Source organism: Periplaneta americana, chromosome 15, assembly GCF_040183065.1.
Source record: "Periplaneta americana isolate PAMFEO1 chromosome 15, P.americana_PAMFEO1_priV1, whole genome shotgun sequence".
NCBI lineage: Eukaryota > Metazoa > Arthropoda > Insecta > Blattodea > Blattidae > Periplaneta > Periplaneta americana.
The window spans coordinates 112,738,556-113,891,988 of NC_091131.1; the positions used below are offsets into that span (position 1 = coordinate 112,738,556).

The 1,153,433-nt window shown below is 35.3% G+C and overlaps 1 protein-coding gene and 1 non-coding gene across 2 annotated transcripts; one reads left to right on the forward strand and one right to left on the reverse strand.

Annotated features, from left to right (window-relative positions):
• Positions 1-35,379: 35,379 nt before the first annotated feature.
• Positions 35,380-682,576, reverse strand: LOC138715267 (zinc finger protein ZFP2-like). The gene is made up of 8 exons (XM_069848008.1): positions 681,803-682,576; positions 372,566-372,704; positions 368,598-368,753; positions 333,079-333,399; positions 329,660-329,829; positions 225,956-226,121; positions 48,680-48,763; positions 35,380-35,964 (listed from the first exon to the last, which is right to left on the reverse strand). Exons 1-8 carry the CDS (start codon positions 682,034-682,036, stop codon positions 35,744-35,746), a joined length of 1,491 nt encoding a protein of 496 aa, XP_069704109.1. The 5' UTR covers positions 682,037-682,576; the 3' UTR covers positions 35,380-35,743.
• A 236,126-nt stretch (positions 682,577-918,702) lies between these two features.
• Positions 918,703-918,774, forward strand: TRNAK-CUU (transfer RNA lysine (anticodon CUU)). The gene has a single exon. It is a non-coding gene; the product is annotated as a tRNA-Lys (tRNA).
• The last annotated feature ends 234,659 nt before the right edge of the window (positions 918,775-1,153,433 follow it).

Sequence of the window (1,153,433 nt, forward strand, 5' to 3'; positions counted from 1 at the left end):
TCGAATGAAAGAAGATAATGAAGGTCGAAATAATAAAGGAATAGAACAAAGGAAAGAGGAAAGGAAGTAAACAGAATAAATAGGAGAATTAAAAAAAAATTGAATTGATTTTCTTCTACTTCATGGACTCGTCCATTGATGAAATAATTTCCTTGACAGTGTCCGGTTATATGTAGGAAACGTTAGTTGTTTATAAAATAACGCTCGTAGCAAGTAGATAACACAACATTCGACAGATGGCAGCACACATATATATTGGCATGTGCAACATCTAGCGGAGACTTCTTGAATTTCATATTACGGAGAAAAATGTTAGATTTTCCAATAAATTAGCCTATACCTCAAACAAAGATGTATTCACGTTAAAATGAAGGAAATAGAAGATAGAAAAGATGATGCACAATGAGAGAAGAACATATAGAAAAATAAAGTGACGAAATATGAAAGTAAAAGAAAGAACACAAATGGTGAAAATAGGAAAATTAAGAAAAGATAAAATAAAGAATAAAGAAAGTGAATTCATTAAACAGACTAAGGTAAGAAGAAAGTGGCGTGGGAGTATCATACTCAGACCAGGAAAGAATAGATATTCAGTCAAAGATGGAAGGTAGAAAAATAAAAAGGAAAGAAGGAAGGAAAGATAGAAAGAAAGAAAGAAGGAAAGAAAGAAAGAAAGAAAAGAAAGATAGAAAGAAAGAAAGGAGAGGGAGAAGAAATTTATAGAAAAAGGAAAGAAGTAACAAAGAACTAAACTAACTAACGCACTTACAAGCAAACAATAATAATATTAGTGTCCTTGTTCAATTGTTAAGGCATGTCTGAAGCAAGAATATAAAAATATTAATTCTTTCTTGATCCCGGCACTGAAAGAGGGTGAGTTCTGCCTTTCATCTTCGCGAATAACCTGGTACAGACCGATTATTTAGTCCTGACAGCTCAGCGACGCGAAAGAGGGGAAGTAATAGGAGTAGTGGGGAGAGCTTCGGAGTAGAGATAAGGTTGGTAAAGAAATGCAGTACAGCTTAATTGTACTAGAAACATACCGCTATAACGCACGCATGACAACCGATCGCTCCAAAGGCAAGCGAGTGACTAACCCAAACACCCCTTGGCGTAACTAAATGGACGCGCCTGACCCAGGAACACATCTCCGGCGACTGTCAGGACTAAATAATCGTACTGTACTCAACTTTTAAGCGAGGCTGAATGGATTGTGGAGTCATATAAAGAAGTAAGATAAGTAAAATGAACAGAAATAAGAAAAATGGGAAGGAAAAGACACAGAATAAAATTATAATACAATAAGAGAGAAAGTGAGAAATAAATGAACAAAGACAAGAAGGAGGAAGAAACGAAAGAAAACAAACACAAGGGAAATGAAAATCATAAAATAGAGGAAGGAAACGGAGAAAAGAAAGAGAAAGGATATAGGAATAAATGAAAAAAGAAACAAGAAATGAAGAAAGAAAATAATGAAAGAAAGATGAAAGGAATGCGAGCTAGAATGGAAGTGATAGAAGAATAAAGAAATGAAGAAAGTTAGAATAATGCAAAAAATAAATATTGAGGAAAAAGAGAAAGATAAATAAAAAGAAGGAACCAGGACAAAAGAGTTAAGGGAAGAAAACTGCAGGAAAAGAAAGGAATGAAGAAACAAAGATGTCGATTATGAGGAGTTATAAAAGAGGAAGAAATCTGTAGGAAGAAAAGAACAAAATAAAGTAAGAATAAAATAATTAATAGAAAATAGAAAAGGAGTGAAAGAGAAGGAAAGAAAAAACTCAGAAATAAAGAAAAAAGAGAGAAAAAATGAGAAAAAGATGAAAGAGCAGAAGATGGAATCAAAAAAGGAAATTAAGAAAAGAGAGAGAGAAGGATAAGACAGAAAATGACCTATAGTTTTTAGAAGAAAAGGGGCTATTTATATACAGTCTATTCTGTTCCGGCTCCCTGACCAGATCTGATCAGTCTGTTCGCAAAATGTGGGTTACTATGACGGTGCCAAACTGGATCAATAAAAATGAAATCCTGTTATTTCTTGTTTAATTTGACTACCGGACTTTTAATGATGCCCATTTCCTTGTTTTCTTTAGCGTAAATCCTCAACGAAAGGCGTTATATTTCACTGGAATTAATTCAGGCCAACGTTACAATGTTATTATAGGACGCCTGCTGAAAACAAGATTTATAGTGCCCACAATTTAAATGAAATGCGCCTGCAGTAAAAAAAATAATAATACACAACTACAGAATATATGAGAAATTTGTCCTAATTCGTGGCTCTTTATATCTGGATACAAATCCAACAGAACTGGGTTCGATTTTTGGACAATAATGTAGAAATGTATATCTCTCTTCCGTAGAAATGTTGAAGCGATGGAGGTGTTCTGCCAAGCAGTCGTGTCCTGTATTTAGTCGGAATGCTACTACAGCTTCACTTCGAGAATGATGTTTTTTTCCGTTACCAATTTCGCCCACATATTCTCTTGGCTAATTTCTCTCTGATCTTTCCTTTCTAAAACTGGAAACGATTATTGATTTTGCTGAAAAAAATGGAGTTGTTTTCTGTGGAGGGTCAACTATTTTTGTGCCTTTTTTCGCCAGAAGATCAGCCGTCTCATTGGAGTGTGATTTCTTTGCCTACATCTTGTAATATTTTGATCAATGTTCTGATTTCCGAAACTTTTTATGTTGGTATATATCTTGGACTTGATATGGCTTGGATAGCAGAGGTGAGGTCACAAAATATAGCCACTTTGTGGAATGAACTTAATCTAACACAAAGTTGGAACAGGGCAATGCGTATTGCTTCTAGTTCTCCATCAAAATTAGTTTTTAATCTTCCTGCAGAAGCGTAGAAATTGAGGAGTGTGCTGCGCTTACACAACCTCCTTCTTCCATCAGTGAACCATCGGTGTAGATGTGTAGGTATTCATCCTCAGGATACATTGTATTTAATGTTTCCAATGCCAAACATTTCAAAACTTCTGTATTAGTCTCTTCTTTTTTAACTTTCTCTTGTAGGTCTAATTTATGCTCTACTTCTATTTGTTCCAGTGGGTTTTTCATAGGTGATTTATGAATATATAGTGCTGGATTTAAAATCTACACATGATTTCGAACGAAACTAAAATCGAATTTCAGTTTTTGAAGGCAGATGGTGATGATGATGATGATTTTGATGATCGTCATAGTTTTTTTTAACGGAGAAGGGACCTGGAAGATTACACTGCAACTTGAATCTTTTATGCTTACCACATCTATGAATGATACTTGTAGCCGAACGGCCGCACTCTTGTACAAGTAGGAGCACGCGTACCGTGAACTTAACCCGGGCTATGGTATGGATGATAATAATATGTGAATTAATGATGGCGAAATGAGACCGAGGGCCAACGCCGAAAGTTATCCAGCAATTCTGCTTGAATTGGTTGAGGGACATCCTCGGAAAGAACCCGAACCAAGTAACTTGACCCAACCAGGATTTGAACCCGGCCCTCCCGTTCCACGGTGAGACGTGCTAACCGTTACTCCACAGCGGTGGAAGGTCGCCATTGTTACAGTATTATTATTTGTGAAATATAAAACAAAACAACGTAATGCTGATATAAATTTCTTCCGCTGAAATTAGTAGTATTTGCAACCCATTTAATTGAAACCGGACATGAACTGAACAACATTAATGTACAAATCTTAAAAATAGTTAACAACAATAGTTTAATTAACACAGCTGAAGAATACTATATTGCTAAACATTATAATCAAAATATACAACTATTGAGTGAACAAATCTCAAACCTCAAAAATCCACTTTATCGATTATTGTATAAAAACCGCTTATCGACCACTCATGTTAGTCAAATGATCAACTGCCTTCTACTATTAAAGTTTTTTTTATTATTAATTTGTCCTACAGAATAATATCTGTAATATTGGCAATTAATATTTGAGGAGAAAAATTCGCTCCGGCGCCGGGGATCTAACCCGGGTCTCTTGGTTCTACGTATCAAGCGCTCTGACCACTGAGCTACGCCGAATTCAATCCACAGCACCGGACCGAACCTTCCTCCTTCAGTGTTTCCCTTTGTGGCCGGACCCCAAGTTAGCCATATACGTTGAAGTTTTTTTATGTCCAAGTCAACTGCCATTATACACGGGACGCACTCAACTGAGTGCCTGTTTGGCCGGGATTCCGCAGATAAGTGCACAGTAATCTGTACAGAAATATGCACTGCTAGCTATGAGAATATTAAAGGTTTTTTTTATTAATTTGTCCTACAGAATAATATCTGTAATATTGACAATTAATATTTGAGGAGAAAAATTCCTTCTACTAACTTGGCTCGTACATCTCGATGTAAACTCCGGTGAACTATAGTCCCGTCGCTCTTATTTTCGGCAGCCAACTACGTTGCAGGTCGGCTACATTTAAACGTGTGCGTCTAGTGATTCGCTGCTGAAGACGTTATGCACTTCCTAAGGCTCAATAAATACTTAATATAATTGCCCGCTATTTTGGTTCTTTAGTTGGGGTTCGCAGAAAACACACGAGGACGTTATTTGCCGCTCAATTATTTGCTCAATTAAAGTGCGTTTGATTTATTATCATAGGAGCTACGATATGATAATGTTTAACGGTGCGGCAAATAGATTCCTCGTCTGGTAGATCGGCAAGGAAAGAACAAAAATGGCGATCGATACTACTTACCTAGACTTCATAGAACCTTCTCTTCTAAGGCGTAAGCAAAGAGGAGGAGTCACGCCGGAAGTAACAGCGACGCGACTATATATTGTCCAAGTTCTAAACAAGTTACTAACCAAGAGATAAACAAAATACGTCGGTTATAGTAAGTAAATTAGAATACTTTCTGTATTACATAAATTACATTTTACAAAATTTTACGAACTCCTATTTTTTTTTTTTTTTTTTCCATTATTTCAGAAACCTTTTACTAACTTCCTCGGAGTTGGTCGTATACAAGTAAACACAACACGTTCATCTACAACCTTATATACTGATACAAGTTCTTCAAAAAGAAGCATACTACAATTATACATCATGTTAAATTTAATCATGTCAAAGTTGATATTATGTAACCTGTTCACACATTTCATTTTACCTCAATATCAATATTGTATTAACCATTACTTTTAATCACTAACCTAATATAATTTCATATTGCAGTACTGTACAATCCTTTTTAACGATTTTTAATAACTTTTATGTTTAAATATATTCATGTAATCAATATAGACCTGAAGATGACCTTTAGATGGTTCAAAACGTCTGTCCAATCCACGCTATATGAATAATAATATAATAATTTTTTAATCTTTTACCTTGTTTGATAAGTTTGTAGACTGAAAGCTATATAATAAACTTATTATACATATACAACTTATCTGAAAATATGACATTGAAAATTTTAGTAATTTATTGTCTATTCATATAGATTAGAATGTTAGGAGAAAATCCACAAACTATTAGGGACAACATGAGAATTTTAGCTAAAGCAAGTAAACAGATAGGTTAGGAAGTAAATCCCGAAAAGACTAAGTATATGATTATGTCTCGTGACCAGAACATTGTACGAAATGGAAATATAAAAATTGGAAATTTATTCTTTCAAGAGGTAAAAAAATTTAAATAACTTATCTTAAAGCAACAGTAACAAATATAAATGGCACTCGGAAGGAAATTAAATACAGAATAAATGTGGGAAATTCCTGTTATTATTCGGTTGAGAAGCTTTTATCACCCAGTCTGCTCTCAAAAAAGCTGAAAGTTAGAATTTATAAAACAGTTATTACCGGTTGTTCTTTATGGTTGTGAAACTTGGACTCTGACTTTGAGAAGGAACAGAGGTTAAGGGTGTTTGAGAATAAGGTGCTTAGGAAAACATTTGAGGCCAAGAGGAATGAAGTTATAGGAGAATGGAGAAAGTTACACTGCACGCATTGTATTATTCATCTGACATAATTAGGAACATTAAATCCAGACATTTAAGATGGACAGGGCATGTAGCACGTATAGAAAAATTCGGAAATGCATATAGAGTGTTAGTTGGGAGGCCTAAGGGAAAAATACCTTTGGGGAGGCCGTGATGTAGATGGGAGGATAATATTAAAATGGATTTAAGGGAGGTGAGATATGATGGTAGGGACTGGATTAATCTTGCACAGGATAGGGACCGATGGCGGCTTTATGTAAAGGAGGCATTGAACCTCCGGGTTCTTTAAAAGCCGGTAAGTAAGTTCATATGGATTAGATATATGTGTATCATTTCTTTCAGTCTCAAGCGGTGTTATGGTACTATTATTTCTATTCTGAAGGAGAGGGCGAAACCTAGGACAACGCGGCGTCCACCTGAGACAAATATTATGCTGACTCACACCAGCTGACTGCGCGAAGGTTTTCGCAACAGCAACCTTTCTCGTCCATAAATCAGCCTCCGCCGCGCGTCGTCACCAGCTATAATAGCTATCGGAAATTGATGTAAAATGATGATGGAATGGAGATGGTACGAAATGACTTTGATGTATAACGTGGGGAAAAGGGAGAAACCCGAGAAAACCCAACTGCGAACTTATCCACTACAAGCGTCATTAAGACAGGGACTCGAACTCGAACCACCTGCGTGAAAGATTGATCGCAAAAGTGGAGATCCTGCTTCCATTAGATAGCTAGAGCTAGTTTCATATTATTACAATTAGGCGATTTAGGAATTAATTAGTTGTGGAAATACGAAATACTGAGTGATATCACAGATCGAACGGATTGAACATAGGTCAACTCCAATTATATATATATATATATATATATATATATATATATATATATATATAGACTGTTAGACTGATTCATATTGGAGAGACATTGTCATATTTTTAATTTCCGTAAAATAACTCCAAATTGAATTTGGCAGCTTCAAGATACTTTATTTACTTGAGAGACTAAAATGTCCCTATTTTATTTACGATCCTCACTCGGCCTTTGTTTCAAATGGATGTCTTATTACTATAATTTTATGGAAGCCTGAGGGCGAAAGTGACTGAGTAAAAGAAATTACAGCAGTAGACCGTCATTTAAGGAAGATTAGAGGACCTATTTCTGTGGAATTTCAAACAAGGCATGAATCGGGGCCTTGTGGAAGCTATTAGTGAGGAATTGTTTGGTCAGATTCCTTCCAGCACCAAGACTAGTGGCGCTGATTCTATAGAATATAATATATTACTAAGCGAAGCCTCTATCTCTTATAACGTATTCCAGATTTTAAATCTTAAATAATTAGAACTGTGTAATTAGATGTTATGAAAATGTATTTACAGTTAACAAGAGAAGATAAAGTCAAAAGAAAAGGCAGTATGGGAAAGAACGGAGATAAATGTTCGACAACTAAAATATTGGAAAATAAAGAATTGCAATGGTGTGGACATGTTGAAGGGACGTCGGAGTAGAGATGGCCCAATAAAATCAGATAGTGATCACCAAGAGGAAAACAGATCTTTTACTAAAGGGATAACATTTTCTTCTTCTTCTGCCTAACAAGTATTAGGCCGAGTGGCCTGTTACGGTCTCAAACTAGAATTTTCAGTCCATCTCTTCTTCGGACGACCTAGAGATCTTTTGCCATGTGGATGGTAATGAAACAGTGCTTTTGGAATTCTGCATCGATCCATTCGTTCGAGATGACTCTTCCACTGAAGTTGATATATGCTGATGAACTGCATAATGGATTCTATTTGAAGTTCTTGCATTATGTCCTCATTTTTTTATGATCCCAGCGAGTATATCCAGCTGTTGCTCTCATGAACCTCATCTCACTTGCTGTTATTCTACTGACATCTATGACAAAGATGGATAAAGGGATAACATACCGGTACTATATCCAGAACTTCATAATGCAATGGAAAAAAACAAAATTTTCAAATAGAGGTTTGGGAAGACCGGTAGCTCTGGAAGTATAAGACAAACTTCTAATGTTAAATGTCAAAAAAGAAGAAGAACTAAGACGAGCATTGATGTATGAAATATATGACATCAAAGATTGGTGGTATTCCAAGTGATCAGTAAAGCACTCTATGAGAACCAGTTTTAAAATGTTCAGTAACAATTGATGCATCGTTTTGTGTAACTGAAATAAATATAAATCTATTTATTACATTGGTTTGTAAAAAGACAATAACGTGTGAAAGAAATAAGGAAGTGAAAAATCAAAATGTAAATTAAGAAAACAAAGTGAAGGAAGGGTAAAGAAGTAGCTAAATGAAAGGAATATAGGAAAAAGAAAGAAAAGCAAGGAATAATAAAATAAAAAACAAAAAAGATGGAAGCATTGAAGTTTTGAAGAATGGAAGAAAGATAATGAAAGTAAATTTAGAAATGAATTAACTAATTATGGAGAGATACAAGGAAAGAAAGAAAGGACGGAAGGACAAACGGGTTAATAGATGTCGCGTCGCTGTGCCAAGAAGCGTAGATCACTTAGTTTGTCGGAGACTATCCAGAGTGCACCACTGGCGGTGGAAATTTTTGGATAACACTGTACAACATGACATTTGTCCTCTTTATAAAATATATGTATTCGATGTATTTTGTGGTCGTAAAAACGAATCTGCAGTTGGGTTTTGTCCAGCACGTACTGTTTCTCCAAAATAAAAAGTTATTTAATGTTAGTGAGTAGTTGCACTACTTTCACCTTATGGGATGCAACATGTCACTGAAAGTACACTTTCTAAACAGCCACCTGGACTTCTATAAAAAAAAAAACCTTGGTGCTGTAAGCGATGAACATGGATAGAGGTTTCATCAAGAAATATCTACCTTCGAAAAGCGCTTTAGTGGTAGATGGAACGCAAGTATGCTGGCTGAATATTGCTGGTCACTCATCAGAGAGATTGCAGAAACTGTCTACAAACGTAAAAGATCAAGAAGACATTTTAATTTGTGATTTTTGGCCAAAAAAAGGTTGCCTTATGTACTAGTACAACAAATTTATGTAAATAAGTGAAGTCCTTGTACCTTAAAAATGGTATGTGTTAGAAAATTTTGGTTTTTAGAAATGAACTCAGCACCTCTCATTTAGTTAAAATTACATAGTTCCATCTAAAGGACAGAAACAAAGTTTAAATTTGTTGTCCAGTGTAATTCATCAATTCATCACTGGATTGGCAGCGTTGCGTATTGAATTCCTTTAGTTTAGAAAGTTTGCTTAGAAATTCCCCATCTTATTAAGCAGACTGACGGTGATAATTCACAAAACATATTCTAGGAATATCCAGTTTTCAAAACCCAGCCACCACGTTGGTCTAGTGGCTAGAGCGCTGGACTTATAATCCTTTGGATCCGGGTTTAATCATCGGTGTACTTCGATTTTTAACTTGTGTTTGACAAGCCCGTGGTCCAGATGACGCAGGGATTTTCTCCGGGAGCTCCGGTTCCCTTGTGGCATCCCAACAAATCTTCATCATTGTCTCATCTCATCGCGGGTTGATGGTCTACGCAGGTGTAGCGAGGACCAAATTAATCTTTACGTAGACTTTTCTACTAATTTTAATGCCTAGGTACTCGAATTTAAGAGGTCTCAGAGTTTCTATGCAATAATGAATTAAGTTTTTCATACTTTATTTACAAACATTTAAAAATGGGTTGTGTTTAAATTAGAGGACTGATATTGGATCTGAATAATTTATAGTCTAAAATATTATACAAAAGAAATGATGCGAGTATTTGTAGTACTTACATTTCTACATTGTTATAAAAATTTGGCATGGTTTTTCTCAAAATCTCGGTTTTAAACTTACGCTGTTATTGCACCCAACGCCTCAATACACATGCGACTTATAAACAAGGTGTTTACTGTTTAAGGTGTTAGGTACAGCTTACAGTAGTAAACCTTTTGGAAATATTCAACATTTTTTCCCTCCATTACTGTATCTTGTACAATAATGAAAACTGGTATGTGTAAAACATTGTCTTTCTGCTATATGAAAAAAAATATATTATTACGATTTAAAAAAATATTTATCACTGTTTTCAAAATTCAAAATGGAGGCAGTTCATTATGCAGTGATGAAGCATTTCCCTCGTAACTCATAAATTTTTTAACTTTTTTCATGTTCTTTCTCTTTTATTTCATTGCTGAAACTCAAGTTTACAATATCATGCTCTTTCAATTGCATTCCTTAATAAATAATATATATTTTCTATTTTCTGTCAGAAGACAATACTGATATTTGACCATTTTTTAAAATGAATTTATTTTTTATCAGACAATTTATCAAAGGTAGAGAAGTGATTTTGCATCATTGTAGATATGACATGCATAAATACACACAAAAAATTTCATTACAGAATGTTGGATAGTTTTTGAGTTATGAGGGAAACGCTTCATCATTGCACAGTGAACTGCCACCATTTTGAATTTTGAAAAAAGAAAAATATTTTTTTTTAAATCGTAAAAAAAATATGTTTTTTCATATAGCAGAAGGACAGTGTTTTACACATACTAATTTTCATTATTGTACAAGATACAGTAATGGAAGAAAAAAATATTGAATATTTCCAAAATTTTACTGCTGTAAGCTGTACCTAACCCCTTCAGGAATATATAAACGTTTGTATAAGAATTTTTATTAGTAAGATCGTAAATGTGAATCTACTTCTCTGTTATGTACAGTACATTACTTAGAACGCACTCACAAAATGTGAGCCTACGTACAGAATGACCCGGAAGTCCATGTATCATAGTTATTTTATACAGTTTTCATTTTGATAAAATTTGAGATTGATGTGTATGTCATAGAGATTGTATATTCTTTGTCCTCTGTTATTTCAACAGGCGACCTTGCGCTGTGCAGATCACATGATTAAAAAGATTGTGAATGTCTAGTTTTTAATTAAAGCCCCCATAGGTGTAAAGAGAGCAACCCAAACAGTCCAAAACTTGATGTTTATGTTGCTGATTATGGGGATGACGATGATGATAACAACCTCCATCTTTAATTCAGTCACAAAGGAGAAAATACTATACTTGCGTCTGTGTCAATTAAGGTGTATTTACTGACAAGGACCTTTGCATATTGAGAGGTGCTCCCAGTGGAGGAAGATTAGACAGACAGTAAAATATAGCCGCATTGTTTGCTGTAAGTAGGTGGATCGTTAGCACCATGTTGCTTGTCAGCTTCCTGTTAATTAAGACTTCAACAGTACGTGACATTGCGCGAGGGTTGCGGGGAGGGAGGGTGTTGCGGAAAACAAAAGCAGTCATCAAAACCTGACCCATAATTTGAAAGTTAATTCGACCCGTGGGTGTTATGTTAAATCACAAAATGCAACCTAGCGCAAGAACTCTGTTATGCTGCTTCACGCCTTCACCTGTAGTCTAACAATACTTGTGCGTTCAGGCTACTTTAGTACTTGCATACATACTGTATCTAAGTAAAATATTATCTTTATGTAGTTTATCTATGTATTGGCCACCCTACCCCATTATCTCCTGGCCTAGTTTGCTCATAAATGGTGCCTTCTCAGTATCATTTGTGAAGTTCAGACCTGTTTTCGGACAGTTGACTAAACAACAATCTATGTATTACATAATAATAATAATAATAATAATAATAATAATAATAATAATAATAATAATAATAATAATAATTCCCTCAAGGCATATGAGATGCATGGAGTTAGACCCCCATGCTTTCTTGACCGCGGAGATGATGTGGTCGGCACCACGCTCCGACCGCCTTTTACTCCCGGGAAAGACCCGGTATTCAATTTGATAGGAGGCTGGGTGAACCTCGGAGCCGTTCTGGAAGTTCGGAGACGAGAAAATCTCGCCAGCACCCGAGATCGAACTCCGGACTTTCCAGTTCGTAGTCAGCTGCTCTACGAACTGAGCTACCCGGCCGCCAATAATAATAATAATAATAGTAAATCTTCTCAACGGCATTGTGAAAAGTTCTGATGTTAAAATTCATTCTATTAGACATAATAGGGTGCGGATTTTGATGACATGTCATCTTTTTTTCTGTACATCCTTTGCACCTCCCGTAAATATATAAATCCTGATTATTTTTCGCTGTTTTAATTTTAGGTCTTTTTTAAGTTTTGAGAGCTTTTTGGTTATTTTTTAAAATTCTAAGGTACTTTTTTTTTAGTAATTTAAGCTAAAGAGTTCAATGGCAAACTAAAATTTTCCAATATAGGAAACTTCGCAAAATTAGTGCTGACACTACTTCATTCAAATGCGGAATCTGAAAGGATTTTTTCCATAATAAGTGATGTCAAAAGGAAGAACAGAAATAGAATAGGAAATGAAGCTCTCCGCTGAGTTCTTGCTGTACGCTCTGCTTTCCAGGAAAAAAAAAGTAATTAAACTCTAGCTTCTTTGAAGTCACCAACGTCCATTTTAGTCTCCGTCATTAGGATACATTATGCTAGATATGGAGGAGGTTTGGTGATATTGGCGAAAATGTTTCAATGAATATTACAGATGTGTTAGGCAAAAATCCAGGATAGAAAACTTTGTGCACAATCGTTAAAGTACTGTCAGGAGAAAGCTCTAAAATAGCGAGATACTTGTACAAGAAGAATTCACACCCAGTGATCTGTCATTCTTCAAGTATACTCCTACGGTCAGCGAGGATGTGGAAAGAAGCTTCTCAATGTACTGTAACCTATAACGATGTCCTCGCCGACAATCACCGGTCGTTCACATTCCAGAATCTTCGAATATACACTGTCATCTGTTGTAATGGAGAGGAGCGATGTTAATTCAAGGTATAATTTTTACTACTTACGTATATGATTGTTTACTTTAGGTCTTTTTTCAGCATTTTATATAATTTTCTAACATTTTTTGGTTCATTTTATAAGCTTATGTTATTTTTAGAGTTATTTTAGATCAGGGATGTCGAACAGCGCTTTCGAGCTGAGAACTGCAGAGCCTTCACTCCTCCCTTTCCGTGCAATGGTTGACACAGGTAGCAGGCAGTCCGGCAGAATGATAGTAAAAAAAAGCGAAACTGCGGCGGCTGGTACTTTGATAACTTTTATACACCTTACCAATTGATTAGGAACTCAGTTTAGATTACCACTTGACGAACTCTGATAAACAAAGAATGTAGCCTACATGAGGATAAATGATGATGATGATGATGATAGTAATAATAATAATAATAATAATAATAATAATAATAATATTTTATCTACTGGGTCATTCCATGAATGTTGTTCGTTAGTGACGGAAATAAATCATAATAATAATGTTGTTAATATCATGTTTAAAATATCAATTTTGTGTGTGTGTGTTGTAGCAGTGCAACTTCAAGTTCAGAAACGTAAACTGTTTTGATGTATAAAACTAATTAATCATACTATGACTTGAAATTTGTTCATAGTTTTTGTTACACATTCAAAAATATTTCCTCCTCGAGTTCGATCCTTTAGTGAAATGACATCTACAAGATCTCCATGAACATTGGAATCTGAATCGACACTCATGAATACACTGTAGCTAGCTGCGCCGTATCTTTCCGGTCGATACTTTCATCAAGAGCTATAGTAATAAGTGAAAGTTTTCATTGTTGCTATCAGTTGTTCCTCCAAGTTATCTCCCATTTATGATACGCGCTCTGCAGCAATATTACGAGACAAACATATAGATTTAAAATCATTAACGTATTCCGGACATATCCCTTTTGCAACAGCTATGAGACAGCCTTTCACAAATTCTCCGTCAGTAAATAGCTTTGAAGCAGTTGCAATAATTTCACAAATTTTGTAGCTAGCACGAACCAAGCTTATTCTACTAACATCCGATGATGATGGAAGGTTTTCTGAATTCAGTCTTCTACAGCCTTTTCACGAGTGAAACCGGATAACTTTTCTGGTCCATAAGCTTCAGCATGACGTGTAGAATTAAAATGCCTTTTAATATTATGATGGCTAATGTATCCAAGTTCTTTTCTACATATTAAGCAATGTGCCTTTCCGTCCTTTAAGATAAATAAATATTTATCTGTCCACTCACTATTGAATCGTCGTTCCACATCCATACCAGCCGCCAGAGTTTATAAACACACTGTGTACAGAACACTGCTACAGTGAGCTGACCGACTGTCGTTTCAGCTCAGCTGCTGTAGGAAACAGTATTAATCGTTTCACAGTTTGAGAGCGCTGTTCGACATGCCTGTTTTAGATCATCAAAATCCGTGCCCAGAACTTTCACTTGTGAGACAACAATCCATAAACACAAGATTTTAACATACAGTAATTGAAAGACTCCAGTTAAAACTACGAGTATTTAAATGCATAGCGCCATACACGAAAATTATTAATATAGGAAATAAATTAAATAAATTTATGTAGGCCTAAGTACTAGCCTAGATCATATATGTAACAGATTGCTCATCCCTATTTATTTATTTATCTATTTATGTCCATAACAGGGCAAAGCAATCGGCAGCACTTTGAAGAGAACAACCGCCAGGATCGCCACACCCGTCCGCCGTAAACGAATACGAGATGGCAGTACAGTCGCTAATGCAATTCAAATGGGAGTTATGACGTAACTCCTTATGTAACAACTAGGTGGCAGCATAGTAGACCCGACAAAAGTTGTTACTGTCAAAGCGTATAAGGTTAAGCAATCTGGGTATATATGATCTAGGGTACTAGACAATCTTAAGCAAACATTATTTAAAACAGCACGTTCCGAAACCATTTTAAAATTTTATAAAGTTATGGTTATTCCAGTCTTAGCATTATTAACCTGCAATGTAGACACAACCATGGAACAGAATCAACAAATAGAAGCTTCAGAGATGATACTACGTACTCCTACCTTTATCAGAATACAAAAAGTTGCCTTACAAAAGAAGTGAGAATATAAGAGATGAACTAGAAGTCACTAATATAACAGACAAAATAGTACATTAAAGAAACAATTGGTTTTCACATACTATGCTTAGAATGGAACCATTACTTAATACGAAACGAAATGTTGGCAGGCTTAGAAAACGTTAGAGAAAACAACTTAAAATGAAACAAAACTTTGTGAAACCGGAACAGGCCAGAAGATCTTGTGCAGTTTATGATGATAATAACAAAGTATTAAAGCAAGAAATGGTGTTTAGTTTTCTGGACTGGCATATGAATGTGAAAAAATATTTTCAGGACATTCATTCATTCATTCATTCATTTATTCATTCATTCATTCTGTTCTGTCCGAGAGCAGGTCTTTCACATCAAACTCAGCTTTCTCCACTCTTTCCTATTTTCTGCCTTTCTCTTTGTCTCCGCATATGATTCATATATCTTAATGTAGTCTATCATATGATATCTTCTTCTGCTCCAAACTCTCCTCCCATTCACCATTATTTAGTTAGCAGGTTTTTCTCAGCCAGTAACCCAACCAATTCCTTTTTCTCTTCCTGGTCAGTTTCAGCATCATTCTTTCTTCACCCACTCTTTCCAACCAGTTTAATTTCTTATTCTGTCTGTCCATTTCACACGCTCCGCATTCATATTTCAAATGATTCTAGTCGCCTCTCTTCACTTCGTCGTAATGCCCATGTTTCTACCTCATTCAATGCCACACTCCACACAAAGCTCTTCACTAGACTCTTATTTAATTCTTTTTCCGGAGGTCCGCAGAAGAAGTTCCTTTCTCTATTAAAAGTTTCCTTGGCCATTGTTAATTTTCAGGATAAAAAAATTAAATTTCAAGTAATAATGTGTTTATTGTCTCGTGTCGTAGCTGCGTAGTCTAAGGTTTTTTTATATTGGACTAGTGTTAAGGAATGAGCGCTAGTTGGAATCTTCATGGAGAAGAGGTTAGTACATGCAACCGGTGTCCTTCTAAAATTGTAATGCATTTGGAGGACTAAAACGAGTAGCGAAATCCGGCTTCAAAATTCAGCCATAGCGATTGGTGGGATTATTCTGCCTAACCACACTTTATCCGCGTTCTAGTTGGATAATATATTGTTCACTTCTGCTGAAGTATGCGGACGTGGGGCCAGCAGTTTGCTGATATGACTTGCATCTCCATAGACAAGGATTTCTTCTTTTATGTTGGGTTTATTTTATCCGATTTTGAAGTCTAACCAATTAAAAGGGACGTAACATATAAACCATTTCAGTAATTTCAGTACTCTCATATTATGTCATCAAAATTTGGACTCTTGGGAAATAAAACTTATTAAGATTTAACACAACACAGATTGGAAACAATACCCAAATTTTGTCAGATGATACAGTAGCCTACAGATCATGTTTCTAAACAAAAAAAATCCTATTACAGTTTGTCGTAATCTCAGTACTGGGTAACTTATCCGCAATTATCGGTAATTTTTGGTGAAGAAAGTAGTTTAAACACGTGTATTACATAGGCCTACTATTTTTATACTGCTATAAATTTAAGTTCAAACAATGATTAAGTCAGAACATCAACATTATAGCTACGTTTCCATAGTTACGGAAAAAGTTGGTAATGTCGATCAGGATTGTTTTGCGTCATGTGTCAGATTTTGGTTCGAACATAATGGAAATTGATGAAGAAATCAACTCAGTAGAATTCTTCTGCATTCCACTTGACATTGCTGAAATCGCAAGTAATATACTATTAATATACAGGATGAACCATAATTAATGTAATTAATTTCAGGGCGTTATTATTTGAGATATTTAAAACAAAAAAATTAATACAATTTTGCTCGTTTTTGCTTCCTTTTCAAGATAAAAATTGTTTTATATGAAACATTTCATGGAGTTTTAGCTTATACTTTAAATGTGCGGAAATTTGATCCGAACAAGTGTAACTTTTCGTTCTGAAAATTAGTTTTAAAAAGTTACATTTTTGTTCAGATAAAATTTATACACATTTATATGACAAAACTAAAATTATTTAAATCATTTGTTATCATAATACACTGCTCTCTTAAACTGACTGAGCGTATTGGGAATTAAATCAATGACTTTCGCAAAACACGCTATGGAATATTTCAAATGAAACCATTTTTAACTTGGAAAGGAAGCAAAAACGAGCAAATTTGTATCAAACCTTTTTTCTTTGAAATATCTCAAGGAATAATAGCTTGAAATTATTGCCATTACTGTATATACAGTAAATATGAGCAGCAAATAATGTAAGGGGACACTAAGGAGTTTTTAGAAATCTTATTTCCTATTTGGTCAATTTTAATGAGATTTCCAGGTATTTTTTTAGACTATACTGAGAAGTAAAAGTACCAAGTTTCGAGTATTAATGGTGAAGAGTTCGGAAGATTTTTTTTTTCAAAATATTGGGGATTAATTTCGCTTCCCAATTTTGGAAGAAAATATTAACTGAAATGTATGTGCTTTGGGTAATATTAAACAGTACGAGTATGATGCAAAGTAAACTCAGATAAACAATAAAATTACTTATATTAATTTTTCATATTCAACGTGCATTATATATATTTAATTTTGAATATTGACATTTTAAAATTCACTTAAATTGTAAATGTAAAAAATCATAAATCTGAAATTATTTACATTAAAAATCTGACACTAGGAGTCATTACATAAGACAAGTAAACTGTATTTTTTTAAAGAAAATTGCCTGATATTTATTGTAAGAATCAAAATTCTTTTTAAAAAGTTGTGGGAAATTGAGTTGATAGTTTCTACTACGTCTGCAGATGAAAAGTAGTAGACATTTTAAAAAAACTCTTAACACATATTTTACAATTCGAATGCAATTGAATCCTTTTGTACATCGACAGAGAAAATATAAAAACCCAGAATATAAAATAAAAAAGTGCCCAATATAGATTTTTAACTCCTCTTAATGATTAAATAGTAAAATTATAGTATAACATATGTTTATATCGTAGTTATAGAATAATGCTATAATGTCACTTTTCGCCACTGTTTTTGTTTCATTGTTGTGAAACTGTCACTTTAAGTCCTGAAATCAGATTTGGAGAACCACTTTTTGATATTGTAGTACAAAATCTTGATTACTTCACTTTGTTGTGTTGCAAATCTCACTTGAATAATATATTCCTTTAAATCAGCAGTGACCAAACTGGGTATCGTGATTACATCGTGTAATCAGAGAGATTCATACTAGTATGAAAAGTTTCCTGTACATTGCTCTCTGTCTCGCTCACATACTCACAGTGTCGGTACCATGTCGCTCTACAAACCCTCTGTCTCTACGATCAGGCACAGAAGGTTTCGTACAGATGGGAAGAGGAATTTATTCGCTGTTCTGTCGGAGAAAATGTAATATGTTGCTTTGCTCAACGGTTATTATTATTATTATTATTGTTATTATTATTATTATTATTATTATTATTATTATTATTATTATTATCAACAAGTGTTACCATAATTCTTATATACGTGCCTCAATATAGGGTAAACATTGGTAATTTCGTGGCAGTGGTTATTTCGTGATACTTTTTCTTTGCTCTTTTGTGAACTAACCAATGGTGTTACGAGACCAAATTTCCGCCAGGGAATTGTATATGTTGTCCAGTTTCCAGAAACATACAGCTAAGCTCTGTGTGACTATTGTAGTTGCTTCAGTGAGCTTTCATGTTTGGAGAGAGCAAGTTTGCGTCGACTTCTCAGGCGTACACATTTTGTGGATGTTTGTAATTACATTACAGGCTTATTACTAAAGGTAAGCATATGATATTTGGTACAAAGATTTATTGTATCTTCATGAAATTTTAGGAAATGTTTTTGGAATTTTAGATTCAGCTGTAGTCGCCATATAGGCTTAGCTTTACTGATAGAAATTTTAGCTGTTTGAGGCAAAATTTTGTTGTGTTACAATTTTTAAAATAGTATAAAATGTATTACAATAAGAATTTTAGAAATCTGAAGACAAGATGTGATAACAAAAAAGAAAACGGTGACGCAATGGGTTCAGTGTAGCTTCTGTTTGTATGGTTATCATGCTAAGTGTCAAAGATAAGTGCTAGATGACTTACTTGCAAGAATTGTGACAGAAGATGGAACATGGCTCCACCATTTTGGACCGGAGACAGAGGCAGACAATGGAGTGGCATCATGCAAATTCACCAAATAAATATAAATTCAAAAGTACACCTTCGGCAGGAAACGTTATGGCTACTGTGTTTTTCGATTCAGAAGGACTCTTGCTTGTGGACATTATGCCACACGGAACCACCATTAATTCTGACGGGTATGTTGCAAATTTCAAGAAACTTCTAGTTCGGCTGAGTCGTGTTCGACGACATCGGGAGAAGCAGGATATTCTGCTATTGCACGACAACGCACAGCCATATGTCAGTCACAAGACCACAGACCAGATCAGAAAATTCGGATAGACAACACTGAAACATCCGCCTTACAGTCCTGAACTGGCATCGTGCGATTACGATCTCTTTGGTAAACTTTGGAAGGATCCCTTCGCGGAACGAGGTTAGAAGATGACTCCATTGTGCACACTGCTAAGAGTGGCTCAGACGTGTTGGTCCAGCTGGTCTACAGGCCCTCGTTCCTAGGTTACGTAAGGCAGTTGAAAGGGACGAGGATTATGTGGAAAAGTGACATTTTGTTCCTTAAGGATGCATCTACGTACATTCTGTGAAAATAGCAAAGCTGTAGGATAAAAATATAATTTTTAAACAAACGTTATGCATTACTTTTGGAGTTACCCTAGTAATATAGGCTATAGCAAAGTCCGTAATAAAAGTGTTCACCCTTTCAGGGCAAAGAAGATCCCTTTTCAATTTCAATTTTTACTTTGATTTCATTCTTATTATGTGTTGATATGTAGGCCTATTTCTATGTTTTCTTGCTATGAATATTAGACGGAATTACTATGTTTGAAGTCTTGTAACAATAAACGAGAATTTCATTTTACTTTAATGAATTTTTCCACAATTCTTCTACCTCTCACGAAATTATCAATGCAATATCACGAAATTACCAAGGTTATCACGAAATAACCAACCTTTCAGCTTAAGTTGTAAAAGCGGTTTTTGGCACATATTCAAGAACGTATCCAATCTTTTATGTCTCCAGATTTGTACAGCAAGATATCGTCTTTTAGATGAAAAAATCGGAATAAGTATATATTTACACATTTGCATTTTAAATTAGTTTTCATGAAATTATCACGAAATTACCAAAGTTTACCCTATAGGCCGACATCTTCCCTTGAATGATAAAATAATTTACTACGCTATATCTCCATTTTAATTTCTTTTTTAATCTTTTGATGACTATTAACAGTTATTTGCTAGTTATTGATTGAAAAATAATAATAATAATAATAATAATAATAATAATAATAATAATAATGATAATAATAATAACAATAATAATAATAGTAGTAACAATACTGATAGCTTTATCAGTATCAGTAGTAGTAGTAGTAGTAATAATAATAATAATAATAATAATAATAATAATAATAATAATAATAATAATAATAATAATAATAATAATATAGAGAAACTGATTGAATACTACGTGCTAGTGTAGTAATGAAGTGAGCTATTAAACTCCAAGAACTGAAATCAGCCTTCAATCATCGTCATGAAGAGAAAGATGACATAAATAAATGTAAGAAAGCCAGCTATCTAGTGGCGAATGAAATAGCTCGTTCTCTTAAGCCTTTCAACCAAGGAGAGTTTTGTAAAAGCGTAATGATCAAGGTCGCTGAATAAATTTGTCCAATGAAAGTTGTTAATTGATTTTGACAAAAAACGGCGCATTTCTCGATTAAATATCCAGAAAAGAATTGAGAAAATTTCTGATTGTGTTCATTGAGGAATATTTAAAAAAAGCAAGAAAATTTGTATATATTTTTTATTGGTTCTTGATGACAGTAGTGACATTACTGATACAGCAAAGCTTGCTATTTTTATTCGCGGGGATCGAGTGTTGGTCACCGCAGCATTAAATCTTCCAGATTACGTTGGTTATTTGCGTATATATACACTTTTTTTATTTAAGGGTAGTCCAAAAATAAAAGTCACAGGGATTTAGGGCCGGGGATCTAGGAAGCCACAAAGCTTTGCTAATTTTTCTGTCATCTAACACTTTACGTAATCGCGATTTTTTTATGGATTTGCATGAATGATTTATTTTTCACATAATTATCGTAAACGAATATTCTTTGTTCCAAATTATATCGAATTCTCACAATATTATACAATAAACCACTCACAGGGCGTAAATCTACTTCACTGTGTTAAAGTATATTTCCTTCCGAATGAATTCGTAGTAAGATTTGTTATTATTCCTATACACTTCATCATCTTTAATCAGGTCTGAACCAATGTGGATTAATCACTAGGCCAACCTGGGCCTAAGGCCGCGGATTCTGAGTGGAGGGCCCGCACAACGTGGCCTGTATAAAATTATTGAGTGAAAAGCTGTGCAGTGTTTTAATAAATAAATCCTGATTTAGTGTAAAGCGATTTACAAAATTGCTGAAAAATTTCTCAATTGAATTTATCAACATTACAACGGAAATAATGCTCGTTTACCTCTCCTGTGACGAAAATATCACGTTGTAAATTACACATCTAGCAGTATATCTTGGGAGTTGGATAACGTCAGCGGCCGTTAGAATTAAAGTAGAAAGATGGGTGCTCGTACAGCACACTAGTCGCCTGGAATCTGAAAGCATAGCGGCCTTTAGATTCGTCTGTAAAACAGAGAGTGCGCATGCGCGAGCACATACTACCTGTACTGCTTCAACCCACCGCGTGACGCCACTCATGCTTGCAGATCCCAGGCGGGAAGTGCCAAACTACAAACATTGATCAAATACAGTAGAGTCCCGATTATCCGGACTATACGGGCCGAGGGCAATTCAGGTAAGAGAAAATCCTGTTAATACTGAGGGTGAGAGCGCTATGTGGTTTCTGATCCTGTAATATTAAAGGGACAAAGGTCAAACATAGTAATGTAGAAAGACGTTACTCGTACATAACAAGCGAGTTTTTATTCATAGTACAGAACAGAATGTAATTGACTTTAGAATGCTTCATTATTGTTCGGTACTGTATATACGTACACTAGGCCTACTGCAATTAAAAAAAAAGCGATCCGGATAACATTGAAGTCGGATAATAGGGACTCTACTTTACCTCATCTCATGTACTGTAACTGATTTGTTGTGGCTAGAACAGGCTGACCAGACGTCTCCGATTTCCGGGGACAGTCCCCGGTTTTGAGTTACTGTCCCCGGGGACCAAATGTCCCCGTTTTTGTCCCCAGAAGCTTTGATTTTGTTTCAATACACGTAAATATTTAAGGATCATGATGGAACTGCTGCGATTCATGCACATTTCTGAACGGTTCTCAGTATCAGACAGAAGAAACAGCGAGCACAGTATGAGATATTCTGCACTCTTTGGTCATGTTAGCATTCGCATTGCGCAGAAGCGTTAGAACTGCCGCAGCGTCCATTTTTAAATAGTTCAAAAAATGAGAAATTTTGTGACAAACCAACAGGTGAAAAGTGGTGTGACTTTTTCAACATTAAAAAAAATCATTCCGTTTGAAAATCTTCTCGAAATAGTGTCATTAATCATGTGTCTTCCAGTCAGTAATTCATCAGTTGAAAGACTTTTCTCCACAATGAACTCAATCTGGACTCATGAAAAGTCAAGAAAGAAAGTTGAAACAGTTACAACTTTGTTAGACCTAGAAGTGAAAACAAATTTTCATTCCTCATTTGAAGAACTTAGTGTGAAGCTAAGAGAATGAACAGATCCTTAAAAAGATACCTTCTTCAGACAAGTTCTTGTAAAATGTGTGTGTTAAAGTTCAGTGTGTACAATATTATGTGAAAGACTTCCATGCATGCGTCATTACTGAAATTTAATTCTTAGTGCCTATTACGCAGACGATTTACAAATCTATATCCATACAACCCCTGACTCACTCAATGACGCAATACATAATCTTAACGAGGACCTTGAATCTATATCTGCATGGGCCAGAAAGTTTGGTTTGACTCTCAATGCAAGAAAATCACAAGCAATCCTAGTGGGACATCAACGTACGCGTATATTATGCAGCATTACTCCTGCTATTATCTGTATATAGGAGTTACGTGTGTTTATGCATTTAATTCAAAACGTTAAGATACTCCACAAATTTAGTGTGCAAATTTCTATCATTGTATCTACTGTTGAATGTATTTTCTGCACTTTCAACGGAGAGTGACTAGATAGCCTAAGCGTTTGTGGTTTTTCTTGAAATTGTCGATATCCCCTGCTGGACATAAAAAAATCTGGTCAGCCTAAGCTAGTATGTACTGTTGTCACGCCAGGAGAAGGCGGCTGAAGTACTTAGACGGGGCGGAGGGGAAACAGTCGCGCATGCGCACCGCGCTGTTCACTGCAATATTCCTGTTTCACAAACATCTACTGCATGTGTCTATGAATCTTTGCGACTTTGTGAAAATAATAGTAGGTTTTTACTGTAGTGCTTTATTAGTTTCAACAAGACAATTGTTTTCAGTATACCACAAATCTTGTATTGCTTTAGTTAGCCTTTGCTTTTCGTGTTAATAGTGTTGATAATAATATAGTTCATAGAATTTATGTTATTGTATACTGTTATTTAGGTTTATAGCAGTTTTTTGTTTATTGTAAATATGTCGACAAAGAGGAAACAAGGATTGACAATCTATAGCGAAGAAAGGAATATTATTAGAAGTGCAAAATAATTCTGTGATGAAGAAAAAGAACAACAGTGCCTTTGCATTCCTCTTACGAAACCTACAGCAAAGGTAGAAAAGTACTCTAATATATCCACAAGAACAATACAGCGTATAAGGAATGAAATGAAAGACTGCACAGAAGAAAGTGCCTTGTCAACACCCGAGGGAGAAAAAAAATGTAAACGTCCAGACTACCGAAATGCAAAAGTAGATGACTTCGGCGGGAGATTGACAAAAAAGATATAATTGAGAATTTTTATTTGAAAAAGAAAGAGGGTCACCGGCGTAGCTCAGGAGGTAGCGCGTTTGCCTGCTGATCTGCAGTTGTGCTCGGGAGTGAGTTCGATTGCCGTTTGCGCTGACTACCTGGTTGGGTTTTTTCCGAGGTTTTCCCAAGCGGAAGGCGAATGTCGGGTAATCTATGGCGTATCCTTGGTTTCATTTCGCCAAATACCATCTCGCCATCATCAATTCAATCAACACTGAAGAAGCTAGTAGTTATTACAGTGTCGTTAAATAACAAGTAAAAAAATAGTACCAAGCTGCAACAAACGTCCACCCTTTTACAAGAGAAAATTGATTTGAAATGAAAGACAACATTAAGACGAATACTGAAGAAAAAGGATTTCAGGTGGAAGAAGTGTGCAGCAAAAAAATTGAGGAAAACACTGTAAATTAGAATACGTGAAAATATCTACAGCAAATAAGAAAGCTTAGGAAAGTGGAAAAACCAATTTTGCATCTGGACGAAATGCGGATAGATAGGCCTACCAATTTAACGTTTTCCAAGTTCTAGCACGATAAAAGTGTTACGGGAGTTTTGACTACCGTAAATGTGTCCAGAACACTCATTGTTGTTCATGAGGATGGGGGCGGTGGGGCTAATGGCTTTGTTGAGAGATTCGAATTAATATACACGGCTGGAACATAAACAGACGATTATCATGGACAGATCATACTCCAGAAATTTTGAAAAATGTGATAATGATAGCGACAGCACCGAAGATGCGGAATCTTTTATGTCTGACTCCGTTCCCTTGTAGCCAAGTAAGTGGACTGAAGTTTTCAGGCCAGAGTGTAGCGTAAAATTCCCCCGTCCCGCCTATCTACTCCCCGCGCCAACTCGTAGCGCGAAGACAGTAGATATCAGTACTGTTCATGCCTCAGTAGGTATCACCCACTTCCAGTGTAACGGTCGCTATTTCTCAAGATATACCGCGAGCAGTATGCAATCTCGGCAACTTACTGATGAATTCTGCAAAGGAAAGGAGCGAGTTGTGGTTGACAACCTGAAAATACATCTGTCCACCTAATCTGATAATTCTTCATTGTTGCCTCATGGCCAATATCCGACTTTCCAGTCAGTATTATAATAGGCCTATACCTCATGATCTACACTGGTACAATCTATAATAACGTGGATCAGGAGATCGTGCGATACTGCTGTACACCGTGCGTCAGAATACATGCCGTACAAAGTTCTGTCATCTATTTACGAAGTCAATTAGTCAACGCTCATAGTTGTGTGAACAATGTTAGTTGATGTAGCTGAGATCATCTAGTCAGCATTTTAATAGTGTGCAGCTTTTGTCAAATATTTAACAAAATAAGACTATGAAATGTTCCAACTCAAATAACTCCACGAGACTTTTCCTGTTTCTTCAAGAAAGTCGAGGGGCGTACCCTATTCAGCACTTGCATTTACCGCAGTTACAACTAAAATTCTTCGTCTTGTTCCAGAGTACAGTTTTTCAGAGTTGTCTGAAGCAATTGTACCAACGCACCGTAGTTGGGGGAAATTCTTCTTCCTGGCTTAGAGCGTAGACCTCTACTTAACACTTAAGTACTCGCGAACTATTTTGTGACATTACTACTCGCGTGGGGATCGAAGTGACCCCCAAGCAAAAATACGAATTAAAATATAAAATTCATAGTTCCACGTAAACTTTCTAGCTCATATGGGTCATTACTTGCTAAAATGTTCTTAAGTAATAATTTGCATGTATATACATCACAAAAGTAACACTGTAATACTTGTGAACTGATTTGTAACAGTAGTCGCGTGGGGGTTAGCGTGATCCCAATTAAAAACACGAATAATTAAAATATGAAATATCTTGGTTCTATGTAAATCTTCTAGCTCATATGCATAATTACTTGCAATAATCTTGTAGAGTAAGAGATTTCACGTATAGAATCACAAAAATAATACTATACTACTTGTGGACTAATTTATGACATTAGTAGTCGCGTGGGGGTCAACAGAACCTCAGCCTAGAAAATTTAAATTAACGCAACAAATGACAGTGATAAACTGGGAGTTATCATGTAATCGCATTGCCGATACCCTTTCAGGAAGGTACTGATAAGCTGGGCAATGAAGGCAACAGCGTAAAAATAATACAAACCAACATATAACACTGAGGGTCAACATGACCCCCACAAGACTACTTAAATGTTAAGCATTTATTTACAAACTGTCCATTATGCCCCTCCCCCCCCCAGAAATAGAAATTGTCCTAGGAAGCTGCAGTTAGTGACCACCTTTATGGCACTACAGGTCATTCGTTATCTCGTGAAACTAAATGCTTGTATAGCTCGCGCAAGAAACTATTGCCGAAAATCAATGGTGGCGTTGCTGTCTGTTTTGACGTGTGTATGTAGGCACGCCGAGGGGGGAGAGGTGCGAGCCGATGGAAGTACTGTCACTTCCAAGAAGATGAACAAATGAGGACATCGCTGTGGAAAAAAAGAACGTAGCTTGAGAAAAATTCGAAGCTAATTAAACGCGCAACATATGTTTACGAATGAAATAATAATACCGTGCGATACAAGACACGTATTCACATGCAATGGAACAAACTGAAGTCGTAATGTAACTATGACAACGCAAGACTGATCCTATCGATGTCATTTCTCTTCCGACTGTACTCTTGAATATCATTCAAGTTATCTCGTGACCTTTCCTGTCGCCCGCTCTTCCTTATCGCAGTGTTTGATTCGCATTCCTTCCGTCGGTATTCCGTGCTTGCGAGACCTATATGCGCCGTAGCTCATAATAAGAACCTTATGGTGGGGCTGCAAGTGGGAGTGTAGCGAGGGTGGAAGCTTCCCAGTCCACTCCTTCTTTCTCTTACGCACAAGTAGGTTTCACGAGATAACGAATGGCCTATACCGGGTTTGATCACCTTGATCTCCTCGGGAGACATGCGCTTCCAGGGGTAACGATGCCTGATTTAGCTTAAGCTTAAATAAACCAGCAGAATATCAGATGATGATTCAAACCTTTCTCACATTTTTTACAAATTGGGTCCTGTGAAGCCCATCACATGTAGATGCTTATTCAGATGGCAGTGTCCAATCAGGAGTCCTGTAGCCCATCTTAAATTTATCCTTTCTAGGGATAAGATTTGTTTGTTTAAGTGAGGTCTTGGTTCTCCAATGATGAATTTGACCTGTCTCATAGTTTGTACAGAATTCCAGACCCCTCATCAGATTGTCATTTAGAAAGACAGAGAGAAAAAAAGTTCCTATCCAGAGCACTGGATGGCATTATACTTTATTTACTACCATAGTTTGCAGTTCGGTGGCTCTTTTGAACACCCGCTTAACAGATTTACGACTTCCTACGCAAACATCTTTGACCATCCCATCCCGTCCCTCCATCCCCATGCTCACAGTTGCCACATTCAATTATATTCTCGTGCTAACTGAAGGAATTCTCGGAATTCGGAAAAGATGTGGCAACTCTCACTCCAGATGGATATGAAGGGAGCCTGTAAATTTTTCTAAACTAGGGTTCTGATTTGTTAATAATAGGCGAAGACAAGATTTCCGTCACTGTAAATAAGACATATATTTATGACTACCAATTAGTAGGGCATAGTAGATGATTTGTCGGTAAAATCGTTTCTGTGAAACTGCATTCCCTGATATAAAATGAACTTTACCATACCAGTAGATCGGCTTGTTCAGTACTGTACACCCAACTGTGTCCTAGGACCCGAACGAGGTATAGTTTATCATTCCTTGATAAGGTTTCCAGGATAATTCTGCATTCCTCGACCAGCCTCGAGTCTATCTAGGGAGATAGACTTTGTAATCAATGTAGCAGTACTCAACACGTATTAAGGGTTTTATATCTGAGCAGACATTTTAACTGAAATAAAAATCAGAAATTGGGGAACATTTCGTTGTAAGGAAAGGAGAAAAGTTTTTGGAAAACATTCCAGCAATATACTGTAGGTTATGTATATGAATAACAACAACAATTAATACAAAAAAGCTTATTTTTAATTATCAAAACATTACAAAAAGTCTGACTAGAAAAATAAAAACCTTCTTTATAGTGCTACATTCTGATAGTAATATTACAGTATCCAGACAGTCCTTGAGCATTATATGTACATATTTGTTCAGGGAGAAAGTGAGATTATTACTGAGTACCTAACCAAATATTTAAAATAATAATCTAAGGCCTATATGTATTAAAAACTCCTGATGAATTATTATAGCATAATGAGAAACAAATATGTATTCTATAGTGAAATCTGTAAATATATAGCAATGCAATATCTTATATGTCATTTATATTGAATTTGTAAATAATTATAATAAAAGATTATAGGATGACATGAGGAAATTATATATACACTAACACCTTTCATCTGCACAAATGAATAACAGTAAAAATAGGCCCACTTATTTTTATAATAATGTTCTATGTATATCCATACTGGATAATGAAAGTTAAATACTTTAGCCTCCGTAAACCATATTTACACATCTTTTTAAACTCTTTTTCCTAGGAATTAATATAGATTCCATAAAAGAGTATGGATTTAGCCTATGATTAATATTGTTGCAAAAAAAGAGGAAGAATATTATGAACTTGACACTATATATTTACAATCACCAACCTCTCTTTGTTTTGTACTATTATGCAGTGGATTTGAACGAAATAGGGGCGGGGGCTGCCTTACCACTGCACGATAATTTAACCAACAAAATTCGCAATGAAATTAAATATATGTGAAATGAAGATGCACAGAGACACTGTGTAGTCGAGCTGAAACGATTTTAAACCTGGGAATAAAATTAAATTTTCGATCCCATAAGTTTGATAAGATGGTTAGCTCTTCAAAAATTGATCACGATGAAATAACTCAAGAAAAAAGTAATTAAAATATAAGAACTTGAATAAAGGAGACGAGGAGTAAGAATAACCAGACGATACTTTCATTATGTTATGGATGGTATAAATCTGCTACTTGAGACAACACAGTCCTTGTGGAAGATAATTATTTCACTCCGTTGTCAGGGTCGAACCTTAGATCGGTACATTTTAGCCGAAAAAGAAACCACTTAAGAATCGGTAAAGTTCAACAATTATACCTCATTACGATTATTATTATTAGTCTCCCATCATTTGAAGGTCTCTAACGTCAGGAGTTTTAAACTGATATGCAATCCTCCTGCATAGGATGAGAACCAATAGCTGACCGCTGCGATATCCCGTACGAGAGACGTAGAAAAACTGACACAAAGATGGAGAGCGAAATCAGTTCCACGTTGCGTTGCAGCTCGATTATTGCTCTGCAACCTACATTTTTATAATTGCACAGAGGAAAGAGTTTGAACTAATTTTTTGGGGGGAAGGGGAGGCGTACATAGAGATTCATTCAATTTATACCTGACAAGCTAATGGATTCAGAATAAATATGTCCGAATGCCAGTTATTTCGCATGATAGCTTTACTCGTTGACTAGGCAATGCCGCATTCCTATGATTCGCGGAAGCCGTGAACCCATTGGAGATAATTTATTTTGCAGGAGGTCTGAAGCGAATTACAGTGTTGTTTATAGATTCGCTGTACGGATATTGCAACAGAGAGTCGTGGGCAAGAACTAGCAAGTACAGTTATACAATAAAGATACTGTGGGGAGCTGACGAGAAAGTCTCTGCGAGGTGTATTTTAATTAGATGCGGTGCAGGAAGGTATTGATGAATGTTGTTATGAATTATGACTCTTATGATACTAAACAGATGACATCACTGTCACCACATGATGTTTAATAAATTATATTGTGGCTAAAAATATCAGATAGTTTAAGAATAGCTCTGTGTCGGTGTGTTGTATAAGTTGAAACTGTTAGTTTATATTTTAAAAGCTGATCGAATGTGTTCACATTGCTTAGTTACTGTAATGTAGTTACTAGTGTGTCATTATATCGTTTTCTGCGGGCAAGAGTAGCGTTACTCTGGATGTTGCTTGCTTGTAGGATTGGCATTACCCTACATTCCTACCAGGGCTGATCCCTTGAGCTCCCCATGGTATCTATACTACATTCCTTAATGTCTGACAGGAGAAGTAAACATTGCCGGCAGAGAAGGAGAGAAGTATAATTGCTATTGAACCAATGGCAGAGGTCTCATTCCACGCTTGGCTTGAAGTTGGGTTGGGACACAACGCTTCAGACTGTCCAACGCCAAGTCAAGCGTGGAGTCAAACGTCTGTCATTGGTTGAATAGCAATTATACTTCTCTCTCTCCTTCTCTGCCGGAAATATTTACATCTCCTGTCAGACATTATGGAACGAAGTATAGATAACTTAGCGGCTGATTCTAATGAGTGTATTCGTTTTATGTCTGTCTGTATCTGCTCACGATTGCGTGACAAAAGTAACTCGCATACATTTTGCATTAAAAATGATCGACTTAAACTTCTACCTCCTAAGTTTCTTTATGATGCATTAGTCATCTTATGCCAATATGTCGTCTATGAGAAAGGAGAGAATACATTACTTTTGATGCGAGATGAGTAATTTAAATGAAGAGGCTGAAATATATTTGCAATTCATTTGTACTTTTTTAAATTCACAGTGTATTCGGACCGAAAATCTCGAGGTACTCTTCTTTCCCCTGACTCCATTGCTAACTCGTTATGACCACATCGAGAGGAAGAAACCTACTTTGCCAGTCAGTACTGTACAATGTCGTCTTGCTCCAGGAAAAAATCATTTGAACAGAACAGACTGACAGGAAAGTAAATAATGTAAATTTAAAAACATATTTTAAAGCAACATTTTAATTCTTCGATGGACGCGACTGTCGATTACAAAGTGTCTCTGTTAATAAATTTCTTTGTTTTGGAGAAAACAGTCAAAGAATTGTGCAATCACAGGAGGGATCGGAGTAAGTCGCTCTGAACCCTTTGGTGCTGTAAGTCCAAGAAGAACATGGAGATCAAGATTTGGTCCCGATGAAGTCATCAGCGGGCTGTATAATTGTGTGGCCACCCACACGTTTCAGAGATCCATATCTAAAACTCCCTCTCTTCGATCAATGTCATATCATCTCTGCTAGTTTCGTCAAATTTGTTATCCGTGTCACCGCCCACATTGACGGGTTGTCGTCTTTTAAGAGAGGGAACACCCAACGGGTCTGTTTCTGTCTTGCCAGAGCGATGTAGGCCCATACACCGCCTTGTTTCCTATGTACACATATATTATAGAACTAAGAAGTATCACTCATGTGTTACTGATATGTTGTTCTGTAAAAAAATTTGTAGCTAATTTTTATTTTCAAATGCTATCTATAAAATTTTGCTTATGTTTTACTATATTGTCATCTTTCGATGGTTAGAAATGATATCTTCTGCATAAAGAAGCATTTCATCTCTTTTTCCTTTGAACTTTTCCTCTTTTTTCAATACTAGCCTAAATTCTGAGGCGAGACAAACGTATAACGATTTGTAGATATAATGAAGCTTGCTTAGACCCATTTCTAGTTTTTATGGTGACTGTATTTTGTTAAAGATTTAATTTTATCATTTAATTTTTCAAAATTAAATAAAATAACATTTTGCCCTATCATTTCTGTCTTCCTTCATGAGAAATCTCTTCAGTGTCACGATAAACCTCAGAAGAGAGACAAATGGCCCACAAACCTTGAACTTGCATAGTTTTTTTTGTGATAAAATCTACTGAAAATATCAAATCTTAACTGGGAAATGTTATAGGATATTTTATTTTATTGTTATATCTTACGCATTGTAATCGGTTGTCTAGGTTACCGTCAGATTCAAGGTTTACGGGTTCACGAGTATGATATATTTTTAAACATGCCTTCATATGACTTCTTTTGGAAGAAAAGTGAAGCCGGAGGTCCTGTATCGTACGTTTACTGCACATAAAAGAACTCTATTTCTGAATAAGAAAACTTCAGGTAAAAATTTACTGTAATTTCTCGTCTTTGTTTTTTGGCGACGTCACAATTTGATGTCAGAACAATGCATCCATAAGTGGCCTAAATGTTCGTGAATTTGTCACATTTTCCACCCACAAGCCGTACAATAACAAGTAATTTAACCAATATTAGAATTCCTGACAAAGATTAGAAAATCATGTGTAACTCAATATCATTATTCTTACAACTTATTCCAAATTCCAAGCTATTCTAGACGTTATACGACGCATGAGATCGTTTACTACGGATACAATGCTTCTGTAAGTCCGTGAACGCTGGACAACAGATTTTAGAACTTGAGCTGAAAATTCAAATTTGTATATCATAATAATACTTATAGTTTATGTTTGGCATATGGAACTTACAATGAAACAAAATATCAATTTCTTTGTGAGACACGCGGAAGTTTAAGTAATAAATTTTCCTAGCAAAAAATGTTCGGAATTGCTGTCCAGTTAATGTCGTTCTTTCTTTTTTCTTTCCTCTTTTCTTCCCTTCTTTCTTATTCTGCGTAACCTCCCCTTTTATCCGACTTACCCATTTCTGCAGATAGGGGAGGGAGATACATTTTGATCATATATATTGGACATCCCATAAATATGAGACTCCCTGGCCATGGGACCGACATGACGCATAGCCACCGATGAAACAACATAGGACAATCACAAACGGACAAACACACACCCATACACACCCAGTCCCGTGGACAGAAGATAAATTGAAAGGTTTTTTTTTTGGAAAAACAACCATATTCCAGAAACATAAATTTTCAGGAGAAACAAAAAAAAAAAAAAACTTATCTGCATAGGTGTTGTTGACACTTAAAGTATGAAAATCGTCATGCCATTTCCTAAGGTATTGTACAAACTTGGGAAAACTGAAGTATATTTATATCTTAAATATTCTCATAGAAATACATATTGAAATACAAGTAACTGTGGACAATATTTAAAAAAATACCCTGTTATGGCTGAAGTAAGCCTCTCCTTTAATCTTCTTTTTCTTTATTATGTGCTATTCCTTCTCCTTTCGTTGCTTACGTTTCTTCCATGGGATTACCTCTGCACCTAAAGATGACTCCATAACTAATACAACAATTCACGTGCTAAAGTATTTTTCACTGAGGTGGCTTTTGCCGCGTTTCAAGCTGATATGAATAGGATATTTGTAAATGCTAACATCGTTCTGGATAATGGCTGTTTCACACAAAAAAGTCTTTGGACTATGGTTGTTTTATGAAAACCACTAAAAATTTCCACTCCTATCGCAAAGACTATGGTCTTTTTTTCCACTAACAACTAATTCAGTAATGACAGCTACAATACGCTCACCACATGCTTACAATATTGAATTTGCATTTTTTGGACTATGGTTCTTTTTTAAAAATCTTCAATTTCTTCCACTGCCCACACCGGGAATCGAACCTCGGACTGTTTGGTTGGAACGCGCAGACGCTACCTACATAACCTCAACTAGTTGAATGGAAAATGTAATTAATTTACGTGTTTTCCCGATCTACTTTGAGATACGTATAAATTAAAATTTCGGTTTTCTCTCTTTAATATCCACAGAAACTCTGAAATTCACCGAATTGTAACAACATTATCAATTACACAGAAGATTAAGAAACAGTTTACTGGTTATAATGATGCAGTGTTGTGACATTTCATCAAATTGTAATAGGGCTTCAACATTTCATATTCATTGTTCTCGTAGGGCGTTCAAAAAGAGTCAAAAGTAAGTTTCCTGGTTGTGGAGTACAAAATGCGTCTACAGTTGCAATTTAGGCGAAAATGAAGAATAACCTTTCTTTGACGAGAAAAAAACCATCAATAGACATGCAGTTTGATGATCTGTACAATCTGTTGGAAATAACTATTATCATGCAAGTAGTGCTCTGATATATAGTAGGCCTAGGCTACGAATTTTTTAATATAAGAAAGATGTAAAAAATTTAAATTAATTGAATGTCAGTTTTACATTATAAAACATGAATTGGTATGGTTGACTATAGTTGTAGCCTTGACTATTGAACGATTCTATATGCCGGTCAGACAGGAGGAAATCACATCAGTCTATTCACCATGGAGAGCATAAAGAATTCCCTGTATTTGTTTTTAGCACATGAGTGTTACCTTTCCTTTAATCCGTAATGATAGCCATTTAATGGCTTCATTCTACTACTTTTTTGTTCGTTTTCCACTCTGTTCCTTTAGATAATACTTCGACAATCTCTCTCTGTTTTTAATGTCTGTCGAAAATTCATCATTACAATTGATTCACAGTCGTATAAAACTCCTTTTGTCTTACACACTTTTATACATGTGTTTCATCACCTTATATTGCAGACTGACAACCTCTTTATTTTTTCTCCACACTTGAGTGTTAGTTTCTCTTTTCCAGTCTCGATGGCACCCCTAAAATTGTTCCAGCCCCAAGAAACTTTTATAGCTAACATGTTAAGGATTATACTACCCCTCCACTTAACTTAAATTACGTGAGAATTGTTTGACATATGTTCGAAGATTACAGAATCCACTTAAAAGAATGTTAATACGATATCTCACTCTCAAAATGGACACTGTTTTTTTCTTTCTGTGCTTTATGACGAACATGATACATAGTTCCAAAAGGTGTTTTAGCACACCGCAAAAAATGTATAACTTATCTTCCATATCGATGAGAAAGAGAATGCGTTGTTATTCACAACGTTTTCTCAAATATTCTCTAGTAGTCATAGCCTTCCCATTATAATTTTTGTTGACGCTTATTTCTATATCTTACAACAAACAATTATAAACTGTATTCAATTATATAAGTGACTGCATCAACATACTGCACAATGTTATCAAAATTAAATAAACAGCACTCATAACTTTTCCACGTTATTAACCACAGATGATAACTCACCTTGGCATAAATATTACCTCTTGATTCACTTTGCGGTCTGTAGAGTCATTTCCAGTGTATTCTATTACACAAGTGAAACTCATTCCTAAAAAAAAAAGTCTTGTTACATATCTCTTAAAATATATCGCTACACTGTACAAGACAATATCTCGCAACGTGCCTGAGAACACTTTTCTCTGCAATTCTCAAGTTTGACTGGATGGAAAATAAGATATGTCTCCCATATGTGGCTGAACTTTGCAAGCACTTGGCAAAATCTCTCATGTTGTTTTGTAGTTTCATAACATTATTCGTAAACTACTTCGTTAAGGTCAGAAATTGTACCCTGGTCCACCAGGTTGGGTATTATACAGGGGGTTGATAGTTTCTTTGTGTAGAATTCTTAACGTCTTAAACGTTTCATGATATCAGACAAGAAAACACATTCAAGTTTAGTGACCTATCAACTAAAATTCTATCAAAATTCTTGGCAGTAACCATTTGCGAACCCCTGATATTTTCCTAAAACAAAATACAGACTGATCACACATTTCTCGTTGTAGTATAAGTACCAGCACAACTGAAATATATGACGAATTAACTTCATCCTTCCGACTGAAGTTTTATCAAGCTTCGAAAGTATTCTTCCGTATTTTCATCTTGATATTCCCAATACTAAATTTTGATCTTTATCATAACTCAATCTTAAACTGTTTTACAGCTTTGTTTGTTCTTTACTAGACACCTTGACGTTTACGATTTCAGTTTTATCCAACGGGTAAAGCATTATCAAAAACTATCCGTGAAGTCAGTTCACCACTGAGATTCAAACTCTGGAATCAATTTCCAGTTATTACAAAGTTTATATTGCTCATGTCCTGGAGTTCTGACTTCTACTCCGGGTGACTGTCTTCTTCGTCCCTTTCTGTTCCTGTGGTGCAGGATTCTTCGCTACCAGAATCACCACATGATCTTAGTGATGAGGGTGATGATTCCTTGATGAGGGGCAGGCCTTGGTTGGCTGTGTAGCACGAACCGCAGAATCCGTGAGCCACTTGGTTTGAAGAGGCGAGGTACACCTTACCACACCTGACGCATTCTTCCTGTGGATCACCTAAAAGAGAAAAATAGATAAGTTAGTTTAAGGCATATCAACTAATATAATTGTTTATTTTTGTATGTTTCTTAGTGTGTTTATGAACTAAAGTATGCAGGTTAAATATGAAGCTCTCACTGTATGTTGGAATGATGAGATAATATAAAGGAAATTGTAATTTCTAATCCTCAAATTTTTTGGACAAAGCATCTTGAGAGATGGATAACTTCAAGCCCTCAAACTATAACTCAAGAAAACTTAAGATATTGCTAACTTCAAGACCTCAAATTATACAAGAAACCTTTTAATATATCCTTAACTTCAAGGACTCAAGCTACAGGATAAGAAACCTTGAGATATTGGTAACTTTAAGGCTCCAAATTTTAGCGCAAGAAAGCTTCAGATATCGCTAACTTCAAAGCCTCAAACTAGAGGTCAAGAAACTTTACGATATGACTAATTTCAATGCCTCAAACTAAAGGACAAGAAACCTTACGATATGGGTAACTTCAAGGCCTCAAATTGTTGGGAAAGGAAACCTTAAGTTATAGCTTTTCAAGACCTCAAACTATAGGACAAGAAACCTTAAGATATGGCTCATTTCAAGGTCTCAAATTATCAGCACAAGAATCTTTAAGAAATCGCTAACTTCAAGGCTTCAAACTACAGGACAAAAATCCGTAAGGAATCTCTAACTTCAAGATCTCAAACTATAGGATAAAAATCCTTAAGATATCGCTAACTTCAGGGTCTCAAATTATAAGGTAAGAATCCTTAACGTCCTGAGTCTTGAGACATTTGTTTTATTTTTAAAGTTCAATATAATTCTACACTTCAAAAAAGTCGCTGAAATGAGGAAAAATGCTGAAAAGATTATGCAGGTTACAGTTAGGGCACAAATACAGATACATTATACTATACTTCAGGTCTGTGCACATACATTTTATATCATAATCATGTATGAAGTATAGTATACTATAATCTCAGGACTCAGGAAGTTAAGATTATCGCAAACTTCAAGGTCTCAAACTGTAGGATGAAAATCCTTAAGATATTGCTAACTTCAACGCCTCAAACTATAGGACAAGAATCCGTAAGGAATCGCTAACTTCAACGCCTCAAACTATAGGACAAGAATCCGTAAGGAATCGCTAACTTCAACGCCTCAAACTATAGGACAAGAATCCGTAAGGAATCGCTAACTTCAACGCCTCAAACTATAGGACAAGAATCCGTAAGGAATCGCTAACTTCACGGCCTCAAACTATAGGACAAGAATCCGTAAGGAATCGCTAACTTCAAGGCCTCAAACTATAGGACAAGAATCCGTAAGGAATCGCTAACTTCAACGCCTCAAACTATAGGACAAGAATCCGTAAGGAATCGCTAACTTCACGGCCTCAAACTATAGGACAAGAATCCGTAAGGAATCGCTAACTTCAAGGCCTCAAACTATAGGACAAGAATCCGTAAGGAATCGCTAACTTCAACGCCTCAAACTATAGGACAAGAATCCGTAAGGAATCGCTAACTTCAACGCCTCAAACTATAGGACAAGAATCCGTAAGGAATCGCTAACTTCAAGGCCTCAAACTGTAGGATAAGAAACCTTAAGATATGGCTAACTTCAAGGCTTCAAATTGTAGGGAAAGGAACGTTAAAATATCGCTAATTTCAAGACCTCAAACTACAGGGAAGAAATCTTGAGAATACTTTATCAGCAGGGATAGGAACAATGGGAGGATGCGTACAAAATTTGATTCTAAACTTTTGTTTCTGAGAAAAAAGTGATACTTGTGAGACCAATTATAAAATTACATTTTTATATTAAATATTTTAAATAAATGTAGTCACCATAAATAAAAAAATGGTACATAATTAAATTTTATCCCCTTAGAATTATTTGTAAAATATTTAATAAAAATTCATAGGAGTTGATGAGGAGATGTGGTGCACGCTACCCGGTTCCTTAATTATAATAGTATATCCATAAATAGTGTACGTATGTTAATAATTTATTGACTAACTTAAAAACGATTCCGAATTTAGAACAGCAGAATATCAAGAATAAAGATGTACAGTAGATAATTTACATTACAACTAACAAGCAAACGTTCTGATGGGGGCAAATAAAAAATATATTTTTTTCTTCCACCGTGTTAATAATGTCAAAAGAAGTGCTTATACAAATTTTGGCTACTCAACCGAAATTGCGAGGGCCGTAAAAAAATAAGTTCGCCAGGGGCCGCTAACAGAAAAAAAAAAACATTGGACAAATTTATTGTAACGGACATAGCAATTATTGAGTTATTTTTCAACATATTTTCCATTAGAAATGAGACATTTCTCATCATGGGATCGACAGAGAGAGGTGCAGACGCAGTCAAACGCAGGTTCCGATCTGAGGCGGCTGACTTCTACGACACAAAAATTGATCCTATGTTATGACAAATGTCTTAATTCCAGTGGGGGATATGTTGAGATATAGCGCAACAATTGCTGTATCTGTTTCAATAAATATTTCTATGCAATTGTGTTTTTTTCTATAAACGGTTCCAGGGAAAATCACTTTCTGGACGGCCTCGTAATTGCGGTCGAGTGGCCAAAATTTGTATAAGTATCTGCCCCCATCAGAACGTTTGCTTGTAAGATTTTGTCTGGCTTTAAACATAATATATCAATAATACGTGTAGTTTATATGGTAATAATTCAGTAAAATTAAAATATAAAATACTTCCAATGAAAATTCGAACATCCCCTTAAAAACATATACAACATACATTAACTATGTCAATTTGGTCAATATTTCTTATTTTGATTGCGTAATAGATCAATCTTTCACTGAAGGTCTGAATTTATGAATTACGGAATGCGAACGGTTGCTTCTGAATGCATGGATTTAATTTTTGTTGTATTGTCTTGATATAATAAAATATAATTACTTTTGCATTACTACTGAGATTTTTCTGTTATTTTGAAGAAACAATATGTGCTCTATATTGAAGCTATATAATTCAGTTTTATTGACGTAGCAATAAATGTGTGAAATAATAATTGGTCAAGTTGTCTGTGGGTGATGGTTATTGGAAATTACAAGTATAAATCTGAAATTGCTAATATAAAAGAATCACGTCGTTACAATTTGTATTGGTCGTAACTACAGGAAGGCTCTCCAGAAACATATCACGCTGTATACGTAAGGAATCCTGATATTGACTCACGTTGTATTTTTCGAATTACAACACAATCCACAACAGTTTTCATTGGATATTCAACCATATTTTACACAAAATCAGAGAACGATTGCACTGTTTGATAAATTTAACCATAAGTTAAACCGAAAACTAAATTAAAATATGTGCTATGGTTCTGTATACTAATCCGGCTTATATAGGTACAAGCTAAAAGGAATACTAAAATTTACCTTCCATTATTTTTCATAGCCAGTGGCCTAATAAAAAATGAAACAAGTCTTATAACTGCAAGAGTCCAGAATCGAATTATTCTAATTAAACCATGCCCTGTTGCCTCTTCTGTAAATCTATAAGGTAATTTTAGGAGCAGAGGTAGACTATTTTTATCTTTTGGGCGCCATTGATGATTCGCCTAAGACTATATACTCCGTACATAAAAACTGCCGAAGGCTTTCTCTAACTTCATGAATAAAATTCCTATTTACAACGGAATCTCCCACATAAATTGTATCATTGCTGTAGCAACGAACCTTCTCGTTATATCATTGCCACAAGTATTTCCTTTGTAAGCCATTACTGGGAATACTGTCCTTCGTATAATACAAGGTAAGGCGTCTCAGACCACAATATAGTCTTTTTGGAAACAGCTGAAGATCACATACCGCCACTTTTCCGTTTGAAATTACAGTAATTTCGTCATTGTTATTATATTTATTCTGTTGGCTTTTTCGCTTTTGGCTAAATTAAATGACATTTCCCCCTCTCTTCTACTCCTCCTCTGCAGCTTGGTAACTACACTTGAGGGGATGAAATCAAAGTCGCGTTAACCACTGATTGTTACAGGGGGACCCACAAGTAGCCTCAAGCTCTCTGGCGCCCCCCGTACGGACCATTGTCCTAGCGTGTCTGTTATGTAAGGAGCAGACTTCAGCACTAGTTCTGTATGTACAGACTCTGCGCTGTAGTGTGAACCCTCTATGCTGGTCGAGCAGTATCTTCGTTAATTGACGGCCTTTGAGCTAAAGGATTGGAATTCGATAAAAAAAGTCTATTCTTTAATCGCTTTCTTCATCACAAATTTCATAGCACTGTATTGCTTGCATATTTACTAATTTCTTTACTTAATTTTTATATTAATCTATTTTCTTATGTAATCGTTCATTAATTTTCTTAACTCCCATACCTGTGGTTACAGCAGGAGTTGTTTTTAATCATTCGATTTAGAGTTTTATTTATTTTATCTTACTAATCATTAGAGCTCCGATGTTTGGGCATTTATAAAGGTTAAAATAGGCAGGCAAAAAAGACAATAAAATGTAAAAAAAAAAGGAATAATAATTAAAAAGAGGCATTATAAATTTTAAAAAGACATAATACATTTTATGCAATAAATTTAAATTTTATCAACATAACTCACATATTTACTTTGTTGGTGACACATGTTGACTTATAAATTTTTTTGTGTTTAACTGTCTTTTCAAAAACCTTACATATAACAAAACTGTTTAATCGATTGAAAATACATGGGCACCAAATTCACTAACGTAAGCATGAAGTTTACTTTTCAATGGTTTACTGAATTTAGGCATTCTAGCTAACCTATCTTATACCTTCTGTCACCCGATAATAACTGACTGTTCCTCACTCAAATTTATTTCTCCTACAATAATAAACACGTGTAGCACAAAATTATAACAGTAAGATTTGAAAATATGAAAGCAAACAATTGAAAATGCTACGTGACAACTTCTATGAGAACGAGCTTAATGTTTAAAATTATAAAGCTGATTGTTGGCACCGTGAAGACATGACAAAATTATATTTGTAACTGTGGGTTGTCGATCATTATTCATATTACATCAATAGTATTAAAGCATGATTATTAGCAGATTAAGCATCGAAATAAATAACTTTTATTTAATATTGTTAGTAAAGTTAGTCATTGTTTCAAATATTTAAATTTCATACACATTACATTAGAATCAATTAGAAAATTGCAAGTAAACAAGAAATATTGCTTTAAAATCACAAAAAAACAAAACACTTATTACTAAGAAACACCTTAAAAAGGCAAAATAAAAATTAGTCCTATCACTTTGAATTATTCCAAATCACATTTATATCTATGCAAATAATGATTTACTTCCACCCAGTAAAAAAAGCATTTTGCCAAACATCCGGGCTCTACTTATCATGATATTCTCAAATTATTTAGTCTACTTGTGTAGCCTATTTATTTAATTTACTGAGTCTTTATTACATATTTATTTACTTTTCATTAACTTTACTATTCACTTGATTTTATACTTATTTATCTCTCTACTTACTAACATAACATTATACCGGGTGATTCAGTAAAAGCAAGCAAAAATTTAACAGGAAATATAGGATGTTCTACTGAACATTTTGAGATAGGGAACTTGGGGTCTGCGAAGCAAGATTAAGGTTATAACTTTCCATAGTACGACACACTTTGAGTGAACCATAGTGAAACATTTGTTATGAGCTGGAACTAATTATTTTTGGAATGTCGATTCATATAAAGAGAAATGTTGCATGTCCTTCATTAATTGCTTATCTTTTCCAGACCCATATGTTCCATATGTTCCATATGTAGCCTATACTGAAACAAAAATAAACATTCGAACCAACAAAATAATAGTTTAGATTCTACAACTGTGTGACGTAGACTATTCTACGTAGCGGTGTATCTCCGATACAGCGCAGATTTTTATTTAAAAATTAACCTGTTTCTCTCTCTCTCTCTCTCTTTACCACTGAATTCCATATTACTAAATCAAATATAATATTCCTTTATGTACTATATTGCCACGAACTAAACAGAACTGTACTGAATGGAAGTCAGTTGTACACTAATGGTCGAACCTTGACGTCTCTTCAGCCTATGTTGTCTGCCCATACTACGCAACACAAAACCTTTCAACTCTCGATCCAAGAGAAATGTATACGCTATTTACTCGGCAGTCGCGTTTGATCTATAACAGTAAAAGGCCGGTGTTATTTACCTCAGGAAAACCTGTTTCTTGGCGAAAGATCTGTATTCATTTACATAGCATTGTTTATTTACCCATAATTCGTTCCTTTATTAATTTACGTACTTTTTATTTATCTGGATATGTTCATACTTATTTTTTTTATTTATATGCATAGACTATAACAGCGGTCATCGGCACAGTGCACTCTCGGCTAGCGTCTCTTACCTGTGGATAAGAGATTGCACTATACTGCATTATTTTTTTATTTGAGTAGGTTATTTTACGACGCTTTATCAACATCTTAGGTTATTTAGCGTCTGAATGATATGAAGCTTATAATGCAGGTGAAATGAATCCGGGGTCCAGCACCGATATTTACCTAGCATATGCTCATATTGGGTTGAGGGAAAACCCCGGGAAAAACCTCAACCAGGTAACTTTCCTCGACCGGGAATCGAACCCGGGCTACTTGGTTTCGCGGCCAGACGCACTAACTCTTACTCCACAGGTGAGGACACTATGGTGCATCCGTGGCTGCTGGCGGGCATGCTATCGCCCTCTTCCTGCTGCACGACGGAGCATATTACGATACACTGTTTACCTGTTACCCATTTCAGCGAGTGCTGACGACTATCAGACATGCCAACGTAGGGAGATGAAATGCTGTAAAAGGGGAATTGGTAGGGAATATCCTTTTTAATAATAATAATAATAATAATAATAATAATAATAATAATAATAATAATAATAATAAATAGGATGAAAACATATTATTGAAAACAATGGTTTTCCGATCACCTCTAAATCTGGGCTCCTATCGTGTCAATACGGGAGAGCGAAAGTCTGGGCTAATTTCGGTGACTCCCGCAATATGCAGGAAAACTGCCAGGTCTGTGAAATAACCAGACACTGACCATAATAAACCGATAGCAAGGGCCTGCTTACGATACGGTTCGTCCCTTTACCGCATAATAATTATTTTTAATTATCATTATTAATTTTCTTATGTTCGATGCCTATTTATTCAGTTACTTATTTGCATTTCATTCAGTAACGAGTACTTTTTCACAGAAACACATATAATATGAAATAATTATGCATATACAGCGTGAGTATAAATGATAGCCCTAGTTAGGCGATTTTTTTATAGACAAACCGTGAATAATACAGCAATGGTACTGATATTACCAAATAGAATATCTCTTAAAGTTTTATTTGAAAATATCCGAAAGACGTAGTTCCACCTCCTACCGGTAGAGGACTTGAGTTTACAGGAATGACGACTGGTGCTGAGAGTGTATTTGTAGCACTGGAATTTCATTCTACAAAATCCGTCATAACTATGCAGCGACATTTTCGAGCGAGATTCGATAATGATCCACCAGACGCCAAGACCATTAGACGATGGTACAATCAATTAGTGACCATAGATGCCTGTGTAAAGGAAAATCTCCTGGTAAGGCTTACGTGGAGCACATTCGTAATTCCCCGAAACTTAATGTCTTCCAACTCCAAGGTGTACGGCCCCTTCTTTTTTCTCGAACCATGTTAGAACAGTGGTTGATGCCACAGTTGAAGAGTGATGTTGCTCATTTCATATATCAACAAGATGGCGCTCCACCTTACTTCAATATCCGGACATTCCTGAACGGCCGACTGCCAAACAGATGGATTGGTCGCGTGGGGAGAGACGACATTCAGCTCTTGTCCTGGCCTCCACGTTCTCCTGACTTAACACCGTGTGACTTCTACCTGTGGGGACATGTTAAAAGCTCTGTTTTTGTACCTCCATTACCGGAAAATTTGCCAGAGCTACGCGCCCGCATCATCATCCCCATCGCTGCAATCGATATGGATACACTTAGCCGTGTTTGGGACGAATATTGGACTACCGGCTTGATGTCTGAAGGATCACAAGTGGAGCCCATATCGAGCACCTATAAAGTATGTTTAAAACTTGGAAAGTTTCTCCATACACTCGTATATTTAAAAATTTTCTACTTTCAATCGTTTGTCCACAAATAATTTTCGCAATCAGGGAAGCCATTTATACTCATGCTGTATATTTAAATAGCTAATTTCTTTACTTATTCAGAGTGGAAGTATCACAACTGTCCAAATATTAACTGTTCATTCCTTAGAGTACAACAAAAATTCTGATGCCATTATTAGTTCCAAATGAATATTTTTCTCAGAAGAAATAATTTTCCCCTAAATGTTAACACTGTTTTACTCGATAACTACTATCCGTACGATTCTGATTTTTACTTTATCATTAACTGACAAGAAATGATATAGTATTCTTTTACAGGTTTTCAATAAGTGGAGGATTTTCTTGCAAATTAAATGTAAATATTAACACGTATCTTTATTTCCTGATAATTAGGAAGTCTGGCAATGCTACTTGAGTAGCTAAGGGACGGAACTCTGCTGTTCAGACCGAGTGCGTGTGTGTTTCCGGACGTGAGCGGCAACGCGCTGTTGCCTAATTTTCTCGTTAACCATGCACTTAATAATTACAAAATGACATGAGAGGATTTTAATTTATTTAAATGTATCCTATTGCTCCCTTCAAAGTGTACAGTATATTTTATTCGCTTCTTTCCATAACAGTATGTTTTTGTTAATCTATTCACATTCAAGAACGTCCTGTTTATGTATTTTCTTGATTTCTTAATATTTAAGAACTCATAAACTTATTGAATATCCAAATCTACGGCATCTCCTCAGCTTTCATGAAGGGAGTGTGAATATTATATTACTGTCACGTTATTTAATACAAGATGGAGTTATTGCAGTGAAGTCTTGGTAACAAACAATGATTCAATTGCGAAGGAACTCTTTGAGGGTTGTTGAGTGGGTTGCTAAGAAACCTGAATGGTTTAAACGACCTCGGACAGGAATACTGACGTGTTTTGTCTTTTTTGTATCGCTCTGCTATAAAAAATAGTCCCTTACTACGGTCCAAATGAGACGTACGTGGCATTGTAAAAGATTTCAAAGTGCATTAGACGTGATTGAAGGAAAGAAAATGCTGATTATGGTGTTGAAAGGCATATCAGATAGTGGTACAGAACGTAGCTTCTTTATTTAGCTATTTTAAAAGCTCATTACTGGCAAAAGAGATGTCTTTACAACTCTTATTATTTCTGCAACCTTACTGACGAACCAAATTGTATAGCTTTTAAAACCACTAACATCACGCCATAAAATGATAATGTGTGTTCTAGTCCTATTTCAGAGGACAGACACCCAGACCATGAATTTTATGGAGTATGAACATGCCTGAAAAAGTCTTTCATTTTAAGAAAATCTGATTGACCTTTGATTTCATATGATGATTAGGGAGGGTTTAAATGCTAATATAAGGACGAATTTATTGCAAAATAGAAGTTGAAATAAAAATAAAGACAAGTAGGTTAATGAAATTTTATTAAAAATATACAGGGTGATTCATGAAATTATACCTACATTTAAAGAACTTATTTTTTATGTAATTTTTTGTGAAGATGTTCACATTAAGGTACTTCCGATTCATAATATTTAAGGAACGATTTCCCATTCTAAGAATTACATCACTGTGAGCCATGCTTTAGTTCCTCTGCGATACGCATATTCAGTACACATCCAGACTAAATATGAACGTTATATACAGTCAGATAAGTGCTATGATATTATTAAAGATCGCAGGCGATTCTCATGCCTGCAGTGAAGTGCTCCGAGTGGAAAGTGAAAATTATATTGTAATAATCTACGGGGCGATTCACGAAATTCAAACAAAGAATTTTTTTCTATCAGATACAAAAATACTACTCATAAATGTGTAAAGTAAAACAATGACAGCATTTTTTTTTATTTAGTTTGGTTTGAAGAATGATGTGTAACTTTAAAGAGGAACTTTAAGCAAACTTTATTATAAGTTCGTACTTGTAATTTAATTAAATACGTTATTGCTTCTGCAAGAGTAGTATATTACTTATACATTTTAGTTATGTAACAAATTTAGCAGTTCTTTCTTAAGATTCAAATTAGTGTAATATCGTAATCATTGAGGATAATTCATGTTCATTAATCTTACTGAAAATGACTCCAGGAAGAAACTCCTTAAGCATTACAACATCGTGTACAAATTATATAAGAATTTAATAAAGATTAACAAGAAGCACTGCTTGCTTTCATATTGAAGATCCAAATTGAAGATGTTAGTGAGATGGTATTTTATCGAAACGAGTCTGAGGATTCTCAATGGGATTACCTGATATTCATCCTATAGCCGAGAAAAATCACGGAATGGACTAAACCAGATAACAAAAACAAACAGCTAAAAGGAGATAACACAAAAGAACAAAAAGTAACAGGAAAAAAGGTATCAGCCCAAGTAGGATATAAAAGAACGCCCGAGCGCCTAGGAAGACGATTTTCGCTTGCTATCACTGCTCCACCTGGTGGTCCGAGAAAGGATATGAAAATAAAAATGTTGCAGAATGAGAAAGGTACTATACAATGAGAAAGGTTACTATTTATTTTTCAATAATCTATAAATACATTCCAGAAAGATGGGAGTTGTGACCACATTGGACCTCATCATTGTGTACACAACACAATTCACACGTGAGGATAATTCTTTTCATGTGCGATCTTACATCTCAGGGTAATTTCTTCAAAATCTGAGAAAATTTTTATTTGGGATCATCACTATTATTGGGCTGCTGAGCGTAGACAAAACCTCAAGCAAAGAAATCGGGTAGTGTGAGGTTTAGAGAATTTGGAGGCCACGTAATTAGCCCATCAAAACCGACCAGCTAATGTGGCATACATTACCTGCCATCATCTTTAATGAATGTCTCTGTGAATGCCAGAGTGTTACAACATTCGCAATCGCCAAGAATTATCCGAACACAAAAATCACACTGTGACAAAATCGCTATGATCTATCACAACGATTTTTTCGGGGCTGTCTCAGTTCGGAGTTGTGCCGACAAAACGCTGTCACACCCCACCACCTATATTTCGATATGCATACTCAAATTATAATAATTCAGGAATCAGGTATCAAGAAATGCAGCATATTAAATATTTAACTTCAATTTAATTATTTCAAATTGAACAGCCTTACCTCATTGTGTGAATTTGTACCTGTAAGATGTTATTTAGGGGTTGGAAGGGTCCAATTGTTAAGCTGTGCTCATTTTTACGTTTCAAGATATATGATAATCATGCTCACGGCGAAAACGACATTGAACTGATGTTACACTTTCAAATTTTGTAAAAAACAACACGCATTTAGCTCGTTGCCTAGCAATAAACAGCATTTTATTCATTCAATCGTTGCTAAGAGTTTGATTTCTTTCTTGTAAAAATAATGATACAAAACTCCTGTTGACCACTTATGTGGTGTAGGGGTCAGCATGCTAGTCTCTTACGCAGAGAGTTCGATTCCCTGTCGGGTTGAATTTCCTGCTTGAGGTTTTTTCAGAGTTTTTCCTCAACCGTAAGGCAAACGACAGGAAATTCGGGCCAGAACATCCCTGAATATCACCGGCCTCATTCAAAACCGAAATCATATTCATAACAAATCAGTAATACATATACAGTCGCCATCTAGTTCACAAGAACAGAACCACTTTCAACAATAGTACACAAGCCTTTGGATTTCACACAGAAGATTAACTCGCGATATGACCAGAGATGTTAAAGCGTGTGTAAATAACAGCGAGAAAAAACTCCTGTAGTAGTGGTGGTAGTGAGTGGGTTAGGAACGACCCTTCAACAGCGGACGAAGACATACGTCATAATCTGAATATGCCTATGGAATAATATGAAATCTAAATTCTTTTTTTTTTACAGGGAAGAGGAAGGGAAATAGATCGTGGCAATGAAAATTCCAACCCGGCATTTGCCTAAATAATTATGAAAAAACCACGGAAAAACCACAGTCAGATTGGTCGGTCCGTGGATTTGAACCGCGGACCTCCCGAATACGAGTCCCGTGCGAAACGCATGAGCTACCTCTCCCGGTCCTGTGTTTTAAAATCATATTGAAACTGAAATAACTTTCTATCACTCCTGACATAACTTTATAGGCCTATCGATTTTATTTTATGTATTGCCAAACGAAGCAGACTATATTCTTCAGATGTACTTGGAAATACATTATGAAGCTCCTCTAGGTGAACAGTATAGAGCAGAACAGAAGCCTCGCGCGGCCTTGAGTCCCCCACCTCCGCGCGCATAGCCGGCCGGCCAGCCGTGAAACCTGTTCTGCTCTATACTGTTCACCTAGTATATTGTTACGATATTCGCTGGGAAAGCCAGGTATTCTAAGTCAGCGACATAAGAATAACATAACAACAGGTGAATTTATGGCAAAGGAAACGGCAGTACCGTAGAAATTCTGCTTAATACCGTCTTTGTCCATCAAAAAATTCCATTTCGGAAGCAGCGACTATTCCCGGAGTAATACAAGTAAACAGTTCGGCTAGCGGCTCTCTTTTTAATTATTCGTGTCTCGAAATTACTGAGTGGATTAAAAATAGTACTTACCCTCGTGTGTCTTCATATGCGCTCTTAAATTGCACGCTAGGGCGAATTTCTTATGGCAGAGTTCACATGCGTGTGGTTTATCTCCTGAAACAGAGAAGAACATTTCCCATCATCTACAGCGCACTTATCTCCATCACTTGGCTTTGCAACTGTCATAAAGACTTGAACGATAACACCAAATCTACATTATTCAACATAAGTATTAAATTAGTGTGTTGATGGAGATATCGACAGTGATGATAAGGATGAAATTGGACTGTTACGTGATTAGTAATATGGTAGAAATGGCAGTGATTGCTGTGTTGATAGCTATTACTGTGATGGTGATTATCATGATGGTAATTATGGTGATGATAATGATAGCGGTACAAAGTTGAATGGTGGCTGATCATTATTGTCTAATGTACAGAATGTCATTTTGATAGTAACGACTGTGATTGTATTACTTATAATTTTAGCGAAGGTCATTATTGTCATGGTGATTATGATTATTGTGGCAGTGATTATTGTGAAAGCGGTTACGATGATTGTAGTGGTTGTTACTGTGATGGTGGTTACAATAACTGTGGCTGCGATTATTTTGAAAGTGGTTATGCTAATTGTGGCGGTGATTATTGTGCTGGTAGTTACGATAATTTTGGCGATGGTTACTATGATGGTGGTTACGGGAATTGTGGCGGTGATTATTGTGAAAGTGGTTATGGAAATTGTGGCAATGGTTATTGTGATGGTAGTTACACTAATTGTGGCAGTGATTATTGTGCTGGTAGTTACGATAATTTTGGCGATAGTTACTATGATGGTGGTTACGGGAATTGTGGCGATGATTATTGTGAAAGTGGTTATGCTAATTGTGGCGGTGATTATTGTGAAAGTGGTTATGGAAATTGTGGCGATGGTTATTGTAAAAGTGGTTATGGAAATTGTGGCGATGGTTATTGTGACGGTAGTTACACTAATTGTGGCAGTGATTATTGTGCTGGTAAGCTATTTACGATAATTTTGGCGATAGTTACTATGATGGTGGTTATGGGAATTGTGGTGATGATTATTGTAAAAGTGGTTATGCTAATTGTGGCGGTGATTATTGTGAAAGTAGTTATGGAAATTGCGGCGGTGATTATTGTGAGAGTGGTTATGATAATTGTGCCGGTAATTACTGTGAGAGTGATTATAATAATTCTGGCGGTGATTATTGTGCTGGTACTCACGATAATTTTGGCGATGGTTATTGTGATGATGGTTATGGGAATTGTGGCCGTGATTATTGTGCTGGTGGTTGTGATAATTGCGTCAGTAATTACTGTGATGGTAATGATTGTGATTATAATCTGATTTTATTATAGTGGTTATAATATTAATGCTGCTGTTATTATTTGTAACGCTGATAATCACTGTGAATGTGTTGGTTCTTATTATGATGGAAGTTTCGACGATTGTGTTGGTGACTAATGTGCTGATAAATTGCAGTAATTATTTATTGTGATTGTGTTATGATTATTGCCATGAAGGTGATTCTGATTATGTTAGTCATTATTGTGATGGAATTTCCTATAACTGAGGAGTGTTTATAGAAAACGGTATAAGTGCCAAATTTACATTTATGAAGGAAAAAAACGTTACGGAGATGTACCAGGCACTCTTTGGGCAATATTTTAACTAAATGTGAATGCTTGACACTTGTACATAACATGTTTTCAATGGAAAAACCGAAGTGAGACTTCCTGGCACTTATGTAATCTCCCACAAACACTCCTGGATTGCTTTTGTTATTGCGATGATGATGGTTGTGGTTTTGATGTTAATTTTTATGATTGTGATTATGATGGATGTGGTAGTGATGAATGTGAAAGTGATGGCGTTGATTATGATGGTTACTTTGGCGATTATGTGGTAAAATTAGTAAGCAATAATGGTGATTATAATTAAGGTCCTGATTGCAACAGTGGTAGAGTTTGTGGTGATAATGACAGTTATGTGACTGATAATGATGGCGATTTTGTTGAAGTGCTGATGATAGGAAATTGGCATCAGAAATAAAATTAATAATAGGGGACCGATGGATTATGTCTATTTTCTAATAAGTACTTATTTATTTTACGAAAAATAAGTATTACAAATGCCATTTAAGCTACGGTTTGTTTACGGCGATCATCGCCTGAAGTTGCTAGAAGTTGAAATGAATGCGCACTGTTTCTTTACAGCGATGATCGCCAATGTAGATCGTTGGACGTGACGCAGATCGCTGCAGGTTGCTTCTGAAGCAAATTCAGGACGCACATCGCCGCACACATCTTCAATAATCGATATTTAGAGAAGGCCATGTAGAAATATTGAATCGAGTTATGCGAGCAAAACAAATGAGAATTGACAGCGATGTACGCTGATAAAGAAACCACTTCCTGACGATCATCACCAGCGTTTATAATCGCCGGCGATGTGCGTCAGGCGATGATCGCCGTAAACAAACCGTTGCTTTCGATACAGTACGATAAGATGATATGGTGGTCATGGAATTATAATGAAATAAAATCTCAAAGAATTCTATAATACTTAAAGAAATACTATCCCACGACCATTTTGATCACAAAGTCGACCTGGTTGGCGCGGTTGGTATAGCGCTGGCCTTCTATGCCCGAGGTTGCGGGTTCGATCCCGGGCCAGTCGATGGCATTTAAGTGTGCTTAAATGCGACAGGCTCATGTCAGTAGATTTATTGGCATGTAAAAGAACTCCTGCGGGACAAAATTCCGGCACATCCGGCGACGCTGATATAACCTCAGCAGTTGCGAGCGTCGTTAAATAAAACGTAACATTTTTTGATCACAAAACATGCGCACAAGATCGCATTCTTATCCCTTTGATGAGAAGCCATAAGCTGTCTAGCCACAGCGCTAGTTGGGGGTGGCGCCCTATCGATTGTTAGACCGCAATATTAAATGCGTCCAATGGGGGAGGATCTCGGTCTCTACAGGTATCGGTGCAGCGCCATCAAAACAACATTACCGCGGCGTACCCCTGCAATTTGACGGCCATCTCATGAGAAGGACTCAATAAAATAAGAGGTTACAATTTGCTTTGCGGTCACACGTAACGATCTTCCAGTTTTAAAGAACTCTTATGCGAAACTCGAGTCGTATCATTTCTGTATTTTGTCAAAATTATCGGTCTGTATGTCTGCGGGGAGGGATAGGGTGAAGCGAACAACCCCACACCGCAGGTTACATACTCCGTCTGTCAGGATTTTTGGAACAATCAAGGCGCTTTCTTGTTTCGATTTTGATTATCATCACTTCAGGGGTTAGTAAAATCTTTAGCTGCGTCATCTCTGAAATGGGCCACCAATCTCAATCTTCCATCTTGATTCACAGTACAGAGAAAATAACCTATTTTGTAACCTATTTTGGTACTTTTTTAATAACCTGTTCTTTTTCAGCGAATTTTCAATTGGTGCTTGTGTTTTTTTTTAATTCTGAAATGAATTCCTGTAATTTTTCCCTACTCTTTGCTTTCAATTAATCTATGTTTTATCCATACCTTACAATTTGGTCTAAATTCATTAATTACATGAAATTTACTTGATATGAATTGTGCATATATAGGGTGAACCATAAGTAATGCCATTAATTTCAGTGGGTTTTTCTATGAGATATTTAAAACAAAAATGTTTAATACAATTTTGCTCGTTTTTCCTTCCTTTTCGAGATACAAATGGTTTTATATGAAACATTTCACAGTGTGTTTTTGGAGAGCCATTAAATTTAATTCTCAATTTGCTCAGTAAATTTAAGAAAGCAGGGCATTATGATAATAAATTATTGAAAGAATTTCAGTTTATCCTTTAAATGTGAAAAAATTTGATCTGAACAAATTTAACATTTTAAAATTCCTTTTCAGAACGAAAAGTTACATTTGTTCAAATCAAATTTCTGTACATTTAAAGGATAAACTAAAATTCTTTCAATAATAATAATAATAATAATAATAATAATAATAATAATAATAATAATAATAATAATAATAATAATTTTGTTGTTGCTGTATACACCTCACACAAAATCTTTACAACGTTTAAATGTGTGATGAAGGGTTCACTTCTTATCAGTAATTTTAAAGAATCTGGACATCGTGCAAACATTTTGAAATGTTGATATAGAAGTCAGTTCATTTTATATCTATTGCAATACGTAAATCACCATTGTTGAGAAATGAGTTACACTTTAATATTCTTTTAAGAATACAACTACTGCTACTGCGCCTAATTTTGGCTACTAATAATGATAACATTCGCATTTTAAACCTAAATTGCCACATCGAGAAGTATTACGCTTTTTGTTGTTGCAATCATACATTACAAGGCCTCGAACTTGCTGCAGACTATGTTCCTGACATACACTTAATAAGAAAGCATAGCTTAATCTTCCATAATATATAAGACGTTTGGCTCTGTAAATTCTACAACACAGTAACTTCCTCTCAATGAAACAAAAGGCTAGCAAAAAGCGTATGGAATTTCTTCCTGCAGTAGTACAGCACCAACGTCTGAAAGGAGATTGTGTGTACAAGCACATGTGTCTATGTATGAGAGACTGCAACAAAGGAATCTCCATGTCTTTTTTGAAAGAAGAACTAGTTACACGCCCGGCCATATTTCCTCTTCAATCCTTCAATCAGCAGCAAGTGGATAAAAAGCAATAGAGAGTACTCATGGCTTAATGCTGACTCCTGTGCTGTTAGCCACAGGATTACGAGTCGCCTTTCTTTTGTTTCCAGAAGACAATTGCAGCGATACAGTCGCACCATACCTGGACGGATGATACGACTAACAATGAGCTTACATTAAAAGAAAGAAAGACAGAAAGGAAAATTGGGTGTAGATAGATAGTCCGAAACGCCATCGTATAATATGTTAATGTACTGTATTATGTTTGTATTTTTTGATATTTAACGACGCTGTATCAATTACTTGGTTATTTAGCGTCGATTGGATTGGTGATAGCGAGATGAGGCCGAAGATTCACCATAGATTACCCGACATTCGTCTTATAGTTGGAGAAAATCTCGGAAAAAATCCAACCAGGTAATCATCCCAAGCGGGAATCGAACCCAAGCTCGAGCGCAACACCGGATCGGCAGGCAAGAGCCTTAGCCGACCGAGTTACTGTACTCCAACAAGGAGAAAGTCTCAGGGGAATGAGACGCAGCGGGGCAATGCTGTGAATGAATGTTGATGTCATAAGGTCACACACGTGGGTACACGCATCTCCATTGGCTACCTCTCAAAGCACAAACGATAAAACTGATACATATTTATACTACCCTAGTTATAAAATTAGATCACGGTAAGTCTCCTGGGGCCGTATTCATAGACATGTTTAGCGCGGGCTTCCGGTGGATGATCAGCGAACTAACGTTTTTCGTATTCATAAACCAGTGTTAGTGATATGATATGATGTGAATCCTGTATAAGTAACCAGTCGACAGCCGGGGCTAGTTTAGCACGCGAGTAGCGCGGACTAGCGAAATGTCTACGAATAGCATCCCTGGTCTTTTAATCCCTCCAAACAGGAAATAACATATGTAGGAGAGCGTATGTTTTTTAAACTGACGTTATAACGGTAATATTATTAATCTACTTCGCTTCAATAGATGACGCAATAGTAAAACACATTCCTTTCACGGTTAATCTCCTGGTTGGAGAACAGTATATCGGTGGCTGTGTATGTATGTATGTATGTATGTATGTATGTATGTATGTATGTATGTATGTATGTATGTACGTATCAAAACTCTCTCTGGAATATATTCTCCTTATACTCAAATATCTTCTAATTGTCTCGTCTCACAGTTTCGTATCGCAATTCCAAGGTAACAGCTTGTTACTAGAATATAAAAGGTTTTATAGAGAAGAAAGCAATTGTAAGCCCGAGAACTACGTGTTTATGGAGTTGAAGTTGTTTCGCCTACCCCCTTACCCAAGTCTGATGATCGATGCCCGGTATGATCTCACCACCTTGTCTCGAACGTGGATTGTCTTCCATAATAAACACTCTCACTTGGGCTAACAGCTCCCGGTCTTGCATCACCTTGGCCATGAAACCTCAAACAAGTTTTATATTTCAATCTTTAAGTACACACCCTCCGCAGTTTATATCCCCTTCTGCTGGTTTCCAAAACTGGAATTGTTTTAAGTTTATGTTTATGGTACGTATAAAAGACGATTTTTATATAAATAGCATTACTGAATTACCTTCTCAACAACAAACCGGATTCTGAATTTTATTTTCTGTTTGAAAATTTACTCCGATTCTTGTCTTTACACAAATGTCACTTTCTTCAAGTCGATCATAAAAAGAATGAAAAGACATTAAATCTTACACAAGTATTAGGGTAAAGGTTGGTAATACTGTGATATGAATAATATTGTGATAATTCTTTTTGAGAATTTATTACAATTTTACTGAGCGAGAGGAAGATCGGTTTTTTCGCGTCAACGTATTAAAAAATGTTCGTGGTCAAGTTTCTGCACAAAACCGGTCCTTTTCTCACTCAGTAAAATTGTAATAAATTCTCAAAAAGAACTACCATAATATTACTCGTAACACAATAGCCTATTACCAACCTTCACCCTATACCAAATAGCGAAAATAATTCTATCATTCAAAGGTTCATAATATTATATTCTATCATGCAAATCTTTACTGAAAGACTATTTTTTATATTTGAGTTAATCTAATAGTGAAACAACAAATAAAAATAACAACAACAAAAATTCGTTGCACGAAGCCCATGGAGTGCCAACGCCTACCAGCCGACTACTGGCCTCATATGTCCCCATGATTCAACAGAACTGAACAATCATCCAACCAGTACGGAGGTAACGTGTGCTTTCGACAATGATTCCCCAGCCTTTATAGCTGTCTTACGAAATCGGATTTCGCTACTCATTATAGCTCCCCAAATTCATCACGATGCCGGGTAAGCACCAGTCCCGCACGCTGACAGAAATTTCATGAGAGAAATTCTTTCCCCATGAAAACACGAATAAGCTCTCATTTCGTAACACTAGTCCAAGGAATGATGCCTCGGACTATTTAGCTATGGCCAGGGCCAACAATGAACAGCACTTCGGAACTAACCAATAGAGTGATACTCGATCTGATATGGGTGATGATTATGATAATATAGTAATTATGATTATATTAATACCATTTATTATCATTGCAAGCACAAGAATTGCTAAGGATCGTCTGCTACTACTAATGAAGAACCTATATAAAACAGAAAATAACCCTGTTAAGACAAAGATCGTATCGTTTTTCATTGTCCATTAACGGGAATTTCACTCTGGGTCATCCACCCAGTTGTCCCCATTTTGGAATGACGAGCAGAAGTTTTATTTCTCTTTGTCACCAGTTTAGCGTTGTCCTCGCTGCACCATGTGAGAAGAACTACATAGCACCGCATGATGATAATTAATGGAGCAGTGGTGGATTGCCGGCAGGGGAAAATGGCGTAACTTGCTTAATCCTACCATCTTGCACTGCCTTTTTCCACCACAAATCCATTTGGACCCGCCGGGATTTGAACCCAGGTCATCAACGTGGAATGCAGATGCTCTGGCCATTCGGATAACGGTGCGCACTCATCGTATTGTTGTTGTTTTCAGTTACCAATGAAGAACTTATTAGACGTAGAAGTTTTTGTTAGAAATAGAATTTATTGTTAGCAATATTTGTAACTACTGACGAAAAACCTATTTAAACACAGAAAATAAACCTTGTTAGCAGCATCTGCAACTATTAACGAGAAGTCTATTTAAAACGCCTGTTAAACAAAGAACTCATTACACAAATTTGGCTTTCAGGTATACCTCCCTCAAAGCTGACTTGAACTTTTTCCTTCAAATTATTCAAGTCAGTTTTACAGAGCTATACCTGAAAGTCAGACTTGTATAATACACGGTACTGTTTATTAACAGAAAACCACAAATTTGAGACGCACAGAAAATGTGAACTCAATGCTGGGCTCTGACGTTCGTCAATCCACTTGAGGTATGTGAATATAAGAGGAATAATTGATCCGGGGTTTGGTTTAGTTCCTGGGTAGCTCAATCTGTAGAGCGTTGACGCGCTCAGCTAAAGGTCCCGGGTTTGATACTCGACTCTGGAACAATTTTCCCCCTCGAAATTATTCAAAGAACTTATTGTTAGCAGCCTCTGCAATTAGGCCTACTGATGGAGAACCTATTTGAAACACAGAAAATCACCCTGTTAGACACAGAACTGGTTAGCAGCATTTGTAACTGCTGATGAGTCTATTTGAAACACAGAAAATAACCTTGTTACACATAGAACTGAATGTTAGCAGAATCTGCAATTATTAACAAAGAACCTATTTGAAATAAAGAAAATAACTCTGTTATACATAGAAAATACCGTTAGCAGCATCTGCAACTACTAATGAACCAATTTGAAGCACAGAAAACAACCCTGTTTCGACGTGGGACTGATTGTTAGCAGCTTCTGCATTTACTTACAAAGAACCTACTTGGAACACAGAAAACAGCCCTCTTACACATTATCACTGGATAATATTTAACATGTTAGGTAGTTGTTGGTTAGTCAACGTAAGTCATTGAAAGTTTATGAAAATTTGTTAAATAAACGATAATATTACTAACGATAATAGACCTCATTTTTCATGATGAACACAGGTTGCCTAAGAAATTAATGTTTGTTTCTAGCAATATAATGTTATATTGTCTTAAGCGGAATTATTGTATCATATAGTAGAGGAGGCAAGACCTGTCCTGTGATCTTATCACGTGCCGTGGCTATATTACCAATGAGTATGGCGAGGGAAGTCGGGAAGATAGGTTTTAACCTGAAATGTACTTCCATGTCCGTAGATCAGCCGTGGCGAAAATGTGATCGTGCGCCGAGCCACTGTAACCTGCAACGTGCATAGCACCTATGGAGGGGGGCGGACACACGAAGGGGAAGTGTAGCAACTGTCTAACTTATTAACGGATTTTCATTTTCCTTACGTCAAGCACTTAAATATAATTTTATAAAATACAAGGTTACAAACTAATGCGTAGTAGCCTATGTGTAACGAAGAAAGAAATGAACAAGAAAATATAGGACACATTATCACAAGAATGTCACTTACTGCCAGTCGTAGTTGATCACGAAGATACTTTTGTCTGTCAGTCGTGATTTAAATTTGGTTTCTACTATTTTCATTGTTGAAAATAATTTTTCACAAACGTAAGTTGTAGCGAACATGACTTCAACAGAGCAAGTGAAAGAACGAAGCTTCGGATATTTATTTTTTGGCAAAGATTTGAAAAGTTTAACATTTGTCAAGTCCTTACATCTAGCTTTCATTGTAACATTACATTGTAAATCTGTGCGTTTAAATTGAAGATCTAACCGCATTATTCGTATATCTGCTGAAAAAGGATCGACGTACAGAGATGATGATGATGATGATGATTATGATAATAATAATAATAATAATAATAATAATAACACTTAACCTTTTAATGTTTCATGAGTAACATATAGTATAATGCCGTTTTATGTTATACAACCGTTTCCCCGTAATACTTGTGAAAAAATCATACATTTAATATTCTCATCATATTGGCAGCAAAAAAATGCGTCCTCCCATCCTACTTGAAATTTTCGTTTTTTTAGGGGTACATGGTTTCGAGAGAGACATTGCGACGATACGCCACTCGCAGGTCAGAGACAAATGCAGATGGAACTGAGTTTGACTCCAATGAGTGTGAGGGTAGAGGTTGGGGGAGATAGGAAACAAGAGAAATGCATAGCTATCATTGCGAGCCACAATGTGCTCGCGAGTCACATTTTCGCCACGGCTGCCGTAGATTCATGTAATAATAACCATCATGAAACAAACTCCCTTTCTCTTTCTCTCATTCTTTCCCCTCTCGAACACCTCACATGCCAGGTCTCGCCTCCTAATCTACACGGACTTCAACTCAAGGAACCCTGTGTGCGACTAGAGATAAATTTAAGAAGTTGAAAGTGAGTTTCTGTTACACTCCTACAGAGGTACAGAAAGCTTAGACAGATAGACAGACGGGTGATTTTTATTTCAATCCTGCACATTCTATTTACTAAAGGAATGAGCGGATATGGAATAAGTTGGCGGAATGATATGACTCCATATAAGGAATTCAATGCCTTTTTTTCCCGCTCATAAATAATGCTAATAATGGTAGAAGTCTGCAATATCGACGTTCCGATTATCTTAGTGTAGAAAAAAGACTTTATGTTCATAAAAAAGCATTGGCTTTGTTAGCTTGTGTTATTGGCCCTTGTACTTCCTTTTTGGCCACTCTTCCGTGGATCTGTTCTGTGACCTCTTTGTAAGGCTTTTTTTGCGCAGAATTCCTCAATAGAAGCCGACACGCTGACGGCTGCTGAATGGAAAATAAGAAATAAAAAAATTACCTGCCGTCCAATGAAAGGGACACTAAATTTAAACCTCAGAGATGCTCTAGGTACTGTACAACTTTGAAATATCTTCTTAGTATTGTACAGTCGTCCGATGAGATTATATAAAGGAGGGGAAGAAGCAGTGGAATAAGAAAAGGATTTCTTACCACAGACGAAAATATTTAAACATTTCGTTCCATTCGAATTCGTTCATTCGTGTCTGAAATATTTTAGAACTTTTGCTTCTTGAAACGCGTATTCATTAAAAAGGCGAAGAAAATTCCATGCTTGTACGTATAAAATTCTAACCTAGAAAAATTTTAAGAAGTTTTAGTCTCGAACGAAATTGGATTTATAGGCTTACATCTGAATTAAGAAGGGTTGTAATAGTTCAGAGTTGGATATTAGAGTCTATACGCAAAATCTAGATCACATATATTTCAGATTGCCCATTTCCATGTTATGAAATAACATATCAACCACTAGGATCTCCACTGTCGAAAATAATTTGTTGGTAACGACCGCAAGATGAAAGTACTGCTGCAAGCTATTACTGCATGCAATTTCATCAGGATTATAACGTGACTTCTTTTGCAGTCGCTAGATGGCAGCATAGTGAAATTGATAAAAGTTGTCTTGAAAGTGCATTAGGCTGGTCAATCTGTTATATGTAATCAGGAATAAAATGAAATTTAATCATTTCAATCTGTAACATTGTATTTTCACAGGTGATATTTCATGATAATCGTACGTTGGCCAAGAACTTTAAAAGTATCATATTCTATCTCACATATAAATAGGCCAATATAACGACATTGAGCGGCTTTAGGCTAAAAGGTGTTTGGGCATATCATTTAGGATAAATGTCTAATAAGTCTATTATTGTTATATACTGAATAGCTTTGACCAGAATTGTAACTTTTTAAAACTTCCATATTTTCAGTTCAAGTAGTACAGAGACATCATTTTATTTTTACTAACATTTTTAATATTAACCTGTCTATACCTTTAGAGAACCGGAAAAACCGCTCGCTACGCCTTCCACGACTGGAGTTCGATGATACTGGAGTAAAACACAAACACATCACTTTACTAGGTATAGGAGGGAAGAAAAGCAGTTCGTCCATTTACGTAAAATAGGAATATCGCAATTTTGAGTTCGATAATTTTCATTAGGTTTTTGTTTAATCAAAATGCAGTACTGTATTAAGAATAAGTGTTTTTACTCACGAACTGAGTTATCCATACGAACGTATTCATTATGCAGTGCATATTATACTGTCTACAGGAATTAGCGTACAATAAAGAGAATGAAGTTCAATTGAAAAATAATCATAATCTGGATATTTAAATACATTTTTGAAAATGGTGGCCGTTCATTTCGATACAGGCTTCAGTTCTTTTGTGCATATTATCGCACTATAGACTATTGCATCTAATTCTAATTGTCAGTTTCGTTCTTCGTACTAGTAACTCATGTTGAAATAATTCTGTACCTACTCTATAAAAGAGTACCTTACGTACTGTAAATTCAAAATTCAATCTTCACTTCTGCCCGACCCGCACAGATAAAATTACTCAGACATGCTATCTACTGTCCGTCCAAGTGGTTATGCCGCAGGATCGTAGAAAGGGGGGAAATCACGTGACAGTTAATTACTTAACGAGGCCCTTGTATTTAAGTTATTTTAAACAGTTGTATAATATTATGTAAACGTCCAATTCGTAACAGAAATTAATCTTTTCAGAAAAGAGCTACAGAAGGGCGTGCAGAAGCAGGTGGGGGAAATCGAGATGCGACGTAGGCAAACGAACAGTACCTGTGCGAAAATATGGTTCAATATTGAAAGCTCTTTCGTCACTGGAAAACGCGAACTTATTTCTGGAACGTACTATACTCCCTAACTCAGTGCAGCCTTGATTCTGTCTGAAGGACAGTTGGAACTTCATTAGTAGAAGGGGTGGGAGTGAAGTACATTCAAAAACTCAGGTACAATAAAAATTGAAGTAAAAATAAAATGATGTCCCTGTAGAACTATACTCGTACATTTTTGATGGCATCAATCTCTTACTATGTCTTCGTACACTGTCAGATTCAGTCTTACTCTTCTGATGAAAGTATATGTGTTAATGACAACTTAAGAATTAGATTAATTCAGTCAATTATTATTTTTACTTGTTTAGTCCACATCAATGTAAAGGAACTAACACGTATCGATATTTCTGTAAAGGAATTAGCTGATAGAAAGAAAATATTTAAATATTTATATTTTGGTGTTTCAAATTAAATTTGTAATTGAACAAGTAGGCTAAAGGCTCATTCACAATGAAAATTAAACATAACGTAAACGTTAACTTAAGAATATAAACGTTACGGTAAAATCAAGAAGTCATACCATCATTCACGATGGGAACATAAACATAACAGCAAACATACTTGGTAAACATGGAAACATAACAACGACGCCATTTCCTCATATTCTGTCGTATACTTCAGCGCTCCACGATTGTGTTCTGTTTGCAAATCACGTAAGCATAAGCATGAAAGTTTGGAGTTTGCAAACTTTCATGTTAACGTCTTACGGAAATGTTTATATCAATGCTTATCATTGTGAATGATCCCATTTGGTAGCCTGGGCGCAAACTTCTGTGTTTGTGTTACGGATATGTTTAATTTTCATTGTGAATGGGCCTTTACAGGTTTCCTTCATTTAAATGTTGTCGGCCATTTAATATTATACTGATTAGTGTATAGAATTTCCCTGAATCGAGCGTGGGAAGGTTTTGTGTTGCGTAATTTGGACAGATAATATAGAAGGAAGGAACGTCAAGAGTATACCATTAATATATAGCTGACTTCCATTCAGCTCAGTTCAATTTAGTTTATGACAATGTAATGCACATTAAAACAACTTACTTACTTACAAATGGCTTTTAGAGAACCCGGAGGTTCATTGTCGCTTTCACATAAGCCCGCTATCGGTCCTTAACCTGAGCAAGATTAATCCAGTCTCTAACATCATATCCAACCTCCCTCAAATCCATTTTTATATTATCTTCTCATCTACGTCTCGACCTCCTCAAAGGTCTTTTCTCTCCGACCTCCCAACAAACACTCTATATGCATTTCTGGATTCCCCATACGTGCTACATACCCTGACCAGTATGTCAGTGCTCTACCAACTGAATTACCAAGACGACTGTCAGTTCACTACATTCGTAGATTGTATTCATATCATCATAAATTTATCATCCTTCATGCATGTTAAACAAACTAGAGGTACTGAGATGGTCCAAGGCTAATGTGTGGACTTCGTCCTCCGAGGTTGGATTCGAATCCTACCTGGGCTGACTATACCTGGTTCGATTTCTTCCGATGTTTCCTCAGCTGTAAGGAAAATGTTCAGTAATTCCATGGTGAATCCAGGGACTAATTTCGTCAAAATATAATTTCGCTATCACCCGACACTAAGTGCACAGTTAGTACTGTACAGTCGCAAAATAACTCGTTAAAAAGTTATGGTTATGGGAGATATGTAGTCTACATTGAAATCCTACATTCTTTTTGTAGTAACACATTAAATGCATTGGACGGGAAGAGAAGAGAGTATGTAGTTGAAAAGAGATAGAGAGGAGAGAGCGAGAAAGAGAGAGAGAAAAGGAGAGTTTCCCATGTCAAGACAGTACTGATGCTCGATCCATCAGAAAGAGGGTAGGTGGAATGGAGACTGAAGGATGTATGAATTGAAACTTCAGGACCCACTTGCTTAATACTTAGGGCTCTATATTTCTTCAGCAGTTTATGAAGCAGTCTTGCGTTTAAAGGTAGCTTGCATTTTTACAGACTAGAACGAATCCTTTTTCAAAATTTTAGTCGAAAATCCATTTCTTGCAGAAATCAACGATTATAAAATTGCTAAACACGCACAAATGCCAAAAATGGCTTCGAAAAAGTACCCAATTGCAACTGAATGTGAATAATAATAATAATAATAATAATAATAATAATAATAATAATAATAATAATAATATAAGCTATACGGATTGTAACTTTTTATATTGATGCTGATTTGTTGGTACATCGTCACTTCGATTCCCCAGTCTATAGTTTCATAATGTCTTTGGAATTCCGTCTACACTCTGTAGTCGTGTCATTTTCTCTATGTTTTTCTGTGACATGCGTTATTACGGCGGTTTAATGAGCCAGAAGTAATTGGAGATAGCCTGACTTACATCCGTTTTATACAATAAAAAAAACTCGAAGTATCTATCGGGTGTCGAACTTCGAATCTGATAAAAGCCCATGGATAACTGAGTTACGGCTGGACTACTACTACTTACTACGACGACTACTACCACCACCACCACCACCACCACCACTTATACGTAATACTGTTCGTTAATTCCATTATAGATATTGGTTATGCATTTTTGCCCCTGCCAGTTGGAGGCACTGCATTGTCTTGCAACTGTCAGTCGAAATGTGTTGAAAACTCAGAATTGGATTATGATCAATCCAAGAAGAGCACATGACTCAGACAAAATTATAACCGAATTAAAATATAATAACAATAATAATAAGTAGATCAAGGATTGGATCCTATAGTATCTTCTGTCTTCAAAGAGTCAAAGTTGTTCATTCATTACAATATAATAACAATAATAATGAATCTTCTGTTTTCAAAAGATTCAAAGTTTTTCATTCCAGAGTTTCTTTGGTCTTAGTACTCTTTTGGTCCTTACGGATTGGTGTAAAATAATATTGATAATGATGGTGATGAAGATGATAATAATAATAATAATAATAATAATAATAATAATAATAATAATATAGCTCTTCTTTCATTTGAATGATACTAATCCAAGGATATAATATTCGCTTCATGCTGTCCTTTTCTACCTTGTACTGTTCAGATCAACATACTGTATTTGACTTGCTCTAGTGTGTGGGACGCCTGCGACGCGGTGTACGCACGACGCCGTGTCTCCATCTAAACAACACAAGACAACACATTGATAACGGTAATATAATATTTTGACGCCGTTGGATTTTCATGGAGCCTTCTTAAGAAAATATGATACAAAGTATCGAAATGTGTTCACGACTTTACGGACTTTCTGTACTGTGTAATCCCCTGAAATAGTTTCATGAAATCATGACTAATGTACTGTACATAGACCTTATCAATATCTTTCATTGTATAGAGTTGAAACAAACTAGAGATACCGAAGAAAGGGAGGTGATGAAGAGGAACAGTTACCTTCCACGTACCTTGTTTGTGGTTCCTGGATCTGAACGGAAAGAAGAAAAACGAAAAAAAAGTGACTGTTGATTCATGGGATTCCTTGAACTGCATGAAACATTTATGCTCTCTGTTGGGTGTTACTGTGATATTTAGATTTTTAACGAATTTGTTTTTATTTATAAGGGTTGTGAATATAACTGAGAATGAAATAAATCTAACACACTTTATCTGTTTTATTAATGATTATATTTTATTTCTTTGTTCTTAAATATGTGTTTCATATATCTGTACAAGTATTCATAATACAATTATTGTGTTTGATCTTAATAACCTAATAACCCGTTGCTATGTAAGTGATGTCAAAATAGTATGACGTAACACACTGTCGTTGCTAAGAAACTAGTGATGTGACGTAACTCATTGCCGGTGCTAATGGCATTAGATATTGAAATTTTCGTAATACTTTAATAATTTGACACGAGCATAAATGTTTTATCACAGTCTAGTATATACAGTCACGACAGAAATATATAAACATGAAAACAAAGAGAAAGAAGAAGAAAGAAAATAGCAAAGGAAAAGATGAAGAAATAAAAGAGAGATACAAAAACACAAACAAATGATAGCAGAAAGAAAGAAACAAGAAACAGCGATTGAAGTACAAGTGAAAAATGAAAAATTAAAGAAATAAAAAATAAAAACAGGGAAAGAAGAAAATGACAAGAAATGAACGAGATAAAAGAAAAGAGAAAAGCAAACAAAGAAAGGAGTAGTAATTTTTTACTTGGTTATTTAACGACGCTGTATCAACTACGAGGTTATTTAGCGTCGATGAAATTGGTGATAGCGAGATGATATTTGGCGAGACGAGGCCGAGGATTCGCCATAGATTACCTGATATTCGCCTTACGGTTGGAGAAAACCTCGGAAAAAATCCCAAACAGATAATCAGCCCAAGCGGGAATCGACCCCGCGCCCGAGCGCGACTCCGGATCGGGAGGCAAGCGCCTCAGCCGACTGAGCTACGCCGGTGGCTCCAGGAGTAGTAAAAGGAAAATGAAAATGAAAGTATTTAAAATTGGAGAATTACACGGAGAATTAAATATCGAGAAGAGACAAGAAAGAATCGGGAGTTGTAGAGAAAACGATAAGAAGAAATAGGACGGGACAAAATTTTCGGTAGAAACAAGAAGATAATTAACTGGTTAGGTGGGTTCGATGCTAGAGGTGGAGCGGGGAAAGAGGGGACGAGTTAGAATGAAGCGTAGGGTGATTTACGAAGGCGGTGTGTTACTGAACGAAGCGAGAAAGAGACGCATGCTGGGAGTGAAAGAGATGGAAACCAGTTGCCCAAAAAAGAAGTCCCGTAATTTCGAACACAAGCTAACAACACGAAAAAAAAAAAAAGTTATGAGCGAGACAGAAAATCGCTTTAAAAGAAGGCGAAAAACAAGGAAGAAACGAAATCGGTAGCTATGGAAACTCAATGCGACACAAAAATATGGCAAAACTTCTATGCTGAAGACACGCAAAGGTGATTGTGGCTTCTGTGAGAGCCTAAAATTGTGTAATCATTGTCATTAAAAAGGAAAAAAAATCAGGAGCGAAAGAATTTTTCGTCTTAAAAAATAAAAGATTGTTGTATCTTGATTTGAAAATTGGTCGTAACTGCTCCGGTTTTTCTTTCGTAAAAACATGAAATACTGAGCAACATCACGATATCTGGATTCGCTGATATTTTATTGTGGCTCGTCCAGTGGCGGTAACTAGCGGAAGCAACTGCCATAGTGATGCATAATTGCGTATTTAATATTTCTCTTCAGCGATAATGATTCAGGGAACGGATAAAATATTCTTTCAACAATATATATGTAGGTACACAAAAGACCTTTTGCAACAAAATTCCACACATTTCAATAGATACCAGATATTAAAAGTATTTGCAAGCATTTTTGTTCAATTATCCAAGATGCCAGTTAGCAATAAGATGTAAATGATTTTGAGACCAAGGTATAGTAATTAAGCTTCAACAGATGTTTGGAGTTTTAAGCACATATTACGTTTAAATACGTTCAATAAATAACAAAATTTAAAGCATGAAATATTTCGACATTTCCAACACTACTGTTTAACAGAGAAATTTGAACTCTTCCAAAATAAGATTTGTCAATGCCAAGCACAAAAAGATGCGATATCTGAGACCAGCAGAATTCACTTTATTACACCGAGAATAAAATGATGTAATTTTTACAGAAATTAAATAAAGTTCATGAGTGCAGTTGTAATGATAAACATAATATTACAAAAAATAAATAAAATAAAATGAACGACTACAGATTATTCCTACAAATGTTATATTATCGGCTGGAAGAGAAAAGAAGATGAGAAAGATCTCTGAAACGTTTAACGACAAACATTTGATCTCCGAACGATAGGCTATATTCATACCTGGTCTAACATGTAAACAATTTTAATCATCCATTTAACGACGCTGTACAACTGTGTGGTGAATCGGTGTAATTTGTAATAGCGAGATGGTATTTGGCGAGTTAAATCCGAGGATTTGCTTTCGAGTTGTCTGACATTCGCTCTAGGTTTGGGGAAAACTCCGAAAAAAATCGAAAACAGATTCAAATCCCAAGTCGATCTTTCCTATATTTACATGTATGAAGATTGATGAACATAATTTATTATTATTATTATTATTATTATTATTATTATTATTAGTATTATTATTTTTTATTATTATCCAATGTTTTCGTATAAAGTATTTGGCTCACAGAACTGGATTCGTAGCTCTCCTTTATTTCTGGCATCGTAGTGTATAAATTTCACTGTAATAATACAAAGATCAAAATATAGAAGTTAGTAGACTACAATAACGATATTTGAAGTATAGCTTTTAGTTTCGATTACATGTTAGACCTTTTACATTTGTGGAATCAAGGGCAAATATGGATTTGGATTATCCCAATACTGAAATTTTAAGTGCAATTGGTTTGCATTATTATTTAATTATCTATTAATAATAAAACTGTGGCATTTTAAAAGAACTTCAAGTTATGTTAAAAACCATAAATGTTTTATATCCCTATCACAAACCCAACTGTATTAAAGTTATGGACAGTAATTAGCAAAGCTCGGAACTTGGGGACTTGTGTCTGCACGTGGCTAAGCGACCGGACTTCACTGTCAACAAACTCCCGCTTCCAGCACGGAGGTACTGCCAGATCTGCTAGAAAAGTGGTTTCTGGTTGGAATAACATATTGATAGTGTTATGGTAGGTTGAAACATCTAATTTTATAGCATATATATATATATATATATATAAACATAAGCAATATATCAAATTTAGGCCTACTGTTATGCTCTGTAGGCTACATTTTATTACAATGTATGACTAAGTACATTCGAATATTTTCGAACCCTTAACTTCTTCGCCTGTTAGTTAAACATGATTTGAAACCAGAAAATCTCATTTGCACGTCAAATGAAGTGACGGGAGCAAACTTAAAATACTGAATGCTTTCACCGTAACTATTTTCCGTTCGATTTTCAGCAGTTGCTAGCTGATCTCGTATCTGAGAAAGATAAGTATATACTAAATTATTCTCGAAAATAATTTTTTTCAATTTGTGTGTGACTACTAAGGCAGGCCCCTCTATGACTTGATCCATGGCTATGGACAAATTTTCCACCAATTTAAAGGACTGCAATGTCTTTCAATGAATGCCCGTTTCCAGCCTCTAGTTTGTGTGTGGCACAAGCTTACAAAATATACACTCTCCATTCGAAGAAAATAATGTATCTACTCCGAATTCCTTCACGAAATTATGTACCTAACATTTAAAAAATATGTTTTCGTATTTTCTAATTTCTCAAACAGGCCGTTTACTTCTAATTCTCTTAATGCCATTGGCGCAATTGCAGCATGAGGTTTGTGTACGTCGTACCTGTAATCGTGCTCATGGGCACGACACTAAATCCCCAAGTTCCGAGTTTTGGTAATTAGATTCTATTTCGTGATTATTTTGAGGAAAATTTGATTTGTTACAGTAATCATGATCATGATCGTGATCATCATCATCATCATCATCATCATCATCATCATCATCAACTTTGCAGACTAAGACTCCATGAGCCAGTAAACATGATAAAACTCTGAATAATATAAGGAACTTCAGGATTTTGTGGTCCTTGTGCTTGTTCTTCACTCTTAATCCAGGTGCAATGGCGCGGAATTTTTTCACATAAAATGACCTCACAAATCGAAAATGAAGTTAATTTAGGCAACACTCGAGAAATCGATTTCACCTCCTGTAATCCATTGCTAGAAGACATAAATATAAGCTGTAGGATTAATACGAGTACATTACAGTAGTCCCAATTCGTTGCCAGGAAACATCAGTGGCAACCCCAGTACTTTCTTCTTTCGGTCTTTCTCTACCAACTCATTATTCAATCAGAGTTACTACCTCCAAATCTTTTCTCTCTTCTCACTATTTACGGCCGAGAAATCTATTCCAGACATATTTAGGTTTTGTCATGTTGGTGAGTGCTGCTCCAGCCTTAGCATGATCTTGTAAGCGAGCCTGCCATTCTGATTGTTGCGTGAGAAATCGTGTTGTGTAGAATATCTATATGGTGATAGGAAAAATGTATTTAATTGACAATAAAAAAAGAATAGAGACAACATAGGTACTTCTCTTCGTCCACCTGCTACTTTTGGCTAGCCCTAATATATATATATATAGAGAGGAACAGTTGAAAGTGGTAACATTTTTCACCAGCTGTAATTCGTTGCTGGGAAACATCAATTAGATACAGAAACAGTAGAAAGAATTTTTTTTCGTCTATCTAAAGAATTGTTATCTAATTATACTGATGTACTAGTGACTACATACGAATAAAAATTTAGAGCAAGAAGCGTCCAAAACCTCCACAAAACAAGGACATGTGTGCAAAGTCTTAGGGAATTGGTACTGGTGAGTTTTTTGGAGGTGTTTTAAACGTATCCTCGTACGGTATGATGTTCTGACCACACCCGCTTAATTAACCTGCAAACTGGTCCACGCGGGAATATAATGAGATGCCAGTCAAAAGTACATGAATAGTTAAGTTGCAAGCTAGTCTGGGTGAGGTACTTCTTCGCGAGAAAGAGAGAGGTCTGATAACTGAGTATGAACTGCTGCGTTAGGTAAATGGTTACGATTTAAATTAAATGATAGGTGATTGGTAGTCAGCGTAATATAAAAGCTACACACACCACCCATTTTGAGTTTTATGCAGACAGAAACGTAATCCATGAAGAAAGAGTTGAATGAGGAAAGGAAGATAAAAAAAAGATGCTGTGAGGAGAGGAAGGAGAAGGGATGAGAAGATAAACATTATATTCAAACGAAACAATTAGGCCTAAGTCAGCGGTGACCAAAGCCGGTGTCGTGATTACATCGTGTAATCACAGACATTGAAACGGGTACGAGGAGTTTCCTGTATATTGCTGTGTGGTTCATTCACGTACTCAAGGCAAGCAGTGGCGGTATTATGTCGCTCTACAAACTCTGTCTCTACAAGCAGTAAGAGGTGGTTTCGTAAAGAATGAGAAGGAGAAATTTTTTGTTGTTCTGTCGGACAAAATGTAATATGTTTACTTTGCTCAACGGTTCAATTAGGAGTATATAGAAACATTAATTGCCACACTGAATAATGAATTATTATTATTATTATTATTATTATTATTATTATTACTGACCACTAACTGTTTCTATAATTCTTCTATACGTGCATGAATATTGATATTTTTAGATCTTCTCCCTAGAAGGATAAAATTATTAGGTTTTATCGCAATTTTAATCTTCTTATCTTTAGATGAGGGTAACTATTTGTTATTCGTTTAATAATAATAATAATAATAATAATAATAATAATAATAATAATAATATTGTAGAAAAACTGATTCAATATTATGTGCAAACGAACTGTTAAACACCAGGAATTGACATGTCTTAAATCATAGCCAGGAAGAGATAAATAAATGTAGGCCTAAAGAAGTCAGCTACCTAATGGGGTTTGAAATATCTTGTGCTCGAAAGCCTTTTAATAGAACAGAATTTCTCAAAAGAGTAATGATTAAAATAACTTATCCATAAGAAGTTTTTAATTTTGAAAAACTACGAATTTCTCGACCAAGTATCGAGAGAAGAATTTAGAAAATTTCTGATTATATTCAAGAGAAAGGTTAAAAAAAGAAGCAAGAAAAATCGTATATTATTCACTGGCTCTTGATGACAGCAGTGCCATTACTGATACAGCAAAGCTTGAGATTTTTATCCGCGGGATTGATCAACACGTTAGTACAAAAACCACCACTGGTTGTAGTTTTCATGCCAAGTACCCTTTCTGGGTCTCCTTACTTCATACGCTGTCTGTAGCATGTAATCACTGCAGCTCAAGTTTGGGTCACCGCTGGCCTAAGTTGATACACAGTCTCACAGACAATGTGAAGCAACTGCTGCCAAAAAGAGAGTAGAAATGGTATCTAATGAAAGCAGAGAAGAGGAAATCAAGAAAATCATGGAGTAGTAGTAGGAGTAGTAGTAGTAGTAGGAGTAGTAGTAGTAGTAGTAGTAGTAGGAGTAGTAGTATAGTAGGAGTAGTAGTAGTAGGAGTAGTAGTAGTAGGAGTGTAGTAGTAGTAGTAGTAGTAGTAGTAGTAGTAGGAGTAGGAGTTGTAGTAGTAGTAGTAGCAGGAGTAGTAGTAGTAGTAGGAGTAGTAGTAGTAGTAGTAGTAGTAGTAGTAGTAGTAGTAGTAGTAGTAGTAGTATCTTGTTTAATAACAATTTAAACTGCAGAACTTATTTAGCGTCGACGTGTAACATGAGCGAGAAATGACATAAAATTTGCCTGGACGCTTCTATCAGAGATAAGCTTGTTTTACTTGTCTGCCCGGACGCTTCTACAAGAGATAGGGATGTTTTACGTGCCGTAAATCTAGCAACGTGATCTACAGCTTTACTTCCCTCTCGAAGGAACCCATGCTGAGTATTTTTATCGATATTTAAAGTCCATCGCAATCGGTTGGATTTGAACCCGCTAACCTCTGATCCAGCATAATAACCATTAGACCACCGTGGATGATGGTTTTTAAGGACAGCAAAGCTTGGATAATCATGTTGTAGTTTTACGTCACTTAAAACAAGCATGTAGCATATCGGTCATTTCTTGCTCACGATAAATTCAGACGCTGAATAATTTTTACATTTGACGGCGTTGTTCAATAAACTCCTATAATAAACTCATAAAAATTTGTACCAGTATTTATCAGTTGTTAAAAAAACAGGAAACCTACCTATATCCCCTCTAACGTAATGAGTCGAATGAACAATTGCCTGCCTTATGTTCGGTTGATGCAGAAGTTTTTATTTGAGATGAATAGCGGACATAAATTAATCCGTAATATATTTTCCTTCATTATCTATGACTCTGTGCCAAAGTGGGGTAGTTTTTCGTTTCCACATCTGAAGAAATCTGCTGGTTTGGAGTTACAGAAGTCGTGAAGCCACGTTTATAAACAATCTTCATTATCGAAAGAGTTTCCTTGATTGTTCGATAGAGAACGAAGGTGGAAATTTGAAGGCGCAAAATCGGGAGAATATGGGGAAAGTGGAATCACCTCCCAACCAAGCTCCTGGGTAGCTGCTTTCGTTATGTTAGCGGAGTGCGGGTGTGCATTGTTGTGTTGCAGCCCTTGAGATCTTCAACTGAGGCCGCAAGATGTCTGAGCCGTTAGCAATGTCTGGAGTTATTGTTACATTCCTGAGAAGTAATTTCTAGTAGATGACGTCGTTCTTCATCCCACCAGACTCATAACATCATCTTCTGTGGATGGACACTAACTTCTTTTGTGTCGAAACGACGGAACCATTTCCTTACAGTGCTTTCCCTGATGGCATTCTCTCCTCCATACATGACACAAATGTTTCGAGCCGCCTCCTCTGCCTTTGGTCGTCTGTTAAACTCAAACAAAAGAATATGTTGGAAGTGTTCGTTTTTTTTCTGCTTGATACTCCATCTTGTTTAGTCTACAAATAGCACAAACTTTCTTAAAATCCGCAAAATTGAAGGCGTATTTATGAGCACAACAGACAGAAATGACGCATTATAAACGATCTCCTAACTGCGCAGTGTTGTAATGACGAACAAAAACGTTACGGACTTATGCATCAACTTAATACAATATTGAATGTTCTTTTTTATGTACAGTAGTGGCAATAAAAACCGGACCGACCCTTGCAGCTGATTTCAGAGCCTTGTTCACTCCAGAACACGATAGACTGGTAACTAAGACTTTCGTAGTTCGAATCCTGCCTGGGAAGGAAACTTTATTTTGTTCCTTATTCAAATTTATTCCCAATACTTTTCGATTGCTGGTAAAATTCATGTTCTGGGAATAATAAGTTAATTAAGTAGTAAAATATTGCTGCAGGTAACAGAGGTCTGCATCGGACGTTTTCGCTCGAGCGCCAAGTAGTTCATAGCATAATCCGATAGGTAGCGCAGATGCATGATGGGTAAAATTGTCACGAGCGATAAATCTTCGAACGGTATAAGCCGAGCGTTAGACATTCGTTCTTGTTACAGTGATGAACTGTGTAGTAACATGATAGTTGTTTATCATTTCAAAACTCTGCAGTGTTTAACTAACCTCTCCATAGTACAACTACAAAACTTGCTTTAAAATGTAATATAAATGTTGTAGGTAAATGTCTCCCCCCCCCCCCACACACGAGTGATTTTGTTTTTGCCACATCTGATAGATGTTATTGGATGTAAATGTAATTATTATAAACGGAGAATACAATCACGATAATGCAAGAACTGTATCAAGTTTTCTAGCAATAATAATAATAATAATAATAATAATAATAATAATAATAATAATAATAATAATAATAATAACAATAATCTCTAATAATTAGTGTATCAATCTTTGCGTCTGTAACAGTTGTGAAGCATGATTATTCGTTTTATTATATTTTCTGTGACGTTATCTCTGTACTAATATTGTTGTTAATATATTGCTATATCAATAATATTTTGTAAAACGTTTCTACATTGTCGCAGTATATAGGCGGAACACTATCATATTATATATGTGGTAAATCAAATATTGAATAATTATTAATTAGCAATAATAACTGTATATCGAAGTTTTTCATACTATTTTTTTTATAACTTCATGTTCCTGTTTTGGTACGTTCCATTGACTGTTCCATTAAACGTTTGTCATAAACGCAGAAAATAAAGCCTTATTTTTACCGTGTGAGGAAACCATATGTGTATCTTATCTGTCGCCTTCCGTACAAGATAAGACATGTCGGTGAGATGACCTTGTACTGTGCTTCTATTTATTACGAGCGTATCACGACCGATTGTATCTCACTCGAGGGTGCGACACTCGACCGAGTTCAAGCGACCGATTTAACTCCAATGCGGCACTCTGGTACACACTGACATGAAACGATGTCGGAAAGACGAGTGACAGCAGATAGACGAACAACTCCGTCACAGCTTGGTCTAAGTTGAAGGAAAGGTTAGACAATATAATTTTATCTAAAATCTTATGGTCTCGAAGACGATGTTAGGCATAAGAAGAACCCAAACCAGACGAAGAATGGCGAGAATGATACCAAATAAATATTTAAGAATTACACATCTCGGCTTGCATTAAAGAAGTGCCATGCGCTATGAGGTTAACTAAGCTTACACTATACATCACAACAAATATCTGTCAGGTCCCCGTCAAACGATATTTACATATGACTGCACGTTGCAATGTGTTGGGACGGGACACGCAGGCTAATTAGAGTACAGGTCAACGATTCGGCCCGCCAACACTACACCTACCACCAGGCTGGGAGGTCCTGGTCTGCCCCTTTTATTGGTTCCTAGGACTGTCCATTTGTTCGATAATTTAAAACACACGGAATGGTAACATGTTGCACAATAATTGAGGCACATTCTCGTTTTGATATTGTTGCTGACTCGTAGTTTTCACCATAGTATTATAATATTATTATTTCACTTTCCTTTAACGTTTCTTTCTTTCCCTTCGTCGTCTCTCGCTATATATCTCTTCTTTCTATCTTTCTTATTCCTGTTCATTCTATTTTTTGTTCCTTTATGCATCTCGTTTTCATTTGTTTAGTCTTTTTTCTTATTTTTCGTCAATTTAACTTCTCTCTTTCTTTCCCCTTCTTCCCTTCTTCAGTAAATTCTTTGTTCTTTTTTATATTATTCCTCTTTATATTCTCTGATACTTTTTCTTCTTAAGTTCTTTCTCACTTTTCCTCTATTTCTTACTCCTCTTTTTCCTCTTCTTCCTTCTTTTGCTCCAGTTTTAATCCATATTTATCTCATTTCTTTTTCCTACCTGCTTCTTAATTTTTTTTCTTTCTCGTCTGTTCCTTTTTAATAATTTACTTCTTCCTCAGTCGTATTCTTTTTCCGTCCTTTCTTTTCCATCTCAATTTTCTCTTTAACTTCACTTTTTCCTTTCCACTACTCTCTTTTCATTCCTTTACTTTTTGCCTCTTCATATTTCTTCCTGGCTTCTTATTCTTTCTTAACTTTATTTTTCTACTCGTGATTCACTTTCTGTTCTTGGATTTCTTCTTCACCTCTTTTTTTTCCTATTCCCTCCCTTATATCTCTTTATTTTTCCTTATTCTTCCCACTCTTTGTTTTTTCTTATAGTTCTTGTTTCTTTCCCTTTATTTAATTCAACTTATTCATTTAGATGAATTTCGCTTTTACTTTATTAAGGTTGTTGCAAGCTTCCACCTACTTGCTATACAAAACTGTCTGGCTAAACACAGACTTCGAATAGGGATCTACTCGAACCCATTCTGCTCCATATGTAACCAGAGGGTAGAAATGGTCAAGTACCACCTAAAAACATGTCCAGCAATGAAAGTGACAAAGGAACACCAAATATATTGGGATGCAAGGGATCGGCTTATAGATGTATGATTTTATCATATTATCTGCCATTTGAATAACTAACTTACTGACAATCTCACAGATTCGAAATGCACCTAAACAAAGTTAGATAAAGGCCCAGATCCTATATATAACAGATTGCTCATCCCTATGTTAAAATCGGTAGCACTTTGAAGAGAACAACCATCAGGATCGCCACCCGTCCGCCGTAAACGAATACGAGATGGCAGTACAGTCGCTAATGCAATTCAAATGGGAGTTATGATGTGACTCTTTATATAACAATAGATGGCAGCATAGTAAACCTGACAAAACTTGTTACCGTCAAAGCCTATAAGGCTATGATCTAGGATAAAGATATGGCGTGTCGCCGTACGGTGTATGTGGCACGGACTAGAGCTCATATGCTTTTGAGACAGATGTCTTTGATCTTACTACGGATAGGAAGCGAAATTCACTCAGTGTGTCACGAAATTAGACGAGATTAGGAATTCCAATTGTGAGATAATTAACAGAGATATCCAAATAAAACAAACTGCATTGAGGAGTACGAATAGGGACGAACGTATCTGACTTGAGCAATCCGAGCAATGTGTTATCGCTAAAGTAATGGTGGGCTAGCGACAGTACTGAGGGAGAAATCGTTGTGTCACGAACATGTAAAAGCCCATAACTCGAATACGATACATCGTTCAGCGTTTGTTTTAGGGTCATTTTATCCATAATTAGGTCTACAAGTCCTGATAGAATAATACCAATTTATAAAGTTCATGGAAGTTTGAATGAAAATAATTTTGAAAAAAATTGTGCTCAACAGCTAGTTTCAGTGAAATGCCGAAGCAAATGATCTTATCATAGACCTATTTTAGCCAATGTAAAGCTTGTAAATGATAAATAAGATACTGTAAAACGAACGTTGTAATCTCATTCTATCCCAGCGAACCCCTATTTCACTTTCTTTTAACATTTCTTCTCCTATCCTGACTTTGACTCATTGTTTCAAGTAAAGATTACTAAACAGCCTCTTTATTTCCATTCTACACCAATGTGGTCAGCATTACGCTTTGGCCATCTTTACTCTTCGGAAAGAACAGGTGCTCAATTTGACACAAAGCTAAGAGCAAGCTGGTGCTATTTTTGGGAGTTAGATCACGAAAAAATTCCCAACACCACCACCCGGACGCGAAATCAGGATCTTCCTGTCCAATCCGCAGTCCGTTGTTCTACTACTAAGCTACTATGGTACCATAAGCAATTGACACCTTGTCTCCATTTAAAAGTTCTCCCACATAGTAAGGCGATAACAGATAATTGGATAATGAACCACAGAAGGCAATGAAGTATTTGGAAACATCTCTTCCAAGATCAGTTGCACTCTCAAGGGATCGGACCCCACTTCTAGGCTGAAAAGTCATCAACTGACCGAGCTAGGGGCGGGTCTCTTTTGTTGTATCTGGTAAAGAAAGGTAGTAATATCATATTGACTTGTACTCAAAACGTCTTTGGTTTCTTGTAGTGTTTCACTTGCCACGTTCGTTCACAGCGGTAACCTTGGCGTATGTCCGAAGTCGTACGTTTAAACGGACGCTGCTGGTTCAATTGCTAGTGTGAAATATTGCCAATGAGCGTGGGACGTCCGGTCTGAGGATGCAGTGTAACCGACGTTACGGAAAACACTACACGCACATACTGTAAATACACACTCACTTCCCTTGAAAGAGGTAAGAACTTCACTTCTGTGACTGGAATCGAATCCGTGTCTGTAGGGTTTATAGCTACCAGCACCACTACTTGAACCACACCGGGGATCTTGTTATTTTAAAATGGAAGTTAAAAGACCTGTCATTACAAGAGAGGTTTGCACGTGGATGCTCTCAGACGAATCAATGGTAGGCAAATCCCGAACCGCAAGGCACAGGCTAATGGACACAGATGTAGATAACAGCTTCCACTTAAGCATGGAGTCAAATTATCGCTTGAATGGATATAGTGATCCATTTAGGAACTACCGCGTTCTACAATTTAGATAAGTCTTCTTTCGTAATTGACCAAATTTGTATATCTAAGTTCATTTGTTCCTTATAGCTGGGAGTGATAGCAACGGAAAGCGTTCTCTAGTGGGATGCATATTGAAGATATTTATTGTCTGCACAATAAGGAAGTCCTGCTCCGTGGAACAAGTGGTAGATGGAACTAAAGCACCTCACCTTTATTCGATTTAACGCTCACATTATACGACAGACAGAATGTTTTGATGTTAAAGAAAACAACTTAAAATACAAACCAAGCTTTCAGGTATAACTCCCTGTAAAGTTGATTTGAATAATTACGAGGGAAAAATTGTTCCGGGGCCAGGTATCGAACCCGGGACCTTTGGTTTAACGTACAGAGGGATAGAGGGAAAAATTGGATCGGTGTCTGGTAGAGTTCCCGGGTAGCTCAGTTGGTAGAGCGTTGGTACGTTAAACCAAAGGTCCCGGGTTCGATACCTGGCCCCGGAACAATTTTCCCCTCGTAATTATTCACAACTTAAAATACTTCGGAAAGTTGATGCTTTTGATATAATAGAATTGAGAAATTGTGCAATGATGCCTTTGAAATTTCGTTATTTAACTACCCTGTTTAAGTTTAATAACACTAATAATAACACCGCATACCAGCCATACCAACACATAAGATCATCGTATTCATCATCATACACAATCTCGCTCTCGCTTATGGAATACACTACCCAGTGACATCAGAGACTGTCGGAATTTAGTAGCGTTCAAAAGCAAGCTTATTAAGCATTTTCTTACTGCGTAGAATAGGTTTAATTTTTTCTTAATCAATAAAAGAAATGCTTCTCTCTTCTTAACTTTTACAATAAACTGTCTAGCTTTTATTAATAAGTTAATCTTTTAGTACCGGTACTTTGATTTTTATTGTATTTGTAAACTGAATATTAATTGTAATTATAATTGTAATTGTATTCTTAATATTGTAGTTGTAATCCCCTGGTAGAGGAGAAGAGAAGGCCGCATGTTAAATAAATAAATAAAATAATAATAACACTAATAATAATAATAATAATAATAATAATAATAATAATAATAAAGTTTATTCCCAGAAAAATACAATGCAAAAAAAATTTTAATTAACATAATTCTAACACTCCCCTGAAAGAGTGTGTTCTCGTGCTCTGCGAACTATGAAATCATCTAGAGTCGATAAAATTGGTAATAATGAGATGATAATTTAGAGCAATGAGTCCGAATTTTAAGAGCAGCAAAATTTTACTAAAAACACGTACTGAATCAGGAAATAAGTCGCTGAAATAAAAGTGTGTTTGAGCACGAAAGATATCCAAACTTGTTGAAATTCTTTAGTTAATGTTAGCTTGTATAAACCAGATCTTTCGAGATTCACGAATAAAGAGCAAGGGTACAGATCGAGACAACACAGGACAAAGAATACACGACACACATAAGCATTCTATGCGGAATGGAAAAAAAAAATCCCCAATTTTCTGTCGGCTATCGAACACGGATATGCCAAATTTCTGGGCGGAAACGCTACCACTTGAGCCATTGAAAACAAATACCTAACAGGCTAAGAAGCCACTGAAATGAAATTGTTTTCTTCACTGCGAAAAAGGACCCAACTTTGTGAGCAGCCTATAGCCGAGTCCAGGTTTTCTAACCTGAGGCTGACGAAGTAATAGGATCCACAATATTATGACTTCCTAATGACACTAAGTAAAGTAGATGCAGATGTGAGGCTGCTGTATAGGTTCCTGTAAGAGAACTCTTGATAGACTGCAGAAATCAGCGGACATGTATAAAACAAGGTTATTTGCAATTCTTTTTTACGACTTTGAATATCTTGGCATGGTGCTTCCTCCAACACCGGTTTACATGCAATAATAAACATTAGAAAAATGCATTAACATCCAGCACGGAGCATTTACTGATGCCCACAGGTACACATTTTATTAGAATCCTATTTTAATTTATTTTATATGTTTAATTTTGCAAATTCAACCAACATTTTTATTCTTGAAGTTATGCAAAGACTTACAACAAAAGCGGTAGAAACGCAATTACGTTCGATTGAATAATTCAAATTATTCGTGAAAACTGTCATAGAATATTTTTCCATCAAGAATTTTAAGTATTTGAGCGTTATCCTGTTTAGGGTGTACATGTTATTAATATGTTAGGAGAGATCCGAAGTCAGGTTGACTCCATGCCACCAGGGTAATGCCATCTATATTTGTCTAGTGCAATGATGTCAAAGCAAGAGCATTTTTCTGACCTTGACGCCGTGAGCGGGCATCAAGCGCTAGGTACGGAAGGAGGAAGGATTATGTATATGAATAAGCAGCCTGTTGAATTAAGAAAACAGTGGTGCACAAACTTCAAACGGAACGTGAAATTTTATGTCGTTATTTTTATATCGCTTCTTTCTGATTGATGTTATATAATTATTTTGTCTGTAAAACAGAAGTACTAACACTAATTTCTTAATATTGCAGTTGTGTTTTAAATGTTAATAACATAATAAAGAGTTAAGAAAGAATATTCACATAAATTCCATAGTAGTACAACTATACTGTACTAAGTGAATGAAACACATCATTCATAAAGAAAGTGATATCCCAAAGAAAGAGTCATATTAAGTTGGAATTGATATTCGTGGTATCTTTAGCCTTATAAAAGAAATCAATAAACTAATAAAAACAATATTATAGTACAAAGCAAAGTTACGTAGGTATATGTTTTAACTTTAACTAATATTACATAACAAAACTCTCATCGCATTATGCTTTTAAGTTGATATTGGTGCGCAACTTTCTATCATCAGAATATTAAATTATTTTCTCGAATTCTGCTGAAGCTATAAAGCTGGTGTTTTACCAACACATGGGCACATATCTTTTGTTTATGATGTAACAGTAGTTCCTTTGTTAATTTATTTCCTTACAAACATTTTTCATGCGAATATTTTCAAAATTTTCAATATACTATCTTCAGTAATACGTATTCACGATATATTAGATTTACGAAAACATTGTTTCAGTATCTGTAAGGCTACCAAATAAACATATCTGAAAATTTCACTTTTCTGTAAAAAAAAAAAAAAAGTTGAGAAAATATTCCTTTCGAATAAAAAGCAAACTTGTGAAAAATGAGATTAAAATTAAAACTTACATTCTTATAATGCACTTATACTTCTCAGATAAATCTAAAAATTAACATGGATACAGTTTTAATAAGTTCTCTTCACTTTATCCATTGAACCAGTCCAAGCCATCCCTGTATATGTATAGCTCGACCAAGCGGCATATACTACCTCTTTCGTCTGTCTCTTTCCTTTCCGCTGTAAAGCGCTCAGGCTCTCCTGAGCTCTAAAGTGCGCGCTTGCGGCTATGGGCATCAGTTGACATGACTGGTCTAGTGTGTAGACTAAGTGATTAGTAAAAATCTCGACACCAGTGAGGATTTCTAACTACTAATCTCGCTAGAAGTGGCGAAGAAACAGCGGCAAGGCTGGAGAGAGCTTGTAAGCCATTGCATACATTTCTATAGTGTTCGCCAATTATATTTCGGCATTAATTATTATCAATTTTTATTTTTACCATTGTTATTGTTATTATTATTATTATTATTATTATTATTATTATTATTATTATTATTATTAGGCTACTTTAAGACGTACGCAGGAGTTCGAAGAATTATGCCCAATTTTGTAATGGTGTTACGGACCAGTGCGGTGTCGCATTCCATGGATGGCTAATAGCTACGAGCCTGCGGCATAAGTCATGTCAACAATTTTTTTTTGTGAGAATGCAGCACGGTTCGAAATATTGAAATATGCAAATGAAAGGGTAGAGCATGTGTACTAACTTAGTTGAGTAGGATTGGGTAGGAATCAAACATCCATCAAAGACACAGCATCATGCTAGTTGAAAGAGAAGGGTATGTGTATGTAAGTTATTACTTGAAAGAGCAGTATGCCTATTAGTGAGGTAGGATAGGGTAGAATAGCGATCAAACATCCATAAACGACACACCAGAGTGCTGCATTGGAGTTAAATCGCTCGCTTGAACTTGGTCGAGTGTCGCACTTTCGAGTGAGATACGATCGGTCGTGATATGCTTGTAATAAATAGAAGCACAGTACAAGGTCATCTCACCGACATGTCTTATCTTGTACGGAAGGCGACAGATAACATACACATATGTTTTGCTCACACGGTAAAAATAAGACTTTATTTTCTGCGTTTATGACAAACGTTTAATGAAACAGTCAATGGAACGTACCAAAACAGGAACATGAAGTTATAAATAAAATAGTATGAAAAACTTCGATATATAGTTATTATTGCTAATTAATAATTATTCAATATTTGATTTACCACATATAATATGATAGGTCCATACATAGTGTTCCGCCTATATACTGCGACAATGTAGAAACGTTTTACAAAATATTATTGATATAGCAGTAGATTAATAACAATTTTAGTACAGAGATAACGTCACAGAAAATATAATAAAACTAATAATCATGCTGCATAACTGTTACAGACGCAAAGATTGATACACTAATTATTAGAGATTATTATTATTATTATTATTATTATTATTATTATTATTGCTAGAAAACTTGATACAGTTCTTGCATTATCGTGATTGTGTTCTCCGTTTATAATAATTACATTTACATCCAATAACATCTATCAGATGTGGCAAAAACAAAATCACTCCTGTGTGGGGGGGGGGGGAAAACATTTACCTACAACATTTATATTACATTTTAAAGCAAGTTTTGTAGTTGTACGATGGAGAGGTTAGTTAAACACTGCAAAGTTTTGAAATGATAAACATCTACTGTATGATGTTACTACACAGTTCATCACTGTAACAAGAACGAATGTCTAACGCTCGGCTTATACCGTTCGAGGATTTATCGCTCGTGACAATTTTACCCATCACGCATGTGCGCTACCTATCGGATTATGCTATGAACTACTTGGCGCTCAGCGAAAACGTCCGATGCAGACCTCTGCGACACACCATTCTACTAAAGTTTTCTTACCTATCGGATCACATCCATTGAGCACGGCGGTCGACTCACAACTGCATTACCTTAATATTTCTCTCTGTGCAATAACCGTACGTGTGATAGGTAGCGATGCGACCACATACTCTTACTATAGGTGAACGGCACGGCTGTCTACTCACAACTGAAAACACATCGCTCTCTGTACGATAATCATACATCACACTGACATCCTCTTAGTCAGAGTCCGCTGCGATCTCCCGGACATTCTGCAGAAATTCGTATTCCCAGCTTATAAGTTAACCTGTAGAGACGTCTGTCCAGAAAGCACATATGACCGGTTATTTCGACTACAGTCCTTTGATTCAGAGACAGGATTCTATGTATAGATCCCCGGATTCATTTCCCTTCCCGATGTGAATTTATATTTTATTCTGAAATAGATTGGCCTCGTCTGGATTCAACGGCAAGGAGCGAAGATGAAAAATAAAGTTAAAAAAAGTTTTCTATGTTCTGGTTCAATGTTCTCAAATACTACCAATAAAACTTACAAAATATTTACTTTGGTAAAACAGGTTAAATGCGTCCATACGAGTACAATCACAGCCTTAGATAATGAATTAACGTTTTCTGATGATTGTTACGCATGTGAAGATAGATGAGGGCGATAAACTTTGTTGATCGTGTTGATATGGAGGCTACAATGTACACATCAAGAGTAGAGAACAAGAAGGTAAGCAAATGGAGAAAGAAGGAGGTAGACATTTGCTTTAAATTTACTGTCAGTGTCCAAGAAAGGAGCCGAGGAGAAGTTTTGTACCTTGTGTCCATTATAAGAAGTGTTATCTCTAATGCAGATCTTTTGCTTCTGTTCAGAAAAGAAATACACAGATCGATATCTCGCTTTCTGATTGGTTGTTGGTTCACTTGTCACTGAGCAAATAAGTACAACATGGGGATGGGATCGTCTCCATTTTACAACCGGCATCCACGACTGCCAAAAGTGTAAACTTGATCTTGTACGTCTGGAATGAAATGCAGATCTACAAAATGCACTCAAAATGCAAATCGATTTCAGTATTATTTTTGTGTTATTTCTACCTTCATTATTAGTTGGCTTTCTTGATTATTGCATTGGATATAGAATGTGTTGAAAAATAAAATATTGTCACATTATTACTTAATATTATCATAATTATTATTATCATATTTAATGTAGACTACTTATACTACCGATAACGAAGATAGCCTACATAAAGAGAGACAGATTTGTATATGTACGAACGGACGGACATACAGACATACAGGGTGTTTAAAAAATGTCGCATATTTTTACAGGAGGTAGCATAGGTCAAAACTATAAACATGTGTCCGGAAACAAATATATGTTGAGATATGGGCCATTCTATATTGTGGTCTACGATCGACATTCGTTTTAAAACACAAAACAATGGTGCATGTTTTGAGAGTGGATAGCATCCCTCAATAGAAGCAAACAGAGAATATAGTAGTAAACAAAGGTCCAGAATATTACGGAGTCTGTCGTTTTACTTGTGTTAGTAAGTACGAACAGTATTCAGAGGTGTAAGCTGTCTTTTTGTTTATGCACGACGGGGCACCACCCCATTTTCTAAGCCTCGTGCGACAATACCTAACCCGGAGGTTTAATGGACTATGAATTGATAGAGGAGATCCAGTAGCATGGCCTCCCCGATCACCTGACCAAAATTCTTTGGATTTCTGGCCTCGGAGACATTTTATTAAAGGCATTAGTGTATGCCACACTCATCGACAACATACAAACGTTACAAGAGCGTGTATCCAATGCATGTGAGCAAATTCGACAACAGCCATATATTATGTGGTCGAAAGAGTTCGTGATTCACTGAGAAGAAGGGCTGAAGCATGCGTAACAATGCGTGGTAACCACATAGAGCATCTTCTGTAGTGTCTGCTTAACAGACAGGTGGGTATTGTAGGTCACAATACAGCACGTCCCACATCTCAACAGAAATTTGTTTCCGAACATATGTTACCTCCTGTAAAAATATGCGATACTTTTTAAAAAACACCCTGTATATAGACCTCTTTAAAATGTCATATAAATTGTGAAGTGCATATTTATTTTTAATATGTGATTTCAACTCTATGGAAACCGGATTTCTGCAACTTCTTCCAGTTCCCGTTTCTTAGTTCACTGATCGGGTGCTCTCATAAATTTGAAATGTGGCCGATCTAGCAGTTCAATGCACATGGGTTATTATCTCCATTAAACGTTTTATTGCAATATTTAACGTTTCCTCTTCAGACATTTTTGTTTCGGTAGAAAGAACGAGAAGAAAGAGATAGTAAGAATATATATAGCAAAAGCGAAGAACAGTAATTGTAGGGGTATTTAGACTCTCCCGCCTGTTATCTATATAATGAAACATAGTTTATTAGACGTGGCAAAGAGAGGAGAGAGAGAGAGAGAGAGAGCAAAAGTAATTTGGAGGCAATAAATAGTAATTTAACATCAATTGGAAAAAAATGTAAAGGCATTTTTTTAACTGTCGAGGTAAGTAGCTGTTATGAGCGAATAAAATCACTGCAACATTTCAAATCAGTACTTTCAGACTAATCCACTCTTCAATATTCTCATCTGCCAAATCCGCCAACCACTGGCTTCAGTGTATTCTCATGTAAAACACTTATGTACGAGTAGTAGGCAGTTTTCGAAACACAGTGTAGCAAGGGATGAAGTAAACAATGATTAGAATGTTTTTTTAAATATTTGTCTCTCAGAAACTAATATTGAATTTTTGTCTTCCTTGAGGTTCTAGCCGTCATCCATCTGAAGATAGATTGTATTAGCTATGTTGGATTATTATGCTCACCTTTATGTAGTTTACTTTGTTTTCTATTTTTTCCGTCAGACGCCTATGTACAAAAGGTTCAATATCGTCGTTGTTCCTGCAATAACGCCTATGTGCAAAATATAACATCTTTCAGTAGGAAGAAAAAACACATATATTCATCCTATTGTAGCCGTACATAGGAGACTGTGAATTCTTACATTTTCGAAACAAATATAATTACATACTGTAGGAGATTTTATTACTTGCTGTATCACTATTTAATGTATTTAATAGAGCAAAAATCTGAAAATCGATAAATATGTTACATAGGAGTTATTGCAGGAACAACGACGATATGTACTATGCGATATTGGTAATGTAGGCCTCTACACTGTTTCCATAAGACTTTATTGTACAGGGGAATATTAATGCAAGAGAGAAATTCATGAGTAGGAAACAGTCGGCTAGTGATTTTCATTTCTTGAGTCCACTTATTATGGTTACCATACATAAGAATTCGCCTTTTCTGACCTACCGCCACTGATAATTGACAATACGGAACATAATGAGGACACAAACCTTAAAAAATAGAAAATGAGATGGTTTTGATCACTATTTTATTTATGTAACAATTCACCAATGAAGTGTAAGAATTCGTTGAATTTCAACCAATCAGAGCCATCTATCACTGCACATATTGTCGCTTTTGTTTTCGAGATAAATCGAAATACTGTTTCTTGCTTGGTAGGCTACGTAAGTATTTATAAATCCATGGGAATTGTAATGTTTCAGTGAAAATCAATGACAAACCATAACCTAATTAAAATTAATCTCATATATGATCAATCAACAACAATTTTATGAGCATGGCGTACAACCGATAAATTTACTTTTACGGAATGTTACTTCAGTAATACTGTTTCTTTTCCCTAGTGGCAGGACCCTTAACTTGCCGTTATTCGCCCCGACTCTACGGGCGGGCTCATAAATGTAGCTAGTGTCGTAAAACGTAGACCACTTAGTTTATCAGTGACTATCCAGAATGCACTACGGACGGTGGGTCTACATTACACTCATAATGGATGATGATGGATGATGATGATGATAATGGAGAATTGTTGGGGGTGTCACAGAGGAACTGGAGTACCCGGAGAAAACCGTGTTGTCTGGACCATGGGCTTACTCAACGCAAGTAATCAATTAAGGGTGGAGCGGGGTTTGAACCCAGACTTATAACTCCAACGCGTTGTATTGAGCCAGAGGAGATTACTTCCATAATTATTGTACCTTTAATTAAATTTTCATAATTTAAAATTGCATATGTGATGAAGATAAATGCAAGTAAGACAAGACCATGATCATAGGCAGAAAAATAAAGAAGGTAAACTTGCGAATTCTAAATGAAGCAGTAGGGAAAGTGGACAGCTTCAAATACTTGGGGTGTACTATAAGCAGTAACATGAGCTGCTGCCAGGAAGTCAAAAGGAGGATAGCAATGGCAAAGGAAGCTTTTAATAGAAAAAGGAGCATCTTCTACGGACCTCTGGAAAAAGAACTATGGAAGAGACTAGTGAAGTACGTTGTGTGGAGTGTGGGATTGTTTGGTGCAGAAACATGAACTTTACGACGAAGTGAAGAGAAACTACTAGAAGCATTTGAAATGTGGATATGGAGAAGAATGGATAGTGCGAAATGGACAGACAGAATAAGAAATCAAGCTGTGTTGGAAAGATTGGGTGAAGAATGATGCTGAAACTGATCAGGAAGAGAAAAAGGAATTGGCTGGTCAAATTTCTGAGAAGAAACTTCCTACTGAAAGATGCACTGGAAGGAATAGTGAACAAGAGAAGAATTCGAGGCAGAAGAAGATTTCAGGTGATAGACGACATTAAGATATATGGATCATATGCGGAGACAAAGAGGAAGTCTGAAAATGGGAAAGACTGGAGAATGCTGGGTTTGCAGTGAAAGACCTCCTCTTGTGCAGAACACTATGAGTGAATGAATTTAAAATGTAATATTTATAATTCTGTGATTCATATGTAGCTAGAATAGTTGACACAAAATGGTTCTGATTCTATTTCTAAAAATATAATTTCATTTATGCTTTACGAATACATTAGGCTATGACAGCGAATGAAACATTCTACGGTGTAAGTAAATCAATTATCTTATCCAATAATTCGAGTAGTATACGTTTAGTTTATTTTATTATTTATTATTCTATTTGCGAAATAGTCTGATTAAATATCACACAAAGTCTCTATTTCGTTGGGATAAATGAAAATCTCTTGACATTACCTATGTTAATATAATAATAATAATAATAATAATAATAATAATAATAATAATAATAATAATGGCTTTATTTAACCTGGCAGAGTTAAGGCCGTAAGGCCTTCTCTTACACTCAACCAGGATTAAAACTTGCTTACATAGTTGAACATAAAACTGGATCGGAATTAAGTAATTACATACTGATAAAATTTAGGTACATAATGAGATCAAAAGAGGTAGTTACATAACAATTTACCTCATAAAATAAAAATGAACATAGTGGAATACATATTAATGTTGTTAGAATCAAATACGAATCACATAAAAACCGAAGCCGATAATTAAAAAAAAAATGTACACAGTAAAAATAAAAATAAACACATTAGTATACATATTAGTATTAGATTACAATTAAGTAGGATTTACATAATTAAACCAGAAACCGACAATTTAATAAAATGTACACAAAAAATAGATTAATAATAAAAAACAACACAGTGGGATACATATTGGTGTTACGTGATAAATAAATACGATTTACATGATAACACAATAAAAATAAGAAACAAAAAAATAAATAAAAATAAAAATAAATACAGTGGAGCACATTGCATTAAATATTTGCAACGTGTTAGGTCTGGCAACTCATCATAAGATATTTTTTCTAATTTACATTTAAAAGAAATTGAAGTTCGGCAGCCCTTGACTTCAGGCGGCAGAGAATTCCAGTGACGATAAGTAGCAACAGTGAAAGATGAAGAATATACCTACTATTAAAGAAAATGATGGTAAAGTTATTAAAGGAAATCATTAGTGGTGATGTTGTTGATAGTTTTTTGTGGTTTATTTTACGACGGTTCATCAACATCTATGGTTATCTAACGTCTGAATGATATGAAGCGAAATGAGTCCAGGGTCCAGAGTCGAAAGTTACCCAGCGTTTATTCTTAATGGGTTGGGGGGAAACCCCAGAAAAAACCTCAACTGGGTAACTTTTCTCAACCAGGATGAACCCGGGCCTGCTCGTTTCACATTCAGGCATGCTAACCGTTACTCTATATAGCGACCGACTTGATGATAGTATATGATATGAAGTCAGATCAACAGATAAAAATCAAGAATGGAAACACTGGTTTTGATAATAATACTATGTAAAGTGAATGCACTATTTATGCATTCTGTTTTCATTAATGTGTCTGGGCACATCTTTCTCCACCAGCCATATAAAAACAACTTCCGCGTTGTTGCTGGGGAATAGATTTTTGTCTCCCATAATCTCGTAACATCATTACGTGGTCAGCTACTGTTTCATCCCAACCGGGTATTATAAGATGGCTGATATTAAGAGAAGGGATCTCTGATGATAATGGTGATCTCAGTCTTAGGTGGATATAGCCTCCGTAGGTTGCAAGCCCCGGTAACTTGGAATGTGGTCTAAAACCTGCAACGTATCAGCAACGTAACATTTTTGCCATAATTCTTTATTGCTCACCAGCTACTCCACCCATGAAACTGATTTTTATGCCACAAGCTATAATTTCTAGAACTACTCAATTACAGAGCAAAGAAGTTTAACTCCACACATACATACACACAGACACACACGTACAGAGCATTTTGAATGTTGCTTTATTACTACATCGTACCAAACACAAAACAAAACTACTTGGGATTAACATTTGCCTATATGTGACTTGAATGTCAATAAATTCTGTATTTATGAACCAATTGTGACCTAACTTAATACGTATACAGGGTTAAGAGGTATAAGTGCCATTATTTTAACTGATGATTATTCATGTCATAAGGAAGAAAAAATATCCTTACAATTTTTTTCTAATTGCAATATTTAACTAATTATTAAAGTTTACAATATTAGACGTTGCTGGTTAGGGAGGAGTGGGTTTATAAGGTATAGAGCGTATAGACATATCGGTACAGATGCTCTGTTCTAATGCAGGAGCGGACCATCATAATATTAGTGTTTACATAAAACGAGCAGCAAATATAAACTTTCAATCTCATTAATGGAACATTATGGTAAATTTACATTTTATGTAACAATATTGCTCCATTTTTATTGTATGTCTGCTGTCAAAAAACCTGAAAGTTAGAATTTATAAAACAGTTATACTACGGGTTGTTCTGTGTGGTTGTGAAACTTGGAACCTCAATTTGAGAGAGAAATAGAGATTAAGGGATTTGAGAATAAGGTTCTTAGGAAAATAAGGGGTTAAAAGAGATGAAGTTACAGGAGAATGGAGAAAGTTGCACAAAGCAGAACTGCACGCATTGTATTCTTCACCTGACATAATTAGGAACATTAAATCCAGACATTTGAGATGGGCAGGGCATGTAGCACGTATGGGCGAATCCAGAAATGCATATAAAGTGTTAGTTGGGAGGCCGGAGGGAAAAAGACCTTTGGGGAGGCCGAGACGTAGATGGGAAGATAATATTAAAATGGATTTGAGGGAGGTGGGATATGGTGATAGAGACTGGATTAATCTTGCACAGGATAGGGACCGATGGCGGGCTTATGTGAAGGCGGCAATGAACCTCCGGGATCATTAAAAGCCATTTGTAAGTAAGCAAGTAAATACAATATGAAATGTAACTGGACGTATAATATTGACTGTAACAATGACAGCAGCCATGGATAATAACGAAGGCTATGAATAGGCCTACTATTATAAACTGCAGTTTCACTATTTTTGTGTAGTATTCTTATTAATGTTGTAAAACAATTTAAAATCAATTCATATTAAATAATAACGTGAAGTTAACATGTTATGAAAGTCGTATTAAATGTTTTTTAAAAAAACTAATAGCTTTCCACCTCGCCATGTTTGCTGAAGTCCTCGGAAAACGATATAATTTCGTATCGGCATTTCTTTTGCAGTCCAGTATACAAATGAGACTCATCTTGCCAAATATCATCTCGCTACGCAAACAATCACGCAGTTGGTACAACGTCATTAAATAACCGATTAAAGAAGAAAAGTATTGTTTCTTATGTGCCTTGTTCTATCGTACTCCATCTAAATTTCTTGTCACTATATCAGCAAGCTTAAGTACTCCCTAAACCCCTTGAGATTGCTTCTTTTCCGAATAGAACCATGGTAAAGTTTGATTCTCCTTAAAAATCCACCCCTAGGGCCAGGTTTGTTTCCCGCGAACACGATACCACTCATCATCGACAGCGACATAACTCTGGAATACATAGTTAAGTGACAGTTGACTGTTTAATTTGCTTTGGACGCCGGGTGAATCTGGTTGCGTGGCGAGCGAATTTCAATGTCTTCTGCTAATACGTTGGGAACTGTTTCCTCGAACTGGTAGAATTATTACATAATTTCACATGAGGAAGTATCCCAAACTGCAGGACGGGAAAAAGATGCTATATGAAAATGTGTGATGCTTATCTGTGTCCGTGTGTCCCACGTTAATTGTGAGCAACAATTCAAGGTGAAACTTAATGACCAAGTTCCCATCATTACGTGGATTAACTTCAGTCTATTCGAGGGGAGGGTAATTAATCCAACCATAGAGCGCCTAATGCAAACTATATACAGGATGATCGTATGTTAAAGAAATACTTCTGGACTAACGAAAAGAAATGTCGATCTCTTATTACGAATGTAATCATGGTTTAAATTTAGACAATGAGATTTATTGCTAATGTTTTCCCATTTTATATGCTTTTATATAATACAGTAGTTATCATTTATTACTGTTCTCTTTGATTTTGTCCTCCATTCCTTTTTTATTTTCTAATGTTCTCATCATTTCGTTCTTCTGAATCCTCTCTCTTTCGTTTTTTTTTAATGTCTGCTCTTTTCCTTCTCTCTTTCTTGTTTCCAAGTTTTCTTTTCTTCCTCCCCTCATTTTCATTCTTTCTCTGTTCCTTCCCTTGATTAATTTTTTTCGTTAGTCGTTTTAATTTTCCTTATTTCCTTTTTTAATGTTGAATAACGTTATTATTCGGAGGTCACTAGGTTTAAGGGGTTAGGTACAGCTTACAGCAGTAAAAATTTGGAAATATTCAACACTTTTTTCCTCCATTATTGTATCTTGTACAATAATGATAATTAGTATGTGTAAAACACTGTCCTTCTGCTATATGAAAAAATATTTTTACAATTAAAAAAAAATATTTACATTTTTCTTTCCAAAATTCAGTTCACTGTGCAGTGATGAAGCGTTTCCCACATAACTCAAAAACTATCCAACATTCTGTGATGAAATTGTTTGTTTGTATTTATGCATGTTGTATCTACAATATGATGCAAGATCACTTCTCTACCTTTGATAGATTGTCTGATAAAAAATAAACTCATTTAAAAAATGGTAAATATCAGTATTTCCTTCTACAGAGGTGTGAAAATTATTAGAATACTCTTAATTTTAAAGGTTTTTTAATAGTTCCTTCACGAATATTAATTGAATTGATGAATATTGCTATATATTACTATACTGATGTAGGATATATTTACTACTAACAATGCCGGAAAGCATTGTTGTACATTGGTATTTTTCTTATTTTACAATTGTTATGGGAATTCAGAAATTATTATATTATGTTGGCGGAATTGAAAACATAAAAAATTATATGCACAAAACAGATGTATACGTTCATTTGAACCTTCACAACAATGTAAACGCGAAGAACAATTTGTTTAAAGCATTTCTTAATTAATTTTTTATGTTTCCATTTCCGCCAACATAATATAATAATTTCTGAATTCCCATAACAATTGTAAAATAAGAAAAATACCAATGTACAACAATGCTTTCCGGCATTGTTAGTAGTAAATATATCCTACATCAGTATAGTAATATTATATACCAATATTCATCAATTCAATGAATATATGTGAAGGAACTATTAAAAAACCTTTAAAATTAAGATTATTCTAATAATTTTCACACCTCTGCAACACAAAATAAAAAAAAATACTTATTAAGGAATGTAGTTGACAGAGTATGATATTGTAAACATGAGTTTCAGCAATAAAATAAAAGAGAGAGAACATAAAAAAGTTAACAAGTTTAGTTGTTATGAGGAAAACGCTTCATCGCTGCACAGTAAACTGGCATCAATTTGAATTTTGAAAAAAAAAAAAAAAAAAAAATGTAAATAGTTTTTTTTAATCGTAAAAATATTTTTTCATGTAGCAGAAGGACAGTGATTTACACATGCCAATTTTCATTATTGTACAAGATACAATAATGGAGGAAAAAAATGTTGAATATTTCCAAAATTTTACTGCTGTAAGCTGTACCTAACCCCTTAATTTCTTTTCATTTCAATTCTTATTTGTATTTCCTCTCTCCTGTTTATTTCTATTACATTTGTTGTGAATAAGGCACTTCTGTTGAAATCTCCTCAAACTACACAATTTCTGTAATAATTTTTAATTCTCCAATGTTCCATCGTCACCAAATTAGTATATCACCTCCTCTGAATATTCTCTGGAGTTTTAAATTGCTGTTAAATAAGGAACTACGATCATGACCCTTGTTATGATATAGTCCACGAAAGTCGCAGGACTCGTTGGTAGTAATGTATCACCCGCAGGTTAGACTGGAGTGGTGAGACCACCTACCGAGGGAGGTGTGCCGCTAGATGAGTTTATCTCCAAATTGAGAGTGAGAATTATCACGGTAATTGTTGGGAAGGGGTTACTGTGGCTCTTGTTTTATTGCTTCCGTTCGAAGCCCGTGACGGTAGGTCACGGGAACCAGCAGACAATGCTGCCCCTCCCAGCAAGTGTACTTCAACGTATAACCCCTCCGCTGTGTTAAGTTCTATTCTTCTCTTCTTGCACTACATTATTAGCTACTATTACTGCTGCTACATCGTTTCTCCTTAATCGTTTCTCTTTCTTTCTTATTTATTTTTATTCCGTTCTTTGTCTCCTACTTTTTATCTTTCTTTAATTCCCTTTTCTTTCCATTTTGTATTTTTTCCTTTTCTTACCTTCTTTATTCTCTCTTATTTTCTTAACCTCTCTCTTTCTCAATCCTTCCTCTTTTCTTTCTTCTATTTTCTCTCTTTGTTTGTTTCTTTCTTTCTTTATCTCTCTTCCCTTCTATTTTCTTTTTCTTTCTATTTTATTTCTGTTTTCTTTCTTTCTCTTTCTTCACATTCCTGTCATTTTTTTCTCCTCTTTATTCTTTTTTTCCCTTCTTTATTATCTTGTTATATTACTTAATAATTTGTATCTGTATGGCACATAATATGATTTTACTATTCAACTTTTTATGTCTAGTAACCCACATGTAATCTCCTATTAGTATATTAACTGTATACTACATCTCAAGTGAATTAATCATCGAATTTATCTCGAACAGTTTATGTCTTATTAAGTGTATATATTCCCCTTATGTTATGTAACTGATTTTGATTATATGTAATTTTCTACTTTATTTTATATTCTCCTTATATTATGTAACTGATCTTGGCTATTTGTAATTTTCTACTATATTTTATGTAATTTCTAAGGTATCTTCTTTTGTGTTGTTTTGTAATACGAGTATATCACATAATTTTGTATTTCATGTATATTATTGAAACCTGGTTGAGTGGAAGAAACGGCCTTATGGCCTTAACTCTGCCAGGCGAAATAAAACTACTACCACTACCACTACCACTACTACTAATCTTTTATCTTTGTTTCATTCTGTAACTAACTTTTTATTTCTTTCATCGTGTGTTTAATCGTTTGATTTTATATCGCTCCCCCCTAATTTTTTATGTTTATCTTTCCTTCCCTATTCTTGTTTCCTCTTATTACTTTCATTTCCTGTGTTCACTGTTCCATCCATTCTCTGTTATTAGTCTTTATTTTCACTTCATTTTCATCTAATAATTCCTGCCAGTTTTTGTTGTTTCGGACTACCTCTGCGTTTGTTTTATTTGTTTATAATTCCTTGTTTTTTATTATTAATTCTGCGTTTTCTTGCTGCCTTTCACGGTCACATACTTCGTCCTGATTCGACATTTCCGTGTCTGTTGTCCATTTGTTTGAGCCAACTATACATCACTGTGACTCCAATCACTACAGATTCTTGTTGGCACATTAACAAAAACTGTAACACACGCCTCTTTCTAATCTACCGGAACACAATCCCTATATTTGAAGATAATGATTGTTATTGTTTTTATTATCATTACTGTTATTATATTTCTCTTCTCCATAAGAATAATATGTTGGTCATGTAACCTAAATCTACTGGAGGTTGTATCCTACTTCCTCAAGATTAAATCCAAAGAAAGTATTTTTTTTCTTCACATTTTCCGAAATATATGGTAAATTCCAAATAATAACTCTTTCAATTTCTAATATTTTCTCTCTCCCGGTAGTTTTCATAGCAGTAGGCTATCATATAACTAAGGGTGTAACTAATTATAATGATATAACCCCAGTTCTCGCGGTCCATATCCAGCTTATCTCTGTAGTGCAAGATTTGCATATTTCAGACAATTTCCAGTCTCCTTACATTTTAAGTTCTGATCGCACTTTGTAGTAACACAGTGACATGATATATCTACATTACGACTACAATATCCGAACTGTGCAAGCTACGTAACGCTGTTGAATCGTATGATGATCCTGACAGAGACAACCGGCTCTGCAAGGCAGTATCATTTCTCACATGCGTCATGGACCATGAAGACCTCTTGGAAATGAAGATATTTACAGATTCCATTATGGTGTCGTATTTACGAATTTTCATTCCCAACTGGAATGGTGTATTACAAAACCACATGATCGATTGAAGGATTCAGAACCATAGTGGGCCAAGCGCCATTTACTAAAACCGTAGAAAACAAGAGTTAAAATGAAGTTATTACCATAATTCAATAGAAACATATAGTAAGTAATATAAAGTATACACATTAAAACTAAATGATATGTCAATCTTCATTAAAGTATGGCATTCACTTAACTTTAACCCTTGCTTTCTCCGTTTTTAATAAATAATGCTTGACCCACTATGGCTCTGAACCTTTCAATTGTTTCGGTGTTTTCTTAACAAAGAAGGCAAATTTAACCTTGAATAACTCCAAGCACATGTTTGTCATTTCGTGTTCTCAACTTGTGATCTTGTACAGCAGTTAGATCTGTTTTTGTTTTTAGCCTCTATTATCTTGTTTGAATCATGTGTCGGTTTAGTTTGATCTATTTTTACTTTCTCTCTCTCTCCGTCTCTCTCTCTCTCTCTAGTCTTTTGATTAAATTGATGTTTATTTTGTTGTTCTTCTTCAATTTAATCCTGTAATCCAGTCATTATGAGTATTAATATGAAGAGTATTTATTTATTTATTTATTTATTGCTAGTAAGTTTGAAATGAATACAAATTAGTAAATATAATGAAAGATAAACTAGCCCACTCCTGAATGAGTAAGACTCGTGCTCAGGAGGGGATTCCAATACAGACAAAAATAAAATTAAAATTGAGAGAGAATACAGATTAAATAGTGTTTAATATGTTTAAACCCAAACTATAAATCCAATACAATTTTTTATATTTTTTTATTAATTTGGAGAGGATTCGTGGTTGAAATATTATTGGAATAAAATTTGTTTAATAATCTGGGACCTTGACTCATTCTATGATAAAAAGCTGCATTGGTTTTACATTTTGGTTCAGACAAACGCAGAGAATTCATATTTTTAGTTCTATATTTATGTATATACCTTTCAAAGTTATTAAAATTTCTATGAAAATATTTTAATAAAATAAAATAACACATTTGTTTAATGTTGAAACTTTGAAATGTTTAAACAACAATTCAGTTGGGTAATCTTTCTGCTTTTTTAAACAACTTTTTAATACTTTTTTTCTGTAGTAAAATTAACGGATAAAGATTGGATTTATAAGTTCCATCCCAACCTACAATACCATACATAAATATAGATTGAACCAATGCTAAATAACGATGAAAGAGTAATGGAACGCAGAAAAATTCTCTCCGGCGCCAGGATTTGAACCCGGGTTTTCAGCTCTACGTGCTGATGCTTTATCCACTAAGCCACACCGGATACCACCCCGGCGTCGGACAGAATTGTCTCTGATTAAGTTCCAACTCTTGGGTTCCCTCTAGTGTCCGCCCTCTGCACTACGTCATAGGTGTCTATGAACGTAGGACCGAAGTCCACACATGTGCTGAGGTGCACTCGTTATGAGTGACTAGTTGGCCGGGATCCGACGGAATAAGCGCCGTCTTAAATCACAAAGTGATTTACGCATATCATATATATATATATATATATATATATATATATATTATTTTAATGTACCGAAGTACATATGATATTTCCATGCAGATATTCTGCGTCATCATTCGATGAAAGAGTAATGGAACGGAGAAAAATTCCGTCGGATCCCGGCCAACTAGTCACTCATAACGAGTGCACCTCAGCACATGTGTGGACTTCGGTCCTACGTTCATACACCTATGACGTAGTGCAGAGGGCGGCCACTAGAGGGAACCCAAGAGTTGGAACTTAGAGACAATTCTGTCCGACGCCGTGGTGGTATCCGGTGTGGCTTAGTGGATAAAGCATCAGCACGTAGAGCTGAAAACCCGAGTTCAAATCCCGGCGCCGGAGAGAATTTTTCTCCGTTCCATTACTCTTTCATCGTATGATGACGCAGAATATCTGCATGGAAATATCATATGTACTTCGGTACATTAAAATAATATATATAAATGCTAAATAAATTACACGTAAACTGTTAATTGAAAAAATATTTCTTAGAATAACAAAGTAACATAATATTTTACGTAATTTATTACAAATATAATGAATATGATTATTCCATTTTAAATTATTATCAATAATTATACCTAAGTATTTAACCTCATTAACTTCATTAATAACTGAACAATTGCAATTTACTGTATAACGGAACAATCAGAATTATGCATTTTAATTTGTAGTATAGATGAAATTAGTTCATTACCTTTATTATTTAAAGAAAATGGGATAGCTATTGTTTTATCTTTATTAATTGAAAGTGAATTTAAATTGAACCATCTTTTTTATTAATTTTATGCCGCAATTTGCACTTTAATAAGCATCAGTCCAAGTTTTTCCACTAAAAAGGAAAACAGTGCCATCAGCATACGAATATAAATCACCTTCATATTCTTCAAGGTCTATCATTAAAAGGTCATTAATATATATTAAAAATAAAATCGGTCCAAGGACTGTTCCTTGCGGAACATCTATCTATCTTAATTTTAATAAATTCACTTAATACATTATCAATTTTAGTAGCTTGAACTCTATCATTTAAATAAGATTTTAATAAATTAAAAGCATTATTTTTAATTCCAACACAACTTAATTTCTCTAATAAGAAATGATGACTTACAGTATCAAAAGCTTTTCTTATAATGCTTATTATTACTAATATTTACTCTCTTATGTCTTGGAACTGTTTCACATGTTGAAATATATGGCTGTATGACAGCAATTGCTAGAAAAAAATTTAAAATAATCTAATTTACTATAAAACATTTGTTGTTACATTAAAATATAAAAAAAAACCGCTCAATGCTGCAATCGCTCTTTTATTCTATAGTCAAATTTTACTTGTTCTAGGTTAGCTGGTGGCAGTTATCGATATCAGTATCAATCAATCAATTAATCGATCGATCAATGAATCAACCGGTCAGTCAGTCTGTCAATCAGTCAATCAACCAACCATTCAATTAATCAATCAATTAACCAATCAAATAAGGATAACCAATATACTGAAATAACAACCAAAGCAATTAAAAGGTACACAAATCTACGTCCTTAAGAGGGAATTTGGGGCTGTAGGAAAGGTCTATGTGTGAACCAAGCGGATAGGTAACTTATTTCATTCAGTTTGTCGCTGTTCTATTGAATGAACGTAAATAAATTATGAAAAAAAGCTGAAAATGGGCGTAATTTAATAGGGAGACAGATGCAACATAGACTAACTGAAAAATATAGCACTCAGCGACTATTGCCGCTTTCTGTTATAAATATTATTATTTGATGATTTTCGATTTACGAGTCCTCAAGCTGTGTCATAACAACTTCAAAGTCACAAATTCATTTCTCTAAATTTTGCTTTTTTCTTGTCAGTGAAGTGAATTTGGTCGATTGTCGCTAAGATGTTCGAAAAAATACCTATACCCTAATTGCATTCTACTGGATTATTTTCGAAGATAATTGAACTTCCGAACTATATCAATAGAGTGTATTAATGACTATTACATTTTTACTACATCATACTACTTTTGACCAATAAAACGGTACGAAAGGACGTGTTTTCTCTGTTTATCGCTACAATTTTATCACTTCCCTAGCATTTGTTTGTTTTTATTACTTCCCTAACATTTATTTTCTTTGTTTGTCAACATTTCAAAATGCAAATTCTTTTCGGTACTATAAAATATGCTTTGCGATCGTCATTTGTTTCCCGCATAGATAGTGAACTGAAAATGGCGGCTCCGTTCAAACGTTTCGGTGACGCTAATATTAGTGAAATAGAATTTAGTAAATAAATTAATATTTTATTGTATTAGAGTAGCCTACTTTATTTCTTGTAATCTTTATATACTTTCTTCTGTTTTTATCACCTCCCTACCATTTGCTTCTTTGTTTGCCAATATTTCAAACTGCAAATTCTATACGTACTATAAAACATGCTTTGCGATCGTCATTTGTTTACCGCATAGATAGTCAACTGGAAATGGCGGCTCCGTTCAAACGTTTTGGTGAAGCTAACATTAGTGAAATAGAATTTTAGTAAGTCAGTTAATATTTTATTGTATTAGAGTACTTTATTTCTTATATACTTTCTTCTAATCGTGTAATAGTCAATTTAATTCCACTCGAGTTTTGACTTTCTCTAGATAAATCAAAATCTCTAGTGAGATTATTGTTGATAAATATTTTCTTATGCACAATTTTAATTATTATGATATATGTTCCAGATCGGACACAAAGTAAATTACTTATTAATCGATTCCCCATTTTATACAAAAATTTATTTTATGAGAAGTGTATTGTGAGTAACTAGGAAGATTGCCTAGTCTTATATAATTGGAAAATTCTATTATTATTATTATTATCATTATTATTATTATTATTATTATTATTATTATTATTATTATTATTATTAGTTAAAATAATTATATTGCAAACCAGGTGTTTTGATTTATTTAATATTTCAGACGGACATACATAATAAATAGACTTCCAAGAGATAGGAGCGATTGTGTCTGGAACCTCTACTCGATGACAGCAAATTTAAATCGCCAGCTTATCAACAAATCCCGTCTCTATGTATCGGATTCCCACGCTATTAATACAAAGTTCAGACACAACAAAGTTACTCCATCTCTCTCTTTTCCATGTGAAAATAAGTCTTATTTCCATCTTCCTTTAACTAAATTAAAGAATGGAAATAAATCAAGTTCATTTTTCTTTTAATAAAAACACGTTAACCGTGTCATTTCAAGACATTTTCATTCTAATGTTACACCACTCCACCCAGCCATAATGAAGCCAGCATGTCTTATATACATGCACGTGAGAGTTGGTGGGAAGGCGTGGAGGGGGGAGATAGTTTCCGCACGGCAGACACGACAATTAAAACAGGGAAATAACATGCCCTCCCTCCGTCCCTCAACCCCCTTCTCCTGCTCCTCCCCTTATAACAAAACATGCATTATGTAAATGAAATTGTGGTAGCCAGCCAAGATGTTACTATGTCTTGATTTATTCGTGTAAATGTATGTGTGTGTATATATGAGGTAACAAACTAATTCCAGATTCAATTGGCTATATCCCAGTATGTTAATATAACATGTCTGCCCCTTATACACAGTGGTGGAAAATTCTTACAACATGCAGCCTACAATCAGTTCATCCCAGATGGCACACAATTCTTCGTAGCTTCTATGCTACATGCGTAACGTATTTTATGGCATATCATGTCTGTCTATTTGACTGCATGAATGAATTTACTCTGTGGTAAACAAAAAAAAAAACACAAATTCAAAAGCTATTTTTATAAGTAATTTCGAAAATCATCAAATATTACCAGTTCCCTTGAACAGAATAAATTATTTTAATTAAATAAAATCTAAAATCGGTTGGACTGTGTAAAAAATAAAAATGTAGGATCACGTCTGCGCGCAAGGTAAATTTATATATATTTTAAAGCGCCCGAATGCGCGCGGCGGTTAGTTTTGGGTATAGGTCAACTGCGCGCGGCGGTTATTTCGAAGACTTACGACTCTCTATGAATACTAGCCTATTTGCCATTCACAGGTATGGTTAAAAATGTAGTGTCATAAGCATACCGAAATTATATAGGGCATTTGTCAAGAAGTTAAAATATGCACTTAAATTATGTGGCTTTCGTGTAATAATAACAAACTCTCTTCAGGAAATGCAAGCGTGAGATAATTCATTGCCTGTATTTTAAAATTAATACCTCTATGTACTGCCTACGCTTTTTGAAGGCAGATTTAGATTTGTAAGTACCTGTATCATTCCTGATGTAAGTGCTTGTCTGCGTTTGAATGATAGCGTCAAGAAAGTTGTAGGCCTATATATGTGGATGTGCATTGTTAAAAAATTAAGTCCGAAACCCCTGTGGAATACCTCACAAGCATTGGTTGTTCTTTCTGATGTGATAGTGTAAGAAGCCAAAATTAATGGAGGAAACGCAGAATCAGAATCTATGAAAGTTGTTAAATAATCTCCTGCACAGTTGACCTATTTACAATTCAGTACAGTTGGACAAAAATTGACCCTTTCGCACGCAATCGGGACCTCCCCGAGTGAAGGTTTGAAACTAGACTAGATTGTGAACTTAATCAAAACCTGTTGGGTGTATACAAAATGCTTAACGAATTATTTGACGCACTAATATTTTAATGAGATTGTAATTGTGAACTGTAGCACCCTCTAAAAATCCCTACGAAAATCTCTTTTCTTACTTTGTATTTCATAGAATATCACTTCTTTTGTCAACTATTCCACTTAAACGTCAGTCATTTGGTATAGATCTACCATATTCAACAAAATGTTAGATATTAACCAATCCTCTACCAACCCATAGATTAATGTGGAACATGTTACATTACTGCTCAGCATTTATTTCAAGTTCTTTATCGATCAGGTATAACAAACATGTGTGCAGTTGAAACAAGCGCTTGATTCAAACAACAATATAGAGTCTGGAAGATTTGGCCAAGCAACAAACGAGGAAATAAATTAATTCGACAGGCTAAGCCTAAACACACCGAAATAAATAGAAATTATATAGGCTTATATACTTATTATATTGGGTTATTTATTACAATTTCCAGCGCTACTATTAACTTATACAGGGTTGTTTCCGATCTCTGATAACGAATTTGAATGACGTCATGCGCGTCAGGAATCACACCGACAGCTGAATTGCGGCGACAGGTGACAGACCAGTAGTGAGTTATTTCATAATCAGAGTGCACGGTGTATCACAGTAGCAATTCCCAAGAAAATCGAGCCTTTTTGGGAGGGGTACATAACAACTCTTTCCGATGCCAAGTAAAGTTACGTGAAAATCATAGGAGCCTGCAAAAGACGTGGTTTCGTTATTCCCAAGAAAGGCATCTTGTGTGTACCTAATAAGACTGGCAAAGCTCGAATGGGAGTAATTACAGAGTGAAAAAGCAAGCAAATCCACCCCCGTCACAAGTCGCCGCACCCCATGAGATGATACAAATTAATTCCATTCGAGCTTTACTAATCTTATTCAGCACACAGAAGATGCCTTTTTTGGAAATAACGAAACCTCGTTTATTGCAGGCTTCTTTTATTTTCACATAACTGTACTTGGCATCGGAAAGGGTTGTTATGTACCCCTCCCAAAAAGGCTCGATTTTCTTGGGAATTTCTGCTGTGAGTCGCCGTGCACTCTGACTATGAGATCACTCACTACTGATCTGTCACCTCGTGCCACAGTTCAGCTGTCGTGTGACTCCTGATGTCATTCAAATTCGTTATCAGAGATCGGAACATATGATGACCAAGTTGTTAGGTTAAAATATAATTTATTGTACAATAAGTATTTGAAATTTTATCTAATTTCATGGAATTTTATTTGTTTTGTTAGATCATTTCTGGCTAAGAAGAAACTGCTTATTGAAGGGTGCATTGGAAGGAAAGTCCAGGGCAGAGGAAGGTATCAAATTGTAGACAACATTAAGATATATATGTATATATATCGTATGCGGACACTACCAGGAAAGCCGAAAATAGGAAATATTGGAGAATGCTGGGTTTGCAGTGAAAGACCTTGAAGGAATTAATTATCTCGTTTCATTTGCGAAATAGTCCTAAGAAATACAACTCGTAATTTTGAACTTCTCTAGACAACTTCCCTCGCCACTCAAGTGGCTCAAGTTCAAAACCATTCGTGGAATTACAGTACTTAACAAAAGTTTAAGACCATGAGCAAATTTCATATAATTATTTCCTGGTCCTATATTTTTGTTTCTATTTCCCTCATGAATATTTTGTCAATTATTTGGACTGTGAGACATCTATCGACGCAAAGAAAGTAAAATTATGACATTTAGTTTTCGAGTTATGATTTTAATGAAATATTTTGTTACTGTAAAAAATGTTACATTTATAATTACGGAATAATTTATTCATGCTAAACCAACATGTTTATTGTAGTGATGATTTTTTTCAAGCAATTTGAGAAGTGTGAGAACACATTGGCACCAGAAAGAAAAATTTAAAAAAATTTATTTTCGTTTTATAATTTTTTGCATATTTTTCCAAAATAAGGAAAATAATAGTAGAAATAACGTTAAGTAAAGGCATTCATAGCTTCACTGTGGAATAAGCTAACGTAATCGGACCTACGCCAATCGAAAGTACGAAATCACGTGACATTACTACAGATACTACGTTAGCTTATTCCACAGTGAAGCTATGAATGCCTTTACTTAACGTTATTTCTACTATTATTTTCCTTATTTTCGAAAAATATGCAAAAAATTATAAAACGAAAATAAATTTTTTAAATTTTTCTTTCTGGTGCCAATGTGTTCTCACACTTCTCAAATTGCTTGAAAAAAATCATCACTACAATAAACATGTTGGTTTAGCATGAATAAATTATTCCGTAATTATAAATGCAGCATTTTTTACAGTAACAAAATATTTCATTAAAATCATAACTCGAAAACTAAATGGCATAATTGTACTTTCTTTGCGTCGATAGATGTCTCACAGTCCAAATAATTGACAAAATATTCATGAGGGAAATAGAAACAAAAATATAGGACCAGAAAATAATTATATGAAATTTGCTCATGGTCTTAAACTTTTGTTAAGTACTGTACATAATATCATAACAAAACTAGTGTAATTTAGATGTACGAACAGTATGAAAAAATATGTTCAATTCTGTAACCCTAAGCTTCAAAGAGCATTTCAAAATTCGCTGAAAAACAAAGCTTCTTGGCCATAGAGATTCATACAAAGCCCTCTGGAACACCGCGGCAGCAATTAATAACATGTGCGTATAGTAGCTGCGCAGTAGGTTCCAGGTGACAGAGATGACGTGGAGAAGATAACGATAATGAGGAACGGGGTAATACTGCGTGGGGGAAAAGAGTTATTAGTACTCCGGACAGACAATTTGGAGGTCGTGATTTATAAGGCAGAGGCTGGTTGCCTCGACAACAGTCCGTTTGTTAATAAAAGTCTGTGAAGTCGTGGAAATCGTATATATAGATCATGTGTCTTCCCACTATACAGTAGCCATGGCTTGTATTGCAGCGCACTACTTTATCAACAGATTACAATCTTAATAGCTTTTACTTTTTTTTTTTTATTCCAGATGTCGATTGTGAAAGTGATAATTCTGAAAACTTAAACTACATTTATAATTATCTATACGGATTGGATAATTAACTGAAGAAGAAATTATTTCAGGCTTAACTGGGTGCGAAATTTGTGTCGATTTGATGCTAGAATAATCCAAAGTTTAAGCACATGTTTGACTTCATAAATACTAAATAATTAGAGGATCAGAATTAACTCAGACTAAATACTGTAGGATTATTTCAAGTTTAACAGAGTTTGAAACTACTATTTTTTTCATGAATGACTAAAGATCAACTTTGTTGATCTAGAACAACAGACCTATTAAAAGTTTTGTGTTTGTTGACAATGAATAAATAAATAAATAAATAAAACGAGCAAATAAGTGAATAAATAAACAAATGACTAAATAAATAAATAAATAAATAAATAAATAAATTACCGCGTTAGACTGAAACAAACTGTAAGACTTCCAGAAAAACTACAAGACTATTCTGTTGTTATTGACAAATAAAATGAATATTATTTTAGTTGAGGCTCACTTGAATAAGTTTGGAACAAGCCTCTGTACAATATTATTAGCTATATCTTATAAAAACTGAAACAAATGAACGAAATCCACGGAGTGAAGTTTATATCGGTGCCTATACAGGCGTCTTGTTTAAATGTCTTATACCAATTATGTAACGTAACTGAAAACCCATTCTCCTTCAGATCCTTGTACGTACTATGTTCCCGTTCCAGATGGACTTATGTTCTTTCTGAAATTGCAGATTCAGATAAGATTCCTTTGATCTACATTGCCTGAGCCGTACAAAGGGACGTCTACACACTAAATCTCGGCCACTACTGAAAACGTTGTACAGCACAATGTGTCGTAAATTTGTACAGTAGCCTGGCAGCGAATTGTTCTGTGTTGTCGACGCTATTGGAGAGATTGGGTGCAGATCGTCATCTGTTTCTAATCTCAGATAGTATACCTTACTAGACAAGTACAGGACTACACTGTTAAAACAAATCTCAGTTTACGTCACAGGAATTTGTGTCGCAGTTAGTAACTGTAATTATAATTCTTCATTAGAAGTTTTTTTTAATTAACAAAGGACGATGGGAGACAGTGGAAAGGGGATACATATATATATATATATATATATATATATATATATTAATAACCCTCCAACATGAAAAACTTCCATCGACGCTAAATAACCTCGTAGTTGTTATAACGTCGTTAAATAACCAAGTAAAAAAACACGAAAAACAGATGTAACTCTGTAGACATATTCAACCTGCAGCCCTTCAAAAGAAAACGCATCTTATTTACAATAGTTTTTTTTCCAATAGAAATTGAATTTATGCGTCGTTTGATACTAAATCATATTGTATTTCCTTTATTTGTCCTTTTTGAACCACAGTCAATGATCAGGCACAATTTGGCCTAGTGATACCGTATTTACTCGAATATAATGCAACATCGAATCTAATACGCATCTCAATCATTATAGGATTGAAATAAAAAAAAAATGTTTACTGGAGAATCTAATACGCAGCTGCAAAGTTGGTACGAAATTTAATTATACTTCACCCATCTACTTATCTAGCCTTGCCTTGATATAACACGGGCTATAGTCACCTCATTCTTATTATCTGTACTTCTAATTGTCACTAGTCACAAGCAGCCCATTTTTCCTGTGTGAGTTTCAAAACCTCTTCTTCAGGATGCCTTCCTTTTCGTGGGCCGGTGAACTTCTTCCTTGTCGCTAAACAAATATAGCCATTCTATATTGGCGCCATAAGTGAATGTTGTTTCATGACACACCGAATTCTCTTGCAGCCTTCCTATTTCCATGGTTTTTAAAAAGATAAGGAGAATTTTCAATTTTCCATACGACTTTAGTGCATCATCGATTATAATGCGCATTCCGGTTTTGGAGACTAAATTCAGCTTTAAAAAAGCGTGCATTACATTCGAGTAATATATAAAGCTGACTAAATTATCAATATTAAACATTTTCTTTGCACCTAACAACTCTTAAATATATACTAACATTATACTATACTACCACAAGTGTCAAAGGCTGCGTCTATAACCACAATTTACGACGCTACATACTGTACAAAAGTTGCATAGGCCTATCGGACCGGACACGGAGCATCCCTAAGCTCTTCAGCCTAAAAGAACTTTCTGAGGATCCGTGATGGAATGAGTTGCGTGCCGATTGTGTTGTCCGGTTATGTGTTGTCCGTGTACCGTACGTATGGTGATGGTCTGCCGTATCTCACAGATCTACTTGAGTCATATATACGCCAGGAAAGCAACAATTTTAAACCTCGGTTCCTCTAATGAAGATTCGTCTGTAATCCACTACCACTGTCATCTAGTAATATTTCGACAAACCGCTAACAACAACCGTTTTGTCAGACTATCGATCTGGCATCACACAAATACTAATGGCATGGATGAATATAACAGGATTCGAAACTGCGGTCAACATCATCTACCTTCGCCGGGTCGAAGTAACAAGACCAGCGCCCGGTGTCGTATGTGGCGAACATTAGAACTATGTGATGGTAGATCCTGCAGAGTTCTACACTTATCCGTTAGGGCTAACAGGTGAGAAGACAAGATGGAAGCTTAAAAAAAAAAAATGTTCTGCACCTGGATGTAAATGGTACGTGTGTGTATATGTAGTGTATGTTTAAACAGTGACTTTTATGAACCTTGTTTAAATAGTGTTCAAGAATAGGGGAGAGTCGGGTAATATCGGACATCGGGTAATATCGGACAGTGAGTTTCTTTCATCTACCACACGATGATAGTACCTGATTGACATGGTTACGTTTCTGTGATGTCGGATAGAGAAACGTAACCATGTCATTCAGGTACTACCATATGGTGGTAGATGAAAGAAACGCACTGATGTCCGATACTACCCGACTCTCCCCTATATTGTAAAATAGTATATAGTAATATAATAATTTCAGTTATCTAATTACTTTTTGCAGACTTTTTCAATGCACTACACACTGAATACCTAAAAAAATACAACATGAATTGAATACAATTTAAATTATCTAATCTTTAATTTTCTTTTCTGTCTCTTTTTGGTTGTAGTTTAATAAGTTGCATTAAAAGATGGTGTAAAATGGTGTATCATCTTGCTGTTGGCTTCAATATGAATCTTCAGTGGAAGATGGGAGAAATAAAAAATTAAAAGCGTTTATTTTAAATTTGGTAATTTCAGAAGGAAGGGAATGTTTTATGCTCGTAATTATACTTTCGGCCACTTGGTACTCTACTAGATGTGTGAAGTTAGTTATTCTTTCCACCGCTTGGTGCGCTGCTGTGTGCATGCAGTAATTAGTTGTCCCGGGTAAAAGCAGGTGGCAGCAAGATCAATTTCTACACTAGTGCCTCTAGCGTTTGAAATGGGAAAGTCAATAATTTTCGCATCATATTATATTCATCTATGTTAGTGGTGTTGAATAAAAAGGAAATTATGGAGAGCTATGACGAGGGAAAATCGGAACAACTAAGATACTAAGCCTCAGAAACTTGGCTTTTTCCACCACAAACACAACTCCGTCATCACTATTTGAACTCGGATCAGTTGTAAGCTAAACGTTGCGCCAACTGAGCTGTGAAGGTGGTTTCGCTACTCCAGCAAGTTCCGGCTTGCCTTGGATTTCAGTTATTAGCATTCGATTTCGACGAAAGTAGTCGATTTTTTGGTGGAATGAGGAAGTAAAGCCGGTGGCCAAATGACGTAATTTTATTGCAAATAAAAGATTTCTGTGTTAATTAATAAGAATCTGAACATGTGAAATTTTATGTATAGAAACACTATTAGTCCGTTCCCTACTCTTGTTGATATGTCGCGCTGATAATAAATGGATAGAGATGATACTGAAGAGTGGAGCAATTCAGTCAATAATTTCATAAGTCTATGTGGCGTCCACACCAACCTGGAAAGAATCGCAAGGATTTGAAACTAATATTAATTAATCTCAGAACATTTCAGAAGAATCGCTAAGTTGCCAATTTTTCGGCATTAAATATCAAGCAATTTCACCTTTCTTCAGTTAGTTATTTAACGATTCTATATCAACTACTAGTTTATTCAGCGCCAGTGGAATTGGTGACAGGGAATGGTATTTGACAAGATGAGGTCGAGGATTCGCCATAGGATCACCAGACATTCGCCTTGCAATGAGAGAAAACCTCGGGAAAAGAGCAACCCAAGCGGAAAATCGAATCCACCCTCGAACGCATCTCAAAAGTATTATAATAATATATTGTACGTATAACGCCAATCACAAATTAAACAGCATACAGTAATTCTATTTGTTTCTAACAACGATGTTTCAAATAGTGGTTAAGTAGTTTCCATGCATTTGGCTAGGTAGTATTCTGTGAGATGAGCTTCGCTATGGGATTATCCGTTATTCGGTTTACAGTTTGAAAAAAGTAGAAAAAACCAAACAAAATAATAAGCCTAAGAGGGATTCGAACACATGTTCCAAATAAAATTCTGATAACGAGTCCGCTCCCTGTCCTTACCAAATCGGTGGCTAATTAAAGAGAAAAGACGGGGAAGATATGATGATGATATAGAAACAATGAAAGAATTGAATGACACTATCAAGAAGGACCGAAGTAGGTCTCCTCTAAGGAAACCTATCCATAATCTTTCTTATGCCAAATCCCAGAGTATAAGTATGTTGGACATCAATCTGACCGACCTTTTGGAGCTACCATAATGAAATTCCATTACTTGTGTATTGCATATTCATTACAATAGAGATGGCGTGATAAGACTATTGTGTAGGTTATATCCTAGATCATTTATGTAACATATTGCTCATCCCTATGTTAAAATCGGCAGCACTTTGAAGAGAACTTGCCAGGATCGTCACCCAGCCGTCGTAAACGAACACGAGATGGCAGTACAGTCGCTAATGCAATTCAAATGTGAGTTATGACATGACTCCTTATGAAACAACTAGATGGCAGCATAGTAAACCTGACAAAAGTTGTTACCGTCAAAGCCTATAAGGCCGATCAATTTGGGTACATATGATGTAGGGTTATATTTAAAAACTACACATTTTCTCATTAACGATAAACGCGATAAATAGTGAATTATAACAGAAAGTGATTTTATTTGTGAATATGTATGTGATAATGATGAATATAGAAACATTTTCAAGTCAATTTTCGCAATCAAAATATTTTGCAGCAAAATAATTCAATTTTGTCAGAAATGCGAAATTATCCCAATCGTGTAATATTTTCGGCATTGATAAACGCGTCCATGTTTCTTAGCAGATGAAATCTGGAGTGTATTGTCTAACCAATGGATTTAATAGCTCACCCTTTCTACCTAAGGCTCTAGAAGTTCAGTAAGGCCTGCAGCATATTGCATCGGACATTCTGTCTCGGACAGGACGGTTTTGTCTCAGACCGTTCGATGTGACGGTGATTACAGACGTTCTTATGAAGCTGCAGCATACTCCACCATTCTGCAGTGTTATGCTTTTTTTTCTCGGGTATGCGACATATTCTACAGGGACAATCTTAAAATGTTTCTTTCGTTAGCCATATATTTTCGGTAATGTTTAGTCATTATTATTATTATTATTATTATTATTATTATTATTATTACTGTTATCATCATCATCATCATCATCATAGCGTTAAGTATTTTATGTGTCAGCAAATGTTAGTATAGGAGTTGTGAAGTCAGTACTGGTGAGTGAGGGTTGGTTTTTACAGTGTAATACGTGGATGTTAGAATAGGTTTTCCTCCTAGCTGTCCAACTAAACCCGAAAGTCAAGATGGCGGAGAGCGATTCTGTCGCCAAGTGTTCCCCATCATTCTATCTTAATTGACAGATCTTTACTCTCCCTCCTCCTTCTTCAACAACAGCTCCTCACAGTTCTGCCAGCTCCTCTGTCTTGACCGCACAGGCAAAGATCTTTTTCTTGCACAAAGTATTCTTACAGGCTTTCTTTTACATGCCGACACAACACCTATGTTACTTTAAATGTCTGCTTATTTCGACAGAAGGTTAGCAGAGAGTCTGGTGAGTTGGCTGTCCATACTTGAATACCGAGTTCAAGCACTGAAGAGTCCAATTTGGACTCTTTGGTAGATGTGGATGCTGTTGTGGTATGTTTTATCAAGGCAAACTGTAAGTTATAACAAAATAGAGAATTATTATGGGGATAGAAGAACGGTTTTTAAAAGATGAAGGTAAGAGAAGAGGGGGAGAGGAAGGTAAGAGAGGAGAGGGAGAAGGAAGGTAACAGAGGAGAGGGAGAAGGAAAGTAAGAGAGGAGGGGGAGAACAAAGTTAAGAGAAGGGAGGAGAAGAAAGAGTTGGTGAAGTGGAATGAAAGACTATATAGATGAAGATGTAAGATGGAGTAGAAAAAGAAGATGGAGGAAAGAACAGAGGATAAGACAATAATGTAAATAAAACGCAGAAGAGAAGAGGAAGGAATAGAGGAACAAAAATACGAAGGATAACACAATACATATGAGCAAAAAAAAGTAAAGAAGGATAAGGCAATAAATATGAACAAAAAGAAAATAGGGGAAGAGAATAAAGAAAGAAAAGAGGGATCATAAGACAACAGAAATAGTAGAGGAAGAAGGAGGCGAAGGTGAAGATAATAAATACGGACAAAAGAAAAAGAGGGTAAGGTAATAAATATAAATTAAAGGGAGATTAGGGAAAAGGGAATAGAGAAATAAAAAAGAGGGCGATTAAGACAATAAATATGAATTAAAAGGAGATGAGAGATATGAATAGAAGAAGAAAAGATGAAGGAGAAGATAATAAATCTGAACAGAGGAAAAGAAGAAACAAAGATTACCAGGTGGAGATAAAGTAGTTGAAAAGGCCGGAAGAAAAGAATAAGAATGGCGCAGGTGAAGGAAAATACAGATGAGAAAGAACATGACGGATAAAACTGATATGGGAGAGGAGAAGAATGGGTATAAAAAGGTGCATATATTAAGATAATATGGAGCACAAAGGATAAAAGTAAAAATAGGTGAGGAAAGAAGATGCTATGGATACAAGAAAAACTTAGAAACAATTAAAAATAGGATGAGAGAAGGAAAAAAAAAAAAAGAATAAGAGAGGACAATTTTGTTCTCTGCCAGTGCAGTCTAAAAATCGTCTATTATCACTTAGTCCTATTCGTTTGGAGCATTAAGTATACGCCTCATCCACAGGAATTAAATATATAATACAAACATCAACATTAATTCGCACAGGTTGGTTCAATGACCTTCAAATTTTCAGGAGGTGATAGTACACTTTACAGTATCCAATGTATCCAATGTATGGACCACGAAGAGAAGAAGCGTAAAACATGGAGGAGGACAATTGAATACAACTGCAGAATGGAGGAAAAGAATAAGGATAAACGAAGATGAAGAAAGAGAGAAGAAGTAGGCTATAGAACCGAGAACAGAAAGAGAGAGATAAATAGTAGATGACGGTAACGATGATAGAAGAGAAAACTAGAGAAAATGAAAATACGAGTAAGTATGAAGGGAAGACGGAGGGATAGGAAAGAGTGAATGTGATGAACAGCGGAGAAGCGCTGGATTTGCTTGGGAGAGCGCATCCCGTTGCTGCAACAGCTGTCGGGCCGGCCCGAGGCTGTACCCCGGGAACATTCCGCGATCCGCCGGCTTAATTATTTATCTCTGACATGGTCCAGCCGATCACGCCTGCATGTTCTCACGATCTCCGGGAGATATGAGAATCCAAGGAGGAATGAATCCCGTCCTCTATGTGACGGTTTACACGCCGGTACACTCCACTCCACATTTAAATAGTCCCCGAGTACAACAATTCAAACGCAAGAGGCGTGAGAAATTTTAAGACTATTAATTATTTTGAAGAGATAATAACAATAATAGTAGTAGTAATAATAATAATAATAATAATAATAATAATATTAATAATAATCTTCCTTATTAAGGATTGGTGTATATATCGTTCTGCGCCAAATGTGTCTCTAGTTATGAAACTGAAACTTCCACCTGCTTTCCGGGCATCCTATATCTCGTCGTCCTTCTGTCTATATACTATAAAAATGCTTGCTATGTTGAAGGTCAGAAATCATCCTATTAACATAATTTTTCCAATTTTCTTTACATTGTATGAAGTCTTCTACTAAACTGTTTTGTATATCCAATTCTGTTCTTATACACTTCTCATTATCTCTTAGAGTTAATCCATAATAATAATAATAATAATAATAATAATAATAATAAGAGTCATTATATAAAAATAAATGCATACGTAAGTATAAATGAAGCAGACGGGCGGGCGGATCGACAGATAGACAGACAGACAGAGACATATAGACAGGCAGACAGAGACGGAGACAGAGACAGAGATAGACAGACAGACAGAGACATATAGACAGGCAGACATAAACAGAGAAGGAGACAGAAACATAGGAGACAGACAGAAACAGAGACATACAGACAGGCAGAAGGAGACAGAGATAGAGCAGGAGACAGAGACAGAAACAGAAACAGAGATAGACAAACAGACAGAGACATATAGACAGGCAGACAGAGACAGAGATGGAGACAGACAGACAGGTAGACAGAGACTGAGAAGGAGACAGAGACAAAAACAGAGGCAGAGATAGACAGACAGACAGAGACATATAGATAGGCAGACAGAGAAAGAGATGGATGGATGGATGGGCGGTCGGGCAGACAGACAGACAGACAGATAGAGGCAGACAGATAGACCGACAGACAGACAGACAGACGGACGGACGGACAGACAGACAGACAGACAGACAGACAGACAGACAGACAGACAGACAGACAGACAGACAGACAGACAGATAGATAGATAGATAGATAGATAGATAGATAGATAGATAGATAGATAGATAGATGTTGAGTAATAATTTGAAATAACTCAACTCAAATATTTTGGTTTTGGTCGTAAACCTTAAACGTTTGCGTCTGATTCTGGTGATTCGCCGGCGACGTTACCGGAGTCATGTTTGGAATGACCATCATTCCACAGGAGGAGACGGGAGGGAATGCTGGAATTCAACTTCGGTGGCAGAGCACAAAAAGAACACGACAGCACGCAGGGACAAGTGATCTTTGCTCACGATACACCGACCTCGAAGCCTGTGTATTATTAAGTCTTGATTAAGATGTTAAGTGACCGCCCTGCCTCAAGCCATGGGATCCAATTTCAAAACTTTAAGCAGCTCAGTTTTACAAAACATTCGTAGAATGGGCCTATACATTTTATTGTCTTATTTGTCTAACCTCACCTTCTGATCTTCATACAACACTCCTCATAGTATGCATTATATCACCCTTAACTCTGTGAAAAGAAAATTAAATTGGTACATTAACCTACGACCCGTTTTATTTGAAGTTTCACTGAGTTGCCATCCAGTAGGCTGCATTGTAATGTAAATTTTTCAAGACAAAAGAAATGAAATTATTACCGATATATGAATGCATGACAGATTTTCTTTTGAAGTTGCACTGAATTGCCAACCACTCTATTACAATATTGTACATTTTAATACTTGAGGCACTCAAAGACACATGTAGTATGTTACACTGTGTAATGAGTACAAGTAAAAGTAAATAAATTGGTTAAATTACGTACCTGGAATAACAGCAATTTATGGGATACCCGTATACGTATATTGCAACCACATTTGTAAAAAAAAAAAAAAAAAAAAAACTAACGGATTGAGAAAATGAAGTTAAATCAAACTACTTTAACTGCTGTTGCAAATATAAAGAGCATTGATTATAGCATTGCCCTTGATATTGAGATGAGATAGCTAGAGGTTCACGCGTTCAAACGAAGTAGAGAGCAATGCATTAAAAGGGCGATAAATCCCTAGCGATGCTTTTTTCGAAAAAGAAGTAAAGCTGTGGTTCTATGTTGTAGATTTAAGGCAAGTAAAAGAACGCTCCCTGTTGGTGAGCTCCAGGCAACATTTGACTTCCTTATCTCGCCCACTTTGAATTTCGACACTGAATAACCTCTATAGTGGAAAGCGTCGTTAAAAAAATACGACTACTATATTGAAATCACTTTCTATTACGACAGTCAAACAATTGTAAAATATTCACGCGTTCATATGAGATAATATATTTCATACAGCAATTCTAAGAGAACAATGAATCCATATCCCTTCGATTGATAAATAGACAGACGATGATGATGATGATGATAATAATAATAATAATAATAATAATAATAATAATAATAATAATAATAATAATAACAATCCGAGGCACAACAGCTCATGAAGGACTAGGCCCGACCGTCCATAAGCAGAAGCAGAGGTGGACGATCATCTAACCAGAAAGGAGGTATCGTGTGGTTAGCACGATGATCCCCCCCAGTCGTTATAGCTGGCTTTTATAACCGAATTTTGCTACTTATCATAGCTTCCAAAGTACATCACGATGCTGAGTCGGCACCGGTTCCATACACTGGCCGAAATTTCATGAGAAAATTTCTTCCCCCATTAGGACTCGAACCAGCGCACATTCTATAACGCGAGTATTGGGCAGGATGCCTTAGATCACGACTCCACGGCGCGGGATGACTACATACATACATAACATACATACATACATACATACATACATACATACATACATACATACATACATACATACATACATACATACATACATAATACGAAACTATTTTTACGTGCCACCTTCCCTGATGTAAAGTTTATTAAGTTTGCAATTAGATTCTAAGCTCTTGGAATGAACCCCTCACGAGAGCTGTGTTCTCCAAATGTTGATAAAACCTTGTGCCATGGCTTCTTCTCAATGAGAAGTGAAATGGGCGACTCTTTTTGTAGATTTTCGGCAAGTAAAAAAATATGTCCTTCACTGAGAGAACTACAGGTAAAAACAATAAACAGAAGTTTCTTACCCTAATAAGATCCACACTTTTAGAATAGATATCTCTCTAGATTTAGGAAAGGCTTCGATTCTGTAGACATTGACTTGTTAATATGTAAACTCAGAAGACTACACCTAGAAGAGCACGTTGTCCTGTGGTTTGCCTCTTACCTTAATGGCCGCCAACAAAGTGTGATAGCTGGAAATCGTTCTTCCTCTTGGCAGCCGTGAGATCAGGGATCCCACAGGGATCAGTTCTTGGCCCTTTACTATTTACAATTTATATCAACGACATATCAGAATCTCTAAAGTACTGCCGACACCATCTCTATGCAGACGACCTTCAAATATGCATAAAATTCCACACTGACGAAATAAATGATGCAACAACTAAAATTAATGACGATCTGGACTCAATCTGGACATGGACACGGAAATTCCGACTTAAACTAAATCCAGAAAAATCACAGTCAATCATTGTGGGCCATTCACGTTTGTTAAGCACTATTACCATACCAAATTTGTCCCCGATTAAAATATACGGCACCGAAATTCCGTTCAGTGAATCAGTAAAGAATCTAGGTATTTATATGGATAAAAGTTTAAATTTGAACATTCAAGTTGCAGAAACCTGCAAAAAAGTATTCCCATTAATCCACTCGTTTAGGCGATTGAAGAATTTTCTACCCTTTTCCATGAAAAAAATGTTAGTGCAAACACTCGTGATGCCCCACTTCGATTACTGTGATATTCTGCTTACTGACCTAAGCGTTACTTCGGCGCAGAGACTACAACGTGTTCATAATATGTGGGTCCGTTTCGTCTGCAATATTCGCCGGGCTGATCACGTAACACCATCCCTCGAAATGTTGTCCTAGCTCCGTCTAGAAGATCGTAGGAAAATCCACTGTCTTTCCCTTCTCTTTCACATATTGCATTTCTCGATTTCTGTCTATCTTGCGTCTCGTTTTCAAAATTTATCCACCCATCATAACCTAGACACACGATCACAACACTCCTCAATTTTATCCATTCCCTCCCACCGAACATCCTCATATTCATCTTCTTTCACTGTGGCTGTTCCTCGGCTTTGTAATCCCCTACCGAGTAATGTCAGGGACTGTCAGACATCAAACCAATTTAAGAATAGACTAACGAATTATTTTTCTAACAATTCTTGTTAACAATAATAGCTGTTTCAGGTTTCTCAATTTTTAATGGTTATATATATCACAGATAAATATCTAAATTATCTCATTATTATTATTATTATTATTATTATTATTATTATTATTATTATAACTATTTCTTATCAATGTTTATTATTGTCACACTAACATTACTTATCCAACTTTCATTATTCACTTTCATGTTGTTTTATGGTCTAGATGTAAGCAATTGTATTCAATTAGAATTAGAGTCTGGCTGAGCGGAAGAGGCCTACTGGCCTTAGCTCTGCCAGATTAAATAAATAAATAATAATAATAATAATGATAATAATAATAATATTATTATTATTATTATTATTATTATTATTATTATTATTATTATTATTATTATTAGATTGCGACTACAGTTTAGCATTCAGAGCAATGCTCTATGAAACCGCATAGATATCCGGTGCACATAACAGGAAAGAAGAAGAAATATTAGGGCAGAAAGAATAAGCAAATAAATTGCAGTTTCTTGTGGGCTGAATAAGCAATTGACTCTCGACATGATTAAAATATCTTCACTATAGGCTAACAACAATACACTTATCCATTCACACATTCAGAATCTCCCTGTGCAGAAAAATTAAGTTCTGAAAGCCAACTTTTTATGATTGCTCACAGAAAGAACTTATCGGTAGTTAAGTAGTGAGTTACATACAATTTTTGACACACCCTATAACGAAAGACGAGAGTAACAAAGAGCAGAAGGTTGCTACTATACGGGCCTCTATCTAAATTAAGCATTCCATTCCCAGCGCATCAGTAGAGCTAGCTACTGGACTTCTTAATAGATATTCTCCTCTTCTTCCTCTTCTCTTGCAGCAATGTCCCTTAGGGCCGGAAAAAATATACAACCTGGTGTTGCCATCACGAAAACAACGGCACGGGGGCAGCCAGTGATAGCATCACACTCTGAATAAATGAATAAAACAATATATTCTACTACCGCGGGAGTGTATGTCTAATAGACGCTTTCTAATAAATACCACGTCAGATGGACCTGAACACCACTTCAAGATTTAGAAGTAATACACGCAAGTCTGCAGCACAAGGAACAAAGTCCAATTAATATTACACTGACTGACATCGACTTTAGCCTATTTATTTAACAACGCTCTTTCTATTTCTTGAGTCAACTTCTTGCATTTCAGGGGCGATAATGTTATTTAGCAATGGATTAGGTTCCAGAAGGAATGGTAATAAACCTCATTACTCTCCTTGGTAATATTTATTTGTTATTCCAAATTCAAGAGTTCATTGCTGATGGCTGCTGATGTCTCAATTTTAATGACAAAAACTATGAGTACGGTACGAAAGACTCGCGGCTTAAGTTTCGAATTGTTCCGTAACTCAATTCAGTCTGGAATTGGAGTATGAATCTGGTTCAAGACTAAAATCTCGAATTTTTCGTAACTCACAATTGGAGATCCAATCAGGATAACGGCTAAAATCTCGAATTTTTAGTAACTCACTTCAGTCTCGAATTGGAGTCCCATTCAGGTTCACGACTAAAATCTCGAATTTTTCGTGACTCACTTCAGTCTCGAATTGCAATCAAGATTACGACTAAAATCTCGAATTTTTCATAACTCACTTCACTCTCGAATTGGAGTCCCAGTCAGGATCACGAGTAAAATCTCAAATTTTTTTGTAACTCACTTCAGTCTCAACATTAGAATTTCAACCTGGCTCAGGACTAAAATCTCGAATTTTTTGTAATTCACTTAAGTTTCGGATTAGAATTCCAGTTAGACTCATGACTAAAATCTCGAATTGTTTGTAACTCGCCTAATTCTCGGTTTGGAGTTCCGTTCTGGCTCGCGGCTCAAGTTCTGAATTGTTTGTAAGTTAATTAAATCTAGGATTGGAGTCCCAGTCAGGCTCACGACTCAAATTCTGAATTGTTTCTTAACTCAAACTTCGGATTGGAATCCCAGTGACTCACTACTAAAATCTCGAATTGTTCGTAACTCACCTAATTCTCGGTTTGGAGTCCCAGTCTAGCTCGATACTAGAGTCCTGAATTGTTTGCAACTCACTTAAGTCTCGGATTGGAATCCGAATCAGATTCACGATGTAAATCATGAATTGTTCCATAACTCACTTGAGTCTCGGATTGAAGTCCCATTCAAGCTCACGACTGAAATTCTGAATTTCTTCGTAACTCATTGAGTCTCGTATTGGATTCCCAGTTAGACTCAGATTCAAAACTCGAATTGTTTCGTAACTCGCTTACGTCTCGGATTGGAGTACCTACCAATCGAGTTCATGGCTCAAATCTCGAATTTTTTTTATTTTATTGAAATCTAGGATTGGAGTCCCAGTCACGTCCAATATTAAAATCTCGAATTGTTCGTAACTTACGAGTACATTAACTCTAGGATTGGCGTCCCAATTACTATGACATATGGCTTTGCCAACAGACAACCAATAGAGTTATGTAACATATATATATATATATATATATATATATATATATATATATATATATATAATGACACAAAGATCCAGGTGGCCCCAAGCGCTCGGTTTATTTTTCAAACAAAGCTCGGCTGACAATTTCTTTTACTTTTCTTGTTCTAACATTCGAATTATAAAAATATAATAAAAATAGTTCTTTATAGTTGTACGTTATGTATATTATATTATTTAATGAACACTTAATTGTGTTGTCACTATGAATATGTTATTTTTAAAATGAAAACTCTTTGAATACTATTATTTCATATAACATAGTGTATGATGCCTTCTTTAAACATATACGACACAAAATCATATTTTTGTTAGATTTGAATGGTTAGTACGTTATTTTACAACGCTTTAACAACACCGAAAGTTACCCAGCATTTGCTCATATTGGGTTGAGGGAAAACCCCGGAAAAAACCTCAACCAGGTAACTTGCCCCTACCGGGAATCGAATCCGGGCCACCTGGTTTCGCGGCCAGGCGTGCTAATCGTTACTCAACAGTTGTGGACGATTTTAAAGGTGTGGGAAATGTAGAAATCCATCGACGTAGCTCAGGCAACAGGTTCGTTTGCTTGCAGATCCTGAGCTGCACTCGGACTAGGTTCGATTCCACTTGGTTTCATTGCATAGTTGGTAATTTATGGTGAATGACAGGTAATCTAAGGCGAATCGTTGGTCTCATTTCGCCAAAATACCATCTCACTATAATCAAGTCCATCGACGCTAAATAACCTAGTAGCTGACAAAACATCGTTAAATAATCAACTAAAAATATGTGTATAAAACGAGTCCCCAGTCTTTACCAGCGTTGAAATCTTCACATCTGCATGACGAATTTCTAATCAAGTTGAGAGCTTCATGGTCATACAGACTGTGCATGTCATCTTTTATTATGAACTATGACCGTGCAAGTTCCGATAAGACAATAATTAAAAAAAAAAAACGAATATAGATGCGAAGAGATAAGACAAGCGGTCGTCTTTTGTCTTAACTTATCGAGAAGAAGGGTTGCAGTGGATTTAATTACTTGTGTAGGGGAGGTCTTGGTCTAATAATGATTGTATGTTACATGGTGACCGAGACGTGGGCCCATTTAATTACAATCTTATAGTCCTTGCTTCCAGCGCTGGGGAGGGGGAGGAAAAAATGAAGACTTTCCCAGTTCCATACTGCAAGCGGCGTTCCTCATGGTTTGAGAATAGATACCGTTCAGACTGGTGCATTCCGCATAGTCATCTATCACAAGTTCAATTTATCTCATCCAAAAGCTCACGTCTTGATGATATGAGTTTATGTTCACTTTAATACAGGGTGTTACAGTTCGGAGTCCACGGTGAATTAATTGTGGTTGTTTATTAATTTGTTAATTATTATTAATTTAATTAAATATGTACTAATTTATTATGTATAATTGTTTATTCTTTACTTATATATTACTCATACATTTAACCCAATTTTTATATATCTGATCGCATATTTACCGAATCATATCGGCGTATCGGTGCATATCTTCGCTCAATTATCATCTTGGCTAAAAAATGTTACCAATTTATTTATTCATTTACTCTTGTGTGTAACCATTTATTTTGCATATGTATATGTTAAAAATTAATTTATTCAATTATTTCTTCATTCTTATATGTATAAACCTACAACATTTATTTTTTATTTCGTCAACAAATATATACAGAGTGTAACTAAATTCAATACCCAAACTTCTATGGATGATAGAAGAGACCAAAACAAACGTTTTTTGTTAAATTACCATGGGTATGAAACTAATTATACAGAAACTGTAAAGAATAAACATACTACAGTTGTAACGTTACTTATGACACTCAGGCTTCAAAACCGTTTCAGTTTATAATCCTTTACAAAAACTGTTCAAAAGTGCGGCCTCCTTCTTCAATTCAAACTCTGCAACGACGTTTCATTGCCTGTTGTACACGTTCAAAGACTCCGGGAATGTGCTGTAGAGCGTCAGCAGCTGTAAGCATCCGAGCGACGAGCTCTTCCTCCGATTCAATTGGAGTTTCGTACGCCAGGCTCTTCAAGTGCCCCCACACACAAAAGTCAAGTGGGGTGAGGTCGGGAGAACGAGCAGGCCATCCAATGGGCCCACCGCGGGCAATCCACTGCTCACAGAATCTGCGGTTAAATGTTCTCGGACTTCACGAGAGAAATGAGGAGTTGCACCGTCGTGTAGAAACCACAATCAAGAGGAACGTTTTGGAGGAAGTGAACTGTTCCATCTCTCTACTCTCTACTCTCTACGTACGGTCACAGCACAAACATTGCACTGATTAATGTAAAGATTGATGATTTTGAAGCATGAGTGTCATAAGTAATGTTACAACTGTAGTGTAATGCCTTACAGTAGAACAGAGTTTCTGGTTTTGTCATTCAATAATTAGTTTCAGATCCATGGTCATTTAACAAAAAAGTTTGTTTTGGTCTCTTCTATCATCCCTAGAAGGTTCTGAATTTAGTTACACTCTGTATGTCTATTTATTAATGTGGTTATTCATTTACGAATTTATATATCTGGTGGGATTGAGATGATATTACACAGATCAAGAGTGGGTTCAGTGGCCCAAAGTGGCGACATTTGCTTATTGTACATAAGACCCGTTTACACGGTGACAGTTGATAGTCCAGTAACTGTATTGCAGCTACTGTTACTGTGGAAACATATCGCCCAGTAGCTTGACTGGCCATGGCAGCGAATTCAAACATTTTTTCTTTTCACTGTCCATTGGCGTTCCCCACCACCTCACGTGCAATTTCTCAATTGCCGTCGCCGTTTAAAAAGTGTACGGCATACCGATGAATTCCTGGCGAGAAGTTGACACGTGCAGGGCAATCGATTTTTCTTTGCCTTTATTGTGAATTATTTTTAATAATTGTTGAAATTATCAAACAAAATGTCGGGCGGGTAGAATGAGGAACAAATAATGAAGTTTCTTAATATAAGATTCCTGAAAATTTGTGAAATGTATTTAGACCTACTTCTGTATATAGCAAACAGTGGACAACAGATCAAGTTAAGCTGAGCTAGTCTTCTGTATCCAATAGTGAACAACAATGGCCAGTACAACTGTCTATTGAAACCCCGATAAATGAAATTATCAACCCAATGAATGATACTACATTTCAGGCTGTATAGGCGCCAGGATAATGTGAATAACGTCAAGGTATACCATCAAAACCAAGAAAGTGTTGAGAAAAAAAAAAAGTTAAATGTTGGCCAGTTGGAAATTGAACTACTATATTAGATAAATAATTATGTATTGTCTTCTTCATCAATAAATATAAATATATAAGAATAATCATACATCTACAAAATGTCAATAAGAAGCTGCTGCATCAAACCTAAAGTGGTGATTTGATGAAAAGTGTAAAGTTAAATGTCGTAATAAGCTTATCATTAGGAAGTATGAAGCTGGTTATAGCTAGTAACTGGCACGGTGTAAACACATTTTTATGGGTAGAAACGTCCGTGTGAGCGGTAGAGACCACGAGTATTTTGCTTAGTGTTGTTATTCCTATGGAACTTTGATGATTCACAAATTCGCTGTATTAGAAGGAATGGATTTGTTTATTGCTGAATACTTATTAATTTGTGTTGATGTTTTAATATCCTGTACAATGTAACAGAAGTGGCGGCAGATGACTTCGTTACATAACGTGCACCTCCTAATGATGTTCTGTCGAACTCATTGGAAAGTACCTGTAAGTTCCGGCCAGTAGTTGGCCTCTCATAAGACAAAGCTGTCACGTTGGACGTTTGAGCCCGCTCCCAATCTTGGAAACATCATCTAATTTACACCCTGTATACGTTTATAAATTAATTTTTATACAGTAGGGCCTATTTATTTTACAGCGTTGTAACAACAAAATTTATACAAATCTATTCTTTCAGGTAAAGTTCCCTGTAAAGCAGATTTTAATAATTTCAAGGGAAAAATTGTTCCGGTGCCGGGTATCGATCCCGGGACCTCTGGTTGAACGTACCAGCGCTCTACCAACTGAGCTACCCGGGAACTCCACCCGACACCGTCTCAACTTTTCCCTTTATATCCACACAACTCGCGTGGGCTGACGAAACGCCAGAGACCCACATCGAGTGCACACAATCTCTGTGCGACTTGGAATTGTGGTTTTCTGTTAACGTACACAGTGACGTATATATTATACAAATCTATTCTTTCAGGTAAAGCTCCCTGTAAAGCAGATTTGAATAATTTCAAGGGAAAAATTGTTCCGGGGCCGGGTATCGATCCCGGGACCTCTGGTTGAACGTACCAGCGCTCTACCGTCAGCCCACGCGAGTTGTGTGGATATAAAGGGAAAAGTTGAGACAGTGTCGGGTGGAGTTCCCGGGTAAAATCCTCGTAACATAAATTTTGTCCATCACAAATGTAGTTTCGTCATGTATGAGATTTGAACTTGGGTTCGCGACCGTCGTAAGTCAATGCTCTCTCTAGTTAGCTATCGAGACAGCACCACAGGTAAAAGAATGGTTATGAATATACTGAACGGTTGCAGAACAGATTTCATCTCTCTATCGCTGTCTCAATACATCAGCCGTGGCGAGAACGTGACTCGCGAGACATTGTGGCTCGCAGTGATAGCTGTGCATTTCGCTTGCTTCTAACCTACGCCAACCCCCACCCTCTCACTCACTGGAGTCAAACTCCGTTCCATTTGTATTTGTCTCTGACCTGCGAGTGGCATATGTCTCTCTCGAAACCATGTACAAAAGTTCCAAGTAGGATGGGAGGACGCATTTTTTTTGCTGTCAATATGATGAGAATATTAAATGTATGATTTTTTCACAAGTATTACGAGGAAAACGGTCGTATAACATAAAACTGCATTATACTACATGTTACTGATGAAACATTAAAAGGTTAACAGTTATCATCATCATCATCATCATCATCATCTCTGTACGTCGACCCTTTTTCAGCAGATGTACGAATAATGCGGTTAGCTCTTCAATTTGAACTTACTGATTTACTATGTGATGTCAAATGAAAGCTAGATGTAAGGACTTGACAAATGTTGAACTTTCAAATCTTTGCCAAAAGAATAAATATCCGAAGCTTCGTTTTTTGCTTGCTCTGTTGAAGTCATTTTCGCTACAACTTACGTTTGTGAAAAATTATTTTCAACAATTAATATAGTCAAAACCAAATTTAGATCACGACTGATAGACGAATACCTTCGTGATCAACTACGACTGGCAGTAAGTAGTATTGTTTCAAATGTAGATTAAATGAGACATTAACCATTTTCTATTATCACACACAAAATTGGTGATAGTGAAACAGATTCTGTTGTGTCATAATGAAATCCATTATGACGCAACAGAGTCTGAGATGAACCTTTACAGGGACATCAGGGCCGATGACGTGTGCTGCTGTCCTTGTATTGGTGTCCAGTTGCTGCGGTTTCCCATGATTGTGGCTTCTGGATCAAATCCAATAACAATGAATAAGCTTGTCTCGGCTGCTATGACAACAAATGAAACGAAAAAGACAAAAGCAGCCCGTTACATAAAACCATAATACCTATCTCACAAGAGGTATACTTAAGTAATGTCTAATTTTTAGAAGATATTTCAATAACAGAAGTTGGTGAAGTCTAAGACGAGATTTTTTCTTTTGAGCAGAAACTGAAGGAGACAGGTTTTACTCTCAGCCCATATCTTAATTTTTTAGCCTAATAAGAATGGAAAAATACTGACAGTCGTATAATGATTGCAACACCACGATGTCGGGTCTTACAACATATATTTTAGTCTTCCTAATTGGTATATTGTATTTGCATTAACTCTGTCTGTAAAACAAGACTGTCCACTGATGTCGAGTAACGGCTGGCTCGGGTTCAAATCCTGGTTGAGACAAGTTACCTGGTTGAGGCTTTCCCGGGGTTTTCCCTCAATTCATTACGAGGGTAGCTTTCGGCGTTGTACCCTAGATTCATTTCACTATCATTATCACCTTCATTTCACTCAGACGCTAGATAACCATAGTAGTCGATAAAAATAAAATAAACCAATAAAAAAAAACAGACTGCGATCTGGAAGAGCCTTAGATCAAGTTCAGACGTGGTCGAAGCTTCCAAAAAGTTTTAGGGTTAATTCAGACTCCTATGAAATTTAGAAGGAGCTCTAACTAGGAGGTGGAGAGTTGGCCTAGAGTTGAAGTCGGAAAAGCTTGGAACTCTGCCTCCTGTGCGTCTTCACACGCGTAAATGGACGCCACAAATTGCTGTACCATGTATTTATTGTCCTTTACATGGCTTGATGTAGCTCAGTTAACTCACACTTTTCACGAAAAGAACAGGGTTTCCACCCTGGATGAGATTCTACAAGATTTGTTACTGATAAAGCGACTAGGGTTAGAGTTTTTTAGAGTGTTTTTTCCCGGCCAGTTTTAAAAAAATACGGCCGAGGTTGTTTCCGGTCAGTTTCAAACGTTACAACCGAGGTGGTTCCCAATCAGTTTCAAATATTACATCCGAGGTGGTTTCCAGTCAGTTTAAAGTGTTACAATCGAGGTTGTTCCTGACTAGTTTCAAGTGTTGCGTCCTAAGTTGTTCCCAATCAGTTTCAAACGTTACAACCGAGGTGGTTCCCAATCAGTTTCAAACGTTACATCCGAGGTGGTTTCCAGTCAGTTTAAAGTGTTACAATCGAGGTTGTTCCTGACTAGTTTCAAGTGTTGCGTCCTAAGTTGTTCCCAATCAGTTTCAAACGTTACAACCGAGGTGGTTCCCAATCAGTTTCAAACGTTACATCCGAGGTGGTTTCCAGTCAGTTTAAAGTGTTACAATCGAGGTTGTTCCTGACTAGTTTCAAGTGTTGCGTCCTAAGTTGTTCCCGGTCAGTTCCAAAGTTGCATTATAACTGTTTTATAAATTCTAACTTTCAGATTTTTTGACAGCAGACTAGATGACAAAAGCTTCTCAACCGAATAATAACAGGCATTTCCCTTTTTTATTCTGCGTTTAATTTATACTAATTTAATATGTTACAGTAATCATTATATCAATATCAATAATGTATCCAGTCGAGCTTCTATCTCTACTAAAATTAAGTAGTATAAAATGACTAATATCGAGTGATTCTCTATGTTAGTAAGACTTGTGCCTTAAAAAGAACTTAAATATAAATTAAAACTACAAAATTAAGGTAATGAAGTAATGAAATCAAAGCCTCGAAATTAGCAATCACTTACAAATAAATGAACTTACATGACAATATCCAGATCATGAAATCTCAACCAAATGGCTAAAATAACTGGATTTAAGATCATGAAACTGCCAACAAGACCTGGACTATAAATTCAAATCGCAGAGGGATATGCTAAGATTGCAATAGTATATTACGATACAAGGTTAGGAAATACTTTTTACAAAATCAAGGATAAGTTTGAAAAAAAAAGAAGAGCCAGTTTTTCAATTTCCGAGATTTTATAATGCACTTCACAAACGTATATTTTACAACATTTTTCGCACGATCATATTTTTAAAATTGCAAATATAATAAATTTGTATTGAAAATTTAGAGCAATATTATTCCAAAGTCTTCGCAAAACTGCACTGTAAGGTAACTAAGGAACAATAAGTGCACTGTAATGAGTCTAATTCAGTATAGTTTTATGTTATGAAGACTGTTTCTGTGTGGGAAATCTAACTTTCAAGGCCTAACAACAATAGCTGTAAATACAATAAAAAACACGACCGTGCAAAAAGTGATATTTCAGTTATGACATGTGAGGAACAGATCTCATTGGACATGATAACAGATTAATCATTTCTGCAGTCCATTGCTGTGGAATAAAGATTAGCATGTCTGACCGTGGAACGAGTAGGCTCCGGTTCAAATCGTGATTGGGATAAGTTAGCTAGTTCGTATTTCTGAGGTTTTTCCTCTTTTAACCAATTGAAGCAGAATTGCTGTGTAACTTTCGGTGTTGAACCTCGCACTCATTTAACCATAATTATTTTTAAATTCATTTATCATCTTGAGTAGTTTCAGGTCTACCAAGGATGCTGCAGGATGTAGTACCGTGAGGAAACTGCAGAAGTTCCAAAGGACTGAGGGGTTCTCGTAGCGGACTCCGTCGTAACTGGGTGATCTGTAGCGGAATCGATAGATGGAACCAGAAAGCGAATCACGATGTCTAAGGGAACGCGATCTTCAGGTCAATATTGATGCAGCAGGATGTAGTACCATGATTTGCATACAGATGGCATCGATATGAGGAAGTCGCGAACTCCCAAGGGGACCTGAGTGATGTTTAGCTGAACCGATAGATGGCACCAAACAGTAAAATCACGATACTTACAGAAATGCGGCCCTGCGGACTTCAATAACCATCCATATCTAAAAGAGTGGTCAGCACAATAATTATCAGACTGCGGTGCAAGCCTTCTGGCACTCCTTAGAAGAGAAGAAAATCATTTCTGCATACCAGGTTCGAGTGACATAATATAAATTTAATTTCCATTACTGAATAATTGGATGTAGGAAACATACCTGGAGTTTCTTCAGCTCAGGCACATTTTAACGGGAATTAGGTATGATATGGTAACGTATGGTCAGCAAGACAGAGAACTTCACCCCATATAAAGCTAGAGCCACATATTGTGTGTGTCTTGCATCTGCATCCCTTGACGTCAGAGAAAGTTAGCGTGAAAGTCATTCCTCTGGATGTGGAAAATACGAGTAAAGCTAGGCTATAATTTTATGGTAAACCACTCAGAGTTTGTAATATCTGCCAAAACATTAGTTTAACAGCTCGATGAATTTTTGTTATTGTACAGCTCGAAACATCACTTACTTACTTACAAATGACTTTTAAGGAATCCGAAGGTTCATTGCCGTCCTCACATAAGCTCGCCATCGGTCTCTATCCTGAACAAGATTAATCTAGTCTCTGTCATCATATCCCACCTCCCTCAAATCCATTTTAATATTATCCTCCCACCTACGTCTCGGCTTCCCCAAAAGTCTTTTTCCCTTCGGCCTCCCAACTAACACTCTATATGCATTTCTGAATTCGCCCATACGTGCTACATGCCCTGCCCATCTCAAACGTCTTGATTTAATGTTCCTAATTATGTCAGGTGAAGAATACAATGCATCGTAACATCACTGGTGAATTAAATGTTTTCATTATTAACATACAGTATTAGTGTTTTAATTCGTATAATAATAACATGTAAGTAAGTGCACAATTGACCATCCAATATTCCTTTCAGAGCCATGACATCAATCATGTTATTTTTCAACATATCCGTGTAATATTCGTTCAATAAAAACGAAACATTATGATAGAATATTTAAAGAAATCATTAGGGATCACCATGTGTAATAAATTTAAATGCATAGTTATAATTTCCATTTTTTTTAGTTAAGTTATGCGATTTAGGAAATAACACAATAATGTTAAACCAACAAATAATGAACAAGTCCCACGACGAAGGGTAAGCCGATGTCAAAGATTCATGTTTCGTAAACATAAGAGTTTTGATGATACGAAATTACTACATTCATATATGAATCATCCTGTATAACATGCTCGAATGATACATTATAAATTGCATCTTCATGACTGAATAATGCTATATAAGAAATAGTCTTCATGTTTGACTGATCCGGTATATGCTATATCAGTTGCCTTTTTTCCCCTCCTAGAGAACACGTTTAACTATCTCAAAAATCACATTTTTATTGAAATGGCGAAATGGAGGCCACAAGCCAGTTTTTTCTCCCCTCTTCTTTAAGATACAGATTACAACGGTCCATGGACTATAAAATTCCGGCTTGCTTTTAGTTTTTTCAGGCTTCAATTTCTATCCATCTCTCTCCTCACCAAGAAGCAGCAGTAGTAGCATTCTGAAGCAATGCGATTCAATTAGAAAGAAAAGACACGTACGCCGAGCTCTGGTCTATATGGTGATTATGTTACTCTAGGGGAGGCAAAAAAGTTTCTTAACCTTTTTAAATTTTACAGTACAGCAACAAGTTATTATATGAGAGGGTCTGAGTATAAGGAGAAATCAGACACGAGGCCGTTACTGCTACTGATGACGAGATAGATAGGTGAAGCCACTCATAGTCAACAAGACCAATTAGAGGAAAAAAAGTCTTGATGGGTTATACCAAGAAAAGAGCCCGGCTGTTGGAGTTACAAGTCATTTTTAGGGACATAAGACCTTAAGATGTGGCACCGAACACTTGCTAACATGCAATTGTTGAGCTACTCAACACCTGAAGGTTTTACACTTCATGCAGAATCCGTAAGGTAAAAATAACACTGAACAATGAAATAATAGGGCAAATAAGTAACTTGAATTGCAGGACTATTCAAGAAGAATGTATATTTATTTATTTATTTATTTATTTATTTATTTATTTATTTAATCTGACAGGATTAAGGCCATAAAGCCTTCTCTTCCATCTTACCAGATAGCACATATAGGCTAAATACAAAAAATAAATATAAACACTGATAAAGATAATACAAATTAAATTAAAGTCCTATAGACGGTCAACAGGGTCAAAAGAACACTATAGAGCTCTCAACGAGCTAATACAAGAAAAAAAAGAGATAGCAAAGATGATAGTGACAAATAATAATAATAATAATAATAATAATAATAATAATAATAATAATAATAATAATAATAATAATAATAACCTAAATAATCTAATTGAAGAGAAAATAAAAGCGATATTTTCATAGATGACCAAATTTATGTGCAGCTCCTTGAATTTAGAAGATTTATTGCCATATATATACATACATACACACACAGTGGACTGTACTTCTACAGTACTGCCCATGCCTCACTTCCTGAGCCGTTTCTTTGCGGGGCGAGACGCAGAGGGGGAGTAGGAGGTCCTGGGTACCGCATGTGCCTACTACCCTACGTTCAACACATCGGCCTTTTCAGGATTCCTTTCGTCAGCTATGGAGCAAGATCAGCCATGGACAAGCGAATGTAGAGGCTATCCCCTCACAAAACAAATTATGTCTTCATCAATTCCTGTAACTAAACACTAATACCAGTGGTACAGTCTCTACTCGAGATTATCGACCTAATCGCGATTACGGTTGTCATGTGTACACATTCATAAACTCTTTCCTCTATGGCAGTGTTTCTCGAACTTTTTCCACCGCGAAACCCCTTTTAATCTAAAGTGTAACTGCAGAATCCTTGTAATATTTTATTAGTGTTTAATAATTAACAGACAAGTGTAAGCTAGTATCGCAATAATTCTGTTCAGTGGGAAAATGTATTTGGTTTTTAAGCCTGCAATCTGGTTTTATGGTGGAAAGTTGTAGTCTCATTTCTACTGTACTTCTGCATTTTGTCTTTTCGATATTCTTTTCAGTCAACACATATGCAGAGAATCCAGTGGTGAAAGTGATAAGTATTATGGGTATTTTCCGTTTTAGATGTTCATTAAACATATTATTACGCATATTATTGGAATATTATTATTACGCATATTCTTGTATTATTATTATTATTATTATTATTATTATTATTATTATTATTATTATTATTATTGCCGGTGTTTTCTTGTTATTACTGATTCATATTTTCGTAAGATTTATATATCTTTATAGTATCCACTAAATATAAAATAGCAACCGGAGTAGCCCAGTCGGCTAAGGCGCTTGCCTATCGATCCAGAGTTGCGCTCGACCGCGGGTTCGATTCCCGTTTGGGCTGATTACATGGTTGGATTTTTTCCCCGAGGTTTCCCCAACCGTAAGGCGAATGTCAGGTAATCTTTGGCGAATCCCCGACTTCATCTCGCCAAATACCATTTCGCTATCATCAATCCATCGATGCAAAATAACCTAGTAGTTGATATAATTTCGTTAAATAACCAAGTAAAAAAAGTATAAAATGACATTTAAAATCATATAGGGCTCACGGAACCCCAGAACATACTCTGAGAAATGCTGCTCTATGGCAATTCAGCAGTTGTCCAGACTGAACGAAGTGTACATACATTTTAGGAAATCGCCGTCAGAGATAATAGCAATAGTGGTAACCACGATTAGAGTATCCAGTATTATAACCAATAAAGTTCCCTGCGATGGCATAGGATAATGTTTTCAGAAAATGTAATATGCTGCCGTGCCGCCACGCTGCAGCTCCCGTGCCGGTCCGAGCAGACCTAAGAGGCGTGGTTATAAGCACTAGGGAAGTCTCGGTTCAGGACGTGAGACACGGGCAGTACATAAGCGCTAATGTCACAAGCCACACTTCCCTGGACTGTCTGTATCCATCTTGTTAAAGCGTCTCGTCTAAACTGAAGACAAGCCAAGTTAGCCTCACTTCCTGCTGAATGTTCTAGAACAATCTGGAATGTCTACAGCTATGCTATATCCGGTGTAGCGGCAAACACATAAACAAGCTGCACACTACCTAACTACTGCTGCCACATGCAGCTAAATCACAAACTAACTATACATTACACCCAATATGCATATTATGTATTTTCAACCAGATTATAGAAAAATTCTTTAAGTTTCGCATATCGTATGTCATTTGTTATTCAAAACTTTTTATTACCTACGTAATTCAAACTAAATTTGAAATAATATTTTTGCTTTCACTTAAGCGGAAAGCGAATCGCCACAAAGCGCAATACAGCACAAAATCATAATGTTCTACAGTGTGGCCCAGAATAAAGTATATCGAAGTTTGATTATGTTGCACTCGCAACTCAGTGAGAAAAAATTATTAACAGCATTGTTAATAATTGTTACTTCAGTTGTTGCTACAGAAGGTTGTGAAAGAAACAATCAAAATGGTACTCAGTATCCAAGAAAAAGAAATCCTCTCAGAGCGCTATTTTTGTTCATTGCGATTGAGCAGTACAGGACGAGACAGCAGTCCCCTGATATCGTGTGTCTTCTTTCAGAATCAGTGAAGTGGGAGATATAAAATCGATTCGATCTTAAAACTTATTTTGCATCCAAACGATACATTTCCGGACATGGGTTCCCAATCAAAACTCGTTATCTACTCAGTTCCCTCTACAACCCCTAGAAGTTTGTACTATGAATTATGAAACACCCTGTATAATAAAATATCCTGCTAACTAAATAATTATTTCCTTAAGAGCGTTAACACACCTCGTTAGTATTCCAAAATACTTAACAATATCCAAAATAAGAATTCACATAGTATGAAACATTTTTTGGAATCGCGTTCCCTAAGCTTCATAAAATCTGTTTCCGTGACAGCAATCCGCCGCACATAAACAAGGACGGCGCCTCGGCAATTCAAGCGGTCGGTTCACGCTAGACTTGATCAATCTCATTGCATGCGGCCCTCGTTTACTGCCCGCCCTTAACAGCAGCCCGCAACAATTACGCCAGTTATCTGGGACCGGGGTGCGTGCTCTGCTCCTTGTACGGGCTGACCTCGGCGGCGGAGAAGGTCATCCCGAGCATCCGGGGATCCGATCACGACACACCGAAACATTTTACACAGCGCGCAAAGTCATTATCTGACCCCTGCGGTGGCTCAGTGGTACAGTGTGGACTTACCATTCAGTCAACTGGGTTGTAATTCATGCGTTGACTGGAATGATGATTAGGCCTATGACGGACAAGACCGGAGGCTGAGGGATTTTTCCCCCGAGGGGTTTCTTTTCACCTTCCAGTTTCACCTTACATTTCCCCTCACTTAAATCCATATGGCACAGTTGATGTGTAAGCGTAGATGGTATCAGATGAAGATAGTAAGCCATAAGTTCAACTTATTTATGCAACACAACCACGAAAGAAGTCTGCAATGTGGACTTACACGGCAGAAAACCCGTAGGAAACACCTATGGCGATACCTACTGGTGCATAAGCAAACGTTCTGATGGGGGCAGATAAAAAAGTTAGATTTTTTCCTTCCACCATGTTAATATGTCAAAAGAAATGCTTATACAAATTTTGGCCACTCGACAGCAATTACGAGGCCGTCCAGAAAGTGAGACAGCAATTACGAGGCCGTCCAGAAAGTGATTTTCCCTGGGGCCGTTTATAGAACAAAAGCACAAATTGCATGGAAATATTTATTGAAATAGATACAGCAATTGTTGCGCTATTTTTCAACATATCCCCCACTGGAATTGTGACATTTATCATATCTTGAGATCAATTTCTGTGTCTTAGAAGTCAGCCGCCTCAGATAGAAACCAGCGTTTGACTGCGTTTGCACCTCTCTCTGTCGATCCCATGATATGAGAAATGTCTCAATTTCGATGGAAAATATGTTGAAAAATAACTGAACAATTGCTGTATCTGTTCCAATAAAATTGTCCAATGAAATTGTGTTTAATTTTCTGTTAACGGCCCCTGGCGAACTTATTTTTTACAGCACTCGTAATTGCGGTCGAGTGGCCACAATTTGTATAAGCACTTCTTTTGACATTATTAATATATTGGAAGAAAAAAAAATAACTTTTTTATCTGCCCCCATCAGAACGTTTGCTTGTCAGTTGAATGTGAACATTGTTATTAATCGTCGTATGGTATCTCTGAGCTCTAAATCTACTCGTCGTATTTCACTCGTCTCATGCATTCCTCTACAGGTAGTTGTATGTGTAATGTTTCGATTGCATTGCTGAAGAATTTCTGCCCCTTGTAGAAATATAAATATTAACCAGGGATGGTCAGGAATGCCTACAGTGAGACCTCGATTATTCTTTCAAAAATTCGTCTGCAGATGCGTGACAATTAGGGAACTACTGAAGTATAGCTCTGTGTTGTATTGATTGAGGAAAAACTCCGGAAATAAACCCAACTAAGCAATTTGTCCCAACCAGAATTTGAACCCGGGCCCGCTAGTTCCGTAATCAGACACTACCTGCGGACTTACTAAAGGCTTTATCAATAACCAAAAATGTATTTAAAAATAGGCTTAAGGACTTTACTAATGGACGGTAGTATATTATGCACACTATTTAAAGGGTGTAATTGATGTTTTGTTATTTGAAGTGTTGTATCAGTGAAGTGTGTTGTGTCAATGAAGTGTGTTTGTGTCAATGAAGTGTGTTTATGTCAGTGAAGTGTGTTTGTGTCAGTGAAGTGTGTTTGTGTCAGTGAAGTGTGTTTGTATCACTGAAGTTTTATAGTTTCTCCTGGTAGAGCAAAGATTTGAACGGTGAAATGTTTTTGAAGTGTTAGTAAAACCAGGATAGTATCAGTGAAATGTGTCGTAGTACCAGTGCAGTGGGTGAGTTGACAGCGAAATGAGTGTAGTGCTGAAAGGTACTTGTGCATGTATGAACATAGTGGGTTTTAGTTCGAACTTAGGGTTAAGATACAAATTATATTTACTTTAAATGTTGTTTTAAGTGCTCATGCTTCATTTAATTTAGGATACTCCTTGTTAATTTTATTATTATTTATTATTATTATTAGCATTAATTATTATTAGTATTATTATTAATTTATTATTAATTGTGTTTATTATTAATTGTCATTATTGAGTGTAATTAGTTACCACTGCCACCGGATATTTACCCATTTGCAGTGTGAATAAATACATACATACTCCATAGTGGCAGACTAGAATACTCGTACTATATATCTATATGAGAGGCAGTGGAACTCCACTCCCGAATTTTTTCTTACGTGAAAATGACGACTCTTGTAGATCTGTGAGGTATGACAGACAACCACCAGAAGTAGGCTATAGTACGGATTTGTTGGCCGGAGAGAAATGAGTGGGGATCCGGCTTAGCAGGGCAGTACAATCGACACGCTGTTCGTTCCGTACTTGGGCTAAAGTGCTTAAGAATGCTTCATGCGCCGCCCGATAATCACCTCCATCTCTCTATACTTCTTTCCATAATGTCTAACAGGCAATGTAAATATTGCCGGCACAAAGAGAGAGAGAGAGAGATAGAGAGAGAGAGGGATAATTGCTATTGAATCGATGGCACAGCTCTCATTCCACGCTTACCTTCAAATTCGTGGTCTGAGGAGTTCTACCCCCGCTCAACTGCAAGACAAGCGTGGAATGATACCTCGGTCATTGGTTAAATAGCAATTACACTTGTCTCCTCCTCCATCGGCAATATTTACATCGCCTGTCAGACATTATGGAACGAAGTATAGAACTACGACTTTCACAGTCTACAGTAGCCTACGTAACAATTCCCATGAAAGGAAGGAATGAGAGGAAAGAACTGACTGGGTGGATACGTAAACCCGAGAAATGATGAAAGAGGAAGCAGAGGGAATTGAAATTATTGAAGAAAATCTATCCCATAATAGAGGTGAGGTGTGACAGCGTTTTACCGCCACAGCTCCGAACTGTGAGAACTCCGGAAAAATCTCTGTGACAGATAATAGCGCTTTTGTCACAGTATTATTTTTGTGTTCTGATTATTGTTGGTGATTGTGAATATTGCTCGTCACGAGCCGACATACATTTATATTTAGGCCTATCCTTCTTCTACGAATTGATATACCTGTGCCATGTTTTATATCAACAATAATGATTAGCGCGGCGATTATAAGAAACACGCTCTGATCTGTGTTGTCGCGATGGGTGGACTCGTATATTCGCCCAAGAATGCTTACGAATGATTAGTACATTGCAACTTGAGTATCAAAGAGTTGCAGACGTTAACGAAAACTATTAGATTCCAGTTATGTTGTCCAAGTTAATCTTCTGACTTGTAGTTGTCTGGAGTCTGAGGCTGTCACGTGTATACGTACACAGTTTCCATCGCTATGAATCCCATATCGGTCGGATATGGCGATTTCTCGGATCTGTGATTTTGAAAGTATGATCACAGTCGGAACCAGCGACAAACTTGTCACAGAGATAAAATCACAGGTCTTCAAATCACACCCCATCGCTACTCCATAACATTGCTCTTAAAATTTACATAGGATCTGTCCGAGATCCAGCTTTGATCCCTTTTGAGTAATTTCAAGGGAAAAATTGTTCCGGAGCCGGATATCGATCCCGGGACCCCTTCGCTTAGCGCACAAATGCTCTACAAACTGAGCTACCCAGGAACTATATACGACACAGTCACAATTCTTCCCTTTATTGTGACGGTGTCGTGTATAGTTCCTGGGTAGCTCAGTCGGTAGAGAATTCATGCGCTAAGCGAAGGGTCCAGGGATCAATACCCGGCCCCGGAACAATTTTTCCCTTGAAATTATTCAAGTCTGCTTCACAGGGAGCTTCAGATTTGCATTTGATTCCCTTTGCTAAGAAATATTCAAATAATTGACTTAGTCAAGACTACATGACAATTAAAGAAAAATAATGTACACAGGTTCGATTTCCGAGCGGAAAATTGAAATTTACTTTCCTTCCAAAGAGACTGGTTATATGTCGGATAATCTCTATTCTGTCTTATCTAAAATTGATGACTATGCACCGTCTGGACACACTACCTACGACTCCTGTTGCTTGTGACTTTCTTTTATGGAATTAAAGTTAAAGGAGTATGTTCAGCAGGAAAACAAAACACATCTTGCGAAATAATTTCAAGGGAAAAATTGTTCCTGGGCCGGGTATCGATCCCAGGACCCTTCGCTTAGCGCACGAATGCTCTATCGACTGAGCTACCCTAGAAACTATACAGAACACCGTCACAATTCTTCCCTTTATATCCACACAACTCAAACGGGCTGACAAGACGCCAGAAACCGAACTTTGAACAATTATTTGTGGCTTTCTGTGGCTGTACTTACAGTAACGAAAGCCACAATTTAAGTCACACAGAATTGTGTGCACTCAAAGTTGGGTTTCTGGCGTTTTGTCAGCCCATTTGAGTTGTGTGGATATAGAGGGAAGACTTGTGACAGTGTCGTGTATAGTTCCTGGGGTAGCTCAGCCGATAGAGCATTTGTCCGCTAAGTGAAGGGTCCCGGGATCGAAACTCGGCCCCGGAACAATTTTTCCCTTGAAATTATTCAAGCCTGCTTCACTGGGAGCTTCTACCTGAAAGCCAGATTTGCATATCTTGCGAAAGATTAATAACACAATAATTATACCGTTGAAAATAAAAACACAAAATTTTCAGTGCCAACAGGGAATATAAATGCCAGCAGGAGACAGAACTATTTGGGGAAAAAAACTATATCTCATCTAGGTACTGCTTTATCTACCACAAATCTGCTGAGATTGAATCCTGTCCTCTTTGGTGAGAAGCCGTCAGTTGACTAATCTACGAAGGTCGAAAATAAAGAGTGAAATTATTTATGGTGCACCCAGTAATTTCGTATTAGATCCTTCAGGATGTTTTGTCCATTATTCCGTAACACGCGACACATCCTCGTCACGGCAGAAAGTCTGCACGCTTAGAGAGTGTCGAATTCAGAGTTACCTGCACGAGAATTCCAGCAGTAAAACTGTACAAACGGCTGCGACTCACCTATTTGATAAAAAAAAAATTCTTAAGCCCAGCATGCATAAATCTCAGAGATTTAAAATTTTACCTTGAATTCATTTCTGCCTCAGTGAAAACATCACTGTTAACTTCCTAATTACATAGTACTTAGAAAGAAATTATTCTGATGAAGCCAAAGATCGATTTATATATTTAACAAGGAAATATGTTTGCAGAATCCTTCACAATTTTTTAGTAAGTTATTTTACGACGCTTTGTCAACATCTCAGGTTATTTAGCGTCTGAATGAGATGAAGGTCATACTGCCGGTGAAATGAGTCCGGAGTCCAGCAACGAAAGTTACCCAGAATTTGCTCATATTGGATTAAGGGAAAACCTCCGGAAAAACCTCAGTCAGGTAACTTGCCCTGACCGGGAATCGAACCCGGGCCACCTGGTTTCGCGGCCAGACGCGCTAACGGTTACTCCACAGGTGTGAACCCTTCAGAATTGTACCGACATTTGAAATCCATCGTCTTCGGTCAAATTGTTGCAATTCTCTTCTTGTTGTAGATAGAAGCCTAGATCATATATACCCAGATTGCTCAGCGTTATAGATTTTGACGGTAACAACTTTTTTCAGGTTTACTATGCTGCCATCTAGTTGTTACATAAGGAGTTAGGTTCATAACTCCCATTTGAATTGCATTAGCGACTATATTGCCATCTTGTGTTCGTTTACGGCGGACGGGTGGCGATCCTGGCGGTTGTTCTCTTCAAAGTGCAACCGATTTTAACATAGAAACGAGCAATCTATATGTGATCTGGGATAGAACGTAGACTTTTCACTTCAAAAGTGCTAATTTTTTATATTTGAGATCAATATTGAAACAAAACGGAACATCAAATTTGGAAATCGAAAAAAGTAGAAATTTGACGTCTATGTCGTTCGTGTTCTGCGAATAGATTTCCCAAGTATGTGAGGTTAGAAACATGTTCTATTATTTTAACTTTTACTCATTATTTTTTTCCCCATATAGTCATTGTTTTTTATTTTGAGATAACAATTTTGAGAATGTATATATTTGTTATTTTGTGTAGGTGGGATACTGCAATTTGTAGTTCATCTTGAGATTTTGCTAAAAGTATTTGATCGTCGGCATGTAAAATTGTTTGGATATTTTGGTTTTTATTTAACTGAGTTCCATTATCAACAATCTGTTTTCATTCTTTAAGGTTTCTGTTTATGTTGAATAGGACTAGGGACAACTCACATTCTCGACGGAAACCTTTGTTGCTAATTATGAGTTATGTGATTTCTCCATTTGTTAATTTAATTTGGATTTTGAATATGATAATAAAAACTTTGAATTACTTTTATTAACTGTGGTTCTACACTTTCTTCTTTTAAAATATCTCGTAATTCGTTAACATTTACATTATCATATGCTTTCTAAAAATCAATAAATGATATTTTTAGCCTATAATGGTATATTAAATTCTCTGTTATTATTTATTTTTCAGTAATTTGTCGAAGTGTGATTAGGTCTATGGCATTATGGTGCTTTTACTTAACATTAGGCCTATTATTATTATTATTATTATTGTTATTATTATTTTTTACGGTTTTAGTGAAATAACAGATGAGTCACCTTTTAGACGTGGGCCACAAGTTGTGAATCACATTTCTTGGGATTAGTTATGAATAACAGTTGTGTTAATATGCCAAGTATATTTTTTGTTACTTGGTTATGTAATAATGTTATTTTCTTATGAATAAAGGCTGTTAGCTCTTGGTTCAGCATATTCCGCCTGTCTGCCGAACATATCTTCACTTAATCCGACAAGTGTTTTCGTGAGAAAGAATGTGTTGCCTAGCAACGCCGTGTTTTTGTTAGTATTTGACATCTTTATATTATACATTTTACTAGCCGCAGTCTATTCACACCGTTTAAAGGCTTTGGATTGAATTGGCTTGCACTGGGAGTCATATATCACAAAGGAAAGAAACCTTACAAAGGGTTCTAAGCCGCTTGAGTCGTATTGTTAATGTTAACACCGTCTACAACATCCTGCAATTTAACAACTCGCTGGCTGGATAATCAACTTCATTCCAACGTTGTGACTTCAATACCCGATAACATTATTTTGTATTTCATTTTGAAACTTTGTATTAAGAGAACGTACTGTGATGCCAAGAAAAATACGCGTACATTTCGAGGTTTTATACACATTCTCAGCAACCTGATGTTTTGATCTGTGGTCTGTCTGTTTCTCATTATAAAACACTTTCTTCCTATTTATTGAAGAGATTTATTCATAATATGCGTTATCTAAGACCTAATTCAACCGGAAATTATACACATGAAGGTTAATTTAATTTTACTCTAAAATTAATTAATCTGTTTTTGAGGAATTACACTTCAGGTTGAGTTTTCAAACTAGGCTCTAGTAACATTTCATAATTGCGTTTATATAAGAATTGATAAATTGAATTTTATAAACAATGTGACTTCAAAAAATTTGTATCAGAGGAATTATTTTTATAGCATTATATCTTCAATTAAAACCTTCTTTTAACAAAAAATAACTACTACTAATTCCACAATTTGCGACATCTGGCCGACATCTACGGCTGACAACTAGGATCCAGAATACAAAGCAGAGGTTAAATTAAAAATAAGATACAATATGGTTTATGGAGAGAATACAGAACAATGATAAATTTAAAAATAAAGTCCAATTTGATTTCGGAGAAACAAGAGATGAAAGTACAATGAAGAGTAATGAAATGAAGTAAAAAATAATATATTACGTAGTGTTATACAAGTGATTGTGTAAAATGGATAATGAATCTCTCAATACCATTAGACAAATTTTGTTAATATCCGGATTAGAAAATTTAAGAGAAAGGAGAATGGTTTTGATTAACTTAAATGAAGTTCCCCTATATTCATAATCATTTTGTATCTCTCATTGAAGTGAGGAATACATGGATTGTAAATAGACTTCTTTTCATCAGATTTGAAGATTTCTATATTAATTATTTTGTAAAATTAACGTACCGTACCCTAGACGTTCCTGATGTTAAGAAACTAGGGAACATTTTTCTATAAAAGTCATTAACTCCGTTATTATTCTTGAAATCGAAAACTTATTCTAAAAAGAACTTTACAGTGCTATGCATAGACATTTCGCTAGCCACGCTACAAGCGTGCTAAACTAGCCTGGCTATCGACTGATTACTTGTACAGGATTCATATCATATCGCTAACACTGGTTTGTGAATACGAAAAACGTTAGTTCGCTGATCATCCACCGGAAGCCCGCGCTAAGAACGTCTATGAATATGGCCCTTAAAGTTTAAATACAGTTACATGAATTTATACGTTGAATTAACGTAAAATATAGCAATTCAAGGAAGAGAACAAAATAAAATATGTTAATTTTTCTGTGGCAACGGATTTTTTTTTCGAAAAGAATTACTAAATGATAAAACATTCTAACTTTATATTTCTTGGTAACATTTAAAAACTTTTGCCTGTCATCGAAAAGAGTAAGTTATAAGTTACTGCGTATAGATAGATTTATTTAAACTGTTGCCTAGGAACTTGTGGAGATCTTAAAAATGACAATTATTAAAATATTTTGCAACTATTTCAAACAAACAAAATGGCTATGTTCATGTCTTTGAACTTCAACAGTTCAACGAGGAAAACAAACAAATGACAGTCTAACATCTATGCTGCAGTTGTAATATAAGTTGAATGTAAACACATTTCAATAGATTCATAACAACTGAAGTAAAGAAGTATTAAAACATCTGAACATCGGCAATTTCGTACCTACGCAACTGTTGTGGAACAGTACGCCCTAAAACATGAATAACACTTCAAGTAGTAGCCAATAGAGAACACTACTGTTTCTTCATAAAGAAGAATTTTTATATTTTCATAATTCTTGAATATAATTGTAGAGTAGAGAGATAAGTTTAAGGATTTAGTAAAGACAGAATTGTACATGTATGGCGATGTTACGTGTCAACAGAAATGCGCAGTTGGTGGTACTGTGAACATACGCATGAGCATAAATCTGAACAGGGTTACCAATTAGCTGTTGTCTCAGTATCGTTAGAGCATTAAGACTGAAGAAGTTGTTGCAGATACGACCTTCGACCCCTTCTATTAGATTGTATCTCGCTCCGAGTTATCTTAACTCCATGTTGAAGCAATGGTGCACTCCACCATTTGTCAGGTTGCTAGGTGACCTCGGAGGGTAATTGTAGTGTCTCATTTTGCTACCAGGTGGTGTCATGTACTCGTAAACAGAAATCACCAGTTACACTGTTTTGATTGTTGGATAAACGTTATTTGTTAGGTATTTTCTTCTAATAAATAAAAGATTTTAATTAATCTGTTGGTCTCACAGCTTGAAATTTTATTCACAAAGAATCCAAATCATCTTGTATGTACTACACACATAATATTAATAACTTCTTCGTACAGATTATTCTTTTTCTTCTTCATTATCAGGTTTTTATCTAGATATTCTAACCGTCCTTATTCTGCTTCTTCTTATTATCCACATTGCCTTCTCCAACTTTTTATTTTTCTCCATCTTCGTCAGTGCTTATGAATTTTAAATTTGTGATGTCATTGTGTGAAACCAATAATAAATAGGAACTTTCCGATAAGCTATAATACAAATTTATTTTCAGTAAACATAATTTCAGGCACTTAATTATGCACAGAAAAGGTGTTTCTACCTTTTTAAAGTGGAATGTTTTTTCTGCGTATCACTCCAAAGAAATAAAAAAAAACAACATTGCCCCTTACGCGATTGCGTCAATGCCACCCGCAATGTAGGCTATACATTAGTTCCAGAATTTAATTTGTTCATTCATGGTCTAGACATTTTTTGACTCATTTAGCAATCACTTGATCATTCAGCGTTAAGCAGTTTGGGTATCCTCCTCTCCGACCTTCCCCTTTGCTGCGTATTGCGGGCTGCATTTTATATGATGTAATCTTTGCCGACCACTAGTTTAGGCTATACTTCTACTACAACACTGTTAAAATGGAATGCGTGGCCTATACTAATTATATTAGCACATACAACCTTATTTGATTTTAAGAGATTATGTGTATCGCAGTACTTCCTGAAACTACAACATTGATCAAATGGAATGCGCGAAGTATACTTATCATTTTGCAGTTCATTTTGAAGAAGTTTTCCAGATAAGTCTTTGAAATACAATAAATAGATTTAATGTTGTTCCGTCAATGACTTAACATATTGTACATAAGGTATAAAACCTTTATACTACATATTTAATTGTTGGTATTAACGTTTTCGTCGCTTTTACTTGTGACATCATCTGATACCATATTTTTTACATTCATAATATAATAACCTCTGTTTCTGTTTATCATTGATATCAGTAAACTCCCTCAACTCCACGACACACAGTCACCATACAGCTCTCGTTCAACAAACACGCAAGTATACCGTCTCATAAACTCTTCAAAAACTAACTTCGCAACATAATAACGCTCAACATCACTGCTAGATTGAAGACAATCTCCTATAACACAAAGTATTACTTCGGAAATCTTCTACCTTTCTTCCAAGTACAATTGACAAGAGAATCCAACTCTTTAGCGTAATACGAAGTTAAAAAGTCTCCGCTAGATGCTGCATACTCCAAATCTACACGTGCTACCATCTATCGAGTGCTGCGTAATCTAGTTTCAAGTGAATAAGCGAGGAACGTTATCTAACAAACTGGCGTTATCTGCATATAATCGGTTACTGCTGAGGAAGCTATCCCTAACGATAAAATATTTACAAAGCAATAAAAAAGAACGTATTCGCGCAAACACCTAAGGACTTTAATCACCTTTAAAAATTCATTATTCTTGAGAAGGTTTAAACTATTTAATTTCATTAGTTAATGAAAAACATGCTAAATACAGGAACACTGGCAACGACAAAGGTAAAGGAGAGTGAATCTCTTTTCACAGTTTTTTCCTTCAGTTCTCTCGATTAGTGATTGGTTTCTTTTACATATCGTCATTCCACGACGTTCCCAAGAAAAACTGCAAACATGGATTGGTTGGGTCACTGGCTGAGAAGAAACTGCCTACTGAAGGATGCACTGGAAGGAATGTTGGACAGAAGAAGAGTTCGTGGCAGAAGAAGATATCAGATCATATGAGGAGACAAAGCGGAAGGCAGAAAATAGGAAAGATTGTAGAATGCTGGGTTTGCAGTGAAAGACCTTCCCTTCGGCAGAACACTATGAATGAATAAAATCCACGACGCGGAACTTCCAGCGTCCGAAGAAAGTCAAATCAAAATGTTTATTTCTCTCTATACAATTTATTTATTTGTTTAATTATGTATTTATTTATTTACTTATATATATATATATATATATATATATATATATATATTGGTGTAGTTAAGGCCATCACCTTCTCTTCCACACCACCAGAAATACAAATACAATAATAAAAATATCACACTGTAAACAAAGTAGATCTATCGCCCTCGCTCTAGATTGAATTCGCGAATTTTGAATAAAAGAAAAATAATAATCATTGAGGAAACTCCAGAAAGATCTCCATGGATCATTTTTCATAGATTAGCAGCCAGTGAACGATCTTTTTAGTTTCAGAATATGGGACAAATTTTAGGACAATAAGGTAGGCTAAAACTCGTAGAATTCTCTGACCTAAAATATTTAAACAAAGTCTGGAAACAATGAATACTCTTCCACAATACACTATCATGGATTCTAAAAATCTCAACAAAAAATATGTATGTACGTAAATATGTATGTATGTATGTATGTATGTATGTATGCATATATAGTGTTCTGCCCAAGAGCAGGTCTTTAACTGCAAACCCAGCATTTTTTCATTTTTCCCAAATTCTTTCTTTCCTCAATCTCCCCATAATAATACATAAACGTTGTCTATCAGGTGATATTTTTTACCCCGAACTCTTCTCCCGTTCACCATTCCTGATATATACCATATGTATATTATATTAATACTAACTAGTCCCCTACAAATATAGCAAATCAACAAATTAGGCCTACACAAAATAAAAGGAATCAGTCACTGCATTCACACACCTACTGGCACTTTTGCCAGAAATAGTTTCATATGTGTAAATATATTTATATGGTTATTTGTGTACAATGGCTGGAGAGGGCGTCCTGCGCGTGTAAGACCCTAAATCGGCTTCTGGCTCAAAGCCAGAAATGTCAATAAACAACAACAACATGGAAAAACTTTCTCTCTCAGTCTGGTTCAACTGAAAAAGCAGCTGCAGAGCTGTGCACATCAGAACATTTCTAGAAAGAGTGCATAGCGGCCGTTAGGCCATATGGATCGTTACTGCTTGATTGGTCGGTTCGAAAATGTTACGAGCGAGATTTGAAATTAAAGAGCTCCCCTCTAAGACACTTCCGCTTCCTGGGGGTTATTGCTTGTCAGGATGAGTCTACCAACAGGTGTCGACCCAGGCCCGACTCTCTGGCCCGCGATGTTAACAAGAGCAGCGGAAGAAAGGGCTATATAGTCATCCACGTGCCGTTTGCACTATGCTGCGAGTAAATCAACTGTTTCCGCTTTTTACTGCAGAAATCAGTAACACAGAAACTTTCATACATAGACCTGTTTAAAATATAATATTTAATGATTATTTGTTATTGTTTGTTTATATTTAATTTGCTTGTTTACCTATTGTTGTTTAATCAACTGTCCTAAGACAGGTTTGAAAACTTCATAAGTAACACCAATAAGACATCACTCATGAGGCAACTAGGCCAGGAGATAATGGGGTAGGGTGGCTAGTTCCTTTCCCCCCACAATACATACATAGCCTATTAGCTACGTATTCCACTAATCAGGGTAGCTTTATTTTACCTCTTTGCTAATAGTCCACCTAGTTAGCTCTGTGGTAGCGTGTCTGCCTCCAGACTAACCGGCCCGGGTTCGATTCCCGGCGGGATCAGAAATTTTCATGTAAAATTTCTACTTCGGGACGAGGAGAGATGGCGGTGCACAACTTCTAATCACTAATATGCCTGGGCTAAATCCCAAATCTCTCCGCAGTGCATATGAAGAGAAGGCATATGTCACTGTTGATAGTGATTCGTCCGTCGGATGGGGACGTTAAGCCTGGCGGCCCCTTGGCGATAGGAGTAGGCTACGTGACGGCACCGGGTTACCCTTTCTCCCTTCGCCTTCATCATCATCCTCACCCATTCTCTACGCTACACTTACACGAACAATTACACATATACTCACTGGTACACAACATAACTCTTCACAGATACCCATCATGCATAACGTACGGTGTGCAACTTGAAAAATGGGTCACAGTCCTGCCATCTATCTACAGTATGCGGAACCCGAATCACGCAAGTGAAGTGGGCCGGCATTACACACACACACACACACTTCTTTGCTAATCCTTCTTACATTGAATAATGCAATATCGCTAATCCAAACTAATTTGAGCCCGAATATCTTCGGATTAGCAAATGTCCGAATTAACCGAAATTCTATTTCCTGCTGTATTCGGCCTATGTTTAGCTAACACTTCCTCAATATCCGTGACGCGACAGACCATCCGACCAGCCGGCTGGAGACCTCACGTCTACAGGCCTCTGCAAGATGATCCCCCCAGCCATAAAAGCTGGTCTAAGAATTGAATTTTGTTACGCAATGCAGCTCCCCACGTACATCGCGATGCTGGGTAGGCACCGGTCCCATACACTGGTCGAGATTTTGTGAGGAAATTCCTTCCCTTAGATATAAGAATTCGAACCTGAACGCATTCTATATGGCTGGTCCAGGACGTGACACCTCAGACCATACAGTGAAAGCACAGTCTATGTATACAGTCACGAAGCTCAATATGTAGTAAATATGCATCCATAGATAGTTGCTAACCACTAGGATCGCTAATATCGCCTCATTACAGACAATGCGAAATAGTACTGGCACAGTCTAGTGTTCCTAGTAGCCTCACAACTCAAGCTTCGTGACTGTACACACTGTACAGCCTGTGATGAAAGTCCGTGAATATAACGTGTATTATTTATATTCTTTAATGTATTGCAATGCTTATTAAACAGTACTGTGGCTAATTATTTGTAAAAATGCCGATTCGAACCTCACGGGAAGTTAAAACTTGTGAGTATTTTTTTTTTTTTTTTTACGTTTCTATTGATTTTTCAAGGAATGATAGCAGTCTGTCGGGGTTGACTAAACTTTCAGTTAGTCTATTTTTTTCTTTTTCTCCCATTGTGGTTAGATGGAATTTCGAACTTCTGCGATTCGAATTGAAGAGATTCTACTATAGGCCTAAATATAGAACATTTGACACAATTTAAACACTGTTTGCTCTAACTCCAAATACGATTTTGAACTTTTTTTAAAGTTAGGCCTATACTTTTTGGAGATAGATGACGATACCTTTTAATTTGTCACTTCATCTTACGTAAGAAAAAGGTCAAAAAGAAAATATTTTAAATTTATTGTAAGTAGGCTAATTGGCCATTTTGTGTTATTTTTAAACGAAGATTTATTTCAAAGTAATGATAATTATTTTTTATCTGCGTGATTACCAGGTGAATTGTTCGTAGATATTGAATATGAACAAAATTAGTGCAATAGTTTAGGAGAGATCGTTATACACAAACAGATAGGCTAATATACGACACTTAAGTATATTCACGTTAAGCTGGGAGACTGCATTTCATCTTAATGATCTGTTGCTAAGCAAGTGACGTCGGAATAGAGTTACATAATTGATTGCCGTTGCTAAGCAACTGATGTCATAATGTTGAAATATTCTAAAAAACATATAAAGGATAATCTAAATTATACAGTTTGTATAATGTAACTTATTAATGTCACTTTAAGGACGAACACTGGAAAGTTTTCTTTTCTCAATCGTACTATCAGGGACTGGAATGCTCTACCTGCGGACTTACTAAAAGCTTTACCAGCAACCAAAAATGTATTTAAAAATAGGCTTAAGGACTTTACTAATAGACGGTAGTATTTTATACACACCATGTAAAGGGTGTAATTGATGTTTTGTTATTTTAAGTGTTGTGTCAGTGAAGTGTAAAGTGTGTTGTGTAAATGGAGTGTATTTGTGTCAGTGAAGTGTAAAGTGTGTTGTGTAAATGGAGTGTATTTGTGTCAGTGAAGTTTTATAGATTATAGTGGTAATGCAAAGTATTTGAACAGCGAAATGTTTTTGAAATGTTAGTGAAATCAGGATAGAATCAGTGAAATGTGTCGCAGTTCCAGTGCAGTGAGTGAGTTGACAGCGAAATGAGTGTAGTGCTGAAAGGACTCGTGCATGTTTGAACATATCATACTCGTGGGTTTTAGTTCGCACTTAGGGTTAAGATACAAATTAGATTTACTTTAAATGTTATTTTAGGTGATAGTGCTTCATTTAATTTGGGATGCTCATTATTATTATTATTATTATTATTATTATTAATTATCATTAGTATTATTATTAATTGTATTTTTTATTAATTGTATTTATTTTTAATTGTCATTATTGAGTGTAATTTGTTACTACTGCCACTGGGTATTTATCCATTTGCAGTATGAATAAATACATACATACATACATACAAACAATTAAATTCAGATATGGATTTTTGCCTATTTTTTTACATTAGTATATTTTTGCACTGGTCGCAATACTAACACTACATTTTTACAGATAGAAGTTACTAGGAATACCATAGATATGAGGAACTGTGAAACAAAGAGGATTACGTGATTGAAAATGTTTTCCATTATACACTTTTACGTATTGTACATGTTTTCCTTGCGTGTTTAGGTCCACGACCGTTATCGATAATTTTCTTAAGTTTGTAAGTCAATTTCCTGGGAAGTTTTAAAGTGTGTGTTAGAAAGAGTTATACCAGATAGATCTATAGAGATACTCGTTAAGGTAAATTACACTACATTAACACTAGATTATGCGTGCGGGCGCGGGTTCGATTCCTGCTTGGGCTAATTACCTGGTTGGGTTTTTCTGAGGTTTTCTCCAATCATAAGGCAAATGCCAGGTAATCTATGGCGAATCCTCGGCCTCATCTCGCCAAATATCATCTCGCTATCACCAATCTCAACGACGCTAAATAACCTCGTAGTTGATACAGCGTCGTTAAATAACCAAGTAAAATAAAAACAAACACTAGATTATTGAAACAACCCAAGTTCTTGCTCGATAGTATACTTTATATACACTAATATATTTAAGCGTAATCATTTTTGTAATAGCCTATCATATTTCTATAATTTAATGCAAAATCTGTAAAAAAATTGACTGCTATGCATAGACATTTCGTAGTCCGCGCTACGAGCGTGCTAAACTATCCCCGGCTATCGACTGATTATTTGTACAGGATTCATATCATATCATATCATATCATATCATATCATATCATATCATATCATATCATATCATATCATATCATATCATATCATATCATATATCTGACACTGGTTTATGAATACGAAAAACGTTAGTTCGCTGAACATCCACCGGAAGCCCATGCTAAGAATGTCTATGAATATGGCCCTTAAAGACTAGTTGATCCAGCGTGAAGATGTTCAAATATGTTACATTTATATCGATAAAGACAGGAATGCACATGTTCAATTTTCGTTTATTCTGAATTTCCAGTTTACTACACACTGTAGCTCGTACTTGAATAGTCTGCGGTGTAACTGCTGCCTGTAGGTACAAAAAAAGACGCGAATGACTTTTCAGTGCGGACATTTTTTGTGGCGTTTCGGAAACCCTTGCGAAGATGGGCGACGTTCTGCATTATGTAAGTGGCTCGCCACCTGCCTCCATCAGCAGGTGCTCCGAGACTTCACGTAATGTTCACTGGGGGCAGGCAACCCGTGCGTCGCGATGCGACTGTAGAAGCACCAAATCACTATCAGGTGTCTGGATTCACATGTTTCGCCAAGAACAGGCAATCCGTGGATAATTGTCAAAATATGGAGGAAAGAAAGACCTGGAATAACATCTCTAAGGCAGCCAAGGTTCTACAAGAATTGTAGTGCTAAAGAGTGAGCGAGATTGGGATTAATAACAGTTCAATCTCGATTATATCAGAAGAATAGACTGTATTAATGGTAGTGGTAAAGGTGGTGGTTGCGCAAACCCACAACCAGGCTAGAAACGTCACTAGGGTGAAGAAAGCTAACAAGCAAACATTCTCATGGAGACAGACAAAAAAGTTAATTTCTTTTCTTCCATCATATTAATAATGTCTAAAAAATATGCTTGTACAAATTTTGACCACCCGAACGCAATTATGAAGACCGTAAAAATAAGTTTCTCTTGGGCCGTTTACAGAAAGAAAACATACTTTCATTGAACAAATTTAGTGGAACAGATACAAGTGTTAAGCTATTTTTCAACATATTCTCCTTTGGAATTGAGACACTTGTCATATCATGGGATCGACGGAGACGTGTAGAGGGTTGTCACACACTGGTTCTGATCCCCGGCGTTAAAATTCTACGACACAGGACTACAAAACTTGATCCCACGGCATGAAAAATATCTCAATTCTGGTGGGGAATATCTCAACAATTGCTTTATCTGTTCCAATAAATCTTTCCATGAAATAGTGTTTTCTTTCTGTAAACGGACCTAGGGAAACTTATGTTTTACAGCCCTCGTAATTGCGCTCGAGTGGCCAAAAATTTGTGCAAGCACTTGTTTTGATATTATTAACATGGTGGAAGAAAAAAAATACCTTTTTTATCTGCCCCCATGGGAATGTATCCTTGTAAGGAAGAAGGTGTAATAAATTTAAAGAAGAGAAAATAGAGGAAAATGAAATAGGGAAAGGGAAAGAGGAACGAGAGAACGTAAGAGCAAAGGAAAGAACAGAATATAAAGCATAACAAACAAAAGATAAACGAAAAGAAAATATAAATAAATGAAGAAAGAAAGGGGAAAAGATGAAAGACAGAAAACAAATAAGAAGAAAAAGAAAAACCAGAGTAGGAAAATGAGGAAAAATGAAAAGAGCAAGTAAATAGGTGAAATTCATAAGAAACTCGTTGTGTTGGTGGCTAGTGACAGGTAGAACATCTGAAAACGTCCTGAACAGTTCTAACCAAAATGTACTTTTCTACGTATGAAAAATTAATGCAGTCAGCCATGTAAAATTTGAAGCCAATACGGATGTGTCAGATTATGTTGGAACAACCGCTAGCAAGTGAATTCTAGAACAATATTGTGACAGATATAATAACGGAATGCACAGGAGGAATGTAGAGTACGTGTACTGTAGTTACAGTCAGACGTTAACACTTTGTAGTTTTCCCCAGAAGATTTAAAGAAAATACAACTCCTTCCTCTTTCACCGTCCATTAATTCCATGACGAATCGGACATGAAACTCCATTTTATTACATATTGCTCGAGAATAAATCACGCGATTACACAGAACGCTGCCACCTTTCTTTTTTACCTGTAACTGAAAGGCATGACGTAAAATGTAAGAAAAAAGAGTGGCGATTGTGCTCTTTCTTGTTGAGTGTTTCTTTCCAAGAAAAGAAGACTTTAGAAGCTATTGAAATTTTAATATCTGTATCGTTCATCTGTCAACCAGCTTCGCCTCTTTTCACAGTCAAAATTCTACAATAAAAAAAAAAGATTTTAGATTTTTAGAACATTACTGCATCTGTCTTAAAATGTGTATTTAATTAATTAATTTAAATATATAGACTCTTGCGGAAGTTTCTAAATAGTCTTAAATGACAAAGTTATTATTTTTTTCTTCTCTCTCATCCTTTATTTTTCCTTTTTTATTATCTTTATATATATGTAGTATGATTTTGTTATACAACAACCCACATGTATTCTCCTATTAATATATTAACTGTACAATATATCTCAAGTGAATTAATCGTCGGATTTATCTCGAGCAGTTTATGTCTTATAAATTGTATATAGCCTATTCTCTTTATGTCACGTAACTGATTTTGATTATATGTAATTTTCTACTTTATTTTATATTCTCCTTATATTATGTAACTGATCTTGGCTATTTGTAATTTTCTACTATATTTTATGTAATCTCTAAGGTATCTTTTTCTGTGTTGTGTTATAATCTATCACATAATTTTGTATTTCATGTATATTATTGAAACCTGGTTGAATGGAAGAGAAGGCCTTACGGCCTTAACTCTGCCAGGCAAAATAAAACTACTATATATATGTATTACCCCCAAGACTTCACCCCAATATAAGGAAATGCTATCAATTATTTATTACTATTAAAGCCATTAAATATCTTGAACTCTATGCCGCTGTAGCACACGAGTATGAACGAACTTCAGTGAAAAGAAAAATCGACGTCATGTTCAGAAGAATTTTAGTGGGATTTGTTGTGGACAAAGAAGTTGCTAGAGCAGACTTCTTCAAAAACGCCCGTTTTCCTTGCTTCAGAATCATTAGTGTCATTTGGTGCATAAAGTAACGTATATAAAGCACAGAAATGTAACAATATCGTTTTGTTAATAAAACAATGGGATATATTCACGTACAAACCAATTTCAACATTTTCAGATACGGTCGCTATTCTTCTCCGCTATCATTAGTAGTTCCCTTATGAGGAATGAACAGCATTTAGAAGAAAATCTCGCGGAATAGCTTCAAATTGTTTACAAGCTTCCTCAATGATCACAAATTGCAGGCTCCACACCTCAATCCATTTTTTCGTTGTTGTTTAGTCAACTGTCCGAAGACAGATTTGAACCACATGTGACACCAATAAGGAATCACTGATAAGGCAACTAAGCCAGAAGATAACGTGGTAGGGTGTCCAGTTCCTTTCCTCCTCCATTGCATACCAGTTGACTAGTAACATAATATTACGTGGGCTGGACCAGAACGGTTTGGCTCTTTGTGCGCCCTTATATGCGATGATTGTCCAAATCCGATAGGTGACATTCATGAATCCGACGCTGACAGGTGGACCATCCTGCCTTAGTGCCTGATAGAGCCAGGTCCGCTTCGCGGATGAGTAGTTTGATAAGCCCTAGGGGCCCGGAGTCCCAAGCCGTTCCTATACCAGCATCGGAAATCCGTACTACCCCAAGACTTCACCCCAGCCTATTTTTACTATTGCGGATGATAGATGAAATGAGGGGGTAGGTGGAGAGTTTTGGTGGAATGATATAAGGAAACGAGAGTATCTCGAGAAAAACTCTCTGCAACGCCTGCTTTGTCCACCACAAATTCCATCACGATCTGGCCGGGGACAGATTTGTCGACCACTTTTCAGACAATCACTGATATTAACAGTCATAAATTTGTATATACTGTATATGCTCTAGTTCTTTACACTCGATATAATATCGACAATTAGTTATGAAATTAGAAATGGTGTACAAATTAATATTCCATACCGTAGATTATATAAGAGCAACACAAATTTTTCTGTTATGGGGATGAAATTATATACGTAATAAGCTTCCCAAAAATACTATAAACTATCAATCAATAGCTTTAAAACTACATTTTATAATTATTGGTTATTAAATGATCCTCTTTACTCTGTTCATGAGTTTTAATACAAATTTGCATGATTTTTTAATAAATATATTTAATTACATTTAGTTATAATTAATACATTATGGGCGAAGAGTTTTCATTCATTTTTTTAGTTCTTAAAATATTTAGTATTTTCATTGTTTAAATTAAATTTCAATTATATTTGTGTTTTTCAAATATATTACAGGAATGTTTCCGATCTCAAAACGAATTTGAATGACATCATGTGTGTCAGGAGTCACACGACAGCTGAACTGTGGCGCGAGGTGACAGACCAGTAGTGAGTGATCTCATAGTCAGAGTGCACGGCGACTCACAGCTGAAATTCCCAAGAAACCTGAGCCTTTTTGGGAGTGGTACATTACGACCCTCTCCAATACCAAGTACAGTTAAGTGAAAATAAAAGAAGCCTGCAATAAACGAGGTTTCGTTATTTCCAAGAAAGGCATCTTCTGTGTACTTAATAAGATTGATAAAGCTCGAATGGAATTAATTTGTATCATCTCGTGTGGTGCGGCGACTTGTGACGGGGGTGGATTTGCTTGCTTTTTCCACTCTGGAATTAATCCCATCCGAGCTTTGGCAGTCTTATTAGGTACACACAAGATGTCTTTCTTGGAAATAACGAAACCACGTCTTTTGCAGGCTCCTATGATTTTCACGTAATTGTACTTGGCATCGGAAAGGGTTATTATGTACCCATCCCAAAAAGGCTCGATTTTCTTGGGCATTGCTACTGTGATACACCGTGCACCCTGATTATGACATCACTCACTACTGGTCTGTCACCTCTCGCCGCATTTCAGCTGTCGGTGTGATTCCTGACGGACATGATGTCATTCAAATTCGTTATCAGAGATCGGAAATAACCCTGTATATGTTTTTCAATGTGCCTATGACGAAGCGCCTCGTAAGAGGCTATATTACACTAATAGGTCTGAATCTCCCCATTGTGCTAGAACATGCATACATACATACATACATACATACATACATACATACATACATACATACATACATACATACATACATACATACATACATACTACATTCATACATACATACATATATACATACATACATACATACATACTACATTCATACATACATACATACATACATACATACATACATACATACATACATACATACATACATACAATTAAATTTAAATAGTTGTAAAAAGTTAAAAAGTTGTATATAAAGTGAAAATTAAAATTAAGGTGACATTCAACATTTAATTTTTTTAAGGTGACATGTATTTATCTAGGCTGACGAGTTTACTTCCTTGGTTTGAATTGTAAATTATTTAAAACTAGCGTGTAAGAGGGCCTTAGACTAGAAATGTTTAGTTTAAATGTAGTTCTGTTTATAAGTATGCATAAGGATGTAATTATTTGACTTATTTGAACTGTTGTATCAGTGAAGCGAGGTGAGTCAGTGAAGTTATGGTTTTACAGTGCAGTGAACAGTTCCGATCAGTGATAATTTATAGCGTCAATGAAATGTGTTCTATAGTGTCAGTGAAATGAGTTACAGAGTGTCAGTGAAATGTGTGCTAAAGTGTCAGTGAAATGCGTCATAGTGCCACTACAGGGAATGAGATGAGAGTAAAGTGAAAGACTATTGAAACTTATGTAGGACCTATAGATAATTATGTAGGTTGTATTGTAAAATTAGGTATTTTATTTTATGTTTTATTATTATTGTGTTAAATTGTATTGTGTATTATTATTGTATTGTGTGTAAAATTGTATATGTGTTGTAAAATTGTATTGTGTATTGTAAATTTTATTGTGTATTGGTTATCATTTTATTGTGTATTGTTAATATTGTATATACCACTGCCACCGGGTGCTTGCCCACTTGCAGTGTAAATAAATACATACATACATACATACATACATACATACATACTACATACATACATACATACATACATACATACATACATACATACATACATACATACATACATACATACACACGTGCGTTATTTAGATCGCACTGTTGAAATTTGAGAGGGACGGAAAAGTGCCTCATATAGCTTCGCACCACGAACGTTACTCTTCCAGCTGATGGGCGAGCACCTGCTTCTTCCTGTCGCAATTAGTTCTACGAATTGAATTGCTTGCGAAGAAGCTCCTCTTGTCGGCGCAGGATGTAGTTGCCGTTATATGAGATTCATGGCACCTAGGTATCCAGCAGTACCAGAGGAAATGATACCCACTGCCTCTCAGTCAGTTCATTATTGCCCCGTCCGAGTTCAAGTGCTGTCAGCTCACTCTCTTACATTTTTTCTTCAGTTTTGCATAGACGTTTTGTAGCCTAATATGGTCCTGCAAGAAATTTATTTTAGGATAGCCAGAAAAAACAGTTTCACTAAAAATTTTTCGAGCTTCATTTTAAATTCAAATCTTAGCTACACTGATGATTCACTCCAAGAAATATAAGAACATTTTCTTCGTTATTTATTTTGTGACGTAGAATAAACTGACAAATGAGATGGAGTTCATATGTAAAACACTTTAAATAAATTAATTATACACAGACTTCTTCCTACTTTTCCTTCCCATTTTAATCTAGTTTTCACCCTCTCGGTCCATATAACCACACGTGTAATGGACTGACACTTTTTCTTAAAATATTACATCTTTCTACTGGTAAACTTCATTTATAATCGTCTCACAATGTTTGAAAGGTAACCTAAACACAATCCTCAAACCTAATTGGGGTCCCATGGCCTCCTATACAAACTAGGATTAATGCTGCAAATTACACAGAACCATAAACATTTTGCTGCTATACTTGTTCAAATACATGCGGTTCATAATGATAGAACTTTCTTGTATCAATAATAATGAATTACTATTTTTGGAACAAGTACTAGCGCGGATAGTACTATCGCAGACGCACTAGATAGTCCAAAATGCAATTGAGATTCTAGGTTTATTTTTTTTGGTAAGTTATATATTGTATTTGGGAGGTAGGCACTATTACTCAGCACTAGGATCTAGTAGATCTATTAGGCTTCCATCCAGCTAGGAGTCTTCCCAAACCGGCTGACTACACTGACGTTCGCAGAGTATCAGGTTTCGAGCAGGCAAACCCACTCGTCCCTAGACTACCCTCCTCCCTAGAGTACGATTATTTAGTCCTGACAGTCGCTGACAATGTGCTCCTGGATCAGGCGATTCCATTAAGTTACGCCAAAGGGAGTTCAGGTTAGTCAGTCACTTGCTTTCAGAGCGATCGGATGTATCGCATGCGGTAGAGCGGTGTGTTTCCAGTACAGTTAAGCTGTACTGCATTTCTTTACAGACGGCTCGCTCCTATCTCTACTCCGGAACTCTCCTCACTACTCCTATTACTTCCCCTCTTTCGCGTCGCTGAGCTGTCAGGACTAAATAATCGGTCTGTACATAACCTACCGACGCGATGGTCAGGGAATAATTACTATGCAATGATAATGGAATGGAGATCAGACAAACTGTTGTTCATGTAAGGAGAAACGGGAGAGTCACGAGAAAAACCCAGCAGGGACCTTACCCGCCACAAGTGTCACTATGGATATTTCAAATGAAAAATTTAAGATCTAACCGGGGCTCAAATTCCAGAACGTCTGTGAGACAGGTTCCAGAGGTTTATGTTTATATTACGTCTCAAACATCGTGATACAAATTTGGCTGACTTTTCGAGGGTCTAACCCAGGATGGATGCATGCACTTAAGCTCACATTCGTCCATTGTGCGTTCTATAAGCGACGATTATTCTAATACGACAGGTGGTATGTGTGGCATACTTGAATCCGATGCTCACAGAAGGACCATCCTATCTTAGCCCCAAGGAAACAAGGTCCCATCCTCAAATGAGGACGATAGACCTTAGCTAATAAGCCTCGGGGCTCGAAGCTCCAAGTTTTAAGAATCTACATCAGCATTGGAAACCCGTGCTATTCCCAAGATTTCACTTCAGTCTATTTTTAACCGTTGCATATGAAATGAGGAACAGGTGGAGAGTGTTGGTGGAATGAAAGAGGGAAACGGGATATCTTGAGGGAAACCCTCTGCTAAGTCAGCACTGTTCACCACAAATTTTACCATGATCTGATCAGGGATTTAACCCGTGCCGCCTGCATGGAAATTATAGCTAGCTCTGACCTACAGATACGACAGGCTGACTAGTAACTACTAGGGTGAATTTTCACAAAATCAAGTTCTTACAAAGCTTTCGAATGAATATATGTATACGGGGTTCTTTCCGATCTCTGATAACGAATTTGAATGACATCACATGCGTCAGGAGTCACATGACAGCTGAACTGTGGCGCGAGGTGACAGACCAGTAGTGAGTGATCTCATAGTCAGAGAGCACGGCGACACACAGCAGAAATTCCCAAGAAAATCGAGCCTTTTTGGGAGGGGTACATAACAACCCTTTCTCCGATGCCAAGTACAGTTAAGTGAAAATAAAAGAAGCCTGCAATAAACGAGGTTTCGTTATTTCCAAGAACTACATCTTCTGTGTACTTAATAAGATTGGTAAAGCTCGGATGGAATTAATTTGTATCATCTCGTGGGGTGCGGCGACTTGTGACGGGGGTTGGATTTGCTTGCTTTTGCCACTCTGGAATTAATCCCATCCGAGATTTGGCAGTCTTATTAGGTATACACAAGATGCCTTTCTTGGAAATAACGAAACCACATGTTTTTCAGGCTCCTATGATTTTCACGTAATTGTACTTAGCATCGGAAAGGGTTGTTATGTACCCCTCCCAAAAAGGGTCGATTTCCTTGGGCATTGCTACTGTGATACACCGTGCACTCTGATTATGAAATCACTCACTACTGGTCTGTCACCTCTTGCCGCAATTCAGCTGTCGGTGTGATTCCTGACGCACATTACGTCATTCAAATTCGTTATCAGAAATCGGAAACAAACCTGTAATTTCATTATAATATGGTGTATTTTAATATTTATTTCACTGTTAGTACCTGCTGGTAAACAATGCATATATTTGAAACAATGTTTAAATAAACTATAAGCACTATCATTTATAACTTGATGACAGATTTGAACTGTTTTGATACGCGTAAATCTGGATGTTGCTTTCGTAACAATAAATTTTAGGAATACATTGTGGGAGATGTATCTTCTATTATTTTACGTAAACTGATTAAATGTTGTCTTCAATTTCTTAATGAATACAAGTATTTGATTAACCTAGTAACATGAAATGTGAAAATATTTCTCTTCGTACTGAAGTACATAAAAGGATAGACAGTCGCTGTATTCTCTAGAAGCTGTGAACACAACCGTTACTAAAGCCAATTTCGTGCTGTCTGGATCCACACTTCGCTTTATCATCGTCTGCAATAAGGTTGATTATAATAACAAGTAACACAGTAACTTGGTTCTTAGTGGTATCGCGGCTACAAGCCACGGGCTGTTATGATATGTGCCAAGTCGTTTTCTGTTTGTTTATGCTTCGAGTTGATTGTACTTGCTGGGACCACACTGGGCGGCTAGTGCATTATCTTCGGACGAGGCTGCGGTCTCGAAATAAAAAAATCACATCGTGGATATTCACTTTTGTCCGTCATGGTATATTGAAACTGATAGCTCTGCAGGGTATCTGCAGAACGTCAGAATCTTTTTACCTCTTACTTCAAAGAAACTGTAAAGAAGAACTTCAACTTTTTAGAAATGAAACTTATAAATCCATAATAAAAGTAACGACTTTCCATATAGAAAGTATTCCTACCTAGTTATGCTGGCATTTCTTATTCAAAAAAGTTTGGAGATCGATAATGTAAGAATAATAGTGTGAAATTTTGAGACTCTGCGGAATGCAGTGGAGAAAAATAATGCACTTTTACCAGAAACAATTCTCTATAAAATATTTCATGCATATTTGAAAACAATTACGTCGGTAAATAACTTCGAAATTGATATTTTTTTAATAGCTGGTAAAAGCAATGATAGAAATGTTAAAATATATTATGAGATTCTAACTATAATCCTTCTTTCACATTCGGAAGCTTTATAAGAACTTACCTCTGCAAAAATTCACTCGCGAGTACTAGTCCGTTTTCCGCGTCTGTGGCTCAGCGAAAGCGAACTTTCTTCCATTCAGGTGGCTGTCCAAGGCATGATAAAAATTTGTGGTTGACAAGACAGATTCAGCAGAGGGTTTTCCTCAAGATGCTCCCGTTTCTCTCTTTCATCCCACCAACACTTTCCACCTCTTCCTTATTAAACCTATTATATATACCTAAAAATAGGTTGAGATGCGATCTTGGGGGTAGTTAAGGGCCGACGCTATATAACCCAACAGTTGATAAGCGCAGAAAAACAATAGAATTTTGACCTGTAAAATTAGAGAACCACGATGCGATCCTCTGATACCTTTCTTGTTCAAGACAATTACAATTGTACCCTCCAGGACACAAATCTGGCTATTACGTATGAAAATCTGACGTTCTAGAGCAGGGGTCGTCAGCACAGAGCACGCTGGGGCTAGCCTCTCTTACCCACGGAAAACGCAGTGCACTATAGTGCTCTCGTAGCTGCTAGCGGGTATGCTCTGTATCTCTGCCTGTTGCACGACAGTGCACAAGGGACGGCACCGCGTACCCATTGCACATTTCAGAGAGTGCTGACGACCACTGTTCTAGACCTTCACCTAACGGTGCAACCGAACTGTAAATGTATAAAGAAAGGTGTATAAATTAATGCCTTAATGCCATTGCGTTATGTTCGTTTAATATTTAACACATAATCAGTCAACACAAACTCTGCTAAAATAACGCAGCACGAAATAATGGAAGATTAAATTTTAGTTCACACCAGAAAGTAAACAGACGTCTATATTCTTATATCAGTTTGATAATAAAATTAACAAAATCTATATCCTGGTAATAATATCCAGATAACAACATTCTATCGAGACCATAAAATTGACTTAATTGTAATAATAGCTATAAAGGTATAGAATCCTCTGATTGAGGTTCTGGCTGATATGTACTGTACATTTATTATCAGGAAGTACATCCTACTTGACGATATGTGTCATAAGGAGAACAATAATTGTTTGTAGACATCTGAAGTCTGATTAGTGTAATATGTAGCCAATCGGCGAGGTATGCATGGAGGGAGAAAGGAACTGGTCACCCTACCCCATTATCTCCTGGCCTAGTTGCCTCATAAGTGGTTCCATGTTGGTATCACTTGTGAGGTTCAGGCCTGTCTTCGGATAGTTGACTTTGTTTAGTTATTTAAGCGATTTTATGTGTTAGCAAGACCATAAATTTCTCTTGTTATTAGGAAGTAGAAATATTCAAGTTTCCGACAGCAAAAACCTTTAAAGTAAGTGACACATAATTCATTCAAACCATTTTATCTTTCTACTGTATAACTGATTTACACCATGTTGTGTGAATACAGGAAGCAATCTTTTAGTCTCTCGGTGATGTTCTGCCATATATATTCTCAGTGCCACTACATTTTAACAACGATTCCGCCATAATTGAGTTATACTAGTACGTATGCGTAAAGTATAGACGACTTGCAAAAAATTACTGAAACTCAAAGCAGCGTTTGAATAAGGAAGGACATAACAAAAAGGCTATTGTTCGGTCGTCGACGTCACTGAGAATGAGTGGATAGCTGGGAGCGAAACCAAGAACGTGAAATGTGGAGGCTGTAAACTGACCACTGCAAATATATTGCTTGAAGCGGAGGTTTTTCTTGTTTTATTTATTTTTTTTTTGCAAAAAAATCACCATGATTTTACGGAAGCTACTCCGAACCTTATTAAGGAGACTGTACGAACGTTTACATATGTGTATTTTTAACTGCGTGTCATACAAAAATAGTTTCGAGAACTTAAAGTGATTACCTTAAGGACATAATTTTTGTAATTTGTTTTGTATTTATGGAAGAGGCTAGTTATGTTCGTGTTGCAAATAAGGACAGTGTCAATTACAGAAATTATCTGTTAAGTTATTCGCAAGTACTGGTAGAAATTTCTACGCAGCGAATTCTTTAAGTGACAAAAACCAGCCTTGATTTTTGACATTATATTGAGCAAGTGGTTGTGAAACAATACAAATAATAAAGAACCAAACATGACTCCCGATTATGTTTTGGTTTCTAATAGCAACAACGTCCTACTCTAAAATTTAATCTTTTGCCATTCTCACTTTCCGCTTCAAAGAGATATCGGATAAACTCAACCAAATAATCTCGTTCGCTGACTCCTGTATCAGGTTCACTGCTCTCTTATTTGAGTGGTAGAAAATTAAACTGGAAGTGAATAAAAAATATAAAAATATGACTAAATAGTATAAGTAGTATCATTGTAGAATTCTATTTAGGTAGTTAAAAATTATTAAAGAATGTGAATTTATGGGGATCATAACAATACAGTAATATATTATTCGATTATTATTATTATTATTATTTTATGATATACATATCATTACTATACAAACTTATACTGGTGGAAGACAAGACTTTGGACTTTCACCACTTCTCTTTATCATTTGCATGAATTTCGTAGCACACAAAGAATTCAGAAAAACCAGACATGGCTGTGTACCGGTCAATAGGACTTTAAATTTGGACAATTACTTGCCACATCTGAACATGATTTACAACGCTCATTATCCCATCTAGCATTAATTGCAGGAAAATATTCCATGGAAATCTCCTCCGAGAAAACCAAGATTATGGCCTTTTGCGGGAGATAACAAATACCCAGCAAAATCTGCTTAAACAACACAATTTTAGAAAGAGTAAATGTTTTTAAATATCTTGGTTATAGACTCACTTTTTGGGAGGACTAGATATATCGGAAAAACTGTATGATTTCAACAGATGCTTGGGTATAATTAATAAGTTTTCAAACCGTCTTTAGTACAGAAGCATACACTCATAAAATTATACAGGGTGTTCACATGGAACTTTTACAACTTCAGATGTAAATAACAAATTATTGAGACACGATATCTGGATGCGATTTTTCAAAACCTGGGTAGACCAAGAAGAAAGTTAGATTCAGACTGTGAGAGACCATAGTATCTAAGATATACGATATCGATAACAACCCGCATGGAGTTGGACGATGTCGACTTAGTTTGCTTGCTGGAACATTTTCTATTTAATTCTTCTCTCGCTATCTTTCACTTTTGCTGTGAATGGTTACCGACGTAGAATTCGAGCTTTTATAATTACTGCTGTGGAACATTTATATGATGTTGCGATTGATTGCGTATTTCCTTTTTAAAGTAGTATTAATTAGAATATTCTAGAATCACCCGGAATCGAAGTTCAAAATTAGAAAGTACTAAAGGAAGGAACGAGTATCGAACCCTCTCAGGTAGCCGAAAAATTCATATGAACACATCACTCTAGCTAAGAATCATGAACTATCGAGAGATCCACGCAATATAAATGTCTGTTTCTTTACTCAGACACATCGTATGAATTAGTGTATTAATTAGTCAACCGAACCTATGTCTATTTATTATTTCAGCTGTTCGTCACAATCTAAAATACAAACGCTACGACTTAGAGAATTTCAACGACGAAAGTATTGTGTATCCACCACTAGTCGTGTTGTACGTAATTCTAAAACAATTTATGAACGGCTTGAGGTTATGCAACCTACATTGCAGTATGCAAAGGGACATTGTTGGCACGCTGTTGAACGCTTGGAATGAGAATATTGACAGGTCGCAAATAATTGAACAATATCTAGGCTATATTCTTTCAACTTTTTATTTCTGCGGTTCTATGTCACTTTGCGGGAATAAACTTCGAATATGATGATTATTCTTGTTAACATGTACAAAGTTCTCTAAGAATGTGACATATATAATTGTAGAAATTTAAATATACAAATAAATATCAAGGGCAAAGTATTACAAAATTTTCTAATGTCTTCATTCTCTAACTTTTTTAAAGCGTTAGGTATAGCTTACAGCAGTAAAATTTTTGGAAATATTCAACATTTCTTTCCTCCATTACTGTATCTTGTACAATAACAAACATTAGTAATATGTAAAACACTGTCCTCCTGCTATATGATAAAAATATTTTTACGATTTAAAAAAATATTTATATATATTTTTTCCAAAATTCAAAATGGTGGCAGTTCACTGTGCAGTAATGAAGCGTTTCCCTCATAACTAATACATTTGTTAACATTTTTATGTTATCTCTGCTGAAATTCATGTTTACAATATCATGCTCCTTTAACTACATTCCTTAAAAATAATGTTTTTTTTTTATTTTGTGTTAGAAGAAAATACTGATATTTGACCATTTTTAAATGAATTTACTTTTTATCAAACAATCTATCAAAGGTAGAGAAGTGATCTTGCATTATATTTTAGATATGACATGCATAAATACAAACAAAAAATTCATCACAGAATGTTGGATAGTTTTTGAGTTATGTGGGAAATGCTTCATCACTGCACAGTGAACTGAATTTAAAAAAAATAAATATTTTTTTTTAATCGTAAAAGTATTTTTTTGTTCACATAGCAGAAGGACAGTGTTTTAAACATATTAATTTTCATTATTGTATATGTGCATTATACTATCAAGTCTACCAAAAATTTCCAGTTGAAAAATGATGCTTAATAACTACATAAACATAAGGAAAGTATACCACGAAATTTTCTAACCGTTTCAGTTGATAACGATTCTCGAATAAGCAAATAAACTCAAAAGAATGGCTAGAAAAAATGAACGGCATCATCGCAATCTTGGAATGTTGTAGAAGCAGTTTCCAAAAGCAGATGTTTTTACTTTCTAGAGAATAAAAAAGCATCTCTGTGTTTTTTTTATATAAATTTCTTTGAAGCAAGAAAACCAGCTGTCTGCATGATAAATATCTGGCTTAATTCCATAATGGTAGGATGAATGGCTTGCATGCCTTTTGACATGGACAGCAAGCATACCATGCTATGTAAATTTGTTATTACATTCTGTCGATATATCGCAGTTTTCTTTTAATTTAAATAACTTGTTTGGACATCAGGTCCTTTCAACTCGTCTGCATGAATTAGAACGTCGAAATTGCGAAAATTAGAATTGAGTTACTGCACAAACGCAACGCATTTGTCACTTGCTTTTAGTCCTTCATTCGTTACCGTGATTACGTGGGAAGCTTGCAATTATGCAAAAATGACTTAAATTCAACATCGTATTTCTTTTAGTACGCCGTATGTTAGATGGAGAGAATTTAAAACAGTTTCAGTGACACATTGAATGTCTATGAAACATTTGGAGATATAAATGAAGCATTGTAATGTGATTTGTACATACTTTGAAACAATGAATACACATAATAATAATAATAATAATAATAATAATAATAATAATAATAATAATAATAATAAATAATAATGCATTAAATGCCATGAACAAAACTAACACAATCCAGTTTAAATCATGTCTAAATTCAATATCGTAAATTTCAAGCGGAATAATTAATAAGAAAAAAAAAAAAACAACGAAATTTCTTGACTTACAAATCGTTAATGTGTTAAATTGGAAAAATAATATATTAAAGAAATTACCCCCGAACAAAATTCAGCATGTCTTGATATTAGATTAATGCAAGAGATGGTTTATATGTCAATACCTTAAGAACCATATACTTTCAATCGGTAATGAGTTTTGGAATAACATTCTGGGGAAATTCTACAGATAGTAACAGTATATTCCTACAAAAAAGGTAATTATAATAACAATAGATGCTAAATGTAGGGAATAGTGTAGGATCATTTTCAAAACACTACAAATAATGTAGGCTACGTGGCTTGTCAGTATAATTTTTCATTAATAAACTTTCTCGTATGTAATCGTGAAAAATTTGTAACTAATGCAACAGTTCATAGCATATAATATAATCGTAAAAAATTACTTTCATACTCCATCGGAAAGGCTATCATGCTATCAAAAAGAAATGCGTTATATGGCAGTAAAATTTTTTAATAGCCTCCCTATAGATATAACAAATCAAACTCAAAACATAAGATTATTTAGGGCCAAATTAAAAAAGTACCTAATTTCTCAAGCCTTCTACTCTGTAGGTGAATTTATGACATTCAGCAACGCTGCATGAATATTTCTGTCTTGTATTAAGTATCGATAATAACCCCTTGTGTTGTACTAGTATATTGTAAAACTCTTCTGTATATATTTCAACTAGTCTGTGACTATAATTAAGACTTTGTAGTACAGTACTATTAAGATTTTTTTTTGACATTTTCCATATTCTACGTATCTGTGAAGTGATGTACAAATATTATGAAATGTAAATAAATACAATACAATACAACACCAATTGTCATTGTTAATCTAGAACGTTTTACTGAAAGATTAACTGAATGTTCCCTGGAGCACCAGATGTACAAAATAATAAAAAGTCGTAAGAGATTTATGAAATTCATTGGATTGCGTGGGGCGTCTTTATTCCTGGTATATAATTCACTTAAAAGGTTTTTAGATTCTGTTCATACTACAGTCTGTCACACATATTACAAATGTAAGTAAATTTATTATTAATAATTACAGTTGATGTAGATGTATTATTATTTTTGTGTGCATGGCAAGACCCTTAACTTGCCATTATTCGCCCCAACTCTGCTGCTGTGGCTCATAGATGTCGCTAGTGTCGAGAAACGTCAGAAACTGTGGATCCATTATTATTTATAGCTACTACATGCTACAGTAAATTGTTTGTCCTTCCTTTTTGCGTTACCTACACTTCCTCACACATTCTTTCCCATTCCTTTTATTTGGGCACATTTTGGTTTTACTAATTCGCCAATTTTACTTTCACTTTCTTTTCCGCTTACAATAAGCACGCGACTTCTTCGCTTCCATAACAAAGCAATTAAAGTGTAAGTGTAAAATTGATAAATGTTAACCTTCATACAGTGTGTGTGCGTGTGCGTGTGTATGTATGTATAATGGATTCTACCATTTTTTAAATTTTGAGTAGGCTCCCCAATCTCCCTTTTATGTGTAGACTCGTAGCTTGCACTCGTACGACTGACTGTTATCAGCGTATTACATCATAATTTCTATTTATACACATTTAATTTATAAACTGCCATCTATCGGCTGACGTAATAACGAAAGCGATGGTTCTGCCCCAATAATCATCTTTAGAAACTCCATCTTACACAAATGTGTTACACATCTTCCCAGTTCATAGTTTAAATACCAGCGTATTATATCAAAACGTTACAAAATTTACGTCGTATTCTAACTAATACAGTAGACTACTGTAAGACCCCATTCAGTAGGGTAAATTGATTTATAACAAATTAAAATCCCAGAGGAACATAATTTTAAAAACAGCATAAACAAAACGTTTAATGCAATAAAATAATTGGTATATAGACGTGTATATGCCAGAATCATTACAAAAAGTAACAATTTCGGCCTTTGTTCAAATATTTAGCCATACATATGATTGTAACTATAATCTTAGTAAGTTAACTGTAATAAGAAAAACTGGATTATTCTCCATTAATGTTATATTTTCAGCATAAAGAAGGGTGAAAATTAATGGTAGGCATAATACAGATAGCATTACAATGTCAGCAAGAAAGTATAGTTTGGGTACTATTGATAAAAGGTAATTCAGAATTAACAATTCCAATATTTATGGAAATTTAATAACTGTGGCTTAAAATATGTTTCATCTTCATAGAACTGACATCCCAGGCAGCTCAACGCGTTTACTTGATTATAATGTATGTATTTATTTACACTGCAAGTGAGCAATCAGCCGGTGGTAGTGGTATACACAATAAAATTACAATACACAATACAATTATACAATACACAAAATAATTATATACACAATATAATAAGAATACACAATACAATTTTACACAATAATTACAATTAATAATAATACATAAAATAACCTAATTAATAAGTGAACCTAATTTTACAATACAACCTACATATGTACAGGCACTACATAAGTTTCACATTGGTACTGATAATAATCTTTCACTTTACTCTCATCTCACTCACTCTAGTGGCACTATGACACATTTCACTGAAACTTTAGAACACATTTCACTGACACTATATAACACATTTTACTGACACTACAGAACAAATTTCATTTACACTATAAATTATCACTGATAGGAACTATTCACTGCACTGTAAAACCATAACTTCACTGACTCTCCACGCTTCACTGATACAACAGTTCCAAGAAGACAAATAATTACACCCTAATTCATACTTATAAACAGAACTACATTTAAACTAAACATTTATTACCATATTCATAGACATTCTTAGCGCGGGCTTGCGATGGATGATCAGCGAACTAACGTTTTTCGTATTCATAAACCAGTGTTAGCGATATGATATGATATGAATTCTGCACAAGTAATCAGTCGATAGCCGGGACTAGTTTAACACGCTCGTAGCGCGGGCTAGCGAAATGTCTATGAATAGCATCCTTATAGTCTAAGACCCTCTTACACGCTAATTCTAAATAATTTACAATTCAAACTAAGAGAGTAACTCGTCAGGCAAAATAAATACATGTCACCTTAAAAAATAAATGTCACCTTAATTTTAATTTACAGTTTATACACAACTTAAACTTTACGCACAATATTTTGTTATTGATAGAAATCATGACTCTTATGAGTTGCTATTTCAAAAAAGTCACTGCATTGTATTATTTTGAAACTATACCAAGAAGTAATTCTAAATGCATTAAAATACAATATGCTAACAGACACTCCATACGCTTTTCTTTCATCTCTGATGCCTTGAATCTGAACACTATTTCTGAAGTTTAACGTCGACAGTCTTCTTTATCTTTCTCTTGCTGTTCATACCCATGTTTGATGTATGGATGACGTTTCCATCAGAAATAAAACACTACCGAAAAAGAAAACACCGCAACATGGCGGAGGCAGACAGTAACGACTGGCTGCATCTTTAAATCCTTTACATCTTGTTAGCCTTCCATCAGACGTTGTATTGTTTTACAGACGAAAATAACATGTGCGGAGGCGTGTCGCTGTGAAAACGCAGAAGGTATTGCTTATTATTATTAATGAAAGAGCTTCACTACGTTTTTATTTCGACATAGGTACCCCTATAAGAAATGTGTACTTTTACATCGTTTCTAGCAACCGAACTTAACACAAGAAAATGTATTGCAACATTCTTTCGTAGTAAGTAATGATATGCTTCATCCACATTCAAAAAGTTTTGTATGTAGTAAAATAAATAATACATGTCTGCCGCCTTGGGTAAGTGGATAGTGTATGGGCTTCCCAACCGAGCTGTCCATAGTTCAATTCCCGGTGTGGGATTTGGACGAGATTTATTTCCCGTTCACGGAACTGAATGTATTTTGTCATGTATTGTACTGTGTTGTCTCAACGGTGGACCTATGTCGTGCTGATCACATGGTCAGGGAGGCTCGCAATTTGTTCCTGTATAGTTCTGGTCAAGAAATTATAACCTCACCTATACAGCATTACACAATATGTCTGTATATGTGTGTTTTTTTTGTCACACTCTTAGACTTGAAAAGATAACATCTGAATTCTCTTTTCGTTTTCGACATTTTTCTAAGAAATACAAACTGTCAATTATTCCTCAATTCTAATAATAATAATAATAATAATAATAATAATAATAATAATAATAATAATAATAATACTTACTTACTGGCTTTTAAGGAACCCGGAGGTTCATAGCCGTCCTCACATAAGTCCGCCATTGCTCCCTATACTGAGCAAGATTAATCCAGTCTCTATCATCATATTCCACTTCCCTCAAATCCATTTTAATATTATCCTCCCATCTACGTCTCGGCCTCCCCAAAGATATTTTTCCCTCCGACCTCCCAACTAACACTATAATAATAATAATAATAATAATAATAATAATAATAATAATAATAATATACACACATCGTTATCATAACATCATCAAAATTTCAAGGCTTGAGACTTTTGTTCATTTTTAATTTGTTTATTTTACGACTTTTTTTAACTTGGTTATTTAACGACGCTGTATCAACTACGAGGTTATTTAGCGTCGATGGGATTGGTGATCGCGAGATGGTATTTGGCGAGATGAGGCCGAGGATTCGCCATAGATTATTTCATACCCCAAGAGTGAAGCCTAACCATTTTCCCCCCATTACAACATATGCTAGTGGACTGTGGTGATTTTTTAGTTTGCAGATTGAATTTTCTTTTGACAACTTCGTTTCGAATTTCGATACTGACGAATACTACAAATGATAGTGATCTTGTAACTGTTATGTTGACAGCTGAGACAAACGTTGTCAGTAATTACTAGAGTTCCATGAAATTCAAATTTTACTAGATTTCTGAGCCGTTTAGTGGAATTTGAACATAAGAGTTATTTTATGTGTTGCGTTGTGGTTACAATTCAAGACTGTAGTGAGGTAGGCCTAAGTGTAAATAAATATAACATACTTGAGTGTGATAATGCAGGTGGTGGTCGATAGAAATATAATTTCACATTTTAATGAATTCTTTCGTGTTTAGATTTTTATTACGATAATATGTGTGTGTGAGTGTGTCCAATGCCTACCCACTTCACTTGCGTGATTCGGGTTCCGCATATTGCGGATAGATGGCAGAACTGTGACCCATTGTCTAGTTGTACACTACTTCGGCGGATCACGCTGTACATGATGTATATCTGTGGAGAGTTATGTCGTGTACTAGGGTGAGTGTATGTGTAAGTGTTCGTGTAAGAGTAGTGTATGGAATGAATGATGATGATGAAGATGAGGAAGGGAGCAGGGGAAACCCGGTGCCGGCACGTAGGCTACTCCTGTCGAATAGCACCAAGAGGGCCGCCAGGCTTAATGTTCCCATCCGAAGGATGAATCACTATCAACAGTGACATATGCCTTCTCTTCATATGCACTGCGGAGAGATTTGGGATTTAACCCAGGCATATTGGTGCACAATCTAGTGATTAGAAGTTGTGCACCGCCATCTCTCCTAGTCCCGAGGTAGAAATTTTACATGAAAATATCTGACCCTGCCGGGAATCCAATCCGAACCGACTAGTCTGGAGGCAGACACGCTACCACATACTATTACGATAATGTAAAAAAGGAGGAAAAAGCATGGCAGCGACTCCAAGAAAGTATAAAGCGTTCTGCGAGAGTGGGGTACCTTCCCCTACTGGCGTTCTGTTCTTTCAGATTTAACAGAAAGAAGATATTGGAGAAGGAATTATGCTCACGGAGACAGCAATTATGGACCAAGACTATGCAATTCAGTATTGAAAGATAATCCAGACCTAAGCAATCTACACATTCTTATGTTTAAAAATAAAGTGAAAATGTTTGTATGATATTTGATAAATTTTATTATTATTTTAAGTGTTACTAGCATTATAATATGTTACTAATATTTATTGTATTTATATGATGCATGTAACCTATAAGATAAAACATTGTAATAAATATAAGATCATTTTCTTAATTAATAACAGTGTATATCTCCAATAAATGATTTCTTAGCATCGCCACAGATACACTTGATTGTATTTGTCACTATCTCTCTCACTAGAGAGTTATTGAAATTTATATTTTCCCCGCCATTCATTAAATATTTTGATATGTTACCTCTTGCACAAAGGGGGAGATCTATAACTGAAACTTGTTAATATATTTCAGTATTATTTGTATTTATCCTGGTAATAGCGAACAGTTTGACTCTAGACATTTTGTTTTTCAGCATTAACTTCCCATGATTGTATGAGAAGATTCGAACAGAACGGCAGTTACGTAGACCTTCGGCTCCCCCTCCTACCAATAATGCATAACACAATGTCAATACGGCGGTTGATGTCGTCTGCTATACATCGAACTTTTCTGTTGATTTTCGAGTTCATCATTTTTTTTCTGGTTATTATATGCTTATTTAAGTTGTGTTAACTCTCGCTAGAGGTTTTATATTTTATTTTATCCGTCTTAGTATTTATTTTATTATTGTAAATATTTTTGTTTTATTACTATTATTATTATTATTATTATTAATGAATTAATTTGTATTATTATCTTTGTATTATCTCCGTCACGGATATTCTATTATTATTATTTTATTGTTATTATTATTATTATTATTATTATTATTATTATTATTATTATTATTGTTACTATTATTTCTAACATCAACTTTATTATTGATCTCTTTAAAATTTATGTAGACTACTGGACTGTACCCGAGCACGAGCATATGCTCATTTCGGGTATATATTCATACGTATTCATTTCAAATGTAAATTGTGAATAAATTTGAATTTGAATTTGAATTTTAACTAGAATAGCAAAATTATTAGGAGTAAGTATTCTTAAGCATAGGTACATTTCATGATGATATTCAGTTTTCGGTGTTAGTACTAATAATTTCATGTGATCAAACAAAATAAATTTTTTGGTTAGATCTCGTGAATAAATTGTTTAGTCAAACCAATGAATTTCATACTGCCAGACAAAATACCTAACATGCTGATCCCTTTCCCGTATAGTTTTCCTACGAAAATATGTTACAAATTATTGAATTATTTAGAATAACCTTCCAACATAAAGGTAAAGTACGGTAAATAAATCATTCAGTACATAGGATCATGATTTTACTTCATATGGTGATATCTGGTAACAGTTGGCAACACTGACAAGACGGCAATATTTGCTGTTTAGAAACTGTTCTTACGTAACCCTCACAATATTTGAACTCTGAAGCAATGTGGTGGACATAGCTCATGGTGATACAGGACAAACTCAAGCAAGCTATGAATGACTCTTTATTATGGCAGAGAAATACATTTGCACCTTACTCCCACTAGATTCGTAATACCTTAACTACAGCAGAGTTTCCCTTGTATACTCTGATTATGAGTAATCTTCCTCAAGGCTGCAATCTTCCGCTCTCTGAGTTGGCCGTTATTAAAATCCTGAATGAAGCTCCTTCGGAGGAAACAATAGGCTTCCTATTTTTCATTAAGCCGTGCCACATATATTCAATGATTTTTTTGTAGTGGCATTTTAAACTCTTCTCCTTGGTAGTCCGATCTATCAATCACAGAGGCGTATCCTCCGGTTCACGCAGGTAGACAAGATCCGCAGATCGATGGAATAACTTTCCTATCAGCGGTTCAGGTGCCTCCCAGCAGGTGCACCTTGCCTCCCCCTCTCAACCTCGGGTATTATAACTCAACACAAATTAATACTGGAGATTTCGTGATCTCGGATGTTCAGAAATTATAGCTTCATACCAAAATTTAGGATGAGACACTACTACAAGCTTTGTAAAGAGAGAAAGAGGTCAATATGGGTACCTGGATCGTGTAGTAAGACAAAAATAATTACACATTTTTAAGGATTTGGGTCATCGTCAACATAATCATCATCACCACTATCACCTATCTTAATAATAAAATTGGTTTCCGTGACCTATTTCGTCCTCACTTTTATGAGAGAATTTAAACCAACCAAGAATTCACAAATGTTTATCTTTAACAGCGCCAAATATCATTACTGACTTACAAAGAAAGTACGATTATTTAGTCCTGGTAGTCGCCGGAGATATGCGCCTGGGTCAGGCAAGTCCATTGAGTTACGCCAAGGAGTGTTTGGGTTAGTCACTCGCTTGCTTTCGGAGCGATTGGATGTCATGCGTGCGGTAGAAAGGTATGTTTCTATTACAATTAAGCTGTACTGCATTCCTTTACCGACCGTTCGCCCTTATCTCTACTCCGGAGCTCTCCCCACTACTCCTATTACTTCCCCTCTTTTGCGTCGCTGAGCTGTCAGGACTAAATAATCGGTCTGTACGAATGGAAATACACCGCGTCCGTGAATGATAGATACATTTTTCATTTGTTATAGCACAGTAAGTACTGAAGTTACACGTAAGACAAACACTGAAAATTTTACATATTCTGCATAATGCTGACTGTGAGCACCATTCATAACCTGACAAATGTTCAGTCTGTAATCCAGCTCATCATACAGGTACTCTTTGTAATACAGTGCGTATACTAACTGACTCCGCAGTGAAGCAAGCGGCAGTATTCGACCCGGCAGCGATATAAAGTTGGTACTTTGAAGCGCCTGGTTTGAACGCAGAAATATTACATGTCTTTCCCAAAGAGTTAGAGGAGAGATTATAGAGTGGCCAAGTTGCCTTGTACAGCGCTCTTAGCGGTACCGCCGCGAAACACGGCATAAATGAATTAAGCGCCTTCAGTTGTATAAATTCGTCTGCTTATTACGTTTTGTATACGGAGATAGGAGCCACGAAAAAAAAAAAACAAAAAACAAAAAAAAACTATATATACCTCGTGTGTGCTGCATATAACTGCAATAGCAGAAGAAAAAAGACAAATGATACATCATATTTCAGATAAATTTTATGAAGTTAAGTCCACAGTTTCGTTAATTAGCAGCATTTTTTTTTTCATGCGTAAATGTGTAACAGAGCCCGGCATACATACCGTGTGTACAGCATTTTTCTTTTCTTGCAGATTTCCTTTGAAAAAAAAAAAAATGGAACTGGCGAAACAGTGGGTAATAAATATGAAACGAAACAAATTGTGTCCCTCCGAGCATAGCTTTTGTGTTCACGACACTTCTTGTGTCCTTATTGCTTATAGAAAAAGACGATGTGTTGTAGCTTATAAAAAGTAAGCCCATTTCGAAGACAAACGATAAACCAAAGAAATGGTTCACTAGTAATGGACTTGGGTGAAGGGAAACGAAAATGAAGGATGGAATATTTTATTATTATTATTGTTATTGTTATTATTATTATTATTATTATTAATAGTAGTAGCAGTAGTCGTAGCAGTAGCAGTAGTAGCAGCAGCATCATCATCAGCAGCAGTAGTATATAATTATATTCTTTCTTGCCTCTCCAGTCATAATACTAACAATAATATGGCTACCCGAGAGTTTTGCAGAATTTTGGATGCCAGTGTCGAAATACAATTTTAATATTTTAGTGCTATTAGATTTTAGCTCGTTTTTAAACGGAATTGTAGTGGTTATTATTATTATTATTAATAATAATAATAATAATAATAATAATTATTATTATTATTATTATTATTAATAATAATAATAATTATTATTATTATTATTATTATTATTATTATTATTTCTAACTTCATATCTGACCTTGAACTGAAAATATACCTGCTCTTATTTCCCCCATCAACGGTGTACTATCAATTCATCATTTTATTTAGAAATAATATCTTTAGTAGAAAATGGACGTAAAATGGAATATAACCAAAATGTAGTCATTTATTAACTATTCTTATCCATGATGTCTCGTTCCGAATTGTAACTTCTATAGCTATACAATAGGTCTTTACAACACAGCGGACTTGTTTATTGCTCTGTATAGAATCCGAATTTAATAGCTTCTATCATCCACCCACAGTTCTCTGATGAAGCAATTCTTTCCTTCTTTTGTGCCGTTTGCTTGCGGTTCCCATTCATGACAAAATTTATTTCCAGAGCTCTAACATACAGTATTTTTTACTTGAAGTTATGAGAGGGTAAAGCAGAGAATGTACGAGGGGCATCAAACCAGAAACCAATATGTATTTAGTAGCCCCATCTCTTACCATTTTAATTTACAACCTCGGACCTGCTTTGCCCATCTCCTCACCCTATCTTCTACTGTCATCTAACTTATTTTCTACCAGGGTGAGATGGTTTAGGTGTTTTTTTAGTCTCTTTGAGATAAGGAAATTGAGTTACTGTGGGTGAAATACGACTTCCCATACTGTTCTCCAAGAAATATACGACTCTGAAACCCTTACAAGTAATTCATTCAAAATATGTATATACATTTAAGAGAGCTGCTTCCCTTCTTCGTCACTACCACTTTTAAGAAACCAGAGTACTGAATCATCGCTACAGGATAGACGAAAAGTATATTTCTACTCGGCATGCATAAAAGTAGTAATGTTTTCAGTTTAAAATCCGACGAACTCAAGTTCGATTCCCGCTGGGAAAGTAGATATTTATCGAGTGATACAAAGGATGCGTTTATGCCTCTTAGGCCTATCCTGTGTTCTTTTATTTTCTGAATAGACAGTGTTGCCAACCATATGCTCAAGAAATTACGCTACCACTATATTTTCAGTGTTAGTTGCTATCCTATCGTAGGCTCCGAAAGGCCCTTGGGGTGGCGGGATATTAAGGCCTTCCACCTCACGAGACAATATTAGTATACTCTATTTTTTTTTCATGGAGTGCAGTTTCATAGAAAGGACTTTGCCGACAGACCTTCTACTGTCCCCTACTAATTGGTTGTCATAAATAAATGTCTTCCTTACTGTGACGGAAATCTTGTCTTCTCTTGTTAGTAACCAATCACAACCCTCGTTCAGAACAATTGACAGGTGCCCATCAAATCCAAGTGGAGGCAGAGTTGCCGCATCTTTTCCGAATTCCAAAAATCCCGTCAGTTTCACTGCATAATTTCGAAGGTCATCAGGATTGTGACAACTGTGCAATGTTGGGACTAGGGGACAGGATGGAATTGTCAGAGGTGTTTGTGTAGGAAGTCATAAATCTGTAAATGGGTGTTCAAAGGAGCCACCGAACTGCACTCCTTGAAATAAAATAAGGTATACCGAGTGAGTAACAGTAGGGATGTCAGCCCGAGTAAATGACCTGGGTATTCATTTTTGTATAGGCTGATTGTATCTCAGGGCCATAGTGCAGTCGGAAGTATTACATCAATGGAAAAATCAATGACCTAATGGGAAATAGAACTTACGCCCTTGCGGCTTACGGCACAACACCTTAACCGCGACGCTACCGCGTGCCTCCAATATTAGCTAGGAGTATGAATATTGTTCGACAGGATAAATTCTTTGTGATCTGTAAGGAAGCCTTATAATTTTCTTTTATAGGAACCTCGAGCAAAAAGTATAAATAATAATAATAATAATAATAATAATAATAATAATAATAGTAATAATAATAACAACAACAATAATAATAACAATAATAATAAAAAAATAATTTTCACAAGCTATTACCATTCTTTGTTTCTTTTATAGCAACCTCGAGTAAAAAGTGGAAATTAAAATAATAATAATAATAATAATAATAATAATAATAATAATAATAATAATAATAATAATAACTTAATAATAACAATAATAATAATAACAATAATAATAACAAAAATAATTTTTACAGGCTATTACTATTCCTTGTTTCTTTTATAGCAACCTCGAGTAAAAAGTGGAAGTAATAATAATGATAATAATAATAATAATAATGATAATAATAATAAAAATAAAAATAATAAGTTAATAATAACAATAATAATAACAAAAATAATTTTCACAAGCTATTACTATTCCTTGTTTCTTTTATAGCAACCTCGAGTGAAATAATAATAATAATAATAATAATAATAATAATAATAATAATAATCGATATGTGAAAGTTATATCTAGTAGCCTATTACATTTTATAGCAGAAGAAATCAATTTTTCGTGTCAGTGATTTGGCACAGTTCCGGATCCCCGACGATTCCAATAACGCATGAAAGTGTTCGAGTCCTTCCTAAGCGAAGAACTTGTTCATTCTTTGCTGCCAGGTGGAACGAATTGAACATCATAATGCCTGAAGGGTTGCGAAGGGTGGGGGTAAACAAAAGGGTAGTCGTTATTACGTACGGGAGCCGGGGCTCGGCAGGGGGGTTCACTTCCCAACAAAAGATGAATAACTCGCGAGATAATAACGTCTTGGAGTCATTAGCGACGAGGGAAGGACACCCCCCACCTTGCTGGCAATTTTCAAATTATATCATCCCCATATTCGGATAACAATAGTCGAGGGTGGGATATGCACGTAAGAATCCCTTGCACATAGTTCAAAATAACCTCCTAACTGTTCAGAGCTACGAATTAACGGGACAGAATACCTTACTCTCAAGAGTGCAGATAAATGGTGATATCTGATACAGTATATTTCATTCCTTTACTTTGGTATTTCTTAACTTTCGCTTATCCTTTTCGTCGAAATCCTCTATTTTTCATCTTCTTCTTCATTATCGTCCCAGGACGCTATAAGATTAAGTATTGTAGGGCCGCGATAAGTAGCGAGCTGAGCTCCCTAGTCTGAGAATGACCCCTGATCACATATGTATGACATAATCGCGATAACAGAGCCGCCTTGACAGCGTTCTACAATAGTACTACCGTACAAAAAACACTCGCTCTATAGATGAAGTGAATTTCCGCAAATGATAACAAGACAACTCTATGGCTATAGTGGCAAACTTTTATTTATGCTCTTAAGCTCATGACTGAAACTAGTGTGTACTGCACAAATTCCTTATGACGTTATTAAACATTAAGCAATAAGTAAGTAAAATACAAATATATACATAGACTGGCCACCTTGAATATTTTAAAATGGCACTTTCTTACTGAAAGTACAAGGGTGGAAAAGGAATGCGAAAGATAGAAACAACTGTTGGAGCACTGTAGGGGCGGTCAAGATCTGCAATAGGCTGTGTTGTTGTTGACATAAGTATGGTTTATTTAACGACGCTCGCAACTACAGAGGCTATAACAGCGTCGCCGGTGTGCCGGAATTTTGTCCAGCAGGAGTTCTTTTACATGCCAGTAAATCTACTGACATGAGCCTGTCACATTTAAACACACTTGAATGCCATCGACTTCGGCCGGGATCGAACCCGCAACCTCGAGCATAGAAGGCCAGCGCTTTATTTTGTTGTTGATTTAATTTATAGTTTATTTAACGACCCTCGCAACTGCAAAGATTATATCAGCGTCGCCGGTGTGCCGGAATTTTGTCCAGCAGGAGTTCTTTTCTTTTAGATGCCAGTAAATCTACTGACATGAGCCTGTCACAATTAAACACACTTAAATGCCATCGACCTCGGCCGCGATTGAACCCGCAACCTCGAGCATAGAAGGCCAGCGCTATACCAACTGCGCTACCGAGGACGACGTTGTTGTTGTTGATGATGATGATGATGATGATGATTATGTTGATGATGATAACTTAGTTCATTATTTATTCACAGTCTTCAAATATAAATCTGCAGTTGGATGGTTCACTTTTGCAGACAATTTGACAGATGTTATTTGTTTTTAAAACCATCTACAGTATTCAGTATATAGCTAATTTACCAAATTATTTCAATTAAAAATAGCTTGTAAATCAACTCTGAAATTTCTAAAGTACGAGCAATTAGGCGTACTATCATTGTAAAATTTTCTTACAGGAAAAATAAATAATCGACTTAAAATTTATTTGTAAATAATGCGAATTATTGATGAAACAGCAATGGGCTGTAATGACAGTAGAAATAAAATCTTAACTCTTTTTACCAGGAGTTGATTCAATGTCATCCGGTCGCTCGCTAGCCATTTTCCGGATTCTTATGACATTTGCATTACTAACGCCGGCGTATTTAGCAGCTCTGGACGAAGCCTGCCTTAGGGGAACGATTAGCCTCTTGTTTCGAGCCTCTCCGTCGCAACATTCTATTATATTCTTTATAATCTTCCTCTCTCTACTGTGTATTACTTGGCCACGCCGTCGAGTTGATCTTAGTTGCTCCATTGCTAAATACAAACTGTGAGGAGGCAATGTTTTCGTACTGGTGATACTCAGTGTTATCTGAGGTCCGCAGAATGCACACAGAGGTGACGAGGTTGTCTTCTCTTTTCCCCACTGCCCCGCTCTCAGAAGTCGCTACTTATCGCGGCCATACAATATTACTGAAGTTTTTAACTGGACGATGCACGTATACGTAGCAAGCGAAGTACTTGACTGATGGCTCACGCGACTGTTGGTTCGTAAAATGCGGCAGAACAAAACGTAGACCACTTTAACAAATACACTAATATTTACAACTTACATTATTTATACTACTGTCTTCCTCCGACGAGTTTAGCGCTGGGACCTGTGGTATTCTTGCCATCGGTGCGGGGAGGTTGCAGGTAGATCCTTTTGTTGCTACAGACAAGCTGAGCCGAGCGGAGTGGGAAGTATTAATCGTCCAAAAATATGCAGTCTTCAGTTTGTAGTAGAAGATGTGAATAGTTCATATACATATTGTTTACCTAGCCCTATATGGTTTTGTTATTATTATATTAAATATATTGTTGCAATGTTTTCTCAAACAACTCCCTGATGTTAGCTATTTTAATATTATATGAATTACTCATATTAAATATTTCACCGTTACAAATCTTTTTTAAGGAAACATGCTGTGAAAAAGTTTTTGGTTTTATTCTATTGGAATTTAGAATATGAGTGATTGGTATCGTGAAAAACAGATTCCTATAATGGCATGCGAAAATCATTTGTTAGTGATATCTTAAAATACAAATCAAGTAGTTTTACTTCTCAAGTGAGTTCAGGAGTACAGTATATTTAAATTGCTTACTTTACAAATTTAATTCAATTTTACTAATCACTAAATTTAATAGTACGATTCTTCTTTTCATTTATATTATTGTGGTTTTATTATGATTATTTTTTTATCTATTTTATTGTATTTGTATTTCTGATGGTGTGATGGCCTTAACTTCACCAGAATAAATAAATAAATAAATAAATAAATAAATAAATAAATAAATAAATAATTAAATAAATAAATAAATAACATTTTCTACAATACTTTCCTTCTCTATCTCGCCAAAAATACGTTACAAAACTAATAGGCATACTGCTCTCGTAAATTGGGCGAATGTTTTCAGTATGATTGTACTTCCTTCCAGACTGCCGCTGTAACTGTTCCCTCCCACTTCAGTACCGCGCTAGACTAGTCGGAACCGCATTCCTCTCAGCACTAAACTCCTCAGAGGATGATAATATGTACACTAGAATAAGTTATTTCTAATATTTACACTCTGATTGAGGTTCTAGCTGATATGTACATCTATTAGCCTATCAGGCAGTACATCTCACTTGACGATGTGTGTGTCAGAGGAAAGAACAATAATTGTTTGTATGCATCTGAATTCTGATTAGTGTAATATGTAGCTATCAGCGATGTATGCAATGGAGGGAGAAAGGAACTGGTCACCCTACCCCATTATCTCCTGACCTAGTTGCCTCACAATTGGTGCCTTCTTGGTATCACTTGTGAGGTTCAGACGTGTCTTCGGACAGTTGACTAACAACAACAATAAAGAATGTAGAGCTACTACATTGATCAAACATTAAAATTATATGCAGTTCTGTGTATTCTAATGCAAGATATTTTATGTCATAATACTCTAGCCTAATTATTTTGTAATTTGTGTATAAAAGTGAAAATAATGTTTGATCATGTAAGTCTTCATTCTTTATGTAAATAGTAAAAATAGCGTGTTATAATGTACTGTACAGCTGTCAAAAGAAAAAGTGGCCGCTCTCCTGAAACAAAGTTCCCTTCGGGTATCGTCGCTGCTATTCGGAGACAGGCGATGTTACATGTTGTTGGACCACGTTGCCTGATATCTAAAGTTATAATTGAAGTATTCTGTGTGTTATTCGATAGCGTAATGATAGCGTTCAGGCCTCTTATTCATGAGGTCCTGCGTTCGACTACAACCTCGCGCTTTTTATGTTCTTTTTTGTTCTGTTTTTGAGAGAGACAAACTATACATAATGGCTTCTTTCTCTTTTACGATTATTTTAGTAATTAACATCAGGTTCATTAATATATTATGCCATGATATTATGGCTGCAAATGGAAAGAAAAAAGATTTTATTCTCAATAAAAATATCTTTCGTGGCATAACAAAACAAATTTACTGGCGTCGGCCTTAAAACATTCAAACAATTAGGCGTTCAAAAAACAAAACAAAAAGCCACAATTCAATATTTAGTCTATCTTCCTCTTATCTCGATCATCTTGCAGTCGAGTGGGCATGGAATCGACTAGTCTTTGCAAATAGCGACTGTTCTTAGACACGATATTCCAGGCATTCTGAGCATACCCACATACATAAGTGTTCTGTCCATGGGCAGGTCTTTCATTGCAAACCCAGCAATCTCCAATCTTTCCTATTTTCTGCCTTCCTCTTAGTCTCCGCATATGATCCACATATCCTAATGTCGTCTATTATTCTTTTCAACCAGAGACCCAACCAATTCCTTTTTCTCTTTCTAATCAGTTTCAGCATTGTTCTTTCTTCACTCACTTTTTCAAACACAATTTTATTTCTTATTCTGTCTGTCCACTTCACACGCAACGTTCTTCACCACATCCACATTTCAAATGCTTCAATTCGTTTCTCTTCATTTCGTCGTAATGTCCATATTCCTTCCCCATACAATGCCACACTCCACACAAAGCACTTCACTACTCTCTTCCTTTGTTCTTTTTCCAGAGGTCCGCAGAAGATCCTTCTTCTTCTATTAAAAGCTTCCTTTGTTCATGTTTGCAGTTTTTCTTGGGAAGGATAGACCTAAATGCGGTAACATCCCGTTGCTTTCCGCACACCACTATCTCTTTCCCATCTTATTAAATTCCAGGGGGCCCAAGCGTGGAGATGAGGAGAGTGGATTTGACTAATTGGGCCCTCCGGACTTCACTGAAAGTTAAATATTAATTCTATCAGGATGTTTGACCCGATCAGAGACCGGGAAATCTCAATTAGCCTTTGCCCCCCGCATCCTGGACTAGCTTCTACGAATCATCAGAAAATCTTAGAGTGTGATTGGGCCAATTTTTCCGAAAATGTTTCCACACTTTTGCCCTCGTAGCTCAGCGGACGAACGTCGGAATTTAGGTGTGAACGTCTCAGGTTCAATTCCTTGTTACTCCTTTTCATTTTATTGTGGTTCAAGATAGTATAATGTAATAATACAAAGAGAAAAACTAATACTGTACCAGTATTATGCAACTGGATTTTTCCAAACCTAATATTACAATATAAATAACTTGATTATTATTTATACAGTATCACTAAAGAACGATAACAGAATATAAATGATAAATATCGGTTTGTTTAATTAATATAATATATTATATAATATGTATTTAATTATCTAAATAAAATAACCTATTTTACAAAGAAAGATGGTTATTTGTGTTACAATAATTACTTACATAAAATACAGATTATTTATATTGCGAAAGAACAATAACAATATAAATAACTTGAATATTATTTTATAATGCTAATAAAGGAAAACAGAATATAAATGATAACTTGAATATTATTTATATCGCTAAAGAACGATAACAATATAAAAAACGTGAATATTATTCATATCGGAATTTCACAGATTTATTACAGATGTATTTAAGAAATTGTAGAAGAATAGTAATTAGTAACAGTGTCCTATTTATTCTTCTTGGAGCCAAATTTGTAACTTTTAAAAGTGTGGTTACTATGTTGAAGCGTATGCTTTGCAACGGATGCTTGATTTGTTATGTATGTGAGTCAGTTATGGGATGCTTGATGTCGTCGCAATGTCGTAATTATAGTGTGATTGTGTTTGTGTGACTATTGTGTATTAATTTATGATGTATGGTACGGAAAGCTGCATATTTGTGTTATAGAAGAGTTACGTATGTGTGTTGTTAATGTTTTTGTATGTTTCAAATTGATAACTGATATTTGTTTTGCAATCGCAATGCCTAATTTACGGATTGTTTATGTTTTGTTTACATCGCGTAAGCTAATTTAATTTTCTTTTTCATGTCTCTTTATGCTTATCTTTTTTGTGTATAAAACTATAGCCCTAACATACATATGTAAAATAGGGCTAACCCCCATTGGAGATACAATAATAATTATTATTATTCATATCGTTATAAAACGATAACAGAATACAAATGATGACTTGAGTTTTATTCATATCTCTAAAGAACGATAACAAAATATAAATAACGTGATATCCATAAAGAACGATAACTGGATATAAATGATAATTTGAATATCATTTACATCGCTAAAGAACGATTAAAAAATAAAATGAAAACTTGAAGAAGGCCCGAACCCACAACCTTTGAATCATTAAACAAGCACTGTACCGCTGGTCTACGAGGCACAGATATGGAAAACTTTCACAGTTCCGGAACTGCTTGTACAAGCACGTGCATCGTGTAACATCGCCGCGACCCGAAGTGGACTTTGAAAATATTCGCTGTTCACGAGTGCGGCCACTTTTTTTTTTTTGACAACTGTACATAGTGCAAAGGCCTGTCAGACATTGACTACTTTCAAAAGCCGATAACAGAAAGTCTGTTTTTCGTCTCTAGAATATGACCATTCTTCAAATATTAGTTTTGTAGAATATTTATTTTTAATATATCAATTTCCCTTCATTATATTAATTATTCCTTCAATGCAAATTGTTTTATTTGACACTAAACTGTAATTGTTTAACTCTTAGAATTACAAGTAACTATACACATCTACACTCTGCTCTTATTATACCGTACTATTACTATCATCATCATCATCATCATCATCATCATCATCATCATCATCATTATTATTATTATTATTATTATTATTATTATTATTATTATTCCATTGTTTCCTGTATTGCTGTTATTGACATTTGCTATGTATTTTATACTGGTTAAGTAGAACAGAAGTCCTAATGGTTATTTAACGACTCTGTATGAACTGCGAGGTTATTTAGCGTCGATGGAATTGGTGATTGATATTTTATACATTATTGTACCCATTACCCATTACTGACACTTTAAATCACACAGACGAAACTTACTAGTCACTCCGAAGTATTACAATATTTCCAGTTGGAGTGCAATGCCATCTCTTGGTGTAACAGTCCATGTAATTAGCTTTGTCTATTTACCAGGCGTAACCGCGGATCGCTCATTTGGAAGCCTAATGGAAGTTTATGAATGTAAATCACAGCTTGCGTATGTCGTACATCTTTTCGAATGTGGCAGCATAATAAATAAATTAAAAAAGACTTCCTGGCGCAGTTCCAACAACATTGAACCAGCTTGACAAATATCCCACCTACATCACATAATCTATAATTATCCGCTTAATGGACGTCGGATTTTTTTTATGGGATAACTGCCAACGAATCAGAAATCTTTTGCCTGAAAAACCGACTGGTATTTATCACCAGCTACTGTTCTTACAAATGAGAAGGAAAGAAGGAAAACGTGTGGGTATTGCAAGCTTTAATTATTGGCTATGAATTACAGAATTAATTGTTTTGAAATATAGCAACAAAATAACAGTGCAAGTTACAGAAAACATAAATTTCAAATTCCACTATAAAACTTCATGTGGGTTTCCTTTAGTTTATTCCTCTAGTGTGTGTGTGTGTGTGTGTGTGTGTGTGTGTGTGTCGCAAGCACGGAATACCGACGGAAGGAATGTGAATCAAACACTGCGATAAGGAAGAGCGGGCGACAGGAAATGTCACGTGATAGCTTGAATGATATTCAAGAGTACAGTCGGAAGAGAAATGGCATCGATAGAATCAGTCTTGCGTTGTGATAGTTACATTACGACTTTAGTTTGTTCCATTGCATGTGAATGCGTGTCTTGTATCGCACGGTATTATTATTTCATTCGTAAACATATGTTACGCGCTTAATTAGCTTCGAATTTTTCTCTTGCTACGTTCTTTATTTTCACAGCTATGTCCTCATTTGTTCATCTTCTTGGTAGAGAGAGTACTTCCATCGGCTCGCACCTCTCCCCCCCTCGGCGTGCCTACATACACATGTCAAAATAGACAGCAACGCCACCATTGGTTTTCGGTAACCGTTTCTTGCGCTAGCTGTGCTTGCGGACGAATGTGTATGAGGAAAATAAGACGTAGATAGATAGACAAATACGAGGTAATTAGGTAGCCGGTAAACATACGTACATACATAGTCAGACAGACAGACAGACAGACAGACAGACAGATAGATAGATAGATAGATAGATAGATAGATAGATAGATAGATAGATAGATAGATAGATAGATAGATAGATAGATAGATAGATAGATAGATAGATAGATAGATAGATAGATAGATAGATAGATAGATAGATAGATAGATAATTCTATTACTAATACATTTGGATTCTTTTGACTGCGCAAATAGAACTTGCCCAAAGTTAGGAGTACACCGCTATAACAATGCAATTTGATTGTTAATAAATTTTCACAAGTGTTTACTCATCAAGGAAGGTAAACAAGGTTTAAACGTGTAATTTATAAGGTTTGGTTTTTGCTTATGTTCTTCTTTATTGCTTTTCATCTAGGTATGAATTCCTACACTTGCTTTATATAACGTGGAAGCAGTGCCATTGCGTAATTGGAATGCAGCGAAGGAACACTCTTGCAGAATTGCAATCATCTTATGGTATCATTTCCTTAATACAAGACAGAGAGAGAAAGTGGCAATGAGGGAGATGAATAGAGATCCGTCAAGTATGTTAAAAATGATTCTCTTTCGGTTTCAATCTATGAAACACAGAGATAAAATAAGTCGATCACATTCCTTTCTTCGTTCGTTTTATCTTGTTTTACAGACAGTGTTAAGACAGGAAGCGATTCGAGTACATGACGGCCAAGGTCGCTCTTATTGTTGCGTGTGTTGGGTGGCAATTAAATGAGTAATCTTTTGTTCTTACTCATTGGCGATGATGACATCATGTCAAGAAATATCGCATGAGACTGAACTTCTTACTACGAAAATGTCATTTATATCTAGATTGTAGGCCTAAGAAAAAAGAATTCGAAAATAGAAAGAAAGTAAAATAATAAGGTAATAGAGAATGTTGTGAGGAATAATTAAAACATAGGAGTAATAGAAATATTACATTATATAAGAGAGTGAAAAAAAGCAATTCAGTTAAAAATGAATGAAGGGAAAAGAAGAAAATGTTACAAGAAAAATTGAAATAAGTGAAGTCTGAGAGATACAAAAAAATTATGGAACGAAGTATGAAATAAAATAGATTACGCAACATTCAACAGATGGCAGCAAGCGTACACTTTGGCATGTGCACTATCTAGCGAAGACATTTTGAATTTGTACGTTACTCTAAAAATGTTACATTTTGTCATAAATTGTACCTCGAAAGAAGACGTATAGGATTCACGTTATAAAAAGAAAATGGAAAGAATATGAGAAAGATAAGATGGATTTTGTGTAAGAAGCAAGAAAATAAAGATAGGATGAAAGAGAATTAAAATATAAAATTGTAACCTAAAGAAAGTAATAGAAGAATAAATAAAGGAAAGGGAAAAATTTACAAACAATAGCAAGAAAGAGAACTATGAAAAGGAAGACAAAAATTAAGTAATGAAACAAGGAAAAATAACGGAAATGGAAGAATAAAAAGAAAAAGGAAAAAGTAATGCATATAATGGACAAATGGAAACAGAAATGAAAGAGGAAAGAAATTAAAGGAAGAAAAATATTAAGAGGAAAGGGAAGGTGAGAAACAAGAAAGCAATGAAAAGTTAGTTAATGAATAAGAGGAATATAGAAGAACGATGAAAATTAAGAAATGAAGAAGAATAGAAATAAATGAAGGACTGAAGGAAGGAATAAAGACAAGAGAAAGGAAAAGAGATAGACAAAAGAAAAGAAAAAGAATAACTGCATGAATTAATGAGGAAGACAAAGAGAGAAGTTAAGAATGGAATAAAAGAAAGAAATAAAGAAAGGAAAAAATGAAAGAAAAAAGAATAACGTGAAAGAAATTAAGGTAGAATGGAAAGAAGATTATACGAAGAAAGAACCGATATTAACTTGAATAATTGTTGGGATTTTGTGAATTCTATTCATAGATGTGAACGTTTTATTAAAATTCATTTATAAAGCAACATTGCGACATACGTTAAATGTATTTTTAAATTACAGTGTGCTAAACTAGCTTTCATGTAATGCCAGTTAATAAAACACAAGTTATTCGGAGTTAGTACCATGTAATTGGGAAGTCTTAATTAATCGCTCTTATTCAGGGACAACCAGATTCTAATGCACTAATAGCGGGACAATGGTGGAGTGGTAAGGGAGAAGAAACTCAAGGAGTGAGAAGATCTTACCATAACAGTACTGTTCACCGTAAATATCATAGACAATATCTGCAATGAAACCTAGGACACCACAAAGAAAAAACTGACTGAGCCGTAGCTCAATACGATCAGTTTCGTACAGCTGGTTTATGACGACACAGTGAGAGGTACTGTACATACATCGGAGTCTTAAAATGTTTTGATTAATCTCATATTCGAGGTTGCTACAAGGGGCAACGTTGTAAATGAGTAGGCCAGCTAAACATTTTACATCAAAAAGGGGTGTACAATAATGAAAATAACCAGTAATATTTCTATAATCCTCTCCTCAGAATTACAGGCCAATTAACTCTTAATTAGTAATATTTTATTAGCTTTTCATTAAATTTGTTTATTTCATTCTGTCATTCTTCTTTCCTCCCTTTATTCTGTGTGATTTTTTTCACGATTATGTCGTGTATTTACAGCTATTGTTGTTAGGTCTTGAAAGTTAGAATTCCCACACAGAAACGTGTTGCTAGGGAAACCATTCTTCATAACAAAACTATATTGAAATAGACCCATTACAGTGCAGTTTTGCGAAGACTTTAGAATAATATTACTCTAAATTTTCAATGCAAAATGTATTGTATGAGTATTTCGTCGTTGTTCCTACAATAACTCCTATGTGCAAAATATAAAAGTTTTCAGTAGGAAGTAAAACACATTCATTCATCCTATGGCAGCCGTACATAGGAGACTGTGAATTCTTACATTTTCGAAAAAAAGAAATATAATTACATATAGGAGGTTTTATTATTTGCTGTATCACTATTAAATTATTTAATAGAGCAAAAATCTGAAAATCGATAAATATGTCACATACGAGTTATTGCAGGAACAACGACGATTTGCAATTTTAAAAATATTATCGAGAAAAAATTTTGTAAAACACACGTTTATGAAGTGCAGTACAAAATCTCGGAAATTGAAAAACTTGCTCTGTTCGTTTTTTAAGCTTTTCCTCGAATTTGTAAAAAGCACTTCCCAACCTTGTATCGTAATATTAATTCATTCATTCATTCATTCTTTTTTTTTTATATTTTCATTCCATTTTTCAAAATTAAATATTCTCATTAATCTACGATTACCATTTTTGTTCCACATAATCTTTAAACTTCTTTCTGATGTTTTTCCGTTAATTTTCTTGTTTTTTAATTCATTTTTACTTCCATATTCATTCCTGCCTTTTATCTACTATCTCAATTGTATACAATTTTTTTCGTTCTTTATTTCTATCTTTCGTTCATCTTCTTTCCTTTCCTTTCTTCAGAAAGTCGACTAATTCAGATGCAACTGGGTCTATCATTTCAAATGATGACGAGTAGGGCCTTAAGCAAGTGACGAACTAGTAAATTCTCTGTATAGTTTATCCCACTCAGCAATCCCCGCTTACAAGGAAATGAAACAATATTATAGCAGACCTTGAGAAGTGGGCACATAAAAAACCTAAGCGTATTTCTCTCTGGAAATGTGCATGGCAGTTACAAATAAGTTGGTATTACTCAGTTTATTCTGCCAAGATCCAATTAAAAGGACTGGAGAACTGCTTCCAGTTTTCTCTCAGGTTACAACATGGAAGCTGACGTAGGTCCTCAGTTATTCACTTGCTGAAATTAATGGCTGTGATTCCAGTAGCCGTAGTTTTTAACAAGCAGCTTGTAGGATGTCCCTCACAGGCGGCCCGAGGTCGAAAAATCGCTTTCTTCTTTGTAAGTTTCATTTCCTTCCATAGGAACACTGCGACACATAACATGCCTACTTTACCTTAAGAAGTCTGAATCGATTTTCAGCTACTTTCATGAAAGCAAATATAGATTCAATATATTCTTAAATCTAGTCAAAGTTACAGCCAATATCTCAAGATTCGAATAGTAATGGAGGAATAAAATTATGACTGTACTATCTTTTCAATTGAAATTATTACTTGTTTAATAATAATAATAATAATAATAATAATAATAATAATAATAATAATAATATAATAAATTAAATTTCATTTATGAAAAGATTGCCAGATTTAACAAAGCGTAATATATAATCTGGAAAACACATCTAAAAGGTAAATGATTTACATCTGAAACGGTTAGGGAATCGAATATACAAAACATCAGAAAAATGTACACCTAAGTAGGGTTTGTGCTCATTTGCAGTTAAGAAAGGGATAGTAGTATCATCAGATACATGTTAGAATGATATGAATGTCATATACCGCGAGAAAAATAATAGCTACGGATTTATTGACACAGATATCTAAACCAATCAATAGTCATCGGTTAAGATAACTTGAAATTTCCATTATCACTCCCATACAAGTGATTTCTCAATATCTGAACCGATCCTTTGACGGCACTAATGGCTATTTCCTTCACAATGCTGTGTGTTAGGCCTAGGTTTTTACATTTGTTGGCAAGGAAGGGGTGTATGGTACTTAACATATGAAACAAAATAACTGTGATGCTGCTAAACTTCAAGAATTTCACAGTAGCGAAAAAATTATTTTAGAATGTTACCTTTCTGTCTGTATAAATGTCATTCTATGTAAAACAAATTCTTCTAAATTGATTAATGAATTTTGCTCATATTCAGTATCCACCAGCTAGTTTATTCTTTTAGTAGTAAGCTTATATCTCTTTTCACTTTTCTTTTTTACTGGTTTGCTTATTCTTTTGCTTTATATCTATATTAATTTTTCTGAATACATTCATTTTATAGTACTTCCTTTTTGTTTCTATTTCCATTTTATGCTATAATTAATTTATTTTTATGGTATCAAAGGTAAGATATTAAAGCTTTTCAAATCGTGTTTGACAGATCGTAAGAAAATGGTTTATGTAAATGGAGAATAATATAAATAACGGAGTTCCTCATGGATCAGTGTTTTGCCTCTTATTAGGCCTATTTCTTATTCTTAATGATCTATCAAGCAGTATTCCTACTCACACCATTATGTTTGCAGACGTCACTACTTTTGTCACTTTTGGTAATGACTTAAGCGTTCTGAAACAAGCGAATGAATCAATAATGACGAAAGTGTTTGAATGGTTTGGAGCGAATAGTAATGCTTCTAAATAAAGATAAAACTGCTAAGTCTAATTGTTATTTACTTTAAAACGTTCATCGTGCGATTTAATGATATTTTTTCAGACTGGTATTAAATTCTTAAGTGTTCATATTGTTAGTCAACTAACTATATCACTATTTAAGTTATTTAATAGAGCAAAAATCTGTTACATAAGAGTTATTGCAGAACAACGACGATATACAAGTCATCACTACATCAGGCACTGCATTTGTTCCAAAAATAGTCCTGTTCACTCTTTTTTCCTTCAATCTTCTCTTCAGTTCTCTTTTTTGTTTCTTTTTTTACTTCTTACCTTATGTCTTTATTCCCATATTCAATATTCTCTTCTATAATTTCCTATTTTATATTCTTTCCTTCTTTTTCATCTTCTATCGCTATAGACTAACATTTTTTCACACTTTTTTTTATTAGTTTTTATCATGTTTTCTTCCGTATTTTTTCATTCGTTTCTCTCTTCCGTAACCTTTTTCATTCTTTTTAGTTCTATATATTTTCTTTAGTGCTCACTTTTTAAATTCTTTTCGACGTTTATTCCTTTCTTCTGCATTTTATTCAGTTCTATCTTCAATTTTTTCAACATTTAATTTTCTTCTTAATTTTTCAATTGTTCTTTTTCATCAATTACTTGTTTCTTTTTGTACCGATCTTTCATCCTTTCCTTTTTTAATCTTTTCATAATCTTTCCTTTCATTATTTTCTCCATTCTTTTCATATTTAATATTTCCGTTAACACTTTAATTCTTTCATATCTTTCAAATTTAATACAATATTGTTTTTCTTCATTCTTTACTTCTTTAAATTTTCTTCAACCATTTATATCATTCTTTCTTCATCCTTGTCCAATTTATACATTGTTCTACCCTTTCCATTTTTTCTTGAACTATTTTCTCTCTCTCTCTTTCCCACCCACTCACTCACTCACTCACTCACTCACTTTATACATAACAGTGTATAGCTGACATAATATATGCTGTTTCAATAATTATCTTTTCTACAGTCAGGCTTAATTATTTCACCTGTTAACTTGTTAAAGTAATGACAACTCTGAGTGGATTTCAGAACTGCATACGAGTCGCATCCTCTCACATGCCGGATGCTTCTGCAAGGAGTGGAGTCGGTCTGCATACTCTCCATGCCTCTTTATTCTGTTATGAAATTAATTTGACCTTGGCGATACTGAACAGTGATTGATTTGACTTGTCTTCATTGATAACTTGCACTGACACACGCAGACGCAACTACAGAATAACCATTTCACTCCCTCCAACCCCGGAAATCCCACCCACTTGGTTTCTTTTTTCAATGTCACGTTACACACTGGCGGTGTGTTACAACAATTTATTGTTTTAACAGAAAATTATCTTCACTTGGTATCTTAGTAACTCATGGTATGTGCGGCAATATTCTGACTTGAATTAATATGCCTAACAAGTATAGCAGAGATTTACATAATCATATTTATGGTATTCTTTATTCATAGCTAATCCCAAGAAGTATTTCAGATTATGGAAAGTTACATCATAGTCATATTACGGTTTCAAAAACCATGATTGGGTAACACCTGATATCGTCCTATTTTGTATCTCCTGATATTGTCCTATTTTGTATCTTTATATGGTTTTTCGTATCTTACACCTTAACACGTTCTGAGTTATATTTTTACTCAAGGTTCGTGGTTCAAGGTCAGGACAACCACGCAAAGAAAGACGGAGAACGAGTGTTTTTGCTAACAGCCAGTAGAGATCTCTCTTTCGGACTGTTATACTAATGTCTGTCCCATGGAGAGCGGGAACAATTGATGAAAACAAAAAAAATATATTGAATGAAGAAGAAGGCTTACATTTATAAATATGTTCTATATTTCCTACTAAAATCTCTCGTGTTTCCAGATTGTTGGAAACAATAACAATAGTAGTGGTGGTGGTGGTGGTGGTGGTGGTGGTGGTGGTGGTGGTGGTGGTGGTGTTGGTGGTGGTGGTGGTGATGGTGGTGGTGGTGGTGGTGGTGGTGGTGGTGGTAGTAGTAGTAGTAGTAACAGCACTTTGCAACTTTAAAGTATTTTTTTTCAATGTTGTTGAAAAATCGTCATCATTGATAATTTTTCTCTCATTGTTATATTTTTCACAGTCAATATATCAATCAATTTCAGTGAAGAGATTACTGTTTTCTAAATACTTCGAAGTCTGCGAAGAGTATAATAAAAGTACATAATTTATTGCTACATTTCAAGACAAAATCAAATCTTTGAATTGATAACTATTACAACATCGCCGACTAAGGCTTAACTCACGCAATATGGTATTTGACAATGTGTAACCTATTTATACGCATAGAGTTCATCAAGAGCGATTGAAATTTTAGATTTCTGTATGCAATAGACGGACAGTGCATTCTCTAGAGGAAAATTTTTGTAACATTTTATTTCCCCACTAAAAGACGCATTATAACTAGACTCTGAATATCCAGTACCCTTTTAATGTGCGATTTTTAGGAAAGATAGGAGGAGGTTCTCACTTATTGCCAAAGTGCTCTAACATTGCTCACATCTTGCTTATCTCTTCACAGGTGAAAAGTAGCTCCTCACTATGCATTTGTCAGAAATTATTTTATAAATATGAATATTTTACGATGTGATTACACTCCCTTGAGTCCTGAGAGTATGATTATAATATGATATGATATGATATGATATGATATGATATGATACAATATATGATATATATGATACAGTATATGATATGATATGATATGATATGATATGATATGATATGATATGATATGATATATGACATGATATATGATATAAGTGTAATATAGGCCAAAAATGAAAGTGGCTAGACCAAACAACATTAGTATTACATAAAATTTGTTACTAGAATTGTATATTTGAAATTTATAATAGTACCTATATAACTTGGACATATTGTTTAGCGTATGTATTAACTTTGTGAATTATTATTATTATTAAATTATTATTATGATATGATATGATATGATATGATATGATATGATATGATATGATATGATATGATATGATATGATATGATATGATATGATATGATATGATATGATATGAGATATGATATGATGTGATATGATACGATATGGTATATTATGATATGAGCCCACACTTGTGAAGTAACGGTTAGGGCGTCTGGCCGCGAAACCAGGTGGCCCGGCTTCGATTCCCAGTCGGATCAAGTTACCTGGTTGAGGTTTTTTCCGAGGTTTTCCCTCAACCCAATATGAGCAAATGCTGGGTAACTTTCGGTGATGGACTCCGGACTCATTTCACCAGCATTATCACCATCTCATTCAGAGACTGAATAACCTAAGATGTTGATAAAGCGTCGTAAAATAACCTACTAAAATAAACAATATATGATATGATATGATATGATATGATATGATATATGATATGATATGATATATGACAAAAATCTGGCAGACGCGCCATTTTGCAAGTAGGTGTCCTAAAAGGAGGTTGCTTGGCTTCTGTCAGACCACTTACCGCTCAGTTCTGTTTTGACTGTTTTGCTGCAACACGTTGTAAGGCGAATCGTGTTAAAAACGCAGGGTGTGGTAAATTTGCATTCTGGTAGCAGTATCATGACCACCTCGGTCGCCCAACCTAACTCCTATGGATTTCTTTATGTGGGGATATGAAATGTTTACAAGACCACGATAAATATGGCGGAAGAGCTAGTTGGTCGTTTTGTTGAAGCTGCAGCTATTATTAGACTAACTTCCGACATTTTTTTAGCGTAGCTTATCAGACAATACGTAATGCGTAGAAATCAATTCTACAATCGGTTAAACCGAAGGCAATATGAACCACATCTCTGAATAACATTTTTTTTACATCACTGCATTCAGATAAGAGTCTGAACACAGTCTCTTCACACCACTTATTAACTCATAGTGCTGAAAAGCCAAGTCTGAGAGGCTATTATCATATAACAGAAATGTTTGTTTTTACCTCCTTTATCATCCCTGAAACGTTGTAAACGAACTTTTTTGACATTCTGTACGTGACCTACAGTACTTACACGAGAAGTGCAAGTTACGTAAATGCTGCCTTATCAAACTAACGCAATATCTGGAGAAAATTGTAAGGAGAAGCAATGCAGCTTGCTTGGCTTTTCAAGGGCCAGATTCGAGACGAATCTATGCTCCTAGGAACTCTTTGACTCAATCTGCGCCTTGTACCTACATGTGATGACAGTTCAAATCCTCTGCTGGTGAGCTAGGTGGTATTCTACATTTCGATGCTAACAGATGAACCATCCTGCCTCAGCCTTGCAGAGCCAGGTCCCATCCCCAGACGAATATCTGATAAACCCCGAAGCTCTAAGTCTTTAATATGTACCGCAAGCAGGGAATTCCGACGGAAGGAATGCGAATGAAACAATGCGATATGGAATAGCGGGCGACAGAAAAGGTCACGAGATAGCGTGAATGATATTCAAGAGTACAGTCGGAAGAGAAATGACATCGATAGACTCAGTCTTGCATTGTGATAGTTACATTACGACTTTAGTTTGTTCCATTGCATGTGAATACGTGTCTTGTATCGCACAGTATCATTATTTCATTCATAAACATACGTTGCGCGTTTAATTAGCTTCGAATTTTTCTCTTGCTATGTTCTTTATTTCAACAGCGATGTCCTCAACTGTTCATCTTCTTGAAACAGATAGTACTTCCATCAGCCCGCACCTTTCACCCCCTCGGCGTGCCTACATACACACGTCAAAACAGACAGTAACGCCACCACTGCTTTTCGGTAATCATTCCTTGCGCAAGCTATAGTAGTACTGGAAACTCGTAGGCCTACTACGTATAAGACTTCATCCTAACCTTCACTATTGCAAATGATAAATGAGATGAAGGAAGGTGGAGATTGTTGGTGGAATGAAAGAAAGTGACGAAGTACCCCGAGAAAAAGCCCGCTGCAATATCTGATTTGTCCACCACAAATTCCAACACAATCAGACTAGGGATCGAATCTCGGCCACTTGAATGAATCCAAGCTGGATAGCGCTGAGCCCCAGACACCGCCGAAGAAGTAGCATACAGTCATCTGTCTTTTATTTTTACTTTATGAACACTGCTAGACTTTTTAATTCATAGATCCCTCAGAATATTGCAGCATCGCTATTCTGTCTTTCTCGAATTCTTCCCGCAGAACATAACAGAACAACTCCAAGGTTAAATCCCCTGTCATACAATTAACGACGTAACTGAAGTATTTATATTATATGATATGAATACTGTACTAGCCCTATACGCCACTTTAAGAATAATTAGGCTCGGTTTATTCATCTTGATATGTTTGCAAAATTTTATGTTCCAGCAACACTAGTGATTTTGCAACCCCTGGTACAAAGATCATAAAAATGTAGTTATCATCTTCTAGTTAAATCGCGTTATACCATCTATATATTTATGATGTGTGTACGGTTGTTAAATTACTCAAACGCCATCTTGACGTTTGATTTACAATGGAATGTTTCAAGGTTTCAGAAATAGAGTTGAGTAAATTTTATAAGAAATATCCTTAGTAAGGCAAAGAACGTCTTTTAATTTCTAGGAAGCGTTTAATTCAATTCTTGCGAAAAAAAATTGCAATCAGTTCTGTAAAACTAGATGGCATTCAGAAAACTGTTTTACCCTCCAAACAACCTTGTAATCATTCATGCCTTTTCTATTGACTCATAAATAAGTAGGAAACAATATGGTAGTAATACAAAAAGAAATATTTTTCTTATGTCTTTATTACTAGTTTTATTGCAGGAAAATCAACCAGGCAGGAAATTGTTATGTGCTGCCACTTGTGTCATACAGTGATACTCGAGGCTGTTATGACAGCCGACGTTGATTACTATCAAGGTTACTTCATGCGTTCTTCAGTTGTGTTTCAAAGCTATTTATTAACAGCTTGATGCGAATAATCTTTTAATTGCATAACTAATGATTGAAGGCGGGATTAATACAAGATTATACTAAACTTTAATTGCACCTTCCTGTTTAGTTCTTACATCCATTGTTATTGATGTGCAATATATACTTGAAGAGTTGATAATACTGTAGGAAGACCTAAACCATAAAGTGCAGATTTTACAGAAAAACAAAATAGTCTTTGAGGATGTCTCTAATTCGAGTAAATAGCCTAACTTGTTCTAATTTAAAGCCTTTGCCAGTTTGTTACTTACAATGTCTGGATGATTGAATTTAAAATTACTGCAAGTTGATTACTTGAATTATAGACTTTTTTATTTCGTTTTTTCTCTCCTGTAATATTTAAATATTTTGGCTTAAATTTTAATATTTGCAACTATCAGCGCTTCACTTTCTAACATAATTTTTAATCTGGAAAAAATAACTAAGGAAGACACTAGTAAAGCGCTTTGTGTGGAGTGTGACATTATACGGTGCAGACGCAAGGACATTATGAGAAAGAGAAGAGAAAAGACTAGAATGTGGATATGGTAAAGAATGGAATGAAATTAACAGACAGAATAAGAAACGAACCTGTGCTAGAAAAAGTGGATGAAGAAATAAAAATGCTGAAATTGATTAGGAAGAGAAAAAGAAATTATCACTGGATAAGAAGAAACTATCTACTGAAGGATGTTCTGGAAGGAATAGTGAACGGAAGAAAAGTTGGGGGAGAAGAAGATATCAGATGATATACAACATTAAGATACAGGGATCATATGCGGAGATTAAGAGGAAAACGGGAAATAGGAAATATTGGAGGGTGCTGGGTTTGCAGTGAAATACCTGTCCTTCTGCAGAACCCTATGGATATATACAGTATATATACATATGTATACACACTATATTTATTTATACGCTCAAAATACAAAAAAAAAATATATATGTATCATTTGAAGGAGTCTCATTTCAAATATTTAGGTGTGAAAATTACTGAATTTAATTGGAAAAAGAAGTAATAACTAGAATTATAAGTGCAAATAGAAGTTATTTTATGACCAATAAGTTATTAAATTAATTTTATTCTCATTTCGTCCTCCACATTATGCCTAGGAAGTAAAACTTATAAAATATCTTATATCTTATATAGCTTATCTAATGCAATAGGCGCAAGTGCAAGATAAAATATATTATATTAAATAGTTAAGTTTAGAAATTATATTAAAAATTATATATATATATATATATATATATATATGTAAATTATAAAGTATGTAATGTAAGGCTTCAATGATTATATGTAGCCAATGTATATTTTTTTTCTTTGTCTGTGAACTATAATAAATATGTCATATCATGTCACATCAATTATCTAGTGCAAAGAGACTAAAATAAATAAGGTCATTTTGAGATACGAATCAAGTAGGGAAGTATTATTGTAGTGTTTTATGAACGTTTCTGGAGATATTCATACAAATAAAAGTTAACAGATGATAACATTTCCATAAATTATACACGTAATTGCACAAATTCAATAACCTAACACGTCATAAAGGGACTTTGGTGACTACGAATTTCCTCCTTCCCGCTCTAGTTTTGCTTCCAACTTGTTTCTAACGTCACTAAATGCACGGTTGCCATGTCTTCAATGAAATTACGGCCACACTACACAACAAAACAATGAAAGGACACATTTTTTGGTATTTGCTCTACAAAATCTCTCAACACCACCTCTCCAACGTCTCCTGTTTACCTGGAACATGCATGTCTAGTTTACTACTTTTCTCAAACCCTGTTCACAAAAACCACAATAATATTTGGCTTTTATGCTTACCTTACTGTCCTGATTTATCCCTAAACAGAATCCTATTTAGTTCTCTCCTATCCTGTATAATAATGAAAATTTTGGGAGACCGAACGCGGATTATCATAATTACGGATCTGTATCCCCGTATAAAGGAATAATGTACGGCTTGTGTCCTGAATTATTTTGCTCCTGAAATATTTTACGCCATGTGGACTACATGATCAAGCAGTCCCGCTCTTTATGAACGCCTGGTACTGCGTCTTTTAACTCTTTGAGAAGACAGAGTGAAATTATTTTCCAACTTTAAGGTTTACCGTTAATATAGTATTAGTTAACAATCTGAAGAAACATTTCCACTCTTGTGCTCTGCAATTCTCGCAGAATTACCGGGAACACATCCTTGATTCCTTTTGTAACAAGCCGCCACAGACTTGATTCAAGAGAGAATAAAAGAAGATAGGGAACTCGAACAATAGTGCGTTGTTCCTATAGTTGCTTCATCAACAGCAAATTCCCGACACATAGAAACTTAAAAAAAAGGAAAGAAATTAACGACGGCAGAGTCCTCTGTGCGCTATTAAAACAGTTAATCAAATGAGATGCTGCTACTGGTCACCGCCAGGAGCGCTCCATCTGCCTCATGTATTTAGATGATATAAATTAACAGCATCCTTGAAATTCAAATAAGCTGCACTAAGTAATTACTCCCATGAATAAACATGTCACACGTGAATTTTAAGAAGCCCCGGCCAGACCTTAATGACTGCCGAGAGGGACAGGCTCTTGTGTAACCATGGCGACCATCACACGCAAGTAATAATCGCATCTTCCTCGCCAATTTTTTTAAACACTTATAAACGACTAACTTGTACGAGAAATAAAGATTTTTATTACGTTGAGTCGGCTATTAACAATACATTCCTAATACAGTATATTAGTGAAGGAAGGTTTAATGGTTCCAACACACAAATATAAGTTACATGAATTTTCTAAATTGGACACTGAACAAGAAAAGTGAACAAGTCTGAAATTATAAGTCACCATTATTTCAATAATTCAATAATTCTGAGTGAGATAATGAGATACTGAATTATTTTAAGTATAGATGAAACTCTGTTCTATGGATGTAGACTATTGTATATATGAATGTATGTATATACTCGTATGCATATATGTATGTATTTATTTATTTTATTGAGTTATTTTACGACGCTGTATCAACATCTCAGGTTATTTAGCGTCTAAATGAAATGAAGGTGAAATGAGTCCGGGGTCCAGCACCGAAAGTTACCCAGCATTTGCTCATACCTATAGGGTTGAAGGAAAACCCCGGAAAAAACCTCAACCAGGTAACTTGCCCCAACGGGATTCGAACCCGGGCCACATGATTTCGTGGCCAGACGCGCTGACCGTTACTCCACAGCTGTGGAATGTATGTATGTATGTATGTATGTATGTATGTATGTATGTATGTATGTATGTATGTATGTATTTTAATTTAGTTGGTTATTTTACGAAGCTTTATCAACATCTTCTGCCTAGGACTCGCGTTACGGAAAGCGCGCTGGTTCGAATCCTCGTGCGGGAAGAAATTTTCTCATGAAATTTCGGCCAGTGTATGGGACCGGTGCCCACCCAGCATCGTGATGCACTTGGGGAGCTACGATAGATAGCGAAATTCGGTTGCGAATGCCAGCTATAACGGCTGGGGGGATCATCGTGCTAACCACACGATACCTCCATTCTGGTTGAATGGTCGTCCACCTCTGCTTCGGCATGTGAACGTGAGACCAGCAGCCGGCTGGTCGGTCTAGGCCCTTCATGGGCTGTAGCGCCATGGATTTATTATCAACATCTCAGGTTATTTAGCGTCTGAATGAGATGAAGATGATAATGCCGGTGAAATGAGTCCGGGGTCCAGCACCGAAATTTACCCAGCATTTGCTCATATTGGGTTAAGGGAAAACCCCGGAAAAAACTGCAACCAGGTAATTTGCTCCGACCGGGAAGCGAACCCGAGCCACCTGGTTTCTCGGCCAGAAGCGCTAACCGTTACTCTACAGGTGTGGACTTTATGTATGTATGTATGTATGTATGTATGTATGTATGTATGTATGTATGTATGTATGTATGTATGTATGTATGTATGCATGTATGTATAATTATCTCCATTTGAGAATGGTTCAGCAAAATGTGCTGTCAACCCAGAACTGGATTATATTATGTAAATTTTACCCAGATATGGCACTTTTAGTGAAATATAATATGATGGTGCAATTATTACACGGTTGGAATCACCTGAAGTCTCATTCAAGCGTTCTAATCCCAAATTTCCCTTCATTATATATGATACAGCCAATCTTGCATGAATCAGCTGAAACATTAATTTTCTTCCCTTGAAGAAAGAGGTTCACCTTATTATATCTCAAAAGAATTTTCTTCTCCTCATTATTTGACTACATTACAGGATGAGGGATGAAGAGAACACGTTTGTTAACCCTTGTGCGTTTGTGGGGTGAGAACCGTTTACGAAGTGAAAATAAGAAGGCTCTGAACGGGATGAATTCCAGTAGGCTGTGGCCCGCGATCTGATAGTCTAATACCGGGTAATGACGGGGTAGCAGAGAGAGAGGCTGCTGGTGAATGAGGGAATAATAATTGCAGTGATTACGGATACGTGAGTCAAGAGAAGTCGGCGTATAGCCAGCGTACCACAAAACTTGACACGACACGCATTAAGCAACGAGACATGTACAAACACGAAACAAGTAAACACACACATACATACATACATACATACATACATACATACATACATACATACATACATAAATACATACATACATACATACATACATACATACATACATACATACATACATACATACATACAATACTTAAGACGTTTTGGTAGCTCAGTTGGCAAAGTGCATTCTTACGACTACTGCTGGAGCTAGTTCAAATTCTGATCATGGCGGAGTTGTAAGGCCTATTTATGTATAAATGTATTTCTTCACACTGCAAATGAGTAAATACCCGGTGGCAGTGGTAACTAATTACACTCAATAGTGATAATTAATAATAAACACAACTAATAAAAATATAATTAATAATAATAATAATAATAATAATAATAATAATAATAACAAGGAGCATCCTAAATTAAGTGAAGCACGATCACTTAAAATAATATTTAAAGTAAATCTAATTTGTATCTTAACCCTAAGTTCGAACTAAAACCCAAGAGTATGATATGTTCATACCTGCACAAGTACCTTTCAGCACTACACTTATTTCGTTGTCAACTCACTCACTGCACTGGAACTACGACACATTTCACTGATACTATCCTGATTTCACTAACACTTCAAAAACATTTCAGTGATCAAATACTTTGCACTGCCACTTCAGATGTAGGCCTATACAAGCAATTGTTCTTCCTCTGAAACCTATCGTTAAGTGAGATGTACTGCCTGATTATAGATGTACATATCAGCCAGAACCTCAATCAGAGGTAAGTGCACTCACTGCATACACATTTATTGGTTTCCACATTAATGTTCGAAATCTACGTCTAATCTCCATTGTATAGGCCTATGCTGTCGAAAAATGTTTGAAGTGAATCCATGACTTCAATTTTCTGAACGTACACCTTTTTTTATTTGGTTATTTAACGATGCTGTATCGCCTACTCGGGCGATGGGATTGGTGATAGCGAGATGATATTTGGCGAGATGAGGCCGATGATTCGCCTTACAGTTGGGAAAAATTAAAAAAAAAAAACCCAATCAGGTAATCAACCCTAGCGGAAATAGAACCCATGCCTGAGCTCAACTCCAGATCAGCAGGCAAGAGCCTCAGTCGACTGAATTAAGCCGGTGGTTATGTCCATCTTTGATACCAGGCACAGATGCATTCCGCAACGCGAGTCCTAGGCAAGATGCCTTAGACCACTACGCCACGGCGCGAAACCATTTCAACAATACTGTAGCCTGTGTAAGGCAATCTCATAGAATACGTCTACTGTACATGAAATATGTTGCTAATTTCGAAATTATGAATCGCAGTTTTCGCGAAATTTCATGGTCACATGTTCCACAATCGGATTATTGACGACAAGAGAATCGGACGCTTCTTTCCTAATTGCGCACGGGTTTTCGTTCATCTCTGAGCTGCCTACATTACTGCGTGACATTCCTTTCGCTTATAAATTTAAGCGGTTAAACTTAGCGTAACCAGTAAAAATTTCTGTAGTAGTTAGAATTCATTTGCATGAAGGATGTGGCCACAACACGAACTTTATGACCAGCAAGGTTCTCGAGTGTATTGCTCATTTCCAGAGAGTATTTCACAATGGCAAATAGTACTACAAGATCACACTTTGACATGACTTCCTAGTGATTCATTTTACCAGACCACAGCCTCTCTCATGTTCAGAATTCCCCTAGCACATAAATGCACATACACATACATAATTGGTATAATCAGCTTGTACAGGCGCCATTCCTACATTAAAGCATGAATCTGTTTTGAAGGTCAGCAACAGCTTATTCAGCCAACTGACGCATTCATAGGAAGACATATTTGATTCTTGGCAAATCCTGTGGAATTTGTGGTTAAACAAGCCAATCTGGGGTAGATTTCTTACAATACTTCGGATTTCCCTCTATTACTATGACACATCTGATCACTTATTATTGCTGTTTTATCCGTTTTATCCTTGTGATGCCTGTTGATATTCTGTGTAGTTGAAAAGTAGCGTTCACTAAAACTCTATGATACATCTGATTAGTATTTTCTTGTTGCTACCGAAAATGGAATTAATTATTATTTGCTATTCTGCGATTATATCAGCTGACTTCCACAATATCCTATACAATAGTCCGAGGAAACCTGTTCCACTAGATCCTATACTAAAACACAAATTGAATTCTCAGATTTCAACTAGAAGTTCCTGCAAGGAAAACACGCTATAAGCACAGTCTAGTACCTATATACAGCCACGAAGCTTGAGTTGTGAGGGTTCGCATTGTCTGAGGCGACATTAGCGATCCTAGTGGTTACCAACTATCTATGGATGCATATTTACTACGTATTGAGTTTCGTGTCTGTATGTACTAGACTGTGTTATAAGTGTCCGGATGACAGTGCTGCAAAGAAATTTCACAGCCCATCTTCCATTTCCTCTTTCCACTACTTTTCTTCTCTTCTTTTTTCTCGTCCTATTCCCACTTACTTTACCTTTTTCACTTTGTTCCTCTCTTCATCTCACTGACTTCTTTTTAGCCTCTTCCCCATATTCTGTTCCACTAAATTCTTCTATTCCCTTCTTTCATTTTCCTTACACTGCTTCATCTCCTTATAATTTTCTACTTTTACTGCTTCTTTCCGTATTTTGATTTCCTCTTACTCATTGTTTTCCATTCTTGTTTTTCCTCATTTCTTCATAATCACTTTACTCTTAATCTTATCCTTCTGACTTCCCCCTTTTCCGTCCATCTTCCTCTGCTTTCCTTATTCTTCTAGTTTCTTTTTCCTTTTCGTACATTTCCTCCAGTAATTTTTGTAGTCTCCCATTTTTTCTTCAGCTTCTTCTCCTGTCCTACATGCCGTCTCTTATTTTCCTCTCTTCTTCTCCTTAACTCTTTTTCTCCGAAACTATTTTCTTCTTCCTCATCTCGTCTAATTCTTTCTTCTCTCATGGTTCTTTCCTTCCATTTTCTCTCTCTTCTCCTGCATCTCATATTCTCCCCAATATTTTCGTCATCTCCTCCTCTTCATCGCTTCACTCCCGTATTCTCCTGCTCTTTCCCTCCTTCCTTTCTCCTTTATCTCTACTCACCTCCAACTCAAGATACTCTTTCTCTATTTCTCCTCTACTTTCCTTCCTTTCATATTTCATTATCACTTATTTCATCTTACATTCACTCCTATTATCTTACGTTTTAACTTCTTCGTAAAGTATTAAGCAATAACTAGTAACAACCACTCACGGAGTGGTCCAGTTGGTTGCTGCAGCTTCTGTACTGATCTATATAGCACGCCCAGATGCCCGGCACGATATGGTCCATGCATACCATGTACTTACAGTAGCGTAAGGTATCGCAGCTCCTTCCACTGCTTTCAATACCCTACACGAATTTTCCCACACCACATCATTTTAAAGTATTTCATGCGCTAAAGCATCAAGACGGGGTCTCCCAGGGTAATGGATCCTAGAGGTGTGAGAATTGCTGTCTGCTTAGGTCTTCATTGCAGAGGATAAGCCGCAGAGTAGAGCACTGACCTTGTCAGTTATTAGAGTCGTTAGATTGTTAGTCATCATAAATGACTTTTCAGGTTTATCTTACAGAGAAAAATGGCGGAAAAATGATTAAGAATAGAAGAGAAAATATCAAAGGATTAAAAGGTAATAAGAAGGGTGAATGGAGGAGTAATAGGGTAAAGTTGCCTAATTCCGTGATATCCCTAATTCCGTGATACGTTTTCTTCACTGAATGTCACGGGATTGGGTATCTTGCTAGGAAGTTCACCGATGTCTCAAAAGTAGGCGAAAGACGCACTCTTTCGAGAAAAATGTCTGGAGCTATGGTCGAACGGCAAAGCTTTAACTGACATTAAATTTAAAAAAAGCATCACGGGATTAGAAGTATTACGGAAATAGGCAACTTTACCCTATATTGAAACAGAGTGAAATACGAATAAGGAAGCTGGAAGGAAAATGTTAGCACAATAAGAAATAGAACAACATGAGGAAAGAAGAGACAAGCAACGAATAGATGCAGGAAAGATAAAGACAGCATCATAAAGAAATAAAATGAGGAAAAAAAGATGAAAAAGAATAAAATAAATCAATAAAATAAAATTATAGAGAAATTACATCATAATATAAATACTAGGAGAGAACAGTGAAGAAAAGTAATAAGAAAGCATGAGAAAGGAGGCGAAAGATAACATGAAGGAATAATTGGAGGTAAAAAATGCAAGAAAAAGGAGACTGGAAGTCAGGCTAAGAGAGGAGAGGTTAAGCAAACATATAAGAATAAGGGGCATAAGATGACTAAGAAACACGTGATGATTAAAGTTATGAGAAATATTTAAAGAAAGAAAGAAAGTATAGAGCGAAAGAATGGAGTAAGACGCAAAATGGAAGACAAAAAGCTAAAAAAGAAAGTTAGAAAAAAGTGCAGAAGTAATAATACTGAACAAAAAATAACATAAAATGAAAGCGGAAACAATACAAAGTAGGAAAATTAAACAGTAGATGGAATGTAAGTGGAAATGAAACACATGGCAAAGGAGAGGATCGTTAAAAGAAAGCGAAGGATGAGACGAATAAAGTTGATTACATCATCATCAATAGGCTATTATTATTATTATTATTATTATTATTATTATTGTAGACCTGGATGGCGTAGTCGATAGAGTGCTAGCCTTCTGTGCCCGAGGTTGCGGGTTCGATCTCTGTCCAAGTGATTTAAGTGATCTTAAAAGCGACACGTTCATGCCAGTAGATTTACTAGCATGTAAAAGAACTTCTACGTGGCAAAAATCCGCCACATCGACGCTGATTTAACCTCGGCAGTTGCGAACGTCGTTAAATAAAATATAATTTACAATTTTATTGTTATTAACATTTTTATCAATATTAGGCCTATTATTATTATTATTATTATTATTATTATTAACTTATTATTATTATTGTTTTATTAGTCTTATCATTTAACATCCTCCTTTACATCTACAATCCAATGCAGTGTTTGGACCGAAACTAGACTCTCGCAATGCGAGCTCTTCCTGACCGTATGGCCAACATGATTCAGGGCCACCGCGGAGACTCACAGCACAAGTAGCCCCTACAAATTAAGGGAGAAATGTCCATTCCCACGTGGAATAGAGAAAAATCTCTGCCCATGATGCCGAGAACTGAACCATGGACCTCTTTGTTGGGAAGCATACGTGCTAGCCATTAAACCACAACTGTATTATTATTATTATTATTATTATTATTATTATTATTATTACGGTTTTCCAGCTGCAAATATAGATGATACCGGTAGTAATTAATATATTCAATCATAGTGTTGTGCCCAAGGGCAGGTCTTTCACTGCAAACTTTCTCATTTTCCGCCTTCCTCTTATCTCTGCTTATGAGCAATGTATTTTAATGTCGTCTATCATCTGATATCTTCTTCTGCCCCTAACTTTTCTTCCGTTCACCATTTGTTCCGGTGGATCCTTCAATAGGCAGTTTTTTTTCTTAGCCAATGTCCCAGCCAATTTCCTTTTCTCTTCCTGATCAGTTAGGTGTCATTTATATTTGTAATTTTGTGATATCAGGGAGTTACGTTACTTTTGAATGGTTAAAAAATTCAGGACCGTAAGGAAGGAACAGGACAAAATATCCAAACCTTGAATATTAATTATTATTATTATTATTATTATTATTATTATTATTTACTATTGTACGTAGTTGTTACCCAATCGTTCTGATGCTAGAGTCTCCCTTATAGCAACACCCTGAAGATGTGGAATACTTCAATTCAATTCAGTTCAATTCAATTTATTAAGCCATTAAACATATAGTGATAGGCTTCGTCACAATACGGAAGGGAGGAAAAAAAGCATACATTTGAAAATACACATATAATCGAAAACAGTAAAGTTTAATTAAAATGTAAACACAAAGCATTTTGAAACTCTAAAATTAATGAAAACACTTCACTCTTAATGTAATATCTGTAGCTAAATGTAAATAACAATTTTTAGTTGATCTCGAAATAGACATTGTTTTAGACAAATATTGATTATATTTATATTAGGAATATAAATTGAATTTAGAATTTAAAAAAAAATCATTTGACATACCATAAACATCTTTTGAATTTGTTTTTTTCAGAGTTTTTATTATATTCCATAACTCTTCAGTGGTAACCTCTCTCCATTTAAAAGTACATGAGATTTTGTCATTTTCGGTTAGTATTTCCATAGGGGATAGCTCAGAGCATTTAATTTTGGATTTGATTTTGTCAACCGAGTCAATGAAAAATTCATTAAACTCTTCCGGCGATGTATTATGATTGTTTATTTGATTTTGAGAGTTACTAAACCTTTCTTTATTTATCAGATTCCAGGCACTGTAATCATCACTATGGTGTGAACCTATATTACACCAAGATGTTGATAGTGGTAGTTACTGAGAAATGGTGGAGTGACAGTAGTATAAAAGGACAAAAGAAATATCGCACGAAAATAGCACAGAACACTATCGCGTTGCCCTCTTCGGAATTAGAACTCGAATCCTCGGAGTGGAAGTTGACGTTGTAGCTCTCGACTAACGGTGTGCCGTGGCGATTATTATGATTACGGTGATTTTTTCGCGACGTATGCTCGTCCACGTTCTCGAAAGAGCATCATTATCTGGAAGCTCGGCGTCTGCATCTTTACGTTACAGTACACTTCGCCGTACTCACTCGTTTTGCATATCTGCGCCCTGCACCCGCGGCACTGCACATCAATTATGGCCAATAAATATTTTCAAACAAGTCGACTATCTGCTCAACAAAAGAAGGACCTACAGCATCTCCCACATCTCACCAATGCACGAACCGGGAGGACAACACTCACTTCCTCCACAAGTCTTTCCGAACTGCGATGAGAATACGATAAGGAAGAAGCAGTGGAATAAGAAGGTCCAGAGAAAGAGAAGTACTCGGAGGAGATATTCGCGAAGTCTTTGGATCCAAAGCAAACTTTACAGGATCCACATGCGATCTACCGCAATGTCTTTTGATAGGAATATTTCAGCTGGATCATGATTGTGATTACGATGATGACGATTATGGTGTCAAGAATTAGGCCTAAGGAGGAGAAAAAATTAGTATCTGTAGTAGCAGCAGCAGCAGCAGTAATAGTAGTCACTTTGATTGTGTTGATGGAGATAGTATTTGAGCACTTGACAACTCAGAACTCCGTTTAATTGAAACCCATTTTGAATTTTAACGCCTTTTTCCTTAAGTATACTTAAGTCTTATGGTGTCCTTACTCTCAGAGACTATGAACGGGTGACATTTCGAACTGGCAGAATCTTACCCGTTTCTATCAGAGAGCTTCGCAATCTTTATTGTAGTAATCAATTTTGACAGTATTTGGTAAGAACTAGGAATGTAGCAGTTATTTAAAAAGGTATATGCCGAGTTGGTTCCCATTTTCACTGCAAACAAAAATAAAGATACTCATTCGCGATAGTACAGAGCAGCCCTGGGCATAAGTGGGGAAGTCGAAGGGACGCAGAAACCCCCACCCATGTCCTTTACGCTTACACTGCCTTATAAATAAAAGCAGAGTAAGGCTCTGTGCATAAGTGGTGGATTTTAGGCTACCAGCGACAGCCGGAAGTTCGTAAAAGCCTGATACAATCCGTCACTGATCTTCCTGTCCGCTAGTACCGCACCAAAACATAACTAACTCATCCTGGAATGCTCGTGAAATTGATGAGTCATTTGCACCATTCTGACACCTGAACTATTTACGCAAGGATTCTCACTATTGAGTTACCATTTTTTGAACATTGCTTTTCTTTGCGACATTTCATAGCACCGCTACAAATTATTTATAACTTTATTATTAACATACAAATTACGCACGGTATAGTAGAACTATGTAGTACAGAGCGATCCAAAAGTCGCGCACATCTTAATAATACGTTCACGTATATTTATAAAGATGAATTTTTACATTTACTTACATCAGTTTTCACATGAGTTAGATCATTTTTAGAACATATGCTGAAAATGACAGCCCTGTTCAGTAATTCATGTACGAACTCATTTTATCATGCTTGCGGCCACATTTTTGAGCACGCGTACATTGATGTTGTTAATCTCCGTTGTTATGTTCCTCTTTAGTTCCTCCAGAGAATGCGGCCTGTTTTTGTATACTCTTCCTTTAAGATAACCCAACAGAAAGAAATCTGGGGACGTCAAATCGGGGGAACGTGGGGGCCATAATCTTTGAGAAATGATACGCTCACCAAAAAACTCACACAAAAACTGCAAGGTTTCATTAGATGTGTGACATGTAACACTGTCCTGGCTAGAACCAACAATCACATTCATCATTGTCAAGAAGCGCAATAAACTGGGTAATGATGTCTATGTACGCAACACTGGCTCAATTGTTAGGCACTGCCACATACGGATAATTCCTACGAAATTCGTCTACAACACGTGCATAAGAAAGACTGGAGAAATAATGTTCAACAATGAAAACTCGTTGCTCTTGGGAAAACGATATGTTTGCCGAGCAATAAGCAAAGGACTACTGCAAGCGTCAGTGTATACATACACATCACAATGACGTCTATGTTTGTTGCTGTTGATACCCATGATGCTATCTAGCGGTAGCCGATAGCACTTTACAACTGCACTACACAATAAGACATTGTAATTTTAATGTGCGCGACTTTTGGATCGCTATGTATAAGTAAGCCGACAACACAGCAGCGCTCAGCGTGGCTGCAAGAGCAGCTGATAGAAAATGCTACATTCTAATTGGTTCAGAAGGCTATCGCACAGTGTTCAATTTTTTCATAGGAAGGATTGTCAACTCAAATAAAACCTGTACAGTGCATAGTTACAACGATCTGGGTGTAGTAGTAGTAGTAGTAGTAGTAGTAGTAGTAGTAGTAGTAGTAGTAGTAGTAGTAGTAGTAGGCCTAGTTAATTATTAAAGTTGTTAATAAGTTTGGAAGTTAAACGATTTTAGAAATAAAGTCCTAAAAACCACTGTGACCACAGTACATTTTCACATTTGTTGCTAGGAAACGAATCCCAACGATTTTGCTAAGAATTCACAATTCGACCAACCAATCATTGGACTCAGAGGTAGGAACAGGCAACCATAAGGTTTCAGTACGAACTGAATGTGACATAGATCACTCATGCAGGAGAAGGATCTGTTTGAGGGGCCGGGATGGTAACGGCGTGGCTGCCCACGACTGCCCATGTTACGATCTGGCGGGCTCCTTATGCCATCGCCATTATCTTGACATTTCTGCCCGCCCATGTAATGGAGGCACACACAGTGCTGGTGTCCTCTGGAGAGTACTTGACAAATTAAGAGGCAGCCAAAACAGTCGATACTGCATTAAGAGCCGTCGTACTGACGTGATGTGATGTTTCTATAGTTTTCCAACGTCCCACACTTGCCTCATTGAGTCTGTGATGGATGAGCCACGATTAACGACTCCAATATAGCAGCTGTACCGCTGTGCAGATCTCCTCTACGTACCCGGCATCCAGCGCAACATTCAATGACTTCGATGTTACCGGCCTTTTGCAGTTTTATTTTCTGGTTATCCGAAGTGACTACATTAAAAAAAAAAACATTGTAACGCTAAAATAGATATATTTTGAGATTTTCACGAAAATACAGATTTTGATATTTACATATCATTTTAAAAAATCAACATTCATAGGCAAAATATTATAAAAATAGTTTCAATAATAATTGCATTATACTAATATTTTATTTTATGTAAATTTGTGTAATATTAACTACATACATCTACTCAAACTGTACAGTTTAAAAATTAAGCTAAATATTTTTATTCAATAGGTACCATAACAAGAAGTAAACAGTTTTACGTATGCAAAGTCGATCTTTTCTGAACATTTTATGTGTAACTGGAAGCAGTGACGTCATGTAGAAATAAGACGACAGCGCATCCGCAGTAGCATTGCTGTTGGTCTATGTAACAGGAGATAGTAACGTCATGTACTGAATAAATAAATAAATAAATAAATAAATAAATAAATAAATAAATAAATAAATAAATTAATAATTAAAGTCTCCCTCGGTAGCGTACTTGGTATAGCACGGCCTTCTATGCTCGAGGTTGTGGGTTCTATCCTGGCCGAGGTCGATGGCATTTAAGTGTGTTCATGTCAGTAGATTTACTGGCATGTAAAAAAACTCCTGCGGGACAAAATTCCGGCACACCGGCGACGCTGATATAACCTCTGCAGTTGCAAGCGTCATTAAATAAACTATAATTTTAAATTTGAATAAATAAATAAAAGTATAGGACGAGTTTATATCATACGAGTGGAGTATCGTCAAAAACAAATGAAAGTATAGGACGAGTTCATTTCATACGAGGGAGAAAAGACTAAAGTTCCACAATAACTTATTTTTCTACGACTTTCTTCCCTTACAGGTTAGTTGATCTCGGCCACCAATGGAATCTGTTGTTCCAGACACCTTGTTTAAATGTAGAGTCTCTATCTTTCAATATATTGAAACTATGTGTCATCCATTTAAAAGCTGTCCGTAGATTCTATTTTGCGATACCATTAGTGGTTATAATTAAAGGAGGTCATTTAATTTCAGATTCTCAGGCTCAAAACGCAGTGGGTTTGAGCTGGGCAATACATTAATGAAGGTATTCATATTAAGAGCTCTATTGTATAATAATAATAATAATAATAATAATAATAATAATAATAATAATAATAATAATAATAATAATAATACTATACCGCGTTATTATTACTACCACCCATTTAAGAAATTAGAAGGACTGTAAAGTTTCCACGACTGTGATGACCGATCTCAGAGGAAGTAATTTCCAAAATGTCATGGCACGATTGAATACATGGAGGGGATATTTTCAACTATTTAACTAGACCGTGAAATATCCGACAAAGAGATAGGTCATTTGATTTTTAGCCCACAAATTTACCTCAAATGTAAGACACTTAAAAACTTGCTGTGACGATTCTTCGTTTTGTCTTCTTTGTTTGTTCGTTTATTTATTTTCCTTCCATCCACCTACTACCCATCCTTTTATCCACTCATTCATCAAACTGCATTCACACAATGACGTTTTCATTCTTCATCCTCCCGAATTATTCATCCATTTCATCCATTCATTTATCAATGGTCCTTCCTTTAACTCACCCTCCTACCCACAAATCCAATAATTCACTAATTCACTATCATTTACTATCTATGTATTCATCCACCCATCAACATTGAAGGGTTTCAACAATAGCCATACACTATGGAAAATAGTTGCCGATGGTTCCTTGGACAACGAATCTCCGTAAAATATTAATTTTTCTCATTACTACTAAACTTTCTGCATATAAGAGTGTGGAGAAAGTGTAAAGGTAAAAAAGTACATAATTTAAATGGATGCTTAATCTTCATATAAAGGGACGGAGGGGGAAATGAACAGGAAGATTATAGGGTAGCGAGGTTCAAAGTGCGTCCATTACCATCAACATCCCCGTGGGTGTGGAATCTACAGAAGCAGCTCACAAGAATCGCGTGGACCTTGTACAAGAAGAGGAGGGGTATCAGAACAATAATTTCCAGTGATCCCAACATACGCCCCATATGTTGGGAGAGAAAGAAAAAAGGAATAAGAAGACTCCCTGAGCTACTGTCTGGCTGTGTAATTAATACCCGTAGGGGAGGGCAGGTAGCCGCATTCCTGGTGTGGGACGCCAGGGGCTAGCCACGCATATATCCGACGACAGTGAATATATGGAAATTATAATAATGATGAACTGTGTTGCAGGCTCCACCACACGATGCCACATCATCTACTTGCTCCTGTGCTGTGCTTCTCTCATGCCAAAAAGAGAATTACTGTAAGGTGTGATCTCAAGTCCTGTTTACACTATCCGACACACACAAGTTCTGGTTACTTTCTTTGTACTAAGGGATCGATATTCGTACTTACTGTAGGACATGCGTCAGTTTACAAATCAGTCACAATTGATTAATTCGATTTTCGATAATAAAGCCTTTGTTTTAAATGTTGATTTTTCAAGACTACACAATGAAACATTTTGGTGATAGTCACATTCTTTTACTCATAACAGAAGATGAACTTCGAAGTTCTCCAGGTAGTAAATATATTTTAAAAGAGATATATCTATAACTGAATTCAATGTTACAGCATTTTAAAATATATGTATGTATATATATATATATATATATATATATATATATATATATATCAAAGCAAGATTTGAGCTAATTATTCATTTTTCAATAATTGAAATCTTTAATCATTAAGAATGAAAAATATCAGAATGCTGAAGAGAATATATTATGTCCATGAATTAAAGATTCTGTGTTGTCGGACACTGTGCGAAGAACATCCACATTTCAGAGCTAGTTATGGTAGGCTGATCAGATTTTTTATGATCCAGTAGGGGACATCAGCATTTTCAAGTAAAACCCCAAACGCTTACCTAGTCACTATCTGTTAAAATGTTGTAGAAAGTACATATAACAGTAGATACAATGATAGACCTTTGCACACTAAATTTGTAGAGTATCGTAACTTTTTTTTAATTAAATGCATCAACATACATAACTCTTAAACATAATTATGGCCACTAAGAATTCAACTTCAATACTGATGCATGCATGGAAGTCTTTCACATAATATTGTACACACTGAACTCTAACACACATTTTACAATTACTTGTCTGAAGAATATATCTTTTTAAGGATCTATTCATTCCTACACAGCTTCACACTAAGTCCTTCACATAAGAAATGAAAGTTTGTTTTCACTTGTAACAAAATTTTAACTGTTTCAACTTTCATTTTTGACTTTTCATCAGTCCAGATTAAGTTCATTGTGGAGAAAAGTCTTTCAACTGATGGATTATTGATTGGAAGACACATGATTAATGACACTGTTTTGAGAAGATTTTGAAATGGAATGAATTTTTTTAAATGTTGAAAAACATCATATCAATTTTGACCTGTTGGTTTGTTACAAAATATCTCATTTTTGAACTACTTAAAAATGGAGACTGCGGCAGTTCTAACGCTTCCGCGCAACACGAATGCTAAGATGACCAAAGATGTTCTTTTGAAAGAGTGCAGAATATCTCATACTGTGCTCGCTGATTCTTCTGTCTGATAGTGAGAACCGTTCAGAAATGTGCATGAACCACAGCAGTTCCAGTAAAATGTTATTGAAACAAAATCAAAGCTTCTGGGGACAAAATTAATATCCGGGGACAAAAACGGGGACATCTGCTCCCCAGGGACAGTAACTCAAAACCAGGGACTGTCTCCGGAAATCGGGGACATCTGGTCAGCCTAAATGGACTCTATCACAGAAGAAGGCAAGTTGAGTGCGTCCTACAGTATCTCTTGATCAGTTACCAAGAGCATTTCTGCAGGGATTAAAGTCTAGTTCTGGAGAACACCTCTTGGTAGCTGATCCAATCGAGAGTTTCTTTGTCTTCTCTGATAATTCAGCCGATTTATATCTCCGAAACGTTGGATGTCACGTTGAAAAAAGAATTCAAAGGGTATGAGAATGAAAGCATCTAAATTTAAGTAGATCTTGGAAATCATAAATTCTACATTTTAACACTCTTTAGTGCAAGAATATACTTGACGTAAGATCTAGAAATATTAGCAAGACTACTGCAACTACACGGTAACAAGGCCTGGATTATTTTAAATTCTGATCAGCAAAAATTGACGACGCAAATGAGATGTATAAAAGAATCACTGATAATTGAGGTCTAATTCTGAACTGTAAACGGAATTTGCGTATTCTAGATTCATTGAATCTCAATCCGGGGGTCGCGAACAAAGTAATAATAATAATAATAATAATAATAATAATAATAATAATAATAGTAATAATAATAATAATAATAATGATAATGTTTTCGTTAGAACAGAATAAAAGAAGGAAGGAGAATTAGCCTAATTTGTTCGCTTTTCGTTAATTGCTGGGATCAATATTGAAACATATGTCGTACTCTGTGCACAAATCCATACACATGCCCGATCTCTCTCCGAAAGTTTGATTGTCGTCTAAGTCCAATCTAGAAGATTCAAAATGGATTAAAAATATTCTTTAGGATTATTAGGGCAAAGTGGTGCACTAAATTAACGTGACAAGAGGCGCATCTTCACAAAAAAGAAAATGTTGAGAAACACATTTAGGAATAATTAAAAATGAGAAAGACTTTGCAATTTATTCAAAATTACATAATGAATTGTAAATAATTATGTCTAGAGGGTAGAAGGATAACAGAATTGCGCATCTGATTTTAGATACACGTACCAAATGAAAACAGAAGTTTACTACTACCAAGGACAGCTACTTCATTATCTCCTGGTCTAGTTGCACCATAAGTGGTGCCATGTTACTATAACTTGTGAGGTTCAGGCCTGTCTTCGGACATCTGAGTAAACAACAAGTAAATTTTAATAAAAATTTTGAATGCTGAATAAAAGAAATTTACAGAAATTTAGATTAATTGAATTGTAAAAATCAACATTTATCTAAAGGAATCGTACATGACACTTACATAGGTTCAACACTACTAAAACAATATTTAACTAGATTAACTACAACAGAGTCGAGATTTCTTAGAGTAACAGCTGGGTACACTTTCTTGACTACAAAAGAAATTACGAAAGTCTGTAGAAACTAGAAATCACACCAATCTCGACAAAATTAATAAATACAAAACATGGTTTTTACTTCGTACCAATTAATTTAGAACGTTGGAATATTACGACAGCGTTTTGAACGAAATTGCCAACAAATCCGCTATGGAGTGCTGTAGGAGCTCATTTTGAGAACTTACTTCCAAAATAGTTATACAGTTGCTAGGACACAAACACACCAGTAGCCTAAAGTCAAAACTATTTCAGCATAGCTCATGATGACGTTTTTACAATATTACATTTAATTCCTGAATCCGTTCTCAGCCCATATGGAATGGGATCCATGCTCTCTAACCCAAATGAAAGAAGTATTCCAAAGAAGATGTATTCAGAAGTTATTGAACTGCAGAAAAATAGTAAAAGTAAGTGACTGAAGATACAGACTGAAAATGGCTCAAAAGAAGACAGTTAATACATTATTTTATGAAATATAATTATCTTGAAAGAGTATCCCCTTACCATCAGCGTTTCTCAAGAGCAAGGAGCTAAACTCTTGATCCTAGGTTGCGCTGGAACGTGGATGGATATTACGGTTGGATTCATTACCTTGTTGGTCTATTCCCCCAATATGCAGGCGAATATCCGATAATCCCATGGCGAATCTTCGGTCTCATCTCTCTAAAATATTATTCTCTCTCACCAATTCCACAGACGCTAGATGATATCGCAGTTGATAGAGAGTCATCAAATAACATATTAAAAACACCTTATTAATATTATGATTATTAACCACCGTTCGTATCCTAGAATTCACTTGAGGTTTGAAGTGTGTAAATTGACAAGAAATCTCTGCGTGATTAATTTTCCTCTTTTAGTCTCATCTCACCAAAAAAACCCTTATCACCACCACTTTTAACAGCTTCTGTAGTTAAAAGACAAATGCAGTTGCTGTAATGGGATCAACTTTGTAATTTCTTGCCCGTAGGTTTGGAAGTAACGTTTGATAGTGTAAAGAAACCTTCACAGCGAGAGAAATTTCCCACATGGATCCGGTGTTAGAGGCTGTCAGCGGGCTGCTTGAACTACAAGCTGAATCAATCTGCATTTCCATAATACAATTTCTCTAAATATGTTTTACAAGGCTGTACATCTTTGAACGTTCAACGGGAAGTCAACATGGAGAGAATGTCTTACATATTTCACACTCGGCCCCATGTGATATACATTATCTTTAGACAAAATAATGTATGAAGACCGTGTTTTTCATGTAACCCATGACAACGTTAACCAATTCCTTAAGTTATAATAATTATATAAGCTGGTACTCGAAATGTAATCTTAATATACGAGTAATATAAAAGTGAATGTGGGTATGTATGTATGTATGTATGTATGTATGTATGTATGTATGTATGTATGTATGTATGTATGTATGTATGTATGTATGTATGTATGTATGTATGTATGTATGTATGTATGTATGTATGTATGTATGTATGTATGTATGTATGTATGTATGTATGTATGTATGTATGTATGCATGCGTGTATGTATGCATGTATGTGTGTATGCATGTGTGTATGTGTGTATGTATGTATGTATGTAGGCCTATGTATGTATGTATGCATGTGTGTATGCATGTATGTATGTGTGTATGTATGTCTACATCTGTTTATTCATGTCCCTGTGTGTGCAAGTCCGTGAAAACAGGAATGCTACTTGGATTTAATAACAACAATAACGAAGCAGTCTATATATTTAAAGGCAGCTTATATGCAATAAAGATTATTTTTACTAAGGATGGACGAAACTATAAAAAAATTATGACCATCACATTTCGTCCAGACATACAATGAGGAAACCATTCGAGCTAAGATAAAGATACATTTACTGAAACATATTAAACAATATTAAATAGCTAAACCAGCCTCATGGGCTAGTGATCAGAGCTTCTTACTACAGTTCATGAGGTCCCGGGTTCAATTCCCGGTTAAAATACAGAATTTTTTCTTTAAATCTGTTCCTGTGTTCGTCCATGGTCTGGCACTTCATAATCATTCTATCATAATGAAAAAATCTGTGCGACATTGGAAGCGACTTTGAGAAAACAAGTGCTGATACACGTGAGCAGATAAGATATTCGTGAATGTTTACTGGGAAGTGATCTGATGCGGTGGGATATAATTTCGTATTCAGATGAGGTCGAGGCTCGCGCGCGTCCACCTTCTTCCCTCCACCCTCCGCTGCTATTGAATATTCAGACAAGAAGATTCGAGTACTGCACCTCCAAGTACCGCCACCTAGCTTTCAATTTTCCTGTCTTGTAAATTGCCCGTGTCAAATGCATCCTCCCTCCTTGAAAGCTGGGAGCAAGGGATAATGTGGTCATAAGCTAACCTAAGGGACACAACATTTTTATTAAACAGTTTATCAGTAAGCAATAACGGCTGAGATTCAATTGTTATTATCTTCTAAACGATCTAGTGTTGAACGTCTGGTACCCTAAAGGTTAGGTAATCTCACTATATGGTCAGCGAACCTGCTGAAGACATTTGAATGTGTCATTAAAGAAAGGTACCCAAGTCACTGGAAACAAAGTTGTGGGAAATGAAAAAACTGTCTACCACAATAACTGAGAATGTAGAACAGCGGTGACCAAAACTCGAACGGCAGTGATTACACGCGAGAGACAGTCTAAGAAGTAAGGAGACGGGGGAGAGGTACTTGGCATGAAAACTACAATCAGTGGTGGTTCGTGCACTAACATTGAGTTCATCAACCCCGCGAATGAAAATAGCAAGCTTTGCTGTATCAGTAATGTCATTACTGTCATCAAGAACCTATAAAAAAGAGATGCAAAATGTTCTTGTTTCTTTTTAAATATTCCTCAATGAACACAATCAGAAATTTCCTGAATTCTCTTCTAGGTATTTAGTCGACAAATGTGCAGTTTTTCAAAATTAATTAACAACTTTCATTGGACAAATTATTTCAGCCACTTTGATCATTACGCTTTTATGAAACTCTCCTTCACTGGAAGGCTTAAGAGAACGTGCTATTTCGTTTGCTACTAGATAGCTAGCTTCCTTACATTTATTTATGTAATCTTTCTCTTCATGACGATGATTGAAGGCTGATTTCAGTTTTTGGAGTTTAATAGTTCACTTCATTACTACACAACACGTAATATTCAATTAGTTTCTCAATATTATTATTATTATTATTATTATTATTATTATTATTATTATTATTATATTTCTTCACTGAAATTTAATTATTATCTAAATAATGTTCTAATTAACAGAACGGATTGCGTAAAAGATCTGGGAATATTCATTGACAGTAAATTGTATTTTCATAGTCACATTGATTACATTTACAATCACGCAATCAGAATGGTAGGAATAATTCGGTCAATAACTTATTCTTTTTCCATGCCTGATTCTCTTTTAATGCTCTACTATACATTGGTGCGATCGAAACCCGAATAGGCATCTGTAGCTTGGAACTCGATTACAACTACTGATTTGGCTAAATCAGAAAATATGCAAAGAAAATTTATATCTTTATGTTCATTCATATTTCTGCCCATTAATTCCGGGTATAGCTATGAGAGAAAATGTGAATATTTTAATTGTCAAAACCTATTTGCTAGACGCCATGAGCTAGATTATCTGTTCTTTTGTAAGGTCCTCAAAGGTAATATATTCTGTGTCTTCTTCTTAAACAATATTACCTTATGTATTCCAACGAAAGATATGAGAGCCCAGAAACTTTTCTATAATGTAAATTCGAAATTTCTGTCACCAGTCTCCAGATGCATTAAAAATGCCAACATGCATGGCTGCGAATTCGATCCCTTCAATGTATAGACTTAGTTTGCTCTTGGCAATGATTTATCATTCATGTATTCTTTCAGGCATTATACTTAATTATTATTGTACCATCACTATTATTCTCATAGCATTCTTAGTTATTTGTCCATTCATCGTCATTATTGTCATTAATTGTAATTGTATTTATATATAATAACTATTTTTATGCACTTGTTTTATTATTTTATCATTATCAATTTTGTCATATTGTAATTATGCTTTGTACTGAACTGTTATTGGCCTCTGGCTGTTGTACAGCACAATAAACAATAGTAAATAAAATAAAATAAAATAAAAAATAAAAATATTTAAAAATCCATTAAAGAAGACAGATTATATTAGAATTAAAGGCAGTGGAAAATTTCTAGCGAAATTGGATTTTAACGCGATTTAGAAATGTCCGTAAATTTTTGCCTGGAGCCCTCTTATTCACAGACATAATTATTTTTGTGCCGTAATTCCACGACTTGAAACACCCAACTTTACCTAGGCCTAAGATCAGAAATAAGACATGCCTATTAAGAACAATCGACTTTAAAATCATATTAGGCCTACCTCATACGGATTTGAAGCTGTGAACCTTGGATCTACAACTATATGCAAAACCAAGTATAACATTCGAAAGGTGTTTAACATCATCTACTTCTAATGGGGATACACCTATGTATATGGTTTAAATAAAAAAAACTAACACATATTTAAAATACGAAAAAAGAATCTTTAATTAGGAATTGAGTTTATTATACACTAAGAACAATATTATTTAAAACATACTTGGCTGACAAACATAATTATGAAAATGTGACACAATAACTTAGTGAACAAACTGCAAGTATATATCGCAAAAGAAAAGTTACAACGCTAAACTTGAAGTACATGACGGAAATAACTAAATGAATCCCTTGAACGAAAAGGAGAGCATCATACAGCTTTAGGACACGAAATCTGGAACATTTTTCTAAGCAAAACAATAGGATAATGTATATAAGAAATCATTATGCAAAATACATCCCAGGATCTGTAAAAAAACAATATGAATTTGAACATGAAGATCAGCACGTGACCTCCTGATGTATAATATATGTGATTATATGTAGATGAGGAGATAGGACGAAAGATGACTTACTTATACGAACAGCAGTTCTCTATACAAGAAGGATGCTTTCTTTTGATGTCAGACATGCATTTGGCTTCCTCCAATCATCTCTTCTGTATAATGAAATATACTTGCCCCTGCGTTTGTAAACTAAGATCTTTGTTATCGCCGTTCATTTTACGTAGAAACCTTTCCTGTAGACTATATTAGAATACTTAGTGGTTACTTTCAATAGGGATATATATCTTCAAAGTATATACAATTTTATGTTATCTAATTAATTAATACAAATTACGTATGTTTTATGAATACCTAAACCTTGCTGTTACTTTAAACTATGATCAAATACTTTTCATTCTTGTAAAACAGCAAAGCTTTGAATATTTTACAATTCATGCATATATTCGCGTCTTTCAATTACATGTGTATACAGGGTGGAAGTGAAATGGCCTTACAGATTTTCAGTGCGAATAGTTCATGTTGTAAATAAAAAAAAATTAATATTAGCCTATATTGGTGGAATATTCATAGTTTTTTTCAGAACAAAATTTTTCCCAAGATATTTCACAACCTCTTATTAGGTAACTATTGTGAGCAGGATCGTGATTTTGTCCATATCGATAAGAAATGTAATAAAGAATAATTGATCCGTCTGGCGTATTTCAATAATGTAGACGGTTTTCGTGTAAATTTGATTTAAAATACCACTAATTTCAAGACATTGCACGATACGAGCAGGTTGCAACGTCGAGCCACAGTGCAGCTCACATAGCGCGGCAGACAGAGGTCGTTGACCTCTTATATTTGTATTACAAGGAGAGTGTGTTAGCGGCGATGTTGCTGGACTGCTGAATATTGAAATTTAATTTCCTAATTAACTGTGCATTTAATCACAACACGTAACGTAGGTTTCCTATACATTTAAGTGTATCCTTTATATCAAGATGGTTATTTCATTTCCACTCTGTATATACAGACATATTGTTATATTATTGAGGGAAATATAAACCATTCTATTTTATTATCGTAAAATATATCATTCATTCTAGTTCATTGTTTAAACGTAGAACTTCAATTGAAGGGTTGCCTACAAAAAGGGGGTGGCTCCACTTTTAGGTGAAATTAATGTTTTGATTGTTTCATACGTTAGAAATTATGCCCGATCTTTCAGTGCAGGAACGGTGTGATTCCGAGCATTTGGTAATAAGTTATAGAGTAATTAAAGCTCCCAATCGTTTGTTGCAAAAAGGAGGCAACTCCAGGAACTATATACAGAGTGAACCGTAAGTTTTGTCTATAATTATTCTTTGAGATATTTGAAACAAAAATTTTTAATACAGTTTTGCTCGCTTTTCCTTCCCTATTTAGATAAAAATTGTTTTATATTAAACATATCATAGCGTATTTTGGAAAAGCCATTCTTTTAATTCCCAATATGTTGAGTAATTTTAAGAGGGCAGTATATTATAATAATATATTATTGCAAGAATTTTAGTTTTTTCCTTTAAATGTGCAGAAATTTGATCCGAACAAATGTAACTTTCCGTTCTGCGAAGGAATTTTGAAATGTTATATTTGTTCGGATCAGATTTCTGCACATTTAAAGGACAAATATAAAATTCTTTCAATAATTTATTATCATAATATATTGCTCTCTTAAAATGACCGAGCATATTGGAGATTAAATCAATGGATTTCTCAAAACACGTTATTTAGAAAAGAGAGGAAAAACGAGCAAAATTGTATTAAACTTTTTGTTTGAAATATCTCAAAGAATAACTCCCTGAAATTAATAACATTACTTGCGGCTCAACCAGTATGCATATGTACATGTACATATATCTGCTAGTTTATATTGACACAGTAATTGCAGTGCAAAACTTGACCAATCATATCCAATTTTATTGCCAAAAGGGGGTAGCTCCATTATTTGTTTATGTTTGACCTCCCCTTAAATTGCTGTTATAATTATTAATGATTGAATGATAAAATGAAACTCCTAGGTACCTAGGACATACTCTGAAAAAGGAAAGAAGCTCAGTTAAAATTTTAATTTTTTGGAATTATTTTTTTTTGTAGTTTTCTACAACTTTATAAAAATCGAGCTACCCCGTTTTTGCAGAAAGCCCTTCAATTGCTTTTCTTCACATGATGAACACTTAGAAGACCCGCTAATTCACGCGGATATCTTGTAAAAATATGGTCGATTTTATTTCAAGGTTGTTAAACACAATTCATTACATTTAAATGTTGTTAAAAGTAAAATCTTGAACTATTTTCTAAAATGTATGTGTACTCTGATTAAAGCGGTTTTAAAATATAGAAACGAATGCAAATACACTACCAAAAATATTTACGAAAAGCATACCGCATAATGTGTTTGCTCCAACTGTTGAAAATGTAGAACATAGAAGTTTTTGCTAATTGTGCATTTACTTTAATTCCTTAAATTTATACTTTTCGAAGAAAAAGTAATAAACAGAAGCCAATTTTTATATTTTTATAAAAATATTGAATATTTTTGTCGCTGTTTTCAAAGCGAAACCATGACTTTTATAAATTATGCATTGTTTCACATAACGAATTTGTATCTTGTGAAGAAATAAAACTTAATATTTACGTAATTGTTGTAAACAGCAAAATCTCGTTTTTACTTCTCATCCCTAAATTTTTTACTATCACTATGAAATACCCTGTATGTCTACATATATTATATCAACAGTTGAAGCAGTTGAAAGGAACCGGTATTATTCTTCATAACGCGAAAAATCATTACAATTTAAATTTACAAAACGTGGAACATTACATTTAAAGAAATTGCCATAACATGAAATCTGGAATTTAAAATAGGTTCCATTTAAAAAGTACTGCCAATGTATTTAATACAAAAATATCATAAAACGAAATTTGTTATGGATTTGAAATAATTAACATGTTCATTTAAGTACTGTCAGATCATACCAATAAACTTAAAAAAACTCCAATAAACACTCCGAAACATAAAATTTAATTTTATACAATGTGAAGTAACAAGTGCAATTTTATGTAATATACAATAAACCTCTCCTTTACAAAAATATCAGTCAATCCAATGCACTACTATCTGAGGTATAGAAAACTTATATTGCAATATCACTTAAACCAAGGCTCTTCATATTGCAGGAGAATACGAATATTCTGAAATGCTGTCGTTAATTCTCAAATCTTATTTAAAATATATTTTGTATTATTTATCTCATTCAGACAATGTAGTTTTTCAAGACACTGCAATACACTCTCTCAATACAGTGTGTCCCTGAAATGTCCGAATAAACATTGAAAAGATGATCTACTGACTATTTAGGTGAAGTAAGCTCATATGAACCCAAGTACGTACTGTGTACGTAGGCGACGCAGCTCGGATAACTTTCCCATCAGAAGACAGCATGAAAGGACAACAGTAACGGCGTTAACATGTGGGTGAGGATCCGGTTTATTTTACTCGAACTGTCAGGAACTATCTTTACCAACGGTACCGTGGTCAGATTGATAAAGGGAAACATACAGCATGGCCTGCACACACTCCGGATCTCAATTTCCTAATTTTTTAGAGTTACTTTAAGAAGACTGTTCATGCCACATCGGTTCCTGTCGTAAATGTTTTTCACCACTTTATTGTCAATGGATGTTGCTGCATTCGGAATACTGCCGAAATTATAGAGTATGTTCGGCAGAAAATGAGGCGACGCTGTGAAACATGTACTGCTGCTGAAGGAGACCAATTCCACATTTTATGTGATATACAGATATGAAGGTTGGAAGGCTGCAACTTGGACGAGAAGCCTTTTCAGACCTGGATTCATATCAAGTTATTTCACCCTGAAAGTCAGAAGAACATGCTACCAAAGTTTGGTCAGACATTACAGGAGAATTCTGTATAAAGTCACCAGTAAATCATATTTAGTGATAGTCTTAAATATAATAAATAATAACACTTCACGATAATTAGAGAAATAAAGCGAACGAAATGAGAAATATGATTAATTGGATTTCATTATCGAGCATTTGATAACTAAAACTCTGCTCCATCTCTGCTGGTCATCTCGTGTATATACTTCGACGAATATCGCTGCACAGAAAACATTGTGAATAGAACACATCAGGGTGGAGTGAAAATATGAAGTTTATGGAATCAAAATGTAATACCAGGAAAAATTTGTGGGGTGATATCATAAAGAACAATTCATTTTTTGTCTCTGGCTTAATATTTAGAGGTGTCTCAAGAGCATCATAGTTTGACATTTTTACAAAATTTGGAGGTTCAGATTTTTTAGCGAGAGAACGTTCTCCAGTGGTTTAATCTGAACAGGATACCAGGAAAATGTTAAAAAAATATAAGTTAAAATACTCTACATATTTTTGGTCCCCTGTTATTTCATCTTGAAATGTCAATTAAATCTCAATTTATGAGAAAATTGGGCATAATCACAAAACTCTTAGGTGTGATATAATTAATATAATTAATGTAAATTCATTCTTCTGAAGTTGCAGGGTGTTTAAATCAGAACAATGACTCTAATTAAGACAAGAACTCTGACCTTCTGCCCTGTATTCGGAATGCTGGAGGGGCTGAACCAATCACAATTACCTACTATCATGACGTAATTAAATATTATCTATGAATAAAAATGAATTAAAACCTGACTTCAAATCAAAAGAATCTACTCTGGGTGAGATTTCAGAAAGAGTTGTTATCAAAAGTAAGGAAATCTGGATAAAGGCATCTATTTCGACAGTCTTTCATACAAGAACATTACAATTGATTCGTGCTTACCATGATCAATAGAGAAAAATACTGTTGACTGCAACCCCAATTTAAAGTGTTCCAAATAAAGTTTAAATATGTGAATTTACAGCAATTCACTAGTTATATAATGAAAAACAAAATAATAGAACAAATATACAAAAATGCAAAAAAACTATAATTTTAAGAAATTTTAAAGCCCTTGGGGCACCTCAAAAATTAAATATAGAAGCTCCATATTTTTCATATTCCTAAGTTAAGTGAAAAGACAGATTTTTGCAACTATTACAGAAAACAGATAAAAAAAATTACATGTATAGATTCACTCCACCCTAATAGACATACTACTATTCTTAACCAAAATTCTTCATAATCGTTATTGGGTGAAACGTGTTAGAAAACTTACAGTACGAGCATCAGCTGCATATTATAATCCTTATGCCGAACGTTCTACTAAAAAGTAACCTCGGAAATCACTCAAATTGACGTCTGCGCTTATATATTCGGGTTTGTTACCGCAACAATATACTAAAATTTTATCTTATGATATGAAAAGCCTTGAATCAACTTATTGCAAGTTTTCAACATATCTTGCAGAGTCGTGCGACTTGCGTGGTGATTGCACTAAGCGCCTATCAGCAGAGGTCATCAAATCCTACCTGTGTGCAGGAACAGGTGGTTCTTCAGGTTGGTGTGCTTGCTGAAACCTCTGTTACAGATGTGGCATTTGAAGGGCCAAGAGCCGTTGTGCACGTACATGTGAGATTTGAGATCTCCTGGCGTGGGGAATGACTTGGAGCAAAGACCACACTTGTGAGGCTTCTCCTGCAACATAGATAAACCCGAAACACATATTAGCGTAACTGTAACAATCAACATTTTTTAACTTTCATTGCAATACACTAACAGCCGTTCTCAACTTTTTCCAATGACGTATCACTATTTTTAATTTAGGATATTAACTGTACCACTAAACAAATTTATTATGGTAAAACGTCATGTGTCACTCCCAGGGTCATAATTTGCATTTTCCATGCTCCAATTCTAATAATTGCTTTATTTAGGCATGTTTAATTAAGAAACTGTTCCTCTTTGAATTTATTCAATGGAATGTTTCATAAAATATACAGAAAAACGCATATAGGTCAAGAACTGTTTGTTACATAACGGTAAATTCTGTGTATGTGTCTAATGCCTACCCACTTCACTTTGCGTGATTCGGGTTCCGCATGCTGCTGATAGATGGCAGGATTGTGACCCATTTTCAAGTTGCACATCACTTCGGCGGGCCACGTTATTCATGAGGTCTATCTGTGAAGAGTTATATCATGTACTAGGGTGAGTGTATGTGTAAGTGTTCGTGTAAGTATAGTGTAGGGAATAGATGAGGATGATGTTGAAGGTGAGGAAGGGAGAAGGGAAAACCCGATGCCGGCACGTTGTCGAATAGCACCAAGGGGGCCGCCGGCTTAACGTCCCTATCCGACAGACGAATCACTATCAACAGTGACATATGCCTTCTCTTCATATGCACTGCGGAGAGATTTGGGATTTAACCCAGTCATATTGGTGCACAATTTAGTGATGAGAAGTTGTGCACCGCCATCTCTCCTAGACCCAAGGTAGAAATTTTACACGAGACAGACGGGCTACCATAGAGCTAACTCGGCGGACACGGTAAATGATTAAATATTAAAAAAAAATACATCATAAACACATAGTATTCATGCTGATGCTAGGATCTGTAATTGAAAAAAATAAACACAGTTTGAGCGTGAAGGTTGTGCTTGTTTAGCAAAACACTTCTTTATGTCAGGTTTCAATTTAATTAATTTGAGTCTTAAATCAACTTATTCGTGTAATTTTTAAAATAAATTGGAGAAGGTAACCCACATTAACAATACTAAGTAGTTGTGAACACCACAAAAATTTTACAGCTATTTTTTTCATTTATTTAATTACTTATTTATTTAATCTGACAGGATTAAGGCCATAAGGCCTTCTCTTCCATCCCACCAGATAGCACATATAAATGCAAAAAAGAAATACAGACGCTGAGATGAGAGAATATGCGGTAAGAATTCCCGAACAGATCATCTGACTAATTTTCCACAGTTTCATAGGCTAATGCCAGGTTGAAAATTTCATTTCCACGGTCCATTTCCCTTCCTCTTTCCTGCAGAAAAAGAATTTAGATCAATTTCTTTTTGCCAACCAAAAGTCTCCTAAATCCATTCTCTCGACCACTTGCCTCAGACTTCCGTCACAAGAGACCTCGTCTTTCTCAGAAGTAGTTAAGGATTCTGGCAAGATGTCGTCAATGGGCCACTAATCCAACAATTCTGAAGTCACACATTATTGAAATAATTCTACTTAACTTTTACATTGCGTGAAAATGTGAAAACAGGTACATATTTTTATATTATATAATAATTCATATTTTTCTTTCACACTTTGTTGAAGTGCCACTCAGCAGTGGCTCACGTACCACCAGTGATACGCGTACCATTGGTTGAGAACCATTGTACCAAACCATTAAAATCATTTGCTCTTGTGACTGGTGAACTGCTGTAATATCGATATTAATTATGATTATGACAGTGATGATGATGATGATAATAATAATAATAATAATAATAATAATAATAATAATAATAATGATAATAATAATTCAGCTACTGATAACACGAGATAAAATGTTATTTCTCTTGAATGAAGCCGAAAACTTTATATATATATATATATATATATATATATATATATATATATAATAATCTCTTCAATCCATTATGATTTGTTTGTTTCTCTTGTTTTGAGCAGACCTTTAGTAACGAATTCTGTAACTCACAGTTAGTATGATAGTAGTCTACAATAGTTGCCGGCTCCTGACAAGGTAGGCAGGCCTCACGACCTGTCAACTACGATGCAAATGCAGATGAGATTGATGGACGCCGATAGCTCTGACGGATGCGCGGACAATGTAAATCATGAGCAATCTCTACTAGTGCATCCATCACCTGGGTGCTGAGTTCATGACGTAACCACCAGATTTCTCACTAGCCAACGTTGTTGTCATGTCAAGGAGAGCAGATTTTCCATACGGATTTTCGAGAATGTTGTAACAACAAGATAAATATACGTACATTGCATTGTATCCGAGGAGATTTAAGCCTATCAGTACTTAAATTTATTTCGTAAATTTCGTCCATTTGCTTCTCTCATTTTCTCTTCTGCCTTGCTACATATATTTTTTTTTTTATCTTTTGTTTCATTATGTTTTGTGTTTTTGGCGTGAAAAGTTTATATTAGAGATACGACAGGAATCGTAACGTTTTGACTTGAAAAGGCTACCCTGACGTCAGTCTTAGTACCATGGAAACAGAAGTGTAAGCGGATTCCACTCTGTCCGTCACTGCCTAGACATTTATTGACATGGTCATTATTACGTTTATTTTCGGCTTTTCCCCTTCAAATTTCTCTTACTCTCCTTCAAATAAAATAGTGACTGTAGCCCCGAATTCCTTTGCGAGAATGTGTCGTCGCGTACCTTCTGTTTCTTCTCCCAATTTCCATTATTTTATTGTCATTGTCATTGCCATTGAAGTTATTCTACACAATAGTCATGGAAATAATGAATATAGGTACGGATTAAGTATATACATGAATATCAAAATACTCTACATTGTTAAAGAAAGTAAATTTTCTAGTTTATTACTTGATTTGTGTAGACGTTTGTGTAATCACTGGGATTTCCTTAAATCTCCTGCTAAATTTTTCTTATTAATTCACTTTTACTTCTCCACTTTTCTTTTCTTCTCATTGCCTCTTGCCTCTGTTTTTACTTTTTATTTTCTCTTTCTTTTACTTATGTCCTCAATTTCTTATATTTCTAATTCCACTTTGCTTCCATTTTAATCGTTCTTAACTTAAAATCTAATCATATTTGCTTCATTTTTCTTTTCCATAAGTTTTTATGATTTAATATTTTCTTTGTTATTTTCTTCCGTATTTAATTTAATCTTTATCATTTCTTCTTTACTCTATTCTTCCACTTTATTCTTCAGTTTTTTATCACTATGGCTATTCTCTTTGTCTCTCTATTTTCTTTTCTTTTCTTTTACATTTAAATTCTACCTATCTATTTCTTATTTATTTTCAATCTTATGTTTTCAATTTTTCTTCTACAGCTATGTCATTCCTTCCATAATATTTATTTGTTCACATCTTATTATTTTCTTTGCTTAATTTCTTTTCATTTTCCTTTATTTAGTTGTTTCTTTCACTCTCTGTAATTCTATATTTACTTATGTTAATTTTTGCTATCCATTTTCATCTTTTCCATTCTCTCACTTTTTATTTTACTTCTTTGTTTCTTTTCTTTCTTTCTATGCCACTTCTTCTATTATTCTCAACATCCTTTGTTACATGTCTGTAGATCCGTTACATCCGACATTCACGCGTTCAAATCAAACCGAGAACGATGGATTTTAACGCCTTTAAAATCCTTTGCATGATTTACTTCTCCTTCGCAGGAGAAGTAAATCCTATGATCCTGTGTCTTAGATTTAAGGTACGTTAAAGAACTATTAATGGCAGAAGGTTCCAAGTGAAACTTTTCAACCATCTCTCCCTCACATTGAAATTTAAGGAGTAGAATATTGACCCGCATCAGTAGTCTAATTTCATAGGAGCTTGTCCCACTTCCCACATCTAATCCACACCATATTATCTATTCTTATCTGTTATTATTGTTTCCTCTTGCAGGTTTTCTCTACTTTACTTTATTTTTCAATATTGCCTAAAGGTATGTAAATTTGTGCGTCATTTTATATTTTGAAATAAATACATTCGACAGAGTTACTATTTGGGACGCAACAATTTCATATAATTCCAGAACTTATATCTTTCTAATTTCACTTTTTTATTTTTTACTTTTTGATATGAAAAGTGTTTAAGTCAAATTTCAGTAAATAGATAACTTATGGTTCCGCTTTTCATATACCTTAATGTCATTCCTTTGTGTGTATCTTTTAGTTTCTGAACATCTATTTTCATTTGATGAAACATTATGCTAAGTACCTTTCTGTATAGACGTTACAACACGAAACACATGTAGAGGCACTCAATCGTGTAACCTTGTGTAAACAGAAGACTTCCACCCAGTAATTATGAGCTATATTGGTTGACTTGTGCAAACAAACCACCCTGATCTACAGACATGAAAAAACGTGATGACAAGACACATCACGGTCTTAATTTCAAAGCCTCATGAATATTGACATAGTATATGAATCGCTATTCGAAAAAGGACACAACTCCAAAAGTAAAAATTTTAAGGCAAAAATAATCGGGATGATGATTTCCAATACGTAAAAAGGAGACTTTAAAACAGTGTTTTCCGAATATGGACACAATATATTTTTATGTAAGAAATTAATGAAGTTTCTGTTATAAATTTATCTTCAAAAATTAAAAAAAAAAATCATGCAGGTGCGCTCGTGTCGCAATTTAGTTGTCGTTTAGCAGCACTATCACTTGCAGCTGTCAGAATCTGAACCTGTCATTTAATAATTAATTTTGTCTCAACATAAGTCGAGTTTCAACTGCTAACTTTTCGAAACTCCCAGTTTCCGTAATCCTTGGTAACTGCAGCTATTCCTATTACAGGTGACAGGGATTCACAGGATAGCGGGAGGTCAAGGCTCCCACCTTTGCTAACAATCGACATTAGTAACAGTAGGGATGCTAGTCCTACGTGCTTATTACTTTTACCACAAAGGAAAACTCCCTGGTACTCATTTCTGTTAGTGGCAGAATGAAGCCGAGAGGATTGGGTCAACTGGAAATATCCATGTCCCCATCGGGAATCGAACCCGTAACCTTCGGCTTTGTAGCGCAGTGTCGTAACCACTACCCCGTTTCTTGGTAGTTGTAATGCAATTCTTTATTTAAAGCTTCTTCTGAATCAGAGAAGCAAGTCACAGTTAAGTTGGCATGGTGATAATGGAGCAGTGATTTAGGACCAGTTGTTCGATCGCGGATAAATCTTGAAATAGCTATTCGAGGAATAGCCTAACTATAGAATAAATAGAGTACAGTGTTGTATGAAGTTAGTTTATTCCAAGGTTGTCTATTCCATAGCTAGCCGAATTGAAACAGAGGTGGCAACATTTTAGATGGTATTTTGTTTATAAAGTACTGCTTGATTCAGGGATTTTGGCCCCTGCAAAAAGTAACTACTTTCCGTTACTCAGGAGAAGACGATCGGAAAGAATGTGACCTTCTTGACTATCGCTGTTGATTATTATAAACATCGCTCAGATAAGCATCCCAGTAGCCAGGTTATTACTCGTGCAGGAAACATGAGTAACAATGCGTATGGAAATTAAAGCTAAGTTGAACAGAAAGAGACCTAATGTTTCCACTTACTGCAGTACAAATATTGCACGTGTTGTCGTACGTTATCTGTTCACATCCCTTCCTCCTCTGTCCGCTCTCGTCTTCTCCTGAGTCACCTACAGCAGATAGACTAAGAGCGAGTTACTCATCATTGTTGGAGGGGCTGGGTCACACAGGTCAGGCCGCGGCCATAACACCCAACACTTCCTTCTTGTGTCGTGATACACTCCGTCTTAAAACACAATACTCTTCCACACGTCCCGTTACTAACCACTACGTCTGTTGACTAAACAATGCCGTGATGACATATTTTCTTGACACGAGTGTCCCTCAGCTTCGAGCATAGATATTATTTTCGTTCTTCCTCTTTCCTCTTCCCCTCCTATGCACATTTGTGATTAAATTTCTTTCTTATGACGCAACACAAAGCTCGCTCACTAGCCAATCAACAAAGGAGAGGGGCCATTAACGCTGATTCGAGCTGTACATTCAGAATACCAGTTGAAATATATTTTCTGAACATATAACTATTTTAATAATAATTTGAAGGGAAAAATTGTTCAGGACCGGGTATGGAACCCGGGACCTGTGTCTGAGCGCGCCAATCCTCTACCGACTGAGCTACCCAGGACCTATACCAGACCCCGACTCAAATTTCCCCTTACATCCACATACCTAAAGTGGGTTGACAGAACGCCAGAACCCAGCATTGAGTGCACACTAACAGGTACTGTGTGACTTAAATTTGTGGTTTTCTGTTATTGAAACAGTAACGCGTATTATACAAATCTGGCTTTTCAGGTATGGCTCCCTGTAAAGATGACTTGAATAATTTCAAGGGAAAAATGTTCAGGGCCGGATATCGAGAGCGGGAGGTAGATATGTGGATATATGAAGAAAATTGAGCTGGGACTGATATAATTCCTGGGTAGCTCAGTCGGTAGAGCGTTGCGCTCTCAGCCAAATGTCCCAGGTTCGATACTCGGTCCTCGAACAATTTTTCCCAGGACTTATTCAAGTCAGCTCTACAGGAAGCTGTACTTGAAAATCCAGATTTGTATATCACTATTTTGTCTGCGAAATTATTATAAATGAATAAATCAAAATAAATTAGAAATCAAAACTATAAGATAGAAGATAAGTTGTGGTAGTGAATGGTTACAAGAACGTTCTAGAAAATAAAAAACAGATGCCATAACTTCTTAGCAAAAAGCAAGAGAAAGAGAGCATATAGCAGGGTTATTTAACGTCAAGACAACTACTCACAGAAATGCAGAACATAATACTGGTGTTACTATATTGCCTTATGAATCCGCCTAGAATTTAATTTTAATTAATTAAAAACTACAATTTCTTTACAATGATGAAAATGTGAACCATTTTTACCTGTTTGTCACATGTTCTAAATCATTATTGATTCATTCAGCACGATTTCAGCGGTGTCCATTTTTAGACTGAATATTGCTAGAAATTCTTCATACTCATTTAATTGACAAGGTCTATGCCTTATTTTCTTTTGTTTTCGCGCTCTGAAAAATACATTATAATGGTAATTTACCATTACTATCAGAGATTGTCTAATGTTGCTGCCATTTTATATTTTATTCTCTAGATAGAAATTTAACAGCGATTGAAAGCATGGAATAGCTTATTCTGAAGATATCCTCGGATAATGCACTATTACAAGTTCATACAAATTTCTCGCATAACCATGAAATTAAATTTAACAGGACCTTATTCCGCGTTCGTCCAACTGGGCGTTAGTTTGCTCTAAGAAAAATTTCCCAACATCCGCTCTCTCCATTATAAGAATCAAAGAATCTGCCACTCTTTGAGTAGTGTAAAACCGAAGTACTCGAGAAATCCCTGTCCGATTATCGCTTCATCCACCACAAATCTCAGAGAACCTGTCCTCAGTCGAATCCTTGTGCCCTATGATGAGTTGTAAAGGTTCAGATGTAATGGGATCTCTTCCTCCCCGCCTACTACACGCTTTCATTGTGTGGGAACTTTACCTTGGACGTACAGCTATAAGAGAAGGGCGTTGACCGTCTGGATAAGCTCTCCTGCCCCTTCTTACCAAAAATTGTAACTGCCTTCAGTTGATGTAGTTTATTGGAATGGTTTTCAATATCTGTCCAAGTTAAAAGCCTTTTCACTCGCATACATTACTGTCCTATCGTTTAGACAATCGAATATATTCACTAAAGAAAAGTTAGTGGGGCTGAATGGCAGGAAAAGGGAAGGGGGTTTGGGAAGACAGGGGCTTAAATGATTGTAATCGCCTAGAGTAGTATCCTGTACGAAGGCATCTGAAATCTTGTAGTACATTGCAAGTTATTTGTTTTACTCTCAACTGCGGTGCAATCGAACTCAAGTCCTGATCGATTGATCGATTCATGAGTCTGACAAGTTCTCGTTACTTGACAGGACGTTGCGTTATTTATTCAACGCTTCTTGTTTAAGAATCGTCTTATTATGTATGGCTATGTGTTTAGTGCAGAACCATCTACTCTATCCCTGACGTAGTCATACTTTCTCATTCACTCTCTCTTTCTCTCATCTCTTCTCTCTCTTTGAATGGTGAACCGAGATATCATTCCTAGGAAACTACATGTATTGTTAACAGGTTTTACGTTACATGCACTTTGACAAATTTATTTTACTAGTTAGATGTTTTACGTACTCTAGTAAGTATTTGTATAGGTCGGTTCATGATTTGAGATATGTAGTAAACTGTAAATATAAAAACAATTTTTATTTTTATTGATAACAGGTTACGTTATGAATAAAAATAATTTATAGCGATTTACCTAATTAGGCGCCTTAAACGGAGCAAATATTCAAGTCTACTATAGTTTATTTTCTACTTTTTTTTTTGTCAGAGGTCTTTGTGAACTCTTGAGTCGTTGCTCAGCACAAACATCTACAACTTCAATTGAGACGTTGGCCAGAAATGAAATTCCTGATTGTAATAGGTAGTTACAAATGGATGAAATAGTGAACGAAGGAAGACCTTTTGGGTAAAGAGTTGAAATACCAAAATTTTGCATTACAATTTTCAATTAATATAGTTCTTTACGTAAGTAGGACAGAAAGTGATTCTTTCCTGTACGAATGAGATGTTTACGCAATTTCGAAACGACTGCGCGAAGGACACTTTTGTGCTAGTTACGTACAATATTTTTTGTCACAACTACATGGATATTCTATCACGATTTTTGTAGGCTAGGAGTCGCGAACTACATTGCTTTTATAGTAGTTCTAGTTATGTCATATTTTTGTGTAGCTACAGTAGGCCTATTGCCTTTATAGTAGATCTAGTTATAACGTCACATTGTTGTGTAGCTACAGTATTGCCTTTATAGTAGATCGAGTTATAACGTCATAAAGTCGTTTCTATATTATTTCTGTTCCTGTAATTGAAACTAAATAAAATTATCTGTTAGCATTTTTAGTAGACGAGGCAGTGACTACAATTTCTGTGTGTAGTTGGCGATATTGATCGTGGCTAACGAGAAAGACAGGCTTCGGCACGAATAGGAGTCACGTGATTGTCACGGTCTAGTTACAGTCTAGTATATACAGTCACGAAGCTCAATAAGTAGGGAATATGCATCTGTAGATAGTTGCTAACCACTAGGATCGCTACTATCGCCTCATCACAGACAATGCGAAATAATACCGGCACAGTCTATCGTTCCTAGTACCCTCAACAACTCAAGTTTCGTGACTACTAGACTGTGGTCTAGTCATGGCCATCTTGACAATTGCCTAATATAAATACATGTCCAAAGTTCTAAAAAAAAAAACAAAGGAATTGCTATATTAAACTCACGTTAAACGTGCATTTATATATATATATATATATATATATATATATAAACTTTTTCAATGTTGGCCATGTTATGACTAAGAATGTGACGTCGTGCCGTAGCCTGTCTTTCTCGTTAGCCACGATGTTGATACTGTGACGTAATAGTTGTCATAATGCTTCGTCATAGCTGTTTATATTACTATGACAACTTTGCGGTACGCGAAAAAGAGAATCGTAACAAAATTTTCGTCGTACGGGAACAGATAAGAACTTTCTAACCAATAATATGCTATGAAAAACAGTAGCTTCCATGTAGGTGTGCCAAAAAAAACATTATTTCAATAATGCACGATAACAGGCAGAAGAAATCTAAGATACTCGAAGTAAAGATGGTCAAACCGATGCTAAACATCAATAATTTAGAATGAATGCAAATTGAACCAGTCTTGATGGTGATGGTGATGGTGATGGTGATGGTGATGGTGATGGTGATGGTGATGGTGATGATGATGATGATGGTTATGATAATTTTAATTTTTAAATAATGGCAGAGAAAAGGGAGTACTCCGAGGAATCCTATTCAACCATATCGTAGTCCACTAAAATTCTACATGGAACCTCTGGAGCTGAAACCCCAGTCTTCAGACTGGACACAATATGAATTAGCCATTCAGGTAATGAAGAACAACTTTCCAATCTCATTTTCTTTGAAAAGAAGATGGTGTGGTTAACACGCAGAATTTTTATAACATATGGTTGTTGACCCTTTTCCAGACCACATACTCACTTGTGTTAATTTCTTTGAAACCACATACAAAGTAATATAAAAATGTATTACAAAAAATTAGAACTGGGTAAACAAAAATGGCTGTATTGCTAGGCAACCCAAACAATAGTTGTGAAATAATTTTAAACAAATATAAAAACAAAAGAAACTTCCTTTTCAAAGACGCCACAACAGAAGACAGCTGGAACTCTACAGCTTAATATCCATATGGTTCTTTATAATAATGAAGCAGTCATAAGAGCAGTTGGTCACCTTAGGGTTAAAAAGACGGGAAAGGAGGAGAAGAAAACTGTCTCCCCACTTTCAGTAAGATATTCGGTGGGTTTGTTGATGTCTCAAGAAAAGAGTCGGGAAGTTACTTGGCGTAACCATGGCGACATATGGTAAGACTGTTAAACTCGCTATCGGCTGTCATTTTTCTTTCTGCATTGTGGGGAGGAAACAATTGCGAGACGTATTCCGCTCACAGGCTACAGCTAGAACTTTCCTAAATATACGTGGTTTAATGTTTAATTTTTTTTATTTATTTAACCATATGCACGCGTATTTTCATGTAATCCTTGATTTCTATAGTGTCTACTACTTTTATTGATAACTCCAAACTGTCAGTATAAATTCTTTTCGATGTTAGTGGCTCTATTCTTTTTCCTGATTTAAAAATTATGTCATTCATACTGTATGTACCGGTACTCTTCAAATCGTTTATTTTAGAAAGAGCACAAGTCAAATTCTTGTGGAAATTGATGTTCTGTTAAAAATATACTGTATTGGGGTAGCCGCATTAGGTTTAGAAAGGGCACATTCCTAACTCGACTCCCTTTGTTGCTATGGAGGTTAGATAAATAAGTTTATTTGGGAAAGGATATGTGCCCTTTCTTCACTAAACTGTCTGTAATCAACATTCGAGTATGAAAGTTCTCAGATATGTAAATGAAAAGGAAAAGTCTGCATTTGGCCAACTACAACACAGATAATGCAGAGTAAAGTTTTCATCCCAAAAGTGAAAGTAAGAGATATATTTCCACGTTTATCTCTATTTTATACACTTATTGTTCATTAAAGCATAGATTTATATTACTCGACCGAGGCGAGGAGAGCCGCGGGCGTAATGTGAACTATCGCGATGTGGTATTACGAACACAGGAGCACTACCATAGCTGAAACAAAATTATATTCCGTTGGACGCATTCGTGTCGACGGAATTTAGATACCATGCGGATACCAAAGATTATAATATTATACATAATTGAAGAGGAAGGGTTGATATCAACTGAAACTCTAACCAATCAACAAGATAGACGACTTGTGTACACAGGAGCAGTAGCGCCACGGCTCCGGGCTGCAGGACTCCACTGGTCTTGGTCGAGTAATAATATATCCAATTTTTAAACTCTTATTGTTCCTGTGTTTAGTTTAGAAAGGGCACAAGTTCAATACAAGAAAAATCCATAGAAACCACTCTATTCATTTAAAAAATCTGAAACTCGTGTGTAAAGTGTATTTCAGTATCCTTCCCAAGAAGAAATGCAAAGAACTGAAAAAAAAAATTAAATAGTTTTTTGTGTCTCTTGTAAAATTGGGAAATAAACTATTAATTATTCTTAATCTGCATTTGTTACTGATGATCCATAACTATTAATCCGTTCTCATCGTGTATTTTCTCGAGCACTCGTTTTTTTTCCCTTTTTTAAAAAAAATGTTTTAAAATTATTCTAATATATTGTCATTACCATCACTGAAAATTAAATCTACAGAAAGGAAGAAAGTAGGATGTTGTAGGAAACGATGCTTTCTGTCTTAACACACATTCTAAACTTCAATTTTATTTAGGTTTTAAAAAATTGTGGTTATGGACGATGTTTCGAGATTTACTGTCTCTGACGTTGCAAGTTCCATCATAAAGGTTGTATTGCCCATGATCTGCGGGATCACATGCTCTGATCATTGTCAATATAATTCGTATTATTTAACATGTAAGAATAGTCAGAAACCTGGATAATAGTAAATCTTAAGGTAGGCTGGGAATTGCAAACTATTCACCGCAGTTCGTACTTATTCTCTTTGTGCCTGAGCAAACATTTTGTTTTTCTCGTGTTGATAAAATAATGATAATAATGGTAGTCTTTTAATTAGATATAGTCACGTTTTTCTCCATAACATATTCCTAGATATGTGTGACGTATGTATTTATTGATAATGCGTAAGTGTCAATACAATTTTTTGCTATCCCTTTTCTACTTTTTCACTATAGGAAGCTTTAAGAGGAAATAATGATATGCTATAAATATTGCTGACGACATTTTCTTGCTAACACATGTTCTAAATATATGGAGAAAGTGGTTTCATCCATACCATGTCTTTGTCTGTCCGTCTGTTTATAGTTCTTCTGTAACCTACTATTGGACAGATTTTATTCACATTTCGTATCTACTGGTCAATTCCAAAGATTTTCTTTGCGATCTTATGTACAGAGTGGCCGAGAAGTGGAAGTACTCCCCATTATTTAGTGAAGATTTGTGTTGCTGTTTTTGTAACCTTGTGAACATTGGTAACCATGCAGTGGGAGTAATAACCGGTATCACACAACGGAAGAGTTACGAGCAGCTGTGAAAGATGCCTTCACCTACGTGAATACGGATTACCTCCGCAAAACATATGCCAGAACATGGCGCGGAATTCAGCTGTGCTACGGCAATGACGGTCTGTTTCCATACCGATGTTCTGGACCCTTAAACCATCAGTTAAGAGTTCGTATCAAGCACTCCATCATAAATATCAGTGTGTCGAAAATAAAGAGGGGCACGCCCACTTATCGTCCATTTTATATAAAAAACTAACAAATGGAAAAGTGAAATTAGTAATATTAAAATACACAAAATTTTCTGCTTTTTGGTTCCGAACTTTTAAAGTTTAAAAGCACAGTTTTAATGCTGTCTAGAAAGCATGGTCATAGTCTTCGAGCTTTAAAAATGTACTAATATTGTAAAAGAAGGTAGATCGTACAGGATTAGAAATAAAACATGCGAGAAAAGTGTAAAATACAGTTTGTAAGGAAAAGGTGAGAAGACAGAATTCATTCATAGTGTTTTGCCCAAGGGAAGGTCTTACACTGCAAACCCAGCATCCTCCAATCTTTCCCATTTCCGCCTTCCTCTTAGTCTCCGCATACGATTCATGTATCTTAATGCTGTCTATCATCTAATATCTTCTTCTGCCCTGAACTTTTCTTCCATTCACTATTTCTTTCAGTGCATTCTTCAATAGGCAATTTCTTCTCAACCAGCCGCCCGGCCATTTTTTTACAAGACCAGATATGCGACTATTTATATTGTATGACGCTGTAGTGTGAAGGAGCCGCCAATTGGAGTCAGACAGAGCCTTACAAGTTGCCATGACACTCACAGTAACGAAGCCCCTTTGAAGCTCTCAACACGTTCTCGTTCAATAACGTATTTCTTTGTTATTCTGCGAGATGTATGGCGACAGCTGTAAACACTGAAACGATGTGGCTGCCTTCTGCTTTAGGACATCCATTAACCAAAACCACTAACTCGACCGTGCTCCAGCCTGAGTTGAAACTTTTATTTACGAGTTTCTTGTACTGCCATTGGAAACCCACGTTCTAAAACAACATGGTAATCCAATATAGCATACAATTTACTATACTTACTACTGATATTATTATTATTTTCATTATAATTATTAAAATCATTAATAATTTTTATTTCATGTTTTTTACTAAACTACAGGGGATGTTAACTGATAGGTCTAGTAAGTTAATGATATCGTCGTGCTGACCACACGATACCTCCATTCTGTTTGGATGATCGTTCACCTCTGCTGAGACACGAGAACGTGAGATAAGCAGTCAGCTGGTCGGCCTTTGTCCGTCGTGGGCTGTCACGTCATGATTAATAATAATAATAATAATAATAATAATAATAATAACAACAACAATAGTTTTATTTTCCCTGGCAGGGTTAAGGCCATCAAACCTTCTCTTCCACTCAACCAGGAAAATTCATCCCGGTATACAAGAATTAATTTAATAATAATAATAATAATAATAATAATAATAATAATAATAATAATAATAATAATAAAATAAAGTAAAATAAAAAGATTGAATATATATGAATATAATCACGAACAGGAAGGTACATTCCGGTATACAAGTATTAATTAAAAAAAAAAGATTTAATAAACTACATATGAATATAATCACACAACTAAAGGAATAGTACAATTAGTAGCCTATAGTCATCTGGGTTACATTGAAACAATGACAATTACCTAGATATTAGTGTTAATGGAAAAACAAATCCATGACTATATTAAGAAAACGATCATTATAACATTAAAAAATTATACCTCCAAAAAACTAATTCTGTGCATTATGATTATAATGAATATTATCATTAAGTTGATATGGAGTACTCGAAGAAAATGTCCCAATGTTGTTGTTATAGTAGTAGTAGTAGTAGTAGTAGTAGTAGTAGTAGTAGTAGTGGTGCTGGTGGTGGTGGCGGCGGCGGCGGTAGCGGAAGCGGTAGCGATGGAAGTAGCAGTAGCAGTAGCAGTAGCAGCAGCAGCAGCAGTAGGATGATGTAGTAGCTAGTAGTTGTAGTATAACAATAGTAATAGGGTTTTAGAAGCAATTTTATTAATTTATGATTATTTGCGCGCTTGAATAATTCGATAAATGACCAATAATAACTTTTGAACAGGTAGGCGTTAAATAGCAACACAAGTTACAAACGTTGTTATTCTAAAAATAAAAAAAAGATACTTTAACAAAGTGTTTATAAATAGGCCTAGACTATTACGAACATAAGAAATATTAGGCCCTAGGCTTAGACTACAAAACAGAACAAAAAATATATTAACATCATAATTCTCAAGTAATTCCAGGGGTATTATTATTATTATTATTATTATTATTATTATTATTATTATTATTATTATTATTATTATTGTTCACGTCTCTCTATATCTGCAGGCGCTGTTCAGAGATATAATATGATAATGTGGCTGGACTGGGGAAATAGTGAAATAATGACCTCAGAAGTAGAAGTAATCTGTTCTCAGCTGCTTTGGCCAACAAAGGTGTTACAGAACATACAGACTATTTTCGTGCTAGACTGAGACATTGTTTGACTGTGACTGGTTCCCATTTTGAGCATCTGTTGTAAAGTTGGTTAGTGATCGTGTTTTGTTTAATTTTATGGCCAACTCAACACGATTTTACATACTTATTTGTCACAAGTTTGTAGTCCACGGAACAGGTTTAATGAATAATTAAAAAAACAAGAAACAGATGAATGGATAAAATTTGTACACATTCATACGTAAAATTTAATGGAGATTCGGAATATGTAAATTTTAATACAGAGTGTCATTTAAAAAATAAAGTTACTGTCACACTCTGTATGCTTGAAAAACTTTTCTTCCAACACTGGTATCATATTGTATGGTTTATCTCCAATATCTTTTGAAAGATATATATATATCTTTTGAAAGATATATATATATTTTTTTTTTGTAAAATTAAAATTTAAGTTGTAAGTAATATTCCATATTTTTTTAACAAGGTATATCCTTGTGAGTCCTCAGAGTATAGTATACTATACATACTTCATACATGATTTTATATATATATATATATATATATATATATATATATATATATATATATATATATGTGTGTGTGTGTGTGTGTGTGTGTGCAGAACCTGAAGTATAATATAATATACCTACAATTGTGCCATACCTGAACCTGCAGAATTTTTTCAGCATTTTCCCTCGTGTTAGTGACTTTTTGAGTATAAAATTATATTGAACTTTAAAAATAAAACAACAAATGTCTCAGGGCTCAGGAGAATAAGACAAGAGCTGAACATTTACACTGTAAATGATAAGGTAAATGACTACAGACAGAAATGGAAAGAGCAACTCTACAAAATGGAGGACTCCCGATTACAATCCTTAAGGAAGAAGAAACATCGGGCGACAAAGAAAAAATGGGAAAAGTTGGAACGGGTATAGGCCCAATCCACGAAGAGGACAAGAACAGGCAGAAATACTCATGCGTTTCTACTGTATAGTGAGAGCAGTATTACGAATTTATAACAAAGTTCTCCATTTCGAAAATATTTTTTAAATTAAAATTTTTATTGCTACTTTTATTTAAGAATTACTCTTCTTGTTTTTCGATATTTAATAGTTTTAAATACTACTTTACGGTGTTTGAGAAAAATAGAATAAGCTTACTGTGTGCGGGAAAACAAAAAATAATCTCACACATGATGATGATGATTATGATTTAATGACTAATCAGTATCATTTCAGGTGTTAGAAAGCTACTTTCTAGGCACTTGAGATCTGACAAAACACAAGAAAAAGCGTAAGGCCTTCATTACAAGCAGTAGTACGATGGTTCTGTGGTCAGATAACACACACCGTGATTCAAGGACCGACGTCCGACACGGTCTTTACTGTAGTACGTACACTAGATGTCATTAGCCTTGCAGCAAAACAATATAGCAATGAACCCAATAGCGGCTTATATTAAAACAATAACACGTTTCTTAATAACTCAAGCACCTGTGGTTTGTGTCTTACCCATGCGTTGAAGTCTCCACGGACCATTTACCGCTTGTAAATCCTTTCTTTATTTTATATCTACAGTTTACTGCCTGTTACGTTTACTGCCTACTAGGAATGGACAAGGGTGCAGTGTAATGTGTTTTCTCGTGGAACTTCCTTCTTATTTGCTGAGGATTTATCATTTTTATTGCCCATTGTTACGGCTCAGGCTCTGCTTCAACTCTGCGTGGAAGCCACAGCCGTCGGTTTGAATCTTGCCGTGGGTACGAATGATTGCCCTTTGTCAATGTGATTTTCTGTCCAATGTCAGGTGGTCACTTTGTAATGCTGACTCTGTGTTACTGTGTCTAGTTGTGAAAAATTCTTGATTTGTACTTAGACCATAACTTCCTAAGATCTTGAACGCCAAAATAGATCTTTCGTTATGCAAGCCTAGTTTTTTCAGATAAAGCTCCCTATGAATAATTGCAAGGGGGAAATTGTTCCGGGACCGGGTACCGACCCCGAGACTAGACTTGCATAATATATATTATATACGTACTGTAAGTACGTTAACAGAAAACCACAATTCCAAGTCACACAGGGACTGTGTGCACTTGATGTGGGCCTCTGGCGTCTTGTCAGCTCATTCGAGGTGTGTGGATATAAAGGAAAAAATTGAGACGGTGTCGGGTGGAGTTCCTGGGTAGCTCAGTTGGTAGAGCGTTGGTACGTTCAACCAGAGGTCTCGGGATCGATATCCGGCCCCGGAACAGTTTTTCCCTTGAAATTATTCAAGACCTTTCGTTGTTATAGATAATTTAATGTGAATTCTTTTATTTGTGTAATATTTAAAAATTTTCACTTTAGCTTTCATGCATATCGTCATCGTTGTCCTCCTCCTACTCCTCCTCCCCCTCCCCCTCCTCCTCCTCATCACCATCATCATCATCATCAATATCATCACCACCACAAGTAAAACACAATCTATTCAGAACGGCACCTTCCCATCATCGTTCTCCGAGTCTTCGACGTTTCGTGGTTCTCCAAGTTAACATCACAATGCTTGATTCGCGACTCTAGTGTCGTACGTTTCTGAACTGTTCTGATGCTAGCTTATTTTGTTGTCCTTTGTATTATTTCCATTAAACTAGAAATGTACAATTCTAGTGGCATCATCTTGTTTTGCATTTGATCGTTCACAGTATATGTGCAAAAGAAATCATTTAATTTCTTCAGATGAATAGCGCAACTTTTGAAGCCGAGGAGGTTATGACTTGGTATTATTTATTATTAGGAAAAGTGCATTTGATATTGGTGACATTTTGTTACAGTAAAAATGATGTTTACATAAAATTGGATATTTTAATCACAAAAGGATACGATATATTTGATTTATTGAATCATGATTATTTCAAGTAAAATCTGGCTGTCATTTCATTTTCAATCATCAACAGTCCATCATATTGTAGACAACTTTCAGAAGAAAATCCAGCAAATATTCCGCGTTTCCTGAATAAATGAAGGAATACGAACAGACGACCTTCCTTTCGGATTATCCTACAGACATATATAGTCGTGGTTTAGATCTGGTGATCGTTGAGGCCAGAAATTGGGAAAATTTCTTCGCACTGTATGTTGCATATCCGGACTTTAATCCATATTCCTGAATTTAACATGAAATCATCGCAGCATTTACATCGTATTCTACGGATTTCTGTCAAAATCATGTAGACTATTTCGTCTGATATAGAACTAGTCTCTTAAATTTTTTCAACAAGCTTCCAGAATGAAGACAGATGGCAAGGCCAAATCTAAAAACACAAATTACAGCTCTAAGACTCTATCTTCACGACATTGGAAAATTTTCCATCTAAGTCATTGCAACACTGAACAAGACCATTTCAAGTTTGCAGAGACGAAATCATTGCCGCGGGTAATAATTTTATAAAAATAAATTCACAAAGCATAGCTTAAAGAACTTTGTTATATTTCGACATAAACGACATTAGGACAAATAACGTAGTCTACTAGTGTACATCTTATTCTTTTGTGAATGATATGGATTTTTATTTTATTTTTTTATTTTTATAATAACATCACACACCCAACTTTTAAATCTTTTAATTATTTAATTACATAACTTACGAAATTAATACGAGTACATTTCAATTGCATCTTTTGCCAGATTTTAAATAAATACTGTACATAGGTAAGTAACAAAATTTATTAACATCATCTAAAAGAACAGCCGTGAATCGCAGTAAGACAGCATTTTACAAAAAGAAATCGGATTCAATCCCTCGTAGAAAATCTGACGTTAATAATGGAAGATAATGACTATTTTTACCACATAATTTTATATCCATGTCAATTATTTTCAGAGTTTACTTAATATTTTAATGTCCCCATTTATTTGTAGAAAACTTAAAATTAATCTCCGCCACCATGTGTAATTCTTTCTAATTATAAGTACATAGATCTCTACAGAAATGTTTGCCATTTCTTTAGGTATGAGAAAGCAGAACTTCGTCTTTCAACATATTATACTAATACATTTATGTTTGTACTTTCCTAAGATACAGGTATTTATAATGAATTATATTATTATGGATCATCATAAGCTACTAATTTTAAATAGACATACAGGGTGATTCACGAGGATTTACCACCACTTACGGAGTTTATTTCCGAAAATATTCTAAGCAAAAAATGCCATATTAACATTTGTCCTAATCTCAATATTTTCAAAGTTACACTAATTTTAAGTTGTTTGTAAAATACCTTTTTTCCATAATTTTAAGGGTAAAAGAATTCCACAAATACAACTGTTCAGAAATATCATTTCTTCGATTGGCTATTGTTCTGAAGCTAAAAATGTGTTGTCAGTTGCTTTGTACAAATTTTGTTTTTCAATTTTTAACTAAAAATGATATCATTCTTACGCACTTATCACAAAAATTGTTACAAATCATACGACTTTAGGAACTCGATTCTTTACAGTTTAATTATGCATCCTAATGTGCAGTCTTGAAGAATTTACAAGAGTATGTATTTATTCACACTGCAACGGGTATATAACCGGTGGCAGTGGTAAAGAATTAGACTCAATAATGACAATAATAAACTTATTAATTAAAAATACAATTAATAATACTATTAATTAATACTAACAATAAATAATAATAATAATAATAATAATAATAATAATAATAATAATAATAATAATAACAGGGAATATCCTAAATTAAATGAAACGATCACTTAAAATAACATTTGAAATAAATCTAATTTGTATCTTAAAACTAAGATCGAACTAAAACCCACGAGTATCATATGTTCATATCTGCGTGATTTGTAACAATTGTTGTGATAAATGCGTAAGAAATTGTAATTTTGTAATAAAAAATCGAAAAAAAAAAAAAAAAAAAAATCTGTACGAAGCAACTAAGGAATTCACAACACATTTTTAGCTTCAGAATATTAGCTAATTAAAGAAATGATACTCCTGAATAGTTCATTCTTTATTCTGTAAATTCTTTTACCCTTAAAATTCAAGAATAATGGTATTTTACAAACAATTTCAAATTAGTGTAACTCTGAAAATATTGAGATTAGGATAAATGTTTATATGAAATTTTTTGCTCAGGATGTCTTCGGAAATAAGCTCCGTAAGGGACGGTAAATCCTCGTGAATCATCCTGTATATTTATTATTAAAATTTCATCACTTTTCTACGAGTACATAAAGAGAACGAAATTGTTGTACGTGTATGACAGATACATGTATTCAATTATTTGTAAATAAGATTCCTAAATGTATTAATTTGTTTATATATAATTATTATGCGACAATATCCTTTCAGTTTATTTTAATACGTTTTCTTTCAACTTTTCAGTTATTTACATACTAAAAAAATAATTATGTTATGGCAAGCTTAATTTATTTAATTGCTCAATATTACTCTTTATTTCTTTCTGGAAAGAGTAAAGTTACTTCCGTCTCCATATATTACCTTTATTTCTAATGATCCAGTTGCTAGTAATTACATTAGAATAAAAGAAAAATTAAATCAGACATAAACTCTACGCATAATTTCTCATGAAATACCTTTCATACAACGACTCCTTGAAAAGATTCGCAAAATTTTATACAGAAGTGGTTGTGCTGCGAAGGCCATTAATACAGCATTAATTAATGTTTATGCGTTCGTTTCCAGGAGGAAACAAATTGCTCTGTTTACGAGCTACTGGCTGTCCAAGGAGAGGTCAAGATTTAACGCAGATCGCTTATGACTGTCTACTGGTGTACTGTTAATGGCGCGTAACATCACAAGAATTGTTAACTGCAGGTGTAATTAATTGTACGCGTTAAGGCACGGCAGTGATGGATCAGAATCCGGCCACCTGCAATCAAACATGGCGTCCCTTTAATCATATTTCGACTGAAGATTTACAGAATCGCATTATTGTTTCTGTGTACTGAGTAACAGGAAATTGTCAAAGTCAGAAGGAGTGAGATGCCAATTTGAGTCTTGAAAACCCACTATAAAACAAGTCGCTAAATTTATTTTCATGAAAAGGTTGATTTAACCGCTGTATAGACTAAGAAAATCAATATTAATTAATTAATTCACTCATTCGTTCACAGTGTTTTGCCCAAGGGCAGGTATTTCACTGCAAATGCAGCATTCTCCAATATTTAATATTTTCTGACTTTCTCGTCGTCTCCGCATATGGGCCATACAGCCTAATGTCATCTATCATCTGATATCTTCTTCTGTCCCGAACTCTTCTCCCGTTTATCATTTCTTCCAGTGCAAAATATCTATATAAACAATACAAATTGGATAGATTTTACTCACTAAACTAGCATAGAAGTACTCCAATTTCATCGGGAAAGCCGCTAAAATGGCAACACTGTAGAACAAGATAACAAAATAAAAAGATTAGACTGACGTCCAGTGCAAAATATCTATATAAACAATACAAATTGGATAGATTTTACTCACTAAACTAGCATAGAAGTACTCCAATTTCATCGGGAAAGCCGCTAAAATGGCAACACTGTAGAACAAGATGGCAAAATAAAAAGATTAGACTGACTGTAGATTTGAAGATTATGCATTATTCAAAACTTTCACAGTATTCAACGTAGTGAGATAAGTTTACGTTTTTTTCATCATGACACAGAAGGAGAAAACTTTTAACATTTCAGAGCAACGCATCAACATAAAAGTAAATAATTAAATAAACAATCATTAAAAACAAATATAATATAAAATAATTGTGAAGAGATTTGGATCAACTAGCTATCAAGAAGATAAACGAAAGTTTATTTCTTACATTATCAATAAACAACTGATCGAAAGAAAAAAGAGAAAGAGGGTGACCCTGGAAACGTTGAAGGAATAGTGACGCCGAAACAGGCAAGTTTTTCTGTACAATATAACATAAATGTTTATTTTGTTATTCAGTCTAAATAACTTATCAGTGTTTTAAAAAACATAAATACAATTTATAAATACTGTATAAATATTCATTGAAGTTAAGTTTAAAATAATGCTAACGTTTTCGCCCCTTGGCATCTTTAGGCACTTAATCAAACAATATCATGTAATACATAAATTTACAGTAAATGAAATGGCTGTTGAATATATATATATATATATATATATATATATATATATTAATCAATCTTAAAACTAACATATTAAAATAATGTTTACAAATTAAATGATAAACTATAGTTGTGTTGATTATTGTTTTGATATGTGTGATAGTTGAACTAATTATCCTCATCTCTACTTCAATTTACGACAATAATTAAAACAACTATAGAATACAAAGGTTAAATTGTAGGAAGCCTCCCAGAAACATTCAAAATTTTGAAATGTGGTGTAGATAGTAGATTGATGAATTATTATTATTATTATTATTATTATTATTATTATTATTATTATTATTATTAACAACAACAATGTCTTGCTTATATTTACCACATCTCATCTTTATGTTGCGCTTCCTAAATGATTCAATAATTTATGAAATAATACGTTTTCCTTCTGGACTTCTCGCATATTATGTTAGTTATTAGGACTAGTATGATCTAATATTAAAATGTATTTTGTCTGACATGAAATGTATTTCTTTGACTAAAGAGTTTACGATTCATCAGACCTAACCTAAAAACGTATTTCCTTACTTGAATTTTCATCAGTTGCCTATACTGCAAACCGAAATTATTGCTGCCAACATAACAGTTAGAATATAGCTACCAGTTGTAGTATTTGCCAGTACCCAAAATTCGAAACGAAGTTGGTAAAAGAAAATTCAACGTGAGAGCTAGAAAATCAGTATAATTCACTACCATTTTATGTAGTAACAGGGGGAAAATGGTTAGGTTTCACCCTTAGGGTATGAAGTAAGCTGAACCTGACTGCTGAGGCCAGCAGTCTGCTGGTAGGCCTTTCATATAGTGTCATGGAACGGATTCTTTTAATCATATGTGAAACATGATAATTACACAACTTATTTTTTGACTGTGGCTCTTTTAAAATTCAACCCCCCTAAGAAAGAGATGTGAAAATATTGCTACCTAAGACTGAAATAACTTCATGCATTCCCATTAGGAAGGAAGGACTTTAACTAAATTGTTAAGTTCCGTTTGTTGAAACTGTCTCGGGGATCCTTAAACCAATTAGTCGGTTGGTTAGTCAGTAAACTGGGATGAAACTTTATCCCCTCGTAATTCCGGCTACTCTAATCGAGGGGACTGAGTTGAATCCTTGTAGGCGCGAACGTTACTCTATTTAATGACGCTGCCTCAATTACGTGACCAGAAATATGAGCTGTTAAGTATCGCCTGAATTGCCACTGTACTAAGAGGGGAGGCCATTCGACCACATCGTTCAGATACTTGAAGGGAGGAGAACGCCGGCAATTAAATAACTTTTTATTTCCCTACTTGGGGGCCTTGGGGCGTTGTGAAGTCCCTTCTTACCAAAGCGTCAGATCGTTGTAGGCCTATGCTTCTTTTGTCAAGTAACATCATCGCCGGACCTCGATAACTGATGACAGCCATCATGCGTCACGTTCTCCTGACTGAATACTCTAACCGTGAAGAGTTCCAAGACTCGGTGCCCGAAAATAGCTATTAATGAAGTTTTCAAGGATTTCCCCAGTTTCTTTACACAAATTTCAAAATAGGCCTAATATCTGAAAGAGAATGCAAACACTTCTATTCAAATACTTTCATGTTAGCTCATTCATAACCTTCCCTGCTCTCATTTTCATTTATCTCCTTCTTTTCCTCCTATTTCTACTCCTCATTATCGTTATCATTATCTTGAGATCACTAAATAGTCTAACAGCATGTTTCGGCATACTAAAATTCTACTGCTCTTTCTATATTATTTTGGTCTTCTCGACAATATGGGGATAATAATAATAATATTAATAATAATAATATATTATCATTAACTTTTCTTTCAGATTATTTTACAAAATTGTACAATTCATAACCATACTAGACACTAATAGACGGTAGTATATTATACACATTATTTAAAAGGTGTAATTGATATTTTGTTATTTGAAGTGTTGTATCAGTGAAGAAGTGTGTTGTGTCAGTGAAGTTTTATAGTTTATAGTGGTAGTGCAAAGTATTTGAACAGTGAAATGTTTTTGAAGTGTTAGTGAAATCACGATAGTATCAGTGAAATGCGTCGTAGTTCCAGTGCAGTGAGTGAGTTGACAGCGAAATGAGTGTAGTGCTGGAAGGTACTTGTGCATGTATGAACACACTATACTCGTGGGTTTTAGTTCGAACTTAGGATTAAGATACAAATTAGATTTACTTTAAATGTTATTTCAAGTGATCGTGCTTCATTTAATTTTAGGATGCTCCTAGTTGTTGTTGTTGTTGTTATTATTATTATTATTATTATTATTATTATTATTACTATTATTAATTTATTATTAATTGTATTTTTATTAGTTGTGTTTATTATTGATTGTCATTATTGTGTGTAATTAGTTACCACTGCCACCGGGTATATATCCACTTGCAGTAGGAATAAATACATACGTAACACAAACATCACAATCAAGTAATGCAATATGGAAATATCCACTGTGCATTTAATAAAGTGAGGTACATTATGGCATCTATTGAGGATTTGAGATTGCTGGATTATTGATACTGAATGTTTTATGTTTAAACACTTTAGATGTTTGATGAGGACGACTGGAAGTATTGTTCGAATTACAGGTCGCTTCATGGTGATAAACTCATCATTTCACATTCTTTCATTATACTCTTCTAGTTTAATTAATTAATTTTGTAATAAATAATAATTTATATCCTTTTTATTTCACAGTGAAGAGGCGCAAAGACTTACACCGCGGCCTGAAGCTTGTGTTTACCGTTTCTATTGTACGGATGTTTGTGTTGGTATCAGTATGACCGCATTTCTTTATATATCATGATTCAATATTTGGTGTCATCTATAGATTCAGTTACACAACAACGCTCAGTTTCGAAGTAGTCAGCGTTTAACTCCCCCCTCCATCCTCCTAAGAGTTATACAACCTTCACAGAACGATGCCATCTGTGAGCAAGTCAACGGTACTACATCCTACTGCAGACTGTGTTTATCTGAAATTTGAATGATAAATAATGAAGTTGAAATTAATGATGGCGAAAAGAACCTGAGGGTCCAATGCCGAAAACTGTCTCGAATATGTTGAAGAAAAACTCCGGAAAAACAGCATGCAGACAATTTTTGACAACCAGAATTTGAACCCGGATCCGTTAGTTTCGTAAACAGGCATACTGGCCACTACTCCATAGTGGTGGACGTAATTTCCATTATTATTATTATTATTATTATTATTATTATTATTATTATTATTATTATTATTATCATCACATCTATTATTATTATTATTATTATTATTATTATTATCAATATCATTATTATTATTATTATTATTATTATTATTATTATTATTATTATTATTATTTTCACGCCGCGACTCACGCGGTAGTATTTATATTTTAAATGCAGGAAATGCGAGTTGGATTCTTGCCACAAATATAAATATTTAACTCTTCTAACGGAACTGAATGTGTGTTTGTGTCTTGTCTTTCGTCTGTTCTATGCTATCTCAAGCAACAGCCTTGCGCCCCACTATGAGATCAGGGAGCAGTGATATTTTTGGGTGTTTCATGTTAGTTAATAAAGCCATACGAATGGAGACATAATGAACTGTAGAATTCAGTTTTCACAACATTATTATTATTATTATTATTATTATTATTATTATTATTATTACTATATAAATAGCGTAATTTCCTAAATAATTTGCAAAATGCTTTCGTTAGCATTAAAATAATGACACAATAAATTTATGTTAAGCTTGACAGTGAGTGATCTAGATATTTACTAAACGAAGCAACAAAAACGTAAACAAAATCTGTAATTTGAGTACTAAAGAAATAAATGCGGGTAAATGAACAAGGTGAATAGTTTCCTTCTTTTGTTTCGCGTTCTATTACGTCACACTATCGAGCAGGCAAGGGTTCCCTCGAAGCAGTGGCAGATGGTAAGGTAAGAAACTGAGGGAAGGAAGTCGTCGAGCGGGGGTTTTAAGTTTAAGGAAGTAGGCAAATATACAAGAAGAATAGCCCCAAATTATCTGTCTGTCCGTCCGTCTAGCGACGTCAGCATAACACACGCAAATGTGTCCTAGTTCGGCACCACCGGAACAGTCAAGACCCCTACACTCATCAACATATCCGTGGCAATCGTCTTCTACGCAAGGCGTTTACATTTCTAAGGCAATAGTGATGCCATCCTATCTCAAGGAGCTCACGTTTCTATGGCTACAATGCATCGTCATTTTTCTTGTTGTAAAGCAAAGTGCGCAGATTTCTGTTGGATAATGAATTACATTCAGTTGGTTTCACCGGCGACGTTTGTCATTTACTTGTCACGTAGATATGCAATTACTGATAGTCAAGTCAGTCAGTCAGTAAGTGAGTTAGTGAGTGAGTCAGACAGTTATTGTCAGTCAGTCAGTCAATCAGTCAGTCAGTCAGTCAGTCAGTCTAGTAAGTGAATTAGGAAGTCAGTAAGTGAAACAACTTGTCATGTAGGTAGACAGTTATTGAAGTCAGTTATTGATAGGCCTAGTCAGTGAGCTCAGTCAGTCAGTCAGTGAATCAGTCATTCAGTAAGTCCAGTAAGTAAGTGAATTAGGAAGTCAGTAAGCAAAACAACTTGCCATGTAGGTAGACAGTCAGTGTGCTCAGTCAGTCAGTCAGTCAGTCAGTCAGTCAGTCAGTCAGTTAGTCAGTCATTTAGTAAGTCCAGTAAGTAAGTGAATTAGCAAGTCAATAAGCAAAACAACTTGTCATGTAGGTAGACAGTTATTGATACTCAGTGAGCTCGGCTAGTCAGTCAGTGAGTCAGTCAGTCATTCAGTAAGTCCAGTAAGTAAGAGAATTAGGAAGTCAGTAAGCAAAACAACTTGTCATGTAGGTAGACAGTTATTGAAGTCAGTTATTGATAGGCCTAGTCAGTGAGCTCAGTCAGTCAGTGAATCAGTCATTCAGTAAGTCCAGTAAGTAAGTGAATTAGGAAGTCAGTAAGCAAAACAACTTGCCATGTAGGTAGACAGTCAGTGTGCTCAGTCAGTCAGTCAGTCAGTCAGTTAGTCAGTCATTCAGTAAGTCCAGTAAGTCCAGTAAGTAAGTGAATTAGCAAGTCAATAAGCAAAACAACTTGTCATGTAGGTAGACAGTTATTGATACTCAGTGAGCTCAGCTAGTCAGTCAGTGAGTCAGTCAGTCATTCAGTAAGTCCAGTAAGTAAGAGAATTAGGAAGTCAGTAAGCAAAACAACTTGTCATGTAGGTAGACAGTTATTGATAGTCAGTGTACTCAGTCAGTCAGTCAGTCATTCGGTAAGTCCAGTAAGTAAGTGAATTAGCAAGTCAATAAGCAAAACAACTTGTCAGTCAGTCAGTGAGTGAGTAAGTCAGTCAGTCAGTCATTCAATAAGTCCAGTAAGTAAGTGAATTAGCAAGTCAGTAAGCAAAACAACTTGTCATGTAGGTATACAGTTATTGATAGTCAGTGAGCTCAGTCAGTCAATCATTCAGTAAGTCCAGTAAGTAAGTGAATTAGCAAGTCAGTAAGCAAAACAACTTGTCATGTAGGTATACAGTAATTGAGAGTCAGTGAGCTCAGTCAGTGAGTCAGTCAGTCAGTCAATCATTCAGTAAGTCCAGTAAGTAAGTGAATTAGCAAGTCGATAAGCAAAACAACTTGTCATGTAGGTAGACAATTATTGATTGTCAATGAGGTCAGTCAGTCAGTCAGTCATTTAGTAAGTCCAGTAAGTAAGTAAGTGAATTAGTTAGCAAGTGAGTAAGTACGTCAGTCACTAAGCAGAACAACTTATGTAGATAAACAGCGATAAGTCAGTCAGTCAGTCAGTCAAATAAACGGCCAACCAGCCAGTCGGCCGGCAGGCCGGTCGGTCAGCAAATCATTTTTAAATGCTCTAGCTGCTGAACGACACCGTCTGTAGAGGCACTCACTGCCACCTGCTCCGAAAGTCTTCTACTCCTTTTGACGAAGAAGAAGAATAACTCCTTAGTTATTATAATCCGTAACCCCCGCGCACATGACGTCTGCACATGCCCCCCTTGACATATGGCACAGTTCATGCGTTGAGCGCTTGTCTTACAATCTTCGGTAACGTATCAGTGCCCACTTCCTCCCTTATCTGCATAACTCGCCTTTCCCCTTCTTCCGTTTATTCTTTTCCTTGGAACGCGGACCCCGTCCTTACTGCACTTCTTTCGTTTTCTACTAAGGGGTGATTCACAGTTTAATAGCTCAGATCATTGACTTGTATGTTACTGAATAGATAAATAAATACAAAAGTAGTATTGAAGCATATGTAAGTAAATAAACAGCACTAACATAAAAATAAAATTCGCAAATAAACAAAGAAATAAGGGAAATTTTAGTATAATGGAATTTTTGTATTTTTTCCATTCCCAAACTTCTCTTCCCTTTAAACTGGAAATGCTGAAGCTATTTGGGCATCCTGTCATTATTTACTTATTCCCCGTAATTATTTCTGTAGTCCAGCAAAATTGGCTGCATATGTAATTCTTTCCTTTAATGATCCAAAAGTAAATATCCAGCTATTTTCCTCACATACCTCATCTCTGTTGATGCTGATTTGGTTTCTTTATTGTCCAAGTATCGTTTCCTTATACTAAATATCTTGCCAGAGTTTTAAAATTTTAAGCAGAGGTTGCCTTTGCACTAGAGAGGGTTTAAAAATTAATTTCATAATTTCCATAATCTTTATAAATGTTGATGTTTTCATAGATATATCTTTCTCTTCAACGTATATCATTTCAAAGACACAATAACTAAAAGTAATGAACTTGTTGAAGAATTGAATTACTGACACAAACTGTACTTCTGACATTCTGTTTTCAGAAAAAACCATAACTTTGGTTTCATTTATAGATATCTTCAAATTAAAGGACCTTGCTATTTGCTCTGATTTGTAGAATATTCTGAACCGTAAAAATTGTTATTAATTCGGGGGGTTATTCTTTGAGATATTTCAAACAAAAAGGTTAAATATAATTTCGTTCATTTTTGCTTCCTTCTCGAGATAAAAATTATTTTACATGAAACATTTCATAGCATGTTTTGTGAAAGCCATTGATTTAATTCCCAATATGCTCAATAAATTTAAGACAGCAGTGTATTATAATAATAAATTATTGAATTAATTTAATTTATTGGTCTGATCCAATATTTTGGGTTTGCCCTGCGACACAGAATAGCTCACAATAAAATTTAAAATGAAAAATTATATAAACAGGTTTCAGACAGAAGTGATTAAGACATAAGAAAAAAAAAAGAACCAAGTATAATTTAAATTGAATTACGTCATAAAGATGCTGACGAAATATCGCTAAAGAAAATTTTATAATGGTGGTGACGATGGCATCTTGAAGATCTCTCGTCAGCTTCTATTTTTCTCTCCACTTTACAAAGGCTTTCGGAATGGTGCCTCTCGCTCCAAAGAAGAGACCAGTAACTGTGATTTTTTCAATGTTGTATTTCGCTGATAGGTACTGAATCGTGGGCTTTTTGTCCTTTAATTGTGCAGAAATTTGATCCGAACAAATGTAACTCTCCGTTCTGAAAATTAATTTCAAAATGTTACATTTTTTGGGATCACATTTCTTTAAACTATGTTTCATATTTATCAATCACTGGTAAATTGAGTCGTATTTCCTAAATTTGAATAAAATTCGACGAAAGAGAAGAAAATGCTACACATAGGTGGACTGGCAGACAGGTAGACAGACAATATGTCAAAGACACTTTTTCGTTACCATGGATGCCCAAAACGCATATTTTTACAGCATCACAATACTTTTTCCTTTATATTTAGTATAATGAAAAAGTATAAAAATGTGGAAAGAAAAACAAGAGTGAGTAATGGAGAAAATGTAGAAAAACTGCATCAAACAACACATCATACATTATGTTGCATGACAGAATAATGCTTGAATTATGCTCCCTGGGCAAGAAGAAATGTCTGCAAGACCGAATAGGAATGGAAGAACCAATATTAAGAAGTGGACCAAACCAACTTTCCGTAAATTCGATGATGATGATGATGATGATATTATGATGATTATGACAATGTAATAAATGTATAAGTTCCTTAAGTACTAATCAAGATATCCTTCTTTCGTTGAAAGAGCAGAACCGCCTTCACAATACTATTCAAAGCAATTTTTTTAAGTAAAAAGTGAAACAATTACTTGCAAATTCAGGCCCAATTTGATTACCCTCATACTTCACGACTCAGTGACCAATCGTTTCAATTATACCCTCATGTAGTAACAAGCAACGATGTGGTGTTTTTCGTTGTCTGTGGGGAAAAGTTTTTACTTGGCGTTTGGTGAAAATTACTTCCTGATTCATTCTGCTTCATAAAATACTTGATATACATGACACCGTTTCCTTTTGTAATTCTGTGCTTAACAGTTTTGCTCAAGATTCTTCAACGAAAACATGAAATCTGTAAATCTCGAGCTGTTTACACCTGGATGACTATGCAGTACATGTACACTTTTCCACTTCATTTAAATACAGGTATTATTCACAAAGTCCTCACTCAAACACTACAAGGTACTTCAAAAATGCAGTCATTCTTTGGTAAGAATCATCCATATTAAACTCCTCAATAAGAAACAGCCATTCGTCGTTGCTAACATAAAACTTTATATGTTTGCTAAGTAAATCTGTAAGTTTTTCATAATACATTGCAATTTAAGTGTTGTTAGCATAAACTGCAAGCTGTTTGTAGTATAGCAATGTTAAGATAAAACCGCACTTCGTCTCTAGTAAACACCTGCAAGCTGTTTCCACTCTACAAGTTTAGCCTGTTACTAACAAAAGATATAATAAAGTTGTTGCTAGCATACAAGATCTAAGTCACTGTTAAAAAAATATATAGGCTTACGCTGTTGTTGTGATGCAACCACAGACGAAGCTCAATACGTAGGGAATAAGCATCCATAAATAGTTGCTAACGACTAGGATTGCTACTATCGCCTCATTACAGACAATTCGAAATAGTACCAGCACAGTCTATTGTTCCTAGTACCTTCAACAACTCAAGCTTCGTGACTGTATATGACTAGACTGTGATATAACTCTAAGTTCTTGCTAGCTCGAATGTAACTCTATAAACTGCTACTAGTATACATCTATAAGCTGTTATTATGTTAACAATAATCTGTAGCTACTAGCGTGTTCGGTTCAAGTTTGTCGAGTACAGCGAAATTCGTTATTCGCCGATGTTCGCTCTGTACGAGGAGGCTTGTCTTGTTTGTTCCACCTTGTTATAAAAATATTCGCTGTTCTCCACTCATGTTTCAACCGCTTAGGGATTTTAGCAGAGATCTTGCGATTAGTTTTTCGTATGAAATAAGACGAAGCTTTTAATAATAATAATAATAATAATAATAATAATAATAATAATAATAATAATAATACCCCTAATAATATTTTATTGGCCATTTAATGATTAACATTACAATAGGCTTCGTTAAAAAGAAACATTACAAATTAAAAATTAAAAGACAAGATCATCCTTGACAGTTCCTAAATGTACTACAACTGTAGCATATAATCACAATAGCAACTTCGGTCCAAGGTTTTACAACATGATAATAGATAAATTCCCAAACATACAATTTGTTAATGCTCTTTATTTCAAAAAATCTATTAAAAATTGCTGTTAACAGAGAAAATTTAAAGTTCAGTTATTGTGATTTATATTTTTCTCCTTTTTTTTTCTTTCATTACCCTTTACTCTGTTATTCAATTAAATTTCTTAACATTAACTTATCTGGAATGCCCCCTGAGCACGAGTATGTAACTTACTCTTTCTGGGGGTGCTAGAGAGTTCTTATATAAAAAAAACAATCTATGTATCTTTGTTCTAGCAATAAAATATTATTACTATCATTATTATTATTATTATTATTATTATTATTATTATTATTATTATTATTATCCACATTAAAGAACTCGTCAATAGTGTAAAAAGCCTTATCAGTTAATCACTTTCCAAGAGAATTTTTTCAAAATGTGGAAGAGCTATACATTTGGCATTAACAGGTAAGGGATTAAAAAATTGTATTCCCATAGTTTCCCAAATTTTCAGTGATTTGGAATATTTAAAACTCAAATCATCAGATGACCTAATGTCATAATCATGAATGGTTGATATTCTAAAATATTTATCCACATTGTGTCTTATGAAAATCAGGCAAGCCAGGAAAAATTAGTATTTTATAATAAAATTAATAAATAAGCTTTTACAATGTTCAGAATGAGATTTTCTTGCCATGATACGTAAAGCTCTTTTCTGAGACATAAAAATTTTGCTGGCACTAGACGAATGGCCCCAGATGTACTGCACACCATACAATAAATGACAATGAAAGAGACAAAAATATATATTCATAATAACTTGTTTACTTACACAATTTACAAGTCTCCGAAGAACTACAAAACTCGAGACAACTTATTACAGACAAAAGATACATGTTCATTCCATAGTAGTTTTTGATCTAAATTGAATCCAAGTAATTTGACAGATGAAGTATTTTGAACTGCTCTAAGATTAAATGTCATTTCTTGAGTTTTATTCTTGTTTAAAACAAATTCATTACTAGTAAACCAATATTCAGTTCCTTCCATAATATCTTTGCAATGTGCATTTAAGACCTCAAGATCTTGATTTACATTTATAAAAGACGTATTATCTGCATCCGGTGCGGGGGAGTCCGGTGCGTCAGGGTTCAGACAGTTCACACAGACAAGCAAAGGCCAATTGGCTTGTCGTCAGCACGACACCTCATCCTGTTCAAGGTTTTTCCCTTGAGTAATAAGACAAATGTCGGGATGAGGCCTAAAAGAAATGGGCCACGGACCACTTCCCTTCCCCCACTCTTTTCTCTTCTACTATCACAAAGAAATTTCTAATTTCTCAGATAACCCTATAATATGATAATAGGGGAAAATAAATATACTGCAAGTTCACACAGCTAACGGCTTCGAAGCTGGGTACCTGGTTCTAATGAAGTGCATAGGTAGCAATATAACATGGGGGCATGAATAGTTACTCTAACTGCCATAATAAAATTCACTTCAATTAAATTCCCCAATGTAAAAAAAAAAACATACAAAACTGGAAAAGTAGATGGAACATTACAAATAATGCCATTTATCATAATAATAAATAAAAAGGACCCGTATGTACTGGTTGCCTCTCTCATGTCCGAACATTGCAGGACACTATTGGCTGCCATTCAAATATAAAGAGCCATTCACAATGGAAATTAATTATAAAAATTAAGTCGTTAAATTAAACGGCAAATTAAGAAAAATTGTTGCTATTCACACTAATAACGTAAATATTAAACAATGGAAAATGATAAAAAAAAGACTAGCGAAATGTGTATATGCGGGAACTCTATCATGAGATGTAGGTTAAATCGACATTAATTTGAATAAATATGTACAGTAGTGGCAAAAAAGAAAAAAACAGGACTGACCCTTGTAGCTGATTTCAGAGCCCTGTTCACTCCAGTGCACGATAGACTGGTAACTGACATAGTTCGAATCCTGCCTGGAAAGGAAACTTTTTTTTGTCCCTTATTCAAATTTATTCCCAATACTTTTCGATTGCTGGTAAAATTCATATTTCTGGGAATAATAAGTTCATTAAGTAGTAAAATATCGCTGCAATCGAAAAGTATTGGGAATAAATTTGAATAAGGAAAAAAAAAGTTTCCTTCCCAAGCAGGATTCGAACCACGAAAGTCTTAGTTGCCAGTCTATCGTGCTCTGGAGTGAACAAGGCTCTGAAATCAGCTACAAGGGTCGGTCCGGTTTTTTTTGCCACTAATGTACATAATATAATATATGTACATATCAGCCAGAATCCCAATCAGAGGTACATATTCAGAGTTATCTGTGATTATAATTTACTCTCAGCACATAGACTTGAATCTTAACTAGGAGACGGTAAAGTGGAAAAAGAATCACAGTTCTAATACATCGAAGACTGGAAGGCATTTGAGAACCACTGTTTGTGACCACAGTTCTAAAGTATCTGTGGAAAATAACCTTGGGGCTGCAAGAATAAATTCTTTCTCACTATTATTTCTTCTCTCCACCCCTTCTTACTTCTTTATTAAAATGCCACCCCCTTACGCTCCACACTTCTTAAAGGAAAATGTTCAACGGAGCAAAACTTTTCCCTCGCAGTTGGTTCTCACGGAAACCGTAAGTCGTCGCACAGACAATATGTTGCGTGAACATCCTGCCCGCTTGACTGGCCGGCCAGTCTTATCTTGTGTGAAGGGCGAAGCTTTTACTTAAGAAGTCCCCCCCTTCCAAGTCACGGAAGAAAATTCGAGTAACTGTACTGCGGAGCTGCCTACAACTGCATGCAGACGGGAAATTTCTGTATGCACGCTGTATCTTTCCGAAAAGTCCCTTCATCTACCCATTCATATATCGATAGCTAAGAAATGATATCTTCTATCTGCAAATTTGCAGGTGAATACAAAAAATGTTTAATTTTTTTTTTCCCAAAATAGACAAATTTTTTATAGAGGTTATGCTCCTGCTTTGAATGTTCTTCTACTCGAGGACAAAATATTAGTTAACTGTCTAATTTTGTGATAATAATAATAATAATAATAATAATAATAATAATAATAATAATAATAATAATGTAGATAATATAAATAGTAATGTAGTTAAACTAAATGATCATTTTTGTAGATACAAGGTATCTACAAGGTAATGTTAATGACCTGTGTATTAGATTGTCAAGAGTAATCTATTTAATCTCTATTTATTAAGGAGACTTACTGTAGATACCTTGTAAGTGAAGAATTTCTTAAAACCTCGTATTTTGCTTTTTTTAATAGTAGGCCTATTATTACTTATGGTATTCATTTGTGGGGAAGTTGTCAGAAAATTGATCAAGTACTTGTTTTGTAAAAAAAAAAAAAAAAAAGTAATACGCATTTTGACTGATTCTGATTTTGTTGCTCACTGCAGACCTTTGTTTATGTCTGAAAGAATTTTAACTGTTGTGAATTTGTATATTTTCCATTGTTTGATTAAAATTAAGTCAAATTTAAACAGTTATTATCCACATAGCGAGATTCATTATTATGCTACAAGATATAATTACCACCTTGTGACCCCTAGGGTTAGATTAGCAAAGTCTGGTTTACAACAATTGTATTGTCTATGTTTAATAAACTTGTCTATAGTGCACATATTGTTAATTTTTTATTGGGTTATTTTACGACGCCGTATCAACATCTAGGTTATTTAGCGTATGAATGAAATGAAGGTAATAATGCCGGTGAAATGAGTTCGGGGTCCAGCACCGAAAGTTACCCAGCATTTGCTCGTATTGGGTTGAGGGAAAACCCCGGAAAAAATCTCAACCAGGTAACTTTCCCCGACCGGGATTCGAACCCGGGCCATCTGGTTTCGCGGCCAGACGCGCTGACAGTTACTCCACAGGTGTGGACCATATTGTTAATGTTAATAGACTTAGATGTGTTATTCGTGACTGTCTAATCAAAAACCCTTTTTATGACATAAATGAATTTATGGAAACTACTGTTGATAGTTTATAGTATTTTAGTTTGTTTGTCTTGTTTTTTTGACTTTGTCTATGTATCTGTGATACCACGACTGTTTTTATCAATAAATCAATATCAATTATTAGCAATCGACATGCATCCACAATCAATCAATAATATGCATAACATATACATAGAAGTATATATATACAGTATATATATGTATGTGTGAATATATATATATATATATATATATATATATATTATACATACATATATACATGCATACATACATTACATACATAATATATAATGTGAAAAAGATATGTATGTATGTATGTATGTATGTATATAACTCACTAAAATAATATTTCGTCCACACCTGTGGAGTAACGGCTAGCGCGTCTGGCCGCGAAACCAGGTGGCCCGGGTTCGATTCCCGGTTGGGGCAAGTTACCTGGTTGAGGTTTTTTCCGAGGTTTTCCCTCAACCCAATACGAGCAAATGCTGGGTAACTTTAGGTGCTGGACCCCGGACTCATTTCACCGGCATTATCACCTTCATCTCATTCAGACGCTAAATAACCTAAGCTGTTGATAAAGCGTTGTAAAATAATCTACTGAAAAAAAAAATAAATAAAAAAATAATATTTGTGACGTAGAATTTCAAAACTTAAAGTATCTTTCTCCACTAAGCAGTAAATGCATTTAATGTCTTTTTATATTCAAAAGGTTTTATACCTGAAAGTCTGGCAGAGCACATTCATTAAGTGCTTCTATTATTATGCATTATTAGTTTCGATCGATATTCAAGCGTTTCAGTAAGACATTTGATTATTGCTATAGGCCTACGCTTCCAGTGCCCACTTAACTGGCATTTGAGACTACTGATACAAATCGGGGATCAGTGCGAGGTATTTTTAATTAAGAAGATGCAGGATATTTTTAGACACTGTTAGAATTAGAAGCTATAATTTATTTGTTGAGATATAGAGGATTTTGAGATGGTTGTGGATAAAACAGAATGAGAAGGAGCCATGTTGTTGAACAATGTGCTGTCAGAACATAGTTCCAAAATTATCCTTTCAATTATATGCTCGCCTATCCTCCTTCCCCCCGAAAACCTGTAGCAAGAGAAACCCAGAAGCAATGTTGTAAGACAGTAGCAGATGAGTTTAAGAGATACCGGCTTGGACCAGAAGCGAAGTGTGAATTAAAATGAAGATTCCAAACGTAATAGGTTGGGACTAACGAGCAAGTGGAATCCATTTCGCTTTCTGAACTAACAAAGTAACTTTCAAAGTCTCTGTTCTAAACGGGCAGGGGTCCAAATGATATTTGTTTCAGAGAGCTACTAGAACATTCTCTTTCTTAATTTATTCTCTTCAATAATTTATACGGTGCGGCAGTTGTAGTGTATTTAATATAGTCAAAACAACTCATTCGTAAGAACACAGAGTTAGTTATTATTATTATTTTTTTTTAGACTGTTACATTGTTACCACAGCCAAAGAAATTAGTTTTCTTTTTTCTAAATGCTTATTTTTCTCTCCTGCAATTAACAGATTAATATAATACTGTGACTTGTAGATTATTTTATCCTATTTTTTATTTACCAAAATTTTTAATAATTTATTTGTTAGAAAACTATAGACTTCAGAATTATAAAATCGTTGTAGGGGGGTTATTTTTAACAAAAATAATCTTCCCTCAATGAGGATGACCATAAAGATCCAGAACAAAAGCACTACAGAATAATTAGAAAGACAAAAATGATTAAATACGGGAATTATTAAGTAAAAATCCAGAAAAAAGCTTTCTTAACACACTGAACAGCATATTTTCAAATCATAGTTTCTCACAACTATTTTTAGCAACACAGATTTATTCAAAATCGAATATAATTCCTCTTTTTTAGAGAATTTGACAGTTTAATGATAGATTGAGTAAGGATGAAAGAGTAACTTATGGCGCACGAAACTCAAATGATTTTACCACATGCCTTTATTCTGCAAGTGTCAAGTATCAGGAGTTCAAACTCCTGATCTTTGATAACATATCAACTGACAGACGTAGGGCTGGTCTTTCTGTATATAAAATATAAGACTGGATATCGAAATCATGTAGAAATGATGGGTAGAAAAGTTGTGAAGTTTGATTTGGTTTATTTTCTCAATAGGTCTATAAGATTCATTTTTCTTTTGGCACGCCAGACAAGTGGGCCTCGAAATGCCGATGATGACAACTGGGATGAAGGGAAAGAAAGAAGCAGTCGTAGCAACCTTCCCCGTCGGATGTGAGGGAAGATAACTGGCGAAGGGACCGGTGGAAGGAAGTCTCTTCTAGATATAATTGGAGCCTGCTTGTCTGTCTTTTGTTCTGGCTGCAGATATCAGATCCTTGTTCACACCTGGTCCCGATTCTGTCACACTAGATCCCATCTCAAGAACGATATCCAACACAAGCGTCTTCTTTCTAACACGTAACTTCTGTCGGTATTTAATGCCACTGAGTTTTTCTTTGTTGCTCATTTATTTATATAGCCTCCCTGCATTTGTTTATTATTTTCACTTATTACCTTCTTGTTGATTTAGAGATTGTTATTAATTCTTTATTAATTGTATTTACCGGTAGTTCTTAACTATCTCTAATCACACATTATTGACTCCATACAATCGATTATTGTGACGCTTCATTCAGTGATCTCAGGGTGGATTTATCCCATAAATTGCAACGTGTTCATAATGCGTGTGTTCGTTTCATTTGTAATGTCCGCTACTACTATCACATTTCGCCTTCTTTCGATAAATTATTGTGGCTCAGGTTAAATGAGAGGAGAAAGTTACATTCCCTTTCTCTCTTATACCGAATTTTGCACACCTCTGCTCCCTCTTACTTATTTGTCGGATTCTCTTTCTCGCTATCATAACTTAATTACACGGTCACAATACAATAACACACTAGAAATGCCACTCCACACATCATCTCTTTATTCTTCATCTTTCACTGTTGCTACTTCTCGTCACTGGAATTCTCTGCCGCCTGAAGTCAAAGGCTGCCGAACTTTAGTTTCTTTTAAATGTAAATTAGAAAAATATCTTATGAGTTGCCAGACCTAACGCGTTGCAAATATTTAATGCAATGTATTCCACTGGATTTATTTTTATTTTTTTGTGTCTTTGTTGTGACTTCACAAAACATTCAGTTCCTTAAGAAAACTGTCATTTAAAATCATATTAAAATTCACAGAGATTGGAGAAAAATGGAGCGTGTGAAATGGACAGACAGAATAAGAAATGGAGCTATGTTGAAGAGTAGGTGAAGAAAGAATGATGCTGAAACTGATCAAGAAGAGAAAAAAGAAATTGGCTGGGTCACTGGCTGAGAAGAAACTAACTACTGAAGGATGCACTGGAAGGAATGGTGAACACTTTCCAAACATTTATCAGCATGGACAAAGATTTCAGTACGTCATACATGTCAACTAAGTTCTGATCAGGTTTTTGAAGTCGGCAGTTTAGTTTGTTCAGCTGTTCAGAAATATGTGTTATGAACGCCAATCACTATTCAGAGAGTACTGGATAACAGAATGAGCCACTGCTGACTGTACAGAAAACGCTAGAGGAAGGGGTTCAGCGCGGAGAGAGGTGTTGTCACGTGAAACTTACGTCAGAGTTCAGGCGCTGTTCATGAAACACAATTTTGCGATGCCTGACTAAAACTTTCTTCTGAGGAAATCTGCAACTCTAGTATATTTAATAATTCTAATCAATAACAACATCTAAAAAGTCTCATTGCTTCAAACTTAGTAGTCTTTAATGTTTTGTTAATGTTTAATTTTATACAAGACTAGTTTTCAAAAAGGAAAACCTGTTAGAGTCAATTTTGAGTTAACTTCTCTTTGCTATGTTTATTATAATAGTCCATTACTGCTGAATCTATTTGCTGGATTTAATGTAATGTCTCTTACAAGTCGTAGATTACTGGCTGAGTAACTTTTATTATTTAAAATATTCAACGGTCTCCTGTATAATAGCGAAATATTGTCACAAATCCAGCTTAACACTATAACATCATATTTAAGAAATCGTTAATTATTATATTATAAAAAACCAAACACTTCTGCACATAAAAATTCACCAATTTTAAAAATGTGTTCAAAATTCAATGAAATATGTAAAACATGGGATCTAGATTTCAGCATTTCTTACATGAAATATAAACATTTTCTTATTAATATACTGAAGGTAGTTGATTTTAAATAATACTGCTATCTATTTTTTACTCTGTAATTTTCCATTTTTCAAATTCAAATTCAAATTTATTCACAATTTACATTTGAAATGATACATATGAATATATACCCGAAATGAGCATATGCTCGTGCTCGGGTACAGCCCAGTAGTCTACACAAATTTTAAAGAAATCAATAATAAAGTTGATGTTAGAAATAATAGTAACAATAATAATAATAATAATAATAATAATAATAATAATAATAATAATAATAATAATAATAATAATAATAATAGAATATCCGTGACGGAGATGATACAAAGATTGTAATACAAATTAATTCATTAATAATAATAATAATAATAATAATAATAATAATAATAATAATAGTAATAAAAATTAGACTTCGTGGAATTGCCACGAGAATCGTAAGGTTTACTACGCACGCGGTATAGACTGTATGAGAAGGGGAAGTGCAACGGATGGAGTATGCCGCTGATGTAAACACTGAGCAGTATACTGCGGTTACAATAAAACCTGTATCCTGCATTCAAGAAATATATTGAATGATCAGTGAAGTAGGAAACGTCTAAACATGTAAATACACAATTATTTTGTAGTGAGATATATTAACCCTTAAAATTTAATGTCATATACTCACATCATCCTTGAATATGTGCATTGCAGTGAAGAGTTACGTACATTTTGAGCGACTGCAAAGTAACCTCCTCCGATGGTCACTTAAACAGTTTTTATATTGGGAAAATGTACGTTCAACAACACACGATGTAATACGTACATATTTGAAGAACGGAAAGTTACTAATTTTTAGTACACCAACTTCAGATATATTGTCGTGACCTGATAGTACATCATTTATAATATGAAGTTGTGAATAGGCAGAATTTTATCAATAATGTTTCTCAATTTACATTTCACTTTTTCTGAAATTAGTGAATTGTTATTTTGGATAACGGTTTGTGATACTTTATACACTATATTAAGGGCTTCTGAGATTTGTAGATTAGACGATTCTAACAGGGTGATACTTTTGGACACGATTTAAAAATTAGAATCAATGAACAGAATATCTTTCAATAGCTGTTCAGAAGGCAATGATTTTACAGCTGCAACAGCGGAATTGTCTGTGCTATCCAATGCATCAATTAAATCCATTATTTTGCCGTAATATTTTGCATAATAATTAACAGCATCCAACCACGTTTTCCAACGGGTCAAGACTGGCTGCGGGGGTAAGGATATTCCAGGGTCAATTGTTTGGAACAGCAACACTCTCATTGTAGTATGTTTGGTTGAATTCTTGTCTGCACTGAACAAATGTTAAGCTTTGACTATTCCAACCACAGTAATGCAAAAACAAGTGCTTACATAGGTATACATTAGCTGTAGCTGCTCTATCTATTTGGACCGGTCACAACTCTTAACATGAACTGCTTGTACTACGAGACCGGGCGGTCGCTCTCCTCCTCTATGCTACCGTACATCGGGAACCTGATTGCATGCTACGTGTGGCAATTCAACGAAGTCTAGTAATAATAATAATGATAATAATAATAATAATAATAATAATAATAATAAAACAAAATATTTACAATAATAATCTACATTTTACATATTTTGGTTATATCTATATTGATCTATTATTAATTTATTTTTATTTTGTATTTTTCATTTATATCTACATCTGTGTCTTTTATTTAGGTAGTATCTATTTGCCTGTTTTTTTTTTTTTCATTTTTCATTTGTATTTTCACTTGTACCTTACATTTGTATCTGTTTTATCTCTTTTTTCATATTATCTCCAATTTTACGTTCTAAGCAAATATTTGTCATGTCTATTGTAACTGGGGCTTTGCCTTCTTATAGAAATAAATAATATTTTATAATAATTATGATACTTCATGTGCATCATCCCCTAATGCACCGACTTGTAGATACTAAATAAGAATAAAATCTGGTAGAAATAGCTGTGGACAAAGAGACGAACAGGGGGACAAACAGGTGGCACTTTCAATACCACTCTACAGTGCTACTCTGGAAATAAATGTATGCAGCATTGCATTATCTTCTGTTTATACTTCGTACAAAAATATACTAAAAAGTGTCCAACTGACTGTTAATACACTCATATTCTTTAGCCTTAGCAGCGAAGAAATAGACCGTCAAACGAATGTAATAAACACAATAACGGCTGCAGAGAAAGATGGCATAGCATGTATTCGGAAACAGCCATCATAGAATGCGCACAAAATGAAGTACATATCTCACCAAAGAAACGAACTATTTGTCGAAAAACTCTGGAAGAATCCATTTAAAAATCAGGGAGTCATAGGAGTTCACGGTCTGGTCTATGATCCACCATTTCGCATTATACTAACCCTAAACAACTGCCTACAAATATGTCTACAATTAAATTATATAAGGGACAATGTGATACAGCCTGAAGATAAAGGAGTCCCGTTTCCTAGGGTCTATTGTTGGATTATTACAGTGTGTGTTTACGGACTATGTCGACCGTCATGTGTGGAATCAATCCCGTTGCTAAGGCAACGTACAATTACTATTGAATTCAGAGTGATTAGCAACCGTTTATACTCGTCCACCTTGTTGAGGAACAGAGAGAGAGGGGAGGGAGAGACTCTCCGATTCGTCTCGGTCCCCACCTGTTGCAATTTCCAGATATCTAACAAGGCTGTGCGATTCCGCACAAAAACCCACTGGAACTGGAAACAAGAGCCTCAATATGCGAGCTCGTTAGTGCATTTCTAAGACGTTCTGGTACAAACCCGGTGTAAACAAATAAAAGACAAAGCACATACTGTACGAACGTAGGTTTATATATACATAACTATATATAACCATACATACATACATACATACATAACTATACATAGTTACATACATACATACATACATACATACATACACACATACATACATACATACATACATACATACATACAACATACATACATACGTACAGTAGTGGCAAGAAAACCGGACCGACCCTTGTAGCTGATACAAAAGAATCCTGTGCTGTGTATTGTGTCAAACTGTGGTAATTACAATACGGATAGTGAAGCCAGAGGTATGTACTGCTATTAATGTAAAAATACGTAGTTATCTTTGCCGAATATAGGTAGAAATGTAATATTGAAGCCAGATGAAAATAAAACTCTCAAAGTTTTTTCGTCTGTAAGTTTGAGGCACTGAAGGAAACAAAAGACGGTAAGAATCGAACAAATGCAATAAATTTCATTGTTACAATTATTTATACAAGATGGGTGTGTTTTGTGACTAGCAAAATTTGAATCTGTGACTCTGAAATCAGCTGCAAGGATCGGTCCGGTTTTTTTCCACTACTGTACATACGTACGTCATACATACATACATACATACATACGTGACACAAACCTACATATATTATACGCATACAGCCTATATATATATATATATATATATATATATATATATATATATATATATATACACACATACACACACATACACACTTTTTTGGTGTAGAATACAATATGTCTTTCTCCTCACTGAGTATGAGTGTGGGATCTATGGTGAAACAAAGAATGGCAGAATTTCAAACGCTTACTGTAACAACAGTATGAACCACACCCGAATGCTAATGTTATTAGCACCTAGGACATGAACAAGTGCAACTATTGTGACCACTCCCAATGACACTACGTCCCCTCGCTAGGGACATGAGGGCGTCGAAGATGCGTATAAAAGTGCCGTGGCCCGCGGGTAGGATGACCAGATTCACATCGATTAAAAAGAGGACACAAAGCTTAAAAACCGAGGACAGAAAATATGTACTTAGATTTAGGCTTATATTATACTTTAAATTACGTCAATATCTATTTTATTACAAAATATTTAAAGTACAGATTTAGGCTTATATCATACTTAATAGTGTGTTAATATCTATTTCATTACAAAATAATCATGGAAAAAACATAATAATAATAATAATAATAATAATAATAATAATAATAATAATAATAATAATAATGACTTTACAGTTAGCCACATATCATAGTCATGGGAACTGTAATAAAATTATTAAAGAGAATAGAAAATATTTATTTATATTTATAATAATAATAATAATAATAATAATAATAATAATGACTTTACAGTTAGCCACATATCATAGTCATGGGAACTGTAATAAAATTATTAAAGAGAATAGAAAATATTTATTTAGATTTATAATAATAATAATAATAATAATAATAATAATAATAATAATAATAATAATAATAATGATTTATTTTAGCTGGCAGAGTTAAGGCCGCAAGGCCTTCTCTTCCATTCAACCAGCAAAAAGTGTGATTTACATTCCAACCTCGATTTGCTAGCTACCTCTGAGCAACGACCATAACGAGGAGGAGCAAAGGGATTTATGAACGTTGGCAAAGAGTATATTCCGTCGATGCTGCTGCCACCTACAGGCAAATCACTCGAAAAGGCGTCAAAATCAGATAATTTCAAAATATCAGGTATAGTCTACATGTTACGAAAAGGAGGACATTTCTTCTTTTTTTTTTAAATCCGCTCGGGCACGGACAAAGGCCTAAAAAGGAGGACATGTCCGGACAAAAGAGGACGTCTGGTCACCCCACGCGCTGCTTCTCTCAGTAATATCTCGGCATCGAGAGCAGCTACAGACCTTTGCGAGCATTCGTTTGATTTGTATTTGCGAGTTCTGCAATACTAAATGATAATAGACGCACACGATGAACTTTGAGTTAATCATAGTAAAGTTTTTTTTTGTGCTGGTTCTAATTTCGGAATATCGCTTCATTTGAAAAGAAAATATAGTGCATGAATTTCTTCTCTTATCATAGACCCATGATCTGTATTTGTAAACTGGAACAAAAGTAAAACATTTAAACCAACAGAACTGTACTATAGTTGCATTCCCGAAACTGGATGACGTACGGTATTCTACGTGCTGTTGTATTCCTGATACGATTACAGCGCAGAATTTTTTTTTGTTACCCGATCAAGAATAATATAAATAAAATGGACTTTCTTCATTTAACTTTTCCATTCAGCAATATAAGATGTACAGATAATGGTATTAAGATTAGATAGCAACTTTAGAATGAAAATAGATGGGAAAATAGAAAAATCCGACTAAACCTACTCACAGCTGTTTGTACGATTAGGAATTTATAAATGAGCTACTTCCGCAGATCGAATTCTTGTTCCTTTTAGTAAAAGTCATCGGTTGATTTATAAGCTGATTATGACAGACTGATTTGAGTTATTGTGCAAAGCTTGGGTCAAAATATAATTTATTTAAACCATATTTACTTTGTTCTTTGCTGTAGTTCGACTAAATTAAAATGATACTCATTCATAATAGATTATATTTTTAGTTCTGTTTAAATATACATATACGTATATATACCCTTACATAATACAATCTTTCATTTAAAATTTGTCACTGAGTAACGTAATTGTAAACAATAAAGCACAATAAAGCAGCGAATTCATTAATAGAATAATTTCCGTGACGAAAAATGTTACGTAACGAATATATAAATTTTCTTTCTCTGTAAAACGGTTTTCTTAACTACGATACAATCACAATTGACAATCGGCAATCGTTATAAAGAGAAATAAAGTATAAACAGAGATACGACCACTTCAATTGTTAAGAGGTCGCGCACGTTCGAAACAATAGACAAGCAACTACAAACAAATGACAAGCGATAAAGATCTCTATAGAGAATTCTGCAATTAATTAAGGAAGGATATAGAATAGAATATCGAACGATAAAATAACTTAAGATGTGAAAGAGATGGACCGGAAATCTTAAAGACAAGAAGGCAAAGAGAAATAAAACTCTTCTGACAATAACATCGTTAAAGATAAGAAAAAGCAAGTTGAAGTTAAGTGCGACAATAACGGACGAAAACAAAGGAGAATTACTAACGTAAATAAAAGGTTTAAGAGAAGGCCGTTTTTGTTTGGCTTCCTTCCTTCATGTCCTGCAACTCTATCACCATCCCAGGACGAACCTATAAACTTACTCAAGAGAAAGGAAACCAAAATAAAAGAGCAAGAAAATAAAAAGAAACCATGACAGAAAGAAAGGTCTGTTCAAAAAGCATCTGTTCACTATTGGCACATACATTAATTCCCCCTTTTTTAATTTAATTTCATTCATTATATTCCATAGATCTTACATGAGCAATGAAGCTTTAAGATGTGGAACAAGTAAAAAATTTTATAATATTACAATTACAATTTTTACAATATTTTACAATTTTTATAGTTTTACAATTTTGTAATTTTCTACAATTTTTAACAATATTTTAGCGAGCTATAGTGAGATGATGTGAGGCCCGAGCATTCGCCAAAAGATTACCCGGTATTTACCTGTCATTTTTCTCTTTCGCTCCCGTTTCCTTCTGTTACTAATTTTAATCGCTTTATTCCCTGAATATTACGTTTTTAAGACTTCCATTTTATTAGATTTTTATTTCAAGATCCTTTATTTCATTCTTGCTGTAAGTAGACTATTATTTGACTCCGTGTACCAGGCGAGAGAGAAAGAGAGATAGAGTCTTGTATCGCAATCGAATTCCATTATAAGCAGGTACAGACAACATAAGCAAGATAAACTTATTAAAATCAATAGTTCCGATACTGCTAAGCTAACCTGCCAGTGGTTCACGTGCCGAAAGGTTTCTATGCTAATCTTTCCCCACGCCCCTTCGCAATGTTCGTACTGTGGACATGATCACAACGTTGACGCTATTGCGATCAGAGGAAATCGAATGAATGATGAACGATATGTATCTTGGTTTATTTCCTATTTATGATTTTTTTCACTTTGATTATTTATCGACGCTGTATCAACTACTGGATTATTCAGCGTCGATGGAATTGGTGATACCGAGCTGGTATCTGGCGAGATGAGGCCGAGGATTTGCCATAGATTACCTGGCTTTCGCCCTATGGTTGGTGAAAATCTCAGAAAAAACCCAACCAGGTAATCAGCCCAAACGGGAATCGAACCCACGCCGGAGCGCAATTCCGGATCAGCAGGAAAACGTGCTACTGCCTGAACTACGCCGGTGAAATTGCTAATCATTCTTAATTATTGGCGACATGTAAATTTTACTAATTTCTCGTCGTTCATTTCGTCTTGAAGACTTACTTTCTTTAATTAAATAATTTAGTGTTTGTATTGTTTCCTACTCAGTTCCTAACCTGGATCTAAGTGCAATAATGATTTAGCATAACATAGTTATTGAAAATAAAATTTTGCTACAGTTGAATAGAATTTAATTATGGTTATAACCATAATTAAATATTAAAATATATCAACAGTTCTATTCTGCAAGAAATGAAAGTTCATTTTATTAATTCTGTCACAGACCATAAGGAATAGCTAGGTGCTAAATGATAATCTGAGAAAAGAAAATTGAAAAATATATATTTTTGGTAACATGACAAAGAAGTGAATTGAATTATGATGGAAAAGTAGGGCACGTAATATCTGTTGACTAAGTCGCTACGCTACAAAGCCTAAGATCGCAGGCTCCATTCCCGATGGGGTCATAGATCTCTTTAATTAACCTAATCCTTTCGGTTGCACTTTGTCCTATAGTCCTACGATCCATTCAACTCCTAACAGAAATCAGTACGAGGGAGTTTTCTTTCGAGGTAAATATAGCAAGCACGTAGGACTGACACCCCTACTGCTATTAATGTCGATTTTGTATAGAGCTGGGAAACTTAATATTTCGCTGAAAATTTCATTTTGTGGGTTATTTTCAAACGCCAATTTCTGTTTTATATTTTCTTATTTTACATTCTCTAAGTTTTTCACATTTCCTTATGTTCTCCTATTTTACTTTTCTTGTTCTCCTTTCCTCCAGAGTTCTTAAAAATATTTTTCTTTTCATGTCGCCTTTACATACAGTACAGCGTCTCATTTAGGCACAGTGAAAACGTAAACGAAGTTCAGGTAACGTGTGGGGGGGGGGTGGACGAGCAGTACGATACACACGAGGGATGCACAAGGTTTTATTTACAACATTTATGGCGGAGCATTAATTTAAATTATATTTTCCAAAAACACACAAAACAAAAGATCAGAAATTGCATAACGTTATCATACACATTTTAACAAACAAGCAATTGTAACGTTGAAATAATAATAATAATAATAATAATAATAATAATAATAATAATAATAATAATAATAACAAATCAAATTTTGCTACTCTGCTTTCAAGCAGCATTTTTTACGGTCATGAATTTCATTCTCTGTATGACTAACATAATATCACTGTCTTCTGTGGCCGAATGAACGAAACTATAGTATATTGATCTGAAGTGACAACACCATTTCCTAAACATAATTATCCCTTCTCAAAGGTCAATTTATTAAGGTACAGTACCCTTCTCAAAGTTAAATTTAGTTAGTTTCGTTAATTCGGCCACAGAAGACGGTGATATTATGTTAGTCATACAGAGAATGAAAATTCTTGACCGTAAAAAACGCTGCTTGAAAGCAATATCATATAAGTAGCAAAATTTGATTTGTTATATTGAATTATTTTAACGTTACAATGCTTGTTTGTTAAACTGTGTATATGATAACGTTATTCAATTTGTGTTCTTTTGTTTTGTGTGTTTTTGGAAAATATAATTTCAATTAATTAGCTAAAACCTTGTGCATCCCTCGTGTTTATTGTACGGCTCGTCCTCCACCCACACGTTACCTGCCCTTTGTTTACGTTTTCACTGTGCCTAAACCGCTGTTTTGCAGTTGGTTCCCAAACAAAAAATCAACAACGTGAGTTGGTTCCCCATGTTCAAATATCATCAACGTGAGTTAGTTCCCCATGTTCAATGTACGTTCAATCTTGCACAATTTTGGTGGAGGAAAATTCAAACCTTAGGTTTGAGTGCGGAATTTAAAAGTAAGGAATCTGAAATTGGTCAGCTTCTAAAAACTATATTCGGACTGCCTTTAATTTGCTCCTCAAGAAGTTGACGATTGTTTTGTTAATGACTTAATGGCTGTCAAACCTATAGACGATCGATTGGACCAGTTCTTTGATTACCTCCACCATACTTATATTACACCAACAAGTGAGCATCCACCTCCAATATGGGCTGAATTTATTTCTTTCTTAGAGCGAACAACCAATTGTTGTGAATCTTTTCACAGTAATCTTGATGCGCACTTTTGTGCTGCATACCCAAATATATTTGCACTTGCAGATGCTCTGAAGGAGGTTCAGTGCGATACTTACATTAAGCTTAGGAGTAAAAGTAAATGTAGGCCTAAAATAATGCAACAAAAGGAAACTTTTGTGAAAGATTGGATGGAAAAGCTTTCTGATGGCAGTGTAAGAAGATATGCATTCCTGCAACATTTTTGTTTCAAATTTTTATCAGTATAGAAATAAAATTGTCAAGTTATTCGACGCAGCGTGTCCGCCAAGCACAAAACATTTTTAACCTATCTACTACTGTAGACAGTAGTTGACAGTCCTAAGTCTGTATAAAATGGGAAGGGAAATGTTTTCTGTCTTGATCTAGCGCGGGAACCAATTGCAGTACACAGGAGAAATCAACCTGGAACCAAATCGAGAATAGCTCTGGAACGAACTGGGAACTAATTCACAGATTTGGGAACCAATTCCGCCTAAACGAGACGCTCTACTGTATTTTCTTGCTTGTCTTCCACTTCGATATTCTGGAACGTTTTCCTTTATTTAATACATATTTTTTCCCGTTCTCTGTACTTATTATCTTTTCATTCATGTTCCTCTTCCTGCTCCTCATAATCGTTCGTCTTTTTTGTTCTTCTGTTCTGCAATGTCTTTTCATTCAGTATTTATTTCCCTTCACGTATTGTGCGCTTCTTCCTCTCGCTCCGCTTCTCTTAGATCGGCGTTCTTTTTGTAACAACTCTATCATCGATACAAGAACTTATTTAGTCGAAAAGGAACAAAGAAAGAAAAGAAAGAAAGAATGAGATAGAACCAGACACAATAAAAAATAATAATTAAGGTGTCGGAAAATGACTCTTAAGCAGTACAGTAGCATAATCGTTGCCTGTTAATTAACAGGGGGAGGGGAAATGGGAGCCCTTCTTTTCGGTCCACCAGGACTTATTAGAAGACATGTCCGCCATAACTCATAAGAGCACCGTGGGACCGTGCGAACCTGTTCTGGTAGCAGAGGACTGTGTTCCATTAATTTCCGATTTGACAGACTCCGTGATACAAACAACCCCGTGGGCAGCGGAACCTCCCCCTCTGCCAGCAAAAGAAACTCTGTAGAGTGCTTTCGTAGCGCTCGTTTGTATGTTGGTTCCGTTGGTGATTCTAAGTTTTATTAAATTAAACAGTAAAATGTTGAATTTCGAATGTGATATGAAGACCTGCCAGACGAGGTCGCTAGCACCCATTTTTCTAAAGAAGACATGATGATCAATGGTAGAGGGAGTTCCTGAAGCCGGCAGGTAATTAAATGGTGATAATTACAACCAAAATCCTCGGATCATTATTTTCTTTTCCTGTCTTTCTATATGGGCATTTTGCCTGTTCCTCTTCAATACACATGTTTCCACGTTCTTTTGGACCGACTTATGCTTTATTTGCCGAGTGGAAACTTATTTCCTCCGTTTCATTTCATTTCATTTATTATATTCCATAGATCTTACAGTAACAAAGAAGCTTTAAGATGTGGAACAAGTCAAAATTTTACAAGATTACAATTACAATTTTACAAAATTTTACAATTTTTACAATTTTACAATTTTGCAATTTTCTAAGTTTTTTACAATTTTCTAAACTTTTTACAATATATATTTTTACGATTAGGGGAGAGTTGGGTAGTATCGGACATCGGGTAATATCGGACAGTGAGTTTCTTTCATCTACCACACGATGATAGTACCTGATTGACATGGTTACGTTTCTGTGATGTCGCATACAGAAACGTAGCCATTTCAGTCAGGTACTACCATGTGGTGGTAGATGAAAGAAACGCACTGTCCGATATTACCCCATGTCCGATATTACCCAACTCTCCCCTATTTCATTTTTACATGACTCTTATGAACATCCAACTCTTTTTCATTTTGTATCAATTCCACTTTATTTTTTAAATTCTGACTGAGCTCTTTAATGTTGTATTTGCTATTGCTCTTAAAATTTTCATCTCGCATGTTACTAAAAAAATTGCCTTGTTTCACTTGTGTCTGTCTGTTCTTGTTTCTGCTATACGAAATATTTGGTCTAACAACTTACTGTATCTGTATATTTTTACTTTTGTATCAACATTTAAGGTTTCCCTTACACAACCTGCAATTCTATTGGCCTTATTTGTTTGTACGTAAAGCTTAATTTTTGGTCCTACAGAAAACATCTGTTACGGTAACAATATTAATATTAGAGAAAGCCACAAAGGGAAAAAAGCTGGACGGGAGGGATTCGATCCGATGCTGTGGATTGAACTTCGGCGTGGCTCAATGGTTAGAGAGCTTGGTACGTAGAACCAAGGACCCGGGTTCGATACCCGGCGCCGAAGGGAATTTTTCTTCTCTAATATTAATTAATACTTATTTATTTGGTTAAATACTTCTTCTCTTAATTTTGTATAGCCAGTAATATGTATTTATGCTCAAATATTTAATTTCTATATTTTCTATGTGGCCTATTTTCAAATTTCGTGTTTTTTTTTTTTTTTTCATTTCTGACATGATCTCTTTAATGTCGTATTTGCTATTGCTATTTAAACTTTCATCTCGTATGTTTCTGAAAAAAAAACTTGTTTCACTTATGTCTGACTGCCTTTGTTTCTGTTAGATATATGAAATAGGCCTAATTGGTTTAAAAAGTCAGTTCTATATTCTTACTTTTGCATCCACACTTAAAATGTATTATTTTTTAAGGTTACACAACCTGCAATTCTATTGGCCTTATTTCTTTGATTAAAGACTCTTCTTCTCTTAATTTTGTATAGCCAGTAATATTTATGCTCAAATATTTCATTTTCATATTTTCTATGTGGCCCATATTCAAATTTCATGTGCTATTTTTTTCATTTCTGACTTGATCTCTTTAATCTCGTATTTGCTATTGTTCTTAAAACTTTCACCTCGTATGTTTATAAAAAAAATTGTCTTGTTTCACTAGTGTCCGTCTGGCCTGGTTTCTGCTATATGAAATAATTGATCTAACAACACATTTGTATATTCTTACTTTCGCATCAACCCTTAAATGTATTTTTATGTGTCCCTTATACAACCTGCAATTTCTATTGGCCTTATTTGTTTTGTTAAATACTTCCTCTCTTATTCTTGTATAATCAGTAGTATTGATGTCCAAATATTTCATTTTTCAATTTTATATGTGATTCATTTTCAAATTTCGTCTTATTTTTTCACTTCTGACTTGATCTCTTTAATGTTGCATTTGCTATTGTTATTAAAACTTTCATCTCGCATGTTTCTTAAAAAAAACACGTTTTTCATTCGTGTTTGTTTCTGCTATATGAAATAATTGGTCTAACACGTTATTTGTATATTTTTACTTTCGCATCAACCCTTAAATGACGGGTAGCTCGGTCGGTTAAGGCGCTTGTCTGCCGATCGGAGTTGCGCTCGGGCGCGGGTTCGATTCCCGCTTGGGCTGATTATCTGGTTCGGTTTTTTCCGAGGTTTTCCCCAACCTTAAGGCAAATGTCAGGTAATATAAGGCGAATCCTCGGCCTCATCTCGCCAAATATCATCTCGCTATCACCAATCCCATCGACGCTAAATAATCTCGTAGTTGATACAGCGTCGTTGAATAACCAAGTAAACAAACCCTTAAATGTATTTTTATTGTTTCCATTAGGCCTACATAACCTACAATAGTAGCCTTATTTGTTTGGTTAAATACTTTCTCTCTTAATCTCGTATAACCAATAATGTATGCCCAAATATTTCAGTTTTTACACTTGTTCAATAAGATTGTTATCCACAACCAAACGGGGAATCGGAAGAAAGTCATAACTTCAGTTTTTGATGAGATACAATCGTGTCAATTTTTTGAGGTTATGTTAAATTAGTAAAATGATCTTTTTCTCGTGTTTGATATTTTTCACTCATTACAATAAAATTTATGATTCCATTCTCATTGTTTAAACTGTTATTTTAATTACGCTTCATCAATTATAATACATTTGTTACATCTTTATGTTTATATTCTCTTTTCTTTTCTTTCGTTCCTTAATTCATTATTTGTTGCGTTTTCCTTTCCTTCGTACATTTTTGCATTCTTTTCTTTTTCTTCTTTTTGCCTTCCTCCTTTTTTCTCTTGCGGGGTTCGTCAAACTCTTAATGAATTAAATAGGTTACACTATTAAAATAGTGAAAATTAATTTATTTTGACTTGCTTTAATTGTTTATTCCATCATTCACTTATACTTTTTACTTGTTTTACATGTTAATTTCCTTTTCTTCTTATACTTCTTTACTCTCATTACACCTCATTTAGTTTACTTTGCTTTCTGCTTAGAGTACAACCTTGTTCATTGTTTTGTCACTCCTATTGTATTGTTCTTTTATGTTAGCTCTAATTACATATTTGCTTATTTTATTCTTGTCCTTCGATCATTCGTCTTTCGCTCTTCATTCTATCTCCTCACTTCTTTTCTTGTATGTTTTAACTTCTAAAAATGATTGCAATATTTTCAATAAAATTTTACTTCATTTTACCCTATTATTTATTTTTATTTTGCTTTCCGTATAATGTTTCACTTATCTCCATTTTTATATCCCAATGACTGTTTGCCTTCAGTCTTGGTATTTATGTACTTTTCTTTCCTGTACTTTAACTTCTTTCATTCTGTATAGTAACAAGTTTTATTTTTTAATGCGTTTATATCTCCTTTTTCATCCATAATAAATATAGGAACTAATTAGAGATCGGATACTGTCTAAAATTTACGAAACTGTTACATTATCAAGTTTGATGAAAATCGGTCTTTGAAAACCAAACTGCTTCGTGTTAGCAAACAAAGGTTTGACCTTTTTTTGGCACTTATACTAAATTAAAAACATGGGACATAAATAATCTGGCTCATAAGTTTCTTTGGGAATTTATATCCTCTTCTTAACACAGAAATATGTAGCGAACTCCTGTGTAAAAAGTCATATTATCAATAAATGAGTCCACCTGTCTGAAACTAATCATTTACTGTAAGTGGACGAGTAGGTCCTGCAGAACTGTTTATCAAAACTTCAATTTGAATAACAGATTGCATTCCTTTTTCCTAATACAGAGGGTGTCGAAAAAATGAATATTGTTGAAGTTCAACGGCAATGGAGACGTGAGTACAGAACAGAATCAACAACGCGATTAACAATTGCACGCATTCATGACAAATTTGAGACTCATGGTACCGTATGCGATGTTTACAAGGGCAGATCTGGAAGACCTCGCACATCAACAACCCCGCGTCCTCGGCTATGGTTTTGGAACGTTTTGAGCACTCACCGCAGAAATCTACAAAGCAATGTGCACATGAGACTGGGATTAGCTGAACTAGCGTACGTCGTATTATTAAAACAGCAAAGTTGAAAGTTTTCATCCCAAGACTTTTGCATGCATTAAATGAAGATGACCCTGATCGGAGAATGCAGTACTGTGAGTGGTTTCGGAACATGGTGCAAGAGGGCGAGGCCTTCGTAGGGAAAGTTATTTGGTCCAATGAGGCACAATTTAAGTTGAACGGAACTGTTAACCGGCATAACTGTGTCTACTTGTGTGCAAACAATCCACATGTTTTTGTGGAAAAGGCTGTCGATTTACCTGGAATTAATGTTTGGTGTGGGTTGACATCTAATTGGACCATTCTTTTTTGATGGAACAGTAACTGGCCAAGTGTACCTGAACATGTTACGCACATCCGTCTTACCCGCCATTCGTACACTCTATGGAGATGAGGAATTATACTCCCAACAGGATAGTGCACCACCACATTACCATCGAGATGTACGTGCGTACCATGATGACAATCTTCCAGGACACTGGATAGAACGAAGAGGTCCGATTGAGTTTCCACCGCGTTCTCCGGATCTAACTCCGTTGGACTTTTACCTATGGGGGACTCTTAAGAATGTTGTATACCGTAGAAAACCAGCTACACTGGCAGCACTTCGGGAAGAAATTGAAACGGCATGTGCTGCAATCGCTGAGGACACTTTCGCAAACGTTGCTCGAACAGTAGTTAAACATACTCAGAAGTGTGTCGACGCCCATGGTGGACATTCTGAGCAACTGTTGTAATTGTAAAAGTCTAAGATGATTAGTGCTCATCATTTTCTGTTTGTGTGAATTTTTTTTTTAGTTCGTTATTTAACGACGCTGTATCAACTACTAGGTTATTTAGCGTCGATGAGATTGGTGATAGCGAGATGATATTTGGCGAGATGAGGCCGAGGATTCGCCATAGATTACCTTGCATTCACATTACGGTTGGGGAAAACCTCGGAAAAAACCCAACCAGGTAATCAGCCCAAGCGGGGATCGAACCCGCGCCCGAACGCAACTTCAGCCGGCAGGCAAGCGCCTTAACCGACTGAGCCACGCCGGTGGCTTGTTTGTGTGAATTCAGCTTTGTTATGTTAACATACTTTTTCGACGCCCGTGGTGGCATTTTGAGCAACTTTTGTAACTGTAAAAGTCTAAGACGATTAGTGCTCATCATTTTCTGTTTGTGTGAATTCAATTTTGTTATGTTAACATAGTTTTTTCTTTGCTTGAAGTGTGCATACATTTTTGACACTCTCTGTATATAGGCCTACATACTGTATATTTACGCACATTCAACTTCATGAGATGATTCTTATTCAAAATCGACATTTTTATAAAACAGCCTTAAACTTTCAGCAAATCCTCGAGCTGCCGACAAATTGATTATAAAACACTTATCAGAAAACTTTTCATAAAGCTGTTAATACTTTGTAAATGTAATCTTATCAATTGTGTTAATTTTTTTCACGAGCTTTTAGGATGCGAACGTATATTCTTTTTATGAATTTGTAGAATATATTTGCAGTAATAAAGGGTAACATACTTAGAAGAGAGACACTAGAAAGAAAAGGTGATCGCACTTATAATTTTATTGTTAACACTAATAGTAATTCAAAAGAACGTGTAGAAGATGTGATAAAGACATTAATACAGCAAATTTTGGGAAGGAAGAAATATATAATCAATTATCAAATAATTATTACTTATAATTTTCTACGAAATCTAGTAAGGTTTTTTCCTGTTGCATAAGAAAAATGTTTTATAATTACACGGTTCATTGATTCAAAGCTATTTTTTAACATATGTTATATAAAATGAAAGCAAGATATAAATTATATTAGGATTTATAAATACTAATGTATAATATAATAACCCATGAGTTTATCTCGGCCCTCAGAATTTTAAAAATTATTTACAATGGTTCTTACTGTCGAGAAGTTTGAGAAAAGCTGTCTTGAGCGATGGTGTGGACCGACCTTAAGAGCTGAAGCCATTGAAGAGACATTTAATGCAACTGCTACCACAGGTACAGAGAGATACCATAATTTACGACTCTGTGTACTTTGTTACGTGCGTGGGTAATATCATGGCTACCTGCGTAAATTATTATGGTTTTATGTGGTTGCTCGAGGCGTATAAGATATTCCAATGGTTCCCTTCTCAGATGTGATAATCGCCACCCATCCATTTGAATGGGGTTTATAGGGGGGGCTCTTAGATATCCGCTCTTAAGATAAATATAGTGAAGGCACTGCAATAAAAAGTTGTGACTGTTAAAAATGCAATCACCGCTTTTAATTGGGCCACATTATCGCCATACTTAAAGCAGGATGGTGGAGTTTAGATTGTTTTATAGTCTAGAAGAAGATGGGGAAAGCAGATGAAACGTAAGTACTGGTTTTATATCCTTATGGGGCGGAATAGAATACGCGACGCAAATTAAATTCTTATCATATTTTCTTTTATGCTATCGTTAGAGATACGTTATTGATACTGGTGAGTTGTACGGTACAAAGTATGGATACCTGATCACATCGATGACATGTACATTTCTATTCATTTATAGAATGTCACAGAAGTTTATGCTCATCAGAAACGAGCGATGCTGAGTATGGCTTATTAAAGTGACTCCTCAGCTGTAACGGATAGCAATGATATTTTATCTTTCTTTATCTGTGTGCAGCTAAAGTGCTGTGCCTTATTTTATGCCAGAGTCTTGCGAGTCTGCAAAGACTTCTGGCACACCAAGCAGGAAACAAAGTAAATTACATAGCGAATGAGCTAAACATTGGAGTAAAAGGGAAGAAGAAGAAGAAGAAGAAGAAGAAGAAAGTCAATTAATATGCATTAATTTGTGACAATTATTTTAGTGTTACTTTATATATTTCACTCATAGCTCCATTTCTTATTTATTTCTTTATTTTTATCCGCAGCGCAACAGCCTATGGAGGGCCCTCACGTCCAAATGCCTAAACATAGGTGAATGATCATCGGACTATTACAAGGGAAACGTGTGATCATCCCGGAGATCCCCCCCCGGCCGTTATAGCTGGTTTTCTAAATCGCATTTCGCTACCTATCGTAGCTCCCCAAATTTATGATGATGTTGAGTGGGCACAGGTTCCATACATTGGCCGAAATTCCATGAGAAATTTTCCTCCTTCATAAAGACTCCAACCAGCGCGCATTCCATATAGTTAGTTTATCACATGATGCCTTATACCACGCGGTTACAACACGAGACATTTAAGACGTTCAGAGCTAAAATGGATCAAGTTCATGTGACGTACTTTTGAGACAATAAGACTCTAGTGGATTATCTAATTTCTCTAGAAATTTTATTGCTCCATTCTCAGTTTCTAGATTAATAAAACATATAATTACAATTGTGATGTTAATTAATGCAACGCTTTGGTGACTTGATCCACTATGGCTCAGAACATAGTGAAAAAATAATCTGAACCAAAAGCGACTGGTGTCATCTGCCAGTGAATTCTTGTAATTAAGACTTGATCTATTACTGTTCGGAAAAGAGCCAACTTTAGATAATCAAAAAATGAATTAAACTCCATTTATGAACATTTGTGACTTGATCCACTTTAGCTGTGAACGCCTCATTTATTCCTTTACAACTCATTTTATTTTTATTATTTCTTCTTGTATTTGCCTTTCTCCACTGTTACTTCTCGTCCTTTTCTCTCTCCTTCTTTTATTTTTTATATCTATCTTTCTCACATCAATTTCATTCCTTCTTTCCACTTTATTTTAAGCAATTTCTTCTATGTTTCCTTTCGACTTAGGCCTACTCTTCTTCCCCCTTACCTCCTTTTTCATTTTGTTATATTTGCTCCTCATGTGTTCTTTCCCTTTCTTTTTGTCTTCTTTTTCCCCTCCTTTCCCCTTCACGTTTTCCTCCATTCCTCTGTTTAATTTTGTCTTCTCCATTTTCTTCATTCTCTCTGTTACACTTTGTTTTTTTCTTCTCATTTTCTCCTTTTTCCTCTCTCTTTTCATTTTCTCTGCTTTCTTTTCTCTTCGTTGTGTTTCCTTTCTTCCATTCACTCTCTAGTTGCTAGAAATTGTAACTCGCTTCCGAGTGATGTAAGGGGTTGTTGGACAATAACTTCATTTAGGTCAAAATTACATACATTCTTACTTAACAGATTAATTACTTATTAATATTTTTTACTTATAATGAAACTACCATCTGCCCATTCTTATTATTACCGTTAATATCTCGAAATAGAATACAAAATCTCTAATGGCAAAATTGCAGTACATTAATATTCTCATTATATAAATATATTTTAGATTTAGGCTATGTTTTTTCTCCCTATAACATAGTTCTAGTAAACTTCTATTAAATTAATTCTCATCATTTTAACCAACTAGCTATCTCAACTTATTTATAATTCTTTACATATTGCATAAAGACTGAATTCAATTAAATTAAATCATAAATTAAGATATTACTTTATCTTATAGGTTTATCTCAATTTAAATAAACATGTACTAGTCGTTAAAACTTAACTGAAGAATATTGCTGGAGAATCTTTTAAGTGTATTGTAAATATTCATAATTTAAATATGTATGCAATTATTGTATTGATTAAGGCTGGTTGAGTGAAAGACAAGGCCTTATGACCTTAACTCTGCCAGAGAATAAAACATTCTATTCTATTCTCTATTTCCACACTCTATGTATTTATTTTCAAGAGTTCCAATGTGTATTCGGCATCCCTACATTCTTTGAGCATCTCCGAATATAGACTAACAACAATTTACAGATCTGGTGCGTCTGAAATGGCCAGCTTCTGCACGTGAATAGATTAGACTTCTTTCATTAAGTAAGTCATAAATCGAGTAGATTTATCAAGTTTTTGCGATCGGTTATTGGTTCGGTGCAAATGCACAGATGTGAAATGTCGGTCTCTCAGAAGTTCGCACACTATATACGAAACAAATAGCCATATTTTTAATGTAGCATATATTAGCCGGCTGATGAAGAACAAGAAGTGGTTTTGGAGGATATTAAAGGTGGAATGCGCGAAGAGCGGGCTTTTCAATCTACTTTATGGAAGATCAAAACCAATAGAAGCTGAGAGAGGTCCGCATGCAATCTGTACATTTTTCATCGCCCTCTGGACCTGACGGCTCGTACAAACACAGATTCTCCACGCCGCGCGGCTGCTGCGGCTTTGAGACTAACCGACATCTCCATGGCACCGCAAACAAAAGTGTTAAAACATTGCAGAGGAAAAGCGTTCTAATTTACAGGAAAAATGGACTTTGGGTGTCATACATTTTTGTATCAAAGTTGAAATACATTACGTTTGATTTTGTGGTCAATTATAAAATAGTCTAAAGTACATTGTGCCTTAACCCTTAAATTCGCAAAGTATCCTATAGGATACAACAGATTAATAGGCTATTGCCCGGTTTCTGGAAAGACAGTTACCTGTATATACAGAGTTATCTACGATTTAACGCGTTGATATGTTTGAAACGAGTTTCCGAAACAACAGTTATCGTAATCTTTACAGTTATCTGTGCTTCAACTGGTAACTGTACCTCGGCCTGTAGTTACCTGGCTGTTAGTACTGATTCGAAAAAATACCGACATGCGGCGCTACTGCATTACTGTTTCGTAAAGTATAATAACTGATATTAAATAATAATATAAACCGAAATTAATAAATTTACTATATTATCGATATAGTTAAAAAAATCTGGCGTTTTATTTACATAGCTTACGTTACATTCTACTTTCTATGACATATTAGGATAATAATGTGTGTGTGTAAAGACAATTTCGAATATCTTAAGCTTAATTTTCGTCATAATCTTCAGATTCTTATGTCGTCAGTCAACGAATATTTTATTCTTGGGTGCTCTACCAGTGCCAATGGTATTTTGATCTCTGAAAAGTCCATTTGAACACATGAAAGCATTCATATGGGCGAATGTAATATATTTTTATATTACCAATATGGCTGCCATAACCACCACAGCTGACTGCAGTTGCAGTTTTGTAGCAGAAATTGCATCTAGCCCTCTCTCCATTAGTATTATTTACCTCGATGATCACGCCTAATACCAACAATTATTGCTTTTTCAATCATATTATGATTGAGATGGAAGTGCACATGTACACTATCGTTTCTCACACGATTCCTTAATGAAAAAGTCTTGCTCCTACTAGTACAGAGTTCACTGTCATATTACTACTGAAAACTTCTGCAAATAAAAATAACTAAAAAAATCATTAACAAAATACTAGTGGAGACATCCATGGAAAACAAGAGATACTGAACTTGAAGTTAACTCAACTGTTAGTTACAAGATCTGATAAATCTACATTTAACTTTTCGGAAACTCATGAAAGTTATCACTGCAGTTAAACTTATAAGTGCAATTAAGTAACTGACAGTTAACTGAGGTGTACCAGAAACCGGGGATATATGCTATAATTTTAATAGAACAATAGAAAAAAAAATTGGTAGGAAAATTAAAATTTCACAATATTATATTATTGTACAACATATAAAATATGAACACTTCGATAGTTGTTTTCTTTACGTCCGACACGGTTTAATAAACTAGTGTGAGAAATGAAATTTTTTTCCAATTTAAGGGTTGTGATATTCGGTACAAGAATATTTATTTGAAAAAGTAACTGTGAGTCACTAGAAGAACAATTTTATATAGAGGTAAAGAAAAGTTGACATTGCTATTATAACAAATGAAATGCATCTTCATGAAGCAAGAGAAGAATAAAGAAAAACAAAACAGAGAATAATAAAAATGTCTGAAGAGTATACGAGATGAAGAGAATGAATTAAAGAAGATAATCAAGTAGACAAAGGCGACAGAATATTCCTGGGATGAAGAAAATTTGTGAATTTTTAAGTATATGAGAAAAGGAACACAAAGAATGTGGTGACGAAGAAGAAATAAATGAGAAGGTAGGAAAAGATTAATAATTTAATTATGGTTTATTTAACGACGCTCGTAACCGCCGAGGTTATATCAGCTTTGGCGGTGTGTCTGAATTTTGTCCCGCAGGAGTTCTTTTACATGCCAGTAAATCTACTGACATGAGCCTGTCGCATTTAAACACACTTAAATGCCATCGACCTGGCCGGGACCGAACCAGCAACCTCAAGCACAGAAGCCAGCGCTATACCGACCACGTACCCAGGTCGATGAAAATATTGAGACAGACATAAAAAAAAGGGTAAGAGAGAGAAAATTATGAATAAGAAAGTGAGTGCCAGAAGTAATACAATGGGTAATACTGCGTCCATATATATGAGTGGCACAGAAGTTCCCATCTGCAAGCAGAAACCGAAACGAAGCAGCAACATTACTCTACCCGTAAAACTGAGCTAGTTGCAGCATTTATGGGTCGGTACGGGAGTGTCGTACCTGATATGAATCACGGATCAGATTTACGGGTGTGCGACCTAGAGCCAAGAAATCTTAACGCATCTCGTTACGAGTTCGTTAAGTGATTAATAATTAAAAATACGTTTGCACGCACCGCGCCCACTGCGCATTGGTTCGTTTATGGTTCAGATAAGAAACAAACGCAATTAGAGGGAGTTTTAAAAGCCAGAGATTTAATGTGCAGTACAGAGCACATAGATACTCATAAGAGCCATGCGCTGCGGTAAGAGAGAACGTGTAACAGAAATACCTGAAAGGCATCAGAGCCAAGAAAACAAGAAATTAAAGTATCTTGATATAGACTAAATGCCGACGAGATCTTACGAGAGGAAAGGATATAAATTAAATATCTGTAGATAAATAAGAAACATAGAGGAACAAACGAAGATGGAAAGATGAAGTGGATGGAGAAGGAAATAAAATGAAAAAGAGAAAAACGGCAATGAGAGGTACAGTATATGAATACAGATTTAGAGATAAGAGAAAGAATCACACAGAATGAGATAGAGACAGATAGGGATACAGATAGACAGAGTTGGAGATATAGATATAGATGTAGAAATAGAAATATAGAGATAGATATATATCGAGATAGAGGTAGAGAGATAGAGATTTAGATACAGAGACAGCGACAGAGATTTATAAAGAGACATACTGTATATAGAGATAGACATGGAGATAGAGACAGGAAAATAGAGATAGAGATTTATAGAGATACAAGGATACATTACATATAGATTGAGAGAGATACCGACATAGAGATAGAGAGAGACAGGGACAGAGATATGAGGAAAGAGACAGAAGCACATATAGGTACAGCATATACGAGTATGAAGTTGTAGACGTATAGATAGGGACTTTGTTGTTCTTTAATCAGCTGTCCGAAAACAGGTTTGAACCTAATGTGACACCAATAAAGTCATCACCAGGCAGCGCATTTTCGTTCCCAAACAACTTAGGAAAGTTATCGGTTAGTATATCCTGGAGTTTCAGGGTTCAAACTCTAACCTCAAATGTTTATGTCAGGAGCCACGAAAGGTAAAACCTAGTTCGGTAAATAATAATAATAATAATAATAATAATAATAATAATAATAATAATAATAATAGTAACAATAGTGGAGTATGACAACTGTAAGTGGGATTGCTACTAAATTGAAATGGTTAGTCCAGCTACTTTTTAACCACATAAACGCACTAACATTGCGAAACTAGCGCTCTAGAAAATATTAGTGCTACACATTACAGGAAATATAATTAGATCGATGCTAATACTGAACTAGTATATATAATATATATTATAGAACATAATAGTAAACATGATGCACATTAACTGTATATACTCTATAAATACACTATATATAATTAATTCATTTAAAAAACAGCTACGGTAAACAAAAATATACATTCTGAGATTATGAAATTCATATCTTTTACCATAACTATCAGTCAAAATTTGTTTAAGCTAAGAAAATGTTCTTCCTACGCCACAAGATGTTACACTGACACAAATTGTAATAACAAAAATCAATATATAAATTGACAATATTTACATTTTACACAATATATACAAAATATAGATCAAAATGAAATGCAATATAACATAGATTGATAAATTAAAATAAGATTAACACAAAAGTCTGAATGAAAATGCAACTTACTCAGTATTAGAATCAGATTACAATGTAGGCCTAGTCGTAACTTAGAGTGCTATTCATAGACATTTCGCTAGCCCGCACTACAAGCGTTCTAAGCTAACCCTGGCTATCGACTGGTTACTTGTACGGGATTCATACGATATCATATTGCTAACACTGGTTTGTGAATACGAAAAACGTTAATTCGCTGATCATCCACCAGTAGCCCGCGCTAGGAATGTCTATGAATAGGGCCCTTAGTGCTTTACATAATACAACATTGACGATGGAGCGCCAGTGATACGATTCATAGTCTATGCGTACTTGCTTACAATACTACCCTGCTTATGCATCCATGGCTAAGGAGCTACGTTATGCATGGACGTGACGTAATAGATATACCAGAAGAAACTACTCGATCCGCTCTACGTTTGAGAACAAAAATGTGCTGCCTGGTCATCACTCATGAGGCAAATAAGCCAGAAGATAATGGGGTAGGGTGACCAGTTCCTCTCCCCCTCAACTGCATACATAATTGACTAGTAACGTATTACACTAATTAGAGGTAGGGAGATAGATATAGAAATACAGAGAAAAAGAAAATGGTAACAGATATAGACATAGACATAGTTGTAAAAGTATAGAGAGACAGAGAAGCATATATAGATAAATAGTCATAGCTAGACAGATATTTGGATAGATAGAACGAAGACTCGAATGTAGATATAAGAAAAAAATAAAAAAAGAAATAAGCACAGAAAGGTAGCCGGAATAAAAGGAAGAAAAATATAAGGAATGGATCAAGGAAAGAAAACATTAGAAGTAAAACTAAAGAAAGAAACACTGTTATAGATATAAACGCATAGTTACACAAGTATAGAGAAACGGAGACAGAGATATGTAGATATAGATAAATATTCTTGGAAAGACACATATTTGGATGTACAGTAGGTAGAAGAAAAAAAAATAAAAGAGCATAAAAATAGCCAGTATGAACTGCAGAAAAATATAAAGAGTACATTAAGGAAAGAAAAAAATGAGAAGCTAAACTAAAGAAAGAAAATCGGTTAATGAAACTTCTATACAACAACCACAGATAGAAACAGGTGGACGGAAAATAAATAAGCAAAGAAGTAAGAGATTGAAGATAGATAGGAGAGGAAAAAGACAGGATTAATAAAGTAATTGTTACAGAAAATGGAGAAGAAAATGGACTGAAAAAATAGAATAGTCGAAGAAGTAAAATAATAGAAGAGAAAAAGGTAGGTAAAGAGAAAAAAGACGAAAGAAGCAACAAATAGGCTAGTAAAACAAAAAAGAAATGCATACAGAAAGAATATAGGGGACGTGTTGTTGGCAGTACATGTCTCTGCATAATAGCAGGGGATTTAACTACTACTTGAAGTTGGGGGCAATTTCGCCATTAAACACCAGGACTCTAACGAACCGAGAGTTTTGTAATAAAACGGTTGGGCAAGTAGCAGACGCTTTAATGTGTATCCGACATCTGAAAATCAAATGAGGCGGGTAATACAGCGACCTCGATTATATCCACGCATCGTCGACCAGCAAGCCGCAGACAAACCTCTGTCGTGTGTGTGAGTGAGTGTGAGTGGCAAAAACAGGCGCACTGCAATCATCATCTGTAATTCACCTCAGGGTTACCAACCGCATTACTAACCAATAAAGCTTGCCTTAGCACAGTCGGTTACCAAAAGGGTTCAGGATTCGACTAATTTACATCCAAAATAATAAGGTACGCATCTAATTTTGCAATGGAATTGTTGATGAGCTCATGTCTAAAGTCCCCATCGTACTGTGCAAATTTTTATCCTCACATATCTTGAGTCATACAGATTTCCCCTTAACTCCTCACTCCACCTTCTCCGGCTGAGACGACTAGACCGGCAGTTAAGCACTGCTATCCGTCCGGCCAGCATATCGTGCCTAAGCTCGCAAGCTCGCGTCCTGGCCACTGCAGTCAAGTGGTAAAGAATGGGGAGGGGCCATGTAAAGCAATCGGTGTAATGGTACGCATGGAAGCTGACGGGGTTTCAATTGACTGCAGTTGAAATGATTTAGCTTCTTTTTTAAGAAGAAAAAAAACATTGTTTTAATCAAGTGCAATGTCTAACTCTTAACCAGGGGTTCGTATGCCTCCATAATCAGGTAAATTCGTGTTGGGTTCGTTAGCCGAGCGGTTTAAAGAGCGCAAGATATGTCCGGCCAGCATATCGTGCCTAAGATCGCAGGTTCGTGTCCCGGCCACTATAATGGGCTCACGCCTCCTAAAGGTTAACTCTTATAGGATCAACTCTATGAAATGATAAAGTTTAAGATATTTCCATATTATTATTCTTACAGACATTTATTTGGAATAAATTACAGTTTTAATTACAAATAATATAATTAAGATAATTTGTATTGCTCTTTTTCAGATTCATTGGAATATCTTCTTTCAAGAAGAAGAACTATACTGTAATTTTCCTTACAAATATAATAATAATAATAATAATAATACTAATAGTTTTATTTTCCCTGGCAGAGTTAAGGCCATCAGGACTGCTCTTCCACTCAACCAGGATCAAATCACATACAGAAAAATACATACCGGTATACAAATATTAACTTAAAAATAATAATAAATATAATTAAGTAAAAAAGAGAGATTGAATACATATACACAATCAGTATTAACTTTAAAATAATAATAAAAAAAACATATATATATATATATAATACAAAAAGAGACTGAATACATAATCTCAAACAGACAAATACATTCTAGTATAGAAGTATTAACTTAAAAAAAAAGAATTAATACATATGAATATAATCTCACAAATAAAGAAACAGTAGAATTAGTATGATCAGCACAGCACGTGTTACATTGAGACAATGAAAATTACCTAGATAATAGTGTTAATGGAAAAAATAAAGCAATGACTGTGAAAATAATAATAATAATAATAATAATAATAATAATAATAATAATAATAATAAGTAAAAATTATACCTAAAAAAACTAATTCTGTGCATTTAAAATATTTCTAAACAACCTAATTTTAAACAACTGAGGACCCCTGATTTCCAGCGGCGGCGAATTCCATGAGCGGGCCGTGGTTATTGAGAAAGAACCTGAGTACAGAGATATCTGATGACGTGGCATTGATAGCAACAGATTGTGTTGTGAACGTGTACTACGATTATGATGTGAAGCTAGGAGAGTAAACCGAGAGGCAAGGTAATTGGGTATGGAATCATGTATAATGCATGTATAAATATAGGAATGGTCTTTTCATTTGTGTTTTTGACGTTCAAATTCTGAAAAATCCAAAAACATATTTCCAATATTTAACTGATTTTGTGTTTCTTAATTTATTTGATGGACAAGTAAAGCATAATCAGACAATGGTAATAATAATAATAATAATAATAATAATAATAATAGTCTAATAATAATAATAATAATAATAATAATAATAATTTTAAATGAAGAACAGTTACAGAGTCGTTTTCAATCGTGTAATGGAGACGTGTACACCCCTGGCATGAGGAAACTTTGATAACGCCGTATTGCACTTTGGGATTCGGGTGATGAGCTCGTTAGAAAGGCCCGACGGTCGCATGCTATTCCTGTGTGACGTGAATCGAATGCCGGCGGACCGGCCGCCGAAACAGAGCTTCTGCGGCTCCCATCTCTCTCCGGCTTCTAATTGGATCACATTCCAACCAGCAGCAGAGTAATGGACCAATTAGATGCAGTAGCGGAGGGAGAAACCGATCACCAAGAGGAGACAGCCAAACTGAGGGACAATAATCAAAAGGACGCTTCTACTTTTTTATATACTGCAGAATACCTAAACCAAGTAGTTTCACTTTCATTTGAATCCTATCGAAACTGTATTCTCCTACATAAAGATTAATTTTTTGTCCTACAGAATTTATCTGTTATGGTAACAATTTTTCTCCACTAACAAAAATTGTTACCATAACAGATAAATTCTGTAGGACAAAAAATTAATGTTTACGTAGATTATTCGCCCAACAGTGCATATACTGTGGAATCCCGGCCACCAAGTCACTTAATTGAGTGCGCTCCTTATATAATGGCAGTTGACTTGACCCTTTGCGGTCGGATTTAAATACCGCAGTCAGTCTGCGCGAGAAATGTCGGATGCTGCCCGCCATGGGATATTGCAACGCGGATATTGCAGTGACGGATGTCACCCGACATGGGACTCAAAAGGGAAGTCCCATGTCAACAAATATGTCGAACATGGAGAGGCCACAAAGGGAAAAACACTAAAGGTGGGGGATTCGATTCGGTGCTATGGATTGAACTTCGGCGTAGCTCAGTTGTTAGATCGCTTGGTACGAAGAACCAAGAACCCGAGTTCGATCCCAGACGCCGGAGTGAATTTTTCTTCTCTGATAACTAATAATAATAATAATAATAATAATAATAATAATAACTAACAATAATAATACAATTATGATTATAGTAATAATATTATTAATAATAATAATAATAATAATAATAATAATAATAATAATAATTTGTATGTAAAATGTACTTATATATATTAAAGCACTTTCTAAATTTATATTAGTTAATGAGAAGATGAGAGGATCTATCTCTAATTGAGGTTCTGGCTGACATCTTTAAACCCGACAGTACATCTCACTTGACGATATGTGTCAGAGGAAGAACAATTGTTTGTATAATCTGATATCTGATTGGTGTAATATGTTACTAGTCAGCTATGTATGCATGTAGGGGGATAGGAACTACCTCATTTTCTCCTGGCTTAGTTCCTCATGAGTGATGCCTTATTGGGGTCACTTAAGAGGTTCAGACTCCAGTCTTCGGACAGTTGACTAAACAACAACAAAGAGAGGATTAAAACAAATTTCTAGTGATGATTATTCAACATGACTTTGAATCACTTCAGCGATGTGATAGTAATGCATTAGTAGTTACTTGATTGCAAAAATAGTCACTAGAAATCGAAATATTCTAAGAGAATTTAGGCCTATCTCACAGCTGCCTTTTCCATAGAAACTCACAGAACCCGGAAACTATTGTTCTTAAAACCTATGTGTAATACCAGTATTTATTATTTCCCAGAAAGCAACACATTTGCCTAGAAATTCTCTGAATGCAAAGTCAAATTTCTACTCATACTTTTTACATTCTCACTGTATGAAATATAAGTCGACCTTCGTAGTCAAAAGGTTATCGTACTAACCTTTGAATTCGAAGTGCGCGTGATCAAACTCGATAGATTTTTTTGTCAAGAAAATCTATAGTACGACCTCCACTGGGAGAGAAGTAATGTTGCTTAATTTTCATCATATAAAAAGATTCTAACATAACAATCGAACGTGTTAGCAAAATTGCAGTAGCGGCCTTTGAATTGTTCACGTAACTCAGTGGTCGTCAACACTCGCTGAAATGTGCAAAGGGTAAGCGGTGCCGTCAAGTGTGCACCGTCGTGCAGCAGGAAGAGGTAGAGAGCGTACCCGCTAGCAGTTAAGAGTGCACCATGGTGCCCTGTGTTCTCCGCGGGTAAGAGATGCTAGCCCCAGGGTGCTCTGTGCTGACGACCCCTGACGTAACTGTTCCTAGCAATTGACCGATGCCAGCGATATCTGGTAGTAAATGGAAGGACGAAGTAAAATATGCGCTTTACTAATTAATTAGTACCGCATATATACCGTGAATTCATGGGCCAGTGTGTGACAATAAATTCCTTGTAGTTGGGTTAGGCCAGAAACACGTATTAAAATAATAATCCGTGGCGCTACAGCCCGTGAAGGGCCTAGACCGACCAGCCGGCTGCTGGCCTCACGCCCACATGTCGAAGCAGAGGTGGACGCTCATCCAACCAGAATGGAGGTATCGTGTGGTTAGCACGTAGCTGGCCATTGTAGCTGGCATTCGCAACCGGATTTCGCTACCTATCGTAGCTCCCCAAGTGCATCACGATGCTGGGTGGGCACCGGTCCCATACACTGGCCGAAATTTCATGAGAAAATTTCTTCCTCCATGAGGACTCGAACCAGCGCGCATTCCGTAACGCGAGTCCTAGGCAGGATGCCTTAGACCGCGACGCCACGGCGCGGGACAGAAACACGTATTAAGAAGTATTTTTTTGTACAAAATATAAAGGAAAAGTATTGCAAGACTGATGAAGATTGATTTTGGGACAGTTATGGGGAATATGTTTTATTTGCGTCTATTTTGCTCATAAAATTGTTTCAAGCATGTTGCTTGTCTGCAAATAGGAATTTTTCTAAATCATTGGACATACAGTACTTTGCTAAAACGTCAATACCGTATCTACAAGTGAATTATCAAGATGTGACAAGCATAAAATATCAGTCTACAAAAAAATTCGCTGGTGCTCGTGTAAAGGGTGTTAAGTATGAATTGGCTAAAGCGGGATAAGTAAAGATTTGAACCCTCCACGATTACTTCTGTCTTGTGTTAAAGGGGATAAATCATGCTTCCATCCGTGATGCAGTTACAGTGCTCCGTGTTTTGTGAAAAAGGGGTTTTGTTCAGTACCAAAGGAGAGAAGTTTACATACCTTACAATTTGACTTAATCCCCTTTACACGCGTAAGTCACTATTTACTCAACATCATCCTTAATAGGTCGATGGCATTTAAGTGTGCTTAAATGCGACAGGCTCATGTCAGTAGATTTACTGGCATGTAAAAGAACTCCTGCGGGACAAAATTCCAGCACATCCGGCAACGCTGATATAACCTCTGCAGTTGCGAGCGTCGTTAAATAAAACATCATCCTTAATTTCCTTCTTGACTTATTCCTGCTCAATATGTGGTATAAACTGAACTAATATTAATAATAAAATTTACTGTTAACTACACTATTATAATGGTGGGATTTGGAAATACTAACCTTTGTTATGGTGTACTGTACATTTCTGGGATAGGAGATACAGTATATTATGGAGAACCCCAGTATTAAGAAATATGCGACTTTTAAAAGAAACAGTTTCATAGAATATAACCGTAGATAATTGACAAATTTTATCTTAATATACGAGTACATTGAGGCTGTTTTTAATTGTTCTGTAATATACAGTATTATATAATACAAACATATTATGTACTTTTATAACCCGTTCTTAATTTAGCGGTCCAATAACATAGTTTACCCTGCTAATAACACTACAACTCGTCATCAAAACTGCCACCTATCTGGAAGGAAAGGGTGTATGGAAACGGCTGTGGCTTCATTAAAATCTAGACAGAGTCATAAAATTAATTATATTAACATTGCATTAAGAGACACCGGACGGACGGACAGCTTTCCTGGGCTCCATCAAGCCCGACTCATCCTCCTGCCCCGTGACAACGCGTGTCTAATCGTCAAGATGGCGCCACTCCGAAAAGCTCCGACATTATTACTTCCCTACAATAAGTTAGTAGCTTGTGTTTTGTTTTATTTCTGATTCCCACACCACATCACACTGCCAGCATACCACGAGCTACCGGCTACAGTATATTATAATGGGAGCTCCTCCGAGGAGGAATTGGAGTGGTCAAAATCGGCAGCACTTCTGGGGCCTGTAGCATACAAGACATTATCAAGTCGTATTTTCTTCCTATTATTGTTTTTCTTTTCCTCTTTTTCCATTCCATACTTCTTCAGTTTCCACCTCTTTCCTTATAATTTGCCTTGCTCTTCTCATTCAACTCCTCCCGTACAGTTCACACAATTGCCTCGTGTGCAGTTCATGTCTTATTTGAACGCCCACTTAACAGATTACGACTTCCTACCTGAACAACTCTGACCATCCCTTTCACACGCTGCACAGTTGCCACATTCCTAGCGACCTTCAACCGCTCAATAACTGCCACTTAAGTTTATTCATAGATGTGGAAACTCTCCTTCCAAGTGGAGATGAAAGAAAGATATAAGTTTTTCTAAATGAGAGTTGTGATTGGTTATAACAGTCGAAGACAAGATTTCTGTCGTAATAAAAAAAAACACTTTTTATTTATAACAAAAAATTAGTAGGGAATGGTAGAAGGCCAGCCAGCAAAGTCTTTTCTGTGAAACTGTATTCGAGTAAACTGAACAGACACTATCATTACTCCGTTACTTTTTCCACCACCTTTAGCAATATAATCACCTCCCAGCTATTTGTGTGGATCAGGAGGTAGCGAGTTGGATTCGTTTTCAGAGGTTGCGTTCGAACGTGGATTCGAATCCCGATTGGGCTGATTACCTGTTTGGGTTTCGCTTGAGGTTTACCCAAAATGTAAGGCTAATCATGACGAGTCCTCGGACTCACTTCGTCAAATACCATCTTGCTGTCACTAATTACACCGATTCTAGGTAATCTAGCAGTTGATACAGCGTCATTAAGTAACCAATCAAAAATAACCACATCTTCACATGGTATTTCTATTCCATTATACAGAGTGAGCGAATTATCTGTGAAACGTGATAACGACAAAACTCTAGCGGTAGGTTAGCTTGGCTTTGACCAACATTTTGGGCGAAGGAAGCCCTGCCTAATGAGGTATAAGGAGAGGTGAGGTAGCAGTCTCTTATGAGAGTGGAAACTAAATGTAAATGTTTGTTGATGATTATATACAGTGGAGTCCCTTCGTTGTTTATAAATGGGGGTAATACTATTAGCCAATCGAAGGTCATTTTATACGTTTGTAGGTACTGTCTATTACATTACTGGTCTTCTGTGCTCACCCCCTAACCACTGCCGAACTATGAACTCAGAGACTAGTGTAGACAGAGAACGTGGTGTAAACAGCAGGGTGAGTACAAACACTATACATACTTGTCTCTAAACTTGCACAACACAGTAGATTCCCTACGAGTTTCGACTTAATTTTCAGTCTGAGTAAATACACGTATTATGAAAGGATATCAGTCAAATTGACTTAAAAATGTTTTTGTCGTTAATGTTAAAACAATTAGGCTATTTTATTTAGAGGAGTTACCACTGTAATTATTTATTCTTATATTTGTATGTGTTATTAAAAAAATCTTCTCCTTATATTTGTATGTGTAAAATTTAGATGTTAAAATAATTATTATTTAAGTTTGTAATATTTTCATGTATAGGCCTAAGTTTAAATACATTGAAAAAATGGGTTTCTGAAGACAAATGTTTTTCTACTGATGAGAAAATCATATTCTGTGCAACATGGCTTCTTAACACTTATTACTTTAAATTACTTTCATTTCTATCATATTATTAAACCTCTAAAATGTATTTTTAATGCATGTATTTCAATTTTTAGTGCATAATTCAATAGTTTTTACCGCATAGTTGCATGCATATTTTCAGATTTTTCAGTGCATAAAGATCTGTGGTCTAGTGATCATTATCGTTATAGTTTTTCGTTTATCTTCATAATCATCTTCATTGCCATCTTCTTCTCACTTTTCTTCATCATCTTCATGTTTTACTTTATAGTGCCTTTTCTTCATTACCACCACCACGATCATCATTCCCTTCGCTACATCCCCTACCTTCTTTGTTATTTTGCTTTGTTTTCTCAGTGCTAGTACTTTCTTCTCATCACCATTTCCATTACTACTTTTGTTAATGTTTCATTGTATATTTTACTTCTAGTCGTGTAGAAGAGAAAGCTTCGAAGCCATAACTCTACCAGAATTAGGGTGATTAGACGTCCTCTTTTGTCCGGACATGTCCTTTTCAGGCCTTTGTCCGGGGTCCGGGCGGATTTTAAAATATCACGAAATGTCCTCCTTTTCGTAACTTGTATGCTGATATTTTGAAATTATCTGCTTTGATGCCTTTTCAAGTAATTTGCCTATAGTTGGCAGCAGCATCCACGGAATATACTCTTTGTCAACGATCATTACTCCCTTTGTTCCTCCTTGTTATGATCGTTGCTCAAAGTTAGCTAGTAAATCGAGGTGCGAATGTAAATCTAAATAGGTATTTTCTATTCTCTTTAATAATTTTATTATAGTTCCCATGACTTTCATATTTAGTTAAGTATAAAATTATTATTATTATTATTATTATTATTATTATTATTATTATTATTATTATTATTATTATTATTAAGTTTTTTCATAATTGTAATAAAATACATATTAACACACTTTTATTATGATATAAGCCTAAATTTGTACTGTAAATATTTTGTACAGTAATAAAATAGATATTTACGTAATTTAAAGTAGGGGAGAGTCGGGTAGTATCGGACATCGGGTAGTATCGGACAGTGCGTTTCTTTCATCTACCACCATATGGTAGTACCTGAATGACATGGTTACGTTTCTCTATGCGACATCACAGAAACGTAACCATGTCAATCAGGTACTATCATCGTGTGGTAGATGAAAGAAACTCACTGTCCGATATTACCCGATGTCCGATACTACCCGACTCTCCCCTATAATATAAGCCTAAGCCTAAATCTAAGTATATGTTTTCTGTCCTTTTTCGAACAATGTCCTCGTTTTTTAAGCTTTGTGTCCTCTTTTTTATCGATGTGAATCTGATCACCCTAACCAGAATAAATAAATAAGTAAACAAACAAACAAACAAACAAACAAACAAACAAACAAACAAACAAACAAACAAACAAATAAATAAATAAATAAATAAATAAATAAATAAATAAATGTCCAGTATCTTCCTTTTCCTCATCTCCGTCTTTGTCATCATCATTATCAATGTCATACTTATTTTTATCCTTGATCTCCATTTTTGTTTGAAATGTTCCTATTTACTAATTTATATTCAATTGTTACCCATTTAATTCATCGCGGTCCTTGTCATTGTCATTAACATCTTTTTCTTTTCTACCATCGTCGCCACTGCTACTAGCTTATAATTTTAATTTTTGTCACAATCTTTTACTTTTCCTTATTAGCTTCTTACTCTTTTTTTGGCACTAAAGTTGTCCCTATCCAGTGGTTTTGAATAGTGTCAGCGTGTCTGACAGCGAAACTCGCGGACCCGGGATCGAATCTTGATTGGGACAAGTTGTCTGGTTGAGATTTTTTCCGGGGTTTTCCATGAACCCATTAAGAATAAATCCTGCGTAACTTTCTACGACGGACCCTGGGTTCATTTCACCCTTACCACTATCATCTTCGTTCGTCCTGCCTACTTCCATACTCATACATCATCCTATCTATCATACAGTCTAACAAAATCGACCTATTAGGTGCCCCGATTTCAAAACAAGATTCTTCATCATAATTGCCGAAGAGTAGGCAGAGGCGCAAATGGCTACACGTCTATATGCGCGGCATTAGTAAAAAAAAAGTTGTCAATTGATACACATTGTGGCTAGATGCACTCAAAATTATTTTCAGCTCAATGTCCAGACCTGAACCTCCAATTACTCCAGCTGATGGGATTAACTAACTAGTAATGCGCGAAAATCTCATAAAGACACTCACACACACATGGACTGCGTTGCTGTAGCGGAGTCCATCGCGCTGGCTTAATTGGGAGGACATTCCACGTCGCCCGGTACAGGTAAGGACCTCTCACAGTCGCCGCCCGCCGCATAGTAGCATCTGGTTCCAGTTTCTCGTTATTTCAACCCGCCCTCTACTGCCAGGGTCTCACAAACTGTTATTAGGGCCCATGAGTGCCCTCTCATGGCTTCATATAAGCAAGAACCCACGATTGTATCTCAAGACCTCTGCGTGTTTATCGTATTTTTTATCGTACTCTACTTGCTTCAGCACAAGTCTTCATTATGCATCCGTCTGTCGATATCAATCAATACGGGTTTCTGTTCATAGAGTTTGACGAAACATACTACTAGCAGTCCGAATAAAATTGATCACCAGATCAAAATTTGATTAAAATCGGTAATATTCTCAACATTTATTCATGTAAATGTTCTGTCTTCATTATAACTTCATAAAGATGTTTATGTCCTAAGTTGTGGCTCGAACTATAGTGATTATAGTCACAAATCAAGTGACAATATATTCAATTTTCAGCAGGATCCTAGATTTATCTCCATTCCTTAAGGGGTTAGGTACTGCCTACAGCAATAAAATTCTGGAAATATTCAACATTTTTTTCCTCCATTATTGTACCTTGTACAATAATGAAAATTAGTATGTGTAAAACACTGTCGTTCTACTATATGAAAAAAAATAATTTTACAATTAAAAAAAAATTATTTACATTTTTTTTTTCAAAATTAAAAAACTATCCAACATTCTCTGATGATTTTTTTTGTGTGTATTTATGCATGTCATATCTACAATATGATGCAAAATCACTTCCCTACCTTTGATAGATTGTCTGATAAAAATAAATTTATTAAAAAAATTGTCAAATATCAGTATTCTCTTCTAAAACGAAATAAAAAGAATACATTATTTATTAAGGAATGTAATTGAAAGAGCATGATATTATAAACATGAGTGTTAGCAATAAAAGAAAAGAGAGACATCATGAAAAAGTTAACAAGTTTATGAGTTATGAGGGAAACGCTTTATCACTGAACAGTGGACTGCCATCATTTTGAATTTTGAAAAAAAAATATATAAATTATTTTTTTAACCGTGAAGATATTTTTTTCATATAGCACAAGGACAGTGTTTTACACATACCAATTTTCATTATTGTACAAAATACAGTAATGGAAGAAAAAAAATGTTGACTATTTCCAAAAATTTTATGCCGTAAGCTCTACCTAACCGCTTAAGGACAGAAAGTATGTACCTTATCTTGTGCTTGTCCTGTAAGCGATTGTCTTGTGCTATGCTAAGTAATAAAGATATTCTTTTAACTGTGATATCTAATGTTGGATTAATATTCTCACAAGGGTGAAAACATATCACAATCATTGGAGGTAGATGATAGTTGCAAGCATGATGATGAGAAATATTATGACTAAAATGGTAAATCAATGAAAAATGAAATAAAATAAAAGGAGTAATAAGATGAAGAAAATATACGTTTGAGATATTTTTAATCAATAATAATTTTATATTCAAGTACTACCTCTGAGGTTCTGGCCGACATGTATTATCAGACAGTACACCTCACTTGACGATATGTGTCAGAGGAAGAACAATTGTTTGTATGCATTACAAGTCTGATTAGTGTAAAATGTTGCTAGTCGGTGATCTATGCAATGGAGAAGGAAAGGAACTGGCCACCCTACCCCTTTATCTTCTGGATTACTTGCCTAGTGAGTGATACCTTGTTGGTGTTACTTGTGAGGTTCAGACCCGTCTTTGGACAGTTGACTAAACAACATATTACAGCCCTTATAGATTCTTGGTCTAAGTTCGTAGTAAGAGATGAACAACGATCGAGAAAGCAATACTAACTGCGCCAGCAAAGCCGAAAACCCGCAAGACAATGTTCTATACGTCGCGTCGTTGACGTAAAGACTGCTTGTGAGTGTTTCGAGACGCCGAGATTAATCACTCCCGAAGTACCGAACGTCAAGCAGCCTTGAATCGCCACAGTTGTTTATACCTGGCTGAACTTTTATCTTATATCTCCTATATATAAACAATCAAGTAGCCTATTTGAAACATCATCTCTACCTTTCAGTTTATAATAATCCGTTACACAATCTATATTTAATTACTAGGTCCTTATTAAAAGGCTACGAATTTTCTTTTTATATGTTTTAGATCAAGTGTGCAATATCATATAATAGAACCAGAACATTTTGATAACTAAGATACAGTTCTGTTTTGTCTTTTTGCCTCATTTAAACATTTATAATGCTATTTATTTCAATGATGTAGGCTATGTCATTCAAAGTTACGAAATCTTCCCACACCGACCAAATGCTATTTCGAGAATGATGATCGAGACTCAAAGCATACGAGAATGACGAGACGAGACTCGAAAGACAAATGCAACGAACACAGCGAGCGAGAGCGGCAGTTAGTTTTGTTCATCTGTAGTAGCTATAGTCCAGGTTCGAATTCTTTTTGGGAAAAGTTACCTTGTTGGGGTTTTTCCGAGGTTTTCCCGCAACAAATTAAAACAGAATTTCTGGATAACTTTCGGCGTTGGACCTCGGACTCATTTCGCCATCGTTAATACACATAACATTATCCATAACATAGTCCTGATTTAGTTCACGGTGCAGCGTGCTGTACTTGTACAAAAGCATGGTCGTTCGGCTACCCATTCATTCACAGAATAGGAGTGGTAAGCACAATAAGCCTTAGGCTGCAGTGTAAGCCTTCGGGTCCCTAGGCTACTTCGTATAAGAGAAAAAAAAGAGTAGGTATATCTAACTCTTTTAAACCTGAAATATTCCTACTAGAGTAAACTACCGAAACAAACCTCTCCTATGCATCGCTTACCCTCCAGCTAGGCTGACTACACTAAGGTTCGCTGAGTAACCAGGTTTCGAGCTGTCAATTCCATTCGTCCCTAGATCAACCTTCAACGTATCGCCAAACAGCGTTCGGGGAATGCTGTGGAATGTAGATTGATCGGAATGATGTTGATGCCTAATATGTGGAAACGGGAGAACCCCAAAATAAACTTCAACTGCGACCTTCTCCACCACAAGTGTCACTATGGATTGGGAATTCGAACCCGGGCCGACTGCGTGACAGGACAAAGTTCTGATCACCAGCTATTGTATATATTTCTTTCCTTCCTTTTCCTTTTTTTGCTCTTTGATCACCAGATGAATTTTTTTATCATACCCTTTTTATTGTGGATTTTATTTAATTTTCGTATTTCTTTTATTCTTTTTTATTATTATTTTATCACATTCCATTTTGTTATATTCTTCCTTACGTTTTCCATATTAACTATTTGTACTAAATGAGTTGCTTTTATTATATTCCAATGTATTTTACTTTCTTTTTCTTATTATGGTATTATTTTCATGTTGTTTAGTGTCGATTTTGTTATGCTATTATTATTTTGTAATATGTTAGTATTCTGTTCTTTAACTTTTTGTTAAATTTTCACTGCTTGTATACTTTGTGTCCTGGTAGTGTGTAAGAGAAGGTCCTATGGCCTTAACTCTGTCAGTATAAATAAATATATTATTATTATTATTACTATTATTATTATTATTATTGGTCATATTGGTGTCATACTTGATTCAAAATTACATTTCCATGATCATGTGCAATATATTTATACCCATTTATTAAGAATGCTTGGTCTAATTAGATCTATAACTTATTCTTTTTCTACTCCGATGTGTCTATTAATTTTATACTATACATTGGTTAGATCCAAGCTTGAATATGCATCTGTTGTGCGGAACTCCATTACTTCCACTGACTCGGCTAAATTGGAGAATATTCAAAGAACATTTATTTCCTTGTGTCCTTATAGATTTTTACCAAATTCCGATGACTACAAATATGAGATTAACTGTAAATATTTTAACTGCTGCAGTTTATTTGCCAGACGTCAAGATATTATTTATTTTTTTGTAAAGTCATTAAGGGTGATATTGATTGTAAATCATTCATAAGCAATATCAGTCTTTATATTCCTGCTAAGGGTTTAAGATTTCATAACATTTTTTATAATAGAAATTCAAAATCTCTCTCTCCGGTCTGCAGATGTATAAAATATGCTAATTTGCATGGATTAAGCTTGGATCCATTTAATGTGTAGTATACACCTTTTTAGTTTATCATGATATATCCTTACTTGTTATTATTAATGATAATTATTATATTGATTGTATTCTATCTCACTGCCATTTCTATCATTCATTCTCATCATCATTTCTTCTGTTTTGTTTTGTTTTGTTTTGTATCTTGTGCTAAACTCTAATTGGCCTTGTGCTGTTGTTTTGCACGTTAATTTTCTAAACAAAAAATATTATTATTATTATTATTATTATTATTATTATTATTATTATTATCACTATTAAGGATTCAGGAAAGTTAACTCTCGATCACAATATCTACACATCACTAAAATTGATCTTTGTATGTTGTGCACACCAAGCTTGGCTTCTATTCACACCTGTTCCTCGTAGATTCCTACATTAACTCATTTTTTTAGTTGGTTATATAATGACGCTGTATCAACTAGCCTACGAAGAGATTGGTGATAGCGAGATGGTATTTGGCGAGATGAGGACGAAGATTTTCCATAGATCGCCTGGCATTTACCTTACGGTTGGGGAAAACCTCGAAAAAAACCTAACCAGGTAATCAGCCCAAGCGGGGATCGAACCCGTGCCCGAGCGCAACTTCAGACCGGCAGGTAAGCGCCTTAATCGACTGAGCCACGCCGATAGTACCCGTTTTAGAATACTGAACTTTTCATTCTTGACTTTTTTTTTGTATAGACGTCACACAGAGCCATGAAACTTCGCAGTATGATACGTCATTGCAAAATGAACAACTTCGCTCTATTTTTTTTTTCAGACTGGAATAATAAGCAGACTGATTATCCACCGACACGGTTTGTTCACCTCCATCTGAACTCGAACAAAGGACGGTCCATGCTGTCTCGGCAGATGAGGCAGGGTGGGGATACAACTGTGGGCCCCGGGGCCCGAGTAATTCAAATTACATCATCAGCGGCGCATTGTCTGACTGACAGCGGCATCCGGGCTGCGAGCTGTGCGATACGCAGAGAACCTTTTAAACCACCGAGTCCATGTTGCGGCAGCAACACGCCAGGAAATCTGCCTGCACCCGCTTTGTCTATCTCAAATCTCGCAGCATAAAATCCCGTTGTCTTGACGGCAAATTGTTCGAGGATTGAGATGTAGTTGGACGGTATCGAGCGACCGAAATTCGGATATCTGCTATGACACATTCACTGTTAATGAAGTTTCGTATTTTAGAAATGACAAGTTATGCTATCATTGCCTATCTTAGCAACGAGCTATAGTTACAGCTTGATTCAGGGATTTTGGCCCTTGCAAAAAGTAAATATTAGACTAAGAGCGAGTTACTCATCACTACTGGTGGGCTGGGTCACACAGGTCAGGCAGCACAGTCATAACACCTAACACTTCCTTCACATCATGTGGCGGCACACTCAGTCTTAAAACACAATATTCTTCCACACGCCCCGTTATAACACTACATCTGTTGACTAAATAATATGATGACTTATATTTTATTGATATGAGAGCAAGACATTATTTTCATTCATCCTCTTCCCTCTTCCCCTCATATGCACGTTTGTGATTAAATTTATTTCTTATGACGCAACAGACAGCTCGATCACTAGCCAAACAACCAAAGAGAAGGGTCAATAACGCTGAATCGAGCTGTACACTGTTATTACCTCTACGGTAACGCAATTACGAGGCCCGTAAAAGTAAGTTTTCCTGGACCGTTTACAGAAAGAAAACACAATTTCATGGAAAGATTTAACTAATTGAAACAGATACAGCAATTGTTGAGCTATGTTTCAACATATTTTCCACCGGAATTGAGACATGTCATACCGTTTGATCAACTTTTGTATCCCTGTGTTGTAGAAGTCTGCCTGGGATCGGAACCATTCTGTAACAGCCGTCTGCACCTCTCTGACAAATATCTCAATTCCAGTGACTGATAAGCAAACATTCTCATAGGGGCAGATAAAACAGTTTTTTTCTATGTTAATAATGTCAAAATATGTGTTTATACAAATTTTGGCCACTACAACGCAATTATGAGGCCCGTAAAAGTAAGTTTTCCTGGACCGTTTACAGAAAGAAAATACAATTTCATGGAAAGATTTAACTAATTGAAACAGATACAGCAATTATTGAGCTATGTTTCAACATATTTTCCACCGGAATTGAGACATGTCATACCGTTTGATCAACTTTTGTATCCCTGTGTTGTGGAAGTCTGCCTGGGATCGGAACCATTCTGTAACAGCCGTCTGCACCTCTCTGACAAATATCTCAATTCCAGTGGGGAATATGTTGAAAAATTGCTCAACAGTTGTATCTGTTCCAATACATTTTTCTAATGAAATTGTGTTTTCTTTCTGTAAACCGCATCAGGGAAACTTATTCTTTCACGGTCCTCGTAATAAAATTGTACTCGAGTGGCCAAAATTTGTACAAGAACTTGTTTTGACATTATTAGTAGGGTGGAAGAAAAAAATTGACATTTTTATCTGCCTCCATGAGAATGTTTGCTTGTGAGTGGTCAGACTTTCAGTCTGTCACGCAGGCGGTCAGGGTTCGAGTCGCGGTCACGCCTGGGATTTTTCTTAGTGACACTTGTGGCAGACAAGACAGAGTTGGGGTTTTTCTCGGGGTTCTCCCGTTTCCCCATATTAGGCATCTACACCATTATGTCACCATTTCTTCATTTCGTCATCATTCTCTAACATTCCCCGAACGCCGAGAGAGCTCGCCTAGAGACGAGTAGGTTTATCTGTTCGAATTAGTGTAGTCAGCCAGTGTGGGTTTGGAAATGCGTCTGGCTTGAGGTTTAGCGCATTAGATCGTGAAAGGTTACAATGCTGGGTCATACTGCCTATCCAATAAATTCAAGTCAATTCAATTACCTCTTGGGCTATTACATGGCTTGGTTTTTTCCGAGGTTTTCCCCAACTGGAAGTCGAATCTCAGATAATCAGAACTGAAAGATCAGCGAAGGCCTACGTAGCGGAGGCGACATGCTTGAACGTAGTATACATCTTGGAGTTAGAGATTGAGAAATGAAACAATTGTTAAATTCAATGATTGCATTTATTTGTTGCAAGTTACTAAATGAGCATGATTTTGTTGAGTACAGGCCTGTAGTATGAAAAGTATAATGCAAAGGGCAAGCCAACTACGTTTAAATGTCTTAAATACGTATATTACACTATATATATGTTGCCTAGAGTAGACAGTTGCCGCTGAACGCAAAGTTTAAAATATTGGTCACGGTTCTTACTCGAGACCATTTTTGTTTGTGATGTCTACGTTGAAATCTCTAGTGAGATGGCGTGGATAAATAATCTACAGCAATGGTTATACTTTTGTTGACCAGCCGCACACCACACTTATGTAGCTCCGATACATAGCTCATACCGTTTTTAACTTTTGACCTTTGACTTTCAAACGGGTTATAACGTTTTACTATCCGCTGATTAATTGCTCAGTTATAGCTGTTAGAAATTACCAGTAATTACGTAACATCACAACTCCAGGATGGCACCTCATAAGGGGACCGACTTCAAAGACGTATTCTATACGTTATAATATTAACATGTATTGTATTTCTTGTGCATTACATATGAATAAATTATTTACTAGTAGATATTGAATATGAAGAAAATCCGAGCAATGGCTTAGGAGAAACCGTTGTATACATATAGACAGTAAAGTAAAGAAAAGTAAATTAAATTAAAGTAAATTAAAGTAAAAAAGTAAAGTAAAAACGTAAAGTAAAAGTATAAAGTAAAAAAGTAGTAGCAGTAGTAGTAGTAGTAGTAGTAGTAGTAGTAGTAGTAGTAGTGGTTTTATTTTGCCTGGCAGAATTAAGGCCATAAGGGCTTCTGTTCCACTCAACCAGGTTTCAATAATATACATGAAATACAAAATTATGTGATAGATTACAAAACAACATAAAAGAATATACCTTAGATATAGTAGAAATTTACAAATAGTCAAGATAAGTTATATAATATAAGGAGAATATAAAATATAGTAGAAAATTACATATAGGCTAATCAAAATCAGTTACATAACATAAAGGGAATATAACTATACAATTTATAAGACATAAACTCCTTGAGTAATTCGACGATTAATTCACTTGAGGTATAACATACAGTTAATATAGTAATAGAAGAATACATATGGGTTACCAGACATAAGTTGAATAACAAAATCATACTATATATATATATATATATATATATATATATATAGCACACAGATAGAAACGATTAAGTAATGTATAAAGAATAAAAATGGAAAAAAAAGGGAAGAGAGAGGAGAAAAAGTAATAAAAGTAAAGCAAAAAATTAAAGTAAAAATTAAAGCAGAAAATGTAGTGAAATGTAAAGTAACAAGGAAAGTAAAGAAAAAGTAAAATAAAGTAAAGTAAAGAAAAGAAGTAAAGTGAAGTAAGGTAAAAAGTAAATTAAAGTAAAAAAGGAAAGTAAAAAAGTAAAGTAAACAAAGAAAGTAAAAAAGTAAAATAGAAAGGTAAAGTAAAAAAAATAAAGTAGAAAAAGTAAAATAAAGTAAAAAATAATGTAAAGTAAAAAGCAAGTAAACAGTAAAGTAAAAAGGAAAAGTAAAAGAGTAAAGTAAAAAAGTAAATTAAAGAAGTAAAATAAAGAAGTAAAGTGAAAACAGTAAAGTAAAAAAGAAAAAAGAGAGAAGCAAAGTACAAAGGAAAAGTCAAAGAGTAAAGTAAAAAAGTAATTTAAAGAAGTAAAATAAAAAGTAAAGTGAAAATGTAAAGTAAAAAAGTAAAGTAAAAAGTGAAGTAAAAAAGTGAAGTAGAAAAAATAAGTGAAGAAAGTAAAGTAAAGTAAAGTAAAGTAAAGTCAACCCCATGACAGATCAAATCGACCCAGAGTGGTTAAGTCTCCCACCTTTACAGACAATCGGCATTTAATGGCAATAGGGATGTCAGTCCTACGTGCCCGCGGCCTTTAAGCCCAAGGAAATGCCCCCGGTACTAATTTCTGTTACAGGTTCAACAGACGCCAAGGCCATAGTACGGCTGGAAGGATTAGATGAAAGGAAAAATCCATGGTCCATTGGGAATCGAACCTACAACCTTCCGGCTTGCAGCGTTACGCCGCTACCGCGCATTCCACAGACAGACTACAAACTCAAATCTACTTTTTGGCTACGCCCAAGTATGCTGTAAACGTGTATTTCCGTGAAAAGTGTGAGATCGATGTGTTGGTAGCATCACAATACTTTCTCCCTAAAATGAGTTACATATCAGTAGAAACAATCCTTGTCTTGTTAGTATGTGCTACAGGAAGTGATAACAGAAACTGATAGACTGCTATTAAATAAATCATAATTGAGTTAGCAGAGGCTCTTCCTCCAGAAATGGACAAGGTACTTGATACACGCCGTTCTTTTTGAGACTGCCGATTGATTCCATTCATCGTATCTGAAGTGATGTGTAAGCCCAAATGGTTTGTTGGTTGTGTTAATGGCTCATCCCCCTTCTCCTCTCTCTCTCTCCCAGGCTGTCTTTTGTTTCTAGTGATTCATTCCTCTCGCGCTGCCCATCCGGTAGGAGCTACCTCTCTCTAACTAACCCCGATGACCTTCCCAAAGCCAGCAATTTTAACAAGCAAACATCCAAGTTAGAATCTCTTCTTCTTATCCTGCCTTAATTCTTTTTCTAGAGAGATCCCTAAGGCCCAATAACCACTTAACGTTACAAGAAGGATGATGATGAAGTTTAGAAGGGAAAAAAATTAGATGCAGAGGTAGGAAAAACAAAAGTATACCGTGTATGTACCCTCGGTTCAGTAGTAATAATGCTTCTGGAACTTAAAATGTGCTCATAGCTATAAATAAAACAATATTTTTCCACTCGTGCTGTGTTGGACCTAATATTTATTCATAGAGCTTCGAAACTTCCGATCATTGCAGTCCCCTACAGGTAACTCGACTTAATTTCCCTCTCAAGATAGTTTTTGAACGTGCTATTAAAGTTGCCAGGGTCTCTGGACAACAATTATTAAAAATCTTCAGAACCCTCATATTATCTTGGGAAGATTGGTTACTTTATAACGATCTATCAGCTACTGAGGTTATTTAGTGTCGGTAATCTTGATGGAGATGTTATAAATGGTCGTCATTTCGTGAGATTGGGTCCATTATTCATCTCTTACTTTTCATTTTTCAAACATTCGCTACACTGTAACATTCTTTGCTTTCTGATGAGATGTTTTGGCAATATTATTTCTCTAGAACCCTTTTTTGCCATATTTTATTATATTTTCCACTAATGTAGACCGTACTATGTATTATGTTCAGACACCATGAAGTTCGTTGTGCATTTATTTTAAAAAAATACGTTAGTACGATTAGACATTCAATTATAATAAACAATAATATGCAAAATAATAATAATAATAATAATAATAATAATAATAATAATCATCATCATCATCATGATCATCATCTTCATCGTCATCCTGACAAGTATTAGGCTTTTAAATTGAATTAATCTGTTTACTTTGTATTGTATATGTTTGTATAGCTCGGATGATGAATTGTATATGCTTTAAATTGAATAGTAATCTGTATAGCTCTATTGATAAATTGTTTATGTTTGTAATTTCAAGTAATTTGCATGATAAGTATTATCAATTTCTGTACACCTCAACTGATTGAATTGTTTATGTTTTTAAATTGAATTAACTTATTTGATATGTATTATATTTTATAGCTCAACAGATGAATGATATTATTATTTGCATTTGTAAATTTAATAATCTGATTGGCTATGTACTGAATATTTTTTTAGAGCCATCGATGTAGCTCAGTCGACAGACTCGGTGGCCTGCTGATCCGGAGCTGTGCTCGGGCTTGGGTTGGATCCCACGTTTGGTCTCATTGATTGGTTTCTTTCGAGGTTTTCCAGCCATGGGACTAATGCCGGATGGTCTATGGCGAGTCCTCGGCCTCACTTCATTTCACTCCCTTTGGTCTGATTACCCGATTGGACTTTTTCCGAGGTTTTCTCCAACCATAAGGCAAGTGCCAGGTAATCTTTTGGCGAATCCTCGGGCCTCACCTCATCTCACTACATCTCGCCAAAATATTGTAAAAAATTGTAAAAAGTTGCAAATTTGTAAAATTGTAAACATTGTAAAATATTGTAAAAAATTTGTAAAAATTGTAAAATTGTATAATCTTGTAAAATTTTGACTTGTTCCATATCTTAAAGATTCATTGCTAATGTAAGATCTAGGGAATATAATAAATGAAATGAAAAATGAAAAACGAGTGGCCTGTTACGGTCTTGTTTTCTATTAATAATAATAATGATAATAATAATAATAATAATAATAATAATATCACTTCGGAATTCGTCTTTTTGAACGGTCCTGTTTTTATCTTCGTGAAGATCATGAGCCAAAATCAGCAATTGAACTGAACTGAATTGAATTGAATTTCAGAAAGTGCACTATGACGCAGCACTGCGACCTAGAAGATATAAATTATTGCTCTAATTCTCGAACTGAGCAAATTCCAACCCACGCCGGCTGACTATATAAGGTTCGCAGTGTATCCGGATTTTGAGCAGGCAAACCCACTCGTCCCTAAGACAGTCTCCTCCGTGTGTCACCAGCCGGCGTTCGGAGAATAATTATGAATATTTGTCGCCGAACGATTACGCTCTTTTATTAATACAGCACCCTGCATAGTGAACTTAACCCTGCCTATGGTAATGATGATAATTAGATGTGAATAAATGAGCCCGAATCCAACCGGAGACGGTAAATTGCCTCCCGTTTTAAAATCCGCCACTGAACCAAAATTTTCCTTCCCATAGTCTTAGGACTGTCAATAAAATACATGGATAAACACTGGAACGTAAGAAAACAAACAATACAAAACTAGCTAGTAGACCTAGCACAAAGTTTGCTTAAATGGTGTGTCCTATATTACTGGTATGGTTAAAAATGTGGTTAAATTCAGTTAGAAACACTTCGTCATAAAACTGAAAATGAGTTGACTATAAAATATTAAATACTGGCCCCTTTAAACAGGGTGGAATTTAAAACAAAGAGCCCTAAGAAACTGAAATCGTTACTGTTGTTGCTGAAGAACAAGTGTTTTATTTCATAAAAATAATTCGTTATGCAACACAGTCTTATTCCTTTTGCCCTTGCTCCTAAATGACCCGTAAGTGTTGCACTTTATTCGTTTTATAACTTCAATGTAATGATATAATATTTATATGGCTGGCGTTAAGAAGAATGTTGAGTTTCCTATGCTGCACGGTTGTTTGTGGTGCGTCTAATTGATGATTGTTCTCTCCACGGCAATGGACAGAAGATGACGTCTTCTGTGACGTAAGTGTACCTATAGAATTTAGTCTGAACTCTCTTATTCCTCCGTTCTTGGGTTGTAATTACATTATATCTATGAACCATTCATCAATATACTCTGGTTGCACAAAAGAAATCCGAAAAATAACCTTACAATTTCATTCTCCTATCCTCCTCCTCCTCCTCCTCCTCCTCCTCCTCCTCGATATGCACTGCTTAGCCCTAGACGTTGAATTTTACGATACGTTATTTTGGCAGACACGCGTAGAAAGTGGCGGATTTAAAGACTGGGCTTCTTACACAAATGGAGGTCAATTCACGTATCACATCTCTAGTAAATAGGAGACAAACTTACATACTTGAAGAAAGGTAAATGGTCCCCCTCGGAGGCGATTTATATCATCCCGGTCCAACACCTAAGTTGCCCAGCATTTCCGCTTCAATCGATTAAAGGAAAACCTCGGAAAACTCCAACCAGGTACATTGTCTCAACCACGATTTGAACTTGGGTCCGCTCGTTTCATAATAAGACATGTTAAACGTTACTCCACATATCTTATCTTTGGTTACCTGCACGTCGTGTCGTGTGGTCATTCTTTTGTGCAGGAGGCGGTAGGACAAGGAAGGAAATTACATGCTAAATGTGAAAATATACAATTTCAATCATTATGTTTATTTTATGTAAACATGAAATCACAAAGAAAATCAACTGCTTCCATTTGGAGTATTTTTAATCGCATGTTATCAATTGTAAATAAGTACCAATTGAGGGCTTTGCCGGAAGAAGGGCGGATAGACCTATACGCCCTTCTTCGGGAAAACTGTTTAAAATGTAGTGAATAATTATAGTAGCGAAATTTTGTTTTGATTGTACTGCACATACCTGCAGGACAGGGCTGCGTGCGTGTATAACATTTTATTCAGTTGCGTTTTAAAATCTTAGATTCCATTTATCTCAATTCGCCATATTGACGTATACGCCCTTCTTCCGGCAAACCCCTCAATTAATGTTTAATGAAATTCCACATTTTATTGCGCAATCCCTGGTAAATTGGCTCTACATAGGCCTATAACAATTTATAAACAAAACTCGTCTAATAGTTCAGAAGAAATAGCTGTTCACAGACAGGCAGACAGAAAGATATGATAAAAAACCACGTTTTCTATAACAAGTATTCTTCAAAATGTTTATTTCCATGAAAACATCAAATTTTATTTCCTGTATTAATTGTTATAATTTCTTATATTGGGAACGGAAAAAAGAACCGACTATCATTTATAGCAGACAACCCACATCTGCTGAACATATCACATACTCTATGAGCAATATCTATATAGGTAGCTGAAGACAGAACCAATCAAGAGTTTCGAAACTTTGGAAACTTTACATTTCATTGCAGCTAGAATCAGGGGGCAGTTTCTCACATAAATATAGAGTTAGTTATTCGATTCTCGAAAAATTATGTGAGATTTATAGTGAACAAAGCCGTTTAGTAGAAAACTTTCTCAGAATAGATAGATTCTTCCTGCTAGTTTTATTCCACTATTGCTCCATTATGACTCTATCAGTGCTCTGTGTGGAATGTGGCGTTGTATGGAGCAAAATCATAGACATTACAACGAAGTGAAGAGAAGCGACTAGAAGTATTTGAAATATGGATATTGAGAAGAATGGAACGTGTGAAATGGACAGACAATAAGAAATGGAGCTGTGTTGGATAGATTGAACGAAGAAAAAAACTGATCAAGAAGAAAAAAAGGAATTGGTTGGATCAATGGCTGAGAAGAAACTGTCTACTGAAGGATGCACTGAGAGGAATGGTGAACGGGAGAAGAGTTCATGGCAGAAGAAAAAAACAAAAATCATGATAGACGACATTGAGATAATGGATCATATGCTGAAACTAAGAAGATGGCAGAAAATAGTAAAGATTTGAGAATGCTGAATTTGCATGAAAAACCTGCCCTTGGACAAAACACTATGTATATGTAATCATGATCGTCATCATCATGATCGAAAGTCTGAAACATTGGCGATTCCTCCATGAAGGATATAAGGATGATTCTACAGTAGTTTTATTTCGTGCCCATGAGGATAGAAAACATTTTAATTGCAGATTTTGAATTCCAATGCGTCCCGACGTATTAATTACTTTTAAACTTCCACTTTCTGTCGTGAGTTGTCGCCACTGCACAGTTCAGAAATAATTTCCGAGAAACCATCCAAATATCTTACAGCAAAAGGAAATTCATACCAGTGAAGTTAGTTGGAAAGGGGTGGGTGCGGAGGGCGGGGTACAGCTTGAGTTTAACCACGTTTGAGGATATGACCGCGTATCCTAATACTACGGCCCTTCTTTCTGGGTGGTGGAGATCCTGTCAAAGACTACAATAAGAATTTTCAAATACCCTTATAGCCTCCTTAAATGCAGTTCATTGGCCATTTTAAAACACTAGAATAAACGAAATAATAAATTATTTAAAATGATATAATATAAAGAACAAAATGATTAAAAAACAAAATTACATAAAAATAAATAAAATAAGCTATAATAAATACAAGAATTAATAGGACTTTCAGATGACAGGACAGCCGAAAGAATATCTGTAGTTGTATTTGATCGTTTAGAAGAATTTAACTGTAGCAAGAAATTAATTGCGCAAACGTACGACGGAACATCGGTAAATATCTGGCAGTACAATGGCTTAAGTACCATATTCTCAACTAAAAAAGGGGAGGAGAATCGAACTTCACTACTAATAAAGTGCCAGTTCCAGAATGGTGAGTCAAAGACTAACATAGGCCTGCTTGTATTGATTTTGCATGCTCTATGTATTATTATTATTATTATTATTATTATTATTATTATTACTATTACTATAACTATTTTTATTACTGCGACCGAGTAGCTCAGTTGGTAGAGCAGCAGGCTACGGACTGGAAGGTCCGGGGTTCGATCCCGAGTGGTGACGGGATTTTTCTCGTTGCCAAACTTTCAGAACGGCCCCGAGGTTCACTCAGCCTCCTATAAAATTGAGTACCGGGCCTTTCCCGGGGGTAAAAGGCGGTCAGAGCGTGGTGCCGACCACACCACCTCATTCTAGTGCCGAGGTCATGGAAAGCATGGGGCTCTACCTCCATGCCCCCCAAGTGCCTTCATGGCATTTGACGGGGATACCTTTACTTTTACTTATTATTATTATTACTAATATTATATTATTAATATTAGTTTCTGTCTTGGTCATCAGACGTCAATCTCATATCCTACATACAAAAAATATCACGAGTCGCCACTGGTCTGAAGAGTCCATGTAGTGACGTTAAATAATTTTCCATTTCACTGCAGCTTGGAACTCTCAAAAGCGTCGCCTCTACGTAGTTATTTATTCAGTTCAGAGTTTAATCCGGGGAACCTGTTGGCTCATATATTACAAGGATTGGTATTTACTTTCGATTCAGAGGCTGGTGCAGGTAGTTGGCACGTCAGGGGTAATAAAACCTTGTATGATTTACGCCACAGTATCATTCAGCCTTAGTAAAAGTACTCATTGATATTTATGAAATGACAGTCGAGGTGCGTAATTTTCAGCTCTTTAACGAGGGGTCAAACCACGTACCAACATGCAAGATAGATCTACGACAGCAAAGAATCATATTTGAATAATAATAGACTATTTTTCGGTTAAGGCCTCAAAAGGTCAAGCAAGAGTTGTTTCGAACCTATTAGTCACTTGTTGTAAGGTTAAGCTTGGTATAGCGTGTTTATTGCAAGGTGGACCTACGCTGTTTCAATTGGTAACATCTTTAAAATAGCTGAATATAGCTGGCCGACAGAGGCGCTGACATCACCCCCGCTGAGAGTCGTGATACCCGCGCTGCATCATGGGTGATGATGGTAAAAGATACGCCTTGGCAACGATCTTCTTTTTTCATTATCCCACTCTTTTTCTACCGTACCGGTGGCCGATGTTCATACCATCATTAATTCACGTTTGGGATGATTTCTTAGTAAAATAATTGCTTCCAAGTGATCTAAATGTATATTCTAAGAGAGTTAAAGGATGCTCATCAATATGCTTCCTTTTTTGTTTTCGCCTAAACCATTACCAAATTTAACGGATGAAAAATGAGAAGGCAATAAGAATAAAAAGAAATGTTTTTCTTTCTGATAGATTTAGTATAAGCATTTCAAAGTCACGAAGCAAATAGCGCAAATTTAATTGAATATATTTTCTCATTATAAGTTAAATTTACACAGTAACTACTGCATAATAATAATAATAATAATAATAATAATAATAATAATAATAATAATAATAATACAGAAGATGAAGATAATTACGATGTAGATGACAGAGAAGAAGTTGATGATGATGATGATGATGATGATGATGATGATGATGACGACGAAGAAGATTATGATTATGGTGTTGAATAAGAATAGCAATTTGATGGAAATGTAGATGTTGATGTCTGCAATTAATAACAGAAAGACGATGAAAATGGATAACAATATAAAGATTGATCAGATGTAAAGGTAACATGAAGGTGACAAGTGTAGTAAAAGATGATGTAATAAATGAGAAGATAGAGATCATGATGATTAAGACGATGAAGAAATTGATGAGGAAAAAGCAAAAGGATATGCTGGTGCAATTGCTGGTGCCGTAATGATGACCATGATGATAAGTAAGTAAAGAAAGTGATTAAGAAGATGTATGTATGTATGTATGTATGTATGTATGTATGTATGTATGTATGTATGTATGTATGTATGTATGTATGTATGTATGTATTTATTCACACTGCAGTGGGTATATACCCGGTGGCAGTGGTAACTAATTACACTCAATAATGACAATAATAAACTTATTAATTAAAAATACAATCAATAATAATACTAATAATTAATACTAACACTAATTAATAATAATAATAATAATAATAATAATAATAACAACAACAACAACAGGGAATATACTAAATTAAATGAAACGATCACTTAAAATAACATTTGAAATAAATCTAGTTTGTATCTGAAAACTAAGATCGAACTAGAACCCACGAGTATATATTCATATCTGCACAAGTACCTTTCAAATTACACTCATTTCGCTGTCAACTAACTCACTACAATGGAACTACGACACATTTCACTGATTCTATCCTGATTTCACTAACACTTCAAAAACATTTCACTGTTAAAATAATAATAATAATAATAATAATAATAATAATAATAATAATAATAATAATAATATTATTATTATTATGAGTAAACCAAAACCAATCACAGTGCTTTTCTTTTAAACTATTTATCGCTATAAGTTTGTTATTACTCTGAGTCTGATACTATCACCTTGTTACTGAAGAGTCGTTAAGAATCGGTGTGCAGTGGAAATATGCGTGACAAGTGTACATGTAATATTATGTATTTAAAACGAAGTTCAATTAATAGGCCTAGTCCGTTCATATTTTGGTTATAAAGCCTATTTATTACATTGTTAACAATTGATTAGGTAGGTCATATAACGCAATAATGACGTCATCCAGTAACCAAGTTCTCAACTGCATTGATAAATAATAATCAAATTCATTAGCGCAAATATGTTTCAATTATTTTTTTATTTTATTCGTGAAGCAGTTCTAATAAATACCACTCGAGGTTTGAAGTGAAAGACAAATTGACGATAATAATTATTATGAAGAAAAGGATAATCAAAGCAAAGAATACATAATTTACAGAAATTACTCTATCTGACTAACGGCTGCGACTTTCTTATATCCTACCTTCTCTTAGAATAGACCTTCTTTAAAACGTCACGGAAAAGTGACAAAATCGAGAGATGAAACGAGGAATATATTAGTTGGTTATTTCATGATGCAGTATCGACAACTAGGTTATTTAGCTTCGTTGAAAATTGTGATAGGGAGATGATGTTTGCTGAAAAAAACTCAACCCAGTAATCAGCCCAAGCGGGAATCGAGCCCACGCCAAAATGCAGCTTCGAATCGACAAACAAGCGTGCCTGGTTCAAACGAGAAATAGCAAAGCTCCAGACTCAACGAGGATGCGGACGGTACGGGAGATTTTATTAATGTTACAGTCGCATTTGTCTTCGTTAATTTACACTACCTCATTGTGTTCGGGTAACAAATTGTGATTGGTTAACTGCAATTAGCATCACAATGAAGTTCAACGATCCCACACCTGCTGAAAGCACCTTTGGCTTCTCTAGGTATGTCCGTTTGTTTGTCCCATAAAACAACCAGGCTCCGTCTCTGACAATTTTGCAGTTCAACAAAAAGCCATTTGTTCAGAAACAGCAATTTCCGATTACATTTTGTTGGTTCGTAATCCTCACAAATCAGGATGATTATGATGATGATTAGACCGCGGAACTTCATGCAATTTCATGTTTTTTAGTGATTTGGCATATTGAAAAAGTTAAAGTGTTTTTACGTTCGAATGAGGCCAAATTTATTTTGCATAAATGCATATTTCGAGTGTTTTCCCGTTTAAATGCATATATATTTTATTTTGCATATTTAAATGGATATATTAACATCTTTCCTTGTTTTTCCCGATTTATTATATAATTTCAAAATTTCTCTCTGATAAAAATAAGAATAATTTCCAAGAAATATAAAAATTATGTCGGAAATAAAGCCAATAACTATTTAATTACTGCTGGGGACATGAAATTACTACGGTTACAATGGATATTTCTTCCTAGTGTCTAAGTTTGGTCTTTTCCACTTTAACATGTTCTGCTCTGTGTACATAGGCCTACTTGCCGTGTAAGCAGGGTGCGAAATAACGAGGGGGATGAGGATTTCCCCCGTGTTGGAAAGTTATCATAAATTCATATTAACATCCCTGCTAGGAATAACTTCTATCCCCCCTCACAGAATGAAATTGTTTTAATACAAGTGTATGTACTTTATAAAGTACAAAGTAAGCAAAGAAAATAATATTGATGTATTATCATCACCGGCAAGCTGACAACAATCAGTAACTTAGAAATTACACATCTTATCTCAAGCCTATTCATGGATATAATAATTATTATGATCAAGATGCAAGACAAGCAACTCAATGCGACCAAGCGTTGAGCCGTATCGAATGAGGATAATAATAATTTTATGTATAGTATTCTCTACCTAGGATTCTATCCCCCCCACCTCATCAGAAATCTTAATTCGCACCCTGTGTGTAAATGTAATTTGAGCTCTCCTGGTTATAGCTGCAATAACCACAAGAAAGGAAATAATTTCTATTTCAAAATTACCCCTTAATAATTCCAAATAATAAATATAATTCCATCTTCCAAAATTTAATATCCACGAAATAGCTATTAATTAACAAACATCCCCAATTCGAGGGCGAAAATACGTGTCGCCTTAATGTCATTCAGACTTTCACTACTTTTACTTTGATTTCGTAGAACCAAAAATTAATGTATTTAGACACTTGGGATAATAAAGTCTGTTGAGGTCATGAAACTGCTGTGAAGACAATGCTGCTAGTGTGCTCTGATTTCATAGAAACAAAACTGAATTATTTAAACACCTGCGACAATGAAGTCTCGTGGATATAAGTTTTCATTTCAACAAGTTATAATGGATAAATATATAATAGGATGCGAAACTGCGGTCAGCACCATCTGACGGCAGGGGGCTCAAATAAGATGATCAGCGCCCAACGTCGTAGGTGGTGAACATTAGAACTATGTATTTGGTACTTTACCCAGAGTTCTCTATTTATCCGTTCGAGATATTGCTCGAAGAGACAAGATGGCAGACAGAAACTTGCTGATAAGTGAACATAAATAAAGTGATACGTGTGTGTATAAGCAGTGTATGGTAAACAGTGATGTTTATGGACGTTATAAAAATAGTGTTGTTGAATGTACTGTAAAGTAATAGTAATGTAATAAACTGAACTAAGTAATGCTTGCAGACTTGTCCATTGCGCTGTAGACTAAATACCCAAAGAATACAATCCCGATTATCTTTTGCTTTATTTTTTGTCTCTGTCTGGTTATATTTTAATCGGGTACTGTAAAATAGATCGTCTCTTTTATCTTCCTGTTGGCTCCGGTCAGAATTTTCAGTAGAAGATGCTGTGAGGAATAAAAATGTAAATGTTTTATTTTAAATTGGGTTAGTTTTGAATATCTATGAGGGTGGGAGGGAAAATTTCTGCACAATTTAACATTTTCGTCACCAGGTGCGCTGCTAAATGCATGGAGTAATTAGTTACTCTTTTCGCTACTTGGTGCGCTGCTAGATGTAATAACGCCCCTCCTCCCAACAGGTGGCAGCAAGATCAATTTCTACAAGAGCGCCTGTAGTATGTGTTACGGGGAACTCAGTAAGTCTCACATCCTATTATATATTCATCCATGAAGTTGTACTGTAAAATCAAGTGAAGAGAAAATACATGACCGATCTGCTTACAAGTTCAACGGATGAGTTATGCCGAAAGAAAAAAGCAGCAGAAAAAAAATGAAGAAATGGGCTTCTGAAGACAAATGTTTTTTTTACTGATGGGAAAATCGTTTTCTGTGCAATATGGCTTATAACAGTTATTACTTTAAATTATTTTCATTTATATCGTATTATTAAACCTCTAAAATGTATTTTTACTGTATATATATATATATATATATATATATATATATATATATATATATATATTTCAATTTTTAGCGCATAGTTGCATGCATATTTTCAGGTGTTTTAGTGCATACAATTCCGTGGTCTGATGATGATATCATAATCGTAATCATCTTCATCATAATCACAATTATCAACATCATCATCATCATCATCATCATTTCATCTCGCTTGCATTCGCAGGAGCAGGTAGACGGAGGCATCCCAGGCGCAGGTAGCAGGATTAACATAAGTTTTTGTGCATGCTGCTCTTTTTGTGGGTGTTGCATATTTAAATTGCTCCCCAGAGATTAACCACTAGCCCGCTCCGATAATTACTACTGTGGGCCACTACACGTTCTTCATGCAGGGACTCACGCTTTCTTCACAGTTTCCTAGCAACGCGCGATTTCTTACCGTGTTCCCCATAATCTCTTCTGTGAATCCAATTTTAGAAACTTCCGTAGCCTGGCGACCACTGAATATCTTTAATTTCATTGTGCAAAATTTAATTTTTGAAACTTTAATTGCTATAAAGCTGGGACTCTGAAATTTAATTAATTTTCGTGCATATTTTAACTTCGAAAACTTTTGTTGCTTTGACTATTTCAGTTAGTCGTTGAAGAAAATAGTTATAAAAATTATTTTGACTAATTTTCAAAACCGTTACGAACCAAGTGGTACTTAAGTGAGTCGATTCAATTATCTTTTTATTGACTCACAGAATAAACTAATAGTTTGTCTGTAAATAATCTAATAATAAGTCTAAAAGAACAGATGTTGTATATATTAATCACTAATGGTAAACAATATACTGTATTAGTACTATATATAGGCTTCGTATTCCGGCTACCTATAAACTGGAATGAGGTTGCCTGATTCGTACTATATGTGACGTCATAGTCCAGGTACAGGTACGTTCGTATACAAAATAGTTAAGCATACTCTGCCCTCTTCCTGTATAAAGTCAAAACCGGACGCAGTCATAGTGAGTAGTCTTATCGATCACTGCTTTTACTAGTCGTATTATTTAAGTAACTACATCTTTGTGGCTGATTAAAGGTCCACTGCAGAGGTAAAATGCCTTAAATAAGACGCTCAAGCGTGTAATATTGCAGAGCATAGTTGAGAATATTTGAACCTATATTTTCAACAGTCAATATTAGACAACATTACATATATAAATTGAGCAAAATAAACGTAAAAGTGACAAAGACAATGCACTGAAAGACACTGCAATATCAAAGGCACAGAAAGTGTGTTGAACGTAACCGAAAAGAACCAGTATGATCAAAATCTGAAAATGGTGAAGGCATTAAATCGACGTTTAGCATGCATTTGTGTAGCCTACCATGATGTTCAGTGCCAACATCCCAATTAATAAATGAAATAATCTACATTTTATGGAATTTCTAAAAAATTATATAGAAAATTATTGGGTTTTCAGTGATGAGCGACATATGCAATAGGTATCCTAATTAAACACGAAAAAATATCAAACAATAGGAATATCTTGTGTTACATCATGCACCAATAACGTCATGTGCTATTAAAATAATTTCTTGCAATATAAAATCATTTCAATTGACATCCGCATATGTTCAAGTTCCGTAACTTACGAATGCACGTTATTATTCACTGCAAAAATCACGACGAAAAGGAACATCATGACTCAAGCCTGTGTTTACTAGTATAGCTTCAGAATGTAGGGAGTTGACTATACTCCACAAACACGCAGCGACGACCTGTTTGTTTATATCTTTATCCGTTGCATTACCTGTGTTCGGCGTACTACATACCCAATGAGTCTTTAACTTCAGTCTTTAGGTAAGTGGAATACGAAGCTTAACTATATATATATATATATATATATATATATATATATATTATTTCCCTCATTCTTTTTGCATTTGTGGTTTTTTGTATTTGTATCTGTAATTTTACTTCTATTTCTTATTTCCTTCTTCTCTTCGGATTTGTTTTACCTGATGGCTTTAACTCAGCCAGATAAAATAAATAAATAAATACATAATTAAATAAATAAATACATAAATATGTATATAAATAAATAAACAAATAAATGAATATTTCGAAAAGAAATGAACTTTTGCGTGAATTGGCTCATAAAATCGGTCAGTTAAAATATTTACATCTTAACAGCTACAATAATTCATGCTAGTTCGATTTCAATAGGAATGGATTAATATAATAATTATTAAAAATTATTGCAAATTATTATAATTATATTACACTTTTTTAGAATTATAATAATAATTGTTAGGGCCCAATTCAACTATTCCATACAAAGTGATTTACTCTCTGCAATTATTGTCATTTCTATGAGCATTTTGTCAGTTCAGGAAAGTTGCTGTTACCAACTATCAAATCCGTAAGATCCGTATCATTGGAATGAGTCGACTCAATGACTTTACGACTCACTTATTTCTTATTTCTTCCTTAGACAAATATCTCAGGTGATTTTGGTATTAGAAAGAAAAAACAAGTCTGTAGATTAAAAATATGCGAAAGTAATGAAGATTGCTTTTTATATTTTTAAGTAAAAAATATATTATGAAAAAAAAGTGGACCTATCTAGAATCTAGGTTCGTTTTAGCCTACTTGTTGCGAGAATAATCTTCTGTTGCCCATAAGATGGCTTTAAATAAATATTTTGTTTGTTATTAAATCCACTTGCGTGGTGCGTGAGTAGTATTGCCATTGTTCAGTGCCTGTTCTACCCTATACGAATAAGCAGATGTAAATATACAAAAGGGACCGGGGAGACGAGTCAGAGCTCTCTGTTCCAAGCTACGTAGTATGATCCATGTGCATCTAACTTGTACTCAAAGTAACCAAACGCAGGACTATATTCCCCATTTCATTTGGTTGATAGGCTTTCCTCTCTACTCACACTCTCTACCATCAGTGAAGGGGAAGATGCTACTGTCCATCTTACTAACGTTCGACTAAATCACTTTCAACATAGTAACAAATGTTATTATTGAAAATGTTTACCGCTAATCTATATTTCGAAAGTCTATACTAAGCGTTTATAATAACTGGCACATTAAAAAGCTACTTACAGCGGACGATAATGTTTTCTTCACTGCCAGTTGCTACTCTACAGCATACACAATGAGACAATCTTCACTGTGTCACTCCCCACTGACTTCATAAAACAAACCAACATTCCTTAATTTAATTATTAGTTGAAAATATAGTAAGAACGACACTAAAATATACTCAAACACATAGGCTAATTGTCAAACATCTGTGTGACTCTATTTTATATTCACTTATGTACTTTAGTTAATATTTTATTTTCTAGTTTGTACAGTTAAGGGGTGCAGGTATAAGAGGTAACAGCTACCGGTCTGTCACTGACGGACTCAGGGCAAGTAGACGGGGGAAAAAATGTCTTCGCATCTTCTCAACTTGTATGAAATGTCGTTTAGTCATAATATATAAACAATAGTAATGGAAATTTTATGAGTTTAAGATAATTGTACAGTCACTTACTATCTGCAATGATTCAACTAATACAAGTCACCGTTTTGTTTTTAATTTTATTGACTATTAAGCCTCAAATCTTCAAGATTCACATACTATTGGGTGAGTCGATTCTGTATTTTGTTGAGCTGAATCATCAAGTGAACTAATTTTCAAGTGTATTCTTGGCTAATTGTCTGTCAGTCAGTAAATCATTTGCCCAATTCTGACGAAACTGGTGTTGCATGCTTCTGGGGGGGGGGGGAGTGGGAAGGGGTGAGATACTCCGCATTAGCACAAGCATCCATCTCCATGCAAGTTTCGCAAGTTATAATTATCACGTCCCGTAGAATCGTGCTGCCATGGCAACCGATTGTGTACTAAATCAGAGGCAAGGCATCCTATTCTAGCAGACATATAAATTAGAGGGGTTGAACACTCCATTTCTTAGGATTTATACATCTTGTAACTTTGAAAATGCATGATCTAGACCAATTAAAGTCACTTCTACAGCCTAAAATAATAATAAAAAATATATATTATACACGCGGTGGAGAGAAAAAAAAATGTATCCAAGATGATTTTATGAGGTTAACATTAATTCCTAATCTGTAGCATCTTCAGTACTGGATTTGCGCACATTAGTGGAAGCTTGTTGCCATGGTAATATATTACGCTGCAAATACTGGTCTGTCAGCAAACAAGCCAATAAAAGTCTTTAATTTCAATCAATACCAATTTCCCTCTTTCAATCAGTCTTAATAAAACTAAGTTGTATGCACGACTTCGCATTTCAGATGTGTTCACGCGTAGAACACATCGTGTCGGTCCTTGTTATGAACAACTTGCCTCCATACGAAAAATCATCCTTTCCCGTTTTAGATCTCGTGGCCTGTTACGGCGTCAATTATTTGCTTATTCGGTTTTCAAAAACATCCCTTACCTTCATATTGTTAGTGTAGAAGCTGTTCGAGTATGCTGTTATTATACATACTTTCTATCTGTTTCATCCAATTCAATCTATTGCCCTGAATAAATTCCGAAAATGCGTGCGTATCTGATTCTTTCAAGAAGTCCAAATTCATTTTATGATCCAAAAGACGATTCTAATCCTATTTCTTTGTGCTCCAAGTCTCACTTCAAAATGGCTACTAGCAATGGTCTTTCCAAAATGTTATACGTTTTTAGCGGCGAAGGGGAGACTGTTGTACCTTTCAACACTTTTCACATTTTATTTATTTATTTTTTTTAATTTTAGGAAATGAAATTTGTTAAATGAAAAAAATGCTTGAAATAATTGTGGAACATTCCTTTACAACTTTCTGTATGTATTTTCCTGTTTTTCAGGCCTATTAACGATGGAAAAAATAAAATGAAGGGATATGTAATGTGTTCAAAGGTACAACAGGTTCATGTACCTTGGAACATACTCTCTTGTAAGTTGGAACACGTGGAATATAGTTGGGAATATAGCTGTAGAGACTGACAGTCATATTTAAAATGTATTTACAATTATAAACCAATGCAGGCTTCTCTGATTGAGATTTTATTTCCTGGAGAAGCAATAAGTGTTTCAACAGCTTTCTTCAAGACATTCGTATCAACTTGGGTGCCTCTTAACTCCAGACTTACTTTGTGACATGGTCTTAAATTAAAAGAAAAACGAAAACCGATAATATTGTGTACCTTGGAACATGTTCTATGGTACAAGATGTTTTATGCTCAAAGGTGCAAGAGGGTGCACGTTTAAACCAATATGGCTACCAAAACTAGAGATTCGAATAAATCATGGAAATAAAAATTTGTTATTCCTCACCAGAAGATAGGAAACACACCGTACTTGACTGATAGTAACAAATACAATCTGGTTTTGTGTTAGAAAACATATAATAATGAACGAAATATTTACTTTTGGTACTAAAAAAATTGTTTTGTCCACAGAACTCATACTTTGCAATAAATCAAACTGAAACTACGACCAGAGCTACTTAGCGGCTTTCTCTACAATCTACTTCAGCTTGAGTTCTCTAGGTAGCAGTAAAAAACAAAAAATGTTCAAAGGTACACTATGCTAAAGGTACAACAGTCTCTCCTATTATTCTACCAGAAAGGGTTTAAAATATGAATTTATGATTCTCATAGTATTTATAGGCTTTTTTCCTTCAACCTGTAACATTTTACAACGAAAATAGTTAAAAACATTAACTTGTTGAAGAACTAAATTATTGACAAAAATATATTTCTGGCATGATACTTTCAAGAAAAGCCAAAAGCCCAAAAGTTATTCTTTCCCAACCTTAATTTAATATACTTATACTCGCGTGGAACGCTGACACTATTGTCGTTCGACGATCCACCTTATGCTAGTGAAATTGCAAATTACACGACGTTCTCGGCATCGTTCGACCTTCGCCTTCAAGCTAAAAAAAATTACGGAGTAGATATGCCAGCCTTTACAGTCGTTAGACTACAAATAGTCGGCCATATGAATTTATGAATCACTTCTGAAATAATATCACATCGCAGGAGTTACGAGTTATATCCAGAAACTATAACAGAATTTTAATCAATGTTGTCATATCTAGGATACTCCACGTAGAATAAAACCCAATGTTGTCGTATCTGGAGTTCATTGACGACGACGAAATTTTAATTCCAATTTTAATTAAAAGTAATCTTATATCTTAAAATTTATTCACTGTGGGCGGTGGTGGTAGAAATAAATGATATCATAAAAATAATTGTAACCAGGAATAATTTTGCAATGAAAATGTGACAGCATCTCTAGACATTACAAGTAGGTACCCGTGCAAAAAAAAAAAAAAAAAAAAAAGTTATGTCAAACACAAACCCATCCCACTAGGTATTAATCGGAAGTTCGGACTACAATAATATGAGGATTAATGTTGTTTTTATAATAGTTAACGAAATAAAATTAAAATCAAGCCAATATTTAACTATATTTATACCTATGTTAGCATGTTTATAAACTTCATACCATAATTTGGTTGTTGATATTCGCTACTCATCAGTCGATGACGCATTTGACAGCTGCTGTCAGTACACACAGCCAACTCATCATATGACATCATTGTTTCATAAATGACCTCCAGAACATGAAATACGAAGGAAATTAATCTTATTCTTGCCCACGATCTTATCGCAGAAGATAATGACTTCTACTTTTCGTATGTCTCTGCTTCCGATAAGGAATTTACAATGGATTCCTAGCAAAGGTAGGAGATAGTGTAGTCATATAGGCTACCTTAAAAATGACATTTAAGCGAAGCACTGTCAAGAAATTTTGTATAAATATTTCAAGCATTTGCAAATCACGGATCTTCATTATAGATTCAAATTTCCAGGTTCAAAATGGCGAATTGTAATTATTTAAAATGAGCACTACACAAATTATTTATATTAGAGTTAAGAAACGCAGTAGAATGTCATGTCACTAAAATAAACAATCTAGTTGGAAGCTAGCTTACCTTGATGTGCGTCATGCGGTGGTAGTAGAGGTTAGAGCTGGCAGTGAAGCGCTTGCCACACACCTGACACTGGTGCGGCTTCTCCCCGCTGTGGATGCGCCGATGTGTGTTGAGCGAGCTGGACGTGGAGAATCCCTTGCTGCACACCAGACACACGTGGGGCTTCTCACCTGAAGAGCACACAGCGTTAGTGCACGTCATTAACTGCATTAATAAAGATTTCAAAAAGAGGAGCACACAAAGTGAAAGAGGTATACCCACAGTCTAGTATATACAGTCACGAAGCTTGAGTTGTTGAGGGTACTAGGAACAATAGACTGTGCTACTACTATTTTGCATTGTCTGTGATGAGGCGATATATGAGTGGTTAGCAACTATCTATGGATGCATATTCCCTACGTATTGAGCTTCGTGACTGTATAGACTACAGTATAACTGTATTAATTTGAACTAGTAACAGATATCAATAAAACTAGTAGATAAGTTCGAATAATCGCTCCTCTATCTGTAATGATTGTGGAAAAAATTGAGTTTCAATTGAGGGATTGGAAGTGGATACGTTGCAACAGCGCAATGCTTGATTCCCCATAAATTAAGAGCATATCTAGTTACTCACGATTAGTAGGCTACATTTTAGCATTGTCCCTAATTGACTTCGCCTTTAGAATTCTACAGACTTGCTACTGCTGAGGTGCAACGTAAGAACGCAGATAAACAGTGTACACTTGCCGAGAAACCCTTAAGTGCAGCGATGCCAGATTTCCCTGAAGGTTTCGTCACACTGTAAATACGTTTTTAATCAGTTAATTTTGTACTTTATTATATAATTGAAGCGTTTTTCGAAGCAATGACATCGGCTTGTTCTTAGCGTTGATATCTTACCACTTATACATCTCAGTACCCAATAGTTTTACCATAAATGAGATTCAAACTTCAGACACAAATGATTTTTTTCTGCTAAATCGTTATTCAAATACCAAAATGACATTTTACTTTTTGGTTACTCATAACCTAAAGATTCTGTTCTTAAAATTATTGCAGTTATACCACTTTTACTCTGTAAAAATATGTAGCAGATGGGCGTAAAGTCTGAATACATGGGAAAGAAGAGGAAAGAGAGTTGAGTAGTAAGGAAAAAAACATGAGGAGCAAAGAAAGAAGGAATGGCCAGAAAGATGAAAAGAGAAGGAGAGGGAGTAAATAAGACATGAGAAGATAAGAAGCGACGAAAAAAGAGAAAAATAATAGTGAAAAAGGAAAACATGAGTGGGAAATGCAAAAGGAAGATGATACGAGGAAACAGGGAGAAAAAAGAAAAGATGAGGGAAAAAGAAGGAAAACAGATGAAGAGAAAGAAATAAAAAGAGAGATGAGGAGAAAAATTAAAAAGAATGAGGAAGAAAAGAAAGAGAAGATGAAAAAGACAAGTGAGAGGAAGTGAAGAAGATGAAGAGAAAAGAAGGGAAAAGGAGAAGGAGAAGGTGATGTGAAAAGAGGAAAACGAAGCCAAAAACATCAGGAAGGAAAGTGAAGATGTAGAAATAGGTGACAAAAGTAAGGGGGGAAAAGAATATAGGGAAAAGGACAAAAGGAATGTATGCCTCTGCTTATGTGTGCAGATTTTATACCCTCCCTGTATAATTATTAAAATAAATAATAGATTAGTATGGTAAACAAAATTAAAACATAAAAGAGAAAATGTACTACGCGTTCAATCTTGCATGACCACTGAGCGCAGATGTCGCATATACCGTATATATGTGAAGAAGAAAGTGCAGAAAGTGCGAGTGCAGTAGCAAAACAAATAGTGATGGGAAAAATTAGTAACAATGTAGAAGAGAATATCAATAACAATAAAGACAGAAATATGGTGGAAGTAAACAATGTTGAAAAGATTGATCCAGAGACATGGAAAGAGTTAAGGGATGAAATGAGGGAAAAATGGATATATTAGTAAATGAAGTAAGAAAGGGATGGGTGTGAGGGCATAGGGAATAAGACGAATGTTTTGAAATCTAGTAAATGGAAATAGTGTTATGTTAGTAAAGAGTAAAGGGGAATGGGGTAATATAGTAAACAGTAAAGGGGAATGATATTAATATAGGTAGTAAAGAGTAAAGGGAAATAGTGTCAAGATAGTATAGAGTAAAGGAAAATAGTGTTAATATAGGCCTACTAAAGAATTAAGGAGAATAGTGTGAATGTAGTAATGAGTTACTGGCAATACTGTTAATGTAATGTGGTTTGTTTCAATACGTAAACGAAGGTGACAGTTGAGAACAAAAGTGGTGTTTGATCTGTTGAGTGGAAAAAATTCATGATTTGAACTATAGGAACAGAGAACTGATAAGTAGACGATGAGAAAAAGTAATGAGAAGGCAAATAATGTAATAATGAGTTATGATGTTTCCTAAATGCAGAAATGTGAAGGTACACCATGACATGATAGACGCTTTTTGACTAATAAATATCATATCATATATTAGATTTCCTATCGATATGGATAAAACTCACCATCCTACTCGCAATAGTTACCGAATAAGAGGTTGTTAAACATTTGAGAAAAACATTTTTTCTGGAAAAAAACTATAACATTCCACCAATATAATTATATTACAGCTTTTGTTTTGTTACATACAACATAAGCTATTCACTCTGAAAATCTGCAAAGCTAGTTCAGTTCCACTCTGTATATAAAAATAATAGTACATTATGCAACGAGCCTATAATGATAGTAATTAAGACGCGAGTATGTTTGTTTATGAAACGAGCGCAAGCGAGTTTCATAATTTTCATACGAGCGTCTTAATTACCATTATAGGCAAGTTTCATACGAATTTTATGCTCAACCATATTTCTAACTTGAAATTATTTATAAGTATTCATGTTATGATTATCGAAGTGAGTAGCGGAACTGACCTTCTAAATTGTGAGATGTGCGCAGATGCGAAAGTATTGATTTTTTCCGAGGAACGAATGTCATTGACCTTGATATAATCTAGAGAATAACATGAACATTAGTCTTGATATAACCTGGAAATTGATTTAGAATTGAAAAACGAGATGACAAATTGATTTTATTTCAATATTATTTACAATTGACGCTAATTATTATAGTAACAGAACATAACCTTCTGCGACAGTATTGGATTTCCAACCTCCGTGACTTTTCGCTAGTTATATTTCGATTGCATATCCGAGAATAATCGATACTTGCGCTTTTATAATGGTACAATGGTGATTTGTCATTGGCTGAACAACTGAACTATAATGAATATTGTTTACTTTAATGAGGTGCATTAAAGGGCTACTACGAGGTGTATAATTATTACATTTCGGTATGGTCGAGCATAAAATTAGTTAGAAATATACTGTACAGGTAAAGGAATAAAAATAAGAGAGCAGAGCAGTGGCATTACCTGTGTGGGTGCGCATGTGTCGCTTGAGCAGGGACGGTCTGTCGAAGGCCTTGCCGCACACCTCGCAGGGCAGCAGCGTCCGCTCGCCGCGCGGAGGGCGGGACTTCGGGGACGGCTGCAGCAGTGCGGCGCAGGCGTCGTGGCGCAGCGTGTCCAGCAGGTCGCCGGCAGACGACGCCGCTGACGACGAGGAGGACAGACTCTCCCCCGACACGGACTTGCGCTCGTCTGTGTCGCCGCCGCTCGGTGGAGACGACGAGGACGACGACGTGCTGATGAGGACGCGGGACAGCAGCGACATCGACAGGTCCAGCGGCGAGTCTGCGACATACAGGTCACCAGCTTCATCATCACGTGCAGATCTTTACACTTTTGTGATCCTGTCTCAGTGTGACGTCGTATATCATCGATTTGTGTTCCTATTTCTGGTTGGTTGGATGTGCATGAACTTGTAGTGAAATATGACTAATAATTTTATATGAGTACATCAAGAATTAGGTGTCAAGTCATTGAAACTTCGACATCCTTTCACACCACATGTGATTGGCATCTGTTTGCGTTGCGATATTTCATGATCAAATGAAAATGATAGATGGACTAACTTTTGAAGTATATACGCGGGACATATTAAGTGTATATAATGTGGGAGTGATATAATTGCGCATACTCAAGGAGACAATAGAATACATTTTAAAAGATTAGTAAATAATTGAGACTTAGGTAATGCAGCTAAGGCGAGGAACATCAGTAGTAATAGTAGCAGTGATGTTTTTAATTAGATTACTTAGCTTTATCAAACTGCAATAGCTATCTAGCTTCTAAGGCACATGAAGGTGATAATGCCAGCGAAATGAGTCCAGGGTTCAGTGCCGAAAGTTATCTAGCATTTGTTCTTAATGGGTTGAGGGGAAAACCAGAGAAAACCTCAACCAGGTAACTTGCCCCAACCGGGATTTAAACCCAGATTCACTCCTTTCACGGTCAGAAATGCTAACCGTTATTCTACAGCGATGGGAAGAAGTGTTATTAATAGCTAAGTAGTAATAAGAATATATGTAGTTGTAATGATCTGGTTTCTGTACCAAATTGAAGTAGGCCTGCCTTCTTTTTCATCATCACCATCATCATCATCATCATCATCATTCCTTCATGATTGGTTATTATCTCTTTCTGGTTTCAATTTACGCTCCAGCCCATTAGTATTTTCATTCGTGTGAACGTTTTACCAACATTATCTCAAGATTTTGCGTAAATTCCCATCGTCTTGGAAATACTACATCAAGAAATTCCAGGCATGTTTTGTTTAGAATTGTTGGCTCCTTGAGAAAATGTAAGAGGTACTGCAGATTTTATATAAGTAGAAGGTGTTTTAAGTTGATCCTCGTGTAACATAATATCTTCACTGAGTCACGAAAAGAAAAATTCCAGCAGCTTGTAGAATTATTTTCTTTTAAATTTGTTATAATCCCGCATGGAACGAAACAACGCATTGATATCAAATGTCATAGTGCAGCTACGTGCACTTTATAGATAAATATCATGCAGTGTATTTGTAATTCAAGGCAGAAAATAAATTCTAGGCACTTTGAAGGAAATAAACGAAATCGTAAAAAAAAAAATAACCTCGAACATTCCATCCAACTACAAAGAACGCAGAAATGCTTCTATTACTTCTTAGCATACATTTTATTATGCACACATCATCGTGTTAGGAATGCTTTCACATAAATCCGCAATGGCTACACTAAAAAGCAATTCCTACAATTTGCAGCTCGAGCGTATTGAAATTGAGTTTTATAAGGCATATCTACACAGCCAAGCAAACTCTAAAGAAGGGACGTATTGTTCATTTCTTTTATAGCATTCAACTTTACACCTGCCGCTAGGAAATATCTTCAGTCCATTTCATTGTCGCTAGGATGTGACAATAGTGTTTTCATTTTAGGTTTACCTGCTTTGGTGAAATAAATATATTTTCAGTTTCAGAACGTATTGTCTTTTAAGTGTACTTCGATCGACTTTCCTCCTTAAAAAAAACGTATTAACTATAAAATACAGGGAGATCCACGAGGATTTATCGTCCCTTACGGAGCTTATTTCCGAAGACATTCTGAGCAAAATATGTCATATAAACATTTGTCCTAATCTCAATATTTTCAGAATTACATTCATTTGAAGTTGTTTGTAAAAATACCATTATTCTTGAGAGTAAAAGAATATTACAGATAAAGAATGAACTATTCAGGACTAACCTATCATTCCTTTAATTAGCTAATATTCTTAAGCTAGAAATGTGTTGTGGATTCCATAGTTGCTTCGTACAGATTTTTCTTTTTAGATTTTTAACTACAAAATTACATTTTCTTACGCATATTTTATCACAACAATTGTTACAAACCGCGCTACTCTTGTAAATTCTTTAAGACTGTAGATCAGGATGCATAATTAAATTGTAAAGAATCATGTTCCTGAAATCGTATGATTTGTAACAATTGTTATGATAAGTGCGTAAGAATGATGTAATTTTTGGTTAAAAATTGAAAAACAAAATCTGTACATCTGTTGGTAGTAGTGACTGAGGAGATAAGATTGCCATAAAGCAGCTCTGTGTTTTCATACTCATATTTAACACAATTCTCATATATATATTCATAGCATCATATTTAAAGATACTTAAAATACTCACTAATCATTTGATATATAAATCATAAATTCATAACATCCATTTTCCACGCAATTTTGTAATAATATACTTCGCATTTCATACACAACATAAATCGCCATATTGTAAACAGTTAACCTCAAATCAACACTTTGGTCACTATTCCCGACCTTTTCTTCTTTTAACTTGAGTAATTCTTAACTCATAAGTTGACTAATTTTAAGGCTCTTTGTTATTTGTAAAGTTGAAATATTTAATTGATACATAAGTAGGCTTAATTATAACACTAATATAGAACGTGTTTACATATTTTAACAAGGACTAGGCTAAATTATTAATAGCACATTTCAATATAAATACTATTGTTGGTTAAGAAATTGCGTGTGTTAAATAACATAAATAGTGAAGTTGCATCAAGACTGAAATATAAGTGCAGTGAAGTGACGTATCGTGTAGATTAACGTCGACAAGTGTTGTACCGGTATAGTGAAGTGATAAAGTGTAGTGTTGGTCCATTGAAATATTGTAGTGTGGTGATACTTCAAAGTAGAAATAATTTAAAACATAAATAGTGAAGTTTCATCTAGACCGAAATATAAGTGCAGTGACGTGTCGTGTAGTTTCAACGTCGAAAAGTGTGGTATAGTGAAGTGATAAAGTGTAGTGTTGGCCTATTGAAATATTATAGTGTGGTGATACTAAAGGGTAGAAATAACCTAAAACTAATATACGTAAGTACATTAAATTGAAAAGTGAGTGAAATTGAATTTGTAAATAAGGTACAGTATATACATAATGTGTGCTATGGCTGCTCTGTCTGGAAACTGTCGTAGTTGTAGAAGGATTGTAGTGAAAGGATTGGTATGTAATAATTGTAATTTCTGTTTTCATTGGAAATGTATAGATATAGATCCTGATAATTTTGTTGACAAAGGTAGTTGGGAATGTAGTGATTGTATATATGATAGAAAGATGCGCGATCAACTGGAGAGAATCAGAGCCCTAGAATTGGAATTAGATGAGGCAAAGTGTGAAATTAATAAATTGAGAGCTTTGAAGGATAGCATTAGTGTTTCGAATAAAGAGAGATCTCACACTTGGATGAAACCGAAGAATTCCAAATCTAGGAGTAGACGTTTCTCTGCGGATGATGCTGCATCAATCAAACTGACCAACAAATTCAGTGCTCTTCAAGCAATGAATGTTGATCAGGAGAACTCAGACCCAGTATCGACACTAGTAAAGGTAAGTCAGAAAACAGATAAGGTTAATGATTGTAGGAGTAAAGTATTGATTTTAGGAAGCAGCCATGCAAGAGGTATTTCCTCACTTTTGAAGTCGAAACTGGGCGATGAGTTTGAAGTATCTAGTGTATGTAAGCCTAATGCTCCTCTCAAGAATGTTGTTGAGGATATGATGAAATTGAGTTCAGAATTTTCTAAGAGGGATCATGTAGTTATAGTGGGTGGGCCAGGTAATAGTATTGATAACGATTGTAACTATTCTATTGAGAAAGATGTCAACAACATAATTGAGATGAGCAGCCATACCAATGTGGGATTTCTCAGTCTTTTCAGCAGGTACGACAAGCCGTATCTTCACAGGAGGGTGCGGAGCGTGAATATGCGGCTTGAGCGGGCTCTGATGAGACCTGGGGCATCACACATTGGTTTGATAGATGTAAGCCCTATAAGAAGGTATGAATATACGTCACATGGCCTGCATCTGAATGGTAGAGGCAAGGAGCACCTTTCGGTTCTTATTGCTAATAGCATCAGAGGCAGCCATGTTAAAAAGCAGAGTTGTAATATTCCTGTGTTAGTTAATGCTAGGGCTTCTCCTTTTTTAGGTTAAACCTCCCACCGGTAAGGTGTTTGAAACAAGTTCAACTAAATTGTAAATGCTCTGATGTTTCTAGTAATGAACACAGTAACTTCACTATTTTCCATCAAAATATTAGGGGATTAAAACAAAAAACTGATGAATTGATCACTTCTTTAGCAACTCAAAAGCATAAACCTCAGATATTATGTATAACTGAACATCACATGAAGCAACAGGAAATACTACAACTGTCTTTACATGGATATGTATTAGGTTCCCATTTCTGTAGACATGTCTTCCAAAAAGGGGGTGCCTGTATTTTTATCAGAGAGGATCTATTATTTAGTAAAATTGATATATCTGATTTTTGCCTTGAACAAGATATTGAAATCTGTGGAATACAAATTGGTTATGAGATATCAAATTTAATTATCTTATGTGTTTATAGGGCGCCAATGGGAGATTATAAGAAATTTACAACTAACTTAGATTCATTATTGAAAAGACTTTATAAACCACATACCGAATTTGTAATCTGTGGTGACATAAACATAGATTATCTATCAGAAAGCTCACGTAAAAGAAAATTAAACTCACTTCTTGAAACTTATAATCTTAGTCACACAGTAAGTTTTCCAACCAGAACACAAGCTGGAAGTAGTACTGCCATTGATAATATATTTATAGATAAAAGTAGATTGAATTCCTATTCAACAGTACCATTAGTCAATGGCCTGTCTGATCACGATGCACAAATTCTAAGTGTTTTCAATATGAGTGAAAAATTCCAAAGTGTTAATCTAAAAATAAAAAAAAGGATTATAAATGCTGAATCTCTTCATCATTTAAATACATGTCTACAAAATGAATCTTGGGAAAATGTATATAGTACCGATACCATTGATATTAATACTAAATTTAATGCATTTTTCACTACATTTACGAATTATTTCAATGAATGTTTTCCAGTCAAGGTGGTGAAAAAATGTAAAAGTAAAAACACGTGGATAACTCAGGGAATTAAAATATCATGTGCTAGAAAAAGGAATCTATATTTAATGAGTAGGAATAGTGATGATCCTCATGTTCTTAATTACTACAAGAATTACTGTAAAACTTTGACAAAAGTTATAAAAGATGCAAAGAAAATGTATCTGAATGAAAAAATACAAAATTCAGATAATAAGATTAAAACTATTTGGGATATTATTAAAAATGAAAATAATCGATATTCAAAGAGTGAAAATATTACTTGCATTAAAATCAATGATAGTAAAATAGATAACCCAAAATCAATTGCAAATCATTTTAACGACTTCTATATAAATATTATTCAGAACTTAAACATTCAAGATTGTGCAGAAGATGCTGCACTTGGTTACCTAACTGATGCATTTAACACTGAGTTTTTAGGTCTCAAATTTATTCCCACTACCGCAGCAGAAATCATGCATGTGATAAAACAACTAAAAACAAAATATTCCTCTGGATATGATGAAATTCCAAGTAAAGTTCTGAAAGCTTGTTCTGAAATATTATCCCCTCCGTTAAGCTATCTATGCAATTTGTCAATGCAATGTGGTATTTTTCCAGAAAGACTCAGATATTCAATAGTAAAACCAATATACAAAAAGGGAGATAAATGTACTATTGCTAATTACAGACCCATATCATTATTAACAACATTTTCAAAAGTGTTTGAGAAAGTTATGTATAATAGATTATATCATTACCTGGAGTCCAACAATATATTAGTTTTAGAACAGTTTGGATTTAGAAAACAAAAATCGACAGAGAATGCTGCTTTTAGTTTGGTGGATGAAATACTAAATTCATTAAATTCGAAACTACATGTAGGTGGGATTTTTTGTGACTTGGCTAAAGCATTTGATTGTGTAGACCATAGTATATTAGTAAAAAAATTGAAGTTTTATGGCATTAAAGATGAGATGTTGGGTTGGTTTACATCGTACTTATCAAATAGAAAACAAAAAGTAGAAATAAATGTACCAAATAGTCATAAAGTTACTTATTCAGAATTTAGAAATATTAAACATGGTGTTCCGCAGGGGTCAATTTTAGGTCCATTGTTGTTTCTTGTTTATATTAATGATTTAGCCTTGACCATAAACAATTCATCCCATGTAATTTTATTTGCAGATGATACAAGTGTAATTATTTCAAGCAAACAATACGATCATTTTATAAACACTTCTAATACAGTGCTGAATCTAATGAATGAATGGTTCCATGCAAATAAACTAGCACTTAATGTTGATAAAACCAGTGCAGTCAAATTTAGTACACACAATAGTGCTCAGGTTTCCTACAGTATTCGATTAAATGGAACTCATCTCAAAGAATCTATAAGCACAAAGTTTCTTGGTTTAGAATTGGATAATCACTTGAACTGGAAAACGCATATAGAATGTATTACTCGTAAATTGAGCTCTGCCTGTTATGCATTAAGATCCTTATCTACTATTGGTGATATAAACTTACTCAAAATGTCATACTTTGCATATTTTCACTCTGTAATGAAATATGGCTTAATATTCTGGGGTAACTCGTCTGAAGCTAAACACGTTTTTGTTTTACAAAAGAAAGCTATAAGAATAATGGCCGGTGTGCATAAAAGGACCTCATGTAAAAATATTTTCCGAAACTTAGAAATCTTGACTTTACCTTGTGAATACATTCTTTCCGTAATGATGCTGTATATTAAGAACCAAGATAAATTCAGTACTAATCAAGACATTCATCATTTTAATACAAGACATAAATCAGATCTTCATCTACCCTCTGTTAGTCTAAGCTGTTTTAAAAAAGGAGTTCGCTATTCATGTATAACAGTCTTCAATGCACTGCCTAATTATCTTAAAGATTTGAAGAACAACGAGAAAAGGTTCAGAAAAGAATTAACCAAATTTCTACATACTCATACCTTCTACACAATTGATGAATTGTTTATGCTTGTGAATTGAATTATTCTACTTAAATGACATGTACAATTTTATATAGCTCAACTAAAATATGTTTTTATATTGACTTAATCTGTTTACTATGTATTGTATTTTTTGTTTAGCATAACTGATGAATTGTATGTACTGTAAATTGAATAGTATACTGTATAGGTCAACTGATGAATTGTTTAAGCTTATAAATTGAATTAATCTACTTCATATGAATTGTATAGCTTAACGAAAATAAGTTTGTAAATTGAACTAATTTGATTGTATATGTTTGTATAGTTTGGCTGATGAATTGTATATGTTCTTAAATGATTACTAGTCAGTGTAGCTCTACTGATGAATTGTATACAGACCTACTGTAAATTGAATGGTAATATGTATAGCTCAACTGATGAATTGTTTATGATTATAAATTGAATTAATCTACTTGATATTAATTGCACAAATTTGTATAGCTTAATGAAAGTATGCTACTTTGTATTGTATATATTTGTATAGATTTGGCCGATGAATTGTATATGCTTTAAATTGAATAGTAATCTATATAGCTCTACTGATAAATTGTTTGTTTGTAATTTGAAGTAGTTTGCATGATATGTATTATCAATTTCTGTATATCACAACTGGTTGAATTGTTTATGCCTTAAATTTAATTAAATTGTTTTGTATTATAATATAGCTCAACTTATGAATGATCGTTTGCGTTTGTAAATTTAATAATCTGATTGGCTATGTATTGTATACTTTTAGTAGAGCCATCGATGTTGGTCAGTCGACAGACTCGCTGGGCTGCTGATCCGGAGCTGCGTTCGGGCTTGGGTTGGACCCCCCTTTGGACTTTGGTTTCTTCGGAGGTTTTCCCCAGCCGTGGGACTGAAGCCGGATGGTCTATGGCGAGTCCTTGACATCAACCCCTTTGATTTGATTACCCCCTTTGATTTGATTACCTGGTTGGGTTTTTCCGAGGTTTCCCCCACCGAAAAGGCAAATGCCGGGTAATATTTTGGCGAATCCTCGGACCTCATCTCATCTCACTACATCTCGCCAAAATGTAAAAAAATGTAAAAAAAATGTAAAAAAAATTGTACAAAATTGTAAAAATTGTAGAAAATTACTAAATTGTAAAACTATAAAAATTTGTAAAAATTGTAATTGTAATATTGTAAAATGTTGACATGTTCCACATCTTAAAGCTTCATTGCTCATGTAAGATCTATGGAATAAAATAAATGAATGAATGAATGAACTATTAACAAAACAGTTTAGCTTCAGAACAGTAGCCAATCAAAGAAATTATACTTCTGAATGGTTCATTCTCAATTTGTAATATCTTTTACCCTTAAAACTAAAGAAAAGAGGTATTTTACTTACAACTTCAAATTAGTGTAACTCTGAAAATATTGAGATTAGGACACATGTTTATATGACATATTTTGCTCAGAATGTCTTCGGAAATAAGCTCCGTAAGGGATGGTAAATCTTCTTGAATCACTCTGCACATTTTTCTATCTTTTCATTTATTTCATAAACCAACATAGCCGAATTTGTATTATTTATAAACAGTGCAATTAGATAATCACTTAACAAGATATATTTTTTTTAAGATTCCTCCCTTAACTCCGGCAGTTTGACAGTGTACAGTATTCAGTTTCATTTCTGAAGTGGTAAGATGGAATCCATTAACCCTGATGATGTAGTAATAGACGAGGGTAGTGGCTGCAATAATTGAGGGATGTTTAACAATCTTTAGGAAGTTTACACACCGTACTAACTTTCACACACCACAAGGTGCCATAAGATGCTAGCCGATAGAGCCATCTGCACCTGAATATAGAAAGTGTGGCCGAATGATAGATTTTTATGGTATTTATAGGTAAATTGAATAATTATTATTATATCCTCCAGACACTTACAAGGAGAGAATACGCTCTGTATATCACCTAATTAAATCAGATTTTGTGACATGAAAGTACAAGACATACTGTTTAAAGTCATACCTGGTATGGGTGGCCAATGACCCCTCGTTTTGGAAATATTGGCTATTGTGTGACATACTTCCGTTAGGTGCCTAATAGGGAAGCCTTAACCTGTGTAACGGCGTAGCTCATGTGGTTGGATGGTGAGTTGTCATCCAGACAACCCGAGTTCGAATCCTAATGCCTTCTCATTTTTTAAAGCTTATTATTATTATTATTATTATTATTATTATTATTATTATTATTATTATTATTATTCACTTTTAGTTGTCAATTCGTATATTCAAAGCCATGTTGAAATATGCGTGATATGCATCAAAATTAATAAACGAATGAGAAGTGTTTGTGAATGTGAAGGATATGTGTGTGACTGTGGACAACCTTTTTTAATTTGCTGTGCATGGTGCAGGAAATATGTATGTTTCGTGTCTTTTTATGACATCATAATTAATCGGGTACAAAATGAAATGGAATAACTGCTACAGAAATAGAACAGACACCAGTGACACATTTTACCTTCCTACGTGAGCAGTATTTCATTGTTTATCCTTTACAATACAATGTTAGTAATTAGTAATTTGTTTAAAACATAATGAAGCATTCAATACATTGAGAAATATGATATAGGTATGTAAATAGATAACTGTGATCACAATATTAATCACTATTAAAAGAAAATAATGTAGGACCATTTAAGATTCGAACTCAGGTTACCTGAATAACAACTCAGCAACCAACCATATGGGCTACGCTGTTACACAGTATTATGCTTCCCTATTGAGCACCTAACGGAAGTATGTCACAAACAATAGCCAATATTTTCAAAACGAGGGGTCATTGGCCACCCATATCAGGTATGACTTTAAACAGTGCGTCTTGTACTTTCATCTCACACAATTTTATTCCATTCGGTGATATACAGAGCATGTCCTCTCCTTATTAGTGTGACATATGACTTCCAACTTTGCTTCCATTATGGAGGAAGTTGAATTTTTGTCAGAAAAGTCCTTCGTTTTCAGCCAGATTTGAAACTGCAATTCTTAGATCCAGAGGAATATAAAATATAAAAGTATCGGCGTGTACACTGTTAGGGCGGACAGAGGAAGAAAGGTAGAGTAACAGGAAGTTCTTGAGTTAAGCGAAGAGTATGTACGATTATTACAAAACTCCGGTCATCTTTCACTCGCGAGAGAGATCTTGTTATACTATACGCAATAAAACAGTGCCGATGAAGACAGTTAAAGGAGTATTAGAACGAACGAATAAATTTAGATTAACCACAATAGAAATCATATTTAAAGTCACTTTTTCCTATTAGGCGTCTGTGAATAATGATGATTATAAGTAGTAGTAATGGTAGTGGTAGTGGTGATGGTGGTGGTGGTGGTAGTAGTAGTAGTAGTAGTAGTAGTAGTAGTAGTCAAATAGATTAATGTTCATTTGAAAAGTTCAGAGCCTTAGCGGGCCAAGCGCCATTTATTAAAAACGGAGAAAGCAAGGATTAAAGTTAAGTGAATACCATAGTTTAATGAAGATTGACATATCATTTAGTTTTACTTTATATTACTTGCTATATATTGCCATTGAATTATGGTAATAACGTCATTTTAACCTTTGTTTTCTACGGTTTTAGTAAATGGCGCTTGGCCCACTATGGTTCTGAACCCTTCATTTGTTCGCTGAAACTGACAACATAGTCAAATCTTCGAGAAATATTATTAATATGACAATCTAACCCTAGAACTAGAAACAATATTACATTAAATAAGAGGCGATAAGAATTCTAAGTACTATTTCAATTATGTTTATATATAGAGTGCAAGTGAAATGACCCTGCAGACTGAACGGACGATAGGGTATACTTAAGGGAATAGAAAATCTAATTATATTATGTTTAGAGTTTATTTTTTTTTATTTAGATAAAATGTAAGTACAAATTAAATTCATAAAACAAAAATGTTTCTAGCCACTACCGTGAGAGCCAGGCTCGTGTACGGTGTGCTTTTAGTCAATAATATAACATAAAATTTACAAGGACAGTTTACTCTAAATTGAGTAAGTAACTTAGTTCAAACCGATAAATAACACACAAGAGAAAAAAAAAAGAGAAAAAACATTTAACATAAATTGACAATCAGACAGAAGCCAGTGATATTCAATAAAAACATGAATATAGTCGACAGAAATAAAAAGGTAAAAAAGACACACATTTGTTAGTATTATATATCATGAATAATTTTATAAATCTCTTTTTTAAAAGGTTCAATTTTAAAATATTTCAAATTTGGAAAATGGTTTGTAATTTTATTATAAAGTCTTGGGCCGAATCTAGCGCCATGTTTAAGCGCTGCGTCTTTCATTGAAATAATTATCTCTCTTCTCCTCAACTGGATCCTAATTTTTATTAATCTTCTGTGTAATAAAATTAATGGATTAAGTACAGATGATGCTACTCCACCCCAATTTATTATGCCATGTTGTATTAATGATTGTACTAAAGCTAAAAATATTATTCTCAATGCACGGTTAATTAGAATTGAGTTGGTAGTTTCTGCAGTCTGGCAACATCGCCGTTCTTTCTTTTTCTTTTCGTAATACAGACGTAAGAGGTCAACGAACTCGGATCTGTCTGCCTTAGCGAACTACCTCCCACCTTCCTTTTTGGCTACGATGTTACAAGCTGGTCGCATCGATCAGTGGCTTCAAATTAGTGGTTTTTAAATTAAATTTACACGAAAACGGAACCACGCTACTGAAATACACCAAAGAGATAAATTATTCTTCATTGGATTGTCTATCGATATGGACAAAACCACGATCCTACTCGCAATAGTTATCAAGTAAGAGGGTGTTAAACATATAAAAAGAATTTTTCTGGGAAAATTATTACTAACTACAAACCATGAGAAAGTATTTTGAAGTGAAAACTTCGCTAATAGAAAATGCGATTTTTCGGTCCCTTGAGGTTCGTATTAACAAGGGTTTATTGCATATACAAAAATAATTTAATTTATAGTTAGTATTATTTGCTCTTCTTCTATTAAGTTTGCGTTAACGCTTGAGAAAATGTGATTTCTTCATGAGTGTAATTGCTTTGTTCCAGGTGTGGGAATTTATCTGTCTCTCTACATCGTAAATATGATACGTTGAGTAAATAGTGTGAATTATTAATACGTACATAGTTCACCACTGTCTCTATTACTCATTCCATATGCAGCGAGTATTAAGCGTGACCACGTTTATACAGTTCTCAGAAAACAGAGTTATATCGTATAGGCTATAATTCAATGTATATTTTACTTTATTGCACTACGTACCATTACAAGAATTATTACGCACTTCTTGTTGTTTTTAATGGTTCTGAGTTAAATTTTAAGATTTAATGCACCAGACCGTGAAATATTCTCCGATAAGAAGTTGGATGTTTGTTTAGTTGTGTGCTAACATTTTAGATATGATCGACGAAGACTTTCCTGAACTCTGCTATCCGGGCAATGTGGAGAAATCCATTTCTGAAGTGAAAGGCATTTGTAAGGAGAAATTTATTAACATAGTCAATATGTTTAGGCATTTAGAATACTTAAAATAAGCAGGCAGAAATGTAATTAAAACATAAGAAGGCACTGTAAATCTAGAAAATGCGCAGTATGCAGGCAAAAAAGGCAATCAAAATAGAAAAAAAGCATGTAAATTTTTAAAAGGCACAATAGGCAAGCAAAGAGACAATTAAAAACATGAAAGAGGCACTGTAAGTTTAAGAAAGGGGATAATATAATATTTTATAACTTAATTTATATAATATTCATGCACTACACTTTCTATTCGTTGTACGGGTTCATTTATCGGCTTCCTTTCATTGGATAATAACGGAATTTTATACACATCATCTTTAAAGCTTCCTACATTTCGTCATATAGTTTCGCCGTTTTCCGTTAGATGCTGTGATGTAGTTTAGTTTTAAAATGGTGACTGCACGTGAAACACGTACTGAGCAGAGAGTTGTGATTGAATTTCTCTTTGCGAATAATGTGGTGTATTTGGATTTGTAATAAAACAAACTTTGAATGAGAAAAAAAATTATGTGCATTACTTATTGAACCGCCCAGAATGTTACCACAATGTCGGGAAAAGTAGTGAGGATCAATTGTTTACCCAATATACGTCAAAATTAAGTATGATAGCATTCTAGGGTTAAGCACTGGTTTAAGAAGCCGACTTCCAAGAAGGCATGTTTGGATCAGGATTATGAGTTACCGATAATAAAATAAAGTATTATCTATTCAAAGACGACGAGCTAGTGATAATTAGGAACCGGAAATGTAGGTTTTTATCTATTTTTTTCCTTGCTTTCTGAACTCCCAATTTCTTCAATACTGTTCCGAATCATGATCGTAGGAGTCGTATATGTGAATTCTGTTGAACCTAAAAAAAACCTAAATTGGACTTTAGTACCAAAAAAAAACCTAAATCATTGTTGATAAGCGTTATCCTGTATTTACTGCGTTATATATTGATTTTCTTTTATTTTGAGAGAAATATCAATACATTTCGAGAGAGAGAGAGAGAGAGAGAGAGAGAGAGAGGAAAGGATACTCCCACGTGGAGGAGGCTGCCTCAGTCCCTAAGGCAAAATCTATGGCTCCCTTGCTTTTCTCAAGGCATATTTCAGTGACCTTCCAAAATATATTGAGTACTTGGAATCTTCGTCGCTACAGCTGAAAGATGCAATTGGTGTCATCGACTCGCTTCTACAGAAACAAGTGTCAGGACCCGTGGATGAAACCGTCACATTAAAACTGAAGAAAGTATTACAGAGGAATAAAGGGTTTGAAAAAATGAAAAAGGTATGTTTCATTTTCCAGGGGGAAAGCTTCAATTGTCAGTTACCGTACGTACCTGCTGCAGTGGCAGCGATGAAATTTGCACTTATGACGTCATGTGCTGTCAAATGTATTTTGAGAGACAATAGAAAAAACTTCTCAGTCGAGAATCTTGAAAAGTATTTGGTCATATACTGCAATCAGGAACAGTACCAGTAAATAATGTTGTTTTGTTTGTTACTTTTTAAAACAATTCTTGATCAATTTTGAACAAACTTATTTCAAAAGTTGTGTGTACTGTATCTTTTACTTACTTACAAATGGCTTTTAAGGAACCCGAAGGTTCATTGCCGCCCTCACATAAGCCCGCCAGCGGTCCCTATCCTTTGAAAGATTAATCCAATCTCTATCATCATACCCCACCTCCCTCAAATCCATTTTAATATTATCCTCCCATCTACGTCTCGGCCTCCCTATTGAAAATTGAAATTTATGTAGTTATATCAAGGCAAATTATATTATATAAAATGTTAATTGTTACAACAATTTATTCAAACTACAAATAATGTTAAAAGGGAAGGAGCAAAAATTTCGAATCTTATAAATTTTGATAAATAGTTTGGTTCTTGAGAAGGTCAGTTTCGTGGTCCATGTTGCCTTAATAAATATATATTTATTTTTTAAGTATAGCTGTAAGGATACATTTTTAACGAACGAGTAGTTTTTGCGACCACTTTCACAGGTTGGACATAAAACCTAAAAAAACCTATTTCACCTATTCCAAAAACCTAAAATGTTTTTAACCTAAAAATCCGGTCCCTAGTAATAAAGCTCTAATGGGCAATGAAGGAATGAGTACGGCTTTGCAAACAATGCAGTCGGAAAAAAAATCTGCGCAACATAAGACTCTAAAATGTCAGGTTAGAATCTAACTGCGATGCTGTTCACAGGGACTTACAGCTAACATAGTTGCGTGTAGAACTAAGTAACCGAAGGAAAGTAGGCTCGAAGATTTTTCAGAACCGTTCTTTAATGTTATTGTTTTTCATTATGTCCATTTCCCCCTCCCCTCTCTGTAGCTTATTAATACTGCACACGAAAATGGCTTCCTTTTACTACCAGTGGCCTTCCTAAAACAGCTGACCCGGAACATTTCCTATCTTGATTTCTTTGTCTTCTGTTCCCAGAATCAATCAGGGCGGGAAATCCTGTCAAGAAACGAAAGCGCTGCTACTACTCTTTGCTGATTGTTGAACAATATGGATCTTCTCACCGTAGAAACTGCATTCTTTGTTACGTGTTCTTTTTAGCGTGTCTGATCATAAAATAAAAAAGAGACAACTGTAATGAATTTATGCATACAAGCATTAAACTCCGGTTGGGATTATTACATTTATTGTGCGTGTTTCTGCCTAGTTAGTAGGCACAGTGTCGTTGTGGCATTTATGTATATTAATTTAATTAATTACCTGCTTTTTGTTTATCTTCACTGTAATACGAACACACAAAAATATGTTACATCGTTTTAATGTATGAATGATTGCTATTTAGAATACCTATCAATCTACACAAATGTATGCAGATTTGTGTGTGTGTGTGTGTTTTTACCCAAAGAAACATTTCATAAACTAGGTACAGAAATTGCTTCAGTAAATGTTGTAGGCCTATTTCCTGTAGGTGACCCTACATTCTCATGTTCCGTTAATGCCACATAATTAAATCTTCTCTGAATAATAATAATAATAATAATAATAATAATAATAATAATAATAATAATAATAATTTGTTATTATTATTATTATTATTCTTCAGAGAAAATAATAATAATAATAATAATTTATTATTATTATTATTATTATTATTATTATTATTATTATTATTATTATTATTATTATGGCAATGTCTTCGCTAATATTATTTGCATTATCTTTCTACATAAATTGGTAATACTTTTGTAAGAATCAACTCCTTTCCATAAAATATAATAGTTTTAATTCTTGTAAACTAATCATTGTAATCTATGTTCTTCCTTTTGTTGTTATCTCAATTATTTATTTTGTACCATAGATGTTCATTTTATTTTATTAATTATACCACTGTGCTGGACTTTTATTGGCCTATGGCTGTTGTCCAGCACATAAATAAATAAATAAATAAATAAATAAATAAATAAATAAATAAATAAATAAATAAATAAATAAATAAATAAATAAATAAATAAATAAATAAATAAATAAATAAATAAATAAATAAATAAATAAATAAATAAATAAATAAATAAATAAATAAATAAATAAATAAATAAATAAATGAGTGAGTGAGTGAGTGAGTAAATAAGTAAATAAATAAATAATATTATTATTATTTTCTCAGTATCTCGGGCCTAGGCATTTGTCTTCTTTCTATTTTCTCCGATTCCATATGTCCGTGTGTTGACGGACCTGCCAAGCTTTCTTTTCTCTTGAGAATTTCGTTTTGTAACTCCTTAACAATCTCACTGTCCTGCATTCGCTTTGAATCACCAAATTCAATTGATCTTTGCCCTTTATTGTCCCGTAAAATTCCTTTCTTTTATGCACCATTATCTCTGAATTTCTTTTCTTCGAAATTTCAATCCTACCCAACAGTAAAAATTTTACAGAATGCCTTAAATAGTTCAGTTTTCTAGTTAATAATTCGTTTACATGTGGTTTTACAGTGACTATTTCGTTCATGTTCCAGTTCATCAACGAAATGCAAGAAGCCCCTCAATTTGAAACCAGAGCTATCTATTACTACTTTATTGTCACTGCTGGCTTGTCACTGATGATTCACAAATATTTCCTGCTTAGTAAGCTACGTAAGTATTTAAGAGAAAATGAAAATTGTAGTGTGTCCATACAAATCAATTAGGGACAATATTTACCATTAAACTAAAAAATAATCAACATCAATTTCCTCAGATCCTCTAATTGAGGTTCTGGCTAATATGTACATCTGTTATCAGGCAGTGACGATATGTGTCAGAGGAAAAACAATTATTTATATCCATCTGAAGTCTGATGTGTGTAACATGTAGCTAATTGGCTATGTACGAAATGGAGGGGGAAAGGAACTGGCCATCCTACCCCATTATCTCCGGGCCTGGTTGCCTCATAAATGATGCTCTTTTGTATCACTTGTGAGGGTCAGACCTGTCTTCGGACAGTTGACTAAACAACAACAATTTCCTCAGGATTAAGTACACCCAATAAATTTACTTTTATGGAATTTGACTTCCTTAATTTTACATTTATTTAATTAAATGTACTTTGTTTTACATTTCATTATGTTCATAATAAAATGAATATTAAATTTAAATTATTCCGTTGTTCATGCCAGTTATGGATAGTTAGAAAATTTAACACTGGTTCCCTCTGATCGCATTTGTAAATACATATTTTCATTCTTTCTTCACGAGTGAAGTAGGCCAGGACAGCGAATTAAATGCAATAACGATGTAAGTAAGTAAGTATCTTATCCATAATATTGTACCACGCCGTGGTATCGTTGTCTAAAGCCTTGGTTTTTCTGAACCGACGCATGCGAGGTGCGAGGCCCGCCTCGCACAAATCTTGAATATACGAGAGATAGTGAATGGTTTCTATAACTGCGAGATGTGAGGTCTGCGTACCTCGCAACTATAGAAACCACTCACTAGCTCTCTTGTAGTCCAGATTTGTGCGACGAGGACCTCGAACTTCGCATCTCGCATGCGTCGGTTCGGAAAAACCAAGGCTTTACTGGGACATATGTAAGTAGCTCGGTCTTAGATTTAAACTAAAGAGGAAACAATACGGCTTATTAAAAAGAATATGAATTACCAGTACACGTTTTATATTGCCGATGAAGTATATACTGTAGTTAGTACAATAAATTTAGAAGATTCTAGTAAAATTAGGCCTATTAGAAATATTGTAGAAATTGTTGAATATGGTTTATAGAAAAGGTATGCTAAAGAGGTCCAGAAAGGCCCTTATTGTGGGAGAATGTTATGGCTCCTACTTCACGAAATCTGGATCCTGAGTAGCAATAAGGATATCAGTCCTGCGTATTGATTGCCATTGGCCCTATTGTCTATATTAATAATTAGTAATAATGTTAAAATAATAATAATAATAATAATTATAAGTACTATTATTTTGGTTGATATAGAAAATATTTCATTTGAGGCTAATCTTGTTGCATAAATGAATAGTACTAATATTCCAAAGGAAATAAACCTCTACCTATTTTTGTCAGAGGCTGAGTGAACTCCGGGCAACAGTGCTGCCCCATGTATTGGATCAATGGAAAAAAATCCATGACTTCATTGGTAATCGAACCCGCGATTTTGCTGCTTACAGCTTAATGTCTCAAGTGCAACTTTACCGCATGCCCTAAAGATGAGAATTAAACAATAAAAGTGTAAGATATTTTCTTGTTAATAAATTCGTTTCTACAAACGTTTAAGATTTCTGTTATCATTTAATAATATTATCGATATTAATTATATTCGTCATCAGGGAAAAGAAAAAATAAATAGATAAAATCTCGCCTTCTCTTCCCAGTTGACGTCCAATGAAGTATTATACGTCAATTTAAGAGTTTTAACATGTGGGATTTTTGTCTTCTCTTTAATCAGTACTTTGGTTAAAGTTTACCAAGTCTAATACAACTTCTATTGCAAGAAGTTACATTTTATCATGTGTTTCATCCCGTCACTAGAGAGGAGTCTGCCATAATTTCTTTCGTTATTTTCTCATGATAGGCATATGGTAAAATACTTCTGGTTTCATGTTTATATCGAGTGGATGAGTTAAGATATCTGCTATTCCAGTTCTGGTACCCCATCCTCTCTTCTGAAACATTGAAAATAAAAAAAGCATTTTGAAGACTGCAATAAATTGCCCGTATTTGCGTCGCTGTTGTTCTATATATGACTTCCCGCGGCGGTAGACTTCAAAGGAAATATCTTCCCAACACAGAGACATCCTCGCCTCTTTTGTTTTCCCTCTCTCAGTATAATGATGGCATACCGTTTTATGTAGTCCCCCTCCCTCCTCCGTCCTGTTGCTCCTGGTTACATAGTTTTAGCATATACATCGAACCATTGTGCTGTCTGTATTCAATGCTCCTCCACAGCTGCAAGGAGAAGACTGTATGGACGAACCGATTTCGTTTGTTTTCACTTCATTTCAATCAACCGGGGTTTTCTAGACAACGGCTTTTCTTTTGTTCTTCCAAAAGCTTAGCGTGTGAAAAATATGCTTTCAGAGCCGGCGTAAATTAGGAAAGAAGGTCAGAAAATCCTGCTGTCGTAAATTATATTGTATATTTATTTTTTAAGAATATAGACATAGGTTGCAAGAAACGAATACATTACATAAACAAACATACCTATATTTTCATACATGCATACATACATACATACATACATGCATACATACATACATACATACATACATACACACACACACACTTGGGTACGAGTATGTGTAGGCACACATAAAATAGGCTACATATACGAAATCCATAACGTTTTCATTTAACATTCACGAAAGCATAAAATATATGTAGGCCTACAGTAGTGGAAAAAAAACCGGACCGACTTTTGTAGCTGATTTTAGAGCCTTGTTCACTCAAGAGCACAATAGACTGGTAACTAAGACTTTCGTGGTTCGAATCCTGCCTGGGAAGGAATCTTTGTTTTGTTCCTTATTCAAATTTATTCCCAATACTTTTCGATTACAGCGATATTTTACTACTTAATTAACTTATTATTCCCAGAACATGAATTTTAGCAGCAATCGAAAAGCATTGGGAATAAATTTGAATAAGGAACAAAAAGAAGTTTTCTTCCCAGGCAGGATTCGAACCACGAAAGTCTTAGTTACTAGTCTATCGTGCTCTGGAGTGAACAAGGCTCTGAAATCAGCTACAAGGGTCCGTCCAGTTTTTTTTTTTGCCACAACTGTATATACATATACAAACATGCGTACATATGCCATTATTTCACTATATTGGAAAAACATTACTGTATCTCTTAAATGCCGGAGTTGTTCAATTTCTTTTTTTTTTTTTAATATTTTATAATAATAGTAATAATAATAATAATAATAATAATAATAATAATAATAATAATAATAATTTGTACTGGCAGAGTTAAGGTCATAGGGCTTTCTCTTTTACTCTACCAGGTGAGAAAGTATACAAGGAGTGAAAATTTGACAAAAAGTTAAAGAACAGGATACTAACATATTACAAAAAATAATAGCATAACAAAATCAACACTAAACAATATGAAAATAATACCATAATAGAAAAAAGAAAGTAAAATAAAGATCTAAAGATTGGAATGTAATAAAAGCAACTCAGTTTCTACAGATAGTTAACAGGGAAAAACGTAAGGAAGGATACAGGAAATGGAATAATGGAATGTAATGAAATAATAAAAAAATACCAAATTTAAATAGAATCAAAAATAAAAAGGGTACGATAATAAATTCATCTGGCGATAAAAAAAAAAGGAAAAGGAAGAAAAAGGAAACATATATCTTTACAAAACTATCGCAGAGAAAAGGGCTTATAAGTGAAAGGAATCTGAATTGAAAAAGTGCAACTTTAGTTTTAAAATGTAATACATTACATTTTCTCTATATATTTTTTTAAATCTTGTTTTAGAATACTCTGCTTTGTAACGAGTACAATATTCTGAGCACTTCTTTCATTTAGACAAGACCATGTAAGTTTTTCCCACACAAAGGTTCATGAATTTTTATATATACTTTTTTTCATGTGAAGATCTTTCTTTCCAAGAATTTTTATTCCGGCTGAAAAGCTAACATGTCGATATAGTCACGCATATCGGTAGCTCCATCCGTTATGCTTTAAACATGTCTCAACTGTAAGAAATATCTCAACAACATATTTCTACGTAGTTTCACTAACGAAGCCATCTTTCATTCAACTTACGCTCTTGTACTTACGTATAACAGACCTCGTTCCATTCTCAAATAAAAAAGATAAAGATTTACGTATTATAAGATCAACTTCCCTGCTCAGAAAACATACAGTAATACCCTAGAAACATTATTAAATATATTACTTGGAAGTCATCAAACACGTTATGAATTATATACGTAGCTAAGGTATCTGCATAAATATGATCTCCAGGACGGCTGTGCGCCTCAGCAGGTGGTTCCCAACCCCCTTCTTAACACCTTATAGACCCCCTTTATAAATTTTTATAAGTAAGAAGTTTATAACTTTATAAATTCTATAGAAATCTCAACGGCAGAAGGTCGCTCATAGTATATCTAACTAAAAATACAACTCTAATGTTGGTCAGTCGGTTATTTAAAGACGCTGTATCAACTGCGACATTATTTAGCGTCGATGGAATTGACGATATCGAGATGATATTTGATAAGATGAGATGAGGATTTGCTATAGGATTGTCTGAAATTCGCCTTACAGTTGTGGAAAGCCTAGGAAAAATCCAACTAGGTAATCAGTCCAAGCGAGAATCGAATCCACGCCCGAGCACAGGTAGGCAAACACGCATACCGCCTGAATAATGCCAGCTATTTCCTAAGACAAAAGAGAAATTGAAGGATTCAGAGCCATAGTGGGCCAAGCGCCACATATTAAAAACGGAGGGAACAAGAGTTAAAATTAAGTGAATACCATAATTCAAAGAAACATGTAGCAAGTAATATGAAGTATGCACATTAAAACTAAATGATATGTCAATCTTCATTGAACTATGGTATTAACTTAACTTTAACCCTTGCTTTCTTCTTTTTTAATAAATGGCGCTTGGCCCACTATGGTTCTGAACCCTTCAATTCTGGTCGTTAGGAGAATAAAGTCATAGCAAGCTCTCTGGAAAAATAATGACAAGAAGAAAGTACATTTCTGCAGACAGAAGAATGACTTCAGAACTTAAATTACCCTCTGATGAACGAATTACTTACAATTCTACTTTAATAATAAATCTACTACAAAATAGTGATGATGATGATGGTTACTGTTGGTATAGTTGTAGTTGTAGTTGCTGTAACCCCTTGACTTACCTTAGAACGGGATTCAGGACGGATCCATTTATAGTCCAGATCGGCTTATTTATTACCATAAGGGTGATACCCAACCATTTTCCCCATATTACTAGACAGCCTATAGTGGATTATAGTGATTTTATATTTGTCAGGTTTGATTTTATTTTACCAACTTTGTTTCGAATTTCGAGTACTGACAAATACGACAACTGGCAGTTATTTTCTAACTGCTAAGTTGGAAACAATAATTGAAGGGTTCAGAACCATAGTGGGCCAAGCGCCATTTACTAAAATCGTAGAAAACAAGGGTTAAAATGAAGTTATTACAATAATCCAAAGGAAACATATAGCAAGTAATACATATAAAGTATACACATTAAAACTAAATGATATGTCAATCTTCATTAAATTATGGTATTCACTTAACTTTAACCATTGCTTTCTCCGTTTTTAATAGATGGCGCTTGGCCCACTACGGCTCTGAACCTTTCAATTTTGGTTTACAGTAGAAGGAATCTGATGAAATGAAAGTAACTATGGTTGTGAAATTTGAACGTAATTAATAATTAATTAATAATACCTGTATTAATATTAATATCAATACATAATTCAGTTGTGTTGCGTGTGATTCCAATTCTGGTAAGTGTAATTAAATAAGATATAACTTATAGATCTAGGCATACTTGGTATGAAACATACATAAGTATACGGGCTAATGGACAGAAAGTGTTCAGAGTTTTATTAAAATGTCCAAGAGAGGAAATAGCATGGTAGCGACTTAGGAGTATGTACCGGTATTTTAAGTAGGGTATATATATTTCAAAGTGGTATTCTGTTTTCGGAATTCATACTAATCATTTCACGTGAGCAAACAGAATAGATTTTTATGTTAGGTCTTGTGAATCGTAAACTGTTCAGTCAAACCAATGAATTTCATGTTCTCAGACAGTTGTAGTAGTCAGTTCTCGTTTGGTTGTTGTAACGTATGCAAGCAGAAGCTAAAGTTACAAACTCAACAATAGCCAGTACGTTACAACAACAGATTATTACAACTCGTTCACCAATATATACACGTAAGTTCACTTCAAATAATACAAATTTCACATAAATCCTTTTACGATAATATAATTTACACAAGAATAATATCATTTACAGATTAATATGAAACTACATTTAGAATTCTTCTTCATAAACTGAATTATAGTAGCAATCGTCAACTTAATAATGGAAACGTAAACCTACATGTAAGTTTATTAATATTTATATTAACATTTTGAATTCCAATCCAAATAGCCAAAATATTTATTAAAATAATCTATTTCAAACTAAAATAAACGTATATATTTTGCAGATTATTCAAGAATGACTTAATAGCAGACAAATTTCATCAAGCACAAAATAAGCTTAAAACAACAAACAGAAAACGCAAAGTTCATTTTACATTACGTAGAATCATTACACAACTCAACAGACATCACATCAACGTAATATTACGAATTATTTTATGAATTATGACAAATATAAAATGAAGGTATAAATTACATCAACAAAGCTTTACATAAATTGATCTATATATTACAAACACAATATCATATATTTAAACACAAAGTTTGATAAATGTATTTGAATTTAAAATTGTGACAATTTAAAATACACATGTAACTGAAACCATTATAACATTTTAGTTTTATGTATTTCAATACTAAACAGAAAATAATTAGTTATACAATGTAGACTTATTTATAACCTAAAAAGTTTTCCAACAAGTGAAATACACACAACTCGTGTCATTATTACTTATTATTATAACACCAATTTGATTGTTCACTATAAGAGAAAATAAAAATTCCGCTATGTAAATTAGATATCGTAGAAGCAAATTGTATCTAATGATGCCGTAAAAGGCGAAAACATTTATACATTATTTTAATATTTAACATGTATTAGCAAATGTTAATATTAAATTGATAAGTCATAAGATTGAAAAATTAAAACATTATTTATTGTATATTAACATATGATTAGTTAGACGTACGTAAGGCGAGGTTAACAATAGCCGAATTCTCTTATGAAACACCACAGAATAACAAACCGACAACGATCAATCATCCATTGAACTAGACTAGATTCGAACCTACGCACAAGGCTTCAACGCAACTTTATTTTTTTCTTAGTCATTTTATAGGCTACATCACGGCCAACATTAAGAATTTACAGTATCAACAATTTCATGGAAATTCCTAATTAAAAAAAAATCTGCGGTCAGATATGTTGAAACCATTTGTGGAAGAAGGTGGATTGGAGGGGAGGGACCGGTCTTGATATTTACGATGCACTTTGCGGTTTCCTCTTTGTAAATGTACTTAGCGTGCTACTTACTTGGAGAATCAAATTCAAAACATCCAAAAAGGAATCAAAAAAGACGGGGGCATGCGCAGAGAAAGATCACAGCATTCTTCAGAGTTATAAAAACTTAAAACAATGGAAGCTAGAATGCCTCCTTCTTGGGGACATGTACCATATTTTAAAGACGGTAGAGCACGCTTCTATCTGCGCATTACTGGAATACCTTGCTTTCAAATCTCGCCGCCGCCTGCTTTATGTAAGATCCACACCATCGCATACAAGGCGCCATTTTCAGGCTCCACAATAAAATTTTTCAATTGTTCTTCATGAGAGACAAGCTATAACCTTCCACAGAGTTTAACAAACCCTTTCGGTCTTCATACAACTGTCAGTTGTTACCCAGCTGTCGCATTGTTGTGTGGTTCAAGTTCCCAATAGTCACTAATTCGATTACAGACTTGGGCAATAAATTTTCCGTCCTTGAAATCATTTGTAAGATATGCTAGAGCGAGTAAATTGCAATATGCATTGTACGACGTACGAAGACAAACCAACTGTGATAGTACAAGCAGTGGAGACGGTGCAGCTCTAATGCTACTTGAGAACCATGATCTTGGGTTCGAATCCCGCGATGATAATATGTTATGTTGTGTTTTTCATAGATGAAAATACGACGCAGTGACAATTTAACATTATGGGATTCAGATCGAAAAAAATCTCATAGGCTTATAGGAAATTCAAGGTTTTCGAGCATTAAGAGCTGTGATGGGCTAGCAGGGCAGGGCATGTAGCACGTATGGGCGAATCCAGAAATGCATATAGAGTGTTAGTTGGGAGGCCAGAGGGGAAAAGACCTTTGGGGAGACCGAGACGTAGATGGGAAAATAATATTAAAATGGATTTGAGGGAGGTGGGATATGATGGCAGGGACTGGACTAATCTTGCTCAGGATAAGGACCAATAGCGGGCTTATGTGAGGGCGGCAATGAACCTCCGGGCTCCTTAAAAGCCAGTAAGTAAGTAAGTAGGTGGGCTAGCAGTAGTCTTAAGAACAGTAGTGTGAGGGAGCATTCTTAATTCACTTATGATCTTATTCATAGACGAGACTTCTATTATTGCAACACTAATGTAGATCAGTGATTTGGTTGGATGTTCTAAAATAGAGAACCGAATTGTTAACCGTAAGGTTGACGCCACAGAAAACAAAATGAATTGGATAAAATCCGCGAAATAGTGTTAAAAAGGAAAATTCATTTAAATTATACATAAAAAAACAGATCACAATGATTAGGTCTATGTCACTGTGAATATCCAGAAGAAACAGCGAGAAAGGCCTTCTAACTCAAATTTTATGAGCTCTTTGGACCATTTTGATCTCAAGAAAAAACCAGAAGCTTGAAGATCTAATATCTATGTTGTACTTGATTCCCGGTGATACCAAGCACTTTTATCGTTCCCTTATCGCAGATGATAAAATCACCGATGATATTGAAGGGTTTAATTGTGTGGTTGATTTCGAAGAAGACATCAGTGACCAAAAAGCTTGTTGCAACACTAATGTAGATCAGTGATTTTGTTGGATGTTCTAAAATAGAGAACCGATTGTTAACCGTAAGGTTGACACCACAGAAAACAAAATAAATTGGATAAAATCCGCGAAATAGTGTTAAAAAGGAAGATTCATTTAAATGATACATAAAACAGATAATAATGATTAGGACTATGTCACTGTGAATATACAGAAGAAACAGCGAGGAAGGCCTTCTAACTCAAATTTTTATGAGCTCTTTGAACCATTTTGATCTCAAGAAAAAACCAGAAGCTTGAAGATCTAATATCTATGTTGCACTTGATTCCCGGTGATACCAAGCACTTTTATCGTTCCCTTATCATCGATGATATTGAAGGGTTTAATTGTGTGGTTGATTTCGAAGAAGACATCAGTGACCAAAAAGCTGAATAGTTCTCAAAATAGTACACTGGACTTAAATAGGTTACATATTACGTTTCTCTCTATTGCATTTGTGATGTCTGATTCATTGTTGCTAAATTTAGAATAGGCCTAATAGTTTTATAATTAAGCGATAATGATCCAAGCACCATTTTTTAACAAAATATAGCATAAAGCTTTCATATTTATGAGAATTAACATGTGCCTAGTAAAGTGTACATTATTACTTAATTTTCCACCAGTTTCGGAAAAAATAGCTTTTACATAGATTTTATTATGTCAAGGTTTAAAATAGAACCTTTGGGGAGGCCGAGACGTAGATGGGAGTATAATATTAAAATGGATTTGAGGGAGGTGGGATATGATGCTAGAGAGTGGATTAATCTTGCACAGGATAGGTACCGATTGCGGGCTTATGTGATCGCGGCAATGAACCTTCGAGTTTCTTAAAAGTCATTTGTAAGTAAGTAAGATTTACAATTGATCAATTATCTCAATTCGCGATTTTGGTGCTTGGATCAGTATTGCTAATCATCGTCCAATTGTTCTTCCTCCGACACACATCGACAAGTGAGATATACTGTCTGATAATAGAGGTACATATCAGCCAGAACCTCAATCAGAGAATGTTTATAAATATATGCATAGTTATTTTTCTGGATGTTGAATAAAGATATTATAAACATAAAGAACATGAAATACGATGTTATTTTAATTTACACGAACAATAATTATGAACTAGACAACCGGTAGCATGAATTTGCATATTAATAGGGGATTAAAAAAATTATAGAAAATTGGAGGTAATGAAGAAAGTGTGGGGCAGAAATTCGAGATTAAAACCAATTTCAGAAACAGGTATACAGCATCGTCTATAAATGTTGCGTTAAGTCCGTTCTCGTATCAGGTTACTTTCCGAGCATGGCCTCCTTGAATCTATGTTTTAGTAGGCGCTGATTCAAGGCCTCCTAGATAATGAGTAGAGATTTCTAAGCTACGCGCTGCTAACAGGTTTCTAGAAAAAGAAGAAATGAAAGGAAACGGACTAATTTTTTTTATGAACTTCAAGGAGTAAAAATAAGAATGTGCTGATGTCATGCAAAATTTATAAAGTGATTCAAGGTTCATTAGACAAATTAGCTCGCGTTATTTACATCGATGTTCAACTGTTATGAAGAACAAGGGCCATTAAACTTAAGGTAAATATTTGTATAGATGTCGGGCTCTGTATTTCACTTTGCAAAGCTTTCAAAGCTTTGGCGCCTGCTTCGAATTATTTTGTGAAGTGTTTTACGTCTCATATTCGAATGACCTAGGGTTCGGATTTAATGCAAGTTATACATGAAGATTTTTTTACTGTCTCTCGAAATACTCTGCATATTTTAGGTTCGAGGACCTTATATGCTAACAGTTCGAATCCATAACAAAAAATCGTAAACATATCCTGCACGGATTATACCAATAAAGTTTGTTCTGGCTTCATATTTCGAAAAGGAACAATCTAACGTTTCCTCTCCTTCTCCCAACATTTAAAATCAGGTTTAAGTTGCTTGATATTGTCGTAGTCGATTTCCATTATGTTATCGTTTGGATAATTGAATATATTAACTTTCCTCGTGATGAATAACTCCAGCAAAACGATAATTATAACTGTATAGAACATGACACAATGAATTACATAATACTCTGTATTAAAGTAATAGTGCGAATTTTCGCCACTGATTTGTTTCTTATAATAATTGCAATTAAATCAACTATGAACCAAGCTGTACAATATCAGGCTACAAAATTAGTAGATTCGAGTTCAATTGAAGGTAGGGGATTGGAGACCTATCCCTCTTCCTTTTCCTGAGTTTGTTTCGTGTTATCTAAAGCCTTGGTTTTGCTGAACCGACGTATGCGACGTGCGAGGTGCGAGGCCCGTCTCGCACAAATCCGGACTGCACGAGAGATAGTGAGCGGTTTCTATGGCTGCGAGGTACGCAGACCTCGCATCTCGCAGTTATAGAAACCACTAACTGTCTCTCGTGTAGTCCGGATTTATGCGAGGCGAACCTCGCACGTCGCATGCGTCGGTTCAGAAAATCTAAGGCTTAAATCGGTGATGTTGTAACATGTCGACTACGAATCCCTACAATTTGTGACTGTCATTATCGTAAAAAAAAATAGGATAGAAATGGCCAATTGACTCCATCCTTGATGAATAAGAAGAAGAAGAAGAAGAAGAAAAGATGATAATTTCGGTGAAAAGTCGACGACGATCTGTTTAACAGTAATATAATACCAAAGAATACACAAGAATGTCTATTTGTACAATGTTGTGTGTGTTAACGTTTCATAGAGATGAAACCACAAAACAAATTTTTTATTAAAATGTTATGAAAAGGACTAAAATTGTACAAATAAAAAAGAAGAAAATAATAGAAGCGAAGAACAATTGTGGTGGTTGGTTAGTTGCCTCAATTAAGCTACGAAGATATAAAAGTATAAAAAGAGGTAGTAAACAAAATTACAAGAAAAAATGTCTCACAATAAAATAATAAAATTCGGTCAATATTCAACAGTGTTAATTGATTTTTAAAATTCATGAAATGGAATAAAATATAACTTTTGTGATTATTTATTGTATTTTCTTGCATTTTATGAATTTTAAAAAATATCTCATTTAACATAAAGTTCTAAATTTAACTTAAAGTCATGAAACTGAAGGAAAAACTAGATATGAAAGATATTGATTCATAACAAAGTTATTCAATGAACATGGCTCTTAAATACGAAGACAATAATTATATTGAAGATATGGCAATATAATAATAGAGAAGCCGACACGGCGGTCTAGTGGCTATAGCGCTGACTTATAATCCTGTGAAACCGGGTTCAACTCCCATCGTATCTCTGAATTATAACTTGTGTTGGTCAAGTCCGTGATCCAGGTAGCATAGGGGCTTTCTCCGGGAACTCCGGTTCCCTGTGGCATCCCAATAAATCTCCATCATCTCATCTCATCGCGGGTGTAGTGTAGACCAGCCTCCTATGGCGCACCCTGGGCAACGACTCTATCGGTAAATTGGTCTACATAACTAGCTTCACTTGGATGACTGACGAAAGTCAAGTACTCACCATTAGTTAAAAATAATTGTGAAACTTGAACTCTCATTTTGACACAGAAACAGAGGATAAGGGTGTTTGAGAATAAGGTGCTTAGGAAAATATTTGGGGCTAAGAAGGTTGAAATTACAGGAAAATGGAAAAAGTTACACAATGCAGAACTGCACGCATTGTATTCTTCACCTAACATAATTAGGAACATTAAATCCAGACGTTTGAAATGGGCGAATCCAGAAATGTATATAGAGTGTTAGTTGGAAGGCCGGAAGGAAAAATACCTTTGGGAAAGCCGAGACTTAGATAGGAGGATAATATTAAAATGGAATTGAGGGAGGTGGGATATGATTGTAGAGACTGGATTATTATTAAAGAGGAGATCATGGATTGTAAGGAAGCATTGAATGACTCGAAGGGTGTATTACTCGGAGAGATTAATACGAGAATATATTCATAACTAAACTATTATGCCATAGGGATAGCGGGAAACCGTCCACAGCTTAACTGTTACCACTTCTCACCGTGAAACGAGCGGGCCCGGGTTCAAATCCTGGTTGAGACAGGTTATTTGGTTGAGGTTTCTTCCGGGATTTTCCCTCAACCGATCAAGAGCAAATGCTGGACCCTGGACTCATTTCGCTCTCATTACCACCTTCATTTGACTCAGACATTAGATAATCATTGCAATTGATAAAGCATAGTAAAATAAATTAAATAAAAAAAACAAGGGAAATCAGTCACAAAAGTCCTCTGCATATTTGTAGGCCTATTATCTACTACAAATATCTCCGGCTATTTCTATAATCGAATGAAGTTGTCGTTACCTAATTGGCAGCAATGTTTAGTTTTTAAAACGTTGAGATTTCATTTTATGAAGGAGTTTAAATATTTAAATGCTATACCATGGACTTTAAATTATTTTTTCTTTCTTTTCCTTAAAGTTTATTCTGATTTCAAATAGGCTCTTCATTCAGCGTTTCAGTTATTGTACACAAAAATAAAAAAATATATACAAATCAGATGGTAAGGGACATAGGTATTGAACAAGATAACTTTTAAATGCTAAAATTTACAATTTCGTCATGTGTTTAAGTATCCAACAGCTATAGCACAAAGTTTAAAATAATTTTTTTCTCCTGTGTAACAATTTTGTTATATCAGATTCTATGTTATTTTAGTTACTGAAATTTTTCTACAAAATATGCCTTTATCCAAACGGATTGTAGAGACATTGATTCAATTAGGCCTAAATTAAATGAAGCTTACTTGTTTCTTTTATTGGTCGTTTAAGCTCGCCTGTTACAGTAGGCCTTCCATACCAATACCTGTACGAAAGGGAACGATTCTATGGACTCACACACTAGGCACCGACACATTTGTCGGCTTCCCCTAGTCTGAGGTCAGCAGAGCGTAGGGGCCTCCATTGAGACACTCACAGGACAGAACATCCACCCATGCTTAAAGCGGGATTCAAACCCATGAACCTTCGGACCGCGCTGCCTAAGTGGACCGCCCCTTAGACAACGTAACTACCCGGTCCGACATCTTATGGAATTGTATTTTTGATGAAAAGTTTGATTTATTTTTTATTTTTCCAATATAGCCCTATTATTTAGTTTCCCCTCTTTAAAATGATACCGGTACATCACATATGATTATACCTACTCAAAATGTATCCATTTGAATTTTTATATTTTCTAAGAAGGGGTATAAAAGTTTTAATTTCAATGCTCATTCTTAATAAATTTACGGATTTTGGACAGAAAATAATAGACTACATATTTTTATTTTTCCAATATATTCTTTGATTTTTTTCCCTTTACCACATATTATGATACTGAAATTATATACATGTTAACTTTTAGTTTTTTCTGAGGACAGGACGTAGTATGTGTGTGTAAATCTTATTTTAACGCTCGTTGCCCGTAAGTTTATTTTTTTTCGTACAAAACGAACCTTTTCTCAACTTCTATTTAATCCAGAAAGCTGAAATTTTCAGGGAAGTTTTACATGGTACTGAAAATATGTTTTTGGAATTTGTTAAATCTGTGTAGATATTAAAGGGGATAATGTACTGAGAATTGTTGAAAAAAATATACGAATGCAGTAAAGATTATTTCTCAGTAAGGAAATAAATAAAAGAAATAATACTTTTTCAGCATTAAGTCAAGTTATGTTTTAATGAGTTGTAAAAAACAAGCTGTCTGGCTTCAACAGTTTTTGAGGAAAGTTAGTGTGTAAGATCTAATTTAACGTTGGCAAGATAGGCTATTTCATGTCTCCTTAAAATTATATTGGAAAAAAAAAAAACAATTAGTTCCAAAAATTTGGAAATTTTTCCACATCACATGTTTAAACTCTCGAAAAATCTAGAAGACAAATTAAAAATACGAAAACAATGTATGTACGAAAATAGAACTCAAACAACAACAACAACAACAACAACGTCATCCTAAATGTTATAAATTGTTATTCAAGTGCTGACAGCACAAAAGTTACAAAAAGTTTAAATCATTTTCTTCCACTCTCTTATTCACAAAACCTACAGGTTTCTATTAATTACTGACCCCTTCCAGCTATTCATTATTCTTGAACAAATCGTTTGACAAATAAATAGGCTATAGCCCTGAAACAAAACAATAAGAATGTCATGTCCTTGAAGCAATCAGTAGCTCACGTGTAGCGAAGAGTGGGATCCACTTCAGTTACGTTCTGAACGCACATCGTTAATGAGTATCCAGGGTTACAGACGTTATGTAAATAAGAGACCATGACGCGGTGATTTTAGCAGTCCCAATTCGTTCAAGTTTCGGTTCTCAAAACTCATCAAACAAAAATAAATAAATATAACCCTCCCGTATTTAAAAAAAAATGTGTAAACAAACAATTTATCCGTGTCTCGTCCAATGATGAAATTTCCAGAAATAAAAAACTGTCTAGGTGATCTAATGGCTGCCATCAGATCATTGCTCTTCTTCTTCTTCTTCTTTTTAGTGGGGGGATTTTCAATCTGCGGGCCCGTTGTGGCGTCTCGTGCGTGACGAATTGATACAAACAATTGAACCTCGTTAACTTCCCTCTAGCACTGCTGATGGAGTCTCCACTCAAAAAACCGGCAATCGCTGCGGAAACTGTAATTATATTCTCGACCACAGGCGCGCTGCCATTGTCCCGCCAACTGACCGTCCGTCCGTCTGTTCTTCCCTTTTAATAATACTGCAAGCTCCGGGACTCGGACCGGCCAGATTCGATATAATGACATAAGAACTTATAGCCAGAGGTGGCAACGAAATTCTGAATATTTCAAATGATGTGGATATCGCACTAATAGTAGCAGCAGTAATAATAATAATAATAATAATGATAATAATAATAATAATAAACAGACCTACAGAGATGGTATATATATATATATATATATATATATATATATATATATAATATACACTGTATTACATAGATTTCCCACACAACACTCAGGTCTTAAATTAGTTTCATCTATTTCCTATGGTCTTTTAAAATTGATTTTAAAAGCCAAGTGGAAGTTCTAAAAATGTTTCTATGTCTCTACCCAATATATTGCATACAGAATGTTTCTACAATTAGAAGAAAGGTGTTAAAATTATTATTATTTTATTTTTATTATTATTATTATTGTTATTATTATTATTATTATTATTATTATAACAATAAATTAATTTCATTAAGCTTATACTTTATGAAAGTACCAATTTCCGTTAATTTATGTGATTTCTCAGAAATGTTGACGGAAATGATTGTAAAGATGATGTATGTATGTATGTATGTATGTATGTATTTTATTTATTTTAGTAGGTTGTTTTACTACATTGATAAACATCTTAGGTTATTTAGCGTCTGAATGAGATGAAGGTGATAATGCCGGTGAAATGAGTCCGGGGTCCAGCACCGAAAGTTACCCAGCATTTGCTCATATTGGGTTGAGGGAAAACCCCGGAAAAAACTTCTGCCAGGTAACTTGCCCCGACCGGGAATCGAACCCGAGCCACCTGGTTTCGCGGCCAGATGCGCTAAGCGTTACTCCACAAGTGTGGACTGTATGTATGTATGACTGTATGTATGTATGTATGTATGTATGTATGTAGGCGTATATATGTATGTATGTATGTATGTATGTATGTACGTATGTATGTATGTGTTTAGTTAAGGTCCGAAGACTGGTTGGAATCTTACAAGTGACAGCAATAAGGGAGCATTCATGAGGCAACTAAGCCAGGAGATAATAGGGTAGAGTATCATTCTCCCCCCCCTGGAGGTGATAATTACAATTGTCGGAGTAATGGTGGTTATTTATGGTGTTAATTAGTTGTTTATGATGGTGATGGTGGTGATAATGATGATGGTGATGGTAATGGTAAGAATAAATTGGATGACGTTCATTTGTTCTCCCATTATCATCTGAGTTTAAAAGAACAGGCCACTACTTATGTTTGAGTGACTCCGAATCGATCGTCCGTCATAGTGGGTGTTCCTCGCGGTTTGCCCAAAGATCGGTAGGTAAAAATGGTGGTGGATTCTAGATGACTCACAGATCTGCATAATAGTCACCGGAGTCCCCCAGGCCCGTTATTGCCTGACAGGGTGTCGACTCTTGTAGATCTGTGAGATAAGACATACTACCACCAGAGGTTGATATACGGATTTGAAGGCTGGAGAGTAATGCTTGTTGTGGTGGGTGATGGGGCCAGCTTAGTCGGGTAGTATAATGGCACGTAATTCATTCCATCACTGAACGAAGAGTCTATTGGTGCTGGAGTGCTCAGGGATGCTACATTTTACATCAGATAAGCAGCTTTATAAATGTGGTAATTATAGCGATGATGAAAGTAAAACTGGTGATGATAATGATGATGCTGATGATGATAGTGAAGGTGAAGATAGGGGCAGACGTGGTTATGATTATGGTGATGGGTGGTAGAGTTTTGATTATGATAGTGAAGATGAATTTGGCGTTACTGGGAATGACGGTAATAAATTGTGATAGTGAAAATGGAGATAGTAATGATAAGAAGATGATGATAATGATGATGGCGGCGCCTATGCTGATATTAATAACAATGGCGGTAACATTGAACATGATGGTAACGTTGGTGTTGATGAAGATGTGGATGACGATATTAATATTGTGATGGTTATGTTGCTGGAGTTGTTGATGATTTTAATAGCGTTGTTATTGTTATAATTTATGTCATTTATGCTGGCGTAACAGAAGAATGAGGCTTGAAAGTGAATGCTAAGAAAATATGAAAAGTCCACTGCAAGAATGATGGATGTCATTTGGAATACATTTTGCAGGAGAAGTAATTGAAAGTTTGAAATGCTTAGCGCTCAAAGCTTAACTGTGATTTTCCGATCATTACTGGACAATGACTATCAGTGTTAATGCCATATAACTCTCTATGTACATTCTATATGTCTTAAGCTATGCATTGACAGTCTTGGTTCATTTTCGACAAGAAAGTGACATCCATCATTCTTGCAGTGGACTCTTCCTATGCAGTAAGTTAAGTATCAACACACTTATACCACAGTCTAGTATATACAGTCACGAAGCTTGAGTTGTGAGGGTGCTAGGAACAATAGACTGTGCCGGTACTATTTCGCATTGTCTGTAATGAGTTGATATTAGCGATCCTAGTGGTTAGCAACTATCTATGGATGCATATTTATTATGTATTGAGCTTCGTGACTGTATATACCAGACTGTGCTCGCACTTCGTAACGTGTTTCAACACACAGAAAAGGAAGTTCTTAGGAATGGACTCACCTTCCAGGATGGTGTCCATTGTGCGACGATACAACGAGTTTCTGAGATAGTGGACTGCAGGCATGAAGAACACCTCTTCAGGCCTCTCCGGCAGGAAGTACACCACGAGCTCCGAGTTGGCGGGGATGCTCTTCACGGCCTCGTACAACGGCTCCCCTGCAATACAGAGCAGCGCTCTAAATACTATATCTGCACCAAAAGCAGTGCTTTTAATCATGTACACTGTGAAAATCAGGAGTTGACCAAAACTTAGGAATAATTCTGTTGAAGCATCATAGGTCTACAAATATAGCACTTCAGAAGTCTGCAGACAGATTCAAAATGTTTTAATTAAATTTGATATGAATTCTGTCTTTATGTGAAACAACGAGTCAAAGTCAGGATAGGAGAAGAAATGTTAGGAGGAAGAGAAATAGGTAGAGGAGTACGTTGATACCCTTTGTCACCTACCCTGTTCAAAATCTACTTGCAGGATTTAGTGAAGAACTGTTTTCAGAAAATGGGAGGGATGAAAGTAGGAGGAAGAAGAATAAAGTGCATGAGATTTACCAATAATATGGCGTTTGTTACCAGAAGAAGAGATGATACTAAGGGATATGCTACTGGAGCTAAATGACAGCTGTGAGCAGTATGGGATGAAGTTAAATGCAAATAAGACAAAGACCATGATCATAGGAAGAAAAGTAAAGAAGGCAAACTTGCGAATTTTAAATGAGACAGTAAAGCAAGTGGACCGCTTCAAATACTTGGGATGTACTATGAGCGATAACATGAGATGCTGCCAGGAAGTCAAAAGGAGGAAGCTTTTAATAGAAAAAGGAGCATCTTTTGCAGACCTCAGGAAAAAGAACTAAGGAAGAGACTAGTGAAGTGCTTTGTGTGGAGTGTAGCATTGTATGGGGCAGAAACATGGATATTACGATGAAGTGAAGAGAAGCGACTAGAAGCACTTGAAATGTGATATGGAAAAGAATGGAGCGTGTGAAATGGACAGACAGAAGAAGAAACGAAATTGTGTTGGAAAGAGTGGGTGAAGAAACAATAATGCTGAAACTGACCATTAAGAGAAAAAGAAATTGACTAGATCACTAGATAAGAAAAAAACTGCCCACTGAAGGATGTACTGGAAGGAATGGTGAACGGGAGAAGAGTTCGGGGCAGAAGAAGGTATCAGATGATAGACGACAATAAGATATATGGATCATATGCAGAGACTAAGAGGAAGGCAGGAAGTAGGAAAGACAGGGGAATGCTGGGTTTGCAGTGAAAGACCTGCTCTTGGGCGGAACACTGTGAATGAATTAATTCTACTGGAACTTTGTAAGTCTGCAAAACAGTTTTAATTCTAAATGAAATAGTTTGAAAGGTTGGAGAAAAGAATGGGGGAAAAAAAAACTTTCGAAACAAGTATAGTGGGGCAAGAACAACAACTTTTAAGTGGCAGCCGAAATCAATCTACGATGCCATAAGCCATTTCGTATTTTTTAATTTCATTCCGTGGAACCGCAATGATTATGCAATGTTGAAATAATTAATTACGCTTCATTAACATAATCCTTTATCACCATAAATTCATTCATTCCTTGTGTGTTGTCTTAAATGGTTATGTAGCCAGAAACATAGAGTCGGCTCACATAACTTTGCAGTTTCGCTTCCACTTTTTTTTTACAAATTTTAATGATAAACCTATTATGTTGGTAAATATTAATTAATTGAATCATCAGATTACTTCTCATATTCTATTGGTTAAAAGCAACAGTGACGTAAGTCAGGAATTACAAGACATGATACCTATATTTCAACTCTTGTGTTCTATGCAATTAAAAATCTGTTGAAGTATAATTTAAGGTACTAATTTTACAAGTAGAATGTTCTTTGATACTTTAAATACAAGAGAAAAATTCACACTTTCTTCAGACATTCATAAATTGAAATGTAGAAAAATCCGACTTATGCCACTGTTGCTTTGAACCCCTAATTTATAAATAATATTAAGTAGTGTCGTGGTCTAAGGGACCCTGGCTACGAATCGCGTTACGGAATGCGCGTTAGTTTGAGTCCTCGTGGGGGAAGAAATTGTCTCAGGAGATTTCGGCCAATGTGTGGGCCTAATGCCCACCCAGCATCTTGATGAACTTAGGGAGCTCCGCTACGTAGAGAAATCCTGTTTCGAATTAACCAGATGTAACGAACATGGATGTACTGGGTTATAAACCCAGCTTTCTAGCACTGAGTCACCGTAACAACAACAACAACAATAATAATAATAATAATAATAATAATAATAATAATAATAATAATAATAATAATAATAGTAATAATAATAGTAATAATATAATAATAATAATAATAATAATAATAATAATAATAATAATAATAATAATAAACCCACTATAATTTGCTACATGAAGGAGATAAAGTTCTTGATAAAGGAAAACCTGTCGTTGGTATTGTAGCATTAATCGTAAATGTCTGGCTTTATATTCTTCTTATAGCCCCTAAGTGCAGAAATTTATTTGGTAAATGCTTAATTCGCTTTTTAAAATATATTTCATGTTAAATGTTTGTATTCGTCCCGCGCAATAGCGTCATGGTCTAAGACAAACAGCGTATTCCGAATCTCACCGGTCCGGTGGCATCAATGACGTCACGTTGCAGCGAATAAGGAACAAAACTGCTGGAAGGATCAATGGCTGTCATGGCGACTGTACAAGTTGTTGTCTGTGCTACGCTAGTAAAATTTTGCGAAATTTTCGTACTCCCATCTCCTTCAAAGAAAAGATAGCATAAACAATTTATTTCCTGAACCGGTAGTAATAACGGGTCCGTTGACATGTTCGCTCATAAGCTATTAACATATTGTTTTTACGTTGTGCTCATTACAAACAATACAGCAGAACTAAAGCAGAACACACCGCCATGACACAACAGTGCACGATGTTATTCGTCTGCTAATTCCCGCCCTATACAAGAACCAATCAGATTCACTGATGGCGGCTGATGGAGACTGCCACCACCTCTGCAAGTTGATGGCACCGGTGCGACACCGGTGGAGCATCAATGACGTCATCGGTGGAATTCGGAACACCGTGATGCCATCGGATTGCTCACCGATGAGATTCGGAATACGCTCAAAGAATACAAAGCCAGGCAACACCTTAATACACAAGCAGGGCGGAGGGGTAAGACGATCTCCCTACCCTTAGCCTTCACTTGTTCTTTCAACGTTAAGCAGTTTGGGTATCCTCCTCCTACCTGCCTCTTTGCTGTGTATTGCGGGCTACGTTTTATATGACGTAATCTTTGCCGACCATTGGTCTAAGCCATAATACCTACGGACTGGCACTCGCGTTACTGAATGCGCACTGGTTCGAGTCCTCAAGGAGGAAGAAATTTTCTCATGAAATTTCGGCCAGTGTATAAAGAGAGCGGTGCCCATCCAGCATCGTGATGAATTTGGGGAGCTACGATAGGTAGCGAAATCCAGTTTCGAAAACCAGCTATAATGGCTGAGAGGATCATTTTGCTGACCACACGATACCTCCCTTCGGGTTAGATGACCGTTCACCTCTGCAGCCGGCTGGTCGGTCTTGGTCCTTCATGGGCTGTACGCGCCAAGGATTAAAAAATGTTTATTTTTCAGCTCGAGTGTTATTAAATGACATGTAAATTTTACAATAGGACTAATAGTATAAATTACATAATGACACAATAAAATTATATATTATTACTTTTCAGTAATTACACAAAAATATCTAAAGGGAATGATATGTTCATTAAAAGAAATAAAGCAATTTAGGTGCCAACTATACTTCAAATTCATTTTTCCGGACATGTGCATATTTCTGGGAACTTATCGTGAGATCTGTGTATACATTTTCAAAGTATGATAACACAGTATTATGTCGGCTAAAAAGTCGTCTGAAAATATTGAAGAACGCATGATTATGAGAGATGTTTTTGCTCACCTTTGACCTTTGTGCCGATGAGGTTGACCTCGTCGCTGTATGTTGAGGCAGCTCGGAGGAATCGAACCCAGTTGCAGTGACGCACGCGACGTCTGTCCACCTCCGTGATCTCATCGTAACAACCAAATCGATGCCGGATCTGCAACATGCAACGAAAAACCTCCGTAAGTCACCATTAACAAACAATATACTATGAAATATAATAAACTAATAGGATGCAATGCACCCAGAACCGAAAGTCAAATTGGTCCTTATTGCATACTACTATACTATACATTATTCAGTTTTCTTTATTTTTATCATCACCAAGATCATCTACCGTCATGTGTTAGGATGGATGCATTCTATCCTTACTCTTGTAGGGATCATGAACAAACGATATACTTTGCGAAGTCTCATGTCGTGACAAAAGACACAAATTATTATGACAGCACTAACAAAAGACAGGGACATATACCCAGTTCTATGAAAGAAAAAGTCTTCACTTTCTTCTCGATATGCAATCTTTTTCTTTCGACACGTTACCCGCACTTTGTTTACGTTTTCACTGTGCCTAAACGAGACGCTCTACTGTACCTAGAAATCCAATAAGTTCTGCAAGAATAAAACAAATTGTCCACCACTTTGGTTGTAATGGTTAGGTTGGTGGTACTTAGAAATCCAATAAGTTCTGCAGGAATAAAACAAATTGTCCACCTCTTTAGTTGGAGTGGTAAGGTTGGTGGTACTTAGAAATCCAATAAGTTCTGCAAGAATAAAACAAATTGTCCACCACTTTGGTTGGAGTTGTAAGATTGTGTAGTAGCTACAAATTCAATAAGCCCGGTTTCGATTCTAGTGGTATTACGGAAAATCATTTCATTTCCATAAAAAACAGGTTCGTCTCTCTTGCTTCATGTCTAGTCTTCGCTTGTCTTGTCCGCCGATATTTTCTCAAATTGACCATATGATTACGGTTCCTTCTATATATACATATCTAAATTTGGTTCAAATTCCTCACAAGTGTGAGGATGGAACGGATCAAAGACATAAGATGTGTCTTCTAATTTGAACACCATAAGATGGAAGGCTGATGATGATGATAATGATGATGATGACAACGACGGTGAACAAAACAAATGTTACTACTTAGAAACAAAATATATAGGCTTGGCTTGTCTAATCGAGAGCCGCACTCGGGACGGATCCATATACCTAGCCACTCATTGTTCCGACTGTGTGCTCTATTGTCTAAGTTCATTGATGCCTTCGTGACATTCGTCAATCCGATGCTGACAGACAGACCATTCTGCCTCAGCCTTGACAGAGCAAAATCTCATACTCAGACGAATTGCTGATAAATCCAGTGACACGTAATCCCAAACTCTTACATCCTATTGCAATATCGGAGATCCTTATTATCTCTAACATTTCATCCGTTCCTATTTTCCACTATTGTAGATGATAGATGAAACGAGGAGGATGTGGAAAGTCTTTGTGAAATGAAAGAGGGAAACAGGAGTACCTCAAAAAATTGCTATGCAACATCTGTTTTGTTTACCATAAATTCCATCACGATCTGGACGGGATCGAACACTGGGCTCCTGAATGGAAGACCAGCGCACTAACGCAGAGCCAAATACGCGAATACAAATAAATATAAGAAAGAAACATGGTTTAATGAGACAAATGGAAGTGAAAAAATAAATGAATAAATAGTTTTACAACAAATGAAAAATACAAGTAAATTGAACTCATATAAGTTAAGTACAACTTATTATGTGTGTGCATTGTGTCTTCTAATTTGAACATCATAAGTTTCGTGGGTTGAATTCCTACACAGGAGTAAAATCCTTGAGACGTCCTTTAAAAATCTTGTCAGATGTGCCCCACTTGTATTATCTCTTCACGACGCATCTGACAGCCAGTAGACATCATGACCTTATGGGTACACTGGTTTCATGTCACGGTGGGTGTTTACAAAGTTCAGCTGCAGATTAATCCACTACTCCCGGCTTACAGACACAGCGATTACTCAAACACGGCGTCTCAACTAAATCTGTGTGTAGCATTTATATATGATAGCGCACATAATTATTCCTCCTCCTTCGTGCAGGCCTAAAATGCTGCTCGGCGGTAATGCATGAAACAATGTACGCTCCACTCACGTCGTATTAGATATCGCACAAGTGTGTAAACAATCCCAAGATACACGCTCGTCACGCGGTACTTCGACAGCTGTCAGAAATAAATTATGCACATGTAAATTTTCATCATTTATTTATTTATTTTATTTTCGTTAGTATGTTATTTAACGATACTGTAATAACTACTAGGTTATCTAGCATCGGCACTGAGATGATATGTGGAGACATGAGACCGAGAATTTGCCCTGTAATTACCTAACATTCGACTTACAGCTATCCAAAATCTCACCAAAAACCAACCTAGTAATCAGCTCAAGCAGGAATCTGACCCTCGCCCGAGCGCAGTTCCGGATCAGCAGGAACACGCGCATAACGCCTGAGTTACGCCGGTGGCTTGGAGATTCTTCTACACTCCAATAATAGATCAAAAAGTCTGTTCCGTTGCCTAAGAACAGGTTATCATAATACATACGTACATACATACATACATACATACATACATACATACATACATATAGTTGGCCTGGTTGGCGGAGTTGGTATAGCGGTGGCCTTCTATGCCCGAGGTTGCGGGTTCGATCCCGGGCTAGGTCGATCGTATTTAAGGGAGCTTAAATACATACATACATACAAATTACTTACATAATACGAGGAGTACTTCATTTTAGATCTCAGTTTAATGAAGTGGATTATGAAAATATATACGAGTATTCGAAAATATGTTTATTTAATTTACACTTTTTTATTTTAACATACTATGCAATATAAATCTTTTCTTACATGAAATGCAATGACATGTGCCATAGTTAAATACATATTATACGTCTCAAGTCCTCAAAATATGCAATAATTTAGGTAAAAATTGGTCAATATGAGAGTTTCTTTTACCAAGTCACTTCTTTAATTTGTGTGGTATGAATATGTAAAATTCTGTGTAAAATCACCCGGATGTGATCAGGTTACATAACATAATTTAATTATTTTTATTTATTAATGTACGTGCTATCGCAAATGTGACCTTCACTCTTAATAATATTATGTACGTTATATATAGGCCTATATATATTATACACATACAACATATGTTTTATTTGTTCATTCTTGTATATTTTGCAAGAACTTCTATTGTATCTTCATACTGCGCTTCCAATAGGCCTACACGGATGCAGTTGAAAGCGTCGTTAGATAAACCACTACTAACTATTAACTACTACTAATATTACGATTATTATTATTATTATTATTATTATTATTATTATTATTATTACATTGAACTTTTAATTACACCAAGCTTTTGATTTTGGTTAGTAAAATAAAATTACCGTTCTATCGAAAGAATAGTTATATGCGAATATATTCACTTAGGAGTTCTAAATTTATTTGCTGTTTGCAGTCCTTAAGTTTTCGCTGTCTAATCTTTCCATCTATGTTATTTAATCACGTATTTGATTTGACGTAATAAAATACTCATCGTCTCACTCAATCACATTACGTTACTTCTCGCAAGCAACCTGCCCATGTCAATTAACTACACCTGTGAACAATCGTACTTTAGTAGCAGCCGGTATTAACATGAGGCAAGGTTTATTATACGTGGAGATTTGAACGCACGATCAACACACGAACTTTCCTTCACGCAAATGTGAAGAGGCTCCTAGTTTATTATACGGCTCGCAAACGGTATCATACATTATTGTTACACGGATACGAGGCAACAGTGGGCATCCATCACCATCATCGACATCATCACTACCAGCTTTGTAAGCACACCACGGGGTTCCACCTCCTCCCTCGAGCTGCACGAAGAAGTAGCCATGGAAGATACCCTCAGCGGCGGTAAAAGAAAGAACCACACTGGCTGTTGTTACTCCTGCTGCAAGCAATTTGAGGCCATTTTTCATTATTGTAGAACAATACAAGACGTCTTATTGTTGTGCGGTTTACATGAAAACAATGCGAATGGCAAGATAAGGTCATACTAACAGAGGCTACCTTGTGTGAGACTAGTGTATAGGGAGGGATCTTCTATCTGACTCTGTTTGAATTCCATGTCAGTGATCCAGCAATGGCTCAGTCAGTCGACAACTTTTTATTAAAGGAACCTGCAGTTCAATCTCAGATAATATTCCACGAAATTTTTAACAGATATAGATTGCCAACAGAAAGTGATTTTCCATTTCGTGCTATGTTTCCGTCATGAGAAATAAACATATACTTTTGTTTTTTCGGAATTTACTTAGTTTATTCTCGGAATGCAGAAGAATGAGAAAGAAAACCATAACTATCTACTTGTATATTTTACTACCATAAGCCATGAAAGTACCACATGATGAGCGTTATCTTCTGATTTTTAAACTCCTATGGGTTCTTTACTACGAGTATGATGTCAGTGGAGTGCACATTTGTTATCGCTAAGCAGATTTTTCTTAAGGTACTGTGATTTCTCTTGTAAACGTATTTATTCGACCAATGTTCCATTATCATCAGACTATCATCTTATGATCTCTGGATGACTACTTTAGTTGATTAGGATTGTTAAATTCAGTATCAGTATAGCTAAATAAAATATTTGAGATTAAATTCAGGAAGCGCAGAGCGCTTCATAATCAATGTCAGTTGTCTTCGCAGGGCACTCGAAGTTTTTGTACCTCTAAAGAAGCAGTGAAAGTTACAGCTTAATAGCTTCACCTTGAATTACTTGCACTTGAAAGGGTGAATGTCATGGACAGATCTCATTCAATGCAGATCATTTTTAAGTTTTTATGGTACAATGACTGTTAAAAAAAAAGATTAGCGACACAAAGAATTATTTAAATAACTGATTAAAAATATTGCCCACAAATGGACGCACAGACGAAGACAAAGAGAGAAAGGCACAAAGACTTATATAGACAGAGCAGATAAAGAAAGAGAGTGATATACGGAGAGGGGCTGAAAGAGAAAAAACAGAGATAAAGAAACAAACAGGTAGTCAGATAGAAACAGACAAGAAACCACGCTGATGTATTGAGAACCACATTTTCGTTATCAGTGATGTTGCGAACTGCATTTCTATAGACATTATATGACTGGACTTGTTGCTTTGTGGTATTTCCTCTGAATTTTTTTTGTAATAATGCGTATTTTGAGAAAATATTGATCTACAATCTCCTTATCACAAATTTTACAGGACAAGCCGATGGTTTCATTTAAAGTCAATTTTCGATTACAGAGGCTATCCGCAGGAGAGGAAGCTACTGCAACAAAACAAAGATGCAATAAGAATGTCGGAGAAAATCAAAGTATTTGGTTAAAATATATTATCTTACAGCTATTCTGTCTGTAATAAATCACAAAGATCCGCCTAGTCTCGAACATCGGTCTCTTTTGGTTCGAAGATATGAAATAATTGACTGAAGTACAGTCAAGTCACTTATAATTTTACAGGATTTAAAACAAAGGTCCATTATGCGATCTGTTAAAGATACTTCAGTAAGAGCTTAAAATAGTTAGGTTATGAATTGAAATTATAGCCTATATCAGTGAGGATATTTTCTTAAGTTATAACAAGGAATCCAATAATAAAGTAGACCTGAAGGCTGGGATAAATATTATTTTCAATCATAAGCAAGACGTATTGATCCAAAACCTGTAGAACAGCAAATACTAGGTGTAATATCTATAATTCTCCAAATCCCTAACTCCTTAAACTTCTTCTATAAGGTACAAATTAATTAAGGCCGAAAGCACATAAATTACATTTATCGCACGATTCAATTATCCCAAGCATGAAATATGGCTAAAGAGAAATAATTCCCACCAAATTACCAACAAAGTTAGGGAGGAATGCAAGACAGTTCTACAGTACTTGTACGTACAAAAAAAACTAGCAATTTTAAATTTAATAACCGTTTAATATAAAGAAGCTAAGAAGATGAATTGACGATGATGTAAGAACGGTGCAATGATACTGGTAGGCGAAACGCAATTCTACGTAGAAAACCTCTCCCACAGTCTACCATAAAATTCATAAACTCTTATCGGGACTGAAATCCAGTAGACCTTTGCTAAGAATAAACAAAACCAGAAACTTTTAAAATTTACAAATTATTCGATGCACTTCTGATATCTCATTGCTCTGCTTCTTCATCAGATTCAATCGTAACTTAGGGTAATGCAAGGCATATTCACTCTAAAACTTGATTATTTCTTAGCACTCTCATTGTATTATTCCAGCATCATCTCAACGCCTGTAGTTGATAATGAACTTTAGAACAACATTGTCAATTATGCAGTTTAAAGGCTGGTCCACAATAAACCGACAACGAGAACAACGAGAATGGGAAGCAGAGAACGTGAGCATGAAGATCTTTGATTCACAATAAACCGAGAACGGAAACTACTATGCCTATCGATATGTATATCAATAACGATATGTGAAATCGATATTACGCATTCTGATGTCATTTGTGTATGATTGAGCATTGGCGTTCTCTCATGAGTACAAGCCAGCCAACATGAACACAGTTACTTCTTATTAATAACGGAAAACAATTATGTACGATCAAAAATTAACATCATCATCATATAGAACATGAACACAGGTTAATAAACTTCAAAATTTATGACGCGGAATATTTAAGAATTCAATTCAGGTGGTAGTCTGGTCACATATATACGTAGCATATATTGTAAGCGATTCTAATAAATTTATAAGCAATGGATAAAGACGAAATTATGTCACTGCCTCCTTGCTACAAAATATACAACCACATAGCTTTCTGATGACACCAAAATGAATCTAGTAGGCTGTGATCGGAAACGAGAACGGCAAAGTTAAGACTTGGCCAACTTCACGTTCCCGTTCCCGGGATCCGACAAGCTTCTCGTTAATTGTGAATACATTTAAATACATTTATTTTAAGAATATTTCTGTTTTCGTTCTTGTTGTCGTTTCCGTTTTCGGTTTATTGTGAATCAGCCTTTACTGTTCAAACGAATGTAGCTGAAGAATATTTTTGGAGATATCAATGCAAGTGAAGAACGTAAACAATTCATTATTTTATGTCACAGAAAATAAAGCAACTCTTAATCTGTAGTTATAAATTACAGTTATCTGCTATTGCTTTTCTATTCTTTGTTCTCTTCCCAAATATTTCCTATCTTTATATTTACTCCATAATTTTTTATGCAGTTCCTTTTTCATAATTTTCTCTTACTTTTCTTCATTCCCTGTCATTCTCCTCAATCTTTTCTCTTCCTCCTTCACTAGCGTTCTCTTTTTCATTTTATACTTTCGTCCTTGTTTCCTTTTTACCGCTTTCCTCTTTCTATTTTTCCTTCTCTTTTCTCTCACGTTCTTCTCTTCAGTGTTGTTCCCAAGGTCTTTGTCCTTGCTCGGATGTATCTTGCTCCACTTGTACTTCCTTAATATGTTGTTCTACATTGATATGCTCTGTATCTCTTTATACATTCGAGTCATTCTTCTTCGTCATAATCCAGACGTCAATAGCTAGCGCAGCGAATCGTCAGGTCCGTGACTCTCTTTGTTGGCTTCTTGATCGCAATCAGCAGGCTGCCCCATTATTGCTACTTGTTACAGGGTTATCTAGTAGAACAATGCCGAGATATATGAACAGCTGCTGCTACTGGAGCCGAAGAGAGCAAATTAAAGCCGTACCACAAGTCAACACCCTCGCACCTCCATACATTGTCATTCCGTAACACGTCATCTGAGAAGGAATGAAGCAGAGTTGATTGTAGCCAATGCGAACTGTGCTACTGAATTACAAAGGCTGTTGCGTCATTATTCTTTCAACTGAGGACAAGTTTTTGTAGGTACATCTACAGAATTAAGTAGCACTTTAGCCTGCATATCCGATGAACATGACTTCGATTCCCGTCAGGAAGTGGGAATTTATCTCCATTTCATACAGGCTGATTGAGAATACCTGGTCTTCGTCTCCACTGCTTTGTCTCAAGCGCCATGTTGATCACATAGCAAGAAGTTGCACTACTTACGAATAACCAGGATTACTTAAAATATATCAGTCTATAAGGAAAGCATTAAGAAATGGAAGGTAAAGGAAGAGAGATTAAATAAAAAGAAAATGAATAATTACAAATTATTTGTAAGAAGAAACAGAAAATGAGAGGAAGGGGGGGAGAGAGATAGAGAGAGACAGAAAGTTGTAGATGATGATAAATAAAATTATTTATTTTTTTACGTATTAAGATTTATCTATTTTTATTGTTGATTTAGGTGTATTAATTTAAGTAAAGTTAAAAGTAGATTTTAACTTCTTCCTTATGCTTTCAAAACATACCCTTCCTTTAAAGCCTTTTAACTTTAATTACACTAAACAACAATAATTTTGTTCCGATTTAAAACAATGTGTCCCTTATGATTTGGTGTGCACTGAATCCGAAAATGCATCTCTTTTCTTCGTATCACGCAAGGTTTTTAAGCTACACTATGATTTCACTTTTCAATAAACACTCTGGGGTGGGTTCGGGGTTGTAACCCAAAACAAAAGCTAATGCATTTTATGACTTTTTGATCTATTTCCTATGAGCAAATGCTGGGTAACTTTCGGTGTTGGACCCCGATTCATTTCACCGGCATTATCACCTTCATCTCATTCAGACGCTAAATAACCAGAGATGTTGATAAAGCGTCGTAAAATACCCTACTACAATAAAAAAATAATCTATTTCCGGTTTCTTATGCTTGTTGACATACTGTTTTGTACTTCTAATAAACAGATATTGGTCCCTTCTATTCTGTATATTTCATAATAGTTCAAAGTGAGATCTACGCAATGAACAAACGAGGGTGTAGTTTTCATTAATTAAAAGAAAAGTTTACCAATTTAAGTAAAGGCAAATTAAAAGAGAGCATTTTCATTGGTCCAAAAATTCGCAAAGTTATGGCTGACTCTTTGTTTGAGGAAAAACTTTCGGTTACAGAAAAAATGGTATGACGCGCAAATGTGTGCTCAAATTTTCTTGGAAATTTTATGGTAGGCAACTACATCGAAATTGTGAAAACCATGTTATGTGCATATGAGAAAATGGGGTGTAAAATTTCTCTCAAAATACACTTTTTTACATTCTTATTTGGATTTATTTCCTCCTAACCTTGGAGCGGTAAGCGACGAGCATGGGGAAAGATTTCGTCAAGAAATATCTTAAATGAAAAGGCAATATAAAGAAATATCATCCAGCATGCTTGCAGACTATAGTAAAAGATAGTCCCAGGTCTAGTTATAAATAGAAGTCATCCTGAAAATCATTTTAAATAGTAAGTTCAAATTCCGAGATTTTTCTCATTATACACATGAAATATTTTTATTGTTGTGTTTTTTTTGTGTTTATCTATGTAACATCATTTTTATATCCAACACACATTTTTCAAGTATTATGAGGCATTTTGTATTCCTAGTCTGTTGTAATTTTGTCAGTAGCAGCGAAAAATAAAAAAATTAGTTTTTTTTTTGTAAAAAAATCAATTAACTTTCTCCGAAAAATGGTACGTGATGAGGCAATTTGGATTTTAAATTCAGATTTAGGGCACACATATTAGTAATATTCACCCATTTTTTTTCGGAGCAAGACAAAAAGTAAAAATTTGTTGTTCAGTGTCATTTAATTTATCTCAAAATTTTATTGTTATTGACAGTAATAATAGTAAATATGCAATGAAGACAGAAGAAGGGAAGACAAAAAAGAAGAAAGAGGAGTTTCTGAGCTAGTTATGTCTCCAACATAAAGCCTACATATTTTGGCTTGGCTTGGTTTTCAAGGGCAGCATTCCATGCTTACTTTTACTTATTGTGAACCCTACACACGATGATTATCCATGTCCGACAGTTGATTTGGGTGACATTCGTAAACCCGATACAGTCTCAGGGCCCTTAGCCCCAAGCCCTTCCCATATCAGCACCGCAAACCAGTAGGCTACTATCACAAATACTTCACCCCAGCCTATTGGCAGAGAATGCGTCTTTCTCTGCACCGAATGAAACAGTGGTAAATTAAAAAATAGCAGAATTTCAAATGTTTACTGTAACAAGACCGTGAGTCCACCGCTGTGGAGTAACGGTTAGCATGTCTGACCGTGAAACGAGTGGGCCCAGGTTCAAATCTTGGCTGGGAAACGCTACATGGTTGAGATTTCTGTCCCTTTAAGAACAAATGCTGGGTAACTTTCGACGCTGAACCCTGGACTCATTTCGCTGACATTATCGCCTTCATTTCATTCCGACACTAGATAATCATTGCAGTTGGTAGAGCGTTGTGAAATAAACCAATTAAATACCAGACTATGAGACAAAGCAGCTGAATATTAATATGTGTATCTAATGCCTACTCACTTCATATGCGTGACTCGAGTTCCACATATTGCGGATAGATGGCAGGACTGTGACTCATTTTCAATTTGTACACCACTTCGGCGGCCACGCTGTACATGATATGTATCTGTGAAGAGTTATGTCATGTACTAGGATGAATGTACTGTATGTGTAAATATTCTTGTAAGTGTAGTGTAGGAAATGGGTGAGGATGATAATGAAGATGAGGAAAGAAGAAGGAGAAACCCGGTACTGGAACGTAGCCTACTCCTGTCGAATAGCACTAAGGGGGGCCCCGAGGTTTAACATCCTAATCACCACCAACAGTGACATATGCCTTCTCTCCATATGAACTGCGGAGAGATTTGGGATTTAACCCAGGCAGATTGGTTCACAATTCAGTAATTAGAAGTTGTGCACCGTCACCTCTTCTAGAAAATTTCTGACTTCGCCGGGAATCGAACCCGGGCCGGCTACTTTGGAGGTAGACGCGTTGCCACAGAGCTAACGCGGCGGACTGAATATTAATTTTATTTGTAGTTAGAACATGAAGCAATGTAACTTTGTGCTTATGTTCAATAATGCTAGATCTCTTCGCTACAGGGATGAGGGTGCCGAAGTTGCTTATAAAATTAGCCGTGACCCGCGGCCTCCCTCAGTAATATTTCGGCATCGAGAGCAGCTATAGCTCTCTGCAACCACTCATTTGATTTTTACTGCGGTTTATGCAATATCAAGTGATAATAGATACATACGACAAACTTCGACTGAACCATAGTGAAAATTTGTTTATTGTGAGCTGGGACTAATACTTAGGAATGGTGCGTCATATGAAGAGAAAATATATAGCAGGCTCTTCATTAATTATTTCTCTTATTATATACTTATGCGCCATATTATTTTGTAAACCGAAACAAAAATAAAACATTGAAACCAACACAGCAGCTGTAGTTTCATTCCCGAAACTGTATGACGTGTAGGTGTAGTCTATCCCTAATACAGAATTTGTTTTTAACTTTTGCAGATGGTAGATAAAATGATTGGGAAGTGAGGTGAATCTAAGCGAAACATCCCTTTCTTCTACACTTAAGTGAAGTCGCATCTTTCACTATACCATTTAATCTCACAGAATTCGAAGACGAACTGACGGACAATTGATTGTAAGTAAACAGGTGAATAAAATAGGAACCCATCCGAATCAAATTACAAGTCTGGAACTTCCTGAGGAATGAGAGTTTCCTGTTACAATTAGGTATGAGCTATCCAGATAATTTGCCGCTGCGAGCAGCTGTAGGATTACTCTCGGTAGCTCCTCTGGGCCGCGCCCTGGATAATTGCAACCGTAGAGAGAGAGGCGCTTCTATTAAAAAAGAGAACAGCTCGGAGCAAATGCACACGTCGGCAGCAGACTCTACGAGGCCGACCCACAATTAATACGCAATTTCAGTTCCTTCGCTCTCGACCAAGTAGTCGGTAATCTGAGGCTTGTGTACCCCGTAGGGATAGCTACATAATAAATCTTTTTTACTCTTTGTTTATCTTACGCGAGGGGTAAGACTTCCCTTTCTCAAATCCGGTGGACATGACTTCGATTCCCAGTATGAGCGTAAGATTAATTTTATTAACGCAGGAATTTTGAATTGTGTGCCCCTTACTTTGTTATACCGAAGAGTCCCGCTACTGGTAAATCTTCAGCACTGGTTCAAAGATCTCCCTAAAGGTTCCTATATAGCCATGAAAATTGAAGAAGAGGACTCTATATGTACTCTACCTCAGGTCTAGCATGGATACAGGCTTGTCTTATGATGTAAACAGTGGCCTTGCACCGTGTTAACAAACGACTTGGAAGTCTTATTAATTGTGACAGTGCCAGTAGCAGTAATAGTACCAGTGATAGTATAGAAAAAAATAGTTATGACTCTGGAATCAATATATAGGGTGTAAACGATATAAACTGCAAAAAAATACTGGTAATAGAGCATAAATTACTGAACAAAAAAATATAATAATTATTTTCTGTAACTTTTGTGGTTTACCTAGGAAAAAAAGTTATTTGTGAGTCTAACGTTTTTAGAAATGATAGTAAAGTAAATCCATGACGCTACAGCCCTTTGAAGGGCCAAAACCGACCAGCCGGCTGTTGGCCTCACGTCCACATGCCGAAGCAGAGGTGAACGATCATCCAACCGGAATGAAGGTATCGTGTGGTTAGCACGATGATCCCCACAGCCGTTATAGCTGGTTTGCGAAACCAGATTTTCGCTACCTATCGTAGCTTCCCAAGTGCATCACGATATCTTTACCGGCGGCTTGTTTATAAACCAACTCAACTGCGCTGCGATATCGGGAGTAGCCTACACTCAAAAGCAAATTGATGCAATCAGTTGCAGCTCTGTCACTGTGCGGAAAGGAAGCGACTTCGTAACAGGCTTGACTGGATTGCACAATTGGTTCCAAATTATAGTACTTTCGATTAGAGGATCGTACACTATATATAAAATAGGCCTTTTTGATTATTTTATCTAAACTTCCTCCACAGTGTTTTATATAAACGATTTTTTAAAATTCTTATAAGGAAATAATTGTTAAAAATTAAATATCAGCACATAAAATGATTTTTTAAACCTTTGTTGTCTCCGTACCTTGGGAGGAAGGATCAACAACAGCAGGGACAGAAGAGCCAGAACCTACATCTAGCCCTTTTAGTTTGTTTCATCAGAGCAAAACCAAGCTTTAAATTAAGGAATTGTTTACCATAAGTTTCTACAATTTTATATTCATCCTGTATATTTAGGTACACTGCATATAGATTTTTTGGAAGTAGGACCTATACGGCTACTATCACTATCGTCTGATTTCATTGCTACTATTTCACGTCACAACCTATCACAATGACATCTGATTTCTTACTGCCCGTACACTACAACGAAACACGACTGGCACAAGCAAGTACCATATATAATATGCTGTTCCTTGTTCCTTTGTATGTACAAAATAGGCCCATATATTGAATGTGTTTATTTCCTTTTTCTGTTATGGAGTTCTCAAAGCGTTACAATCAACCAACTTATTAGTTATTACATGCTTATGTGGCTACAGTAATTGAGCCGTTCAGAGCATAAATTGTGTAAGTCAAAAATGGGTAATGAGAGTTAAAGTAAACATTCTGTTAAATACAGCGCAAAATAGCAATTAATAGTCAATTTATTTAAACTATTTATAGTCAGTGGATAGCAAGAAGGACATATTAATTGCCACTTTGCGCTGTATTTTACAGAATTTTTACTTTAAATCTCACTACCCAATTTTGACTTACACCACTTTTGCTCTCAACGGCTCAATTATGTTTAGACTATCGAGAGGATTGGAGAAACCATTTCTCTGAGATATTTGGAAATAAACAAAGGAATGTTTGTCAGCATCATTTTAGAATAGCCACAAGTAATGGTCACTACGTGATTTCTAGTCGCTATAATAATGTTTACCAAAATCAAATTGTCATGTTACTTGGGCTTGGACACATAGGAGAGCAATGTTTATAGAAATACGTTTTGCGACAGTCGACGTCTACAGTAATTGTAACGCAGAAGTGCTACATGTAGAAACTACTAGAAATGTATACCTAAATGAAATATACCCGTAATACTGGAGAAATGTATGTATGTATGTATGTATGTATGTATGTATGTATGTATGTATGTATGTATGTATGTATGTATGTATGTATGTATGTATGTATGTATGTATGCATGCATGTATGTATGTATGTACAGTATTATGTATGTATGTATTATGTATGTATGTATGTATATAAAATTTCATTGTAATAATATTTAAAATCCTCTTCATTTGCCATGTTTTACCCTCTTTGCCGAAAAGATCTTACATTTTACGCACTATCCGCGGATCGCACGATCGTACATGATACCAAATTATTGCACATTCACGATCCATATCTTATGGTTGGCAAGACTGCTTCGGAAGTATTTTATACATAGCGTGTAATTTTGAAACATGGAAACTCCGCCTAGGAAGTAACCGCGGGGAAATACGTTCGCAAAGTAGAAAGATAAAATATAGAGTAAATGTAGTTAATCGAAGAGGAAAATACAACAGACATGTTATAAATTTACTTTAAAAATAATTTAGATCAATAAAAGAAAGCAGTGGGGCACGTGGTAGCGCCTCGTTAAGGCGTTTCGCTGCAAACCGAAACGTTGCGGTTTTAATTCCCGACAAGGTATGGATTTTTCATTGATCTACCCGTCCCGACCGCACTAGATCCTGGGGTTTACTCAGCCTCTTACAGAAATGAGTACCAGGATAATTTCCTTAGGGGATACTGACAGCAACCATGCAGGGCTGTCATCCCTATGCTACAATACCGAAATGTCTGTTGAAAATACGGTAACCACTGTGGGTCTTCATGTCCTGCAATAGGGATGACTTTTACATTTAGCCTACTTGAAGGAAAATATGAGAGTCTAAAAATATATTGGAGACGTAAAACTTTATATAGCCTTGGTTTTTCTGAACCGACGCATGCGAGTTGCGAGGTACGAGGCCCGCCTCGCACAAATCCGGACTACACGAAAGATAGTGAGTGGTTTCTATAACTGCGAGGTACGCAGACCTCGCACCTCGCAGTTATAGAAACCACTCACTATTTCTCGTGTAGTCCGGAATTGTGCGATGCGGGCCTCGTACCTAGCAACTCGCATGCGTCGTTTCAGAAAAACGCAGGATTAAGCTAATGCGTCGTATAGGAGACGACAAAGGTCAGTATAAAATACCTTGTCTACACTTCCTACAAAAAGGGGAAAAAAGCTAATTTCTAAAATGTTTATCCAAACTCCAACGCCACACGTTGTTATGATACGGATCTAAGAGACCTCACGTATAAGGTATTAATATTATTCTTACAGAAAAGAAAACAGTTTCGTTAGAATTGAAACAGGATCGAAACCGCAACCTCTCCAGTCGACGGAGTGTACGTGATTATGCATTTCCTTCTCTGTGCTGAAGGACAGCCGCAATCCTTCATGTCAATGGCCGCCGCTGCGCGACTCGGGCTGGACAAGAGACTTATTGGATCTCTGTTAATTAGTCCCTTCACTTCAATACAAGTCATCCGTCTTGAATGGCACCGCCAGAGCCTCTGCCATGCCCGTTTAGGCAATAATCACTTATTTACAAAGACGTTGCTCTATTAACAATTAGCCAATTAAGTTAGTTTATGCTACAATTGCAATACATCTTCAAGGTTTCGCCTGCACTCTTCATCAATTACACTCGCGATAGCAAAACAACAACAACAACAATAATAATAATAATAATAATAATAATAATAATAATAATAATAATAATAATTTTAGTCGGTTACTTCATGTCGCTGTATGAACTACTAGTAGTTAGTGTCGATGAAATTGGAGATAACGAGATAGTATTTGGTAAGACGAGGCCGAAGATTCGAGGTGTATTTACCTGACATTCGCCTTACAGTTGGAGAAAATATCGGAAAAATCCCAGCTACGTAATTAGCTCAAGCTAGAATCGAAACTACGCACAATCGCAGCTCCAGTTCAATAGGGAAACGCGTTACCGTCTGAATTACGTCGGTGGACAACAGTAAGTTTGAATAGTAATAGTAGTAGTAATAATAATAGTAATAATAATAATAATAATCTATTACTTAATGTCGCTCTAACTTATCTAGTAGTTAGAATTGATGCCATTGGTGATAGCGAGATGGTATTTGGCCGAGGATTCGAGGTGTGTTTACCTAACAGTCGCCTTACAGTTGGAGAAAATGTCTGAAAAAATCCAGTAAGCAGCCCAAGCTACAATCGAATTCATGTCCAATCGAAGCTTCGGTTCAACAGGGAAACGCGCTACTGTCTGAGCTATGCCAGTGGATAACAGTAATAATATCGTAATGATAAATGCTATGAACGTAAGCCATACCATGTCCATGGGCGAAGATATAATATGAGGAACAGCAATTTGAAAAGAACAAATAAATGCAAAATAATAAAGTCGGGAAATACAGTATCACGGAATTTCTAAAAGACGGAATACAGAACTGTGTATAATATTAACTGAATATCTAATGCAATATATAATTTGTATTAACTATTATGGGATCATCTGTAAATATGTATATTTTGTAAATAGTGCGCCGAGTTTGCTCTTTGGTAGCATGTCTGCCTCCAGATTAGCCGGCCCAGGTACGATTCCCGGCGGCGTCAGAAATTTGCATGTAAAATTTCTACCTCAGGACTAGGAGAGATGGCGGTACACAACTTCTAATGATTAGATTGTGTACCAGTATGCCTGAGTTAAATCCCAAATCTCTCCGCAGTGCATATGAAGAGAAGGAATATGTCATTGTTGACAGTGATTCGACCGTCGGATGGGAACGTTAAGCCTGGCGACACCGTAGTGCTATTGGACAGGAATAGGTTACTTTCTGCACCGGATTTACCCTTCTCCCTTCCTCACCTTCATCATCCTCATCCATTCCCTACACTACACTTACACGAACATATAACATACACTCACCCTAATACACGACATAACTCTTCACAGATACACATCATGCATAACGTGGCCCGCCGAAGTGGTGTGCAACTTGAAAAATGGATCACAGTCCTGCCATCTATTCGCAGTATGCGGAACCCGAATCACGCAAGTGAAGTGGGTAGGCATTAGACACACATATGTACATATTTTGTAAATCTATATGTAGAAAAAGCTTACATATTCCATCAATTTCAGAACCATGTGCGTGCTTTATGTAAATGGAAATAATACGCCCCTGTATATGGTACTGTGTTTGTTAAGATTTTTGTAACACGTTTATATTACTCATAAATGGGTATGGTATAAGAATTTGATTAGTAAAAACTAGAATTAATACTTGCTTCTATACTATACTGATACATAATGTTTAATAAAAAGTTTAGTAAATTTGTATTTGAGTACAACGAAATAATGAATAAAATAGCAATAATAAAAACAAATTAAAGTTGAAATAGAGAAGAAAAAGCCAGTATAAGAAGAGAATGAGGAAGAAAAGCCATTAAATTAGGAAAAACATACGATAAATTTAGACGGAGCAGAAGTTGACTGATGTGAAGAAGCAAATGATAGAAAGCTAAAACGAGAGGAAAAGCAAAGACAAAAGTAATGAGAAAATAACACAAGGAAAGGAAACAGAGAAGAAAAATAAAGAATGTGTAAGAAAAACAACATGAAGAGGAGGAGATGGAGAGGAATGAACGTATATTGCAGTACAAGAAAGTGTTTCGGTTGGAGCTGGGACTGTCCCGCGCTGCAGGCTGTACCATCGCATCTTATAAGGTAACTAATTATCTTCCCATTACATGGCGCGCTCTGCTGGGCTCCATAACGCACAGGCGCTGTATTGTTCAAGTAGCGCCGCCAGGATCCAACCCTGATACGTGCAATTACATGCAGCAAGTATGGACAGAACTTCGTGCCTGTACAAGAGATAAGTGTTTGAACTCTTGAGAATGTAAGAAAAATCTGTTATTCGTTACGTTAATTATGAATGAATATTTACTGGGAAAGAGAGCCCTGAAAATTGTTGTTTTAATACATTTCGAACATCTCGCTTTTGATAATGTGAAAGCCTGAAAATTGGTGAGGTGAGATTATGTATACATAAAAATATAGGATTTAAGTTGTAACGAAAATGGGAAAAAATTGTACAGGTAAACAAATTAATAAACTGAAAACAGACAATAGTAAACGATTATTAGATGGATAATAGTGAAAGAATAAACAAATTAGTAAAGAAAGAAGAACAGAAACAAAGAGACGGAAAAAGAAACAAAGAAAGATAAAGAAACGATACATGGAGAAAGAAGGAAAGAGTTTTCTATAGCACGCGACCTGAAGGTTTTTTGACGCAAAAGTGGGAAAATGGTCTAATTTTCAGTAGGATTGTAGTTTGGAATGTGAAGAATTCGTATAGAACGTCAATTGACTTGAAAACATATCAGAAAATAGGTAAAAATTGGAAAGAATTCATCGTTGTAGATAACCTAAAAGTGTTATTTAACACGTGAAATAAACTGGTAGAACACTTCAAAACATAACGCAAAACGCACATTTCACTTCACTTAGTATATCGTCGTTGTTCCTGCAATAACTCCTATGTGCAAAATATGAAAATTTTCAGTAGGAGGAAAAAACACATTTATTCTGTTACGGCAATAGTGCTTAGGAGATTGTGAATTCTTACATTTTCGAAAGAAAGAAATGTAATTACATAAGGAGATTTTATTATTTGCTGTATCACTATTTATGTTATTTAATAGACAAAAATCTGAAAATCGATAAATATGTCACATAGGAGTTATTTCCGGAACAACGACGATATGCAAAGCATACAAAAATCCTAAACTAATCAAACTAACCTAACCTGTCACAGATTCCTACATGCAAGGCATACGAACAGCCTAAACTAACCTAACCCAATCTACCACAGATTCCCGCTCTGGAGAAATTATAAAAATTGAAGTTGGAAGTGTCGTCTGCTATGGAAAAGCTGAAGGAAAGAATGAGAGAAAGACAGAATGAAAGAAAGAAAAGAGGTGAAGAAAGACATGAAGAGAAAATACAATGAAAAGAGACAAAAATAAATTAATCACCTGAAAATGAAAAAAATAAAGAAAGACAAGAGAAAAAGAAATAAGATGGTGACGGAGAGAGGGGGTGACAAACAAAGGAGATAAAGAAACACTGAAGAGGGAAGCAACAATGAGAACGAAAGAAAGTGGAGAGAGGCGATGAAAAGGGGAAAAGGAAGGATCAGAGGTAAACTAAAAGATAAAGAAATAAAATATAGAAATAACGAACAAAGAGGAAAACAAACGAAAGGGAAGGATGAGTAGAGAAAGAAACGGGAGACTGTGCATACAGGAACACAAGAAGCAACGAAGAAACTAACGGAGAAAGAAGGTTACAAACAAAGGCGCAAATAACGAAAAGATAATGAAAGAAAATAAATAATTTACGACAAAAAAGATAATGGCGGGAAAACAAAGAAAAAATATAAAACTATTAAAAGAATGAATGAATGATAAAATAAAGATAAAACAGGATGCGAGAAGAAAAGAAAAGGAAAAGTAGTTAAAGAACAAATGAAACTTTGAAACGGAGACAGTGAAAAAATTTAAATATAGATAATGAAAAAAATAAAAAAGAAATAGTAAAGAATGAAGGAAAGAGAAGAATGAAAAGATATACGACCGAAAGTGATAAAGGAAGAGAGGAAAAAGAGAAAGAGCAAGAAGATAGGAAATAATGAAGAAGAGAAGTATGAATAGGAAGTAGAAATTTGTAAAGAAATAAATGAAAGTTTAAGTAATAAATAAATAAATGGCAAATATTAAAAACAAAGAGGAGAGGAGAGGAGAGGAGAGGAGAGGAGAGGAGAGGAGAGGAGAGAAGAGAAGAGAAGAGAAGAGAAGAGAAGAGAAGAGAAGAGAAGAGAAGAGAAGAGAAGAGAAGAGAAGAGAAGAGAAGAGAAGAGAAGAGAAGAGAAGAGAAGAGAAGAGAAGAGATTTGGAAACAATCTTCAATGAAAGGTAAGCATAACAATAACAGAAAAAATAAAATTAAAATGAATACAAAGCAAGAGGGGAAACAAAGACAAAGAGAAAGGCACGTATGGGAACTCCGAACGTCTCTGGAATCCAGCTCGTTCCCCGGAACACCTCGACGCGGCGTGCTTTATGATCGGCCTTGTAACGTGCGCTATTGCAGCGTCGCCGGCACTGGATTACGTCACTCAATTAGGAGTCTGAGAGGAATGCATAAGACCGCTCTGCACAATCCGATGGATTTCTCTGTCCCAATGCCCTTGTTCCACATAAAGTCGACAACAAGAACTTAATTAGACGGCTATTCCTGGAAGTAAAACAGGCTCGACAATTGTCAACTCTTCCTAGACGCGACTTTTCTCTGTCAGCTTTCATCACTCACAATAATTGCAGTTGAGGCACGTTCCGATCTTATGTAGAAATTGTAGCAACACAGTTCTTGCGAGTGCGTTAATTCGCCGGATGAAAACTTGCTTCATTAGATGCGGAATTGGTTCCATTTCTCTGAACTGGAGTACTGATAAAGGCCTCAGAGAAATTATAGAATAGATTTCAAAGCAGCTGTGAAATTGTTGGGACATGTGTGACTCTTTTTTTTAGCAGTTTCAATAGTTTTATAAGCTTGTCATTAGTGGAGTTTGGACTAATTACCTTAAACTTATTGTAGGCTGAAATCTGCGCCTTAACTGCCAAGTTTCAGTTAATACTATTTCCTTATTTTGAATCCATTATTATGATTATGATGATGATGATTATGATTATGATAATTATTATTATTATTATTATTATTATTATTATTATTATTATTATTATTAATGCTTGAAATAGTGTAATAATTTCACATTTAGAATGTGTTGACAGTTTCATCATTATTACTGTATATTGATGGAACAAATCAGTTTTGTCTTAATTGAATATCTACAGAGATTAACAAATCAAGCCAATTTAAAAGTCATAGTGCGGTTAATTTAAAAGCCAAGCCAAAGCCACTTTAGATGTTCCACATTGCATCTACTATAGGGTAAACTAGGGTCTGTTGGACAGTCGGGCATATTGGACACTCTGTACTTTAACGTTTTACCTCGCCACTTGTGGGCACCACATTCTGCTAGAAGTCAATGACGAAAGTAGCCACGAGTGGGGCTATTATTATTATTATTATTATTATTATTATTATTATTATTATTATTAAATAGAAAGTGTGAAGAGTGTATATCACAACACATGCTTATGTATTGATTCGCCTGTGCAGAAGGAACACGAATATTTTTATATAAATCAAGGGGTTAGACAGGGGTGCACTCTTTCACCCGTCCTTTTTAATTTATATGTTGACCAAATCTTATTAGATTGGAAAGATCTTCTAACAGATGAAGGAATAGAAATTAGTAAAAATTATAGATTAAATAATATACTGTTTGCAGATGACATCGTCATGTTAGCAGAGAATGAAGACGACCTCCAGAAGTTGATATACAAATTTTAGAATGTCTCAGAAAAATATAATTGTAAAATATCACTTCAAAAAACAAAAGTGATGGCCTTCCGAGGGAAAAATCCAGTGAGATCAAAAATAATGATAGGGAAGACCCCAATAGAGCAAATATCACATTTTCAGTATCTGGGATGCTACATAAGCTATGAGAAAGATAAAGATTTGTATATCAAACTGTCAAAATTCCAGGCTATAAACGGGACCATCAAAAGGACTCTAGGAAGAAAAACAAGAAAAGAAACAAAATTAAAACTTTATAAAATACTATCAATACCAACACTCCTTTATGGAAGTGAGACATGGATAATGGGCGCAGGAAATAAAAGAAAAGTACAGACTGCCGAAATGAAATTCCTAAGATATATGAATGGAAGTAATATCATGGACAAAATACAGAATGTAGAAATAAGAAAAAATTTGCAGATACAAAGTATGGAAGAAAAAATCCATGATTATAAACATAAATGGACAGAACATCTATTCAGAATGGATGACAGCAGATTGCCTAAGTTAGCCTTAAATTACAATCCTAGAGGCAAGCGTGAGGTGGGAAGACCATGGAAGAGATGGACACCCTGCTGAGACATCGCCGGAACAGGCCGAAATGGCCTAATCCATGACGTTGATGATGATGATGATGATTATTATTATTATTCGTAATAGTAGTATAGTAGTAGTAGTAGTAGTAGTAGTAGTAGTATTCTATTATTGTTTATGTTTTCTATCCCAGCTATAACGGCTGGGGGGATCATCGTGCTAACCACACGATACCTCCATTCTGATTGGATGATCGTCCACCTCTGCTTCGGCATGTGGGCGTGAGGCCAGCAGCCGGCTGGTCGATCTAGGCCCTCCACGGGCTGTAGCGCCAAGGATTATTATTATTATTATTATTATTATTATTATTATTATTAGTAGTAGTAGTAGTAGTAGTAGCAGTAGCAGTATGTTTTCTATCCATTTTGAATTTGTATCCATTATTTATTATTTACTATTATTATTATTATTATTATTAGTAGTAGTAGTAGTAGTAGTAGTAGTAGTAGTAGTAGTAGCAGTAGTAGTAGTAGTAGTATTTTATTATTTGTTTTCTATCCACTTTGAATTTGTGTGCCATTATTTATTATTATTATTATTATTATTATTATTATTATTATTATTATTATTATTATTATTACTATTATTATTATTATTATTATTATTATTATTATTAACATTATTATCATTTACTTTCCTTCCTCAAATGTGGAGAAACAATACGTATTGTTTACATAAACATTCACAGTTCATGTAACGAAAGGATATAGACAATAAAAATAAAAACGTATCCCCTATTTATGCCATGAAGACGTTTGGGTACATGGCTAGAGCTCCATGCTTTCTTGATCTCGACACTGGAATCAGGTAGTATGGTCGCCATTATGTTACGATAAACTTTTAACCCCCTGAAAAGATGAAGTACTCATTTTAATAGGAGACTGAGTGAAATTTTGGCGAGGAAATCCTGTGGAAGGTTGACGTGAGAGCAGATTTGAAAATCATGGGCTAAGAGGATAGAAAAAAATATGCCTGTAGATAGAACATGATGGAAAGCTACTGTTAGAGAAACCAAAACGCACCCAGTCATAGTCAGCCTTACTAGTGATCATGATAATTGGACATTTTCCCCAAAATTTCGATTGTTGTTTGAATTACAATTATTTCCTCCTGATAACACTTTCATTTAATTTCTATTGCCACTCTAAAAGATTTTCAAGTTCGTCAAAGTTTCTCTTTGAGAATCACATATACGTCTAGTATTATAATTGCAACTATCACCACCACTATCACTACTATTTCTAAGCTTTCATAGAATATTGATAGAAAACTTGCTCATATTTTTAACTAAAATTATTGGCTCAAAAGTAGATTAAATCACTGTTAATAAAGTCAGCGTGGCGTAAGACCACCCCTTAATACGTCACTGATCAAACACAAGGTAAGGGATGCACATCCATTTTTGCTGGACGGAATTAAATCTCCTCTTTTCTATCGGAAACTGAACCCAATTCTGCTGGATTTCTTAGTGGACGCACTGCGACTTGATTTATAACAAGGAAACTAAGTTATCAATATAAAATACATTTTCACATTTAATTAATTTCCTTACTCTAAATAAGAGAAGTTAATTGGCATTACTCCGACGTCACAGCTTGGTAAGTCCATGTATGTGTCAACGGAAGGAAATTATCATTACGAATCTTGATTTCTGTTAAATTACAATTTGATTTATATCTTTCTCTTGAAGCCCTTTGACAGGTACTAATTGGTGAAAAACTCTTTGGCATACAACGTTCTTGAAACTCCGGACGGATGAAATGTGAGATCTTAACTTTGATTAAAGTCTTCAAGACTGACTTGTTGGCATCTTGAGTTTATAATTGTTGTGACAGAGAACGAATGATAACGATGGAAGATTTTACCCTTGCAGGTGCTCGGCAGGTGAAATTGAAAAATAATCCTGCCTGCTATAGTTGGATTGAAGATACCTGGCACCGCCTGCTCTATGTGTTGTGGCTTCAGCACCGTTGTAATTATCTACCTTGAAAGTGTAAGGAATACGCATCTATTGCAGCAAATGGGAAGCAGTCACTGTTCTGTGTCTAACTCTCCTTTGAAGCTGTAAACATGTAATGGGAAACCAATTTTTACATAGCAAATGGTGGATTGGTTGTGTTAAGACAGAGTGAAGTTGGTTAGAATGAACTGAAATCAATTGTTGTGGTTTAAGTATGTTGCTGTAAATCGAAGCGGAATTATGGATTAGCGTGTGTTTGAGGTGAAGTAATTGTTGGATGAATTTGATTAGTGAGACGGTTCAGGTTTGGGAATGTTGAAGCGAACTGTGTTGTAATGGATTAGATTTCATCGCAGTATGAGTATGCGTTCTCCTGATATAGCGTGGGACACTGTGAGTCTTGATGAATTCGGGTAGTTAGGAATTGTAAAATTTGGTAGAGAGATTAGGTTTGGGATAGAGTGAAGTAAATTGGTTGAGTTATATTAGGGTGAGTTGAAGTGTGGTGAAATAAGTTGGATAAAATATCATAAGAGAGTAGGATTGGGATAGAGTGAAGTAAATTGGTTGAGTTATATTACGGTGAGTTGAAGTGTGGTGAAGTAAGTTGGATAGATATCATATGACAGTAGGATTGGGATAGACTGAAGTAAATTGGTTGAAATATATTAAGGTGAGTTGAAGTGTGGTGAAGTAAGTTGGATAAGATATCATAAGAGAGTAGGATTGGGATAGAGTGAAGTAAATTGGTTGAGTTACATTAAGGTGAGTTGAAGTGTGGTGAAGTAAATTGGATAAGATGTCATAAGAGAGTAGATTGGGATAGAGTGAAGTAAATTGGTTGAGTTATATTAGGGTCAGTTAAAATGTGGTGAAGTAAGTCTGAGAAGAAATCATAAGAGAGTAGGATTGGGATAGAGTGAAGTAAATTGGTTGAGTTATATTAAGGTGTGTTGAAGTGTGGTAAAGTAAGTTGGATAAGATATCATAAGAGAGTAGGATTGGGATAGAGTGAAGTAAATTGGTTGAGTTATATTATGGTCAGTTGAAGTGTGGTGAAGTAAGTTGGATAAGATATCATAAGAGAGTAAGATTACGATAGAGTGAAGTAAATTGGTTGAGTTATATTAAGGTGAGTTGAAGTGTGGTGAAGTAAGTTGGATAAGATATCATAAGAGAGTAGGATTGGGATAGAGTGAAGTAATTGGTTGAGTTATATTAAGGTGAGTTGAAGTGTGTGAAGTAAGTCTGAGAAGAAATCATAAGAGAGTAGGATTGGGATAGAGTGAAGTAAATTGGTTGAGTTATATTAAGGTGTGTTGAAGTGTGGTAAAGTAAGTTGGATAAGATATCACAAGAGAGTAGGATTGGGATAGAGTGAAGTAAATTGATTGAGTTATATTAAGGTGAGTTGAAGTGTTGTGAAGTAAGTTGGATAAGATATCATAAGAGGAACGAAATATAACGGATTGGAGTTTGAAACGACGTAAAAGTGTTCGATTATTGTAGTGGAGTGAATAAAATGGTACAGTTTAATATAAGTTAATTTAAAGTAAGGTAAAGTAATTCAAAATAAGTGAAAATAAGACATCCTTTCAAAATAAAGACGCTATTCTTGTCAGTCGCATTTAGGTCCACATCTCGGCTGTTTGATTGGAAACTACGAAATAACTGAGCTACGACTGCGTCTACTGTATACTGGAGTGCCTAGATAAAATCACCAATATACAGTCTGTATCGTATGTTTCACTGAGATCTGTCAAGATTTGAATCCTGCTCCGACAAATGAAAAGCTGATGCACCTAGGAATTTTGTATGGCAATATAATGGACTACAATTATTAAAACTGCAGGAGACCTCCATATACAGTACAGCAATGCTATATATTTATTATGACAAATTGTACACAAAAATCTTACATGAGCAGCATGTGGCCCGTTGCCCTACGAAATAATTAGAGCACGTACAAAGTGTATTATTGTTAGCTGCAACCTTGACTACTCGCTTCTTTAGACGAGGTCATACTGAGATCGCTGAATGAAGATCCCTCCAATTAGCAGCAAGGATTCTTTTTTACTTACCTTGGAACAGCATTGCTATTTAATGACGTCATGATTTGAATAGATACACAAGTTGCCAGTTCATTAATCACGTCTTACAGTGTTAGTTATTTTATGCATTTCTGCTTCGATCATATTTGGTTATTGGCAGTTGTTTGAGTAAAGTGCCTTTTCACCCACAAAGGCTTTGTAGACATTATGAGATTATGTGTTTTTAAAATTTGATAAAATCTGTTACCGATCAAATTTAGGGTTTATTCTACTACAAAAAAACTGAATTTGAGTGGTTAAGTACAGCTTACAGCAGTAAACGTTTCGGAAATATTCAAATTTTTTTTCTCCATTACTGTATCTTGTACAATAATGAAAATTGTTATGTTAAAATACTGTCCTTTTGCTATATGAAAAATATTTGTATGATTTAAACAATTATTTATATATATTTTTTTCAAAATTCAAAATGTTTGCAGTTCACTGTGCAGTGATGAAGCTTTCCCTCATAACTCATAAACTTGTTAACTTTTTCGTGTTCTCTCTATTTTATTTTATTGCTGAAACTCATGTTTACAATATCATGCTCTTTCAACTACATTCCTTAATAAATAATATTTTTTTTTATTTTGTGTTAGAAGAAAATGCTGGTATTTGACCGTTTTTAAATGAATTTATTTTTTATCAGACAATCTATGAAAGGTAGAGAAGTGATCTTGCACCATATTGTAGATATGACATGCATAGATACATCCACAAAATTTCATCACAGAATGTTCGATAGTTTTATGTGGGAAAAACGTCATCACTGCACAGTGAAATGAATTTTGAAAAAAAGAAATGTAAATAATTTTTTTTAATTGTAAAAATATTTTTTCATATAGCAGAAGGACAATGTTTCACACATACTAATTTTCATTGTTGTATAAGATACAGTAATGGAGGAAAAAAATGTTGAATATTTCCAAAATTTTACTGTTATAAGCTGTACCTAACCCCTTAATATATCGATGGAAGAAATGTGAATGTAAAAAACAAAAAACTGAGATATCAAAGTACACAAAATGAGTCTAATTTTGACGTTATCATGGCCCACAATTTGAAACATTTTATACATTGATTTGTAAATAAAAACAAAATATTTTTGTCACTGACTAGCATAATGACCAATGACAGGTGTAAAGGCAACTTGGCTTGACTTCCCCAGGGCCGGACAGAACCACATTCTTATACTTAAGCATCTCTGACTCATTGTGCGCTCTATATATTAGATGATTGTTCGTGTTTACGATGCTGACAGTTGAGCCAACGTGCCCCATCTCTGAAAGAGCCAGGTTCCAAACTCAGACGAGTCCCCAGTAAACTCTAGTTCACTGAGCCCCAAGCACTTTCTATATCAGATCAGCATCAGAAACTTCTAAGACCAAGTATTCACCATTACAGATAATAGATGTAATGAAGGGAAAGTGGTGAGTGTTGATAGAATGGATGGAAACGGGAGTACCCCGAGAAGAAACCTCTGCAACGTCTTCTTTATTCACCATTTATTTCCTCACGACTTGACCGGATATCGAAACTAGGCCGCCTGGATGAAAGACAAACGCTTTAACACTTAAGAAGCAAAAGAGTAAATCTGAAAGCAAATAAGCGCGAAAAGTTTTGAACTATAACGATCAGTAGCACAGAATTTTGCACGCTATCATATTGTAATGTAATATATTACTATGCAAAAGGACAGGGAAATGACATTAAAAACATTGCTTCCCTAACTTTTCATTTGGAATGTACTAGAAATGTTTGTGTTAAATTTTCTGACAACCTACAGGCTATAGACTACTATACAACTAACACAATAAGACGTACTTGAATATATGTAGTAAATTCTTCAACTCTAATATATCCCATTTCTTTCATTTAGATAAATAAAAACCAGTAAACAACAATAATTATTCTTGCTTGTTTTATTTCCTAATTAAATCGCTTTTGTCCGTCTAGTTTTTGGTTTCGACACAGATCTACAAGACATTTTGCCTTCAGTTAAATTAATCTATTTCTTAACCACAGGATACAGATATGTGTTATATTGTACTGGTTTTTATCGCAAAAAGAAGTTGATATATTAAGCAAAACTAGTTGCAATAAATTGGAGTTGACCATGCCTTTTAACATAGCTTTTGTCTGTCTGTACGAAGAGGTGTCAAAGCATGTCATAGGTTGTCAATAAATGTATTTCTCATTGAATTTTGAAGTATATATTCATATAGTCGACGTCAAATGTTTTAATAGTCATATAAAATATTGCAGATGTGATATATGCTGTAATTAATTGATGTGAGATTATACGTATAACATAATAACATAATTATGTGATATGTGGTATGATATAATTGATGTGAGATATAGGTACAATATTATAGCTTAATTATGTGATATGTGATATGATATAATCGATGTAAGATATACATATAACATTATAGCCTAATTATGTGATATGATATAATCGATATGAGATATACGTACAATATAACATTACAGCCAAATTATGCGATATGTGATATGATATAGTCGATATGAGATATACGTACAATATAACAGTATAGCCAAATTATGCGATATGTGATATGATATAGTCGATATGAGATATACGTACAATATAACAGTATAGCCAAATTATGCGATATATGATATGATATAATCGATATGAGATATACGTACAATATAACATTACAGCCAAATTATGCGATATGTGATATGATATAATCGATATGAGATATACGTACAATATAACATTATAGACAAATTATGCGATATGTATATGATGTAATCGATATGAGATATACGTACAATATAACATTATAGCCTAATTATATGATATGTGATATGATATAATCGATATGAGATATACGTACAATATAACATTACAGCCAAATTATGCGATATGTGATATGATATAATCGGTATGAGATATTCGTACAATATAACATTATAGCCAAATTATGCGATATGTATATGATGTAATCGATATGAGATATACGTACAATATAACATTACAGCCAAATTATGCGATATGTGATATGATATAATCGATATGAGATATTCGTACAATATAACATTATAGCCAAATTATGCGATATGTATATGATGTAATCGATATGAGATATACGTACAATATAACATTATAGCCTAATTATATGATATGTGATATGATATAATCGATATGACATATACGTACAAGTCCACACCTGTGGAGTAACAGTCAGCGCGTCTGGCCGCGAAACCAGGTGGCCCGGGTTCGAATCCCGGTCGGGGCAAGTTACCTGGTTGAGGTTTTTTCAGGGGTTTTCCCTCAACCCAATATGAGCAAATGCTGGGTAACTTTCGGTGCTGGACCCCGGACTCATTTCACCGGCATTATCACCTTCATTTCATTCAGACGCTAAATAACCTAGATGTTGATACAGCGTCGTAAAATAACCCAATAAAATAAAAAAATATATACGTACAATATAACATTATAGCCTCATTATGTGATATACGTTGTCATATGCTATTATTTATGCGACAGGACAGGATCCGATGTGATATGACATCTTATGTGTTGTTACATACGAGAAATAATTGTGTATTTGATATGTTATGTAGGTTGACTATGCTATGACTTACGTGACATGAAACGATTCGATGTAATATGAGTTACAATATTATCTTATGTAATATTAGATATGCTGAGAAGTAAATACATATGTGATATATTGTATGACAGTGGTATTCAATGTGTCTTGCTAGCGTCACCCAAAACATATTTTTTTTTTTACCTTCGTACCCCCAAACTGCATTGCAATTATATAAGAAACATCAAAAGAATATCATTTATGATGCATACAAAATGAATTATTATTATTATTATTATTATTATTATTATTATTCTTATTATAGGGCATTTAGAACGTATGGGCGAATCCAGAAATGCATATAGAGTGTTAGTTGGGAGGCCGGAGGGAAAAAGACCTTTGGGGAGGCCGAGACGTAGATGGGAAGATAATATTAAAATGGATTTGAGGGAGGTGGGATAAGATGATAGAGACTGGATTAATCTTGCTCAGGATAGGGACCAATGGCGGGCTTATGTGAAGGCAGCAATGAACCTCCGGGGCCCTTAAAAGACAGTAAAATTATTATTATTATATTATTATTATTGTTATTATTATTACTATCATTATTATCTACAGACAGAAGTTATTGATGCAATAATAATACTAATGAACTATGTAACATGTTACTGAAGAAAGGAAAAAACAAGAGTTGAACTTCACTATTATTTATCAACAAGTATAATAAAATATATCAGCATTTTCACATACGTTGTCAGTGGGTTGCGTACCCCTTGGCACAACCCCGCGTATCCCTGGGGGTATGCGTACCATAGATTGAATATCACTGTTGTATGATACTGTATATGTTGACATATACTATTACTTGACATGACACAATTTCATGTGATATGACAGCTTATATGATATATGATATTATATATGATGATATGATGATGTGGTATGATACATGTTGCCATTTAAGAAGTGACATGGCACGATTCGATATATGTCACTAACTTAGGTGATATTGTACATGATGAGAAGTAACTGTATGTGTGATATGTTGTATGTTCTATGTTGAAACGATGTGACATGACATATTATGTGGAAATTATGACACAATCTAATGCACAACACGTGCTAAATTATAAATACTGTATAAATTTTCAGTCCGATATTATTCGTTTCTATAGCTCAACACAACATGAAATATAAGCCATTAAATGTAAATATTACATTATATTAAAGAAGGAGACAATGTTTATGAGCACCCTATGACAAACTCTTTTCCATTATAACAACGGGACTCGAAGCAGACATTGAAATCAAAAGCAAACAGGTTCACTGCTGCTGTAAAGAGGAAAGTAATGTTCAGGTTCGATGAGACCGACTGATAAGACTGTATCCAGTTGTTTGTCGTCCGATGCAAGGAATTCGAATAGGTTGAAGTACGTTTTAATTATTGCAGTATAATGCATGAGGCCTTGGATACGGCTTCATCCCAGGGTCGCCTTTATTGTTTCAGCACAGTTTCACTTCTATTCCATCCGGTATTTGTCGGCTTCGTTTGTGTGCACCCATTAAATCTCTTGACAAGTTGGTATTTCAGTATATAGTTCACGATCTGATAGTCAATTGAACTGGTTGTCGTGAAACGAAGGTCAAAAGTATCTTTTGGTGCAACGTTAGCCGATCGACTGAGATATCGGATTTATGTATATGAGACCCTGGTTAAAATCCTGACGACTTCAAGTGAAGTATATACTAACAAAAATTATTTTGTGGCAAATCATCTAGGGATAGGCTACTTTAATCTTACAAGAAATTATTTCATTATGACTGTTATTAACAATTTTCATAGAATAGCATAGTAAAAGCAACAGTTACACAACAATAGATATACATTATACCAAAATGGGCAGGTCTTAAGAAGAATCTAACCACAAAGAAAACACTTTTAAACAAGGAAAGAAGATACTTCGAGGCAGTCATTCAAATGAGCTAAGAGAAAAATATATCGACATAGAAAAGTCGAACATGTAGTTTACTAAGGGAAGTCGGTTCATTCAAATATATGAATTTATTGTTGCGATTCTGTAAAATTACTGAGAATCACCAAATAAGAAACACACTAAAATAAGCTATAAAACGACAATAGAAGGGGAAGTAGGGAAATCATGGGATGAAGCAAAAGTCATGGCTAATAATGAAGTTCAAATTTGTTCTGGCCCTATGTTCCAGTTAGGAACTCAAGGAAGATGAAAATAATGATGGTGATAATGATGATGATTCGTCTAATGTCTTATCATTGTAAAGGACTTCTTAAAGTTATAACAAAAATCACATATGTAGAGGTCAATCAGTTCCCTTTCTGCGGATTGTGTACTCCTGTCTTTCCTCTTTGTAAGATTCCCAAATTGGTCAAAATAGCAAGGTCTGTTTTTTGTCCTTTTGCACAAGGAATCCTGTCACAAGATTTCGTGAATAATTTCCAATCTCTTTCCACTGTCTATGTATGTCTGTCTTACTGTTGTTATGGCTACTCCGATTTCAAATTTGATTACTTTGCCGAATTCGATTTTTGAAAGAATAGAATAGAAGGACATACGGGAAAATGATAATGCAAGAAATAGCAAAATGGATTAAAAGACATACAGGAGGGAAATAGGAAGAAGTGGAAAAAATACAAAAGTAATAAAGAGATATTTTAAAATAAAATTATAAAACTGTATCAATAGAGTAGGGAAAATTATTTAAACAAGGTTAATAGAAAATAGAGGAAAACAGAAAGAATATGATTAATATATGTAGAAAGAGAGGAAAAACAAACAGAACGTAGGTAATGGAAATGACAGAAAGACGAAGACAAATGAATAAAATAACTGAGAAAAACAGAAGGAGCGAAAGAAGAAACAGGAAAAGAAATAATGTGGAAGTATGAGATGCAGGAGAAAGGTAAGAAGAATAAGGAGATGAAGAAAACAGGAAGAAATTAAGAGAGGAAATCGGAGACTAAGATAAATCGGAAAGGGAATAAGAATAAAGGATAAAAGGAGACAAAAAGTAGGAGAAGTAGAAGATTGAGAAGGAACAGAAATAAAATATAGAGTAGAAGGAGGGTAGGAAGAGAAGAAGGTGAATAAAGGAGGAGAAGAAACGTAAAAAAAGAATTAGGAAAAGGAGTATAATAGATACAGGAAGGAGAATAATAATAAAATTGCGAAAATGAGAAAAAAAGAGACGCAGAAATATTAAAAGCTGTCTATTAACGAAAATAAAACCATAATTATTCCATTCTCATTATCTGAAAAACATAACAAACCTCCTACATCTATATTAAATATTAAATTACATAATTCTAATTGTTGTCTTATACAGTGTAAATGTCCGATTATTAAGGAGTCCTCTGAAGTTAAATATTTAGGCATAATTTTCGACAATAATTTGAAATGGAAACAACACATTAATTATCTTTGTAATAAATTACGTAAAATAATACAGTATATTATTTTGTTTTATTGAGGAATTACTTGTCAGTAAGTTTATTACGCACATTATACTTTACTTTATTTCAATCGGTAATTATGTATGGAATTATAGAATGGGGTAGCTTATTTAAATCCAATTTTAATCCACTTTATTTATTACAGAAGAAAATAATTGAAATATGTCTTCATAAATCTACTGATTTTCCATCTCAAAAATTGTTTTTAGACTTTAATGTTCTTAAAATAAGACAAATTTATTATATTGTATTAATAAAATTCATACATAAAAATCGAAATAATTTTGAATTGTATTCTCATAGTTATGAAACAAAAGGTATGCATTCTTTAAGATTGTTTGAACCAAAATGCAACACTGCTACAGTATTTAATCATAGTAGTAATTTAGGCCCGAGAATATATAACAAATTTATATTTAAATATCCTAATCTTGTCAATTCTAAGAGTTATAGTATTAAATTTAAAACGTTTGTATTGATTTTATAAATAATGAAAAATTGTAAATTTAAATTTATGTATTCTTATTGTGTAGTAGACATAAGACAAATTGTATTATATACTTCTTAATTTCAATTCAGGAATCCGCCCCTGAGTACGAGTTCTACTCTTTCAGAGGTGAACTAAACTTTTATCGGTATATATTATATTTTATGTTAAAATTATTAACAAATAAATAAACAAATAAACGTGTATATAAAACAACAAATGCTAAGTCGAATTATTTATGTATACTGTGCAGAGCCTCAAACTTTACAAGATAGAAAGCAACGATAAAATAAAATTATGGTGAAATTATTTTCTCGCAATTGTAGAGTAACAAAATATTACACAATGAACAATCTGAGATTTGAATTTCATGATAAATTGAAAAAAGCATCAAGTACACCTCAACTTTAAGTAAATTGAGTGTCTGTTATCATGGATATCTTTCTTCCAACAAATATTTAAAGATGACGTCAGCAACAGATGGAACTATACGCTGAATCAGGGTTGCCGAGGTACCCATATTAGGGAGAGCCTTAGGGACTTTTCGTACGACCTCTTTTGTTTCTTGAATATTAATGGTGATATTTGGCTGTAATGAGTAACCCGGTAGTAACGCGGTGTGCCCATATGGTACGCATGCATACGGGGCCCTCATGCAGGAGTTAATTGAAAACATTCAATCATAGCGCTCGTGATAGTCGCGGACAGACGGGAATTAACTCAGCCTTAAAAATAACAGCCTACGTGACGCAACTTCTCTGACAGAAGCGTGCGGCGTGTAACAGTCAGGTCAGGCGTTGTATGGAGTGGTTGAAATTCAGTTTTCAAGACTTTCAATAAAGGTGGAGGAAGAGGCTAAATTATGTTAATAAGGTAGAGGTAAACAGAGAAGAAATAGGAAAGTTTATAATAAAGACGGAATGAGAATACCGAAGGAGAGAACACAACAGAAACTGAAAATAAAAGTAAACTAAAATATAACAGAATCGTGACTTACAAGACAAGGAAGGAAAAAAAAAGCAAAACGGAGGAAGAAAACATAAATGAATGGGAACTACATAATATGAAAACGACAAGTAAGAAGAATGGCAATAGCATGATAGATAGGGAAAAATTATGATAATAATTATGCTGGTGATGTCACATTTATCGGTATTATTATTATTATTATTATTATTGTTATTATTATTATTATTTCTTTGTGAATCCATCATAAGTAATTTGTACCTTCGTATTCCTTCTAAAGGACTAAGATTTAAAAAAATATGTTATACTAGTAAGTCTAAATCTCTTTCATCGGTTGCCGGATGCACAAAACTTGCTAATTTGTATGGTATGAAATTGGATCCTTTTAATGTATAGTTTGGATATTTATATTTATATTGTTGTTGTTTTAATATTGGATTCTAATTCAACTTTAACACATTTTTTGTTATTATGTTTCAATTGAGTTATTCTTCATTTTCACATCTAACCATGAACGTCTATTCATGTATGTTTACTGCAGTTATTGTCATTATTCGTAATTATTGTCATTATTTTTAATTATTATTGTCATTATTTGTAAATTTGTCATTATTTTTAATTATTGTTATTATTTGTAATTTTCGTCATTTGTACTGCACTGTTATTGATCTCTGGCTGTTGTACAGCACACTAAAATATTAGTAAATAAAAAAAAAAATTAAAAATATATCGTGATCATGACGACGAAATAGATGTTGATTAAGAATAAATTAACATTTAAAAGGTAAAGCAGAAGAATAAAACTGAAGAAGAAGAAGAAGAAGAAAATAAAGGAGAAGTTTAATGAGAAGAAACCGTTGTGAGAAAGATAGACAAGAAAAATTATTATAAGCAGAAAAAGAGAATAACGAAAGGAAGAAAAAATATGATTGAGAAGTGGACATAGTTTAGATGGAGAAGAGAGTGAGAGAAATGAGGTACAATGTAAAGGAGAGGGGAAATGAATGTGATAATATAAAAAAATGTGAAAGGAAATGATCATGATATATAGAAAATAAGGGTAATGAAGTGATGGAAGAACAGATGAACGGGAAGAAGGTGATGATGGAAGAAAGGTGAACATGTTGAAGTAGAGGAAGAAAATTACAACAAAATGGAACTGAAGAGTGCACCTCTGCACATGTATGGACATTGTGCCACTGTCATACATCTATGACGCAGTGCATGAGGGTAGGCCACTAGAGGGAACCCAAGAGATGGAACTTAAACTGAGAGGATTCGATCCGACATCGGGATGGGAATCCGGTGTGGCTTAGTGGATAGAGCGTCAGCACGTAGAACTGAAAACCCGGGTTCAAATCCCGGTGCCGGAGAGAATTTTTCTCTGTTTCACTCATCCTTCATCATATGATGACGCAGAATTTCTGCACGGAAATATCATATGTACTTCGGTAGATTGTAATAATATAGAAAATGAAGAAGGTTTCAATGAACAAGAAGAAGAAAATATGTTGAAACAGAAGAAGTTGGAAAAGAAAAGGAAAATAGGCAAATAATATATGAACGAAAGATATAAACAGGAAGGAAAAGAATAAGATGATGTTTATGATTAAGGAAGTGAAGAAGTTTTAATACAGATTAAGAAAATGAGGAACAGAATGACGGTAGAAAAATTGAAAACAATAAAGAAAAATCTGTTAGAGAATAGAGCATATTGAGAGTCAAAAATATAGCGAAAAAGACTTGTAAGGAGGTGAGATTTGAACGAAAAGGAAAGGTGGAGAAAAAGAAGTTGAAAATGAAGAAGAAAGAGCAGGTAGTGTAAAATACTAAGAAGCTGAAGATTGTGTAGGATAAATTTTGACGTCTGGAACGTTTTATTGTTAGGAAACACCTTATACCGGTGCCGCAGGGTCGTGTGCAACATGGTGGGAACTAACTTCCGAAGATCGGGCGGCTCGGCTCAGTTTGGCGTGCACACTACTACGTCCGATTACGTCGGTTGCTGTTTCCGACAAGAGCGCCTGAGCGCAACAAGGAATCATGTTCAACGTGCTCGACATTTTGTTCTCACCTTATAGCGAAGGTCATAAGATTGGATTTTCCACATATATAAGAAATGTTGGAGTTCTTCCTATCTGATCTGTTGCGCAATTTATACATTTAAGAGGTATTAAAATTATATTTTCTTGGAGGAGATTGGGTTATGTGATATTATAGTCCTGTAGGTAATTGGTAGGTAAGTGCATTCACCACCTGCTTTCGAGAGAATATATCTTGATATGTCTCCCTTTCTCCCTCCCTTCCTCCCTCCTTCCAAAAATCTGATTACTATATTCTATTAATTCCCAGAATAAAATACAGCAGTTTTTTTAAAAGAACTTCCTATGTCCCTATCTTCATACAAAGTACCGAATTCTATATATTGTTCTTAAAAAATCGTATATTTAACAATCCTTAGTCCACACCTGTGGAGTAATGGTTGGCGCGTCTGGCCGCGAAACCAGGCGGCCCGGGTTCGATTCCCGGTCGGAACAAGTTACGTGGTTGAGGTTTTTCCGGAGTTATCCCTCAACCCAATATGAACAAATGCTGGATAACTTTCGGTACTGGACGCCGGACTCATTTCACCGGCATTATCACCTTCAACTCATTAAGACGTTAAATAACCTAAGATATTGATAAAGCGCAGTAAAATAACCTAAAAAACAATCCTGATATGTGTTCCTATGTAATTCGCTTATTGTAAGTCTACTACTTTAAATTTACTGTAAAAATGTTTTGTTCGACTTTTTAATTACTCTTTGTCAACTGCGAGTTTATTTACGAACTCGCCATAAGATTACTTAACATTCATCTTGCAATTGGGATGAATCTTATAATGAATCCAGCAATGTGGTCAATAATCTCAATCTAGGGTTCCCAGACATATTGGAAAAAAATACGGGACATTAAATTTGTCAGTTATCACTGAGTAAGTTTAGTATGCACGGCCATCAAATATGCCAATCTTTCAAAGTGTGTGTGTAATAAAGTTTACTACACAAACATTTTACTAACTAAGGATAAGTAAACAAATAGTAAACAAAATTGTTAGGGAGCATATTTTCATTAAGTTTAAGCTTCTTTATGTAAGGTGCCTTTAAATTGCTTTTACTAAGTTATTACAGAAATAGCTACAAATTACTCTACTCATGTGACAATATTCTTATAAATCAATCCGCCTCGGCCTTGCAATATTTCTCTGAAGAATTAATTTCATTTAACAATTGTTTATTTTGAAGAATCATGTCATGAAAAGCAACACAATCCTCACTGAAGAATGATTTTACAACAAGCATTGATTTTACTGTTTTTACAGACAATTTATTTTTCTCATCAGTCCATAGAGCGTTCATGCGAGAAAAAAAAATCTTTCGACACACGCATTTGTTCCAGGGATACACATAATGAAGTCTTTCGACACACGCATTTGTTCCAGGGATACACATAATGAAGTCTTTCGACACACGCATTTGTTCCAGGGATACACATAATGAAGTCCACTACCCTCTTCAAATTTGAGAGTTCTCCTTCAGTACTTTTGGAAAGATTCACCCAGACTACATCTAAACGTTTGGTGTTGCCATCACTCGCCTTGAGAAATTAATAACTCACAATAATATTGTTTCATAATAGGCCTAGTCCATCTACAGTCACCTGCAATGATGAAGTGCGATGTTTTTAATTTGTAATACAAAACAGAGATCATAACTTTTCCGTTTTTCTCAGATTAGAAATCTAAAATACGGGCCGGAAAGCTATCCCAAAGACTTTTCTTGGGACAACAGGACGCATTAGCGAAAAACGGGACGATTCCGTATTTTACAGGACGTTTGGGAACCCTATCTCAATCGGAATTTAAATTCATGCCTAAGTGCAGCCTGAATGAATGAGTTCCATATAGCTACTAAAAGGTAGTATTGCAACTAGCTGTAGTCATACACGAGTAAAAATTACCCCCACTTTGATATAAATCATAACGCCAATAGTAGTGAGTTTATGTTGGCTGTGTAATTCTGAGTAATTGACGAATTTCGCTCCTTTCACTATTATTGGAGACACTTTCCGTGACGTAAAGTTGTAGGGTAGTTTTAGTGAATGGTGCTCGCTTTCCAAACAGAAGTTCAATAGAACGGTCTGAGCCACTAGTTATGAATTAACAAGCGTACTTCACTAAACGCATTCTCCAGAGTTTGTGACACAGCTCTGCTTTGTTAGATTTCAGAGAGTTGTGAATAAGGCCTGGAAACGGTGCTAACCTATGTATACATCACTTCAGCTCAGATATACTCACAATCAGTGTCATTATTAACTTTAGTACGCAAAAAATCGGGTTCTGATGGTTCAACCCCTTTCAACAAGAGAAACTGTCCAGAAACGATGGAATATTGCTATAGCGACAATAAAACAATTGCGAAATTAGCTTGGCAGAAGTATTCGAAGTGCTTGGTGAAATCTTGATCAAATAGTTCTCTTTCTATCACAGATCTCATAAGTTCTATCTGGGTAGGCTGACCATACGTTCCGGTTTTACCGGACGGTTTCGTTTTCAAGCTCCCGTCCTGTTGTCCCGGCCGGTTTGCGAATTTTTCCGGGAAAAAATAATAAGGAAATTAATCATGGGGATCAGGAAGGGAATTATTATTATTATTATTATTATTATTGCTACTACTTCTTGTATTGCAAAATTAATCATTAATATTGAGCTCTCCTGCACACAGTTCTATGGCAATAGTACATTATGCAACGAGCCTATAATGGTAGTAATTAAGACGCGAGTATATTTGTTTATGAAACGAGCGGATCTGACCTTGTGCAATATCTCGTAAATTGTGAGATGTGCGCAGACGCGAAAGTATTGATTTTTTCCGAGAAACCAATGTCAATGATCTTGATATAATCTAGAGAGTAAAATAAACATTAATCTTGATATAACCTTGAAATTGATTTAGACATTGAAAAACGAGATGACAAATTGAATTTATTTGAATATTATTTACAATTAACGCTAATTATTACAGTAACAGAATATAACCTTCTGCGACAGTATTGTATTTCCAGCCTCCGTGACGTTTCGCTAGTTGTCTTTCGATTGCATATCCGAGAATAATCGATACTTGCGCTTTCATATTGCTTCAATTGTGTTTTCTGATTGGTGGAACACCTGAACTTTAATGAATAAGTGTACTTTAATGAGGTCTATTAAAGGGCTGCTACCAGGTGTATAATTACTACATTTCGGCATGGTCGAGCATAAAATAAAAAACAACACTCGATATTGTTAAAGAAGGTTCAATCAAGTTGTATACTAAAGCCATTAAGCAAAGAAGGAATAAAGACAGTGGAGTAACATATTATGAACATTGTTCAAAATAATTATTCTTAACCTTCATCAACAATCATAGGTAACAATGAACCTTGGAAGAGCATGCTTAAATGTACAGAACCATAGTGGGCCAAGCCCATTTATTAAAAACGGAGAAAGCAAGGGTTAAAGTTAAGTGAATCCATAGTTTAATGAAGACTGACATATCATTTAGTTTGAATGTGTATACTTTATATTACTTGCTATATGTTTTCATTAAATTATGGCGACAATTTCATTCTAACCCTTGTTTTCTACGGTTTTAGTAAATAGCGCTTGGTCCACTATGGTTCTGAACCCTTCAATTACTTTGATGCAATCAATCACTTAAAAGTTAATATTAATATATTTTTCATAAACGTATCAGTTATTGTCTTGTACAGAATTGCTAAACTTACAAGCAAACAGTCTCATGGGGGCAGAGAAAAAAATCTTTTTCTCCTTTCACCACGTTAATAATGTAATAATGTCAAAAAAGTGCTTATACAAATTCTGGCCATTCGAGCACAATTACGAGGGCCGCAAAAACTAAGCTTCCCTGGAGCCGTTTACAGAATGAAAACACAATTTCATGGAAACAGATAAAGCAATTTTTTAGCTATTTTTCAACATATTCTCCACCGGAATTGAGACATTTGTCATACGGTGGGGTTCAATTTTTGTATCCCTGTGTCGTAGAAATCTGCCGCCTGGGATCGGCATCAGTCTGTGATAGTCGTACGCACTTCTCTGTCGGTCTCGAAATTGCGCTCGAGTAGCCAAAATTTGTACAAGCACTTGTTTTGACATTATTAATTTGGTGGAAGAAAAATGAACTTTTTTATCTGCTCCCATAAAAAAATTTGCTTGTTAGGAACTTGGACCCATGAATATTGAATATCGCTTGGAAGACAAATATTTACATACAGTCAGCGTCCTGGTTTGAGGAAATCAAAATATGGTCAGCCTATATCTGAGAATGAACGTCGGTTTCTTTGTTCAGAAGCCGTTTGCTGAATGAGTTATGACAGAATTTTCAGAGAACGAACAGCAGAGTCTTTCACATGGTCAGGCTATGCTACCAGTCTGAAACCTCCACTCAAAATAAAGACAACTGGCATCTATGAGGTGAAGTAAATGGTAGAGTGAGACGTAGATAATTACAATGTGGAGAGGGCATTGGCGAGCTGTCATTGTGAAGCCGCTTCCACTCACTGTAAGTCTCTCCGCGTAAGGTGTCCGGTGATCGATCAACTGCAATAAGCCCTCAAACAAAACCCATCGAGTGAACTTAAAGCTACAAATTACTTACTGCCAATTTATAAATGTTTATAAAACCGTGGTTCGTGAAACCCTAACATCCCATGAATAATCAATTTCACAGACTGTAAGTCTACATACATACACGTATACATGCACACACACATATATATATATATATACATACATAGGCCTACATATACAGATAAGTGTTTTAGTTACACTAGTCAACAATGATTGTGTTAAATGTACAATTTCTGTTGTTTCTTATGTAATATCATCTGCTGATTCCAAAAATGAAGTCAGAATTTTTCTATATTTCAAATATTTCATTTTATTGCTTTAACGATTGACCTATAACTTTAGATCATTGTTGCCTGTGAAGTCAGAATTCATAAAAAATCAATTTTATTCCCCATAAAACTGCGAGAGTTACTATTAATTCTCAGTTGAGTTGGAACTTAGAATCATGAAACAAGTTTCATAACCCGTGTTTTCTTTGTCCTAATTTTAAGTGTGGTAAAAGTATCTTATAAAGTGAAACACCTCGAAATACTGTGTAAATCACAAACAATTTTTGTTACGTTTGTGGTTAATTAATTTTGAAAGCACACAGGTGAATTTTTAAAAGAGCTTACGAGACGAGTGTTCTTTGATTGCAAAATACATGAGGACAGGAACTGGGCCCCTGAAATCTGTTGTGCTGTATGTAACTCTATTACTCTAACTGGTTGGCTAAAAGGATCCAATCATATGCCTTTTACAGTTCCAGTGATATGCCGGAAACCTAAGGATCATTCAATCATCTGTTGAACCACAGATCAGAAGATTACAGAGAACTTGTCAGCGAGCTGATTCAGAACTATAACGTGATGGAGTATCATGTATCTCTCAAAATATTTTCTTGGATTCTCATCTAGTTTTTCTTTCCTCAGAACCTTCGGGTAGTGAGCGACGAACATGGGGAGCGTTTTCACCAGGATTTTTCTGAAATGGAAAGGCGCTACCAGGAAAACTGGAGCCCAAATATTCTGTCAGACTACTGCTGGACACTCAAAAGAGATGTTTCTCAAGCAAAGTATAGCCTAAAATATATTTCACACACATTTTATGTAAGTAAATATGATTTTAGGTAAAATGTTACAAGGTATCAAAACTACAAAAATCTAAAGTACATTTCATATAATTACTCAAAAACCCTAGATGGTAGAAAAATTATGAAAACAGATCTGAAATCAGCACGAAAAATGCTACAAGAATCACCCATTCTTTGTATTTTAACAAAAAAATGTTTAATTTTGTTGACCAGTGTTATTTGCAAAGTCATGCACTGTGGAGCCGAACTTTAGCGTTTCTTTTATTTTCTTGAATGAAAATGAAAAAAAAAAAAAAAAAACGTCCGGCAGAGGTTTACAGTATTCTGTCAGAGCCCTACAGGGTTCTCACGGTTTTCCCTAACGGTAAACCACGTACGATTCACAAATGGTAGAACCGAAACGGAAGCTTCGCCAAAGGCGCCGATCGCTTAATAAGCCGATGTGTTGATTTTATTTGGGCGTCGAACTGCTTGGCAGGATGACTGTAGGCGATGCCCCTGCGGATTGCGAACGCAGTCCCGTCTTACATGTATAATACCAAGTAAGCACGCTACCCCGAAACCCCCGGGGAGAGACCAATCAAATTCTGTTAGAAAACTATACTTGGCCACTACATTAACAGGTGTCAACAGCTGCTGAATGACGTCACTGCTGTAAAATATATATCTGGGAGTTTGCACGCTTCTTCCTTCACGTGCTTTTATTAAAAGCAACAGAGAAGAGTATATTTTATTTGCATATTGTAGTTAGTAATAGAAAAATTTATTATCATACAAGTTTCAATTTGGTATTATTCGAAATATACATAAATTATAATTCTAGCTAAATTTTCTTACGTGTGAATATAATATTTGTCACCGCTATGATCTATGCGTTAGCGGGCGGCACTCATGCTTCGAACTACAATTGGGTCTGTTTTCAATGACACTTCAGCCGAGTAGTAACGTAGATTATCTTCAATAATGTACACTACAGTGGATATCTTATAAGTAGGGTACGGATTTTTAGGTCGTTAAAATGTAATTTTAGGTGCCTAAAATAGGCTTAATAGTGTAGGAAATAGTATCTAAAGCAGCCGTGGCGAGAACGTGACTCGCGAGACATTGTGGCTCGCAGTGATAGCTATGCATTTCGCTTGCTTCTAACCTCCGCCAACCCCCACCCTCTCACTCACTGGAGTCAAACTCCGTTCCATTTGTATTTGTCTCTGACCTGCGAGTGCATATGTCTCTCTCGAAACCATGTACGAAAGTTCCAAGTAGGATGGGAGGACGCATTTCTTTGCTGTCAATATGATGAGAATATTAAATGTATTATTTATTCACAAGTATTACGAGGAAAACGGTTGTATAACATAAAACGGCATTATACTACATGTTACTGGTGAAACTTAAAAGATTAAGTGTTACTGTTGTTGTTATCATCATCATCATCATCATCTCTGTACATCGACCCTTTTTCAGCAGATGTACGAATAATGCGGTTAGCTCTTCAATTCGAACTCATTGGTTTACTATATGATGTCAAAGGAAAGCTAGATGTAAGGACTTGACAAATGTTTAACTTTCAAATCTTTGCCAAAAAATAAATATCTGAAGTTTCGTTCTTTCGCTTGCTCTGTTGAAGCCAGGTTCGCTACAACTTACGTTTGTGAAAAAATATTTTCAACAATTAAAATAGTAAAAACCAAATTTAGATCACGACTGACAGACAAATACCTTCGTGATCAGCTACGACTGGCAGTAAGTGACATAATTCCTGATTTTTAAACTTTGTCGCAGAGACATTCTGAAGACAGTTAATTTTAGGTTGTGATATTGTTCATTTATTGTTCATTTCTTTCTTCGTTACACGTACTAAACATTAGTTTGTAGCCTTGTACTTATATAAAATTATATTTAAGTGCGTGACGTAAGGAAAATGAAAATCCGTTAATAAGTTAGACAATTGCTTCACTTCCCCTTCGGGTGTCCGTCTCCCTCCATAGGTATAGGTGCTATGCACGTTGCAGGTTACACAGTGGCTCGGCGCACGATTACAGTTTCGCCACCGCTGCTCTAAAGTATTGAAAATAGGCTCTAAAAATAAAGTTTTGTTTAAAAACATGCTCCAAATCATCAGGAATTCACTTCTAGCATTTAATAATTTTAAATGCTTATACACAGTTACCACCACTAGGCCTACTACTAAAAGCACAAGAACAACAAATCCCTAACTAGTTACACATAAACTAAACAATTAAATGTGAAAAATAAGTTTTAGACATAAATTCAGTACACAAACAAGTCAAATATAATCAATTTTTACCAAGACTTGTCGGTTAATGTCCGTAATTCGCTTATATAAATTACTAATACCTTTTCTAAATTTTCAACTTAAAAGCATGCCGTCTGTCACTCAACACAAATTTGTATGCTGAAAATGAACGCTCCACATCCACTGAAGTAACAGGAGCGTATTTCAATTTTGACACTAGTTGGACAGGAATGTTGCATTGTAAATCCGTGCTGGGATATTTGAAGCAGTACGCAGGTCCTTCAGTCCTACATTTCTCTGCAGAACTTGCTCCAGTTTATCCCGTACTTTATTTCCAACAGAACCAGGAACAAATTCGGAATTTAAAATACAAATTTTCGAAATAAGAATGGGTGTTTTGACCTATTAGATATAAAACATACTTAATAGATCAAAATAGGCTTTGTCGTCAAAATAGGCATTTTTGGTGCTACTCAAATACCAATTTTAGGCATAGTTTTATATGAAACGTGTACTTGTAAGTTTTTATGAACTTATCTCTTAAGGATTAAAATAGTTTTTTACCTGAAATTCGAAGCCTACTGATAAGGCAGCAAAGCGACCTACAGTTTCGAAACATTGTTACTACAAGAGAACGCTTGCGATCGAACGATTGATAATTTAAACAGCCACACATATTGTGATAAATTGTAAATGGTCACATAAAAGATAAAAACTAGCTAACAAAGTCTACCAATACTTTGTATTTAGCATTCTTTTTCCATTACACTTGTTATTCGGAAACTTTGAGATGATACGGCCATAATGAAATGGAAGTGCAATGAGAATGTTAACCGAAATAGAATTACAGTGAAATCTCTGTATTTTGACACTTCTGTATGTTAGGCACCTCATTATATTGGACATATTTTCTTGGAACAGAACAAAGTTCTATACTTTTACATGTTCAACATACGCTCTATGTTGGACACCCTCAATCCTGTAAGCTGGACACTCCTTATAGTTCTATCTTGAGCTATTCTCTTGTCATATTGTGTATTTCTGCTACCTGTTTAGAGTTGAGTTTCATTCCACAGTCCATCGGCGGTAAATGACGTATCTGTGGCCCTTACACAATCATATAAGACAGACACTGAATACAAATCCCCTCCCCTGCCAAGTCAATGACGCGGGGGTGGAAGGAAGGGGTGAGTGACGTAACGCCACAATTGTCGCCCAGTTCTGCAAGCCTGCCATAGGCAGTAGGTCTACATTACAGTCTCAATGAATGAATGAATAATGATGATAATTATGATTGTTGCGATGTCACAGGGGAATCGAAGTATCCGGAGAATATTCCTGCGTTATCTGGACCACGAGCTTGACCAACACAAGTGATAAATTTCGGGTCGATTAACCGGAATTTGAACTAGGGCTTCCTGGCTTATTAAGCTTAAAACACTAGTACTGTGGCATCACTAGTAACTTTTTTACTTTCGAGAAACAACTCATATTATTGTCTCTTACCCAAGACTCCATTTAAAAACCAACAAATGACCCCCAAAGTGGTTAAGGGGTTAGATATAGCTTACAGCAGTAAATTTTTTGGATATATTCAACATGTTTTTCCTCCGTTACTGTATCTTGTACAATAATGAAAATTGATATGTGTAAAACACTGTCGTTCTGCTATATGAAAAAAAAAAATTTACGATTTAAAACAATTATTTATTTATTTATTTATTATATTTTTCCAAATTCAAAACGGTGGCAGTTCACTGTGTAGTGATGAGGCGTTTCCCCATAACTCATAAACTTGTTAACTTTTTTATGTTCTCTCTCTTTTATTTTATTGCTGAAACTCATATTTACAATATCATGCTCTTTCAACTACATTCCTTAATACATTTATTTTGTGCTAGGAGAAAATACTGATATTTGATCATTTTTTAAATGAATTTATTTTTATCAGACAACTTATCAAAGCTAGAGAAGTGATTTTGCATCGTATTGTACATATGACATGCATAAATACTTACAAAAAATTTCATCACAGAATGTTCGATAGTTTTTTAGTTATGAGGGAAAAGCTTCATCACTGCTCAGTGAACTGCCGCATTTCGAATTTTGAAAAAAAAAAAATATATATATATATATATATATATATATATATATATATATATATATACACACACACAACTTTTGTTAAATCGTAAAAATATTTTTATCATATAGCCGAAGGACAGTGTTTTACACATACTAATTTTCATTACTGTACAAGATACAGTAATGGAGGAAAAGAATGTTAGTTGTACCTAACCCCTTAAATATTCAAAATCAATTTATCAATTTGGTTAAGAATCTAATGCTTAAGTTAAATGCACAAGATCTTATATATATATATATATATATATATATATATATATATATATATATGTATATAATCCGTGGCGATACAGCCCGTGAAGATCCTAGACCACCCAACCAGCTGCTGGCCTCACGCCCACATGTCGAAGCAGAGGTGGACGATCATCCAACCAGAATGGAGGTATCGTGCGGTTAGCACGATGATCCCCCAGCCGTTATAGCTGGTATTCGCAACCGGATTTCTCTACCTCTCGTAGCTCCCCAAGTGCATCACGATGCTGGGTGGGCACCGGTCCCATACGCTGGCCGAAATTTCATGAGAAAATTTCTTCCCCCATGAGGACTCGAACCAGGGCATATATTTGTCCTTGATCCCTTAAATTGGTGGGAAAATGGAAATTTTAATTACATCTTTAAAAATCCTACCCCTCCAGTATTTTGTAACCCTGCCCACATGGGTTGCGATTATTAAAGGCGCACAGTTCTGTACCGTGCCAGCGCCCCGTAAGGTTGTGTTTCAATTTCTGAGCCTCCACCTGCTCACGCTCGCTGCCGTGACCTTGCGTGACCCCACCTGTGTCCAGGAGGCTCATTTCCTTGGGAACGCCCGCAGCGGAGGAAATCGTGCAGTATGGAAGCTACACCGGGTGATCAGAATTAATGTTAACACGAACCAGGACTCGTCTTCTATTTGTTTCACTACCGCAGGGCACGAGGTTCTAGAATACAACTCCAATTATAAGGCTACGTTTAGAAAAAACTAGCGCCTCTAGGTTAACTTACAAATTTACATAATGCAGTTTTATTTTTAGAAACTCGCGCTCTTTTATTTGTAAAAGACTGAGGTCTATAGGTTATCATAACATGTCAGACTGTTGTTCTTCTGTCAACTGTCCGAAGACAGGTTTGAACTTCATAAGTGACACCAATAAGGCATCACCTATGAGGCAACTAAACCGGGAGATAATGGAGTAGGATGGCTAGTTCCTCTCCCTCTCTATCGCAAACATCGCTGACCAGTAACATATTACATTAATGAGACTTCAGATGCATACAAACAACTCTTCTTCCTCTGATACATATCGTCAAGTGAGATGTACTGCCTGATATAATAGACCAGTGATGTCAAAGCAAGCGCATTTTTCTGACCTTGACGTCGTGCGCGGGCATCAAGCGCTAATTATGGAAAGAGGAAGGGTTGTGTATATGAATAAGTAGCCTGTTGGATTAAGAAAACAGTGGTGCACAAACTTCAGACGGAACGTGAAATTTTATGTCGTTATTTTTATATGGCTTCTTTCTGTTTGATATTATCTATATTGTCTGTAAAACAAAAGTACTAATACCAATTTCTTAATATTGCAGTTGTGTTTTAAATGCTAATATAATAAGGAGTTAAGAAGGAATATTCACACAAATTCCATAGTAGTACAACTATACTGTACTAAATAGATGAAACACATCATTCATAAAGAAAGTGATATCTAAAAAAAAAAAAAAAAAAAGAGATTGAGTATGACATAAGTTGGAATTGATATTGATGGTACTTTTAGCCTTATAAAAGTAATCAATAAACCAATCAAAACAATATTGCAGTACAAAGTAAAGTTACCTAGGTCCTGTATATGTTTTAAGTGTAACTAATATTACATAACAAAAGTCTTATCGCATTATGCTTTTAAGGTGATATTGGTGAGCAACTTCCTATCAGCAGAATATTAAATTATTTTCTCGAAATCTGCTGAAGCTATAGATCCGACATTTTTACAACACATGGGCACGTATCTTTTGCTTTTGGTGTAACACTAGTTGCTTTGGTAATTCATTTCCTTACAAATAATTTCCATACGAATATTTTCAAAATTTTCAATACACTATCTTAAGTAATACGTATTTGCGGTATATTAGATTTACGAGAACATTCTGTAAGGCTACTAAATAAATATGCCTATATCTGAAAATTTCAATTTCCTATAAAAAAAAGTTGAGAAAATATTTCTTTTGAATAAAAAAATCATACTTGTGAAAAATGAGCATTAAAATTAAAACTTACATTCTTATAATGCACTTATATTTCTCGGACTAATCTAACAATTAACATGGATACAGTTTTAATAAGTTCTCTTCCCTTTATCCATTGAATCAGTGCTGGCCATCCCTGAATATATCTAGACTAAGCGGCATATGCCACCTCTTTTCGTATGTCTCTTTCCTTTCCGCTGTAAAGCGCTCAGGCTCTCCTGAGCTCTAAAGCGCGCGCTTGCTCCTATGGGCATCAACTTACATGACTGTATTACATTAATGAGACTTCAGATGTATACAAAAATTTTCCTTCCTCTGATACATATCGTCAAGTGAGATGTACTGCCTGATATAATAGATGTAAACAGGGTTATTAATTTTAAGAAGTTATTGTTTGAGATATTTCAAACAAAAAATGTTTAATACAATTTTGTTCGTTTTTGCTTCCTTTTCAAGATAAAAGTTGTTTTATGTGTAACATTTCATACCGTGTTTTGGGAAAGTCATTAATTGAATTCCCAATATGGCCAGTCAATTTAAGACAGTAATGTATTATGATAATACATGATTGAAAGAAATTTTGTTTGGTCCTTTAAATGTGCAGAAATTTGACCCGAACAGATGTAATATTTTAAAATTCTTTTCCAGCTTCATTATTAAAGTAGGTGACTTCATCTTCTCTTAAATTTTACAATAATTCTTTTCCTTTTAATAATTATTATAATATGGATTATAATCCACTGCTTTATTCGTTAGCGGAGTATTATCCAGTCTTACGTCCTCTTTGAGTTGCATCAGTAATCTTCGATTAAGCGACAATGTACACTCTATGTTAAATCTGTAGTGCTCGGAAAAAGTGGCACAAGTCAAAAATGTTAATTTTACAGGAGAAGGAAAAAACTGTCTTCACACTGGTTTATTTCTATTTGATTTTGTTCTGTATGAATTATTGTAATGGGAGAAATACTGACTTATGTCTCTTTTCCCAAGGGAGCAGATGTTCCGTAAGTTGTCAATAAATTAATAAAAATGTTTGTGGAAAGTGACTTATGCCATTTTTTCCAAGCACTGCTGAAATTAGAGTTTCTTTTTCCGTTATTAAATTTCTTACATCGCAATTTAACAACAATGCACAACTTCTACAAACTAACCACATTTAGTTTATTAAGACGTTCTTTTTAACATCCATTACCGCAGCCATATAATGCTGGAATGCCACGGATTGCCATAATTTTATGTTACAACATTGTTTCCTTTTGCATATTCTCAAGTACTATCTGCAGAAACGCATAAATGTTTTCTTTTTTATATACAGATATATTTTTCCATTAGCTAACTACGTAACTCACATAATTAAATACATTCAATTCTTATGTTGTGGAACTACTCGTATTAACCATCAAGCCTACTTCTACTTTGATCATTCTGATACTTATCAAATAAATTATTCCAATCGGGCATTTAACAACGCTGCATTACAAATAACTGCACAGTTTTATAGCGTAGGTGGAATTTATTAAGTAAAATTTATTGTTAAACTCATATTTTTAATTTCGGGGAATAGTTTTTTTTATATACAGAGAATATTTATGTATTAATAATAAATTAATAATAATACTAATAATAATTAATATTAATTAATAATAAATATTAATAAATAATAATAGATAATAGTATAATAAAATTAACAAGGAGCATCCTAAATTAAATGAAGCACGATCACTTAAAATAATATTTAAAGTAAATCTAATTTGTATCTTAACTCTAAGTTCGAACTAAAACCCACGAGTATGATATGTTCATACAAGCACAAGTATCTTTCAGTACTACACTTATTTCGCTGTGAACTCACTCGCTGCACTAGTACTACGACACATTTCACTGATACTATCCTGATTTCACTAACACTGTTCAAATACTTTGCTCTACCACTGTAAACTATAAAACTTCACTGAGACAAACACACTTCACTGACACAACATACTTCACTAACACAACACACTTCACTGACACAACACACTTCTTCACTGATACAACACTTCAAATAACAAAACATCAATTACACCCTTTAAGTAGTGTGCATAATATACTACCGTCTATCAGTAAAGTCCTTAAACCTATTTTTAAATACATTTTTGGTTATTGGTAAAGCCTTTACTAAGTCTGCAGGTAAAGCATTCGTTTCTTTAAAATATATATTAAAATATTGGAATTAATAAAAAAATTCATCCTAAAGTGATAAGAAAGTACGTCCAATATTTATCAGCTGCAGACAGTTTTTTTGTAGTTTTCTCAAAACTTATAGCTAAGGACATGTGCGCTTTCTCAAATAACGAATTCAAATATGATTCTTCTCAGGTAGTTTTCACCACAAATATAATAGAATTCTTCATAGTTTTTTCATCATTAAGTGTTAATATTGTGAACCATAATAATAAAAATTAAACTGACAGGAAAATTAAAGTACTGATACGCCCCTTTTCCATCAAATTTCAGAAGCAGCGGTTGCCATGGAAACGAGATCAGCGACATGATCAAGTCGGTACACGTATAAGACTAATTCCTAGCACGCAGCAAGATAGTTTAGTTCATAATATATGCAGTAAAAGTGGCCCCAGCCGGGGAGCAGCTCTCCGTGGAACAGCGATGATTACTGCAGAGAAATAACCGCGCGACGCAGCCCAGACTTTGACTTATAGCTTCACATTAACGATGCGAGTTTTCTGAATAACGGCAAGAACGGTGATAATCCTGCGCAGAGTTCGTTTTATGGCATTCGGGATGCAGCGGCTGAATTAGAATGCACGACAAGTCATCAAACTGTGGCTCTCGTACCAAGCAACATTCCAGCATTCGACGTCATATATTTCTCTACGTTCGAAATACATTAACAAAAGCGGAATTCAGTCAAATATACTAATATATCAAAAGAACTCGTCCAATTATTGTTAAACTGTTGTTACTGTTCCCAAAATTACAAGCAACATTCCAAAATTGAGATATGATGAACAACTTCTGATCACTGATAGGTCATGTAAATGCTTGTAGTCTGGATCACAGAGTGTCGCAGCAAGACAGTGGTAGACAGTTTGTTGACCGGACCGCGGCTGGTGTAGTGTTTAAGTTTATTCATTCATTGCTTTCTGCCCAAGGGCAGGTCCTTGACTACAAACCCAACATTATCAAATCTTCCCTCTTTTCTTCCTTATACTTCGAAGGGAAGTACAAGTACAAAAAGGCCTTTATGTAATCTTAACCCGCAAATCTTGGAACCAGTAGCAAACCTGGTAACCTCTATGCCACCGGGGACAACTTTAATATATAGGCCTACAAATCGTGAGCTTACTGGAAGAAAGTTGCTAACTACATAATAAAGCAATGAGGCTTGTCAAGTTTTTCCAGTAAGCCCATGAAATTAAATATTTTCAATTTGCATGGCAATATGAAAAAACGCAATAAAATAGAGCAACCAACTATACTCTGGTATGATGGAAGAGAAGGCCTCATGGCCTTAATTCTGTCAGATTATATAAATAAGTAAATAAATTAATAAGTAGACAAATAAATATACAGTAATCCTCAACAGAACATAACAAGACGAATGATAACTTGTAAAAAAAAAGTAAACTCACCTTAGAGAAATTCAAATTAAGATGAAACGAGCAGTAATGCCTAAATCCTGCTGGTGCTACTGATGATATGATGACTTTATGATACGATAATAATAATGATAACAGTAATGACGATGAAAATAATGACGACGACGACTTTGGTTTAATTAACAGGCAGTTGTAGGTTCTTAGATAATTTCTGAAACGGCAACACAAATCTATTTCTTTCTGGGTTCGAAACCATCTCCTTTAAAACAAAACCTAGTCTCTCTCTCTCTCTCTCTCTCTCTCTCTCTCTCTCTCTCTCTCTCTCTCTCTCTCTCTCTCTCTCTCTCTCTCTCTCTCTCCTACATACGACGGGCTATTAAGAATGTTAAATTTCTGTCATTATTCTTTGGATACGACTTCCTGCAGGAGAATTATATTAGAATACGGCCGTAATTATGGACTCACATTCCTGGTCGTACCACGGTCGGCATAGACGTCGCTTATGCGAGAATGCATATAAATGTCCATCCCAAGTCTCGCTGACTATAGTAAACTGCAGGGACAGAAGAGTGGAGGGGCGGGGGAAAGAAATCGAAAGACAAAAGAAGATAGGAACAGCGATCACATACAAAGTCGGCAGAAACCAGTAGCTTTTGTTGAACAAGTTGCTTTGTGATCATTTAACCTTCCAACTCCATCTCTCCCCCTCCTCTCCCTTATAATAAGAGTAGCATACCCCTTAAGCCGGCCGCCCGCCCGCTCCATCTCTTCTTCTCTGCGACCTTTACACCATGGGGGACTTGGGAGCAACAGTGTCCCAAGGTGAACATCTGTGTCGCCTGACGAAGTCTGGGTGTCGCAACTTCTAAAGATTTTCTGAGTGTCATCGCAATGTGCGAGTAAACTATCCATAGCAGTGTATACGGAAGAAAAGAAATATTTATAATACTGACGTAATCTACTTACAGCCACACACACCTAAGAGTTATCATAAAACAAAAAAAACACTGCAAATATGTCATCAATTTTAACGGATTTCAACATATAAGTGAATGCCAATCAGTCAATCATTATGTACGTATGTATGTATGAAGCCACCGGAGTGGCTCAGTCGGTTAAGGCGCTTGCCTGCCGGTCTGAAATTGCGCTCGGGCGAGGGTTCGATCCCCGCTTGGGCTGATTACCTGGTTGGGTTCTTTCCGAGGTTTTCCCCAACCGTAAGGTGAATGCCAGGTAATCTATGGCGAATCCTCGGTCTCATCTCGCCAAATACCATCTCGCTATCACCAATCTCATCGACGCTAAATAACCTAGTAGTTGATACAGCGTCGTTAAATAACCAACTAAAAAATAAAAAATGTATGTATGTATTTACATACGTGTGTATATGTGTATATAGGATGGATGGTACCTCTGCACCAAAATTTAAGAGGTTATTCTACATGTTAAATATAACAAAACTTTTTTTACACTTTTCCTTCGATGAAGCACCGTTAAGCAGGGAAAAAAAAGGCTTTGACAATGTTTGCAGCGCTCTATTGCGGTAATGGTCCGAGAAAAATAGGTGATTGCAGATAGGTTAAAAATAATGTGAACACTTGTTGTTTAGTCAACTATCCGAAAACAGATCTGAAACCTCAAAAGTGATACCAACATGGCACCACTTATGAGGCAACTAGGCCAGGAGATAATGGAATAGAGTGGCCAGTTTCGTTCTCCCGCTATTGCATATAGTTAATGCCTTGAGTCTTTGAATCTTTTTTTCTTTTTCAAATTAAACCGTTTAGTCATGAATTTAAATTGAAAAATAGCGAAAATCTTTGAAATAAATCTTGCAACGCAGCGCACGTTGAGTGTTACTGAGTACAGCCGAGGGGGAGGGGAAGGTAAGAAGTGCAGACTGCGCTTGCTTAGAGTTATTGCAGCAGCCGCGATGTTGCCAAATGCTTAAAAGAAACAAAACAATTTCCTCTAAAACAGGAAATGTTACAGAAAAAAAACCTATTTAGATTTTTCAAATTGCTCTTCATGCTCTATTACCAGATTTATTTTGGTGTAGAGGTTACCATCCATCCTGTATATGTATCTATGTATGTACTGTATGTGTGTATTTATTTCTTATGTTCATATATAAAATAAGAATGAAAGACTGTCATTTATCATTCTAATTGTAAGTAGTCCAACAGTATCGAATCAACCAAATCGGAGTGAGACAAATGGCCAACAGACTTGGAGTTCACATAGACACTTTCCTCCAGCTTCAATTTTCCTCGCAAGGTTGCGTTTTTGCGTAACTTTTAAGTTTTCATTCTCTCATTTCCCCATTCACTCAATCATTCATATTTCATCTCAGATAAATATCAGAAAGCTTCTCACTGAAGATGATTCTAGGTTCTGAGTTTACAAGATTGTTTTTTTCATAAAACGTCTAAATATGGTACAAATTTTCTCCGAGTAATTCAGTTTCTCCTAATACTTCCATTTCATCGCTACTTCAGCGCAGATTTGCATGATTCCATTTGCGAATAATCACGGGCCTATGTCAGAGACATGTATTGGCATGGCTACTCGATACCTAGGTTGCCACATATGGATCCAATGGAATTGGCCTCCTAAGGAAGATGGTATGAGCACTAGCATGCTTTGCTACTATGCCGATAATAAAAACAGTTGTGAATTATGCTCATTTATACAAGGTGTTAAAAAAGTAGGCCTATCCAATATTTCAGGAGCTGATAGTATCCATCAAAATAAGAAAATAATGTCTAATAAACATGGGTCCTACGACACAGGATATTAAAAAGGTATCCAATATTTTAGGAGGTGCTAGTATGCATCAAAACAAGAAAATAATGTTTAATAAACATGGGTCATACAACACATACTTTCTGAGATCTGAACACTTGTTCATAAAAGGTGCTCAATGTGACGTCCATTCATGGCAATGCATTTTTCTGCCCTACAATACAGCAGGCTACCAGATAATACCGTAGTTGACACCCCTGGCATGGAATACTGATACGTAGCAAGGAATACTGAAAACAAAGTCTGGTTGCGGATATGAGCAGGGTTCAGCAGAGATGGTGTTGTGAATTTTCGTAATCAGCATGTGTAGGCTGATGAAAATTCCCATTCAGTTGAAGAATCAAGGGATCAGCATCGGTTCTCAATCAACTTATGGGCAGGCGTTCTTGGTTTAGATTAATAGAGCCATACGTGCTACGACAGAGATTAACTGGGGATCGTTATCAGGACTTTCTTATTAACGTATTAAAACAAATTTCAAAGAGTGCGTGATTCCTTACGCCGAAGGGCAGAGGAATGCATTGCCATGAATGGACGTCACATTGACCATCTCCTATGAACAAGTGTTCAGATCTCAGAAAGTATGTGTCGTATGACCCATGTTTATTAAACATTATTTTCTTGTTTTGATGCATACTAGCACATCTTAAAATATTGGATACTTTAATATCCTGTATAATTAATGGGGGAAACGGCAAACTTTGTCCGACATCAACCTCACAAAATACACCTGGACTCGTAAAGATTTGGTTTTAATCATTAAGAAATAGATTAATGATAGCAAGAGGAGAGAATCCTGAATAAATCTGCTCTGTGTTATTTTTTTTTTAACACGGGTTCGTCCACATCTGTGGAGTAACGGTCAGAGCGTCTGGCCGCGAAACCAGGTGGCCCGGGTTCGATTCCCGGTCGGGGCAAGTTACCTGGTTGAGGTTTTTTCCGAGGTTTTCCCTCAATCCAATATGAGCAAATGCTGGGTAATTTTCGGTGCTGGACCCCGGACTCATTTCACCGGCATTATCACCTTAATCTCATTCAGACGCTAAATAACTTAAGATATTGATAAAGCGTCGCAAAATAACCTACTAAAAAAACACGGGTTCAACTTTAGACCCATCAAGATTTGTAACATGGGTTCAATTTTAAACCCATCAAGATTTGAACTCTGGTGTATTGCAAGAAAAAGTTGGCGCTCTAGCAATTCGACTGAATGTGCGCCATTATTAAATTATCTCAGTATTAACATTGTATCGTGTTCTGTATTTGAAAATAAATATTACATTATGAACAATTATTATCAAAGAGAACAATTATTCTCACAAGATAATTTCATTTTGCGGTATACAATTTTGGCGTATTAGCAGTATGGGTTAGTGCAGACTTGGTTCCTTGTTACTCTAACAATGCCTCTGACCGCGGGATGGTAGTTGCCTTGTTTTGCATGTCTAAGTCCTTATAAGATGCACCAGTTACAATCACAGGACGCCGCGGTACACACAGTCTCACAAAAACTGGTACTCTCATAAGATACATACAATAAAAAAAAGCACACACAGCAAAGCATAGGTTGTTATCCGCAGAAGACTGCGGTTTGAAAATGGTTGGTTCATGCATTCAATTTCTACATACAGTAATACAGAAGGAAAGTACTTCGATCAATTTTTCTACCTGTAGATAACACCACCTGTATACCAGCACACTTGTGTTCCATATCCAAAACAAAAAAAAATCATCTATTCTCTATCTCTCTCTGTTCTGATCAACGTCAAGTTGATACACCACATTTTGAAGTGGTTAGACTGTTGCCTATCGACGTTCAAGACCCCCTGTTTAAATCTCGGTTTGTCCAACTGAAATTTTTTATGGTTACAGACGATGTTTAGAAAGATTTGCTTCGTTAACTCTCGTTTCTTCACAATGGGTGCAGCAATTCTCCGTAATTTATAATAGCAATTTTCTCCTGTGCATCACTAAAGGAAATCTACGGTATCGTGCTAAATCCACAAGATGCGTTCGGAGGACATTCCACGGAGAATATATCCACAGACATTCCTGGAGTAGATCCCGATGCCTGACCCTGGAGTAGTGGTATTAGGCGTTTAGGTTATTTCTTCAAAAGAGTAGCTTGAGTAATTTGCTTAGTAGAGTGGATGGAACATTAATTTATTAGAATATGTTAGGTTATCTCTTTAATGGATAGAATAAGACGTTTGCGTAACAGGATAGGATATAAAATTTGACAATATTATATATCAGGTTATAAATAAATCAGACAGGAACTTTCAATCCTTTGCCATAACAGAGATTTTAAATTGTAGACGTAACTCGGCAGAAACAGAATTAAATCAGAAAGACATCCAAAAACAAATTTTACAATATGAGCCAAGGAGAGGAGTTGACATAAACAGAATCTGTTTAATATTATATGTTAAATGTTTTATCTAATAGACTACTTAAGTTGGAACATTCCAGAATATTTCTTTTGTTAGGTAGGACAGATTATTACTTTAATGCAATTGGTCGGATTATTTCGTTGGTTTTCCACTTCGTTCATGAGATTTTTCTTATTTAATCGGATAACTCAGAACATTTTAATAGAATAGATTAGGTTATTTCTTTAGTTAGATAAATTGTTACTTTTTAATTAAATAAACTGTATTTTTTCACTAGAGATATGTTAGATTGCTTTTTAATTGAATAGAAGAGAATGTTTCCTTAATAAGAAGAGTCATTATTTCTTAATGGGATATGTAGACTTATTTCTTCTATGGGGGCTACGTTAGAGTATTTACCTACTAATCAGACATAAGCGATTATTTCTTAAATAGAATAAATTAGGTACTTGTTTGAGGATAAGTTAGGTTATTTGCTTAATTGTTAGATTGTTTCTTAAACATATTCCTTTAATGGGTTTGGTTAATGTATTTCGTTAATAAAGTTTATTAAATATATTTTATTTAATAGAATTGGATTTATTTAATAGGATTGAATAAGTTAAGTTACTTCTTTAATGTGCTAAGTTAAGTTATTTTTAATAGAATGAATCAGGTACAGGTAACTTCTTTCATCGCGTAAGTTATGTTGCGTATTTTATAAAACTAAGAGAATTTACTTAGATATTTATTTAAATTACAATGACTATTAAGTGTTTATGACATGATACGAATATTCGAAGTGGGATGAATTGTGAATGATCGTCAAAATGTAAATACTATGACAAAACATTGCCTGCAATAGATTTGTCGTTATTTTAAAAGAAACGCCGCGAACCGAGTCTTATCCCACGAGTGGATGGCGAGCACTCAATCTCTGTATTTACGCGTGTGGTTTCTTTACAGACAGGCAGAATTCCCTCGGAGATTAATTTCGAGGTCTATTCCACGTAGTGCAGCTAATGACATATAAACACCGCGCCTCAGTCCTACCTACATAATTACGAGAAATGAAAATCCCCATAAACCACACAACTACCTGCTCCTCATTTGAAAGCCACAACCAAACTTCCTTCCAGCGGTTCTTCCCTGTGTTGGAAAAAATAAACCCGGCCTACATCAAGGATGTACAAGCCGAGGGCCATCGTAAGGAAACAGTTACTCTCAGTAAGTGGTAGAAGCGCATTACGGAGTAAACAAAATAAATATTAAAAATGTTTTGCAACTTCGTTTAAGAATTAATTTACCTCACGAGTATAGAGACTAAATCAATATCAGAATACAAAAAGCAACTACTAGACTTCATGGCAACAATCACTTCCATCGTCAAACGCACAATTGAAGGTTTCAAAGCCATATTGGGCCAAGCGCCATATATTAAAAAACGGAGAAACCAAGGGTTAAAATTGAGTGATTACCATAATATAATGAAATATATAGTAAGTAATATAAAGTATGTACATTAAAGCTAAATATTACGACAATCTTCATTAAACTACGGTATTCACTTAACTTTAACCCTTGCTTTCCCCGTTTTTAATACATGGCGTTTGGCCCACTATGGCTCTGAACCGTCCAATTTTTACAGTTACTGTCCTTTATGTCCATCCTCATGCCAACAGCTCTGAATTCATTTTTGTCATCAAGGTGAGAATTATTGCCTCCATCATTGTCATCACGGAAATAACGTCTGCTCCATCGTTGTTCTCATGGCAGTAGATGCTGCATTCATCATTGTAACTATAACAGCTACTACCTTCAACTTCATCATCAGGTAATAGCTACTGTCTTCACCATTGTTATCACGTCAACTCCTACTGTCTTCATCATTGTCATCATCGCAACAGCTACCGTCTTCATTATTGGCATCATGGCAACAACTACTACCTCCATCATTGTTGTCATGGCAATAACTACTTCCTTCATCATTATCATCATTGCAACAACTACTTTCTTCATCATAATCGTATTGGCAATAGCTACTGTCTTCATCAGTCATCACCGCAACAGCTACCGTCTTCATTATTGGCATCATGGCAACATTGTTACCATGGCAATAATTACTTCCTTCATCATTATCATCATAGCAACAACTATTTTCTTCATCATAATCTCATAGTAACAGCTACTGCCTTCATCATTGCTATCATGGCAACAGCTACTGTCTTCATCATTGTCATCATGGCAACAGATACTGCTTTCATCATTGTCATCATGGCAACACCTACTGTCGTTATCATTGTCATCACCGCAACAGCTACCGTCTTCATTATTGACATCATGGCAACAACTACTACCTTCATCATTGTTATCATGGCAATTACTTCCTTCATCATTATCAACATAGCAACAATTACTTTCTTCATCGTTATCATAATGGCAACAACTACTACCTTCATCATTGTTATCATGGCAATAACTACTTCCTTCATCATTATCAACATAGCAACAATTACTTTCTTCATCGTTATCATAATGGCAACAACTACTATCTTCATCATTGTTATCATGGCAATAACTACTTCCTTCATCATCATGGGAACAACTACTTTCTTTATCATAATCGTCATGACAACAGCTACTGCCTTCATCATTTTTATCATGGCAACAGCTACTGCCTTGATCATTATCATCATGGCAACAGATACTGCTTTCATCTTTGTCATCATTTTAACAACTACTGCCTTCATCTTTGCTTTAATTACAGCAGCTACTGCCTTCATTATATTATCTTATTAGCTGCAATTACCTCCATATTTGTCATCATGACATCAGCTACTCTTTCAAAGTTATTACATTGACAATGCCTATTGTTTTATCATTATTTATTTATTTATTTATTTAACCTGGTAGAGATAAAGGCCATCAGGACTTCTCTTCCTGTCTACCAGGGGATCACAACTACAATATTAAGAATACAATTACAATTATAACTACAATTACAATTATTACTGTTATTACTATGGTTAAATCTATTGTACTTATTATTATCATTACCATGCTAAAATTATTATTTTTAACAAATTATTGAATTGCAGCAACAATACTGAATTTATTAATCTTTATCACAATAACAAGTGATTGCTTCGCAGTCTTCATTGATGTTATTATCATGGAAATGTTCTCGGTGGTCTAGAAGTTACTATACTTGTAGTTTTAGCTACGATCTGTGGTTTCAAGTCTGATTGAGTATGATGGATGAAATCTTTACCATTGCGTCGCACGGAAGAAAAATAGGACTATGGCTCTCTTGCCTCAGATTTACGGAACGTGAAAGAACCATGTCCCTGTATAAAGCACGAGCCAAAATTTGTCAGCCATTTTGTGCCACACTGACATTAGACGCTGAATAAACTCTGCAGTCGAAAGCGTCGTTAAACAAAATATTGCTGTTACAACATGGCAAAGGTAAAGAGTCCACCATAGTAAAGCTATAAAATTGTAGACAATTTTATTGTCTTCAAAATGTTGCGAGACAGTCGCCCGCCCAATCAAGTTGAAGGTTGACTTATTCACACGAGGAAAGTATTGCCGTGGCAGTAGGTGACGAAAAATGACAGTGTATAGCGTCTGTGGTGTCCCGGGTTGCTGTTTAGCGAACTTCTATGTTGAAAGTACCACGGAGAGACTTAATTTTCGTTTGGTCGTCAACAGCACCGAATCCTTCAATGTTCATCTCCCAACAATGCAATGTCAGACAATGCCTTTTCGCGAGCATTTTTGTTCTTGTAAAGGTCGTGGTGCTGGTCCGACAAACATCGCTTCTCTTTATACAGCTCAACGAATGTGATATTAATAGCGTCACTTCACTTTGGGGCCATTATTACACGAAAAACAACTGAAAAATACGTGAGAAAACTCACTTCTCGGTTAATTTAAGTAGACTAGCCCCAAAAACAACGTAGCAATTGGCATGTCGCGTTCATATGATGCAAGGTGCCGGTCAATGGTGTGCTCCAGGTGGTGGTGGGGGGCAATAGGCTGTCTTCAACCTACCATCAGGGCAATAGACTAGCTCGGCAATTACATAGCCAACTCGCTAGGCAGTTGGGCCGAAGTGTTCGCACAAAGCCAATAATTTTATGGCAGTCAACTGTCTTCCAACTATTGTCTCATTAACTGGGCTCGTGTAAATGCGGCTTAACAGATGGTTACTATTGTCATAACTATATCAACAGCTAGTGTCTATAACCTAGTAAATGCTAATGAATTTATATTATCATTACGAACATCATCATCATCATCATCATCATCATCATCATCACCACTATAGTCATAATCACTATTAGCATTATCGCAATGGTTACTGTCTTCTCCATGGTAGCAGCTAACGTCTTCATCGTTTTCATCACGACAGTAACAGCCATGTCCGCCCCTGGTGTCCCGACGTCTTTCTTCGCAATGCATTAGCAGACATTTGTATGCAAATTCGCTCATGTTTGTAAATAAATAATTAGAAGAATCGCCAGAGTCTCTGCACGGCCACTTTTACGAGCGAGTCTTGTGGTGCCATCGCCGCCAGAAATGTGTTCTCGTCTATTCAGCTCCAGCAGGGTGCTGCAAAGCTTCCGTACAGAAAACGGTTCTCAACCTGAGGCTCGACACTGACAGTAAAACATGTTCATAATTTTGTAATAAAATGATAAGTAGCCTAATCGATTATTAAATTAAACGACGTTTTACAGTCGGCTGTGGGATAGCATTTTAATGATAGCATGGCGTCTGACAAGTTTACACAAGCATATCCGGGTCGGAAATCGTAGCCCAGTTTCTGAACTCTATTGCAGTATTTTAATAAAATTCTCTTTTTTGTGTGTGTTCAGCTCAAATAGATGATTGAAGATCCTAATATCTGTCAGATGAGAAAATTTGTTAAATAATATTAATGTATTTAGTTTCTATACCCACTGACAAACGTAAGAGGATATACACACTTAAACATAATAGTTTTACATTTAATTGCAAAAAAAAAAAGGCATCGATTAAACTTATGTTAAGTCTGAAAAATAAAAGAGTATAAATTTAATAGCAAGAATTAATACTAAGATTAAAATAATTTTTGACAAAGATATCACTAATTAGAACACATATTTCAGAATAGGCCTTACATTAAGTCTCAAAACATGCTAATCCGTTCATGAATACAGTATATAAGTATAGAGACACAGAGATTTATGGAGCACCATCCCTAAGTACTTCGTCCCAAGTAGACATTTTGTGCATCAGTTTTGAAAGGAGTTGCTTGCCGACACCAAATCCACAACACCTCTAGTGGTGGTTTGCCATACCTCACAGAGCTACATGAGTTATAATATCCCAATCAGACGTGGAAGAATCTTTGGGAGAGAGGTCTCCTTATGCAGATCGTCTAAACTCCACCACAACTACAGATATACCAATAGTTTGTCAAGCTGCGCGGAACATTCATCATGGCGGACAATCGATTTGGCGTCACGTAAACACAAGTGGTGGCCTATTTTTCGGGACGAGATGATAATAAAAGGGGAATCCTTGAGAGTGTTGTGGGCTAACGAGGTAAAACAAAAGAATCACGACAAAAATCCTGACAACCTTTGATTTGTCCTTGACAAATACGACTCCTCCATGGCCGAGATTTGAACTCGTGTGCGGTCGTCGTAAGCCAGCGCTCTACCAACTGAGCTACTAATAGGCAGTAATAATAAGAGTAATAGTAATAAGATTAAGGTTGAAATTTCGGTAATGGATGAAGCTTTTTACAATTCTCACTTCAAGAAATATTTTACTTTAAATCTGTAAACATATAATTCGAAATCAGACTTCGAAAATGAGTTGCTTATCAGCTCCGATTCCTATTTCGAGAATTGTAAATTAACAGCAGGCATTCAAGAGTAGCGTCCACACCTGTGGAGTAGCGGTTAGCGCGTCTGACCGCGAAACCAGGTGGCCCGGGTTCGAATCCCGGTAGGGGCAAGTTACCTGGTTGAGGATTTTTCCGGCGTTTTCCCTCAACCCAATTTGAGCAAATGCTGGGTAACTTTCGGTGCTGGACCCGACTCATTTCACCGGCATTAGCACCTTCATCTCATTCAGACGCTAAATAGCCTAAAATGTTGATACAGCGACGTAAAATAACCTACTTCAAGAGTAGCTGGACTTCTAAAAGCGTGGACAGCGCGGTACATTGAAATAGCTTAAAATACAAGAAGACATAATGCAAGACAAGCGGCAGATAGGCATAGCCTACTTAACTCCCATAAAAGAGAGCTAAATCTTTATTTCCTTCAGGGAAATCGAAAAATTTTTGCTGGATTTGTGGCCAGAAACGTAATATGAGCATGGACATTTTTATTTTATATCATCATCATCATCATCATCACCACCACCACCATCACCATCACCATCACCATCACTATCACCATTATCGTCATCATTATCATCGTCTAATATTTGAGTCTTATAATTTGATTCGAAACTGAAAGTTATTTCATAACTTATAGGCCTAACTGGTCTGTCTGCGGTATGTTAGTTCAATGTTTCTTTCGTTTCGCTCAAACTAGTAATTTTATTATTCATTCTTGCATCATCCATTCTCGATATAAGGTACTTTAATTGAGTTCCATATCATCCTGATCATCATCATGAACAGTTCCGTGATGACCAAGTGGTCTTGGTTAATCCACTGACTTCTTGGTCGTCCCCGGTCTCTGCGATTTGCTTGGGTATGGTTGAAAGCTATATTGTTACTTTGTCCCTTTATTGACCTATATGTTGTAGATGACATTTTATAGGCTAATTTAGTATGTTGATGAGTTCTACTATATAATTAGCTTATACAAAAAATTACGCGATCGAGAAAAACGGCGTGGCTCTATCTTTGTTAATTCTCGACTTGTAATTTTATTTGTTCATTTGAAATCCGCTAATTATTTAAGAAATTCAATTTTCTGGGCTCCCCGACCTTCTTTGTTTCTAGTTTACAGAATCCAAATTTCAGAAGTATAAAAAGCAAATTCTCAGTTACACGCTTTATACCATAGTTTTTCAGAAACAGTTCCTTATAAAGTATTCATCCTGTTGATATTCGTAATTTAGTATCCGTTTCTTCTCAAATATACATCTCTGCTAAAAATACTTTTTTTTTTTTTTTGCCATGGATAAACCTGATTATGGTTGTGGGACGATATAGTTTCAACGTTCTAAATTTTATGGCATTAACTGTTGAACTTATGGTAATATTTGGCGGCGTTAGGTTCACATGATGAGAAGGTATCTTCTCCTTTGGGCACTACCGAGTTTCCATTCATAACTAGAGCTGCCCAAAGCGGTGACTCCTCCTAATAGGGAAGGAAGTTGTAGGCAGATATCTGTGACCAGCCAAAGGCCAAACCCTTATCTGCAATTATAGATCGTAACATGAAAATACTCCGTTTTTATTATTATTTTTTTTTGTTCGGTAGTTTCATTCTAAATACAGGGCTGTCAAAATTACAAACATTAACTTCACCAGCAATTTATCGAAACAGAAAGGTGAACAACGAGCTATTTTAAGCAACATTAGCTACTGTCGTCATTTCAATCATTTGTGAGTGTGTGATAGACCTATTTAGGTAATCCTAGATCTATCTATGAGTAGATACGTCTCATGGATGGGTAATGTAGCGCCTGTCGTACATCAACAAATTCGTGGGAACATCATGGCGGGAATGTAGCTACTACTTTCCCTATCTAAGTACTTAATTTTATATATGACAGTAATGAATACAGGCTTAAGGCTTAACTTTAACGCTATAAGTCATTATTAATTGCTGTAGGTTGGAATTCCATGTAAAGTATTGGCGTTTATTATCAATCTGATGTCTCATGTTCCTTCCGATGAAGACCCGACATGATACCGAACAAATGCCATGGGAGTCCAGAATGAAAATAAAGTGAAATTCCGACAGCATGCCATCATACTTTTTACTGTTATAGATCGAACGCGATTGCCGAGGAAATAATGTGTACATTTTCCTGGATCGAGCGTTAAAAGAAGGTTTTATATTGTGTAGTATAGCCTATAGGCCCTATCTGAACAGGCTGATAAACAGGCTGAAAGAAATTCAATGTTAAATTATCATCATGCAGCAACTCTGCGATGACTGAATGGTCAGATCTTCGACCTGTCACGCAGGCTGACCCGAGTTCGAGTCCCGGTCAGGTCTGGAATTGTTCATTGAAAGATCCATAGTGACACTTGTGGCGGAAAAGATCGCAGTTGTAGTGTTTCTCGGGATTCCCCCATTTTTTCTCCATATTAGGCACCTACATCATTCCGTCAACATTTCTCCATTTCGTCAACATTCCATAGCATTCCCCGCTGTCGACGCACGGAGGGGGCTGGCCTAGGGACGAGGATGGTTGCTTGCTCGAAGCCTGGATACACAGCGAACCTTAGTGTAGTCAGCCGGTGTGTGTTTGTGAATGCGCCTAGTTTGAGGGTTAGCGCAATAGATCGCAACAGGTCGCAGTGTTGGTCCATAGTGCCCTCCTCCCGTAAATTCCATTCCAACGCTTTACAGCTAACTTCCATTCAGTGGAGTTCAGGTTAGTTTGTGGCAATGTAATAAATATTAGAGCAGCGAATTATCATTTATAATATGTATTCATTCATTAATTCATAGTATTCTGCCAAAGGGCAGATCTTTCACTGAAAACCAGCATTCTCCAGTCTTTTCTATTTTCTTCCTTCCGCTTTGTCTCCTCGTATGATCCATATATCTTAATGTCGTCTATCATCTGATATCTTCTTCAGTTCCGAACTCCTCTTCTGTTCACCATTCCTTCCAGTGCATCCTTCAGAAGGCAGTTTCTTTTCAATCAGTGACCCAGCCAATTCTTTCTCCTCTTTCTGATCAGTTTCAGCATCATTCTTTCTTCATACACTCTTTCCAACACAGCTACGTTTCTTATTCCGTCTGTCCACTTCACACGCTCCATCCTTCTCCATATCCACATTTCAAATTATTCTAGTCGCTTCTCTTCATTTCGTCGTAATGTACATGTTTCTGCCCCATACAATATGGTATGTATATTACAAACAAATAGTACAAAAAGAGTCGTGCTATATTTACAGCAATCGACAGTTCCAACGCTTACCTTATTACAACATAACTCAATTACATCCGTAATGTATTATAGCGAGATTTTATTGCTAAATGGTGACATGTTGGGCATAGCCCGTCTCGTCCTAGAATCGACCGACTCGTCCCGACATAATTTTCGGTGCGTTAATGCAATAGTCCTAATCGTCCCCACCTAATTCTCGGCGCGTTAATCCTATAGACCAACTCGTCTCGGGTGTATAAGAAGAGATAAAACCAGGTAAAGACTAAATATTCCCTCCAACTTTGTGAGGATTTGGACTGCGCAACCAATTTGCAGGGTGGTGTGGTTAAAAATTTTGTCTTTCATGAGTAAAATAGTGTCCATTTTATAAAAAAGAGCCATCAGATAATTAAATTACTTAAAAATAAATAAAAGCCACATGCTTAAAAGTAAACAAGGTCTCATTTTAATTGTAATTATGCGACATTTTCCTTACAGATTGCAGGCGTTAATATTCCCCATTCTTATACTTGACCAGGTACTTTTCTGATAAATCCAACTTTTTGAGGATACGAAGCGGATGTTTAAAATGATCATTTATGTTGCTACACTTAACATACTGTAGATACTGATTGAAAGATAAGTAGAGCTTTTATAAAAGTGGCTATGGAAGGATGTGGAGAGTAGAAAGCATTGGCACAGTGTGAGTGGAAGGATTCACAAGCTTTATAGTTCTGGTCAGTGCAGCAGAAAAATCAGCCCATATTCTCGGTGAGAAAGAAGAAAACGTAAACAAATAATTGTTCGTCAAATATTCCTCAAATTTTTTCCAATCGTTGATCATTCGGCGCGATTAGCAGCATATCGAAGACGAAACATTCTTCGATCTCGGATGGATCTAAGTATACAAGGACTAAACTTATTTTTGCATAATCCCATCCTTTGTTTACTACAAAAGTCTGTGATTATCAGAAAACACTTCTCGTAGGTATTTCCTACTTTATTTTTTAGTAGACAAAACACTAAAAGGATGTAATATCCATTAAAATGACCATGACTGATACATGTAATAAAGAAACGCAGAATTGTCGTGACACTAACAACCACACATTTCCCGCCATCTTTCACAGGGTTGCCAGTAGCCGGTGCATGAGAATTGGTTTACCCCGTGAACATTTTACTCAGTCGTGTATACGAGTAGTCGATGCATTAGAATTGGAATTGGAAATATATTAAGTCGGGGACGAGATGGGTTCCTGGATTAACGAAAGAGACGGGTTGTTTATTTACAGACCGGGGACGAGAGGCTCTTCGCCGGACATGTTGAATCACCCCGCCAGTGACTGTTACTTGCTCATGATACTTTTCAAACGTACAGTACATGCATGCATACATGCATACATACATAGGGGAGAGTCGGGTGGTATCGGACATCGGGTAGTATCGGACAGTGCGTTTCTTTCATCACCACCATATGGTAGTACCTGAATGACATGGTTACGTTTCTCTATGCGACATCACAGAAACGTAACCATGTCAATCAGGTACTATCATCGTGTGGTAGATGAAAGAAACTCACTGTCCGATATTACCCGATGTCCGATACTACCCGACTCTCCCCTACATACATACATACATACGTACGTACATACAGTATATACATGTATGTATGTGTATTAGTGCGTGCGTGCGTGCGTATGTATGTCTGTATGTATGTATGTATGTATGTATGCATGCATATTTTTAAGTACATATCCGAAGGAAGAAGAACAGATAGAGGAAAATCTTGGGAAAAGTGGAGTGAAAAATTGTTTATGAATACAGTAATTTTATTTTAAACATATAACTCATTCTAGTATTTATGAAGTTTAGAAAGACATCAAAGGAGCCTAATCAATCTTGTAGGAGATGTCAATGATGACGATAATGATGATTATGATGATAAATTTTGTATCGACATGAAGAGTACGGTGTCAAGAAATGTCCACAATACAAACCAACTGCACACATTACTTCCTGAGATGATAAGAATGAAATTGGCCCAGTGGAAGACAGTTGATGGGCTATCAGCAACCATGCCGCTTCCGAGAACAGCTTCTCCCTTCGTTTCTGAACGGGCTCCCAATTGTCTGCCTCCAATGCCTAAGGCGGTAATCTGCGTGGAAGCCCATCAACAGCCTACATCACCATGGCAACTAATAAACTTTTAGCCCCTTCCACCTTAAAGCTCTATCTCTTTCCCTTTCATGCGAGTCTAGCCCAGAATCCATCGTGTTATTCTCTTTTTTTTTTTCTTTTAAGAAGGAAAAAATAATTGGTCTGCCTCTATTCTTCTCATGAACGAAGCACGAAATAGCTTCTTTTAATGCCGAAAAAAAGAGTTAGTGCCTAAAAACAGTATGAGCTAAAAAGCGCTTTTATTTCTATATTTAAGAGATACTTTTAAGAGGAGAGGTCAAAGCGTTCTATGTAGTGGCGCTTCTATAAAAATAGTTCTTTAATGGTTGTACTTATGAAGTTTAAAATTTCAGAACAGTACAGGAAACTTTACATTTGTCCTTACGCAACAATTAATAAATTGAGGATATAGATTCCTTCACTGCCATCTTATTTTTATCCTTCTTCCTCCCGCGTGTCTGTGCGCTCCGTCTAAAGTCACGCAATAGTAGTTCAGTCGTCATTGGAAACTAATAATTACATTACTAATACCGGTACTCATAGCAGCAGCATCAAACCAACTGATTCATTCTTTACGTTACATAACATCGTTTTTCTATACTTATTTAATCATCACAATAAATATTAATGGTACTACTTACTGAAACCCCACCTCAAATACAGTCTATTGACTATCCAGACATAAGACTCTGACGGCACAAATATTTTATTAAGTAATGGTTGAACTGGGATTGAAAGGGAAAGTGAAGCACTGTGACAAATTAACCCAACATTTTCATTTTACTCCTTAAAAATCACAATACGTACCACATAACCAGGAAGTTCTACTATCTTTAAATACATAATTCCTATGAGAACAAAGTGGACCAAAGGGAGAAATTATTGATGGTTTTCATCTTCATTACAGCACCATAAAGATTTATTTTTAGGTAAGAAACACAAGGAAAAGGGAAGCATAAATCTTGTTCGTAAATATTACTTATTATTATTACTCTTATCATTATTATTATTATTATTATCATTATTATTATTATTATTATGGCCTACTCCTATCTCGTGAACAAATGTCGATACAGTCCTATTAATAAGTAGTAATATTTTATTTAATAACTTTCAACTTTATTTAACTTAAAGTTCAACGAAAGTGAAAAATCGCCGTCAAATTTTTCCTGGAGTTTTCTACGAGAGGTAGGGTTCTTCTTAAACATCGTCAGGCGTCGGAGACTTGGCTTTGGCGGTGCTGCTTTTCTCTCTCGGCTGAACGACTGGGCAGGGGATGCAGTAGGATGCAGCGGTAGTAGCTGTCTATGCTGTTGCGGGTACTGCTGCTCTCAGCAGGGCAGTTTAACTGCCCAGATACTTAACATTCTACTAGTTGACGATCTTTTCGACCTTTTCCCTTGTAAAACTTACTTAAGTCCCTTGAGTGGGACAGTGTGAACAAAATGAGACAAGTCGCCTTTACGTTAGGAGTTCACATAATTAATTAAAATGTGTCTTAGTGAAACGTACAGCAGAGTTCCTATAGGTCAGTTTCTGTCTGATGCGTTTCCAATTCACTGTGGGCTAAATTAAGGAGATGCACTATCACCTTTACTTTTTAACTTTGCTCTAGAGTATGCCATTAGGAAAGTCCAGGATAATAGAGAGAGTTTGGAATTGAACGGGTTACATCAGCTTCTTGTCTATGCGAATGACGTGAATAAGTTAGGAGAAAATCCACAAAAGATTAGGGAAAACACGGGAATTTTACTGGAAGCAAGTAAAGAGATAGGTTTGGGAGTAAATAACGAAAAGACAAAGTATATGATTATGTCTCGTGACGAGAATATTGTACGAAATGGAAATATAACAATTTGAAATTTATCTTTTGAAGAGGTGGAGAAGTTAAAATATCTTGGAGCAACATTAACAAATATAAATGATACTCGGGAGGAAATTAAACACAGAATAAATATGGGAAATGCCTGTTATTATTCGGTTGAGAAGCTTTTATCATCCAGTCTACTGTCAAAAATATCTGAAAGTTAGAATTAAAAAAACAGTTATATTACCGGTTGTTCTTTATGGTTGCGAAACTTGGACTCTCACTTTGAGAGAGGAACATAGGTTAAGGGTGTTTGAGAATAAGGTGCTTAGGAAAATATTTGGGGCTAAGAGGGATGAAGTTACAGGAGAATGGAGAAAGTTGCACAACACAGAACTGTACTTATTGTATTCTTCACCTGACATAATTAGGAACATTAAATCTAGACGTTTGGGATGGGCAGGACATGTAGCACGTATGGGCGAATCCAGAAATGCATATAGAGTGTTAGCTGGGAGGCCGGAGGGAAAAAGACCTTTAGGGAGGCCGAGACGTAGATGGGAGGATAATATTAAAATGGATTTGAGAGAGGTGGGATATGATGATAGAGAATGGATTAATCTATCTCAGGATAGGGACCAATGGTGGGCTTACGTGAGGACGGCAATGAACCTCCGGGTTCCTTAAAAGCCAGTAAGTAAGTAAGTAAGTAAGTAATTAAGTAAGTAAGTAAGTTCACATAAATGTTCAGATGAGCCCTAAGAGCTTACATCGAATCTAATACAGACAAGGTTCCTGATTGCTGTATGCTCGTTGATACTTGCGGAATGACTTAAACAGGATTAATGGTATGTATAATATCCAAGGCGTAGGAAAATCTGACAGGCTAAGAAACTTGCTCTGATATCAAATGTAATCTAAGTCTAGGTTAAGGAGCAATGGTCGGGAAATAGCAGTGATAACTGAATTTCACAGTATCAAACTGGGAGTGGAAAGCATCAGCTGATTGGCTGAGCTACGGCTGGGCATCATAATAAAGATTTTAAATTTGGTGCAATGTTGCCCTTGCGTAACACAGTTGATGATATCTACATCATGATTCTGGTAACCTCACTCAAGAAGTAGAATTTTATGATAGCTCGGTTTTCCTTTGTATTAATTCTACACGAACTTTTTACAACACAGTTCACCGAACAGGCTGGCGTTTATAGATAGCAATACTGGTTTAAAGTGGCATTCTTACAATAAATGAAGTGCCGTTTGATAAACGCTACGAGTTAGCTGGATAAATTATTTTCGTAGTTCAGCTAAAATGTCGGCGAGATAGAGTAAGGGGGATGTTGTGGTCAGTGGAGCTGAAACCGATAAATAAACAAGTGCAGGCGAGGGAGGGCGTGTAATAAATACCGCGGATGTGCAGCCACCGTAACCCTAGAGATGGATGCGATCCGGCCGACAAGATGGATGGAATGCAACCACTTGAACGATGGTGTCGTCTTGTAATTATTGGCTCACTCTCTGCCTTAATACCACCAGCAAGTACAGAGACATTATCTTCAAATTGCCCACGAACTGTCCTCTATACCTCATCAATCACCGCCTTCGACCGTCACATATCCCAAGTATGGGACATGTAACATGCGGTAAAGTTCGTTTTCTGTACTAGCGTTCAAGTCTCCTTACAATTTAATTGCTCAAGCTCTCACTAGTGCATTAGAACATGCGTGTGAATAGTTTTCGTTCCTTGTACGGTACACATCGTGCAGTTTAAATGGGATTCTGATGCTTTAAGCCTGTGCTGTAAGAGGCTTAGAGCTACATAAACGTAAATATAGTTTTTTTTAACTGAAGCGATAAAAATATGGTTACTAGAAAACACAAAATTGGTTTTATATTATATTTACTAAATTCATTCGGAAGTTCTTAGACATGAACTTATTCTATTAGTTAATTAAGTAACAAGAAACGGCGCCATTCTTCGAAATAAAGATCAATTTTGTCGATAACAGTATGTCGTCTTTCTAGCAGCAGCGTAATTTGACGGTGGTATCATTTCGTGTAGATCTCAGTAAAATTAGTGAATTGTTGTCCATACAGAAAATGAGCCACCGACTGGAATAAATTATAATGGGAAGTTGAAAGATCTGGGCTATAAATTCGATACAGAAACCACTCAATTGCTTCCAGTCTTTTGTTTTGGCTTCTGTCAAACGTCAGTCTGATAATGAATTCACTTTCGGTCGAATAAATACGGATAACAAATAAGCAAAGATGTATACACTACCCAGCTACTAAGCGGAAAAGGTCAGCCGGCGTCACCTTCTTTCAAATGCTTGAACCAGATCAATGGGATACTTCTAAGCACAACTCTCTCACCTTTTAAGGATTTCTGCGGGAGCTGATTTTCCTCCTAAAGCTCTTTATTTTCAATAATGACGGAAAAACATGATATTCGTTTTCGTTTAACATTCTGAACTTAATAATAAAAGAAACAGGCCTACACATTGCTATGTCGAAAAAAGAATTAATATTCGTAGGGTAAAGTTGCCTAATGCCGTGATACCCCTAATCCCGTGATACTTTTTTAAAACTGAATGTCAGTCAAAGCTTTCCCGTTCGGTCATAGCGCCAGACATCTTTCTCGAAAGAGTGCAGCTTTCAGTTTCTTTTGAGACATCGGTGAACTTTCAAGCAAGATACCCAATCTCGTGATAATCAGTGAAAGAAACGTATCACGGAATTAGAGGTAACAAGGCATTAGGCAACTTTACCCTATAATATTATAAGAACCTTTCAAAAATTAAAGTTAATAAATTATACGTATATGTTCAAAGGCTTTTAAATCAATCTATTAGCGATTTACTTCGCGATGACACAAATAATTTCATTAATTCTGTCTATAGATCGATCTTACCTGGATAATTAGAATATACTAATCAGATGATCTGAGAGTATCACTTCTTGTGAATGACAATAATAATAATAATAATAATAATAATAATAATAATAATAATCTTTTTCATGATGTGAAACACTAAAGGTGTAATTTGAAATCCTGCGGTACACTCATATAATCTAAACCAATGGTTTCCAACTTGGGGGGAATTTTAAAAGTTTTAGGAGCGAATGTGTGTACGGAATGTTGACTTGTCTCACGAAAGTTGACTCTTGTGAACGCACTTTTTTACTACTCTTTTCATTTTTACTTTTCCAATTTTTGCTGCTGCAAGCTTTGCTATTTTCATTTTCTCGCGGCACACCAGTTCCAAATGGCTGATCTAGAGTGATGATTATTCTGTGTGCGAGATATGCGCAACAAAATTTTTCTGCACAGACAGCAGTCGATATATTCTGTATACAATTTCCTGGAATGGAAGGGAGGAGGTCGAGGAAAACCTACATATGAATTTTTTTAGTTCGGAGGTAACAGGTATAACTCAGGCGGAATCTTAGAAGTTACCACACTTAACAGACCATCCTAACGACACTAAAGGGTCCCGTCGATAACGTCTCAGTCGTAATCGTTGTACAGAAGCCATACATAGATTAGACTATTCCATATGGTATCGCTTAAAATCATACACCACTCTATATCAAAATCTTTATGGGATTATGTAGCATGAAATGGGGACAAAACGGGGTCAAATGTAGAGTATTGATGGAATACAATTTTTAAAATTTCTAAAAACAAAAACATTCCGGAAAAGATAAACATTCTCCGAACTTATCTTTCACAACTATCATTTCAGTCAATGTCAGGAATCGAACCTGTTTTCGTAGAAAAATAAGGCCGTGTTATAGCGCTATATCGCACTAGAGCTACTGGGATTGTTCTCTACAAGAAATGGTCCCACTGGCCGTTACAAGGCAAATACTTCAAATTGTTTTACCGAAAGATTAATTTAGTAGTCTTTCTTTCATCACAAGCCTGTGGCATTCCATTGATAAAATAATTTGAATATCTTTCAGATTCCATTGTCTTCACTTGGCCGATCCATCCTAACTGTCATGCTAGAAAAATAAATCATTTTGATTCAACACAGAAATAACAATAGAAACTCATCAAATAGGCCTATGCTGAGTGGTATTACTATCTTTATAGTCATTTGCTTTCAATTAATGTTTAATGAACACAAATTATGTTCGTAGTAATGAAATACCTTAGAATCGCTGAAAGAAATATTAGGCCTATAAATAACACTAATACGTTGGAAATGTATACATTAAATTTGAAAGTTCCTGTTGAACACATGAAAATTATAAAAAAGTAAAATTTACTGCAACCCGAAGAAATAAATAATAGAATGGGTGTTGATAATTATGATGATGATGATGACAAGAATATCGAAATTATTAGTGGCAATCTGACAAATGAATACAATTTTAGGAAGAGAGAGTTTATTAATGGTATATGAATGTAATATTTCAGCTGCAGATATGAATATTTTCTTCGTCTTCCGTATAAAAAGATAATACTACCTTCACGCGTACATGTAACGATATTTAATACTCCTGGACGACCAGCTTTTATCTCTCGACCTTCCGTTGAAATGTACATACTATGTATACGCTAATATAAGTACATCGTATGTACTATTTCGTTGAAATCAGCTTGTACACTTAGCAAAGTTCGTGTCTTACACGTGCGTTGAAGTCACCGCTCATGAATTATGTGGGAAACCCGTGTTATTATTCGCGTGCTAGGACTTCCACTTAAGTTATGTGAGAAAGTCCCTGCCTTACTCATGGATCATCGACGTCACGTGTTAATCATGTTGGAAGCTACGTGCCTTGTACATTCTTTTGACGAGAGGCACGTATGTCAAATTTCCATAGCAACCTCCCCGTTAAAACAAACGATATCATGCAAATTCCACATTCTTTCTTAATATAAACAGAAGGGTTATCAAATATTTTTTCCAAAAGCTACATTCCTACTGCAGGGGTTCCCTATTTGCTGTAACCCTAATAATACCAGATCACTTTCTAGACCGTCTACTTAAAAGATAACACAAATGTACTATAACAGCGCAGTTAGTAGGAATATGAGTTACATCACAGTTTTTCATCCAGCGATATTTATCTTACCCACAAGCTTGCTGTTAAAGTCAAAGCGTTATCTTAACCAGCATATAGTAAAAGGTAAAAAGGTAAAGGTATCCCCGTCACATCCCATAAAGGCACTTGGGGGGCATGGAGGTAGAGCCCCATGCTTTCCATGACCTCGGCACTAGAATGAGGTGGTGTGGTCGGCACCACGCTCTGACCGCCTTTTATCCCCGGGAAAGACTCGGTACTCAATTTTATAGGAGGCTGAGTGAACCTCGTGGCCGTTCTGAAAGTTTGGCAACGAGAAAAATCCCGTCACCATCTGGGATCGAACCCCGGTCCTTCCAGTTCGCAGCATATAGTACCGCGACTAAATATATCTATGAGAGGACCAGAGCTAGATAAATTTCGTAAATTATTTTGCGAACAATTTATGCAAGTATTTTTAAGCTCGATAGTTTTTTCTGAAAATATTTAAGATATAATTTTGCAAATTATAGTATATTACTGTCTTAACGTAACAATTGTTTTTACTAAATTCGCTGTATTGTTTTATTTGATTTTTTTCACGTAAAAATTAAGAAATACTTAAGGAAACACTTTGGGCCGATTTCCAGTATCAGTTTTATGCATCTTTTGCATTTAATGCTATAAATAATACCATGCCTTGAATATCTATGAACAGTGAGGACTGAAAGTCAATTTTCAGAAAACTTGAGTATTTGACATTGAAAGGAAACAGGCGAGATCTGATTCCTGAAAAGGATTTTGTAAGGTTGTAGAATCTTTAAAGAAACTTAAGTATCTGGGATCCGTAATGGGAAAAAAATGGTAGACCTACACGTAAATCTGAAATTTCTAAGAGTAATATAAATAAGAGCTGCTATGAGAGCGTTAAACGTAATTTCTTGGAGTAGAGATCTGTCCAAAGAAACTGAAGAGAAAATAATTAACACAGTGATAGAAAACATTTTCACAAACATGGTTGTGAGAGTGGACCGTTTCAAAAAGAATGAAACGTCGAATCAACGCTGTAGAGATGGAAGTCTTGCATATAAGCCTGGGAATAACAAGGTTGTATAGGGTTCGAAATAGAGAGATCAGAAAATTAATGGACGCAAAGGAAACTATTTACGAACGCATTGCAACAAAAAGTTGGAGATGGCTTGGACATATTGAGAGAATGTCAAAGGACAGATGGCCAAGAACGACTAGCCTCTAGGACGACGGGAAAAGAAAGCCACGACTTCCATGGAAATGTCTCATGATGCAAAAGATTCAGGACTGTGGACTGGAAGAGGAACAGTGGCAGGATAGACAGAATTAGCGTTTGGTTGTATCGGGTAGCCTCTGATAAAATGAGAAACCTGTAAAAGTACTCGCACTATTGGAGTATAAATTATTATTCAGGATAAATTCACTCATAGAAATTAAGTGCGAGCAGAATTTGCCCAAGAGTTTAGGAATAACAACCACACACAGATACAGTACTTTGACATGTACATGGAAAACATAATATAATTAAGACTATGATAGTAGTTTGTAGTATTAGAGAGTAAGTAAAATTAAATTTTATGCGCGAGTAGAAAGTTCAGCGCCCGAGGAGAAGCCGAGGGTGATAATTTCCACGAACATATAAAATCTGTTTACTCTCGTGTCCTGTACAATATTTTATCCATTACTGGTATGTAAATTTCATTACTGGTATCTAAATTTAATTTTAAATTGTACACTTTTTCTTTGTAATGTGTTAATTGTGAAGAAGTTATAAATGAATGAATGAATGAATGAATGAATGAATGAATGAATGAATGAATGAATGAATGAATGAATGAATGAATGAATGAATGAATTAATTAATTAATTAATTAATTGATTTTATGGTTGCTAATGTGTTGGTTGTCATGGATAAAGCTTTTAATTCACTGCTGTGAATAAAGTCATTGTTTAGGTTGCTAAGAAGGATATAAATAAAGACCAGTTTAGATACCAATCATGGACAAAATATTTTTATATTTAAGGGATACTGAACATTTGTACTTGTATTTCGAATTTTTAAAGTGTTACTTCCTTTTTATTTTGTAATTTTTATATAAGTAGGAATCGAAAACAAAAATACATAAACCACTTTATGATAAAGAGATATTGCCAACTTATGCTTTTTAAATAAAATGTAATTCTATCTCTAGTAAAAATCAGTGTGTTTCATTTCCACACTTCTCACTTGAATTGATTAGCAAATATTGTCTGAACAAAATTCATCCACGAGTTGAGAAAAAATAGTAAACAGGAAAAGAGAAATTATTCAAATCAACTTTACAACCTGAAAGCTCGATTTTCATAATGCACGTAACTGTTCGTTAACAGAAAACCACAATTTAAGTCACACAGAGTTTCTGTGCACTCAATGTTGGTTGCTTGACAGTTGTCATCCCACTTTGAGGTCTGTGGATATAGAGGGAAAAATTGGATCGGTGTCTGGTAGAGCTCCTGGGTAGCTCAGTTGGTAGAGCGTTGGTACGTTTAACCGAAGATCCCGGGTTCGATACCCGTCCCCGGAACAATTTTTCCCTCGAAATTATTCAAATCAACTTTACAGGGAGTTATACCTGAAAGCTCGATTTGCAGAAAAACAGACAATTAGAATGGAAGATTACCAATTATTTCTACGTACGTAGGTATCTATTTACGTGAAATGATCAAAATGGATTGAAAGAAACTATCTGTGCAGATTTCGAATAAATCACCAATCTGTGTCACATTTTAAATAAAAATGTCATTTTCAGTGAATGTACTTCCCTCATGAATTTACTCATGGAAATTGACCATGAACAACATCCGGCCTGTACTTTAGGAAAAGGATTACTACACAGATGAACTGAGGGACAGATGGCGTACTATAATAATCTTTTATTGAATCACGTATGTTTTAGACGTTTATTTCTGTAAATATTACTGAATCAAAATTTTACAGCTTCACAATATTTTCCTACTACGTATAATCAGGAAATGAGTCTAAAGTCAATAGCGAGCGGAGAAGAAATCAGTTAACAACGTGGAAGTGGTGTGAGTATGCTAATGCATTCAGTGTGGTCGCCTGATTTCAAGGGGTCGACCAACTCTACTGAAACCATCACGGTCACTGGCATGCAGAACAGGATGCACAGATTCTTTCTGACAGTTGTGATAAAGATATGGGAACCTTATGCGACTCTCTGGACCAAACTGGTCTGGAAACAAAACACCGAATCCTAATTATTGCTAAGTTAAAAGCTTCCTATTAAAATAAATTGTGGTGACACACCTGATGGGATGCTAGTGAACGTTAAGAGAGAGACTATGAGAGTAACTTAACTACATGGAAAGAATCTTTAAGAACACTTTTGACCTGCCGGAAAAAAAAGAACTGTGACTACAAATTTAATAAACAACAGGTGACGACAAAGCCGTGTTTTCTAAGTACACTAGCATCTTCCTGAAACCTTTTTATTTATCCTTTCAAGTGATACTATGTCAAGATCTTTTTTTTATGTCGCACCAACAAAATTAAACGTAAGAATTCCGTACCATCAGATTAGTGTGTTAACGATGGTTTTAAATGTACAATCACGCATCTTCGCGTCATGACTTAGGAAAGAGTATTTAAAATACAACTGACATTTTGAAGTGGGGAGGGGGAAAAGTCTTCTAGTGTTTCATCATAGCTTTTAAAAGTACGCAAGAGTGGACATGTGACCCTGCACGGTGAGATCATCGCCGTGAGGGGTCGCCGTGGGGCCCACAATGAGTGCCGGGCTCTCAGGGGGGGGGGGGGAGAGAAAAAAACGCATTAGTTGAAACAACCGACGATGCTACAGTACTCTGACTTCTAAGCAGACAGACCACGCCTCGATCCACACTCAACTGTACTGGCTTGGTTTACAGTTTTAGCCCCCCTTGGAAAGGAACTATTTTATTGAAGTGAATGTGTGTGCCGACAGATGAACAAGTGAATGAACAAATAAATGCGTGAACAAACAAATTAATAAATGAATGACAAAATAACCGAATAAATGAATGGATGGATGAATAAATGAATGAATGAATGAATGAATTAATTAATTAATGAACAAATGAATGAATGAATGAAAAATAAACAAATCCTGGCGAATTATAAAATATACAGAGGAATTAAGTGAGGAATAAATGTTTAAATGAATTAGTGGATTTACGAATGAATAAAACAATGAATGAATAAGTTAATATCAATTAATGAAAGGTTAATGATCGCATACGCAAATGAATGAGTGAGCGAACGAATTAACTAAACGAAAGAATGAATAAACCTTTGCATGAATAGATGAAAATATTAATAAGTAAATAACTAAAATAATAACAGTTGAATGTAATGAACTGATTGATGGATGGATGGATGGATGGATGGATGGATGGATGGATGGATGGATGGATGGATGGATGAGGAAAAGATTTGGTGGATGAACGGATGGATGGGTGAATAAAATAAATGATGGATGACTGGACAGATAGATGACTAGAATAAGTAATGGAGGACTGTTTTAATGAATGAACGAACGAATGCTGAAATGGGTGAAAAATGAATGCCGAAATTGGTGAATGAGTGAAAAATGAAGTAAACAAATACACTGGCAAATTATAAAATATATAAAGAAATTAAATAAGGAATAAATGTTCCAATGAATTAGTGGATAAACGAATAAATAAGACACTGAACGAATAAGTTAATATCAATTAATGAAAGGTTAATGATTGCATATGCAAATGAATGAGTGAACGAACGAATTAACTAAACAAAAGAGTGATAAACTTTTGCATGAATAGATGAAAATATTTGTATTTTTTACCAAAAGGCAAAAGATTTATGCGTTTTGAAGGGAAACCAGAGATAAATGAATAAGTAACTAAAATAATAACAGTTGGATGTAATGGACTGATGGATGGATGGATGGATGGATGGATGGGCCTAGATGAATGTATGGAGAAAAGATTTGGTGGATGAACGAATGGATGGGTAAATAGAATAAATGATGGATGATTGGACAGACAGATGACTAGAGTAAGTAATGGATGACTGTTTTAATGAATGGAAGGATAGATGAATGGGTAGATGAATAAATGAATGAATTAACGCCACTGTAAATGTCTCAGAATAGTTTTGGGAATTTAAAGCTTATTACCTTTCTCGGATGTCAGTTGGCTAAGCGACTGCTTTGCTTTAAAAATCTCCTGTTTCTTTCCAGTCCATACTCAGTTGCTTCATCAACTATCTGAAGATGATTCATTTAGTAAGAACAAGAACAACGCAAAGAAAATTCTGTTGTAAATTGTTAATCCTTTACTCTTGGCTTATCATCCGAAGAGGTAAAGCCTAAGTATCCAAACCTGTAGCAAGAAGTAGTACGAGGAGGTGAGGAGGATGAGATGAGAGGGAAAGCAACAGAGGCACAAGCAAGTGGTGATAGTACGTGGCTAGAAGAGATAATGTTTCATCAGCATCAGCCCGGGGGGCAAAACCTATCTCAGCCTTCGGAGAGGAACTAACATGATGTAAACAGCCAATAGCCGCAAGTTCAAGACCGCACTAATCAGACAACCCATTAACTTTATTATCTGACCAATGAATGGGCGAAAACAACTCCAGGAGAGCCAGTATAAACAGCATTTAAGTGAATTACATGATAAAGAATTGTACGCACTCGTGTTACAATTCAAGCACAACACCGTTTGAATGTTTTTATTTTTTTATTTTTTCAATTTACTTTACATAATCATTCAAGCTCTGATGTTGCATGGAAATCACGGTCGTGATTTCGAGTCTCTCCTGCAACATGAGTGTTTGTTTGTTACTCAAATAGAGTCTCATCTTCTTCAGAGCGATCTGGAATTGTCTGAAGCTTTCGGGCATGTTAGATGAACTAATTTTCGCTCTATTCACAGAATTAAACAGGCAATCCAGAGACAAATATAATTTTGCGTAAGATGATTGATTTCATCTCCTTTAAATTTTCGGGAACCAAAAGCAGTGTTCAAGTTATCTGTACTTGACTTTATGGAGTGTAAAATAACTCCTCACGTATTGGAGAACATTGTCTAAGATATTACAACTAACTCCATTCAGTTCAGAATAGATTTTCAGAAACTAAATAGTGGCGGCCAAGGTTCAAGACAAACTTATAGAAACCGTGTAAGGCTTTAAGTACTTTCAAAACAAAGCTCACATAACAACATTCTTTAGTTTCAGTCTTGAAGTTGCTCCTATAGCTTGTGTAGCTAAGGTTTTATTCTCAACCACGCGACATTTTATGTTACGGTTTCTGCAAAGTTTCGGTAAGTATTCATTATCACTTCTATGAGTTATATACTACTGGGAATATCTTCAGGGATAATTTCTTTATTGCGCACCTCGCAGCCATAGAAACCACTATCTCTCGTATAGTCCGGATTTGTGCGAGACGGGCCTCGCACCTCGCACGTCGCATGAGTCGGTTCAGAAAAACCAAGGCCTATCGAACAGCAGCGGAACTCTAGTCACGTAGTTACAATAGAACAAAACAGAATAATACAGACAATGGTCGAGAAAATGTTTTGCAAAATGTTTGTAGATGAACCAGATGTGGAGCAGGGTTTATCTGTGGAGGGAGTAAAGAATTGGTTTTCCTGAACCAACGCATGCGAGATGCGAGGTGCGAGGCCCGTCTCGCACAAATTCGGACTACAGGAGAGAGAGTGACCTCGCAGACCGCGCACCTCGCAGTTATAGAAACCAGTCACTATCTCTCCTGTAGTCCGGATCTGTGAGAGACGGGCCTCGCACCTCGCAACTTGCATGCGTCGGTTCAGGAAAACCAAAGCTTTAGAGCAGTGGTCGTCAGCACTCTCTGAGTTGGGTAAAGGATATTCGGTGCAACATCATATGCACCATCGTGCAGCAGGCAGAGAGGAGAGAGGAGAGAGCATACCCGCCAGCAGCTACGGATGCACAATAGTGCAGTCTCTTATCCGCGGGTAAGAGACGCTAGCCCGAGGGTTCTCTGTGCTGATGACCGCTGATTAAGAGTATGGAGTTGGTGCTGTAGGCGAATAAGGACGAGGGGAAACGTTCCAGGTGACGGAAGGGGGGAAGAGGTGCGCGAGGACAGACTACAAGCCACTTTGCTAAGCGATTAAATACAGAGAAATGTTTTTAAAAGGAAATCAGGTTGTGATAACACACAAACTTTATTTAATGTCAGGCTTTCATAATACACAAACTTTATTTAATAAGAAATAGTGAAAAAAAAACTAAATTATTTGAATGTTTTAGAGAAAAAAATCCGTTCTTTACATAATGACGATACAGTACACTCGCCTGCTACATATTTTATACGACAAATTAATTATACTTCAGTATTTTAAAATTATAAGGAGATGAAATCATTACAACAATAGTGTGTGTGGTATTGGTTTCTTAATTAAAATGAACAACTGATTGAAGTTTAAATCAATAATATAATATTTTATTGCAGGTGTGATTAAGAAAAATTCATCGTAATATAGGCATATTGGCTGAAACTAATGAAATAGGCTTACAGTAAAACTTCATTTAAACAGTTCTCACTTATAGGCCTATGTTTTTTCTGAAGTCCCGGCAAAATTCCTATACTTTCCATGTTAATTTATTTCAGTCATATGTTTTTCTCACTTATACGATCGAATTTTAAACCCCGAGAGGTGCAACACATTCATTTATACCTTCTAATTAAATTTTTCTCAGTATTAGATTTACCGTGAAAATGTAAGAGCACGAAAATACCGTATTTACGCACACCAATTTTTTTATTATAAAATACAGAAAAAAACTGGCGAATACAATACACACCTGTGCTAAAAATCACTCAGGTATAAAATTATATTATCAAGATGGCTTATAAAGGCGCTGCCTTACCTCTATCTATACATCACATTCATCCTCATTTGCAGTATCGGAACTGGAACTTCCAGCCAACAGATCCGGGTTGGTGTCAGAACACTGACTGACAATGACTAACGTCATGCTACTCTTTCGTCAGTAATTATTTGTGAATTCTTTTGGTTTAATTAAAGACACGCAATTGTTGAGAGTTTTATTCATCAAATCTCACAATAAAATAACAAACGTTATTAAGTCTTTACAGCAATTAAAAATATTTTTCTTATTAGTGATTACTGTCAAAAAAAAAAGGACAAGAGAGTACGAATGAATAGTGCGTAAAAGACGAGAAAACACGAACTCGCAGTGTTGTTTCTGTGAGTTGTTTCCCACCTTATCCTGTAACATAAATAGAGCGTTAAGCCTTGTTTTTCTGAACCGACGCATGCGGCGTCGCACAAATTCGGACTACACGACAGATAGTGAGTGGTTTCTGTAACTGCGAGTTGCAAGGTCTGCGCACCTCGCAACTACAGTAACCACTTACTATCTCTCGTTTAGTCCGGATTTGTGCGAGGTGGGCCTCGCATCTCGCACGTCGCATGCGTTGGTTCAGAAAACCAAGGCTTTAATTTTAATTTGTTTCGAGTCTGATTGTTTCAGTGCGAATTAATATGCATCTCAGTTTTCAAGGCGACATTCTGTCAAAGAAATGTGCGTATTATAATCATGCAAATATGGTTCAATATGTGTTCATTGTTAAGATGTGGCCGGCTATGAAATTCTTGGAAATTCGAAGCTGCCCATTCTTGTCTCCGCACGTCTCATATTATTGTTCCTAAAAATGTTACATAGCTTACAATGTAAAATAACAGTTTCTTTATATTACAGCTAATCCGTATTATATTTAACCTAATAAACCTTCAGTCTTCTTACAAGTGAAATGACACTTTTGGTTTTTCCTTCTGTTTTGCACTCTTTCTTGGCGTCCTATTGCTGCAGCGAGAAGCAGCACAAAAGCTCATCTTGTTTGTAAATAACTATGCCCACACATTAATATAACTGGTATGAATATCTGAAACTCTAATACATACTGAATATCAAATAATTATCTATATAAAGTATTTCAATACACTTTCTTCTCGTTCAGTACAATCCAAGGGGGTGTAGTAGGCGGGAATTCTAGCAGACGGCTTTCCAGAAAATTGGCCTCAAGCTGGCTTACTCCATACTCTTATTCCTTCCACGAGTTCGTCAAGTACTTTGGTTTAATTATTTCAATTATTTCTCTGTCACCATTTTATCAAGTTATCGCCAGCAAATGTCCTTTGTGGTTAAAAAGTAATACTGTATAAAAAATTTCAGTAAAACTACGTTAAACTTTCTCGATATAAATTATTTTGTAAAAGTACTAAATACAGTATAAAGTTCAGTGAATAATGCCCAATGAAAACCGATTACAATTAGGGGACACACAGACATACATACGATGGAGACGAGATGACCATCTCGTGGTCTAGTTTGCACTACGAAAGTAACAGAACAGGATTCGTCAATCTTAAAGTATGTCAAAAGAAGTCGCGGTGGTGTGCCGATGTTATTATTGAACTTGTTATGATCACGAATGGTAAAAAAAGACTTGAATCACAAATTAATCGTAAGAGGAGTAGTTCAAAGACGTCAGGCTGGTCCAAATTAGACGCTCTACTTCTGCACCAGCCTCCATCAACATAAATCGACTGGAATAAAAGTTGAATATTAGTATAAAAGTGTTCCGGCAACCAATCACCACTGAAACCAGACGCATGCTTGTTTCGTAATGATTAATATTAGAAATTGTTAACAAAAGTGGAACGATAATAATTAAAGATATCCGTCCTCATAAGTGAATGAATGAACGAATATTTAAATAAATAAATACATACATACATACCTACATAAATAGTAGAAATGAAAAATAGCTAAATAAAAAGTAAGAACATATAGAAAGGAATGAAGGAAAAACAAAAATAATTCATACATATGGCAGAAACAAATAAATGAATAAGGAGAAAAGGGAAAGTAAACAAACACATAAATACAAAAAAACACATAAATATTGTACATTAGATAACAAGAAAGAAAAAGAAAAATATTAAAATAAACAAGACGAATAAAAAATAACATTTTAGAATAGAAAAGTGATAGAGGTATAGAAAAATAACATGAAGCAATAAAATAAACAGTTCAATGAAGTTAACACAAGAAATTAATGGATAAAAAGGGAAAACGCCAAAGAGAATCAAACTAGGACATAAATAAATTATTTTACAAATAAGAGAAAGATTTCACTTTTTCAACTCAGATTCCTTTCAGTTATAAGCCCTTTTCTCTGCGATAGTTATGTAAAAATATAGGCTGTATATTTCTTTTCCTTCCTTTCCCCTTTTTGTTCCCTTTATCAGCTGACGAATTTATTATCATAGCCTTTTATTGTGAATTTTATTTAATTTTCTTTTTTTTTTTCTTTTTTATTATTTTATTATATTCTATTTTGTTATATTGTTCCTTACGTTTTCCATATTAACTATATGTGCTAAATGAGTTGCTTTTGCTATATTCCAATGTATTTTACTTTCTTTTTTCTATTATGGTATTATTTTCATGTTGTTTAGTGTCGATTTTATTATGCTATTATTATTTCTCTTTGTAATATGTTAGTATTCTGTTCTGTAACTTTTTTTGTTAAATTTTAACTGCTTGAATACTTTGTGACCTGGTAGAGTGTAAGAGAAGGCCCTATGGCCTTAACTCTGTCAGTATAAATAAAGAATTATTATTATTAAAGAAAGCAAGAAATAAGGATAGAAATGAATAAGTGAAATACATAAGCAAAGACGAAGGTAATGAAAGAAAGAAAGAAAGAAAGAAAGAAATAAAGCAAGGAAGAAAGAAAGAGAGAAAAATAAGAAAGAAAGGAAAAAAGAAAGAAAGGAAGAAAGAAAGGAAGGAAGAAAGAAAGAAAGAAGGAAAGAAAGAAAGAAAGAAAGAAAGAAAGAAAGAAAGAAAAAGAAAATTATATAATAAAAATTCATAGACCAGGAATTAAATGTATATAAAATAAATGAATCAATAATGAGATACAAAAGAAAGAAAGATAGACGAAAATATAAAAACATGTCAAAGTAAGATAGAGAGAGAAAGAACGTCAAGGGACAAAATATAAAATAACATATTATATACAGTATATAAACGTATGCAAGTTAAGAAATGTAGAAAAAGACAATTAACAGGAAGTAAGGAAGACAAAAATCGCTAAATTAAACAAACTTAAGAGATAATTACAAAAATATAATACAATGGACATAAGAAAAATTCATTAGAGAAGAAAGAGAAAATCTGCTCTTCTCTGTTGGGAATCAAATTTCGATGCGCTGTAATCGAAAGTACTGGTATTGGCGCTCTTGGTCGTTAAAACTTACTTATGGCTTTGAGAGACCCCGGAGGTTCATTGTCGCCCTCGCATAAACCCGCCATCGGTCCCTATCCTGAGCAAGAATAATCCAGTCACTACAATCATATCCCACCTCTCACAAATCCATTTTAATAAATTATCTTCCCATCTATGTCCGGCTTTCCCAAATTCCTTTTTCCATCCGGCCTCCCAACTAACACTCTATATGCATTGATCGTTAATAATAATAATAATAATAATAATAATAATAATAATAATAATCTGTGGTCCATAAAGGGCCAAAAACAAGGCCGAGCAGCCAACTGCAGGCCTCACGTTCACATGTCTCAGCAGAGGTGAACGATCATTCAACCAGAATGGAAGTATCCCATGGTTAGCACGATGATCCCTGGAGAGAGCCGTTATAGCTAGCTGGTTTCGTAACCAGATTTTGCTACCTTCGTAGCTCCCCAAATTCATCACCATGCTGGATGGGTATCGGTCCCATACTGGCCGAAATTTAAGGAAAAGTCCCCATAAGGATTCGAACCAGCGTGCATTCCGTAACGCGAGTCCCAGGCATGGTGCCTTAGACCACGACGCTACGGCACGGAACAAGAAAAATAATATATGTGTTATATTATGGACATTGACGCGCCTCATTGGTGTACCAATCGCATAATAATCTATACATTCTCTTGTTATTATACATACATGGTGTGTATATATTATAATATATGCTGTATATATCAGATGTCTTAAAAATTAACAAAAAACTTTAATTTCCTTTCTCTTCCTGTGTTTATACTACCTGACAGATTGACGTATTCCATCAATAGTATGTCATCATGAACCAGTTGAAACATTTGGGATAGATCTTGGAGGGGGTGTGGGCACCGACAGGTGATCTCACAAGCTCTATTTCCTATTGCAAACTAGGCTAATGGAAAAAAAAGTCGCGATCTTCGAAATGAGGACCAGGCACAAAGAAGTGGACAGATCCGATTCGGAGGTGAGAGTGTGTGATGTAGTGTAAGGTTACTGGGTGACGTAGGAGGCAACATTCCGACATTACGTGCCGGGTCGACAAGACGGCTACGTGACGAGAACGTCCACGCATGGTCACCGATATCCAAAGACCTCAAGTTCGAGTCTCTTTGCATATAAATCTTTCTTGTAACAACGCCAGCCACAACTTACGAAATGGCTGTAAATTCAACGTAGAGATTTACAATGACTAGCTCAAGGAATATGAATATTGACTATATAATAGATTTTCCACTGTTCAACATGATCTTAGTTTGAGTTCCCCAGACTACTGTCAAATAGAAGCCGAGTGCATATTTCTATGTTCGCGTCAATTATTATAAATTATCAAGGTTTTTATTGTTAAGTCCGTCAAACTTATCATCTCACAAATGTGATAAATACAAATTTGCTGTTTCTTACATAATAGATGAACGTTTTCGGTTCCACTGAACCATAATCAGATCATTAATAAACTTACAAATAACTCATTTTATAAATAAACAGTGAAGGCATAGGTCCCAAATGTGAAATAGACCTGAGTATATAATAGAAAACAATGGTACATATATGAAATCACAAGTAGAATGTACCAGCTCACCGAACTAATATTCTGTAAATGCAGTCTTCATGCTGCACCTGTCATATAATTTTATAATTACATGAATTTGTTCTTAAGACTACACGTCCTTAGACTTTGTTATATGCTACCTTTCTCTACACAGTTCTATTTTTACATAGATTAGAATGATTAAACATATTTTAACAATTTTTATTATTTTATATATAGATTTTATTGTTAATGTTTAACATTTTAACGCATTCCACTAGTGATTTAATATGTGCCATAGCATTATATTATATACTCAGGTCTACTTCACATTTGGGACCTATGCCTTCACTGTTTGTTTATAATATGAGTTGTTTGTAGGTTTATTAATGATCTGATAATGGTTCAGTGGAACCGAAAACGTTCATCTATTATGTAAGAAACAGCAAATTTGTATTTATCACATTTATGAGTTGATAAATTTGACGGTCGTAACAAAAAAAACCTAGATAATTTGTACAGCTTATCGAACCCAAAATGGTTTTCAAAATTATTGTAAAGAAATCACGCTGCTTTGCAGAAGTTATATCGAACCAACTGAAAGGTGCTTAAAATTCTTTTCTAGATTGTCGTTTCATAATGACGACTTTTCGATTCTCATTTTAGTATCAAAAAGTCATTGACTTCCGCATCCATAAATTAGTGTGCTTACAAGTAAATTTCCGTGCCTAAAAGCACTTTTAAGCATGCTAATTAGAAATACTGAAAACATAAATTCCAACTATTTATTTATTTATTTTATTTATTTATTCCTAACAACCAGCGAAACAATCACAATAGCCTACTATAAATCCAAAGGCCGTGAAATCTATCTATTTCCATACAAATGTAATAATCTTTCATCTTTAATATCAGAAGTTCGCCATCGTGAAAGAAAGAATGAACAATAATTTTATCCTCTTGAAAATTTAAATACATTATGGGTTCTCGAGCGACTGTCTAAAAAATCTTATATGAAACACGTGCGAAACTAGCGTTTTAACTATTCGCCACAATCTTTACTTTTCGTCCCTAAAAAGGTATCATTTCGTAACTTGTTGCATAAATAGCTATTCTTATTTACTATCTTTTCTTTATTCTCTTTTTTCTTTATTTTATTTTTCTTCTCCCCTTCCCTCTTCTATTATATTCAGTGTCGTTTTTATTTCTTTCTAATTTTATAAAGGCCTATTTCTCCAGTCCTTACATTTTGATTTTCAAAGTGATCCCTTATTTCTTTAACAGTATATAAACGGGTGATTTTTTTCGAATCAACTGAGAAGTTCTCCAATTGTTACTAGCATCACGTTGCTATAAAAACCGGGCTAGAAAAGCGTGCTGCAGGTATGATGGAAGGGAGCTCGGCCATTATCTTGTATAGGTGATGCAAACTAAGAGGGATCAAAGAGGAGGAGGCGTGCCCAAGTATTTGGTTATAATTATATTGGTAGACAGGAGCAAAGAAGCTATTTTCCAAAGAACAACTAAAATAAGAAATTCCAAACAAAAAAATACAAATACTTATGGGCGTTTTTAACATGAAGAAACATTTTCTGATATTAAAACGTCAAGAACAGCAGCGCAATCCCGCCCGCGATATCAACTGTTACATGCGAGAACGGCTCATGGCACTATTCGCAATAATGTAACTGAATAGCCTAGACCCATTATTATATTACGAAATACATATATTTTATAAAATATAAATTACACTTGCATAACAATAAAGAAATACCTGACTGCAATTATTACACCAATTGAGATTTTGTTATTATTATTATTATTATTATTATTATTATTATTATTAAGCATCTAAAAGGCACTGAAATTCATAGAGTAACAGAACATGAACCATAGAAAGAGGTGACGATAATGATAATTTTTTTGTGATAAATAATTTTAGGTTAACAAGGTTAGGTCTGTTATCTTCATCATTTTGGACCTATATAAGTGCGTTTCTATATAAGGATTGTATTGACCTACACCAGGAACGTTGCCTATTTTCTTAGTTCTGACTAACTCAACAGACAACAGCAATTGTTTGGTTTCCTTATGAGAGAGGAACCGAACTAGCCCAGTTTGTTTCGTTATGTGTAAGAAGCCAAGCTAGCCCGGTTGTTTGATTTCGTTATGTGTTGTGAGTCCAATTAACCCAGTTGTTCAGTTCCTTTATTAGTGACGAACCTGACTGGTCCAGTTATTTAGTTCCGTTATGAGTGACGAGCCTAAATAATGCAGTTTTTAGTTCCGTTTTATGACGAGCTAACCGAGCCAGTTGTTTGGTTCCGTTTTGTGTGACGAGCCCAACTAGCCCAGTTGTTTTCTTCCGTTATGTATAACCAGTCTAACTGATCCAATTATTTGGGTCCGTTATGTATGACGAAACCTACTGGCTCAGCTGTTTTGTTTCGTTATGTCTAACGAATCCAACGCTCGGTTATTTGGTTTCGTTAAGTTGACAACCCTAACTGGTCAAGTTATTTGGTTCCGTTATGTATGACGAGTCGACGGGCCCAGTTATTTGGTTCCATTTTGTACGACGAGCTCAACTGACTCAGTTGTTTTGTTTCGTCATCTATGACGAGTTCAACGTGCCGGTTGTTTGGTTACGTTGTGTTGACGTAACTAGCACAATTATCCCAGTTGTTTGTTTCCGTATGTGTGGCGAGCCCTATTGGCCCTGTTGTTTATTCCAGTTATTTCTATCGATACCAACTTGTACAGTTGATCTGGCTAGCCAGGAATAATGACCAAGAGTACGCGATACTTCAGGTAATGAGAATTAGATCCTGATGATTGAAACATGTACTGTAAGTTGTCCCGAAAAGAGGGAAGCTGAAGACAATAAAATTATTATTCACAAGCCAATCGATATCTTAGTATAATTCTCGTATTATGATGATGATTTTTATTATTATTATTATTATTATTATTATTATTATTATTATTATTATTAAATTTCGTCAATATAACTTTTCCTAACCTACTACTCGTTTCTTTTGTTCCTTCTAATTATTAATTTTTTATCTCCATCAGTGCATAGTTAAATACGCAGCCCCTACTCTGCTGGTTGGCAATCTCTTATAATTGATTATTTACTGACGATGTATCAAGTGTGTAGTTATCTAGCATCGACGAAATGGTGATAGCGAGATGATATTTTGTAAGCATGAGTTCGAAGATGCTCCATGAGATTAAAATAAAAATCGAGGAAAGCTTCTGAAAAAACTAAATTAGGTTATGAACTCAAGCGGGATTCGAAGCAACACACGAACGCAACCGGGTAACACGAGTCCAGCTCGCTCACACCTAAACCAAGCCGGTAGTTATTGTGTTCATGATCATGAGTGATAATTGAGGAAATTATGACAGAGAGAAAAATATCTCGAGAGATCCTGTATGAACATATTTCTTGACTGTCACAGTTTCAATTTGAAATCGTCGGAAATTGAAACTGAGTCGACTCAAAATGTTAAAAAATGACGTCATATCGTCAAATTCCAGTTGAAGAGTCATTAGTCTCAGATACAAGGAAGAAGAGAACTAATGTTAATTATTTCTGTTCTATTGGAAGTAAATTGAACTTAAACATGAAGAAGATTGTTGTGTCCATTCTTTCATCTTCTTTTGAAGAAAAGTAGACTAAAAAAATAGACATAAAAAGATTTTCAATTTTGTACACCGCTTATCAGATGGTCAGAAAATCAAAGATGTGGTGTTGTAAGGTATATTTCTCTTATTTGGCAAAGCACACATCGAACCTCCTCTTGTTTTCAAGTAGGCTACCCCACACGAAACATTTCGTGCGTCTGTGGTCACCTATTATAAGTCCAGAAGTTTTTACCAGGATCCATCGCATGTCGTAACGCCCCGCTACTGTTCTGTTGTATCTTATCCCATTTAACATTGCTGCTCCTTTCTCAAAGTCTTTAAGCCCGTAATTATTTCTCCAGAACACACAACAATCCTCTGAACCCTTCTGAAACAAAAGGATTCAATGCACGATTTCTTCTTATATTTGTTCTCATTTTTTTTTTTTTGTTCATGAGGAGAAAATGTAGTTGAAAACTTGTCAAATATCTGTTTCAGCCGTGATACCAAAATGCACTTGCAGTTGCATGGAGTTAGCTCGTCCACGTATGTTCGCCAAAGGAACTTTTTTTATTCAGAGTCCAGCTGACAGCAGCTAAAAAAAAACACCATTTTCAATCCCCAGCCATTCAGGGACGATGAAATGACAGTATAGCAATAATGGAACAGTGATGGACTGAAAGGACAGGGGACATCGAAGTAGTAGAGAAAACATTATAGAGTTTTTTACACACTGGTTTTCGTTTACGGTAAACTGTAAAGTCACATGATCGATGTTCCTGTAAACACATGAATATGTAAAGTGAATCACCATTTATTTATTGGAATGATTGAGAAAATACGGCAAATGCTCCACTCGAAAAATTTAACCGAATTCGGATCTTCACAATACGAAACAAGAAGTACCTTTAAACTTCAGAGTGTTTTTCTCTTTTTTTTTTTTTTCTTAAGTAAGGATTTCTAAAAAATTAAAAATACTATTTACTAACTCGGATTAGTGAGATGCTCAATGCGAATTTCTGAATCATTCCTTATAAATCTCATATAAAAGTACTGACTTATTTATTTCATGAAGAAATAAACATTCATTTTATGCTTCACAAATGTTATATTAAAGTATTACAATCTTATTCAAATTAATATCGTTAACAAATAATATTTTATAGTTCAGTTCACCCAGCTACAACTCAAGCATCCACTAGTGGTTCGTAAACCATAATTTGCTAATAATTTTGTTAATATTAATAAAATTGTATTCTTTTTGTGACATTCGAAATGTTAATTGGTTTTACAGTACCGGTATATGAACCAACGTCTTTGTTTATTGTCACTAAACAGAAGAAAACTGTAGAATAAAAATTGATAAATAAATGACAACATATAAGAATTAAGAAATAAATGAATGGGCAAATAAATATTAAATAAAGCTACTTGCAAACATAGCAAATTGAAATAAATAACGAGTAACTCAACTTTTACCAATTTTAGCTAACACAAATTGATTGTTACTGTATTGCCAAAAATATAGCTATTATAAAGAATTAAATACGAGATATTTTAGAAAATGGAGAAAAAAGAGAAAATTATTTTTCTCTTGAAATAAATCGCATTATATTCTATATAAAATAAAATAAAGAGAAACCAATCAGTAAATGTGCCCAAAGAAAACATGTCATAACAGTGTAATAAAAATGTTTTTATACTAATAATTTTCTTAACTTAATCGTTTATTTGTTTGCTTATTTATTTATATATATATTTGCTTATTTATTTATTTATTTGCTTATCTATTTATTCATTTATTTGCTTATTTATTTATTGGCCTGGTTATTTATTTATTTGCTTATTTATTTATTTATTTATTCATTCATTCATTTACTCATTCACGGCTTGATTACTTCTTATTTACTTACTTTGTTGCTCTCTTTGTCTATGTAATATATAATTTACGTGCTCATTTAATTATTTATATACCTTCTTACAAATTAATCCTTCTTGTGCCCAAATGGTAGTATTTATAGTTACAAATCCAACAGCCCTTTCCAGAACGAATTGGTGTGTAGATCCTTTGTCTCGTGTTTATTCTATGTTGTCTCAAGCAATGGTTTTTTCGCCATGCTGATCATATTACCAAAGACTCTCGAAACTTTGCAATCTCTGACGAGAATAAAGGCACGCCAAGGATCTTCTGAAGTTGGCGTAAAATTAAATATTGAACATACGGGCGGCGTGGACATGCGTCGGTGTTGCAGGAAGCGCGGAGACACGTCGGTGGCGTTGCGTGGCAACCGCCCGGCTCCTGTGTGATAGATACAGACATGTGATGCGTGAATCGCGGTGGTAATTACGCGGTCCACGAGAACCAGCAGGCGCAATCATGTGCAGGAAGCCAGATAATAGTAATTAACTGCGGAGCGCCGGCCAGGGTCAGCGCGTCGAGACCCCGAGATGTTACACTGTGCGTACTGGGTAGAAAGAGGCTGAAATGGACGAGCAGGGAAGGGGTTGGAAGAGAAAAAGAAAAATCTGAAGAGGTGAGGATGGAGAAGAATAGAGAAAGAATAAGGAGAAAAGATAACGAAAAATACTATAAGAAACAGAGTAGGAATATGAAGAGAAATACAACAAAGAAGATTAGAAAGAATAAGGGAAGAAAAGAGGCCAGCAAAAAGGAGAAAAGGAAAGAAAATTATGAGTTAACTGAACAAGAATAAGAAAGAAGGGGAGAATTAGCTAAAGAAAGAATGAGAAAGTGAATATGTACGAGCTGAAGAGAAGAGAAGAGAAGAGAAGAGAAGAGAAGAGAAGAGAAGAGAAGAGAAGAGAAGAGAAGAGAAGAGAAGAGAAGAGAAGAGAAGAGAAGAGAAGAGAAGAGAAGTTCAAATGGGAAAACATATTTAGAATAGAAAGAAAACAAGAAGAGTAAAAAAGAGGTAAGAGTGTAAAGGAGGAAAAAAACTATGTAAAAAATGAGAAAAAGAAGAAGAAAAAGGAGGAGGAGACAGCGGAGAAGAAAGAGAAATAAGATATTGAAATGAGAAAAGAGATATTTGGAGCGAAAAGAAATAGAATAAAAACGTGAAAAATGAGAAGAGTGTAAAGAAGAGAGGAAAAACGAGGGTTAGAGGTAAAAATGAGAAGAGGTGAAGAATGAGAAGAATAAGCCAAGATTTTGGAGCAGAAAAGTAAGAATGTAAATGAGAAATCTATTGAAGTGAGAATGGAGAGATTTAGAATGAAAAGAAATAGGATAAGAATATGAAAGAAAAGCAGAAAAAAGAGAAAGATGAAGATAAAAAGATTGAGAGGAAAATAGGAAAATGGGAAGAAGACTGAGCAGAAGAAAAGGAAAATGAGAAAAGGAAAGAAAATGAATGGAGATTGATGAAGAAAAAGAAAATGAGAAGAGGAAGAGAATGAGGAGAAGATTGAGCAAAAAGAAAAGGAAAATGAGAGGAGGAAGAGAATGAAGAGAAGATTGAGCAGAAAGAAAAGGAAAATGAGAGGAGGAAGAGAATGAAGAGAAGATTGAGCAGGAAAAAAAGGAAAATGAGAAGAGGGAGAAGAATGAGGAGAAGATTGAGCAAAAAGAAAAGGAACATGAGAGGAGGAAGAGAATGAAGAGAAGATTGAGCAGGAAAAAAAGGAAAATGAGAAGAGGGAGGAGAATGAGGAGAAGATTGAGCAAAAAGAAAAGGAAAATGAGAGGAGGAAGAGAATGAGGAGAAGATTGAGCAGAAAGAAAAGGAAAATGAGAGGAGGAAGAGAATGAGGAGAAGTAGCAGAAAGAAAAGAAAAATGAGAGGAGGAAGAGAATGAGGAGAAGATTAAGCAGAAAGAAAAGGAAAATGAGAGGAGGAAGAGAATGAGGAGAAGATTGAGCAGAAAGAAAAGGAAAATGAGAGGAGGAAGAGAATGAGGAGAAGATTGAGCAGAAAGAAAAGAAAAATGAGAGGAGGAAGAGAATGAGGAGAAGATTGAGCAGAAAGAAAAGGAAAATGAGAGGAGGAAGAGAATGAGGAGAAGATTGAGCAGAAAGAAAAGGAAAATGAGAGGAGGAAGAGAATGAGGAGATGATTGAGCAGAAAGAAAAGGAAAATGAGAGGAGGAAGAGAATGAGGAGAAGATTGAGCAGAAAGAAAAGGAAAATGAGAGGAGGAAGAGAATGAGGAGAAGCAGCAGAAAGAAAAGAAAAATGAGAGGAGGAAGAGAATGAGGAGAAGATTAAGCAGAAAGAAAAGGAAAATGAGAAGAGAAAGAGAATGAGGAGAAGACTGAGCAGAAAGAAAAGGAAAATGAGAGGAGGAAGAGAATGAGGAGAAGATTGAGCAGAAAGAAAAGGAAAATGAGAGGAGGAAGAGAATGAGGATAATATTGAGCGGAAAGAAAAGGAAAATGAGAGGAGGAAGAGAATGAGGAGAAGTAGCAGAAAGAAAAGAAAAATGAGACGAGGAAGAGAATGAGGAGAAGTAGCAGAAAGAAAAGGAAAATGAGAGGAGGAAGAGAATGAGGAGAAGTAGCAGAAAGAAAAGGAAAATGAGAGGAGGAAGAGAATGAGGATAATATTGAGCGGAAAGAAAAGGAAAATGAGAGGAGGAAGAGAATGAGGAGAAGTAGCAGAAAGAAAAGAAAAATGAGACGAGGAAGAGAATGAGGAGAAGTAGCAGAAAGAAAAGGAAAATGAGGGGAGGAAGAGAATGAGGAGAAGTAGCAGAAAGAAAAGAAAAATGAGAAGAGGAAGAGAATGAGGAGAAGATTGAGCAGAAAGAAAAGAAAAATGAGAAGAGAAAAAGAATGAGGAGAAGTAGCAGAAAGAAAAGAAAAATGAAAAGCGGAAGAGAATGAGGATAATATTGAGCGGAAAGAAAAGAATAATGAGAAGAGGAAGAGAATGAGGAGAAGATTGAGCAGAAAGAAAAGGATAAGCAAAATGAAAACAGGAAGAGATTGTGGAGAAGTTTGAGTATAAGAAAAGGAAGAAGAAGAATAGAATAATAAGAAGAAAGAGGCTGAGGAGGAGATTGAGCAGAAGAAAGGACGAGAATAAGAGAAGATTGAATAGGAGAAAGGAAAGTGATAAGATGAAGAGAAGTAGAGAAGGAGGAGACTCATGAGAAGTGAAGGAGTAGAGAGAAAAATGAAGTGAAGAGGAAAGAAGATGTGAATAAGGGAGAAGTGAACGGAATAAAATAATAAAAAGAAGAGAGAATTAACACAGTAAAGGGGAAAAATAAGGGACTAATTGTAAAAGTATAAATAAATGAGGAAGAATATGAAGAAAAGGTAGAAATGGATGCGGGTACTGTGAATAGAGGAATAAGAGAAATGTGAAATTACAATTAAAAGACAAAAGGAAAAGAAAGAAGTGAAACTGAAAACAGCAAATGAAGCGATTAAAAGCAGGAGAAGAAGAATGAGAAAAAGAAAGAGATATATCAGAATGGAAAATGTATAAACAAGTAGAACAAGAAAGTCAGGACATGTGATGTATGATGCGAACGATGACGACGAAAAGAACTATAGGCCTATATATGGGGAAACAGCAATAAAATAATAATAATAATAATAATAATAATAATAATAATAATAATAATAATAATAATAAAAGATGCAGAGAAGAAATGATCCACGAGAAAGTACGAGACAGTAAATGTAAGAAAAGAAACAGGAAAATGTTTTGGTACTGCGTTGGAATAGTGTTGTAGTATACACTGCACTTCCTTATACAGCCCACGTGAGTGCCATAAATCACAGTCCCACATCGACCCCGCTATCTGGCTTAGCATCGTTTAATTAAACGGAAAGGTTCGCCGCATTTTTATTGGAGACATCAAGACGCGCAAAGAGTGAATGGCCAGCCACCTGACAGCCAAATAAACTCCCAGACACATGCACCTTTCTGAACCATCTTGGTCGGTGGTCCTTACAGGTACATAGCCCACGGGTACACAACCGTGGTGATATACATCATACTGGTGATTCTGAAACCACTGCCATGCCTCGAGGAGTGCTGTGACTTTTATTTCAAAATTTATCTTGATATACATTCTACATGTGCACCCAGGAGAATGGAGGGTAATAAAACTTGGAATCAAACGTAGGTAATTGATAACACAGGTAGGAGGCACATATATGTCCAGTTTGACCATTTAACGTATTGTGAGGGTTCGATTCCTAGATGGTACTGTGATACTCCATTAATGTGTTCTCATCTGACCAACAATGGAAATACCGATGAACTAGTTATCGGTGCCATTGCTTCAGAAAAGTGAGGAGTAAAAGATGAAGACGCTGTGATACTTGACCTTTCGTCTTCATTGAACGTACGGATATGTTAAGGGAACTCTGATATCTCTCACAATAATAATTAATAATGATATTAATTAATAACAATAATAATAATAATAATAATATTATTATTATTGTTATTGTTGTTGTGAGAGATATCAGAATTATTATTATTATTATTATTATTATTATTATTATTGTTATTGTTATTGTTGTTGTTGTGAGAGATATCAGAATTATTATTATTATTATTATTATTATTATTATTATTATTATTATTATTATAAAGTGTAGGCCTACAGGCCTACATACTGTACACAATACAATTAGCTGTCTATTAATAGTTTAGTCTACTCCGTTTGCGAGTAATAAATGCATGTCTGACTTAATTTATGGCATCTGCTAAATTGATCGGTCATGCTATATGAACTATTTTACAATTTATTACGTCAGCACACACTAATTTCAGCTTAGGTACTGCATAATAAACAGAGTCTATTAATACATACTGCCTTCTTCATTTCGGAATTGAACGACAATACCTATCTAACCACTTACTTACCTCCCTAATAACTTCCGGTGACTGAATGATTAGACCTTAGGCGTGTTTCGAAAGCGGCCCGGGTTCGAATCCCGGTCTGGCCTGGAATTTTTCATGCAGTGACAGTTGTGACGGACCGAGTCATAGTTGGAATTTTCCTCAGGCTTTTCCTGTTTCCTCATATTAGGCATCTACTTCATTCTGTCCGATCTCCATACCATTCCCCGAAAGCCGGCTAGTGACACACGGAGGGCTGGCCTACGTATGATTAGAATCGACAGCTCGAAACCTTAATAAATAGCGAACCTTAAGGTAGTCAGCCGGTGTAGGTTGGGAATACGCCTGGCTTGAAGGTTAGAGCAATAGATTTCTATATCGCAGTGCTGAATCGTAATAACCCTTCCCCCGAAATTAAATTCAATTCAATTAAAAGCCTACATATTAAATCGCATTTGCCATTTTCAAGTTCTATTTCATATTGGTTTTAGTAATTATGGATTGGAACAAGGGGTATGACTAACCACGAACTCTAGCTTCTCTGTACAGAACTATAAGTAGTCTAAAATCTACTACCGCTGCCATCTATCAGTCTCTGAACAAACCGCGAGTAACACTCACTACGGCGGACTGCCGATTCGGCGCCGCATAAACACAAATGATGCTCTATTTTACGAAATAGATGATAATGTAATAGGAATTGTGGAGATTGTTGGTGTAATGAAGATAGGAAAGCAATAAGACCCCTAGAAAAGCCTTCACGATATTGATTTTGTCCAACAAAAATACAACTCTGCCATCGCCAGGATCTAATTCAGGTCCACAATTGTCGTAAGTCAGAGCTCTGCTAATTATATATTAAGCTACCAAGGTGCCTAAGTTATATTCGGTCTTATGGAATTTCGAATATAAGTCCACATTTCGCTGTTGTATAGCTTAAAGGTAAACTTTGTGGATAGGTAATAGAAGGAAAATGAAGTCTTAGACTTCAGAAAGGAATTATAAAGTCAGGCTGAAAGTTTTTATACATCGAAGGTCTTTCATTTGTCACTTTTGACAATAGTATCCATGACAACCCAATTCATAATAAACGAATTAATTAATTATACGTTAGCTTTATAAACCGAAATGTTAAGACCTGGCAATGCTCACGAAATGATAGTGAGTGAAAGAAACTGGCGACTACCCTTCAGGCAAGAGATCTCTTACAAAGAGACTTTGAAATAAATTAATCTTTCTACACAGACTATGACTGCTAGTCTTGCAGAGTCTTTATAACCTCTGGTTTAGGCTATAAAATATATTTTTAAAGATCTGGGAACAGCCGTAGCTCAGTCAACTGATATCTCTTCAAAATATTCTGAGTACGATATCTAACAGATTTTATAAGATTTATGAGAGCAAACTAATTACAAAACTGATCGTTTCTATACCACCATATCATACTAGGTATTCTCTGAATATATCTTTGATATGTATTGAAAGCCATGGATTGTCATGGTATTGTTTTGTCTTGAGGTTAGTTTATAAGTAAGATATTAAATATCGATCTGGCAAGTAAAATTGTAATTCCGATTTTTTAAGTAGATTACCTCTTAAGGAGAACTTAGAATGTGAAGATGATGTAGAACAAAATTTGTCAGGATACTGATATTTATGGATATATCTATGCTAAGTCAAAAGTCCGAAAATGGTTGAAATCTCGTAACTGACAAAATGAGGCAATTAAGCCAGGAGATAATGGGGCAGGGTGACCAGTTTCTTGGCCCCTCCATTGCTGATCCACCTATTAATGCCAAACAAATAACACAGTTAACACAGAAGTATGGAATTAAAAAAATATATATTAATTGTAGAAAAATGGGAAAAAACTAAAATAAAGAAGAATGGGTAAAACGAAGAAAAATTCTCTGCGACACCGGGATTCGAACCCGGGTTTTCAGCTCTACATCCTGACGCTTTATCCACTAAGTCACACCGGTTATGATGCCGGATTGAATCCTTTTCAGTTTAAGTCTCTCTGTAATATATAAATATATATACGTATATATATATACACAGTATATACATACAGCATATATATATATATATATATATATATATATATATATATAATAAATAAGAAAAATTTTGAAGTTGGAATAAGAAGTGTTGGAATGAGCTTACGGTAAACCAAGATTGTCTTACAAGAGACTCAAGGATAGTGATGCCTACTACAGCAATAATAATAATAATAATAATAATAATAATAATAATAGTAATAATAATAATAATAAGGAAGGAAACATTTATCACCACTTAGGAACAGGATTCATAAAATAAATCAGCAGTAAAAAAGGTAGAATTTATCAGTGACAGGTTATCGCATTCAATACTTAAGGGAAGATGGTGCGATATCTTAGTTATAAAACTTGAGAGGCCAGAGGGAAAAAAACTTTTGGAGAAGTCGAGACGTAGACGGGAGGATAATATTAAAATGGATTTGAGCGAGGTGGGATATGATGGTAGAGACTGGATTAATCTTGCTGTGGAGAGGAACCGATGGCGGGATCATGTGAGAGTGGTAATGAACCTCCGGGTTCTCTAAAAGCCATTTGTAAGTATAACTATTAGGCCTATTATTAAGAAAATAATAAAGGTTTCATTAAATGTGAATTTGGCTATTATAACAATAATCAACACCAAAGCACAAAACAACAGCAATCACGGCCTTCAGTACATATCAATCGTGTAGTGTAAAAATAGACTACCACACGGACGAACAAACTTTGTTAGTTATTCAACATACAAAGTAGCCTTTAAAGAGGAAGTATAGTAATGTTACAAAACATTTAATTTTTAAAATTTCACACAGACACATACGTTTTCAGCATCCATTATACAAAAAAGTACTTCTGGGCAAGACGTTTGTCTGTTTGTCTGCCTATGTAGAACGATTTTTTTTCCGGAACTATTGGACCAACAGTAGATTCTCTCACAATGCGGGCCTCCCTGGCCGTATGGTGAACACGATGCAGGTCCACCGCGGAGATGTCGCTGGATATGTACAACCGTCTAACTGCTACTTTGTTCATTACAAATCCTATACACTCGCCCGAGATCGATCAGCTGTCCCTTACGACGAACCAACAGCCAAAATTAAATTGTCACTGGACTCCGAGAAAACATTAAACCTTCAAAATCCACATTGTAAATCACGTCATTAAAAACGTGATACAGTTCTGACCATACAGGAACGAGGTGACAAGCAAAATAGTATCACAGTTTAGTATATACAATCACGAAGCTTGAGTTGTGAGGGTGCTAGGAACAATAGACTGTGCCGGTACTATTTCGCATTGTCTGTAATGAGGCGATATTAGCGATCCTAGAGTTTAGCAACTATCTTTGGATGCATATTTACTACGTACTGAGCTTCGTGACGGTATATACTAGACTGTGGTAGTATCATGTTAACTTAAGTCACTCTTACTCTGCGGAGCGACAAGGTGTCGGTCTTGTATTTCCGACCACTCGACCCACATTAATTTATGCAGAGTGCGAAATAGCAACCCAATAACGGAGGGGAAGGCTACCGGTTTTTGTATTTTGTCCTACTGTTGTACAGACGTGTGTAGAAGAACGGGGAAGGGAACAGGAGGGACGGAAACAGACTGCTGTGACCGATCGAATAAATGTTAAATGTTATTAAAATGTTTTTATTTATAGAACTCACCTCATTTCAGCAAAATAGTCTTTTGTTTTATGTGTATAAGCTTATACTTGTTTGATGTTAGAGTGAGATTAACCAAACTTGATCCCTAATGAATGAAGACTACATTACCAAATTCTTCATGAAGAAAACCTCTAAGCTCTTCCTTGGGTAAAGTTAAGTTATTTTTCAAGCAACAGTTGTAGTGGGAGTAAATTGTTAACTTATTTTCTGTACTATACAGAGTGATTCACGAGGATTTACCGTCCCTTACGGAGCTTATTTCCGAAGACATTCTGAGCAAAAAAGTCATATAAACATTTGTCCTAATCTCAATATTTTCAGAGTTGCACTAATTTGAAATTGTTTGTAAAATACCGTTATTCTTTAGTTTTTTAGGGGTAAAAGAATATTACAGATAAAGAATGAACTATTCAGGATTATCATTTCTAGAGCCCGGAACTTTAGGTGCTAAAACTTAAGAATGACACTGAGTGTAGATGAACAGATGTGGTGCTCGTGAGGAGGTTTTAAGCCTAGTTCACAGGAGTCCGCTATGTAATAACAGACAACAGAGTTACAAGGACTTGGTAATGAATCTTGTAAACCGTGCGCTAATTTGTAAGCGGTGGGCTAGTTAAGAGGATTACAGACCTTTAACGGAAAATACTGAATGACAAGAATGACGTGTCAAAGAAGTGGGGGCATGGCTTCTATTTTATAAACTATACCGAGGAACAATATTAACTTTTAGCACCTAAAATTCTGGGCTCTAATCATTTCTTTAATTAGCTAATATTCTGAAGCTAAAAATGTGTTGTGAATCCCATAGTTGTTTCGTACTGATTTTTTTTTCGATTTGTAACTACAAAATTACATTTATCACAACAATCAGTACAAATCACGCCACTCTTGTACGCATTTATCACAATTATTACAAATCACGTCACTGTTGTACGCATTTATCACAACAATTATTACAAATCACGTCACTCTTGTACGCATTTATCACAACAATTATTACAAATCACGCCACTCTTGTAAGCATTTATCACAACAATTATTACAAATCACGCCACTCTTATAAATTATTCAAGACTGTACATTAGGATGCATAATTAACTGTAAATAATCAAGTTCCTAAAGTCGTGTGAATTGTAACAATTTTTGTGATAAGTCCGTAAGAATGATGTAATTTTTAGTTAACAATTGAAAAACAAAATCTGCACAAAGCAACTGACAACAAATTTTTAGCTTCAGAACACCAGCCAATTAAAGAAATAATACTTCTGAATAGTTCTTTTTCTGTTTGTAATATTAACCCTTAAAACTAAAGAAAAAAGGGATTTTACAAACAACTTCAAATTAGTATAACTTTGAAAATATTGAGATTAGGACAAATGTTTATATGACATTTTTTGCTCAGACTGTCTTCGGAAATATGCTCCTTAAGGAACGGTAAATCCTCGTGAATCACTCTGTATATGGACAAAAATAGCTATACAATAACGATACATTATGATGATGATTATGATGATGATGATGATGATTATTATTATTATTATTATTATTATTATTATTATCATTATTATTAGCGTACACAATACTAAAATACACTTGAGAAGAACAACGCGAGGGCTTGGTATAAATCTAAGGTAACTACAAAAACATTGACATTTTTAGGTCTTTACATCAATCGATAATAATATTCGTTCTTCTACTCGGTCACAAAAATCGTAACTCAGTTCCGAACAGTTTTGTATATAATACAATTCGTAACTACAAAACATGATGGTATAGTTCGTATGAAATAAGCGTATTGCCTGTTAAGAATTTTATTGTGAATAAAACATCGATTGTAGATACATTAAGCCCTCGAACATAATTTTTTTTTTTTAAATATGAGATCCATTAAATGTTTGGCATGTTCATTACCTCAAAATTAACGTAATAGAGGTATACAGGGTCAATCGCAAGTAATGCCATTAATTTCAGGAGGTTATTCTTTGAGATATTTCGAACAAAAAGTTTTAATACAATTTTGTTCGTTTTTGCTTCCTTTTTGAGAAAAAAAATGCGTTATATGACAGCCATTGGGAAAGTCATTGATTGAATTCCCAATATGCTCAGTCAATTTCGTTCTGAAAAACAATTTTAAAATGTTACATTTGTTCGGATCAAATTTCTGCGTATTTGAAGGACAAAGCTGAAATTATTTCAATCATATTATCAACAGTAATCTCACTAGACGTTCTGATTTATCTAGAGAAAATCAAAACTCGAGTGGGATTTAATTGACTATTACACGATTAGAAGAAAGTATATAAAGATTAGAAGTAACGAAGTACTCCAATACAATAAAATATTAATTGACTTACGAAAATACAACTGTCTTCAAATATATTATTGTACCATCTCAACATTACAAATATTACGCTAGATGCATGCTAGATGGCAGTAGTGAGCAATGCCTTCTCGTCGAGAAGTTCTCGATCTATTATACACGATGGCAATGTTACTAGTCAAAAAGGCTTTGTTGATTCAGTTTCATTTTTATTAAAATGCAACATTCCACTTCAATTATCCGAATCCCAGTAATCAACGTCACTTGGCAGATGATTTTCAATAAATCTTAATATTAAACAATCTCTAATACGTGACTATCCATAATATCATATAGCAGAAGCTATAACATAACCTAACTAATATTCACAAGTGTTAGAAAAGTTTTAATTAACGACGATGACATAAAAAATAAACATGAATAATTTTAAAAGGAATAATTATTGAATGTACAATTTTCAAATTTGAATGTGGTTGGTGGTTCAATTGATGTTATATTGGACGTGTGCGTAATAGAAGTGGAACGCGTTGATTTAGGCCTACATGGTGTATTCAACTTATTTAGGATTTCCGAATGAATAATTTTAAAATAAATAATTATTGAATGAACAATTTTCAAATTTGAATGTGGTTGGTGGTTCAATTGATGTTATATTGGACGTGTCCGTAATAGAAGTGGAACTCGTTGATTTAGGCCTACATGGTGTATTCAACTTATTTAGGATTTCCGAATGAATAATTTTAAAATAAATAATTATTGAATGAACAATTTTCAAATTTGAATGTGGTTGGTGGTTCAATTGATGTTATATTGGACGTGTCCGTAATAGAAGTGGAACTCGTTGATTTAGGCCTACATGGTGTATTCAACTTATTTAGGATTTCCGAATGGTGCTCTTAATTTATTTGTAAATCGGATTTCAGAAGATGCATAGGTATGATCAGTGATTTTTATTAATTCTTGTTCTTGAATGCCATATATATATATATATATATATATTTTTTTTTTTTTTTTTTTTTTGACGCCCAGACCAGCGCAGTTTCAAATGTTGGCAAACAAAGAAACAAATGCTAGGGACGCGATAAAATTAAACAAATGCTAGGGACGCGATAAAATTGTGCGATAAGCAGCCATGATTGGTTGAAATACGTCCTTTCGTACCGTTTTATTGGTCAAAAGTAGTATGACGTAGTAAGAGTGTAATAGTCTCGGAAAGAAAGCAAAAACGAGAAAAATTCTATTAAACATTTTGTTTGAAATATCTCAAAGAATAACCCCTGAAATAAATGACAGTGCTTACGGTTCATCCTGTATACAGTAATTACATATTAATAGATTGCATAAAAGAACAAAATCAAGAAACAATCTCGTACTGAATGGTGTAAATGAATAAGTACTTAGGTGACTATTTATGACCTGCACACCTCCTATCGAAGTAAGACATCAGATATGACTGGCCTATGAAGGTTTTGTTTACATAACAAATCCCATTTCAAGCGAAGTTCAACCTTTTTTTTAACTGTTGTTAGACTGCAATATTGCATTTACAAAACGGCTTCAATTTCAGTGACGAAAGGGAATGAAGTTCTAAATTTTTAAAATTGTTGTTGCAGTGTTACAAGGTTGGCAAGCTATTACGATCAATTCGGCGTGTTCTCAGCTTGCCAAATAATGGCGCGATCGAACGTTCTTTGTTTTTTCCCAGACCGCAAAGCACTCATTAATGCCTCATGGTGGTCAGTGGTTTATGTTTTCATACAATAAGCAATAAACTTCGATTCCGGCATGGTAATTCTGAAACAGGAAAAATAAAAGTGTCTGGCAATATTTAATAATTCGATACCACGCTATAAGAGAACCGTTAGTTGAATATATCATACATTTATATTATATCCCCAGAACTACTGCTAAAAGAGAACAGACGTTGGTCTCATAAAATAGGTTAATTAATTATTTCAAATTTTGCAGTTAATGACTACGACATGCATAAAGCAACGTCATTTAGCAAAATTATTGATGTATTAAATAGTTATTTTTTGTTTCATTTTTTTTGTTAAGTTTATTTATACACGCTTTAAAATTGTGGTCATATCGTGTGTTTAGAATCTGTGGGTATACCAGAAGGCCATTTTTACTATTTTGAGTTCTTGTTTCTATTATGTGTTGTAGATAGCCTGTGTTCATGTAACTGATTTAGAATTTGATTAATGTCTATGATATTGGTGTTTAAGGCAGTGATGAATCATGGTATGTAAATTTCCAATCCGGCATTTACCCTTGTGACTGAGGGAAACCATGAAAAACCTCAGTCAGATTGGTCGGCCACGGAGTTTGAACCCGGGACCTCCCGAATGCGAGTCTCGAACGCCACCGTCTGAGCCAACCCTAAAATTAACCAACATTAAGAAGAAATAATATTAAATAATTTGCTTTTACTAATTTTTGTAAAAATGAGGGATATCAGGATCGCTTACACAATTGATATAGTCTACTATTACACAAGGAATGACGTTGTTCACATTATAACTACAGTAGGCTACATTATTTTTAATACTTTATTATACGAAGAGGATTTTATTGAAATAAATGTTAATGTTTGACATGCATTTGTAACTAACAGACATTCATATAATTCTAGAAAGAATTTATACATTTTCCTGCATTTCATTGTCTTTTAATTATTAATATTGTCCACTAAATTTTTTAACTTGTTTCGTCTCATCCATAGGCTGCCAAAATAATTAATAATGTCCGGTATAATTGAAAATGTTGCCTTCTGTCACCCTTATTATTCAACACCTATACAATGCAATAATTAGACGCTGGTGTAGGCAGTGCATGGATCTATCACACTGCAAGGAAATAACATAATAGACAATTTGTTAGAACAACGGAGTACAAACACAAGAAAAATAATACCACAGTCTAGTATATACAATCACGAAGCTTGGGTTGTGAGGGTGCTAGAAACAATAGACTGTGCCGGTAATATTTCACATTTTCTGTAATGAGGATATTAGCGATCCTAGTGGTTAGCAACTATCTATGGATGCATATTTACTACGTACTGAGCTTCGTAACTGTATATACTACACTGTGAAAATATTCTGTCTCTATCGAACAGGAACCGAACCTAGAACCGCCAATACATGCGCACAGACATTCATCTCATTAAGATCTCCCATACAAACCTTTTTATTTAAAAAAAAACAGTCAGTAAGAATTGCATTTGAAATATTAATTCTTAAACATAAATATTGCTATATTGTCCCCGGTGGGGCTTCAACACAGATCCACGCCTACAAGTTACTTCCCTCAGCAACTTCAACTATCACTCGTCCTAGTTTACGGTACACTCTTTTCTAATAAATATATTTTTTATCAGTGACAGTATAGCCGAACTTTCTACCATAACCCTTTGGCAGAACAAGCTCCAATTTTTTTTAAACAGTCGGTATTAAACATGTCCTTACTTTAGAGCGATTTCTACTAAATTATACATGTGTGATAAGTGGTCAATTAGATGAAAGTTGCAGTATTGGTATCACTGGCTTGTCTTCGTCAAAGCAATTAGTTAATAAGATGATGCTTCTGTACTAGAAGACGGAAGCTTGAATATGTATCTAATACTGTAGCTGTTCACTTGTTTCTTATGAATTTATTAACTCTAAAACAAATAGATCAGACGAAAGACGGCAGCGACAACAATTTAAGTCTCAAACGAGGAGTTGGCCCGAGGAGACATCTGTCCGCAAAGCAAATCACTCGTTGCGAGAAGACTGTTGAGAGTAAAATTTTGTATAGTGCCATCGAATCATGAACATGTTTATTCTGCGTGATGTAAATTTAAGATAATGGACTTATAACTTCAATTATTTTTAGGAAAGAAACCCACTTTACGCATTTCTGTTGCCCTATCTACTTCGGCTGAGAAAATATATGATATAGACTATACTTTTTCTCTGTTCCGAAAACTTATTAAGCTATACAGGCCATTCAAACTTGTAAATCTGTTTTACAGCGAAAATTGAATATCAATTCATTTACAGTTTCTGGAACATTAGGAATAAGCCAGACATGTAATTTATATAAGAAACTTACCAAAATATAATGCTATTAATTATTTCTTCAAGAGAGAAAAATAACTGTTGACAAAACTGTAATTTAATTTAAATTTAATTTAAATTTAATTTCATTTATTTTACCTTTAAGGCCTTCTCTTCACTCAACCAGATCTACAATTAATACAAATGCATAAGTAATAATAATAATAATAATAATAATAATAATAATAATAATAATAATAACAATAATAATAATAATAATAATAATAATAATAATAACAGTAACAGTAACAAATATAAATGACACTCGGGAGGAAGTTAAACACAGAATAAATATGGGAAATGCCTGTTATTATTCTGTTGAGAAGCTTTTATCATCCAGTCTGCTGTCAAAAAATCTGAAAGTTATAATTTATAAAACAGTTATATTACCGGTTGTTCTATATGGTTGTAAAACTTGGACTCTCACTTTGAGAGAGGAACAGAGGTTAAGGATGTTTGAGAATAAGGCGCTTAGGAAAATGTTTGAGGCTAAGAGGAATGAAATTACAGGAGAATAGAGAAAGTTACACAACACAGAACTGCACGCATTCTGTTCTTCACCTGACATAATTAGGAACATTAAATCCAGACATTTGAGATGGGCAAGGCATGTAGCACGTATGGGCGAATCCAGAAATGCATATAGAGTGTTAACTGGGAGGCCGGAGGGAAAAAGACCTTTGGGGAGGACGAGACGTAGATGGGAGGATAATATTAAAATGGATTTGTGGGACGTGAGATATGATAGTAGGGACTGGATTAATCTTGGTCAGGATAGGGACCGATGGCGGGATTTTGTGAGGGCGGCAATGAACCTCCGGGTTCCTTAAAAGTCATAAGTAAATAATAACACTATGAAATACTATTATTGAAACTTATCTAAGTTACCAGTTAATCTGAATACATTATAAATGTAAAGATAATTATTTAGGACTGTCATTTATGAAGTAAAAATACAATTATTTAGGTATTTAAATATAATCCCTGTTCAACATATGAAGAAAAAATAAATTCAGTAAACTTGTCTGAAGAAACTCAAATTATTAAATATTCCTTATGAGTATTACATTTCAGATGAACGTAATTTACTATGCCTGTTGAATTAGGTAATTGTGCATTTTTAATTTTGAAAGATGATACCGTCCGACAGATTCTAATATCGACAGGAAGAAGGTTCCAGATTCCAGAGGTGTAGATTGTGAATGATTGAGAATAATGGCATGGTCTATGCTTAGGTAAGTCTATAAAGATAACAGTTTCTTGTCTTAATGTCTTAAAGCTAACCTGAGTTGTCATTTTTACGCAAATGTAAAAATTACTTTTGAAAATTCATAAAGTGTGCAACACGTTGTATGCATCAAGACATACAGACCTATGTCAAAATTTACAGAAATTGGAAATGTCCTCACGTCTCAATAGAGGAAATTTGCGTTATATCTGTTTTTTTCTATGAAAAGTGTCAAGAGGATATTTCGAATATCGAGCTACGGTCTCTAGATACAAAATCACAAGTCAATTACTAGCAGCAAATGGTGCTTAATTAAGAACACAGCTTGTACGGATAAATTAACAAGGGTTTTAAATTTGCGAGACAAATTACGAGGTGTTGACGTACGCTGGCTACGCTGGCTTCAAGTGCGGAACGGAATCTTTATTTGTATAGGGTGTTCAAACTAAACGCTTCCGTTTACACGCCAGGGTGAGCTTTCAAATCTGAGTCCATGCTTCGCTGCCGTTCCGGAACGGAAGGACGCGTGCCTCATTACCGTGCAAGAGTGTAGTAAGGCCCCTGAAAATATTGTTTGATTGGCAAGAGTATGGACTTGACGATTATTTATTTTTTGTGCCTTTTTATTTTAGATACTGTTCGTAGACATACAAATAATAATAATAATAATAATAATAATAATAATAATTATTATTATTATTATTATTATTATTATTAGTATTATTACTACTACCACTACTACTACTACTACTACTACTACTACTACTACTACTACTACTTACTGGCTTTTAAGGAACCCGGAGGTTCATTGACGCCCTCACATAAGCCCTCCATTGGGCCCTATCCTGAGAAAGATTAATCCAGTCTCTATCATCATATCCCACCTCCCTCAAATCCATTTTAATATTATCTTCCCATCTACGTCTCGGCCTCCCCAAAGGTCTTTTTCCCTCCGGCCTCCAAACTAACACTCTATATGCATTTCTGGATTCGCCCATACGTGCTACATGCCCGCCCATCTCAAACGTCTGGATTTAATGCTCCTAATTATGTCAGGTGAAGAATACAATGCGTGCAGTTCTGTGTTGTGTGACTTTCTCCATTCTCCTGTAACTTCAACCCTTTAAGCCTCAAATATTTTCCTAAGAACCTTATTCTCAAACACCCTTGACCTATGTTCCTCTCTCAAAGTGAGAGTCTAAGTTTCACAACCATATAGAATAACCGGTAATATAACTGTTTTATAAATTCTAACTTTCAGATTTTTTGACAGCAGACTGGATGATAAAAGCTTCTCAACCGAATAATAACAGGCATTTCCCACATTTATTCTGTGTTTAATTTCCTCCCGAGAATCATTTATATTTGTTACTGTTGCTCCCAGGTATTTGAATTTTTCCACCTCTTCAAAGGATAAATTTCCAATTTTTATATTTCCATTTCGTACAATATTCTCGTCACGAGACATAATCATATACTTTGTCTTTTCGGGATTTACTTCTAAACCTATTTCTTTACTTGCTTCAAGTATAATTCCCGTATTTTCCCTAATGGCTTGTGATAATAATATTAATAATAATAATAATAATAATAATAATAATAATAATAATAATAATAATAATAATAAGAGGAATAATAGTGGAATAAAAATGGCGGGGGAAACGGAAGCAGTCTTAGGAAAACATTCCTACAACTGTTTTATTCACCACAAATCTGGCAGAAACTACTTGAAACTGAGGGATGGAACCTCAATCAGGTTAGAGGCCTGCAGCTATCTCATCCACGAATGGAACTAAACAACAGCAAAAACAACAATATTAGAATAACAAAGTAGCGGTATCTAATATTCTTGTTTAATTTCAGGAGCAATTCAGAAACGATGATATGAGGAATCAACGATACAGAAGCAATGGTATAGTAATAATTATAATAAATTGAAAATGACTTTCTTCAGGAGACCTTTCAACAAATCTTTTATCTAGCACAAATCTTTAGAGATCGAACGCAGATCTCTATATTGAACGCCAACAGGTAACTGAATTATGATTATACCTAAGAAAAAGCTAATAAAATATTTTAAGATAATGATTTGCTTAATATTCATTTTTAACTACAAGCCTATTCGGAATTTATAAGATGATGATGATGATGATGATGATAATACATACATAGGCCTACATTATTGGTGAGATATCCTTGTAGTATAAGAACTGACAAATAATTTCAAACTTTTCAGAAATAATATTGTATCGTGTCTATTGGTAATGCAGCTCACAGCTGCGATAACAGGCCCAATGTCACATTTTTCTTAAAATAACTACAAACTCTGCTCTAATAAAAGAATAATCAAGAGTCTTGGGTAACGAAAAATACACACCAAATAAGTACCATTAAGCAGAAAATCTAACGGAAGATGTAAAAACATCCAAGTCCCTATAAGGTTCTGCCATAATAGTGTTTGTGCCATTGATTTGGTAATCAACATAGCAAAGGAATGCAAGTATTTTGTCTACACTTCTTGGAGAAAATTGATTATTATTAATACCAGGGTATTTTTTTCTGGAAGAATATGTATGTTAAAACTAGCTTAAATTTCATCATATTATTGTAACGAAATATTATAGTTGTACAACACATGACAGGACGTGTAGTTTGCCACCTGTATTAAGAACTGTATCCAAATATTATGCACACATGGTAGATGTTGTAGAGTAACAGGAAAACCAGTTTAATAATCGTCTAATCTTTTTAGATATAAATACAAATAATAGAAAAAAAGTCACACACAATAATGAGTACCGAGGCAGGAAAAGTGTGTTTTGAAAATCTCTAATTGAAATAAGTAATCAAAACTAAAAGAAAATAAAAACCGAAATCATACAATTCAAGTACAAACCCAGGCCTTGATGATGATGATGATGATGATGATGATGATGATGATGATGATGATAATGAAACAACTAGGGAAAGGGATAGTCAAATTAGTCGGAAAAATACGTATTTTCACCAGAAATCTTACAAAACATTTCCGATATCAAACTAAACTCAATTTCAATTAGAAGCTATCAAATAACTGAACAAGACCTGCTTAAAAAATCCGCAAAAAGTGTGAACTTCGATATTTCCACGTAAACTCACAGTCACCGAAAACCATTAGAGGAATTGTACGGGATGGAACCAGTTTGCCATAGCTGAGAAGCCGTCATCTACGAAGTAAAGCAGGGGACTGGCAGGTCCCATCCTCCGTGCATGATCAGATATTCCGATCATGGAGTCACAAGTTACACTTGCTTCCGCGGAGAGGCGCGGCGAGCGGCCGAAACAAAAATAAGAAGAAAGAAGTAGTTCTGCCAGCTCCGACAGATGAACTTTCGCATCCGCCTCTAGAATTTCTCTTCAACACATCTCCAAGAGATTACAGCGTCACAGGTAAACTAGATCACCTCGTTTTTAATATAGAGAGATATCACGACACTGGCGATCAGCAGACACGCTTCGCAGGGAATAAGAAAATGCAACACGCAGTTAATGATTCTGACTGACAGGTTATGGAAAGTAAACAGACCTGTCATCTGATTGCAGGAACTGTGACTGTAAAGGGATAACTATTAGGAGGGCATGGGATCGACGATAGGATATGAATGAATAAGTACGTAAATAAAGGGAAAACCTCACTAAAGAGCAAAGATATTAATACACAATAGCATTTACTCGTATTAAACACAAATGTGTATAACTTTCAGCCATTTTTTATTTGTTCTGGGAGCCTGACTCGGGATCTCGCAAACTGAGGGTGATGGTAGAGTATGATGATGATGACAATGATGAGGGGGAAAGGGAGAACCTCAGAAAAACTCGCGCTCGTTCTGCCCACCACAAATTCCTTCGTGGGGGGGGGGGGGAACTATAGAACTAATTTACAATTTGAACTCTTTAGGATGTATACCACTTGTAGATATGTAGAAACGAATTAAACAAATTTAGACAATTAATCGAAACTATTAAAAATAATATTACTTAACTAGGCCTAAGTTCATAAAGACATAATTTTAAAAGTCTATAAGGTGATGGCTGTTCCGATTTTGTCATATTAATAAAGAAACAAATACAGAAAATAGAGGTAGAAATGATTTTGGCTTGTTATTCTTTACTTAATTATAAGAGAAGTAAAAATGTTTACAAGGAGCTGAATATGAATACTGTACAAAAATTAGAACACTGTTAGATTCAAATGGCAGAGACATCTGCATAGAATGGAAAGTCACTACATCTCACCTCAGATTTGTAATAAATTGTACACCTGTAAACAACTGTACACTAGTTGGAAGATGCAAGTGGGTAGATCCAAAAAGCTTTGGAGATAGCAATTTTATTATTATTATTATTATTATTATTATTATTATTATTATTATTATTATACCGAGCGAGGTGATTCATTCGTTCCGCATGGGACTCGCATTCGGGAGGTCCGCGATTCAAATCCCCGGACCGACCAGACTGACTGTGGCTTTTTCGTGGTTTTCCACAGTAACTTAAGCAAATGCCGGATTGGAAATTTCATTGCCACGGTCCATTTCCCTTCCCCTTCCATGTAGAAAAAGAATTTAGATTTCGTATCATATCATTCATCTTCACCATCTCATTCCATAGGCATGACACATGTCTTCGTCCGCTTGCAGGAGTCGCGTCCTCTCCGAAAGCCTTTCGCAATATCTCTGTCAAGATTCATACCTTAAGAGCACTTCCGAGGGCCCTTCGACACCTTAGAAGAGCTATCGGAATGGAATCTGTGCTGCTTGGTCACCTTGGCGGTATGAACTTAAGGCGGAGGGGTGTAGAGGCCCATTGAGTGAGCGGGTGAGGGGTACGATGCGGCCGGTGGGCTCGTACACCTCATTCTCATTCATCTCATAATTCAGGATGCACAATAGGCCACTGTCGAGCCGACGTGCTTAAGGGTTGCCTCTAACCTGCACCTAGCCACTCAATACTACTAAATACTGAATATTTTTATTTTAATAGGTTATTTTACGACGCTTTATTAACATCTTAGGTTATTTAGCGTCTGAATGAGATGAAGGTGACAATGCCGATGAAATGAGTGCGGGGTCCAGCACCGAAAGTTACCCAGCATTTGCTCATATTGGGTTCAGGGAAAACCCCGGAAAAAACCTCAACCAGGTAACTTGCCCCGACCGGGAATCGAACCCGGGCCATCTGGTTTCGAGGCCAGACTCTGTAACTGTTACTCCACAGGTGTGGACAATACTGAATATTATTATTATTAGTTTATTATTATTATTATTATTATTATTATTATTATAAACAACTTGTAAATTTGTGGATAGGCCTTAATCACTCAATTTTTGGTCGTATAATAATAATAATAATAATAATAATAATAATAATAATAATAATAATCCGTGGCCACACAGCCCTTGAATGGTCCAGACCGACCAGCCGGCTGCTGACCTCACGTTCACATGCTGAAGCAGAGGTGGACGATCATCCAACCAGAATGGAGGTATCGTGTGATTAGCACAATGATCCCCCCAGCCCTTATAGCTGACTTTCACAACCGTATTTCGCTACCTATCGTAGCTCCCCAAGTGCATCACGATGCTGGGTGGGCACCGGTCCCATACGCTGGCCGAAATTTCATGACACAATTTATTCCCTCTTCAGGACACGAACCAGCCCGCATTCCGTAACGCGAATCCACGCAGGATGCCTTAGATCACGACGCCACGGCGCGGGACTCATGATAACAACTATATTAATAAAAAAGTTGGTTCTCGGAAATGCGAAAAGAAACAGACTATGAATAAAAAGATGGCGAAGAAAGAGATAAAAATAGAATGTACTGTAAATGTGATGAAAGCAAGGAATTAGGTAATAATAAATGATGAAAATGAAAGGAAACATATGAAGCAAAAAAAGAGATGACAGTAAGTAGAAAAATAAACAGAAAGAGAAAGACATAAAGAAGGAGAAATAGATAGAGAAAGGAGAAACCAAATGGGAGATAGAAATTGAAAGCAAAAAAGAACAAGTATAGGCGTACGAACAAATAAAAAAGAAAAGAAAAAAGAAGAAACATAAGAAATAGAAGAAAGACGATGAATAAAAAGAAATGTGATGAAGATGGCTAATGATGACATACGAAAATTGAGGAATAAAATAAGGAGACGGCGAAGAGTAAGAAACAGAACTCGAAAAACGAAGTTTAAAATTATATATGCAGTCATAAAATATATAACGACAGATTCTTTTCCTTTTATCTGTCAGATAATTGCAACACATATACGTACCGTTGGTCCGCAAACCACAGTTTGGAGACCGTTGATATATGGGAACACTGGAGGGAAGGGGAGGGAAGTAATACGATGCCTGAAGTGAGATCTGAAACAGGTATTTCCCTATTGCAAGGCACCTTACTGTTCTGCTAACTGGCTCAGCAAGAACATTGTTAAAACGAAAAAATTTCACCACAACAAGTAAATTTATATGAGAAACTTAAAAGTATATTAACATCAGTAGACATTTACATGCAAATTCCGAGTGTCGGAGCACTGACTGGAGTATTTATTGTGCGGTGAAGTAGCTTGCTGGCCATTTACACCTGCCGGGGAGAGAATGAGAGAGATGGAGAGAATCGGTCGGTGTTAACAAATCCGGTAAAGCGAGAGGCAGAATAGCAATATCTCTTCCAAGAGGAATCCAAACTGGTACAACTAAAGAGATTTTAATTGCGTAGATAAAAAGGAAGAGAGCCCAGTGAGGTATACATATATATAGGTGGAGTCATACGGTTTCTAATAAAACTAAGATGATGAATGATATACGTATCTGGATTCAGTGCCTAGAAAGTGTGGTCAGCTCCAATAGACCCCTCCCATGCATTACTCGATCGAGCCAGGACGTAAAACACGGCAAAAAAATTGTAAAACTAGCTCTAGCTTCAAAGGGTTAACGAACTCAAATCCTTAATGATTCACGGACGTAAAAAAGAGAGTAAAATAAAAGAAAGACGGAAAAAATATCTGAAGTATAACCATCAATTTACAATGTTAAAAAGAGACCACATGTTACTACGGAGACTGGCATTGCAAATTTTTCCTAGTTAAAAAAAAGAACAGTCTATTAACGATCTAGTCTGCAGTGACTATTAATATCGTAGGTTGAAATGTAACAGCTACCAACTTTATGTACTTGAACCAATGACACGAAACTTGTCTTCGACTTTGTAACGTAAATTAGATGTCTAATATTCAAATGTTTTAACATGTACCTTTGCTCTTTCCCGTTTATGTACTGGAGACAAACAAAAAAATAAAAAATTTTAACGCTCCTTTTGATACAACTAAGTTCTTAACATCTAGCTGACAAAGATAAAGCTGTATCCACCTTCTTAAGTAGCTGGTAGTTTCAAGATGAAAAGCACCGAGTAGACTATAATGAAGCCAATCAAGGGTTGTACTTGTAGGTTATTAATTTTAACAACGTTAGAACTACACGCTAAAATGCCGCCTTCGTGGCTCACGGTTAGCAAGTGAAACTCATATAAGTGAGCGCGAGTTCAATTCCCGGTTCCGGCGACATGACATTAGTCCAAGACGAACCCAAGGTTCTGAGGATTTTTCTCGAAGTTCTCCCGTTGTTTCCTTTTAATTCCATCAGCACTCTCTGTAATCTCCCTTCCCAGAAAACACGCCATCTTTTTTTTGTGTGTTGTCTGGAGCTAGCTCGACAGCCTGCCATGACTGGTAGATGGCAGCAGTGTATGTTCCAGACGGCTCAGACATCTGAGGGACGGAAGCCCATCACCAATGAACGATATATTATCACAGTCTACTATATACAGTCGCGAAGCTCAATACGTAGTAAATATGCAAACATTAGATAGTTGCTCACCATTAGGATCACTAATATCGCCTCATTACAGGCAATGCAAAATAGTACCGTCACAGTCTATTGTTTCTAGCACCCTCAAAACTCAAGCTTCGTGACTGTATATAGTAGACTGTGATATTATTACATGAATGGTAAGCTGGAGAGGAACATGCTTTGCGGCAGATAGCGGAACAAGCTCGCCACATGTGCACAACTGGTATGTAACTCATACAACGGAGTGTGAAATAAGCATACTTTGGCTGCACTACTGAAGACTGAAGGAATTGTCCCATCCAGATCTATACCGTAAAACGCCATAAATAATACCTGCCAAAGTAATTCAATGCTTCAATCTTTTTATATTTCTACTGTAAATATTTTGATTGGAAAAGTTACCTTGAGTGGTTCCGTGGTTATCGTATTTTGTCTCTACATGTGACTCAAATGATAGCACGTAGGTTGCAGATGAAAATGATTTGAGTTCGATTTCAGGTAGGCGAGTGAAGACTTTTCTTCCTCTGAATGTGTTTCTTTTCCCTCAAATTTACCTTGTTTTGTCTCAAGCGGTGGTCTCAGACGATGTTAGTCACATGACCTAGGAGTTTCAATATTTGTTAATATATAATATTGGTTTGCAATGCTCACAATATTGGGAACGAAATGGACCAACGACTCCAGAAGTTGAATAAGACGTATGAAAAAAACTCTAGGTGCGGATCCCTTGAGATGAGGAAGCAGGATTTTGACGTTCTTGTAAAAAACATTGCATATTAAATATATTATTATTATTATCGTCATCATCAGCATTATCATTATTATTATTATTATTATTATTATTATTATTATTATTACTTCTTGTTAAGAGTTATTACAAGAAAAAAATCGCGCAGATTTTTGGCAGGAAATATGTAAATTTAAAATCTCACTGCTCACAGTGATTTATATGATTTATGAATTATAAACACCCTTTTGATTAATTTTCAGATATTAATGCCACTCATTGCTGCGAGAGAGTGGGAAAATACAATATAATATCCACTCCTCATAGAATTCACCATGTTGAACACTGTATCACAAATGGACATAATATACCATCTGAGCCTCCAGTCTATTTTAAACAATTTTAATTTTTAAACACTGGCATACAAATTGCTATATTTGATACAACAAATAATTATTCCTATTGTAACCTTACTCATTTGATTGTTTATTTTATCTGATTGTTTTAATCCAACACTATGTATGATGCTATGACATAACCACTCTTTGCTTTAAAATGAGCACGAATGGTTTAAATTACTTATATGTTTTATCACTGTACTACTTTCACCTATGTTGAATTGTATTTGTCAGCTAACTACATCACCTGAAGATGACTTATATGAAAAGTCGAAAATATTCGTGATATTAATATAATATTTTAATTGATGTAACAGAATGTATTTCTGCTTTCACACTTAGTTAAGTGATAGACTGAAAATTGTACAAAACTATTTTATATTAATTAAGTATGTTTACCACAGATAAGTGATTCAATAGCAAAAACGTTCAGTAAAATTTGGAAAAATTAGTAGACCCATTTTTCTCTTGAATGTATGTTTATTTTTCAGTTATTTTGTCAATTATTATCCGTCTCAGATAAAAATTCTCTATAGACATATGCAAACAACGCTAACGCATGAATTTAAAGCATTTCCTTTATTTTTTAAGCTTTGAACAGCCGTTATCCTTCGTGGAATCACCCTCGTATATCATGTGTGACAAGATGCATTATTAGGAGCAGTATAAATTAAGGTCGAAGGGGCCGGGCAGAATGGCAGACAAACACCTGTTCCGTATCACATGAATCAGAGAGACAAGTACAATACGTGGACGGGTGAAATCGCATTTGCAGAGTTTACCTCTTCTTTGTATAAAACTGTTTCTAGTTCACACATACAGACACACACACACATGTACGAACTCGTTCCGTTCTTGGTGTAAATGGGGCGTATCATTATTTCCAGTAGAAATGTTGTTTATGAAACCTGGTTAAGACAACATTCCTGTATTATTGAGCAAAACTAATTGAAAACTTCATATCTGATCTATTTGCTGATTTCTTCAACAGGAGCACAGAAAAAAATACGTAGCTAGTCTATTCAGTTGTTTATTTCAACTGTTTCGTTCATTTGACGGCGATGTATCAAGTGAAGTGATTATTTAATAATGTTATTACATCTTCCTGGGTACCGTGGTGTACACAATAGCTACTACGCACAGCTTTAATCTTGCGTTCTTGTGTTCGAACCCCCTTCTATTACTGTGATGTTCTCAGATTTAGGTTCGGTGTCATGCTGATCCCACGTCATAGAAGTTTTAGAATCGTCCACTTAATGTACCTAATGTAGGTTAGGAAAAAGCCCTAAATTATAGGGTTTAAGATAAGCATTAGTAAGGGCGTCAAAATTTAGATACAAATCTTCCTTAAAAATGAAAGGTTAGTCAAATGAATACTTTTTACCAATCGTGGGCATATTGTATGATATTTTTGGATGAAGACGACTTAATGTTTTCCAATGGCGGGTAGCGTACTTGATATTACGTTGTTGACCCTGATTTCCTCCTCTAGGCGGAGCACGTCGCACTGTTGTTTTCAAACTTTAATGTTCTTAAAATAAGACAAATTGATTATAATTGTATTAATAAAATTCATACATAAAAATCGAAATAATTTTGAATTGTAATCTCATAGATATGAAACAAAAGGTATGAATTCTTTCAGATTGTTTGAACCAAAATCCAACACTGCTACAGAATTTAATCATAATAGTAATTTAGGCCCAAGAATATATAACTAATTTATATTTAAATATACTAATCTTATCAATTCTAATAGTTCTAGTATTAAATTAGAAACGTTATGAATGGATTTTAGAAATAATGAAAAATTGTAAATTTAAATTTATATATTCTTATTGTGTAGTAGATATGAGACAAATTGTATTATATACTTCTTAGTTTAAATTCAGGAATCCGCCCCCTGAACACAAGTTCTCTCTTTCAGAGGTGAGCTAAATTTTTATTTGTTTATATTATATTTTATGTCACAATTATTAGTGTTGTGCCTGTTTGTTGGGCACTAGTTTGTTGTGGGTGCTATCGGTCACGGTTATGTTATGTTTAAATTCTGACACCAAATTAATGTTGTGGTTCTGCCCTACCGAGCATTACTTTTATCAAGGTATTTCTGACACCAGTTTGTTATTGTTTACGTCAGGATATTTCAAGATGGTAATAGTCGAGCTATTATCTTAACTAGGTACTGCGTATTCAAGAACAGGACCACAGGTTGGATCAGGCTCGAAGAATATTAGCTTAAATCAAATAAGTCACTTCACTGGTTAGACTATAATATATTGTAAAACTTTCTTGCATACATGGATTACATGTTTAGCTATTTAACTATATCATGAATAGTTGCAAAATCTGTAACAGGTCTAGTTATATATATATATATATATATATATATATATATATATATATATATATATATGTATATATATATTTCTTGTTACTTTACTTTACTTTACTTTACTTTACTTTACTTAACCAATAAAAGAGAATCTAGGATATACCTGCTTGGTATACCTACTCAGTTACATGAGTTTAAATGAAAACAAAATGTTAAAATAAATAATTGGTTACTTACCATAAGATCAACAATAAACCTTTCAATATACGAAATATCGCACTGACCTGTCACTCCTGAACACAGAATCACAAACAGCATCGTCTCAGAGATAGACTTCATATTCGCCAGTGCAATCATGCAGATACTACTGATCAGCTGGTAAAGTTCCCTGTGAGTAAGGCATCCCAATTGGCAAAAATGAGAAAAGGTCTTCCTGAATTCCAGGTATTACATTAATAATAAATTATTTTTGTTTGTAACCCACAAGCGAAGCGTTTACGGTAGTGAGTTTCCAGTCTTAAATTATTGTTATGAACCCATTCAAGCGCCAACATTTCAGGAAGTTGGTCTCATTGAAAAGTAAGACCATAACAGCAGCTTCTCTCAGATTTCTAGAACGAAAATGAATACGACGAATAAAATGTTAATTATGGTAGGGAAAAACGAAACTGCACCGATAAATATGTTTTTACGCTGTTCTACGTCCAACATAAATTCCACGTTGACCCGCCGGTATTTGAACATGGGACCCTTTACGCGGAAAGCTAATAAATTATCTATTTTGCTAACTGTGCTGTCCGTGTTTCTACCCAGAATGATTCACAATGAGGCACCGGTGCTTACTGAGATGATATTTTAATAATACATTTATATGATCAAAAATATGCACATGTTTCTCAAATAGAGGTTTAAACATCTGTGCAACAGACTTTAGCTCTCTTACGCCTAAGTCTCACTATCCGCACTTAAGAAGATCAGTAATAATATAATATCTTGATTAAGATGTTCATATTATGACTCCATTTGACAGTTATTTCTACTTTTGAGAACAACTGACTTATCCCAGGAGTAGCGCATTTGCTTGCTGTTCCGGATTTTCGCTCGCTTGATTACCTGGTTAGATTTTTCAGAGGTTTACCCAACTATAAGGCGAATGTCAGGTAATTCATGGCGAATCTTCTCTCTCATCTCGCCAAAAATACCATCTCGCTAACACCAATTCCATAGACGCTGAATAACGTAAAAAAATAACTGAAAAAATGAAAAGCAATTGACTTTAAACCGTCTGCGGCTATGATTCACAAAGTCACTCCGGTATTTAGAAAATGAATTCAGAACTCATTTTGGTGTAAAATCAAGAAATCATAATTATAAAGCCAAATCACTTTGAAGAAACGAATCAATTTAAACCTAGCTGTTGTTCGTCTATGCCTATGCAATTTTAACATCCTTAGAATAGTAATATGCGCGATCTATGATCAGCTAATTGGAACGTTTACCCTTGAAATCCACACGCGATTTACACGCATGTGACTTGGAAATTTAATGTGAAATAATAATAATAATAATAATAATAATAATAATAATAATAAATAGCCTTCTCGACAGATAAAACAGATTGTACCTATTAAAATATGTCATTCATGAAGCATTTACCAGCACTATTCCCTTTCATTTCGTGAAATTAAATAAAAAATTCACAAACATATTATGAATATTCAAGAAGTAGGGCCTATATTAAACATATTATATTAGTATGATACACTTCTTACTTAATAAAAGCCTAACGGCACTTTTTACAACCATGTGTTTCCGTCCAGTGTGTCTTTGTTAGACGTAATTAACATAGCTGTTATTTATTTTCTTAAGATTAGCATTGATGTAATTTCTTACTTGTGATTGGACCGGTGGCCACATGAATCTTAATTCTAAAAATGACTCTAGAAGCAACCTCGGTAAAGCCAGTATAACTTCATGAATAATTCTGTGTAATCTTAGTTCGCTGACGCACTTGGTTCGAACATGTACTGACGCAATCTACGTTAAAGTCATTCTGCAAATTTAACAACTATCAGGACATAAGCGCGCAGTTCAGTGATAAACGAACCCCCAGACAAGTATGGTGACACATGTTCAAGTGTTTTCATTGAGTAATTTATGTGTCACCAATTTAATACTGTAACGGAGGTTTGATAAACCTGATCTTTACATGTCAACAGTTCGAGTCCCGTAGGAAGATAATGGCTGTTTGTATGCATCGTAGTGAACGTTACAATGTCGCAAGATAGCAGGCAGTGAAGTATGGGAGTACTTATCGCTATTACGAGAATTCAGTACAACAAGAAACCTTCAAGGCTTTCATCCCCTTATTTAAACCCCACATAATGTCAAAAACAGTTATTGTAAGATACGTGAGACTGGAGAGTGTGCTTCTGATGTTTCTTGTTCAGAATAACACTATATTTTTACAATAGACCATGGCCACTTTTTCCTCGACGGATGAATGGATAGCAGAGTGGGTGAATAAACGAATGAATGCATAGGTCCGTGCTTGTGTGTGGAAGAATGGCCAGATACACGGGTGAACTGATGAATAAAAGAAACTTGATGCATGCAAGAATGAATTTATGAATTTGTATGTATGTATGTATGTATGTATGTATGTATGTATGTATGTATGTATGTATGTATGTATGTATGTATGTATGTTTTATCATGTCCCATTACATTCACAGTAATATTACATGCTGATTCTTCTTAACATGTATGTATGTATGTATGTATGTATGTATGTATGTATGTATGTATGTATGTGTATTTTTTATCTTCATGTCCCATTACAGCCATAGTAATACTACATGCTGATTCTTCTTAATATGTATGTATGTATGTATGTATGTATGTATGTATGTATGTATGTATGTATGTATGTATGTATGTATGTATGTATGTAATGTATGTATGTAGTTCTATGTGCGTAAAAATGTGTGTATGTATGTATGTAGGCCTATGCATGACTGATGAGGTGATGATTTTGTAATTGGGTGAATGTATGGATGGTAAGGTAGATGGACTTACACTTAGACGAATATATAGGTTAGATCAGGGCTGGGCACCAAGAGCGGATTCTACTCTCTCACGGTGGGCAGCGTTGATTCCGTAACGGATGAATATTAAGCGTCCCCGTTTAGAGTCTGGATTCGCTCCCGGTGTCAAGCACTGGGTTAGATCGATGGATGGATGGATGATTGTTTTGACGAAAAGATCAATGAGTGGGTGAATGACTGGGTTGCTGGGTTGTTGAAAGGGTAGATAAATGGGTGGGCAGATGACTGGATGTATGAATGGATGAATGAATGAGTGAATGGATTTGTGAATGGATAGAGGAAAGGTTGAATGATGAATGTATGGATTGGTAATTGAATAAATAAATGAACGAACGAATGAATGAATGATTGAATTAATCAATCTGAGGATGGTTAAATGGGTGAATGGATGGATATATGAAAGGAAAGAAAGAAAGAAAGAAAGAAAGAAAGAAAGAAAGAAAGAAAGAAAGAAAAAGGAAATAAAAATAAATAAAAAAGAAAGAAAAAATAAATAAAGAGAGAAAGGAGAAAAGAAAGAAGGACTGAACGAATAGATGCATGTATGAATGGTTGGATGTTCGAGTGGGTAAATAAATAATACTGTCCTTATTAACTATCCAAACAAATGGATAGCATAGGCTGCTCGGACAAATGAAAGAAATAATATAGAAACTAAAGTTCATTATAATGAATAAATAAGACGCGTAGAATAAATACGTACTAAATATTTAAATAATGTATGAATTTATAAATTGTTTCATTTATCTCGCAACTATATAACAATGTATTAAGAAATCTTTCATAAAATGATTATCCATGACGTAAATCACACACGACTCGTTATGAAATTACACCTTCATAAAACTACGGGCCATAATTCAAGATGGTGTTTCTATTTTTCACTTAAGCGCGCAAGACAATGGCGTGTAGAATCAGGGCGTCGAGTCAAGCGAACTTATGCTAATGAATGTTGGCAGCAATGTAAATCTCTCACAACGATTTAAGCGTTTGACAATTGCCTTTTGTTACGTCGTCATATTGTGGCTTGAACGTGTGACGAATCAGATGTCCCACCAACAGATGAGCATCGCGTCTCTTAGCAACTGGCTCCGCCTCATCCAACAGTAAATCACACGTACCACGAGCCCACGATACCATTTGTTTCTCCTGCCGAGAACGAGATATGACTCTCCACGTGTTGAATAACAACCAGGTGCGCTCGCGTAAAATTTTGTTTCAAGAAATTCAGAAACAAAATATGAAGCTGTGGCTGTACACGTAATAGTTGAACCATAGTCCAGTTTAAATAATTTTAATTTATTTGGGAGGGGAGGGGGAATAATACCCGCAAAAGATTAATTAAAAAAACGCTTCTATTTCAGTGCTATATAAGGTATCGCAAGTTATATAGAAGGAAATCAGCTTAATGCATATGAATCTTCTGCCTAAAGATATTAAATTAATTGAAAACTTATCACAAAATTTATCAAATTTGGCTGTGATATTTTCATTTTTTTTTTTCCATTTATGTAGTAAGAATGTATGTAGTATTTTGAACTTTTATGTTGTACTATAAGAACGTAGGTGATTTAACAACATCGATGGAACTCCGCTCCGTTGTCCGATTGAGACAAACTTTCGCTTATCAAATAGAATATCAGTACATTATAAAGGCAATGGTATAGTTACCTTATTTTGTGACGAAATTTATTGTCAATTTCTTACCTCACACAATCAATTTAATAATAATAATAATAATAATAATAATAATAATAATAGTCATCACCAATGTGATTAAATAAAATTACTTTTTAGATGGCTATTTCGGCTTTATGATAAAAAGAATGGCCCCAGAAGAGGTTTGTGTTAGAAAAAATATAAACATAAAAACATGAAACAGAGAGTTCACAGTTTTTCCAAGTTGGATTTATGCACCTTCGTCCTCAGATGAAAATCTGGATACGGTAAAAGGTATTACTGTATATTCGTTGGAATTGTTACGTACCGTAAAATGGGGTCAGTCATATGATTTCACAATCTGTAACGATCCCAACAAATAAGATAAATATTACCTTCAACCCTGTTTATATGCCTGATGATGATGATGTGTTCCTGAGAGATGTGAAGCGTATTTTATAAAGTTATGAGTATAAAAAGAAATAGCACAAGATCACAAAAGGGACTTTTTGGATGAAAATCATTCACTAGGCAGAAAACCGTTTAATATCCTTTTCTAACTACCCAAACTATTCAGAACCGAATGCATGAGTTACTAAAAAACCATTAAATGTATGACGGCCGTCCAGAAAGTAAGTTTCTCTGGGGCCATTTACAGAAAGAAAACACAATTTCATGGAAATATTTATTGGAACAGAAATAGTAATTGTTGAGCTGATTTTGTTTCCAAAATATTTCCCACTGCAATTGAAATATGTGTCATCCCGTGAGATCAATTTTCGTCTCCCTGTGTCGTAGAAGTCTGCCGCCTGGGATCGAAACCAGCGTGTGATAGCAGTCTTCACCTCCTCGTTGATTCCACGGTATGACAAATGTCTCGATTTCGGTGGGGAATATGTTGAAAAATTGCTCAACAATGCTGTTCCAATAAATACTTCCATGAAATTGTGTTTTCTTTCTGTAAACGTACTTTCTGAACGCGCCTCGTTCAATGAGAATGCCATATTAAACCATGTAAATCCATTCCTTATGCGTTTTGTCAACCACAAGACTCATAAGAGATTTTTGGCTTCGAACCCCAGTCTTCTCTACTAAAGTTGCTGTCACCTTAAAGGTAAATTTTGTCCAATGATCCTCTTGATACCGATGATATTCAGAAATTATTACATAATAATGCGATATATAGAATGATAGTATTAGTTAAAGTAAAAACCTAAGTATTCTCACAAGACCTGCTCCACAGCAGTTTTTTCCAATAATATCTTCACATAATCTGTGCAGAAACGAATAAGCTTATCAGGTTATGAATATGATGGATATGCTCCTAGTTATTCTAAAAGAAAATTTATACATTTTTTTTTTAATTCCTACATCGATTCTCGACAAGTTGTTAACACAGAATCAACCAGGGGAAGGGGTGCAATAAGTGAGTAAGCTACCGAAGCAGTGATTGTTTTTACACAACTCGACACGCGACTAAGGAAGCAATGTTGCAACATCTACTAGAGTACGTCAGTTGAACGTCCCACTTATGGTGTATGTTTATTTTCAGCAATGACATATTTTGTCATTCTTGTTAGCCTATTATTATTATTATTATTATCATCATCATCATCATCATGTGTTATTATTCATATTACTAAATTATTATTCCGCTAGTGAACGGGTCATGAAAAGCTACGTAACTTCACGGGTTGGGTCTCTCAGATCCATTTTCTAAATATGAAAAAAGTATATTTATTTGAGTTCTATAATAATAGTTTTATTGTCTTATACAGTTAACATCATAATTTGTGAATTTCACAAATTTCAGTATAGAATAACCTAAAACAACTGAGTCATTTTTTTTACCAATACAGCAATTCGCGCCTTGTTTCTTTTCTTGCATTGCACTTAAAATTATGTCCAATGTAGGGAATATGTAGTTGTTGTAACATTCATGAATGGCGCGTCGTATTAGATCATGTCCGAAAGCATCAAGTTTCTGGAATTTCGTAACTGTTTGTAATGCAGTCTGAGTTTTCTTTTTAGGAGTGTTATACTGGGTTATATTGATAGAAATTATTTCCTTCGCTAATGATCTTGAAACAGTTTTAGCAATTGTTGAATCACATTTGCCTTCTCCTTCTCTGAAAAATAGGTATATATTTTTTTTATAATACGTACAGCTTGTCTGTCTAATAAATGACTCTTCCAACAGGAAAGAACATTACAAATATTGTCGTCATCACTATGTTATTCACTCTCTTCAACAGATTCCCATGGTCGCCACATATTTAAATAATTTTAATGTACACTAAGAAAACTACACAGATAATGCAAGCTCGTGCACTCCAAGTCGTTACAGAACTGACAACTATGTGGTGTCTACCTCTGCGCGGGACTAGAAAACAGCAGTAACTTGTATGGCCTTCTGCTTTCAGCCCCCCACCCCCTGATTTTTCTCCGAGCGAACGTACAATAACTTCTCTATGCCATTACGTAGCAATAGCACTCATGCACACTATTTCCGTGGCCTTGTTTGTAACAGGACCTGTTTACGAGAGCGCCGCCGTCAGCAACTATTCCGCGTGGCTGTACAGCGGAGCTTTGCTCATAATTCACATATGAAATTCCAGTTAGGAAGATAAAAATGGTCTGTAATACTGTCTGCATGGCCCTAACAGGTCAAAGTAATAAATATAATAAATCGACCTTAATTTAGTGAGATGATCTTAATGCAAAAAGAGTTATACTAAATTTACACTCTTGATTTCAACGACCTTACTACAGATGGCCTCCAGATTGTACCATATTGTATTGTAGAACCATGTTGTGCACTTTGTGAAGGATAATCTCTGGATAGTTAATCAACTTAACAGTGATTAAGTCATAAATCTTTCTTGACCTCAACAGTATTCTGATTCTCTACACGGTAAGTACCGACTACCGCTGTTAAATAATTGAACGGCTCAGAGCCAGAGCAACGCAAGTGACACGTCGCAAACAAGTGAAAGCTTCTAAAAGAGGCATTCACCTGTATGTTTCTTTCATAAGAATACTTCTCCAAACATATTCTTATTTATGTATTTACTTACTTATTTTTTTGTTAATTAATTAATTTTTTATTTCACTTATTTAGCCTATCTATTTATTTACCATTTTAGTTATTTATATATTTATGTATTATTTACTTTATACACTTTTATCTACTTTACCTACTTAAGTTAACGTATTGTTTATTTTTTTATTTATGTGCATTTCATTTCTTTTATTATCCTATTTGTTTCTTATTTTGATTTTGTGTATTTGTTGGATTTTATGCAATTTTACTTGTTGTGTTTGCATTGATATTTTATCATATTTGTTTATTTTTATTTACTGTATTTGTTTTATTTTTATTTAGTTAGGAATTAATGAAGTATATAAATTATATGTGTTTATATTTATATATCAATTTTCTTACATTTCGTCGAATAATACTGATCTCCTGTCAAGGTATTCTTTCACTTAATGAACTGTTATAAATATGTGTATTTATTTCATGTTATGTCTACAGAAATAAACTTTGACTTCATCCGATAAGTTGAGGCTGCTGTCCATTAACTCTACAAGTCCTCGTCCTTACTTCTGTCACCCATAGCTGACTACAACAGAAAAGGAAAATAGTAGTTCTCTGGTTTGCTAATTGAAGATATACAGTAAATACAAAGAAACGAATAATTATTTGTAAATATTTTATTTTTTATGTATATATTTTGCTAGGTACTTATTTTTATGGAGGAAAATAGAGCGTGTGAAATGGACAGACAAAATAAGAAACGAAGCTGCGTTGCAAACAGTGAGTGAAGATAGAATAATGCTGAAACTGATCACAAAGAGAAAAAGAAAGTGGCTGGGCCACTGGCTGAAAAGAAACTGCCTACTGTAGGATGCACTGTAAGGAATGGTGAACGAGAGAAGAGTTCGGGACAGAAGAAGATATCAAATGATAGAAGACATTAAGATATATGGATTATATGCGGAGACTAAGAAGAAGGCAGAAAATAAGAAAAACTGGAGAATGCTAGTTTGCAGTGAAATACCAACCCTTGGGCAGAACACTATGAATGAATGAATTATTGTTTTACTTCCATCGGAAGTATATATATATATATATATATGAATGACCTACACGAAGAAGACGAGTGGGAAGACCAAAGAGACGTTGGAGAGACCAGTTTGATGGATAAAATTCTGGAGGCGGAACAGGCCATCGGCCTAATCCTTGAAGTTATTGATGATGATGATGATGATGATGATGATGATGATGATGATGATGATGATATATATATATGAAACTGGTAATAGATCGTGAGGAGAGATTTGAAAAATCTGAATAAGTTTTATCTCTAACATTCACAGTTTTAGAGGAAATCGTTATGTTTCTATGAAAAATTTGGCAACATCACGGCTGCTGCAATAACTCTAAGCAAGCGCAGCCTGCAATCCTTACCTTCCCCTCCCCCTCTGCTCTACTCGGTCGGTAACACGCGACATGGGCTACGTTGAAAGATTCATTTCAACGATTTTCGCTATTATTCAGTTTAAATTCATGGCTAAACGGTTTAATTTGCAAAAAAAGATTCAAGACATTAACAGTTCAGATTTTACCGAGGTTTTCTGAACTGTAAGACGAATTTCAGATAATTTTACGACGAATCCTTTGTCTTATCTCGTCAAATATCATCCATCACCAATTCCATCGACGTTAAATAACGTAATATTTAAAACATCGTCGTTAAATAAAGTAAAATAAAAAACAACTTGAACAGAAAAGATTTCAGGATTATTCGGTATTCAAATATTGCTTTTTCCTCCATCTTTTTCTGACTTTCCCCAGAACAAATTCGGATAGAGAATCATCTTTCAACTGTTAATACAGTATATTGAATCCTAAGTAACATATTTCTGACAAAAATCTTTGATGAAGCTAAGTTATGACGCTGATGAATTATTATTATTATTATTATTATTATTATTACTGCTATCATTACAATTATTATTATTAATATTATTATTATGCACCAATGATAAAATGAGAATGGCTCACATGCAGAAGTACTCAGAGAAAACGTATCCTGCAATCATTTCTTCAAATAAAATTCAAGCATGGTCTGAGAGGAGTCAAACCTCGGTCTCTCCTAGAACAGGCACTTAGCTAACTGAAACAAAGCTAGATTTGTTTCTTGCTTATACTCATTTTATGTTCCTTTTTTACCAAGTCAAGTGCAAGACAGCAATGTACATCTTTAGTGTTGTTGAAAACAAACAAAAGCACTAGATGCAGTGTACATTTCCTGTAACCTGTGTTTTAAGATTCATGTACAGTACAATGTGTATGCATCATCGAACCTTAGCAAGTACCACAGAGCTATTTTCCAAGGCTTCTACAAGCTTATAATGCAAATCTTGAACAACTCATGGCCACCCACGATTTCCCATCAAGTTTCTTGTGGTCGTGAAGACTGTGGAAGTAACAGCAAGTAATACAGGGCAATGCAACAGTTTTTCTTTAACACTTGCAACTATTTCCATACGGTATCAGCGCTGAAACTTTTTGTTGTGGTTTCATAATAGCCTTCGTCAACCATTTCCATGCAGCCAATGCAAGTAGAGTATTTGCACAGTCATTGTGAGTTAAATTTCTTTCTGTTTGTGTATATGTGTGCCAGGAAATGCAACCCCAGATAATTATTACTCTGTAAATAATGACACGGCATTATGGTCGATAGGTTTTCAGTTTTTAATACCATCATTTTTATTACTGATAATATGTCATAACATATTCTCTGTTAATACACCGTTGTTCTCCTACAATACTGCAGCTTAATTATAGTCTGCCATTAATGGTGCCTTATAATAAACGGCGTTGGGAAAAGAATATTCACTCATTGCGATGCGATGCACCGAGAGCTCCAGGTACAGACATTTGCATACTAACTAAACATCCTTCTTCTGTTGCTGGACTCTCGGCACGTTAGGAGTAACAACTTCATAATCAAGTCTCCGTCCAGAAAAGCATTAGGCCTATTTCATCATCTTTCTGTCTCACTGAATATGAATCTACCTCTCTGTTTACCTACCTCTTTGTCTCTTTGTTTCTTTAGGGCTACGTCTTTATTGTCTTTGTCTATCTATCCTTCAGTGTTTGTATAATTCTGTCTTTCTGTTACTATTTATATTCTATGTTTATCCTTCTCTTTTTATGTATATATTTATGTTTTTCTATACCGAATTGTCTGTCTGTGTATATAAATTTTTGCTTAACAGATTAATTACCAATATTTGTCACTTATAAAATTGTCAACTAAGAAGGAGAGCGCCTTTGTCCACTATGCGGGGAAAAGAACTCCTGGGGACATATTTTATTGCAGTGTGTCGAATTGGAACATATCCAGAGAAAATATCTACCATCGTCGATGCTAAGTCAGAATAGGGGTTCGCTTGCATGTCTTGCCCTCATGGGAATAGAGAATGCGAACAAAAGACTGGATTGTTCCTCTTGAAGGTGAGACAGATTAGAACTTCAGTTGTTGAAGTTCGTGATGCGAACTGACGAAGGAATAATGATAACTACTCAATTATACATTTTATGCCTGTTTTAGGTTAGGATATATTATATAGTGTGTTTTGTTTGTGCCATTTTCATTTTAATCTGTGTGTTCTTTTGGAGAGTGGTTGGATCTAATCATAGGTGAGGGGGGTGAAACCTAAAAAGTAGGACTTGTTTCACACAGCACGTACGGTCAGAAGACCCGTGCATTGGATTTAAGAGAAAATTCTGATAATATGGTACATCTGTATGTATAATTTTTCTTAATAAATCCATCTATCTAGTTATAATGAAACTGTTCATTCTTGTTATCTGAAATTAAGTAAACATACATTAGTCATTAAAATTTAACTCAAGGTTCCTGCTATAGAATCTTTAGTGTAGTGTAAATATTCATAATTTAAATATGTATGTCGCTATTGTATTGATTAAGGCTAGCTGAGTGGAAGAGAAGGCCTTATGGCCTTAACTTTGCCAGCGAAAATACCTAAAACATTCTATTCATTCTATCCTATATCCACTTACCTTTCTACATCTACTTGTTTTTCAATGTCTAGGATGTACTTTTATATACGAGGGTGCTTCAAAAAGTAAGGTAACAAGAGCTCTTATTTCACAGGCAGATATATTGATACATAGTAGTAGGGCACTGGTACTCATTACTTTTCAACATAGTCACCATGCTTGTCCAAACATTTGTCCCAAAGGTAGACCAAGGCATCGATGCCGGCATAGGATAAATCTGCGTCAAGTCTCTGAAACCACGTCATGACGGCTTGCTAAACGGCCGTATCGCAGTTTAATCGCTTACCATCAAGGTGCTTCTTCAACGGACCGAAGATAGGGAGATCACAGGACCAGGTCGGGGCTGTAGGGAGGCTGGTCCAGTACCTCCGACCGAAAGTGCCGTTTCCGTGACATGACATTCCAACCGTACATCTCAAGCATTGATGATGAATTTCTGCTGGTTAGGTGCTCTTCAGACGCAAAAAAAAAAAAAAAACCGCATCACACTATGCATTTCCACTTCTGACCATGTTTCCGTCCGCGCAGCCATTTTACAGCTGATAATGCAAGGATCTGAAGCAACAAATGAGCTATCTAATGACTACGTGATAAATCTCTGGTCTGCTGCAGCCCTAGCGAAAAATTCCAACAAGAGGGGAATATGTCACCCGTAAGAACTCTTGTTACCTTAATTTTTTAATCACCCTCGTGTATACATCTGTCTATATCTATGTCTTATGTCTATATATGTCTCTCCATGTCTATCTCTCCATTTCTATGTTGATGTACTGTATGTCTTTATACAGGGCTATCTATATATAGTCTATAATATCCAACTATCTTTCTATGTACGGTATATCTGTCCTATGTATGTATTTGTCTTTCGATGTATCTACCTGTCCGTCCGTCCGTCCATCCATCCCATCCATTCATTCGTCTATCCTGTAGCCTACAGGAATATCTTCACTATACCAATTGTCTGTATGCATTCGTGTTCTTCCCTTTCCTCGTCAGTATGTCTATTTTACACATATGAATTTTCTAGGTCCTAAAATCTAATAGTAGCGTCGGGCATGTTATAGAGGCTAAGGAGCGATAATCGTGCTACGAAACTGAACTCGGACGTGGGTTCGAATCTCGCTTGGGTTGACCACGTGATTAGGTTTTATCCGGGGCTGCGAATGTCAGGTAATCACATGGTGAATCCTGGGATTCATGTCATCATCCCTTCGAAACTAGACGACCTCGCATTTGGTACAGTGTTATTAAATAATCTATTTAAAATGCTATTGAAGAGAAGACACTTTATGTAAACAATTATGAGAGAACTTCGTTTTCCTGTGCCATTTTAATTGATCGTCACTAACTCTGTAATTTATATATAGAGAGGAAGTAATATGAAAAGAACTTATAACTTGCTCAACTTGTAGACAGATTAAGAAACAAGATTCTTAAAAATAACAGAGAAAGGTTAGTCAGAAAGCAAATAGGAACCGTAAATAAAGAAAGAGAGACTAAATAAGGAAAGGAGGATAATATGAATGATAGGAAGGAAGTTGGGAAAGAAGACAGAAAAGATGAAAGAGAAGAAAGCAAGGTAGAAGAAATGAAATGTGTAGAGGAAGAAATAAGAAAAAGAATGACTAAGGTAAAAGAGGAAAGTGAAAAAGCACAAAAGTAAATATAGAAGGTACTATTAAATGTTTGTGGAGGTGAAGGAATAGAAATAAATTAATAAAATAAGGGGAAAAAATTAATAAATGCAGAGGGACTGAAGGATGTGTGTAAACGTAAGTATATAGGCCTACATATGTATTGTTAATACCTGCAGGAGAAAGAAAATAAGCAATAAAAAAACGGGGGAATGAAGTGTGATGCAGGACTTCTAGATGTGTGCGACACAATATCAAGACACTTATTCCGCTGATGCACGGAGCACCTGGAACAACATACCCGCACGCATTTCAGATATAAGCATGCTATAACATAAGTCGGTCTTTGCTATGTCGAGGTCAAATCTTTTCTTTTCCATGCTGTTTTTCTATCTGAGATAACATCATAAACAAACAAGTGGGGAAAATATTCAAACGAAATAATGATTTTGATTTAATTGGTGAAACTCTGCGCTGTCCGTAGTACTGTAGTGTTTCTGCAGACCAGAGTAATGAGGATGTGTTAAGTTACAATTGGTGTCGAGCGTCAAACATCCGGAGAACCTCTTGTGTAGCGGATGAATTTATCATGGAGATTGGTATGTGACCCGAAACCTTACATAGTTAAAAAAAAAAGACAGGACTAATTTCAATGTTAATAATATGGGTAGCTTGTGTTATAGTGAATTCATTAACAATGCAGTAAAATGGTGATATTTTGTTGCGGTCATTATGCTGGCCAGAAATGTAAAAGAAGAAGATAATAATAATAATAATAATAATAATAATAATAATAATAATAATAATAATAATAATAATAATGGTATAAATATATACTAATGCACAAATATTAAAACCGATACGGAAGTAAGTTGTAAACAAATTAACGGAGAATGCAACAAGATAGGAAAGAAAACAAGAATGCAATACAAAATAAAAACAACGGACTGTAGGGGTCACGAAGACGACACATATTTTCACTTAACACATTTTGCATAACAAGTCAGTTTATTTGCCATGTTGGTGGTAATAATAAACCGTTATTCTATGTTGTCCATTTTATACAGAACGTTCAATTTAAAAGAGAATCCTCCATAGACAGCTACATGAACTTCCAGATTTACCCGCTAAAAATAGAACCAAAATTCAACAGTTAAGTACACAAACAATTTCTTATTTTGGAGCTAAACATATGGTAAATTCAAAGACGAACTGAAGCACTTCAATCAAGTATCTTGTGAGGGAAAAATGTAATAGACGACATAGAAGTACAGAGAACTAAAGGCAGGTAAATTGTATCAGGTAAATTGGAATATATCAGGTAATTTCCTTAGAAAGAATCCAGTATAGGGCAGCTAAATTTGTTAAAGGTAAAAGAGAAGATGGAAACGATACGATAAAAGAACTTAAATGGGAAACTTTGGAAACCAGACGTAGGAAAACTAGAATAACATCATTGTATAGAGCATATCTAGGTCAGAAAGCATGGATAGATATAACGGCTCGGTTAGAAAAGCCAACGTACTATGTAGGAAACAGAAAACGGATGTAGGTAAATTCTCATTTTTAAATAGAACTATAAACGATTGGAAAGACCTACCTGCAGCGGTCTTTGAGGGCTGTCCTTTAAGGAGATTCAAGAATAACTTAAATGTTGTGTATAAAGTGTAAATTAAAATTAAGGTGACATTTAACATTTAATTTTTTAAGGTGACATGTATTTATTTAGCCTGACGAGTTACTCCCTTACTTTGAATTGTAAATTATTTAAAAATAGCGTCTAAGAGGGTCTTAGACTAGAAATGTTTAGCTTAAATGTACTTCTGTTTATAAGTATGCATAAGGGTGTAAGTATTTGTCTTATTTGAGCTGTTGTATCAGTGAAGCGTGGTGAGTCAGTGAAGTTATGGTTTTTACAGTGCAGTGAATAGTTCCTATCAGTGATAATTTATAGTGTAAATGAAATGTGTTCTATAGTGTCAGTGAAATGTGTTACAGAAGGTCAGTGAAATGTGTCCTAAAGTGTCAGTGAAATGCGTCATAGTGCCACTACAGTGAGTGAGATGAGAGTAAAGTGAAAGATTATTATCAGTACCAATGTGAAACTTATGTAGGGCCTATACATATGTAGATTGTATTGTAAGATTAGGTTCACTTATTAATTAGGTTATTTTATGTATTATTATTAATTGTAATTATTGTGTTCAATTGTATTGTGTATATTGTATTGTGTATTGTATAATTGTATTGTGTATTGTAATTTTATTGTGTATTGTTTATATTGTGTATACCACTGCCACCGGGTGCTTGCCCACTTGCAGTGTAAATAAATACATACATACAAAAGAAAGAAAGAAAGAAAGAAAGAAAGAAAGAAAGAAAGAAAGAAAGAAAGAAAGAAGAGCCACGAAAAGGGTATAGACCTAAAGTAATAAAAAAGGAGCAATGAGAAAAGTGCATAGAAAGAAAGGAAGAAAAATCGTAACGAGTGAGGGTAAAAGGGCATAGGAAAATTAATATAAGAAGTAGGCCTAAATAAAAATGACAGAAAGGAGGAATTGTAAAAAATAGCTGAACGAAATTACACAAAGGAAATAACGCAATTCTAGGAAAACAGAAGGAAAGAGTAGACAGATGATGAAAACAAGAAAAGGAAAAAGGGAAAAAGAGAGAAACGAAAATTAAAGGGAAGACAGAAGAGAAGAATGAAATGTAGAGAATATGAAATGCAAATGATCGTTTGTGAAAGGCAGAGCCTGTTGGTAATGGAGGCGACCTTAACCTTGATGGACGCTGACTGTGTAGGATCAGGACAGGATTTCTGCTTCACTTCGCAAAATGCATATCGAGCGGCGATTACTAATCAAGTGCACATTACTATGGGAGACCAGTTCTGAACGCAAACAAATTAGACGGTAGCTACGTAACCCGTTTCTTGTTTCTCGACACTACGGACAGAAAGGTGCAGTCATCGTCACTCTCGAGGATCGGCACTTTTGGCCCGCTCTGTCTATGGACTATGAAGAGATATTAGATAACCAGAAGCAGCGAGACTCCGTGGTTGTATGGTTAGAATCGCTAAACGCCATTACTTAACACAACGCTGGACAGAAACAAGGTATGAAGGAGAGATGAACTTCCTCTATCTTGAGGGGACTCAAACCCAGTCGTTCGATTTGTATCTAGGAATGCAACCGATTTACCAATAACACGTAGAATGGAAATCATTCTCCATACACTTCAACGAGAAGACATCGATTTAAGCATGAAACATTAATTTTCTTAGGAATATCTGTTATTTATCCAACACATTCAAACAGCCAAAACACATTTCTCAGAAATGGTGTGTAGTTCTGCATAACCTGACTGGAAGAACGAAAGGTTCTCATTAATTTACTTGTAATTATTCATTATTTTAATTATTTATTTACTAATATTTATTTATTAATTAACTGATACTTATTTTATTTATTAATTTACTAGTATTTACGCATTTGTTAATTTACTGATATTTATTTACTTACTGACTGTATTTATTGATTTACTAATATTTATTTGTTTATTCATGTATTCATTCATTCATTTATTTTTTCATTTCATTTCATTCATTCATTTTTTTCATTTCATTTCATTCATTCATACATTTATTTATTTACTTATTTACTTACTCATTTATTTATTATTTATTCATATAAGATTATGTACTTTTAATTTATTGATCATTATTTATTTGCTTATTTATATTTACATTATTTCTCCATACAGTTCATCTAGCTGAAAACATTAAAAAGAACGGAAGTGAATATATTACATTTAAATATTTAAAAGTATATATATTTAAAGGTATGTATGTCAAATTTTCTTCTTCGCTCAGGCTCAAGTGGCAGCGTTCTTATTGCTAATCCAACAAATTTCCTTTGGGATCTCTGCAAAAAATGTGGGGTTTTATCTACTGTACGTTCCGTATGAACTGGAAATGTGTTCTTTACCTTGTATTTATCCACTGTTAGCAGTGAGCTTGTTTCATGCTTACCTCGTAATATGGGACTGCAACTTTTTGTTCATGTATGGCGTTGGGTTTTAATTAAACAATCAAAGTAATATGAAGATAATACTCGACAGCTGTCTATCTATAGTAATCTCACTAAAGGTTTTGATTTATCTAGAGAAAATCAAAACTAGAGTGGGACTTAATTGACTATTACACGATTAGAAGAAAGTGTATAAAGATTAGACGAAATAAAGTAACTGACCGTTAAACGATTAGAAGAAAGTGTATAAAGATTAGAAGAAATAAAGTATTATAATACAATAAAATATTAATTGACATAATAAAGTATGTACTAAATTGTCTTGAAAATGTATTATTGTACCATCTCATCATTACAAATATTCCGTTAGATGGCAGTACTGTGTTATGATGAACTGTTCTCTTGTTACCAATTGTGCCAACTATACAATCTTCATTGAACTGTATGGACGATTACTAGTCAAGAAGACTGTGTTGATTCAGTTTCATTTTTATTAAAACAGTTGAATTCCACTTCAATTATCTTTATATAGCCTATTAAACAATCTCTGATGCGTGACTATCCATAATCTCATACAGCAGAAGCTATAATATAAACAAAATAAATGATAGAAAAGTTCTAATTAAGGATGATGAAATAAACATGAATCATTTTAAATGTACAATTACTGAAAGTATAATGTTGACAAAAAGAGAAACAAACGCTAAGGAAGTAATAAAAAAAACAAATGCTAGGAAGGCGATAAAAAATTATAGGATAAGCAGCCATGATTGGTTGAAACATGTCTTTCCGTACCGTTTTATTAGTCAAAAGTAGTATGACGTAGTAAAAGTGTAATAGTCAATAAAAATATCAAATAACAAAAGAACTGTTCAGAATCGAACATACATTATCGTATCTTAAAATTACTTTAAGTTTCGGCCTTAAAAAAGTGTATTTGGACAAGATATGGTTGTGTCAAAAGTGCAAAGTTTAGTTCTTATACTGTAAAAAAAGCCGAAGTGGTAGAAAACGCTGTCCCACGACATCCCCACTAATATAATGGTTACCACGCTCAGTATTAGATTCGATTTTCGCGGCTTCAGACTCGGTGGAGGCAGTGAATTTTTACTGAGGGCGGGGACAGTCCGTCAATAGTCTGCAGTGTATTTGGAGCTGAATAACAGGTGAATCCCGACTTCAAATACAAAACCTACCGATGCAAAGTAACTTAACATAAAAATCATGAGTATTAAAAATATTAACTAAAGAAGAAAGTAAAGTTATTTTTACTAAATTATATCTTTCAGAAAGATGCACGCCAAAATGCGGTTTGAAAGAAATTAAATTGAATGCATAAAGAAATAATAGAAGTATCTGAAAGACAATAGTATATTATAGACATTATGGAACTGAAAACATTATATGGTAAAATCATGTCAAAATTTTCTAAAAGAGAAACTATCAGTACTGCTAATGAATTGGGCATTGGTCATCAAAGGAATCTATAAAAAAAATATGACACCCAAAGAAACGTGATTAAGAGAGATCTAAATTACCAAGAACATCAGAAATTTAGAAAACAACACATGAAGAACACGTTAGCCGTTTCAAAGCCGAACTGCCTTACGGCCACTTTAACTAGCACAATCCTATAGAATTTGTCCGATATCGAACCACTTACTCTCTGTGAAAAGCATCAGTTGACTGAGATATAGTTGAGCGTACTAAATTATGTGTAAGCACATACCTACTTCTTTATGTTTTGTCTTGACATGATGCAATCTAAAAGATGATGATTGGTCCCTTGCCCTGTTGTAATGGGATGGATCAGAATCGTTTTATCAATGCTAACGGTGTAATTACTATCAGATACGAATTGCGGCGGTGCCTATGAAAAGGGGTCAGCAGCCAGATTGTGGGGTCAAGTTACGGCTGCAATTAGAACGTCAAGGGGAGCTCCGCGCATGCTCTGTAAGGCACCTCGCGATTCTTCTCATTATGAGACTCTCGGAACCGGGACTACAGGGTAAACAAAAATACAAATTTAAAAATGCAATACAACCATCTGATACAGTTGAGAAAGGGATTTTCTCAATTAGATTACTCTATTGTTATTATTATTATTACTTACTTACTTAAAATGGCTTTTAAGGAACCCAGATTTTCATTTCCGCTCTCACACAAGCCCGCCATCGGTCCCTATCTTGAGCAAGATTAATTCAGTCTTTACTATCATATCCCACCTCCCTCGAATCCATTTTTATATTATCTTCCCATCTACGTCTCGGATTATTATTATTATTATTATTATTATTATTATTATTATTATTATTATTATTATTATTATTATTATTTTCTCTTCATATTCATTCATTCATAGTATTTTGTCCAACGGCATTATCCAATCTTTCCTAATCTCTACATATTGTCAACATAATATAAAACTTGATTATTAATTAGAGACTCACTTCAGTTCTTATCCATCTTTCTGAGGCTCGGATTGGGAGGCAATGACATTCTTGTACAGCACTTTCAGAAGTATAAGTACATACCAATAATAGTCTAAATAGTGAATTCTATATTCCAATTTTTTGTCTTTATTATCATTCATTTCAAGATGACGATGATGATGATGATTACGATTGTGATTATTATTACTATTATTAATATTATATTATATTGCATTACACTACACTACACTATATTATATTATATTATATTACATTATTGTTATTTATTACTGTAATTCTCTCTTTTAACTCTCTACAATTATAATTTGTAAGAAAAAAAATTAAATTAAGGTTTATTTAACGACACTCGCAACTGCAGAGGTTATATCAGCGTCGCCGGTGTGCCGGAATTTTGTCCCGCAGGAGTTCTTTTACGTGCCAGTAAATCTACTGATATGAGCATTTAAACACACTTAAATGCCATCGACCTCGGCCGGGATCGAACCCGCAACCTGGGGCATAGAAGACCAGCGCTATACCAACTACGCTACCGAGGGCGACTAATTTCAAGATATTCATCGAAAATTTACTTCAATTTTCACACCTTTTGTTTTCTGAGAAACAATTTCGAAGAGCATGATTTTCGTCAACTCTTTCATGAGAATATGCACATAGCCAAAGAGTACAAAGCCTCGTATTTTCGACATTTCTTTGTGTCTTTATTATTATTGGAACCTACATTATTATTATTATTATTATTATTATTATTATTATTATTATTATTATTATTATCAATTTTATCTTCTTTGTCTTACTATTTAACTTTCTCTCTTATTCCGACTTAAATCGAATGCGGTATAAGGAAGGCTGTCTTTGGACCAACATTAGATTCTCTCACAATGAGGGAGTACCTGAGCAATACGATACATAATCACAGCAGTGACATTACAAGACAAATATAGAAAAGAAACAAACACGCAGTTCCATGGAGTGGAGATAAATATCCATCTCCACCAACACTCAGAAATTGAACCACGGATGTCTCGGTTGAGGAACGCACGCAATCACCAAGTTCACAAGTATTATTAAGTTTTATTGGTTATCTTTTTAGCTCATCTTTCAACATGTATACCTTTTTTGTTGTCCATCAAAGATCCATGCCATTTTGATGCAGACCGAACCCAGGTCGTCGCGGTGGAAGCAGAGAAGCTAACCAATCAGCCACGGTCGGAGTAAAGGGAAATATTTACAAAGTACAGAACTACTTTGCCGTGTGAATTTCGCAAGACTGCTTCTCAAGAGAACAGTCATTTGAAAGCTTTATAGGCTTAGATGTATTTGTGTCAGATAAACATTTAATGTTACTAAACGTGATATACAAGTATAAAAAGCACCAGAGAAAGTGCGGTTAGAATTATATTGCGATATTTCTTACAGTTTCAGCGTATGCACAAAAACAATGATTAAAATGCAAAATGTAAATATATAAGCTTATGAAATGTATTAAAAATGATTCACGTATCTGAAAATATTGAACTCAGAAAATCAAAGCTTTATTAATAAGATAATAAAATGTTTGTTCATGAGCAATGACCCAGAAAAATTAATATTTTTTTTAGTTTTCATAACGATGACATTAAGTATAGATTCTGTTTTTTCACAACGTGTTTGTTTAAATTCGATTGATTTTCATTGTACATAATTAAAAAAAAAGATAGCTGTAATATCATACAGATCATATTTACGGAGAAAATACAGGTCTTAGAAATGAAAGTCTTTCAATAAAAAACCCAAAATCACAGTCCAATTTAAATTCAAAACAAATTTAAAAAAGCCGTCGGAATGATCACATTCTTTATTGATACAATTCAGAATGAATACTTACTACAAATACATAAATTTCTAAATGTGATTTAATAAAAATGATAATAACAAGAAAAATTATATATTCTAATATTTCTAAATATTTTAACCTCCTAAGACTGAAAGAAAACAAGACACATATGCTAAGTTCACATCCAAAGACCTAACTTTATACTTTTCCAGCTGGAAATTCACTTAGTTATTAACCTCTGAATTTCTTTCCCGTTGTCCTTTTTTTTATTGGGTTATTTTACGACGCTATATCAACATCTAGGTTATTTAGCGTCTGAATGATATGAAGGTGATAATGCCGGTGAAATGAGTCCGGGGTCCAGCACCGAAAGTTACCCAGCATTTGCTCCTATTGGGTTGAGGGAAAACCCCGGAAAAACCTCAGCCAGGTAACTTTCCCCGACCGGGATTCGAACCCGGGCCACCTGGTTTCGCAGCCAGACGCGCTGACCGTTACTCCACAGGTGTGGACTCTTTCCCGTTGTCCTTCGATCATATAGTCATATCGTCATCGTCATCGTCATCATCATCTCAATCTTAGAATAATATATTTTTACTCTTATTTAACGACGCTATATTAAATACTGGTTATTTAACGTCGATGGATATGATGATAGCGGGATAGTATTGGTGAGATGAGGCAGAAGATACTTTGTGTGATTCCTGGTATTCATCTTACAGTTGGGGGAAAAACCTCGGATAAACCCAAACAAATAATTAGCCCGAGCGGGTATCGAACACACACCAGATCACAGCTCCGGATCAGTACCCAAACGCGCCTACCGCTTGAGCTACGCTAGTTGCTTCAGGGATGATAAATAAATAATATCAATGACTAATTGTAATTTTGGTGATATTAATTTTGACAATGAAATCCTGGTTGATTTAAAACGGCAACAATCAAAATCTGCTCTAAATTTCACGTGTAGTGTCTACACCTCAAATTTCAAAATATCTATCACACATCAAACTGCGGGTATTTTTAAGATAAATTGCAGATTGTTAGATGGTAAGTATATGCGGTTTTCTAGAGACAATCTGTCCTATCGCCATCTTTGTTCATCCCGGTTTTTATTTGCACTCGATGAGATTTTGTGTGATGATCGACGATTTTCCATCCGCGGGCACTTCACAGCGGCAATATGATTTTTCCCATATTAATTTAATTTTATAAATGCTAATGAATTGTGGAACGATGGCAGGGAAACAAATTTTCCCTATAAAATAGGCCAACAGCGTCTTTGTCAACCAGAACCTGAATTTGAAGCAGAATTTTCAAAGGGTCGGTGCACTAGTCGAAGGCCGACAGTACCCTGTTCCTGCCATTAACACACTAGTCTTGATGTACAGAAGATGAAAGAAAGTAATGTTGGAACCTGTCCGAGTCCCAGGGTGGCTAACCAGTCTATTACAACCGCTTAACATTTCAGAAGAGGAGAGCCGCGTCGTTTAGTATGGGGAAGGCTGTGAACCCGGGCCATGCGATAACAAGGCTGTCAGGACGTTCAGGTCTGCGTTATAAATCTCTGAGGAAGTTGTAATTACATAATAAGGATCGCTGAGACAGAAGAGACTGTGCAGGAAGTCGTCAAAGGAAAGCTTAACGATTACCAAGGACGAACTCCTGAACAATTACTTATTAATCAGCAGTAACTGACTCCAAGGTATCTAGAAATTGATTCCCCTCCATACCTATAAATGTCTGAATTAATAGATAAGCACGTTTTTGTAGAGTGGATTGAATATTGTGAAATCACTTAATAAATTAAATTCATTACACACATACCCTTGTAACACAAACGTCACTTTACACTTTACATTACATTCGTTTCCTGCGACAGTTACTTAAATGATTTGATTCTTTTTGTGATAAAACTGGTTCCCTTCTGCATTAACACATAATGGTACCGGTACCTATTTGAATCTGTGTGAAACATTCTGACACACACGAAGACACAGCTCAGAATGTTATCAGAAACTCAAACGCCTTCAGCTGTTCAAGAGTTTCTGGTTCCTCATATAGAAGGGACAATCAATAAGTTTCCGGACTGTCCTGAAAGTAGGCAATACACAGGGCATAGGAAACGGAGAAGTTATCTAGAACCATGGAAACGCCTGAAATCTATACTAAATGCATCACTTGAAAGGCGGAAAAGAAGACTAGCCATAAGACATACATGGAGAGATTTCAGGAAAAATCGCAATAGGTCCTTGACATGTTAGCACAACAAAATCACGTATAGAAAGAAGCTCAATTCTTAAAGACAATAATATGATGTTGTTTGATAGACTGACGCATAGAAGCAATGACAAGCGCATGGATGTTTAAAGGTACATTAAATACAAGTGCACTTTGGAAATATACTGGTTGCATCTGGTACATCGAGTTTTTCATCGCACTCTACAGTACAGGTCGAATATAGAAGTCCAATGAGGTGAGATCAGGTGGTGCCATTTCATCGTTCTATCACTCTAAGTACACATTAACAGTTCTTTCATAGTGAGAAGGACCTCCATCGTGCTGGAAGTAGAGTTCATAAGTTGTCCACATATATCATGAGTCTGGGGGTTACAAGCAAATAAACAGACAGTAACGCTAACTGCATGCTAACTGTCTGCTACGCTCGGCGATAGTCTTTCGTTTGCTTTGCTTGTCATCTGTTTCGTTACCAACATGAAAAACTTCGAGTATCATTATGATATCAACGTTTGGCTTGATATCAGACTTATACGCTACTTGTAAATTACTGATGCCTAGTTACATTCATTGTTTTCAAGATATCACTACACTTACATTCATTTTAAGAGTGTGCATTTCGCCACTCTGTATGTATTAAAATAAATCATATATTTTGGTACCTACACAATTTTTTCTGTTCATGCAACGTATAAAAAATGAAGAAACATCCTGGATATATTTTTTATCTCAATGACACAGTGCAAAATTAAAAAAATCCCGCATCGCGTTTATAATATCGTGAAAATGCTAAAAGATGTTACATCAGATATTAACATCACAATTTAAACATGTAGGCATAGTTACATAAATTAAGTCATACACAAATAGAAGTCAAATTTGGACATTAAATTAGGAAGAGTGCCAACAATTTACAAGTAGTCAAACTGTTTTTCTTCAGGGGCTACAGTAACTTAAATTTTATATTTTGATTTTTCACTTTTTATTTCGAATTATTATTATTATTATTATTATTATTATTATTATTATTATTATTATTATTGATTAAAGTTCTCGTTAACGCTTTGTTAAAAACATAAAATAACTTCATTCAGAAAACTAAAGTACAAAATTGCATACAAAACAAATAACACAACACAGAAATACTTAAATAACCACATTAAACATTCAAATAAATATAATTCAACTGGAGTTTACAAATTAAAATGCAATAGTTGCCCACATTTTTACATAGGACAGACAGGAAGATCCTTTCATACAAGATATAATGAACATATTAAAGCTATAACCAAACCCTACATCACATCAAATTATGCAGATCACATTATCAACAATAATCATGACTACAATAATATAGAAACAGATATGGAAATTCTACACATCACACAAAAAAGTTCACAATTAAATATCCTAGAACAGTACGAAATATATAAGAATACAATAGCATTCCCACAATATATACTTAACACACAACTGCAGTTCGATACGCACACATTATTTGACGTCATAATACATCATAACATACAAACAGCCAACCCCCACCATAGGAGCAACACACCCCCACCCCTACCATCGACAACTGCACATCGCAGAGTCAAGATCAGCAGTGGTTCAAGAGACACTGAGGACGACGACACATAGCGTCGAAACGGGCCGTCTGTCGAAGGCATATACCTTTTTTAACAATTTTAACACTTTTAACGTATGACAAAGTAAATGTTATGTTGTTGTTGTTGTTATTATTATTATTATTATTATTATTATTATTATTATTATTATTATTATTATGAGTTTAACTTTAAGTATATGTTACTTTTGTAGATTATCACATTTTTTTTCCGTAGCAATCAGAAAGATCTAATGTATTGTGAAACTGTTTGAGGAGAGATAAATTCTAGACTATAAAAAAAATCACATCCGCGTCTTTAAATTAGGTGATTCACTGGGTTAAAGACAGGATAATAAAAAATGAATACAAAAGCCAGTAATAGTATTTCCTCAATTTAACCTTTCCGGAATATCCGTCTAAAAGCACAAAGTCATTTCCTGCTGCGGTAAAGTACTGCGCACAGATCGGCACACTTGACTTCTTGTTACTGTTGCCATGGGCAACGCAATTACTCATTGGAGAAGACTGCAGACAAATGAAGGTGATAATTATGGAATGTGGAAGTACACGAAAGAGAGTTTTATTTTACAAATAGCTTATAAACATAAGCAGAACAAAAACAAGTTTCTTGTTCTCAATTTATCTCGAAAATTAATTACTCTAATAGAAAATTTTAGTATAAATGTATCGTTTCTGTAGATAGACAATCCTGGAATAACTAATTTGTTTGTGGGATGTGCTACTGTAGGAAATCTTAAAATAACTAATTTGTTGCTAAAGCAGGGCGTTCCAAAACTAGTTCGTTGCTATGTTGTAGTAAAAAAAATTCCAGAATAACTCGATACTAGGCTATGAAACGGTACAATAACTCAGCTCGAAGAAATGGAATTTCAAAATAAGTCATTCATTGCTAGGAATCTGAATTTCACAGTAACTACGTAATTCAGAGCTACAATATTTGTAGAAGTAAATTGCTAAAAAGAGAATCGTATTAAATAAAGGTTGCTATACTACAAGATCTCAATAAAACTATATTATATTAGATATTTCCACTGTAAGTTTTACACTGCATTCAAATACTTGCCTCAGGGGTCCAGAAACAACTACTGAAAGCTAAGGATGGGCAGTGACTCAGTCGGGGTTCTAACCCCAGGAAACTCACGCATACCGAAGCGTTTGTACTCACTCCAGACGTACTCTAACCTTCAGCAAACTACGCAGGTTACAAAGTAAGAGAAAGAGAGGGACAGACACTTATTAATTATGAAACAAAAATATGACACTCTGTCCTTCAAATGGACAGTGATACAGTATGTCCAACCCATATCGGCGATTACGTCATTACGGTTTAGCATAGTTGCTAAACATATTTTTATACCACTCTGTAAAAATAAATCATACTGAAATAAGATAATCATTAAATATACCCCATGAAATTTTAAAAATATTCACAATGTTGTTGGTTGATTATTTGACTGACTGAAAGGTGATTTGTTGGTTGGATGATTGGTTGGTTGTGCCTTGGTGGACGGTTGATTTGCTGCTGGTTAGTTTATTGGATAGTAATTTGTTTATTGGTCGGTTGGTTGGTAGGCTGTTTATCTTGTTGGTTGAACAGATATTCGAATATCTGATTACTTCAGTGGTTAATTTGCGAGTTATAAGATGGTTGACTGATTGGTTGGTGGTTCGTTGTTTGGATGTTGGTTGATTGACTCGTTCGTTATTTAGTTATTAGTCGATTGTTTTTTCGGCTTGTTGGTTGATTGGATAGTTGAATATTTAATTACTTCATTGGTTAAATAGCTGGTTATAAGATGGTCAGTTGATTGATGGTGGTTAGTTTTTTGGCTGGTGGTTGGTTGATTGACTCGTTCGTTGTTTAGTTAATAAAATTATTGGTCGATTGTTCTTTAGTTGGATTGTGTGTTCGATGGCTTTTTGGTTATATGGATGGTTGATTGGTTGATTGGCTGGTTGCTTAGTTAATATTTTGGTATGTTTGTTGATTTTATTTATAACACTATGCTCTTGAGCAAAAAGAGTGTAAACCAATTGGTTTTTCTTCTGTTTTGTACGGGTGCTACCTTGCAGACATATTATAACTACGTTGTTGATTGGTTAAATTGTTGGTTGTATTGTTGGTTTGTTGTCTCATTGATTATTTGGTTCGTTGATTTGTTAGTGGTTGGCTGCTTGATTAATATTTTGATATGTTGATTTTATTTCTAATAGTAAGCTCTTTGGCAAAAGACTGTGTATCGATTATTGAATTTTTCTTGTGTTTTATAGGGGAAGATCAGAGTTAACTTAAGAGCGCTAGCTGCTAGCTTGCAGACATTTAACTGGATTACTGAATGGTTGTTGGCTGTATAGACGATTGATTGTTTCAACAGTTGGTATTTTGATCTCTTCCTTGTTTTATTTGTAACCCCTTCAAGCCTGGTGTACATTATAGTGTACATTGTTTCTTTTTTTCTTTTTTGAAATGTCTTCGATACTTTTAAATATTTTGAAAAATTAAATGTGATAGAAATGGAGAATATTATTTTTTAAACATTTCTATACCTGAATTAAAATAAAATTTAAAATTTTGGGGCCCCAGTGGTCAAAATTGTCCCCAAATTTCGATTTTCTGTGAAGACTTGATTTGGGAATTTTGGATCCCAGTTTTTTTTTTTTTTTTCAAATTTTTAAAATAAAAATTCAGGTCTGTAGGAGTTAATGCAGGCTTATTGGAAAGAGAATTTTAAACCAATTGAGTTTTCTTCCATTTTATACTATTAATATCAGATTGTTCTTGGAGATGCTATCCTGCAGAGACATGTAATTTCATTGAAGGAGTGTACATCAATGACAAGAAATTATTCCAAACTTTTCCTTAGGCATATAGCGCATTTACATAAGCCTATATGCTGTACAAGTTCTAGAAGAGAATTGTTTTAGTACTTTGACGGCACCATAACTAACATACGATTTTCCAAACGTCTTGATTTCTAGTTGTGGAACATTTACCTCACTTTGGTATGCAATCTCCTATTGTTGCTCCCTTAACACCTTCTAGCTTCCACGCGTTGTCATGACAAGTTCTCCTCACTCCCAATTTTAATTTCACTTGTTACGAAACGACTGCCAAATGCGTTTAAATTCTTGCTGAGATTAAGTCCCTTCCATGATGGATGGTTTGTATGCCTGATGCTTATCCTGTGAAGCACAAGTGTCACCCGTCAGCCCACACCCAGCAGCAGGCAAGGTCGGCCAGATGCGGCGGAGATTGCCCTCAACCCTAGGTCGGAACCGCCAAGCCGTGAGGTGGCCAAAACAAAGGATAAATAGATCTACATAATGAAGAACATCGAATACAGGTGCCGTTTCTGTCTGTTTTACACGACATATGTTTAGTAAGGACGAAGTTATCATTCCATTCAGGAATTTCCCATTTGAGTTACGAGTTATTCATATTAAAATTTCACTTCTTACAAGCAGAAATTCTCATGGGGGGGCAGATAAAGTTGATTTTTTTCCACCGTGTTAATAATGTCAAAATAAGTGCTTATACAAATTTTTGCCACTCGACCGCAATTACGAGGCCGTCCAGAAAGTGATTTTCCCGGGGCCGTTTGCAGAAGCAAAGCACAATTTCATGGTAAGATTCATTGAAATAGATGCAGTAATTGTTGCGCTATTTTTTAACATGTTCCCCACTGGAAGTGAGACATTTGCCATACTATGGAATCAATTTTTGTATCCTTGTGTCGTAGGAGTCTGCCGCTTGGGATCGGAACCAGTGTGTGACAGCCTTCTGCACCTCTCTGTAGATCCTACAACTGTCTCAATTCTAGTGAGGAATATGTTGAAAAATAGTGCAACAATTGCTGTATCTATTCCAATAAATCTTTCCATGAAATTGTGTTTTCCTTTTGTAAATGGCTCCTAGGGAAACTTACTTTCTGGACGGCCTCGTAATTGCGGTCGAGTGGCCAAAATTTGTATGAGCACTTGTTTTGACATTATTAACATGATGAAAGAAAAAAAATAACTTTTTATCTACCCCCATGAGAATGTTTGCTTGTTAGCATTGAAATGTCGTAACATAGTAATGTTTTTGGACACTAAAACCAAGCAACAAATTAGTTGTGTAGTAATTCGTAATGTAGTAACGAATTTGTTGTGTTAGGATTCCTAAAAGTAAAACAAAATGAGTTTGCTATATTCGGATTCAATAGCCAAGCAACGAATTAGTTACCGGTACTTCAGAATTCAGTAACATAGCGGAAGCTTTCTTTTTCTTTACGGAGGAAAGACCCGAAGGATAGAACAGTAATCCAAAATGGGTTTATTGTGCCTTACCATACTTTTAATTAAGAATGATTCTTGAAGTCCGAACGGCTACTTTTTTTCTTTTTTTTTTTTAAAGTTATGGTGACTCAGCTATGTGGTGCTATCTGCCGATTCAGCCATGTAGAGTTAAGTGTCTGATGGAGTCCAAACCTGAAAGCATATAGGCTACTACATTTCTCAGATTGATGTCATCTGTACGCCATCACGATAATTCACCACGTCGCAACATTCTGCGTGAATATTATTGAAATTATGATAATTAAAACTAATATAGAGAGTGACGATGGAATTATGGAAAAGGAAAATCCCAAGAAAAACTCTATTGACCCTTGACTTTGCCCACTACAAATATAACTCCACCATTACCAGAATTTGAACCAGGGTCCGCAGTTATCGTAAGCTCGTGATAACTATGCAAAGAGTTAGTTACCTTGGATTTCACTTCTTAAAAGTGACTTATATTGCAATTCTCATTTTAATAGCGAGTTAGTTCTAATTAAGATTTTTAGCAACGAGTTTTATGCTAGAATTTCGTAATACAGGGTGATTCAAGAAGTTCTCCCCCGATTTATGGAGGTGATTCCTGAAGTTATTCAGAGCAAAAAATGTAAATAAATTAATGAGATCATATTCATAATTACGGAGTTACAACACATTTTAGAAACGCGTCATAGTGAATGGAGCCCTAGGCACGTTTGTTATCAAAACTACGTGCATGTTGTTGATAGTCGCTGTTTATTAATCTCTTATCTTTTGTGTTAGTTACATCACGATGAGTTGCTTCAACGCATTCTGGATGCTGCGGCGACAATAAGGAATAAACGTGTGAAGCTGCGAAATGCTACACGTGCAGTTCACACCCGTGCGGACTGTTGCCTTGAGATTCAGGGAGGCATTTTCGAAAATGTGATTTAACTCCACTCTAAATGAAAGAGACTGATACATAAACAATCAAGTGTTTTTATTTTAATTATTCTGAATTTTTGTTAGTGAAATCCTGAAGTAGGCTAAAAGTTTTTTTTTTTTTCCTGCCGTTTTGAAATTACCCTAACTCCATAACTATGAATGTAATCCTATTAAATTATTCATATTTTTTGTTCCAAATACGCTCAGGAATAACCTCCATAAACCGTGGGACAACTCCATGAATCACTCTGTAAAATAACGTTTTAGTTATTTCTGGATCCTCTATAATCTAGCAACTTGTTACTTAGTTTACTTTTTCTATATCCTACGAAACGGATTAATAGTGCTATACAGATATTTCACACATATGTTTAATTAGTTAGCTGTACAGTTCCAAAACCCGCCAGAATTTTCTAAGTTCCATGCTCAGTGCTATATAGTAGTGGTACACACGAGATCGCCTAGACCAGTGATTCACAAACTTTATTGACCGCGGATCCCTTTCGACTCGAAAAAAGATTCACGGATCCTCAAATGAAATGAAATTAAATTAAATTAAATTAATCGCTAGATTAGTATAGAAATAAATTTAATATGCCTTCATATTTATATTCTGTACCTGTTTAACACCGACAATATATCTACAGCTGCATTAATTACCATGCATAGCCATAAGTTCATAAATATGCAGTAATATTTATAAACTGCGTGTATTTTTTCAGTAATTACATGTATAATTATTACAAAAAAATACCTTCAAATTGCTAATGTGAAGAATGATGATGTTTCCTCGTCTCACCCGGTATGACGCCTCTGCAGCATTTTCATTGTCGGTTTTCGTACTTTTCACCAACGTATTCTGACACTGTTTTAACCCTTCACATTTACGTAAAAAAATATATGTTTTTGTTCTTACATTCGGAGTGGTTTGTTTCCAAATGTCTACGCAGTTTTGGGAGCAATAAAGAACTGCTACTTAACACTTTGTTACATAGCATACAAAGGGCATCCGGAGCTCTTTTATGTCTGTATACGTAAATCCAAATACATGATTCATCATATTTTCGCCTTTGCTTAGACACAACCATCTTATCAGCGAAAAAAATTATTCCCAATAATACCGAAGCAATGGATGCATATTTAAATCTAGCAATATTTGCCATGCTGATGTCTTTAGGGAGAATTACATCCTCCCAATTGATCACATTCCTACTGTCTGCTCAAGTGCTCAACAAAATCAGACACCTTCCAGGAATTTCTTCATTTCTACATTCAAACTATTACAGGATATTTGAACCATATCCACCCCATGACATTCCAAACTTTCTCTTTCACTACAACAAGAAAAATTAAAAATATTTATGTAACAAATGAAGAGTCCACTGCAAGAATGATGTATGTCACTTTGTTGTCGAAAATGATCCAAGACTGTCAATGCATAGCTTAAGACATAGAATGTACATAGAGAGTTACTTGGCATTAACACTGATAGTCATTGTCCAGTAATGATCGGAAAATCTCAGTTAAGCTTTGAGCGCTAAGCATTTCAAACTTTCAATTACGTCTCCTGCAAAAATGTGTTCCAAATGACAGCCATCATTCTTGCAATGGACTCTTCAAATATAAACAGACAATTTTAGGCTTTAAAACTTTAAAAATAGGTCTCAATGGGCAAAATAGGCATTTTAGGCACCATAAAATCGCTTTCAAGGGTTCATTTGTTATATAAAATGTGAAGATATTTACAACTAGGTTTAGTTTATCCCTTCAGAAAAAAATAGGCATTTAATCTAAAATCCAAGGTCTAATAATGAGTCATAAGCATTAATTTGATCTTATTTTCAGATTAATTTCGTTCTTTTTACACTAGTCGTAAAATACTTTCCTGTAATTACTATAGAAATGATACTGGGTGGAAACACGTTGTTAAATCGTTGTGGTGTGCATCGTGCTCTGTAAGGATCTTCAAAAGTCGGGCCATTTTTTTTGTGGGACTGTACATATTTTTTTCTGAATAACAGAACCTTATACTGCATTCAAAGATGTTAGAAGTGTTTACCTATCAGTAATTTTCTGTTAAATTTCTATTTATTTTTTCTATTCTGTATAGCCATCATGTTTGTCTTCCCCAGTTGAACTGGTAGCTAAGATTGTATTCCTCTATTATTTTGTACTGTTGAAGGATTCCTTCTTGCAGAGCATCTTAATCATTCCACATTTTCGAACTTCTTTTCTTTGCTAAATATCCGCACAAGCTAAGTTACCTGCACGTGCATCGATGTAGCACGGTGAATTGTTTACCGACGTTGCAAAGGAGCACACAATATATTAAATCTTTATTAATCCACGCCGAAGCAATTTCCTGTTGTTCTGTCATCCTTGCTTAATGTGGTGTATTACCGCTGACCATAATCCATTTGATGAAAGAAATGCATTTGCTTAATCATCGGTCGTGACAGCTCACGAACCGGCCCGGCCTAGCGTATTAATATCCGCTCTGCGTTCAGTTCGTTGTCGGATGCACAGCCCGCGGCCACTTCGCCGGAGAGTTATTCGGTAACTAATGGGAGCTCCGCGGCGAGATTACATGCTCCGTTTTTATTGCTACCGGGAATTAAGAACCCCCTCACCCTTCCCGTCTCTATTACAACACCCTGTATCTCACCCACTGGGAGAGATTTAAGAGTCTGTCTGAAATTCATTCGTAACCGCTTTCGAGAAAAAATTTGTCGTGATGGGGGTTCTTAAATCCGTATGAAGCCAGCAGTAGGTACAAAACGTAGTTAAGACAAAGATTTAAGTCTATCCGTCTTCACACGTTTCAGCCCTGCTTTTGGGCAATGGAAGCTCGATATCGGGTCATCGCTACGACAGTGTAATCCTACAATCCTTTCCAATGTCGAAATAACACTTAAAATATGAGGGCTAAGGGTAAACAACTAAGTGGGCATAAAAACGTTTTACAGAAACATTAATTGTAATGATTGCATTTTACAAATTTCCAATAAAGAAATTACAATGTATTTCAAATAAAAATCCATATAAAATTAGGCCTACGTATTATATAATAAATTTGTCTAATAAGGAAATCAGTTTATGTTAAGGAATTCGCGACTTTATTTCCGAATTCAGCATTCCGAATACCCGTATTTCCGAAGGACATTATTTTCGAACAGTCTTCAGTTCGAACTCCATATTTCCAACGTGGTTCATTTCCAAATGTTTCTGAACCACGTATTCAATACTTCCTGAATGCCATTTTTCCGAATCAATATTCCAAAATGTGTTACAGCCATATTTTAAGACTTCAAAGTATAACTACCATATATAATTTATAATTCTTATACCATGAGAACAGCAATGGCAAGGGAAGCTTTTAATAGAAGAAGGAGCATCTTCTGCGGACCTCTGGACAAATAACTAAGGAAGAGACTAATGAAGTGCTTAGTGTGGAGTGTAGCAATGTATGGGGCAGAAACGTGGACATTACAACGAAGTGAAGAGAAGCGAATAGAAGCATTTGAAATGTGGATATGGAAAAGGATGGAGCGAGTGAAATGGACATACAGAGTAAGAAAGGAAGCTGTGTTGGAAAGAGTGGATGAAGAAAGAATAATGTTGAAACTGATCAGAAATAGGAAAATGAATTGGCTTGGTCACTGGTTGAGAAAAAACTGCCTACTGAAGGATGCACTGGAAGGAATGGTGAACAGGAGAAGAGTTCGGGGCAGAAGAAGATATCAGATGATAGACGACATTAAGATATATGGATAATATGCAGAGACAAAGAGGAAGGCAGATAATAGGAAAGAGTTGAGAATGCTGGATTTGCAGTGAAAGATCTGCCCTTGGACAGAACACTATGAATGAATGAATGAATGAATGAATATCATTTATTGAAAAGTATTTTACAATATGAATTGATGTAGGTACTCAATATATTATTATGTATATACATAATTTGCAGTGTAAATTGATTGAAACAGTTACCATATCAGTATCATATTCTTGAACAATACTGCGTGGTAATGTAACAATGGTGTTACCATGTTATAGAAGCCTAGTTTATAATGATATAGGTACAATGTACGCTACAGTAAGCCCAAACAAACAAAGAGCAAGTAGATAATGTATAACTACTGTATTATTTAAATACAATTTTGGCTCGTAACAAGTGGTGTACCAGATTAAAATGGAGCCCAACAATAAATACTTTTACACGCAGCGGCACGGACCTGGGCTACGTTTTCGTGGTACATCATGTAGTAGCCTATTAATATTGAAAGTAAGGATTAGGAAACGTTTGAAATACTGTTTTTCGAAAATGAGGCACTCGAAATAAACGCGTAGAAAATATGGATTTGGAAATACGGCATACGGACCGAAGATAAAATGGAGATAATGCCCGGAAATACGGGTCTTCGGAATGTTGGATTCGGAAAAACAATCGAGACGGATATTAAGGACATGTCATAATAAATTAGCATGAGGCCAGATATATCAGGATATGAGAGATGAACAAAACTAACTGCCGCTCTCGTTCGCTGTGTTCGTTGCATTTGTCTTTCGAGTCAAGTCTCTTCATTCTCGTGCGCTTCGAGTCTCGCTCATCATTCTCGAAATAGCATTTGGTCGTCGTGGAAAGATTTCTTAACTTTGAATAACATATATCATTGAAACAAATAACATTATAAATGTTTAAATGAGACAAAAAGACAAAATAAAACAGTATCTTAGTTATCAAATGTTCTGGTTCTATTATATGATATTACCTATGATTATATAAATACAAAAAAAATTCTCAAATAAATTTGCATTTCTAAGAAACATAAAACATAACGTTAATATCTTTTTACTTGAGATTGCACACTTGATCTCAAACATATAAAAAGAAAATTCCTAGTCTTTTAATAAGGGCCCAGCAATTAAGTAAAGACTGTGGAACGGATTATTATACACTGAAAGGTAGAGATGATGTTTCAAATATACTACTTTATTGTTTATACAAATATAACAGTTGCCAAAGTAGATAAAAGTTCAATTAGGTATGAACACCTGTGGCGATTCAAGGTTGCTTGACGTTCGGGTCTTCGGGAGTGATCAATCTCGATGTCTCGAAACACTCACAAGCTGTCTTTACGTAAACGACGCGACGTATACATTGTCGTGCGGGTTTTCGGCTTTGAAGGCGCTGTTAGTTTTTCTTTCTCGATCGTTGTTCATCTCTACAGGATACCATATTATCCAAGCAGCGAGTTCCAGTTAAACAGTGATTTTGTAGACTATTCTATTATACATGCCTATCTCAGCAAAGAAATATTTATGTTGAAATTGAGTAGCTTGGCAATGAATTCGTTAAGCTTAGATTCTATGATGTAACAAATGATTGTGGTTGTGCTGGAATACCGTAATAATATTATGCATTATATCAATGACTTATTACAAGATTCCACAATTAACAGTTTCATTTGTACTGTGATTACAATCGTATAACTATATTGTACTTTGATGTGCTTCGGTATCGTAACAAACAACTTAAGTTATTCTGCTATTCTGTATCCTAGCATTGAGTCCCAGCTACATTAAGCTTTGTGTCTTTCAATTATATTTAAGAGTTGAAATCCTTCTGTCAATCCGTATTATAGCAATGAGTTCCAATAAGACCCCCCCCCATACTGTGATTCCGTATTATGCCTGCAGTAACAAGTTCCAATTATGTACTGTACTGTGATTCCATTGTGGTAAATAAGTTACGATATTATATTGTGATTCCAAATTATACAAACGAATTCAATTATATTTTGATTATTTTGCGACGCTTTATCAACTGCTATGGTTACCTAGTGTCAAGAAAGATGTAGGTATATTGGTTAGTGTTAAGTAAAGATAAAATTCATAGGTAGCCTGAAAGACTATAGTCCATCCTGAGCTGTAAACCAGCGAGAAAAAGCTAATCTGAATAGTTAACTAAGAAGGTTAACAGCTCTTTTAATTATAGTACTAAATGAATCTACCTGCAGCCTTTTAAAAGAGATGTGCATTGTTTCTCTGAGCTAATATTTACTCTTGTAACCTCCCACCATTACACTTAGAAATATTGAAGCAGATGTTCATGTGTTAAAACTGTCAATCCAAAGTTTGACAGTCAATAATATGAAGGTGGGAGAAAGTTTATCATCAGTTTTGAGCGCCCCGTTAGCACCATTTGAATAAAGGATTAATTGAGATCGAAATGAAGAAGAGTCCAACATATTTAGATAAGAAATGACAATGCTTGGACATGATGAAGCAGTTCTATCTAACGATGTCCTCTTCTTGTTCGACGTTGATGACTTAAAAGTGACGAGTAAATGATGCCAATTTTTATTAATTATACCCATCAGTGTTGTGACCTGCATTGGCAACAATGAAGGCAAACAGGTGGTGAGGAACTGACCTGATCTTTTCCATCAAGTTCATTGAACCTCAAGTGCACCTTCATATGTTTCTTCCAACGAAACAAGTGGTTTATGTAGTTGCATTGTTAATCTTGAGCCGTAGAGAATTGAGAAACTAACACAGTAAAATCATAACAACGACAGCTATTACACACCTGCTTATTTCAATGAACGACGCTTTCAGGCTCGCCGTTAGGCGAACTGCTGAAGCGTCGGCTTGCCAAAGTAAAGACCAGAGTGCAAGAAGTGGAATTTGTGATGAGCAAAGATGGATGTTGTTGCATATTTTCTCATGACACTTCCGTTTCATCTGCCTACATTTTACCACCTCTTCATAATGCACACTCAACATACCACAATCTGTAGAAAAGCATTTCCATTGGGATTGACATAGCTAAAGTTCTGCGAAACAAAAAATGACAAGAGTGACTGTAATTTTCGTCGACGACAGGATATTCGTATATGACACAGTATAAGCAATTAATGATATTCGTATTTTCTCTGCAGAGAGTGTTCATATCAGTGAAATGTTCGTAATATGATGCATTGTTTAAAGTGTAAACTTGATTGAAGATTGGACATAAAAAGATGTAAGTGCCAATATCTTTGGAAATTAGTTTTTTCCCAAAAAGTCAATGTCCCTGGCTCAATCCTCTAAAAAAAGAGGATAAATCCCATTGTATGTACGTTTATTTAGAACTTAGCTTCTTCCATAGATATGCAAAATGTATGATTTTTAATATGCGCAAGAAAGTCCTATATTCTGGGGGTTTTCTCTTTGGCACAACCTTTCTTATGTCCAGTCTTAACTTAATCTATTTTAAGATTTTTAGTTGGTTGAATCGATGTCACAAGACTCCGATTATACTACATTTTTTCTCAGTGTGTCAAATATAAGTAAATTCAAGTATAGGTCGTCCTCAGTGATCTAGTTTTTGGATCCGACATGTTCAAACCCGACCGAAGGCGATGGATTTTAAAGTGCAGTATGTTACTTCCTACGACAACAATTTAACACTGTGGTTACATTGTCGTAGATTTATGGCACGAAAAAGAACCCTGTTTCTCATAGAGGGCTCCAGGTCACTTTTGTAGATCATTTATCTCCTACGTTGAGTTTTGACGCTGAATAAATTATCCAGCTGAAGTGTCTTCAAATAAAGCATCACTACTACTACAATTATTATTATTATTATTATTATTATTATTATTATTATTATTATTATTATTATTACCATCACTACTGACTTACGGAACATCAAGAATTAACATTAAGAAGTAATACCGAAGAAAGAACAGAAGATAATATGTAACGAGAAAATCTTTATTTGAAAGAATAGCCTTGAGACATTCAAAATATGTGTGAACATGCTATTGTGTAAATTATTTCACTGATTATAGTGTTAAAATGATAATTTAAATAATAAAACCTGTTGCAAAGTTTTGTAGGAAACTATAAGAAAAAAAGTTAAAACGCCTGCTTCACAAGAGATGTTGACTCCGCTTGCTTTTAGAGAAGGTCTCTTAAGGAACAATCTCTGAAGTAAACCTATGTCGTCATAGAGCTTCCGCAGCGTTTTGAGATCAATGGTCACCCGAAGCTCTAGTGGCTGCGGTTTCACGGGCCTGAAGCGCTTCCCAAAGCCGACTTTTACATTTACGAGTAGCATTTGCCTAAGTGGTCCGGAAGCTTATATAGCTCCAAATGCATATAAAGTGCCCAGACACATACATCTGTTTGAACTTTCCTCGGTGCCCGAAACCAAATGGAAATTAAGAACGTGGAAGCATCATATACAGCAGTTCACGATCTCACTGAATTTTATGTTAAAGGCCTCCGCACGAAATAATGTCGGTCCATAAACCTAATTGATCTATAATTGCGATCGGGTAATGTGCTCAAGGTTTGCGTCTGTATCTTACATTCAAGTCTCCATAGAATGTATTCAGTTATTTGTGTAAATTCTAAGAGTTAGTGTCTTTTTCGTGCAGTGAAGTCTCTGTCGTTTGTACATGAATGAATCTGAAATTTCAGATTTTCAGGGTGAATGAGGATTGAAGAATATTTCTGAATTTGCAACCCTGTGTTTACATTCAATATTGGTGGTCCATAAGTGAAATTATTGATAAGTTATATCACTCAGGTAACATGCATATTCCTAAGGTTTGTATCTATAGCTTGTATTGAAGGCTCCATACACATAATATATGTATGCATATATATAGGGTGATTCACGAAGATTTGCCGTCACTTACGGAGCTTATTTCCGAAGACATTCTGAGCAAACAAATGTCATATAAACATGTGTCCCAATCTCAATATTTTCAGAGTTTCATTAATTTGAAGTTGTTTGTAAAATACCGTTATTCTTTAGTTTTATGTGTAGAAAAATATTACAGGAAAAGACTGAACTATTCAAGAGTATCATTTCTTTAATTAGCTATTATTCTGAAGCTAAAAATGTGTTGTGAATTCAATAGTTGCTTCGTACATTTTTTTTTTTCAATTTTTAACTACAAAATTACATTTTTCTTACGCATTTGTCACACAATTGTTACAAATCACGCTACTCTTGTAAATTATTCAAGACTGTATATTAGGATACATAATTAAACTATAAATAATTAAGTTCCTAAACTCGTATGATTTGTAACAACTTTTGTGGGTAAGTGCGTAAGAATAATGTAATTTTTAGTTAGAAATTGAAAAACAAAATCTGTTTAATGCAATTAATAACACACTTTTAGCTTCAGAACACTAGCCAATCAAAGAAATGATACTTCTGAATAGTTCATTTTCTATTTGCAATATTCTTTTACCCTTAAAACTAAAGAAGAAAGGTATTTTACTACTTCGAATTAGTGTAACTCTGAAACAAATCCTCGTGACTCATCCTGTATAGGCTATATTGTATATAAGGTATAATATAATTTGATTTTAAAAATGTTATTGTGTGTTTTGCATGCATTCCAGTTTCCATTGTATGTATATGACTTAACAACAACTTTCACGGTATTTGAGTTGAGAAGAAAATGTCTGAATTTGCAATCTGCTGTTCAGATTCAATAGTGGTAGTCCATAAACCTAATTGGCTCTAATAATTACAACAATTCCGCTCAGGTAATGTGGCTATTAGTAAGGTTTATGTATTTTACTTGCATTGAAATCTCCGCAGTACGCATTCAATAATATCAATGCATTTCTAAAAGTTTGTCTTTTCCATCCATTGAAATCCCCAGTACGTATATTATGTAAAAATTAAGACTTCCACAGTATTTACAGTAAGTTGTATAAAAGATTTATGAATTTGCAACCGTGTACTGAAATTCAATTTCTACGATATTACGGAATGTGTATAATTTCAAATCTCAAGGTCGCATCACTTGAGATTTGGGATGGTCGACTATTCCATTTCATCCGTTATGCTTGGCTAGTACAAACAATTAAAATAAAGATGTCCGTCTATATTCTATTGCGGCGCACGGGAGACAGGTATGTAGAGGTCCCATGTTCTTTTGACTTCGATGTGGCGAACAACAGCTGGATCATCTCTTAATCCAAGAAAGAAGCGGAAGATAGTTTCAGAATTTTATTTCCAAGATAATTTTTATCCGTAATAGGCTGCTACGTATACGAACTACATATATATTACCGGTTATTAATGGAGAAAAATTCGCTCCGGCGCTGGGGATCGAATCCGGATTCTCGGTTCTACGCACCGGTCGCTCTAACCACTGAGCTATGGCGAGGCTCAATCCTTAGCACCGGATCGAATCTTTCTCCTTTGGTATTTTCCCTTAGTGGCCTTACTCCGTGTTCGACATATATGTTGACACATATTAAGTCAACTGTCATCGCACAAGGAGCGCACTCATTTGAGTGACTTGGAGGCCGGGATTCCACAGTACGGTATATAAATATACATTATTGGGTGGATAATCTACGTAAAGATTAATTTTTGGTCCTACAGAATTATCTGTTGTGGTTATCATTGGTTATTAATATATATCATTGAGCCTCGGGGTAGCTCAGTGGTTAGAGCGCCCGGTGCGTAGAACAGAGGATCCGGGTTCGATCCCGGTGCCAGAGCGAATTTTTCTCCATTAATAACCAATAATAACCGTAACAAATAATTCCGTAAGACCAAAAATTAATCTTTATGTATATTATAATATATTATGCTACTTTTTATGAGATTTCATTTTTTTTTATTTTTTATTTTATTTTATTTTTTTGTTTTGCAATAGCCGATCCTTCCATGCCCGGAACAAAATGACTCTGATGACAGAACCTTCAAGTAATTCCGAAACAAAAAAGGGAATATTCTACGCACTGTTACGAAACTAAAAACATTCTTCATAATCTTCTCATTACGTCGTCTGAATAAGATTAGGTCTGCCTTTTTATTTTAAGTTAAAAAAGCAAACAAAGATACAGATCTTGTGCTAAATGTATATTTATTTTCATAATGGTTTATGATCTGAAAGTGAACCACGGAGTTGGCTACATATTGTTATTAATAACAATATGTAGCAAAAAAAGTCAACAAACGTTAAAGACACAAAACATAATATGATTACTGAAAAGACTTAAAATACGGCAGTATTAAGATATATGCACAGATATATTATAAAGAAAGTAAAATATACTCTACAAACATACCAATGGCAAAACATGTTCTGGTAACCACATTCAAATACCTCCAAAATTGTATATATCCTGGCTATCAGGTCAGCAAAAAGTAGCAACCAGCACACATACTCAAGGCTAGAATGTAAATTTCCAAAACATCTTAGAGATATAGTTTATACCTGATCGGAAGCCAAAGAGGATTTTCCTCATAATAATAATAATAATAATAATAATAATAATAATAATAATAATAATAATAATAATAAGAAGAAGAAGAAGAAGAAGAAGAAGATGGCGAGATTCTATGCCTGGTTATTAACAAGCTTCAAGCTTATATCAAAGAAGAAGAAAATGATGATAATAATAATAATAATAATAATAATAATAATACAGTAATAATAATAATAATAATAATAATAATAATAATAATAATAATAATGCAGCCGTTTAAGACAGTTGTAAAACAGGTGCGATTCTTTGAAGTGTCTGATAGGGATTGTGCACTACGGTGAGATGTTTATAATTTCCTTGGGCTCTGTTAAACGGCTGCAGCTCGCAATGGTGTTTGCACCGCTGAAAGCACGGGCGAAAGAAGGCGCGGCGGGGATTGAACTTGCCCGAGGGGGATGGGTTCTCAGATCGACCTGAACAGAACTGGACTCAGTGGACTTGACACAATTTCTACAAGGTCTGCCGCAACAGTCAACTGGAGTAGGTACATCGTACCACTTTTACGTTCTTGTAGTCGCATCAACCTCACCGAATTTATGACGTAAAATCTTGCGTGGTAATGCAAAAGGGAACAACACCCATTCTTCAATAGTTTTTACTATCTGTACAAGTGTTTCCCGCTTAAACATGCTTTTCTGCAGGCTATCTAATCTATCACATGTGTTTAATATTGTCTGACCATGAGAACTGAATCACGTGTACGGTTGTAAGCACCATATCGTGAAGGAAGTATAAATCAATGGATTGCTTCTAACAAGTAAAGTTGGTATTACACGTCTATATAATGAAAGATTTATTGTGTAACAGTTGTTATCGACGAAGGAACAGTTACCGTGTTTGACATTTTATCCGAAGTTCACGCGCTTAAACCTGGTTCAAAGTAATAAAGGGTGTCTCAACAAGAACGCCGGATTTAATCATGTGAATAAATGCAAAAAAAAAAAAAAAACAGGTAACAGAGCAAATAGCAGTGCCAAAAACCCAACAATGACAAGATATTTTTGGGACATTGCGCCATTGTCTTGTTTTTCGTTTGGCGGCGCTGTTATCTATTCTGTTATCTGTTTTTGTTGGATTTATTCATATTATTAAATCCGGCGTTTTTGTTGGGACACCCTATAGGTTTTAAGGCCGATAAAAGAACTAAGTATGACTTCTGCTGGGAAGAAAATGAAGTTGATACGACGGAGTCGTAGAATTCTTTCCCTGAACGACATAAACAAAATTTAATGTAGGCCTAATAGCTATTTTACACTCTGTTTAAAAATCTTCACTTTTAACTATCATTATCTGCTACCACAGCGGTCATCAGCACACTGCACCCTTGGGCTAATTTCTCTTACCCGCGGAGAAAAGACTGCACTATGGTGCATCCGTGGCTGCTGACGGGTATGCTCTCTACCTCTTCCTGTTGCACGACGGGGCATATAACGTTGCTCCGCTTACCCTTTGCCCATTTCAGCGAGTGCTGACGACCACTGTGCTACCACTTTATCATCATAAATTATAAATTTCACCCTATAAATATGCTCGCTTTATAAATGAAATTTCCTGAAATTCCTCACTAGCATAATCCAGAAAAGTCTGGATATGTTAGCTATGAAACAATATTTCCATTTCTTTTCGACTCTTAAGTGTTACAGCATTATTTGGCATGTAAAGCTCAGCCGTGGTTCAGTCAGTTGACTGGCCGTTTCTCACTAAAGTGATGAAAAATTCGATCTCGGAAAGGATCTTAAATGTCGAAAAATCTCCGTTTCTTTTTCCATTCTAACTTCATAGTTTTTCTCTCTCTCTCTTGTACGGAGGAGGGACCCGAAGGCTTACACACTGCAGGCTGAGACTTATTGTGTTTACCACTCCTGTTCTGTGAATGATTGGGTAGCCAAACGGTTCGCGCTCTTGTACAAGTACAGCACGTGGCATCGTGAACTTAACCCGGGCTATTGTATGGATGATGATGATGATGATGATGATGATGATATGTGAATTAATGATGGCAAAATGAGTCCGAGGTCCAACGCCGAAAGTTACCAGCAATTCTGTTTCAATCGGTTGAGAGAAAACCCCAACCAGGATTTGAACGCGGTCTCGCTCCACAGCGGTGGACAATTTCATAGTTACTGAACAGCTGTATCATCATATCATGGTCTGTGAATAGCCTCAGTCATTTAATTGGAAGCTACAATGGATATGGATGTTCATCTATTGTCAATATGATCTTTTGTGTTGTCTCAGGTGAAGGCCCAGCTTTCTGGTAACCTCATATCAGGGTTATCACAGACGTACCATGCTGTGTTTATTTGAAAAGCTTTCTGTCTAGAAAAATCTAGATAGAAACCAAGCCCCAGTCCCGATATCGGGGTCCATTTGAAGAAAGAGAAGAACAACATGATAACAAGGATGATAATAATAATTATAACGAACAAGAAATTCTTTCATTTTTGATAAAAGGAAGGATTACCGTTGCAGTCAAATGTCCCGTTAGACTTCCCAAGAATAACATCTAACGTTCTACTGAAATCATTTTCCGCCACGCGAATTGACAGCGATATTCAGGTCTATTGCCTTTGTGCCTAGGTGGAGAAATTCCCTGCACGCATGTTCAAATCGATTTTGAGATGTTCCTGAAATTCAGATGGCTTTGACTTCATAACAAATTTCTTTCTCATGTTCATACATCTAAAACATTCAAGGGAGTTTGTGTGGAAATCCAACGGCCCACACCTTTCACAGAAGTTGGAGGGCAACCGTACTGGGTTGAAGAAGCATTGTCGGAGGTCCAGTCACTTATCTAAGTGAACCAACATGTAATTATATTTCTTCGGTATGAAGAGAGAAAGGTTCGCAATGTATACACTGCTTTTTTCTGTCCTCTCTAGAAAAAGCCGTTCTGTTCTTTGTACGTGGGATGGACCATAGAGTGAAACCGGTCTTGTTTACGCTGCGAGACCAGAATACACAACTTCTGATCTATGCAATCATATGTTTCTACTTCGCCATACGATATTTTTATTCCGGTATAGATGTTTTAATTTTTCGAGTGAAATAGTATGGACCGCATTGTGGAGAAATTGAAAAAGATCTCCAAATATCGTATTCTGTCGTTGAAATTAGATGTAGATTAGGTTAGTCCTGAAGACGTTAACTCCAATGGACCCTAACGTAAACAAAATCGAGATAATTCAACAACTCTCAATGTTTAATCAGTTTGGTAGAATGTTCGCAATCACTTTTCTTTTCGTATACCGGAATATCCGTTTATTAGTCTTCCTGTTCGTAACATCCAGCAAAGAACTTAAATATCTCGGAACAACTGGATAATACGCACGGTAGAGCAATGTCGATAGTCTACGTTACTCACTGGCCACTAGTCACAGGGCCGTACCGAGCCGTGAGAAACAAAATACAATCGAAATGGTGGTAGTAAAATTCGCGACTATATTCTTAAATAAATCACTCCATTAGTCAAGTGCAAGGTTTATGCAGTACAACGACGATGTTTTGAATCCACTAAAAGAAAATGCATATGTAGTAAGACGTTAAAGTAGGTATGACAACAAAATAAAGGGAAAAAGGATGTATTTCACAGAATATCATTTAAATAACGGAAAGTAAATTTCCGGTTAATGTTCGCTAAAGCGTTAAGTACGTAATTATGACCGTGTTTGCAGTTTTATTTGTGGCCTAGAGAAAATACCTAGCCATTTACGAGAAAAAACTTTTAGGGGCCATGAAATTATTCACCGCTTTAATTATATTATTGTTTATCAATATTACGAAACAAAAACTGTCATAAAGGCCACGACTGACTAGAAACATCGATACCGAAGAGATAAATCCATTCGGCCGTGATGAAAGAAAAAATGCGAGAGAGATTTTAGTTCGAGATAAAATGGACACACAATTTTGATGACCATACTGTTAGTAATTGGAGATCGCTTGTAAGATCTGTCTTAATCTTCTATGTAGAAATGTCGTCCAAACAAATTTGTGGTCCAGGGAAAAATCATTGAAATAAATGACAGTAAAAGTGGTGCTATCTCTCAGTAATGTTCAGAACGAAGGAGATAGAGAGAAAAAGAAACAAAAATCTCCTTTTAACGACACTACAGACCAAAGTCATGTTCTTATGTCGGTAACATCGTATATTTAGTTAAATTTGATCGTAAACCTAACGGCATGGTTCAAAGCTACAGTGCTAATTCTCCAGTTTAGCGAATATCTCAATTCAACTATCTTTTTTCCAGTCGTCGTCGAAATTTCGCCTCTATATAGCTCACAGAGTATTGCCAACATTTTATAAAACTTCAATTTCTCACGCATTGTAGTGCTTTTTTTATAGTATCGGTACCACAAATGAGTGGGAGAAGAAAGAACAATGCTGAAACTGATTAAGAAGAGAAAAAGGAATTGGTTGGATCAGTGGGTGAGAAGAAACTGCCTACTGAAGGATGCTCTGGAAGGAATGGTAAAAGGGAGAACAGTTCGGGGCAGATGGTAACAGATGATTAACAACATGAAGATATATGGATCATATGCGACGACTAGAAGGAAGGCAGAAAGATTGGAGAATCTTTATCACGTATAACAATATTTTCCTTGTCGACGTAAAAATAATTTAAAATAACTCACAAATTCACTTTATCAAGAATGAAATCTTATAATGCCTTAAGGGAATCGAAGCTTAGCCCCCTAGTAAGAAATCATCAGCTGACTGACAAAGCTACGCTGTGAAAGTGAGCCTAAATATAAATTTAGTTTACTCCCCTGCCGTTGTGAATTAAGTCTTATTCTTGGGAATACTGTTATCAGATCTCAGCGCTCTGCCCGTCCTATTGTTATTGTAGTTCCTTCTTAAGTGACCTTGTATCTTTAATTCGCTCTACATTTCTTCTCCACTCTCGAGTGTTCTCTAGTATGCTAATGGAAGGCAGCAGTAATCTCATTGTCTCTGTGGGACCGAGGAATTCCATCTCCTGTGCTTCAAGTGTAGAGTTTGAACAGCTGCTACGGTATGCAGCGATAATTGCCTGCTACTTGTTGAAAAGTCGGCCAGAAAAGACTATGTTGTGGTTGATTGAAGCAATGTGTATAAACAGTATTTAATAGCGTCACATAACAAAATTTATTTATACAAATTTATATTAATTACATATAAAATTCTCTATAACGAAAGCGAAAGGCGTCTAAGATGGGGAACGCATAAAGCAAAACATAACATTGTGAAAGTAAATAGCAGAACAAGTAAACAACTTTCCTCCCCAGGATTTTTCATTATCCTTTTTCATATCAAATGATTTCTAAAAACAAATTCCTCATCATACATCAATAATGTTGAACTATTGAGAAAAGTCAGAACAAGCATGCTTTTGAAGTTCTGCAAAACAACGGATCTTCCAATGTTTCTCTGCGGTTTCAAATATGAACTCATAAAATCACAGAATAAGCAAATAAAAGACTTAGAAGAGAAACTGCGAGAAAAGGTTGTAGACTTCAAAATCATATGAGAAATGATCAAAAAAAGTAACACAATTTAACATTACAGTTAAAGTCTAAATTCAACAATTATTGTTGATTATACAGGATGCATCCTTTCCACAATCATTGGGGGCGGTCTGCAAGATAAAAAAATGTCCATACATCATAGGGTCAAAACTTCATAGTTTTCCTAGAAAAAAATTTCTTTTCTTATTTTATTTGCGTTATACTGCTTATGTCGTTTGTAAAATTACAAAAACAATTACATCAGTAGGTATATCTAGCAAAGAGTTAATATTAGTTTAAACAAATATTTGTGTGTTCTATTACGTTTTCGTGAAGTTAAATAAAAATGCATGCTTAAATTTGTTAATATTCTGGGGTGAGAGGCGTGGCAACGTGTTCAGCAGGCAGTACTCTGCACAGACGTAAGTCAGCTGAGTTCAAGCTATAAGTCTACTGCAAAGCGGATGACAGTTCAGTGCAGGATATTCGATAAACAACTTACAATGTCATTTACGTTTAGTAATATCATATGTTATTAATTTATGGAGAAAGTCGTCGTAATTCAAGTAAGGCAAGCAGGATGTACCGTCAACATTTTCCTCAAAGTAGATTACCGGTACCCAATCGGTGAGCTTCTGTAGCAGTTTCTCAACGATTTTTTAGAAACTGGGAGTCTCTTATCTCGTTTCGAAAATCACACAACCAGAAATTTGTTTAAAAATGATACTGCTTTACGGAAGTGGGAGAGATTAAAAATTTGCATTAGAAAAAAAGTTCGTGTGATTTTGTGCAGAAAATCATTTCTGTTTATTTTTTAGACGTACAATAAAAATGGAGCAATATTGTTACGTAAAATGTAAATTTACCATAATGTTATATTAATGAGACTGAAAGTTTGAATTTGCTGCTCGTTTTATGTAAACAACAGTATTATTATGGTCCGCTCCTGCATTAGAACAGAGGATCTGTTTTTTACCGGTATGTCTGTACCCGCTTGAGCTGCACTGTGTACTTATAAACCCACCCCTCCCTATCCAGCAACGTTGCAAAATGGTTAATATTGTAAACTTTAATAATTAGTTAAATATTGCAATTAGAAAAACTTGTGAGGCCATTTTTCTTCCTTATGGCATGAATAATCATCAGTTAAAATAAAGGCACTTATACGCCTTACACCCTGTAGAAACACGCTTGTGAAAGATGTTCTATGAATGGCAATAAATGGAGTCCACCAATATGATTACTTTACTATGGCGAAATGCGAAGATATGGGCCCATTTTTGTTTCCTGGATTGTACACAGAAGGCATTTTTATAATCCTATGAAATTACAAAGTGTACAGTTTAAATAGAATCGTGAAATTAATTTTGCAGTTTTATACAAAACAGATATTCCTGTTTTGTAGCTATTTCTAATATTATTTCACTGTTTACGAAAATCGGTGACTACTAAATATTATAGAGAAATTAAAAGGTAGGCCTAACACTGATTTATAATGAAAATTTTAGTACAGTTCTAGTTTATCAAATAAATAGCAGTAGGTACTATGAAATAATAATGTAAAAAGGGAAAGTGGTAAAACTACGTAATATTTCATTTATTAAAGAAACAGAAAAATAAGAAATGATATAAAAGAGAAGTCGTTAGATTCGAGTTTGAGTAAATCGCCATTTTGTGTTTCTTTAATAGGATACATCCACTTTTATTAGACATGTTTATATTTCATATTCATCATTTCCATTTGAATTGACTCGTAAATGTTAAATACTACGTACCAAAATTCAATTAGTATTTGGAATAAATCATGTAGGCCTACATAGTAAGAAGACATGCAGAAAACCACTTTTTCAACATCGGAATTTCCCAAAGGTGACTAAGAAATGCGTAAATAAGTTAAGTGTAAAGTCGGGACACAGACCGTTTTTTACCAAAATCGTGTGGTTTATGGAAAGTGCATTAAATAATTATTCAAATGGCTTCACTTGGAGCAGGTTTTTCTTATTCAGATGGTTATAATTGCTATTGATTCTTTCTTATGATCATTGAATAGCTTCTATACTTGCAGAGAATGTTTCATAAAAGTAAATAAAAGTATTCAATGTTTGAGTAACTAGAGTGCCGTGAGCATAGAAGTGAAGATATTGCTCTCGGCCAATTAATAGCAAGATTTCCAAACACTGTGGAGAGAAAAAGAGATCGATCGCACTTCCCTAGAGCTACGTGTGAGTCAGATTCTTATAATAGAGTTATTGATGCATTTTATCAACTTCTTTCGCTTCCAACTTCATCTCCCGATCTACCAGTTATTTTTTTCTAGAAACTTCATCACATTTCAAGTATTCCCGCCCCCGCACGGGCGGGTAATTGCCCTCTGATGGATGTAAATTCACGGGTAATCAAAAATGGCAGCTCACATATACAAGCGCCATTAAGAAGTCTATTAAAGCGAGAAAGTAGATCGTCCTGAGGCGGACAGTGTAGGAGCCGGATACTGCGGCCAGCGCCTGTGCAGAACCCGCCTCGGGCGAAGGACACTTCGCGTGGTGTATGGAGGAAGTGGAGGAGATGCAGCACAGTCAAAGCTAGTCGGAATCGGTGTGGAGAAGTGAAGAAATTTAAATAATAATAATAATAATAATAATAATAATAATAATAATAATAATAATAATAACTCAAGTGACATAATGAGTGAGCTAAAGTCCAAACACAGTAGTTCTAAAAGTTAGAAATTGTTAGTTAGAAAAGTATGAGTATTTTATCTCATCTTAAAACTATTTCTAGTTCAGTAAAATTTAATGGTATTGCCATAATGAACATCAACATAACCACAACAATCATCAGCATCATCATCATCAGCAGCAGCATCTTGTGAGTTTTACGACAACAGATTAGTCCTTCCCAAGTAATAATATTTCATTAGTTTTAACGCAAATTAGAAATAGTAGATAAAGGTAAGAGTATCCTCTTCATACTACGTTATGAAGGCAGGAAGCACGGAGGTAGAGCACCATGCATTCTTGACTTCGCACTAGAATGAGATGCTGTGGTCGGCACTACGCTCCGACCCCTGAGAAAAACTCAGTACTCAATTTGACAGGCGACTATGTGGAATGTTGGTAATAAATAGAAATATATTATTATTATTATTATTATTATTATTATTATTATTATTATTATTATTATTATTATTACTGTCTGTTTTAAGTTGAAGTGGCTGAAGAGATATGAAACCCATACTAGCATTTGTAATCAATGTAAATAATGTCGGGGAAGATCAAGAAAACAAGGAGGAGAAAATCAAAAAGGAAGAGGAAGAGAACAAGTAAAACAGGATGAGGAGAACAAAAAGAACAATGAAAAGGGCCAAACGAAGAGGAAGGAGGATAAAAAACAAGGAGAGGACAAAAAGAACAAGGAAAGGCCAAAAATAATACGGTGGAGAAGGAAAGAACGACCAAGGTGGAGGACAATAATAACAAGGAGGGAGATAAGAAGAACAAGAAGGAGGACAAAAAGAATAAGGGAAACGATAAAAGTATAAGGAAGAAAACAAAGAGAACAAGGAGGAAAACGAGAAGAACAAGGAAGAGGACAAAAATAACAAGGAGGAAGACAAAATGAGCAAGGAGGACAAAAAGAACAAGGAAGAGGATAAAAAGAACAAGGAGCAGGACAAAATGAGCAAGGAGGACAAAAAGAACAAGGAAAAGGACAAAAAGAACAAGGAAAAGGACAAAAGTATAATTAAGGAAGAACGCAAAAAGAACAATGAGGAAAACGAGAAGAACAAGGAAGAGGACAAAAATAACAAGGAGGAAAACAAAATGAGCAAGAAGGACAAAAGGAACAAGGAGAAGGACAAAAAGAACAAGAAGGCGGACAAAATGAACAAGGAGGATAAAAACAAGGAGGTGGTAAAATATCAAGGCGGAGGAAGACAAAAAGAACAAGGACAAAAAGAACAAAGAAGCGGACAAAACGAACAAGGAGGACAAAAAGAACAAGAAGGAGGACAAAATGAACAAGGAGAACAAAAAGAACAAGGAGAAGGACAAAAACAAGGAGGTGGAAAAATAACAAGGCGAAATGGGACAAAAAGAACAAGAAGGACAAAAAGAACAAAGAAGAGGACAAAACGAACAAGGAGGACAAAAAGAACAAGAAGGAGGACAAAATGAACAAGGAGAACAAAAATAACAAGGAGAAGGACAAAAACAAGGAGGTGGAAAAATAATAAGGCGAAATGGGACAAAAAGAACAAGGAGAAGGACAAAAACAAGGAGGTGGGAAAATAACAAGGCGGAGGAAGACAAAAAGAACAAGGAGGAGGACAAAAAGAACAAGGAAGAGGAGAAAAAGAACAAGGAAGAGGGCAAAATGAACAAGGAGGACAAAAACAAGGAAGTGGGAAAATAACAAGGCGGAGGAAGACAAAAAGAACAATGAGGAGGACAAAAAGAACAAGGAAGAGGAGAAAAAGAACAAGGAAGAGGGCAAAATGAACAAGGAGGACAAAAAGAACAAGGAGAAGGACAAAAACAAGGAGGTGGCAAAATAACAAGGCGAAAGACGACAAAAAGAACAAGGAAGAGGACGAGTGAGGAAGCACAAGAGGAAGAAGAAGAAGAGATGAAAATCAAATCAGTAATAAAGAGTACAAGAAGGAAAATAATAAGAACCAAGCAGAAAAGAGCCAAAACTAAAACAATGAGGACGTCTAAGTCAAAGAGAATAATGAAGTTAGGGAAAGAGAATGAACAAAAAAATGGCAAGAACTTAGGGACTTCCGGGTTTTCTTGGAAACTCGTGGGTCCGCAGGCTGCTGGGTGCAGTCCACCAGCTGAGGAATTCGATCACAGGCCACGCTGTGAGAGGAGACTGTAAAATCGGTAATTCGGACGATAGCAACACTAGTACTGGTGCTCCGGGGGTGTAGCGTTTACCCACAGTTTAATAAATAAAACTGTTTATCTGCATTGCACCTGCGGTACGTCATCTTGCTTTATGGTCGCGGACCACACACATTCCACTCTGCGGGGCTAGTGCTTGGAAACAAAGTGCGGTGCCATAGATCACCGAGCAAGTGCTTGGAGCTCATCCGAACGGGCGAGACTACTGGCAGTGCGGCGAATGAGGGAAAGGACTGTGCAGGGAATAAGAAGCAAATAGCTACGGAGGAAGGAAAAACAAGGAGAGAAAATAAACATTCAGAAATAATATGACGTGTGAAAATGAAGAGATGTACGAAAAGAGGACCAGAAAACAAACCAAATTAATTAAAGGAGTAAAAATCAGCGGCAGAATAAATATGGGAAATGCGTGTTATTATTCGGTTGAGAAGCGTTTGTCATCTAGCCTGCTGTCAAAAAATCTGAAAGTTATAATTTATAAAACAGTTATATTACTGGTTGTTCTGTATGGTTGTGAAACTTGGACTCTTACTTTGAGAGAGGAAGAGAGATTAAGGGTGTTTGAGGATAAGGTTCTAGGAAAATATTTGGGGCTAAGGGGGATGAAGTTACAGGAGAATGGAGAAAGTTACACAACGCAGAACTGCACGCATTGTATTCTTCACCTGACATAATTAGGAACATTAAATCCAGACGTTTGAGATGGGCAGGACATGTAGCACGTATGGGCGAATCCAGAAATGCACACACAGTGTTAGTTGGGAGGCCGGCGGGAAAAAGACCTTCGGGGAGGCCGAGATGTAGATGGGAAGATAATATTAAAATGGATTTGAGGGAGGTGGGATATGATGATAGAGAGTGGATTAATCTTGCACAGGATAGGGACCGACGGCGGGCGTATGTGAGGGCGGCAATGAACCTTCGGGTTCCTTAAAAGCCATTTGTAAGTAAGTAAGTAAGAATCAGCGCAAATGAATGTAAAAGAAAAGTAAGGAAGAAAGAAAATAGAATTCTAAAAATGCAATGAGGGAAACAAATATAGGCCTACAAGACACAAAAATAATGGATGAGGGAAAATAGGACAAAAGAAGCTAAGGCATAAAGAAGAAATTATAGAATGGAATACAAAAGATACGTATAGTAGAAGAAAGAGCCTAATAAGTGGGAAAACTTTAATACGCAGTTCTAGAGGACAAGAAAGAAAGAATTAAACAAATCAAGAATATTTATAATTCAAGGGCACTTGTACGTGAATGATTCAGAAAAAATATTATAATTTTGCTAAAATTCAAACTCCAGGTTGACAGAAAGTTGCAGCTATCATTTTATGTAGACCTAATGTTTATTGACTTATAATGGATTATGAAGGAGACTGGATAGTGATTAGGGGTCAAAAATCCGTTTTTTATTTTATGTTTAAAAAAATGTACAAAACTTGATCTTTAAAACAATATACCAATATATTGTGAGGAGTATCTATGCAGATAATGTCCTGTTTAAATTTGGCGGCGCATGTAATCTAACACACATTTTTAATTTTTAATTGCAGTTTTCCGTAATTATGGTAAAGGTTGGTAATACTGTGATACGAGTAATATTGTGATAGTTCTTTTTGAGAATTTATTATAATTTTATTGAGCGAGAGAAGGACAGTTTTGTCCGGGAACTTGGCCACGAACATTCCCTTAATACGTTGACGTGAAAAACCGATCTTCCTCTCTCTCAGTAAAATTGTAAAAAATTCTCAAAAAGATCTATAACAATATTACTCATATCATGATATTACCAACCTTTACCCTAAATATTTTTCAAACTTAAGTGTATTTTTCTCTGAAACTACTAAATCAATTCCCATGAAATCTTTACGATCTTTCTGTAGCCTATGTTGTACAAAGTAAACATACGGGTTTATAAATATCACACACACATAACATGAGGATAAAAATATACATTTATTGAAAAAAATGGCAAAAATTATTAATAAAAGTTTAATATTTATTTCTGTTTCACTAAATTTTTCTTTAGAATTTACAATATATATATTACTTGATAATTCAAAATAATACAAGGTATATTATTATAGTAAAATGTGCACCGAAAATTTGAGGTATTCGTATATTCAGCAAAGTAGAAAAACAAGTTATCAGTTAGGGCCTTTTTTGCACTTTGATAAGAAACTAATTAGTGTCTTTTATTCCACTAAATTGAAACGATTTATTGTATAGCCATGGAAATTTGTATTCCACTCTGAGCACTAAAAGCCTAGAAATATTGAACCAAAGTTTTGTACTGAAATTCTTTAATAGCACAGGCATCAGTACCCACTTCCCTTAAAGGAATATTTTAAGATGTGAGACATAAATTTCAGGCGCATAGTCTTTTTTATCCACTATTATACCTACACTACTGGTATGTGAAAAAAATTGAAGTTCATATATTAATACGACTGTACACATTTAAAAAATGAATCATGTTATAAAACTCAAATTTTGTGTGGACTTTTAGAACTGAAGTACGTTAAAAGTAGACTGTTATTATGATATTATATAAGCCTTTCGTTCTACGCCGTAGCGTCGTGGTCTGAGGCATCATGCATTACTGAATGCGCGCTTGTTTGAATTCTCATGGGGGAAGGAATTTTGTCATGAAATTTGGGCCAGTTTGTGGAACCGATGCCCTCCCAGAATCGTCATGAGTTTAGGGAGCTACAACAGGTACCTCCATTCTGGTTGGATGATCGTTCACCTCTGCTGAGACATGTGGACGTGAGAGGTCGCATCACAGAGTATTATTATTATTATTATTATTATTATTATTATTACATAAGAATTGCAAGTATTTTTACAGAAATTATGCATTTTATTTGGAGTGATTTTTATAGTGAAATAGTTTTTGCAGTGTTATTTAATCACAGAAATACTAATATAAATTAAGTTCCACCTCTTTAGTCACTCGTAATGAGTGCACCTCTGCACATTAGTGTGTTGGACATTGTGCCACTGTCACACATCTGTGACACAGTGCATGAGGGTTGGCCACTAAAGGGAAATTAAGAGATGAAACTTAAACTGAGAGGATTCAATCCGGCATCGGAGCTGAAACCCGGTGTGGCTTAGTGGATAAAGCGTCAGCACGTGGAGCTGAAAACCCGGGTTCGAGTCCCGGTGCCGGAGAGAATTTTTCTCCGCTCCACCCATCCTTCATCACTAATATAAATGTCTAGTATCAAGATTGAGAACCATCAGGAAAAAAATTCAAGCTCCTAACTATACACTTTTAAGTTATGTTTCATATATAATAAAAAGTTTCTAAATCATCCACCTTAATGCTTTAAAAATTACATTAAATTATAGCTGTATGTGTTTGAGTTTCTGCAGTGTAAATATTAGCAAATTTATAATGAGTTATCCATTTTCCCCTTAAGATAAAAAAATAAGACGAAAATGAAGTATAGGACGAACGAGAAAATGAAAGAAAGAAATAAATGAAACTGGAATAATGAAAGAAAACGAAGAAACGAAATAGGAGAGAAAGAAATAAACGGAGAAGAAATTAACCATCAAGAGAGAAAACTGAAGCATGTAAGACAACAACGGGGAAGAGAGAAAGTGTTAGCCCTAATGCTTGATCAAAAATGACAAGAAAATGCTGCAGTATTAAGATAAATTAGAGACACTGGATTGCTCCTAAAACGGAATCGGTAATGGATAAAACTCACGATTGAGAGGCTCCGGAAAAGCATGAAATCTGTAAATCTTCCGAGTTATAACACCAGCCATGGCAATAAATTACAGTTTTAACTCAATTTCAAGGCAATTTGGCAAGATCCAGTGGGGAGAATTAGAAAATCAACGTTCAACAGAGTTGGTACATGCTAACAGCTGTTGCAATACGTGCTTCACCACCGCCACAATACAAGCCGCCATTTATTAATTAACAGAAGAGAACTCTCTTGCGTTACCATGCTCTCATACGTCGTTGCTAGGTTACAGTACAGGTCTTTTTTTTAATGAGTTTAACCTCGCAAATTGACGTTCAATTGCTGCTCTCTATGCTTGGAAGATAAAAATTTTTATTCGCTCTTATGGGATCCAGGACTTAATCTTTTTTTACGTACGCAATCATGATTTTAATCATAATTAAGAAATAAAATTAGACAAGCGTGCATCGCTCACCACTACTCCAAATCCTCGGGTCTTCCATCATATCTGGATTGTAATAATCACAACCAGAATTAAGATCAGGTTAGAAAGAGAGGCTATTCCACTACTGTGTAATTTTCTACTCTTGTTTCTTTTTTTGATATACCGTTAAGAGACAATTCTAATAAGCTCACGTCCTACACTGCTGCTGCTGCTGCTTCATAGTGTGTGGAGATGTAGGAAGATTATCTCGAAAGCGTTGGATCCTTATCCTGTTTCATGCCGGCTTAATCTCTTTCGGAGTTATGGGATTCGCTATCCGGGATTGTAGTACAGTAGTAGTAGTAGTAGTAGTAGTAGTAGTAGTAGTAGTAGTAGTAGTAGTAGTAATAATAGTAGTAGCAGTAGTAGTTATAGTAGTAGCAGTAGTAGTAGTAGTAGCAGCAGCAGTAGTAGTAGCAGTAGCAATAATAGTAGTAGTAGTAGCAGCAGCAGTAGTAATAGAAGTAGTAGTAATAGTAGTAGCAGTAGCGGTAAATACTACTGTAGTAGGAGCAGCAGTAATAGTAGTAATAGTAGTATTAATGGTAATAGTACTGTAGTAGCAGGAGCAGCAGCAGTAGTAATAGTAGTAGCGGTAATAGAACAGTAGTAGCAGCAGGAGTAATAGTAGTAACAGTAGTAGTAGTGGTAATAGTACTGTAGTAGCAGCAGCAGCAGTAGTAATAGTAGTAGCAGCAGTATAGTAGTAGAGGTAATAGTACTGTAGTAGCAGTGGTAATAGTAGTAGTATCAGCAGCAGTATTAGTAGTAGTAGTAGTAGTAGTAGTAGTAGTAGTAGTAGTAGTAGTAAAAGTTATAGTAGCAGTAGTAAAAGTAATATCGGTAATAGTACTTTAGTAGCAGCAGCAGTAGTAGTAGTATTAGTAATAGCAGTAGTAGTATGCCTAATAATAACAGCAGTGGTAGTAGTAATAGTAGTAGTAGGAGCAGCAGCGGCAGTAGTAGTAGTAATATCAATAGTGGTAATAGTGAATGAAGTGATAGTAGTAGTAATAGTAGCAGTGGTAGTAGTAATAGTAATAGCAGTAGTAGTGGTAAGGGCAGTGTACTGTTATCTAGCGTTGATAGAATTGATGATTACCGAGAATATGGGACCTAATAGCAAGTGCTTAACTACTAGGCCACCAGGATAACTTCCATTTTTGGAATAAATATCTTGACGAGGATAAAGTAACCTATGTAACGTCGTGTTCGTACACAAATCAATGGGTGCAATATAAACAAATATCATTTCGAGATATTTGTTAGATCTTCAAAATATAAACAATTTTTATACGAGGTACACATAGAAGGCATGTGAGTCGCCATATTCTCTTGAGCAACATGGATGACTCTAAAATATATTTCCAACCAATGCTGACAATCAATTAATTTACCTGCACTTATAAATAATTTTATAATAAAAAGAGAGCTTGTACTACAGTAAACAAAAACGAAAAAGTATCCGCGTATATTAGGCATGTCAAAGCGCCTGTATTACGTTCTCATACTATAAGCAATACAAATCCAACAAGGTTCACTCTTCAGCAAGATTCACTACAATCATCGCTCTTAAGAAAATGTTGTGCGGGTTCTTGAGAGGACGCAGTGCAGGCGCTTTGACATCCCTGGCGTACATGTACTGACGTACACAGGGGAAGGGATGTGAATCGTCCGTGTTTTATTGACATCGGCACTAGAAGGACACGAAATAGCAACGTTCGGGCTGAACAGATAATGAATAGGCCTACAATTCATATCCTCCGTTTCTTCCTTCGCCATTCCATGAAGTTTCCTTCTCTTTCTGTACCTTCTTTCCTTTCTTGCTTCATATTTCTTCTTCCTTTCTCTTAATACAGCATTTTGTAATAAATTATTTTTTGTCTTTATTCGCCTATCCAGTTATTGTCATTCAAGGATTAAGTCCTTTGGTCTGTTCCATATTTGTTGGAATAATGCAACAACACTACGCACTTAATGGTGGTGGTACCTTTCTCAAGTGGTCTTCATGACTCAAGACAGATGCTCTCAAAGTATATTTTGGTTCTGGGAATCGAAACAGTGCCCGCTTGATTCGTGGCTACACCGGTAGGTATAAATACTGAAGTACAAACATTGTAGCTTTCTTATACAAGGAATATTTCCCCATACACAGTTTCATAATTCACATTTATCATCGGATGATAGATTGTTATTGCCTTCGCAGGATTAATTGCACAAGCAATAGGTAATTTGTTGACGGTGAGGAAATAGTTCTTACTTTGTAAACTGACACTTCCTTCTAGAGGCCCTAAGGAAAGTTCCAAGCCAGTAAATGAAGCCCCGGGGGTTTTCCACCCATTATAATTCTGCAAATCTTAAGAGACCATATGTCACTGTCGGTTAAAAGCTTTTACAATTTATACATTGCAACGCTTAATAACAAACCTGGAACGAAATGAACGTTGCCTCATTACATAGCTTTAGCAATTGATATTTCTTTATTAAACGTCACTTTTTAACTACACAGGTTATTACGAGAAAATGAGATGGCGATCTGGGGATTATAGGCGAATAGTGGGATGAAAATAGCAAGGAGATATGATGTACTCATAGAAAAACTTTCCTACAGCTGCCCTGATCAAAGTGCTCAGGAAAAACCTTCCCGCATTAATCTTACAGAATCTCATCTGAATCGAACCTTCGGCTCTTTTGTGAGAGACCATCAGCTGAGTAAGGTATGGTTTGGTTGTCTAGAGAAATTGACAGAACAAATAGATGGACTGAGTGTAATTTAATTTTAAATGTCATTAATTCAATTATTTTCATTGAAAGGTTCTAATATCCAAGAGAGTATGCTATGCCATGCATTCTTTTAACGCGTTCAGAAACTTTCTCCCGCCAAAATTAAAACAGACTTCATTGCAAACCCTCGCATTACCACTGTTTGAATATTGAAACGTGATAATTACAGATTTGACAAATGAACTTTCGAACAAGCTGCAGCAAGTGCACCATATTACTCCCTCGTTCAAATAGAAATATTTGAACTGCCTGCGACTCAACAACCGTAGAACTCTTCGTTCCCTGTCCCTTCTGTTTCGAGTTCTCCATACTTCTACAACAGCCTAGTATATACAGTCACGAAGCTCAATACGTAGGGAATATGCATTCATAGATAGTTGCTAACCACTAGGATCGCTACTATCGCCTCATCACATACAATGTGAAACAATACCGTCACAGTCTACTGTTCCTAGTACCCTATCAACTCAAGCTTCGTGACTGTATATACTAGACTGTGCTTCTACTCCAAATTATTTACGTACCAGGTTTAACTATTTATCCTCCAATTACGATCTACACACCAGGTCATAGGAGAGCCAAATCCTAGCAATTCCTCCCCATAGAACATCCCACTATCCCACTATCTCAGTCTCCGGCGAAAGGAATTCTCTACCTCAGAAGATTAGAAACTGACAGACAGTAACTACTTTCATGAATGTACTAAGCAATTTCTTACGAACGTTATCAAATTTAAGTTATAATTATAATCATTATTGAGTTTAATAATTTAATTATATTTAGGTCTGATTACTATTACATTATTATTATTATTATTATTATTATTATTATTACTATTATCATCATCATCATCACGATTAATATTACTATTATTATTATTACTTAATTATTTTATTGGTGAGTTGGGAAGGTAAAAGGAACTGTTATTGTATTATAATAATTACGTAATTATGTATTGTATTATATTATATTAATGATGTAATTTTCTATCATACCGGTTGATTGGAAAAGAAGGCCGAATGGCCTTAACTGCCAGTTAAAATAAAAACATATCTATATACGAATATTAAGATAGAATAATATGTACTCAGACTGAATAAAAGTTAGACAGACGATCGAATAAACAGTTAGACGGATGATCGGACAGTCGAATGAGTAGATCAAACCATTTCCGTAACTTTTTGCGTCATCATAAAACTTTCTTTGTACTTAACTGTAATGAGAAAATTAATTGTTATGATAAACGGATAACGAAGTTAAAAGCAGGAGACAAGTGAACCATAAAAAAATACGCCTCCCAGAACTGAACCCTGGACAATCGAAGCAAGTTGATGACCTCAATACCGTGTTCATCCACTGTGCAATGTTATTTTGAACGATGCTGACCCTTTTACACCTACACTCAATGGTGTCCGTGCAGACATCAATAGATCAATCAGATATTACAATCGCATCTGGCCTTGATGTGAAATGTGTTACGGTAAGAGGCATGCTTCAGAGTATTGTGGCACTGCCCCACAAAAACCTAAATCCATCTCACTTAATATTGTGTAGGCCTATTAAACTTTTTATAAATTGACTTCTATTATAACTATATACATATACTATGCATCTAATGGGATTTGGAAGAGATGACCGAATTGATTACCAGTGAATCCATTTTGTCTTCGGTTGTCTAGTGACTAAAATACCTGCAATTCGAGTCTAAAATTCAGGTTCATTTCCGGATTAGGGCAATGAATTTTTAAGGAACAATAAAAAAACCTTTAGCATGATTTCATTGTGAAAAATGTGAAATCCGACGCCGTGCTGACACCACCGGCATACGTCAGGGGTAGGGTGACCAGACACACATCGACAAAAAAAGACGACACAAAGCTTCAAAAAGGAGGACATTGTTCGAAAAAAGAGGACAAAAAATATAGATTTAGATTTAGGCTTATTATACTTTAATTATGTCAATATCTATTTTACTACAAAATATTTACAGTAAAGATTTAGGTTTATATCATACTTAATATATATTAATATCTATTTTATTACGTAATAATTATGAAAAAATGTAATAATAATGATTTTACAGTTAGCTACATATGAAAGTCAAGGGAACTATAATTATTAAAGAGGAATATCTATTTGGATTTAGGCTTAGGCCTATATTATACTTAAAATTATGTCAATATCTATTTTATTACAGCATACTTATGATAAAACTTAATAATACAAAATGATTTTACAGTTAATGAAAGCAAAGACCATAACAAATAGGATCAAAGAGAGTTATGATCGTTCCGTCGATGCTGCTGCCACCTACAGACAAATTATTTGAGAAAGACGTCAAATCAGATCATTTCAAAATATCACGCATACAAGTTATGAAAAGGAGGACATTTCTTGATTTTTAAAAAATCCGTCCGGACCCGGACAAAGGCCTAAAAACGAAGACATGTCCGGACAAACGAAGACGTCTGGTCACCCTAGTCAGGAGTTAGTGAATTAGATTCCTGCTCCAAGGCTGTGCTCAAGCGTGAGTTCGAATCTCACTTTGGCTGTTTACCTGACTGGGTTTTCTTCGAAGTTTTCCTTAATTGTAAGGAGAATGTCAGGTAATCACAAGGCAAATTTTCGGACTCATTTCGCCATTACAAATATCACCAACGTTAGGTAATCGCGAAATTGATACAGCGTCGTTAAAAACGGCTGAAAACGATATGCTAATAACGCATCATGAGAATTTCGCCGTATTTGTACATAATATTTGAGATTGAATTTGTTTCGAAGCTCAAGAGGCACTATTTTTTTACGATTAATAATCTTTATGTAAATATAGAATATACAGCCTTACATAATCCAATGTTATATTTACAGTCATTAATCTTCACTTCAGTCACTGTAGACTCACCTCACACCACATGAGTTCAATGGGATTCAAACTGTAATTATCTTTAACTGCAATTATTGTAAATGATCTGATTATTAAATACTCGGCGGCTTTAATAATAATCTTTGAAAGTGTTTTGTAAACTACAACACTAGAACTGTTAATATTTATTTGTATGTACTGCATTCGATTTTATGGCAGTAAATCATGGGTTTATTATCTTAGAAATCGTAAGATGTAGAATGGGTAGATGAACAACGACTGAACAGGATGTGTAAAAGTATAATTTATGCTATACACTATTTTAGTATCGATTTATATGAAAAAGCATGAAAGTATATGCAGCGAGTACCCTACTCTACGAGCTTTTACTACGTACTTCGTATGATCATTTTGTGTCTATGAAAGACAAATACGGCATAGAAAAAAATTCTCTCAGCATAAATTTAATTTGGAGAAATCGTATCAATACATAATAATAATAATAATAATAATAATAATAATAATAATTCTTTATTTACGAGTATACTAGCAGAGTTAGGCCATAGGGCCTTCTCTTACACTCTACCAGGTCACAAAGTATACAAGCAGTTAAAATTTAACAAAAAGTTAAAGAACAGAATACTAACATATTACAATAATAATAATAATAATAATAATAATAATAATAATAATAATAATAACATAATAAAATCGACACTAAACAACATGAAAATAATACCATAATAGAAAAAAAAATAAAGTAAAATACATTGGAATATAGTGAAAGCAACTCATTTAGTACAAATGGTTAAAATGGAAAAACGTAAGGAAGAACATATCAAAATGGAATGTAATAAAATAATAATAAAAAAGATAATACATACAATATGTAGAGAGTATTAAAACATACTTCAAGAAGTTATTAATGATTATTTGGAGTGTGTTGACAACAGATTCCAATGAATATAAGAGAGAAAGGTCACAGTTTATTCCAAGCTAAAGGACACATATGAACATAAGTGTTCGATAAGGCGATATTGGGATAGATTTTTACCGATATTTCTATTTTCCATTTCATGTTTCCTACAATGATGATGATGATGATGATGATGATGATGATGATGATGATGATGATGGTGGTGGTGGTGGTGGTGGTGGTGGTGGTGGTGGTGGTGGTGATGGTGATGGTGATGGTGATGGTGATGGTGATGGTGATGGTGGTGTAATTTTAACCACGAACCCTGTCCAAATTAATAAAAAATAAAAAAATTGTATTGGATTTATAGTTTGGTTTTAAACATATTAAACACTTTTTAATCCGTATTCACTCTCAATTTTAATTTTATTTTTGTCTGTATTGGAATCCCCTCCTGAGCACGAGTCTTACTCATTCAGGAGTGGGTTAGTTTGTCTTACGTTGTATTAACTTGTATTCATTTCAAACTTACTAGCAATAAAATAAATAAATAAATAAATAGTATGTCTTATCTCGAACAGTAGCTATATTTTATATTATCGTCCACGATGTCACATAGAAGAAGTTCAAATTATTACGCTTTTGAGTGCTTTTATACAATCATTAAATATTTGTATCATCAACAGCAACTAACACAGACTTTAGTAGTGATTGAGAGCTAAGAAATTTAACTCCGGGATAAGTGTCTCACACCCGACTATCACGCAAGTCCAATCAGCTGTGTCACAATATCGAGATTCAAGTTTTTAGTGGAGTGGAGATATCTGCAAATCATGATGGGCATAATGTTAAGGAAAATAAGAAGAGAAATAAATGAGAATGACAGAAGAAGTAAAAGAGGAAGCTAAAGAAGAAGGAAGGAAAGAAAGACTAGAAGAGAAAAGTGAGCCAAGAAAAAGAAAAGTCAAGTAAATCAGGGCGAATGAGAAGGAAGACTGCATATGCAAAAAAAAGGAGAAAATAGAGGGAAAAAAAGATAAAGGAAGATAAAGATAAGTGAAGAAAAGATAAACTTAGCAGGAAGAAATAGAGAAGGAAGTGGAGGACAAGAAAGGAAAAGACAGGAGGCTAAAGGGTTTAAGGAAAAAGAAGACGAGTAGAAAAAGAAGTAGAATAAGGAAGAAAGAACACAAAGAGTAAGAAGTTAATAAAAATATACAAAGAAGAATGATAAGAATGAGGCAAATAAAGAAGAGGAAGAAGAAGAAAAGAGAGAGAGAGAGAAGAACGAAGGGAAAAGAAAGAAAGAAAATAATAAAAGAAGAAATTGTTGGTGGTGTTAAATTATAAGACAAAGTTTTTGTTGACATGGTTATGATTAGATGACCACAGTATTTCTTTCTTGTCCTCACTGCACTAGTCATGTGATGCGGCCTGTTCTATAGCTGCAGAAGTCAAGAAATTGAAAGTAGCTGAAGGCAGCATTACGGTGAATAATGCGAACCGATGTTGAGTAACCGGCAAAGGCAGTAATTACAGAACAAAGAAGTACATTATTTAATCCCATCACTGCAAGTCTGCTAATGACGGAACAAGATCTAGGCAAATGAATTCCATTCAGCAGGCTAGGGATGAAGACCGTTGAAATTTCGATGCGATTGCCGTCGCTTCAAAAATAAAGAAGAATGAGTGGTTCACTGCAACGGGATAGGTTTTGATAAACGAATTATTTGTATATATTGTGTAAAATGTAAATATTGATAATTTGTATATTGATTTTATACAAATAATTCGTTTATTAAAACCTATCCCGTTGCAGTGAACGAAAACATATATTCTGAGGTTATGAAATGCAAATCGTTTATGAACATCACATACAATTTGTTTAAACTAAGAGAATGTTGTTTCTGTGTCATATGACGTTACAGATGTAGCTACCAGAAGAAACTACTCGATCCGCTGTATGTTTGGGAACGAAAATGCGCTGCCTGGTAATTAAATGTTACAGTCTTTTGGAAAAATAAAGCAAGTGTTGTGCCAGAAAATATGAAAGACTAATTCTTGGGAAATAGATTACGAAACTTGTTTTATTGTCATTGAGTCAAAAGAAGAAGAAGATGAAGGAGATGAAGATGGTGGCGGTATTGACGTTGATAATGATTAATTATGGAGGGTAGGAGAAGCAAAGAGGTTAAGAGGAGAAGGAAAATCGTAAAGAATCGAAAAGAGGAAAAGAAAGCCAATGAAAAGGAAGAGAAGGAGAAGATGACGAAAGAAGAATAGATTAACAATCTTGTCTCTGAATTTAAGGGTATTGAAATGTGAGCCAGAATTCGTTAAGAAATCAAAGAAATTAGAAATTCTTCTGAGAGGTTTAGTGGTATAGATCTTATGAACCAAAATTCAAAATTAAAAAAATGGGGAATAAGATGACGAATGAGAGGAAGAAGAGGTAAAGGTATCCCCGTAACATGCTATGAAGGCACTTGGGGGCATGGAGGTAGAGTCCCATGCTTTGTATGACCTCGGCACTAGAATGAGATGGTGTGGTCGGCACCACGCTCTGACCGCCTTTTACCCCCGGGAAAGACCCGGTACTCAATTTTATAGGAGGCTGAGTGAACCTGAAAGTTTGGCAACGAGAAAAAATCCTGTCACCACCTGGGATCGAACCCCGGACCTTCCAGTCCGTAGCCAGCTGCTCTACCAACTGAGCTACCCGGCCGCTGGAGAAGAGAATGAAGCAAATTAGAAGGAAGGAAGTAGATATAATGAGGAGAAAAGTAAGAAAGAAAGGCAGAGACAGAGGTAGATTAAAAAAGAAAGAAAATAGCATAGGAGAAAAAAAGGGAAAATAAAAAGTTAATGAGAAATAACAATTCAGTAAAAAAAAAATAATAATAATAAAAACTAAGGCAAATCCATTGCTTCTATTTTCAATAGTCATGTGCGAGATTATAATAAATTCTGATAAAATTAAAATTAATACTTCTGAGTGACTTGGCTAAAGCATTTGATTGTGTAGACCATAGTATATTAGTAAAACAATTGAAGTTTTATGGTATTAAAGATGAGATGTTGGGTTGGTTTACATCGTACTTATCAAATAGAAAACAAAAAGTAGAAATAAATGTACCAAATAGTCATAAAGTTACTTATTCAGAATTTAGAAATATTAAACATGGTGTTCCGCAGGGGTCAATTTTAGGTCCATTGTTGTTTCTAGTTTATATTAATGATTTAGCCTTGACCATAAACAAGTCATCCCATGTAATTTTATTTGCAGATGATACAAGTGTAATTATTTCAAGCAAACAATACGATCATTTTATAAACACTTCTAATACAGTGCTGAATCTAATGAATGAATGGTTCCATGCAAATAAACTAGCACTTAATGTTGATAAAACCAGTGCAGTCAAATTTAGTACACACAATAGTGCTCAGGTTTCCTACAGTATTCGATTAAATGGAACTCATCTCAAAGAATCTATAAGCACAAAGTTTCTTGGTTTAGAATTGGATAATCACTTGAACTGGAAAACGCATATAGAATGTATTACTCGTAAATTGAGCTCTGCCTGTTATGCATTAAGATCCTTATCTACTATTGGTGATATAAATTTACTTAAAATGTCATACTTTGCATATTTTCACTCTGTAATGAAATATGGATTAATATTCTGGGGTAACTCGTCTGAAGCTAAACACGTTTTTGTTTTACAAAAGAAAGCCATGAGAATAATGGCCGGTGTGCATAAAAGGACCTCATGTAAAAATATTTTCCGAAACTTAGAAATCTTGACTTTACCTTGTGAATACATTCTTTCCCTAATGATGCTGTATATTAAGAACCAAGATAAATTCAGTACTAATCAAGACATTCATCATTTTAATACAAGACATAAATCAGATCTTCATCTACCCTCTGTTAGTCTAAGCTGTTTTAAAAAAGGAGTTCGCTATTCATGTATAACAGTCTTCAATGCACTGCCTAATTATCTTAAAGATTTGAAGAACAACGAGAAAAGGTTCAGAAAAGAATTAACCAAATTTCTACATACTCATACCTTCTACACAATTGATGAATTGTTTATGCTTGTGAATTGAATTATTCTACTTAAATGACATGTACAATTTTATATAGCTCAACTAAAATATGTTTTTATATTGACTTAATCTGTTTACTATGTATTGTATTTTTTGTTTAGCATAACTGATGAATTGTATGTACTGTAAATTGAATAGTATACTGTATAGGTCAACTGATGAATTGTTTAAGCTTATAAATTGAATTAATCTACTTCATATGAATTGTATAGCTTAACGAAAATAAGTTTGTAAATTGAACTAATTTGATTGTATATGTTTGTATAGTTTGGCTGATGAATTGTATATGTTCTTAAAATGATTACTAGTCTGTGTAGCTCTACTGATGAATTGTATATAGACCTACTGTAAATTGAATGGTAATATGTATAGCTCAACTGATGAATTGTTTATGATTATAAATTGAATTAATCTACTTGATATTAATTGCACAAATTTGTATAGCTTAATGAAAGTATGCTACTTTGTATTGTATATATTTGTATAGTTTTGGCCGATGAATTGTATATGCTTTAAATTGAATAGTAATCTATATAGCTCTACTGATATTGTTTGTGTTTGTAATTTGAAGTAGTTTGCATGATATGTATTATCAATTTCTGTATATCACAACTGGTTGAATTGTTTATGCCTTAAATTTAATTAAATTGTTTTGTATTATAATATAGCTCAACTTATGAATGATCGTTTGCGTTTGTAAATTTAATAATCTGATTGGCTATGTATTGTATACTTTTAGTAGAGCCATCGATGTAGCTCAGTCGGCAGACTCGCCGGGCCGCTGATCCGGAGCTGCGTTCGGGCTTGGGTTGGATCCCCCTTTGGACTTTGGTTTCTTCGGAGGTTTTCCCCAGCCGTGGGACTGAAGCCGGATGGTCTATGGCGAGTCCTTGGCATCAACCCCTTTGATTTGATTACCCCCTTTGATTTGATTACCTGGTTGGGTTTTTCCGAGGTTTCCCCCACCGAAAAGGCAAATGCCGGGTAATATTTTGGCGAATCCTCGGACCTCATCTCATCTCACTACATCTCGCCAAAATGTAAAAAAATTGTACAAAATTGTAAAAATTGTAGAAAATTACTAAATTGTAAAACTATAAAAATTTGTAAAAATTGTAATTGTAATATTGTAAAATGTTGACATGTTCCACATCTTAAAGCTTCATTGCTCATGTAAGATCTATGGAATAAAGTAAATGAATGAATGAATGAATGAATGAATGAATGAATGAATGAAAAAAAATCAAAATAAATGTTGATACTGTATAAGACTGGATAACCTCCTCTTGCTGGATCGAAGAATAGTATGGTATTTGCTCAAGCGAGTAGAAAATCTGTAAATCCTAGGGCTCATACAAATAGTGGAATTCGTTCCGGTTTTATATTAATTTGTTGTGGAGATAAAATTAACAGCTCTTAGAATTAAAGTAAACTAAACGTACCAGTAATGGAAATATTGCTAAATCAACTAACGGTCCAGCGAGTGCAATTACTGTTGCTGATGGTGGATAATAGGCCTACTGTGCATCCCGTTTCTGCTCCTACTATGCTTCTCTGCTTTCCTTTTTACTTTTGATCTGGCACTAAAACAGCATACTGTGGATCTCCTCTAATGCGAAGTCAAACTTCGCCTTCTACAAAGACACTCAGTTCACCTCACTGGCAACAAACTTGTGACCACACTGTAGAAGAAATTCGTGTCCACAACCTTGCAAGTACTACGCGACCAAGGCGGGAACCGTTTTGTTTGGTGGCGCTGCGATTCGCTTCACAACACAGGCCGTGTTGTAAAGTCCGCATTAGATGCAAAATGAAGCACATGCTGAACTGCGAGCTCTTAGCAATGCGTCAATTCTACACTGTACCCTAGGTCGATTCTGCCGAACTAGAGTTAGCAACTCACATTTCCGCATTTCTGCATCATAATTAATATTATTCCTTGAAAGCCAATCCTCTATATCACATTTCAAACAATTTGTTGACGGCGCTTTATTTTCCTGTTTACTGTGGTATGGAGCATTGTCCAAACAACAATACAGCTCTGTGGAACCCTGGTAGAACTTCATTCATCATCCATTGCGTGAAATTTTCTGAGTTCATTTCATTATGATAATCCCCGGATTTGGATTTCCCGTCGTACATGAGGAAAGCACCCGGTATATAACCATCATTACCCCCAGCATGGGCTACTACAAGTCGTTGACTTGCACTGCTATTTGTATAAACTTCTGACACGTTTACGTTTTGCCAACATTTGTGGACAGTGTAATGGGTATGGAACCATATTTCGTCCAGGTAAATAACGGACTTTTGTTCACCTCTCTCATATAAAAAAGGTAAAGGTAAAGGTATCCCCATAACATGCCATGAAGGCACTTGGGGGGCATGGAGGTAGAGCCCCATGCTTTCCATGACCTCGGCACTAGAATGAGGTGGTGTGGTCGGCACCACGCTCTGACCGCCTTTTACCCTCTCTCATATAATCCAAATAATTAAGCTGCGCGCATAACTACTATATCAGAGCGTTCTATTAGATATTTCCTTTTATCTTTATATGTTTGAATGCAACTTGCCTAATGTTGGAAGCTCTTTGTAGAGATTATAATATTTATGAACTTCTCTTCTTATGATACATTTGTCCATGTCGTCTAATTCAGCCTGATTTACAGGAGATCGTCTAACTTTGTTTGATGTCGATATTTCTACACTCTTGTCCTCACATTCTTTGCCTATCTTTCTAATCCTACCAATTGTTTCCTTATCTACCTTCACAATAACTGCAGTACGCTCTGTTACCTTCGATAGAGGTAGGAATAAACCAGTTGTCTTTTCTTCATCACAAAACTTTATGGCATTATATATAACGCTCCGCACTTGGCTACGAAATACACATCTTTCTACATAAGGAAAGTCAATTTTCCTTGTTCCTACACGCGACATTGCGACCAGATTGAAATTCTAGGTTTTGGATGTGACTCCAACAGTAAACATACGCAGCGAGCACGGAGTTCCTCAATCTGCCACGACGGGTCCCGCCTTGGTCGAGTAGTACATTACATTTTCTTTGTAGAGCCTATAGTACAAACCCACGGAAGGGGGTTAATAAGTGCCATTTGTTACCGACGTAGCTCAGGCGGTAGGCGCATTTGCCTGCTGATACGGAGTTGAGTTCGGGAGTGAGTTCGATTCTTGCTTAGACTGATTACCTGGTTAGGTTTTTTTCGAAGTTTTCCCCAACTGTAAGACAGAAGTCAAGTAATTCCATAACGAAACATCTGCCTTATTTCTCTAAATACCATTCCTCTATCATCAATTCTATCGACGTTAAATAACCCAGTAGTTGATACAGCATCGTTAAATAGCCGAATAATACAATTAACTTATTGTTGTGGGTCATACTGGTAAGGTTCCTAGAATATATATGGCGACACAGAATGACCTTCCTTCTAGAAGATCTGGAAACTACTTCTTTCGCCTTGAGGCGAAATTTAAAAAAACTATATTGGAATTCAGTGCGGAAGGGGGGAAAAAGGAGCGTAACTCTTTTCAGACCCGACTTGTGTCAATTTACTAAGAAAGATGTTGAAGGGAGAAAGAGAGGGGAATAGGTTAGTCATACTTAATGATATGCTACATTAAACCAGTTATGGCTTTTAACAATAGTAACGGGAATTATATTTACTTAGGACGCTCCATTTTGCACTGGATACAAGTACTTTAGTTGTCTTTGAGCATTAAGTTAATTGTTCTTCATTTATACTCATGACGTCCGTAAAATTTCTTGTAAAGTTTTACAAATTGGCATTCTACAAAATGACTCCATTGTTCTCCATCTTCTTTCTTGTATCTCTCCTACATGTGTTTTCATAAGTAGATTGAGTGATAGTTCTGGCTACATATTATGCACAAGTAGGTGAATTTATTAAATATCACATTGAAAACTGTTTACAAGCTGTGAAGAATTTTTCGACCATATATTGACGTTTCGCAACTGGCTATGAGGTTTATTCTCAAGAGTCTATAACGTTAGATCTACTTAAGTTGTGCCCTCATGCTTGACCAGACCAAATAGCTGGACAAAGAGAATGTCACTAACATTGCTTTTCATAGAGGCTTCCTACCTAATATCAAAGGACTACGACAGGGATGAGACAATATTAGCTCCCAATCATGGTAGAAGAACTCGACCTTGATCACGAGCGCATAGCGCATTCACTGTAACATAGACAACAGGGATGTACATGCACATGCAGCGAATAAAGGCAGCAATTATTACAATAACTTGCGTTACTAAATTTCTGGCTATTTACTAGGGCTAATTACTCAGATATTTAATATACATGTACATATATAAACAAATCGCATAGGGAAGGGTTTTTAGGAACAAAAAGAGAAATAGGAAAAGTTAATTGTATGTAAACCATTTTCTTGTTAAAAGCAATTATTTATTATGTAAATACTTCACTTCATTGGTTAGGAGAAACTAATAGGGTCTACCTGCTCGACGTGTGTGATCTCTAAGTACTTTTGAGTATTTGTTGAAAAAATAATAATGGCAATATTGATTGAAATAGAGTATATTGATTGTGTGATTGTGAAAATGTAGTCCTTACTCTCCAGTCGTGATTATGTAATGACTTTTCTTAGAGTGATTTGTGAGATGCACGTAACACGAAAAAAGAAATTGATTAAATTAAGATATTGAGAGCCATCGTAATTTTTGGGGTAAATCATTTAAGGGGATATGTATGACTTTTAAAACTTCCACAATTTCGGCCAAAATTTGTGAAATTTAAACTATATAAACAGATATCATCTGTACAAATGTTGTGCAATTAGGTCTAATAGTTTTGAAATTATATTTTTAAGTATATTTTATATTGACATTACTAAAAAAGCTCCTTGCATCAAAGTTTTCAAAATGTTTAGTTCATATTTGATAAAAATCCTGAAAATAGTTATTGGAATAAAAGTGAATTAGCATTTTGAGTTTAGTAATAGTATAAGTTAAAGTGCAATCAAAGATAAAATATTATTTCTAAATTAAAGAAACACGTAGTCTAATAAAAGTAAATATCTGGAAACAAGCAACAAATAAAACATCAATAATACATTTAAAATAAAGAAATAAAAGGAATCTAGATACTATCTGCTGACCCAAGTGTAAATTAATTTACCTTCGATGTCAATTCCGAAATGAATTTATTTCTCTCTTCTCGTGAATAATGCCTATATTTTTTTTTTCCTTATTGCGTCTCATAATGCCGTTTTATGTTGCTTTTTTTTTGCAAATGATATTTTTTTACACAACAAACACTGGACTTCATCACCATGTTCGAAGCATAAATATTGTATCTTCCACTCTTCCTTGAAAGCTTTAAGCGCTTCCGTTCCGTCATGATGCGCTGTGTTCTAAGATCTGTACATCCTTTAGCAATGTTTACAGATAAAAGAGCTCCGCGCGCGCGCAGCGGGCATAAAATAGCTCTCGCCCGCAAATATTAGTCACCATCGCAAGACTGGACTACGACCAAGGTTGTGTACCTAGTTTTTACTTTGACCACGTGTTTTAGTTTCGTGTTAGCATTCAGCTTATTATATTGTTTGTTTATGTTTTTGTTTTTGAAGAATTTTAGATAAGTGTGCAAAGAGCCAGAGTAGCTGACGCACCCTTTGTAAACCTCACTAACTAACGACCAAGGTTGTTGAACTTTAGCATAATAATGTCACATACAAATATACCGGGTGTAAACGATATAAACTACCAAAAAATACTGGTGATATAGGATACATTACTGAACAAAAAAGTCTCAATTTTTTTTTTGTAATTTTTTTGTTATCCCTAGAAAAAAATGTTATCTGTGAGTGTAATATTTTTGGAAACGGTAGTAGAACGTCATTATTTACTTCGGTCCTCCACGTACATTCCAATGTGGGGATATCCTTGTTTACAAATCAGAGTACTATGTTGTCTCTCTATTGTGGTGGTGTTAGCGTGTGTGGGACGGAAGGTCATTAGCAATGACGTTTATATTTACTCGAACAGTAAATATTAGACTACTATCAATCCTAAAAACATGATATTTTAGGAACTAAAACATAACTAGAAGAAACAAAATTCACTACACATCATGTTCAGTAGACCGAGATGTACAGACTGTAAAATTTTGGCGGTTTAAATCGTTTACACTCTGTATATTGTAACTAAAAAATTAAATCTTACCTATAATATGCTGTACTTAATAATTTAGTCATGAACTTGGCCAATCTGGATAAAAGTGCCAATTATAATTTAGAAACTATAATTTACGTAGGTACAATAAAATTTCCTCCATGCCTCTCCCTGTGACTCCTCTTATAAACCATGCCGAAAATATTTCGATTTCTGTCAGAGATATATAAACTTATTTCCTCCCAATCTGTTTTAAACGAAAGCTTATGCCACACTAACTACATGAACGAGGAGTCCCGCTAATTGTAAATGTTCAATGTTGTCCAAAGTTCTGAAGTAAATGTTCAGTAGCAGAAAACATCAGTCACTATTAAACTAGAATGCTGATATTATTATTATTATTATTATTATTATTATTATTATTATTATTATTATTATTAGTAGTAGTAGTAGTAGTAGTAGTAGTAGTAGTAGTAGTAGTAGTAGTAGTAGTAGTAAGGGTGCGAATTAACGGTGGGGATTTCCCTCCTGTTGGAAAGTTATCCCCCTCTCATAAATTCATATTAACATCCCTGCCAGGGACAACTTCTATCCCCGCCTCATAAAATATAATTGTTTTAATACGAGTATATAATATAAAATAAGCAAAGAAAATATTTCTCTATGATCATCACCCGCAAACTGGCAACAATCAATAACTTAGGAATTACACATCTTATCTTAAGCCTGTTCAGGGATATAATTATTATTATTATTATTATTATTATTATTATTATTATTATTATTATGATCAAGATGCAAGACAAGCAACTCAGTGCGACCAAGCCGTATCGAATGAGGATAGTAATAATTTTGTATATGGTATTCTCTATCTAGGATTCTATCCCCCCATTAGAAATCTTAATTCGCACCCTGGTAGTAGTAGTAGTAGTAGTAGTAGTAGTAGTAGTAGTAGTAGTAGTAGTAGTAGTAGTAGTAGTAGCAGTAGTAGTGGTAGTAGTAGTAGTATATAATAGTAGTAATAGTAATAATCGAATTGGTTATTTAACGACAGTTTATCAAATATGCTGGCAAAGATAACAAAAAAAATACTGGATGCGTTCGAGGATTCACCATGCGATTATCTGAAATTCGTTTGACAGTTGGAAAAAAACTTCAGAAAACTCACCAGGTAATAATTCCAAGTGGGATTTGAACCCACGCCTACAGAACATCGATGATTAAAATGATTTTACTGTGAAAAGATTATTATAAAATTGTGATGGTGGAAAGATAATATGATAATGAAATAATGATGACATAATTATGAAAAGTAAATAATAATATGGTGAAGATAATATGACGATGAGATGGTGAAATGCAGATGCTAATGATGGAAGACAACAATGTATATAGTAGTGAAAAAACACGTAAGACATCTCCCCTGTGTTGTATGTGGGGTAATAGCGCACTGCAGGTGATCCCATGGGATCGCAATAAATACGGTGAAGGACAGGGTCAGCAGACAGCCGCGGCCGCCACTTCCTTGTGCCAGAGTAGGCCGGCCTGCAATGACCAGGAATGTAGAGCGCCGCGGACAACGCCCCAAGATGATCACACACGCAAAAAAAAGAAAGCAGAGTCGCGAGTTACAGGCATAGGAGAAAGGATGCTGCGGCTGTTACTGCTGGATAATTTAGCGTCCGTGTTAGCTGACCAAGCGAGGAGATACGAGCGCTACAGGACGGCCCAAAAACTGGGTGTCGGTGCAGGTATATTACATGAAATAAAATACCATGGTTTATTCTTCAAGACAGTCTTTTCTTCAGTTTATAGGTCCTACACACGGTAGGAATTCTGTGACATGTGGTTAGCACCACATGAGGTTATCATTTAAGATGCGGCATGTTACTGGCAACTATCGAACATTCACAGGTATTCTAAATATTGACAATGACAAGCGGATAAATTGGATAGAAGAAAAGTCTTAAAAGTAGCCTACTTGGTGTCTCGAATCTGAATAAATACGAGTAGTTTCGGGACTGACGGAATAATCACCATCATACACAACATAGATAGAAGGAAAAATTGGGTCGGTGTCAGGTATAGTTCCCGGGTAGCTCAGTTGAAAGAGCGTTGGTACGTTTAACGAAAGGTCCCGGGTTCGATACCCGGCCCCGGAACAATTTTTCCCCGAAATAATTCAAATTAACTTTACAGGGAGTTACACCTGAAAGCTCGGTTTGCATAATACACGTCACTGTTCGTTAACAGAAAAACACAATTTAAGTCGCACAGAGTTAGTGTGCACTCAATGTTGGTGGCTTGATGGTTGTCAGCCCGCTTTGAGGTCTGTGGATATAGAAGGAAAAATTGGGTCGGTGTCTGATATAGTTCCCGGGTAGCTCAGTTGGAAGAGCGTTGGTACGTTTAACCAAAGGTCCCGGGTTCGACACCCGACCCCGGAACAATTTTTCCTCGAAATAAGTCAAATCAACTTTACAGGGAGTTATATCTGAAAGCTCAATTTGCACAACATAGATTAGACCATTATGCCTGTCCCGTCTTCACATAATATATTTTTACTATTAAAATTGGTCTCTCCATATTTTCCTGTTCTAGGGCGTCCAATACTCGTCGTCCTCTGGGTCTATAGGTGTGTACTATTTTGGGTGTACAATCGGAATCCATTCTATTGACATGGTTATACCATTCTAATCTATATCTGTCAATTCCCAGTTCTTCACGTATTTCAGAATTTTTTTGTGATCTAATCTATTATACCCCGCCAACGGTCTCAATTTACAAGAGTGGCGTGATTTGTAACAATTGTTGTGGTAGATGCACAAGAAAATGTAATTTTGTAGTTATAAAGCGACAAAAAAAATTCTATACGAAGCAACTGTGGAATTCACAACACATTTTTAGTTTCAGAACACTAGCTAATTAAAGAAATGATACTCCTGAATAGGTCATTCTTTATCTGTAATATTCTTACCCTTAAAACTAAAGAATAATGGTGTTTTACAAACAATTTCAAATTATTGTAATACTGAAAATATTGAGATTAGGATAAATCTTTATATAGTAATAATAATAATAATAATAATAATAATAATAATAATAATAATTTATTTTAGCTGGCAGAGTTAAGGCCGTAAGGCCTTCTCATCCACTCAACCAGCAAAAAGTATACATACATATGTATGAACTTACAAAGAATTCAACATAGGACTCTTTTGCTCAGAAAGTCTTCGGAAATAAGCTCGTAAGGGACGGTAAATTCTCGTGAATCACCCTGTATAAGAAACGTGGAGCACCAGATGGAATGAAAATATTATGAAAACCCGAAGCATCCGGAAAAAATAACCTAACCGACAGATGATTCTGCGTTACAAATTTCATAGAATCGGTCGGGAGTGGAACCCTCCTATCCTTTGATGAAACTCCAACCCCTGCTTGAACCACAGCTGGACCTTAGAGACCACGAGATATGGTGATTATGGAGCAATATCAAAATGAGAATAGCAGAGAAAGTCGAAGTGCCTGGAGAAAACCTGCCCCAGAAACGCCTTGCTGACAGCAGATCCCCCCAAGGCTCGAACTCCAGGTTCCTTTTTGTGGAGCCGTGAGCTGATTGATCTGCTGCTGCGAGAAGGAAACGCAGCGTCAGGCTGTGAAGATGATGAATGGGCCCTCGACGCGAGTCGCAACAATGTGAGGCCGCGCCGGACCCGAATGAGGCCGGTGAGAGGCAATGAACTTCACCTCCCGTTACGATATTGTTGGAAGGAGACCGCAGGGACGCGACCTTCCCTCCCTACCAATAACAATTACTCAATACACTCCGTGCCGAGATTATGCTCTTACCCTCTCTAAAGCGATTATGTGCATCTGTGGCACAAACGCCTGTCGGTCTTCAGATCTGCGGTGAAGCGTTCTCTTACGCCTCATGTTAGTTACCGTCATAGTCAATTCTTCATCCTCGTCATCTTTAAGGTTATCATTGTCACAATCGTCATTATTATTCTCACAATTATCATCTTAGTCAATCATTTGCATCGCCATCAGCACCAACATCATCTCCATATTCTATGAAAATGACTCTCATCGTCAATATTGTATTTAGCGTCGATGGAATTAGTGATAATGAAATGGTATTTTGGAAAGTTGAGGCTTGGAATTCGCCATGAGATTAAATGACAGTTGCGAACCTTCGGTAAAATCCCTAACTTTTCGTTCTGCAAAGGAATTTTACAATGTTATATTTGTTTGGATCAAATTTCTACACATTTAAAGGACAAAATTTAATTCCTTCAATCATTTAATGCATTTAATACTGAACAAATTTATAAATATACTCTGTTAAAATTTTATCATAAAAATCGTAATAAGTTTATATTACAGGCAGATAATCATGACACAAGACGAAATAATAATTCAACATTAGTAGAACCTAAATGTTTCACATCTGTTGGTCTAAAGCATATCATTAATTTTGGCCCTCGGTTGTATAATTCTTTAGCTAAATTACACCCAGAACTTCTAACATGTAACCCAGTAACATACAACAAGAAAATTAGAAACGTGTTAATGTCTTCAATTTCATTAAATAAATTTATAGCCTACTCGTATGTGTATGAATTAATCAGCCTAAGCCTATATTATATTTGTATTCTATAATTTTTTAATATATATTTTTTCATAAATTGTCCTACTTCATTCACGTACGATATTTTTCTCCTCTATGTTAATATTATGTAATATAGCCTAATTTCACTGCGGCTGTAATTGTAGTTTTAGTTCCTATTTTATTTTACTTTCTATATTCCTCTTATATTAATATATTATATTATATAATTTCACTGTAGCAGTAATTTTAATTTATTTCCTATTTTATTTTATTTTGTATATTCTCTTATAGGCCTATTAATAATATATCTGAACTGCGACCGAACACGAGCGCTGCTCATTGGGTCCCCAAATTTTGTTAATATTACTGTAGGTACCGTCTTTTTTATATTGATTGTATTATTTTACTTCTATTTCTATTTGTTCTAATTATATTCTGTATTCTGTATATTTAAATTTAAATGATAATGATAATAATTTATTATATTGATTAACTAGCGGACTTACTTATGTAAGCCGCACAGACTTACATAATTAACACGAGTAAGTCCGCTAGTTAATCAATTACTTATATTCAAGTGTTAAAAGTAGTGTACGCAAGATTCAAAATGGAATAATTTATTACCATAATACACTGCTATCTTAAATTGACTGAGGGTATTGGGAATTAAATCAATGGTTTTCCCAAAACACGCTATGAAATGTTTCATATAAAATAGTTTTATCAAGAAAAGGAAGCAAAAAACGAGCAAAATTTTATTAAGCAATTTTGTTTAAAATATCTCAAAGAATAACCCCCTGCAATTAATGACATTACTTACGGTTCACCTTTATTGTTATGGTATCCTTATATATAACATAAAAGGGGAAAATATTCAAGCCTGTTTTCTCTTTAATATAAGATTTTTCAGGATAAAAAATTATCCTTATGCAATAGTGATAAAGCCATAAATTTTTTGTTGTAATCCTCTTGACGAACTAAAATGTTACGAATAAGCTATTCAAATCCTGAGATTATATTTAAGACATTTCAAAATTAAGTTTGGAAAAAGTTGGTTGAAATTCTTGGAGAGAACACGTTTCGATTGAAATCGCTTTGAAGAAACTATGGGTGCATACTAGTTCGGTCCCATCAGATACACACTACAATACACAGTACTAATTCGGTCCAGGGTTGAGAAAGGTACAGTACTAATTCGGTCCGAACTATGCAGGTATAACTAGTTATATATTTATCAAAGAGACTGCTAAATATGCAGTATATTATGAACTAGCTGTCGTATCGAATCCTAATTTTTGTGTTGATATGATATCGATACTGGCATGTTTTGATGTTGGTAGTGATACTTATTCGAACTTGTTTTCATAATTAGGCACGGTCATACCTAACTGTCATTTCAGTCACTGGTAAAAATTCTTTGAATTCATAACTACGATAGAAAGAACAACAAACAGTTGTGAATCATCTAACATCTTTCAATTAATAGACATTCTAAAACGAATTCAAATTGACACTTACATACAAATTAGAAGTCCAGCAACAAAAAGAAGATCAGACCAATTAAAGAAAAGACAATATATTAGAAACAAAATGGCAGAATTTGTAACTAAATCAATAAACAGACTCCAATATATGAGCCGTTCAGAGCAAAAGTGGTGTAAGTTAAAATTGGGTAATGAGGTTTAAAGTAAACATTCTTTAAAATACAGCTTAAAGTAACAATTAATATGTCCTTCATGCTGCCCACTGACTACTAATAGTTTAAATAAATTGAATATTAACTGCTACTTTGCGCTGTATTTTACAGAATGTTTACTTTAACCCTCATTACCCATTTTTGACTTACACCACTTCTGCTCTCAACGGTTCCTATAAAAACACTGTCCTACAAATTTCTCCCAAAAACATAGCTCCTAGTACCACTGACTACTCTGACGTTTAAGAAGTTTCGACTGAGGTTCATACTGTACATTGTACTTGATAATCAACATTTTTAACCATGCCTTAAGGAAGGGGCAGACAATTTTGTAGTTTGCTGTCTCGAGTCACGAATTTACTCGTTTCTGCCTTATGACAGTCCTAAGCCTGCATAGAATAGGAAGGAAAATGTTGATTTCCAACCAGTTCTGCTCTATTTTCGATTCGGGATCGAATTAGTATTACTGTTAACTTATTGACCCGGAACCGAACTAATATTGTTTACTTCTAGGCTCCGGACTGAACTAATATATATTTTTTGACAATGGGACCGAATTAGTAAACTTCGGAAAATATCTTTCGATTTTATTGCAGCATGGACAACAATCACATGGCAACTGTCAATCATAATATGGCAGACTACCAGGCCAATCACAGTCAAGTAGAGCAGTTTCCTCATTCGACCAAGGAATAAAACATCTGATTGAAAACGGGCCTAGGAGAACACTTTTTTGATTGAAAGCTCACTTTCAAGTGCGTATTTTCATAGGGAGAAATTATATTTATAATTAAACTAACTTCACAGATGGGCAGGCCTTAGTAGGCTGAAAATAAATTATATGCTAGCTCATTTTTTAATTATTTGAGAGAAAGCATGATTTGAATATTTAGTCTACTTTTAAAGATAATATCAATTGGAGCGCAAACAAGAAGAATTGTAGACTCTAGGGGAGAGTTGGGTAGTATCGGACATCGGGTAATATCGGACAGTGATGTTTCTTTCATCTACCACCAGATGGTAGTAGCAGTGTTCAGATGTCGCATACAGAAACTTAACCATGTCACTTAGGTACTATACCTTATTTTATTTCAAGGAGTGCAGTTCGGCGTTCAAAGGAGCCACCGAACTGCACTCCTTGAAATAAAATAAGGGTACCATCTGGTGATAGATGAAAGAAACATCACTGTCCGATATTACCCGATGTCCGATACTACCCAACTCTCCCCTATCATTAAATTCTTTATGTAGCAAACCTCTGTGTGTACTTCTTTTGTACAGCATTTCTAAATCCAAACTATCTAAACGTTAGTATTTACTCGAATTATGTATGTAAGAAAATAAATTAATTTTACGTATCCTAGTAACAAATTCCAACTGTAGTGGAAGTATTATCCTAGGAAGGAAACCTGTGTAACAATGAAATAAATAATGGAAATGGTTTGACCACATTTTTATTCAAGAGAAACGTCTGATATAGTTATTCGTAGAAAAGAGCGGATGACAACCTTCTAGGTCGAGTTAAACAGAGAAATTGATATAGTTTTTTCCTAAAGAGATCCGAACCCCGATCATCCAGTTTATAACCGGTCAATTTAATAGCTACCGTAGTAGAAGACTGCACATTTTAATTTTTCATACTCTATCACTGCTAGCAGTTAGGTCTACTTTACGTATTTAGACAGAAAAATGATAGACATCGGTGTCATGTCTGTAAAAAGATGTTTTAATTGACATAACCTAGTTATTATGAAGAGGAGAAAAGCTCTTGTAAGAATCACATGCTGAATTTCCAATTAAAACTACAGCAAACAATCTATTTTATAGAAAATTTCCCTATTCTTACTTTCCCTTTCACGTTACATGGGATGTTGTATGATTCATGTTTAACGTAGCACAAGTCATATGATTTATTTATTTTAGGAGATAACAATTCATGATAAAAGTGAGAGAAAATCTGGCAGTAATCTCTTCCTTGTATTAAATATCCACACCGTAAATTTAATTCTTAATCATTATTTTACTATCCAGACTGACAAACTGCATATTACTTACAGCTTATATATAGGCCTAGAATGTCTAGTCTCCACAGCTCATATTCTTCACTGTGCCCCTGTTATCATTCCATGGTGCCTATAGAGGAATTGAGTTATAGTTGATGTTTATAGGTCGGGACATTAAGCATCCCTAAGCACTTCAGTCCAAATAGGCTTTTTGTAAACCCGTAATGGGATGAGTTTTGTGCCGACTGCTGCCTGATTAAGCCGTCCCCACCGTCTATCATTCCTTTTCAGCAATCAAATCTGATCATACTCCTGGTGATGGTCTGCCGTACCTCAAAGATCTATGAGTTTAGTCCTCGTCAGGGAAGCACCATTGCCATCTACTGATCTTTGGACAAACCGGGAGGAACATCCACCATGGAGGACGACTAATTCGGCGTCACGCAAACAGAAATGGTGCTCTATTGTTCGAGAGGATGATAATTATGATGATGTTGATAATAATAATAATAATAATAATAATAATAATAATAATAGTGATAAAAATGATAATAATAATAATTTTTGCTAGAACAAAGATAAATATTGTTTATAAATAAATAAGTAAATACATAAATAAATAAACAAATAAATAAATCATTCTAGCGGCACCAGAAAAAAGTACATACTCATGCTTATGCCGCATGCCACAAAAATTTAAGATTTATTACATAACAGAAATAATGAAAGGGAAATGAGGAGAATATTCGTGGAATGAAAAGGAAAAAAAACAGGAAAACCTAAAGAGAACTCATAACCTTGGCTTTGTCCACCACAAGGACAACAACTCCGCTACTATCGAGATTGAACTCGGTTCCAATAAGCGAGGACTTTGCCAACTAAGCTACTGAGACGGTTTCCATGGTGCTTATCTTTCATTTCATCGGGATACGCATGACGGCAATATGTTGACAAAATGACTCCCCGCTCTTACGAATTAAAAGAACTGCTGAGTAAGGTTGTGGATAACGCGTGCGCTTCCCAACCAAGCGGTCCAAGGTTCGATTCCCGGCAACGCAATGGAAGAAATTTATCTTCCGTCCACGGGACTGGGTGTTTGTCCGTTGTTTTGTGCTGTCCTATGATGTCTCACCGGCGGCCCTTGCGCCGTGCCGATCCCATTACCAGGGAGCCCGCATTTGTGACATAAGTTATCTAGTGTAGGGCCAAAAAAATCTCTCTCTCCTACCCGCAGTCGTTTGTAAATCTGATAAAACGAAATGATTAAAGAGACTTGTAATTAAATTGTACCAAAAACAGTCAAGTTTGTGAGATCAAGTGGAAAGAAAAACTTCTTTGGAATATTTTTGACTGGCATTTTCGAACTATATTGTTAGGAAAAATAATGACTTACATATTTTATTATGTCTGCCTGTTATTTTTTACATTACAGTAACAATGTGTTAAGTTCATCTCCGGCCCATAAAAAAGTAAGGAATATAAAGTATATTTGTAATCAAATTATGTAAGAGCGACCTTATATGTGAGAAAATAACAAACGGGAATTTTTTCTAAGTCTCAACACAATTTTGGAATCCATTATTAAAATTTATAAATTTTCATTTCGTAATGAAATCGAAAATAATTCGCTACAGTTATGTTTCTAGTTTAACCCTTAACATATTCTGTAATTTCGTCTTTTTTATACCATGAAATATCATCAAAATATTGAAATGTTTATATCTATTTCACCACAATAACTACATCCCGATGTTGAGTGTAGGCCTATAGTTTGCGAGAGCTCATAAATTAAATGGTTTGAAAGTTAAACAATAAACACTCAGCTCTCCAGAAAAAGAGATGCTTATCTAAAACTGTAACGTTCTCCGCATCCTTTCATCAGTAGCTTCAAATACGGCAACAGTAATCCAGGAAGCATCACCAGATCATCAATCACCTTTCTCTTTAATACTTACGATTTGCTGTTTCCAACCTCTCACTAAAGGATCTATGGTTCAAATCCCATCACTTGCATAGGATCTCTTGAACATCAGTTCTCGAAAGAAGGCTTATCTATCTCTGCCTCTCTCTTTATCCTTTTTTGTATGTTTTCAGTTCAAGTGACAGAGCAAATGTAACATCCGTATTAAGTGTAGGAGGAATAATTGAAGGGATGAGAAAGAGATAGTCCAAAGCTACACTTTTGACAAAAGTGTGTGTGAGTTCATTTCTTACACATATGGGGAAGCTACTATTAAAATATTTTAAAAATTTCTCAACAAATAACTTAAGTATACACTGAACTAACTATGATATCACACCCAATAACACTGGCCTCTAAGTCTGTAATAATGCTCTGCTGTGAAATTTTGTCTGTCTGGCTTAAGATTATATCATTCTCACACCTTCAATTGCTTCAGTATTCGCTAACAAGGCCTGATGTTTTCTCAAGTAGCAGTAGTGAGTAGGTAAACTGTTAGTGAAATATTGGCGATAGAAACGCGAGTAACTCAAGACAAACTACTCAAGAGTGTCTTTGTCTACCGCAAATTCCAATTCTATTCACCAGGACTTGAACTCTGAAACGACAAGAAGCTATTAGTAGTTGGTCAGCTAATAGTAAGAATTTATAAGTTACTGTTGATAATATGTTTAAATACAAAAATGAGGTTTTGTGTTATTTTACTTTTAAAATCTTATGTGCCGTTTGTAGTACATCGTTAGCAGTTTCAATTTTAACTTGTGAATAATTAAACAATTTCATAATGACAGAAACATCCGCAGTTCTTGACTAAAGTACTGAATTTATATCTACTTGTCTCCAATGACTTAATGATTTAATTGTACGTTTAAAAACGTGAATGCGGGTGTAATTAGTTTAGTTTTTCCGCATTGTCTTCCTGTAATTCTTAAGGCTGGTTCATAATAAACCGAGAACAGAAACGAGAACGAGAACGGAAATAATGTTGAAATAAATATATTTAAATGTGAATGCTTACATTTAAATATATTTTAATAATATTTCCGTTCTCGTTCTCGTTGTCGTTTCAGTTCCCGGTTTATTGTGAACCAGCCTTTACAGACGACATAAATCCGCACCAGTCCTTTCTCGCGAACTGACATAATAGGATATCCGTCGGATGACATTAATCAATAACGGATAAATATATGCCCTTAGCGAGATTCGAACCCACGACCGTGGCTTGCATGCAGTGTTAAAACTTGTGAGTTTATCAAATGAACATAATACACTTTGGGATCGAAACAAGGACTCGTAAAGAACGCCGTATTTGGTCACCTTGTCGCACCCCACAGAACGATTGCTCTCTCTCTGCAAGCCTTGCCCGTCCCTCGTAAGATAATCATTTATATCTTTCCGTTCGCTACATATAAAACACGGCATTATATCTTGGCGTATCGGATATCAAGGCTACTTTCTCCCCTTCACGCGACCACTCAGATAAGTTACAGCGTGACCCGAACCCCCGGGACAGAAGCATTCACGCATGCCCTTTGGACAGCGAGAGAAACCCCATCCGTCCTGCCACCGCTACGTGAGATGTCATAGCAACGAGAAAATTCTTCACGTGTGCTATCTAGCGACTCAGCTTCCGGTAATAAACAGATGAAAATCTACTGAGAGGATAGCAAAACTTTCCCTCATAGACCTTCCATTTTCTACAGTGAATAGTTATATTTACTATCCTCTGAACAGATACGGCAGCTTCATATCACCACAGTCTAGTATATACAATCACGAAGCTTGAGTTGTGAGGTTGCTAGGAACAATTGACTGTTCCAGTACTATTTCACATTGTCTGTAATGGAGCGATATTAGCGACCCTAGTGGTTAGCAACTATCTATGTAGGCATATTTACTACGTATTGAGCTTCGTGACTGTATATACTAGACTGTGATATCACATTGTTCAATTTTTCCGAACCTTGAAATCTTTCAAATCCAAGTTAGAAAATTATCTTATGACGAGTTGCCAAACTAACTTACTGTTATAACAAATGTTATATTTCATGTTTCCACGTATTCACTACATTTTTGATATTCTACTGATATTTATTTCATTGTCATCATATTTCATGATAATGGTATGTCTATCATGTGGTAACTTGAGCTACCTATAAAATCATAATTTTCTTTTGGTAAATATTAATTCTGAAGGACCAAAAATTAATCTTTACCTAGATTCTTCCCCCAACAGTGCATATTACTGTGGAATCCTGGCCACCAAGTCACTCAATTGAGTGCGCTCCTTGTATAGGCCTAACAGCAGTTGACTTAATATAAATGTCAACATACATGTCGAACTTGGAGTCAGGCCACAAAGAGAAAAACACTGGAGAAGAGGGATTCGATCCGGTGCTGTGGATTGAACTTCGGCGTAGCTCAATGGTGAGAATGCTTGGTACGTAGAACCAAAGACCCGGGTTCGGTGCCCAGCGCCGGAGAGAATTTTTCTCCTCTATCTCCTCTTATATCATTAATATCAATAATTTTCTTTGTTGTGTGTACCTAAAAAAATGTTGTGTTCATTGTGTGCTTTGTACTTTACTATTTTGTTATTATTATTATTATTATTATTATTATTATTATTATTATTATTATTATTATTATTATTCTCATATTTTTATATTTTGTATGTCTCACTTATTTTGACTTACTGTCCACATTTTATTATGTCTTTTCCTTTCTTTCTATACGTTACATATTAGACCTACGAGTACGTCTCATTTATACTGACTTGTTGTTTACATTGGATTATGATTATCTACTTCAGTTTTTGTGTGTGAGTGTTGTACTTTATGAATTTGTAGTGTTTTTTTTTTGTATCATGGTTTTACTCCTGGTTGAGTGTTAGAAAAGGCCGTATGGCCTTAACTTTGCAAGGCTAAATAAACCTATATTATTATTATTATTATTATTATTATTATTATTATTACTATTATTATTATTCTGAAAGTTCAGCTATACGTAAATATCTATACTCCATTCACACTTAAAATGGGTTCGAATATAAACAAAACAAATAGCATCCATCCGCCAAAAACCAGACCTGTACACATCAGACCAATAAGATTTTTTTTTTTTTTTTTTTTTTTGCATTTGTACGTGGATTTAGACTGGAATCACTCCTCTGTGATTATATTGTCTTGCGTCACTGGCACGTAGTTAATGTTTACAAAAGGACCCAAACTAAGGGCGGACAGACTATAGAGTAAGTTAAGAATTATTGAGAGAAGCTAGAATTCAAGCAAGAAAAAATTACGTCAAGAAAGAAAGAAATGGTAGACTGGAAACAGAAATATAATACGAAAATAATGAAGAGAAAGGAAAGAAGAAAAGGATAAAAATAATAATAAAGAAATAGAAATAAAATAAGAAAGAGAAAAAATAAAGTAGAAAGGAAATAAGAAAGGGAGAAAGAAATACACATACAAAGAAGTAAAAATTAACATAAAAAACGAACATAGAAAGAAACACGTTACTGTAAAAAATTAGGAAAGAAACGTAACGAATAATAAATCTGAAAGAAAAATTAATGAACCCCAGACAGAGAAAATGAACAAAAGACAAACAGAAGAAAGAGTAGCGCATATCCGAAGAGAGTGAATACAGATCAGGAAAGTTATAAGGTAGGTACGATGCTAGGGGTCAGAGTAATTGGACGCTCCATGTGTGAAAGTGGCGTCAGTGACCTCGAAGATCGCTACTCCAGTTGAGGCTGATAAGAGAGAGTGCGCTCAGCACGCGCCTCAACTTAGCAACAAAGCGTGCCTACTGCGCTGTCAACACATAGAAGAGAGATGCGTAAGCAGTTACATATTATAGTAAAATCGTTACATTAATACCCTAGCGGCAGACTTTGTGGTGGATATATATTTTTGTACACATCCGTACCTACTTGTAATATCAAGCGGTGCTGTCACATTTTCGTTGTAAAGACTATCCCTAGTTACAATTATTTTATACCGACATCAATACATTGATTTCTACACCACCATCCACAGTGAAGAAGCTATCAGATGACGTTTAATTAAAACTGAAATTAAAATTAGTGACATTTTTGTCGTTATCAATCAAATCGAGATATGATAAAGTTGTTGTATACTCCACGTGGAGATGATATCATCACGTCTATTATAAAATACTAATACATCATTGGTAGACATGTGTTACCGCTTCTTAAGATTGGAGCGACATCTGAGAAAGCTTAATCAATAAACAAATTCTTATTGTATTCTACAATGGAATGGGTCGTCTTTGTTACCGGCTGCGTATTAATTGAACGCTTCGACTATACGTAAGTAGTTAGTAGTTCGATGGAAAGATACTTATGCAGGAAGAAGTTACACATGGTGCTAAAAAAAAAGTATCCACTATTTTGGGAGGTGCTAGTATGCATCAAAACAAGAAAATAATATATAATAAACATGGGTTCTACAACACATACTTTCTGAGATCTGAACACTTGTTCATAGGAAATGCTCAATGTAACGTCCATTCATGGCAATGCATTCCTCTGCCCCTCGGCGTAAGGAATCAATTTCTTACAATACATTAATAAGAAAGTCCTGATAACGATCCCTAGTTAATCTCTGTGGTAGCACTTACGGCCCTATTAATCTATTATCAAGAACGCCTGTCCATAAGTTGATTGAGATTCGGTGCTGATACCTTGTTTCTTCAAACTGCATGGGGGTTTTCATCAGCCTACACATGCTGATTACGAAAATTCACAACACCATCTCTGCTGAACCCCGCTCATATCCGCAATCAGACTTTTGTTTTCAGTATTCCTTGCGGCTTATCAGTATTCCATGCCAGGGGTGTCAACTACGGTATGATTATCTGGTAGTCTGCTGTATTGTAGGGCAGAGAAATGCATTGCTATGAATGGACGTAACATTGAGCACTTCCTATGAACAAGTGTTCAGATCTCAGAAAGTATCTGTCGTAGGACCCATGTTTTTAGTCATTATTTTCTTGTTTTGTTGCATACTATCACCTCCTAAAATACTGTATTAGATACTTTTCAACATTCTATATAGATATATGGTATACTGTATGTATATCAGTCACTTAATAGTTACATAGGTAGGTATATAGATAAAATAGGCATGCATTGTTAGGCTTTCAAGGTGAATGTGATCAGATTCAGACCTTCGAATATTTCACCATATCCTGCAACTTTCAAAAATCGCCTCCATCTTTGACCACCACTACGCACCCTTCTCCAGCCAGCAAATCCGTATAAAATACATCTGTGGTGGTCTGCCGTACCTTACATAGCTACTCAAGCTATGGAATCTTCAGGCTAGCAAGAACTTGTGAGGCTTCGGTGCCTCTTCTTCGGATCTATGAGTCGTCTAGAATTCATCACCACTGTCATTCACCAATCTTTGGACAAAACGCGAGTAACACCTATGTACCTTGACAAACGATCAACTTGACGCCACATGAACACAATTGGCGTCCTATTTTTAGAGGTTGAGATGATAATGGAAAGGAAATTGGGGAGAGAGTTGGTGAAATGAAGAGGGAAGACGGAAGGAACCCTATAAAAACACAAATTACCTTGGCTTGGTCCACCAGATATACATCGGCGAGATTTCAGCTCGGGTCTGCCGCCACCGTAAGCCAACGCTCTGCTAACTGAGCTACCAAGGCGGCTTAGGTACCTATATATAGGTCCAGGAAGCAGGGATACCGACGGAAGGAATGCGAATGAAACAATGCGATAAGGAAGAGAGGGCGACAGGAAAGGTCACGAGGTAGCTTGAATGATATTCAAGAGTACAGTCTGAAGAGAAATGACATCGATAGAATCAGTCTTGCGTTGTGATAGTTACATTACAACTATAGTTTGTCCCATTGCATGTGAATACGTATCTTGTATCGCACGGTATTATTATTTCATTCGTAAACATATGTTACGCGTTTAATTAGCTTCGAATTTTTCTCTTGCTACGTTCTTTATTTCCACAGCGATGTCCTTACTTATTCATTTTCTTGGAAGAGACAGTACTTCCATCGGCCCGCATCTCTCGCCCTCTCGGCGTGCCTACATACACACGTCAAAACAGACAGCAACGCCACCATTGCTATTCGGTAATCGTTCCTTGCGCGAGCTATACCTGGGTATGATAAGTAAATACGCAGGTAGGTATGCAGATATGTCGGTGTGTTTATGGATAAATATGTATTTCCGTCTGTAGATAGTTATGTGCCTATATAGGTTGATATGCAGATAGCAAGGAAAGTAGACAAATGTATGTGTAGGTACAGGCAGGAATAAAATGTCTAGGCACTTGTATGTAATCACAGAAATGTCTGAGTTTATAGTTAGATATATATGTTGATAGTTATGTATAAATATACAGATAATGGGTAGAATACAAATATGAAAGTAATAGCCATGTAGGTAAGGTATTTATGTCGATGTGTCATATAGGCATTAGATAGGTATAGCTCGCGCAAGAAACGATTACCGAAAACCAATGATGGCGTTGCTGTCTGTTTTGACGTGTGTATGTAGGCACGCCGAGGGGGGAGAGGTGTGAGCCGATGGAAGTACTGTCTCTTCCAAGAAGATGAACAAATGAGGACATCGCTGTGAAAATAAAGATCGTAGCAGGAGTAAAATTCGAAGCTAATTAAACGCGCAACGTATGTTTACGAATGAAATAATAATACCGCGCGATACAAGACACGCATTCACATGCAATGGAACAAACTAAAGTCGTAATGTAACTATCACAACGCAAGACTGATTCTATCGATGTCATTTCTCTCATTCAAGTTATCTCGTGACCTTTCCTCTCGCCCGCTCTTCCTTATCGCAGTGTTTGATTCGCATTCCTTCCGTCCGTAATCCGTACTTGCGAGATCCAGAGCAGTGGCGAGACCTATACAGTCAGCGCAGTGGATAGTTGGTGAATGTAAACAGTCACTCAAGGTCACATGCTCTGTACCTGCCCGTATGGTTGGCCCGTAGGGAGAGAGAAGAGACTACGGCGTGTTTACATTCTCCAGTAATTATCCACTGCTCTGGCTGTATGTGGACAAGTAGGTATTTAGTTGATAAACACTTGTATATAATGGGTATTTAATTTTACTCACATAAATATGGCGGAGGTAGTATAGGACTGTTGATAGTAGGTGGGTTAATATGAAGTTGTAAGTATTTGTTGCTCGTGGTACACAAGATTCAACTCGTGTGAAAGTCAGACATACGGAATGGATGTTGTGTTTGTCAGTGCAATGTGATGTTTCAGGTAGAGATCCAGCTTCATTACCAACTCGACGTCACAGAAGTTTCGCTATGTTGCCATCCACAGACAGATTGGAAATGCCCGAAAACTGGACGTGAAATGAAACGATGGCATTGGCTTTATGTCTGCAATAAAAATGTTGATTTTAATTCATGCTGACCGTAGGAGTTCTGCTGGAGGACACTGCGAACTAAAGACTCCAATCCGCAATAAAAATGACTTGATAATCTACTGTTGACATTGGAACTCGAACCAGGTACCATCTAAATGCAAAGCCATTACTCTCCTGTTGTGTAAAAACATGATATGAATTTTAATTTTTCTACTCTTCAAATTCCCACCGAGTTGGTTAAGATGACGCAACACTTAATCCAGTGCTGATACGTGACGAGGTAGCTTTTAGGATAATGTCGCTTATACCACTCTAGTTGCCGCTGGCACTCTTTGACCCTCATCTTGAGAGAGGTCAAGAATACGACAGGACTTTAAGTAAAATTGATCGGGTCTAGTGCACGGGCTATCTAGGTTGAGAGGAAGGGTACGGTGAGGTCAGGACTCGCAGCAAATTAATAACCCATCCATCGCTTCGCAAAGTACGTGAGGCAGTGTATACAATCTACAACCTCCGCACAAATTACTTACATAAATTACTCAACTTTAATCAGAGTCTAACTTTATATGCTGAACTGTGAATGTTTACTGCACATTTTATGTAATTGAATCACTTAAGGTGTAATAAAACACATTTAAAATTAAATCTACAAATATTGGCTACAAAAATGAATCACTTTTACAAAATGTGAATCAACAAGATTTAAATATTTTAGTTTTCGAAAATATTTTGAAAATAAAATTATCTTATTGTTTATCAACAACTTAAAATGCGACAGTTCACTTCAAAATGAAATTTGTTTATTATTGAGAACTTGGATTCAAGAAAGTCTTAATCGGAGCTCACATCTTTTTTTCGTAAATCATGTAAAATGAATCCTTGTAGAAACCCACATAAATTTACCAAATTTCAAATCATTATTTCGGAAAATGAGTCTGATGTACAAAATAAAAAAGTTGATAACACGGTCAGGACTTCTATGATGCAGTGGTAACAATGTTTACTTCAGAAAATCACTGTTTGGGTGTTAGTTTACTCTGTGTTCATTGGAAGTGTCATTCTATTTTAATTTATGTTAATAATGTAATCCATATAAACCTTTACGATTTTAATCAGTTATAACTTCCTTGCGAAAGTTAGTGTAAACTTGAAACTGGATTTTATTATCATATACGAGAAAATCCACAAACTATTAGGGAAAACGCGGAAATTTTACTTGAAGCAAGTAAAGAGATAGGTTTGGAAGTAAATCGCGAAAAAACAAAGTACAGGGACATCATTTTATTTTACTAACATTTCTAATATTAACCTGGCTATACCTTCGGATTGAGAATCGGAAACACCGTTTGCTATCCCTTTCCACGACTGGAGTTCGATGATACTGCCGTAAAATACAAACAAATCACTTTACTAGGTATAGGAGGGAAGAAAAGTAGTTCATCCATTTACGTAAACTAGGAAATATCGCAATTTTGAGTTTTATAATTTTCATTTGGTTTTTATTTAATCAAAATATAGTACAGTATTAACAACAAGTGCTTTTACTCACTAACTGAGCTATCCATGCGGGTGTATTCATTATGCAGTATATATTATACTGTCTTCAGCACATTAGTGTACAATATAGAGAATGGAGTTAAATTGAAAAATAGTCATAATATGGATATTTAAACACATTTTTGAAAATGGTAGCCATTAATTTCGATACAGGCTTCAGTTCTAATGTGCATATTATCGCACTATAGACTATTGTACGTAATTCCAATTACCAGGTTCGTACTTCAGTAACTCAGTTGAAATAATTCTGTACCTACTCTATAAAAGAATACCTTACGTACTGTAAATTCAATCTTCACTTCTGACCGATGAGAAAAAATAAAATTACTCAGACATGCTATCTACTGTCCTTCCAAGTATTTATGTCGCAGGGTCGTAGAAAGAGAGGAAATCACGTGACAGTTAATTACTTAACGAAGCCCTTTTATTTAAGTTATTTTAAACAATTGTATGGGAATACTATTACGTAGACATCAAATTCCTGACTGAAATTAATGTTCTCAGAAAAGAGCTAAGACAGCCCAGCCACTAGCCTTTACAGAGAGGCGAATAGAAGCAGATGGGGGAAACCAGGATGCGACGTAGACAAATGTACGAAAATGATTCAACATTGGAAAACGCGAACATATTTTTGGAACGTACTGTTTACTATGACCGTAAGGCTACTAAGACTCTATATGCGGTCTTGGATCTGTGTGGAGGACGGAGGGGTGGGAGTGAAGTACATTCAAAAACTCAGGTACGATAAAAATTGAAGTAAAAATAAAATGATGTCCCTGTATATGATTATGTTTCGTGACCGGAACATAGTACGAAATGGAAATACAAAAATTGGAAATTTATAGTTTGAAAAAGTGGAAAAATTAAAATATCTTGGAACAACACTAACAAAATAAATGACACACGGGAGGAAATTAAACGCAGAATTAAATATCGGAAATGCCTGTTATTCTTAGGTTGAAAAGCTTTTGTCATCTAGTCTGCTCTCAAAAAAACTGAAAGTTAGAATTTATAAAACAATTATATTACCGGTTGTTCTGTATGGTTGTGAAACTTGGACTCTCACTTTGAGAGAGGAACAGAGATTAAGGATGTTTGAGAATAAAGTGCTTATGAAAATAGTTAGGGCTAATAGGGATGAAATTACAGGAGAATGGAGAAAATGACATAACGCAGAACTGCGTGCATTGTATGCTTCACCTGACATAGGCTAATTAGGAACATTAAATCCATACGTTTGAGATGGACAGGGCATGTAGCACGTATGGGCGAATCCAGAAATTTATATAGAGTGTTAGTTGCGAGACCGGAGGGAAAAAGATCTTAGGGGAGACCGAGACGTAGATGGGAGGATAATATTAAAATGAATTTGAGGGAGGTGGAATTTGATGGTAGGGACTGGATTAATCTTGCTCAGGATAGGGACTTACGGCGGGCTTATGTGAAGACAGCAATGAACCTCCGGGTTCTCTAAAAGCCATTTGTAAATAAGTGGCTCTAGGAGAAATAACAAGACAGTCGAGTATCTACTATACCACCTATTTTTGGAAAATGTACGCAGTGAAAAATTAACAACATGCAATTTTTTTATTTTGCAGGTTGTTTATTTCGTTAACACTTACTTGATTACAGATTCCTTAGTTGAAACGCAAAGGGTATTTCAAGAGATGTTCCAAGCAAGTCAAGAGTTCTGTTCTTAGTAAGAAAGCTGGGAACAACCGGATCTCTTACCAGTGGAAAACATTGCTCTGCAATGCCTCAAAATCGTGTAGGTGAGGTGCGACAATGTTTAACACACACTGACACAAATCGTTGAACGATTAAGCAAGGAGACAGGATACTCCCATGGCACTTATAGGGTAGCAAAGAAAGCGGGCATACTACAGTACAGGATTGAAATGAATTCAAGGAACTAGAAAAAGGAAAAAAAGAGTGGGATACCGCGGATACTTCGAGCCCAGAGATGGTTTCACCTCACAAGCTACGTCAAATCTCAAAACAGTAGATATTAATTACTGTAGACTGACAAAAAAATCCCTAGTTTATGCATCAAACAACATTATACTCTAAAAAGGTTGGGTCTAGTGTGCAGTGTCTGCTATCTGCCTTAAGAATCATTGGACACACTTGCTTCGATATGACAGTGAACACTGAGATTCACGTCGCATTGTCACGAAATTCGTGAACAAATTGAGGACTTGTTAACGGAGCGCTGCTTCCAGCAAGATGGCGCTACAAGCCACAAATCCAACCAGTCCATGAAGCTCATAATTAGCTTTTTTGGTGATCGTAAAATGTCAAAGAATCTGTGGCCTCCCAAGTCACCGGACTTAACCAGTCCAGAATTTTTGGGGAGCTAACTACGACTAAAGGACAGGGGACACATAAATCGTTAAATAATACTTGTTCAGTTCTGAGAAAATATCAGAAATGAAAATTAGTAACATTGATAACCGTATACTTTAGCGAACATCACAGCTTATGTTGTAACGGGTACAATTCTGTTTGAATGAAGGTGGTGGATCCTTCCCAATTTTACTGTCACATGGAGGAATATAAGTCTTATTATTTTACAATTACTGTGGTTCAGAAGTGAAATGAAAGGTTTGCTGTTTTTTGTTCGGAACTTATAACAGTTATAACTGATTAAAATATTAAATGTTTATATAGCTCACCCTGTGCAATGGATGAGGAGAATAATTTTGAGGGAAAGAAGAGAAAAAAAAACGAAAGAGGAACTAGGAAGAAGAATACTAACATTATACTTAGTATGTTCGCTTGTAAGAAGCTCAGACATAAAACTATTAATGAAGTGATCACAGTGGAAATACGGCGTGTACACAAATGATTAATACACTTTTGTTTTTATATACCAATAGCTATAGTTGTAACTACTATCATTTCAAAGACAAAGAGTGGAAGTAATGCATAGTCTTAAAGATGCTCAAAGTGCAAGTCAAATGTCCAGTCAGCAATCTAGCTCATCTAGACTAGTTCTGACATGTTTCAGCCAATTTTCTCGATAGCTGGGAGTAATTCTTAACTTAAATTCCTCAATATCTTGTTTTAAAGTTACACAAACATTTTATCCGTCACATAACTCCATTGAAAGAATCACTTCATCCGCCAATACTCTTCAGTCCCAAAAGAAGTATCCTATAAATATCAGAATCTGTCGCTAAAGATAGGTGATATGGAAATAAACAGTCATTTTGAAATCTTTGAGATTTGAATCCCGCTGCTATTGCTATTTGTGGCCTTTCTTTGTAGCCCCTCTCGTATTTTATCTCCGAGAGAGTAAGAATAATAAATTTACCGGCACTGTCGTCAGCATGCTACTTAAAATGTTTCAGAAATAAAGATAACAGTGTTCAAAAAAGTACCTAACATTTCGGAACTTCTTTTTGTAAGTAAGTGTACAGACGATCATCTAATGAAGTTCAATACTCGTGGGATATTTTGGCAGGTGGCAAATCTGCTGAAGTATCTCACACGCTCGGAATTAATCAAACATCGAGGCTATCTCGTGAACAAGCTTTTCCCACCACAGAGTTTGACTTGATCTCTCTGGAGTTCAGGAGGCCAAGTTTGCGCAGGTTGATACGAGAGGGTAATGAACACCATCTATTAAGTCTGATGATGAATTCTTAATGCGCCCAAGAGCTCCTAAATGTCGATTCTGAAACATTAGCTGGGGGTCTGACCCCCACTTGACGTGCTCACGTTTCATGAACTGATCATAAAACCGCAAGTAGATTTGTTCCTTCCACAGAAGCGTGTGCAATGAGGAAGTAGTACATTAAGACGCTGTTGAACTATCAGACAGTTTGTTTCCATAGCCACTGTTGCATATTAACATGCCGTCAAACTATGATAAATATTGTTTCCATAACAAGTGTTGCATATTAAGATGCTGTTGAATTACAAAAAATGTTGTTTCCATAGCAACTGCTATGCATATTAAGATACTCTTGAGCCATAATAAGTAATTTCAATCCATAGCGACCATTTTAGGTCTATTTTGTTCTTAAACTTTGAAAATATCTTTTGCATGACAACGTTTGCATGTTAATGTGTTGTTATAATTATGATAACGAATTTTGTCTCCATAGTCATAATATTAGGACACTATTAAACTGTAACAAATTTCATTTCTATAACGACCACTTTAATATACGGGCTATTCCATATGAAATCGATTAGTAAAAAACCTCGCATTATTTTTATACTCTAATTGTTCCCTATTTATACAAGGTGCTGAGGAGAGTGCGATTTCAAAAATATACTATCGAAAGTCAAACGGTTTTCGTATTATTGGGCAACAAATTTAGCGTATTTTATAAAAACAAGCCTCTTTCAGCGCTCAGAACTCTGGAACAATTTACTGCAGAACATTGAACGAGAGCTTAATTTGAAGCTGACATTTGGTAGGTTATGTTAAGAAGTAATCCTTATTTTTATTGTACACAGAGAGACAGATAATCTGATTTTACTTACTTTTAGACTTTTTGCCAATTTGTAAAAATGTAAATATATATATATATATATATATATTGAGAAAAAAACCTTGCATTATTAAGAGGGATTCGGCATTGTTTGCTTAGTGGCACGGCAATAAGTTTCGAGGGTATTAAACAGATTATTTTCACACGCCTAGACTTGAACGACGCAGTACCGCACGCACTGACAAAGAGCTGAAGATAAGCGAGCGTTGGGCGTCATTTTACTCCTGTGTTTATGAAAACCTGTGATAAAGCTAGCACAGCCATAACTGCTAGACGACACATCACGTGTTTGTCTCCTGGCCTTGCTTGTCTCGACTACCTCCCGTCTCACAGTCAGTTGGTTAGTTCACGCGCGTACTACTTATTTTCTTTATTTGATTTTTCAATACTTTGTTATCAACGTGCCATCAGTAAAAGATATGTGTTTATTTGTACTTTCAATGCGGAATCTAACTAGTATTTTTAAAATATTTTTTCCTTGGCAAAGGTGTCTTAATGTGGAAAAATCTAAATTTCTCCATTTCCATAAAAAAGTAAGAAAATCGTTTATATGTCAATATAAACTTTAATTTCTCAGCATCAAAATAAACCATGATTTTTTTTTATCATTGGGTGAAAGGGTTTCGGAGCTACAACAGTTTAAAGTTGCAAATTTGATGAAAATACGATAAATTTAAATATTTTTAATTTAAACACTATGAAGTTATGATGCCTCAAACTTTGCACAAAGCATTGTATCACAGTTCTCTACGTACAAAAAAAGTTTTGTTGTATTTAGAAATTGTAAGGTCAATTTTCTCTATATTTCGGTCGATTTGAGATGGAATAGCTCATACGCATAAAACTACAAACAATTTTGCTTACTTAATACTAAAACTACATATTTTATTTTTCACTTTATCTATCATATACGTTAAGGAATGCGTAATTTTTGCACTATTTATTGTGTGTGGTTTTTTAAATTTATTACTTTGAAAATAAACTGCGCAACTTGAAGGTATGTTCTCGGTTCTTAGAGAAGATTGACGGATGATATAATTTGAATGGAATCTCTCTCTACAAGTGGTCGATATTACTATATCGATCACAATCGAAACAAAATGACATCAGGAATGCGATTCCAAGGTTGCAGTACAGAGCAAGAAGAAGTTAACGGTTGAGTGTAGAATACAAATCGGACCGTTTCCACTCTCTCGTAATTGGAAAATAAAGAACAACCTAGGGTTACTGTCCCCATATCCTGCAGTGTACGCACGTACGTGTGGACCCCCGGGCGATCGAGGAAAAAGCAACAGCAGCAGCTGAGCCAGAAATGACAGATGAATCAGTCCAATTCACCTCCCAGCGCGCTTCGATAATGACTGATTGAATAGGAATATACCGCATTGTTATGGTAACCGTTAAGCGCGCGCGTCTCGATGTTTCCTTGTTTTGAATCAATGTTTATAAAACAAAAGAAGGTAGGTGGACTGTAAGGCAATTAAATGTGATTTTTTTAATTCGACTCTCTTTGTGGTCTTCTATTTTTGTTGTTCTCTCTGTAATTAGTAAAGTAATTAACGTGCAGAAGAAGAATAAGCGTAATAATTATTACAATAAGTGAGCCTGAGTTTAATAATGTTTTTATACAATTTCGTAAATTAAGATTACGTAACCTCGGAAGTTGACAGTATTGTAATCCCAACATTTCTCATTTCAAAGATGTGGGAAGTTACATTGTCCGCAGTCTTGAATCTGTCGATAGCGTTGAGCTTCTTATCCAAGCGGTCCGTGGTTCGATTCCTCAAGTGGAAAATGGTGTATGTCCTTTGCTTTGTGCTGTCCTGTGTTGTCTCAGCACTGTGTTGACCATACGACCAGGTAGGCCCACAATGTGTGCCTGTCAAGTGTTTGTACAAAAGATATACCCTCCCCTACATGCACTGGATTGTAAGTCTGTAAGAACGAGTGAGGTAGATAGAACGTGAAGAAGAAGAAGAAGAAGAAGACGAAGAAGAAGAAAAGTTACATTAAGCAGTAAAGTGTTCTTTGTGATACTTATTTACTTAATTACCGGCTTTTAAGGAACCCGGAGGTTCATTGCCGCACTCACATAAGCCATCCATTGGTCCCTATCCAGAGCAAGATTAATCCATTCTCTATCATCATATCCCACCTCTCTCAAATCCATTTTAATATTATCCTCCCATCTACGTCTCCGCCTCCCTAAACGTCTTTTTCCCTCCGGCCTCCCAACTAACACTCTATATGCGTTTCTGGATTCGCCCATACGTGCTACATGCCCTGTCCATCTCAAACGTCTGGATTTAATGTTCCTAATTACGTCAGGTGAAGAATACAATGCGTGCAGTTCTGTGTTGTGTAACTTTCTCCATTCTCCTGTAACTTCATCCCTCTTAGCCCCAAATATTTTCCTAAGCACCTTATTCTCAAAAACCCTTAACCTTTGTTCCTCTCTCAAAGTGAGAGTCCAAGTTTCACACCATAAAGAACAACCGGCAATATAGCAGTTTTATAAATTCTAACTTTCAAATTTTTTGACAGCAGACTACATAGATGACAAAAGCTTCTCAACCGAATAATAACACGCATTTCCCATATTTATTCTGTGTTTAATTTCTTCCCGAGTATCGTTTATATTTGTTACTGTTGCTCCAAGATATTCGAACTTCTCCACCTCTTCAAAAGATAAATTTCCAATTTTTATATTTCCATTTCGTACAATATTCTCGTCACGAGACATAATCATATACTTTGTCTTTTCGGCATTTACTTCCAAACCTATCTCTTTACTTGCTTCCAGTAAAATTCCCGTGTTTTCTCTAATCGTTTGTGGATTTTCTCCTAACATATTCACGTCATCCGCATAGACAAGCAGCTGATGTAACCCGTTGAGTTCTTTCTGATTGTTGAGAAAATACTTGAATTGTTAATTTACAAAAAAAAAAAATGGTAATAATATTTAGGTCCTATTTATACATGTGTGTGTTTCAAATCTAGCTTAGTACTTTTCAATGTCTAGTGCTGATACACATACTTCACAAGTGAAAGGAAGAAACATTCATAGACAAGTAAGTATACTTGGAAATAACATAGAGAATGATGATTAACAAACGAGAATAATAATAAAGAACAGCATGATCAAAAAAATCATCATGGAGGAGAAGGAGACGATAATAAAGAGAAGGGATAATTACAAAGATTGTTCACAAAGAGAAAAGAATTATCGTAAGGATGTTTTATCATTAGGGCTGAAGAAAAGTATTGGTATCAGAGTTCTAAATAATTTACAGATACATTGATTACAAAATGCGTCTCGTTGCAGGGTGTCTCTACTGTCTGTAAGGAGCAGATAGAGTGAACATTCGACACTCCTCAATAGTAGACCTGCTTGTGACGTGAGATTGTATCAGAATGCCGAAACAAAAATCCAACAAAGAACAGATAATAAGGCGACTGAATTCAGAACACGGGGAAAATGTGTTTAACTTAAATTGATAATAATGATATTTTTTGTAAATTTAAAAGTTGATTCGAGTTAATCAATTTGAAACACAAATAATCCTGTAAATGTAAATTCTATTATGAATTCATTCATACGGAGCGGACTGTACAAACAGCCGCTACCGTAACTAGTCGAGTGTGCACACAAGGATTTTGTAGACACAGAGTTCTACGTACGATGCAGCTTAGCCTATACTCAATACTATTTCAGCCCTAATTACTATAAATGGGATGATCACGAAGAGGAGAATTAATGTAAAGAGGTATTATCATAATTGGAATGATCACAACAAAATTATCATAAGGATGTAATATCACAAGTGAGATGATCACAAAGAGGAGCATTATCATAAGTGAGATGATCACAAAGAGAAGCATCATCATAAGTAGAATAATCACAAATAGGAGGATTATCATAAATGACATGATGTTAAAGGGAAAGATTATTGTTCTTGGTAGATTATTTTACGACGCTGTATCAACATCTCACGTTATTTAGCGTCAGAATGAAATGAAGGTGATAATGGCGGTGAAATGAGTCCGGGGTCCAGCACCGATAGTTACCCAGCATTTGCTCATATTGGGTTGAGGGAAAACCCGGGAAAAACCTCAACTAGGTAACTTGTCCCGACCGGGAGTCGAACCCGGGCCACCTCATTTCGGGCCAGACGCGCTAACCGTTACTCCACAGGTGTGGACCAAGATTATTGTAAGAATATATTATCATAAATGAGATAATTATCGTAAATAAGACACCGGTAGTCATAAATAGAAGGATAATCTAAGGAGGTATTATCATAATAAAATAGAGATAATCACAAAGCGAATGACAATTATAAAGATGTATTATCATAAATGGGATTATCATAAAGAGGGAGGTAATCGTAAGTAGTATTATCATTGTCTAGTATATGCAGTCACGAAGCTTGAGTTTATGAGGGCAAATGCCGGGTAATATTTTGGCGAATCCTCGGACCTCACCTCATCTCACTACATCTCGCCAAAATATTGTAAAAAATTGCACAAAATTGTAAAAATTGTAGAAAATTACTAAATTGTAAAACTGTAAAAATTTGTAAAAATTGCAATTGTAATATTGTAAAATTTTGACTTGTTCCACATCTTAAAGCTTCATTGCTCAAGTAAGATCTATGGAATAAAATGAATGAATGAATGAATGAATGAATGAATGAATGAATGAATGAATGAATGAATGCACTAGGAACAATAGACTGTGCAAGTACTATTTCGCATTGTCTGTAATGAGGCGACAGTAGCGATCCTAGTGGTTAGCAACTATCTATGGATGCATATTTACTACGTATTGAGCTTCGTGACTGTATATACTAGACTGTGGTATTATCATAAATAGGATGATCCAAAAGGGGAGAATATTCGTAAGAAAATGATCGTAAAGGGGAAAGGAAAGAATTATAGATAATAATAATAATAATAATAATAATAATAATAATAATAATAATGTTCGTTATATTATTCATATTAAATGTATTATTAATAGAGATTGCCTCTTTTTAAGAAATTTATTGGTCCCATTATTTATATTCCCATTGCTGCTTGATTCTAAGTCTTCTGAAGGTTTATAACCTTACGATTATTTAAAGTTAACGAGTCTGAGTTATCACATATGGAAGTTGTCAAGAAAAAATAATGAGGCTACATTAGGTAAAGAGAGGAAGCATAACTACATTAAACGAATCTAAATGTGTATTTTGTTATCTCCATGGACTGCGTGTGTGAATTCTTCGGATGTTTGCACTGGATCGGAGATGTGGCACATCCGCCCGTCTGCTGAGATGGATCGAGATAGGAATAACGGACACCTTCCCAACACCAGAGGCTGACTTGGTCGGTCGAAATTGGAGCTCGCCCGCAGCAAAGCAGGCAGGTTCCAGAGACTTATGAGTTGTAACGCACCACCTCGCAGCTCCATTATCGAGCGCTACACACTGTCTCAAAACATTTTCACCGCCAGGTCTACATTCGTATTGCAAAAGAAAGGAGAAGACAGGGACTGTGATGGTAGAAATGAGAAGGAGAATTGCAGGGAGAGGAAAATTACGAAGTAAAGAAAGAGAAGGAGAATGCGAAAGAAGATGAGAGAGGGAATAAAGAAGTAACTCAGGAACAGAAAAAGAGAGAGAATAATGAAAAGGAAGGAACACGAGTGAAGGATAATGATGAAGAGAGGAGAGAATGATGATGAAGAGGAGACTAATGAAGAAGAGAAAGAAGAGATGATAAGCAAGGAGAAGGAGAGAAAAATGACGAAGAAGTAAAGGAAGAAGTGGAAGAGAGACAGCGGATGATAAGCAAGGAATAGGAGAAAAGGATGATGAAGTAAAGAAGAATAATGAAGAGAAGAAAGAGGATGATGATGATGATGATGATGATGATGATGATGATGAGCAAAAAGGTGTGAAGGTGATGAAGATGATAATAATAATGATGGACAGGAAATTATGGAGAAGAGAGAGGTGATAGAGTGATGATAAATAGAAGCCGTAGAAATCTGAAGATGAAGGAAAGGAAACGTACGAAGAAAAGAGGAAACATGAGTAAAATAAGAAAGGAACGGAAAGAAGATAAAGAGGAAAAGAGTGTTGAAGAGAAGAAAAATGAAGTAGAGGAACTGGGTGAAGAAAAATATGAAAGTTGATGAAGAAGAGGAAGAAAATAATAAGAAAGTAAAAGAAATGTTATGATAAAGAGCGTAGAGAATAAGGGTAAAATAATTTTATTTATCTATTAGTATTTTTTTATTATTCAACTATTCTTAATATTTTGTGAATTTATTTTCTCCTCATTTATATTATCTATTATATTTATATTCGTTAATATAGTGTTAGTTATATTTCAATTACTTATTGTGTCTTATTTATTTACTATATTATTTATTTCAATTTATATTTGTATTAGTTTTATTTTTGTAATTATTCACATTTTATTTGTATTGTATAATTTCATTTATAATATATATTAGCATTCACTTCTTTAATTTGTATATTAATATTTCTGATAAGTTCAATTAATTTTACTGTAATTAACTGTAGTTAGTTAACTTTTCTTACATTTTTATTAATTATTACATTTTTTACTTAAACTTTATTTGTATTACACGTCTTGCTTTTGAAGTCCTAACATTTTTCTCAGTGTTGTAGTACAATGTCCCTTTCCCAAATAGGTACAAGAGAACAGGACCATTAAATACGCTGGAACCTAAGAGGTTAATTGTAATTTTATTCCTGGAATCGAACCTGTTCCTCAGCCCAAGATCGTAAAGTTCGAGCTTGTAGACCGAAGTACCAATAAAGCCAGAAGGGCGAGTCTTCCGATGTCTGCTAAATAAATTGTGCAGACGCCAACAATACAAAAACTCACTCATATCCGTACTAGAATGTGTTCATTTCTCGAACGCGCTCTCAAAAAAAGGAAAGAAATCTGTACCATTTTACATAAAAACTCGCTTAATCAGATCGTTGCTCCCGTTTGAGCACATTTTGAACCAAGATCTCATCTCGTCTTGCCGAACCGGCTTTGAAAGAGGATGATGGACCGGTGAATGTTGGTAGGCAACCCGCCTGCCTACGCTACACCCAGCCCAGACCCACCCGGGGCCAATATGGCTGCTGCGACTTATCCAAAAATCGCTCGCTCGTTTCCTTCGACTGAATGGCTGTGAAAACATTAAGTAGCTACCATTACAATACTTGTAGTTTATATACAGTCGTACTGTCATCAAGTATTAGCGTGGTAACTCTTGTAGCCTGTATATATTTAAGTTGTAAATAGCTGTTACCATGACAACGTTTGTAATTATTTTTATATGAAAGCATACTGTGAGCACGTATTACCAAGTAAACTTTTGTATTACGAATATGTGTAAAGACATAGAGTACTGTGAACAAGTATTACCAGGGTAACGCTTGTAATTTATATAGGATTACATTGTCAACAACCTTTGTCGTGTATATTTATATAGGATTACATTTTCAATAACCATTGTCGTGACAACTCTTGCAGTCTGTTTACAGCTATGTTATAAATAGCTATTACCATGGCAACTCTTGTAATTTATATAGGATTACCTTTTCAATAACCATTGTCGTGACAACTCTTGCAATCTGTTTACAGCTATGTTATAAATAGCTATTACCATGGCAACTCTTGTAATTTATATAGGATTAGACCTACATTGTCCACAACTTTTGTCGTGACAACTCTTGCAGTCTGCATACAGATATGCTATAAATAGCTATTACCATGGCAACTCTTGTAATTTATATAGGATTAGACCTACATTGTCAACAACCTTTGTCGTGACAACTCTTGCAGTCTGTATACAGCTATGTTATAAATAGCTATTACCATGGCAACTCTTGTAATTTATATAGGATTAGACCTACATTGTCAACAACCTTTGTCGTGACAACTCTTGCAGTCTGTGTACAGCTATGTTATAAATAGCTATTACCATGGCAACTCTTGTAATTTATATAGGATTAGACCTACATTTTCAACAACCATTGTCGTGACAACTTTTGCAGTCTGTATACAGCTATGTTATAAATAGCTATTACCATGGCAACTCTTGTAATTTATATAGGATTAGACCTACATTGTCAACAACCTTTGTCGTGACAACTCTTGCAGTCTGTATACAGCTATGTTATAAATAGCTATTTCCATAGCAACTCTTGTAATTTATACGGGATTAGGCCTACATTGTCAACAACCATTGTCGTGACAACTCTTGCAGTCTGTAGTCGGCATACAGCTACGTTATAAATAGCTATTGCCATAGCAACTCTTGTAATTTATACAGGATTAATTTATATACGTTTTCAACAACCATTGTCGTGACAACTCTTGCAGTCTGTATACAGCTATGTTATAAATAGCTATTATCATGGCAATTCTTGTAATTTATATGGAATTATATTGTCTATAAATATTCTCACAGCAACACTTGTGTCTTGTACACAGTTAGACCTACATTTTTAACAGATACTTATCAGGTAAACATTATTATTCTACTCATATAGGCCCTACATAACAGAATTGTTACCCAAGAAACTGTAATGATCTAAGTGTCTCTAACTGCAATGAATGACTATTATCAATTTTACAGTTATATGACGATAATGGAGGAATCGTGAAATAAAATGGCAGGAGAAATTTGGAGTAGGTCTATTCTAAGAAAACCTGCCTCACAGCTGACTTTTGTAACGAAAATCTCAGCAGTTAGAAGCAGTCAGCTGATTCAGCTACGATTTTTATCCAGAAGTTGACCTTTACTTGCGATCTCCATTGAGTCATAACGGCACGGCGTATATAGAAATCTTCAAGCAAGATGAAGACGTGTAGACATCAATTTAATACAATTTGGCCACACTGTAAAGGAAAACTAAATGATTTGAAGTTGTCGGTCTGTTGATCCTCTGGTTTTTCTGCGTCCCTAGTACGTTCCAGTATTTCTAAGTTTCATTCGAATTCTATTTGTGTTGAAACGTTTTCTCTTGTAGAATCTTGTACTTATTAACAACACGCATGCCCAGGCTGTGGTCTGGTTTCCAGTGCAAAAACTGCACTCACATATCACTAGATTGGACGAGTGCATTAAACTGTGTCTTCTGTGATACTTAATTCAGAAACACCTGTACGTGCGTGTAGCCTGCAAAATTGTATCTGTTCCTATTCTCGAATTAACTTAAGTGCTTATTACTTCTCAGGCGAATATTGCCTTATTTCTAAAATACGTGCGTGATTCTATGGCAAATAGTTTGTCCTTATTATGAAGTGAGATTCACCGTTAGGCGAACGGAAAGAAAATCGACTTTCCATGCCGGACGCGAGTTCAAATCTAGGCGGAATATGATGGACTAAGGCAAATGCTTTCTAGGGGTATTACAGTTTTCTGTGCAATCATTTCACTCCATTATCATAATCTTATCTCAACCTCCCAAGCCTTTCAGTTCGGTTAATAAATTATATTACGAATGTCCATATGACAGTACGTGGTCCAGACATTGACGTAACTATTAATTGTTACCATAACAGATATATTCTGTAGAAACAAAAAAATAATAATCTTTACGTAGATTGACGTAACTGTTTCAAACTACTTAGATGTGCTGTCGTGATGAAAACTTTCGTAATGGAATAAAATGTTTGATTCAAATGGCAAAGTAGCCTAAATGAATATAAAAGTAAATGGATATTCCACGTCCAAAATATAGATACTTCCAGAGTGCCCTATAAGTGAAAATCGACCAATAGGTCTACGATAAATATCGATCAATAGATCTATGGAGAAGCATCAGGGATCCAGAAAAACGATGGATAAACCAAGATTGTGTAAATTTATACAGGCAAAAATGTTGCCTAATCAATGAAGGGGATGATGATGATGATGATGATGATGATGATGATAAGTCGCAGTAGGCCTACTGTAAATTATGCAGGTGAATTTCTGGCATCATGATGAGGTGCGTAACTGGAACTCTCCACGCAACCATCTAATAGGCCTAATTGTATTTCCGTAATCTCGATAAAAACGTCGGGCTGGTTGGCGCAGTTGGTATAGCGCTTACCTTCTATGTCCGAGGTGGGTTCGATCCCGGGTCAGGTCGATGGTATTTAAGTGCACTTAAATGCGACAGGCTCATGTCAGTAGATTTACTGGCATGTAAAATAATTCCTGCGGGACAAAATTTCGGCACACCGGCGACGCTGATATAACCTCGGCAGTTGCGAGCGTCGTTAAATAAAACAATTTTTTTTCGATAAAGCAATATTTTTATAAACAAAGATAAAGTCTCTCAGAGGATTGAAAGCACCACAAAAAGAAATAGTTCTATCGCTGTAGAGTAACTGTTAGCATGTCTGACCGAGAAACAAGAGGACCTAGGTTTAAATCCCGGTTAGAACAAGTTACCTGGTTGAGGTTTTTCAGAGGATTTCCCTCAACATATTAATAGCAAATGCTGGGTAACTTTCGGCGCTGGATCTGGAATCATTTTATTAATATTATTACCTTCATCTCACTCAGACGCTTGATAACCACTGCATTTGATAAAGCGTCGTAAAATAAACCACTTAAAAGGAAAAAATAATATAATAATAAAAGTAATAATAAAATCCGCCTGTCATAACAGGTGATCATATAGGTCCGGAAAAAAATTTAAAAAATGTATATATGGAATAGAGAGAAAAATCATTACAGTAGGTAGCAATCATAGTACAATATGTAATTTAGAAAATTTAAAAGATTAAACATTATATAAATGATTATGTAAAATGCCTATGGATTTCTTTAAGATATTTAAACAAATATTTTTAATATCTTGGGATGTCATATCATATTCGTTTAAAATGTCAGTAGTATATTTATACGCCGATCCGCGGGCTCCAAAAAGCAAACCCCTCATTCCCATTGCATTATATCTCTCACTCAAGTGAGGAACACATGGGCAATAAATGACTTGTTTTTCTTTATCAACCACTAATGCTCGAGATACATCCTTTTCGAACCGTACAGTTGGGTCCAATATTACTGCCTTCTTCTTTTGTGTATTAAGAGGAACCATATCCGCTCATCTGTTACTGCCATATACAATGTACTTCTTCATGTACTTCAAGATTTTTATTTTCCCTTAAATGTGAGGCAATATAAGGGCGAACACTATGATGACGTACACTGCGCAATAAATGTCCTTAGGACATAATCCTAGCACATGACCAAGAGTCTCAGTCGCCTCACATCCTGGAGTTCACATCCTGAACAAATGATGAAAAGACAGAAATTTTGAAGAAAGACATAAAAATAAATAAGAAGGCGATATAAATAAGGAAAGGAAAGTAATAAAAGGAGGAAGAATAATTAATGTAAAGGAGCAGTAGAGCACAACAAATAATTAAGTAAAGAAGGGGAAAGAAATGAAGAAAAGATGTGAAAAGAAAGAAAAAGAAAAGGGAGGACTATAGAAAGGATGAAGGGTATAGAGACAAAAAAGAAGGAAGCAGAGAAAAAGGGAACGATGCAGGAACGAAAAAATAAAGGAAGTGATGAAAAAATAAGGACAATGTTGACAAAAGGAAAAAGAGCAGAAAATATAAGAAGAGTGCATATAAAGGAATAAAAAGAAGAATACAGACTAAGAAAGATGTGAAAAGAAAGAAAACGAAAAGGGAGGACTATAGAAAGGATGAAGGGTATAGAGACAAAAAAGAAGGAAGCAGAGAAAAAGGGAACGATGCAGGAACGAAAAAATAAAGGAAGTGATGAAAAAATAAGGACAATGTTGACAAAAGGAAAAAGAGCAGAAAATATAAGAAGAGTGCATATAAAGGAATAAAAAGAAGAATACAGACTAAGAAAGATGTGAAAAGAAAGAAAAAGAAAAGGGAGGACTATAGAAAGGATGAAGGGTATAGAGACAAAAAAGAAGGAAGCAGAGAAAAAGGGAACGATGCAGGAACGAAAAAATAAAGGAAGTGATGAAAAAATAAGGACAATGTTGACAAAAGGAAAAAGAGCAGAAAATATAAGAAGAGTGCATATAAAGGAATAAAAAGAAGAATACAGACTAAGAAAGATGTGAAAAGAAAGAAAACGAAAAGGGAGGACTATAGAAAGGATGAAGGGTATAGAGACAAAAAAGAAGGAAGCAGAGAAAAAGGGAACGATGCAGGAACGAAAAAATAAAGGAAGTGATGAAAAAATAAGGACAATGTTGACAAAAGGAAAAAGAGCAGAAAATATAAGAAGAGTGCATATAAAGGAATAAAAAGAAGAATACAGACTAAGAAAGATGTGAAAAGAAAGAAAAAGAAAAGGGAGGACTATAGAAAGGATGAAGGGTATAGAGACAAAAAAGAAGGAAGCAGAGAAAAAGGGAACGATGCAGGAACGAAAAAATAAAGGAAGTGATGAAAAAATAAGGACAATGTTGACAAAAGGAAAAAGAGCAGAAAATATAAGAAGAGTGCATATAAAGGAATAAAAAGAAGAATACAGACTAATGGGTGAAGAAAGAAATATAGAAATATTTAATGAATGGAAAAAGGAATGAAATGAAGAAAAGAAAGGGGAAAAAAGAAAGAAGGTAAAAGAAGCATAAAGGAAACAAAAAAGAATGAGAAAATAAAGAAAAAGTTTTATGAAAAAGGAAATACAAAGAAATAAGAAAAAGAATGTTAAAAAATTAAGGAAGGGAGAAATAATGAATGAGTAAAGATGAAAGAAAGCCAGGGAGGGAGAGAGAAGGAATGATTCAAAGAAAGATCGAACCCCGATCTTCCTGTATTGTCAGACGTTACAGCATGTCATTGACGGTTTGAAATCCCGATCGACCACATTTGCACGTGAATGAATTAGACGTGACTTGGAAATAATTCCAGAAACGTGATGGAAAAATACAATCACACGTGCCACACGACTCACAATACACGTGACCAGCCCGAGATATACCCGAAAAATAACCCATTATGAGTCATCGGGGTCACGTATAACTCTGGAAGCCATAAAAAAGATAAATTGCTTAGATTTAATGCGGAAGCAATCAGCAAGTGATTCGGCCAAATGAAATATCGATTAAAATGGCAGGAGAATAAAAAGAGTACTAGACGCTCCTGAGAGTTTATCAGTGTTGCGCGCAATGGCTCGGAAATATCTTCACATTAAAGCGCCGACTCAAGGGGATATAATGGAAAAGCCATTTGTGAAGAAGAGTCATTGGTTACATACCGTGATTACAGATAAATTGCACTGCTGTGAGATAGATGCAGGCAGTTGTGTGTTGAAAGTTGATGGATTGGTGAGCCAACTAATTGTTTCGCATTTTGTTACGATCTACAATGTCAAGTATAATAAATTCTATTACGTAAAAAAAATTACTGCTTTTCTTGATGGTCGATTTCTATTATATACGAGATTCTAGTGTCCGAGCTCCATAGATAGTAGTACACTTCAATGAGCAAGCATTTCATTTTTTTATTCTATTTCAAGGGCCGGTCATATATTACTCCTAGATAAACTATACTCTATTGGCTCGTGCCCACTATCATATTTCTACTGTGATTCCTTTTTTACGTGTCAGAGGTCTCTGCAGTCTTACGAAATATAGTCCTACAGAAAGAACCGCAGTCTCAATTATTACTATTATTATTATTATTATTATTATTATTATGACCAGCACACACTTCTGTACACAAATCAGAGAATTGGTAGGGTGACAATATAATATAATATAATCTGTTACTGAAGCTAAATGACAGCTGTGTGCTGTACGGGATAAATATAAATGCAAATAAGACGAAGACCTTGGTCATAGGAAGAAAAATAAAGAAGGTAAAATTGCGAATTCTAAATGAGGCAGTAGAACAAGTGGACGGACAACTTCAAATACTTAAGGTGTACTATAAACAGTAACATGAGCTGCTGTCAGGAAGTCAAATGGAGGATAGCAATGGCCAAGGAAGCTTTTAATAGAAAAAAGAAGCATCTTCTGCGGACCTTTGAAAACAGAGCTAAAGAAGAGACTAGTGAAGTGCTTTGTGTGGAGTGTGGTATTGCATGGAGCAGAAACATAAACATTACGACGACGTGAAGAGAAGCGACTAGAAATGTGGATATGGAGAAGAATGGAACCTGTGAAATAGACAGACAGACTAAGAAATGAAGCTGTGTTGGATAGAATGGATGAAGAAAGAATGATGCTGAAAATTATCAGAAAGAGGGAAAGTAATTGGATGGGTCACTGGCTGAGAACAAACTGCCTACGGAAAGATGCACTAGGAGGAATAGTGAACGGGAAAAGAGCTCGGGGCAGAAGAAGATATCAGATGACAGACGACATTAAGATATATGGATTATATGAGGAGGCAAAGAGGAATGCAGAAAATAAGAAAGATTGGAGAAAGCTGGGTTTGCAGTGAAGAACCTGCTATGAATGAATGAGTAATATAATATAATATAATATAATATAATATAATATAATATAATATAATATAATATAATAAAATATAAACTTCCTTTAGTAGTAGTAGTAGCAGTAGTAGTAGTAGTAGTAGTAGTAGTAGTAGTAGTAATAGTAGTAGTGACGAAGCTTTCAACTGTAGAGGTGATTCATCGCCGAAATTAGTCATGGTTGAGAAATGATTGATAATTTTTTTCTTCAGATCTGTTTCCATAATAGGGTTGTTTTATGTGTCGTAAATGTACGACATGGTACTAACAGCGTTACTTCACTCCCGGAGGAAGTTATGCTATGGATTTTATTGTTCTTAGTCGGGTTTTAGCTCGTGAACCTCGCATTCAACCAATACACCACAAAAACAATGTAGAATTTATTGGAAATTGATCAAAGTTAAACTTGTATAGTAAGGCTCATGACTAATGAAGGAATGGTAACATTTTGATATGAAAACATAAACCTTTCTCAAATACCGACACACACAAATCCCACTTCAAGTCACTGAGTTTTAAAACCGCTACTATGGCTCGGAAATATAAAATATTTTCATACGAAATATAATTTATATCTAGGACTCGCGTTATGGAATAGGCGCTGGTTCGAGTCGTCATGGGGAATGAATTTTGTCGTGAAATTTCGGCCAGTGCATGAGACTGGTGCCCACCCAGAATCGTGATGAGTTTGGGGAGATAAGATAGGTTGCGAAATCAGTTAATGGAAACCAGCTATAATGGCTAAGGAGAGGGGATCATTGTTCTCATTACACGCTCCATCCGTTGTGGCTGGATGAACGTTCACCTCTGATTAGGCAGTCGACTAGTCGGCCTTGACCCTTCATGGGCTGTTCGCGTAACGGATTGGACTGGAATGTAATTTAATTTAACATGTAGACGTAGGCCACAGATGCCCTGCCTATATACAGTAGAAGAGAGATTTGCCTATATTTCTCTGCCGAAAATATAATCCATATATTTTGCAGCAATTTATATCCATGGCAAATATCACTACTATGTTTCATATTTACTATATAAATTGAATTTTAAAATAATCAGTAGAACAAAAAGAATAATTGGGACAACATTTTAATTGTGCTTAAAAATATTATATTTTTTAATTTTTCCATAAGCTAGTTGAAGTACTTGTAAATATAAATTGTCCACAACCACAAAATTGAAATAATATCGCTTTATAACTTGACAGATGGTGGGAAGATTCAGATGCTCTTGTTTGGAAAGTAACTCCTACTAAATTAATACCAAACCAAGGCACTTTACATGCTCACTCTATGAAACTTGAACTTGGAAAGTAATTTTCAAATGCGTCATAAAATATTGATATGTCTGTGATAATATTGATATATTTGCAATTTGTTTCTGGACTCTACTGTAGAATGTGCTGTTATCAGAGCATATTCCTCCAATACACATTGGTGGAAAGAAAAAGAATTGCTTTACTGTGTGTAACTGTGCTACAAGTGTTACATATATTATAAAGGTAAATTAGATTAATTGTATGTCCTTTGAATTACTTAATAGTTTGACAGTAATAATAATACTGAAAAGTCAATTATTTTTTAGCAAATGTACGACTTGTTCATTTGTTGATATAACATAACTTCAATTTAATACAGGCATTTTTAAAATTATAAACAAATCTAAGCATAATCAAACGTCCCCTAAGTTATTGTCCTTTGTGTTACCATAAAATAGGAACCAAAATGACTGGATAACACCAACCATATTGACATTTCAATTAAATGCTTTGATAAGTATAAAAAGTGTGTGCAATAAACCAGTTCACTTAAACTGAATTGTTTCAAGTACTCTGGGGAATTATAATTTTCCATTTCCGAATTTGGCTATTACTGCGAACTCTTAATGTCGTCTATCATCTGATATCTTCTGCCCCTAACTCTTCCCCCGTTCACCATTCCTTCCAATGCATCCTTCAGTAGGCAGTTTCCACGAAAACGTAGCTAGAAGCACAGCCTCACAGGGGAAATGACGTCCATACTATATTTCGTAAAATTTATTTAGTGTAGTCTGAAGAAATGCGCTCTATATTTTATTAAAAGACTGACACTTCGAACAATTTATAAACTATTTCTCTTGCGACATCGGACATTTCTGAATATCACTTGGTAAAAATCGATCCACACATTTGAAAGACGTTCAGGGCGACTCCTAAACCACGTTTATTTTTTGAGAAATCACCGTAAAATTAATGTTTGGATTTTCGTTTATAAATGTGACAGTGAGCACGTTATTCAAACAAAGTGAGCGGAAGATGTGCGAATTGGGAGTGCCAGCCGACCAGCTTCTCATCTGTAACAAGATGCATTTAGCCTACTTTGAGACCTCTCCCCGGGGCCCTCCACGCCCTGGACTCGCCTCACGGACCGGTAGAGCCTGAGGCTGACGGACGGACTGGTCAGCGCGAACAGAGACGCTCCAGTTTCGTACTCCGGCGTGCAACAGCGGCGTAAGAGACAAGCTTGCTGTTACTGCAAAATTCACTACCGCTGACAGCGCAGGAAGATGTTCAACTCTAGGATGGTAGGAATGAATTAGTGTATGGATGGATGGATGGATAAAATAATTAATAATAATAATAATAATAATAATAATAATAATAAATAATCCGTGGTGCTAAAGCCCACGAAGGGCCGGCTGATGGCCTCATGACCACATGCCGAAGCAGAGGTGAACGATCATTCAACCAGAATGGAGTTATCGTGTGTTAGCACGATGAGCCCCCCAGCCGTTATAACTGGTTTGCGTAACCGGATTTCGCTACCTATCGTAGCTCACCAAGTGCATCACGATGCTGGGTGGGCACCGGTCCCATACACTGACTGAAATTTCATGAGAAAGAAATAATTAATACTACACCAAATTGATTAATTAAATAAATACATAAACGAATGAGTAATTGAAGTAATAAACAAATGAATGTAATAATCAATTAATAAACTTACGAATTATTACACTAGTAATGATTAAACGGAGTAATTAATTTAAGAATAAATTGATAAGGAAGAGGGACACTGGCTGAGAAGAAACTGCCTGCTGAAGGATGCACTGGAAGGAATGATGAACGGGGGAAGAGTTCGGGGCAGAAGATATCGGATGATAGACGATATTAAGAGTTCGCAGCAATAGAGAAGATCAGAAATGGAAAATTAGAAATTCCCCAGAGTACTTGAAACACTTCAGTTTAAGTGAACTCGTTTATTGCACACACTTTTTATACCTATCAAAGCATTTAATTGAAATGTTAATATGGTTGGTGTTATGCAGTCATTTTGGTTCCTATTTTATTTTCTATATTCCTCTTAGACTATATTAATAATATATCTAAACCGCGACCGAACACGAGCGCTGCTCATTCGGTCCTCAAATTTTGTTAATATTATTGTATCTTCTTTTTATATTGATTGTATTATTTTATTTATATTCCTATTGTTGTAATTATATTCTATATTCTGTATATTTAAATGATTAAATAATAAATAATAATAAAAAAGTGAGACGCATCAGTGGTGAGATATCACCACGAAGAACAAGCCGAAAAAAAATGTTTATTTGTCATTTCTTCGAAAAACGCTTCATTTGTGTAATAACGTACAAAATTAACTGATCAAAAACGCATTTACAGTGTGACGGAACCTTTAGGGAAATCTGGCATCATTGCACTTAAGGGTTACTCAACAAGTGTAAACTGTCTATCTGCATTTTTACTGTAGGCCTACGTTGTACCTCAGCAGTCTTTTCGTAGAATTCTAAAGGTGCTGTCAATTAAGGACAATGCCAAAATTTACTATTATCTGTGCATTTCGAACTGGCAGCTCAAGGTCAAGCAATGGGCTGTATTTGCCACGTGTGCTCACCCAAATTTTTGAGTACATAGATATGCATTTAATTTATGGGGAATCAAGCATTGCGTTTTTGCAATGTATCCATTTCCAATCTTTCATTAGAAACTCGATTTTTTCCATAATCATTATAGATAGAGAAACTGTTATTCGAACTTACCTACTAGTTTTATTGATATCTGTTACTAGTTCAAATTAATACAGTTATATCCATTTCACTCTGTATAGCAGCCAAAGAAGTGAGAAAGTTACTTACTTAATGACTGAATAAATGATTTAATTAATAAATGAATCAATCACAAGAATGAGTGAATTAGTGATTAAATGACTTATTAAATTAATGAATGATCCTTTTCTATTTTTATCAACTACGATGTTATTTAATGTCGATGGAATTGGTGGTAGTGGGATTTGCTTAGATGAGTCCGATGATTCGTCATGGCATTACCTGATATTCGCCTTACAATTGGGAAAACATCAGAAATAGCCCAATTAGGTAATCAGTCCAGACGGGAATCGAACCCACGCCCAAGCTGCCACCTCTACGTTGATTCCCAGTTATCGAAGAGGGCCTTGAAGGAAGGTATTCCTTTCCATTTTACGTAGAATTAGGACTACCTACTTACAAGGGAACTACTCTTTACCTAGTTTCCTTGTTAATAGATGTGATTAAAATGTGGTAATTACAATTTATTAAGTTAATAAAACTTTTAATTAAAAAAAACACTTACGTTTTGTACATTTGTGCCGTTTCACATCGTCACGTAACAGAACTTGCATTCACTCACCATTGGAAGCTCTTACTCTTTTCACTCATCAACTCATATTTCATGATCACAGGTCGCAGGCTACTGCTGCACTGACGAGTGTATACAGACAAGGTTAAAACCCCATCCTACAGCCCTATACAATTCTACAAAATCAACTCGAGCGGAATATTAACAGAAGACGGAGTTCAAGGCGTCTTTCATTCGACTTGTAAGAAGTCAAAACGGACGAAGCCGTCCTAGAAACGAAGTTCAAAATCAGTTGGCAAAGCGCTAACGCTAAGCTACGACGGTGGTCTGAATGAATGGGACAGGCGAGTAATTGAAGCAAGTGGAAAAAAAATAATTAAACAATAAAGTAATAGCTGTACAAGTGAATTATTGCATGAAATAATCAGTTACTCAATCAAAAGGGTGAGTGAATAACTGAGTAAATAAGTGATCAAATATAGTATAAAACATTAGTGAATTATTAGCGAGTACTTACTTACTGGCTTTTAAGGAACTCGCAGGATCATTGCCGCCCTCACATAAGCCCGCCATCGGTCCCTATCCTGAGCAAGATTAATCCAATCTCTATCATCATATCCCACTTCCCTCAAATCCATTTTAATATTATCCTCCCATCTACGTCTCGGCTTTTAAGGAACTCGCAGGATCATTGCCGCCCTCACATAAGGTCGCCATCGGTCCCTATCCTGAGCAAGATTAATCCAATCTCTATCATCATATCCCACTTCCCTCAAATCCATTTTAATATTATCCTCCCATCTACGTCTCGGCCTCCTCAAAGGTCTTTTTCCCTCCGGTCTCCCAACTAACACTCTAAATGCATTTCTGGATCCGCCCATACGTGCTACATGTCTTGCCCATCTCAAACGTCTGGATTTAATGTTCCTAATTATGTCAGGTGAAGAATACAATGCGTGCAGTTCTGCGGAATCATTAGCGAGTGAGTGAATAATTAATTATAGAAATAATCGAATAATCATTCAAAAGGGTGAGTGAATGACTGAATAAGTACGTTAATAATTGCATTAAAATTAGTGAATTAATGGTGAGTGAGTGAGTGAGTGAGTGAGTGATAGAACAAATATTTATCACTTCTGTATACATTAACACACTTGTTTCAAGACCTGTTCGTCATTCTGAATTCAAATGATCGAAATGTGATCGTAAACTTGTATAACTCACACGCGTATCTATATTAAAATAAGTGAATTTCCACATCTGAGCCAACGATCTAACTAAACACGACACAGTCGTATAAGGAGTAGGGAGGAGATCTCTTTGTGCCAATTTAATCACGCAATTAAGACAGTACGAGTGATTACAGTTGAAGGCAGAGCTACTTATCGGGCGGGACATGGAGCATTTCTAAGTACTTCGTGCCAAGTCTAAGACTTTTCAAGCACCCATGATGGAATGAGTTGTGTGCCGTTCGTGTTAGGCGGTTAAGTAAACTTCACCGTCCGCCACACTACACAATCCTCTCCAGCAATAAAATCCGTATTTCATACCTCTGGTGGTGGTCTGCCGTATCTCATAGATCTACATGAATAGTCATGTTCACGTCAGGTAAGCAAGAACATGGGGAGGGGGGAAATCCGATGTCTCTAATGAAGATCTTTGAGTCGTCTAGAATCCACCATCACTGCCCTCTATCAATCTGTTGATAAACCGCAAGGAACACCCAACACGGCGGACGTTCGATTCGGCGTCACGCAAATACAAGGGGTGCCCTATTTTTCGAGAAGGAGATGGCAATGAAAGGGGGATTGTGGAGAGTTAAGATGAAATGAAGGTAGAAAATCGGGAGAATCCAGAGAAAATCCTTTACAATCTTAGCTTTTTTCAAAGCAAGTACAATCTGCAATCCCCGAGATTTGAACTCGGGTTCGAGATCGTTGTAAGCCAGCGCTTTGCCAACTGAGCTACACAGACGGGTGTGTAAGTAATTAACTTTATCCGCCATAAACTACTACCATTCCCACTTGAGAAGAAGATATAACCTATGGCAAAAATGTAATCACTTCATCGACTAAGCTAAACAAGCACTCTCGTGTATCAGTACGCCACGAAATAGACAACTTAGAGCTATTTAGGAATTTACATTTCATCGTAATTCAAGTTTATTACATATCAGTTAGTTGCACGTTTCTTTGGAATAGCAGTATCCATGACAACTGTTATTTTAATAAAGAAAGAACTGGCGTTTTCCATTTAGAGCTGTAAGTAAAGTAAGCCACATTTGCAGTTTATAGCACTTCATTTATATTCCTAACACTTATTTGACAGCATAAAATCACTATAAACGCAAAACATAACTGTTCCCCAAGATACTTCTGCACAAAGAGACATTCAAGAGAACAATAACTATTAATGAGCCCTTTATGTACGTCAGTGTACCAAAAACACATTTAAACTACGTAGGATACTAGTCACTCTTTGCTTGTCGTGTTAATTATTATATTATCTACAGGCAGAGGTGTAGTTCAGCCAGCTGTCGGCTTTTCGCCGAAAGGGACCGTAGTTCGCTCCTGTGGTAGTCAAGGTGGCTACGAAGCAGGTTTTATTTGAGAACTTAGGTTTTTTTACTAGACTTATTTCACAATTGCTCAAATTATTTCCTTATTATCATATCACAATCGCTACATAATCTCTGTAGTTTTTTCAGAGAGAGAGAGAGAGAGAGCGAGAGAGAGAGGTAAATAATGCATAAATTGGCTACTGTATATTCAACGACCAAAGCACACAGCTGTAATATCGAGTGCAATCCACTGTAACGGGCTCAAATCCCGTCTAGGGCATCGATATTCATATGATGTAGGTCTACTATGTTGTCTTATGTGAGAGCACAATTTTTGTTATTGTGTCATTAGAATCTTGTATAGGTTGATAAGGTTTAATGAGAATCTGGTTGTAAAGAAATACTTATTATAACTATTTGTACAGGGACATCATTTTATTTTTACTAACATTTCTAATATTAACCTGGCTATACCTTTGGATTAACCGTTGAGAACTGGAAACGCCGTTTGCTACTTCCTTCCACGACTGGAATTTGATGATACTAGCGTAAAATACAAACAAATCACTTTACTAGGTATAGGAGGGAAGAAAAGTGGTTAATCCATTTACGTAAACTAGGAAATATCACAATTTTGAGATTGATAATTTTCATTAGGTTTTTGTTTAATCAAAATACAGTACAGTATTAACAATGAGTGTTGTTACTCACGAACTGAGCTATCATTATCCAGTGTAAAGTATACTGTCTATAGCACATTGGCGTACAATATAGAGACTGAAGTTAAATTGAAAAATAATCATAATATGCATATTTAAACACATTTTTGAAAATGGTGGCCGTTCATTTCGATACAGGCTTCAGTTCTTTTGTGCATGTTATGGCACTATAGACTATTGTATCTAATTCCAATTACCAGTTACGTCCTTCGTACTAGTACCTAACTCATGTTGAAATAATTCTGTACCTACTCTATAAAAGAGTACCTTACAAACTGTAAATTCAATGTATCTTACGCGCTGTAAATTCAATCTTCACTTCTGCCCGATCCTAAAAGATAAAATTACTCAGACATGCTATCTACTGTCCGTCCAAGTGGTTATGTCGCAGGGGCGTAGAGAGGAGAGAAATCAGGTGACAGTTAATTACTTAACGAGGCTCTTTTATTTAAGTTATTTTAAACAGTTGTATAATATTACGTAGATGTACAATTCCTAACAGAAATTAATGTTTTCAGAAAAGAGCTAAGACAGCCCAGTCACTAGCCTTTATAGAGGGGCGAGCAGAATCGGGTGGGGGGAAACCGGGATGCGACATAGGCAAACGGACGACAGTATCTGTGCGAAAATATGATTCAGTATTGAAAGCCCTTTCGTCACTGGAAAACGCGAACATATTCTAGAACGTACTATACTCACTAACTCAATACCGTTTACTGTGACCGTAAGGCGACTTTGACTGCATATGCAGCCTTGGTTCTGTGTGGAGGATGTGTGGAAGTTTACTAGTAGAAGGGGTGGGAGTGAAGTACATTAAAGAACTCAGGTACAATAAAAATTGAAGTAAAAATAAAATGATGTCCCTGTATTTGTTAGGTGAATAAAATGTACAAATATGGATTTAGGGAAATTATTTTTTAAGGCTTTTATGCTGAGGATGAAAAGTGAAAAATGAAGAACGAAAAGGGAAATAATGAGGAGAAAAATAAGGGAAAAGAAATGAGGAATAAATGTGAACAAAGAGGAGTAAAAGAAGATGAAGAAGGAATATGAAGAGAAAGGCAATGAAAAAAAAGATAAACGAGATCAAAGGTGAGCAAATAGGTACCAGAAGAAAAGAGAGAAGGATAAACAAAGAAAGTAAAGAGAGTGGAAGAGAAGAAAGAGGAATGGAGGATGTGGAGGTGGGAACGAAAAGACAGATAAAGAAAATAAGAATGTAGAGGAATAGGAAATAGTGAGAATAAGAGGAAGGAAAAACAGAAGAGAAAGAAAGAGAAAGGAATGGGAGGAGAAGGAAAAGATTGATAAGTAGTATACAAAGGCAATAGGAGAAAGAGAAGAAGAAAAGTGTAAGAAAAGGTGGAAAGACGAGAAGAAGGAAGAGATGAAACAAAAAGATGAATTTTTAAAAATTCGAAGAGAAGCAAGGGGAAGAGAAGGAACGGACTAAGCAAATGGAAAGAAAAAAAGAAGAAAAATCTCTCATTTCATGCAAATTATAACACGACGAAAAGTATTTCATGAACTTCATAACCTAAGGGTATCGCAGTTCTATTGAAATCTGGAAATATTACATTTCAACCTTATAAAACTTTCTCCACAAATAAAATGGAGAAAATAAGTAAAAACTGTACGTTTCGTCCATTTTCAACTCCTTCTCTAATCCTCTTAATAGAGCAGTACTTTACAAGTTTTAAATAAATTAAGAACTTTCTTGTCACCTCTAAATTAGAGCACCTAGTATTCAAATCAAGGCCTGCAAGGCAGACTTCTAGACCCTTGACAGAAATAAATATGGATGCAGAAACCAGGAATCGACATTAATCTATAGTAAGAACGAGATCGTCTCCAGATGCAGGCAGCAAAAAGTTGCTGAGGTAGTTTCCACATTTCAAAAATCACCGCAAATAAAATCCATGTCATGAGGGACTATGGACTAATGCCACTTTTAAGTTAAGATCATTTATAATATCAAAAAGTCTGCCAAGTACGAGGACCCCGATATAAAGTATATCAACTCAACCCTTAAGGGAGACATTTTGATGCCTTACATGGCAAGCTGGAACAACTTGTAAAAATAGCTTTATTCATCGTAGTACTATACTGAAGAGAGGGAGAGGGACGGAGAGAGATTGCCATTTGACGGTGTCTACGCCAGAGACGGGTAAGAGCCTGGGGCAACTGGTATTGGTCCACTGAACTACATTATATGTGATTAACCGTAAAAGTTTCGCCAAGTAGGCTTGCCCTTCCCTCAGGGTATATCCTTTATATTAGCTGCCATACTCATACAAACAACACAAGTTATGAGGTTACTGACCGTTCGTTTCTTAGCGGAAGATTATGATAAACAGGATCAGAACAATGTAATAGACGGACTGCCATGAGATGTAGAACGACTGCATTTGATTTTAGAATAAAAAAACATACATTGCCGGACGGAAGAAGCAGAAACACAGGTTCTCTTGTATCTGATTTCTCCTAAACTGCTACCACTTTGGCTGCCAAGGCCTTCTGGAAACAATAACGTTACGCGTAACCACATCGCCGACCATTATCTACTCAATATTGCCTCGTTATACAGAAAGGCGGCATTTCTGTACATAATCCTAACGGGCCCGGGTTCGAACTGCGTAGTGGAGTTTTATCTCTCTGCTATGAACACTTGCGTCTTTTTGTTCTATGTTTATTATTTGTCATTTCTAGAACAAGTAATGCATAATGCTATTTACAATCTACATATGTAGGCCTATGGTTGGTGTCGTTTCTGGAATTGAGAACGAAAAGAACAAAAAGTACTGTCCACGCAGTTTATGACTGTGATTATAAAGGTAATGAGATAATGATCGGTAGTACGAAGAAATTATTATTATTATTATTATTATTATTATTATTATTATTTTTACACTTAATTTTCGCAGGTGACCTAGCAAGGCATTGAAGATAATATATGATAAGAAAACTGAGAAACACTAAATTTGGGGGATAATAATGTTAATAATTTCAATAAAACAGGATATTTATCATTGAAGATAAAGTTAAAAGTTGGAAATTAAAAACGAGGAAATTCATAAACTTAATAAATTCAATTATTTGCAGCCCGATGGTACAAGCAAATCTGAAATTGGAAAAGGAAGAAAAATAATTCGACTGCTACTGAATCCTCGAACACGATCGTTGCTCGTACAAGAGATAATCACTTTAATTTAATTTAACTTTATGCTGTAAAATTAAATTTGTTTTAGTTTTTTAAAGTATTTAATAGTTTTTGTATTCAATTCTTTCATTTCAAGATTTTTAATGCTGTTTGTCAAATACTGTGTAAATAAAATTAATTAATTAATGAACGAACAAACGAACAAATAAATAAATAAACTTTTATAAGCACATTATAAGCATATGCTAAATTCGGTATTATAGAGTAGAAACGTTTTGAACAAAACTAGAAAGCTTATTTATAGCTAATTAGTACAAACTATATTATATGGAGCGGCAACGTGGTCATTAGGCAGACAAAAGAAACTGTTAGTAACCGAGATGGATTTTGGAGAAGAATCTTCGGAAATCAACGAGCTAAAATGTTAGGAATAGGCCTACATAAATTAGGGAAATTATGGATGATAAAAATAATGTCTTTGAAGTTGCAACAGAAAGATGACTAAATTGGTTTGATAAAATACCAAAGATGATACTGGAGAGGAGAAGCGGAGAGCAACAGAAGTCGGGGAAGATCTAAGAAACAATCGATGGATGTGGTCCGAAGAAGTATGCATTATAGAGGGTGACTGAAGAAGATACAAAGGAACGGAACTTATGGGGAAGTAGAATTTCGAAGAGATTGTAGAAATACTGCTGTACTGTATTGTAGAAACTCATATATAATAAAAATGATTATTATCATTATTAGTAGGGCCTATTACTGTATTATTAGTATCCTTATGATGATAACGATAATGATTATGATTATGATGATGATGATGATTATTATTATTATTATTATTATTATTATTATTATTATTATTATTATTATTATTATTATTATAGTTGTCGTTAATATAAAAATTTATGGTAAGTATTCCGGATGGAAAAGAGTACCTGCAGACACTTCCACCAAATAGCACAGTTCATCATGAAATACAATTGAATTCCCTGGGATTTACAATATGGTCTTAAGTTTAAAAAGCCGACGTTTCACCTATCCTACTTCGTATTAATACTGCAATCAGTACCTCTTATGAATGTGTAACTGGCGCGCTTGTAATTTTTATTTAAATCAGTATTCACATGACAGGAGACCCATTCAGTTCTTTACATGAATTACAATAAATGAAGAAATTATTACAGGAGATGTGGCAGTATTGCAAAGAAACCTCCCATAATAATTTATTTATTTATTTAATTTATCCCAAATTCCACGTCAAATCGCTGGGTTTTATGCTAGGGTAACTCAGCGTTGAAGTACGACGCTCTAGCATTTAGATTTTAGACAAACGGTACGTAAAATATTTGCTTCCACAATATCAAAAAGCGTATTTGAAGGAAGGACGATAAGGAGCAATCCGCAATGACTGAAATAGTAACGTTTGAAGCTACAAATTCACTTGACCTTGATTCGATTTCCCTTTCAGGGGAAATAGATTAAATCCATCTTGTCAAAAGCTTTATTCAACTCTATAGTCGTTTGTAATGTTCACCTTTCGCTGTCTTAAGCGATAATCGTGCACTATGCTCACCACATAACCAGAAAGTACCGTTAATTGTGAATGCCTAGTGTTGGTTTATGTTCCCACAAAAGTAAGAGAGAAGCGGACCAAATAGACAAATTCTTAGCGGTAATGACAATGAATGTTAAGGAGAAACGAATAGTCTACTTGAACAGCTATTTAATACTGCTCTACTAATTAAAGCAGAAAGTAGGATAGAACTAACGGGATCTGCCTTGTTTCCCTAAAAATGTCTTTATGAAACAGCTGTGTTCATTGATACTGGATTACAAGGACAGCAATTTTACTGCAATCCTGTATCTGAAGAGAACATCGCCAAGGTAACGGAATAAAATTAATACCTCACTATAAATCCCTCAAGTAGTGTTACCAGCTATAAAGAATTTGGTACGGTGAAAGACAGGCAACCTGAGTTGGAACATATTATAAAATATCTTAAAACGAAAGTTCCAGAACACAATAGGTAATTATTTTACATAAAACCTGTTTCTTCAATATGAAGTAAGGTCACTTGGTTAGCTCTCTAGGTCAAGATAACAAGGTTTTACCTTTATGTTATAATAATACTCTTAAAAATTAAATTCTTTACGAGATGAGAGGCACTGAGTATTAAGAAATTACGATTCATCTTGATAAATCTTAGACATCTTGTCTGCGCTTCAAGGTTTGACTTCTTTGGCAATTTTCTTCCTAACTTCTATAAGAATGTCTAACGAATGCTATACATATGGTTAGTATGATACTAAATTGTAGCTTAAATGAATATAAAACACGTACATCTAGTGTACGTGAGGGAAATTTTCACTTTTTTTTTAAAGAGATTCACAAGGTTTTGCTAGAATTAGAACTAGAAATGCTTCCATTTGAACTATAGTGGAAAAAAGTTTTATTATTCCAATAACAAAATAATCAGTATTTTAGAATTATATTTCCTCAACTCTGTGATATTTCTTTTATTTTATAAAGACAGACATTATCAATATTTTTAAATAGTAGGTCTATAATAGGCCTAAGTATTTCCAGCTGTTTTTGTATATCTATTCCATGTTGGAGTGTTATAGAATTATTAGACTGATTCATTAGTATAGTCTTGGCTTCTCGTCAAGAATTGTGACTTTCGCTCGATTCGTTCCCATAATACAGGCTCTGTGTGCAATAACAGCTTAACTACACTTAAGTCGTTACTCCGGAGATGGCATTTTCATAATTTTCCAGATCTTCTCTGTCGAATGTAAAAGTTGTATTTCTAAATGGCAGGAGAGTTCATTATATGAAGTGCTGTGCTAAGTCAAAAGGTTCAAAATTCGCAATACAAACATAATGTTATACTCATGTTTTATACGTCAGGATTTTTAGCAGTATCATATGCACACAATACAATTTTTCAGTAGGACAAAATACACCACAAAAGGAAGACCTTAATGTAAAAAAATATCCCTCGTCCTGGCTCATCAAAGAAAAATTGTAGTCTATTATTTCATTATTTAAATTCTTAAAACCAGAAAATGCATGTTCTCTTCAAAATATTTTGGATTCTGAACCAGTACTGGATGAAAATAATCCTGATATTGAAATCAGCGATCATGAATAAGACTATTTGACACTATAGTAGAAGAGTCATCTGTAGCATAGTTTCAGAATTGGTTTTCTTAATACATCTTCTGTTTTTCTTATCAGAAATTTAAAACAAACGTTATTTCTTTTGTACAGTATATTTCCACAATAAATATAAGGGCTTATCGACTAAAATTCTTATTGTGTATTATTTTGATAATACGAAGCCTTAATGTAGTATTATTTCTTATCATTCATTCAATAAAGTTCGTATATATTATATGTGTTAGTGAAATAACACTTTTGTACTTATTTTAATGCCTAGCTACTAAGAGGTCTTAGACTTTCTATGCAATAACGACTTAAGTTTTTCATACTTTATTTACGAATATTTAAAAATGAATTGTGTTTAAATTATAGCAAATATTGGATTTGAATAATCTATACAGTCTAAAATATTATACTGAACAAATGATGCAAGTATACGTACTAATAAAATTTCTACGTTGCTATAAAACTTTGAAATTGTGCTTCTCAAACCATGGGTTTTCAACTTAAGCTGTTATTGCACCCAGCGCCCCAATTATTGACATTTTTAACTTATGCTAGACATTCACTGATAACAAGTTCTTGATCATGTGGTCAACTCGGCACAAGGTCATTGTTTAAGACATTACAAAACAAACACACAAAGAAGGGACAAAAATATATAATTTTTTACTGGGATTCAAATCCAAGATGTCCGAATTTTCAGCTGGATACTCTATCTCTTGAACTGGAGTGAAGGACTGAATCTTTTCAGAAACGGTCCGTCGTGTTGTACAAGTTACGAACATAATTGTATGTATTTTTTTTTCCTCTACTACACGTGTCATAAAAACAACTTGTTTACTTTGGCTGGCCTTCATCACAATTGTGTAATATCATACGCGCTACAAAATAGGAATAATCTGAATTCATAGAACACTGTCAACAAAGTAATGGTAAATAATTTCAGGGCCAGTGCTTAGACTTCAGTTCAAATATTAAAAAATACGTCTTATAGTAAAGCCTACATATTAGGTAAAGAAATATGTATAAAAAGTTTATAAATTACCCTTCATATTGTCGTTCATTTCAAACTTTTATTTTTAATTATAATATAGACTTCACAATTGAAAATGTCGCTTTCATTTGTATTAGTTATACTTAAAATAGGTCTATATTAGATATAATTATATGATAACATTACAGCTGCTAAACAACTGTCACGCTCTTTTATTGTTGTAATTAAGTGCCTATAATTTCCAAATCATCGGTCCAACTTCAAATCTAAAACCACATTTAGAAAGTTTGAACTTCTTTTATTTTTCACAATTTTATAAACAGTATGTCTAGATCCAGCTTTAATATTACAGGAGCTAATGGAATTTTCCTAGGACTCGCGTTACGGAATGCGCGCTGGTTCGAGTCCTCATGAGGGAAGAAATTTTCTCATGAAATTTCGGGCAGTATATGGGACCGGTGCCCATCCAACATCGTGATGCACTTGGTAGCGAAATCCGGTTGCGAATAGCAGCTATAACGGCTGGGGGGATCATCATGCTAACCACACGATACCTCCATTCTGGTTGGATGATCGTCCACCTCTGCTTCGGCATGTGGGCGTGAGGCCAGCAGCCGGCTGGTTGGTCTAGGCCCTTCACGGGCCATAGGCCCTACATATTTCCTGTCCGAAGTAATAAACAATGCTAATACTTGTCAAAGTATTTTAAATTAAATAAATATACACCATCTTGAAGTTATTTATTTTCTTATTATTTCACATATAGGGTTCAATATCACAAGCCTTTCACTTTTTTATATATTTCACAAATTTAAGTAATCTTACACTTGTCGTTCCTTGATTCCGTTACCCAGTTTCGTCACCCGAATTTCTCTAGTGAATCCTTCAGAATATATGTATTTATGTCAGAAACGTTTGTACTAAACTAATTTAAATGTCATTATATGTGGGGTGAATGGTAAGGCTCTATCCAGAGTGTTTCTTCCAACTTTGGAACCTCAAATATTTTCAAAATATGGAGAACCTATTTGCACAGTCATGTACCCACGTCACGGACCACAAAATGAGAGGATATACATAATCCAGCAAAATAGGATATGCATATTTTTCTAACGAAAAGAGAAGTAGAAGTAAAATTATGGATAACAGCATTGGTTTCACTTTACTAAACCAAATATTTTCAGAGATAATTAATGGAAGAAGTGGGGCTGGAAACTCGTCTGTCAATGTGGTTCCGTCATGATGGTTGTCCCATACATTTCGCACATAAGAGCAGAGAGGTAATTAATGAAAAGTTTCCAAATCGGTGAATAGGACGGGGTGGTCCTGTGAAGTGGCCGGCTCGAGTTCCGGACATGACATCATTAGACTTTTTTGTCTGGGGCGCAATGAAAGGTAGAGTGTATCAGGAAGCCTCAACAATAGTAAAAAATATGCAACAGCGTATTACTGAGGCCTAAACGGCAGTATCTGGGGAATTACTGCGTTCTATGCAACAATCTCTTGTTTACCGTCTCCACAAGTGCGTTGATGCAAACGGTGGTCATTTTGAACATTTGCTTAAGTGACAAAGTTTCATAATAAGATAAGATGTTTATTTAGTTCTGATTATTTTAAGCGCATTTTCTATGCTGGATATAATTCACAAGAATTAACTTTATGTTTCCTTGGACCTTCAGGTCACAGTAAAACCAATTCTGTTATCCATAATTTTACCTACACTTTTCATTTCACTAGAAAAAGCATGTATGTTGCATTTAGAAACAATACAGTACACTTTGTGTTGAAAACAATATTTTCTGTTTTTTTTTTTTTGATTGAGTATATCCTCTCATTTTGTGGGCCCCTGATATAGGTACATTCTTGTGTACGTAGGTTTTCCACATTTTGTTTCGTTTCGAAAATATTTCAGGTCACAAAGTTAGATGAAATATTCTGTATAGGCCTATATTATCCTGTTGATTTCATGTAGGCCTCGTCCACGAGTGCTTAACACTATAGCTCAGTTTCATACATTCCGAAATTTTAGTGGCCTTTATAGTGGCCTTTCAGAACTTTAGCAATAATGCTAGAAACTGAAATATGTTTGTGAATTAGAGCACTGGAGATCGCTGTAGTCGTACTGACCTGCATAAATATCAGTCATCGCGAAATAGGAAACTTCGGCGAGAAATGGTTGCTGGCAATTTTTCCTTATTTAGGGACAGCTTTCTTTCACGTGCAGTAAAGCTATTTACCAACTTTACTTTTAACCCGAAGGAAGTCATATTAATATTTTCTATGGTTAAATTTAAATGAATGCAATTTTCAAGGAACAGAATAAGGAAAAGAAGACTTAAATCAAGACTTTTCAAAGATAACAAGCGTCATAGGTTAGCAGTATTTGCACATTTAACACGCAATTCCTTAACAAGCATTAAGTGTTCGTCACTTTATCTCGCATTAAAGTCTCCAAGAATTCATTCTATTTCTTTTGTGCTATTGTTGTGGCGTCTTTACTAATGCATCTGTGTTCAATCGACGTTGACTATAAAATAAATCGAACTCGTAAGCCCGCTGTTCTAGAATATTCTATAAAAAGCAATGACTAAAAGTATATTTTCTTTGTAAGCTCTATGGAAGAATCCTTACCGAACAGACCAGTCTACAAGAGATTAAGCGCACAGATGAGCGAGTAAGAAGCGTGTTATTCCGCAATTAGCCGCTTCATTTTCTTGTTCTTCTGCCGAGGTTACAAAAGGGAATGTTATTTGGTTTTACTATAAAATCTTAATTAACCCAATCGGTGCTAGAGACATGACATGCAAGGAACATGCGACCGTAATCGCTTTTGCAGCAATTGAAGGCAGATTTAAAATAGGTGTTTTCCGGCACGTGTAACGCGGGCCTGAATCTGAAAGTCATCACATCGTTACAAGCCTGTAGTTACCAGCAGAGATTCTCAACCAGTACAACAAGGTGCGGAAGTTAACGTCGGCCGCAATGGTGATTAGGTGATCTTCATACAAGCAGACAGTCCTTAATCAAAATCCGACGAATGATTCGCGATATTGCTTGCTTAAGGACGACTATATCCTAAAGTTCTGCAAATTCTATTGTAGATTTTCTATACTTGGAGACAGTAAATAAATATTATTCATTTCCATATTTTCTAAGAATCATACTTAACAATAAATTGAGGAATTTGATGCAAAAAGGACATGAGAGAGCGAAAGAAAATTTAGAGATATACAAGGGGTCAAAGTTTGTTATCACCATAATTTGTATTATTAATAAAGAATTTCAACATTAAAATTTATTTCATAATTCTGAATCACAAAATCCGAATGGTCCTATTATTTGCATAATGACATGTAATAAAAACACTCACTCAAATCCTGTTTGCAGAAAAGTCATGTTGCTGTTATATGGGTTTTGTTTTACTGTAGTTTTTTTACTTGGTTATTTTATTTTATTTTTAGTAGGTTATTTTATGACGTTTTATCAACATCTTAGGTTATTTAGTGTCTGAATGAGATGAAGGTGATGATGCCGGTGAAATGAGTGCGGGGTCCAGCACCGAAAGTTACCCAACATTTGCTCATATTAGGGAAAACCCGAAAAAACCTCCACCAGGTAACTTGCCCCGACCGGAATCGAACCCGGACCACCTGGTTTCGCACCCAGGCGATCTAACCGTTACTCCACAGGTGTGGACTACGTGGTTATTTAACGACGCTGTATCAATTACGAGGTTATTTAGCGTCGATTGAATTGATGATATCGAGATGAGACCGAGGATTCGCCATAAATTACCTGACATTTGCCTTACGATTGATGAAAACCTCGGAAAGCAAAAATTGAACCCGCGCCCGAGCGCAACTCCGGATCGGCAGGCAAGAGTCTTAGCTGAATGAGTTACGTCGGTGGTTTTTACTATAGTACTTCTAATAAAATTAACTGTTTTGAAATAACTAGGCCTATCCAGTATGTTGCTATTTCCATCAATAGGCGTAGTTGGTATAGCGCTGGCCTTCTATGCCCGAGGTTGCGGGTTCGGTCCCGGTCCAGGTCGATGGTATTTAAGCGTAAAAGAACTCCTGCGGGATAAAATTCCGGCACACGGCGACGCTTCTATAACCTCGGCAGTTGCGAGCGTCGTTAAATAAAACATAACATTTTCTTTTCCATCTTCAATATGATTTACTGTACCATTTCAATATACGTTATGGTTCAACTTCTTACTAGTGGACATAATGGGGAGCGATGTAGTGTCATGGTTGAGGCGGTGCGCTGCATGCCGTAAGATCGCGGGTTTGATTCCGGATGGGGCTTTGGATTTCCTTTACTGATTTAAACCTATGGCCCTTAGGTTCACTCAGCCTCTAGCAGGGGCATTTCCTTGGAGATAAACGAAACAAGAACGTCAAGACTGACATTCCTACTGTCGCTGATGCGGATTGTCTAGAAAAGGTGGAAACTTTAACCGTAGTTCAGGCAACTGAATACTCTTGACATTATGTAGCAAAATGTCAATTGATTCCTGTTACCGATAATCTAAATTTAAATCATAATAATTCACATTGGTCTTTATCTTTTTGGTACCTTAAACACGACGGCTTTTGAAGCTTCACCGTAATATATTCTTTTCCCATTTTTTAAAATGTTTTGTCCTTCAGATAGGCTAGCTCCGCAGTTTTCAAGGACGAGACATCGCTCTGCATAAATGCCCACAGATTGCAGAGTCACCTCTTAATAAAGTAGGGAACTTCACAAAGTCAGGATTGACTGTCTGATAATTCCGTCTGAGTAAAGACTACTTCGCGTGGTGTAGCCTACATCTGCTACCCAAGAATCCTGACTTTACTTCTCTCCGGATTTTATCGCCTCTTAAAAACCTATTGTCCTCGGGCGGGTCTAAAATCTTCGAGTTAATAGGTAAGTATGACAGCTAATGACCACCAAAGGCGATCTGTAAATTTTAAGTGATGGTATGTCGAGCAGAAGATCAGGAGAAACCTGAGAAAAAATCAGTCTGTCAACCACAATTCACCGGGACTGGAAAGCGGATCTTTAGCATATATGGCAGCCGCTCTAGCCATTGGATTAACGGTGAAAAGTATAAGAGGTATTACATTAAATATCATTAGTAATTATTTACACGTTGCTAATGCATTCGGGATGCACGGATACGGTCTAATTATACACCTCCCACCTCCCGACTCTAATTGATCGGACGCTCCAAAGTGCTTCTTCATTCTCAGACTGAGAGGTTGAAGCCACGTCAAAGGTTGATGGGCGGTTCAGATTTTATTGCACTATAAACGACAGTCAAGCTGTAGAGTAAACAGACCAAACATACTGACGGAACCCTTCCTGCAGAAGAAGAGCATTCCATCCCTTTTATTCGAGTTAAACTGGTCTCAATGTGAGAAAAAATACATATAGAGAACTGAGTAACTACGATCAAAATTTATATTATTGTTTCTGTTTAACATACTGCACTAAATATATAAGAATTTCCAGAAAATCAGTTATTTTGTCTACTTTAAGAAGATGATGCTTACCACATCACTTACTTCTAGTGCCGAGGTCCAGAAAGAATTGGAGCTTTACCTGGCATACTATGCACGTCAGTGATGTGTTTACAGTTAAGATTCTTTGATTGTACAAAACATGCTTATAATATCTAATAAACGAAACAAATTATAGGATTTTGCCAACATAAAACTCTCATCCGGAGTACTAGACACTATGTATTGTAATAAGAGAAATTATTCCTAAAAGTCTTCCTTAATTCTATGAGGTACACCAAGAAATCCACTGCCTTGCAAAAAAAAAAAAAAAAAAAAAAAAAAAAAAAAAAAAAAAAAAAAAAAAAAAGGAAGTTCCCGGCGAGTTGATATAATTACCATTTATAGAGAAAATGACAAGTAATTGTCATCGATTCCAGTGTATGCTATGAACCTACAGTTGAACAAACTATAGGAGTACATGAAGAAAAGAACACCATATTTTATGAGACTAGAATTAAATAATGAAGGGATTATTATCACATACAAGGACAGACTGAAGTCTTTGAACTATTGACTGGAGCACGGGGAATAGCTCCAAAATTCTCAGTTGAACGTTTTAAGTCTTTTGGAATTCCTTTAAAGATTTTGTAATATAGGGAAATATTCTGTCCAAATTTACGAAATCACCTGTACACCTAAATTATTTATTGTATCTAATTATTAATTATTAACTTAACTTATCTTCACTGGGTAGCTTCTTTTTGAAAAAAATAATAGTGATAATTTTTTTTTATCTATTTAGTATGCTATGTCTTTTGGCAACCCTTCCTGAAGGACAGCTATCCTTGTGAAATTTATATCATTATCATTCAAGTGTTCTGCCAAAGGACAGGTCTTTCACTGCAAACCCAGCTTTCTCCAATCTTTCCTATTTTCTGCTTTCCTCTTTGCCTCCTCATATGATCCATATATCTTAATGTCGTCTTTCAATTGATATCTTCTTCTGCCCCGCTTTTCTCCCGTTCACCATTCCCTTCAGTGCATCCTTCAGTAGGCAGTTTCTTCTCAGCCAGTGACCCAACCAATTCCTTTTCCTGTTCCTGATCAGTTTCAGCATCATTCTTTCTTCACCCACTCTTTCCAACACAGCTCCATTTCTTTTCTCCATTCTTCTCCATATTCCCATTTCAAATTTTTCTAATCGCTTCTCTTCACTTCGTCGTAATGTCCATGTTTCTGCACCATATAATATATACTTCATACAAAACACTTCACAAATCTCTTCCTTGGGTTTTTCCAGAGGTCTGCAGGAAATGCTTCTTTTCTATTAAAAGCTTCCTTTGCCATTGCTATCTCCCTTTTGACTTCCTGACAGCAGGTCATGTTACTGTTTATAGTACACCCCAAGTATATGAAGCTGTCCAGATGATTAGTCTTTGCACGGAAAAAAATATGTATATACTGTATATGCACTTGAACGCCTCAGAGACGAGAACCTTAATCAACGATTGGCAAAAAATAATGAACAAGAGACGAAATAGATATAAGAAAAAATTAAGAATATTTCAAATAAATATGATAAGTGATATAGGTATAATAATAATAATAATAATAATAATAATAATAATAATAATATAACAACAACAATACTACTACTACTACTATTACTAATAATAATAATAATAATAATAATAATAATAATAATAATAATAATAATAATAATAATAATAATAATAATACAGTAGCGATTTAAGGAGAGGACTTTTTGATTTATGCTTCTGTGTGAATTATATATTTATGTCCCTTCTTATGAAAGAGAATGCGAGATAGCTTCGCAGTTAAGGCGTTGCGCTGCAGATTCGATTCCAGATGGGATCATAGATTTTTTTCAATGACGAAATTCTCACTATGACCATAAGGTTCACTCAACCTCTAACAGAAATGAGTACTATAGTTATTTCCTTTGAGGTAAATGCGGCAAGCAAGAACAACTGGCATCCTTACTGCTACTAATGCCAATTATCTGTAAAGGCGGGGGCCTTATTCATCCACTACCCTGTGTTCTTCCATGAAATGTAATAGAGATCTTTCTTCTTATAAAAAAGGGATTTGTCATATTTGGTAAGACGATACAGCGATAATATAATCATCAGTGAAGTACTGGGAGGTTAATAATAATAATAATTCATTTATTATGGCTAAGTTAAGGCCATCAGGCCTTCTCTTCCACTTAGTCAAAAACAAAAGAAGCTGATACAATTTTACTAATATTTAAAGAAGGTTAAAGAGTTTGACAATAATATAAGCATTAAGAAAAAGCTCAGCTTTGTATGAAAGTCGCTAACATGAATAATAGTTCTACTTTTTATTTGCTAATATCATTGTGATGTCCTATGTCAATCGGTTTTTTTACGATACTGTGCCAAGTACTTGATTATTTAAGAAGGTGGAAATGATGATAGTGAGATTGTATCTGGATTTGGATGACACCGAGAGTTCGCCATGAAATTATCTGACATTCGCCTTATAGTTGAAGAAAACCTCGGAAAAACCCAACCAATTAATCAACCCAATTGAGAATCGAACCCACGCTCGCGAGCAGTTTCGGATCAGGAAACAAAAGCGCTACGGTCTGGCCTGTGCTATAGTGTCTTTGGTGGATGTTTGACAACGTGTCTACCCTACATCACGGGATTCTCAAGAACATTGCGTCTACGTACTAAATGCACGTGTGTAATGATAAATATCTGATTTCTCGTTTAGGTTTACACTACATTATTATAATAATTATTGCATTTGTGAAATGGCTAACTTACGAAATATTATAAATGATTATATCATCTAAAGTCTGATTAGTGTAATATGTTAGCCCTACTACGAGTATTCAGCGATATATGCGATGAAGGGGGAAAAGAGTGCTGGCCATCAAAACCCATTATCTCCTGGCTTAGTTACCTCATGTGTGATGCTTTATTTTTGTCACTTATGAGTTTCAGACTTGTGTTCGGACAGTTGGCTAAACAAAACAACAATATTCAGTAAATCAGGTATTTGTAATTACTAGAAATCACGTTATTAGTTTATTTGTTATTTTAAGTTTTTCTGTAGTGCAAAACGTGTGAATGGAGGAGTAAGTTATTTGGGACAGGACCATACATCAAGCAGGTTCTGAGGGGTATAGGAGTCGGCGCAGTAAATGAGGGGTTCGCCATACCCGCCGAATTCTTCTGCTCCTAGTATAGTCCAGTGTTTGTAGAGAAAAAGAGTCTGTGTGAAAAGGCAAGATTTAGCAGTCGAGGAAATGAGAAAAGAATGAAAGAAGAAAAGACAGAAAGCGAAGAAAGAAAACAGCAAGAAAATAGAACGAGAAAGCAAGAACGAACTGATGCTTCTTCGATATTGTATTCTGCTGAGCAATAAAAGTGTTACAGCTTTGGTCCGTAACTTCTCAACATTTACAGCTTCTGACCTTGACCCAAAGAAAAGTGGTGGTGTAGTATAAGAGGGCTGTTAGAAGGGGGGTGAAGTGTGGAGGAAGAATTGATTAATGCATTCACAACGTCGAATTTTATTGCTCTCGTAGGCCCGAGAGGAACATCTTCATTTGAAAACTCTGGGAACAAGTGAAGGAGTCTCTGGGATTACACCCAGGAGCCTGTATTGCTCGCACCCTATTCAATATCCTTTCTAGGAATATCTGCTGATGTAAATCCTCTTACATAATAACCTTTTGATGAATAGCCACCATTTTTCATTTATTTACATTGCTCATATTCTCCCATTGGTGCCAACTTGTATAGCTGCGAAGCACAGGTTTATTACCCGACTTGAATAAGCGCTGACGACATGGGCTTAATTCGTTTGGAGGAGAAGAGGCGGATGTGAGCATGATGGCCTGTGTTCATTACCCGACTGAAACGAAGTCGTATATCGTTCAGACGGAATTATGACATTCGCTGAATAAGGATATCTATGCTTTATACCATCATACAAAAAGAGTGAAGGACAGAAGACGTGAAAAAGAATATTAAAAGAGAGTGAAAGAGATCACAGATGGATGAATAGTTAAGTATATAAGGAAAGAAAAGAAGCAGGGAATAAAATACACAGTGAGATGGATATTAAGAAGAAAGAAATAGAAAAGTAGAAAGAAAGAAAGAAAGAAAGAAAGAAAGAAAATAAAATGAAAAAAAAAACAAGAGAAATAAATTATTTACTTATTTAATCTGACAGAGCTAAGGACAGTAGGCATTCTCTTCCGCCCAGCCAGAAAATAACAAAGGAAGGAACAAACAAAGAAGTAAATTACAGAAAGAAGAACATTGAATAAATAATAAAGCCAAAATAAGAAGGAAAAAATAAAAGTTTAATCAAAGAAACAAAGAAGCAAAAGACAGAGAGAAATCATAGCAGAATATTAGAACGGAAATCAATTAAGTTTAAAAAAGCAATTGAAGAAACAGGGAAATAAATGTAAAAATAACAAGGCAAAAAAAATGAATGCGAAAGTATGAAAAATTTGGAAACAAAAAACGATAGAATGAATGAATGAATGAATGAATGAATGAATGAATGAATGAATGAATGAATGAATGAATGAATGAATTAATGAATTAATGAATAAATGAATGAATGAGTGAATAAACGAATTAATTTATTTATAAATGAGTGAATGAATTAATAAATAAATAAGTGAACGAATAAATAAATAAAAGAATCAATGAATGGATAGATGAATAAATAAATGAACGAATTGAGAAAATAATTACAAATATGTCTTCATAAACCTATTGATTTTCCATTTCAATAATTGTTTTTAGACTTTAATGTTCTTAAAATCAGACAAATTTATTATATTCTATTAATAAAATTCATACATAAGTAAAAGTAAATCCATGGCTCTACAGCCCTTGAAGGGCCAAGACCGAGCAGTCGACAGCTGGCATCACGTTCACATGCCGAAGCAGAGGTGGACGATCATCCAACCAGAATGAAGGTATCGTGTGGTTAGCACGATAATCCCCCCAGCCGTTATAGCTGGTTTGTGAAACAGGATTTTCGCTACCTATCGTAGCTCCCCAAGTGCATCACGATGCTGGGTGGGCACCGGTCCCATACATATGCTGAAATTTCATGAGAAATTTCTTTCCCCATGAGGATTCGAACCAGCACGCATTCCGTAGCGCGAGTCCTAGGCGGGATGCCTTTAGACCGCGACGCCACTGCGCGAGACAAAATTCATACATAAAAATCGAAATAATTTTGAATTATATTCTTATAGTTATGAAACAAAAGGTATGAAATCTTTAAGATTGTTTGAACCAAAATGCAACACTGCTACACTATTTAATCATAGTAATAATTTAGGCCCAAGAATATATAACAAATTTATATTTAAATATCGTAATCTTGACAATTCTAATAGTTCTAGAATTAAATTTAAAAAGTTATATATGGATTTTATAAATAATGAAAAAAATTGTAAATTTAAATTTATACATTCTTATTGTGTAGTAGACATAAGACAAATTGTATTATGTACATACTTCTTAATTTAAATTCAAGAATCCGCCCCTGAGCACGAGTTCTACTCTTTCAGGGATGAGCTAAAGTTTTATCTGTTTATATTATATTTTATGTTACAATTATTAGCAAAATAAATACATAAATAAAATAAAAACATAAATAAAATGAATGTATGAATAAATAAATAAATGGATGAATGAATGAATAAGTAAATAAGTAAATGAATAAATGAATGAAGAAATAAAAAATAACGAAGGAATAAATAAATGAATAACCTCTTCAGTCCTGTTGTAGAGTATACTATACATAATTTTCTTCTAATTTTTTTTGCAGTGTCTTGGATACTTTTGAAAATTTTGAAAAAATAAATTTGATAGAAATGAAGAGTATCACTTCTGCAACATTCCTATACCAGAATTATAAATTAGAATTTAAAATTTGGGAGCACCAAGAATAAAAATTTCCCCAAAATTTGATTTACTGTGAAGACTTGATTTGGGATTTTTAGAGCCCCAGAATGATTATGTGACCGATTTTTTTTAAATAAATTTGGGACTGAAGAGATTAAATAACATAATGCATGAACGAATGAATGACTGAATGAATGAACAAATAAGTAAATGAATTAATGAATAAATAAAAGAATAAATAATAAATGAATACATAGATATACTACTGCAACAAAGAAATAAACGAAATAAATAAATAAATAAACAAATAAATAAATAAAGGAATAAATAAATAAATAAATAAATACATACATAGGCCTATAAAGTAAGAATACATACAAATATAATTTATAAGTAAATAATTAGATTTATAAAAATAAATAGGGAAGGAAATTAATAAACGAAGAGGAAAGTGGAATACATGACAGAATTAAAATGAAGAAATGAACATAAAATGAGCATAACTGAAATAAAAAGGGACATAGTGAAGAAAGAAATAATTAACAGCTAAAGAAAGAGGGAAAATATAGCAAAAAAATGAAAACATAGAATTGACAAGAGAAAAAGAGAAAAGAAAGGAGGGAAGGAAGATAAAAATGGGATAGAACAAAGGAACAATGAGACTGTAGGGGTGTGTCTATTAATGTGTGCAAGTGCTATGCAGTTGGAAGTATCTAGCTGTAGAGGTTAGCATGATCTCTCTTTATGGTATCTCGAGGCATTTGAAAGTGGACGTGTTATAGCTACTTTAAAAATTGCCATCGATGACTTCATGCCCTGATACTTTTCCACCAAAGGCAGACTGCTTAAACAGCTCTTTAGTTAATAGCATGCTATTCGCTCGTTGTTAGGTAGCTGCCCTACAAGTTCACCGCTTTTACCTTGCTCAAATTGTTGTAATGCTTATTCTGTCATAAAAACGAAAGTTAATTCGTAATTGGAGTCACAGAAATTTACATGTGACGTTCTATTACCCCCACTCTCACGCTTTCATTGAAATTATATTCCTTGCTGCCGAGGAATGGTAGCAGTAATTTTATGTAACTTTCTTCAACTACAGAGATATGATACGTTTATGATATGGCGGTAATAGAAAAATGGTCGAATGATGTACTCTAACGAAACCTGTTCCACAAGTTCCTTCGTCCGCTAAAATATTCACAGCAACTATTTAGGAATTCACTATCATACCGTCTGATGATTATACTATCCTTTGGCAGACGTATCGTTTTTTCTTGAATTATAAAGGCTGTCGCATGACATATGGATTAGGAAATGATGAAATGATCATGTTAAGGGGTTAGGTACAGCTTACAGCAGTAAAATTTTTGGAAATATTCAAAATTTTCTCCCTTCACTACTGTAACTTGTACAATAATGGAAATTGGTATGTGTAAAACACTGTCCTTATGCTATATGAAAAAAAAATTACGATTAAAAACATTATAAATATTTTTTTTTTCCAAAATTCGAAACTGTGGCAGTTCACTGTGCAGTGATGAAGCGTTTCCGTCATAACTCATAAACTTGTTAACTTTTTCATGTTCTCTCTCTTTTAATTTTTGCTGAAACTCATGTTTACAATATCATGCTCTTTCAACTACATTCCTTAATAAATAATTTTTTTTTGTGTTAGAAGAAAATACTTTTGACCATTTCTTTTAATGAATTTATTTTTATCAGACAATCTATCAAAGGCAGAGAAGTGATTTTGCATCATATTGTAGGTATGACATACGTAAATGCACACAAAAAATTTCATTACAAAATGTTGGACAGTTTTTGAGTTATGAGGGAAACGCTTCATCACTGCACAGTGAACTGCCACCATTATGAATTTTGAATATGTATATATATATATATATATATATATATATATATATATATATATATATATAAACAATTGTTTTAATCGTCAAAATATTTTTATCATATAGCAGAAGGACAGTGTTTTACACATACTAATTTTCATTATTGTACAAGATAAAATAATGGAGGAAAAAAAAAACTTGAATATTTCCACAATTTTATTGCTGTAAGCTGTACCTAAATCCTTACAGGAAAGAAATATAGTTAGTCAGAGAAAGTCATTTAGCCACTAGCGTAAGTCAGAGGTTAGCGAACTGTGACGTGAGTTCGAATCCCGCTTGGACTGAATAACTGATTGGATTGTTTCAATGTTTCCCAAGACTGTAAGGTGAATGCCAGATAATTCATGGCGATTCCTCGGTCTCATCTCGTCAAATACTATGGTGCTATCACTAAATCTACAGACGCTAGTTGACCGCGCAGTTAATACAACATAGTTAAATAACCTATTTAAGAAGGAAAATATGATCCATTGCCTTCTCGGATATAACATGGCTGAACAACTGATTAAAAGTTGACAGGGTATTTAGGGAAGTTCCGATGATTGAGCGAAATGTTTATATTCCAATTAAAGTAATAATATACAATATGCACTGTGTGTTTTTCGTTTGATATTCATCTAAATATATAACACATGTCCAAAATCCAACACATGACTACTGTGTGGATAACATTCCGTTCACTGAGGTAGAAACAATTAAAAGGTATGTTGTACAGACGTTGCTGGAGCATTATTAGAACGAGAAGTCAAAAAGCTCGGTTTATTTTAAAGTCTAAGTTATGAAGACTATTTGAGAAGCTTGGTATCAAATTTGGACAATTCCACTTTTGCTTTTTTTACAGGAGAGACGAAAAACTAGATCTCTGGAAACGAATGTCACCTTACACGTACATTTTTTTACACATTCTCATGAGTCATAGAAATAATTTTTTCAGTCTCAAAATGTGATTAAAATTAATATTCAGGTCGAAATTTAAGTTTAAAAAGTGGAGTTGACCCTCTCTGAAACTAAGTCATGGAGTTGTCTGTTTTTGAAACCAAATGAAGCCATATTTAAAGTGAAATTGTCTAGTTTTGAATCTAAGTCTCTTCTAACTCAGTTTGAAAGCAAATTTATTTAAAACAGTACTTATTCATCCACAAACAGATTATTATAAACAATCAACCATGTTGGATTCGCGATGCGTGATGGAAAAAGATGGTACGAATGTGGGCTTCTCATTGGCTGCTCAAGGAATTGTCCTAATTTGAAACCAAGCCACAGTGGAGTTGTCTACATTTTGATTCTAAAGCGCACAATTAAGTGCTATTTTCGCTCTGTTCTGTCCGTTTTTGAACCTAAACAGTTCCAGAATCGCATTCAGCATACAAAATTCTATAAGGGTACGTACACTTTGGAGCGACGATAAACGATAAAAGAAGTAGCGATGCTATATCAAAGATAATTGAAGCATTCATTGCCATTGAGGTGTGCATATTGCAGTAACGATAAAAGCGAAAATACGCGATAAAAGCGACGAAAAAGAAAAATTCCATATTCTTCGCTCTTGTCGTTCATATGATCTTTGATTAAGATAATATTAATCTGTATAATGACCGGTAGTTATCAATATATCTCAATATTAACCGATTTATTATTATGTGATGACAAGAACCAAACACAACACAATGAATTTATATTAGCTTTGGAATGAGAAACGGGTAAAATTTTATATGTATTTAAGTTATATTAACCTTGAACCTAGCAGCTGATATTTCCTATATATCTTCTTTCGTTAAGTGGATGTATAGAATATCTTCTACTGATAATCAAAATGTTCGCTTCCCGCGTTCTCGTTGCTCCGATATTAACACTTGATTCTTTGATAATACCAAAGCGTCGAGATTATTTCTTTTATCGTTTATCGTCGCTCCAAAGTGGACGTACTCTTAGAAACAATCGATATCTCGAAATCGAAAAAACTGTAGTTGTCTAACTTTGATACTATGCTCCTCATTTAAAGAAGATACGATGACGAAATTGCAACCGTGGCAAATGTAGATGAAATAGAATTTTCATGCGATAAATACTGAAGAATCGCATTTTCATCACAATTGTTACAGAATTCAACTGGAGTCAAATATCGGCTCCTCTCGGTAAGAAGTCAACACCTAATTGAAATAAATATTTTACTGAACGTTACATTTCAAGAATAGAGCTTTCTCAAATATGGTATGATTGTAATGAGATAATGGAGCAACGGTGTAATAAAATGGAAGTACTACCAGAAAAAATGCTCCACAGCAGTTTTCTGCACACCAAATTTAATCCGACCTCCCGAGACTCAAACCCAAACCCGTGAGCGAGTAGCCGTCAGCTGGCGCAGCGTATCTGACAGTCAGTGAGAGCGATCTAGGTAACAAAAGACGGCACTGCAGCTGCGGAGATGAGCCGTAACCTTGGCAGGCAGCGCCACGCGACACGGACGGAGCCAATGACTTTCGCCTCGCGCTCTACCCGGTCATTACGGGAATCCGGAAAATTACGAGTCCGGGGTGCGACTCCACCTGCCGCTCTGTTTTGCTGCTAGTCCGACGGACCGGTTCCACTGCCTTTTGTGTCTCAGACATGGACAGTTAAAAGGTGTTCCGTACACACGCGGGGGAGAAGGGGCAGGGAGGTAGAGATCACATGTTTTCATATCTCGGCACTAGAAGCAGATGGACGCTTCGGCTTCTTTATCCCCAAATATAGTTCACTCTTCGTCAGGATGAAGATTCTTCGTCGGGATGAAGATTCTTCGTACCGATCGCCAGGTATTATTCCGAGATTTATTACCGATATCAGACTATGAGACAGATTTCTCGCTAGTATTTTTGTTTTTCCTTCCATTTTCAGTCAACGATTACTCCATTAATGTCTTATTATTTCTTAGTTTCTGAACAGTGGCTATAGTTGAAAACGAACGTTATATAAAAACCTCAGTCCGCTAACGGTCAGCCACAGGCGTAGCTTAGCAGACTGAGGCGCTTTCCTACCTATCCGGAGTTGTGCTCGGACGTGAGTTCGATTCCCACTTGGGCTGATTACTTCGTTGGTTTTTTCCGAAGTTTCCCCCAACCGTAAGGCGAATGTCAGGCTATTTATGGCGAATACTCGGCCTCATTTTGCCAAACACCATATCGCTGTCACCAATCCCATAGCCGCTGAATAACCTAGGGCAGTATTCATAGACATTCTTAGCGCGAGCTTCCGGTGGATGATCAGCGAACTAACGTTTTTCGTATTCATAAACCAGTATTAGCGATATATGATATGAATCCCGTACAAGTAACCAGTCGATAACCGGGGTTAGTTTAGCACGCTCGTAGCGCGAGCTAGCGAAATGTCTATGAATAGCACCTCTAGTAGTTAATATAGCGTAGTTAAAAAATCAAGTTAAGGAAAAGGTATCAGTCTTACACTGAGTTCTGTTTCTGGCAATTTATTCAGAGATTTATAATTAGTCGATAAAACGAACTCGAATACGGCTATTTTCTCTGCAATTTCCTTCCATTAGGCCAACTATTATTTTCTTGTGTGTGAACAATTTCATAGTAGGAAAGATACGTTAAATTGGGAATTATTTCAATTGGCTGATGATCTGCATTTTCAGCGAAAATATCGGAGCTTTTGATGGAATTATTATTATTATTATTATTATTATTATTATTATTAGTTTATTATTATAATTATCATCATCCTATATTAATCCTGGATAGATTACAAAACTAATACAGAGATTAGACGAATTGAAAATAATTTCAGTATTAGGATAAATCGAACAATGTACAGCCAAATTGTTTTAACATGTAAATAGAATGATAAAAAACAGACTATAAAAATTTAAAAGCCGTGTACTAAAAGAAAGAAAGAGACAGGAAAGTTTGAAGAAACTTTTGGAAACGTGAGGTCGAAGCAAGCGAAAAAGTAGTTTAACGCAATGAAAGCTAATTCATTATATCATTATCATTATCATAATTTCCGCCACCATCGTCATCATCATCATCATTATTAGTCTATCATTCTGAAAATGAAGTTTCAACTTATAGTCGCCACTACCTGCGTTTGTCTCCTGTTCCGGAATTGCAAATGGGCGTGGATTCCACTACAGTTTGGATTGATTTCCTGGTTGGATTTCTTCTAGGCTTTTCTCAACTGTAAAACAAATGTCAGACGAATCCTCGGCCTCATCTCGCCGAATACCATCTCGCTATCACTATTTCCGTCGATGTTAAATAAACTAACTGTTGATACATCGTCGTTAAACAACCGATTAAAAATAAAAATCGCTATGTGAACTATTACGCTATCTTTCGGTTAGGTGCATTCTCACCAACACTAGACAATAATGCTAAGATTCGCTGCGTGTCCAGGTTTCATTCAAGCATTCCCACATATTCGCAAACCAGCCTCTCCGCACGTCACTGAGCTGTGATTTAAGAAAAGCTATTAATATGGCAATGGAATTAAGATTGGGTGGGAAGTTCTTGATGCTTTTAAATGGGGAAGCGAAAAAACCCCGAGAAAAATCTTAATTTCGTCCTCGTCCACCGCAAGTGTCACTACGACCTTATCAGGACTCGAATCCCAGATCGTCTGCGTGGTGGACTGATGGATTAGGCCATGCAGAAGTTTCTCTGCTCCCTACATTTCTTCATAGAGCTTAATTATTAAGGCACAGCAAATGTAAAGACATCCCGTAACTTCTTACGGCGTATGAGGCCATGGAGGCAGAACTCATATGGTTTACTGATATAGATGTGAAGAGGTGGTGTTATCAGCATAACGTTTTGGTCGCTTTTGCTTTTTATCTCTGACTAAACGTACTAAGAAGTAGACTGTAATGTAAATCTTTAGCATTATTATATTTATCATATTATGAAACTTAATTTTCTCGAAATCTGCCTACACAGATTTAAGGGGTTAGGTACAGCTTACAGGAGTAAAATTTTTGGAAATAGTCAACATTTTTTTCCTCCATTACTGTATCTTGTACAACAGTGAAAATTGGTATATGTAAAACACTGTCCTTCTGCTATATTAAAAAAATATTTTTAGTATTAAAAAAATATTTATATTTCTTTTTTCAAAATACATAATGGTGGTAGTTCACTGTGCAGTGATGAAGCGTTTCCCTCATTAACTCATAAACTTGTTAACATTTTTCATGCTCTCTCTTTTTTATTTTATTGCCGAAACTCATGTTTACAATATCATGCTGTTTCAACTACATTTTTTAATAAATAATATATTTTTTTATTGTATGTTGGAAGAAAATCTGACTGCTTTTTAAATTAATTTATTTTTTATCAGACAATCTATCAAAGGTAGAGAAGTGATCTTGCATCATGTTATAGACATGGCATGCATAAATACACACAAAAAATTTCATCACAGAATATTGGATAGTTTTTTAGTTATGTGGGAAACGCTTCATCACTGCACAGTGAACTGAATTTTGAAAAAAAAAAAATGTAAATAGTTTATTTTAAATCGTAAAAATATGTTTTCATATAGCAGAATAACAGTGTTTTACACATACTAATTTCCATTATTGTACGAGATACAGTAATGGAGGAAAAAATGTTGAATATTTCCAAAATTTTATTGCTGTAAGCTGTAAGTAACTCCTTAAGCTATTATAAGAACACAGACATCACACAACCGTGTTATACAACTCGTTTTCTTTATAGAAACTAATCTAAAATCAGTTGGATTTCAAATTCACAAGAATGAAATCTTCCAGGCTTTCCATAAGCCCTTGAGACATGAAGATTGCTCATCCAAAGCAACTTTTTCTTGATTCAACACTTGTTTACTTTCAAAAACTATTATACCGTGTAACAATACGAGCATTACTATGACACCACCCATCCCATTCGCCACTGTTCAGGACCCCGTGACGTGGTCTATCCTCTCACTAGCTTCTTTCAGCGTTCCCAATATGTTTTCTTTCTAAGGGACAACTTTTCGACCATCCTATTGTTAAATCAGATTACATTGAGTAACGCCTCGGTATGACCCCTGTCCTCTCATTGTAGTGACCCAGTGCCTCAGTGACCGCTAGGCTAACAATGGCATCCTCTTGAGAAAGTGCGTTGATGTCATATCCTGCATTTATGGCTCTTTTTCTTCGTAACCTTGACTGTGAGAGAACGAGGTCACAGCAGAACCCTTACAGCGTGTATGGAGCAGTTCACTTCGTTTGTTTTCACTGTCATTTATGTTTTTCTCCTTCCTCAAGTTCTTTTATTATCGCCAAAGGGAAAGTGAAAATATGTAATATATCACTCAAATTAAGGGTACGAGATCTTCCGGTCCTTTCGGAAGAGTTTTAGGCCTAACTCTGGACACAAAACTGAAAATAAAAAAGAGGAGAGAGACTACATTGTGTTGTTGCAAGTTAAACGACAGTCGCATCTTCCCGAGACCTTGGAACTGTTTGGAAATTTAAGCTTTGGCACAAAGTGTGTTACATCAGACGAACTGGAACAGTTGTTATTGCTTTTTAGTAGGACTCTATCTTTAAAGGCATTAGTTTTGCATTCTGACCTTTTTTCCTCATGTACGGAGGAGGGACCCGAAGGCTTGCACTGCAGCCTGAGGCTTATTGTGCTTACCACTCCTATTCTGTGAATGATTGGCTAGCTGAACGGTCGCGCTTTTGTATAAGTACAGCACACCGCACCGTGAACTTAACCCAGGCTATGGTATGGATGATAATAACAAAATAATTGTAAATTATGTTTTATTTAACGGCGCTCGCAACCGAGGTCACATCAGCGTTGCCGGTGTGCCGGAATTTTTCTCCCGCAGGAGTTCTTTTACGTGCTACGAGTAGTAAATCTACTGACATAAGCCTGTCGCACATTTAAATGCCATCGATCTGCGCCGGGATAGAACCCGCAACCTCGAGCTCAGAAGGCCAGCACTATACCGACTGCGCCACCTAGGCTGACGATGATGATATGTGAATTAATGATGGCGAAATGAGTCCGAAGTCCAACGCCGAAAGTTACCCAGCAACTGTGCTTGACTTGGTTGAGAGAAAATCCCGGAAAAAAACTCCAACCTGGTAACTTGTCCCAACCAGGATTTGAACCCGGGTCCGCTCGTTTTACGGTCAGACTTTCTAACCGTTACTCCACATCGGTGAACTTGACATTTTTATTTCGTACTTGGAAATTTTGTATTCTAATTTTACGTGCAGAATGTCGTACGATTCTTGTAAATTATATTCACATTTATCATCAGTTACCAAATTTCTGAAGTAATTAACAAGATTATTATTATTATTATTACTATTATTATTATTATTATTATTACTATTATTATTTATGATATATCAAAGTAATACTTTTTATAAATATTGGCTTGTGTAATTATAAAGTGATCCACTGTTACAGATGACACAGGTGCAAATTCTTTCAATACCTTGTGAAAGAATGTGCATTCTATTTCATTTCACAATATTTTTTTCGTCAGTGTAACGCCTATGTCACTGATTTAAAAAAAATAAATAACAACAGGATTTTAATTTTTATGCACGTCTGTTTGGATAAGTCTCTTAAAACATCATAATTATGTTTTCGGGTTTTATGTGCTACATAATTTTTTAATGATTTTTAAAATATTAAAAAGAGATACAAATTCCAATAGCATGTACCATTTTATAAAACTAATTATATCATTATTATAATTATAATCACCTTGACTGTACTTCCATCTCTCTTCTGGTTGTCTATATGAAGCTTTTCTATTATTGAAAATGAAATAATAGAAATTAAATACCAGTAGACTACATAGAAAAGGAGGACCATTCTTTATAACGGGCTGGACCGCATATATATATATATATATATATATATATATATATATATATATATATTTACATTACACTAAGCCAAAAAGTGTACATCTTAGTTGTAATGATACTTTTTGATAGATAAAATGTTAATATAATGTCCAACATACGAGCACTTCACACTTCTGCTGTGTGTATGCAGGAGTTTATTGACAACAAAATATTTGACTGCATTTCATTTGCTACTTTCTAAGATAGTTGTATAATTCCTCCACATTAAGGGAGGCTATAAAGAGAAGATTACTTCACACTAACGGAAGAAGTATGACAGGAGAAAACTAATTTGATAAGTGTGACTCACACTGTCTCCGTTCTATAAATGCTCACGTGGTGTGCCGGTTCCTTTCGAAAGATATGGTCACCTACACTTTTTTTGGTACCAAAGAGGAATGAAGTAAGAACGATGGATTGGGAGGGGAGGACACGGTGCGCGGTCATCACGGCCGCGTTGACAGTGTTCGTTCACTGCGCGCTGCACGCTTCGCTGGGTGCGGGCGTGCGGACAGGGTGTCGGCGGCATTTAGCGTGTCCGCCGCCCGCCCTGTCAGAGCGAACATTACGGATTTGCATTTCCATAACTTCACGCTCTCCATGTGGAGGTGGACCTCGAACCAAGATTATTCGGATATACAATGCATGCTGTCTCATCACTGCTATGCTAGTCTGTTGGAAACAATATTAGTCTCGTTTCCTTCGCAACAGTATCAGATTCCTTCTTTTCACAATAATACAGTATTAGACTTACTTTCTTATAAAAATGACACCTTCTTTTTTTGCAATAATGTGAGGCTCATTCTCCTTGTAATAATATTATACTTGTTCTCTTGTGACAACATAAGGCTTGTTCCCTTAACAAAAGGGTGCTTGCCCTCTTACGACAATAGAGTCGTTCCTTTGACATTAATATTAGGATTATTCCCTTAGCAACAATGTTAGGCTTGTATCCTTAACAACAACATTATGTTTGTGCCTTTAACAACGATATTAGGCTTGATCTTTAACAATGATATCAGGCTTGTTCCCTTAACAACAATATTAGAATTATTCCCTTAACAACAATGTTAGGCTTGTGTCTTTAACAACGATATTAGGCTTGTTTCTTTGGCAACTATATTAGGCTTGAGCCTTTAACAATGATATTAGGCTTGTTCCCTTAACAACAATATTAGGATTATTCCCACAACAACAATGTTAGGCTTGTGTATTTAACAACGATATTAAGCTTGTTTCTTTGGCAACTATATTAAGCTTGAGACTGTAACAATGATATTAGGCTTGTTCCCTTAACAACAATATTAGGATTATTCCCTTAACAACAATGTTAGGATTATTCCCTTAACAACAATGTTAGGCTTGTGCCTTTAACAACGTTATTAGGCTTGATCTTTAACAATGATATTAGGCTTGTTCCCTTAACAACAATATTAGGATTATTCCCTTAACAACAATGTTAGGCTTGTGCCTTTAACAACATATTAGGCTTGTTTCTTTGACTACTATATTAGGCTTGTTCCCTTGATAACAATATTACGCTTGTTCCTTTAACAACAACATTAGACTTGTTTCCTAGACAACGATATCAGGCTTGTTTTCTTAACAACAATATTAGGATTATTCCCTTAACAACAATGTTAGGCTTGTATCCTTAACAACAACATTAGGTTTGTGCCTTTAACAACGATATTAGGCTTGATCTCTAACAATGATATTAGGCTTGTTCCCTTAACAACAATATTAGAATTATTCCCTTAACAACAATGTTAGGCTTGTGTCTTTAACAACGATATTAGGCTTGTTTCTTTGGCAACTATATTAGGCTTGAGCCTTTAACAATGATATTAGGCTTGTTCCCTTAACAACAATATTAGGATTATTCCCACAACAACAATGTTAGGCTTGTGCATTTAACAACGATATGAAGCTTGTTTCTTCGGCAACTATATTAAGCTTGAGCCTTTAACAATGATATTAGGCTTGTTCCCTTAACAACAATATTAGGATTATTCCCTTAACAACAATGTTAGGCTTGTTCCCTTAACAACAATATTAGGATTATTCCCTTAACAACAATGTTAGGCTTGTGCATTTAACAACGATATTAGGCTTGTTTCTTTGTCTACTAACTTATATTAGGCTTGTTCCCTTGATAACAATATTACGCTTGTTCCTTTAACAACAACATTAGACTTGTTTCCTAGACAACGATATCAGGCTTGTTTTCTTAACAACAATATTAGGATTATTCCCTTAACAACAATGTTAGGCTTGTGCATTTAACAACGATATTAGGCTTGTTTCTTTGGTAACTATATTAGACTTGTTCCCTTGACAACAATATTACGCTTGTTCCTTTAACAACAACATTAGACTTGTTTCCTAGACAACGACATTAGGCTTGTTCCCTTACTTACTTACTGGCTTTTAAGGAACCCAGAGGTTTATTACTACCCTCACATACTGTAAGCCCGCCTTTGGTCCCTATCCTGAGCAAGATTAATCCAGTCTCTATCATCATATCCCACCTCCATCAAATCCATTTTAATATTATCTTCCCATCTACGTCTCGGTCTCCCCAAAGGTCTTTTTCCCTCCGGCCTCCCAAATAACACTCTATATGCATTTCTGGATTCGCCTATACGTGCTACATGCCCTGCCCATCTCAAACGTCTGGATTTAATGTTCCTAATTATGTCAGGTGAAGAATAAAATGCGTGTGTTGTGTAACTTTCTCCATTCTCTTGTAACTTCATCCGTCTTAGCCCCAAATACTTTCCTAAGCTCCTTATTCTCAAACACCCTTAGCCTATGTTCCTCTCTCAAAGTGAGAGTCCAAGTTTCACAACCATATAGAACAACCGGTAACATAACTGTTTTATAAATTCTAACTTTCAGATTTTTTGACAGCAGACTGGATGATAAAAGCTTCTCAAGCGAATAATAACAGGCATTTCCCATATTTATTCTGTGTTTAATTTCCTCCCGAGTATCACTTATATTAATTTTTACTGTTGCTCCCAGATATTTGAAAGACTTTTTCCCTTAGCAACAATATTAGGCTAGTTCCTTTAACGATAATAGTTTCATTCCCTTATAACATTATGAGAAGGTCAGAAGCAAAAGAGTATAAATGCACTTACGTTATTTGTGAGAAAATGTGGTTGAAAGTACATAAGATTTGTAAATTCCGTGAATATTTTTATTTCAATTTCAGTGTGTGATGTGGTTAAAAGATATATCCCTTTGCCACTAAAATGTTAGATGTTTAAGCTTGCTCTGGATCCACTTACACTTGTCTTTAGAAATGTCACTTGTACCCCTTAGCTTCTGACCCTCTCATTTACTCAATTCTTTTAACATAGTAAGCTTGTTCTTTTGAAATAATATTAGGTTTATTCTATTGGCAATAGTAAGCTTCTTCTCAAAACAATATTAGACTAGGTGCCTTAACAAAAATGTTAGTTTCACTCTCTTCACAGTACAAAGTTTGTTCCTTTACAGCACTCTTAGACTTAACAATGTTAGATTCTTTCCCTCGACAATCTTAGACTCAGCCCTTAACAATATTAAGATTAATATTAGAGGAGAAAAATTCGCTTCGGCGTCGGGGATCGAACTCGGGTCCTTGGTTTTACGTACCAAGCGCTCTAACCATTGAGCTACGCCGAAGTTCAATCCACAGTACCGGATCCAATCCTCTCCTCCAGTGTTTTTCCATTTGTGGCCTGACTCCAAGTTCGACATGAATGTTGACAGTTTTATATTAAGTCAACTGCCATTATACAAGGAGCGCACTCAGTTGAGTGACTTGGTGGCCGGGATTCCACAGTAATATGCACTGTTGCTCGAAGAATCTACGTAAAGATTAAATTTTTGGTCCTACAGAATACGTCTGTTACGGTAACAATTAAAGGGAAGAGAGATTCGATCCAGAGTTATGGATTGAACTTCGGTGTAGCTCAATAGTTAAGCGCTTGGTACCAAGGACCCGGGTTCGATCTCCGACGCCGGAGCGAATTAATGTCCTCTAATATTAATTGTTACCGTAACATACTATTCTGTAGGACCAAAAAATTAATCTTTACGTAGAATATTAGGATTGTTTCCTTACAATAATAGGCTCGTCATCTTGGACAACAATATTAGACTTGTTCCCATCAAATTACCAGGCTCGTTTAAAATCGTTCCTTTCGCAACAATGTGAGACAGTTTTACTTGATAAAAATAGTCTACTGATTTTTTCATTGAAAATAAGAGGATAAAAAAAGCAAATTTGGTACAAAGTCTAACTAGGCCTATTTTGTGCTAAGATATTGTCACATGGTTCTAATTCCGTACTTATTGGACTTCCTACTTTAAGAAGGCTTCCCTGTAATGGGCTGATGTATTACAATTGAGAGATTTGTGGCCTAGGAGGTCAGGTGGGCGGGGAGGCGGGACATGAGGAGTGTCGCACTCGCCTTCAAATTAGGGGCCGGCACGGAGACACGTGCATAATGTACAAAAGCGTGGAGACTAATGCGACAAGCACGAGCTCTCGCGGTCACTCCGGTCAACACACTTCTGTCTGTCTGTCCACAGCACACTCAGTTTATCTCAAAATATTCTTGCTAATCGAATGTACATTCTTCTTTTTAATTTCCAGTAATATAGTACAATTAGTAGTAATTTTAACAGTAATAATAATAATAATAATAATAATAATAATAATAATAATAATAATAATGTACAGGCAAAAACAAACTTCACTAAATCTTTTCAATCCCGTAATAATTTGCCTTGTTATTTTTGCTTCGAAGTTAATAGAAATATAATTTGGTTGTTTTTGTTATTATTATTATTATTATTATTATTATTATTATTATTATTTACCAATCACGGAGCGTGCAACACCTGCAGAGCCGAGATTTAACGTTGCTTGGAAGTCAGGGCAATAGCTTTGAATCCAATACCCGGTAGTATACAATATGAATGTTTGAATAATTGAATGATTGAGACGGTGTCTGATGAAGCTCCTGGGTAGCTCAGTCGGTAGACCGTTAGCGCGTCAGCCAAAGTTCCTGGGATCGATACCCGGCCCGGAACAATTTTTCCCTTGAAATTATTCAAGTCTGCTTCGCAGAGGGCTTTACCTGAAAGCTAGATTTGCATAACATATACGTTACTGTAGGTACGTTAAAAGAAAACCACAATTTCAAGTCACACTGAGTTTGTGTGCATCGATGTGGGTTTCTCGCGTGTAGTCAGCCCACTCGAGTTGCGAGGATATAAACAGAAAAATTGAAACTATATCGAGAAAAGTTCCGGGTAGCTCAGTCGGTAGAGCGTTGATACGCTCAGCCAAAGGTCTCGGGATCGATACCCGGTCCCGGAAGAATTTTTCTCTTGAAATTATTCAAGTCTGCTTCACAGGGAGCTTTACCTGAAAGCTAGATGTGCATAATATGAATGTTTTTTCGTTGTATTCTATTGTCTCGGGTGGAAATATGGCGTCTTACTCACAACACGCCACGAAAATCAAACCGTGTTTCGTTTAATCTCCCATTCACAAAGTTGAAAAAATGGGTTGAGGGTAGCCTAAAACCACGGCAGGGATTCGATACATCTAGATACAACACGCTCAATAAATTTTACAAGTTATTGAGGTCTACTTGTTCTCGTAAATACATTCACAAGCTGCAGGAAGCTCCGGTCGTACGCAGATCCGTGCTCAAAGAACACAGGGAGAAACACAAGACAAGGCACGCAAATAATTGAAGATAAATAATGATAACCCACATTTACAAATTGCAAACATTTAAATTTTTACTGCAAACACAAGAGGATTGTCATATTTTTGAAGCAGCATAACCCAATCATTGTTAACATATTTATATAATTATTTAACCAAATCAAAAATAATGTGGCTTATAGGCTGTTAACAACCAGAAAACTGTCGATCTTTATTTTGAGGGTTATCACTATTTACCTCCGAGGGCTTCAATTATCTAGATTGAACCCGAGTCGGTGGAGACCGTAGCCCGGAAAAGTTACCACTCAAGTCAAAGTTAAGTGGAACCCAGCAAGCTTATGAAGTTGCAGCAGGTAATCTTTAAACTTATTAAAGTTGAGGAGAAGAAGAAGAAAATGAAGAAGAAGTGAAGAAAAGAAAGACGTTCGTCCACCCCTTTCGTATGAAATAATAATTGCAAGAACTTATCGAGAAAATGATAAAAATACAATAGTTAATTATGCAAATCTGGCTTTCAGGTAGTAGCTCCCTGTAAAGCAGGTTTGAATAATTTCAAGGAAAAATTGTTCGGGGGCCGGGTATCGATCCCGGGACCCTTCCCTTAGCGCACGAATGCTCTACCGACTGAGCTACCCCAGGAACGACGACGTCACAATTTTTCCTTTATATCCACACAACTCAAATGGGCTGACAAGACGCCAGAACCCAACTTTGAGTGCACACAAATTTTGTGTGACTTTAAATTGTGGCTTCCTGTTAACGTACCTCCAGTAACGAAATATATTATACAAATCTGGCTTTCAGGTAGTAGCTCCCTGTAAAGCAAGTTTGAATAATTTCAAGGAAAAATTCTTCCGGGGCCGGGTATCGATCCCGGGACCCTTCGCTTAGCGCACGAATGCTCTCTTAATTGTTGTCAATATGCAAGGAGAGACAAGCTAGGAGAGAGAAAACAAAAAATACACGCGCGATATCTTATCATTGCAGGGATAGCGATGTAATTATGTGAGCTCCAAGTCTTTTGGCCACTTGTCTCACTCCAGAATATACTGTTTCACTGAACAGGAATTGGGTGATTACAAGTAGGCCTAATACAAAACCGGAAAGAGGACTCAACCTTCTATAAGAAGAAAGTCTTACATACACTCAGCACTAGTTCACAAATCACTTTTTTATTTGGCTGGATCGCTGTAGTAGTGGCATCTATCACTCTCATCGGGGTTCCATCCCGAGGTTTAAGTCTGTTACGCCCTTCAGAAGTCAGAATTCGTACACTCAATCACCCATTAATCGACTTAACCTTCTGCCTACCTACCTGTTTTCACGTATTCTTAGATAATGAACTAAAATTTCCATCCATATGTCTGTATTTTATTCTCACTGTCATGGAAATAAACATGGCAGCATATGAAGGAATTTCAATTTTATAAACTCATACACTGATTAATGTTATTATGAAAATACATGCGCCTTTAGCTGTATCAGTAACTGGATATAATTCCTTTCCTTATATGGAAACACTGTTCTTGATCGCGTCTGAAATTTTTACGACTTGTAGAAGAAAACAGTTGACAATTAAACTTGTACCTGAAAGAATTAAGGAAGTTCCGCTGTGCTGTATGGAGGAGCCATTTGGTGAGTTTGAGAGCCCATTACAAAATCAATATTAACTCATTGACCTCGGAAAACTGCGTAGTAGAAACGAATGTGATTACTTACAGAATTGACGGTATAAACAAGATAATAGCGACAAGTGCAACAAATGTTAAACCTGCTCCGATGTACCGAGATAACTTATGTAATTAAAACAAGGGCAAAGTAAAGAATGAATAATGACAAGGCCGTAAACAATCTAAAAAAAAAAAAAACATTTGTACGTCATTTCTACGTCAATGCACAGGAAAAATAACTTTATTGACAAAGTAAAAAGAAAATATACAAATTTCTTGCCTGTCTACTCACACATATAGGGGTCGACAAAATATCTGAAAGTTTTTTGTACAAATATTACTTTTTGTTTGTACAAATTGTGACACCTCGTTCACGCATTAAAATCCAGTTTATTTCCTTTATTTTCTTTAGGAAAAATTGCCATTTCCTAAAATTCTCTTGAGTTTGAAATTCGTAGAAAATTTACCCGGGACCGCCACTGCCTCTTACATCACAACATTGACAATTACTAATACTGTACTGGTCAATCAGCTTATTACCTTCATTTTAGTAAACAGTTGTGGAGTTTGCTGCAAGTGTGGAAAGGTTAGATTTCTTCCTCGAAAAAAAAAAAAAAAAGTGAAAATGGGTCGAAATTCAGTGAGTGTGGACGTGAAGTGGCAGATTATTAGGATATGGAACAATGATTTGAGATAATATCTAACTATATCCCAAAATTCATTGGTCTAAATACATCCATTCTGGAGTAAATGATTTTTTTCCTGCAAAAAATTTGATTTTTCAATAAGTTTTCATAGCAGAAAAATTATTATATAATCCATAGTTTGAAAGATACAGAGATTGGGTTTGTAGTAAAAATTTTCATTTTTTACAAGTATTTGGTCCCTTTCATGGCAGTCCCTTTATAAACATCAGGGGGTTTCACATAAGTATGACAGGAGTGAAATATCTCTTTCGAAAGGGTATTCTTAAACTTTTAGTAGAATCTGTACATACTTAGGGTAAAGTTGCCTAATTCCGTGTACTCCTAACTCCGTGATACATTTTTTTTCACTAGATGTCACGGGATTGGGCATTTTACTATCAAGTTCACCGATGTCTCAAAAGTAGGCGAAAGATGCACTCTTTCGAGAAAGGTGCCTGGCGCTATGGTCGAATGGCAAAGATTTGACTGACATTCGATTTTTAAAAAGTATCACGAAATTAGAGGTATCACGGAAATAGGAAGCTTCACCCTACTTGCACACATGCACACATACATACATACATACATACATACATACATACATACATTACATACATACATTACTATATCATGTAACTAAGAATAAAGTTGATCAATAAGTACAATGTAGAGTAGTAAATTGGTATGTTTATGTAGAGTCTGAATGAAATGAAGGTGATAATGCCAGCGAATTGATTCCACGGTCAGCGCCGAAAGTTACCCAGAACTTGATCTTAAAAGTTGAGGGAAAACCCAGGAAGAAACCTGAACCTGGTAACTTGTCCCAACCAGAATTTGAACCCAGGTCGCCTCGTTTCGCGATCACATATACTAGTCGTTACTCCACAGCGATGGACTTTTCGTTACATCTAATTCCGAAATGTCACCTTCGAGAAACGATCGGATCGACATTATTTACACGCCAAAAGATAACCGCAGGAAGTCCTTGAAAGATGTCAAAACTACTATCAAGAAATGAAAATGTAGCCGAAAGAGGAGAAGAATAATTTCGCTGAGAAGAAGAATCTTGCAGTTGCTATTTTGTGTGTCATTTAGGCCGGATAATCGAGATTCTGTTGCATTTTTTGGTATTCTACTTCTTTTATGTATTTAGTTTTTATTCAGCATCTGTGATGAGCTCACGGTTACCATACTAACACATGATTCGCGGTTTCAAACTCTGCGGAGGACAGTGGGTTTTACCTTTAATACCTTTAGCAAAACTTCCTCCAGTAGGGGGGGAAATAAAACTGGAAATGTCGTAAATTTAAGGCACGTAAAAACCCTCTGTCTTCTTAGAGGGCTCCAGGCAAAATTCGTAGGCCATTTCTCGTCCACGTTGAATTTCAACTCGGAATAACTTCTGCAGTTGAAAACTTCTTCAAACAAAACACTTCTACTATTTTTTCACTTCTGTGCATTCAATTTTACTTCTTAGTATCTCCACTATAATGTGCAGCCTACCTACTGAGATACGTCAATATAATTATTATCATTGTTCGGAATCAAGAGTGCACGGCTTGTATTTGTCCCATTTTCTCTACATCATGGTGTGTATAAAATGGTTAATATTTTCATTAACTGAAGATAAAGTAGAGAAAGTCTGTCAATATCATAAAATCTTCTTTGAAATGCTTGACGGAACCAATAACGGTTTCTTCATATTTCCTCTCTGAACTGCAGTCATAATTTACGCATGCGTGCTTGCACGTTATACATAACGAACCCTGTTAATTGTTTTATGAATAAATAAAGATCAGTGTTACCAAATAAGAATTCAAAATACGCTCTATCGCTAGAATATATCAAATTCGCTCTTTGCAAATCGTAAAAGTCATAAAGTGAGAAAAGATACCAACAACGGTGGAGATGCACTGACATAAATCTCTCTCTTATTAAACTCTACAGTAATTAAAAAAACATGTTCGTAAATACGAACGTACGGAACGTCTTTTAATTCTCGCAGACCGTCACAATGGCATGTGCGGCATTTTCTAACAAGCCGTAGCATATAATTCAATTTACGTTGAATGTTGAAGTTAGTTACTCTCCTTCCAAAATAAGAACCAGAATGACTATAAAATCAAACATTATAATCTACATATTCACTGCCACAATAAGTCTCCTAAAGCAGTGGTCTTCAGCACTCGCAGAATTGGGTAGAGTGCATGGAGGGTAAGGAACTCTGCTCCGTCGTGCACAAGGGATAGGGAGACAGCATACCCGCCAGCAGCGACGATTGCATGCTAGGGCTGTGTCTTGTCCGCGGGTAAGTGACGCTAGCCCGAGCGTGCAGTGTTTTGATGACTGCTGTCCTAAAGAATCAGGCTCATTGACCTCATGAACCAACATTGGACGTACACAAGTTGCAGTCAGCACGGTGTAAGGAAGCTTCTTAACTTTACAGAAAAAGGACATAAGACATCCTTATGGTATACATAATTCCATTTTCCTTTTGAGAATGGAATCTGGTCAAATGGATTTATAGTTTAAGCCACAGCGCTGAAAGTATATGGAAATTATGTCAGAAACGCAGGACAAACACAAACAGTTCAAATTTAGACTAGTAAGCTGAATTTCAAATAATTATGTATGAACGTACCTATATTTCACTTTTCATTGCTGTAGAATTAAGACAAAACATAATGGATCTTGTATGAATAAGAAACAGAAGATAAACTACACATATTGTGGTAAAATAAATAGAACAGAATCGAACTAAAATCCAAAGTAAATATAACAGAATATCCATTATCCGGCCTAAGTGGCACAAAAAGAGAACAATACAATAGTAAGTGCAACATGGTAAAGTACAATACAACAGAGAGAATTTTTCCCTACCCGCGGGGAATTCACTCTCCCGCCTTGAGGACGATAGTGCTGTGGTTCCAGCCATATGGAAGTAGTAATAGGAGGTCAGGACGGCCTCATATTGCTTCCATGTGGTGAGAATTTTTATTACTATGAATAACACGTGCTGTTTGCCCGCCCCTCCACCTGCCCGCCTATTATTGCTTCCGTGTCACGGGAATCACAGCGTTTTCGTCCGTTAGACGGGAGAGTGAATTCCCCACGGGTTGCGAAGAGATCTTCTCTGTACAATAATGTTTTTAGAAATGGATTAAAAATTAATAAATACCAATAAAATACAATAGGCCTAATATATACTGGAATTATTAGTAAATTTTAGTACGTGTATGTCTTTTATACAATCAGTTAATTTTCCGGACGCAATATTCTTCCATCATCTTACATGATATTTTCGGAGCCTGCCTTTCTCTGAATATGACTTTCGACGGTGACCAGCACGTCAGTTTCCCTGCCATAATTACTTCTTCTAAAATGTTCGTTAGTCAATATAAGGAAAAGATGAAAATATTTTAAAGTAATACTCATTTGACATATCTGTGCCGACGGACGTATTTCGAACTATCCCACCGCACTGCTTACTAGCATTTGGTCGCCGTACAAACACACCGCTGGCGCCCTCCTCAGAGAAGTGAACTCGTACATCAATGAATATACTGTAGCAGTTTTCTAGTTTAAGCACTATTGCGAAATTAATAAATCATAGTAACCCTATAATTTTTCTATAATGTTGTATTCAATTTACTACGGGTCTGGAAGCTAATCTGCCGTATTAGTGACATATGCCAGCCTCTTCTATGATGGAATCTCTTTGTTTCCAACTTTTTTTGTTACTAATTTAAATCATTTTGACTTTTAAAATGTCTTAAATTAATAGGATATTTATAGGCATATTATTGTTTTCTTAAATCCCACAAATTTTATATACATTTATTCAATTCAGTCAAACTAGTCACAGTCTTGTCGCGTAGTTGATACAGCATCATAATGTAACAGATTTAAACAAGCCACACATTCCTTATCTATAAAAGGGACTGGATTTTTTTGTTAGAAATACTATAATTTTAGCTGCAGTAGTGAGCAAGATCGAACTACACGGAAAAGTCTTAATATATGTGGCATGTACAGCATTAATTGAAAATTGTTGTTGCAATATGAACTTAGCATCTACGTTGATACTAAATAGCAGTATTTTACGTGAGGTATTACAATTGATTCTAGGAACGTGTTAGTAAGTGTGTTTGTTTTGTAGCAATATATACCTACCTCCATGTTTCTATCCACGCTTGCCATAGCTTTAACTTCCTTAATACATTACAATACCATAAATCGCATAAAACTCAATGGCAGTAATAAGACATACTGACATGCCTGGTGTCTGCTGTTCTCAAGGAACAACGACATAAGAGCTAATAATAATTATTCAAAGTGCTGATGTTAAACGAGCAGACGTCACTGTGTACTGTAACACAGGATTCATTGCATTTAAATAATTATTGTGTTCTTCAAAAAGTTTTTGAATATTTTCCATAAAATATATGAGACATATGTAGGCCTAAGTTCTGTAAAAATAATACTGAAATCTCAACCATATTATTTAATATTAAACAGTTCGTCTTTTGATAGACTTAGGAATATGGAACACATACAGAGCGAAATAGATATCACCAAAGTTATGTAAATATTACGATATGATATGATATGATATGATATGATATGATATGATATGATATGATATGATATGATATGATATGATATGATATGATATGATACGATATGACATATGATATGATATGATATGATATGATTATGATTATGATATGATATGATATGATATGATATGATATGATATGATATAAGATACGATACGATACATGATATGATATGATATGATATATGATATGATACGATACGATGTGATATGATATGATATGATATGATATGATATGATATGATATGATATGATATGATATGATATATGATACAATACAATACGATACGATATGATATGATATGATATGATATGATATGATATGATATGATATGATATGATATGATATGATATGATATGATATGATATGATATATGATATGATATATGATAGGATAGGATGTGGTGTGGTATATGGATTACAGGTAGAAAGTGGGGCTTGACCATGCGTATTTGAGCCACTGATATGACCTCACTGTCCTATCTCTAAATTTTGACATGGTCGAGAAACAGTCTGCTAAATTTTCCTGAAGCATTCCATCAGGAACAAAATTCTTTTACGTGCAGTAAATATACCATATGAAACATTCAGCTTTCAAACATACCTATCTTTCGAAGAAGTCATGCTAATGCATTGACTGAGCTAGAGTTGGATCTGCTGTCGTGTAAAATTTTGCACTTTGGAGTTATACCCTTCTAACAAAATAGTGATTCGTTTTTATTAGCAGTGTTCCACACGCACAGAACAGCGTGTAGGAACAGAAACTGCAGTCACACTGTATTATAAACAATAGTGCAAGAGCCATAAATTGTTATATTCCGCTTCTCAGTCTTGTTTTTTGCGGAGGTCCCTATATCACGTCCCGGACAGTACCATTTGCTGCACCTGTTTTTATTCCCGCAGATCGCTCTCCAATCTAAAGTGCTGCATGTTGCTCCCACTCCCTGTGAAACAATAGCAATCGCTGAGCGCACTCTTGAGACAGATGGCACTGTTAACTATCTGAATCCACCGTCACTATTGTTGGACAGCTGACAGATCAGATACTGTTTGCCTGCTTCTTGTAGAAAAGCAGTTCAAACAGACGATTGAGTAACCGATTCACAGACTTGACTCATTGATTTGATTCAAGGGTTTCACTGATTTCACTGGCTGATTTGAATTATTCGAGTCGTGTACGATTAATTAGATTTACATACGTCACTCATTGATTTGAGTTACTAAATCAATTATCTGATTTGATTCTCAGTCTTCACTGATCTTACTCAATGACTTCGAATACCATAATGATTTTGGTCACTGACATGACACTGATTTGATCCTTTGATGTCACTAACCTGAGTATTTGACTTGTAGAGTTTAAATAATTTTCTATTGCTTTGACTTCCAAACACCGTTCAACCATTTGAGTTTTCGTGTAAGTTATTCACTATTTTCAAGGATATGACTTACTGGCTTCATATATGTACTGACTTCAGTTAGGTTATACAGAGTCCGGCAGAATGATCTCCCCGGTTACAATTGGTCGCCGCACAGGTTTCTTAACAGTTGCGCTTGAGTGGTATATATCTTTCAGAAGCACAAGCCATGCCATTTCAGTTACCATCATAGCGAAAAAAGCTGAACGTCGTGCATTTTGTTGTTGAAGCATATTTAAAAATTAGCGATTCTGTGATTGAAACGCAGCGGCAATTTCGTACCCATTTTAGAGTAAGTCGACACGAAAGAATTCCTGATAAGAAAATTTTTATAGGTGAGAAATTCCAGACAAAAGGTTCAACATTCAAACAGAAGTCGTCCGGTAGATGTCGCAACGTTCGGTCTCCCGAGAATATCGCAGCAGTGAGGCATGCGATTATCACATCTCCACGACTTGACGTTCAGACGCTAAACATGCTCTGGTACTGGGAATATCTGATCGGAATGTCAGACGAATCTTACACCTAGACCTCAAGTTCCATCCCTACAAAGTTACAGTGGTTCAGGAACTTCGACTTGGCTCAACCGCCAAGATGCTTGCGAGACCATATTGGCAAAAATGTTTCAGTAGCGCTCAGCAGTGACTAACTTGTAAGCTTACTCCCATTTATCGGGCTGCGTCAACAAACAAAACCTTCGGTACTGGGACTCAGAAAATTCCCGATAAATGCATCAACGACATCTCCACAGCGAGCATAATACTGTTTGGTATCCTGTTGCATAATTTTGAATCATATAGCCATAATTTTTTGAGGAATAAGGACGCGCAGTTACTGTTTCAGGAATATATACCTTGCGAGGGCAAGCATTTGGACGATATTATTTTTAAAACAAAGTAGTGTCAAAATGGCAAGCATTCTTCTGTAAGATGGTAAAATAAAATTTTGAATGGGACCTATGTTGTTCTTTTTATTTATGTTTCAAATTGGGGAGATCATTCTGCAGGACCCTGTATACTGCAGAGATTTGACTTGTTGACTACTAATTTCATACGTATACCAGTTTCATCTGTTAAATTCTCAGGTTCTATTCAATTTATTTAGAGCATGCTTATAATGCCTTGGACATCTTTCTGTGGCCAAATTAAATTTCCATTAATTTTCTCCACTTCTCTGGAACTTCTTAATTTTACTCTTTTGTGTCTTCTATCGATCATACCCATTAGACTTAATATTTGAAGCTGAATTCATTTTCTCTTAACCCTTAAATTGACAAAGTATCCTATAGGATACAGCATGTTAATAGGCTATAATTTTAATAGAACAACAGAAAAAAAATTGGTAGGAAAATTAAAATTTCACAATACTATAATATTGTACAACATACAAAATATGGACATTGCAATAGTTGTTTTCTTTACAGTCCGACAAGATTTAATAAACTAGTGTGAGAAATGAAGTTTTGCCATTTGAAGGGTTAATTGAGGGGCTTAGAACAAAAAGCAGGTAAGTGACAGAAACCTAGTTTTGAGGAAATTACAGTTACGCACTTACCTCATTTTTTTTTTAATAATGTCACTTCCTTCCTTTTTGTTCTAAGCCCCTCAATTGATCTGGTTTCTTCTGGAATTACTATAGAGTGAATCGTAAGTAATGCCATTAATTTAAGGGGGTTATTCTTTGAGATATTTCAAACAAAAAAGCTTAATACAATTTTGTTCGTTTTTGCTTCCTTTCCGAAAGAAAAATTGTTTTATATGAAACATTTCATTGCGTGTTTTGGGAGCACTATTGATTTAATTTCCAACATGCTCAGTCGATTTAAGAGAGCATTGTATTATGATGGTAAAAATGATTGAAATAATTTCAGCTTTGTTCTTTGAACGTGCAGAAATTTGATCCGAACAAACGTAACTTTTCGTTCTGCAAAAGAATTTTAAAATGGTATGTCATCAACCTCGGGAACAGAACAGGAGAATTTTTAAAATTAAGAATGATTGCGAATCGTTATATTTATTCTTCTTTCTTTGTATGACTATTAGGATACGAGTAAAATGTCTACTACATTTTGATTAAGTCTACATTTTCTCGGGACAGAAATGAGTCACAATTTCTTTTTACGTAATCATTTTTCCGCGTGATAATAGTGAAAAAGTTTATTCAGAATTTTAACCAATATGACACATTCATAAGTAGCGAGACTACCCTATCACGTGCTTAGTATGACTACAGATTAAAAGGCAACACACAACAATTACAAGAAAGGAGCACTCACCTAGAATCTGTATAGGAGAGATATCTCCACTACTCTGCCGAGAGTCTAACCCGGTCCTGCTGAATTTATAATAGGAAATCCTGCTGTTTCAGCCGTAACGACGATTTGAAAACATTGTTCATTACCGTAGTAAGTCACAGAGCCATTTGTAGGTCAGGAATTTCTTAAATTAATTAATGGATTTAAAGCCATTTCACACTGGTTTGTGTTGGTGCATTATGTCCTTCTTACTCTGAGATAAAGGTGCAAATAAAAGCCACACATCAGTGAAGACTTGACGTGAAGCAGGTAAAACGACTCCACACACGAGGCATAATGCACCTTTCTCATAGATAGCAGCCTGACTCCAGATAACTCACAGCTGTAGTACTATAACACTAGGAAGAACTACAGTTCCCATCCTTGACGATGTCCTTTAACTAGCCGAGGCAAAACGCCAACAAGTCGAACTCATTTTAAAGGGCCATCATACAGTTGTTATGCACTACGAGGCAGAAAATTGTGTAGGGTAAAGCGTGGCAAGTACGACCAAAATTCTTACGACTACAAAGGAATTGTGTAAAAATGTTATTAATCAAAATAAATGCTACTGAAGATGTTGCTTAATATAAACAAGGTCATTATTATTATTATTATTATTATTATTATTATTATTATTATTATTATTATTATTTGGAATAAATGTGAACTGGCTCTTATTGCAGGAAATAAACGTGGCCAAGATACCTTGTCACTTGAAATGAGACCAAGTGTCTTATTATATGAAGTAAATGAGAATAATATTCTTATTACATAAAACAGATGTGGCAAAATACTCTATTGCTTGAAATTAATAAAACCAAAATTCTTACTCGTTGAAATAGATACTACTATAAAAATAATGTTCTTAATTAAATTTCCATCGAAAATCTTATTTCCTGAAGTAATTAAAAGCATTTTTCTATAAATATAGTCTAATTAAACATTATTAACTGAAATGAGCGACATAAACATCTTTCTGTCTGAAATAAACACATCTTTTAAATAAGAGCGATCAAAAGCTTTTTTTATTTGAAACAAACGATGTCAACATTCTTAATACGCAAGAAGAATAGGGACAAATCGTATCTCTTGAGTTAAATTTAACAAAAAAATTTAAGGCTTGGTTAAATGCCATGAAACATTTCACAACATGAATTTACGCACTTTTAATGGAATTACTAGTGCATCAACTCTACACATGGAAGAACTGGCTTAAAATCTTCTAATCCTAATTTTAAAATTTGAATTAAATATTGGACAGAATTTCTCATCTTGAAAGTTTGTACGTTATGGGACAGAAAACTATAGAGGAAAAATCTATAAAATTCAGAATGCAAAAATATAATTAGCAGTGTGTGTAGTACTCAGCTTTCAACGTTTTTCTAATTTCGCTAACATAAAATTTCTATAACGTATACTATTTACAAGAAATTCTGTATGATTAATTCAAAGTGTTATTAGTTGCAATAATTCTTGAAAGAACGCACACTAGGGCCTGTTAGCCGAAAGGACTAATGGAGGGCAGGGTTCAAATTTCGGGAATTCTAAATTGTATATTATTATGGTTACGAACTAGATTGTATAAAAATTATATACGACTGCAAGGCATTCTGTAAAAATTTCGAAATGTAATGCTTTTCCCAATTCATCATTGCTCTATTACTGCCGTATCATAGTTGAATTTATAGTCTACATTCAGAAGGGATGTTAAAATAACAAGAAATTATTTTTCACAATGAGGATTGATATGTAAAAGTGCAATTATGATGTCTCTATACTACTGAGTGAATAAATAGGTCTATATTTAATTAGAACTTACTTACATTATGTGTTGCATAATGCACTATACAATCAGGCTATTTTTTTTTACAAATATTTGGTAAGTGAGGAATGTAGGAAAAAATACAGTGTAGGCCTACTTAATAATATATACAACTTCAACAGTTACACCTAAATAATGATAATAATAAGAAATGAAACTTGTAAGATACTGAAATATGTTTCATTTCAATATCCATTATCACCATTTCAATAGCATTACTCAGAGCTGTACGACGAGATGTATTGTGCAGGCGGCATCAGTCTGAAGAGACCGTAGTATACTTTCTGGAAGATGGAGGGCATAGTGGGACTCCATCGGAACAGTAAAGCCGTGAAATCTAAATCCATAGGTGCCACAGCGCAAGTGAATCACTATGTATATAGGAATGCAACCTTTGGCTCTCAAACTTCATTGATACAGTAGGAGCGATAGTTAACTTAAGGTTTGTGTCACCGTAACCTGTGTATATTTTTGTGTGGCCTTACTTTGTTTATAGTGTGATTTTTCTTTTTATTCATATTATTGTATTTGTATTTCTGGTGATGTGGAAGAGAAGGTCTGATGACCTTAACTTCACCATACTTACTTACTTACTTACAAATGGCTTTTAAGGAACCCGAAGGTTCATTGCCGCCCTCACATAAGCCCGCCAGCGGTCCCTATCCTGTGCAAGATTAATCCAGTCTCTATCATCATACCCCATCTCCCTCAAATCCAAACTTCACCATAATAAATAAATAAATAAATAAATAGAGAAACTTTAAGATAAAGTAATGCTCTAGGTTTATTACAGAGTGAGATACAAATTTACTTAAACAAGTGGCCAACCTTGGAATTGTGCTTTGATAAATTGAAGTTGCCAGCGTTATAGGTAAAAATATTTCAGATGCAAAACCAGTGAATTTGAACAAGACGTCGGTGTTTATAGGTAAGAAAAATTGCGTCGAGCACACAGAGGACAGTTTCGCGATTCTGGTTCATTAAATCATGCTTGACCCGACATCATAGTGGCTTAGCCGGCGGTTAATAATAAATCAGACGTACAACTAATTGCTTTTCTTACGGCCTTTCTCCGAGCTTCGGTGGCTGCGGATAGATGGCAGTAGGTGCTTCAAATAGTTAACAATTAATACAGAAGCTAAGACATAAAAACCAACAACTACCTATATTACGGGACTTATACATTAAAGACAAAGAGGGAGCTTGAGATCGGAAAATGGCATTCGATTGTTTTAGTTTTGTTAACTAGTTATTTATAATTTCTTATGACCTACAGCAGATCACCAGAACGCTTCTGATCATCGTTAACATGTTAAACATTTCACGACTTTTAATAAAATGTATTCCCTTGTTTAAGTAATATTTATTTATTTATTTATTTATTTATTTATTTATTTATTTATTTATTTATTTATTTAGGCTTTAAATGCCTATTTACGTACTTATGTTCAGCTAGATCTACATATAGGCTTATTTATGCATTTACTTCGTATCTTAGTCATACATATTATAGGCCTATATCACTTCTTCTTGTTCTTCTTGTTCTTCTTCTTCTTCTTCTTCTTCTTCTTCTTCAGGTTCACGGATTTATGCCTTAAACTTGTTTCTACATCAAGAAAATTTGTCTTGGATCCTGAGTATGGGGATGTCCAATATTTCTTCTTCCTTTGAGTGTAAAGTTTAAAGGGGGAGGCACACACAGTCAATAATACATAAATTGTAAAATATTCCAAATTCTTAACAAAGATTTATATATAAATTTTATGGGAGTAATTGTATTACCCCCCTTGGTATTAAGAAGTTGTAATAAACCTTGGTAGCAGGAGGGTTAAATCATAACTGAGGTTGTACAAATTATATAGCTATTATTTGATTGTTAGCCATTATTTTATATCTCATGGTTTTCCCCAGTAAATACCATTATTTACTGTAGTCCTTATTCCTGTAATTTTCGTATGATATTAAGTTCATTGTTAGCTATATCATTTAGTTTGTGGGCAACTCATTGTGAATTAGTTCCTGAATTGCTTAAGGTTCTTGAAGAAATCAAATGTTAATGAATGTAAAGAGCATACCTTGTAGATAAAGAATTTAAATATGCTAAAGAAGCAAGAAACGTCATAACGAAACAATTACAGAATATGTCAGAGAAAAGAGAGATCAGTGCTGTAGCAATAAAATCAAAGTGTGTTTTCAATAAATCTGAATTTAATTAATAAAATAATTTATATGCCTACCAGTCTACTTATTTCATTGTGATCACTAGACCTCGGATTTTTAGGCTTGAATAGGATAGGTTGCAACAATTTTGAGTAAAAATCTGTAAATGTATGCAACACGAGAAACTCTCGGGCGATGATATTGCCTAAAACTAGGTTCATTAAAGAATATATGTTTCAGCCTACGCTAAACGAGCCTAAAAATCCGACATCTGGACTGATCACGAATAGGTTATTTAACTAGTAACAGTATGTCGATCAATCAGATCGCTATCTTGTCCGAATGTTGAAAGTTTTTAGTTTTCGGAAGTCTCCGAAAATGTTTCTAAAATAATAATTATCGAGATTCCTTTATTATCCATTATGCAATGAACATTTCATTCGCCATTAAAATTTTAATTGCATATAAAACAATGTATGTAATTTTTATTAATCGTATTTTATGAATTTTATTTACATCCTAGTGTTCTCGTCCCATTCTAAAAATAGGCCTATTAAATGTTACCAGAGGATCTGAGCTTCTTAGACAAATTCTCTCGTAGTATTATCTACAAAAATATTCTTGTTAAAGGCTTTGCTTTATCCGCCATAAATTAAAAAAAAAACTTACTTAGAATCTAAATTCAGTTGTTTCATGAGTGGTCAGCTGACTGCATTTCGAACCAAATAACATTCTTCCATTTTTTTCTGCTAGTGTCCTTTTGCCCCCAACTAGAAAGCTCCGGCTCCACACATTCCAACGCCAGACTAAAATCCAGTAAAGGGCTCTAGTTCAGAATCGGACTACAAGATGATCTGTTTACCTTCGATCTACAACATGGAAGTGATTTTATTCTAGCAATCTGAAGTCCATTTGTTCGACACGGTTGAAAAGCTAAAGCAGAAACATTTCCTGCAGCCTAATTAATATTCGATGAAACAGCACATTTTTATGTGAAGTGCCCCATCCATTCAAAATTACATAAAAAGTGAACAGATTACACAATGATTCTGCAGAATTTCTTCACAGGAAATATTAAAAATCATTATTATTGGGATATTATGAACTTATTCTATCATCAGAAACAAAGACTGACGAATCTGAACCACTTGACACATACCCTCTGCACTCGCTGCGTATTGTTTGCAGTTCATGTACGAACTCAGATCAATTCCTTTGTTTATCTAACAAGTAGTATTAACTGCTTATTATATTTACTATTAAAAGGGATGTCCGTGTAGACGCCATTGAGGCGAAACCGAGACAGGGAGGTAGATTTCAAATGCTTTTTTGACCTCAGCACTAAAAGTAGATGACGTGATCAACACCATGCTTTGACCCTTGGGAAAGACACGATATCTACTCAATTTTATAGGAGGCTGAGTGAATACCGGAGCCTTTACGAAAGTTATGACAGATGACAAACCCTGTCTTCGTTCGCAGTTTAACTCGGGCTATCCAGTTCGATGTCTGTCGCTGTACCGAGTAAGTTAACTCGTATATGAAGGTATAGTTTAAAGCTGGGTGGAGACTATGTTCGTTGGTTCGAATCCCTTACTTGGCAATGTCACATTTTGTATTGGCTTAGCCGGAGACACAAAGACATATTCATATTGTTTCCATGTCACAAGAAACCCACCATTTATTCCTTTGATGCTAAGTTCATAGAAAGTTCTTAGATATAGGCCTCGATCAAGGAAAAAGAATATATATTCACGTTGTATGCAACAGTAAAGACGTAACTTCATGAATGTCAGAGAGACACGGTTTTGGGTATAATTTCTGCTGCCGCAAGGACGTTTGTCCGCTGTTTGTAATATGGTCTTACATGGAGACTCAACATTGTTCTGAGATGACGTCGAGGGGGACATCCACCTTGTGTTGATTTAATGTTAGACATTGAATTCCAAATATGGACTTATGCTGGACTTTATTATTATTATTATTATTATTATTATTATTATTATTATTATTATTATTATTATATAGAAGCTTGTATGCTAGACGTCATGATCTCGATTACTTATTCTTATACGATATAAGGTCTTCAAAGGTGACATTAATTGTCAATCTTACTTAAACAATGTCAGCTTTCGTATTCCTATGAAGAACATGAGACATCACAAACTCTTCTACGAGGGAGAGTAAAAAATTAACCTTAATAATTATTGTTTTATTAATTGAATATGTACAATAAGACTACAAACACTTCATCACTTTTCAACATAGTATAACAGGAACACTTGCATTGAGCATAGTGGGGACTATGTTGAAAAATGATGAAGTTTTTGCAGTCTTATTGTACATATTCAATTAATAAAACATTTATTAAGGTTACTTTTTTACTCTCCCTCGTACAACAGAAATTCTAAATCTTTCTCTCCGGTCTCCAGATCTATTAAAAAAGCTAACTTACATGTAGGCGATTTCGATCCATTCAACGTATAGAGGTATTAGAATATGGCAATGTCTGTGCTTTAATATTATTTGCATAATCTTTCTACACAGATTGGTAAAACTTTCTGTAAGAATTAACTCCTTTCCATAAAATATAATAGTATTAATTATTGTAAATTAATCATTGTAATCTTTGTTCTTCATTTAGTTGTTCATCTCAATTATTTAATTGTTCATTTTATTGTATTAATTGTATCACTGTGCCAATGGTTGACCAATGGTTGTTGTCCAGCACATAATAAGGTAAAGGTATCCTCGTCACATGCCATGAAGGCACTTGGAGGCATGACCTCGGCACTAGAATGAGGTGATGTAGTCGGCACCACGCTCTGACCGCCTTTTACCCGGTACTCAATTTTATAGGAGGCTGAGTGAACCTCGGGGCCGTTCTGGAAGTTTGGCAACGAGAAAAATCCCGTCACCACTCGGGATCGAACCCCGGACATACCAGTCCGTAGCCAACTGCTCTACCAACTGAGCTATCCCCAGCACATAAATATCAATAGATAAATAAATAAATTATTATTATTATTACTTTTTTTTCGAAAAAATTAATATGTTTCTAATACATACTATACATTCGAAAACACAGGAAGTTTAGTCCTCATAAAATAAGCCATTGAAATCCCATAAGGGCAAAGGTCTCCTGCATTTCCACAGGATACATTTTCAAATACACAGGCTTTGCAACTGAAGTTCCAGATTGTGAAAGTTTACTAAAGTGGATATATTTATTTATAATATTAAAATCAGTAACAGGTTAATTCCTTGTAGACCTAATCTTGGATAAGTCATTCAATGTTTGTTTTGACAGCAGCAACAACACATTAGTATTAATGCAAAAGATTTTGCTGTTGAGTGCTTATACTGTAGTCTTTCTTGTATCCGAAAGTATTTGAACAAAACAATTTAAGGGGTTTTTGTCAATAAGCAGACATCGCAAAATAACAGATTTTCACCTTTATTAAAGGAATTTATTAAGTCAGGGCCTATGAAAAATGGCGACTTGACTACTAATTAACAAAATAATAATAATAATAATAATAATAATAATAATAATAATAATAATATATTTTTTATTTATATTTAATGTGCTGTACAACAGCCAGTGGCCAATTACAATAATAATAATAATAATAATAATAATAATAATAATAATAATTGCATTTGCAGTCAAGGCTACTTGGCATGTAGCCTATGTATGCATAAAACTGAATGCTTCTTTCCTTGTGTAATATAGGCGACATATATGTATTTTGTTTCTGAATTGTGAACTAAACGCGTAAAGTTTATTATCTAGCAATTATCATACGAAATATAAAAGACAAACTGAACGGCAATCCAGATTATTAAATTATTATTATTATTATTATTATTATTATTATTATTATTATTATTATTATTATTGATTCTGGAATTTTATGTAATTAACTACGGTATATGTTTTTATGTGCAGAATTAACGTAGATAAATACGTATCGAGTGGGACTTGTACTTCGAAACAAGGTTCGAGTGTGAGTTTGAACCCCTCTAGGCTTCATTAGAAGTTTTTTGGACGTTTTCTCCAACTATAAAATAAATTCCAATAACCACATCTACCCTATCTCGTCAAAAGTCATCATGTTATAACTCATTTATTCAGCCATAAATAACAGTGTAGTTGATAGAACGCCATTAAGAAGCTATTAAGAATAACACTAACTTTTGCAAATTTGATTTCTTCCTGCGATACTTTAAAACGTAATATATAAATATTAGACTTATTATATATCTAACACACATCACATATTCTCTGACACAGAGGGATTCACGAGGAATTACCACCACATACGGAGCATGTTTCCGAAGACATTTTGAGCAAAAAAGTCACATAAACTTGGGTCTTATTCTCAATATTTTCAGAGTTACACTAATATGAAGTTGTTTGTAAAATACCTTTTGTTTTTAGTTTTAAATGAAAAAAGAACATTACGACCGAACACGAGCGCTGCTCATTCGGTCCTCAAATTTTGTTAATATTATTGTATCCTCTTTTTATATTGATTGTATTATTTTATTCCTATTACTATTGTTGTAATTATATTCTGTGTCTGATGTATTATTCTGTATTATATGTTTTGTTCTGTATCATTATATAAATGTTATAGTATCTTCCGATGCATTTGAAATTTTATATTTGAAATAAACATTTCTATTTGGATTCTATAAAAAAGTAGAGAATGAACTATTCAGAAGTATAATTTATTTAATTGGCTAGTATTCTGAGCTAAAAATGTGTTGTGAATTCAATAGTAGCTTCGTACAGAAATTTCTGTCACATTTAAGTACAAAATTACATTTTCCTCAAGCACTTATCACAACAATTGTTACAAATCAAAAAATTTAACTGTAAAGAATCAACTTGCTAGAAGTCGTGTGATTTGTAACAATTGCGATAAGTGCGTAAGAGTAATGTAAACCTAGTAATTGTTAGTTAGAAAAAAAAAGAGAAATCTGTACAAAGCAACAAGAAATTAACAACACATGTTTAGCTTCAGAATTCTAGCCAATTAAAGAAATGGTACTTCTGAATAATTCATTCTCTATTTGTAATATTTTTACCCTTAAAACTAAACAAAAAAGGAATTTTACAAACAACTTCAAATTAGTGTAACTCTGAAAATATTGAGAATGGAATATATGTTTTTATGACATTTTTTGCTCAGAATGTCTTCGAAAATAAGCTCCGTAAGTGGCGGTAACGCCTTGTGAATCTCTGTATATTCTATTTACACTTTGACTGTTCTTTCGAATTTTAACAACGTAATGTAGTGAGTTTTGAAAAGACAACTGATTAAATGGACAGTCATTTTGGACGACCATAGTAAAAATTTGCAAATACCGACAAAGCACAGCGTCGATACTTATTTTTTGAAGTTGTATTGTTAAAATGTCATTTTTATTGCGATTTATACTGAGGTGTGCAATAAGATACTACTGAGTTACAAGAATTTTAAAATAAAATAAAAGCATGGAATTTACTGCCACAAGTGCAGTTATGGAGACAATGCTATTAGGAATCGAAAGATGTCCATGGGTTCAGAAATCGACACTCGCGTATAGTTCTACAAACGTATAATCTAAACTTTTTTATATGAACTTAAATAAATAAATTCAGTTACCCAAGGATATTAACTTGACAATTGCGAAATTTCAGTTCGTTTCTGTTTTGCTTCATCGACCACTGGAAACTCACAATCTCAGTGATATATTTTGTCAAAATAACTATCATCAGAAATCCACAATTAGGCTATCATCATTACCAGGGAAAGGATTTATATGTAAATACATATTTACTTATAAAGCTAATATAATTTATATTTTGCATTATCTTTATGTTTCACAATGTGTAGGGTTGAAAAATCCTACTTTTATTTTCCATATTTTTCCATATTTTAGAGTTTAGTACATATTTTCGTTAATTTCCATATATTTTCCATATTTCATATAAAACAGTCCATATTATATTAGGTTTAACAATAAAACAAAACAAAATTCCATTAACTTTTAAAAATACATTTCAACAATAGAGATTTAAACACATGTTCAGTAATCCCTTTAACATCAGAGTTATTTGAAAATTAGCAGTCCTATCAACAATGGGAAAGTAAGTTACAAAACTGTATTAATTTAATTTAAAATTTTTAACAGACTTCAGTTGTGCAGCTCAACAGTTAAATGCCAGTCAGAGTACACATAGGTTCAGTTTTGTAAATCATACTATAAAGACGGTAAATATGCCAAAAGTACGTCATTCAGTCAATTTAAAATCAAAACTAACAAGTTACATTTCAGAATTTAAAGAAGATGGTTTATCAACTGACAATAAAATATTATTTTGTAATTTGTGTCAGTGTGCAGTATCATCTACACAAAAGTTCCTGGTGCAACAACACATTACAACTAGTAAACATCAGGCCAACAAACAACTAAATTCCAAGCAGAGACAATTGTTTTTAACACAACCAACAACATCGAATGTAAGATCTGAGTTTAACATCGACCTGTGCCGTTCTCTCATCTCTGCTGATATTCCTCTCTACAAACTAAAGAATAAGGTCTTCAGGGAATTCCTTGAAAAATATACTCAACATACAATCCCGGATGAGTCAACACTTAGGAAGACGTATGCTCCATCCATCTACGATGAGACAATACAGAAGATAAGAGATGAAATTAAAGATAGTTCAATTTGGGTTTCCATTGATGAGACTCCCGACAAAGAAGGTAGACTTGTTGGTAATGTAGTTATCGGTTTGTTAAGTGAACAATATTCTGAACGAATTCTTTTACATTGTGATGTTCTAGAAAAGTGCAATAACAAAACTATAGTTAAACTGTTCAACGAAGCTATGGGTATCCTGTGGCCAAAGGGTATTATGTACGATAATGTGTTATTCTTTATTAGCGATGCTGCCCCTTATATGGTCAAAGCTGGACAAGCATTATCTGTTGTATATCCTAAATTGACTCATTTTACTTGTGTGGCGCATGCATTTCATCGTGTGGCAGAAGTGGTCAGAGACAATTTCCCTAAAGTAGATTTGTTGATTTCATCAGTGAAAAAAGTATTTCTCAAAGCTCCCAGTAGAGTTAACGTGTTGAAAGAAATGTACCCTGAAATTCCATTGCCACCAAAGCCAATTTTAACTAGATGGGGTACATGGCTAGAAGCAGTTGAATATTATGCCGAACATATAGACTCTATTAACAATGTTCTCCTTGCATTGGACTCTGAAGATGCAGTCTCAATTGATACTGCGAAAACAGTTACCTGTGACATAAGTGTGAAGAATGACTTAGCTCACATTCAGCATACATTTTCATGCATCATAAAAACGCTCAAAAGTCTCCAAAATAGGCACCTTTCACTATCTGAAAGTTTTGAAATTATAAATAGTACTGTGGAACAACTGAATCGTGGTAGAGGTAAAGTTGCAGATGCAGTAAGAGCTAAGGTGGACACTGTACTTTCAAAAAACCCTGGATATGAAGAACTACAAAAGGTTGTTGCTGTGATGAGTGGTGAATCAACAGTGAAGATTAACTTGGACTTATCCCCAGCAGACATTGTGAAATTGAATTATGTACCAGTTACTTCTTGTGACGTCGAACGCTCTTTTAGTCAGTATAAATCTATCCTCAGAGACAATAGAAGAAGATTCACTTTTCAGCACTTGAAAGAAATGTTTGTAACCTATTGTTATGGTAACAGACAATAAAAATTGTGTTTTGTTGAAACTACATTGGAAGATAAGGTACGTCCATTATATTTTTTGTTTAGTTTGATTAAAATGTACCAATATTTAACGTACATAGTCATTTTTTTATAATTTTAAGTCCATATTTAATTCCATATTTTGGTAAAAATCCATATTTAATTCCATATTTTGGTAAAAATAACTACATATATATTTACATATTTCATATATTTTTAGTCCATATAAATCCGTTCCCTGATCATTACATTTGAATGCTATATATTTACATATTTGAGAATATTTTACAGTTGAGTACGCATATGATATATTTCACTTTATGATAGACATTTGGGATACGATAATGACAAGAAAGCAAGCTTGTATGAGGCTGATAAAATATCTCTATTTTGTAATTCGTAAGACAGGAAGTGAAAAAACAAGCAGATATGTGATAAACGTATGTCATTAAGCACGCCACGATACTGAAAACTAACGCTGACCTTGTGAATAGTCTTAATGGAATACAATTAAAAGCAAACTGTGTTTTTATTTACGTTTAAATTAATCTTTGATCTCTGTCACAAAATTAATTCGTTACATGATTCTCAGAGTAATACTACTCCACTTGCAGTCCGTAACAAGATTTTATAACTTCCTTATAAAGAAGGCTCAAAGATTAATGATGCTTTCCTAACCATTACCCCAAGTATTTATGCACTATCGATCATTATGAAAGTTTTATATCTTTTTTTCTCGAGTTCTTTGTTCTACGACGAGATGAATAATGCCGTGATAATTGTGGATCGAGAAAAATTAAGCAAGGGTGCTTGTATAATCATTTAAGTCTGAAACATCTGAACATTTTTTTTCTTAAGTCACGTGCGTAAACATCCGGTTCGTAGCTTCGATACTCGATTGGGGTATTCATATTTACAATATGCTGTTAATACGCCCGGCCACTGTGTACCGAAATGCTAAGAAATGGCTTTGAAGTTAGGTGGAAAACACGGTCGAGGGTTCAAACTTCGAATAGGGCATGCTCGTTTTTCTCTTGTTAAAGAATGTCCTATGCTATCTTAGAGCATGTCGCAGAAATAATTATAGGACAATGAGAAATATCTCTATATCGCAGTAATAATAATAATAATAATAATAATAATAATAATACTTACTTACTTACTTACTTACTTACTTATGGCTTTTAAGGAACCCGGAGGTTCATTGCCGCCCTCATATAAGCCCGCCATCGGCCCCTATCCTGAGAAAGATTAATCTAGTCTCTATAATCATATCTTACCTTCCTCAAATCCATTTTAACATTATCCTCCCATCTAAGTCTCGGCCTCCCCAAAAGTATTTTTCTCTCCAGCCTCCCAACTAATACTCTGTATGCATTTCTGGATTCGCCCATACGTGCTTCGACGCTGAATGCTGCACTCATGATGATAAAGAGTCGTAAAATAACGAATTAAGAAATAGGTAAGCACTTACAGTAAATAATCCTGCTAAGATCGGAAATTTATTTCTTGAAGAGGTGGAGAAGTTCTAAAATCTTGGAGCAACAGTAACAAATATAAATGATACTCGGGAGGAAATTAAACACAGAATAAATGTGCGAAATGCCTGTTATTATTCGGTTGAGAAGCTTTTATCATCCAGTCTGCTGTCAAAAAATCTGAAAGTTAGAATTTATAAAACAGTTATATTACCGGTTGTTCTTTATGGTTGTGAAACTTGGACTCTCACTTTGAGAGAGGCACATAGGTTAAGGGTGTTTGAGAATAAGGTGCTTAGGAAAATATTTGGGGCTAAGACGGATGAAGTTACAGGAGAATGGAGAAAGTCACACAACACAGAACTGCACGCATTGTATTCTTTACCTTACATAATTAGGAACATTAAATCCAGACGTTTGAGATGGGCAGAGCATGTAGCACGTATGGGCGAATCCAGAAATGCATGTAGAGTGTTAATTGGAAGGTCGGAGGGAAAAAGACCTTTAGGGAGGCCGACACGTAGATGGGAAGATAATATTAAAATGGATTTGAGGGAGGTGGGATATGATGATAGAGAATGGATTAATCGTGATCAGGATAGGGACCAATGGCGGGCTTATGTGAGAGAGGCAATGAACCTCCGGGTTCCTTAAAAGCCAGTAAGTAAGTAAGTAAGTAAGTAAGTATGGGTCTAAGAAATCCATATGTAATAATAGAAATAATAATAATAATAATAATAATAATAATAATAATGTATTTTACTATGTCCTGCAATGATATTACTTATGCAACATTTAAGTCACAGTATTGACGAGTGGACAATAAGGTTTTTGGTTCGAATTATAACCGAGATGTGGATGTTGTTCGGAGGAACAGTAATGTCCTGTATTATTTGTTTGGTAGTACCTTCAAGATCTCACTGTGTTTAGAGCCACTGTAAGTCAAAAAGAAAGTCTAAATTTGGACTTAAGAGTAAATCTCAATATGAGGCCAATTATAGTTCAGCACAATACACAAACAGAAGATGCAAAGATGGAAGAATAAATAAATAATATCTTAAATCAAGAAAAACATACATAAAAAATGAGAACAAGGACAGTAAATACTAATAAACGAAACTATTCTTTAAAAGGATCTAAATTGTTCCCATGCAAATTGGCATATTTTATGCATCTACAGACTGGGGAAAGAGATTTTGAATTTCTGTTGTAAATTGTTTTTGAAATCTTAAACCCTTTGTAGGTATACGAAGGCTGATATTGTTTATGATAGACTCACAATCAATATCATCTTTGATAACTTAGCAAAAAAAATGGTAATCAAAATTCTGACGTCTAGAATAAATGCTACAACAGTTAAAATATTTACGAGTAATCTAATAATTAAAGTCAGAGGAAATAATTTTTTTTGAATATTTTCCAATTTCACTGAATCAGTTGAAGTGCATAATAATAATGATGATAATAATAATAATAATAATAATAATAATAATAATAATAATAATCACCATCATCAGTTATCAAGAGATTATCATTAATTTCGATGAATCCAAGGTCTGCGCATTCAAAGTCGGTCCTAGCATAAATTTATGATAAGTTTAAGAATCTTATTCCTCAATTAGAGGGCTCCAGGAAAATTTTACAGGTAATTTCTCGTCAACGTCAAAATTTAGAGACAGCGCACTGAATATGCGCGGGCGGCTTAAAAAAGAGTTGATTTATATCTCAATAATAACCGAATAATGATAATAATAATAATAATAATAATAATAATAATAATAATAATAATAATAAATTGTACCCCAGCTGAATGAAAAGCACGGTCATGAATTCTAATCCTGCCAAAACCATGGATGTTTCTCCGACATCGACATGATATTCTCTGCATCTTTAATTGGAAGTCCAGCGCAGTGCTGAGCCATGTCAGGAGGATCAAATTCATCTGTATACAAATGTGTCACATCTAAAAAAAAAATGTTCCCAAGTGGAGACAGTGGCTCTTAAAGCGTCGTCTGCGACATAAGGGAGTAAAAATTGTTAAATTTTCTCAATAAAATTTTCGACTGAAATTTGTGCAACATAAACCTAACTTTAATTTAAAAAAGTAGGATTTCAAGTCGAGAGCGATAATAAAGCGTTAAAACTCAACTCCCGTTACCGTGGAAACGTTGTTATTAAAAAAGTGACGTCTGAGAAAACGTACACATCCATTAAGTTCTTTGTGTTTCTCATGAATCATAAAAGCAAGTTGCACATTTCACTAGGCGTGCATGTTTTCACTCTCTTTTCATTGTCTGTGCGAGTTAAATATTCGACGCAAGTAGTCCAGAATTGTCCTTGCGATGAGTACGAGATATTTCAGCATGCCTCGTCACCTGGGAGATTCCCTAGTGTGTCAGAAATTACTTGAGATTGAAGAGTTTCTTTAATCTGTTATTTTATCTCATTCTTATTTCTCACTTTATTTCTCCATTGCATTTACTTACTTTGTATTTCCCCTTTCCAATTCTTCATTTTCTGCTTTTGTTTCTCTTCTTTATCATTTCACTTTCGCACATTTTTCTTTTCTTCTTTCTTATTTCCATTTTTAAATCAGTATTTCACTTTATATTCTATCTTCCTATGTTTTCAGTTTATTTATTTATTTATTTTTCTTTCCCTTTCTTCCATTCATTTCATTGCTCCTACGATCTTCTCCTTCTTATCCTTTCTTTGTTAACTCTTCATATATTTTGACGTGTAACGTCTAAAGGCTGGTTCACAATAAATAGGAACGGAAACGACAACGAGAACGAGAACGGAAATCATGTTAAAATAAATGTATTTAAATGTGAGCGTTCACAATAGTTAATTGTGAATGCTCACATTTAAATACAATTTTTCAACATTATTTCCGTTCCCGGTTTATTGTGAACCAGCCTTAACTTGTATTCGACTTATATTAATAGAAAAAATAAAAAAGAATTTTGTGGAACGAAAATTACACTGACGTCATTCAGCTTCGATTGACATGGGAATGTTTATGTCATATCCGATAAACTCAACAATGTGAACGAATTCATTCCAATACACAAGTGTAGTCCGCATATAGTCTAGACCTATAGGCCTACATAGCCTATATGGAATAATTTATTATAATTATAATCCATGGGGCTGTTTGTAATATATTTTTAAACGCGTTATTTAGTTGCACCTTGGCATTGCCGCGAAAGAGATGCGTGCACAATACATGCGTAACCGAGGTTGGCTTTGCTCACGTACAGATGGGTGAATAGAAACAGAGTATTTACGGGATATTCTCATGAACTTACAGTTGTTGTTTAGCCAACTGTACGAAGACAAGTTTCAACCTCAGAAGTGGTACCAATAACGCGTTACTCATGAGGCAACTAAGACAGGAGATAATGGGATAGGATGGTCAGTTTCTTTCCTCTTTCATTGCATACATCGCTGATTAGTAACGTATACAGTATACTTTGAGAGAGAAACATAGATTAAGGGTGTTTGAGAATAAGGTTCTTAGGAAAATATTTGGGGCTAAGAGAGATGAAGTTAGAGGAGAATGGAGAAAGTTACACAGCGTACAACTGCACGCATTGCATTCTTCACCTGACATAATTAGGAACATTAAATCCAGACGTTTGAGATGGGCAGGACATGTAGCACGAATGGACGCATCCAGAAATGCATATAGAGTGTTAGTTGGGAGACCGGAGGGAAAAATACCTTTGGGGAGGTCGAGACGTAGATGGGAGGATAATATTAAAATGGATTTGAGGGAGGAGGGATATGATGATAGAGACTGGATTAATCTTGCACAGGATAGGATACGATGGCGGGCTTATGTGAGGGCGGCAATGAACTTTGGGGTTTCTTAAAATCTATAAGTAATTAAGTAAGTATTAGTGGGAATTGACTGTCATTCCGCTCGTTACACACGCTTAAATCTTACAGTGAATTGTATTTATTTATCCTGATTCTGTTATTCTAATTCCTGTACAGAATTTGCACGCAATCATAGGAATTTCCTCAAAACACCTGGATTTGTCCTTTCACGTATTTCCAACAAAAAATCCAGTAACAATGATAAGCACCAGCCTCCTCTTAATTCAAAAGTATCAAATTGACAACATACAGTTATCAATGCTACAGACAGAATTCGAACACACAACTACGGCTTTCAGGTAAAGTCAAATTTAAAAATTTTTCATATAACAAGGCCAGCAATCTGTTACACTTGATGAGGTAATTCTAGAATTTTGTAATCAACTAGAATGAACTACAATGGAAATTTTAAAAAATAATTAGCTTATATTATAAAATAAGATAAAGTGATCATTTGTCTACATAACATTTTAAGTAGATCGCACAAAAATTGTGAAAAGAAAACTGACCGACTGTGATGTTCTCTGAAGTTGAAGGGAAGTTTTAACATTGGAGCTTAGATTCGGGAGTTGAATTTCTCGTAGGACATATTCTGGGCTTTCTAAGGTGAAGATTGGATGTGCAGTTGTTCAATGTAGTGGGAGCTACATTGCGTGTTCGACTGGCGCCGGGTTCAAAGAGGCCCAAAATTGACAAAAGTGATAAGAAAAATTCTTACACCATAAGTAACCTGTTACATACGGAACACGGTATAAAATAAAACTAACTATATTCTGAAAATACACAAATTATCACTTTCACATTATGTAAAATTATAATAGTAGATCTTCCATAACAAAATAATTTAAATAACTCAATATTTACATTGCCGTGGCAGAGATGTAGGCTAATTATTATGCGAAGGCGACGGTGAGTAAGGAAAATAACTGAACGGAATAATTACGAGGTAATGCGAATTTTATGATCAGTAAAATGTTGCATAATAGTGGATGAAATAAAAAAAAATCTAGTTTTTTAATTAAAAGAACTCACAGTCAGTGGCTGATAGCATTAACAGATCCAATATATTAAATTAAAAAAACAAACTTCAGTCGATACTACTACGAACACTGAAATATAAACTACGCTCTAAGTCTCTCTCTTCCTTCTTTCGTCTTCATTTAATTTTAACTCCTTCTAGTATTTTCATATAATATTATTTTTCTATCATTTTCACCAGAATATGTTTCTTTTTTTACTTGTATGAACGATACTCCTCTCCGGAAGAAGCAGGTGTAACAATGATTTTATAAGTAAATAAAAGTTTTTTTTTTTATAATTCATGTACTCTATTTGTTATTGTGTATTAAATAAAGATAAATATAAATTTTATATGCATTGCAAATTCATTTTCTTACAGAACTGGTTAGTCATTTGGGGTGAAAATCCCAGTTTTTTATTTTGTTTAAAAATTAAAAACGTTGCTCTTTAAAAACTATATATATATATATATATTATTTATTTATTAGTGGGTTATTTTACGACGTTGTATTATCATCTCAGGTTATTTAGCGTCTGAATGAAATGAAGGTGATAATGTCTGTGAAATGAGTCCGGGGTCCAGCACCGACAGTTACCCAACATTTGCTCATATTGAGTTAAGGGAAAACCCCGGAAAAAACACAACGAGGTAACTTGTCCCGCCCAGGATTCAAACCCGGGACACTTGGTTTCACGATCACAGGCGCTATTCGTTACTTCACAGGTGTGGACAAATATATATATTATATATATATATATATATATATATATATATATATATACATATTATAGAAAATCTCTGCAGATAAGCCCTTTAAATTATCTCTTTAAATATGGTGGCGCATGTACTTATACATATTTTTAATGCAGTTTTCTGTAAGTTAAAATTTTTCAAACTTGAAGTGCATTTTTCTATTAAATTACTTAATCTATTTACATGCATTTTTTACAGTATTTTCTGCAACCTATCTTCTATAACGTAAACCTATAGATTGCTTAATATCACACACATAACATATGAAAAAGTATATAGCATATTATATACATTGAAAAAATGGCAACAATTGTTAAAGTATAATTTTTTTCTGTTTCACTAAGTGTGAAATATTTAACTAAATATTGTATTTTACTTTACAATATACGTTACTGATAACTTAAAATAAATACAAGGAATATGCCTATTAGTGAAGATTGCAGCAAGTAATGTCACTTAAAGTTTGAGGTTACGTTTTGGAAAGTAGAAAACAGGTTATCAGCTAGGAACTCTTTTGCACTTGGATAAAAAATTAATTAGTTGTGTTTTATGCCACTGAATTTGAAATGATTTGTTTTATAATCATGGTAATTTTTATTCCACTCTGACCACTAAAAGCCTAGAAATATTTAACTCAATTTTTGTACTGAAGTGTTTTAGTATGAGTACAGGAATCATTTCCCAGTTCCCTTAATTCTTTATAAGTTACTGTATAATTAATTATACTGACTAGGTCAGCTCCTAAATACTTAAGTTGTGTTACCTTTTATCTATTTTTCTTCGATATTACTTTCCAAAATATAGAAAATTTTGCAATAGCAATATATATTGCAAAAGAACGTAGATTGTAAAAAGTTGTAGGTATAAATCTTGAGAAATCTTATGTACAGCACATAACTTTTGGTATAGCTATTATAATCGATTAATACTTTTATGGACTTCCTAGTTCCTAATTCAAATTTAACAACCTGGTGGTCGACCTAGACCTAGAAATCTGATCCCTGCTACAACTCTAGTGACTACAGATCTTAAAATAAAGCTGAGACTTCCAATAATAAGGTGGAGTCTATGTTTTCCATCAAATTTTAAAGCGAGTGAGCAACAGTGGATTACCAATTGAAAAATATTTTCTTTTGATTGCATTAATTGCGGCTTGCACCATATAGGAATTTAGGCTTTTGTCTACCGCAATCATTGGTGGCAGAACGGTTGTCATGCTTACTTCTATATCCGGTATTCGTAAATCCAAACCCAGCAGAGGGTGACTATTTTAAGGAACACGAGAGTCCTCGGCATACTTCTATGGTAACACAAGTAAAACTAGAATGCTAAGTCGTATGTTTACGTATATACGAGAACTTTGTTTCTGAAAGTGTCGCAGGCGAAATTTACGGATTATTTCTTCTCATCAAAGACAAAATTAAACTTAGTTATCCATCATCCTGTGATATAATGAATTTTATCCTAAAGGTATTTTAAATTTATGAAAGTAATTCCTCACACTGGTAAGTGAAGCATATCACAAGAGCACAGGACCATATTTGAAGTGTTAGAATTAATCAAACAGTTGCACTAGTCGAGATCAAAAGAATAGAACATCCTCTTTCTCCGCTCACATAGAATTCTCTTGATATTTAACTTCAATAGTGATCCTTTATCGCATCATCATCATCATCATCACCATCATAATCATCATCATCACCATTCCACGGTATTTAATTGGTTTCAGTAGTTAAAAGAAATCTTAAATGGATAACTGCATTTAATTCAACAGATTTCCATAATGATGTTGAAGTTCCAATTAACAACGCAGCATATCAAATGGCAGTGCATAAGTATCCATTACTTCACCAGGATTCGAAGTGACGACAAGCTTTCACATAACGTCGAAAGTACATCTTTATTGTTATTATTATTATTATTATTATTATTATTTTTAGAGTGTGTAGAAAGACGATGTTTCATAAGTTATATTTGTTTTAATGTTTAAGTGGAAATAGTACGTTATGCTGGCTGAAAAAAAAAAAAAAACAAAACTTTATATAGACCTATACATAGGACCTAAATTTGCATATATATGAAAAGGTACAAATATAAAGGCTAATTTTAATTATGGTTTATTTAACGACGCTCGCAACTGCAGAGGTTATATCAGCGTCATAGATGTGCCCGAATTTTGTCCCACAGGAGTTCTTTTACATGCCAGTAAATCTACTGACATGAGCCTGTCGCATTTAAACACACTTAAATGCCATCGTGCCATCGACCTGGGCCGGGATCGAACCCGAAACCTCGAGCATAGACGGCCAGCGCTATACCAACTACGCTACCAAAGCCGACTACAAATATATAAATGGGACCTAGAAGTTATTTGTTTAAATATTTTAGAGTGAAGAAACACAGTTATTTCCAAATAACAACACTTAGGGATTTCTATACAAAAATGACGAACAACGGTCAATGTTTACCATGTAGTAATAAGCTTAGTATTTTTGTTTAACGACGCTTTCAACTACAGACGTTATTCTGCATCAAAATTCTACTTGGGCGAGAAATGGCAGACAATTTTGTTCAAAGACCTCTATCAGTGACAGAGTTTTATCACGTACCACAGATCTACGACATGGGACCCATGGCTCTACTTCCCAGACGGAGCAAGTCATGGTAAGGATTTTATCGTCATTTAAATTGCATCGTCCTCGGCCGGGTTTCAAGCCGCGCACCTCAAATCCAACCCAATCCAACGGCTAGCACGGCAACCACTAGACCACCGTTTAGGACTATTTTTTTTTAATGGCAAAGAGTTTCTGTGTCAGTGCAAGAGCATTCAGAAAGTATATTAGGCTATCTGTAATGATTCGCTAAAAAAAAGTTTATTTTTAAGGATAGTCGTCCCATTTGATAGATGTTACTACTGACAATTTTGTAAGGTTATGTAGTTAAAAACGTTTTCGCTATAAAACCCGTTGATTAGGCTACAATTACCATCACTAAGACAACGCCTTTTAACAATGTTGAAAGCAAAACAAATAGCCTATGAAAAGAATTAATATTAGACTAATATTTTGACATAAATTATTGTCTGTACAATATCACTGTTGTCGAAGTAGCTACAGGCTTCCAACTTGTTCACGCGAATTGTGCCTAGTAAGCTTACATGTAATTGTTTTCGTTGAACGTACGTAGGTCTATCACTAACATATTGCTAAACATCACGAGATTTCAGCTATTTCATGATAAACAGATTGTTATTTCAGTTTTAAAGGCTTAAAAACAGATACAATTAGACTCCACGGTAATTCGGTAAAGAATGTATCGTCCGATTAATAGATTATATTACTAAGTATTTAAATGTCAACAGAGTAGCCACAGTCAACAATATTCTCGCTGTAACAAACTGCAGATTATTATACACCATCATCATGAAAATGTATCTTAGCAGAGTGGGAAATAAAACAAATAGGACTATATACATCATCTAAGTACAACAATTATCTGTACTTACATCATTGTCGTCCAAGTAGCTATAGACTTCCAACTTGTCCAAGCGGATTGTGCCTTGGAAAGGGTAGATAAGAGTTCCTTGAGGAATCCTAGCGTTGGTCCAGACATTGACTCTCATCTCTGGCAACTTGTTGGCATTTCTGTCTACGGCAGGAGTTGTTGATGGTACAGATGGGGCGGGTCCTGCCGTCAACACCAAGGAGAACTCCTGTGGGATCAAGACGCAAGTCTCCATTGCTATTGTCTTTTGTTTTTCAAGTTCAAATACAGTTCCGAGTTGCGACAGGGTAGAAAAATTTTCGAAAGGTCACAGATTCAAAACCAGGTCTATTCTGGTTAACAGCACGAGTTTATTCTTCATTAATTAATGAAATAAAAACAGATATTTCACCAAACGTCACTCAGTTCACTTCTGTTTACCCATAGGAATGTCACTCGAGAACATATTATTTCGTGCACTGATTTATTAATCACTTAAAAACCCATAGGTTGCTATAGCAACAAGTTTGCGTTGATACATTAAAAAATTAATTATCACTTTTAACACAGTCAAAAGAAGAATCTTCTCTGTTGACCACCAGCAGCACAACACATTATTACGTCATGCGAGTATTTCACAACGTCATCTACGGAGTATCCTGTCCATCATCCTCGATGGTACAGTCACTTGAGAATCAAGGTCGATCCCTGTCGAGGAATCGAATACCGCCCACGAGCGAACACACGCGGTTTGGTCTATCCTGGTATTGACCTTCCTCCTCCTTGGTCAGCTTCTGCAGCCCAACTGAAGACCCAGCCCAAGAACCGCCGAGGAAGCAACCGACCACGTGGTTCCCTCAAGAAGTTCCCCCCTTCCCCCGACGCAACAGGTGAAATAACAATGAGCAGAGAGAGTGAGGGGGAAAAAAGTCAAAGAAAAAGTCAAGCAAGGCGGTGCGAAAGAAGAACAGCCTTCCAATAAGAAGTGGGGCCCCCTTCCCCAGTGGCAGGCGTCTTGGCCAATGGAGGTTCTTTGTTTTACATACACAAACAGGTAGCTGCTATGCTGATGTCACGAGGAGGGCCGGTCCAGCTCTCGGACGTCAGGTTCGTATCTTCGAATGTAATCTAGATTGAGAATGAAGGCAGGATTACACTAGGTGATATTTGTCTTTAAATGCCAAGACTTCTTTCTTTTCCTTTATCTTACGTTACGTTTCTTTACAATCATCTACACACCTATAGGAAAATCCACCATTGGGAGTCATTCCATCTTCTCAGAGGATCAGTGCGAATTCTCGTCCCTCGACAGGAATTACCTCAGACTATAAAAACCAATCGATCTTCAGGCATTCAAGGCCTACATGTGGAGTCCATTCCGTTTCACACTTATTTACCTACTGACTAGCTACTTGTTTAATATAGGCAATTATTTGTAGAGATACAGGTCACATTTGAGTTCCTGTATCATTGATAACAAACCCATAGAACAAGTTTCAAAATTTAAAAACTTACGTTATATTTAGGTTATACTTTAAGCTAAACATCAGACGGGGATATTCAAGAAAAAAAAATAGTCTCATTCTAACGCGCCTATGGGACCATAAGAATTTCATATAGCGGTAATAAAAAAAGGAAATGTAGCCAAATCAAACTGTATAAAATTATGACAATCTCAATGTTATTATATGAAACAGAGCCTTGTCTATGAAGAAAGTGCAGTCCTCAGAAATGAAATTTCTGCAGTTGCAGTTAGTAGACAAAAATTAATTAAGGCATAAGAAAATAATTAGCAACAAACGAACTAAATGCGAGAATATAGCAATATAGAACAAAACAAGAGGTTGCCAAAGACAGTTCTACATTACACACCAATTGACAGGAGACATTCGGGAAGAGCGCTGAATATATGGGCAGACAAATAAATTATTGACTCACATTTTGGAATCGGAACCTATCCTTGATTCTGCTAATAAGTATTATTTCTATATAGGCTATATCTTCCCTTCCTTCGTTCTACTACTTTTATTCAAATCTTTTTTCCCTACCTTTTTTCTGCTTTCTTTTATCCTTTATGTCTATTTTTCTAACCTTCTATTGTTCAATTTTTTAGTCGTTCGGTCATTCTGACATCTATCTAATATAATCTCTATATTAATTTATCTAATCTAACCTGCCTAACCTAACCTGCACTAATCTGTCTGTCTGTTTTAATTTCCTTCGTTATTTCCTTTTAACTTACATTCTTTTACATTTCCTTCCTTTCTTCTACCATTTTTTTTTATTTATTTCATAGTCTCGTTCTTTCTTCTTACCCTCGAGCTCATGTGAGATTTATGCTGACCAGGAATGCTATAGATAATATGGTCTTCCCAGTCATTCTCATTTAACTATTGCTCCAGTTTGTTATTTTACAGTCATATAGTTTGTATATTCAATGAGCTTTAGATTGAAAAAGTTCATTACTATTACCTACATTTTTTAAGAAAGATACACAATCCAGCGTAACAAGTTCACAGTTTTTACGAGTTAATGTAGGCCTACAGTAGTTTATAATTTTCTTCCTATTTTAATTTGTGCTTCCCTTCCGCTCCTTACTTCACTCATTTATTCACCCTTTAATTTTACTCCTTCATTGCCCTCTTTTCAGTGTTTATTTTTCCTTTTCAGTTGTACTTTCTTTTCCTATCTTTACTTTTTTCTTTCTTCCTTTTTCATTCTTTTTCAGTTTTTTCACTGTTTCCGTTTTAATTAAAACCTTGTCTCCTTCTTCAAATAATTAGTTTTCCATCTTTTCTCTATTTTCATTTGTTACATTATGAATTGGTACCTTCTTTTGTTTCTTCTTCTTCTCCTTCTTCTTCTTCTTCTTCTTCTTCTTCATTTCTTCGAATTCATTACTTGTGTTTATTATTTCTTCATTTATTCAAATACAGTTTTGATAGGATTACTGAAGATTTAAAAAATTAAAAAAAAAACAGGTGTATTTTTTATTCTATAAAATTATTACGCTAGTTGATAGACCAAACTTATTTCTTCCTTCCTTTCTTCGTCTCTTTTTCCAATCATTTGCTCTAGCTGTTTTTATTGACAATCCTTCTATAAGTTATGTTTTTTCACACCTACCTTTCACCTCCCCTATTCTATATTTCTGTGAGCATCTTTCTTTTTTTCCTGGATTATCTTTTATTTCCTCTAGGCTATCTAGCCTATATAGTTATGCTTCCTTTTCGCTTTATTTTCTCCCGTTTGTTTTCTCTTAACTGATTTTTCTACCATTTTCCTAGACGCATACTAAAAACTAAAAACATCATTTTTAAACATGCCGCCATAAATTCCAATAGGCCGAATCGCTTTCATTCCTATATTAAATCGTAAGGAAATCAACGCTTCATATTTAGAAGACCTATTCCTGTAAACAAATTATAAGGTTAATTTTAATTGAAAACGATTCGTGATTGTTAGGTATTTATTTAGCTATCTTAAAAGCACAATATTTATACCTGTTAGTGTTTTGGACTCACTAAATTAAGTAGGCTAACCGACCCAATATGAGATACTTGTAATAATGAAATAAAAGTGGCTTTCTTTTTCCAGCATTCAAGTCACCAAATGAAAAAAGCTTGTGATGTGAAAAGTTTGTTACAGTAGAAACGCAGTTAATACGAGTAAATAACGTGTCATTCCTTTCTCGCAACTGGAAGTCAATATTCCAGTAGCCAATTTCAATTTGCTAGATTCTGATCTTAGTGTCATAAATTTAAGTATAACATGCTTAAGCTGGAGGGATTACTGAACCAACATATTACCAACATAATTTGTTGCACACTAAAACATTCCGGAACATGTGTTGGAGGAATAAATCCGTCTAGCAAGCCTATGTCAAGACATTAGCGCCACAAATCATACAAGTGCGCGGATAGGCCGCTGACTGACGCAAAATTAACTGCAAAATATATTGAAAGCGGCATTCACCTTGTTACAACCATCTTACGCAGCCATTCATTTTATTTCCATTAAAATACCTCTGTTATTTTTTAATTTAATTAACCTCTGTTTTGATAATCCCAGTATTTTAATGGTGTTTCTAAACTGAATTCTTTGTAAATTATTTGCTTAATTGAAAATTCTACATTTTATTAAAGTTATTTTTTAAAGGCATAGTTTACCTGAACTTATATGTAGAAGTGTTTGTCTACGAAGGTATATAATTACATTAAGATACATTTTACAAATTAATGTTGTAGTTTTTTATGGAAAGTTCGTCTAGAGATCAAACTAATTTTATCTCTACAATTCCCTCGGTCATAGAGTAATTTAGATTTAATCTTCTTTTGGCTCAATACGCTCAAATTAGTAACTTAGTGCTATTTGCTAGACGACATTAACATATAATAATTTTTTTAAATATTTCCTTATAATTACTAGAATAATTATCCATTATCACTTCATGACGACATAACTAATCTTACCGATCAACATAGCAATAAATGATCAAGTCCTAGAGAGAAAGTCGCTTGAAAATGGAATATACGGGGACTAAGAGGAAGGCAGAAAATAGGAGAAATTGGAGAATGCTGGGTTTGCAGTGAAATACCTACCCTTGGGCAGAATACTATGAATGAATGAATGCTATCTGCAAGCGGCGAGTCTAGGTTCCAATAGTGAGATAATTTCAATTAAGAATAAACACTTTAGAAAGGTAATAGGTCCTACATATACAAATATAACTTATATAAAAGAACTTCAGAAAATCGATCTTTAAGAAATAAATACCATTGCTAATCTGTTTTCCAAAACGTTAATAATATTCAGAAACAATCATTTTGAAATAAAAATCTAAAAGATGTACAAGAATCATTTCTTCATAATGCAACCAAACATTATTTCATTTCATATCGTACACAGTTACTCAAATCGATAACTGGACATAAAAAGAATATCTCCCAACACTGTGCATCATGATATGAAATGGATGTCATTGATTGCGGGTGAAGTAGAAGGGCAACATTTTCAATTAAAATTAATCTTATAATTTATTTACAGGAATAGGCCTAGGCCTATCTAAATATGAAGCGTTTATTTCCTTACGATTTAATATACTAGGAATGGAAGAGATTAGGTCTATTGGAATTTATGATGGGATGTTAAAAAATTAATTCCATCATTTTCTTGGTAAGTAACAATGAAAAGAGAGGAATTTAAGAGGGAGATACATCAACAAAAAATACGCGTGATCTCACATCCTAACAAGTCTCGTAAATGAAATAATATTTATATGAACTCCTGGCATGTTGGATACTTGTCTCACTGCAGAGTACACATCTTTCTGAAGGAATTTAATTTGTATAATAGCGTGGGTCAATCAAGCATATTTAGCTTTTGTAGCGATTCTAACGAGTAGGAACCCCCTGTCGACCATTTTTTTTCACGTGAAGATGAATATAGAGAATCTACGAAATATTGTAATTCCATTTATCATTCATGGCAATGAAAAAAGTGCAATCTACAGATCTACTAAATAAGTCGTCTTTACTTTTTCATTTAGATCAATAAAAAAGAGAAGCAGACTACCAGAATAATTATATAAAGGGAGGGATAGCTTATTGATAAGCACTAGTTTACGAAACACAGCGCCTTCAGTTCTTAAGGTCAGTCAGTGTCTTCGTGATCATCTCTTTCAGAAATCAGGACTGTAATCCGAGATTTGTGTTAGCTCCGTTTTTTTCCAACAGCGGATTCGAAACTCAAGTCTTGCGAACGTGTAGTTCTTGTCACCAAGGTGAAGGTGTCGTCAGCCATAAAAAGTGGACGCTTTCATTTTTAGTGTAGGACAGGTAGGTTCGTAAAACATTCCTTCTGGGGCCTATTCGGACATTTTACAATTTAAGAACAAATAATGGTTTATGACATCTAGTCAATTGGCTGAATTTTTGGGCTCTATGAAATATGGGTTTCCATTTTGTCAAAGTGCGTAAGTCAGCAAGAATAAAAGGACTAATAGGCTAAATACCAAATAATGTTATAGTAAAATAAACCTACATACAGTTACATGTCTCTTCATTATGAATACAGTACTATTAATTTTACTGGTATTGTTGAATGTGGCGAGCGCTTCATGGATGTTGTACAGCCTTATAGATTTAGAGACATGCAATGTTTTGAAACTACGTACTGACTCCATCATCAGGGAAGATAAGGAAAGGCGGAATCTAGCCTATGTGTTGGATTCCAATCTCAAGATACTTTCTCTCCAGGACTCGATCATATAACTTATTGCTATGTTGGTCGGCAAGATTAATTGTGTCGTCATGAAGTGATAATGGATAATTATTCGTGTAATTATAAGGAAATAATTATTCCAAAAAGAATATTCCCTAATACTGTACATCATGATATGAAATGGATGTCATAGATTGCGGATGAAGTAGAGAGGCAACAAACTCAAGTATTCTTTCCACTGTGGTTCCAAACAAATAAAACATGGACAAGAAATGACTTATAGGCCTAAATGTTGCCTAGAGCCTTCTCACTCAGGACTTTTATTATACGTACCGTTAATCAACGATACGACCCTCCCCAGCTTTACTTCCCTTCCAAAGAATGGATGTTAATAATTGTATCGCTCTTCAAAATTCATCGTCTGTAGGGTTTGAACCGCGAAGCTAGGATTCATAGTAAACATTATGTCCATCATGCATAGGGATAAGTTAAGAATAATGTAGAGATTTCAACGCATGTTTACAACACGAATATTGAATAATAATACTTGAATCCAGCAAAGAATACCTTGGAGACTTCAACGCATGTCAAAAACACGAACAATGAAAAATAACAATAATGAATCCCATCGTTCTGTAAGATGTGGCTATCGTACTTGCCTCTAAACTCAAAGTACACGAGTCTAGTCCCAAGTAAGTGGTATTAAATTTTATGTGAAGAATGAGTCCTAAATAAAATTGTTTGCCATAAAAGATCCATTTGTTGACTAATGAAGATGGCCCGTCATTACAATTTTACAAAATTTTGGTAACAGATGTCATCACGATAAAAATTGTGAAGATCTCTGATAGTAAAGAGTGACAACATGTCATTGAACTCCAGTCCTTTATGTAGGCTACGTTTAATGACTAATGAAACCTCTTGATATGCATATGAGGTGCACGAATAGAAACTCTCAGACGAAGTACTAATTGTCTAGTTGTCTAGTACGCTATTATTTTGGAGGATTCTGTAATTTTAGAGCGCTTATGTGTTTATATTTGGGATCAATATCCTGTATTCAAACAGCTAGACTGAAGCAAGGGACATTACAATATTGTTTGTATATATAAGTTATTTGAAGTTACTTCGTTTCCCTGCTTGTATAGATTATCAATAAAATTGCAAAATTAATTCGAAATTTTATTCTCTTATTTAACTACGCTGTATCAACTACTAGGTTACCTAGCGTCGATGAAATTGGTGATAGCGAGATGGTATTTGGCAAGATGAGTTCGAGGATTCGCCATGGAATTACCTGGCATTTGGTTTACAGTTGAAAAAAACTCGGAAAAAACCCAACCACTTAGCTCAAGCGGGAATCGAACTGACGCCCGTGCGCAGCTCCACATCAACAGAAAAACACGCTATCGCCTAAGTTACGCTTCCTAAGAAATGACTTTTCAAATATTATTCACCAAGGAAAAAAGTGAACGGAGTATAACTCTAGGAATTATGTTCCAATTCGTCCTTCTATTTTGAGAAAAAGGACTCTAGCTTTTGGCACAGTTCGTACTAAGTAATGACTTCTCAAATATTATTCACCAAGGAAAAAAGTGAACGGAGTATAATTCTAGGAATTATGTTCCAATTCGTCCTTCTATTTTAAGAAAAAGGACTCTAGCTTTTGGCACAGTTCGTACTAAATAATGACTTTTGAAATATTATTCACCAAGAAAAAAAGTGGACGAAGTATAACTCTAGGAATTATGTTCCAATTCGTCCTTCTATTTTGAGAAAAAGGACTGTAGCTTTTGGCATAGTTCGTATTAAGTAATGACTTTTGAAATATTATTCACCAAGAAAAAAAGTGGACGGAGTATAACTGTAGAAATTATGTTCCAATTTGTCCTTCTATTTTCAGAAAAAGGACTCTAGCTTTTGGCACAGTTCGTACTAAGTAATGACTTTTGAAATATTATTCACCAAGGAAAAAAGTGAACGGAGTATAACTCTAGAAATTATGTTCCAATTCGTCCTTCTATTTTGAGAAAAAGGACTCTAGCTTTTGGCACAGTTCGTACTAAGTAATGACTTTTGAAATATTATTCACCGAGAAAAAAGTGAACGGAGTATAACTCTAGGAATTATGTTCCAATTCGTCCTTCTATTTTGAGAAAAAGGACTCTAGCTCTTGGCACAGTTCGTAGTCACCGACGTCTCAAATAACGAAATTAAAATTTCCATACGACAGCAATTAGGGCCTATTTCCATTTTTAGTGTAGGCCTATTTGTTTTTCACATTGATTTCGAGACTATAAGCCCAAGATGTTTTCTCAGTGACAAGCATTTATCCTTCCACAAACCCATATTAACTATGGTTGTTTTTGTGTGAATTTTCAGAGAGCATTATTTTCGGAGTACTTAAAGGAAAAATAAACGCAATTACGAAATTGGAATCATAATAGAATTAATAATTTTGAATCATCGGCGTAGTCTCGGTGTAATGAGTGTTTCAAAATTGCGATAGGGCACGGGTTAGAATCAGGCTTAAGTCGATTAGTATTAGGGTCTCTCCAAAGTATTCTCCAACAATAAGGCAAATGTCAGGTAATTTACAGCGAATTCTCGACTCATCTAGCGAAATACCATTTGACAGTCACAATTCCCACAGACGCTGAATAACAACCTAGATAATACAGTCTAAGGAAGAGATTAGTTAAATGCTTTGTGTGGAGTGTAGCATTGTATGGGGCAGAAACATGGACATTACGACGAAGTGAAGAGAAGCGACTAGAATCATTTGAAATGTGGATATGGAGGAGGATGGAGCGTGTGAAGTGGACAGACAGGATAAGAAATGAAGCTGTGTTGGAAAGAATGGATGAAGAAAGAGTGATACTAAAACTGATCAGGAAGAGAAAAAGGAATTGGCTGAGTCACCAGTTGAGAAGAAACTGCTTACTGAAGGGTGCACTGGAAGGAATGGTGAACGGGAGAAGAGTTCGGGGCAGAATACGTTATGAGATGATAGATGACATTAAGATATACTTATGGATCATATGATGAGACAAAGAGGAAGCTAGAAAATAGGAAATAATGGAGAATGCTGGATTTGCAGTGAAAGACCTGCCCTTGGGCAGAACACTATGAATGAATGATAATACAGCATCATTAAATAAACGACTCGAAAAATTCAGTCATTTCGAGGACTGCCGATCGTGTGATGCTTCTCTGCACTGATTATCAGAATGTCTTTTAATCATACAAATATTTATTTTAATAGATTATCTTATATTGCAAGCCTATGTGGTTTTTTTGCTGTCCTGAAAAATTTATTTCGATGGACTTGGGATGTTTGTCAATTCAAGTCCTCAATTACAGCAAGAAACGAAGTCCTTTGAGAAATCTTTGTCATAATCCTTCAAGAATAAAACTTTTTTTAAAATTAAATTACAAAGTCTAGTGATTGTAAACGGTTTGATTATTCTCTGCTTAAATTATATGGTGCCACAGTCAGATATTAGACCAACAATGTAGATTTATGTTTTTATTTGCTCCTTTCGCCTACGAGTTCTATGAGTTTGCCTCCTGATCAAAATTCATAGGCCTATGCAGGATTTCTCTGTTGTTAGTACAGTGGCAGTAAGGCCTATATTACACTATCATATTTCTGTGTCACAGAATATGATAAAATTTTTGATCAAATATATATGATCAAATGTAAGATTGAGTTTATTACACTACGTCAAAGATTTTATCATATCTTTCATCACAGTTCTAATAATGGATCCACAACAGTTCTATGCTTGTTGTAACTGTAAATTCAGTAATGGTTATTGCATTAATACTAAAGTAGAAATCAAAGAAAAAAAACATAGGCCTACTTATTTCGTCGGCTTAGAGTTGCAAACCAGTTAACTAACAAAAAGTAAAGTTTACAGGGGAAACAAAAAATTTGAGTATAAATAAACTCTGAGAATGCTATGCATAGACATTTTGCTAGTCTGCGCTACGAGCATGATAAGCTAGCACCGGCTATTGACTGATTACTTGTACAGGATTCATATCATATCGCTAACACTGGTTTATGAATACGAAAAACGTTAGTTCGCTGATCATCCACCGGAAGCTCGCGCTAAGAATATCTAAAACTTTAGGACCAAATCCAAAATACAGATGGTGAGGTTTCAGAGTTAATTTACACTCAGTTCTTTTATTTTTTTGTAGGTTATGTTCGACACTATCAACATCTTAGGTAATTTAGCATCTGAATGAGATGAATATGATAATGCCGGTGAAATGAGTCCGGGGTCCAGCACCGATAGTTGCCCAGCATTTGCTCATGTTGGATTGAGGGAAACCCCCGGAAAAACGTCAACCGGGTAACTTGCCTTGACCGGGAATCGAACCTGGACCACCTAGTTTTGCGGCCAGACGCACTGTTACGCCACAGGTGCAAACACTTTTTTTTTTGTTTTCCTTGCAAAATTTCCTTTTTGTTAGCAGGTTTACACTGTAAGCCGACGATTTGGGTTAGAGATTGGGGCAGGGAGAAAAGATACAACAGGAATCCATCAACAGAACTTCAGTGTGAAGATGTGAAATCCTAAATATTTAATAATGGATGATGAAGTATTTCATGTGTCTCATAATGTGATATTAAAAGTTTTGTGGTTTTCACAGATCATGTGTACTTAATGTCCTACATTTTCTTTCTTCTCAGTCACAGATTTTATCAACGGTATGATGATGACCATAATTTTTATCACAGAACTATGTCACAGCTAGATGTGATCAAAGATGCTATATTACACTGTAAAAGATTTTATCATATATATTTTATCAAACTTCTGTGACACATAAATTTGATAGTGTAATATAGGCCTAAGGATGAATATGAATTACAGAGAAAATGGAAAAATTATAGCAGAGAAATGGGGGAAAAATTTGTCCCAACACATCGTTGTAGACATCAGATTCCCAGAGATTTCAATTTCCATTTGCAGCATGGAAAGCAGGCGCTCACTCTTTGGCTATCGATGCATGTAAGTAATATGATTCTAATTGAAATAGCATGTACTAGTTCACCGCTGTGGAGTAACAGAATACGTGACCGTGAAACGAGCGGGCTCGGGTTCAAATCCTGGTTGGGACAAGTTACCTGGTTGAAGTTTTTCGGGCTTTACCTCAAATCGCATCCAAACATGTGGAGTAACGGTTAGCACGTCTGGGTGCGAAACCAGGTGGCCCGGGTTCGATTCCCAGTCGGGACAAGTTATCTGATTGAGGTTTTTTCCGGGTTTTTCCTCAACCCACTATGAGCAAATGCTGAGTAACTATCGGTGCTGGACCCCGGATTCATTTCACCAGAATTATCACCTTCATCTCATTCAAACGCTAAATAACCTAAGATGTTGATACAGCATCGTAAAATAATCTACTAAAAACTTCAACCCATTAAGAGCAAATGCTGAGTAACTTTCAGCCTGGATCCTAGACTTATTTCACTGGCATTATCATCTTCATATCATTCAGATGCTAGATAACATAGCAGATGATAAAGAGTCGTAAAATTAACCACTAAAAACTGTAATAAACTTAAAACTGCCATAAGGCTCATTTTATCGCTGTGAAATCAGTCTAGATACATTATTCCAACAGAATCTGCTGGATCCATCGGTGCGAATACTTTCTGCGATTCATATATGTTATATTTCTGCAAATTGTTTACCAAACGTTATAGAACTGTACTAAGATATCTATTCTTGCTGGAAAGATGAAAATGAATAACTCTTAGTCACCGGCGTAGCTCAGTCGGTTAATGCGCTTGTCTGCCGGTCTGAAGTTGCGTGCGGGCGCGGGTTCGATCCCCGCTTGGGCTGATTACCTAGTTGGGTTTTTTCCGAGGTTTTCCTCAACTGTAATGTGAATGCAAGGTAATCTATGGCGAATCCTCGGCCTCATCTCGCCAAATACCGTCTCGCTATCTTCAATCTCATCGACGCTAAATAACCTAGTAGTTGATAAGCGTCGTGTGTGCTGTACACACGTGCAAAATCACATCGCTTAAATTATCTCAGGCCAGGAAATTTTGCACTTCCCAATGTAACCCACTTGACACAACTGCTCTTGACTTGAATATAATATTCTGAAACGCTGTCCGCATATTTCCTGGATCAGTTTATTTCGTAATTAAATGGTATAGAGACAAGTAAGGGCCGAAAATTTTTCCTACAGCTATCAGGGACAAAATTCTTTTACGTGCAGTAAATCTACGACACGGGCCTCGCTGTTGGAGAAAATCAAGCATCGCCGTCGGCCAAGTATGAAGCCGGGACTCTCAGATCCAACGGCTGTCATGGTATCCGCTAGACCACCAAGGCGACTACAAAATTAAAAGAAATTGAGTTTTGTATTAAAATCTGAAATTATAATAAAGGATAGAATAAATATTTAAAGAATAACCTATGTCGGTGCTTACCTTGTGACCTTGGTTTTGCGGCTTTCGATCGTTACGAAACTGTTCTTCTTTTTCACGAAAGAACCTACTACAAATGCATAGTCCTTACATTCATTGTAAATTATAGGATTACGTATTTCTAAATCCTCCGTCTATCGCTCTGATTTTTGATACAGGAGTAGCAAAATAATCGAAAGCATCTAAAAATACAAAGAAATAGCATGATCTAAGCCATTTCAAACTAGAACCTATGTTTGTGTCTATACAAAGATGAGGTTATACTGTGACGTCATACCGTTTTCAGATGTTTCACGAAAAACACAAATACTGTAAAATATATTGTTGTTCAGAATGCAGAGATACTTCGATTATGTCATACATTTTCGCCCATATTAAGGGCATCCATTTAAAACTTAAAAGTACAATAGGCCTACATGTTGTCCATTCCACGGATAACTTTAATAAAATGGTTATAAAATATAAAGTTAAGTGCTTGAAGAGATGTTCTTTAGAGTTCCATTATATAAAATAAATAATCTCAATATCTGCTTGGACTTGAACATTGTCTTGTTTGATAATACATTATTGACTGTCTTAGTTACGGCTAATTCAAAACGATGATGTATTAAAATAAAACATTGGTACTTGCGACCATTAATAATTGTCCCGGCAGAATATGCTAAAAAATTATCTAAGAAATTCTTCTCCATAGGAGTTCAAAGCGATTGTACGAAGTTCATGGACAGACAGACGAATACACTGCAACATAATTGGCGCCTCAAAGATCTGATAAAAAAAACTCTTGACAATTTCTTACCCTAATTCTTCCACCAGTCTGAGTTGAGAGCTTCGATGCTAAAGAACTGCATTTGCCAGAACAAGTGGTATACAAGCAGATCTCCCTCTGTCATTCATCTGGCTCTCTCAAAGAGCTCTCCAAGTGCACTCCATCTGATACCAGGAACCTCATTACGTGGAGTGTTTGAGTAACGTCACAGACCTCAACGTTTGTCTTCTCATTGCATCGTCCACAGTCAACGATCTGGCAGAACATGTTAACATAGGGTTATCAACAACCTCACTGCTTCTCATTGTGAGTACAGAACGACTTATTTCTTTTTTGTAAATGTTTTCCGTTTTCAACCTACTCTTGGCCTAGCCGTAGCTCAGTCGACTGACGGCTTGTCACTTCAGGAAATGGAGTTCGGTCCTGGGTATATATTATCTTCTTGGATTTTGCTTCATATAACTTCTGTCATGTAAGTTTCTTCGATTACTTCGACTTCTTCTGCCACCCTTCAACTGTTGAGTTATAATCATTGTTGTCATTATCATTATAGTTATTTTAATTAAATACAAGTTCATCCTTAAGGGTTAGGTACAGCTTACAGCAGTAAAATTTTTGGAAATATTCAACGTTTTTTCCCTCCATTATTGTATCTTGTACAATAATGAAAATTGGTAAGTATAAAACACTGTCCGTCTGCTATACGAAAAAAATATTTTTACGATTAAAAAAAAATATTTTATTTTATTTTATTATTTTATTTTATTGTTTTCAAAATTCAGAATGTTGGCAGTTGACTTGTGCAGTGATGAAGCGTTTCCCTCATAACTCAGAAACTTGTTAACTTTTTCATGTTATCTCTCTTTTATTTTTATTGCTGAAACTTCATATAATTTCTGTCATGTAAGTTTCTTCGATTACTTCGACTTCTCCTGCCACCCTTCAACTGTTGAGTTATAATCATTATTGTCATTATCATTATACTTATTTTAATTAAATACAAGTTCATCCTTAAGAGTTAGGTACAGCTTACAGCTGTAAAATTTTTGGAAGTATTCAACATTTTTTCCCTCCATTATTGTATCTTGTACAATAATGAAAATTGGTATGTATAAAACACTGTCCTTCTGCTATGCGAAAAAAATATTTATGCTCGACCATGACGAAATGTAGTAATTATACACCTGGTAGTAGCCCTTTAATGCACCTCATTAAAGTATACCTATTCATTATAATTCAGTTGTTCAGCCAATGAGAAATCACCATTGTACCCTTATAAAACCGCAAGTGTCGATTATTCTCAGATATGAAATCGAAAGGCAATTAGCGAAACGTCACGGAGGCTGGAAATCCAATATTGTCGCAGAAGGTTATGTTCTGTTACTATAATAATTAGCGTTAATTGTAAATAATATTCAAATAAATTCAATTTGTCATCTCGTTTTTCAATTCTAAATCAATTTCCAGGTTATATCAAGCCTAATGTTCATGTTATACTCTAGATTATATCAAGGTCAATGACATTCGTGCCTCGGAAAAAATCAATACTTTCGAGTCTGCGCACATCTCACAATTCAGGTCAGTTCCGCTCCTCACATAACTATAACATGAATACTTATGAATAATTTCAAGTTAGAAATATGGTCGAGCATAAAAAGTCGTATGAAACTTGCCTATAATGGTAATTAAGACGCTCGTATGAAAATTATGAACTCGCTTGCTCTCGTTTCATAAACAAACATACTCGAGTCTTAATTACTACCATTATAGGCTCGTTGCATAATGTAGGCCTACTATTTTACGATTAAAAAAATATTTTATTTTTTTTTATTTATTTATTTATTTTTTTTTTTGAAAATTCAGAATGTTGGCAGTTGACTGTGCAGTGATGAAGCGTTTCCCTCATAACTCAAAAACTTATTAACTTTTTCATGTTATCTCTCTTTTATTTTTATTGCTGAAACTTCATATAACTTCTGTAATGTAAGTTTCTTCGATTACTTCGATTTCTCCTGCCACCTTTCAACAGTTGAGTTATAATCACTTTTGTCATTATCATTATATTATTTTAATTAAATACAAGTTCATCCTTAAGGAGTTAGGTACGGTTTACAGCAGTGAAATTTTTGTAAATATTCAACATTTTCTCGTCCATTATTGTATATTGTACAATAATGAAAATTGGTATGTATGAAACACTGTCCTTCTGCTATACGAAAAAAATTACGATTAAAAAATTATTTGTATTTATAATTTTTTCAAAATTAAAAAGTTGGCAGTTCACTGTGCAGTGATAAACCGTTTCCCTCATAACTCAAAAACTTGTTAACTTTTTCTTGTTCTCTCTCTTTTATTTTATTGCTGAAACTCATGTTTACGATATCATGCTCTTTCAACTACATTCCTTAATAAATAATATATTTTTTATTTTGTGTATTAGAAAATACTGATATTTGACCATTTTTAAAATGAATTTATTTTTCATCAGACAATCTAACAAAGGTAGAAAAGTGATCTTGCATCATATTGTAGACATGACATGCATAAATACACACAAAAAATTTCAACAGAGAATGTTGGATAGTTTTTTAGTTATGTGGAAAACGCATCACCACTGCACAGTGAACTGAATTGTGAAGAAAAAAATGTAAATAATTTTTTTTAAATCGTAAATATATATATATATATATATATATATATATATATATATATATATATATTCATATATTCATATAGCAGAAGGACAGTGTTTTACACATACTAATTTTCATTATTGTACACGATACAGTAATGGAGGAAAATTTGTTTAATATTTCCAAAAGTTTACTGCTGTAAGCTGTACCTAACCCCTTAATGGACCTATTATGTAAGACACAAACTATGAAAATCCAGATTTCACTAGAAGAGTCAATATTTAATTTTCCTAACAAATTCAATGCAGATGCTATGGAAAGAACCTTAATAGATCTACAAAGGGGAAACTTCCGCTGCTGTCATCAAATTGGAAAATATGCCATGCAAATTCGAGAATCGCAAATGAAACGAAAGAAAGTTGAATGCATATCCATTATCTTATATTACTACAAAATTTTAAAACAAACCATCAACAAATAAATTCATTCACTCATGTTGTCATCGAGTTAGTTTATTCATGAGATTTATTCTATAATAAAATTATTTAATTTATTCACATCAGCCATTCATATCATTCTTATAATTAACTTCGCTCAAATCATAAAATTTAATTTATTCGTCATTTCATTAATCCCCATCATTCCTATCATTCACTCATCTTATTTAGATTATTCATTCACATCAGGCATAATTAATTCATATAATGAATTCGTTATTTCTTTCAACTAACTCGACCTTTTATTCGTTAATTTATCTGCATTGCTAAGTAATTACTTAATTTCATTCAATTGTAAAATCATTTACAATTTTTCTTAATTTATTTACAATGTATTAATTTAAATCATTCATTAATTAATTTCAGTTCATTCTTTAATTAAATCATTACATTCTTTACGAATACAATTTTATTGTTCACTTCAAACTTTACTACCTTCTTTCATTAATTAATACATTCATTTACTACTTTCATTCATTCCTTAATTCACTCTTCATTCGTTAATTTACTCATTTCGTTTATTATTCATTCACTAACGAATGAATGAACTGGAATAACGAACGAAATAAATAAGTCAATAAACGAATGAATAAAATAAGTGATTAGTTATATGAGTTTTTAGACTTTCACTGTGACCGTAATCTGAATTACCCAAAAGCCTAATGAAGAAGTGATTATTTGTGTGAATGGATGAGTTACTCTAAGTAACGAATGAACGAATGAATGTAGTGAACGAATTAACGGATCAGTAAAATGTATTAAATAAAAGTTCAATGAAATGGAAAAATTCAATAATGATTAAAATTATTTAATCACTGAATAAAATGATTGAATGGGTTAATGAATGAATGAATTTCGAATCGGTGAAAGAAATGATTGATATAAATGAAATTGGTGATTTAAGAAATGAATGGTGTGAGTGAACTAAGAAATTAATTAATGAAAGAATTAAGAAATGAATGAAAGTAGGGGATTAACGATACAATAAAATGAGTAAATAACGAATGAATAAAATTAGTGAATGAACTGAAAAAATTATCGAATAAATGAAATGAGTGAATTACGAAATGAATGAAATAAGCGAATTTACTCATTTCATTCATTCATTCATTCGCTTATTTCATTCATTCCGTAATTCACTCATTTCATTTATTCGATAATTTTTTCAGTTCATTCAGTTCTTAATTCTGAACCCTTCAATTAGCACAAACGGGACTCGAAGCCGCGCCAGAGCGCAGGCTCAGAATACGAGTCCCGCTCGGTAGCCTTAGTATCCTTCGTAAAGCAAGTTTAAGTAAGCGAAAGTAGGCCTATACGTAATGAAAATGAAGAAGGAAATAGAGAGGAAGGGAAAGAGTGGGTAGATGATGAGAGATGAACTCCGGCACAGTTCCTGTATGCAAGAAGCAATATTGGCCAAATTTGGTAATCATGCAATACCTACCAGTTAATAATGACTCAACTATGCAAGGCCGGTTCCCCCATTTAAGCAGAGTTCATAACAATTACACTCAGTAACAAAATAAAACTGGTTTAATTATACGCTGCGTATGTAAATGATTGATACACTTGAATTCCATATAGACTACTAAGGTAACTATTACAGCAATACAGCTGTAACTAGTGTCATTTGAAAGACAAACACTGAAGGTTTAACATATTCGAAAGATTCTCAATGTGAGGTTCATTCGTGGCACGACAAATGTCTAGCCTGTAATCCACACTCTTTCTAATGCTAGCTACTGTAATTTACAATGGTAAAGTCGACACAAACAGTTTCCTTCACATAAGCCCATAAATAGAAGCAAAATCGCAATAGTGAAAAGCCTCCGAGTTTATTACATATCACCAAACATTCAGTTCCAAAGGAAAGATTTCCCTAAATGGCAAATCCTGAGGGTAAAAGTAAGTAATATAGAGGTAGGCTATACCGTCAATTTTGAAATCTCTGAGAGTTTTACTTTCCGCTACGACCTGTATATTTGTAACTATTAGATACTTATTCCTGTGAACCGTTGTGGCTGAGGGGTTAGCGAGTCTAACTCGGAACCCAGCGGTCCCGGTCGATTCCCGGTCAGGACGAGTTGCCTGGGTGAGGTTTATTTGGGGTTTTTCCCCTCACTCCTTTGGATGAATATCAGGCAACTTTATCAGGCGATTGGAACTCCACTCCTCTTCGCCACTTCCTTTCCTTCCCCATCATCCTTCCCTCATCATCCCGTTTCTGGTATTTCAGATCACTCTACCGGCGGCCTCCCGAAGCTGCTGACTCTCTCCACCGGCCTCCGTGGAATGTAGTTCAACGACGTTGGATGGCTTCTGCAATGACACCCGAGACGGACCTACTCGGGGGAGGAGTTTCGCCTCGGACCGACAGGGGGACCTTGGGGGAATTTGCGGAAGCGGGAATGGTATATGGATTCTGTCGGCTGTAGGGACCGGTCGTTAAGGGAGTCATGTGGTTAGGGCGGTGCGCGTAGAGGATCTGTGGCACGCAACTCATTCCATATCGAGGGTTAGCGCAATAGATCTCAATAGATAGCAGTGCTGGGCCATCTGTGCCCCCCCCCTCAGTTAAATTTCATTCCATTCCATTACTTATTCCTTGTAGTTTCTCTCGTATTTTATCCCCGGAAGTGCATAAATAATTTGTGGACACGTTATACATAGAAAAACTTTAATTGGGCCTAAATTTTCAAATCCACAGCAACTTTGTTTCCAGTCTCTCAGTGCATTTAGGAGATTCATAATACTTTAACGCATACTCTGATCTCAGTAATACTCAAATATTCGTCGTAAAGGTTCAGTGAATTTGATTTATTGGAGATGGTGTTACAGTCTTCCGTTGCTACTGAATCGGCAGTGATGATGAGAAATTGACTGCACCTCGAAAGATCATGTTCCAACTTATACAAAAGGATATACATACATTAACAATACTTAACTCCGAAGTCCAGCCCACAGTTCACAATACATTTGAGGATACGTCTGACAATTGAGACTAGATAACTATATGATAACGGGGGAAAAATGACAGTAGCATTGGCTATATATAAGCCGTTCAGAGCAGAAGTGGAGTAAGTCAAAAGTGAGTAATGAGGGTTAAAGTAAACATTCTGTAAAATACAGCTCAAAGTAGCAATTAATATTAAATTTATTTAAACTATTATTAGTCAGTGGATATCAAGAAGGCCATATTAATTGCTACTTTGCGGTGTATTTTACAGATTTTTTACTTCAAATCTCATTAGCCAATTTTGACTTACACCACTTTTGCTCTGAACAAAAGGTGATCTTTTTTCTCGGTCTTCAATTTGTTTTTTTGATAATATTGTTGCTATAACTATAATAATTGTTGATAATAATATAATTATGATAATAGAATATCTTGCTAATATAATTATTTATCTTGTTTATACAAACTTTTTGATTGGAAGTAAAACACTTTTCGTTCTGTCTCGTAAGTTGGTAATATCTATTTCTTATTCAGCGTTTTGTGAAAATACAGAAAATAACAACCACTTTATTTTATAAAAGAAAAGAATTATGAAGAAAATTACTTCTTGTTGTCTCTTAAGTTGATAATGTCCATTTTCTCCGAAATAGATGCAGAAAATAATAAATAGGCCTACCTTATTTTATAAAAGAAAAGAATACTGAAGAAAATTACTTTTTGTTCTGTCTCATAAGTTGATAATATCTATTTTCTCCGAAACAGACGTTTTGTGTAGATGCAGTAAATAACAACCACTTTATTTTATAAAAGAAAAGAATTCTGAAGAAAATTACTTTTTGTTCTGTCTTGTAAGTTGATAAAATCTATTTTCTCCGAATCAGTCGTTTTGTGAAAATTCAGACGATAACAACCACTTTATTTTATAAAAGAAAAGAATACTAAAGAAAATTACTTTTTGTTTGTCTTATAAGTTGATAATATCTACTTTCAGGGACAAAAAAAAAAACCCCGGACATTTAGTGTTTAAGGGTACTTCTTTTGTCAGAAATTGTTAATCAAAGGTTTAGTAAGGTATGAAATGTAATGGTTTTTAAGTGATAGAAAAACACATTTAAAAAAAATTAATCATAGATACGCTAATAAAAATAAAATATTTTCGTCAGGACACAAACGGCGTAAAGCCTGTCACAACAATTTTCAGTTGTGGCTCAGATGTTTCGTGCTTGTAACATTGAAATCACATTTTTAGTAACATGTGTTACTCCCTCGGCATTGGATAACTGCATCCGTGCATCTTCCCATGCTTTCAATCAGGTTAGAATGGCTTCTTCAGGAATGTCTTTCCATGCTTCAAGAAGTGCTTGTCTTAACTCATGGTGGTGGCTGCCTCTTCCTAATACGCCGTGCCAGCTTGTTCCACAAGTGCTCAATTAGATTCATGTAGGAATTCTTGCTGGCCACGGTAAAACATGAATCCCCACTTCTTGCAGATATTCTCTGGTAACGCAAGCGACGTGTGGGCGTGCATTGTCGTGCATTAGAAGAAAGCCATTGCCTATATATGGACCAAATGGAACAACATGATGGACTAAACATTCATTAATGTACCTATCAGCTGCTAGATTTCCATCTATGAAAACCAACTCCGTACGAGCATTCATACACACTCCTTCCCAAACCATCACTCCACCATCTCCAAATGGTGACCTCTCGGAAATACAGCATTGAGAAAATCGTTCCCCTCTCCTTTTCCAACTTCTTTCACGTCCATCAGTGAGCATAGATTGAAAAGGGACTCGTCTGTAAACAGAACACAGCTCCACTGTTCATTTCTCCAGGCTCTATGATCCTGTGCAAAATGCAATCTTTCGACGCGATGCATCCTGAGTAATATGGGACCAGTTGCAGGTTTAACTGATATCAGTCGACTTGCATTTAACCTTCTTCTAACTGTTTTGGCCGATATTGGACGTCAACAAGCCGTTGGCCTACCATCGAAGCTGGCAGGCTGCGCTCCCTAAGAACTGATAACACCATGCGCCTGTCTTCATTTTGAGCTGTGCATCGCGGACGACCCGAACCTGGTTTCCTGGTGTATTCTTGTGTCTCTCTAAAATGTTTTAGGGCATCCTGAATGGTACTTCTAGGCATATTCATGACATCTGCGACGTAACGTACACTGCATGCATCATTATTTAGAGCAAAGGTTACAGTAATATCTTCGGGTAGCATTCTTTAAAAAGATAAAGTGTGACTACCAACTTACACTCAAAACACTGATAACATGTAAAACTTAAATAAATTAATATTTCTGTTTATAGTGAACACTATTTCGGTTATAGCGAACCTTAAAAATTGAAGTTGACAAATTCTTATTTTGAAGTCAGACCTTATTGTACAAAATTGAAAGAATGTGTTGAGAAAAACATTCTTCTAAGTTTCTTACTCCTTCAGTCAAAGGACAAAGGTAGGATTAGTGATTCCTAGACAATGAGCTGTACTGTAAATCCAGGCAACGCGTGACGATCTTGCCTCACTCTATCGTCGAAGGGTTGCCATTCTGTTCTCAGGACACTACTCTACTGTTATATGTAATCCTCAACCGTCAAAAAGTCGCCTTTTGTTCTCAGAAACATTTGCTTTAAGGCGAATAGCACCGAAACAACGAAACATTAAATTTCCATCTTTTATTAAAAGGAGACGGACATTATGTCCAGCCCATAAATGAAGGTAAGATTCCGATGTCTTTCAAACTCCATCAATCCCCTCCCAGTTTCCATTAAGTGACCCGGGAAAGTCCAAGGCTGCGTACACAGTCACACCATAACAGCGTTTGTTATTTCTGCTTGATCAGTCTGTTTCTAGTGTTCGAACAGTGAATGTACTGCATAAAAAGTCGAAGCTTAAAGTGTTTTCTTTGGAAGATAAGGCGTATATTATAAGTGACACTGAACGTGGTCTTTCGCAAGCGGACGTGGGTCGACAGCATAGTTTATGTAAATCAACTGTGATTAACAGTATACAGTGTAATGCATTCCACAAAATGAAATATTTTAATTACTGTATAATATTTTATTTTCTTGTTCACAATTTCATTCATTCCTGTCATTTAAGGTTAGAGGATAGACACTTCGGGTTTAGTGAACCTAAGATACAGTGAACGAAATATGCAAGTCCGCAGAGGTTCACTACATCTGGAGTTGACTATATTTTGTTTTATTTTGATTTACCAATAAACCAAATTGCTTAGATTCTTCTTTCAATTTTGAAAATGTTTCGAGCAAGGCTTGCCGTTATCATAACATGATCTGCATATGCTATACATTGTTTAAGTTTAGTTGAAATATTTCCTCTTAATTCCATACGCTTAAATACAGTTTATAGTTAATAATAATTAGACCAAATTAGGTGGCTGAGAGAGGGTCTCCTTGTTTTATACCAGATTGAATACTAAAATTTTCACTAATATTATTGTTTGCTAGCACAATATTGGCAAGCCAAATTAAAGACAAAATCTTGCTTCTCAAAAAAGGCAGTTACTGATGTAGTTATTATATATAACACTTGTGGGAATTTTGAATACAACACCAGAGAGAATCACCAATAAGAAGCAGCACTATACCTAGTAATAACATTGCGATTCTTTGGCACTGGTGCTTTTTAAGTTTGATATTGATGAAGGTGGTATTCGCGTGAACGAATCAAGTGCCTACAGACAGTGGACATTGGACAGTACAGTATGCATACACAGTTCTTACAATGAGGTTGACGGAAATCACATTCCCAAATCAAGGTGAATAATTTTACTCCACTTCCCAGGCATTAAATGTAAGTAATATTCTCCAATATTACTGTATTTGATTAAGCAGTAGTGCCTAGCATTATGTTTCTCACTTCTTATTTCAGAGGCAAATTTCCCAGAATTAGGCCTACTCGTATTTCCATTCACTAATCAACGCAAAATATTATATGAATAAACGAAAATGATTACAGAAAGCACATGAAAGATTCACTTTCACGCTGAATTATTTTTGGTCAAGAGAACCAAAGATTTTCACTTCTTTGGCTGAGAATTTTGCAAGTTAGACATTGTTATTACATATCGCTCGAAAACAGTTCTTGCAATCCGAATTCTGACGAAGTACAGACATTGCTTAAGTAAAAACAGATAGATAGATAGATAGATAAGTGCATTTATTGATGCATAATAAATTATACAAACTCATGTACACAAGATCCTTCGCACGAGCTCATACGGCCATTCGTGCTGTAACTATGCACAGTTTGAATCTTCAAAACGAAAATAATGCCTACTAATAATAAAATAGTGAAACAACAGTTATTATTATTACTACCGTTATCATTGATTACCACTATTATAACTAATCTAACTTTATACCAAACTTCACAAAAATAATACAAATAAAATAAAAGGGAGATATGAAAAACAGACACGCACAGTGTCACACACACACACACACACATATATATATATATATATATATATATATATATATATATATATATATATATATATATATATATATATACAGTATAAACAATTCAATGTCTTGTTGAAGCTGCACCAAATAATCCAAATAATAATTATAAAGGTAATACAGTATATAAATAAAAACATACACACGCAATAAAAAATACAAAATACACAGTTTAAAAAAAAAAAAAAAAAAAAAAAGACATTATCTCCTAATTCTATCATTCGCTCAATGTTAATATTACTCATTGCAACACTAATAAATCTTTCTCTTATCCATCGGCTCCCTCCCCCTCGGCCAATTCCACCCTCAACTGTCGAACTTTTGCCAAAAATTTTCCCACACTGTCATAGGATTTAACGTTATTTAATACAGCGTATGTCGCCAAGTGCCCCCTGCTAGATGTAATGAAGGACTCTGGCAGGAATCGTTTCCTCAGAGCTTCTGTGGCTTCACACTCCGACAAAATGTGGTGTGATGTCTCGCCTCTACCGCAAAGAGGACATATTCTCGCCCCCTCTTCGTTGACGATTTTAAGTGCCCTCCAGGCTCCTAGACGGAACCAGATTAAACCCAGTCTACCATCTTTGCTACCTCCATAGAGATATAGTTCGGCCCCCCAATTTGTTTTGATCATCGATTGGATCTCCAGAGCAACCTTATCCCTACATTCCCCTTCTGTTATTTGCCTGTCTATATCCTTCAGGCGTTTCTTGACTTTCCGCCAGACATTTCGCTTGTTCCTGCAATCTTCCGCGATTATAAATCCCATGCCTATTTCTTCCAACCCTCTGCGTAATCTACCTGCCCAGGTTACTTGGTCTCTCCTCTCGAGTTGCTCCCTATAACAGATCGCTCTAATAAGAGACTGATCTCCATGCACAATCCTCAAGTAGTACTTTAAAACTTTTATCTTGCATTCTATTGAGTCTCTATGGCGTCCGAATTCTCTTAGGATTCCGCTGTTAGCCGTTCCCCTCCCCACTCCCGCTATCCGTTTTAAAAAGTCGCTTTGTACCTGGTTAAGCTTTTCCGTTCTTCCCCAACCCCAAATTTCTGCCCCATACGTAATTGTAGATCTAACTACCGCGTTATATACTTTATCTAATAAATTTAGAGAGACTTCCGGGATTTTGTTACGTATCTTCAGCGTTTCTATCGCTTTAATCAATGCCCTATGTTTTGTAGTGTCTATATGTTTATTCCATTTTCCGTTCATCGTCATTGTTACCCCTAAGTAAACAAAACTTTTCACGTTGTTCAGTGCTCGGCCTTCGTATGTCCAAGTCTCCGTTTTACTGTAAACACATCCGTTCTTAAAGGTCATAGTCTTCGTCTTTTCAGTATTTACTTTTAATCCCCAGTCCCTAGAGTATATTTGAAGCTTGTCAAGTCCTTTCTGCAATCCCTTAACACTTTTAGAACATAATGTCAAATCGTCAGCGTATAATAGTACTGGAATATTCACGTCCTCTATGACGGGAGCGTCGATGTCCTCTCGTAACATAATCTCTGCTATATCGTCAATAAACAGGTTAAAAAGCAAGGGGGACAGTATGCAACCTTGTTTCACACCTCTGCGACTGCAAAAGCTTTCAGACACTCTGTTCATGTCGTACTTAACACAAAATTCCACTTTATTATATATCCCCTGAAGCGCCCTAATCATCTTGCCCGACATCCCTTTCATCCATAATTTATACCAAAGCGCTTCTCTCTCCACAGTGTCGAAAGCCTTTCGAAAATCCACGAAAGCGCAGTGCAATTTCCCCCCTTTTCTAGACATTTGTTTCTGTTTCAGTGAATCCAAAATAAATATGTTGTCAACTGTGCTACGACCTTCCATAAAACCCATCTGAAATTTTGAAATTTTGCCATGCCGAGACACCCACACCTTCATTCTTTCATACAAGATTTTACAATAGATTTTACCCATAGTAGGCAGTAAGGCCACGCCTCTATATGAGTCTGGAGATCCAATCGAACCCTTACTTTTATAGATAGGATGAATGATGGATGTAGCCCAAATTTCCGGGTACTTCCCATACTTAAATAAATCATTAAACACAATTTGCACCCTTTGTACAAATTTATCATTGACAAGAGCAGCCTTAAATATTTCTGATGGCAGACCATCCCAGCCTGGGGCTTTATTATTCTTCAAAGAGGAAACCGCTTTTCTAATTTCTGCCCGTGAAATATCTGCGTCCATCTCCGGAACCTCCGGAAACCCCAATAATTCTTCCGGTCCTATCACTAATCCCCCCCACATCTCTCCTTCCCCATAAACGCCCCTAAAATATTCCCGCCATACTTCTGGTGTAATTTCGTTCCTTACCCATCCCCCACCTCTTATTCTTTTAATAGTGTGCCACATTTCAGATATATCCCCGTTCTCTACCACTCTGCTCAGCTCACCTGCTTTCCTGAGTTCCCAGTTAATCTTTTTGAGCTGAATGATATCTTTGTAATTTCTCCTCAGAGTCTATACTGAACACAAACATCTTTGCAAGCAGTTCACTGTGTAAATAGTGGTACAGAGAAAAAGTATGGTTTAAAAATGTGTTGTGTTACTTTTGAAGTGACTCCTCGTATAAAATGATAAAATGGAAAAAGTTACTTTTGAAATTGCCTGTTATGTCACGAAGAAGATATCATGGATGACAAACACCTTGTATCCTGGACAGTCCTCACAGCAGAATAAAACATTAAATGGAAAGACTTCATGGCTAGACGCGACTCCACAATAGAAACCACTCAAATTATGAAGACAGTATTATTGGAGAAACTGTGTATTTTATGATCTACGTTTTAAACCTATAGTAAGTCAGGTAGGGTTATTAAAAAACCAAAAAGATTTGAAAATCTTTCAACTCTGTTCAGAAACAAATTTGTAGAAAAATGATAACACAGTTTTGTTTATGAAATAATGGGGTTTACTCAGGTACAAACCAATTTCGTCATTTTTTTATCCAACATTAGTAGCCTCTCTATTAAAGAAAGAACAGAATTCATAAGAAAATCTTGTCGAATATCTTCACATTTTTCCACAAGGTTCCACAATGACGACTAATTGCAGGGTCCATATCTCACTCTATTTAGAGTTCTGAATCTTGACAGTTCACTGCAACAGTCTGTATTACGTTCATAGTGATAGCGTGAATCGATGTTTATTTATTTCATTTTCCATGTAAATAACAGAGAAACAATTGAAACAGAAGTTTTTTGTGAAAATAAAATAATATTTCCTGACTTTTGATTAGACCTAACTCTATACTTAAGTAAATCAGCTGTCGACTTTACCCCATCAGGGATCATAACTTGATCCGGGGCAGATATCGTAACGTAATATTTGTGGCGTAGAAAGTTGCTCATTCCCTTGTCTTCTTTCTTGGCCTTGAAGTCATGGCGCAACTCCATAAATTTTTCTCTGCTTGATATCAAAATGAAATTATTATGGAATTCCTGTTATGTAGAGTCAGTACGACGCCAAGTTGTCATCTAATAAAATAGAAGACCAACACCAGGCAGTATTGCAGACACTATTGTGGCCGCAAAGAAAGAAGCAACTTTTGAGAGATCCATAACATAATTTTGAACTCCCGTCCATCCGCTCCCCGAATCCCTCAGCCAATGGACACTGGGTACGTCACTCGCCTTTTTGGCGACAAACACAAAGAGGGTACAACGTTATCATATATATATATATATATATATATATATCCTAACTTTCCTTCTGCGCTTATATGCCTATTCGTCTACACACCCACACTCCAGCTGATTGTCAACCAGCGAGGTGAAGGTAGGGGAAATGCAGTTTTGTTGCAACGTCGAACTTTGGCTTTCACATTCCACGTGCTTTGCTAGAGACGCCAAAAATTGTATCTTTAACTGAATCCACAAAATAAATGCAGTTTCTTTACATTATTGTTCCATGGCATCATTTCAACAATCCTTATCACGAATTGAATCGATTATTGAAAGGTCACATGTCCACTTCTTTGACAAATTGAGTTATGACCACCATTATATTCTTCTTAGTGTAGCGCACCGTTTGCTGAAGAAAAGGCACAAGTATGTGCACTCTACCGAGTGTTATAGTGTAAAGAAGTTTCCGTTTAGTATTGAAAGGGCACGTGACCTATCAGTAACAAACTTTCTTCTATTATGTATCTTGATTACAGAATTTTTAACATTATATCACTTCGGAAAACGTATTATGTGTCTTTTACGTGTTAAATTTTATTAGCTTGTTAACATATATTCAATAGCCAATAGAAGGCCGAAACATGTTAACAAGGTAATAAAGTTTAACACGTGAAAGACACATAATACGTTTTCCGAAACTTTCTTCTTTTCCCATCATTCTTTGCATAATGTACAATATAAAATCTCATGATTCCATTCTTTGTTTACAACAGTTACAAAATGGCGAGTAGTTGAAGCATTAGGAAAAGGAGTACCTAAAGATCCCAAAATATGTTTTTAAATTTCACAGTATTCAATTATGGTTTTTGATGCTAAGTCCGCGGGTAGGTCTACAGTGGTTGCATATGAATATACTGATGGAGTAATGACACACATATTCAAGTTACTGCATAGAACTAATGCAATGTATCCTAATGACTTGAAACTATAAAGTAAATCATTTTATGGAAAATTTCCAATAAATAAGAAGAAAGTTGAAGATGTCAGCCAATTTATGTAGTATGTACTTCCTGAATATCTTCAATTTTATGAAAAAATTCCCCACTAGCCGATAGAAGAAAAAAAAACAATGAAGATGACTGAAAACTTCAGAGGAAGTGTTTAATGAAGAAAAAGATTTTATGCTATTAAATTGCTTTATTTCAGAAATAAGATATATTGCCGTAGCAAAATAATGTTCTTAATAGTTACATAGTGAAGAACATAAAAATTCATTTTATTACGTTTTACTTATTGTTTATTATTCAAAGAGCACAGGTCCATCTTAAATATTATTTTTTACAGTCAAGTTTTAATGATGTTACCATTAATTTATGCATGTAAATGTAACTTAACACCTTTGTCGTCGAATAAGAATATCTGATTATACTACAAAGTACCATTAGCAAAATATTCAGTTTTTTGTTTCTCCTATAAAATTAACAAAAGTGGACACGTGACCTTTAAAAAATAATCGGTTCAATTGATCTCGGAGACATAACATAGGCCTACACATTTATGGTTAACAAAGCGGCCGTCGAGTCATGTTTTCTCAGATAGCTTCCGCTTTGACTATATTCTTTCTTCAATATTTTTCGTGATACAGCGATAGCCTAATTTTATTCTGAATTTTCTTTACACCGTAAATACCAAACAGACATGGTAGGACTCTACTGTCTTGCAGTACACATGTCAAGGCTTCATGTAAGTCAACAAAGGACAAAAATACATGTCACAGGTGGGATTCGAATTCAAGGCTGCAGATTCAAAGCCTTACTGAAGATGCGTCATGGTTTTTCCTCCATTGCTCCATTACCGTGCTATCAGCTCATCAACTTGAAAAAAAAAAACCGCCACAGTTTAAAAGGGTCGTTACACACCTGAACACCTGCAGGAATTCGCCTTGTGTAGTCGGGACTTGGATGAAGTGTTGAGGGGAGAGGGGCAGCAGGTCCAAGAGGAGAGGGGAGACGTAAGACTGGTAGAAGGAACAATATCGATACCTTATTGCTTTTCTTGGGGGCCTTCCCCACTCCCCAGCGCTTGATTGGAATACTGTATCATTAAGCCGGCAGGTAATTGCAGCCAAGACTCCACGTCAGAGCATCTACCTGCTATGTTGTTGTTGTTCACATTATAATGCATAAAGAGGGAGATGCAAGGGCTGTTATTATTTATATGATGGGAGCAAGAAATTAGTAGGGGAGGTGAGTGGGGAGGTTCATTGGACTCGTGATGAAAAACGTTTTTTTCATTAATTTTAAACGCGTTCTCTTTTCTCCTTTTTCTTATTCGTCTCCTGCCCTTCCTCACTCTCCTCTTTTCGCTTTTCCCTTCTCCATTTCCTTCTCGCATTGTTTGTAAGTTACTTATTCTTTTCTTACTTCTCTTTTCATTTCGACTTTCTCAGCCTTCATCTTTCACTTCTTTTTTACTCCTACTCTACTCCTTCTCTTTTATTCCAGATATTATTTTTATCTTTTCCTTCTGTTCTTTCCATTTTCTTCCCTCAACATATTTTCACATCCTCCTTTTCTTTTCGTCCTATCTATTCTCCTCAGCGCTCTTGGAATGCTACTTCTCTATTGAATTTCACTATAATTATCTCTTTATATTTTTATATTGTTCACATTTTTCTTTTCCTTTTTGTTGACCTTTATTCACTCATCCTATTACTCTCATTCCTATATATATATATATATATATATATATATATATCCTATTCCATTTCTTTCATTTCCCTTACCTCCAGAATTGCGTCCTTTTCACCTCTATCGTTTACTATCCTTTCACTTCACAACATTTAATACTTTATACTTTTAATTCATCTCATATCATTTTTCCTTCCTCAAACCTTCTTTCCTCTCATCTCTTGTTATTTCTCCTTCAACAACATCTTCACTTCCTTCATATCTCGTTGCTTCTACTTTACAACATCATCTTCTATTCCTTCATTTCTCCTCTTCAACAATTTATTTTCTTCCTTTATCTTCTCTTACTTCGTCCTCTAAAGGTTTTCTTTTCCTTCATCTGTTATTTCTCCTTATTCAATGTATTCTTCCCTTCCTTCATCCCCCGTTACTTCTAATTTTTCAAATTCTTCTTCTGTTCCTTCATCTCATGTTATTTCTAACCCTTCAAGATTTTCTCCTCTTCCTTCAACTCCCGTTGTTCCTACTTCTTCAACATCTTCTCATATTCCTTTATTTCCTGTTATTTCAAATTCTCAACAACTTTTTTTCTTCTTTTATCTCCTCTCACTCCTTTTTTTAAAGCTTCTCCTATTTCTTCATCGCTTATTTCTCAATCTTCTATATTTTCTTTTCTCCCTTTATTTCACATTGCCTCTACTTCTTCGACACCTTCTTTCTATTTCTTCATCTCCTGTTATATCATCTTCAACATCATATATTATTTATTTTTCTCCTTTCTCAAAATTATCTTTTATGCCTTCATTTCCTGCCATTTCTCATTCTTCAATATTTCCTTCAATTACTTCATCCCATTATTCAATATTTTCTTCTATTCCTTCACCTCCTATCATTTCTCATTCTTCAATATTTCCTTGTATTCCTTCATCTCCTGTTATTTCTCATTGTTAAATATTTTCTCCTTTTCTTCCATCTCCTATTATTTCTCATTATTTAATATTTTCTTCATATTCCTTCATCTCCTGTTATTTTTCATTATTCAATATTTCCTCCTATTCCTTCATCTCCTGTTATTTGTTATTGTTCAATATTTTCTTCTATTTCTTCATCTCCTCTTATTTCCCATTTTAAATATTTTCTTCATATTTCTTCATCTCCTGTTATTCATCATTGTTTAATATTTCCTCTTGTTTCCTGATCTCCTGCTATTTCTTATTATTCAATATTTTCTTCACTTTCCTTCATCTCCTGTTGTTCCTCATTGATCAATATTTTCTTCTATTCCTTCATCTCCTGCCATTTCTTTTTCCCCAATATTTCCTCCAAATTCCTCATCTCATTATTCAATATTATCTTATATTCCTTCACCTCCTCTTATTTCTCATTTTTCAACATTTTCTTGTATTGTTTCATCTCCTGTTATTTATAATTATTCAATATTTCCTACTATTCCTTCATCTCATGTTATTTCTCACTGTTCAAAATTTTCTCCTATTTCTTCATCTCCTCTTATTTCCCAGTCTTCAATATTTTCTTCATATTCCTTCATCTTATGTCATTCCTCATTATTCAACATTTTCTTCATATTCCTTCATTTCCTGTTATTTCTCATTGTTCAACATTTTCTTTATATTCCTTCATCTCATATTATTCCTCATTGTTCAATATTTCCTTCTGTTTCTTCATCTGTTCTTATTTCTCATTCTCCAATATGTTCTTCGTATTCCTTCATCTCCTCTTATTTCTCATTATTCAATATATCCTTCCATTCTTTCATCTACTCTTATTACTCAATATTCAATATTTCCTTCTATTCCTTCATCTTCTCTTATTCCTCTTGTTCAATATTTCCTTTTGTTTCTTCATCTGTTCTTATTTCTCATTCTCCAATATTTTCTTCGTATTCCTTCATCTCTCTTATTTCTCGTTATTCAATATATCCTTCTATTCTTTCATCTCCTCTTATTACTCAATACTCAATATTTCCTTCTATTCCTTCATCTTCTCTTATTCCTCATTGTTCAATATTTCCTTCCATTTCTTCATCTCCTGTTATTTCTCATTCTTAAATATTTCCTTCTCTTCCTTCATCTCTTCTTGTTTCTCATTCTTTAATAATTTCTTCATATTCCTATATCTTCTGCTATTCTTCAAGTTTTCAAAATTTTCCTCTATTCCTTCATCTCCTGTCATTTTTCATTCTTCAACATTTTATTACATTCCTTCACCTTCTCTTATTTTATTCCTTATCCATTTTCTTCTATTACTTCATCTCCTGTTGATCCTCATTCTTCAATATTTCCTCCTATTTCTTCATTTCAAGTTCTTTCGCCTTCTTCTCCAGTTATTTCTCCTTCCATATCTTCTTACCTTCCTTCATCTTCAATTGCGTCTATTTCTTAAATATCTTTTCCTTTTCCTTCATCTCCCTTATTTCTAATTCTTTCACATTTTATTCTCTTACTTCATCTCCCGTTGCTTCTACTTCTTTGAACATCTGTTTTTATTCTTTCATCCCTTATTATTTCTCCTTCTTTAGCTTCTTATTTCCTTCCTTACCTTCCCCTACTCCTTCCTCTGTTATTTGTCATTCTTCAAAATCTTCTTGTATTCCTTAATCCGTTGTTATTTCTTCCTCAAAATTTTCCCTTTTTCCTTCTCTTCGTCTTCCTACTTCATCAAAAGTCTTTTGTATTCCTTCATTTCTTGTCATTTCTCATTCCTCAATATTTTATTCTGTTCCTTCATCTTGTGCTATTTCTCCTCAAATATTTCCTTTTCTTTTTTCTTCTCCTGTTGCTTCTAATTCTTCATTTTTTCTATTTCTTCATTTGCTGTTATTTCTCGTTCTTCAATGTATTATCTTCTTTTACCTTCTCTTACTTCTTCTTCAACATTTTTTCTTATACCTTCATTTCCTGTTATACCACCACAATCACCATCATCATACTCATAAAATAACACCGATTAGCATATTATTCTTCACCTTCAATATATTCGTCATCATTCTAATTCTATTCACATCATTATACGCATACCTTTATTCACATCATGTTGTCTTCATCATCGGCATCGTTCTATTCTTCTACGTCTATTTGACATAAATCATCATCATCATCATCATCATCATCGACGTTAATGTCGTCGTCGTTATCCTATTTTTCTTGATCTTCAAATCTTTCTTCATTCTTCGTCTCTATTCAGAAAGAGAGAAACATACTGTTCGTAACTCATACTTTCCCTACTTAACTTCAAGTTTAATTTTCACATTACACAAATGACAGCTATTGCGCTCCTAATACAGGCCTAATACAATTTGACGGTCAGTTCAATCCTCAAGTTTGTTTTTTCCCTAACTTCTCTACTACCACAATATCATGTCCGCAGACCTAGCGGAGTGGAACACGACGAGACTATCTTTCAACAAGAACTAATACGTCACTGCATGGAATTGAATTAAAATTGCAAGTAACACACACAAGTGTTTTTGTCGGCAAACCGTAGAGAAGACTGATGCCGATCTCACTATAATCTGTACGAGGCTGCAGTCTCGATAATTCTTCATAACGTCTGCACCAACAGAAGCCATTCAGGAATGATGGTTATGTTATGGCAATAATGAAAGGATTATGCAATGAAATAGGATGGGAAATTGTGGTATTCTGCGTAAATCGGACGCACAGCAATGTTATTAATCATGACCAAGATAGTGTTTATCCAGAATCGAATACCAATTCTCTGTCATGAGAAGCATTCATCCAATTCAACTATGGCTGAGGAGATGGAAAGAGAATGAATGGTATAAAATTTTCATATAGAGTTTGTTCCCCTTTATTGTTAAGCTTCCGTTCTAGATTTATTATTATTATTATTATTATTATTATTATTATTATTATTATTACTAGAATGTTCGTACCAAAACATAGTTTTTCAGGTTGAGTACAGCCACGCATATAGATGACATTAGTTGTCTTCTGTGCAGTGGCGGCTCATGAATTATTAAATTGGGGTTCACACTGATATATGAGCTGTTCAGAGCAGAAGTGGTGTAAGTCAAAATTCGGTAATGAGGTTTAAAGTAAAAATTCTGTAAAATACAGCGCAAAGTAGCAATTAATATGTCTTTCGTGCTATCCATTGACTACTAATAGTTTAAATGAATTGAATATTAATTGCTACTTTGCGCTGTATTTTACAGAATGATTACTTTAACCTTCATTACCCTTTTTGTCTTACATCACTTCTGCTCTCAACGGCGCAAAAATGTTTACTGTTTAAATCTGTCCTTTTCTTACATACCTTTAATTTTCAATCATTTAAGACAAATATTTTCAAAATACTGGAAATGAAACTCATTTTGAAAAAGTCTGACACTAAATTTAAATAATAAATATGAAGACTACTACAGGGAAAAGGCAAATTATTGTAGTAACAATGAGCAAATACTTGCAAGTCTCTGAAAATGTATTTTGTAAGTTGTTTTCTATGAGTAACAGCAAAAGACCGATTGTGCCACTCATATTCCTATAATCTGACGGTAGCACTGGTAAGGTGATCCCGAGCCACCGGCACCGGTGTAGCTCAGTCGGCAAAGGCGCCTGTCTTTTGATCCGGAACTGCACTCGGGCGTGGGTTCGATTTCCACTTGTGCTAATTAACATTGGGATTTTTTCGGAGATTTTTCCTAAACCCAAGGCGGATGTTAGGTAATCTATAGCGAATCATCGACCTAATCTCGCCAAATACCATCTCTGTAGCACCAATTCCATCGACGCTAAATAACCCAGTACTTGATATAGCGTCGTTAAATAACCGAGAAAAAAAATATGGTCCCTTAACGAATCATCTAACTTTGCCGAGACGTTAAGGAGGACTTTAAAAACAGCCGGATTGCTCGAATCTGCACTTTCATCGTGGCCCCGAAGTACTAGTTCGAATGCACTGCAAAATTTAATGCAGTCGACAATTTTAAAAAGCACATAAAGATTTTCCTATGTTCAGGTCACAATCACTATAATACGCTGTGGGTGATTGTCCACTTTCCCTAAAATATAATAGAATAAAGGTGTGACTGCTCACTTTTATATTTATTTTATGACTTGAGTGCGTACAATCACTGACGACACCAAGCTTTACCCAATTAGATTTGCCACATTCTTTCTCAAATAACAAGCATGGAAAACGTACACACGATTGATCGCCTCACAGCCGTAAGTCCATGCATTTCTTTCATGAACATCATACTCAAATTCTCTTTTAAAGTGTCTGTTTTTTTATTACCTGCACAATATTGAGCTGGGATGTTTGTCTACCGTTTTGTTTTAATTCCAACTTCTTATTCAACGATAAGTTACTGTAGAAAACAACAGATTTTCAACTTGCTAACTTTACTAGCAATCCTCACAGGATGCCTCGGCACAAATGGTATGTGCTCTACGGTAGCTTATAGGGAAGCTACCCCCACTATCTCGTTTCTAAGAGTCAGACACTCTTTCTTCCACTGACTTGTCATAGCACGTGCTTCTAAGCAGACGACAAATGTAATCTTTCTAGTACAATGCAAGAATGTTTATTCTTCCTCTTAGAGCGCTCGGAAGCAAATAATTGTACGACTTTTTTCTGTTGTTGTAATATATATGCAGTATATAATTATTTATTTATTGAATACTATTCTACTACATTTTACTGGGGGTTAAAGTGCTCAAGTGCTCTGATAGATGAACCGCCACTGCTTCTGTGTATACTATATACTCTCTTCACAAAAATAACTCATATTATATCCGAAAGTGTGGATGAATAATTACTTTCATTGTGTGCTAACGTTAACAGTGGAGTTGTGCAGTTTAGTGAGCGGATTTTAACATAGCGGAATTGAAATCTTCCTATCATACGAAGTTGAATGTAGTACTTCAAGATTTACTGATACATACATATCTACATAAGTGTTCTACACAAGGGCAGATCTTTCACTACACTACAAACCCAGCATTCTTCAATCTTTCCATTTTCTGCATTTCTCTTAGTCTCCGTATATGATCCACATATCTTAATGTCGTCTATCATCTGATATCTCCTTCTGGCCCGAATTCTTATCCCGTTCAACATTTCTTCTTTTGCATCCTTCAGTATGCAGTTTCTTCTCAGCCAGTTACCCAACCAATTCCTTTTTCTCTTTCTGATCAGTTTCAGCATCATTCTTTCTTCACCCATTCTTTCCAACACAACTTCATTTTATATTCTGTCTGTCCACTTCACACGCTGCAATTCTTCTCTATATCCCCTTTTCAAATGCTTCTATTCGTTTCTCTTCATTTCGTCGTAACGTCCATGTTTCTGCCCCATACAATGCCACATTCCATACAAAGCACTTCACTAGTCTCTATTAAAAGCTTCCTTTGCCATTGATATCCTCCTGCTGACTTCCTGGCAACAGCTCATGTTACTGCATTTACTGATAAAATTTATTTTAAAAAGTGGAGAAAAATTTCGCCGGAAATTATGTAATATATATATATATATAGAGCATGGTTTACCATTCTTTGCAAGGAAAATACAGCAATAAAGAGAAATATTCTAGTTCAAAATCTGACTCAAGTAGCCATAATTATTTATTTCTCGACCTAAATGTTGGTATGTTTCAATATCCCTTCTAACAACAAAATTTCCTCTAGCAATCACTATGTTACATTCCAGAAGTATAGAAATGACTGACGCCGCGAGATGTGGAAGAATAATTACTGTACAAATGTATGTACCAAACCGCAGAAGTCCCTATAGTCATTAAAGCAAAAATGAAGTATTCGTGATCAGCACAACAGAATTGATAGGATCATCGACATCTATTTTGACGATATGAATTCTCCTGTTCATTACATCGTTACTCTTGCGATTTATTTGGAGTGTCTGGTCATGTGATCAGTATGACGTAAGGTCACCGCCTGCAACAAAAATCGTTAAACAGAAGACAATTCTCACAGATCTAGTAACTGTTGATGGGAGATAAATTTCCTCTGTCTGCCTGGAATCACATCCGTTTCCAATGAATTTTAACTGCATAAATTGGATGATAGACGACATTAAGAAATATGGATCAAATACGGTGACAAAGAGAGAGTCAGAAAATAGGAAAGATTAGAGAATACTGGATTTACAGTGAGCTGCCCTTGCGCAGAAAACTCTGAATGAATTAAAATCAGCACCTTAGCCATTATGAGTTAAGAATAATCTTGAATAAACAATGCCAATAATTGTAAGGAACCGTAATAAATCAATTGATTTGAGTAATGGACCAGGGAATGGACGGTCCCTAATTCACGCTCGGGCGGTAGCGGTATTTTCCAATGTATTTTATAACTTCCAGAACGGCTCCAAGGTACGCTAAGTCTCTATGGAATGGAGTATCAGTTCTTTTGGGTGTAAAAAGGTACCAAAATATGGCGCTAACCACATCAACTGCTCGTTCCAAGGTCAACAAAACATGTGAGCTCTAGACTTGAACGATCGAGAAAGCAAGACTAACAGCTACTGCAAAGCCGAAAACCCGCACGACAATATTACCTACAACTGCTTGTGAGTGAATCAAACGACGTTCAAAACATCGGGAGTGGTCAACTCTCGAACGTCAAGCAGCCTTGAATCGTCACAGTTGCTTATACTACCAGACTTAACTTTTATCTCTGTTGGCAACTGTTACATATGTAAAAACAATCAGTTAGCCTATTTGAAATATTATCTCTACATTTCAGTTTATAACAATCCGTTCCCCAAGCTTTATTTAATTATTAGGCCCTTATTAAAAGACTGGGATTTTTTTCGTGTGTTTGAGATCAAGTATACAATCTCAAGTTATATATATTAACGCTTTATTTAACGTTATGTTTTATGTTTCTTAGAAATGCAAATTTATTTGAGAAGTATTTTTCTATTTATACAACCATAGGTAATATTTGATCATAGAACCAGAACATTTTTTGTAACTACGATAATGTTTTGTTTTGTCTTTTTGTATCAATTAAACATCTCTAATGTTATTTATTTCAATGATGTATGTTATTGAAAATTACGAAATCTTTCCACGCCGACCAAATGCTATTTCAAGAATGACGAGCAAAACTCAAAGCGCACGAGAGTTACGAGACGAGACTCGAAAGACAAATGGAACAAACACAGCGAGCGAGAGAGGCAGTTAGTTTTGTTCATCTCTAGTGAGCTATATACCGCACGGCATCAAAGGTTATTTTCATCATAACTACCATCATCATCATCATCATCATCATCATCATCATCATCATCATCATCATCAGTAACACAACAGCCCTCTTTGGACTATAGACTTATTTTAAGTTCCTGTTAGACTTCTTCATTCAGTGCCAAATGTTCCACCCATTTGTTTTTTCCTAGGCGGTTAGTGTTTTTAATTAACCCGTTTTCCATTACAGTTTTGTTTATCCTTTGTGTCTTTCGTCTTCAATTTTCGTGGTAATTAATTTTAGTGGCTAACAATTTGTCAGTGACTTTAATGTCATGTAAATGTCACACACTTTCACACTGTGTAGTTTCACAGGTTCTACAAGAAATTGGTATTTGATGTAAAGTTGTGGCAAATAAATTGTACGAGACCATTTTCTTATCCAGTATGTCCTATTATTACAGCAATAAATGTGTCATATAATAAAAATGATATAGGCCTAATTTACCTGTATAAAACTATATATTCTATTGTAAATTTTGTATAAATCAATGGTGGCTAATTCAGCTGCTCTTAACACCTGTAACTTATGCATTTAAGTGCACTCGCGTGCATAAAAGAGTAACTTCGGCATTGTAAGCATTAGGACCAGGAGCAGGCAAGGGAGTTCCTGTCTCCCCTATACTGTACCTGAATACAATATGGCAGTATTAATTCCAGCTGAATTAAGATCATACGAGAAAAGTTATAGCAGTGGTCGGCTGGTTGTGCATTTGTGACGTCGGAGCAACGTCAGACTAGATGAGCACCTGAAGAGGAGCACAGCAATCGCACAGCGGCAAGCTATTACAGTTGTGGTTCAGGGGAATTGGTTAAGTTCTAATTTTATTTACACGTTTTATTGTATGTATTCAGGATGACCCGTACGTAATGTCATTAATTTCAGGGGCTTAGACTTTGAAATATTTAAAACAAGTTAGATACAATTTTGCTCGTTTTTACTTCCTTATCGAGATAAAAATTATTCTATATGAAATATTTCATAGGATTTTTGTAAGATCCATTGGTTTAATTCCCAATATGCTCAGTCAATTTAAGAGAGCGGTGTATTATGATTAATAATTGATTGAAAGAATTTTAGTTTTGTCCTTTAAATGTGCAGAAATTTGTTCCAAACAAATGTAACATTGTAAATTTCCTTTTGCAGAACGAAAAGTTACAGTTTTCGGATCAAATTTATACACATTTAAAGGACAAAACTAAAATTAGTTCAATCATTTATTATCATAGCCCAATACACTGCTCTCTTAAACCGACTGAGCATATTGGGAATTAAATCAATGGCTTTCCCAAAATACGCTAAGGAATGTTTCATACAAAAACCATTTTTGTTTCGAAAAGAAAACAAAAACGAGCAAAATTGTATAAAATAATAATATGCACGAAATTAGATGTAGGCCTATAGGTCGTCACTGTAGAGTTCAGTATTGAAGCTATTCTTCGCCCTCAGAGCTCTGGATGCCGATGTTCTTAAAAGAGAGCACGATTGTTCTGAGGGGTGATGTCATAGAGCACTGATTCTGCCGTTCACTGGCTTTAAGTATTTACTTCTATATTTCTATGTTTATAGAAGTTTCGGAGCCTCATTTATATATGCGAACGCTTCTGCAGCTGGCTGTATTATGAATTTCATGTTATTGTAAGTAAATTAAAGTGATTACAAACCAAAATATTTTGTTACATTGATTTATCACGGATGTACAGTTTTGTTTTCGTACAAATGTATTGTAATTGTGCTGTTCCCATAGGCTACTATCTCAGGAGAATGGATCGCGCTCTGTCAGTGCATAGGCGCCGCACCGCCACTGTTCAGTTGAACCTTCTCTCCACTCTGTTCTCAGTATGCAGAGATTTCCGAGCAAAGAGCAAAGCGGCTCCGTCGTATGACGTCACAGAGCACGGAACATGCCGGCCACTGAGTTACAGCAATTGAAGGAATTCTTACTTTTGGGTATTAATAAATATTAGTATTCATACGAGTAAGTTATCTTAACTTACAATAGGCTATCTAGTTGATGATGTCCGCTCGGTTTAGATAGTACAGGTAATTCGTACCGGTAAAAACAGATAGCATCGTAACCTGTACAATGTCAGTGCTCTTTCACTGATGCACCGACATCCAGCGGACTGCAGTAATCCATGGCAAAAACAGTTCAACCAACAGAATAGCTGGCTAGCGGAATGTTTAAAACTAAATTGAGGCAAATTTGGGGAATATCTACTCAATTTCGGGATAGCCGGTCACAAGTGTAGTAGGCCTACTAGTCTCGGCCGCTCTCGGGTATGTTCATCTGTATTGGCAAGCGCTCTCTCTCTCTCTCTCTCTCTCTCTCTCTCTCTCTCTCTCTCCATCTATTTCTTCGTTCTTGGTTTTAGAAAATCGCGCCATGTATCGTTAGTTTCTCTTATGCGGAAATGTTATGTTAGTAGGTTTTCCCTCTCCTGTTTGCGGATGTTTCTGTTACTATTTATATTGTGTTGCCAGATGTTTTTATTTATATCAGACATTTCCAACTGCTGGGTCTGCGACGTCACATGTCTCTGCTCTCGTGCTCTTCAAGAGGTGAAGCATAGGTGAAACAGTAAAGTAAGGGGAGTGGCAGCGGAAGGGATGCAGCTGTTTAAATAGTGGAGACACAACATTACCCTCCCTCACGTGCTCTACCAGCTCTATTCCGAAAGGAGAAATGCGCTCAGACGTCACAGATTGTCCAGTTGGAAATGAAAGATTTATATAATACTTATAATAAACATACGATTGTTTATTACATAGATGTAAGTAATTTATTCTCTTAACATAAACGATGTTGTATTTAAAATTAATGTATTGAAAATGTAGTAGGAATAATATCACAGACAGTAAAAAATTTCGTCCAGGAGCGTGGTGTTAGCAAACGTACCCATCACACAACAGCATTACCTCGTTGAATGGCAATTCCTATACGCTGTCGCCGGAATTCGGTAGACAATGGTTCTCCAGTCATGAACTTACGTTTACTACCAATATCAGATATGAGAGCTTTGGCCTCGTGACACCACGTTCCCATAGTTTCAACTGCGAAGACAACGAAGATATAGTTATCGAAAACTTGTTTATATTTTTTTTTATTGCGGACGCCTAATTCTGTATCTGAGCTTGCAATTTTGAAAGTGTGTGGCAGATGGGAAATGACCAGGGTGTCGACACAAGTAGCATTCCTTTACTCCATGGGACTAAACTTTAACCAACAGGGCGCTTTCCGTCGGAGCGACTAATACCACTGAGTTCTAAGATAGTAGGTGCAGCATTAAATGTTAATGCTCTTATAATAATATAATTTTTGGAATAATGTCTAAAAAATCGTCTTGCACTCTTACGGAAACTTGAGGCATGACAGCCGTAAATATCGGTAACGGCACCACATACGCATTTATGAGGATTGCATATCTTGCAGATCTTGTATAAACATATTATGTAGTCTATAATAAATATATTGATAGTTTAGAAATAAATTCATTTTTCTACTTTCTTCTAGTAATTGTTGTTGAGTATGTTGTGACCTAATTAATCGGTTTGTGAAGAAGAAGAAGAAGAAGAAGAATTGTCCATAACTTTATTGTACAAGTATGTAATAATTATTACGTGTAGGCTCTATATTTTCTAATACATACAATACAACCTCTCATCAATCACGTCTTTCTCTCAACTTTCACACCCACCTTCCGCCACTGATTGGGACGATCTGCTCTCGCATACTGCTCGAGTGCAGCGAAGAGTGCTCTTGCACGAAGAGCACGAGTTGGTCATCACTGGTGTAAATAATGAGCATGACTTCATGACGATTAGAAATGATTTCATTCACATGCTAGAAATAACTAGAAATAACACAGAAATTATTAGGGCTGGAAATAATGTGATTATTATGTATCTTATTGTGCTGATTCTGAAAGTAAACGAGAAGGAACGTTGATAAATATGCTTCCATTGCTTCATTCAGCATCATCACCACCATCACCATCATCATCATCATCATCATCAACATCATTATACGGTACTATGTAATATCGCCTCCCATGGTGCACCTAGCAAACACTAAGGCTGCAAGAAAGATATACAATTACAGCAGGTCACCCTGAGAGAGGGATGCTTGGATGAATGACAGAAAGCCAAGTAGGCCTACTCACCATTGAATAAAAATAACATTTTATTTCTAGTTTCTGATGATAGCCAACCACCTGAAACTAATCAACAAGGTAATCTAGTTAATTAACACGTGAAAGCATACAGAATATAGGCTATACTTTATATTCCGAAGTGATATAGTATTAAACAAAGGAAGCTTTTAATAGAAAAAGGAGGATCTTCTGCAGACCTCTGAAAACAGAACTGAGGAAGAGACTAGTGAAATTCTTTGTTGGAGTATGGCATCGTATGGGACAGAAACATGGACATTACGACGAAGTGAAGAGAAGCGAATAGAAGCATTTGAAATGTGGATATGGAGAAGAATGGAGTGTGTGAAGTGGGCGGACAGAGTAAGAAACGAAGCTGTGTTGGAAAGAATGGATGAAGAAAAAATGATGCTGAAACTGATCAGAAAGGAAAAGAATTGGCTGGTTCACCGGTTGAGAAGAAACTGCCTTCTGAAGGCTGCACTAGAAGGAATGGTGAACGGTAGAAGAGTTCGAGGCAGAAGGAGATATCAGATGATAGACGACATTAAGATATGTGGATCATATGCGGGGACAAAGAGGAAGGCAGAAAATAGGAAAGACTGGAAAATGCTGAGTTTTGCAGTGAAAGATCTGCCCTTGGGAAGAACACTATGAATGAATAGTGCTAAAAGTTGTGTGATCAAGATGTAGAATATTTCATATTCATTATGTGTATATAGGCTAAGTAATATGAAAATAATCCGTGTAGGAGAAATCGTTGCACACAGAGAAAGGAAGACTTGTTCTAGGAATAGGCCTACTGAAAATGTGTACGTAGGCTACCTATTTACGTGATAAGTCGAAATCCATTCCTTTCTTTCAGTACCACAATAGTTTATGCTTCTGATAATGAGAAAGTAAAAACATAACATGCTACATACCTTGCACAAATAGAGGTAAAATGTAATATTTTACTGCCAATAATAATGCATGTACTGGTCTCTCATCAAGGACATAGTTTCCGCTTGAAAATCCTGGCAGTTGAACTTGATTTGGAATTAATATCATTGGCACTCATTACACGGGTGACAAGTGTACAGATTTGAATACGCCGCCTAGGAAACGGGACTAACCACTACTCCTACCAGATAATCCATTCCGCAAGTCACCTGTCAGTCGTTTGTACTGTAATAACAGGTATGAATGATATAGAACCGTTATTTCTATATCCTACACAGAAAACCAATACGGCAATGCGTATGTGATCCTGTCAAACAGTGTTGAAAGAGATAAAAATCTGTTTATATAACTTATAGTGACCTTCTTCAATATTGTTTTGCATTTCCTTCTAGGCGACCTTTAGTACAAATGCAAAAAACGAGAACTTTATAAGCCATTTATTATGGCAGTTAAACAAAACACTTATTGCTACGTTTCCGCTGACTGACTGACATGAGTAATTAAAATAAGCCTTTTTAATCGCACAAATGTATTAAAAGCGAAAATAGAATGATACATTGTAACATTTTAATGCATTATCCACATATATCTTTAGAGTATTTATAACGAAAAGTTAAACATTAGTTTCAGACACACAAGACAGACAGACGAATGGTCACTGAGTGTAAGCTCACAAATGGCTTGCTAGAAAAGGGAAATCAACGAATATTAGCAATCATATCAAACAGATTTACAATATCAATATGAAGAATGCAGAGGAAAAAACAATCAAAGTCACAATTCTCTTAAAGGTAATATCATTTTATAATTCAGTACATTACTGAAAAAATTATTGCTGTTCCTAATGAAAAAGTAAGAAATAATATTACTGCATCCGTGGTGATAATGCTCCTTTACCAGACACCCTTATGAGAACTGTGACTTTGATTGTTTTTCCCTCTACTACTACTACTACTACTACTACTACTACTACTACTACTACTACTACTACTACTACTACCACCACCACCAAAATCACAACCGCCACCACTACATCACTACCACCACTATTACCACTACAACTACTATCACTACCACTACCACCACCACCAGTACGAGTAGTATCACCACTACCACCACACTACCACTACCATCACCACTACCACTACTACTATCATTACCACTTATTATTACTACTGCAACCATCAACACTAACACTACTACTACTACTACTACCACAATCATAACTAATGCCATTGCTACTACAGTATTTGAGGATTTATTACATGAGGAATGGTCGTACAGAGAAAACACATACTTTTATTCGTAATTTTATAACAATAAAACATCTTGCTTTCTAAGGTAAATATTTATAAATAATGTAAAAGAGAAAAGGAGGAAAGGAAGTTAAATTAAGAAAATAATGAAACAGTATGAAGAATGAGATGGATGAAAAGAAAATAGAGAAGAAGGAACTTTAATGTAAGAGGATGAAAAAAGTAACTGGAGAGAAATAAATATTTAATGAAAGGGACGAGAGGCAGAGAAGAATAAGGAAGCAAAAAACAAAATAAAGCAGAAAGAAAAAGAAGTTAGAGGAGGGATAAAAGAAAATGAGACTGGAAAGCGAGAAAGGAATAACAAAAATGCAAGGAGAGGTGTAAGAAATAAGAGATGAAGAAATAGTACACAATTAAAAGTGAATAGAAATGAATAAAGAAACTAAAAGAAGACGAAAAACAAACTAGAAACAAACGAAAAGGAACAGGACAGAAAAGAAATAAGAAATGAAAGCATATAAAAAGGGTTGAAATGAATAAAATCAGAAACAAAAGAAATGAATGAAAGGAAATAATGAAGTTGGGTAAAAGCGAAAAGAAAATATAATGAAAAGGGTAGAAAGGAGAGCAGATTGAAATAACACAAAAATAAAAAAATTATCCGAAACGAAATAAAAATTCATGAATTTAAGAAATGAAAAAATAAAATACAAAATTAGAAGGAATGAGAGAAACAGAGAGAAATGAGGGAAGTAGAAAAATCAATTCATTAAATAAAAGGAACAAACTAAAAATAAGAAACCAAAAAAAAAAAAAAAATACAGAACTATATAAAGTAAAGAATAATGTAATAAAAAGAATTAAGGCTGGTTCACAATAAATCGGGAACGGAAACGACAACGAGAACAAGAACGGAAATATTGTTAAAATAAATATATTTAAATACATTTATTTTAACATTATCTCCGTTCTCGTTTCCGTTCCCGGTTCGTTGTGAACCAGCCTTTAGACGGGATATGACATACTTATAAATTACAAAACGTATTAAATTATCTAATTCATATGTATATTTAACTTATTACTTTATACTGTATATTATAAATTTCGCACCTGCAAGGCAGTGTCTTCTCCTCTGGCCTTCAATCTCCCAAGGGCAAATATGCACCGGAAACGAGAGTACCATGTTATATTGAGTATAAATTAATTTCAACAACTAAATTGCGAGGATTTGACATTTATTTTAGTCCTCAAATCTTTTTAATGTTTTCGCACAATCATTTATTATAATCTGTCGCTTTTGTATAAACTTAGTTTTTGTCAGAAGAATTAATTAAGGAAACGGCGAGGCAGTAGCTGAACAGGATTCTGTCGCTGCTTCATAAAACATCCCCCTCTCACAATTTTCCCACAATTCCAAAAACTGTAACAGTGACTCCCTCACATCTGCAGCTGCAGAGGAATTCCTGCAGATCAGGAAGTACGAAGCGTATTCGAAGCACACCATAAATCGCGAGGTATTCAGATGGAGCACTGGCCAATTAGAGACCAGCTCAACAACAGTAATCGCTACGGTTTTTATTCCTGTTTCTGAGCGAACAAGGAATCTAGTCGGCCGTTCTTCTCTAACTTCAATGCATTGTTCAGACGTCTCTGTCGCCATGCTATACAGATACTGCAAATAAAATAAATACCATTCTCTTTCATCACCTTTCATTTTTTTCCTTCCCTAAGTATTGATTTATATCTTTCATTCTGCCTGCCTTTCAATCTTCATCGGTTAATTATCGACGCTGTAATAACTACGACGTTTGTCTGTGGTACTGAATTAGGGAAGTTAGATTTTGTGAGATGAGCCTGAAGCTTGCGAATGGAATAACCTGGCTTTAGTCTTACAATATTGGAAAAGCATCCAAGCTGACAATCAGCCTAAGCGAAATTCGAACCCATGCCCAAGAGCAGCCTCAAGTTACTACCTAGCTACAACAGTGTCTTTATTTTTGTTACTTCTCTGCTTTTCTCTCTCCTTTTATTCTTTTCCACACTTCTTATTTTTTCCATTGGTTATCTTTGTCTTTCATTGATCACAGTTCACGTTAACACTTTGTTTGTTAAAAACATAAAATTGTTTAGTCACACGTTAAAAAGTGTTACAATTTTTAAAAAAGGTATATACCTTGGACAGACGGCCCGTTTCGACGTGATGTTACGTCTTCATCAGTGTCTCCTGAACTACTGGTGATCTTGAATTCTGCGATGTGCATTTGTCTGTTGTAGGGGTGGGGGTGTGTTGCTCTTATGGTGGGGGCTGGTTGTTTGTGTGTTATGACGTATCATGACATCGAATAATGTGTGGGTATTGAACTGTAATTGTGTATTAAGTATATGTTGTGGGTATGTTATTGTATGTTTATATATTTCGTATTGTTCTAACAAGGGAAGGGTTTCGGCTCGAACAGGAATTTCGTATCCAAAATTTGTATACAGGCCCATCCTTAACATCTCTGTAAAGCTCCTAAAAGAATTCGGTTGTGTAATGTGTGGTCTGTCTGTTAGAGCACTGTACAAGTTAAGGGGTGGGGAGAGCACTGCACAAGTTAAGGAGGTGGGACACCTTACCCGTAAGCCTAGCCTAACCTAGAAGCTAGTGCGAGTGGTAAAATTTCTAAACCCAATTTAAGAATATTTTTCTCCAACGTTCTGTCTGAAAATATTGGACCTAAGCAAAAGTGTACACTGTTGTGTGATTCACTGAATGCGCACAAGGACGCAACCTTAATAAATGAATCATTCCAAGGCTAGGACATAGAATGTATGATCATTCCACCTAACAAAACTAAATATATCCAGACTTTGAATATCTATTTCCTTAGACAATACAAAATATATGCTCGGAGGATAACAGATTACAGAAGGACTCTTGCTGGAATCCAGAGCTTAAATTGGGAAATCGAGTGTTTATAATGAAAATGCACTCTATTATGCATAACCAGTTGTCTGCTCCGGTATTCCGCCCTGTGCTTCAGTATTCCTGGCAGTCGGCTGGTTACGTGAATCGTGAACAAGTCTCGGACTTCAAAAATGTAATTCAGGTGGCATTTGATTTTCCATGCTGTTTCATGCATTTTATAGAGAATCCTCACGGACATTTTTAAAGAAGTGTATTGACCAATATCAACCAAACAGGGAGTTACACAAATGAATGCCTTTACGGTCTTCATCATCATTGTAAGGCAAGCCTCTGTACAAATTTTTAACCAAATATTCCTGTTCGAGCCGAAACCCTTCCCTTGTAAGATGTTTAACTGTGAACGTTTTGGTGTGATGTGTAAAATTTCCATATCTGTTGTCCACACCTGTGGAGTAACGGTCAGCGCGTCTGGCTGCGAAACCAGGTGGCCCAGGTTCGAATCCCGGTCGGGACCAGTTACCTGGTTGAGGTTTTTTCCGGGGTTTTCCCTCAACCAAATACGAGCATAGGCTGAGTAACTTTCGGTGCTGGACCCCGGACTCATTTCACCGGCATTATCACCTTCATATCATTCAGACGCTAAATAACCTAGATGTAGATAAAGCGTCGTAAAATAACCCAATAAAAATAAAATCCATATCTGTTTCTATATTATTGTACCGTAGTCATGATTATTGTTGATAATGTGTTCTGCGTAATTTGAAGTGATGTAGGGTTTGGTTATAGCTTTAATATGTTCATTATATCTTGTGTGAAAGGATCTTCCTGTCTGTCCTATGTAAAAATGTGGACAACTATTGCATTTTAGTTTGTAAACTCCAGTTGAATTATATTTATTTGAATGTTTAATGTGATTATTTAGATATTTCTGTGTTGTGTTATTTGTTTTGTATGCTATCTTGTATTTTAGTTTTCTGAATGAAGTTGCAATTTTGTGGGTATTGGTATTGTGATATGTTAATGTTATGTATTTATTCTCACGTGGTGTTCGTGTTGGTTTGTTCTGTTTTTGTTTTGCCTGTTTTATTAGTGTGTTTATTATGTTAAGGTTATATCCATTATCTTGTGCTATATATTTTATTGTGTTTAATTCTTCAGTGTAGTTGTCTTTGTTTAAGTATTTTATTTTTTCACTAACTTTCTATTTTTCCCCTCTTTCTTATTTCCGTCTTCCTTTGTTATTTATCCCCTCTTTTATTGTATTTCTCCTTTCTTTCTTTTCAAGTATTCTTTTGAGTTCCTTCTCACTCTGTTTCTTATTTCTTTCTTTTTCAAGTTTTATTTTAATTTCCTTGTTTCCCTGATTATTAATTCTTTCTCTCGTTTTTATTTTCTCTTCTCGTTTGTTGTACTTCTTATCTCTCTCTCTTTCAAACTTTCTTTTAATTTCCCTCTTAGTCTCTTTCTTATTTCTGTCGTCATTTACTATTCATCTCTTCTTTTATTGTATTTATTCTTTTTTCCTTTCCAATTCTTTCTTTGATTTCGTTTTTTGTCTGTTTATTATTTCTCTCTTTCTATTCTATTTATTGCATTTCCCATTTATTTCTTTTTCCAGTTTTATTCCAAATGCCTTGTTTCCCTGCTTCTTAATTCTGTTTCCATATTTTGTTTTCTATCTTCGATTGTTGTATTTCTTTTTCAAGTCTTCTTTTAATTTCCTTCTTTCTATCTTCCTTTATTATTTATGTCGTCTTCTATTGTGTTTACCTTCCGTTCCAAGTTTCTTTATTTCCTTCTTTCTCTGATTCATATTCTTTTTTTTATTATTATTTATCTACTAGCCGTACCCGTGCGATCCGCTGCACCCGTTATAAATAAATATAAAGTAATTACATAATTAAAATAGGACGTTTGATCCAGGGAACATTCGTGTTTGATAGAAGGATAAATCGTTTAATATGTTACTTAATTTAAATTGCATCCAAATAATTAAAATGCGATCATTTTGGTCCAGAGACACTCATTTGGTGCAATGACAATTCCTTTAATCTGTTTCTTAATTTTTATTACATGCAACCATAGTTTAATGAAGATTGACATCATTTAGATTTAATGTATATATTTTATTTCACTTGTTATAGGTTTCCATTGAATTATGGTAATAACTTAATTTTAACCCTTGTTTTCTACGTGTTGAGTAAATGGCGCTTGGCCCACTATGGTTCTGAACCCTTCAAATAACTTAAATTATATTATATAATATTACATATTATATTATATATTATATTATATTATATTATATTATATTATATTATATTATATTATATTATATTATATTATATTATATTATATTATATTATATTATATCAGAAGTTACTGTAATAACATTATAGCATTATGTCCATCTAGAGAAACTACACTTTCCAATGGTGAAATAATAATTAATTATACAAATCGGTTAATTTAGCTTCCGATATTACTTCATACAAACACAGAAACATTCTCTGTAGGCTATCTTTCTTAGCTCGATTGTTGCTGTCCAAGGCCCCTTATAGACGAAGTCATTTGTTTTTTAATTCATTACACGGCCTTAGATGGCAGTTATTTTAATTTTAAAACTCATTTATCTCATTAAATATCAGTCCTATCAAAATTTTGCATAGAATAAAACTTATCGCAAATTATTTTAAAGAAACTTTTGTTTTGTAACACTTTTCACAAAAATCAATAATAAGCGAGATATTTCGATTTATTTAATTCAGGCCTCCTTATAACCCCCTTTTAAATAATGTATTTTGAATGCCATATAGCCTAAAATCTAAGTTACAACGAACTTAATTTATATTCCAATTTTCATCGAAATTCGTTCAGCCATTATCGCGTGAAAAGGTGCAAACATACAGACAGACAGACATACAAACAAAAATATAAAAAGCAGTTTTCGGTTTCAGGGTGGTCAATTATATATGTTAGGACCAATTATTTTTGGAAAATCGAAAATTACCAGAAAAATTTCTGCTACAGATTTATTATTAGTATAGATTCGTTTATTGCATTTCTCATTTGTTTCTTTTTCAAATTTCATTTTAATTTTCTTGTTTCTCTGTTTTTTATTGTCTTCCCTTTTCATTTTCTCTCTTTGTTGTATTTCTCATTTGCTTCCTTTCCAACTTTTCTTTTAATTTTCTTCTTTGTTTGTTTATTATTTCTACCTTCCATCATTTTCTCCCTTATTTTGCAGTATTTCTCATTATTTTATTTTCTTGATTTTCATTTCATCTCATTATTTTTATCTCTTCTTATTTACCTTTATTTTCTTCCTTATTTGAATTGTGAATTGTAGAAATCTCTCCTGTCCATTTGAATAAATTTTTCAGGAGGCACAAAAAGATTATCTTCATTGTCAGAAGCATTTGGTATTTGAAGTCACTATTCTTTTATTAAAGCATAATAATACACGAAGTGTTTCACATACATGAACTTCAATTTTTTTTTCTTTAGTATTCTGTGAAAAAAAATCTGAATTGGCTGAAAATGTGGGGTTTCAGCAATTCACAGCTAGTAACAATTTCATTTCATTAAAACAGCTTTTTAAGTGAAGAAGAGGAAGGAGAAGAAATTTATCATATAATGAACTTAAAATATGAAGGGCTTGGGATCAAAATAAATAGTCCTATGCCACATCATACTGAAATTGAGATATAAGGCAAAATATGTTTTTAAAACATATATAAATCATAAAATCATTCAGAGCATCATGTGTCAGTGTTACCTATATAAATTTGCTGAAATCGAGGATATGAGATACAATGAAAATGCTTAATGTAATCAAAATAAATAAAATTATTAATGGAAAAGTTACAACAGAGCAAAGTTTGCCTTTTGGCGACCCCGAAAGGCCTTAGGATGACTAGGAGACAATCGGAAACGAGTAGCATTAGGGAAATGTCATCTCAATTTGCTGGCAGCCTTTGCCACCAAGGAAACACCGTTGTACTTATTTTTGTGTTGGACATTGAGTGAACTGTAGGAGCATTATGCGGCAGGAAGGATAAGATAAAAAAACATGACCTGATCGGAAATCGAACTCGCAACCACTCGGCTTATAATGTAAAGCCTGAACCGCTACATTAACCGCTGGAAAATGAATGCCAACTAAATCGTTTAGGGCAGACGATAGAGAAATAGTTGGCTGTTTAATATTTAAGAAACAATGCAATAATTTACATAGGTGATGAGAAAAACTCATAGCAGCAAGTCTGTAAAAATGTGGAACATGTTAATTTCACAATATAGTGAACATAACTTAATATCATGGAAAATAATTATGTGTACAATCATATCTGTCCGTATTGTCGACATATTATTTTCATCGTAAGTATTAATGTACTTATGAATTAAGCTCTCGCAGACGAAACTCATTGCCTTATGAATAAGGTGTTAGTTGATCATCATTAAGAGTCATTGTTTGAATCCTTACCTCGGAGATGTATTTGTCAAAAATGAAATACTGATATTTTGATGGAGAAACATAAATGCTGCCATTTACCTAAAATTTCTTCCCCTCGTGTAACATTGTGAGGCTGACAATCGATTTCCTGGAACAACAGTGTATCTGTAAGCAAGATGGCAGGTCTTGGAATAAAGCAAATCTCACTGTCCGACGCAAAGAAGTGGAATAGGTGTCGAAATCATCATCAGAACAGAGAGACAATAAAGCAAAAAGATTGCGGGATGCCGAGGAAGCTTATACATCAGGAAGAGGAGCGCATAGAACTGCAGCCAATCTACCAGAACAGATTAGGTAAAGAATATTCCTAGTCCTAGAGTCTTTTTAACAGCTTTATAATATAACGTTACTTTCAAACATATATTTTTGTCCTAGTAGTAAATCTGCTAAAAACTAAACATGTAATGTGTAGACAGTATTAATATCAATAAATTGCACTATTTTTTACTTAATATACTAGCCGGGATATGTATGTGCCTTATATTGTTTCTGGACTTTTTTTTTTTTTTTCCTTTATGGAAGTCAAAACTCATAGTTTGTGTTAGGTACGACAGACCGAATCCGTATGTCTACTCAGGGATATCCAAATTATTGCACATTTTCAGGGTATCTAAAATATCCCAAAAGTTTCGATTTATTAGGGGTGGCCAATATTCGACAATTTTTAGGCATACCATTTTTTTACTTTACTTTCCTGTTACCAATGTTGTAGGGGAGAATCTGTATAGACTTATTCAACAACAAGGGATGCCTGCTGCCCTTTGACGTGAAACTGGTGCTGTTCAAGAGCTTTTATCAGAAGTCATATCGGTAAATCTGCTTGTTGACATATCCACAGAAGTGGAAGTGTGCTTCATCAGACATGATTAACGTTAAGGTATTGCGACTAGGTGCATGACGTGTATCAAAGTGCAGTCGAAACCGACGCTGCGTAGCAGTAATAATAATAATAGTAATAGTAATAATAATAATAATAATAATAATAATAATAATAATAATAATGGCTTTATTTAACCTGGCAGAGTTAATGCCGTAAGGACTTCTCTTACACTCAACCAGGATTAAAACTTGCTTACATAGTTGAACATACAACTGGATCGGAATTAAGTAATTACATACTGATACACTTTAGGTACATAATGAGATGAAAAGAAGTAGTTACATAAAAATTTACCTCATAAAATAAAAATAAACATAGTGGAATACATATTAATGTTGTTAGAATCAAATACGAATCACATAAAAACAGAAGCCGATAATTCAATAAAAAATGTACACAGTAAAATTCAAAATAAATACATTAGTATACATATTAATATTAGATTACAAGTAAGTAGGATTCACATAATTAAACCAGAAACTGACAACTGAATAAAATGTACACAAAAAATAGATTAATAATAAAAAAACACAGTGGGATACATATTGGCGTTAAGTGATAAATAAACACGATTTACATGATTACACAATAAAAATAAGAAAAAAATAAATAAATACAGTGGAACACATTCCATTAAATATTTGCAACGCGTTAGGTCTGGCAACGGACTCTGTTTTGATAAACAACTCTACCGCAGCAATACGGTGTTCAGTAGACCAACATTACATCTCAACTGAACTCCAAAAAGTACACAACACAAGGACACCAACTACAGCGGCGATATTCAGCGGGTATGATTTGTATTGCATTGCAAAAAGCGTCAGGTGTTTTTGACGCATCCTGTATTTTTCTGAATGCATAGTGCGAGTCCCATACATATCCTGAAAAATACCCCTCAGACGAGCGACTTACACTTACGCAGTGAAGGTAAACGGATTAGAAATTCCGTCTGCAAAAAAACAAGGATTCACTACATCTCAACATTAGCTGTATCGCCAAATCTTCATGACGGATTTTAAATTGAAATTTGGACAACAGCGCTCAAACACTTGCAAAACTCGTGAAAGATATTGCATACAGATGTGCGCTGAAACATGAAACAGGCCCACAGAGGAAAGTAAATTACACCAGTGAAAGGCCGAAAAATGTTTAAAGAAAGACTTTACTTGATCAAGAAAGAGCCAAGAAGAATACAAACACCATTATTCTGTGCTGTGATCTACAATAAGTGAAAACAATTCGTAGAAGAAAGTCACTCAAGTCAGCCATTCCAAGTCCTGGTTATGAAGCAGCAGTTTTTTCAGAGATTTTTCAAAAGTCGAGGCATACATCAGACCATCACAGGATAAAGTCACAGATTTATTGTGAATAAAATTGTTATCTGATGATCCTGGACATATTTCAATGCATTCCTATCATAATTTCATGCCCTACGTAACCTGGACTTGCAGCCATTGTATTCCAGTACTCTTCCAATCAAACCCCAGAAATTACGTGATCTTCTGGACATGTGTCGGTATCTGAAACCTGGGTATGCAGAACTTTTACAGAGCCTTAGTTGCTGCTAATGGTGATGGCACACAGGATGAACAATGACGTCTAAAACACTGAACATTTTACTGTTTTTAGTGGTTTATTTTATGACGCTTTATTAATTGCTATGGTTATCTAGCGTCTGAATGATATGAAGGTGATAATTTCAGCGAAGTGAGTCCAGAGCCCAGTGTCGAAAGTTACCCAACATTTGCTCTTAATGGGTTCAGAGAAAATCCCGGAAGAAACTTCAACCAAGTAATTTGACCAATCAGGTTTGAATTCCGGGCCCGCTCGTTCCGCGGTCAGACATGCTGTTACTCCAAGCAGTGGACCATTTTACTATTGATATTGTGTGTGCATAGTAGTATTATATTGGCATTGTTTCCTTCTTTTTTTTTCATACCTTGTACTGCATATCTTCCACGCCATCAATAAAACGTGACGAATTTTGGGGCAGAAATTTATTTTTAGTATTATTTTTATACTCAGTGGCACCTAACTTCACATAAAAAATTAATTCGCATCCATAATACAAGAAGAAAAGAATTTATGCAAAAACAATGTAACATCTTTATGCATATTCATCGTTTTTCCATTGATGTGGACACAAACAATCTCTTACAACAATGAATATGATAGCTTAGGGGTACTTAATGAACGTATCTTGCAAAATATTCACATATGTTTATATAAATACAATAGTAGAATGAAAAGTTTACCATTAACACATTTTCTCATTTTTCTCAAAAATAACAAATTATTAGATAAATGAATCATCAGATGACTGAAAGCAAGTAATGGTCTCTTACACCAAATTATAGTAATTTAGCAATTACTTCTGATGAGAAAATTTAGTTAAAATTGTTTTTCCAGGCAAGGGTTCGTTTGTATAATTATTTCTCATTATTAAACGGACACAAAATACAATTTTCAATATTGGTTTCAGAAAATCTGCTGTTGCTACTGTATTTCGTTTCATAATGTCTGACGTGGTCTGACCACAGTATAAAGAAAATACAGTAGAGATAATTAGCCCATTTCGTGGGAACGAATTCTGAGTGCGCATGTCACGAAACAGGGTCTAATATTTGGAATCTCCACCAGATGGTTCTCCATCTACATAAGAAATCTGACAGGGCTGACATAATTTAATATTAACTGAAAACATTTATTACTCATCTTTTAACAATTTGAAAGACATGAGGCAAAGGAGTGGCAACATAACCATAATAATAATAATTACTTCCGTACAACATTAATATATTCACTGATTGACGATAATTTTAAAGTCACTGTAGATGCTTATGTTGATAAGGTAATATTGAACCATTAGCTACATAGATCATGAGCACGACATTCGTTTCAGTGAAGTTACGACGTCAACAATGTATATAATAAAATTTTGACTACCTAATAATATTAGTGATGGATATTATTTCATTCCAGTAACGTTATACTTAGGCCTACATGATTATTCGTATTATTGACAGTAATATTTTGTATAATGATATTGATTTTGGTTTCCAAATTGGAATTAACATACACATTAAAATTTCTAACTGTATCGGTTGAATAGAATGTTTCTAATTAAGTGAAAGAAAACATAACCTCGGCTACATAATAATTCCCCGATTACGTTGGTGTATGGTATAGCTAGCTCTTGGATCTAGCTATGAAAGAGTGATTGAGAAGATATAAAAATTGGTATGAGCAATGATCCTTGCCCATGTTGTAACATGGCGTAGTTTGAACTCCGTGACTCTCATTGGCATTCAAGAACAAGAATTAATAAAGATCACTGGTCATAACTATGCATCTTCTCTGAAATCCTATTTACAAAGAAATGAAGAGCACCATTCAGAAATCCTGAATAAGTTGAGGAATACACCATGTACAGCTGTCAAAAGAAAAAGTGGCCGCTCTCCTGAAACAAAGTTCCCTTCGGGTATCTTCGCTACAATTCGGAGACAGGCGATGTTACATGTTGTTGGACCGCGTTGCCTGATATCTACAGTTATAATTGAAGTATTCTGTGTGTTATTCGATAGCGTAATGGTAGCGTTCAGGCCTCTTATTCATGAGGTCCTGCGTTCGATTACAACATCGTGCTTTTTATGTTCTTTTTTGTTCTGTTTTTGAGAGAGACAAACTATACATAATGGCTTCTTTCTCTTTTACGATTATTTTAGTAATTAACATCAGGTTCATTAAAATATTATGCCATGACTTTATCATTACGATATTATGGCTGCAAATGGAAAGAAAAAAGATTTTATTCTCAATAAAAATATCTTTCGTGGCATAAACAAAACAAATTTACTGGCGTCGACCTTAAAACATTCAAACAATTAAGCGTTAAAAACAAAACAAAAAGCCACAATTCAATATTTAGTCTATCTTCCTCTTATCTCGATCATCTTGCAGTCGAGTGGGCATGGAATCGACTAGTCTTTGCAAATAGCGACTGTTCTTAGACACGATATTCCAGGCATTCTGAACATACATACATAAGTGTTCTGTCCATGGGCAGGTCTTTCAATGCAAACCCAGCAATCTCCTATCTTTCCTATTTTCTGCCTTCCTCTTAGTCTCCGCATATGATCCACATATCCTAATGTCGTCTATTATTCTTTTCAACCAGAGACCCAACCAATTCCTTTTTCTCTTTGTAATCAGTTTCAGCATCATTCTTTCTTCACTCACTTTTTCAAACACAATTTTATTTCTTATTCTGTCTGTCCACTTCACACGCACCGTTCTTCTCCACATCCACATTTCAAATGCTTCAATTCGTTTCTCTTCATTTCGTCGTAATGTCCATGTTCCTTCCCCATACAATGCCACACTCCACACAAAGCACTTCACTAGTCTCTTCCTTAGTTCTTTTTCCAGAGGTCCGCAGAAGATCCTTCTTCTTCTGTTAAAAGCTTCCTTTGTTCATGTTTGCAGTTTTTCTTGGGAAGGATAGGTCTAAATGCGGTAACATCCCGTTGCTTTCCTCACACCACTATCTCTTTCGCATCTTATTAAATTCCAGGGGACCCAAGCGTGGAGATGAGGAGAGTGGATTTGGCTAATTGGGCCCTCCGGACTTCACCGAAAGTCACGGCAAGGGTTAAATATTAATTCTATCAGGATGTTTGACCCGATCAGAGACCGGGAAATCTCAATTAGCCTTTGCCCCCCCCCCCCGCATCCTGGACTAGCTTCTACGAATCATCAGAAAATCTTAGAGTGTGATTGGACCAATTTTTCCGAAAATGTTTCCACACTTTTGCCCTCGTAGTTCAGCGGACGAACGTCGGAATTTAGATGCCATCGTCTCAGGTTCAATTCCTCGTTACTCCTTTTCATTTTATTGTGGTTCAAGATAGTATAATGTAATAATACAAAAAGAAAAACTAATACCAGTATTATGCAACTGGATTTTTCCAAACCTAATATTAAATTTATGTTATTTATATCGCTAAAGAACGATTACAACATAAATAACTTGAATATTATTTATACAGTATCACTAAAGAAAGATAACAGAATATAAATAATAAATAACGGTTTGTTTAATTAATATAAGATATTATATAATACGTATTTAATTATCTAAATAAAATAATCTATTTTACAAAGAAAAATGGTTATTTGTATTATAATAATTACTTACATAAAATACAGATTATTTATATTGCGAAAGAACAATAACAATATAAATAACTTGAATATTATTTTATAATGCTAATAAAGGAAAACAGAATATAAATTATAACTTGAATATTATTTATATCGCTAAAAATGATAACAATATAAAAAACGTGAATATTATTCATATCGGAATTTCACAGATTTATTACAGATGTATTTAAGAAATTGTAGAAGAATAGTAATTAGTAACAGTGTCCTATTTATTCTTCTTGGAGCCAAATTTGTAACTTTTAAAAGTGTGGTTACTATGTTGAAGTGTATGTGTTGTAACGGATGCTTGATTTGTTATGTATGTGAGTCAGTTATGGGATGCTTGATGTCGTCGCAATGTCGTAATTATAGTTTGATTGTGTTTATGTGACTATTCTGTATTAATTTATGATGTATGGTACGGAAAGCTGCATATTTGTGTTATAGAAGTGTTACGTATGTGTGTTGTTAATGTTTTTGTATGTTTCAAATTGATAACTGATATTTGTTTTGCAATCGCAATGCCTAATTTACGGATTGTTTATGTTTTGTTTACATCGCGTAAGCTACTTTAATTTTCTTTTCCATTTCTCTTTATGCTTATCTTTTTTGTATATAAAACTATAGCCCTAACATACATATGTAAAATAGGGCTAACCCCCATTGGAGATACAATAATAATTATTATTCATATCGTTATAAAACGATAACAGAATACAAATGATGACTTGAATTTTATTCATATCTCTAAAGAACGATAACAAAATATAAATAACGTGATATCCATAAAGAACGATAACTGGATATAAATGATAATTTGAATATCATTTACATCGCTGAAGAACGATTAAAAAATAAAATGAAAACTTGAAGAAGGCCCGAACCCACAACCTTTGAATCATTAAACAAGCATTCTACCGCTGGTCTACGAGGCGCAGATACGGAACACTTTCATAGTTCCGGAACTGCTTGTACAAGCACATGCATCGTGTAACATCACCGCGACCCGAAGTGGACTCTGAAAATATTCACTGTTCACGAGTGCGGCCACTTTTTTTTTTTTGACAACTGTACATCAACGAGTTCACTTCTTTTACGCACACGTCCAATACAACATCAACTTAACCACCAACCACTAAAACATTCAAATTTGAAAATTTTACTTTCAATAATTGTTCCTTTTAAAATTATTCATGTTTATTTTTTATTTCATCATCGTTAATTAAAACTTTTCTTGTTTATTTTATCATCCCTAATTAAAACTTTTCTAACACTTGATTATATTATTTAGGTTATGTTATAGCTTCTGCTATATGATATTATGGATAGTCAAGTATCAGAGATTGTTTAATACTGAGATTTATTGATAATCATCTATCAAGTGACGTTGATTACTGGGATCCGGATAATTGAAGTGGAATGCAACTGTTTTAATAAAAATGAAACAATCAACAAAGCCTTCTTGATTCGTAACCGTCCACAGAATTCAATGAAGATTCCATAGTTGGCACAACAGTGTTCTGACCACTAATTTATTGAAATCCTTACATAATTCTTATATTTCAGTCTTTAATTCCAAACTTAATAGTTAATTAATTTGCCTATCGACTCCCCTACATTACCAGAAATTACTATATGCATTCTACGCTTTATATAATTATGTGAAAATCTGTGGTCTCTGCCTATCCCTCTCCATTTCTGACCATGACTCAACTAAAGCGCAAATAAACAAACCTACATTAAAGGAACAGCAAACCTGTTTCATCGGGCACTAAGTTTCGCTGCCTGATCATCACAAATCTCAAATAACACTGTAATATGCTTTGTATATTTGTAATCTGCGTACTCAAACCGTAATGCACAATTAATCAAACAATTTTAACAACACACAATGCTTAGGAATACAACTAATCTTCATTTTATGGTACGTCGGGTCGAACCTAGCGGCAAAACTTGTAATGACACTCCGTGATCCAGACATGCTCGAAGTAATAATTTTCGTATGTGACAACAGTCCGGCAGATGCGCCGTTTTCCCGCTTGGAACTCTTACAGATAATGTCAGAGAAGTTGTTGAAACAGTCTTTAATTTACTTAAGTACAGACGTAACATAGCGTACCACTCATGCTCTTGCATTTCTAATGCCAGTCGTTTTGCGAATAATCGCTGCGGCTACAGCTACACGAGCAGCCTGGTCTTCTGCAGTATAGATCAGGGGCCCATAGACCAGACAATTATCTTCCTAAAAAAAAATTCACACGGGTAAGATCTGGAGATCGAGGTGGTTAAGATACAGATCCACTCTCGCCAATCCAAATATCTCAGAATGTTGAAATTTGCTGTGAGCGCTCCAGCGGGAAAGTGCTACATCTGCGGACTGCTATATACAAAAAAAAAAACTGTTCCTCTTTTCCACATCCATCATCCTTAAGCCGTTGTAAAAGAGTTAATTTAACATCCTGTATGTATGCTCATAAAACGTATTGTGCCATAATTCCGAGTGATCAATCATATTTTTCCGTCCATCTTTACTGAGAAGAAAAATTAGACTATAACTTACCAACCTGTCTTCACCCTCCCTTTCAATTCGATTGGTATTGCCAGTGTTTGAAACTCGACTCCTGCTACTTTAGTTGGTACGGCAGGAGCAATAGCACAGTTGCGGAGGTTGGGTATGTTTACCTTCATTCCTATGCTGCAGAGCATTCACTGAACGTATAGTCAGGACAAATAATTATTTCTAGAAAAATATGACTTACCACTCGGTATATCCATATCATTGAAAACTTTGGTACAGCGTATTACTTAAAAGGAACTAACACTAAGAAAATACGACAAGAAATGACTTATGTCTCACTAAATGTTTTAATTTCTATTTTATACATTATTGTTTCTGAGGTTTGTACAAATGATTCATGAAGTATCGGTTATCGGCCGTATGAAAATGAATATGAGTGTGTTTTAATATGAGAATTTTTGTGTCCTGTAGATCCATGGATTATGAATTAAAGCAAGAACAGAACTAAGGCAGTGGAAAAATTGCGATTTTCTGAAATACGGTACTTGCATTTTTATTAATATTAAAAAATTAGTTCCTGCCAGTGCTTTATTAAATGCCTATCATGATTTTTTAATCTCATTTGAATGATGGAATTTAACTGTAGGAAAATAGTGTCACAGCAAAAGATGTTTTTTCATCTTCAGGAAAAGCTTTGTGTATTCTTAAGGGTCGTGGCCCAAGAGAACATTGTAAACCCTTATTCAATAAATTCGAAATGTTAATTGTTTTTTATCGTATGTTTTCTTTAATATAATGATATGAACATTTCTCTTAGGAGGGAGGGAGGGAACATCCCACGCACTACGACCTGAGGTCTATTGTACACCCTCCTAATGGGATGAGTTGCGTGCCCATCGATTCTCTACTGCTCTACGCGCACCGACCTAACCACTTGACCCCCTTAACCACTGGTCCCTACAGCCAACAGAGTCCATACACCACTCCTGCTTCGGCAACCCCCCCCCCAAGGCTCCCTTAACGGTCTGAGGCAGAAGTCCTCCCCCGAGAAGGTTATATGAACATTTACATGAATATGTTTCTAGTAATACTGCACATTTTCATAATACTCGAAATAATCGTAATCTGTTCCTAAATGTAAATTAGTCAAGACTTGCAATAGCCATTTTGTTGTGGATGTGAAACGGTTTCAATAAAATTTCTCTTAATATTAGAAATAACAATAATATTAGAGTTTCGAATACTAAATTAAAAGATATGCTCTTTAGAAAAAAAAAAAACTTTTACATAGTACAGGAATATCTTGAATATAAATTTAATTAATTTGAATGTAAATAATTTTAGTCTTGACCAAGAGTATTGTAATGTTGTATTATTTAATGGCTTCGTAAACAAAGTGGGCCTACCGGTAAACTAAGCTATTATAGCGAATAATGTGAGAGCTTCCCAATATGGATAATGTGAAAGTCTGTGTCATTTCGTTTACAAGCAACAAAAAAAGATAGAAGCCAAAGTTATCTCTGACTCTCTGACCTATACGGTTGGATAATATTTTGTGGCTCTTCTTCTAACATTCCTGTACACGGAACACGGACAATTTTCGCATATATTTTACTGTTCCGTTCTCATCATGGTTTCACGCTAGTTGGGTATGTGTAACTGAACCGTTTAAATGTTCTTTCTTCCTGCCAGTGCTTACACTCTATATTGAAATGACAGGAGAAAACGTGTTTGCCTAGCGACCAGGTGGGCGGGAAGCTGGTTACACGATGTATCATAATGAATTGTTGGAAAAAACTGGAATGAATCTCAGCCTGCCTTTTGTAGTGGAATGTGACGAAGACACCCGCAACTACTTTGCGGTTAGGCGTTACAACTGGTTTCAGTAAAATTCACCCAAAAACAGGCTGACTCGATGCCTCACACGTGAGCCTCGAGGCATTTGCTATTACAGACCTCACAGGCCCTTGACCCTGTGTCTGAGAGGAAATACTACAAAAAGAAAGCTACGCGTTTCTTATTTTCAAGAAAGACATACGGTATGTATGTATGTATGTATGTATGTATGTATGTATGTATGTATGTATGTATGTATGTATGTATGTATGTATGTATGTATGTATGTATGTATGTATGTATGTATGTATGTATGCATGCATGCATGTATGCATGTGTGCATGCATGTATGCATGTGTGCATGCATGCATGCATGCATGTATGTATGTATGTATGTATGTATGTATGTATGTATGTAAATATTAATATGTACACGTGTAAGATAGTGTGTATATAATATGTTATTGTGCATGAGTGTATGCATTGTATGTATACACGTATGCGTATGTATTACTTCGTTCAATTTCTTCGAGTGCAGCTTCATAGAGAAGACTTTGCCGACTGACCTTCTAGTAGTTTACCGTCCCATTTGTTTGTCATAAATAAATGCCTTTCTCTACTGCGACAGAACCTTCTCTTCGCCTGCTAATAAACAATCACAACCTTCGTTTAGAACAGCCGTGGCGAAAATGTGGTCGTGCGCCGAGCTATTGTGTAACCTGCAACGTGCATAGCACCTATGGAGGAGGCGGACACTCGAAGGGGAAGTGAAGCAACTGTCTGACTTATTAACGGATTTCATTTTTCATTATGTCAAGCACTTAAATATAATTTTATACAGTATAAGATTACAAACTAATATTTAGTACGTGTAACGAAGAAAGAAATGAACAAGAAAACATAGGAAACATTATCACAACCTATTAACTGTCTTCAGAATGTCTCTGCGACAGAGTTTCAAAATCAGGAATTATGTCACTTACTGCCAGTCGTAGTTGATCACGAAGGTATTTGTCTGTCAGTCGTGATCTAAATTTGGTTTTTACTATTTTCATTGTTGAAAATAATTTTTCACAAACGTAAGTTGTAGCGAACATGGCTTCAACAGAGCAAGCGAAAGAACGAAGCTTCGGATATTTCTTTTTGGCAAAGATTTGAAAAGTTCAACATTTGTCAAGTCCTTACATCTAGCTTTCATTTAACATCACATTGTAAATCTGTGAGTTTAAATTGAAGATCTAACCGCATTATTCGTACATCTGCTGAAAAAGATGGACGTACAGAGATGATGATGATGATGATGATGATGATAATAATAATAATAATAATAATAATAATAATAATAATAATAATAAACCTTTTAATGTCTCATGAGTGACGTGTAGTATAATGCCGTTTCATGTTATACAACCGTTTTCCTCGTAATACTTGTGAACAAATCGTACATTTAATATTCTCATCATATTGGCAGCAAAAAAATGTGTCCTCCCATCCTACTTGAAACTTTCGTTTTTGTAGAGGTACATGGTTTCGAGAGAGACATTGGACGATGCGCCACTCGCAGGTCAGAGACAAATACAAATGGAACGGAGTTTGACTCCAGTGAGTGAGAGGGTGGGGGTTGGGGACGGTAGGAAGTAAGAGGAATGCACAGCTATCATTGCGAGCCACAATGTGCTCGTGAGTCACATTTTCGCCACGGCTGGTTTAGAAAAAGTGATAGCTTCCCTTCATCTCCGCGTGGAGGGAGAGTTGCCACATCTATGAATAAACTGAAGTAGCAATCATCGAAGATGGCTAGGATTGAAGTAACTGCAGCATTGAATGGGGATGGTCAGAAGGAAGTCGTAAATCTGTTAACTGGACTTTTAAAGTAGTCATCGAACTGCACATGAGAAAACTGAACAGACTTTACATAGGCTACGTAGGCCTATGTATACAGGTGAATTTATGTAGCTTTCGGGATATCCTCAGTTTATATTGGAACTTATTCGAGCTCTGAACTGCTTGTTGTTTACATCAAATGCTCACCGTGTTCCTTTGTAGTAGGAGTAGGCGACAACAGTGACGTGCATGCCATTGTAGTACATATTTATATAATAATAATAATAATAATAATAATAATAATAATAATAATAGTAAATGGCGCTACAGCCCAGAAGAGCCCAGACCGAACTGCCGCCTGCTGGCCTCACGCCCACATGCCGAAGCAGAGGTGAACGATTATCCAACCAGAATGGAGGTATCGTGTGGTTAGCACGATGATCCCCCAGCCGTTATAGCTATCTTTCGCATCCGGATTTCGCTACCTATCGTACCTCCCCAAGTGCATCACGATGCTGGGTGGGCACCGGTTCCATACTGGCTTAAATTCCATGAGAAAATTTCTTCCCTCATGAGGACTCGAACCAGCGCGCATTCCGTAACGCGAGTCCTAAGTAGGATGCCTTAGACCACGACGCCACGGCGCGGGACACATATTCATATATTTAATTTATTAAATATTAAACGTGAATTACTCATCAGCCTCTGTATTTTTACTCTTCATGTATATATCACTTCTACTAATACTATAAACATAAATGAAACTTATCAAGTGCAGTAGTACTCGTTAATTATCACATCGCAGCTGTAGATCGTTTGTAATTTTTGTTACTAGTAGGCCTTTCTATATTAAGATTAACACGTTTTGTATTTAAGCATAAAATTGATAGAAGAGGGTCATCAATTAGACGAGCATGTGAAATAATTTCAATGTAGTTCATCTATACTAATAATAAATCTGTAGCAGAAAATTTTCTGGTAATTTTCGATTTTCCAAAAATAATTGGTCCTAACATATATAATTAACCACCCTGAAACCGAAAATCGCTTTTTTTTTTTAATTTTTGTTTGTATGTATGTCTGTCTGTCTGTCTGTCTGTCTGTCTGTCTGTATGTTTGTTACCTTTTCATGCGATAATGGATGAACAGATTTCGATGAAAATTGGAATATAAATTAAGTTCATTGTAACTTAGATTTTAGGCTCTATGGAATTCAAAATACATTATTTAAAAAGGGGGTTATAAGGGGGCCTGAATTAAATAAATCGAAATATCTCGCTTATTATTGATTTTTGTGAAAAATGTTACATAACAAAAGTTCCTTTAAAAATAATTTGCGATAAGTTTTATTCCTTGAAAAAGTTTGATAGGACTGATATTTAATGAGATAAATGAGTTTTAAAATTAAAATAACTGCCATCTAAGGCCGTATAATGAAATAAAAAACAAATTACTTCGTCTATAAGGGGCCTTGGACAGCAACAATCGAAAGCTACGAAAGATAGCCTACAGAGAATGTTTCTGTGTTTGTATGAAGTAATATCGGAAGCTAAATTAACCGATTTGTATAATTAATTATTATTTCACCATTGGAAAGTGTAGTTTCTCTAGATGGACATAATGCTATAATGTTATTACAGTAACTTCTGATATAATATAATATAATATAATATAATATAATATAATATAATATAATATAATATAATATAATATAACATAATATTATATTATATTATATTATATTATATTATATTATATTATATTATATTATATTATATTATATATGTAATATTATATAATATAACTTAAGTTATTTGAAGGGTTCAGAACCATAGTGGGCCAAACGCCATTTACTGAATACGTAGAAAACAAGGGTTAAAATTAAGTTATTACCATAATTCAATGGAAACCTATAACAAGTAAAATAAAGTATACACATTAAATCTAAATGATGTCAATGTTCATTAAACTATGGTTGCATGTAATAAAAATTAGAAACATGTTAAAGGAATTGTCATTGCACCAATGAGTGGTCTGTGGACCAAAATGATCGCATTTTAATTATTTGGATGCAATTTAAATTAAGTAACATATTAAACGATTTATCCTTCTATCAAACACGAATGTTCCCTGGATCAAATGTCCTATTTTAATTATGTAATTACTTTATATTTATTTCTAACGGGTGCAGAGGAACGCACGGGTACGGCTAGTTTTTAAATAATTATTCACAGTCAAAAATGGGCTCAAGCATAGCCAGTATTGATGCTGTTTAAATTGTGTGAAGAGGGGAAAGTTTTAGTGGGTAATAATTCATACAATTCCTTGTCGTTTCATACCATTTTATATAACATAATTAAACTAAGTAGATCAGAAATTCAACTTTATCATTACTAACAACAGACATTTCCAACTGTTGACTCTGTGACGTCACACGTCTCTGCTCTCGAGCTTCTTGAGAGTGGAAGCGCGCACGGCATGTATTTCTCAGGCTTACTAATAACCAGATGTCGGATTTTTAGGCTCGTTTAGCGTAGGCTGAAACATATATTCTTTAATGAACCTAGTTTTAGGCAATATCATCGCACGAGAGTTTCTCGTGTTGCATACATTTACAGATTTTTACTCAAAATTGTTGCAACCTATCCTAGTCAAGCCTAAAAATCCGAGGTCTACTAATAACATCATCATTCGACTGTGGCTTATATAGGGATTTTACAGTAAGCATTTGAAATTCTGACTTCTTTATTTCACCACGGATCCCGTAACAGGTGTCCATATTCGGTGCGGGGAAAGACGTATTCTACGTCAAAAATAAGCGTTACATTAGCATAAACGTTAATAATGGAATAGTCAGTTCTGCGCAGTCGCTCGAAATCACATATAGGCCTACAGTGAATAATGTAGCATCCTACAATTCATCATTCAGTCATCGAGCCAAGAAAGGAAAGCAGCAACTCCCTTTTATTCAACATAATTATCATTATCATCCATCATCTCTCTGTAGCCCAGTGAGGGTCCTCATCATATTTCAGAACCATTCGTGGCCTAGCACACTAGACCAGGAGCGGCAAAGACGCTCGCGCACATGAGCGACCTCGCGAAGCATGCTACCCGTAAAGACTGGTTCACAATAAATCGGAACGGAAACGACAACGAGAACGAGAACGGAAATAATGTTAAAATAAATGTTTTTAAATGTGAGCATTCACAATAGTTAATTGTGAATTCTCACATTTAAATACATTTATTTTATTATTAGTTCCGTTCTCGCTCTCGTTGTCGTTTCCGTTCCCGGTTGATTGTGAACCAGTCTTAAGGACCGTTTACGTATCTCGTACCGAGGACGATGGAGGGTTGAATGTACTGTATTATGGAGTTGACTAAAGTGGCGCACGGAGGTTTACGGTAGTGAACTGCGCGCTCACCCGAAGAGACTTAGAAAATTTTCGCTGCTCATGAGACCGGCCACTTCCTTTTGACCAAATGTACACTCTTGCTTAGTAGTCTTTTCCTCGTCAGGTGCGCTTGGTATCAGAGGAGCGCGTACGAGCGAGTGACGGACTACTACTAAACTCCTATGTGCAACTTGCCGATACGCCGCCTATTGCAATGACGTCATATAGTTACTTACCACTTATTACAGTTCCTGAACGAGACAAACACATGGTTGGATTCGCATAACGTGGACGACGCCGAGCCTCCACCGAAGACAACACAGGACATATCATTAGCAATGGACAAAAATCCGTGCCTTAGGCGAGATTCCAACCCATGATCTTAGCCTTCTCGAGGTGTCAAAGCTGCGTGCCTTGATCAATAATTAAGACTAGAAAATATTAATTTAAGTCAAGACTTGTGAAAGGCAAGTTGCTTTGTAGTAGCGCACTTTGTTTTCGGGAGTTGAATGGGATCTCATAACACTGTCGTGAGAAGCTGAAGCGCACGATTACCACGTTCACTCTCTGTTAAATTACTTTCATCAGCTGTGAATTTCATTTCACTCGACCGAGTCTCACATCTCACATGTCTAGCTGTCGTTTCAAGCTTCCTCCTGTCATAAGAGAAACGTCTTTTGTTTACCCAATTACGCACATATCAACGGACAAAAACTCACAATTAAAATTAATTACGCACAATATTTACGTAGTACTTTCTCGAATATATTAATTCACATATGAAGAAAGAGGAAATCAGTTATAAAATGTGACTGTTAATATGTGGTTCGCAGATCGCGTGAAGCACAAATATCAAGACAGAAGCTGTAGGCGAATTGTAATGCCAATTATATATATTTATTTATATTTATATTATAGTATAGATCAATTTAAAGTCTAAAATGTTAAAATTCATAGATATTTGCTTAGTTTGCAATGGAAAATGTATGTGTTGTTCTTATCTCCACTGCCATTAAATTACAGTAATAAAATTACAGACATGGTCTTTTACGAAGAGTCTGTAAGCAGCTAAATGTAAGTTACAATGTGTAGAATTACAGGGTATATCCGAAGCCTAGCAACCAAGTGCTAAAAGATATTCCTCAAAGCGTACTTTCTAACTGGACTTAATTCCTTCATAAATATAATGTCGTCTAAATACTACACAATATAATACAACTATTTCTATATAGTATTAACAAATAACAACACGTTTCATAAATATCAAATGGGGAGTTTTCTTAATATATTAATGAACAGACAAGACGAAGACATTTTTCTACAAAGATCCTTCTATGAACTGAAGAAAATTTGAGAAATATGTACAGTATATATATATATATTACATTGTTCAATATCAGTCTAATTGGAAACATCATTTGGAAATAATGAGTAATAGTAGACTCCCAAAGGCAATTTATGATTATGTACTACATAGTCAAAGATCTGAGGGGTCGTCCTGCTAAGAGATGGCGTGAAAATTTTATGTAAGACCGTAACGGGCCTTGTAGCCTAACACTTGTCAGGCAGAAGAAGAAGAAGATATATATATATATATATATACACACATACATACATACATACATACATACATGCATACAGAGTGTCGCAAATTGATAGATACACTATTGAAATACTATTTCTCAGCAAAGAAATGAAATAGAAATATGATTTTTGCGGTTTATGATTCAGAAGGCAGTGGAAAGTATGGAAACATGTTCATTTGTTTATAAATAAACATGGCGGTATAATTATAGTTCGATGAAGTAAGTGGATACTGAAAATGGAGAATGTTGTTGAGTTTTAACGACGTTGGAGGGTTGAATTTGGAATACAACCACCAACAAGGTTAACTGTCACAAGAATCCGAGACAAGTTTGAAGTCGACGGAACGGTGCAAGATGTGTTGAAAGGGCGGTGAGGAAGAAAGAGAAGTTCCACCGATAATGAGAGTGTTGATGCAATCATGCAGGCTTTTGAATAATCTCCAAAGAAGTCAATGAGGCAATGTTCTCGTGAGATTGGTGTCAGCAAATCCAGTGTTCATCGAATTTTGCGAGCTCAAAAATGGAAGCCTTAAATTCCGAGACTTGTCCACGCACTAAATGAGGACAACTCAGAGATGGATAGGACGAAGAGGAAGTGCTGCGGAGTTTCAACCTCGCTCTCCGGATTTAACTCCTCCAGACTTCTACCTGTAGGGAGCTCTAAAGGACACAGTTTACGCCACAAAATCACAAACACTGGAGGAACTGAAAATTCAAATTGAACATGCTTGTAATGATATTCAATTAGCAACAATCCAGTTGGTATGTCACTCTGTTGTACGTCGTTGTTGGGAGTGTACTGTGGCGGAAGGGGGCCATTTTGAACATGTACGGGCTTAAGGAATACAAAACCGCAAAAATCGTATTTCTGTATCGTCTCGTTGCTGAGAAATAGTGTGTCAAAATGTGTATACATCAATTTGGAATACTCTGTATATATAATTTGTAATATTGTTAACAATCAATGGCTTTTCAAGGCACTTTACCCATTAAAACAAAGAATATATTTGAAGACAGAACAATGGAATAAGAAAATACATTAAATTTTCTACGTTGGAAAATTTCGTATTTAGGAGAGAAAAATATAACCCACAAAACAAATGATTTTAATATTTTTGTGGAACTTCAACAAGAACCTAAGAAAAGAAAAAGGAAAAAAAAAAGAAGACAATTATAACATTCTGTGAAACAGTGGCTATTCCTGGATGTTTATATGGCAATGAAACTTGGGTAATGAAAAACAGGCCTATGTTTGAATATAAAGTACGATACTGGCGGAAGAAATGAGATTTTCACTCTGCGCATACTACTATTTCTTCCCGTCCTCAATCGTATTAATGATGTCTTTAACAATGATCCTGGCTATTCTATCTTCTTGTATTCTGGAGACATGTCCGTTCCATTCGAATCTCTTCTGGTGATCTATGCTTCTGTTAACAGGATACCGTGTTTATGTGTAATATTTTCGTTTTTAATATCAACAAACCTGGTTTTCCTAGTTACGACGGTGTAATGAATATAATCAGGTTCAAGGTAGACACTTTGAACACCTTCCGTAACTTGTTCGCAAGGGTACTTGAGGAACTAAATGAATAATTCATTTCATAATAAGTAAATGTCATTGAAACCTGTCCTTTCTTCGATTTTTTATTTTTTTATTTTAGTGGGTTGTTTTACAACGCTATATCAACATCTCAGGTCATTTAGCGTCTCAATGGAATGAAGGTGATAATTCCGGTGAAATGAATCCGGGTCCAGCACCGATAGTTACTCATTAGTTGCTCATATTTGGTTGAGGGAAAACTCTATAAAAAAAACCTCAACCAGGTAACTTTCCCCGACCGGGATTCGAACCTGGGCCATCTGGTTTTGCGGTCAGACGCGCTAACCGTTATTCCACACATGAGGACTCTTTTCTTCGATGTCGCGTCAGATAACATTGGTTGTTTCACGAAAAATGATCCTCATAGCAAGATCTATTGTATTTCGGATTTTGTTACAGAGGTCCTGACTCACCCTGTATAATTTTTTTTTTCAAAGTTTTCTGTTCATACTCGGTTTCACATTACAGGGAAGGTGACCGCAATGGTAAGTAATATCCTTTGATAGAAGTTAGTGAAAATTTCATGCGAGGATTCAAACACGAAGCAACATATGGTATGTGGAGCGTGACACGGGAGCAGTTGGTCAGATCCACTTCACCACCGCCAACCACTGTCACTGATTGTACGTACTGTCGAATCCAGCGCCAAATAAAACCAAGAGATGTATCGACATTAGGCAAGTATATTTTCCAAAGGCTAAATTTAATACTTTCTTTCTTTCCACAAACTGAAAACGTTGGAAAAAAAAAATCTTGTAAGCCACCGGCGTAACTCAGGCGGTAGCTCGTTTGCCTGCTGATCCGGAGTTGCGCTCGAGTGTAGGTTCGATTCCCTCTTAGTCTTATTACATCGTTGAGCTTTTTCCGAGGTTTTCCCCAATCGTAAGGCGAATGCCAGTTAATCTATGGCGAATCCTCTGCCTCATCTCACCGTTTCCCTATTACCAATTCCATCGACACTAAATGACCCAGTAGTTGATATAGCGTCGTTAAATAACCAAGTAAAAGCATGTAAAATAAAATTATTTTATTTAGCTACACTATTTAATTTTATTTAACGTCATTTTCTGCTACAGAGATTATTCAACGCTTAAATTCAAAGTAGGCGAGAGTGGAAGACAAATTTTGTTTGTCGCCTCTGTCAGGAATATGGTTCTCTTACATGCCATAATTATACGAAACGTGTCTCCCAGCTTTACTCCCTTCCCGAAGGAAGTAATGCTAAGGTTTTATCGCTCTTTTAAAACCATCCATTATTCTCGGCCGGGTTAACCGCGAAACTCGGAATTAACGGCTATCTCGTGAGTTTATCCTAAGGAACAGAAAAATAACTTACAAGCAAACATTCTGATGGGGGCAGATAAAAAGTTAATTTTTTTTCTTTCACCACGTTAATAATGTCAAAAGAAGTGTTTATACAAATTTTGGCCACTCGATCGCAATTACGAGGGCCGTAAAAATGTTTCCCTGGGGCCATTTACAGAAAGAAAACACAATTTAATGGAAAGATTTATGGAAAACCAAGACTAAAACGTCTTATAACACTTTTTATGAATGTTTTTTATTGTATACTTATGTAGTAAAGAAGAAGTAGCAAACTCAACACAAACTGAAAGTAATTTCTGTCAAAATGTTTACAAAAATTACAATGTCCATAAAAAGTGTTAGAAGTGATTTCCCTAGTATCGAAGACGAAGCTGTGCTCGTTGCCTTGGTCATTTTGTATCATCATTAGGACTGAAAAAAGTATTGGTTATAGGCTACGCTGCATCGTGCGTAGAGCTCTGTGTTTCAAATTGATTAACTCGGAACTTCATTATCAAATAAGTCAAACACGTTATTTCCCCCGTGTTCTGAATTCAGTCGCCTTATTATCTGTTCTTTGTTGGATTTTTGTTTCAGCATTCTGATACAATCTCACGTCACTTAAATAGGTCTACTATTGAGGAGTGTCGAATGTTCACTGTTGAGACACCCTGCAACGGGACGCATTTTGTAAACATGTAGACTATATAGAAATTATTTACTACCCTGATATTTAATTTAATTAATGACTTTCCTCAACTTGGTGAGGTTGCCAAAGACAAAGAATGTTAAACAGTAACATTTAAGATGTGACATTAAAAATGTCTTACAAGAAGTTGTTTACAATAAACTGAAATTTACAGTAGATAATGTTTACAATAATGAAAATTTGCAGTAAAATAAAAAATATAAAAAATAAAATAAACTGTGAAAATTCAACTGTAATTTGAATTGAAGTACAAGTGTCGCCGTAAAATCTGCAGAGAACCCTTTAAAGCTATCATAGAAATTTCCTTAATTGTTGTTGTTGGGACTCCAAATTTATGACAGAATGAGACGAATTGTTTTGTTATGGTCCCTCTAGCGCTCACCATTAATCCGATGACTTCTATCCCTGAATTTATATGATATTTTGTAAGAAGGGATACTTGGTTCATAAATTGCCCTTTTCTCTAGATTGACCTTCTCGGGTTAATTCTGATGCGTCTCGAATCTGATGGTCGAATCCAGAATATAACCTTTTCTCTCTCCACGTTTAAATGTTATAATATCAATACGCCAAAGACTTCCGGTATCCGCTATTCCATGAACTTCTTGATAGGTAGTGTAGCCATTGGACTTAAGGCATGTTGCGATTACAGGTCTGATCTTGTGATGCCTGCTATTACGAAGAGTTTCGCCAAATGGGCATGAACCCAAGACATGAGCCAAAGTTTCAACCTCACTGTGGCATCGCCTACAGTGGTTATTGTCTTGAGTACTGCCTGGAATAGCTTGTACAGGAGCAACATTACCGGTCATCTTCAGCGCATCTGTCCACTCGGAGCTAGGAAGTCCTGTATGATGTCTGACCCAGCTGTTTACTTTTCTTTAGCCTTAATCATCACTAACTCAACTTTTCCGAAAACTTTCACAACCACGTTGAATTAGTCGCTACTCTTCTGCTCTGTTCAGAATGGCAGTAACGTACAGTACACTAGTGACTTCGGACGCCACCACAAGTAGAAGTGCAGGGGTCTCATGTTTGTTAACAACTGATCTTCCTTTACCTATAAATTTCAGTTCGACATAACGTTGAAACAAAGTACTTTCAGAAAAAGTGTTTTAGTCATGATTTTACTGCTGCATTACACCCATATAATATTTATAATTACTTATAAATCACCCTGTATATTTATGTTATTCGCAATATAGTTTATCTTATTCTAAACGTATTTCTTAAAAGCACTGAAGCATATCTTGCGCTCTATTTCATTAACACTGAAAATTAATTCCTGTGTTCAATCCTATAGCAAAACGTGGGATAACTGAGTTGGTGTTAATAAATCACCACATGAGCTCGAGGTCGTGGTCGTTGCCGTCGTCATTAGGTACAGATGATTCGGCACCATGCCCAGCGAGGAAATCAGAACGGAACGGACGGGCCTTGCGGTTCCCAATTCGCGACTCTTACAGAACCTGTCTTTACCAGTTTTGTTGAAACAAGTGAATCCAAGACATCCTGCCAGGGAGAAAAGATTGCCTGACGCCATTTAAATTATATTTCCTTCATACCTACATGTTGCCTGCGAGATAGGTGTAACACGGATATCATTTCATTAGTTGACGATTAAATATTAACGAATATAGTAACGGTACCTTAACTTAACGTCATTTTTAATGAATGAGGTTGTTTACGAACGATGAAAATGTGGTGTTGCAACTATAGAGTAATGTGTAAATGTTAAAAGAGGGAATAAATCATAAGAAAAAGAGATACAGTACTAGAACGACATGTGAGAGAGAAGAATGAGGTACAAAAACGAGAGAAGAAGATTTAAAGGGCGAGGAAGACTAATAAAAGTAGGAATAAAATTAGAAAAGAAAGAAAATTGTATGCGAGCTAGAAGAAAGTAGAAAAAGAGAAAGATGATAATGAGATGAAGGAGAAGATAAATGAAGAGAAAGTGAGATGAAAGGAGGAAAATATAAAAACGAGACGAAAAGAGAAAAATAAAGAGGGGGAAAACACAAAAACTATAAAAGAATAAAAACAAAAGATAGAATTGGAATAGGAAAAATATAAGCAGAAAGTGGAGGAGAAAAACGAAGAAGAATTGAGAGGCAAGTGTAAGAAAAAGATAAAAAGGAAAGGAAGAAGAAAAAGGATAGATATAAAGGCCTCCAGATCACATGGGACATTTTAAGTTTGAATGTTTTGACTGTCGTTACCCACCTTCGGCAGAATGGACGAACTGGGCGACCTCGACTTTGGAAGATATTATTCCACGAAGGGAAACGAAACGGACATGTGTCTTATCTAGAAAGGAAGCTGGCGGGAAGTTTACACATTTCTCTATAGCTTCTGATTGTCAATATCAGATCTACATGCAAAGAAATTTAATTATTTATCTAAATCTATACTTGTAATTGCGATTATTCATTTAGACTATCATAATTTTTCAATTACAGAGGCTACTCATGATTATATTATGGAAGTGATGGAGCAATGGTAGAATAAGAATCGCAAAGAAAATGATGTAGAGGAAAAATAATAAAAGAAGAAGAAGAAGAAGAAAATGGAAATGATTATTTTGGTGTTGGTGTTGGAACTGATTATAAAAGAGGGAAGGGAAGTAATTAACTAAATAAAAGGAATATAAAGTAACTGAAAGGAAGTGACGAGGAATAAAAAAGAAGAAAAACGATAAGAGAAAAGGCAGAAGAAAAATAGAAATAGAAGAAAATTGGCATTACAAGGGATAAGGAAGTGGTGAAGACGAATAAGCAGGAAGACAAGTTAAAGAGAAAAGTAAAAAGTGTAAAAAAGTAGTGTCAGAAGGAGTACAGGAAGGGAAAAAGAATAAAGGAAAAAAATATTACGATAAAAGTGGTTATAGTATTAGTAGTGGCTGTTAAAACTTTGTTTTGTTGCAGTGACGGTTGTATTTGATGCTTGTTGTGATTGTAGTTGTGATTATAGGGTTTTGTCGTAGTGTTGGTAGTTGTAGAGGGTATATTTTCCTCTGAATAGCGGGATATAATTAAGATAAATGCTAACGTAGCACCAGTGAGAAGTCTTCATGGGAGATCCTTGGAGGTTTCCGTTGCAGATATTGCAACGAGGTTGAAACCTTAGCACAAGTCTTAGGATCCTGCCAACATGGCGAACTCCTGAGAAATTCACGCCATCATAACATCCGAAAACTAATAGCACAGGCCCTTAGAAAAGGATTCTTTGAGGTCCATGAAGAGGTGCACTGCGTCGCGTCTGAAGGCGGCGGAATTAGAAGAGCGGAAATTGTGGCTCTAGACAAGACTAATAGTAAAGGCTTTATACTGGACCCGACTATTAGAATTGAGACCCAACCATCTGAGGTCAAAAAAAAAAACAACAAATTTATGAGCCTAATATTCCGTATTTTCGAGAAAAATATCAAATGGAAGACACCTGGGAAGTGCATGGTTTAATGATCGAAGCGAGGGGCACCATCCCACAATTAACTGTTAACACACTTAAAAAATTTGGAATCCATGACATCATTCCTAAATTATGTCCTTCAGCTATTAAAGGGTCTGTGATAATCCTGAAAAATCATTTATACTGAATATTATAATTCCTCCCTCTTTTTTTTCGTTCGTATGTGATTCCAATAAATATATGTATAATTTATATTATTTCTAACATTCACGTTCTATATCCACGTACATTTGACTCATCTACTTACTGTAATCAGTTATTAATCTTCTATTCATATTATTCTGTGTTTTTGGCAACACAGGATGCCTGGGCAGACTTTTTTTTTTAATATATAGAGCTTTATCGAAGTGTTTAGGCGATTGTGGTGTTGGTAATTGTAATTATAGAGCTTTATCGAAGTGTTTAGGTGATTGTGGTGTTGGTACTTATAATTATAGAGCTTTATCGAAGTGTTTAGGTGATTGTGGTGTTGGTAGTTGTAATTATAGAGCTTTATTATTTTATTTATTTATTTATTTATTTATTTATTTATTTATTTATTTATTTATTTATTTATTTATGTATTTATTTATTTATTTATTTGTCTATTTATGTCCATAACAGGGCAAAGCCCCAATTACAATAGACAGTACAGATTAAAAAAAAAAACAAAAAAATTATAGAGCTTTATCGTAGTGTTTAGGTGATTGTGGTGTTCATAGTTGTAATTATAGAGTTTTATCGTAATGTCTAGGTGATTGTGGTGTTGATAGTTATAATTATAGAGCTTTATCGAAGTGTTTACGTGATTGTGGTGTTAGTAGTTGTAATTGTTGAGTTTTATCGAAGTGTCTGGGTGATTGTGGTGTTGGTAGTTGTAATTATAGAGCTTTATCGTAGTGTTTAGGTGGTTGTGGTGTTGATAATTGTAATTATGGAGCTTTATCGTAGTGTTTAGGTGATTGTGGTGTTGATAGTTGTAATTGTAGAGTTTTATTGTAGTGCTTAGGTGATTGTGGTGTTGATAGTTGTGATTATAGAGCTTTATCGTAGTGTTTAGGTGATTGTGGTGTTGATAGTTGTAATTATAGAAATTTCAAAGGCATATTGGTTCCGTTAAGTTCAATGTTAATTGAAAAATGAGTTCTATTCGGTCAATACTTAACATAAAACACAATAAAATATGTTATAATAACATTTACACAGATTTAAAAACAAACGTTTTCGCCAATTTTGATTGGCATCTTCAGGTCGTGTAGGTCGAATGGAACATGTTATAAAAAAGTGAACACTTGGTATATGACGTTAAAAACCAAAGTTACAACTGTAATATCACTTAAAAACAGAGAATATAATATAGCAAAAAGCCTCCACGATGTGTGAAGAATCACTATGTTGAAAGAGGCGTGTGTGAACCAAGGAAACAGCAAAACTCTTCTGTCATTGCAGATACAGTTTTCAAGATAGATTTGAAGATGCTACGAACAGGTCGGTCGTGTGGCCGTTATGGAGAGCAGGAAAAATCCTGTAAATTGTAAGGATAGAATGAAAGAATATTTAGAAGCATTTAAGTATTATTTAAATCTTCTAAAACAATACTTACAAAAAAATGGAAGAACGTCTTGAAATCCATGAGGCCGGCGACACGACGGAGGAACTATATATTGCCACCTTTTCTAATAATAATGATAGCCCGCTCCTTAACGAACAATACCCAAATTCAAATAACCCGCTGTTTAAAATCACACGCAAGTAACGGTCACTCATCCACCAGTCGTGCAACGTATACAGTTTTCGTCATACGCTACCACTTAATGTAAATATCAGTCGTGTTATTACAACAAGTTTTATTGTGTTTAATGTTAAGTATTGACTGAATAGAACTCATTTTTCAATGTAATTATAGAGCTTTATCATAGTGCTTAGGTGATTGTGGTGTTGATAATTGTAATTATAGAGCTTTATCGTAGTGTTTAGGTGATTGTGATGTTGATAGTTGTAATTATAGAGCTTTATCGTAGTGTTTAGGTGATTGTGGTGTTGATAGTTGTAATTATAGAGCTTTATCGAAGTGTTTACGTGATTGTGGTGTTAGTAGTTGTAATTATAGTTTTATCGAAGTGTTTAGGTGATTGTGGTGTTAGTAGTTGTAATTATAGAGCAGGCGTCGTCAGCGGAGTGCACGCTCGTGCTGCTGTCTCTCACCCGCTAGCCCTCTAGTGCATTCGTGGGAGAGGACGGGTAAGTAATATTTCAGTGGCGGCTTTTCTTTCGTATCATCAGGACGAAGAGAAGAAATAGTGTACGCACTCTGTGAGTTTACACGGATCCGCCGCAACGCGGCGCTGTTACTGCTGTGAGCCTGACTCGGAAGGAGTTCACAGTACTTGTTACGCTAAATGTAGTCCTTTTTAAAAGCAAATTTCTTCCATTTAACCCGGCTATTCGTAACTTAAGAAATACCTTTATAGTCTCTTATTCACAATTAATAGTCTTCTATCAGGTAATACTATTACGAACGTTTTTAACAGAAAATACAATGGGATGTGAAACGTTGTAAAAGCAATATTATAAGGTCAGCATTTAAATAATCTTTTCGTAACAAGCTGCGAATTCAGGGACAGAAAAAACCTACAAAATGTTAGTAAATAAAGAGGTGATTGATATTTTTTGTGCCTATAAATTAATTAAATTATTCACACGGATTAGTTGCCTGTTACCTTCGAGAGTTTGCGAGATGACTTGACGGATTTACGAGCTTGTAATTAATCTTCGGATTTACTTTGTTCTGGAGAAGAATCAGCACTTTAAGTAGTGGTAGACTAATTTAGTAATAATAACCATGATGTGTTCTCTGCATCAACCTGCTTTCGAAGACTGGATCGAAAGAACGTCAATGGTGTCAAAATAGAAGATGTCATCCACATTGCACTTGCTGAGCTAATCTTTTCTTTAATTTTCAATTTTGCTTGAATAAGTACGTCATACACAGCTTGGGAGGGATGGGTTAAAAAACTGACGTTCCTATCTGATCCGTAGTCTTTGATTTGACTCGGGCACAGCACTTTCCCAGTCTTGACCATGTATTTTTTCATGAATAACATTTTTTTTTCTTTTATGCAAGTTTCTACATACTTCTTAAATGTCTTGTCGCGTAATTCCACATTTCGCGCTAATGTTTCGCATTTGATTCACAAACGATGTGAGTAGTTCATCAGAGTTTCCAGCAATGTTAAGCATCTGCTTCGTAGTAAATACATATGGAAGAAATATATCGTCGAAGAATGGTCATCTGAACTGAGTGAAGACAAAATTCCGAAGTGACGTTCCAAGGGGTCTTGGACGAGTTTCCCTGTTAGGATATATTTGTATCCTTTGCTCCAGATTCATTCGCTCATTTCTAAGATACTCTGCGAGGTTACTACTAAGCATTGTTGTAGCAGACGCAAATGTGTTGGTTGTAGTTGTGAGACACTGAAGAAAATCAGTAAGGAATTTGTGATCAGAAGAGTCTTTATAAAGAACCTTAGCAGAAATGTGTGAATTTAATGCGCCGACAATACAGTTTAAATGCTTTGTAAATACTTCAGTGCCCTCACTGCCTTTGAAATCCGATGACCCTACTTCCCGATAAGATTTGAGCCCTTTGGCGACACTGTTGCTGAAGAGTTGGAACGCGAGTCTGGCATCCATTCTCTTAAAGGACGAGAGATCTAAATGAGCTGTTGTGAAACTTGGGACAAACCCTACACATTCGCACATCAAGATAAGTCTTCCTTAAAACGTCTCCTATAAAAACTAAAATTGATATTTTTCTCTTTGCAAGAGAGTTCAGTTTTATCATGGAAATAATTTCTTATGCATTTCAGTATGTGCACAATATCTGAGGATGCCTATATCTTTATTTTTTTATCGTCGAACGAATTAGGAATATAGTATAATTCTGAAAATTTTTTCCACTGATTTATAAGACTTCCAGGCCTTTCTATTTGTTTGACTGCCATCACAAATGAAACCGACTACTCTCGTCTCAACTGCTTCTAATTGTAGTATAACTTGTATAAGAATTTTAGCGAGAATGTCACCTGGAGTAGCGTTTCTACTAGCGTAAATAGCAATTGAGGGGTTACGTGGACTAATAACCTAAGTGACTTTATTTCTAAAGGGCAGCAGAAGCAGCGTTGTGTGAGTATGCGAGAGATCCGTCATCCTGTAGCTGGTTCTTACTGAGTGTCTAGCGGCTCGACTGGCAACGGGCGTTGTGTCTGTTCAGTGTGAACATAAATGGAGACTGATTCTGACAATGAAAGTGGTGATGTGTGTGGAAGTACTATATCCACGAGAGGTGTGAAAAGAGAAATAAGGAAAAGTAGTTGGAAGAAGGAAAGTGCAAAGAAGAGACGTAATTCCGGTAAAAGTTACATTTCAAGGAGCGGTAAAATAAAATCCGGTAAACGGTATGCTGTTGTAAAAACATGTTGTAAATTGAATTGTGCAGGTAAATTCAGTCATCTTGATCAGCAGAGACTCTTCAGTGGATTTTGGAGCATTGGAGAAAAACAACTGCAGGACACAATGTTGTTAGATTACATTGAAAAAAAAAACCTTTCCGTAATACAAAGAAACTTACGTCTGGAAGAACTCGTTAGTATTCATTTGTGTACAACGTGAAATTAGAGGGCACTAATGTCACTGTATATAAAGGATTTTTACTGAAAGTGTTGCAAATTACAGAAGCCCGTATGAAAACATGTCAGCAAGCTTTGAAAGTGGGGACTGTTGCTACAACTGAAAATCGTGAAAAACACACAAATCGACCAAGGAAGATTGCTCTGCACCTGGACTAAAGAATGAAAAGATTGGGGATGTCATGTCCTTGTTGAAATTCATGACAAAAGACAATGCTATGTGGCTACAGGGAATTCTGGACAGATATAGGCCTATTCAGATTTAAAAGTGCAATGATGGATCTGAAGTAACAGATGAAGATGAATGAAAACCATGTTTGTTTTGTACATTAAATTTCAAATTTAAAAACACATACTTTTTATTTAGTATCATAAAAATGTATGAACAAAGGTCAACATAGTTCAAATATTAATATGTCTTTAATTTAACTTATATAATAAATTCATTAATTAATTTTGTTATTTTCACAGTATAGTACGAAAGAATAGAGTTTATTTATGCATTTGTGATATTGTGCAGTAAAATACAAAGTTAACAGAAGTGTTTGTATTCTTATGCTACATAATATTCTCCGATAGAAACCATTTATTGGTGTTCTGTGGACTAACAACTTAAAAGGAAGTCGCTTTAACATTTTTTTTTAAATATTGTAGTTCAATAATAGCCATTACTTGGTTACATTTTTGTGTTTAAGGAATGCTATATTCATCATGTATATTTTAAAAGTCTGATGGAATATCACAGGAACACACAAAAAGTAATATCGTAATTTTCAACTTCAGTTTGCTCAAAAGTATGATTTTGCACATAAGCTGTTAGTCCACGTAACCCCTCAATTGGTTGAATCCAGTCTTGCATAAATGGCATAAACATAAATACTAATGCATGATTTGCTAATTGATTCTTTTGGATATCAGTCGTGAGATCTTCGAAATAAAAAATTACGTCCATTTTAAGGGAATAATTATTAAATTGAATTTCTTCCCTGAGTTTGACCTCATCGAATATTAAACTCCGCAACGTTTATTTTCATATATATAATCATTTCGGTAAATTAGGGAAAATGTGAGGTAGAGTTCCTGGTTGTAATTTTCAACACACTCGCGGTATTGCTGTCTTATGACTTTTTATATTAAAACAGTCTGATCGGTTATTTACCGAAAGCTGCCTATTTTTCCGCGAAATCGCTATGACCCATTTCCCAAACTCATTTTTTTTTTCTTTGGAAGATGAAAAGAAATGACTTATTACACTATTTCTACTGTATTCCGAGCTACAACTCGGAACAAAACAGTACGGAATTTTTGTAATTGTTTTGTAAACCACCATACAATATTCTTTTGTCACTGGTTAATTCAGAGCACAATAAATTGAAGACATCTACATAACTCTCAACAACGAATCATATTAACAACCCTTAGAAACTTTCACCATTAAACGAGCGAGAAATATATTTTCGGTGTCTCACTTCAGACAACAGATGGCTCCTAGCGATCGAAGCGCCACTAGTTGTCAGGTCCGCCACCGACAACGAGAAAGCATAGAAGTGCGTTCACTATTTCTTCTATTCGTCCTGGTACCATAAATTACGTAACCCAGTGGAATTCAATAGTACTAATAGTGTAATGAAGCACCCAATGTTCACATGCGTATTTAAGTAAACATATTTTACATAGTCAATAAATAGCCTACTCATGATTTCCGTTTTTAATTTCAAATAATTTTAAAAAGTCACTTCTGAAATTGTGGAGTCGAATCAAAGAAGGAGACAAGCCATAAATCCTGATATTTCACTGAAATGTGAGGAAATAATTTCTCCGGACTAAATTCTATGACAACATATTATTCTAATGGTAGGTAGCTCCTCAGGACAGAGTTCTTCGGCAGCGTTTATTATACATTCTTCCAACAAATCACCATCTGTGAATGGTCGGAGTTTTCTTCCAAGACGCAGAGCATTTTTTTTAACTAACTCGAACACTGACATCATCTTCACGAACGTCTTCCTCTGAATAACACAAAGTACTAAAAAATCCTCAAGAACGCTAATGTGAGCTAGGCCGGCAGCATACTGCATGGAAATTCTTCCCGGCCAACCACGGACACGATATCGACCTGTAATGTCAGCTGAAGTTTCGTCCACTAGCGGACAAGATCGCATATTTCATTCTTCGCATGTGTGAAATCTGCTGTACATTCACTCATTCACGTGATTTGCTGTATGTCCAGCGTGGGTAATATAATTTATTGTTACATTGTATTTACAATCATTTTCCAATTGAATTAAAAATGGATAGATTTGTTATGTGCATGCAAGAACCCCCACTTTTTGTTTTACATTGAAAAAAAAATCATTAGGAGAAATCTAATACATAAAGTACGGAAAGAAGTTTTGAAAGAAATTTATGTACTTAAACTTCTATTTATGTGATTTTCTTATTTTAAACGCATAAAATAATCGATCATTGCTACGATTTTGTCGTCGGTTGCTATCAGGTCGCAATTGAGAATAGCATGTATGGAAAACAAACTATGTACGTCGTGGCGAAACTCTGTTCGAAACTGTCGACAGTTCTAGAAAGACCCAAACAGTCTTGTCCAGTGTCAGACGGTCCGAGACGAAACTGTCTCGTCCAAGACACGATGTCCGATGCAGTATTCTGCGGGCCTAGGGAAACGTTCTCTGACTAACTGCACATTAGTATAATAATAATAATAATAATAATAATAATAATAATAATAATAATAATAATAATAATAATAATAACTGTCTCATATTGGTGTTTTTAACTGTTCCACCATTTCCATTCTTTCGTCGTCTTTAATTTGTCGTATTCATTAGCATGACAGTTATCATAGTGACGCTGCAGGTTATATTTTTATCTATCACATTGAGTATCTTACTGCAAATTAAACATCTTGCTACATTTTAAAACTCTGTACAAAATGCCTCCTCCCATTAAGGGTTAAACAACGTAGGGGTGGAATATCTACGTAAATCACTATTTGAACTTTCTACCATCGTGTACTGTAGTGTCTAGTACTGTACTTAGTACTCTAGTCTCCACTGATCGTCCGCATCAGCTAAGGCCAGATTCCTCCCTCTCCCTCCCGCGATGCATGCACGGACGTGCAAGGTTCCCTGCTCTCTTTACCCAATACCCATTTCAGCGAGTGCTGACTACCACTGTTATAGAGCTTTATCGTAGTATTTAGGTGATTGTGGTGTTGATAGTTGTAATTATAGAGCTTTATCGTAGTGTTTAGGTGATTGTGATGTTGATAGTTGTAATTATAGAACTTTATCGTAGTGTTTAGGTGATTGTGATGTTGATAGTTGTAATTATAGAACTTTATCATAGTGTTTAGGTAATAGTGGTGTTCATAATTGTAATTATAGAGCTTTATCGTAGTGTTTATGTGATTGTGATGTTGACAGTTGTAATTATAGAGCTTTATCGTAGTGTTTAGGTGATTGTGATGTTCGTAGTTGTAATTATAGAGTTTCATCGTAGTGCTTAGGTGATTGTGGTGTTGATAGTTGTAATTATAGAACTTTATCGCAGTGTTTAGGTAATTGTGGTGTTCATAGTTGTAATTATAGAGTTTTATCGTAGTGTTTATGTGATTGTGGTGTTGATATTTGTAATTATAGAGCTTTATCGTAGTGTTCAGGTGATTGTGATGATGATAGTTGTAATTATAGAGCTTTATCGTAGTGTTTAGGTGATTGTGGTGTTGATAGTTGTAATTATAGAACTTTATCGTAGTGTTTAGGTAATAGTGGCGTTCATAGTTGTAATTATAGAGCTTTATCGTAGTGTTTATGTCATTGTGATGTTGATATTTGTAATTATAGAGCTTTATCGTAGTGTTCAGGTGATTGTGATGTTGGTAGTTGTAATTATAGAGTTTTATCGTAGTGTTTAGGTGATTGTGGTGTTGATAGTTGTAATTATAGAGCTTTATCGTAGTGTGCAGGTGATTGTGATGTTGGTAGTTGTAATTATAGAGTTTTATCGCAGTGTTTAAGTGATTGTGGTGTTGATAGTTGTAATTATAGAATTTTATCGTAGTGTTTAGGTAATAGTGGTGTTCATAGTTGTAATTGTAGAGCTTTATCGTAGTGTTTATGTGATTGTGATGTTGATAATTGCAATTATAGAGCTTTATCGTAGTGTTCAGGTGATTGTGATGTTGGTAGTTGTAATTATAGAGTTTTATCGTAGTGTTTAGGTGATTGTGGTGTTGATATTTGTAATTATAGTGCTTTATCGTAGTGTTCAGGTGATTGTAATGTTGGTAGTTGTAATTATAGAGTTTTATCGTAGTGTTTAGGTGATTGTGGTGTTGATAGTTGTAATTATAGAATTTTATCGTAGTGTTTAGGTAATAGTGGTGTTCATAGTTGTAATTGTAGAGCTTTATCGTAGTGTTTATGTGATTGTGATGTTGATAATTGCAATTATAAAGCTTTATCGTAGTGTTTAGGTAATAGTGGTGTTCATAGTTGTAATTATAGAGCTTTATCGTAGTGTTTATGTGATTGTGATGTTGATAGTTGTAATTATAGAGCTTCATCGTAGTGTTTAGGTAATAGTGGTGTTCATAGTTGTAATTATAGAGCTTTATCGTAGTGTTTATGTGATTGTGATGTTGATAGTTGTAATTATAGAGCTTTATCGTAGTGTTTATGTGATTGTGATGTTGATAGTTGTAATTATAGAACTTTATCGTAGTGTTTAGGTAATAGTGGTGTTGATAGTTGTAATTATAGAGCTTTATCGTAGTGTTTATGTGATTGTAATGTTGGTAGTTGTAATTATAGAGCTTTATCATAGTGTTTAGATGATTGTGGTGTTTGTAGTTGTAATGATAGAGCTTCTTCGTAGTATTTAGATGATTGTGGTGTTGGTACTTGTAATTATAGAGCTCTGTCCTATTGATTAGGCTATTGTGGTGTTGGTAGTTGTAATTATAGTGCTTTATCATAGTGTAGTGCTGTCGCAATGAAGTCCATGAATTGAAACTAGCCTCTTTTCGTCAAATAAGTGTCATGTAATTCTACAAACCTCTGCTCAGAATAATATATTAAACGGAACAGTCTTACCATACATAAAGGCATGAATAACAAATAGACACAAGAGTTAGCTTTGCTGCATCTGTGTGGGTCGAAGTTAGCGGGTTGATCTGTCGATATCCAGACAGATCGTGACTGAATTTATGATGCACAAGGCAGACGTTACAGGGGCTTTTCTCGAGGCATTCCTGTTTCCCTCTATTATTCCACCAACATTCTTTACCGTTCCCTCATTTCATCTATCATCTGCCATAGTTAAAAACAGGCTGCTATGAAGTCTTCGTGATAGTAAGGGTTTCCGATGCTGATATAGTAAGGGCTTGGGATTCCGGGCTGTGCAGCTTATAAGATACTACTTGTTTGAGGTGACGACCTAATTATAATCAGGGCTGAGGCAGGATGGCCAACCTGTCGACATCGAACTCACGAATCCTACTCAAGCCACATGTCCGACTTGGACACTCATCGCATATATAGGACGCATAGAAAGCCAAAGAAAACCAGTCCCGGGTCCAGTCTTCGAAAAGCCAAGACTTCCTTCGTAAAGCAAGCTGAAAAAAGATGTAAAAGATGGCGCTACGGAATGGTACAGTGGCCGAACGCCCGAGGAGGAGGATGCTTTAATGGCTAGCTACTTCATTAATCACGTCAATTCTCGTAGCATGAGAGATGACATAAGTGTTTCAAGATGTCATTCAACTCCGCGGCCTTGTTTAATTAATCATACATTACGACTCCTCTTTTTTGTGCACTGCTTATTTTTGTTCTCAATGGCCATTACTATCTTCCAGCATACATCGACATATTTTAAAAAACGATGTAAGTCCACATAAGTTTCGAAGACTTGTGCCCTTTTTGAAAATTCGTCATGCTGATGTACACTGCCAATAACATGGAATCATGAACAAATAAGTCTCAGATAATTCATCACTTGGCGTGTAACAAGGGACCAGTTCAGCGGTAAAGCGCATACTTACAACCAACTGGCAGGATTAAATCCAAAGGCCAACCACAAGCCGATGTTCATTTGTTTAGTTGTTCTTTATGTAAATATATAGAAGAAGAAAAACGAGAAGAAGAAAAGCAGAGGAGGAGGGGAAGCAGAATAGTAAAAACAAAACGAAAGATAAAGGGAAAGAATGTGAATGTTTCACTTTCTCATACGAAGTATAACGAAATAGTGCAATTTGCAGTGAAAAAAAACTACCTGTACACTTTTTCGAAAATAATTATTTATTATTTTTGCATATATTTTATATCCTGTGTTCATGAGACTTATTCCTCTATAGTTTTCACAATTATCGCGATCTCATTTTCTTAAATATACTATTTTTAACTAAAGCTGTTGACCAAGAGTCGGGAATTTGGCAATTTTTCTAACATTTGTTTATTAGGTGTAGTATTCTTAATTTACATATGTTACTACTATATTTTATGAGTTCTGTATCCACTTCATCCAACCCAGGTGTTTTTCGATTTTTTATGATTTTTAGTACAAATTGCAAATTGGAGAGTTATTGGGTCAATTTGTATTAAATTGTTGTTGTTTAGTCAACTCTCCGAAGACAGGTTTGAACCTCACAAGTGATACCAGCATGGCCCCATTTATGAGGCAACTAGGCCAGGTGATAATCGGGTAGGGTATCCGGTTCCTTTCCCCCTTCAAAGCATACATTGCATTTTAGCTACAAGTTACACTAATCAGACTTAAGATACATACAAACAATATGTTCGTTCTCTGATACAAATATCGTCAAGTGAGAAACTAGAAAATAATCTTTGGTAATTTGTCATTAAATCTAAATTCTGATTGTTTATTGCCAAATGAAACTGTGCTATTTTCTAATATTTGCAATACGGTAGTACAATATTTAATTTTCATACTTTCTCAATAAATCCACTATAAGTGAAATTATGAATATGACTCTAAATGTTTCGGAGAAAATATTGTACACGCACGGAAAGACTATCTTTGAGTAGCTGCCTAATTGACTGAATGGCTGTCTGGAACCATGACAAATTCACCTTTTTAATGACAAGAATGCTGAGATGTGTATTTATAGCCACAACTTTGCAGTCAATTTCTTTTTATTATGCCTAATAAATACTGCACAATTGTGAGAAGTATAAGAAGGCACAAAAGGTAGAATAAAATGAAAGTACAAAGAAAGGAAAGAAAAAGAGTAAATGAAAAGGAACCGGAAGATGAAACAAACATTAGGCCTACTGAAAGAACGAATAAATAAAATAAAGGAAGACAGAATAGAATAAAGGAAGACTACAAATTACAGTAATAATAGAACGAATCGCCACCGGCGCTCAGTCGGCTAAGGCGCTTGTCTGCCGATCTGGAGTTGCGCTCGGGAGCGGATTCGAGTACCGGATTGGATTTTTCCTAGGTTTTCTCCAATCGTAAGGCGAATGTCAGGTAATCAATGGCGAATATTCGGCCTCATCTCGCCAAATACCAGCTCGATATCACCAATCCCATCGACGCTAAATAATCTGATAGTTGGTAGAGCGTCGTTAAATAAACAAGTAGAAAAGTAGAATGAAACTAAGAACCGCAGATACAAATAACATGCACCAATTGGTATTGATATAGGCCTATAGTTAGCCATGGGTCCTCATTATAAAAAAAAAAGCGAAAGCTGTTACTATGGAAAAGCATGTTGTTTGATAATAGTTATACCATGTTTGTTAATAAATAGTTTAGCTAATTTTATATTGTGAATTTTTAAAGAAGTTATGGTAGATGAAAAATTCAATCTTAATTAAATTGAGTATCAGTCTGTCATAAAACATCTGTTTTTGAAAGACTCGTCCGACAAGGAACCTTATGCGAATAGGTTGATAAATTGAGGCATCACTCATTGTCCTTCGTGCGGCAGATAAAAAATAGAGTTGTGGAATTTAAGAGAGTAAGAACAGAGATCAAAATAAATATGAACATCGTGCTGGAAGATCAGTTCCTGTGTCCGCTCAAGAAATTATCGACTTCGTGCATGACATGATTTTGAAGGACCAACAAATTGGGTCCAAATGTTAATCAGAGACTTTAAACATTTCCTATAAACGTGCCTTTTACATTTTATATCATGATTTTGTTATGAGAAAAATATCAAAATGTCTGAATGCTGGACAAAATCGACTTAAGAGTGATAATTTTCAAGACGCTTTGCCGCAGTTTCGAAGAAGATTCTTCTAACTTTTCCGATTTTATTGCAACTATGGACGAAAGATATAATTATTCATTATTATACTGAGGATCACGTAAGAGTAATTCCTAAAAGACTAATTTGGCCGTCTCTTCAGTGTTGCCAACTAATACTAGATATCACCAAAAGAGGATAAAATCACACAATGTCATGTACTATAAAATAATACTAATAATAATAATAATAATAATAATAATAATAATAATAATAATAATATAGTGTCAACAATAACGATGTCTTTCTTATTTACCACATCTCATCTTTACATTGGGGAGGTTGTTTTCTAAAAAGTTCAATAATTTGTGAAAGAGTATATTTTTCTTCTGGACCTCTCCCATATTATGTTAATAGTTAGTAGATTAGTGTATGATCTAATATTAAAATATATTTTGTCTGACATCATGAAATTCATTGCTTTGATTAAACAGTTTACGATTCAAGAGACCTAACCTAAAAATGTATTTTGTTTGATTAGTATGAATTTCGAAAACGAATATCACACCCCAATAAAATAGACCAGATATAAAAAATATAAATACAAAACATAAAAGAAATATTAATGACTGAATCATTCATCAAGAATTACGCAACAAGCATAAAGGGATTAAAAAAATTTGAAATGTATGTTTTAGAATATTTACTCCATTATTGTAATAAAAGTCTAAACACGAAAGAAATTAATTAATATATGAAATGGTATTTCTATCGATTATCCAAGGGCATGTATCACACGAAATATGTTATGTTTATTTACACTTAGCCCACCTGACTCTAATCCTGAAATTGTAACAACACAAAGCAACACATACAATAAATATTATGTATTAATATTAATACTGATATTAATTAATTATTAGTATGTTCAAATTTCACTAGCTTCCGGTAATGGACCCAGAAATCTAAAACAATTTGAATTTTCGGAATTTAAACTACCGACAACTTGTGTCACTGCTGCCAACATAACATTTATAAAATCACTAGCAGTTGTAGTATTTCTCAATAACGAAATCGAAACGAGGTTGGCAAAAGAAAATTCAACCTACAAACTATAAAATCACCATAATCCACTAGCTTATGTAGTAATGGGGGAAAAATGGTTAGGTTTCACCCTTAGGGTATGAAGTAAGCTGACCCGGACTATACAATCTAGAACGATAGAGAAAATAAAGAATGGAAATACTGGAAATTTCGGGATCAAAATCGGTATCTCTTTCTTGGGACAAAATTATTGCCTGCTGCTTAGAACAAGATACAAAATACGTGATAGGGGCATATTATTCTTTACTATAAACTATTCGTAAGCTTCGAGAAAAAAATTGTTGACAAACATCGTGCTAAAATTTCCAGCTGGCTGTGTACTGTTCTTGCAGGACAAAGCACCTTCTCACAAGTCTCTAATTGCATTGACGGAAGATAGATTAATTTTGCTTTGAATTCATTAACCATCACCCATAATCGCCAGATTTAGCCCCCTCTAGCTATAAGCTATTTCCGAAACTAAATCGAACATTTGACGGAAAAGAAATTTTCATCGAATGAATGTGTTATAAGTAGTGTGGACAAACAATCTTTTTAAGATATAGAATAACTTCATTACCGTTGTGCGAAGTGTATTGAGTTAAAAAGATGATTATGTTGAATAAATAAAAGTATGTTACATGTTAGACTAAAAACTTGCCAATATTGCCTCTTATATTGCCGTGTATAATTTTTTCAATATGCAAAACCAGTAGCTACTAGTTAACTGGTTATTTTTTCCTTACTTAAGTTACTAAAAATATTTTAAAGGATAAGGGTAGTGACAAGAATAATTTAAGTGCATGCGCCATAGAAAAGATTGAAGCAACTCTTTCCTTGCCAGATTACGAGTAGCCTGCCTTTTTGTTTTTGTTTCGTCACTCAAACTATTAATCTCTTCCCTGAGGCTGAGAAAATTCCAGAAGCCGAATCGGGCGACTGTAAAAGGCAAATCACCTTCCACAGATTATGATAATCAGAGATAATGGTGATAATTGTGTCTTCAGTAATAATACGTAACCACTGCAACAATTTGTTACAAACTTATCTTGAAAGCTTAAGCGTAGTTCCTGGATGAATTTTTGGACCTTCTCTTTGTAGATGATTTAAGTCGTTACTTTTTCTTTACACGCAATCTCCCCCCCCCCCAAATTGCCTAATTGATATTGTCTTGATTTTTTCAGTGTCAACCTATCTACCTGGTTCAGTGTCTGTGGTCATGGGTTCGATTTGCAGGACTGTGCCTGGTGACTATTGTCGTACCTTCATTGCATTACAAGATTGTTATGGGTAAACTCAATATTCACTAATATTTGAGGAGAAAAATTCGCTCCGGCGCCGGCGATCGAACCCGGGTCCTTGGTTCTACGTACCACTGAGCTACGCCGAATTCAATCCACAGCATCGGATCGAATCTTCCTCCTTAAGTGTTTCCTTTGTGGTCTGACTCCAGGTAAGGCATATATGTTGACGTATAAATATTAATTGTCAACATTACAGAGATTATTCTGTAGGACAAATTAATAAATCCATAATATTCTCATAGCTAGCAGTGCATCATAACTGCGAAATCCCGGCCAAATAAGTCACTCAACTGAGTGCGCTCCAGGTATAATGGCAGTTGACACTAGACATATACGTCAACATATATGCCTTACCTGGAGTCAGGTCACAAAGGGAAACACTGAAGGAGGAAGATTCGATCCGGTGCTGTGGATTGAATTCTGCTTAGCTCAGTGGTCAGAGCGCTTGGTACGTAGAACCAAGGACCCGGATTCGATTCCCGGCGCCCGGATCGAATTTTTAATTGTCAACATTACAGAGATTATTCTGTAGGACAAATTAATAAATCCATAATATTCAATATTCATTGTTCAGATTATGTCAATTGTCTTTGAAGTACACTAATTTATCGACCCAACCATTAATAATACGTACCAAGATCACTTTCATTATTTTTTTGCAAGAACCCACTAGTGTCATACTTTCATGTTGGTAGGTCATTATCAATACGGTTCACGTGCACTAACAGACAGTGGCCCGCGGATTACGAGTGACTTCCCACACTCACTGTTTGCCATTGTTCGTTACGGTACAGCAAAACAGTGAAACTGGTACCCTATTCAGCCAGAGCAAAGATTCACACCATTTCTTATTTTAGAAAAGTTGCCAGTACTTTCTTTCCTCGCAAATAAAAACAATAGAAAGAAAGTAACAGTTGCAAGTATTATACCGCGGTAATTACTCGGAGTGGAAAGCATAAATTTCAGAAGAATGTGACATTAACACATGATTTCGTTCTCATCACTTCTCGAGGGAAATGCTTGTGAATCGGGAACTCTATGCTCCGTGCGTCATTGTAAGGTTACTTTTCTACCCACGCATTCAGGTCTCCTGTAAACGAATCTGGCTACTGTTGACATGCGTGCTAGAGAAAGTCGAGATTAATTAAGTACAGAAGGGTATATTGAAAGTGACATCGACGCAGGCGTAGATAGTTTTGGAAATGAAGTACCGCAGTAGCAAATATGGAATTGAAATTTGCCATGGGAATGTAATCTTAAAGTTGGTTGTGAACCTGCCCTTAGTCTAATAATAGAGATAGAAATGCTATGAAGTATTTAAATAAATAAATAAATAAGTAAATAAATAAATAAATAAATAAATAAATAAGCAAGCAAACAAATAAATAAATAAATACAAATATAAATAATAAATAAGTAAATAAATAAGTAAGTAAGTAAATAAATAATAATTTTCGAAAGAACGAGACAAATAATAAAGACATTTCTAAATAAATAATGTCATTAGAATGATCCTATATGAAATAAAAGTGTTAAATAGTAGCCCTGTTAACAAATTAATCCCATGGTACGATAGCCCATGAAGGGCCAAAACCGACCAGCCGGATGCTGGTCTCACGCCCCCATACCTCTTCAAAGATGAACTATTATCCAACAAGAACGAAGGAATCATGTGGTTAGCACGACCATCCCCCAACCGTTATAGTTGGTTTCCGTAACGGGATTTCGTTACCTATCGTAGCTCCCCAAACACATCACAATGCTAGATAGGCACCGGTCCCATACACTGACCGAAATTTTCATGAAGTATGATGTCTTAGCCCACGACTCTTATGTGAGGAACGTTAAATAGTTTAGCAATATACATCAAGAAAAATACACTATCTAAGAGTGAAATATTTATTTACTTACTTACTTACTTGCTTGCTTACGTACTTACAAGTGGATTTTAGAGAACCCGGAGATTCATTGCCGACCTCACATAAGCCCGCCATCGGTCCCTGTCCTGAGCAACATTAATCCAGTCTCTACCATCACATCCCACCTCCCTCAAATTCATTTTTATATTCTTTTCCCATCTACGTCTCGGCCTCCCAAAGTCTTTTTCCCTCCGGTCTCCCAACTAAAACTCTATATGCATTTCTGGATTCACCCATATGTGCTACATGCCCTGCCCATCTCAAAAAATATAATGAGTGCAGTTCTGCGTTGTGTAACTTTCTCCATTCTCCTGTAACTTTATCACTCTTAGCCCCAAATATTTTTATAAGCACATTATTCTCAAATACCCTTAGCCTCTGCCCCTCTCTCAAAGTGAGAGTCCAAGTTTCACAACCATATAGAACAACCATAGGCTATAAGTGTTTTAGACCTATAAATTCTAACTTTCAGATTTTTTGAGAGCAAACTGGATGACAAAAGATTCTCATTCGAATAATAGCAGGTATTTACCATATTTATTCTGCGCTTAATTTCCTTCTGAAGCGAAAAATATTAACTATTTAAATAAATAAATAGGCCTATACAGAGTGTATCTATATATGTGTCCATAAATGTGGGTGCGTATTCCTAACACCAAAACATAACAAAAAGTTCAGTGTTGCCAACAAATAAAATAACACCTGGGTATTTTTTTAACTCAGCGCGTGTACTTCCTGGTTAAGTAAGTAAATAAATGAAAAATAATTAGGCGTAAAAGAGAAACATATAAATGGAAGTCGGTTGAAGGAATAATTAAACGGACAGAAAAATAAATAAAAACAATAAATTATGCTAATGGAAGAAAAAGTATGGATGAAGAGAACAGAACACAGTTACATAAATTAACAACATAAAACTAGAGGAATTAGGAAGACAACAATGTCTTATAGAAGAAAGAAGTATCAAAAATAATCACAGATAAATAGAGACAAAATAAAATTTGTACGTACAGAAAAAAAAATATTAAATACAAATAAATAAACAAAATAAAAACAAAAGGAAATAAAGAAAAAACTGTGGAATAAAATAAAATATAATTGAATCGACTTTTGCAAAAAGGACACATGTTACAAATTTAATGTTTTGAGATATTCCAGAAAAACATAATAGCAGGTAGGAAACTTAAAATTGGAACTTGATATTCTTGTTACATGAAGTTAGCTACAAATGTGACTGATATATGCTATAATTTACTCATATTATTATTCCATTGCCCCAACATACAAAATGATATATTGTGACATATGTCCTTTTTGCAGATAATTATGCTGTAAAATAAATAATGAAAATAATCTTTTATTATAATGAATATATCTTAGAACAATATTGATTATTTTTATCATAGTTAATCGATATATCTGAGGCTACTTTCAGTATTTTGTAATATATTTTATAAAATTAATGAGTTTATTGCCATTAAATTGACCAAATCCAATGTTTGCTATATACTATACACAAAATTTAACACTCATTCACCACAATCAGATGCACATTCATCCACACTTGTAGAAGGCCATGAAAATATCCCATCGTAAAATGCATAACCAGGGACATAATTTTTCAGTTTTGCAATATCTTCAAGCTTATTTTGATTAATTGGGAGTTTTTTCTGAAGGATATGCATACTTAGTTGGTAGCGGTGGTGGTAGATCAAGTGATAGTGGGAATGTAGTGAGAGAAAAAAGGGGGGGGGAAAGGAAGCCAACAAAAAATAAATATTTCATTTTCCACGAAAAGGACAAATGTACAGAACAAGTTACCTTTTTGCAGATAACAAGATATTGAATGTACAATAATACTGAAATGAGGCATGGAACAAAATGCCACTTTACAGCAATCGATGTGGCCATCCATTAAGTTACAGTTTCCATGAAAAACCGATTGTGACAAAAATGTAACATATATCCTGTTTGCAAAAGTCGATTTAATTAAGTAAGAAATTACACAAGTGTGTAATAAGTTGAAGAATATAAACAAAATTAATAAAAATGAGAGACAGTGAGAGGGCAGGATTTCATATGAAAGAGTTCATCACATGTAACCTGTGAAGGTAGACTTGGGAAGGAAACTAACATAAAATCATGTTATGAACTAACAGCCCTATTACTGGACTATCTCACAATGGGATAATAATGTGTCTAAAGGAAATGACACTGATCCTTATCTCCAGAAACACAAATAAAAGTAATAAACGAGACAGCTCAAACATGTCTTAGAATGAGCAATTCCAGAATTCCCATACGAGTACAAATAAAAACATTACACACCGGAAGAAACAGCGATGAGAAAGACGACCAATGGAAGAAAGACTAGTAGACGAAAAAGCACTGCTTGTCAAGGAGGAGGAACCAAAGAAGAAGAGAAGAAGAGGGAAGAGCTATTAATACGAAGATAGAAAATTTAAGAATGACGTTAGGATGAAACGAACTAATGAAAAAGAGTGTAATGGAAAAGGAAATAATGAAATATATAAACAAATCAATAAATCAATGAATTTTTCAAATAAAGAGAACAATGAAAAAAGAAGAAAAATGAAACTAACAGAGAAAGTCACAACAAAATGAGAGACAGAAAGGGGCAAAAAGGAAGAGAGAAAGACGAAACAAATAAAATAAGAAATCAGAATAAGACAAAGGAAAACCGAGAATTAGAAATAACATAAAAATGTAAATAGAAAGATAAGGAGAAAAACTAGTAATGAAAGCAATAGAAAGAAAACATGATATGAACAAATTCCAAATAAAAAAAAGGAAAGAGAACAAGAGAGAAAGAAAGTATGACAGGACGATAAAAGCCAACAAAAAACAAACACTGAATGAAAGAAAAAAGATAAAAAGAAGTAATGAAGAAAACAGAGGAAAGAAGTAATACATAGAAAAGAGAAATGAATGTAAGAAGAAAAAAATATGGAATGAAATAAGGGATAAAGACGACGAGTGAAAGTAAACGAATTAAAGAATGGAAGAAGGAAAAAAACTGGGAAGAGATAGAAAGAAAAAAACTGGTTTAAAAAGGAATTGCAAAAAGAAAGAATAAAAATGAGAACATTTAATTTCATTTCATTTTTATTTGTCCATAAAAGAGTTAAAACCATAGGACTTGTTAGAGTGAGAGAGAAAGAGAGAGAGAAACAATAATTAAAACAGAAAACAATAATTAAAATAGATAAAAATACAATAAATTAGGACCAATGTAAACCCACACATCTTTTAACTAAATTGTAGAGACAGAGGTCTGTTAAAATTCTTTTGATATATTTTTTAAAATATCTTAAATCATTCGTATTTTTAATTACATGAGGCAAACCATTAGCCTATATATATTTTTAAGCCATAGACCATATACGTTTTGTTGAAACTTGTCAATCTAAGTGCTGAAATATTAAAATTTTCCTTAAAACGAGTGTTGTAATAATGAAAATCACTATTGCGATAAAAATGGTTCTTATTAGAACGAATACATGAAAAAAGGAAAGATATAACAGATTAAAAAAGAAAGAATGCATGGATAAAGGGTAGAATTAAGAAATACTAATGGGTGAAAAACTAGTAAAGTGCGAAAAGGAAGAAAGAATAAGTAATAAAAACATGCAGGAAAGAAAATAGGAGAGAAAGAGAGCAACAGGTATTGGAATAGAGAAAGGAATTACTTACTTACTTACTTACTTACTTAAGCTTACTTACTTACTTACTTAGTTACTTACTTACTGGCTTTTAAGGAACTCGGAGGTTCATTACCGCCCTCACATAAGCCCGCCAGTGGTCCCTATCCTGAGCAAGATTAATCCAGCCCCTGCCATCATATCCCACGTCCCACAAATCCATTTTAATATTATCCTCCCATCTATGTCTCGGCCTCCCTAAAGGTCTTCTTCCTTCCGGTCTCCCAACTAACACTATATGCATTTCTGGATTCGCCCATACGTGCTACATGCCCTGCCCATCTCAAACGTCTGGATTTAATGTTCCTAATTATGTCTGGTGAAGAATATAATGCATGCAGTTGTGTGTTGTGTAACTTTCTCCATTCTCCTGTAACCTCATTCCTCTTAGCCCCAAATATTTTCCTAAGCACCTTATTCTCAAACACCCTTACTTATTTTCCTCTCTCAAAGTGAGAGTCCAAGTTTGACAACCATAAAGAACAACAGGTAATATAACTGTTTTATAAATTCTAACTTTCAGATTTTTTGACAGCAGACTGGAAGATAAAAGCTTGTCAACCGAATAATAACACGCATTTCTCATATTTATTTTGTGTTTAATTCCTCCCGAGTATCATTTATATATTTGTTAGTGTTGCTCCCAGGTATTTGAATTTTTCCACCTCTTTCAAGGATAAATTTCCAATTTTTATATTTCCATTTCGTACAATATTCTCGTCACGAGACATAATCATATACTTTGTCTTTTCGGGATTTACTTCCAAACCTATCGCTTTACTTGCTTCAAGTAAAATTCCCGTGTTTTTCCTAACCGTTTGTGGATTTTCTCATAACATATTCACGTCATCCGCATAGACAAGCAGCTGATGTAATCCGTTCAATTCCAAACCCTGTTAACCTGGACTTTCCTAATGGCATACTCTAGATCAAAGTTTAAAAGTAAAGGTGATAGTGCATCTCCTTGCTTTAGCCCACAGTGAATTGGAAACGCATCTGACAGAAACTGACCTATACGGACTCTGCTGTACGTGTCACTGAGACACATATATAGAGAAAGGAATAATGAAAGAAAAGTCAAAGTTCTACAGAAAAAACAAACAGACAAACAAAGAACGAACGAAAGAACTAAACAGAGGAATAAACAAATTTAAAGGAAGATATAAAAATAAAGAACGTGAACACAGAAAAAGGGGCCAGCAAATGAAGAATAAAAGCAAAATGGAAAGATAAGCAATAGTAAGTTCCAAATGAAAAACGGATGGATTACGAAAAGTGTAAGATATCGGTAATAAATGAGCATCAGAAGTGGAAAATAATTTACAAACCAGCAAACAAAACTGGAGATTTTCTAAGTATTGTGCTTAGACTAAGGCTTAACAACATCAGTATTCCTTCTTCGTAAAGCAAAGTAACGCAGCAGGCTCCGAGAAAGATAGGCAACATTCATAACATGCTTTACAGTGGATGGGGGCGTGAGCTCTGACTGGAACTATATATATGTTAATCGGGATCAGATATTTGCAGATATGTAAAGTAACTCATATTAGAAACAAAGCTACTGGTAATGAAGCTGTCTGATTAATGCTTAATCTAACTGTAAAAGCAATGCATATTTTAGTAGTTGGTGCAGCCTTAAAACCTGATAGTAAACAAAGTCAATTATAGTCACCTTTCAAGCTATGGCTGCCAAATAGCAATGGAAGAATTTATTATTTCCAGCGATTTAAAGTAAGATAAAAATTACTTATTCAGTGGCCTAATCAGTCCATACCATTGGCGTACGGTAGACAAATTTCATCAGACTAAATCATCAACGAAGATGTAGGCATAGCAGTCTAGTATATACTAGTCACGAATCTTGAGTTGTGAGGGTGCTAGGAACAATAGACTGTGCCGATACTATTTCGTATTGTCTGTAATGAGGCGATATTAGCGAACCTAGTGGTTAGCAACTGTCTATGGATGCATATTTACTACGCATTGAGCTTCGTGACTGTATATTATACTAGACTGTAGGCTTAGTGCATCTCATGTACCACTTGAAAACTGTGAATATCCTCGTACATACTAGAAAGTTTATAAAGAGATCATACGTTATGCAAATTATTGCTACAATGACGTAATATCTGGATAATCAGGACTTACTGTATAATCATACCAAACTGTCATTGCTTAAGGCAACTTTTTGAAGTCTCATGATTAGGACTCGGAAATTGAGGAAAAATACTTTTTTTTTTTTTTTTTTCGAGTGTCCGAAGATGAGGCCCAACATAAACTATGTTTATTTTGGGTCATTGTAGGCTAGAAAATAGTGGGTTTTATTTGTCCTTTTTCGACGTTTTTTGGTTTATTGGTCCTTTTTTAGTCTTTTTAAGGGCTTTTTTTTTTGCAACTTCAGCTTTTTTTCGACTACATTTTACTGCCATTTTTACAAATAAAGAATCCATCACGAGATCTTATTTGCTTCAAGTATGCACCAATGACATCCTTAAAGAAATTTCTCGAGGTTTCGCAACGTGCTGTCAGAAAACTGACGATCCTTTACACCTAAGAATCTGAAGATGACTATTGTGATATACTGCAATGCCAACTGAGGTAAGGTATCCAAAGTCCAATTTCTGTAACCCTAGTGTGGTTAAGCCAAATATATTTCTAGTTATACTAATTTCAGTTTCTTTCTCCAGGATGTCCATTATAGGTTCGCTGAATTTATTCAGGTTCATTCTGAATTCTCCAAGTATTTTTTAACTAACTCGGAATTCCTTTTTCAAATTATGTTAATCTAAAAAATATATAATGTCTGAAAGAAGAAGCATTTCATTCACATAGTTTTTCGCACTGTATGTTGAATATCACCAGAAGTTTGTATTTTTGAAAAATTATATTCATTAAATATGTAATTGAAACTGAAATTATTAATGAATTTGAAATCACCTTTTTACGTCCTTTTTCCAGTCTTTAGGTCCTTTTAGGATACCTTTAGGTCTTTTTAAAGGTCTTTTTAGACAATTTATAGGTCTTCAACTTCCGAGACCTACCCATAACTAATAATGGAAAAGTGGTTTTAGCGTGAAATTTCTATATTCGACCTATAAACTAGAAAAATATTCCAACACTTTCGTGTAAGATGAATAAGATAAAGCTCGTAAAGTTAGTTATAGGGACAGCACCAATGCTTTCGTTATTGCATCATCCGATAGATGTCAGTTTACAAATAAAATATGTATAGAAGGAAATGATGTCATACGTTGATAATAAGATGACAGAAGTGCAAGGGCAAGCTAGTCGAGTCCACTTATAGGCTACAAGAAAGGTTGAGTATTCGAAAAAAAATGGAAGAATACTTTGTGGCTTATATAGGGTGTTAAAAATTATCCAATATTTTAGGAGGTGCTAGTATGCATCAAAGCAATAAAAAAGTTTAATAAACATGGGTCCTGCAACACATACTTTCTGAGATCTGAACACTTGTTCATAGGAGGTGCTCAATGTGACGTCCATTCATGGCAATGCATTCCTCTGCCCTGCGGCGTAAGGAATCCCGCACTCTCTGAAATTGACCTGGTTGTTCTTGATAACCAAAAGTCTAGGGGATTTAAATCTGAGGAACGAGCAGGCCAAGGTGTGGGGCCTCCCAATCAATCCAGAGGTCCTGAAATATCAGCGTCAGGTGTTCACGCTCATTGCGGAAAAATGTGCTGGTGTTTCATCCATCATGCATGAACCGCATCTGTAATCTTTGTTGACATGGGACATACTCCTCTAAGGTAGGCAATACGTTAATAAGAAAGTGCTGACAACGAGCCCCAGTTAATCTCTGTGGTAGCACATATGGCCCTTAATCTATCGCCAAGAACGCCTGTCCATACGTTGATTGAGAATCGGTGCTGATGCCTTATTTCTTCAACTGCATGGGAATATTCATCAGCCCACACATGCTGATTAAGAAAATTCACAATACCATCTCTGCTGAACCCCGCTCATGTCTGCAACAAAACTTTTGTTTTCAGTATTCCTTGCGACATATCAGTATTTCATACAAGGGGTGTCAACTATGATATGATTATCTGGTAGCCTGCTGTATTTAGGGCAGAAAAATGCATTGCCATAAATGGGCGTCACATTGAGCACCTCCTATGAACAAGTGTTCACATCTCAGAAAGTATGTGTTGTAGAACCCATGTTTATTAGACATTTCTTTCTTGTTTTGATGCATACTATCACCTCCTAAAATATTGGATATTTTTTAACACCCTGTTTGTATGTGAAGGCTGAAAGTTAAGACTTTTATAAGAATCAGTTGGCCTCTTACTTTGTTATGGAAGCGAAAAAGTTGTAAGCAGAATAGATGCGTGCTTATCGCAAGTGAGAAAGACAAGATAATAATGAAAGTAAAACAGTGAACATGTAAAACCAAAACGTGCCGAGAAGAATGGAAAATTATGTATAAGAGAGTATAGATAATGCAGAAAGGAACGACAGACAATTTCACAACATGTAGTAGCTATAAATAATAATAGGCCTAATGCATCTTTGTCAAATGTAAATGTGCAAACTACAAATGTGATCAATCTTAAAGAAAGATACAATTCTGAAGGACGTTTTAGTTTTTTAATAAAAATGTTATTAACAATAACGTTGGTTATATTTATTGTAGGTGACAACCTTGGTACGAATATTATCTAAAAACTGTCAACATTTTTTAGTCGATTATTTGAGGCGTTCAGGTCTAAAGAGGATAATTCATTTTCTGATTATCTGAAGTTGGATCTTTTCCGAGCAGTAATGGATCAAGTCTTAATTCCAAGCATTCGCCGGTAGGTGACACTAGTCACATTTGGCTCAGATTGTTTGTTCACGATGTTCTGAGCCATAGTGGATCAAGTCACCAAAGCGTTGCATTAATTAACATCACAATTGTTTATATTTTATAAATCTAGAATTTGAGAATGGAGCAATAAAATTATTGCTAGTGAAATTAGATAATCCACTAGAGCAAATTAACTTTAAATCCTATTATCTCAAAACTATGTCTCATGGACTTGAACCACTTTAGCTCTGAACGCCTCATTTAACAACGCTCTATAAACTGCTAGGCTATTTAGCGTCGACGAAATTGTTTACAGCGAAATTACATTTGGCGAGATGAGATGGAGGATTCGTTGTGGGTTTACCTGACATTAGCTTTACAGTTAGAAAAAAAATCTCATGAAAAACCAAAGCAAGTAATCAGCCCTAGGAGGAATTTCTTCCCCATTAGGACTCGAACCAGAGTTCATTCTGTAGAAATATGACGTCTTAGACCACGCAGCTATGGCTTGGGACGGACAGCCTTTTAATAAACATATATTTCTAGGATGTTTTATGCCAGATTATTAATTAAATTTAATAACATCAAAATCGGAGGTTGTAGAACAAGTAAACACGAACATATTGGTTCATGTTCCTAGAGAAACGTAATTCGATCTCCTATCCATGTAAAGCTTTCTGAGCGCAATTAATATAATGCAATTGACTTCAAGCTATTTTGCTATCTGAAAATTAAATATACAAAGTTATATGGCAGCCCGTTTACCCAGACGCCAGTAAGATGTTTGCATAATTGTTTTACAGTTTAACAGCTGAAAGCCCGACCGCCCGTCGATTGTCAATGTTAAGTGGAAAGCACTATTCTCGGAAGGGCGAATGCTACTAGTCTGTCTTTTATGGCTGCCGAAGGGAATATAATTGTTAACAAAGAAACGGTCGCATGCTCCACATCTACTCGGCTGCGGAAAGAGACTCCACATATGTAACCATTACACCAAGCAGAAGAAAATGGTTGAATTATCATATTCATTACAAATTTGCCTTCTTTGCGTTTCAGAATACTTAATCGTAACATGTTCTACCTTGAGAACAAAGTAGTAGGCTTGTTATTTTATAACATGTACAACGTTCAGGGTGCGAATTAACGGGGGTGAGGGGATTTCCCCCCTCTTGGAAAGTTATCCCCTCTCATAAATTCATATTAACATCCCTGCCAGGGATAACTTCTATCCCCCTACTCACAATATGTAATTGTTTTAATTCGAATATACTTTATAAAGTACAGTATAAAGTAAGCAAAGAAAATAATATTGATGTATTATCATCACCAGCAAGCTGACAACAATCAATAACTTAAGAATTACACATCTTATCTCAAGCCTATTCATGGATATAATAATTATTATGATCAAGATGCAAGACAAGCAACTCAGTGCGACCAAGCGTTGAGCCGTATCGAATGAGGATAATAATAATTTTATATATGGTATTCTCTATCTAGGATTCTATCCCTCCCTCATCAGAAATCTTAATTCGCACCCTAACAACGGTTGTTTCTAATTCAAGCAAGTAAACATTATAGTATTCATTACAAAATTTACCGTTCCTAATCAAATTCAATAACCAACACTTTCTGCATATACGCCATGGCTTTTATTTTTGAATATATATTACCATCATATTATACAAAAAAAAATGGAAAGGACTACTATTATAGCTCATTCAATTCCCTTAAATGTTTATTTATTACAAACATTAAGAGAGGAAACTCGGTTCCCAAGTTGCCGTTGAAGAATATTATGTAGACCTAATATATTCGTAATACTGCGTGTTCAGTTCAAAGTGTGTCATGGCTCGCTGTATGCCGTCATGTGGCTAGTCGTTGAGCCTAGAGAATTCAATCTTCCTACACTTCCGCAGAGGCGTATTAGTTATGTGCCAAAGAAGTTGCCTAGCAAGTACGGCGTTCATTCTGAAGAGTAGGCCTACTTACCGATACGTAGTGGCAGGAATGTAAACTGTTTGGAAATACGTACTGAGGTGAGTTTTTTTCTTACTGTCGGGATATGTGGAGAAGGTTAAGACGATTACTTACGTATTTTTTGACATTAACTTCGACGGTCAAAATGGACACGGAGCATTTTATTTGTATTGTGGAATGTTGCCGTACACAATCGATGATAAGAAATATCTTGCGTACGACTTGCCCGCGCAAAACACAGCTCGAAAGAGGTTATGGTAGCACACAGACTTTACAGACCGCCATCTGTTGCTACGACGTTCAAGTCATACCGTACATGTTCTCAAGTCCAGATTGAACGCCTTGATTAATAGGCAACTTCTCTGATATAAAAGCTGAAACTCGCTTCAAATCGCTGACTCACAACAGTGACGTCATGACACACTTTGAAATGAATACCCTGTATATGTTTTAATTTTTTTATTTTATTGGGTTATTTTACGACGCTGTATCAACATCTCGGTTATTTAGCGTCTGAATGAAATGAAGGTGACAATGCCGGTGAAATGAGTAGGATTCGAACCCGGGCCACCTGGTTTCGCGGCCAGACGCGCTGACCGTTACTCCACAGGTGTGGACAGAATATGTTTTTAATTTAATTACATACGACTATTACTAGACCGCAGATATTTTGGTGAAATCCCATATTTTTTCTGTTGATAACGTACTCATAGCTTTAACAATTTGTTTTTATATGTTTAATTAATATTCATGCTTAGAAAAAGCTTTTTAAGGGTACCTAAAGCAGCTAATTTTAACGTTTTTGCTTTTTTCCTACTTCGATGTAGATAGTGATCTATTTTTTCTGTTTCTCTCTTAAAAGTTCGCACTTCTTTGTTATAAGAATTCCAACTATGATTTTTCTTTCTTTCTCCCTCTTTCTGTGTGTGTGTGAATAGGGAAAGAGCTTCTAAGATTGGTTGTTTGAATTGGACTAATATTTTTATTTTAGTAGGTTATTTTACGACGCTTTATCAACATCTGAGGTTATTTAGCGTCTGAATGAGATGAAGGTGTTAATGCCGGTGAAATGAGTACGGGGTCCAGCACCGAAAGTTACCCAGCATTTTCTCATATTGGGTTGAGGAAAACCCCGAAAAAACCTCAATCAGGTAACTTGCCCCGACCGGGAATCGAACTCGGGCCACCTGGTTTCGCGGCCAGACGCGCTAACAGTTACTCCACAGGTGTGGACTTGAACTAACTTCACCAGGGGCGTAAGTAAGGGGGGATTATTGGGTTTGAGCTTGAACCTTTTGACAAAATGACATTTAGATTTGAGTATTTTCTTTATCCATAATCGTATCCCCTTTTCTAATTTTTCACTGTCAGAGTAACAAAATCTACATCGACATAAGGCATAGTTCTCCTACCCCTCCTGTGCTTAGTGCTGCGGTACGTTCGAATTTTAACAAAGGTCTCTTTATTATAGAGAGATCTACCATCTAGTACCAACCTTGTAATCAAATGAAGATGTAACTCATTTTGGAACATATTGAAAAGGTTGTTTTGACAGTTCTGCAGTGCGGATGTTGTTAAATATTGTGTATTATCAACAGTAATCTCACTAGAGGTTTTGATTTATCTATGTAGAGAAAATCAAAACTCGAGTGGGATTTAATTGACTATTACACAATTAGAAGAAAGTATATAAAGATTAGAAGCAAAGAAGTACTCCAATACAATAAAATATTAATTGACTTACGAAAATACAAAACTGTCTTCAAATTTGTACCATCTCAACATTATAGGCTAAATATTACGCTAGTAGATGGCAGTAGTGTGTTATGATTAGCTGTATTCTTGTTATCAGTTGTGCCAACTATGGAATCTTCATTGAACTCTGTGGACGGTTACTGGTCAAGAAGGCTTTGTTGATTCAGTTTCATTTTTATTAAAACAGTTGCATTCCACTCCAATTATCCCGATCCCAGTAATCAACGTCACTTGACAGATGATTTTCAATAAATCTTAGTACCTATTAAACAATCTCTGATACGTGACTATTCATATCATATAGCAGAAGCTATAATATAACCTAAATAATATAAACGAGTGTTAGAAAAGTTTTAATTAGAGATGATGAAATAAACAAGAAACATTTTAATTAACGATGATGAAATAAAAAATAAACATGAATAATTTTAAAAGAAACGATTATTGTAAGTAGGTACAATTTTCAAATTTCAATGTTTTAGTGGTTGGTGTTTCATTTGATGTTATATTGTACGTGTGCGTAAAAGAAGTGAACTCGTTGATGTACAGTTGTCAAAAAAAAAGTGGCCGCACTCGTGAACAGCGAATATTTTCAAAGTCCATTTCGGGTCGCGGTGATATTACACGATGCATGTGCTTGTACAAGCAGTTCCGGATCTATAAAAGTGTTCCATACCTGCGCCTCGTAGACCAGCGGTAGAATGCTTGTTTAATGATTCAAAGGTTGTGGGTTCGGGCCTTCTTCAAGTTTTCATCTTATTTTTTAATCGTTCTTCAGCGATGTAAATGATATTCAAATTATCATTTATATCCAGTTATCGTTCTTTATGGATATCACGTTATTTATATTTTGTTATCGTTCTTTAGAGATATGAATAAAATTCAAGTCATAATTTGTATTCTGTTATCGTTTTATAACGATATGAATAATAATTATTATTATTGTATCTCCAATGGGGGTTAGCCCTATTTTACATATGTATGTTAGGGCTATAGTTTTATACACAAAAAAGATAAGCATAAAGAGAAATGGAAAAGAAAATTAAATTAGCTTACGCGATGTAAACAAAACGTAAACAATCCGTAAATTAGGCATTGCGATTGCAAAACAAATATCAGTTATCAATTTGAAATTTATAAAAACATTAACAACACACATACGTAACACTTCTATAACACAAATATGCAGCTTTCCGTACCATATATAATAAATTAATACAGAACAGTCACATAAACACAATCAAACTATAATTACGACATTGCGACGACATCAAGCATCCCATAACTGACTCACATACATAACAAATCAAGCATCCGTTGCAACACATACACTTCAACATAGTAACCATACTTTTAAAAGTTACAAATTTGGCTCCAAGAAGAATAAATAGGACACTGTTACTAATTACTATTCTTCTACAATTTCTTAAATACATCTGTAATAAATCTGTGAAATTCCGATATGAATAATATTCACGTTTTTTATATTGTTATCATTTTTAGCGATATAAATAATATTCAAGTTATCATTTATATTCTCTTTTCCTTCATTAGCATTATAAAATAATATTCAAGTTATTTATATTGTTATTGTTCTTTCGCAATATAAATAATCTGTATTTTATGTAAGTAATTATTATAATACAAATAACCATCTTTCTTTGTAAAATAGGTTATTTTATTTAGATAATTAAATACGTATTATATAATATCTTATGTTAATTAAACAAACCGTTATTTATTATTTATATTCTGTTATCGTTCTTTAGTGATACTGTATAAATCATATTCAAGTTATTTATATTGTAATCGTTCTTTAGCGATGTAAATAACATAAATTTAATATTAGGTTTGGAAAAATCCAGTTGCATAATACTGGTATTAGTTTTTCTTTTTGTATTATTGCATTAGGCATATACTATCTTGAACCACAATAAAATGAAAAGGAGTAACGAGGAATTGAACCTGAGACGATGACATCTAAATTCCGACGTTCGTCCGCTGAGCTATGAGGGCAAAAGTGTGGAAATATTTTCGGAAAAATTGGTCCAATCACACTCTAAGATTTTCTGATGATTCGTAGAAGCTAGTCCAGGATGCGGGGGGCAAAGGCTAATTGAGATTTCCCGGTCTCTGATCGGGTCAAACATCCTGATAGAATTAATGTTTAACCCTTGCCGTGACTTTCGGTGAAGTCCGGAGGGCCCAATTAGTCAAATCCACTCTCCTCATCTCCACGCTTGGGCCCCCTGGAATTTAATAAGATGCGAAAGAGATAGTGGTGTGCGGAAAGCAACGGGATGTTACCGCATTTAGACCTATCCTTCCCAAGAAAAACTGCAAACATGAACAAAGGAAGCTTTTAACAGAAGAAGAAGAAGAAGAAGAAGAAGAAGAAGTAGAAGAAGGAGATCTTCTGCGGACCTCTGGAAAAAGAACTAAGGAAGAGACTAGTGAAGCATTTGAAATGTGGATGTGGAGAAGAACGGTGCGTGTGAAGTGGACAGACAGAATAAGAAATAAAATTGTGTTTGAAAAAGTGAGTGAAGAAAGAATGATGCTGAAACTGATTAGAAAGATAAAAAGTAATTGGTTGGGTCTCTGGTTGAAAAGAATAATAGACGACATTAGGATATGTGGATCATATGCGGAGACTAAGAGGAAGGCAGAAAATAGGAAAGATTGGAGATTGCTGGGTTTGCAATGAAAGACTTGCCCATGGGCAGAATACTTATGTACGTATGTTCAGAATGCCTGGAATATCGTGTCTAAGAACATTAGCTATTTGCAAAGACTAGTCAATTCCATGCCCACTCGACTGCAAGATGATCGAGATAAGAGGAAGATAGACTAAATATTGAATTGTGGCTTTTTGTTTTGTTTTTTGAGCGCTTAATTGTTTGAATGTTTTAAGGCCGACGCCAGTAAATTTGTTTTGTTTATGCCATGAAAGATAATTTTATTGAGAATAACATCTTTTTTCTTTCCATTTGCAGCCATAATATCATAATGATAAAGTCATGGCATAATATATTAACGAACCTGATGTTAATTACTAAAATAATCGTAAAAGAGAAAGGAGCCATTATGTATAGTTTGTCTCTCTCAAAAACAGAACAAAAACGAACATAAAAAGCACGATGTTGTAATCGAACGCAGGACCTCATGAATAAGAGGCCTGAACGCTACCATTACGCTATCGAATAACACACAGAATACTTCAATTATAACTGTAGATATCAGGCAACGCGGTCCAACAACATGTAACATCGTTTGTCTCCGAATTGTAGCGAAGATACCCGAAGGGAATTTGTTTCAGGAGAGCGGCCACTTTTTCTTTTGACAGCTGTACATGGTGTATCCCTTAACTTATTCAGAATTTCCGAATGGTGCTCTTCATTTATTTGTAAATAGAGATTCAGGGAAGATGCATAGCTATGACCAGTCATCTTTATTAATTCTTGTTCTTGAATGCCAATGTGAGTCATGTTTGAAAGTGCTATGCATCGACTGGAGTGGTTTGTAATTTTCTGTTTTTTGACGTCCAGACCAGTGCAGTTTGAAATATTGGCAAACAAAGAAACAAATGCTAGGGTAGCGGTAAAAATAAACAAATGCTAGTGACGCGATAAAATTAAAGAAATGCTAGGGACGCGATAAAATTGTGCGGTAAGCAGCCATGATTGGTTGAAAGACGTCCTTTCTTACTGTTTTATTGGTCAAAAGTAGTGTGACATAATAAAAGTGTAATAGTCATGTTAAACTAATTTTAAGTGCGGTATTCACCCGTTCGAGTTCTGACTTTTTTGTGAAACGTTCGTTTAAAGTTTTGTGTATTTCACAGTCCATAATTTTAATACAAACTTCACATTATTGTTCCGAGTTTTTTAATATGTCTAAGAGACCACGAAGTTCAATTTTACATTTTTTTTAGCAAAAAGTCGTGCAGTGATTCTCGCGATCTTAGTGAAAATTTCACATTGACAAATTTTTCTTCGCAGCCGCAGCCGCAGCCGACGATGCTGTCGTGAACGTTCTTCCTGGAACTAGTTTCTTACTGTGAAAACTTAACTAATGATAATAATAATAATAATAATAATAATAATAATAATAATAATAATAATAGAGAAGTCGGTTAAGAGGGAAGTTTTATATAATATTCTTATTGAATTTGGTATTTCCAAAACACTAGTTCGATTAATTAAAATGTGTCTCAGTGAAACGTACGTATAGGCCAGTTTCTATCTGATACTTTTCCAATTCACTGTGAGCTAAAGCAAGAGGATGAACTATCACCTTTACTTTTAACTTCGCTCTAGAATACGCCATTAGGAAATTTCAGTATAACACAGAGGGTTTGGAATTGAACGGGTTACATCAGCTTCTTGTCTATGTGAATATGTTAGGAGAAAATCCACAAACAATTAGGAAAAACATGGAAATTTTACTTGAAGCAAATAAAGCGATAGGTTTGGAAATAAATCCCGAAAAGACAAAGTAGCCTATATGATTGTCTCGTGATCAAAATATTGTACGAAATCGAAACAAAAAATTGGAGATTTATCCTTCGAACTGGTGGAGAAATTCAGATATCTTGGAGCAAGAGTAACAAATATAAACGACACTCGGGAGAAAAGTAAACGCAGAAAAAAATATTGGAAATGCCTATTATTATTCGGTTCAGAAGCTTTTGTCATCTAGTCTGCTGTCAAAAAATATTAAGTTATAATTTGTAAAACAGTTATATTACCGGTTGTTCTGTATGGTTGTGAAACTTTGACTCTCATTTTGAGAGTGGAACAGAGATTAAGGGTCTTTGAGAATAAGGTTCTTAGGAAAATATTTGGGATTAAGAGGGATGAAATTACAGGAGAATAGAGAAAGTTACACAACGTAGAACTGCACGCATTGTATTCTTCACCTGACATAATTAGGAACATTAAATCCAGACGTTTAAGTTGGACAGGGCATGTAGCATGTATGGGCGAACCCAGAAATGCTTATAGAATGTTAGTTGGAAAACCGGAGGGAAAAAGACCTTTGGGGAGGCCGAGACGTAGATTGGAAGATAATATAAAAATGGATTTGAGGGAGGTGGGATATGATGATAGAGACTGGATTATTCTTGCTCAGAATAGGGACCAATCCCGGACTTATGTGAGGGGGCAATGAACCTGCGGGTTCCTTAAAAGCCATTTGTAAGTAAGTAAATATTAATAATAATAATAATAATAATAATAATAATAATAATAATAATAATAGTTAGGTAGAAGCAGTAGCAGTAATGGTAAATGTGGTAGCTGCAGTAGTAGTAATAGTAGTAGTAGTAGTATTAGTAGTAGTAGTAGCAGCAGTAGTAGTAGTAGTAGTAGTAGTAGTATCAGTACTCAGTAGTTGTAGGAATAGCAATAGTTGTGGTAGAGATATCATTACTTGTAATAGTAGTAGCTATAGTGGGGATAGTAATAGGCCTACTTGTGGTATGCATAATAGTAGTTGTGGTAGTAGTAGCTGTTTTGGGAATATTAATAATTATCGTAGCTATAGTAGTAGGTGTGGTATAGTAGCAGTTAGTATTATAATAGTAGTAGTAGTAGTAGTAGTAGTAGTAGTAGTGGTAGTTGTTGTAATAAGAGTACTTTGTGGTAGGGGTAGTTGTACTTGTAGTAGGGGTAGTTGTACTTATAGTATGAGTAGCAGTAGTTGTTGTAAGGACAGTAGTAATTGTGGTAGGGGTAGTAGTGCTTGTTGTATGGACAGTAGTAATTGTGGTAGGGGTAGTAGTGCTTGTTGTATGGACAGTAGTAATTGTGGTAGGGGTAGAGTGGTTGTGGTAGTAGTAGGTGTGGTGGGAATAGTAGTAGTTGTGGTAGGATAGTGTTGTTGTGGTAGGGGTAGTAGTGCTTGTATGGACAGTAGTAATTATGATAGGAGTAGTAGTGCTTGTGCTTGTGGTGGTAGTAGTAGGTGTAGTGGGAATAGTAGTAATTGTGGTAAGGATAGTAGTTATTGTGGTAGGAGTAGTAGCACTTGTATGGACAGTAGTAATTATGATAGGAGTAGTAGTGCTTGTGCTTGTGGTGGTAGTAGTAGGTGTAGTGGGAATGGTAGTAGTTGTGGTAAGGATAGTAGTTATTTTGGTAGGAGTAGTAGTACTTGTATGGACAGTAGTAATTATGATAGGAGTAGTAGTGCTTGTGCTTGTGGTGGTAGTAGTAGGTGTAGTGGGAATGGTAGTAGTTGTGGTAAGGATAGTTGTTGTGGTAGGGGTAGTAGTGCTTGTATGGACAGTAGTAATTATGATAGGAGTAGGACTGCTTGTGCTTGTGGTGGTAGTAGTAGGTGTAGTGGGAATGGTAGTAGTTGTGGTAAGGATAGTAGTTATTTTGGTAGGAGTAGTAGTACTTGTATGGACAGTAGTAATTATGATAGGAGTAGTAGTGCTTGTGCTTGTGGTGGTAGTAGTAGTTGCAGTGGGAATAGTAGTAGTTGTGGTAAGGATAGTTGTTGTGGTATGGGTAGTAGTACTTGTATGGACAGTAGTAATTATGATAGGAGTAGGAGTGCTTGTGCTTGTGGTGGTAGTAGTAGGTGTAGTGGGAATGGTAGTAGTTGTGGTAAGGATAGTAGTACTTGTATGGACAGTAGTAATTATGATAGGAGTAGTAGTGCTTGTGCTTGTGATGGTAGTAGTAGTTGTAGTGGGAATAGTAGTAGTTGTGGTAAGGATAGTTATTGTGGTAGGGGTAATAGTACTTGTATGGACAGTAGTAATTATGATAGGAGTAGTAGTGCTTGTGCTTGTGGTGCTAGTAGTAGGTGTAGTGGGAATAGTAGTAGTTGTGGTAAGGATAGTAGTTATTGTGGTAGGGGTAGTAGTGCTTGTAGTAGTAGTAATAATAATAATAATAATAATAATAATAATAATGGTTTATTTAACTTGGTGTAGTAATTGTCATAGGAGTAGCAGGCTAGTACTTGTGGTAGTAGTAGGTGTGGTGGAAATAGTATTAGTTGTGGTAAGGATAGTAGTTATTGTGGTAGGGGTAGTAGTGCTTGTAGTAGTAATAATAATAATAATAATAATAATAATAATAATAATAATAATGATAATAATGGTTTATTTAACTTGGTGTAGTGATTGTCATAGGAGTAGCAGGCTAGTACTTGTGGTAGTAGTAGGTGTGGTGGAAATAGTAATAGTTGTGGTAATGATAGTAGTTATTGTGGTAGGGATAGTAGTGCTTGTAGTAATAATAATAATAATAATAATAATAATAATAATAATGGTTTATTTAACTTGGTGTAGTAATTGTCATAGGAGTAGCAGGCTAGTACTTGTGGTAGTAGTAGGTGTGGTGCAAATAGTAGTAGTTGTGGTAAGGATAGTAGTTATTGTGGTAGGGGTAGTAGTACTTGTATGGACAGTAGTAATTATGATAGGAGTAGTAGTGCTTGTGCTTGTGGTAGTAGTAGGTGTAGTGGGACTAGTAGTAGTTATGGTAAGGATAGTAGTACTTGTGGTAGGTGCAGTAGTACTTGTATGGACAGTAGTAATAATTGTGGTAGGGGTAGTAGTGCTTGTGGTAATAATAATAATAAACCACAATTTAAGTCACACAGAGTTAGTGTGCACTCGATGTTGGTTGCTTGACGGTTGTCAGCCCACATTGAGGTCTGTGGATATAGAGGGAAAAATTGGATCGGTGTCGGGTAGAGTTCCCGGGTAGCTCTGTTGGGAGAGCGTTGGTACGTTTTTAATCAAAGGTCCCGGGTTCGACACCCGGCCCCGTAACAAATTTTCCCTCGAAATTATTCAATAATAAAAATAATAATGGTTTATTTGACTTGGTGTGGTGGGAATATGGGGATAGTAGTAATAGTAGTACTTGTGATAGGGGGTGTTGTACTTTGGTGTGTATAATAATAGTTGTGATAGTAATTGTGGTAGTGATAGTAGTAGTAGTAGTAGTAGTAGTAGTAGTAGTAGTAGCAGCAGCACTTGTGTTAGGACGGTGGACATGGTAGTAGGTACTATATTTCTCATAAAAGGGTAACTGGTTTCTATATTATCTATTATCAGATCCGTAGATACATATCTTGTTTCATCTTGTAGAAAAATCTGTTCGGTAACATGCCACAAATTTCACTTGAACCAGTCAAGATTTGAACCTAGATCTTCATAATGGAATCTAAAAAATTAGCCATTTGGCTAACGGTGAATAATAGCGGTAATAGAAGATTTTCTCCATGTTATGAAACCAGTTCAGAAACCGGTGTGATTTGGGCGGCATACCACGTGCCAGAGCCGTCTCCAGATTCATATCAGTGACGTCCACAGAGACACAATGCTCAAAATTTCAAGGTGACGTGAGTGAACGTAGCCCCCAAGACCGGCTCTCAGATGTACAATTAAGTTCACAGAAAGCAGCGAACTTTCGAGTTGGTAATCACTGCCAACAATCCTAATATATCTGCATTGTTTTAACAAGAAATTTTAATGAAAAGTGTAGTTATGTGTCAGCGTTTCATTTGATTGCATTAAATGACAGGATAATTGAATAAACGGCTGACTGTGGTTCTGACTACATTGACTAAAAACTTGAACGATTGACTGAAAGACTGCACTGACTGAAAGACTGTACTTACTGAAAAACTATACTGATTCACTGAAAGACTGCAATGACCGACTGAAAAACTGCACCTACTGACTGAACGCCTGCACTAACCGAAAAACCGCACTGACTGACTGCAAACTATACTGCCTGACTGAAAGGCTCCACTGACTGAATGTAAGACTGTACTAACTCACTAAAAGATTGCACTGACAGACTGCACTAACCGACTAAAAGACAGCACTGACTGACTGAAGGTCTGCACTGACTAAAAATAACACTGCATTGACTGAAAGGTAGCACTGAATAATTGAAAGAGAGCTCTAGCTGAAAGACAGTACTGATTATCTCAAAGCTAGCACTGACTGACTGAAAGACTGCACTGACTAAATGAAAGACTGCAGTGATTGAATGAAAGACTGTACGACTGACTTAAAGACTGCAATGACTGATTGAAAGATTACACTGACTGTCTGAAAGACTGCACTACTGACTTAAAGACTGCAATGACTGATTGAAAGATTACACTGACTGACTGAAAGACTGCACTGACTGAATGAAAGACTGCACTGACTGAATGAAAGACTGCACTGACTGAATGAAAGACTCACTGACTAAGTGAAAGACTGCACTGACTGAATGAAATATTGCACTGACTGAATGAAAGACTGACAGAAAGATTGCAACTGACTGACAGAAAGATTGCACTGACTGAATGAAATATTGCACTGACTGAATGAAAGACTGCACTGACTAAGTGAAAGGCTGCACTGACTGAATGAAATATTGCACTGACTGAATGAAAGACTCACTGACTAAGTGAAAGACTGCACTGACTGAATGAAATATTGCACTGACTGAATGAAAGACTGACAGAAAGACTGCAACTGACTCACAGAAAGATTATAACTGACTGACAGAAATGCTGCACTGACTGACTGGAAGTCTATAATGACTGACCGAATGAGTGAAAAACTATACTGACTGACTAAAACACTGCACTGGCTGACTTAAACGTGCATTGACTAAAATATTGCACTGGCTGACTGAAAGACTATACTGACTGACTGAAAGTCTGCAGTGACTGATTGAAATATTGCACTGACTGATTGAAAGACTGCAATGATTAACTAAAAGACTGCCCTGAATGAGTAAAAGACAGCACTGACTCACTGAAAGATTACTTTGACTGAGAGACTACACTCGCTGACTGACTAACAGACTGCAAACCAATAGGTCTAATTTTAAGATTCTGGTTTTGTTGGAGATACTGTTTCTTTCTGATCTATCTCTATATCCAAATGCGACATCTATGCTATCGAATTAAGGTCTATCCTCTCCAAATCAGATTTTAAAGGGCAGCATACTGCGGACAAATCGTCGAAAGCGAAAGTCAGAACTGTCATTGTCACCTTGTCGCTTCTCTTAATTGAAATCGACAGTTTTTCACATTTGTTGTGAAGAGAAATTGTAAGCATTCCGACATAAAACTGTCAACGATTAAACGAAAGTTTGAGAACTTGAAGAGAGAGTTCGCATGTGTGAGAGTGGCCCATTATAGCTAGAGTCAAAATATCATGGTGACAGCCAACTGTTCTGAATCGATTTTATTTCCTGCAATGATTCACGCATTTTATTAAAGACTACGGTTCTCAAGTAGGCCTAATGTTATGTGAAACGTCTACATTTGGAGTCAGTACTTCATGAGTAAAATTTAAATGCGTACCTTCATTCGGTATCAATCATAATCAGTAACTCAAGCCTCTCTCCTTCTTCCTGTTTATGTATGCATGTGCCTTCTTTTTCAGCTGAACTATATGCCTACCTATTTGGTTATTCTTGTATTTATATATCTGTATTTCTACCTGTGTACGTACCTATATTCCCGTGTACATGTGTAAACATTTATTTTTCTACATATCTATCACCTGCCTAAAAATCTATCTACTTGTTTACACATCTACTTATAAAATATAGACACCTATCTACCTATATACACATTTACTTATCTACCTACACATCTACCTGTGTACACACTTATTTATCTTTCTACATATTTGTCTACACATTTATCTTTATCTTTCTACACATATGTCTACACATTTATCTATCTATTTATTCACATGTCTACACATTTACCTATATATCTACATATCCATTTACCTACCAACACATCTACCCTATCTATACATTTATTTATCTATCTATTCATCTACCTGTTTCTACATTTACCTATCTATACATCTACCTGTCTACATTTTTATCTAACTATCTACACATGTATGTACTTGTCTACACAATTAGCTATCTATCTATACATCTATCTGTCTACATCTTTATCTAACTACCTACACATAATTATATCTACCTGTCTACACAATTACCTATCTATCTATACATCTACCTGCCTACACAATTACCTTCTATCTATACATCTACCTGCCTACATCTTTATTTAACTACTTGTCTACACAATTACCTATCTATCTATACATCTACCTGTCTATATCTTTATCTAACTACCTACACATATATGAGCCGTTCACAGCAAAATTGGGTAATGAGGTTTAACGTAAAAATTCTGCAAAATACAGCGCAAAGTAGCAATTAATATGTCCTTAGTGCTATCCACTGACTACTAATAGTTGAATATGAATTGCTACTTTGCGCTGTATTTTACAGAATGTTTACTTTAACCCTCATTACCCATTCTTGACTTACACCACTTCTGCTCTGAACGGCTCATATCTACTTATCTATACAGTTACTTATCTATCTATACATCTATCTGTATACATCTTTATCGAAATACTACACATATATTGACCTGTCTACACAATTATCTATCTATATATACATCTACCTGTCTACATCTTTATCTAAGTACCTACACATAATTATATCTACTTGTCTACACGATTACCTTTCTACCTATGAATCTAACTTTCTACATCTTTATCTAAGCATCTACACATATATCTACTTGTCTATACGATTACCTCTCTATCTATGCATCTGTCTACATCTTTATCTAACTACCTACACATATACCTGTCAACACATCTACCTATCCATACATTTATATATCGGTTTACACATGTTCATAGCCACACATTATCTATCTGTCTATCTATTTGTCAATTTGTCTGCTACCTGTTTGTCTCTCCCTCTAACTGCCTATGTATTCACTTTTCTATCCTTTTACCTATTTGTATACTTGTCTACCTGTATGTTTTTCTGTCACTGTAATTCTGTGCGTCTATCTCTGCCTGTCTGTCTGTCTGCCGCTCACCCCTCATCGACCCATCCGCCCAATCATGCATCATTATGACCCTATGGAATAACTTCCGTATGTCTAGCTGACGGTTAATCAATCAAAATATATTCTGAGCTGTAGGCTGCTACATGATCTGCCTCCTCCCCCCTACCTACTTGTCTATCTTTATATCTATCTATCTGCCGTACGACTATCTATAGCCTATACTACGCATGTACCTGTCCATCTATTTATAAATTAAACAGTCCATCTACCATCTGCCTGTCTGCCTACTTAAATCCGTCTGTCATATCGTGACAATTATAATCCATAGGCAATCAGGCACATATAAACAATAACATTTCAAACAAGTTCATCCGTCCGTCCTGATATATATTTATATATTTCACATCACTTTAATCAGCGATGTTCACTATCCTTGATTCATTGTGTCGTCTGACATTCCTCACTTGTTGCACTTGCGGGCTCCGAACTAGTTTCCCCCGTGACAGACAGCAGTCGCGTGTGAGAACTGGGTTAGCAGACTAACAACCTTGCACAGCTCTCTTGTCTCCGTGAATCACTTCCACAATTACAACAATACCAGATTCCACAGTGTATTTGTGGATAGACCGCTTTTTACATAAAGATCAGTCAAATGAATTACTTATGATCAACTTACTCTTCCAACTTGAGATTATGAATAAACAGATGCTTCACTTTACTTCTGAATGTATTTGATAAAAATATATTCACTTTTAGTATATGGGCAATCTAAAGAGTGAGTCAGAATGCAAATCAGACTAATTCTTAATCTGCTGAGTTGGTCATTCAATTGACGATTCAATGTACGAGTCAGCCAATTAAGTAAGTCAGTCTGCTCAGTGAATTGGTGAATTAATTAAGCGAACGAGTAAATCATTTCAATACAGTGACTTAACTCAGTAATTCAGACGGTTTATTTGTTCAGTCATCCAGTGATTTAATCATTCCAGTGACTCAGTCGTTCCAGTGACTGAGATATTCTACTAATTCAGTCAATAATTATTTTGTTAGTCCAATAGATCAGTTAGTCCAGCGTGCGAGACAAACGTCCAACCCAGTAACCTAATTATATAGTTCAGTCAAGTGGATAAATCAATCCAGGGATTCGGTCATCCCAGTAATGCAGTCAATAATTATTCAGTATATCAATAAATCTATCGGGCGAATCAGTCTGCTCAATACAGCAAACAAATGATTTAGTGATGTAAATAAATAAATTCAGGGATTCAGTTATCTCAGTAATTCAGTCAATAATTATTAAGTCAGTCCAATGAATTAATCAGTCCATCTAGCCAGTCTGTCTAATCCAGCAACCAAATTCAATGATTTAATCAAGTGAATAAATCAATCTGGTGATCCAGACACACAAGTAATTCAGTCAATATATTCAGTCATTCCAATTAATCAATTCGTCGAGGGAATTTTCTGTCCAATCCAGCGACTAAATTGAATTTTTCAGCCTAGTGAATATATCAATCCAGAGATTTAGTTATGTCATAATTCAGTCAATAATAATTATTAGTCAGTTTAGTGAATCAATCAGTCCATGAAGCGAGACGTTCGTCCAATCCAGCAACAGAATGTAATGATTTACCCAAGTGAATAAATCAATTCAGGAATTATTCAGTCAGTCCAGTGAATGAATCAGTCGAATAATCGAATCAGTCTGTCTAATAAAAAAATTCAATGATTCAGTCAAGTAAATATATGAGTCTAATGATTCAGTCATCCAAGTAATTCAGTCAATAATTATTCAGTCATTCCAATGAATCAATCAGTCCTCCGAGTAAGTTAGTGCTTCCAATTCAGCGACCTAATTCCATGATTCAGTCGAGTGGTGAATAAATCAGACCAGTGTTTGAATCATTTCTGTAATTCAGTCAATAATTATTTAGTCATTCCAACGAATCAATCAGTCCTTCCGAGTTAGTCCTTCCAATCCAGCGATGATTCAGTCGAGTGGTGAATAAATCAGCCCAGTATTTGACTCATTCCTATAATTCGGTCAATAATTAATCAGCAAGTTCATTGAATCAGTTAATTGAGCGAGATAATCTTTCAAATATAGTTACCAAAATAAATTATTCAGTCAAGTGAATAAATGAATCCAATAATTCAGTCTCTGACTACTTCCATCAATTATTCAGTCATTGCAGTGAATCACTCAGTCCAACAACCGAGTCAGTCTGTCCAATCCTACGACAAAATCACATTTTCAGTTTTGTCGAGTGATTCATTAAATCTTCTTATTCAGTCAGCCCAGTTATTAAGTTAGGCATTCTAATAAGAGTCTAGTGAATGAGAGAGTGAGACAGTCCAGTGAATCATTCACTTCAGTGAGTTAGTCTAATCAGTCGAATGTGCCATTCTACTCAGTGAGTGAGTGAGTGAGTGAGTGGAAATATCTGAATCTACAAACACGATCATTATTCGTGAATTTCATCCACTTTATAGAACCATATTTACTCCTTTTACAATGCAGTCCTTAATGAATCCTTACATTCAACCCGACCAGACTCTGCTCTTTATATGGTAGTTAAAAGTGCACTCTGTCCGTAAATAAGTAATAGCCAACATTCAGGAGATAGAATCCCTAAATTGCTCGCTCGCTAATTCCGATTCAAACATTATTTATCACGCCGTCTTGTCCCCCTCTCATTAACCTCACAATAAACCGCGAATGATTTTCCGAAGCAAAAAAGAAATAAAAGACGAGAAATATAAAACAAGGAGTCCACAGTAATGGAAGCCGAACGACATTAATTCAATAATTCAAACAACTTTTCAATGTTACAACCCTTGTGCAAGATCGTGCCGCCAGATATTACGCCAGAGCTCAACATCGACGGTCGGTACTTATCGCACACATCTCGCTCATTAAATTAGAGTCATCGTTTCTCACTGTGTCATCAACATTCCCACTGGGCGAGGTCGTATCTTGTGTCTGATGCTGATATTTCATCTCCAGGAAGGATTCGCTCTCAAGTCTTATTGCTCCTTGCACCGATAAGAGCTTGCAATTGAGATATACTATAAGAACACATCACCATGACAACGAATTTAAGAGTTTCAATGCAAGAATGAGATATGGAAGTGCTATCATCCCCTGATTTATCACCAGAAGGATCGTCATACTCTGCCAAGAATTTGGACTGTTTCGTTCAGTCTCCAAATGAATTTCCTCGCTGGTGTCCTCAGGGATCTGTCACATTCTGTCTTCCCTTTTCGTTTATATCGAAAATGCTCGAGAAAACTTCTCACTAATTCGTGAAATTTATTATAATTTTCTTTAACAACAATATATTATATTTCTTTCAATTTAACTTCTGTGATTACACTATCCATTCTATGGAAAACAGAGAAACCCGTATCTACTAAGGTTGCTCTTTTTTCTTTCCTAATGCATGACATACAGGGGAAATTATTTTTATGATACCAAAATCTGATTTCTAAATCTGCGCATAAATACAGCATTCGAAAATTTCTCCCGCTATCACTAAAAAAAATACTAGTGGAAACACTAGTAATGCCCCACTTTGTTTATTGCGTTCGCTTCGTCTACGATGTCCGTCGCGATGACCACATTACCCCATCCTTCCAAACTCTAAACTGGCTACGGCTTAACGAACGTAGAAATTTTCATTCCCTTGCTCTCCTTTTCCAAGTCCTTCACACCTCTACACCTACCTACCTTGCCACCCGTTTCAGTTACCTGTCATCGTATCTTCACACGCACGCAAAATAGCCGCATACTAGCCATACCAACACATAAGACCTCATCGTATTCATCATCATACACAATCTCGCTATCGCGCTTGTGGAACACCCTACCCAGTGACATCAGAGACTGTCGGAATTTAACAGTGTTCGAAAACAAACTTATTAAGCATTTTCTTACTGCGTAGAATAGGTTTAATTTTTACTTTAGCAAAAAAAACTTTCTTTGTTCTTAACTTCTACAATAAACTGTCTAGCCTTTATTAATCAGTTAATCTTTTAGTACTTTGATGTTTATTGCATTTGTAAATTTAATATTAATTGTAATTATAGTTGTAATTGTATTCTTAATATTGTAGTTGTAATCCCTTGGTAGAGGGGAAGAGAAGGCCTGATGGCCTTATCTCTATCAGGTGAAATAAATAAACAAATAAATAAATATACAACGACTTCTTCTAATCTATTGGGCAGATGCTGTTCATATTCAGTATTCATAAGTCGATATGTCGAATAAAGATACACAGGAAATATAACACTGTTTTAGTCAGTAATTAACAGATCGTTATTTGAAATCATAAAAACAAAATGACCATGAATTCTAAACCTATCCAAACGATTTTTATTTAAATTTCGTTTGTTGTAAACTATGTTGAGATAAATGAAATAGGCGCTCTAGCTTGTCTCCAAATCATTATGTTTCGAAGAAATTATTAGATGTAGAATTATGTCTATATTAGCTACAAATACGTATTCCAATTTCAAACAGTTCCAAACTAAGCGAGTTAGCAACTGGATAGTAGGAACATTAAGATCAAATTTCGTAAAAGCAATTGTTACTCGTATGTGTACCAAGGCGAAGTATATGTCGTTAAACATCCGTGTCACATTTAAATAACGATTTTCGTATAGACCTGTATTGGAATGATGCCAAAGTTCGTATCGTTTTTTCGCTGTGATAAAAGATTTTATTTGAGCTAAATAGAAGACACAAATTAATCAGTAACATATTCTTCTACCTTAACTAAGACTCTGCCTACGCTGGGGTAGTTTTCCGATTCCGTGTCTGGAGAAATCTACTGGTTTGCAGCTAAAGAAGCCGTCAAGCTAAGTTTGTAAGGTATCTTCGTTATCAAAGGAGTTTCCTTGAAGATTGTTGGATAGAGAACAGAAAGGTGGAAATCTGAGGAAGAATGTGGGGGATGTGGAATCTCCTCCCAACTGAGCTCCTTGATAGCTCCTTTCGTCATGTTAGCGGAGTGCATGTGTGAATTTTCGTGTTGAAGAAGCAGTAGCACTTCTTGTGGTCTGCCCGGTCGTTTTTCTTCAATTGCGGCCGCAAGGCGTCCGAGTTGTTGGCAATAAATGTTAGTAATTATGATTACATTTCTGGGAAGCAATTCGCAGTACACGACGCCTTCTTTATTCCACTAAGCGCATAGCATCATCTTCTGTGAAAGGACAACTTTTGTACAGTATGTTGTGCGTTGAAACGACAGAACCATCTTCTTGCAGTGCTTTCTCCGATGACATTCTCCTCACGGCACAAATGTTTCGAGTCGCTTTCGCTGCCATTGCTTCTCTATTAAACTCAAGCACAAAAATATGTCTGAAGTGTTCATTTTTACCTCCAACTTGACACTCCATCTTCTTTAGCCCACAAATAGCACGGAATTTCTTCAAATCCGCAAAATTCAAAGTGTATTTATAAGCACAAAAGTCCAAATAACAAATGGCAAATGATAAACAATCTCCTAACAATGCAGTGCTATGATGATGAACAAAAGCGCTAGGAATAACTTAATAGTAATATATTACAACTGATTACAATGCACAACTAAATAAGGTCTTTTGAGAGATGAATCAGGAAAGTGAGTTAAAATGTCTAATAAATCATTGTGGTCTTTTGTGAATATTGGAATGAGAATTCCAGAAAAACGAGAGACGTGGGATAGGCGATGTTGGTTGTAGAGAGAATAACAATAAATATGCCCTCTTCTTGTATTATTTATGGTTTGGCAGTAATTTCATTGAAGATCTGTAACAAAGTGCATACCAGGAAGACGTGGCAACTGTGTATTCAATTACAGTAGAAGCAAGTTGGAAGCAAGACTACAGCGGGAAGAAGGAACTGTACAAGTAGATAAGAATAGCCTGTAATGACATCCACTGGATATGACATGACTTTGAGGTAGATCAGGATTTGCTGCTAGCGGGAATCAAAGTCAAGACTATTGAACTAGTAGCTAGAAATGTTGCTACATGTAATAAAATTATATTATTATTATTATTATTATTATTATTATTATTATTATTATTATTATTATTATTATTATTGAGCCATTAAAATGGTGTCTCAAATTATACGTTTCTAAATACCTTATGAATATGACATTAATTTGTGTTTTCAAAACAATAAAATTTATTTACAAAAACCCTCCCATTTTTGCAGTGGCCCTGGTACTGAAGGTACTGAGAAACACCACCTTCATCTACCTTCCCCTCTAAACCAAGCCAATGAAGAGGGTCATCTGGCGGATGCATAAGGTAGCTCTAGATGGACAGGCAATTGTTCTGCTGCCACCGAACAAAATACAAAGAAATATGGACAATGCCTTAATTATGTTTTTTAATATTACTATAACCATTGAAGATGCAATACAAAACACATTTGAATTACATTCTAAAACATATGGCGCAATTCTAGGTTTAGAGTAGTCTCTTTTTACATATCAATCTTTTTTTATCGTGTTTTGTTTAATATAGTAACGCTTCTCTTTTTCTTCTCTTAATCCATTCAGTGATTTCCGTTGTGCACAAAAGGCAAGGTATCAAGTCGGCTGTGACAAATTACTGAACAAAGACTGAGATATAATAAATGATTGCATGATGTTGTACTTAGCCCATGGGCTTACACTTCCAGAATAAATACGGTTTTTTTTTTATCTCACGTAATGAACTTCCTTGCTGAGAACATACTAGTAGTTACGAAAAGTCCTCCGCGTGGGCTTTATGAGTAGGTGTATCTGACGGCCTCCACAGCTATACGAGTAGGTTGGCATCCCTGCAGAGTGGTTTGTAAGGCGATGTATGTTTGTATGTCTGTCTATGCATATGAGACATATCGTAAAAGATGAATAAGTATTTTGATCAATGTAACTAATCATACCATCGTCGTCGTCGTCGTCGTCATCATCCTCGTCGTCGTCTTCGTCCACATAATCACTAGTGGCAGCATTCACAAAAATGAATTAATTTTAGGCCTGCTGAGATCCTACGAAGTTTTGACAGTTAAACTTGTTTAAGATATCTAATATTGTGATTCTCCAAAACCTAAGTATGTCAATATTTTCGCAGAATTGCATGTTTTCAGCACTCCTGACGCCACAAAAAAGTGGTTTTGGGCTTAACGCCTATCTGTCTGTGTTTACAGCGAATTTTCTGAAGCTACTGATCGGATTTTGTTCATATTCAGTAACTATCTGCGTGACAATTTATTCGGGAATGATGCACACGAAAATGTTAAAAATGTTATATTTTATTTAACGACTGCTGAGGTTATATCAGCGTCGCTGGTCTGCCGGAACTTTGTCCCGCAAGAGTTCTTATACATGCCAGTAAATCTACTGACACGAGCCTGCAGCATTTAAGCACACTTAAATGCCATTAAATGCCATCGACCTGGCCCGGGATCTAATCCGCAACCTCAGGCGTAGAAAGCCAGCGCTATACCAACTGCGCCAACCAGGCCGACTGCACACGAAACATAATATATATTTTTTCCCCGTTCCTTCACCGAGCGAGGTGGCTCATGCATTCTATTAAAATCCCAGGACCGACCAACCTGACTGTGTTTTTTTTTCGTGGTTTTCCACAGTTACTTAGGTGAATACCGGGTTGGAATTTTCATTGCTATGGTCTATTTCCCTTCCTCTTTCCTGTAGAAAAAGAATTCAGATTTCATATCATATCATTCATCTTCATCATCTCATTCCATATGCATATTCGGGTCATGACGCATATCCTCGTCCCTTGAAGGAGGTGCGTCCTCTCCGAAACTGTCTCTGGATCCCAAGTCTTTCGCAATATCTCTGCCAGGATTCATCCCTTAAGAGCACTTCCGAGGGCGCTTCGACACCTTAGAAGGGCTGCCGGAATGGATTCTGTGCTGCTTTGTCACCGTGGCGGCATGAACTTAAGGCGGGGGGTGTAGGGGGCCCATTGGGTGGGCGGGTGAGGGTCTCAAACGACCGGTGGGCTGGTACACCTCATTTTAATTCATCTCATAATTCGGGGAGTACAATAGGCAACTGTCGAGCCGACGTACTGAAGGGTCGTCCCTAATCGCCCCAAGCCACTCAATACTACTACTATTCAGTTACTTCGATCATAAGTAAGGAAGTAGAATGCCAGTAAGACCCAACCATAAACGGAGAGAAACCTCAACTTCCATCATCGTAAATACTGAAAAATACAGGTATCAGACCTAAATTAGCACAAAAAGAGAAATATAGTAGGCCCAATAGGTAAAAAAAAACGTAAGACAGCGATTAATTCGAAATCGACCATAATGATAGTTTTTGTTATATTTTGTTTCTTGCGCTATGATGAATAAATGAAATGAGCTTCCTAGTATGTTGCCAGGCTACTGACAAGGAAAGCGCACCAAGTAATAACGGATAATCGTAACGATTTTTCTTTCATATGTTCCATTTGATATAAGAAATCTCCCTATAAATTTCTACATCCGGAGAAGACCTAGCTTCGAGATATGATTTTTCAAAATAATCATTTGACACTAATATAATTCTCATATCTCCATTGCGATCACGAAGAAAAAAATGTTTAAGACCCGGAAGTTTATGCCTTGTCCTCAAAATCAGGGAAGCTTATGAAACTCATCTCTTCAAGTTGTTTCAATATGAAGGGTTCAGAGCCATAGTGGGTCAAGCGCTATTTATTAAAAACGGAGAAAGCAAGGTTTAAAGTTAACTGAATACCATAGTTTAATGAAGATTGACATATCATTTAGTTTTAATGTGCATACTTTATATTACTTGCTATATGTTTCATTGAATTATGGTAATTACTTAATTTTAGCCCTTATTTTCTTCGTTTTTAATATGTAGCGCTTGGCCCACTATGGCTCTGAACCCTTCTAACAAAATAATGCTATCATAGCATTATTTTGTTAGACTCATGGACTAGTGACCGAGGTAGATAAGCTATAGAAAGAATAACTCTAGAACATAAAACGACGGAAGTGTTAATAATTCCAAAGCATACAACTTCGACTGTTCAGCCTCTTGAAGTTTATGGATTTAGGCATTGGAAAAATTTCATTCGAAAGTTCTCAATAGTGTTTTTTTACTTGGCACGAATATTATATTGCATCAGAGAGATAAAATTACAGCTTTTAACACATAATCAGTTTTTAAATTCTAGATATGTAAATTTGTTTGAATATGTTTGGCATAAAACGGGTACCTTGGCAAAAAAGAACATAAATTCGTCACTCCTGTAGAATTATGTTTTCACGTTGATGTGAAAAGCTGACTACGAGAAACTCACTTTTCTGAAAATGTTCGAGGTGCAAAGTTCTCAGTGTTTTGAGCATTTTTTACTATCTTCCACTACTGTAATCAGTACAGTGAAGCTTACACTTCCTTATCATTTCTTCATAGACTATTCTATAGTCAATTTCATGAATATTATGTATCTGGTATGTCATTTTCATAACTTATATTATTTAAGGAGATTTTGACAGTACGGTATGCAGCTATGTGAGATTTATTGTCTGATATGTCTAGCACATAGCACTGTTTGCATTAGCTGTTAAGAATTTTGAAAATCATATCTCGAAAACTAGGCTTTCTCCGGATGTAGAAATTTATAGGGAGATTTCTTATTTCAAATGGAACTTACGGCTAACAATCGTTGTGAAAATCCATTATCACTTGGTGAGCTTTCATTGTAAGTTTCAAAGAAGCTAATTATCATGAAGAATTATGTATATAATCGTTGCGATTTTCTTCAAACTCTTCTAGCATAGCCAACTAAGCTTAGTGACGGACGTCTCAGTATTAGGCTTATAGGATTAGCATCCCTTGGCATAGAAAAGTTTATTACGCGTGAGTACACGAAAGCAAAGTCTAATAGCGTATATAATAACTTTCATGACGATTTTTATAAGAATAAAAGTGTTGCTAAATGCAATTGTACATAATACCCATTTTACCTCATTTGCAAAATTCCTCAAGACGCGCAGCATCTGCTGCTGAATTAGCCGTGATGAAAGAAGTCAATAAATATGCTCATCTTTTAGACAATTATATCTTTATCCCCTTTGCTGTGGAAACCTTCGGTCCTTGGAGTCATGACGCTAAAGTTTTGGTATCTTAAATCGGACAAATTTTGATCTCCAATACTGGTGATCGCCGTTGCACTACTTATTTGCGTCAACGCTTATGTATTGCCATTCAACGCGGAAATGCAATGAGCGTTTTAGGTACTCTTCCCGAATCCAACCCTTTGGACGAACTCTTTCTTCTGTAAAATTTATTAAGTATTCTGTGTGTAAATAATAATGAACGAGTCGTGGATTTTACACTTCAAATAATAGGAGTAAAATCTTTAATTAAAAATAAGAACCATATGTAAGTGATATGGTGTTACTCTCTCCTTCAATTATTGCAATAAGACGTATAAAAGCACATGAAATATCATTCATTAACTAAGCATTTTGTAACTCGAAATATGTTATAAAGTTTGTAATATTGTTCCATCTAAATTTATATATGGTAACTGATGATTAGCTACCTGTAAATTTTATGTAAATTTTTGTTAAATTAATGGTATATGTATGTTAATAGTACGATGGTTATTAATGAAGCCAAATTTATTCAATTTGAAATTATGGAGAATAACTTTTCTGTGTAGTGAGGAGAACAAAAGTTCATCTATTTGTTTGGGTGCATATTAAGTTATTATTTAATTCAAAATTGCATCTTGAATAACAATTAATAACACATTATTACACTAACTTAAAAAATACAAATTGTTAAAGAAGCCAAATGCATTCAATTTGAAATTGTGGAGAACAATTTCTCTTTCTAATGCTGACATCAAAATTCATATTTGTTTGAGCGAGGATGCTTTGAAGCTATGTAATTTAAATATGTATCTTGAATAACAATTGAAGAAAACAAACTATAAACAGTAGTCATTCGCAACATGAAACAGAAAATTAACTGTAAGGCGTAAATCGTATACTGGAAAATTATGTGCCATGTTCGTGACACACATTGTCATTCAGGTACAAACCAATTTGAGGACATTCAGATATGATCGACATTTTCTCCTCTACCATTAGTAGCCTCTCTTTTAGGAAATGAATAATATTCAGAAGATATTCAAATTGTTTTACTTTACTTCGTTCCATAACGTCTGATAGGAGATGTAAATTGCTGGCAGAGGAGGAGAGAAGTATAACTGGAAGTAGTTACGCAATAATAGACCAACCGACAATTTGAAAAAAAAAAATGAGACCTTTGTAGAAATCTGTTGATGGCAGGCTAATTTATTTCGGAAAAAATCAACAATGAAATATCTGAATTTTGCTGCTATTTATAAGCAAAAATTCGTTTATTGCATAAAATGAATTTATTTATTTTGCTTTGAAAAATTAATGCTACTGCCAGTCTCTTATTAAAAATCGGTTAGACTTTTTTGGTATTATTTGTGCTATTTTTGTAATTTTACAAAATTATGAATGAATGTTAAATAGTATAGCAATATACTCGTACAAATAAATAAGTAAAGTCAAGAAAAATATCTAAGAGTGAAATACTTACTTACTTACTTACTTGCTTACTTATAAATGACTTTTAGATTATGAATGAGTATGGCTTTTTAGTATGAATGTTATAACGCTTCTTGCATAAAGTGTTTTATAAAAAAAAAACAGATTTATTTCAATGGCAAATATCTTGAAACAAGTTTCTGGCGCTTGGTCTCTTATTGCGTAACTCCGTCCAATCATATTGTTGCTATTCAACCAATGGCAGAGGTCTTATTCCACGCTTGTCCTGAAGTTGGGCGGGAGTAGAACGCTTCAAGATCAGCGTGGAATGAGACCTCTGCCAGTGGTTGAATAGCAATTATACTTCTCTCCTCCTCTACCGGCAATGTTTACATCTCCTGTCAGACATTATGGAACGAAGTATAGATTAAATAATGACAAATTAAATTATCCATACCTTAATTCATTTATTGTTTTCACTGGACTGGAACAATCTCTATTACATTCATTAGTAACAATGAATAAGGCCAATTTGCATTTTCAGCATAAAAATCATTATTTTCTGGTGTGAATTAAAAAAAAACATTAATTCGTTCAATAGTAGTAGCTCGAATTCCTGTGCGTCTTTTTTTTCATTCCATTTGGTATAGCAACAGTAGTGAAAGAATTGAAACAATAGCTTCTGCGAAAATAAAATATTTCTTGACTTTAGTATATTCTTATAGCCTATTTTAGTTATTTTTTCATTAAACTTTCAACAAGGGGTGTGACACCACAGTACACATTCAGTTCTGTGCAGGCACAAACATTAGGTTGTAGGCTATTTAACCTCAACCTGATTTAATTGCTGGTTGCATTCGATTCTTCACTACCGGTAATGTTGTAACAACAACCAAAGCCAAGGTTGAGAGGGATCCAGAAAGGAATATTACGATAATATACCACTGATAAAGAATTATCTGTGATAGTTTCGTAGTAAGAGAGCGACTGTTTTGTGGCGGTGGAAATTCACTACAGCAAGTCCACAAGGAAAGCAGCACATCAGTTATTTCCTTTTAAACCATTACCTATCTATTGTTTTAACACGAGATTACAGGATATTACAAATCAAGTTTTCCCCTAATTTTGAAACAATGATGATCGTTGCGCATAATTTTATGGGAAATATTAAAGTAAAGTGCAACGGAAGTGGAAAATATGTCCCGAATATATGTGAGAATATTTGTGTCTACGAAGAATCAAGAAACGAAAAAAACGTATTGAAAGAGCATTTGTGTCTAATTGTAAGAAGAATCAAGAAACGAATAAAACGTATTGTGAGAACATCTATGTCTACGAATTTCAAGAAACGAATAAAACGTATTGTGAGGACGCTTTGAGTCTACAAAGAATCAAGAAAGAGAACAATATATTGTGAGGATGTTTGTGTGAAGAAACACGTACAATTCATTGTGATAACGTTTTTGCATTTATGACACGAACTGTTAAATGTTCTCGTTTTTAATTTCTTCCTTCTATCTTCCTCTTGTCCCTTTCTCATCTCTCTTTCCCCTCTCCCTCCCTTTCTTTATCGTTTTTTTATGTTTGGTGTGTAATTTAATGCTTATTCTTGTAATTTTGCCTCGGTCATCACTTGTCCTTTTTTATGTATTTATTGTTTTATCGTTTGAGTCGTAAATATTTTGCTAATTAACTCGCCCGTTTTTTATGCACACTATCTCTGTATCTGATCTTTCTATTACATCATTGAAGATCGCGCAGCCGTACGCATTGCAGATGGAATTTATCCGCCCATCCATCTCGCGACAACTGAATCCTAATCAAGATGTAAGAATATTAAATACCGGAGCTGCGTTGCTGATGTTATCGTAAACAAAGCTATCCATGACAATAAATAAAAACTTTCCAGTTCTTTCTGCCCAGTTGAGTTCGTCACTCCTAAAGTCGTTACTCGGCAATTATAAACGTTCCTTTTTGCCATGTCTGCTCGACTGTGTGTATGTCAGTCTTCACGTGTGACCTCCTCCTTCCCATTCATCTTCTCACATTGTACCATCACTGGCATATCCTAATCTCAGTCTTCAGCAGGATTATAAACTGTGGAATTGGTACACATTTCCGACTTCGCTTCTAATACCGACTCGAATTCGACTCCGACTTCGATTTACATAGGATTCGATTCCGCTTCCGAGTTAGGGCCGACTACAGCTACGGTTGTGATTGAGATTCCGACTACGACTCCAACTATAACTCAGGTTCCAACTCGTCTTCGACTGTCATTCAGTTTCTGACCATGACTGCGAATTTCATTAAAGATCCATCTACGACTCTGAATATAATTATTTAGGTTTCCACTACGCTTCCGACCTTGATTTTGGATCCGACTATGCTTACGAATCTGATTTAAGTTCCGACTGCAGCTATGAACCTAATTTAGGGTCTCATGACTACTACTACTGCTGCTGCTGCTGCTGCTGCTGCTGCTGCTACTACTACTACTACTACCACTACCACAACCACTACCACTACTATCCTGAGTTAGGTATCGGCTTCGGTTTCGTTTACGAATTCGACTTAGGTTCCGACTATGTCTATGACTACGACTACGATTGAGGTTCCGACTACGAATACGAACCTGACTTAGGTTCCGACTACGAATACGAACCTGACTTAGGTTCCGACTACGACTACGAACCTGATTTAGGTTCCGACTACGACTACGGACCTGATTTAGGTTCCGACTACGACTACGGACCTGACTTTGTTTCCGACTACGAATACGAACCGGACTTAGGTTCCGACTACGACTACGAACCTGATTTAGGTTCCGACTACGACTACGGACCTGATTTAGGTTCCGACTACGACTACGGACCTGACTTAGGTTCCGACTACGAATACGAACCGGACTTAGGTTCCGACTACGACTACGAACCTGATTTAGGTTCCGACTACGACTACGGACCTGATTTAGACTCCGACTACGAATACGAACCTGACTTAGGTTCCGACTACGAATACGAACCTGATTTAGGTTCCGACTACGAATACGAACCTGATTTAGGTTCCGACTACGACTATGAACCTGATTTAGGTTCCGACTATGCCTACGAACCTGATTTAGGTTCCGACTACGACTACGAACCTGACTTAGGTTCCGACTACGCCTACGAACCTGATTTAGGTTCCGACTACGACTACGAACCTGATTTAGGTTCCGACTACGAATACGAACCTGATTTAGGTTCCGACTACGACTACGAACCTGATTTAGGTTCCGACTACGAATACGAACCTGATTTAGGTTCCGACTACGACTACGAACCTGATTTAGGTTCCGACTACGAATACGAACCTGACTTAGGTTCCGACTACGAATACGAACCTCATTTAGGTTCAGACTACGACTACGAACCTGATTTAGGTTCCGACTACAACTACGAACCTGATTCAGGTTCAGACTACGACTACGAACCTGACTTAGGTTCGACTACGAACCTGATTTAGGTTCCAACTACGACTACGAACCTGATTTAGGTTCAGACTACGACTACGAACCTGATTTAGGTTCCGACTACGACTACGAACCTGATTTAGGTTCAGACTACGACTACAAACCTGACTTAGGTTCCGACTACGCCTACGACCCTGATTTAGGTTCAGACTACGACTACGAACCTGATTTAGGTTCCGACTACGCCTACGAACCTGACTTAGGTTCTGACTACGCCTACGAACCTGATTTAGGTTCCGACTACAACTACGAACCTGATTTAGGTTCCGACTATGCCTACGAACCTGATTTAGGTTCCGACTACGACTACGAACCTGACTTAGGTTCCGACTACGCCTACGAACCTGATTTAGGTTCCGACTACGGCTACGAACCTGATTTAGGTTCCGACTACGACTACGAACCTGATTTAGGTTCAGACTACGCCTACGAACCTGACTTAGGTTCCGACTACGCCTACGGACCTGATTTAGGTTCCGACTACGCCTACGAACCTGATTTAAGTTCCGACTACGACTACGAAACTGATTTATGTTCCCACTACGACTACGTACCTGATTTAGGATCCGTCTACGACTACGAACCTGATTTAATTTCCGTCTACGACTACGAACCTGATTTAGGTTCCGACTACGACTACGAACCTGATTTAGGTTCCGACTAAGACTACAAACCCGATTTATGTTCCGACTACGACTACGAATCTGATTTAGGTTCCGACTACGACTACGAACCTGATTTAGGTTCCGACTAAGACTACAAACCCGATTTATGTTCCGACTACGACTACGAACCTGATTTAGGTTCCGACTAAGACTACAAACCCGATTTATGTTCCGACTACGACTCCGACTGTGATTCAGACTCTGATCACGACTCCCATTGTGCTTCAGATTCCGACTATAACTCCCACTGTGATTAAAGATCCGACTATGACTCCCACTGTGATTCAGGTCCTGACTACGAATCCGAATCATATTTTCATTACGACTGCGATTCCGATTTGGATTCAGACTAGACTCCGATTCCAATTCATATTCCGACTTATACTCAGATTCCAATTCATGTTCCAATTACGGCTCCAACTTCAATTCAGGACCCGATTAGAACTATGACTAATACTATTACTGCGACTCTGGCTCTGACTAAAACTGCGAGTCCAATTCAGATTTGCTTGGACTACAACTACAAATGTTACTTCGAGTCATGTTCCTGCTCCAATTACGATTCTGTCTCCGGTTTCAATCCAAGTTCCCGTATGGACAACGAATCTGACCCGAATTAAGGTTGTTTTTCGATTACTTCTCTAATTCGTAGTCCGACTACGGCGACTCCGACTTCGATTCAGGTGCTGGTTTCGACTTTGATTCCGGCTATAACTTCGATTGAGGTCTGACTCCGAATTCGCCTCAGTTTCCGTCTTCGATTCGTGTTCCACACCGACTTTGATTGAAGTTCCGACTTCGATTCAGGTTCCGACTCCGACCTCTACTGTTTATAGAAACTTAACTTGCATTGAAATATTAAACTTCCAAAAAAACTAGTAATTGGTATAATATGTCATTTCAAAGCTTGTAAATGAAACGTGTAGAAAGTGTTAAAGAAACATTTTCTTGAATGATACGAGTAATAGACCTATATCGAGGTCAGATGAGGCACATTCTTGCACCTCTTTCAGATAATAATAATAATAATAATAATAATAATAATAATAATAATAATAATAATAATAATAATAATAATAGGCACACCGCTACAGCATCGGATTTCCACGCTGGTAGCCTCGGTTCGATTCCCGGCGGGCCCAACGGGTCCAACTGGAATTTGTGGTAGATAAAGGCGTTGTTTGGTAGTAGATTTTCGCAGGGTAGTCCCGTTTGCCCCCACTGACATTCTACCATTACTCCATTAAACATCATCCGATGTTAGGTATTTCCCCTCCTACGGTGCACAATAGGTCTTTATGGTGGCAGAATGAACTACAAGTTCGGAGCGTCACCCACTAGTTGACGACTCGTGAGTTAATGATGCCAATCAGATGCCCATCATTATTTTATTATTTCTTTTTACTTGGTTATTTAACGACGCTGTATCAACTACGAGGTTATTTAGCGTCGATGGATTTGGTGATAGCGAGATGATATTTGGCGAGATGAGGCCGAGGATTCGCCATAGATTACCTGACATTTGCCTTACGGTTAAGGAAAACCTCGGAAAAAACCCAACCAGGTAATCAGCCCAAGCGGGAATCGAACCCGCGTCCGAGCATAACTCCAGATCGCCAGGCAAACGCCTTAACCGACCAAGCTACGAAGGTGGCTCCGTCATTATTAGTTAGAAATAATAATAATATTTTTATATTTTTATGTAGGCCTATATTTATTGTCATTAAAGTAGCTCGACGAAGTGGTGTGCAACTTGAAAATGAGTTACAGTCCTGCCATCTATCCGCAGTACGCTGAACCCGAATAACGCAAGTGAAATGTGTGGGCATTAGACACACAAATATTTACTGTCATCAAAATTATGTACAATTTGTACCTATATCATTCATTAATGGTGATCCTATCACATTTCGGTTTTTCAGGAAGCCACACTTAATTATATTTTACTACTAATAACTATTACTACATATATGCTCCGTACTACGTACATTAATTCTAGTTATTTCTTAACAAAACTCTTTTCCTTTAATTACTATTTCTTATTTTTATATACCTACATATGTTTATAGCTTACTTTTCCCTTTCCATTTTTTCTTTACTATAAACAAAAATTTTCAGAGTTCCGTCAATTTTCTTCCATTTACTGTTCTATAAATTTCCTATACGCTATTTCTACATTCAGTTTTAGTAAATAAATATGTTAGAGATTTATATAAGGGCATAAAGGAATTTAAGAATGGATATCAGGCAAGGGTAAACGTGATCAAGGATGAGAATGGTGACTTGCTTGCAGGCTCTCATTCAACCCTGAACAGATGGAAAAGCTATTTTGGACAACTACTAAATGTACATAGTCCAAATAGAAATGATCAAAACGAAATTCAAATACGAACTGCTGAGTTACTTATACCCGAACCCACACTTTCCGAAGTCGAAATTGCGATAGAAAATCTGAAAAAGTACAAGACCCCAGGTATCGATCAAATTCCAATAGAATTAATACAAGAGGATGCAAGCGCATTATCTAGAGAAATTTATAAGCTTGTATTTGCTATTTGGGAAAAGGAAATTGTACCAGAACAATGGAAAGAGTCCATAAATAATTGTAACTATTTTTAAGAAGGGGGACAATACTAACTGTAGTAACTTTCGAGGAATATAACTTTTGTTGACATCGTACAAAATTTTCTCCAATATTCTTTTGGGAAGATTAACTCCATATGTAAATGAAATTATTGGTGATCATCAGTGTGGTTTTAGGTGTAACAGATCGACTATTGATCAGATTTTTTGTATTCGACAGATATTGGAGAAAAATGGGAGTATAAGGGTACAGTACATCAGTTATTCATAGATTTCAAAACGGCATATGACTTTATTAAGAGAGAAGTATTGTATGATATTCTTATTGAATTTGGTATTCCCAAGAAACTAATTCCATTAATTAAAATGTGTCCCAGTGAAACGTAGAGTAGGGTCCGTATAGGTCAGTTTCTGTCGGATGCTTTTCCAATTCACTGCGGGCCAAGGCAAGGAGATACACTATCACCATTACTTTTTAACTTCGCTCTAGAATATGCCATTAGGAAAATTCAGGATAACAGAGCGGGTTTGGAATTCAACGGGTTACATCAGCTTCTTGTCTATGCGGATGACGTGAATATGTTAGGAAAAAATGCACAAACGATTAGGGAAAACACGGAAATTTACTTGAAGCAAGTAAAGCGATAAGTTTGGAAGTAAATCCCGAAAGGCAAAGTATATGATTATGTCTCGCGACCAGAATATTGTACAAAATGGAAATATAAAAACTGGAAAATTTTCCTTCGAAGAGGTGGAAAAGTTCAAATATCTTGGAGCAACAATAACAAATATAAATGACACTCGGGAGGAAATTAAACGCAGAATAAATATGGGAAACGCCTGTTATTATTCGGTTGAGACGTTTTGTCATCTAATCCTCTGTCAAAAACTCTGAAAATACAGTATAATTGAAACATAATTAAATATTTTCCCTTTTTTGTTACATATTTTGCCAATTTTTAGCACATAAAAATAAATATTTTCCCGATTTTTAGCACCTAAAATCCGTCCTAGTTATTGTACATGTCCTGCCGATTCTAGCCTTTTTAGCGTAATGTAAGTGATAATGTTGGACTCTTTATACATGTCATAAAGTTCACAATTATATTTTATTCTTCACTATCTGCTGATATGAAAAGGTCCACATATTTTCCTAAATACTTTCCTTTAAAACCTCTGCTTTCTTTGTGAGGCACCATGTTTCGCAACTATATTTAAGTACATTCTTATTAAACATTTCGAATAGCCTTATTTTGACTGTGCACAGTTTTCACGTCTCTGCTTTTCATGGCTCTTGGCAATGAATAGTAAGCATTATTTGCTAATTTTAATCACCTGTTATTAATTTTAACACTATTATTAATTATGCATAAGCCTAGGTAGTTAAAGCTATTGAGTATTTTTACCTCAGGTTCTCCCATGGTCATATGACTGTCTATTTTAACTTTGGTGCTGGTTTGGATCATTGACTGATTTTATTTATATTTATTTTTAGTCATATATATTTACTTACTAACTTACTTACTTACTCACTGGCTTTTAAGGAACCCGGAGATTCATTACCACCCTCACATAAGCCCGCCATTGGTCCCTATCCTGAGCAAGATTAATCCAGTCTCTATCATCATATCCCACCTCTCTCAAATCCATTTTAATATTATCCTCCCATCTACGTTTCGGCCTCCCTAAAGATCTTTTTCCCTCCTGCCTCCCAACTAACACTCTATATGCATTTCTGGATTCGCCCATACATGCTACATGTCCTGCCCATCTCAAAATGTCTGGATTTAATGTTCCTAATTATGTCAGGTGAAGAATACAATGCGTGCAGTTCTGTGTTATGTAACTTTCTCCATTCTCCTTTAACTTCATCCCTCTCAGCCCCAAATATTTTCCTAAGCACCTTATTCTCAAACACCCTTAACTTATTTTCCTCTCTCAAAGTGAGAGTCCAAGTTTCACAACCATAAAGAACAACCGGTAATATAACTGTTTTATAAATTCTAACTTTCAGATTTTTTGACAACAGACTGGATGATAAAAGCTTCTCAACCGAATAATAACAGGCATTTCCCATACTTATTCTGTGTTTAATTTCCTCCCGAGTATAATTTATATTTATTAGTGTTGCTCCCAGGTATTTGAATTTTTCCACCTCTTCAAAGTATAAATTTCCAATTTTTATATTTCCATTTCGTACAATATTCTCGTCACGAGACATAATCATATACTTTGTCTTCTCGGGATTTACTTCCAAACCTATTTCTTTACTTGATTCAATTAAAATTCCCGTATTTTCCCTAATCGTTTGTGGATTTTTTCCTAACATATTCACGTCATCCGCATAGTCAAGCAGCTGATGTAACCCGTTCAATTCCAAACCCTCTCTGTTATCCTGGACTTTCCTAATGGCATACCCTAGAGCAGGGATGTCAAGGTCAAAGCACGTGAAAAACTCTGCGTGCTTCCAAGCGCGCATGGGTTCCAATGAATCTATTCTGCAGGCAGTAGTGGTGAAAAAGGAGGGGTGATCAAAATGAACTCTATTGCCTTACCACTGCAAGACGAATTAAACTACTCTTCAGTAATATATATATGTGTTACGCTCACACAAGAGAACAAGAAAAAAAAGGCATGTTTTGCAGCATGCACCTCTCTAATAAATGCAATTAATTATAAAATAGTAGGATGTAACAAATAATAAACATAGCTTCTCTTTAACTTAAGCACTTTTACATAATGAGATCTATAATTAGCCTAATTATTGTTGTGTAACTGTTATATAATCATGTACTACTTATATGAGCATCATCACACTTCTAGAAACAAATTGAAATTCCTGACTTCTCGCGTAATTCAGAAGTGTTTTTTTTTCCGACCCCATCCTTCTTATGTCCGGTGAAATGTTGTTTCCTGCAGCAAAATAATTTCTAATGGAAGACCTGAATTGGCTGACATTCCAAGTCCATTGAAGTAAATTTGTCAATATTGCAAATAAACTATTAGGCTTGCATTATGAGTATTGAAAAAAATATGTGTATGATCCAAAAACACAGGTTTATAGTCAGACTTAGGATATTCTTTTTTACAGAATGACAGCCTATGTGAAACACAACTTGTTAGGTAAAAAGTCGAATTCCGTAAATTTTGGACTTGGGATGTTTGTCAATTCAGGTATTAAAACTGTAACTGTGTTGGGATATTTTCTGGGTTTGATGAATAAGGATCACAAAAAAATCCAAGTTGGGCTGGAGTAGGTCAATATCTTTAAATCGTTTATGGAACTCTTCCCAGAGATTTTTTAAAACATTGCACTATTTTACAATGTTGAACAGGAGTTCAATGACTGAAGGCGTTGGAATTATAAAAATTGTACTGTGAGATCTGTGACATCCACAGTGAAATCTTCATCTGAAGGATTTTAACAATATCTGTCGACACAAATTAATTAATTCTTTCCTTGCGATCTCCAATTCAAAACGATCAGATGCTCGAATATATCCTTGAGAAAGCTAAGTTCCTCCATTCTGTAGAGTCAACTAGTTCTGGACTGTCTCTATTTTAGATTATGAATTCTGATAAATATTCACGAAATTCAGAATACCTGGACAGAACTTTTTCTTGGCTTAACCAAAGGATATCGTAATGGTAAGAAACATTGTCAAACTGAGAATTTATGTACGAAAATACGGACCATTTATAGACACAACTCGTAACTGACATGTAACGAGTCTACATCATTAGCAGCACACACTTTTGTTTGTACTTTATTCTGTAAACATAAATACAATGCTGTGAGGAAGAAGCTCTACAATACATCTTCACATATATTTACTACTATTTAATGTCAATAAAAACAAACTAATTTGAATATTATATCAATCTGTAGATGAACTAATAATTTCAGGCGTTCGACACTGCTTGTCTTTGTATTTAATAATTTCCACAAACCAACAAAGAGCATCATCTCATCTTGCACTTACATAAGAAGTTAAGAGTCTAGTGAGCCTGACACTTACAGAACGACTTCTTCGTCAATGTGTAATGTACAACCCTTGTGTTCACCAGTGTCTTGTACAGGTACCTGCGTGCCTTACGTACTCTGATCAGCGCATACGAGCTGTGAGCACGTTTACGCTCTCGTTGACATCACTGCCCTAGAGCAAAGTTAAAAAGTAAAGGTGATAGTGAATCTCCTTGCTTTAGCCCACAGTGAATTGGAAACGCATCTAACAGAAACTGCTGTGGTCGTGCCAGAGAATCAGTCCCATTCCGAGGCTTATTTGAAGGTTTCGTAACAAGCTGTTTTTTACGGTGATGGGTTGTTAGCCCTTCGCCCAACCCCTCATCGGCTGTCCGCAACTGCTTATTCAATATATTCACAGCTACATATATATTTATTGGCATCATTAGATTCTTTGTAGACTGCATCTATTGCATTTTTATTTCTGCTTAGCAGGCAAATACTGTATCGTCTGCGTAACAAGCCATTTGTGTGATTTGATGTTCTAGAGTTCCCTTGATGTTGACCGTGTTTATTTTTATTTTATGAGGTAAATTCTTACTTAACTATCTTTTTTGACCTCATTATGTAAATTGTTTCTGTACGTAATTTCTTAAATCCGATTCAGTTGTATGTTCAACTATGTAAGCAAGTTTTAATCCTTCGCAGTTGGGGTTTTTCTCGGGGTTCTCCCGTTTTTCCCCATATTGGACATTTACATCATTCCGTCACCATTTCTCCATTTCGTCATAATTCCATAGCATTCCCCGATCGTCGGCTGGCGACGCAAGGAGGGGGTTGGCCTAGGGACGAGGGGGGGTTGCCTGCTCGACACCTGGGTACATAGCGAACCTTAGTTTGGTCAGCCGGTGTGGGCTTGGGAATGCGCCTAGCTTGAAGGTTAGCGCAATAGACCGTAAGAGGTCGCAGTGCTGGGCCATAGTGTCCCCCTCCCGTAAATTAAATTCAATTCAAAAAGTTTTAACCCTGGTTTAAAGGCCATACGGCCTTAATTCTGCCAGGTTAAATAAAGCCATTATTATTATTATTATTATTATTATTATTATTATTATGTTAATGATTGGAAACGAAAACAGAGGCAGCTGATGTTTATGAAATTATAATTGCTTCCTGAATCAGCGTTATAACTTACAAGGCACTCCTAAATGACACATTAATGGTTATGTGTGTTAGTTACAGTACAAGTGTTAAGTGTTGACAGGTCTTATCGCTTGTGGATGAGAGAGCAGACTGCAGTTCCACAGATTCACAGATAGACAAATGCGAGAAACAGTTGCCAGCTGTCACGTCTAAGCAACTGCAACGAACATTAGGGTGATGATTAATTTGAAATGTAGCTTTTGTCGAAAATTATTTGGTGAAAACTTACTTTTTTATGTGTTCTTATGTGAATATTTGAAAATATATATTTACATAAAAATTCAAACTGTGTTTTTATGCGTGAAATAATCTTGTCCGAAATTTAAAAACACAATTACGAACTTCTATTGCAGTGCAAATAAAATATTTATTTACCTAAGAATCCTAGGTCCTAGCAATGACTTCCTCTTGATCGAATACCTAAAAAAAGTTCTCAGAGCAAATTTCTCTGCAACCCGAAGACATGGAAGACCGAGAAAGAGATGGGAAGATGGAGTCAAGGTTGATGCTGCCAACTTATTCCACTGTCGAAATTGGAAACTGGTGGCACAAAACAGGAATGGATGGAGACAAAAATGCGGAAGGTCAAGGCTCAGACCTGAGCTGCAGTGCCATCGGATGGATGGAATAGGAGAAAATTAGCACCACAGTCTCTAATAGAAATCTCATGGATTCAGTGAGGCATAGGCAATGAATTTCGGAATCCTCGCTCACATATGAGACAGGGCAAGAGATAGAGACTATCAGAACACACTTTTCCTGCAAATTATATAACAAGTGTGTTCTTACATTATTCTTCAGTAAGTTGAACTTGGACTGCTTGGGAAATCCAAACAGACTACTGTGTAATACAGATGATAGTGTACCAAGTCGAAACGATTTCTTGTCAAGCAGGATTCCCCCGCTAAAGTCAGCCTTGACATTACTGGAATGACGTAGGTACATATATGCGTAACTTCCATCTGATGAGGATTGTCAGGTGGGGACAAAAACTTGTCCAACATTTCAAGAAAAACATACCAGCTAATAGGCACAGGGATGTCTTGAATCATGCAGGAAGTCCGCCTTCAGAAAACTTCAAACTTTTATCATCATTCTGTCATTCAGAGTTGTGTCTCACAACGCACAGTTGTAATAATTGTTACTCAAACATTTTTCATACGTTATATAATATTTATTTAATACTGTAAATTCTTTAATGTGTTTTTACTACAGATATCTTCATTGTTTCTCATCATCCATTATCTTTAACATTTCTTGCATATTTTATTTCTGGTAATTTACAAACTTATTTAACATTTTACTTCCTTATTTTATGTACACTTGTATATTAATTACTGAATAGCTTGTTTATTTATGTCCCGTCTGTAGCATCGTGGTCTAAGGGTACGTACATGTTGGAGCGATGATAAACGATAAAAGAAGCAGCGATGCTATATGAGAGAGAATTGAAGCATGCATTGTCATTGTGGTGTGCATATTGGAGTAGCGATAAAAGCGAAGATACACGATAAAAGCGACGGAAAAGAAAAATTCCATTTTCTTCGCGCTTGTCGTTCATATGATCTCTTATTAAGATAATATTAATCTGACCGGTGGTTACCAATATAACCAAATATTAATCGATTTATTATTAATTCGGCATATTAAATAAATTATCTTGGATATTAAAAAATTGATTAGTTGCGTATTTATTCGTAATACGTTATGTGATCACAAGAACCAATCACAATACAATGAATTTATACTAGCTTTGGGATGAGAAACGAGTTCAGTTTTGTATGTATTTAAGTTGTATTAACCTTGAACCAAGCAGCTGATATTTCCTATATATCTTCTTTCATTAAGTGGATGTATAGAATATCTTCTACTGATAAATAAAAATGTTCGCTTCCCGCGTCCTCGTTACTCCGATATGAACACTTGATTCTTTGATAATACCAAAGCTTCGCTAGGTCGTTTCTTTTATCGTTTATCGTTGCTCCAACATGAACGTACCCTAAGGCATCATGTTTGGACTCGCATTACGGAATGCGCGCTGGTTCGAGTCCTCATGAGGAAAGAATTTTCTCAAGAAAATCTGGACAGTGTATGCGATCTCTGTCCACCCAGCAACGTTATGAATTTGGGGAGCTACGATAGTTAGCGAAATCCGGTTTCAAAACCAGCTATAACCGCGAGGGGGAGAAATCATCGTGCTGACCACACGTTACCCTCGTTCTGGTTGAATGATCATCTCTGCTGAGAAATGTGGGCATGAGGCCAGCAATCGTCTGGGTCGGCCTTGGTCCTTCATGGGCTGTCGCGCCTCGGATTACTTATTTGTTTATTTATTTACTGCTTATCACTTACATGAGATGGTTACATTAAACTGTGCTAATTAACCAGTTCTAGACGGAGAACAATTGACCCTAAAAGAACATTACTAAATTCCGTAGTCCTATGAGGAACGTTCAGATTGTACGTTTTATAATTTCCGTTCGCGCAGTATTCACGTAACGCACAACAACGCGAAGACTTCATATTTCGATTCTTTTCAAGGGTAGAAGGTCATGAACCCTGACAAACTATACCGGAGCTATGAATAGGGAACGGATTTCTAGGTGCTAAAAAAGAGAGATTTAGGACTTTATCGAATCCAATTAAGGACATCTAGGAGTTCATATGAAACTAACAATTAATAATTTTAATTAAATTATATCAGTGAAAGAGACTGATTGCTGACTGATCAGTTTAATTTCGCATAACAGGAGTACATTGAAGCGAAAACTAATTTGTAAGCTCTAGCGTAACCTGAACAACCTATCATCCCGTTTATGCTAGGATGGACTTTCCAAACGAACTTCTGTTCCAGGAAATTAGGTAAAATATTCTTCTTTCCTCTTCTCAGACCAATATTGAACGAACTTGTGTCGTTAAATAACCAAGTAAAAAAGGGGCATAATAAGAAATGCGTGTGTCAACTTCATTACAGATTTTCCGGCACCGGGTTTCCCCTTCTCCCTTCCTCACCTTCATGATCATCCGCACCCATTCCCTACACTACAATTACACGAACACTTAATATACATTCACCCTAGTACACAACATAACTCTTCACAGATACACATCATGCATAACGTGGTCCGCCGAAGAGGTATGCAATTTGAAAATGGGTCACAGTCCTGCCATTTATCCGCAGTATGCGGAACCCGAATCACGCAAAGTGAAGTGAACAGGCATTAGACACACACACACACACACATACACATACACACTTCATGACAGATTTTCTTTATCCTTTAAAGACTTCTTTTCGTTTCATTAAAAAACTAATTACTTCATTTACATAATGACTTATTATAATAATATAATATTATAATATTATAATAATAATAACAATACTATTATTACCGGTATTGTTATTATTATTATTATTATTATTATTATTATTATTATTATTATTATTATTATTATTATTATGTTCAGCGTATTATTTCTTGATTTCTTTCACTGCCAGCTTTTCAGTTACGTACTTTATTTCTTCTATTATATTTAATTTCACTTCAATTTATTACTTCAATTTATTCAGTTATGCAGATATTTATTCAATTATTCGATTATTCATAATTTTATTTATTCGTTTGTTTATTCGATTATTTATTCGTTTAATCGATCGTTTCTTTAATATACTTAATTATTTATTTACTTTTAGTTTGTTTACTCATTAATTCCATCAGTTATTTATTTACTTAAACTATCATGTATTTATTTATTTATCAATTGTTTGCTTCTTTATTTATTCATTCATGTATTCGGTTATTCATTTATTCGATTATTTATTGGATTATTTATCTGTGGATTTGTTCGATTATTTATTCACTCATTTATTCGATTATTTATTTCTCATTTATTTGATTATTCATTTACTCTTTTATTCAATTATTTAGGCTACTCATTTATTCTGTTACTTATTTTATCATTGTTTACTCAATTATCCCGGGTGGCGTGGGTCATGTATATTCACCTAAAAGGGAGAGGTTAAACTAAGAGGAAGAAGAAGAAGATGTTTATTCAATTATTCGATTATTTGTTGTTTTACTTCTTGGTTAATTTATTTGTTCTATTTATTTACTTAGTCCTATAGGCCTATATACCACTTAATTCACTTTTACTGTAGATTAGTGCAAAGTTACGTTCAAATTATTTATTTTCCAATCCGATTTGAGTTTCTTCTCAAAGTTAATTCTTTTCTTCTAAATATTTCAGTCGCTGTCTAAACTTGGCAATAACCACAATCTCGGGTGTTGTCTGAAGTCGAGATTGCTCTGGATTTGCAGGCGCAGAGCCAGTTGGATTAATATGCAACATCAGTCATCTAGATCATAGACAGGAAATTGAAAATATGTGGTCCGGCATGTAAGCCTGGTTGTCCCAACCCAGGTAGTAAATATGCAAGATTGTGCATTCGCAGGTCTCCTTCAATATGATAGAGACTGGACAGTAGAGAAATACTTTTCAAGTTTAATATCTTTGCTTACGCGTTGTCAAGTACAGAGATAATGAGATAATGCTACATCGACAATGTGACAATTTGCTTTGAACGTTTGCTTGTTAGCACAAGCTAGCTGTTAAAGATAAGAAGAGTTCCAACACAAGACAACAACAGGCACATTCCCAGTACCTGTGAAAGGTAAATACATGTTTTTATATCCTACCGAGAATCGAACGTGGACCTGCTGAAGTTGTGGCCAGACACGTAACACTTCAACCGCAGAGTAGGCGACACCAATAAGTATCGATAGTAAATAATGAATTTACTCACAAACAGATGTACAGATAAACAAGCAAGATTGTAAGCATGTGGTTTTAAAATCAAGCATTTAAATTTCTTATGAATAAAGAAAGTTAACGGAGATGTTACTTATGGCAGATATGCCTACCTAGTGATCCATGTACCACACACTTTCGCGGGTAACGGTTCCGTCATGTATTGTCATTTTATGTCACATACTTGCGTTCTTCCATGCGTGAAGCGACATGTAACTTCTTCCAACTTTCTCGTTTCTCCTCTTGATTGCATCTGTTTCTTCATCCTACATACTACAATAATTCCACTCTTTTTCAATTTCAAGTTTCATGTCATCTTCTCTTCTTATTTCAACTGCTGTCTGTATTCCTGCCTTTTTCCTCATTTTGTTCATCTATTACCCACGACTTGCGTATCAGTATTTTCACATTTAACAACTTTCAACTACAGACGTTGTTGGAAGGGAAATATACTCGTAATACTCGTATATTGTATAGGCTATGGGCGTATTTATATTAATACTTTACTTTCTATCTGATTTTTTTCCAATTCACTGCGGGCTAAAGCAAGGAGATGCTCTATCACCTTTACTTTATAACTTCGCTCTAGAATATGCCATTAGGAAAGTTCAGGATAACAGATAGGGTTTGGAGTTGAACGCGTTAAATCAGCTGCTTGTCTGTGCGGATGACTGAATATGTTAGGAGAAAATTCACAAACAATTAGGGAAAACACGGAAATTTTACTTGGAGCAAGTAAAGCGATTGGTTTGGAAGTAAATCCCGAAAAGACAAAGTATATGATTATGTCTCGTGATCAAAATATTGTACGAAATCGAAACAAAAAAAATGGAGATTTATCCTTCGAAGAGGTGGAAAAATTCACATATTTTGGAGCAACAGTAACAAATATAAATGAAACTTGGGAGGAAATTAAACGCAGAATAAATATGGGAAATACGTGTTATTATTCGGTTGAGAAGATTTTGTCATCTAGTCTGCTGTCAAAAATCTGTAAGTTAGAATTTATAAAACAGTTATATTACCGGTTGTTCTGTATGGTTGTGAATCTTGGACTCTCAATTTGAGAGAGCAAGAGAGATTAAAGGTGTTTGAGAACAAGGTTCTTATGAAAATATTTGGGGCTAAGAGGGATGAAGTTACAAGAGAATATAGAAAGTTACACAACGCAGAACTGCACGCATTGTATTCTTCACCTGGCATAATTAGGAACATTAAATCCAGGCGTTTGAGATGGGCAGGGCATGTAGTACGTATGGGCGAATCCAGAAATTCATATAGAGTGTTAGTTGGGAGGCCGGAGGGAAAAAGACCTTTGTGGAGGCCGAGACGTAGATGGGAGGATTATATTAAAATGGATTTGAGGGAGGTGGGATATGATGGTAAGGAGTAGATTAATCTTGCACAGGATAGGGACCGATGGCGGGCTTATATGAGGGCGGCAATGAACCTGCGGGTTCCTTAAAAGCCATTTATAAGTAAGTAAGTACTTTACTTATAAAATGTATCTGGTTTAAGAAATTCTAGTTGTATTTATTTTCTTAATTACGTTCCCAAATTATTACTTATTCTAGCGCAATTATGTGGAAATTTCTCTAATCTTACATTTATATAAATTTCTTAATCAAGTGTAAATAATAATAATAATAATAATAATAATAATAATAATAATAACAATAATAACAGTTGTAATAGTAGGCCTAATAGTAGCAATAATAATAATAATAATAATAATAATAATAATAATAATAATAATAATAAAAATCTTAGATAGCTACTGTGTAATTCCCAAACGAAAACAATAAGAGTAAGACAGCAAAGAAGGTTGCCATGACACCGGTAGAGTGCGGCCTTGCAGCATATTAAGAACCGAGGCAACTCACCTGTTATGATTAATGCGGGACGCATATTGATTCTTAATGCAGAGAGCTCTGCCCAGCCCGGCTGGCTCCCGGTATCTAAATGGTTATTTATTAATTTTACCTTGTGTGTGTGTGACGATTCGGAAGGACTAGATTTATAACGCAGGTGTGGCTGCACTGCAACTGTTTTAATCTCGCATTATCGGAAGTCATTATCGCAGGGCTGGGCCTCTTCTGCCCTCTTGTCAACTAACTGATCGCTACTACTGTTTTAATGGCTGCTCACTTTTCTTCAAACGAAATTTTCGCTGAGAGAACCTTTTGTGTTGCTGTGCATGGATTCTAAGGCGCGGGCTTCAAACTGCGTTGAAGTTATTGTGATGCGCATTTTGGATTGTTTTTTTATATATTTTTTAAGTTGGTTATTTAACGACGCTGTATCAACTACTAGGTTATTTAGCGTCGATGAGATTAGTGACAGCGAGATGGTATTTGGCGAGTTGAGGCCGAGGATTTGTCACAGATTATTACCTGGCATTCACATTACGGTTGGGAAAAACTTCGGAAAAAACCCAACCAAGTAATCAACCCAAGCGGGGATCGAACCCACGCCCGAGCGCAACTTCAGACCGGCAGGCAAGCGCCTTAATCGACTGAGCCACGCTGATGGCTTTTCGGATTGTAAGAGAAAGTAAAATATTGATTACCGTATCCAAAAGTTGATTTCGAGATTTTCGTGAAAATAAACGTTTACAGCATTATACAAATCTGGCTTTCAGGTAGTAGCTCCATGTAAAGCAGGTTTGAATAATTTCAAGGAAAAATTGTTCCGGGGCCGAGTATCGATCCCGTGACCCTTCGCTTAGCGCGCGAACGCTCTACCGATTGAGCTACCCCAGGAACTATACACGACACCATCACAAAAAAAAAAAAAAAAGGAAAAATTGTGACGGTGTCGTTTATAGTTCCTGGGGTAGCTTAGTCGGTAGAGCGTTCGCGCGCTAAGCGAAGGATCCCGGAATCGATACCCGACCCCGGAACAATTTTTCCTTGAAAGTTTACAGCATTTCTGATAAAGAAGTAGTTTTCAACAACTCACTAGCAACGGGCGTAGCTCAATCGGTTAAGGCGCTTGCCTGCCTACCAGGAGTTGCGCTCGAGCGCGGGTTCGATTCCTGCATGGGCTGATTGTGTGGTTGGTTTTTTTCAGAGTTTCCCTAACCGTAAAGTAAATGTCAGGTAATCTATGGCGAATCCTCGGCCTCATCTTGCTATTATCAATTTCATCGACAGAATACAATGATAATTTGAATATTATTCATGTCGCTAAAGAACGATAACAGAATATCACAAATTATAACTTGAATATTATTTATATCGCTAAAGGAACGATAAAATATAAATAACTTGAATATTAATCATATCGATAAAGAACGATAACAGAATACAAATGATAATTTAAATAATATAGTATTTATATCGCCAAAGAACTATTAAAAAATAAAATGAAAACTTGAACAAGACCCGAACTCATAACCTTCGAATTATTAGACGAGCATTCTACCGCTAGTCTACGACACGCAGATATTGAATGATTTCATAGTTCCGGAACTGCTTCTAAAAGCACATGCATCGTGTAACATCGCCGTGACCCGAAGTTGACTTAGAAGATATTCGCTGTTCACGAGTGCGGCCATTTTTTTTTTTTTTTTTTTTTTTTGCAACTGTATATACAATTTTATCTCATTACTAGGCTTCGAGACTTCGGACCCGATAGAGCAGTTCAGTGGGAAATCTGCATAACGGCGTACTGAGTATAGTCGTAAAGCGTACAGTGGGTGGGGGTACTGTAGAATGAATGCCAACAAATACGCAAAGGAAAACGCTCTGGATTTGAAGGTTCTGATGAATAATTTGGTTTTCATACAAACCCATTTTCAAACAGTGTCTGAAACTATTACACGGTTAGAAAAGTCAGAGCAAGAGATGCCGGAAGCCCTCAAATCAATTTAGAAAATGACGCAGAGAATTAATGAGACACCAAATACACCGGTTACTGAATGTGTAAAACAGAAGTGGAAATCAATTCTATGTAAAAATAACGGATATGGAACATTGTGTAACATCAACAGCAAATTAGTGGACATAGAGTCACCCGAGAATGAAGGACTGTCTCTTAGAGATTGCAATGATGTTAGGTTTTTTCGTTTTGCTCCTATAAAGTCATGAGACGTAGAGCACATATTTTCACAGTACAAACTGTGTTTGGTAGACAACTGAAAAAGATCTACGTTTGAGACACTGAAAATGTATCTTGTAGTACATTGCAATTCGGTACTGTAACTGCACTTCCTAAAGACGACCAATAGGATAAATGAAGAAATTAAAATTGCTACATGTTTATTTCCACTATTAAAATTGTGTATAATTAAACACAAATGCTTATAAAAGACAGGAGAATAAATGCTTTTCACATTCTTTTGACATTGGTCATTGTGTAATGTATATTTACTTTCAGAATGTCCATATGTGTGCGTTTCCCCTTGCTACCGTACTCTATTCTAAATAGCAACGTTGTTACCTCAACACATCTCTACCTTTCACTGCCTGCAGCGAGTCAACAACCTATAGTACAAGCACAGTAAACTTATTGTATCGGGTCCAAAGTCTCGAAGCCTGGACATTACATACGGAGTTCTCGGCTGGCGACCAATCATAATGACGATTGTATGGCGCAAAGTCGCATCACCGCGCCACGCAGTAATATCGTGCATTTTATCTAACTACATAAGGCGTACTTCTCCTGACGAGCTCAAATAATAATAATATAATAATAATAATAATAATAATAATAATAATAATAATAATAATAAATGTCTGCAAAATTGTAGTTAAATCCGAAGTCTGTTGAACCGAGGTCCGTTAAATCGATGGTTTACTGTATAAAATATGTATGTGGGTTTATAAAACTAATAGGTTGGAGTTTAATCGGGCATTAGCGAAAGTGGGCTTAATTGAGAATAGTGAGAAGTTTGTAGGTTTGGTTTTGTCTTCGGGAGTCCTTATAATATAGTTTGTTGTAGCGCGTGTGGATTAGGTTTTTTGCAAGCACTTTCATTCCTCTCGTGCAAATTCAGAGAAAATTACTGAGGGCAAAGCGGTTGAGGGAAATATTTTCTCCGAGCACTTCCATTGCCAAAATTTGTATATGCACTTCTTTTGACATTATTAACATGGTGGAAGAAAAAAAAATTAACTTTTTCATCTGCCCCCATCAGAATGTATGATTGTAAGCTGAGCACATGGCTAAGAATTTCCGCTATTATGTCTAATAATGTTTAAATATCTCAAGGAGAAGGGAACCATCAAAGGGACAAAACCTTGAAAGGAGATAGTGACAATTTCTTTATAAGCAGACCGTTTTAGTATCCATATACTAATCCCAATGCTAGTATGGTGAATTACAAATTAAAACATTAATGTCCCTTAAAATATCTAGAGTTTGCCGCTGTGGCTTTATAGACAGCATACGCGCTTCTAATCAAAGTAATCCGTGCTTCGAATCCCGGCGTGGGCGGTGGACATTTATCTTGCATTCACGGGGCTGTGTGGTTGTCCCCCGTCGTGTGCTGTCATGTGTTAACTGCGCGCCATGCTGACCATGTGGTCAGGTAGGCCCTCATTGTGAATGTCTGATGTTGGTCCAAGAATATACCCTTCTCTGCAAGTAAGCTGAAGTCTATATCCAGGGACAGGTATTTATGGAGATTAATTTTATCATTTGTGTTTTTTTAATATTGGTGTTGGCGGAGATTGTTGGAGATTGATTTTTACTCTTGGCGGAGATTAATGGAAATCTAGTAAAATACAATTATTTTGGAATTGGAGTAGTATATTAACTAAGTATGACTATTACCTTTCGAATAATTAACATGAAAGGTTCGTTTGATTCTGGTAAAGGTGAGGTACGACCAATAGATAATATTTGTTGGATTGAGACTCTATTTAACACACATTCATTAAAAACGAAAAAAACTTTCAAATTATTAGTGAAATATTGAATTCTCCGTCTTTTGAGTTCACTCCCGGAATACCATGTAATGTAGCCTACTTGGATATATAACAAATTCAAGTGAAAAAAAATCCAAAAGAATAAACTCAGAATATGAAATTCGCTATAAAACGACGCAATCGTAATAATTCGCGAATGTGTTCATATTTCGCTATTAGAATCCTATTTCACGATTTGTCGCGATTGTTTTACCCGCATATTAGAGCCTATTAATAAGAATCACTTAATTCGTAAATATTAGTAAAAATCTATTGTAAATCTATTATGTTGTAAATTTCGCGGTCCTGTCTATATCAAAGAAGGGAGCAAAACAAGGTCAAAAATAAATAAATAAATAAATGTGAATGAATGAATGAATGAATGAATGAATGAATGAATGAATGAATGAATGAATGAATGAATGAATATGAATAAACAAATTTACGGTAGAAAGCGTAGCCCCTATTCGCAGTGTTAATGTTGTATTCATTTTTCATTTTATTATGATAAAGTTGAACTATTGTCACTTTAATTTATCATTTTAGGATATGAAGCAATTAGCCTAGGTATTCCCGTAACCGAACGCCAACGTTACATAACAGTACTGAATTCAATTTTTTTTTTTTAAGTGTTACAGAAGTTTATCTTATTAATGAGGATGATTCAGATTCACTGAGAGGATCTATGGTTTTTAAAATGCAGAAATCAATATAATGATGGTAAAATAGATGTGAAGGAAAATCCTCGTAGCTGCTTCAGTTGACTTGGTAACTCACTATTAATGAGTAAGACAGTCGATCCTTGGCTCCGGCGACCGTGACATGACACGGTTGAGACATGGATAAATCCGTTATCTATGAAGTGATCTATGTTGTGTTAGTGGAAGATCCCTCATGTTAATATCGCGTCGAATAAAAATCATTGATTAATCATCTACGATATTGTATTGGAAAAACCAATATTTCAGCTCAAAAAATATATTGTGCATGTAATAAAAATATATTTATCTAGACTTATTGTTACTGTATTTATTTAATATAGGCTTTCTCCATTATAAAATATTTAGTGAGTAAAAGTAATTTTCTACATTTATATGGGCAAGTAATAAATATATGGTAAGTTACCCTATAATAGTTCTCATAAACAAGGACACGTCAACGCATGAATTAGCAATAAACCTTCAGGTGTAATTACATGGAAATTCCGCGATACGAGTATGTATGAGTCACAAATCATTTTGCATAATTGTTATGGTGATTTCAACGCAAGAATAAGGTAGAAATTATCAACTCAGTGGTAATTAACAATTCCATAACTACAGAATAGGAAGATTTTATTTAAACGTGTGCCTTCTAAGGATAACTGAGAGATGGTTGGACTAATAAACACGCAATTCGAGTGTTTCACTGTAATTTAAAATTCTGGTATGTTTAAAGAATATTTCTAATGAAGTCTATTTTCAAAGAAACTTAAATATTCTCATACCTTATATAAATTGTTTGGCAGACAATATCAGTTTTGTCATATTGTGGTATTTGTGTTCTGATGATTGTATTGTATTTTTGCAACACATTAAGGCAAGTGATGCTATCAAGTATTTTCGTGTAAGCTTTTCTGATGAAATCCGTCCTGATATGAAGAAAATCATAAATAATTTCAAGAAAGATTTAAATTTCCTGACGCTGTCAAATTTATTCAAAGCAGATCAAAAATTAAACGTATTTAATCAGTTTGTATGGCCAGGCCTAGTCTATTCTCTTCAAAGCATACCTTTAAACAAAATCTCCTCTTCTTACCTAAATGATGTTGATAAGACGTTAAGAACAACAGTAAAAAAAAAGCGATTTTTCTGGAGCTGTCACAGTTCGGAGTTGCGAAGGCGAAACGCTGTCACACATCAAATCTACAGTACATAACAGACATAATGTACAGAAAACACAGTATGCAACATGAATTACGAGTATATAACATAAATTACTTCAGTGTCTGAAGACATAACTAGTGAAAAGAAAGCACACATATTGGAATGAAAATCACATATCAAAGTTGAGATTAGACACGAAAAGATTGTTAATTAACCTATTCTTGAGAAATTGATTACCTTTCTTTTAGACATACTGACTTCTGAGAGATCACGAGCCATAGATTGCGAATTCTTACGCTGAAAGAATGACATCACACCTTTACGAACACATGCTCTCGGGAAAATCATGAAATCTTACAATCAGTGCTCAAGTTAACATATCGGGATCTGAGAGACAGAGAGAAACCATTTGAATACGACCAAACAACACCATCGACGGCGCCAGGGCAAAAAAGTATTCCAGTAACACGAGAATAAATGAATAAATGAAATCTTAATTACGTTCGCAAGGAGACTTCAATGCAAGGTTGGTCATGAACCTTCATCTTGATCCCGTGTTCTTCCTACAAAGTGCATGTCCCTTGCTTCGACTTAACTTCTCAATTAAGCAGATTCCAAACGAAAGCCACTCAACTCCACTCCCAGGCGTGGGCGTTCTGTTTCTCTGTCTCGCTCTTAAATATGATACAACGAGCTTTAGTCTCCGACTGCATTTCTTCTGTACTTGTCAAGTTACGTCACGAAATTAAAACAAAAAGGCGATCTCCCTCATAAAGAGATTCATGGAGGTTGCTAGGAGCTACCTGTTTGATGAATTGGACGCCTCATTTGATTTCGCCTTGATGTATGCTGTGGGATTGCTGCTACTGCCGCCTAGCGTACAATCCAATAACTAACTACTTCAATGATAAATGGGCGAGCACCATATTACCAGCCTGGACAGTAAATCATGGAGCATTCATTCGAATACATATTCAACAAGTGAGGAGTTTTTTGAAAAAGCCAAAGACGCCTGCACCGGAGAAACACAGTGATGGTACAAAATTCAACCATCTAATTATAATAAAGTGGCTATCAGGGGTCGCAATTTCCGCTCGATTTCGGTGAAAGACAGAAGAAAGAAGAAATTAAAGTAAAAGAAAGAAAGAGAATGAAAATAAGAAAAACAGAAAGTTGAAAAAAGATAGAAATGAAGTGGTTAAAAAGAGGGAGAGCGAATAAAAACAAGTTATGAAGAATAGAGAAATTAAAGTAATCTGGAAAGAAATTAAATAACAAGGAATGAAAATGTATCAGAGAAATGAAGTTAAGAAACAAAGCGATCAATGGATAAAAAGAAAAAAGAAAGAGAAATGAACCAAATATAAAATAAATAAAAACGGGCGAAATGAAAGAAAGTAAAATAAGTAAAGACAGAAAATTGTTAATAAAGAAACTTGGTTCATAAAATGATGATACATATTCACGTTACTGACCATTTCTCCTAATGCGTTTCTTTCCGAATTGTACTTTTTCCGAAACCAAAACTCCGAAACAGTTATTTCTAATGTACATTTTTCCATAAATCATTATTTTCGCATCAAAATGAATGAAAGTATAATAATATAACAATAATAATAATAATAATAATAATAATAATAATAATAATAACTTTTCTTTGCTAAGTAAGTAATGTTTACGTTACATTATATTTCGGCAGTCCGGAACTTTTTCCGTTACAAATATTGCACAATCAACTACGAGTTTCTTCCGATGTCGTAACTTTTTTGTCCAATTTTAAACAAATCAACTTGAAGGGAGAAAAAATTGCGATCATCTCCCAAATCCGTTATCGCTAGAAGATCTGTTTGACATTCCCGGCAGGTACAAAAAACTTCAGGATAACATATTTATTTTATTTCATTCATATCTAGAGGAAGATATTCATGACGAGCGGATAATTACGTTGACACGAAAGAAAACTTATATTTTCCATTGAATGGTTACCAGTGGTTGGTAGATGGCACGTTCGAAGTTGGTCCCCCGATATTATACCCAATGATATATATGTATACTTTTAAATTATTGTTAACACTTCCGCTATTCGAAATTAATGAGTTTAGAAAGAATGATTTTCGGAATTTGGTGTTCGAATATTTGAAAGTAGGATTAGAGCCTTTCGAAATAATGGATTCGGACAAATGTACGTGAATCACGTATCCATTAAGGGAGAAAGAATTAAAAGAAAAGAAATTAAGTACCAAAGTGAAGAGAGAAGCTGAGAAACACAGAAATGAATGGAGAAACAAGCGAAAATAAAAGAAATTGAGAAAAGAATGCAAGAAAAGAAAGGAATTCGTTTATTATTCAATAAAAGAGAAGAGGAGAAGTAAAGGAGAGGAAGTAAAGCAAAACAAAATCGATACATAAAAGCAGAGCAACTAATAATGACCAAATCCTAAGATTATTACTAACTGTTACAGGGTTGTTTCCGATCTCTGATAACATATTTGAATGACATCATGTGCGTCAGGAGTCACACAACAGCTGAACTGTGGCGCGAGGTGACAGACCAGTAGTGAGTGATCTCATAGTCAGAGTGCACGACGACTCATGCAGAAATTCCCGAGAAAATCAAGCCTTTTTGGGAGGGGTACATAACAACCCTTTCCAATGCCAAATACAGTTAAGTGAAAATAAAAGAAGTCTGCAATAAACGAGGTTTCGTTATTTCCAAGAAAGCCATCTTCTGTGTAGCCTACTTAATAAGATTGGTAAAGCTCGAATGGAATTAATTCGTATCATCTCGTGGGGTGCGGCGACTTGTGACGGGGGTGGATTTGCTTGCTTTTTCCACTCTGGAATTAATCCCATTCGAGCTTTGCCAGTCTTATTAGATACACACAAGATGTCTTTCTTGGAAATAACGAAACCACGTTCTTTGCAGGCTCCTATGATTTTCACGTAACTGTATTTGGCATAGGAAAGAGTTGTTACGTATCCCTCCCAAAAGGCTCGATTTTCTTGGGCATTGCTACTGTGATACACCGTGCACTCTGATTATGAAATCACTCACTACTGGTCTGTCACCTCTCGCCGCAATTCAGCTGTCGGTGTGATTCCTGACGCACATGACGTCATTCAAATTCGTTATCAGAGATCGGAAACAACCCTGTATTTCTAAGATAATAAAAAGGAGAAATAAATAAAGAAGGCGATATGAAAAAAAAAGTAATCCCTAAGAAAGAACAAATCAAAACAAAATATGTGGAAAAAAGGAAAGAAATGAAAACAAGAAAAAAAGAACAAGTGAACTCATCTCAATATTTGAAAATTCTGCGTATAAAAATACGTAAAAATAGAAAACTTCGGTGACATTACGTTAATATTAAAGTCTATTTAGTTATTTGTTAGCTCATGAAATACAAATTAGTGATTCAAAATTGTTCGTGAAAGTCATTTCATAAGCAAAATTGTTGTTTAGCAATCCCACATCCGTAGTCAAGTATCAATGCAAGATCGTTAAATCGTCGCAAACCGTTATATACAGAGTGATTAAGGAAGAACAGTAAAAATTTTGGGGTTGGTAGTATAGTCTATTCTGAGTTTAAAAGTTCACATAAATACTGTAGGTGTTCAATTTTCAATGGGTTTGGAAATACAACTGTTTGAATGTTACGCATAACAAGAATTACAAGTGGCAAGAAGGAAAGACAAATGACTTAATGATTACATTTATTGCTTATTCATATGGTATCATACTGTATATACATTTCAACAGTTCAACGCACATTACCGTTCTGTTGTCAACAACAGTGTTGCTCTTCTGAGAGCGTCTTGTCGTTCTTTAATTAGAGCAGCACTATTCTTAATGCGAGCGACGAATTCGTCCCTTGTGTTTATTTTGTTTTTGTTCACTTCATATTTCATACATCCCCGCAGACAAAAACCGACAAGAGCAAGGTTAGGTCTGGAGACCTTGATGGTCAATGTAACTGACCACTGCGACTAATCCATCGTTTGGGGAATGTGAGATTTAGATGATACGTCACTTAACGGCTGAATTGTACAAGGACCATGTTGAAACAACATGCCCATCCTTGTGATCAAGGGAACTACAAATACTACTCTATATTCAATATAGCTGAACAGTGCTACTCAGACTACTACAGAAGTGCGACACGTAGGCCTACAATTCCATTTATGTGGTCAATAGTATGTAGCCAATTATCGTTCCTTCACAGTATTTCTAAGATTTGTTATGCATATCGTTCAAACAGCTGTACCTCCACACTCATTGAAAATTGGACACATGTTTATATGAACATTTTTACTCTGAATACTCGTAGTCCATTCTACAAACCACTTAAAATATTTACTATTTCTCTTGAATCATCCTATTTAGTTTTACGTAGCTTATATGATGACCTATCCGCAACTGAAACACAGATAAATCGCACCTTACTCTTTATGTGTTCCTATTTTCTCCATGAGACGTCTCTGTACTTTCACGAAACCTAGATCTGCAGAGACATCTATCCAGAAGTAGGGAATTTCATTAGCAATGAACTTACTGATATTTTTTGTGGATCCCTCTCATTCAGAAACAGGACTCCTTTAAGTGTCGTTAATTTATGACACGAGAACCTCAAATTTATTTTACTTCCAAAAGAACTCATCCTAAGAATGTTTGCCTATCGTTTTCTGATGGGTTTGAACCCACACGCCTCAAACATAAAGTATAGTCAACTCTTTACCACAGGTATTCGTGAACAAAAAAGTTGGAACATAAAAATGTGTGCTACCCCTGGTGAGAGGGTAATACAAAGACAAAAACACTGCTGCAAGGGTGATCCTTTCGTTAAAGTGTTACGTCATAAGAAGGTGAACGCTGACGTCGGCCGTTCCCATTACAAGTTGGTTCATTAATCCACGCGATCAATATTCATGAATTCATGTTTCTCGTTTTATAATATCATGATTTATTTATTCATTAATTCATTGATTCATTTTCTGGTCTACCGGACTCTGGATTGGTCATGCATTTCAAATACTGGAGTTAAAAATTTACTATCCCTTCCCAACACACCTCTTTATTTCAGAAAGAAAAAAAAGATAAACAATCTGGCATTATTAGTAAGGCACATATATATTATTCTGCAAACGCCAAAAGCACACAAACGCAATTATTTCAAGAACGATTATCATTTGCATATATATACTGTAGGGTAAACATTGGTAATTTCGTGATAATTTCATGAAAACTAATTTAAAATGCAAATGTGTAAATATGTCCTTATTCCGATTTTTTCATCTAAAAGACGATAACTTGCTGTACAAATCTGGAGACATAAAAGATTGGACACGTTCTTGAATATGTGCCAAAAACCACTTTTACAACTTAAGCTGAAAGGTTGGTTATTTCGTGATAACCTTGGTAATTTCGTGATATTGCATTGATAATTTCGTGAGAGGTAGAAGAATTGTGGAAAAATTCATTAAAGTCAGATGAAATTCTTATTTATTGTTACAAGACTTCAAACATAGTAATTCCGTCTAATATTCATAACAAGAAAACATAGAGATATATATCAACACATAATAAGAATGAAATCAAAGTAAAAATTGAAATTGAAAAGGGATCTTCTTTTCCCTGAAAGGGTGAACACTTTTATTACGGACTTTACTATAGCCTATATTACTAGGGTAAGTCCAAAAGTAATGCATAACGTTTGTTTAAAAATTATATTTTTATCCTACAGCTTTGCTATTTTCACAGAATGTAGATGCATCCTTAAAGAACAAAATGTCACTTTTCCACATGATCCCTGTCTCTTTCAACTGCCTTACGTAACCTAGGAACGAGGGCCTGTAGACCAGCACGGTAAAAGTCTGGACCAACACGTCTGAGCCACTCTTTAGCAGCGTGCACAAAGGAGTCATCTTCTAACCTCGTTCCGCGAAGGGATCCTTCAGTTTACCAAAGACATGATAATCGCACGGTGCCAGTTCAGGACTGTAAGGCGGGTGTTTCACTGTTGTCTATCCGAATTTTTTGATCTGGTCTGTGGTCTTGTGACTGACATATGGATGTGCGTTGTCGTGCAATAGCAGAACATCCTGCTTCTCCCTATGTCGTCGAACACGACTCAGTCGAACTTGAAGTTTCTTGAGAGTTGCAACATACCCGTCAGAATTAATGTTGGTTCCGTGTGACATGATGTCCACAAGCAAGAGTCCTTCTGAATCGAAAAACATAGTAGCCATAACGTTTCCTGCCGAAGGTGCACTTTTGAATTTCTATTTCTTTGGTGAATTTTCATGATGCCACTCCATTGTCTGCCTCTGTCTCCGGTCCAAAATGGTGGAGCCATGTTCCATCTTCTGTCACAATTCTTGCAAATAAGTCATCTAGCACTTATCATTGACACTTAGCATGATAACAAATCAAACAGAAGCTACATTGAACCCATTGCGTCTCCGTTTTATTTTTTGTTATCACATCTTTTCTTCAGATTTCTAAAATTCCTATTGTAATACATTTTATACTATTTTAAAAATTGTAACACTTAATGCTCAACAAAATTTCGCCTCAAACAGCTAAGATTTCTATCAGGAAAGCTAAGCCTATATGGCGACTACATATGTATCTAAAATTCCAAAAACATTTCCTAAAATTTCATGAAGATACAATAAATCTTTTACCAAATATCATATGCTTACCTTTAGTAATAAGCCTGTAATGTAATTACAAACATTCACAAAATTTGTATGCCTGAGAAGTCGACGCAAACTTGCTCTCTCCAAACATAAAGCTCACTGAAGCAACTACAATAGTCACACAAAGCTTAGCTATATGTTTCTGGAAACTGGACAACATATGCGATCCCTTGGCGGAAATTTGGATCTCGTAACATCATTGGTTAGTTCACAAAAGAGCAAAGAAGAAGTATCACGAAATAACCACTGCCACGAAATTACCATTGTTTACCCTACTAAGAAAGATTCAAATAGAAATGCTTCTTTACACCATTTCTTTTTACATAAACTAGCTGTTATTTCAAATACCATTAATCATAATTACATCTCGCTAGAAAGAACTTATATTCTGTATTAACAACAGGTAATATGTATGTGTGTATGTATGTATGTATGTATGTATGTATGTATGTATGTATGTATGTATGTATGTATGTATGTGTGTATGTATGTATGTATGTATGTATGTATGTATGTATGTATGTATGTTAAATGGTAAGTCTTTCACTGCAAACTCAGCATTCTTCAATCTGTTCTATTTTATGCCTTCCTCTTAGTCTCCGCATATGATCCATATATCTTGATGTCGTCTATCATCTGGTATCTTCTTCTACCCCGAACTCTTTCCCCTTTCACCATCCCATCCACTGCATTCTTCACTAGGCAGTGTCTGCGCAGTCAGTGACCCAACCAATTCCCTTTTCTCTTATCAGTTTCAGCATCATTCTTTTTTCACCCACTTTTTCCAACACACCTTAATTTCTTATTCTGTCTGTCCATTTCATACGCTCATTCTTCTCCATATCCACATTTCAAATGCTTCTGGTCGTTTCTACAGTATTCACTTCGTCATAATGTCCACGTTTCCGCTCCATACCATGACACACTCCACACAAAGTACTTTTATATGATGCATATTATTTAATTCGATGCATATGATAAATAAGACACTTCCAATAAATGCATGTGATAGATATGTGTTCCAAGGAACTTATAATTTATATCGATGATGTCTTGTAAGACTATGCGGATGACATGAATCTGTTAGGACAAAATCCACAAACTATTAGGGAAAACACGGGAATTTTACTTGAAGCAAATAAAGAAATAGATTTGGAAGTAAATCCATAAAATACATAGTATATGATTATAGTCTATCTCGTGACCAGAACATAGTACGAAATTAGAAATATAAAAATTGAAAATGTATCCCTTGTAAAGGTGGAAAAATTCAGATATCTTGGAGCAACAGTAACAAATATAAATGACACTCGGGAGGAAATTAAAAGTAGAATACATATGGAAAATGCTTATTATTCGGTTGAAGAGCTTTTGCCATTCAGTCTGCTCTCAAAACACCTGAAAGTTACAATTTATAAAACAATTATATTACCGGTTGTTCTGTATGGTTGTAAAACTTGGACTCTTACTTTGAGAGAGGAACAGAGGTTAAGGGTGTTTGAGAATAAGATTGTCAGGAAAATAATTGGTGCTAAAAGGGATGAAGTTATAGGAGAACGGAGAAAATTACACAACGCATTTTATTCTTCATCTGACATAATTAGGAATATTAAATCCAGAAGTTTGAGTTGGGCAGGCCATGTAGCACGTATGCGCGAGTCCTTTATAGAGTATTAGTTGGAAGGCCGGAGGGAAAAAGACATTTGGGGAGGCGAGACGTAGATGGGCGGATAATATAAAAATGGATTTGAGGGAAGTGGGATATGATGTTAGAGACTGGATTAATCCTGCTAAGCCACCAGCGTGGCTCAGTCGGTTAAGGCGCTTGCCTGCCGGTCTGAAGTTGCGCTCGGGCGAAAGTTCGATCCCCACTTGTGCTGATTACCTGGTTGGGTTTTTTCCGAGCTTTTCTCCAACCATAAGGTGAATGCCAGGCAATCTACGGCGAATCCTCGGCCTCATCTCGTCAAATACCATCTCGCTATCACCAATCTCATCGGCGCTAAATAACCTAGTAGTTGATACAGCGTCGTTAAATAACCAACTAAAGAAAATCCTGCTCAGGATAGGGACCGATGACGGGCTTATGTGTGGGCGGCAATGAATCTCCGGGTTTCTTAAAAGTCATTTGTAAGTAAGTTGTATTGTGTTTTGTAAGAAGAACATTATCAACAATTTTGTGGCTTTACGTTAATAAACGGTTAAAAATCATTTCTCCATCGACCCAATTTCTTGATGTATGAAAAATTAAAAAGAAAATAGTGAAAATACTGAGATAAAATAAGTAACACGTTTTATGAAATTATGTATCTTAAACGATATTTTTAGATCTCCTGATTTTATTTATAGCGCCTTTTTTTACAAAACAGCACCGATATATTATATATGATGCGTATTACTTCGATGGGTTTGACAAGCACAATGAACGCGATTCATAAGATACAAATAATTCATATGATGTATGTAATCCATATATTTTACATTTTGTACAATGTTTGTAAGTGTAAAAGGTGATTCCGGAGAAATAGTTAATATTTTAGAGGGTGGTAGTGTGGACTATTCTGGGTATAAAAGTTCTTATATTATAAAAATGAGTCCAATTTCAATGGGTGTGGAGATACAGCTGCTTGAATGTTTTATTCGTTATTTAATGATGCTGTATTATCTTCTAGTCTATTTGAATGGAAATTGGTGATTGAAAGATAGTATTTAGGAAGATGAGGCCATAGATTATCTGACATTCGCCTTACGATTGGGAAAAACTTCTGACGAATCCCGAAACAGGCTATCACCCAAAGCGGAAATCAAGCCTATGGCCCGTCCGAGAACAACTCCGTATCAGCAGGCAAGCGCGCCTGCTGCTTGAGCTACGCCAATGGCTCCTGAAACTATTTGACGAATTTTGTTCATAATCGCATATACGAGTCAGTTTATTAAGAAATTATATAGGTCCTATATGAAATAAAATATCCTTAGAAAAATCGTTAAAATAAACGGAAAATTTTCATTACGTTTTGGATTTATGGTCAGATTTAATACTTAATTATTTTCTGTTATATGAAACACTATGCCAAACGGAGGGATATACACAGAGTATTTCGGGAAACTTTTGCTTCAGAGAAATTAATTGTTATTTATAAAATTATTCCTCAAAGAAAATACTTCTATCAAATTACTTCACGGTTTACTTTTAAGAATTAATATAGCCTAGCCATTTGGAGGCGATAGCAGAAAAAATAACATCGGAGTTAAGAATAGGCCTATTTCTTTTTAGAGAAGCATCAAAAGGGGCATGAGAACTTTCACGTTTAAAATATATTACCTTTTCTTTAATGTTTACTTCGTAAAAGTCAACAAAATACGTCAAGGTTGTAGTTTTAATTAGTTAAACAACTCTTTCCATCTCAACTTTGTATGAAAGCAATGGCTCCAAGATAAGATGATGAAAAAAATTGAGAGCTCCTTTATGTAACACTCCCTTTCAGTGTGAACAAAAGACGTATCTATGATTAGTCACGTGATATTTTAAATTTAATTGCCACTTAACATGTTTTATTACCGTTATATATCAGGATGAGAGGCACATCTCACACTAAACTGCATTCCCCCTACATATCACTGTTTACTTCTGCAGCCATTCTACACACAAGCAATAAGAGGCAGTGACATGGTAACACGGCAGTACTAAATTTAACGGTAGGTATTAGTGATATAGAAGTCAGAAGCAAATGGCCACGGATTGGAAGGTTCTGCGTTCCATCCTGGGCGGTGGCGGAATTTTTCTCTTGACCATAACTTCCAGAACGATCCCGTGGTTCACTCAGTCTCCTATCAGATTGATACAGGGTACAGTGTTGCCAACACGGTGGTTTTCTCACTAAATCTAATTTTTTCTCTTCTTGTCGGTGGAGAAAAATTATTGAACGATGAACAGTGGGAAATCTATTTTTTTTTTTTTTTTTTTTTTCGCGCTCAGGTCAGTGAAAATTCGACTTTGTCCTGTGTTAGCATTCCTCTCGTCTGTAGTGAAGTGGAAGTCTCGTATCATACATAACACGTGGATGCACCACATCAATGAATTTTGGCGTGAAGTTTTTCAGTAGTCTATAAAGATGCTTCAGATATGAACCCATTCAAAGAGTTATACGAGTTCGCACTTTCTATGCTCTGCAATCCTGGTCAAATACAGCAGTAGAAAAGCTATTTAGCCAGATGAATATAATTAAAACCAAAATTAGAAATAAATGGGGACAAAGGTATCAGAGTCAATTTTGACAGTTAAGGCTGCACTGAGACTGTGTGGTAAATGTTACCATGATTTTGACTTGCCTGAACACATTGTTAAAAAAAATCGGAACAATTGAAACATACAAACCAGAAACTGCAGGTGCTTCAACTTCCACAACTACAGCTGAAATTTAAGAAGAAGAAGACTATGATAATGATTATGTAGAATCTCTTCTTTTGTAGTTTCGGTAAGTGTTTAATCATTATTTATAGCCTACTATTACTATTTTTGTTTAAATATCTAATATACATCTAAAAATCTAGTGGGCTTTATGCTACATTTAGTGGTTTTTTTAAGCGTTTAGTGTATTTCTGCAAACTGGAGTTGGCAACGCTGTCAGGGTATTTTCTGGACATAAAACACGGTTGGAGCATGGTACTGACCACACCACCTCATTCCAGTGCCGAGATTATGAAAGCACAGACCTCTACTTCATGTCTTTCATGCGCCTTCATGGCGTGAAAAAAGGGACACCTTTGTCTTAAAAGGCAAATGTAAATTTTTCTCGTAAACGGCCAAAAATCCAATAGACCGGTTGTAGTAGGTCAGCTGATCGCATTTCACCAAAAGGGACCAGCTGTCAATCATTAATTATTCACGAGCTGTGTGGTAGTCACTGCGAATTTGTAGCTGAGTTTCAGATTTATTCGCTATTCTCATTACATCATATCTTTTGTTAGGAGTGGACGTGATATCTTCGGTATAATATTTTTTATAGTCTTATGTAAAATACCTTGCTTCGAGACTAATCGGTTGAGTAAAGATGTCTATTTGTTGTGTGTAACCCCTGATCAGATTGGCCAGACCCATGTTAAAAACGGTAACATGTGGAAGAGAACAACCACCAGGATCGCCACCGTCGATTTAGAACGGCCGCTAGATGGAAGTACAGTTGCTCCGTGCAATTCAAATGGGAGTTATAAGTGACTTCTTATGCAGTCGCTAAATGACAGCATAGTGAAATTGATAAAATTGGTTACCGTCAAAGCCTATAAGGCTAAGCAATTTGTTATATATGTGATCTGGGGTGTAACCTAAGTATGGTTTCTTCCAATTGCAATTCATGTTATTGTTAGCGTGAATACGTCTTCGTTTGAGGTACAATTGGTAAAAAAAAAAAATAAAAAAAAAAAAAAACTAAAATTTCTAGCGCAACACAAAGTTCAAAATGTTACAGTGGTTAAAATTCTCTTTCTTAAGTGCTTTATTCTAGCGAGAATTTATTGATCGATATGTTCGTATGTGGTCCCATCTTCAATATTACGAAACACAACTTTTAGAACAAACCTGACTTTCAGGTATAGCTTCATGTAAAGCTGACGAGAATAATTTCAAGAAAAAAATTGTTCTGGGGTTTACCAGACCCGGCTAAATTATTCCCTTTTTATCCACATACCTCAAGTGGGTTGACAAGATGTCAGAGACTCAGCATTGAGTGCGCACTTTCCTTTGAAATTATTCAAGTCAGCTTTACAGGAAACTATACCTGAAAATCCAGATTTGCATAATACACGTTACTGTTCGTTAACAGAAAACCACAAATTTAAATCACACAGAAAGTGTGCACTCAATGTTGGGTCTCTGACGTCTTGTCAACGTACTTGAGATATGTAGAAAGAAGAGAATAATTGAGCCGTGGTCTGGTAGAGTTCCTGAGTAACTCAGTCGGTAAAGCGTTGGTGCGCTCAGCTAAAGGTCCCGGCTTCGATGCCCGGCCCCAGAACAATTTTTCCCTTGGAATTGTTCACAACTTTTAGACTTTTGAAAACTGTTAAGACGTTATGTGTCTATTAATTTAAATGGAGCAAAGGCGAATAGAGCTATTCCCTTCATAATAGGCCTACTCTTAGTTATTTGTCAAGTATAAAATACTCTGAGATACTATCATTACAACACATTAATGCGTATAATATTTGTATTAGAGTTTTGTAAATGACAAAAAATAATATAAAGCGACGGCTTCCGACCGTAAACGCATATGTTGCACGACTATACGATCCATAACCTACCCCATATTTCTAGTCATATAACCTCGATTAATAATAGCATGCACACAATTACATTTTTTAATTTCATAATGAGTGTGCTATAGGAGTTTGTTGAAAGTGATGTACTGTACATCTGGTATGCACATATTTTCGACAACTCTTGATAAAATAAATCCCGTTTTCATGCTACTATCGGGGTAATTAATTCCGTTTTAGATGTCTCTAATTAAAAAAAAGTTAGTGACAAAATTGAAAAAAAAAAAAAAAAAAAAACTTTTTCAGCATAGTATCATTTACCAATTATATTACTGTTTATAGTTTATTTTCTGTAGTCGGCGTGGGTAGCGAAGTCGATATAGCGCTGGCCTTCTGTGCTTGAGATTACTGGTTCGACCCTGGCTCAGGTCGATGACATTTAAATGTGCTTAAATGCGACAGGCTCATGTCAGTAAATTTAGTGGCATGTAAAAGAACTCCTGCGGGACAAAATTCCGGCACATCGGCGACGCTGATATAACCTCGACAGTTGCGAGCGTCGTTAAATAAACCCTAATTTAATTTTTATTTTCTGTAACAGGGCATACAAAAATGAAATAATTTAATGCATCTTGATTTCGCTGAATGTAGTGACCACTGACTAGTCCAAAACTGCGGAGTAACGGTCAGCGCGTCTGATCGAGAAACGAGTGAGATCGGGTTGGAATCCTGGTTGGAACAGGCTACCTGGTTAGAACAAGTTATCTGGTTAGGGTTCTTCCGGGCATCTCCCTTAATCAATTGAATTGCTGGGTAACTTTCGGCGTTGAACGTCGGACTCATTTCGCTAACATTAACTCACATATCATCATTCATACCATAGTCCGGATTCAGTTCACGGTGCAGCGCGCTTTACTTGTATAAGAGCGCGGCCTTTCATCTACCCAATTATTCACAGAATAGGAGTGGTAAACACAATAAGCCTCAGATTGCAATCAAGTCTTCGGGTCTCTCCTCCACAGTTCTGGAAATCTACTTTTTCTTATATAAGTTCACCGATTACTAGCCTACTCTCAAAATTTAAGTGGAAAGCAACTATTTGCAGTTGGTTAAAGCAAAATACTGCTTGTAGCTTATCTCTATACGTTTAAAACAGAAAAGCAGGTACTCACCTTAATATTCGGCCAGACTTAAAATTTCATTATTTTCGAACTTGAGTCACGTAGTAAGTGCAAAAAACTTAAAAAAGTATAATTAATAAATTCAAGCAAATGATAGAAGAATATTGAGCAAAAACTTATTGATTCAGAATTAGTATATACCATATAATTTATACTTTTGAATATAAAAAGAAAAAAATTGTATACGCTTTAATATTCGGTCGGTGTGATACGGTCCCTTTTGCACTGTATTTTCTATGTCGTCTGCAAGCACTGCACAGTGAAGGGTGGGAGTGGTATGTCTCAGTTGTCTTCTTGCTGTTAACACTTGCAGACCTGTAGTCTGATTTTGCAAGATTATTGTAATAATGGGGCACAAAGGCAAAAATATTAGTTTTGAAAAACGACAGCTTGTTATTTTCCACCATGCGAAGGGATGTACACATAGAGAGATCGCCGAAATGTTGAATATGAGAAGGAGTAGAGTCGGGGACATAATTAGAAAATATGAGAATGAAGACAGGATTGAATATGTGCCACAGAGAGGGCAACCAAAAAAGGTAACAGATAGAGATGCACGTTCGATCATCAGGAAAGTTAATAAGAACCCTCGAATAAGTGCTCCCCAACTAGCAAAAGACCTAGCAAAAGAACCTTCAAAGACTGTGCACCATAAAACAATTAGAAAAATGTTAGGGAAGAGTGGTTACCATGGAAGAATGACTAGGATAAAACCTCTGGTATCTGAAGTTAACACAAAGAAAAGACTTGAGTTTGCAAACAACAATATTGACAAGGATGAAGCATGGTGGAATGACGTTATTTTCGTAGACGAAAGTCCATTTAGCGTTTTTAGTCAGGCTGGTTGGGTGATGGTGTGGCGTAAGGTGAAAGAAGACATGAAAATCGACAACTTGCAACCAACTGTGAAGCATGGTGGAGGAAAAGTTATGGTTTGGGGCTGCATGTCAGCTGCTGGAGTAGAGGAGCTCGTCTTCATTGACGGTAACATGAACAAGGAATAGTATCTCCAAATTCTGAAAGAAAATTTACACAAGAGTGCTGAAAAGTTGGGAATATATAATACATTCAAATTTTACCAAGACAACGACCCCAAACATAAGTCGCATATTGTGCGCAATTGGGTACTGTGTAACTGTCCAAAAGTTATCAATACGTTTCCCCAATCTCCCGACAGTATTCCATAGAAAATCTATGAAATGAACTTAACAGAAGACTATGAAAAGTGCCAGTTTCTTAAAAAGAAGAGTTAAAAAGACGACTGAAAGAGGAATGGAGTCGTATTGATGGAGCATATACAAGCAGGATCGTTGCCAGTATGCCCAGACGATTGCAGCCTGTTATCCAGCAGAACGGGTACCCAACAAATGATTAATTTTCAGTTGCTGTTGTTATGAAGAAGTATATTTTTGATTTCCTAACTTTTGACCGAATATTAAATTGACTGTGATATTTTTGTTTATGTTGATAAAATAATAAATAGTTTGATTTTTGTAATGTCAGGGTCAATTTGGAAAAATGTATTATATTGTTTACTTTGTATGAAGTACAAATATTTTTGTTTTATATGCATTAATATATTTATTTCGCTTCAAATAGTTTATTAAAGTTTTTAAATATTCAATATAAAGCCTGACCGAATATTAAGTTGAGCACCTGTATATAGAAAACCATCTGTACTTTTTTCTTATGACATTAAAAACAATCTACATGGCAATGACCCCCACTCCTCTATTCAACACATGTTCGATGAAGGGGTTGTTCGCCCAAACACAACAGACTACAGTGCATTCGATCACTGATTACTGGAGTCCTGCGTTTGGTTACCTAAAGCTTCCATGCGACCTGCAGCAGTATAGGTACATATGTATGGAGTATAGATTGGCTGCACTCGACCCTACTACACAGTTCAGGTCTGCTGTTCAGTGAACATGCGAAAACTTATTATAAAAATCAGGGATAGACAAATTCCGAACAGCATGTAGCCATGGCGGTTAAATATTTTTATGTGATGCCTGAATTGTTTATTGAGTTCAAAATTGTTTAAGACTTCGATTTTTATGTCACTACGACTAATACATAATATTAACAAAAGCGGAAGTAGGAAGAAATTCGAATGTGCTTTTTGGATTAATATTATGCAAATCTAGTCTTTCAGGTGAGCTCCCTGTAAAGCAGATTTGAATAATTTCAAGGGAAAAATTGTTCCGGGGCCGGGTATCGATCCCGGGACCTCTGGTTGAACGTACCAATTTTTCCCTTGAAATTATTTAATTAATATTGTTACAATTGTTGCTCATCTCAAGATATTATCACTACATAACTACAGTGAAGAGCACAGAGCATCTCTGAGAGCGTGTGTTTGCGCTGCATATGTATTTAATATTGTTTAATGTATTTCAGTAAATGTGTCATCTTAGCTCCAATGATTTTCTCATTGCATGTTTGGGAAAAATGTGGTGGCTCCCGAAAGTAAAAGGGATGACTCCTGAAAATTTATAGTTTTGTCTAACCGTGATTAAAAAAATATATTTTATTGCATATAATCCGCCTTTAAAAAAATATTTCGTTGTTATTGTTATTAAATTTAAGTGGTATTTTGTACATGAGTAGGCCTACTATTCCTGTTACCCCTGCGGTGGCTGAGTGGTCAGACCTCCGGCCTGTCACGCACGCAAACCGGGTTCGAGTCCCGGTCAGGCCTGGGATTTTTCATTGAAAAATCCATAGTGACATTTGTGGCGGACAAGGTCGCAGTTGGGATTTTTCTCGGGATTCTCCCGTTTCCCCATATCAGACATCTACATCATTTCGTCATTATTTCTCCATTTCGTCATAATTCCATAGCATTCCCCTATCGCTGGCTGGCGACGCACGGAGGGGGCTGGCCTAGGAACGAGGGAGGGTTGCCTGCCCGAAACCTGGGCACGCAGCGAACCTTAGTGTGGTCATCTTAAAAACTATGAAGTTGTATTCCGATAACTCAATGTACAATAAATGTCAAATTATTTAAAGAGAATATTTTCGTCAAATGACTTATCAATATTAAAACAATAACAAATGACTATAACATATAAAACTTATGTCGCAAATTGTAAATAATATTAACAAGTTTTATATGATGTAATCATTTGTTATTTTTTATAATGATAAGTCATTTGACGGAAATACTCTCTTTAAACAATTTGAGATCAGTGTAGTCAGCGGTTGTGGATTTGGGAATCCGCGTAGCTTGAGGGTTAGCACAATAGATCGTAACATGCCATAGTACCCCCTCCGGTAAATTCCATTCCATACTATTCCTGTTGCAGACCGACTTAGAAGCAAACATTCTCAGGGGGAGGCAGATTAAAAAGTTAATTTTTTTTCTTTCACCATGTTAATAATATCAAAACAAGTGCTTATACAAATTTTGGCCACCCATCGTAATTACAAGGCCGTCCAGAAAATGATTTTTCCTGGGCCGTTTACAGAAAAAAGCACAATTTCATGGAAATATTTATTGGAACAGATACAGATACCGTGGGATCAACAGACACAAGGATACAAATATTGATCCCATGATATGACAAATGTCTCATTTCCAGTGGGGAATATGTTGAAAAATAGCGCAACAATTGCTATATCTGTTTCAATAAATCTTACCATGAAATTGTGCTTTTTTTTGTAAACGGCCTCAAGGAAAATCACTTTATGGACGGCCTCGTAATCGCAGTGGAGTGGCCAAAATTTGTATAAGCATTTGTTTTGACATTATTAACATGATGGAAGAAAAAAAAATAACTTTTTATCTGCCCCCACGAGAATGTTTGCTTGTTAAACACAGGTACACGAATAGATGTAAACACACAGTACCGGAACGTGCGGGGAGAGATCGCAGCTTGAAGGTAGTATGATCGAGGTATACCTAACTTATATTCAAAGTAACCAAACGCAGGACTCTACTGATTGCAACGTTGCACGATGGTAAAAATACACGTGTTTAAAATTGTATGATTTTCTAGCAAATTATCCAAAACGCAGCAATATGGAACTTGGCTTTTATTTGTTGCTCATTTTGCTAAAGAAATCATGCACCAAAATGAAATACTTAACTTGCGGCTTAACCGGTACATCAGTCAAAACCTCGAAATTTATTTTTGCAGCATCACAATACTTTCTGTATACATTTCGTATAGTGAGAAAGTGAAAAAGGAATTCTGTACACTGCCAAACTGGTTGAATATAGAAGTTCCTCAAGGCACAGTTCTAGGCCCTATTTTATTTTTAATATATTAATGACTTATTAAAATCGACTTGCAACAATACAATACAATGGTGTTCATTATTTTTTGGTAGAAAAACCTGTTATGATGCATATAATAATTCAAATAATAGACTTAAATTAATAACAAGAATGGTTTGACATCAATTATCTTTCTATCAACGAAAATAAAACCATAATTATGCCATTCTCATTATCTGAAAAATGTAACAAACCTCCTACATCTGTATTAAATATTAAATTACATAACTCTAATTGTTGCCTTATACAGTGTAAATGTCCAATTATTAAGGAGTCCTCTGAAGTTAAGTATTTAGGCATAATTTTTGACAATCATTTGAAATGGAACCAACACATTAATTACATTTGTAATAAATTACGTAAACAATATATTGTTTTGTTTTATTGAGGAATTACTTGTCAATAAGTTTATTAAGCACAATATACTTAACTTTATTTCAATCGGTAATTATGGTGTAGCTTATTTAAATCCTATTTTAATCCACTTTATTTATTACAGAAGAAAATAATTAAAATATGTCTTCATAAACCTATTCTTTTCCATCTCAAAAATTGTTTTTAGATTTTAATGTTCTTTAAAATATTATGTTTTATTTAACGACGCTCGCAACTGCAGAGGTTATATCAGCGTCGCCGTATGTGCCGGAATTTTGTCCCGCAGAAGTTCTTTTACATGTCAGTAAATCTACTGACATGAGCCTGTCGCATTTAAGCACACTTAAATGCCATTGACCTGGCCCGGGATCGAACCCGCAACCTTGGGCATAGAAGTCCAGCGCTATACCAACTCGCCAACCAGGTCGACTTAATGTTCTTAACATCAGACAAATTTATTATATTTTTATTTATTTCATTGGGTTATTTTACGACGCTGTATCAACATCTAGGTTCTTTAGCGTCTGAATGATATGAAGGTGATAATGCCGGTGAAAATTTATTATTATACTGTATTAATAAAATTCATACATGGAAATCGAAATAATTTTGAATTGTATTCTCATAGTTATGAAACAAAAGGTGTGAATTCTTTAAGATTGTTTGAACCAAAATACAACACTGCTATAGTATTTAATCATAGTAGTAATTTTGGCCCAAGAATATATAACAAATTTATATTTAAATATCCTAATATTGTCAATTCTAATAGTTCTAGTATTAAATGTAAAGAGTTATGTATGGATTTTATAAAAATTCAAAAATTGTAAATTTAAATTTATACATTCTTATTGCGTAGTAGTCATAAGACAAATTGTATTATATACTTCTTAATTTCAATTGAGGAATCCACCCCTGAGCACGAGTTCTATTCTTTCAAGGGCGAGTTTTTCTGTTTATTTATATTTTATGTTACAATTATTAGCAAAATAAATAAAATAAATATGAACTCGAGGTATTGTCAAAATCAGTTGATGATCTGGGTGTTGGGACAGATTCAGCAACGATTACCATATTTACTGTGCGACGCGGCAGCTGCTCAGAAGACAATGTTTTCAGTGGTCCCGTCTTCTCCTCACGATAATTAAATGAACGCTTGTATGTGCGGTATACCAAGATCGGATGACAAGTGACTGCAGCCTCTCTACGTAATCGTAAACTGTGGCGTTTTATGCTTGATTTGGACGGGCAGCAAGCCAATTAGTATGCCCGGCAGATGGCTTATATCTATTATTAAGACGCAACAGAAATCCGGGCCATTATTACACAAAACCTTTGTGCCTGGCTCGCTCCGGCTGGCAACTGACATAACCTCACAGCACACAACAAAAGCGTCTCAAGAGACTAGTCCGCAGACTCGATTCCTTCAACATCGATATGATGTTTAACAAAAGACGAACTGCTTATTGTACTTATTCTGTTTGTATTCACAAGCTTTTTCTTAAATGAGCTGTTAACCGCATGTAAGAACACAAAGAATACCGACAATTAATTACATGAACAGAATCTATTACAGACCTAATATGTGTAAAACATTTCAGAAATGGAGTCAGGATTATCTTATTTATTGCCAAACTGTCTTTTACTGAATGTATTCCGAAGACTTAGTACACTCTCAATTAATTTTGGTATAGAAATATAATACTTACGACTTTCAAGGAACCCGGAGGTTCATTGCCGCCCTCACAAAAGCCCGCCATCGGTCTCTATCCTGTAGAAGACTAATCCAGTCTCTACAATCATATCCCACCTCCCCCAAATTAATTTTAATATTATTCTCTCATCTACGCCTCGGCCTCCCCAAAGGTCCTTTTCCCTCCGGCCTCCCAACTAACACTCTATAAGCATTTCTGGTTTCGTCCATACGTGCTACATGCCCTGGCCATCTCAAATATCCGGATATAATGTCCCTAATTATGTCAGGTGAAGAATACAATGCGTGCAGTTGAGCGTTGTGTAACTTTCTCCATTCTCCTCTAACTTCATCTCTCTTAGCCCCAGATATTTTCCTAACAACCTTATTCTCAAACACCCTTAATCTCTGTTCCTCTCTCGAAGTGAGAATCCAAGTTTCAAAACCATACAGAACAACCAGTAATATAACTATTTTATCAATTCTAACTTCAGATTTTTTGACAGCAGACTAGATTACAAAAGCTTCACAACTGAATAAAACAGGCATTTTCTATATTTATTCTACGTTTAATTTCCTCCCGAGTATCATTTTGTTATTGTTGCTCCAAGATATTTGAATTTTTCCACCTCTCCGAAGGATAAATCTTCAAATTTTATACTTCCATTTCGTACAATATTCTGGTCACGAGACATAAATAACAATAGTAATAGTACAGTAATAGAAGCATACAATGAAGCAAGTTAATTGATACAACGGATGGATAAAATTTGACGTGATTTCTTGAGAACACAATACAGAAATTTACACTAGCGTGTCTCATTTTGCCCTGATTGCAAGTTACAGTTACTTCACCGTTCCAAAAATTCTTTGTCTACACAAATAAATGATTTGAAGGGAACTAAGGTATTACTGTATCTATAATTTATTACTGGAAAATCATATATTTAAATGAAATTAAAAATATAATAGTAAAAATAAATATAATTTCCACCTGACTAATATTTGCTCACACTTTTATTTTAAAACTATTGCCTTACTTGTTAAATTTTCAGGTACTTAATTTTGGTACGAAATTTTAATATTTTAAGTCGATACATGATTTTAACAATATAACGTATTTTCCAATTCATTTTGATAGTTTTCAGAGAAGTCTGTATTGTATATTAAAAGTATTTATTTCAGTCACTGACTTCACAGCATATATTTAAGGTGTTAAACCTTTGAATTACATGTTTAAAAGACGTATTAACATTTTCGTTGGACTACGCCATCATCATCAGATACGACGTACATTTCAGCAATATCAATAATCTCTACATAATCTCTACAAATACAAAACATATTTAGTGGCATGCAAAATAAAACATACTAAAAACCAACATGGTTACGATACGCATTAACATTCTTGTATGACTGCCCTTATTGTCAATTAATTAAAATACACGTGTAAGTTACAAAATAGATATGTTTGCAAGTCTTCACACATGGAATAATGAAGTAACATGATATAAAAGGAATAAAAAAAATAATAAAATATAAAACTAGGGTAATTATGTATTATGAGTGTGAAGAGTTGCCAATTACAGTATTTAATTACATTTATTATATTCATATTTCTGTTTCCCAATAATGCACATATTTCAACCATTCAGAACGTGTGTATCATGGTGTGTGTCTCGTAATTGTCTTGACTGTTTTTCAAATTAATATGGTTGTCTTACAAATGCTAATATATTATAAGTTCACAATGTAACGTAGCCTAACAAAAAATTTCGGGATAGGCTGTATCGGAGACACAACCGCAAGTTTTATACGTGAATATGTCGCTGATAAGGTAACGCCAGCAGTGACAATCAACATCTCTTCTTTCCAGATACCCCTAAAACCTGGTATATCTCCGCTGTGATAAAACTCCTGGAAGTAACCATCTTGTATGCACTGACAGTAAACATTCAGTTGCTATAATCATTATCCTGTTCTATCGTTTGTTAACCGTTGTTTGTACGCCCGCTCCCATCTGCGCTGCATATGCCTCAACATTGTGAATTTTCCCTCTTAACTCTCGAGTTTTTCAAATTTAACTTGTCGAATGATAATTGTTGTTCAATTGAGATTGTAGCTATGTTCGTTACGAATCGTTTGACCCCACTGTGAACATTCTAGCGCTTCGTAATCTTGAGTTAAGGTGCGTCCACACTGAGGTCGCTGTGCCAATTGGCATTGCCAAGCGGGTTGTGTGTGGACGTCTAGATGGCTTTTGCTGCGATGCAAATTATACCAGGTGGCATGCGGATCTTTAAAAAGTGCGTCCACACCGAGCTTGTAAAATTTAATAATAATATTAGTATTTTTATTAGTAACTTGTAACTTTTCTTCTTAGCATTATGCGACAGAAATATTCTACAAATTACAGATCACAAGTAAATTTTCTCATATTATTAGTTTGTAAATTATTATGGATCAGGGACCAGGGGACGAGTCGCTACTGGTGGTTTGTTATACTACAAACATGCCGCTCTGCATGTAAATGCTGGTAGACCACGACTTCTGTTCTCCCACATTGACAGGATAATATTAGAGATTTAGAGATGATTGCATAACTTTTTTAGACAATTTATGTATTTATTTATTTTTCTAATAATTGTAACATAAAATATAATATAAACAGAAAAAACTTTAGCTCACTCCTGAAAGAGTACAACTCGTGCTCAGGGGCGGATTCCTGAATTGAAAATTAAAAAGTATATAATACAATTTGTCTTAAGTTCTACAACGCAATAAGAATATATAAATTTAAATGTACAATTGTTCATTATTTATAAAATCCATTCATAACATTTTAAATTTAATACTAGAACTATTAGAATTGACAAGATTAGGATATTCAAATATAAATTAGTTATATATTCTTGAGCCTAAATTACTACTAAGATAGCCACCGGCGTGGCTTAGTCGGTTAAGGCGTTTGTCTGCCGGTCTGAAGTTGCGTTCGGGCGCGGGTTCGGTCCCCGCTTGGACTGATTACCTGGTTGGGTTTTTTCCAAGGTTTTTCCCAACCGTAATGAGAATGCAAGATAATCTATGGCGAATCCTCGGCCTCATCTCGCCAAATATCATCTTGCTATCACCAATCTCATCGACGCTAAATAACCTACTAGTTGATACAGAGTCGTTAAATAACCAACTAAAAAAACTACTATGATTAAATACTGTAGCAGTGTTGCATTTTGGTTCGAACAATCTTAAAGGATTCCTACTTTCTGCTTCATAACTATGAGAATAAAATTCAAAATTATTTCGATATTTATGTAGATAGATAGTGAAATTTGAAGGGCGCGTCAGCATCAATGGCTATTTGCACCCATGCCTATTGTTTTTCTTTTTGTGGATATTTATGTATGAATTTTATTAATACAATATAATAAATTAAGAACATTAAAATCTAAAAACAATTTTTGAGATGGAAAATCAATAGGTTTATGAAGACATATTTTAATTATTTTTTTCTGTAATAAATAAAGTGGATTAAAATTGGTTTTAAATAAGCTACCCCATCCTATATTTCTATATATACCTCTGTTTTTAATATTACGATTTCGTTCCATTATTATTATTATTATTATTATTATTATTATTATTATTATTATTATTATCTACCAGATTTCCATATCCTGTATTTTATCTCTCGTAGGTGGCAGGTCTGATACATGCGCTCTGCGATTGTCAAGCATGACGTAAGAAGTTTAGTTCAGTATTTTTCCGATACAACTGGACGCTTGGTCGTATAAAAACTGGTTCCAATGAAATGTTTACAAATAATGTCTGATATCCTTCATGACAATCGATTCAACATAATTGCGTAGAGTTATTTCCTTTAGTTCTCTCATATTTGATGCTTGTTATTAATTTCATTTTGTGAAAATAACATAGGCTACGATATTTTTAATTGGTTATTTAATGATGTTCTGTCAAATCCGCAGTTGTCTGAATTAGTGACAGTGAAATTACATTTTGATGAGACTAATCCAAGGGCTCCTCATAAAATTACCAGATATACGCCATGCAGTTAGAAAAACTTAAGTAAAGGATTTAATCAGGTAATCAGCCAAAACTGGACTCGAACCTATGCCCAAGCGTAACCTTGAGCTATCCGTGGACCAGTTGTAGATCTCCTTGAGAGGTTACAGATATGCATTTCATGTTTGGGCTTAAGAATGCGAAGCAATCAGAGGAAGACATCTAATGAAGAAATATTAATTAACGTTCTGTTATGACATTACGAGGCATTCAGGTTCACTGAGCTAAATTATAAGCATTTCTTGATAAGGCAACTAAATACACATATTTACAGAAACATGAAAGGAACTCTAACTTGAAAACAAGACGAAATAAGGTTATGAATCCATTGTTTATCATAAGTTGTTCCCTTACGTCTTATGTCATGAATCGCCTGCACATGCTTAGATATAATTACGTGTATGTGGATATTTTTTGTAAATGTACAGATCAAGAAAGATTAAGGAAGAACTAAGGAAGAGACTATTGAAGTGCTTTGTGTGGAGTATAGCATTGAATGAGGGAGAAACATGAACATTACGACGAAGTGAAGAGAAGAGACTAGAAGCACTTGAAATGTGGATATGGAGAAGAATGGAGCGTGTGAAGTGGACAGACAGAATAATAAATGTGTTGGAAAGGGTGGGTGAAGAAAGAATGATGCTGAAACTGATCAGAAAGAGAGAAAGGAATTGGTTGGGTCACTGGCTGAGAAGAAACTGCCTACTAAAGGATGCACTGGAAGGAATGGTGAACGGGACAAGAGACCGGGGCAAAAGAAGATATCAGATGATAGACATTAAGGTATGTGGATCATATGTGAAGACTAAGAGGAAGGCAGAAAATAGAAAAGATTGGAGAATGCTGGGTTTGCAGTGAAAAACCTGCCCATGGGCAGAACATGTATGTATGCATGTATGTATGTATGTTATGTATGTATGTATGTATGTATGTATGTATGGATGTATGTATGTATGGATGGATGGATGGATGCATGTACGCAATCTTGTTGAGTTACTGAATTAAATAAAAACACTTTCAATCAACTATGCATTATTACTAAAGCCCAAATTTTATGTAATATGAAAATGAAAAATATGTACATAAATATGTAGCTAAAAATATGAAGAGGAATACTGTATGTAATAGATTTTAAAAATGTAACTCTTAAATCGAAGTTTTATTAGATGTTTTTTGCACATTTATCAAAAATTACAGGTGCATATGTGATTCAATCTAACTTAAATATTGTTTGGTGGCGCAATTAATGACTATTTAATTATAGTTAAACATGTTTCCATATTTTTACGATCATTGATTGCCTTGTCAACGGCAACCCATACGTAGGAATCACCAAGTTCTGCTCTAATCGTTTCCATTGTGTCAGTGTAGCATGAGTTCAAATAATTTTTCCGAAGTGTTGATTCATCCGGAATATTGAAGTTGCAATATTTGCGTAGGAATGCTTGAACTTTGGTAATTCAAGTTTATACCATGGTATGTTTGTAGCAACCATTACCATGCAAAAATCTTTATTAAATTCGCTGGTAGAAGACGAAGAAGGTTTAAGCATCACTTGTGTAAGAATTTGTTTCTTCGACAGAAGTCACATGAAGTTCAGTTTTTAAATTCTGTTCTAATGTGACTTCATGGATAATCCAATGCGTTTGAAACACACTTTTTACAGCACGATTTTACTACCACTGGTAAAGGCTTCGTCAATTGTAATCCAATCTTTTAACTTCGACCGACTGACGCCATAGCAGTAGACTAGCTTGCTGTATCACCTGATGTCAGAATAAGCTTTTCAAGAAAACTGAAAGAACTACTGTTTTCTTTCAGAGCAACTGATTGGGGATGTTTATGTCAAACGGTCATACTCAGAGGATAATTTTCACTATGTCCTTCACCGTGATAGCAGTACAATGAATCAATGACCCACTCTTCGTAATGGTATTTGTTTCTACTTTACCGTTATTTCTTAAGGGATATACCAACTGTTAGCATAGCAAAGGGATGTTCATTTTTTACAGAATACATTTATTATTTGCATTTATTAAATTATTTTATGCATTGGAGACGAAGGGATAAACTTCATAAACAATTTTCAAACCTATAACTTAGGAATTAAGCCGAGGGAAAATTGACGAAAAAAAATTGTATTCGTTCAAAATATGTAATATATGTCAAAATATTTATTATGCACAAAAATATGTAAAAATATGTAACTTAAAACTTCGGAATAATGATCCCTTTGGTGTGATTCGCCAACATTTTAGATTTTCTTAAATCTGTATATATAGAAACAATATCTACGAGTAATTACATAAAATACGGGCTATAATAATTATTACATACTTCACAGTAACCTCATGAAACTCAACCATTCATTCTCGAAGATCCTGGATGACTATAGGAAACAAATGCAATGACAATACATAGTATATCATCTTTAAGTCATAATATAATTGTGTTACACGCTTAAAAGGAGCAAAAGGAAGCCAAAACCAAGAGGAAAATAATCATGTGATACATATGACTGGAAACCGCAAGCGTACGAACACTTGAGTCACTGATACTTTCAAGGCGAGTGACAGGGGGCCATGGATCCGCTTACTAAGTCGACGTTTAGCCTATGTCTTGCAGTCCTGATATAATAACAAGAGGAAGGCTTTGGGACTTCATGTGACAATTTCTCACGGACTGATCAAATAAGAATGACAAATAAAACGAGACCAACAATTCCTTGTCTAAAAAGTCGACCTTATAACAATGCCAAATGCTTGTTGCGAGACCTGTCACCTGTCTGTTGTATCAAGGCAGTATGGTTCGGCCAGATACCCTCAACCCACTGCTTCGTTATAGGGTGCCCAAAAATTAGAGCAAAATAAAGTATAAAAGAATTAGAAATTAGTTGTGAATATAAAATTAAATATTTCGTATCTTAGATAACTCGAGGACTCAGTGAGAGGTTATACTTAACAGTTTATCTAAATAAAATAACAATTTGACTTAATGAGATGTTTTGAAATTTTGAGAATGAGGAAATATTTACTGGAATCTAAAAACAGGAGAAAATTCTTACATAATTCAAGAGGACAAGAAAATGCGAGCTATGGCATTTTGTTTACGTACAGTACCATAAATATTAATTAAAGAAATAGTGATAAGCGCATTTTAATAGTTTAGGAAAGCTTAGGGAAGACGACACGAAGTCAAGTTTTTCCTATTTCCAAGATGCTGTTACGCGCTTAATACATGTTTATTGCATATTATTTTTTGGACGACCATTTTTTAGAATTGAAAATATTGTATTATGTTTACGATATTTTTTTGCATTGAAATTATAGAGTAAATTTATTTTTCATGGGCTTTGAATATTGTTTCATTGTAGGCGTGTAAGCAAATATAAGTAACTAATCAATACAAAGAAAAGAGATTGCTAATGTTTTGCCATTTTAGTCAATGCAACTATTATATATTCAAGAGAGTATTATTTTGCTAAAGAGATGAGAACAGTTAGTGTAATAAAATTATAGTACGTCCAATACATCACAACAGCTAAGATGATTGAAAGCGGTGATTCTGACATTTCCATGGACATAAATTTAGTAGCTATATAGTATTTATTGCTACATAAAATACAAAATAAATACATATTATTGACGTAGCGCTCACCCGTTTGAGCAAGTTCATTTTCGGGGCGGTTCCTATAAATGACTATTTTGAGCTAAACAACATAACAAAGATTTAATAAAATTACAAAAGCAATACAATTATTACAAAACATGGATAATTAACGAAGATAAAGTAGAAAATCAAGTCAAGAACAGAATATAAGTTGGAATAATTAATAGTATGTTGAAATTAAGAAAAGGAAAAGAGGACAAGAATACTAGAAAATTTGCTTAAATTTTTCTTTAATTTATTGAACTCTAAATAACCTAGGTCAGGTTTTATTATCAAAATAGAGTTGTATAAGTTTGGCCCGCAACTCTGGCTATGATTTATTTCACTGGTTGTGTCAAATTTAGATTCAGCTAAAGGACATGTAAAATTTCTTCTGGTAGGATAAACATGTTCTTTATATTTCAGAAGATCTGTATGACAATAACTTATATTTATATATTAGAAAAAATGAAAATTGGAATAAATAAAATTTGTTGGATAAAAAATTAACTTGTCTAACCAAATGAAATATAGAGGAGTTGTGGAAAATTGCTGTAACTCATGGGTAGGCCTACTACTATTATGTTCTATGACAACTAGTTATGAGTTGTAACAATAATCTTTTACTGCAGCAATCAGTCTACGTACTGTAAATCCAACTTACAAAGCCTGTTAACAGTGGCGGTGAGTATAACAAAAAGCACGATTGTGGGAAAAGGTTATTTGTAAAAGTCGATAATGAATCTAAACATGAAATGGAAATTCATACAAGACCTAGACACAAGACGATAGTTTCTATGGTAACTTGTTCACAATTATAACATCGCATCAACTAAATAAAAAATAAATAAACATAAAATTTGTTACAAGACTGAAAGAAACGTACTAGCAAATAAAAATTTGTATAACACAACATGTGAAAGAGATTATTTCTGTGATAATTAGTTCAGATACATGGGCGTCAATAATAGTAATAATAATAATAATAATAATAATAATAATAATAATAATAATAATAATAATAATAATAATAATAATATAGTGTATTGATAGTTTAAGATACAGAATAGTTATATGAAAAAGTATGCATCTAAGTAACTTTATATAGATATTTCTAGCACACTCCTGGAAGAGCAACAAATTAAGACTTTTATTATAGTGCGTAGGAAGTGTAAAATTCGAGACTTTCGCGACCTTTACTTTTAGAGCAATGCTTGGGGGAATGACCAGTGTGTTAAGGGAGAGTGATTCGGAACTATTCGCTCGTTCATCTTCAGAGACATCTAGTAGAAGTTCATTGTACACATCCAGCATATTAATCATGGTATAGGTCATTCGTTATCTCCCGAAACCAAATGCATTCGTGCGCCGTAGCTCATAGTACAGTATATTATGCAACGGGCCTATAATGGTAGTAATTAAGACGCGAGTATGTTTATGAAACGAGCGCAAGTGAGTTTCATAATTTTCATACGAGCGTCTTAATTACCATTATAGGCAAGTTTCATACGACTTTTTATGCTCGACCATATTTCTAACTTGAAATTATTGATAAGTATTCATATTATTCTTATCTGACTGGAGAGCGGAATTGACCTTGTGCAATATCTCGTAAATTGTGAGATGTGCGCAGCGCGAAAGTATTGATTTTTTCCGAGGAACAAATGTCATTGACCTTGATATAATCTAGAGAGTAAAATGAACATTAATCTTGATATAACTTTGAAATTGATTTAGACATTGAAAAACGAGATGACAAATTGAATTTATTATAATATTATTTACAATTAACGCTAATTATTATAGTAACAGAACATAACCTTCTGCGACAGTATTGGATTTCCAGCCTCCGTGACGTTTCGCTAGTTGTCTTTCGATTGCATATCCGAGAATAATCGATACTTGCGCTTTCATATTGCTACAATGGTGTTTGTGATTGATGGAAAACCTGAACTTTAATGAATAGGTGTACTTTATGGAGGTCCATTAAAGGGCTGCTACCAGGTGTATAATTACTACATTTCGTCATGGTCGAGCATAAAGAATCTTATGGTGTGGGTAAGCGAGCTAGATAGCTTGAAAGTCGAAGCGTAGCGAGGAAGGAAAGCTTCTTAATCTACTTTTTACTTCCCCTCACGCGCAAGTAGGTTTCACGAGATAAGAATGGCCTATGCTAACCTCCACACAACAATGCAAAATCATTTTAAAATGTATATTTCTTTATGTTCCTTGCAATAAATTTAATTACCATTTTCCATGTGAAGATCGCTCTCTATATCGCTATTAATGTCAAATTTTGTCATTTATTTTAGTTCAGATTTTAAAATATTGTAACATTTAATTCTCTAGCTGAAGTACTTACTTTAAATTCCTTCGTCTTTCAACGTATCTACTGAATTTTTTGTATAATTCTAGGTTAACTGCATCCTTCGGAATGACTTCTCTTTAGACCACTGAGTGATAAAATAAATTCCAGTATTCACATGCATATCAGAAGTAGCAACCTCTAAAATTTGGTCTGAACTATCACACAAACACCTCCTACTACACAAGATCTTGTTGTTCACCTTCGTAAATCAGCAAATATTTAAAAACCAGCCTACATCATGAGGTATATTCAGTGAATTCGACATACATGAATTCTATTTTACGCTCGTCTCTTCATCAAAATTCACGATTATTATGAGTGCACCTATTTTTCAGGCTATACTGCAATGTAAATTACTGCACATGACGAATAATTGATGTTGAATTACCTAACGGACTTCAATTTGGTCTATGATTCTAAATTAACATGGAATAATACGGAAAGTTGTAATAGAAAAAAATGTGGATCAGGTTTTTTTTCACTTCAATAACAATTAATAAAAGTGAAATTTTTAATGCTGTCACTTAATAGGTTAATGGCATTGAAATTTGTAAAATTTTAAACACTCACCAAAGAAGTCGCAACCAAAATACAGGTCACCATTTCCATTGTAGACATTGGTGACGACATGTCTGTGAAAAGAAGAAGCAAATTACAGGCAATACGTTTCGTTTTTCGAACGTTTTGTGCCTAAGATTGTATATATATATATATATATATATATATATATATATATATATATATATATACGTAGATATATGTAGAGTTCAGAATATAATAATAATAATAATAATAATAATAATAATAATAATAATAACAATAATAATAATAAAGTTAATAATTTATAGAAATTTCTCAGTTTGAAGATGTGTGTTTGATGAAGAATCAGTTGCTGCTGCTGCTATTATTATTATTATTATTATTATTATTATTTTTTTTTTTTTTTTTTTTTTCAGGGACCAAAATAAATATACCTCTTCCCTACTCTTCCTTATTGAATTTATAAAGGAGTCTGAAGAAATTAGACTTGCTGTAAACATCACACCCAGCCAAAAACATCATCCACTTCATCAACGTATGGAATAGTGATATCCTATCCCGAATACACACGGTATTTTCCAATTGACGTAACCCCGTCTTGCTACACTACGCCCTGGGGTCGCCCCAGCCTCAAAATAACAGAAATGAGTACTAGGAAGTTTTCCTCGCAAGTAGCCTACAGGCAATAAAGACGTGGAACTGTCAATCCTATTGCTTCATATTGTCTGCAGATGTGGAAGCCATAACCGCCCACTAACTTGTGGGCATCCAAGGGCTGTAATAGAGCTACCTTTACTTTTTAGTGTATTAAAATTACTGTATTACATGGACGCGAAATGTAGACAACAAATGGAAAAGGTAGCTAGACTCGAGTAAAATGAAATAAGGTTTTTAAAAGTATGGCAATATACAGAAATATAGATACATATTATATTCGATAATTAAAAAGATTTAACTTACGCGATAAAGCAGAACAGTAAAGAGATAGGCTAATTTGATATCTCACGCACAGCAAATTAAACCTTCACAGTTATAAATTAAAACACCAATTAATAGGAATTAGTAGAAGTATAGGATGTATAAAGAAATGCTAGATGAAACAATTGTGGATTAACTCGTGATAGTAGAACTCCAATAAATAAGTAAGGTTGGTTAAGATTATAATTTATTCATTTTAGTAGGTTATTTTACGGCGCTTTATCAACATCTGAGGTTATTTAGCGTCTAAATTAGATGAAGGTGATAATGCCGGTGAAATGAGTCCGGGGTCCAGCACCTAAAGTTACCCAGCATTTTCTCATATTGGGATGTGGGAAAACCTCGGAAAAATCCTCAACCAGGTAACTTGCCCCGACAGGGAATCGAACCCGGGCCACCTGGTTTCGCGGCCAGACGTGCTAACCGTTATTCCACACGTGTGGACATTATAATGTAGGCAACGTGAATTTTATATTTCTTAACAACTTTCAATACAGGAACAACAATATAATTTTGATAGAAAAAATATACGTGCCCTGTCGCGTAACACTTGTTCATTATATAAAGAATATTTTTACTGCTTAGGAATCATAACCAACATACGAATGATTTAATCGATTTTAAGAGCACCCTGTACTTTTGAATGACATCCAAGGTTTGGAGAGTAACCAAATATACAAAGGCTGTAGCACTGTCACAAGGACAAATTCTCAGTATTTAATTTAATCCTTTTGACGTGGGAATGAAATGTCCAATTAAAGAAAAATAACATCACACGCTTCATAGTGTGATAGCACACAAAGATGTGGCAGTTCATTGTCTGCGACACGAAAGAGGCTGCTGTTCTATAAATAAGAAACTTTCCTTGCTGAAAAGTAGATTTAATATTTAATTGAAATATGTTCCGCAAAACAATTAGCAAAGTTTGGGTGGTCAGTTCCATCGGGGCAAATTTCACACCAATTTAACCTATTCGGGACATACGGAGTATTACGAAGTACTGTCATACTGCGAAAAAAAAAACAGATTCTTTTGGGATATATGTTTTCAGAACTGTTGATGTCTAACAACTAATTCTGTATATAGGATCTTTATTTGTTTATCTGCCTGTCTGTCCGTCTATCCTTCCATCTGTGCACATACGTTTCTTCTAAACTATTATCAGACGAATTTTGTTCAAATTTAGTATCTAAGAGCCAATTTGTTCGGGAACTAGCCATACCCGTGCGCTTCGCTGCCCTTGTTAGAAATAGCCTAAATAAATATAAAGTAATTACATAATTAAAACAGAACATTTGGTCCAGGGAACATCCGTGTTTGATAGAAGGTAAATTTTTTAATATGTTACTTAACTGAAATTGTATTTAAATAATTAAAATACGATCATTTTGGTCCAGAGAGCACTCATTTTGTGCAAACATAATTACTTTAAGATGTTTCTTAATTATTATTACAGGCAAATAATTAAAATAGGATCATTTGCTTCAGGGAACATCCGTTTTTGGTGCAAGGATAATTAATTTAACATTTTTCTAAATAAGTCTTGAATGCATCCTTTAATAAATCACTTCAAAGTAATGTCAATATAGAGTAGATTGTGTACCAAGATCATTTTTTATGCTGGTCTCACTGTGCATTTTTTTTTCTTTGTTAAGTTTATTTATACACGCTTTAACATCTGTGGTCATGTCGCTTGTTTAGAATGTGTGGGTATTCCAGTAGGTCGTTTTTACTCTTGTTGAGTTTCTGTTTCTATTGTGTGTTGTAGATGGCTTGTGTTCATGTAACTGATTATACGTAGATTTAGATTAATGTTTATCGTATTGGCAATCGAGGCGGTGATGAATCGTGGTATGTAAATTTCCAACCTGGCATTTGCCTTTATGACTAAGGGAAACCATGGAAAATCCCAGTCAGAATGGTCGGTCACAGAGTTTGAACCCGTGACCTCCCGAATGCGAGTCTCAAACTCTACCGACTGAGCCAACTCGCTCGGTTGTGCATCATTGTTTATATAAATAAAAAAATAAGTGAATGTGGCACATAAATATTATTTTAAGAAACACAGAAAACGAATATGGTTAAATTTTATTATGAGCTCAGGAACGCCATTTCGTGACACTTTGTAAAATAACTCAGCTAAAGTGAGATCAACGGTAAAATGCTAATTTTTACTCCAAATGTGCTGCATTTTTGGTTCAGTAAAAATACTCATCTTTACGACAAAACTCAAACAAATCTATTTTAATCTTTCCTCAGTCCTCACATAGCTTTACCTCCATCTAGAAAAACTACACTTTCAAATAGTGAAGGAATTATCCAAATCGGTTAAGTAGCTTCTGAGACTACTTCATACAAAAACACAAATATTCTTTGTATATTTATATTAATAAACATTTGTATATTTATATATTCCTATCATAGAATACAAATATATTCGTATAAAAATAGTATTACTTACTTACTGGCTTTTAAGGAACCCGGAGGTTCATTGCCGCCCTCACATAAGCCCGCCATTGGTCCCTATCCTGAGCAAGATTAATCCATTCTCTATCATCATATCCCACCTCCCTCAAATCAATTTCAATATTATCTTCCCATCTACGTCTCGGCCTCCCTAAAGGTCTTTTTCCCTCCGGCCTCCCAACTAACACTATAAAAATAGTATTACATCAATAATTTTGTTATGTGCAAGGCCGCCTTAAATAGACTGAGTCATTTGTTTTCATTTCATTATAGCCTAGCAGTCTGAAGCGGCGCTGATGAAACGTATTGTTATTTTAAAACTCATGTATCTCGTTAAATATGCATGGAATAAAACTTATCGGAAACAGTTTTTGAGGAAACTTTTGTTATGTAACATTTTTCATGAAAATCAATAATAAGCGAGGTATTTCGATTTATTTAATTCAGACCGCCTTATAACCCCTTATAACCCCCCTTTTAAATAAAGTATTTTCAATGTCATACTAGCATAAAATCTAAGTTAGAACGAACTTAATTTATATTTCAATTTTCATAGAAATCGGTTCAGCCATTATCGCGTGAAAAGGTAACAAACATCAATAAAGACAAACAAACAAAAATTTAAAAAATGTGATTTTTGGTCTCAGGATAGTCAATTATACATATTAACACCAATTATTTTTGGAAAAGAAAACATTACCAGAACAATTTTGATTACAGATTTATTATTAGTATAGATGATGCACGTCAAGTATAATAATTGTTAATAAATATTAATAGCGCTTTGTTTGAAAAAAAAAAAAAAAAAAAAGGCAACGAGCTTGAAATCGATCCCAATGATCTTTCTGTTTCATTTTTTTGCACGTATTAGGAGACAAATGAAATGAGCACCTCAATTTTTATATTTTCCGATGTTTCCAAGTTTTGGATGAATTAATTATTATACATGTAGAATTGTTGCTCCTTATCAGTGCGTTTCTTTTTTTCAAATCTCTAGCCAGGTAGTCACTACTCTCAGTGAAAAGCGCCTCATTGTTAGAGAATTGCTGTCCCTAGTCATATGGTCTACACATCTTTTTTAAGAAGTGTGTGAACTAAAGCAAAATCCAAAATATTTTAACATTTCAAGTCATCCTGAAATGCGGAATTTTTTTAAATATAGCATAATAATATGTATGTATGTATTTTTAGTAGGTTATTTTACGACGCTTTATCAACATCTTAGGTTATTTAGCGTCTGAATGAGATGAAGGTGATAATGCCGGTGAAATGAGTCCGGGGTCCAACACCGAAAGTTACCCAGCATTTGCTCATATTGGGTTGAGGGAAAACCCCGGAAAAACCCTCAACCAGGTAACTTGCCCCGACCGGGAATCGAACCCGGGCCACCTGGTTTCGCGGCCAGACGCGCTAACCGTTACTCCACAGGTGTGGACTGTATGTATGTATGTATGTTTATTTATGAATGAATGAATTACTTAATGGATGAATTTATGAATATGAATGCATGTATAAATGTGTTTATTTAACGTATTTGTCTACTTACCTATTTTATTTTTCTGCATTATATTTATGCATTATTTATGTACACATATATGAATGCATTTATAAAAATCATACATTTATACATCTTAAAATATATGTATACATGTTAAAATATTTGAATATTTGCATATACGTATGTACTGTACAGTAAGTATAAATCTGCAAGCGCTATACAAGGGGTTTGAAAAGTAACGCATAATTGCATTTAAAATTGGATGAGGGGATTTGAGTCAGAATACTCAGACACGCAAACCTTGTTTTTAGAGATATATATTTCCATGGAAGAAAAATATTTTTGCGACTACTGTTGTGAATGTTATGACGTCATCGAGATACATTTTTAGATGTCATCACATAATTGCTGTATACATTCTGAAAGATCATATTTCTATGTAATATTTCATTTGTTTTGTATAGAAATGCTATGGTTATGCAGCCAATATAAAACATGGCGGCTAACGTCTTTAAAGCCACCGGCGTAGCTCGGTCGACTGAGACGTTTGTCTGAAGATACAAAGTTGCGCACCTACGTGGGTTCGATTCCCACTTGAGATGATTAGGCCTATCTGGTTAAGTTTTTCAGAAGTTTTCCTCAACCGTAAGGCGAATGTCATGTAATCTATGACGAATCTTCGGCTTCATTTCTCTATCACCAATCCCATCGACATTAAATAACCTAGTAGTTGATACAGCGTCGTTAATTAACCAACTAAAAAAACATCTTCAGGCGAACCGGTCCTGTTGCTGTTAAAACTTATCCTTTTCCTCTTTAAAATATTTCGATTTCCTGCAATGAAGCAGCGACCTACGAGTTGGACAAGTCAACAGACTTGAGGCTCTTCTTACTTACAGCCCCAAGACCTCTTGAAAAGAAACAGACTCGAGTATCTTTTTATCTACTACTCCTCCCTCGTTCCTACTGATTGATTTCATTCGCAGGAAGAAAGAGAAGTAATAGTATGGAATAAACGCACTGCAGCTTTACGCCTATGTTAATCAAATAGAAGTGTTAAGGTACTCCGAATGTTTCCTTTTAATGTAAACTAGCAAGCCCTATAATCTTCCCGATATTTGAAACACAATGCTCTCATTTCTTATCTTTTGTGTTATATTCGTAAGTCCAAATGCTGATTTCCCCCCCCCCCCCGCAAAAAATTGATGAATACCTATTAGCGTCGTGCATTAAGGTGTTACGTTCGGTTCAACTTTGTCGAGTATGGCGAAGTTCGATATTCTACGACGTTCGCCCTGCAGGAAGAGGTCTATCATGTTTATTCGCTGTCCTCCACTCCCACATCTTCATGTTTTAACCGCTTAAGAATTTTAGCACAGATCTTGCGATTAGTTTTTCGTATGAAATAAGACGAAGTTTGTAATGCCTTGGTGCCTCTCTCATATTCGAACATTGCAGAATACTAATACCTACAATACTTAAAAGGCTAGTAAGTAACTAGATTATTTAATAAAACGACCGTTATAATAGTATATTTTGCAACAAGTTTATAATGCTAGTAATTAACACGCGAATATGTTTATGAAACGAGCGTCTTAATTACCATTATAGGCAAGATGCATACGACAGTTTTTATTCGACTATAATTAAATGTCTAGGTTTTCAGTTTTTACAAATATCTTACCTTGTAACTTTAGTAATAATAAAATGGTGAACATGCATGCATTTTCAGCGTGTTCTCGACTATTGCAACAGATGACACGAGAGTGATTGTCTTTTCAGCTTGTTCCCGAGTAGTGCAACAGATGGCAGTCGTGTACGCCGTATTTACTGATTTTTTGCAGGGCTTGGTATAGAGATTTTAACCTCAAAAACAACACACATTAAAACACAGTAAATTAACTCAATTTATTAGAACATTAAAATTAACATGAACAGAACTTATTTTATTTTAAATACACGTTAATTGGACAGTTTATGAAATTTATCTGGGGAATGGCTCCCAGTATTTGAGTGATTCGATCGATGTCACTTTCAAAACTCGCGCCTGTCATTTTGGTTTGGTGCTCTCAAGGCATTCGGGATGTTGCACGTACGATTTAATCAATATCGCATATGCTTAGTTGGAAATCGATAGTCTCAATAACATAATGAATAGCAGTATTTTAATGTGTGTCATTAAGAGACAGTTACGTCACCTGTAATGAGCGTATTATAGTATGGCCAGCAAAAACTAAATAAATTATAATATTAGTAAGAATGTCAAAAGTAATCGCTAAGGTGACTCAGTCCTATCGCTCTTATAAACCAGGGTACTACGGTTCAAATCCCGGTCGATCCGCCCTGAATTTCAAACTTGTGTTAGACAAGTCCTTGGTCCAGGCAGCACAGAGGTTTTCTCCCGTTATTTCTTTCCAACAAATAAATCATCCATTACTACATTACGAATGTAATGTGGAGTCACCGCCTTTGGTGCACTCTGAATGAACTCTGGCGAACTAAGTGGTCTATGCTTCTCGGCACTAGCGACATCTATGAATCTTATTCGTTGAGTAGGGGCGAATAACGAAAGTTTTTAAATCAAAAAAATTCACTTGAGTAATTTGCCCATCTCACTTATAGTTATTTCATTTGAGGTAGATATTGAGATCAGTTTCCTTAAAAGGACTTTCACTGGCAGTCAACAAAATTTGATTTAGTTTGATAAATTTACTTCCAGTTTAGTTTCACTTGGATTGTGTTGTTTACTTTAATGCACTTCATTTCGAGTGAATTTGATTAATAATATTATTAGTTGTAACGACTTTCTTCTTTCATAAGCAAAAATTAGAAGATAAATGATCTAGCCGATACATACCTAAAAATGTTTGTGTGAGAGACACTAAATGTCATTCGAGAATTATAAATCAGGTGGCCCAGGTTCGAATCCCGGTCGGGGCAAGTTACCTGGTTGAGGTTTTCTTTGGAGTTTTCCCTCAACCCAATACGAGCAAATGCTGGGTAAATTTCGGTGCTGGACCCTGGACTCATTTCACCGGCATTATCACCTTCATTTCATTCAGACGCTAAATAACCTGAGATATTGATACAGCGTCGTAAAATAACCCAATAAAATAAAAAAGAATTATATTTAATCGAAAAATTAGGGGGAATTATTTTAGGACTTAATTCGTAAAATTTACACAACTCCATTTAAGAGCTGAGGCAAGAATGTAAATATCCACAGAAAGTTTTTGTTATATTTGCCAGTTTTTGTACTTAGTGTTGTTATATACAGCAACTTTCATTTAAAATTATAGTGCTGTTGAACGATCAAAATATTTAATCGATTAACTATTTGAATTTAATCGATTAATCGATATTGTTAAATTTAACTTGTGTTCGGTGATAAGCATAAGTATTAAATGTTGTATATCTGTATATATTGTTCCGTTATATTACAAAACAACTATTTTAATTACTTACTAACATATTTATTATGAGGCTTATAATTTATTGTGTCAATTTCTCTGGGAATTTTTGAGACAAACATAAATAACAAAAAGTATGAAGACTCATCTAGCTAATACTGCTTCATCCATGATTTTAAACATGTGAGTGCATTCACATGCTCTGAATTAAGAGCGGCTCTACGTTTGATAACAATGTTTCCTGCATCACTAGACACGAAAAAAAAAACTTTTTTTCTGTCAAGCACTTCTTCACGATCGTTCAATTTAAATCCAAACGTTCCACTGAGTTTACGTCTCAAATTCCCATATGATATAATGGAGTTTACACTTCTCGCAAACCACAGAAAACGGATTTTTTTTCTTTATCAAACTAAACACACAACCTTGATATACAAACTCAATACAGAAACTGAAAAAGTACAGCGGTCGAAACAGAAGACTGGTCCCTATTGTAATATAATTAAAAGATTTTAGAAAGAGAAGAAGATAGTTACGCTCTCACTTGCACACAGTATAGACATGGCTATTTTATAAGTGATGAGGGGGACGAATCCCAGAATAGTATGTATTTCATATGCTAGGAAGATGAGCTGACAAGGTGGAAGTTTTCTTGGAAAACCATAAAACTTAATAAGGATTTCGCATTGTGTTTCAACTTTCAATAGAGGTAGACTAGGTCATTATCCTCATATCTCCATCTCTTTCTGAAATGTTTGTGCAAAGATTTTCCCTACGCTACTTGGTTTTACAGTTAGAAAATAACAGTACTATTGGGGTTTAAAGTAAGCAGTTTTCGAGAGAGAAATGTTGTCAGAATTTTTTGTATGAGTTTGTATTAACAAAATAATAAGTAATATCAACTACAACGGATTAATTTTAACCTAGTCGATTATTCAATTAAATATTTTTGATCGATTAATCTTACAACAGAAATTAATCGATTAATGATTAAATCACACAATACTAATATATATATATATATATATATATATATATGTCGTTATTATTTACAAACTGGTTAAATAACTGTTAATCTATTTACGAGAAATTTGAAACACGTAAGAGGAACACGATTTGAGAATGAGAAACAAGTTAATCTATGAACTAGTGTTTGTTCTTACAGTGGAGAAAAATCTCCTAGTATATATATATATATATATATATATATATATATATATATATATATATATATATATAGGCTATATTTGAACAATTACTAGAAAGCCTGACTTTGCACTGTTATGTCACACTCTAGAAAATTAGAGCATAATAGTTAGTCTTACCTACTCTTTTACTTTCAGAATCAGCAAGTTATATTCAGATACACGAAATAATTCGAACTGTCATAAGAGAACGGATTGAATATAAACGGCAATCTACAATGAATTTATTGTAATTTCAATTCGGATAAGGATTTTTTAAAACACTTAATGAGAAACTAAGTAAGATTTCAAGTGTCGCTGCTATGGATATATGGAAATATTCTGTTTTTACAGCGTCCGTTACTGGATTCTTCCTCGTACTGGTGACGAACTGTTACATTTCATCTGCAATTGGAACCGGAACGAAGAAATACGGTACCGTTCCGTTCAAATTCGTTCCAGAATAATGACAGTGCATCGCAGTCTGCTCACGAACCATTCACAGGCCACTAATTAGCATTCCTTCCTCTTTGCGACAGTTTCTTTCTGCCGGTGGTACTGTTAATGCGTTTTAAAACCAGTGGCACTTTTTTACAGACTCCTGTCGACACGGCAATGTCGACGTGCGATTCGACTGTTCCTAGAATTTTTCTCTTCGGCGATTTCTTGCTGCCACATTCCTTTCAGAAGACTAAACTACTGTTGTGGCTGACCGCTCCAGCCGGTATTACAGCAACCTGCATTAACATACACCTTTTATCTTCCTGTCTTCGTATTTAAGAAGTTTGGAGTCCGACCTCAGAGGAAACACTGAAAATATTGTACGTTCGCTCGGAGAAAAACCAGGGGTGATGAGCTGAAAGCAGAAGGCCACACAAGTTACTGCTGTTTCCTTAGTCTCGCGCAGAGGTAAACACCACATAGTTGCCAGTTCTGTAACGACTTGGAGTGCATGTAGTTTGCATTATCTGTTTAGTTTTCTGAGTGTACATTAAAATTAGTAAAATATGTGGAGACTATGGGAGTCTGTTGAAGAGAGTGAACATAGTGATGACAACAATAATTGTAATGTTCGTACTTCTCCTGTTGGAAGAGTCATTCATTAGAGAGACAAGTTACGCATATTATAAAAAAATGTATATCTATTTTTCAGTGAAGGAGAAGGCAAACGTGATTCACCAATATTGCTAAAACTGTTCGCGCTAAGGGTATTTCAAGATCATTAGTGAAGAAAACAATGTCTATCAATATAACCGAGTATAACACTCCTAAAAAAACTCAGACTGCATTACAAACAGTTACGAAATTCAAGAAACTTGATTTCGGACGTAATAATAATAATAATAATAATAATAATAATAATAATAATAATAATTTATTTATACTGTACAACGTACCATTTATGAATGTTACAACAACCACATATGCCCTACATTGACACCATTTTAAGTGCAGTGCAAGAAAAGACACAAGGCACAGATTGTGAATTGCTGCATTGGTAAAATAATATAATTATATATATATATATATATATATATATATATATATATATGACTCAATTGTTATAGGTTATACTATCTGAAAAAAAAATTATGATAACAGTATAGAGGAATAAAACTATTATTTTATGACTCAAATAAATATACTTCTATTCATATTTTGAAAACGGATCTGAAAGACCCAACCGTGCAGTTACGTAATTTTTCATGACCCGTTCACCGGCGGGTTAATAATAGTAATATGAATAATAACACTAATAATAATAATAATAATAATAATAATAATAATAATAATAATAATAATAGGCCAACAAGAATGACAAATGTTATTAGTGGAAATAAACTTAGATCGTAAGTGCGACGTTTAAGTGATGTCTAGTAGATGTTGCAACACTGCTTCCTTAGTCGCGTGTCGAGTTCAGTAACAACTCACTTATTGCACCCCTTCCCCTATTTTTCTCCGAGCGAACGTACAATTCAGTTGGCAGTTTAGCACCAAAGCGTCTGCGACTGGACTGCCAACAGATCCAGCGAGATTTGTGGAGGAATAGAGGCTGACAGACGTGTTTTCTTGAGTACTTCCGCCTCCACTACCACTCTTATTTCTTCACTAATGGCAGCGTTTCATTCCATGAAACATTCAAACTGTTTCAATGAAGTGTCCCTTGTCTTGTATTGTTGTGTAAAGAAATGGTCTTGCATATGCTGACCACAGGAGCGGCTGGGCCTACTACTGTCGAAAACCTAGTATTGATTCGCAATCCAAACAAGCATGTTTAGACTAAATGTGTTTGAAATAAAAAACCAAAATGGATTTAGAAAGGGCCGTTCATGTGCTGATGGTTATTTTACTTTAAAAATGGTATTAGGAAAGAGACGCAAATATACTTTAGAAACAAACCTAGCTTTCATCGGTTACAAAAAAACTTTCGACAGGCTAAATAGAGATAAATTATTAAATATATTAAAGGAAGATAATGTTTCAAATCATTAATACAATCAGTATTTAATATTTATAAAGATACAAAATTTGCTATCAATATAAATGGAGAAATCACAGATTTTACATCCATAAAAGCAGGTGTTCGACAAGGTTGTCCTCTTTTTCTACTACTTTTTGTAATATATATGAATTCTATGGTAAATAAATGGAGAAACCGATGTCCAAATAGAAGACACATCCCCATTAATAGATACACTAAAATCAATACAATTCTTTTTGCAGATGACTAGGTATTATTAGCCACGAATGATTAAATATTTTTGCAAAGACTTTAACATAGAAATTTCTGTGAGAAAAACCAAAATAATGGAATTCTACGGAAAATAACAAGTAAGAAGCAAAATTTGTATTGAACATACAATTTTAGAATAGGTTAGCACATTTAAATATTTAGGCTACAATCTTTCTGGCTCAGTATCAAAGAAAACCTGAAGGCCTTAGTCTACCAGACGAATAAATAAATAAAAATAAAATAAATCTGCACAATGAAACAGTTGTTCAGAACCATCAAACCCTTACCTGAATGAAATAACTACGTAACTGAATCGTTTACAGTGAAGAGAACGATAAAAAGCTCTTACATTGGCTGGACTAAACACTGGTTACAGTACAACAAGTAACTTTTCTATATTTTCTGGCAATATTGTTTGGACGATGAAAAACCGACACGTTGCAAAAAGAGGAGAAATTAAGTAAACAGCAAAACTGTTGTTTGCAATCCTTTTTACAAAATATTAAACTTGATTACCATTTCATGTATTTTCTTCGAATTTTGCACATTTATTATATATTATAATACATCTAGCAACCATGAGTATGTTTGAAAGTTTGAACTTCTTAAGAAAAAAAAATTGTGTCTTACAAAAAAACATTATTTAATTTAACTGAGAAAATAATAGCCATATACTACTTTTTTCCTTAAATCTGAGGTCATAATTAAAAATTAGTATCAATGAGCATTACAGCTGACTTCATATTAAATTTATAGGTTTTTAAATTTGTATTTAAAACATTGTTTCTTTTTCAATGTATTTTTACTAGAAAATTGCTCATTTTTCATTCAAATTTAAATATTGTAGTCCAAACTATAGAGATTATTACAAAGTTCAATAGTTGAGTTGTTTGGATTGTTTCCATTGCTAATTTTCAAAAAATTGTAGCACAGCGTTTCGAAGAGTGGATCTCTCTTCGTCGTCAGGTGAAAACCTACTGTGGGTATCGTTACAAACAGCTAGCCTGTCTGCCTTTTTTCACCTGACGACGAAGAGATGTCCACTCTTCGAAACGTTGTGCTACAATTTTTTTAAAATTAGCAATGGAAAAAGTACAAACAACTCAACCATTGAACTATTACCGTTTCTCTCTTCCTCTTTATCCAGATCAATATTATTACAAAGGACAAGTATACAAAATTTTAATGGAATCAGGCAAACGGTTCTTGAGATATCAGATTTTTTGTATCGAAAAATGTAATTATCGGAAAAAATGAGTCTACAGTTCAGACATGCTTGTACCTAAACCTACAATAAAAAGCACCTGCTGCATATGTTACACTCTCCCTGTCAACATATCTGAAAATTTGGAAATATATACAGAAAAATATACTCTATCGATTTAGAAAATATCAAAATCAAATTTTTTTCTCGATTCTTACTGTATAAACCCCCATAATTTACATGTATATAAGTACAGTAGTAACTCGATTCGAAGGAATGAGTGAAGGACTAGGAACCACTTGTTTTGTTTTGGCTTATCGAATTCATTGACACTACCAGTTCAATGACTTTAACAGGGAATTTGGAGATTTCACGTTTCCTTGTGAAGCCCGGAATATTGGTAGAATTGATGGCTTGGGTTTTCAAGTGCTTTCTGGAAACCATGTCATACCTCCTTACAATATCTGGAAAGTCCGATTTAGTAATAGTTATAGAACATAATATTAACTGAGGGGAAAAAATCGTGCAAAATATGAAAAATGTGAAAATTTGCTTTAAGTGTGAGAATTTTACCGAAACATTATGGAATGTGGAAAATATTTGGAGTTTTACATATCGTGAATTGTGAACATTCTTGTTCTCATACCGCTAGCTGAATAGTTGAATATATGAAGTTTCATATTTTGTTTGTCACTGTCCTTCTTATCATCAACCCTCAAGCACTCCGCCGTATGCTCAGACTTGTCAGAATCAATATCAAAAATATCAAACGAGCTAAATTAGCTGATATGTGGTTCGCATACCATAAAACAATGACTTATTATAACACAGAACAAATACAATACAAGGAAGCGACACCCATTTAATACGGAAGGGAAATAAATTTGCATTGCACTACAGAGAATCGAACCAATGTCAGCTACAAACACTACCTCTTCAACCACAGCAAATGGCTATAATAATAATAATAATAATAATAATAATAATAATGATGATGATGATGATGATGATGATGATGATGATGATAATAATAATAATAATAATAATAATAATAATAATAAATAGAGAGATTTATTAGTATTCGTTATTTGCTATTGTTTTTGTCGTCAAAATATAATCGAATCAGGACATGACAGATAATGCACCTCATGTATGGACGTACTAATTAATTTCAATTCGAATAAAACAAAGTGTTATATTATGCTGAAAGTTTCCTAACAGACATTAACCCAACAACAAGACCTTGTAGAGAATACATAAATTTTATACTCAAGACTTATTGAAAACACTAAAAATCCTTCTCCAGTTTGTTGAAGAAGGATGTCACCAGATACAACATACACCTGGAATATGAGACAAAGACAGTCCATGATGCGGTACTTAGGAGAGTGTTTTAGAACTCATGGTGGCTATTTTGAGCACTATCTATCTGCTGAGTTATGCATGGACTTTGTAAACAAAGATGTAAAAATATACTTGTAATAAGCAAACACGAACTAAGAAGTACATGTATTAAGAGTATAAGTGAAATTGACGGAATATATTACAGGAGTATTTTTGTTTGTTTTTAGGTCCGCTATCCATTCCCAAAAGGTTTCCAACATATTAGTTAACACCCTGTATAAATTTAGCAATATACATTAAGAATAATATTTTTAAATTGAAAGGCATAAAAATAAAACAATTTTCAATAGAATGTCAACGTCTTGAATTAGCAGTCTCTCACCAAGCATAAAAAATTAATATGATTCTCGGAAAGATTGGAACCGTAGTATCTCAGTAGATAGAAAACGAACTGTGAACTGGGAGGTTCTGGGTTCGTGCCCGAGAACGACTTCCAGAACGACTCCGAGGTGTACTCAGCCTCCTGTAAACGTGAGTACCTGTTCTTTCTGGGGTAAAAAAGCAGCCGGAGCGTGATCCCGACTTCATCATCTACTCATACAGAGATTAAGAAAACACGTGTCCTCTACGGCGTCACGAGACAACTTTACTTTTCTAATTTTTTTTTACGTAGAATACATATTTGAAATCAGTCTCATATGAAGTACTATCTGGAGTTGGTATGTTACGAAATTATTGATAATTTATAGGGTCTACTAGCTATGACTCAACTACTAATCAGTGGATAGTAACAAGTTACATCTTGTTTTAAAGTAAAACACCCAAAGTCATAAACACGATAAGCGTCTATGCTCTATGCACGCCAAGTGCGGAGCGTACGGTGAGGGCTGTAAGATAAGCCCGAATTGCTAAAGTGTGTGAGCATCAGGCACTCATAACGTACGATCTACATATCGAAGCTATACAAATGTGGTGTCTGAGCCTGGGCAACACAATTATAAACGTTGCTTGTAACCAAGTTTGTTTCAGTGTTGCCAACGCTCACAGTGCCCTACTCGCCACATTGGTCTTACAAACCCGCCATATATTCGCCAGATTTAAAAAAATTCTATCATGCTATATACATAACTTTTTTTACTATAATAAATAATAGTTGAATCTAAATATTCATGTACTGAGATGTCGTTTCACTCGTCCAACAATAAACTATATGAACTATCACGAATAACATCTGTCAATTCTTGCACAAAGAATGGATCCAACACATTTTGAATAATTGCCGAGCATTTCTTCTTTCAAGCTAAATGTTTCCACTTACTTCACCAGGGGTATTTCTTGCACACTGTACCGTAGTTAAAGATTTATATTCCGAATACTACTGTGTTCAGCAATATACAACGACAACTGAATTTTGGATTTTTCAATTGCTGAAGTCTTCACGAAATTTAAAACAGCTCGAGTTTGTTTGTGTTAAAACTAAAATATTTTCTAGTTCAACGTGTTTCTTTGAAGTCGTGTGTGCCTATAAGTTGCTTATTGTTTATTGGATAGTGTTTTATTACATAATTTTCATCTTGCTATTTCACTAGTCGTACTCTGACACACATCTAACCACTTTTAAGCTATGGATAGTGCAGCCATGCAGAACGAAATTTCTGTTGGTACTGTGGTTTAGGCATTTATAAATGAAAAAATTGAGGGATATTAACTTACTGTAAGATTATTGCAATTTACTAGCTGTACGAAATTCTTTATGCGTGCACTGTAAAAATACATCCATCTCAACCGAATTAAACTTATTACTGCCCTACTGGACACTGTTAAAGAACGTTTGAAACTTTTAAATGATCGATATTCGATTTATTCAATTTAATAATTATAATAGCCTGGAGAAAACTACACAATTGATTGTTGATTTGTTCATTAACGCTTCTAATTGGCTTGAGAAAATATATTGTTCACAGTCTACACGCACAAATGTGAAGTGTGGCAACATTAACAAATTGCTGTTCGATAGTGAAACGCGAAACCGCTAGCATAAAGTTAAAATGAAACTGAAAACCGCTATAAAATCCGCTATCCGCTAGATAGAAAATATTCCAGCTAGAATGAGGTCGCAAACCGCTAGATCTGGCGGAAGTTCCGCTGTTCTGGCAACACTGGTTTGTTTATCCACACCATCTCACTGGCGACTTCGACGTGGACATCACCAACAATGATCTCGATGAATACCTCAGCCAACATTTCAAACTTAGCTGCGTTCAGCGGCGATCTTCTATTCTAGTCAACACTTGTATAGATCTTACATAATGTAAGAACTTTCATCGTAGTTAGTACGCCTTGTGTATCAGACTTTTCAAACCACAGGCCAGTACTCAACAAAATCATACTTGATAACTTTGACAACAAATAAATGCAGTCGCTGAATTTAACCGTTGTTTCATTTCGCAACTCCTAACCCCAAGACGTATTCTACGTTCAATATAATCCCGCCTCCGCGACGCAGGATACCGCCGGTATTTTTTTTTTTTTTTTTTTTTTGGAAATAATAATAATGCCCATAAAGGAATTAACTTCCAAATATGTCACACGGCGAAGAAGTTTTTTCTACAGTACATTACAATGAATTTATTCTCAGATAGGGTGACCAGACGTCCTCTTTGTCCGGACATGTCCTTTATAGGCCTTTGTCCGGGGTCAGGGCGGATTTTTAAAAAATCAAGAAATGTCCTCCTTTTCGTAACTTGTATGCCTGATATTTTGAAATTTGTTTCGAATGATTTGCCTGTAGGTGGCAGCAGCATCGGCGGAATATACTCTTTGCCAACGATAGCTCTATTTGCTTACAGAGTAATATTAAATTCACATTTTGTGCGGTATTTTTATGTATTTTTGATAATAATTATAGTTGCCTTGGCTTTCATGTAGTCAACTGTAAAATCATTTTATATTATTAAGTTTCATCATATTCATAAGTATGCCGCAATAAAATAGGTAGGCCTATTGACAGAATTTTAAGTATAATATAGGCCTAAGACTAAATCTAAATAGATATTTTCTGTTCTCTTTAATAATTATAGTTTTCTTGACTATGTAGCTAACTATAAAATCATTATTGTCAAGTTTTATCATAATTATTTTGTAATATTAACATACTTTTCAGTATGATATAAACCTAAATTTGTACTATAAATATTTTGTAAGAAAATAGATATTGACGTAATTTACAGTATAGTACAGGCCTAGTCCTAAATCTAAGTACATAGTTTCTGTCCTCTTTTTTCGAACAATGTCTTCCTTTTTTAAGCTTTGTGTCCTCCTTTCTATCGATGTAAATCTGGTCACCATATTCTCAGATGTAGTTAACCAACAAATATTATAATAATATAGACTACTAATCTGCTATTGTCATGTTATAATAAATAAAATCATATGGTGATAAAATAATAATAAGCGACACTTGGCAAATATAATAATTTAGAGTACACATCACCATTCATTGGAACAATAAATTTTAGATACAGTTTAAGTTTCACTATTATTAGCGGACTTATGTTTTGAAATAGACTGTACAAAATGCCTTCACGATTTTCCATTACACTATAAATAGCTTCTTCCATACAGTTTACTCGTGAAGCTGAAGGGACGTGTATCACTTCTATATTGCTACGTCTTCCTTTTTTTGCAGAATCATCCCTTTGTGTGTGTGTGATTTCGCCGGTAACTTCCTTATAAGGCAGCAGGCTACAATGCGCGGTGTAACGACACGATTCATCTTGCATACTGTACTGATTAATTGGAGATCAGCAGCGCAGTCGGGGAATGACCACTCAGCATTCCTCGCCCCGGCTCTCTGGCGCCCAATTGTGCCCAGAGATCAGCCCGCGATAGTTGTCAGACAGGTAGTAGACCGTCGGTATTGCTACCGTGCGCTGTCTGTCAGCTGACGGCTTTTTAAATTAAAGAACTTAGGTTCGACACCCTAAACATAATGTGAGAATACTCGGAAGATATCAGGGATCGACATCCGATGAATACTATATGTACAATATATTCAATATGGATCACAGTTCTTTAACCAAGTCATGGAGGGTGCTATTCATAGACATTTCGCTAGCCCGCGCTATGAGCGTGCTAAACTAGCCCCGGCTATCGACTGGTTACTTATACAGAATTCATATCATATATATCGCTGGTTTATGAATACGAAAAACGTTAGTTCGCTGATCATCCACCGGAAGCCCGCGCTAAGAATGTCTATGAATATGGCCCGTAGAGAGCATATACCAAGTATAAGGGACAAGAGTTTAAAACTTGACAGATATTACGATAATATTACACTACGATTAAAGGACCGACAAATACTGTAAGGATAATCAAAATAGATCTGAGTTCGATATTCAGTAGGTGCACTAACAAAAGGAACGTGAGTTCGATATTCATCAGTAGAGCTCGGATGTTTAGGCATTTATAACAGTCAAAATAGGCAGGCAAAAAAGGCAATTAAACGTAGAAAAGGCGGGCATTATAAATTTTAAAAAGCCATAATATATTTTAACAATAAATTTAAATTATATCAACATAACTCACATTTTCACTTCGTAGCTGACACATTTTGACTTATAAAATACTCTTTTTTTAGTGATTAACTGTCTTTTCACAAACCTTACATAACAAAACTGTTCCATCGGTTGAAAACACATGGACACTAAATTCACTAACGTAAGCATGAAGTTTACTTTTCAATGATTTACTCAATTTAGGAATTCTAGTTAACAGATCTTATACCTTCTGTCACCCGACAGTAACTGACTGTTCCTCACTCAAATTTCTTTTTCCTGCAATAATAAACATGTGTAGCACAAAATTGTAACAGTACGATATGAAAATAATATGAAAGCAAACAATTGAAAATGCTACGTGACAACTTCTATAAGAACGGGCTTAATATTTAAAACACGATTATTAGCAGATTAAGCATCGAAATAAATTACTTTTATTTACATTGTTAGTAAAGTGAGTCAATGTTTCATATATTTAAATTTCATACATATTACATTACAATTAATTACAAAATTGCAAACAAAGAAGAAATATTGCTTTAAATTGACAAAAAGGCCTATATTATTGAATTAGTAAGAAACACCTTAAAAAAAGCAAAATAGGCAAAATAAAAAAATTGGCCCTATCACTCTGATTTACCCCAAATCACATTTATATCTATGAAAATAATGATTTACTTCCACCCAGTAGAAAAGGGCATTTTGCCAAACATCCGGGCTCTAGTCATCAAATATGCAACAATATTCATAAAATAGCAGAATCTAGTACCAAGAAATACTGCGGAAATGGTTCACGGATCGAAATTCGACAGTAAATTTTTTAGAAGCGACAACAGTTTTTTATCCGTTGATTAGTGCGAGAATATTCATAAGAGATATGAATTCGGCATCCTGCAGATCCTATGGGAATATTTAAGTTTGTTTCGGGTTCGATGCTCGAAAGAAGCAATGATATGTTCAAAAATTATAACAGAAATGTTAAACCCATCTCAAAAGAAATTCTTCTTCTTCCTCGCTATATAAGGACTCAGTCCTGTTTTTTCAACCGATACTGCTTTTACTGGACATTAGGTATTTAACTTTCCTTTAATCGTTTTCCGCGTCGTGGCGTCATGGTCTAAGGCATCCTGCTTAGGACTCGTGTTACGAAATGCGCGCCTCGAGTCCTCATGGGGGAAGACATTTTCTTATGAAATTTTGACCACTGCATGGGACCGGTATGCACCCACATCGTGACTGCACTTGGGGAGCTACGATTGGTAGCGAAATCCTGTTTCGAAAGCCAGCTATAACGGCTGGGGGGATGATCGAGCTAACTACACGATGCCTCCATTATGGTTGGATGATCGTCAGCTTCTACTTCGGCATGTGAACGTGAGGCCAGCAGCCGGCTTGTCGGTCTGGGCCTTCAAGGGTTGTGGTGCCACGGATTATTATTATTAATATTATTCAATAGTTTTGGACATCGTCCCAGAGGTCTTTAAGTCTTTGGCTTTTACTTTTGGCGATCTTAGGTAGACGATCATCAGTCAGCCTTAAAATATGTTCTCTCCATCCTTTCCTTCTTTCCTTGGTCCATTTTAATACATCCTGTATTCCACACTTAATCTTAATTTCTTCTATACATCTTGATTACAAAACTTTTAACACTATACCACTTGGAAATATGTATTATATGTCTTTCTCGTGTTAAATTTTACCGTATCTGGTTAACATGTTTCAGCCTGTTATTGGCCATCTTCAAAACTGGTTGGTTCTGAAGATGGCCTGCCAGTTCTGAAGATGGCCAATAACGGCCGAAACATGTTAACCAGGTAGGTTAATTTCTTCATTTGTCTTTCTGTCATACAAACTATAACCTGTGATGCCACTTAGTGTTCGCATTTCTATTGTCATTAAGTGTTCAGTTTTTTTTGTTTGTCCTTGTTTCTGTGGCGTATGTCAGAATTTGTCTTATACAGGTTTTATGTTATTATTATCTTGCTTTCCATACTCATATAATTATTCCGCAATATTACATCTCTTAGAAATCCGGATATTATTGACGTCTTTATTGTTTGTTTTCTTAATTCGTCTATTAGATTTGTATTACTGGTAATCTTTCTGACTAAATAGTTAAAATCCGTAACTTGTTGCACACTTTAGCTGTAGGATATTGATAATTTACATTTTAATGGTTATCTAGAGACGGTTTATGTTTTCGTTTTTCTCAATAGATAATATCATATTGAATCGCTCAGCTAATAATTGGAATTTGTATACTATCGTAATTTCTGAAGGTTGTCGCCATTTGCTGATGATATGATGTTGTTAGCAGAAGAGGAGATGTTACTAAGGGATATGTTACTGTAGCTAAATGACATCTGTGGGCAGTATGGGATGGAGAAAAATGCAAACAAGACGAAGACCATGGTTGTCGCAAGAAAAATAAAGAAGGTAAACTTACGAATTCTAAATGAGGCAGTAGAGCAAGTGGACAGCTTCAAATACTTGGGATATACTATAAACAGTAACATGAGCTGCAATCAAGAAGTAATAAAGAGAATAATAGTGGCAAAGTAAGCTTTTAATAGAAAAAAGAGCATCTTCTGCGGATCTCTGCAAAAAGAACTAAGGAAGAGTCTAGTGAAGTGCTTTGTGTGGAATGTGGCAAGAGAAGAAACACGGACATTACGATGAAGTGAAGAGAAACGAATAGAAGCATTTCAAATCTGGATATGGAGAAGAATGGAGCGTGTGAAGTGGACAGACAGAATAAGAAATGAAGCTGTATTGGAAAGAGTGGGTGAAGAAAAAATGATGCTGAAATTAATCAGAAAGAGAAAAAGAAATTGGTTGGGTCACTGGCTGAGATGATACTGCCTACTGAAGGATGAACTGGAAGGAATGGTGAACGGGAGAAGAGTTCGGGGCAGGAGAAGATAACTTATCAGATGATAGACAACATTAAGATATGTGGATCATATGCGAAGACTAAGAGGAAGGCAGAAAATAGGAAAGATTGGAGAACGCGGGGTTTGCAGTGAAAGACCTTCCCAAGGGTAGAACACGCATGTATGTATGTATGTATGTATGTATGTATGTATGTATGTACGTATGTATGTATGTATGTATGTCTCCATTTTCAGCTAAAAGGACTACATCATCAGCATGGCAAATTATCTTAATTTCTTGTGTTCCCAGTTTATAGCCTATGCTAGCTTTTTTGTCAAAAGAAATTAAATACCGGTAACTAAACTGAAGAAATAACAAATCAAAGTTTCAATGACAGAAATACCCTACGAACCATATAGATCATATGAGAATGTTCAGGAGGGATAAGGGATTCCATAATATTATTCAAACTGGGCAGTATTCGAAACGAAATGAATATATTAGTATATTCAAAAGTTTTTGATAAGACGTATGATAGGCTACATCATGAATTCTACTCAGAATATCAAAGACGGACGAGAATTAGATATTCCATTAACATAATTAAGAAGATCCTGAAAAGGTGCAGGAACGTGAAACGTGATTAATGCTGCAACAATATTCAAAACGAATAAGCATTCAATTCCCGATGAATACCGTGTGAATATTCAAAATAGGAAGAGGATATTCAATGAATAGTTTGAAAATATTCAGAAGGTACAAGATTGTGACATCCGATTGTAATTGTGAAAATATCCACAAGGGACAGAAAAGTGAATATTGTGAGACTGTTTAAAAGGAACAGGAGTATGATACCCAATAACTGACATGAGAATACTCAGAGGGGACAGGACTGTAATACCCAGTTAATACTATTGTAAGAATACTGAAAATGGACGGGACTGCGATACCTGATATTCTATGAGAATATTTTGAAGGATAGGATTGTAATATCCGTAGAATTCTACGAGAATATGCAATGTGAAAAGGAGTTCGATACTCAACAAATATTGTGACAATATTCAAAATGGTTCGGTATGCGATTTCCCATGAATACTGTAACAATATTAAAAAGAGACACGAAAGCAATACCCATTTCTTATTGGGACAACATTTAAAAGAGACAAGACAGCGATACTGAAGGCTTATTTAAAGAATACTCTAAAGAAATTGCAGTACGGTACCCCAATAATACTGCTATAATATTCAAAGAGAGGAATTCGATGGCTATTTTTACAATATTCAAAATATCTGATGTTAGAAACTTGTAAAATATCGTCAAAACAATTAAAAAGACAACTTAGAACTCTCATTCTACAAAGCTGTTTCACAGAAGAAATTAAGACATCGTTAGTCATTAGTTGTTATTAGCTCTTCTAATGAAAGGCTCGTATTCAGTTAACTGGAATCCTTTACAGTATTTTTTTTTAATTACAGGAGAGAGACCATTGTAACATTCTACGTTGTGATAATTCTTCATGTGCAATATCTGAATACAAATATCTTAATTTTCTTAGTTTCCTTTCATTTTAAATTATGCACAAAGAATAATTTGTGTTACGGCCATATAGTTAAATTACGATGATGAATCAATGAATAAATAAGTACAGTTGAGGAAAATGAAGTATTTGAGAAAGGACTGTATAGGCGTCTGTTTCAACATATATTTCACAGCGTTTACCGAGTTAAGTCAATAATTAATTATATCTTACTTATTTACTTACTAATGGCTTTTAAGGAAATCACAGGTTCATTTTCGCCCTCACATAAGCCCGCCATCGGTCCCTATCCTGATCAAGATTAATCCAGTCTCGACCATCATATCTCACCTCCCTCAAATCCATTTTTATATTACCTTCCCATCTACGTCTCCTTCTCCCCAAAGGTCTTTTCCGTCCGGCCTTCCAACCAACACACTATATGCATTTCTGGATTCGCCCATACGTGCTACATGTCCTGCCCATCTCAAATGTCTATATTTAATGTTCCTAATTATATCAGGTGAAGAATACAATGCTTGCAGTTCTACGTTGTGCAACTTCCTCTATTCTCCTGTAACTTCATCCCTCTTAGCCCCAAATATTTTTCTAAGAACCTTATTCTCGAACACTCTTAACCTCTGTTCATCTCTCAAAATGAGAGTCCATGTTTCACAACCATACAGAACAACCGGTAATATAACTGCTTCATAAATTCATACTTTCAGGTTTTTTGAGAGCAGACTAGATGACAAACGCTTCTCAACCGAATAACAGATATTTCCAATATTTATTCTGCGTTTAATTTACTCCCGAGTGTCATTTATATTCGTTACTTTTGCTCCAAAATATTTGAAGTTTTCCACCTTTTCAAACCATAAATTTCCAATTTTTATATTTCCATTTTGTACTAGCCTATGTTCTGGTCACGACACATAATCATATACTTTGTCTTTTGGGGATTTACTTCTAAACCTATCTCTTTACCTGCGTCAAGTAAAATTCCCGTGTTTTCCCTAATAGTTTGTGGATTTTGTTCTACATATTCACGTTATCCGCATAGACAAGCATCTGATGTAACCCATTCAATTCCAAACCCTCTCTGTTATCCTGGACTTTCCTAATGGCGTATTCTAGATCAAAGTTGACAAGTAAATGTGATAATGCATCTCCTTGCTTTAGCCCGCAGTGAATAGGAAAAACATCAGATGTACACTGGCCTATACGGACTCTGCTGTACGTTTCACCGAGACATATTTTAATTAATCGAACTAGTTTCTTGGGAATACTAAATTCAATAAGAATATTATATAAAACTTCTCTCTTAACGAGTCATATGCCTTTTGAAATCTATGAATAACTTATATACTGTACCCTTATACTGACATTTTTTCTCCAATATCTGTCGAATACAAAAAATCTTATCAATAGTCGATGTATTACGTCTAAAATCACACTGATGATCCCCAATAATTTCATCTACATAAGGAGAATTAATGTGATCTACCGGGCCAAAACTAGAGTATTCAAATTGCAACTTGCTAGTGAGGCACAAGAAATGTAATAAATTCTAGTGCTTACTTATGGTACATGGGAGGTTTGACTGTGTGCGGCGCACCACACAGCGGTGTGTGTTTCTGTGGAGGTGAGTCAGTGCCACAAGAAGCAGAGGCTGTGGTTTCACACAGCCGGTCATCGAGCCCTGCTGTCAGTTCCAAGATGACATCATTACCACTGTTCGGATTCTATCACTTTGAGTCTTAGAACTAATACACTGTTTTTATCATCGAAGCTAACAATATATGAGCTTTACCTGTATTCTTGCATATATTGTGACAAAAACAATGTAAACATTCGACCAGTTTGCCACCAAATAATAAACACAGACTGGATTGTTGTGTTATAACTAGACTTCGGATTTTAGATTAAATACCTTTTTTTGTATGGATAAACTAAAACTAGTAAATTATCTTTACATTTTACGAGTATGATCGTTTGAAAGCGCTTTTATGGTGTCTAAAATGTCTATTTTGCCCATTAAAATCTATTTTTAAAGTTTTAGAGACTAAAATTACCTATTTATATTTTGATAATTACGTATATTATTATTATTATTATTATTATTATTATTAGTATTATTATTATTATTATTATTATTATTATTATTATTATTATTATTATCACTATTTCTTACCAATGTTTATTATTGTCACGCTAACATTACTTATCCAACTTTCATTATTTACTTTCATGTTGCTTTATGGTCTAGATATTAATGTAATAACTATGTAACCAATTGTATTCTATTAGAATTAGAGTCTGGCTGGGCGGAAGAGAAGGCCTACTGGCCTTAGCTCTGCCAGATTAAATAAATTATTATTATTATTATTATTATTATTATTATTATTATTATATAAAATTATGGTTTATTTAACGACGCTTGCAACTGCCGGGGTTATATTAGCGTCGCCGGTGCGCCGGAATTTTGCCCAGCAGGAGTTCTTTTACATTCCAGTAAATCTGCTGACATGAGCCTGTCGCATAAATGCTATCGACCTTGGCTGGGATCGAACCCGCAACCTCGAGCACAGAATTCCAGCGCTATACCAACTGCGCTACCGAGGCCGAAAGCAGTAGCAGTGAAAGAGAAAGTTTGAATGTGATGGAGTGAATTTGGCTCAAATATCCTGCAATAGTTTGGTTATAGGAGTAAAGAAATTCCAAGAAGGTGTCTGGTTTTGTTGAGCATTTGAGCAAACAGTAGGAATGTGATGAGTCGAGAGGATGTAGTTCTCTATAAAGAAATGAACATGACATATATTGCTAGATTTAAATATGCACGCATTGCTTTGGTATCACTGGGGAAAAATTTTTTATTTATAAAATGGATCTGTCTAAGAAAAGGCAAAGTTTCACAATAGAAAATTAAAGAAAAACGTTGTTATGTATTGCAATGTCAATTATGAATAATACAGAGAGAGAAAAATCCAAAAAGGATAACTGCCCTTGAAAAAGGGGTACCGAGCGGTAACAGCACCTGAATTAATTGTAGATCAACAATATTTTTTATTTATTTTTTTTTTATTTTTGGCAGCTATCCTTGACAGGAATAATTTATTTTTTACATACAGTACTGTACAAATGGTTATTTACAATTGACAAGGAATGTCTTCATACATTAATGGCTGTATCTTGAAGTTCCAAAAGATCAATATGGAAGCGATGAAAGAAATTGATACAATATCTGGAGATAGTGCCCCTTGCACCAAAGAGTTAGCCAATTACTTCCCAGCGAAAAAGGTAATTATGTGGAATTTCTCTTCCAGATAAGTAAAGCAGGATTCATAATGTATCTTCTTTTCCAAATCTACTTCTTGTGGTTATATTTCAGTTCCCTCAAATCTGATAGTTGGGCCGATTATGAAGCTAATCTTTTAATAGTTATCAATTGTTATGATGTCGGTGCGTTTGTTATGTATTAGCAACGAGGCCGATGAATTCATTAAAAATTACGTACCGGTATTCATAATTTAACAAAAATAAAGTTTCTAACCGCAATATTAGTTTACTATTTTTGTCACTGTATACCATAATCCATCATACTCACTAATTAATTGCATTTTTATAGTTACTGTAGTATGTGTGGGTAGAAATTACATTTTAACTGCATAAAATAGTATTTTTAGGTGCTTGAAAATGTATTTTTAATTGCCTAAATCTATGTTTTTAGTGCCCATTTTGATAAATTCAGGGCCTATTTTAGGTGCCTAAAAGTTCGATTTTAAGTTCCTAAAAATCCGAGGTCTAGTTATAACACAGACAATAGAACAGCTATCAATATGCACAGAAGATCGAACAATATCTTATAAAACAACATATAAACAAAAGCTTTATTTCAAACTGACAGAATAATGTAATGTCTGGTTATAAAACCGAATGATAAGCAAACTGTTCATCATCAAACAACACAAACAGCCGAAAAGTTACCTGAAAAGATTTAAACCTAGTAATGGTGTAGATGATACAAGATTTTTGTTAATAACGGAAATAATGTTTCCCATTTCTTGTACTGGCGGCATTCTAACTAATAAGAAATTGTCGATAACTACGAATAGTAAGTTTAATGCGTATGAGATACAATCGGCAGTTTATATATTGACGTTCTATAGCTATTAAACAGCACAAATAATAGAATATAACATTTTGTTTTCAAACTAGATTATAACTGAATAATTGCCTAAGGCTACATAAATAACTGAATAGTTTTCTAAGCATAAATAACAGAATACTTGTTAACATACTACACAAATAACTGGCGAGGGAACATCACTCAATGTTAAGAAAACTTCCAAACAATTGATACACCATTCGAAAGAGCATCCCGAAAAATGGTGAAATCTATAATATTTGATCCTGCTATGCATATATGAACGAATTAGCTAGAGAGAGTTAAAGAGGCGAGGTTGGGGGGAGTCTCCGCCATATGGTAGTCTCATACCTTTGACCTGGTGGACGCGAGAATTGAATATTGTACGTATTACTCGACCAAGACCAGTGAAATCCTGCAGCCCGGGGCCGTGGCGCTACTGCTCCTGCGTTCGTAATACCACATCGCGATAGTTCATATTACGCCCGCGGCTCCACTCGCCTTGGTGTGTTACGTTATGTTGTGTTGTGTTGTGTTGTCTGAGCGAGCAAGCGGCGGCAAGCATGCGCTTCCTAAACGCAGCAAGGACAAGTTACATAGGATCTGTATTAAAAGTAGGCTAATAAGGAAACACAACTGTATGTTAAGCAAAGGTCTAAACAATTTATATACCATTTTTGGAAGTATAATTTTGGGACGTATTAAAATGCTGTTATATTGTGAGCGTGCGGGTAAATGATCGAAAATTTTAAACACATTACAATAAATGCGTATGAAATTTTTGAAACAAACATCATATCAAACACGTACTCATCAATAATGTGATAGTTCTTGCTATTTCACTTCAACAAATTAATTCTACTGTGAATGATAATGATAGTTGAGCAAAAAAAAAAAAAAAAAAATGTTCGAAACACAAGTTTCTTGCACAAATTATTCATTACCAAAGAGAGTTGATGACATTCACCGTCTTCCATATGAAATTATCACGTACCAATCATCCTTCTAATACGATTTCAATTAATGTTTCGTTCGTGCTAGTTAAACCTATCAATTTCTGACCACATCTATTAGCATCGTGCATTACAGGCGCTATGTCCGGTTCAAGTTTGTCGAGTATGGCGGTGTTCGAAATTCGCCGATGTTCGGTCTACAGAAGGAGATCTGTCGTGTTTGTTGTACGTTGTTGTAAAAATATTCGCTGTCCTTCACTCATGTTTGAATCGCTTAAGAATTTTAGCACATACCTTGTGATTAGTTTTTCATATGAAATAAGACTAAGTTTTTAATGTCTTGGTTGCCTGTCTCATGTTCGATCATTACAGGACACTTATCTGTGATAAAAACAAAAGTGTGGCTCGCTCCCTACGCTGATTTGTCAGACAACACAACATATGTACGTATTCAATCCTCGTGCCCACCTGGTCAAACATGGCGGAGACTCCCACTCCCGCCTCTTTAACCCTCTCTAGCTCGTTCATATGTGCATCGCAGGATGTAATATTATAGATTTCACCATATTTCAGGATGCTCTTTCGAATGGTGTATAAACTGTTTGAAAGATTTCTTAACATTGAGTGATGTTCCCTTGTGAGTAATTATCTCAAAACTACATAAATTAATTCATAATTATAATTGTCTAATAAACTACTTAAATAAATGACTTAAGAGTTTCTAATAAACTACAGAAATAACTGAATAATCGTCTAACAAACCATATAAAATAACCGTGTAGCTTTCTAACAAATAACATAAATAACCTTTCTAACAAACAACATAAATAACTCAATCATTTTCAAACAAGCTACATAAATAACCATATAATTTCTAACAAACTGCATAAAGAGTTAGTTATAAAATTCATTAACACTAGAGTAAGCGTTCTTCAAAATTAAAATACTACATTGGTATCATATTTTGGAAAGAACTCATTAGGTATGGAACTGTAAAAACAATTAACAACCTGGTGCAAAACAACAGAAAAGAAATTTAAACAGTTGTTGTAGAATTATATAAAGAATAATGTAACTGCTCTCGAACAACATAAATAATACAGCAGCTTACTAACAAAATAATCATTCATACATTTTACTATCTAATTACATAAATAATGTTACAGACTGTTCTTTATATAAATAATACCTACTGTACTTCAATTTGTTAAACTATATATTAAAAATCAACAGCATTCTAATAAACTATGTATTTACGATAGTAAAATAATGCGTTTCCAAACTGAAAATAATCAGTTTACTTTTAAATTACATAATTATATTTATTATACTTAAATATGTAAGTAATTATACTATCATATTCTATCAAACTACATAAATAGTATAATATTTCCTTGAACTACATAACAATCCAACATTTTATTATAAAAGTACATAAAATAACAAAAGCAAAACAATTTATGTCGGCCTCGGTAGCGTAGTCGATATAGTACTGGCCTTCTGTGCTCGAGGTTGCGGGTTCGATCCCGGCTTAGGTCGATGGCATTTAAGTGTGCTTAAATGTAACAGTCTCATATCAGTAGATTTACTGGCATGTAAAGAACTCCTGCGGGACAAAATTCCGACACACCGGCGACGCTGATATAACCTCTGCAGTTGCGAGCGTCGTTAAATAAATCACAATTAAAAAAAACAATTTATCTACAAAATATTACAGAAAATAATTTCTAATCAAAACATGTTTAAGTTGATCAGGTAGCGATGAAGATATATTGTACTCGATAATTTACTAGCATTTTCTGTAGTCAGCTTGTTTGTAAAATTAGCAAAGCAAATATTTATATGTCATTATGTTAGCTTGATATTGACGGGGATTTGAATGCGCGGATGGTGAACCCCGCGCTTCGATCGACGGTCGCCACAGCTTCCTGCTCACTGAGCGCAAGTATCGCCTTCAAACGAGTGGTCCAGTTGCAAACCGCAAAGTAATTCAACCTTCTTTGAGGTTTACTCGTAAAGGAAGACGACTGATTCCTCTTTTGACATTGAAAGCATTTTTAAATTTTACTTCTAATAAACAACTTGCTCCAAGTCGGAAGTATTATTTTATTGGCTTACGCCACTATCAATTCACCATACGTGACAGAAAACGTACACAAGATGAAGTATGTGCATTTTTCAATGAAACACATTCAGATGAACCTCCTATTTATTAATCTACTATGAGTAGAATACAAATAAAGTCAATGAAAATGGACATGTGAGAGATGTTCAAAGCTCTGGTAGATCATCATCATTTCCTGAAGAATTGGAGCTAGACATTTTGATAACAGTGAAAGATAATCCACATTCTTCACTTACTGAGTTGCAATCTACATTTGATGTATCGAGAACAACCATCTGGGGAATGCTGCGTCGTAATAAATATCATCCTTACAAAGTGCAGCCCTTGTAGGAGCTAATGGAAGATGATGTAGACAGAAGATTGCAATTCTGTGAGGCAATGACCGCCTTCGCGATAGAGACCCCAATTTCGTGTCAAGCTTGCTTTTCTCTGACGAACCTACATTTTGTCTGAATGGAGAACTGAATGGACAAAATTGCAGGTACTGGTCAGAAATTAACCCACGCTGGATGGTAGAAACTCACACGAAATTTCTCCATAAGATAAATGTACGGGCAGGGATTCTACGATGCAGAGTTGTGGGCCCCTACTTTTTTGATGATACACTTAATGGGGACCGGTATTTAGAATTTTTACGTGAAGAGTTGATACCAGCCTTGCCGTTCTTCACTCAAACCTTCAGGATCCAGACTTACCTAATGTTTCCATCTGGTATTAGGAAGATGGGGTTCCTCCTCATTATGCTGCTCCTGTACGGCAATATCTGAATGAAGTGTTTCCTAATAGATGGGTCGGAAGAAGAGCATTTGTAAGGTGGACTGCAATATCGCCGGAACTTTTCCCTTGTGATTGCTTTCTATGGGGTTATTTGAAATGTAAGGTATTTTCTACGAATCCTGCTGATATTGATGAGTTGAAAAGAAGAACATGAGTGGAGTGTAGAGAAATATCACCAGCAATTATTGAAAATGTTAAGCAGGAATTTGTTCTGCGTCTTTCACATTGCCAGATTGTAAATGGGTAACATATTTTGAACATTTCATTAATTTCATTCTCAGTCTAATATCTCCAAATACCATCTAGCCATCATCAATTCCATCGACGCTAAATAACCAGTAGTTTACGGAGCGTTGTGAAATAAAAACAAAAAAGAAGCGCAAAGAACAAATACAAGTATTCTATGTGCCCTCTTTTCGAATCAGAGATGATCATGAAAGGGCACTTGTGGAGAGGTGTTGACGGATTGAAGAGGGAATAACGGAAGAACCCCGAGAAAAACTATCACAACCTTGGTTTTGTCCACTACAATTACAACTCAGCTATATCCGGGATTTGCACTGAGGTCCGCGGTCTCGTTCTTCCGCTTACTCGTATACATGTTTTCAGAGGGATTTTGAATTGCGATCTAATGATGTGGGAGATTTATATGTGAGCCATGGTAATGAAACAATGGTAAAAAGAGAATAATAGGGAAATCTGATGGAGTCTGAGAAAACCTGTTTTATAACTACTTTGTTCATTGCAAATATCGAACATTTTGTCTAGAATCGAACCCAATCCTTTTTCAATCAGACGTAGTAAATAATTGTCAGAGTTAAGGGGTTAGGTACAACTTACAGCAGTAAAAGTTTTGGAAATATTCAACATTTTTTTTCCGCCATTACTGTATGCTGTACAACAATGAAAATTCGTATCTGTAAAAAAAAAACTGTTCTTCTGCTATATGAAAAATATTTTTACGGTTAAAAAAATATTTATATATTTTTTTTTCAATTCAAAATGGTGGCAGTTCACTGTTCAGTGATGAAGCGTTTCGCTCATAACTCAAAAACTTATTAACTTTTTCATGTTCTCTCTCTTTTATTTTATTGCTGAAACTCATGTTTACAATATCATGCTCTTTCAACTACATTCCTTAATAAATATTTTTTTTATTTTATGTTAGAAGAAAATATTGATATTTGACCATTTTTAAAAATGAATTTATTTTTATCAGACAATCTATCAAAGGTAGAGAAGTGATCTTGCACCATATTGTAGATATGACATGCATAAATACAAACAAAAAATTCCATCACAGAATGTTAGATAGTTTTTTAGTTAAATGGGAAAGGCTTTATCACTGCACAGTGAAATGAATTTTGAAAAAAAAAAAAAATGTAAATAACCATTTAAATCGTAAATATATGTTTTCATATAGCAGAAGGACAGTGTTTTAGACATACTAATTTTCATTATTGTACAAGATACAGTAATGGAGAAAAAAATGTTGAGTATTTCCAAACATTTTACTGCTGTAAGCTGTATACCTAAGAGCGCACAACGAAAATGAAAGATAATTGAAATGAGAATTAGAGGAGAAACTGAAGTACACGGCGTAAACCTGCTACACAATAAATTCGTCTACTACAAATCTTACAGGTGATGCCTGGAATAAGACACTCCCTTTTGCTCGATGTCGTTTCTTTTTTTTTTTTTTTTCTCCGTGGCGCTACAGCCCATGAAGGGCCAATACCGACCAGCCGGCTGCTGGCCTCGCGTCCACATGCTGAAGCAGAGGTGGACGATCATCCAACCAGAATGGAGGTATCGTGTGGTTAGTACGATGATCCCCCCAGCCGTTATAGCTGGTGCTCGATGTCGTTAGCTATCTAAATCATGACTTGACCTTTCAGTTATGGAACGCTGATAATTTTGTCTGTGTCTTTTACGATGTTAAATCAATTACAGTGGTCCATTGGCGGTATTTCTGGGAATGGAAAACCTTTCGTGGAGTTAAATTTTATTCACTCGAGGCCATTACAGTTTCGATTGCAATAAATGTACTGCCAGGCGCCCTTGCCTTAGGAGAGGATTCCAGTGAAGTTGCATCTTTATTTTACAGTACTAAGAATAAAATATTTCGTAGATATGTATTCGGAAACAAAAAAATAACAGTTTTGCCGTTTTCTAATGGAGGTTAACCTTCAAGAAGAGAACTTTTAAAATGTAAATTATATATTGATCAAACACGAAAAAGATTTTAAGTCGGGAAACAAAGAATGTGTAACAATAAAATGCCAGTGCCACTGCCAGAAAAGTATCAAATTAGATATATTTGCCTTCAGACGATATCAACCGAGATTTTAATGACGTTAATATATAAAGGGAAGAGAATAAATTAGGAATCATGAATGTTTCATAGGCAACTTTTAACTGAAACAAATGTCGGATTTCTAGAAACAGAAGAGTTCCGCAGACAATGGAGTAACACAGTAGCAATCTAAAGAATGCCAATGGCTTGAATATGAATCATTTTTTACAACCAGAAAACCCCTGTTGCGGTTATCGTGTATATAAATGATCGGAGCGATTTTTTCTACATTTTTTCTTCCCCTAATCTTTCCTTTTTCTCTTTTGATTTTATTTCATCTTTTTGTTCCGTCTTTGAAATCTGGTATGTAGCAAAAATCACCTAAAGGGGAAGAATTGTACTCACGTCATTCAGCTACTGGCCGGTAGATGGACACACGTGCGTAACTCCGGGAGCGTGTGGAACCACTTTCTATAAACTAGAATCATGTAAATTGCTGTGTGGTTTTATAACTCCAAAGAGTGTTTGTCTGCCAGCTTTAAAAACCGGCGCGCCCCTACAGATGATAATGTAATAGTTCGTTAAGTGTGGCTGACATGATCAGTTGAAAACATAAATAGGCCTACATTGGAAACTGTTCGTATTGGATAAAATAGTATAAAATATGAAAACAGAAACACATTTACAAAATGGTATACATTAGTTTGCAGTGTATAAGCCACATAACTTGGTATAATTAATTATAAATTAAAAAATAAAAGTGAACCGATACCAGGTCTAGAAATTTTATCAATAATTACTATTAACTATTAATTGGCTTGTAATATGTCGATCGCGTAACGAAAACTGTATGATGTGAGGTGACGTTTGTCAACTAAATAGGCTAATCCTAATTCCTGAAATAAATTTCCAGACTTAAAAAATGATATGAGAATATTCTTAGAAAAGATATTCTTTTAAAATGAGTACTAATTCGCAAACTGTAACTAATATAACAAATGTAATAATTTACGTACTATTTAAAGACACCGTCAAACTATAAAATTTATTCGAAATTCTTCGGAATGTGCCACGCTTAAAATTGGCAGACTCCTACAAACGATAAATCTCAGTTCCCTGTCTGTGGGAAGCGTTGTAAGCTATAACCCTATTTTAACAACGCTTTTGAACTACAAAAGCCATTCAGGCTCTACTAAATTATATCAGATCTAAAATTCAACGATTCTTAATAGAAAAGTTATTGTTTTGCACTTTGTGGGTTCTGCTTTGACCTGCATTTTTAAAAACGTTTTTACTTTGGAAGCAATTAAATTATACCAGATATATTAATAATCGGCTTACCCCACAAATAATAAGGTACAAGTTCGTAACGTGTGGTTCGCGTTATTAACTGGAATCAATTTTATTCTGTCTTTACTACAGTAAAAATAATATTAGAACTCTATGATATTATTTCAGATCCAAAAATCGATGCACAAAAAACAAATTGTTGAGTTACTTGTTCGTAACGTGTGGACAATGTCATCAGCTGGAACAGTAAATTAATGTAACAATCTATTCGGAAGGGAGGAGGTTATTTGTAATGTTTGTATGAAACAACGAGTCAACGTCAGAATACTAGAAGAAATGTCAGAGTTTCTATCTCTATCGGCATGTCAATTATCATGATCTGTTGCTTACTTTATTTGTCATTAAACTTTAAAATGGTTCACGGACTCACGAATAACCTTGTACAATACATCACCCTGTTTTGGGAATAAAACTACAGTTGTGTTGATTGAAGGTTCTATTTTTTATTTCTATATACAAATGGACAGTATGTGTCTATAATAAAAGTGATAATAAATTAAGGGAATGCAATATATTTTCTGACATCCTGAAATCAATCCCAGCTCACAAAAAATTTCCACTATGGTTCACTCAAAGTGTATCGTATATCTATATTATCACTTAAATATTGCAGCACACGCTATTACAAATCAAATGTGTGATTCGCACAGATCCGTACCTGCTATCGATGTCGAGATATTACTGAGAGAGTGCGGCACAACTACTTTTGTACGAAACTTCGGTGACGTCACTGCCTCTCACTCTACACGACATAGTGAGATGAAGTGACGTCATTAGACGTGATCACACAAGTTACATTAGTTCATGGCCTAGCTACTAATAACAGTAATATTCGGTTTTGGTTCACAGCATTGTACATAAGTAGACCTACAGCTGCCATTTATTGTTTCCGATCCGGAAACAGGTGAGGGAAAAGACGTATTCTACGTCAAAACGTGGTTTCTTGTATTCCATCTGTTTGTTTGCTTGTGAATAGCGATTTCTCCTGAACTATTTGATGGATTTTCTTCATATTCAGTACCTGCTAATTGACTTAGTTGGGAATAATTAACATAAACTGTAATTCATATTTTATATTTTTTTAGTTTGAAAGTGTTGAGTCTTCATTTGAAAAAAAAATGGCGCTTTACTTGTCATCTAATTTAACCATTTCTATACAATTCATTACATAATGAAATTTTAAACGTCATGGAATTTTCGAAGTTTCATAAATTTATATTATTTAACAGCCATTGAAGAATATTTAGATTAAAACAAAAAGAAACCTATTATATGCAAAGTATTACTTCAGGAATCGAGCAATGATCCATCGTATAGAGGTTGAAGAGGGCGGCGAACGGCACGTATGGACAAATCTTTTAGATCTTTGAATACAAATATTCCATGCTTTCTACGATCCTTCGGTAAGACAAGACGCAAGTCGCAAATTCTGGAAATGTTCCTTGGCTTTCGAGCGAATTTTTTTAATCCAGAGGGCGTTTGGCAGGTGTTTCTCCGAAGTAATCTGCTGGAAGACGTAGTACTGCCCATACAGAAAGACGCTCTGCAGGTGTCGTTCCTTGAGCGATGATCGTGGTTCTAATAAAGCAACGGGCAGAATCTCTCAGTCTACTTCTGTGATTGCTCGCACATCAACGAGGACTTAGTTATGTTATGCTATCTTTCTATAGCATCATTCAATTCAAGATGTTAAGGAGTAGTATGTATACGTTTTACACCCAGAAGAAAATAACTGCCAGTTAGGCGTGATTCTTTACCTCAACACGATAATTTTCCGTTGTCCTATACGGTTCTGATTGGTTGAAATTCAACGGATTCTTAAGCTAAATTGTTGAATGAATTTGGTCTTTTGATGAATTAATATTCATTCACTTATTTATTCATACTTTTCTGTCTAGGAGCAGGTCCTTCAATGCAAACCCAACATTATCCAATCTTCCCTATTTTCCACCTTTCTTTTAGTCTCCTCATGTGATTCACATCTTACTATTTTCTATCATCTGAAATATTCTTCTGGCCCGAAATTTTATACCGTTCACTATTCCATCCAGTGCATCCTTAAGTAGGCAGTTTCTTTTTAGCTAGTGATTCAGAACATTTATTTTTCTCTTCCTGATCAGTTTCAGCATCTTTCTTTCTTCACCCATTCTATCCAACATAGCTTCCTTTCTTATTCTGTCTGTCCATTTCACACGCTCCATTCTTCTCAGTATTCACATTTCAAATACTTCTAGTCACTTCCTTCACTTCATCGTAATATCCATGTTTCTGCCCCATACAATGCCACACTCAACACAGAGCACTTCACTAGTCTTTTCCTTAGTTTTTTTTCCAGAGGTCCGCGGAAGAGGCTCCTTTTCTATTAAAAGCTTCCTTGGCCATTCCTATCCTCCTTTTGACTTCCTGGCAGCAGCTCATATTACTGCTTCCTAATATATCTGAAGTATTTGAAGCTGTCTTCTTGTTCTACTGACTCATTTTGAATTCGAAATGAATATATGAGTAAAACAATATTTTTAATCCTGTGGATGGACGACTAAATTAATAATAAGTCTATATGATGTATTTTCAGTTCAAGTTGAAGACGAAGAAGGAAAAAATACCTTATTCTGCTACTATATTGCTCAATATTCAGCTCTGAAAATATTTATATCTAACATAAACGTTACTATCAGTGATGAAGGATGGGTGGAGCGGAGAAAAATACTCTCCGGTACCGGGACTCGAACTCGGGTTTTCAGCTCTACGTGCTAACGCTTTATCCATTAAGCCACACCGGATTCCAGTTCCGATGCCGGACTGAATCTTCTCAGTTTAAGTTTCACCTCTCAGTTTCCCTTTAGTGGCCAACCCCCCTGCATTTTGTCACAGATGTGTGACAGTGACACAATGTCCAACACACTATGTGCAGAGGTGCACTCATTATGAGTGACAAAGTGGCCGGGATCCGACGGAATGAGCACCGTCTTAAATCACTAAGTGATTATTTATGCATAGGTATCACATTACTGTGATGTACCGAAGTACATAAAATGATATTTTCGTGCAGGAATTTTGTATTGTCATATGATGAAGGATGAGTAGAGCTCCACCCATCCTTCATATGATAATACAAAATTCCTGCACGAAAATCATATGTACTTCGGTACATCACAATAATATGTTACTATCAGTGTCAGTACTGAAATGCAGTCTCGAACAGCATTACTGTTGTTATTGTTGTTACTTCCATCACTGTTATTACGAGCAATTAAGAACCTCTTTCACTTAGACGGTGATGTAACACTTCCAGGTAAACGGTACGAAAATGTATAAACTGCGTAGGATGTGCTTTGTAATTATATTTAACCATTACCTTAATTCCTGTGTAATTTATGGTCTGGCTCTGAACAATGAAAGTAGGTACGATTATATATGAATTAACACTGTGAAACACGGTCTTTAATTTACCGCTCATGAACAGATGACTAATTGCTACCGTCTATTGTAAATGGTTACTATGATTACATAAAAATTTGTCATTAATGCTATCCAAATGCGTATAATGTATATCATTTGGCGAAAGGCTAGGGAATTATGTTTCCACGCGCGATGTCCAGGTTCATATACTGAGGAGCTCAAGTTTAACTGGTAGTGGACAAAGACTGTGGTTGAAGAGATTTTCCACAGGTATTCCCCATTTTTCCTGTATCTTTCTCATAATCGGAAATTACTGCATGGTATCATCTTCTTTCTAGTCAGTTATTTAATGGCAGCGTATAACTATTTCGTTATTTAGAGTTAATGGAATTGGTTACACTGAGATAGTATTTGATGAGATGAGGCCGAGGATTTGCCGTATGATTATCTGAAATTCTTCTTAAGGAGTTAGGAACAGCTTATAGCAGTAAAATTTTGGAAGTAATCAACATTTTTTCCTCCATTACTGTATCTTGTAAAAAAAAAGGTAAAGGTATCCCCGTAACATGCCATGAAGGCACTTGGGGGGCATGGAGGTACAGCCCCATGCTTTCCATGACCTCGGCACTAGAATGAGGTGGTGTGGTCGGCACTACGCTCTGACCACCTTTTACCTCCGGGAAAGACCCGGTACTCAATTTTACTGTATCTTGTGCAAAAATAAAACCTAGTATGTGGAAAACACTGTCCTTCTGCTATATAAAAAAAATATTTTTACGATTTAAAAAAATTATTTACTTTTTTTTAATTCAGTTCACTGTGCAGTGATCATGCGTTTCCACATAACTCAAAAACTATCCAACATTCTGTGATGTATTTTTTGTGTGTATTTATGCATGTCATATCTATAATATGATGCAAGATCACTTCTCTACCTTTAATAGATTGTCTGATAAAAATAAATTCATTTAAAAAATGGTCAAAAATCAGTACTTTGCATTACACAAAATAAAAAAAAATAAAAAATTTAAGGAATGTATTTAAAAGAGCATGATATTGTAAACATGAGTTTCATCAATTAAATACAAGAGAGAACATGGAAAAGTTAACAAGTTTTTGAGTTATGAGGGAAAAGCTTCATCACTGCACAGTGAACTGCCAACATTTTTAATTTTGAAAAAATATATATAAATAATTTTTTTAAATCGTAAAAATATTTTTTTCATATAGCAGAAGGACACTGCTTTATACACACCAATTTTCATTATTGTACAAGATAGAGTAATGGAGGAAAAAAATGTGGAATATTTCCAAAAAATTTACTGCTGTAAGCTGTCCTAATCCTTTAAAGTTGAGAAAAATCTGGGGGAAAAAACCCAAACAGGTAATCTTGTCAAGCGAGAATCGAACCCATAGCGGAGCGCAGCTCCGGACCAGCAGTCAAACCCGTCTACCGGCTGAGCTACGCCGGTGGCTTCCTGTCATTGAGACGAGAATGCTCTCTTGACGAAGTCGTCTATATTATTATTATTATTATTATTATTATTATTATTATTATTATTATTATTATTATTATTATTATTATTACATGTATCTCGTTTCAAAATCTATTCCTCTTTGGTGAAACACTGTCAGTTAACTAGATGTAATTGAACTGCCTGTGAGTCATAACAGTGGAATAATGGTTGGTTTAAAATTACAGAATAAAGTTAAGTAATAGCCCTGATCACTAGCCCTGAATAACTACCAGAGTCTCCATCATCGAAAAGGCATTTTTGATAACGACCGCTGCACTTGCTCTATGCAATTCCATAAGGGTTATAACGTAATTTTTTTTTGCAATCTCTACATGGCAGCGTAGTGAAATTTGTTAAAAGTTGTCTTGAAAATTCATTATACTGATCAATCCGTTATATATGATTAGAGGTAATAAGTAACCTAATTGCCACTGACTGTTTTATAAGATCATATTATACTGCGGTTTTTTTTTCCTGTTATGGACGAGGGATCCGAAGGCTAGCGCTGTAAAGTCTGTAGACTTATTGTGCATTGCTGCTCCTAACGTAGGAATAGCATCTGATGTTCGAACGATCGCGATCTTGTAGATATCATGACTCAGATCTGTCGATTCAGCTTGCACACCTTTACAATTCCGTTGGAGTCGCACTGCAGTGCCCTCTATCTGCACAAAAGCGTACTACGACCTCTTAAGGTTGATGTCATTCGTACGCCAGTCACAATACTACAATACTACACCACACCTGAAAAATTTGGGTAATGCTAATGTAATGTTGGTAATGAATAGAGTATTGAAATGGAGAGTGACGCTGAAATGATGTATTGTGTAATGACTAGGGGGCGGATTCATAGCACTAAAAATGGCAAAATATGTATGCACGTATGCACTTAAAAACTTATGTACTAAAAATAACGAAATATGCACTGTTAAAATAAAAGTTATTCTGTTTAAAGCAATTTACTATTATTGATGGTTGTTCTGCTATACATAAGAATATTGAGACATTATTGTTGTTAAAGTTACGTGTCCTTCAACCCACTGCTTAAGCAGTACACTTCTGGTACTTTTTCGTTAGGCATCGTTCATAGAACTAATTCAAAAGTAGTAGTTTTCGCGCGGCTAAGTTATTCTAAAACACAGTGTGTCCGCAGAAACATTCCGGGGTTATAAACTGCTATAATTCTGTCACTATGTGTTTTACGAAATTCATACTGCTGTCATTAGAAAGAACAGCTCAAAGAATTTTAGGAAATGCGTAATTGAATAATTGTTGACCGAAACAACAGATGGCAGCACAAGAAGAAATAAAAAAAAGTCTGTGCGTAGAGCTAGCCTGCAATTAAACATTTCTAAATCCACCGTTTCCAAGGTCCTACGTTCTCGTCTGCGATTTCACCCCTACAAACTGCAATTAGTGCATAAGTTGAAACCTGATGACCATGCAAAACTAAAAGCAGAAAAGGTGTTTTTTTCTTTCTTCTTGTGCTGCCGTCTGTTGCTTCGGTATAATTGTATGGTATTTTGCCAGCTTTTATTGACGTTAAATATGCAAGTAGATGTGTGTAGTTAAAAATTCCATGCTACATGGTATTGCACTGTGGTATACATATTAACAACTTTGACTAATATATTTATAAGCGCTACAAAGTATATAAATCAAGCTTTTATGTCACATTGCAATGAAACGTACTGTTATTGATCATAATCATGGAAAATACCTCAGTTAAAATACATGATGAACCCAAATTCGATGAATTGCAAACTTATTTTATAACCTTTTTTTGACTGTATTAAAATCTGGACTTATTAGCTAAAAATTATGCACTGAAATAATGTGTCACACACAGGAAATAAAAAGAATTATACCAGTATAATAATAATAATAATAATAATAATAATAACAATAATAATAATAATGAGGGGTGTTGATAAATGAAGATAAATTGCATATATTTGAAAAATAAAGTTATCATAAATTATAGTTGCGAATGTAAAGTAGGCCTATTACAAAATGAAAATAAATTTCATATAGCCTACATGATGAGTAAAGTTACCAGAACATTATGTACACGAATGGTAATACCACACCTTGTCACCACACCTTGTCGCTCTTGAAGAATACTCATCTAAGCTCACATGTAGTATATTCTTAGACCTCACACTATACGGACACTGGGTGGGATTGCCTTGAAGTATGGTTGTGGGGTCACCCACAACACACGGCCTGATTTCCACGCGGCATTAAATTATAAACATTTCACTACTTAAAAGAAGCATTATTCTGAGATGTTCAGGTGTTGTCAGTATCGTCTGCATGGGTCTCGGCGCTCGGACGCCTATAGGCTTTATATATCACATGAGGAGCTATACTCATTTTATTTAAATTTCAAATTTTCACCGAACGAAACGCCTCTCGATTTGAGGCCACCAGTATTACGCCGTTTCGTGATCTCTCAAATATAATAATTTCTTTTCTCAGTTTTTTCTTGTTCTTCCACTCGTGTCATGTATAATGGCGTGGAATTCCTTTTACCTGCAGGACTCCGCCGCTGCTACTGTCGTGAACATGATACCGAAAACTTAACCAATCTCCACAGCATTTTTTAACGAACCAAGTTTCGCTTTTTGTGTTATTATTATATTTCATTATTACTATTATTATGTCCGTCTTGTGGTACACCTTCCAGCTCGACTTTTTCTCAATCTTCACTGTTGAAACAGAGGTCGCTAACGTCTTCAGAACTATCAACTGCAGCTGTTTTGTTCAAGTTCGAGTGATGATTTTGGACGTTTCCAATATGACATATCCCCAGGCTAACTTGTATAAAATTCAGGACTATTAAAAACATTTCAGTTTATGTTACATAATATATAGGGCAAACCCAGGTAATTTTGCAGTATTAAGGCTTTACTCCTCTAAAATATAATTAATAACGCATTAAAATTTCCATTTTTAGGAAAAAGTCTTAATTATGATTATTTAGTACAGTATAGTAATTATATATATTTATTTAACCTGGAAGAGATAAGGCCATCAAGCCTTCTCTTCCCCTCTACCAGGGGATTACAACTACAATATGAAGAATACAATTACTTACTTACTTACTTACTTTACTTTACTTTACTTTACTTTACTTTACTTACTTACTTACTTACTTACTTACTGGCTTTTAAGGAACCCGCAAGTTCATTGCCGCCCTCACATAAGCCCGCCAGCGGTCCCTATTCTGAGCAAGATTAATCCATTCTCTATCATCATATCCCACTTCCCTCAAATCCATTTTAATATTATCTTCCCATCTACGTCTCGGCTTCCCTAAAGGTCTTTTTCCCTCCGGCCTCCCAACTAACACTCTATATGCATTTCTGGATTCGCCCATACGTGCTACATGCCCTGCCCATCTCAAAAGTCTGGATTTAATGTTCCTAATTATGTCAGGTGAAGAATACAATGCGAGCAGTTCTGTGTTGTGTAACTTTCTCCATTCTCCTGTAACTTCATCCCTCTTAACCCCAAATATTTTCCTAAGCACCTTATTCTCAAACACCCTTAACCTATGTTCCTCTCTCAAAGTGAGAGTCCAAGCTTCACAACCATACAGAACAACCGGTAATATAACTGTTTTATAAATTCTAACTTTCGGATTTTTTGACAGCAGACTGGATGATAAAAGCTTCTCAATACAAATACAATTATAATTACAATTAATATTAAATTTACAAATACATTACAAATTAAAGCACTAAAAGATTAACTAATTAATAAATGCTAGACACTTTATTGTAGAAGTTAAGAACAAAGAAAGTTTTTTTTTTACTTAAGCAAAAATTAAACCTATAATAAGATTACATAGTGATAAAATTACCGGATATTGAAATATTTTCTGCTAGAATAAGAACTATTTACAAGAAGCCATGTCTGAACGAATCTCAATTACTGACCGAATGCCTGGTAAGTTTGCGTTTGAATTCAATTTTATTTCGACAGTCCCTGATGCTAGCAGGTAGTGAATTGCAGTCTTGGCAGGGCTATTGTGAAAGAGGATGAGTGTGAGTGTGCGATGGAATGGTATTGTTAGTATTATTTCTACACTATAAACGCAAATTCGATTTTTTTAACTAAAATGTTTACGTATGACAGAAATTAAAAACGTGCTGCGAAATAAAATCGTTTGGACAACCCGGTTAATTTCGCAATACTATTCTGGTAAATTCGCAGTAATATTTCTAAAATAAATTTCTATATATTAGGTGCAAAAGTAACTTCAATGCAATGATTTGTCTTACAAGAATTTTCTCTCACTCGGATTTATGTTCTCTGCAAAAGTGACACAAGAAGTCTTTGCGGTATGTTACAAGTCCCTGTCATTTTTAGGCGTCTCTGTGTATTTTTCGTACCGCCTGGAGCATGTAACACACGTATTTGTATCAAAGATTGTGCACTTTTTTTCACTGCGCGATGCTCTTGGATGTTCCTGAACTAAATGTTTTCTCCCCCTTCAAATTTTAAGGATGCGGTTTATATTCGGGTGCGGCTTATTTTCGAGCCAATACGGCAAGTATAGGCTAAGAGACCGAGGTCGCCCATGCAATAGATGAAGAGAACAGTTTTTACTGAATAATTTCTAAAGAGATTAATACAAATTTAAATTCAATAGATACAAAAATATTGAAGTCGGAACGAATCAAGGGATCAAACCTGTGTTGATGATGATGACGATGGTATATTTTTAATAAATAGGTTATTCAACTACTAGTTTATTTAGAGTCGACAGAATTAGTGATAACGAGATGGTATTTGGCGATACGAAACCAAATACTCGTCATGTGTTAGGCCTACCTGACATTCGCCTTCTCGGAAGAAATTCAACCAGGTAAAGGCTGCTCCACAATAAACCGGGAACAGAAACGAGAACGAGAAAGAAATATTTTTAAAATAAACTTATTTAAATGTGAGCATTCACAATTAACTTTCATGTTCTCGTTCCCGGGATCCGGCAAGCTTTTCGTCAATTGTGAATGCTCACATTTAAATATATTTATTTTAATATTTTCGTTCTCGTTGTCGTTTCCGTTCTCGGTTTATTGTGAACCAGCTTTAATGAGATCAAACGCTAATCTTAGCTAGACTCGACAGCAAATTCGGATCACCAAACAAATGGTCAATTGCCTGACCTACACTGGTGGCGAATGATGATGATAATAATAATAATAATAATAATTATTATTATTATTATTATTATTATTATTATTATTATTATTATTATTATTATGAAATTGGGACCGGCTTAGCGTACAGTCGATACGAAACACATTCCATAGTTAGTGCACAAAAAGCCCACGTCTCTCTTGCACAACCGACATTGCACTGATCACACGCCGTCACGAGAATTTCACCATGTGCCCATTTAAAAGGAGGTAACATATGGACTTAAGACAAGGTTCTTCAAACGCTGCGAACGTCACAGAAAGAAGTAAGGCAAATAAAGCGCGCACTTAATTATCATTCAGTGAACAAAATAGTACCTGCCTGCATTTTATTCACAAAGACTAAGGATTTCAACAGGTTTTCTTCCACTAAAGCGATTTTTTAGCGCTCTACATTTTTTTGCCGTTTGCGAGAAACAAATGTGTCGCTACATCGAGCATATGCTGCCGGCCATCACGATCTCTGAATCAGAACGGCTGTCACACTTCGTTTCTATGCCGATCAATTTAATACTGACCGCAGATCTGCATGTGATTGCGAGCAGCACATGTCAGAAAATTGGCCGTTGTTTGGGTTTACCTATAGGCGAGTTATTTTAATGTATGCAACAGTCACTTCCTTCTCTCATCCTATCATCCCAACATTCGAAGTTAAGTAATAGTTCTTTCCTTCTTATAGCCACTACTGGGGTAAACTGTTAAGGCTGGTTCACAATAAACCGGGAACGGAAACGAGAACGAGAACGGAAATATTGTTAAATACATTTTAACATTATTTCCGTTCTCGTTCTCGTCGTTTCCGTTCCCGGTTTATTGTAAACCAGCCTTTAGTCGAGCGATATTATATTCACAACGAGTGCAAGTACAGATTTTTTATGAACAATGACATATTAAGATGATTTTGTTTATATAATCCCTTTACCTTCATCGCTCACAATCATTATCTGCGGTGCAGAAAGCAATGTAAACACATTCTGTATTCTATCACATTTCTGGGAGACCTGCTCCGGGGATTTCTCAGACGGACGTCCTCTGGAAAAAATAAGCATAGAACACTAACGTTCCAAAACAGAAAAGATAGCTTGGAACAAATGAGGAAAGTTAACGAAATAAAGTTTAAGATTATGTAGAGACGGAACAACTTGAAACGCATAACTCTTTAATTTGATGATGACAATTATAATAATGATGATGATGATGGTGACGATGATCGCGATGTTGACAACAATGATAATTATAATGGATCGTGATGTTTAATTAATCCAGACGGCTGAAAGAGTTTTAATCGAATCCTTTAATTCATTTCTTTGTTTTCAATTCATTTCTAAGCTTTCGTTCATCTCCTTTCTTTTTCGTTTCAGTTGTCTGTTGTATATTAATTTCTTATGATCGTACATTAAAAGTATCAACTAACATTGATATCGTTAATGTTCCTTAATAACCTACTAATGTTAACATAATATTTATTAATAATGTTTATTAAACTTCTTCAAATACCTGTTCAAATCAAAAGAAATTGTTCGTGAATTTTTACAATCTGGAACTAAGGAAAAAGAAAATAGGCACTTATTATTATCTGTAACGTGATGGATTAAAATGAAGTCTGTCAAAAAGTGCGGCAAGGAAAAATTCTAACGAGGCGGAGAATTTTTTTAACATATTTGATGGTGAGCTAATATTAATTATTCAATTTCATTTAGTAATTGTTTTATTTTCAATCAATTTAATGGAACGAATAAGGGGAAGAAGTGTTACAAAGTATTCACGTAATTAATTTCTCATTTGTTATTTTAACGCTCAATTCCGAAAAGTAAGCAAACCTTGTATGATAGGACGACCAGACCTTGGTTTATTGTCTACTGACCCTTCTTGTTTTTGCCGTCTACTCCAGAATCTTTAGCAACGCTAACTGCGATTTTCCCTTCTTCAAAGCGTTTAAAAGAGCTTGTCTCACATCCACAGAGTATTCCTTTTGTTTTGGCAAGCTTGAATTTGTCGGTACAAATAAACAAGCACTGTCTAAATACCTAAACATCAATATGTACTGTATGCCATGCCACCAAATCAAACCACAAAATACTTATGGCCTAATGGAATATACATTTATATTGTTATTCTATGAACTTGCCTGTTTCCTAGATACGTAACCATAGCAACGTGACGCTACTCATAGACTAACACAGGTCTGCGCTTTGCGTTGTATGCAAACAGTACTGGCAACATAAAATCTTAACTACAAAATACTTTTGAGCGCTACTGTATACAGTAAAATGATGCCTGCGACTTGTTTGGCTCACGCCTTACACAGATTTGCAGAAGAGATTCGTAGTCAATTCAGTGAGGTTGATAAATTAATTGGTGTATCAAAAATGTCTTCTTGAAAGCCCCTTCACGTGTTGCATCATTTAAGTTGGTATCTCCAGACATTTCCTTGCCGCCTTCTCCCATTTTGACAAGATGGGGGTCCTGGATTGATGCCTGCAACTACGTATTACTGCCAGAACTTCAAGGTTGTGAAAAACATCATTGATTCGTTTGACAACAGGAAAGCTGCTTCAATTAGACTAGCTCAAGAATTAATGTATAATTTCGACATTTCAGGCCAACTTTCATATATCAAATCCAATTTTGGGTTTCTTCCTGCTGCTATAACTGCTTTGGTACAATCAGAAGTGCCACTAGTGAAGCAGATAGAACTAGCGAAAAAAACTGTGAATAACTTAGATGTTGTTTGTGATAAAGTGGAGCAAGAAGTGTCATAGAAAATGGAAAAGGTGTTAGAAAAAAACAAAGTGTATTGTACATTGTGTTCCATTTCAATGATTTTGTCGGGTGAAAATTTTTCTCTTAATGACTCAGAATTAGATTCAAATGATACTGCCCATTTTAAATATGCTCCTATTGTGTCAGCTGAAGTAGAAAGAAGTTCTTTGAAGTACAAGGCTTTGTTGGCTGACAATAGGAAATCTTTTTTATTTGAATATTTGTACAAGGTATTTACTGTACATTGCAACTCAGGACTTATAAACTGAACTAAAAGAAGCATGCGAAAAAACCATACCATACGCCAACTTCTGACAATTTTAATAAAATAAAAAGCATACTACAACATCAAATTCCATACTTTAGCTTGCTTCTCATGTGCATTTTATTCTTAAATAAATAGTTCATTGTCATAAACTGATTTAAACATTTATTTTATAACTGAAATTATTACCTAATTATAATATTTTTATGTTATAGTGCATATTTCTGTAATTTTTAGGTCATAAATGCATATTTTATACTGCATATTTTGGAAATATTTAGATCATAAAAAACCCAGCCATAATAATAATAATAATAATAATAATAATAATAATTGTATTATTATTAATTTTTATTATTATTATTAAATTTCTTATCTTCCAGAAGAATTTACAGATATAATCATTAATCGGCACTAGAGCAAGATCATTATGTTTCAGTTTTCAATTCAGCATTGGAGAATTAAAAAAAAATGGCAATGATTATAGCTGCTTTCGGAAATTATGTCTGCAAATCTAGTTAGGCCTATATTTTAAATGTTTCAACTTTCTTATTACTGTTTCCAGAATCACTCCAATTACAGCCGTAACTATAGCCACGATGGTTGCTTTTTCATGCTTTCACATTAGTCTAATTTCTTGAACCAGATGAATATAGTATATTTATTTCGTTATTCTTTCAGTATATTTCAGTGATGTCCCGCGCCGTGGTCTAAGGCTTTATGTCTTCCATAAGCAATACGGAAAGTGCGTTGCTTCGAGATCTCATGAGAAAGAAATTTTCTCATGAAATTTCGTCGTGTATGAGACCGCTGCCCACCCGGCATCGTGAATTATTTGGAAAAAATCAGTGAACAGTGAATAGTAGTAACGGCTGGGAAAATCATCGTGCTAACATGTATCTCAGTAGTTAGAGCACCTAGTGCGTAGAACTTGGGGTCTCGGGTTCGATCCTCGGCGCCGGAACTTTTTTTCTCTATTAATAATAAATGGTAAACATCACAGATAATTCTGTAGGACCAAGAAATTAATATTTACATAGATTTTTCTCCTAACAGTGCATAAACTATAGGAGTACCGGCAGCCAAATCACTAAATTGAGTGCGATCCTTGTGTGACGACTGTTGACCTAATAATATTATGTCAATATATAAGTCGAACATGCAGCAAGACCACTAAGGGAAAAGAACCAAAGCAGAAATATTCGATCCAGTGCGGCGGATTGAATTTCGGCGTAGCTCAGTGGTTAGAACACTAGAACACCCACTGCGTACAACTGGAGATCCTGGGTTCGATCTTCGGCGCCAGAGTGAATTTTTTCCATTAATAACAAATGGTAACCAACACAGATAATTCTGTAGACCAAAAAATTAATCTTTACACAAAGATATTAAATTATAAGACTAAAAAAATAATAATCATATTATATACAATTATTTCAGAAATCGATGATTACACACAAAAAGGGAAATCGCATGAAAAAAGGTTGAAATATTTTCGAATTTCAAAAGCAACAATGTCACACAAGCAGAAGGGACAGAGGAAAACCATTTTGAAGATGGACTAGTGAAAATCGGAACTGACAACTTCAGTCTATCTCGGAAAGACAAAAGAATAAGATTCACGACATGAGTATCGTACATGATCGGCTTTCAATAACTATCGCAAGAGTAACAATTACACCACTATAATACAGTCGGATTGTTTCTAAAAAGAAAAAGCCTTGGAAATGGAGTGTTTCTGCTTCCAAAGTTTTGTTTTCTGGTATTTCTTTACCACCATCACCACAGTGTTGTTGTTGTTGTTGTTATTATTATTATTATTATTATTATTATTATTATTATTATTATTATTATTATTATTATTGCAGGCACACCACAGAGAACAATGTCACTCATTATTATCGTCCTCCATTCTCTCTAGTATTCACCCTTTCGTGAGGACGACCTGTAATCCTCTTACAATACAACCCTCTGGAGATGAGGGATGGGGGATTACTAGACTGTTATGTCAGTGTTAAGCCAGATTCAGCGAGACGGCATGACAGAATTCCTTTGTCTAAGAACCACAATGGGCTATGTCCGCTTACTTGTCATGTCGTTTGTAACTTAACCTTATCTTCAAAAAGCAGACCAGGCTTAAACTCTCACGCGAGTTTCTGTAAAATAATGATCGATCAGATTAATTACATTCTCAATTCCTCTACTTTTGTACTTATACTAGTTTATAGTTTTTTAAATGAGGCCGTTCTATGGGCGAGAAGAGAGTGGTTAGTGAAGGCTAGGAAGGGTGGTAACCACAGCAAAATATTGTTTGCTAGTGATAAATTGGCAACAATCTTTCGGAGACAGGATATTAAAATGTATCTTGCCAGACAATATGCTTAAATATCACTTCGCGGAGCGGACTAATACATTTCGTGTGTTGTTAAATGTTTGTTACTGTGCTTCAGGTTTACTTGCTTAAGCTGGTCCACAATAAACCGGGAAACGAAAAACTTACCGGAGCCCGGGAATGAAACGTGAAGTTTGACGAACTTTTAACTTTGCCGTTCTCGTTTCCGATCACAGATTACTACATTCATTCTGTTGTCATCAAAAAGCGATTTGGTGGTCGTATATTTCGTAGCAAGGAGGCCGTGACATAATTTCTTCTTCATCCATTGCTTATAATCAACCCAGAAATTCAATAGAATCATTTTCAATATATGTCACGTGTAGGCTAAACCCTATGACCAGACTGATGTACGTGAATTGAATTCATAAATATTTCGTGGCATAAATTTAGAAATTGGTTAATCTGTGTTCATGTTGGCTGACTTGTACTTATGAGAGAACGCCATTAGTCATTTATACACAAATTACATCAGAATCGTAATATTGACTTTACATGTAATAATTGACATAAATAATGTCGGTATGCAAAGCAGTTTCCGTTCTCGCTTTATTTTGAATCAATAATTTTCACCACAATTTAAGTCACACGGAGTTAGTGTGCACTCGAAGTTGGTTGCTTGACGGTTGTCAGCCCACTTTGAGGTCTGTGGATGTAGAGGGAAAAATTGGATCGGTGTCGGTTAGAGTTCCCGGGTAGCTCAGTGGTAGAGCGTTGGTACCTTAAACCAAAGGTCCCGGGTTCGATACCCGGCTCCGGAACAATTTTTCCCTCGAAATTATTCAAATCAACTTTACAGGGAGTTATACCTGAAATCTTGATTTGAATAATTTTCACGTTCACGTAATCCGCTTCCCGTTCTCGTTCTGGTTTTCATTCCCGGTTTATTGTGAACCAGTCTGAACTGTAGTTGTCTTAAAAGCTGGAATTTCTATATAGGTCTATATTCCACAGCACTGGTTATTACTTTAAACGGAATATAGACCTACAAACATTATTAGTATTATTATTATTATTATTATTATTACATTATTTATTATTATTATCATTATTATAATTATTGAAATTTTTGTCGTTTTAACCTTTTCTAATTTTGAGGTGTAACGTTTATATCCCACCTACACCAACAGCAGAAATGAGTGAATTTCTGAAACGGAAATTAAAATGACGTTGCCATGGAAATCCTAAGGTCATATCAAATAAACAATTTCAGCGAGTCAATTCCTATACACCAGCTATGGGGACTATAAGCGAAGTAGGGAGGGAACGTTCCTACTCACCCCACATTCGTTTGATTGACAGGCGAGGGGTAAGGCAGTTGTTTTGCTAAGTCAAGTGCAGTGGTGGATTCGACACAACTTGCGCATCAGTAGGCTAATTTCTCCGCTCTTATTTATCGTTTTAAAATCTTTACAGTATTTTCTTTATAGGAAGTACACGTATCATACAATAATTATGACGGCCACCTACTGTCATTAGGCAAATTATATATTTTTCAATTGTATAACCATTCCTTTATCATGTGCACAAAAAATTCTTGAACTGCCTTCTGATCGACATAATAAAATATTTCTTTTTTAAAAACAATAAAGAAAAAAGCAAAGCTCCATTGTCATTTAACTGCACAATATATTAAACGATACAATGCTCAACATAATAAATTGTTTCTTTTTAAAACCAATAAAGTAACTAAGCTCCATTGTCATTTAACTTGAAAGATTTAAACACAATATAATTATCAACAAAATCAATTGTTTCTTTTTATAAATACTAAAGACAGTAAAACTAAGCTCCACTTTCATTTAACTTTAAAACATATTAAACAAAGTATATGAGATATGAATGAAACGAAATACTACTGTAGGCCTATACTGCTGGTTTTCATTTGTTTGTTGTTGATTGCCCTCGAAATTTCTTGTTATTAACTAAAAAGGATATATTTGGCTCTAAATAGAACAACTCAACCGTAATACTGAAACTAAATGCATGTCTGTGATCCTAGACCTGGAGATACTTTTGATCATATTCATTTTGAAAAGAAAAACAGCTCACAACAGTAAGTTGAGCCAAACATAGAGACCATACGCATTGCAAATGTGCGCAGATTAGGGAATTGCTCCACTGGTAGGTATTTAAAGAAATCTAATCCATTTTTTCCTAAACACTTTAGTGGAGTGCTCTTTTGCATCTCTATAGTGGCTCTGATGCTTGGGTAACATCAAATACAAATGGATTATTGAACAGACACATCTCCATGTCCATTACAGTTGCTTCTGAAAATCTTTCCTGGAAAGAGAACGCATCAAGGAGGCCTAATATGCACTCAAAGTTTTAAATAAATTCAGTTCCAGATACTTCATAAAATAATAAGTATCTAAATCCTGAAAAAACCATAAACATATCTTGTTTTGTATCTTTTCACAAATATTACGAAAATAACTTTTAAAACTGTAAATAAATACTTGTAAGATCGCCGAAGTCCGCTTTATGCTTCCGATCAAAGTGGCGTTTAATATTGAAGCCATACCCGCCACTGAATGAAGCGTGTCTAGAGAAGCACCAGGCGGTGGAGAGGGTCGGTGGAGTGAGGTAAGGCGGCTTTGAGTGCAGTGCCCTTCGGAGCCATTTTTCTCCATGGTTGCTATGCACAAAGGGAGTCCGCTTGTGTGTATGTGTGTATACATATACTTGGAAGAGTTTATTCTAATCCATGGGGAGGGGAGTTTCGCAGAGTAACCTTTTTTATTTATTTATTTATTTATTTATTATTATTATTATTATTATTATTATTATTATTATTATTACCATTTTTGTTATTCAGTTTGTGCTTCCACATTGACATAAAACAGACTCGTGCACAAGATAGAAAGAGAAGAAAGAGAAGATAAAGTTATTTCCTTTCTCTATAAAAATAATTCTCGTCTATGGGATTAGGCCTATGTATCTGCTCAAAAACATACTCTCACGATAATTTTTGGAAATAATTGATTGCTTGGTCTGTCCAGCGACTGATATGAGGCATCATGACGACCTAACACTACCGTGTAGTCCAATTATGCCAGATATTTCAGGTTGTGTACATTGATTTTTCTTATAATTTCCCTTGAAAATGAATTAATTTTATAAATGACAGTTTGGAAAAGAGTCCAAGTGACACTTCCATAATATGTTAGCGTTGATTGTATCACTGGTTTGTACAAGTATGTAAGTATTTTTTTTCTACGTTGTATACTTTTACATCTAACAATCGGGACAGCTACAAGAAAGGTTTTATTGGGAATCTTAATTCTTCCTCGTTTTCTACCATCTTATTAGCTATTATTCAGTGGTCAAAAACCTTGTACAAATTTCAGTTCTTAAAACCTTCAAAGACAAATTATTTGTAATTGGACTTTGAGCACATATTATGATGTCCCATGTTTAGATAATTAAATATACTTATACCTGCATATCCTTTACTATTTAACTTGTATAACTTTCTTGTCAAATATTATACATAAGTTCTAAATAAGTATATTGCATGAAGGTTATGTTTGTTATTCATTTCGTTTTTTATGTACGAAGATTTTAATTTAGTATCTGCAGTACGCTATATTTAATACAGTCTATATATTCTCAATCTCAAAACAAAGTTACGGTAGAAATTAAAATTTCCTGTTCCATAACCTCAATCAAAATTTAAATTACAAAATATATTAAACAAATCCTTACAAGACTCACTTCAGTGTGAGATGAGATTGTAATAGGTCACTATGATCGTTAGGTAATATATTTCAGAAAAAGTGATGAGAAGACATGAATTCTCCTGGAATAAATAAGATAATAATCAAACACTAATAATAATAATAATAATAATAATAATAATAATAATTAACTGTCAAAAGTTCATTAAATTATTTATATGAACTACTACAATCCCAATATATTATAAATAAAATTCTCCTCTCCCCCCCCCCCCACAATTCTTGAAAATAGCATATGCATTCCTTTGCATATAGTCAAAAGGCAATGAATAAATTAAAAAAAAACCAGTCATTATCCTAATAACGAGTAAAATGAATCCAGTAAGAAAGTATACATTAGAGATACTGCTTTTTATTTTTCTTTGTTGTAGTATGAGTGTTATTGTCACTGTACAGGGAAGTTCCTTAGTGATAGCTAAAATTCTATTTAGATTGGAAGGGGAAGTTTATCCGAAAGAGCGACAGAGCAAAAATAATAATAATAACAATAATAATAATAATAATAATAATAATAATAATAATAATAATGAGGGTGTCCATTGCAATAGCATTTGGAAACTTTTAGTTTTCGCAAGTGACAACAGAGAATGAAAATGCTCATGATCTCAAAATAAACAAAACAGATGTGAATACATTTTCGTTTGGCCTAATACAGCGGTGACCAAAACTCGACAGACAGCCTATGGAGTAAGGAGACGAAGGAAAGGTACTTGACATGAAAACTACAACCAGTGGTGGTTCCTGTACTAACATCTTGATCAATCCCGCAGATAAAAATCTCAAGCTTTGCTGTATCAGTAATGTCACTGCGTCATCAAGAGCCAGTGAATAATATGCGATTTTTCTTGCTTCTTTTTTTAACCTTCCTCTTGAATATAATCAGGAATTTTCTAAATTCTTCTCTCGATATTTGGTCGAGACATTCGTAGTTTTTCAAAATTAAAAACTTCTTATGGACAAGTTATTTAAGCTACTTTAATCATTACTCTTTTGAGAAATTCTGTTCTATTAAAAGGCTTTAGAGCACGAGATATTTCAAACCCCATTAGGTAGCTGACTTCCTTACATTTATTTAGCTAATCTTTCTCTTCCTGGCTTTGATTTAAGACATGTCAATTCCTGACGTTTGACAGTTCGTTGCGCATAATATTGAATTAGTTTTTCTACATTATTATTATTAAATGAATAACTAATAAATAGTTACCTCATCTAAAGATTAAGAAGATTAAAATTGAGATGAAACTTAATAATTTTATCCCTCTAGGGAGAAGATCTAAAATTATCAATATTCATGCACGTACAGAAGAATTATAGAAAAACATACCTAGTGATCAGTAATAATAATAATAATAATAATAATAATAATAATAATAATAATAATAATACATTATTTAGCGTGGTAATTAATGTTTCTACATGCAATTGAACCGTTGAGCAAAGTAAACATAATACATTTTGTCCGACAGAACAACAAAAAAGTTCTCCTCATTTTTTACGAAACCACCTCTTACTGCTTGTAGAGACAGAGTTTGTAGAGCGACATGATACCGCCACTGCTTGCCTTCAGTACATGAATGAAACACACAGCAATGTATAGGAAACTCCTCATACCCGCTTGAATGTCTGTGATTACACGATGTAATCACGACACCCGCTTTGGTCACCGCTGGCCTAATAACAGAATTTCGTATCCCAACAATAAATATTAGGATAAGAACACAAGTGAAATAAATGAACTCAAATCTATGAAGTTTTCGCCCGTTAAAACAAGGTCACACTAACGTAGAGAAGATGAATTACAACGTTCAAATAATTTTGAGATAAACTACAAATCTATCAATTTTCTGCAACTTAGGAGTGGAGATCTACATTTGCTGTGCCTAACACTGGAACAAAAGAGCGTAGCGCAATAAAGTTCTGGTTCCAAAAACGTGGAGGAACCCGTACACTGACAACAAAGTATGACAGCATCTTATGTAACCTGGAAAGAAGTAAACGGCCGGTAAATAGGAGAAACCTGGCAAAAAGAATGGCAATATTTTACGTAGCCATCAAACAAATTAACAGCAGGTACGAAACAGCCTCCCGCAGCCTGGCAACGAAAAGTAACAACATTAATTTATGTAACATCCAAGTAAAAACGTCCGGTAAAGATGACGAATTGAAAGTGACAATATTTTATGTAGTCTCAAAATAAATTAACGTAAGATAGAGAACAATGGAGGATGCGTAGCTTGAAAACAAACAACGACAACATTGTACACAAACCGAAACAAATGAACACGCGGCAAAAGTAGAAGCCCATAACCAGGTGGGAAGATTTGCAATATTTTTTTTTGTCAACTGTCCGAAGACAGGTCTGAACCTCACAAGTGGCACCAAAATGACACCATTTATGAGGCAACTAGGCCAGGAGGTAATGGGGTAGGCTGGCCAGTTCCTTTCCCCCTACATTTCATACATCGCCGATTAGCTACATAATATTACACTGATCAGGTTTTAAATGCATACAAACAAATGTTCTTCCTCTGACACACATCGTCAAGTGCCTGATAATAGATGTAGGGTAAGGTTGCCAAATTACGTGATACTCCTAATTCCGTGATATTTTTTATTGAATGTCATGAGGTTGGATATCTTGCTAAGAAGTTCATCGATGTCTCAAAGTAGGCGAAAGATGCACTCTTTCGAGAAAAATGTCTGGCGCTATGGTCGAAAGCAAAGTTTTGATTTACATTCAATTTAAGAAAAGTATCACGAGATTAGGGGTATCACGGAATTAGGCAACTTTACCCTGCATATCAGTCAGAACCTAAGTCAGATGTAGCAATATTTTTATGTAGCCTTAAAGTAAATGAACGTCTGGTAAGACAGGAAGCACGTAACCTGGCAACGAAGTGTGACAGCCTTTTGTGTAAACTCAGAACATTAAACACCCGTTAGAGAGCTAGAACCCGTAAACTAACAGCAAAGATCGACAATATTTAATGTAATCTTGAAATAAATTGAATTCTGGTGAAGATCAGGTACCCATAACCTGGCAACGGAAAGTGACAATATTTTATGTAACTTCGAAACAACGATCGCTCTGTAAAGATCATGAACCTGTAATACGACAATGAAGATTGGCAGTATCTGTGTAACCTTGAAACAAATGATTGCCCAGTAAAGAGCGAGAAACAGTAACCTGACAACGAATATTGGCAATATATAAATAACTTCAAAACAAATGATCGCTCGGTAAGCAGCTGGAATCAGATTGACAATATCTACGTTACTTGGAAATGAATGAATTTCGGTCCCGACTATGAACAGGATTATCGTAATTACCTCCTCGCTGCGCTTGATTGCCGGGGTGCAAGGCCTTCTCCCTGATCCGAGACCCACCTCACGTACCTGACAACCCCTCGCTTCGCGGCGTCAGGCACTTGCCTCGTGCAGTAGTTGGTTTTTTGTGGCGCACCAAGCTTGTTGGCCCCGGGGCCAGCATGCAATGCGCTGCCGTTCACGACATGATCGCCGCCGGGCCCTCTGTAAAACTAGAGGGTGGGGGAGAGAGTATTCATAAAAAAACTGCTCTTATAAATACTTGAGTGAGCTTTGCTCGACGGGGCTTTGTCACTTTATCATCACAGCGTCCCTGCACCTCGTTGCCAAGACAATAACATCATTGAAGGATCCCTCGGGCTGTAGGGGGGACTACCCCACTGAGTTTTGAAACGCGATGCCCAGAATTGTTTATTTTAATTGATACCCTCTGACTTCCTCCGGGAGTTTAAATTGTTCCGACTGCTTTGAATAACGTAAATACATCTGCATATCATACAGGCATGGCGAGGTGCACGGAACAGGTTGTAGCGAAGATAATGTTTATTTTGATACATTGTGTCGTCCTCGGCAGCGAAATAGTTGCTGTCTTCAATAGATCCGAGGTTCGCGGTTCAAGTCCGATCAAGAAAGATAGGCTTTAATGATGATTGAACTCCTTCGCATTACTTCCTCCAGAAGGAATTTAAAGCTCAACGACATGCTTGTGTTTGCATTGTACATACAAGGTGATTCAGAAGGAGAGTAGGCCTAAACATTTTGGGGATGGTAGTATGGACTAATCTGAGTAAAAAAAAAGTTCATATAACATATCGTCCCATTACAGGCATAAGGGCCAATGTAACATGTTGACTGTGTGATTCTATACCATATTTTTCATCAACATGCAATAGTAATATACGTTACAAGAGCGGTATGTTGACGTTTTCATGTTCGAGGAAAAGATTGAAAAAGCGAAACGTAGTTCAGCTTTTTTAATTTCCGAGAACATGAAAACAAACATACCGCTCGTGTATCGTACATTATTTTGTGCGAAGATCGTTTATTACATACCTGAAAGACGAATTTCTAATTAGTTGCAATGAAATCTCCATGTTGGTTTCTGTTTAATGACGGCAACTTCGGAAAACCAAAATATCTTTCTTCAACATTGTTGCTATAAAATGTTTTCTGTGTTTACTATACTCCAGCAGGCCGTGATATACGTCTATCTTCCCCCCCCCCCCAGTCTATAAATGCGAACTTAAAACAAACGGTAAGGTTATGTAATGATTTATTTTTCATTTTAATATTTTAACAATATTATTTATATAACATATTGCAGTAATAACATCGGCATCTGGAATCTTGTTGATTTTTTCACGGCTTCCTTAATGTTACTTGTATCAGGAATGCAATAAGTTTCGTGGAGTAGTAGACTTTACTTAATTTTTGCAAATATTTAAAAATAATAATTAACATTGCAATTTAGATGAAATTGCAGTGGTAAGTTTCTAATTTATAATTATTACTATGTTAAACGTCTCTAAAAATAATGTTAAAAGCCTAAAGCAATAAAATGAATGTCGCGCTTAAGCGGTAAGAAGAGGGAAATTGTTATGTGTGTTACGTTGGGAATACTGAATGTGGTATTTCACACTTACCGCGTATTGGTTCTGTGCTGAAAACAAGCAAATACGCAAGATCTCGCACAAAATAACTGACGTTTTCTCGCAATATTGTGGCCGTAAATGAGAAAATAATGTTGGTTGTTGGGGCTGATGTTAATGAGACATGACTACCAAAAGGGCCAATGTTCTATGTTTACATTACATAAGCGATGTTGAATAATTTCAAGGGAAAAATTGTTCCGGGGCCGGGTATCGATCCCGGGACCTCTGGTTGAACGTACCAGCGCTCTGCCAACTGAGCTACCCGGAAACTCCACCCGACACCGTCTCAACTTTTCTCTTTATATCCACACAACTCGCGTGGGCTGACGAAACGCCAGAGACTCACATCGAGTGCACACATCTTTTGCTTATGATGTAACAGCAGTTGTTTGTTAATTCATTTCCTTAAAAACATTTTCCATGCGAATATTTTCAAAATGTATAATACACTATCTTCAGTAATATGTATTTACGGTATATTAGATTTACGTAAACATTGTAAGGCTACTAAATAAATAGACCTATATCTGAAAATTTCACTTTTCTATAGAAAAAAAGCTGATAAAATATTCCTTTTGAATAAAGAAAACAAACTTGTGAAAAATAAGCATTAACATTAAAACTTGCATTCTTATAATGCACTTATACTTCTCAGATAAATTAAAAAATTAACATGGATACAGTTTTAATAAGTTCTCTTCCCATTATCCATGGAATCAGTGCTGGCCATCCCTGTACATAGCTCGACCAGTCGGCATATACTACCTCTTTCGTCTATCTCTTTCCTTTCCGCGCTCAGGCTCTCTTGAGCTCTAAAGCGCGTGCTTGCGCCTACGGGCATCAATTACATGACTGCACTATACGTTTCTTGTGACAATAATTTACAGAATTGGAAGGCTCAGGAAATCCTATGAAAACATTGCTTTACTGGAGGAGTTCAAACAAAAAATCAAGGAATCGCCATGAGATTAAGGAGAAAAAGTGCGTACAAAAATGGAAAACGTTTTATAAAAGAACAAGGGCCTGAAGAACTATGTGCGGTAGCAGATATTCGTGTGGGGAAATCTGGTGTAGTTGATTGCAACATTCCAGTTGAACATATTCCGAAATTGAAGTATACCCTCGTCACGTCTGTTGATAAAGATTGTAGAACGTTCCTTTCTGCTTATAAACTTATTTTCACAGATAAGCAACAAACTTTTCTCTAGAACACTTAGGGAAGGTTTTAGCCATTTATTGCTAAGTCATCTATGGTTTGAACAGTTGAAACAATTTTTGTAGAGTCTTAAATGCATTTAGGTGTATACAGATCATTCTAAGTGACAGTACTGGTACTGTTGACAAAGTTTAATATTTCATGTAAACACAGTTTGGACACTCAAGTACTACTTCCTATAGTTTACATCTCTATGTAGGCTATAGATCTAATGATGTTTTCTTTGTCTTTATCTATAAATTTGCTAATTTGTTAACATTGTGCTAATTTTTGTAATAGGCTATCTATACAGCCTGTTTTATGTTTTATAAAGCCTAAATGAGGTACTGAAAGATCTTATTTTAGCCATCTAAAACACATTTTTTGGACCTAAAAATCTGCAATTTAATAACAACGCATCATTAGCGAACGGGTACAGCGTTGGCTTTCCACACCAGAAACTTTGTTTCAAATCCAAGACATTGCAAGTGGAATTTGTTGTGGATAGAAACTGTGATTCATAACGTTGGATATGCTTGTAACAGACATGTCAAAACCTAGTCTTAATTCGACAGTGTTTTCATCGTTGCTTACGAGATTATACAAGCTGGCGCATAGCGCTTGAAATACGGGTCTGAAGTGGTTCCCTCGTAATGCCAATTCCGCCGCTCGGAGCGCTGTTCTCTACTAAATATTACAGTGACTGTACTAAATATTCATAGCAGAACACTTAAATGATATTGACATTTGGGACATTTAAAGGAGTCACCATTGCTTATTAAATGCTTCGTACAATATTTTATGGACAATAGACGTAATTTCCAAACTTCTACGTCTCAATTATATTACAATAAAAGGCTGTTATTCTTTATATTAAAAGATATTACATATTATAAACTAAGGTACTACCTTTCTGTTGTTCAATTCATACACCGTACCTTTTCGGAAATAATGAAAGAAACTTAATATATTTTACATGAACACTGTAGTCTACCCTTTTCACGTATTCATTTATTATTATTATTATTATTATTATTATTATTATTATTATTCCAATGAATTAAGGTACTGTATTATCTTCCATTTCCCTGACTTCATAATTTAATCATTTGTAAGTAGGCCTAACTTATCCCTTTCTTTTTTTAAATATATTGACGTTGAAGTGTTATGATTTTTACTAAAGCAAACAGCAGTCACAATACATGATTAGTACAAATGTGCGATTTTTCTTGCACAACTTGCAGCGGTGAAATAAATATCTAATAGGCCTGCTGATTAACCTGTTACTTACAAATGGCTTTTAAGGAACCCGCAGGTTCATTGCCTCCCTCACATAAGCCCGCCACCATCGGTCCCTATCCTGTGCAAGATTAATGCAGTAGTGGGTAGTAATAGCAAATGCTATGATATTTTAGTGTGTGTAAACAGTTTTAAATTAGGAGTTAGAATTAAATTAATTAGGAAGTTAGACTGCAACATATGTGATTAGAAATGGTTTTCGAATTTGACCATTTCCCAAAACGTAAACAAATATCTCAGAAATCTCAGGGACAATATTTTTTTTTTAGAATTTGCCGATCATAGGCACATGCGCATCTGCTCTCCCCGATCCCCATTTCATTTTTAGTAATGTCCGAATCTCGTTCCACTGAGCTGTTTTCTGTCGTCACTCATGACAACATGTCAATTTAATGAAAATATAAAATGAAATTTTCGGTATACCATGCAGTGATAATTGTACTTTATAACAACGAATAATTGTAGTAATTATTATTTATTTATTTATTTATTACTCGTAATGTCGTAATAATATTTGATTTGGCTTGGAGGATGAGGGGAGTACGTTGCACTAAACGCGGCATACTCAATAGTAAAGTCGCATTGCTCGTATGTTGTATCCTAAATAATGCAAATCGTATATGTATTAATATTCAGCGGTAATAATTAACCATTGTCGTGGAATATTTCGCCACTATAAATGATGATGGTAAATCATACTCTTTTCCTCGAATAACGCTACTGATTGCCTTAAGGCAAGACAAGCTAAGAACTATATTAATTTTATTTTGATGATGATGATAATAATAATACTAATAATGATAATAATAATAATAATAATAATAATAATAATAATAATAATAATAATAATAATAATAATAATAATGTCTGAAAGTAGCAGAAACTGGTAGTTCACTTTCAGCAATTATAACAAATTAGAGGGAACGAAATCTGAAGAAAAAACATGGAACTGAAAACAATCAACTTGCCAAAGTAAATGAACCATATGAACAATGTAGTTTGGAAGCAAAATTTTAATTCAACAAATTCAGACTTTCGGGAAACAAAATTGTAAATTCCATTAAATGACGCTGAAAATCTGCATACTGATATTTAACAAGGCATCAATAAATCTCAAATAAGACTGTAATATGCTTGGCATATTTATAATTTTCGTACTCGATCAATAATGCACAATTAATCAAACTATTTTCACGATGCACAATGCTTAGTGATGGAACTATTCATCATTTCTTAGTAGGTACAGCGAGGCGAACCTAGCGGCAGAAATTGTCATGACTCTCAGAGACCTACTCTCGATCGTGCTATGCGCAGCTTGTATAATCTCATAAGCAACGGTTTTCATTCAATTGATTAAAAATTTTAACATACGAAGACAATATAATTATTACAGTATTAAAACACACATTGAAAATCATGTTTAAAACATACATGTTTCAGGACGTACGGTCCTATCTTCAGTGGTAATCTGCAAGGAGAATAATCCCTCGATATATTACTAAAAATTACAATGTTGAAATTGAAGTTTAATGATGTGTTTAAAATTGAAAACTGCTATAGTACAAAATGAATACTTACGACTAATCAGCTGGTGTTCGCTGAGATGCGACGCGGTGACTGAATGCGGCGTGTGTTATGACTACGCTGGTCAAACTGAAAATCAATACACAGATCAATGAGAATGTTATTGTCCATTGGAGCTTTATAATTTAAATTATTTTTATTTGTGATTTTGTCTTTATAAATCTTTATGGATTCTAGAATGTTTAAAGTTTGACCACAGTCTAGTATATACAGTCACGAAGCTCAATATGTAGTAAATATGCATCCATAGATAGTTGTTAACCACTAGGATCGCTACTATCGCCTCATTACAGACAATGCAAAACAGTACCGACACAGTCTATTGTTCCTAGCACCCTCACAACTTAAGCTTCGTGACTGTATATACTAGACTGTGGTTTGACCTTCACTTTATATATGCAGGATAGTCATATCTGATTCTATATTCATAAATAAATGTTGGTTGTCATAAATGAGTTATTTGAACGCTGATTGAACCCAATTACTGTGTGAAATTTGTCTATGTTGTTTATATCTTGTAACAAATGTTCTGCCAGTTTGACCTATATATGTGGCTTCGCAATCAGGGAATTGACATTTTAATTTATAAACTCCGGAAGTGTTGAATTTATTAAAGTTCTGGTCCAAAATATTTCAATATGTATTTTAATACTGTAATAATTATATTGTATTTGTATGTTACATTTTTTAATCGATATAAACTGTGTTTGGGGTAGTTTTTAAAAGGTATTCCAGTTTCCTCTGTCATAGTTTCAGCATTTATTCATAAAGAAGTACTGTAACATCTTGACATAGGGCTAATAACTATCCAGTACAATTGAAGGGTTCAGAACCATAGTGGGCCAAGCGCCATTTACTAAAACCGTAGAAAACAAGGGTTAAAATGAAGCTATTACCATAATTAAATGGAAACATGTAGCAAGTAAAATAAAGTATACACATTAAAACTAAATGATATGTCAATCTTCATTAAACTATGGTATTCACTTAACTTTAACTCTTGCTTTCTCCGTTTTTAATAAATAGCGCTTGGCCCACTATGGCTCTGAACCCTTCAATTGTGCACAAAGCGCAATTTCGAATGCGACATATTGACCTACAGTTTCCACAAGTTAATTCTAGATAAGGAGGCTTCAGCTCAAATTATAATATTTATTATGGTAGAGAAAGTTTTTACTGCAAATGAAATCGCAAGAAACAACCAATTAGAAAACAACACGTTTAACTTCATTTTATTGATACTTATCATGCAGTTTCTGGCAATTTATTAAAAATGTTTACACCATATAGTATAAAATAAATATTTTAAGTTAAAATAAATATGTTTTATCTATCTATAGCATTTTTGTGCCTCCTGAATGTAGATGCTTCAGATTTTAACATAGAGTGAACCTTAAATAATGTCATTAATTTTAGGGGATTATTCTTTGAGATATTTAAAACAAAAAACTTAAATACAATTTTGCTCGTTTTTTGCTTTCTTTTCGAGATAAAATCTGTTTTATATTAAACATTTCAACCGTGATTTCATTCCCAACATGCTCAGTCAATTTAAAAGAGCAGTGTATTATGATAATAAGTGCTAGGAAGAATTTTACTTTTGTCCTTTAAATGTGCAAAAATTTGATTTTAAAAAATGTAACATTTCATTCTACAAAGAAATTTTACAATGTTACATTTGTTCGGATCAAATGTCTGCACACTTAAAGGGCAAACCTAATTTTTTTCAATAATTTATTATCCCTCCTCCGTACAAGAGAAAAAAAAACATCTGCTGAATATCCCCCTTTGTGTACTCCATAACTGATATGTGTTTGGAATAAAGAAAAATGTACATTATTAAGAACTAGAGATCTACAGCTCGCACACACACACACACACACACACACACACACACAAACAAACGCACATATGCGCACATGTAAGTGTTCGGGAGGAAGTGAGATGATAATCTTGCTACATCTCGCAGAAGTGAAATCATTCCTAACCTCTCGTCCTCATTTTCGCACATTCATGAGAATGACTCGCTTCTAGTAGCTATATCTTAGATTTTAAACCAACTACAATTTTATTGCCTTTTTATTTCTGTCTTTTTTTCTCTTTCTCTTGTACGATTGGTTTTACGTACGTGACAGACTGAAACGCACGGCCTGCGGTTTTGTTACGCATCTTTGTAACATTTGAATGTGAATTTCTTTTACACTGTTACAACACACGTTTTCATGACAGGATACAATCACAATTCAACTTGTGCTAAAGCGAAAATTACCTCCAACTTGACTATCGCACTTCAGAATCTCTTGGCGTGCCTCAAACAACGCGTTTAATCTCCATGTTCAGAGATGAAATCATGTGAGTTAAAAACATTTACACTTCTAAGACATCATTGTATACGGCAATAGACTGCTATTGTACATATATTGCGGTATGTGACCGATTAGGATTGTTGCGTGGATTTAGCTATCACACACTTTTCAGAGCTTCATTCCAAATCCGTGACACACCATAGCAGGTGATGCTAAGACAATGTAGAGAAAGAAGAATGTGACAGATGAAGAAGAAATAGGACAAGTAGAGGGATAAGAATATTGAGACCAAAGAGAAGAAAAAGCATTGGCGAGCGGTGACATTTTTCAGGGGGGATCAGCAGTAATAGAACTATCATGACACTATTTAATAATACTGCAGGCGGCAAATTTTGTAGTCGTTCAATTGAGTTTCTTGTTTGTGTTGGGAATAGTATTTGCCGATTAGTAAACAGAAAAAAATATAAAAATATGTTAGGTAATACGTATTACAACGAAAATAAGACTTGCCAGTTACCACCTTTATTGTACAGTAGTGGCAAAAAAAAAACTGGACCGACCCTTGTAGTTGATTTCAGAGTCTTGTTCACTCCAGAGCACAATAGACTGGTAACTAAGACTTTTGTGGTTCTAATCCTGCCTGGGAAGAAACTTTTTTTGTTCCTTATTCAAATTTATTCACAATATTTTTCGATTGCAGCGATATTTTACTACTTAATTAACTTATTATTCCCAGAACATGAATTTTACCAGCAATCGAAAAGTATTGAGAATAAATTTGAATAAGGAACAAAAAAAAGTTTCCTTCCCAGGCAAGATTCGAACCACGAAAGTCTTAGTTACCAGTCTATCGTGCTCTGGAATGAACAAGGCTCTGAAATCATCTACAAGGGTCGGGCCGGTTTTTTTTTTTTGCCACTACTGTACAACAACGGAATCCTCCTCTCTCATTTCGGGCAAATTTTTCTATGACGTCATCTTAAAAATGTCTTTGGCTTTGAACTTTGTTCAATAGAGCCTTTTCAATCGATAACAGTGAAAGTCGCGAAAACCTGTCTTCACACTGAGTGTTCCGCACGTAACTCTTTACGCGTTTTAAACAGGAAAAAGTACGTTCCACTGTGGAGGTGCTCACTGGAATTGTAGCTATTAGGCAGCATAATTTATAAACTTCTGGAAATGCCTCTTCTCCTAACTCGGTGTCTTTCAAAAACTTTGCAATCTCAGTCACTGTCCTGCCTGAAAAGTCTGACAACCTATAAACAGCCACTAACTCAAACAACAGGATTAAAACAATAAAACTTCGAAACGAAGTACCGATGCTTAATAAACGGTTCAAAATACAACATTATGACTGTTGAAAGTCGTGACTGGTACCACTGTCGGATGGCGACGGTTCAGACGATGCAGTCGATAAGAGCTGCAATGGACTTGCTTTTCGAAACGAGTCCCTTTCCACGTTTACTAAACAGCGTAAAACACACAATATCGTTTAATCCATGTTACACTTCATAGGCACACTTTCAATACTTGACTGATAATGCACAAAAACAATAAACGTACTAATAATATATTCTTTCTAACAAGAATGGAGACATGGAAATTGTTTACTATTCACGTAGGCAAGGGAACAGCTTTAAATCTGCTAGTCCAGTCCGAGCTGACTGGTTCGCGTGGGCTGACTAGTCCAATTCTACAGACGTTGAGCGCTGAGAGGAGGAAACAGATTGAAGTCGTCAATTATCATGTCTTGAAACTTTTTAAAATTAAAACATGAAATGTAATACATTTTATGATACTTAGAGGACTAGACTAGTCCTACTAATCCATTGACGGCACGTCACTAAGAAAAAGGGAAGGGGATTAAAAATCTTCATAAGTTGAGAAATAATACAAAAAAAAATGTAGGAAGAATGTAAATAATAATAAGAATATAAAAAAGAATAAAGTGGTGAAGGAAATAAAGAAAACTAATAAAGACAAAGAGGAGGAGAAGAAGAAAAGGAGGTTAAAAAGAATGAGGGAGAGGAGGAGGAGACATGGGATACGAATAACGAAAACGGGGAGAAAGTGAGTAAGAAATTACCGAATAAGGATGAGATTAATACAAAGAAAACGATTGAAAAGAACATGGAGAAGAGGGACAAAAGACGAACAAGGATAACGTGAAGGACGGGAAAAATAATAAGACTAACAAGGAGAACAAGAGAAAAAGCTAAAGATAAATAAGGATAATGCAGAGAGAAATAAATTATGGCACATAAAACGAGAAAAAAAAATGAAAATGACGAGTAAGATATAGGAAAAATGACAAGAAATGAGAAAAAGAAGACGACAGATAATAAATATTGAGAGAATTAGAATGAAAAGGAGGAGAAGCAAGTTAGTTATCAGGAAGATGTACTAAAGTTAAAATAGAATAAGAGTAATACATGACTGAGCGAAATGTTGTTTAGATGCTATTTCGTTTTGATCGGGAAACAATAATTATTCATTGAAATAGAGACGGAAGTTAACTTACAGCAATAAAGATACATTGTACTGGATAAATAAGGAATTCAAATAGGAGAACAATCCCCAACCATTTAATTTGTCAAATTTAACAGCTCTCACAATAATGAAGCCTTCATTTTCTCATGGCAGTTTTATGTGTCATTGTTACGGTACAACAGGAATTTAACTATAAATCGCAAAAAGACTATTTATGGCTAAATTAATGAAGCAGAAGACAAGAGATACTATTGTCATGCTTAAAACTCTAAACAAAGGAATTGTTAAGCTAAAACTGCAGAATAAGCTTCTTTGCGGATATGCCATTAATTTCGGTATTTATTTACATCAAAATTAATATGTAGAAATTAATGGAATGAAAGAGACTCTATATAAAATCATAAAATTATTTCGCCATGCTCCATTATTTGAACAGAATGCACTAACTTTCTGTGTCGGAGATCCGGGTTTGAAATCTCGATTAGAATGAAATGGAATTTCTGTTTAATAATTCAATTTCTAGATGCAGCGTAACAATAGAATTGACAGGGCATTTAAGAAAATATCAGTGATTGAGTGAGAAGCCTATACTTACTTACAAATGGCTTTTAAGGAACCCGCAAGTTCATTGCCGCCCTCACATAAGGCCGCCATCTGTCATAATGTGCAAGATTAATTCACTCTCTATCATCATATCCCACTTCCCTCAATTCCATTTTAATATTATCCTCCCATCTACATCTCGACCTCCCCAAAGGTCTTTTTCCTTCCAGTCTCCCAACTAACATTCTATATGCATTTCTGAATTCGTCCATACGTGTTATATGCCCTGCCCATTTCAAACGTCTGGATTTAATGTTCCTAATTATGTCAGGTGAAGAATACAATGCGTACAGTTCTGCGTTGTGTAACTTTCTCCATTCTCCTGTAACTCCATCCATCTTAGCCCCAAATATTTTCCTAAGAACCTTAATCTCAAACACTCTTAATCTCTCTTCCTCTCTCGAAGTGAGAGTCAAAGTTTCACAACCATACAGAGCAGCCGGTAATATATAACTGTTTTATAAATACTAACTTCCAGATTTTTTGACAGCAGACTAGATGACAAAAGCTTCTCAACCGAATAATAACAGACATTTTTCATATTTATTCTGCGTTTAATTTCCTCCCGAGTGTCATTTATATTTGTTACTGTTGCTCCAAGATATTCGAATTTTTCCACCTCTTCGAACGATAAATCTCCAATTTTTATTAATCAATGTTATAAGAGTTAAAATACGCTTCAGGTTAAGGATCGATAATGACACATTCCACGCGATCCATGCAAGCATGTCTGATGCGCGTGTTTCCGTCTGGGAGCAGAGCTGAACGCTCTGTCCAAGGCGGCCTCTCCAGTACAGAGCGTTCAGTTGTGCACTGGAGAGGCCGTCTTGTTATCTCACAAGCAAACATTCTGATGTGGGCACATAAAAAAAATAAATATTTTTCTTCCACCATGTGAATAATGTCAAAAGAAGTGCTTATACAAATTATGGCAACTCAACCGCAATTACGAGGCCGTCCAGAAAGTGATTTTCCTTGGGACCGTTTACAGAAAAAAGCACAATTGCATGGAAAGATTTATTGAAACAGATACAGCAATTGTTGTGCTATTTGTCAACATATCCTCTACTAGAATTGAGATATTTGTCATTCTATGGGATCAATTTTTGTATTCTTGTGTCGTAGAAGTCTGCCGCCTGGGATCGGAACCAGCGTTTGACAACAGTCTGCACCTCTGTGTCGATCCCAATTCCGGTGGGGAATATGTTGAAAAATAGCTCAACAATTGCTGTGTCTGTTTCAATGAATTTTTCCAATGAAATTGTGTTTTCTTTCTGTTAACGGCTCCTGGCGAACTTATTTTTACGGCCCTCGTAATTGCGGTCGAGTGGCAAAAATTTGTGTAAGCACTTCTTTTGACATTATTAACATGGTGAAAGAAAAAAAAAATAACTTTTTTTATCTGCCCCCATCAGATTGTTTGCTGTCAGTTGGCAGTGCTCTGCCTTACAATAACTGCGGACATGATTGAAACCTCAGCGATGGCGAAGTTGTATTTTCGGTAGACAAAGCCAAGTTTGTGGTGGTTTTTCTCGTGATTCTTCAGTTTTCCCTCTCAGTAGGCCTACACCTTGATTCTACATAATTCCCCTTTCATTAACATCTTCATCTCGAAAAAGAGGACATCACCTTGGTGGGTGTTGTTCGCGGATTGTACAAAAATTGGTACAGGGCAGTGATGATGGATTCTACTTCAGAGGCATCGGAGGCCCCCCCCCACCACAGGATATCACCACTGAAGGGAACATATCGATTCTTGTAGGCTTATAACTGAGGTATGGCAGATCATCACCGAAATATATGGTGTACGGATTTGAAAGCTGCAGAGGAATGAATAGTGTGGCGGATAGTGGAGCAGGCTCAGCCGGACAGAAAATAGGCACGTAACTCATTCCATCACGGGTGCACAAAAGTTTATCTGGGTTTAGTGCTTAGGAATGCTGCATTTTCCAATCAGTAAGCATCTCTACTGTATATCTCTATACACTGAAGAGGAGATGAGGAAAAGGAAATAAAGGAGACGACAAAGAAAATAAAAAGCATGAAGAGAAGGAGAAAGGGAAGGGAAAACGAAGAGAAATTTACGTTTCTTTCATATCATATGGGGCAAACAAATTGAAATCAAAGTTTGCATAGAAATTCACTTCAAAAATGGTACACATAATTAGTAGAAGAAGAACAAGAAAAAGAAAGGACGTGAAGCAAATGATGGAAGAGAATAGGATAAAACGGATGGAACCTGGCTCTATCAGGGGCTGAAGTAGGATGGCCCACCTGTCAGCGTCGGCTGATCAGGAAGGGCTTGGTGCTCCGAGCCTCTGGGGCTTATCAGGCTACTCGTCCGCGAAGCGGAACCTGACTATCAGGGGCTGAGGCAGGATGGTCCGCCTGTCAGCGTCGGATTCACGAATGCAACCCAGGCCACTTGTCGGACTTGGACAATCACCGCATATAAGGGCGCACAATGAGCCAAACCATATCAAAGTATACTGATCCGTCCCGAGTCCAGCCCACGTAGAAGCCAAGCCAAGGATGAAACGGACGAGTAAAGGAAAAAAAGGAAGAGTATATACAGAGTGTTTCAGAAATAAGTACCAATTTTTTAGGGACGATAGATTGGATCTGGTTATTCATTTTAAGGATAGGAACCTGGTGTCCCTGATGAGTCGATTTTATTCTACGTGGTGCCGAAGTTGGCATAACGTACCCTGGAGGACAGGCAGCCGGAGGTGCTTTGAAATGAAACAGGGGACAATACATACTAGTAGGCTAGTTTTTAACATCACACAATAGTATGGGGTTCAAAGCACAAGATGTCTACTTTGGTTGACATGAGAAGACACCAGAGATGAAGATCACTTCTATTCAGTTTACATTTACATTTACGGACCAAGAACCGTTGGACATCATATACGTTATCGCGAATTTCACCTGCAACAGGGCAATTAGTGCCATTAGTTTTTCCTCAATGTCTACCGAGTTCTGATATGCCAAAGACTTCATGTGTGTCCACAAATGACAATCAAGTGGCACGAGATCAGGTGACCGTGCTGGACAATGGACCGGCCCACCACAAGTCGAGATGAGAAACACAACACTAACTGGAGAGCAGTCAGCAGATACAGAATGAAAGGTGGCGTAGCAGTGTAAACAAATGTAAGGTGCTCTTTGCAATGTCGGATACCTAACTTCCAGGTGGATAGACAGCATGTTGACATTGGATAGCAAGAGAATAGATCATCGCGGATACCATGTTCTATGCAAAATATAATCACCTAGGCATAGGGTGACCAGATTCACATAGATAAGAAAGAGGACACAAAGCTCAAAAATGATAACATTGTTCGAAAAAAGAGGACAGAAAATATAAATAGCCTACTTTGATTTAGGCTTAGGCCTATATTATACTCTAATTACGTCAATATAGACTATAGTACAGATTTAGGCTTATATCATACTTAAAAGTATGTTAATATCTATTTTATTACAAAATAATTATGATAAAACTAAATAATATTGATTTTACAGTTAGCTGCATATGAAAGTCAAGGGAACTATAATTATTAAAGAGGATAACAAGCATCTATTTATATTTAGGCTTAGGCCTATATTGTATTTAAAATTATGTCAATATCTATTTTATTATAGCATACTTATGATAAAAACTTAATAATATAAAATGATTTTACAGTTACCTATATATGTAAGCCAAGGGAACTTTAATTATTATCAAAAGGAGGAGCAAAGAGGTTATGAACGTTGGCAAATAGTATATTTCGTCGATGCTGCTGCCACCTACAGGCAAATTACTTGAAAAAGACGTGAAATCAGATAGTTTCAAAATATCAGGCATACAAGTTACGAAAAGGAGGACATTTCTTGACTTTTTAAAAATCCGCCCGAACCCCGGACAAAAGCCTAAAAAGGAGGACATGTCCGGATAAAAGAGGACGTCTACCCTACCTAGACACAACCTATCATGCCTAAAAAATCTATTTTTTTTTCTGAAACATCCTGTATTTTTTCCTTACAGAATAACTTGAGCTGAAGAATTCGAAGGTGAAGTATGTATATTCTCAAAAGTTTTGCAACTGCAACCTCTATCCGTAAACTTATTTCATACTTCAACGTTACACTACAAAGACTTGTAAAAAGCTAAAGTGAATTGTACAAAAAACTAAGCATTAACAAAACTCTAAGCGTATCGCTCCTAGATTCGTTACCCTGGCAACGCTGATATAACGCAGCACTTATTACATACGCTGATGCAATAGCAATATAAAGAAGACACAACAGCTTCCGAGATGGCGTCAATGAAAAAGAAACCCATAGCTGCAGATGCCTTCAGGGAAGAGGAGGGAGGGGGGGCAAATAAAAGTCTGTTTTTTGAATGGGCACTCACAGGCTGCTATTACAGCGAAGCACGGTGCAGTTCTCCACTGGTTAAACCACTTATTTACCCGTAGTGCTACGATTCTCCTCTTTTTATTAGCCGGCCATCACGTATTGGTCAATAATGATACCTCAATAGGAGGAGGAGGACCGAGTGCGTTTTTATTATTATTGTTTGCTATTCTATTTTTATTATGAGCCTTGTTTCGTCAGTATTTTTGTGTAATCAGTTGTTCGTACGTGCCAGTACGGTGGTGCCATTAGGCGTGGTATCGGCTCAGCAGTCACTACTCGCGTTTCATTTGGGGGTGCGCTCCGTGCAAAGTAATAAGCCATCATGCCACATATACTTAGACGTACAGGCGAGTCCCTGCCAAAATGGCGCACTAACATTCCAACCTCTTGCCTCGTTTTTTATTCTCGCACCTTTCTCGTCGTTCTCTCTTCCTTCCTCTCATTTTTAATGTTATAATCTTCGTTCTTCTCTTTTCCTCGCCGTCTTTTTTTTCTTTTCCTTTTGTAGATCTATATAGATCTATGCTTCACTGATTTCTTTTTTTTTTTTCTTCATTCTTTTTAATATCTCTCGTTTCCTTCCCCTTTCTTTCCTTTAATATCTTGTTCTGGCTTTTATCTATTTTTCCTATCAAACCATTATTTCTTTCACTTATGTTTTTCATACCTTTTTTACTTTCCTTTTTATCCATTATAAAATGATCATTTATTTATAATATGGATTTTTTATTATTATTAATAGTTCGTAGAATAATACATATACATAATAATTAAAACTAACATAGGCTATATACAATTTATAACTTTACACATTAAATATACAATTTTAAACACAATTTCTAAAATCAAATCAATAATATAAGTTGTCTTGTCTTGCACTTACAGTACGTCTAGTTTTAGTGCAAGATTCAACCACCTTACTATGTTGTAGCCCTTAAAATATAATTGTTTTTTATTTACATATTTTTTAAACCAAAAACAGATATAAACCTATCTGCTTTTCTTATTATTATACATTAGTCTTTAATAGCTATTTCTTTATTCATTAGTAAGAATTTTTCATTTATAAATTTCTTCCGAACTTCTGTTGTACATTGACATTCAAGAAAATATGAATGTCATCCTCTCTTTTTTCACATGAAGGGCAAATGCCTTGAGGTACATTACCTCTGTTATTTCTTAATCTCCAAATCCCCAGTCTGAACCAACTTAGCTCAAATCATTCTTTCATTTTTGTATTATCAATATATGCACTTCGTCTCCATACTTTTTTATAATCATTAAAAAATATAATATAGATTTGTGGATTTATTTATGTGCATATTTAGTAATTCTTAATTCCTCATTCCTATAACATAAGTCATGTGATTTGCTTACTTCTATATTGTATAGGCCAGTGATGTCAAAGTAAGCGCATTTTTCTGACCCTGACGTCGTGCACGGGCATCAAGCGCTAAGTATGGAAAGAGGAAGGGTTGTGTATATGAATAAGCAGCCTGTTTGATTGAGAAAACAGTGGTGCACAAACTTCAAACGGAACGTGAAATTTTATGTCGTTATTTTTATATGGCTTCTTTCTGATTGATATTATCTATATTGTCTGTAAAACAAAAGTACTAATACCAATTTCATAATATTGCAGTTGTGTTTTAAACGTTAATAACATAATAAAGAGTTAAGAGGAAATATTCACATAAATTCCATAGTAGTACAACTATACTGTAGGCCTACTAAATGGATGAAATACATCAATCATAAAGAAAGTGATCTCCCAAAAAGAGAGACTGAGTATGACATGATAAGTTGGAATTGATATTGATGGTATCTTTAGCCTTATAAAGTAATCAATAAACTAATCAAAACAATATTACAGTACAAAGCAAAGTTACCTAGGTGCTGTATATATTTTAAGTGTAACTAATATTCCATAACAAAACTCTTATCGCATTATGCTTTTAAGGTGATATTGGTTAGCAACTTCCTAACATCAGAATATTAAATTACTTTCTCGAAATGTTCTGAAGCTATAGAGCTGACATTTTACAACACATGGGCACATAGGCTATCTTTTGCTTATGATGTAACAGTAGTTGCTTTGTTAATTAATTTCCTTACAAACAATTTCCATGCGAATATTTTAAAAATGTTCAATACACTCTTCAGTAATACGTATTTACGGTATATTAGATTTACGAAAACACTCTGTAAGGCTACTAAATAAATAGGCTTATATCTGAAAAGTTCACTTTTCTATAAAAAAAAAAGAAGCTGAGAAAATATTTCTTTCGAATAAAAAATCAAACTTGTGAAAAATGAGCATTAAAATTAAAACTTATATTCTTATAATACACTTATACTTATCAGACAAATCTAAAAATTAACATGGATACAATTTTAATAAGTTCTCTTCCCTTTATCTATTGAATCAGTGCTGGCCATCCCTGAATATAGCTCGACCAAGCGGCATATCTCTTTCGTCTGTCTCAGGCTCTCCTGAGCTCTAAAGCGAGCGCTTGCTCCTATGGGGGCATCAATTGACATGACTGGTATAGGCCTATACTAACTTTCCTCCTTTCTGTTTTCATTATCATGCTCTTTTTTTTTTTCAAGTTTTGTTTGTTTGCATGTGCTATTTCTCCGTATTTTATTTCTTCCATATTTTCCTCTTATTTTTCCCAGTTATTTCTTAATTTCTTCAACATGCAAGTCATGCATTTTGATAATTGTATAACTTAAAGCATAGTTGAAAGCATTTTAAACTCATTTTATGTACGCCTAGTCATTTACTTATATTGTATAAATTATTATTTTACTACTTCTCCGCTTTTTTATTTATTTTCTCGTCAGTGTATTTCTCTTTAGTTTTTATTAAATTCCCTTTTTTCTTATTTTTACTTTTTTATCTTAATATATGATACTTTCTTGACTTTATCTATTTCCGTCATGCATTTTTGTACACCTATTCTTTATTTATAACCAGATACTTCCATTATTTATTTATATTACTGTATTTTGTGTTATTATTACTTATTTCTTTGTCTTATTTTGTGCTGTCCATTTGTATTTCTATTTATTTGTGTCGTAAATAAACATAAACATTAGACCCTATGCCAAAAATGATATAGAACTTAAGATTGTAAGAAATTATTACTTCAGGCAACTTAATTATTGTTTACATAATTTTGTCACTAACCGAAAACTTTACCAGACGAAAAATTTAGTCGTTTTCAGTAACTACATTAGATACTTCATGAAATTAACGCTATCAAAGCAGTTACGGGAAATATTGTGTAAAATACACTTCAATTCTGTGATATAAATTCATTTTTTAGGGGATTAAATGTAAATGTAACTGCATTTCCACCAAAAACAATTTAAAATAAAGAAAGAACCACCTTTGTCTGTTTTTCTTTTAATGTTAATATTTTGTAACACGTCGCCACTAAGTTATAAACAGGGCTTAAGCCAGAAAATAAATAACTGTTGCAAAAAATACAAAAATTAAAATTATATTTGTACAAGTTGCGAAAGCTTGTGCAACATTCTAAATCATTGTGATTATGTACAGGTAAAATTAATAATTTGCTTTTTGAAGTTTCATTGCTTTCAACCCATCCTACTGTACTGTATGGTACGTCCCATGAATCTATAGAGTGACTTGGCGCATATGGGGACGGAGTCTATCTGTGCCGGAGTGTATTGCGGACAGCATCAGCCCGAGGCCGCTAAGGGGTAATTATGTTCGTGATAGAGTGTTCAAATAGAAATTATTCCCTTCCTGCAAGCGATTCGTAGCTTCGTTCAACCAATGCCTCCCCCCAGAGCGGTGATTGGTCCTAGCCCTCCCAGATACCACTTGCGCAGACGTCTTATTTCGCCTTTATACTCTACAGATCCCTGGGACGGACCATAGGTAGGCTTATAATATGTAAGTACACCATTGGGTACACCTATGTTCAGGGGCGGATGTAAGTTCCTACACGGTTAAGGGCTAAACCAACTTGGGTTTGTAAGTTCCTAAACAGGTAAAAATTCCTATAAAAGGTCATGTGTAAGTTCCTACACAGCCAGAAGAAAGTAGAATCTACACGGTAAATTTTCGTTGAAAAAGTTGATAACATGGTTCCCCGTTGGTCTAAGAGAACAGATTTCAACAACAATAAACAATTGAACAACAAGAAAGAGTTGGTAACTCGGTTAAATGACCGTTAGTCTGGAGACAACAGTTTTTCACAACAGTCATCTGATCAACAGAGTCTAGCAAGGCAACACAACGGTCACCATGGATATACCATTTATAAGTGAAAAAATAAACATTACTTTCAGTGAACAATTTTAAATTATTTCAACATATATCCAAGTCTAAATTTTTTCGTGGCGCTGTGTATATACACAGCTAAAGCTTACACAGAAGGTGAAACATTAAAAATGTGTAATTTGAACAAGTGTGAGTTTAACATAACCACAACGAAGAAAGCACAACCAACTGACAAATAGTAAGTAATGCATGCAAACGAAAAGCCATGGAAAATTTATGTCAACGACCTTAAAAAATCTTACGTTTAGAGGTTAGCAAATACGAAAATGAAAATTAAATTACAACGGTGGACATTGCACGCATTAAACGTAGTGCACAAATTGGAATTCAGCTCAGAAGAAACGAACACTCACAAAATGAACTGAAATACGTCCAAAAATATGTATAAAGACTACTCAGAAGGCAGAATATTCCGATTACATTATGTAAAAGCAGTTTCATATAAGAACAGAATTCCTCACTGAAAGGCGAAGTTGACAGAAATGGACGAATACAAATGCAGGAAATAATCTCATGACAAAATTTGTAACCGCACCTGTATTGGCAGTCCCCAGTCTGCATAAAGTAGGAGGGAAAATTTTGTCTGCTAATTTTTTTTTTGTCGTGAAGGAACGTACACATAATCTTTTAGGTCAATCCTGTCATGTGTAGGAATTTACACATCCAAGCAGGGTTATACACTGACCGTGTAGGAACATACAAACTCCGATGTTTAAGATCCAGGGTTCAGAGCCCTGGTGGGCCAAGCGCCATTTATTAAAAACGGAGAAAGCAAGAGTTAAAGTTAAGTAAATATCATAGTTTAATGAAGACTGACATATCATTTAATTTTTAATGTGCATACTTTATATTACTTGCTATATGTTTAATTAAATTGTGGTATTCACTAATTTTAAAACTTGTTTTCTCCATTTTAATATATGGCGTTTGGCCCACTATGGCTCTGAACCCTTCATATTATAACTGAATTTATATCATATTGAAATGGGCATATTCAAAGATTTGTTAGCAGGGTGCTAACTCTTTTTACTGAAAGGCGGTTTCTAATTATATCACTGAACAACAAGAGTTTTGCTCCGACTTAAAACAATGTGTCCCTTATGGTTTGGTGTGCGCTGAATGCGAAAATGCATATCTTTTCTTGGTATCACGTAAGTCTTATGGTTTGTAAGATATATGATTTCGCTTTTCGATAAGGGCTCTGGCAGGGGTTGGGGGTTTGTAAACCAAAACAAAAGCTAATACATTTTGTGAGTTTATAACCTATTTCCGGTTTCTTATGGTTGTTGGAATGTTCTTTTGTACTTCTAATAAGTAAACAGATATTAGTCCTTTCTATTCAGTAAATTTCATAACAGTTCAAAGTGAGTTCTACGCAATGAGCACACAAGGGTGTGGTTTTCATTACCGTATTTAAAAAAAAAATTTACCAGTTTGGGTGAAGGCAAATTAAAAGAGGACATTTTCATCGGTCCACAAATTCGCGAAGTTATGGCTGACTCTTTGTTTGAGGAAAAACTTTCTGTTACAGAAAAAAATGACATGGCGCGCTTTCATAGATGTTTGTTCAAATTTCCTTGGAAATTCTAGGGCAGACAACTACATCGAACTTGTGGAAAGCATATTAAGTGCATATGAGAAAATGGGGTGTAATATGACTCTCAAAATACACTTTTTACATTCTCACTTGGATTTCTTTCCTCCTAACCTTGGAGCGGTAAGCGACGAGCATGGGGAAAGATTTCATTAAGAAATATCTTAAATTAAAAGGCGATATAAATGAAGATCATCCAGCATGCTTGCAGAGTATAGTTGGTTCCTTGTAAAATACAGTCCTTTGTCTAGTTATAAATGGAAGGCATCCAGAAAATTCTTTTAAATGGTAAGTTTAAATTCCGAGATTTTTCTCATAATACACATGAAATATTTTTATTGTTGTTGTGTTTTTTTTTTGTTTTAAACTATGTAATATCATTTTTGTATCCAGTACACATTTTGTAAGTATTATGAAACATTTTGAATCCCTAGTCTGTTGTAATTTTATCAGTAGTACTGAAAAATAAGAAAGAGAAGTTTTTTCATTAAAAAATTCAATTCAGTTTCCCCGGAAAATGGTACGTGAAGAGGCAATTTGGATATTAAATTCAGATTTAGGGCACACATACTAGTAATATTCACCTATTTTTGTTTCGGAGCAAGACAAAAAGTAAAAATTTGTTTTCAGTGTACAGTTTTTACAAGATCCATGCAACTAAATCTTCGCTCACAATTTAAAGTATGCATAACTAAATCAATTAGAGGAAACTGTTTACTTAATTCGTTAACATACATGTATTGCACCAACTATTTGCAACTAAGGTGTTACTAGGACGCAAAAGAGAATAAATTTGGTTCAGAGGCTCTAATTGTAGGTTGGAGGTCTTTAACGTGCCGGAAAACTCCGACACGGGACACAAGGCTTGAAGTTCCTCCCGGAGAACTTGCGCTCCGGATTTTGGCGTCCTGAATAATCCATCGACCCCAGCCGGGTTTGAATCCGCAACTCTTGGGTGTAGAGGAGAGTGCTTTACCCCTAGATCACTGGAGACGACAGTTACGGAAATGGGTACCGGTACTTAAAATTTATATTAAGGGGAGTGGGTAGTGATGCCTGTGCGATTAAAAAATTTCAGTACAAAAGTTTAGTTCAATATTTCTAGGCTTTTATTGCTCAGAGTAGAATAAAAATTTCCATGCTTATTCAATCAATCATTCTGAATTCAATGGTATAAAAGACAACTAATTAGTTTCGAATCCAAGTGCAAAAGAAAGGCCTAACTGATAACCTCTCTTCCCACTTTACTAAGTGTACCTCGTTCTTCAGGTGGACATTACTTGCCACAATCTTCATTCATATACTTTGTTTATTTTTAAGCTATCTAGTAATGTATATTGTAAATTCTAAAGCAAAATTTAGTTAAATATTTCACCTCTAGTGAAACAGAAAAAATATTGAAGATTGTTTAAAATTTTTTGCAATTTTTTCAATTCATATAAATATTTTTCCCGTGTTATGTGTGTGATATTCTTAAACTCGTAAGTCTATTAAGTAGAACATTGACTGCATAAAACTCTGTAAAAATTTCATGTAAATTGATTCAGTAGTTTCAGAGAAAACTGCACTTAAGTTTGAAAAATGTCAACTTACGGAAAACTTCATTAAAAAGAAAGGATGAATGAATTACATGCACCGCCAAATTTAAAGAGGCATTTAAAGGGTTTATCTGCAGAAATACCGTCCACAATATTTACATTGTTTTAATGACCAAGTTTTGTACTTTTTTTTTAAACGCAAAATAACAAATCGAATTTTTGACCCCTAATCACTACCTGATTCACTTAATGCAGAAATATTAGTTAATAATGAGGTCCACTAGAGAAAATCCCACCATCTTAACTAATTTGCTTTCTAACAAAAATGTTCTTACGATACATAAACTTAGGTTAAGTCAAAGTAGGCTGAGGCGAGGCGTCGGCTTGTTGGACTGCAGGCACAAGAAATCGAGCCCACAGGGCGTCCGTGGACAAACATGAGCCACGCGAGAGTGATGGATGGAGCCCCTTCCATTCCCAGCGTGACATAAATGTGGACGTATCAAATTTTCCGCCCTCGTAAAGGAACATAATGCAGAGTATTCCATAAATCTGTCACGCTCTACAACGAGAGGCGGTCTCCTCAAAGACTACACAGATGTCAGAGACGATTGCAATTTGACTCCGCAACAAATTTCTCGCTTGCTTAGCAACCTTAAAGTTCATTACCACCGTTACAAAAACCAAAAATTGAAATACAACATCTGTTGGCACAGTGTGAAATTCATACTATGATTAAGTAGTGCATGGAATTTCAATGTTCGTACCGTTTACATACGAAGAAAGAAATATTTAACAATAATTCATATGCAATCTTCAAATTCCTTGACTGACATAAACTTCAATGGCACACCGTTACTCGAATAACTAAAGGGTCGATATTTAGTGTTTACTTACTTACAAATGGCTTTTAAGGAACCCGAAGGTTCATCATCGCCCTCACATAAGCCCGCCATCGGTCCCTATCCTGTGCAAGATTAATCCAGTCTCTATCGTCATATCCCACCTCCTTCAAATCCATTTTAATATTATCCTTCCATCTACGTCTCGGCCTCCCCAAAGGTTTATTTCCCTCCGGTCTCCCAACTAACACTCTATATGCATCTCTGGATTCGCCCATACGTGCTACATGCTCTTCCCATCTCAAACATCTGGATGTAATGTTCCTAATTATGTCAGGTGAAGAATACAATGCGTGCAGTTCTGCGTTGTGTAACTTTCTCCATTCTACTGTAACTTCATCCCTCTTAGCTCCAAATATTTTCCTAAGAACCTTATTCTCAAACACCCTTAATCTCTGTTCCTCTCTCAAAGTGAAAGTGTTTAGAATTTATTTATTTAACCTGGTAGAGATAATGACATTAGGCCTTCTCTTTCCCTCTACTAGGGGAGTACAACTACAATATGAAAAATACAATTGAAATTATAATTACAATTAATATTAAATTTACAATTACAACATAAACATCGAAGTACTGACATATTATCTGATTAACAAAGACTAGACAATTTTTTGTAGAAGTTAAGAACAACGAAAGAATTTTTTTACTGAAGTACAAATTAAATGTAGAATAATTATATAAGGATGAAATTACCGGATATTTAAATATTTTATGCTAGAATAAGAGAACTATTTACAAGTAGCTAGCCATGTCTGAACGAGTCTCAATTACTAACCAAGTGCCTAGTAACATTGCGTTTGAATTAAATTTTATTTCGACCTCCCTAATGCTAGCAAGTAGTGAATTTCAGAGTCTTAGCAGGGCTATTGTAAAAGAGGATGAGTATGAAGAGATGCGATGGGATGGTATTGTTAGTGTTGTTTCATGACGAGAACGTGTGTACTGATTATGATGGGAAGAAAGGTAAGTGAAGCGAAACGACAGGTACGAAGGAATAGAGAAGTTTAAGATCTCAAGAGAAGGAGATGTACAGAAGTATTCTACTCTAGAAGACGCAAGTTGAACTTTCGGCGAGCTTAAATGGAATTTTGTTGAAAAAAAAAGTTGAAGAAGATTTATAGGGACACTGCATTTTCTATCTTATAATGTTTTACCATTTCTTCATCCACCATTATTCATGAAACGAAACAGATACCACTGTCATGTGACATTGCAGGGTGGACTCAAATTAATTCTATGGACACATAAATAAACCACATATAAACCTGAGAAAGTTATGTCTTCATTATCATCATCATTATTATTATCATATAACTTTAGAATATTTAGATAATCGAAACTTATATCCGTTCCAAATTCGATCTATGAAGATTCTGAAACGCTCTAGAACCTAACAAATTATCGACACTCTTTACTCATGTGGTTAGCTTATCTGCTTAAGATAACATGTACCTATATAGGATATATTATACATATATGTTACTATATGAAAAGATATTTGTTTTACTTTGGTATTCTACTCGCAACTCGAAGATTCAAGATAGGTACATTTTAATGTGCTGAACCCATTTGATCAAAATTCGCCTTGCAGGTACAAATGATTGTGATATTCCAAATCATTATCATTATGAAGAGAAATGTGTGAATTAGGGTACAGAAGACAAGTTTTTGTCGTCCAATAATAATATTCTTCACTGCTCCAAGGCTAATGCAAGCAGTGGCAGGTGATTACAGAGTAAGAATTAGCAGGAGCAGACATCAAACCATATTAAGGCAACGTTAAATCCATCCTGAGCCCTAACACATTTCATGTCAGATAAACAATTGTTAAATTTATATCTTATCACCAGGGCCTAGATTAAATGTGAAATTAATGCTGCACATAACACTGGAGTATATAAAGAGGTGATACTCTTGACCGATAATTTCACATAAATTTTGCTACTGGTAGGACGGGAGGATATTTTTAGACCAACTATTGGAAAAGAGAGCCTACACGCAATTAGTAGTGACAATGGAGTTAGATTAGTCAACTTTGCCACATCGAAAAATTTAATTGTCAAAAGTACAACATTCCCCCATAAGGATATACATAAATATACTTGGACTTCTCCAGATGGATTGACACACAACCAAATAGATCACGTCTTGATAGATAAACGGAGACATACTAGTATAGTAGATATTCGAACTTTCAGAGGTGCAGACTGTAATTCTGACCATTATTTGGTGATTGGAGAATTAAGAGAAAGATTATCAGTAGCCAAGCGAGTAGAGCAACAAGTTAATATTACTAAATTCAATATTTTGAAATTAAAGGACGAGGAAGCTAAGCAAAATTATCAGGTCGAAATTTCGAATAGGTTTGCCACTTTAGAAAGTTCCGACGAAGTTGAGAAAGAATTAGATGTTAATAGCGTGTGGGAAAATATCAGAGATAGTATCAAAATTGCAGCTGAGCAGAGCATAGGTTATTATGAAACTAAGAAAAAGAAACCGTGGTTTGATGAACATTGTTGCATGGTAGTAGAAAGAAGGAAACAGGCAAAATTGAAATTCTTACAGGATCCAGTTGAGGAGAATAGAGATAATTATTTCAATGAAAGACGGGAAGCAAGTCGTACACTTAGGAATAAAAAGAGAGGTTACTTGAAGGAAAAACTGAATGAGGTAGAAACAAATAGTAAGAATAAAAACATTCGAGATTTATATAAGGGTATAAAGGAATTTAAGAACGGATATCAGTCAAGGGTAAACGTGATCAAGGATGAGAATGGTGACTTGCTTGCAGACTCTTCATCAATCCTAAACAGATGGAAAAACTATTTTGCGCAACTACTAAATGTACATAGGCCAAATAGAAATGATCGGGACGATATTGAAATACAAACTGCTGAGCCATTTATACCCGAACCCACGATTTCAGAAGTCGAAATTGCGATAGAAAATCTGAAAAAGTACAAGTCTCCAGGTATCGATCAAATTCCAGCAGAATTAATACAAGAGGGTGGAAGTGCATTATATAGCGAAATTTATAAACTTGTACTTGCTATTTGGGAAAAGGAAATTGTACCAGAACAATGGAAGGAGTCCATAATTGTACCTATTTTTAAAAAGGGGGACAAAACGAACTGTGGTAACTTTCGAGGAATATCACTTTTGTTGACGTCGTACAAAATTTTGTCCAATATTCTTTTGAGGAGATTAACTCCGTACGTAGATGAAATTATTGGGGATCATCAGTGCGGTTTTCGGCGTAATAGATCTACTATTGATCAGATTTTTTGTATTCGGCAGATAATGGAGAAAAAATGGGAGTATAAGGGTACAGTACATCAGTTATTCATAGATTTCAAAAAGGCATATGACTCGGTTAAGAGGGAAGTATTATATGATATTCTTATTGAATTTGGTATTCCCAAGAAACTAGTTCGATTAATTAAAATGTGTCTCAGTGAAACATCCAGCAGAGTCCGTATAGGTCAGTTTCTATCTGATCCTTTTCCAATTCACTGCGGGCTAAAGCAGGGAGATGCACTATCACCTTTACTTTTTAACTTCGCTTTAGAATATGCCATTAGGAAAGTTCAGGATAACAGGCAGGGTTTGGAATTGAACGGGCTACATCAGCTTCTTGTCTATGCAGATGACGTGAATATGTTAGGAGAAAATACACAAACGGTTAGGGAAAACACGGAAATTTTACTTGAAGCAAGTAAAGCGATCGGTTTGGAAGTAAATCCCGAAAAGACAAAGTATATGATTATGTCTCGTGACGGGAATATTGTACGAAATGGAAATATAAATATTGGAGATTTATCCTTCGAAGAGGTGGAAAAATTCAAATATCTTGGAGCAACAGTAACAAATGTAAATGACACTCGGGAGGAAATTAAACGCAGAATAAATATGGGAAATGCCTGTTATTATTCGGTTGAGAAGCTCTTATCATCCAGTCTGCTGTCCAAAAATCTGAAAGTTAGAATTTATAAAACAGTTATATTACCGGTTGTTCTATATGGCTGTGAAACTTGGACTCTCACTCTGAGAGAGGAACATAGGTTAAGGGTGTTTGAGAATAAGGTGCTTAGGAAAATATTTGGGGCTAAGCGGGATGAAGTTACAGGAGAATGGAGAAAGTTACACAACACAGAACTGCACGCATTGTATTCTTCACCTGACATAATTAGGAACTTGAAATCCAGACGTTTGAGATGGGCAGGGCATGTAGCACGTATGGGCGAATCCAGAAATGCATATAGAGTGTTAGTTGGGAGACCGGAGGGAAAAAGACCTTTAGGGAGGCCGAGACGTAGATGGGAGGATAATATTAAAATGGATTTGAGGGAGGTGGGGTATGATGATAGAGACTGGATTAATCTTGCACAGGATAGGGACCGCTGGAGGGCTTATGTGAGGGCGGCAATGAACCTTCGGGTTCCTTAAAAGCCATTTGTAAGTAAGTAAGTAAGTAAGGTATGTAAATACGTATTCGGATATAAAATATTATGTTACATGAAAATTTGTTTAATTCCATAAGAAATACGAATTTGTACTAATATTTGATTCTACAGGTGTTCTCAGAAACATTCCGTGATTATAAATTGCTATAACTTTGTAACTATGTATTATGAAACTCACATCGGTGCCATTACAAAGAACGACTAAAAGGATTTTAGGGGTTGTGTAACAATTGTAATTTTTGGCGGAAAACAATAGGTGGCACCATTAGAAAAAATAAAAAAAGACGTTGTTCCCACTCTTTCGCTTGTCGTTGTGGCATTGTTGGAAAGAAGCAAATTGTGTTAAATGACTTAAATGGTGTGGATTTTTACATTTCAACTCAGTGTGAATTCTGCAGCATTTAGAGAGTTATGGTGAACCCACAGATACGTAGTTGATGTGTATTGGAATACCATAGCACACGGAGTGAAGTAAGTGTTCAACGTGCCTTCAGACGGAAGTTTCAACATGCGGCACCTATTGACAAGACAGGAACGTAGTTGATGTGTATTGGAATACCATAGCACACGGAGTGTAGTACGAGTTCAGCGTGCCTTCAGACGGAAATTTCAACATGCGGCACCCATTGACAAGGCAGAAACGTAGTTGATGTGTATTGGAATACCATAGCACACGGAGTGTAGTACGAGTTCAGCGTGCCTTCAGACGGGAGTTTCAATATGCGACACCTATTGACAAGACGATTCTGATGTGGTACAATACATACCAGCTACGTTCCTGTGGGTTCGCCATAACTCTCCAAATGCTGCAGAATTCGTACTGAAATGTAAACATCAATACCATTTAACGCAATTTGCTTCTATCCAACACTACCATAATGACAAGCGGAAGAGCGGGAACAGCGTCTCTTTTTATTTTTTTCTTATGGTGGCATCTATTATTTTCCGTCAACAATTACAATTACACATCCCGTGAAATTTCTTGAGTGGTTTTTTCTAATGGAACCAGTATGAATTTTGTAATACGCATAGTTACAAAATTATAGCAGTTTATAATCACGGAATATTCCTGTGGACACAGTGTATACTATTTCTGTTGTTAGTTCTTTCAGATATAACTTCAGCTTGTGTGCCTCAAATTGGATTGTTATATCATTGAAATACCAATGGAAAAGTTGACGCTAGAACAAAAAAAAAAGTTATATATCTTGATTACACAATTTTTAACACTGTATTACTTCGGAAAACGTATTATTATGTGTCTTTCTTGTGTTAAATTTTACATTACCTCGTTAACATGGTTCAGCCTGCTATTGGCCATCTTCAGAACTGGTTGTTGCTGGTCTTGGCGCCTTTTGTTTGTGTTTGCTGTGGGGGTGTGTTTGTATAGTGTAATGTGGAGCCAAAGAGTGTGTGTGTTCTGAAATTGAATTTTGTGTTGAGAATTTCACACACAAAAACACACCGAAATGAAATTCTCAACATACAACTCAATTTCAGAACACACACACTTTTTGACTCCACATTATGCTACACAAACACACCCCCACAGGAAACACAAACAAAATGCTCCAAGACCAGCAACAACCAGGTCTGAAAATGGCCGATATCAGGCTGAAACGTGTTAACAAGGTAATGTAAAATTTAACGTAAGAAAGACACATAATACTTTCTTATGCTTTCAAAACATATACTTTTCTTTAAAGCTTTTTAACTTTAATTATTTAATTTATCTCAAAATCTTGTTGTTATGGGGTGAATAATATAGTATAGGAAATATAAAATTGTTAGGATTTGCCCAGTGATAATATAAGGATCTTCTACTGGTCGTGCTCCAATTTTTCGGAAAAAGGTTATATACGACGCAGAATGTATTTCAAAACTGACTCATGTCGAGACGTATGTAGACAATTTAGAGGAATATTCTGTGGCGTACAAGTTCTAACTATAGAAACAGGCCAGTTATTAGATTAAGGAAAACGCTAGACGTTAGAATTCTTAAATCAAAACGAAGGTTCCGAAGGAACAAAAACTCGATTAAATTGGCACATTTTTGGAAAGTTCCGCAAATATATGTCTACGTTTTGTTTCACAGGGAGTACAGGAGTTTCAAAAACCCCAGCCTATATGCCTACTAAACTTTTGATCCTGAAACCTTACAGCAAGGTTATAGACCAAGAATTAAGGCCGCATAATAATATTATATCAAATGAATTTATATAATTTTATTTTACAGAACATTGCTGACGATACTGTCGATTCACATACAATTTCTCTGATGAAGAATGGTTTCATTTGTGTGATCATGTTGCTTCAAGAACAATAGGTACTGGAGCACAGATAATCTCCGAATAATATACGACACGAAGTACTGTTTATGATGACAAAATTGGTGTATAGTGTTCTGTAACTGCCAGAAAACCCATTTTGAAGATACAGTAAATTCAGAGAGCTACTGCATATAAACACACACTCACGCAATTTTTGTCAATTGTGGTCTGTTACTGTGGAATAGAATGCATTTAAACAGGACTTTGTCACAGCCAAAACTGCTAATCTTTCTTTGGAAAGGATAAGGGAGGTGTTTGATAGAAGGACAATTTCTAGAGTGTTTATAGGGCTTATGACTAAAGAGCGCAAATGGGGTGCGTATTGAGAGAATACAAGTTTACTAAGCTGAGTGATTTGATGACGTCACGATTGTGGGCGGTGTTGGGCTCCCTTTACGCTCACACCTCTCTGGTGGTGAAAGTGATTGCGTAGCAATTATTTACCATTCCTCGGTAATTCTTTGCTTACTCTCGTACGTCTACACTTGCTAGTACATTTTCCTAACTTCCTTCCTTAGTTCTTCACATTCATACACACGTCTTCACTTCTTTAATCTACGTACAGCATTTCTTTACTTCCTACTGCAATTCTTCTCATCTTTCCGTATTTTTTTATTTAATTTCATAGCATTTATTTATCTTTATACCAAAACATCGGTAAGATATATCGAAAGCAAATAAGTCTCGTTATTTGAAGCTGACATTTATTTGTTGAAGAGTTCGGATCTCAACACTTCTTTACGGACAATTTTATCAAGAGGAAAATACTTTTATTATACCCGTAAGTATAATTTCCTTAATTTTATGTCCCCCCGTAATTTTAGGAATTTATGTTATATAGGGTAAACATTGGTAATTTCGTGTTAATTTCATGAAAATTAATTTAAAATGCAAATGTGTAAATATATCTTTATTCCGATTTTTTCCTCTAAAAGACGATAATTTGCTGTACAAATCTGGAGACATAAAAGATTGGACACGTTCTTGAACAAGTGCCAAAAACCACTTTTACAACTTAAGCTAAAAGGTTGGTTATTTCGTGATAACCTTGGTAATTTCGTGATATTACATTGATAATTTCGTGAGAGGTAGAAGAATTGTGGAAAAATTCATTAAAGTCAAATGAAATTCTCATTTATTGTTACAAGACTTCAAACTTAGTAATTCCGTCTAATATTCACAGCAAGAAAACATGGAAATACAGGGACATCATTTTATTTTTACTAACATTTTTAATATTAACCTGTCTATACCTTTAGAGAACCGGAAACACAGTTTGCTATCCCCTTCCACGACTGTAGTTCGATGATACACAATCAAATCACTCTACTAGATATAGGAAGGAAGAAAAGTAGTTCATCCATTTACATAAACTAGGAAATATCGCAATTTTGAGTTTCATAATTTTCATTAGGTTTTTGTTTAATCACAGTACAGTACTGTATTAAGAATAAGTGTTTTTACTCACGAACTGAGTTATCCATCCGAACGTACTCATTATGGAGTGTATATTATACTGTCTATAGCACATTAGCGTACAATATAGAAAAAGAAGTTAAATTGAAAAATAATCATAATATGAATATTTAAACACAAGTTTGAAAATGGTGGCCGTTCATTTCGATACAGGCTTCAGTTCTTTTGTGCATATTATCGCACTATAGACTACTGCATCTAATTCCAATTGCCAGTTTCGTCCTTCGTACTAGTAACTCATGTTGAAATAATTCTGTACCTACTCTACGTACTGTAAATTCAATCTTCACTTCTGCGGACCCGAAAATATAAAATTACTCAGACATGCTATCTACTGTCCGTCCAAGTGGTTATGCCGCAGGATTGTAGAAAGGGGGGAAATCACGTGACAGTTAATTACTTAACGAGGCCCTTTTATTTAAGTTAAATTAAACAGTTGTATAATATTACGTAAAGGTCCAATTCCAAACAGAAATTAATGTTTTCAGAAAAGCGCTAAGACAGCCCAGCTATTACAGAGGGGCGAGCAGAAGCAGGTGGGAGAAATCGGGATGCGACGTAGGCAAACGGACAGTACCTGTGCGAAAATATGATTCAATATTGAAAGCTCTTTCGTCACTGGAAAACGCGAACATATTTCTGGAACGTACTATACTCATTCAGTACTGCTTACTATCTGCGGTCTTGGTTCTGTGTGGAATTGGAACTTCATTAGTAGAAGGGGTGGGAGTGAAGTACATTCAAAAACTCAGGTACAATAAAAATTGAAGTAAAAATAAAATGATGACCCTGTACATATCAACACATAATAAGAATGAAATCAAAGTAAAAATTGAAATTGAAAAGGGATCTTCTTTGCCCTGAAAGTGTGAACACTTTTATTACGGACTTTACTATAGCCTATATTACTAGGGTAACTCCAAACGTAATGCATAACATTTGTTTAAAAATTATGTTTTTATCCTACAGCTTTGCTATTTTCACAGAATGTAGATACAGCCTTTAGGAACAAAATGTCACTTTTCCACATAATCCCCGTCCCTTTCAACTGCCTTACGTAACCTAGGAACGAGGGCCTGTAGACCAGCACGGTAAAAGTCTGGACCAACACGTCTGAGCCACTCTTTAGCAGTGCGCACAAGGCATTCATGTTCTAACGTCGTTCCGCGAAGAGATCCTTCAGTTTACCAAAGTGATGGTAATCGCATGGTGCCAGTTCAGGACTGTAAGGCGGATGTTTCAGTGTTGTCAATGCGAATTTTCTGATCTGATCTGTGGTCTTGTGACTGACATATTATGGCTATGCGTTGTAGTGCAATAGCAGGACATCGTGCTTCTCCCGATGTCGTCGAACACGACTCAGCCGAACTTGAAGTTTCTTGAGAGTTGCCACATACGCGTCAGAATTAATGGTGGTTCCGTGTAGCATGATATCCACAAGCAAGAGTCCTTCTGAATCGAAAAACACAATAGCCATAACTTTTCCTGCCGAAGGTGTACTTTTAAATTCCTATTTCTTTGGTGCCACTCCATTGTCTGCCTCTGTCTCCGGTCCAAAATGATGGAGCCATGTTTCATCTTCTGTCACAATTCTTGCAAGTAAGTCATCTAGCACTTATCATTGACACTTAGCATGATAACAAATCAAACAGAAGCTACACTAAACCCATTGCGTCCCCCTTCTCTTTTTTGTCATCACATCTTATCTTCAGATTTCTAAAATTCGTATTGTAATACAATTTTTAAAATAGTATAAAATGTAACGCTTAATGCTCAATAAAATTTCGTCTCAAACAGCTAAGATTTCTATCAGTAAAGCTAAGCCTATATGGCGACTACAGCTGTATCTAAAATTCCAAAAACATTTCCTAAAATTTCATTAAGATATAATAAATCATTGTACCAAATATCATATGCTTAACTTTAGTAATAAGTCTGTAATGTAATTACAAACATCCACAAAATTTATACGCCTGAGAAATCGAAGCTAACTTGCTCTCTCTCCAAACATAAAAGCTCACTGAAGCAGCTACAATAGTCACACAAAGCGTAGCTGTATGTTTCTGGAAACCGGACAACATACGCAATCCTTTGGCGGAAATTTGAATCTCGTAACACCATTGGTTAGTTCACGAAAGAGCAAAGAAAAAGTATCACGAAATAACTACTGCCACGAAATTACCAATGTTTACCCTATTACGTTGCAAAACAGACTAAATAATGATGTATCGGTGTCGTATTTTAAGTTCGCCCCTGCCACATCATGCTTAACTGAATATCGTAAGATGTTTTTTTTATTGGGTTATTTTACGACGCTGTATCAACATCTAGGTTATTTAGCGTCTGAATGAAATGAAGGTGATAATGCCGGTGAAATGAGTCCGGGGTCCAGCACCGAAAGTTACCCAGCACGTAAGATGTTCACCTCTCAATCCCTGAGATATTTTATATAATTGCAATAAGTGCAACCATGAAGGTGGGGAAAGTAGTGCAAAGTAAAATAATGTACGTTTTCTATATGTGGTTAACTGTATAAAATCATTGTAAATATGTGCATTATAATGCTCTAAAACACTAAATTATTCATATTGCAATAAACATAGCAAGGTAAAATGCAAACAGAAGGTGATTTAATATTTTAAAGTGCACTCATGGAACACTAGAAATACGTGTGTAGCTCAAATGAACGTACCACCAAGATTTGTTGTGCTTCTGGCCAGTGCTGTAATTGGGCCAGTACGGACTGGTATGCCGTACCGTCTAAAATAAAAATTCGCTATTGCCGTACCGGAAAAAAAAATATAAATTCGAAAATATATTAACTATGTTGAAATAGTCTTTAATATATTTTTAAATGGAGAATGTTAGCTATTTGAAAAACATTTTGATTTTGATTTTGATATCTGGCAAGAAAGTAGCGGCTGGCATCTCATATTCTTTGTTAAAACACTTGTCCATTCGTTGTTTTATCGAAAGGCATGGTCTGGCACTTCAGGAGTAGTTGTGATTTGTTAGTTTCAAGCTTGCATAACGCCTCAAGAAATCTGCTACACTGATTCGCTCATTTCAAAACTTGCGTAGATGCCTTCGCAGAACACTAATCTTATGTTGTGGCTCCTCAAGAATTCTGCTGCATTGATTCGCTAATTTTAAAACTGGCTCATGCGTAATGCTAGCAGTTTGCTAGATGAGGAAAATGTTGTTACTTTTCGTGCGTTCATGAATCTTGAGTCCAGTTAAACATTATAGATTCTATTCCAATTTCAACTAAAGAAAGTGAATGAGCATTACTGTAATGAACGATATCTGCACTAAGAAAAGGAATACTCTTCCCGTACAAGAGTTCCTACGTTTATGTTGCTAAAAGTGTTGGGTCACCACTGTCAGCGTTTAATTCCTTGTCTTATATGCATTTGTGGCTGCGATCTGGAAGGAGGTGTGCAGAGGCGAATGCATGACAAAGAAGTAACTTCGGAAAAGAAGTGCAGTAAGAGCACAGTCTAGTATATACAGTCGCGAAGCTCAATACGTAGAGTAAAGTCGGGTGATTCCGATCGAATTTGTGTAAATTGTCTCTACAGAGTAAATTACATTGTATTATGAAAATACAATGGTATACACTGAAAGGCACCTCCTTTCCCTGCAATTTGCATTAATTATATTTGTTCCTTTGAAAATCGATGTGAAAGATTTTCGTAATATTGTTAAACTCTGTAACCGATCGGATTCACCCGACATTGGCGGGTGATTCTGATCTATCTTCGGGTGATTTCGATCGTTTAGAGAAGCACAGGAATGGGGAAGTGAGAAAGTTAATACACTACATTAATCTGAAAATATGAATTTTATAATAGTTTTATAGAACATACACAACATACTCTTCACTTTCTACATGCATTTTCCACACACAAACTGCTTTCTTCCCTGGGCCCCGACGCAAATTTCATGGTACCATTCTTTCTGTGCTCCTTGGCATCGAATCCAGTCCCCTTTCTTCACAGATCTTGGATCATCATAAGCCAGAAAACAAAACTGACATACATTCTCATCTCTTACGTGGCTTGTAGTCTTCATTTCAATACTATCATCTTCGTCATCGCTGGAAACAACTAGTTTTCTGCAAATCAAGCTCTTTAACTTATGATTACGCTCTGGTTGCTCTTCTTTTTTTCCAACAAGATTCTTTGGTTCTTCTTTGAGTTTCGTTGAGAAAACTCCCTTCTCTGTATCCAGACATATCCTTTTGCTTTTCAAATTTCCTAGGAATTCTGGAGATGTTAGTACACATGCTGCTTGTTTAGGTCTTTTGCGCTTTTCTGTTTTTTTACCCTTAGCTGGTGAGGGCAAAACATCTCTAAATGAAACCACGGATTGCGTAGGAGAAGCTTCACTTTCTGACGTCATGGATTTGAAGCTTTTGTGGTTAGTATGTCTAGGTGTTTCCACAGTTCTGGTATTACAATCTGACCATATAGATGCACCAGCTGTGGGGGTCATGCTTGAAATTTCTGCGGACTCAGAGATTTGTTGTGAGACATGAGATGACAGACTGAGGTCTTCGTTGTATGTCACTGTTGATGGTGCTGCAGAGGAACTCATTGTTGGGAGATATTCATGCTCTTGCATAACATCGGGATTGAAAGGGTAGATTCCTGTTGTTCGGAAACCACTCTCTGCAATTCCTGGGGTTGCAGCTTTACACCAAGCTGTTTTGAGAATCCCACCAAATGTCACTTTTGAAATCTTTCTTGGACCCTCATCCTCCAAAAAGCGATGGACAAAGTTATTACTTGCTTCACAGAAATAGGTTTTCAGAGGCTTGAAAAATGATCTATTGAGCGGTTGAAGCCTGTGTGTTGTATGGCTAGGTAGACAAATTACATGAATTTGCTTTTTCTCACAAAACTCCAAGGCTCTCAAAGATTTGTGGCTGATGTGTCCATCCAGAACAAGAACAGAAGGCCCTGGTGCTCGAAACCTTTCAAAATGCTTCAGCCAAAGCAGAAAAGCGTCTTTTGTTATCCACCCAGATTCAGTGGTGATGACTTTGGTGCCATTTGGAAATCCGATCTGGACGTCTTTTGAAGGACTTCTCTTCCCTTTGTAAATTACAAAAGGGGGTATGAAATTCCCTACTGGACTGGTGCATGCCAAGACTGTTACATTTTCTCCTCGTTCGACACATGTTTTCGAAATTACTTGTTTGGATCCCTTCTTAGCAATTGTGTGGTTTTGAGCCGTGTTGTTTAACGGAAAGCCCGTTTCGTCACAATTGTAAATCCTTTCAGGACAATTAAACAAGTTCAAATCTTTTAACAGCTGTCCAAGAAGGGAAAAGTAATTTTGTACATCTATTTTATTCAACCCATCGCATCTAGCTTGTGACAATCCTTGGAGCTTCCGTTTAGCAAGATCAGGATGTCGTTCCAGAAACCCTGTCAGCCAATCTTTGCCTGCCATTTTTTCCTTTGTTGAAAATTTATTAGGAATATCGTTACTTTCTGCAAATATGTAAGCTGCCTTCCTAATGTCCTTTTTAGTTAAACCGTGACCAAACTGAGCAAGTTTAATAATTCGGTTTTTCAACTCAATCTCTTGTTCATCATTAAAAACGGTATGACCTCCTGCCCTTTTCTGTTTCCTAGCTTTCGCTGGATCCATACATTCCATATGCCTATTCTGAAGGGTGGTATAGGGAATTTTGAATTGCCTGGCTGCTTCTTTAAGAGACATACAACCCCTAACTGCTGCGAGAGCCTCATCCATATTTCTTTCTGTCCATCGTCCCACCTTCTTCGCTTTATATTTGCCCATCTGTAATAACAAACGAAAAGAATTTATTGTCAAACGAGAGATATTTGGTGTACAGTACGATCGAAATCACCCGCCTAAACCCGATCGGAATCACCCGCAATCGCAGGAACATTTTCACTCACAGGTTGGCAGCACTGGTCGAATGATTTCATTAGAAGTTATTGAAGGTAATGGTAGATAACAACTCATTTTGTTGTGGTAATAACGCATTTGAAGGTTTACAAGCATATTTCAATATATAAACCTTTTATTCTTAAGAAGGGAAATATGAATGACAACAAATCGTATTGCAGTCTTACCTTTGATCTCTCTTTAAAGCCTAACAACAATCACGTTTACACTGTTCTTCTCTATACTACACTTACGCTAGAAGCTATACGCAGTGCATCTTGCAAACTTCACTCATGTGCCATCTATCGGAAGAAATTAGAGCGATCAGAATCACCCGCCGTTAGTGAACGATCGGAATCACCCGACTTTACTCTAGTAAATATGCAAACATTAGATAGTTGCTCACCACTAGGATCGCTAATATCGCCTCATTACAGGCAATGCAAAATAGTACCGTCACAGTCTATTGTTTCTAGCACCCTGAAAACTCAAGCTTCGTGACTATAAGTAGACTGTGGTAAGAGTCCAAACAGAGTCTAATCTGACCAAAGAGATTTCAATAGTACTCCCTAAATTTGTTTCCAACTATAGCACTGCTTCTAGCTGTATGAGGACAGTACACTGCACTGCCTTACATGCTCCTCATGGTTATACCTACAGTCAATGTTGCAGTTAACCTTGGGGTTTAAAAATACCAAAATGCGCTTTCTAGTTATTACTTCCACGTTGCTTAAATATAACCGTGTGCTACTATTATTTATGGAAAATCCTAAAAATCGAAGTCTACATGAAAAAATCTCACACTACATATTAAATTAATAGACAGAAACAGGAATTACAATAATTACGAAAGGAGAACTTTATTTCAATAAAAGGTGTCTGGGAATGTGTGAATGCAGACGGAGACCCTATCGACAACGTCTGTAAGAGAGGTTATTACTCGTCATGAAATAAAAACACAATTATGTGCGTGCTATTGTTATTTAATCAACTGTCCGAAGACAGGTCTGAAACTCACAAGTGATACCAACAAGGCACCACTTATGAGGCAACACTCATAGTCACTTAGAATGAGGCAACCAAAAAAAATATTGTGTCATATAACAAATTTCCGAAGTCTTTAAGCTGTCACTTGACGAATGAATTTAAATACTATTATAGTCACAATCATGCCATGGTATGAAAGAAAAATTTCACAACCTGGAGCGGGAATCGAACCTGCGACTTCCTGTTTTCCGCTCAGGCGCTCTACCACTGAGCTACCGAGTTCGTCTCACGCTAAACTCTTGAAATTACCCCTTCATACTGGCGACTCTGTTATAGAGTACTGTCCATAGTGTCTGATCTAGTCAGCATTGCTTATGGGTGTGAAGAAACTTTACAAATGTAATCTTCATCTTACGATGTTTGGTGACGTATATACGTCCGTTGATGTGACATATTAATGAATTTAAATACTACTAAGTATTTAAATAGTATTTAAATTCATTAATATGTCACATCAACGGACGTATATACGTCACCAAACATCGTAAGATGAAGATTACATTTGTCACTTGACATTGTTTAGTCAACTGTCCGAAGACAGGTCCAGCTCTGGATCCCACAAGTGACACCAATAAGGCATCGCACATGAGGCAACTAAGCCCTCCATCGCATACATCACCGATTACCTACATATTACACTAATCAGACTTACGCATATCACCGCTTTAAACACGACATAAACACCACATTTTTTCTGTAGTTAACATGTGCACACTTAAATGCCATCGACCTGGGCCGGAATTTAACCCGCAACCTCGAGCACAGAAGGCCAGCGCTATACCGACTGCGCTACCCAGGCCGAAGTTCTCATCTTATGTTCCCATTTCATAAAATGGGAATGGTCAAATCTGATACAGGTCTATATTTGCTCAGAGCTCGCAAGAATTTTTAACTGACAGCCAACAATGGAATTTTCAACAAGTAATAACCTACTTTTACACCTCTACGACAAGCGACGAGACCCCATTCCACGACTTGATTAAAGTAAAGGTAGAACGTTTCAGATCCCCCAACTTCAAGATAAGTCTGGAATGCGACCTCTGTCATTGGTTGAATAGCAATTATTGTTCTTTCCCCTTCGTCTGCCGGCAATGTTTAGATCGCCTGTCAGACATTATGAAACGCAGTATAGATGTGTTTATTGCTTAATAACATATGGCCAGGAATTCGCCCTATTTATGAAAATGTTTAGTGTTTTATTCAAAGTCAGCATGATGATTATTATATTATAATATGTCACGTCACGTCATTTCATAACATTATATATCACTATATTATTATTAGGCTATTATTATTATGACGCCGATGTTGGTGAGCATGATGATGATGATAATAATGATGATGACTAAATGACCATTTCAAATTTCTCCACTCAATTCCAGTTGGTAGCATTCATGGAAAGGAATGAAAACCCCTTTTACATTTAAGATAATGTAATTAATTTCCTATCGCCACAACATGGCGCGTCCTCAGATTACAAATAGAGGAGACGACCTCCAGATATGGAGGGTAGCTCAGAATATATTGAATAAGCAGTCGCGGACAGCCGATAAGGGATGGTCCTCCGCTTGGAGGTTGGGCGAAGGGCTAATAACTCATCATAGCAAAAAAAAAAAAAAAAAAAACAGCTTGTTACGAAACTTCAACATAAACATCGGAATGGGAGTGATTCTCTTACTTGAAGCAAGTTAAGAGACAGGTTTGGAAGTAAATCCCGAAAAAGCCAAAATATATGATTATGTCTCGTTACCAGAACATAGTAGGAAATGGAAACAGAAAAACTGGAAATTTACCCATCGGAGAGGTGGAAAAGTTCAAATATCTTGGAGCAACAGTAACAAATATAAATGACACTCGGGAAGAAAGTAAACTCAGAATAAAGATGGGAAATGCCTGTTATTAGTCGGTTCAGAAGCTTTCGTCATCCAGTCTGCTCTCAAAAAACCTGAGAGTTAGAATTTATAAAACAGTTATGTTACCGGTTGTTCTGTATGGTTGTGAAACTTGCACTCTCACTTTGTGAGAGGAACACAGGTTAAGGGTGTTCGAGAATAAGGTGCTTAGGAAAATATTTGTGGCTAAGAGGGATGAAGTTACAGGAGAATGGAGAAAGTTACACAACGCAGAATTGCACCCATTGTATTCTTCTCCTGGCATAATTAGAAATATTAAATCCAGACGTTTGAGATGGGCAGGGCATGTAGCACGTATGGGCGAAATGTATATAGAATGTTAGCTTGGAGGCCGGAGGAAAAAAGACCTTTGGGGAGGACGAGTCGTAAAAGGGAGGATAATACAAAAATGAATTTGAGGGAAGTGGGATATGAGGTAGAGATTGGATTAATCTTGTTCAGGATAGGAACCGATGGCGGGCTTATGTGAGGGCGGCAATGAACCTCCGGGTTTCTTAAAAGTAATTTGTAAGTAAGTAAATTTGTTTCCCGTACCGATAATGTCAAGAATTTAATTTCTAAGACGAAGGCACCTGAACTGAGAAATTATTTAAGGCTGGTTCACAATAAACCGGGAACGAAAACGACAACGAGAACGAGAACGGAACTATTGTTAAAATAAATGTATTTAAATGTGAGCATTTACAATTAACTATTATGAATACGCAAATGTAAATACATTTATTTTAACATTATTTCCGTTCTCGTTGTCGTTCCCATTCCCGGCTTATTGTGAACCAGCCTTTACTTCATGTCAGAATGACAGTGAGATCATAATGTTAAAAAGTTGTATTTTGACGTAAGAGAGAAAGGGCCAGGAAATCTTACCTGAAACTCTCTTATCAAGTATCAAGTTATTTTACAAGTAAATCTATGACATAAGATCCTTTCGGAGGCTATTTACTTCCGTTCCTAAGGAAGACACATTAAGGACTTTTTCACTCATGAAATGAATCCCTCCTGACTCGGTTAAATTCGCGAACCTCGTGTCTATTTCGGAGTATGGTAACCAGGGGCGTATTTTGCGGACTACCCGGGCTACCGGCGGTAGCCCAAGGAAATTACAAAAGAAAAAGTTTATAATATAACATAATGTAATAATTTTGTATTATTAGTTTTACCATAGTAATTAAAATTAAAGTAATTGTTAGATATATTTTGTGTAACAATAGGGTCAGTGGTAGCCCAAACCCTTTAACCAGTATACGCCACTGATGGTAACCCCTCAACCATAGGTATGAACATCAATATTGACAATACTGTACTATTGAATTGCGTTCAGCTCCGATGAAGAAATAAGTTCGTACAAAGATGTTTTGTTTACCACAAATGTCAGTATTAATCTAATAATATTTGAAGCTATGTTTTATCTATGTGTATTAAATATTATAAAAGTAAATAAATGAAAGTGTCTCTTTTACACGCCGTGAAAATGTAAATGAACGTGGAGGAAGAGATTCAGGCTTTCTTGACCTCGGCAGTAGAAAGAGGCGGTATGGTCGGCACCACACTCCGATCGTCTATACCCCCCGAGTAGGATCCGATGCTAAATTTGACAGAAGACTATGTGAACCACGCGGCCGATCTAGAAATTTCGGCAACAAGGAAAGCCCCTCATGATTGAACAGAGAACGTCTAGTCCGTAGCCAGTTCCTCTACCAACGAGCTATCCAGCTAACTAAAACTGAATATTTACTTCCAAGTTTTCATTAAATTGTCATTTGCATCACATACGCACTTCGCTTAAGTGTGATTTTATTTCAATCTATTTTTCAGCCCAGCTATTCTTTGAGAAAATTCCTTAGTTCTGCAAAAAAAATAAATAATAAAATACTATGGTTTAAAATTAAAATAATTTTTATTAAAATGTAAAACTGTATCAGCTGTTTTCGTATCCTTATACTCGTATCTAGAAATAGAATATGCAAGCTAACATTATTAAACATAATGAGACTCCGTACGCTTGGTCCTACACAACGTCGGATTTTCACCTCCCTAAGACAACAATACATCTTATAGCAAACGAACTTACATTTTTACTAGTCTTGTGGGATTTAATCGATTAATCTGGATTAATCGATCAATTTATAATTTGAGATTAATTGATCAAAAATATTTAATCGAATAATCGAGTCGATTAAAATTAATCGGTTGTAGTTGATATTAATTATTATTTTGTTAATGCAAACTCAGAGCAAAAATTCCGACAATATTCGCCTCTCAGAAATGCTTACTTCAAACACGATAATACCGTTATTTTGTAATTTCGTAGCAGGTAGCATAGGGCAAATCTTTGCACAAACACTTCAGAAAGAGGTTAAGATATTATGAGGACAGTGACCTGGTCCACCCCTATTGAAAGTTGAAACACAATGCGAAACCCTTATTAAATTTGTCAGCTCGTCTTCCTAGCACATGAAATACATACTTTTCCGGAAATCGCCCCCTTCACCCCTTAGCCATGGCTACACTGTGTGCAAGTGAGAGAGTAACTATCTTCTTCTCTTTCTAAAATTTTGTAACCAGGTTACAACAGGGGCCAGTCTGCTGTTCTGTTGTAGTTTCTTTACTGAGTTTCTAGATGAAGCTTGTGTGTTTAGTTTGCTAAAAAAATGCCTATCAAATTTTTGTGGTCTGTGAAAAAAAGTGAAAACTCCATTACGTCATAGGTCTATGAGAATTTGAGAAGTAAACTTGGTGAAATGTTTGGATTTAAATTGAACGATCGTGGAGAAGTGCTTGACAGAAAAAAGTTTTTTCGTGCTTAGTGATGCAGGAAACATTGTTACTAAACGTAGAGCAGCTCTTAATTCGGAGCATGTGAATGCACTCACATGTTTAAAATCATGGATGAAGCAGTATTAACTAAGTGAGTCTTCATATTTTTTTTATTTCTGTGTGTCTCAAAAATTCCCGGAGAAGTGACACAATAAATTATAAGCTCACATAATAAATATGTTAGTAACTAAAATAGTATTGTTTTGTAATACAACGATACAATATATACATTTTATTCTTATGCTTATCACCAAACACAAATTAAATTTAACAATAATTGTGTATTATAGTATATTAAAACTTTTTTCAAATCGATCCAAGCTCGATTAATCGATTAAATTCAATAGTTAATCCATTAAATATTTTGATCTATCGGCAGCACTCATTTTTACATGAGATTTAAATTCAAGACCGCAGTTCCATGCAGAGTCAGATTGACATGTTATTCACTTTGAAAACCATATCCGACATTTTTTAACAATTCTATTGTACGAGTAGGTTTTATAGGCGTTATTTTGTAAACTTAATTCAAACTGAATCAATAATAATTTGCGAACTCTAAGATTTTGTATATAGTAATTCTTTGTAGTATTAACAACAGTTGCCCTGTCCATTGTTCTAATTAACACTACTCACGGATGCAATGGAAGGAATGATGAACGGGAGAAGAGTTCGGAGCAGAAGAAGATATCAGATGATAGACGATAATATTAAGATGTATTGGATCATGTACGGAGACTAAGAGGAAGGCAGAAAATAGGAAAGATCGGAGAATGCTGTATTTGCAGTGAAAGACCTGCCATTTGGCAGAACATTGTGTTTGTATATGTATATATATTTTTTTTCAGTCGCTTATTTAATGATGCTGTATCTACTATTAGCTATTTAAATTTAGCATCGATGTAACTGGTGATAGAGAAAATATTTCACGATATGAGGCCGAGATTCGCCATAGATTTCCTCACAATTTCTTTACAGTAGAGTAAAACCTCGGAAAAATTCAACAACGTAATTAGCCCAAGCAGGAATAATAATAAATTAATTAATTATTAAACCCACGCCCTATACAAACTCCGGATGAGCAGGCAAACGCGCTACCACTAGAGCTACGTCGGTGGTTCTACATTATGTTATATTGCATTCCATTCTCTATTCCATTCCATTGCGTTACGTTACGTTAAATTAAAGAATTAAATTATGGTTTATTTAACGACGCTCACAACTACAGAGATTATATCAGCGTCACCGGTGTGCTGGAATTTTGCCCCGCAGGAGTTCTTTTACATGGCAGTAAGTCTACTGACATGAGCCTGTCGCATTTAAACACACTTAAATGCCATCGACCTGGGCCGGGGTCGAACCCACAACCTCGAGCATAGAAGGCCAGCGCTAGCTGCCGAGGCCGACATTTACGTTATATTATATTATATTATATTATATTATATTAGGGTCCCTTCAGACGCGGCCACTTTAGTGGCGCTGCAAACGCGCGTTTGTGGCGTTGCGAACGCGCGTTAGTGGCGCTATTTTATAGATTACATTTTTTAGAGAATTTTTCAGTCTTCCAGTGAACATGGACATAGAAGGAGACATACTTTTGGCAATTTTGCTCAGACGGAGAAAGAGTAGACGTAAAAATAGAAGAAGAGTCTGGGTTCATCCATTAGTTTTGGAAAGACTGAATCGAGGACTATTCCATACCATGTTTGATGATATAGCATCAGGACGATAAAAAAATATTAATTTAAATTAAGAAAATGAGGGACAATATGGCATAAAACATATTTTTGTTTAATATTTAAGAATTAGAAATTAAAAATAATAGGCAGTAAACACGAAAACATGCATAACACGTAATTTAACCAATAGGCTATACTACAATAGGTGTCTGCAGTGTAATGGTAAAGTCAAAGGTCATGGTGTAATAGAACCCAGGTTCGAACCTGACATCAACTAGTTTCTTTTTTCTCTTTGTTAATTTATTTACATTATTTTAGATGCGTTATATTATTTTAACATTAAATAAAGGAAATTTTATTACATAAATAATATAGCCTATCCATAATTCGCACTAGTCCAGCTATTTAGTTGTCTAGTCTATGGTTATATTATTATTATTATTATTATTATTATTATTATTATTATTATTATTATTATTATTATTATGTCGTAACATAGACTCTATAATGTCATAACGGTCACAGTGGGCCAGAATCGACTCAAAATGGGACAAAATTATTTTATGTCTCTATTGTTTTCTTGGATGCATAAAATCAATAGATATTCAATATTTTTCACTTTTTCTTTAAGTTTAAAGCACTTTCACAACATAATAGTTTTTTTAATTCAATATCTGATTCCTCATCATTACATTTTCATTACTGACATTTTCTTCATGAATGGCGCTTCTTTCTTCTTCCTCACTAGAGTCTTTCAGTAGCTGTAATGCTTCCTTCCACAAAGGAGTTTTATGTTTTTTATGCGACTTTCTGATATTTGAAATGAGAGGATCGGAAGATATGAGAAGGTTGTTGACTAAATTTGTCATTGTGTTTTTACGAGAACTTTTCCTTGTGTGGGGCTCTCGATATATTTTAATATCTTTATTACGAGCCTCCTGAGCCTCCTCAGATAACTGTCCAACTGTAAGCAGAGATGAGTCAATAATAATCTGAGACCCATGGATGAGAATTTTGTGTACGCTAGCTGGGAGGTTAAACCAGGGATACTTATGAACGAACAATTTTGCATTTTCTAGCGCATATTGATTGAAAGAATCAACTTTAATGTCTCTTTCACTAGAAATTACTCGAAGAACAACTGCAAAACGCATAATTAAGTCTTTGTCTATCCCGATTATGGATGATGTTAATTCGCGATTTGAGAAGAATCTTTTAGCATTATTCCCGTCGTTTGAGGTTCCACTAGGTTTTTCCAGAAGAAGTCCCATCTCATTTCGAAACCGACTCTGAATTTCTTCCTTTCTACTTTTCATAAATTCGTCTGGCTGTATGATCTAATAGACTCTGTAACTTCACTTCTGCACTTATTTCTGTCACAGTAATATCACTTGGATAGCAATGCAGCTTTGCTTCACGAACTTCATTGTACGTTGGATATAAATCTACATTTCTAGGTTTTGCTTGCAGTCTCAATAAAGTGTATTAGATAATTTTGCATCCATTATCAGGGCTAAAACGTCATCACCACTATATTTTGCAACATTTTTGCAGGAACCACTATGCTCGTTATATGCAGTTGGAATTTTTGCTGTATGGGTTGGTGTACTTAGAGGATTTTCCATTTTCTTTTTACCAGAAGCCTTCAGACTTCTCTGAGTAGCAAGAGCAAGCGCAGCAGGATCGGCAGCTTCTCTGAGATGTTCAGTTTTCCTCCTCTTGGTCTTCTTAGATGATTCAGAGAACAATTTTCTTGGATGACCAGAATGACTATGAACACTATGAACTATGAACATCCAGCTACATGTTTAACATGAAATTTATTACATGGGGGTAGCTTAAATTCTTGATCCAACGAACTGCCATATTTTTCTTCCTATTTATTTTTCATTCTGTAGCAATTCTATCTTTCATTAAAATTACTGCAGAATGAACTATTTGTTTTCTTTAGTTCTGAAGAAAAATCTTGTTGACAATTTTCATGTAATCCTAATTATGAAATTACAAACTCATGAACAGCTGTCTTATCATTATTATTTTGTAGCAGGGCTTCCATGATTTCACAGTGTAAAAAACAGCGGTCATCTGGAATAGTAATGAATAATACTTAAGTATCTGAATTTTTGCACATTAAACAGAAAAGTGCAAGTAGCTGCAGCTGAATACGACTTTTCTGCAATCTATAGGGTCTGTTTAAACTAGCGACACAAAAGTTTTCGTGACATCGAGTGACACGCACTTTATAACTCTGTTTAAATATTGAAAACTAAAATATATTAGCTTAAATTGCATCCCTCCAAGTTATCGCAAATATTTACACTCTATTTAAACCAATTCAAAATTACTTATATTCCTAATAAAACCTACCCTTTGTTGTAACATTCTCAGCCATTGTTATTTCTTTATTCACGAAAATGACCACGTAACACACACCACTGTCTCAAGCGCGCGGCCTAGGACTGACTGGTGCGCTACCGCCTGGTTACAGTAGCTCTCTTTCAAGGCTGTAGCCACAGTTGTTAAAACATGTTATCGATTATGCATCATGAGTTTAGTGCTCACCAGTATCCCTACTATGAGTATACACTGTCAAAAGTATTGTAAAAAAAAGTTCATTTTTTTAATTTTGTCCCATTTTCGTCTCAGTCTGGCCCACTGTGCGGTGTAGGAAATTGGTTGGTCCAATAGACGTCCGTTAACAGTGCCACGAACGCGCTACTCACGCGCCACTAAAACAGTTGTCTGGCTGTGGCCTCGTCTGAAACCTACCATTTAATTCTATGTATCGCGACGAGAAGTGCCACTTTTAGTGGCCGCCACCAGTGGCGAAGCCAACCACTCAGAGCGTCTGCAACGCGACTGATTCTGTGGTCGTGGCTGTGTCTGAAGGCCTCCATTCAAATACATCATTCACGAGCGGCAGCGCGTTAGCAGCTATTCTAAAAGTGTCCTCGTCTGAAGTAAATCTTACATAAGAATCATCATAATAATGAATAGTTTATATTACTTTCAAGTAAAAGATGTTTTAACTTACATTCATGCTCAGTATACCTGTATTTCATTCTATCTATTTAATTATCTTTGCTGAGATCATTGAAACTAACAGTGGCGTAGTGTAAAGTTGATGAAATTATTTCATTTAAAACGAAAGGTGGTATTAAAAAATTGTTACTTTCTTCGATTTACAATCACTAGTACAATACATGAGCCCTACACAAAATAATGGTCTTATAACTGGAGGTAACAATGAAGTCATGAGATTGAGACAATACAAATAATTACGCCTAGTGTGTAGGAAGAATATATTTTACTCGAAATATGTAAGTTTGTGACTACTTTTAGCTGGAGAAAAGGAAACTGTCGGCCTCGATTTAAAGTGCCTGACGAGTATAACACGGCATTAATATTAAACCGTAAAACTGGTATAAAACAGCTGTATAAATAAAAACGTTCGATCATAATTCTGCAATAACATATTTTCAATTAATCCTAGTCATTATTTAGAAAGATCAAAATATTATTGACCACACTGTTCACCCGACATCTTGCGAGAATTACACAAACGGATAAATGTAACAGGGAAAATCAATCTGAAGGGAGTATTATATTCATTCAAAAAGAGATTAATAGTTATATTTGTTTTTTTTTGTTGAGTGTGAATTAATGCTATATTTTACTTCCAGAAGTGTTATTAGGCGTTCAAAATAGGAATTATTTCCGTGAATAGCTGACTCCGGCATTTTAGATAACTAATGCGACTGATTCTCTGGCACGATCACAGCAAAGGAATAAGGTTTTGAGATTTGATACTTGGAGCATATAAAGTGTTAGTTGGGAGGCCGGAGGGAAAAAGACCTTTAGGGAGGCCGAGACGTAGATGGGAAGATAATATTAAAATGGATTTGAGGGAGGTGGGTTATGATGATAGAGAATGGATTAATCTTGCTCAGGATAGGGATCAATGGTGGGCTTATATGAGGGCGGCAATGAACCTCCGGGTTCCTTAAAAGCCAGCAAGTAAGTAAGTAAAACTATATTTGTATTTCCAGAAACAAACCATCTAACTAAAAAATTGCTTTGCAAGCAAATACTTAATTCGATATAAGCATGTGATCACGAATTACATTATTATAAAAATTAGCTAGAAATACTGGGTGAACAGTATAGAGCAGAACAGGTTTCACGGCCGGCCGGCTATGCGCGCGGAGGTAGGAGACTGAAGGCCGCGCGAGGTAGTGAAACCTGTTCTGCTCTACATTGTTCACCTAGTATTTAGAAGTTTTAAGAAATTATTCTTCACTTTGACGAATGCTATGAAAAGTATTAGGCCTATTTACTTGTCTCAAAACTTGCAGTTCTTCGAAATTCGTAACATCTTTAAAACATTTACTACCTATACAATTCTAGCGATGAAGTTTTATTGGTACAATTTTACAAATACTAGAGACATAGTCTATCATTTTCTTGAAATAAAATTCAGTGACCTTTGTCTGCAGTGAATCTACGTCTACAGTTGAGAGTTAAATGCTGAGAAACGTACAGCCTATTTTTAATGGATTTGAAAATAGACCAATTTCGCCAGATCTGATAGCAATTACAGTAGTGTTATATTTCGTATCCCTCCCTTTTTTATGTAAAATCCTGACAGGGATTTCTTTGATTAAATATTCTTGTTCTTACAATACTACCTACGCTAGAGACACAACCTAACATTTCCTAAGAAGGAAGCTATTATAGGAAACAAAAGACTTCACACCCACCCATTTATACGAGGGCCTGAAATGAATAACACACATCCTATTTCCATAATATTGGTAAACGATATGTAATTTTAATAAAGATCGGCGCCACTGGAATAGAGTTAGCCATTTTAATCGTACATTGAGTGTAGCTTCTGTCGGCCACTATCACTAACAAACTGCAAGCCATCAAATTATAAGTAAAGGAAATCCACATATAGTCGAAGTAGACCTATAATCAACAGAGAGTTGGATTCCTAGCAATCACATCTCGAGAAACAAAGAAAGGAAAAAAATAATAGATCCCTTTTCCTCGGTACCTGCTGCTTCTCCTCGTTGTTTATTGGTAGCTCCAATTCACATAATGTGAGCAGGGGAGAAAAAATCCTTCTTTATATTCTTTTCCGGTTCTGAGGAAATCAGAAACTTATACTGTATTTTATGTAACTATGCAGGGCATTTCCTTAGTGTAATATTTCGCTGTGGGTGAATTTATTATTACTGAAGTAAGTGACCACACCAAAGATATAGAACAATTACGAGGCGCCAGAAAACATACAGCGATCATCGAGGCATGAAACAATGTACAAAAAGTCACGCTCCATCCACTTCACCTCCAGGGAATATGGACGGGATAAGAGGATAAGTGATTTCTACATATGTTGTGAAATGACGCTTTCCTTTGGAGTTGAGTGACCACGCTTAAAACAGATAGGCCTACCGGTACTGAGTACAGCATATTATTCTTGATGTAATTCTGAGAAACTTTATTAAAATTCTCAGATGAAATTAAGTCGTTCTTGATACTCTATATTTACCACATTTGCTTCTGGACACACAAGAATCTATCGTGGTTTCAATTCCATCCGATGGAAATATATCAGGTAAACAATCCTTTTAGTTTCGTGTACTAGATTTACTACAAAAATTGGGGGACAGAATGTTTGCGACAGGACGGCTAATCAGGATTAAATCACAGCCAGTTTGCGTTGGTTTTGGAGGATCCGATTGCGGTATATTGAAAAACATCTTTTAAGCCTGATAAACTGAAAGGGTGTCCAAAAGGTAATAGCACCACTGATTTCATAATTTTCGCTTAACGCAAAAAAATAACACAACTATCGATAAAAAAGAATGTTGATATTTCTGAACTAAACTTATAAATTAAAGTTGGCACCACTGATATCGTCATTTGTCTGTACCTACATCTACTCACGAACGTTTTCTATAGCAACATGGACGTAAAAATTGACAGAGTTACTGAAACCAAAAGAAGAAATAAGTGTTTAATTATGGAACATTATAAATTTGGCAAAGTGAACTGTTTAAAAAATGTCAATATTAGGTTTTGTTGCACAAATAAGTGTTGCGACGAACGTCTCTGCACCCTTAAGTCAGTCACCACGTGTTGCTGAGTCTTGCCGCAAACATGCCCTTGAAACTAACAGAACCACGCTGCAAACAGGTTGCCTTTTTTTGACGCAAAAAGATTACGTTTCTAGAAAATTATTGCAAACGTGCTTCCCCGAAAAAGTGGAGCATAAGTCATGGTAACTTTTCATCTCAAATGCACAAGATCATACCAAGAAATGTCGTTTGACACCCATAGTATGTGAACGCATTACTAGATTGCACTAAAAAGAAATTGCCCTTAAATGCAGAGCATGGGTCTTTTGACCGTACGTGCTTTGCACAACCAGTCCTACTTCATACATTTCTTCCTCCTCATCTATGATTAAAATTCAACCACTCTCCATAAAGCACACAGATTAATAAGCAAATGGTACATACAAAACACAGTATCTCATATACCCTAACTTAACTTAATAACTAACATAAAAGTGTATAATTCAATAGTTACCATTAGCCCTTCGTGAGTTTGTATCATAAACTTCAACAGTCGATGTTCTTAGCTTGAAAAGGAACAATCCAGCCTTTTGTTCGTATTCTCTATTCCCCATGAGATCAAGACATGCAAGCGAACCCCTATTCCGACCTAGCATCGAGGGTGGTAGATATTTTCTTCGGAGATTCTACTGTTTCTGTACAATGCGCTGAAATGTGTTACAAAGAATCCTTTTCCACACATAATGGACAGATGCGTTATGATCAGGGGCAGGTATTTATGAAGATTAATTTTATTATTTGTGTTTTTTTTAATATTGTTGTCGGCGGAGATTGTTGGAGATTGATTTGTACGCTTGGCGGAGATTAATCGAAATTTTGGAAAATGCAATTATTTAGGACTTGGAGTATTAACTCAGTTTGAATATTACTTTCCGAATAATTAACATTAAAGGTTCGTTGGATTCTGATAAAGGTGCGGTATAGCCAATAGACAATATTTGTTGAATTGAGACTATATTTAACAAACATTAATTAAAAACGAAAAAAAAAAAAAAAAACTTTCAGCCCCCAAATTAACACTTCCAAATATTAGTGAAAAGTTGAATTCTCCGTCTCTTGAGTTCACTCCTGAAATATCTTGTAATGTAGCCTACTTGGATATATAACAAATACAAGTGAAAAAAAATCCGAAAAATGAACTCAGAATATGAAATTCGCTATAAAACGACGCAATAGTAATAATTCGCGAATGTGTTCATATTTCGCTATTAGAACTCTATTTCGCGATTTGTCGCGATTGTTTTATCCGCATATTAGGGTCTATTAATCAAAATCACTTAATCTGTAAATATTAGTAAAAATCTAGGCTATTGTAAATCTATTATGTCGTGATTTTCATGATCTCCATAAATACCCGGCCCTGGCTATGATGTATATTTATTGCACAGATAGCAATGTGAATTCCATAGTACGAGTATGTGGTCGCATCACTACGGGAACAACAGTGTGATATGGCTATCGCACACAGAGCATTGTCACGCGTGATGTGTAATGCAGTTGTGAGTCGACCGCCACGTAAAATGGATGTGATGAGTTTTTAGAGTCGGTATGTGTGCTGTAATGTTATTCCAAGTACCGTAATAAACACGAATAGCATCATGTTGTATCATTTGCGGATCTTTGATTGCTACTCTACCCTGTCCTAACCCACTAGCACACATAATCCACTGCTCTTTCAAGTAGTACATACACGTATCTTGCTTCTTCAAGTAGCATAATGCTGTGTCGTTTTTGGATTGTTGATTCCTATTCTACTCTACCCTACTAGTACACATACTCTGCCCTCTCATTTGTATATTTCAAAATTTCGAACCGTGCCGACATTCTCACAAAAAAGAATGGTTGCCATAACTTATACCCCAGTGCTGGTATATACAAAAAAGTGCCTTTAAAAATCCTAGTTAAGTCTGTTAGAAGACAAATTACGAACTGTAAAATACTTTGTTGAAGTCCAGGAAAAGTTGTTATTATTTGTCTATAACTTTCAGGACGACCTCGAGAGTCCACACGGGCTCTTTATAATTATTGTGTATCGAGTCTTTGCCTCGGGTAAGTAGCATGATAGTGAACACATCACCTCTTTTAGTGCTGAAATACAGAAGCCATGGAAGCTTCATCTGTACCTTCATGCTTTCCGTGTAACTAAATGCTGTGTACGGGAACGTATTTGCCTTGAAAGATATCTTTTTTCATGACTTACTTATTTACTTACAACTTACTTACTTACTTACTTACTTACTTACAAATGGCTTTTAAGGAACCCAGAGGTTCATTGTCGCCCTCACATAAGTCCGCCATCGGTCCCTATCCTGTGCAAGATTAATCAAGTCTCTATCATCATAACCCACCTCCCTCAAATCCATTTTAATATTATCCTTCTATCTATGTTTTTGCCTCCCCAAAGTTCTTTTCCCCTCAGGCCTCCTAACTAACACTCTATATGCATTTCTGGATTCGCCCATACGTGCTACATGCCCTGTCCATTTCAAACGTCTCAATTTAACGTTCCTAATTATGTCAGGTGAAGAATACAACGCGTGCAATTCTGCGTTGTGTAACTTTCTCCATTCTCCTGTAACTTCATCCGTCTTAACCCCAAATATTTTCCTAAGAATCTTATTCTCAAACACTCTTAATCTCTCTTCCTCTCTCAACGTGAGAACCCAAGTTTCACAACCATACAGAACAACCGATAATATAACTGTTTTATAAATCTAACTTTCAGATTTTTGACAGCAGACTAGATGACAAAAGCTTCTCAACCGAATAACAACAGGCATTTCCCATACTTATTCTGCGTTTAATTTCCTCCCGATTATCATTTATATTTGTTACTGTTTCTCCAAGATATTTGAATATTTCCACCTCTTCGAAGGATAAATCTCCAATTTCCATATTTCCATTTTGTACATTATTCTGGTCACGAGACATAATCATATACTTTGTCTTTTCAGGATTTACTTACAAACATATCGCTTTACTTGCTTCAAGTAAAATTCCCGTGTTTTCTCTAATCGTTTGTGAATTTTCTCCTAACATATTCACATTATCCGCATAGACAAGAAGCTGATGTAACCCGTTCAATTCCAAACCCTCTCTGTTAACCTGAACTTTCCTAATGTATATTCTAGAGCAAAGTTAAATGTAAAGGTGATAGTGCATCTCCTTGTTTTAGCCCGCAGTGAAGTGGAAAAGATCAGACAGAAGCTGGCCTATACGGACTCTGCTGTAAGTTTCGCTGAGACACATTTTAATTAATCGAACTAGTTTCTTGGGAATACCAAATTCAATAAGAATGTTATATAAAACTTCTCTCTTCACCGAATCATATGCCTTTTTGAAATCTATGAATAGCTGATGTACTGTACTCTTATACTCCCACTTTTTTTCTCCAATATCTGTCGAATACAAAAAATCTGATCAAAAGTCGATCTATTACGTCTAAAACTGCACTGATGTTCCTCAATTATTTCATCTATATATGGAGTTAATCTTCTCAAAAGAATATTAGACAAAATTTTGTAGGAAGTCAACAAAAATGGTATTCCTCGAAAGTTACCACAGTTAGTCTTGTCCCCCTTCTTAAAAATAGGTACAATTATTGACTCCTTCCAATGTTCTGGTACAATTTCCTTTTCTTCATGACTGAACGTAAAATTCTATAAAGAGAACTATCATTAGTCGCTCCTCAGCTTTTGATAATACATGTTAATTTGATTAATATCATTTGTTCGTCCTCTTTTAATGATCCTAATTTTATTCTTTATGTCTTCTCTGTTCTTTAATTTGTTTCCATTTTCCTCCTTTTGTATATTTCATTACTTTCCTTAGGTCTATATGCCCTTATTTTTATCATTTCATATTCTTCTTCATTCTCTTTTCTTTTTACTTATATTAAATCCCAATAATAACTAAATTAACAGTGTGATCACTAATTGACAATAATTAACTTGTTTCTTGTATCTTGTTGGATATCACTGTAATTTATATGTATAATTTCATATTTCTTCGTTCATTATTTCCGCATTTAATTTTACTTTCACTTTTCTTCCATTCTTCCTTCCCTAATTTCCTTTCTTCCAGTAGCCTAAATATTCAGAATATAAAAAGCAAGTGACACTTTTCACGTGGACTAGTGTATACCACGTAATGCAGTAGCCTACAGGTTTTTAAATCCAGTTAGTCTACTAGTGGTAATTAATGTAGTGTATAGGACAGATATGCGCCGAGCATTCTTACACGGTGTCATGGTGCAAAGGCTTCCTGCCGCCTGGTGCAGCCGACATGTAAATGCCATTACAGACAAATTGTGGCGATAACTATGAAGTATGTTAATCTCTTCCATGCAAGCACAAGAAGAATCGGGTGCACTCCGCCCCTCTGCTGTGATGTAGGGTTACCAACCCGTTAAATTAGACCCATTAGTCGCTAGACAAAGCAAAGTAATTCTTTATTTAAAGACCCTTTTAAACTACTGAGTATTCAGGATTAGTGAAAAGTAGGCGTGGTAGGAAAAAAATGACAGAGGATAATGAAGTACTCTGAGCAACTAAGTCCCACAGCTGCCTCTTCTACCGTAAATCTCACAGGATTTGTCGGGGATCAAAGCCCGGCTCCTTTCAGGGGAAGTCATTGACTGAGTATGACCAAGTCCTGGTCGGAAGGTATGGTTTTGGATACTGTCCAGATAACTCGCGCGGTCACAATCTTAGCTCCGTTCCTCTGCAGTAAATTTTGATTCTACAGCATTATGATTTAAAAATTAATTTTAAATATTTCCAACTATTTATTTTTAAGTTTTATTTATTGGTTCATCATTATAATTATCAATAACAATATCTATCTTCAAGAATTAGAGACTTTTTCCTGTTCCATCTCACTTTCCCGAATTTTGAAGCTGCACTGAGCATTCATTCATTCATTCATTCATTCATTCATTCATTCATTCATTCATTCATTCATTCATTTATGCATGCATTCATTCATTCACTCATTCATTCATTCATTTATGCATTCATTCATTCATTCATTCACTCATTCATTCATTCATTTATGCATTCATTCATTCATTCATTCATTTCTTCATTCCATTCTACCTATGACTGAGGTTCTGGCTGATATGTAACTCTATTATCAGGCAGTACATTTCACTTGACGATATGTGTCAGAGGAAGAACAATTGTTTGCATACATCTGGAGTCTGATTAGTGTCACATGTAGCTAATCGGCGATGTATGAAATGGAGGGGGAAGGAATTGACCATGCTATCCCATATAATTATTGATAATCATTAAAATGGAATAATCATATTCATTATATTTGTAATAAATTACGTAAAACATTATGTTACTTTGTTATTCTAAGAAATATTTTGTCAATTAACTGTTTACGTGTAATTTATTGAGCATCATTTCAGTCTATATTTACGTATGGTATTATAGTTTGGGGTGGAAATTATAAATCCAAAGTTTTCAATATTAAACAAATGTATTATTTTATTTTATTAAAATATTTGCATAGAAATTTTAATAACTTTGAAAGGTATATACATAAATATAGAACTAAAAACATGAATTCTTTGCGTTTGTCTGAACCAAAATGTAAAACCAATGCAGGTTTTTAACATAGCATGAGTCAAGGTCCCAAATTATTAAACAAATTTTATTCCAATAATATTTCAACCACGAATCCTCTCCAAATTATTAAAAAAATATTTAAAAAATTGTATTGGATTTATAGTTTGGGTTTACACATATTAAACACTATTTAATCTGTACTCACTGTCAATTTTAATTTTATTTTTGTCTGTATTAGAATCCCCTCCTGAGCACGAGTCTTACTCATTCAGGAGTGGGCTAGTTTATCTTTCAATGTATTTGTTAATTGTATTCATTTCAAACTTACTAGGAATAAAAATAAATAAAATAAAATTACCTCCTGCCTCATTTGCTTCATAAATAGTGCCTTATTGGTATCACCTATGAGATTCAGACCTATCTTCGAAAAGTTGGGTAAACAACAACATTCCATTCATTCATTCATTCATTCATTCTATTCATTCATTCTATGCAGTTATTCCATTCATTCACTCCAGACATAAATCAGAGTAATTTAGTATTTATTTATCTGAGAAATCTGTTCAAAATTTGTATCAACAAAAACTAAAGTAATGGCCTTTCGAGGTAAAACCGCAACAAGAAGCAAAATATTAATTAACCACAAATAAATAATTATATCCTGCTGTTCTTCGCATGAATTTCAACAGGGGAGATTTCAATCTGGTTTTAATTTTAGTTCTAACAGTTCAACGTTCGCTACCATAACAACAACATAGAATGTTGTATAATTTTATTCTTGTACTCTTTCGTAATTAATTGTATTTGAAAATATTATTAATAATTTCTGATATTTTAAAAACTTTGAAATTCCACTGTAATGTAATTTTTATTTTCATATGAAACTAAACTTACTTTGTAGTTGCATGTACTTACTTGCTTGATAATTTTGTTGTTAATTAATATTGATTAAGGGATTTGTTCTTGTCTCCCATTGCCATTACCGTAGGTGAATGAATGAATGAATGAATGAATGAATGAATGAATGAATGAATGAATGAATGAATGAATGCATTAATTAATCAATCAATCAACGAACGAATGAATGGGAGGAGAAACATTAAAAGTAAGAGACAATACATCCTTACAAGGATGATTGGGACTGAGAAAAACTGAATTGTGAGCTCCAATCCTGTTGGCTACTTGTCTCACTCCAAGTTTTGAAGGAACTCAACATAATTTTTAAGAGGAAAGCCAAAATGGAGTAAACTAATTGCTACCATATAAAGGTGGGGAGGGAAGCATGACGGAACAGAATCAGGACAAGGAACGCCGGGAGATCTGAAAAGCCTGCACATTGAATGGTAACGAGTTTTTTCGCAGTGCGAGTTGCACTCGAGCGCCCATACATCGAAGGCATTTTATTTGAGGAAAATGCCGAAACTTTTGTAGAGAGGGTGGTGTAGGTCCGCGGCCCATTTCTTTTAGGTCTTATCCGACATTTGTCTTAGCGTCTTAGAAAACCCACGGAAAAACAACAGACAGGATACCTTAGGTAATTCCACGAGTGTTCTGGTTGGACAGTGTGAGTGTTATTTGATTAGCTTATTTTACGAATATGATATATATATATATATATATATATATATATATATATTTTAGTAGGTTATTTTACGACGCTGTATCAACATCTCAGGTTAGTTAGTTAGCGTCTGAATGAAATGAAGGTGATAATGCTGGTGAAATGAGTCCGGGGTCCAGCACCGAAAGTTACCCAGCATTTGCTCATATTGGGTTGAGAAAAACCCCGGAAAAAACCTCGACCAGGTAACTTGCCCCGACCGGGATTCGAACCCGGCCACCTGGTTTCACGACCAGACGCTCTAACCGTTACTCCACAGGTGTGGAGGCTTATAAATAAGAAATATAAGTTGTTTAAAACAATATATTAAGTGCACTAAATAAACTTACGATGTTTCTTCAAATCCATTTTCTCTTTAATGCCACTGGATTATCGTCGAACTTTAGTTTTGTTCTTGTCCCTTGACACCGCAAATCCAGATATAAGTAGATTGACATACCTAGCTCACTATTTTGACGTTATCCAAAAGTTGAAATGACACTGTCGAAAGTTGTTATACTCTTAAATCATGAAACTAAACGTATTTAGATATCAAAGTTTTCACAGCCTCTGAAAATGCAGTAAGTACGATTTAAGCTTACGAACTGCAGCTGAGCTTGAAACGTTGTCTATAACTAATCTACTTTGTGTACAGATAGAGAAATGAATAGTACTTGATTTCTATTACGTATTAGAAATACATTCAAATTATGAACTAAATATTAATAAACGATTGAAACACAATTGCAGGAAGACCATTCATGAATGTAATATAGGCCTAATTATTTAAAACCATTCAAAAAAGAAACAAGTAACAAACTTACAGAGCTTTGTGCTTCTAATTATTTTCTATATTTTATCCCTACCGGCCAGCTATTTTTGTTTTGTCACTGCAGTTTGATGCCTGTCATGACTACAATGTTGGTTATTATAGAGTCTACCGATTAGATACGATAATTTTGCGTTCACCTGCACAGCTCTGATTGGTTGAAATGTAACATATTCATACACGCCATTTTTATTGAATGTATGAGTGAAAGTATCAAAGTAAAATAAGTAAAGCACACAGGAACCATTACGATATGTAAATAGTCAATTTGTGCCCCCCCCTTTTTTTTTTAAATTGAAACACATCTATTTAAACAATGCGTTAAAGTTAGGTATCTTTCTTTTAGATTTATAAATTTATGAAGTTGCATAAAAGAAAAGTAATCACTAAATTGTGCACCAATATGCCTGGGTCAAATTTCAAATCTATCCGCAGTGCATATGAAGGGAAGGCATATGTCACTGTTTATAGTGATTCGTCCGTCGGATGGGGACGTTAAGCCTGGCGGACCCCTTGTTTTTTTTTACTTGGTTATTTAACGACGCTGTATCAACTACGAGGTTATTTAGCGTCGATGGGATTGGTGATAGCGAGATGGTATTTGGCGAGATGAGACCGAGGATTCGCCATAGATTACCTGACATTTGCCTTACGGTTGGGAAAATCTCGGAAAAACCCAACCAGGTAATCAATCCAAGCGGGAATACACATCATGCATAACGTGGCCCGCCGAAGTGTGTGCAACTTGAAAATGGGTGCTATTCGACAGAAGTAGGCTACGTGCCGGCACCGGATTTCCCTTTTCTCCCTTCTTCACCTTCATCATCATCCTCACCCATTCCCTACACTACACTTACACGATCACTTAACTAACATACACTCATTCCAGTACACGACGTAACAGATACACATCATGCATAACGTGGCCCGCCGAAGTGGTGTGCAACTTGAAAATGGGTCACAGTCCTGCCATCTATCCGCAGTATGCGGAACCTGAATCACGCAAAGTGAAGTGGGTAGGCATTAGACCAGTCATTTCCAACTGGGCAGCCTGTGACGTCGGAGCTCGTTTCATCTCTCGGAGTAGAGCTGGAAGAGCAGGTGGAGGAGGGTAATGTTCTGTCTCCACTATTCAACATCTCCATCCTTTCCACTGCCACTGCTCTTTCACCTAGGCTTCCCTTTTCGAAGAGCACGAGACGTGCGACATCACAGAGCCAGCAGTTGGAAATGCCTGCATTAGACACACACACACACACACACACACACACACACACACATACACACACACACGCATACACACATATAAAAGAAAAGTTCATCTTCTTATTTGGGTTCACAGAATTGTTACGAAACGTGTTAACACAGAATAAGACAGCTGTGCCTTCGTCATTTTCTTTTATTTTAGTAGGTTATTTTACGACGTTTTATCAACAGCTTAGGTTATTTAGCGTCTGAATGAGATGAAGGTGATAATGCCGGTGAAATGAGTCCGGGGTCCAGCACAGAAAGTTACCCAGCATTTGCTCATATTGGGTTGAGGGAAAACCCCGGAAAAAACCCTAACCAGGTAACTTGCCCCGACCGGGAATCCAACCCGGGCCACCTGGTTTCGCTGCCAGACGCGCTAACCGTTACTCCACAGGTGTTGACGCCTTCGTCATGATACCGTTGTGTTTTAATCTATATCTATGTACATTCTAATGAATAAGTTCAAATCCCATCTAAATCATTAATATTTTTTTCGATACAGTGGTAAGTTTAGGAGAAATACTGATTATGTTACGGAAGTCTTACCGTGTTAGTGTTAGACTATGAATGCGCTCAGGTATGAGACTCAGACCAAAACTCACTCTGAACTGTAGAGTCAAGAAAGAAGATTTATTTATTTTTAAGGTTAGGTTATAATGAGTATTACTTTAAACTAGATGACATTTACAAACATTAATTTAATCAGTAAATTACTTTTTAATCAGACTTGATGCTTAATAGCCGCAGCAAGTAATCATCGCTTGATTGTAGGATGGTTCTATTATATTTGAATTAAAGCAAACTCTTCAATCAACTCTTCTTCTGACAGAGTAATTAAATATACAACCTTCCTGTGAAAGCATTGTACTCTGTTTTTATATTGTACATTATTAAATGTAGTTTATTTACAAGTTTAGTCATATCCGTAACATCCATTATACTCTCGTAATGTTTATTTCTTGTTAATACTAATGTTTTTGTGAAATATAGTTTTATTTTTTACCAAGAAACAGATGAATAACAAACAATTCCCATCCAGTGAGTAAAGTAATGACAACCGTAAAAATCTACATCACACTCTTAGGAAAACTTCAGAGAGTATGAGTGACAGAACAAATAAATTTAAAAGGAAGAAGAGAGGCGCTCAGATTTGTATTTGTTCTGCTGTAGCTCCGTTGCTTGGGAAGCGGAGTGATCTATGTACAACAGTCAAGGGAAAAGGACATTTAGCACCAAATTCCGGCATTGTACGCTGATCAGTACGCTGTGAGAGACAAATAAAATGTTGTGTAATTCCATTCTTGAAAATTATTTAGTTATGTATAATTTTATATGTTTTTGAAGTGCAGTACTTGAAGTGTTTTCGTTATTTCAATAAAATGGAGATAGTACACTCCAATATTCAGTACCCTGAGCTTGTATATATCAACTCCTCTCCTATTAAGTACACTAATTTATGTTGCGTCTAATTCTGGACAGTTGCTAATACCTCGGAAAGTAATATAGGAACAATGGGTGATTAGAAGTCAGCGGATATGTCACTAAGCTAGTTAATTTTAAATTTACCACTACGCTCTAATGAAATTATGAGTAAGAAACGTATCTTAAATTATAAATTATCGTGATAATAGGATGGCGGGATCTTTTTAGCTGAACATGGCTTCTGAGAGGTTCTGAACGTAAAATCTTGACAGTGGCATGTGAGGTTAGAAACATGCGATGATGATTATATGAGTAGAGAGAACGGGTATAGCAAAGGCTTGTGGGAACAAAAAAGAAGGAAACCTGAACCCCTCTATAAAAATCGCGTGCTCCCGAGTTACGCCGACATCCCTCCCCCCTCGTATCCTTTCCTCCATATATACATAATATATTTTTAAAATAATGATAATAAAAAGTCGTCTGCGATATATTTCAAGATCGGAATGTTAATAACTGTCGGCAGTGGCCGGCTGACTGTTGGTTGGTTGCTCTGGATAGAACCTTCTTCTCTATCCCATGTTGTTATTTTATTGCCTTGAGGTCGATTTAAATACGCCGGCCTCCTTCCAGGCTACTAGCCTCGAATGTGCAAACCTGTCGGTGTTATAATTTTGATAAATGTTCCTACACGTGTGTTTCGACCCCTTTGAACAGCTTCTACGGGTGTCGATTGTGCTTGTACGCTCTCTATTTTATGTCTCTCGGACTTCTAGATTAATATTCACACATTATAATATTCTCACATTTTAATAACATGCCCATTAAACTGCAGACGTTCTTCAGAGTTCGAAGGCAGTGGGATGACGCTAACTTGAATGTGGATGGACCTCGTATAATGAGGCTGATTGCCTGTGTGAGGTAGCCTATGTCGGCGAGCAGTTCTCTACTTCTTCACATTGTTAGTTTTTCATCGTACGAAGTAGGTATAACGAGATGGTATTGTGATTCCGCAAAAAATATATTCCGAGATCTTCATGGTAATATGCTATTTTGCATCCATCATATTGAGAAGATGGTTTCTGACATGCAATTGTCTTGTCTCTCTAACTGCCTCTATTCAGCGATTTTCCAAAGCTATTCAACGGATTATGTTTATATTCAGTAGGCCCTATGTACGAGTCACTCTCGATAAGTATGCGAATTAAGTTACAGGCCTAGTACCGATACTTTTATTAAAATATAATTATTGATATTTGTTTTCAAAATAGCATGCGTATAATATTTACTTGGGGACACGCTAAGGAGTAACGCTGCTAAGCCGCAAGGTCGCGGGTTCAATTCTGATGGGGTCATAGATTTTTTCCATTGATCTAAACCAGAGATGTCAAAACGCATACAGAATATTACATGTTCATACTACAACCAATATATGTGTAGTACTACGACCTACTATGTGAGTCTGATTTTTTTATTTATACAGAATGTAAGAGATATGTGCCATTATTTTAACTAATGATTGTTCATGTCATAAGGAAGAAAAAATATCCTTACAATTTTTTTTCTAATTGCAATATTTAACTAATTATTAAAGTGTACACTAGGCCTATTAGGCGTTTTTCAACGTTGCTGGATGGAGAGGAGGGGGTTTAGAAGTAAACAGTACAGCTCAAGCGGCAGCAGACATACCGGTACAAAACAGATGCTCTGTTCTAATGCAGGAGCGGACTATGACAATATTGTTGCTTACATAAAACGAGCAAAAATACAAACTTTCAATCTCGGTAATAGAACATTATGGTAAATTTACATTTTATGTAACAATATTTATTTATTTATTTATTTATTTTTTATTTATTTATTTATTATTTTGCTAATAATTGTAACATAAAATATAAAATATACAGAGAAACTTTAGCTCGCCCCTGAAAGAGTAGAACTCGTGCTCAGGGGCGGATTCCTGAATTCAAATTAATAATTATACAATACAATTATAATTAATAATTATACAATACAATTTTCAATTATAGTATATAAATTTAAATTTACAATTTTTCAATTTTTATAAAATCCATACATAACTTTTTAAATTTAATACTAGAACTATTCGAATTGACAAGATTAGGATATTTAAATATAAATTTGTTATATATTCTTGGGCCTAAATTACTACTATGATTAAATACTGTAACAGTGTTGCATTTTGGTTCAAACAATATTGCTCCAGTCTTTAATTTTATTGTAGGTCTAAAAAATAAACAATAATGGTTTTCTGCACAAAATCACACGAACTTTTTTTCTAATGCTGCCGTAAAACAGTATCATGTTTAAACAAATTTCTGGTTGTGTGATTTTCGAAACGGAGTAAGAGACTCCTAGTTTCTAATAATCGTTGAGAAACTGCTACAAAAGTTCGCCGATTAGGTAACCTTCCTTGAGGAAAACGTTGACGGCACATCTTTCTTTCCTCACTTGAATTACGACGACTTTCTCCATAAATTAATAACATATGATATTCCTAAACTGTGAATGATATTGTAAGTTGTTTATCGAATACCCTGTACTGAACTGCCATCCGCTCGGCAGTAGAGCTAAGGACAGGGAGCTTGAACTCAGCTGACTCGTACTTACGTCTTTGCCTGCCTGCTGAACGTTGCCACGTCTCTAACGCCAGAATATTAACAAATTTAAGCATGCAGTTTTATCTAATTTCACGACAACGTAATAGAACACACAAATATTTATTTAAACTAATATTAACTCTTTACTAGATATATCTACTGGTGTAATTGTTTTCGTAATTTTACTAACGATATAAGCAGTATAACGCGAATAAAATAAGAGAATAAATACTTTCTGGGAAAATTATCAAGTTTTGATCCTATGTTGTATGGACATTTTTTGATTCCGTAGACTGTCCCCGACGACTGTGACAAGGACGTAACTTATGCCCCTTATACTCTGTATATTAGGGTTACTTTTTGACTCAGTCTCGTAGTATAGCATCTGTCTAAGAATGTCATCAAGAGGTATGAGGGTTAATATTAAAATGGATTTGAGGAAGGTGGGATATGTTGATAGAGGCTGGATTAATGTTACTCAGGATAGGGACCGATGGCGAGCAATGTACCTCCGTGTTGTCTAAAAGCCGTAAATAAGTAAGCTATGAGACATGTATTCGATAACTGACAGTTATTTCCGGTAGTACTCGTAATTTTACGTATATTTGAAGCGTGTATTTTAATTTTAATATGTTTTGTGTGACTGCAGATTCCATTCGATGACTAATTTTTATCACTGACAGGTGATCGTTCGCTTTTCAGTGTCTTTAATAACAATAACTAACATCCGACCATAGTGGGGCCAACTGTCAACGGAACTTCTGTTATAAGGTAATGTAATAAATAATTACAATTAAATGGGCTGTGTGAGATCATGTGCTGCCTTTTACTCTGATATTCTAAAACCAAACGCTAAGTTAATTTTCCTAAGTAATCATGTAGAGCTCTTCAAGTCTTAAAATGTGTAAAAAGATTTAAATGCATGAATGATTCTGAGACATGTTTATGCACACGCAGGCCTACCAATCCACCAATAGAGTGTAAGAATCCGTTGAATTTCAATCAATCGGAGCCATGTACCACTGCAATGTTTTTGATTTTATATTCTCACTGAAAAAATTGTAACTACATTTTGCTTGGTAGGTTACGCAAATACGGACAATGGGAACTGTACTGTGTCCATACGAGTCAATGAGGAACACCATAACTTAGTTAATCAAGAAACTTAGAAATAATAAATCAACATAAATTTTCTCAGTATCAAATACACCCAAAACATGTATTTCTATTGAATGTTACTTAAAAAATTGTGCATTTAATTGAATTGTCATGTTTTTAAATGTAATTGTGTTTAGGTAGAATAAAAATGAAGACCGCCGGCGTAGCTCAGTCGGCTGAGACGCTTTCCTGCTGATCCAGAATTGCGTTCGAACGTGAGTTCGTTTCCGAAGTTTTCCCCAACCGTAAGACAAATGTCAGGTAATGTGGCGAATCCTCGGTCTCATCTCGCTATCACCAATCTCATCGACGCTAAATAACCCAGTAGTTGATACAGTGTTATAAAAATAAGAACGAAGTAAGACGTTTAGTTCAGTATTTCTCCGATACGGCTGAACACTTGGTCGCACTATCGTATTAATTTGTGACAATCATTTTCTGTTTCCTTTAACCAGGTTTCTCCAGAATAGAGGTTCGTTTGCTTGGGTGATATTTTAACAAATATATGTCAGGCCAATCGCGGAAATTGGTCGGATATAGTTAATCTGTTTCTGTTAACTCTTTAGTGTGTAGGAATATTAACCTATGCTACTTAAATGACAGAGTATTTTGAGTTGCACTGCTAACAAAATAGATTGAGCAATATTATGTTACGATGCGCAGTTGTGTTATCATGCAGTAACTGAAAATAATATGCCAGGGTGCACTGAATTGTTCGCTGATACTGGAAATACTGCAGACCGAACAATTATAGAAGTAGTATCATTATGCATAGGTGAAAATAAACGGAGATAACGTTAAGCACTATTCAGGGGATTCAGATTTAAATTTCAAATCCAAGGTGAATTTGTAGTAACAAGAGACAGTGCTGTGGTAAATTTCTCGGAACTCCCGTTTCCAGTGCCAATATGCCACTATTTATCGAAAATCCATAAATTTATTTGTACCATTGGTAGAGTAAGCAAAGGGAAACTATTGCATTTACTCACTTTCAGAAGAAAGTATCTTAGGCTGGTATTCATAGTTGACACTCTATATCACCACTTTGCAAAGTGACACTTTTGACGAAAGTGGCTCTTTCATACTAGTGGTATTCATAGACGATTGAAGAAGTGCACTTTACAAAGTGTCACTTTATGCCAGCAAAGTGTAGAGTTACAATTTGGTTGGTAATAGAAGTCCCACAATGCCTTTCAAAACAAGTGAACAAACAATAACAAATTAATGACGTATAAACTAACAAATTACAATGCTTGTGATTTGAATTGGGAGCATATTGATCGCGCGAGGAAGAAAATATACATTTAAAGTTGTTTTATTTCAGTTTCTAGTTTTTGTTGCCGATAGTTTAGATTATTTCAGTCAGTTCAGATATATATAACATTTTATTAAATAGTTAGTGATACTGCTGGTGAAATTAGGTTAGGTTTTGTACAGTACATAACTAATCCACTAATTTATATAGTTATATTATGTTCTGTACATATCTTTTTCATTGATTTATGTCGCTAAGTTAGATTTTGTATGTATCCGTTCCACTGATTTATACAGTTCGGTTAGATTTTGTAGCCTACATATCTTCTATTAGTTTAGATAGTTAGGTTAAGTTGGACTGAGTAGGTTAAGTTTTGTGTGTATATATATATATATATATATATATATATATATATATAATCATTAAATTTATATCGTTAGGTTAGGTTTTATACGTATCTGCTTCATTGATATATCGTGTTATTTCCGTTATTTTCATTTTTGTCTTTTTCGTGAATAGTCAATAGAAGTAAAAAAAGAATGAGTTAAACACATTACTACTGCTATTATGATTATTATTATTATTATTATTATTATTACTATTTTCTCTCTCGTTTCCATTATTGCCTGCTCTTCAGGAATATTTTGAATGCCAAAACAATGCAAAACAAAATAGGCCTAATAGTATGAGGTCTCTTTTCATGGTGAGGTTATGACTACACATGAACTAGAGACGGTAGATGTAGTGCTTACCGGCGTGAAAATATATATTACCGCTATCAAAACAGTAATGATTATATCAACATCAAGATAAATCTTATCTCAAAATACAGGTAGTCAACAAAAATCAAAATAATTAAAAACCCAATATAATTATGGAATCTGCTTAGAAGGCAGGCACGTGAGATCTCTCAATGCTAATTTAAGATAATTATGCCTACATTAGATTGAAGTTAGTTTAATATTATTTAAGTTAAAAAATTCGTTTCAGTAATAAAAAATAGGTTATATAGGCATATCTACCTACATATCACTTCATCGAATTGAGGTTATAAATATACGAATGTTACTACAGAAATACCTGAACTATAATATTATATATATTAATGTATGGTACATATCTGTAGCATAGAATTTTTATGCAGACAATAACTGTATTATTGGAGGCACTGGCAAACGTCTATTATTCGTTTTTGTCAACCAGTCATCGAAAATATAAGCAATCTCAATAAGTTTCTTTATCAAATCGGAACCGTTTTTTTAATTCTTTGTCATTATAAAATTCCACGGGATTGTCTTTAGGCCTATCTCTAATTTGTACATTGTCCACTAATTGTGTCATCTCTTCCGCACGTTCTAATAATTCGACAACTTCCAAGACGTCCGCCATTTTTTATACAAAGTGCCACTTTCGGCTCAAAGTGTGGTCGGAACTACACTTTCATCCAAAGTGTTCCTTTGCACCGAAGTGTCGACTGTGCAACGGAAAAGTGATACTTTGCGTCTTCCAAAGGACACTTTAATCGAAAGTGTCGACTATGAATACCAGCCTTAGTGATTTTTCTACTGCAAACATAGGCCTATTTTCGCAGGGCAAGTACAGTAAGTCGTAATACATTCATTCATAGTGTTCTGCCTAATGGCAGGTCTTTCACTGCAAACCCAGCATTCTCCAATATTTCCTATTTTCTGCCTTCCTCTTAGTCTCCGTATATGATCCATATATTTTAATGTCGTGTATTATCTGATATCTTCTTCTGCCCCGAACTCCTCTTCCGATCACCTTTTTTTTAGTTGGTTATTTAATAACGCTGAATCAACTACGAGCTTATTTAGCATCGATGAGATTGGTAATAGCAAGATGGTATTTGGCGAGATGAGGCCTAGGATTCGCCATAGATTATCCGGTATTCACCTTACGGAAAAAACCCACTCAGGTAGGCCTAATTAGCCCAAGCGGGGATCGAATCCGCTTCCGAGCGCTACTTCAGCGCCTTAACCGACTGAGCCACGCCGGTGGCTTTTACCATTTCTTCCAGTGCATCCTTTAGTAGGCAGTTTCTTCTCCGTCAGTGATCCAACCAATTCCTTTTCCTTTCCTGATCAGTTTCAGGAGTGGGCTAGTTTATAATATATTATATAAACTTGTATTTATTTGTAATTTACTAGCATTAAATAAATAAATAAATAAATAATAAATAAAATTCGCACAAAAAGGAATGGTATGCATAATAACCCTTACGCTGCGGAACAAGACTTTCTGGCCGCTTCTCTCTATAAAAAGTAAAAAAGATGTATTTATTATTACTATTGTCGGCCTGGGTAGCACAGTTGGTAAATAGCGCTGGCCTTCTGTGCTCGAGGTTGCGGGTTCGATCCCGACCCAAGTCGATGGCATTTAAGTGTGCTTAAATGTGACAGGCTCATGTCAGTAGATTCACTGACATGTAAAAGAGCTCCTGCGGGACAAAATATCGGCACACCGGCGACGCTGATATAACCTCGGCAGTTGCGAGCGTCGTTAAACAAACCATAATTTAATGTAATATTTATTATTATTATTATTATTATTATTATTATTATTATTATTATTATTATTACTACTACTACTACTAATATATAGACAAATTCTTCTACTTCTCTCTGTAATGTCTTAAGTTTTTATCTACTTCCACTAGATGACTGTAAATATAGGCAAAGAATAACTCTTTCTTAAAGGAAAAGCGGTCAATAGTAGTAAACCTCTGTTGTTATGCGTGGGTGAAATTCCATAGATGCAATTTGTATTACAGTATGGCTCACAAAATGTGCTTTAAATCTTGTAGTTTATTTATAAAGTTTTATATATTATATTTTGGTATTATAAAGAACGTCTTTTACTGTATGTGTTATCCAAAAAGGAAAAGTGCATCTTTTTATCTTGACTCGCAGTAAATAAATTAATTTATGAAGATGAAATATTTATTTAAATGATAGTTCATGTAACGGGTGTGAGTTATGAACGGAACGGATGTGAGTTATAGTGATCGTCCTAAATTGCTTGTAATGGGGTCTAGACTAGCAATTTGAGGTTAATATAGTAAGTACAATTCTACGGAATAATAAGGATGTAATTGATGTTCTGTTATTTGAAATGTTGTATCAGTGAAGAAGTGTGTTGTGTCTGTGAAATATGTTGTGACAGTGAAGTGTGTTTGTGTTAGTGAAGTTCTATAGTTTACAGTGGTAGTGCAAAGTATTTGAACACAGAAATGTTTTTGGAGTGTTAGTGAAATCAGGATAGTGTCAGTGAAATGTGTCTTAGTTCCAGTGCAGTAAGTGAATTGATAGCGAAGTGAGTGTAGTGCTAAAAGGTACTTACGCAAGTATGAGCATATATTAATACTCGTGGTTTTAAGTATACTCGTGGTTTTAAGTTCAAACTTAAGGTTTAGATTTACTTTAATTAATTATGTTATATTAAGTGATTCATTTAATTTAGGATGCTAATTGTTAATTTTATTATACATTGCTATTATTATTTTATTATTAATATTATGACTATTATATTATTATTGTAATTATTAAGTGTAATTAGTCACCACTGCCACCGGGTATTTACCCATTTGCAGTGTGAATACATACATACATACATACATACATACATACATACATACATACATACATACATACATACATGTACGTAAACTTTAAGTATTCACAACTCTCTCTTTCTCTCTCTCTCTCTCCTTCACATTCACATACCCACAGACGTAGCTCAGCCGATATCTCGTTTGTTTATTGACCCAAAGTTGCGCCTAGGTGCGGGTTACTTGGTTGGAATTTTTCCGAGGTTTCCTCTAAATATAAGGCGAATGTCAGATAATAACATGACTACTGAGAATCATTTCACCTAATAACATTTTGCTATCACCAAATCCATAGAAACTAAATAAAATAACCTAGTGGTTGATATTGTGTCATTAAATAATAATAATCGACAATAATTGTCAGTAATTTCTATTATAATACATTTTAGGTGTAGCGATCCTTGGACAATAGACTTACTTATGTCAAAAAAAAAAACAACTATGGTTTCTGATGTTTTACTATCAGATTTTGAACAGTAATAATCCAAATACAGCACAACAAATAATTAAAGAATGAAGCGAGATGGACCACGTGGAAAACCACGATTCACCCTATACACTAGGTACAGAATGAAGCAAGCCTGACCGTGTGGAAAAACACGAGGCGCATTATACAGAAAATACTTATAGGCCTACAGAATGGAGTAAAACTGACCGCGTCGAAAACCACGAGACACTTTACCCTAGGTGCCTATATACAGAATAGTGAGATATTGACCGCGTGGAAAACCACGAAGCTCACTATACCCTAGGTACCCATACAGAATGGAGCGAGACCACGAGCCATACTATAAGTTAGGCACCTATACAGAATGAAGTGAGCCTGACTGCGTGGAAAAACACGAAGCGCACTATATCGTAGGTACCTGTACAGAAAGGAATGAAACGGACCGCGTGGAAAACCACGAAACATTCTACCCTAGGCAACTATACATAATAGTGTGATATTGACAGCAAGGAAAACCACGAGGCTCATTACACTCTAGGTACCCCACACAGAATAGAGTGAAATTGACCGCGTGTAAAACCACGAGGCTCACTATACTCTAGGTACCCATTCAGAATGGAGTGAGACGGATCTCATGGAAAACCACGAGACACAATATGTCCCAGGTACCTAGACAGAATGAAGTAAGACGGACCACGTGGAAAACCATGAGACACACTATACTCTAGGTACCCATCCAGAATGGAGTGAGACGGACCTCATGGAAAACCACGAGACACAATATGTCCCAGGTACATAGACAGAATGGAGTAAGACGGACCACGTCGAAAACCATGAGACACACTATACTGTAGGTACCTGTACAGAATGGAGTGAGACGGACCGCGTGGAAAACCATGAGCCACACTATATTCTAGGTACCTGTACAGAATGGAGTGAGACAGACCGCGTGGAAAACCATGAGCCACACTACACTCTAGGTACCTGTACAGAATGGAGTGAGGCAGACCACGTGGAAAACCATGAGCCACACTATACTCTAGGTACCTGTACAAAATGGAGTGAGGCAGACCGCGTGGAAAACCATGAGACACACTATACTCTAGGTACCTGTACAGAATGGAGTGAGGCAGACCGAGTGGAAAACCATAAGCCACACTATACTCTAGGTACCTGTACAGAATGGAGTGAGGCAGACCGAGTGGAAAACCATGAGACACACTATACTGTAGGTACCTATACAGAATGGAGTGAGACAGACCGCGTGGAAAACCATGAGACACACTATACTCTAGGTACCTGTACAGAATGGAGTGAGACAGACCGCGTGGAAAACCATGAGACACACTATACTCTAGGTACCTGTACAGAATGGAGTGAGGCAGACCGCGTGGAAAACCATGAGACACACTATACTCTAGGTACCTGTACGGAATGGAGTGAGGCAGACCGCGTGGAAAACCATGAGACACACTATACTCCAGGTACCTGTACAGAATGGAGTGAGACAGACCGCGTGGAAAACCATGAGACACACTATACTCTAGGTACCTATACAGAATGGAGTGAGACAGACCGCGTAGAAATCCATGAGACACACTATACTCTAGGTACCTGTACAGAATGGAGACAGACCGAGTGGAAAACCATGAGACACACTATACTCTAGGTACCTGTACAGAATGGAGTGAGACGGACCGCGTGGAAAACCATGAGGCACACTATACTCTAGGTACCTGTACAGAATGGAGTGAGACGGACCGCGTGGATAACCATGAGACACACTATACTCTAGGTACCTGTACAGAATGGAGTGAGACAGACCGCGTGGAAAGCCATGAGACACACTATACTCTAGGTACCTGTACAGACTGGAGTGAGACGGACCGCGTGGAAAACCATGAGACACACTATACTCTAGGTACCTGTACAGAATGGAGTGAGACGGACCGCGTGGAAAACCATGAGACACACTATACTCTAGGTACCTGTACAGAATGGAGTGAGACGGACCGCGTGGAAAACCATGAGACACACTATACTCTAGGTACCTGTACAGAATGGAGTGAGACAGACCGCGTGGAAAACCATGAGACACACTATACTCTAGGTACCTGTACAGAATGGAGTGAGACAGACCGCGTGGAAAACCATGAGAGACACTATACTCTAGGTACCTGTACAGAATGGAGTGAGACAGACCGCGTGGAAAACCATGAGGCATACTATACTCTAGGTACCTGTACAGAATGGAGTGAGACGGACCGCGTGGAAAACCATGAGACACACTATACTCTAGGTACCTGTACAGAATGGAGTGAGACAGACCGCGTGGATAACCATAAGACCCACTATACTCTAGGTACCTGTACAGAATGGAGTGAGACAGACCGCGTGGATAACCATGAGAGACACTATACTCTAGGTACCTGTACAGAATGAAGTGAGACAGACCGCGTGGAAAACCATGAGACACACTATCTCTAGGTACCTGTACAGAATGGAGTGAGACAGACCGCGTGGATAACCATGAGAGACACTATACTCTAGGTACCTGTACAGAATGAAGTGAGACAGACCGCGTGGAAAACCATGAGACACACTATCTCTAGGTACCTGTACAGAATGGAGTGAGACAGACCGCGTGGATAACCATGAGAGACACTATACTCTAGGTACCTGTACAGAATGGAGTGAGACAGACCTGTGGAAAACCACGAGGCGCACTGTACTTTAGGTACCTGTACAGAATGTTACATATACAAAAGTTATGCCAAAAATTACAGATATTTGTTTATCAATGTAAAAATAAATGGAAAACAATTGTAGGCCTAATCACAATAAAATACTATTATTAAAGATTTTTATTATTTTATTTTTCTTGTACATATAAGTTGTATTACCATTACATTATACATATCACAGTAATCAACAGTTGTATGTATCTCGACACTGATCTTACACTTAAATCTTTTATTGCTGTTTTGTCGATATGATAGACGTATTTACGCCAAAAGAGAATTCACAACACCATAGGGGCACTACATTATTGTGAAAATAGTAGCAAATAGGCTGTAATAAAAAATTATAACCCTATTCTTGATTCTAATTTCTTATGAAATTAAATCAAATCGTGCAGAGTGATAGGAAAGGTATTGTGAAACGAAGAATGTCTGTGGACTAAAATTTGTGAATACGAAAGAAACGGAAAAGCTCCTGCTCCAATTTTTTCCACAAGTGATCGCATCCGAATTCGCGGAATGATAAGTCCTCATTATCTAGCATTGAGCTGTCGCCTCTTATGTAACGCGTTAAATATTTTGTATAGCCCATCGGAGTGTTCTGAATGTTTCCCAAGACGTAATGAGGGTTAAAGTGTTTTCGCTGAATGTACCTGCATCAACTTTATTGCCTGCCATCAGTCATAATGGAGCTATCTGTATAAATGTTTGTCCACTCTTTTCCCCGTAATCTCACACGTAATGTCAAACATATTATGCTCGATTCTGAGAAGCTACTGCGTGTAGACATACGGTTATAAATGTCTTCTAATAATATCTAAGCAAAGACGCGATACCACAAGACTGTGGTTTTTTAGTACCTGGGAAGGAACCCCAGATATATCATATAATTTAGAGAATTCAGAAATTGCGTGACTTTTCCACGCATTTGAGTGTTTTAGAACCACACCCACATAGCGAGTTTCCGCAGTCAAGTTCTTTCAAATAACTGAACAGGGGGATTAAGATATATTCGTCCTTGATACGTTTGATATTTGTATGTAGCACTTTACTACAGTTAAGAATTATACAATTAACATCTTGTAATAGATAGTTGAGAGGCTTAGAAGTAAACTAGGCTAAGTGACATTTGGATGATTCTGAGATATTCATGTTTAAAGTTCAAAGTATATTATAAATTCCGAACATTCTTTTAAAATAACCACTTCTAACCATGTAATAGAACATTGGTGCATGCTTCTCAACAAACTTTGAATGAGTAATTACATTACTGATTTAGAGTACATTTAGTGTTCTTATTTTAATTAAACTACTTTGAAATAACTTTTACGAGAAAAACTAGTCTAAGTGATAGGTCATGTTTTTGTTTGATTCAAAATCTGTTTCCTGTAAGAAGTCTCATAGTATTGATGATGACAATAATAATAATAATAATAATAATAATAATAATAATAATAATAATAATAATAATAATAATAATAAAGAAACCTACTGTATTATTTTTAATACAACAGTAATACTTATACTTCACAATATTTTTTAATCTTTAGAGGATCATTAATCATTATTTTATTAAAAAATTATGTTACATAATATTCAGTATTTTTTCTTAACAATGTTCTAATCATCAGGGAAACATTATCATTATTTTAAATTGCAAAGGTATGTATAATAACAGTCACTGTTTTTTAATTTGCAATATTCTGATCATCAGAACAACATGAATGATTGTTTAATACATAAATTTATTTTAATAATATTCAGTATTTTTTCTTTCTTAAGAATTTACTAATCATCAGAGGGACAATTAAACATATAACACACCAGATCTTTTTACTTTCTCCTTGCTATTGGTGATACTGGTTTCTTCTTACTTCTGGTTAATTAGACTTCATGATACATACATACACACTTAATTTGTTATTTATAGCCTATGTGTATATTTATTGCAGATAGGATTGCAATTTAACCCAGGTATTTCTGTTAACCATTTCTCAAAAAAATCATACAAAACCAAGGATGAAATCTATGAAAATATAACACTATAAGAATAAAAGTACACATCAGAGTCTAGACTATATGCCTCTTTTGATAGATTCATGGTTCTGAAAATATTCCGGCATTCAGTGTTACAGTCCCTAGCTTGCATCTCTCTGTAGATAAGCTTGCACCTAGATTGGTTTTCCTCAAACAAAAAACTGCTTTCTGGAAAGTGGTTCAAATACACCGTGTCCCGCTTAAAACACCAATAAAATAAAGCGCATAGTTCTAATGAAAAATTTATTTAATTGAAAGTGTTAACATCTTCCAATACCTAAAGGGTTGCAATTTCAATACACTTCAACATAACTGCCATTTATAGCACGGCAGATGGCGAGCCTGTTTTCCACCTCTCAACCATTGTTACATTGCTACATAAGTACCCACGTAGGAGACATCTGGCCCATACCATCTTTCCACGACTGTTCCAAAGGTTAAGGGAAGGAGGTACGTGGTGCCAAATTACAATTCCATTTCCACACAACTATTTTTGCTTATAACTTTCGACTCAGTCATTTCCGGACCGTGGTCCCTTATCTCAAATTGATACATGTGCCCTTCGCCATCATCCCTGAAAGTTTGTAGCACCACCTCGGAAACACCCTGTATATAATGTTAACTGAAGGAAGTGATCAAATAAATTACATTTAAAAGTACCTGACAATTAATTTACATTTTTTAATTATAGGGCCTACATATACTTTTGTAAAATACTAGTGTCGCTGTCAGAAGTTGCTTTAATAGGAAATTGTTTAATTGTACATTTTTACAATGTATTATTATAATACAGGAGTTTGAAATGAAACTTCAAGCATTATGCATTTACAGTTTCTGTGCATTATGCGTTATCAAAAATTATACATTTCAGGCCATATCAGTAGAACTTATGGCACCTACCATATTATGTGAAGTCTCACTACATTTATAATTCTTTATGATTTTATGGTTGCTCTGATGTTGATGACGATATGAATTAATACATTCTAAGAGAAGAAGGGACTTAGAAGTCCAGGCGTTTAACCACTTAGCGCATAATCTAAAATAAAATACGTTCTTAAAAATAATTATAACTCGTAATGAATTACTTCAAGTTAGATAATTGATTAATTTGGTCAATTTCTTTCATTATAAACATAATATCTTAATAGCCCTTCTAACGTATCATAGTAGCCGTTCTCATTCACAAACTCATTACTGCTAGACTGCTCAACATTCACAGCTTTTATTTAGAGAAAAATGAAGCTGACGCTATTCTGAATAAATAGAAAATTAGAAGTTATTCTGTCTTTATTCATTCAAGAGCAATAACAAATGTAACAGAATATCACATCAAAGTTTTTTCAAGAAACATAACTGTATTTTCTTTTAATACATTTATGAGGCTGATAATGAATTTTTTAAACTTTGTTCAATATTGCTCCTTAAAGGACCCTATTTCCATTATAGCAGTTTAAACATTTTCAAACTGAGCCTTTGGTACATTTTAAAGTCTGTATCAAATTAACCCGACTTTTTTACTGTATCGTATTAGCCCTACTTGACCCCACATCTGAAGTCTGATTAGTGTAATAAGTAGGGCCGTGACATCAGTAGACTATATTTGTATTAGATTGAAGGTGAACACACGACGCCGGACAGAAAGTAGTCGACGTGTTTCAAGTACAGGCAGCGGAAGCGAATTTGACACACGCCTAAGCAAGCGTATTGTATACGATTATTGCGTATTATAAAATCAAGACAATATAATCATTGTAAATAAGGGTTAATATCGGAAAGGTCTGAAATGCTGGTGAGGTTGAGAATAATTGTTGGAAATCATACTTAAATTGTCACAAATGTGGTATAACATAAGTCTGAAAAGATGTTTTTTTTTTTTTTTTTTTTTTTTTTTTTTTTTTTTTTTTTTTTTTTGCATTGGCGTATAATTTTGCTTTTCCTATATTTAACTGTTAATTAATTTATTATCACATCCATTCCGTACCTTACTTTTCTTGCATGTTGTTTGCCTGGTTTCGGTTCCTGCTGCAATAAACAACAACATTCATTTTCAAAGTTTAAAATGAAGATAACCGACCGCCGAGTGTCGGATAGTATAACCTTGTATGCGGAAAAACTGCGTTCAACATCGGCTGAAACCAAGGGCTCATATGTAAAATATTTCACGTCATCTATTTCTACATTAAGTTTATAACTCTTGCAATTTTGCATAATGAATTGAAACCACTGTTTTCTTGTCTTACTGTGTTCATTTTCGCACACACCTTTTTGCTTATATCATCTTGCAGATCATTCACTTTTGAGATGAGATTATTTACTATCGAAATTTGCTCCACCAATTTCACACCAGTCTTTTCGAGACATTCGATTATAGAGAGGATGGGAAAATTTCAGTAAACGGCTTCCTCATTGACAATTATATCTTGAAATACTAAAAAGAGCAGATTTGTCTGCGTTTGTCGAATGCGCATCATCATGCTTACGAAAAGGCACTTTTCAGTGCCAATAATTTATTTTGGGTGCACAAAGTTGGAATTTTGAAGTAAGAGGGAAAGGAAGGAAACCGTGTTCTGAAATTTATCCGAGGGGATAAATCCAAAATTTGATGAAATATATTCACACTGTTTTTTTTTTAATATCTGGGTCACCAAGAAGAGTTTGGGCATTACTTATGGAAGCTAAATCGTTTCCGTCGAACGTCTGTATGACTCATTTTACTCGGTATATACAGTGATTGTATTGTCTTGATTTTATAATACGCAATCATCGTATAAAAAACACGGAAAGCGCTTGCTTAGGCATGTGTCAAATTCGCTGCCTGTACTTGAAACACGTTCCGCGTCTTGTATTTACCTTCAATGGACCTGACTAATACAAATGTACCGATGTCACGGCCTTAGTAATAAGTTACTTGTCAGCGATGTATGCAATGGATGGGGAAAGGAACTGGCCACCCTACCCCATTATCGCCTGGCTTAGTTGCCTCATGAGGGATGCCTTATTGGTGTCACTTATGAGGTTCAAATCTGTCTTCGAACGCTTGACTAAACAACAGCAGCAATAATAATAATTCCACCGCTAACGAGTAACGATTACCATGTCTGACTGTGAAACGAGCGGGCCCGAGTTCAAATTATTGTTGGGAAAAGTCACCTGGTTGAGGTTTTTCGGGGTTTTCCCTCAACCCCTTAAGAGCAAATGCTGGATAACTTTCGGCGCTAGATCCTGGACTCATTTCGCTACCATTTCTTCATCTTACTCAGATGCAAGATATTTTACTTGGTTATTTAATGACGCTGTATCAACTACGAGGTTATTTAGCGTCAATGGAATTGATGATAACGAGATGATATTTGGCGAAATGAGGCCTAGAATTCGCTATAGATTACCTGACCATTTGCCTTATAGTTGGGGAAAATCTCGGAAAAAAACCCAACCAGGTAATCAGCCCAAGCGGGAATCGAACCCGCGCCCGAGCGCAACTCCGGATCGACAGGCAAGCGCCTTAGCAGCCTAAGCTACGCCTCTGGGCAGAGCGCTGTAAAATAAAGAAATTAAAATAATAAATAATAAATAATAATAATAACAATAATAATAATAATAATAATAATAATAATAATAATCTCCTGTGATGTATGATTACATTTTCAGTTACGAAACCAGCAGATCCTAGTTCTTTCATTGGTTAATGGTAAAGTGAAAAATTATATTAAATCGATTTTGAAACCTATCCATAACCTAATGACGAAGATAAGAAATTGAAATCAATAAGTTTAACTTAGTTCACTCTTTTATAATGTACAGTACATGTTATCAACAATATCTTGTTCTTAAATTAATAACTAATTATATAAAAATTGAAAGAGATAGAGAAATGCGTTCTTATTTTTTTTAGAGAATTCTTTAACTTTAAAAATGCACTTTTGATGTTTATGTTGGTTACTAGAAAACTAATTATTTACGTTATGAACGGCTGGTGATCGACTGCAAAAAATTCTGTTTTCTTTTATATTTTTCTTAGTGGTCCAAATTTTAGTCGAGTAAAGCATTATGACGACACTTCGTCCACACCTGTGAAGTAACGGTTAGTGCGTCTGGCCGAGAAACTAGGTGATCCGGGTTCGAATCCCGGTCGGGGCAAGTTACCTGGTTCAGGTTTTTTCGGGTTTTTCCCTTAACTCAATTTGACCAAATGCTGGGTAACTTTCGGTGCTGGGCCCCGGACTCATTTCTCCGGCATTATCACCATCTCGTTCAGACGCTAAATAACCTGAGATATTAATACAGCGTCGTAAAATAACATACTAAAAAATGACGGCACTTCAGAAGAAAGCTCAGTGTGTAATTTGGTTTGTAGAGTACCGATCTCTAACTGTCGCGCCAAAAGAATATCGCCGTCAGTATGGTAAGATTCCTTTGCCTAAACAAAGGATCAGTACATGGTTAAACGTTTCAGAGAAACTGGTAGTTTGGAAGATTTGTCCCGAAGTGTACGTCCTAAGTGTTCAAGAATTCTTTGACAGTGTCCAAGTACTTATCATTTACATGCAGTCCTCAGAAGTCCATTCGTCGAGATTCCCGCAAGCTATTCATTCCGAGGTCAACAATTCATAAAATGTTGCATAAGCGACTATATGCGTGCACACAAATTGCAGATCATTTAAACTCGCCAAATGATTACCCACGGCGCTTTGAATTCACATGTACAATGCTTAACTTGATTGGAGCCAACGACGATTAACTTAAGAATGTACTGTTTTCAGATCGATCTAGCTTTCATGTGTCAGATCATGTCAACAGACATCATTTGAATATGGGGCACAGAAAACCATCGCAATATTCGTGAGCATATGCGCGGTAGCCCTAAGGTAAATATTTGGTGTGGACTCATGCATAGCAAATTTATAGGCCCTATCATCTTTGTAGAGAAGACCATCACATCTGAGGTTTATCTTAACATGCTACAATAAGTAGGCCTATCTCATACTTTAAGCGAAAGAAGTACAGACATCGGTGATTTTTGAGCAAGATGGTGCACCCCCTTACTGGAATCTAATTATTATGGAGCTCTTAATAAGAAATTACCTAGTAGTTGAACGGTCCGCGATAGATAAATCTTCTGGCCTCCAAGATCACCAGTTATCATATGTTTAGATATCTTCATCTGATGGTATAACGCAGTGGTTTCCAACCTTTTTTGACTGACGACACACTTTACTGAACGCCCACTATCTCGCGACACACTTATTTGTTTTTATTAGTAATAATAATAATAATAATAATAATAATAATAATAATAATAATAATATAATAATAATAATAATAATAATAATAATAACCAGTGCTTTTCTTCTGTAGAAAAAGGTGGTGGAACTCTGTGTAGAATATTTTATAACGGACGGGGAGCTGTGATTACTGTTCACTGCACGAGAATTTTTTCGTTCTTAACCTCCTTTTCGTCCAACTAAGACTTTCAAGGTCTAAGCGGAATTCAAAGAAAAATTATATTAAAAACATAATTATTCACACATACACTATTTCTGTTTCACGATAAAAACAATGCAAGAAAAAGGTGCCGGAACGCCGTTCAAGCGCGTTTCGCCAGAAAAAAAAACACTGATAACTTCTTTGTATTGTCGGATATTGTGTTGTAGATAGGTCGATGTTAACACGCAATCGAAGATTCTAAAAAACAAACAGCAACTTGAGTGACATTAGAAAAAAAAACAAAGGTACGTGTCAAAAATCCCAGCCTATCTATGCTAGATCTCCGACAAAATATTTTTATTGTAGTTTTTGAAAACTCACCTATTTAAATTAATGTGAAGTCTGCGCTTGGTGGTTTTGCACAAAATTTCTCTATACGTGGCTTTATGATTGACAGACCAACACGTAAATCATCTTCAAGATGCAGCAGACTATTCCTTTGTTCAGATTTCACTATTTTCATAGAAAATGATGATTCACACAATTATGACGTTGAAAACGGCAGTTACAAATATTTTTTTTAGTTTATTCGGCAACATCACCTGATTTGACAAAACATTTTCGCATATGAGACACTCGGGATTTTGTTTATATTCATCGCCACGCTACGTAAAACCATATTGCAAGTATTCATCGCTATATTTACGAAACGCTGTAGGTACGTTTTTGTGTACCTTGAAGGGAATTTTCGCTCACATTATTTGAATTAGCACTGCTGTCATCTAACCCAGAACTTAATTCAGATTGTCTTTTTCGAATTAAAAATTTGTCCGTGATAAAATCTAAATAAAACACTTTTGATAAAATAGTCACACTATCACCTGCTCACCTGCTATCAACTGACCAATATGTTCTGACGATTCTAAACTCTATTAATTACTATGTGGGAGGAGTAAACGAATTACTAAGCATTGTTGCAGTGTTCACTTTCATTCGAATTATCGCCAGGCAGAAAAATTAAACTGAGCATTGTTTCATTGGTAAAGTCTGTCTCAAAATAAAATGTACCATATCAAAGACTTTGTAAATAAGGAAATGCGTTGTAAGGAGACTTTCTGGAAGGTATTAAATTTATTTTTCAATTTAAAAATCTCGCGACACACTCTATTGGGCTGCGCGACACACTGGTTGGGAATCCCTGGTGTAACGAATGTATAGAACCTCTGTTGATAACACTGCAACTTTTCTCTCCAGGATAACTTAGCGGTCGAGACAGTGACCCTGATGTATTGACAAATACTTGACAAGAGGAGAAGATCGTTTGACATGCTAAGAACTATACATGGTGCAAATGTTAAATCTACTGAGGAATATGAACTTTCTGAGGTGGATAGTAATTAAGTAAAAATCACATTGCTCTATATCTTCTGGTTTTGTTGCAACTAATTGGGCCTATTAAAATAGAAATGGATATTGTAGACATTCTACATAATTACATTTAGATGTACGGTACACAAAACTTCCGTATGTTTAAAGTAATATTTTGAATTTCATTAAATATAAAAACTTAAAAAAAGTTAATTCCTGTATACGTCATGAAGAGTTTGAGAGGAGTTGAAGTAGAACTCCATATGTTCCTGACCTCGGCACTAGAATAAGGTGTTGTGGTCGGCACCAATTTCCCACTGTGTTTTTACACTCGGCAAAGACCAGATATTCAATATATCAGGAAACTGACTGAGTGGAGCTTGGGGCCGTTCTGGAAGTTTTTGGCAATGAGAAAATCCCAACACCAGGGATTGAACTTAGGAAACTTCCTATCCGCTTCCAGTTGCTCTACCAACTGAGCTACTGGGCCGTCTTCATTAAATTTAATTAAGGCAATTTAAAATTACATTATTTGATTCTTATAAAAAACGAAGATTTTTCTTTCTCTAAGTGGTAGTATTTGTCCCTATTTCAAAATGCTATTCTCTCAAGTGGTGTCTTTGTGCAATGATGAGCACGTCGCGCTACTTGTTAAGGTCATGTTGATGTGTAGAAGTCACAAAGAAACGGGAATAGAGAAGACGTAGAACCCAAACTTTGAAAGTGAACTGTAACCATCATAAATTAATAAAAATTGAAAGGTGAAAGGATAAAGAAGTGTCCAGATTTGACGCAGGACATCACGAATCAAATCCCTACGAACTGAAGTGGAATTTATGACAAATGAGGACAGGTTTGGACTCGTCTTCTCGGCAACTTCCGTTTCAATTTTAATTATTCAACAAATATCATCATCAACACTATCGACACCATCATCATCGTTTTCACCACCACCACCACCACCACCACCACCACCACCACCACTACAGTCTTCTTCCATCATAATCAATCTTATAATAATTTTTCACTCATTATAATACTATCATCGTTTCTTCGTAGTAATAGTAGTAGTAGTAGTAGTAGTAGTAGTAGTAGTAGTAGTAGTAGTAGTAGTAGCAATAGTAGTAGTAGTAGTAGTTGTTGTTGTTTTTATTTTAGTAAGTTATTTTACGACGCTTTATCAAGAGCTTAGGTTATTTAGCGTCTGAATGAGATGAAGGTGATAATGCCAGTGAAATGAGTCCGGGGTCCAACACCGAAAGTTACCCAGCATTTGCACATATTGGGTTGAGGGAAACCCCCGGAAAAAACCTCCATCAGGTAACTTGCCCCGACCAGGAATCGAACCCGGGCAACCTGGTTTCGCGGCCAGACGCGCTATTCCACAGGTGTGGACAGTAGTAGTAGTAGTAGTAGTAGTAGTAGTAGTAGTAGTAGTAGTAGTAGTAACAAAAGTAAGTTCTTAACTACAATAATAATAATAATAATAATAATAATAATAATAATAATAATAATAATAATAATTACTATCGTCTTCATCTGTCATCGTTTCAACATCATCATGCCCTTGTTTCTTCTTCTTCATCATCATCATCATCATCATCATCATCATCATCATCATCATCAGTGTTTCTATACCATCATCATCGTTTTGAAACGAGCGGGCCCGAGTTCAAGTCCTGGTTGGGGCAAGTTAACTGGTTTCCGTGGTTTTCCCTCAACCCATTAAGAGCAAATGCTGGGTAACTTTCGGCGCTGGACCCTGGACTCATTTTGCTTGCATTATCATCTTTTTCTCACTCAGACGCTAGATACCATAGCAGTTGATGAATCATTGTAAAATAACCAATTAAAAATCATCGTTTCATCACTATCATCATTTCTTCACCAATCATTTCATTTTCATCATCTTTCACTCACGATCACCATCATCATCGTTTCTTTACCATTATCTTTCACTTACCAGCATCAATATAGTTTTACCGTAATCTTTTATTCACTATCGTCTTCATCTATCATCGTTATCATTTTCCCTCATCATCATTATCATCACCGCTTTTCATCTTTCACTCATCATCATTGTTTCTTCTTCTTCTTCTTCATAATTATTTTTCACTTACCATAATCATCGTTTTTCACCATTGTCTACATTCAGCATCATCATTGTGCGAATGAATAAATGTGACCTTTTCAAAAATGCAAACCGCTTTGATCTATCCATTACGGTTTATGAGTTTGGACCATTTTTGTCTGGCTTACGCAACTGCTATACTGATAGCATGACACAATAATCTTAACTACAAATTTGTGACGGCACGTAGATAGCCATGTCTGCACTCCTTTTAATGCTACTTAGTTCATGGACGTCCGGCGTTTTTATCTTCCAGAACAAGATAACCCATTTGTGCTTAAGCAACATTGCCTAGTTGTAATGTTAAGACTCAGTCGCTGTTGGTTATGATGGTAAGTTAAATATTACATGGACTCAGACAAAATATTGAAGCTACGAATAAAATGAGAAGTATGAACTAAGTCGTGTGAAAAGCATTATAGAGAAAGAAGTCGGGCAGAATATATGAAACTTTATAGAAAACGAAAATTTGAGGGAAAGATAATTTCCCAGTCTATCAATAATACACCTCGATGAAGAAAGACTAATGCTGAATACGTACGTGAATATAAATTACTCAAAACTGAAGAAAAAACACAAAAAACATTTAAGTGAACCAAATTAAAGTTGTTTTAACACAAAATCTAATATTTAACATTATTCAATGTTAAATCTGGAACCAAGGTTCTCTAATAATTATTTGCCAACATCTATCTAGATTTTATATCCATGTAACAATGTACAAATGACCATCACTTCATAAAACTTTAATAGGGTATCCTATTGCCATTTGCCTTTTAATATTCTAATAACTGTGCCACATAAAATAGTTATACGGACGAGTCTATTGTAAACATTTTTAATATGTATTTTTTCATGTTTACAAAAATTTATATTTCAAAGTGATATGAATGTTAACATTAAATTAGTGCTTTATTGTGGAAATAAAGAACAAATTCCTGCGCCGTGGCGTCGTAGTCAAAGTCATCCTGCTTAGAACTCGCGTTACGGAATACGCGCTGTTTCGAGTCCTCATAGGGGAAGAAATTTTCTCATGAAATTTCGGCCAGTGTATATGGGACCAGTGCCCACTCAGCATCGTGATGCATTTGGGGAGCTACGATAAGTAGCGGAATCCGGTTGCGAAAGCCAGCTATAACGGCTTGGAGGGGATCATCATGCTAACCACACGATACCTCTAGTCTGGTTGGATGATCGTTCACCTCTGCTTCAGCATGTGAACGTGAGGTCAGCAGCCGGCTGGTTGGTCTGGGCCCTTCAAGGGCTGTGGCGCCATGGATTATAAAATATAAAGAACAAATTCTTACTTTTATAATCTCAATCTTCAATTCTTGCTTGAGTAGTTCACTCACATGTAACAAATAGACAGTGTAATTCTCTCACAATAAAATATTGTACGGCTAGGAATAGTTGTACAACCCTGCTCTCCGCCAGATGATTTTTAAAACTCGGGAAATTCTCAACAAAAATTAATAATAAATCTGTATAATATACAAATTTCCTTTAGTAAGGAGATTTTCTGTCAATAATAAAATTCACCATCTCATCTTTCTCTCTCTTTGCGCAACACAAAATATTACCAAGAAAATATTTGAAATTAAATCAATCTGAACGAACTCACCATCTCTTCTTTCGATTTCAAATAAAGACATATTAATTCTTTATTGAAATTCATTAGATTTCATCTGCATCATTCTCAGATAAACTGACTTGTAGATTCTGAACAGGAACAAAATCCGTCTAAGAAGTTTAGAAGCAATTGCTGTACACAGACAGAAAAGCAGACGGTTTACCGAGAACTACAGTCTGATCCGTTTGGTTATGGATAATTTTAATTTATTATTATAAAGCTATTATGATAATAGGAAAAATTTCTTGCTCGTTACATTATGTTTTAAAGATGGGAGTTTCCATATATGACAATCAAAAATGCATAATCTGAAAGGACAAATGAAAATCGTAGATGATTAAAATGGCTACTACAAATCAACAGCGGGCACAATGCGTTCTATGCTATGCTAAATTTGAGAGTGTTAAACGAGTTCAAAGGGAATTTCGACGTGAGTATGGTGTGAGTAATGTACCTAAATACGATTCCATAATGTTATGGTATCGAACATTCGTAGAAACAGATTCTGTGTTAAAAAAACATGCAGGAGGTAAAAGGCGAAACCCAGTACGAGAAGCAGCTATCTCTTGGCTTGGCCCCCAAACTCCCCAGATTTAACCCCTCCTGACTTCTTCGTGGAGGTGTTTTGTTAAAGATATTGTCTATTCACAGAAACCCAGGAACATTGATGATCTGAGAGGAAAAAATTACTCAAGCTTTTCAACAAATCACCCCTTTTATGTTATAACGAACATGGGCTGAATTGCATCACCATTATGAGTTGTGCAGGGTGCGCAATAGGGGTCATGTTGAGCTCTGAGGAATCTCCCATCTTACAGTGTTGTATGCACAAAGTTTCAACAAACAAAGTTCAGTAGTAAATGTTCTCTCTAAGTAGGTTATTTTACAACGCTTTATCAACATCTTAAGTTATTTAGCATCTGAATGGGATTAAGGTGATAATGCCGGTGAAATGAATCCGGGGTCCAGCACCGAAAGTTACCCAGCATTTGCTCATATTGGGTTGAGGGAAAACCCCGGAAAAAACCTCAACCAAGTAACTTGTCCCGACCGGAAATCGACCCGGGCCACCTGGTTTCGCGGCCAGACGTGCTAGCCGTTACTCTACAAGTATGGACAGTAAATGTTTTACGGTATTTTTATTTTATCCATACCCAAACGGATCACCCTGTACTTTTTCGGTACAGGGATGCTGAAAACGAGTATTTCAGAGAAAATTTAGAATCAATTTCTTTACAGCGTCACTTCGTATACCTAATGAGAAATAATTATGCTACTGCACGATAGCAAACGAATAGAAGATGAAAATGGATTATAAAACATCATAGCTTAGAAAATTAAAGTAAAGCCACCGGTATTGTAACGAGAGTCTCGTGATCTGAGGCTACTCTAGGCCGATAGGCCCGAGTTCGAATTCTGCTTGGGTTTTTTTACTTTTCCGAAACTTTGGATGAATGTCAGATAATCTCATGGCGTATTTTAGGCCTCATCACTCCAAATACCATTCTGTTATCATCATTTACATCGACGCTAAATAACATTATAGTTGATAGAGCGTCGTTAAATAACCGGTAGAAAATAAGAGTGATGGGAGCAGACATATCTCGATATGAGCAGTAAAGTCATAACGGCAGCAACAATAACAAATACCCACAGGCTGAAGTGCACACTGTCTGAAAGCAATAAAAATAACATTACATTCACTGGTTAATTTGACGGTGGTGAAGCAGATTTGGACACGCCCTGTGTGATCGGGTCGGGGCGCCACGATACCGCCATTCCTTAGGAAGGGGTGACTTGTATATTTTAGGGTGTGTATCTCGCTTCACGAAGGAGAGGGCCGACTTCCACATCATATAACTTATTATAATAAGTATTGCTTGAAGCTTTCGGACCGTCTTAGGTGATTATATTTCTGTCGGATCGCATGATGGCAGCACTTGACACGCAAACTATTGCCATGGTAACGCGAGTAGCTGCTCTTCTACACTGCCTAATATCAAGGTTCTCATTTTCTCAACAAACGCGTTTTTGACTCTTTAAGTGATCGGATTGCTCAGATTTCGTTTTATTTATGTCTACTACATAGGCCTATTCAACTTAGAATTATTTTACTTATAGTGAAACCTGCTTTAAGCAACCACCAGATGTTATTTTGAAAAAAGACAGTGAAACAGAAGACGGCCGCTATATTAAAGTGAAATAATTTCGGAATGTAGACTCTCCTCTATTTTTTCGTGTAATTAACTGTACTATAGGCCTAATAGGTTTGTTTCTGCAGCGAGTTTGTGATTGTTTGACAACTGTTTGAAAACTGTTCCAATCTCAACTAATGCGCATGATCAGTGATGATCGGTTTGAAATTAATTTCAAACCATCCCTGCACGAGCGGTCATGTATTGTAAATAATTTACTAATCTCGCATACAGAAGTTGTAATTAAATGTCACATTATATTTTAATAACCAAATGGAAGTAAGCATGGAAACGTAAAACATTAATGTAAAACTTACGTGTGTGATAGTCCAGTGAACTATCTTAATGCGCATGAATCAATGTGATTTGAGATTGGTTTGCTCTTGATCCACAAATATTTGTGACCGTCTGGAAATGGTTTGCTGACGGTTTGATACGCTGCAAGACGCCTGACCAATAAGTAGGCCTAGTCAGGGTTTGAAGTTAAGGCTGGTTCACAATAAACCGGGAACGAAAACGACAATGAAAACGAGAATGCAAAAAAGTTGAAATAAATGTTAATAGTTAATTGTGAATGCTTACATTTAAATACTTTTATTTTAACAATATTTCTGTTCTCCTTCTCGTTGTCGTTTCCGTTCCTGGTCTATTATGAACCAGTCTTTATCGCTGCACGAACAGTAAAGTAGATGTGCGCATGCTCATGACGGCTGGAAACGTTGGAAACTGCTGCAGAAATAAACCTAATAAGTAGGCCTATATGCTTCTTATTAAAAGTCTTCGGTCAAAACAATACAGATAATTTTATACCCACTTACTTAAACCCATCCCTCCTAGTCCCGAGGTAGAAATTTTACATGAAAATTTCTGACCCTGCCGGGAATTGAACCCGGCCCGGCTAATCTGGAGCCATTTGCGCTACCACAGAGCTAACTCGGCGGGCTATAATAATAATAATAATAATAATAATAATTATTATTATTATTATTATTATTATTATTATTATATGACGACTATTATTGTGTGATGATTATTGTGGTCGTCGTGATAGTTATGTTTATGATAGTGGTGGTCCTGGTTGTGGTTGTAGTGAAGAAGATAGTAATGTTGGTGTTTACAATAAATGCAATAATTGTAGTGGTGCTGATACAGTTGTGGAGACGAAGATTATGATGGTGATGATGAAATCGGTAATAGTGATTGTGTTGTTGATGATAGTAATGATGACTATAATGATAGCGACTCAATTATAATCGTCACAATAAACATCACTATTACCGATTCCATCATCACCATCACAATCTTCACGTACTATTACGTTGGCGATGATGGTGAATGACTATGATAATTGTAATGTATTATTATGTTTGTGATTATGATTACTATTATTGTAAAGTGTTATGTTGGTGACGATTATAATTGTTGTTATATATTATTGTGTTAATTTTTATTGTAATGCATTATTATGTTAGTGATGATTATTATTTAATGTATTAGTCTATTATGTTGGCCACGATTATTGTCATTGTAATGCATCGTTATATTGGTGATGATTATTACTGCAATGTACTAATATATAGGTGATGATGATCATGACTATTGTAATGTATTTTATATTGGTGATAATCATGATTATTGTAATGTATTGTTATATTGGTGATAATTATGACTATATTGTAATGTAGGCTACTGTTGCTTTGGTGGTGATTATTATTATTATTATTATTATTATTATTATTATTATTATTATTATTATTATATTGGTGACAGTGATGATATTTATGATTATTTTAATGCATTGTTATGTTGGTAATTATTATGATTATTGTAGTGCATTATGTTGGTGATGATTGTGACAATTATGGAGATGAAAATATACTGAAACCATCAATAGATACTTATCCCAGCTTTCTAAAGACTTTTCACTAAACTCGATCTATGCGATGCAGAGCTTTTGATACTGAGCTTCTCTGGACAGATACTCTCCTAATACTTCGGATAATCTCGCCAGTTTTATTTCGGTATTGCTCCACTACGATCTGGTCATCTGGTCCTCTAAATGGCTGCAATAGGTATGGATGACGTGACGCAAGAAAAGACAAGTAACTTAATCTGTCGATATTTTTGTTACAAATCATATACTTTTGGTATCGATACTTTCTTCCGATGCTTATTCGGTATCGATAAATAAAGTGTCTGTAGCGAAACATAGGTGTCAAATGTTGATTTTCCATTCAGCTATAATTTTTTTCGGCTTTCTTCACACATGTGATTCATCGTCTTACCAACAGAAGGCGCTTTATTTTATCGGGTGCGATATTTCGACGGATAGGCTAAGTGGCATAAATTTTCGAGATGGATATTAACTACTTTTCTCTTTCCCACTTGTTATAAAGAAGAACTTTTTCAATATTAATACAGACCTTTAGCTAATAAATTACATTACGAGTTAGCTACATTCATTTCACTTCTATTGGCTGCAACTTAAATACAAGAGTTGCATTACTAACCGTTAACGGCCGGTTGCTCTGTAGTCATCGCACTTCCAACAACCGAAGTGTGGACATATTTCTCTTAAAAAAATGCATTCCCTTTTTAAGCAAGCTATGTCTTTTTTGCACGCTACTGTATATATAACATTATTCTGTACGCTATAAAAATTCTATAATTTTTTAAGCCTTTTTTAAGGCTTTTATTATTCTCCATGCCTTGGGGTAGGGGCAAACTTACCAAAAATCGTCATTTTTAGTTGTAGGGTAGGCTATTTCCTGCGAGTTTACTCGAGCATTATTCACTCAGTGCAAGGGTTCTAATCCCTTCTCTATACTTGTTTTTTTTTAAAGACGGGACATGAAAGTTAAGCGGCCGAGCTTGGAACTACAGTGTCATGTTGCCAATATGGACTACCACGCTGCCAGCTGATGGAAGCTAGCAATTGTCGTTAAGATGGCTGAAGTTAAAACATTCATTGACAATTGACGCGAAGGTAAGAAAACAATACAAAAATCGACAGAGAATCAAAGACGAAACGTACCGATGCTAACATTGTGTGCACAATAAATGTCGCCAAGAGAGCTATTAAGCACTCGCCACGTGGGAACTGTAAGTTTGGCAACTCAACCGTTGTTACTATAGCAACAGCCCTACCACGCTATGTGACATTCAGTTGTTTTTCCGACCGCAAAATTCCTGTCATGTCTCATCTTTCAAAAAAACAAATATAGCTAGGATAGTGACTGCTCTCTTTTCTCCCTCTCATCACTCCCTCTGCTAAGGCCTATAAAGGGCTGCCAAGTATCAGCTTTTAGAGCTGTGCTATGCCAGTCTCTATTACATTTTATTCGATTTATTTTAATTTACATTTTTATAGAGGCGACAAAATAAAACTAAATTTCGTTCCTCATTGAAGTATATAACTTTATCTTCCAATGAATGTTGCAAATTAAACTATGAGGGAAAGTGCCATGAAAAATATTTTTTTTTATTTTATTCGGTTATTTTACGACGCTGTATCAACATCTAGGTTATTTAGCGTCTGAATGATATGAAGGTGATAATGTCGGTGAAATGAGTCCGGGGTCCAGCACCGAAAGTTACCCAGCATGAAAAATAAATGATTGATTAAACATATTTTAATAAATCCAGACATGCCACTCAAGAGTAGGCCTATAATAAAAGTAATTCATAGTAATCTGCCTGTATTTGTTCTGTTTCACATTTTAAAAACCCGAATAATTTATTATTTTGTATATGGTAATGTATTTACTTATAATTTTTTGATGAAAATAATAAATTTGTGTCAACTTTTTGGTTGTTGTCAGCTTTTTTCAACACGATTTTCAGCTCATTTCAGAATTTTAACTTTCAGCCCAGTATTCCTCTGCAAGTATGCAACATCGCGTACCTCTTAATTCCTTCTTCTCCCATTTCCCCCCTCCCCATTCATTCTTTGTCATTTATTTTCGTCATTTCAGTAAGTAATCTTTCTGTTTTTGGGAAGGCTTAAAAAAATTATCGAATTTTTGTAGCGTACAGAATAATGTTATATATGTGTGTGTATATATATATATATATATATATATATATATATAAATGTAAAGTGATATATTGGAGAAATTTTTAAGTTTAGATGTCAAATAAAAAAGGTGTAACATTTTAAGAGGTCGTAGAACTCATCAAAACAAATAAAAAAGTCCAACAATCATGTGTCCTGAAATTACGAGAAATATTTTCGGAGATATTGCAACTTAATTGTTCATAGCAGATGCTCGATGTGACTTCCATTCATTATAACACATTCTTCTGCTCGACGTCTTAGGGAACCACGCAACCTTTCAAACACGTCTGGTTGATTTTCGATGTGCTGACAGTCGTTGAAGACAAGCTCCTGTAGTGTTTGAACATCTTTAATGAATGTTGCATAAACTGTGGACTAAATTGTCCCATAACCAAATATTAAGATCTGGGGAATCAGCAGGCCATGGTACAGGACCTCCCCGTCCAATCCATCGAAGTTCAAATACCCGTGTTAGATGTCATCTGACTCTGTTATGGAAATGGGCTGGTACCTTTTTTTTTTTAGTTGGTTATTTAAGACGCTGTATCAACTACTAGGTTATTTAGAGTCGATGAGATTGGTGATAGTAAGATGGTATTTGGCGAGATGAGGCCATAGATTGCCTGATATTCGCCTCACGGCAAGGGAAAATCTCGGAAAAACCTAATCAGGTAATCAGCCCAACCGGGAATCGAACCCATGCCCGAGCGCAACTTCAAGCCTCAGCCGACTGAGCTACGCCAGTGGTGCTCCATCGTGCACAAACCACATTATTTATTTTGTAGTCTTTGATGATGGTATGGTGCTTCCTCCAGCAAGGCGGACAACTGGTATACTAAGAAATGCCGATACTGAGAACAAGTTAATCTACGGGCTAGAATGTGTGGCTCTATTTTAACCTGTTACCAACACACGAATTTTAAAGTACGTTTTTCGTTAAAAAAAACTATTAATTTTAGGACTCATGTTTATTGGACTTTTCTTTTTCTTGTGATGCGTGCTACCATCCCTCAAAATAATGTACTCTTTCTTTAACACTCTGTACATTCAATATTTTTTTCCTCTACTGACAAAATTTCGATTCGATACGAGTAAGTAAAGTTCGTACAACTTCATCGTGTACAGTTCCGTGGCTTCTTCGGGACCGAAAGGGCTCGATCCATTTCATTTCAATTCAATTAATTTCATTTCATTTCCTTTCATTCCGTGGCTTCTCTGAACACCCAACGGCACTCGAGGAACTTGAACAGATTCTATAAATACATTTGAATCATATTTTAGTCAAATTGGTAATTTCTTTCGACATTGAATTGAATTGAATTGAATTGAATTTAAGAGGGGGAGGGCTATAACAGCCTTTGCACTGCGACCTGAAAGATTTATTGCGCATCCCCATCATAATATCCTATCAGTTCAATAGTTTGATGTTCTTAATGAACTGAATCAAACTACGGACTGGGGCAGTTGATAGCTCATCAAGCTTTGATGGGCTAGTGCATTGCATTCGCATAATAGATGAGCTACAGACTCATCTCCCTGTGAACAACGAGCATAGGTTGGGTTGATATTATGTCCCATCCTGTGCAGGTTCTTCTTGAGGGCACAGTGTCCTGTAAGGAATTCGACTGCCCAGCGGAGCTGATTTTTGTTCAATTTTAACAGGTCACTTGTCCTGCTTTTATTAAAATCTCGTATGAGGGCCTTAGAATGTCTACAGCTCACTTGAGTTCCAGTAGTTTTTGTGTTTCTTGAGAGCCCAGTCCCTGATAACCTGCTTTACTGGTCTTAGAGATAGTCCCAGCTCAGGCTCAGATCCTATGAATGGGATCTCGGTTCCCTTTCTTGGTAGCCTTTCTTTCGATATTGCCCACAAGCTAACATTCTCATGGGGACAGATAAAAAAATTCTTCCACCATGTTAATAACGCCAAAATAAGTGCTTATACAAATTTTGGCCATTCGAGTGCAATTACGAGGGCCATAAAATAAGTTTCCATAGGGTCGTTTACGGAAAGAAAACACAATTTCATTGGAAAAATTTATTGGAACATATACAGCAAGTGATGAGCCATTTTCAACAAATTCCCCATCGGAATTGAGACATTTGTCATACCCTGGGATCGATAGAGAGGTGCAGACGGATGCCACACAATGAATCCGATCCCAGACAGCAGACTTCTACGACACAGAGATACAAAAGTTGATCCCGTGGGATGACAAATATCTCAATTCCGGTGAGGAATATGTTTCAAATTAGCGCAACAATTGCTGTAACTATTCCAATAAATCTTTGCATGAAATTGTGTCTTCTTTCTGTAAACGGCCCAAGGGAACTTTTTACGGCCCTCGTAATTGCACTTGAGTGGTCAAAATTTGTGTAAACACTTCTTTTGATGTTACTAACTTTTTTATGTGCCTCCATGTGAATGTTAGCTTGTCAGTCAAATTAGTAGACATCTGCAACGGTATCATTTCAAAACTGTTAGGTAAGTGACGTTAAATAATGAATTACTATTATTTGTCAGAAGTGTAGTGATTAGACAGGACAGGAGAACACCGACGCCCTGGTCTCTCTTGTAATTATGTTTATCATTTCTCAGTAGCGGGATGCAATAAGCGGAACCACGGGGTCTATTAGAACAACCGTCGATTTTCTTGGTTTGTAAAAAGTAGCCTGTCCGTGGCAATATTAGGACGATATTCAGAGGAAGCTGCTGGGCTTAGTCATCGTCCGAGAGAACCCATGTCTGGGGAGCGACATGCAACGGCGCTCCAGCCTACATCATGGACCAAAAATGGCCGTTAGCGTGTCTGTCTCCTAGTTATCCTGATATTCAGACTATCTTCTTAAAGCATTCATGCATTAACACTGCTATGTGTCCGCCACCAGTAGCCACATCAAGATTAATAACGCGGTTAATTAAGTTAATTCTCGTTTAACGACCCTGAATTACAGAGGACGTTGTGCCGATTCTGAAACAATAGTATAACGATACTACTTATAGGGAAACGGAAGTAGTCCATAATATACAAATCTTAAGGAGAATTTATACCTGTGTAATACAGTATGTCCTCAGAAACATTCCGGGTTTATAAACTGCTATAATTCTGTCACTATGTGTTTTACGAAATTCATACCGGTGTCATTAGAAAGAACAGCTCAAAGAATTTCAGGAAATACGTAATAGATAATTGTTGACCGAAACAACAGATGGCAGCACAAGAAGAAAGAAAAAAACGCCGTTTCTGCTATTTCGCTTGTCACTAAGGCATTGTTGGATATAAGCAAATTGCGTTAAATGATCAGAATGTTACATTTTCAAGTCTGTGTGAATTCTGTAGCATATAGAGGGTTATTTAGATTATGGGAATCCACAGGAACGTAGTTGATGTGTATTGGAATAACATAATACTCGGAGTGTAGTAAGAGTACAGCGTGTTTTCAGACGGAACTATCATCATAAGGCACCTACAGAGAAAACGATTCTGAAGTGGTATAGAGATTTTGTAGCGCACGGATGCGTATGTGATAAAAGGAAAGGCCATTCAGGGAAACTGCCTGACAGTGCGGAAATTGTAAAACAGGTGCTGAGTGGCTGTTTCCACAATTGGAAGAAGAAGGCAACGAATTTATTTTCCAACAAGATGGAGCACCTCCTCACTTTCATCTTGATGTACGGAATGTTCTAAATCAACAACTTGCAGGAAGATGGATTGGGCGCGCTGGGAACCAAGATAATGTTTTCTCCAGCTGGCCTCCGAGGTCCCCTGACTTCTTTTTATGGGGTCACATAAAGAATCTTGTCTATATATCACCACTACCTCAAAATCTGTAAGAGCTCCAACGTCATATCATTGCCGCCATCGAGTCCATCCCTAAAGATACGTTGGAACGTGTGTGACAGGAGTGGGAATATCGCCTTGATGTCTGCAACGTGACACGTGAAGCACACATCGAGTGTCTTTGAGGTAGGTAAAATAATTTTTTGAGTTTCTCTTTCTAATGATAGTCTACCAGTTTCGTATACATCCAGCAACTGACAGCGACGCTATAGCAGTTTATAACACCGGAATGTTTCTGCGGACACACTGTATTCTTGGCAACACAATATGTCGACAACGTGTTGTCAACAAAAATGTGGAATAAACACTTGTAAATATTGGCAACATGTTGACAACGTTTCACGTGAGCGGTAAATATTAAAGAATGTTGGAAACATGTTGGCAACATTGTTATATAACGTAACGTTGTAGTCAATATAGTCATCAGCATTTAGTTTTGAGGCTGAAATTTGTATAATCTTAGTATTTTGTAGCAAATATCTTAATTACTACTTATATTTCAAACACCGCCTGCTTGAACGCATCCTATATCCGATGGCTGCTTATTGCCTGCTCATAAGACCATTCTAACAATGCTTCCCTGAAATGGTAGGTGGTAGCACCAAATATACTATGTTCATTCGTATGTCTGTTCCGAAACAAGATGAAAAAACTTTCTTCTATCTATTTTGTGCCTGTGTGACATATTGAAGTGTTAGGAAAAATAACTATCAGAAATTTGTGGATAAACCTCAACTTAGTAATGTAAGGAAGTTCCACACGGAAACAGTTTTACGGTTTTCTTGTTCTTTCAAGAGCAAAGAATATAATGTTTTAACGAAGAGGAAGAAGAAGCTATTTGAGTCGCAAAACAAAGTAATATTTTAATCACATAGGCCTACTACAAACATAAAGCATAGGACCTAAAGCCACAAACGATTCACTAGCCGTTAGGAGCTGCCATCTAGCTACAATTTTTTTCTATTCATGTTTGACCATTGAAATGAGCAGGCAGTATAAACAGTCATCGGATGCATGGATGCGTTCGAGCAGGCAGCGATTTCAACATGAAAATCAGTCGATAAAATACCGTTACTTTAATAATATAAACGTAGAGGAAGCGGGCAGATTTATAGGATGTTAAGCGTGAGGATTATAAAAATAGACACGAGATACATGATACGTTTTAGAAGCGTTAAATATGGAAAGAGTTAAGGTGGAAAAAAGAAAGTGTTTAGCGGCAGTTTTATCGTGAATTGGAAAGGGAAAACTAGAAACTATCAGGAAGCGAAACTGAAGAAATTTATTCCTCAAAACAGTTTAAAGGCAAACATGCATTTTTCTTCCTTATTTTTCTCCATTTCTTTAAAAAGAAAGTCAGCTTCAGACACTACATGTATATCCCTAAGAAACTCTTAAAACAACCTGATAATCTTCAATCACCTATGGAAAGTCCACGGTAACCACAATTAATATACTCCAATAATTAATCTCTTTCAGTACACTTTTAACGATTCTCAAGAGAAGGACGAACCTGAAGTCGACGACGTCTAGCTGGACACACATTAAAAATTACTACACTTGCCATAGCTGAAAGCTGTAGCACATATTCCTCCTTAGCATCTTGAAATCAATAAGTTCAACATGTGGATTTAGTTTAAACACTTTGCTGCAGAAAAATTTGTCAACATTTATTATCGACAGCCATACAGTTTGTTGGCAATGTTACTTTGGACATTGTAAATAATTTTAATTATGCATGACTTTTTGTGGTGAAATTTATTATTGTTTGTTTTCTTTGGAATAAAATTAATGTCAGTTATATCATGTAGTGCTTTTAAAAGTGCAATTTTATTTTAATTTAAAACTGGAATATTTATTCAATTTTTCTGTTCAAGTTGGATACAATAATGGCATTGAAGCTAGAGTCATATTAATTAAAGTGGGTAATTACGAATAAAAATAAATAAACCCGTGGCGTGACAGCCATAGAAGCCCAATCCGACCAGTTGATCGATGGCTTCAAATATTTTAATTCTCGATGATACTGCACGCCCCTCAGCAGAGGTAAACGATCATCCAAACAGTACGGTGGTAATGTGTGGTCAATGTGATGATCTCTCTACCTGTTACAGCTAACTTTCGAAACAGGATTTCGCTATTCACTGTAGCTCCACAACTGCATCATGATGTTGGGTGGACACCAGTACCATACACTGGTCGAAATTTCATGATAAAATGTTTTCCTTCATGAGAACTAGAGCCAAAGCTCATTCCGTATTATTAGTCTAAGGTATGTCACCTAAGATCATGTGCTAAGGCGCGGAACGAACAATAACTGCTAAATTAAAAGAAACTTTAAGTTTTTGAACAATTATCATATCGAATTACTTTCATTCGTCTGCCTATAAACTAAAAAATTTAAAATAAATGCTTGCAGTACTTCCAGTTTGCTTCAATATGGCTACTTATTGCTTTCTTTTCAACAAAGTAAGTTATTACCAGGAGTATAAAACTGAATAAGAAATGAATATTTCCACGTGGCGTAAATTATGCGTAGGGCTTACTTTATATAAGATACGTATTAATATAATTTACATTACCAATCCTCTATGCAATAATTCAACGGTACTTAATGAACAGGTCATTAGGTCCACAATATAGAATCTATACCTTGAAATCAAGGCTTAGGAATTCTTTACATAATTCTATAATAATTATAACTAATTTATTTTGTGTTTCTGAAAGAAAGAAATTTTGAATATTATTTTTTCCTCTTTTTGGACAATATTTGGTAATTTCCGGTAGTTAGATACAAAAATATCACCAATGATAATGATAATAATAATAATAATAATAATAATAGTAATAATAATAATAATAATAATAATAATAATAATAATAATAATAATAATAATTCCAGTCAACGGAAAGAATATCGAACAACGTGATTATTATATACTCTTCTGATGAAAACATTGCTGAGATTTCTGCGTCAGTTATACTCGTCAGTTTTCTAAATTTTTATGCTATGTGTATTCTGTCATTTCGGTAGCGATTATCATTTACATTCAAGATTCATGTTGCTGAACATACATATTTAAATTATGTCATACAGGAACTAAGACGTAAGTTCAGCATTGTCGATATAATAAATACACGCAAATCCTATATAATTCTCTACTTCAGTGACAGGAATGGAACTGAGATACATTATATTTGTAATCGAAAACGCTACTAATGAATAGGTACTTGTGCAACTGTAGAGATCTGTAGCTTCCCTTTCTTGATGTTTCGATATCATGTCAATGCCTTGTGTGACTTGTGAATCGGAATTCCAAAGTAAAAAAGAAAGAGCAAGAAATGCTGAAGAACATCCGGGATTTTCGAAGCGGTGAATCACACTTTTCTAGTCAACTTCACCTCAAGTGCCCCACAACAAGTTGAAACTAATACGAGACACGCACGGCTTCAGGCTGACATGCGATCCGCCTTCAGTTCCACAGTTCGATTCCGGATCATGTCGTATGATTCTATAGCTTCCATTACCATACTACCACGACTGTTGCTTCAGTTTATCATTGAGCGAACGTATCTACAGGCATTTCTAAAATCTGTTTCTGCCAAGGTGAGCGCAGTAATAAACAAAAGATTCAAGATAGAGATGTGACAAACAGACGATGATGGCTGTTACAATAGAAAACCGTTTATCATTTCTAAAGGCAAAGGGTTATTCAAAATTCAAAAGATTTGAAAGTTCTCTAACTTTATTAAGAAGCAAAGGTGGAAATAATAAAGAAGTTTTGTTCATAAAAGAATGAGATTTATTCAGGTATAAACAAATTTCAAACTATTTACATGTGATCTCATTTTTCTTCTCTCTCATTAGTAGCCACTGTTCTAGGGAATTATAACATCTGAAAAAATCTTGCGAAATATCTTAAAATGTTTTTCAAGCTTCCACAATCACAAATTTCGTGGTCCAAACCTCAATGCATATTATCTAGAGTACCGAATCTTCTCAGTGCGTTGGAACAATCTCTATTAGGTCTACGTTCGTAGTAACATTGAATAAGGTTAATTCGCATTTTAGAGGCAAAATCATTATTTTCTAATATTCATTTGCAAAAATTCACGGTTATTTTAAAGTGTAAAACCTCTCCTTATGGACATCCCCAAGATACGGACACTCCTCATATACGGACAGATTTTTATGTTCCAACTGAAATAATATAGAAATAATGATAAATTTAACTCTTGTTTACGGACACTCTCAGATACGGACACGGACAGCTGTTTCAGTCCTAAAGCTTGCTTTACCTCCTGACTGCGGACAGAACATGGATTTCAAAATCTAATGTGTTACAAAAATGGAAAATTTAGCTTTGAGAACTGTACAGAAATTCCTTAACATGAAAGAAAACAATAAGGGTCTCGTAGGCTACCACTAGATCAGCCGACTACCCCTTGTTAGCTGGAAGCGGGTGGATAAACAAAATCATAAAATTTAACCTGTCTGATGGGTCCAAGGTTTCCGCGATTGTAAAATTGTATTCGACACATGATAGGGTTAGTAGGATTATTCACTTCACTTCAGTTGTACTGTTTCGAGAGACATGGCACCTGAACGTAAAGGTTAATTTGAAAAATGTAAATTACAGTATTGCATAACTGTAGCCCTAGAATAAAATTGCCTTGCACAGTACTGTATTTTCCTTTTACGGTCTTATCTACTGTAGTTCAAAGTTGCAAAGAATTTACTGCAGTACAGTAGACTGTATTTAGAATTAAACTACAGTAACACATTTCATTTAAAGCGTGAAGGGATACATAATGTATATTATAAATTTACTGTTAGATTGGGGAGCCTCCCTCCCAATAAAGGACACCTCCCAAATGCGGACAGATTGTTACATCCCTTCGATGTCCGTAAATAAGAGGTTTCACTGTATTATGGAAATGCCATGATATTATTAATGACAATGACGTTACAAACGTAGATCATTTATAATCAGTACAGTAGCGATATTGGATTAAATACAGTTGCCATTTTCGTAATAATTTTTTAACCCACTGGATATAGACTAAAATATACAAATTTACTAAATTTTAAAGGGTTACCACACTACACCCCCAAATATTCACTGTACCAACAAAGCTTCCAAACATCATATAGCCTATCACTACATAACAAAAAAAGCATACATAAAAAAAAACAAAACGCCTGTGGTTTTCATAAAAATGTGTTACAAAAATAGCGACTGTAACAAATTAATCCAATATGGCCACTGTACAGGGCAAAAAGAAAGTTTTAGTTACAATAAATTAGGAAGAATTACTAAACTGCAACAAAATTTAAAAATCACAGCCATAATCACAAATTTTATTAATATTTAAATCAGCTTCAGAACACGAGACTTGTAAAGTTCACTAAACTAGCACCTAGGTATAAATCAATGCGATATACTGTTGAATAGAAAACATCCAAAAACCAAATCATGTATATTTCGTAGTAACTGTTCTCATCGGTCGATCACAAGTCATATCTAATTGTAAACCAATGAACTTTCAATTGTCAAAACGTCCAAATCTCAAAACAACTACGATACGACTCCACCTATCAACTTATCGATCACAATATCGCCATCTTATAATGGAATATCTTGCTACCAATGACGTCATAATTTTCATCGTATATTTAAAATTACCAAATTCACATATTAACTCACTCAAGAATACCTTGAATTGAAGTTTATTTCATTTGCAGTAGCAACAATAGTGAAACAATTGAAAGAGAAGTGTCTGTGAAAATAAATTCTTCCCTGGCATTTGAATAATCCTGTATTAATAAACGTATTATTCTGCCATACGCTACATATTTTTTTATTTGACGCATATTTATTTACTACAGACGTCTCTGTAAGTCGTCAATCATTTGATTTTTCTTTATCGAAGAGGCGTTAATGTTGTTATATCAACTTTGTTTTCGAAATGATTATGTACAAGCTCAAATTTATCTGCCTTAAAGTGTGTTTTATAAATTTACAATAATTATAGGCCTATTTCGTTTCATTTGACATAAGACTTAAGTGTCATTTTTGTCAAATGGTAAATATTCGAGATGACTCATCCGAGGAACTTGTTTTGTTAGGGCGTATATGATTTTCAAAACTCATTTCATACAGTTATGTGTTTGTGCCACAGATTTCTACAGATTTTGTCTTGGAAATTATATTTTCATTTCGAATGTTCTAAGAGATTCGTATAGCTAATGCAGCGCAATCTGTGATCCTTCAGAGCTGTTTCCAGCATCATATGCTTTTTACACAATGTATATAGTATTCACCCTTTCCTTTCTTTTAACATTTTGTTTGCATCTATTTACATTAATCTGATGACAATTTGCAGTCTTTTAATATTCCTACTCCAATAGCTTTTAGTCTTCTTTACGTCTCCTTTCTTTATTTCTTCCTTCCTTTCTTTCCTTTATTCCTTTCTTCCTTCTTTTCTTTCCTTTATTCCTTTCTTTCTTCCTTTCCTCCTTTAATCATTTCTTACTTTCTTTCCTTATTTCTTTCTTTCCTATCTTCCTTCCTTTTTTTCCTTCTTTCTTCCTTTCTTTCCTCCTTTCTTTCTTTCTTCCTTTCTTTCCTTCTTTCTTTCCTTTTTTCTTCCTTTCTTTCTTTCCTTCTTCCTTCCTTCCTTTCTTTTTTCTTATTTTTTCCTTCCTTTCTTCCTGCCTTTCCTTCTTTCCACCTTTTCTTCTTTCTTCCTTTCTTTCCTTCTTTCTTTCCTTCTTTTTTCCTTCCTTTCGTTCTTGCTTCTTTCCTTCTTTCTTTCCTTCTTTCTTTCTTTCCTTCTTTCTCCCTTTCCTTCTTTCCTCCTTTCTGTCTTTTTCGGGACGCAATGATGCTATTCAGACCCGAGTTCGTGTGTGTATTCGTAGGTGAGCTGGCGATGCGCTGTTGACAAACTAAGCAGAATTTCGGCCTAATTTTCTAATTAACTATCCGTACAATTGAAGACCTGCCCGGAATAAGGATGTAACCAACAAAACTGTAATTCATATTTCAGGAAAAAGGAAAACCATTTCAGGGGCATATTTCATTAAGCCTATATTTACTAGCAAAACTAACTGATTAATCAAGTTTATTCAGCTATTGAATGCAATAGTTAATTGTTATAAACGATTGCTTCAAAATTACTTTTTACATCTAAGGCACAGAGTTCAGTAATTTGATGTTACATCTTTTTTCCTGGAGGCCTTCAATTACTTGCAAAACACACAATATTTTTTTTATTTAGACTATTTATTTTAATGTACGATATTCTATTGTTCATTTCAATCTGCACAATTATATCACTTGCACTCTATATACGTATAGGCCTATACTATAATTGAATGGTTCAGAGCCAAGCGCCATATATTAAAAACGGAGGAAACAAGGGTTAAAATTAAGCGACTACCATAATTCAATGAAACATATAGAAAGTAATATAAAGTATATGAACCTTTGTGTGATTTTGATTTCAAATACACATTAATTTTTTACTAAATATTATCATTTCCAGATAAATTGACTCTTAGATACTGAATATGAACAAAATTCGATCGATAGTTCAGAAGAAATTTCTGGCAACACATAGACAGACAGTATGACCAAAATCAATTTTTAGGTGTCAGAGACGCTGAAGATGTTTAATTATTTATTATTTTAAAATCCCAAAATATAATTTTTACACCTCATAATACTTTCTCTAAAACGTAGAAATGATTGGGTTCGCACACCTGTTCCAAGAGGATTAGGCCAAATACGAAAAGAACTGTTGCATGGATTAAGAGAAAAATAACAATATGATGATGTTATGCTGTGCCAGAAACTGCTTTATGGTTTCTCAGTCGCTGAAATCGTGCAGTTCTAAGGAACTCTAGAAATAGATTTTTCGCAGCACCTCCTATTCAGACAACAAGAAAATTATGTACTTGTGATTGGTAGTGTCGAGGTTCTGGCAGCACGCTACCACGGGGCCGGCATGGCGTTTTATTGCACGAGACGTCTGCCTCTATCAGTCCGGACTGCAATTAACGATCTGGCTACCACATCTCCATAATAAATATTCCAGTTTCTTTCTGGGACTTGAACACACAGCCAGCGAACCGATTCCACCAAGTACGGTCAGACGACAATCTGGATCACTGGAATATCTTCTATAATGTTACATCCGACTAGTGTTCTCAGAATCCTCCGCCTCTTCATAAAAAGTGGAGATATCCCAGAGGGTGTATGTAATGTGCGCCACGGTTAGCCCAGATTTTGTAATTGAATGAAAATTAGATATTTAGAGTGCGGCACGAAGATTTGTAAACTACGCCACGTAGATTTGTATGTTGCGCCAAGAGTAATACGGTAAACATCGAGAGCATGTTGACGTGACTTCTTTGAGTCCTTTCCTCTGAGCTGGGATCGTATAAGTGTGGCGAGTACAATGCTTCTACTCCATCCATGATAACACTGGCAACAAAACTTTGTCTGGTGGACACAGACACCGATGACACAACAGTTTTGTCTTTCACTGTTGCCATGAAGTGCCGAGAGAAAATGAAAATAGGCCTAGTAACGGTTGTCGTAGCAAAAATTGGAAAAGTAAAAGTGAAAGAATTTTTAGCCTTAGCAGAGCAAATTAACTTTGAAATAATATTTGCACATTGTTTTCTCCATAAGAAATCAGATCTTGAAGTTATTAGTTCCTGAATTTGCAGTATTACTGTAAGTGATGAAAATGGTTAATTACATAAAAAAAGTTCACTAAAAACACGATTATTTTCATATCTTCCCCCTGCAATGGATTCTAAATACACTGGCTGCTTATTTACTCAGAAGATAGGTGGTAATCACATGATCGCGTACTGTCAACGGTTTATGAACTGAAAGAACTTTTACTATTTATTTTTTCTGAAGAATTTGAATACGCCGATTTTCTCAGTGATGATAGTGATGATACATTTATCGGATTTATTTGTATCTTATGATCCTCATTCCTCCCTAAAACCCTAAAAAATCCTCATGCTTTGTAATCACTGGTTTAGATTATATTAATGTGCCGCGGGATTTTAAGTATGCAACATGTTGAACCAGGTTGAAAAATGCTTATCTGTGTCAAAGAAAAAACTGTAGAAAAATAACCAGAGATCGTAGGCCTGTCGACAGAACTGTTGCCGGTGTACACGGTCCCATCTGATTACATTAGGCGCATCCTAGTCGTCAGACACACAAGTCGTCGCACTGTTGTAAACCTTCCACAACTCTTTCAACAGCTCAGACACAGTTTTGTCGCGTCGTTGCCTGTATACACACAGTCATTCAAACCTATTGAACACACCGTAACGACAAAAATGTCGTTCAACAATATGTTGCCTGTGTACACATAGTCTTATTATTGTTTTGCAGTAATTTCCGTAGATTACACATCCTAGACCTGAGCCTCTTGGTCCTACTGTTGAATTCCGAAATACATAATTATATGTACTGTACATATTATGAAGTATTATTATTGTTATTATTATTAGTTCACACCTGTGGAATAACGGTTAGCGCGTCTGGCAGCAAAACCAGGTGGCCCGGGTTCGATTCCCGGTCGGGGCAAGTTATCTGGTTGAGGTTTTCTCAGGGTTTTCCCTCAACCTAGTATGAGCAAATGCTGGGTAACTTTCGGTGCTGGACCTCGGACTCATTTCACCGGCATTATCGCCTTCATCTTATTCAGATGCTAAATAACCTGAGACGTTGATAAAGCGTCGTAAAATAACCTACTAAAATAAATAAATAAAGAAAGTTATTATTATTATTATTATTATTATTATTATTATTATTATTATTATTATTTTGTTAAGAAAGGTATTGCTTACTCTAGTCTTAGAAGAATGAATTAGGCTTACTTCAAAATAATGTAGCCTACACAAAATGTATTGAGTTGGTACTTACGTTCGTAGCGTTTTTGTTTCGCGTGTTGGTACTCCGGTTGCTATGGGTTTATTTATCGATTGTCATTTTTTATTTGAAGTTCAATTGTTGTGCTTGAATTTACATATTGAAGTTTTCATTTTTGCAGATAGTGAGTGGAGTCGTGGACGCTAGAAAATGGAGTGTCAAGTGGAAAAAGTGGAACATTTCCGACATATTCTTTTTAAGTTCAACAGAGGAGCGAAAGCAGCGGAGGCGGTCAGAAACATTTGCTCTGTGTATGAGAATAGTGCTATCGGAGAGAGCAGGGCAAAAAAATGTTTTAATCGTTTTGACATTAGTTCAGGAAGACCTTCGGGATTTGATGAAGACCGATTAAACACATTAATCCACAATGATCCACGTCAGTGTACCCGAGAACTGGTAAATGTGATGAACTGTGACCATTCCACCATCGTGTGGCATTTGCATTCAATGGGCAAGGTTAAAAAATCAGGTGTATGAGTACCGCATGCTCTAAGCCAAAACCACAAAAATCAGCGGCTGGTCATATGTGCATCTTTGCTTGCTCGTTATCGATTGACGCGTGAACAACATCGAACATTCCTATTCAATATCGTTACCGGTGACGAGTAATGGTATCTTTATGCTAACATAAGGAAAACAAAGGAATGGTTGAGCCCGAACAAAAGAGCAACTCCCCGTACAAAGGCCAATGCTCATCCACAAAAGATAATGTTATGTGTCTGGTGGAACTGCAAGGGTGTGCTGTACTACGAATTGCTTCCCCGAGGTGTAACTATCACTGCCAACATTTGTCACCAAATGAGACGTCTTGCACACGGAATCCAAGAAAAACGACCAACAAGGCTTGTGAAGTGATGCTACACCACGATAGTGCTCGTCCGCACTCTGCTAACCTGACATAAAACACTATCCAGGAGTAGAAATGGTTCCTTCATTAAGAAAAAAAGTTCTAAAACAAAGAATCATAAAATATGAAAAAATGAAATCCGAAGCAGCATTTCTGTAGAGTCTTGCGGAATCCAAATCTCCCTCTGAATTCGTGGGCGTTGTACAATGTAAGTAGGGTCTCTTCTCGCCTTAATTACCCTCATTGGTGGAATACCACCACATCCTTCCTCCATCTCCGTCTCAATATAATTAACATAATCTAAGATACACATTTGGCATGAAATGTAACTCATACAACACTCAAAACGCAACAGAACACAGTTACTCTACAGCTTTACTCCACCTCCTGACAAGGAGTAAATTTTGGTCTGATTTACTCCAAAACTTACTAGGTTAGTAGCATACTGTGTATGTCCACCGTTGTGGCTGAGGGGTGAACACCCAACGGTTTCGGGTTCCATTCCCGGTCAGGTGGTTTTTTCGGGGTTTTCCCTTACTCCTATGGATGAATATCAGGTAACTTTATCAGGCGATTGGAACTCTACTCCTCTTCGCCACTTCCTTTCCTCCCCCATTATCCTTTCTTCATCATCCCGTTTCTGATCACTCTACCGGCGGCCTCCCGAAGCTGCTGTTTCTCTCGACCCGCCTCCGTGGATGTAATTCAGCACGTTGGATGGCTTCTGCAATGGCACCCGAGGCGGACCTACTCGGGGGAGGAGTTTCGCTCGGACCGACAGGGCGGCCTTGGGGAAGTTGCCGAAGCAGGAATGGTATATGGATTCTGTCGGCTGTAGGGACCGGTCGTTAAGGAAGTCATGCGGTTAGGGCGGTGCGTGTAGGGGATCTGTGGCACGCAACTCATTCCATATCGAGGGTTAGCGCAATAGATCTCAATAGGTCGCAGTGCTGGGCCATCCGTGCCCCTCTCAGTTAAATTCCATTTCATTCCAAAATACTATGTGTTGGTGCTTCCCACCACTTGTGGAGTAAATTTAATTACTCCGGGAGTAAAAAATAATTTTACTACTTTAGTAATTTACTACTTTAGTTCATTACTCTCCACTGGAAGTCACCAATTTCCTTCTCACTTACTGATTTATTACTTTAGTTTAGTTTACTCCTGCTTAGTGCACGCCACCCAAAGCATACAATTATGATTTTAGCCTCATTATAACAAATAACAATGAACTTTTTCATTTTATCAAAAGAATTACTCTTTTTATGTTCAGAAAAAAATTAAAAACAATATTTGTACTCTGAAAATATTCGTTCTACATCACAAGACGTTATTGGAGCAAATCTGAAAAATGATATAGTAGATATATCTTACTATCATCAAGTGAACAACTACTTTGTGAATCTAATAGTGTATGTCGTATGTGGCACATAATATTAAATCCATAATTGATTTCAAGAAAATTTTTCATTGTTATTGTAATGACAGTTAGAAAGTTCGTATCGTAATTCCGATGTTGAACTTGGACTGTAACGCAACCGAATGCATAGCAGCACGAGACGTCAACATTTAACAAAGAATAATCCGGGAAAAAATAAACGTGTTACACACTTCTGTTTGCATAATTATTTAATAACAGATGAGTTTATTTTTTTTAATCATGCATAATATTAACATTACGTAAATAATACAATAATAACAGAATAGCTCACTTTGTTCAGAACCTAAAATATTAATATAAATTATAAATATTCTTCAAATTATTCACGACTCTACACACACTACATAGTTCCAGAGAATGCCACTATGCGTTGTTTATGTGAACATACTGTGTATCGTCTGTAGCGAAGGGAAGCAGGGCGAGGCGCGGGTGACATCTATACTTCTCGCTGTACTCAACTGAAACCTGCTGTTTTGGTTCGAACTTCCTACCTATGGTAATGAGGTCATGAACTTGTAACTTGTGTGACCACACCCAATGACGCCACCTCCCCTCGCTACGGACATGAGGGCGTCGAAGTTGTGTATAAAATTAGCCGTACCGCGCGAACTCTCACAGTAATACTGTATATCGACATTTACAGACCTATGACGTCACTCGTTTGTTTTATAATCGCGACTTCTGCACTATTAAAGTGATAATAATAGACACGTATGATACACTTTGAGTGAACCATAGAGGAAACTTTATAGTTGGGACTAATCGAAATGTCTCTTCATATGAAGAAGAAATATATTGCATGTCCTTCATTAATCACTTCCCCATACTCTCCATTTGTAAACCGAAACAAAAATAAAACATTAAACCTACACAAATGCAATTTCATTCCCGAAATTGGGTGATAAATTCTAGGTGCCGGTGTATTCCTAATACACAGCAAAATTCATTTCTCTCTTACGGAGGAGGGACTCGAAGGCTAGCACCGTAGTCCCTAGTGAAATTCTTATGTCTATAGTAGAATTATGATTAAAATCCGAACAGTCGCACTCTTGTAGAAATTGCAGTGGGACTCCGTAAACTCCATCAGAAACGTTAAGACGTGTCAGTTGAATCGATAGATGGCACCACGCAGCTATCTTCCACCCATCAAAAGCGTTCTACGCCTTCTCATGCTGTTGCCATCTGTACGCCAGTCACAATACTACATCACAACGACACCGTTTTGGGTAATGCTATTGTAATTATGATAATGAAAACTGTAATGGAGAGTGATAGTGAGAAGATAGAAGAAAACGGAAGAACACTGAGAAAACCCATGAGGAATCTTGGCTTCATCTACCACAAATACTAGTTTTCTATCACCGGAATTCAAACCAGGGTCCGCAGTCATCATATGCTAGTGCTCTGCTAACTGAATTTGTAATCTAAAAATGTGCGTACGAGCCAGGATTGAAGTATACTTACATAAATGTAAAAGAAAGCATAAACCATAATTTTATAATTCTTTAAAAACTCTCTTGATCAAAAGATCAATTTATCATCATAGCTCTTTCTACTATGATTTTTATTTAAATTTCGTTATTTACTATTTTATTAGATTCCATTTGTTGTATTCTTACTTACAAACTATTTCTATTAATTTTATTGAGTTATGATGTATTAAAATCTATAAATCTGCAAGTTACTTTCTTATAAGAGTCGTTCAGAGCAGAAGTGGTGTAAGTCAAAATTGGGTAATGGGGTTTAAAGTAAAAATTCTATAAAATACAGCGCAAAGTAGCAATTAATATGTCCTTCGTGCTATCCACTGACTATTAATAGATTAAATAAATTGAATATGAATTGCTACTTTGCGCTGTATTTTACAGAATGTTTACTTTAACCCTCATTACTCATTTCTGACTCACACCACTTCTGCTCTGAACGGCTCACATTGTGGTATTATTTTCATTTCGTATTGTATCAATTTTGTTATTATTTTGTAATAATGTTAGTATTTTGCTCTTTTCACTTCTTTTTAAAATTTAATTCCACTGTTTGTGTATTTTGTGACCTGGTGAAGTGTAAGAGAAGGCCCTATGGCCTTAACTCCGCCAGTATAAATGAATCAATAAAATAAAAATAAATAATTAATTTGATATAATTTCATATAACTTGCGACGGCACAAATTGCCATCGAAGGCACTTGAACTCTAGACCGCAGCGATTGTAGCCACATGTGCTACAAACCTAATAATATAAATACACAAATGATAAAAACGACAGTGAGAATAGATGGCAAATAAGTAAATCATCCAAACAAAAGCTTCTCTTACATATGTTGCTAGGAGACTGAGCAATTCATCTTTTTGTGCTAGACAACACGAAGTATTACTTTTTTTTTACTGAATTATGCAGATTCCAGACGTCGTTTTGAGTGTACAGAGGGATGTATTACCATAGTTGGCAGACCTTACTGCCGTCACCTGCGTGTTACGCCCAGGTGTGAAGAGGTTGGCCATATACCAACAATAATAAAAACCAGTGGCAGGCACGAATCAGGCGACATTTAAATTAACCAGCGGCAGCAGCGCAGTTTTCAGCTAACTAGCACCAGATATCTTCATCTGAATAGATCGAGTGTGCGATCGCGAGTGGGCAGAGGGGCGGGTTGCCATGGTAACAACATGCGAAGTCTTACTGGATCATTATCATGATTGGTAGCCGTGATACAGGGTGTTTTGCGTCCATTTATTTATTTTATTTAACGACGCTTTCAAATTCTGAAGTTCTTCATCGTGGAGTGATCGAAATGATTATGCAAAGTTGAAGGATGCAAGCAGGTGAGATTAAATGTTATGCGTTCATTGGCAGCCCAGTCAGTCAGAACAGGAGTCCTACTTCCAATGGTACAATAATACTCTGGACTTGCTTTCTTGAAGAAAACTGGGAAACTGTTTTTCTCGCCTATTTTGAACTTGTAATGTAAATATATTATTATTTCTTCAGAGAATTACGGTCAGGGAGCTTTACCCACTTTTTTGGGAATAAATTAACACATGAAAATGATTATTGTTCTTATATTTATTATTATCATTATCAATTCATAAACATATTTCTTTTTACGTGAAAAACAAAATTAATTTCTGCTCAACATGGTTTTACAAAATGAAAATCTACGACTACTATTTAGTATCTTATCTCAATTTTGCTATGCCTAAAGTTGAAACTCAGGGTCAATTTGATACCATTTAAGTTATTTTGACTTCAGCAAAGCATTTGATGTTGTTCCCCATAATATGTTACTGAGTAAATTAAATTCTTTTAGTCTTATCACCAACTACCTGGGCTGGTTTGAAAATTATTTAAAGATAGACAATCCTATGTCAGACTTGGAAATTCTTACTCTGATCCATATATATTAGTTTATGCGGAGTTCCACAGGGTTCCACTTTGGGGCCTCTATTATTTTTATTATTTATAGATGATATCTGTAAAAGAATAACTTCTAACTGCCTTTTATTTGCAGACGACCTTAAAATATTCCGCAGACTGTATAACTTTGCAAAATTATATAAACGATATCGAGCTGATCTGCTGATAATGAAATGAAAATTAATTAATCGAAAACTTTTGTCATTTCCTTCTCTAGAAAAAACACTTCTCTTAAATTTAATTATACTCTTAATAATATCAGCATTATAAGGAAAGACTGCATTAGAGACGTGGAAGTTCTACTCGACATCAAATTACATTTTCATAATCATGTCCAATATATTTATAATTATTCCATTAGAATGCTCGGACTTATAAGGTCTACAACTTATTATTTTTCTACTCCAGCTACTTTTGCAATTCTATACTATATATTAATAAGATCTAAACTTGAATATGCATCTGTTGCGTGGGATTCTATTACTTCTACTGATTCGATTAAATTGGAAATCATTCAAAGAAAATTTATGTTCCTGTGTGCTTTTAGGTTTTTACCAAATTCATCTGTTTTCAATTATGAGCGTACTTGTAAATATTTTCTAGCCTTTATGCTAGACGTCTTGAACTTGACTACTTATTCTTTTTTAAGGCCTTAAGGGGATGCGCTACTGAAAAATGACAGTTTTTGAAGAAATGTCATGTTTTTTTTTATTATACTCTTCATATGCTAAATTCCAATGCTCCATTACCACAACCTGTGTTTCAGCTATAATGTGCACTATAAAAAACATAGAAAACTCTTGTTTTAGATTCCAAAAAACGGTTTCCGAAATAAACGTGTTATTTTCAAATTTTATTTTTGAAAGAGTTATTTCTTGACTTAGATCATTGAAATTTCCCTGATTAATTCATAATCATGATCATAATATGCTGTTAAAATTTCAATACATTATCTCTTAAAATGTAGAAATTAGAAAATTCAGTAGCGCATCCCCTTAAAGGGTGATATTGATTGTGAAACCTTCATAAGCAATATCTATTTTCGGGCCCCTTCGAATGGTTTAAGATTAAAAAATATATATATATATATATATATATATATATATATATATATATATCTATAAGCTGAAATCTCTCTCTCCAGTTGTCAGATGCACGCTCTAATTTTACTATTTGTATGCACTGTTTTTGTAATTCCTTGTTCACTGTAAATCTTGTGCTAACTTCTATCTTGTGCTGAACTGTTATTGGCCCCAGGTTGTTGTACAGCACAATAAATATTAGTAAATAAATAAATAAACGATTATCATTATTATTATTATTATTATTATTAAAAGGTTCGGGACAGAAGAAGATACCAAATGATAGACAACATTAAGATACATAGATCATATATGAAGACTAAGAGGAAGACAGAAAATAGGAAAGATTAGAGAATGCTTGGCTTTGTCTACCACAATTACGATCCTCCTATCACAGGGATTGTAACTCGGATCCGCAGTCATCGTAAGGCAGTGCTCTGCCACCTGAGCTACCAAGGTATAATAATAATAATAATAATAATAATAATAATAATAATAATAATAATAATAATAATAATAGTAATAATAATGTGCGATACATAGGTAATTAAAAAAAGAAAAAGAAAACTTCTACCAGATAACAAAAATTAAAATGTAAAACATGTAACATCTAAAGGTATTCCTTTAGTTTATGACGAATATTTATTTCCATTTTGGTCTATTATTTAAGGACGCCTGCCATTTAACACGTACACTGACAGCGCTGCCATTCCTAAATCAGCTTCACGTAGCAAAGTTTTTCATTACACTCATTTCTACAATCGGCAAACTACACCCCTTTCCTTGGCAACCTTAAAAGATTGTATTGCTGATATTGGTTCTAAGAATAAGCTGGTGCCTTTTTCATTTGCTTCTGTTGACCTTGAAGCAGGGTGCAGCGAGAGGGTATGCTGGAAATCAAGTGCTAAGAAGATGTCAAGTACTTTTGTTCCCCTCACGAACTGTAGTTGTATTGTAGGCCGCATTCTTTTGTTCATTATTTTGATATCCAATTGTTGATGGAGAATTCATAAAGGCACAAACCGATAATAATTTATTAGGCTACAGGCTTATAAATCTACAGTAGTCTCCTTTGTTAAAGAGAACGTCTGCTTCGTGATAGCCGTAATTCGAGGCACAAAGGTCATAAAGTAATCACAGCATAGGCTCTTCTTGAAAAAATTAATTCTATTTTATTGTTATGACACTATTTTGTTGGCTTCCTTGTCTAATTTTATGAAGAATACTAATCGAGTAAATTATGGAGACTTTTCTGTAATACTGTATATCAGAAGACAACCGCGTAAGGTATTTGTGAAGTGTTAAATAGTCTGATATGAGCACAGGTGACGAGAGCGAAGTGTTTTTGCATATTATCAAACAAAGTTTCAAATACAATATTTTTTCTGTGTTTTCTTTATCAGAGGCAGATGTCACAGTAAATTCTACAATGGATTACGACCAAGCAGCTAGCAGTAGTGTGAATAAGAAAAAGTTTAACTTATCTGACTCAGAAAACTGTTATCGCAGCAATTACGCTGACGTCACACCAATGCAATGACGTCTTCCTGATATGTGGTTATTATTTTTTTGCCACTTTTCACATCTTACTCGCATTTTGAGTAGAAAATGTAAAACATTTCCTAGAGTTTCCGAAAATATATAAGATTACAACGAATTTACCATAGAGAAGAGTCCACTATCAGCTGAAAATAAAATTTATGCACGTTTTCTAGTACTGACTCACTGAAAAAAATATAGCATACTAAATTCGGAAATATTTAGAATTAAAAAAAAACACAGTTAACTTGGGATCTGCGAACATACTAAGAAAATGTCTAATTTGAAATATAATTTGTATTATTTTATATGGAGCTACTGAAATTTCTTTAGATAAGTAGTCAAATTACAAAGTTGTATGCGTAGGATCATTAACAACGAACTATGTTCATGAAAATAATACCTTCTTCATAAAACGAGGGGCTCAGTGAAAAAGGGGCCCATGCCACAAAAACTAAATTTTGTAGGAGAATCATTTATCCCACTGAGATTCTATCTTCAAGTGAAGAAGAGGCATTTATAAATGTTTAACATGTCCGATAGACACATGCCACAAGACTGGAAATTCGTTGGAGAGTTCCTAGATAGCAAGACCTGTCTGATTATTGAAGAAACTAATAATCAACAGGAATGTGGCATGGGCCCCTTTTAAACTAGGCCCCTTAAATATAGGCCTAATATTAAGTCTTACTAACACTTCAGTCTCCTGTAAAATTGAGTAGCCTACGAGATCTTTCTCGGTAGTAAAAGGCAGTCGGAGCTTGATGCAGACTACATCATCTCATTCTGGTGATGAGGTCATGAAAGCATGAAGCTCTACTTCCATTCCCCCCCATGCGCTCCATGGCGCGTGAAGGGGCTACATTTCATAAGTAATTACAGTTGGAAACGTATGAACTTATTCGGTCATCAAATTTATTAATACATGAATGTATTATTGTATCCTCTTTTTTATACTTATGTAATATTTTATTCTATTTCTATTGTTATATAGTCTGTATTTTGTATTTATGTGTATACATTTACAATATGTAATTTTAGATTTACAATAATTAAAACAGATTCATTAATTAACACTAATTATTTATAGTAGGCTATAAGAGAGTAAAATTATATTTTATGGGCGAGTAAAAACTTCAGCACCCGAGGCGAAGCCGAGGGTGATCATTTCCACGAGCGCATAAAATCTATTTACTTTCTTGTGGTATACAATATTTTATCCATTACTGGTATCTAAATTTAATTTTAAATTGCACATCTTTTCTTTGTAATGTGTTGTTTGTGAAGAAGTTATAAAACATGAATGAATATATGGATTTTATGGTTGCTAATGTGTTGGTTGTCATGGGAAAAGTTTTTAATCCACAGCAGTGAATAAAGACATTGTTTAGGTTGCTAAGGACGACGAAATAAAGACCAGTTTAGATACCAGTCATATTGAAAAAATTATCATCCATAACTATTCGTACCGGTACTAGACATAAAATGTGTCGATAAAAAGCACAGAACTTTTAACGTGAAATATTTAAGTGGGCACCTATTTGGAACAAATTTCTGTTGCCATTTTTGTAATATCCTGTGCACGCGTATCTTTCTCTTAGCGGTAGCGCGTCGATACAACCCGCAACATATCGCTGCTTCTTAGCGGCAGCGGGCCGCTGTAACCCCTATATATCATAATTGGAAAAATAAGTAATGAAGTTTGAAAATATATATATATATATATATATATATAATTTGAACTGGTAATGGAAATTACGGGAAAACGGCTGAACGGATTTTAATAAATAACCCCTCATTTTGAAGCTTGGGAACCCAAATTTTTCGGAAAAGTAGTAGTTTTCAGTGAAATGTCAATTTTCCTACATCATTTTTGTATTTTTCAAAATCTATCTGTCGTCAGTTTTAAGAAATACATAGGCCTAATCACGGCCGACTTGATACTCGCTTCCTTCTTTGTATAGCCTAATGAGTTCTCAGAATAAAACAAAACACAAGCACACTACAATAAACAATATCGCACGAAGGCTACGACCTGCAGGATTGCTGACATATTTAGAGTTGAGATGGCTCAGATTCTCTGACATCATAATTCCAATATGTCGATCTTCATTTGTGTAACTTTTTAAGAACGTTTCTGTAATATTGGTTATTAAAAACTTCATGACTTATTAAAACGAATTTACAGGTCAGATTCTCTGGTGTGTAATTTTCTGAGTAGAGCTGTCTGTGCATTGGATATTAAAAACTACAAAACTTAAGAATGTTTGATGACATTATTACCATTAAAAATGAAATAATATTATAGTGAATGCCATGATGTGAGTTTTGTTACTAATCATACAGATTAATGCTGTATTGATGATATGAAAGTGAAACATTTTGGGTTTATATAAGTAGACGTAGAGAATTGTTTAAGTTAGATCTTCATTTCTGTAATATTTACTGAGTGACGGCTATATAATAGTATATACAAAACTTACGTAAGATAACAATTTTATTACAAAAAATGAAATATTTTTATAGTTATTAATCAAGTGGTATGGGTCTTTTCGATATTATATTTAATGGTGGTGTACAGTAGTGTAGATATTTAAAGCTGAAAGTTAGAATTTATAAAACAGTTATGCTATTGGTTGTTCTTTATGGTTGTGAAACTTGGACTCTCACTTTGAGAGAGGAAGAGAGATTAAGGATGTTCGAAAATAGGATTCTTAGTAAAATATTTGGGACTAAGAGGAATGAAGTTATAGGAGAACGGAGAACTGCACGCATTGTATTCTTCACCTAACATAATTAGGAACATTAAATCCAGATTTTTGAGATGGCAGCGCATGTAGCACGTATGGGTTAATCTAGAAATGCATATAGAGTGTTAGTTGGAAGACCTAAGGGAAAAGACCTTAAGGGAGGCAGACGTAAATGGGAGGATAATATTAAAATGAATTTGAGAGAGGTGAGATATGATGGTAGAGACAGGATTAATCTTGCTCAGGATAGGTACCTATAGTGGGCTTATATATGAGGGCAGCAATGAACCTCCATTTGCAAATAAGTGATATAGATATTTATATGTGTGATTCTCTTCAGTATTGTCTGGAGGATGCACAAAAATTATAATGCCTAAGGGAAGACCAAAAGGTATTACTTACTGATAAAATAAGAGGCCTACAAAATGTTGTAGTGTCCCGATTACTTTAGCAAGATACTTGGCAGGATAAAATGATTCTACCCTCTACATTTCAAGGTAGTTCACGAAACATGCAGCAGCTATACAAGACGCTATGTCTATTGTTGGAAAGCAGGGCAAATCTGATATTTTCATTACTCTAACCTACAATCCTCAATGACCTATTGCTTCACTCCCACATGAAAAACCGACTGATCGTCCTGACATTGTTACTTGCGTTTTCGCATTGAAACTCAAGAACTGAAGATATATAGGTTCAATAAAAAGTATTGAGCATGAAGAAAACCATTCAGAGGGATATGTTTATTATGGAAGCAAATAACTTCCAAAATGTCTGGTATTCTTCATTGGAAATAAATTTGAAAAATTTGAATTTGAACTTCTACTGTAATGAACTTAGTTTGCAGCATTTGCTGGACAAGCCACTAGTCATCATATAATGTATTACATTCCAGATATTACTTGTGACTTGAGCAGATTTTTTTTTTTTTTTTTTTTTACATTGGGGAATTTAATTGAAGTGAATTTATTATGGCAGGCAGAGTAACTATCTCATGCCCCCATGTTTTATATTGCTACCAGTGCACTTCATTAGAACCAGGTACCCAGCTTCGAAGCCGTTAGCCCTGTGAACTTACAGTATAGACTTGAGCAGAGAATACTGCATTTTATTTTCTTGAAATGGTTATGATCAGGCTTCGGACATGACTTTAGGTTATATTAACTTCTACTATACTGTTACTTTGTTTCCAAAGCTAGCGGAGAGGAGAAAAACAGTAGTTTCTTGCGCTATTGAGTTCCTATTGTGTAGGCTACAGATATTGGTGCGCACAGGAATAAGTACTGTACTATACAGTTCTGTAGTATATATAAGCTTTTAACGACAAATAATAAATAACATTAATAAAATAACAAAACTGTACTCTGGCATATTAAATAATCAGTTTTATGTGTGATTTACACGCTTGTACAACTATTGCAATGGATTAAAGTATATTTTCTTAATGTTTAAAACTTAAAACGTCTTCTATTATAACTCAAACTTTATATCTTGAAAACTTAGTTCCCCATCACAGGACGTGAATGGTGCAAAACGAAAGTAACGAACGTCACACACATCTATTTGAGAAAAATATGTATTTTCATTATTTAGAATGGCATCCCTAGTACAGCAAATATTTGCATATCCAGGGTTTTCATCTAAAACACTCTTCATTTTATGATTTTATATTTCAGCAGCAGAACAATTTTCTACTTCTGTAAAATGACGTATTAAATTATAGTCAAATTTCAAGGACTCTGGCATTGCCATATTTGTTGATTCGAGTTGTTCTATTGTTAAAGGCACATCCTTAAATATATTACTCATTAACTGCAAAAGTGCATACAGCTGTGAAGATAACGATTTTGCAATTTGAATATCTGAACTTGCTTCAGTATCAAATGTTTTAATTATTTGAACAATCTGGTTGTAGTACATAGCGGCCATCAACCAAGAACTCACCGTGTCACAATAGGTTGGGGTTGCAAAGGAATTACTGGTGCTAATTCCTTAAATTTCAGTGTCCTAGAAGGCGTCTTTAAAATAATTTTTTCACATTTGAGATGAAATCATCTACATCAGAAAATGTTTCCTAATTTGTTCTGCCATCCGATGAAGACCATGAGTCAGCACTCAGCTGTATCGTTATGGGATAGCGTTCCTGAATTTTGGAAGCAGGTTTGATCATATAGGCCTAGGCCTAAGGGGCTGCATCCGTCACAAATAGTAATATCACAGTCTAGTATATAAATTCACGAAGCTCAATACATAATAAATATGCATCCATAGATAGTTACTAACCATTAGGATCGCTAATATCGCCTCATTACAGACAATGCAAAATAGTACAGACACAGTCAATTGCTCCTAGCACCCTCACAACTCAAGCTTCGTGACTGTATATACTAGACTGTGGTAATATGTTCTCTGTTTTATCCTGTCTATCGCATTGTTAAACAGTATGTCAAAGGAAGAATGGTTAACTTTGTTTAACATCTCGGATGTTAACAATAATTTTTGACCAAGACGTTCAGGTGATAATATTCCTATGACGAGTATACTTAAATTGTGAATTTACAAACACGTTTATAAATATATTACAGCGATAATTTCATGCACCTATTCTCTAATGAATTATAAGAATTAATTCAATTCCGACTAATCAGAGTCATCTATCACAACAATACTATCGTTTTAAATTACGGATTTTTAACCCCATTGCTTGGTATTTATTCCCTTATATGCGGACAATTTAGAAGGTTATGGTTGGTTGTTCGTAAAATCAATATTTTCACAATGGAAGATGGTGTTTCTGTGATATTTATGCATTAATGTCATTACGTTCATGCATACATTTCATTGTGTTTATATTATAAATCAATATTTTCACTTTTTACTCCTTTGTTTCTGTCAATAATGTCTAATTATAATTATTTGAGGTAATTAACATTATATGGCTATGGTCATATATGTAATTCAATATATTTTTCTCTCTTCATTTAAGAATATACAAACTCATGCCAACTGGCGAAATATACCGGTAGTATTAGATCAATGAATTAAATGCCTTATTAATATTGTGTGTTATTTTCTTCTTTTGTCAATTACTTATCAAATATTATTCGCGAATAGTTCTAATAAATATTACTCGATATTTCGACTTTCCTTAGATGAGCTAAATTCCACGTAAAACTGCTTACGGATCCCGCGATCTTAATAATCAACTACACAATTCGGTATAATGAAGAAATTAAACATAAGTAACGTAGTTTGGTGTAATGAAGTAGTTCACAGTATACTTGATTGCAAAACATTAACACACAGAACAATTGCAGAATCTATACATGTTACCAACCAAAATACAAATTATTCACAGCAATCCACTGCGGACCTCTGGAAAAAAGAATTTGGACATCGTATCGGGCAGAAACATGGACATTACGACGAAGTGAAGAGAAGCGAATAGAAGCATTTGAAATGAGGATATGGAGAAGAATGGAGCGTTTGAAATGGACAGACAGAATAAGAAGCTATGTTGGAAAGAGTGGGTGAAGAAAGAATGATGCTGAAACTGATCAGAATGAGAAAAAGGAATCGGTTAGGTCACTGGCTGAGAAGAAACTGCCTACTGAAGGATGCACTGGAAGAAATGGTGAACAGGAGAAGAGATCGGGGCAGAAGGAGATAACATTAAGATATATGGATCATATGCGGAGACTAAGAGGAAGGCAGAAAATAGGAAAGATTGGAGAATGCTGGGTTTGCGGTGAAAGATCTGCCCTCGGGCAGAACACGTATGTATGTATGTATGTATGTATGTATGTATGTAATCCAATTAAAGATATTCTGTATTTTATTTATGGTACAATAACTGCATAAATCTGTTGAAATTATGATCAACTATAGGAAGCAATGGACATTGAAATGACCGAAGAGTGTTAAGATTCTGAAGGGAATCACCATTTGATAATTTCATTTAAATTGTTCACCCTACGATCTCTTTGTTCATTATAATGATGTTACAGGATCTTCTACTCTCTGCACCTGTTTCAAGTTATAAATTGTCACTTAACTCACTGAGCTACAGTTAAACTAGGAAAATAGAACTAAATATTTCTAAGGAAAGAAAATTTCGAAATCAGTCCATTACAGTGACATGGATCGAAGAGACCCACCTTTCATTCAACACGCTTTATGCTGAGAGACACAGAACTAGAGTGAGATGTGTTATTTACGGGATGTTTGCAGTTTATCTGATAGAGGATACATCCGAGATGTTTTAATCCTGCACAACCTAGACAAGTCTCGAAATAATCAACAATTTTATTACTCTGCAGTTACACAACAAAATTCAGGCTGTAATGGGATATATCTGAATAATTACCATCTGCGTGTACTGCGGGGGTGCGGATAACTCAGGAGTCTACTGGCACGTCACACCTCATCTCGAAACTCTTAATTCACATAACTAGAGAGAAATGTGCATAAATCTTTCATTTATATTTAAGAGACTGGCGTGGAATTAACTTAAATTACATTTCGGTCACATTATTAAAATATATGTTATCAATACGATATGAACAGTACCTAAACTTGTTGCTTCCTACAAGTGTAATCATTTCTGATGCTCCTGTAATAAAGTTATGAAAAATATAGAGTGAACATTTTGTAACATATTTTCAAGAACCAGTGTTTAAAGCTATATTGGTAAACTTTATACTCATCATGTGTTATATTTATAACTTGAGATAGCCTATATACATTTCAGTACTTCGTATTCCTGCTTTCTTTTTCTACCAGCTGAGATGACTAAATAAATAACTTTGGCAATCGTTGTCGCTTTGTTACGTACAAGAAGTATGATCTATTTGGTAGCAAATGTTTTGAGTATTTGAACTGCGTTCTAGATGTAGGCCTTTTAGCTGCTCCAATTCTGGAGAATAGCTCTTCGTAACGGATCCAACAGATAAGTTTTCTCGTTCCCCTTTCCCTACCTTCTCTGATGGTGGAGCTGGCATATAGCTCCGAAACATTGGATGTATGTACATGGGCCGTATCCTCGAGAATAGCTCTTGGTAACGGATTCAACAGATAGGTTTCTCCGTTCTCTTTTCCCTACCTTCCCTGATGATGTAGCTAAAATGTAGCTCCGAAACATTGGATGTCTGTACAAGGGCCCAATCCTGGAGAATAGCTCTTGGTAACGGATCCAACAGATAAGTTTCCCGTTCCCCTTCTCTGATGATGGAGGTGACATATAGCTCCGAAACATTAGATGTATGTACAAGGGGTTCAGTCCTGGAGAACAGCTCTTGATAACGGATCTAGCAGATAGATTTTCCCTTTACCCTTTCCTTACTTTCCCTGTTGATGTAACCAACATGTAGCTCCAACATTGGATGTCGATACAAGGGATTCAGTCCTGGAGAACAGCTCTTGGTAATGGATCCAAGAGACAGGTTTCTCCGTTCCCCTTTCCCTACCTTCTCTGACGATGGAGCTGACATGTAACTCCGGAACATTGGATGTCTGTACAAGGGTCTAGTCCTGGAGAATAGCTTTTGGTAACGGACCCAATAAATAAGCTTCTCAGTTTCCCTTTTCTTTCATTATCTAATGATGGAGTCGACATGTAGCTCCGAAACGTTACATATCTCTATATGTAGAAGACGGTGCAAATATCCAGAAATTTACACCACCGTGAAAATTTCAAATAATATTTCGTGAGGTTAATTTTTTTTCTCCCTCCCCCCGTGTCAACTTGTATTGGAAATCCCCAAAGTACAGTGATATTATACAGTTATGATCATACAAATGCCACACTAGCTGATTTTTCTCCCATCTCGCTGCAGATTTCATAATGTATTAATTTGTATACATGATTATGTCTAACAAGATATTCATGCAGCCACCGGCGTGGCTCAGTCAGTTAAGGCGCTTGCCTGCCGGTCTGAAGTTGCATTCAATCCCCGCTTGGGCTGACTACCTGGTTGGGTTTTTTCCGAGGTTTTCCCCAACCGTAATGTGAATGCAAAGTAATCTATGGCCAAATATCATCTCGCTATCACCAATCTCATCGACGCTAAATAACCTAGTAGTTGATACAGAGTCGTTAAATAACCAACTAATATATATATATATATATATATATATATATATATATATATATATATATATATATATATATATATTCATGCGGTGCCGATATTGGACATCCTGACACCATACAATGTTTCTTCAATTTTTTAGGATAATCTAAAGCGAAACTGTGTTGATTTTCTATTAAACGTGTTTTCTGTAATACATTCATTGCCTGGTCTTGGCTACAATAAATAATAAAAGGAAAAATTGAGTCGGTGTCTGCTAGAGTTCCTGGGTAGCTCAGTCGTTAGAGCGTTGGTATGTTTAGCCAAAGATCCCGGGTTCGATATCCGGCCCCGGAACAATTTTTCCCTTGAAATTCACAGGGAGCTATACCTGAAAGCTAAATTTGTACAATAATTAATATTTACAACCCACCGTTGACTAGGTCGTTTCGTACTAGTCTGAGTGAGTATTACTTATACAAATCTTTCATTCGTGTCTTGTAAGTACTGTCAATGAATCTATTTTGCTTTTATATTTAGTGTAAATACTATTCCTTTATTACAATAGATTTAATTCCTCTGGAGATTCTTCATTTTCAGTTCTTAAGAATTGAGAGACTTCATCCACAAAACTAAAATGTTTTTGTTTTTATCTTTTAAGTATTTATATGAGTTTATGACTATTGTCATTATTGTTATTATTATTATTGTTATTATTATTATTATTATTATTATTATTAACATATTACGAATCGTATTCTTCTTATTCCATAGGCGCTACAACTTTTCTTTTAAATGTTCAGGACTGTTCATTGTACCGACATTAAAATACTTCACAGAGGGAGCCTCCCTGAGCATGTCCTCAGTACGATGCAGGGTCATTGAGGAGACGTTATAGCATAAGACAAGGAACAAACACCTAGTCCATTGAATTGAGTTAAATCTCCGTCCACACCGGGATTCGAAACATGAACACTATGATGGTTTGAGCAGGAAGCGCAGGCGCTATATACAAGCACTACCCCCACTAAAAACATTAATAATAATAATAATAATAATAATAATAATAATAATAATAATAATAATAACATTATGATAATCAACATGATAATTGACCACCGGCGTAGCTCAGTCGACAGAGGCCTTTGCCTGACCATCCGGAGTTGAGCTCGGGCGCGGGTTCCATTCCCGCTTGGGCTGATTACTTGGTTGGGTTTTTCCGACGTTTTCCCCAACCGTAAGGCGAATGTCACGTAATCTATGGCGAATCCCAGCCTCATCTTACAAAATACCACCTCGCTATCACCATCCCATCGACGCTAAATAACCTTGTAGTTGATACAGCGTCGTTAAATAACCAAGTAAAAATAACATGGTAATCATAATAATAAACGTAACCATCATTATTATCATTATCATTATTATTTTCACTTTCTTTTTAATGCCAGGGACCTTAACTTGTCGTTATTCGTCCCAAATTTTCGAGCGTAGCTCATAGATGTCGCTAGTACCGAGATGCGTTTTCACTTAGTTTGCCAGAGACTATCCAGAGTGCGGTTGTGAGTCTACATTACACTCGTAATGAATGTTGATGAATATGATGATGATTGTAATAATTATGGGGAATTATTGAGCTATCACAGGAGAACCGGAGTAGTCGGAGAAAATTCCTGTGTTGCCTGAATCAACACAAGTTATAAATTCAAGATATATCGATCGGTATTAGTAGCCGGGCTCCTTGGCTTATAAGCCCAACGCGTATTATTATTATTATTATTATTATTATTATTATTATTATTATTATCATTATCATCATCAACGTCATCATCTTCATCATCATCATCATCATCACTATCATCAACACTTCTATTAATATTTAAATATATTTTAACTTTTAGAGAGACACCGAGGAACAGATATACAGCGAGCCAGCTTATCGATTCAGTTACCAATTTTGTTTACAATAGCAAGGCCTCTAAAAATGCTGATGATGGAGATATCATTAACGAACGCTTAATAATGTATGCAGAAGAACTTTTCCCTAACCTAATGAAAATGTATCAGTCCGTTGTCATGCCACATAGCACTGTGAGACTTTGAAATACGTTTTGCCGCTATACTGGAGAATTAGCACGGTCACTTTGAACCATGCCGTTACGTTTACCACCAAATTTAAGTAAATACACAATGTCACCAACATAAGAACATGACGTTGGTGTGTGGCGTAGTTGGCGGGAGAAATTTTTTCTCTCTCTGTCTACCGCCTTCGTTCTGAACATTATTGAGAGATAGCACCACTGTTAGCGACAATGTGTATTTGCGTAAATATTGCGAGTAAATTATGACGAGTGCCTTAGATGAGAGGCTCGGGACAGAAACAGTTTTGCTGTAGCGCATGCGCGGACCTCTCATGCAGTGGGAGCGTGATCCTTACTTGAATTTATTTTTGCGTGTACTTGCAGATTAAATGATTGAGATCCCTTCTTGCTCCGGTTACAGGCCTTGCATTTACGAAGTTATGTTATGTTAGGTTAGCTTAGATTAGCTTAGCTTAGCTTAGGTTAGGTTAGATTAGCTTTGGTTAGGTTAGATTAGCTTTGGTTAGGTTAGATTAGTTTTGGTTAGGTTAGCTTAGCTTTGGTTAGGTTAGGTTAGCTTAGGTTAGGTTAGATTAGCTTTGGTTAGGTTAGATTAGCTTTGGTTAGGTTAGATTAGTTTTGGTTAGGTTAGCTTAGCTTTGGTTAGGTTAGGTTAGCTTTGGTTAGGTTAGGTTAGGTTAGCTTTGGTTAGGTTAGCTTGATTTGATTCGTCCATGTAGTAGTTAAAATTATATAATATGACAGTTTTTGATTCGTAATATTGTTAAAAAATAATAGGCCTATAATGAAAGCGGTGAATAATTTCATGGGCCTTAAATTTTTTTTTTTCGTAAAAGGCTAGGTATTTTTCTATAGGCCAGAAATAAAACAGCAACGCCGTCATAATTACGTACTTTACGCTTTGGCGAACATTAACCGGAAATTTACTTTCCGTCATTTTAATTGTATTCCGTGAAACACACCTTTTTTCCTGTTAATTTCCTTGTGATAACCTAGTTTATTATCTTATTACATCTTCATTTTCTTTTAATGCATTCAAAAAACCGCCGTTGTACTACATAAAACCTTGAACTTGACTAATGGAGTGAATTATTTAAGAATATAGTCGCGAATTTGACTACCACCATTTCGATTATATTTTGTTTGATACGGCTCGGTACGGCCCGGTGACTAGTGGCCAGCGAGTAGAGTCGACTATCGATATTGGTCTGCCGTGCGTATTATCCAGTTGTTCCCGTTTTGCTAAAGAAACGTAAAAATTGATTCATGAACATATATGTATATACTTGAAATGTATTGTAATATTATTTTATTAACAATTTAGCATTAAAACGCGTTACTGGTTTGACCACATCTGTCAGTTAGTGGTAGTATTGCAGTTTGTGTATTGCATTACCTCTTAAACTTTAAAAACACTCGTCGGCCTCGGTAACGCAATTGGCATAGCGCTGGCCTTCTGTGCTCGACGTTGCGGGTTCGATCAAGGCCCAAGTCAGTGGCATTTAAGTGTGCTTAAATGGGACAGGCTCATGTCAGTAGATTTACTGGCATGAAAAAGAACTCCTGCGGGACAAAATTCCGGTACATCGGCGACACTGATATAACCTCGACAGTCGCGTCGTTAAGTAAACCATAATTTGATTTTTAAAAACATTCCGTATCATAAAATTCTACAATACAAGCCACTGACGCGGCGAGCTTACATCCGAGAGCGGAACTGTAGACTCACCTTGACAACGGGGCAAGAACATGCTCGTACGGGTAAATACACGGGTCTGTCCTACTGCCCTCAAGACTAGTGACGAGCAGAAAATCACTGACCTGTGATTTTATCACGGTGATCGAAAAATTATGATCACACCTGTGATTAAAAGCTCTTTAAACACTGATCACAGTTCGAGGGCTGAACTGCTCACCAGCTGAGACAGTTCATGTTCTTTTCTCACTGCGTGCGCTGCGCTGCTGTGTTTATGCTACCTAGTGACAACACTGGGAACAACTACCCTCGCTAACTGTGAGCGCCCCATTTTAACAATACATTCAGTGTAGCCAACTCAGTAGATTTGTTTGTTTTGTTTCGATATTTGTTATTTATTGTATAATATATATATATATATATATATATATATATATATATATATATATATATATATATGTTGAAGTGATGGAAAGAATTAATTAACTCTTTTTATATAGATACATTTATTTATGAATAGTTGATCCATTTTTGTTGATTATGAGATTAAATTATTTCAATTTTTTAAAGCCAGAAAATATACAATTGTCAGCCGACAGCCGAAAACCTGGCAGGAGTTTACATTTATTTATTTATTTATTTATTTATTTATTTATTTATTTGTTTATTTATTTATTTATTTATTTATTTATTTCATTCACTCATTCATTCATTTATTCATTTATTTATTTATGCTAATAATTGTAATATAAAATATAAATATACAGAAGAACTTTAGCTTGAGTCCATTATTTTAAGCAGTGACGTTATTAATTGGCTACACTATTCAACAATAATAACAGAATTTTACCAAATATGACAATTACTTAAAAAATGACAATGTTTAACTCATTTTCTGAGTGATGCGTGAATTACGTCAAAATTAGTAATTTTCCGTTTTTTTCTATATAATATTTCACTTCAGGAATGTTGGACAAGATGAAATGGACAATCATTAAATTGGGTAGCCAGACGACAATTAATGTTCAGTTTGTCTATAGCATTAGATTGAATGAATGAATGAATGAATGAATGAATGAATGAATGAATGAATGAATGAATGAATGAATGAATGAATGAATGAATGAATGGAACGAATACTGACTTTCAAACCTTTAATCGGTTTTTAAAATAATAAAACGCCTATATTTACATCTCAGTATTGTGCTTACACTTGACGTCTGTGAAGTACAAACACATAACCTCAACATTTTCTTGCCCTCTCCTACCATGTGCGAAATATTGAGAGCACTGAAACATCGCAATGAGACGCTCTGATGAGAGGGGAAGAATGAACTGTTCAGTGTTCACCTCGAACAAGTTCGCAGTTCAATCACAGTTTATCATTGTCTCACTGTCTAAGATCACAGTGATCATAACTGAGCAATCACAGGTTGAACAGTGATTACAGAAGAGCAGTTTATCTCATCACTACTCAAAACATTACTCTACAGCCAGGCAACATACATTTCAGAGTGCGCAGAAACCAAATGCTCCTACCGGTCAGACTGGAGTGGGGATGAATTCCTATAGAACAATGACGTCATGCGTGGCTCGATAACGGAAGTGCTATGTTTTGAATGTTGCCTGGCAATATATTTAACTATTACAGATGAGAGAAGAATCCAAAAAGGATAGCTGCCCTTGAAAAGGGGGTACCGAGCGGTAACAGCACCTAAATTAATTGTAGATCAACAATATTCTATTTTAAATTTAAATTTTATTTTCATTTTATTTATTTTTGGTGGGCAGCTATCCTCGACATGAATAATTTATTTTTCATATATAGAGCTTAGCAGATGGTTATTTACAATTAACAAGGAATGTCTTAAAACATTAATAGCTATATATTGAAGTTCCAAAAGATCGATATGGAAACGATGAAAGAAATTGATACAAAATCTTGATATAGTGCCCCTTGCACCAAAGAGCAAGCCAATTACTTCCCAGCGACAAACGGGTATGCGGTATTTCTCTTCCAGATAAGGAAAGCAGGGTTCATAATGTCTTTTCTTTTCCAGATCTACTTCTTGTGGTTGGAATTCGGCACCCTCAAATCTTATAGTGGGATCGATTATGAGGCCAATCTTTTGACTGTTATCAATTGCTATGATGTCGGCACGTTTGGTGGAGCCAGTGGATGAAATACAATGTACTTCTTCATAAACGTCAAACTTTCCAGATTTCTTGAGACATTCAGCAATTCGGCTTCTAACCCAGTGATGACGATTGTTCCGCAACAGTTCCCCTTTTCTGCAGACACCAAGAACATGACGAAGGGTTTCATACTCGTTGCAATGGCGGCAACGGGACTCTTGGCACCTACCAGGGACACTACGTACTGCGATGACATTGCAATTCATTTTTATAGCGTTAGTCCATTGAGAGGTGGAAAGGCCTTTCTTGGTTGATATCCAGTAATTTGATTTTGACCATTCTGAAAAATGAGAAACGCCTTTACCACGGTGGTTAAGTTTTTTCCATTCTTCAAACTGTTGATTTCGTAGTTTCTTCTGTATATTTCGCACATTAGGCTGTTCCTCAGAAGGGAAACCAAGGTGTTGTATACTGGCTCTTATTTCTTGTGCGAAATTTCTTGTAGTCGCAAGAAGAGGATCATCAATGGAATCTAACAGGTTGCATACATTAATATGTTGCAAGAATGCTTCCCACGAAGTTTTCATAATGCCCAGACCACGAACTTTTCTGGAACTATAAAGCATACTATCTGGGCTATCGATTGGCAATCCAATTATTTCCTTGACAGCACTTCTTATCAATTTATCAATATCAAGCAAAAAACTATGTTTGTGCTTTGATAATGGAGCACATTGCAGAGGATAAATCAGACCTGGCCATATATATTGGTTTATTATATTTATCTTTTGATCTGGTTTGAGAAGCGTTGAATGTACTAGTTTGGATATACTAGTATGTCATTTATTCATAATGCCTTTCTCATCTAAAATGATTTCATCTTTATATGTGACCCCTAAATATTTAATGGTGTCATTGCTATTTGTTGACACTATATTCAAACCACTTATTGTTGTAATATCAGATGTTTTTAGATTTCCTTTTTCTATAACAATGGCTTTGGATTTAGAGGCATTAAGTTGCAGACCTATTCGCTGTAAGTATTGATTAGTAGTGTCAATTAGAAACATAGCTGATTCAACATTATTTGATATGAGGGCATTATCGTCAGCGAATCCTAGAGCTGTTAAGCTCCGGCAGTATGGACTAAGTTGGTAACCAAATTGAGAGGCATATTCAGGATCATTTAATTCCTTAAAAATGAAATCAATAGCCAGATTGAACAGAATGGGCGATAAAGGTGATCCTTGAGCAACTCCTCTACGAACGGGGATATCTTTTGTACGGGTAGCTGCATCTAATTCTATGAAGACAGAGTTATTAGTTAAGAGAGATTTTATTAGGGATTTCATTTCCTGAGGAACAGAGGTCGAATTAATAGACTGTTCAATTTGTTGATGTCCAATATTATCAAAAGCTTTGGAAACTTCCAAAAACGTGATACAACAATCTTTCTTCTTTAATTTAGAGTGTTGAAGACAGTTGTTAACCACTGAAGAATTAATAAATGTTCCCGGAGTTCTTAAAAATCCTCTTTGTTGAAAAGATAGTTCCAGAAAAGGTCGAATTTTTCTTTCTAAGGTCCTTTCAATAATTCTGCGTAAAATAGAGAAAATAGTTATGGAGCGCCAATTAGTAATTATACTCGGATCTCCAGATTTATGAATTAAGATAGTCCGGCCTCTTCTAAAGGATTTGGGAACATAATTCCAAGCAAGCATTATGTTGGCAATAATGCAAATAATATTAGAGAATTTTAGTTCTTTTATTACCTTAAGTAATATTCGATCAGGGCAGGTGCCGTATCAACATTTATTCCTTTCATGGCATGCTGTATGTTTTCAATTGATATCAAATGGTGAGAATCATTTATACCATCATTCTCAGGGAAACTGTAGTTATCGAAAGTGGAAACATTTTCTGTTCCTAATGTTTGAGAATAAAATTCATAAATACTAGAAATGGGAATTTTGCATTGTGTAGGCTCTGTATCATGCATTGTAGATTGAACTACCTTCTTACGTCTAAAATAATAATAATGTTGAACGAGATCATAATTATATTATTGTTTTTTCCTTTCTCGAAAACGTTTATCACGATGTGTAGGATTACTGGACTGAGAAAAGTTTGATTGTTGTTGACTGAGTTTCTTGGCTTTCCGTGCTCGAAAGTACTTGACAGCTGGGTGCTCAGGACCTTTACATTGAGCTGTAGCATTCCGTAGAAATGTAAGGAAACTATGTATAAATTCATCAAACTTATTGTCATCAAATTTATTATCATCTTTAAATTCATTAGATATTTTTAAAAACTGTTGTTCCCAAAATTTTAAGTCCTCTTCATTTTTAAGAGATGAACTATCTTGACTCAAGCAATCATTAACATTTGGAATTGTAGGATTCGGGTCATATTTTGTTGAAATATTTTGTCTAGGCCCTATATATATCAGGATGGGCACGAGATATACGACTGTTGATACGACGAAATGATTTACCACAGTGAGGGCATGTAGAGTTTGAAATCGATTCTTCTGAGTCTGTTTTTTTCCATTAAAAATTTTAGCTTCCGAGTCTTGAATGCTACTTTTGAATGAAGAGGAAGTATCATGGAGGTTAATGCCGACAGACGGGGAGTCTTGTTTAAGACTGTGATTACGAGTTATATGGATATTTAGTCCACGTTTTTTAAACGATTTCCCACATAAGTTACATGTAAATGAATGAAGATTATCTGTTAAGGTTGAAGGAATTTCAGAAACAGTATCAGCAGTAGTAGATGTAGCGGAAACAGATGTCATAACATAGAGTATATAATTATAGTGGGTTATGAAAACAGTTAAGAATAATATTCAGCGATACACAAGAAGTTAATATACGAAATAGAGAAAAAATGTCCTTAACAACCACATAAACAAAGACAGTTTCTTTGTATAGAATGAAAAATTAGAATTAAATCGGTATGCATGGATTAAAAGCACTCCTAGTAATTGTAGATGTTAGAAATCTTCTAATAAATACACTGCACTAACTGTTTGGCAGAAAACGAATCACTAATATAGTTAAAACAGTGAAATACACACCACAAAATAAAGATACTGTATCTAACCATGAATGGCCTACTTGTCATTGTCCATGAGGGGGTGAAGAGTGTCGGTGTAATTAAAGAGTGAATCCTGAGCTAACTTCCTGTAAAATCTGCTTTGTCCACCACAAATACCATTACGATTTGACCGGTAATCGAATCCGTGCCGCCTGGATGGAAGATCAACGCGCTAGCACTGAGCTACAGAAGCGGCTTTTTGGTAAGTTTACATTATTTTCTGACCGTGGTTATGTCCATGGCCCTCTACTGGCTTTGAACTCTTGAACTTATGATTTAATGGTAAGCAAGCAACCATTTGACCAAGAGTGGTATGTTTTACGTAATACTTTGCTCCCTGCAAACGTCAACAAAGTGATTAATCAAAGAAGTTGAGAAAGGACGGATGCGTGTTCACAAAAGGAAAAATAAATATACAGGTAAATCAGGGTATACCAAGGGAAAAAACGTTAGCCTGTTAATTGCTTCATAAAGGACGAAAGAAATAGCTAAATCATCTTCTACAAAAAAAAAGTAGAGCCTTAATAATTTAAAAATAAATAATTGAATAAATCTAGACGAATACAAGTAGCAGTGTTAAACGTGTGGCAGGTTGCGTGCTAGCCTGGGGCAATTACTGACCGTCTGCCCAGCTAATGACATTCTCCCGTGTCCTAAAAGTGCCATCACAATTTGGAATTCAAATTCTTGAAAACAATTCGTGTGCCTTAATTGTGGCAGTGTTTGGGGCGGTTTAAAAATTGTAACATGATAATAGGGACTGGCTCAGTCTTGGGGGATGAGACTAGATTTATCAGCAGGACTTGAAAGAGACAAAGAATTGGTGATTTGTGCAGAGATGACTACAGTAGCTTAGAGATATTCTGCAGGCGGTTTGAAAACGTTTTATCTCCCTGCTTTGCATTCACCAGACTGCTTTATATAAGAACACGTAGTTTTACGTCCCACAGTTTTGCTGCGAGGTGAATGGAAACAGGAGTGTCCAAGCCAGTAACAGGAAAATAAATTTCTTGAAAGATTCTTATACACTGATGTTCTTAACTATGGACAGAATTTTAGACCTGTGTTAAGGAATAGAAAACTTAAATGAAATTGCGTGTACGGTGGAAATGTAGGTAATGTAGAAAGGTAGGTGTAGGTCTATGTGTGTTATATTTGTGTATGTGTATGTATGTGTGTATATTAATGTATCCATTCAACTAACTTATTGAGTATGTTGTAACATTTATTTTTTTACTTTCGTATTCAATAATTATTATTTTATGAATTTGTAATAGGCCTAGATTTGTTTTATTCTTTGCACATGTCTATTTTCGTTCTTTATTTATTTACTGATATTATTTTAATTTCTATATTTTGAATTTATTAGACTTATTTTATTGTTTATTTCTCGGTGACTTGTTATTTATTAATGCATGAACTTATTAAATCTAGTCCATAATAGTAATAATAATAATAATAATAATAATAATAATAACAATAATAATAATTTTTCAATAGATGATAATTTCACTGAAATTATTTCTCCTGGAAATTTAGCCACTATGATAGCATTCGCAAATAGCGTCTTGCCCTGTCTTTGTAGGTAGCATGGACTCCCATTAACAAGTTCAGTTAATATACCTTGTCTCGCTTAGAGGGATCGAGAAATAAATGCTAACCATTTAAAATCAGATGAAGATATCGTTGTGATTTACATCTGACAAGATGCAGAAACTGTCCAAGTATATGCACCAATGGTTTAAAAACAGTTGCATGTTCATGCGCATGCGCGCTAACGTTTATCGTGGAGACAAGCCTGGCGCCATTCAGTGGAACATTCCGTCATTGGACCATTCTTCTTGATCGAGGCGATAGTCACAGGGAATGTGTATCTGGACATGTGCAGAAGTTTTGTTGTTGATCAACTCCCCCCAGGATCGGTTTTTCAGCAACATGGGGCTTCACTCCATTACTATGGAGCAGTGCGTGGCTTCTTGAATGCAAACTTTCCCAATAGGTTGATGGGAAGAGGAGAACCCTTGCCTGGCCACCCGACTTGACGCCCATTGACCTCTTTCTGGGGCTTTATGACGAGTGTTGTGTACCAACGTGGTACAGTTGACACTTTGGAAAACTGAGACAACGCATTATAAATGCAGCTGCGCTAATCACCCCACAAATGTTATGGAACACTTGGCAGAAGGTTGAGTACCTTTTGGATGTATTCAGGGTAGCTCGAGGCGCACACATCGAGTTGCACTGACCATTCTCCGAAATTCGGAGAGTTTTTACATCAAGTTACACAAAAAGTTACGTTATAAAACCATTATTTATACTTTAAATTAGCACTTATTTCTCGATCCCTCTAAGCGGGACACGGTATATATACAGGAAGCACAATACAAGTATGATACAATGATTATTAAAGGCGTGCATATCTCTTATCTTATATAGCAAATTGAAACTGTATCCTTTGAATGTGATTCACAAACACGATTTACGCCTTGTTTTTTTCTTATATTTTTCTTTATTTTTTTCCCCTCTCTCTCTTCCTCTTTTTCTTTTTCCTTATATTTCTTTGTGCTCAGAATGTTTCTTTCTTTGTTGTTTTATTACGTCAAATGTTTCTTTGTGTTCAGAATGTTTCTTTCTCTGTTGTATTATTACGTCTAATGTTTCTTTGTGCTCAGAATGTTCCGTTCTTTATTGTATTATTACGTCTAATGTTTCTTTGTGCTCAGAATGTTTCGTTCTTTATTGTATTATTACGTCTTATGTTTCTTTCTCAGCTTTTTCCTTCAGTACTGCGTTGGTTACTTATGTATTCATGTATTTATTTCCTGTTTGTTATTGCTTTATGCCTCTATTGGTTTCCTTTTGTCTTTTACTTTACTTTTTGTCCGTTCGCATTGTTTGCCTTGTTCATTGCTAAAATAAAATTTATCATTAAATATCTGTCTTAATTATCAGTAGATGAATGTTTCTTTTTTTTTTAATTTAATAAGAAATTTTGTTTCAACAAAATGTATCTGATCAAAAAAAAAAAAAATTTTTAAATGGTTTATTGCTGCTTATATTAATTTTTACTGTTGTTTCCTTCATTCCTTTCTTTTTTACTTTCCTTTATTCCCTTATTCCTTTCTTGCCTTCTTTACTTTAATACCTACTTAACTTTCTTCTCTCTTTGCTCCTTTCTTAACTTTCTATCTCATTATTTCTTCTTTTATTTCTTTATTCCTTTCTTCTATTCTAAGCTTCTATTTTACTTTATTTCATAATATTTTTAATTCTTCATTCCTTTCATTATTTCTTCTTTTATTTCTTTATTCTATTCTAAGCTTCCATTTTACTTTGTTTAATATTCTTTTCAATTCTTCATTCCTTTCTTTTTTTTTGTCCTTGTTTTTTCGGTTCCTTCTGCTTTTCTTTCCTTTAGCTATTGCGTTCTATCACTATTTCTTTCTTACATTATTCCTTCATTTATGCCTTTCTCTCTTCATTCCTTTCAGTAATTCCCTCTTTCAACTTCGTCTTTTTCCTTTTATTAAATTCTTCTCTCTTTTTGCGTCCTTATCTATTTGAATCTTATCTCTTTCAATATCCTTCTTTCTTTCCTATTCCTTTCATCCTGTCTTTTTAAATTCCTCTCTCTTTTCCCTTATTCCCTTTGTTCTGGTCTTTTTTCCTTTATTCTTAACTCCATTTTTCTTTATTCTCTCCTTATTCCTTCCTTTCATTCTTCCTTCAGTCTTTTGTTATTAATCCTTCTAATTTTTCTTCCTCTATTTTTGTTCTTTTAATTCTTACTTCATTCCCTCCGTGATTTTATTCTTTTTTTCTCATTCCTTCCTCCTTTGTTTTTCCTCTTTTTTCATTCCTGCCTTCCTTACTTCAGTTCTTAATTTTTTTTCTGATTTCTTCTCTTTTCTTTCTTCACTCCTCTCTTCCTTCCTCCTCCATTCTTTTCTTCCTCTTTTATTCATTCTTGCATTTATTTATTTCTTTTTCTTTTTAATTCTCTCAGTTCTAATTTTTTCATTACTCTCTTTCTTTCTTTTCCATTTCTCTCTTCCTCGTTTTTTCATCAGTCTTACTTTATTCGTAAGTCCTCTCTTTTTTCTTAGTCTCTCCTTTTTATTTTCTTTGTTTTCCATCTCTTTCTTTGTCCCTGTCTCTTTGCTTTCTTATTTCCCTTCTTCCTTTATTCTTTTCTTGCTTTCTTGCCTCGGTCTACTTCCACCATTCGGACTTCTTATATAACTGCAGATCAACTCTTGATATCGACAGGGATCGTCACGGAGCCTTCCGATCTTCACTTGAGACAACGTACAATACTGTGTCACATTACACTCACGATAGAGTCTGGGACGGAATACTGCGGCCACATCACTGATTCCAGTTTTATTTTTAATTATTTATTAATATGAATTTATTTTGAGACATTTAGAAATATTACTAGGGATCAGTACTCATTAGCCAGCTGTTAGAATTCTTCCAGCTGGGAGCAGCCGTGACGCCCTCTCTGGTCTTGTTTAAAACCTCTACTCCCGACAGATTCGAGTTTATTGGATATCGCCGCAACCAATCATGCTTCCTACATGTTAATTCCTATACTCTGGTAATTATCGAACGGCTAATGGAAACTGAAATTCTTGCGTTTGCAATCAGGCATGATTGATGCATGTGCTACTACGTAGCGTAAAATTAAGGCCTGCTCTAACCACAGTCTTAACTCAACAGTTGCATCTCTCTCGTCTCGATGTAATTCTTTTTCGCGAAGGAAGAAAATAAACTACACCGCTTTCCAAATAACTTAACAACTCTTGATTAAAACGCAGAATTAATTGCTTTTGCACTAAGCCATGCTATGACGTGCATAACCTACAAAGAACGTTTTTCCCATGATCCTCGTCCCACATGTCTCATTTGCTATGCAAAGTAAACACTGGGAGTTTTCTTCGATATTAATCATACAGCACCGGACCTGTCCATATATCTATCCCAGGGACCAATAAGACGATCTTGATAATAGCACCAGGCATAACTGACCCGGAGTTATAAGCCCCCTCCTCTTCCAACTTCTTCCTAAACCAGTGGCGTAGGAACGATCTCAAGGCTAGTCTCCCCGGTGGTCAAGTGGTTATGTACCATAATTGCCACTACATTCGAGGTCTGCGAGATATTAAAGAGAGAAATGTATTCTTAGCACAACTTTCTTCAAACGGAAAGCAAAGTAAAGAGTCACTTACGGTACCTATATTTACATATATGATGTCTTTTTCTTTGTTCCGTAGAATGAGTATCCTACTTTATTATTTTTTTTAAAACAAGTGTGAATTCCCATGAAAATTAATAGCCTATTTAATAATATGATAATATAAAGTCCTGGAGAATAGTTTTTGGTAACAGATCTAACCAGGGTTGTCATAAAATTTGGAACTAAAACCGGGACATATAATTAAAACACCCGCTCATTATACAAAAACTGAAGTTTAGCTGCCGTCAGAGAAAATCTGCTTTCAAGATTTGCATTGTGAGCAGTCACAGCGAAAATATACTGACAGATTTCCAATAATTCTGAACACTGTTCTGTATAGTATGGTTCACAGTCTCAAAAAATTTAAGCCACTTGTCTTGAACGTTTCGCTTTCCCATTCATTACAAACTTACAAAGATTTTCAAGCAAAAAAACTGGTCTAATACTTCAGACTCTGAAAGCTGCACTTTCTTTTTAGGCAAGTCAATGTCTCTTCTATATCATTATATCACTTCTATATCACTATTTAAAGTTTTCAACATGTTCAGCTAAATCACACAATAGATACAGTATATTGTAATTATCTTAAAATACAAAGAAGCTGTAAACAAACTCAAAATCGAGACATCTAACCGTCCCGAACGAATTTGTCGGGACACCGAGACAGTGGACACAAAAGCGGTGACAATCCCGGAAAATCGGGACGTATGGCAACCCAGGATCTAACACATAGGTTTCCCCTTTTCTTGCCTTTCCTAATGGTGGAGTACCGAAATGTTGGGCGCTTTTACTGGACGAAAAACTCCAAAAATCTCAGAACATGTTCAACAACGTAAAAGTCTGAAATCACACAATATGCCTAGTTTAAAACTTAATTATGCAAGTTAACAGTCTCAACATAGCCTGCAAGTTGATATTATGAGTTCACTTATTTCTGTAATTTAAGTTCCGCAACTCAAAATTGGGTTTTAATTATAGGTACGTGTCATGTTTTCATGCCTCTGATATAATAAAATTATATCTATGCTCGAATTGCAGCTGTATTAATGTTATATCGCCTTTGTTGAAAGAACGATTTTTAACAAAGTATTGTAAGTACTAAGATCAGGCTGCAGTGTAAGCCTTCGGCTCCTTCCTCCGTATAAGAGAAAAAAGAATTAGATATAAATAATTTCCCTATCGATTTATTACTACAAATTTACATTTTTTTATGCATCTTAAAAGCAGATTCCGATACTGTGTCAGTTCAGCTGAATGACAGATGAAATCTCTGGAGTAGAAATGACTGACTTTATTTTTGAGAATAGCAACAACATAAATCCGAAACAGAAAACTTCGACTGTAGTACTGCGACAAACCCGCAGTCGGATGTGAATGCAAAGAGATAAACTGCAACAAAGTAATTCAGACTTAAGCCAAGTGTAATGCAGAGAGAAAATAAAATAGAAATGCATCAGAATGAGTAATAACTAATTATAGTAAAAAACATGTAAACTAAAATTTCGTTAAATTTAACTAATAATGGAACTACACAGTTCCATAAACCAGATTTCATTAATGTCTTGTGACGAAATTCCGAATAATTTGAATGGAAAGCTACATTTCAGCATACCACCTGAGTGATTTATGATACGATCGAGCGTAAATTCGAATCTTTCTTGGATCCTGGGTCGTTTTCTTTCGTGGTTTTCCCAAACTCAAAAGCGAATGTCAACTTACCTCACTGCGAATTCTCTGACTCATTTCGTTATCTACAATTCCATCGACGCTAGATAACAACTTAATTCACACAGCGTTGCTAATTAACCAATTAAAAGAATTTGCCAGAGTTTCGTGAATTGACGTACTGTAACTTGATACACTACTTATCGTAGTTAAATGCTCTTTTCAGTACAATTTCTCCCTCAGTAGATATAGTTATTACTTTGGCGTTCGCGAGATATTCTTCGGATGAGGAAGTAAAGCAATTGACTTCAATAAGCAGTAAGCATATATTTACTATGAATAACATCTCGTTATTTTAATTCGTCATTTAACGACTCTGTATCAACTGCAAGTGTATCTAACGTCGAAGGAATTGATGATAATATACCCATATTTGATGAGACAAGTCTAAAGACACCCTATGAGATCACCTGACATTCTTCTTACAGTTGGGGAAAATTTCTGAAAAATTCAACTAGGTAATCATCCCAAAATGGTTCGAACATACATTCGGACGCAGTCTAAGATCAGTAGGCAAACACATCACCGCCTCAACTACGCTGATAGTAATATAATTGATCATGAATAGAAATTAACATAGATAAAATTCTAGGTCCAAATTCGTCAGTACTCCGTTCCATATCCATTGTGACAGGTGCTATTCCGGAAAAGGCTGGGGAGACCTGATGGAGAAGAGTAATACAAGTCTGTTTATAATCTTGAAGATCTCAAAACCATCTGGGTAATGATCCAATAATCCTACAATTAAGATATGACCCATTTATAAATTAATTGCATACTCTTTTATTACTCATTTATTAGTTTACGTAGGCCTACTTACTTACTTACTGCTTTTAAGGAACCCGCAGGTTCATTGCCGTCCTCACATAAGCCCGCCGTCGGTCCCTTTCCTGAGCAAGATTAATCCAGTTTCTACCATCATATCCCACCTCCCTCAAATCCATTTTAATATTGTCCTCCCATCTACGTCTCGGCCTCCTCAAAGGTCTTTTTCCCTCCGGCCTCCTAACTAACCTCTATATACATTACTAAATTCACCCATGCGTGCTACATGCCCTGCCCACCTCAAACGTCTGGATTTAATGTTCCTAATTAAGTTAGGTGAAGAATACAATGCGTGCAATTCTGCGTTCTGTAACTTCCTCCATTCTCCTGTAACTTCATCCCTCTTAGCCTCATATATTTTCCTAAGCACCTTATTCTCAAACACCCTTAACCCCTGGTGTGTGGATAAGCTTTAGGGCTTCTACTGTGTTGTCTTGGTGTTGGTGGCTGACGTTTCGACCGCTGTGTTGTGATCATCTTCAGAGCAACAACAACTGCTCTGAATCTGAAGATGAACACAACACAGTGGTCGAAACGTTAGCCACCAACACCAAGACAACGCGGTAGAAGCCCTGAAGCTTATCCACACACCATGTACACCAGCCGCGGAAGCCTACGCGAACACCCTTAATCCCTGTTTCTCTCAAAGTGAGAGTACAAGATTCACAACCACATAGAACAACCGATAATATAACTGTTTGATGAATTCCAACTTTAAGGTTTTTTGAGAGCAGACTGGATGACAGAAGCTTCTGAACTCAACAATAACACGCATTTCCCATATTTATTCTGCGTTTAATTTCCTCCCGAGTATCACGTAGGCCTACATATTCGCTTATTATCCTATTTATTACTTACTAATTTCATATAATGCTCACCAGGTTATTCAGTTCTGTACTTATCAACTCATTCCTATGTTAACTTATTTTTTTAATCCGTCTAAGTTTCTAATTTCACCACTTCTTATATTTGCATATTGTGCTCCAGTTATTTATAGGCTACTCTCACTAAGCTATTTATTTACGTATTAGTAGATTTCATAAACAACTTCACTTGTCAACTCATTATCTCATTTACTGAGAATTCATCTGTCTATCAATTCATTCATTTATTCACTTTCCCATTTTTTGACATTCACTTCATCACTTTCTTGCCCACTTGCTTCTCCACTTTTTGTTCACTCGATTTTCCACTTTTTTCACTCGCTTTTCCATTTTTCCCCACTTGTCTTTTCAATTTTTTTTGTAGACTAGATTTTTCACTTTTTGCCCATTCAATTCTCTATTTATTTCCTCATTCAATTTTCCATTTATTTCCTTATTCATCTTAGCCTACCATTTCTTTTGTCCATTCAATTTTCCAATTTCATTTCGTATGTTTTCGTCTATTCATGTTCGTATTCATACAGCCATTCGTTTATTCGTCCATTGTTCCACTTATTTTTATTATTTAAATCATTCTCTTCCCATTTGTAGTCACTCACTTCTAAATGTATTATCTCTCTGTTTTCCTTAGTCATTAATCCAGTTTCCATTTTTATTTCAAAATTATTTTATATATTGAAATTATTTTTACTAAAAATTATTTTATTTATTTATTTACTTATTTACTAATTTATTTATTTAAGTCACTTATTTATTCATTCATTTAATCATTCATTCCTTTATTCAATCATTCACTTATTCACTCATTCATATATTTATTTGCTTAGCCTACTTACTCATTTGTTCACTCACTCGCTAGTTTGTTTATTATTTATGTAGTTATTTATTTACTTATTTATTTATCCTTTTATGTATTTATCTGTTTATTTATCTATTTATGTATTTATTTGTTTATTTTTTATTATTTATTTATTTTATTAATTCATTCTGTCTCAATGGTTTATGTACTCTTTTACTTTCATTTTTATTATTTTATCTATTGATGCACTCAAATTCAAAGATTTTTTGCACTCTATAAGATTTATGTAATAAGAACGGCAGCTGCCATTGCAAGCGCACTATTACTTGTCTTAAGTAACCGACTTGTTGAGTCAAACTGTCCGAACACAGGTTGGCGCCTCGTAAGTAACGCCAATAAGACATCACTCATGAGGCAACTAAGCCAAGAGATAATAGAGTAAGATGGCCAATTTCTTTCCCCCTCCATTGCATACGTCGCTGACCAGTAATATATTTCGCTAAATACTTAAGGGGAGAGGATGGTATTTTTTGGTGAAAAATGAGTAGGCCTACATTTTCAAAAAAAAAATTCTTTAAAATACTATGTGATGTGTGTGGAATGCATAGCATAACATTTTTTGGGTATTTGTGCCCTTATCGGATGTTGAGTATCCATTTTTATACTTCCTGCATTATGGATTTTTAAATCACTCGCCCACTTTTATTGTTGTTTCCGGTAAATTAAATTTTCAATTTTTTTTTCTTTAAAATACCCTTTGATATGTGTGGAAAGCATTGCATAACATTTTGTGTGTATCTGTGCCCTTACCGTATGTTGAGACGTCATTTTTAAACTTCCTGCGCTATGGATTTTTAAATCACACGCCCGCTTTTATCGGTTTCCAGTAACGTCATTTTTTTTTGCTACATTGCCAGACAAAAATGGATATAATTTCTGAACTATTAAAGATACATGCATGAAATTTAGAACATATATTCTTTAGACTATTAGGAAACTTTTCTCTGTAACAGAATTTGGTTAATTGATTTCATTTTAAAAATACGTCCGTTTGTTTGCAAGAAAGAAAATCAGAAAATTGTTATTAAATATTAATTGTTTATTTTACAAACGTAGGGACTAATATCAAAATTCTGTTACAGACAGTTTGTAGAACATGCTTTTGCAAATACATTGCAAAAAACTGTTTGAATCTATCTTTAAAAACGGTTTAGATATATCGGTTTTAGTACAATCCTGCATTGGGTATATTTTTTTCAAATTTGGGCCCCCAAATAATTTTTTTTTTCAAAATATTTTTATTTGGTTGAGTTGCCACAGCTATGAGCTCTCTACATACAAAAAATTAATATTTTACACCAAATAGGAAAAAAAAGTTTTAAAAAATACCATCCTCTCCCCTTAAGAAAGTAAGACACAATCTAAATAACGGAACGCGAACATATTTTTCAGTGATATCTCACATTACAGCATCTGCTAGTTCAGCTGCCTAAGTGTGTTGACACACAACGCCACTGTCATGGTCAACTAACAAAAACACACAAAGATACAGACAGATATGGACTCGTGGTTTAGGAATTTTCTTATCTGACAGTGGAAGGCGCCCGAGGTCAGCAATGTGTGTAGATAAAATGCTAATTCGCTATCTCAATTTCATACGCTCTAATCTAGATCGATGTAGGGATCCTCGAGTTCCCAGACTGCTGCTAGGCGCCTGTGTCGTCACATGTCAGATCGATCAGGACCTCTTCATGGGTGCGGTGTTGTAGATCGATGATACAACTTTCGGGAATCCACAAGCAGGCTGCAGTCTTGAACGTAGGCATCTCAAGAATTGAATGAATCAAACGAGTACATTCTATTTGTCTGCAATAACAATATGTAGTGCAACTGAGACAATCTGGATTCAGTGACGCACCGTTTTTGGAATGCTAATTAGAGATTCGCTTTTGAAGTTAAGACCCAAGTAAAAAAAGACCATATTGCCGCCTTTTCTCATGCAGATATTCCGCAAATTCTTCATTAATTGTCATAAATATACCAGGAACTTATACACTAAAAAACCTGAAAATATGCATGCAACTTTGCGGCAAAAATTGTTTAAATATGCAAATATATTAAGTAAAAATGCGTTTTAGAGATTTAATAATACGGAATAAATGAAAAATTTAAAGTAATAAGTGTTAAGAAGCCATATGGCACAGAGACTATTTTTCCATCAGTAGGGAAAATCCTGGTAGGAATGATGAACGTGAGAAAAGTTCGGAGCAGAAGAAGATATAAAATAATTGACGACTTTAATATATATGGATCATATCGTCACCTGAATGCAAGAACTAGGTAACCCATTTTTTCCTATTTTGAGATATTGCCTATTTACTTATTTATTGCACTAAAGATTATGTATTGTGTTCTTTTACCTATTTGTTACATTGAAAACAGATGTCGCTGGTACCGTTTGATCAGTTACCTAGTTCTTGCATTACATCCTGAGCGATTTTTTCTATGCTATAACAGAGGTAACTAAAAAACTCAAATTTCGAGTTACTTAGTTCTTGTATTCACAAGACATTATGCGGAGGCTAAGTGAAAGGCAGAAAATAGGAAAGACTGGAGATTGCTGGGTTTGCAGTGAAAGACCTGCACTAGGCAGAACACTATGAATGAATTAATTTATTTATAAGACATTGAGACTCATTTTTGCATCATACTTATTCAGATCGTTAACAAGATCGTTAACATTAAGTTACATACAAATAGCCACTGCTTAAAATAATGGAAGTACAGAAAAAACAAAGAACATACTGTACACTCAATTCCAACGGAAGATAGGTAAGTTTCCCTTTTTTCGAGCATCGAAACTGAGTTACTGCATTTGAAGTCGCAAGTGCTACCACTTGAATCGGAGGTCTTTTATTATTTTTCCTCTATTATTCTAATGACATAAACAAGATCATACTTTGAGTCTAGATGTCTGAAAGACATTCTCCTAGATAATGTGACAAAAATTGTGTCATAAATTATATCAAGCAATTCTATAAAAATTAACTATAGATAAAAACTAACCTGGCTCACGCCATTTTGAACGAAGATCAGTCAACGAATATAAAAATAGAAGATATTTTCTGAAAGCTCATAAAGAATAAAGAACTCGCAAGGAGACTTGGAGACTGCGACTAGAAACAAGCTCAGCAAGACAGAAAAATTGTTAGAGGTTATGAGATTTCTACAAATAAATTAGTAAAACGTTTTCCCACCAAACTATGAGAGTAAAGCTGCCGACATAGGATTTTATAAGATGCAAGTACCATGTAGTAAACAGGCTGCTATAAATACTTGTGAATATGTGACATATCTCAGATATTTCAAGATTTTTGTCGAGTTTGAAGGAATTTTAATACTAGTCAGTTATAAAATGGATGCTTATTCCAACATGATAGTGCTCTCATATTTATGCTATTATACTGCACCAGATTCGCCGACCTGCGTGGTTTTAATACCTTGAATATCTGTGCCGGCGCATTAAAACAGAGTTGCTGCTTGAGCGTTCATTTCCGCAAATAAGAAAAATGTCGATTGAAGTTTTCAACCATTTGTGAGCTGACCGATTCCTCGTTCCTCGTTCGATCCCTGAGTACTGTGATTACTTAGCACCACGAAAACCCTGCGGTAAAATAATAATAATAATAATAATAATAATAATAATAATAATAATAATAATAATAATAATAATAATAATGCAAAAACAAAACATACATGGATCCATTAAACTTACGATCACAAGAGTGTGGTACAAAAACAGTCCTACAAATATCTAAAAACTCACCGGTGGTAATGACTCCCTGTCGACCAGGAGCTGCGGTAGGGCATAGGTTCGATTCCCTCTTGGGCTCATTAACTAATTTGAGTTTTTCTGAGTTTTTCTCCAACTGTAAGGCGAATATCAGATAATTCAATGACAAACTCTTGGTCTTATTTCGCCAAATATCATCACATTACCAACAATTCCATCATCATCATCTTCTTCTTCTTCTTCTTCTTCTTCTTCTTCTTCATAACAGAGGTTAGGCAATGATGCCTGTTCCGTCTTCACATTGTTCCAGATCCATCGTTTCCCTGGACACCCGAAATCTCTCTTACCTGTAAGTTTATATGTTGGTAGGTACGAAGGCTGGTATTCTTTCTTTACTCATTCGGTTTAAATGGATTCTCCCGTTTTCTTTATATCCCTCTACTTTTTTATTTAAACTGTGTACTTGAGCTCTTCTCATATATTTTCATTCCTTATCTGATCTCTTCTTGCACAACTCTTAACCCTATGGAGAAATCTCATTTCTGACGATTGTATTTTACTTTTATCTCTTTCTTAATAGGTACATAATGATAACATTATTTACAGGAAGGAATATTTTAGAAGGATCATGTAAAATAAATGATACCAAATATTTAAATCTTTTTTAAAATTTATTTGATTATTTTTGTTAGTTTAGACTTTATAATAAAATAATTTAATAACGTAGGACTAAACTTAAACTGTTTCTTAAACCAGCAGGTTCAATTAATGGACTTTTGCACTGTTTCTTCTTGCATAAACTTTTATCTTATTCGTGGATTGAAATATTTAGAAAATGAGGAAGACCGATAAAAGAAGAGAATGTGAAAAATTGAGAATGAGAAGGGCTACTGTCACATACGTAGACACGTGAAATATTTAAAGTGGATTTAATGCTAAAATACCAATATTTGATCTAGACGATTAATGAAATTTAATAAAGTTGGTAAAGAGTAAGGCAAAAACATATAAAAAATCATTTTTGTCCTAATTGTAAATTTTCGGAAAACATTACTTTCAAAATGCATTCCTTCTGGAGAATGACCCATAACTTACCAACAGACACAAAATAATCGTCAAGATGGTAACTAGCTGTATAGTTAGATATCGCATAAATACAAACATTTGAGAGCACCGATGCTTAGTTACTCTTAATTCTGTCTTGGGAATGACAAACCAAACCTATTGGAATGATACAGTTATAATGAATAAGAGCACTATTGTAAACAAACCAAATGTACCCTTTAATAATGAGCCTAAACATATGTACATATATTTATATATAATATACTATATATCCATTCCAAATACAACCTGCAGTAAGTAGAATATACTTTGAAAAGACAACCAGGTATGGTCGTCTTACTTACTTACTTACTTACTTACAAATGGCTTTTAAGGAACCCGGAGGTTCACTGCAGCCCTCACATAAGCCCGCCATCGATCCCCATCCTGTGCAAGATTAATCCAGTCTCTGTCATCATATCCAAATTCCCTCAAATCTATTTTAGTATTATTATCCCATCTACGTCTCGGCCTCTCCAAAGGTCTTTTTCCCTCCGACCTCCCAATTAACACTCTATATGCCCATATGTGCTACATGCCCTGCCCATTTCAAACGTCTGGATTTAATGTTCCTAATTATATCAGATGAATACAATGTGTGCAGTTCTGCGTTGTGGAACTTTCTCCATTTTCCTGTAATTTCATCCCTCTTAACCCCAAATATTTTCCTAAGCACCTTATTCTCAAACATCCATAACCTCTGTTCCTCTCTCAAAGTGAGAGTCCAAGTTTCATAACCATACAGAACAACTGGTAATATAACTGTTTTATAAATTCTACAAAGTATATGATTATGTCTCGTGACCAGAATATTGTACGAAATGGAACTATAAAAATTGGAGATTTATCTTTCGAAGAGGTGGAAAAATTCAAGTATCTTGGAGCAACCGTAACATATATAAATGGCATTCGGGAGGAAATTAAACTCAGAATAAATATTGGAAATGCCTGTTATTATTCGGTTGAAAAGCTTTTGTCATCTATTTTGCTGTCAAAAAATCTGAAAGTTAAAATTTATAAAACAGTTATATTACCGGGTGTTATGTATGATTGTGAAACTTGGACTCTCACTTCGAGAGAGGAACAGAGATTAAGGGTGTTTGAGAATCAAATTCTTAGAAAAATATTTGGGGCTGAGAGGGATGAAGTTACAGGAGAAAGGAGAAAGTTACACAACGCAGAACTACACGCATTGTATTCCTCATCTAGCATAATTAGGAACATTAAATCCAGACGTTTGAGATGGGTAAGGCATGTAGCACGTATGGGCGAATCCAGAAATGCATATAGAGTGTTAGTTGGGAGGCCGGAGGGAAAAAGACCTTTGGGGAGGCTGAGACGTAGATGGGAGGATAATATTAAAATGGGTTTGAAGGAGGTGGGATATACTGGTAGGGACTGGATTAAAATTGTGCAGGATAGGGACTGATGGCCGGTTATGTGAGGGCGGCAATGAAACTCCGGGTTCTTAAAAGCCATAAGTAAGTAAACTTTCAGATTTTTTGACAGGAGACTAGATGACTAAAGCTTATCAATCGAATAATAACAGCATTTCCCATATTTATTCTGCGTTTAATTTCCTCCCATATATATATATATATATATATATATATATATATTAGTCTAACTGAAGAAATTTGAAAAAATGAGATAACAAAGAAAATGTGGTAATATAGCCAATAGCTATGTCTTTACCTGGACTACAACACATGCAATGACAAATTAAATTCAAATTGTTATAATCTATCTGTGGTATTCGAATTTCATTACAGCAGCACACTAGCTCGTAGCATAATGCTGCAATGATTATTATGTTAAATACAGTGAAAAACATAGCCTGCAATAAGGGCAAATGCGTCGGTATGATAATTCAACGAAAGAAGAGCTCAATGACTCGCTAGAAACTTAAGACACGTTTGTCTGAAGCGACGACAATAGAACAAATTCTATACGTAACCATTACTAGCGTTGCTAAGAAACGTACGTTCATTAGCAATATTTCACTCGCATGTCAGAATTGACGAACGTCAAATTAGCGGATTCACAATTGGTTTGAAGCGCAATTACGTACTGCAAATCCTGTAGCAGTTTTATGTCAACTTTCAAGATCTTCTTTGGTAAGTAACACTGAAATAAATCTAACAGCGTTCATTCTGAATTAGGAATAGGGTCAATCTCTAATGTCAACCAAAAGACATTGATGCTGCAATATATTATATCGTAAAGCATTTATATCTCGAATGTAGATATACATATGTTCTCAAGTACAGTACATTCTCCATCCATACATTTCGAAATTGAAAAAGTTATGTTACATTAAAAAAAACGAAATTTTAGAAGTGTTCATCTTGGCCTATCACTAATCTACAGCTCGATTGCTTATTCAGAACCTACACGATCAATAATAGTGCAGTACTGTAACTCGTCATTTGCAATAAAAACAAACGGAATACAAAGCTTGACACACTGCTCGGTGTACAAATCGTGGAGGTGTGAGAAAAAAATACGTAAATACCTATCAATATAATTATAGAAAGGAATTAAAGAAAATAATAGCGTAGAAGCGCTGAGTAACTGGTACAGATAATGATTATGAACCATCATCATGAGTATTTCATGCACTTAAATTTCTAAAGAAATCATAATTTCCTGTTTCTCTCAACAACACAACTTTCAACTTCTCAGCTTTCTGTGCGTATACTTAGTCCACAAACTGAACTTCACCCTACATATCTTCAACTGGAGCATCTGCTCAGAAAGTCATTCTACTAATATTTTTCTCCCCATACCTACACGGGGGAATGAACCTGATACTGAAATTTCTGTTTGCATGTAATAGGCTAAATAAGGATTGCATTATTAATAAAATTATCTTATCATTTCTCCAGTGTAGCTATATCAAAGGAGATACAACTTTTTTTGCTGAACTGAGAGACGATAGTATCTTTATACCAGAAAACTTAAAATCTTCAAATCTTATCCAGTTGCAAGATATTTCAATGTTACAACCATTCTCACTTCAACTAATAAGTCCTCATGTTTGTTTTAATGCACTGCCAACCAACTCGCAAGCATGCCGTGTTACTTCTGTGTGCACGGTGCTCACGGTGCAGGATCTGTGTTGGCGGGAACGTAGAGGAGTGGCGTCCTGCGTTTACCATTACACTATAGATGATCGGATAGTAAAGAAGAATACATCATGCGCTTTGATAAACACTAGGCCTATTCATTATTCCGTTTGTGCCAGCACTAAATTATAGCCTAAACAATTAAATGCAAATAGTCTACTTTATAGAAATATAAATAATATATTGTACCAATATAACTAAATACAACTTAATTGTAGAATATACTTGCAACATGCTTTTAAATATAGGTATACAAGAACGAAATAATACATTATTATTGAAAGTTAACAATTGACAATTGAAATTCCTACATATTTTATACACTTAGCATGTTGAAAAATATAAACAAAAAATTATTGAGAAATACAACAATAATACTGGAAGGATGATTTCAAATTAAAATTATATAAATTGTCCCATGGATACATATCTGAATTAAGAGTCTGATACTTTCAGGTTTACTCAGTACACGCTCTTACTTTTTGACAGCTTTTCATTTGTACGATATGAACTATATTTGGACATAATGAAACACAACTCTGTATCCTTAATGCACACTTTAAGTTATGGTCATTGAGGTAGCTCTTTCAGGGCCTTTGTTATGTTTCATAGCTGAAAATAAAGCTTCACACACATAAGTCGAATCAAATATTGATTTCAATGTCAATGGAGCGTTGGACCGGGGAACAGCGCGGCTATGCATTTGAAGCGTATTATCTTCTTCTTTTTTGAGAATGAGGCCGGAAATGCAGTGACTGTTAATTCAGTGCGATATGTTACGAGAAGAGGTCGCTGCGATACCTGTCAATATGCTGAGATGGGTTATGCAACAGTTTGTGGCCAGGCTCTAAGAATGTATGCGTTTCAATGGAGGTCACTTGGCTGACGTAATTTTTAAGAAATATATTTTTTTTCCTGTTGCATATCTAATGGTTATTCATGTACTTATAATTTCTACTCATTAAATTGATATAATAGTAACTTTTTATTCTTTTCCTGCGCCTTGAAATCTTTCCGTTTGACTGGCCCACCTTGTATTACCGGTTGTTCTGTATGGTTGTGAAACTTAGACTCTCACTTTGAGAGAGGAACAGAGGTTAAGGGTGTTCGAGAATAAGGTGCTTAGGAAAATATTTGTGGTTAAGAGGGATAATGTAACAGGAGAATGGAGAAATTTACACAATGAAAAACTGCAAGCATTGTATTCTTTACCTGACATAATTAGGAACATTAAATCCAGACATTTGAGATGGGCAGGGCATGTAGCACGAATGACGAATCCAGAAATGCATTTAGAGTGTTAGTTTGGAGGCCAGAGAGAAAAATACATTTGGGGAGGCAGAGACGTAGATAGAAGTATGATATTAACATGGATTTGAGGGAGGTGGGATATGATGGTAGAGACTGGATTAATTATGCACAGGATAGGGATCGATAGCGGGCTTATGTGAGGGCGGCAATGAACCTCCGGATTATTTAAAAGCCATAAGTAAGTTCTAAAATCTTCAATCATAAGATAATAACGTATTATTTTGTGAGAAATCTGACGTTCTAAACGCGATTCAAGTGCTCTAGCTAACTAATTTTTCGATACTAATACATTTTAATTAAATTCCTAAATATTTAATTGAATCTCAAGAACTTAAAGCCAAATTTAAAAAGATTTCGGGGGCAGAATGAAATTACAATAATAATTCAAATTATTTATTAGGAACAGGAAAATCACTTTACACGCAATTAAAAAGTATTCCTATCATGAAATATCACCCTTACAAACCACATGGCTTAGGTCCACTAATCTGTTCGATTTCACAGTCTCTACTACTTTAAAATTGATCTCCCCAGTAGTCAATAGCATAGGATTATTGGTTTGAAATTATTTATCTGCTCAGTCCGCTTGAATGTGAATCCTGTCTTAATGTTTGTAAAACTTAACTCACATCATACTTCTTTTACCTTCGATAGTGAGTAAGTGCAATCTGCCATTGGTCGAAGTAATTTTATTTCTGCTGTATTTATCCATGTGTTATAAATGTTCTCGTCACATTAGGACTTTATCCTATACTTTTTAAATCGACTCTAACAGAGTCTGGTGATTAGCTTTCTTGCTATCGTTTGCGTGGCTGTACTAATGATCTTAACGTATTACGTTTTCCTATCATGGCAATTTCGAGTAGTCGGTCTTTACCCATAATGCAGATATAGTCTCTTCACCCTTTTCTTCTTTTACTGTTCCACTTAGCGACATCTTCAATTTCACACATAGGACTATCTCTTATTTGAAGGGTTCAGAACCATAGTGGGCCAAGCGCCATTTACTAAAACCGTAGAAAACAAGGGTTAAAATGAAGTTATTACCATAATTCAATGGAAACATAAAGCAAGTAATATAATGTATACACATTAAAACTAAATATGTTAATCTTCATTAAACTATGGTATTAACTTAACTTTAACCCTTGCTTTCTCAGTTTTTAATAAATGGCGCTTGGCCCACTATGGCTCTGAACGCTTCAATTCTTAATTTGTTTTCCTGTCATATAACTCATGTCTTGTAATGGCTTGCATTATTTTCATTTCAGTAGTTCTCATGCAGTTTTCTGCATTTTCCAGCCCTCGTTTCTACCTTCTATGTTATTATACGTCGTGTGCATATTTTATATATGCACATTTTACTCTTGACACATATTCTCCATATTCTCTGTTTAAGTAACCTGATATTTCGGATGCATTTCTTTAATTGGATATTTTATGATCCTTTTATCAACTGCTATGGTTATTCAGCGTCTGAATGAGATGAAGGTGATAATGCCAGTGAAATGAGTCCATAGCCCCGAGCCGAAAGTTACCCAAAATTTGCTCTTAATGAGTTGAGGGAAAAGCCTGGAAAAAACCTCAACCAGGCAACTTGTCCCAACCAGGATTTCAATCCGAGTCCTCTCGTTTCACGATCAAGCATGCTAACCGTTACTCTACAGCCGTAGATTCGGATGCTTTTGTTACTTGTGACCTTATATCGTTATTTATGTTTCTACTTCAAGTAATATTTATTCCTGCTGCATTACACGTTCTATGCAATTATTCTTGGCATCTTAGAGGTTCTCAATATATTGTAAGTGATTTTGTATTTTCAGTTGAAATCTTCATATTACATTGTTTAGCATTTAATTTAGATGTTTATAAGCAGGGAAAGGATTTATATGTAAATACATATTTACTTATAAAGCTAATATAATTTATATTTTGCATTATCTTTATGTTTCACAATGTGTAGGGTTGAAAAATCCTACTTTTATTTTCCATATTTTTCCATATTTTAGAGTTTAGTACATATTTTCGTTAATTTCCATATATTTTCCATATTTCATATAAAACAGTCCATATTATATTAGGTTTAACAATAAAACAAAACAAAATTCCATTAACTTTTAAAAATACATTTCAACAATAGAGATTTAAACACATGTTCAGTAATCCCTTTAACATCAGAGTTATTTGAAAATTAGCAGTCCTATCAACAATGGGAAAGTAAGTTACAAAACTGTATTAATTTAATTTAAAATTTTTAACAGACTTCAGTTGTGCAGCTCAACAGTTAAATGCCAGTCAGAGTACACATAGGTTCAGTTTTGTAAATCATACTATAAAGACGGTAAATATGCCAAAAGTACGTCATTCAGTCAATTTAAAATCAAAACTAACAAGTTACATTTCAGAATTTAAAGAAGATGGTTTATCAACTGACAATAAAATATTATTTTGTAATTTGTGTCAGTGTGCAGTATCATCTACACAAAAGTTCCTGGTGCAACAACACATTACAACTAGTAAACATCAGGCCAACAAACAACTAAATTCCAAGCAGAGACAATTGTTTTTAACACAACCAACAACATCGAATGTAAGATCTGAGTTTAACATCGACCTGTGCCGTTCTCTCATCTCTGCTGATATTCCTCTCTACAAACTAAAGAATAAGGTCTTCAGGGAATTCCTTGAAAAATATACTCAACATACAATCCCGGATGAGTCAACACTTAGGAAGACGTATGCTCCATCCATCTACGATGAGACAATACAGAAGATAAGAGATGAAATTAAAGATAGTTCAATTTGGGTTTCCATTGATGAGACTCCCGACAAAGAAGGTAGACTTGTTGGTAATGTAGTTATCGGTTTGTTAAGTGAACAATATTCTGAACGAATTCTTTTACATTGTGATGTTCTAGAAAAGTGCAATAACAAAACTATAGTTAAACTGTTCAACGAAGCTATGGGTATCCTGTGGCCAAAGGGTATTATGTACGATAATGTGTTATTCTTTATTAGCGATGCTGCCCCTTATATGGTCAAAGCTGGACAAGCATTATCTGTTGTATATCCTAAATTGACTCATTTTACTTGTGTGGCGCATGCATTTCATCGTGTGGCAGAAGTGGTCAGAGACAATTTCCCTAAAGTAGATTTGTTGATTTCATCAGTGAAAAAAGTATTTCTCAAAGCTCCCAGTAGAGTTAACGTGTTGAAAGAAATGTACCCTGAAATTCCATTGCCACCAAAGCCAATTTTAACTAGATGGGGTACATGGCTAGAAGCAGTTGAATATTATGCCGAACATATAGACTCTATTAACAATGTTCTCCTTGCATTGGACTCTGAAGATGCAGTCTCAATTGATACTGCGAAAACAGTTACCTGTGACATAAGTGTGAAGAATGACTTAGCTCACATTCAGCATACATTTTCATGCATCATAAAAACGCTCAAAAGTCTCCAAAATAGGCACCTTTCACTATCTGAAAGTTTTGAAATTATAAATAGTACTGTGGAACAACTGAATCGTGGTAGAGGTAAAGTTGCAGATGCAGTAAGAGCTAAGGTGGACACTGTACTTTCAAAAAACCCTGGATATGAAGAACTACAAAAGGTTGTTGCTGTGATGAGTGGTGAATCAACAGTGAAGATTAACTTGGACTTATCCCCAGCAGACATTGTGAAATTGAATTATGTACCAGTTACTTCTTGTGACGTCGAACGCTCTTTTAGTCAGTATAAATCTATCCTCAGAGACAATAGAAGAAGATTCACTTTTCAGCACTTGAAAGAAATGTTTGTAACCTATTGTTATGGTAACAGACAATAAAAATTGTGTTTTGTTGAAACTACATTGGAAGATAAGGTACGTCCATTATATTTTTTGTTTAATTTGATTAAAATGTACCAATATTTAACGTACATAGTCATTTTTTTATAATTTTAAGTCCATATTTAATTCCATATTTTGGTAAAAATAACTACATATATATTTACATATTTCATATATTTTTAGTCCATATAAATCCGTTCCCTGCTAATTAATAATTATTCAATATTTGATTTAGGCTACCACATGATAGGTCCGTACATAGTGTTCCGCCTATATACTGCGACAATGTAGAAACGTTTTACAAAATATTATTGATATAGCAATAGATTAATAACAATATTAGTACAGAGATAACGTCACAGAAAATATAATAAAACGAATAATCATGCTGCACGACTGTTAGAGACGCAAAGATTGATACACTAATTATTAGAGATTATTATTATTATTATTATTATTATTATTGTTACTAGAAAACTTGATACAGTTCTTGCATTATCGTGATTGTGTTCTCCGTTTATAATAATTACATTTATATCCAATTACATCTAGCAGATGTGGCAAAAACAAAATCACTCCTGTGTAGGAGAAAAAAAAAACATTTACCTACAACATTTATATTACATTTTAAAGCAAGTTTTGTAATTGTACTATGGAGAGGTTAGTTAAACACAGCAAAGTTTTGAAATGATAAACATCTATCATGTTATTACACAGTTCATCACTGTAACAAGGACGAATGTCTAACGCTCGGCTTATACCGTTCGAGGATTTATCGCTCGTGACAATTTTACCTATCATGCATGTGCCCTACCTATCGGATTATGCTATGAACTACTTGGCACTCGAGCGAAAACGTCCGATGGAGACCTCTGCTAGCAATATATTTTCTACAATATTTTTGAAATCTGGGTATTATGGCTGATTTTAAGTTTGGATAGACGAATGTGTTTCATACTTTTTTTGTTATGCCCGTCGACTTTCACCATACACAAATAGCCATCATCGACGCGGTTTTCTTGCTCTCTCCATACCGTTGGAATGCCGAATGGTAAAGATTTCTACGTCACTTGTGTCTATTTTCTCAAACCTGCAACGCGAATAATTTGTCTTTGTCTCCTAACTTTATGCCAAAATAAGATAGGTAGGCTTTTTTGACAAATGAGGTTATGTTCTCTTTCCGGCTTTTGAGAGTGAGAGAGCCGCTGATGTAACAAAACACGTTAGGGCCATTTGCACTGTTCTTCGTGATGAAGTCTCCATAATTAGACCGATTTGAAATAGCCTGATAACGTTTACACATATAAATTTCACTTCAAAATTATTATCATATGATTGTAATGCTTCTGTGTACTTATAGACAACTCGAGAAGTATCGACTGTTTCACAGTCGATCATGTTCAATCACTTTCGATAGATTATATAGAGAATTTCACTTCAAGAAAAAAAGCATTGAACATATGGAGGACTATTCCATCAGCTATTTATAAGTCTTTTCTTGAGAATTGGGAATTAATTAGTTTCCTTTAATTCACTAAATACAATTTCATGGAGAACTAGATCGATTTCATGTGCTAAAATATTGTTACACCTCTAAAATTACCATATATTTAATTTACGAATAACGGGGTAACAGCTAAATTGGTGGAATAGTCAACACTTTCTTGCCAAACAGTCCTACTGTGGAGCTTAACAGACAAGTAGGGGTGGTAGGCCTACAGTTGAGACCAAGATTTCACACTGTTAAAATACATAGAACATTGTCTACGTTTATTATATAAAGCGCACAAAATTTAACTATCAACAATACAATAAAGACATTAAGTATATAACTTAACTTCTTGTTTGATTATATTGTGAAGTTAATAACGGAAAACGTGTGTTGCATATAATATTAAATCTGTATTATAAGCGCTTCTTAACAGTTAAAAACGGAAAATGTGTGCTGCACGTAACAGTGGAAGGCAGAGAGGCTAATCACTCTGTCACGGGCAAAGTAGGCCTATTTTTAGTGCAGCAATTTGACACCCGAAGAATAAAGAATATGCACGTTTAGTAATGTTATAACTTTTTTCTCCTGATTTTTTGGGAGTAAAACGTCCACGAACGTAACAAAAATTATCCGTATATTATTTTAATGTACCGAAGTACATATGATATTTCCATGCAGATATTCTGCGTCATCATACGATGAAAGAGTAATGGAACGGAGAAAAATTCTCTCCGGCGCCGGGATTTGAACCCGGGTTTTCAGCTCTACGTGCTGATGCACCTCAGCACATGCGTGGACTTCGGTCCTGCGTTCATAGACATCTATGACGTAGTGCAGAGGGCGGCCACTAGAGGGAACCCAAGAGTTGGAGCTTAATCTGAGACGATTCTGACCGGCGTCGGAGTTGTATCCGGTGTGGCTTAGTGGATAAAGCATCAGCACGTAGAGCTGAAAACCCGGGTTCAAATCCCGGCGCCGGAGAGAATTTTTCTCCGTTCCATTACTCTTTCATCGAAAAATTATCCGGATTATTTCTGCACTTCGGATGTGAACTAGCGCTTTGCACTGCACCACTAAACACTCAATTACTTCTGAAAAAATTACACTAAGTGAAAAAGAAATTTCACAATATAGGCTACTACACTTCTGTCAACACATCCACAATGAAACTGACGATTCGTTTCACAGGTGGAGTACGCGTATTTTAAACTGGTAGGCGACATCACCACCAGGTAGTATATTCAACCTCTGGCTAACAAAATGCATTGTCCTGAAATGAATAAGATAAGCTATTCCTTCAAATATTTTTGTTTACCGACAAATTTCCGGTTACGTTTTAGTAGCCTAAGCAGAAATGTGAATAACATAAGTTATATCACGTTTTATGCAGGAAATAATAATACTTTACAACCCCATTAGAAGTGCCAGATTGGTCTCTACCTAGGTTTATCTCTTTGCGGTGTCTACTTCTAGAACAAAAGACAGATTTATTACCGGTATCCTGATAACTGACAAAGGCTTGGTTAGATAGTATAACAAATAACACATTTTCATCTTTACATTTTGTATGTAAGTAATCGTGTAGGACAGGGATAGCCAACATATGACACGCATGTTATCAGGTGGCACGTGAACTCGTTTTCGATGTAGGATATCTAAAATATCTAAAAAATTGTTACGTGATGTAAAATTTTAAGCATCGTTTTCAGAATCTACGCGTGAAAATTGACTAAAAACATATATTATCTTCACGGAGGTAAATTTCATGTTGGGTAGTGTTATCAGACAATACATTTCACTTGACCTTATGTGTCAGAGGAAGAACAATTGTTTGTATACATCTGAAATCTGATTAGTGTAATATGTAACTAGTCAGCGATGTATTCAATGGAGGGGAAAAGGAACTGGCCATCCTACCCCATTATCTCCTGGCCTAGTTGCCTCATGAGTGATGCCTTGTTGGTGTCACTTGAGAGATCCAGACCTCTCTTCGGATAGTTGATTAAACAAACAATGGGAAATGTTAATAAAATTTTTTAAATTGTAACGAAGATAAAACCCTGTTTTTCTCAAAACAAACTTTTCTGATTTACTTTTTTCTATTACTTTCTTTATAGTATTATTTTCATGTTGTTTAGTGTCGATTTTTTATGCTATTATTATTTTTTGTAATATGTTAGTAGGTTATTCTACTCTTTAACTTTTTGTCAAATTTTCAGTGCTTGTATACTTTGTGACCTGCTAGAATGTAAGAGAAGGCCCTATGGCCTTAACTCTGCCAGTATAAATAAATAATTACTATTATTATTATTATTATTATTATTATTATTATTATTATTATTATTATTATTATTATTATTATTATTTGACGACCAAACATCCCATATGGCACTTCCGCGAAGGTCAAGTTCTATATGGAAAGTTTAGTCGTGTAACTCCTATTTTGTTACACCCTGTGGCACGCTTTATAGGACACCTTGTGCACAGGTACGCACCGCGCGGTTGACTTTTATTAAGCAACTAGAGAATATTGCATTAGAGCAAGTTATCCCAGCTGAGACTCCTGTTTGAAGGCAACGTCAAAGTACTAGCATATCAAAACACATCTGCCCATTATATATTTCTTCTACAAGAAAAACACATTTCGAAACCTGTTTCACTACAAGAATCAGAAGCCCTGTTCTGTTATACAGTTGTGATGCATAAAAATGGCCCTGAACTTCCGAAGACTAATTTATCGGTCGTAAAATGGGGAGCCTGAGATCTTACAACCGCTTGGTGCACCAGTAACAGTGCAAAAGTGGTCTATAGCTCAGCACGTAAAGAGAGACATCGCATGACATTCGGTATCGGCGACGTTTCCGACTATCGCATGTTCCTCTGCTGTGGCTCAACTTTCTGGCTACAGATCCACTGGCGATTTATCACTTTTTCAATGAAAAGAGTGTGTGCGTTGTTTAAGAAGTGGATTTACGCCGTACTAACCAAATGATTCGGGCTTCAAAACTCAGCAAGATAAAATGGACAAAGCAGTGTTGGACAAGCCCTCGAAGAAACCTGCAATCATTTCACTAATTTCATAATATCATCAATTCATCATTATCACCACAGTTTCACGAAGAAGAAGTGCCTGCCAGTAGAGGCATGTAAAGCACGTGGTAGAGGTTTCAGGTCTAGACAAGCAACTTCTGCTGAGAAAAAATGACGAAGGAAAATACAGCGTGTAACAAAAAGGCATGTTAAAACTTTAGGAAATATTCCTCACATTAAGAGGATGAAAAATGTGAGTCTGGAAACGCTTTATTTTCTTGATAGAGCTCTTTATAAACTTTGTTCATATTTTATGATGCGCAATGTTTCTAACTGACATGCAACCGGTCTCTTCATATTTTTTACAGACTTCCAAAATTACAACAAATTGCAGGTTCCATACTTCTATCCATTTTGAGTTTTGAATCTTCTCAGTGCGCTGTAACAATCTCTATTACATTCATTATAATACATAATTGGCCTAATTTGCATTTGCAGAGGAAAAAGTCATTATTTTCTAATATCAATTTGCAAACAAAAACATCAAGAATATCTCGAATTGCAGTTCATTTGTTTTGTTTTTCATAGCACCAACAGTGAAAGAATTTAAACAGAAATTCTGTGAAAATAAAACTAATTTTATTTTTTATAAACAAAACTTTATTATTGCTTTTCTAAATCATACTTCCTAACAAAGTTAATCAGGGGTTACTATTCACAAAGCATACTGTACCAAAAAATGAAAGGAACAGAAAATATAAAATTCAATGCTAATTACTCGTAAAATAAATTGACTTACAAATTTTCAAATAAATAAAAATTATAAAATATTGAGTTACACAAAATTTAAATGTCATACAGACGTTTCTTTAAGATTAGCAATGATACTTTCATTAAACACACAGCCACTTTCTTAATAAAGGTGTTATGCAGTTTGTAGAATTGGAGGGTCTTTCGTCCACTTCTGGTTTCGTCCATTACCTTTCATCCTATGACTTTTCGTCCATAACAGGTTGGCTCAATAATTTTACGTCCATTTAAACACATCGTCCGCATCTTTTCGGTAATTTATTTTTATCCATCGCTACATCGATAATGGACGAAGTTCCTCTGTTTGTCCATCTCAGTATGCACTGTCGTGTTTCCCAACTACAAATATAACAAAAGACATGGAGTTATCAGCACTCGTTTGTTTCTCAGACACTTTTCTGCGAGCACTTATCTTGAGTTTATGGGCGAAATTAAAGTAGGCCTAATAAAATTATGGCAGAAGTAATATATACACGTCAAAGACAGCCAATGTTACATTAAAATGGGTATTGCTATCACCACCACTCAATAAGTAAAAACAGATAACGAAGATATTGGAGATTCGAGAACCGACAGAATAGTAATGTAAGGTGACTTAGATCAGTATTTCTCAAACTTTTTTCAAGTAGGGACCACTTTTATAAGTTAAAATGTTCTGCGGACCACCCTACTCTTTCCCTGTTTGAAAACAATTGTATCATTTTTTTCTGTTTTAGAGCTATATGTTGAAGTTACGTTTTTAATTACAATTTCCTTCATTTTATATTAAGCTTAATATGATTTTTTTTTCAATAACTGATGGATAAAAATTTTATTTTTAGAATAGAATTTGCATCATTCTCCCTTAACTAAAAAATTACATAAATATCTACAGTTGGAAAATACTTTTCAAATTGTGACTTCACAATTTAGAGATGGAACTTATGCCGCCGCAAAGTTCTTTTTCAACGCTGAGATCAATTTGCACTAAAAATATTTTAGGATTGAAAATGGCGAAAACTTTCCCTCTTTTACACAACTAGCTCACAAACTAGTTTCCTTTAAAACACCTTTTATTTTGTCATGAGCATTGAGGACAGTTAAAGAATTACCTTGCAGACAGAGATTTAATTCGTTTAGTTTCGAGAACGAGTCGAAGTAACAAAATTCAAATATCTTGGAGCAACAGTAACAAATATAAATGACACACGGAAGGACATTAAATGCAGAATAAATATGGGAAATACCTGTTATTATTCGGTTGAGAAGCTTTTATCATCTAGTCTGCTGTCAAAAAAACTTGAAAGTTAGAATTTATAAAATAGTTGCATTACCGGTTGTTCTGTATGGTTGTGAAACTTGGACTCTCATTTTGAGAGAGGAACAGAAATTAAGGGTGTTTGAGAATAAGGTTCTTAAGAAAATATTTGGGGCTAAGAGGGATGAATTTACAGAAGAATGGAGAAAGTTACACAACGCAGATCTGCACGCACTGTTTTCTTCACCTGACATAATTAGGAACATTAAATCTAGACGTTTGAGATGGACAGGGCACGTAGCACGTATGCATATAGAGTGTTACTTGGGGGACCGGAGGGAAAAAGACCTTTGGGGAGGCCGAGACGTAGATGGGAGGATAATATTAAAATGGATTTGAGGGAGGTGGGATATGATGATAGAAACTGGATTAATCTTGCACAGGATAGGGACCGATGGCGGGCTTATGTGAGGGCGGCAATGAACCTGGGGTTCCTTAAAAATCAATTTGTAAGTAAGTAAGTTTGTAAGTTTCGAGAAGATAACTGAAAGATATGCCAATGTAATGTACTTAGCCATACATAACTCATCAACCTAGGAATGAAAAATAATCTTCACTGATTTTGTTTGCAAACAACAGGACGTTCTGTCTTAATTCAAAGAGCCTTGTGAGCACCTTACCAACCGTGAGAGCCAGCGAACTTCAGAATGTAATAGAAGCTGTTTGTGCTTGCTAACCATATCATCGCAAGTTATTGAAAACAATTTGCTATTCGGAGGCCTTGCCTTGATAAAGTTTATTATTTTAACGCTCCTCTATAACATGGATTTGAATTTAGATGACATGCATTTGGCCACCAAAGCTTCCCTATGAATAAAAGGAGTCGAAGTAACAACGGGACCAAAATCTCTGACTTTAGCTACAACGCCACTTTGCCTACTAGTGAGCGAACGACCACCATGTGAACATCCCACGTATCTTTTCAAATCAATTTCATGTTCCTGCATATACTCATTGAGAACTTCAAAAATATGTTCTCGAGTTGAATGAACTGGCAAAATCTTGGAAAATAACATGTCCTCATGAATGTCATCATTAAACTCGTATCTGAAGTAATGAAGCAATTGTGTTTCGTTTGAAATACCTGCTGTCATTCTATCTGAATTGAATAAAACGAACTTTCTTTTATTCTACTAATAAGTTGAGATTCTACATTATTAGCCATGTTATGTCATTAATTCAGCGAGTAACTGTATCGTCTAAGATTAGTATTAAATCAATGTTCTTTGATAATAATTTCTCACAAAACAGTGTTTTAACTGTATCTTTAGCAGTTAGAAGTATTAAGAATGGGGTTTCGCACTCTTCGCGATATAAGACTAACAATATATGACATTTCTGAGGTCTTTTCAGTTGTCGAACCTACATAAGAAACTTTGATTTCTTTGTTGATTTTTTCTTCACATCGATGAAAAAAAAATTCGACTGGCTTACTTTTCATACTTGCAAGTTACATTTCTAAGTGTTGTTTCAATTTTCCGGGCTTCATACACTCATTCGAAAGCACTTCGTAACACACAACGTGTTGAGATTTTGGTTCACCTTCGTTGCCACACCAGGTAAATTCAAATTGCAAATAACTCTTGTCTTATTTTTGAAAATATTTCTTTAAACAGCTACCACTAGATATTTTTAATGATACTAACTCCGCTGAGATCGATATGAGATTCACTCACAACTTCTGCACAATTAGCACTGCCTACATGAAGTGATCATGATCACATTTCTTTCTTTCCAATGTTCCGGTTTGTAGCCAGTTTTCCATTACATATAACGTGCATTATTTAACAGAGGACACAGTCAACTACAGACTAACGCCCACTACATTAGAAGATTTTCCAACAACTGAAAGCTATCGAGCCGAGAAGAGACACAACGATAAAATTTAATTTTTGAACTGTGTACAACACATGTTTCCATGGGATAAAAATTAAATCTTTACAACGGCAATCCCCTTTCTTTGTCGGTGAGTCGACAAGAGAGACAATGACACAAATTAAATTTCCGAACTGTGCCCAACACATGTTTACACGTAAGAGTAGAATAGATAGTGTCAAAAATATCATAAAATGTCAATCCTAGGAGAGAAAAAAATAATTCCAAACTGCGTGAAATTTCCAAACTCCATAAACCCACAAACAGTATTGAACATATGTTTTCAGAAAACTTTTGAAATGTAAATCTCGTTTCTTCGGGGTTCTGAAATATAGAGTAACTTTTTTCAGTCTTTCACGAACAATTGCTCAATTTTACCAAATACGTGTTCAATCTCAGAGTAGGCTACCACAAAGGGAGACCTCGAGGACCAGTTGTGGTCCGTGGACCATATTTGAGAAACGCTGACTTAAATAACATCAAAATATGTAATCGGTTTACAAGCAAAACACATTAAGTAAAAAATACCATTTCTGAGAAAAAGGCGTTTTGAAAGGTCTTGACAAAACAATCCTCAAAGAATTAATATTAGTGAGTTCTTTCTCTTTATGTGTATTTAATTTTCCAATTCTAAGATTATACACATACATTATGTACATTAATACGCTTCTTGCTCAAAACTAATAGTTTTTACTTAGGTAATGTCTTTTGCTAATAAACCGACGATATGAAAATGGCACTGTACAACATCAATATAATGTGAGTGCCGAGGGCGAAGTTAGGAAAGTTATGAATAACCTCAAGAAGCATGCAGAATAGAAGGCATAAGGTTTGTGAACGAAGTGGAAAGTGGACAAAAATATAACTCAAGAACATGTAGTAGCCGAATGTGTCAATGGACAAAACCACGAGTGGACGAAATGTAATGGATGAATGTGCTAATGGACCAATCCACGAATGAACGAAAGTGGAAGTGGACGAAACATGGTGGACCAAAGGCCCTATAATGGTTTGAAGTGCCTACAAAATGTAACAAAGAAATGGAAGATAGTGGTCCGCACTCAGATCATCCAAGAACTCCAACTGATATTAGATGGTATTTTGTGCGATAATAAGTTATAGTCGGCTCAGATGTTAAATTTTTCCTTCTGGACTTAGGATGGCTGATAATCATTAATTCCCCAACTAATTGTCCGGTCAGTAATAAGTTTCCGACGAAGAGAATGGTTGTATCGCTATAACGTCGATTATTCGATGAGATCCACATTCTGGTGCAGTCCATGGACCCCTTTATAGATCAATAATTTCCTATCTCTGAAGACTTCAGCAATCATGGAATGCACTTTACGATGCCTTATGTTTCTAAGCATGTCGCCGTGCGAATAGGACTCAAGAACGTGTGCAAGAGTTCCAATCTCATTGCCACAGTGGCGAAAATGGTTGCTGTCCTGAGACCTGCCTGGTACAACTCTAAGCGGGCATACATTAGCGCTTCTTCCGTTCACAGCAAGTAAGTCCTTCTGGCCGATGAACCCAGCTATTAGTGGGAACAAATTATTTGTAAAGAACTACTCCCTTCCACTTTTGGGGATGAGAGCAGTAAGACTGGAACTCTAGTTCCTTAAGATGTTTTCTTAAATTTCTAACATTGTTATGTTCAGCGAGTTCACTTTCAGGAATGGGGCTGAGCTTACAAAGACATGAATCTATCACGGAAGGAAGATTGTATGAAGTGATAAATATTTTCATATGCAATTAATTTCTTACAAGCAATAATGCGTTGTAAGTATACTTCACATTGAAATCGAAAGAGTCGCAAACCTTTATATTTCTTTCCTGAATAAATCATACGCCGAAAATTCTGCCAGCAACTGCCAACATTTTAAAAGTATTTCTGACCATAATGTCAGCATGAGTTAGATATTTGTCGCGTATTCTGCTAGAGGCAAAAATCAGGAAAGAATATGTAGCCCTTAAATGTGGGACATGCCCACCGCTGTGAAGTGATGGTTAGCACGTCTGACTGTGAAACGAGCGGACCCGGGTTAAAATCCTGGTTAGGACAGAATAAATTGCTGGGTAACTTTCGACGTTGGACCTCAGCCACATAATTACACTTCCCCTCTTTCATCCTAATATCCGTTTCTTTCCTAGGTTCCGTGGATGTGGTCATCGTTGTTGGTGATAGCGCTAGGCATCGTGGGCTCTCCACCGGGCTCACGCTAATTCGTGGGACCGTGGTGAGGAGGGGCCTCTAGTGAGGCCTACGCGGAATGGTAAAGACATCATATTGTAGACTGTAGTGGAGTTCGGAGGCGTCGCGTAGCGGGATCTGTGTGCGGGAGGCCTTAAGGCATGCACACCTTCTATCCCGAGTAGTACAATGGGTCCACCCGAGCAGTCTGCGTGGAAAGACAGTCCCAGTGCGTGCCCTCCCCTAAAGGGGGAATAATAGAAGTGTGGGACATAGCCCTATAAAGCTTCATTCAGTCCACTCTGTTGCTCTTAAGCCTTATACGTATATTCCATCATTTGAAATCTATTTTCTAGTCTCTTGCAATTTCCAAAACAGCCTTTGATAGACTTCTATTCTGTGTTTCGGGGTTATTTTATTACTTACACCAGTTTACACTCAATTAGAGTCTGGCAGGGCGGAAGATAAGGCCTACTGGCCTTAGCTCTGCCAGATTAACTTATTGTTATTATTATTATTATTATTGTTATTATTATTATTATTATTATTATTATTATTATTATTATTATTATTATTATTATTATTATTATTATTATTATTATTATTATTATTATTATTAGTCTCACTGCCACATCGAACTTCTTTAACCTTAAGGCAAATAGCTTAGTAAGCTATTTGCTTAAGTCAAAGCTTCATTTCTCACAATAGTATATTAAACCTTGTCGGACCGTAAAGAAAACAACTATCGCAATGTCCATTTTTACATTTATTTTACGACGCTTTATCAACATCTTAGGTTATTTAGCGTCTGAATGAGATGAAGGTGATAATGCCGGTGAAATAAGTCCGGGATCCAGCACCGAAATTTACCCAGCATTTGCTCATATTGGGTTGAGAGAAAACCCCGGAAAAACCTCAACCAGGTAACTTGCCCCGACCGGGAATCGAACCCGGGCCACCTGGTTTCGCGGCCAGACACGCTAGCTGTTACTCCACAGGTGTGGACCATATTTTATGTTTTACAACAACAACAATAATAATAATAATAATAATAATAATAATAAATTAATTAAGCTTCCCTTATGAACATTTTGCCAGATTTGACAAGGCGTATTACATATAATTTGGAAACACACCTAAAAGGTAAAATGATTTACATTTGAAACGGTTAGGGAATCGAATATACAAAAGTCAGAAAAATTTACATCTAAGTAGCGTTTGTGCTCATTTGCAGTTAAGAAAGGGATAGTAGTGTCATCAGATATGTTAGAATGATTTGAATGTCATGTACCGCGAGAAAAATAATTGTACGGATTTATTGGCATTGATATCTAAACCAATCAATAGTCATCGGTTAAGATAACTTGAAATTTCCATTATCACTTCCATACAAGTGTTTTCTCAATATCTGTACCGATGCTTTGAGGGCACTATGGCTATTTCTTTCACAATGCTGTGTGTTAGCCCCAGGTTTTACATTTGTTGGCAAAAAAGGAGGGTATGGTACCTCGTGCTCCCACCATCGGACCTATTATATCAATATGAGACAGGCTATATTTATCTTTATAGAACGGGATTGTTGGTTCATATATGTGTTTCTTTTCACTGTCCACCTCATGCGGTTGATCTGCATGTGTCTCAAGTCTGATGGTGGGATCGAGAATGTATGCCGAGTTGTTCTTAATGGCAATGATATCAATTCGCCGAACACTTCCTTGTGTGGCTAGTCCCTGCACCTCTTGATAGACTGTAAACCCTACTTCCTTCAGTGCCTCTACCAGCATAGAACGGACAGCATGGTGACGGATGTTGCGAAGGGCCTCACTATAAGGGCAGAAGCCAAGGATATGGGGAAGAGTTTCAATCTCGCTAAGACAGCGCCTAAAGCGGGTACCATCCCGACTTCTACCCGGTACAGCTCGGACCGGAGCGACATAGCCTACCATTTTAAGGACGTCTATCCATTCTGAGAGGGTTAGACCTTTGTGATTTTTTTATCCAGCTCTTTGCTGGGGAGAACTCTTTGTTAAGAATCACTCCTTTACCCATTTGTTGCAATGTACACCAATTTTCAAATTCTTTTTCTCTTAAAGCGTCTGTAACTTTTCGAGAGTCCACAAAATTTTCACGATTATTTAAAAAAAATTATCAGGAGTTAATTTAAGGCTATTTAAACATGTTTTACCCTCCTCAATAAGATCCCTAGTGGAAGTAATGTAAGGATCATTAGTTTTGTGTAATACTCTTAAGCCGTTAATATGTTCTATCGTGGATTCCCAGCGTACTCTACAAAGATCAAGACGTTTATATTTACGATGTGTATATACCATAGAATCGGGTGTGTCAGCTGGTAGGTGCAAAATTTCTCTAAGTGTGCTTTTAATAATTTTATCAGCGTTATCTAAAAAAGTATTGGGTATTGTATTCAAGGGCATTGTTTGAAATGTGTAGATTAATGATGGGCAAATTGAGGAATTACAAAACTTTTGATCAAGATGTAATAAAGGCGACGAAATTAGTAAACCTAATCTAGTTTTCAAATCGTTTAAAACGATTTGGGAATCGAATAGGCCTATACAAACGTCAGAAAAATTAACACCTAAGTTGCGTCAATTGCAGTTAAGCATGTGATAGTAGTGTTATCAGAAATGTTTAGTTGATTTGGATGCAATTTACCGCGAGTAATATTAATAGCTAGAGATTTATTAACATTTATATCTAAACCAATAGCTTTGAAACGATCAATAGCCATCCTTGTGAGTTCTAAAACACAGTTTTTGTTTTCAGTTATGATAACAATGTCATCTGCAAAACCAGATACGGTAATGGGTTTTAAAACTGAAACAAGATTGAAACCGTATTCGGCAGCGATCGAGTCTTCTGACAATTCATTAAGGGTGTGATCAGTACACAGATTGTATAATGTGGGTGAAAGGGGCGATCCTTGCATAACTCATTTTTGTAAGTCTATGGAGTTAGTTTTTTATTATTTATTTCTACTCTAGTGGAATTATTTAGTTGAAGATTCAAAATTAACGTTTTTCAACAAGCTTGGAATAAGCAAGCTTTCTAATGTGTTTGATAGGTGAAAGTGCCCGATATTATCGAATGCCTTACTAATGTCAAGGAAAACGAGAGTTGCATCACATTTTTTAGATTTTGTTGACAGTATTAAGAAATTTTCATTTTTCTACCAATTTTTTTTTCTGTTGTTCTATTAAAATTATTAACCTGTTGTATCCTATAGGATACTTTGTCAATTTAAGGGTTAAATGTGAAGCGTACATACTTAAACTACTGAACACTATGGTTGTAGTAGTTAACACGCTAAATTTTATTCGGAAGGTTCCGGGTTCGATCCGAAGGACCGACTATTCTGATTTGAGTTTCTCATGGTTTCCCCCAACTCCATCCAGGCAAATGCTGAGATAGTATCAATTACAAATGCCACAACTTCCTTGTTACCCAAGCCTTATAACTTATTCATCACACTTCGTACGTCATCTGCCATTTCTGTAATAGACTAGCCTTCTGTCCGGTCAGTAGAGCACTAACAGGCCAGAGGTATTGCACTCTGTCGAAAGATAATGCAGGTAGCTGTGATAACCACGCTGAATATGTGAAAACTTCAAGAAAAATGTATATTCTATCTTGAAATTCATAAGATCAGCTCACATGAGGAAAGTGTTTAAGCAACTAAAACCGACTGATTCTGTCCAGTTACTTTGTCACTTGCTAAAGTTTCATTTCTTTTCTGGCGGTTTCCTTTCAGTTTTCTCCTTCTGGTCCTGTATTATTATCTTTTAGTCCAAGTCTGTTTCTCTATGAGTTGGCCTATATGTATTTTTGTATGTATATTATAGGATGTATGTATTAGAAATGAACAAAACTAACTGCCGCTCTCGGTCGCTGTGTTCGCTGCATTTGTCTTTCGAGTCTCGGCTCGTCATTCTCGCTGCGCTTCGAGTCTCGCTCGTCATTCTCGAAATAGCATTTGGTCGGCGTGGAAAGATTTCGTAACTTTGAATAACATATATCATTGAAACAAATAACATAATATTTAAATGAGACAAAAATACAAAACAGAACAGTATCTTAGTTGTAAAAATGTTCTGGTTATATTATATGATATTACCTATGATTATATAAATAAAAAAAAACAATTCTCAAACAAATTTGCATTTCTAAGAAACATAAAACATGACAATATCTTTTTATTTGAGATTGCACACTTGATCTTAAAAATATGAAAAGAAAATTCCTAGCCTTTTAATAAGGGCCTAGTAATTAAATAAAGACTGGAGAACGGATTATTATACACTGAAAGATAGAGATGTTTGAAATAGGCTACTTGATTGTTTATACATATATAACAGTTGTCAAAGTAGATAAAAGTTCATTCAGGTATAAACAACTGCTGACTTCGGGACTTCGGGAGATGATCAATATCGAGTCTTGGAAGACTCACAACCGGTCTTTACGTCAAGGACGCGAAGTAATACAACATTGTCGTGCGGGTTTTCGACTTTGCAAGCGTTGTTAGTCTCGTTTTCTCGATCGTTGTTCATCTCTAGTATGTATGTCTGTATGTATTTATTCCATTGTCACAGAAAAATTTCTACCGCTGAATGTAGGCTATCTTTTAATGAAGTATTAATTAAAATTCAAACTCTTGCCAATATAACGAATAAGTTTAAATCCTTAGAAAGTTTTCATGGACAAAATTCCAGAGCTTTGTTTAAGAGGATATTTACTTTACCCCCAATTTGCATAGATAACATGTTGTATTCCACACACGCAACGCTATTGTAAACGACGGGGTTCTGTTTCACCAATGTCTTCAAAATTCTTAAGCGCTCTCGTAATCGAAAATTCTCTTGGCACATGAATGAAGAAACGTTATGATTCAATGAGCTCACTTGCCTCTTACAGTTCACTCCGAGTTTACTCCATTAAATTAGTCTTCGTAAGTGTGAATCGTGCGTAAAAGAGGGCGAGATTGATTTCACTGTGTAACGTAAATTAAACTGCAGATGGATAAAAAAGTTTATCTGCAAAACAAATCTTCCAGGCTCTGTTAAGAAGCCAACAGTGCCTGCTATGTTTCAAATATAGTACCCAATATTTGTTATTCGTCCCAACGTTAACAATCATTCTAATTATAATCTATCATCGTCGACTTATTACCTTAATGAATCCAACTATAACAAAAACCAGCAAGTGCTTTTACCAAAAGCAATTTTAGGTATCCAATTTAAGCCCATTAGTTCTGTACAGAGTCTTTACAAAAACAGTTAACATTTTTCACTAATATATATGAAATGACAGAAATACAATGTGTCTCAAATAAACGGGCTTTTTTAATTTGCTGAAAAATATTTTCCTTTCCATGTTGCTCACAATTTTTGACCGTCAATTGCTTAACAATATTATGCTATTTGTAAAAACGATGTTTGATATCCATCTGTTTAACAATACTACGCCAGAAACATGGATCGATGGAATGGATCCCAAAGAGCAATAGCTGTTAAAGCTTTTTATTAAAATGGTGATAGTGCGGCCGCTGCTTGAAAGGGAATATCGGAGTTATTTTAATGTCGAAAGAAGTGGTCCTGTCCCATCGGAACAGGCAATCAAATTATGCGTGCAAAATTTTGAAGCTACGGGAAGTGCTTTGAAGAAGAAACCTACAGGAAAACCTCGGAGTATTCGAACACAGGAAACAATACACAGAATGCGAAATATTACACAAAGCCCTAAACGCTCTGTGAGACAAATTTCCTTAACCGCATCATCTCCAGAAATGGTAACATTGGTTGGCCCCCCAGGTCCCCCGATTTAAGTGCGCGTGACAATTTCCTGTAGGAGCACAAAAAAGTGTAGGCCTATGCAAGTCGGTCACATACCATTGAAAGGCTCAAGAATAACATCCGTGTTGAAATCGAATCCATCCCTATTACAATGTTGGAACGTGTCACGATCTCCATCGCATATTTAAACTCGGTAATGAGTTATGGAATAATATTTTGGGTAAATTCCACAGACAGTAACAGTATATTCCTACTACAAAAAGTGTAATTAGAATAGCAGCAGGTGCCAAATCTAGGGAATCGTGTAGGACCACTTTCAAAAAACTACAAATAATGTCCATAGCTTGTCAGTATATTTTTTCATTAATAAACCTCCTTGCATGTAATCTTGAAAACTTTGCAACTAATTCAACAGTTCATATCACAAATACTCTTCAAAAAATGACTTTCATACTCCATCGGCAATAGTGCTATCAAAAAGGACAGCGTTATATAGCAGTGAAAATTTTAATAGCCTCCTATGGATATATAAAAAAAAGAACTCAAAACATAAGATTATTTAGGCCCAAATTAAAGAAGTATCTAATTTGTCACGCCTTCTATTCTGTAGGTCAATAATTTATGACAATCAACAAAGCAGCGTGAATATTTCTGTCTTGTATTAAGTATCGATACTAGTATATTGCAAAACTCTTCTCTATATATTTCAACTAGACTGTGACTATAATTAAGACTTTGTAGTACTATTAAGATTTTTTTACGTATTCCATATTATAGCTGTGAAGCGATGTACGAATACCATGGAATGTAAATAAGTACAATACACTACCATAACAGACTCTATGAGTATAAACATCGTCAAGGTCGTCACCTGCCGGACATGACTTTCAAACTTGAATGTGATTGATGTTGTTGCACAAATGGCAATATGCTATGTTACAATTCTTGTATTTATTTTGTTCTATTTAGAAAATCGCGTTTATTTGAGACACCTTGTAAATAAAAAGTTCGATAAGGGTGCTACTTTAAATCCACTACTTTAATACATATTTCGACGAAGACATATAGCAAAGATTTAAAACGTTATCATTAACTATGTAAATTTCACTAAATTATTTTATGCAGATGACCAAGTGATAACTTTTTTATATATCGGGTTATTTTACGACGCTGTATCAACATCTAGGTTATTTAGCGTATGAATGAAATGAAGGTGATAATGCCTGTGAAATAAGTCCGAGGTCCAGCACCGAAAGTTACCCAGCATTTGCTAGTATTGGGTTGAGGGGAAATCCTGGAAAAAACCCCAACCAGATAACTTGCCCCGACTGGGATTCGAACCCGGGCCACCTGATTAGGCGGTCAGACGCGCTGACCGTTATTCCACAGGCGTGGATCCAAGTGATAATTAGCCGGAACGAAATCGAATTACAAGAAGCTGTTTTTCGATTGAATGAAGTAGTCAAATATTTTAACGTAAATGTATCAGTAGAAAAGAAACCAGAACAAAGGCACTTATAGGGTCACAAATATTACGATTAAAAAGCCGCTGACTCTCTCGGCCGGCCTCCATGGACAGGGAAGCGGAACCCACGCCCCTCCCGACGGGAGAGGGGACTTACACCTCAGACCGTCAGAGGGTGGAATGTGGGGGGCTGTTGACGTGGAATGCTACACGGATTTGAAATGCTGGCAGTACTGGTTGTCAGGGTATTAGCGGTTAGGTGCGGTCGGTGGGCTGCAACTCATCCCAGGGACGCACAATAGACCTCATGTCGCGGTGCCCTGAGATGTTTCCCTCCCGGCCTCATAGAGAGAGAGAAAAAAAGATTAAAACTGAATTAAAGAAGCAAATTTTACAAGTGGTGACAAAAGAATCAAGGGGATTGAAACTGAATTGTTTTAAGAATTAACGTAACGTTATAAAAGTGATTTCGAAAAGAAACATTATTAAATGTTTATACTACGGGTACTAATATTTTTATAGCAGTGACATACGGGTGTTGAGAAAAGATCAAGAGCGAATAATTGTAGCAAGTGAAATGAGTTCCTGAGATAAGTCTGAAGTTACTACTAATGGGTAAGAAGAGAAATTATGACATAAGAAAGGAATTGAAATAGAAAGTTTAATTCAAATAACAAAACAATATCAAACTAAATGGAGAGAACATATAGCACAGACGCCAGAAATGCATCTCATAGAAACTGTTTCACGATGCGAGCCAAAAGGAAGATCACTTGGAAGATCCAAGAAGAAATTACATCAATTTTCAGAGGAGACGGAATGGGCCCGAGGGCCTAATCCATGTTTTCAGATAACGATGATGATGACGGTGATGGTGACCAACTAGACCTATGTTTGATTCCGAGAATGTACTGCGAGCTCTTTATAGGTAATGCACTAAGAATCTGGTTTTCCTTGTGTAATATTTTTGTTTTCTGTATATTTAGTCGTCTAAAGTTACATGACCATACTTTGAATTTCCTCTACAGTTTGAAATATCGTTAAATAAATCTATCAACAAGCCTATCTACCTATGAAAGAGATCGTTCTTCAGTCTTAATGTCTCTTACTATTATAATCCCAATATAAATTGCCATCCATATTCATTTCCATAATCTATTCTATTCGCCCCCTTGCGGGAAGTGGACAGACTGTGGACTTTCCTCGCATGTAGGCCGCTTGGGTGGGCCCATTTTACTTTGTACTATCCGGAATGGAATTGTGTTCATGCTCTAAGGCCCCCTGAGCTACAGATTCCTCTTCGGGCCGCCTCCGAACTCCCCTACAGCCTACAGGATCCTTTTACCTTTCCATGAGGGCATCGTCGCGGTCCCTCAACACCGATCCCACGAGTTACCATAAGACTATGGGAGAGCGCAAGATGCATCGCACTACCACACATATCACGAGGTCCCAACTTCGGTGGCGACTCTACATCGGAAAATGGGGAAAGAAACGAAGATGATGATTATGATGATTATGATGATGATGATGATGAAAGAGGGGAAGTGTAATTACGATGGCGAAATGAGTCCGAAGTCCAAAGCCGAAAGTTACCCAGAAATTCTACTTCAGTTGGTTGAAGGAAAACCTCGGAAAAGAGCAGAATTTGAACCAGGGCCTGCTTGTTTCATGATCAGACATGTTAACCGTTACTTCACAGTGGTGGACCATTTCCATAATCACTTTCGGCATCTCCATGTTTTTTGTCATTTTCAACTTCATATTTATGTTCACATTTACTCTGTTTCTTTCATTATTACAATTATTATTATTATTATTATTATTATTATTATTATTATTATTATTACTATTATTATTATTATTATTATTATCATCATCATCATCATCTTCATCTTCTAGTCTATGAGGATGACGTGAATATGTTAGGAGAAAATCCACAAACGATTAGGGAAACCACGGAAATTTTACTTGAAGCAAGTAAGGCGATGGGTTTGGAAGTAAACCCCGAAAAGACAAAGTATATGATTATGTCTCGTAACCAGAATATTCTACGAAATGGATCTATAAAAATTGGAGATTTATACTTCGAAGAGGTGGAAAAATTCAAATATCTTGGAGCAACAGTAACAAATATAAATGACACTCGGGAGGAAATTAAACGCAGAATAAATATGGGAAATGCCTGCTTGAGAAATTTTTGTCATCTAGTCTGCTATCAAAAAATCTGAAAGTTAGAATTTATAAAATAGTTATATTACCGGTTGTTCTGTATGGTTGTGAAACTTGGACTCACACTTTGAGAGAGCAAGAGAGATTAAGGGTGTTTAAGAATAAGGTTCTCAGGAAAATATTTGGTACTAAAAGGGCTTATGTGAGGGCGGCAATGAACCTGCGGGTTCCTTAAAAGCCATTTTGCATGTATGTATGTATGTATGTATGTATGCATTTATTATTATTATTATTATCATTATCATCGTTATCATCATCATCATCATCATCTTTAAATAACTTGAATTATGTTGACAAATTTCATCTTTGAATAAAGAAATGCTGTTAATCCCATCTTGCGTTGTCTTAACAATCGCCTGTAATTAGGGTATCGCTAAACACAAAGCTATTCTATTTTATTTTTCAAGGAGATTAGACTAAAAAAATATACTGTATGTATATATATATATATATACATATACAAACCGGTGCTACAGAGAAACCACCGTTTGTACCTGGAAAGTTTAAGCCTATAACATAAATTTCCTTCAACGTATTGAATTCTAGACATTTCTTTGCAGTATTGATCGTCTGCTTCTGTGTCATAATCAGAAGGCAAGAAGGACACGTTCATTTCTTACCAAAGATTTAATTGAGCACATAAGCCAGTGTTGCGCTCAGCGGCGGGAAGTAGTCTGGTTTTCAGGTTTTATAATCCTACACAGCCCGCACCTTCATATCACACGCACGAGATGCGAGGACCAGTTCACAACCACGATCATCCTCCGGATTCAACTATTGTTGCAAGTGGAGGTGGAGTTAAACTGCATCGATCAGGTCCCTTTCTTCGAATTCCTCATAGGAAAACGAATTTCAAATTAAACTACGAGAATCGTTCATAAACAATATCTCATATTTTGTTTATGAATAGTTTTTTCTTATGCCGCGAATTTTGGAGTAAATGCAATTTGCGTCTATGTCTACATTTTCTTTTTTGAGAGGGGGAAGATCGATAACGATAAAGGTGAAGAATCCTATTCTGAAGATGGGTATACATTAGGTCATACTCTGGTAGGATATATATTTTTAATTGGTTTATTTTATGACGCTTCATCAACTGTGATGGTAATTTAGCGTCTGAGTGAAATGAAAGTGATAATGCCAGCGAAATGAGTCCAGGACCCAACGTCGAAAATTACCCAACATTTGCTTTTAATGAGTTGAGGGAAAACCTCAGCAAAACCTCAACCAGATAACTTCTCCCCACCAGTATTTAACCAGGGCCCGTTCGTTTCACGGTCAGACATGCTAACCATTACTTCACAGTGGTGAACTTTCGGTAGGATAACATGAATATGGAAATAGAAAGTATGGATGAAAATGAAGGTAATAATGATAGCAAAATGAGCCCAGAGTCCGGAGCTGAAAATAACCTAGCAATAATTGCTCTTGATGAGATGAGGGAAACCCCCAGAAAAAACTCAGCAAGACAACTTGTCCCAATCAGGATTCGATCGCGGGCCGCTAGTTTTGCATTCAGACATTTGGCAGTAGAAGTACAAATATTAAATTTACATATTATGTAAAGGTTAAGCTATGTTTATTTTTTCACAAGTTCATCTCCACGTTCTGCACACGTTCGTCAGAACTCAGCAAGTCCCTGTAGGCCCTGTATCAGCCCTGTTTCTCTCAGTCTGAATAAATCTTAATGAAGCACAGTTACGTATCAGAGAATACCGCCCTTGATGTCCATTTTATTTTAAAAATTGGGATTTCGATCGATCAACATCAGAAATTGCTGACGGATATGACAAAACAATCTGTTCAAATTTTGTATTGTTTTCTCATGTTAATTTATGGTGAGGTATCTTGTGTTGTCATACTGAAGAAGAACGTGTTAGTCCACACCTGTGGAGTAAAGGCTAGTGCGTCTGGCCGCGAAACCAGGTGGCCCGGGTTCGATTCCCGGTCGGGGCAAGTTACCTGGTTGAGGTTTTTCCGGGGTTTTCCCTCAACCCAATATGAGCAAATGCTGGATAACTTTCGGTGCTGGACCTCGGACTCATTTCACCGATATTATTACCTCGATCTCATTTAGACGCTAAATAACCTAAGATGTTGATAAAGCGTCGTAAAATAACCTACTAAAAAAAAAGAACGTGTTTTTATTTCTGGTTGATCTCCTTCAAAACATCAACATAGCGGAGAAATATTTATTGTATTGTTGTTGTTTAGTTAATTGTTCGAAGACAAATTTGAACCTCACTCATAAGTGACATCAATAGGCATCACTCATAAGGCAACTAAACCAGAGATAATGGGGTAGTGTGGCTAGTTCCTGTCCCCATCCATACATTTCTGACTAGTAACATATTACATTGATCAGATTTCAGATGTATATGCGATACTTTTTTCATATGGTACATTTTTTCTTACAATATACATATTACAACTTATTGTATAAAATAATATTTGTTCGTTCTCTGACACATATCGTCTAGTTAGATATACTGCCTGATAATAGATGTACAGACACGGATATAAAATTTTTGGCATACCTACAAGAAAACTGCTGTTTTTCATAACACATTATTGGTTAGAAAGTTCTTCTTTGCTGTAAGCGTTACGGTAAAAACATTGTTACGATTTACTTTTCCTTACGAATACCGCAAAATTGTCATAGTAATATAAACAGCTATGACGAAACACTATTAAAACTATAGCCTACCGTCACAATAGCAAAATATTGCCAACTATTAACACAGAAACTGTAGGCAATGTCTCCTAGTCTGCTAAAAGTGCTAGCAGATAATCTTATTCAGCTTCACGAACAGAAAGAGAAATAATAATATATAAACAATTTCATAGCCACAGCTTGACACACCATATGAGTAGACATAGCTTTTGATTGAAAAACGCAAGTATTACGTGTTCCGTTATTAATTCCACACTGTTACATCTCGTCCATTCTTAAAAAAAATCAAATTCCTTGATTTATCGTTCTTTAGATTTTCTAGGTATTGATTATTTACATAAAGCCTTCTCAGAATCTCTCTCTTAATATAGGCTAAGAACAAAATATATTTTTGATGAAGCCATTTTGAGTTTTTGCATGGTTCAGAAGCCCTCACTACAACTACACAACAATCACGACGTTATAAATAGACCTACTATAAAGACAATGTAGTATTTTTTTTATTTTTAATTGGTTATTTAACGACGCTGTATCAACTACGAGGTTATTTACCGTCGATGAGATTGGTGATAGCGAGATGGTATTTGGCGAGATGAGGCCGAGGATTCGTCATAGATTACCTGGAATTCACCTTACGGTTGGGAAAAACCTCGGAAAAAACGCAACCAGGTAATCAGCCCAAGCAGGGATCGAACTCGCGCCCAAGCGCAACCTCAGACCGGCAGGCAAACGCCTTAACCGAATGAGTCACGCAGGTAGCTACAATGTAGTATTAGAAAACCGTGACTCCTAGCCTACAAAAATCTCAATAGTCTGCGATTTATTTATTAGGTTAATTAATTCACATAGAATTTTCATGTAGTTGTTCCAAAAAATATTGTTGGTAACGAGTACGAAAGTGTCTTTCCTGCACTCGTTTCGAAATTCCGGACTCGGCTAACCTTCGTCCGTAAACGTCTCACTCGTACACAAAAGTATCACTTTCTGTCCTAGTTATGTAAATAACTATTGGAGCTCCCTTATTGTATTAGTTTCACTTACCCCACACTACGCATGTGCAGTAAACAAGAACTTATGTATATATGTAATTGTGGGCAGTCGTGTGAAATTGTTGCCTACATACAGGTGGACTCCAATCAAGACTAGCTTCAAATTTCTATTCCGTATCTGCACATATCAGCCAGAACCCCAATTAGAGGAGTAATATTACAGGTTTATTTATTATACGATCTTTTTCCAGAACGTCTGCAAGTATACCCCATTTTCGTCACCGCTATGCAAGACATGTTGGCATGTAATACCATTGCCCATATTACTCAAACTATTACCACATGGCTGATGTCGATAATGTCATATTTATTAACGCGCTGACTAATGATAAGAGGAATAATGTGCTCCTCAATGCTGCCTTAAACGAACGCTGATCCCATCCTCTATTTTTGTGCTCTTCTACAGCTATGCCAAGTGACAGACAGTGGAGAAACTCGCAGGATATTCGCGGAAAGGTTCAAATATTCACAAATAGACACAATTTGTTTTTAGTTATACTTTCAAGATGTAAACGGAGCGACTATAATAGTAGCATCATTTAGAATGTTTGTGAGCTTTCCAAAACTTCTTCTTATCTCCATTCTAGTAATATGCTTGCAATTCATCTGAGTGGTCAGATATGAAGTCAATATTATGTAACGGAAGATATACTACAATTACGCCTATAACATCTGCCATTACCTCATTAGGCGCTGAAAACCAGATTATATTGGACCTAGAGAATTGGGGAACTATAGGCAAGGAAAACAAGTAATTCTACCTTCTTTGTCCAGTGTAATCTTGGGTTTGCTGTTTGAGTAGACCTTCGCTGCGTTTATATTTCCTCTCTGCTTCCTGTTTCAGCATGCCTCGAGTACGCATGAATGCTCTAATTGTCAAAAAGCTTTTATAAACTTTACAAATGCGACATATAGTTTTAGACTGAATGCCTGTGTTTTTCGAGGATTTGGCATACTGTTTGTAGGTGGTCGATGGTTAAAAAGCCTGACCTGAAGCCTGCCTCTTCTGGTGGTTGGTTTCTGTCCAGTTCCTTGGTCATTTTTCTGATTAGAATTTTATTTTATAAGACAGCTTGCAGATGACGTGTGATAGTAAACTAATTGGACGATAGTTGTTGAAGTCATCTTTGGGTTCCTTTTTATGCAGCAATATGACTGTATCCTCATTCCACTGTTCGGATATTTCTTCTTTTGCTTAGATGTCATTGAATATCCGTAAAAGTGATTTTATGAAAATTGTTTCGCCGAATTTGAGGCATTCGTTAGTAATCCCATTTTCCCCGGGCGTTTTTCCCTTTTTCAGTTCTTTTATGATTAGTCAGGGGGAAACCGAAACTGTTTTTCCCGTCACTAGATAGATAGATAGGTAGGTAGATAGGTAGATAGATAGGTAGGTAGGTAGGTAGGTAGGTAGGTAGATAGATAGATAGATAGATAGATAGATAGATAGATAGATAGATAGATAGATAGATAGATAGATAGATAGATAGATAGATAGATAGATAGATAGATAGATAGATAGATAGATAGATAGATAGATAGATAGATAGATAGATAGATAGATAGATAGATAGATAGATAGATAGATAGATAGATAGATAGATAGATAGATAGATAGATAGATAGATAGATAGATAGATAGATAGATAGATAGATAGATAGATAGATAGATAGATAGATAGATAGATAGATAGATAGATAGATAGATAGATAGATAGATAGATAGATAGATAGATAGATAGATAGATAGATAGATAGATAGATAGATAGATAGATAGATAGATAGATAGATAGATAGATAGATAGATAGATAGATAGATAGATAGATAGATAGATAGATAGATAGATAGATAGATAGATAGATAGATAGATAGATAGATAGATAGATAGATAGATAGATAGATAGATAGATAGATAGATAGATAGATAGATAGATAGATAGATAGATAGATAGATAGATAGATAGATAGATAGATAGATAGATAGATAGATAGATAGATAGATAGATAGATAGATAGATAGATAGATAGATAGATAGATAGATAGATAGATAGATAGATAGATAGATAGATAGATAGATAGATAGATAGATAGATAGATAGATAGATAGATAGATAGATAGATAGATAGATAGATAGATAGATAGATAGATAGATAGATAGATAGATAGATAGATAGATAGATAGATAGATAGATAGATAGATAGATAGATAGATAGATAGATAGATAGATAGATAGATAGATAGATAGATAGATAGATAGATAGATAGATAGATAGATAGATAGATAGATAGATAGATAGATAGATAGATAGATAGATAGATAGATAGATAGATAGATAGATAGATAGATAGATAGATAGATAGATAGATAGATAGATAGATAGATAGATAGATAGATAGATAGATAGATAGATAGATAGATAGATAGATAGATAGATAGATAGATAGATAGATAGATAGATAGATAGATAGATAGATAGATAGATAGATAGATAGATAGATAGATAGATAGATAGATAGATAGATAGATAGATAGATAGATAGATAGATAGATAGATAGATAGATAGATAGATAGATAGATAGATAGATAGATAGATAGATAGATAGATAGATAGATAGATAGATAGATAGATAGATAGATAGATAGATAGATAGATAGATAGATAGATAGATAGATAGATAGATAGATAGATAGATAGATAGATAGATAGATAGATAGATAGATAGATAGATAGATAGATAGATAGATAGATAGATAGATAGATAGATAGATAGATAGATAGATAGATAGATAGATAGATAGATAGATAGATAGATAGATAGATAGATAGATAGATAGATAGATAGATAGATAGATAGATAGATAGATAGATAGATAGATAGATAGATAGATAGATAGATAGATAGATAGATAGATAGATAGATAGATAGATAGATAGATAGATAGATAGATAGATAGATAGATAGATAGATAGATAGATAGATAGATAGATAGATAGATAGATAGATAGATAGATAGATAGATAGATAGATAGATAGATAGATAGATAGATAGATAGATAGATAGATAGATAGATAGATAGATAGATAGATAGATAGATAGATAGATAGATAGATAGATAGATAGATAGATAGATAGATAGATAGATAGATAGATAGATAGATAGATAGATAGATAGATAGATAGATAGATAGATAGATAGATAGATAGATAGATAGATAGATAGATAGATAGATAGATAGATAGATAGATAGATAGATAGATAGATAGATAGATAGATAGATAGATAGATAGATAGATAGATAGATAGATAGATAGATAGATAGATAGATAGATAGATAGATAGATAGATAGATAGATAGATAGATAGATAGATAGATAGATAGATAGATAGATAGATAGATAGATAGATAGATAGATAGATAGATAGATAGATAGATAGATAGATAGATAGATAGATAGATAGATAGATAGATAGATAGATAGATAGATAGATAGATAGATAGATAGATAGATAGATAGATAGATAGATAGATAGATAGATAGATAGATAGATAGATAGATAGATAGATAGATAGATAGATAGATAGATAGATAGATAGATAGATAGATAGATAGATAGATAGATAGATAGATAGATAGATAGATAGATAGATAGATAGATAGATAGATAGATAGATAGATAGATAGATAGATAGATAGATAGATAGATAGATAGATAGATAGATAGATAGATAGATAGATAGATAGATAGATAGATAGATAGATAGATAGATAGATAGATAGATAGATAGATAGATAGATAGATAGATAGATAGATAGATAGATAGATAGATAGATAGATAGATAGATAGATAGATAGATAGATAGATAGATAGATAGATAGATAGATAGATAGATAGATAGATAGATAGATAGATAGATAGATAGATAGATAGATAGATAGAGAGAGAGACAGACAGACAGACAGACAGATAGAGAGAGAGACAGACAGACAGACAGACAGACAGACAGACAGACAGACAGACAGACAGACAGACAGACAGACAGACAGACAGACAGACAGACAGACAGACAGACAGACAGACAGACAGACAGATAGATAGATAGATAGATAGATAGATAGATAGATAGATAGATAGATAGATAGATAGATAGATAGATAGATAGATAGATAGATAGATAGATAGATAGATAGATAGATAGATAGATAGATTTATTGAGTAATATTATACATACAGATTTTATATTATCATAATTTTCTCTAAAATCCAATGCACTGGTCTTCTGACCGTACGTGTTTTGTACCCAAAACAAGTCCTCCTTTGTAGGTCCCCCCCCCCCACCTATGATTATATCCAACTACTCTCTAAAAGAACACACATATTAAAATGGAAATGGCACAATAAAACATATTATATAATATATTCTAACCTAAAAGACATAAAAGTGTACAGTTGGGTGGATACTATTATCCCTTCCTCATTTCGCATCACGAACTTCAACGGCTGAAGTTCTAATCTTTATCGCCTTCAAGAGGAACAATCCAGTCGTCACTAAGTGAAAGTCTTCCTGGAATCAAATCCCTCTCCCCTATTGGCTAGAAACGCTTAGCTAGATCACTGAGTTATATTTAGTTCGATTTTTAAATGACCAGCAATATTAAAAAAAAAAACAGTTTTCCCAAATAACATGTATAATCAACATAATAGTTCCAAAACTCAGAAAAGTGTCAGACTGAGAATATACAACACCGGCTATACCTAAACGTGGATGTGAATGTTAGTTTTGGGCAACAAGAGAATAAGATAAATCTAGAATAAGAGCAGCAAATATGACAATTTTAAGAAAAACTGCAAAATATGCATGGCAAGACTACAAAGCAAAACAAAAAATGTTTATCAAAATTCAAAGTTTTGGACAGAATTCAAAATTACCGTTATAATTAGACTCAGCATATTCATTAAATAAACAGAAGCAGATTACCACATTTAATCTTCAAACATCACTCCCTTGGAGGAAGTCAAGGTCGACGCCTCAAGGGACTTCGATTGTGTTGTATTAAGCATCGGGACATGCCATGGAGCTTACAATCTAATTGCTTGATGATGATGATGATGATGATGATGATGATGATGATGACCTCTATGACAACAATATTGATATAACCACCATCAATACGTACCATTTTAATTAATCTCATTATGATTAACACAACCACGATCATCTTTATTATCATCTGATAGTAATATAGTTTCAGACGTTATAAAAATCGGTAACATAAGTTCAAGTTTTATTGCACCACCCTATATATTGTGAAGCAGTTGAGTGGATTTACCCGTTTGTCTAAGTTGCAGTATATACTGACAGTTCGTATTTTTGCTTTTCACCTTATCTCTAAACATTTTATCTTCAGCTTCTGTTGGCAAATAAAATCCATTCCACACATGGAGCGTGGCTTGTTCTGCCAACCTTACCAAATGCAGTACTCTACGCGTTCGTACTAGTAATTTCTTCCGTGCCATTTCTTGCGTTGAAATTAAACGGATGTTGACTTTCGTCTTGCAGATCCATAATTTACTGTCATTGGAAGATTGTAATAGGCCTTGTCTACAAAATACTTTTATTTCTTATGTTATTGCCTCTATTTATCTGCAGCCTGGCCTATATCGGCTTCTTTATTTGGGACTGGCTGGTCACGCCATGTACAGGAGTCCTACCTCCCTAGAATACCATATAGCAGGGGTAAACAAAGTATTTACAGAATATTTATTTTTGCATAAAGTAACTAACATACAAGAAGACGTGTTAAGACCAATAGACAGAAATTACAATGATATACGGATCCACTAAGATAAATGATCTCATTCTTTTCTTAGTGAAACGTTTATACTAGAGCTGGGGACGGAGCGAGTAGAACTGTTGAGTTACACGATTCTATCGGTTTATGTGCTTGGAGCGGAGCACCGAAGTTAAGGTGGTTCACAATAAACCGGGAACGGAAACGACAACGAGAACGGAAATAATGTTAAAATAAATGCATTTAAATGTGAGCTTTCACAATAGTTAACTGTGAATTCTCACATTTAAATACATTTATTTTAACAATATTTCCGTTCTCGTTCTCATTGTTTCCGTTCCCGGTTTATTGTGAACCAGCCTTTACTCGGTTAACCGTAGCCGTTACCGGTCAGTTCAAACGTTCAGAGTTCGCGTGTTTTACTTAATTCTAGCAGACAACAACATAGGTACTGTTGTATTTAAATATTTTCTGCTGCAGGACAAATTATTTCCTTATCCCCAAGGCGGGCTGAAAGGCCTCTAGTATTGAAGAGGAGTTCATCCTATTATATGACCTGTCAAGTGGACCTAATGAACATTGACAGTCTGAACATATTACTAAACATACTAATAATAATAATAATAATAATAATAATAATAATAATAATAATAATATATACAATATATTATTATTATCATCATCATCATATTAGAGTGTTTGATTAATATTAAAATATGTTAAAAAAGGAAGTGCATTTTATTTTTCTTCTATTTGTGTTTATTGGATTTGTGTTACCTCATTAGTCATCATTTTATTTGTATTTATTTATAGGAATTATGTTACCTAATTACTTTAATTTATCAATAATATTATTCTTCACCAAATAGAAAACATGGTTGTATTGAAGGCTAGTAATGTTCTAAAATAAATAAACATTATGTTCTTCAGTTTAAGATTCCACGTTTTATTGATTATTTTATCCACTTTCCGTAATAGTAAATAATTCTGTGTGTTATTTTTAAGTGTTTTAGGCAGCGCTTCATGGAGCCTGTTTCTTTCTATCTTCTTTTTTAATTAGCTGCATCGTTTACATCACATGTTAATTTATTAGTTGTTAGTATTATAAATTATTTCATCAATTTTATTTCGTCTGTCATATATAACAACACTGAAAGTTAAATAGTCCTTTCATATAAAATAACTCCGCAAATAGCTGTAATCACGCAAATGAATTTTGCAACTGTCATTTTGCAATGAAGAGAAGCACTTTTTTCTCGTCAATTGACGAAGCAAAAGCGCTTTACTACAACGCTTTTAAAACACGCTTGGTTTCACTTTCAAAGTACGTTCTAAAATCGACTCAATCTATCTAAATTTTAAATCTGCCGCCACAAATTTGTACTCGGTACCGTACTCGGTTCGTCCGAGTAATGACGTCACAGTAACTGCTCCGAACCGAACCGCTCCGTTCCCAGCCCTAGTTTATACGCTTCACATTCGAGAAATCTGGTCACAATCTCTGTTAATACGATGACGTCATTAATTACGAGACGTTAGCCACGTTACAGGGTCTTTGATTACTGAAAATTATGATGTGTTTAAAACAAAGTAGTTTCGATTCCAGCTAGCTGTGATAAGCATAAAGGAGAAATAAATGAATGTGATATCATAATGAACTCATTTTTAACGTGTAAAATCTTAACGAAATATTCAACTTAATTTTATTTAATCAGGAATTATTATTCGTAAGCAAATAAGAGCGATTAACGAATGAGGGGAGTATGAAGGCAAAACCTCATGGAATGACAAGGAAATTATGATGTAATTAACAAGAAAGCTCCCCCTTATCAATTTTAAATGTGGGGACTATAAAGAGAGAAACGAAAAAAATATCAAAATTTTATTTCAAATTCCGAAAATCATTACAATCCCAACAATAGGGATCACGAACAGTATAAAGGTTTCACGTAATTATACCCATAGACATTCGATGAATCCCCTGTTACTTTTCTTCAGACTTCTCTAAAAATTCTGAAGCTCATAATCCCATTTCTTTGGCTCATGATGTGTACATCTTCTGAAATTAGACAGGTAACCCAGACGTTTAAGTTGACTACAACATCAACATGCTATTAGCATGACCATATTCTGTCCCAGGACGTACGGACATAAGGTTAGTTCTTTTTAGTAGGTTATTTTACGACGCTTTATCAACATCTCTGGTTATTTAGCGTCTGAATGAGATGAAGGTGATAATGCCGGTGAAATGAGTCCGGGGTCCAACACCGAAAGTTACCCAGCATTTGTTCATATTGAGTTGAGGGAAAACCCCGGAAAAAACCTCAACCAGGTTACTTGCCTCGACCGGGAATCGAACCCGGGCCAGCTGGTTTCGCGGCCAGACGCGCTAACAGTTACTCCACAGGTGTGGACGGTTAGTTCTTCATAGACTATATTGGTGTGACGTCATATTTGGCTCGTAGCACAGGTATTATCAGAGAACACTTGCATCTTGTTTGTGCTTCAGTTGACGTCCTATTCATGATTCAAAACTAAACTTCGGAGACTGCTGAAAATGCATTCTAGTGCTGAAGATTCATACTACAATGACCTTTTCTACAATTTAAATTATCTAATCTAATCTAATCTGTCTGTCTATCTATCTATTTCATTTATTTTTATTGATACTGGCAGAGTTAAGGTCATAATGCCTCTTCCACTCAACCAATACAAAAATATATAGCAAATATGAATAACATCAATACAAAAACAATGCAATAATAATAATAATAATAATAATAATAATAATAATAATAATAATAATAATAATAGCAAAGTGTAGATATGTTCAGTTACATATAATTCTAAGAGCTAAACAATTAAAATTTAATTTTGAATAAGGCAATTCGGATCGAAAGAATGATTAGCATAATGAAGGAAAATTGATATATTAAAAATAAATATTATACAAAAGTAATTTTTGAAGAAAGATCATATATCGTACTAGAGACGAAAAGCAGCTTTTTGACAATCAGCTTTTGGAAGTAATTAATGTTTGGCCCTCTACACTATGTACACTAAAATACACTATTTTCACTATTTACACTATCATACGAATGAAGGCTTACATTGATCAAACATTATTTACACTACTGTACACAATTTACAAAATAGCCTAAGTAGGCTATACTTACTTATCTAAAAATTCTGAAGCTCGTAATTCCATTTCTATGGCTCATGATTCCACATCTTCTGAAATTGAACAGGTAAGCCAGAGTGAAAGGGGAATATTTTGAACATATTTTTCATATACGAAGGCTGAGCCAAAAAGTATACTTTTTAATGACAGTATTCAGTTATATTTATATTTTTTTTTAGGTCTCAAAATGTACAAAATGTTTTTACTGTTTGCCATTTATAAATTATTACTCACTCACTCACTCACTTACTTACTCACTTACTTACTTACTCACTTACTTACTTACTTACTTACTTACTTACTTACTTACTTACTTACTTACTTACTTACTTACTTACTTACTTACTTACTGGCTTTTAAGGAACCCGGAGGTTCATTGCCGCCCTCACATAAGCCGCCATTGGTCCCTATCCTCAGCAAGATTAATCCAGTCTCTACCATCTTATCCCACCTCCCTCAAATCCATTTTAATATTATCCTCCCATCTACGTCTCGGCCTCCCCAAAGGTCGTTTTCCCTCCGGCCTCCCAACTAATACTCTATAACATTTCTGGATTCACCCATACGTGCTACATACCCTGCCCATCTAAAACGTCTGGATTTAATGTTCCTAATTATGTCAGGTGAAGAGTACAATGCGTGCAGCTCTGCGTTGTGTAACTTTCTCCATTCTCCTGTAACTTCATCCCTCTTAGCCTCAAATATTTTCCTAAGAACCTTATTCTCATACACCCTTAATCTCTGTTCCTCTCTCAAAGTGAGAGTCCAAGTTTCACAACCATACAGAACAACTGGTAATATAACTGTTTTATAAATTCTAACTTTCAGATTTTTTGACAGCAGACTAGATGATAAAAGCTTCTCAACCGAATAATAAGAGGCATTTCCCATATTTATTCTGCGTTTAATTTCCTCCCGAGTGTCATTTATATGTGTTACTGTTACTCCAAGATATTTGAATTTTTCCACCTGTTTGAGGGATAAATCTCCAATTTTTATAGTTCCATTTCGTAAAATTTCTAGTCACGAGACATAATCATACACTTAGTCTTTTCGAGATTTACTTCCAACCCTATCGTTTTACTTGCTTCAAGTAGAATTTCCGCGTTTTCCCTAATCGTTTGTGGTTTTTCTCCTAACACATTCACGCCATCCGCATAGACAAGAAGCTATGTAACCCGTTCAATTCCAAACCCTCTCTGTTATCCTGAACTTTCCTAATGGCATATTCTAGAGCGAAGTAAAAAAGTAAAGGTGATAGTACATCTCCCTGCTTTAGTCCGCAGTGAATTGGAAAAACATCAGATAGGAACTGGCCTATTATAAATTTATAAATTATTACTTTGTGAAAATTGTTTCAGTGTATTATCCCAATCCATGTGTACAATGAGCGACTCGAGTTTTTTCCAAGTCAAAGAATTCCACACTGCACACGCTCCGAGCCGAAAGTGTTCATGCTTATGTTAAGCAGGTATTCGCTTCGCTTCCCTGTTAAAATATTGCATATCTATGTTGAGAGGGAATTAAAACTACAACCTCTTACGAACCGCGCTACAGATATTGAAACATTTTCGCCTGCCCAACAACTATGTCCCTCGTTAAACATAACAGAAAAATGTTTCAGTATATAAATTAATCACTATGAAGGATAAGTGGCATTATGAATTAAATAACCACAGAAAAAAACTAATAAAAGCAATTGAATAACAATTTCCAAGACGCTGGATATGCAGAAGAGAAATTATTGCGTTACCTTCAAGATCCCTTTACCTCAACTCATTAGATTTGTATAGGGACATCACAAATGAAGGGTCTGCCAGGACAGACCATAAGAAATGGAAGTGTTAAATTGTGGAATAATTAGAGATAAGAGACAAAGATCAACCGAACAGTGTTGCTGAAAGCATTGAAAAATTCCCAAGAGAGACTTATGCAGTTTTTGACAGTAAATGGGAGCATTTTGAACACCTTCTGTGAACCAATATCAACATGACAGGCAATTAGAACATTGTTATATTATTCTAATGGCTTTTCTTTCTTTTTTAAATTCTATCCCTTATATTAATATTGTAGTTAAATCTCAATAGTTGTACATATATTTTCTAAGTTATCAATACTTTTTATTTATATTTTTCTTTATGAGTTAAGATCCAAAAATGAAGAAACAAGTACATTGTGCCATTCAAAAAAGAGGCTTCTTGGCACACTTTTCATAAACAGTAAACATAGTTTTTAAAATAGTTTCAAAATAGCCCTTTCTTTATACATTTACTTTTTATATACACAGTTTCTTCATAAAATCTAAAATAAGAAAGCTAGAAGTAGTGTTCCATACTTTTCACTCAGCTAGTAAGCTTAAAGATTTATTACTGTGATAATATAGCAATTTAGAGATATAATACAGATGTCAAAATGAGATTGAAAAGTATTAAGAATGCTTCATTTCGGAGTGATGTTGTAAAGAAAGCGTAAAAAACAGTAGAACTTTTTTCTGACGATACAAACCGTTTTATAGTTAATATATTAAGCTATGTTGTTTCTGTGCATTTTAACAATCGAGTAAGGGATTATCTCAATCCTATCTATTCTAAACAATTTATAGTTTTTGGGAGTCTACTTGACTGGCCAGCCAGATCACCGGACTTGAATCTCATGAACTTATTGCTATATAGGCACGTAAAGTCATTACTGTATAGGCCAAGGATGTCAAAGTTTCTGCACTGCATGCTCTCAAGAACCCGCACATTTCCTTAAGAGCGATGATTGTATTTCATGTTGATAAAAAGTGAACTTGTTGGATTTGTATCTCTTCACGTAATACAGGCGCTTTGACATCTCTAGTTTAACCTATTCAAAATACTCCGTAGTACTGAACAGAACTCCAGAAACAAGCTGAATGTGAGTTTCGGAATACTAAAATTACTTAAATATGTGAATGACGAGAACGACCACTGACTACGGGCTTAGTCTATCCCACATTCATCTTTTGTTATTTTTTGGTTGGCTAATGATGCTGACTCAACTACCAGGTTACTTAACGTCGATGCAATTGGTGATAGCGAGATAGTATTTGTAGAAATAAATCCGAGGATTTGCCATTGATTACCTAACAATCTCCTTACGATTGGAGAAAACCTCAGAAAAACAGCCCAAACAGAAATCGAACCAACGCAGCTACGGATGAGCTGGCAACTGCGCCTGACTCCTGAGCTAAGCTGGTGGCTTGGCTTTGTTATTAACATTACATTAGTTGTTGTTATAATCTAAGAGAGAAATTAATTTCAGTTTGCGTCAGATTGCGAAATATCACAGACCAGAATGGCAGGCACAAACTCATGAATAGTGTTTGACATGTAAGCAACATAAATCATTCGGTGAATAGATTAACGTTATTTGCAATATCAGCTTTTTATAAACAACTTCTCACGTTATATATCTTTTTCAGTGTAATATTTAACATGTACGTATTTGTCACTTCCTAACACTTGCACCGACATTTATATTTAATTCAAAATATTTTTTTTTAATCTTTGCAATACAAGTAAAAAACTTGATTGTAATGAACTCTGCTTTAATTAAAGCAGCCAATACATATTTCATGTCTGTTTGTTTCAAGGTTATTTTAAAAAACTCTTGGTACAAATGAATTTGATGCAGACACACTTGAACTAGACTGCAAATAGTTGACAGTTTATCACCCATGTTCTTAAATATTGCGATGCATTTACTACCAATAGCCATTGTATTGTTTAAAGCTTTCAGTCAGAAGTTTCTAAGTATGAAGCAATCGTTGTCCCGTGAGTGAATTACCAGGGGCTATGTCTTAAAATACCGAAGATCTAGTAAGCTTGATTTCCATTGGCTGAAGCTTGTTTGCACTATTTTGAAATAAGTTATTTCAAGAAAAGTAACGTACATTGATTTTGATTTATGTTGGCCTTTAGAAATGCTACTAAAATTTAAACAATCACGAAATACTGAATGCATAGAGAGTAGAGAAATCGCAATACGGTAACCCGATACATACCGAGCGGCTGAGAGATATCCATTGAGGGGCTGGGTGCAAGAAGGGCATTTTAGAGGATGTGCCCTTTTTGAGTAAAACGCTTTATTGTGTTCTCTGATCTGTTATGCATATTATCACCAAGTTGTAGTTCAATACTGTGATCATAGAGGTCAGGAGTACCCAAAATGTAAAGGCGTGCATAGATCACATTATTCAATCAATCAATCAATCAATCAATCAACTTCTGTATCTCCTCATGAGAAGCATAGGGCATTCACAAAGTGCCTCCAACGGACCCTATTTGTAGCCAAGTTCACTTCGCTCCATGTTTTCCCCTCCCTAGCAATTTCCTCCAAAACTGTTCTCTTCCATGTATTTTTTGGCCTTCCTCTTGTTCTAGGGCCTACTACCCTGGGGGTTCCAATCCAAAGCCATTCTTTCTACTGCTCCATCTTCTTTCCTGATTGTGTGCCCTATCCAATTCCACTTTCGTCTTTTGATTTCTATTGTGATTTCTTTCTGATTTATCTTCTATAGTTCTGAGTTTGTGATTATTTCTGGCCATCTAATTTTTAAAATTCTTCGTAAACATCTATTAACAAATGTTTGCAGTTTATTTAGTACAATTTTACTTGCTTTCCATGTCTCACAGCCATATAATAAGGCTGATTTCATATTACTGTTAAAATAGATCACATTATTACGGTTTGAATTTTCAACATCAATTTTCTCAAAACTTGCATTTGAGAGAAGTGCCTTTCTTGCACCCAACCGCTCAATTTACTCAGCTTGTTATCGGTGATACGCAGCACAGTAACGGAAATTAGACACACCGCAAACTAAACATTTAAAATGCACATATTACTAAATATGAGTACTTAAAACACTATTTACTCACACAAGTTAAGAAAGGAAATACTAAAATTATCTGCCTTTCGAATTCCAAATCTTTGTCGCACCAGTTAAGAAATGAAGAGTCACCCGCTGCAGTTTCATTGAGACATGGAGGCGATGATGTTTTCCAGTTGTTACGGGTTATGTGGATTATTTTTGTATACTTTGTCGTCAGTTTCCCAAAGGTAAGAGTCACAAGGAATTAGGTTGCGGATCGACAAAATGCACGACAACAATATACCTCCTTTTAAATATTAGAAATATGACATCCGGGAAAACATTGCCTCCATTCTTCAGTAGAAAGTGCAGCTAGTGTTGCGTCATTTCTTAAACAGATGAAACAAATATCTGGAACAAGGAAGGCTGACAGTTTCAGAATCTCCTTTCTTCATTTTGGTAACTTACTGATGTAACAGCTTATATTTAGTAATATTTGTAACGTGCCTTATTGCTAATACTGTGCTTTGTATCACCAATAACACGCTGTCTGCGTAACCGAAGCCTGTAAGCGTCTCAAATGAGAGCCGGGTTGCCGCGTTGCGGTTTCTCTATATTTTATTCAACAAGTACGTTCCTTCCATATGCCAAGGAGTGAAAGAAATATGGGTCGATGTATAAATGCTGGAGTGATCAGTTTTCTTTAAATTCTGGGACGAACAAGTTGAGGGATCTAATCGATAAAGCATGAGGAAGAGGCGTATGAGAAAAACGATAAAGGAAAGAAAGAGTAGTATATAAAAGAGCAGAAAGATGAGAAGAAAAATTAATAAGCAGAATTTACTTAATGATTTTTTTGTAAATCTGCTAGGTACAGTTTCGTAAATTATGTACCTAGATCAAGAAAGTCCTTCGTTAGAAAAAAACGGGCAGTAGAACTGATGCACGGAGCGTCTGTAGCTCAAGTGCTAGCATACTGGTATTCCATCCAGGCGGCCTTAGTTCGATTCCCGACCAGATCAAGGTGGAATTTGTGATGGACAAAGAAAACGTTACAGGGTTTTTCTCGGGGTATTCCCGTTTCCTTCTACAATTCCACCAACACCCTACACTTCCACTCTTCCATCATCATCTTCGTTTCATACCACAATTTATGGCTTGCTTACGGGTCGCCACCGAACTTGGACCCGTGGTAAGTGGCCATTAGTTGCTGGTGGTAGTCCTGTTTACCGTGGGCTCTTCACTGAGCTCATGATCCTCATGAGACGAGGGTTGAGGGACCGCAGTGATTCCTATGTGGAAAGGTCAAAGAATTCTGCAGGCTGTAGGTGAGTTTGGGGCGGCCCGTGGGGAAAACTGTAGGGCATACAAATCATTCCAATCTGGGTACCACAATGGACACACTCAAACTGTCTACATATGAGGGCAGTCCCAGCTCATGCCCCTTCTCTTAAGGAGGTCTAGTTGTTGTTTAGACAACTGTCCGAAGACAGGTCTGAATCTCACAAATGATACCAAGAAGACATTTACTTATGAGACAACTAGGCCAAGAGATAATTGGTTAGGGTGGCAAGTTCCTTTCCCCCTCTATTGCATACATCATCGACTAGCTACATATTATACTAATCAGACGTCAGATGCATACAAACAATTGTTTTTCCTCTGACACATATCGTCAGGTGAGATGTACTGCCTGATAATAGATGTAACATAGCCAGAACCTGAATCAGAGGATTGGAGGACTAGTATAGTACAGTATATAGGGTAAATGTTGGTAACATTGTGATACTAATAATATTATGATAGTACATTTTGAGAATTTTTTACAATTTACTGAGCGAGAGAAGGACCGCTTTTGTGCAGAAATTTGTAACTTGTCCACGAACATGCCCCTAATACATTGACGCAAAAAACCGATCTTCCTCTCATTCAGTAAAATTGTAAAAAAATTCTCAAAAAGAACTATCATAATATTATTAGTATCACAATATTACCAATCTTGACCTTAGTATAAGACGGACGCACATACAATTGAAAACTTTTAAGTAAGTAACATAGAACTCGTGTTTCATCGCACAACATTGCGTGTGTGTTGTGTGAACCCGCCTTGAAGTCTCAGAGACTCCTGAGTAGGAAACTGAGAGGGGGAATCACACGCAATCCCGATGCTGATAGAATAAGATAATTCCCAAAAATGTTCCTCTTTAATAGCATTCTGCCCGAGGCCATCAAGACAGAGAAATATCACAATAAAGATCTTTTTTTATCTGGTAAAATTATACAAAATTACACTACATCTTTTAAGATTGGCGCCATCTGTAAGCGATCTGAATCAACACGAGTGCTCAGACGTGATGTAGCTACTGTGCAGAATTCAGGACTCGACAGTTTCGGCCATCAGCGACTCAAGTCCATTACCAATCACGCACATGCATACCAACTATAGAATTGAAATTACTTTATTGTACGATGTGAATGAAATACACAGCACAGCAGCAGTTACAACATTACTGCATGGCAGCGAAATTTGAATTCTTCAGAATCAAGATTGAACAAAGTAGAAGTGAGATTTCTCAGAAGAACAACTATAATTTAGTAGCTACGTACGTAACAATTAGAGATGAACAAAACTAACTGTCACTATCGCTCGCTGTGTTCGTTGCATTTGTCTTTCGAGTCTCGTCTCGTCATTCTCGTGCGCTTCGAGTCTCGCTCATTCTCGAAATAGCATTTGGTCGGCGTGGAAATGTTTCGTAACTTTCAATAACATACATCATTGAAAAAAATAACATTATAAATGTTTGAATGAGACAAAAAGACAAAACAGAACAGTATCTTAGTTATCAAAATGTTCTGCTTCTATTATATGATATTACCTATGGTTATATAAATAGAAAAAAAATCTCAAATAAATTTGTATTTCTAAGAAACATAAAACATAACGTTAATATCTTTTTACTTGAGATTGCACTCTTATCTCAAACTTATTAAAAGAAAATTCCTAGCCTTTTAATAAGGGCCTAGTAATTAAATAAAGACTGGGGAACGGATTATTATACACTGAAAAGTATAGATAGTGTTTCAAATAGGCTACTTGACTGTTTATACATATATAACAGTTGCCAAAGTAGCCTAGATAGAAGTTCAGTTACGTATAAACCACTGTGGCGATTCAAGGCTGCTTGACGGTCGGGACTTCGGGAGTGATCAATCTCGAATCTCGGAACACTCACAACCAGTCTTTCCATGAAGGACGCGACGTAATACAACACTGTCGTGCCGGTTTTCGGCTTTGCGGACGCTGTTAGTCTTGCTTTCTCGATCGTTGTTCATCTCTAGTAACAATCATTGTTACAATATAGTAACTAGAGGTACGAGGAACTACAAAATATATCTATAACACGTTAAAAGCACGAGTAATCACACATTACTGCTACAAATTTTGGATTGCTGGCCTACAAGAAAATCCATCACCTCACACTTACATACCGAACATGGGAAATTCGAACTCACTTTGACAAATTCAACATCCATTCTACGTACGTGATCCTGTCGAGAAGACTTACCCTGTTAAACACTGAATGACTGCCCCAAATTTAAAATCAAGAGATATGAACTAAGAACACAACTTGTGGACTATAATGCCAAGTACAGCACTATGTCAAGAGTTGCAGAAATCCAGCTGTCATAGACAAAATTAATAAAATTGTTTTATTATATCTTTAAAAGACTGTACAGCAGCGAAGTCAAAAGCAAGCGCATTTTATGACCTTGAAATCATTTTCGAGAACCGGGCGCTAGGACACGGCAGGAGATTGACAAGGTGAATCGTGTAGAAATCTGCTGATTGCAGTGACATAGGAAATCAGTGGTGTGCAAATAGTAAGCGTGCGTCAAGCGCGTAAACTTTAACTAAATGTGATATGAATAAATATCCATGGTTCTTTTCAACATTGTATTTGTAAAAATATAGGTAATAGTTGAACAAGACACGATTGAAATTAATAACATAAATAAACAGATTTATTTCATAAAGTATAGTGCCACATTATAACATAACAAGCACTACAAAGTAACACTGTTATATATTTAGTACTACGAATACCTAAAATCTAAATTATATTTTTCTACCTATTTTGATATAGTTCTTCTGTGAATATTAGATTTTAATTTATATCACGCACAAAAAGTACAAAATGCGAGATGTCAGAACATCTGTGCTTTCATCAAGAAATAATGCAAAACAAGATTTGTCATAATTTTTGTTCTTCAGTATTCCCTGCTATAGTCCCGTCGCTCTAATTTCCGGCAGCCAATAACGTTGCAGGTCGGCTACATTTAAACGTGTGCGTCTTGTGATTCGCTGATGAAGATGTTAAGCATTTCCTAAGGCTGGATAAATACTTAATATATAATCGCCCACCATTTTGGCTCTTTCGTTGGCGTTCGAAGAAAGCACACGAGGACGTTATTTGCAGCTCAATTATTTGCTGAATTACAGTACGTTTGATTTATTATCATAGGAGTTACGACATTATAATGTTTAACGGTGTGGCAAATAGATCCCTCGTCTGGTAGCTCGGCAACGAAAGAACAAAAATGGCGAACGATACTACCTACCTAGATTTTATAGAGCCTTGACTTCCTAAGACGTAAGCAAAGAGGAGGAGTCACGCCGGGAATAACAGCGTCGCGACTATAATTCTTCTATCCTCTTGACTACAGTGTTTCTCGATAAATACAGGGTGATTCAAAACCTCTGCGACAAACTCTGAGGGTGATAGATCTAACAATAAGGAACCCTTTTTGTTAAACAACCTATGTCGTTTCGAAGTTACCGTTGAAAATGTTTTTTTTTTTTGCGCTGGCGTACGTCAGTGTATACGAATGTGTGCACCCAGGTTTGTTTGTTGAGATGTTTGTAAGAGACGAATTGTTAGATATATCACCCCTCAGAGTTTGTCGCAGAGGTTTTGAATCACCCTGTATATTTCTTCGTATTTTATCCTTTTGGAGATATCTCGACTATAGCATCAAGAATACAATTCATTAATGAAAGGTCCATCAGCGAAAGGATGACACGTCTTTGCAATTTTGAGGGGCATCTTATAGCTAACTGACAGTGCCATACATTTTTCATACAGATATTGCAGTCTGTAATATAAGGAATGTGCATTACAAACTGTTATGAGATTATGATTCTTATTTAAATATTAAATATGAAAATTACTACAATTAGTAATTAATTTCATATACTTGCATCAGGAGTCAATTCCTTGTTAAGTTTCATTTTGAGGTTACCTTCAACATTTTTCATGCTTTTCTTCGTAGCATTTTTTTTAAATATCTTTCCACGTTACTTCTTTGTAATGACATATTTTTTGTACATATACACTGTGCGTCCCCATTGTATTCTTTACTCAAAAATAAACGTCTCTATTTTGGATTAAATATACTATAACCAGAGTACGTGTTGCACACCCCTGGCCTACAGCTTCCCCTAACCCCTATAAATAGACTAGCCCGCTCCTTCGGTACGTTGTTTAATTTGCAGACGAGAGCTACTGACATATTGAGCTTTAAAGCGAGTGCTTGCATCAATTGACATGGCTGCTGTAGAATAATCAATCATACTTAAGTGGATTATTATTAGGCCCATTACTATTATTACTATTATTACTGTTATTATTATTATTTAGATTTTAAATCTTTCACATTCAAAGTGTTACAATGTTCGTAGTTCCTGGATCTTACATGTAAATGTGTTGAAACAATAGAGGGTAGAGGGGAAGAGAAAGCCTGATGGCCTTATCTCTACCAGGGTAGATAAATAAATACTACTACTACTACTAACTTACTTTTGTAAAACCATCTATTACATGTTGGTTTTTGTTCTTCCACCGCTTATTTTAAGTTACTGTAATGTTCTTGTAAAAAGACCTGCACAAATACGTATTCCAATATTTATTCTTATTGCGACTCATATTTAAATTAGAGTCAATAATTGGATAAGTACGTGCACGTGTTCATATACGAGTATATCCCCGACTATAGGTAGTAAATTATTATAATTGAGTTGCTAAGAACTAACTTAACTTGTATTGAAATGTGACTAAATTAACCAATTTCACATATTGTGTTATGTTAATTGTGTGAAAAAGTACATCTTTAATTTGGTATGTGATCGTTAATAGGTCGCCAAACTTAGCCTATATTTAAGTTATGTATTGCAAATGTATTGTTAAGCACAAGTACAACTTGTATGGCAATGTAAAGACATAGTTAAACTATTTTAAATTTAAGTAAATATAATTGTGTGAATAACTACATATTCAACCCTGTATATTTCTGTTAATAGTTCTCCAATTTTATGTTTAGAGCCTAGTTTATTGTAATTATTGTATTGCTAAGTATTTGTTTATCTTTAACTATCTATAGTTCTGCTTCCATATTTAACTTTGTATTTCACTGTTTATAGCTAATTTATCTTCAATTTAATTTACGGTATTGAAATCATATAGTGTAAATTAAATCCTAATACACACAGTGTACAGCTGTCAAAAAAAAAAGTGGCCGCACTCGTGAACAGCGAATATTTTCAAAGTCCACTTCGGGTCGCGGCGATATTACACGATGCATGTGGTTGTACAAGCAGTTCCGGAACTATGAAAGTGTTCCATATCTGCGCCTCGTAGACCAGCTGTAGAGTGCTTGTTTAATGATTCAAAGGTCGTGGGGTCGGGCCTTCTTCAAGTTTTCATTTTATTTTTTAATCGTTCTTTAGCGATGTAAATGATATTCAAATTATAATTTATATCCAGTTATCGTTTTTTATGGATATCACGTTATTTATATTTTGTTATCGTTCTTTAGAGATATGAATAAAATTCAGGTCATCATTTGTATTCTGTTATCGTATTATAACGATATGAATAATAATTATTATTGTATCTCCAATGGGGGTTAGCCCTATTTTACATATGTATGTTAGGGCTATAGTTTTATACACAAAAAAGATAGGCATAAAGAGAAATGGAAAAGAAAATTAAATTAACTTACGCGATGTAAACAAAACATAAACAATCCGTAAATTAGACATTGCGATTGCAAAACAAATATCAGGTATCAATTTGAAACATACAAAAACATTAACAACACACATACGTAACACTTCTATAACACAAATATGCAGCTTTCCGTACCATACATAATAAATTAATACACAATAGTCACACAAACGCAATCAAACTATAATTACGACAATGCGACGACATCAAGCATCCCATAACTGACTCACATACATAACAAATCAAGCATCCGTTACAACACGTACACTTCAATATAGTAACCACACTTTTAAAAGTTACAAATTTGGCTCCAAGAAGAATAAATAGGACACTGTTACTAATTACTATTTTTCTACAATTTCTTAAATACATCTGTAATAAATCTGTGAAATTCTGATATGAATAATATTCACGTTTTTTATATTGTTATCGTTCTTTAGCGATTTAAATAATATTCAAGTTATCATTTATATTCTGTTTTCCTTCATTAGCATTATAAAACAATATTCAAGTCATTTATATTGTCATTGTTCTTTCGCAATATATTAATTAAACAAACCGATATTTATCATTTATATTCTGTTATCGTTCTTTAGTGATACTGTATAAATAATATTCAAGTTATTTATATTGTAATTGTTCTTTAGCGATATAAATAATATAAATTTAATATTAGGTTTGGAAAAATCCAGTTGCATAATACTGGTATTAGTTTTTCTTTTTGTATTATTACATTATACTATTTGAACCACAATAAAATGAAAAGGAGTAACGAGGAATAGAACCTGAGACGTTGACATCTAAATTCCGACGTTCGTCCGCTGAGCTACGAGGACAAAAGTGTGGAAACATTTTCGGAAAAATTGGCCCAATCACACTCTAAGATTTTCTGATGATTCGTAGAAGCTAGTCCAGGATGCGGGGGGCAAAGGCTAATTGAGATTTCTCGGTCTCTGACCGGGTCAAACATCCTGATAGAATTAATATTTAACCCTTGCCGTGACTTTCGGTGAAGTCCGGAGGGCCCAATTAGTCAAATCCACTCTCCTCATCTCCACGCTTGGGCCCCCTGGAATTTAATAAGATGCGAAAGAGATAGTGGTGTGCGGAAAGCAGCGGGATGTTACCGCATTTAGGCCTATCCTTCCCAAGAAAACTGCAAACATGAACAAAGGAATCTTTTAATAGAAGAAGAAGGATCTTCTGCGGACCTCTGGAAAAAGAACTAAGGAAGAGACTAGTGAAGTGCTTTGTGTGGAGTGTGGCATTGTATGGGGAAAGAACATGGACATTACGACGAAATGAAGAGAAACGAATTGAAGCATTTGAAATGTGGATGTGGAGAAGAACGGTGCGTGTGAAGTGGACAGACAGAATAAGAAATAAAATTGTGTTTGAAAAAGTGAGTGAAGAAAGAATGATACTGAAACTGATTAGAAAGAGAAAAAGGAATTGGTTGGGTCTCTGCTTGAAAAGAATAATAGACGACATTAGGATATGTGGATCATACGCGGAGACTAAGAGAAAGGCAGAAAATAGGAAAGATTGGAGATTACTGGGTTTGCAATGAAAGACTTCCCCATGGACAGAACATTTATGTGTGTATGTTCAGAATGCCTGGAATATCGTGTCTAAGAACAGTCGCTATTTGCAAAGACTAGTCAATTCCATGCCCACTCGACTGCAAGATGATCGAGATAAGAGGAAGATAGACTAAATATTGAATTGTGGCTTTTTGTTTTGTTTTTTGAACGCTTAATTGTTTGAATGTTTTAAGGCCGACGCCAGTAAATTTGTTTTGTTTATGCCACGAAAGATATTTTATTGAGAATAAAATCTTTTTTCTTTCCATTTGCAGCCACAATATCATAATGATAAAGTCATGGCATAATATATTAATGAACCTGATGTTAATTACTAAAATAATCATAAAAGAGAAAGGAGCCATTATGTATAGTTTGTCTCTCTCAAAAACAGAACAAAAAAGGACATAAAAAGCACGAGGTTGTAGTCGAACGCAGGACCTCATGAATAAGAGGCCTGAACGCTACCATTATGCTATCGAATAACACAGAGTATACTTCAATTATAACTGTAGATATCAAGCAACGTGGTCCAACAACATGTAACATCGCCTGTCTCCGAATTGTAGCGAAGATACCCGAAGGGAACTTTGTTTCAGGAGAGCAGCCACTTTTTCTTTTGACAGCTGTACATGAGGGTTACAGTAATTTCGAGATTTAATAATAATCAAATAAGAAGAAAACAATACCAGGAAAATCTCTTAAATATTTCATAGATTGTGTCCATTTGTTAGCCGAAACAAACCAGCTGTGGTGTTGACAGCAATGTGTATGAATGGTGCATACCATCATGTACGAAACTGTAACAAGAGTAGCTTCAGTTAAATTCCGTGGGTCATGGCCATGGGTAGGCTATCCTTAGTTATCAAATTTCCAATGTCTTACTGCTCCATATCAAAGACATCTCGCTATTTCTTCGTCAAAAAATGTGTCATGGCTCGAAAAAGCTTAGGTAGGCTAAACATAGCCGAGGACTGGAGGCATCACAGAAAAATAGTGAGTGACAAAATTCTCTCGTTACAAGTTTTATAAGTTTCGCAAGTATTCAGTTTTTATCATATTGGGATTGATATTACCGTTTATAATTCATTTTCTACAACCATTATTAGGAAGTACAGATAAAAGAAATAATTTAATATGAATCGAAAAATAAAAGCAACAGAAAGTGGAAATAATTCTGTATTTACGAGTCGCAATAAATTTCCCTCAGTCAAACGTTTTTCGCTGCTGATACTTTTTCATCGGCTCCAAAAATTATCAGTTTAGTCTGCGTAATATATTAAAATTCTCGAACAAAATCGTACGAAAATCCTTACAGTTCAGATCCATTGTCATATTATATTTCAAATGAAAATCAATGTACTTTATTAAATAAAAAATCATTATTTTCATGTCTCACACTGCAGGATAAGTTAATTGTAGATACTGAATATGAACAAATTCCGAGCAAGAGTTTAGGATAATTAGCTGTAAATTACACGTATAAAATATATAAAGTACAAACTTCTACCTTCCCTCATTAAAGGATTGTCACAAGAACAAAGTGATATCAAGGAGTCTGAAAAAAGAGTATCTCTGCGAAAATCTTGAAATTATATTTTTGCAACATTAGTATAATTATCTCACTTGACGATATGTGTCAGAGGAAGAACAATATTGTTTATATACATCTTAATTATCCTCTGATTGAGATTCTGGCTGATATGTACTTCTATTATCAGGCAGTATATCTGACTTGACGATATGTGTCAGAGGAAGAACAATTGTTTGTATGCACCTGAAGTCTGACTAGTGTAATATGTAGCTAGTCGGCGATGTATGCAATGGAGGGGGGAAGGAACTAGCCATCCTACCCCATTATCTCCTGGTCTAGTTGCCTCATAAATGGTGCCTTGTTGGTATCCCTTGTGAGATTCATACTTGTCTTCGGACAGTTAACTAAACAACAACTTCTGAAGTATGATTAGTGAAATGTGTAATTAGTCATCGATGTATGAAATAGAGAGGGACGAAACTGGCCACCCTACCCCGTTATATCATGGCTTAGTTGTCTCATAAGTGATGCCTTATTAGCAGGCTTCGGCCTAGGGACACAGAGTAACCAGTATGAATACACGGAGTATAAATGACGTCATGACCCGTGTGGGGTGACTGCAACAGCAGAGGTGGGTCCGTAATGTGCATTACCGTTGTGTGTATTGCTGCTTGGCTGCGGTACGTGTAACAGGCTTCGGCGTAGGGACACCTGATTGAAGGTTACAACTCACGTTAATACTTTAATGGTAGACATTTCGAGGGCTGAGAACCACACTGTTCTAAGTCCAACTTTTTATAAGAAAGAAATCTATGTTTCATTGTGTTCCAGTTCCTGTCTGCATATATGAATCAAACAAAATTGTAAATATTCCTCTCCATAAGGTTGCTATGAAGCTATTCCAAATTGTATCATACAGCTTTGAATGTCAGGAGCTTAAAATAGTAAAATTGACTTGGAACAGTCTGGTTCTGGCCATCGATTTATTGTCTACACTAGGAATATATTGTATATACTGCATCTGTACAGGATGAAATATATTTTGTGCCGTACTATGACGGACTGTTTACATCAGTGGTCGTCAGCACTCGCTTAAATGTGCAATGAGTACGCGGTGCTGTCCCATGTGTACTGTCGTGCAACAGGGAGAGATAGAGAGCATACCCTCTAGCAGCTACGAAAGCACTATAGTGCACTGCGTTTTCCGCGGGTAAGAGAGGCTAGCCCCAGCGTGCTCTATACTGACGACCCCTGGTTTACATGTTGAGACACGAAGTAACGATGCGCTCCATCTCCCACTCCACTCGACCAACACAACACTATCGTCCGTGCGTTCTGAACTTCATGCGTTTCTGTGCCCAGGACCGAAGCCTGCTTATTAGTGTCACTTATGAGGTTTAAGGCTGGTATTCATAGTCGACACTTTATATCACCACTTTGCAAAGTGACACTTTTGACGAAAATGGCTCTTTCATATTAGTGGTATTCATAGACGATTGAAGAAGTGCACTTCACAAAGTGTCACTTTACGCCAGCAAAGTGTAGAGTTACAATTTGGTTGGTAATAGAAGTCCCACAATGCCTTTCAAAACAAGTGAACAAACAATAACAAATTAATTACATATAACCTACAAATTACAATGCTTGTGATTTGAATTGGGAGCCTATTGATTGCGCGAGGAAGAAAATATATATTTAAAGTTGTTTTATTTCAGTTTCTAGTTTTTGTTGCCGATAGTTTAGATTATTTCAGTCAGTTCAGATATATAACATTTTATTAAATAGTTAGTGATACTGCTGGTGAAATTAGGTTAGGATTTGTACAGTACATAACTGATCCATTAATTTATATAGTTAGATTACGTTCTGTACATATCTTTTTCATTGATTTATGTCGCTAAGTTAGATTTTGTATGTATCCGTTCCACTGATTTATACAGTTCGGTTAGATTTTGTAGTCTACATATCTTCTATTAGTTTATATAGTTAGGTTAAGTTGGACTGAGTAGGTTAAGTTTTGTGTATATATATATATATATATATATATATATATATATATATATAATCATTAAATTTATATCGTTAGGTTAGGTTAGGTTTTATATGTATCTGCTTCATTGATATATCGTGTTATTTCCGTTATTTTCATTTTTGTCTTTTTCGTGAATAGTGAATAGAAGTAAAAAAAGAATGAGATAAACACATTACTACTGCTATTATTATTATTATTATTATTATTATTATTATTATTATTATTATTATTATTACTACTACTACTACTACTAGACCTAATACTATTTTCTCTCTCTCGTTTCCATTATTGCCTGCTCTTCAGGAATATTTTGAATGCCAAATGTTTCTACAATGCAAAACAAAATAGGCCTAATAGTATGAGATCTCTTTTCATGGTGAGGTTATGACTGCACATGAACTAGAGACAGTAGATGTATTGCTTACCGGCGTGAAAATATATATTACCGGTAACAAAACAGTAATGATTATATCAACATCAAGATAAATCTTATCTCAAAATACAGGTAGTCAACAAAAATCAAAATCATTTTAAACCCAATATAATTATGGAATCTGCTTAGAAGGCAGGCACGTGAGGTCTCTCAATGCTAATTTAAAATAATTATGCCTACATTAGATTGAAGTTAGTTTAATATTATTTAAGTTAACAAATTCGTTTCAGTAATAAAAAATAGGTTATATAGGCATATCTACCTACATATCACTTCATCGAATTGAGGTTATAAATATACGAATGTTATTACAGAAATATCTGAACTATAATATTATATATATTAATGTATGGTACATATCTGTAGCATAGAAGTTTTATGCATTCAATAACTGTATTATTGGAGGCACTGGCAAACGTCTATTATTCGTTTTTGTCAACCAGTCATCGAAAATATAAGCAATCTCAATAAGTTTCTTTATCAAATCGGAACTGTTTTTTTAATTCTATATCATTATAAAATTCCACGGGATTGTCTTTGGCCTATCTCTAATTTGTACATTGTCCACTAATTGTGGCATCTCTTCCGCACGTTCTAATAATTCGACAACTTCTAAGACATCCGCCATTTTTATACAAAGTGCCACTTTCGGCTCAAAGTGTGGTCGGAACTACACTTTCATCCAAAGTGTTCCTTTGCACCAAAGTGTCGACTGTGCAACGGAAAAGTGATACTTTGCGTCTTCCAAAGGACACTTTAATCGAAAGTGTCGACTATGAATACCAGCCTAAACCTGTCTTCGGGCAGTTGGCCAACAACGACAACTATTATTTCTATAATGAGAATGTTTTACATCTTATACAGAGTGATTCACGAAGTCTCCTCCAGTTTATGGAGGTGATTCCTGAGGTTGTTTTGAACAAATCATGTAAATACATTAATGGGATTACATTCATAATTACGCAGTTACCACACATTTTCGAAACGCATCATAGTGAATGGAGCGCTAGGCATGTTTGTTGCCATAACTACGTGCAAATTGTTGATAATCGCCATTTATTAAGCTGTTATCTCTTGTGCAAGTTACATTACGATGCCTTACAAGTTTTCTTCTGGGAAGTATGCTCATATGGTGTTTATTTTGGGAGTGTGCGACGGTAATGCGAAAGTTACTGCTGTCGAATATCACCGTCGTTATTCTGATCATAGAACCCAGAGTTCCAAAATCTTTAGTGGAACGTATCAAACATTGCGATAAACTGGTACTCTTCCCAGGTTGGGTTGGTCACGGGAGCCCTATCACCTGGCCTCCCAGATCCTCAGATTTAACACTCTTAGATTACTGCATCTTGGAGTGGATGAAAGACATCGTGTATCAGGTTAAGATACAAGCATTTTGGATGCCGCGGCGACAATAAGGAACAAACTTCTGAAGGCGCCAAATGCTACACGTGCGGTTCACACCCGTTGGGATCGTTGTCTTGAGATTCAGGAAGGCATTTTCGAAAATGTGATTTAAATCCACTCTAAATGAAAGGGACTGATACATAAACAATCAATTGTTTGTATTTTAATTTTTTTTCACATTTGTCAGTGAAATCACAGTCTAGTATATACAGTCACGAAGCTTGAGTTGTGAGGGTGCTAGGAACAATAGACTGTGCCGGTATTATTTCGCATTGTCTGTAATGAGGCGATATTAGCGATCCTAGTGTCCTAGTGATTAGCAACTATCTATGGATGCATATTTACTACATATTGAGCTTCGTGACTGTATATAACTAGACTGTGGTGAAATCCTGAAATAAAAGTTTTTTTTTCTGCCGTTTTCAAATTATCACAACTCCATAATTATGGAGTCTCATTGTGGGCACGTTTAACTGTGTGGGAAATACCGAATATTACAACTCTAATTTTTTGTACTTTTCGGAATCACATGTTTCATCCTTCTTTTCCATGAAAATGGAATTATATTGTGTAGACGATTCGTAATCATTAATCATTTACAGGTTCCATCCTTTTCCCGAAAGATTAGCCTATGAGAGAGGAATTATATAGTGCAGAGCAATGTCTTTTGACCTTTTCCTCACCTTACTTTAGTGCGGCCCTCCCTGCCCTAAGATGTAGAGTAGAACAGTGATTCTCAGCAGGGAGACCATGGTCCTTTGAGAGAGGTTAAGTAATTTAACGAGTGAAATTTATATTTTCTATATTTGTTAAGCTGCATCCGAACAGCAACCTCTTATTATTAGAATTAATGTCGCCAAGTTTCATTAGTATCAGTTCAGTACTTCTTGAGTTATTACACATTCTTTTTATTTTTTTTTCTAAATGTATTTACTCTTAAAAATATAAGTTACAGGCGTGAAAAAATAATAGTACAGCATATTTGACATGCATACAAATTAAAAGCAGAACCAAATTTGAATTCTAAATGTATAAGTGAATTGAAAGTTAGTTAAAAAGAAATAATTTCTTTAGTGTCCAGATAATGTATTTCATTTTTCTACTTTTTGAAATACGTATTTTATCCAAAGAGATCCTGTAATTTTGTTAACCATATTTTTGAGAACATGCAGTAAAAATTTTAACTTGCTGGCATGAAATTTCACACTACTAATTATATACTACACTTTACACCTAAGACCAGGGGGCGGCACTAAAATAATGTCAGGAAAAGGGGGGCCTCATTCAAGAGGTCGAGAAACATTGGAGCAGAATATATCACAGAGTAATGTGAAATTTTGTATTAATTTAAAGGAAAACAATTAAATCATATCTTTATTTTAAGCAAAATATTTCTATGTTTAACTTTACACAGGACAGCTTTTTAAAAATTATTATTATTATTATTATTATTATTATTATTATTATTATTATTATTATTATTATTGCTGTTATTTGCATTATTATTACTCATATTTTGTTCTCAGTCCCCCATTAACTGCTGTGTAGAAGATATCTAATAGACCTGTTACAACTATAATTTCTGAAACGATACGTCAATGAAACGAAATTATGTTATGCAGGAGATATGATATATTACAATCTTAATTTCTCGGACTTTTCGGAATCACAAGTTCATCCTTCTCTACTCGAACGATATGGGCCCTGAGAGTGGAATTATATTGTGAAGGAGATTTGGAACCACAGGTTTTATATTTCTCTGCTCGAACTATATGACCATGAGTTAGAAATTACATTTTAAGAAGATAACGAAAATTTCAATCATAATTTGACAACGTTAGGAATCACAAGTTTCATCCTTGAATGATAGAACGATACTATTCTGAGAATAGGATTATATTTTAAATGAAATATTGGAAATTACAACCTTGTGTTGACATTTAATTTCTTTAACGTTTTGAAATAACTTAGGGTAAGGTTGCGTATATCGCACCACTTCAGCATTTATAATTTTATTGAACAATACCGTTTTTATTTTCTGCATTCCTTTAGAGAGATACATTCCCAGAACATTTACCTTTCATGTAAAAGAGAATCCTTGAATTTGATTTAATATTTTTTAATTAGAATGACATTTCCGAAACACTTGTCAGTGGTGCCATTTAGGCAACTAGTTTCCTAAGTAGCACCTGCGGTTTCTTAAATCGCACATCTTTAATTGCAGGGAACAGGATGAAGGAAAGTTTTTAATATTGAACATATTGAACAGTAATTAATAAGAATAATGTAATAAATGCAAATTTCAAGTTGATTGAAATTAATGAAAGAGAGTAACGCATCTTCAAATGAAATTGGAAAAATAGAGCATAAATTACCTACCATTTATGTGTTTTTTATTGTTACACATTTAACATGTGCTTCACCAGGCAGTTTAGACTGTAAACTGCGTCACCTTTTCTCCGCGATTATTTCGAAGCCACCTAAGAATTGCGTCACAATATAGCGTCTGAAATGGTTTGAAGATAGAAATATCTAAAGCCTGGCCCTATGAGTATAATGACGAGGAAGCTGAAACAGGAGCACACTATTTTCCCTAGATAATCTAGATTCTAAATTTTTGGAATGAGTCGTATAGGTGAACATACAGAAGCAGCACTTTTTTCTATGACAGCTTTGAGTGGCGAATAAAAGTTTGAGCTTTTCGACAAATACTTCACTGTTGATGTAACCTAACTCAGAGCAAACAACTAACGATCCTGGAGGAGCAACAGCTGATAATGTAGGATGCACTGTTTTGACGTTTGAAAATTATCATGGGTGGCACAAAATACCTGGTGCCCTTGTACAAGATACACTTGGTGTATTAATACCCTTTTCACCACTTGATATTGCACCCAGCTGATGCATTCCTCGTTCAGTTAAAATTTTTGGGGCCTTCTTTTCTATGGCTAGAATTTCTAAAGTTGCTCATATCGCACAGGTGCGAATTAGGCACCTGCAAAATGGTGCGAATTGAGAAACTACGTCATAAGTTATAATGTAAGTACAATGGATGAAATACTCAAACAAATGGAAGCTGAAGCAATCAAAGCCGGTCTGGAAATTAACAATGATAAAACTAAATACATGTATAATATGAATAATGACAATTCTAATAAGATTAATTTAAATGATACTGATTTTGATAGAGTTTCCTGTTTTAAGTATCTGGGTTCCATGGTGAAAGACAATAATGATGTTATGACTGATATAAAAGAGAAGATTGCAGCTGGGAATCGAGGTCTTTGGGCATTGAATAAAACTATGAAGTCTAGGTGTATCTCAAGAAAAGCTAAAATAAGAATATATAAAACTATTATTAAACCAATAGTAGTATATGGAAGTGAAACCTGGACTCTATCTGAAAGGGCAATGAAGATCTTAAATGCCTGGGAACGGAAAGTATTACGGAAAATCTTTGGGCCTACTTATGAGCAAGGATTTTGGCGAATTAAAACAAATGCTGAGTTATATGAATTATATAAAAATAACAACATTGTTGTTGACATAAAACTCAGAAGGTTAGAGTGGCTGGGACACGTAGCCAGGATGGAGAACAATCGCACACCCAAAGCTCTACTAGATGCATTACCAGTAGGAAGAAGGAAAGTCGGACGACCTAAATTGAGATGGCTGGATGACGTTCAGGCTGACCTAACAAAAGTTGGAATTGGAAGATGGAGAACACGAGCATTAGACAGGAGTGATTGGTCGGATGTTCTGAGGGAGGCTAAGGCTAAACTATAAGGGCCGTAATGCCGCCGATGATGATGATGATGATGATGATGATGATGATGACGTCATAAGTTATTATGTCCTTCATTCTAGCCTATAATCACCACATGTTCGAAAATCGTACTAAGTTAAATGTTCTTTAATATTTCTTTAAACCAATAACATCTTAAGATTATGGACTTCTTTGCATACAAATCTGTTATTTAGCTACAAAATGTTAGCTAAATATACATCCACCTGAGCGATTATATTAGATACACAATCACCACGCTGCAGACACAAAGAAGTGGTAGAAATCAAGTGATATGGTGGAAGTTCATACGGTAGATTGTAACAATACCACTAGATGCCACATTACTATAGTAACTTGTTTTAAACTAGCAGTGGTGCCATTTAGGAAGCGGTGCGATTTATGCTACTCTACTCTACAAGTCTCATCTATCCATGCTGATACAATACAACCCTAAGAATTTAATCTGAAATAGTTCCGAAACGTAGGAGAAACAAGAGTTCCAACATATGGTTCCAAAACTCAATATATGCTTTACAATTTTCAAATGGTTTTCATTTTTCTTGAGAGTGTCCGAGTTTCGCTTCTACATAAAATTTCCTTTGCCATGTGATGATCACTTGAAAAGGAACAAGATTTTAGACCTAGACATTCATATAATCATGAAGATATTCGATTTCTAACAAAGTGTTCATATTAATTATTGTGACATTTCAGAATCCTTTATAGATTCTATTCCATCAAATATAAAGCGATACGACTCTGATGACAGAATTTGTATGTGGTTTCGAAACGTCGAAATACAGTATGTAAATCTCAACACGTGGTTGTCAAGTGGAAAGCATACAATTTTTAAAAAGAGTTGGGTAAAAAATATCTAATTTGGATCCAGTGTGGGAGGAATGCGTGAAATTTAAACCGTCTTTAGAATACCGTGAGTGAAAGACAATTTAAATTGAGGAGGGGGTGGAGGCGGCGTGACGCTGGGGTTCAATATAACCAGAAATTAACGACGCGGTCCAAGGGAAGACCGGCTCGGCCCCATACTTCTACAAATACAGCATAATTCCCACGGCTGGCGGCCCAGGAATGCCGAATCAGCTGTCGGGAATACTAATTGACCAGTCAACGTCACCGCACTAAATAAAGGACTTTATGCTACACGGTATTAAGAAGGCCTCTACCTCAGTCCTCCATTTTTATCTTAAGTTATTGCTCTTTAAGGCAAAGGGACTCCATTCCTGGACCAGACGGGTTTATCCAGCCGTGAAAAAGACACGCGTACAGCGACTCATACTACCTAAAGTGGACACACAGGGTATTCAGTCTCCTTTTATAATTCATATTCATTATACTATTTCTTGAGACGATGTGAATTAAGAATAATCGATATTGATGGTACTTTTTAAATGAAAGTTAGTCGTGTAAAACGAAGTGTATTAAAGTCGAATTGTAGAATACTAAAGGCCAGTTTCGGCAAGTATTGTTAGAACACTTAACGACTGTTAAATTCTAAACAGTTTCTTACAGCTTACAGCAGAAAAAGTTTCGAAATATGCAACATTTTTTTCCTCCAATACTGTATCTTGTACAAGAATGAAAATTAGTATATGTAAAACACTGTCCTTCTGCTATATTATAAAAATATTTTTACGATTTAAAACCATTTTTTTTTCAAAATTCAAAATGGTGGCAGTTCAATATGCAGTGATAAAGCGTTTCCCTCATAACTCAAAAACTATTCAACATTCTTTGACAAAATTTTGTGTGTGTATTTATGCATGTCATGTCTACAATATGATGCAAAATCACTTCTCTACCTTTGATAATTTGTCTGATAAAAATAATTTTATTTTAAAAAATTGTCAAATATCAGTATTTTCTTTTTAACACGAAATAAAAAAAATATTATTTATTAAGGAATGTAGTTGAAAGAGCATGATATTGTAAACCTGAGTTTCAGCAATAAAATAAAAGAGAGAGAACATGAAAAAGTTAACAAGTTTATGAATTATGAGGGAAACACTTCATCACTGCACAGTGAACTGCCAACATTTTGAATTTTGAAAAAAAAAAAAATATATATATATATATATGTAACTTTTTTTAATCGTAAAAGTATTTTTTTTTTCATATAGCAGAAGGACAGTACTTTACACATACCAATTTTCATTATTGTACAAAATACAGTAATGGAGGAAAAAAATGTTGGGTATTTCCAAAACTTTTATTGCTGTAAGCTGTACCTAACTACTTAACGACTGTTAAACTCTGTTCTTAAATATAGTTTTTTCATGTCTTCAACACTAGTTTGGCTTAACAGATTGTTAAGTGTTTATTAACTTTAAATATAGAGTTTCAAGCAGTTAACTCATTTAACAAATGGTTAAATATGGCGGATGACACCACAGCTGTTCAGACAGAAGTTGTGAAAATAATATGTCTCTCTTTAATGAATGTTTAGTGTATGACTGATAATATATTTAAAAGATAATTTGGAATATAGGGAAGACAATCTTTAGAAGTAAACTGATCATCCTAACTGCTTATTTCAATGCTGAGCTATTATCCATTTATATTTAGAAAATGTTGGATGTCAACGTGGCAAGAAATTGAAGTCGGATTTGAATGTCCTACAAACAGAAACAGGCTACTTGTTCCAATTCACCAACTACTATTAACTCTAGATTCTATATTACTGGCTAGAGATGAACAAAACTAACTGCCGCTCTCGCTCGATGTGTTCCTTGCATTTGTCTTTCGAGTTTCGTCTCGTCATTCTCGTGCGCTTCGAGTCTCGCTCATCATTCTCGAAATAATATTTGGTCGGCGTGGAAAGATTTCGTAACTTTGAATAACGTATATCATTGAAATAAATAACATTATAAATGTTTAAATGAGACAAAAAGACAAAACAAAACAGTCCAGGAAATTATACTAAATTTAGAATATGGAAAATGCAGTGTGAATAAAGTTTCGAGGACACAGTAGATAAGCTACCCAACAGTGTGGCGTATCGTTAGAAAATTGGTTTATATCATAATAAACCCCACTGTTTTATGAACAACACTGTATTACTATTTCTCTATAAACTTACATCTTAACAATGTTAAGATTTTGAAAACCTTCGTGACTACTGTATATTATATAGGGTTGTTCATAACAACCCTATATAATATACAGTAGTTATTGATATTATGATGACTTGTTATGATGGCGATTATATTATTATTATTATACCGTTATTATTAGACTTATATTATTTTTTTTGTTGCGAATAAGCTCATTTAGGTCTACGCAGAGTACTCAGAAGAGTTTCTTTGCCTTTCTTTATGCACAGAACTACATCAGAATAAATAAATAAATTAATTAATTAATAACCAGATGTATGGATGGATGGATGGATGGATGGATGGATGAATGGATGAATGAATGAATGAATGAATGAATGAATGAATGAATGAATGAATGAATGAATGAATGAATGAATGAACAGTTCTCTCATTCTTTGGCTCTGAGCTTCTTTTCTCTCTTCATTCCACATTTTTCCAGTCTTTTTCTTCAGTTTTTCCCCTTTGTCAACTTGCCATTTATGAACTTTGATTCTAAAAATCTTTTTGTATATGTTTATTTTAACCGTTTAGGCCTCCGGGAATTTCCTGTTTTTAATGAATTCAGGATCTCTTTCAGTCCTTTCGAAGCATTGGCATTTAATTTCTATTTTTGGTTCGTTAACATAGTTAAATAATTATTACAAAAACTATGTTTCTTAAATATTATTTAACTTAAATTCTGCAGTGCTTGGGAAAAGTGACACAAGTCAGTTTCCACAAACCTTTTTTGATAATTTATTGACAACTTACGGAACATCTGCTCGCTTGGAAAAAAAAATACATAAGTATTTCTCCCATTACAATAATTCACACAGAAAAAAAATCAAATCGACATAAACCAGTGTAAGTTGTCAATAAATTATCAAAAAAGGTTTGTGGAAACTGACTTATGTCACTTTTCCCGAGCACTGCAAAATTTATGTCAGATAAATAATAATTTTATACCATAGTCAGTAAATGTAACTTTAATAACTAGGGACTACAAAACTAATGAATGCAATGACATCTTCAAAGAATAAATGAAGCCACCGATGTAGTTAGGTCGGCTGAAACGCTTGCCTGTCCATCCAAAGTTGCGATCGGACGTGGGTTCGATTCCCCCTTTAGCTGATTACCTACTTGGAAAACGTTTTCTCCAACCGTAAGGCGAATATTAGGTAACCTATGGCGAATTCTCGACCTTATCTCGCCAAATACAATCTCGCTATCACCAATCCCATCGACGCTAAATAACCTGCTAGTTGATACAGAATTGTTAAAAAAAAGAATAGCTGAATAAAATTTTCGAGAAGTTATTATACATTTTAAACCGGAAGTAGAAGAAAAAAGTGTTGGCTTAAAGCAATGGTCATTCAACCTGCAAGCCTACAAATTATTTCATACTTTGTTTTTCTAATATGTGCTCATAAAATGATGCACATTAGGCCTACTTAATCATTGCATATAGTTAATTTCACAGCTTTCTTACTGCCCAGGTTTAATAGGTCAGCAGTTAGAAAACTACCACTTTTAAACCACTTTTCCAAATCTTTCTAGTAAAATACACGTTCAGTATTGCTTTCAGGCTAGCTTTGGCCTGTTACCGAGCCATGGCCTACTCAATTTTTCTCTTCCACTACTTTTCTTATTTCTTGCGGCTGACTTCAGTTTCATACAGAGAGCAGTTTGGTAGCATCTTTCTGAACCATATCTTCCCATCAGCTACGAGGTCTCCGAACTCGTCTTATCCCTCCGAAGTGTCCCTCAAACACTTTGCGCGTGCGCGTCCATATTCCATTCTCACAAGGGTCCAGCACATTATAGTCTCCTAATACATAAATATAGGTTGGCAGTGCTACATTAACATACAAGATATATAGCTCATAGTTGTTCCCAATTCTCCACAATCCACTAGAATCCTAATATTTTTTCTAGAAGAATTATATGTTAAATTTAATTTGGTCCTTTTGTCTTCACAAGATTGACCAGTGACCTACATAATGACAGAAGATTAGCTCTTTTCTAATCCAGGCAGACCCCAACATGTAATTCTGGATGTGATGATAATGTTCACTAGACCTATATTTATTGAAATAAAAGTTTGATTCAAGACAAATTCAGAGAGTTAACCATACTTCCTTAATCTTTATGACATTTTAAGTTTTCACAGTGATGTATTTTAAAGCAGAGTTTTTAATTGTATACCCTACGTTGAAATTAACAATGTCAATACTTTTGGAGCTACTTATAGATTCTATCATTTGGGTAATAGGCCTAATATAAACCAGACCTCAAGGATCGTATACTCTGTCGAACGTTAAGATATATATCTAAAAGGTCACGTTTAATTGAACGAACTTATATTTTTTCCTGTAAAATGCATACTTAGACTACTTACAAATGGCTTTTCGAGACCGGAAGGTTCATTGCCGCCCTCACATAAGCCCGCCATTGGTCCTTAACCTGAGCAAGATTAATCCAGTCTCTACTATCATATTCCACTTCCCTAAAATCCATCCATTTTAACCTGCCCATTTCAAACGTTTGAGTTTAATGTTCCTAATTATGTCAGGTGAAGAATACAATGCGTGCAGTTCTGCGTTGTGTAACTTTCTCCATTCTCCTGTAACTTCATCCGTCTTAACCCCAAATATTTTCCTAACCACCTTATTCTCAAATACCCTTAGCTTCTCTCCTCTCTAAAAGTAAGAGTCCAAGTTTCACAACCATACAGAACAACCGGTAATATAACTATTTTATAAATTCTAACTTTCGGTTTTTTGAAAGCAGAATGGATGACAAAAGCTTCTCAACCGAATAACAACAGACATTTTTCATATTTATTCTGTGTTTAATTTCCTCTCGAGTTTCATTTATATTTATTACTGTTGCTCCAAGATATTTGAATTTTTCCACCCCTTCAAAGTTTAAACTTCCATTTTTTTATTTTCATTTCTTACTATCTCCTGGTCATGAGACATAGTCATATAATTTGTTTCTTAAGGATTTACTTCAAAATCTATCTCCTTACTTGCTTCGAATAAAATTCCCGTGTTTTCTCTAATAGTTTGTGGATTTTCTTATAGCTTATTCACGTCATCTGCAAACTGATGTAACCCGTACAATTCCAAACCCTCTCTGTTATCCTGCACTTTCCTAATGGCATAGTCTAGACGTCTAGAGCAATGTTAAAAAGTCAAGGTGATAATGCATCTCTTGCTTTAGCCCGCAGTGAACTGTAAAAACATCAGACAGAAACTGGCTTATACGGACTCTGCTGTAATGTTTCACTGAGATACATTTTAACTAATGGAACTAGTTTTTTTGTGGATACCAAATTGAATAAGAATATTACATAGAACTTCTCTCTTAACCGAGTCATATGCCTTTCGAAATCTATAGATAACTGATGTGCCCTTATGTTCCCATTTTTCCCTCCAATATCTGTCGAATACAAAAAATCTAATTAATACTCGATCTAGTACGCCTAAAACCACACAGATGGTCCCAAATAATTTCATCTACATATGGAGTTATTCTTCTCAAAAGAATATAAGACAAAATTATTAAATGCATATTTCCTTTACATAAATCAAAACGCTTTCCGCGTTAGATACTAATCGCAGAAGGCGAATTGACATGATTTGAAGTGATAAACCGTTGGATTGTGTTGGTGTGTCGCGGCATCTAGGAAGGAGCGTTACTATTCGTCAGAGTTCTTCTCTTTCTACAATTTCATCGTATAAAGTAAGTTGTAAAAGAAATTCTTGTGACGTAGCTAAAATTCAATTTTGAAATTTTTGTATAAATAACTGATTTCAGCATCACCGATACAGAAAAACTGGTTTTCTATATGTTGCGATATCCCTACAATATTTGACTGATATTTTTCATATTAAATAGGCCTATCTACAAGTAAATTAATCCGGTAATTTTTAATACCAAATATAATAGCTTTTAGTAAACATTAATAGGTTTTATTTCATATAAAAACACACAAGACGATCCATTTCAAGATTCAGCAGACGATTTTATCGTGATGTTTTGTATTAAATAAAACAAACTGATAAAAGAGACGAAGTTCGTATCGGTGAAAAACATTTTGCTAAGAGAAAATAATTCTTATATAATATTGTTTCAATTTCCTTAAAGGCCAAGTATGATTCTTATACAGTGTTCAGAAATACTTATAACTAGGGTAAGGATTCATATGCAAATGCATACTTTTACTAGCCAGTTGAGAGTCATGAAAAAATATTTTATAGGCCTACAAATTTTAAACATCTGTGATGGCGAATACGCAAAATTAGTCATGCTTATTTTTGGATATTTCAGATGTTTCAATATACAGAGTGAATCTTAATTGTCCTATGTGGGATCCACGTCATCAGGGGAAGGACAAACCAAAACAATGAAAAAACGTGTCCATTTGTACCACGTTTTGTTGCAGTAATGAAAGGCTTAAGATTACAAGAAATGCTCAAAATTGCCCTCTATGACTTGAATGCAAGCATGGAATCGTCGTCATGTAGAATCCCACATTCTTTCAAATGTACTAGGTGTCCGTCGGATTTATTGACAGCCATCTTCTATACACTCACGAAGTATTTCAACGGTGGGAATGGGCTCTGAGTGCACAAGTTCATTCAGATGGCCCCACAAATAAAAATCCAAAAATGTGTTAAATGAACTATTTCCTAATAAATGGATAGGACGCGCAGGACACACTCGATGCCCTGCGCGTTCCCCAGACGTAAATTCATTGGATTTTTACTTGAAAGAGTGGGAGTGAGAGTGAGAATTTATAAAACAGTTATATTACCGGTTGTTCTGTATAGTTGTGAAACTTGGACTCTCACTTTGAGAAAGGAACAGAGATTAAGTGTGTTTGAGAATAAAGTTCTTAGGAAAATATTTGGGGCCAAGAGGGATGAAGTTACAGGAGAATGGGGAAATTTACACAACGCAGAAGTGCACGCATTGTATTCTTCACCTGACATAATTAGGAATATTAAATCTAGACGTCTGAGATGGTCATGTAGCACGTATGGCGAACCCAGAAATACATATAGAGTGTTAGTTGGGAGACCTGAAGGTAAAAGGCCTTTGGGAAGGCCGAGACGCAGATGGGAGAATAATATTAAAATGGACTTGAGGGATGTGGGATATGATGATAGAGACTGGGTTAATCTTGCACAGGACAGGGACCGATGGCGGGCTTATGTGAGGGCGGCAATGAACCTGCGGGTTCCTTAAAAGTAAGTAAGTAAGTAACAGTGAGAGTTTCTACACGACGACGACTGTATGCTTGCATTCAAGCCACAGGGGGTCATTTTGAGAATTTCCTTGTAATGTGAAGCTTCTCTATCATTACTGTAAGAGAACTGTACCGATAACTCGGAAACGCGGTACAACTGGACACATGTTCATAGAGCATTTTTTCATTGTTTTGGTGTGTCCTCACCTCTGGTGACGTGAATCCCACATATTAAGATTCACTCTGTATAATAGACAAGACTATTGTGGATACATCGCAACATATTTTCAGGATTTTGTTGCATATACTTCAAGGAGAAGTTGTTCAAATTTATGAAGATTACGTTACGCTTTTTCTCCCCATTGTCCATTTATTTGGACTATCCAGGTACGAACGGATTCAACACAGTAGCGGATCTTCTTTGTCTATTACCGTATTACTCTGGTGTTAGAACCTGTAACGCTGTAGGGTTAAGTCCATACGTAGTACAAAACCCAATTCTTTTCAGCATGTTTTATTATATTACTGCTCCTAGATGGCACAAAGTTTGAGGAAGAATATTATCCCTTCAATACATTTCTGTTTCAGGAATTATAAATACTGTTAGTATTAACTACTCGTATTCAATACACAGATTCACAGGAAGCTGGTTGAATACCAGAGTCCTTCTCGAAGTCATGGCAAGAGGAAAAACCCAGCCTCTGCCTTAGAATGAACACGAGAACTTCCATCCGCAGTCTGTCACACTACTGTTACGACCAGAAACCAAGTACCGGTACTTGAAAAGCTACTATCGGTTATACGTAGCCTTAAGCCGTGGTCCTTTATGGCACCGGCCGCCTCCCTGGGGACCACATTTTACACATATTATGGTGCGTAAGCCACAACATGTGTCCTGCTAGCAGTAAAGGCCGTGGAATTGTCGTGCGAGAACTTTATATACACAATTGTGAAGAGATAATCCGACCTCGGAGCAACCAGTTTTTTATTATGTTATAATAATAATAATAATATTTCTATTATGTATTTAGTGACAACCTCTTAAAAGCTACGCCATTACCATGTAAAGAGCCCTATAACAAGCGAAGGTACGTGGACAAGTCTTTTGCCAAGGAAAAAACATATATATGCATTCCTCTATTTTGCATCGTTAAGATATATTCTTTTACAACAGTGTTAATATTCTGGAAGCGAAAAATAAATTTACTCGCGATAGATATATGAAGAGTTTACGTAAGCCCATTCAGAAAAACAAGCAATGCAATTGCACTAAATTCTTGTTTTATATCGAGTTTCTGTGTCCGAACTCACTTTGAAATCTCACTTCGCATCAACGCAATGAATTTCAAACTACATTATCGTAAACTTACACACTAAAATTACGTACAATCACAAGAGATCATTTTAAACACAGTTTTTATTTCTATTATAATTATTCTTAGCAACACAAGCAGTACTAGTAGGAGAAGCACCAGCAGATGTTGCAATAGAAGTGCCTAATACAAGTATACGTAATAGCAGAAGTTGGAGTAGAAGTGGAAGTAATAGGTCTAGTAATTATAGTAATAAAAATACAAGTACGAGTAGTAGTAGTAGTTCCAGTAGTGGTAGAAGTACATTACTTACAGTATTACGAAGAAATAGTACACCTACTAGAAGTACAGAGTCCTCCGTATATGACGCCCTGGAAAGTACAGGAACGTTGCCTCCTATAGTGTATCTGTCGTATACACCGAAGTTCAAGGGTATTTGTCGGACGTTTCATACCTGCAGTTCATCTCAGTCTGTTGAAATACACTGAAGGGATTACTCATTCGTGCGTAGTGTATTGCACGCTACTGTATTTTTTTAACAGTTTGATAATGATGTATAGCATATTGCAGCGACATTTGTAATTTCAAAATATGCATAAAGAGGAATAAAGTATCCCGCAAGTCTTTTCGAACATTTTGCAAAAAGAGATTGTTATTTCAAAACAATTTTCGAATATGTAAAAATTTTTTTGAAGTAAAAGGACACTTTGAACATTTCTTGTGACACAGACGAAATGCACTTTCTAAACATTTTCCCCGCTGAGCATGTTTTACAAACTGAAATTACTACTGTTGAAACGACGGTAAGTGTGCCGAGACGTATAACATAAAATGCCAATGAGCTTGCTTAGTGAGGGGGAACAGTCATATGTGGAACACTTTTTTAGAAATGGCAGTAGCCTAATTGTAAAAGCCACATTCCTAGTATTGACAGTAGTAGCAGTTGTAGTAGTAGTAGTAGTAGTAGCAATAGCAGCAGTAGCAGCAGCAGTAGTAGTAGCAGTAGTAGTAGTAGTAGTAGTAGTAGTAGTAGTAGTAGCAGCAGCAGTAGTAGTAGTAGTAGTAGTAGTAGTAGTAGTAGTAGTAGTAGTAGTAGTAGTGTAAATAAATGTAGAAACATTATAAACTGTATCAGTTGCAACAGTAGTCGTAATATAAATAATAACAGTGACATCAATAGTAAAAGTAGCAACAGCAAATCAGCAGTAATAGCAGTAGCAAAAATACCATTAACAGACTAAGCAGTATTAATTTACTATTTATTTAACCTCGTAGAGATAAGGGCATCAGGCCTCGTCTTCCCCTCTACCAGAGGATTAAAATTACAATATCAAGAATATGATTGAGATTAAAATTACAGTTAATAATACAGTTAAAATTACACTAGTAGTAATAATAGCAGTAGCAGAAAAAGCAGCCGTAGTAACAGTAAAACTGGCATTAGTGCTGTCGTACTTACAGCTTACCGGAGCGCGATTGTAGATAGGAAAGAGAAAATTTATCTCCATTCCATTTGGACTGACAAGCAAACATCCTCATGGGGTCACATAAAAAAAAGGTTTTTTTTTTCTTTCACCGTGTTAATAACGTCAAAGCTTGCTCGTATACAAATTTTGGTCACTAGAGCGCAATTACGAGGACCATCCAGAAAGAAAGTTTCCCTGGGGCCATTTACAGAAAGAAAACAACTTCAAGGAAAGATACAGCAGTGTTGAGTTTTTCAACATATTTCCCACCGGAATTGAGACTTTTTCATACCATGGGATCAACTTTTGTATCCCTGTGTCTAGAAGTCTGCCGCCTGGGATCGGAACCATTGTGTGATAGCCATCTGCACACCTCTGTTGATCCCATGGTCTGACAAATGTCTCAGTTCCGGTGTGGAATATGTTGAAAAATAGCTCAACAATTACTGTATCTGTTCCAATAAATCTTTTCATGAAATTGTGTTTTCTTTCTGTAAAGGCCCTCGTAATTTCACTCGAGTGGCCAAAATTTGTATAAGCACTTATTTTGGCATTATTGACATGATGGAAGAAAAAAATTAACTTGTGAGTGCGTGATCACTTGTGTCTAAACGGCTGAACGTGCCTTCCATTTGTAATCGAAATCCTCACAATAGGGAGGACAGCGCGCGGCCGAAAACTCAGAATCTGAAGTTAGATCCTTGTCAAATTTATTATATGTTATTTTATTTACTCATATTAGAGAAGTATGTATAGTCAAGAGCCTATAGCAAACATACCAGTAACTTTCTCTTAGGGATTCTGAAAACAGAATTGTCGAGTTTAGTACTCGATTAAAAAATTATTCAAGAATAATCTCAAATAAATAATGCAAACGTGTTTAAGACACGATATGTTATTAACATAATCATACGTACAAGTTTCTTTCAAATCTGTGATGATATATCTTCCAGAAACTTCTATGAAGAATTTTGAAATGAATATATTATATTCTTTGTTGTACCAATTATTGAGTACCTCCGTGGAAAAAGGTTGGATGTAACATGTTCCATAAGTATTACATCCAACCTTATTCCACGGAGATAATTACTGGTTTGCTATTCGACATGTGTAATAACAGAACATCAAATACCTGCCTCATAACATCTGTGCTTCCTTCTTTAAAAATTCTTCATTTGATATCACCTCTACCTACTATTAGACATAATATTCTATTTATTTTTCGTCTTAAATTATTGTGATAAGTTTGTTGTTGGATGATAGGTCTCTATTAGCTGATTTCAAAGTACTGCTGTTTATTACTTTTCCATATTATAATAATCATAATCATAATCATTGCTGCTGTTACTATAAGCTTAGGCCCGCTGCTACTGCTACTACTATAAACTTTCGCCTGCTGCTACTGCTGCTACTATAAGCTTAGACCTGTTGCTGATACTATAAGCTTAGGCCTGCTGCTGCTGCTGTTACTATAAACTTAGGCATGCTGCTACTGCCGCTACTATAAGCTTAGGCCTGCTACTACTGCTTGTACTACTATAAGCAGCTGCTGCAGCTGCTGCTGCTGCTGCTACTGCAACTACTAGATTTTGTGAGAAAAGTATCTGGTATAACGTCGCAAGCAAGTCAATCAATAAAGAGATTGTGTTGTAAGTTTTGTGCTGGATAAGAAAGCAAACAAGAGAATAATTTTTTTAACTGAAGAGAAATTGGATAATTGAAATGAAGTCGAAAGAAATCTGTCCCTAAGAGCACAAGGTTTTAGTTTCATGTGAATCCACACATAAGCAACAAAATTACTAAAATAGCAACAGTGTAAGATTTTAGTGGCTCAAAGACTGAATAATTCCAAAAGTAACGCTATAATTCAGTTTGGTAAATATTTGTTCCTATAGTCTGTAGTTAAAACCCAGAATTGAAATATTTCACTGACGAAGCTTGGCCATATTCAACGGGATATGTAAATTCCCGAAACAATCATTACTGGAATCTGAAGTAGCTCGTCAGTTACATGAGCTTCCACAACATGGTATTCGTAATGTTTTTCATAACATTATGCAAGAACAGGAGTTTATGTTCAATAGTAAAACTTACTGAAGTGATGCGAAGGTTGTCTATGAACAGATCGATATTTCGAACATCTATATATATATAATTTGAACTGGTAGTGGAAATTACAGGAAAACGACTGAACGGATTTTAATAAATGATGGGTCATTTTAAAGCTTGGAACCCAAAGGTTTTCAGAAAAATAGTAGTTTTCAGTGAAATGTCAATTATTATTTTTCTACATCATTTTCCTATTTTCCAAAATCCATCTGTCGTCAGTTTTGAGAAATAATCACTTTTCAGAATAAAACAAAACACAAACACAGTACAATGAAAAATGTCACACGAAGGTTACGACCTGCAGTATTGCTGACATATTTAAAGTTTAGCTGGCTCAGATTTTCTGACATCATAATGTCACTATGTCGATCTTAATTTGTGTAACTTTTTCAGAACGTTTCTGTAATATTGGTTATTGAAAACTTCAAGACTTACTAAATAGAATTTTTAGGTCAGATTCTCTAGTTTATAGTTTCCTGAGTACAACTGTGTATTGGATATTAAAAACTACAGTACATTACTTAAGAATATTTGGTGATATTATTACCATTAAAAATGAAATATAATTATAGTGGGTATTTTGTCACTAATTATGATTAATGCTTTATTGATGGTATGAAAGTGAAAACTTTTGGGGTCATATAAGAAGGCGTAGAGAATAGATCTTCATTTCTATAATATTTACTGAGTGACGGCTATATGATAGTCTATATAAAACTTACGTAAGATAAAAATGTTGTTATCAAAAATGAAATACTTTTATAGTTATCAATCCAATGGTATGGGTCTTTTCCATACATTTAATGGCGGTGTGGTGTAGATATTTAAAGCTGAAAGTTAGAATTTATAAAACAGTTATGCTACCGGTTGCTCTTTATGGTTGTGAAACTTGGACTCTCACTTTGCAAGAGGAAGAGAGATTAAGGGTGTTCGAAAATAAGACGCATAAGAAAATATTTGGGGCTAAGAGGGTAGGAGAATGGAGAAAGCTACACAACGTAGAACTACACGCTTCTATTCTACACCTAGCATAGTTAGGAGCATTAAATCCAGATGTTTGAGATGGCAGCGCATGTAGCACGTACGGGTTAATCTTGAAATGCATATAGAGTGTTAGTTGGAAGATCTGACGACAAAAGACCTTGAGGGAGATAGACGTAGATGGGAGGATAATATTAAAATGAGTTTGAGAGAGGTGGAATATGATGGTAGAGACTGGATTAATCTTGCTCAGGTTAGGGACCGATAGTGGGCTAATGTGAGGGCGGAAAAAGCCATTTGTAAGTAACTAATATAGGTATTTATATGTGCGATTCTCTTCAGTATTGTCTGGAGGAAGGGCAAAACTTATAATGCCTAAGGAAAGGCCAGACGGTATTACTTACTGATAAAATAAGAGGCCTACAAAATGTTGTAGTGTCGAGATCACTTTAGCAAGATCTCTTAGCAAGATAAAATGATTCTACCCTCCACATTTCAAGGTAGTTCACGAAACATGCAGTAGCTATACCAAGACGCTATGTCTAATGTTGGAAAACATGGCAAACTTGATGTTTACTTAACGCTCACGTACAATCCGCAATGACCTGAAGTACTACTTCACTCCCACATTAAAAACCGACTGATCGTCCTAACGTTATTACTTGCGATTTCGCATTGGCACTCAAGAAGAGAAGATGTATAGGTACAATAAAATGTATTTAGAATAAAGAAAACCACTCAGAGGGTATGCTTCATCACTATGGAAGCAAATAACTTCCAAATTGTCTGGTATTCTTCAGTAGAAATAAATTTGAATTGTAATGAATTTTGTTTGCAACATTTGCTGCAAAAGTCACAAGTACGTTATAATTTCAGGTAAAATTAAAAAAGGGAAAGTTTAACAAAATAATATGTAAAACTAAAAATCTCATATTGAAATTACAATAACAAAAATATTTAAAAAACACAATTCATTATATGATATTCAAAAAATGTACTGGCACATTTTACTAATAGGTGTCTGTAATTTATTTTCAGTATATCCTGTACACGAGCGTGTCTGGTGTCTGGTGTCTGGTGTCTGGTGTCTGGTGTCTGGTGTCTGGTGTCTGGTGTCTGGTGTCTGGTGTCTGGTGTCTGGTGTCTGGTGTCTGGTGTCTGGTGTCTGGTGTCTGGTGTCTGGTGTCTGGTGTCTGGTGTCTGGTGTCTGGTGTCTGGTGTCTGGTGTCTGGTGTCTGGTGTCTGGTGTCTGGTGTCTGGTGTCTGGTGTCTGGTGTCTGGTGTCTGGTGTCTGGTGTCTGGTGTCTGGTGTCTGGTGTCTGGTGTCTGGTGTCTGGTGTCTGGTGTCTGGTGTCTGGTGTCTGGTGTCTGGTGTCTGGTGTCTGGTGTCTGGTGTCTGGTGTCTGGTGTCTGGTGTCTGGTGTCTGGTGTCTGGTGTCTGGTGTCTGGTGTCTGGTGTCTGGTGTCTGGTGTCTGGTGTCTGGTGTCTGGTGTCTGGTGTCTGGTGTCTGGTGTCTGGTGTCTGGTGTCTGGTGTCTGGTGTCTGGTGTCTGGTGTCTGGTGTCTGGTGTCTGGTGTCTGGTGTCTGGTGTCTGGTGTCTGGTGTCTGGTGTCTGGTGTCTGGTGTCTGGTGTCTGGTGTCTGGTGTCTGGTGTCTGGTGTCTGGTGTCTGGTGTCTGGTGTCTGGTGTCTGGTGTCTGGTGTCTGGTGTCTGGTGTCTGGTGTCTGGTGTCTGGTGTCTGGTGTCTGGTGTCTGGTGTCTGGTGTCTGGTGTCTGGTGTCTGGTGTCTGGTGTCTGGTGTCTGGTGTCTGGTGTCTGGTGTCTGGTGTCTGGTGTCTGGTGTCTGGTGTCTGGTGTCTGGTGTCTGGTGTCTGGTGTCTGGTGTCTGGTGTCTGGTGTCTGGTGTCTGGTGTCTGGTGTCTGGTGTCTGGTGTCTGGTGTCTGGTGTCTGGTGTCTGGTGTCTGGTGTCTGGTGTCTGGTGTCTGGTGTCTGGTGTCTGGTGTCTGGTGTCTGGTGTCTGGTGTCTGGTGTCTGGTGTCTGGTGTCTGGTGTCTGGTGTCTGGTGTCTGGTGTCTGGTGTCTGGTGTCTGGTGTCTGGTGTCTGGTGTCTGGTGTCTGGTGTCTGGTGTCTGGTGTCTGGTGTCTGGTGTCTGGTGTCTGGTGTCTGGTGTCTGGTGTCTGGTGTCTGGTGTCTGGTGTCTGGTGTCTGGTGTCTGGTGTCTGGTGTCTGGTGTCTGGTGTCTGGTGTCTGGTGTCTGGTGTCTGGTGTCTGGTGTCTGGTGTCTGGTGTCTGGTGTCTGGTGTCTGGTGTCTGGTGTCTGGTGTCTGGTGTCTGGTGTCTGGTGTCTGGTGTCTGGTGTCTGGTGTCTGGTGTCTGGTGTCTGGTGTCTGGTGTCTGGTGTCTGGTGTCTGGTGTCTGGTGTCTGGTGTCTGGTGTCTGGTGTCTGGTGTCTGGTGTCTGGTGTCTGGTGTCTGGTGTCTGGTGTCTGGTGTCTGGTGTCTGGTGTCTGGTGTCTGGTGTCTGGTGTCTGGTGTCTGGTGTCTGGTGTCTGGTGTCTGGTGTCTGGTGTCTGGTGTCTGGTGTCTGGTGTCTGGTGTCTGGTGTCTGGTGTCTGGTGTCTGGTGTCTGGTGTCTGGTGTCTGGTGTCTGGTGTCTGGTGTCTGGTGTCTGGTGTCTGGTGTCTGGTGTCTGGTGTCTGGTGTCTGGTGTCTGGTGTCTGGTGTCTGGTGTCTGGTGTCTGGTGTCTGGTGTCTGGTGTCTGGTGTCTGGTGTCTGGTGTCTGGTGTCTGGTGTCTGGTGTCTGGTGTCTGGTGTCTGGTGTCTGGTGTCTGGTGTCTGGTGTCTGGTGTCTGGTGTCTGG

Bases quoted from the DNA above. Each gene is read 5' to 3' on its own strand.
- LOC138715267 (XM_069848008.1), bottom strand. From the start codon at position 682,036: ATGGAGACTTGCGTCTTGATCCCACAGGAGTTCTCCTTGGTGTTGACG. The intron at 372,705-681,802 runs GTAAGTACAGAT...TGCATGTTGCAG, and splicing joins GCTACTTGGACGACAATGAT to ATCCGGCATCGATTTGGTTG. The intron at 226,122-329,659 runs GTAAGCTAGCTT...TCTATGTTGCAG, and splicing joins ACCGCATGACGCACATCAAG to GAGAAGCCTCACAAGTGTGG.